Source organism: Rhinolophus sinicus, chromosome 3 (assembly GCF_057876585.1).
Source record: "Rhinolophus sinicus isolate RSI-liver-muscle chromosome 3, RSI-T2T, whole genome shotgun sequence".
NCBI classification, from domain to species: Eukaryota; Metazoa; Chordata; class Mammalia; order Chiroptera; family Rhinolophidae; genus Rhinolophus; species Rhinolophus sinicus.
This window is the reverse complement of record NC_142503.1, coordinates 186973139-188126571: the sequence shown is the minus strand read 5'-3', so window position 1 is coordinate 188126571 and position 1153433 is coordinate 186973139. Positions and strand designations below refer to the sequence as shown.

Below are 1153433 nucleotides of genomic sequence, written 5' to 3'. Positions count from 1 at the left end.
ATTCAGGGCAAAACCCAGTTTTCCTGCTCCTTCTGGGAAATGTGTTAATAAGGTTACAAAAGCCACTGGCCTTAGAGATGAGAAACTCGAGGCTCTGTACAGCTAAAGGGCCCTCGTTTTACAGAAAGGAACTGAGGTCATGATGGGTGAGAACAGTAAGAAGCAGATTCATTGGAGGGCAGGAACAGGCTATGCAGCAGCTTCTTGGGGGAACCAAATTTCAGTGATTACCAAACACTCCTCTGGCTGCCTCAGATTCTCCTGGGGAATCTCTGGAAAATGCAAATTTCTAGGAATTAATTTTCAGAGAGTTTGAGTCAGTGGGTCTGCAATAATGTCTAAATGATTTTTTTTATTATTATTAAATAAACAAAACCAAAGCTACTCTCCAGGTGACTCTGATTGTCCCCAGATGGGGAACCATGTTTTCAAGGCAACATAGCTAATGACTTTAAAAATCATGACTACCACCAGCATTTTCCCACTGTGTTCTTACCTGGGAGTCATCCAGTGTGAAAGGGAGCCCTGGACTCTGTTCCGTGAGAGGCAGCTCAAGGGGCAAGAGACAGCGGAGCCTTAGGTGTAGATGCCTAAATGCAGAGCTAGGGACCACCTACTGGCTGTGTGACTTGTGCTTAAATACTTTTTGCCTCTGTTTGCTCATTTGTAATACAGGGATGGCAACAATAGTACCTAGATCTGATTATTGTTTAAACATGTTAATTTTTATAAAATATAATACCAATTAGCAGATTGTAAACACTAGAGGAATATTTGTTAAATAAAATGATTCCAGATCTTTTAAGCCTCAGCTGTCATAATACAATTTTCCTTTCGATCCACTTCACTTTTTAAAAAATTTCTCTGTATCTAACACCAAGAACGTGCAGTAGCTAAGGGATTTAGTTTTTCTCAAAAGAAGTAGGAATTTTCCCCCTACTTCTCTATATAGATCTTGGTCCAGACACGTGTGTGTAATGGTTTTTCTCATTTCCATTAAGTAGACAGAGCACAGAGGTACATCAAATACTCACCTCGTCCTATCGAGTTGCAGGTTGCATCCATCAAGCCTAGGGCCACACTAGTGCCGGGATGTCCCCATCCACCAGCTGGAGCATCTCTGCCGTCTTATTAACGCTAGTTTCATGATGCTCTGGAAGGCTGAATTGACCAAATGTAACCATATCAGGAGTTTTATTGAGGCCTTAGGTTTTATACACAGGAGATCCTTAATGCCCTGGTGCCAATTTAATAAGACACTAATGCCCAGAGAAGGTTTGACTGCCATTTTTAAATGCCCCGAATCGTTTATCGTTGATTCTCCTTCAGTGGCACACACAGAGCCTCCCAAATGTGAGCTGGTAGGCTGAGCTCACCCCATGGGGAAAGGCTGTGTGTATCTCATTGTACTCCATTGCTCTGTGAGGGTTTTTCAAATGCAGTCTGCTCATTCAGATTCAGTGGAAAGAAATTAAAACTCAAAAATAAAATCAATATGTATCCCTTTGTGCTTACTCAGTGACTGTGGACGCTGGCTTTCATGAGGAATAGATTCAAGCACCACTGCTACTGAATGCTAAAATTTATAGACTTCTCCGTAGTCATTAATTAATAGTGTGCACACACAAAAAATAGCCAGGCGGAACACTTAGAAATGAAATTATCGCCAAAGCACTGAATACATAGTTTTTAAGTGGTCAGTCAGATGAATAAAATGAATAATTGAATATGCTTTGCAAGCAGGCAGTAAGGACAAGCAACCCAACAGGTTTTTAATTCTCTCTGAAGGGCACACATTGTATATAGGGATATGTATTGATTTTATTCTTATCTACTTACCAAGGTCTATTTGAAGTTGTGTTTTCTCTATGAAGATTTGGAAGAACCCCTGCCTCTGAGTGAGCAATCGCATAAAGAATGCTTTAGGGAGTCCTTTGCAGTAAGTATCTGAGGACATAATTTCAGTCTGGGAACCCACAAAGCAGAACAAAAGACATAAATTTAACTATGAAGGAAATTATCCTGTATCTTAACCCTCCTTATATGTGGTGCAAAATAATTTCCATGGAGAAATTTTCCTAGAAAATGCATGTCTGGTTGGTAATATCTATCAATTGGACCCTTGTTGATTTCTGAATATGTTCTTGAGAGTCTTTTGCTCCATATCTGAAAATATGGGGGGAGAAATGATTCTGACCAGAGGAATGGCAGCTGAGATTATACATGTTGAAACCAGGCTTATCTTTGATTTCCTTTAGTCCTTTTTCTTTTCTCTACCAACAAACTTTTATTGTAAAGATCCAGATGGTTAATAATTTAGGTTTTGCAGACTATACAGGCTGTATTGCAACTACTCAACTCTGCCACTGTTTTTTGAAAGCAGTCATAGACAAGACATAAATGAATGGGTGTGGCTGTGTTCCTATAAAACTTTATTTACAAAAACAGGAACTGGGTTGGATTTGGAACCATGGGCTGTGCTTTGCTGACCTCTGATCTGTATGCCCCACAGCCTCAGTGACACACCAGGAAACACATGGAATGGTTGACATCCTTGGGTAGAGCAGAAGTGAAAACCTGAGGAAGAAGAGGAAAGGTAAGCAGACTTCTCCAGCTCTTCCTTTATTTCCTTGGCAGAATTACTTTCCTCCACCTGTGAGGGTTCAGCTTCAGCACTGCATGCAGTTCTAGTATTGCCTGCAGAGGGCATTGAAGAGTCATTTGACAAGGCTTGTCATTTGCATTGGGAAGTGTTTTCTCTGTTCAAGGTCTATAGAGGAATCTCAGTGTAGAGGATTGAAGCCAAAGTGCATATTCCCCAATGTTTTGACACTGTTGTTTCTATCTTACCTCCCATAAAAATCAAAATCATTAGCCTCAAGGCCCACCACTTGGGGCAAAAAGGACTTAGTTGGCTAACTGATTTTTGTCATAATTCAACGAAGAGACGGGGAGAAGGGGGAAGACTGATATTTCCAGGACAGAACTCGATAGCACAGAAAGAAATGTTTTCTTCAGAAGATGATCCAAGGATGTGGGGAATCCAGACTTGAGGGAAGTTGAGAAAGCATGCCAGTGGCCTCTGCTGGATGGCACAGATTTACCAGATTCCAGAGTTCATTAGACCAGACAAAAAGAAGCCCATTATTTCACAGCCTGCTAGTCCTCTTAAGGTAAGGAAGAAAGGGAGGAAGAGAGGAAGCAAGGGAGGGATGGAAAAGAGGGAAAAAAGAAGGAGAACAAAAACATACCTTCTTATTCCCATGTTAAATGATACTGCGATCAGGCATAGATTTGGGTTCTTAATATGAACTAGTACCGAGATAAGCAACAAAATTTAGTTCCTGGAAGGTACTTACTTTGGAAAGAAAATACTATCAACCAACGAAAAGGGCTTGCTTATCAAGACTAATACTTTGCTTATCACAGCTTGCTTTCCCGCTCTTACATTCCTGTTCCTACCGATCCAAAGCTAGCATGTCATAAATTCAGCCGTGTCTTAAAATAGTTCAATCTGGGCCTCTTTATAAACATCTTCTCTTATTTTCCCTCTTGACCCTATTAAGGAGGTGTTTTTCCTTGTTGCACCAAACCTGTAAACTTTGAGTGATCAACATCTCTGAGGTCTTTAGGGAGGTCATTACTCAATAGGAAAAAAAAAGTGTTTTTATTTGTAAAAACAGCCACTGCATTGGATATTTGTATACCTGTGTAAGCAGCAGAACACATTCTAGAAATAACTTAAAATTCTACCAATTTTAAGTTGGTCAGATGCATTAGTTATCTCTGATATGTGATAGGAAAAGAAACACAAATGTAGTTGCTAAAAATTTATCAAAATATATGCTTATTATGAAGAAAGATTATTGTTTTATTTCTATACTAGTTAGTCAGTTTAAAATATTTTGATTTCAAAACGGTGATTGAAAAATCTTAAGCAAGGATTTCTTCTTTAACACTTTTAGTCAAAGAGCAAGGTAAACCAACTGTATATATGATCGATTTCCTTCTTTCCCTCTAAGGGAGCCAATTGGTTAGCCATGCTCTTGTCTAACATCTATTTATACCCCTCTGCCTCTGTGCATTAAGTTCAGTAATAGAGCCTGTGACAGGTTGTATGACTAATTACACATACTGCTGACCCCTTTGGGCTGAAAAGATTACCAGTGTGTTAACATCTGTATACCCATCACTGTGTTTGGGCAGATGGTGGCTGTAGGTAAGACTATAGTCAGGTGATCGGTGACAGGTAACCAGAATATCCAAAGCCCCTCACTTTCTATTTCAGCTTTACTTTTCAGAGGTGTGGCATGGTTGATTCCATCCCTGGTTTCAGTTTTTAAATGACCCCTCCATTGCTATTTCCTAAGTTAATATTCCACATTTATCATTTCCACAAGGTGTGCTGTGAGAGGCTCCTTCCTGCATAAACTTTTTATTAATGATGGTTTTTGCATTACAACTTTTACTTTCCCATCTATTTAATGTCCAGCTGTCAAAGATATATGAAGCCTTCCAAATGTTTAACACTATTGTGGCTGTTAGTACCAACTGATTTGAACAAATTGTCACTAAAGAAAACTAGGGTGCTCCAATTTTAAAATGGTTAAAGAATTAAAGTCTAGTGACCAAAATATATAATAATTTTTGCCATTAAAGCAGGGGGAGGGGACAGAAACAGGCCATCTACACTGCAGATAATGATGTTTGGATCCTGATGTCTCTTTAACAAGGTGTTAGTAAGCAGTGTGGTGAGAGAGCTTTTCTGCTTAATCTTTAGAGAAAAACAACACAGTTCCCTCTTTTATAATGAAAATCACTATTCAATAAGCAGGCATTTATGACAATGTCTATGTGCCTGGTACTGAGATGGTTATCAGAATATTTCATTCCCTCAGAGTTCCTACCATTTTTCCGATGGGAGAAAAAATCAGAAGTAACCTGAAGGAGAATGTGTGTTGAATGGTTTTATATTCAAGACTTGAGTTCCCCATCTACCCTCAAACTTAATGTAAGAAGGAGAGATTAACCTGATTTGTCCTATTTTTTTCCTGATGGTTCATATCAATAAACGTTTACTGACCAGTCACTAAGCAGAGATTCTGATATGTGGGTAGAGTTATACAAATATGGACAATACGTAGTTCTTAACTTCAAAATGTGTACAAACTAATAGATGGGGATAAATATTGATCTGCAAAATATTGAGTATTCAACTTTGTAGAATTTGACACATTTTTGACAGTATAGTATGCAGGAATAGGCAATGGTCCAAGGGATACGAACCAAATGGTAGTTGGGGGAATGATCAAGGAGTGGGACAATGGATCGTTCAGGAAATATGTGATCATAGGTGAGTTGATTATTTCATTTTGCATGGTGTCAATCATCAGAGCATTCAGTTATTTTCTTTGTGATTATATTTGTGTGTTTTGATTAGCAGTTGATCAAACTCTATAGCCATCAACTCTATAGCCATTGATGCCTGGTGCATAGAACCTTCTGCCCTCTTTAGATGGTGCCCATGCCAGTATTAATGACAAGGAGGCTCAGATGTTCTATGAAAGAATAAGGGGGAGAGCTGGACTACTGGAAGAGCAGAGTGCTCTAGCCAAGGGGGTGGGGTGTCGTCAAAAATGTGATCTGAGGCCCAGGAGCCAGCTCCTCTTATAATGATGCTCTTTCATCTGTGTCATCACTGTCAGCCCAATCATCAACGTATTTCTGTATCAAAGCCTATACAAACAACACAGCTTTAAATGAGTAATAAAATGCTTTCCATTTTCATAATATGACCTGTTATGTGTGTTTAATTTTCTGAATGAATAGAAGTTGAAGCTTTTGTTAGCTATTCTGTAGGAATCCTTAGTGGCCATTATGGTTGTTGTTTTCGGAAAAAAAACAAATAAAAAAACAAACAAAAACAAACAAAACAAAACTAGACAAACTCATAGAAGAGAGAAAATTTCACAAAAACTCATTTCAAATGGAGTAGAATTAAGCAGGACACTTGTTTCTTCTGTTACCTAACATTATTCAACTTGCTTGTATTAAATAAAAGGCATGTGTGTGTGTGTGTGTGTGTGTGTGTGAGTGTGTGTGTGTGTGTAATCATGCACACACTTGACCATGACAAGTGGGGTCTGTTAGTGGAGAGTGCAACTCTTAATGTGAGTCAGAGGCATAAGAAAACTGGGAGATATTTGCTGCATTAGTTGGCTCAGTCTGCCTCAATAGAGTGCCATAAAATGGAGGCTTAAAACAACACACATTTAGACATCATCAAAATGGTGGCATGAGGTGAGCCTCTGGAAATCTCCCCTGGAATTTACAACAAATTGAAAAACTACAACTCCACAAAGGACTCCCTGCACAGCAGATAGACAAGACGAAGATGCTCACTACTGAATTCACCTAACGGTGGGCAAATTGCGCGAGCAGGGGAGGAGGGAAGGGAGAAGTGCGGAGACAGGGACATGCGGCGCAGGGCGCAGACCTACCTCAGTGCTCTGAGGTCACTGCATCCCGGAACTACTGCAGCTGTGGGAGAAGGAAGCACTCGGACTACTAGGGCTCCACTTATGGCCCGCAGGGCTGAGGGGACAGCATATAACATGGCTGAACCCAACACTCACAGCAGAGACCTTGGAGCAAAGACTGAGGGAAGAAGGCTGAAAACGGTGATTTAAGCCCTCACTGCCACAGAACGGAAGCCTTAGGCACTGAGACTAGCCACCTCCTCCCTACCCTCCAAGAGCTCGCCCCGCCTCCACCTGCCTAGTGCTAGAAGCGGAACAATAGCAGTGTCAGATCAAAAGAATAGAATATTTGCAGTTTTGAGAACTGTGATCTGCAGACACAGATTCGCAGCCCAACTAGTTCTGGCAAAGAGAAGGGAGCTGTGGAAGCAGGACCAGCTGTGGTGGTGGTCACTGCCATTGCTCTGGGCCAATTCTCACAACTCACCCCGCCTCTATCCCCACCTATCTGGGCAGATCCCTGCAGGAGTAAACAGAACTGCTGAAACACACGGGCTCTGAATCTGGTGCAGAAAGAACTTTGGAATTCAAAAGCTCTCTGCAGCCCCACAGGGATGCGGTGACCTATGATCCAGGCGAACTGTTAACAGAGGAGAAGCCTGCCTTCCAGGGAATTCCCCCATTGTGTGAGAAGCTGGAATAGTGCAGAGAAAACATAACACTACAGTGTGAGACAGAAAAAAAAGCTGCAGTTGGAGAGAAAATAAAACATTCTACAAACACGTACTGGAAAACGAAAGAAAGACCTGTTCCTATCAACCTGTTGTAAAACCCACTCCTGCAGATGTCTAGAAAGAGAAATAATAAATCATTAATTGCCACAAATAACCCAGGCAACAAGACAGCTCAGAAAGAAAATAAAAAGTCTCCAGAAAATGAACTTAAAGATATGGAAATATGTGACTTAAATGACAGAGAATTCAAGATTGCAGTTCTGAAAAAACTCAACGAGATTCAAGAAAATACAGAAAGGCAGTTTAATGAACTCAGAAACACAATCAAAGAGCAACATGAATATTTTACCAAAGAGATAGAAATTTTTTAAAAGAACCAAATAGAATTTCTGGAGATTAAGAATTCAATAGAAGAAATGAAGAGTGAAATAGCCAGCTTAGGTAGTAGAGTTGACCAGATGGAGGAAAGAATCTGTGAAATTGAAGATAGAAACCTGGAAATTACATGATGGAAGAAGAAAGAGACTTAAAAGAAATTAAAGAACTCTACAAGAACTTTCTGACACCATCAGAAAGAACAATATAAGAATAATGGGCATACCAGAAGGAGAAGAAAGAGAGAAGGGAACAGAGAGTATATTCAAACATATAGTCGATGAGAACTTCCCAAACTTGTGGGAAGAACTGGATCCTCGAATCCAAGAAGCAAATACAACACTTAATTACCTCAACCTCAACAGGCCTTCTCCAAGGCACATTGTATTGAAGCTGTCAAAAATCAACGACAAAGAAAGAATCCTCAGGGAAGCCAGGAAAAAGAAGACGGTAACCTACAAAGGAAAGCACATTAGATTATCATCAGATTTCTTAGCAGAAACTCTACAAGCCAGGAGGGAATGGAACCAAATATTCAAACTATTGAAAGAGAGAAATTGTGAGCCAAGAATAATATACCCAGTAAAGATATGCTTTAGATATGAAGGAGGAATAAAGACCTTTCCAGACATACAGAAGCTGAGGGAGTATTCTAATACATGACCTGCACTACAAGATACTAAAGGAGGGTATTCGACCACCGTCAACAGGGACAGTTTGTGGCAACCAAAACATAAAAAGGGGGAGAGTAAAGGCCTGAATCGGAATATGGGGATGGAGAAAGTAAGCGTGCTGAAGAAAATGGGATACTCTAAATTACAAACATTCTTTTACATAAACTTAAGGGTAACCACTCAAAAAAAAAAAAAAAATCCAGAACTGAAATATATGCTGTAATAAAAGAAGACACAGAGGGAAACATCATAGAATACCACCACATGGAAATAATGGACAATAATGAAAAGGCAAAGAAACAATGGAAACACAGTCTTACCAGAAAACTAAAGACAGAATGAGAAGAAATCCTCACATATCAATAATCACCCTAAATGTAAATGGACTGAACTCACCAATAAAAAGGCACAGAGTAGCAGATTGGATCAAAAAACTAAACCCAACCATATGCTGTCTCCAAGAGACGCATCTAAGCTACAAGGACGGGCATAGATTCAAAATGAAAGGGTGGAAATTGACACTCCACGCAAAAAATGGTATCCAGAGAAAATTAGGTGTAGCTATAAGGATATCAGATGAAAAGACTTCAGGGTGAAAAAGGTAACAAGAGACAAAGATGGACATTTCATAATGGTAAAGGGGACTATACAACAAGACGACATAACAGTCATCAATATTTATGCCCCCAATCAGGGAGCACCGAAATGTACCAAGCAACTACTAACAGAACTAAAGGGAGAAATTGACCAAAACACAATTATAGTAGGGGACCAAAATACATCATTGACAGCTATGGATAGATCATCCAAACAGAAAATAAATAACGAAATAACAGCCCTAAATGACACATTAGATGAATTGGACATAATTGACATTTATAGAGCACTTCATCTTAAGACATCAGACTGTACATTTTTTTTCTAGTGTACATGGATCATTCTCAAGGATAGACCATATATTGGGACATAAAAATAACCTCAGCAAATTTAAGAAGAATTGAAATCATACCAAGCATATTTTCTGATCATAAGGCTTTGAAATTGGATATCAACTGCAAAAAGAAAGCAGGGAAAACCACAAATACATGGAGATTAAACAACATACTTTTAAAGAATGACTGGGTCAAAGAAGAAATTAGAGGACAGATCAAAAGATACATAGAAACAAATGAGAATGAAAATACATCCTACCAAAATTTTGGGGATGCAGCGAAAGCAGTTTTAAGAGGGAAATTTATATCATTACAGGCCTATCTCAAGAAACAAGAAAAATCTCAAATAAATAATCTCATGTTATACCTTAAAAAACTAGAAAAAGAAGAACAAATGAAACCCAAGGTCAGCAGAAGAAAGGAAATAATAAAAATCAGAGCAGAACTAAATGAAATAGAGAACAAAAAGACAATAGAAAAAGTTAATGTAACAAAGAGCTGGTTCTTTGGAAAGATTAATACAATTGACAAAACCTTGGCTAGGCTCACTAAGATAAAAAGAGAGAAGACATAATAAAGATAATATAAATGAAAAAGGGAAAGTTATCACGGATGCCACAGAAGTACAAAGGATCATCCAAGAATACTATGAAGGACTATATGCCACCAAATTCAATAACCTAGAAGAAATGGACAAGTTCTTAGAAACACATAGTCTTCCTAGGCTGAACCATGAAGGACTGGAAAATCTAAACAGACAGATCACCAGTAAGGAAATTGAATCAGTCATCCAAAACCTTCCCAAAAGCAAAAGTGCAGGACCAGATGGCTTCACTAGTGAATCCTACCAAACCTTCAAAGAGGATCTAATACCAATCCTGCTCAAACTCTTCCAAAAAATTGAAAAAGAGACAATATACAGATTTAATGCAATCCCCATCAAAATCCCAATGGCATTTTTTAAAGAAATAGAACAAAAAATCTTCAGATTTGTTTGGAACCACAAAAAACCCTGAATAGCCAAAGCAATCTTAAGAAAAAAGAACAATGCTGGAGGTATCACACTCCCTGACTTTAGCTTGTACTACTGGGCAACCGTCATTAAAACAGCATGGTACTGGCAGAAAAACAGAGACATAGACCAATGGAATAGAATTGAGAACTCAGAAATAAAACCACATAAATATGGACAGATAATTTTTGACAAAGAAGCAAAAAACATGCAATGGAGAAAAGAGCCTCTTCAATAAATGGTGCTGGGAGCATTGGAAAATCACATTCAAAAGAATGAAACTAGACTGCTATCTGTCACCATGTACGAAAATTGATTCAAAATGGATCAAAGACTTAAGCATAAGACCTGAAACAATAAACTGCATAGAAGAACACATAGGTACTAAACTTATGGACCTTGGGTTCAAAGAACATTTTATGAATTTGACTCCAAAGGCAAGGGAAGTAAAAGCTAAAATAAATGAATGGGACTATATCAAACTTAAAATCTTCTGCACAGCAAAAGAGACCATCGACAAAATAAAGAGGCAACCAACTGAATGGGAGAAGATTTTTGCAAACAGTGCCTCTGATAAGGGACTAGTATCCAAAATATACAAGGAACTCATGCAACTCAACAACAAAACAAACAAACAACCCAATTAAAAAATGGGCAGAGGACCTGAAGAGACGTTTCTCCAAAGAGGACATACAACTGGCAAATAGACACATGAAAGAATGCTCAACATCACTAATCACCAGAGAAATGCAAATAAAAGCCCCAATGAGATATCATCTCACCAGAGTTAGAATGGCTATCATCAACAAGACAAATAGGAACAAGTGTTGGAGAGGCTGTGGAGAAAAAGGAACCCTCATACACTGTTGGTGGGAATGCAGACTGGTGCAGCCACTATGGAAGGCAGTGTGTAGGTTCCTCAAAAAATTACGAATAGAATTATGGTATGACCCAGCAATCCCTCGCCTGGGTAGCTACCCAAAAATATCTGAAAACATTTATCCATAAAGATACGTGTGCTCCACTGTTCATTGCAGCTTTATTTACTGTGGCCAAGACATGAAAACAACCGAAATGTCCTTCGATAGATGAATGGATAAAGAAGTTGTGGTATATATACACAATGGAATACTATTTGGCAGTAAGAAAAGATGAAATAGGACCATTTGTGACAACATGGATGGATCTTGAGATTATAATGCTAAGCGAAATAAGTCAGACAGAAAAAGCAGAGAACCATATGATTTCACTGATATGTGGTACATAAACCAAAAACAACAGAAGAACAAGACAAACAAATGAGAAACAAAAACTCATAGACACAGACAATAGTTTAGTGGTTACCAGAGGGTAAGGGGGCGGGGGGTGGAGATGAGGGTAAGGGGGATCAAATATATGGTGATGGAAGGAGAACTGACTCTGGGTGGTGAACACACAATGGGATTTATAAAAGATGTAATACAGATTGTACACCTGAAATCAATGTAACTTTACTAACAGTTGTCTCCCAATAAACGTGAATTAAATTTTAAAAAATCATAAAAAAAACACCACCACCAACACACATTTATCCTCTCACATTTCTGAAGGCTAGAAGTCTGAAAGCTGGGTGCCAGCAGACTCACACTGTCTGACAGCTCCTGGCCTCAGGTGTTCCCCTGTCATCCTGAGCATTCCTGGGCTTGTATAAAAACCACTGCAGTCACACAGCCTCTTCCTGCCTGTGTGTCTTCACATCATATGCCTCCTGTGTGTGACTCTCCGTGCAAACCCCTGCTTTTATAATGACACCAGTCATTTTAGATTAAAGTCCACACTAATGACCTCATTTCACTCCATTACTTCTCTAATGACCATTTTTCTAAATAAGGTCACATTCTGATGTATTGGTGATTAAGGACACTGGCATATCTTTTTTTTTGGAGGACACAATTCAACACATTGACCCCTTTGAAAAGACTAGAGATTAACTCCCAGTTTTACTAGTTTCACCACTCACTGTCACTTTTTTTTTTTTAGAACCAACTCTTCTCTTTTCTGAAATTCTTTGTTTTATTTCTCAGATGGCTGCTTATCGCAAGTAATATTTTGGGAAGGGTAATATGTAGGTGGGATTTTAGCCAAATTCTTTTCTTATTCAAATTTAAAAATTGTCCCACAATAAAGACAGATTATTTTGAGGAGTGAATTAGTGTGTCAGCCTGATATTTGCCAAAATCATAGCAGCACAACTTTTTCCTTCATAGTAGAAAAGGGCCCTAAAAAAAGTCATAGTTATTTCTTTCATATGATAAAAGGACTGATGCATCTCAGGGTTAAGTGACTAGACCAAGGTCACACATGTAGAGTTAAAAAGAAAACCCAATGTAGATAAAGCAAATGTCATTTCTTGCAGCCTTTGTATTCAATTCAATGCTAAGATTCATACTCATTTTTATAATCTTCTTTGAACTAGACACTCAAAAGTGCTGAGTTCTGAAGTCAAACCCTCCTCCATCCCCACTATCTTATTGATCAAAGACTTTGTCACTGTCCTTTGCAAACACCATGTGTTTCACACATGAAACAAACACATAGTACCCTTACCAGGATCAAGAAATGGGAATATCAAAGTTTGAGAATATGGCAGCTGTAATGTAAAGAATATTTTTTTTTGGGGGGGTGCAGATTTTTGGCTTGGGCCTCCACTAAAACTGGGAGCATTGAGTGAATTCATTTGAATTGAATTGTGTTCAAGGTGGGATATGTAAAGATATTAGAACCAGAGTGTAAACATCTGCATTGAAATCTTGGGTGGGCCTCATGCTACTTATGTGACTTTGTAATGCCACTGAGGGTCAGTGTTCTCATAGGTAAAATTTCGGAGAATCCATCATCCTTAACTCATAGGTAGGTGTTCTGACTATAACTTGGCATCCAGTAAGAATTCAATAAGTGTTTATGTGTTCATTTCTGTTTCTGGAAATGCTCCAAGAAATAATGATTTCAATCTTGATGTTTTTCTACATTGATGGCATTCAGACAGACCTGTGTTAAATTCCAACTCTTGCTGTTCTTAGCAATGTGAACTTGGGCATGTTTTCTTAATCTTTGAGTGCCTTCCTGCCTGAAAAGATCAAAATAATAATGATTCCTACCTTGCAGGGATATCGTGAGGGTTACATGCAATAATCCATGTAAAGTGCTTGGCATGAAATCCTAACATTTAGCACGTATTTCATGTGTGGTAGTTACTAAATGTCATTAGTATTCTTACCTACTAACAGTACTATATTTAGGGCTTGCCTACTTAAAAAAAAACATTATTTTATTTAAAGCATTACTTTCCTAAGCTGTAAATTATTCCAATCATTTTCTCTTATATTTCATTACCCAAAGACTAAAATTAGTTTTTTAAAGAAATTTCATGATTCAAAATCTGTATGACTCCTGGTTAATTTGAGAAAAATCTTAATACATGGTTAAAAATTATTTTGCCTATATCCTCCACCGTATTTAAGTCATGTTAACAGGTCGTAAACAAAAAATTGACTGGGGAATGGGCTATCTAATCACTACACAATGAAGAAGGTTCTGTGCTCTATATATTATTAGTCTTAACCTGAGGTATTCCTTTTAGGATTTCTATGCTCTGATCCTCAGGGCCTCTATATTTTCATCTTTAAAATAATAATAATAACAACTACAGTTATTATATATTACAGGATAATTAAATAATGATATTCATGATAATGAAAACACTTAGTGCTATAAGAACAGGACCACCTAGTTGTCTGTAAAGCTATCAAGAAGATAGCATCTTGAGTAGAAGTATATTCACAATTAGGACAAAAAGACAAAGGAAAAGGAAAAAGAGGAGAAGGAAAGATATATATTTATCCAGGCCCTTTTGTGTGTCAGACATAGTGCTTATGTGGTACTTTCAAATATACACTTATTTAGTCTTCGTAACAAATGTTGGCTGTTATGATTACTAATATGTAGCACCTGGGAAAAGTGAAGCACAGATTAGGAAAAATCACTGAAGGTTACAGTGCTGGTTAATAGAGACTTGAGTTCTGTCCACCTTTTTCAAGATGGCAGACCACTTTTGTGCTTACCTCTTCACTTTCCCCACATCTCAAATTCAAATTAAAGGTACAATAAAATACTGTTTTTTATTTTACATATTGTTTGGCAAAATAAGTATATTTGCTTAGATTGTAGATAAATATATATGTTTGGATGGGCAATTTGGTAATAGCTATTAGAATTAAAATATATAAACTATTTGATCCAACAATCTTACCTTTAAGAATACGTACTTTAAAAATAATATTTATGAGTATACATTAATGTAATTATTTTAGCATAACAAATTTAAGTTTTTCTGACTCAGTTATTTCTATTTTTCCTTCAAAACTATGCTATCTTATTATTCTTTTGATTATTGTCTCCCCTGTGTCTCTCTATAATTCCTACAAATAAACCAAATGTGCGTAATATTAAACCAATTATAATATAAATTTCTCCATTTTAATCAAAGAAGGGAAATCTTCCTGATTATTCAGGGATTTTTGCGAATTTAATTATCCCTTCTGTTCCTTTTGTCTACCTGAGGCAATAATGTAGTTTTCTCCTAACTTAACTGTACTTTCTTTGACTCTCAAACTCATGGACTCTCAATGTAGGGTTGTCAGATTTAGAAAATAAAAATAGATGACCAGTAAAAATTGAATTTCAGATTAACAATGAATAATTTTTTGTATAAGTACGTTCCTTGCATTGTTTGAGACATATACTTTAAAAAATTTGTTATTTATCTGAAAGTCAAATTTAACTGTATGTCCTGTATTTCAGAAGTCTCTCAAATACATGTCAGTGTTGACAGCCTCTGTGGCAATGATTGCTTCATACAGAAATATCAGTAAAAAGTAAACTGGGTATGTCACGCTTCGAAAATCCCTAACTTTTGCTCCCTTAAAAGGTCATATTGTTTCCTACTTTTCTAAAGAGATTTCAAACTATAGAATACATCTCAAGTCTCATTGTATCCTCTCATTGATGCCACATAAGGGGTTGTTCAGAAGAAGTTGTCTGTCTCTACTATACAGATGGGGTAAACAATATTATCATTGGGTGCCTCACTCTTCTTTGTGCTTTTTGATAGGCTGAAAGTCTTAGTCTCACTTTGCTCTTCTGCCTTTTATACCAAAACTCTACTTTCCTGGAAGAAAATCCTTGTGGCATAAACACCCTCAAAGTTCATAAATAAAGTTGTGTTCGTTAGGATTCTTGGTTGCAATTAACAACCAACTCTAACCTTAGACTCAAGGTGATTTACGGAAAGGTTCCTACGAGTTCATGGAAGTGACAGACCAGACTTGGGAATGGCACTCACGCAGTGACTCTCCAAACTGTAAAGAACTGAGAATCAGGAAACAATGTAATATCTTTTAGCCCTAACATCCTGGTCAGGTGCCAGAGCCACTCATACCTCTGCCCACACTCTACATGACTCCAACCATTGTTCCTTGAACCAGAGACTCAGGATTGAAATGCTTCCCAAAAGCTGCCTGCTCGGCCAAGGTGAGATCACCTACTCACTCCCTACCTGTACAGGGAAGGGGAGTGAAAAGTTCTGAACTTAACTTCTGAAGTGGAATTGCTATCTCTCATGGTTATATATGATGGGGAAGGGAGCCGTGGATGCAGAAATCAGGAGAGAAAGAAATGAATGCTTGGTGCTAAAAAAGTGAACAATTAACCACTCAACATTTAAGCACTTATGGTCCCTTTCTATCTTTCCCTTTCTTGATTTCCAAGTTTCTTATTAACCAGAGGCAATCTCTGTGAAACACAGAAAGGCAATAGCAACCTCGGGAGCTGAAGCACAAACTCCAGTCCTGTGCAGTCATCCTGAATGTTAGAAGCCATTCTCTTTGTCCAGATCATTCTGTGTATCTGGTTTATACTTTGTCTTCAAGAAATTAGCCTCTTGTCCATCTTCCCCCTAAAAGATCCCTTTCAATCAACTGGTGGGGGGGGGGGGTTGAAACTGGATTCAAAGAACACTGTGCACACTGCGCCAGTCTGAGATTTTCTGAGCTAAGAGCTCCCTGTCTTTATAGCTACAAATCTGTAATCACTGTCACCTAGACGAGGGGTGTATAACTTGGAATGCATGAGTGGGTTTTAAGCAGTCAGAAATATCCCAGTACTTTATTGCAAGTTTTGAATAAGACGGTGTGAGCATATTTCTATAGAAAGGATTCACAGTTCTAAAACTTCATGTTCTCGAAGGGGTCTATTAAGGAAAACAGGATTCAATGACATAAATGACACCAGGAATATTAAATGCCCGTGCCAGTTGCAAATAAATTATCAGTAACAGAACCAAGACATCTAGTTCCCAATATAGTTTGAGAAATTACTTGAGTTTTGTGCCAATTGTTCACGTATTTTAAAAGGCAAAAAAATAACAAGCCATATCATCTCCTTACTAAGTATGTCCTTTATCCTGACAGTCCCGCAGTGGCCGTCCCACAGTGGCACTCTCAGCTTGACTTCACTCTCCATATTCTAGTGATTCTGACAGAGGACCAATGGCGAAGCAGAGAACTGGGACAGACCCTTCCCCTACATACTTGTATTCTATGTGGAGAGAATCTCATGTATGTCCTTTCTAGCAGTTCTTAGCAGGTTTCCTGAAATGATTTAAGCATTTAGGATTTAAAGATTTTAGCATTTTTGAAAGAATTTACTGGTTTAAAACATTATTCAAAATAATGTGAAACTGTAAAACAGGTGCAGCCCCTATGAAAAACAATATAGATATTCCTCAAAAAAGTAAAAATAGATATACCATAGGAGCCAGTGATTCTACTGGGTATTTATCCAAAGGGAACTAAAATACTAATTTAAAAAGATATATGTATCCCTATGTTCATTGAAGCATTATTTACAATAGCCCAGATATAAAAGCAACTAACATGAATGGATAAAGATGTGAGTACACACACACACACACACACACACACACACACTAGAATATTAGGCAGAAATAAAAAGGAATGAAATGCCATTTGTGACAACATGGATAGACATAGAGGGTATTCTGCTAAGTGAAATAAGTCAGGAAGAGAAAGACAAATACTATTATGGCTTTACTTATATGTGGAATCTAAACAAACAAACAAACAAACAAACAAAGCAAAAACAAACTCATAGAGACCAAAAGGATGGTAACCAGAAGGGAGGGGGCAGGGGGATGGATGAAAAGGGAAAGGAGATTATGGTCAATAATATCATGATAATTGTGTACAGTGACAGATGATAACCAGAGTTAGCAGGGGGATCACACTGTAAGGTATAAAAGTGTTGAATCACAATATTGCACCTCTGAAACTAATATAACAAATATAAGACTGTATACCAACTATACTTGCATAAAAACAATAAATTAACAAAAGAAAACTTTTCTATATATATATATATATATATATGTATGTATAATTAGTAGCAGTTTTAACAGGATTTTCTAGAAAACAGAAACTGAAACTAAGATTAATGCTTTATTAGGGAAATACAAACCCAGACCAGTGAGGTTCAAGAGCAAGGGAAGTGAGCAAAAAACAAGTGATGTAGAATGGTTATTATCTAGCTGGCTACCACTTTGTAACAAGCCATGAAGAGATATAGCCGGTCCTTCAGGGGATGCATTTACCGAGCAGATGGGACTTCTTTAAGTAGACACGCACAAACTATGGCATAGACTACAAGTGAGAGGAATGGAGGGAGTGTATTTGCCCGGATCTATCCTTTCTCCTATTTCTCACAGATCAAGGTATGTCCCATGAGGATTTAATGCCCTACACTGCCATCTGGCCCTCTCAGCAGCTGCTCCCCAGATACCTACCAGACTCAAGCTCCATAATGTGGCTTTTATCTGGGTGATGGGAAGGGATAAAACACATGGTGTTGGATGAGTCTTGGCAATGCTATAGAGGCCAGCAGGAGGTCATAGCACCCTCATGACAAGGCTGGAAGACACACTCAGGCAGAGCCATGGCTGAGTAAATACAGGAGGTGGCCAGGGCCAAGGGAATCTGAGGGGGTACACATGGTTTATGTTTGACACAAGCAGAATTTGAAGGCTTGTTTCTGCCCTGAGCTGTCTGTAGGATGTGGGGAAAGGTATTATTCTCTCTGAATCTCAGAATCATCTATAAAATGAGGGCATGAAAAACATCTTTAAGGTCTAAAAGTCTATGATTGCATAACCAACAGTGAAACACTGCATTTGGAATTTATTCCCCACCAGCAACAAGTTCCCAGGATCCATTTAGGGGAATATCCATTCAAATCTCTGCAGAATTAGACATATATCTTTAATGTAACATTAAATATCTACCCACTGATTATTTTATATATGTATTTATTTTTTATATATACTTTTTAAATTTTTCTATCACAGTTGACATATAATATATTAGTTTCAGATGTATAACATAGTGATTAGGCATTTATATAATGTATAAATTATTCACATGAATCTGACACTATACATAGTTATTACAATATTATTAACTATATTTCTTAAACTATGCATCCCCGTGACTCTTTTTTAACTACCAATTTGTACTCTTTAACCCCTCACCCCTTTTCACCCATCCCCCCCAACTTCCTTCCCATTTGGCAACCATCAAAATGTTCTGTGTATCTATGAGTTTGTTTCTGTTTTGTTTGTTCATTTATTTTGCTCTATAGATTCCATATATAAATTAAATGATATGGTATTTGTCTTTATCTGACTTACTTCACTTAGCACAATTACCATCTAGGTCTATCCATGTTGTTGCAGATGGCAAGATTTCATTTATTTTTATGGCTGAGTAATATTCCATTGTATATATGTATCACCTCTTCTTTATCCATTCACCCATTGATGGACACACAGGTTGCTTCTATATCTTGGCCATTGTAAACAATGATGCAATGAACATATGGAAGGACATGTCCCCTTTAAATAGTATTTTGGGTTTCTTTGGACAAATACCCAGAAGTGGGATTCCTGGGTCCTTCTTTGTCTCTTGTTATACACTTTGTTTTAATATTTATTTTGTCTGGTATAGGTATTGCTACCCAAGCTGGTTTTTTGTTCTTTCATTTCCATTTTCATGAAATATCTTTTTCCATCCCTTTACATTCAGTCTGTGTGTGTCTTTCAATCTGAAGTGAGTCTCTTGTACGCAGCATATGCAAGGGTCTTGTTTTCTTATCCTTCAGCAATCCTTTGATTGTAGCATTTAATCTATTTACATTTTAAATAATTGTTGATAGATACATAGTTATTGCCATTTCATTATCCATATTTTTTATCTTTTATTTCCTTCTTTTTCTTAAAGAAATTCCTTTAACATTTCTTGTAATACTGGTTTGGTAGTGATGAACTCCTTTAGCTTTTTCTTGTCTGGGAAGCTCCTTCTCAGTCCATTGATTCTAACTGATAGCTTTGCTGGGTAGAATAATCTTCGTTGCAGTTCCTTACTTTTCATCACTTTGACTATTTCATGCCACTACCTTCTGGCCTGCAAAGTTTCTGTGGAGAAATCAGCTGACAGTCTTATGGCAGCTCGCTTGTAGGTTACTAAATGCTTTTCTCTTGCTGCTTTTAAAATTCTCTTTTTATCTTTAAACTTTGGCATTTTGATTATGATGTTTCTTGCTATGGGCCTCTTGGGTTCATCTTGTTTGGGACTCTGTACTTTCTGGGCTTGTATGTTTATTTCCTTTGCTAGGTTAGGAAAATTTTCAGTCATTACTTCTTTATATATGTTTTCAATTCCTTGGTCTCTCTCTTCCCCTTCTGGTACCCTTATGATGCAAATGTTAGCATGCTTCATATTGTCCCAGAGGCCCTTTAAACTAGCCTCATTTGGGGGATTCTTTTTTATTTTTGCTGTTCTGATTGGGTGTTTTCTGCTACTTTATCTTCTAGATTTCTTATTTGTTTCTCTACTTCATCTAATCTACTGTTGATTCCCTCTAATGTATCACTTATGACATTTATTGTATACTTCATTTCTGAGTAGTTCTTTTTTATGTTTTCTATCTCCATTTTTATGTTTCCTATCTCTTTTTTGAGGTTCTCACTGAAATAGTTTAGCATCCTTTTCACCAATATTTTGAACTCTGAATCTGGTAGATTGCTTATCTCCATTTTCTTTAGTTCTTTTTTGGTGTTTTGTTCTTTTTTTGTGGGGGGTGGTGGGGGTATGTTTTTTTGTTTCCTCATTTTGGCTGTCTCCCTGTATTTGTTTCTATGTATTAGGTAGAGTTGCTATGTCTGTCAGTCTTAGTAGAGTTGTATTATGTAGTAGGTGCCCTGTGGGGCCCACTGGCTCAGTCTCCCTGGTCACCTGAACTGATTGCTGCAGGTGTGTCCTTTATGTGGGTTATTTATGCCCTCTTGTACTTGAGCTTTGATTGCTGTTTGCACATCAGTGGGAGGGATTGATCCTCAGGTTGGTTTGTTGTGAGAACTGGCTGAGATTACACTGTAGAAGCTGTTGTGCAGGGACTGATCCTATGGAGCAGAATTAGCTTTAGCTCTGGTGCCTGATCAGTCTTCCCTTTGGGTATGTCATCTGAGGAGGTGGCTGGGTGGTGCTCTGGCATGCTCTGAAGCCAGACAATGGGCATGACAGGCCTGGAGCCACATGGCAGTTCCCCCACCACAGGTCAAGTTCAGTTGTACTCTGCCCAGGACCACCAGGTATGAGCCACAAAGTGATCTACAGATAGCTGCCACCTGCACTGGGCTTGGAGGTACCTGGGAAAGGCCAAGCCTCTAACCAAGGCCTCATGCCATCCATGCCAGGATTGGGACTGCTCAGCAAGAGGTACAGGGCATGCCAAAGCCAGATGCTGCTTGTTCAATTTTGTGAAACTTTGAGAGATTTTAGTAAATTATACAGCATATGCTAAGACAGACTGTTTGTATGGAAAATCCACTTGAAGCAGCTTGAGTGGCCCTGCAAGTTGGGTGGGGTAGAGTCTCAGGGATTCACCTAGGTGGGGCAAATGACTAGTGTTAACCAGATTGATGGAGACTCAGATATAGCATCCACCTAAGTCTACACACTGGGAGGGAAAAGAGCTCAACAAAGGAACAATGGCCTCTGACAGCTCTGCTGTCTGGGAGAAAGCTGCTCCTTCAGCCCTCGCCCTACAGCCAGACAAAACAGTCCCTCCTCATATGTCCCTGGTGCCTTTCAAGCTGCTTCCCCAGTGCTGGAGCTCAGAGTGAGTGAGACCATCAGTAAGTAAGTCTGTGTGCAGACCCATTAAGAGAAACACGTGGGACTCCAGCTGCCCTCAATCTCACTCAGCTGCAATCTCTGCTGATTTTCACTGCCAAAAGTTGTGAACCCTGGGCTGGAGAGTCTCGTGTGAGGCTGGGACCCTTTGCTCTTCAGGGGGAACCTCTGCAGCCAAAATATCCCTCCTGGTTTTTAACCACCACACATGGGTATGGGACAGGCCCATTCCACATCTCTACCCCTTCTACTAGTCTCAATGTGGTTTCTTTTGTATATCCTTAGTTAAAAGACTTCTGTTCAGCTAGACTTCATGTGGTTCTCAATGATGGCTGTTCTGTACTTTAGTTATAATTTTGATGTGGTCTTGGGAGGAGGCGAGCACTGTGTTTACTTATTCCACCATCTTAACTAGAAATCCTGCCTATTAATTATTAGTGGGCCATTTCCACATCTTCAATATGTAGAAGGCAAAACAATGCACTAAAACATGCAATAAAAATATGCAATAGAATATTAAGTTCATCAGAATATTCTGATTCAGTTAGTCAGTTCAATTATTAATAATTAGAAGAAGTACATAGCAGTCATGCATTTTTGGGTGGATTTTGATGTGTAGACAGAAAATGAGTCATTGCGACTTGACGTAATATTCATATATCCCTCCCAAAGGCATGATTTGGGCACAAAATGGCGAATCTTTACAAAGGAAATTATTCTTACATTTTGGTATTATTACATACATTTCCTGAGAAATGAAAACTACAGAAGTAACTTACAAAAAGGGTGTTTTATGCTCAATAATCTATATGCCCTCTCATGGAGGGAGCAGCTTAAGGTGGAGCATAGATCAAAGGGAGTGTCTGTCTTCAACAGAAACTTGCACACCAACTCTGATTCTCACAAGTTTGAGAAACCCGTTCAGCCAGCAGAACTGTGTTACTTTCATTTTTTACTTTCCCATTGTGAGCCTCTTTTTCCGATGCTTCTTTCCTGTTTAATTAGGCTTCATCTGTTGCTATATACCTGTCTGGTCTCAAATGTTGTCCCATAATTCTTGGACAACAATTAAATGGTAACCAATTCATCATTGCCTTGGAGACAGTTAAAAGCCTTACAAGTTGGATTTTTGTTCACATGCATCTTGGGGAAGAAGGTTGTCTATGATGGAGGGTGTATGTCTCCCTCAGAGAGGCACTGCGATGCTATGGTAAAGAGCATAGACTCTGGAGTCAGAAGAATTTCAATTCATTCACTCACTCACTCATTCAACAAATATTTATTGAGTTGCTACTATGTTCTAGGCACTGTTCTAGGTGCTAGGATGTAACAACAACAACAAAAAGACAAAAATATCTACCATTTCAATGGAGGAGATAACAAAAACAAGATAAATTAATAAATAAATTATATAGTATGTTAGATTGTGTTAAATGCTGAGGAGAAAAACAATAAAAAGTAAGGAACATGATGGCTGAAATTTTATGGTAGCTTTGGGATGTCTCATTGCGAAGGTATTTGGGCAGGAGAAAATATATTTTCTGTTGCCTAAAGTTTACATAATATTTTTGAAAATTTCATAATACGTTGTCTCCATGTAAATGCTTTGTTAGGGCCTCAACCAACTTTTGGAGGGGCTTTGTAAAAGTGGGGATCTTAAGCTTCTTTCGCTTGATGGTAAATGCACACCTGCACCTGACAGTCATTACCTTGATGTTTCACCAACGAACTTAACCTCTCTAATAAGTTTTCCCGACTGTGAAATAGAGATGATAAAAATGTTAGTCTACTTTGTTGGCATGTTATGACGCTCAGACAAGATAACGCATATGAAGCGTTTACCACCATATTAAGCACATAATCAGTGTCAAGTCCCTCAAATCTTAAGCATATTGTTATATGTCCTGTTGGTTTGCTTGCTTGCTTATTTACTTATTTGCCAACGTTATTTGTGTTGATCATCATGTTTTTAAAGCAACATGCTAGTTAGATTAAAATATCCTGGTGTACCTCAGCTATTTATTATGCTAAAGGCTGAAAAGAGGGAAAGAAATGACATGCATGGAACACCTCCTTTCATATGTATTTTACATCTATGTGTTTATTTAAACTCCTAACAAGCTATAAACATGCAGTATGTACATTATTAAACTCGTCTTTTAGATAGGGACATAGAAGCTCAGAGAGATTAAGCAAATTACCCAAAGTAACTCAGCTCACAGGGGCAGAAGTGGGATGCAGTCACAGATGTGTGTACCTAAAAGTTGATGCTGTTTCCACAAAGTCTGAATAAAGATCTTTCGAAGAAACGAATTATTCATAAAGTGAAGGTGGCATTCTTATCACTCAGTCTTGACCTTAAGGAAATTAGTTGCCAACACAAGGCATGATATTTACATCTTTGTACCTGGCCCATTAAGGACTCAGGAGCAGAGCAAATTGACAAAGAGTGGAGCTGAATTTGATTTTCAGCTGAATCATTGTTAGTAGATTTAATAAGGGTGAGCAGACTAAGAGCATTTACTGAAGAACACTTAGGAAAGAAAGCCATGTAATGCCACCCAGGGCTCTTTGCAAAATCACTGTTCTCTTATGAGTCTACACTTCAGTCTGGCAGGCTTCCCCAAGGGCTGGTGTCTGTGATCCTGGTAACAGGACTACTTACAGGATCAGCCTGCCCATTGCTAAAAGTCTGCTCCTCCTACAGCAGCTGGTCCAATTCTCCTGGTTCCCACTAGGGATCCATCTGTTCTGTAATTTGCAGTGCCAGCCTTGTCCTGCGGGAGCCACTCGAACTGGCAATGACCTTGTTGAGTATACTTGGCCCTGATCGTACTAATATAGTGATTAGGCTTGAAGTGGAAGGTTGCTCTTCTGAAGTTGAGCTCGAGAACACAAATACAAAATAAGAATTTCTGACACGGACACTATGACCAGACACTTGTCTGGCAAAGATGTCAGCGTATTTCACCTAAACTGGGGCTGATTTCTGAGAGGTGGTGGTTTGGAATTACTAATAGTAAAAATTTTTTTGTTTTAAACTAATAAAAAGGTTTCATTCAAGAAGATTATATGAAAAACATTCAGTTTTTTTTTTTAAACTCAACTCTTCCCATAATTTGCTCAAACTCTCAAATCTATCCTTGAACCTGATATAAATGAATTAAGACAAATTCAACTGTGTAAGACATAATTATTGGAAAGAACATAAACTTTGTCAACAAATATACATGGTTTGGTACATGGAAGAGGTCAAATATATATATATATATATATATATATATATATATATATATATATATATATATATATATATATATATGTCTCACACTGTTGAATTTGTTTTAATTCATATATATATAAATAAAATAAAGGCACAAGTTAGAATTATTGAGTATACTGCCAGCAGGAAGAAGGGAAAAAATGTGATTTCCCTAGTTAAAAGAGGGAAAACAAAAAGAAATCCAGAAGGTAAGCTACAGAATTTGCAAAGTAGACCTACACAATTCAAGATTGTCAAAGTTTATCATCATATTAAGACATAGAAAAATAATTTATGTTAATAATCATCATTCTAAGTCCGTTAGAGCTTTGAATTAGGTTCAGGTTTATGGAGATGAGAAAATATATATCATTTAAAAAATATCCGATAAAAAAGCAGGGAAAACCTTTGTCTCTTTGGCAAACAAGCTGTAGCCACCTGAAGAAACCACTTTTTCCTGAGCAAGCCTGGAGTGACCAGTAATGTGTATGAATTGTGGAGTGAGCATGGTGGGGATTGAACCCCAGCTCACATAGCTATGGAATATCAAGCAGTGGCAGACATGATTATTATCGTCATTGTTACTTTTGAGGGGGATTTATGCATTTATATAAATAAGAATTTTCCATTTATAAAGGTGGAAGCTAAAGGAGTTTACCTAGCAAATGACATTGTCGCACTAAGGAAAAGAAGGACAAATTATGTGTGCTTTGGTTTTATCAATTATAAAATAGAAACCAAAATGCCCTTACAAAAATATATTGTAATGATTAAACAGGTGTTACTTATTGTACAGTAAAGATATGACCTGTCTTTTCTCCCCATTTCCTCAATCTCTCTGTCTATTGGGATTATTTAGTCCAAATCCTGACTCTTAGGCAGACGATGGCAGTACCCTCTGCCTTTCAGTCTAGTGATTATGCCCTGGCATACCTAGGCCTGATGTTTTCATAGTTCTGCCAGAACAGCTTTTTTGATTGTCTTTTTGGGAAGCAGGGGGGAGGGATTTGTTTGTTTACATTCAATATCTCACTACCTGTGTTTTTCCAAAGCTGTCAGCTTATCAGTTCTGAATCCTGTTCCTTTGCCCTACTAGGTTTTTCGGGTAAATGACATGCTTAGACCATTAATGACAGATACATAAGTATTTGCATAGGGTAATACTGGACTCGATTGAAGAGAAACCACCTGAAGAGAAACTGACCTGGAAGAAGAATGTGGTGGTTGAGAGGTTGGGATGTTGGCCAGTTAACTAAAATTTAATTCATAGAACGGTCAATTTATAAAGTGACCAATTAACCAAATTAGAGATGATCTCCAGTGCTTGATTTAACTGGAGTTTTGCTGTTGTCAAGATTTTTTTCAGGCCAGCATGGTTGACTTTTGCAATGCCCTTAGTTTTGTTTGGCAATGGATGAGCTATCTCTTAAAGGCCGCTTACTCTCTTGCAGATATACACCCTGTCCAGAAGCTGTGTCTGTACTAGCCCTATTTACACACCTCTTTCGTTTGTGAGTTTTTGATAAATTGATCATATGTTGAGTTAATATCTGCCAAATTATCTTTCTTTCAGTGAGTTAGGTTTTGATGAATTGATGAAGATCCAGGAGTTTGAGTTTAACGTTGACTTCTGGTTTCCATTCTCCAACTTTACCACTTGCCAGCTGGGTAACTTTGACAAGCACACCTTTCTGACCTTCAATTATACCATCTATAAAATAGGAATAATGAAAGTACCTTTATGTAACGTGATGTGGATTAATGAAGTAACCCATGCAATGGACTGGACACAAGAAATACATAGTAAGGGCTCAAAACACTGTAAAATACTAACTTGCAAGTTTTATTCCACCATGATCTATCTGCTCTTTGCTCCTATTATTGGGAACAGAGGAGGACAGAGGGTTAGACTATCATTTTTGTGTGTGCGTACTATGTGCAAGACACCGGGTTAGGAGTTATAAATAGGTTACCTCAGTTGATTTTTATAAGACTTCTTAACATGATACACCAACAAATGGGACAGTTCAGTCTGAGAAGTCTACAAAATTGCTCAAGCTTTCACAGATCATTCCTGGAGGAGCTGATATTGGAACCCATGTCTGTGTAATTCTAAAGCTCTATCAATGCACCATGTCTGACTACATATCAGTTGTTATTTGTTTGTTTTTTTTAGACAATAAACTTTCCCCTTCCTACCAAATACCTTTGATTTTTAAAACACTGACACCCATTAACCACATCATGGCTTCTTAAATCAGAATGAGTTTAACAGGTATTATGAATGAACATTTAATGCTCTCACTACTTCCTTCATTATCATTTGCGAAAATCCATCAGTGACATAATAATTCTTTAGGGTCAAGGTACCATATACTTGGAAAAAAGTATCATTCATAGATTAGTATGTATATATTGAAAGAAAGGTGCGTGGGTAAAGGACATACTATTATCATAGAGACAAGTAGAAAGATAATAATGGGACCTCAAGCTATATTTGTAGTATTGCCATTGATAGTTTATGAGGCCCTTTCACATATATTTATCTAATTAAATCCTTTGAGAATAAAAGAGAGAAATTATTAGCCTCATTGTACAGGTGAGAAAACTACATCTCAGAGAAGTTATTTAACCAAGGTCATGTAGTTATTCAGTACATGGTAGAGCTGAGAACAGGGTTTAGGTTTTCCCAGGACAATTTTGTAGCACTAGAAATAAATAAATGCAATTAAGTGCTAAGGGGAAAGATTACTATTTTAGGTGTCTCCCAATATCAATTCTCTCCTTTTCTCTTAGAGATACAACTTTTATTGCCAAAGTACCTTCTAGTATAGTGAAGATATCTCCAGCCTCCCCTCAGCTGTCGTCATTTGTTTTCTGAGATCCTTCCTTATAAGTAGCTGACATATAACCCTTGTTCCTTTCCTTCCTGTATTCTTCCGTCCTTCTTGCTGAAACAGGAATGTGACGATGGTAGTTCAATGTTGGGCTATGTCCTTCAAAACCACACAGTAGTCGTTAGGTGAAGAAGAACAACTGAAAACATCTTATGTCTCAGACAACTGGGGAGACACCATACCAGACCCAGACTGCTCACTTCTGAACTTGTCTGTGAGGAAAAAACAAACGAACAAGTAAACAAAAACCTTCTATCTGATTTATGCTGCTGTTATGTTATATTTGGTCTCAACTGTAACCAAATTCCATCCCAGATAATCTAATTCCTATTAGAGGTTTTATCCCTGAGGTGACAAAGTGTGAATCTGAAGACCAGAGAGGCTGGCCAAATGAAATCAAACCAGAGGGCTGATTTGACTCCCATTGGTAAAGGAGCACATTCAGACACTTTACCAGATTCAGGAGGTACCTAAGAGTTGTGAAAATGGTGCCTGAGTCAGGGGCTGTGGTCAAATGACAGACAGAGTGGGCAGGTTTCCCACATTGAGAAGATAGAGATTCACAAAGACCCACCGTTAATGATCATAGGACCCTTTCTCCATAGGGTTTTGTGGCTTTCCCCATGTTGGTAATGACAGAGTTGGGGAAACATGTTGTTCATTATTAGTTTCTCTTTCCTTCTTGTCCTGAATTGCTTACCTTGTTGGAAGAGGGATTTCACATCAGGAACCCTTGACCTGCAGGCACTACAATGAGCTTGCTTCTATGACCTCTCCAAAACAACTTTCTGAACTGACTTAGTCATATATTCTCTTTCAGGAAATGTCACCTGTCACCTACTTGCACCAGGCACATAGACACATAGGAAGTATATTTTTCTTGCACTTCATAATGTGCAAAACCATATCATACACAACATCTCACTCAGTCATTCCACATCTTTAGCATTAGTCATTATTTTCTTTATTTTTTATAAACTTTTAAATTTTAGAATAGTTTTTGATTTATAAAAAAGTTTTGAAGATAATTCCCATATACACCATACTCAGTTTCCCCTATTATTGTCATCTTTAATGAGGATAGCTTGTCATAATTAAAGAACTACTGTTGACGCTTATGAATTTAAGTCCATATTTTATTTAGATTTCCCTGGATTTAACTTACTGTCCTTTTCTTTTCCGGGATCCTATCCAGGATACCACATTATATTTAATCACCAAGTCTCTTTAGGCTCCTCTTGACTGTGACAGTTCTTAGACTTTCCTTGTTTTTGATGTCCTTAAAAGTTTTAAGGGGTAGTAGTCAGGTGTTTTATAGAATATCCCTCAATTGGGATTTGTCTGAATTTTTTCATAATTAGACTGTGGTTCTGGGTTTAGAAGAGGAAGATCAGAGAGGTAAGATGCCATTTTCATCACTGGTAAAGACAAGTAGGTGGAATGGGAAAATGAGGACAAGAAAGGAAGAAAAAGCAGAGGCAAAGCAAGTACACAGAAATGCCCATTAGAACACTCTGTACCATCACTATAGATAGATTGCAAATTAGCTTTAAGCTTCCTTGGAGCCAGCACACAGAAGTGGAAATATGATGTGTTAGGAGACTCATGTTTGTTCATAAATGTTTGACCTAGTGCTTGGCTACCAAAAATCTCTTACATCAGTCCTTTCAGAAGAATAATGTGATGCAGTGATCAACATTTTAACTATCTATCTATCTATCTATCTATCTATCTATCTATCTATCTATCTATCTATCATCTATCTATCTATCATCTATCATCATTTATTAACCACACACACACACACACAAACACACACACACACACAGGGTGCCAAAAAATGTATACACATTTTAAGAAAGGAAAAACTATTAAAATTGTATTACTCAACATATACCAATAAAAAAAGATGAATACAAGTCACGTTTGAGTTCTGCAATTATAAGTGCTAAAAGTGGTTACCATCAGCGTCCAGATACTTCTGATTATGGCAAACTGCTTGAGCAATGTTGACCAAAGTGTCCACTTGTATACATTTATATATATCACTATCAATCTATCTATCTATCTATCTATCTATCTATCTATCTATCTATCTATCTATCTATCTATCTATATTTAAATTAAGCTAAAGGGTTGATAAGTAAGCAGAGTTCAATATACAACATTGGGTTCATTCATGCAGCTCTTCAAATCTGGCAGAGTCAAGGTTAAAATTTATGATTTTCTTTTTTTGTAATGAGTAGACTGCTTATGTTTCAGACAATGCATATCAACACCATTCCTTACAATGAACTTTGATGATGATTGCGTATTCAGAAATTGAGGTTATATTTTCTGGCAAAAAGCAAACAAACCTAGATTGAAGATATTTCTATGGTACTACGACCTTCTCAAAAGGAAGGTAATGCATACACTGTCATTTGAGAAACAGTGACCCTAACTAGAACACATGGCCCTGGGAGTATTTATAGATGGGAACAATGTCTTACGAGGGTGTACTGATACACCTCGTGTTTGGCAGTCAATAAAAGGCAAGGCCAGGGCTCAAAAACTGATGGTCACCAGAATTTTCCGTGGGAGATAATTGTAGACCAGATCAACAGATGTTAATACAGTGGTGAGTGCCTCAGCTAGAGCAGCTATACATCTTTATTTTAATTTGTTTATGAAAGGTAGTGTGGCCTCAGAACCCATACTTTGAGTCAATCAGATTTAGATTTGAATCTGTGACCATTATTGTTCATCATTCTCTTCACAGCACCTAGTATAGTGGTTGGCCTATGAGTACTCAGTAAATTTGTGTTTTATCATTGTTATTATTATTATTATTATTATTTATATTGCAGGTGCTCAAATAAGTGTTGATTGACTAGATCAGTGCATGAATAATACATGAATGAATAAATGAGTAAATGAACGAATTCAGACTGTAACATTTTCTAGTTCTATGCTGTCTGTCAAATGAGGATAATAATATGTAATCACCCATTTGTGGGGAAGACTACATGAGAGCAGATATGTAAAAGCACATGGTAGCTGCTACCTTATCAGACATGCAGTCAGGTTTATAAGGACAAGAACAAACTCACCAGTCCATCACATAAGCTCCCTGTAGTGGGGGAACTGTATTTCTTTATCTCTAAAATTTAATCCTTGTCGACATACATCAGTCTTTTAACCCTATTTTTAAAAAAGGTAAAAAAGGAAACTGTAAGAGGCATTCAAATTTCAGAAGTATTAAATAATGTATAAAAACCATGGTGTTTATACACAAGCAACTATGGCATTTTTGTTTATGAATTATTGAGCTTAAATGTTAAGACTTACATGAGCTCAGCTGCTACAGAGCAATTTTCTCGGGGACAAATTATCCTTGAATAAGCAGACGTTGAGGTTTAAGCTCTGAGTTGAAAACTTAATTTCTGCTCTCCTGAGAAGTAGCAATGCTATTAAGACTTTGCCCAGTTATCAGCCCATTGCTGTTTACAGCACCAGGCACAAGAGGCACAGACGTGAAAAGCCCCTGAAGCTTCTTCCAGCAATCACTCCCAGGGGCATCCATGTACAACATGGTCTACTTGTGCTAAGCATAGGTACAAGTCCACAAGTCGGTTCCAGATCTGCAGTTTGCTTAATGATGGAATAAAGACCACTTAAATTAATGGATGTTTGAAATCCATCCTCCCAATACAATTATTGGAGCAAAAGATGTTAATTATTCACATTACTTTCCTTCACACCTCCCAACAGGCTGCTCCTTTGACTCCTGAATGCAACTATCTGCTTTGTTCTGAGTGAACTTAATTCATCAGGTGGGTCTCTTTCCCAGCTCTTAACACCTCACATATAACACTTCAATTAAATTGAAAAGAGTAATTACTTCAAGTGACAAACAGAAGAATGCTAATTAACTAAAAATTTCATTTCAGGGCACTTAAACTAGAGTAGTGCAAAGTAAAAAGGTCATGGTTTAATGTATTTGCTTGACTTGCTTTTGTAAAACACTGTTCTTCATTATAATAATGCCAAAAGAGCAAAAGTGTGTTGCATTAACAAAGAATTAATGACTCTTCACTACTAAGGAGATCTGATTTCTGTGTTTTTATTCACAAAGTGTGTAAGATTCATGCTAGAGAATAAAGTTAATGGTATTGGATTTTATTCTTGTTATAAATATTTCAAGTATACCTTAATGTTACTAATGTTCAGGCTTAAAAATCAAGCCTACTATATTTTTAAAAAATTCCTAGAATCTAACTGATTAAAAGTCAATTATATAAATATTTAGGTAATTATATATTCGATATAAAATAGCTTTATAAGTAAAGCTGCTATAAACATCTGTTTTTGTTCGGACACAAATTTTCAGTTCCTTTGGGTAAATACCAAGGAGCACAATTACTAGATGGTTTCGTAAGACTGTGTTTAGTCTTGTAAGAAACCACCGAAGTGCCTTCCAAAGCTGCTGTACCACTTTCTGTGTCTACCAACAATGAATGAGATTTCCTCTTGATTCAAATCCTTGCCAGCATTTGTTGTTGTCTGTTTTCTGAATTTTGGACATTCTAATTGGTGTGTAGTAGTATCTCATTGTTGTTTTAATTTGCGTTTCCTTGATGTGTGGTATGTTTTAATATTCTTACTTGCCATCTGTATCTCTTCTTTAGTGAGGTGTCTGTTGAAATCTTTGCCCCATTTTTTAATCGTGCTGTTTGTTTTCTTATTTTTGAGTTTTAAGAGTTCTTCTTATATTTTAAATAGCAGTTCTTTATCAGATGTCTTTTGAAAATATTTTCTCCCAATCTATGACTTATCTTCTCATTCTCTTGACAGAGCAGAATCTTTAAAATTTTAATAAAATCCAGTTTATCAATGATTTCTTTCATAGATTGTGCTTTTGGTGTTGGATCTAAAAAATCATTACTATACCAAAGCCATCTAGGCTTTCTCCCATGTTATCTTCTAGGAATTTTATAGGTTTGCATTTTATGTTTTGATCTGTCGTCCACTTTGAATTAAATTGTATGAAGGGTATGCGGTCTGTGTCTATTTTTTTTTTTTTTTTTTTTGCATGTGGATGTTTTCCAGCACCACTTACCACTTGTGCTGCCTTTGCTCCTATGTGAAAGATCAATTGAATATATATATATATATATATATATATATATATATATATTCTGTATATATTCATATATATAGTCAATATATATAACATATATATATTCAATATATAATATATATAATATATATATATATATATATATATATATATATATATATATATGTTTCTGGGCTCTCTATCCTGTTCTATTGCTCTGTTTATCTGTTCTTTTACCAATATCACATTGTTTTGATTACTGTAACGTTATGTAAGTAATGAAGATGAGTAGTGTCAGTTCTCTAACTTTGTTCTCCTTCAATATTTCATTAGTTGTTCTGTGCCTTTTGTTTCGCCATTTCAAATTCAACCTGTTTATTGCTGATATCGAGGCAAGTGATTGACTTTTGTATATTAACCTTGTATTCTGCAACCTTTCTAGAATTGATTATTAGTGCTAGAAGTTTTTCTGTTGATTCTTGTGGATTTTCTATGTAGGTGATTATGCTATCTCTGAAAATACAATTTTATTTCTCCATTCTCAATCTGTATATATTTTATTTCTTTTTTTTTTGTCTTATTGTATTATCTAGAACTTCCAATATAATGTTATAATGTTCAAAAGAGTGGTGAAAGTGGACATCCTTGCCTCGTACCTGATCTTAGTGGGAAAGCTTTGTGTTTCTCTCAATTATGTATGATGTTAGTGGTAGGTTTTGGGAGTAGATATTCATTATCAAGTTGAAGAAGTTCCCATCTATTCAGTTTACTGAGAGATATTATAATGAATGAGTGTTGGATTTTGTTAAATGCTTTTTCTGCATTTATTGATATGATCACATGATTTTTCTTTTCTAGCCTGTTGCTATGATGAATTATATTAAGTGGTTTTTGAGCATTGAACTGGCTTTCACACCTGGGATACATTGTACTTGTCATAGTGTATAATTCTTTTTATACATTATTGTTTCTTATTTGCTAATATTTTGTTGAAAATTTTTGCATTTATGTTCATGAGAGATATTGGTCTGCAGTTTTGTTTTCTTTTTGTGTCTTTATCTTGTTTTGGTATTAGGGTAATGATGTCCTTGTAGAATGAGTTAGGGTGTGTTCTTTTTGTTTCTACCCTCTAAAAGAGACTGTAGATTTATACCTTAATGAAGAACAATCTATAGCTCTTGGCCAAAATCCTTCTCAAGTTTCAGACCTTTATTTCTTATTGTCTTTTACACACCATCCTTTCTCTGTGGCCATTTAAAAAAAAAATCTCTAGCACAGCTTCCCCTCCCCATACTCATTTTTCTTAAATCTTTTTATACTGATAAGAGCTTAAGACCTAGCCTAGATATCTGACCTTTCTTTTTCTTCAGGCAAATATAGATGATAATCTTTTCTCTGATCGTGAGTAATAAAAATTGACAAAAGCAGTAATTCTAATCTCCTTACACCTAAATAAAGGAGCACAAAGAATTCTCTACCAAAAATTACCACTGCTTGGACCAGAGTCAGGTAGTGACATCTCAGTGGTACAAGCAACTCTATGGGCCAAACAAATAATCTTTATTCCTGTAATGCCTTCAGAGTGTTCCTTCACACTGTTGAGAGTGCACCTTGAGGAAGGGATCAAAGTTTACGGCTTTGCTGATCAAATAACGTGAATAGAGTTCTTTGCTCTGATGGTGCCAAAAGAAATAATATTGACCAGGAATTTCAGAGTTTTTGTAGAATTTGGAGCTCTTATTCAAAATAACTAGTGCCCATTTGAACATCAGTTAGGATGGTTATGTTATGGTTGATTTTCCAGTGGCTAGTGAATGGAAGGAGCCTATTAGATCAGCTAATGAGTAGACTTCAGACAGTCTTAGGAAATATGTAAAAATCTAGAATTTATTCCTGGAAATGAGAAAAATGAGAAAGATTTAAACATGCACACACACATAAGGGGTGGGTGTGTCAATCAATCATGACCCCCAATTTTCTGGGATTATGTAGCTTTGGATGTGTGATAGAGACTAGATTGAATGTTAGTCAGGACAGAGTTAGTTGAGAGGAACCATCCATTCAGGTTTTTTTTCTTTCCAGTTGAAAGCTCCTCATACCAAGGGACTTACCACAGGTCAAATACCTAGGTATCCACAAATTAGGACAAAAGAAGGTGTGTGTATGTGTGTGTGTGTGTGTGTGTGTGTGTGTGTGTGTATACACACGCGTCCACTGAGATTACCCTCTCCCTCTCATACTGTCACTACATTTCTCAAAATCAGCACAGATATATCTAACTCATATCCCAGCCCAATCCAGTTCTTCCAAATGGATTTACTTCCTGTGGAAATCCACTTTTGTATCATGACCAAGTGTTCAAGCTGGAAACCTAGGACTCAAACTCTATATCCTTCTTTCCTTTATCCCCACATGCTGAGTGTAAGTTCTGAATATCTCTTGAATACATAATTCTTTTTTCTCATTCTTGCTGCCTGAGTTCCGGTTCTCGCCCGAGCTCTCAAGGGAAATTCTTCTTCCAGATGTATGCCTCCAATCAGTCCTCTGAGAGCAACCAGAGTAATGACTTAAATATTTAAATACTATTATGCAGATTTCACTTCAGTTAAAAGATTTTCACGGTCAAAAATACAAAACAAGACAAACAATAAAACACCAGGCTGGATGACTTTAAGCATTCCTTCTAGTTCCTCCATGTTAGGGTTCTACAATCCACACTCATATCCAGAACAAGGAAAATGGAATCATAGTGTATAATGTTATCATGGTTCTTTGCAGTGTCCAACTTTTGTCTGTGCACAGTCACACCCGTTCCCTTCGCCTCTTTGGGTTTTTCATGCCTACTGAGAAACATTGTGGCCTGAGGTTAGAATTTAATACTGCAATCATCAAATCATCAAGCAAGAATCCCTAACTCTTAATATGGAGCAAGTATTGTGCTGGACCTTTTAGGGCATACATGCACATATCTAAAATTGTCCTGATGTAAAGTAGCTATATTCTTGTATAACTTGAATCATCCTCATCTCTACTGGTAATAATAACAACTTTTTTTCTGAGTGTGTGTGTGATATTTCAAGAAAGTATCATAGAACAGTGCATTAACAATGACTTTCATGTTCTTAGAATATATCTGTAATGCATTCCTCCCACAAGAGTGGGAGGCTTTGATGTATTTATTATGTAACAGAAGCGATTATGCAAGTGTTCATTGTTAGATGGACTATTTTTTTTTATCTCAAGTCAAATATATTTATAATCCCTTGGTGAGTACATAAGTATCTATGAATATCTCAATACTAAATAATATCTCATAGCTAGCATAAAATATCTAAAATTTGATAATTAAATAGATCTTTGGGGGTGATTATGCCATTCTAGCATTCTAAATTTCTAAATATATTATTTTGTGAAGTGAGTACATGCCTTGAGTTCCACAGACCAATGAAGCTGAGAAAATATTAATTGCAATAGATGATAGTCATTTCTATTAGGAAAACCACAGAGTATATGTGTGGACACGTGTGTGTGTGTATGTGTGTGTGCGTGTGTGTATGTGTGTGCATGTGTGTGTGTGGAGAAAGAGAGAGAGAGAAAAAAGAGAGAGACAGAGAGAGAGAGAGAGAGAGAGAGAGAGAGAGAGAAACTTTATTTTGGGAAAATTTTTATATTTCAAATACATGCTTGTATTTGCTCTGAATGGAACAAATCTGTTAGTGAGCATCTTTTGGAAGAGAAATCATTCAGCATGGCTGAATTTTTGCTTTTTCTGGAAAGGCCATCTCTATGAAATTTGTATAGGCCAGCTGATAGCATGGCAGATGTTATGTCTGTCATTTATTTTAAAATACTTTAGTGTGGAGAGTGTGATCAAAATGTATGTGCTACTTTCACTCTACAATCTAGGGTCAGCCAGTTGTCCTTACCCAGCGCTCACACCCCAGGGAAAGTCTTTCCCATTAAGCAGAATGACCATACTCAGAAGCAGCCACTCCCAGGGAACTGTTCGGAATAGAACTTTACCTCAGTTCATCCCCTTTAATAGTCAGCACAACAATAATTGTTAGAAAGAGGCATCATAACTAAAATTTTTGGTACTAAAAATATGATTGACAACAATATCTTAGGGAAAGTCTCTGTCTTTGCAAGAACATGGAGGATATAGAATCTAGTAGACCCTTATCTTTTGTCCTTGGGTATGGTCCCCTGACTTTGACCCCTGAATGAATCTGTTTCCTGCCAAGGGTGTAGAAGGGTCATACTTGCCTAAGAGTGGATTAGCTTAATCCTGTGATTGACTCAGGTGAATATTTCATGCAAAGTATTCTGGGACTTGTTAAAAAACAAACAAAAAACAAACAACAACAAAAAACAACAGGACCTGGAACTTCACTGAGCTGACAAAAGAGATTATGTGACTATTTATTCATGCCTGCTAAAATATGTTTAGATGTTTTGCTGACTATGACCTGAGGTTTTTTGTTTTTGTTTTTGTTTAGTTTCATTGAAACCCGATCATAGGCCATATGGAGGAATAGCTAACCTGTAGTTAGTGATATCTACTAAGATACACCATCAGAATCTAATAGATGGGTATGATGAAATTGGCTTGAACTAGTTCACAGTGTGAGTTATGTGACATGCTTTCAAGAATGACATGCTTAGCCCAATTAGTATTTATTAAATAATTAATTTAATTGAATAATAGTTCAAACTAAATTAAAACCAACCATATGTGCAAAGATCTTAATAAATGAAATAGAGCGGTATTAGTTCATTTTTAGTTCAGAAAGTTTTCCTGAAACAAACGCCAAGACTGCACAGGAAGGATTCTGTCACACAAACAGCCCAAAACTCCGGAGTTTACGGCTGGGCACCAGATGGTTGGGGAATTTAGCCTAATGTATCATCTCTAAGATCAGAGGGAGCACTGGATTTTTATATCCCGATCATCAAGAGTGGGAGTATTCCTAAATTATTTCAGGGCATCCAACTATCCCGAATGCCTTTAATTTCACAGATGAGAAACTATTTCTAATATTTATCATGTGTATTGTGTCATTATGTGTAATAATTTTTAAAGATCCAGGTGTTGACATGTAGTAGTAGTCAGCAAAACAGGAACTAGTACTAAAAGATGGGAATAATAGGAATGTTTGGGCAGCCACCAGGAAGATGCACCTGTTCTGAAAGAAAGCTAACTGACCTCTAGACCATGTATTCATCATAATGTGTTGGCTGATCATTTCTCAAATGTGCTTTTTGGAATAGCACCTGAGCCTTGGTTTAACTTAAGTAACACACGCACATGTGATCTCCTTATACAGACTGAAGCCTGTCATTTAAAGTAAATGGCAAGTGTCATGGTCCCAAATTTCCCTAGCTAGCAAGAACCAGAGTTGGGATTTGAACTCAGAAAGTCAAATCCGAGAGGCTGTGCCCCAGACCACTGTCACCTTAAGCACTTGTTATCACTGATAATTCACAACAGATGCAGCAAGTTACATTATTTGATTTAAACCTACAACAAAATCGTGAGGGATGTCTTATAGATAGATGGAGTCTCAGGGAGTTTTTCCCCCAAGAATAGATAGGGAGTATTGAACATGAAGAGGCAAGGCTATCTTGGAAAGTACAGTCTCACGGGACCCCTGCTCTGAAAGGGGCCCCATATTGGAGATTAAATGCTCTGTGGTCACCATCTTGAAGCCTGTAATAATTTTGTACTTGTGTTTTGTAAGTGAAGTTTGATGGGACAGGGAGTATTGCAGGCGCTTGAAGCCTCTGCTCATGTGTGATGCTGTTTCCTGTCCGCTGCTCACCTCTCCAGGATTCATTCTCAGCTTCCCACTCCCTGCTTCCTCCCAATGGCCTCTGTAACCCTTGAACCCTGGCAGGGGTCTGGGTTTAGGTACTGGGGAGGGTCAAGATTAGGTGTGTGCCCCAATGCCGACCTGTGCAGCTGGGATACCTGTAAGACTGTGGTCACTCCGAGAGCGGCCTCACGCCGAAGGGGTGCAGCATTAACTAGATCTACCCTATCAGATCTGTTAGTGAATAGAAGACACCTTGACAGGGTGAAAGAGAGGCCACAGGAGAAAGCAAAAAGCTTTATTTTGTGAGTATCTTTTGATCCAATGATCAAAACATTTTCATTTTGCACTGGGTCCTGAAAATTATGTAGCCTGTCCTATGAAGAGAAACAAAATTGGGTCTTCTAAAAGCAAGGTCAGTATTCTTTCCAATAGTCCATGCTGTAAAATTGCCCAACTACAAAAAAAGATACAGTTATACTATGCAATTGTGTCATATTGTCCCATTTGGAAAAGGGAAAAGGTAAGATGGGGGCAGAGCAGGTTTCAAGGTTAATGGTGAAATAGACGATCTGGGCAAGAGATTGGGACAGGGTGCTAATGGAATTAGTATACTCTGGAAGGTTTTAAAATGTTATGAAAACATAAAATATTACAAAAATAAGGCCAAAATAAGCTTTTGTTGGAAACTAACTAAATTAAATTGGGAAAGAAAGAGGGCCAGGGGCTTACAGCCATGTTTTGTTCATTCGTTTAATATGCTATTATGGAAAATCTATGAAATGAGATTATAAAAGGACTAACTTGAGTCTTACTTGGATTGTTGAGGGATTCAATGAGAAAAGAGCAAGACTGGAATTAAGATCTCTGTATCCATAGCAATTGTACGTTGCGAGCAGCAGAAGAAAATGGTGGGAGCAGGTCCGATCATTCAACGAGCACTAATTATTTTGTGCAGACACTTTTCTAAACCATAACACCGCCCAAAGGAAAAAAGATGCACATGTTGCTTTGTGACTTTGAGTGGAAGGCAGTCTTAGAAATAAAGAATTAAAATTCCAGTGCTGTGATGGAGACATACTGCTGGCTGGAGAAATAAAGGAAGGAATAGCTAGCACTGCTTGAGGATGACGAGTTGGTAGGTTACGGAATAACCAGAGCTTCAAGCATCCAGGAGCTGTAGGTGTCTTAGGGGGAACAATTAGCACAAGATGGAGAAGCAGATGAAGGCTTTGCTAGGGTTGCTTGGTGTCCAGTGATTAGTTCCTAATGCATGGGCACGTTATTTACCCTTGTTTGATGGAAATGTTATGTTCTCTCTTACCATAGTTCTAAGCTAAGTAGCTGAACTTGGCAATGGAGAATCTATAGAAGTGCTTTAAGAAAGGGAGTGATGTGATTAGAGTTGCCATTGAATGGAGCTTGGAAGGACTTGAAGTGTTAGAATACTGGTGAGAGGGAATCTAGAGGGACTATGCAAGAGTCAGCACAGATGATGATGTGGTCTAACATGGGCTGTCCGCTCCAAGAAGACTTCATTTGACAGAAATTGCATCATCAGTGAGAACTTTACTCCCGGATATCAGTATCGACTGCATCAATAACAACTTTATTCCATAATTACATACACAGTAGCCTTTCCTAAATGATATCCTGTGTTATTGCACTCCCTTCTTATAACCCCTTGTGATAACTGGCAGATAGGATAAGGTATCATCAGGACCATGGAATCCAGGGGATGAGTCTGAGGTCACACACTCTGTTTTGGGGCAGAACCCTTAGCTACCCGGATTGTCATGAGGATTTATAACTTGATACTTCACATTTTGCATGTTCACAATCTGTGTCCTGTGTATTAGTACACATTCTGTGTACTATTAAAAGTCTCAGTGTTCTATTCCTGTACGTCCCTCTCCAAATTCTCAAAAGGCACATGTGTAAGGAAGGCTTTGGCAATCCCAGTTTCTAGTTTCAGTAGCCAAGTTCAGAGATATACAGATGTACTCAAAGGCCTATGCACTGGACACCTAAGATCAGACTTTAAATCAAGGTTTGAATTTCTTCTTGTAAATTCTGGTAAATTCTCCATAGGTGCAAACTTTGTTTTATTTTCTTTTGCACCCTGAGACAGTTTTTCAGGGTACAATGTTAATCCAATCCATATTTTATGCACTCCCAGTGTGTATGAACTAAGGAACTGTACAAGTCTGCAAAGGGAAAAATAATGTTGCCCACTGTAGTTTTGTTTGTGAGCAAAAACCATGGCTGTGTGGAAAGAGGATTGAGATTAACCCCCAAATACATGTTCAGAATAAAAAATGTCTTCCCATCAACATTAGCTGAACTGCACTTGGACAAGTTAAATGGTTCTCCACTTTTCCTTCCTTAAGGAAGTTCATTTCTTCATGCAGTTGTCATAAAGCTATGTACACTGAATTATGGCGCGCCTCACTCTGCCAGGTGTTGGGTGTATAACGGTGTGCCTGTTGGTTAAGAAATCCCTAGGACACAAAACTGTTCAGCAAACAGACATCTTCAGACAGACGGAGGGCCTTCAGAGTCCTCTTGCTGAATTATGCAAGAGTTTCTGGCTTATGGTCAAGACAGTGATAAAGCAGCTGTCACTGAGTAGGATGTTGTAAAAAAAAATCAGTGAAAAGAATAGAGATGATTACCTGGGTGCCATTCACCCATTATAGTGAGTTTTGTGCTAATATTTCTCTTATAAATCATTCTTTTGATAAGATTATAATTTGCCTGACTAAATATGTGCTCCAGGCATCACCTTGACGTCAAAGGTCTAAGATAAGATACATTTTTTTTCATGAGGTTTCAGAAAGGAAGACTTAAAAGAAATACTGCCGTCATAGGATTATTCAGTTGATAGAATAGAATTGAGCTGCTTCTTGTAAATGACTCTGTTCTGTTTCTATTTACTCTACTTAACAAACTTAACTGGTTTAACCCAGTTAACAGGAGGCTGCGGGAAGAAACTGAAAAAAAAAAAAAAAAAGGATATTGAAAAGATGCACATCTTTTCTGCTTCAATATGACACCAGCCTGGGATTTCAAAGATGATTTATTTTGTCTGATGTCTGAGTATTGGGAGAGGGGAACAGATATGAATGTGTTGGGAGACAGATTGCCCAGGTGTGAGGCTGGCCTGGCACTGTGGGAACACCATGGGGACAGGGCAGTGTGCTAAATAAATAATGACTAAGGGCAGTAATGATGGAACAAATATTTGCTCCACTCTGAGGTAAGAACCATGCACAGAGGTAAATGTTTATTGATGCAAAAAAAAAAAAAAAAATCAAATGCAAAGAACAGGTTTTATCAGCATAGAAAACTGAGTAGATAGCTGAAGACTGAATATTAATAGCCTCACAAAGTGGTCATTACCTCTAATAGATACCAAGTTATGGACTTGGCTGATATTTTATTTCAGTTAACTGGAGTTTTGTTTTTGTCTTTAAGGACATTGAGGAAATATGTTCTATCATGAAGTAATGAAAAAAAAAGTTGTCTCTAGAGAGAAATTGGCTGTAGAACAATCTAAAGTGTTTCCCACTGTTGGTGGAGTCTAACTCCAGATTCTTGCTTCAGACAAATGACAATTGAAAAGTAAGTTTTAGCAAGTAACTTAATAGGTAATATTTTTATTTTTTTAAAACACTGAACCCTAGAGACATCTTAAGAGGAAGCATTGCTTGAGAATTTATAGCATTTTAAAAGAAAGAACGGTCTACAGTTTTGTGACAATTATTTAGTGCCTATTTATGAGTAAGACCATTTCATTTCTCAAATGACTTAATCTAAGTATATAATAGAGAGAGGGAGACATATAAAACATCCGCCTATTTCTAGCAAAGCATCTATATGGAATATTTTAATTCTTTCAACATTTTTGTATATTTGTTTCCCAGGCAGTAAATCATGTTTTACAAAATTATATTCCTCTTTTGGCTAGTATGTACCTGGTATAGACACTCAGTAAATGTTTATATATGCACTAGGTGAGGAATCTGAGTAAAGAAAAGGAGAAGCTCCTAGTGGAACAGTAATAAGTGCAAATGCAGGGTCATGACACTGCCTCATGGGCATCGTGGGAAATACAGGCAGGAAAGAAGGGGCTTCGGAAACAAGTTATTTCCTTCTACATCAGGCATGTCACAGTGAGGGGATTGTATCCTGGAGGTTGTTGGGAATTCAGTTCCACAGTCCGTTCTCTGCAATTCAGGAATACAAAGAGATTGAAAACATATGGCAAGTTTGTTTAGTGGTAAAATCTGATCTGATTCCCTTAAGTTTCTTTAGATTTTTAAATTGATTCCATCTCATATAAATTTTCTTAAGGTTTTCAGTAGAAATGTTAATGTGTTTGATTACTCTAGGTGCTGTAACGGTCCACAGATGGGAGTGTTATTAGAATATACTGTATACGTCCTTTATTATATTTCTAAAACATGATGAATTTTGAATTTCTTAACCCATCCTAACCTGAGGGTTTCCAGAAAGGGATTGTGGACATATGGAAATTCACAAAGGGACCAAAATATTAAGTAGACTGACAGAGTTGGTTATGTGACTTGTTGAGGTCAAGCAACTCTTTAATTGTGAACCTGAGGTTTGATTCCAAGTTTTTCTGACTTTAATCTTGTAATTCTTCCCTCTTCAAAGAATTATAGTAGCATATGAGAAAGAAGTCAACAAATCTACGGTTATGTTTAGTACTTGCTAGGCATTTCTCCCAGTAAATTTATTTATTTAATCCTTTATATAATCTTATGATATTGGCACTATTTTTATGCTAATTGTACAAACGAGTAAAAGGAAAATTAAGCAGCTTGTGCAAGTTCACAAGGTTTATACATAACAGAGCTGCAATTTTGAACTCCTTAGCCATGGTCTGTCTCCTTATCCATGACCATAACCACCGTAGAGTACTCTGAAGACAAAAATATGTCTAGCACACTGAATATAAAACAAGAGAATGTATATCTCCTTGAAAAAATAATACAAAAAAATGAGAAGACAGAGAAGAAAACACATGAAGACAACAAGGGCATTGGAATTGAAGAATGAGGGTTGTTTGAGTGACTGGAAATAAATCTTTAAAATAGACTTTCTTTTTCTGTCAATAGCATTTAAGAAATGCGATGAGCCCTGGAGTCACATAGAACCTTTCCCATGTTGGGAAATCTTCATCGGCTCACAATGATTAGCTTCCCCCTGCAATCCTAGTAAATAGAGCTGATTCATCCAGGAGGAAAGGACAGAAGCCCATATGGGAAATGGGATTATGCTTGCAAAGCCTCAAATACCATGGCCTGCCCCTGGAAAGAACCAATTCAATTGAATGTTGTCAGGGTGGTAAGGCCAGGAACTGTGCTGTGACCTAACAAATGTCCTCAGTGTGTGTTGCAAATTGTGCTACAATATTCCCAGCTGTGAGGTCTTTTACTTAACTGTGGACTATGTGACATACAGACCAGCATGCTGGAGAATTGGGAGAAGCTATAATTCCATAACAAGGTGGTGAAGAGCCTGGGGTTTGGTGTCAGGCTGAGCTGGGTTTGAATTCCAACTTCCTTACTTAGCTCGTCATCTTCGACTGGCTACTTAATTCTCATGAATCTCTATTAGTGATTATTATTTCTCTCGTGTATCTGCCTTGTAGAGTTGCACAGATGAATGTGGTGATACATTTACAATTCATAGCCCTCAACAAATGGTGGTTAACACAAAGTTGTTATTACTCCAAATTTATTTAGATACTTCAAAAGCAAACCCCGTGACTCACGTCTTTAACAGTTTTCAAGCTTTTGATTCAATTCCCTCCTTCTTACAAAAAATAAGGAGAAAAACAACATTATAGCAAAACAGCCAATAATTTGTTTCTCAACCTGAAAGTGTGCTTTTTAACTTACCATTTCCCACTTGAACTGAACATATGTAACATGATGAAAGAGCAAGTAAAATAATTTGTTTCCTATTCAGACAATAGCAGTTACAATGGTGTTCTAGGTCCCAGCTTCAACTCTCCAGAAAAAAAACTTTAAAATATATTACAAAGAGCCCAAAGTTTACAGAACATATATGTGAAATTGAGAAATCCAAAACTCTTCAATGTCAAGCTTTGCCCCACCACCTGCTATCCATCTTTTTCTTCTTCCTCAACGAAACTCAGAGTTTACTCTGGATAAGCGTTATATGAAAATATCAAATTATTATTTTGCAACACAACCCTCCCATTTCCCTTTATCCTCCCAAAGTGTATTCTAAAAACCACTCAATGGATTCCCATTGTACCTGGGATGAAATCTGAACCTCTTTACCTGGAATCCAAGGCTGTCCACTTCATCAACCTCTAGTTACAGCAGAAGACCTGATCCCTAGGAGGCGTTCGGTAAATATTTGGTGTCTGACCAAGACTTTCTCATGTTAATACCTCCCTTGCTGTACACACCAGTCATATCATATCGAACTCCTTGCTGGCACTAAACCTCCAAAACACGCTCATGAATCCAGGTCACAGCACATGTTGGGAACTGTCTCCTCCTCTATCCATGCCTCCTCCTCCCTTTGCCTCCTACACCCCTCAGGATTCAGTTTAGACATTTCAAGGAAATGTCCTTGAATTCCCAGTCTAGATTAGGTGTTTCTTCTATAAATTCCATATGGAATCCCCCCCATTCCCACTATTGTATTTTATGTCAATCACTGGTTTATTCTCTGACTTTCTGTCAGGCAGAAAAATCCTTGCACCAAGATGGATTAACCATGTAATTTTATGTTTATGTATTTTGATGCTTTGACATACGAGCCTTAGGGACACTGGAGGGACTGTCCCTCCCAGGGTTAGTTAATTCCTAGAGATACTAAACAACTAGACTGTGAACATGCTTTTCATATGCAAACCCATCAATTCAGAGCCAGCATCCACAGCCACCTCTTCTATCAGCTTTCACACTCAAGGCACTATTCCCCGTCCTCATTACCTCAGAGCCAGGTACCAGGAAACTAGGATCCCTATGCCCTGGAACCTACCGGAATTATTCAAACTAACCATTCCTACACCTACTTACACTGCATCACCCATTCCTTCACATGAAACCACAATAAAGCCTCTTGCCCATGTTTTCCTCCCGCTCTCTCTGCCTGGCCCCAATGGCCCTGTGGTCCTGCATGACATAGTATGTCTCTTTCTCTTGGATATCTGTGAGTATAACACACTGTCTTTTCAATGGCATTTGTTTCCTGATCTGTTGGTCTTGCTATGCCTACATTTTATATTTTAAAGAAATAGAGACTGAACCACTTTTGTTCTTGTTGAATTTCCAGCCCCTATTGTAGTACCTGGGATGTAGTAACTTAGGTAGATAATAGATAGATAGATGGATAGATAGATAAATGAAATGTGAATATTGACGCTGACTTGCTGCTATGTTTGTAATTGCAATCTGCTTCCCTCTGCTTCATTTCTATTAGTTATTAAAGAATGGAGCGTAGGATGTCTTGTTTGACAGAAGAATACGTTTTTGCATTTTCTTCTAAATTGTAGACTTCTAGTGCTGTATTTTGCTTACAATAAAACTTATTCCTTACTTAAAAACTTTATTCCCTAGTTAAAAACTTATTTTTCTTAGTTTGATGTCTTTTAAGAGCTTCAAACCTTTGACAAAACATTTGGTTGTGAATAAAATGTATTTCATGCTGACACATCTTTCAAAATACTGTTCATTATGACTGTACCTAAGTATAATTAAATGTAACTTCAACTGTCTTGTGATCTGACATAGTTGTGGGTGATTATATGTAAAAATATTTTAGGAGATGAAAAGAAGCAAGGAAAAATCTATTTTGGATTTTTGTGTTGGCAACACTCACATCTCTGCTGGTCACACCTGCCATATGTTGGCTTCTTTTTTCCTCCAAATCTTTTCCTTCCTCAGAGTGATTTCGAGGCAGGAGACATCCCTTCCACTCCTGGATCCAAGAAGTGCTTATACTTTCATATCAAGTGGTTGGCTTTTTCCTGAAGCATCTCAGTGCTGTGGTTTGGCCTCGGTGTCTTTTCTTGAGGTAGTTGAAATATTCATCATTCAAGTCACATCTCCAAGTGCCAAAAACATGTCTCTTGAGAACGGTTGACATGAATGAAGAGAAAATTTTGGGTTGCCTTGCAAAGTAAAACGGAACTCTGAAAACCATATTGTAGACAAAATACAAACTCTATAGCATGTACCAGTAAAATGAACTTTATTTCTGTAGGGCCAGACAAAAAAATGGAGGTTAAATGTTGGGTCAGGCAGTTAGAAGTAAAGATAAGAGTAATATTGAAACTACTTGCTCTTTGCTCAGTTTTTGAACCCAAACATTGGCAAGCACCCAATTTTACCCAAAGCTAAAGATTGAAGCTTTAGTTACAGATGAAGCTATTATTTCCTGGGTTCCTCAGAATAATTTTCCTGGATCATCTCCATTTCCAGTATAACTCATTTTCACATTCTTCTGGCTTTTCTTTTGACTCTTTCTGATTGATACTTGTCAATAAGTATAAAGCGATTCTCCCAAAATTTTAGCTAGCTTAAGTAAAGATGAAAACTTTTGGGGTTAGAAGAAGTAACAACAACACAAGTCATGATTTTCACTGATACTATTGAAATTATAAAAGAGACTAGTGTGAACAGAACCCATCAGGCCAATTGGGGTGTTTTGAGTCTTATTACCCAAGGATTCTATTAGGAGTGTTGTGTATTTAATGTTGTCCCTGTTTGGGTCTCTAGATAATATATGTCCATTGACTTAGGTAACTGTGCATAACAGAACATGGCAGGATTCATTTATTTAGAACTTACCAAAAATGCCTTTGAGAGTCAACCTAGGAGTTTTATGCCACAGAATCCCACCAGCTCATCATCTGAAATGAAAGTAGGAAAACTAAACAAGAAAAGAAATTCAAACAGGAAAGAGTACGTATGTATACTGAAGGCCCTGAGATATTGAACTTTGAATGTAGACATTTTTTAACAAAGTGATTCCAGCCTCAGTCATGAGCTGATATCAAGTTATTCAGGACATTTTTTTATTTCTTACTGAGCTTTTTGTGGATGATAGTGGGAAGGAGGGAGAATTGAATCTGCAAGATCAGATGGAAGCTATATACCGGAAGTTTGAAAATATCCAAATTTAAAAGGCACGTGCTTTAGAATGAGCCCTGCTCACAAGACAGGCTTGCTTATGTGAACTGTCCTCTTTCCTCCTCACCTCTTTTTACTTTTTTAAATTGTTGTTGTCTTTGCAGGTAACCTCAATTTTATTTGAACAGGCAGGGAGCCCAGCTGAAAGAATACATTTCCTAGACTCTCTTAAAATAGTTTTGACCATGTGACTCAATCCTAGTCAATGAGATCTAAGTGGAATCCTCTTGGTCCTTCTTGGAAGGCCACCACACCTGAGAAGGGTGTTCTTTTGTACTCCTTTGCTTTGTTTTTCATGATACCTGGATGGCAGATATAATGGCTGGAGTCCCTGCAGCTGTTGTGGACTATGAGGTTATGTGCATAGTGGAAACCATGGGTACTAGTAGAAAACTATGAGAAGACTAGGCACTTGTGGTTCATGTGGAGCCAGCAAAACATCCTTGGCCTTGCTATCAGAATGCTCTTACATAAGAGATTAAACACTTACCTTCTTAAAGCATTATAATCAGGGCTCCTTTGCTACCAGCTAAAAGCTATATTTAACTAATATAAACCCCGGTTCCTAAATTCTTTGTCTTTATAGTTTAATAGTCTAAATTTGCTTCAAAAACAGCCTTACATGCTTAAATTCCTTCTTCCCATTCTCATCCACTTCCTCTGCATCCCACATGTCTGTCTTTGTGACCTTCTGGAGTAGCCACGGTTTCTCTTGAAATGCATGGTTCCTGCAGTGAGAAATTTGTGGGATCAAATTTCTTACTCATCATGTCATCTCAGAGAATATTTACTTAACCTCTGTGCCATTTTCCTCATCTGCAAGTGTGCATAACAAGGGGGACTAGAGAAGAAGAAGCATGTCAAGGCCTTAGAACAACACTTAGCGTATAGTAAGTGCTCAATAAATTATTGTTTTGCTAGGGTTGGCATTCTCAATGTAAAACTACATAGATAACCTTGAATATTAGCCGGAAGGGTTTTACTAAATCCCACAGGGAACTGTCCTAACTCTCTTCTCTGAAATGATACAAACAGGCCATGTACTGGACAACTTTTCTGTAAGATGCATGCCGTACCCTCCTTGAATCTTTGCTTTTTTCCTCTGTGTGGCTAAGAGGTCTCAATTCCTTCAAATTTTCTTCATACAACTTGCTTTAGCAATGCTTAACCATAGAATTGGATTGATGATCTAAAAGGAAGAAAAAATTACTTGATAATTTGTAAGGCTAAATATTAGAAGCAATTCATTGGTGCAGTCCTTAAGCACAAAGTTTGGCTTCAGATGGACCTGGGTTTGAGCTGAATATTTCATTTCATAGCTGAGAGAATTGTGCCACATAACCTTTCCACGTTTCAGATTCTTCATGAATAAAACGTGGACAGCCATAGTTGTACTTGGGTGGTGATAAAGCTCGTTTGAGATAATGTATGTAGGGTACCTCGTGTGTGCCTGATACCTCACACCAACTCAATGAATCAACTGTTATTGTTATGAGTACTAGTAATAATACCAATAAAGAAAATAACCACACTTTAATGGAGCCCAATAGTTTAGTGACCCAGTTGAGATCTTTCATGAAATGATGATTCACTGATACAAAAAGTGTTAAGAAATAGAACAAATATGAATGTGAACATTTTCATACAAACAAACCCTTTGGAAAGCTAGATAGAAAAATGGAAATTCAAGCTCAAGTTAGAACTTAATAATCTTGAGCATGTCCTCATTTTGTTTTCTCTGCATGCACATTTTTAGATTGCTTTATATAAGGATGAAGGAGAAATGGTTTTGAAAAACTTTTAAAAGGTGGCAAATAGAATGGATCAATAGGCCTAGAGAGGTAGAGGATGATTAAAAGGGTATAAAAATATAGTTGAAATGATATAAACCTGCATTATTGAGGAGAAAAGAGAACATTATGGTTTTGTTTGACTTATTAAAATGAAACGAGGTTAGAGGAAGGGGCAGCCACACAACCGCAATGTCTAGGAGCTACAACAAAAATCTTGACTCTGTCAAAAAGGACAAATATATCCAATAGATACAGGTGGGCTTAGATAACGTTAAAGTTGCATAGTCAACACTCTAAAGGAAAGGTGCAGAAAGGACTTCTCAAAACCACTTTTAAACGCCTGCAAAAGATGGATTTAAATGAGAACATCCTAAGTATTATCACCAAAGAGAATCTTTCAGAAAGGAAGGCCTCTATTTGCAAAACGGATGGGGCTTTTGGATTCCCACAGTCCAGAGCCTGGCAGCTCAGGAACTCCTGATGCCTGGAGAAAAGGATCTCGGTTGGAACTTCTGGGATGGTGAGGATCTGAGAGCTGCTGGAGGGGAGACGTGGCCTCAGTTCAAGCAAGCATTCCAGCTCATCCCACACTGGCAAGAGTTGCAGTTAAAACACTGTTAAACATCTTGGCAGAGTTTGCAGAGCAAATAGATACTAAGTGAAAACAACGATAGAAAGTATCTGTACAGGGCAAGGACTATTCTGGAATTTGCTTATTCCTTCAGACACATAGATTACTCTCCCCTGACCCGCCTAACCAACAATAGTGAACACAGGGAAAAAGAGAAAAGAGTAAAACTAGCATGTAGTGGATTAGTTTCTACCTTTGTCATGGTATTATTTTAAAATAAATGTTATGAAAATCTTTATAGCTACACAATAGTAGAAAGTACAGTGAGTCTCCAAATACCTGTACCCCAGGATCAAAAAGCATACATATTTTGTCACCGTTGGATTTCCCTAGTCAATATGAGTTGGTCAATACTGTGGTAGAAAAAGTACAATTTCCACTGAAGGTAATTTATTTATTTATTTTTGTTTAGTTTGGGTTTATTTTATTTTACTATTAAATGTATTGGGGTGGCATTGGTTAGTAAAATTATACAGGTTTCAAGTGTACGATTCTATAATACATCATCTGTGTATTGCATTGTGTGTTCACGACCCAAAGGCAAATCTCCTTCCATCACCATATATTTGAACCCTTTTACACTCTTCTACCATCCCACTCCCCCCTTACTCTCTGGTAACCACTAAACTGTTGTCTCTGTCTATGAGTTTTTCTTGTTTATTTGTCTTGTTAGTTTGTTGCTTTCAGTTTTATGTCCCACGTAAGAGTGAAATCATGTGGTCCTCAACATCTTCTGCCTGGCTTATTTCATTTAGCATGATAATTTCAAGATCTATCCACACTAAAGGTAATTTTAAATCAGTTACATGTTCCAAATTCTCTACGCTCCACAGTAAGTTCTGTAACACAAAGGAATCTCTCTGTCTTCACAGCCATATCCCTAAAGGTTGGCACAGTGTCTGGCCAAAAATATTTTCAATGCAAAAATGTTTGTTGACTGGATGAACTCTCCGTGCACGGTCTGCCTGCAGGGGTAGAACACTTCACTCTCCTCTTGCTACATATTGATGTGCCCTCTTTGTTACTGTGTTGCTGTTGTCTTCAAGCACACATCCCTGCACTGCTAGCACGGCTCATTCACTCTTATTTTCACAGCAGGTTTTGTTCTGCTCGTCTTTTCTTTTTTTAATTGAGGTGCTCTTGGGGCTGGTGGTTCAAGGAGATCTATTCATCTGTGTTTCTCTCTGAGAAACATTGGTCTTTTCCCTTTAATCCTAATACTGGTCAACTACCTCCCTTTATATTTTACTGAACAGATTTCTTTCAAGAATCTCGTGATCGCCTTCTCTATACCCCTAACATCAGTGTTAGGACACCAGCCTTACATGACTTTTTAAATAATATTTTAAATGCAAACCCAAGTTTTCACATGATTTATAATGCTATTTATTTGACAAGGTTATAGAATTCCACATGCTTAGATAATTTTAATGTTCTAGCAATTTGCAGAAACTGGCTAGAAGTATAATTTTGTGTAGAAATAATAATTGCAGACATTGTAAACCATTATGAAGCTCTGCCAGATTAACTTTTTCTAAAACCATTGAGTCCAATGCATGGTCCCAAATGATTTTCTTCCTTGTAGTGATAAAGTTCATTTCAAAAATATGTGATAGAGATCTATACAACATGCAAGGCATTATGTTAGTAGCCAGGAATACAAATATAGATAAGTCAATCCCCGCCTTCACATAGCTTTTATTCTAGTAAGGGAGTCTCGAAAGGATATAGTCAATATAGTGAAGCAAACTTTATATCATCAATTTGGACTAGGTGTTGTGGGAATGCAGAAATAGAAAAGTAAGTCAAAGTGGGAGAAACTTCCTGAAGGGACAGCATAATTATGAGTTAGCCAGGTGAAGAATGGCCTGGTTTGGGGATTTAGGCAAACGGAAAATATGAACAAAGACCCAGAAAAATGAAACAGCGTGATGAGTGGGAACACAGCAAGTGTTTGTTATGGCTGGAGTACACTGATCAAAGAACAGAGGGGTATGAGAAAAAGCGGGAGAGAAATGTAGGAAGCAGTGCGTCGCCGTAGACCTTGCATTTGAGGATAAGCAGTACAAGCATTATCCTGAATGATGTGGCTGAAATTGTTGGGAGCTGCCGAGGGAAAAGTTAGAAAGGTAGGCGAAGACAATATCATGAGAATTTTTTTATACCAAAATTTTTGTACTTCATCCCATGGGAAACAGTCAGCCACTTGAAGATTTTGAAGTGAAGAAATACAAGTTTTGTTTTTAGACGGATAACTCTGGCCACATTTATACAGGATAGGTTGGAGGAAAAGAAGAATAGAAACAGGCATGATACTTGGATTTTTTAAAAGTCACATGAATTATAATTTGATCAGATCTAAATAATTAACATATGGTAGAGCTCTTAAAAATATAACATTGTTATATTAAAGTGTTCCTCCTGTTTACTTTTTACTGAGGAGGTATAAATGTGCAATAGTTTTAAATAGTTCATATTATTTTATCCTCTTCCAATAAAATAGATCATTATTCCCTATGCCTCTGTTACAATATGTCTTATCCCAGATCCTTTCAAAATATTCTGCAATAAAATATTTGTTTTTCACTAAATAAAATTTAAGATTATGATTCCTTTGCATCAGATTAAATTTATGTGCACTTGGGGGATATTTTTGGATAGAGCATTATTTATAGTGGCACAGTTAATATTTATTATTTTAAACCATATCTCCAATATGATTCCTCTTAGTGTATTTTGGAAGCCAACCAGTTTCCTGATGTTATAGAGTTTGCAAATGTAATCCATTATTCAAGTTTAAAAATTCTCTCTCTCTCTCTCAAGAACATTTTAGGTAGTGTCAAAAATGAACACTCCCTTTGGTATAAATCAACCAAAGCTTATTTCAAATTTTAAATTGTTAAATTGATTTTTGTTTCTACACATTTTGACATTTAGAAACATATACAGAGAGAAGAGAAGGATCCATAATTTGAGTTTGTCCTTCAGATAATTACTTCAATCTCTCATATTGTTTGCTAGACAATATCTAACTGAAATAGCATTGTTTTCAAGCACTATACTGTTTTCCTGTGTAGTTTATGACCTCAGCATTTGGGGATTGTGTTGTCTCATTCCAGAAACTAACTTATTGTCCAGCTCAAAAACTCAAAAATGATGTATAGCGATACAGCATCATGCCTGTCAATCAACAATACTTAAGCATCAATGTCGTTTGTTAAAAAAAAAATAATCATCATCATCCTGTGTGTCTTTTATTGCATTTTCTGGGAAGATCTTTTGTAATTTATATTAAGCCAGAAAAAAAAAAATTCTGAAAATAGCCTGTTGACCTATTATGAGTAAAAGTATCTAAATATATGACAAAATCTTTGTCAGCCAGATGTATGTTCACAGTTGAAAGCATGGAGCTCTTATAAACAACCTAAATAGCTGAAGAATACGTATTGTAAAGATTTTCCAAGGCAGAATCATTGCAATTATTACTGCAAAAAATTGTAAAACATCTATATTTAAAATTTGGCCTTCATTTTTAACTCTGTTGTAATAGCCAAAATTAATTTTAACATGAGGGGCAGCCATTATTGTTTATCTCTTAAAGGAATGCCCCAACACTTCCAAAAGATGGCACACATTTTTATCATGGTGTAGAAACCAGGAGCCAATCATGGAAAGAGAAAGGAAATATGCTGTTCTAGAGAAACAGTTCCACAACTATGTATATTAAGGGAAGAAACATGAATTCTGTTGTTTATATTTTCCTTGTTCATAATGGGAATTTCTTATGTCAAAAGGAGTTGCTAGATGAATTCCCAAGGGAAGCTCTTGCATTAAGTCATAAGTAAATTTCTATGATGTTTAATTCGTTATGCGTGGCTGACAAACTAGACATGAGCCCGAGATTGACACCTCGTTTGACCTGTGACTCCCACTCCATACTAAGAGACACTGGTTATGCCGTTCTACTTCTGCTGAGAGAAAACTTGGTGGAACAGGTGCCATATCATGAATACTTTTTCAGGTCCCCACAGCTCCATTCTGCTTTTTGGGAAAACCATTCCAAGTCATCGATCACCAATGCTATTAATTAACACATAAATGAATGAGTGGGCATTTGTTATATTTACAAATCCAGAAACCATTGTTTTGACATTTTCTGAACCATGGTACATATTAAAATTAAAATTCTTTGATGTGACCTGTTACTAAGTTTTCATAATTACACATCTAATTTATGAAGTACGAGAGTTCTAGAATATTTCTGACTGTTGCCATTGTTGCCCTCCCCACTTCCACTATCAAAAAGTCAGTATTTGCCCGCTTATCCCAAGGCTATGTTTATGCATAAAGCATAGAAAAAGAAGAGCCTCAAAACAGATGCTGAGTCACTGCGGAGATCCCCCATGTCAGGTAGTAGTAAAAATGTGAAGCTTGTTATTAGTAACTTGTTACCGATAATATTAAGAATGCTAAATCACACACTTGGTGAATAATTTACCTCTAATTTAACTATCTCGCTTTTTAAGAATGGAGAGAATGGGAATTGCATACTACCAAGGCAGAGGGGAGAAGGTTGGGGAATAATTATGAAACAGAAATCAGAAACCAGTCTTTGAGACACTTCCACCTACAATCATGTGGACATACTTTGAGGGTCCATTTGATTAAGGTCTTCTTTTCTATCCACCCATAATTTTAATATCCTGTACGTAACTAGGCACTGTAAGAGGAGAATAAGCACCTTGAAAAGGCACTGTGAAAGCCTTTAGGAAGAAAAGACTAATAAACACACTAACATTAAGAGAAAATACCCTGTGAAAATTGCAAAGTGTACAGTACTGACAATATGTGTAAAAAGCATTCAGAAGATGAGAGATTACTGTAGGTCAGAGAAAGTGGAAAACCTGGGATTATAAACTTCTTTATTTAGATTTAGAAAAGTGAGTAGGATTTGGTGGGTAGAGACGGTAGATGGAGAACATCACAGGAAAATCTTTTACAAAAGCAGAGAGGATGGAATGACATTGAGAGTTTGGGGAATAGTTACAACTAATTACTGGAAGCAGTGACTTTGCATGGAAAATGGGCATTCAAACCAATGCAGATTTGCAAAAATAAACCTATGTTGGAAAAATTATCTTAGAAATATCCTCTCTCTGTCTCTTTATCTATCTATCTAGCTATCTAGCTCTGAGTTTATTAATATTCCAAGTCTAATGACAGAAGTTCAAGAAGAAAATCAAGTATGAAGGTAACACAGCCTCTGAGGTATCCCCTGGAGCAAATATTTGTAATTTTTTCACTTACAAGAGCAGTGTCACTCATTCCTGAGAGTACCCAGGACTCTTTCCTAGCCATAGATGCAAAAGCTCAGGAGGAAGTTGGGTGAATATAAAAGCCTCTGTGACGTGCATGAGTTTCTGTGAGAACCACCTGGTAAAACCAACAGAAAAGGGCTAAAATTCGAATCCCATGAAGTTGAAAGGCATATCTAGTCAGGTTCTATTTTAAAGAGCATTTCATGAGAACACCTTGGGTGCAAAAATGTCTCATGATATAATCAACAGACACAAAAAATCCTGCAGATTAGTTTAGCAAAAGTATTGCAATGGATGCAGTTGTTGCCTTTGTCAAATAATAAGCACATTATTAATGAGAAATTTCATGCATGTACATTAAAATTTTCCATTTTACCATTAACAAGTAAAGGAGAATTGTTTTGCAGGCTTTCTACTAAAAACTCATTAAGAAGAATTTCACATGTTATGGAAAGTAGAATGTTAACACCTCTTCATTTATTCCACCAAATCAATGCCAGATTAAATGTTCCAGAGCAAGATGATTACGTAGCCCTTGCGAGCAAAGGAGTCATGTTAGGGGGGTTGAGTTTTGGAATGGTGTGCTCTGGCAGACCTGTTGGCTCGCTGAAATGGAAACTTGAGGGCTCATGAGAGTAGTGGCTGAGTTGCTCCTTCAGTGAATCAGAGAAATAAACTCTCTGGCTCAGACATTTGAAGTGAAACCTTTACCTGGAAAAGTTCTTCTCATGGAATTCCAACTGGTCAGCAACTTTGACAATATCTAGACTGAGAAAGGAAAAAAAAATCTCACTTTGTGGTCAAATGAGCCAGGGAAAATAGTTAGCTTTTCCCAATATGACATTGATCAGAAAGAGAGTTTACCCCTCACTGCTGCCTATGTTTGTTTGTTTATTTTTTATTTGTTTTCCACATCCTTATTTGGTTGGGGACAAGAAAAATTCAGGACCTTGATGTAATGACTTGACATATTAAGTATCCAAATCTCTGTGTGTGTGTGTGTGTGTGTGTGTGTGTGTGTGTGTGTGAGAGAGAGAGAGAGAGAGAGAGAGAGAGAGATTAAAAACCATCATAAAAGTCAGTATATTGGGGTTTTTCCATTGGACTCGTCTGGTCATTTTCCAATGGAGCTACCCAAATTTAACCTCTGGCCCAATATTGTGCTTGAAGTATCACTATAAAACTGTGAACTCTCTGTCCAGAATCTCTCATTCTCTTTGGGCCCTAATGATGAATACAACCCTACGAGCCTTCTCGAATGCTGTTGCTGAGGATGATGGTTACATTGTGTGTGTCAGCTTGACTAGGCCATGGTACCTAGATATTTGGTCACAGTGTAGACGTCACTGTGAAGGCAATTTCTGGATGAGATGAACCTGTCAATCAACAGATGTTGAGTAAAGCAGATTATCCTCCATAATGTGGGTGAACTTCACACAATCAGTTAAAGGCCTTGAGAAAAAGACTGACTTTCCCTGAGGGAGATGAAGTTCTGTCTACAAGCTGCCTTTGGACCTGAGCTGTAATGTCAGCTCTTCCCTGGCTCTCCAGTCTGCAGACTTTGGGTTTACCAGCCTCCACAACTGTGTGAGCCAATTTTTTAAAATAAATCTCTCTCCCTATTTTCTCTTTCTCTCTCTCTCTCTCTCTCTCTCTCTCTCGCTCTCTCTCTCTCTCTCTCTCTCCACACACACACATCCTATTGGTTCCATTTCTGACTAATACATTGGGAGAGGATAGACGTATGTGTGTGTGTGTGTGTGTGTGTGTGTGTGTGTGTGTGTGCGCATGCGCTCATGTGTGCACTTGTGTGGCCTGAAGTTTTATTCTTGTCTCTGGATAGTGTGGGTACAACAATTGCTAGGCTACAAATGCCCCCCTTATACATAGTTTTGCTTTTCATGATTTCAGTTAAACTTGGTCAACCATGGGCTGAAAATATTAAATGGAAAATTCCAGAAATAAACAATTTGTAAGCTTTAAGTTGTGCACTGTTTTGAGTAGCATGATGAAATCTTGTACCATCTTGCTCAGCCCAGAGAGGAATCATCATTTTGTTCAGTATATCTACCCTGTATATGCTACCTGCCCATTAGTCACTTAGCAGCATCTCGGTTAGCAGATCCACTGACTGTCTGGTATCACTGTGCTTGTGTTCAAGGTATCCTTCTTTTATATAGCAATGACCCCAAAACACAAGAGTAGTGATGCTGGCAATTCAAATGCCAAAGAGAAACTATAAGTGCTTCTTCCTTTAAATGAAAAGATGGAAGTTCTTAGCTTACTTAAAAAAAAAATATATATATATATATATATATAGTGAGGTTGCTAAGATCTATGGTAAGAACAAATCTTTTATCCATGAAATTGTGAAGAAGGGAAAAGGAATGTGTGCTAGTTTTGCTGTTGCACCTCAAATTGCAAAAGTTATAGCCATAGTGTATGGTAAGTGCTTAGTAAGGTGGAAAAAGGATTAAATTTGTGGGTGGAAGACATGAACAGAAAACATGTTCCCATTGATGTCATGTTGCATCAGAAAGCATTGAGCTTCCACAAAGAAGACTTCAGCAGGGGATCCCCCGAGACCAGTGACCCAAGCCATTCACTGCAAGAAAGGGGTGGTTACACTGATTTAGGAATAGGTTTGGACTGAAAAATATAAAATCACTGGAGAGGCTGCTTCTACTGATAAAAAAGCTATTGTTCCATTTCCAGCAGAGTTGAAGAAGTTGATTAGAGTTCAGTACTATCCGTGGTTTCAGGGGTCCCTTGGGGGTCTTGGCATGTACCCTGAGGATAAGGGTGGGCTACTGTCTAGTGATCTTCCCAACTACGTGGAGGCAGGATGCAAAGTGAGTTCCTGGTCCCACAACCAAATATTCTGCTTTAGTAGGTCTGAAAGGGGACCTTGGGGAACTTGCGTTTTCTACCAAACACGCTGATTGTTCCAAGGTGCTGGTTCTGTGCATTTTAGTTAGAAACAATGGCCATGGGAGTGTCACTTCTCAAGATAGGTGCTAAGGTCTGAATGTTTGTGTCTCCCCTCCCCCCAAATTCATATTTTGAAGCCTAATGCCCAAGGTGACATATTAAGAAGGGGGCTTTCCCAGGTAATTAGGTCATGAGGGTGGAACCCTCACGAACAGGATTAGTGTTTTATAAGAGGCCTCACTGAGCTCCTGAGCGACTCCCAACTTGTTAAGAACACAGTGAGAAGTCAGTAATCTGTAACCCAGAAGAGATCCATTCTGGCACCGTGATCTTGGACTTCCAGCTCCAGAACTGTGAAAAATACATTTCTGTTGTTGATAAGCCACTCAGTTTGTGGTATTTTGTTACAGCAGCTCCAAAGGACTAAGTCGACAAGAGGGGAGATTATATATTATAGGAACAAGGCTTTGGAACAATGAATAATTACCTGAAGTTTGAGGATAGTGATAGGGCACTAACAGGAATCTTTTTTTTTTTTTTTTTCCCTCTCTCTTCTAGATTCTGATTCATACATTTAGGGCAAGGAAAAGTTACTTGAGGAAAACTGAGTAAGATTCTGAACTCCTTGACGCCTGTAGAAACACGTTAAAAATCATTTAATTTTCATGAATTGTTTACATCAGCCCAGACAATTTCTCCCGTGATTCTTTCTAAATCATCCATGACAGTGACCACACAGATTCAGGTAGATACCGAGCAGCTCACAAGCAGTGTGTTCATGTTATGTATTTCTTCTGGAATCATGCACGCACTCACTTGCCAAATATTTATCAAGCATGGACTCCATCTCTGGCATTGGGAAGACATGAGGACATACAGATAAGACAGTTCTCATCCTTAGGGGGTTCATCACTAACTAAAAAGATAAAACACTTTACACAAACAGATATAACTCACAGTAGAATTCTTGTAATCAAAGCTTTAAATAGACTGCTTCTTTTTAAGTGGTGAACATATTTAATCAATAGTAAAATATCTACCAGTGTGTATTTTGAGGTAAAATAGACCTGGAGTCCTAGGTGTGACCTTGGATGGATGACTGACTTCTCTAAACTGGAAAACGGGGGTAATCATCGTCTCTACCTCACCGGAAGAGGATGAAAATGACCACGATAGTGCCTGCCAAGCACTCATACAAAGCCTGAAATATATTGAGTGCTTCATAAATAACGAACAAAACTTCGTGAGCAAATTGTAAATTTCAAGTGTTACGGGAAGGAAGGAAATTAACATCTATTGAGACTTTGCTACATTCCATGCATCATGTACAATGCACTTTATATGGATAATACAATCAAAATGGAGGTGCAATTTATGCTGCCCTCTCAAAGACTTTAGACGTAATCAGACTTTTTTATTTCTAGATTGAGCATGGAATGCAATTCATTAGGCTTCCTGATAGATTTTCATGAACATACTGAAACATACTGAAGACTTTTTAACCTACCACAATTGTTTTATCCTACAGAATAAAATGGTGATGTCCTTAAATCCATTTTTACAGCTTTAATTTCCTACATGTCAGGGTAGAAATGAACAAAGAACTGTCCCCAGGCTGTGGTGAAGCATTTTGAGTTGTCTTTCCCAGAAACAACGTAACTTTGCGCTAAACCATCTGTCTCTTCTGGTACTTCTTGTAGCCAAAATATCACAATGTCGTGTACATAGTGCTTGTTTGGAGCTGTGGAACGGACTGATGTTAACTGGGCTAAAAAATTCCAGCCTACACCTTCAGCATTAGAGAAACCATCTGCTTGTTAATTTATATTCCCAGCCAGAGACTCTACTCCTTACCTAATAAATATTAATTAGAGCCTGCCAGATTCAAAGCAAGAATAATCTTCATGTTTGCATTTTTGGTTATTTGATTCATAGCCCAAAGAAAATCCCTGACTCTATGTATTATTATATCACTCTTAATTAAATATTCATTCATGTAATCATCTAATCACTCAAATATCTATGCAATAAATAATACTGATCACTGATTATGTCTAAAGCAGCATGCTGTGTGACACTGAAAACCAGAGACCCTCCTCCGATAGCAGCACTCAGTATATTACATAAACAGCAAAAACTTCTCATGTTTATTTGCATGTGAAATGAGATCTTATCTTCTCAAAAAGCAGAAGAAAACCAGATTAAGCAGCTTAATGTCAGAGGTCTAAGGTCCCTTTGAATCTACCTTTCTTTCCATTCATGAGATCTCCTAATGTCTGTTGGATGGCTAGTGAGAGACTCAGAAGAAAACTTCAGGAAATGTTTTAACTTCTCATACATTTGTTCATTCAACAAATAAGTATTGAGTGTTTTCTATGGCCAGTCACTCAGCTAGAGGTAAATAAAGGCAACACAATCACCCAGCTTTTAAAGGTAACAGCCTAGAAGGACAGGCAGAAAACAAACAAGGAGATAAGTAAATAAATATTTAAGTACTTGATAAGTATTCCGGGGGAAATAAGACACTATGCTAGAGAAGACCTAACCTATATTAACTAGACAGGTCAATGGAGGTCTCTCTCAGAAGGTGACATTTAAAATACGAATTGAAAATAGAAAGAAGCTAGCACTGTGAGGCGGTACTGAGAGAGCTGTTTAAGGAAAGGATGCAAAATGCGTGCGTGTGGGAGAGTGGAGGGCAGGGCCAGGATGTGGGTACAAGATACAACATGAGTGAAGAGCATATGTGACAACTGGACAGAAAATTATGATCTCTGAAATTTATTGCTATTTATTCTTTTTATAACATGCTCACATTTGCTTGTAATTGTGCGACTCACCAGCAAAGGACATTTACGTTAATTATGAAAGAGTGAAGGCTTTCTGTATGGATGATATTGGAGCTTTAATATGCATGTCAGTATCATTGGTCTAAATAAAGATTTCCTTTTCCGGTGACCACTTGATGTGAATAGGGCTGAATGATACATGTCTAGGATACATCCTCAGTTTAGAGTTTGCTTTACGATTCTTTATTGAAGAATTATTCTTGGCTTCACTTCAGAAGGAAGCATTACTATTTTTGCTTCAAGGCCACTGACAATGTTCTTTCATAAGGTCAAAGCCAGTATAAATGGAACTGTATCCTGAAGTAACACAACCCAGGGTTTGGATTCGTTTGTATTTCCGACCTCTCACATTGACTTTTCCCTGAAGCCATCCATGCTCTTCGTTAGCCAGCAACCATCTCTCTGGGTCAATAACGTCTTTAAGAGCTGGAGGTACCTATCTCTCTTTCCAGTCACACAATGCTTATTTGCTAATTACTGCAGGCTGGGTATTCATTTGGTCCTTGTCCTTTCGTTCAGAAAATGGATTCTGTCAAACTAGAAGGCCTGGCATTTACATCCTAACTCCCCACAATCCTGCCCATTAGTCTGATGACTGAATTTTGGTTTGTAGTTACTGTCTAGTGGCTACAATGATAAATTCTTTTGCTTCCTTAATGCCATCATGAACTTAATCCATGTTCTGCATTATATCGGATGGATTTGTGCTACATACATTGTTCTATATGCAAATTCTCCCTTGTCTGAAATAGCATCAACTGCATATCTAAATACCAGATACCCCTCTTGTAAAGTTTTTTGGAACATCCCTACTCATAGTGTTATCTCCCAACCTTGAATGCCCATAGTTCTCTTCAGCACTGACATTCAATTGGTAGGAAATAGACATTATTTTAACATTATCTCTAATTAGACTCTAAAATCTAAGAATATAAGTATGTATTCCCCACTCTGTCTTGGTCTGCATCTTTTTGTAGAGTAGGTGACAAATGGGAGAACTACCCTCACTATATTGATGCAAAAAACATGCAATTTCTATGAAGTTTTCTGTAGAATTTATTGCCACTGAGTCAGTTCCATGAAGAGTAAAGATCATGGGATTTTGAGACAGGCCTGAACTGAAAAATAACAATTCTGTTCATTAGCTAGGTCATTTTGAGAATGACATCTGTTTTCCTGCCAATGGGCATCTGGAATCCTTTCTAATTTAGGGAGAATATCCAATCCTGAGAGTCCATGTGGGAGGCATGAAACTTCCTTCTATTGGAGAACTGAAGAAGAGCAGATGCTTTCTGCCTCCTTACTCCTGTCCAGCAGCCAGAACATGGATTATCGGACACTCCTCTACAACTTGAATTTTCAGTGATATCCACCAGGATGAAGGACAGTTAATGATTAATCCTTTGCATAGTGTCCAGTGGCAGCTTGCAAACAGAATCAAGAAGAAAAAGTCTGAGTATTTCTATAACTATTCAAAAATATTGATCAATATTCAAAAATATGTCCAGATGAGTTTGGCCAATGAATTTTGATGTCATTATTATAGACTATATAACATTGTCTACATAGAAAAATATACTATGAGGATGATAAATAAAATATAGTTCAAAATGGTGGTTAAATATTAGGTCTATGTGCAAAAAAAAAATTGTATTTCCATACACCAGGAACAAATATGTAGAAAGTATAATCCTTGAATAATAGGCTATACAATAACGAAATAAAGTACCTAAGAAAACTGCTAGCAAATGTGTTTATTTGCAGCAAATTAACTGAAATATCTTAAAGATGACCTAAACAAATGAGCGATAAACTATGGTCATGTACAAACATGGATTGATAAGATTGTAATTGTCATTTCTCCCCCAATTGCTTCATAAATTTCTTGCAAGTCCAATAACAATCCAGTCATAGGTTTTGAGGACAAACGGACTGTAAAAATGATATACACATAAAAGCATCAGGACACTTTAAATGAAGAATAAGATTACCTGTTGCTTAGCCTGAGTCCCCTAGATAAACTAATGTACTATTTCTTCATTAGTGGATATAACCCAAGAGAAACAAGTGTAAGAGGAAAATGGAAGAGTGGTAGGGAAGAAATAAAATAAACTACACAACTAATATTTGGTAATGGGAGAGAATCCACACAGGCTGAATGAATGAATTAGGTTGACTAAGAACACTAGATTCTAGAGCAATCCCTGTGGTTGAAAAGAAAGAACTTCTTTAGGCTCTCCCTTCTTCTGTCTCTCAACAGTTAAACACTGCTCCCTGCAGCATTCACTCCCTGCACATATTGGATGTGTTACCTGGCTCTCCCGGGCAGCTACTAGGGACTCCAGATCTCACAACGGTGGCAGCAACCATGGCATGAGCTACAGTTGGGATAAAACAGCAAGTGGGGTCAAGCCAGCAATTGTCCCAGCTGCCTGATACAGCTGCCACCACCCAGGCTGGACTAGGCAAGCCAATGTTTGCACATGGATGCGAAGAACTCCCAAAGTACCAAGAACTGCCAAGGATGGGGACTCATATGCAATATTGGAGGAATCAAGATTTGCTGTAGTTACTTTGGAAAATAATTTTTTCACCATCTTGCAAAGGGGAACATTTGTATAACCCTTGACCCTGTGTGTAAAGTATTAGAAACACTTCTTGAGCATCTCTAACCGTGTCGGAGATTGCTCATAGGAGGATTGATAATGAAAGGAAAATAATGGAAACAACCCGTGGGGAGTAGATTAACAAAGTTCAGTATATTAATGCAGTAGGATAATACACAGAAGATAAAATTAATTAATTATTGGTATATACAACTTCATAGATAAAACTTAGAATTATGCGGGAAATAAGCAGTTTTTAGAAGACTACATTTAGTATGATACCAGTTTTATAAATCCCAAAGCAAGCTTGACATAGATATATATGGAAACACAATGAATATAAAACAAATGAATGACAGATTCTAGATAGTCGTCACCTCTTGGGAAGATGAAAAGAGATGGGAAATGGAGGTAGCACTCAGCTAGTTACCCATGAAAGTAATTGGAAACATTCTAGTTCTATAGAAGTATATCGCTTCTATGGCATTCATTTTGTCACTGTACCTTAATGCTGACAAATACATATTTACATTTTAATGTATATGTCACATATCATTTAGTAATAAAAATGCACATTTCCTTTCTGGTAGACACTGATGAGGACATTTTGCGAGTCGTGCAATGGTCTCCTGGTTGTGTCTTTCAATCCATTTCTGCTCTGCTCCAAGTGTAGACTGTTGAGGCCGCTCTCTATATATATGGGCATCACATTTTGCAAAGCACTGGCAGGACGATGGCTCTCACATGATTTGAACTGGTAACTTGGGAAATCTGTATAATAATGCAGTTCCATGCTCCCTGTGTTTATCCCAGGGGCAAGTGCAACCATCTTCCAAATTGCATGGATACCATTCATGACTCCTGTCCTCCCCACCTCACCTCTGCTACATCACCACTTCCTGTCATTTAGAGCTACTCAGTATCTACTGAATCTGTTCATTTTTCTCCATCCTCAGTGATACTACCCTAGGCAAGATAACCATCATATTTTGTCCCCTGGATTATTGCAACATAACTGCTCTCCCTCATCTTCTGGCCCCTACATACTTTCTCCAAACAGTGTAGCAAGTTTCCCAAATCTAAGTGTATTGCTCTGTTACTGAGAAGGATTCCCACTGGCCTCAGGATAAAATGCCACTTCCTCAAAGGGTACCATATATTTCTGCTCATTTTTCTGTCCCTTGCTTGGGCACCCACAGCTATCACCTGTCAATGTTACTGTTTATTCCTGCCTAGGTAGTATATATTCCCATGTTTCTCTTGCGTGCCAGTGTTGCACTTCCTAGAAATGCCCTTCTGTGGATTCCGGACTGGCTACTCCCTCTTCCTTAGAATAACATAACTTATGTTCACTTCATATTGGTGGCTTGTTTAGAGTGATGCCGTATCTCTCTTGTGTGGTCCCCTGTAACTGATTGGTATCGCATACTTATTGCTGAATGTGGATCTCAGAAGCCTCAAGCACTAAAAAAACCTCTATAGTTCCACTCTAATTTATATGTAATTCAAAACATGAAAATGATACTGAAAATGATTCTAGTAACATTAAAAGAACACTAGAAATCTAACGGAGTGCTGATTTTTCCCTGTGTGACTATGCGTTGCTTATGTTGAAACATCAACTAAACAATGAAAAAGAATTGTGTCCCTCTATAGCTGTGACTTCAATGAAAACTGGCCTTTATATTCAGTGAGTCACTGCTGCATGTATTTATTGTGATCTTTCAAAATTGCCTGTCTTCCTCTATCTCTCTACCTTCAGGTATGGAATCTGCCTTGCTAACTACTAGACCCTTAGTATGTGTCCCAGAATAGCTGTGCCATACACATTGGTTAACAGAAGGCAGAAATAAATGAGTAAATGAATGGCCACAGACTCTCATCCTTCTTGCCCTGCTGCTAATTACAAAAAGTGGCCTCTCACATTTCACAATTAAGCCTTACCCGTCTTATCTATATACTTCATTTATCAGAACTGAACCATCAAACCAAATGAGTAGACAGTTATTCCATGTCTGCTTTTTAAATAGCCTTGAGACAGAAGTCTCTTAAATGGCATTTATTTCAGCCATTAATTCAAAGGGAACTTCTCGTTCTCTAAAAATTAACAAAAAGCCATCAGAAATGGAAATATCAGATGACAAATACAGTTACCTTTTCATTTTACTTTCCAAATACATAATCTAAAAGCACCGTTTTTCACTTTGCTATAAAAATTACTTATCTATTACTACATAACATGTTGCTCCAAATGTAATAGCTTAAAAAACTTATGACAGCAAACATTTTTTTTTTTAATCTCCCACTTTTTTGTGAGTCAGGAATCAGGGCATTTAGAGGTGGTTCTGGCTGAGGCTCTCTTATGGAGCAGCAGGCAAGGTGCTGGACAAGGTGGCAGTCATCTCCGACTGGGACTAGAGGATCAGTGTCTTGAGCTCACTCACAAAGCTGTTAACAGAAGGCTTTGGTTTCTCGAAATATGACTTCTGCTTATGACATGGCTTCCCTCAGATGAGTGATGTGAAAGGGATGGTGGAAAAGAGAGAGGTAGAGAAAGAGAGAGAGAATCAGAGACAGAGAAAGTCCAAGACAGAAGCCATGATCTTTTGTAAGCTTAATTTGGAAATGACATACCATCAGCCATATTCTATTAGTCACACAGACCAGATTCTAACGCAACATGGAAGGGAATCACAAAAGCGTGTGAAGACCAGGGTGTTGGGTAACTGGGGACCATTGTGGAAGCTGTGCAGGAAGTTTTAAGCACGTGTGTACCATGATACGACTGAATTGAAAGGTTCATTCTGGTTGCTTTGTGGGAAATAAAATGGAGAACGTTGAAAGCGGAAACATGTAGATCAGGTGCAAAACTATTGAAACAATTGAGGAAATAGATAATAAATTGTTGTTCAAACAAGGGTTGTATAAGTGATGGTATTGATAAGAGGTCAAGCTCAATATATATTCTGAAGGTATAACCCAGAGGATTTGCTGATGACTGCATGGAAAATGAGAGAGAAATAGAGGAATTAAAGACAACAACAGAATTTGACCGAAGAAACTGAGTAGATGTTGGGAACATTTATTTCGAAGGGAGAATTTAGTAGAGAGGCCAGTTTGGAGTAGGAGGAGGAACCAAGAATTCTGGTTGAAATACATTAAGTTTCAGATGCACAGTAGACCTCCAAGTGGAGAGGTCAGATAGGCTGTTGAATTTACAAGTTTGGTTTTTAGGGGAGAGGTTAGGGCTATAGCTATAAAAATGGGAGTCATACGATTACGTACACACTCATTTTAGTAACAATGGTTTTTAGAAAAGTGAAGTGAATGAGATAATCTAGAATGTGAGTGTAAGGAGAGAAAAGACAAAGGTCCAAAAACTGAACTCTTGGAAATACCTACATTTAGAGATAAGGAGGAAAAGGAGGGTATGATTATGTAGAAGATGATCAGGGGACAGTGATGCCCTACAAGCAGGATGATCAGGTAGGTCATTGTGGCTGATGGGTCATGTAAAATGAGAATGAGAATTGACCTTTGCATCTGGCAAGGTGACGGTCATTGCTGATCTTGTAGAGTTTGAAATCCAAACTGGTATGAATTTCAGAGAGACTGATAAGAAAGAGGCAGAAAAAAATGAGAGTAGGATCTCTGTTGAAAGGTTTGTAAAAATAATAAGAAAGCAAAGCGTTTGGGTAGTAGCTGAAGGAGGATGTGTAGGCAAGGATGAATATTTAAAGGTTGGAGAGCTTGTGCCATATTTGATTCCCAATTATAACAAATCAGATAACATGGGAGCAGATGACGATAAAATGGAGCAAAGTGTACCTGGAAGAGAAAAATCCAGCCATACATGTAAAATGAGAGCAGTTAGCAATGTTATCTGTTTTTCCACAACCAAATCCCCCTGTTGCCTTACTCCACTTCCTTTCTTGGCAATGTTTCTTCTACTTGGAATGAATTGACTCACCTTTTCTACCTGAAAATCATCCATTCTTGAAGATCTAACTTACAATGTATCTCTTCTAAAAAATAGTGGTCTTTATGTTAGGCTGAATAATGACTCCTCAAATATGTTTACATCTTAATCTCCAGAATCTGGACATGTTATCTTATATGTCAAAAAGAGTTTGCAGAAGTGACCAAGTTAGAATCCTCATTTGATCCTTAAGTTAAGAATTTTGAGATCGGGAGATTATCCAGCAGGTGTAATGCAGTCAAGATGCTTCTGATAAGAGTGGTACAGGAGGAACCATGAAGAAGAAGAAGCTATAATGATAGAGACAGAGATTGCAGTCATGTACTCTGAAGGAGGAGGAAGGGGTCACACACCAAATGATGTAGTAGGCAGCCACCAGAAGCTGAGAAAAGCAAGGAAACTGATTCTTCCTTCAGAGCCTCTAGAAGGACTTAGCCCTGCCAATATCTGGACTTTAGGCCAGTGAAACTGATTTCAGACTTCTGAGCACCATAACTGTAAGAGAGTAAATTTGTGCTGTTTTAAGACATCAAATTTGTGATAATTTCTTACAGCAGCAATAGGAAAAGAATGAAGGCCTCCTTTGGAAAGGTCTTTCTTCATCTGTTGTCTTTTCATCTTCCCCTCATCTCATCATGTGGAATTTATTTTACAACTATACTGATATGCAACTTACATACTATAAAATTGAGTAGTTAAGTGTACAGTTCAATGACTTCATAAATTTACCACGTTGTACATCAATCACAGTAAACTTGATTTAGACCATCCCTTCCCATCAACCCATTATGATTCTTCCTAGTTGTTGATCGGGAATCCCTGTTCCCAACCTCAGCCCCAGATAACCACTAATCTAGGTTTGCCTTTTCTGGACATTTCGCATACATGGAATCACACAATATGTGGTCTTTTGTTTCTGGCTTCTTTCACTTACCAGACTGTTTTTTGAGCATTATTCATGTTGTAGTACAAATCAGTAATATGTGCCTTTTATCACTGAATATTATCCCGTTGCGTAGATATTCCACAGTTTGTTTATTTACTTAAATGTTGATAGATATTTGGGTTGTCTCACATAATACTTTAATATCCTTTTCTAGCTATACTATTTTATACCCACTTCTTTATAACATGGGACATATTATAGTTGTGAACAGAGAAGGACATGTGTCTGATTCACTTTTCTATGCCCACAACCTATACTGGTATCTGGCAGACTGTAGGTATTCAATGAGCATCAGCTGCAACTGTCTATTGTTTAGGTGACCCAAACTGCTCGTTCTGCTACAGAATCAGTAATTATGGTCCATCCAACCTCTGTACAAAAAGTGTTTCCATTTTCAGCATTGCCTCTTTCTAGCTACTTTCCTTTTTTTTTTTTTTTTTTTTTTTATGCTGAGCTTACTACTGGCAGGTTGTTGAAATCACAGTGTGCTGAAAACCTCCTTTTACATTTCCTTAGGGAAAAGGGCACCAGGCCTCACAAAATTAAGGTCTGGGGAAGGGCTTTCGAGAAAGAGCAGCTATCTGAATAAAAAACATTACCTACCTTCGTCATATCCTGCTAGACCACATCATAAAGCTAAATAAAGAATAATTAACAGTGAAAACATAAAAAATAATGGAAGCCCCTTAGTCTCAAGAGCTCTAAGCATCTAAGAAAAGAAAAAAAAAAATCTTGATGAGGTAAAGTTGAATTTCTTTAGCTGTTTCTAACGTTCAGCTTTGAATCCCAATAATCAGTGAAGAATATTGGCTTATGATTCCTAGGAGCTGTCAGTGAATAACTCTTTTTAAAGATTTAGTTTCTCTTTCACAGCATTTTAGAAATCACTCATGCTGCTATGAAAATCGGATAATGGCCCACAATACAGCCTGAAATGAAAAAGAATGCAAGGGGAAATAAAGCGAGAAAACCCACAACACTGGGGCATTATCAATTCAGGCTCAATCAGGCTTCGCAGGTGGAATCAGTCTTAATTCAAAAGGCCGTCTCCTCAGAGATTGAGGCAAGTGATACTTTTCTTTGTGGCTTTCAGAGCCTTTCATTCCACACAATCATAGCATACACCAAGTTTGAAAGCCAAGCTTTCGGAAATATGTAACAGGACATTGAAATGAGAAAAGGGAAAGAGGCAGAAAGACATTTTATTGAAAAGCATATTGTAGAGCTTAGCTTACAATTGGACACTTGCCTTTGATGGGTCTGCTTTTAAAATAGGAGATTGATTTTCAGTTAACCAACTGAGAGAAAAATGCATAGCTCCACTCTCACTCCTAATTCTACAGGCAGTCCTTCCTTGCTGACTTTCCTTGTAAAGGCATTTGAATACTTTGCAAACAGTAAGTGCATAGGGTGTACGCATGCTGCGTCCTGAGCGGTTCAGTCTAAATTTATGTTCTGTACCTTCTGTCTTCCCCAGGACCGGAGAAAGAACACTTCATAAAGGTGGGATGTAGTCAGGGGAAATTGTGTGTGCAGGCCAGGCAGCTCTTTGAAATGTGACAACCTGTAATAAGTGAATTACATTCTAGTATATAAAATGTGACACGTGTGAATTAATTACTGATACTAAGTTGATTTACATTAAATTGCTAGTGATTTGTCATTTTAAATTACCTATGAAAAAATTATTTTGGTTTATGATCCATTTCAAATGAGGAACTTTAAGTAGGCACGATGGTGTTGTGGACTGGAAATACCCAAGGGATATTTGATTGTTCTCTTTCTGCCACTATCAGCTCTATGATCACAGGGAAAATATCTTTCTTCTCAATTTCCTCAGTGCCTAGCAGAGTGCTTCACACATACTAAGCTCTCAAAAATATTTGTTGCATGATTGAATAAATAGCACGTGTTAGCGTCAGTACAAATAAAATAAAGTAAAACAATATTGGTTCTATGCCCTTGAATGTACCATCTAACACCAGTAATAATAAAATGCAGGAATGGGAGGTCACCTCATTCGATGAACTTCTAATGGCATTCAAATAAGCAGTCATCTTGTCTCTGCTTAAACATCACAAGTTACAGGAGACTCATCATTTCATAAGGAAGCCCCCACCATATTTGGTTAGCTTTCGTTCTTAAAAATGTCTCACCTTATATTGAGCTCACCTATACGTACCTATGCATATAGCTACCTAACATACACAGCCATTCTTCCCTCTGGGGTAATATATGTAACAAGATGTGTGATGCAAACTCTTCCCGCCGTATTAGAAATTTGCAAAGACTAAAAGCCAAGCACAAAATAGTTGGTACAAGGTGCATTCATATCCTAGCATAAGGTTAACTAAGTTAGTACTTACAATGGAACTGGTGTCAAACTGGTTCCTTCTGCTTTGGCCCATCATCCACAACATGGTGATATAAACAAATACTAAGTATTCATTTGTGGAGATTGAAGAGATGGCAGAGTAAGGATCTTTTATCACACGTTTTCAGAAAACTATTGTTGCTATTTTCTTTTTATCATTTCAAGTCAAGTAAGGGGAGGCTTCAAAAGAATGAAAGCTTGACATGCATTCTCTGGAGTTTGAAGGACCTGGCACCTAATTTTTGTATGAAAGTTTAAAGATAGGACAGGGGCACCCTGTCTGGAAACAAAGCAGAGAAAAGGTTTGCATTGAGAATAGCACTACCATTCTGAGAAGTATTACAAAGGTTTCTAGTCAGCCAGATGTGGCTATCACAGAAATGAGTTTGATTGTGTCGCTTGTGAGGGACTCCTCCTTAGGAAGAACTAGGAGTTAGGATGACTCTAAAAGAAGGGTAAACATGTGAAAACCAAGAGCTGGAGAAATCAAAAGAAGCCAGTTGGAAGTGACCACACCCTCATCATAGGATGCAAAATTGTGACACACCATGCTCACAAAACTTCAATACCTGAAAGTCTCCTATAAAGGGAGACTTTGTTGGCTTAAACCAGTGGGACCCAAAGCATCACCTATTAAATATAATGGAAGTAGCAGCAGGGAATAAAGGTAAAACTGACCATATCCCCTTCACCTGCTGCAGATTTCCAAGCCAAAATCAGGCCAGATCTGTGGAAGAGAAGAAGTTTTATTTTGGATGATATTTCGAGGCTTCATGTTGCCCCAAATTTGATTTTATTACCAGGGCAAAGAGGCTCTTCATGCATTGCCTGACAGTCACTGGGAAAGCTATGGGCAATCTCCATAGTTAGGGAGAACAAATTGAAAGACTGGATTTGAAGAGGCAGTAGTAGAAAAAAAATAGTTTCCTGCCAGTACACTGTAAATCAAATTCATTCAAACATATGTCTACATGTAGAATATAACATTCCTCTTCTAGGTAGACAGTCTTCAAATATTTATTTGCACAACAGTCTCTTTCACTGTGTCTGAAAATTTTATCTCTTTTGGTGGGGGAGGTGACTTGATGAGACATGAGTTTAATTAATCCTGCATCGGGAAAAGATGTGGAAGACTTTGAAATGAGATTGCTATATCTCCTTTCAATTGAATGTTGGGCATTGTCTCACAGACAGTGCAGGAATTACCTGATTCTACAGTTCTTTACCATTGACTGACTGGGTTATTTTACAACTCTGTAGAGATGTAAGTTAAATAGTAGAAAACTGACAGTAATGCACGTAATTCTTGTTTATAGAAACGCAAAGGAATCCTTTCTGGTAGACAGTATAAATCTCTGAGAGTCAAATCCTTATTTGAACAGGTTGTAACATCTTACCAATGCTCTCACTAATTAGTGAGTTATATGAAATCTTCGTCACACATTCATTTTATATTTGTGTAAAAAGCATGGCCATATTCTCTTTTTAAAAATTCCCCTTTAACAGAAGGCTGGAGGAGTTGGCAGAAGGCATAACTTGCTCAGAGATCTGGCTTCTCTGGAAGATGTCCAAAGTAAAGAAGTTAACCAGGCTGGGAGCTGAGTGGGGAGGCAAGGTTGCTAAGTCATGGAGAGCAGTCCTGTGAACTACCGAAATGGGGGTACTCCAGGGCAGATGCCCTGAGCACAAGGGTAATTCCAAGGGATGGACAGCATTCGAATCACAAGGAAAGGCAGCATAGAGCAAGCTTTTTCGGGACTCTCGTATAATTTATAAGGGAGAACGCTTTTGTTTGTGGCTGGTATTCATGTTCTCAGCATGGTATGAAACTCAGGAAATCTGACTCCGGTAAAGGGCAAGGGATTGGGCAGAGAGGTGCGATTGAAAGCTTCTGGGTGGCAGAGGATTTGTCTTATCCCTATAGCCTCAATTTTTATCTTTTAGACCTTTACATGTGATAAACATTTGACACATATATTCTGGATTGTTCCCTTTGAGCCTTCTCTTGTGCAGAAAAAGACTAGAATATCCACTCTTCTATGCAACATTTCCCATTTGATCTGATAAACCACAGATCAATCAACACACACTGGTAAAGTTCTGTCTCCAAATCTCTTTCCCTAGAACTGCAAGGGAAAGACTGCAATTCTCCAATATTTGCTTTCCAAGTGATTGCAGGCAAAACTTGTATTATGTTTTGCCATTGCATTACATGGATCATCATTCTGCCAGAATGAGTTTTCTCAGTTTCATCTCTCTTCACTCTGTCAATGCCACATATTTTAGTATTTGTCCGTAGTGTGTGTTTATCCTGGCGCTGACTTGATATTCATCTGGAGAGACTAGGTCATGTTGTAGTAGCAGACAACTCCAAAATCTCAGTGGCTCAACATAAAACTGTTTATATCTTATTTGCACACATTTCACTATGAGCCCAGGTGACTCTAGAGCAACTGACCTCTATGAAAGGATTTATCAGTGTGTGCTCCTTCAATCTTTTGGCTCTACCATCTCAACATGAGTCTTTCTCAAAATCACTGTGGCAAGGATGAAAAGACTGGACAGTTCTGCACTGGCAATTAAATGCTATGTCTCAAGCATGATTTAAACAACTACCATTAACAACCCATGGTCTCAACTAGCCATAGGCTCCACTCAACTCGGGGTTACCAGGACCTATGTGTTCAGGCTAGAATTTCTTGGAATTGTGCTCAGACCTCTAGGTAGGGAGTGCTGCTTATCTCTAGATGGTATTTCAGGAGCTTGAGAAAGCGTCCTACAAAGCATGTGGTCATGTTTTGAGGAGGGTGGACTAGCTGGCTTTCTCTGGTATGACTGGGAAGCACTTAAATGAGGCTGTGATGGCAGCACCAAAGAAAGCTGATGGTTGGAGCCAACACCCATTAATGGAGCATCATTGACAGAAACAGTAAACAAACAAGGAAACACAAAAATAAATAGAGGGCAGCCCTGTTTTTTCCCCTTCTCCTATCTTCCATGTTCCCTCTAATAATATCTACTGGAAGAACCTAAAAGTAAGCCAGTTAGCAAGGATGTCTGGTATACGTAGTTTACAGAATTCTAATGTTAGCTTTACAAAGGAAAATCAAGAAAAGGGAATTTGGACATGAAATAGGGTTATAGTCAGGTAAATTACATAGTTTGCCTTTTCCGCAGCTCCACAAATTTACACATCATCCTACATGTATTTGACTTTTCATGCAACAAAGTGAAGACTTCTTCTGCCTGGTAAGAGTCAACTATCATTGGACAAATGGAGATGCTCTCACTTTCTCTCTACATAGGGTAGAAACAAAATCACAAAGTGAGGTCAATTTATCTTTTAGTTCAGTCGTAAAGTTACTTGAATATTCTTTAACCTTAACATTAAATTATGAAGATAAGTATGTTCGACCAACTATTCTTATATAAAATTATAAGCAACAAAGTTAAAAAAGGGAAAATTAGTATACTGCATATGCTAATCCATTTGAGGCATTCTCCACAGTTTGTGTGACATTACAGTGAGTATATGTGTGTAGTTACTATACTCTTCATATTTGTATCATTTCTGTGCCTAATCATGAGGTTATAGTGTCTTTTTAAACTTTTTTTTTTTAACTGTTCATTCCATATTGCCTTTGTCCTTCATCTCCATTTGTATTGGTTCTTTACTTGGTGGAATGGCTAAACCACTATTCCTAGAGTGTCTATGTCTTCGGTAGACATGTTTTTATTGGGTTAGTTTTCCACTAACTTTTACTACTGAGACATGGGAATACTAAGAGTCACCCCAGAAAATCCCCTGGACTCTAAACATGGATTCTCCTGACCACACAGTGTAGTACCAACCCAATTTCCCCTTGATAAACAGGGTCAATCTTCCAGCCAATGTAGTAATCCCTGTTGATACAGTAGCATGAGAAACTCAAAATTATAAGGTGGTGATCTCATCCTTCACCTCCAAGGAATTGTTGTATCCCCTGATGACAGCATTGTGCCCTTAAGCACTAAGGAAGTCTAACCAACAGAATCCAAAGTTTCCAGGAAAAAAAGAAAAATTTGCAAGGGGATTATTGCTGTGTATTCTTTCCACACTATCAAGCAATTCTTCGTTCTCAGTAGACACTGACTGGGTATCCTACAATTTAACTCAATCTTTACACTGTCTACCTGGAGAGGGTCAGATTCCATAGGTTAAGGGCTCAGCCCTACAAGACCACTCCCCTGTTTCCTTCACGACTTCAGACGTCAATTGCAAGTCCAGGTTGTCATCTATACTTCTGATCGACTGGTGGTAGATGGGAGGTTCCCGCAACCCCCTCTGTGAGTTTGATTAAGTTGATAGAGTAGTTCATAGAATTCAGAGAAACATTTTATTTACTAGGCTACTAATTTATCATAAAAGAATATCAGGATACTAGTTTATTATAAAAGAATATCATTTAGGAACAGTCAGATGGAAGAGACACATAAGGCAAGGCATGTAGGAAGGGACATGGACCTTCCATACTCTCTGTGGGTGAACAGCTCTTGCAGCATCTCCACGCGCTCACCAACACAGAAGCTCTCCAAATTCCACCCTTTTGGTTTTTATGGAGGCTTTACTACAGAGGCATGAGTAATTAAACCGTTGGCTGTTGGCAACTGATTCAACTTCCAGCCCCTCTCCCATCCCTGGAAGTCAAGGGAGTGGGATTGAAAGCTAATCCTGTGCTTGGTTTCCCTGGCAACCTACCTCCATTTTTAAGTGAGGTCCAAAATTCACTTCACTTACATAATATCAGGTGTGGTTGAAAGGGGTTTGTAATAAATATCAAGATATCTTTGTCTTATCACTTAGGAAATTACAAGGACTTTAAAAGCATTGTGCTAGGAACAGGGACAGAGATAAAATGTATATTTCTTATTATAAATCACTATATCACAATTATTAAGTAAGAGTGAAGGAAGCCACTTCTACTTCCACCAATTGGTTCCTCTAATTATATATCCTAGCTATGGGAAAAATAGCAACGTTACATTGATAGGCAACCCATCCCCTAAAATATTATGCTAACTTTTCAGTGTCTTTTATCCACACTAGCATTGTATCTGAGTCTTCACTAAGCCATTTCATCACTGTATCAGGTCAACTGCTTCTGGGTGATGAGATACATGGTAATACCAGTAAATTCTGTGGGCATGAGTCCATTCATTGTCATGCTTCTGTGTTGATCTGAGTTTCTTTGTCAGAAGCAATTTTGTGGGGGATGTCATGACGATAAGTAAAATATTTTATAAGTCTATAGGCTGGCAGAAGAATTGTGGGCAAGGAAGTCAAATGCATATCCAGAATGCATATTTATTCTAGTAAAGAAAGAAGTTGTTGCCACTTCCACGATGAAAGAATCCAGCAAATTAGTCTGTCACTGGGGGGGGGGGGGGGGCGGGGGGCGGAACTGGCTTGTCCCACATGGGGAATGGTGTCATCAGGGAGGCCTCAGTGTCTGTGTCTGCTATGGTTACTATTGGCAGTCACTGGAGCCCAGAGCAAAATTAGTCTTGATAAGGAAAAGTCAATGTTTTTGACTCAATTACATTCTTATTAGTCACCTACTGGTATATTATGTACATATTCTTCTATGTCTTAATTCTATAAAAACAAATTAATTGAACATGTTATTTGTAATGGACATTGAGTCTGTTTTTATGGCGTGTTTTCTTTGTGAGTAAAGAATGACATCAGTTTGAGTAAGCTGTAAGCTTGCTTTCTGATCAAATCAGTTCTATCTTTGAATTGAATATAAAACAATCTCTTTTACAGTCTGGGCTTCTAGGAAAACTATAGTACTGGTAGTCTTAATTATTGGCTGCTGTGAGCCTTTACCACTTACAATTTTATTCACTTATATCGAATTAGATTTGGAATTTTTATTCTATTTTGCCCCTTTCATTAGAAACACTATGATTGAGGTTTAACTAAATCAGCTTCAGGCTGTACCAGGCAAAGTCGAATTGACTTTGCACAGCTTGGCTTCTTCAAGTCTTTGGATAATTAGCTATGAACAGCTAGTTCCTGGGGCTTGTGGTCCATCAGGCTATTTTTAAATGTACTCATGTGTCAAATGAAAACACCATGAGGCATAGCCCATGCATTGCCTTCCACCATTTTGACTTTCCCTTGGCTTTTAAAATAAACTCCAAATCCATCTTCTATAGAAATAATTCCTAAAGAAATTTCTACTACTTAAGGCATTTTGTGTGCTTTACATGTAACTAATTTAGGATCTTTGTATATATGTACTGATTATTTTTCTTGTTCATTCCTGTTCTTATGTTTATTCTGCTTCTCTCACCACCCCTCCTAATTCTAGATTCTTTATCTATTTAGTTATTTACTATTACGTGAGCTCTCAAGGGCAAGATTTTGACTATATAAAGGTGGTACTGAAGCAAACACCATCAGCTTCAAAATCAGTCATATTTGCAATGTAGATCTTCAGTTACCTTATATCACATGACTAAATATTTGTCAAAAGAAATAAACCTTTAATGATGGACTATCATACGAGTACATTATCATTTTGCATAATTTTTAAATAGAGTCCTCTACAAATTTATCACAGGAGATTTATAGCTACCACATTTCTCCTAAAATAAGACCTAGCTGGACAATCAACTCGAATGCATCTTTTGGAACAAAAATTAATAAAAGACCCGGTCTTATCTTATTTTACTAAAAGAGTGGGTATATATAATATATGATATGATATGATATGATATGATATAATATAATATAATATAATATAATATAATATAATATAATATAATATAATATAACAATACCGGATCTGACATTAATTTTTGCTCCAAAAAATGCATTAGAGCTGATTGTCCAGCTAGGTCTTATTTTCAGGGAAACAGGGTATCTATTCACATAATTGATAGGCGTCAGTATTATCAATTATGTTTGAACTTTATATGTATCTTCATATTTATTATTCTTTCTGATTCTTTGCACAGACTTTTTTTTTTCATAGTAGGCACTCATCCAACATTTGTCAAATATACAGTAACATACATTTTCCTAAAGTTCCACTTAATTTCAAAAATTACATTGATAGGTTTCACATTCTTCTCAACTGATTACCCAACCCTTCAAAACAAGCAAGCAAGCAAGCAAGCAAACTAACAAAACCTGCTTTGAGTACATTACTTCTCACATAAGAATTGTGGGAAGGGGCAAGATATTATCAGGACATTTCCAAGAAAATATTATATATGGAAATGAAGAATACCCACTTTCTGGTGCTAATCTGATAACACAAAAGAAAAGTCAAGTGGGAGAAAAGTGTCTCTCCCAGATTTTTAACTCACATCTTTGAGGCATTTGCCAACAAAATATTGATATTCTTTTGATGGGATGATCTCACCTAGGCAGGCTCCCAGGAACCTTGCTTGCCTAACATAATATGGGACATAAATACCTGGTCCAGGTGGTCTAGGAAAGGTGTCAAGAAGAAGGTTTAGACCCACTGTTGCAGGTTTCCATCTTATAGCATATAACTGCCATTGCATCTACTCTTGCAATCTTATTCCTCTCCCATTTCCAGACGTTATTTCAGGTGGACTCAGAAATTGGTAAAAAGGTTTCTGATAACAGAGACTATAAGTCTATATATACCATATATTTTCATATTGATTTTATATAATTGAGCCTTTTATCATACACTGTTGTCTTGTATTTTCTTTTGCTGTCTTATTGTACCAATAAAACTACAAACTGATTGAATACACCAAACTTGGTTTATATATTTTTTGATGGGTGGTTCTTTCTCCACCTCTATTTCTGAGTTATTATAAGCTGGTTTCAGTTGTTAATAAGAAATTAAAAAAACACACGTTGTTAATTATCTTTAGTCTAAGAGTTCTTTAAGGGAGGTATTATGTTTTATTCATCTTTGTATCTCCAGAGCTTATTATGGGCCTATTGTACATCTTACATGCTTAACACACACCCTTTGAATAACAGGAGAAGTAAACAAGTGGATGGATGGATGTCTAACATTAGTACTATTGTGGACTGTCAAAGACCGTCATGATAATAAATGCATGGTAATGACAATTACATAGAACCTAGCCTTCCAGAGCTCTGCAATGACAAACTTGAATCTTGGTCTCCACTACTATCTGTCTTGAATAAAGACAATTGATGATGGGCTGTGTTTCTGTCAATATGTGGTTATAATCTTGGCCTTGGTCTGCTGGGATTAGACAGGAGTAGGAAGGACTTAAGTTTCTGCCCTAAACAAAAGAAAGACTGTATATAAGATGAAAAGAGAAAGACATGTCCGTGCAGAGATTGGAATTGTGGGACAGGTAAGGAGCTGTCTCTTCTATTCATTAACATATTGGTCTGGGCAGCTCAGAGTGAATTACAGGGAGTAGTGTGGGGGGATATATAATAAGTATTGGCCGTCATAACATTGAGCTAGTGGCTCTCCTGCTGTCCTTTGGAATTTTTGTTTGAAATCACAGAGGTTCCTTCAGCATGTAAGAGTGTCTGTTTTATAGGGGAATGGCTATTAATGAATGTCCTGGTCACACTAATAATAGTGACAGAATTCACTGATTCTTTATTCCACATTTTAAGACAATGTACTCATCTCTTCGAATGCCTAAGAAATTGTGAAATATTATTACTGCTGGCCACGTTAATGAGACCAAAATATTTACAATGGTTTTGGCTGTGTTTTTTTTCACATTAGGTGACATGCTCAGAGTCACCCTAGAATTTGGAAAGTCTACAACTTCCATTCTGACTTTGGTATGCCTACATGTACGATTCACTGGATGCATACAGAAAATTTTAAGCCCGCGGGCAGTAATATGAACTGCCTATGACAACGATTTTAATACCTATTTTCAGTTTTTCCTCATTTGTTTTCCTTCTATTTATACCACTGTAATCCCCAACAAGCCATACTTGTCTCTCATATTATTTATTCTTTCAATATAGGGGACAATTACATATAATTAGTTGGATGACACTACTCATTTGCTGGTGGAATTTGCTATGAATGCATTTGCTACTTTGGGGAGTTGCCTTCTGTTTCCTGCACCACTGCTCTGATGCTGTTTAGAGAGAGACCTGTTTTTTTTTGTTTGTTTGTTTTTTTCTCCCCTCCTTATTTATTGCTTCATCGGTCCGAGACAGGAAGCAAGCATATGAAAATCAGTATGCAACAGCCTGTGAATAACTATCACAGGAGGCAGAAAAAGAATTGCATACCAATTAAAAAACAAACACCCAAATAGGCACAAGGTAAGCTTTCAACGACATATTTGTGGGTGAAGAAATCTAGGTGAATTTGTCAGTCTCTTGTGATATTTTATAGGAACCATCATTTGATGCCTTGGAAAATATAATTCATGTAGCATCTTATTTCTCCACCATCCTGTGTTCCACATAATTTGATTTTCCAGATGGCTGAAGGTCACTACCTTGTTACTAATCCTTAAAATAATTAGTATTTACTAAAAAAATAATGATTTTTAAAATTATATTGGTCTTTATCCTGCCTTCTTAAACAGAGGTTACAGAACATAATTGTACTTGCTGTGAAATTCTCAAAAACATGATCTTAAGCCAAGCTATGCCCATAGGAAAGACTCTGACCCATTAGGGCTTGAGGAATTAGAATTAATGATCCAATATTTCTGGAGTTAGATCCATGTGGCAGCCTCTCTATACGAAGAAATCTCTTTAAAAAGTTGGCGATAGCCTGCCTTTGAGAGCTGCTGTTTAAGCCAGTAGGCTGTTTGGGGGCATAGCTATCCATCTTGCCATCCTGCAAGCATGCAATCTCATATATGCTGATCTCTCCTGAGTGCTTATCTTGGTCACCTTCCTGATTTATTTCCATCCCAGGTTTCTGTGCCTTTGGATTCCTTTGCCCATAGCTCCTTTAGCTTGTGGTCATATTTATCCTTGACCTCCTGGGCTGACTTCTTGACTTAAACACAGTAATCTCACCTTACCCTCTCTATGAATTGGGTCTCTAATATACTTTAGATGAGGTTATTCCAATTGCTTATAATTAGAATATAATTGCTTATCATTCATTCCATTTTAACGTTGGTAACGTGACAGCTTTTAAAGGATCACGAGGGCTTTCTTTCTTATTGAACTGAGTGTGCTATATTCTCCTCTCATCCTTTAGGTCACTCGATGCAATTGACCCCTCCCATAATCTACTACTCCTATTTTACTCAGTTGTTATTGTTTGTCAATAACTGACGTTTGACCAGTAGGAAACATTTACTAAAATGTGGAGAAGCACTAGAGTTGTTGAAAGCAATGATTTGTAACAGATGAGGAAATGAGGCACATTAAGAAAAGGAAACTCAAATGCAGTTCAGGGAAACAAAGAGGTTGGTCTGGAGATTCAACTAGAAACCGAGATTAGATCCCAGGATTCCTAATTCACACAAATACTATTTCTGTATTCTGCCATTTTAAAAGATTTCGTTCCCTAACTTCCATCTCCCTCATTCCTACTTTTATACCTTCCTCTGTCTCCTTTGTGACCTCTTTTCTGAGGCCTACCATTATTAGGCTGTTCTCCAAGTTTCCAAATAGATTGTCAGTATATACTCATATATCTGAGGATCACTCACACCAGAGAATTTATGATTTAGGCTTTGGTGTTAACAAGTCCCAAATCTGATTTTCCATGTTTTCAATTTGTTGGTCTCCTTTTCTGTATTTGCCACTAGCCCTTTTGTACTAAAATGGCTATATGATTTAGACACAGATTGTTCATGGGAGAACACATTTTTACATATAAACTGATTTTACCAAAATTTGTCATTGAAGCTATGTTTCTAAAATTTCTACCTGTATGTAACATAAGTTTAACAAATATTTAATGATAATGATGGCAATACTGTTTTTATCTGAACTTTTTTCCATGGTAGCTTTATAAGTGATTCTATAGGAAATAAAAACAATGAATAAGTTGATTAGTTGTATGTGACTTTTCTGGAGCTTAGGTCCATTTTTGCTGTGGCAGATTAATATTTTTTTCCAGTGAATTAATTTTCTGCACTGTGGGAAAAAAAATGACTAAATTCCACCCAGCATTCTGTTGGTGTTAAGTCAGTTTCTATAATGCCAGTGGGCTAGACGTATTTTCTAAAGGTGTCAATAAATTTCTGCTAAGCAATTTTCCCATTTTTTTTTCCCATCAGAGACAAGAAACTCCAAACAAATCAACATGTGTTTGATGATACTCTCAAAATGCAGAGTAAAAGAGACCAGGTTTAATCCCAGCTTTGCCCTTTGCTTATTGTGTAATCTCAGAAATTTCTTTAATGTCTCTGTGACTTTCTTCTCTTATTTAGAAAATGTGGACAATACTGATTGTGGGACTTGATTGAGTGAATGCACATGAAATCTGTAACACAGTCATTGTTTATGGAATGAGAAATCTCCAACTTTTTATTTCCTTTATTTTATACTTTTCTAAGAAACATATAGCAGATAACACTTAACAAATAATAAGCTATTGATTCAATTTGATGTCATAAAATATGACAAAACATGCAAAACACTATGGGAAGAAAATATTTTTTAAATGAATAGGCTGGTTCTTAGCTCTAAGGAACCTAAAAGCAAAAGTATTTCTGTATTTTCCTAATGCTTTCCTTTTGTAATGGATCCTGGAAACACACGGTGTTTATTATATTGGTTTCAGCTTCTCACTAGGACTATAATATTTTTCATCATTAACTTATCAGCTCTTCCCTCCCATTCGTCTTCCAATTCATGACCACTTGGCACCATCACAAAAATCACTTCTCATAGACATTGTTAAATTTCATTTTATTTTATGACCACAGACCGTACATCTGTCCGTTGGCCAGAAGTCTTACCGTGTTTCCCCGAAAATAAGACCTAGCTGGACATTCAGCTCTGATGCGTCTTTTGGAACAAAAATTGATAAGACCCGGTCTTATTTTACTATAACATAAGACCATAATATGATATGATATGATATGATATGATATGATATGATATGATATGATATGATATGATAATACCTGGTCTTATATTAATTTTTGCTCCAAAAGATGCATTAGAGCTGATTGTCCGGCTAGGTCTTATTTTCGGGGAAACATGGTACCTTTAGTCTGTTACTGGGGAGTAGGAAAGAAATGTGGAGGGCAGAGGACCTGCCTTTATTTCTAGCGATGAAACAACTCAAATTTCCTGTACTCTTAATGGTAAACCTGATCTCTTAGTACCAGTCATTAAGGACAGCCCTTTTCCTGAAGCTAGGGCAGGGAAATATTCAATAATGTATTTCCTGTGTTCCTGCATCTCAATCTGAAAACAGAAAGAAGTTAAACACTTTGTTCAATCATTTATTAAAATGAAAGCAGCATCCTGGGGCTACAGGAACATGGGGAGCCATTGCCATGTTCTATTTATTTTTGGCTTTTGTCAATTGTACATGAAAAAGGCCCTAGTGTGCAGTCCCTTCCTGCTGACATTTCCACTAGGTAATTTACCTTTTGCTCCACTCTTTTTGGAAAATCCTCCAGTTATTTTGTGAGAGAAACAATAGGTACCTTTGCTTCAGTGAACTTTTTCTGGAGTTTAATGACCTGCTCTGACTAGACGCAGCCTCCTCGCTCTTGTAAGAAATAAAATGTTATTACTAATACCCCTTTGCTTAGCAATTGCTTCCCAAGGCTCAGTTTATTTCAGCTTTGCATCATTCTGTACCAGCTTCTCTCATTTTTCCTTTTCTGTGGATGACAGACATATCTGGAAGGATTTATTAGCAGTCAGTATAGCATTGTTGATGAGCTTAAGGGGTACAAAGTGGGGCAGTGTATATTTTAATTGTACAATTACCGTGTGCTAGATTTATGAGCATGAATTTCCCTTACCTAAGTCTCAGTTTCTCTACCTGAAAATGAGGAAAATGAGTACTTGCATTATATGCCTCGGAACGGGGGGATTAAGTGAGATAATGTAAGTAGAAGAGTTGGCATAGTATTAATGCTTAGTAAATACGAAATATTTGTTGTTTTCAAGATTATTAATAATAAATACTATAATTTTAATCATTATTATAAATAATATAGCACTCTGGTTTGGGGAGTCTGCCAGAAATAAGGCTGGCAACCTCAGTCATTTCCTTCTGCAAAACCCTTACTATCTGAAATTGGGGGAAGAAAGACCGAGAATTTTGGCTGGTGTGCATGTGTGTATATGTAGTGTGTATTTTTTTTTTCACTTAAGTATAACATACATCTATAAGGTCAAATTAGTCATGGATATACAGCTCAATGGATTGTCACAAAACGTGTCTTTGTAACCATCACCCACATCAAGGACTAGAACGTTATCAGCACCTAAGAGGCCCTTCTTGTCCCTTCCTAATCATTGACCCCTGTCTTCCCTGAAGTCATCACTGTCCTAACTTCTAGCACCATATATTATATTTCCCTAATTTTTGAACTATAAGTAAACTGGAATCATACATAATACACATGATATTGCTTCTCTATATTTACTCATATTATAAATGAGGTTCATCTATGCTGTTGTGTGAGGCAGTAGCTTAATTTCACTGTTTTTTTTTAGTATTCTTTTGCATCATTTATTCAATCTAATGATGATGAATGATTGGACTTTCTCCAGGTTGGAGCTATTTCATATAATGTCCTTTGAACATTCTTGTACCTGCTTTTTTGGTAAACATGTGCTCATATTTCAGTCAACTGTATGACTTGGAATAAAATATTGTATATTTAACCTCAGTGAATCCTGCCAAACTTTTCCAAAGTGGTAGTACCAATTTACCATTTCATTAGCAGTGTGCAAAATTTCCTTTCACCCACGTGGTTGTCTACACTTAGTGTTGTTAGTCTTTTTTATTTTAGCCATTTCCATGGATTATTTTATTATAGTTTTACTTTGCATTTATCTGGTAACTAAATAAGTTAAATTCTTTTTGATATGTTTATTGACTATTTGGGTATCTTGTTTTTTGAATGGTAGCTTGTTTGAGTTTCTTGCCCATTGTAAAAATTACATTACCAGCTTTCTCTTTTGTATCTTCAAGAGTTTCTTATATATTCTTCATACAAGCCCTATTTTGATTTATGTATTGCATACTATCTCTTACCACTCTGGGGCTTGCCTTTTTAACTGTCCTAATGTTACCTTTGATATATGGACATACTTAATTTTGACATAAACCAATGTATCCATTTTTCATTTATGTTAGCATTTTTGTGACATATTGAAAAACTATTTCCCATCTCAAGGCTATAAAGATATTCTGCTATCTTCTAGATATTTTATTGTTTTATTTTTTTCACATTTAGAGTTATAATTCATTGGAATTATTTTTGTGCTCATTATGAGGGAGGGGTAAAATGTAATCTTTTTTCCTATATAGATATCCAATTAACCAACACCTTACATCATTTATTACAAACAGTCCTTCCATCACAGCTCTAAAGTGCTATTTTTTGCATATATCAGTTACTTGTATATGGAGGGACTATTGATACATGTCTATCCTTACTTCAATACCACACTGTTTTAATTAATATTCTTTACAAGTTGTGCTATCCAATAGAATGATTCCTCACACATTGTTCTTTTTAAAGACTGTCTTGGTTCTATTTGCCCCTTTGCATTTTCATTTAAAGATATTTAAGTTTATATATTATGGACATTTTCAAGAATGTGCAGAATTTTAAAACAGGATAATGAACTCCTATGTTAACATTACCCAGCTTTAGCAGTTGTGAACTTATGGTCATTCTTGTTCCATTTACACTCCATCTGTTCTCCACCACCACCAGGTTATCTGGAAGTGAGTTCCATTTATAAACATTTCCATATGCATCTCTAAGAGAAAAGGAACCTTTTCCCCCTATACCTACAAAAGCATATTATACCTGAAATATTATTTAATATCATCAAATATTTAGTCAATATTCAGACTTACCTGACTACCTCACGTTTAAAAATTGAGTATATTTGAATTAAGATCTAATAATGTTGCTCTATTACAACTAACTGATGCATCTTTAAGTTACTTTTAAACAGGTTCCTCTACCATCAATTTTTTCCTTGCAATTTATTTATTGAAGAAATCATGTTATTTTTTTTCCTTTGGAGTTTTTCCATTGTCTATTTTAAAAAGTTTATTTAAACATAATTTTAGACTTAGAAGAAAGTTACAACAGTAAAATAAGAAATTCCTGTATACTCTTCACCTAAATTGCACAAATATAAACATTTATCACTGTAGCGTTACTATTCTTTCATTTTTTTTCCTTGGTTTCTCTCTCCTCTTTATATTGTTTCTGAAACTTTTGCAAGTAAGGTGCAGACATGATTCCTTTTACCTCAAAATATGTCAAAGTTTATTTTCATACAACATGGAACAATGATCACATTCAGGAAAATATCACTGGTACAATGCTATTATCTAATTGACACAACTTATTCTAGTTTCACCAAGTTCAAGACTAATATTTTATCTGTACTAAAATTCAATCCAGGAGGATATACTGAAGTTAGTTGTCATAGTTCTTTAGTCTTTTTAATCTGAAACACACTGAGATGTTGTTTTTGCCTTTCATGATCTTAGTACTTTTGAAGAGAACTGATCAGTATCAAGAGCAATGAAAGGTCTGAGCTTTTATACCCTAGATGAAAGCTATAAGTTAACTTGCCATAGTTTTGTGGACTTGAACAGAAGACGCAAGATTCCTGGGTCAGAGACAAAAGACTGTTACAGCACAGGAGACAATATGAGCTTCATGTTTGTGTCAGTTCTTCATGGCCCCAATCTCATGGGACAATGCAGAAGAACACTGTGAATACTGGTCAGCAGTGGGCTTGTGTAACAGCTGAGGAAACTCAAACTTAGGGAACCCAAATCTTTTTAAATGGACTACAAGCAAACCTATCCTTTGTTCCAAGGGAGACATAGTCTTTATTATATTGGACAGTAAACAGATCTTCCCCCTTAATCTTGAGTGAGACATTGTCTCTATTTTCCAAGGCTCTTTTCTATAGAAACATCCTTGGAAAGATAGTCCACAACAAAAGACAGTTTGAGTTTTGTCTGAAAAATGTACAGAACTGCAAGAGACACATGGAAATGTGTCTCCCCAAAATATGCACAGCTCTTTTCTTGACTGTTTGCATCTAATAAACCTTTTCATGAGTATACTACTCTGTCAGCCACTCTAATTATAATGTAGCCATAGAGGTGGGCAACAAATCCATTCAATTTGTCTCATACAGTGTTTAATTAAGGCTACCATCAACAGGGTTCCAAGCAGCAGGATGAGGCCAATTTGCAGTATTGACCTCAATCATACCACCTGGGGTCATGGACTGACCCAGGCAGCTGAAACCCCCCCAAAACAACAACAACAACAACAACAACAACAACAATAACAACAAAACCATCAGTCTACCTTATAAAGTCAGGTAGCATTTTCCTTAAATTTTTATATTGACTTTTCCACTTGGTGCAAGGCATGAATCAAGGTATGATAGTATGTATTAACAAGCACACAGACTATACCTTGACCTGCCAAGAGGAAGTCTTGGTCTAGTCTGTCTGTCATTTACAACCATGACCAGTGAGTTTAAGCTGACCTGAATGACTTTCGGGGCTAGGGTCGTTTCATTGATGACTTCATATGAAATAAGGACAGATGTTGTGCCATCTTTTCTAATTGGATGACTCCCACTGTAGGAAAAATTGACAAAAGAGTGCTCATCAATAAAAATTCTATTAAAACTTAGCTATAAAAGATGTTTTAAAAATGAATTTTTTGACAGTTATTCCACCAGTCTTTGTACATGAACATGATTTTACTTGTATCCGACATGAAAAGTACACATTTGTGTGAATTCCTATTTGTGTGCATTCCTATTGATATCATTTTACTTATATATAATTAACCTGGGAAGGCTGGGTTTCTCTTCCGATTTTTCGAAATATTCTCACACTGCAGATTTGATAAGTAGGCTAGTTCTCACAATAATATTGAGTCAATTAAAAACATGAAAAATGCCAAACACACATACTGGTTTTTAGCCTTCTCATTTTATAAGGTGAGAAAAACTTATTGTTGGCGTTGCCCAGAGTCAGCTTGGAAACCTCAAACCTAGGTCGAGTGCAAAAGATATTGTATTACCGTGATTTGGGGGCCTGAATTTCAGAAAGAAAATATAAAAAAATGATTGCAGAAAAGACATAAGCATAAGTCCTAGGTGTGTAAAGACAAAGCTTGAGGTAATATATAAGATAAACACACTTTATTTAACATAAACACTTGGTTATTTTTCATCAAGTAACAAAGAACTTTAAGATCTCTAGCTTTTTCAGAAATTACTTGTTAAAAAATTATTTAGGAGCATACAAAAAAAAGTCACAAAAATGTAAGTCTCTTATGATATTAAAAAAAACACACAAAAAACAAGAAAAATAAACCTGTTATAACAGAAAGTAACCGAATTCTAGTTTTACCTTTTTATACAACTGATATAACATTTTTTCTGTATTAGCAAGCTAGTTCTTCATCTTATGAATAAAACCATAAAAATTGAATCAACTTTGTAAGCATTTTATACATTTTAATGCTTCTTTCATACTCGTTATTTATAAGTATTTTAAATCAAGGTGAACAAACATTACTACCCTTCAAATCTTCTATGTCTTAAAAATGCTGTTTACTATCTTATTTTCACCTACTCCCACAAAGAAGCAATTTTACCTTGACACAATTATACTCTTTTACTCAATAATATATCTATTTTATTTTCACTCATATATTTTTTGCAGCTATTGTGAGGAGCACAGTTCTATCCAAACATAATAGCTACCACTTTTAGCCAAAGCAATTAACTTCTGTTTCCCCACAGCACAGAAAAAGCTGGAGGCAGGTAAGTGACCACACTCAGTTATATCTAAACACTGATCAGAGCAACAGAGATCCAGGAAAGACTGACACGTGAACACACGTTATATATTTCCATTCAGTCACACACGTCTGTTTTACGTTTTTTAAACTGGTAAATGTGAATGTGTATCCCAATGTGACCCAAGGCTGTGTATTCATCCTTTCCAATCTTACCTGTATTCACTTTATAATGTATAAAAACAAGAGGCAAATGTGTATATTTATTATAACTATGCTAGCAGTCCAGAGTTTCTGTCAGAGATATGACAAATTGTTCCTGAGATGTTGCAAGGGGATTGAGTAAATCATTATGATTGATAGCATTATAAGAATTAACCCACTTTTATAAGCCATTACTTATAATTTAAGTATTTGAAAATGTAATTGTTACTCTCATAAATTTTAACACTAATTGAAAACAATGCAAGCTATTTGGAATAGTAAAATTACTTATAGTGCATTTAGTTTGTGCAAATTAATTTTTAATTGGAAAACAAACCCAAAATCTTGAAAAATATTATTCATGTTTTTAATAAGACATATGTTTTAAAAGTAATATTTGTTCAAACATTTACCACAACTAGAAATATTACCTAAAATTTTCCCACGATGTTATATACTAATTAATAAAAAACACTTGTGATTTTTCTTAAAATATTAAAATGTTTTCTGTTCCCACGCTTGTTGTACTAACCTTATATATCTATTTTATTCCATTGCTTCTTAACTTGGGTCAAAACAATCAACACTGTACTTGCAGAAAAATGACAGAACCAACAAATAAATTCAATGGTTAGTTCTTAAAACTAATTGAAACCAATAAACTAATATATAAACTGTTTACTAATATTCAAGAAACTTACTCTCATAAAACAAACAAACAAACAAACAAACAAACAAACAAACAACACTATGACCTGTAGTTTCACAAGTGAATTCTACCAAATTCTAAGGAAGAGATCTTCAATGTCCGTTGCCTTTAAAAAAAACAACAATATTAAAATAAAATGGGCATATAATAAGCTGCATATCTTAAGTGTGCAATTTGAGAAGTTTTGATATGCATATATCATACATATGCCTCACATGCGTGATACGTGTATACACTGTGAAACCATCACCACGATCAAGATAACCGTCACCACAGGTGTCCTTGTACTTGTTGATAATCCAACTTTCCTGCTCCTCTTTCTATCCCCAGGCAACCACTGATTTGCTGTCTGTCACTAGAGATTAATTAGCATTTCCTGAAACTTTATATAAATGGAATAGTATAATGCATATTCTTTTTTGTTTGCCTTTTTTTTTTTTACTCAGTCAAGTTATTTTTAGATGTATACATGTTATTATGTGTATCAATAGTTCATTCCTTGGTGTTGCTGAGTAATATTTGATTGAATGGATTGATCATAATTTATTTGCTTTCATTTCTCTTGAGTAAATGCCCTAGGGGCCATTCCAAGCTTTCTTTCTTTTCCCCATCAAGATATAGGCTAATCATTTCCTCAATACTTGCTCCTTTTTTTGTTTTATAATAAAGTTCTCACCTGGGCATCCTTGACCTAGTTCAAAGAATTTGTGGAGTACAGTAGCTCAGTTCCTTTCAAATGTTTATGTACATAAGAATCACCTGGACATCTTTTTAAAATATAGATTCTGTTTTCATATGTCTGGAGTAGGGCCAGCGATGCTCTATTTTGAACAAGCTCCCAGGTGACGCTGGTGGTGCTGGTGCACACACCAAACTTGGAGTAGCAAGGTTTGGGTTGACTTTCAAACCGGGGTGACCTCCAAAGTCATGTAGAAACCTGTTGGGAATATATAAATTTACAGCAATATACTGAGATCTGCTAAATCAGATCCTGCAGCAAAGTAGAGTTTGTAAGTTTGTACTTTTACAGTACTCTTCTTTTTGGAATCCACAGGGGTCCAGCATGATGCTACAAGGAACTAACCACTAGTGGGGCATGTTCACTGACCAGTCAGAAAGGGTATGGACTATGACAATCAAAGAGGGTCCTCAGGGCCCCTGCTCCCACGGGCATTGCTATTTTCGTTTCTGAATATGGGGAAGTGGGCTGTTCCAGGTGGATCTTGGGAAGACTAGGGGAATCCTTTTATTTTTGGCCCTAGCACTCAGAGCAGGGAGTCAGGGAAGCTGTTATTTACTAGGTATTATTGATACATTTCAATATTTTATTAACTGGTTTGACCAGCTTAATTCCGGCTGTATATTGTCGATTTAAGGGTTGGAACATCACAACAAGAAGCAAAGCATTGGTTCCCAAATTTTTGGTGAATCAGGTTGACCAAAGGAGCTTATTAAAAAAGGGAGATATTCACAGGCCAACAGCCCCTAAGATTCCAGGTCAGGTAGTGTGGGGTAGGGCCCAGGAATCTGCACTGTGAACAAATCCCTTAGATGATTTTGATGCATGTTACCCATGACTTAACACCTGAGGATCCCAAGCATGAGCAATGAAGCAGTTTCTTTGGAAAAAAAATATAGTTAAATTAGTTTAGTAGTTGGCAACTGTAAAATAATTAAAATCAGTTGAAAAATACTTTTATGCACCTTCCTTGTAAAATTCTTTAACAGTATCTACCATTTAGTACTGTAACAGAATATTTTCTTTTTACATTTTCTTTTTCAATTACAGTTGACATTCAATATTATGTCGTATTAGTTTCAGGTGTACAGTATAGTGGCTAGACATTTATGAAGTGATCCCCCCAATTAGTCTTGTACCCACCTGGCACCATGCATAGATACTACAGTATCAGTGACTGTATTCCCTATGCTGTACTTTACATCCCTGTAACAATTTTGTGACTACCAATTTTTACTTCTTAATCATTTCACCTTTTCCACTGATTCCCCCCAACCCTCCATTATATATACCCAAGGAAATGGCCCTTTTCTCATTTTTGCTTCTCAGCTTCTGCCTTAACATGTAATGGTCCACTTAAGTATCACTTTTGTGTTAGAGAGTAAGAAAGGCTGCTGAAAATCCTAATGTTTGAAATGGGCTATAGATAAAAACTTTAAGTTCCAGAGATGCTTTTTTAAAAATGTGAATCTAACAGTCTTGAGCCTCTCAGTGAATCAGTGCTCTTCTGAGATTCTTCTTCCCCCTCCCTCAATAACATTCTGGGGCTGTAGTGCGTTTAGGAACACTCTCCTATTTCCAAAGAATTTTGTGCACATTCTTTCTACTGCTTTACCCCTCACTTATCACTTCTCAAAATTCAACGGAGGAATAATCACACCAACATAAAAAAGGGTGCTTGGAAAAAACCCAGCAGATTCAAGCCAGTCTTACCGCTCTCACTTGAATGAAAATCTCAGGGGCCCGTGACCCTGCACTTGAGCAAATATTATGGGTAGATCTCACACACAGGAATGTGTGAGGACCCTGGACTTAGCCCTGTGCAGTATAGCTTCTAGGGCCCCCACTCTACCAAATCTCTCTTGAAATCCCTATGGCCAGTCCTTGCCAAATCCCACAGTATCCTTCGCAATCTTCTACCATCCTACCCACAAAACACTCTTTTCTCACTACTGTGAAGAGAATGGCTTTGCTTTTCAAATCTGTATATAATAAAACTGAAGTGGAAGAGGACGTTGGGAAAATAAGAACTCACCCTACCTCCCACCCCCAACTCATGCTTTATGAAGTAAGTGTAACATGAATGGTAGGTCTTCGTGATTGTTAAAGGCTATTTACTATTTTCCTTAAATTTAACGTAACACTCATATCCTTTGGCATCAAACCAGTTCTCTGACCTCAGCCTCATTTGCTGAGTCTTTTATATCTCATCACCTAATCACAGGCATTCTTGGTGATTCTGCCTCACCTTGGGAACTCAGAAAAAGGAGGATACACTATTATTTTCCCAGAAGTTTCCTCCCATGGTTTTTGTCTTAAAATTATTTCCTTCCTATGTCAAGGTTCTGAACTGATGTTTGAGACTAGGAAGAAAATCTCTTCTTTCCTTTGAGGAAAGTGTCCCCAATTCTTTTTCACCATCACTGGGGCTGCCTTACTTGGTCTTGACCTTTAAACTTTGGCTTGATGCATTATTTGTCACCAATCTGCAGCCTCTTATTTTTCTCACTAGTTATATAACTGCTGCAGAAGATAGCTTATACTCTGTGAAAGCCACATTCCTATAAAGCTTTATTATTTTAAGCTTTCTTAATATGAAATTCTCTGAAATATTATTTTCAAATTCTATTTCGGCCACATACCAATCTTGTTTTCCAGCTTTGCTTTTGTTCCTTTGCTTCACTCTGGCTTTCTGGTATCTCACTTGCCCTGAGCACATTCTACAAAGGAATAAATGGTTTTATGATTAAAGTCGAAAGGGTCTCAGATCTCCTCAGAAATATTCTGAATTTTACGCATTTCATCTCACTGCAAGATCTGATATTTTCTCAAATGTTCAGTTACTTATTTCAAAGTCTGTGATGTCTTGATGTATGTGTATGTTAGTTTCCCTCCCCCCCCCCTCGTTTCCCATTTGCATCCTTTGCAAATTGCATGCACAGCCCAGAACTAAGAAACACACTCCCTACCTGAGAGAAGAGGTGGCAGCTTCTATCAGGCTGACAAATGATTACTTCTGAGCGTGACCTGTACCTACCAGTGGTTTCAAAAATAAATGACTGTCAGAAATTTTTATAATTAAATGAAATGTCCACAAGTTGTTCTAAGGCATGTGATTATAACAACTGACCACTAAGTCTTTTAAAAGTCTGTAAAAGTATGGTGTAGAAGTTCTTACTTGAGGAAGAGATTTCTGCCTGCAGGTCTGTGGATAAACTTAACTTCCCACAAAATCATTTCTAAACACATCTTTGACATACAGCAAGAAAATAAAATTTTTAAAAATGACTGTATCCTACTCCATGAATAGCAAGAAAAGTCTGAAAACTGATACATCAAAGCTGCACAAACAACAAAATGATAACACTTTGGTCTGCTCAGTGAACAAAATTACCTATGATATAGTTTTCCTGCCCTTCTAACTAGAACAGCAAAATCTAAATGTTTTCCAGATAAACTGACAAGTTCTGAAATGGATTTTTCCTTTGGTGGGTAGAAGTGGGAAGCAGAGAACAGTGACTTGCTTGCTTTTCTATTTATATTAAGGCTATTTTTAATCATGCAGTATAGGGCTCATAACATAATATCTTTTCTCTTTTTCTTATCTAAAGCCTACCTCACTCTACTCTTAAAGGGCAGTGTTAGAAATCTTGGAAACATTTGAATTCCCAGACTGCATTGCCTTTCACTTTTATTTTGAAGGATGAAGAGATCTCAGCTAGGAAGTACCTGGAGACTTTCGGAAGATCCCTCAAGCAGAACAGTGTTTAATATATTACCCCTTTTTGCACACGAGGTATGCTTTAGTGGCATTAAGAAAATATTACCTTTGAGAGGTCACCTGAGCCAACTGCTCACACATAGAACTTTTCAATCGGACAGCAGCAATTTCAGGATGTCTGGAACTTACAACCCACTTTCACACCGTAAAGGGCGGGTTTTCAATATTTAGTGCCAAGCTCAAAGAATGGCGCAAAGAATAAAGAGTATATAAGGAAAGGATAGGGGACAAACAGACAATCGGCTGCCCAGATCTGAGCCACCAAACTCCCTCATCACTAGCACCTCGGTTCTATCAACACTGTCTCCACATCTCTCACCTGTCTCCTCTTCTTTTTTCCACCAGCTTCATTAAATTCTGTCCATATACTCCACTTACACTGTTTCCCAATTTATCATAATAAAGCCCAGATCTTATCATGGCCTTCCTGCCTCTGGAAGCTTTTCATGGCTTCCATTCACTTCCAGTCTGACTCTAAACCTCAGTCTATTCTCCCGGCTTTGTTCTTACACTCTGTCTTCTCCAATAAGGCTAAATGACTCCAGGCGACTGGTGGACCCAAGCCATGTGCTTGGCCAATTTTGCATTGATGACTAGTGCCCCTTTAACTCTAAAAGTGACGTCATTTGGAAAACAAATTTTGTGGTCACTGTATGTGTCATCTATACATGATATTGCAGTTTCCCATGAACTGTTTTCCAGACACAGTTTCATTTTCATCTAAACATTCACAGGAATTTATCTATGCTTTATCTCATGCAATTATTTTTTATGACTTTCTTTTTCTTTTTTTGTTTTTATATTTCTTTCCAATAGTTATATATTATGGGAAGAGAGAAATTATGGTAGTGTTTATGGACTAAATGCTTATGTTCAACCCCCCCCTCAAATTCACACGTTAAAATATTAACCCTCAATATGATTGTATCTGGAGACAGGGCCTGTATGGAAGTAATTAAGGTTAGGTGAGGTCATAAGAATAGGGTGCTGATCCTACAGAGTTAGTGTCATTGTAAGAAGAGACCTGAGAGCGTTCTCTCTCTCTCTCTCTCTTTCTCTTCCTCTCTCTCTCATGTGAGGACATAGCGAGAAGGAGGCCATCTTTAAGCTGGGAAGAGGACTATCACCAGAACCTTACCATGCTCATACCATAACCTTGGACTTTGAGCCTCCAGAACTGTGAGATGGTATTCTGTTATGGAAGCCTGAGTTGACTAATATAGTAGTCTATAAGAATTTGTTTTTCATAAACATGGTTATATACTTAAAGTATCAAGGACAATAGCTTGCCCATAGTAGGTTCGTACACACACACATACATACACACATACACACATACACATGCATACAAGTGTGCACACACTTCTGTTGTTCAAATTATAAGATTTTTCAGTTAGCTTCAGTAAAACTGTTGTATTTTAATAATCTACCTGGATCAGTTGGATTTGACTATTTTGTTTGCTGTCCTGATAAACAGATGTTTTCCTTTCAAGGCAGTGATAGCTGAAATTTATATCCTTAGGTAGAAGTGTGACCTGAGACATTGAAAGGTTTATAGTTTCTTAAGATATACATTTTAATAATATATATTTGTGAGAATCAATTATATGCATAAAAAAGAAACATTCATTTTCCCCCCAATCATTACCACTTTTTATTATAAAGTTGTGAGCCTCTGAGGAAAGAAACCACTAAAACTCTAGGTCTGCCCCATCTCTACATTAAATATTTAATAATTTCTCTTAGTTGTAGGTATATTTCAAGGCAATTTATCCTGGGAAGTTCAAGTTGGAGTTATAGCTTTTGCTGTCCCTGAATGGCTTATGCTTTGCCAGCTGCTAAAGCATTACAGACATTCCATCCAGGTCTTACTGGCTTAGTGAGCACCACAGAGCTAAAAGCCATCTTAGATACTGAACTATTTGGGCCCTTCTTGTAGGTATTAACACCTCGTTAAAAATGCTTACAGACACTCAGATGTCACAGTCACCAAACATTTAATTTCTAGACTCCCTATCAAATTCTGTCCTCCTAATGATTTCCTCAATTTATGGATTTTGTTTCCACAGTAGGAAGGTCTAGGATATCAAGTACTGATTTTATGTTTGTTTAGGTTTATACTCCTGCTTTCGAACTTGTAGTGCAATGCATGACTGGCCTGTTAATAGACAATAAGAGATACCATTTCACTAATATTATAATATAGACTATCCATAAATTACTAATTAGCAATAGATTAATGCAACATGAACATACTGTTAAAACTAGGGATTGCAATTATTAAATATTCTTTGTTGATTTGAAAAGTCACTTGTGTGGCAACGTGTTGTCTCCAGGTCATTGTTTTGAGCATATTTCTTCCTGTGCTATAGACATGCGGCTATATTTTCCTCTTAATGTGGAATTTTTCTAATTTGGGCTATGGAACTTTATAGACATTACTCAGGATTATGCTAAAATGGCAGTGCTTTCAAATGTCTTTCTCTGACTAATGCCTAATATGTTATCTAATTGATGAGGAGAGGAAAGCGAGTTTCAGTAGAATAAGAACATTTTTCCCCAAGTACTTCTATCTAAATCTGGCATAATCTGAACTATATATCTTTAGGATTACTGTAAAAGACTATAGTAACCTTTTCTTTAAAATGTTCTTGCATTTTCATGTGGTTTCACACTGCCAGTTCCTTTGGACCTGATTCAAAATGTCAAAACTCTCCTGTTTCCACTCTTGACTTAAGATAAATTGTTTCTTAGAGAAACTTTGCTTATAGGTTTTAAAATTTTTTGTCTAAGCTTCTGAAAAGAACAGGCCATGATTTTAAGTGAAATGTAAAGACCATCAGTTTATTGACACAGATTCTTTTCTTAATGAGTCAGAATGTCAAAGCTATGGTCAGGATGAGTTTCTATTAAATTGTTTAAATTGTAACGTATTATGTTTGCCCCAGAAATAATTATGCTAATTATTAAAATTGGATTATTATATAAGAAAACACTTTAGGAGTTTTACGGCACTCTGTGTTATTTTGGTTAAAATGTTACAATCCGCCCCTCCCCAAAAAATTCTTAAAAATACTCATATGTATATGAATTAAGGAAAGGTTAGTGATATTTTAAATTATTCTGCCCAGAGAAACAGAAGAAACCACTCTAGAGAAATGGACTAGGTATTCATGAATGGACAGCATGGATTTGGCTCCAGTCGTTAGAAACGACCAAGAAGAAAAGCAAATTTCTTGGATTTAGGAACATTATCACAGCGCCTCTGAACTGACAAGACCAGACATTTCTAAGGTTGCTGTAAGAAACTAAAAAGACATGAAAAGACTGAAACATTCTATCAGATTGCAAAGACTCTCCCCATCTTTATTATTTCTTTTTTATGGAAAAAAATCAATTTATTGCGTCCAAGATTTTAAAAAAAGAGAATATTAGTGTTTCCTTGGAGCACTGATAGTATGGTATCAAGATAGATTATTTTTTAAAATGTCTTAAAGGCACCACGTAAAACTGATTACATTATATTTTCAATTATTAACAAGTAATTTGTCTCCACAATAAAATTTACATTTGGTGAATATTTCATCAAGATATTTAGACCAATTTATTTCTCAGCCTCAGTAGCAAGGGAAGAGCTACTCTAATGTGAGCAATTTAATTTAATCTGTTTTATCAAACCATGCTTAACATTGAAATAATAGCCCCTGAGATTCTTTTCTCTCAATTCTGTAGAAAACAATTTATTTTTCTAGGCTGTGGTGAATCTGAAATAATGTTCCCGGGCTGTCTTTTTTTTGTAGTAAATATCTGTTCTCATAGGCTAATTAAGGAAATGTGCTTGCAGCAAATCAAGCACCATAGATTACAAATTACTGAGAAACTTCCAGGAATAAATGACGGAGTGAATTAAAGTGCCAGAGACACTCCCTTCAAAGTTTTCTGTTGACATATCCAGGAAATAATTTAAAAAAGAAAAAACAAAAACCTCAGCATTCACAACTAATGATAATAATTTAATGTGTACCATAAACTGTTAGAATTTACTTCAAAATTCTAAAGCAGATCCCAGGATTAAGAGACAAGACTTATAAGAAATATGAACACTACCTGAAAGGAGACCATTTGGTCAGGATTCAATTCAATTCAACAAACAAACAAGAATACCACAAATGACTTCTGAACCGGACGTTGGGAGGACTCCATAGTCAGTCTTTAAGTCTAGTTTCAAATGCACTTTCAAGATCTCTGCCTTTTAGGAGAGAAACCTGTGGTCAAGAATGGAAGTGACATATTCCGAGGCATTCTACTATTGATGTTTTTACTAACCCATAGCTTTTGTCACAAATCCAGTAGATCTTTTTCCTTTCATCACGAATGAATAACACACATTTTTATACATTCTGCATGTTTAGTTTGCAGTGGAGAGCTAAAAGTTGTTGGTGCCAAAGCTGTCCTAGTTCTGGAGCTACTGAAGAGGGAAGAAGCTACCTCCACAGAAACTTGGCTCTGGCCAAGGCCTTTGGATTCTTGAAATATATTAGATGAATGAGAGTTAAAAGAGCCCTATAAACTTCAGTCCGTCTATCCAAAGTTAAGTTCAACAGTGATTGATAACAAACGATGCTTATCAGGAAGGAACTCTGTTCTCATATCCCAAAGAGTTTCCAAACCAACCCTTGTCACAAGCTGTATGAGACTTGGACAAATTATTCAGTCTCATTGAACTCAGGTTTAATATTGTTAAAGCTGCATATCTCTTAGCATTATGGACAAGAGCAAAGTAAATACATTTATAAAGCTCCTAATATGGTGCCTGGCACATAGTAGGCACTCAATCAATGTTTCTCTTAACATCTACATGGACATTTTCATATATTTAATTGGGTGTTCATTTAAATCATCTCATCACTTTGTTATGCACATATTCAAAATTAGCTGTATTTGCATTGGTTTCATAATGGCTGATGGCAGATATGAATCTTTAAGCCTCATTCACCATGTGGACTTTGGAGGAGGGATGAGCAATGTAACTTTCTTTGTAATAAATAGGTTTCCTCTTCATCTTAAACTCTTACTCCATTCAGGATGAAAACAACTACTCCAGTGTTTTCCTTTTATTCAGGAAAAAAAAAAATTCAAGCAATGTAGGCTGCTTCTTCTCCGTCATTTCTCATCAGAGAAGCATTTAATTGCAGGTTGGGAGGAACACATAGCATCTTGTCCTCAGGGGTTGTGTGTGAACATTGGCTTGAACTGCTTTATGACATTATCTCACTATCTGCAGAAATATTTGCTTCGTCATTTGGATTCTGGTTATATAGCCTTTCCTCTACACACTATAAAAGACCACTCTGATGCTGTTGGCTCTTAGTATCCTGTCTGCAACACTATAACTGCATAAGATGACCTGGGTGACAATTTATGTCCCCTCAACGTGGATGAGAACTTGACTTGGGCTATCCCAAGCCACTTCCCTGGGATCTCCATGCTGCCGTCTGTATTCTACACAGCAATGTCATGGTGAGCTGGAGAACTCTGAGAAGCTTGCCAGTTCCCAGGCAGTCAGGCAGGAAGGGGGCATACCTTCTTTTATTTGTAAGACCCAAACCTCTCTGGGGTTCTATTCCTCCTCCTAGGGAAGGGGATTGGCTGCAACTTCACCAACATCTGATACTCTGGATTCCCCTCCAGGTCTCCTTTCTCTTTCTTTATCTTAAAGGATCTTTTTCTAGCCTGGGTAGTGGTGATAGAATTGGATCATGTATTCTTCAAATGGTACTGACACTTGAATGTGGCCTAAACAAAAACAAGAATTTGATGTTGGTAATAGTTTTGCTTAGATTAGATTTCCTTGGGGCAAACCAAGGTCTCATATCTCATGGACCAAAATGGAGCAGGTATTCTGACAGGGTAAAAAGGAACTGTACCTGCAAGTGTCAGACACATAGACGAATACTTCAAAATATTAGCTTTTTCCATTTCCCTCATTAGAAAAAGAAAAGAAATGCATCCTGAATTAGGACAGTTTTATTTCAACCATCACTGCTTTGAAAAAGACCAGCCAATGGACTCATTTCAAACAAAGCCAGATGTCATTCTTCTATTTTTCTCTAATGGATAGATAAACAAATTGGGAAATAGATACTGTAACTGGAATCAATCAACTCCTAAAGGATTCATTTGGCAAACCAAAAGGTATAAACTTGATAAACATCATGTTGCCATCCATGCAATAACATAAAGCCCAAATAGCATACATTCAGATTAAAAATTGCTTGCATGGAGTGATTATGACTTTTGGATGTGTGAATAATTAAATATTTGTACATGGGAAATGATAGCAGATTTCAGTTCATTAAAAAAAAGTCTTTTATATTCACACGAGGGTGGTAATACTAGTAGTCATTTTACTAAAAGCTAACAATTTACACTTTCTCTGTGTTGAACATGTTTCCAAGTACTTAATATGTATTAATTCTATTAAGTTTTACAACTCATTATTATTCCCATTTTGGTTGCCAGATTTAGCAAATAGAAATAAAAGATACCCAGTTAAATTTGAATTTCAGGTAAACAGGGAATAAATTTTATGAAAAGCATGTCCCAAATATTGAATACAAATTATTCATTGTTTATCCAAAATTCAGATTAAATTTGGCATCCTTGATTTTCTATAGCATCTGTCCTCACTTCACAGGTGAGAAATCTGAGGCACATGTGAAATATATATATACCACTCCATGCATGTCTCAAAACTGAATTGTTCTAGATATACTTGTCAGATAAGAGCCCTGGTCAATCCCTACTGAACTATGTTCCTTATGTTGTCTTCAAGAAAAGTGATTAATCTCAATTCATAGTTCCTCAGAATCTCTTAATATCAATTGCTGACACTTAAGCACACTGAGGAGCTGTAAAGAACACTTTCCACTCTAGATTTGTCTGCCGTGTCAGCCATACTCGGTCAACTTGCTGTCTCTGGGTGTCTTTGTCACTTCATAAGTTCATTCAAATGTTCCTTATTTGGAGTATTTCTCTGAACTATTAACTAGAATGTTTCAACAAAGGACAGGCAGAACTCTAATAGACTTTAACTCTTCCAACCAATTTTCAGCCACCTAGTTTTCTAGTTTCCCTTGTCACTGCAGCAGCTTCTTGGAAGCAGAACTATGACTGTATTTTCTATGACATCCCACTTACAATAAGTCATGATTAGGTGTATGCTTTTTAAAAAGTGGTATTTGGGTACAAATTTCAGGTTCCTCCTAAATGTTACTTTCTGTACATGGTTTAAGGATTTCACTTCAAGAACTCTGTACCTGACATACTTTATATAAAATTTGTGAGTACTCAGGGGTTATAACCAGAGACCTTCTGGAATCAGACACATTTACAACAGACAAATAATTGGCCTCCCTCTGCAAATGTTTTACCAAATTTTTATGGTATATTTTAGATGAAGGTATTTCCTGCACACATATTATTAACAATTCTGGTGCATATAATAATCTTTGCCCAAAATAGTTTGTTACTGTATCAATATACAGTTGGTGTTTATAATGTGCCCATTACTTCACTAAGTAGTTTCTATACAAAATATTATTGAAAGCTCACAATAATCCTTTTGCATTGATTGCAGTTATTCAATTTTATATAAAAAGAAACTGAATCTCAGCCAAAATCATACAGTAAGTGAGGGAGTAGGAATTCTAACTGAGCCAAGGAACTTAGCCATGATGGGATACTGTGTTCTTTACCGATACAAAAGACACTTCCCATTTGTGGATCACATATGTCAGCATATTTCTCTGGGCTGGGGCTACTTCATGCAGCACACCTGAGGTTAAGGGCCAGGTTCCTGAGGTTAGCCCTTTGGAGATGTTGTCCCATGCTGATAGAATCTCCATGAAAACCCATCAGACATAGCACATTTGTATCTTGAATGGAGGGGAATAAGTCAATCACTCCCAACACTGTTTTCCAAAAAAGATTCTTGAATTTTCCACTCATCTCTCCTACAAAAATCTTCTGGCTTCCTACTGGAACTCCAAGGCCAGGGAATTAATATTAACTCAGATTGTCCAAACTAACTCGGTCTTCTACTACATAATATATGTTTCTGCTTGTTTTTTAAAAAAAATAAAAAGCTATTACATATTGAGCGCCTATGTTGCTTAGCACCTGAAATGTGGATAATAACATTGTCATTTTACAGATGGGTAAACTATATATAGACAGGTTTAGCAGCTTGCCCAATGTTGCACCTCCGGTAAGGACAAAATCGAGGGCTGCAAATATTCCAGTGCTATGTTATACTTCTAACTTAGTGTCTATAAGCTCTTATTCTCATATCACTATCTTTTTTTTACATGACATTTATTTAAAACGTAGCATATCATATACACCTGTTTCTAGCAAGGATGGAATTCAGTTCACTTTTGATACTATGAAATCTTTCCAAGTGGATCCATTTCTAGTATGTCTAGAAGGGCTTTGTCATTGCATAGTTTAAGTTTTAACATTTTATATGTATATACATTATATATATATATATAGAGAGAGAGAGAGAGAGAGAGAGAGAGAGAGAGAACTTTTTACAAAAGTTCTTGAAGAATGAAAATAGCATCATATTGAAACAGTGGAATATTTAATGAACTTTCAGTAGATGGTAATCCTTCAAGATTTACAATGGCTGGGGGGCTCTTAGAGGTATCTTAAGAGTCTAGATGTCAGTTGAATCCAAAATCCTATAAATTGCTGTTTCTTTGAAGCTCACTTAAAATAAAGTTTTCTTTGTAATGTTAGCATTATAGAAACTCACTTTCTATAGCTGTTGCCAAAGTATCATACATAGTATTTATGAACCCTGATGAGTGTGTTTTAACATCAATAATTTTCCTGAAAGCTTTTTATCCACTTTGGACATGTGTTTACAAGATGAGCAATAAAGTGTTTTATTTGTAAATAAAGAGCTCTTTTGAAAGCCAGATTGAAAACATATTTAAATTCACAAAATCTTTACTTCCTCCTTTCTTTCAACATTCATTAAAATCTACTTAAATAATGAATATTATGTTCAATGTACATCATTTTGGAGATAGTCAATGGATATTAGCATTTTAAACTCAGTGAATAGGTACAGATAAGAGACAGAAGTGTGTCTGGTACTTTTTGCCTTCTTTGATGATATTCTGATTATTTAGATAACATGAATAAAATGGACAATTTGTATTTAAGAATATATTTGAGTTTAAATTCCTGACTGTGTAATTGTGCATGATTTCTCCCCTGCATTATAAAGAAACAGAATATCTATTTATGGTTTATGTTAATTGCATCTGGGAGTTAAAAACACTTGTAATTTAAATAAAATTAATCTAAAAAGCTGCCAAAATCTGGTTGAGCTCATCTCCTGAAAATCCTCTAAAGTCATGCTCAGTGTCTCTCCTCTTCCAGAGTGTGAATAGATTCATTATTTATTACAAAAACAATTTAAATTATGTCATATAAAATAGCTATCAATCCAATCAATGTGAATAAAATACTCCAAATCCAAAACCTGCAAGCTACTGACTAGAGTTTTTTTGGAAAGAGAACCAGGCTCAGGAGATTGCAATTTTTCCTATAAATAAGAAGTAATCTTCCAAGTGATATAGTTGTGCGTGTATTCCCCACCGTAGACAGCATTGGGCAAGATCCCTAAATACTCATTGTTTGAGGATCAATAAAGTAGATGAAATGATTTAATAAGAGACTAGTAACCCTGTGTAAAATATGTGGAAGTATAGGAATAACAAAGTAAAATCCTTCAAAAACCTATTTTACTATGAAAACAGTGACAATACTAACTTGTAAAATTGCCCAAATCAACTTTTTTTCTCTCTCTTTTAAAAGCCTTTATTTATTTATTTTTAAAGTTACAGTTGACATGCAATATTATTTTATATTAGTTTCAGGTATTCAGCATAGTGGTTAGACACTTACATAATTTATGCAGTGATCCCCTGATTAGTCTAACACCCACCTGGCACTGTACATATCTGTTACATTATTGATTATATTTTCTGTGCTGTACTGTACATCCCTGTGACGACTGAATAACTACCAATTTGTATTTCTTAATCCCTTCACCTTTGTCACAGAGGAGAAAATATTTATAAATCATATATCTCGTTATGGGACAATTTTCAAAATATATAAAGAACTCCTACAATTCAACAAACGAATCAAGCAACCTAATTTAAAAATGGGGAAAGGAATTGAATAGATATTTCTCCATAGATAATATTCTAAATGGCCAATAAGTATTTTAGAATTGGAGCTGAGAGAGTGATTATAATTCTGCTTTCAAATAAAGATAGCCTATGACAACACTGCTGCGTAATTCATAAACATGCCAATGAATGATGTTAATCCATTTTATTTCCTAGTCTTAGTCTCTGAAGATGTTCACCAATTTCCTATGTAGAGTAAGGCAGCTTGCTAAAATACATTTGTCCAGTTCTGTATATCTGAAAACAGCAGTGTGTTCTCTGATGTTTACCTGCAGTGGCACCTAGTATAAAAAATAAAGATGTCTTGCCAAAAACAAACAAACAAACAAAAAAACACACAGGAAAACTCACTAAATTAAAAAAAATAAAATCATACAAAGTATGTTTTCAGATCACAGAAGAATCAAATTAAAAATCAGTAATAGAAGAAAATTTGAGAAATGCACAAATATTTGGATAGTAAATAACTTACTTCTATATAAGTAATGAATCAAAAATGAAATCACAAGGGAAATTAGAAAATGCTTTGAAACGAATGAAGAGAAAGAAATAGGATATCAAAACTTATGGAATGAAGCTAAAGCACTTAGAGAGTAATTTATACCTGTAAATTCTTATATTAAAAAAAACCCACAAATCAATAAGTTAAACTTCCACCTTAAGAAACTACAAATCCATGAGCAAACTAAACACCAAGCAAGCAAAATTGAGGAAACAATGATGATTAGAACAGAACTTAATGAAATAGAGAATAGAAAAAAATGGAGAAAATCAATAAAACCAAAACTGGTTCTTTGAAAAAAATTATAATTGACAAACTTTTTTTTTTTTTAATCAACATTTTTTTTTAATTAAACTTATTGGGGTGACAATTGTTAGTAAAATTACATAGATTTCAGGTGTACAATTCTGTATTACATCATCTATAAATCCCATTGTGTGTTCATCACCCAGAGTCAGTTCTCCTTCCATCACCATATATTCGATCCCCCTTACCCTCATCTCCCACCCCCCATCCCCCACCCCCCTGATTTCACTGATATGTGGTATATAAACCAAAAGCAACAAAAGAACAAGACAAACAAATGAGAAACAGAAACTCATAGACACAGACAATGGTTTGGTGGTTGCCAGAGGGTAATTGACAAACTTTTAGCTAGACTGACCAAGAGAAAAAAAATAGTCTATTGAAATGACTAAAATCAGAAATGAACTGATTTTTGACCAAAGTGCCAGAATAATTCAAAGGGAAAAGAAAAGGCTATTAAACAATTAGTTTAATAGAGAACTGGATATCCACATGCAAAAGAATAAATTTGAAATCAAGTCTCATAGTATATACAAAAATAAATTCAAAGTGGTTCCAAAACTTAAATGTGAAAGCTAAAACTATAAAAGTCTTACAAGAAAACAGAAGTGTAAATTTTCATAACATTGTAATAGGCATTGATTTCTTAGAGATGATACCAAAGCACAAGCAAAATAGAGAAAAAAAAGAAATTGTGATTTATCAAAATTAAAAACTTTGATGCTTCAGAGGACACCATTAAGAAAGTAAAAATACAACCCACAGTGCGAGAAACTATTTGCAAACCATGTATCTTGTCAGGTACTTGCATTCAATATGTAAAGAACACAATCAACTTAGTAATGAAAAGAAAAAAGACACAATCAAAAAATGTTGAAAGGGTTTGAATAAACATTTCTCCAGAGAAGATATACAAGTGATAAATAAACACACAAAAAGATGCTTAACAACACTAGTTATTAGGAAATTCAAATCAAAACAAGATTTCGCTTTACATCCACTGTGACACCTAATCAAAAAGTCTGGTCATGATAGGTGTTGGAGAAGATGCAGAGAAATTGGATCCCTTATACTGCTGGTGGGAACGTAAACTAGTGTAACTGCTTTGGGGAATAGTTTGGCAATTTCTAGCAGTTATATAGAGAGTTATCGTTTGACCTAGCAGTTCCACTTCTAGGTATATACCACAGAGTAGATGTTCACATAGAACTTGTACATGGATGTTCACAGCATCATTATTCATAAAAGCTGAAATATGGAAGCAACCTAAATGCCCATCAATTGATGAATGGACAAACAAAATGTAATATAGCCATATAATCAATATTATTCAGACATAAAAAGATGTGAAGTACTGACATATAATACAACAGGAGTGAATTTTAAAAACATTATGCTAAATGAGCTAGGCCAGACACAAAAGGCCACATACTGGATAAGTCCATTTCAGATTCTGGACATCTTTATGTCCAGAAAAGTCAAATTAATAGAACTAGAACGTGTATTAGTGTTTGCCAGAGGCTGGTTGGAGATGGAAAGAGGGGGACCTAAAGTAACTGCTAATGGGTATGGATTTTCTTTGTGGGGTGATGAAAATGTTTGGAATTAGAGGAGGTGGTTGTGCCACTTTGTGAATGTACTAAAACCACTGATAAATCACAAATAAAATCAAGGTGCTTCACATATTTAATATAAAAATGTGGTGTGACTACTCTTATTTAATGGTTAAAAAAATCAGTTGCAAGACTGATTCACTCACAGAAATAATACTTTTCTGATAAAATTGTGGCATTGCGTTGTTCTGGAAATATTAATATCACATGGTCAAAAAGTAATGGCTTGTCATATAAATGTAACTTTGTCAGATTGTCTAGGCTTCAAATTCCATGACACATGTCAAGACTGGCGTCCATTCTTTAAAAAAAGAACCTTGTATAAGGCACTTGCAGCCCACTAATAGAAATAATCATGAAAAATGTACAACCTCTAATACAGGTCTGTGTCTGTGCAACGCAGGGTAGAGAGAAACATCTGGGACTAGCAAAGCATGTGGGGTAACGACACCACCTTATATACTCTAGATAAAACGGTAAAGGCTTAAGAAGCTACATAAATGAAAAACAACATTAAAAATGGTATCACCAACTGAGTCAGAAGAAAGCAAATTTATTCTAGGCTTGAATGTTTTGAAAAGATTTCAATTTGTTTGCTTCTCTATCCGGGAGATTTGGAAAGGAAAACGAATTGATGTGTTCTCTCCTTTGAAATAGCTATAGTCAAACACAGTATCATAAACCATAATTTATGACCTGTGTTTAGAAAAAGTATATAAAACATTCTCTCGGTTATTTTTCTTGAGTTGATGGTTTTACCTGCCTTTATGCCGTCAGGTAATTACCTTTCTCCCTGGACTGTTTTGGATTGGAAAACACTCTGTTGGTGTGGACATTATGTTTTTGGCCTAATTAATATTCCTTTCCATTTCTTGCAACTCCCTGATATTCCTTTGGGAAACTGAATCTCTCCTAATGCATGTTTAAAACATTGCCAATCAAGGAGTCTTAACCTCCCGTAACGTAAGGTGGGTGAATGAGTGAAACTCAGCCATCAAATTCTCCAGGAATCATCAGTCTGTATCAGAGAGACACAAAAGCTGACGAATGATGCTCATTCATGCCTTCTGCAGGTCCCTGAAGGGACTGGTGGCCCATTTATTCTTATTTCACAGGTCCTGAGAATAGGTCCCATTTGGTTGAAGTTCTAGTTTTTCTGTATATCCTTTGATTCTTTGAGCATCTTCTTATCCTTTCAGCAAATGTCGTCTATGTGCTGAATTTACCCGTATTGTGTTTCTGTTGCTTGAATCATATTATTCCCCTTCAGTTTAGGATTTTAGACATGGCTCTGACCATCTAGGCTTATCTATCAACACAGTGATCGACTGAAAAATTATTCTACTATCCAGGAAGTAAATCTGCAATTGATATTGCTACTTGAGAATTGCCTTCTATTGTTACCTGCTTCCTTGGTACCTAGAGTTACAAGGGAGGCCACAAGAGATATCGATTTTTTTATTCCTTGTGATATGTTTCTTCCTTTCATTGGTTTGGGAAATAAAAAACAATGACCTAGGTATTAGTATAGAGGGGCATATATATAGGTGTGTGTGTGTGTGTGTGTGTGTGTGTGTGTGTGTGTGTTTATCTACTTACATATTTACTAGTTGTTTAATGACAATATACAATTAATAATTAATTCAGAAAATATGTTTTCTTTAATTGCTTTATTTATTCAAAATCCATGAACTAATTTTGTGAGAATCATCTTATGGTCCCATTCCTAAAATTCTGAGTAATTTTTGGGAAAGTTTTAACAATCTAATTTACCTGTCAGACTGTATCCGTGTTATATTGCTAGTTCAAAATGTTCATTATTCATTGCAAAGTTTTAATATTGTTGCAAATGGCACTTCTAAAGGAGGATTTCCTAAATAATAATGGAAAAATCTAGATGATATATTCTATTTTGAACAATTCAAAAGTTGGCATTAAAATGGTTTTCAGTGAACAACATTGATGGAGAAGAAACATTAAAATAAAGAAACAATATAGTGGAGAAATAAATAAAGTTGTGGAAAGATGACCATACTCCAACCTAGGCAAAACTTTATTGCAGCGGGACACAGAATTAAATTATGGCTTTAATTATGGTAATTTTTAAGTAAAGATTGAAATGTGGTATATTACTTAATTCATGTTACCTTAAGTAAAGAAGAATAAGCTCAACATGAAAGAAGACTTTTTTGCTGCCTATGAATTCTTTAAAGACGTTTTTGTACTAATTCTGTATGAGACAATGGATCACATAGTGGACAATATCCTCAGTCTTTTTACCATGTTTACCCGAAAATAAAATCTACCCAGACAATCAGCTCTAATGCATGTTTTGGAGCAAAAATTAATATAAGATCCGGTCTTATTTTACAATAATATAAGACCCAGTCTTATATAATATGATATGATGTGATATGATATGATATAATATAACATAACATAATATAATAATATGATATATAATATAATACCAGGTATAATATAATATAATATAATATAATATAATATAATAATACCAGGTATAATATAATACCTGGTCTTATATTAATTTTTCCTCCAAAAGATGCATTAGAGCTGATTGTCCAGCTAGGTCTTATTTTCGGGGAAACACAATATCAGCCAGGAGTCTTTCAGGTACAAGTGGCAAAAGGAACTATTGAACACAAAACTCAAAATTCACTGCCTCCATTAATTACAAGTCAATAGGTGGGTTGGTTTGACATAGGGCTTGAACTAGGTAATCAAGATGCATTTCTTGATTCTTTTTCTGCTGTATTGTTTTCATTTCCTTGTGATCACAAGATGCCTTCTAGGACTTCCCAGGTTGAAGTCTAGGAGCAAGAGTCTTTCCAGCCAAAATCTCCATTAGTTTCATTAGGCTTGATAAGCTACAGAGTTCCCCAACCAGCCACTGCAACCTGGAGCACAAAATCTCACTATTCTAGGGATGGTGTTGGCTCCATTGAAAGAATGTGGGTAAGACTGAAGAAGAGCCTCCCGGTGAGAAACTGGGAAATTCAGATGAACCTAACCCATTACTGTGTCTCTTCCTCCTTAAATTTTTGGGAAAGTTTTTAAACTCACACATTGTTCATGTTGTTTCGTATATTCAGGGGATGCCAAAAAATGTATACGAGTGGACACTTTGGTCAATGTTGCTCAAGCAGTAGTTCACCATAATCAGAAGTGTCTGGATGCTGATGGTAACTAACCACTCTGAGCACCTCTTGTAATTGCAGAAGTCAAACGTGACTTGTATTCATCTTTTGTTACTGGTATATATATATATATATATATATATATATATATATATATATATAAATACTCAATATATACTCAGTAACAAAAGATGAATACAAGTCACGTTTGACTTCTGCAATTACAAGAGGTGCCTCAAAGCAGTGACCATCAGCGTCCAGACATGACTGCTTATGGCAAACTATTGCTTGAGCATAGATAACATCTCTTAAAATCTGTACACTTTTTTTGGTACCCCTAGTGTGTGTGTGTGTGTGTGTGTGTGTGTGTGTGTGTGTATTTGTTGCCGTTGTTTTTGCAAAGACGATGATGTTAAGTCTCTAATCAAGAGCCACATGGCACAACACAGAGAATGCACGTATATGAAGATAAAGGCATGGGTGTCCCTGGTGAGGGCTAGAGGCTATAATCCTCTGAGGATTTGTACCAATCTTTAGGGAGGTTTTGAATTTCTGATGACCTTGGAATGTCCTGGCTTTTGACAGGTAGGGGATCCTCCAGCTGAAATGTTGATGTTATTGCATTTTTAGCCATGGTAAGATCAGTGATGGCATGAGAAATGGGACTTTGTAAACTAGGAAAAAAATTTTTAAATAAGTGAAACCATTTTGAGGAACTAAGTGTATGTATCATATGTCTTTTTCTTCAGTTGATGTTTGAAGTCAGAACAGAATTAAATCTGGGTAAAGTATAATAGGAAATTATACAACACATCTACCAGTACTTGAATCTTACTATGTCACGATATCTGTATAATAAAAGTGGGTTTAGTCAAATTGAATCTTGATCAAGTACAATTACTTATAGCGGTACTACAAGATTCTTATTAAAAGCTGGTTTCATCAATAGGATGGAGGCATACTGGAAATTCTGACCTCAATATATATGTAAACACGCAAGTTAAATTCTTAAATGTAGCCATCAGATCTGACAAAGTTCAAAGCTATCTTAAAAAGGTTGTGATGACATTGAATAAAATGTTGTTCCTATGTCTTCTACAATTATACAACACGTAACATGGTTTATTTTTAATATATTTTCCACTGAAAGATTCCTTAGGTCTATTTCTATTGGAAGATGTTTCTTTTTATTTTTTAAAATCAGTAGATGATTTATGATATTCTGAAGAGGCACAGATACCAGCTCTTTGGGATGTTGATATTTTCACTTTAAATTGTGAGCTAATAGAATGCAGGTTCTATGTTTGCACCTTACCCGATGTCTTGAACATCACAGCAGTGCAATAATGACTTTGAACTGAAGAGATATAAGAGTGAGCAGTCACTCATGCATTACTGGTATTTCATACTTAATAATTGAATCACCCATTTCTTATATATCTTGGTACCTGACACTTCTCATATGTCCATAAAAAAAAAAATCAATAAAGGATTTGTGATGCCTTTAATGGATGCTAAACTAATAGAAAAGCTTTGCTTTATCAGACAAATCAGGGCCTGACACAAAATACTCTCTTAGTAAATGTTTATTGAATGAATTCATTTCAAAGTCACCTTGAATTTGGAGCTATCATTGGTTTGTCAAATTCCTGGATACAAACAAATCAAGCATAAAATTGAGATAAAATATTTAGTACCTTATCTTTGGTCAAAGTTCATGAAATGCCAAAGCACATCACCTTGAAAGGACATAAAATGGAGGACTGGATGAACCTGAATTATAATTTGATTTAATTTATTGTAATCCTTCTTCACTAAGATGTGAGAGATTAGTTCCCTAGGTGTTAGGATGCAGTGTAAATAGGCTCTATTGTAAGAAAACTTTTTCCTATACAAAACCCCAAACCCATCAACCTAGTGAATTCCATGGAAGAAAAAATCATTATTATTGAATAAGTTACCCTTACATATTGAGGTTCTTTTACATCCTGAGCCTCCATTATATCTGAAAGATTTTCATTTTACAAAACTGGGTTTGCGTCTCAGTTCTTTGAAATTTTATTTTGGTTGAAAGTAAGTTTCATCCAAACCAGTGGTCCCCAAGAATAATGGATCATCAAAAGCACTGGGAGAGCTTTCTAAACAACACAGATTCCATACTCTTTTCCCCAGAGATCCTTATCTATTAGATCTGGGTGGGCCCTGGGGGTTTCTCAGGATGAGAAAGACTGGAGACTACTGATGTGGGTTCAGTTAGAAACCGCGAGTCCCTGCCCAAGTTGGCAGTTGTAAAACTAGATTTATACCTAGATTAGTTACAGACTAACTGTTTTTATTTTCCTTCGGAAAAACTTAGTGTCTGAGCTGTTTTTGTTTAAATTGTGTTAACTCTCGAATCAGGTGAAGGTTCATGTTTCTTTATCTCAATCTCTAATTATGTGTTTTATAGACATACATAAAATGTCGACTTTGCAGTCGAGCCTACATCCTAGTAAAGTCCCTTTACTTAATGTACCCAGGAAATTCAGAATGTTTTACTGGAAGAAAGAAAAGAACTTCATATACAATTATTTATCACAATGTTCATTTCAGAGTAAAATAAAGCTTCCATGTTACATATTTCTGCACAAACAACAAGTTTTATTTTTCTATACTGAAATGCATGAATTATTAGCTAGCTGGGAACTGATTCATTGTTCAGTTATCACAGATGATCCAAATAATCTTGTTTTAAATGCCAAATACCATTTTAAGCAGATGTATTGGGGCTGTTTTCCATTGTTTGGCTCATTGTGTAATGGCAAAGGGGGACTCCCCTGATGATCACTGTAATCCAGTTTCATCCCAGTGCATTTCTGTTCAACCACATCAAATCCTAACCCTGCAAAAGCACTTGATAATTATTCAAGTTAGGATACCAGTGCCTAGACCATTTATACATACAGGCATATGGGCAAAAGTCCTGTCCTTTCTTTTTCATGTTAATGTCAATGTGATTAAAAAGTCCTGTCCTTTCTTTTTCATGTTAATGTCAATGTGATTCTTTTTCATGTTAATGTGATTAAAATGAAAGCACTCTTTTCAGATGCCTATTCCACCACATTCTTCATCACTACTTTGCCCTAAGCATCAGTAGATTACGTGGTTCCTTTATTGCCTTACTTTTCACATATGATTCCTGTACCTCAGATTGATTTGGAGAAAATAAAAATCCAGCTCTGAATTCAATTGAGTTACTTCAAGCCCTGATGGTAGGGAAAGACAGAGTTGATCAAATCCCAGGCTCATTTCTTCATATGAAGTAAGACAGCAAAGATTAAGGGATTTTTAATTCCATGATTTTTCAGATTGATAGAAAATTTGCAACAGAAACATTTAAATAAAAGTAATATCCTTATAATTTAGTTAACAAAATATAAATTGCTGTTTCATCCTTGGCATTGTGACTTTCCTCATCTTGCTTTTTTTTTTTTTTTGTTCATGTGTTATTCTCTCCTTTTAGTTTTTTCCTTTGATTTTATTCAGGTATTTTACCTTCTGTAAAGAAATATGACCTATTCATAAAATTTGTAGTCGGTTACAACTAATTATGCATCTCAAGCATATGTTGCTGCTACTACTTAAAATTGCTTCCCATATTCATTTTATTATTTGAATATTTCAAATACCGATAAAACGTTAGCAGAAATAAATAAATGAAATTGTTTCATTTCACTTTCATTTGTATACAGCATTTCATGCTGCAGGGACCCAAGATAATTTGTCGATCTCAGCATAAAATAGACTCTTTCATGAATCCTATTATTTGCCTTCCACATTTGCTCACCTTTTAAATTTCTTCTCCTACAGTTGCTATAATCTCATGATAAGAAGAGGCAAAGGAGCAACCATATTCTGAATTATGTCTTGTAGAGGGTCTTGTATTTCAGATACACAAAATACAAGGTTTCTAATACATAAATGAGAAAAGTTTGAATGATAACAATTAGAATCTTAAGTTTTCAGAAAAAGTGGAAGCAAAATAGAAGCTTGAATAGGAAATGTAATTTCAAAGAATCATCATTTGTCTTTGAAATATCTACAGTAAGGAAGAGGTTCTCTTCATATTCTAGAAGTGGTTTGAAAGAGTTTGTACCATGTAGTAATGCCCAGTCCTATTGCCATGTTATATAACAAAAAGGAAACCAAAATGGAATGATATTTCTGTTTTACCTGCATTATTAAATGATGAAAATTGTTTATAGAAGTCTCAGGAATAAAATATCGTAACATGGTTCAAATTAATATCTTTTTAAAAAGTTTATCTCTCATTTTAATTTTTTAATTTCATGTCTCCATATTTTTATTGAGAATTTCAATTATAATTATCAGAAAAGAATAGGTTTTCATGTCACAAGAAACTGTTCTTCAGAAAGAACCTAGACCATGCAAAACAGATATTAGGAAAGAAACAATGTTTTTAACCCATCTAAAAATGAGCCACAGGATTTTAAATGTAACTCAGATCTGCTACCTAACTCACCTGAGAGCTAAATATCCTAAGTTTTATGTATAATCTAGGCTCCTAGAATCTTTGAAATGAAGCAAAAATTGTGTCCCTTCCAAATGATAATACATCTTATCCACCGACTTCCCTTCTCATCCATTAACCCCTAAAATATGAGTATAGTCTTCCAGAAGGAGACTAGCCATGAATATCACTATTAGTGATACTAATTTGTTTCCTTAATGTGTTATACAGTCAACCTCACTTTTGATTAGCCTATTCTGAGAGCAGGGCAATCCTTTATAGGCAATTTCCTGCCCAGTAAGAATGGGTCATTCTAAGCTTGGAAGAAGCTAGTTGGTGTTTTTCCATTCATCTCAGGGTGGCAGCCTTTTAAACTTGGAAGTGGATTTTACCTCATAAAGCTTCAGACCACTGGGTACATCTACGTGATCCAATAATGTGGTGGATTTCACATTGCACTGCTCGTGTTTGTTCTTATAAAAAGGTCTCTGGGTGATAGCAATCTGCCAAAGCTGTGACCGAATGGTACTGTTCTGGAACTCTGCACAGAGGTGTCAGCCAGTATAAAATGGCACATTTACCAACTCTTTGAGCCAGGCACTGAAATAATATTTTAGGTCTTAAAGTGACTGCCATCTTGTTATTAGATTCCATAAAATAGTCTTTCCTTTATTCAGATAGAACCAATAAACTTTAGAAACAAGCTGGAAATAACTACTCGTTTTTCCATATAATCACTATTATAATGCAAATAACACTGGTTTAAAGCCATGAAGTCAATTCTAAAATGTGGTCTTTGTTTTTTTTCATTCCATGTTCCAACTCATGTATTCATCTTCTCAGACCTTAGGTAGATGAAAAAGAACCTCATTAAATTCTCCTGCATCTCCCCATATTACCTAAATGCTGAATGGCTGCCCAGATGCTGAAATAGTGTATCTGCAGCTGATGGCACGAACATGGCAGGAGAGAGCTTCTGTAACATGATTTCAATAGTAAAAACAACTAGAAACCAGAAAGAGAGCAGCACACTAGCTGAGGGGCAAAAAGGAATTGTCTGGCTGTTGGCGGGAGGGTTCACATCCTGACAGGCAATTTCAGGATTGCTAATGTTTCATAAAGGCTAAAAAATTGGACTGGATAGAAGTGAGAAAAGGAGACCAGCAATTTTCAAAAGTTAGCTGACATTTTGGACTAGATAATTAACTGGTGGAGTCTGTTGTGCGCATTTAGAATGTGCAACAGCATCTCTGGCCTCTACCCACTAGATGTCAGTAGCGCCCCCTGTCCGTTGTGAAAACCAGAAATGTCTCTAGATGGCCAAGGACTGTGGGTGGGAAATTGGCCCCACTCAAGAAGAACCATTCTGGAAGAAACAGTAGTGCTTGTTTCTATTACTGTACTTTCTGCTTTAAAGTTATGACCAACAAAACTTAAGAGATTAATAGAGTAAAGATAAATGACTAGAAGTAAAGAGATCATCAACACCAATTCAACAAAAAAGCAATCCATTTGGATATTCCTCTTGCAGCATTCTTAACGTTTAAAGATATCATAATACAATGTACGCACATGCAACAAAGTAATGCAATGTCCATGGAGATCCATCTTACAAGATTGACATACAAATCACTGGTAAAAAGTATAAAACTAAGATCTATTATCACTCAGAAAGCAATACTCCATAAAACTGTAGGACTGGCATTCTCTCATTAGCCATGAGAAACCACTAACCACACAGTCTCTCTTTCTCTCTCTATATAATATATAATATATTATATTAATATGATATTAATATATTATATATAGAATATAGATTATATTATATATAATATATGATATATTGTATATTATATATAATATATAAAGCCATTATATATATTACATATAAAGCCATATATTATATATATATACATATGTGTATATGTATATATATATATATAGATAGATAGATAGATAGATAGATAGATATAGATATAGATATAAAGCCATTCATCATTTGAAATCATTAGGTTCCTCATAAAATTGTTAGGAATACAAAATTATTTTTCAAAAAATCATTAGTCATAGGCATTGCATTATAAAAGCATGAGTCTACTACTCTATCCTGTTTTGCATAAAATTGTGCAGATATGCAAGATCATTTATGTTGATAAACAACTTTTTAACTAGGCCTATTGTCTCATGGTCAGACTGATACTAACTCCTCCATTTCAACAGTGATTTTTACAGTAAGGCCATTTTTTTGGGTACAAAAAATTCTGAAATGAAATATCACTTTTCATCCAGCTGAAAACTAAATTTTAAAAAGCAGTTTTGTTCTGTGTAATCTGTGGCTCAAAAACTAGAGCAGCTGCTCTCCTCTGTTTACCAGCATTTTGTCACTGCCTGTGTTCTATTCACTGAAGATTTTGGCTTTCTTCCCTCCCTTCTCTTCTTATTTATTTGTTTATTTAAGCTGGAAACAGGTGTCACAGAAATCAGGAGAGAAAACTTCAAGAGTATTGTCTAATGATTTTCACCCAAGATACCTTGTTATGCAAGAAAAATGTAGCACTTATTGTTGGCCTCTGAAATGATCTATAAGATGCTATCTTTCGCCTTTCTCCCATTTTTTTCAAATTCCTAAGATTTTAGAATGATTTGAAGTTAATGTTGAAAAGTTGGATTATATATTACATGTTTTTGATGATCTCTGGATATAGGAAAGAAGAGTTTGTTAATTCTTAGCACTGATCATTCGGGTCCTGGGTACCTGTACTGTAATCTAGATTGGGATGTGTGAGCTTCAGGTGAGCAAAATGCCTTGGTCTTTGCATCCTTGGCGAAGCATGTGTCCAGAGGATGCCCAGAGTAGAACCCTCTGTGATGTGGGGACCCAAGACTGGTGCTCTGATTACCTAATCTAAATGTGAGTCTGAGAAAGGGAATGGGGAAGAGAGCTGTGTTTTTAAATATTGCTCTGGTAAAACTGACAGGACATGGTAGGCATTTTGGTACAGGAGATCATGGAAAAAAGAATGAGTCAAGAGTAACAGTTTTCAAGCCTTTGAAATGGGGGAAGTATATTATCGCCAAAAAATAAAAACAGAAAGTTAGGAGAAGAAACATGCAAGGAGAAAACATGGCTTTGTTTTAGGAACCTTATGAATGAGGAATATAAATGAAATCTAAGTGGTAATGGCCAATTTAGTGTTAACAGATTAATTATCTTAATTCCTTCTATTTTTGAGTAAAATTCTAATTTGTTCTAATTGTACTAGTTCTGTATTTATTTTCATAACTACTTTAAATAGAGAAATTACCAGTCATCAATTATATACTTGACAACACCGAGGTAGATATTGAAAAGGGAGGCAACATAAAAATCTCAATATTTATGTGTTTGGATACTTCCTTTTATTTAATAGTTTTCCAATTGCTGAGTTTGTGCCCTAGAATTCTATAAATGTAAACAATGAGGATTTGTTTATAAAGATACGCAATAAGACTTTTTTGTGAAATTACGAATTCACAGATTTGATAGATAAGATTATTTGATCTGTTTCAATCCTCTGCAATTATCTTTACTGATATTCCTATTATCCTCTCTGAGGCTAGTGGGAATTTTGTTTCAGTTGGCTCCTGAATCACTGGCCAAGACCAACAGTCTATAACAGCTTCCTTGCTCTCAGGATACTTTGCCTCTTTCTATTTCAGACCTGGATGTAAGTGTTTCTCCAAGAAGCCTTGGGTCATTTTAATGAGATACACTCTTTAAAAGTTATAATACAGTGACAGTTCTACAAAGTGTGTATTTTAAAAAGGGAACATTAATACCATAGTAATTTCCTACAAATATTTCCAATTCAATATGGTTTTTACTTAACCTCATCAGTCTTTCCAAATGTTCTTTCTCTCACGCCAAAAATCACAGTCGTCACGGACACCGATATCATTATTAATTTACTTCATCCCCCAACACATGTCACAGGTCTAGCATGATACTACCAACTCCACTATAGACACACTGATTAAAAGATTATTAAAAAGAGTGAGAGTTTTTGGGTTTTTTGTTTGGTTTGGTTCTATACCTCTTTTTTTTTTCCTTTGGACATATGCCTTTGATGATATTTAATCAGTTTATTGGGTTTAAAGTGATTTGGATTATTTCTATTTTGTGTCGTTATGACAACTACCTGTATATGTAGTTAAGTTGTCTCATTTTATTTTTCTTCCAATTTTTATTTATAGTTTATTGTTTGTCATTATTTTTTATAAATATAAACTATTTGCGCCGTTCCAACATGAAGTTTACAAAAGTTATATTCAGAAGGGTCTGCCTTGTATTCCTTTCTCCTTCAAATTCTTTCTCAGCCTCCCCGGTTGGTAGTCATTACATTTTTCAGTTTAGTTTTCATTTTTTTTAACATAAATAAATATGTATATATTTTCTATATATGATAAACTTCCTTATAGGATAAATGGTAGCTCACTACATATTCTTTTTCTCATTTTGCTTTTTTCCCACTTAGTAGATACCAGTGATCACTTCATAGTATTATATAGAATCATTCCTCATTCCTTTTCATAGCAGCATAGTGCTCCATTATGTGACAGTACCAATTTATTCAACTAGTCCCTTACTCGTAAAAATATAGGTTGTTTTTAATATATTGCCATTATAAAAAAATACCACATTGAATTCCTTGTTTATATGTATTTTCATATTTTGCCAGTATATCCTTGTGATATGTGCCCAGAAGAAGAAATGTTAGGTTAAAGGGTAATTGTCTACATAATTTTGCTTGATATTGTCAAATTCCTCTCTATAAGGTTGTACCCTTTTGCATTCCCAGAAGCAATGTGTAAGAGTTATGGGTCACACTGCCTCATCAGGAGAGTATTTTGTAAAACTTTTGGATTTTTCCCAATCAGAAAAATGAGAAATGGTATCTCAGTAGAGTGTTAATTTGTATAGCTCTAAGTTTGAGTGAACTTGAAGATCTTTTGCTATATTTACAAACTGTTTTTCCCCCATGTACCATGTGTTCCTATATCCAGACCAGTTTTCCATATAATACCTTTATGGTGTGATGGCTGCCTTTCATGCGTAACTCAATGGCCTCGTGCACACTAACGTTGCCATATGAACCTGGGCGTACTTCCTTGAATGAGCGATTCTGCTGCATTCTTCTCTGCTTCTACCTCTCAGCTTTTGCACATACCTTTCACTTTGCTCCATGTATTCTATCTTCTAGGTTTCCCATCGGGAAACTCTTGCAAAATCAGCTCCTTAACATGGTCTGGAAGTAGTAACATTGAGCCCTTTAAGAGTGCCTTCTATTGAAAAGTTGGACTCAAGTAGAACACTTTCTCGTTTTTAAATTTCACATGCCTTCTACATTGTTGTAAACTTAAAATCAGTATGCATTGCTTATATAACTTAAAATAAGCAAATCAAAGAGGAAAACTATTAGATTTCCTTTTGAAGTCTTCCTTATTACCTAATCAGAGATATTGATAATCCGTCGTCTGATTCCATATTGCTATCTATCTACCCGCATATCCATCTGTCTTTGTGTGCTTGGGCTGCCATAACAAGATATCATAGACTGGGTGGTTGAAACAACTGACAGTCATTTTTTTTTCACAGTTTTGGAGGGCAGAAGTCTAACATCAAGGTGCCTGCAGGGTTAGTTTCTAGTGAGGACTCTCTTCCTGATTTGCAGGCAGCCTCCTTCTTACTGTGTCCTTATATGTTCTTTCATCTGTGTGTGGAGAGAGTGAGAGAGCAAGAAAGAAAGAGACAGAGAGAGAGAGAGAGAGAGAGAGAGAAAGTCTCTGGTATTATAAGAACACCAGTCCTATCAGATTAGGGCCCCACTCTTATAACCTCACTTAACTTTATTTACCTCCTTAAAGGCCCTATCTCCAAATATAGTCATATTGGGGGTTCAGGTTTCAACATATGGATTTTAGGGGCACAAAACTCAGTCTATAACACCATCTATTAGCTGTCTGTCTATTCAACCACCCATCCATCTATCTAACTTTCTATTTATGTTTAATGCACTGGCTACTTTGCCTAAAACCACTTGCTTAATTCTGTGTTTTTTTTTTCCCCTTCTAACTTTGCCATCTGTCATAGTAAGTGTTTTATCTCAATCACTTTGAATCCCCAGAATCAAGCACATAATAAGTGCACCAAAAGTATTTGATGAATAATGGTTCAGATGCTGGTCTTTGGGCATGTGATTTTGTCAATATCACATATATTTCTCTATTCTGTCCTGATTTCAAACAGAAGATTTTTTTTTCCCTTCACATAGTAAAAATTTCTTCACCTCACTATGGTGTCTATAGATACCATAGAATATCTTATGACAAAGTCAGGTAATGCAGACATGAAAATTAAAAGATTTTTTTTTTTAAAGTAAAACATAATATTGTCTTTACATAAAAATTTTCGAGACTGAATATATGATTTGCAGTAATTTTCCTATCGGTTAACTTGGAAGTTTAAATACTTTTTGTATATTCTCTAACTATATTACCATATTATAGTTTATAAAATAATTAGTTTATGGCTTTCCTCGTGTTGTTTATACATTGATAGAAAAAATATAGAGACAGCTGAAGTGTTTATAATTTATGAGCAATTGCAGTTTCCTTAAATTTATTGAACTGTTTACCTGGGTGTTCAAAGCTGACTTTGGATATGGGCGATACACACAACAGGCTGGTATTTTGTGCTCTGATTCACTAAGATGCAATGGGAAGTTGTTCTCTGGTCCTCCTGGTTCACCAAGAGCTAGAAGGGCAGCAATAAGTCATTGAACAGAACACCACCATTTGCACCCCCCACATGTGAGACATCTGGCCTAGAACCAGAAGGACATCCAGTTGGACTTTTGCCAATAGAACCATCTGTGACAGGAAGCAATGAGGACAGAGTGAAGAGAGATTCCTGGGACAGCCTCAGTTTCTCCACTGGTAGGAGAATAACTCGGATCCTTCCAGATTTTTCGTGGTACAGAATGGATGGTAGATATGCATTCTAGGTTCTAGAATCATTTGTGAAAAGTCTGCAAGACTAATAATGTCCTGGAAGCAGGTGACTAGTGTTTTTAAATGTTCTCTGGACCTTTCAACAAAGCTTATTATAAAAAAAAAGGAAAATATTAATGAATTGACATCTGCCCACTTCTGATACTCAGCAGGCAACCAATGTACCTGGCTTGTTCTTCTCTCAGAAGGCAGCCCGGATAAAATGAAAATAACAAGGAATTTGCAAACAGCCATTCCTGGGCTCATCTACCATATCTGCTGTTACCAGCTGTGGGTCCTTGGGAAATCTACTTAATCTTCTTGAAGTAAAAAGGATACAAACTTGTTTTCAATAATATCTAATCGATTAAATTAGATTACATATTTTAAGAGCACCACATAGTGCTTTGCTAATCAATAAAGTTACATTCATCTTTCTTTTATTCATTCTTTACATTTCATCTATTTAAAGTACTTTTTTCTGGCACAAGATAGGATAAGTTATTAAGGTAGCTATTTTTTTTTTTTTATATACCTTTTCAGGGCTTTGCAAATCTGTAAACTTATTAGCATGACACCAGAGCTATTGCCTAGCATCTCTCACTGAATATCTCCCTTGAGTTTTCTCTGGATGGACTTAATGTCCCTTTTATCTCTCTCCTTATCTTCACAGGCCCAGTGATCCTGAGAACCTGGCCAGTGTTAACTAATGAAATGTAATTGCAAAATAAGGGCAAGAGTTCTGCCATTTGCTGGCGATGTGAACTTGAACTTGACTTGTTTTACATCTGTATTAGCCATTTTGTTATTCTCCTTAGCTTGCACTCCCATAATTTGTGGCCTGGCTTTTTACAACCATCTTTTTGTTGGTTGGCCAGATTCTAGTCAACCTGCCTTGAAGCCCACGTTTCCTGTAATTCAGACTAATACACCAGTGCATCCACGCACTCGACTGCCCAAGAAGGTGATTAGGCATTGCAAAGCCTCTTCCTGTTCAACACCTGTTCCCACATTGAGTCTCTTTCTGCTTGGCTTCCAAATCTTGGCCTAACCATTTGGATTTGGCAGTTGTAACTAGTTTTTCCATTTCTGACTCTCAGTTTTCCCTGAAAGGTTCTGGCTTGAATATGACCTAGCTCTCTCCAGAAATTTAACTTGTTCCTGGATCTATGAACTAGGCAATTTAAGTAGGAGCTTGAATCCCGCCTCTACCACATATTTGTTGTATGAACTTCACTAAATGACCATAATGCGATAGGCCTTATGTGATGGTTAATTTTGTGTCAACTTAGGTAGACCAGCACCAGATATTTGGTTAAGTGCTATTCTAGATGTTTCTGTGAAATTATTTTTTAGATGAGATTAACCTTTAAATCAGAACTTGAGTAAAGGAAATTACTTTTTATAATGTGAGGGGGCCTTATCCAATCAGTTGAAGGCTTTACGAGAAAAAAACTGACCTTCCCCCCAAAAAGGAAATTCTGCCGGCAGAACTCAAACTACAATACTTCCCTCGGTTTCTAGAGAGCCAGCCTGCCCAGCAAATTTTGGGTTTGTCGGCCTCCACAATCACATGAACCAATATCTTAAAATAAATCTCTCAATCTCTCTCTCTCTATCTCTCTCTGTCTATATATCTCTATCTATATATCTCTAGATCTATATATCTCTATATCTCTATCTATAATATCTCTATCTATAGATCTATAGGTAAATATAGATATATAGATATAGATTTAGATATAGATGTAGATAAATAGATAAATAGATGAATAGATAGTTAGATAGATGTAGCCAGAGAGAGAGAGAGAGAGGGAGAGAGAGAGAGAGAGAGAGAGAGAGACAGAGAGAGAGACAGAGAGAGAGAGAGAGAGAGAGAGAGAGAGAGAGAGAGAAATCGAGACCCTGCTGGTTCTGTTTCTAGAGAATCCTAAGATACCACAGTTCACAGTTTCTTATTCTCTGATAAAATGAGAATAATAACTGCCTAACTCCTCGGCTTATGATGACAATTAAGGAGCTTATAATAATGCTTGACTTATAAGTGCCTAATAAATAGTGATTATTCTAATCATTACTTACCTGTTCCTTTCATAACTTAATGCTTGGATTATGCTTTTCCCTCCACTTGGTTGCCATTCTCAAATCATTTCACCTGGAAAACTTGTTCAGGATTCATTCCAAATGCTACTTCTCCTGTGAAGCCTGTGTAGATGTCCCTTAGGCACAGTTATTTCTATCTACGACATACGTTATAGCTTACCAAACTATAATTCATCTATTTAAATATAGTCTTCAAGAGGCTGCAAATATCTCAAACCCTTCAAGGTCAGAGACTTTAATCTTTATATATCTAGCACCAGGCTCAAATCCCAGCAATATTTATTTCTCAATAAGTATTCCCTGAATGAATATTAGGAGATGTCTATACTTCTTGCATTAGGAATGGAGACTTTTGTCAAATCCATGTTTCTGTGTGTGAAATTGGCAGATTTATTGATTCATGAAATATTTATGAAAGGATCTCTTATGGGCCTGGATGGTGTCAGTGTTTGTGTTTCAGTTTTTGGGAAGCGAATGGTTTATGGGTAGAAGTGGAACAGATACACAAATAAGTGAAGCTTAGAGGAAAACTTCCATTTGGAAGGCATGAGAAAATTATATCACTGTCTGGAGGAGAAAGTTATTTCTTCTGCCTGGGTGAATCAAGGTCAATCTTTCATGGGAAATAACATATAAGTTTAGCCTTGACGAAAAGGAGAGTTTTGAAAGAGAAAGTCAGTCCATGTAGAAGGAACAGTGGTCAAAATGCTCAGATATGTTTGAAGAGTGATAAGCAGTCTGCATTGGGTATAGATTAAGGATGGTAGGTGGGGGCAGCAGGAAACAATGGGTGGAAAAGGTAAGGACCACTTTATTAAGAGTAGTGAGTCCTAGAATCATAGCCTAAGGAGTTGGGATCCTTTTCAGTGGGCAATGAAAGCTCATTGCAAGTGGTTATTCTGATTCTCTCAGTGTTTGATGTGTTTAAGTAAATGCAGAATGCTCACATTTTAAACAGGAACTCTGTTGCCTTGGAAGATGAGAATAAAGGAATTGTGAATTGGGAGACAATGGCAATGGTTGGGTTGAAAAGAAGAGTTCAAAGTGGAGAGCTACTTTGTCAATGTTGTGAGCTAGGATGCGAAAAAAAGCAAGACAATCAAATTTTGTCCAGTGCTCTCAAAATAACCTTTTCGACCTCACAAATAGCATTTAACACAGAACAGTTAATACATGTCAGACAATGTTCTAAGTGCTTTACATGGGTCAACTCATTGATTCCTTAGAAATAAGTATTTTATTGTCCCATGTTACAGATGAAGAAGCTGAGACAACAGAAAAGTTAAATAGCTTGGCCAAGGTTACAAAGCTGGTAATTCATGGAGTTGCTCATGATACAAGATACAACTTTGCACTCTGCCATCTAAGACAATAAGCAGTGGGCAGCGAGAACACACCTCTTTAAATACTTCTTTAAAATAAGAAACAGAAGGAAACATACATCATTTTGCCTTTCAGTTTTTTTTTAATCTCTTGGTTGAAAACAACATTTTTTCTACCCCCTCATCTAAATAGCATACTTCAGAAGTATCTTGGAAGCCATAGAGACAAGTTAAACTTTGTATGAGCAATTGTTCCACCAAGAGAAAAGTGCCTGCCTGCAATTCTTTACAATCTTCCAGCAAGCCATCCTGAACAGGTAAATGACTCCATAGTGAGACGGAGCCGAACTGCTTGCTCCTTCTGTGCAGCTCTCGTTCTGGAATACAGAAGAGAATTCAGTATGTCTTACTAGGTTATTACAAAAGAAACCTGCTGTTCCTGGCTCATTATATGGAAGCTGACACTGAATTTTAAACACAATAAAACAAAATCGTGTATACCTCTATTTTTAGCGACAAGGAAAGCTTTCCTTGCTTTATTTTTTGATATTAGGCTGTAGGTATGTCTACTACCTCTCGTCATCTGATTTTGCGACCATACCTGCTCACGTATGCTTGTCTGGGACCCAGAGAAAATCAAGAGCTGAATTTGAAAAACAGCGAACAAGGAATAGATAGTTTTGCAACAAAGGCCGCGTACATTTTTGCTTTCTTAAAGAAATCCCGTCTTCTCTAAATTTTCTATTTTCAACAGTTCTTATTGATGCGATGCATCTTAGTTCATGAAGGAAGCACACTATAACCAAAGCATTGTAATGACACTCTTCTGCACTGAGGCTTTTCTTTATTCACTCACTATTATTTCTTTGAGGTCTGATATATTATATGCCATTTGCTGCACGACCATGAGATAGTGGGAATTATGGGATATGTACACATTGATGAGATGGTTCCTGCCTTGAAGGACTTTATTTAAGCCTCCTGGACAGAAAAGTTGTATAGCGTGCTTTCACACAAAGGAAAGTCTGATGGTATCTCAGAAGAAAAATAACAACCTGTGGGAGACTGTAGGAGTTGAGAGGGGGAGGGGGAGGTTAAGTAAGGAGAGATTTTTCGTTCCTCCAGGTGAGATAAACACCTGGCCAGATGGAGGTATCACTTCCTGGGAAGGACTCGAGAACTTTCTCTGAGCACTTGACAGATCTGCAATCCATGTTTATAAAGACTTCATTTCCCATCATCTCTCTCAACTTTGTCTTTGTCCCTGGCTCCCATTCTAACACAGCCCAACAAGTTGTGACAAGTGCTTTCTGGTGAATAAGGACAAGGCTTAAATCAGATGCAAATTTCTTAATGCTTCCTTTCCACTTACTTACACTTGCCATTTATATGCAAATGTAAGTCTTCTCTCTGGTCTCAGTGTAACACTTTGTCTCTCCAACTTTGCCTTAACCTGTCTGGAGATAATGGAAGCTGTGTTTGTTAAAACTAGATTCATATTTATCTGTCCACTCAAAAACTCGAAAACCTAATGTCTCGGATCATAATTCTTCAGGAAATAGCTCTCCATAAAAATGTATATCAGAACCTGGGTGATAACGTAATCATAAACTATGGATGTTAGTCAAAGTGCTTAAAGGTAAATTTTCTGGCTGGGTTCCCACATCTATGAAAGATGATCGTTTTCCAAAATTTCCAGTTTAACAATCTGACGCCTTTGGCAAAAAATGTGCACTCATTGATTACTAACAGGCTTGTTTAGCACGTACAAAAACCAATCAGGACATTTCACTAATGTATGCATCTGCATTGATTTTCCTGTTTTTCTTAATGCTTATTTCTGATGAAATCTGTCCTGTCTGCTCAGGATAGAAGCTGAGCACTGCATTATTCGTAGCGGCTTAGGGTGAAATAAACGCTTGTCTAATACTGTATGGCTCAATGCCCCTGTGTCATATCTATTCATGCCATAAAAGCAGTGATAAACATGATATATTTTTATGACTCTGAATACTCTGTGTGTCAATAAAATATTTTTTAAACTGGATGCAGGCTGCCGTGGGCCTCCCTCCCTCCTGCAGCACCCAGTCTCAGTGTCCCAGGGCTGATTCAACCTGGATGGCAGAATCATCAATCGTCTGTGATGAAATTAGGTGCGTTGTGCTTGTGGCATATGTGATGTTTTAGTCCTAATGGTCTAAGAGTTTTTTCCCTGATACACATTGAGAAACGCTTCCCTTGCTTCTCATAGGGGAAATGGATCACAGCTATAATCGACCAGATGAGCTAAATGACCTTTCGTTATTTGAAATGCCCTGGGATTTTACAAGAGGAAAAGATCCATATATGCAAGAGAAACTGCAGTATAAACTTTCCAAAGGCACTTTAATAGGCTGTTTTTAAAATAGGATTTGAATGTGGAGGAACCCCTTACAGTAAACTTACGTTGACTGAAGACAAGATGCTTGTCAAACGTTGGAGGCATGGGGCACTGTTTATTCTGCAGCAAACAAAAAATGCAAGCTGCAAGGATTACTTATAGCTACACAGTGCTTTCAATTTGCTTAAGCATTTTACCTTTAGTTCTTGCAATACCATTTAGAAGAACAAGTTCTGCCTTATTCCATTTTACAGTACATCGAGCTTAAACTGGTAAGTAAATAAATAATAGTGCTAGGGCTAGCGCAAGTTAAGATGGGTTAGACCTAGATGGATATTTCTGTTACTCCACATCGTTTCCCCAGTGTTTTAGTAGGAGTAACAATGAGCCATTCTAGTATGAATGTACTTTGGATGTAAGACAATGAATAAGAACACAAACTTTAAATGGTCCTCTAATCAGAGATACCACCGCACCCTAGCCTTTTCCCAAATAAAGATCAACAACCAACCTTGCTTTTGAACTACTTGATGAGAAGGAGATTTTCATCCCTAAACTTGCAAGTTTCCAAAATAGGCTGAATAAGAACACTTTCTCTGCACTGATTATAAACCATGTAGGTTTTTGTATTTCCCTCAGTCAATTCTCTGTATCTGGGTTTTGTCATTGTTGGGAATTTGATTTTGTTGCATTTTGTTATCTTTGAGATAGGTAAATGACTGCAAAAGGAACTAATATTCATTTACTATTTATTATCACTGGTATACAATCTTAGGTCCTGGCCTAGGCACTTTATATCTGTTAACAGCTCAGTCTCCAAACCACTTCATAAGTGGATTTGCTTTCCAGTAGTTTTAGAGGAAAAGAAAAACTTCGAGTTTCCTGGGACAGTGTTCATTAGCATAGAGCTCTACATTGCTAATCTCCCCAGAATTGCTGGTGTTTACATACCGATTTGACATGCATTAAAATTTTAAGGGTGGGCACTGGAAAATGTTAGCCATTGAGCACAGGGACTGGAATCAAATGCATAATGTTAACATTGCTTTCCCATTCTATTACATAGCGTTTTGGTTAAAAGTTAAATTGACACAAATCTGCCAATCCCCCTTTTTTTATGACCACCAAAGGTTAGGTACATTGTAAATGAGCATTGGCATATGACAAATGAATAAGAAATTAATGTTAATAAGGTTTTTATGGGAGTCCAGTTTACACACTTAGATGAGAACAAATGAAATTTTGTAAGAAATGAAATCAGGGCAGATTTTAGGTTCTGGTTCTCTCTGCTTCCTCTTAGCTGATATGCTGCTTTCAATTCGGTACGATGATAGCCTTTTGGAAAGTAAGGCAGCTGAGTCATAATAGCATCCATCGCACAAGTGAGCCTAAGCTTCTCTACAACATGATATACCAAGGCTGCCAAAAAAACGTGTGCACATTTTAAGAGATGTTAACACTTTGGTCAACATTGCTCAAGCAGTAGTTTGCCATAATCAGAAATGTCTAGACACTGATGGTAACCACTTTGAGTACCTCTTGTCATTGAAAAAGGCAAAAGTGACTTGTATTAATCTTTTGTTTTTGGTATATATTAATACAGTTTTTTCCATTCTTAAAATGTGTATACATTTTTTTGGTACCCTCTGTATTTAATGTCATTCACAGATGTACTGGAACACATATTTAATCTTTATTGACAACACATTCCAAGTATATAGGAATCAAATGACTCACGGTTCAAAGAGAGTCACAAAAATGTGTCAGATTGGCAATAAAAATCATGGTTTATTAATTGTAAAATTTAGTTCTTTTTGAATTTTGGTCCCTCCCTGATCTTTTATAGCGGTTGGAGTTTTGACACATCTCACCTGAGTGTCTTCAAAAATAACACAGGAACCATTAAAGTGAAGAAAATTTTGGGGCATGACATATTCTGGAAAGTCCCTTATTGCAAACTTGAACAACTCATTTGATGTCTCTAAGACTATTTTCTGAGATAACAGAAGTGAAACAGTTAGCACAGTGTTTGACACATATTAAGATTTTGGTACATGTTGAGCATTCAAGATATGATTGCAATTACTCTTAATTATTCCAAAGTAGAAAATTGGCAGAATCATGGACCTTTGTGTCAGAGATCAGGACTCAGTACCTGCTCTGCAATTACTGTGTGTGACACGAGAAAACCCCTGTATCCTGCCAGAGTCTCTGTAAGTTCATCTAAAAATTGAGGATAACAGAATTATGTAGGAGCATTATTAAATAATATTAAATAACTGCAGTATGCATCACATTTAAAAAACTCAATTAAAATAGAAGTTATAATATTGATTACATATCGTGTATACTTTTAAGTATATAATTTATAAATATTTATAAATAAGCTAACATATTACATGTATCATATGTGCTATGCTATGTAAATTAAATATATTATCAGAAATATATTATTATTGTTATTCTTACTATTGCTATTCATATTTATGAATGGATACATTCAACCATGTATTTTTGCCAGCAAACTATTTCTACTCTTATTTTAAACAACAGAATAATTAGTGAAGTGATTATAGTAACACATCTTTGCCAAAAAAGGAGCAAAGAATAAAGATTTTAAAAAGCAGTGATTAACAAGCATCAACCTCCAATTGAACAAGAAAGAAAGAAAAGGTTTTCCTAAGGAGTTTAATCACCTCTGGGTCATCTCTCTTTAACTACCGTGTTTCCCTGAAAATAAGACCTAGACGGACAATTAGCTCTAATGCGTCTTTTGGAGGAAAACTAATATAAGACCAGGTATTATATTATTATATTATTATATTATATTATATTATATTATATTATATTATATTATATTATATTATATATTATATTATATTATTATATGACCCAGTCTTATATTATAGTAAAATAAGACCGGATCTTATATTAATTTTTGCTCCAAAAGATGCATTAGAACTGATTGTTCGGCTAGGTCTTATTTTCGGGGAAACACAGTAAATGCTATTCTCCACTGTATCTCCTTTGTGGATTAAAAAAAATCCTACTGGTCCTTTATTCAGTTATTTATAAGGGAATGGAAACATAACATTCCTCTCTCTCCTCCGTTGTGACCCAGCTCCATGGAGATCACTGGAGATGCTGGAGAAGGGACCACACCAGATGCTATTAACAATTACACTTTGCATTTTTATAGTTAACCATAAACCATTTTGGATTAGGCATATTTAATAGCAAAAACATTTCATCTAACTGTTATTTGCTTCACCCCTATGCTTTCTTGATAATAAAAGTAGATAACACATACTGAGCATTTCTTCTGTGAAAAAGGCATGACGGATTAGGTATACTACAGATGAGGAAACTGAGGCTCAGAAAGATTGAGCAGCATATTGAGAATTACTCAACTGATAAAGATCAGAAGTTAGATTTGAACTCAGACAATCTAAGTTCAAAGTCTGAGTGAATCTTTTTTTATGATGTATAGTGTTACCTTGCTCATCAGTTCCCTGTTCTGAAAACATAGAGAAAAGTTTAAGTAGAATGCACAGAAACAGAGAGCAATTGCTTGGGAGTGCTGAGATCTTTCCACTAAGGATTCTTGACTTGGGGATGAAGACAGATCGTGAGAGAGATGATTTTTACATAATTCCATTTTTCTACTAGCTGTGTAAGTACAAACCAGCCATTTCTCACCACTGACATTCCTCGCTGTTGTTTGCCTTGCAAACATATGGAATTGGCAATTAGCAGTTTACAGTCCTGATGTTTCACTTTCACTGTCATCTGAGCTTTTTCTCAACTTAGTACTGTAAAAACTTGCCAAGCTTATAACAAGCTTTGAGAGATGGAGCATAGCACTTGGGGAACAGCTGACATGACGATCAAGTCTGGTGTGTGTGTGTGTGTGTGTGTGTGTGTGTGTGCCTGTCTCCAGTCTGTTGCAGTGACTTCCCTGGGTCCATAAATTTAAATTCATTTGTGTAATTTGGCAAAGCACCCTGGCCAGCATAATGGGCCATATTTTCTGTACAAGATGATGCGGAAGGTTGCATGGGTAATTCTGGTATTGGTAGTAAAGAATTTGGCCTTGCCCAAATTGAGATCTGGCTGTTCTCAGCTTCTAGGAGGTAATGTATGTCATACCCCATAGCAGTGCATTTGTTTAAGGCAGAGTCTTATACTGGCTTTTAGGGTGCAGCCAGCCACACCTCACAATCTTAGGGTGGGGGCTGACCACAACAGAAAGTGCAATCATGTGACTTAGGTCATACTGAATCAGTTGACCTTGAGACTGAGTTCAATTAATGAGGCAAGGAATCAGTCAGTCATGCCTACATAATGAAGCCCCAATAAAAATTCTGGGCATTAAGGCTCAAATAAAATTCCCTGGCTGGCAATACTCTATGAGTATTGTCACACTTCAATGCTGGGAGGACGATGTGTTCTGAACATTTGTGTTTGGAACCCTACCCTCTGTGCATCTTCCTTTGGTTCTTTTAATCTATGTCTTTTCCCTATAATAAACCTTAACTGTTAGTATAGTAACATTGAGTGTGTTCTGTGAGTCCTTCCAGTGAATTATAGAAATTGAAGGTCATTTTGGGACCTCTCTGAACTTGTAGTTGGTGTCAGAAATGAGGGTAGTCTTGGTGACTATGACCTCACACTTCGCATGCATGCAGTTTAACTAATTGTGGATAAGTACAGAGAGAGAGAGAGAGAGAGAGAGAGAGAGAGAGAGAGAGAGAGAGAGAGAGAATATCTGGCTGTGACGGGTTTTTTGTTTCTTTTTTTATGTCCAAATCTTGGATCTACTCCATGCTAGTTATGACACCTTAGACAACTTATTTCAACTCTGTGATTTTCCATCTAATAATATGGGAGTTGATACAACATACCTGGAAGGATTACTGTGAGCCTCACAAGAGCCTACTTATAGGATGTTCCCTACCTAGTGTGATGTCTGACCTCTGGTAGGTGCTTCAGAAACATTAGTTTATTGCTCAAAATTCAGGACATGTTCCTGGGAGCGATGAGAGGGAAACATCTATTGTCACTTCAGGCACAGGCTCTGAAGAACTGTAAGAGAGTTAGGGGCAGTGAGAGGGTATTTGAGTTGCAGGCAGTGAATAGTTAAGTTGGAAACAGCTTCTCACTTCGTATACCCCCATAAAGAAAACATTCATAAGGGGTGGTTGGTTGGCTCAGTTGGTCAGAACGCAGTGCTTATAACACCAAGGTTGCCGGTTCGATTCCCACATGGGCCAGTGAGCAGCGTCCTCCACAACTAGAGTGAAAACAACTACTTGACTTGGAGCTGATGGGTCCTGGCAAAACACACTGTTGCCCAATAGTTCCCAATAAAAATTAAAAAAAACAAAAACAAAAATTAAAAAAAAAACACCCATATCATCAACAACAAAAAAAAGCATTCAGGAAAACACTTGGAGAACTGCTGTTGGAAAGATGGAGACTGAGGATCTCCTGGTTAGAGTGACCTGGCTGAGGACTCACTCACAAGCTGATGAATGTAGGTAGCATTTAACTTCTATCGTTAATGTCTTCAAAAGATATTGATAAGAATTTTTGATGTGCCAGGCACTGTTCTAGGAACTGACAAAATTTATCTTCTCATGGCCATTTTAGTTATATACTTACTTGCAAATGAACAAATAAGTATATAACATAAACATCAGGTAACAATAATTTTTATGAAGAAAAAGAATGCAGGTCAGGAGGATGAAGTGTGAGAGAGGTGGTCCTACTTGATAATAGGTGGTCATGGAAGGTCTTTCTGAAAAGAAGGCATTTGATCAGAAACCTGAGCATAGTGAGGGGACAAGGTTTGTCAATAGCTTGGGAAGCGTGAAGCAGGGTGAAACGTAAGGTGGGACATTCCTGGGTATATTGGAAGAGCAGCAGGAGACCAGCGTGGATATAGACTTTAATTTTACTAAAATTCCCTAGCCAATTTATATATTTCATTGTGATTTAATTCTATTTCAATGTAATGTTTTTAAATTGGACAAAATATTTCTACAGATCTCTGAAGGCATATATAACAAAGAAAGAAAATTAAAAGGACAATGTAGTGAGACTTCCCCAATGAGCTATTAAAAGGCATTATGAAATGACAGTGAGTAGACTATATAGTGAGAATCCAAAAATCAACAGCCAGATTGGTGTAACAGCAGCAGCCTGGAATCATTCCCATTCCCTGAAATATATTAACAAACATCTAATATCATTAGAGAACCATTGGAAACCGTCCGTAAGGAGATAGATTATTAATTACATTATATTGGAAGATTTTGCTAATTGGAAAAAAAATGAGTCAGGGTCTCCCCAACGCCATGCACCAAAGAAATTTTTGGGTGAGTTATTTAAATATGATTGCAATCCATAAAAATGAAAAGGAATCATGAGTTAGCACTTAGAAAATCTTGGGTTAAAAAATGACTTGCAATATCTTTAGCTAAAATACAAATGAAGAAAAAAATATATACACATTAAAATACAATAAATCCCTCACCCAAATCATCATGAATGTTTTTTAATCAAATTTAAAAAAAAGTCAAAAGGAAAGGGCTACACTGGGTATTTTTCTGATGTCTCATCATATTCCTGTATTTTTCAATTTCATTTGTGTCCTAAGCATAAGCTTGTTGGTGTTATCTGAAAATTGCTTTTGTACCTAATAATTAGAAGTTTTAGTCATCACAATTTTTAAATTTAATATTATGTGCAATCAGTCATGTCCAAATAATATTTTTTAAATTATGCTTCCCCATACAACAAATGGAAGAATTTAAATAGGCTTCGGCAAACACTCATATTGCTCAGACACCTGTACAAATGCTTTATGAATTGCACACCCTGTCCATCATAATATTTCTGGACACCATTATAGAATCCCCGTCTACGGAAGCAGACATTTGAGAACATGTGGATCTCACTTTGAAAGTAGGATGTTTTATTTTCCCCTCCATTTCACTCACAATCAGAAACATATGGAATGTTTTATTTGCAGGCTACAAAAACAAATCAAACAGGCAATCCTGTGTTGGAAAGAATTTATTCTTCCTGTGGCTCAGAAGTCTAGCTCTGTGTCCACACTTCCAAGACCATCACTTTCTCTCCACACTCATCAGGGTTAATGGCTGCTTCCCTGTTCTCTGTTATTGCTTCCACTCTGGGTGGTATCAGGACTGGCCCCATTTTCCCTCCTGTTGCTCATTATTCTGTCATCATCGTCTGTGTCTTGGAAATGTGTTGTTGTGCCTGATTATTGCCAGTTGTTCTGTCAGGATTACTGTGAGTGTGGTTATTTTGCTGATAAGGCCCATTATCTCTTCCCTTGGTTCTCTACCCAGTGGTATTCTCTAGTCACAGGCATCTCATTCCTACAGGGTTTTGATGATGGACCTAGAAGCAGGCAAATGAGGATGTGTCCATTGTCAACTCCTAGGCATTTTCCTTCCCTCATGCACAGTAAATGAGGTGCTGAAAGGCTCTTTAACTGTATTGCTTCATTTAATAGTAGTTCTAGTTTTCTCAATGGGAATGGTATTTTCTGCAATAGGGCCTTGTGACAGAATGGAATGGGAAGACAGTGGCTGCTTTTAGGGTTAGACACAGAATTTCTTGTATGAGTTTCTGCTAGTGGATTGGATTTAATTATTGACTTTTGATGTGTTTTGCAGCTTGAAACCTTTTACAGTTGCATTTTTTAACTGTTCAACAATATTTGAATAACCTAAATGATGCCATGTTGTATACCTCCTGTTAATTTTCCTAATTAACCTTGGTCCCTTCTCCCTGGGACCCTTCTCTTGTCATCTTTTCTACCTATCAAAAAAGGCCTATCCAAGATCCTTTAACCACTCTCCATCTTAAGGCTATTACAGCAACCCCAAAACATGTTATCTGAAAGCAGGAAATGGTGACTGTGAACCAAACAAAAGTGAATAAAGAAAGTATTTGTGAGATAAATGAATTACACAGTGAAATATTAGCAATTGGAGTCAGGGACTGTATCGTGCTCTAGACACTGGCACATTGAGTGTGCTGAACGAAAAAATTGTTTAATGAAACAATACCTTCATAGTGGGAAAAGGTATATACCGGATCCAAGCAAGAATCAATAAAAGTTTGCATTTTAGACCACAGAAAGAAAATCCAATTACTTGCAAAATATTAATAAGTAGAAGTATTCACATGTTGGCATGGGTATAAAATTGCAGTATACAATTAAGTATTAGGGACTATGGATGCTTAAAGAAGGCTTATTCTATGATATTAAAATTTTATTGCTTTGGGGCACTTCCAGTGTTATGACCAAACCCATCTATGCAGGTATCAAAGGTGAGAAATGGTTGGTAAGGGTACGTTTTAAAGCCCTTTGGTGCCCATGGTTAGCAAATAAATCACTGGTCTCTTTCCTGTACTATCCTTGTGTTATACAGTACTTATGGAGAATGCTGACATTTTTTTTCAGCACTGAAAGTTTTAATTTTTCCAAACAAAATTTTTCAAGTGGCAAATGAACAGAAACTCAAAAGTTGCAAATTTGCAGCTGCAGGCTGTGGGGAAAGGAAAACTGCATCCATCAAATCTGAAAAATATACCAGAATGTAGAAAAATCAATTGATTGGCAGCTGTGGATATTTACGTCTCTCTTTAATTGCTTAGAATCAGAGTCGGGAGATTTTACTAGACTTGGCAGCAATTCAAGTCGGGTATTATTCCTTTTTTGGTAGAAGACTGAGAAAGCTGAAATGTATCTGATACCTTTAGAAAACAAAAGGAAGAGAAAGACACTTAGGGAGGTAATTGGGAAGTTACAACCAGAGAATCTAGAAATTCAGTGTGATAGTCTTAGGGGAATTAAAGAAGGAGCAAATTCAAAGAAGCCTAGAATGCCATCATCAAATGCAGAGAAGTTAAATGTCATAGACTGATTGATACAGGCTAATATATTTGCAAATAACAGTTTAAAAAAATTAAACATTTATATAATTGAGAATAGAGTTTCAACACAAGGGAACTTAACTGAACAGGAGCTTACCCAAACAAAATACACTTGATACACTGACTAAAAGGTTGTGAATTTATCAACAAAGTAGGCCACGTTGAGCTAATTAAAGATTATGACTCATCTTTCATTTTCCTTTCTTTCTGAGATGTCCAGTTACTTACTTTACTTTTCTTATATACTATTCTAGAAAAGCTAACAGAAGCACAGTAAATTGTAATTATGTGACCAAGGATGGGATTTCTGTGATTCTCTTCATATGTATGCATGTGGGAGAGTATGTTTTGTTTGAGGTGAGGGAGATAATTCATTTATGCATTCACTCAATAAACATTGTGTAAACGATTACTCTGAACCAGGCCTGATGCTAAGGACACAAAGAAGGAAAAGTCTCATCTTGAAACTCAGATCTATATATGACAATATATCCCCCTTGGATACCAAAACTCAAAAGTGTTCAAGTACTTTATATAAAATGGCATAGTATTTGCATATAACCTATATTTGCATATAAGCTACAGTGGGGTATTCTACAAATCACTGCATTCTGATGGATTCAGCATAGTGCTCCGTGCATGGCAAATTCAAGTTTTGTTTTTTGGAACTTTCTGGGATTTTTTTTCCCCTGAGTATTTTTGATGCAAGTTTGTTGGAATGTTCAATGCAGAACCCATAGAAACAGAGGGCTGAATGTATTCACATCCTAGGGACTGAGTAACAATTAAAATTGTTAAGTCCTTGAGAATCGTGTTGGTTGGTACACTAAAGGAATACATTATATTTCTCGTTTGCCAAAAGTCTGCTCAGATCTGGAGTTTGAGTTTTGTTAAACATTCTAGGATCTGTTGAACTGATAAAATTATTTTCCTTTTATTTTTGATGTAATGATGTAAGACTTATATTATTAGGTTTTTTACTATTACACAACCTTAGTATTCTTGTAATAAACAGTACTTGTTTGCAGTGTATTATTTTTAATATCACAAATTTGATTTGTTAGTATTTTATTTAGATTTCACAGCTAAATTAAAAAGTGAGAGATTTTTATAGTTTTGCTTTTGTGACCTATTTGTTGTGTATAAGTATCAGACTTATGTAATGTTTGAAAGTAGATATTGGGATGTTTTCCATATTATGTATTCTTAATGTTGGATTGAGTTTTGTAGCCATATTTTGCTTGCCTTCTATGTTGAATTGGTTTCATTACTTACCACTAGTTGATTTATACTAACACTTGTATAGTAGCTGTTCTACTCATCTCTTATTAAAGGAAAGTTAATATAATTCAAAGCCTGCTCTGCCCCACTTGCCAGGATGCTACACAGAAGGTCTATTTTCGGCATTCTTTCATGTCTGAAATATTAATATCGTTCTATTACTTAGTGTCTTTTATCATTTAGGATGGAAAATAAGTTTGAAGCCTGTTTGTGATTTTTACCTACATAGAAGCATCTTTTTCTATCTACCTAGATATATTTTGAATTTTTTTTAATCTTTGAAATTTATCTTTTAAAAGTTTAGTTTTCCAAATAAATCAAAAACTCCTCTTTTACCCCACAGAATTGCGATTACTGAATTGTTATTACTTAGGTCAGTTTTCTTTCTTTGTTATTTTGTTTGTTTGTTTTTTAATTTTATTGGGCAACAATGTGTATTTTTTAGGGCCCATCAGCTCGAAGTCAAGTTGTTGTCCTCCACTCTAGTTGTGGAGGGTGCAGCTCAGTTCCAAGTCCAGTAGTCATTTTCAGTCTAGTTGCAGGGGGCACAGCCCACCATCCCATGGGGGAATCGAACCAGCTATCTTGTTGTTAAGAGCTCGCACTCTAACCAACTGAGCAATCCAGCTGCTCACCGGCAGCTCAGCTCACGTTGTGTCTTCAATCTAGTTATGGAGGGCACAGTTCACTGGCCCATGAGGGAATCGAACAGGCAACCTTGTTATTAAGAGCACGCGCTCTAACCAACAGAGCTAACTGGCCGCCCCTAGGTCAGTTTTCTTTTATTTTTCATATTTTTTCTGTTCTGTGTATTCTGCTATATTTTTATGGGAGTGCTGTTTGGCCAGGTTTCCACAGGCTACTCCCAGGAGACCGATCTTGTATAGGAGTGGGGTTTACAATCTATCCTCCATGATTCATGCAGGCAGTTTTCATCCACATTAACTCCAGAAGAAATTTGTCATTGTATATGATGTATAGGGGGGAGCTTTTCCAGTTTGGGGGAATTTCATATTTCTTTCTCTGAAGTTCTGCATCTTGAAAGGGATTTGAAAATAATAGGTGTTAGAAATTTTAGTTAGAATTTTAGTTTTACTCAGAATTCCTGGATCAAGTGCTTCCATTAATATCCTGCATAACACCTAATGAGTAAGAAATGCTCAAGTTCCAAAGGAAATGAGAATGGATATATGGGATTCTTTATTCAAAGTGTATCTTTTGGAGTATAGCCTTAGAACCCCCAAATCATACAGATGTCATCTGTGGAGTATGGAAGGATTCTTGAGGATATAGCAATTCCTTTATGATGACACACATTCTTGTGAAGGCAAGGAAGGGGAGATAGAAATACACTTGGGTTTCCAAGACCCACCAAACAGCATCCGTAGTCACCCTGTTATAACATAAACCTCATCATGTCACTCCTTTACTCAGAACCTCCACTGGCTTCATGTTTTACACAAGAGCAAAAGCGAGGGCTTTGTTATTACCTCTAAAGTACGGATGACTTATTTCTCTCATGCTGCTCTGAGTCATCTCCTATTTATCTCTACCCTGTGCAGTCTGCTATCTCTTTACCAGCTCTCTTACGATTTGGGCATGCTTGTCTTACACCTGCCTCAACACCATGGCACATCCTTCCTTCTGCAAGGGATGCTCTCCCCACAAACACATGTACAGCCCGATTCCTCACATCCTTGTAGGTCTTTATTCCAACTCATCCTCATAGTAAGGCTACTCTACTATAATTTTAATCTCTCATTAGCATTCATGTCCTTATTCCCTGATTACCTTATTTTTCTTATCACTACATGAAATGCTTTGCATTTCACTGATGCATGTTGTTTTTTGTTGGTCTCTTTCATTATGATAGAAGCTTCACGAAGGCAGGACTTTTAGTTTGTTTTGTTCATTACTGCAACCCCAGTTCCCAGAGCAGGGCTTGGCACATAGAGGGGACTCAATATGTATCTATATAGTAAACAAATAATGAGATTTGATAATAGAATTGTCAGTTATATAATTGATTATATGACTGATTATTTAGAGAATAAAATTTGCAACATCTAGACTACTACTGGGATTTCCATCTGGAACTTCCACTGAAGTGAGAGGTGAGCACAGTAGATAGACAGATGGGAAGTCTTTGGATTGGGTTCTTCATTGGATGGCTTCTGCTCAGTGGCAAATAATGATACAAATGACAGGGAATTATGAAAATCACGATGCTTATGATATAGTGCTGATGCTATAGGATAACAAAGGGTATTATTCTTTTGCATAGCTATTCCCAGCCAGTGCTGCATTTATTTACTGATGTTTATGTTTTATAATGATGCTCCTAGAGCAGACTTCCAAGCAACATCTCTGTTCAAGTCCATTCTGAATGTTAAACATTTGGAATGCCATCTCTGCTTAAAGATTAAGAAACACCTTCATTATTGGAATTCTTTTAAAAAACAAAACAAAAACAACTTGTTGTAGGTCTGAAATATTTCAGCACCTCAATTACTTTCTCTATGAAGTAATTATATTTTATCTTGAGTTGTTATAAAACAATTTCTTAGAAATTCTACAACGTCAGAGTAGAACACCTGTAACCTGTCATAGATGTCATTGGTAATTGCACATCTGCACTTTTCCTCTGCCTGGAATGGTCTTCCCTGTAATTTGCAATGTGGAGTTTTTCTCGATATTTCCTTCCAGAACCAGATATTACCATTCAATCTAAAGTAGCTCAACCCACCATTCTCTGTCGCTAGATTCTTTATTTTTCTCCATAGCACATGTTATTACCTGACGTTTATTCATTTATGTATTTATTTATGTATATGTGTATTGGTTTGTTTGCTCCTTCAGTAGAATATAAGCTTCATGATGGCAAGACCTGTCTGCCTTTTTCAACACGTGCATCACAGCACATAAGATACGCTTAGTCCATATTAGACATTCAAAAACTATTTTGTTAATCAAATGAATTAATGCTGATCTCCTAAAGTACCTTGATAGCTCAGGTCTCTGATACTAACACTAAGTCCTATGGCAGATGTTACACATAATGAAGAGAAAACAAGAGAATAGCACTTACGACACAGATCAAAATTAAAGCCCACCCAGTTGTCTTATGTGCTATTTTATCATATGTGGCATCTGGAAGCTGCTCTCACAAGTTCTATTTTCATATTGTCAACAAACTGCTGTCACATCCACTGGAAGTGATGCATTTATGGATCATGACAAGGGAGTTACTTTTGATTTTTTTCTCTTGTAAAGCACTCAAAAATACAATTGTATAAGATAAAATGTCTGAGGGAGGATAGGTGGGAGTATTATGTGATTCAAACCAGAAACTTACATAAGGATTAAATCTGGTCCTAACATAAAGTGGTAGCTGAATTTTGGGAAATTTAAATAATGCTATATGGCTGAGGTGTAGTTGTACTCTCAGTGGCATCATTATATGACTGTATTTGAACCTAAGAAGTCATTTAACTAAGTTCTTATTTAATTAGCACTAGTACAATATCATCTACAAATTTTATGTTTAGAGGCATATTATATATATTCAGTAGTTTTGTGGCAAAAATGGGCTCTGTATCACTCATTCATTCAATGAATATTTTTTCAAATGTAAAATAGATGCCAGGAACTGTGTTAGGTTCTAGAGGTTCAACATAAAAAGAAAGCAGTTGCCGTCCTCTGGTATTCAACACCTACTGTCTAAAAGTCATTCTGCCCAGTAGAGGGGACAACATGCAGGTCACATGTATAAAGGGTTACTGTGCAAACTGTAACTGGCACCCAGTAGACATCCCAGCAAAGTTCATCAAAACATGCACGTGTGTGTGTGCAAGTGGGGGGTTGTGTTTGTGGTGGGTGTGTGAATTGGATTAAAATATAGTTGGAGAGAAGAAGGATATACAGACAAATAACACAGAGGCTGGGCGTGCAATGTTTTCCATGTATCATCTATGATAAGTGCTCCAGACATTCGGAGGAAGATCACTAAAGTCTTCTTTAATTGTAGAAGCATTATGCAATTTGAAATAGGCTTTGAGGGATTAATATAAGAATTAAATAAAAAGGAAGTAGTAGAAGGGAGCTATGTCATTGTAGACCAGATGATCAAGACTTGGTGGGGGCTGGATTAACAAATCTCTAAGGTCCCCTGCAATCTGGACACTCATAAATTCTCTTTGGGGTCACAAAGATAAGGTACAGCTAGATAAATTAGAAAAGGCCAAATATGTTTTTCTAGGCATGGTTCTCAAAATGTGGTCCTGAACCCTGCAGCATCAGTACCACCTGGAATTTGTTAAAAAACGCATATTCTCAGACCCCACCCCAGACTACATGAGAAACTCTGCAAGGCCTAGCAATCTGTATTGTAACAAGTCTTCCTGGAGATTGTGAGGCAAGCTAGAGTTTGAGAACCACTGTTCTAGGGCGTGGCGATACAAAGAATTAAAAGGAAAAAAAAGGAAGCAAAACTAAAGGCCAACTATGACTGAGATTTGGGGTTGCTCACCACTCACCTGCCAAGTGAATCCCAGATGAGGTATCTTTGCAGGCTCTGGGCTAGTAGAACTCGAGGTGACCAGGTCACCTGAGCAGCTTTTACTAGCTCCTTCTTGATCTGTGTATTTGGTCTGTATTTGTCCTCTGTGGTCATGCTGTTGCCTCCCTCTGAAGACCCTTTCTCTTTCTCTTTGTCTCCACTGACGAAGTCTCCCTGTTCTTTTAGGGCCTCTGTAAAGTATTACAAGAATTCTTTTACCTGCAAACTTTTCATAGTAACGTCTATGTTAGTTATTTGCCAGTTTTTACTTCATTTATTGTTTAAACTTTTTTATTGAAGAATAGTATATATATATATATATATATATATATATATATATATATATATATGCGCCAATATCTTACCTATATAGTTAAAATATTTATTTATTTATTTATTTATTTATTTATTTATTTTTGCAAATTGAATATACCTATGGAAGCAGCACCCATATCAAACATTACCAGCACCCAGAAGCCCCCTCATGCTTTCCAGTCACTTCCTATTCCCAAGGTAAAAGTACCAACTATCTTGATTTCTAACAGCATATATTAGTTTTGGCAACTCTTACCTATAATTGTTCAATTGGTTTTCCTTTCATCTGACCAAGTTGTTTGGTCATAGAGCCCTGTTTTATTGACCATTTCACTGGACTGCCTAAGTATTGTTTTTAACAGCAACACTGAATTGTTGAAATACCATTTCTAATAACATACTGTGATTGGCAACCCTCTGAAAGATGGTATGCTCTTAGAGATTGCAAACTGGGAAAGAGATGCACAATCATATCACCTACTACCAAACAGGGAAGCAAAAGACAAAGAAAGGAGCTGTGCAAACCTGTCTTACAACAAGGCTTCTAGGAGTCTTTCTTTTATTTTCCTTGGTCTTTGACACCTGACTCCCCTTTTCTTTGAAACACAAGGCCTGAGGAAAAGTTTGTATCTCAAAACCCTCCTTTATCATCATCTTCCTTCCTCTCAGCATCACGTCCTTGACATGTCCTGCCCTCCTTTCCACTACACTTGGCTAACCTTTCCTGGGGCGAGGGAGGTGTTAATTCCTCACCTCTCTATGGCATGGGCTTACCCTCTTCAGAAATGGTTACTTGTGTATTTATTTCTTCTTTGTGTTCATTCATTAGACCCTAAAATATAAGCTTCAAGAGAGTAGGGATTCCAGTCTTGTTTATCATTGTGCCTGTGACCCCTAGAACAGGGCCTGATACATAGTAGGTGCCCAACAAATGCTCCTTTGCAATAATGAATTGTATGCATGAGTAATCAAGGTTTAAATCAATAAATATTTAAATTAGGAGATTTTGGAATTTGAAATATCTTGGTTCTGCCAATGACGAACCATTTGACCAATCAAGTCATTAACTTCCCTGTGCCTCAGTTTCTTCCTTTGTAATACTGGGACTGTGAAAGTAGTCCAAGTTTTCAAACTCAACAGAGAGCATAAAGGAAATACGTGATGAGGGGGCTAGGGCAAAGAGACCATCTCCACTCAGCTCCAGTAAATTATTACAAAGGGAAAATATGCATGTAACATTGCTTCAGATTCTAGTATTTCTGGAGACCCTGAAACTGCATATTTTTCTTCAGTGAAACTCTCATAAAATGTTCACAATGAATTCAATTAAGAAACTGAAAACGCCATTAGCTGACAGTTACCCACGCTGTAACACTCTTTGCTCTTGGGGCGAGGTAAGTACTAGCAATACTTTGATCCATTGATCATTTCATTTTCCTTAACCAAAAATATATTGAGGATAAATTCATCAGATTTCTCAAGATTTCTTAAACATAAAGAGAGATTTGTAAGTGAACCTTTTTATATTTCTGGAAGAGTAGAAGTAGAAATCTTTTTCACGACTGCCTTTTCTCCATGTGTGTATATTTCTGTATAATGCCATTTTGATATCAGACCATTTTGATATATGTTTTGGTAACAAAGTGGTCACTACTCAAATTTCAGGGGCCACTGTTTTTCACAGAATTTCAAATTGAATAAATTAGGGTTTGTATATGAATATATCCTCTTACAGTTAATATTTCCTATATGTTTAAATTTAATTACTAACCATGGAATTTAATAAAGAAGCTGACTGATGAAAAATTGAAAACAACTTAGATATAAGGCAGTAATATCAATAGGAGAGTGGTTGAACAAACTAACTTACTCACTTGAAAAAATATTAGTTTTCTAAAATGATAGCAAATCTTTTTTACAAGATAAAATATTATCTAATGTTAAATTAAAAAAGTGAAAGACTATAAGGTATTTGGAATATGCACGTAATTTTTATAAGTTGTATTAAAAATATTTGTAGAAAAAAATATCAAAATGTTGAGAATAGATGTGTTAGGGAGGAAAATTATAAATGATCTTTATATCATTTTTTTCTAAATTTTCTGGGTAGTGGCTCTATCATTTAAATACACACACACACACACACACACACACACACACACACACATATATTTTTGTGTGTTTTTCATCCTCTACCAAATCTATTGCATAATGTAGAACACATACTTATTAATGGAACAAAGTGAAAATTAGTCATAATATCAAACTGAGTCTTATCCTGCTATATTCATGATTTTTATTCTGAGTTTGTCAACCCTGCTTCACTCTGCCTACATGCATGCCTTTCCTAAAACTTCAGATGAAAGATGGTTTAAAAGGAGACCAGACACTAATTTCCTTAGCATCTTCTATTAGACAAATAGCCAGATGTTTCCTCAGTGGGAGAAAATGAGCTGTCTTAGTTATCACAGAGATTAGAAGAAACACCTAACAAAACACCTGCAGGAGCATGTAAGGATTAAGCCATCTCTGGATGAATACCCCTGGGGCTGAGTCAGCCCCTCACTCTAGCTACCTTAGGTCCGGGCATCTCTGCAACGTGTATTTGACATGCTGAGAAAATGGAGGTTTAGAAAGAAAAGTCAGGGTCTGTTCAAAGAATTCATTTGCAGGCACAGCTTTCTTGCAGCGTTTCAGGGAGAATAAGAAAAAACTATGTTGCTCAGAAGCCCTATTTAAAGTTTAAAGCACATTAAAAAATATATTATAATATCGTGTTTGATCAGTTTTTATACTCCAAGACTCATTCAAAAAATGCAGGAAATGGCATGTATCCCTGGAAGATAGTTTCTATTTTTAGATCATGAGTAAGTTAGATTCAGGGATGGGGGAAGTGGTAGGCACAGGGGTGTGTGTGTGTGTGTGTGTGTGTGTGTGTGTGTGAGAGAGAGAGAGAGAGAGAGAGAGAGAGAGAGAGAGAGAGAGAGAGAGAGAGATCTACAAATAAGAAACTGGTTGACGAAAGAAAGAAGGAAAGAAAGAAAGAAAGAAAGAAAGAAAGAAAGAAAGAAAGAAAGAAAGAAAGAAAGAAAGAAAGAAAGAAAGAAACTGCTTGACAATGTTCAGTGCTAAGCCAATGATCAAAACAGCTGAGATCCTAATGAGAAAATCAACCCTCCATAGGCAGTTCATTTGAGAGAGCATTCCGGGCAGAGGGAATGCAGTACAGTGTCATAAAATAGGAATGAGCTGGCAGTTATTAGGACCAAATAGAAGGCGGTGAGGATCTGGCTGGTGAAGAGGGAGACCTGGAGGACATGGTCCTGAAGAGGGAGACAGAAGCAAAGCCATGCAGAGCCTTTACTCCACGTTAAAGGATATTTTCTTAAGTGCATAGGAAGCCGTTGAAGGTTTTTACATTGGGGAATTGGGATGATCTGATTACCATTTTCTAAATATTACTCTAGCTTATGATGACATAGTTTTCAATATTTTCCATTTATAGTCTTGCCTTTGAACAGCTAGACTCTAAGCTAAGCCAGCACACACAAAATGGTGACATGATTAGGAAAAGCCTCTCTTTAGAGTACCCATTCTGGACCAATCTGTAGCTTTTATGTGCACATTATCACTGCCCCTGAGCTATAATGGGCCCGAAATTGGAGGCAGCATTCCACCTGAGTCATCATCCAAACCACTTTATGAAGCCATCATCTATATAAGTCTCTAGATGTTCATTCATTACTCATAAGACCCAACTTTTCTCAGTTTATGAGAAATATCAAAATCACAGATTTGGATGCTCATATTAATACCAGTTTGGGTAATTCTGTGGGTTTTTTTCTGTTTTGTTTTGTTTTGTCTTATTTCTGTTTTTGAAGTAGTCATGAAGAATCACTCCACACATTAAACATAACAAATGCAGCAACAATACAGTTTTATAACTCAGTGTAGGTGTTTGGCTTTTTTCCCCCCATCTTTTTCACTAATTCCATCCTAACCCTTCAGTGTCTTGGCAAAAGGCAAATATCAGTATTTTGCCAGACTTGTGTTATTTCAAGCAGAAAAAGGAGGGCCATAATGGCAGAAATAAGCCTTGAGGGAAATAAGAGATTTCTTTTCACTAAACCACCATAATATTAAACCTAATTCGAGTATAAATGTTCTCAGTTCTGCTCCTCTCAAAGCTCATAGCTGGAGCATATTCTTTCTCCTCAATTTCCCAGGCCTTTAAGGATAGTCTGATCCTTGCCAGAGAAGTTTCTGGACTTTTAGAATAAAAGAATGAGGATGGGCAGATTAAGGAGCAGAGTCCGTAGAAGGGAAGTTGAGGTCTTAGCAAGATACAGGTTAAGTTGACCTAAGTGGGAGTGAGCTGGGAAAAGGGAGGTACGTAAAAGGTTTTTCAGCTGAGGTTAGAGGGAGCAAATGGGGAGAATGTGATGAAGAATGAAAGGGAATGTTGGAGAGTAGAGAGTGAGTGTTGAAAAGAAGACAGAGAGATTTAAGAGAAATGTGCTGAAGTGATGAATTGATCAGAATGCTTTCTCTCTTCTCATCTTTCAGTTTTTTTTCAGACCCAGTTTTATACAAATACTTGACTTCTTGCATTAACAGTTCCAAAGGGTACAAATATAAGTGATTTTGAAAAATTCATTTGGGAAGAAGAATGTAAAAGGTGAAAAAAAAATAAAGAAAAGTTGACATATGGAGGAAAGGAAGATTAAAATAAAGGAGGAAAACAGTCACAAGTACGGTTAAGGATTTTTGTCTCTTACCCTTTTAAACTCTTTTACTGTACAGTATTCTTTTTCTAATACCTGAAAGAAGCCATTTTCTTTCTCAGTGACACTGAGTATGCACACAAGACACAACATATACACAGCATGGAAGTGAAAGGCGCTCCGGGATGGGGACTAAATTTATCTGTTCCAGTTTCATCTTCCTTCACAACCTTTCCCATTTTTCATGTATTAGTAATAGGCAGTCATTCACTATTCCCCAACACACAAACCCTTCCTTACCTTCATGTTGTTTTCTCGGCCAGAAATGCCTTTCTCTTCCTCTTCTCATTAATTTATTAAATAGTGGTCTATATTATACATTCTATGTGTTAATGGTTCTAGATAAGGTGATAAGCATGGTAATTGATAACAAATATTTGTCTTCCTCTTGTCCAAATTACTTTTGAATGTGTATGAAAAAAAATTAAGTATAATACCTGAAGCAAAACTCACCATCAACATTCAATTCTATAGTGATTTTCTTAATTCTCTCATCTTTCTGTGTATCACACAGAAAATCACACACAAAGCACATACCTATAAAACACACATACACATACAATTTCACATCCTTTCCCCAACCTCACATATACGAGTACACTAAGGGTAACAAATCTTTGTGTTAAACCATTATCTAGAGTCATAAAAAAGTATCTCAGTCCTGTGTTGGCCAGTGAGCAGCTGCGTTCCCAGGAAATGTATCATGTTTTAGGTAACCTCATTAGTAAAAATGAATTAGCTATCTTCTAATTTCAAAATACGAGTAAATTTACATATAACATTCATATGTGTGTGTGTACATATATATATATATATATATATATATATGTATATATTCACATACATCCTTATTTTATACCTTAAATAATAATATAATTTAAAGATTGTGACACATTGTAAGAGTTATTAAAGAAGACAGCCTTTTCATTTTAATAACTATGATTGTAAGCATGACTAAACGCATTAACGCACTCTGTCTAATATGTAGGCAATGCATTGATATGGTTAATCAAAGACTCTAATAACTAACTCCAACCATATGGTAGGTTGACTAGAAATGGAAGCCTGGTCACCAGGCTCAGCGTAATGATCACTGAGTGATTCTCCATCACTGTTCAGAGAAAGGAAATCCATTCAAACGCCAAATGAAATTCTAAATCAGTTCTTTAGTTTGCTGTTTAAATGTAAAGTAGCCAAAACATGATTAAACACTTAATTTTGTAAAAGAGGAGTCTTGAATAAGAGGAACTTAATTATATCAAAGCTGCAATAGTAAACACTGATTTTCACTTATAACTTACTCACAAAAAAGGCCAAGCCATTCAAAGAGTAAGCATGAATAAAAATTGTTTTGAATTATAAAATAATTACATAAAGTGCAGAAAGTACATTCACCATCATGTCATTGATCAATGATAGTATTTGCATTTTTATCTTTAATAAACTGAATACAAAATTAAGAGAGGAACCTGAAAGATACGAATAATAAAAATAATGATGTGTCCACTTTTTTTCTATTTCCCCAGGAATTCATGAATAATTGTAAAATCTGAGTAGGGGCCAGCTATTGAAGGGCAACTCCAGAATAATAATTAGAGGATCCAATTAGAGGTTATTTTTATAATTGTTTACATCAATTGAAATAGCTGGATTAAGAATTATAAACAGTTTTGTTTGCAGTTCATATACATACCAGATTAACCATTTTGGAACTAACTTGTGGGAAGAAATTCACAGTTTATAAATCAGTTACTTATTAAAAATTGATGGAATAATAAGAGATATTGATACATGCCATTTTTGTTTCACAGTAATATTGTGTCAGAAGCAAGGTTTTAAATTATTCCCAAAATTTTAGGAACAGGTTCCGAGACCTTTGTTACCGTATTTTCAATACAATTATACTCGGTAAATAGGGTTTCTGGTATTTTTTATGTCTTTGTTTTGAAAAGACAAACAACATTCTTACTACATCTATATAAATCATGAGTGACTGGTGAAAAAAAATGAGAAGGGATGGAACAGTAGAAAATCTATCAGAAATACCTCTAACAGAAACAATTACTTATGTTTAGAAAATAGTTTATGCCAACCATTATGAGCTAAGTGTATACAATACAACTAATGTAAGAAAAATATAAAAGTGGAAAATTGTAATTAGAAAGGACAAACCGCTATTCTTTCTAGTATAGTCAGTAGGACCATTAAAATATACAGTTTACCTATCAAGAGAGAATGCCTGTGCAAGAATCTGCAATTGAAATGACAAAGTCAGAGATTATGCAACCAGCCTTTCAAAAAGTATAAAGTGTAACTTGTAAAGTGAAAATCTGAGAGGCACTGAAAAAATACAGTAGAAGCAATTATTTCATCAACCACCCTCTTCTGCTCCCAGCATATGTCAAAGAAGAACATTCCATCTTTAAGGGACCCCTCTTTCCACAGATGTCCTTTACACAGAAAAGTGGCAGCCCACCAACAGCATTTGCAATGAGTGGCATTGGCACATGGCACGTGAGGCTTCTCACAAGTGCAGACCAGCCTCTGGCAAAGAAAGGCAGGTCAGCACTCAGCAGTCAAAGCTCTGCTGCCAGTTGAAAACTACCCTGGTGAAGTTATTCAAACCGCACAGTTACTCACAAATATACCTATTCTTTTAAAGTGAAATTATTCATTTTATTCTTTTCCTTAATTCCAGAATTCTCAATTCTATGCAATTTCAGAGAGCTAAAATCTAGAATAAACCTCTTGAAAAGAGGCAGAATTTATTTATAAACTAACTTACCAGGGAATACCCCATGCTTTCATGCTTCCTCTACCCTTAATAGTTTTCATGGTATTTCCTTCTTCCCCAGGCCTTTCCACAATGAAGTTCTGCCACTACTCATTGTTTCAGATATTACTGTTTTGCATACATATTGCTGCTTCACTTAAGATGTCATTGGCAGAAAGCAGTTAGTTGCTAAGAGCAACTCATGGAATTTTCTTGTAGAAATCAAATCTATCGACATAAATACGATTAATGCAAAACTATAATGTTAATGTAAACCTAAGATATAAAACAATATAAAACATAAATAACACTTAAGATGTCTATCTAAGTGGATGTTACTTTATACAAATAATGTTTTTCTGAAAACTTTTATGTAAACTGTTTACATTTTTACAAAAAATGTATATACATTTTTATATAAACCCAAGCCATTTCTTATATAGAGTATGAAAGTAAGTTATTTTGAGAGTATAAACTTAATATGTTTTGCAGTTAAGACTCTTCCAAGGTTTACATAGAGGTTAAGACCTTCATTCATTTACTTTTTTATAACGTAGACATTTATAATATTTCCATAAAGCAATGCACACCTAGAGGATCAAAATGAAATAGGAGGCTGAATAATTTCTAGGTTTATTGATTGTAGATAATCTATCGGATAATTCACATTCCAGCCTGAAAGAAATTTCTTGCTTTTTTGGGAGTGTTGGAGGATGGGAGCATCACATGTGACATTTGGGCCACAGAAGCACAGTGTTTAGAAGAAGCATTCTTTGTTGAAGTTGCTGGAAATCCTCACGCTGGGATATGACACATGACAGTTTGGGCTAGCCATATTTGTGTGGCAAAGGCTCAAAGGGAATTACTGCTGGTATTGTCACTGCTCTGATTCATATCTAGCCCTGTGTAATCTTTCAATCACTGTCCTTCCTTTTAAATATTTACCTATAATTGTCTTGTGTCAAACAAGATTTTTAGTTACTCTTATTTTTTGGTGTTTTTATTTTCTCTGCGTATGTTTAATAAAAGCCTATGTCTTTTACTCTAGCTTTAAACTTCCAAAACTTCTGATGCTCTGTGAAGCCTGTGAGCAATTTCCATTTCCAGAAATAGCAAGGCATCCTTCGGAGCTGTTGTTAAAGCCTGTTTTAATATAGCATGTGTTTATTTAAACTCAGTGCCAATAGCTCCTTGGTGGTGATTTCTGCTTATAGCCAAAGGTTAAATAGGCCATGGAGTATAATTAAGAGTGAAAAAGGTTGTTCTGTGACAAGTCTAAAGCCCTTTAGGGAATTAAGTGCTGGCAATTGTACCCTTCTCCTTTCAGGAGTAAGTCCTGTCTTCATTTCTCATCATTGGACCATTAGACTTGTCAAATTCTAATACATTGTTAAAGTTCCCTAGGAACCCAGATATGAATGCCCCATTTCTCCTTGCTGGCATGGAAGAAAACACACAGTCGTATCTCTTAACACGAGAGATGACAGACATCGTAGCCAGAAAAAGAGCCCAAGACATGCACAAAGACCAGAAGGGAGGTTTAGTTTTTCTGTTATTGTACCATGGGCAAATAACTCACTAATTCGTTTTTGAAGATAGAAAAAATAACCCCTTAACACTGTAGAAGGAAGTGAAACATGCATACACAATACAAATAAAGATTCTTGAATGCACAATTGCATGAGAAACAATGAAGAAAAGACATTTTGCATATGGTAGCTACTGAAAAGTCGAATGCATTATGACCTGAAAAATTAAAAGATTGTTCCACAAGTTATCATTGAAGTGGAGGAAGATGTGTTTTTCTTTTTCTTTTTTTTCTCTTTTTTTCCTATTTAAAAAATGTGCAGAATTGGTTGTGTGCTTTTATTTAAATGACTTCTCAGAGATTAAGCCTCCTGACAGTCATCTTGGCAAAGCCACCTGCCTTCAGCAACACAGTCCCCTCTTTCTGTACTGCCTGAGTCACATGCACTCTCTGGTGTCCCCAGCAACAGGTGTCTCATTAGCACCTGAGTGATGCCAGCTTCTGAGGAAGGCTGTGAACTGATTAAACACATGCTCCATTTTTCTCTCTTTATGAGTCATTACTTAAAGGTTTTATCACCAGATTGCCACACTTAATTACGTGGAGCCATAATTAAATATGAACATTCTTCGGCCTGCTTTTTAAATTTCAGTTTAAACTTCAGTGACATGTTTTGCTGTTTCTTAATTTGAAGCTAGCTTTATAAGAACTGAAGGAGGTGCTTTTTAGACAGGGGGCAGAGTAGGACAGGGTTTTCATTTTTTCTTACAAGTTATTTTTTTATATATTTGAAAAAACAAAAAAACAAAAACAAGACAACCCTACATGTCAGTTAAAGACCTAGAGAACATCACCAAAAATAGGGGTAATTACATTAGAATGTGTTAAGTTTGTTTTTGTAGGATGCAAGAAAATAGGGTATTGATTGCTTTATAAATTACAGTTTAACTAGGATACTAGGAAACCTCAGGCAAAAATCAGATGACTAACTGAATTCTCCATTTTCCTTGTATTCTGAAGATATCTGTTAATTGGTTGAGGACAATATAGAACAAAAGTATCCATCTTATCAAGAAGATTACAAACAGCAAAATTTTCTTTTCCCTGCATTTATTTGCTCAGATCTCCTCCAAACTGTCCTGTATTTATAACTCAGGACTGAGCTAAAGCCCCTTTCCACATCCTCCATTTATTAATCCATAGCAGTTAACCAGACGGTTTGGTTTTATTGTTACACTTGTTCGTGGCTTCTCCAGGACACTGAATGATGTCATGAATCCTTCGACATTCTCCAAATTTTTATTGGCTGGTCACCATAAAAAAATTTAATAGTGGAGATCATGAACCTTAGACCCCTTCGTGGTCTAACCCTCCCTTCTACACCCAGGGACAATGAGGAAAAATAGCCACTTCACTTCCCTCTTGAGTTCTAGAAATGAAAACACTAGATTGTGTAAACTCTACAAGTTATGTAAATTTCATTACAACAGATTTAGTGCATCACACAAGAAAATTTGGAAAAAGGAGAACATGGCCTTTCCTTTTGAATGTCACTTGAGAAGACACCCAATCTGAGGGCGCTATGCGAAGGCCATTTTGAAGATGCCCCTGCCCTCTATTTAGCATGCCCATTGCTCAAGCATCCTTTCTTCAAGACTCACAGGTTGCAACACAATCCTCCTCCGTGGGAAAACCGCTTCCCTTACCTCAGATAGAGCTTTCACTCTAGTTTCCTCTAGGGCCATCCAGTCTTGAGAAGCGCCCTGGACATCAGCCGGATGGAGTTAACGTTTCTTCTGTCTTATCCTATAGGAACTGGTGAGATGAGGGGGAGTGATAATGGTGAAGGACAGGCTGTGGTCCCGTAAACAACGATCCAGGTTGACTCTTCAGTGCAGGCTTTGATTTTCAATGTCCCTACCAGTAAGAACCACAGCTCTGCTGGTTCCTTTACTAGTAGACCAACTATGACAACTTGGTTGCCTTGTGTTGCAAATGTACAGTACAAAACAAAACAAAATGAAGCTCCACAAAATCTCTCAGTACTAATTGGATTCTGAAAAAAGGAAATAGATTGGCTTGCATTCATGAAAAATTCAGAAGTAGTTCTTGCTTCAGCCGTTCGTCCATGCCTTGATGGAAGGGCTTAAGCAGTATCACCAGACCTGGAGTCTTCCCTTCTATTTCTCAGCCCCCGTTGAGTTGATTCACCCCAGGTCATAGGAACTGAAAATGAGAGGAGTTGTCAAAGACAAAAATTACCGATCAGAGTTAAACAGACAGGAGAGACTTTATTCAAGACTTTAATGCAATAAAAGAGAGAGATTGAACACAATCCCACTGAAACAAAAGGCAAAAGGGTTTTAAAGCACTGAGGGAGCTAGGGGAAAGATACTGGAGGACATGAAGAGGGAGGTTTGTCAATGTGATTAGGCCATCAGTGTTTGCTAATTAACACTTATAAAGGTTAAGCTTCTACACTACTGGGAAACAGGGGCTCTACCATTATTGATGACTGAAATGATTATCTTAAAAAGATGGTTCCCATGTCCTTGAGAAAAACATTCCTGGGTTGTAAAACTGACAGGAGGTAGTCAAAAGATTTACATCTTAACGGGGCAATGAAGAATTTATAATCAAAAGTACTCTAAAGTAAATGCTATAAGAAAAGGGTCAAGGTCCAGTAGCCAAGAAGAAATCTGGCTAAAGTTTAGTCTAGTGAGAGAAACATTTGGTCAGGGTGACTCCTCAAATGAGAATCAGAGGCTTTGAAAGAATTTGCTTTGAAGCCATAAACAATTAATAGATAACCATTAATCATACCTTATATGGTCTAAACTAATTTTGAGGAAAAAATTCATAGCTGTCCAAAGAGTAAGGCTGTGAGCATGTCATTAGAAATAATGGCTTTCCGTTAATGTGTTGGATGCCGTTGGTTCTTTTCTATTTCACTTTGCAGCCATTCACACTCTACATTTTCTCTATAGGACACAGGTAAGGGAAACACCACGTTAAAAAACAGACAAAGCTAAATGAAATTAATTTGGGTACCATCTTTAGTTTAGGCAAGTCCAATGATAGATGAAAGGGTCTTTGGTCTTCTAACCCTTGTGGCTGCTTTGCTTAGAGCTTCTGACCTATAGACATCATTGTCCATTAAAATCATTTGGCTTCATTTTTTTTTTTTTTATTTTTTTTTATTTTTTTTTTTGGTGCCTGCTTTGGATATAAAGATTTTGATAAAAAGGATCCCAAGTTGTAGCACTAAAAATTCAACCTCCTGGAGCCTACTTCCCAGATAGTACATAGATCTGCATTAGTGGAAGGACCTCTCCACCTAAAGGGATTACCTTTCCTGTCTTTGGGAGGCCATCTTTCTCCTATTGAGTCACTTCTCTGTTCTAAACTGAGCAAAAGTCTCACTTCTGACCTCAAAAAGCTGTCGTATTCTTTAAAAGAGAAAGTGATGGGAAGAAACTTGATCTTTAAACACATAGGATTGGCTGTCCTTCCAGCTAGGGAAGAGTGGAGTGGAATGACAAGTTTTTTGTTGTTAATTTAATTAAGGTTTCTATAACAATGAGAACAGGATAGAAATTAGTACTTCCATACATTGTTCTGCAATTTTTAATGCTTTCTTTCTTGTTTACCCAGGAAATGGCTCTGGCTTCAATTAAATTATTTTGACTTATATTTTCTCTCAGAAATATGTGGATGGGATAGGATGTGGTACAGAGAAATTTATCCCACCACTTATAGAAATGTGATTAAGCAGTTTATTTTGCACTTAAGTCGGACCACTTCATCCTGCTGGATTTGCACTTTAGAGTCACCTTCTTTTGAATTTAATTTTTGTCATGTAGACTAAGTGCCTTGGCAACAGAATGATAAAGACAAAGTTTAATTTGATGGAGTCCTAACACTATCTAATTCTTTCTGTATACATTTGTTTTTGATCCTCAAGAGAGAAGTGCAAAACAAAACTTAGGAAAAAAAAAAAGCTACTTGGGAAAAAAGGTATGTGATAGGTAGGGATTAGTTTAAAAATGAAAAGACAAATCTGGGAAAGAAAATCATATCACAAATAAGAAAGTGTTCCACACATTTTGGGGAAAAGATAGAGAAGTGACTCAAAAGTGGGTTAGTGGTGAGAAAGGTGGGCTACTGCCCAAATGGCAGTTGAAAATCATGTATTAGAAAAAGTGTTTTTGTACGTTTGGAAAAAAGAAAATTCAGAATATTGCATCAAATGGATGAAAATGTGTTTTTAGATGGGTTTTTAACCCATCAGCTACACTTACATTATGAGTATATAATAATTCAACTGCCCATTTTTTCTGAACCATGATCGGTGCTCAATAAATGCTTGTGGACTAGAGGATTTTTTTTAATTCACTTTTGATTTTTAATCTTTGTTAATGGATTTTAATAATGCCAATCTCATCTTTTAATGTGTCGTTATTATGCTTTAATTTGTAGCAGAAATAACAGACTTTGGAGTCTCAGAAAATACAGGAAATGCACTTTTTATAGCATGCACTTTTTTAAAAGAACGTTTATTATTTATGGTGACCTTGAGATAAATACCTAGTGTGCATCCAAGTGCTTGTTGTTGTCTGAAAACAATTACCTTCTCCCTGCCCATCTCTGGGGTCTTTTCAAGGAAATACTTTGAAGAAACTGTGTGGGAATTCAAAATCCCACATTTATCCCTTAGGAATTTATGTAGAAGGAAACATTCTAAGAAATTCACATTTGTATTCTAATTCAAATGTGGACAGAATGGAGACTTCCAAAATGTTTCAGGATCTTCATGGACAGTTGATTTCACCCTAATAATGCAGAGAGATTAGTGGGAACCAATTCCTATTCATTCTGAAACTTTTTTCAGATTCTCAACACTTCTAGTTTAAATGTTTAATGCAATGTCTTTATTGTGCGTGCTTTGCAGCAATATTATTTCCAGAGATTATTCTAAATTTTGTGGGCTGATGTTGTATGTATGTTTCTACATGAAAAATTTTCCCAATGAGTGTTTAATTGCCAATATTTTAGTTTAAAAGCTACTGGAAATAATCTAACATATATAGTTTTCAAACGGTTAGTGGAGAATATCAAGTATATTATAATGATATAGAATTCCTATTTTTATTTATTTATTTATTTTTTATTTTTTTATTTTTATTTTTTTTTTCAAAGATTTTATTGGGGAAGGGGAACAGGGCTTTATTGGGGAACAATGGTCAAATTGTTGTCCTTTCAATCTTAGTTGTGGAGGGTTCTGTTCAGCTTCAAGTTGTTGTTCTTTCAGTCTTAGTTGTGGAGGGCGCAGCTCAGCTCCAAGTCCAGTTGCCGTTGCTAGTTGCAGGGGGCGCAGCCCACCATCCCTTGCGGGAGTCAAACCGGCAACCTTGTGGTTGAGAAGACACGCTCCAACCAACTGAGCCATCTGGGAGCTCAGTGGCAGCTCAGCTCAAGGTGCCGTGTTCAATCTTAGTTGCAGGGGGCAGAGCCCACCATCCCTTGCGGGACTCGAGGAATTGAACTGGCAACCTTGTGGTTGAGAGCCCACTGGCCCATGTGGGAATCGAACCGGCAGCCTTCGGAGTTAGGAGCACGGAGCTCTAACCGCCTGAGCCACCGGGCCGGCCCCAGAATTCCTATTTTTAACTTGTGCAAAAATAGCACTATAACTTTCCCATCCTTAAAGAATTTAAAGGATATGTTAAGCCTCTATCATGTGAGTACAACTCTACAAAGAATTTTCTATTGTTTCTCTTTTTTTTTTCAGATGCTATTAGAGGGAAAAAGATAAATAATGTCAGAATATTTTCACCTCAAGAGGATTAGAATTTGGTATAGAGATGGTGTGTGTGTGTGTGTGTGTGTGTGTGTGTGTGTGTGTGTGTGTGTGTGTTTCCCCTCATCAAGCAGTTATGCAACACTAGCTGGGTGTTTTACAATTTAAGTCAATTCTGACGCTCACTACCTGGAGATAGCATCAGATTACCAGAGGTTAAGAGCCCAGTCCCAGGAGACTACCCACCAATTAAGATGCAAATCACAAGTAGTAGGTTGCCAGGTTACCCACAACTTCTGTCTAATTTGGACAAAAATTGGAGGTTCCCAGGACCTTCTCCCCCTTGGATTCAGTTATTTCCTAGAACAGCTCACAGAACTCAGGAAAACACTTATGTTTATCAGTTTATTTAAGGATATGCTGAAGGATAAAGATGAACCGTCTGATGAAGAGATACAGAGGGCAAGGTCGGGACAGGTTCTGATTATAGGAGCTTTTTTCTCCATGGAGTTGGGGTGCATCACCCTCCTGGTACGTGGATGTGCTCACCATCCTGGAAGCTCCTCAAACCCCATAATATCGGGATTTTTATGGAGGCTTCATCACATAGCCATGATCAATTAATTATTAATTCCATTTCTAACTCCTCTGTCCTATCTAGAGAATCACTAGGTGAGGCTGAAAATTTCAAGCTTCTAATTGTGGTTTAGTCTTTTTGGTGACCAACCCCCATTCAGGAACCATCCACCAACCCACCAAAAATCACTTTATTAGAACAAAAGGCATTTCTGTCATCTAGGAAATTCCAAGGGATTTAGGAGCCCTGTGTCAGGAGGTCAAAGACCAAATATCAGAAGACAAGATGCTCCTAGTGCTCTTATCACTTAGGGAATTAACGAGTTTTTGGAGCTCTCATCAGGAGAATGAAAGTGTCTCCTTGCTCCCCTATTGACAATGGTTTTAGGAGTCCTGTGCCAGGAACTGCTGGTAGAGTCCAATGCATATGTCTTCTATTATCTCAAGATGGGCAAACAAACAAACAAACAAACAAAAATAAGCACAATACATGTTAATAACTAAGTAACTGGTAGTCGACTGGTGTTTTTTTTTCTGAAGACAATTATAAATTCTGATAAACATTAAAAAATATAACCAGAAACTTGAAGACTTCAGAGAGCAGACAAATAAAGGAGGAAAACTGAATAGAGAGGAAAGTATGGCCCTGGTGAGTTTCACATTTTTATGGTTTCTACCCTCAGATCTGCCCTCTCGGGCAGCTATATCTCCCATAGAAAACCCATAATGTTTTGGCTTGAAAAACTGAAGACAGACTTTAGGACAACCAGAGTCACCGAGCAGTAAGGAGACAAAATGCCCCAGAGGAAGAAGGTACAGTGGGGGACTCCCACAATCCTGAATCCAGAATACATTCCATTGCAAATACATATTTCATTTAATATGTAAGCCTGAACTTTAGAGCCTGGAACAATGGTTTTGTGCATAGTGGGTGCTTATAGCAATAGTATGCAATGTTTATTGAATACCTATAATGTCAGTAAAGATAGATCAATAGAAATTTTCCATGTGATCAAAACAACAGAAAGATAAAAAAAAAAAATCAAAAAGAAAGAAAAACAATGATATGTAAGCTCTGTAATAGAGTGCTGTATGAACACAAATATTAATGCAATATATTTTGCTAGAGGGTCTGTGAAGAGTGACTTTTGAACTGGACCTTGAAGGGAAAGTAGGCATATGCTAGTCAACGCAGCCCCAGCAAAGTGGAAAGCAAAACAAGGACCAGAAGCACTGATGGGGAAACGGCTGTAGAAGTCAATAGCTTGAATTCAAGGATAAGCGTAAAAATAGGAGGGAAGAGAGATGAACACTGTACATGTGATACGGAACTGGAAGACAATAAGAAGCTCTAATACAATGTGGGTCTCCGAAAGACAACAGACTAGTGAAGCAATAGATTTTGAGTGAGATACTGAACCTATGGTTCTGTGTATCTTTCAGATGCTCTTTCTATATATATTTTTGTTAAATGTGCAATCACTACTTACTAAACTACATTTTCCTCTCTCTTGCCAACCACAGCTAAATTGTTATGCCAAATTTTGTTGACTTTTACCTCCTATATATGTCTAGATCTCATCTACCTTTTTGTTGTTTTTGCCTCTGCTTCCACAACTCTAATCTAAGCATGCCTCATGGGAATGACTGCAGCAACCCCCTTGCATCCATTCTTGATCTACTCCATCTGTTCACTTAGGAGACAGAGTGGCTTGTTAAATTGTGTCTATGATCATATCACTCTTTTTTAAAACTCTAGGAGGGTTTACCTTTCCTTGTAGGTTATTCAGAAAGGTGGAAATAATGAACATGGCCATCAACAGAGAGAAATAAAAATACAGGTGCTATATGCTTTCATTATAGAATCCTATGGAGTTGGTTTCAATTGATAAAAATCTACTTGCCTCAATATGAATATATCATAAAAACAATAAGTGGGAAAAATCCACATTGCTGAAGGATAGATGCCATACAATGTTGTTGATGTAAATTAAAACAAAGAACACAAAACCAAGAATATATACATAGTTTATAAGTACATCTACTTACTGAACTGTTCCAAAACAAGTTGAATAAGATAGTACACTTTTTCCAGAAAAGTGCTTTTATTCTCCTTAAAAGTTTTAAAGTTTTTTATCAAAGTAAAGAAAATGAAACAGTATGTTAACATTTATTAAATATGGGCAGTGGGTATATAGATGTTATACTACTTTTTGTTTCTTGAAATATTTAACAATTAAAAATAAAACAAAAAAAATCATAATTTTATGATGTTAGTTTCCCCTATCATTTCTACAAAAATTAATCAGTGGTATAATACCAAAAAAGGAGGGAAGGAAAAGGGAATTCCTCATGGGAATGTAAAAATAGGACAAATATTTTTGTGGGCATATTGTCAATATCGCCATCAATATCATAAAACTTTTATTCCTAGATATTTCTAAATATATGTGCTTCTTTCAGTAGTTCTCAAAAGTTTTGGTCTTAGGACAACTTTACATTCTTAAAAATTATTGAGTTTACCGAAACCTTTTTGTTTATGTGGTCCTAGATCTCATCTATTGATGTTTACCATATTAGAAATTAAAACTGAAAAGTTTGAAAAAAAATGTAGGAGTACACAAGCACACATCCTACCATGTTTCCCCGAAAATAAGACCTAGCCAGACAATCAGCTCTAATGGGTCTTTTGGAGCAAAAAAAGTAATATAAGACCCGGTATTATATTATATTATATTATATTATATTATATTATATTATATTATATTATATTATATTATATTATATTATATTATATTATAAATTGTATTATATAAGACCTTGTCTTGTATTATAGTAAAATAAGACCAGGTCTTATATTAATTTTTGCTCCAAAAGACGCATTAGAGCTGATTGTCAGACTACGTCTTATTTTCAGGGAAACAACAGTATTCGCTACCAGAATGATATCACCGTATGTCCATAGCCTCTGGAAAACTCCATGAAAGTGGAAAATAAGTAATACCTTGTTATGATTATGAAAAGGATTTGATCTTGTGGACTCTGAAAAGATCTCAGTGTCCCAAGATATTTGTAGACCACATTTTGATAGCCTATGACTTAGAGAAAATCTTGCACATGTGCATCAGATTAAATATATGGGGATATTATTGGAAGATTTTTTGCAGAAGCGGAAGTTTAAAAAACGATACAAATAAAATGTTCATCATTATGGGACTGGATAAATAAATGATGATATATTCAAAATTAGAATCCTATGAAGCACTTAAAATGCAGCCATTGTAGCTCAATGTATCAGTACAAAGAATTTAAGAGTTTCAAAACTATAGTATTAAAATGAAAAAAATAGATTGCAAAAGAGTATTGTTTGGACTGAATGTTTTTGTCCCTCCAAAATCGGTATGTTGGAGTCCTACCCCCCCAGTGATGGTGATAGGACGTGGGGCCTTTGAGAGGTGATCAGATCATGAGGTTGAATGAGATTAATGTTTTACTATTAAAGAGACCCCAAGGAGCTCTTTTATCCCTCTGTCTTGTCAGGGAACAGCAAGAATTTACCATCTATGACCCAGAGCATGGTCTCTCCTCAGACATGGAATCTGCTGGCTCCTTGATCTTGGATTTCCAAGACTCCAGAAGTATGAAAAATAAATTTTTGTGTTTTCTGAGCCACCCATTCTATGGTATTCTATTATAGCAGCCTGAAGGCACTAAGACAGGATCTATATAATATGTGGCCTTTTATACAAAATTTTAAAATTAGACCAAATAATATTGTAGATAGTGTGTATTTATGGATGTATAGGTTTGTGTTTACTAGGTTGGGAGGGAAGAAACAATTTGGGAAGACAAAATAAACAAAGTTTAATTTAAATTTACATGTAAAATATGATTTTGTTTTCTTAAAAGTTTCAAAGGAGAAAAGAGAAAACAAACCCTGTAAATTTGCTAATAGGAGCTGTGTGTTTATTACCAGTCAAAAGTTTAAGAAAATAGCCTTATGATGTTATAAAATTTCATAGTGTCGGGTAAATACTGTGTTTCTCCAAAAATAAGACCAGGTCTTATATTAATTTTTGCTCCAAAAGACACATTAGGGCTTATGTTCAGGGGATGTCATCCTGAAAAATCATTCTAGGGCTTATTTTCTGGTTAAGTCTTATTTTCGGGGAAACACGGTAGATACTTACTGTATCACTTTGTAATATCTGAGCATTAATTTTTTAACACATACATCATTACAGTGAAAAAACAATCTGAGGTATTTTCCAAAATTCATTAAAAATTTTAGTTCTGATGTAATAAACCTGTAACTCCTGATTTTTTAAAAAAAAAAATCCATAGGTGATTTGCGATACTCTTAACAGGGATGAATGCAACAGATCGTTTACTATGTTATGGAGTTGATATTAAGAACATTTATCTTAACAGTAACCTTTTGTCTGTTTACTGGAGTGAACTGCTAATCTAAGAAAAATCTGATTATTTCTTCCAGGGTTAGATTTAATTCAGTGAAAACAACCATTGCTTCTAACTGAGTAGGCAGAACTGCTTCTCTTTCTGTACTTAACTTCTTTCAATCATTCTTCATAAGTTCCGGGGCAAACTTAATCACTTTAATGCAATCAATCTTAAAATTAATGGCAAGAATGGCCAGAGCTTCTGTTGTAGAACAGGTCATATCCCTTTACATATTATTAATTTCACTATTCATCAGTGCCTCTTACTTGTCATAGGTTTAGACAAAAATGAGCATGAGTGAAACCATTACCAGCCTGCAACAAAACATGCAAATAATGGAGGGATGTATGCATTAACAGAATTAGCTTAAAATATGCATAATGAGACTGATGACAAATCAGTCAGACTGATTTAGACAAATCAGTCTGAAGTCTTTTTATTTTTTGTCATGGAACAACCTGCCCAGATCTCACTTCTACATGCAAACCAATCTTTCTGTTTGTCAGGTACATGGAGAGGAGTTGTAAGCATTTTTCAGACATTCGTTTTAGGAACTCAGTTCATCTTTGACAGACTAATTGCTTGTTCACTGAGGAGAAATCCTAACAACAGATAATGATCCCCTTTAGTTAAACAATCCCTCTTCTGGTGATGTCATTTATGCTGGTGTGGAAAGTTGCTTCTGAAAAATGTTTTGCACTTAAAAGGCACTTTCTCTCTGAAACATCCATTTGTCCCTCTGGTCCCCATTACAAAAAAAAAAAAAAAAAGTGAAATAAATACCCAGTAAAAGACCTGTAAGGAGTGGCTACATTTTTCCTACCTATGCAGCTAGTCAGTTTCAGAACCCTGGTGACTTTATTTATATTCTCTGCTTTACTTATGCATCATTAGACATCAGGGTATAAGTGGCCTATCAGTGCAATCAGAGAGACATTTTTCTTAGAAAGTTTGCATTCTGTCTTAGGATAGTTCTAAAAGATTACAAAACAAACAAACAAAGAAAAAGGCAGCTTGCTGGGCACAGTCAGAAATCATGAGTTAAATAAGCAACCTATGTGGTACCCGATATTTACTTATGCTTAATGTAAAGAAAATCTATCTTTCTCTCAGTATAAGGGTGACTGCAGCTTCAGTGATGCATTTGAGTAAATATATGTGTGGCTTTGTAGACAGATTTTATGTGGACTTTTGGGGGGAGTGTGTGTGTCACATTTTCAGAATCAGTCATCACAATGAAAGCATCTATAAAGAGAACAAACAGAAAAGTGAAGTGTCAAGAGTCCATGTGCTGTTTGGGTGTCTTGAAAGATCTTGGCAAAGTTACTGCTGGGGAAAAGAAGACTAAGAGTGGACAGATATGTTGCCTCCATATAACTGAGGAATGAGCATGTACATGAAGAAATGCCATCTGTGTTATTTCAGGTAACAGAGATAGCACAAATGGATGGACATTTACAGAAAAATAGCGTTTACATCAATGTAACAAAGGACTTCCTTGTATTCAAAAGGTGGAATTTATGACAATATGAACTCACTGCTCATTGTTTTATTTATATAACTAGAGAAAAGATCTTTGAGAGATACATTTGATCCTTTCGCATATTGGAAGATTGAATATTTTACTTACATCTCTTTGAATTTTGACTTCTGATTTCTCCTAGCTGTGATGGAGCCCAAGTCAGGTATCGTGAAGTATTAATAGTATTTGATGCAATCTCCATACAGTTTCCTTAGAGAAGGGGTTGGTGTGAACTGATGAATAAATAAATATTTGCCTTTCTCAGAAATCCAATGGAAACCTGTACATCACACTGATCAAAATCGAATTCTTAACCTAAATGTCATATAGAGGTTATTACTGGCTGCCAAATTAGTATTTAGAGGTGATACTAAGTGACACCAATTTCAGCCTATTTCAGGCTCTTGGTTGCTTTATGTATATACACAAAAGTAAAAACAGGACAAGGATCCTAAAAGAGACTCGTGCAAAAAATAATGCTTTAGTATGACCTGGATGTTTGTTTTAGGAATAAAATCTCCCCATTATACAGATGGAACTATAGAGAGTATTAAACAAATCATAGTTAGAGATTTTAACAGTCTTCTCTTAGTAATTGATATAACAACTAGAAGACCAAAATCCAATAAAAGCAAAGACAATCTGATGAGTGTCATCACTTGCCTTGGTCTAACAGGCATCTTGCTCTTCAAACTGCAAAAAACACATTCTTTTCACATGCAAGTAGAGCAGTCAAGAGAGATCATCTAGTGAGCCACTGAATGTCTTAATAAATCAAAAGATTTATGCTTATATTAGAAAAGAATAAATGTTTCCAATTAACTGTCTATGTTTTCATCTTATGAAGCTGGATATAAAAAGGAAAATTAAATCCGAAGTACATAGACAAAAGTAATTAATTAAAATAAGAACAGGAATATGTGAAATGAAAAAGAGAACATGATAAAGTTAACTACACCAAAAGATAAGCCTTTGAAACGATAATATAGCTAAACCTCAAATAAGATTGCTTAGGAAAATAAGAGACAAAATATATATTTATCCATATTAGGAATTTAAGGCATGACATCATTACAGATTTTACATATACTAAGGCTATAATAAAGAACATTATGAACAAATTTATGCCAATAAATTTGAAATCTTAGATGAGGTGGAAACATTCCTTTAAAAGCCTTATTAAAGAAAATTCACAGAAACTCTCTGTGAATTCTATCAAGCATTTAAGAAAGAAACAATGTCAACCTCACACAAATTCTTTCAGAAAATAGAAAAGAACACTTCTAATTTATTTTATAAAATGAACTCAAATGCCAAATCCTGACAAAGAAGTTATAAGAAAAAAGAAATTGCAGACCACATTTTTTAACCCAGACCCAAGATATCCTTGAACAATATTAACAAATTAAATTTAGCAATATTCAAAAAGAATATATATAACCAAGTGGTTTAATCCAAGGTTATAAGGAATATGAGTTTCCTTTAAAATATGAAAATATCAATTTAATTCACTATATAAATAGAATAAAAGAGAAAAGATCATGTAATCTCAATTGATGCAGAAAAAACATTTAACAAAGTTTAATACCCTTTATAGGTTTAAAAATAACTCAGCAAACAGAAAAGAAAAGCTCTTCAATCTGACAGAGGTCATCATCAAAACTCAAATTTATCATCACACCTGAGGGTGAAATATTGAACATTTTCTTGGTGGGAATAATGGGAATTTGGAATAATGCAAGAATGTCTGATCCTACTACATCTATTCAAGGCTGTACCTGAGGTCAAATCTCGTACAATAATGAGAGAAAGATAAGTAACAGGTATTGGAATGGAAAAGCTAAAACTTATTACTTAGAGATTAATGATGGCTTGTATAAAAAAAAAATTAGGAATGTACCAAATAACTGCTAAAACTCATATGAGAATTTATCAAGGTCATAGTATACAGCATTACTCCTAAAAAGAATTGTGTTTAATATCTGTATAGTAGAAGCAAAGAATTGGAAGATGGAACTTTAAAAATTCCAGTTTCAATCACATCAAAAAATATAAAATCCTTAGTAATTAATTTACTAATATACAAAAGCTCTACAAAGAAAAACGTAACCATTACTGAAAGAAATTAATGAAGAACTAAACTAATGGAGACCTAAATAAACTTTATGTATTGGAAGATGTCCATTTTCAACAAAATTGATGTACATGTATACGAGTATATTCACAAAATTCAACGGCTTTTTTTTTTCCTCTTAGTAGGCTTTGAAAAGCTAATTCTGAATTTTACATGGAAATGTAAAACTATAATAGGCAAGGCAATCTGAAAATAAAGGATAGAGTTGGTGAACTCACACTCCCTGATTTTAAAACTAACGATAAAGCTATTTTAATCAAGATGGTGTGATATTGGCATATGAATAAACAAATCAATGGGGCAGACTAGAGAATGCAGAAGCAGTTCTACTTATATTGGGCAATTGATTTTTAATCAAGGCTCCAAGTCAATTCAATGATGAAAGGAAACTTTTTTCCCCCCAAGACTAGCTTTTGGAGGGGAGACTAAGAAGAATGGGGAAACTGAATATCTGTGTGGGGGAAAAGAGCTAGCTTCAACCCCTGTATAACTTCATACACATGAAAATAATGCAATCCAGATAATAGACTAAAACATAACAGCCAGTACTATAAACTTCTAGAAGGAAACATAAAAAATTATCTTTATGACCTTGAGGTTGGCAATGACTTCTTGAACAATATACAAAAAAAGCACTAACAGTGAAAAGGGGGCGAAAAAAAAGGCAAATTGGAATTCATAAATTAACGACCTTTGTTCATTGAAAGACAAAAGAGCCAAATACATACTGGGAAAAGATACCAAAAGTATAGACTTTGTCAATAAATGTCTGACAAAGGACCTGAGCACAGAATATATGAACTCCTAAAAATTAACAAGAAAAAGACAAACAGTCCAATAAAAATTGCAAAAGATTTCAATGCACACTTGCCAAAAGAAAATATACAAGTGACCAATAAGTAGAGGAAAAGATGATTAACATCTTTTAGTCATTAAACAATTGCAAAATAAAACTACAATGAAATACCAGTCTCCTTAGCCACTTTGAATGACTAAAATTAAAGACCAGCAACAACAAATATTTGGAGAGGGTGTGGAGTGATTGGAATTCTTATAAATTGTTGGTAAGACACAACTACATTAGAAAATAGTTTGGCAATTTCTTATAGAGTTAAATATACACTTACTATATCATCCAGCATTTCTAGTCCTGGAGAATTACTCAAGAGAAATAAAAACATATGTCTACACTTAGACCCAGATTTTCACTGTACCTTTACTCCAAATAGCACAAAAGTAGAAACAGCCTAATGCTCATCAGTGGAAGATGGAACATACAAATTGCTGTTTATTTTCACAATAGAAGTCTACTCAGCAGTAAAAAGGAATCAACTTTCAATGCATGTAAAAACATGAATGAATGTCATGGGTATTACACTGAGTGAAATAATTCTGTACATTGATATAAAAGAGTTCATACTGTGTGGTTCCTTTTATATGCGCTCAAGAACCAGCAAACTAATCTGTAGTGATAGACATCAGATAGACGTTGCCTAAAGAATGGGCTGGGGTTTGACTAAAGGGGTCATGAGAGGTGTAATAGAAATATTTGATATCTTGATTAGGAAACCTTCCAATTGTACACTTGAAATTGGTTCATCCCTGCTATATGTAAACTCGACCTCAATTTTAATGGTTTATTGGTAGATGTGAATAAAATCTAGAAGCAGTAGGAAGTGCTTTCAGTAGTCTAGGATAAGAGATGGTGGTAGCTCAGATTAGGACATTGGCATGGAGGTGGGGAACACTAAGGTGAGGGATGAATTTGAAGATGAAACTAGCAAGAATTGCTGATAGATTTGGATACAAAGGATGAGACGTATAAAGGATTCAATGAGGCTTCTGTGATTTTGGAAAAGACAACTAAGTGGATGGCATTACCCTTCCTGGAGACTGTAAAGTCCAGAAAAAGAACAATGTTAGAGACTAGGTATGCATGGTACATCGTGCAAGGGGTGCACAGTTCTGTTTCGTCTGTGTTAAGTTTGCAGGAACTTTTGGATGTACAAGCAGAGATATCAGGCAGGCACTTGCATGTATCAGTCTAGTCTTCAGTGAAGAGGTCAGTGGTGGGAGTAAACATTGGGAGTCATTAGCATGGAGCCTGCATTTAAGGCCGTGGAACTGTGAGTTGTCAGGTATGTGTTCTATGGTTGTACAGATATATGCTCCCTTTCCTCTGTACAAACAGCTAGACTAGAATTCTTGAAAGTGGAGATAGTGTTTTTGTTCTTCTTTCTAATCTTTACATCAGAGTATCTTGTGAAAAAAGGTACTCTCTAAATTCTTGTTCAATGTATTGACAAGTGAATGAATGGATGAAAACAGGGCATTTTCTCTTAAATTAGAAAAAGAAAAGATATATCAAAAGCAATGTAATTAACTGGTAAAGCACGAAAAACACAAAATGAACCTGAAAATACATATATTTGCCAATATTTTCAGATAACCTACAAGAACAACATGTCTACTAATTTTATTACAATACATAAAAGGCATTGTAATGACATCATTGGTTGGATTCTGCCTGTGCCATTTGAAAAGTGTGACTTTGGGCAAATTGCTTAATGACAGTTTTCTCCTCTTTAAAACTGGGATAATAATAATATGCATAATGTGGGACAGTTGTGCAGATCAAAGGAAATTCAGAGTACAAAGTGCTTTAAAGTGGTTATGAGAAATGTAAATGCTAGTCATTATTGATATATTTCTTTTTGCTATTTATTATCAGTGGAATATTCAGTATCACATTTCTACTAGACTTTATGTTCACAGCAATCTTGTTAAATCATTAGCCTGAAAATGATTACCAGCTCTCCTTGAATTTTAATTTGCATTAGCTGATAGAAAAGTTCAGAAAGCGTGCATCTTACATGGAAGAATTTAACATAATCTATGAGAACCCAAGAGGAGCTGTTTCCAGAAGCCAGTCCTCCCGTGAAACTTCACAAACCATGTTATGTAAGAGACTATCTACTTGTCAGACTAGCCTTTGCTTGTAGACTGAATGCTCCAAGCACAAACAGATTGCATTCTCCTTGGAATGGGTCATACAGGAATTTTTAAACTTGATTTTATTCTTAGCTGAAGGTACAAAGGCTACAAGCCCTTTGTTAGGTGAATCCCGTCAACCCCCCAACCTTTGTCTGCCAGGATGGAAGATGGATGAAGCCGGAAAGCTGCCATGCCTGACTGCACTGTGAAGCAGTCAGCAAGTAGGGGCTCAGCCAGAAATCTGGGCATGCATCTGTGATCCAGTACTGAGTCACTTCCCCCAGCCCAGGTGGTAGACGGCTCTGGGTTTGTACAGCTGGGTCAGATCACACAGGCAGGGGAGTATCACAAAGATGGAGAGTATCATGGGATGGCTCATGAACACAGATGCCCAAGCAGCTGCTTACAGCCTGGTGCGCCAAACCACATCGCACCATCCTGTGACTCTAGGAGACGCAGTTAGCAGTGACAGGCGCCCCTAGAACCTGTATAACCCTTAGTACTTCCCAGAGATCTTTCAGCAACACACAGCTGGGCCAAGGAAAAATGCGTTGGATTTGTGTTGGTAGAACTGAATTTGAATTCATGCTCTATGCTTTTCAACCTTGTGACCTTGTAACAACGCTCTTTCTGTCCTTGTCCTGTTCAGTGCTTTATTGTAAGATTGGAGACTACTATTACTTATTTGACAGAAACAGTTTGAAGATTATGTGAACCAAATTATAGAATGTCTGGCATGAAGTTTGGAACACATTAGGTATTCTGAATCAGTTAATTCCACTCTGTTTACCCTTGCTATGTTCTAAACTAAAACTGCCTAGTAGAAATATAATGTAAACCACACATATAATTTAGAATTTTCTCAAAGCCATATACACAAGTAAAAGAAACAGAAAATGTTAATTTTAATATACTTATATTAATAAATAAATTAATAAGGTAATAAAATTAATTATCAAACAAATCTATAATATTCTCACTTCAATACATAATTGCTATAAAAGTATTAACAAAATATTTTTGTTTTTTGTTTCTTATTTACATTAATTAAAATTAAATACAATTAAAAATTCAGTTCCTCAGCCTATTTTTCAGTTCCTCACCACATTTTACGTGCTCAGCAGTCACAAGTGGCTATGGCATCAGACAGTGAGGGTCTAGAGGAGTATTAGTTGTGAAAGACCAATGGACAGAAGTAGAGAGAATAAAATTAGATTGGCCAAGTTTCGCCAGCCACTAAGATAGAAAAAAATGAGATGGATTTATCAAAAATGGTGTTGAATTTGGCCCGTGGAATATAGGATTATCATTTTGTAGAAATAGTGAAGTAGGAGTCATTTTGAGGGATGGATGAACTGGAGATTAAAAGTTCAATTATGTGCATGCTGAGTTTGAGATAATATCAAAACTTCTGTGGAGATGCCTAGAAAATAGATGGACAGGTCCACGCGGAGTTAGGGCAGGAGGGATTCTTTTCAGTAAAGGCATGGATGTCAAGGGTGTAGTTGAGTTTTCCAAGAGAGAAGGTGTAGAGAGACAAATCCACAGTGGGGATTGAGGAACTCTGGTTGGCCAGCATTTAAACCATGACAGAAAATGGAGCCAACCCAAAAGAGACAGGAAAGTAGAAGAATCAAGCGAATGTAATGTCACAGACACTGAGTTCAGTGACTTTTTGAGAGGCAGTGAAGTGGTATGACATTGCTCCTGGACAGATAGCCGGAGGGAGTGGGTTAGGAGACAGCTCACCAGCGGCTTCCATGGCACCAATCTTTCTAGCTGCGCTGCTCTTCCTGTCCCTCCCAGCTCCAAGTTATTCCCCAGCATCACCTCAGCCATCTTCTGTTCGGCTCCAACTATTATAGTCATCAAAAAAAGGAATAGCTCTGTCAATTTTTCTCTTGCTTCTCCTGCACATAATTTTAGTGATTTGGTTCTTCCATTTGACGTGTTCATCCATTCCATTCAGTCCTGCGAGTATGGGAATGAAGAGGTCCCTCCTTTTTCTCTAAGAGGCCAGTGTGGCTTTACCAGAGGTTGGAGTTCTTACCAACTCCAGCCCCGTGTTTGTAAAGGGAATTAACGCTATTTTCCCTACCTCAGAAGGGGTTTTTTTTCTACTTGGAAAGTTTCCTGGAACAGTAGAGGGCAATTACTGCTTCTCAGAAGACTCTCTGCTCAGTGTGCCTGACAATATACTCCAACATTTTCGGCTTACTGCCTGTGTAAGTTATCGGATAATGGCTTTTAAACTCAGGGATGATGTTTCCTTTCAATACATTATTTGACAATGAATATATTTTAAGTTAAAAATGTACATTGATCTTTAAAAACCAAGTACATAATAGTTTCAGCAGTTTATGATTAAATGGCACAGAATTATAATATCTAACATTTGGAAAGTACCGAATGGGAGGAAGATAAAAGAATGCGTATTATCTGTATCAATGAGGCTTCATGGTGTAAACTGAATTCTCCAGATAGCCACACACAGAGGATACTCCTGAATGATTTCAGCCATATGCTTTTCTAGTCTGAATGGGAGCATGCATGGCAAGACATGTGAAGTAAGATTTTACCCTACTCGCAAGTGAACCAGTCAGCCTTCCACAGTTTCATGGTTGTGCAGAAACTAGTTTATTACTTAACAACAGCAGCAGTAGTCAGAGTGTGAGTATTTTTGTACCGGTGCCCCAAACCCCATTTCTTTCTGGGTGATGTGGAGAGGAAGCGTTGATACCTGCACATTCAGTGGGTTGAATTTCAGGAAAGGAGCCTTCCCCTTAGGGAGACTTAATCTTCGGTAATGGGCAGAAAGCATGCTTTCCTATGTGCTTGAGTGACATATCGTCTTTATTATACTGGACTTAAGCATGCCTGCTCTTTGCTCCAGAGGGAGATACGATGTCTCTGTCCTCACTAAACAAACATTGTGAACCGATAAGGCAGAACAAAGGTCAGTGAGTGCCTCGCTTCACAAGACATACAGAAATGTGACAGCCCCATGGAGAATTGTGTCATAGCAATCAGTGTCTTAATATATGAGGAAAAAATCTTATAAAAAGCCATTTTCATCATTGTGATATATAGCATATTGCAAATTACTGACACATTAGTTCACAAGCTGAAAGGCATTCAGCAACTCTTTCTTTACAGAGCAGGGACTCTTATACTTATAGAAACCGGTCATTAATTAGACTTGAAATGAGTTCTTCCATTAAAATCAACTAACTTGAACAATAGAGATATTAGAAGCACATGCTCCCATTGGCCACCCATTAACTAAAACAACTTACTCATGTTAAGACTTGCCTGTTTTCTAATATTTACTTGGAATAAACATAATCATAAATCTGTTGGGTTTCTGAGTAAAATACTACATATTTGTAAAGTACAGCATAGGGAATACAGTCAATGGTATTGTAACAGCTATATATGATGTCTGGGGTGTAGTAGATTGGGGGGGGTTGTTTTTGAGGGTGTAAATGTCTAATTATTGTGTTGTTTATACACCTGAAACTAATAGTAATCATTAAAACTAATAGTAATAATTAAAAAACGTAAAAGAAAATGCAGTTAACATAATACATTCTATGGGAGACTACTTTCTCCAACATTCAACAAAGTCTTCAGAGCGGGGAAAACTATTTGTCTATGAAAACCAAACATAAATGATTTATTTAATCAAAACTTTGACTGGTTATTCAAGATAGTATTTTTCCTCCCAGTGGCACTTAAGAACAGACAATAATTCAACATTAGAGAAATAGAATTATTTTCTAACACGAGAGCGTATATCTTAGCACACTTCAGTTCCTCATAGGCACTTTTAGGACATACATTTTGTACTTTTAAACTAAAAATAGATTTTACCTCAATTTTATGTAAATATTTAATTGGGATTGCACCTGCTACATTCTGTTAAGTTTTGATGCCATTTTTAAAAATTCTTTCTTTAATTATTTGGTTTCTCCCTTTTCTCTACTACTTACCTAGCCACGTTATTCTCCATCATGAAACTATCCTGAATGTATCTTTGTGTATTTTTCTCCATGCTCTGATAATAACACTAAACATAGGTATATATGAAGGGTCTTCTCATTATTTTATAAAAACATCACAATACAACTGAATTATTATTATGTTTTACCTTTTACTTAATATTTTTGGAAACCCTTTCAATGTAATGTGTATATTTCTAATTCTTTGCTTTGTACAGATATTCATATTCCCTCCAGCACTGAAATCTAGTAGCATTTTCTCTTTACTCCTCTCAACTACAGGGTTTTTAAAAATTCTTTGTAAGGCTGAATATTACAGCAAGGGGAGACGAATACACAGAAAATAATGTATCACTCTTCAGTATGATGAGAAGGTTTTCATCCTTTATGATTACTGTCCTTAGCCTGAACTCCAGTGATTATCATGATAACAGTCTCCATGTTGATTATAACTAATACAATGTTGAACCACATGAATTGCCTACATTCTATCATTTCACCCAAAGAATGGCGATTTCATATGGTTCAAGCTGACAGTTCTATGGTATTTTCTAAGGTTTACATTGCTATCACAGAATTTTTGTAATGAGAATAACTAGATTCATTGGGCCTGTGCTCTGTGTTGGGCACACTGGTCAATCAATGCACTTTCTCCTCTGTTCTTCGCAATAAGTCCTTGAACCTGTTAAGGAGAGAACTGGTATCCTCACCAGTTTGCTCTCAGATTCTATCCAGGTCCCAGGCTGGTGACTTTTTCTCTTCATAGTAATTCCATTTTCAAGTTCAGTGTTGCTCCAGTCATCGCTTTGTTCCCACTTTTCCTTTCTTCTTCGTCTAGCCACATGATCCCCCTGCCATAGAAACTACCCTTCAGGAATGCTTTTGTCAAAAGCAGTGGTACCTCACTCCTCCCACATGTCGGAATTCCAGAAGTCTTCTGGGATGACGATCTGTATGTATTTGGAGGGAAAAGGAGGTTAGCCCCTGATTCTGAAGCCACTGAACTTTCAGTTTGAAATCCACTGCCCCGGAAATTATTTATTGTTGAAATTCCCATAAAAACTATTAAATGGGTAAATGAGTATCACTTGCTACTTTCTGTGGAGACTAAACTCAAAGGTAATAAGTTATATCATCTAAACAACAACATATAATCAAGGCAAATTTTTAGGAATTCATATTTAAACATAAATTAAGGAGATCAAATAAATGTCAAGTGAATGGCATGCGAATAAAGAAACCTGTCATGGGTTAGCAGAAATAACTGAAAAGTAGTGATAACATAATCAGGATGTCAACAGAGATAAATGCCATTTATACAGGTGAGAGGAAGTAAGATGACAGATGGCAAAAAAAATAGTCAAGTACCTAAATGTCATTTGGTAATGAGTTCTTTTTTACATCTTTACTTAGGGCTAAAATTATTTTCAATGCATTTTACGAACATTTAAAATAACATGGGTTAATATGAGTATACTTTATCTTGTGCACCACTTGTTCTGTGTATTTACCATTTCTTCTTAAGTGGTTTTCATTTTCTAAGGACTTAAGAAACTATGTAGTCTGTTCTTTATTTGTGTCTCATGGTGAAAAGTACACAGCTGACTAAAACATGTTGATAACTTTACTCATTGGCACAGTGGACCTTGAGGAAAGAAAGTATTATAATGCAAAATGGGCACAACCTGGCATTGCTATAAATTATCATGGTGCTGAGAGCGGTGTATGAAATGACCATTTAGAAATTCAGCCTCTTGGCCAGACTGCCTGGGTTTATATCCCCTTCACTGGCCCTACGATACTGAGCAGTAACTCAACTTAGTTCTGTGTCATTTATCTCATCTGGAAAAGAGAATTAATAACATAATCTATGGTGAGAGTTAAAGGCATTTCTATTTATAAAAGACTAGAACAATCTTGGTATGCAGTAAGCATTTCATAAATGTTAATTGTTATAACTATTTTTTTGTGATTATTACCATTATTCTCATAATAAATAGAAACTCAGAGTTTACCAACACACCAATATCCTAAGCCTGGGTATATATTAGAGTAGTGATAATGAATGCAGGTCTTTCATCAGACAGACTTCAGCTCAAATTCTGGCTCCACCCCTTTCAGAGTTCCAGCAGGAAAGAGATGGTCCATACACTCTAAGGATTAAGGAGGGTTTGATAAAGAGACTTAAAGGTTTAGTCAGGCTTAGGTGCAAACCAAGGAGAGAAAGTGAACTCCAGTGGTTGGAAAACCTGGGAACAATTCAGGTTATAGCTGAAGGGGCAAAGGGAAGAAGTGGTTATTGGATCGGGGGGTGGGTATGAGAGAGAGAGAGAGAGAGAGAGAGAGAGAGAGAGAGAGAGAGAGAGAGAGAGAGAGAGAGATCTGAAAAGATTTCCTGCAAAAGCACTGCCAATTCTTTACTAGGACTTCACTCTCCTCTCCACTCCAAACTCTTATTTCCCATCTCCTGTCAGTGTCTCCAATTGCGGATCCCAGCTACAAGCCAGAAGGCAAGGAAGCCTTTTGAGGAAGTCCATATAGATCCTCCTTCCAGAGCAGAGAACAGGGCAGAGAAAGGTGGCAAAATGACCTACCAAGACTGTCTAGCCAGCACATTGCTTACCTGTCTGAACTTCACCTGCCTTGCTTTCTGTGCTCCATCAGCTGCATCAACCTTGAATATCATCTCTAAGGATGACCACTTGCTGGTCTAGACTAATAGTCTAGACCTCTAACATAGTCTTTGCCCTTTTTCAGAGATTTTCTAGTTTCATTACTGATTAGCATTTGAATCTTACATTTTCCCCTCCAAATGACGGATGCAGTAGATTTTAAACTTGATTCCAATTTATGACCCCTCCTTAGACACATGATTGGGCCGTGTAACTTTGCAGTAGTTTCCCACTTTGGGCAGGGCAAAGTGCCTGCCCCTTTGGCTCTGTGCTCAGCCATGTGACTGCCTTGGGCCAAAGGGATATTAGCCAGTGTTACATAACAGAGGCTTAAATAACTCTTGTGTGATTGGGCTTGCCTGTTCTCCCTTGTACCTCAATCATGGGTGTATGCCTGGGCCAACACCCTGGTGGATGAACAACGGGTAGAGTGGGGCTGAGTTGACCATGCCATCCCAGCCACGACTAGCCTTGCTGTCAACTGCCATGTGGCCCTCTTCATTTACGTGAGTTCAGCGGAGAGCAGCCGTCATGTAGATAATCACTCAGACATATGGACAGTGAAGTCATATTTTTCTAGACCACAGGGATTTTGTAGTTGGTTTCTAAGCAATGGTATCTTGGTAAGAGACTCCTGACACTGTGAACTATACAAAGAAGTTGTTTATTTGTTTATACAATTCAATCCTAAAACACACTGAAATACATTGTCCCCCCAAACCTTGGTATTTTGTAAACCTTATAAAAAGAGTTCTTGTTATAGCTGCTGGGGTGGCCTCGATGTTTCTTGAATATTTTTGTCCTAATTGAATAATATAGCGTAACGATTTGTTATTCTAAAGAGCACACGTGATAGCCTCTGTCTTCTAAGGCACAACCTCAAGCTCAGAGATGAGAATAAAAGGACCCCTACTGTATTAATCTGTATAAAAAGCCATCACATCTTTAGAAGCTATAGTACTTAATTGTTAAGTGTGTTTTGAGTATTTTGGTATCTGGTGCAAAATATAGAGGATATTGCCCACACGTTGCTAATAATCAAGTAGGGAATTAAGTCTTAGGTATAAAATATGAGGAGGAAAAAATACAATTATATTCAAACTATAAATACCAAAGAAACTGAAAACTGCAGGGAATTTCTGTAATTAACGAATGTTTTAAATCAGTGTTGTAAATGGATTCATTTTTGTTCAAATGCCATTTTTTGAAAGCTTGGTAAGATTTCTCTTGAATTTAGAATTTCAGTTTTATATCGGAAATATTACATCATGCTTTTTCCTGACCTCTGAAAAAGAGGAGCAACTATTCTTTTGTAGAAGAAAATGAGGATAAAAATTTCAAGGAAATAGTAACAAAAATTATCCTTTCATTTGAATAAATGGTAATTCTTGGCATTAGTTGGCTATTTCCTTCCTCATGGAAATAGCCACCCTTCTACTTTCTGTAGGATAGTTCAAGCAGATACCGTGTTTCCCTGAAAATAAGACCCAGCTGGACCTTCAGCTCTAATGCGTCTTTTGGAGCAAAAATTAATAAAAGACTCGGTCTTATTTTACTATAAGACCCAGTGTTTATAATACAATACAGTACAATACAATACAATACAATACAATACAATACAATACAATACAATACAATATAATATAATATAATATGACTGGGTCTTATATTAATTTTTGCTCCAAAAGACGCATTAGAACTGATGGTACAGCTAGGTGTTATTTTCAGGGAAACAGGGTATATTTGAGAAGCCCAGAAAAAAGTCTATATGATTCCTTTCTTTGTTTTTTCCTTTTTAATCTTCCTTGGCTTTGCCTTGAAAATGTCTGATCCTGGCTTCTGAAGTAGAGAATTTTCTGTGTTCTAAAGGGAATCTAGTTTCATTCTTCAAGGAGATCTCAGTTCAGTGAGGCTTTCATTTGCCCTGTCCCACCCTTCTTTGCAGTCAAATGAAACCATACCTGAAAAAAGGTGATTCCTTTTTCTTCCCACAGGTTCACAGGCATGAAAATCAAACTATTGATTGAAGGCAGAGAAACTGACTCAAATTCAGAACCCAGGAATGAATGCTGCTATTCTGTCCTGCGATCCTTAAGATCAGGATGGGGGGAAAAAAGTCAACATGAAAGCAGCTGTGAGCCCAGCCCCATGGAGTCAGGAGAGGCTCCCCTGAAACTCTGGGCGCTTGATTGTGGAGAGCATCTTCTCTCCCGACATCCAACTCTGCTCAGCCTGCATTTGTGTGAGCTAATAGCTTTCTTGTCTAGGTTTCCTAATCCAAAGAGGGCAGGTATTTTTCAGACAAGTTATACCTCTCCCTAACAGTGTTATGTGCTACCGTTGATTTTTTTGGTTAGTTAGTATGGCTAAGTGATTAAGAATGAAGTTCCTAGAACCACATTTCCTGGGTTTGAATTCTGGCTTGCTACAACTGGACAATCAAAAGGGAATCATTTCGTCTCTCTGTATTTCGGTTTCCTCACCTGCCAAATGACTATCGTAAAGCATCCACCTTAACCGGTCGTTGTGAGGATTAAAACTGTTAACATATTTAAAGTAACTAGAAGAGTGCCTGGTACTAGTCAGTATTATACATATAGTAACTTTTATTATAATTAACGTTTACAAATGGTTTTCTTGTGGCTATATTTGCACTCATTTGCTGCCACTAAATGATGAAGTCATGCTAGTTTTTGGAATCTGTTTACTCATCTCTAAAATGATGTTGTTGTAAAACTCATAGACACAGGCAACAGTTTGGTGGTTACCAGAGGGGAAGGGGGAAAGGGATAGTAGAAAAGGGGAAAAGGGGTCAAATATATGGTGATGGAAGGAGAACTGACTCTGGGGTGGTGAACACACAATGTGATGATGTATTATAGACTTTTACAATGAAACCTATATAATTTTACTAACCAAAATCACCCCCAATAAATTTAATATATACAAAAAAAGAAGCTAGGAAAATAAATAAAATGATGTTGTATCATATAAAACTAAGACCCAGCTCTGTCATTCTAGGATCCACAAATATGCATATATATTTATACTTTATTTCAATGGTTCCAAAGTGTTTATATAATATTATAACATATGTGACCATGAATTTCATTATTTAATATAAAACATATCATGTATTTCAGTTAGGCATAAATATTTGTTGAGCACCTATTATATGTCAGGCGTTGTACTACATGCCGGGGATTCAGCAGTCAAAAACCATATAAGCTTGTACTTGTGATGATTTCATTCTAGTATTTTTTAGCTTCGTCTGCAGCTGTGTCAACTACTTGACAGAATGCTCTATAAGTAATTATGGAACTAAGAACTAGGATCCCTCTCCAATTCTAGCAGTATGTTTAAGTTATTTGGGGGTAATGTAATATGAGACTTAATGGAGTTTTATAGAAATTCCCAGTGCAAAACTTGGAGTCTTAGGTGTCCCATTAAATTGCTAAGAATTCTCCTCTCTCTCTCTCTCTCTCTCTCTCTCTCTCTCTCTCTCTCTCTCTCTCTTTCTCTCTCTTTCTGCAATGGCTACCACCTCCATAACTCTTAAACCAGAAGAGCTAAATTTATGCTTGCCAAGAGCTCTTTAGAAAGGCTAAATACATGCATTAAATTAAAAAGCAGAGAACTCCAGGTACAAATATCCAAAATGCAGACCAGTTTGTAATAAACCATGTTTCAATTTCAGGACACATTTATTGTAACAGAGAAAAAAATAACCTGTGGGTTTTTTTAAAGATGAATTTATAAACCTGATATGGCAATCCCTTGTATTATTTCTGGGTATGGAATGAAGTAAAGGCATCAGTCAGGCTGAGCTATTTTACTTCTTAGCTGGCTGTTTCTAGGGTAAGGGGAGTGTGAGGAAGTTCCTCTTGGAAACTGAGATTGAAATGACTACTGGTCTCTAAGAGGCGTGTGGTTAAACCATACATTATTGCTGATGTTTGATTGTTTTGGATTTACAGAAAGAGCAATTTTCTGTAGTTCAGCCTAATATTATATGTTAATATTTTAAAAGGAAAATCTATTCAACTTCTATAGTCTTGGTAATCTTCTACATCTATACTGCTCAATATGGTAACCACTAGCCAGCAGCGAAATGTGGCTAAGGTACTGGAGGGGCTGAATTTGTTATTCTACTTGTTTAATTAATTGAAATTTAAATAGTTACATGTGGCTAGTAGTTACTTTATGAGACAGCAAATTTTTGAGATAAAATCAGAGAACTATCCATATCAGTAGGGACTCGAAAGTTTAATTAGAACAATGAACTGAGTTATAGCTTCCTTATAGAAACCGTGTGAAAAACTATTAATATTCCTATTTTATAGATGAGGAAATTGAGACAGAGAGGCAATGTACCATTTGCTCTGGTTCATCCACATTTGCGGAGGGGTATAGAGATATTTGGCTTTAGGTCAGCAGGGGTCAAATCATTGGAGACAAAACAAGGAACAATTATCGGTAGCATAGGGGTAATATGTCTTGATTTGAATTTTTGAGAGATCACTGCAGTGATTTGCCAAATGACTTGGAAGGCATAATAGACAGAATAATGGCCCCCCACCTCCCCAAAGATGTCTATATTCTAATACCCAGAATCTGTGAATATACTACCTTACATGGTAACAGGGTTTTGCAGAGATGATTAAATTAAGGCTTGAGAGATGAGGAGATTGCCCAGGTGGGCCCAATATAATCATGAGCTCTTACAGGTAGAAAGAAGAGGGAGAAAAGTTTGAATCAAAGACATAAAATCAAGAGAAAGACTCATTCCTATGTTGCAGGCTTTGAAGATGGGGCCACAAAACAAGGATGTGAGAAACTTCTAGAAGCTGGAAAACAAGGAAATGGATTCTGTCCCAGAGCCTCCCAAGGAGCGTAGTTCTGTCCACACCTTGATCTTCGCCCATGAGATCCATTTATGACTTCTAACCTCCAGATATATAAGGTAATGAATTTGTGCTGTTTTAAGCCACTAGAGTTTGGTGTAATTTCTTTTTTTTTATAGCAACAATAGGAAACCAGTACAGAGGGCAACTAGAGTAGGAGTGGAGAAATGAGTCATAGGTAGTTTGGTACAAAAAGATAACAGGTGCAAGTGGTCTCAACTTAACAGTGGCAGTGGCAATGGAGAGAAAAGAATAGATACGAGATACAAGGAAATCAGAATCAACAGAAATGTTGATGGATCACAAGTCTGTCAGTCTTTTTTCCTAAGGAAATATTCCTTCTCAAAAATCACTATACATATGTGCTAATCTAATATGGCTCAATATGCTGACAGAGGAGCTGGGACTTAGAGCCCTCTCTGACATTGATTCATAAAGGTCTTTAAAAATTTCAGAGGGCTGTCCACGCTTGGCCCATCTTACCCATTCTTGGCTTTATTCTGCGTGCCCCATATAAAGCAGCAGCTGCTGACTGCATCAACATTGTTGTATTATGAAAATTATGGGGGATGTAATGTTTTTTATATTACTTGGCAACACATTTCTGTCCAGGTGTTTGAGACACTCAGACCAAAATCATGCCAAAGCAAGAGTAGATGAGAAGTTCAGTCAAAGGAACCAGATTGTTTTCTTTATTTTTTTATTTTTTTGTCAAGTCTGTCAGGAGAGAGAGAGACTGGTATGGTACAAAGATCCTGAGCTTTGTAGTAAATTTTGACTTTGCATACTGATTCCACCTCTTAGTTATTCTGTGACATTGTACAAGGAACATTTAAGCTCCCTGAACCTCATTTTTTGTCATTTGTTCAGCACAGGTTGACTCACATCTAGCTCATAGGATCACTACATGGAATAAATGAGTTTATGTCCTCAAGTAAATGCTTAGTAAAGGCTATATACATTAAATAGGACCCTAAAAAATGTAAAAATTAAGTTACTAATCATATTTTTCAAGAGTGTTTCTTGTCTACAATAGAAAAATGAAAATGGTTTTTATTGATCAAAAATATGATCAGATAGAACACTTGCAATGGAATAAAACTTCTCACAAGAGTGATGAGCATGATATTTAGAATATAGAAGTAATAAATGAAGTTGGGCTAATTTATTGTATAGATGGAAAAAATGACTTCCATATCTAGCATTTCTTCTGTTTTTCCTACTAGGATGATATATGATGTTTCATAATTTTGTTACATTTTAATAAACTAATTAATTTGCAGGAGAATGTAGTGGAAATAATTTGAAGATGGGGATTTCTGTACAGGATATAATGAAGGAAGGAAGAATAAAAGCAGGAAGGGAAGAAGGAAGGAAGGAAAACCAGGAGAGAGGGAGGGAGGAAGGAAGGTTCTAAATAAGGAAAGAAGAGAGAGAGGGAGGGAGAAAGAAAGGAGAAAATAAAAGAGAAAACAAAGAAATATGAGGAAGAGAATTAGGGAGGAAAAAAGGAGAGAATTTTGGTAATGAAAAAGTTTAGATAGGAAGAAAAGTTATAAAAAACAGAGACAAGAAATGCACGATTATTTCTTCTTCCTCTTTACGATGCTTGGAATTAAGTAACACATATAATGTGCTAATTAATTCATCTGCTCACTATTCATGCAATAGATATTTATTAAGCGTTCACTAGAAGTTCAGGAATATAGAAGTGCATAAGATGGACTTAATCCTTATCATCATAGAATTTACAGCAAAAACGAGCTTCATCAGACCAAAACTTATTTAATCCTCACCACCACCTATTATTAAACTTGGTATTAACATTATTGCTGCTTTACAGATGTGGGAACTTGGTTGTGGTTAGCTAGCAGCTAGTAACAAACCAAGATTCCAATCCTGGTTGGTTGGCTCCAAGTTAATTTATCAGTGTTTCCATACGAGGCCATGCTGACTAGGAGTAATAGAGCCAGTGCAGGGTATGTGTGTGTGACAGAGATTTTGAAAGTTCACCCATGTTTTTTTAAATAATGGGAAGAAGACATTCAGTCATTTTTCTTATGGTACTTGGAATATTGGCTGCCATTTTTACTTTTCTTAGGGAAAGATATATCATAAGGAGTTAAATTGGTATGAGGGGTGTAGCGCTATACATAGGAGGAGCTCAGTAAGTAAATGTTTAATTGTATTATATATGCATATATATATATGTATGTATATGTATATACATACATATATATGTATATACAATTATATAATATTTTATAAAACAAAATATATTGCTCAAACCCAAGTATTTGCCCACGTTCCAACACTGGCTACACATACAGAATGCTTAATTAATTACATAAATATGCAAGAAGCACGCACTCTATACTAGTCATTAGGCTGGGTGAGACAAACACAAAAATTAAAAGACCAAGATCCTAACTTCTAGTAGCTCCACAAAGGATGGGAAGCAGGATGTGAAAGAGTTGGTGACAGACACATCTGTAAGTAATGTTAATACAACATGACATCAAGGAATCATAAGCATACAAAGAAGTTAATACCACAGATTTTGTTGTGTTAAGGGAGGGATAACAGAGTAGGAAGAAGAGGTAAAGTTAACAACTGGATTCAAGGAATGGCAGAATGTCCATTGTGTCTAGAAGTTAGCCTTATTGAGGAGAGACAGAGAGGGAAACTGGATCCTGGTTTTGAAGAACCTTGTGTGTAGTGTGTGGAATCCATTTTTCAATGCATGCAAGGAGAATCCCTAGAATGATTTAAATGATGGAATGGCCTGAACAATTCATACACTACTGATCACTTCCAATTAAAATATGGTATATTGAAAACACGTGCTTTCATTGAAACCCCCACTACAACAATAAAAAGATTCGTTTTAAAGAGGAATACACACATCAGGTCAAAAAGAATGGTAAAGGAACCCGGTAACAATATTTGGAACACTGGAAAGCAGATGGCCCTGTGTAGTAACTGACCCACCTGAAGGAAGCTATCTGACTCCTTGCTCATCAGTGAGAGAGCCACAGGTCCTGCTGACCCCCATCATTGAGGAAGCTAAGAACTGCCTGATTTACATCACAAACCTCTGCACAACACTGGCATTGAGCACAAAGTTAGGACAGAAGCAGGAGAATTGTTTAAAAAGCTGATCAAGAAGGCATTAGAACTTTGAGCTCTTCCCAAAGCTCCACATTCAGCCCAGTATCCCTCCCCCATTCTTACAGAAAGCAGGATTTTTATTCTCTGGAGAGGATAAAGTAGCGATCTACGTACACTGTCATGCATTAGATATAGTTGTGAGTAGGACACTATACTATTAAGTTGGTGCAAAAGTAATCGCGCTTTTTGCAATTGTTTTTGACTTTTTCAACCGCAATTACTTTTGCACCAACCTAATAAATGAAGGGGATTTAAGTGACATGTTCACACATACACAGTGACTTAAAAGCCCCACTAGGATTCTAGAACACAGTCAGCAAGACTTATAATCTCCGGTCAGGAAAATGGAAACGTTATTGTACATATGGCCAACCTAAGAGAAAGACCTAAGAGTCCCAATCAACACAAAACAAAATAAAAATTAAACAAACAAACAAAAAAGCCCAATAGTCCAACAGTCTATTCACTCTATAGCCAAAAGAGAAACTGAAAAATGCCACTATGTGCACAGAGCTTCCAAGAGCTGTATTCTGGCCAACTGTCAAAGTTGAACAGTCAGCCAAATGTCTCCAGACATTTTAGAATAGCCTCTGTGCAAAGATGCCTAATTGTCCTTGAATTCTGCTCTTTCCTTTTCCAGTAGAAATAGAACTTAAATTCATCGATGACTTCCCTGGCAGCTAGAGATAACCAGGTATTAAGTGAAATGTGTGTAAAAATGATGCATGTAGCATTTACCTCACTTGCTTCAAAAGATCTTGCAGTCCTGGAATTCCTCTCAGGGCCTCTTTCTGCAAGATGGAGCTCAGACTACCCTGGTCCATGTGACTCAGCTTCAAGTGTGCAGAGAAGGACAAGCTCCAGGTGACAGCAGAGCAAAATGATGGAAGGAACCAGGGTCCCTGAGTGAGTCCTTGGAACAAAGCTGTGCTATCTCAGATTTCTCACTCTATTTCTTTGTATTCTATATTCTTTTAGTCACAGTATTTTGAGGTTTTTGTGTTTTAGCATCTGGTCTTACTTTAAATAACACTGCTCCCAATACAAAGGAAGACCATCAATCAAATAGAAAAAAGGCAAGAAGGAAATTGATTCTAGGAAGGTTGCTGAAAATAAAAAATAATAATACAAAAAACTATCTGCAATATCCATGGAGAGATAAGAAATGATATTAAAGAAAGGAATATTCAGAGAACAAATGAAAGCTATTAGAAATCAAATATATGAAAATTGAAATAATGAATTACAAGATTAAAAAACCAAAAAATGTAGCCCTCATTACCCACCAAGATTGGTAAAACTGGAAAATAAAACTGAAGGACTCTCTCGGAAAATTTAGCAAGGAGACCCAACAGTGAAAATAATTGAGGAAATAAAAGAAAATGAGAAGATGAGTCCAGGAAGTTCAGTATACAGCTAATAGGAATTCTGGAAGGAGAGAATAGAGAAACAAAGAAGAGAGGAAATGGAGAAATTAATCAAAATTAAAGCACGGATGTTTTGAAATTAAAAGGGCCCATTTGGTGTCCAGCGCAGGCAGACATGTACCAGGTCACATCACCGTAAAAATTCAGATATGAAATGCAGCATGCTTCCAGGGAGAAAAGAAAGAAAAAGAAAAATGTCATATCAAGAATCAAGTAATATATTCCAATTAAATTTTTCATAGCAACTTTGCAACCTTGAAGATAATGAAGGAATATGTTCATAGTTCAGGGGAAAACTGATTTCTTATCTAGAAATCTTTACCCAGAAAAACAAGCAATTCAATCTAAGGATAGAATTAAAACCATTTTTATTATTTAAGGTTTCACAATCACCTTCCATGTGCCTTTTCTTAGGAAGCTACAGGAGGAATTTGTCCACTAAAACAAGGGAGTAAATTAAGAAAAAGGAAGGTATGAGGGAGGCTAGAGAGGATAGCGTAAAGGGAGATCCCGTGATGATAGCTATTTAACTAGTTCTGATGAGAGGAAGTCAGGAAACTCCGGAAAATCTTCTTTCAGAAGATTGAGTAGAATCCTTGATGTGCTGAGAGAAGAATCACGTGAATAGAGGATAGTTTAACTGTAAGTACATAGAAAATGAAGCAGATTATAAAAGAAAGCACTTCATAACTCCAGGGAAAACAAAAACACTGTGTAGGAAAGGAGAATAATCTTATTAACTGCTTTGCTTCACTTTGAGTAACATTTATATAATAATAATGTAAACAGTATTCATTCAAGCAAAACGTACATTCAAGTGTATGCTTAGTGGAATGAGAGTGTGTATGTGTGGAGTGGGTGGAGAGGGCCATGATGTATGGGGAAGCTATCCAAATTTCATGTTTCTTAGTGAAAGTCAATAGATAATGACTGAAGCCCAAAATCAGGAAGCACCACTATAACTATGTTATTGAAATATCTGAAAGTGGGTACCAAAGAATAAACAAAACAAAACAAAACAAAACAAAACAAAACAAAACAAAAAAACTGAAAGGGATTGTTTTTAGGAAACAAGACATGGATTTGAGGACATAAGATGGAGAAACAACTGTTTTTGCTGTTATTGTTGTTTATTTATTTGTTCTTAAAAACAGAGTTTGTGTGGATATATAGAGTTAGTATTTCAATATAAATTAAATACACATGAATTCTGGCAGAACTGTTGGAAAAGTAGATAGGAAAGGGGCTGGTGATAAGCAGAGTGGAATATTGAGGCTTTGATTCAGTAGATAACACAACAGAGAAAGGTGGATGTTTGATGTGGAGAAAAAGGAAGGCATGCCATTGCCAAATTTGTGTTTATCACAGTACTACATAAGAAATTTCAAGTAAGGTTCAAATGTACAAAAATATTTACTTCTTAAGTTGAACAAAGTTGCTAGAATAAGAAAATATAGATAAAAGTACATGGAATTTCATGTCACTTCTTATTGTTACCAACCACTTTAAAATAATATAAGGGCTCTCATTTAATTTTATAGTAGCTCTGTGAGTCTGGAAGGGATACAATGATTACACCCATTTTATACCTGAGCAAAGTGAGGATGAGACAGGTGAAGGCATCATTGAGTTAGGAAATACAGAGCAGATTATTATCAATACCTACCTCCATTATCAAAGATTCTCTGTTTACAGCATACAATTTAAATATAAATTTATTTTTCTAAGCTTTTTCTTATTTTCACATTGTAATATGGAATACAAAATATATAATAAGGAATAAATATTTGTCCTTTGTCCCGAGTTTCTGGCACAGAGCTCCGAAATCTCTTGGAATTTCCTGGTTGACAGGAGCATCTTTTGTTCTAATAGACAACTCTTGGTGGGCTCCTGGATATCTTCACGATGGGGACTGGACACAAGAATATGACCAAAAATGACAGCATTACTTAACTCATCTGAATCTAAATTTCCTCACTTATAAAATGGAACCATGGTCATCATCTCATTGATTGCTAAAGAATTCAACAAGATAATGTATGGAAAAAAGTTAGCAGTGCCTGGCTCATTATAAAAACCCAGTTAATGATAACTATTGGTAATTACATAATTGAAATACATAAAGAAAATAATTCTATGAATAAATAATAAATAAATTAATTGATTAACTAAAGGTAGTAAGAATAGTACACTAGAAGAACATTAGCTGCAGGGCAGAATAGAAATAATATTCCTTAGGGAGAACGTCATAATGTATTACCCAACTGACATATGCCCCAAGAAAGCATTCCCTGAGCTCGCTACACAGTTAAACACAGACTCTTCTCTACCAACATAATCTTCATTCTGACATTCTAGGACTTACCACATTGACATTAACATCCTTATGTATGTGTCATAGTTATGTGTATATGGATGTAATTATGCATGTACTGTAATTATGGGTATACCATAATTATCTGTTCCTTGAATCTCTGGAAGACAGAGATTGAGTTGTCTCCATTTTTGGATTATCAAACTTCAAAAGTTTCTAGCATCTAGTAGGCATTAATAATTATTAGTGAATGAATGAATGAATGAATGAATACATGCTAGGCTTTATTGTAATCTGTTTTTCATTTGACATGTTTTAAATATATATAAAAATATGAGAGGATGAGGCAATATTCAACTTATATTGAGTGCAAAACAAATGTTGATGTCAGGTGACCATTTTCATTCTTACAAAGCTGTTTTGATAATGACCCGCTGATAATTTTAGATAAAACCAAGAAAATATAAAAATTATCTCAATAATTTGTAGTGGTGACATGGAACAAGGCTCTACTGATAGGAGTGTAATGTGACTAAGGGATTCTCAGCACCAATTGTCTTCATTTCTTTTTTTTTTTTTTTAAGGGCTCAGAAGTACATCTTACTTTACGGCAGGAGTTCAAATGTGCAACTAATGTAACTTAACACTGCATTTTGTCACTTGACCTAGAGTTAGTATAGTGTCCAACTTTTTGAACAATATTTTTACTTCCTTAAAGCAAGATTCTGACTATTAATTTTCACTGGAAGTTGATTAATTTATTGCACTTGCACATAGAATACAGTTTACTTTTAGAATAACCCATGAATGGATAATTTAAACATATGCTTGTATTTTAGTTCTTGAATATTGATGTACTTTTTATAGAAGCAGGTACAATTTATGCTGCATACTGGAACAATGTAATAAAACCAAGAAGATGTTAGAGACAATGATTAAGCTTTTCACTGATTAAAATATACCCAATTCACATAAACCTATTATCACTAAGCCAATCTGAATTTTCACTTAGAGCTGTAGACAAGACATCACTAGAATTTAAATGTGTCATAATCTAATTTTCCCCCATGAATCAGAGATATAGATTTCATTTAAAGATTTTACATTAAAGTTAACAGAATTACAGTATAAGTTAAGTTTAGATTCTTAAATACTATGATAAAAAGCTATATATAATATATACTGTATAATATATACTATATTATATATGTACTATACTAATGTATGTATATATTATATATACTAATGTATGTATATATTATATAATATATTATAATATATGTATATATTATATATACTAGTATATATATGTATATATTACATATATAAATATACATATATATATATGCTTGGAAAGGAGTTATTCCTACATTAATGGATAATAATTAATTGTAAAATACCAGCAACTTTCAATGTCGGAGCTAATTATAATGGATATGCTTTATTTTGTACAATGTCAGAATTTTTGCTTACTTTATCTTTTTTTAATCTCCATAAGCGAAACTCAAGGAAGGTGTGCATTTTTGAATTTTGTAGATGAGATAACTGATGTTCAGGGAAATTACATGATTTATCCAGCCAGCAACAGACATGGAATTTACATTTCAATTTATCTGATTCTTAAGCTAGTTTTAATGGTTTTGCTTTTTCTTGTTTCCCTATTGTACTGTATAGTTGGTGAATAATGTAAGTATTGAAATCCATAGATACCACTTTATGTCTTCCTCCCACTTCTGAGCTTCGCTGCTCTCCACTAAAGGAAACAAAAGGAGGACTAAGTAGAGGAGGAGGAAGGGAAGAAGAAAGAAAGATCCCATATTTGTAGGTGTGAAAGGAAGTGGTTGAAGTTTTATCTACTTCTCTTTTCCCTGGCCACCCTCTCCCAGTTGTGTCACAACGATGACACATTGTGAGTCCCCAAATGATGTAAATTATGTTGGATCTGTGAGGAATGGACACACGGACCAGGGAGGGGCAAAGAGTTGTAAAGGAAGATAATTTATTAGAGGCAGGAGAAGAGGTTGCAGCTCCGGAGTGGGAGGGGGTACCTGAAACTGGGAAGCCCAGTGACTGAGGCAAAAGCTTTTACTTTTATACCTTCCCTTGCCTGTTTGGGGAAGGGGGCTGGAGCCTTCTAATGGAATTCATCTATCAGGTTTGACCTGTTTGCCCATCCTGAAGGGATTAACGAAATAACCCATTCCCATCTATCAGATCTGCTCCTTTGTCCGGCCAAAAGGGCTTTGAGATAACTTATTAACCTCGTGGCGTCTTCTTATATCTTTATCCTGAAATGAAGGAGACATTCAGAACCTGGAGTTTCAGAATATGGCTGGTTTTTGTTTATTCCACTAGGGGATCCCACCTCCCCACACACACCTAGTAACATGCTAACTAACCTGTCTCAACAAAATTAGAGAGGTTAAAAATGAATGGAGTCAGAGGAGGAGAAAGATGGGAAACAGGTGGGGAAAAAAGAAGGAGAATGAAAATAGAATTAAGAATGAAATACAATGTGGAGTAATTAATAACCCCAAATTAAGGTTCATTTTCTTCCTGGTAAGTCTTTTGAGGTATCTTTTAAGACTCTAATAGTTGCCGTAATAGGGACACAGAGTGAAAATCTCCTAGGACCACACCCTTCACAGAAAATAAAACGAACAAAAAGCTATTTTGGGCTCAAGTAAAGCTGAAATTTCTAATACAAAGAAGAATAGGACATTTAGTTGACCTGAAGATAGTAGTTGCTTCCAATGATACACTGTGCTTAGCTGTTTTTCCAAATATATGCACATTGTAATTTTCCTAACTACAGAAAATATTACCTGACCGCCTCCAGAGTGCTTAGCATTCTCTCTGGTGGACCTAGCATTAGTGTCTAGTGTCCTCTCTGCAAGCATGTCAACTAGGAAATCTGGTACAACCTGCTTTAAGGAATTGCCTTTCCAACCACAAGACTCAAGTTTTAACTTTCACTTTTAGTCTGTGGCCAGAACCTTGGTTTACTTTGTGTGCATTTTTGAAGAATTTTTCTCTGTACCTACTGAGACAAAATTAGGATGCTCAGCTCCCACGATATTATCTGGAAGAATTCCAAGGTGCTGATGCCTCCCCATTTGTAGAGCAAGACACCTAGAAAGGTCATAAAGCATGAGAGAAATTTAGGGATGGGATCAGGTGTCAGGATAGCACCAGGGATCTGAAGCCACCATTTCACTTAAAATCAGATGAATCCGAATGCAAATTGGAACAGGTCCATCCAAAGGCTGATTTGGCAGGATGGAAACGATGTGAACCTGTCTCAAATATTTAAGAATGGGAGGAATGAGAGATGAATTGGACATGGCACAATAATTTTATTTAGGAAAGGTGGCAGCGTGTCAAGGAAAGTCTGATCTTGTTAAGTGTACCCTATGTCATTCTTCAGTTGATGATTTTCCTCATTAAAATCATCAGAGTGATTATTTGTCTGTTCTTGTCTGAGATGCAACATTTTGGACACTTGACCTCTGGTGAGAAGGAAATTTAGAAACTGCATCTATTAAACACACACACACACACACACACACACACACACACACACAAACAACCATGTGATTTCATTCATTTGCTGATTTGCGGGTTGAAACTTGGTCTAGTTGTGAATGCTTACAACTATGTTTACTAACATCACACTAGCATTAACACTCATTTTAAAAATGTTACAGAAAATTAAGTGATGATTATTAAATTTCAAAAAGTGAACCAGAAATTTATGGACTCTGACCTGTGCCAATTTGGCTTGCCATGTCACTCTGTTTGTCCTCTACAGCGAACCTGGCAGGCACTCCTGGCCAGGGCTAGGGAACAAGCTGGCCAGTGCCATGCAAAGGGAGAACCACTTATTTCCTGATGGCCTTGGAAGGGTTCTCTTCAGAAAGTGCTCAGAACATGTGCTTAGAGAAGAAAAGAAACCCAAGTTAGTATATTCCGTCCACTCTTTACAGCCTTCCAATGACATTGCCAGTAGGCATTTCATCCCATTTGGTCTCTGTTGGATAGCTATTTCATTTATTCTTACACAGAAAGCCAGAAATTTGGGCTTGGGTGGGGGTATATGGATAAAATAATTGAAATAGAAGAGTATCAGCATATGTATTTTTCTTCCTTTCTTTAATGCCTTCTCACTCAGTTTTGTAACAGTGTATTGAAGGTATATTAGTCACAGTTCTCCAGAAAACCAGAACTGATAGGATATCTATATATCTATATATCACAAACACACAGACACACACAGTCACACACAAAAATTAGATTTATTGTAAGGAATTGGTTCATGCAATTAGGGAGACAGAGAAGCCCCATAATCTGCAGTCTGCAAGCTGGAGACCCAGCAAAGCCAATGGTATAAATTCCAGCTCGAGTCCAGAGGCCTGTGAATCAGTGGCACCTATGGTGTAAGTCTGTCAAAAGTTTAGATAAACTTCTCTATGGTGTTGTTGCCTCGGCACCCATTTTGTTTGGCCATGTGGCCTACGATGACTTGAAATTGACACTATTCCTTCACGCAAGTGCACGCCTTAGATAGCAACCTGCAGAGTCACAGCAAATGGAAGTTCTTAATGTGACATCCCCAGTGGCACTTGTGTCAGTCTCCCCTGCCTTCCAGTGCTGGTATGCCTAATGTGTCCCTTAGGTAAGACTCCTGTTGGGCTGACCAAAACTCCATGCTTTTGGGTTGAATTGACCAATGAGGCTTAGCTTGGGGACTCCCAAACACTCCCACCCACAAGCCCTAGTAAAGGCATGTGCCCCAGGTCATGCATCTTTCTGCACTCTGCCTCAGCCTCCCCATGTGGCCCCTCAATGTGTGCAGGGTGCTTCCTCCAGGACCTGTGAGAAGTAGACTTCTCTATTTCACTTCCTCTTGGGGGCTGTTGGTGAACTGAGACTCACGATTCTGTACTCTGCGCTCCACTTAACAAGTGTTACTGTGACAAATTCATAACAGTCTCAGCACAAAGGCAGGAGAAGATCTGACGTGCAGCTCAGCAGTCAGGTAGAGAGAGAAGTAATATTCTCTCTCTCTCTCTCTCTCTCTCTTTTTTTTGGTTTTTCCTAGTCAAGCCTTCCCACATTGCCATTGCGGCAGGCCACCTGCTTTATTTAGTACAATTCAAATGCTAACCTCTTCTAGAACACCCTCACAGACACACCCAGAAATAATATTTAATCAGATCCAGGAATCCTGTGGTGCAGTCAAATTGACATAAAAAAATTAACCCGTAATGAAAGCTTTAGAAGGAATTCTATCACACCTTATTTTAAGTTAATCTTAGATTTCTTCTAAGAAGCATTCACAACTCAATAGACATCAGAGAGGCTCAATAGGAGAAGAGAGGAAACCCTCCCTTTAGTTTTTACTATAGACCAGTAGTTCTTAAACTTGTTTTCTTCAGTAACAAGATGAAGACTGATTTTCTCTACGGGAAGCCAGGGTTATAAACATTGTCTATGGGAACTGAGGGTCCAGAAGAAGTAGACAATCTGTCATCCCCCTCATTCTTAGCTCACTCAAAAACACATGTGGGAACAAACAGAGTGAGATGCTGCTAAAATTGATTCTTATATTTAGAATAAATGTATATTAAAAAAGAGAAAATTTTACTGTTATTGGGAATTACAATATAGTTGCACCTCACAACTTAACATAATACCATTCTGTCTTGCAATTGGGGTCAGGAATCAGTGGATACTTTCAAGTTTTATAAATCCATGGCCAACTGTGCCTTCATTAGAGCTACTGCCAGAGCGAGCAGAGTTAGCTTTGTATTTTAAGCACAGTGGGAGTGTGGCCATGTGTCAGGACAGTGAGTACCAGCACTCAAACCCTCCCCAAAAGCACTGCCCCCAGGGCTACAGCTGGGTATCACTCTACCACAGTCAGACTGCAGAATTATTCTGCATTTGATTACTGGGTCCTCGAAGACATACCTACGAACCAGCTGATGAACTTGGCAAGTTATTTAAATAGTCTCCACCTCAGTTTCCTGTTCTGGATGTGAGGCTGCTTGTATTTTCTTTGGAGGGATGTGTTAGTAGTAAGTATGTATTCCACTAAGTGCATTTTCCACTAAGTTTGTGTTCAGGGCCATGATACATGTGGTATGATCAATGAAGAATGACGATAAGGAATTAGACCAAGATTCTAGAAGAAAGCAACTGTTATGTGCCAACAGTTGTGCAAGCTTGCTTTACATACGCTGGTCAAATCTAGCCCTCATCCCAACTCTCCCCAATAGATTTACCTTTTCCTATTTTATAATGAAGACACTGAGGCCCAAGGATTTCAAATAACAGGCCAAGCAAGAATGTGGCAGGGGAGATTTGTCCAAGGTCAAAGCCTTATCATCGTGAGAAGAAAATAGAGCAATGTCAGCTGGCCATTGCAACGGACCTCCTGGCAATACACAGATTGGCTGCCCTCAGGAAAGGATTATTATTATTATTATATTTATTTTACTCTGGAATCACATCAGTGAAAACCAACAAAAAACTGTTATGACAGAAGTCACAGAAGAGGATTTGAATCACATTTTTGGTGAATACATGTTGTTGTTGTTTGTTGTTTTTAAATGCCTGTAGTTAAAAAAAGTGCTAAAAAAAGTAAGTTCCTCATGCACACAGAAGTGGAATAATGCTGCACGTCAGAATATAAGTCAATAGGAGAGCCAGGACGCCCCGACACACCAGTATTGACTTAAAATAATTCACATAACTCAGCAGGCCCTGTTAACTCAGGATTCAGAGCACATCACATGGGAGAAGGGCAACTTTTAAGCCTCTCCATCCCTGAGTTCATAAAGGGCCTTGATTAAGTGTGAGTAAAAGGGAGTACAACCCTAATGAAATATAAACAAAGTAACTATTTTTATTCTGTTTTGGGGAGGTGAGGTGGGACTGACAAGCCCAAATCCCAGCCTCAACACTGCTCTCTCCTTACTGAAGTCTCAAAGAAGGAAAAGATGGCTTGTTGACATGCTAACCTCCTCCCCCACCTTAGCAGTGGCTGGTGCAAGAAGGAAATTGAGGGATGGTGTGTACACCCAGTGGAAACACTGGTTCCCGTGAGTTCCTAGGGCTAGGAGTTAATGGAGTTCTAACTTTAAAATAGACTTAGTCACCATATTTCAAATGATCTGCATTGTAGTACCTATAAAAATCTCATCTCATTAGGTCTTCATCTCCTCTCTCCTTACCTTTCTGTAGTATATTTTAACTCCATACATGATTTACGGAGCATTTCTGATCAACACCATTTTCTATCTAGGGAGTTTTATCAAATGGATTGGGAATCACATTTACTCCACAAGAGTAATTGAAGGGGAGTGGCAAGAGCCATAAATTTTTCTCTTCCTTACTCCACGTTCTGGGTATTCTATAGTAATGAGACACTGCTCAGTGCGTTTTGATCAAATCACATAAAATCTCCCATGCTAAATTTTAGAATTCAGGAATGCTTAGAATTTTCAATGTGCTAAGAATAGTTTCTGTAGTTTGGTTAGCTTTGTATTTTTGTTCACATTTCTTATTTTTGCTACTCTGTGAATATTAATTAAAATCATTCATTCTTATTACAAATAAAATTTAGAGACTGGCCAAACAATATCAACTGTGCTGACTTATAGACTCGAAGGCAATATGCTATCCTTTTGAATGCTATGGAATATTGCTGATTTCCATAAGAAATTTAATTATTTTCTCTATCCTCATACAGAGAGATGAAACTAGGTGGAATAAAGTTCATTCAGACAATTTTGTTATTGTGCTAGTAATTTGATTAAAATTAACATGAAATAATGACCTAGATTCTAACTTACTGACGGTGAGATTTAATTTTTCTGTTTGAGAACTATCATATTCAAGATCCAGGTCTAACATACCTTTGTGACAGGAAAATTAAAGACATGGAAAGCTGCCACAATTTTCTCCTTAGTTTTTAAAAGTGCACTATAACTCAGAAAGCATCCACTTTATATTCAAGTACAATGCTAATGGCTTAGAGTTTCAGAGATTAAGAATGGTTCAGAAAAAATATTACTCCCAGTTCTCCATTTGTGTCAAGGGAGAGAGGAAAATAAATTTATTCTAAAATAAGCAAACTTACTTTCATCTTTTCTCCATATGCTTTGGTCTCGTAACATTTGCTTTAGAATAAAGAACGCTGTGTCACCAAGTTTCTTACATCTTAAATTATTAAAATATTCTCTTTGGACTCACAAAAGACTGCGAAGTGTACAATGCTTATTTATTGCCATTATATTCTAGCATAAGAATTAACATAAAACAACTTGGTGGGGGAGGAGAGACAGGGCTCGTGCTTGAACCTCTTCTCTTTGCATCTATACTCACTGCCCAATGATGTCATCCAGCTTCATGGCTTTAAATGGCATCTCTATGATGACAACAGTCAAATTAATATCTCTAGCCCGGACCTTTTCCTTGAACTTCAGACTCATATATCCAACTGACTGTTCAACATCACCGCTTGGATAACTAATAGGCGTATCAAATTTAGCATGTTGAAACTGATTTCACCCCTTAAACTTGCTTTTCCTGCAGGGTCTCCTCTCCATTTCAGTAAATGAGAACTCTAGCTTTCAAAGTATTCAGATTAAAAAATCTTGGCTTCCTTGACTCTTTCCCTTCTCTCTCTCTCTCTGCACTTAATTTAGCAGCACATCCTGCTGGCTATCTTGAAGGGTAAATCCAAAACCCATCAATGTCTCAACACCTCCATTGCAACCACCTTACCTTGGTCCAAGACTCCATCATCTCTTGCATGCCTTACTGCAAACCCATCTTGCTGGGTGTTCAGTTTTCACCCTTGGTCTCTTCTCAACAAGTGAGCCAATGTAGCTCTCTGAAAACACGCCCAATCAGGCCACTTCCTCGCTCAAATCTTGACCCAATGGCTTCCCATATTGTCTAGAGAAAACAAGAAATTACCTTCTTACAGAGATTTGTCTCTCACCTCTAGTTAAGAAAATCAGGGTGAGTCTCCTGACTTCATAAGAATAAGTGCTCAAAATGTAATAACATACATGTAAGGCTCACGTGTAACACCAAGAGGTCAAATGCACCATCGAGCGTTTCGGTCACTGTCTCCACAGGAACTGTCTTCCACAAGCTGTGGAGCTGAATATTCCGACTTCTTGGCAGCACCACACCTCCAAAGCCACAGCCCACCTAGAGAAAGAATATGAAGGATTCTTCATATACATAGCTAACACCTGGAGATCTCCTGGTCATGTGAGCAGCACAAATTAAATCAATACAAATGAATGAGCAGAGGTCTGTGTATGGGAAAGTTCTGCATGCTGATTCTGAACCTGAATTCTCACCCTGCTCTCCCACTTACCATCTGGACACAGAACAAAGGTCATTCAACTCACCTGGGTTTTGAATTTCACATGGGGTTTGAGCATACAATTTCTCAAGTTCTTTTTCAGTCGAAGATTCTAAGTATTGATCTGAAACAAAAATATATAGCTTGAGAAGGGTAAGAAAGACAGAGGGTGGCTTGAGGTGAACGTTGTAGGACAATATACAGTTTGAACTATTTGCTCATTAGGAAAACCAAGTAAAGTCAAGGTATTACTTATCAAGGTTTACTGTGCATTATGTCTAAACCTAGCTCATCAGCACAGTCAACTGGTTCTTCTTTCACCTATCAGTGTAGCCTAAAGCATTTTACCCCATTAGTAATAGCTGATCCTTATTATATGCTTCTTAAAGCAGAAACTCAAAACTTACCCTATTTCCTAAATACATGATCAGTGTCCCCTAAGGTACTTATCTGTGGGCTCGGAGAAGATTGATATCAGAGAAGGGCATGTGTGTGCTTTGACAAGCTGTCCCCCTAATGCTTTGGTATGCAGAACTCCAAGGACACCAGGAAAGGCAGGACCAACTACATGGGACTCAGGGAAACTCTTGAGCCAAAAAGGCTCCCAAACACCATTTCTTTCCTTTTTAGCCTGATGATTAATAGAACAGGTCTCAAGATTGACATAGTCTTAAGTGGTCTTGGTGAACAATAAAAGACACTGATCTCCATGGCAATCTCTCATAAGAGAACTTAACAGCAAATGATTCAGTCGCTTGAATTGTTGACCCAAGCTCTACGTCCAGGCCTTGTAATCACAAGGAATTGCTGATTCTCTTCATCCAGCTGTTTGGTATTATGGATATGCTCTGTCATTACTGTCTGTGTACATACATTTTAGATAAAGTGCAAAAGTAAAGGGAGCAGAAATAGGGGAAGAAGTCTGAATGTTATAACCAAGGGACAGGACCTTCCCCTTATTACCACTCCATGTGCTGAGAGACACGTCTCTCCAGCAGAGGTATGAGCACAGAATCACTGCACCTGAGGCCAGGATACACCATCATCAATGAAGAGGACATTCAGGGCAATGGCAGAGGACTTCCCATGTCTCCCTGCTGTTGGTTCTCTCTGGGTACCATCAAAGTAACTCCTCAGCACGGGCCAAAGTTCTTTGGTTATGACACAACTGTTCTTCCACAGTGGTGATGGTGCAAGTTGAGAGTCCTGTTTTGCAGTAACCAGGTCCTGGTGACATTTTTAGTGACATTGATCTACAGATAGAGCCCTGTTCAAAGGACAATCCTGATCAAGACTGAATTGTATGACTATACCTCTTGGGGAATAAAATTGACTTGGGAGGAAAAAAAAAAAAAAGAATGTTCTTGCTGTGTCTTGTCAGAGGTCTTGAGTTATGTTAGCTGGTAATGAAAAAAAAATGTGATTTAATTCACACCCCATGCCAATAAAATGGGACATGCTAATTATGTTGCTAATCATTAAGTTTTTAAACCTTGTTGCCATGAAGTATATAGCATATTAATTTTATAACTAATTATATTAATTGTAGAGAATGAGAGGATAGATTCTGGAGCCAGAATACCTGGGCTTGAATGTTGTTAGCTCTACCACTGACTAGCTTTATCATCTTGGTCGTATATTAAATCACCTGTCTCTCTGTTTTCTCACCTTAAAAATGTGAAGAAATAGTCTGTATTTCATAGCGTTGTTGAGAGAACTAAACAAGGTAATGAAAAATACTTGGAACTGTGCAGGGAGTGTCCCTAATTACCGTTCCTAGTATTATGTATGTGCATCTTTCACAAGCAAAACATATATTTTTTAAAGTGGAATTACATCTTAGAATTGCCATTGTATCTAAATCTGCCTCTAAATCTGTCATCAACAGAGAAGCACTGGCCAGTTGAGAATGCATTCCTGCTTAATGAGAAAGCCCTACGCCCACTGGATGAACTCATTCTTTAGAGTGCAACTGGTGGCAGTGGCCTGCGTCTGCCAGGATCTGAAGGTGACACCGTCTAGGGTTCCCAGGAGACAGAGGTGGGCGTTCTTCCCTGTAGCCCTGTACCCAGTGTCTGTTAATTGAGAGGGAGGCAGATGTATGAGATACATAGCTCAGCCTTGAGTACAGATGAGAGATCCCCCAGAGAAGTTTTAAAAACCTATTTTCTTTGGAGTCAGGCCTTCTAAACTTGACTTCATTTTTCCAGCTGCATCTAAAAGGGTGTGTGCATGTGTGTTTATCTTCAGACCTTTCCCCCTTTCCTTGGAGTAGCAGTTGGGCCAGAGCTCACATTCTTCACCCTGTCTTGCAAAGAGGTGTTTGGGGGAAAATTGTTTTTCTTTTGCTCTTTACTGGATTTTTTTTTTTGCAATGAGTTCTCTTCCCAGGGCCTCTTCTAAGATGGCGAGCCTTGACATTAGCATTTTTCTAACATTGAGGTAGGAAAACCATCAGAACTACAGAGGAAATATATAGTCATTCGAATGTAAAAATCAACAGTTCATTTCCACGCAGTCAAGTTTCTGAGATTTCTCTTCAGCTATAAGGAAATAGAAAACACATGGAAAAGAGGGTAAATATTGTGATAAGATAAATGGTAATTCCTTAATGAAAAGCAACTCATAATCACCCCTTTTTCTTTAGAAAGCAAAACAAGAAAGATAATATTTTAGGACTGCTTTTTACAAAAAATCTCTTTGTTAAAAGGCCAATTTTGTGTAAATGTCCGTTAATAAGAGCTTTTATCATGTAAAATCCCAAGGTTCCTTTGGTCCATTATCTACAAGTTGGAAATAAAAATCACATGTCATTGAAACCAAACATCTGTTTTTAGGGAACTGCACTGTACAACCACAGGATTTCTATTGCCTTGTATTTTAAACAATCTTAAATTCTCTTGTATGATGTAACACTTATTTATTCATCTTTATATGTTCTTTGACTGCCTATTAAGTACTCTTAGTCAGTATCCTAGATGGAGTTAGAGAAACACATGTTTCTGAACCTCAGAGCTGAGAGACTGGAGGGGAAGAACCATTTCTTATGATACTATTAAGTTAAGTATTTCATAATCTCTGCTATATCATTAACTCGTTGAAAGTAGGGTTGAGACAAGTATACAATTCTTTATGTTCTCATTGGTACCTAATACAGTCTTACAAATAGTAGATGCTCAATTCATGTTGGTTAACACTATGTTAAAGAAATTGGTTTATTTGACAACTGATTTTTTTTGTTCAAAGAAATGTACAAAAGCACAGTAATAATGCAGAGATTGTGATCAAAAGCCAGTTTTGTATGTCTTTCAATTTCTCTGAAACTTTATTCAGGCATCCAGTGAGCCACGCTTTCCTGTTCTAGAATTAAAACTCCAACAGATCCCATGAGTTTGTCACATTATTCTTAGGTCTTATCACTACTTCAAGTCATAGAGTCTCAAAGCATTAGTTAGACTGTTCAGTTGCAGACAAGAATTGAAGCTTGAAATTGACATAGGTTAAGTATTTCCTTCCCCAGGTCAGAATGAATTCAGCTTGAATCAGAGACTACAGATGGAACCTCCATCTTCATTTCCCTGCTCAACTCCTGCCTTCTTTCTCACTTTCTATTTGCTCCTGCCAATTCTGACAATTAAGTTCACGAACTTGTTGCAATGATGTTGCTAACCTTTTTTGAAATCAGAAGGATTATTCATTATACATTTGTACCAGCTGGATAAACAGTTAACCAAGTTTATTATTTGGAAGTGCTGAAAAGACTGCATGGAAAAGTTAGACAGCGTGAACTTTTCGCCAACAATTCATGACTCTTGTATCATGACCATGCACCAGCTCACACGGCACAGTCTGTGAGGGAGTTTTTAGCCAGTAAACAAATAACTGTATTGGAACACCCTCCCTACTCACCTGATGTGGCCCCCAATGACTTCTTTCTATACCTGAAGATAAAGGAGATATTGAAAGGAAGACATTTTGATGATATTTAGTACATCAAGTGTAATACAATAACAGCTCTGATGGCCATTCCAGAAAGAGAGTTCCAAAATTGCTTTGAAGGGTGGACTAGGCACTGGCATCAGTGCATAGCTTCCCAAGGGGAGTACTTCGAAGGTGACCATAGTGATATTCAGCCATGAGATATGTAGCACTTTTTCTAGGATGAGTTCACGAACTTAATTGTCAGACAGAGGTATGTGTCCATGTTGAGGGGGCAAGGGAGAGAGATAAAGGTGCCTAGCTTCCTTGCACATGTTCCATCATCTCTGGACCACACAGATTAGTAATGCTGTCTGTCACTGTCTCTTCTGGCACTGTATGGAATCTTTGACAATTCCCTACAAGGTCTTTCTCTACTGTAGCTCTCTTTTCAGAGTCCTGACCTTTTGTGGTACATCTCCTGCTGCTTTTTGCTGCCTCTTCATTGCCTTCTCAAGGGGTATATGGACAAGATACAAAGAGACTTCCATACCAGCTCCCTCGGTAGTGGGGCCTTATCTGCTTTCAAATGAACAAGTAAAGCTTTGTCACCTCTGCTTGGACAGTGTAGGGCAGGAAAGACTTTTCTGTACTCTCTTAGGTTCTATGACTGGGATCTGTGAATTAAACTGACAAAAGACAGATTAACAAAAGAAAAAGCATATCCTTTTTTTTTTTTTGATGTTGATATTTTTGTGTGGTACAGGGGTTTCATAAAAAGAAGTAAAACCTGCAAAGGAATGGTTAGACCTGAGAACTTATATATCATTTTTACCAAAAATTGATAAATTGTGGAGGCATGACAAGACAAAAGAAAAAGGGGTTTGGACTAGGGATAGTAAATTATGGGAAAGTAACTAGGAAATATATGGAGGAAACAAATAGAAGATGTGGGTTATTTTGGTAGGGTTTGTTCATAAAGACATGTCTCAGCAACAACACCCCATCTCCAGTGATAAGAATGGTTTTCTCCTGTTGGGGAGGGAACATGTCTCATGAGAAATTTATGCCCTGCTTTTAAGTAGAAAGGGGGCGGGCTGAGAACCTTCCTAATCTGCTCTTTCTCAATTATCTTTAACTCAAAATAATCACTATGTCAAAATGGCATATTTGGGGGTGATATATCCTGCTCCCCTTCAACAGAATCCTAAGGGGCAGGAGTCCCAGGACCATAGCACTCTCCTGGGATGGCCTCCCAAATTATGAGTCTTGGTGTTTCTTGTGAATTTCTGTTTCTGGGTAAATCTTGAGTTTCCAAGCAAGAGTTAAAACTGTGACCATAATGTGTTTTAGCTTTCTCATAAGATCTGCACTATGACTTCTCTGTCCTCAATGCAGAAAATACATTTTGGAGCTTTCTGAATGTTCCTTTTGAAATCTCTTCTACCCCAAGCACGTGCGCGCGCACACATACTCATGTAAACACATATACACACACTGAGCGTGGGGTTAGAAAGTAGCGAGGCTCTCCTTCATTGCAAAGGGAAAATGCTCACAATACATCAATGGTTCGCTCCAAAAAAAACACACAAAAAGAAAAAAAAAAAACTGTCTCCTAACTGCCAGGTCCTTTTTATATGCTTTATCACTCTGAGGGCTGGAGGTGTGGTAGGACAGTTTCTACCTCACACACATTTTCTTATAAGGAGCGCTTCACATTGTGCCTCCAGACAAACTGAGGCAGAAGGTCTCATTCTAAGATCCCAGCTGTGAAACCAACTCACAGCTCACCAGTTCCCTGGTTTGCTTCCTCCCCGAGTTTCTGTGTGTGCAGTGAACAGTTTGGCCTGTTTATCTGTAAGGGCGAATTATCCAAATAGCATTTATTGCTTGCAGCATACTCTAGTGTGATAATGGAGAGTGATATCAATTAGTTGTTCATGCCCCCTGAAAATACTGAGTATAAAAACTGTTTGGGGCTTGGTGATAATGACTATGGAGGAAACATGGAAGCCATCCCTCTTGTTCATAGGCTGAAAATCTTTTCATCCAGAACAGGGTTGGCAAACTACACTCTGTGAGCCAAATGTGACCCACCACCAGTATATTTAAATAAAGTTTTATTGGCACACACACATGCTCATTAGTTTATGTATTGTCTACAGATTTTTCAGTGCTACAATGGCAGGATTGCGTAATTGCAACAAAAACCATATGGCCTAAAATATTTACTGTTTAGCCTTACAGAGGAAATGTTTGTGACTTCTGATTTAAAAAGACTCCCAAGTCAATTACTATGTTAAATACACAGAAAGCACATCCACCTGAATAGTTCTTTTTCCAGATGATAAAATAAGGGGAAAATTACCTATTCCATTTTAGTTTATTGGTTTGCTGAGAAACAAGGAGTCTTGTTGCTTCTTCTGTCCTGGAATCTGTTTCACTTGATTGTCCTTGGGTGGTAGTATTTTTGGATTTCTTTGGGTTATAACTCTTTTTTTCTTTTTGAAACTTTGGGTGTATCTTCTATTTATTTGTTTAAGAAATACTATTTGAAGACCTGTCACAAGGCAGGCTCTGGGCTAAGTCTTAGGGATATAACATGAAGCGGATCAAGCAAACTGCTCACTCATGTCTCTTGGGATCTAGTAGAGAGCAGATCAATAAGGGGAAAGTTATGAAACCCTGCATGGAGTTATAGAAACCAGGACAGAGTCAAGCTCAGGATGTTACAGAACTGAGGAAAAGAGTACCTAATACAGTTTTGTGGGGTTGCTCAAGGGGCATCCAGGAAAGCCTTCTGGGTGCCCAAAGGTGAGAACTGATGGCTGAGTAGAGGTTTCACAGCCGTGGGGGAATTATGAAAATAAAATCTATTTTTAAGCAGAGGATACAGACAAACAAAACCCCTTAAAAACCTGAAATAAGGAATGCCATAATAAAGTCAAGAACTAGAATGAGCAGTGCTTCCCAAACTTTTTCACTTAACGGAACCCACAGAAAACGGTAACATTTATATGCCATAGTATTAGTCAGGTTTGTCAAAGAAACAGAAGCAATAGTTTGTGTATATAGAGACAAAATGATTATTAGGAGGAATTGGCTTATACAATTGTGGAGTTTGGCAAGTGGAAAGTTTGCAGGGTGGGCCAGCATTCTGGAGATCCAGGACAGCAGATATACTGCAGTTCTAGTCTGAAGGTCAGCAGGAGGGAGACCCAGGAAAGCTGGAGTTCCAGCTGAGTCTGAAGACGGTCTTCTATAGAACCAGGAAGAACTGATATTGCAGTAAAGCCCAAAGCCAATCTGCTGGAGAATTCTCTCTGAGTAGAAGAAAGCCACCCTTTTTGGTCTATTCAAGCCTTCAACTGATTGGATGAGGCCCACCTTACATTGTGGGAAGCCATCTTCTTTACTTAAAGTCTACTGATTTAAATGTTAATCTCATTCAAAAATACCCTCACAGAAATACCCAGAATAGTATTTTACTAAATATTTGAGCACCTTGTAGTCCAGCCAAGTTGGCATATAAGATTAACCACCTTGGGGCAAATAAAAGAGGTTGTTTGTAGCCCAAACCACTAGCCTGGGTATTAGATCACCCCAGGTTATGAGAACATCTGTATTTCAGCACATCTGTAATCCTCTTGTCAGGATTGGATGATTTTCATTATATTAGGAGAAAATTGCAGACTCATTGGAGGGTTTTATTCTTTGAAATTTTATGATTTGTTTAGACTGAGGTTGTAGCGGGGGAGTTTGACTACAGGAAAATTTGGTTATAGAAGACACACTACCACCCAGGAAATGAATTTTTAAAAAGTGTTTTGCACCTTAGTAGGGTATGGTGTGCTTTGTCAGTCTCGTTTCTAATTCACAACTCTGCCTCCCTAGAAATACAAGGAAATAGAAGTATATTAATTGTGAACTGTATGCTTGCTATTTTGAAGAATATTATCAATTAAACCTCACTACTGCCCAGTCAGATAGATGTTATTATTTCCATTTTCAGAGATGAGGAAGGAGACTCAGAAAATTTAAACAATTCTTCCAGAGTCCCAGAGCTAAGAAGTTGCAGAACCAGGATCTAAAGGTATGGTTACAGATGTGTATGCCTTGACCAGGTAAAGATGAAAGCAAGACTGTTTCGAGGAAAGAAAGCAGCGTCATGCAGGACCAGCAATGAGAGTTCAGGGAACGGTGAAAAGTTTGTTTTAACTCTAGATTGGCACATTCCACAGTATAGACTAGGTACTAAGGCAAATTGCATGATGGCTGAAATTCATGTTCAAATACATTTGGAAAATGGGGAGGAGGGAGATTAAATTTATCTTTAAACAAATGTAAGAGCCCTGTGAGGATCCTAATGCATTTCTGAGTGTCTAAAATACGTTTATGGTGTTCCAAAAACCTGTGTAACCACTAAGCACTAGTGTGATCCAGATAAGGTAGTGATACCCGGGGGAGAAGCAGTCTGATCTGCCATTTACTGATGCCGGTGGGTCAGGGAAAGTGAGGCATTGTTTGGTCACCTGATTATGATCAATTCCCCATGAACAATGAATATAAATTACTTATTTTTGTTTTCAATTTCTTTTTCTCTAGAATTTTAGTATGATAAATCTCAAATATTTGAGATTAATTTTTCTAAAAAAATAGATAAAAATGTTGTTACCTGTATCACCAATCACCTCCATTCTATAACTGATGTTTTTCTAACTTCCTTATTTTATAGCTATGCCTGTATCTATTCCTCAGTCTATCCAGCTAAATTTTTATTTACTTTTTTTTTTTTTGTTTCTTTTTTTGAGGGCATTGGCTAGGGTAGGCAGAAATGATACTGTATTCCTGTTTGATTATGTTAAATTTGAGATGCTTATAGATTACTCAGATGTTGAAAATTTGTGTCCAGAGTGAAATATAGATGTGAAAGTGGTGGGGTTACACAAAAATAGAGATGGGGGTTGGAACAATAGGAAAAGAGAAAATTTCACAAGGATAATACATAAGAATACTGAGAAGACAGTTGGGAACAGACCACAAGAAAAATCCAAGTTTCTAGAGTGAGTACAGACGAAAATAAAAAATTGTATAAATCAGGTTAGGCTGAATGCTACTCATAAAATATTGGTGGCTTAACCAAATAGGTGTTAAATTCTTGTTTATGACACAACCCAATGAAGGCCGACAGAGGGACTCTGCTTGACATAGTCCCTCAGTTTTCCTTTCTTGTGGCCTCACCCTCTTTTATGTGATCAGCGACCTCTCCATTTGACTTTGAATAAGGAAAAGAGTAAGTGTTGTCTATGGGAAGTCTTCATTGATGAGGTCTAGGAGTGGCTCACTTAACTTCCACTCATATTCCAGTGCTATTAAAAAACTCAGTCATATGACCACATGGAATTATAAGAAAGGCTAACAATTGTGGCCTATGTGTGTGCCCAGGAAGAAGCGATGCACTTAGATATTACAGAGTTCTAGCAATTTCTGTCACAAGAAAGAATAGCCAGAGAGGAAGGAGGAGAGCCGGTCTTGTCAGGGAAGCCAAGGAGAAGTGAGAGTTTTACATAACCTAAGTTTCACTCTATTATGTTCAAATAATGTAACTTCTTCAATGAGGCTTTAGTGTTTAACATTTCACTTATTATTGACTTCAATAAAAGGAGTTTTATTGTATTGGCTGAGGGAACAGGTAAGGGAGTAAAAGAATGAATTGGAGAAGTGGAGAGAGATGGTATTGATTTTTAAAAATTGGTGAGGAATGGAGTGAAGTCAATGGAGTTATAGGTTTGATGAGTCAAAAGAAAAAAATGAATTTTTTTTTTATTTTTTTAAAGAATGAGATGAGCATATCTATAAGGGTGAGAGGGGAAATAAAGTGGAAATGGAAAAGGGATAACGTTTGTAGAGCAAGTTTTTAATCTCCAGGTCAACGAATCAGCTTTTAAAGGAGAAAGACAACTCAGAAATGTTTTAAAGTTCATATATAAATGAATATCTAAGATGATAAGAGAGTAGTCAGTATTTCCGAAATGCATTTGGTTGGTGTTGGAGGGGAAGGAAAGGGAACGTAGGGATATTTGAAGTTGGTGAACTCTATGTTATGGGAGATATTGGAATTATGTTCAAGTTCTGTGAAAGGGACCAGTGGAAAACTGAGGAAAAGTTACGAATATCTGGAAGAGCCTCACTGGGGAAGAATGAGAGAGAAAAAAATCACAAAGCACTGAGAAACTATAGAAGTTAGACACCCTACTGCTATAATAATGACAGGAAGACTTATATGATTCCCTACAGAACCTGGGACCAGAAAGGATAGAGGCTAGGGAATGGAGAATAAGAAGGAACGGGGCTTCCAAGGTGAAAGTGAAGGAGTAATAAAAGTGCATCCATCCTTCAAAAACCTCATAGAGGTCTGTCCCTTAGGAAAGTGATTGAAAGATTCAATGGCGATATTGCGGCCAAAGAAGACTGATGATTTTCCACTTGGTACGTTAACGAACAGAGTTGTTCCAAGCATGAATGGGATTGCCTGCATCAGAATGACTTGACTGCTAATTTAAAACGTAGACGTCAATCTGAGAGAAGGGCCTGGCAATTTGTCTTGCCAGAAAGCTCTGAGGAGATTCTTGGACACCGACATGGAAAATGCCCGTTAGAGGCCACGATCATGGTGTGGACAAGTGTTTGAAGGGAAAGGGAATAAGATGGATGGTCACAGTCCCTTCCTTCCCAGCAGAACTTTGGCTGCTAGTTCCCTCCTGTTTACCCATAGATCTCCTTGTCAGGAATAGTTGCACGTGCTTTGACGACACACAAAGGCTCACATGTGTGCTGAGAATGGGTTCCTACCAGAAAGAGAAGAGTGAATTTCAGAGTTAGGCTGAAGAAGATATGTTCCCTTTGTTTTCTGAAATTGTCCTGGAGAAAAGCCCTGATTTAGATGTGTGAATCACACACACACACACACACACACACACACACACACGTACACATACACAGGGAGGCAAAATAAGGGCTGATCGAATTCCCTACCAATCAGCATTTAGAGGGCACAAAGGGCTTAAGGATTGTGCAGGGACTCATTTCAGTGGTCTTTCTCTGCTTGGCGAGGGAAAAAAAAAATTATGTGCCTTGGAACTCATCACTGTCCCCTTTTCAAGAGAAAAGGGAAACACAAGGCACAAGTTATCACATTGAATATAGCTGTTTCTTCTTCAGAATTAGGAAAATTCAAATTGGTCAGTATTGATCATTGATCCACGTGTCCCCGCCTGCATTTACTCATGCAGCCAATCAGTAGTGTTTAGGAGCTTTCCTGATGCGAAGTAACAGACTCTATGCTTTGGACAAAAACTGGCATAAAACACAATTCCTGCCCTGGAGGAAGTCATGGTTCAGTCTGGGAAGGAGACATGGAAAGGCCTGCTGACCATGTGGTGTGAGCCCCCACGTGCAGAGCGCTGAGGTCTCACTAAGCTGAGGGGAGCACGACACTATGGAAGGGGTAAGGCGTGAGCTTGGACTTGACATGTGAATTGATGTTGACTGGGTGTTCTCTGCTGTTCTGGAAATAAAGTGAATATGCAAGCAGGGACACAATTCAGGCAATATGTTTGTGCCATTTGTGTAAGGATGATTTTTGAGAGAGTTTGACCTTTTATCATTATTATACCTTCCCTTTACCAGAACTTACTAGAAAAGAGCAAGATTGAGATGAAGCAAAACAAATGAAATGTTGGCCTTTCTTTCCCTAATAACCAGTAGGAAGTAAGCCTGGGTATTTGTATTAGCCTTCTAGCCACCCAAGCAAAAGAACTGGGGAGCTTGGTAATGTATCTATGAAGCACCTTTCACCTTGAAAGAGGGCTATGGAAGTGAGAACAGGCTGAACAAGCAAAATACAAATGGAAAGGACTTCACAACAGGACATACATGAATAAAGGAAGCATATGGTGACTAGCTGAAGCACTTTGAAGATATAGGTTTCCATCACGTAGAGGACTAAAGTCACACAGAGGACTAAAGGGAAAACTAGGACCAAAAAAAAAAAGAAATGACCAAAATGATGGAAACATTAGAATAACCAGAAAAGCATTCTAAAGTGCTTTATGAGTGAAATAGGAGAGGAGGTAGCAAAGTGCTTGCGCTTTCCCCAAAGTGGTGATGAGAATTAGCTAAGCCAGGCCAGCCAGGGTGCTGGGGCCTGGGTACTCTGAACGGACTGTATATATAAACTCACCTTAGACCTCTGCTCTGTGAATCTGGTGTCCCAACGAGGAAGGCCTTCTTAATGATTGCTCTCAAATTCATGGGAATTGAATAGGATGAAATTTTTCTTGGCATTCTCTAATATTTTCTCACTTTCTGGCAGATTTTTCCACCAGAAGAGCGGAGAGTGAAGGGAGCAGAGGAAATCTCACATGCATTTTGATTTCACACATGCCTACTTATACAAGAGCTCAGAGAAAAAAGCATCCAGCACGGGAGCTACAGGTAGGGGATACATTTCAGTTGTTATTTTCCCGGGGAAATAAGAAGCTTTATATCTGGCCCCAAACCTGTGTGTGCGTGTGTGTGTGACTGTGTGTGTGTGTGTGTGTGTGTGTGTGTGTGTGTGTGTGCAATTGTACATGCTCTCTAAAAGGGTTTATTAAATACAGATGCTTCTCAACTTATGATGGTCTTACGTCATGATAAACTCATCTTAAATTGAAAACATCATAAGCCCAAAGTGCATTTAATGCACCTAACCTACCAAACATCACAGCTTAGCCTCACCTACCTTAAACGTGCTCAGAACACTTACATTAGCCTACAGTTGGGCAGAATCATCTAACACAATGTATACCCTGTACAGTATCAATTGTTTGCCCTCATGATCATTTGGCTGTCTAGGTACTGTGGCTCGCTGCCACTGCCACTGCCAAGTGTCACGAGAGAAGGTCATACCAAATATCGCCAGTCTGGGAAAAGATCATTCCAAATTCGAAGTATGTTTTCTACTGAATGCATGTTGCTTTCATACCATCATGAAGTGAAAAGAAATATAAGTTGAACCATGAGACATGGGGGAACCATTGTATCTGCTGACTGAAGAAGAAATATTTGGTGATTTGATAGATAGATAGATAGATATAAAATGCATAAGAATATTTCTGAAAAGAAATGGATGTAACTGCTAAACAAATATATACACAAATAAAGTGTGACAGGTTTTTTCAACTCCAGTTTTAAAAACTGTGTTTTCATCCAAACACACAGCAATTTGGTCTTTCCTTCTTCCCATGAGAACCTTGATGGCTAAATCCAACATCTTGCTCCAAGAACTCAGGTAAAGGGCCAAACAGCCCTCTGATAGCATGGGGCACAGCTATGAAACTTGATCCCCATCAGAATTAGGATAACAATTTGCAGAAAAGTGAGGGATAAATCTGGGGTAGAACTGAGGTGTGTGCATCAGTAGGGAACCCCAGCCCTGGAGCAGTCATTGTCGATGTGATGTGGTGATGACGCATGCTACCACTTACCTTGGGAAGCGCTCATATCTTTGGTTGGGAATGAGTGGTCTTTTTCATTTCCCCATGTGTTTCAGACTACTTCCTATTTAAAGACCACAAATAAGATAATTAGGAAAACAGGTACTCTTTTAGAGCTGGAAGGGATCCTAAAAATAATAGAAGCCATGGTCTTCACTTTGCAGATAGAAGTGAAGGCCAGATAGAAGTAATGTTCCACCCAGTATCACAGAGCCTGTTTATGGCCCAGCCAAGGACAAAGCATACGTGTACCTACCCCGAGTACAGGCCTGATTCTATCTGGTATCTCTTCTTTGACTTGCAATGGCTCCTATTCACCAACGGGGGAAAACAAAAAGTCTACATTTGGTGTATGGCTCTTCAGGATGTGCTGAAACATGCCTCCTTTTCCAGCTTTATTTCCCCTTTACTTCCCACTCCCATCACTTTCTTTCACAAAATAGCTTTGACTTCAGCCACTTCCAACTTCCCACAGTTCTCTTACAACAGCACGAGTGAGTTGTTGCCCTTAACTTGCAACCCATGCTGAATTCTTCTCTGTTCAGGTTTTATTTTTTTCATTAGTTTCAAGTATACAGAATAATCTGTTCCATTTTAATACTCAGGTGTCATCCTCTCTCCTCCACGAAGCCTTACCTACTTCCTACTTCATGCTAAGTTAGTTCACCCAGCATTCTTGATACACATCTCAAAGCATCCATTCAGTTGGAACAATTTTTAAAAATTGTTAGTCTCCCTCCTTAAAGGTTTTGTCTCCCTCATTTTCTTATTCTCTCCCTAATCCTTCCCTCCCCCAGTATTTGGCGCAGGCCCTGACAGGGGATGAAATCTCTGTAAATGCTAAATGAAGAAATGAATGAACAAACCAACTGGACTCTAAACTGACAAAAAGGAGTATCATTGACTAAGACACTTTTATAAACTATAACCCATAATGATCATAGAAGCAGCCAGACTACTTATTTGTATATAAGAGTGACTGGTTATACAAAGTTCAGGCTAATATGACCAAATAATATATTTTGGTATAATTTTTGTGGTTAGAAGCAGACTTTGGAACCAAACTTCCTTCGTCCAAAGCCCAGTTGTACTACTTGCGAGTTAGTGTGAGATAGTTCACAGGTTACTTATCTTTTATGGGTCTCAGTTGCCTTGTTGTAAATTGACAGTAATAATAGTATCTAACTCTTAGAGATTTTATAAAGATTAAATATATAACAAAGATTTGGCAGTGCTACATAAAAATGAGTTTTCTTCTCCTTTCCCTCTTTCCCCTTTTCCTTCTTAATATAATAAAAATTATTATTAAGTGTAATAAGTGGGGACTTTAGTGGGAGGAGGGGGAAGCCAAAGAATTGCAAACAAACAAACAAAAAAAATACAACAAATGTCTTATATCAATGGTTAGGAAGTATGTTAGTGTTTAAGAATACAAAAACTGAAAGATACACTATTTATTGGGTATCTACAATGTGCTGGCTACTGGATTAAGCCCTTCACATACCTTATCCAATCCTTGGTAGAACCCTGAAAAGACAGACATTGTTATCCTCACTTCACACATCACAGAACAGGTTCAGAGAAGAAATTTGTCCAAGATTGCACAGCTGGTAAGATTTAGAACTAAGATTTATTATGTGGTCAATGATTAAAATATAGTCTCTGGAGACAGAACCCTGAGCTCAAAGCTATGTCCACCATCCATGGCTGTGTGACCCGGGGCATTTTGCTTAACTTTTCAATCTCTGTTTTCTCATCTGGAAAATGGGTGAAATAATAGTCATGAGTTATTAGGGTATTACATGAATTAATACATATAAAGTGTTAGAGAGAGCCCTATATCTATGGTTTTCCCTACTCAAGTAGAGCAAGGTATCACTGATCAAATGGATTGTTGATGAAGTTACTCAGAGTTCCTAGGAAGTTGCTTTTTTATATTTCTTCGATGTAAAGAATGAAAATTATATGAAACCTGTAGAAAAAAAAAAGGAGAAGAAGGAGGAGGAGTAAAAGGAAGAGGAGGAGAAGGAGGAGGGGAACGAGGGGAAGGGGGAAAGAGGGGGAAAGGAGGGGAGGGGGAGGAGGGGGAAGAGGTGGAGAAGGAGAGGGAGAGGGAGAAGAAAAGAAGAAGGAGCAGGGGAAGGGGAAGGGGAAGGGGAAAGGGAAGAGGAGGAAGAAGAAGAAGAAGAGGGAGAAGGAGAAGAAGGGAAAATGATTCTGGTGCCCTGGACTTAAATCATACTCATAACCACCCCTTCTCAAAAGGCTGGGATTAGCTAACCGTGTGATTGCATTGATGACTCCCCGTTGCACCATTTAATGGAAATGCATGCTTCGGGATACACAACTACTTGATGACCAAGAAAAAGTCTTTGTGGTTTAAATGCAAATCTACTCCTCTTTTGTGGACAGGAGAACACATTTTGAATGACTACGTAAAGGCTATTTTTCCTTATAACTATGTCTATTTAATTTGCTAAATAGAGCACACATATTCAGCAAGAGGGAAAACTGCTGTATCCAGGAAAGAAAATTGTTCTTGGATCTACTAGATGGCCACAATTTAACAATGACCAAGGTCTAGGCCATATGCTCATTATGACATAGAGCAGTAACTGTTGAGAATGACTTTGGCTGGAGGTCAGCTCACCTGGCTCCATAGCCCAGCAGGTGCAGGAGACAACACAGAACACAGTGCTGATATGCACATAATTATCTGTAGTCCACACTCAATTCAACCAAAGCAGAAGAAGGACTTCCAGAACAAATCATTTCCATCTCCACCGCCTACCTCACTGAACTTGATTCATTACATATACAGGCCTCTAAAGCTCTCTGTAAAGAATGGCATAGTTACCTTTAATTAGTGCTTATTAAAAGCCTCTGCTTGGAACAACACAATAAATAACCATAGTATTAGATGATAACCCAAGGAATTAAATATCTATGAATTCATATCAGTATAAATTTGTAACTGAATAAATAAATGAAGGAGAAGAAACAACTCTGCCTTACAGAAGAATTTCAATGAATAACTATGGAAAGACTGAAAAAATTAGAATAGCACCATTAGAGTGCGAAAATAATAATTTCCACAAACAAGAACCACCAATGAAGGCTGAAATAAGTGCACAAAAATTTAAGCAGAAACAGGAATATTTGCATAATCTCAAAGTATCTCCTCCAACATATTTAGTAATTATAAAGGAAAGAGTCCATTTACAGAGGAGACTCCCGACTGACACCATCTTCACTATGTAATCGAGGTTAACCTCATTGCTACTACATATCAACATCGTTATCTTCTTGTTGTAAAGCACTGAGAAGGGCACATCATCTCCATGGTATCCTTTTCAACAATGCATAATCTCAATCAAATTATGAGGAAACATCAAAATCAAAGGACATTCCACAAAATAGTTAATCAGTGTTCTTCAAAAGTGTCAAAGTGACGAAAGAAAAGGAAAGATCAAAGACCTGTCACCAATTGTAGGGAATATGACAACTTAATACAACGTTGGATCTTGGATTAGATCCTGGAACACAGAGGACATAAGTGGAAAAACTGGTAAAATCCGAATGAGTTCTGTACTTTAGTTAGTAGTATGGTCCCATACTAGTTAGTAGTTTTGATAAAAGTTTCATGGTTATGTGAGATGTTAATATAAGAGGAGCTGAGTAGAGGGCATACAGGATTCTCTATACTATTTTTCAAGCTATACTGTAAGTCTAAAGTGATCTAAACATTTAATTGTTTAAAATAAAAGGTTTCTGAGAGGGACCATTTTCTATTTACGCAATGTGTTTCTTCCCTGTTGTCAGACTGACTATCAGAGAGCCCTTAGTTTTACTGCTGTACATCTGCTATTGGAAGGATACTGTCATGTCCTTTAAACTTAGTCATGGAAGCAAAGGAACCATGTTGAAACCCAAAGCTGAGTGGGTCATGTTTACTGCTATCTTACCCTAGCAAAGATTGCTTTCTACATGGGGCACAGTGTATTTTAGTCAACTGGTTTTTATGAAAGAAGACACTGAAATAAATATTGGATCAAAGATGAAAGGGTGTGGGATAGAAAACAGCTTAATGTTAAAAATAAGGGTTAAATTGGGCAATGATAGAGACAAGATTTCATGGGTCCCTGCTAGTCTGTGTGAGTGTTTGATTTAGCATTTCCCAGAGAATGTTTAACTCAGCTTTACTCTTGTAAGATGACTGGAAAGAAGGGATTCCATTACAAATAACTTTGGCAGACCCCTACATATTCCATTTCTTGGGCAATCAGAAGGCATATGGGTAATAGCAGCTATGAGGAGTCTTGCTGGTAAGAAAACAAAGAAATACAAAACTATCTAACATCACATAGACTACAAAATCCTAAACATTTGAGAGAAGAAAATGTTCATATACCTATGACTATTGTGAGGGTCTAGAATTCCACAAAGTTTAGAGAATGCCATTCTATCATATAAGTTCTGTGCAACAGCTCCACGCAGTAAAGAAATCAAAATTGGAAATGAGTCGTGGGTGAGGACTATGGTCCTTTCTCTCTTCCTATTCCTTGGAATTAAAAAAAAAAAAAAAAAGTACAGATTTTAATATCCTGTGGAAAAGGAAGCTGGAGATCAAATATAAAGGCAGATGGTAGGCAGCAAAATGAAATTTCATGGTCTGGGAGCATTTACTGTACTGTTGAGAAATCTAACAATTTTTTTTTCTTTTTGCTGTAAGTAGTAAGAATTATAATCCCCTTAACATTACAGAGTCACAAATTGGAACAGGAATACTAGAATTTAGTACATACGAACCACACATAGATCAATATTACATTAACTAACATGAAATTAATAACACTTCCCCCAATGTTTAGGGGTAAATTGTGTCCATTTACGGCATTCTGAACACTGTGATTATTGTTATTCTATTTTACTGTATCCTTCCTTATTCAAAATGACACATAAAATATGCACACTTCATATATTTGGTATGTTAGAGGAACCTAAATATGAACTACTATTCCACACGCATGTATGAGCACATCGCTCAAGGTTAAAAACAGTATATTTTGTCTAAACAAAATCAGTGTGCATCTAAGCTGACAACAGAAAAGTTTTATTTCCTTTATTTCTAATCATTTTCAGGTGGTGGAAATTTGACTATTTATGATCCTAATGCATGTCTTCTAGTTTTCTGGCATTTTAGAAGTTATTATAAGCTTTTCATAAATTTCACCTATTTGGAAAGAGAGGAAATAAATAAAAGTTGTTAACGATGTGAATTATATTGTCATGGCAACACATTTTTTCAGGTACTCTGCTGTTATACAACTATTAACCAGTAGTGTCTATTTATTATTTAAAAGAAATAATGTTTTGGTAGGAAAAAAATCTCCTGTCATCAAACAGGACAAGATCCTCTATGTAAATTCAGATTATTTGCTCAAGATGAAAATAGCTTTCCAGTCCTAAAATGATTACAATTTGCATTTTTTATGTTTTCTTGCTTGTTTTTTATTCTAATGGAATATGAATCACTGAGATCAAAATCGACCACCCTGGCTCAAGGATTAATTTGAGATTGGCAACAGAGACAGTTGTACATCAAAATTTGTGCTTGTCTTTCCATAGTTTTTGCTGGAAAGTGGCAATACTATCAGGAATGTTTCCCAGTTTACCTTACACTGAGGTGGGACCAAGTCTTTAATTCTTATATATGGGGTATGCGGGAGGGTGATGTGTTTCATTGCCATGCCAATGTATTTACAAGCTATGTACGCTTCCTCCATGTTGCTTGCCCTTCCCCCAGGAGATGCAAAGAAACTTAAGGCTCCAGGGGATTGAGAGGGAGGCATAGAGTGGAAAGAACTTGCATCCTCAAAGCATCACCTGGGGCAGATCCCCCACTGATGTGTGTTACATGAGAAAGAAACGAACCTCTGTTGAGTCAAGCCAGTGAAATTCTTATGCAAATTTTCTAGTAGCAGGTATTGTAACCCTACCTACTGTATGACATCTCACTAGTTAATTGGTCCACAAATTCATTAAATGAATTAGAAAATATTAGTCCTGGTTGCGTACATTTATATATTAAAAGCAGACAAATAAACAAGTTTTATCAAACATGGTGGATGGCCAAAATAAATGAATGACTATTGTCCTCCTCTGCCATTTTCAGGCTGGGGGTTTCTAATGCTCATGCTGTTTTCAATGCAGTGATATTAGGTTTTGATACCAAATTAACAAAATTAATTAAAATTTTGGTCCCAAAGCAAGCCTCACAAATTTTACTTATGCACTACTCATTGTTACGGGGCTCAAAAGAAGTACTGACTAAAATTTCTTATAAAGAGAAATAACTTAGAAAGTAAGCAATTTTTCAGGAATGTTTCTTAGTCCCCAAAGCAAGAATTTACATTCTTTTTATGAAATTCAGCCCATTTTCCAGCCTTTCTGCATCCTGATTACTTTGTAACTAGAATCTGTTCTTTGATCAGTTCCCCTTATTTAAGTCCTTCCTGAGTAATTGAATAAAATGTTAAATAGGCTAGAAAAATATGAGGAAAGAATTATGTGCCATAATATAAGAGAATTTCTGCAAACTTAACCTGATCAACCCATCACTTTCACATATTGCTATACTATTGGGCAGCTCTATCAGTCTCCACCTGGAAACTCACCTGTGGCTTACCATCCTCAGAACCTTTCCTATGAATATCCTAGAGGATTCATGGATCTTTATATCTTCTTAGCTCCCACAAATGACATTAGCCATCTAATTGGTCAATAAACATCATTTCTCTGACAATCAGCCTCGTTTTGTGTGTGTTGCCAAATTGTGTAACTTGTGCCATGATTTTTTTGAGAACATTTTTAAACTTCTGTGTCAATAGCACTGTACTGGTCATGTAACAACACACAAAACATAATTGCTGACTGCTATTCTATCCTCAATAATGTTTTGAGGATAAATGTTTTGCCATATTTACTGTTTGGGGAGCTTGCTTTGTATATACAACTCGGTTTTAGGGTGCTAGAGCTGCCATAATAAAATACTACAAACTGGGTGGCTTAAACAACAGAAATTTATTTTGTCACAGTTCTGTAGGCTAGAAGTCTAAAATCAAGATGTCACCAGGTCTGGTTTCTTCTGAGATCTCAGGTCTCTCTCTTTTTGCAGATGGATACCTTCTGGCTGTGTCCTCACATGATCTTTCCTCTGCTTGCCTGCATCCCTGGTGTCCCTTTCTGTGTCCTAATCTCATCTTCTTGTAAATACACCGGCCAGATTGGATTAGGCCCCACCCCCTTCCTCATTTTAACTTAATCAACTCTTTAAAGGCTCTATCTCCAAATTCAGTTACATTTTCAGGCACTGAGTGTTAGGGCTTCAACATATGAGTTTGGGTGGACACAATTCATCGCATAATAAATATCTTAAGGCTTAGGGACTCCAATGAATACTGTTATAAATTGGTGATTGTCTAGGTAGTCTTTAAATCATCGGTATCAGAATCACGTTTTAATATGAAAATTCTGAGGAGTCCATTTTAAAGGTTGTGAATAAAATTCACTCAGGATATGACTGGGGAAACTTCATTTAAAAATAAAATCAAATCAATGGTGACTCTTATGTACATTGTATAAGTTGGAAAAAAACTGGTATAAACTATGACATTTTTCTTTCTGGTCTGAGTATTGGGTGGGGGCAGGGTAGAGATTCATTTAGTCTTTTGGCTATTGAGTTATTTACGTTCCTCTCTAAACATGGCTGGGATGACCACACACTATCCCCCAAACTCAATCCCCTCTCCCAGTCTAACTGATAACTTTTGGGGAAGGATGTGATTGCCTGTGTGCTGTTGCTGTAGTAACACAGTGGGACCTGCAAGCTGAGCTCAGAGGATAGCAAAGCTCTGAGTGGAAGCTACGCTGGTTGGGATCCAAAGACTGGCTGGTCTGCTAACAAGTTGGAGTAAGTCTCAGCAGAACTCTCTCCCAGAGGCGACAAGAAAGTTTTCTGGCAAATAGAGTCACCATGCAAAGGAAAGAAGAGTGATTAGAGGGAATCAGAACACCTCTACTCCCCTAATTTCCAGCAACCACTCAATAACAAGCAGGGCTTAAAACCAATTCTTGATTTCCAGGACTTGAAGAACATAAGGAAAATGGTATCTGACTGTTTGAAAAACTGACTGGTTATGTGTGAGGTGCCTTTAAACTTCTCTTTGTTCCCTCCTTAAGGGTCTAGGGATGGTGTCATGCAGGGTGTCATGCAGGGTCTCTGGTCCCGCTCCCCACATAAGAACACAGGACATGGTGAGGTCACAAAGGAACACCCACGGAGCCATAGATAAGGGAGTCATAACACTATAGTCTTGCTGTTGGCTGGGTTGGAGACACAGGAAGCAGGAGCTACACGATCCGCAATCCACACTCCGCCTCCTGCTAGCTTAGCCATGGCAGTTATATTAGTGGCCAGTGGCTCACTGGTTACAGCTGATGGCCAACTAGCCACAGCTGATGGCCATCCAATCACAGTTGATGGCCATTTACTATCTGAGCCAGCACCTTTCCACGTGAGGCCAAGAGTCTGGAAACTGCACTCCTGCCTCTGTCTCCACAGATGGATATAAACAGGAATATTAAGGAAGGAATCATTTTATACCCTACCTACAGAAAGTCTGCTATATAGTCCAATGAGGTGCCATTAAGATAATAAATACCTGGGTTCAAATCCTGACTTGTCACTTCCCATCTTGATAATTTGGGTTTTTTCTCATGGTTTCTGAAGGGTAGTGTCTTATTCTTTCATTGGTGGTAGCAGTAGTGGAGGGGTGGAGAGTGAATGGTAACTGGCTTAGATGTTTTTCTTTCTTTTTCTTTTTTTAATAAAGATAATTTTTTAGAGCAGTTTTAGGTTCACAGCAAAACTGAAAATACAAATTCCCCACATGCCACCCCCCCCCCCCACAGCCTCCCTTCTTATCATCTCCCAGTTGTTACAATTGATTAACTTACATTGACACATCATCATCACTGGAGTCCAGTTTTCATTAGAATTCACTCTTGGTGTGGTATACGTTATGGGTTTGGACAAATCAATTACGTGTATCCATCATTACAGTATCATACAGAGTCTTTTCATGGCCCTAAATATCCTCTATGACCCACCCATTCATCTTCCCCTACCAACCCCTGGCAACCCCTGATCTCTAATGTCTCCACAGTTTTGCCTTTTCCAGAATGTCATATAGATGCAATCATACAGTATGTAGTCTTTTCATATTGTTGTTCAACCAATTATGTTAAATGTAAGCTCCTGACGTGCCAAACTCTGGTCATCAACATTATTAGATTTATCGTTGTTATTATTGCAAGTCATATCTAGGAAGACACCAATTAAGCAGCTCTAGGCAGTAAACATTGGGGAGCCTGATCTCAGAAAGCCACATGGATGGAGTATCTGAATGAGGAACTTGAACTAGAATCTCTGATTCATTTTGCCACATTCTCATGGAGGGCATTCTGTGATAGGCACCAATTGTCTTTAGTTTGTGGGAGAGGAAATTAGGAGGGTGGAGGTGCATAAACATTTGGATGTTTCTAAATTTACTACTGAGCTTTTAATTTTTTTTTAATTGACTACTATTCAAATTCCTATAAAGGTTACAGGCAAAACACTGTTTTCCTATAATGGAATGAGGTACATGCCACCATTTTTATTGTATCTCAGTGGGCTGAGTGCAGAAGCTCAGACAACACGTAGAAGAGCTGTTGTCTGATTGATTGTCCCAACTCTGAATTTTTGGGAGAGGGAATTGAGTTTGGGTGATAGTATGTGGTCATCCCAGCCATATTTATAGATGAATGTAAATAACTCAATAGCAAAAAGATTAATTGACTCTCTACCCTGCCCTTGCCATTTACTCAGACCATAAAGAAAAATCTCATTGTTTATACGAGTTGTTTTCCAACTTATGTAATGTACACAAGCATCACTATTGATTTTATTTTTTAATGAAGTTTCCCCAGCCATATCCTGAGTGATTTTTATTCACAACAGTTAGAATGCACTCCTCAGATTTTTCATATTAAAATGTGATTCTGATACAGATGATTTAAAAACTACCTAGACAATCACCGATTTATAACAGTATTCATTGGAGTCCCTAAGCCTTAAGATATTCATTATGGGATGAATTGCATCCACCAAAACTCGTATGTGGAAGCCCTAACACTTAGTACCTGAAAATGTAACTGAATTTGGAGATAAGACCTAATCTGTTTATATATTTTTAAACATGGTCTTAATTTTCCTGATGATCGTATATTCACTCTGTTGCATGACACAGATTCCACATTAGAATGTAAAGCCATGGAAGGGAGAACAAGAAAGTTCAATTTTCTTCACTAAAGTCTAAGAGATTCTAATGCCAAATTCTAGCTGAAGTCTTAAAGATGATGTCTTAACCAGGATTCCCTGCAAACAGAGGGAGTGAAAGAGAAAAGCAGTAAAGGACAGAGGAAGGGGTTGTCCGTCTATCAGACTATTCCCCTGGGTTTCTGAGTGGGGCCTGATGCTATCGGACCTGCTGAGAAGCCTTAGGAAATACAGCTCAGAACATTCCCCCCAGAAATAAAGGGGGTAAACAACTATCTGCTCCCTCTTATTACACTGGTTAAAAATGGCCCCATGGGTGTTCACGCACACGCACGCGCACACACACACACACACACACACACACACACACACACACTTTAGGTGCCAAGGTATAAAAGAAGAGGCCCCAGGGCAGCAGATGGGATCTACTCCACTGACCTCAGGCAGAGGCTGTACCTTCCAGAAGAGAAGCCACTGGAAGCCTGTGAGAAACTTGTCCCTATAGCCATAGTTGGAGTAAAAGGGGAGACAGAGGAATTTGAAGTGGCGTAGCTGAAAGATTCCCTGTAAGGTTGTGCACATATATTTACCCCTGCTTTGTACTGGGTTCCGCATATATGAGGACATGACATAGAAGTGCTTTCTTAGAAAAATTCCTTGACCTAAATGAGCAAGTCAGAGAAAATTAGCATATTTGAAGGAAATTGGGGAATACTGAAGACAATACAGACTGTAAGGGAGTTTCAGTGCCAGAAGTACGGATTTGGCTTAAGCAATCTAGCAAAAACTCATGGGAAGGGGGCACTCAGCAGGCCCTGGAAGGGTGGTTTCCAGTCCTAGTCTGGTGATAAAAACTATTGATCTACATGTGCTACACAGGAAGTTTTAGTTTACACATTGCTTCCACATACATGAACAGATTTTAAAAAGCATTAGCTCCTTTATATATACAGGGAAACTGAGGCTTAATTAAGACTTGCTAATTTTACATTAAATCATATGAGACAGAATTAGGCACAAGAGTACAACTTAAATATGGGATTCAGACGTGCTCATATAGCAAAATATGTGTACACTAAATTGGATGGAATAAAGCGTCCTCCAAGGTATCCACTCTAGTGTTTCCAGGACTAGTCTCAGTCTTGGGAATATAATAAACATTCAATAAATATTGGTAATTTTCGTTTCTATCATTCCATAGGTATAATGCAAGTTCTAAATGCCTGGATAAAATAACTTAAAGGAGATGCATAAAGATATAGAAATGAGAAGGACTGGGAAAATATAGCCTCTTAGTTAGTAAGAAACGGCACATTTTCTGCTTTTGCACAGGCTAGGGGGGATGGATAGAGAGAATCCCTTTTTAGTTCTTTAGCATGACTAAGTGTGGGTGTTCTAGATTTCAATTCATAATGGCAGTTTACAGCTTCTCAGTCTTTTCAATGATTTGATAACCATTTATTGTTTCTGGTAAGTTCAAAATGTTGTAAATCTGACTGTGAGGGGCACAAAGTCACTACCTTTAAGTTGTGGTTGACACTCGAGCTAAGGAGAGAAACCTTGAACATATGAATTTCCAATCAGAGGCAGTAAGACTGTGTTGGGAGAGACTTTCAGGCAACATGTGTTAACAGCAGGAGTGAAATAGATTGATTAGCAACTGATTTGTGTTTTTCCTCTGGGATGTCTTTGGAAGCCACCTGTGGTGACAACTGTTACTGGTCCCCTTGGCAAGCCTTAGCAGTGCCTTTAGCACCACCCTGTCCAAATACATTGAATTTTGCATATTTGAAGAAATGCTATGTGGGCCGTGACTTGTTGGCCCTCTTTCTTCCAGGCATTGCCCCTGAGGAGCTATGTGCAGCGTCCCACACTGGTTCTTAAATCCAGAGGCAGAAGAGTGATGAAAAAAGAATATTTTGTATAAAACTGTATAGATCAGAGCTCCTGTCAAAATCTGAATTCACAGACGATTGGATATTTATGGCAAAAAGAAAAACCTGAATAAATACACGCACACTATTTTAAAGGAATGTTTTGAAATTCATCTTTTATTTAGTGGTTGTATGTACTAAGCCTGACTCAGATTTTTAGGTAAAAAAGATAGAATATAAAAGTAAAGAAGATAATTTTATTGCTGGCTAAAGACTATAGAATGGCAAAGGGCAAATTATATATGACTTCCACATTTATCTAAAAGGCAGACATAAATACATTCTAATATTTAATTTCTACTTTTTTCTTTTTAAAATATGTACTAATTTTCAACTAACAAAAACATGTACATTTTAGTTAAAAAAGTTGCGTATTCTAGTATCACTTTACACTTGCAATTTTGACTCATACCTCTTTCACTTTCGACTCATATGTCTTCACGTGAAGTAAAAATTTCAACTAGTATGTAGGGAGAAATTAAGCAATGTGATATTGACCAGACATTCTTCTAAAACTCCTAGGATTTTTAATTGTCAGGAAACACCTAATTCCTATATTAACCATGTGGGTGAGCCTGATCTTCAAGGTTCATTTTGGCCATAAATGTTCCTGCCAGCCTATAGATGGCAGCAAACTTACACATCATTGCCAGGGTCTAAACTTTCATTCCTACTTCCAGAAATTCCTCTTTCCTGCTAGTCTTTTCATTGTACAAATAAGTGATATATTATTATTACATAATATAATGAAGAGAAAGTCATAGCTTTATTGGGTCATGATTTAAAAAAACTATTGGAAAATTAAGGGAAAACATAAAAAACAAAGTATAAAGAAAAATGCTTGGGATCAAGATTGGCAAAAGACAAGAAAGCTGGTATTCTTATAGTCAAAACTTTTTTTTTGGTGTGTATTTAGTGTCGCTGGAGTGGGAACTTGGCTACTTTTTTTATTAGCCCATTTGGCACAGTATGTTCTTTAGCATAGTCAAAGCTGAAAGATGGTACCCTATTGTATAGTTTAATGATGTGTCATACTGCCAACAAAGACCTTCTCATGAAGTGAGTGAGCTAGAATTGAGATATTTATGAGGAGACATAACCAATATGCCTAAAAGAATAGGTAACAATGACCAATTAGCCATAATATTAGGTTCCAGTGTGTAAGAATCATCACTGAATGTTCTATGGCCGTGATCTTATTATCTCTGCGTTACTGCTAAAGAGAGATTTAATTCAATTTATTGATGGCAAGGCTATTAAACCTTTGATATCAGTTGTATTCTGTGCATCAGATTTCTTAGCTGAGAATAGATTTCTTATGGGGAATAAAAAGAGAAAACGAAGATAGAAACAATTACTGAAACTAAGGTCCAGTGATTATCAGCATATCAATATTTGCATTTTAGGCCCCAAGGAAATGCACAGAGGACATCTGCCTTGTTAGCAAGATTTCATGAGCCATAAAGGATTTTGTTTCACATTATTCATTGTTTAACAAAATGTCACAAGAACTAGGCCCATTTGCCTTGTTAAGCCACCTGTCTCCTGGCCGAAACAGGTGTGCTGTGCAGGTAATGTTCTCAGTGTAAAGAAGCACTGACCAAACACAAAGAAAGGCCAGGAGAAAAATATGCTTAAAATGGAGAAGCTAAAACAATGACAGCTTGGCCATTAGAACACATGAGTATTGGTTATGCAACACCTCTTCGTATCAGCACCTGTTGAGGCTAAGAATTTGAGCTCTAAATGTGATGATAGACTAGTCAGGTATCAACCTCCTGAACTGATATTTCTGATTGATATACTATTAGATGATAAGTATCATAGTTTTATTATACTGAAGTGCAGATCTATCATATTTTTTGAGACTTTTTCTTTAAGTGAAATTTAAATTGACTCAAACCCCCCTCCCCCCTCCCCCCCCACACCCTGGCTCCCATGTTTTATTCAATGCAAGGATATCAGGACAATCATAAAATAGCCATGCTATATATATTTTTTTAGTATGCAAAAGCTAGTACATAATTTAATATTTAAATACTGTTTCTATATTTAAACAAACTTCTAGTATAATATATGTACTTGATAAACATTGGCTATTATTATAGTTAATTATTGAACCTATGTAAATCTGATGGATACATCCAATTAGAACAGAATCATTGTTAAAATGCTGTGAGCACCTTAAAAATGCAGCAACTTAGTAAATTCTCTTGGACTATGTATTGAATGAAATAAGGAAATTTTGGGAAGGGGATAAAGTTTCCTTATGGAGCATCTCCTATGAATCAGGATACATACAACCCTCTCCACCTGTTGTTATGTAATCAGAGAAACAACTTTATGAAATAAAATTAATCACATGTAGTTTACAGATGTCACTGACAGTTAAATTTACTTCCATAAAGCCACAGGGATGGAAAGTAAAACATCAAGTGTTCCATTGCCAGGTCTGTCTTGATGGCATACTACAAAGTGTTGGAGAGAGGCCACCAATTCTGAAGCCTCCAGGACCAAGAAAGTGACACATTTGGAGATTAGACCAGGTGGAGGAAAGTGCTTGGTGATGCTGAACTCCCATTTTGGGTACATAATCAGGGAGTTGTGGAGCCTCATGTGAGTTAGAACAACGAGGTCTGAAATAAAAATTGTCCCTGCCACTTGGCTCCAGAATGTTGACCCAGAGTTGTTGTTAGATGCTCTCATTTTTCTAAAGAAGTCAGAAATCAAGGATGGGATTTTGTGTGTGTGTGTGTGTGTGTGTGTGTGTGTGTGTGTGTGTGTGTGTGAAATTGCCTGGTTTTTAATTTTCGGCAACCAATTAAATGTGGTCAAAAAAATAAATAAATGAAAGTAAATGAAAACATATCTAATGGTCACAGAGCCACTGCATTTCAACTTCTGCTTTAGAGGGAGCTCCTGACTCACTTCCATTTCCATAATAAAAAGCATGCTAACATGAAAACAAACAAACAAACATGGACACAATTGGCTAACTTGACCAGAGTGAACCTTTAAGGAGAAAAAGTAAAATAAGTCTATATTGTGATAAAAAACAACCCCCCTCCAAAAAAAAAAAATAAAAAAAAATAAAAAGATAACCATCCTTAGGCCTCTTTCTTTGATTTCTTATTTCTTTCCTTGAATTATTTTTCTTTTTTTATCAACTTATAGTTCTGAATGAGTGACCGGAATCATAACTTGTCTAGGTCAGAATTTAGACATCTTCTTGGTCAATGAGTAATGAACAGATTCTGAGGTTTATACCTGTTTTATGCAATACGGAAAGAGCTTGGGCTAGAACATCAGAAATCATTTTTTTTTTTTTTTTTTAACTACGAAGGTACGATTCTTGTATGAACTTTTAAATCTTCTTATGTGAGATGAAGACTTGGAATTCATCATGCTCAAATTAAAAGACCAATGAGATTAGTTAGTAATTTCAGAGGCTCATTTTCAGAACTCACCATTTTAGTTCATTGACTTGGCTGATTTTGAAGATAGGGTCATATGATCAGTGTTTAAATCATGACAATTGATAACATATCTGTTTCTGTTGATTCTCTGATTGATTTGGTCAATACTGAAGATCCACTCAATAATATCAATCAACCTACAGCTCGAGTAAATGGTGAGGAGAGACCCACAAAGGATCTCGTGCTTACTTCAAATGTGATTTTCTATAATACATATTCAGTCTAATGATTATATCTGAATCATTACAAGTTCTTTTAGTTCCTTCTTCAAGGGAAAAATTATTTGACAAACAAAGGTGTGCAAAATATACAAGCAACACTAATTTTGCATTAATCAAAGGTAGACATAAGTGAATATGTACAAAAAGCAGTACTTTTCAAATTATATTAAATTTTCTTGTTTAGTTAGATATAGTTGACCCATGAACAACATGAGCTTGAACCTCGTGAGTCCACCTAAACACTTAGTTTTTTCAATAAATACTGTAAATATATTTTCTCTTCCTTGTAATTTTCTTAATAAAACTTTTTCTAGCTTACTTTACCATAAGAATACAGCGTATAATATATATAATATACAACATATATGTTAATTGATTATTTGTGTTATCATTAAAGTTTCTGGGCAACAGTAGGCTATTAGTAGTTAAGATTTTGGGGATTCAAAAGTTATACAAGAATTTTTAAGTGTGCTGGGGGTTGGCACTCCTAACTCCTATGCTGTTCAAGTGTTGACTACATTTGATATTTAGCTATTCTGTGCTTTGTTGTTGTTTTTTCTTTCTTTTTAATAAGCTCATGCTTTCCTTAGATAATAACTTGAAGACCATAGAATGAGAATAACTTCTTTGATCCATAATTTAGAATTAAACTCTGTATATAACATTTCTGTCTTCAGAAATATTTCCTGATAACTTTGGTAAGTCTCATCTTTTAAGGAGGCTGTGGTTAATTTGATTCTATGTATTCACAATTTTTTTTTCTATTTTCTGAGGGCACAATGAATGACTACATTTCAAAGAGACTTATATCTTGGTGGATCTGCAGGATTAGCTCTAGATTATAGAAAGTGGGTAAAGTGGTTATATACCACTTTTTGATCTGGCCTCAAATTCCCCATGAGATTTTTGTGCTTGTTTTCTCTTTTCATTCCCTGGTAGCCAAATGCAGAGAATTCATCATAGAACTTCATGGTTCCAAGGGACAACAATAACATGTAAAACAAAACATTCCTTCCTCTCAATCTGTAAACTGCTTTGGGTGTGTTAGGAGTATGCCACATAATTACACTGTGTTAAGCTCCTGTGTTTTCAGGATTTACCTGTGTGAGCACCTGGTGTCATCCTGATTCATAAAGCTGTCATCTTTTCACTCATTCTGCCTTCCTCATGGGCATGAAAGAGGATCCACTGTTGTTTTTTGTTTTTTTATCAACCCTTGACTCAGTCAATATTGATAATATTTCTGATGCTCTGATCCTGAGACTGATAAGACAGATATTTAAATCAAGTCCATTTTACAGAGAAGATATCTGAGGCTTAAAGAGGTTAAATGACCTTACCCAAAGTCATGAAGTTAATAATTGATGAAGTTGGAATCCCATTCCAGGACTTTTGGCTCTAAATCTTGACCTTGTTCCCCTAGATCATTCTATTAATTGTGGAAGTCTGGTGTCCCAGACCTCAAAGCTTCATATAATCAAATAATTAATGCCAATGCAAGAGAGTCAATATCTTTTACCATCCATTGGAAAAACAACGACTTTGCGTTTTAACCTTCTAGACACATGGCCCACTTTGTGTCTCCTTTGTTGTTTAATCTAATAAGAAGAATTTTAGAGGACAACATATTGACCACGAGAATTGAGTAAAGTGATCATGGCAAACACAAGTTGAGCAAAAGACGTGTCTCCTATCCTGCTGTTACTCCCCCTGACGCATAGCAGTCTCCCTTACTCATCTTCAGATAGTTTCAAATTTTAGTTTTGGGAAAAAAACCAAAAACAAAAAACAAACAAACAAACAAAAAACAGTGGCGAACAAACTATTTTTTTCCTTCTTCCATAAGATAAGATACAAGACTTGGAAAAATCAGAGTCAAAATTATATATATATATATATATATATATATATATATATATATATATATATATATATATATGTATATCTCAAAGAAGAAATTCCTTTTTTGAGAATTAAATCCATTTCATTGAATATTTATATTAAAATCTATCCTTTAGTAATTCTATCTGAATCTATGAGTTTGTTGACAAGGACATCAAATAAAAGATATCTCCATCTGGTACGTAGTACATAATACAGGCTCAAAAATTGCTGAGCGAATGAATGAATGAATGAATAAAATAATTTTTCTCACCCTAGAAATCCTCATTATAAACCAGCAGAGGGAGTCAAATGGGTTTTTGTTTTCAATATTTTTTGAAATATGACCGAGAATGAATATTTTCCCACAATACTGTTTGTTGCTCTAGGTTAACTAAATCACCATGTTTCTTTCTTTTCACCTGGAATTGGATAAAATCAATGTTTCATGTTGTATGTCTCATGCTATGCAAAAACTGACAGATACTTATATATCTGGTTAAAAAGGAAGAAATGTATTAGCTATTATATAATCAATGTAGTTTAATAGGCAATATTTTTCCAGAGGTGATTTATGAAAGGAAACAGTAAACTGTATTATTAGTGTTGGTTGATTATACAACTGCATTAAAACAATAAACAACCAAGGCAAATAAGGAATAGTGTTTCATTGAACAGATATCTGATAATTGCTAAGAAACTACTGAGTTTATATGCTTTGGATAGTATTCCATTAAAAACACAGGCAAGCAAGTAAATTTATGGTTAATCCAGGAAAACACACACCTAAGTTCAATTTAGTCTAAAGCTTGATTCTAAGCCTTTATTAGTGTTTCCAGACATTATTCTGTTCCAGTTTCTAGGAACTTCTACTATTGTTAAATCTGAAAGGCTATCCTGTAAAAAAATAAGAGGTTATCTCCACTAAAGGTGAAATAAGAAGTCACACTCCCAACCAGCCCCTACCTAATTCAACCTGAATTAAGGATGTCAACCGATGTGTCATAGAGTTGGTAGACTCTCTATCTGCACATGTTTTTTTTTCTTCTGAATTATGCATCCCTTTGGGATCTGTAAAGCTTGGTATAAATCTGGAAATCTCACAAAAACAGACTCTCATGAAATTTTCAGGCCTCTATGCCTTGATCAGGTTGAAAATATGCTGGCACAGCCAGCATCAGCTCCAGCCAAGTCATGGATGTGCAGAGGGGCCAGCAGTACGGAATGCAAAGCAACTTTAGAAAGTAAGTTCAAAGTATTTTCAAAACTTCCCAGAAATAGTGCCATAATTTCTGGGCAGTGGCTCAGGTATGAAAGTTCTTATTTCAAATGAATCTGTCCAGTAATTCCTGGCACAGCAATTTGAAATGGGAGGGAAGCAAAGCTCCCTTTTTCCTCAAGGTCACCCAAGAGTATTATTCTCTCCAACATAAATATTACCCTTCAGTTCTCATTCACTAGGAAATGAGGCACCAGAAATTAGATTTTACCTGTCTTTTTAATGAAGGAAATCAACAATTATTAAGGGCTTCATTTTGTCATATTCTGTATGAGACAATTTATAAATGTTATCCTATTTAATCCTCATGAAGACCTCTTAATGTAAATATTATTATTCTTATGTCACTGCAGGAGCTCAGAGAGATGACGGAAGTTACCAGAGGTCACACATCAATGAGTGTTAGAGCTGAGATTCAAACCTAACTCTGTCTGATATGAAATCCCAAACCCTCTTCAGTATACCAAGAATTTGCTTTGGAAAATGCTTTAGAATTTTGGAATGTAATATAGTTTTTGAAAGATGTTCTTATTTTTTAGTTTATTTCTAAATTAGGCATGTAATTCCCTCTCATTATGAGAGACTACAATGGCTCAAAATCCATTTCAACAAAGTTCATCAAACTCCAAGTGCTACACGTTAATCGCAAGTTGAATGAGTATTTAAGCCTTGTAATTTCTAAACAATTCTACTAGTCTTATCAAAAGCAGAAAGGCAATAATTCACACAATGATCATTGATTTCAAGTGAAAATTTTTCGTCTTTTGTTTGGTTTCTTGGCCACTTTTCAGGGCTTCCTGCAGTCCATTTAACAGAAAATGAAGCTTAAAGTCAATAAAAAAGGGGGAAAAAATGTTGAGCTCATGGAGATGTCGAGTGGATGCAGGTGGTAAATGGAGCTTAGGAAATAATGACTAAATATGTGTGAGAGTTGGTAATATTCCATTTCCGTACAGCCTCCCCCCCACCCCTAGCCAAAAACCTTATTGCCCTCGTATCATCCTTTACCCATTACTCCTGGGTAGTTAGGTTAATTCCAATTGCCCTTAGGCTCATTATGTGTGACTCTAAGAATAGGGGTTCCACTCTTGAAACATGGAATTTGCTGGCATTGAGATTAATTTCTAAGGCAACACTCTGATGCTGTGAGATGCAATTAAATTGCTGGATGTTCCATGAGAGGCTAACAGGACAAAGGGCCCGCCTACATTAAAAACAAACAAACAAACAAAAACAGAACAGAGACTCAGAGTTGGATGAATCCTTATGTTCCAAATCTGTTCTAAATTTTATCACTTAAAACTGAGACTACGAAGTAATTTTTCCAAGTTCACAGAGCTGGTAGGTGGCTGAGCTTGTATGCAAATCCATGGCTATATTTTAATGACTAGCTTACATTTTTTGGCTTTGAGCAATTAACTTCTCTAGGATTCCATTTTGTTATCTAGAAAATGAGGATGATAACACTGAACTGATGTGCATTAGTAAGGGATATATGACATGTATGTGAAGTGTGGAGCTGAGGGCCTGGGAAGCAGGAACTGGGGAAGGAGGGAGGGAGCCTGGAAGCCAATACTGAGGTTGAAACCTCAGCAGCAACTGTTCAGTGGCAGTGGAATTTGGGGTAGAATCCGTGCCTGAAATTCAGGCATTAGTGCTCAGCTGAATGCCCTTTCCAATAAACCAGGTTTTCATTCCCTCAAACAAGATTTATTATTTGTGGAAGATTGTTTGGATAGTTTGGCAAGATGCAATTTGGACTTACTGTCTTTATTAAAAGTTTACATATAATATTTTTTATGCATCATTTGTGACTACCTTTTTTGGGAAAAAACAACACACACACACACACACACACACACACACACATTTGGATTCAATTTCCATATCTTCAGATGACTAACCACGTTATCTTCAGTGACTCTTTTTGATTCTATGAACCTTAAATTCCTCATCTATAAGAAGGGAGCAAGATGCTTTCCCACCCAAAGTAAAAAAAAAAAAAATATTGTAAGGATTAACATTTTACAATGAATGTGAACATGTTATTTAATTTCAATGTGCTTCACTGTCTGCTCCCAATGTAAAGGTACAGAGGTACCCTTCGAGTTCTGAACCGTTTGAAAACAGCCGACAGCGAGGCTTCAGGATCTTGCACTCCGTGGAAGCTGCGTGACATGTTCAACTTCCGAGGCGTATTCAAAAACTGAAGAATTTACTTCCTGGTTTACGGTGTTCATAAACTGAAACGTTCATCAATGGAGATGTTCTAAAACCGAGGTACTACTGTATTTTTATCTGGCTAGCTGCCTGGCGGAGTGGCTTGTTCTAACAGCACAAGCCTCTCATGGGATCCTGGGCAACTTCCGTGTAGGGTCTAAGCCTCAATGTCCACGTAGACATCATGGGGTTATTTTTGAAATCAAAATAGATAAAGTACATAAAGTGTCTGGCACAGTGCATTTAAGGAGTTTTAGCTATTATAATTATTTTTAGTAGACCCGAGAAGAAAAAGTCACAAAATTTTTAGTTCTATCAGTTTTAACCTCTTAGCTACATGTAATGCAGAGTAAATTTACCCTTTTACTCATCCCCAGTATCTCTCCAGTTCCAAAAATTGTTTCCTTGTGCTCAGAGGCATCAATATATATGACACTGAATTTTGATAGAACCATAAGATACACCTTTGAATTTTTGCAAATTTGTGACAATCTATAAGCTGGCTAGATGGCTCTGTTAGAAGCAATCTGCTTATTATAAAAAAAAAATTTTTCAAAAGTCACGAAGCATTTTGTGCCTACTGGAGAAGGGCAGCAGAAGTGTTCTGGCCAGGCTTGTTCTTATGGTAATAGCTGCAACAGAGCAGCTGCCTGGAGGCAGTTAGCTATCACTGTCATGTGGGCTAATAGTGGCAAGGTGACATCGATCCACATGGACAACTTTATTCATGTCTCAGTCCAAAAACTTAATCACTTTGCTGATTCTTCCTCAGTCTAACAGGTAGTAAATGACAGTCATTTAAAACCTCAAACTTGTAAGTCAATGTACTAGAGCTCAAAGAGGGACTGTGGGGGCCAGTCACTCTAGGCTCACTCTGAATTAAGTTATCAGCTCTTTCTCTCTCATTATCTCGCTCTCTCTTTCCTCCTAGTTCCCCTTTAAAGGAAGGACTTACTCCCCTGTGATAGAGTGTGTGGTCAGCAGATATCTCCCAGCTCTCCACAACTTCAGGGTCTGCCTCCACTTCTGAGCGCCGCCGTACTTAAGCTCACAGCTTTCCAGGACACTGACAGTCCATGGTTTCACCAGAAAGAGTTATAAAGTCTTCTTCTAGAGCCGTCTACTGGGCTGGCTGGGTTTTCTCCAGGCTTTGTCAGGCCTGCAGTGGAGTTTAACATCTTCCTCTGTCCCATCCTTCTTCTACCCTATTCCTTTCACAGCTATTGATCCCCAATCATCTTATTCCTTAGACTCCCTTTCATCATCTGTTCCTGGAGAACGCAACCTGCAACACACGGTATTAAGGATGATCCACCTTAACAGGAGACAAAATGGGTTTTGACCTAGATTACTCATAGCTCACCTGGCAATATGGCAGGTGGAGCGCAGATGGCCCCTGGCAGAAGGTAGCTTTCCATCTGGTACAATCCACCAGTGGTGAACTGAGAAGGCATGTAGGTAGAAGGGAATGTGCTGCTGGACACGAAGAATCAGCCAATTGAGATGTATGAAGAAAAGAGTAGCTACAAGGATAAGCTATTAGATTGTTATTGCTGAGAGCAGCACTACTCTTCTGTACAAGGGCAAATGAAGAGCTGAGAGAATAACATACAATTAAACGTCTGGTGCAAAGCAGAGAACATCTTTGGATATATACCCCAAAAACCCTCATTTCCCCTAGCAGGAGGGTACACAAGTAAAGGACCAAGCCTAATGTTTATTAATCAAAGTGGCTGAAATTCAAAGACAGTTAAATGCTCAAATAAGACATATGTGCTATGTCAAGATTATGGCCCTCTTTGAAAACAAAAACCAAAAAACCTGGTACCCTGACACTTGAGGACATCTGCATGGATATTCCAAAGATACTGATTGTCCAGATTCCTTGGGAACAAAAAGATCTTGGGGACTGCAGCATCAGTAGAAATTTTAGGGGCTCAGTTTTCAGAGGCATGCTAGGAGCATTCCTCCAAAGGAAAAAACAAAACAAAACAAAACAAAACAAAACAAAACACCTACTTTGTATCTTGTACATCCTACCATGAAGGAAGCAAAACACCTGGGGGGACCTCTGAGGGTCTGGAGGAAGCATACCCCACATCTCAGGATAGTGGTCTAGCTTATGTACTATGTCAGTATTTGCATGGGGTTCAGAATGAGACAGGGCTGCTATAGGTGTAGGCTATGGTGCAAGCACTCCTGCTGCTTGGAACACATAATCTGGCAATCTGGCAGACCCTATGTTGTTGGAAAAAGTCTTGATGGGAAAAAAATCTTCCATGTAAGGACAAAGTTTGGAAGATCGGGGGCAAGAATGTCTGGAATTCAGACATGTGGATAGACATATGGGAGTGGACCCAAAGTGTGCAAATCTTTGTATCACATGTTGCTGCTTACCAGAGAGCATAAACTATGGGAGAGACACAAAAACAACCAAGCATACAATATGACTGGCCAGCTGATCTCAACTAGCCTCTGTTATCAGCCTCTCCAGAGCTGGAACAATGAGCACATGAACAAAATGGTGATAGAAGATAAAGGAGCCCAACAGCATGGGATTGCACCTTACAGAGGCTTATCTAGCTGTTGCATGTTCTGAATATCCAGCGTCCTATCAATGTGGAGCCAGTGTATGGCATCATTTTGAGACCAACTGACTACTTGATGGCAAATTGACCACACTGTGCTCCTTCCATTCTGGATTGGACAGTGGTTAATTCTCATGTAATAGATACATATTAAGTTACGGCTTTGTCTTTCCTGCCTTCAGGGCCTGATCTACCATCACTCACTATTCAAGAATTACTTGGAATCCATTGTAATGAGATCCCACACGAATCATATCAAACACAGGGATGCTCTTTATAGTAGATGTGATATGAGGGTATCGTCAGAGGTAATCTTTGCTAACGAAAGCATTAGAGACATCCAAGAAAGAAGGTTTTCCTTGATGAAATATTAAAAGGAAATAAAAATAATTTAATATGTGTCTTTATGGAAGAGGCATTAAACTGGAGAATTAACATTCTCTCTGAAGTGGCTTTATAGAGCAAGCAAAGGTGATCTTTACATGATTAATCCTTAAATCAAACATCAGTTAAAATCAGTAATATTACAATGTAACTTACTAGATATATTTCTGAAAGGTGACCATGCCTCTGAGATAGGGCTGTTTATGTAGCTCTCTGTTATTTTGAGTTGACAAAGGGCAAAATTAAATGTACTATATATAGGTATGCATTTTATTATTTATTTACTTACTTGCTTATTATTGAAAGATAATTAACCAGGGGTATCTATCATTTCAGCACATCTTGTGAACAGAGACAATTAATGACTTTGTTCTGGCAATTTGCTCAAGGAAATATATATATAGCAAAGAGTATTGGAAGATGGAGATTGTGTGTCTTAAGAACAAAGGAAAGGCATGAGTATGCCCATTATAAAAGTTCAGATTCCCTATGCTCTGGGTTCCTCTCCTATAATACAGTCCACTGCAAGTGCCACATGTCACTCTTCTTGTCATCTGGTGGAAATTGGGGCTCAAGAAACCAGTAGAAGAATGTGGATACTCTGGTTGATGCTACTGCTTGGAGGAGCCAAGTCCTTTGTGTCTGACTGTGGAGTCTCATGTCTTCTGCCAGCATTCATGAAAAACTGTGACAGATTAACTTGTTGGCTTGAAGGTAGGGTAAAATCTCTGACTCTTCACTGTTCTTGAGATAGATAGATAGATAGATAGATAGATAGATAGATAGATAGATAGATATAGATATAGATAGATAGATAGATATAGGTATAGATATAGATAGATAGGTAGATATATAGATATAGAGTTCTGAGTAGATAGTATGACTTTTAGACATTTTCTTTTTCAAAAATATTAATATTCTTTTCTACCTCATAGGAGCTAGATAGCAATTATGATTGAAATTCTGTTATGAAGTCGCAGAAGATAAATATGTCTTCTTTGTATAAGAGAGTATTTTCCTTCAGTGACTTATAGGTTGGGTTAACACACACCTCAGGGGGCAATTTTAGAGCCTGAAGAAGACCCTAGAATCTCAGATACTCTATTAGGTAGGGCTCTTAAAAAAAACAAAAAACAAACATAACCAATAGGAAATATATATATATGATCAATATGGTGTGTGTGTGTGTGTGTGTGTGTGTGTGTGTGTGTGTGTGTGTGTAGAGAGAAACAGACAGAGAGACTGAAAGAAAGACAGAGAGACAAGGAAAGAATGAGAGAAAGACAGAGATTTTCTTTTAAGGAATTGGCTCATGGAGTATGAGAGTCTGGAGGCTGGCAAAGCCATAAGCTTCAGTGTAGGCTGTCAGTCTGAAGACCGAAGGAGCCAATGTTGTAGTTCATGTTTGAAGGCCGTTTTCTGGTCAATTTTCCTCTTGTTTGGAGGTTGTCAGTCGTTGTTCTATTAAAGCCTTCAGCTGATTGGATGAACCCCTCCCATATTATGGCGAATGATCTGTGGTACTCAAAGGCTGCTGATTTACTGTTAATACTACCAAAAGGAAAACCCTCACAGAAACAGAATAATGTTTGACCAAATATCTGGTCATTGTGGCTAAGCCAAGTCGACACGAAAGTAATTATCACATCACGATACCATTGTGAGCATATACTCATATCTGATGAGTCACTGCAAATTAAAAAAAAAAAAAAAGATTCTGTTGTCAAATAATTTTGGAACATACCTTATACAAGTTTATCTTCCTTGGTATTTATAATATATATTAACATATTAATTGCTCTGAAAAAGTCTACAATAAACCCATGAAACTTTGTTAAACAGACTTGAAAAACAAAGTTTTTAACAAACTCATATAACACTTTTCAGTAAAACTTACTAACAATGGTTGGGACTAGTGCTCTATAAAACACTCTGTTAAATAGCCTTATGGAATGTGGCAGAGATGATATTTTTGGACTATATGACCCAAGGTGTAAGTTTCATTAAACTTGATTCTCTAAAGAACTTTGAAGTAAAAGTTATTGAATATTTATTCACCCATCCAATATTTTACGGCTCATCTATATCAGATTCCTATTTCAATATTAGAAAGTGAAAGTAATTTTAGGAGAGGACTTTTATTGTGTAACACAATCTTACCCAAAATACAGCTTCTCTGTATGATTTGCATTTTTAAAGCCATTTTTTAAATGAGCATGCACATTAGACTGCTTGCAAATAATGTTACCTTCAAACACTTATAGTTTAGACAGTCCATAAACATTTTCTAGAAAAGGCCAGGTAGCAAATATTTTAGACTTTGTAGGCCATATGTCTCAACTACTCAACTCTGTCATCATAATGCAAGCACAGCTATATATAATATGTAAATGAATGGATGTGGCTGTATTCCAAAACAACTTTATTTACAAAAACAGGCATTGGGTCTTGTATTTGGCCCATACAGGCCATCATTTGCTAACCCCTCATTTGTTAACGCCTTGTCTAGATCAGCATTTTCGAAAAATAAAGTGAATCACAAATGGAAACTACATATGTAATTTTAAATTTTATTGTAGCCACATTGAAAAAGGAAATGTGAGATTAATTTTTGTGATATATTTTATTTAATCCTAAAACATGGTCATTTCAATATGTAATCGATAAGTACCCTATTAATGTCATATTTTGCATTCTTTGCTTTGTACTAGGTCTTTGGAATCCAGTGTATATTTTACACTTTCAGCATATCTCAATTAAAAAGAGCTGTATTTCAAATGCTTGATTACACATAGCTAGCAGCGTTTGTATTGAACATTATGTCTATCCTTTCCACTTACTCCCGGTGCTGTTTCTTTCCAAATAAGGAACAGTCTTACGATACTTCTGCTAAGACAGAAACAAACAAAAAAATAATGACATTTTAAAATTAAGTAAATAACTTCAACTTCAGTAAATATTACTCTACTAAGATATAGTTTAAAAATCTAAAAATTTTGTAAATGTTGCCAATAACAATTTAAATGCTTAGTTTATAACTAGATGATGCATTCACATTATTAAAAATGTATAGCTATAACAGAAAATCCCCCCCAAAAAAAGTTTATTTCCACCATAGTCCCCGGTCACTTAGTTTGCCTCATCAATTTAATTTTCTGGTTTATCCTTTCAAACATGTTTTTATTTATCTACCTTAATAGCTTCATGGATCAGGTAAAGAATACCATGTTATGTTTTCAGTTCTGATAAAAGATGTAGGGACGAATTTATATATATATATATATATATATATATATATATATATATATATATATATATATATATATATTTAGGACAGTTCCATTTAGATCTTAATGAAAGTGTTCTAAATATTTCTTTTCTCAAAAATGTTTAAGTTTGGTTCTCTTTGGGTTTCAACATTTAAGCTCTTGATTCCATATAATAGAGCTCCAAGTTTATTGGATAATTTTGGAATTGCAAACTAGTAATAATATGCATCATAAGTGCTTGTACTTATTTTAATAATTTAATTTATCAGAAGATCAAATTTATTTTATTTATATCATATACTAGGTGCATATAGTCTTGTGTGCATACTTGTTTAAGAACAGTGGTTTGAAAATTGCAATGCAGACAGAGAAGATTTATGACAGACAAGATTGATACTGAGAATAAAACTGTAGAACAAATCAGTTGTAGTTTAACACAAAGGAAATCAATTATTACAATTATTTGGTAGAAAAACTATAAGAGAGCTGTTTACGCTAAAAAACAACATCTTGTTTATTTGAGATGTATGTATATATCTATATCTATATATCTTAAACTGTATTCAGGACTATATATATATAGTCAACATTTGTAAAAATGGTGGTAATACTATATATATCTTAAACTGTATTCAGGACTATATATATATAGTCAACATTTGTAAAAATGGTGGTAATACTATATATATATATATAGTATTGAATACAGTTATATATATATATCAATCAAATAAATAAGCTGTTATATATATATGTATTAAATATATACATTTAATCCCCAAACCAGTATTAATGAATTTTCAGAAGTCCTAATTTAATCTGCTATACTGACTATACATGTGAACTAGCTATTAAATTAGCCGAGAGAGAGAGAGCCTCCTTGAGAAACTCTGAAAAATATATTTCCTTCAGAATCTGACATCAGATTATACTTCAATCTTTTCACAAAACACATCCATCAGTAACAAGGTAGAGAACAGTTGTACTTATTTGCTGGTGAAGTAAATCTTTATATTGCTTATTTACTTTTTAACATCAAAACTGTATTCAAGACTATCCTAACAAAATGCTCTGGTTGAGAGCATGTCAGAAAGATCAGATTTATGCCTGTCTTGATAGCCATAACTTGGACACAGTGCATATAATTAGGGTATCAATTTAACAACCTGTACCGTAACACAGCTCTATAAACAGGCAGGAAGCAGTGAGTTACAACACCTATGGGTCCTCTCTCCAGTGCCCAATTTCCTTGTCAAGTAGTCATATTCACAGCCAGATGGTGTATCCTTAAAGGAAATAGGAGTGACAACTATCTGCTGGTCTCCCCTTCTCTCCCTGGCCTCTTGTAACTCTTCTTCCCCTACCAACCAAGTCTTTCTGTGCGCAGCATTGCAATGCTCCATGGCTCACTTGAAAATGATCTCTGTGGCCCCCTGGGCTCTTTAGAGAGAAGTAATGCACAGTTACTAAGTCATACCAAGGGTTTTATTGAAAAAATAAGTCATTTGGTGCATGCACACAACAGAGTCTAGTCAGCCTTTCTCTAGAGGGCATCTGATGTTGAGCTGGAGTTTTCCCTCATGAGAAGTTTAGGCAACATACTGTGAAGAGAGACTAAAAAGCGATACTGGGCAAATTGCCCGTGAGCTGATAAGAGTTTAGATTATGAAAAGAATACGTATCAACTTTTTGTGCAATAAGAACAGACTCAGTGCTACAAAGTTATTTCTTTAAAATATGTAAGAATGAGAAAAACCAATAGAAAATGGGATCTCTTATCACAGAGATGATTAGAATGTTTTGGCTTAATTCTGGAGATGCTAGTCTTTCACTTGGTTCTTTTTGTGTTTCCTTGCTTATCTGTGTGTGCTACTTGGGAACATGGTCTTTACTTCCTTGTTGGGCTTTTACTTAATCTCTCTCATGATTGAACTTGCCTCCACAGCACACGGATACTCTATATTACCTTTCTCTCTGGCCTAAAAACTTTCTTCTAGGAATCGACATCCAGCTTGATCACATTTGTTTTGCGGCCTAAGGATTAGCATGGATGAAGTGGAGTCGAGTGAAGGTAGCTAGGAAGGGCAGGATAGAAAATACAATTCTATCTTTAGCTTTTCCTCTGAAAGGGATCATCTTGGTGGCAAGCGGAGGTAAAAGAATCGGCAGGTCACTTCTTACAAAACTCTTTGAGCTGCTTCGGGAATTCTTAGCTAAAGAAACTCTTGAGGCTTTTAGAAAAGTATTTCTACTGAGAACTCCTAAAAATGTTATAACATCAAGCAAAATATGAGATTCAAGTCCCAGGAGAGCCACTCGGACAAGGCACTAATGTGGGATTTCAGTTTCAACATTTGTAAAAATGATGGTAATAATAAAATCTCCCTCATATTGTTTTTGGGAAGATGTAAGAAAATGTATGTGCATAGAACACTGAACAATTTTCCATGTATTATTAGTAGTACCATTAGTCAAAAATGATCGTATTCATTGCTATACGATGAGAATAGGCCCAGTGAGAACTAAAGAAAATAGCATGTCTATATTGACTGTGTGTGAGCTGGTGTGAGTTAGGCTACCACTTGTCACAGAAGGCGGTATTCACTTGTACTCTTAAAAATAAAATCTTGCAGATGTTTGGCATTTTTAAATTGCAGGTATTAAAAATGCTATGAGTATTTTAATGCTATGAACATTATGTTATGAGCTCTATTTGTCAAGTTGATTGGGTGACCTCTCTTTCTTCTGGAAGAAATCACTCACACACATTTGCCAACTGATCTTCGTAACAACACAATGACCTCCTGAAGACAGGGTAGGTTGCATATTAAATGGAGAAACACCCTCTGTTGATGCTCTGACTCTAACCCAGAATGGAAGGATTCAGATCTCCTGATCTGGTGACCAACATCAATCCACCAAACTCTTCATATTGCCATGTTAAGAGCAGAACAAAACCATCAGCTGGTCTCTAAGAAGATCTCCAAAGTAGAAATCAACTGAAATACAACTTTAGAAAGTCAAAAGAAAGAGGAGTTGATGTATAAAAATGATGCTAGCCCTGGAGCAAAGAGGGCTTCCCTCTGAGACAGGATGGATTGACCACCAGGGCCAGCCAGAAACTTCCTGTTGCTGCAAGGTACTGTGCAGTTGCTAAGATTGAATGCTGAGAGCCCCTCTACTTGGGATCATGAATAAAACCCTGTGGCACCTCTGATAATACTGTTACCCTTGGAGCCGGACCAAATTCCTTTTGGGAGGCTGCATTTCCCATCTATTTTTCAATAGCTTCATATAATTCCATCTTGCTTTAAGCCAGTCCACCATTAATCATTTACCTCATTTCCTCTCATACTTTAGAAACTATAATAATAAAACTCATCACATAATAGCTAATACATTGTGCCAAGTTAAAACGAAACAAAGCAGTAACTAACAGTGGAAAGATCTTAAAAAAAAAAAAAAAAAAATTCTCCCCAGCTCCTTGGGGTCATGTAGGAAACAAACAAACAAACAAAAACCATTGTTCTATTTTACAAAGAGAAATCGCCTATTTGACAAGAGAAATTACCTAGAAAAATATGGGGTCAAGGACTGAAATTAACCTGGTTGCTGATCAGTCAATAGCATAATTAATTATTGACTATGTATCTACATAACTACTAATATGTCCTTTATAATTGATGGTTTAGACATTTTTCCACTTACATTTGAGAATGTTTAACTTCTGCAAATCTATTTGTAGGATTTTTCTTTTCATCTTGATTGTTTGAGCACTGCTATTGATAAGGCAGAAGAAGTGACTTTAGGTGTCATTTGTAACTCAAAAAATACCTGCTGACATTAAATCCATAGCAAGAGCTGACTCATCAGCCACATGGAAATGTTCCCTGGTTGTACTTCAGCGAGGGGTCCTGCGCTCAGAGATGGATTTCAGAGGACAGCAAGGGCTGGCTATTATTCATACTCTCTTTAGCTCTGTCTTATTTGAAACTGCAGAATCTGAAACCCTCGCACTGACCTGATCTTAATAATCACAAATGGAGATTTAAGCATATTTTAGCCAAATAGCCCAGGCAAACAATTTCATTGTGATTTGTCAGTAAATTAGGGTAATTTCTTAGAACAGCAAGGTATCACTGACTTTTTTAAGCAGAAGAAATCAAGCTAGAATTCGGTCCCTTACTCACACACATATACACACACACGCAGTTGGAACAGTGGGTTATGTCTGTATCTACAGTATTGTGGCCAGATTTCCCTCCAGCCTCTGCTGGATCACATCCATTGAGTGCTCATAGCTCACATCTTTATTGCTTAGCCTGAGGGAGGCAGGGGAATACAGGAAAGGAACATCTGCTTTGGTGTCACACTTTCTTATTTTGTCTCCAGAAATGCTGTATGAATTCGGGGATAGAGTTCTTACCCTCATTTGTTCTTAATTATCACAGAGTTCTTGATCCACATTTGCAAAATGAACATTCCTTCAAGTATCTCAAGACATCTCTATTTTCTCAAATGATCTCTCTTTATGTCCGTTTTGCTTAATTTTTTTTTTTTTTAAGTGTACCTACCAAGCTCTTCTGTGGTGAAATTTCTCGTCTGAGAAATGAATAGTCCAAAAGAAGAGTACTTGTTTCTGTTCTAGACTCCTCTGTGCTCCTGAACCATACCTGCGATTTGGGAAGGCAAGAACCAACAACAGTAACAACCAAAGAAAAATAAAAGGAAACCTTGAGATGTTTCTGTGATCAGTGTGGGTCCATTGGGATAACTGCTCCCTGTGTAAACAAACCCCAGTGAATCTTATCCAGGAGCTGGTGATAATGGAGTGAAGTAGGGTCATTGACAAATGTGCCAGGGTTATAATCTCTTTGGCTAAAGGATGAAGACTTCCCATTGTCTCAGTTGGTGTTATTCTCTTTCACTGATAAGTGCTAGGAATATCGTAGTAAGTGTTTTAGGCTAAAAATGTGTTCTGAAAATTGCATAGCAAATTAGATAACAAGTACCCTGCCTCTCTTCTCTCATTAAGTATTAGATTTCACGCATTTCTAGAGAAAGTTTAACTAAGTATGTTTATGGATTTTTTTTTTTTCCTTTAAGCAGAACTAAATGGTTTTATAAGGTCTGTCATTGGAAACCAATATGAAGGAGTGAGAGAAAGAAATCGACCTGCTGCCACATGAGACACCTGAAATATTAGATTGTTCCAGGAATGCCGGGACCACTGAGCCTGCCAACCCACTCTCCGCTAAGCTCTGATGGAGGCAAGAGTGACAGCTATATATTAGGATGGAAAACAAGGTATGTACTTTAAAGATCAGCAACATGATGTAAATATTGACTAGCCTCAATTTTTAAGCTGATGAAAGGGTGTTTGTAATGTTACACCCTCCTTCTGCAAATCGGTCCTGTCAACACAGGATAATGGGAGGGGTGAATATTGACAAGAAATGAGAAAGGATTTTCTGACAGAGTATGTGTATTTTTTCTCATTTAAAATGTGTGGTGATACTTTATAAGTCCCCATGGAGAAGGAGAGAGCCAGCCTCTAGATTGCTGGAGTGTCCTCACAGGCACATTCTCTTACTATCTCTCCATTAAGGCAGGACCTCACTAAATCATGTTCTTTCCAGAGAAGAATCAGTGTGCTAATATTTTAGCACTTAACTTCCCCAAATGAAAATGCTTGTTTTTATTTTTCCTTTGAGCTCCTCTTGGAAATGTTCAAATGTGATGTTTCAGATAAGTACTAGAAACTTGAAAGATGACATCTGAGTTCTACTTTCACAAATCTGTCCCTCTAAATGGCTAGGATAAACCTCTCATTCTCCATGGTAGGAAGAGGTTTCGGCGAGAGTTAGCAGACGAAATCCATTTGTTTTCTTGGCTAATTTTACTGACTCATGAGGGCATCAGGAGTCTACTTACTTACCTCAGTCTCTAACTTCCTGTCTTTAAAACGGCAAAGCCTTTCCCTGACACCTGTCTTAAGTCATCGTTTAAGACTTGATTTAGAAGCACATAGTTTAGAAGACTTGAAAAAGGGAAGCTGCTACATAAGCTTTAAGGTTTCATGCATTCAGGTTCCTCTGTCATTCTGCTCTGATGAATGCCTCGGGGGTTGCAGGGCACATCCAAAGTGGTAGTGTTTCAGGTCAATTTTCAAGATAAATGAATTGTGTAACACAATCAATCAAATACATGCACTCTGTTTTGTCAAAAGGTACATATAAATGAGACTCAGGGTATATACTCTAGAACACTGTGTGTTTCTACACACCTGTAGGTCCCAAATATGATTTCTAAGCATGTTCATAGTCAGGCAAATTCTGGGTCTAGAGGTAACAACACCCTACCCCCACCCCCACCCACTTTTTAGGGCATTTACCAGCTATTGGAAGCCATTTAGCTTCATAGTGGAAGGAAAACAATAGACTAAGGTAAAGACACATGGCTGCGGGGTTGCCTGGGGTAGTATATCAGATTTTCATCAAGTAATGACTCACTCTCAGGTCAGGGAGTACACGCAGAAGTTCACCAAAGCACTCATTCTTGGCAATTCCTTCTACCTGCTTTTGGTCTGGTTAGTAAACTACTTGGGCTTCAGCCCTGACTCTGGACATGTTTCTGGCACATTAGCGTTATTTCAGTTTGGGGGCAGCTTGCCAATTCAAAGCTGAGGGGACTGGGAAATTGAAAGGGCTGAGAGATGAGAGGAAGTCTGCATGATGTTAAGGTAATAGACACACCTCTGGTTAAATTCTGGCTGTCATTTCATGACTTTGTGAAGGTTTCCTAACTTTTTTGAGCCTTAGTTTAAAACTCTCTCTGTCTTATTCTCTCTCTCTCTCTCTCTCTCTCTCTCTCTCTCTCTCTCTCTCTCTCTCTCATCTCTATCTCGGCTTCTGTGTGATTTGTATCATTTGCCGATCCCCATGGTATAATAATTGAACCACGGTTAACTTCAAGGTTCTGATGTGGACTCAGTGAATGTGGATTGGGACAGCATGTGCATAATTGGCTCGGGGGAGCTGGTGTGAGCAGGCTCCAGACACCCTGGGGGTAAACTACTCCATCCTATGCCTGACACATACTGAGCAACCAAGGAAGGATTGGATAGGTTATGCAGAGGAGAGGAGGGTGCAGGTGTCCTGTAACAAACATGACAAACAGAAGGTACATAACTCTAGAAACTGTGGGAGAAGAGAGCATCTCTTATTTTGAAGATAGTGAAAAAGCTGTGCATCCATCCTGGGATCAGGACCGGGCTCTTACTGATGCAAAGGCTGGGCAATTTATAAGAAATTGGGAAGAGTCTAGACAATTTCTGGGTGGTAAACATTGTCCTTGGCTTTCTTAAGAATAGATTCAATTAAGTTTGATCATTTCCAGAAAAGTAGGAGGCTCTGGGCTTGATTCTGCCAATACAACTAAATCCCTTCTCCCAAACCGTTTATGAGCTATTGGAGAGTACAGATATCCAAAGTTACTGTGATGTAAGGGATGGGTAAAAGGTGAATTCCATGTCACGGTGGGGTGGCAGAGTGCTCATTTTACCTCGGAAAATTTAAGGCACTCTTGAAAGGAGAATTAGTGTTTTATTTCATCTTGAACAATGAGTAGAAATTTCACGAGTCAGAGAGTCTTAGCCTGCAAAGACATGGAAAGGGGGAAAGAAGAGTGTGATGTGTTTGGGGACCGACAGTATCTTGGTGTAGATAGGATGAAAAGTGGAAGTGAGAAACATCCATACATAAGCATGGAGAGATATGAGGGGAGCAAGTCCTCAGGGGTCCTGTACATTCAGCACAGAAGTGTGGCTTTTATATGATAGAAATAGCAATACACTGGCAAGTAATGCCATCATATCACTTATGTGTGACAACAGGGAACCAAATGGGTGGTGAAACGATGAATTTAGCCCCATAAATCTAATAGCTATTTGCCTGAATGTTATTCTCCATACAACTCTTCCTGCACCTAAAACTCAGGTTAATCATCATCTCCACAGAGACACTTCCTTCTTCAACTCATTTATTTATTTTTCCTTTTTCACAGAGCTTTCGATAGAAAACAGTTTTCCATTATATAGATATGCATTTCAGTTTCAGGGACAAAGGATATGCTGCATTACAAAAAATACATTTGTTTTATTCTGACCTTAAATATCCATCCTGCTAGGATGATGAGAAATTCAAGCAAAGCTGTTTGAGAGGTTTTCTGCCCCAAGAGCTCTGGAAAGTTCCTGGGGTGATACATAACACAGGGCATTAGGGACATTCCTCATATCATATGACACCTCTCTTCCCAGCCTCAATTTTCCCTGCTGCTTCTTTTGCAGCATGCTAAGGTCATGGGGACATTTGAGGAAATTAAAGTTCTAACCTCTCCACATGTCCAGTCTCCGTCATTCTCGTCTCAGGTGTTATCACCACCTGGGACCTTCCTGCCAGTGTGGCTATGAGGGAGAGTCTTGATTCCCTTCCGAAGCTCTAGGAATCACCTGCCTCTTCTGCTTGAAATAAGACAGAAAGAAAAACACAGGGGAATATACACATTTAAAAAAATTTAGTCATAATTTTTAATTTTTATTGATTTGCAGTGTCTGTCCCATTCACTAGGCTGAGGACCTTGGGGGAACAAGTTCTCTTTTCTTGTTCTCCAAGCTACTGGCACACTTACTGACACAATTGGATTTTTATTAATATGTGTTGAATACTTTCACTTATTCTAACCCACTAAGGACATTTTTACTAACCTGACTTTGCTAAAAGAAGAAACCTGAATATAATTATTTGGTGCTTAACAAGTACTTTACAAATGAAGAGTTGAAATAGTCTTAACCATTCTGGCTAGTCTCACTCATAATATTATATGTGAGTGTGTTATAAAGCATTTGTGAGGTAAAAATGAAGTGTCAATGGTTCTAGAGTCACCTTTTCTTCTAAACAAGATGTTAGGGTTTCTAAATCATGCATGTAACAAAGTCTTTAGGTTATCTAGCTCCCAAGAAAATTGATTTTTTTTTTTTTTTTTTTTTTTTAAACCTCTGTAAATTGAAATACTACACTGGTTTAAAAAAAAAGTGAAGGACAGCAAAATAAAGTTTTGAAACCCTCCCTTTACATTGAATTTTCCATATAAGTGTAAATGATTAAAGTTACTGATTTTTTCTTCCCACAAATTGATGGCCTTAAAATGCTCATTAACTGGAAGTTATATGGGTGTATGGCTAGTCAATAAAGAGCAGACTTGCGAGTGACAAGCAGAAAAGTTCACAGTTAGCATAAAACCGATGAAATTGACCAGAACATGCACTTGAGATCAGACTCTTAAGTTAGAAAATTTTTATTTTTATTCATTCTCTGACATTTTTCAACTCAGAAAAATCACTGTTCCACACTTTAAATGATCCAGAGAAGGCTGCTATGTTATTGGGCTGCTTGTAGGATCTGGATTGTGTGGGAAAGGAAAAAATCACTTTTCCTCTAGTCTTTCTAAGCTTTTCTGGCTGGACTAATAATCAAATGAGACAGATTAACTGGAGGAACTAACCAAATTTATTACATATGTACATGCAGGGATGCTATCAGAATATAGAACCTGAGGACAAATTGATTGGGCAGTTGAGGTGTATGTGCCATCTGGAGCTAAGGAGGAGGGAGTGGTTGAGGTCTGGGACGCGAAAGGGCATGAATACAATTCATATGGAGATGGAAAGGCAAATGTTGGTAAATATATGTTTGCTGGACCTTCTTTAACAATGGGACACAGACAGGACTTTGATCTAAGGGCCTTTGCTAAGTTCCTCCCCGTCTATCACACTCATTCATATTGAACTATACTTATCTGTAATGATCCTCCCCTCCTGGAGAAGGTCCTCTGTCTTAATTATTTTAGGCAGTTATGAGAAAGGTCAAAGATTCTTTCTGAGTCTTTATGTTTGTTAAAAAAAATAACTAGCTTAAGGTCATCTACATCTGCAAAGCCATATTTTGGCGTGACAACCTCTGCTTCCCCTCAGTTGTCATGCTTCTTCAGGTCTAAAAGCATTCATAGGTGTTTCTGTAATTGTTACCCCAAATTAATTATGCTTGACTGTTCAAGAATCATCAATGCTGACCTCTGTTCTACCACGACCTCTATTTTGTTAGCATATAGCTAAAATTTTCTCCTGTGGACAAATGTGGTGTCATAAGAAAGGACAACCGCTTTGGACTTGGAAAAGACAGTGTTGCTGGCACAGGAACTTGGGCACCTCTCCATGTCACTCAGGCTCAGCTTTCTCTGAGCATTTGCTCTAGGGTTAGTTTTTAAGATAAAACAATTCTAATGTGGTGGTCTGAAAATTACTCTGGACAGTGTCCTAATGATTACCTGAAAGGAGGGATGCCTGAGGCCTATTCAAGACTCTTCAAGAGGGTATGTGTTAGTGTGTATGTCGTTGTTTCAACTGCCTTGTCTCTACCATAGCATCTCCAGCTTGAATACGTTATAAAATAGGTTGATCTTCTGTGTTATATTTTGTCTAGAGTTAGAGTCTTCTCTTAAAACTGTTGTTGAATATCACTAAATAGATACATACAAAATATTGTATAGGGAGTAAAGAGATGTTATTATTCTGTTAGTTTTAATTGTCTTCTGAAGTAGGTTCTACTACTAGTAATAAATAATAAATTTTTAGAAAAAGATTTTTACGTGTAAGACTATTTAGTTTCTTTTGACCAGGCTGCCCATATTTTATAGTTCATACTTTTTTCTTTAAGTCTTCAGCCATATGGCTCAGTACTAATTGTTTCGATTGATCAAAGGTGATTTATGCATGTGTATGTTTCAGCACTGATTTTTAAAGACTGATTAACACCATCCAGAGGCTGGCTGATCAGCCAGCAAGAGTGTTGTCACTGCTTACATAACTATGATCTGGATGACTCACTTTAAGAAAAATAAACCTTGAAACCAATCGTGCATGACAAGGATAATTCTCAATATCCAGTGCAATATAACACTTGGAACATTTATTCAATCGTCAAGTTGGATTTTATGTTGTTTGCAAAATCTGATGTTGTTCCTAGGTTGTATCTACATACTTTACAGTTTTAACAAACTATGATAACCCCAAAGTCCCAGATCTTATTTGTTTTGGAAAAGTGACACTCACTGCTTCGACACAACAATATTGACCTTGGAATCCCTGGAGTATTTTTGTCAGGACTCTGGGCTTTTAAATATCACATCATAGGTAATAAGGTATTAACTGAAAATAGTGTACAGTTTTAATAAGAGAGGGACATCAAATAGACTTAATGCTTTAAATTGGGAGTTTGACAGTTCAGACAAATACAAGAGCTATTCTGTGGAGAGCACTGGCTTTGAACAGGTCTTTATTTCCACATGAGGTAGATTGCATTGGTACTTCAGACGTTTTTTGACCCAAAGAGACTGATACTGCATGTATACAATTAGTGTAGACACAGAATTAAGTACTCTTACAGTTTTTAGTTCAGTCTCATCTTTCATTTCCTTAAATATAATCAAGGAAGAGTTACTTCAACTAAAACAGATTGAAAGAGACACCAAACAGATGTCACTTAACTCCTACTGAAGAACACAGGCTTGGAGAAACATTACACAGTTGTAATTCAACAGCCTACCAGGCAAGAATGCAGTTGCTAGAGGTTGGGGAATTCGATTTGCAATGAAAGGAGCTCCAAGGACCAAGGGATGGGGAATGATGACTCCTAGTTTTGAACTAGGATAAACAATTCTATGTGAGGACAATGTACTGTCTTTATCTCTTTTACGTGTTTAAATTATGTTGATGTGTTTTATAGGAGAATTTGGTTACATAGAAAACAATATGATTAAATCAAACAAAAATAGAGACCAGAGAGGGGAGAACAGAAAGTGGAAAGGGGAGAAGAAGCAGAGATAAAGAAAAGGCAGCCCTGTGAAACAGAGACCATAATAAGAATAACTGAGGTTTGGGGAGAAGACAGGCAGCCATCATAAATGCAACTCAATGTTTTCTTGGAGGTAATTTGGGGTTAAGGGCCACAGAAAAGTATTTACATTTTGGGATACTCTGACAAATGAAAGTGAAGAACTAAACATGCATACATGGTGTATCCACAGGTTATATTCTTATATCTTTACAGGAATTCCCAAGAATTAAAAGGGTGATGATTCTCAATTTTGTAAAGAAGAGAAAACTATAGTTTAAGAAGTCTCTGAAGGTTATGGAACCAATACAATCCAAACCCTGCATACTTTCTGCCTCTTTTACCAGGTTGCCTGCTGGGGTTCTGGTGCCCCAGCTTGTGTCTGTTCTCCTCTTAGATGAATCACATTGAATCATGTTGTGAACAGTACAAACAGTATTTGGGCACTCTATTCCAGACACCATAATCAGAACAAATATTAATATCCCTGCAGGGATAGAATATATTCATAGAGTTCACCTGTAATGTGAGGAAAACTTTGTCTTCCTTCTCTGAATATTACATGCTTTGTAAAGCACTGCATCAACAGCATCCCATCTTTGTGGTCAACTTCACATTACACCGCGATGGCTGATCATAAAGGAGGGAGGCACGAGTTGGAGGGTCACATGATGATTTTGTTAATCCAAGACTCAAAACGGATGAATCATTATTTTCCCAAACTACATGACTTTGTTGCAAGAGCTCTCCTTAATTTGATGTTCCTCCTGGAATAACCCGGTCTTAAACTCCTGAGTATCAAGGATGCTTTTCTTTTCGTTTCCTACTTAGAAAACTGAAAAGTGATGAATTATAGTTGGTTTTGCTGGGTTCATGTCATTAATACTCGTGTTTTCACAGCAGATGCATTCTAAGAAAGACAGAGTAAGCTTACAATTAATTGATTTGATGGAGGGCCTTTCTAACATAATAATTGCCTTAGCTATGTATGTTAAGACTTTAGAAACTCTCAAAAGCAAGAATTTCTATTATTGTTAAATATTGTTCCCCCTCTTCAAGGAACATTTTTTTCTTAATTGATTTTCCTAAGACTTTGGTAATGATATCTCTATTTGCAAAATCCCCTCTTGTATCATGTGAGAGTTTCTTTCAATTTTAACAAAACTAATTAATATATCAATGTGGAACACTACAATTCACATTATCCATGGTTCTAATCTCACATTAAATATCAAAATATTGTGTGATACAAGTAGAAAAGATGTGAGATAACTTCAGTCTTTTAACTCAAGTGAACTCTTCATTTTGATCTGTTGACAGGCTTCTATTTGCTTTAGAAATGACTCATCTTAAAAAGAGTGCCTAACATTCTCTTTCCTACTGCCCATAACTCTCCCTTAATCCTTAGCTCATAAATCAGGGCTTTCACCTTCCTCAGCTTCTGAACACAAATCTAAATCTTCATAAATGCATTTGCTATTGATCCAGTGCCTATGAAAACCTTTATCTATCTATCTATCTATCTATCTATCTATCTATCTATCTATCTATCTATCTATCTATCTATCTATCTATCTATCTATTATTTCTAGGGTCTACCATTCAAACCTAACTCTCAGATAAATCACAATTTTAGACTGAGATGAGCTAACCTGGTTCAAGCACATTTTTGAACATGGAAACTCCTCTTATGGAAAGAGCTTGGGTTTGAAGGAAAGACCAGTGTTGAAGAACAGCGCTATGTTTTTCCAAGATCACAAAGTGCGATTCTGCACAGTGTGGTCTCTGGGATGCATTTGGTTAGGGAAGGAGAAAACAATTCATTTAGGATGAATTGGAGTGAGTTCATGGAAAGTGAAATGTTCATGGGATGGTGCAAGAGCATGAGGAGTTTTGGCTGGAGCAAAGTGATGACACTGCTGAGCGACAAACTGCCTGATTAGAAGAGATTGGGGAAGGGCAGGTGAAAAGGTCTCGAATTTAAGTTGAACAATGGGAGAGGTAGTGACTGTAGCTTCTTTAGAGGAATGATGTCATGAAGTGGCATGTCATGACGTTCTGCACCAGAAGCCAGTGAAAGATGGATTGGGACAGGTATAGTGACTGACTCTTGCAAGAGCTGTTGAGTTCTAGGGTGAGAATAAAGTAAAATCACATGAAGTGTCCTGGTCAGTGTCCTAATAGTTCACAGACTTTACCATAGAACATCCCTTTTTGATAAAGGAAAATAAGTAGCAACACTGGCCCTCAGCCATCAGGCATTTCTTTAAAGTTTTGGATTTTATTATGTAGTGCAGGGGAAGTCAGGATGAAATTAGCATTGCCACCTAGATTCTCTAAAGACTGAAGACATACTCAAAGATCTTCATGACAACAGGAATGGTGATTGTCTTACACAGGACGTATCTCTAGTATCCAACATAACCCTTAACACATATTAGGTGTCACGGTACAATTTGTTGGATGGATGGATGGATGGATAGATGGATGGGTGGATGGATGGATAAACATATTCCTGGTTAGGTAGGATAAGATGAGAGACTGAGAAGAGTTTTATTGTCAATAGATCTTTTGTGGGAAGCCAATATCTAGCAAATAGCCAGGATGAATTAAAGAACTGTGCGGTGGACTTGTGTGGAGTCATTTATCTTGTCTAGTTCACGATATGACCAAGCACAAATAATTCCAATTGTTATAGGAGATTTCCTGTGTTCGTGTCTGGAGAGACAGTACATGGTCTGAAATTCTTTGTGTAAATGGAAATGTGTTTTTCCACATAGTTGAAGGTGGTATGCAAGAGTTTTGTAAAACACCCAGAGAAATTAATTCTTTCATGTTCTAACACAAATCATATCAACAAAGAAACTGAAAAGTTCGTTGAGGACAGACAAAGTCTTGTCTTTGTCTATGGCTTGTCCACTTCCAAATGCTGAAACTGCACATAAAGAAAATGTGGTATATATGCACAATGGACTACTAGTCTTCCATAAGCAAAGATAAAATAATGCCATTTGTGACAACGTGGATGAATTTTGAGATTATTATGCTAAGCGAAGTAAGTCAGACAGAAACAGTAGAGAACCATATGATTTCACTGATATGTGGTATATAAAACATTTTAATAAGGTCTATGTCAGACATAACACCTTTTGGAGAATCTGGCTGAAAAACCCCATTGCTTGTTAATGACAAAATTATAATTAGACAACAGGGTAGTTTATCTCAATTGGTTCAGCAAAACTATTGACACACACACACACACGCATACACACACACACACAGAATTCTTACATAGTTTTTGTTTTTTCGGGGGGAGGTAGCTTTGCCTTCTCATAAATTTCAACTACTACTAGCAGTTCACACTGTTTCTTTCAACTAGAAGCTATATATTGAAGCAATCTGTGTAAGAAACACCAATCCGTCTAATCAACGATCTTTTTTTTTTTATCAACTTATTGGTTATCGTTTAATTTGCACTCAAGCTTATCACTCATGTAGTCTGAAATTCACAATTCACAATCTCCAATACTACTACAGTTTGCAGAAAAATGTTTTTTTCCCCTTAATCTCCTCTTTGTTCTGTAAATCTTATCTTAACATCTCTCATCTCAGCATCTCTCCATGTGCCCATGCAGGAGGGTTTGGAGTGGAACATTTACTATTTTTCTTTTGTTTGTTTGTTTACACTGACTAAATTCCTAATTTCAAGTTTGTATTATCTTCTGTGTGGATCTATTACTTTATGTGCGAGATATTTGCTTGCATGTTTATCAACTCAGATGCAGCTTTATAAACTGAAGTTAGATCATTGTGGATTCTTTTCTTGTCCAGTGAGAATAAGTTGACTTCTCTCAATCGCTTTTCCTGAACATGGCTTTGACGCTTGACATTGTTTTGGTCGAAACAGGCTAAACTTCTTTGTCAGTAATTACATAGTTTCTGAGTACGGTGACTGGAACTGGGGTTGTCTCCAGGCAAGACTTTAACAGGAGGTTTCATGATGCTAACAAACACTCAGTTAATTTCCACTGCATTTCCCTTGTTACCCACCTGTCTTAGTAGCTGATATATTTTTCAGAAAAAGAGAGTTGAAAATATTCCAAATTGGCAAACAGAAACTGCAGTAAACTTAGATGATCTAAGATATAGATAAAATACAGATAGGTAAGTACTTGATAGGTCAATAGATAGATAGATAGATAGATAGATAGATAGATAGATAGATAGATCATCATCTATACTATTTTAGGGTTTTAAAAAACATATTTAGCATATTAGTTCAGCAGATAATTACAATAAATATTCCAGTTTTCCTAATACCATCTTCATATTTTTCTCAACTGAGTACCATCTTGTACTGTAATTGATTTAGTATCTTAGGCATACTTTAATCAAGCAGACTAAAAATCAAAGATGAGAAATAATAAAATGAAAAGATGTGCTGAAAAATAACGTCTTAGAAGACAAATAAGGAGAAACGATTTTTCAAGTAGATTTTATATTCCCTAAGTCATGTTCTTCTAAACTGTTCCAAGAAGAAAGTGATATTGACCTCTTAAGCAAACAGTTTCCTTTTTTTAAATATGCCATTAAATTTGGAGATTTAATTGCTCTGTTGGCATAAAGTTACTGTGTGTTAATAACTTTTTGACTAGACAATTGTGCTCATCAAAATCAACAATTTATTTGAGTGCAAGGAGTCCTTCAAGGGTGAACAGTAATAGGTCTTACTAAGATTTTGGTGAGAAGAGGAGCTGAGAATGTTAATACTCATCTAATCCTTGTGTAATTCTCATGTAGGCAATTTAATCTTTTTTACAGTGTCCTTAATTCTGAGATTAACTATAAAAGGATAAAGAACAAGATGACATTCCTATATAATTAACTCCTCGTACCTGGAGACTAGTAAAAAGAATTTCTCAGCATCTTCACTGCTCAGCTAATGGTCCTTGGTTCCATCTGAAGAAGTATCAGCAGGTACTTACTGTAACACTTTAATGGTTCATAACCCTCAGAAGCTATGGAAACCAAACCCAACATTGAACAATGAGATACTCAGTCCTTTCAATGGCATAACTAGGATTTCACCTGAAATTTGAGTGTTGTCACCTACCGCATTTGTTTTACATTGAGAGTTGTAGATACTCTAGCCTATGAGGTCTCCTTCCAGAATTACCATACTTGGAATTTCTCTGGAAAATAATACTTTTGCAAAATTAAGATGTTGTGCTTCTAAATATCTCAGCTTGGAATTTCAGGATGTTAGAAAAGCCCTTGGAGATTTCAGTGTATAGATACACAGTTAAAAATGTGACTGTTAACCCCCTTCTCTCCCCTCTGGCTGTAGGTGGCATGGAGGGCATGACGGATGATCACTTACATCGTTCACCTGCAGACTTCCAAAAACACTGCTCAGTTTTTAGTCAGTGTTTAAAGGATGGTTGGGATGCACTGACACCATCCCTCGAGATAAAATAATTTTAGCTGTTAAGGACATTGTCTTTCTCTTATACCTCTTGTCCAATCCTCACAATGGTGTTATTTACTTACTACTGTTGCCTTTGGTTATGGGAATTCACAAGACAACTTACATGTAAGCTTCTCTTGGGAGGTGTTATGGAAACTAGACTAACATATGCCCTACAATAATTAGGTCCAACATTTACATATCAGCCATAGAGGGTGAGTATTAGAGTCTTACAGAAAAATTTTAAAGAAAACTTAGAACAGAACAAAAACATTTAAAAGGAGCTTATGTAAAACAGAGCAAAAACGCTGCAAAACTAAGAACTGACCAATAATATCACTGTCTTTCATGCCCAGAAGCAAGCATTAAGCGAAACACTACCCAATTCTGCGCTGAGTCTAATAGCTTAGTGCTATTAAAATGGGGTCTTCTGGAAGAACACAACCGTGTTCTTTTAATTCTCTGCTTTGTTAAGATAAGTAATTGAGAGCCTCCATTCAGAGCCAGGGGGCTCATTCCATACATTGACTATTTCTACTTCAGAGGGTATCCTGTGCTTGCAAGCTTATATCAGAGTTGATTCAGTATCCCTGGGCCCAAGAGGGGTAGGAAAGGGTTGAAAAAATGCCTACATTACAGCCCTTATTTTAATCTCTGCCTTCTTATAAATGAGCTTCTTTTTTTAAAGCTTGCACACCAGTACGTCTAATTTAATCAACCTCAATCAGTTGTAAGGAAAGCAGAAATCAGAATGCTAAGCAGTATAAACTTTCCCTACGTGATAAGAAAATAGCAAGGGGATTTCCATTACAGCTGGTGAAACTCTAGGCAGAACCAGCTTCCATCTCCTTGCAGAAAAGTCTGGCTATGCAGAAATCCTAGGTCAAATGAAAAGGAAACGGAGTTTTCCCAATTTCTAGGTATCTAGCATGGTTTATTGCATCTACATAGCTTTGGCTTAGAGGAAGAAAAAAAAGTCTGCGTTTTAGATAGGTAAGTGGCATCCATCTTTCTTAGGGACATTATAGTATTCTGGCTGAGAGCAGGTGCATAGATTGAAAATGACACTTGCTGTGTTATAGTGAGCCAAAAACGTAAGACCTCTGAACCTCATTTTTCTAAAATAATAATAATAATAATAATAATAATAATAATAGTAATAATACCTCATTTGATGTTTGTGAGGACTAAATAAGGTATTATATATGGCACATAGGTGAACAGCAGCCTCTATAATAAATGTTTGTCACTCTGTCTTCTCAGTATCCCTTCCTCCCAATTAAGGTTAGAACGAGGAACAGATATTTGTGGGACTGTGTCTCCCCAGTTCCTACCTGTTGGCAACATTGATTGGTCTATAGTTTGGGCATGTGATCCAAGCAAGTTGCTCATATTCCTTACCTGAAATTAATCCCCAGCCACTGGGAAGAATGATGTGCTGCATTCCGCTAAACTTATTAAATTGGGTCTGTGATCCCAAATCTGCTGGTAGTCACTGTCCCATCAAATGAACGAGACCTACACATAAGGAAGCCAAACTGAAATATAGGGGGATGTGGTTGGGATGAATGTGAAAGGCTTTATGGTCATTTTAGTTCTTGGTTCTAACTGAAGCTCTGTTTATCCTTGGAATTCCCAGTTATACCATCCAATAAGTCTGCCCAACATTTTTTATTGCTTAAGCTCATTACACTGGGGCTCTGTCACTGACAGTTGGAAGTTCTGACTGGTATAAGCTGTACCCACTAAGCATTTGGGGGCTTCCGTGGAACCTTATTGCAATCTTCAGCCACATTTTGGTGTAGTTAGAAGGACTTGGAAGGCTTTGGAAAAATCTTCTCTTTCTTGATTGTCATTTTTCTTCATCATAGTCAAGATTGGTTAGTGGGATAACCAAAAAAAAAAAAAGAAAGAAAGAAAAAGACAAGAAACCATATAAACCATATAAAATGCTTTGAAAATAAAGTTTTAGATTATGTTACTTATCTCAAGTGTGAAAAAAGTGTTATTTTTAGGTACACATGACCTAGTAAATGGGAACTATGGTGCTTCTTGTTATATATTGTAGCTTGTGGCAACTGGCCAAGATTGGTATAAATAACTATTTTGTCACCAATTTGTGATTCTGGTAAAGTTAACCTCTTGAAACTTCAGTTTCCTTTTCTATAAAATGTGGAATTTAATAATACACAACTCCTAAAGTTGTTATTTGGCGTAATTGAGAAAATACATGTGCATAGCTTAGCTAGTTTCTTGTATAGACAATAGACAATTCCGTCAATACATGGGAACTATTACCATTGTTCTTTAAAAGGGTATTAACCCATTCTGGCCTTAGCAATCCCACCCCGCCTTTTTAATTTTCTTAACAAGGATTTACTTCCCTGCTTTTGAGAATAGACTTGTGTTTACCAAAAACCACATTGTGACTCTTTCTACTTGGTCCTTTCTTAACTAGATACTCCATCTCCTCTCTGGCTTGTCTATTGCTTTTAAGCTGGATTTACTTGATCAAATGCTTCTAATTTAATGTGGGTTTAAAAAAGAAACTCAAGCCAGCTGTACTGATTTTGAGTCTATGAAGCATAATTATTTTTAGGAGACTCTGTAGAGGTTAACATCATTATTTTGATTATGAACCACATACAGAACACTTTATTTTTGCAAAGAGCTTTGGCATCGTTTCATAATTTAGAGTTAAAAGTGACTCAATGGGGGATGTGTCACCCATTACAGATGGAAAAGAAAAGCCAAAGGGAGTTAAACAATTGCAGAGCAAGTGCATCATTAACTAGAATATCTAGGCATTGTTTTCCTAGACTGTGTCCACCCAAGACTAACTCAACCACGGATGTGAAAATTCACACAACTGGATATCATTAGGTTGTCTGTCTCTTTTTTACCCCTAAGCAAACATTTTGGGAAGGGATTTAATTAACAGACACAATCCATTTTGATTGTGGTACAATAGTTAGTTACTTGACAATAGTTCATAAATTTAAGAAATTAAAGAAAGTAGGTCACGTTGATTTAAATATATTTTAAATTAAACTTACTTTGTTACAATGTAATGATCTTCACCCATTCAATGTAATGATTGACTAATCATTGCTACCTTGAATTTACTTTAGAGTTGCAGCTTTCTCTATTTACTCCGAGTCTGCCTATAACTACTATCAACTGGGCATAGTGAGATGAGTCCTATATAATAAATTATGACATCTCAGATTATTACCTTGCTTTATGATTCCCTATTTTCTCAAGTCAAACTTTCAGAAAAGAGAGAGCTTCATAAAATTAAAAGGCCTGATTTGTAACGGATCTATTCAGTGTGATGCATACGCAAATTTGAGGTACATCAGAAAACTCCCCAAAGAGATCAAGTATTTTCTTTAAGGAGTTAAATAAATAAATAAATAAATAAATAAATAAATAAATAAATAAATAAATAAATAAATTTCCTTTCTCAAAAGGAAAACTCTCTTGGAAAATGAGAATTAATTATTTGCTGTCAATGTAACCTGAGTAAAGGTATACATTTCATTCATTGAAAGCCAGGTGAGAGAAAATAAGTTTTCTCATAAATATTTATTTCACTGTTTGCAAACAAGAGAAAACCAAATCCAAACTGTATTATGCAGAAAGAGAAACAGTCCTAAAAAGCTCAGTTATAGTCTTCAGAATAAGTTTGATCCAGAAGACCAAATGGTATCATCAGGTTTTGGCTTCTCTCCATTTCTTCTTTCTCTCTTCAGGTGGTAATTCGGGCAGATCCAGACTCACTTCTCTTGGTAGAGAGAGAGAGAGAGAAAGAGAGAGAGAGAGAACTTATATTTCTCCAGTCATTTGAACATAAAGCCTTAAGCTTGATTTTTGTTTTGTTGTTAATTTTTGGATTGAATTGAATCACATAACCAGCCCTGATCTTGGAAATAGGATGGCAAATTACCTTTGACTCAAATTACATATGCCCAGTGGAGCTTGGGAGTCAGCCCCCACAAAAATTGTACAGAAAAAGATTAAGAAAGAGGTGTTTTCTGAAGGAAAATGCCAGACAGTAGGAATAACAGATACCTATAAAAATGAGTAACAAGACAATTATTCCCATTACCATCCATGACTTTGCCTAATTTATACAACAGTTTACAAAGAAATCATATAATAATGATACTATTTTGTTCACTAAGTTATTTATTTCAATAAACACTGAATTCTAGAAAAGAGTCTGAGGTTGAAACATACACCCTTCTTTTGATAACATTTCTATTTAAACTTCCATTTATCTCTCAGAGAAAATGGCTCCAATTAGCTTTTTCTGGAACAAACAGCACATAAAAGTTTCAATTGATAGAATGTATTCCAGAGGACAGCTGACTCCCCCATCTAGTTAACTTTTTAAATGTTTTGTTTTCTCTTTGCTGTTCCTATAATGCTTTTTGGGGTTATACATTATACATTATCTGAGAAACCATTTCTAGTATACCACAACTTACTTCAAGGAGGCTAAATCAAATCACTTCAGTGTTTCAGTAATTTCCCATGAAGACCTTCAGACAAATTAGAAGGAGTCAACTTCGATGCTTAATTGTTTTTACAGATTTTTTCCTCCATTGATTTAATTAAGTCTTTCTTCTGTTGTGAGCTTGGAGGAATTTCATTATCTATTGCAAGAACTTTATGTTGGCCAACATGTCACACAGACCTAGTAACTTTGTAGGAGCAAGTTACTGTAAAATATTGGGAAACAAGAATCTACCTTCCCTCATCAGTGACAGTTAAAAGTACATATTGGTTTCTGTTAGATGTCTCTGGAGTACCTAAGAAGAAGTAACGATTCTGGGGAATATGGAAAGTGAGAGCCCCACACTGTGGGTACAACCTTGGAGAAGGAAATTAGCTTTGGGAAGATGACCTTTAAGTTTCTCTGTAAGAACTGATTTTGTAAGTTTTTAAATGAGATAGTTCATTTTCCTTATGCTGGAGGGGGGCTTACAATGCTCATAGTTAGCTTTCCTAACTGGAATAGAAGTAACCAGTCTAGATCAGCTCCTTTCTTCAGGGACTACCAGACGCTAAATATGTGTTAAATGTAGTCTTCTGTTTAAAAGTAGAGGATCTGTGGTTAGATAGATTGGGTTTGACATCCTTGGTCTGCCACTCAGTAGTGTGTAGCATTTGATAATTAAATGTCACCTGCAAATATCAGTGTTTGCACCTGTGAAATGGGAAAAACAATATTATCTAACTTGAATTTGATTACATGGTATCCTCTTCATTTTTTTCTTTTTTTTTAGAGGATCAAATGGGTGTAGGCAATGCTTAATGATACATAAACATCATTTTGTAATATGTGTAATAATATAATTTTGTATAAAATAATAGGAAGGAAGTGAATATTTTTATCTTGCATGATGAGTGACAAGGGAAGCTAGGGTGAGGAGAGCAAGAACACAAAAAGAGCAGAGAACAAAGTTTAAAGGTCGACAAAAACCTTAGTAACCAAAATAAATAATATGTTAATGCAATATTCTAAAAACTCAAAATTAATGCAAATATTCATGATTAATAAAATATAAAAATGTTTAACAAAGATACAGTCCAGAGTGTCATCCACATTATGGTGGCATAAAATGTACCTCACGCTTTCCTTCTTTTAACATTGAAAGTTCAGCATTTATCTACAGACAGAAGTGTCTCTGTGGGAGTTGTGGGATCTAGCACCATACACCAAGAGACCTGGTAAGAGTCTTGCCCACCTGTGCATTGGGTTCCTCTAGTATAGGCTGTGGAATTGGCAGAAGCCTGTGAATCAGTTCCAGATGCTCTCAGCCATGAACTGAGAGCACCTGGAAAATGCTGACTTGGGCAGATATTCACAAACAACAGAGCCTCCATAGAACTCCAGATTTCCAGAGGAAAAGTTACAACATTCTATTGGATCATATATATATATATATATATATATATATGCATTTAGACACATAGGATTGGGTAAGAGGAATTTTGCCAGCATCACCCCTCCCCCTAGGCAGCACAGCTTAGAGAAAGAAAAGGCTGGGCACCATTCCTGTGAGGGAAAAGGGAGAGTAGTGAATGAGTGATCAGCTCCCCCAGTTGTGCCAGATGCTTTCAAAAAAGAAAGGAAAAAATCTCTTTCCTGCACCACTAGAGTATTAAAGTAAGAGCTCCATGAATGGGAGGAAGGAGGAGGTGGGGGGAAAGGCAGATAAGAATATCAGAGGACACTCAATGGACAAGGTTCCTACTGAATGCATTTTAGACTCCAGCAAGAAGCTTGTTCATGAGCTGTTGGGAAAAATCTCATGTGAGGATCTCTCCAAATGGTTAGTAGGTGTCCCTAATGACCTGAGTGTCAAATCCACTTCTCCTACTCATTGGTGTGCTCCCTGTGCATGTCCCTGAGGGTGTCAGTGAGAACAAGATCAGGTAGACAAGTCATGCACATAGAATGTAGACAGCATCTGTGGGCAAGAGAGAAACTATCATCTTGAGCTGTAGAGTAACCTTTGGGAAAACAAAAAAGAGGTTACTAATAGTCAGCCTGTTGTGTTGTAAGATTGAGAAATGACATATAAGCTTAAGAATTTTGTCATAAAGGGAGCAGGAAGCATGGAAGAAGTATATCCATACAAATTTTGAAAAAGCCCCAGAATATGAGCAAGATCAAAACAAAACAAAACAAACAAACAAACAAAAAACCTCTGACCCGAAGGCAGCTAGTTTACTAACAGAGGAGGTGACTGCTAGATCAAATGTGAAATCAACAATGCAAAACTTCAAGGAACAAGAACAATCAAGAAAACATGACATCACCAAAAGAACATAATAATCCCTCAGTATTCAAACCCAAAGACAGGAGAAATCTGATTTACCTAATAAAAGATTTTCTATAGCTCTTGTGAAGAAACAATGAGCTATAAGAAAACGCAGAAAGACAATTCCAAAAATCAGGAAAATGACACATGAACAAAATAAGAAATTTAACAAAAACATAGATCATAAAAAATAACTAAATGGAAATTCTGGAATTACATATTTTAATGAATAAAATGAAAAAAATGCAACAGAGTATAAATATCAGTATAGACAGGCAGAAAACAGAATCAGTGAGTTAGAAGACAGGAACTTTGAAATAACTCCGTCGGAGGAGAACTAAGAAAAAAGAATGAAAATGAGCAAAGAAAGCCAATGTGATCGATGAGCTATCATCAAAGAACCAATATAAGCATCATTGGAATGCCAGAAGGTAAAGAGAGATAAAGGGGGACAGAAAGCTTATTTAAACAAATAATGTCTAAGAACTTCCCAAACCTGGTGAGGCACTTGGACATCCAAGTCTGTGAAGCTAATAGTCATGCCATTATTTCAATTCAAAACAATCTTCTCCAAGACACATTACAATGAAACTTTCAAAAATCAAAGACAAAGAGAGAATACTAAAAGCAGCAAGAGATAAAAGGATTGAAACCTACAAAGGAATCCTCACTGGGTTATCAGCAAATTTCCCAGCAGAAACCTTACAGGACAGAAGAAAGTGACATGATACATTCAAAGTACTGAAAGAAAAAATAAATACCCACTACAAATACTCTATTGGTAATGTCATCCTTCATAAATAAAGGATAATAGACTCTCCCAGACATATAAAAGCAGAGGGAGTTCACCACTAGACCTGCATTATGAGAAATGCTGCAAGAACTTCTTCAAGCTGAAATGAAAAGATGCTGATTAGTAACATGAAACCATACAAAAATATACAATACACTGGTAAAGGGAAATATATATCCTGATTCAGAAAACTTTAATTCTGTAATATGATGATGTGTTAACTACTTAATTGTATTATAAAGTTTAAAGAAAAAGAGTAGTAAAATAACTATAAGTAGTACAATTTTTTAACAAATAGACAATATAAAAAGAGAGCTATAAAAGAGACATTGTGACATTAAAAACATAAAAGTGGGGGGTAAAGGAGTAGATTTTTTTTTAAAATGCAATTGAAGTCAAGTTGCTATAAGCCTTAAATGGACTGTTACATCTATAGGATATTTTATGTGGGCCGCATGGTAACCACAAAGCAAAATCTTTGAACCACAAAAGATAAAGAGAAGGGAAGGAATCAGAGCATATCACTACAGATAATCACCAGTTGACAAAGGCAGGCAATAAGAGAGGATAAAAGGAACAATGGAACTATAAAACAGCCAAAAAACAATAAAATGACATTAGTAAGTTCTTACATATCAATAAATTTTCTAAACGGAAATGGATTGAATTCTCTAATCAAAAGGCCCAGCGTGGCTGGATAAATTTTAAAAAGAAAAGACTCAGTAAGATGTTGCCTGCAAGAGATTCACTTCAGTTTGAGGATATACACAGATTCAACATGAAGGAATGAAAAAAATATATTCTATGCAACTAGAAACCTAAAGACAGAGAGCACAGATATACTTATAACAGACAAAATATTCTTTAAGCCAAAAATGGTAACAAGAGAAAGAAATCATTATATAATGATAAAAGGATCAGCTCATCAAGAAGTTATAACAATTGTAAATATTTACTCACCCAGCATTGGAACAACCAAATATTTTAATCAAATACCTATAAATTTGAAGGGACAAATAGACCATAATACAATAATAGTAGGGTACTTCAATATGCCACTTTCAGCAATGGACAGATCATCCGGACAGAAAAATCAACAAAGAAACATTGGACTTGAACTGCATTTTAGATCAAATAAACCTAACAGACTTATACAGAACATTCCATCTAACAGCAGCAGAATACACATTTTTCTCAAGTATACACAAAGCATTTTGCAGGATAGATCATAAAATGGGCCGCACAATAAGTATTAGCAAAGTTAAGAAGATTGAAATCATACCAAGTAACTTTTCCAACCACAAAGGAATAAAACCAGAAATCAATAACCAAAAGAAAACTGCAAAATGTACAACCATGTAGAAATAAAGCAACACATTCCTGAGCAATCAATGGGTCAAATAAAAAATAAAACATTATCTTGAAACAAATAAAAATGGAAACATGACATACCAAAATCTATGGGATGTTGCAAAAGCAGTTCTTAGAGAAAATTTCTCGGAGATAAATGCATATATTAAGACAAAAAGAAAGATCTCAAATAAACAACCTAAATGTACACCTCAAGGAACTAGACACAAAAGGAAAAACTAGTCCCAAATTTGCAGAAGGAAGGTGTAATGCAGGTCTCCGGTCCCGCTCCCCGCCCCAGAACACAGGATATGGTGAGGCCAAAAAGGAACACCCACTGAGCCATAGAAGGGGAGTCATACTACTATATTCTCGCTGTTGGCTGGGTTGGAGACACAGGAAGCAGCAGCCGCACACTGCCGGCCTCTTTTCTGTCAACCAATCAACCCCTTAGCATAGCCATGGCAGTTATATTAGTGGCTAATGGCTAACTGGTTACAGCTGATGGCCAACTAGTCACAGCTGATGGCCATCTACTACCCGAGCCAGCACCTTTCCAAGTGAAGTTGAGAACCTGGAAACTGAGCTCCTGGCTCTGTCCCCACACTCCACCCTCCAGGGTCTCGCTTCACAATCTATGTGACAAACGTCTTCCTTGAGGAGCCCTGTGCCAGGAACCCACCTCATGAGAAAAAGTTTCATTCCAGTTCAAGTAATGTCCCAGGGGGTGTCCCTCGATGTCCACCTACTTTCTGGGCACAGCCAGGGTTTCTTAGGGTACCACCAATCTTTCTGGGCACAGTCTGACTCCCTGGGCACAGCCAGGGTTTCTCAGGGTACCATGCTGGAAAAATAGTGGCTCACAGCCAAGGTGCTTACATATCCTCACTGGCAGCCAATCCAGATACAAAAAGCAATCATCTTCCTATACCCCAATAGGGGTCTTCCTGCACTATAGTCTCACTGGCGGCCTGGCGAGACACAGGAAGCAAACATCCACCAGTTCCACTACACTGTGGTATGTTCCCAAGCAAACAGTCAAGCAGTCCATCAAATCAGGGATGGAAGGCAATTCCTCAGAGTCCACAATCATTCACCAGGCCTGTGCGTTGGCCTCATAACGTGTGCCCTCTCCACAGGGGGAGGGCTCCATGTCCTCCCTAACTTGGGGGTGAGGGATGACCTTGACCTCACCTGCATCCTCCACCGAGGACTCAGCAAGCGTTTCTTCCTAGGACTACAAGTCCCGCACCTGGACTGCCTCAGCAAGCACTTCTCAGCCCACATGGCTGCGCTTTCCCCTTCCTATGCTGATTGGAGAACCATCCACGTTTTCCCACCCCTCCATGGGTGTTCAGCTCTCCGGCAGCTGCACAGCTCCTTCCATGCTGGTTGGAGAACCATCCATGTCTTCCCATCCCTCCAAGGGAGTCCAACTCCTGAGAACAGTGGCCACCAGGCACCACACACTGTATGGGGGCCACATGGCCTCCTGCCCAGAATCAGACATCATTCTTACCTGGCCGGAACCCTGCTCGCTGGCCAGGTATTCAAGTGGGTAATGGCCCCGCGTAAGATGTTCACAACTCTAGGAGCCCACAGCAGCAGCGGACCACCAAAAAGCAGGTGATACCTGCTATGGCCAATAGGGTGACGTGCCATCCAGAGGCTCGAGAGGACCACCTATTCACAGAGGGGTCATATTTCTCCCAGGCAGATCTCATCTCCCATTCCTGGTGCCACTCCTCACGGGCCTCTTGAAACTGAGCTTTCATATGCACAAATTGCTCCACTGACTTTCGGGGAGCTCTGGCCGGCACCGTATCCTGCTCTCTGCACCATGCGTAATGCAGTGTCTCTGGTCCTGCTCCCTGCACCAGAACGCAGAATATGGTGCGGCCAAAAAGGAACACCAACAGAGCCATAGATAGGAGAGACATACCACTATATTTTCACTGGTGGCTGGTTGGAGACACAGGAAGCAGTAGCTGCAATCAGCCGTCCGCTTCTCTGCCAACCAACCAATCCCCTAGCATAGCCATGAGAGTTAGATTAGTGGCTAATGGCTAACTGGTTACAGTTGATGGCCAAATAGTCACAACTGATGACCATCTACTACCTGAGACAGCACCTTTCCAAGTGAGGTTGAAAGCCTGGAAACTGCTCTCCTGGCTCTGTCCCCTCAGAAGGAAAAAACAAAAAAATTAGAAGGGAAGTAAATAAAATAGAGAATAGAAAAGCAATATAAAACATCAATGAAACTGAGAGCTGTTTTTTTAAAAAGATTTTAAAACATGACAAACCTTTAGCTAGACTAAGTAAAGAGAGAGAGAGAGAGAAAGAGAGAGAGAGAGAGAGAGAGAGAGAGAGAACTCAAGAAAATCAAAAATGAAAGAGAAGACATCAGTACTGATGCCACAGAAATAAGATTATAACATAACTTTGAACAGTTATATGCCAATAAATGAGATAACCTAGAAGAAATGGATAATTCCTGGAAACATACAACTTACCAAGACTGAATCATGAAGAAATAGAAAATCTATATAGATGAACAATGAGTAAAGAGATTGAGTTAGTAATCAAAACCCTCCCCAAACAGAAAAACCCAGGACTAGATGGTTTTACTGGTGAATTCTACTAAGTATTAAAAGAGGAATTAATGCCAATTCTTCTCAAACTCTTCCAAAACATTAATATGGAAGAAATACTCTCAAACTCACTTCTTAAGGTCAGCATGACTCTGATACTAAAGCCAGATAAGGAAAACACAAGAAAAGAAAACTGTAGACCAATATCCCTGATGATTCCAGAAGCAAAAACGCTCAAAAGACTTTAGCAAACAAAATTCAACAATATATTTAAAGGATCATACACCATGATCAAGTGGAATTTATCCCTGGTAAGCAATGATAGTTCAACATACATAAATCAAGAAATGTGATATGCCAGGTAGCCAGATGGCTCAGTTGGTTAGAGCGCTAGCTCTGAACAACAGGGTTGCTGGGATCGATTCCCACATGGGCCAGTGAGCTGCGCCCTCCACAACTAGATTGAAGGACAATGACTTGACTTGGAGCTGATGGGCGCTGGAAAAACACACAGTTCCCCAACATTCCACAATTAAAAAAAAGTGATATGCCACATTAATATAATAAAAGAAAAATCACATGCTCATCTCAAAGGGTGAAAAAAATAAAGAGTATTTGACAAAATACAATATCTTTTCATGATAACACTCTCATCGAATTGGGTACAGAAGGAACACACCTCAACATAATACAGACCATGTATGACAAATCCACAACTAAACAGATAAAAAAAATTAAGCTTTTACTTTAAGATCAGGAACAAGACATTCAATATAGTACTGGAAATTTTAGCTAGAGCAGTAAAACAAAAATAAAAAATAAAAGACACTGAAATCAGAATGAAAGAAGCAAAATTTTCTTTATTTGAAGGTTATTTGATCATATATAATATATATTATATATATATATATTATATATATATATATATAATATATATATATAATATATATATATATATATATATATAATATGTGTATATATATTATAAATATATAATTCTAAAAGCTCAACCAAGAAACCATTAGAACTGATCAACAAATTCACTATAGTTGTGGGATATAAAATCAATGTACAGAAACCAGTTGCATTTCTATACACTAACACAGAAATATCTACAAAAAGTAAAACAATCCTATTCACAACAATATCAAAAATAATAAAATACTTAGGAATAAATTCAACCAAGGTAGTGAAAGATCTGTATAATGAAAACTACAAGACTTTGATGAAAGAAATTGAAGAGGACACAAACAAATGTAGATATCATCATGTTTATGAATCAAAAGAATTAATATTGTTAAAATGCCCATACTACTCAAAGCCACATAAAAAGTCGTTACAATCACTATCAAAATTCCAATGAGGGTTCTCACAGAAATATTAATAGAAAAAAAAAAACCTTAAAATTTTTATGGATTCAAGATCCCCAAATAACCAAAGCAATCTTGAGGAACAACAAATTAGGAAGCATCACTCTTCCTGATTTCAAAGTATACTGCAAAGCTATAATTATCAAAATATACGTTCCTGGCATAAAAATAGACATGTAGACTAATGGAACAGTACAGAGACCCCAGGAATAAATCCCGGCATACACGGTCAAGCTATATTTGATGAAGGAGCCAAGAATGTTCAATGGGGAAGAATAGTGTCTTCAATAAGTGATATTGGGAAAACTGGATAACCACATGCAGAAAAATGAAATCAGACTCTGATCTTACAACACTCACAAAAATTAACTCAAAATGGATTAAAGAGCTAAGCATAAGACCTGAAATGGTGTAACTCCTGGAAGAAAACATCGGGAAAATGTTGTTTGACATTGCTCTTGGCAAGGAGTTTTAAATTATGACACCAAATGCCCAAGCAACAAAAGCAAAAATCAGCAAATGAAACTACATCAAACTTAAAAGGGTCTGTACAACAAAAGAAGCAATCAACAAAATGAAAAGGTAACCTATGGAATGGGGAGTAATATTGCAAATCATATCTGATAAGGGGTTAATTAATACCCAAAATATATAAAGAACTCATACACTTCAATAAGAACAACAAAAATCAAACAACCCAATTAAAAATGGTCAGAGAAAACTAAACAGACATTTTTATAAAGAAGACATACAGATGGCCAAACAGGTACATGAAATGGTGCTCAACGTTACTAATCATCAGGGAAATTCAAATCAATATCACGATGAGACATCACCTCACACCTGTTAGGATGGTTATTATCAAAAAGACAAGAGATAGCAAGGATGTGAAGATAAAGGAACCCTTGTGCACTGTTGAAAGAAATGCAAATTGGTTCAGTCACAGTGGAAAACAGTATGGAGATCCAACAAATTATTAAAAATAGAACTACTGTATGATCCAACAATCCTACTAGTGGGTATGTATCAAAAGGAAATGAAATAAGGATATGTAAAGCATGTCTGTACTCTTATGTTTATTGTAGCATTATTCACAATAGCCAAGATATGAAAACAACCTAAGTGTCAGTTAAGAGATGAATGGATAAAGATAATGTGATTGATATATATATACACACCCAGTAGAATATTATCCAGCTATGGAAAGAAGGAAACTCCACTCTTTGTGACAACATGGATGAACGTTGAGGGCAATATGCTAAGTGAGATTAGTCAGACAGAGAAAGACAACAACTATATGATCTCTCTTATATGTGGAATCTATAAAAGCAGAGCTCATAGAAACAAAGATTCACTTGCTGTTTCCCAGGAGCTGTGGGGTGCGGAAATGGGGAGATGTTGGTTGGAGTGCAAACTTGCAGCTAGAAGATGAGTAAGTTCTGAAGAAATTCACGGAATTGTGATTATAGTTTAAACACTGTATTATACACTTCAAAGTTGTTAAGGGACTAGATCTTCAATGTTCTCACCACTAAAAAGAAACAGTGATTATATGACAGGATAGAAACATTAGCTAATGCGACAGTGGTGATCATCATAAATGTATCAAATTAACATGAGGTATACATCAAACTTACACAATGTCACATGTCAATTATATCTCAATTGAAAAAAGAGGAAAAAATAAAAAGATGTCAGAAAGAAAAAAAGAAGATATAGTCCAATTCTGAGCTTGTCTGGTGTCAAGCCTCACTGCCTCACCTTCCTCCCATCTGTGATGAAAAGGTTTCACGGAGGAAGCAAATACTTGTTCTGGTATTTGAAGAAAGGACAAAGTGGAACTTGGCAGGTAGACAACACGGAAATGGAAAGCCCACTGGACACAGATTGTGCAGAGACACTCTGTAAACACTACGGATATTGTCATCAAAGAACTGTAAACTTTTTTTTTTTTAATGAAAAAAAAAAAGAACTGTAAACTTGGTCATAAAAATGAGAATAGTTGAGAAGACACTGGAGGGAGAGACAAAGGCCGGATAAAGCCAAAGGCCTTGCATGTATGCTGACCATCAAGGCTTTATTTGATGAGATGTAAGAGAGATAAGTCATTGGCCTCCTTCCTTTTGTATGCTTTGATGTAATGTTATTAAAACCCCTTTGTACAGGTCTTATCCTTGAGGTTCTTAGTGTGTTTGTTATTGCATAAAGATAACGTTTATTTATTTGTTTTTTTAAATAACATAAAAGATGGAGTAATAAAACAGTGCTTACATATAATTATCAATCAATAAATGGTATCACCATCAATATCACTCTGATTATTATTTTCTCAGATTATCTTTCCTCCATGCCTCTCCTATCAAAGATAAAACAATCAGCTTGCCTGAGTAATCCACAAGGAGATAGCAGGCTCTAGGAGGCAGCCCAGGTATTCTCCACTTTTCAGTTCTTGTCTTCATTTTATACTTTCAACAGAAACTCCTTCAGTCACATCAGACACATCCAAAAGCCATCAATGACTAACTTCCGGAATCCCTGCTTTAATTTCTCTTACATCCTGCCAATCGTTCTGGGCAGACCACTGAACTTCCATTTGCATAAACTATTATATCTCTTAAAAAAAATGTTTACTCTTCAGTTCTGAGAGGTTTACTTCATGTTTAAAAAAAATGCTTTTAGGGGCCGGCCCGGTGGCTCAGGCGGTTAGAGCTCCATGCTCCTAACTCCGAAGGCTGCTGGTTCGATTCCCACATGGGCCAGTGGGCTCTCAACCACAAGGTTGCCAGTTCAATTCCTCGAGTCCTGCAAGGGATGGTGGGCTCTGCCTCCTGCAACTAAGATTTAACACAGCACCTTGAGCTGAGCTGCCTCCTGGATGGCTCAGTTGGTTGGAGCGCAGGCTCTCAACCACAAGGTTGCCGGTGCATCGGCAACTGGACCTGGAGCTGAACGGCTCTCTCCACAACTAAGACTCAAAGGACAACTTGACTTGGAAAAAAAAGTCCTGGAAGTACACACTGTTTCCCAATAAAGTCCTGTTCCTCTTCCCCAATAAAATCTTAAAAAAAAAAAATGCTTTTATATTTTAGACTAAATGACTCACATACAATTAAAATTTCATGACAATGGTAAATGCATACACATCTCTTTAAATCAATACTAGGGTTAGGTGGATTGGAAAAAGACTCTTGTCTCCTTATGCCACAACTACGAGGAAGGAGATTTTTAGAATACGCCATTTATGAAAATGTAAGTCTTTCTCCAGTTGTCTAGGTGGCTCAACAGCTTCAGCCACTGGAGGAATTGAGATACATAGGCTATTATGTAATGTGGGTGTAAATGGTACTTTACTTTTATTCCTTTATTCTGGGAGGTGTTATAAATAAAATCCTTAACTGCAGGGATTTGTCAGGTGACTCCACTGAGCTGTACATACTCCCTCACACGGAGTATTGACCAAGCCCAATAACATTTAACAGCTCATACTGAGATCATTTTCAAAGGCATAAATATGTACAGATAAAACCCCACAGCACGCTGCAGCAGCTACAGAACACACCGAAACCAGGTACTGTCTGAGATGCAATGAATGCAGCTCTCACAGTGAAGAGATCAATTTATTCCATCAACTGCAATGTAGAAGCCAGAGATTAAAACTAGTCAAGTGGTTGAGGTAAAAATCTGAGCCATTACACACATACTTCATCCTTTTTCTCGACAGTTTGGCTTTTCATCAATTTATCTTAAAGCAGCACCTTATTCAGAACTTGTAAGTGCCTGATTCTGCACAGATATTTTTCCCTATGGGGGTACTGAAATTTTAGACAGATTTACTTTTCTGTTTTAAAGATGGAATAAGAAGAAGAGAAATTAAATAACTTTCCCATGATCCCAAAATAAATGATTGATGCTGCAGTCAAAACTTCCCGGCTTCTCGTAGGAATTTTGGAACTCTAGAATTCCTGTGCAAGAGACATATTACAATACAGTTGAGAAAGAAATGGAAGCAAGAAGCAGACCCATGAGGGACACATAAGAGTTTATTTCATTGTAGGAGGCAATGGTCCAATTACAAGTGCACCCACTTGTGGTATATTTCATCCCAGACTTTACAATACTGAGGATTAGCTTGACAATGTGGAAGAATGAACAAAACTAAGGAAACCAGCTTAATATCTCCAACTGCTCAGGGTACCTATTACTAAACTTGCGATAGGATGATGATAATCATAGTAAATATATGTTAACTAGCAGGTACTTAGTACTTATTTTCTCGACACTGTGCCAATTACATTACATGGATTATGCCATGTGATTCTCATGACAACTGTAGGATGTATGAAGTATACTTATCACCATTTGACAGATGAAGAAACTGAGTCTTAGATATAAAACTTCAGCATGATTACAAGCAAGTAAGTAGAAGATGCATTTTGAACTTCAATCGTTTCATATAAAAACCCACACACTTAGCCACAGCTTCCCAAAGATTTCCATGACTATTCAATATGGATTGAATTATGGGTTCATAATCAATGTATCCCTGTTAAAAAGTGGATGTTAGTGATTTGATAGCTTTTCCTCAAATTCTGAACTGATTTATAATTCAATTTAATGTATGAAACCATTATATAAGTTGTAAGATTTAGAAGTATTGGGGGTACTTCTAAAATGGGACTTGGGAATTTAGCTTATGCCAGGATGTCCTGAATTCTAATACAGTGTCTAGAATTGTGCTTGCAAAAACTTATCCCACCCAAATGGTCATTGAAGTGAAAACATACAAAACAAATTAAAGGAAGGCAAACAAAAAATGAAATTGGACTTGAGCCCTAAACCCTTAGAAAGAATTCTGGTTGGCTAGGTTAGAGAGAGTAGAGGTATAAATACCTCAAACTAATTTAAATGTGTATCTCAGGATTTAGTGTTTTTGAACTAATTAGTGGTTATATATCTTAATTCCAGGATGATTACATATGAATCACTAAGGGGGACTGAAGATGGCAGCCATGAAGGGAAGGTTGCTCTGAGCTGCCATTGTCCCACATGTGAGTGCCATTCCTTGGGACATCACTGCCTCTGAAGCCCAAAGGCCTGCTTCTTCTCAGAGAACGCATTTGACAAATGTATTGTGGTCTGGTTCCAGTCAAGCAAAATTGGCCTTTGCACCAGTTCCTCATACTATGCTCCTGTTGTCACCCGGCACACACCCTATATTAAGGGCACAGCCATTGTCAACTGAAAGGTCAAAGAACTAAGCCTTGATGACTTTAAGGGGAAATGTTTGGTGCTCTTCTTGTATCCTTTGGATTTCATGATTGTGTGTCCTACAGAAATCGTTGTATTTAGTGACAAAGTCAATGAATTTCATGAAGTGAACTGTGAAGTTGTTGCGGTTTCTGTGGATTCCCACTTTAGCCATCTTGCCTGGATAAACACACTGAGGAAAAATGGCGGTTTGGGCCAACACGGACGTCACACTCTTGTCAGATTTGATCAGACAGATTTCCTGAGACTATGGTGTGCTCTCAGAAGGCTCTGGTCATGCACTGAGTTCTCTTCATAACTGACCTCAGTGACTCAAGCATTTGAGTGTCGATGGTCTCCCTGTGGGCACAAACATGGAAGAGACCCTCCACCTGGTGAAGGCATTCCAGTTGGCGGAAGTCCATGAGAAGTCTGACCAGCAAACTGGGCGTCAGATTCTCCTAGATCAAGCCACAGCTGACAGCTTCCAAAGAATACCCTGAGAAGGTAAATCAGTAGACCATCCCATGTGCACCTGCCGCTTCTCAAAAGAACCACGGTTGGAACTCACTTTCAGCATTTCAAAGATGATTATGCATAGAAGGCAAAAAACTGATTATGCTTGCATTCATAAATATTACTCTAAATGTTTTACTTCTGTAACATTGGCTAAGGCTTTTTAAACATGGTTAGTTACTAACATAAGTGTTTTTGATGACTAAGCTAGTTTACAGAATGCCTAGTTCATCTATTCCTTTGATCATGTCTTCAATGGGGAACAGTCTTCTCAGCCTTACTGGAACTTTGTGTGCACCAGAGTAGCACCACAAGTATCCAAAGCTTCTGATCAAGGGTCCTGAAATTTTCTTCTTGAATTTCTTTGTATTAAACTGAATTTTCTGTTAAGGTAACAAAGATCATAGTTTTACGTTGTTAGCATCATCTGTCTAATGTATATATGATTGAAACAAATATGAATTATGTTTTTTAAAAAAATAGGGTGGCAAAGTGACTTCACTTGTCATGCATGTTCTTCATCCCTGATATTTACAGTTTATAAAAGTATTTCACTTATTTTATTTTGTTAGCTGACTTAGTATCTACATATATTTCTAGATATTAAGTGCAATTATAAAGGATATTTATTAAATCTAGGGATTTCATTTTGAAATCATTGTGATTTTTTTTTCTGAAGCCCTCAATATAAAGTATATAATGAAAACATTTTAAAATGTTTTTATTTTTAACACCAAAACAAGAATCATTGAGGGATTCTTAAAAACACAATTTATAGGGCTAAATCCTGGGGGGAGTGTAATTCAGAATTTCTGAGATAGGGACTAGATAAACTCTTTTATTTTTAAGCTTCCTGGAAATTTTGACGTTGAGCTAGTTTGGGCAACCACTGCCTAGAATCTTTAACCAGGTACAGTGACTCTATCCCTAGCGTAAATGACCTAATCTACAGGGCAGAACTAGGGGTGATGTGTTCTCTACTTACTTGTCCCTGTCACATCCACATCCTTTATATGGGCTAAGAGTGGTGGTAGGAGGGTCATCCTTCAATCTACTGACTTCCCAGAGGGTGACACCAATTTTGAGCACCACTTTCTGCTTAGATCCATTAACAATGACAATAATAATTAAAATGCATGGGAAGTAGAAATACCATAAGTGAGAAATCTATTAAAACCTCTGGGGTTTCCAAGGGAAGAGTGATTTTCAGTTGAGAGATGAAATAAATGTTCGTGAGCAGAAGAGATAGTCTGCAATGCAATTGAGAAAGGAATGGAAGCAAACTAAGAGACACGCACTCATGAGTTTTGTTCATCGTAGGAGGCAGTGATCCTTTAAATAAGCAGGGTGTGCTTTAAGAACTTGTGTATTTCACCTTCAGACTTTTACAGTATGGTGAATTAACTGCTTCAAGGAAGAAGGTATCCTGTAAATTGGGCTTCTAAAGATGGTATGTGTGAGAGAGAACGGAGTTTATATTTAAATTCCATATTACAAATGTAGAAAATGTGGATGGTTAAATGTTTTACCCTGAAAATAGAATTGAAGAATTTAAGCATCCTAAGCATTTTCCATTAATTCTATTAATGTTAATATAAATCATGCTTAATGAGCTTTTTCAATAGAATAGAAATATTGAAGAAGAAAATATTCTCTTTAATTGGTACTAAAAATATATGGAAGGCTTTGGAAAATACACAAGTTTGCCCAGTATTAATTTCCCTTATTGTCTAAAAATTAACAATAGCTGTATTACTCACTCTCATTATGCAGTCCTTAAAGAGAAAATGATTGTGTAAGGCTTTTTTATGATTATATTCTGAAGCAATGTGATAAGTTTTCTTGAATGAAGACATGACATGAAAAACCTTTCACACCTTTGTTTACTACTTGAAACACAGGCTTTAGAATTCCTTTCACAAAAAATCTCTCCTGGAATCTCAGACCTTTTGTCTGTGTGGGTTGCAAATTTCTGACGTACAGTGGTCTTTGAATGAGGACAGCCATGTTCTTCTAGGAGTTATTCCATTGTTCAGCAGTTATAGAAGAACGTCATGTCTGTAATGAGTATGCACACCTTAGAGTCCTAATGTTCATACAAAACTTCTAGCAATCTCCCAAATTTTAGCTATTAATGTTACTATTTTTATTCTGCTCTTGAAGTTCATTTGACTCTGTCAAAGTTTTCACTCAGATTTTATGAAGTCCCCCTTTTCAGCTTAATGATCTTTGGAGCCCTTTACTCCATCATCTTCCTCCTTTTCATTTTGTTTCATACTTGATTTACTCTTCTCTTTCTTCCTGATTTTTTTAAGACCTAAATTCACTTAGCCAGACATTAAGTTCTAGCTTAATCTATCCTCTTTCGCATTCTTAAAGCACTTCAATATGAATTAAACTGCTACCAGCTACGGGGAAATCATGTGTATTGGTGTATTTTTTCCCCCTCAGATTAATGTGTTCTATGTTTACATTATTTAAGTGTTTTATAAAATGTCCACCTTATTCACTTTCATGAATGAACACATTATCTGTTATTCAGAACTTCTTTATAAACCTCTCCATAGTGCTCTGGCCTTCTGCTCTTCCTGCAGTGTTTAAATTTCAGCATTTCATTAAACTTCGTAATTTCAGCATTTTATACCCTGCAGTATATAGTTTTTTACAATTTAGAGCACATTGTTAGGATAAATTGGTGAGGCAGATATTACATATCTTCCTCAATTTTCAGATAGAAAAACTGGGCTAAGTGAGCTGCCCCAGTTATCAGGTTAATAAGTGGTGTCGGCAACATTTAGACTCAGGTGTTCTAACTTCAAGTCCTGTATATTTACTTCGATGCCAAAATGTTGTATCATCTATTCAATGTCCTATTTTTGTTTTCTTTTATTGAAAGTTAGAATATAAGTTCTCTGACAGGAGTCATCATGTCTCATAATTATTCTAGAAAAAAGAAAAACTAAACAGGAGCACATTTTCTGCAATCAACTAACTGGTTAATTAACATAAATTATCATTTCATTCTACTTATATGATAGCCTCCATTTTAACTAATTTGCCCATTAGAAGTTCTGTTTTATCCTTCAGTTCCAGAAGAGGAAAACATGTACTTCTTTTCTCCAAATATAATGGGAAAAGTAAATATTTTTTGTTTGACTTAGAGTTTTGGCCCATGATTTGATTTTGCATGATAGTCCCCTGTTTGGAAAAACCTCTTATGAAGACTAGACCAGTAGATGGCTCTCTAATTCCTGAATTATAAAGGAGAATGGAGCTAATACATTTGACTTCTGGTGAACAGATTTGATTTGATTACACCAATGACAGGCATAAACTTTATGCAGACTTGCTGAAATGGGACACTTTATGTTGTTTTGTCATGTAGATTAAAATGGGAAAGCTATTCTTGACCCTCCTCGTCCTTGATAAGTTCCAGAGATTGTTGAAGGAATCAGCACCAGCAAGAAAGACAATTTGTTCTTTTCTGGATAGAACACTGAATTTATTAGTGCAGGGCAAATCCTTCCCTAAGAGTTACGTTACTAGGAGAACCAGAACTAATAGCAAAAAAATTGATATAGTTCTCTTTGTCAGGTGGCCCAAACTTCCTTGTCACATTGTGGTATCTGATGTAAATGCAAAAATGTAGGATCTATTTATTTTTACTAAGACGGAGATGGAATGTGGGGAATTTAGAAACAGGAGACATAGAAAACAAAAAGTATACCAATTTATCCTTCCCAGATATCATTATGCTTTTTGTGTTCTAATATGAAAAAGTTTGAAAGCAAAGAAAATCATGTTTTTAAAGTATTGGCCAAATGCTATGCCAGCACTAAAAAAGAAAGGAAGAAATATCACGTTTGTCAACATATGCATGAATGTGTCTGTATAAACATGTTTGTGTACAGGAACATAGTTTCAGAACTTTCAAAGCAATTTCTTGCCTTGTTCAGAAATCACTCTACATTCAACTGCTCTTTTTCAGAAGCCAACTTTTAAACATCCTCTAAATAATCCTGGCAGAAGATAAATATGTGTCCTGTTGGAACTTACTCCTGTGTTTTGAGACGTGGTTAATTTCAATATCACTTCTTACAAATAAGACAGGGAAAGCCCAAGTGCTATCTTCAGAAGAATCTGCATTAACAGGTGAAGAATCCCTGTATGGTTTCTAATGGGCTGAGTGTGGAATTTATGTATAGCTTTGGCTTTCACAGTAACTTTATGCTATTTTGAAGAGCTCTGAATACATATGATTTGAATGAACATAGCATTATACATATTTGAGGTTTGGAGTGACACAGTCAACTAACCACTCATATAGATAATTTCAGTGGCTAGGACACAGCAGTGTTATTTCAAATAGCTCACCAACCTCATAGGGTTTGCATATAAGAAGAATGATCACAATAAGCCATCCTGAATTATTTCCATGCAAGTTGAGGTTCTTGAATATGCCAGTTCTCTTTAGGATAAAGGAATCTGATCTTAAGCATGAACGGACACAGAAGGATATCAAGATACCTTGCTCTGAGCAGAGCTCATGCAGCCCAGCCTCTCCAGCCTGAAATGCCAAAAGCTCAAGTGTTGTATTTGGCTTCTTTAACCACTGAGATTACGAGGACCGGAAAAAGCCACTGTGTGCATCAGTTTGTCAAATTTCAAATCCATGAACTATGAAAATGAATAGTACTTATCTTAAATGAACTGTTCCATGATAAGCATAATAACTTTCTCAAAACCCTTAACTCTTTGGAGGAAAGGGCGTCTCTGTTTTCATTCTTATGTCTTCCTTTTTTTACTAGTGTCCTCTTCATCCTAGTCACGTAAATGAATTGATAAGCCAAATTCTTCTGTCTTCTGATTCTTTCTACATAAGGGGATTTGATAAATACTCATTGAGTTGCCACAACACCAGGGGTCATATAGGTAATATGGGCTTTCTTCATGTTTGAACTGTCCTAGGTACTCAAGGTGGATACCTAGGGAATACCTCAAATAGATAATAGAATGAATTCTTCTTCTTTTTAACTTGGAGTGTATCTAGGAAAGGAAGGAGCTAAGTAGGGGTAATGAGAATGATAAAGCAAGAAAGAATCTGGGATTTCTTCACCTTCTATTTAGAAAACAAACCGATATCAAGACTGTACTTGCATTTTGCTTACAATGTTTAACAGTACTTTTAGCTGGTTCCAGTATTGAAAATCACTACTCTTTTACGGTTATAATAGCAGGTGGTGCTAAGCTCACATAAAATCATTTTCAGAAATACCTTTCTGCATATCCTTAAGGCTTAAAGCCCGGGATAAGTGGACATAAAGTAGCTCCTATGCTAGAGAGGGAGCTGCCCAAAGTGAGGGCCTGATACCTCCATCAGGCTTTGGTAAGAACAAATTCTGGGCCTTACCCCTCACTCCAGCTTCTGCCTCCCAGACTTTATAAGGTGAAGAACAGAGGGTATCATCAGATTCGAGAGGCACCGAAATGAGGAGTGCTAGGACTTTCCCTCTGATTCCTACAGTCAAGAGGATGCTAACTACCTCCATGTCTAATGAGGGGGCACAAAGAATACCACTTGTAAATATGGAGGGTTACTGAAAGAAATAAGGGTGCTATCTCCTTCCCATACCAGGTGTCAATTTAGGTAGTAACCTTGTTTATTCTTTCTGCACCTACCTGATCTAGGGAAAAGAGATCTACACAGAGATACCTGAGCACAAAAAGGGGTCAGTGGTGAAGCTGACGATACTTGCACATTTTGTTTTGGCAAAGATGGCTACTCACCCTTGGGAACCACTGGACACTATAGCTGATGTCTCAGCACCCACTTTTTGGCTGCTAACTTACCCACAAGGCTGGCTACCTGGTGAGCATACCACATCACCAAAAGGCTGTGAGTGACCGCACAGGAGGACAGGAGCTGAAGCCGGGTGGGATCAGCGGAGTCTTACCCAAGAGCGTGCTTAGAAGCACTTGTTCTTCATCATCAAAATAGAGCTGGCCTTAGGCATGTACAATCAGGCTGGAGGTGTGAGTACTGAATTCAACTAGACTAGACTTTTAGTAGCTCAACCATATAGGAAAACTATGAGATTGGCCCAGTAAATTGATAACATGTATATATTTTTAAACAAAGAAGGGGAGGTTCCTTGTGATTCATTGAAGACAACTGTGAAAAAAAGTAAAGTATTTCATGCTCCCATCCCTGCCATGTTCAAGGCACATTATAAACTGCTATGTGAGGAGCTTGCTATGGCCGGGACCATTCAAAGAACATGAATTTTGAGGACATTAACTCTTTCCTAGTTATTTTGATGTCCCAATCAGAATATCCAGTTGCCTGTTCTAAATTCCAATGTCACATTAATGTACATGAGTATTTTTAGATATTTAAAGTGATAAAATGACTGACTTACATGGTACCAACTAACACACTGATTTTATAACCCATTTTGCTTAAATATTATTTTTTGCTTCTAGGCAACTCAAAAATTGAGAACAGATTTTTGCCAAAGCAGTGACTGAGCCCTAGTGATGTCACTCGCTCATCTGATTCCTATTACAACATTCGGAGATTTTACAGCTGAGAACTTTCCACCGTCTTTCTCAGTTGTTGTTTGAGTCCAAAATTTTGGTATCTCTCTCTGTGGCAAACCAGTTTGAAAAGAATCAGGACTCCAGGGGCGAGGTGGAGGGGTGGAAGGAAAGAGAAAGTGAAAATGCCAATTGCTATTAAATAAACTAGAAACTGTTGAGAAGGGAATTTTTACTACACTGACTACTCTCACCACTGGAATGTCCTTAAAGGGTATATTTAAGAACACATTTTTGCTTCACATTCTTGTAAAAAATCTGCCCTGTCCTCTATCAGTATCAAGGAGAAGAGAATAGCTAGGTAAGGTCGGACATTAATAGGCAATGAATACGTTAAAGATGTCTGATTGTCTTCCGCAGTCAACAAACAGCTGATGACAAAATGACCACACAGAGTATGTCTGTGCAGTCTTTATGATGATGGCACATTTCTACGTAGCTTATTGCTTCCACAAAGAAAATCCACCAGCCCTCACACATGAGTAATTTGATTAAACACGATCAGCCAAATTGCTTGTTTTCTGCGAATAAGAGACCGTTAATTCTCTCGTGGAAACACAGCTTATTTTACTTGTTCTCTTTCAAAAAGGAAGAAAACAATAAAAAAAAACAACAACATATTTTTCGTGTACTTCCAATACATTTTTGTTTATGGTACCCCCATGTGCTCTACATTATTTAAAACCCTTATCCTAGAAACCTAGCCCTCTGAATATAATTTTTGACAGTAATATTGGGTGAGAAAGTAGTCATTTCCCATTTTGAATGTTATGGAAATTCCTCTAAGAGGCATGCCTATTTGTGTAAATAAAACAAGATGCCATTCTCAGAAACTGGTTCCTTTTTATGGCTGAGGAAATTAACCGCAGATTTGGGAGTTCCAAAGAGAAGAGTCGGCTAATGGTAACCAATCTGAATTGCAAGCAACTTAATGCGATGCATGGAGGCAGATTCAAGTGCAAAGACACTATGAACATCAAGAATTTCAGCTAATTTGATAGCACAAAGAAATATGTATTTTTCATATGCAGGAATCTTAAAATAATCATAGGGTTTTAGTCCAACATGACCAAAGCCCTCGCAAGTCTCATCTAACTTGTGACGTTACTGTCATGGCCTTGTGGTAGAATATGAGAACGATGATCTTTCTCCCTGTGCCATGCATTCTTCCCCTGATTTGTAAAGCAATTTCCACTAACTGCACCTCTGCATTAAATATGAGCACAGGCGGGAAATGGCCCACAGTGCTGGCTAGAATGTCTTCTGCAAGTGTTTATTGCAGTTTCCAGCCCACATTGTTACCAGAAAAAAATGGAGAACTGACACAAATCTGCAGATAGTTTAATGTTGTAGGATCTGCAGTGATAAATATTACATAGGGGTGAGTGGCATATAGGTACTGAGCTTTGCAAAATCTACACATTCTGATTTTAAAATAAAAATAATAAAACACGGTGCATCCTTCAAATTAATTTTCCCCAAAACATGCCTAGATGTTAGTATGTCTGTGGCTAAGAGGCAGCGCAGAATTTTTCACATTTATTTGTCTGACCAACTGGGTTCTGACTCTTAGGTCATTACATTTTAAAGGACCTACATCTTTTATAGATGACCCGATAAATTATTTTTCTTGTGAAATTTTTAAAATGTTGCTATAAAATATTTTCTTTTTCTTTTCTTGCATCACACCAAAAATTGGCTCATCCTACCTCCCCCCCCCACACACACTACTCCAGGGCTAAATAATCTAGACAATGTCCTTAGAATGTGAGAGGCACGTGGTATAATGCTTAATAGCATGAATTCTAGGGTCAGATTTCTGCTACTTGCTAAATGGTCATGGCTAATTTTTTTAGCTTTGCTGTGCCTCAGTTTTCTCAATTGTAAAATACAATAATAATGTTCCTATTGTTATGAAGACTAAAGAAGTTAAGAGGAATAAATAGAATTAACGGGTTAAGAGGAATACGTAATTCATATTGGTAAAGAAAACCTTAGGACAATACTTGGCACATAGTAAGTGCTACAAAATGTCTTGCCAAATCATTAATTAATGTGTTTAGTAAATATTTATTGAATAGCTAAATTGTTTACTTTTTCAGTAAGTCCTCTTTTAAGAAGAAGAAACAAATTGTAGAATCATCAGTCAGTGTGTTTTACCAGTTCTTTCTTTGCTATATGGCATAACTTATTGGGCCATGTATATAGGCACAAGCTCCTCTGAGATGTGTGTGGCTGGGAAGGTTTCCTCCAACAGCTCACAATGATTATTACCACAGAATGTGTACTTAGCACCTTTATTTTTATGACACATTTCTACTCAGCTTGTTGTCCTTTATACATTCAGTGATTTGACAAACCTAATATACCAAAGTATAATATTAGTATTTCCAATACAGTATTTTTAATTGAGACCAAAACATCATCCAAATACATTTCTTCATTGGGAACACTCTCTGTTTAGTAAACAAATTCTGTTACTACTGTTGTTATAGACACTTATTCACCCTGGAATGTATTTCCATTGTAAAAATGTAAGGTTCCCAACATATCCACAAACAAAATTTTCTCTTGTCTACGTATTGAGCATTTATAACTATTTGATAGTTATTTGCTTCATTTTTTTTTCTGGTTTCCATTGAAGATATTTTGACCTAAAAATATACTAGGATTAATTTTCCAATGTAAAGGGCTTTAAATGCAAAGAAAGCTATTTTATGTGATAAAAATAAAGAAAAAGGTGAAGAATAAAGAAAATAAAGAAGCCCCTTTCAGAAGTTTAAGGGCAGCTTGCATAGGAAAGCATGTGAAATTAATCACACTGGCTTTTGGAGCATGCACTTTGGACTTGAATTCCAGCATTACTCATGATGAGAACTTGGGCTCTGAGCTTTTATTTCCCCATCTGTAAAATGGCAATAAAACATCCACCTTATTGGGATATTGAGGGGATCAAGAGATGCTTAGTTTAGGGACTGGCACACAGTACAAGAGATTTCTTAAGTTGAGATAGCTGTGAAATTAATCAAGACACCCAATCACATGTTATAAGTCCTTTGAGGACAAGTACCATATACTCCAGTGAACATTCTGAGCAATCAATAAAACAGTCATTGATTGGCAGGCAAAGCAAACATCTGTTTCCAAAAAGATTACAGAATAAATCAACTGGATGGATAGATAGGTCATGAAACATAGAGCTTGCCCAAGCAATATCTGCATTGAGGAGGAAGCTGCTGGCTCTAGTCTTATTCACAGGGTGAAATCATTTCCACTCATCATGATCAATATTTAAATATTATTCTATGTGTTCTGGAAAGACAAAAAAAATGATGACTGTCAATTTGTAACAATACGCAAATTGAGCTAGAATGATCAATATCTTAAAAACTTCCTTCAATGGGTTCATATTTATAGTATTAGCTAATGAATCTTGATTTAATATTCAAAGAGCTTCCTAAGCTTCAGGTAATATAAAAAATTCTCATTAAAATATAATTTAATTTTTTTTCTTTTCTTAAAAAATTAAATTCCATGTTGCAGAAACCAGGAGGACTGGGTTCCAGAAATCTCTGACACTTAGCTTATTTGGATTTGCATGAAGCTCAAATTGGCTGAGCAGAATCCTGCTTTAATGGATGCCTCCTATAGAGGAAAATCGGTTTGTTTCATGTAAATGGAATAAATTTACTATTTTCTGTCCCTTCCATTTGCAGAGCTGGACATAACTTGAACATTATGTGTATATTTCTAATGGGAATTCGTTTTTGTTCTCTAACAAGATATTGTACCAGAAAGTGAGTCACAGAAAAAAGGCCTTGCTTACCCTGCAGGAAAAATATTTGAAAATCTAAAAGGCTAGACCTCAGGATGGGAAGTGGCCAATTGTGAGGAAAATTCTCTTATTCTATTTTTTTTTTTTTACTTTATTAAAAACATCTGAAATAGCATTTATAAATTTTAGGGTGTGAACTAAATATAGATATCCAATATTGTCAAATTTTTCTCTTTCTGGATATTTTTTTGAGAGATTATAATGCTGGGCATAAAATGGGGCAATATGGACTTCTTTGGCTTTCAATTTCATTACACATTTTTTTTTTTCTGTTTGGTCTGGCTCTTAGAATTAAATCCATACTACAATTTATATAATTTTTAGAAAAATAAAATAAAACAATGTTCTATAGTACTTTTTATTTGTCGATTTATTCATTTTTCTGAAAACCTTGCTTTCTCCAGCACATGAGAGTACAAGATGCCCATCATTTGAATCTCTCTATTCACTTTGACCCCTATTTAAACAACATCTGACAATAAACTGTGAGTTTAGACAAAATTATAGGTATAGACTGTAGACATTTAAAGTTAAAATTAAACTTAAGTGCCACTGATCAGAATCTCTGAGATCTGTGTTTGAGCTGTTTATTGATTAAACAGTTGGCAGAAATTTTGATAACTTTTTTCAAATAAATCTTACAAATGAAAAAATTCAATTCAACGACAAAAAAAATAAACAACTCAATTAAAAGATGGGACAAAATAACCTCACCAAAGAAGATATATGGGTTGTCAAACAAGCATTTGACAGTATATGCAACATCATACGTTATTAAGGAATTGCAAATTAAAACAACAGTGAGCTGCCACTACACATTTATCAGAATGGCCAAAATCCAAAACACTGACAACACCAAATGCTGGTGGGAATGTGGAACAACAGGAACTTTCATTCATTGCTGGTGGGAATGCAAAATGGTAGAGCCACTTTGGAACACAGCGTGGTGGTTTCTTATAAAACTAAACATACTCTTACTGAAGGATCCAGCGATCTTGCTTCTTTGTATTTACCCAAATCAGTTGAGAACTTACGTCTGCACAAAAACCTGCTACAAACAGATGTTTATAGCAGCTTTATTCATGATTGCCCAAACTTAGAAGCAACCAAGGTGACCTTCACTAAGTGAATGGCTAAATAAACGGTGGTACAACCAGACAATGAAATATTATTCCATGCTAAAAATAAATGAACTATCAAGCCATGAAAAGACTTGGAGGAAACTTAAATGTGTATTCTTTTGTTAAAGAAGCCAATCTGAAAAGGCAACATACTGTATGATTCCAATTATATGACATTCTGGAAAACACAAAACTATAGAGACAGTAAAGAGATCAGTGATTGCCAGGAAATAGGGGGACGGAGGGATGAACAGACAGAGCACTCTGAATTTTTAGGGCCCTGAAACTAGTCTGTAGGACTATAATGATGAATGTCTGCTATTACAGATTTTCTACACCCATACAATGTACAACACCAAGAATGAAACCTAATATTAACTATGGACTTTGGGTGATTATGATGTGTCATTGTAGGTTCATCTGTTGTGATAATGTACCACTCTGCTATGAGATATTCATAATAGGAGTGTCTATGCATGTGAGGGGAAAGGGATACATAGGAAATCTCTGTACCTTCCACTTACTGTTTCTATGACTCTAGAACTACTCTAAAAATAATCTATTTTAAAAATTATTAAGGCTCAATCTAAATTAATTTATATAAGACAATAGAAAGAATGAAAATTCTGCTGGATAACTGAGGATCTCAACGCACTTGCAAATAGATATATCTGCCTAATCAATACAATTTAAATATTCATTCACATCCTGATTTATTCACAAAATAGTTATTGATGTCTACTTGTGGTGAATCAAGATATCATGTCTGCTCTCTGGGACTTTACAGTGCTGGGAGAGAAACAGACCATTGATTAATCGCAAAGGAGTGTCACGAGATTTATTTTGAATGCACACATGAAAAACATAATGGCGAAATATGTATATCAGAATCTATCAGAATTGGGAGGTTAAGAAAGTGATCTGGAGGCTCTGACACAACTAAGTTGTGACTCGTAAGAAGCGGCTGCCATTGAAGGAAAGTGTCAAAGATAATTTCACTTCTGATGGTAAGGCTCTCAGATAGCAGAGACCTCTGATTTGGCTGTGTAGTTTTAGTATTGTGTGTGTGTGTGTGTGTGTGTGTGTGTGTGTGTGTGAGTGAGTGAGTTTTAATTTTTAGAGCATTTCTTCACAGAAGCAATGAGTAAGAGAGAAATGAAAACTGAAGTGAGGAACTTCTGTAAATTCTATACTGCACAATGGAGCCAGAATTAGAACTTGAGTTTGGTCTGTTTTCGAAGTTATAATTGGGCTAACACTTGTACAAAGGCATATGGAGGCAACCGTTCATCGAAGCAGAGCTTGCAAAGGATTTAGAATTGCTGCTTTGAAACCACCTAACCATAGATACTGTTTCTTGGACCAATGTCTGTTCTGAACCGTATCTTAACACTCAATGAGCGGTTATGCAAAATTGGGCAAAGGCCAGATGGTTTCTTACTGTCTCCTTGGAACTCTGGAATGGACAGTTTAGAACTATCTAAGGAATCTTTTCAAATAGCTGGTCTGGATTATTTCTATTAATAGAAATGGTGTACCTGGGGTGGGAGTGGGTAGATAATACTGTATTCTACTTGCCCAGATGTCACATATGACACACTTCACTTCTATAATGTCTCATCCCAAGATGTCTTTTAAAATATTCACATCTAACATTGACACTTCTACTTTTCTCAGATCTCCTCTTTTCTCTGAGACACACTTCATGTGCTAATGCCAGAGTAACTGAGCTACACAGTGTTTTCTCATAGCAAAACTGACCCTTTATGAGTCATATATAAAAGGATAACTTTCTGGCTGATTTGATTTCATTTGATTTTTAGTAGCTTTGAAATATAGACACATTCTCTCTTCCATTCCATTATTTCTGTCTCCATGTGTGTAGCAAAAAAGTGTTTGGGTTATAATATAAAATAGCAGATAAATATGCTATCATCCAAAGTTTTGCATAATTAGTTTAAGTATAATACACTCACTTTTGAAAATGTCCATACAACCAGGATCTTTTCCCCTCCCCTGTGGGGTTGCAGTTCTGCTTTGCATCTCATCTCAGACACATAATTAGTTGTAGCAGGCACATTTAGTGGTCTCACAGCCTACATCACCCAAATCTTCTTTGAACATCATTTTAGCAAAGTAAACCCAGGAAATTCTGTTCACCTTACTTAAATGCTTGTAACTTTAGTATTTTTACAATTTTTTTCTGGCTCAGCACAGATGGGATTTTTCAAATGAAAACCAGATGAAAGTAAACGACAATCTCACCATCAAAACCTTAAGGTAGGAAGACGCAGGCCTAGCTCTGTGCTGTAATCAGACCCGCTTTTGCAGTGAAAGTATGTTTCCAATAACTGCACAGTTACCTTCCATTAGAGACTCAAAGCAGCCTTTTTACTTTTTCTTTTATAATTTGACATAGTAAAGGGAGAAGTGGGCTTTCAAATCTCTAATCCGTGTCAACCTGAGATGAAAGTTTTTAGCACTCTGCCTCCGTGGGGGTATTTGGATTTGTAGTTCATTTTACAAATCCTGTTTAACATACAATTAAATAATAATGTAAATATGTGACATAATCTCCCCTGGCTACAAACTTTCACTGACCCTGGTGATTTCCTCCCCTTGGGGTTTTAAATTTGATTTCTATTCCCTACCTTACTGAAACATACATACTCATGCCTACTTTGGTTGCAATTGGCTGAACAGTCATTTAATGTGTATCTTCTTTAAAATTTATTTGCAATAATTTTCATTGGAGCACAAAAAGAGCCCCTGATTAGAAAGGAGTACTCCTAACTCTGTTGCCAATTGGATTTATTTTTATTTTTTCACTATACATCTAGATTGTCTCCAAAGTAGCCTCTATAACTGGTGCACATTAAAATCACTTGAGGAGCTTTAAAGCTGAGGGCACCTTCTCCAGATGCTTCTATTTAACTGGTTCAGAGTTGGGACCTGGACATTTGCAGTTTTGAAACATTTCTTCATTCATTCTCATATGCAGCCTACTTTGAGACTCACTTTCCTACAATCTAGATTCTCCCTTTTTGAAGGGATTTTCTCCTGTGTTGCAAATTTTGGGGTCCTTCTTACATTTTCAGGAGAGTAAAGGAATTAGTCAAGACTGGGAGGAATGTGAATTCTTTTGCAGACGCACAACCTGATCCTGGAAGAAATCCTTCTCAGTAGTAAGTGACATTAATTAGCATCATATCCTTGTTCTAAGGATGGACATGTGAAAGGAAGCTCTGTAGGCTTTTAAACTACATTGAGTGTCTCTACAGTACAGTTATCTGATCTCGCAACAGCATTTAGTACAAACTTTCTCAAAACCAGAGGCCTGCGTGCCTTGATTCTATTAGCCCTTCATATTCTGGTATAATTAGAACTGGCCTCCGACATGGCAAATATTTAAAAACAATGATGTGGTGAAATAACCTATTGGATACTTACAGAATGGATAATTTCTCTAGGGTATTCATATTTCTTCTGTTTCAGGTTTTATTTCTTCCCACCGTAAATGGGGACATCAAAGACATGGGTCTGAATCAGCTAGCGAGGCATGATCAGAACGGATGGTGCAGATTTTGTTTCATATCGTTTCAGAAAATTTAAGCCAAAAGAAAATATGGTTCTCAAATCTAGAAATGTTGTTTTACATTCCTGGGTTTTCTTCTATGATATTTATTCCACTCAATGTTCTTTTACACTTATAATAAAAAAAGAAAACATTCATGATAGAGTGTCATGTTTTATCATTAATAAGATGGCTAAATATTTTTATTACAGAAAATAGGAAAGTCTTTTTAAACTAATATAGATGTTATGGATTTTTAAGAATGCTACATGGGAAAATTAGCTGTAGTGTATGTTTTATATTTTTCCAAGGTCCTAATAAAATAATATGTAACTAAATATCTCAAGTTGTAATTCTAGTAGGTCATCCTTCCAAATGTCTTTCCTCTCTCTTTTCCCTATTATTTCTTTATCTCAAAATAAAAAATAACCAAAATATTTAATTTGGAGCCCTTCAATATCTATTTTTTTAAAAAGGCCTTGAAAAGAGCAAAGAAATATTTTGCTATATTGATTCAGATGTGGGAAACTTGGAACTGTGAGCATTTGAGTGCCTTTTAATTTGATACAAAAATGGGGCTGAAAGTTCAGGAAAGTTCTAGGGTACCAGTAAATACAATTAAAAGGTAAATTAATAGATTGAAATAAAATAGATTGAAATGAAATAAAATATGGGAATAAAATGTGATTAATGTACCATGGTTAAAGACTGAATATAGAAGAGATTTGACGTGTAGAGATATGTAAACAACCTAGAGGAGATAATACAGCTTTATCTTGAAGGAGCCCAAGGTGGAGATTGATAGGGAAAATTACAATGGAGTCAAATTTAAAAATAGAAAACTTGTCAAAGAAAAAAAAATCTCAGAGAATGAAAAAAATAAATGAAATAAGGACATTTAGAAAAGTTATGGTTATGGTCCCGTATAAGATTTCAGAAAGAAACCTCTACAAAATCTGTGTTTCTCCTGAGGGAAAATGGTCAGGGAGGAAAGACGTAAGATTTAGTCACAGATCCCTAGTTTGAATTTTTTATCGGTCATTTAGTATACAATGTAAGGCATATTGCATTCCCATTTATAAAACTGCATTTATGATTTGTTTTTATAGGTGTCATGATAACAAAACGCTATTTCCCTATGTTAAGTGCTTTGCAAATTATAGAGGTGTTTTCAAATACAGGTAGAACCTTGCAATTCCAAGTGAGATTCCCGTTTTTTACAGGATTCCTAAATTGGCTAGTATTTCATATGCAAATTGATTTGGTGGTTCACTGGTCTAAAAGGAGTGGGAATTGTGCAGTGGGAGACATCCTTAATCTTGGAAACAGTCAGCTTTAACATAGATTGGTAATACGTGAGCAAATGCCTAAAATCTCTGAATCTTCTCTCTCCTCATCTATAAATCTAAACAGGGAACAATTTTGGAGGTTCTCTGAAGTGCTTTCATGACATTTGTGTATGTACAAATCGATTGTAAGAGATATTTCAAATTAATTTTTACTGATAGGAGTTAACTTTTTTTTAATGGTTTCTTTTTATTATATGTTTGTTGAGAATATTTCTATGATGTCACTCAGTCTCCTGCCACCTCATTCACTCCTTGAAAGGAAAAGAAATGGGAATTGCCTGCACCTGAGAGCTTATCTGCATATGTCCCATAAACGTGAGTGGTATTAAGCGCCATCTATCACAGGTATACTAGCAGGGAAAACAAAACAAAACAAAACTATATATATATATATATATACATATATATATATATATATATACATATATATATATACATATATATATATATACACATATATATATATACATATATATATATATACACATACACACACACACACACACACACACACACACACACACACATATATATGAACTTTTTGGAGTGGATTGTATTTGAATCCTCCTTAAGCTCTGAAACAAACAAACAAAATATCTAGTGAATGGAAGCAGAACTTACAAAACCATGTAGGAAAATCAAACATTCTAATTTCAAATATTTTCTTCTTGAATATCATTTTTTAAACTCTCATTTGTTTTCTCTCTTAGGTTACTTTTAGTATGTGACAAATGCATAATTTGCAAATAATCAGCAGGGTTTTTGTCCTTTACAAAAAGAGCTGGTAGCCGTGCACACTTAGTAATATAAAGGAAAGAAGACCCTTATCAATTAACCTCTTATATCCATTGGACAGCCAAACACCTGGCTACCCCTATGATTCCATAGGGTCTATGGTGTCTGGTCTACGTGGCCACATTCAGATAATGTGCCAACAGCCTGAAGCACTTACTTAGACTGAGATAAGGAAGTAAGAAAACTATGAAGGATGTTCATAAGAATTTTGTGTACTTTTTGTCTGAAAGGTGCCTTTCAACTCTAGACCAGACAGGTAGATAGTATGCGTAGACTGTGTCTCATTGAGAAATGTTCACTAGACCATGACACTCAGTTGATAAGGGTGACAAGTTGAATTGAACTTGTTCCTAGTGGTCCAATGTCCATCACCTTCCTAATTCAACCTCATTTCTAATTTGTAATCTAGCCCCTGGTTTCCATTAGCTGTCTGGTACTGACCCAAAGGATTTGAACATGGATTTTGACTTGGATGCATTTTACTGATCTTTAATGTTTTCCACTCTAAGCCAAGACTGCTAACTTTCATTCAGGCTAGCTGGAGTTTTTAATTACTAAGAAGATGAAATTAAGACAGTAATTTTAAAAAACAGTTTATCGAGGAAAACTTTACTTGCTATAAAATTTACCTGTTTAAAGTGCAACTCAATGATTGTTAGCATTTTTACAGAGTTGTGTAACCATCATCATAATCTAAGTTTAGAATATTTTCATCATCCCCCAAAGCAGCCTTATACCCATTAGCCATCATTTTCCACAGCACCATCTCCCAGCTTTAGGCAACCACTAATGTACTTTCTATCTCTACAGATTTGCTTGTAATTTTTGATAAATGATTTAAACAATCCAGAAAATTCTTCTCTTTTTCTCCAAATTACTCACCACATGATCTCTAACTTCTCAGTATGATGTTATTTACTTTCTATTAGGATCTGGAATATTAGCAATTAGAAATTATTTTCCTGTATATGTGTATTTTTCAAAGTCTAATTGTCCATTATCAAATTATTTAGGCATGTTACATTTTGTTCTCTGCTGTGTTTCCTTCTGTCTTTTAGCAGTGAGAGAAGAGGCATAGTAGCAAAGCCAAGAACACATGCGGTATCAATGACTTCACTCCTTTCCATCTCTGAATTTTTATTTAGTTTTAATCACCCCTGAGACTTTCAGGAAGTGAAGAGCCAACCTTGGGTCTTTAATTGGCAAGGCTCATCTCTTAGATCCCATGGCTAGTATTAGTCACCAAGGAGAAATCCCTCTCCAGTCATACACACTTCCAGCCCTTGTAAGATTATAATTATATAGCCTTTTTGCTTTCCATGGAAGGGAATCAAGGTCATACAGAACAAAATAATTTTATCAGAGTTTAAATGAGCATGAACATATACTGATTTGGATGGGTCAATCTGATATAACTAAATTTTTACACAACTAATAAACTAATCTCAATATGGAAGAACAATATAGAATGATTACTCTAATTCTAATAATGAGTAACATTTATTGTGTACCTATTGTATACATTTGGGGGTACTTGATTAAAAGTAATATAAACAAATTAAAAGGAATAGGGTCTGATTTATTGAAAAGATACAGGTTGACTCTAGATTGATGAATAAGGTAAAGAAATATGTCCCAGACTAGGCAGACAGGAAGGCCACCTTGGAAATCTTGAAGCGAGGAATTCATCTTTAGGGTACAGTGGTCCAGATGAATACATTTCAATATACAGTATGTTTGGTATCCTCTTTTGAGTCAAATTCCAGGGAGAGAGCAACTAATTTGCGTAGCTCAGGTAACATTCCCACTTCCCAGCTGCCTGGATTGACAGCACTACTAAGACTGCATTCAAAGACAGGTGGTGACATTTCTGAAAACAAAAATGGGATTCTGTTTCTGGAATTAGAGTGAAGAAATAAATGTCAGACTGTTAATAGCCAACGTATTAGTTATTTTTCAAAATTTTACATAGTCCACTCATCTGGGCACTGCTCCAATCATTTTATAATTAGTTGCTCATTAAATTCCTCATACTAATCCTGCATGATAGGCACTATTATTATCAACTCCATGGTATAGATCCAGGGTGGTAAAGTGACGTTCCCGAACTCACACAGCTAATGAGAGAGCAAGGAGGGATTTGAACACGGTCTAGCTCCCAGGTGCCTGCCTGCTGTCAATCAACAAATACTGTGCTACCTCTCCCTGGGCATGAGGATCCGGAGATCTTCCTTTGCTTTTCATAAGCACCTCATGAGATGTATCCCTATTTCAAAAATAAGAAACTCAGATAGAGAGAGTTAAAATTTGACTAAGACTGCAGATTTCAGCACTCATTTGTTGTCCACCATATTATACTATGTGTCTTCACTTTCATGTAGCAGTGGGCATTTCCATTATGTCAATGACTTAAATCCCATCCTAGATGCTTCAAGCTGACTTCAAAGCCCTATGCTGTATTTTCCCCTAAATAACATCTAAAGGCAGTCTTTTCCTTTTGCAATCACGTGCACTTCTTTCAATAAGAAGGCAAATACCAGCCCTCTGATGTGTGAATGAGACAAGACTGAAAAAGCTGGATTGAGATGCCATGTGCATCTTCTCTCTCATTTTCCCTTTTCCTGATCCGTCCGCAGTTCTACAAAGTAACATTTCTCTCATTGTGAGCATGCTAGGGCTTAATTCCCAAGCAGATCCACCAAATCACTGGTGAATCTAAGATTGTTCCAGTGGTCAATCTGTCCAAGGCCTGAGAGAAAGAGAATTTCTCATTTTCCTCTGTGAATGCAAAAATAATAGGCTAATTGTGCATTTTGTTTATATCATGTAAGTGTAAAACCCAAATGCATGTCAGCTTGCAGGCATCTTTATAAAACTTATTTCTCTGAAAAAAAAATTTTAAATAACAGGAAGGTGCAGGCTTTGAGGAGATTTTATAATCTGCTGCTTCTGGTCAGATTTAATCCTTGAAGTAGAAGGCTGACTGGTGGTAACTGTGCTCTTAGCATCCTATTTTAGTAGACGCAATCTTTCTAGTGAGAATATAAGTTAGTTGCATTGACCATGTGTTGTTTAGGGGCTGATATGACATGTGACAGGCGGTATGCCATCCCAGGGAGAGATAGCCAAGGTTATGGACAATTCCACAGATACTGGCTACAAGACTCCCCTTTTCCCTCTGACTCAAGGTGATAATGCATAGTGGTTAACTGTGGCTTCTGAAGACATTTGGCTTGAGTCCAAATTCTGGCACCCCCCACCCCCAACTGTCTAGCTGCATGACGTTGGGAAGGTCACCTGTCTCTCTGTGCTTCAGTGCTCGCTCACATGGGTTTTTGTGAGGATTAGATGAGACCATGCATGCCTTAGAAAATGGAAAGCAATTGCTATATCAGGCATCACAAGTGTCTCAGTAGGAAAGGTTAAAGGATCAGCAGTGCACAATATATAGCAATTCTTGGAAATATAGAGTTTTATGTTTATACATTGAGCTGAATTGCTTCACAAATAAAGCATTATGTTTGAAATTGCACACAAGCATCTCTGGAACAATTAATGCCATTTCTCTTTACGTTGTCAGTAAAGAACTGTTGATCTAGAGATCCGGCGAAAGCAGCAGGCAATAGGGTGAAAATGAAAAGGAAGATAAGGCCAGATGAAGAGAAAGAATGCTGGTATTAAATACAGAGGGCGCCCAAAAAAATGTGTATACATTTTAAGAAAGGAAAAAAACTGTATTAAAATTGTAATACTCAATATATACTTATAACAAAAGATGAATACAAGTCATGTGTATACATTTATTTTGGCACCCCCAGTATATTTCTATCTTCCTTCAAAACTATTTTTGGTTAGCCCTTTGGGACTCTCACTCCAGGACTTGTTTGAAGTGGCCACTGGATAGATGGGGAAATGTACGCACTCCATATAGGTAATATCAGGGGTTTCATATATGCATTGATACCTATACATCTCATCAATCTATATCTACATATTTCATCTATATTGGCGTTTTTGAGGCATACCTAAAAATCAGTAAACAGATAAAGAGTTCTAGGCACAAACAAGGGACTTGTGTAAATCTTCTGAGGTCTGATTCCGGCAGTTATGGGCCTAGAGATGGCTGGTCAAGAATGCAAACCCATTAAAAGGGCAGAGGAAGGGATGTGGCCAAAATACAGGTTCAGGCGTGGTGTGGACATTTAACCAGGTGGTTTGATTAGGGGATGGCTTTGTGTACCTATTATGCTGTTATCTCTCATGTGTACCTCATTTGTCTGGACAACGCCATTTGAAGAAGCATTCATTATCCTGATGTTCAATACGAGACATGGAGACTTAGAGGTTAAGTAATTTCCTGTGTATCATCAACTGAATTGTGTGCCCCCAAATTCACATTTTGAAACCAATGTAACTGTATTTGGAGAGAGAGCCTTAAGGAGGTAATTAAGGTTAAATGATGAAATAAGGGTATGACCCTAATCCAATAGGATTCATGGTTTTATAAGAAGAGAAATCTCTCTCTCTCTCTCTCTCTCTCTCTCTCTCTCTCTCTCTCTCTCTCTCTCTCTCTCTCCCTCTCCCTCTCCCTCTCTCCCTCTCTCTTTCTCTTTCTCTTTCTCTCCGTCTCTCTGCCAAGTGTGGACAGAGAGAAGATAGCCATCTGTAAGCCTGGAAGAAGGCCCTTACCAGGAATCACATTGGCCAGCACCTTGATCTTGGACTTTCCTGCCTCCTGAACTATGAGAAAATAAATTTATGTTGCTTAAGCCATACAGCTTGCAATATGTGTTATGGTGTTATGGCAGCCTGAGCTGACTAATACACTCTGATTATAGATTATAAATTACTAATTGGCCAGGATTTGTGGTTCAAACCAGATAGGAGGATAGAAAAAAGCAAATAGACTAAAGATCATGAAACTGTAGAATAGAGTCTTGTATTGATAGGTTGGATTACACAAAAGTGAGAAAAAAAAAGGCCATTGGCTAAAGGAGAAGGTCTCGGTACCCCCTAGAAGTAGCTTTCTTTCTGTAGGGCAATGAAACCTGGCAGGTACTATTCCCCTAAATGGAGCAAAGGCTTAGAAGATGGCAACACAGGGCTCCAGGGCAATGGACCTCTAGGGACCTCTAGGGACACAGCCCACCAGAACACGGATTCTTCTTTGATTTTGTAAAAGCCAGAGCATTTTCATTTTTATCACATCTATCGACCTGTTAGCTGTGGTTCTGTCACTTAATGCTTAAGTTCTCTCAATGGAATCAAACTAGATATGGATGCATTAAAAAGATGACATGATGTCAATATCAGATTAGAAGACAGTGGTTTTACTCAATCATCACTCAGTTTCCTACCCAGAAGAGCACAGGACCTCAGTAGTAGTCAATGTAAATCCAAGTTTTTTGTTCATTTACTTTTTTAATCTGTGTTTTGAGCAGTTGGATATTTTGAATTCATTTGAGATTTTGGGCTATTTACCAGTGTTGCTTTTAAGTGAGCTGATTCTCATTCTATTTTCTGAAATACAATCAATGGAGTAATACCCCTTTGGTTTGTTGTGATCTTGGGATTTCTCATAAAAGACACAATTCCATTTATTATTTGGAGCAAGCACAGGTGTGCCCAGCAACAAATTAAAGTGTCTTCCAAGTCTGGTTAGTTTCAATAATTTCTCCCTCAATCAGTCACTTAGAGGATGTACCTGAGACCTCATAATTCTTTGGTGAGAGTGTAATATTATCATTTCTTTGATATCCCCTAAGTCATAATTTAACTCTTTGTCAATCTGATGCCAAGCTGTGCATCGGAATGTGATGCTATCTCCATCAAATCCCCTCTATGAAGCTCTAAGGATCTCTTCTACAGCACAATGAATGAAATATGATTTTTATAGTTTCCAGCCAAGATGGAAAGCAGCAATGCTAAAATGCCACAGAACAGTGCTTGCAAGATTTCCAGTACAGTCTTGGCAACCAAGCTGCCTGGGGACGTTAAAGATGAACTTGAATACCAGCATGAATGTGTTTCCCTTAAACAAAGGAAAACTTGGAGTTCTATACATCAACTGCAGTGAAAAATAAATTTACAGCTTCAAATTCTGTGACATACTCAAGTGGGACAAAGACAATGGCTCAGTGGCAATAAGAATAACCAGACTGGTCGTCATGCAAAGGCTGATAATAAAGTAAAAACTGCTGCATCACAACAGATATTTCCCACCTCTGTCTCTGATCCCACCTAATCACTATTATACAACTTCTAGATTGATTTTCCTACACCATAGCTGTGGTCATTTCCCTCACCTCTTTAAAATGCTTCAATTGCTTTCCTATGTCTACTAAATAAAACCAGCAATGCAGACCCTTTGCCATCTGGTTCCAAACTTTCTAACTACCATATCTTGCCAAATTCTCTTTCACACCTCAAACGTCACCATCCTTAAGAATCATCATGAGTTTAAAAGAATTTGTTTTGATAACTCTTTCTGAAATATCTGTCACTTTTCTGTCACCACAAACTCATCTCAGACACTCAATCCAATGCCTCCTTCAGTATATGGAGTCCCAAGGTCCCCTATGCAAAACCATTTAGAATCCAGGTTTCATGGGGGAAAAAATAGTATGTTGGTTATCTTAGCTTGAGCTGCTATAGCAAATATCACAAACTAGGTAGCTTTAACAACAGACATTTATTTTTCTCAGTCTGGAGGCTAGAAGTTCAAGATCAAGGTGCCAGAACGGTTAGATTCTGGGGAAGGGCTTCTTCTAGGCTTTTGACAGTTGCATTCTTGTTGTCTCTCCACATGGCAAAGAGAGAGGGAGGGGGGGAGGGAGGGAGGGAGAGAGAGAGAGAGAGAGAGAGAGAGAGAGAGAGAGAGAGAGAGAGAGAGAGAGAGAGCTGTGCTCTCTTCCTCCTCTTATAAGGCACCAATCCCATCACGGGGGCTCAAAGCTCATGATCTCCTCTAAACAGAGTTACCTCTCAAAGGCCCCACCTCCAAATACCACCACACGGAATTAGGGCTTCAACGTAAGGGGGCAGACATGTTCACTCCCTGGCAATGTTAAATGATAACCAACATGGTTTTGGTGATGGGGATTGATGGGAAATGGTGGAGACTGTGGCAAACAGAGAGCATAGGACCTATCTAAAGGGGCTGCTGCTCCCAGCTCTAGGCATTTGCTGTCATGTATGAATGCCACCCCAGTTTCTCACTTCTCTCTTTTTTTATTTAAAACTTTATTATTTTTAGAGCACGTTCTAGGTTTACAGCAAAATTGAGAGGAAAGTACAGATTTCCCATATCCCCCATCACACACATGCATAGACTCCCCACCTTATCAACATGCCCCACCAGAGCTGCACATTTGTTATAATTGATGGACCCAAACTGACACATCATAATCACCCCAAGTCCATCGTTTACATTACAGTTCACTCTTGGGGTTGGACATTCTATGGGCTTGGATAAATGTATAATGACATGCATCCATCATTATGTATCATACAGAGTATTTTTGCTGCCCTAAAAATCCACTGTGCTCTGCCTGTTTACCCCTCCTTGGCCGCAATCCCTAACTACCACTGATCTCACTGTCTCCTTTGTTTTGCTATTAGCAGAGTGTCATATATAGAGTTGGAATCACACAGTATGTCACCTTTGTAGATTAGCTTTTTTCACTTATTCATATGCATTTGAGGTTTCTCAGTGTCTTTTCACGGCTTGATAGCACGTTTCTTGTTCGCACTGAATAATATTCTGTTGTATGGATTGTACTACAGTTTGTTTATTCATTCACATACTGAAGGGTAGCTTGGTTGCTTCCGCATTTGACAATTATGAATAAAGCTGACATAAACATCTGTTTATAACAGACTTCTGTGTGGACATAAGTTTTCACCTTATTTGGATAACCATTTTCATTCCCACCAACAGTGAATGAGAGTTTCTGTTGGCCATTCTAGTTGGTGTGTAGTGCTATCTAATTTCTGTTTTAATTTGCATTTTCCTGATAACATATGTTGTAGAGGGTGTTTTCATATGCTAATTTGCTATCTCTTTATCTTCTTCAGTGGAGTGTCTGAAGAAGGTCTTTGGTTCATTTTTTAATTTGGTTGTTTATTCTCATCTTGTTGTCTTGTAAGGCTTCTTTCTATATTTTGGATAACAATCCTTTATCATTTGTGTCTTTTGTAAATATTTTCTTTCAGTCTGTGGCTCGTCTTCTCATTTTCTTGATATTGTCTTTCACAGAGCAGACAGTTTTAATTTTCATGAAATCTAACATATCAGTTATTTCTTTCATGGATCATGTTTTGATTTTGAATATAAAAAGTCATCTCCATACCCAGGGTCATGTAGGTTTTTTCTGTTATCTTCTAGCAGTTGTATATTTTTGTATTTTACATTTAGGTCTGTGACCTAAATTTCATGAAGTTTTTTTTTTTTTTTTTTTTTTTTTTTTTTTTATTGTTGTTGCTGTTAATTTTTGTGAAGGGTATAAAATTTGTGTCTAGATTCATTTTTTTAAATGTATATGTTCAGCTGTTCCAGCATCGTTTGTTGAAAAGACTCTCTTTGATCTATTGTATTGGCTTTTCTCCTTTGTCAAAGACTAGTTGACCATATTTATGTGGGTCTTTTTCTGGGCTCTCTAGTCTGCTCCATTGGTCTACTTGTCTATTCTTTCACTATCACCACACTATCTTAATTACTGCAGATTTATAGTAAATCTTGAAGTCAGTTAGCGGCAGTCTTCCAATTCTGTTCTTCTCCTTTAATATTGTGTTAGCTGGTCATTGGGATTGGCCAAGATAGAACTTTGTGTGAAATTTGGTAGTTGCAGTTGAAGCAGTAGCTATTTTTAGTTTCTGAAAGTTAACCTCCTAGCTGATCTGGCATGATACGTAAAATCTGTAAGCTCATGCAATTGGCATAGGACAGTATCCAGACCTCTGATCCTCCAACTGGATATTCTAAAGTTTCATCGAATCTAGGCCCACATATTTGTGCCAGTTTATGGACAAAGGGGCCAGCTACCATGGAAGCTTACCTGCATCAGCAAGGCTGAGGGAGAGAGAGAGAGAGATACAAGTTTCAGTTTGTCCTTGTGTGTTTCTGTTCATTAACAAGGATGCCAGCTTTTCCTTACGTTAGCACATCTCAGGTCCTACTTTCTTCAAATGCTCTCCTGGACGACCAATTGCAACTTCAGATCCAACACCAGATGTAGAGCCAACAGCCTTGCATAGATCAGTCCACCCCTGCACCCATGATTGTGTAAGGTCTAATCTCTATAATAAATTTCTTATTCTGTGTAGCTCCTAGTGTTCTGCCTCTTTCATTGCACCCTGGTTTAATACATGGACGGACATGTCTGTGAGCTGAACCTTGGCTGGGAAAAGCCAGAAAGCAAATGCTCTCTTAAATAATGTCTTCAGATCCTCAGCTGAAAATCATCTCCCCTTCCTCTGAAAATGCATACTTTTCTGTAGCATTTAACACATTATGTTTATTAAATACTTCTGCATACATAAGTGTTTTACCTTCCCTAATATATTTCAATTTATTTACATTCTCTTCGTTTCTTCTCTCCCTCATTTTTATCAAAAACCTTAATTAAGAGAATAGCTAATACCTATCCAGTGCCTGGCAACTATGTTTAAATATACCACTAACGGCATTTCATAAATTTCCATTAATTCTCAAACCAATCTTGTAGATTAGATATTGTAGAAGCTATGATACTTTTGACTACAAGAAACAAAATCCCTGACCATAACTGGCTTAAGTAATTATAACACTTACTCTCTTCTATGACTAAAAGACCAGAGGTTAGTCTGGTACCCAGAAGCACCTTTTTTTTTTTTTTTTGACCTCTTGGTCATTCTCTTGGCTCTATATTTCTATAGACCCTCTGTTGGCATTGTCCTCAGACCAGAGGAAAGATGGCGGCAGTCATTTACACACAAGGTGACTTTCTTGAACAGAATCTGAGACATGTCCATGCTGGTTCTTGCACACATCACTCATATCTGGTCCACAGGGATGTCTGTACCCTTTAACCTGACAAACTACAGACGTCATCATGCAAGCCTATGGACTTTATTTGCTTTAGCTGTCTATCAAACACCAGTATTCTCTTCCCACAACTGCAGAGGACATATATCAAGTTTTTTGCATGGTTGCTTTGATGCCCTTCTTATTAGACAGGTAGTGGGAGTAACATTGCCCATCATTCTGCCATAAAGGAGGGGTGGCACCCAATGTACGTCTCTCTCCAAAGAATTCTCTTTTTAATCTCCTTTTACTTTCTCAAACTCTCTAATCACCAATTGGCCAGAAGTCTGATGGTCGCTGTTTTTTTCACAACTCCTTTGCAAATCCTGCGTAGGTCCAAAACCTATGAGTACCTTCTATTCCCTTGGTCCTTCGCATCAAACTGACACCAAACAAGTCATATTTTAACATACAATTATACATGCAACATAAATTCGACTCAAAATGGCATTTAAAAAATTTGCTGTAGCCAGAACGACTTTCTGTAATGTAGTTTTAATCCAGGATTAATTACATCTGATATTAGGAGGAAAAAGGATTATGTGTATTTTCTTTCTTGTTTATTAAAACTTAGGGTTCTCTTTCACTTAGTGAACAGGTGGTATTACATCTAAAAGCAACATGGAGATATTTATGGGGAATATCTCCAATTCGGGGAATTTATACAAGATTTCATGCATTGAATTGGTACTCAGCTATTTTTCTGATTGATAAAATAATAATAGATGCAATTTGTTTAGCATCTCCTATATGCCAATTTGTTTTACATGCGTTATTTTAGTTCTCCAAATAATCCTGTAATATTCTCTATCCCCATTTTAAGAGAGGATGAAAATTAGTCCCATCAGGTTTAAGGATCCTTTGTGTAATTACCTACCTATTAAATGATAGATTCAGGATTTGATGATATGTGTTTGATTTCAAAGACCATATATATATGTTTCACAGCTCCTCCATGAATTAGGAAAGCAAGCGAATTAACTTTTTTATTCATCAGATGTGCGTGACTGAGGCATATGCCAATAATTAACTTGCCCACGTGCCCAGCCAAGCCAAATGGTGACTGGGTCTGCTAATTCCCTATGTGAGGAAATAGGTACAACAGTATGGGTGCAGGCTGAGGGATCAGATATGTACAGTTATAGCTGAGCATTGAGACTTACCTCTTAGTCATCATCTTTGTGTGTCAAGTTCTTATGTCTATATAGGGATGCGATTCATATCTTACAATTGGGAATTGCAAAAGATCTGTCCTTTAGAGCACACTGAGCACACATCCTGGCACATAGAGGATGCTCAGGAAAAGTTTAGCTCTTATATTAATGACTTTGTCGCTTATGAGGACACTCTGTTTTAGGGGAATTTATTGTTCTATTTCTTTCTAGTCATAAAAAAACTGTCAAGTAAAAAGACATATGCAGAGTGTTTATACTAGGTATGTGTATATATTTACTGAAGTCCATATTTTCAACTACTTGTAGAACTCTGAGCGTAGATCTTATTTTTCTAATGCTTTATTGCCTACATTTCAGGTAACTGCAAGTTTGAATGCTTAATTTTAGATTTTCTGACATGACTTTTGATCTAGTTGATATAGTTTGGGTAATCTATCAGAGGAGAAAAGACTATTTTACCTTCAATGACAATTTTTGGAAGAGTTGGCAGGGGGCTCTGGGAAGTAATCACCAACAACCTAGAAATTTCAAACTCTAAGGATTTTCAACCTAGAGTGCTTTTCTTACATAATGGACTTGTCTAATATTCTACACTTCTTTTTTCATCTGTAAACCCATTATTCTACAAAATTTATAGCACTTTTATGGATTTTTTTTTTTTTTACGCATGGAGAATATTTTTTTGCAGTAATTATACAATTTGCATTTTTAAAGAGTAAATTGCAATCAAGAAAAAAATTACCATACAAATTGCTGTGTGTATAATATAGTATCTGCAGAATATAGTGTTTACTTCTCTGATGTGCACACTGGATCTATCTTAGACAAACAGAGAATAAAGGAGAAAAACAAAACAGTTGCCAAAGAGATTAAACGGACATAATTTCTCTCAGATTTTTTTTTGGTCTAAAATTTGAAGAGATAAAGTAGTTTTTCACATTATAATTGGGGAGAAATTCTTGCTCGCTTTCAGTTCTACATAATTTCTCTTCTCTTCTCTTCTCTTCTCTTCTCTTCTCTTCTCTTCTCTTCTCTTCTCTTCCTCTCTCTCTCTCTCTCTCTCTCTCTCTCTCTCTCTCTCTCTCTCTCTCTCTCTCTGTTTTTGTTTGTTTGTTTGCTTCTATTTGAAAGTATTCATGTGATTCACTGTCCAGAGAAATGTTAACACCATATGTTATGGATATCTTTAATTGAAGAAAAAAATAATAAAAGAAAGAAAATGTGATGTTAGCTTTAGGACTAAATGTAGGTAATCAGGTTAATAGTTCTTATTTACAGTTAAATAAAAACAAACCCATCAAAACAAAAGCAAAATAAAACAGCAACACTAAAGCCTAGATAAAAGTAACAAATGTTAAAATTAACAAATCTGTCTTGAAGAAGTGGTCTGCTCTGCTTATATGTATATGCAATTTCTACATATTCTTCAGACACAAAATTATCTCATATTCTATTTAGTCAACGTAGACAGAGGCTGTTTATCCCATAAGTGATGCATCTCGTGATGAAGTTTTTTGACCATCTGATGACAAATGTTTACATAGCCAACTGAATTAGTCATGCGGTTGGTCATTTAAAAATATCAAAAGCATAAGAGTGATTTTTGATCTATTTTTGCTTGAAAAAAGTCATTTTTTTATTTGAAATTGATTTATTTTGAATCATTTGCATGTTAAACTCAATAGTTTCACCCACAGATTAAAAAAAAAAAAATTATTTCCTTGTGATCTGGAATTCATGATATAAGAAACCGTGAGTGTCACATTATTAAGCCTGACTTTGAACTCCAGTTTGACTTCAAATGTTATAGTGCACATGAGAGGAATTTTTCAAATGGTCGTTTATCTTTTCAAGAGTCAATTTAGAAAGAACAAGATTATGGACAAGGCTTTCTATAGACATGTAAATGATGTTATTTCTACTCTACATTGGAAGTATTGAGTAAAGCTTTTACTATGAACATTGGGTATTGCTTTCTAGACTAGAAATGGGGGAGTAAATCTGTAAGGGATTGAATTTGATTAAAACAAAGTCCTGTGAAGTCTGAAACCATATTTACTTTATGTTTGAGGTTGATAATATGATCAGCATTTTTCTTAAATGGTTCTTCAGTCTCCATTTCCCCTTCTCACTGGGAGTTAGAAGTGAAAAGATATAAAGGAAAAAGAACCAATACTGGAAAAGTTTCAAGTGGATTCTAATATGCAGCTTGATGCGTATTTAATTCTGAACAAAAAAGAAAACTGCCTGTAGGGGTATAAGAATGAAGCACTCACAATTTCATTGTGGCAATGATTTTTTCATGCATGTGTATGAGTTTCCCTGAATCAACTGGAATGTAATACCTACAAGGTTAATTAGATGTGCTGAAAATGCAAATGTTCAGCACTCTCAAAATGCCTAGTTAATTCAGGTCTCAAGCAGGCATCTATGCTATCTTTTTAACCACATTGTTTTCCAAGGTGTGGTATTCATTTATGAGTAACATCCTCTGAACCTTTTCAATATAATAAAAGGGTATTTGAGATGCATGGTCAGTCAACATCTAACATAAAATCTTAAGCCTCTGGTTTTGAAAGAACAATGTGGATTAATGAGGTTTTTTTTTTTTTTTTTTTTTTATAGAGCTAATAAAATCACTTGTCAAGAGACAAAGAAGAGAATTACTGTTGGTATTCTTGTCAAAAACTGTGTTGATCCCTCGTGAAAATTGAAACTGCTCTGGAGAATAGATGGATTTTGACTTATTTGTGGTCTCAGTGAGGGGAATGAAGTCACAGAAAAGATGCATGGATCATAAAGCAAAATCAATATGGATACACAGTTAAAGAAAAGCATTTTATATTTGTGTCAGTAGGAATGGGATAGGAATTGTTCTTACAAAGAAATATGAAGCATGGTTGCTTATATATTTTTATTTTCTTTGTTATTTAATGTATTAATGTGTCTTTAGCTTGTTCATTTGGAGAATTACAAAATATTACAGTGCATATATGTGTTTTGGTTCTTTTAATTTTATTATTTATTAACATTTACTGAGACACCTTTATTTGATCCCAGAGCTTAGTAGAATGTCTGCTCCAGACTTTTGAGGTAAGGATAGGGCTTCTTTCGTTTCCTGACTTCATACAAAAAGAAAGAAAAAGGGAGATGAACAAGAGCTTCTTGCATCCACAAATATGAACTAAAATGGGTGCCTAATAACCGTTCAAAGATTTTCTGGGCGAATGTTGAGGCAGGATAAGTAGCCTAGGCAATTGACAATCCCCTCCAGGATATAATGTGAGGCACCTCCCTGGTTATACAGGTAAAAAGTAACCACATCCAACACCTGCAGCTGGAGAAAAACAAGAACCACTTTTATTCAGCGAGGCTGATCCCTATGACTGGGCCCTGACCTTCAGCTAATAATAATGTCATTTAGTTACTACAACTCCCGTCATGTACCTGATTCCATGACAGTTCCAGAGCAACCAAATATGGAAGGAAAAGCAGGAATCTGAGGAGGTCTCACTCAGGGGGAGGAGACAGATGAGTCATGTCAATGGGTGTCATCAATTCCCACCCCTACCAGAGATAAATACCCATGCTCAGTACTTCCTCTGTGAGACTCAATCTCTGAGTATGCTCACACATCCATCTCAAGTGTTTACTTCTGTTTGAATAAATTCCCTGTGCTTTCCTGCATCTGTCTCATTCTGGAATTCTTTCTTGCATGGAGACGAAAACCTGCACCTCTGCTCCAGGTTGAGTTCTCTGTTGGACATCCCCTGAGCTTCAGGAGAGAATATCACAGTTGGCCCATGAAATGAGTCCAAGGGACAAGTCTAGGGAGAGTTACTCCAAAACATTAGTTGCTAGGTCATTTTTTGAAATAGCTTCCTAAACAGGAAGATAGTAATTATTTTGAATTAGAGAAAATCAAAGATTTATAATGCCATTATGAAGGAGTAAAGTTAAAGCAACATCTTTTCTTATGCCCCAAATATAAACCCTTTTAGGGCTTCCATCATCATCCAATCCAGGAAGAAAAAGGGCATGAAACAAGTTAGCAACATTACGTTTAATCACTGCTGTTCTATAAATCATGAATACTCTAATGCTTAATTTCAACGAAACCTTTGGAAAACTTTCATGCAACAAAGTTATTCAAATCGCAAGCTTTTTTATAAGGGTCAATTGCATTGTTTTTCAATATTTCTATAGTTTCATAATGTCACATGGCAGAAAAAATAAAACAGGTCCTTAACCACATATTCCAGTTCAAGCTTCTCCATTTATAAGTTTTGTGATTCTGATTATAATCTATCTGGCCTTGTTTCATCATCAGTAGAACAAATAAGGTCATGTGCATGTATTCCTACTTCTTGGGAGAACCCACAAAGTAATCTCTAATCAGAACATATAAGCTATTAACACAAGTGTAAGAGGCTTCTACTACTACAATTATCAGTTATTACAATTGGTTAGAGCCTAATATTCCTGAAGCCAACAACTTGGGTTCATTTTCCAAGAAAAATGGTTTGCTCCTGAGAAAACCAATACATTTCTCTAAATCTACTCAACTGCTATGTTCATGCTATTGGCCACAATGGAATCAGGTAAGAAAATGCTGAGGATTTAGTGCAAATGTTTTGACCCAGCTGATACAACAACTCAGGGTGCATGCCCCATTGACAGCTATTCAATAGCATCACGCTTTTCTGTAAAACTCAGAATCTTTTGGAATGCAGAAGTATAAAATCCTAACATCAGAGGGGATCTTGATTGATTAGGTCATCTAGTTACACAATTGTGATTTCAATTTCCGGCAGATTTAAATCAAACTGTCCTACATAGATAGACAATAGGTAGGTAGGTAGATAGAGAGATAGAGAGATAGAGAGATAGAGAGATAGAGAGACAGAGAGACAGAGAGACAGAGAGATAGAGAGATAGAGAGATAGAGATGGGTTATAGCCCCCATTTCCAGAGCTGTTCATAAGCCCAATATTCAGAATTTATAACTTGCCTCCTCAACTAACCAGTCCATATTTATCTTCATTTGCCTTCAATCAGGAACTCAGCCTGTTGTTGTTCTGTCTAGCGAGGTGATCTAAATCTTTGTTTTAGATCTCCTGTTGGCCCCATCTGTATAGAGTTTCTATAGAATTCCATTACCTTATAACACTGAACAAGACAGTTCTGGAACATTATACAGAAAATCCCAAATGCATCTGTGTTCCTTCCTGTCCCCACTACATAGCAGCCATGCTATCTCACTTTGATTGTCAGGTTCAATCATATCAGACAGCACTATTAAACCCTTTCTGTTTTGTTTGTTTTTTGGTATAAAAAGCCCAAAGAGCAATGGTGATTTAATGTCCAGTGTAATAGAGTCAGGCCCCATTGTGACGACTGAGGACAGGTTTTCTCCCTTGTGCAGTAAAACCCCTGAACTACTAAAGTGTAGAGTCATGAGGAAAGGAAGCCAACATTTTTGTGAGGAGATCATTATATATAATAAGAAAAGCTGACACTCCCAATTCTACCCCTTAATTCCTGTGTCTACAAATACTGGCTATAGGAAGAATGGTGCCATAATTTAGTTATGATTCAGAACATATCATCTTCATTGTGAGGTGGTGTCTGACAATTGTGCCATAATGAAGACATTCTATCATTCTGTATAGGCAGCTGCTTCTGACTTATGGATACATGAAAAGACCCACAATAGCAATGTGCATCAATATATTGCCTGTATTTATTCATTCCTTTGTTTATATGCTTTTTTGTTTATTGGTAAAGAGAGTTCCTAGGTCAACAACAATGCTGTCTGGCATTGTGAGTTGTGTGCCCCCAAATTTATGTGTTGAAGCCCAAACCCCCAATATGACAGTATGTAGAGATTGGAGCGTTAGGAGTTAATTAAGGTTAAATGAGACCTTAAGGGCATGGCCTTAATATGATAGAATTGGTGTCCTCATAAAAAGAGGAAGAGAGACCAGATCTGGAGTTCTCTCTCTCAGCCATGTGAGGTCATAGCAAGAAAGTGACGATCTGCAAGCCAGGAAGACAGTTCTCACCAGAAACTGAGCTTGGTTGAACACTGATCTTGGACTTTTCAGCTTCTGGAACTGTGGAAAAATGAATTTCTGTTGTTTAAGCCACCCACTTCATGGTACTTTGTTATGGCAGCCTGAGCATACTAATATACGTGGGATGTTATTATTGTTTTAAAACATGTTTACCTATAAGGTGAAAAAAGCAAAAACAAATCCAGAAAATGACTCTTCCACTAAGGGTAAATTGTTGTCTCTACCACAGTGGAAGGATGACAAATGTCACCAGGTGATTGTCTGGTATCTCTGGTGTACTCAGTTAGGACATTGCTCCTGGAGCATACACCACTCAGTAGGAGCAAAGTAAGCATTTGCTATGGGAGGTCAAACAGCTGAGCCTACATGTAGTCTATACATTTTACTACCATGGTGAACTTATTTGTTTATGATTCAGTTTAACCATTTCTCAGATGACTGGAAAGAATACTAGCTGACATTGCTATAAAAGTCATTTCGTCCACCTCTTGCCCTGGGGACATTTTTGCAAGCTTTCATGTAGACAAAAATTGTCCCACATGCTAAGAAATTCTGACAGCTCCACCTACACAATTCTTTTCTAAATATCATGTCATCAACCATCCAAACATGTTCCTTGTAAGTCATTTACCACCCTTCCAAAACCAAGAATCTACTAAATAGCCATATTTTGAAACTTTAAAGATCTTTAAGCAAGGCAGGGAACAGTTTAAATAAAGTTGGAAGAGGGGTCACTTCTGATGCTAAATAAGTCTAAAAGAGTGAATTGAGTTTTGGTATTCACGATGTTCTAATTCCTTAAATAAACCAATTTTCTAAAGACTATAGGCTCATTCTTTCCTTATTAGTGCCCTAAATTTCCTATAAGAGGCTATACATTCGATTAATATCACTATTTGAAAAACCCACAGAAGCAAACTCTGTGTCTGGGTTTTGGCTCTTAGTCCAGTGGCTCTAAGATATAAGGAATTCTTTTAGAGAAGACATAGGGATTCTCTGGTTTTCTGCCTGCATTTGAAAAACAACAACAAAAAACAACAACAAAGGAATTTAAACTTATCAATCTAGTTAAGTTTTCCAGTCCTGGAATAAATCACTCCTCTCTGCCATCTTGAATTTTATTTCTCATGCCCATTGGCTCTCTCAACATGGTCTTTGATTGACAGTTCTTCCAAGTGGCCATCGATAGTAACATAATTGGTTTTACATTTTTTTATTGCATGCCTTGTGCTGCCAGACATCCATCCCTTAATGCTCATCACATGTTTTTGTTGTTGTTGTTGTTGTTGTTTGTTTGTTTTTAAATTATCTTTAGTCTCAACCAACTCCATATATATCCCAGAATCACCTTATTTCTCGGAATGTCGTTGGCTTATCACTACTTGTGCCAATTTCTGTGTCAGCTTCTTCGATACATAAAATAGATAAGGGGTTTAACAAAAGAATACTGGTAATTCAAAGTATTCCAGGAAAGGTACAGAATCAGGCATGGGGAATGGGTGGGAATAAGGTAGCCTGGCAATAGCGAAGACCACCACAAAACCATGGCATAAACCCGTCCAGTACTGATGATGCTGATGACTGGCTGCCAAGGCTTGCATTGCTTTTATCATCCCACCGCCTCTAGAAATTGCTACTGCATTTTTGACATTGCTGATCCTAGAATTTGAATGTCACTGCTCCACCATCTCTGCTTCTTAGCAAACATCTGGTTGGAAGCCTGCAGTGGGAGCACTTGTTTAGCAAGAGTGACTGGAGAGGTTAGTATCTGGCGCCTTCTACTTCTGTAGTGGTTGAGAAGTATGTGCTTCCCTATTATTACCCATATGGTCTATGGGTACATACAGATGGTTGGCTAACTGAACAGTCATGTCTCTCTCTTCTCCTTCGACCGTCTCCTCTAAATATTTTCAGTCCATACTTCTTTTTGAGTTAAAAGTGGCCATCTTTCTAGCCAATGAGACATACATTGAATTATGTTGCTGAATTTCTGGGGATAGTTTTGCTTTTCCTGATAAGAAAGATAGTTTTAACTGATGTTACCTCTCCCCCTTCCTTTTTGCTCTACTTTGAATGTGGGAATGAGCCCTGGAATCACAACAATCATCTTTGACTCTAACGAGAATAGGAAAATTACAGAGATGCAAACACTGATAACTATTGAGTCACTGAATCAAGGCCAGCAAAAATGAGATACAGACTTGTGCAATGTAAGAAAAATAAACGCTTCTTGGTTTAGGCTTTTGAACTCAAGTTCTCTATTACTTGAAACTGAACACATTCTTACTAGTACAGTGGAGACTTCCCCCGGTTCTGGGAAGCCAGAAATAAAAAAATAAAATAAATAAAAGTCATTTCTATTTTAAACACTAAAGAAAATTAAATGAACACTGATTTTTCCCAAGTTCACATCTGAAATTGTTATTAAGAATATTTGGGAATCTGGGCCCATGGTGTGTGAGTTGATGACAACTTCTCCAAATACCTTTGGAAGTCTGATCCATAATGTACACATTCGTACTATTAGACTCATGTAGGCTAACATGCGGATAACAGTTTATGTTTCTTAAATTTACTCTCCATTTCACGATGAAATACAACCATTGCTTCATCTTTCCCCATAGCAAATAAGTATGTACTGCCAAATGTAACAAACAGATTTTTAAAAATATATACTAATATGTAAAGGAAAGATAATCATACCAATCCACCTCTATGACACTCAGCTAAGATAATCATGGATTCAAACACTCTACATGATGCTAAATCTGTGTAAAAGAATTATAAAATTCAAGTGCTACAAAACAAACTTAATATACTTAGTTTTATGACTAAATATGCCATTTTTTTGTCATCATTACCAAAATGGTTGTGATCCAAATTCCTACTGGGACCAGACAGGTAACGTAAATGAGGCCAGGTATAAGGATGCATGTGTACAGCGAGAGAGTGGCTGCAATTAAGGAGAACTGAAAATAGATACCCTGTCAAAGGAGGAGAAGCCAGTCAGCACCACCTGAGTGTGGCCGTGCTGGAATGCAGCACACTTGTCAGAGCATCTGATTGTCCATAGAAGATGAAAATTCCATTTCTATGTGAAGTTACTTGTTTTTTAAATTTTACTTAATTAAACAATAATTACAGCCTGTAGCTGGATTTTGGGCCAATAACTTGTAAACTTCACCTTAAGGAAAGACTTAATCATTGAGTAATGACATTATCTTTTTAGACTAGGAAAGACTACATTGTGAAAAGCAATACACACACACACACACACACTATAATAAACAGACATATGTATTTTTAAATATTTGATCAAAATGCTTTGCTTTCAGGGATTTCTTAGAAGTAACTAATAAGGAAGGCAAATGGATTTTATAAGTGTCCAAATATTATGCTACTTACTTACATTTTGAAACCAACTTATTTATTGCCTATTAATAACATAGTGATGGCTTTATATTTCTTTCTTATGTCATTATTAATATAATGCTAGTAGCAAATAAATTCTCAAATCCTAATGTCATATATAACATAAACTAACTTCTTATTTCTTTTTTTTTAATTAAAGTTTATTGGAGTGACAATGTTAGTAAAGTTACATAGGTCTCAAGGGTATAACTCTGTAATACATTATCTGTATCTCACATTGTGTGTTCACCACCCAGAGTCAGTTCTCTTTCCATCAACATATATTAGGCCCTGTTTACCCTCTTCTAGAGTCCCCTCTCCCCCCTTACCCTCTGGTAGCCCCTAAACTATTGTCTATGTCTATGAGTTTTTGTTTTTTCATTTGTTTGTCTTATTCTTTTGCTGTTTTCAGTCTTATATTCCACATATCAGTGAAATCATATGGTTTTCTACTTTTTCTGTCTGACTTATTTTGCTTAGCATTATAATCTCAAGATCCATCCATGTTGTCACAAATGGTAGTATTTCATCTTTTCTTACCACTGAATAGTATTCCATTGTGTATATATACCACAACTTCTTTATCCACTCATCTTTCGAAGGACAATTGGTTGTTTTCATATCTTGGCCACCATAAATAAAGCTGCAATGAACATTGGAGCACACGTGTCTTTATGTATAAATGTTTTCAGATTTTTTGGGTACACACCCAGGAGAGGGATTTCTGGGCCATATGGTAATTCGAGTTTTAATTTTTTGAGGAACCTCCACACTGCCTTCCATAGCAGCTGCACCAATCTGCATTCCCACCAACAGTGTAAGAGGGTTCCTTTTTCTCCACAGCCTCTCCAACACTTGTTACTATTTGTTTTGTTGATGATAGCCATTCTGACTGGGGTGAGGTGACATCTCATTGTGGTTTTTATTTGCATTTCTCTGATGATTAGTGATGTTGAGCATTTTTTTCATGTCTATTTGCCATTTGTATGTCCTCTTTGGAGAAATGTCTCTTCAGGTCCTCTGCCCATTTTTCAATTGGGTTGTTTTGTTGTTGTTGTTGTTGAGTTGTATGAGTTCCTCACATATTTTGGATATTAGCCCCTTATTGGAGGCAATGTTTGCAAAAATCTTCTCCCATTCAGTTGGTTGCCTCTTTATTTTGTCAATGGTTTCTTTTGCTGTGCAGAAGCTTTTAACTTTGATATAGTCCCATTCATTTACTTTAGCTTTTACTTCCCTTGCCTTTGGAGTCAAATTAATAAAATACTCTTTGAACCCAAGGTCCATAAGTTTAGTACCTATGCTTTCTTCTATTCAGTTTATAGTTTCAGGTCTTATGCTCAGGTCTTTGATCCATTTTGAGTTAACTTTGGTACATGATGACAGATAGCAGTCCAGTTTCATTCTTTTGCACATGTCTTTCCAAGTCTTCCAGCACCATTTAGTGAAAAAGTTGTCTTTTCTCTGTTGTATGCTTTTTACTTCTTTGTGAAAATTATCTGTCCATATTTATGTGGGTTTATTTCTGGGTTCTCAGTTCCATTCTATTGGTCTGTGTGTCTGTTTTTCTGCTAACAGCACGGTTGCCCTGTAGTACAAGCTAAAGTCAGGGAGTGTGATACCTCCAGCATTGTTCTTTTTCCTTAGGATTTCTTTGGCTATTTGGGGTCTTTGTGGTTCCACACAAATCTGATGATTTTTTGTTCTATTTCTTTAAAAATTGCCATTGGGATTTTGATGAGGATTGCATTAAGTCTGTATATTGCTTTGGGTAATACAGCCATTTTAACTATATTGATTCTTCCAATCCATGAGCACAGAATATCTTTTCATTTCTTTGTGTCTTCTTCAATTTCTTTTAAAAATGTCTTATAGCTTTCAGCATATAGATCTTTCACATCCTTGGTTAAGTTTATTCCTAGGTATTTATTTCTTTTTGTTGCAACTGCAAAAGGAATTGTGGGATTTTTTTAAATTTCTTTTTTCTGAGATTTCATTTTAGTATATAGGAATGCAATGGACTTTTGAATCTTGATTTTGTAGCCGGCAACTTTACTGTAATTGTTTATTGTTTCTAATAGCTATTTGGTGGAGTCTTTAGGGTTTTCTATATATAGCATCGGGTCATCTTCAAGGGGAGACAATTTAACTTCTTCATTCCCAATTTGGATGCCTTTTATTTCTTTCTCTTGCCTGATTGCTCTGGCGAGGACTTTCAGCACTATGTTGAATAGCAGAGGTGATAGGAGACAGCTCTGTCGTGTTCCTGAACGTAGAGCAAAGGGCTTCAGCTTTTTACTGTTCATTATATTACCTGAGGGTTTGTCATATATGGCCTTTATTATGTTAAAGTATTTTCCTCCTATACCTATTTTATTAAGTGTTTTAATCATAAATGGATGTTGTGTCTTGTCAAATGCTTTTGCTTCATCAATTGATATAATCATATGATTTTTGTCCTTTATTTTGTTTATGTGGTGTGTCACATTGATGGATTTGTGAATGTTGAACCATCCTTGTGCCCCTGGGACGAACCCCACTTGGTCGTGATGCATATTTTTTTTTAATGCATTGTTGCATTTGGTTTGCTAGAATTTTATTTAGGATTTTTGTATCTGTATTCATCAGAGATATTGGTCTGTAGTTTTCTTTTTTTGTGTGTGTTATCCTTACCAGGTTTTGGTATCAGGGTAAGGACGGCCTCATAAAATGAATGAAGGAGTATTGTCTCTTCTTCAATTTTTTGGAAGAGTTTGAGTAGAACAGGTATTAGATCCTCTTTGAAGGTTTGGTAGAATTCACTAGTGAAGCCATCTGGTCCTGAACTTTTGCTTTTGGGAAGGTTTCGGATGACTGATTCAATTTCCTTACTGGTAATCAGACTATTTAGATTTTCCAATTATTTGTGATTCAGCCTAGGAAGTCTATATGTTTCTAAGAACGTTTCCATTTCTTCTAGACTATTGAATTTTGTGGCATATAGTCCTTCATAGTATTCTTGGATGATCCTTTGTATATCTGTGGCAACCGTGATAACTTCCCTTCTTTCATTTCTGATTTTGTTTATTAGTGTCTTCTCTTTTTATCTTAGTGAGTGAAGCCAAAGGTTTATCAATTTTATTAATCTTTTCAAAGAACCAGCTCTTTGTCACATTAATTTTTTTCTATTGTCTTTTTGTTCTCTATTTCATTTAGTTCTTCTCTGATTTTTATTATTTCCTTTCTTCTGCTGACCTTGGGTTTCATTTGTTCTTCTTTTTCTAGTTCTTTAAGGTGTAATTTGAGGTTATTTATCTGGGATTTTTCTTGTTTCTTGAGATAGGCCTGTAATGATATAAATTTCCCTCTTAAAACTTCTTTTACTGCATCCCAAAAATTTTGCTAGGATGTATTTTCATTCTCATTTGTTTCTATGTATCTTTTGATCTCTCCTCTTATTTCTTCTTTGACCCAGTCGTTTTTTAAAAGTATGCTGTTTAATCTCCACATATTTGTGGTTTTAACTGCTTTCTTTTTGTAGTTGCTATCCAATTTCAAAGCCTTGTGATCACAGAATATGCTTGGTATGATTTCAATATTCTTAAATTTGCTGAGGCTAGTTTTATGTCCCAATATATAGTCTATCCTTGAGAATGTTCCATGAACACTAGAAAAAAGTGTATAGTCTGATGTTCTAGGATGAAGTGCTCTATAAATGTCAATTATGTCCATTTCATCTAATGTGTCATTTAGGGCTGCTATTTCATTATTTATTTTCTGTTTGGATGATCTATCCATAGCTGTCAATGATGTATTTAACTCCCCTAGTATAATTGTGTTTTGGTCAATTTCTCCCTTTAGTTCTGTTAGTAGTTGCTTGGTACATTTCGGTGCTCCCTGATTGGGGACATAAATATTGATGACTGTTATATCTACTTGTTGTATAGTCCCTTTTACAATTATGAAATGTCTATCTTTGTCTCTTGTTACCTTTTTATCCTGAAGTCTTTTCATCTGATATCCATATGGCTACACCTGATTTTCTCTGGGTACCATTTGCTTGGAGTGTCAATTTCAACCTTTCACTTTTCTATGTTTGTCCTTGTAGATGAGATGTGTCTCTTGGAGGCAGAATATGGTTGGGTTTAGTTTATTGATCCAATCTGCTACTCTGTGCCTTTTTATTGGCGAGTTCAGTCCATTTACATTTAGGGTGATTATTGATATGTGAAGATTTCCTATCATTCTATCCTTGGTTTTCTGGTAAGACTGTGTCTCCATTGTTTCTTTGACATTTTGTTGTTGTCCATTATTTCTGTGTGGTGGTATTCTATGATTTTTCCCTCTGTTTCCTCTTTTATTATGTTATATATTTCAGTTCTGGATTTTTTTTTTTTTTTTTTTGAGTGGTTACCATTAAGTTTATGTAAAAGAAAGTTTCATATTTAGAGTGTTTCATTTTCTTCAGCATGCTTACTTTCTCCATTGCCAAATTCTGGTTGAGAAATTTACTCTCCCCCCTTTTATGTTTTGGTTGTCACAAATTATTCCTATTTATGCTGGTCAAATGGCCTTCTTCAGTATTTCTTGCAGTGCAGGTCGTGTGTTAGAAAATTCCCTCAGCTTCTGTATGTCTGGAAAAGTCTTTATTCCTCCTTCATATCTAAAGGATATCTTTGCTGGATATATTATTCTTGGTTCATAATTTCTCTTCTTTAATAGTTTGAATGTTTGATTCCACTCCCTTCTGGATTGTAGAGTTTCTGCTGAAAAATCTGATGATAATCTAATGGACTTTCCTTTGTAGTTTACTGTCTTCTTTTCCCTGGCTGCCTTCAGGATTCTTTCTTTTTTGTTAATTTTTGACAGCTTCAATACAATGTGCCTTGTAGAAGGCCTGTTGCGGTTGAGGTAATTAGGTGTTGTATTTGCTCCTTGGATTCCAAGATCCAGTTCTTTCCACAAGTTTGGGAAGTTCTCGTTGACTATTGTTTGAATATACTCTCTGTTCCCTTCTCTCTTTCTTCTCCTTCTGGTAGGCCCATTATTTTTATATTGCTCTTTCTGATGGTGTCAGAAAGTTCTTGTAGAGTTCTTTCACTTCTTTTAAATCTCAAGTCTCTTTCTTCTTCCATCAGTGCCATTTCCAGATTTCTATCTTTGATGTCACTGAGTCCTTCCTCCATCCAGTCAACTCTACTACCTAACCTGGTTATTTCATTCTTCATTTATTTTATTGAGTCTTAATCTCCAAAAATTATATTTGGTTCTTTTTAAAAATTTCAATCTCTTTGTTAAAATGTTTATTTTGTTCTTTGATTGTGTTTCTGATTTCATTAAACTCACTGTCTGTGTTTTCTTGCACCTCGTTGAGTTTTTTAAGAACTGCAATCTTGAATTTTCTGTCATTTAAGTCAGATATTGCCACGTCTTTAAGTTCATTTTCTGGACACTTTTCATTTTCTTCCTGAGCTGTCTTGTTACCTTGGTTATTTATGGCAATTAATGATTTATTATTTCTCTTCCTAGGCATCTAGAAGAGTGAGTTCTGCAACAGGTTGATAGAAAGATGTGTTTCTTTTGTTTTCCAGTAGGTGTTTGTAGGATGTTTTGTTTTCTCTCCTACTGCAGCCTTTCATTCTCTCTCACACTGTAGTGTTTATTTTCTTTGCACTATTCTGTCTTCTCACACAATGGGGGGATTCCCTGGAAGGTGGGCTTCTCTTCTGTGAACAGTTCACCTGGGTCATAGGGTTCCACATCTGTGGGGGGATGTGGAGAGCTTTAAGTTCCAAAGCTCTTCCTGCACCAGATTCAGAGCCCGTGAGTTTCAGCAGCTCTGTTTACTCCTGCAGGGATCTGCCTATATAGGTGGGGACAGGGGCAGGGTGGGTTGTGAGAGGTGGCCCAGAGCAATGATGATGACCACCACCACAAGCAGTCTTGCTTCCATGGCTCCCTCCCCTTTGCTGGAACTAGTTGGGCTGCGAGTCCATGTCTGTGGACCACAGTTCTCAAAAGTGCAAATATTCTGTTCTTTTGATCTGACATGGCTACTGTTCTACTGACAGGTGGCAGCGGGGCGAGCTCTGGGAGGGCGATCTCTGGGGGGCGGCTAGGCTCAGTGCCTAAGGCTTCCATTCTCTGATCAGCAGTGAGGGCTTAAACCACCATTTTCAGCCTTATTCCCTCAGGCTTTGCTCCCAGGTCTCTGCCATGAGTGTTGAGTTCATCTGTGTTATATGCTGTTCCCTCAGACCTGTGGGCCATAAGCGGAGCCCTAGCTGTCCGAGTTCTTCCCTCTCCCACAGCTGCGATAGTTCCCAAATGCAGCAAGCTCGGAGCACCGAGGTAGGTCTGTGTCTCTGTCTCCACACTTCTCCCTTCTCTCCTTCCTCACTCGCACAGTTTGCCTACCTTTAGATGATTTCAGTAGTACATCTCTTAGTCTTGCCTGTCTGCTATGCAGGGAGTCCTTTGTGGAGTTACAGTTGTTCAACTTGTTGTAAATTCCAGGGGAGATTTCAAGAGGCTCACCTCACGCTGCCATTTTTATGATGTCATAACTTCTTATTTCCAATTTCTATTATGTCTAATTGAGAGAAGTCAAGGGTGAAGGAACTCTCATTTATGTTGTCATTATGGACGAGGTCTGATATAGGATCTCCAATTTTCAACATGTGTTTTTATTGGACATTCATATTTACTCACAAGGAGGGATATATATATATATATATATATATATATATATATATATATATATATATATATATATAATTTTTTATTTTTTGTAATGAGCCAAGATTGTTTGCACCATATATTGATTCACTCTGCATTTCATTGTTTAGGACTGAGGCACAATGTCTCAACTGGAATACCAGAAGTATATTGGAATCTACTTAATAGCTGGGCTGTGGCTTTTAAGCAATGACCTCAACAAAAGGAAGGCAATGTGAATAGTCAGTCAATATCCAGCCATCACTGCCACCGGGTCTACATTTTATTGACTAAGTGTCTTCATTTCCAGGGGCCTCCTTATTCCATATAATTTTGCTATATTAGTGGTTAATTTATTTAATTCAAGCAAAAAAAAATGTTTACAAGTTATTCTATAGTAATTTACTAAATTTTAATATTTAGTTACATTAGTTATATATCATTTTCCAAACTATGTCCCTTTCAATTCCCTTTGTTTCTATTGGTTTCACCAATATTTTATTAATTACTTACTATATGCCAAGCATTGTGATGGTTTCAGGAGAACAAGTATATATATACAAAATACCTTGGGCACTTTTAGTTAATTATAGTGGATGGATTATATGCATTGATCTCTAAGATTTCTTCAAATGCTACTAAAATGAGAATGCATAAGAATAAAATATGTTGGCCTTCTAGGATGTCAAAAATGGAAGGGGGGAAACAAAGTGAATGAGAAAGGTGAATTTATTTTTGGAAGAATGAAAAACATGTAAAGGTATAATAACTGACAACATATCTGAAAAAGTCGAAACATAAGTCCCTGAATAGAGTGGGACTCTAAGTCATAAATCTATTAACTTATGATGATAGATCAGGAAGGCTTACAATTTGAAAATACAAGTAATATACAAGATGAGGAAGATATCAGGATAACAACAGGGGACAATGTTAAAATCTCTAAGAAATTATGTTCCACAAGGTAACCCTTATTTTGTCTCCCCTTCCCTCCCAGCCATCCATCCTCTCCTGCTAATGTGTTTACCAACTGAAAAAGAAAAAAAGAAAAAATAGCACCGGAGCTTTCAAATTCAGAGACACAGCAAAATGGGCTGAAGGTAAGACTTTAAACAGAAAACAAGTATTCAGTGAAAATGTATAAACCATGAAACAGTGCCAGCTCGTATACATTTCTCTTAGTCTGTTTCCACAATTCCTGTAGCCAGTTCACATGCCCTTCAAAAGGAGAGTAGCAGATCCATTCTTGAAAAGGCTGAAGGACCAATGGTGAAGAACCATAGGTAGCTTTGTCTGGGATAAATGGTCTTCATTGTGAAAAGTCAGCATCTCCCTATACTGACACCTCCCAGTTAATAAGTCCTACACATGGCCCAAGAGTTCCAATTAACAGTCAAGCTTCATAAGACATGAAAGACAAAATCCAACATAAACTAACATGAAAAAGTGACCTCATGGAAAACAGAGAATCTCAGGAGCAGAAAAAAACAAAACAAAACTATAATTGATATTGTGAGATATGAGGAAATATACTGTTGTTGCTTTAATAAGAAACAATCACTTAACTTCATTATGTCTCATTTGTAAAATGGTACCTCCTAGTGTGGCTATGAAGATAACATTAATGAATATATGTAATATATTTAGAACAATACCAGACCCACAATAAATTATACGTATTAACTATGGTATTAAAATCAAGGAATACATTGAATTATATGTTTATGATTACTTCATAAATTTTTAGGACTGAGGATAGTGTTCAAATTATATTAATCTTACAATCTGAAAAGGAAATCAAGAAAACAATTCCATTTATAATAGTATCGAAATACTAAAAATATTTAGGAAAATATTTAGCAATATATGTCTAGGACTTGTATATTGAAAAGCACAAGCCATTATTGAAGGAAATTATAGAATTAAAGTAATAAATGGAAAAGTCACTTTGTGTTCATAGATTAGAAGATTGAATATCGTTAAGATGGTAAGACTTGCCAGATTGATCAACGGACACAACACAATTCATATCAAAATCTTAGTTTGTTTTTACTTACTGATCCTAAAATTCATACAGAAATGAAAAGGGTACAAAATAGTAATAATAATAATAATAACAAAGTTAGAGGATTCAAACTTCCTGATTTCAAAACTTATTTCAATATACAGTAATCAAGACAGAGAAGTATTGGCATAAGGATAAGTGGAAAGATCATTGGACTAGAATTGACTATATATAGGAATCTTACATTTATTGTTAATTGATTTTTGACAAGGGTGTTAAGACAATTCAATGAGGGAAAGAATAATGTTTTCAACGAATGTTGTCAGAACAACTGGATATCCACATGTAAAAGAATTAAGTTGGACTCCTACCTGAAATCATGTACAAAAACTAACTCAAAATGGATCATAAGTATAAATGTAACAACCAAAACTGTAAAACTCTTAGAAGAAAGCATAGGAGTAAATCTTTGTGACCTTGGTAGAGGTAACGGTTGCTATGACAACAAAAGTCAATCAAAAACAAAATAGATAAAATAGAATCCATAAAAATGTTTAAAATTTTGTGCTCCTAAGACATAATCAAGAAAATGAAATGACAGCTTATAAAAATAATTTTTGCAAATCATATCTTATCAGGAAACTAGTGCCAGACCATATAAAGGATACTTATGACTCAACAGTAAGAAGACAACCTGATAAAAAAACAAACAAACAAAAAAACACATAAAGAACTTGAGTAGATATTTCTACAAAGAATATTTTCAAATGACCAGCAAGAACATGAAAAGATACTCAAAAGCATTAGTCATTAAGAAAATGCAAATCAAGCGGTAATGAAATACCACATCACACCCACTGGTATAGCTAGATGATAACAAATGGTGTGGAAGATGTGGAGTAATTAGAACATTGGTGCAGGTGACATTGTAAAATGTTGCAGCAACTATAGAAAATAGCTTGACAGTTCCTAAAACTGTTAAACATAGATTTACCATATGATGCAGAAATTACACTCCTAGGTATATACCTAAAGGAATAAAAACATATTTTCAAAAAAAGTGTACAGTAGTGTTCATAGCAGAATTATTCTTAATCGTAAAAAAGTGGAAACCACCCAAATGAATACAACTAGGTGAATGGGTAAATCAAACACGATGTGGTTTATCCATTCAATGGAGTATTATTCAGCAATGAGAATAAATGAAGTGTCCATGCTATAATATGGATGAGCCTTGAAAACATTAAGCTAAGTAAAATGAGCCATTCAAAAAAGGCCACATTATGTTTTTTTCACTCATATGAATTATCCATAATAGGAAAATTGATAGAGAAAATAGAATACTGTTTGCAGGGAACTCAGGATAGAGGATAATGGGGAGTGACTTCTAATCAGTATAGGGTTTCCTTTTGGGGTGATGGGCTTGTTTTAAAATTAGGTAGTAGTGATAGTTGTATAAATTTGTGAATATTAAAAAAAACACTGAAGTGTACACATTAACAGGTGAATTTTATGATATACAAACTACATCACAATAAAGTTAATAAAAATAGATTAATCATTAATCTCATTAGAATGAAGAACAGCAACATTATGACTTATTGTGAAACAGAAAAATGATGAAATTTTAAGAAGGAAGAACCCAGAGTACAAATAAGGAGCTGTGGATGATTGGTGAATTGAGTTAAAAGTATCTTTAAAAAAAATTGTTAAATTTATTGGGATAACATTGGTTAATAAGATTATGTTTTAAGTGTGTAATTCTATAATATATCATCTGTTCGTGACATTGTGTGTTCACTACACAAAGTCAAGTCTCCTTCATATGTTTGACCCCCTCTACCTGCTTCTACCTCCCCTACCGTTCTTCCCTTTAGTAACCACCATATTGTTGTCTATGTTGATTAATTTTTTGTCTGTTTGCTTTGTTTGTTCATTTGTTGCTTTCTGTACTATATCCCACATATAAGTGAAATCATATGGTTCTTGCCTTTTTCCATCTGACTTATTTTGCTTAGCATGATAATCTCAAGATCTATCCATGTTGATGCAAATGACAGTATTTCATCTTTTCTATGACTGAGTAATATTCCATTGCATACATGTACCCCATCTTTATCAAATCATCTATCGAAGGACACTTAGTTGTTTTCATGTTGGTCACCGTGAATAATGTTGCAGTGAATACAGGGGTACATATAGCTTTATGAATAAATATTTTCAAATTTTTTGAGTAGATACCCAGAAGAGGGATTGCTGGGTCATTTAGACTTGATGACCTTAATGAACTCAAACCTCACATGTAGGACAAACTATCATATTTGCATTCACCATGGGCTGTGAAATGGAACTGATGATGAATGAGTGGGTATAGATGCTGGAACTTAAGAGACCAGTGGGATCTTATAGACCATATAGCTCAGTTAAATGCAGAAAAGATCTTTGCTATAATCATATTTACACACCTTGTGAGTGTACAGACAAAAGGAACCCAAAAGATTCATGTTCTGGTGTTTTGTTGACATGTGAATGCATTAGAGTGTAACTATTTTCATCAATGTATTATATATTTTCTTTCATTCTATATCTATATGTATCACACAAACTAGTCAGCAATAAGATAGAAACTATTCACTTGTTGCAAATAATATGTTAAAATTAGAACATACTTGAGCAAACTCAATTGCTTTCTAAAAAGGCAAAATGCTTTCTTAAATGCAAAAATCGCAGGCAATATTAACACTGTTCTTTTCATATTTATTATCTTATTAATTTTGGCAATATCATAAAGTTGGTATAACATGATTTATTAGCTACAGTCTCATGCTGCTTGTTTTCCATGATTCCATTAACTTCTTTCTGAATTATAACTTCATTATTTTTCTATCAATTCAATAAATAATTAGATTTATTTATTTACTCTGGATTCAGTAATTGACTTCACCATTAATGAAAAAATACAGTCCAACAGAGAAGAATAAAGTGGTTTTGAATTATATTCAGGTGACTGTTGTGTGGTAGACACTATTTAACACAAACACGTATGTGTGTGCTTGCCACATGCCAGACACTGTTCTAATGATTTTATAAATGTTAACTCACATAATCTTCAAAATAAATCTGCAAGGTAGATATTAATGTTAACATAACAATTTGACATGTGAGGAAACTGAGGCCCTTAGGAGATAAGTTAAATAGCTGTGCTGTGGCAGCTTCATGACCACAGGCTGCCTATCAGATGGATAACCAAGAGCCTCCACTGGTAGTGGCTGGAGTTGTATCTCTGGAAGTGCTGGCCAATCATACACACTGCCTACCTTGAAAATGGATTAATGACCAGAATTGATGAGCAAGGACTGAGGAAATTTCATGTTGTTATACTAGGCATAAACACATCTTCTAATAGAAGGCTTCTCAGATAAGCATTCCCTTATCTTCAGCTCAGACTAATCTAATTACTTTTCCAGGTCCTTCCCCAAACTCAATGGTGATTATATTAACAGGTAGCAAATTTATAGGAAAGACTTTACTCTTGAACAATTCAGTCATGAACCTAAAAATGCTGGAGAATAAAGAAACTGACAGTGATTTCATGATATCTGGCACATAGACTCTGAAATCCTCAAGTGTGAGGATTATTGATTTATTAATATTCATGTCTTGAAGGACATAATAAAGTAACTGATTCATAAAAGAAATTAGATAAATATTTGATGATGGTTTTCCTGATGCAAGGAAGAGAAAAATGAAGGAAGGAAGGAATTACCAATGTTTGTGGTAAAAAGGTTTGTTTCTCATCACATCCCTAATTGAAGGGAACAGTTATTTTCACATTTTCCTTTTAAACATTTTAGAATTCCTTTTTATATTACTAGCATTTTAATATATACAACTCACTGTACAGGTATTAACACTCCCTTATTTTTAGATTTCATATTGTTGTCTGATTCGGTATTGCCAGAGCATTTCAACTCAATGCATTATAGTTTCATAGCAATTCCTGTTTTAATGCTCACAAAATTGGAATGTCCTTCTATTAGCCAAGGTGGGAATTGCTTAATAGTAACAGAATATCAGCCATCTCCACTATTTTACTCTAGGGAAATGGGAGAGATGAATTTTTGAAGCTCTATTTATTGCCTTCCAGCCAAGCCTTCCAGCCAAAAACAAAACAAAACAAAACAAACAAACAAAAAACCCACAAAAGGATAAAGGATAAAAAGAGCAGAAAACACCCTCAGAAAAAGGCAAGCATATGAGATATTCAGTCTTTTCACAGTCTTCACAAATGCGTAGATGAGGGACTTAATTTGTGGTCTCAATGTTTTGATCTGATTCCCTGTATTTGCATCTCTGACAACTAGATATGTCATTGCCCACTGAATAACCTCAGCATAACCACACTGCCACAGGCTGCCTGCCGACTCAGCAGAATGCAAAAGCTATCCAGTGGATCCTGCCACAGAGGTTGGCAGCATATGTCATGATCTTAAGAAAATAATTATTTCATTATTCAATGCACCATTTTTCTTACTATTGAATAATATCCCTATCCTCAAGGGATATTCATTCACTTTTAGAATAAGTCCTGTCACTTGTGACTTAACCATACCCAAACCCAGTAATTTTAAAGCCTATCCGGTTGAATCGTTTAGTTTATATGGCACATGTACAGACGCATGCTGTATCATCGTGTATGCATAGGCAAAAGGAGAGATAAGAACCCAGGCTAGCTGGCATTGCTCTTCTCCTAGTAACAAAAATGTTATCATTTCATTGAACATTATTTACTGATAATCTATAAAGCTCCTTACAAACAAATCTCTCTCTTTTTATTAGTTTGTCTCTACCCTTTGTGCTCAGTCCAGTTCTTTGTATCTCTCCCAGCTCAATACTTGTTTGATAACTACCAAGTTACTTGGAGAAGAGAAAACTAAAACAGAGTTAAGCTATAGTTAATTTTTCACAAGTAGGTATTCTGCAGTAAACTAAAATTCCTTTGAGGTCTCCTGTGCTTTATATACCAAACATGGCATTCCAACCTGGATTATGTACAAAATGGCGAAGTTTATCTATACATATGGCTGTGTTATAATTCATTTGTAAATGGCATAGGGAGCCATGGTATCATCACTTTTTGTACCATATTTTTTCATATGCTCAAGCCACATATATTATACCAAATAGAGAAAGTATTCAAACTTATTCCAAAGTTTAAACAAAGTCCAGCTGTTTCATAAAAATCGCAGTTGAATCTCTTTAAAGATTAGTGCAAAACTTCATAAAAATCTCTTCCATACCTCGTCCTTTCTTACATCCCTACCTTCTTAAATGTCCTGTCCCAGGAACTGAACTGATCAATAAGAATGTAATCATTAGCTATATAGACAGGACTTCGCTTCCATGTAGCTTACTGTCTAATGAGACTGAGAGAGAAGTCAATATTGAATTGCAGAGAAGAGTGCTATCAAGCTGATTCTCTTGTGAGCAAAGCCAGACTATAAACAATAAGCATGATAAGGCTATGACAAAGTTCCACATTCTTTCTACTGCTCTGATGGCCTGAATACCGTAGCACCTGAAAGGCAGAATGGAATTTAATAGACATCACTGACTGTAGAACAGGGAATCATAATCTAGCTTCACCATCCATCATCACAGACCAAGTTCATTTTGTTGCTGTCATGTATGTCACTATGGGAATAACTGTTTTACTAAGTAGTCAGCATCAGATCAGAGATGAGAAGAAAAGAAGTTGAAGAAAGTGGTTTATCACCTGTTGGCTCTTCTTTGACTTAAAGAACTCCTTGGATAATAGGATAATGACTCTCTGTGACCTGCAAGGGGGAAGATATCTTACAAATCAAAACAAAACAAACAAACAAACAAAAAATACTGGTCAAAGAATGTGGGAAGAGAGTAAGAACCCAGATCAATGATCATGGAAAGACAGCTCGTTGACCATTAGATGTATCATTTTCAATCCTACCTGCACGTGAAGGCTCAGAAATATCCACCATTTGAAATGAACAAAACAGAAAAGGGCTTTAGAACTTGATACTGAACTCAACCCCAAATGGTTTCCAAGGACACCATATTTTATTTAATAATTAAGTTCCTTTATTCAGGCCCCATCCACATCATTTGCATAAGAACACAGTGTCCAAGCCAGTTATACAAACAAAACCACTGAGACAATAATATTAAGGCTAATGTTGTAGGTTCAATGAAACCAATCTGTAAACAGTAGCTAAGTTTTAATAAGAGAACTGCCATTTATGAAACACTTACCTGGTGACATAAAATACCTAACATGCATTAACTTTTGAAATCCCTAACCAGCTCTACATAATAGGTATTTTATTCGTATTTTACAGATGTGGAGCCCAGAAGCTCAGAGTTTTTGTTTCCAAATAACACAGCAGTCAGATAATAGTCCTAGGATGGAAACCCATATCCGTGAATCCCAGGGACTGTTTTATTACTGCATAGAGCTGCCTGTCGAAAGAGGTTTTTAAGATATGGCTTCTCCCTCAAGGAAGTTATGATCTTGTTATAGAAATAAAAGCTACAATTGAATATAAATCAGCATGTATTTACTGCATACCTTTGTGCACAACATACTATGAGGTTTATGAAAATAATTACAGGATAGGCTCTGTCCTTAAGTAAAGCTTCTTAAATCAAAACCACATTGAAAAACCACCTCACAAGTGTTAGGATATCTATTATTCAAAAGACAAGAGATAATTAATAAGTTAATGCTGGTGAGAATGCAGAAAAAAGGAAACCCTCATGGACTGTTGGTAGAAATAGAAACTGGTGTAGCCACTATGAGAATATATATATATATATATATATATATATATATATATATATATATATATATATATATATATGACAACTATATTCGCAAACTTGTTGCACCGCTGTTGCTAACCTTTTTTGATATCAGAGGGAATATTCATTATGAAATTATACCAACTGGACAAACAGATAACCAAGTTTACTATTTGGAAGTGCCGAAAAGGCTGCATGAAAAGTTACACGACCTGAACTATTCACCAACAATTCATGGCTTTTGTGTCACGACAATGCACCAGCTCACGTGACACTGTCTGTGAGGGAGTTTTCAGCCAGTAAACAAATGACTGTATTGGAACACCCTGCCTACTCACCTGATCTCGTCCCCCATGACTTCTTTCTTTACCCAAAAATAAAAGAAATATTGAAAGGAAGACCTTTGATGACATTCAGAGCATCAAGCATAATATGACGACAATTCTGATGGCCATTCCAGAAAGAGTTCCAAAATTGCATTGAAAGGTAGAATAGGCGCTGGCATTGGTGCATATCTCCCCAAGGGGAATACTTTGAAGGTGACTGTAGTGATATTCAGCAATGCGATATGTAGCACTTTTTCTAGTATGAGTTTGTGAACCTAATTGTCCAATCTTGTGTGTGTGTGTGTGTTTGTGTGTGTGTGTGTAATATTATTCAGTCATAATGAAGAAGAAAATACTGCAATTTGCAACAACATGGATGAACCTGGAGGGTATTATGCTTAGTGAAGTAAGTGATACAGGGAAAGACAAATGTTGTATGATCTCACTTATATGTGGAATCTACAAAAGTCAAACTAATAGAAATAGAAAGCGAGTATACAATACACTCTTATTAACTATAACTGTATAGTTATAGTTAATAACTATAGTTATAGCTAATAACAACCCTCAACAAGGCTTGTCCTTGTTAAGTCACCTGTTGAATAGAACATGGGTCTGCCAGCCTGGGGCAGAGATGGCAGCCCCCACGTCCTGGCTGGAAACACAGTCTGGGGTACACACCAGGGGCAGAGGGTTGCGGGGTGTGGGGAATGTCATTCAAAGAATGCAAACTTTCAATTATAAGATGAATAAGTTCTAGGGATCTAATGTGCAACATGAAGGCTATAGTTAATAATACTGTATTGTACACTTGAAATTTGCTAAGAGATTCGATCTTCTCTCACCACACACCAAAAACAGTAACTATGTGAGATGACGGCTATGGTAATTAAGCTTATGGTGGTAATCATTTCACAACATATGTGTATATCAAATCATCACGTACACTTTAGATTTACACAAGGTTACATATCAATTATATCTCAATAAAACTAGGAAAAATAAAATAATTTAACAAAGAAAAAAAGCTTAGAAAAATATCAGAACTTAGACACTGTCTAACGCTTCATTTTAGTGATGAGGCTTCAATAACCTGAACAGGACATGCCTTCCCCAAACTTATCTGTGTCCTTATAGGTAAAGCAGGGCCAGCAGCTGGTGGTTGGCATGGTAATCATAGGTTATACCCAGTGTCATAGGTCTGTGATCAGTGCACACGACCCTGCTCTCAGGACTCCACACTTGGTATTTCATGCTCTGCACTGAAGTCTTACAATACTTCACAATTTTATCTCTGAATGGTGCCTTGTAAGTGAAGTTCTGGAGACAAGGGAGCGTGCCTCTCCAGGCTGTGTCCTCAGCTGCCAGCTGTCAGCTGCCTGCCCCCATGGGACCCTGGGAAACAGCCAGCCTCCCCTTCTCAACTTCTGCCCAGTTACTGCCCCTGCCCTTCATCCTTGGCAGGGAGCTGGGTGGGATGAGATGAGGGTCAAGGAAAGGTGTGTACCCCAGACTGTGTTTCTGGCCAGGGCATGGGGGCTGCCTTCTCTGCCCCAGGCTGGCAGAGCCATGCTGTGTTCAACAGGTGACTTAACAAGGACAAGCCTCCTGGCAACCCCCATGCTCATCCCAATGCAGAAATTGCCATCTCTTGAGGTTCACAGGCCTGCTATGCATTGGGACAGCAGACCACTGGGAAGAGATTTGATGTGTCAGCTGGCAGAAGGGCGAATCCTGGAGGGTTGTGAGTTGATGCTACACTACTGAGTCATGGGGTACACCTTTGGGCATCAAGGAGCTTTTGCACTTGCTGGGTGAGTGTCCCTGTGACCGAGAGAGCATGACACTAAATAGCAAATAAGCAATATGACATGTTAGTGCAGAGACCCAAGAAACAAAGAAAAACTTTTTTTTTTTAATTTTAGTACTTTAAGTACCCTATTTCACCCTGTATTTTGGACAAGAGACTCCATATTTTCCTTCCCATTGGGCCTAGCAAATTAGACGGCTCCAGTTACTATTTATCGATTGCTTAATATGTGCTAAGTTCTGGTGCTAAGTATTCTACATGAATCAACAGCATTCAACCATTATAATAACTGTTTATTGAAACAGTTATTAACTGAATTTTATGAATAAAGAAACCCAGGTCTGAAGAGGTTAAGGCAAGATGCCTAAGATCACACAGTCAGTGACTAAATCCTCAGCTTTGGTTATGGGATGCCATAGTCCATCTTTTTAACAACTATGCATTACTGTCTCCATCCTGGCCTCTGACACACTCAGAGTCCCTTAGACCCATCACACCAGGCTCCCCAAATGCTGCCATGGGCAGCAGAACTAAACCAGGCCCAATGGTAACCAAATACACAGACAGATAAAATGCTCCTGATGTTTGTGGGGTGGGGGCTGAGGCAGAGCTCTTGTCCACAGAAACATCTATAGCGTTTACAATTTTTTTCATGCAAGAGTTACATTTTCTATGCATTCAATAAGGCAGTAGCCCTGTGTTGGCTTACCTTTCTGTTGTTGCTGTTTTCTCGTAGAACTGTATTTTAGGGTCCGCAGTCCTAATATGGAGCTTCCTCTCCTGAGCACAGAAGACAAAATTGTGAGTGATGCCATAGGAACAATGCCAGCAATTGTATCTTTAACCGTAAAACCCATAAACCACATATAAATAAATGTGTCAGCATTCTTCTTTGATTGAACGTTGACGGCTTTCCATATCCTTGCTAAGAACAGCGTCGTCAAGTCCTCAGTACATATCTGCAGATAGATGCTACCACCATGTGAGAACACAGTGGAGGGGAAAAGCCATTCCAGAAAATCACAAATGCGATTAGACATCCTTTGGGCCTCCATGTATCATTGTGTCTACTTCTTTAGCCCAAAGTAAATCACACTGCCTCCACCCTCAACCATCTCTGATCACCGAACATGACCAGGATGCTTGCAAACATCGGGCTTCTCATCTCAGTTATTGAAATTTCATTTGTTCAAAGAAAATGACTGCAACACATGAGCTTTCCCTCCCTCATTCTCTCTCCCCGCAAATGCTCATTTATGGAGGAGCAGGTTTCAGTCTCTAAATGATTACTCTATGCTTGGCAGGTGAAGATTGCAGCGCCAGTTACGTTAATGATTTCTGAGGTGATGCTGAGGCCTCAGAGGCTGCTTGGCAGAACAGCTAGCAGGAAACTAATGAGCATCCCAGCACGACCCCGGACCATTAAAAGGGGGGTATTAAGAAGAGGGGGTGGGAAATAAATTAGAGACCTCAGCCTCTGGTAAGAATATCAGTGAAAGTCCTTAATGGAGTCTAGAAAAGAAAATTAATCACCCATAATGATTAGGGTGTGTGCAAATATTTGATTTAATCTCACTTATAAATATTTTCCTACAGAATGATGCATGGCATCAGAGAGGGTTGAGAAGCAGGATCCGTACTTGATTTAATCATGAGATGAACAGAGTGGTGGAAGTGACAACAATTACAGGAATATGTACTTGGAAAAGGCATTCTTTTTCTAATGCACTTGTGGTATTCTTGGCTAAAAGAGTATACAATTCTGCTGTGAAGAATGCCCCTTGGAATTCATGATCTTAAGTACTGGAGATAGTCAATTATCAATTGGCAAATTAAAATATACTTACATAAGCAATTATCTAATGCTGAACTTTTAGTAAGAAAGAACAATTGAAACATAATTTTATAGTCACTGGTCTCTGATATGTAATATTAATCACTCAAGTAAAATAATAACAGAATAGTACTTTAAATATTGAATAATAAAGTGGATAGAAAAAAAGGATTTTTTGAAGAAATTAGTGTTTTTTTTGTTTGTTTGTTTTGGTTTTTTTTTTCAATTACCATATGACCCAACAATCCCTCTCCTGGGTATCTACCCCAAAAATCTGTAAACACTTATACATAAAGACAACTGTGCTTCAATGTTCATTGCAGCTTTATTTATGGTGGCCAAAACATGGAAACAACCAAACTGTCCTTTGATAGATGAATGGGTAAAGAAGTTGTGGTATATATACACAATGGGATACTATTCGGCAGTAAGGAAAGATGAAATAGGACCGTTTGTGACAATATGGATGGATCTATAAAATTTAACAGGAGAAAAAGCTAAGAAAAAGTTTAGTCATATGATGCATAAGAAATATGAAGTCACCCTGATGTAGTAGGAAACAAGCAAGCAAAACAAAACATGAGACTGTTTATTAGACATCATGAGTCAAAGAACTGATTCTTTAGTTAAATATCTTCCTGACTTTATATCAAATCAGTTAATTTTCTTGTCCCTCAATAGTCTCACACTTAACCTGAGTCTCTATTTCCCAGTGCCTCAACTGAGAAATTAATCGAGATTAATGTTTAAAAATCTACACGTTTTAACTTGCTGTAGTCTTTATACAGAATAACATATGGGGAATTATACAGGGGAGTTCTTCCCACAATGACTAAGAAAGGATTCTGTTCCCTCTCCAACTGTTCAGGTTATTTCAGCAAAGAGCCAGAAGCTGTTTAGAGAGAGGATTAAATCCTGTCCTCCACGCTACGGACACTTCATAGGCATGTGGTCTTGGAAAGCCACTTAACTTCTTGATGTGTTATTTTTCATCCTTGGTTTACAAAGGTGCCAAGGAGTTGTATTAGTCTGAAATATTATAAAGTAGGAGAATTTGTAAAATAAAAAGTACTTCGTAATAAAATTATTTTACAAAGATTAGGCACCACAATAAGGTGTTGCAAAGTCAAACGCATTGAATAGTCTGAAAATGAAGAGCGATAGATAGGATTTGAGCTACTCCTGTTAGGGAGCAGAGTGGGTTAGCTCACTCCTTGGAGGAGCTTAAATAATCAGACGCAGACTTGCCATCACGAACACACATGATGTCTCTTCTACTATCGGTTGTGAATGGTACCAAACTGTCAAGAGTGCAGCATCGTTCCCATCCAAAATGCTACTTCAGAAGCTGCTATCAGTTTTTGTACTCACTCCATTTGACAAAAATTTGTGAACAGGAGAGGAATATAACTTGTAGTTACCCACCCACCAAAAAGCTGCTGAAGCATACCATCACTGTTCCCTGAGAGAATAGACCCAGAACCCTGCCTCAGGTGGGCAGAATATCAGGGTAGCCCTCTTCCACCAAATGACTGCTCCCGAAGGCAGGTGGACAAAATACAATTTACTTAAAAGGTGATCCATCTTGATGTCATGTCAACAGAAGCTGAGTCACTTAAAGATCAATTCTCCTATAATGGACATATTTGTCTCAAATTTACATTGCATAATATTTCATTAAATGTCTATACGTCTTATATACTATGATACTACTTTCCCAGTTAACGGGAACATAAGAATTACCTGGGATGCTTAGTAAAATACAGTGGTATCCCTGGACACCTTCCCACAAATTCAGTGTAGTCCGCACCAGCTATGAATACGCATTTTTAAGAAGCCACTCAGAGGTTCCTTTGACTAGACAAGTTGGGATACACTTCTGCTAAGAATTCGATAAGACAGAGATACATTTGATCCAGTCTTTGAAGACCCTACTAAATTTAGAGATCTAGACATACAAATATATGATTGATTATTTCTGGAGCTAGGATAGAGGTCCGCAGTATAGAGAGTAACAAAGGAAATATTAGCCCGTTTCATCAGAGCAGATGGGGCAGAAGGCAGAATTTACACAGAGGAAAAGGTTATTTTGTTGGTGCTCATCATTTTAACCTTCTCTTGGATTGCTTTCGGCTTTTCATTTTAGATTCATGATCTGATTCCTTCTGAACACACTTCTGAACATTTCAAGAACACTTCTATTTTACGTCCTGTTTAATCTAATCAACTGTTTCTTACTCAAAAATGATCAATTACATAACTTTTGTTTATACTTGTTTTTATTGTGAACATTTCTGTTACATATGTTTGTGATTATATAGAACTGTCTGGGGAAATCAACATGTATGCAGATCTGTTACTATTTAGTGGGATAAATTTTGAGAGTGAGTGAGATGTGCCCATTTTGCTATCTCCTCAATAGTAAATATTTTAATGCCTTTTATGGGGGAGCAAAACCAAAAAAAAAAAAATCGTATTTTCTAGTTTATTTTAATTTGCAGGTCTTAAAGTATTAGTGGGAATAAATTTCATATGGTGGTCTGGTCACCTATATTTTTTTATGTATTCTATATTCATGACTATTTGACTTTTTATAATAGGGAGAATAACTACGTAGAAGATTTTCTCATTTAGTTTGAGAACCTATAGAATTCTGCCAAACCCAGGTTGGGGAACACGATCTTGTGCCTCCAAATGCATGACATTGGTGTGTACAGAAGCAGACATTGCATTCCACTTGTAGTTTAAGGACATATTACCACAGTCTAATAAGCTGTAAATACTTTTTACCCAGTGTTTCTTTGGTTTGGATGTCCTTGTGTTGGACAATTGCGAAGGGTCCACAGTAAAGGTGCAATTACCTATACATTGTGTGAGAGCCCACTCTGATTTTTCAACCTGTCAGCTTATGCTTTGACCGCTGATAACATGACCTTGCAATACTTATACAGTCTTGTCACAGGTGAATGCAGACATCTATAAGATTAGGTTCAGGAAATGGAGTCTTACATGAGTAAAATAGAGAAAGGGCTTAAAGTCTGAGAGGAGACACAGAAAGCAAAAGCTGTTAATGCTTGGAATGCATAGGGGAGCTTACTCCCCATTCCTGTGGGTTCACCACCTCCTTTTACAGTGATGAATTATGTGCTGGGTCAGCTGCAGTGGTTGTGATCCGCATAGGACAAGCCAAGCTCTGGAGCCAGAAAAATGTGGGGGCTAATCAGCCTGCAGTTTATCAGAAACAGAGTGCTTGTAAAGAATCCTGAAATAAAGACAGATTATGAACGGATGATGGAGTAATGTTTGTAATGATAATGTCACTGTTTATACTTTTCATTGTATCCTTTATGACACTTTTAGCATATTGAAATTTTTGTACTACAGAAGTGGCTATTTAGCTGATGACCTAGATAAGTCATGGCATTCTTGAGAAAGAAGGAAGCTGTGAGTTTATCTTGTTTAATCTTCTCATTTTAAAATATGAGATAACCACACTTCTGAAAGGAAGGATGATTGCTCAGGGTGACACAGAAAGGTCTATGCAGACCTAGTGTCGGCACATAGATGTCTGGTTCCCACGACAGTGTCGTTATCACCCCACCACGCTTACACTGCTTCCGACATCCATACATCAAAGTATCCAATATTACTAAGCAACTATTATGTATGAAAACATTGAATTAGGCACCACCTCATTTTGATTGTTTCAGCTATTGAAAAATGTGTAACTTCTACAATCAAACATTATCAGGCAGTAGAAAATGTCATTCTTTTCTGATCCTATCAAACTCACTAAGTAATCATTGAATGGTATAAGTTGTACCTTTTCCTGAAATGCTTTGGTGATCCATAATGAAGGTCTGTGCAAATTTCTGTAGATTACTTTTGCACGGAATGCTAATGCAATATGTATTGGAAGCCATTGGTTTCTAGAGTGCCAATCCATTCTCTCTTCCACAGAAATGATAGCCATCTTCCATAATCCAGACACTCCATAAGTAAGCAACTAATTTTCCTACGGGGGATTTAGTCACCTTTCTGTTTTTATCATCTAGATGGAACTCCAGTTAGCAGTGCCTACCCAGAAGGACCGTTTTGTACCTCTATTTCCAAATCTCTGAGTGGATGGGCCATTACTTATTTCCTTTTAATGAAAGTGACCAAACTGAATACAGAAAACTCCCTAAGCTCCAGGGGACTTTACAGGAAAGAACTGCCTACTCTGAACTCAAGCTGGCTGACCTCACCTTCCATCACCATGAGCTTCCAATCATCTATGCAATGAAGTGTGACAACAGCTTTAATAGCATGTGAAACATGTTTTATTATGGGGCTATTAATTTGTCCTTCTGGCTATGTGATGTTCTCCATATGCTACATGGGAAAGTGCCCTTCAGCTCTGACGTCTTTCTTGATGAGCTCTCCTGCTCTGATAGGGTGGAGCTCTAATGGGCACCTTTTCCCCTGCTCTGTCCTTGGCAGAGACCAGCATCATCCCATCACTTTTTTGTGTGTGCAAGGAAGAGTAGAATGTCATGGAATTACATCTCGCAGCTGTGCATTTTTTTCTACTACCCAGAGATATCTGCCAAGCTGCGCTTTTGATGGCCTAGTCAATGAATTTATTATCAAGAGATTCATTTTTAACACATGGAAATAAAAAGGAAAAGGCTCCATTAATTTTAGAAAAGGGTCTGTGTGAATGTGCATGTGCTAAAAGGCATGTGACTATATAGATTGCTATTTATTACCCATATCAGACAAATAATATTAACTCACTAATGTAGTAATCTGAAGGAATAAAAAAAAACACAAAAAACTAAACCTAAGTTTTTAAAAATATATATTGTGTATGTTAATATATATAGAGAGATGTTATTTCAGTATATTTTGAGATCCAGTGGACTTATAATCACAGTTTTTGTGGATACTTTAATCTTATACCTCACTTATTCAACCAAGTATTTTCAGTAGCTCCCTGTCTAGTATATTGAACGTAAATATATGATGAATAAATACACATTATAGATAGCTGAAACAAATAGATATAATGTTCTCTAATTGATTGTGTAAGTGGTATAATACAAGCATTCGCAAAGGGGCATGGGGTATTAAGAGGATGAAGAATGAGGTCCCCCAGGGAGAAAATTTGTGTTGGTGTTTGAAAGAGGAGTAAGAATTTTACAAGGAAGCGTGCTACATGGAGGTGATAATGCCAGTTCTTTGTGGGGTAAACAGGGGACTCAGGCATTTCCCAAGGCCAATTTCCTGGTTGTAGTGATTCTCCTAGAGTTCTATAAAATAGTAATACTGGGGGAGCCTGGGAGAGTGACATATGGAATATGGAATATTTGGGGGGATTTTCTAGAAGTTTAAAAGTAGCTCCAAATATATGTTGAATAAAAGATGCATAAGACAGGATTTTGTGTTATTAGTTGTGGTAGGTAGAATCCTAAAATGACCCCTAAGGTTTTCCACCCCCAGGTGTCCAGAACCTGCACCATCCACGGTACTCTAAATATGATGGATTTTACTTCCATAACTAGGTTATGTTATTCCGCATAGTTGACTTTAAGATAAGAAGATTGTTGTTGTAGACCTGGCCTAATCACCTAAGCCTATAAAAAACAGAGCTTTTGGGAGCTAGTTACACTAAAGATCAGTGATTCAAAATATGTCAGAGGGATTTTATGCATTGTTGTTGGTTTGAAGTTGCAGGGGACCATGTGTCAAGGAATATATGCAACATCTTGGAGTTAAATACAATTCCTGGCTAAAATCTCAAATGATTTATTTCCGGAAAGCAATCTCTAAAATAACAAAAGATCAAGAGATAGCCACAAAAGTGTTATTATTGATGAAACTAGGAAATCTGTAATCTACAAACCATAACATAAGAAGAAAAATCTTTCAAATACTATCATTGATAGTCTGAGAAATGAAATATATATATATATTTATTTATATATATTTATATTATATATATATATATATTTATTTAATATATATATATTTATGAAATATATATATATTTCATTTATACTATGAGAATGGAATACTATTAAAATAATAATTAAACAATAGTTCTTGTGAAGTAAAATCATGATAACATTTTAAAAAGTAAACAATTTGGAAGGTAAGGTGAAAAAATGATTTGGAAGGCTTTCCAGAGACCAAAAGATAAACAGGTGGATGGTATGAATGGAAAAGATAAGACAGTTAGAGGACTGATCCAGAAGGTGCACAGCCAACTAATAGCAGTTTCAGAAACAGAGAAGAATGACAACAGATGCACGGAAAATGTTACTATGTGGCATAAAAAGAAAAATTTCGTAACCCACATGTGCTTGTAGGTTAAAGGGCCCATCAAGTACTCATCACAATACATTAAAAAATAACTTTAAGGACATGATGATATAACTTTAAACAACCAGACACAAAAATCCTAAATTCTTCTAGGGTTTATGTGAAATACCAAATATCATATGTGGCATTGGAATAAAGATGACAACAAACTTCTCAAACAAGACATTGGAAGTAAGAATGTACTGGCGTATGGCTTCCAAAATTCTGAAAGGAAATGCTTTTCAATCTGGAAGTTCATAACTTAATAATTACCCATGAAGCATGAGGGTCCAGTAGAGATGTTTTTCAGACTTGCAAAGCCTCAGATAATGTATCTCTTAAAGTCATGCCTTCTTTTCCTCTTCTCCCAAAAGCTACAGGTAGGTGTGCTGTAACAAAACGAAGAACACCAGGGTCCAGGAAAGATGGCATTTGAAACACGGGAAAGGTAGGGAAATTCTAGGACAGCATCCTCAAAATCAGCTAATCCTGACTGCATCAGACACATAGAGGCCCCCAGCAGGACAGCCCCTCAGCAGAGCCTGGAGAAGCTAGCCCCTGGCTCACTTTTATGGAGTTAAAGAAAACAATAATGAAGTTGAAATGAAGGAAAGCAGAGCAAAACAAGAACTGTACAAGAAGGACAATGTAATCATTGTACTGGCTCAAGAATAAGACGTAATTACATAGTCATCATATTGTATAAGGATTTACGGGTACGGATTACACGTTCAGGAAGTGGGATTCATGGGAGGTTGAAAGAGAGCTAAAATCCTCATATCCCGTTATAAGGAGTGGACAGATAGTGTATAAATAATTAAATTAAGAAATAGTAGCATAATTACATTATTTAGATATTGTTTTTAAATACTAGAGGGAAGAGAATCACAGCCCCTGGGGAGTGGGACTAAGCATAAACAAGAAATGAAATGGATGATTGCTACTTTTTGTTTTCATATAATGACAACTTTTTGATGTTTGGCATTTACAAACCAAAGTATGATAACATTTTTAAAATAGTTAAAATAAACAATTAAATCAAAGACCATGTGTTTCAATGTGCATTGTGAAAAACAAACAAACAAAAAAAGCAAAATAATGGTCATTGAACCTGGGATCCTGGAGTTCTTTATCTGACCTATCACAACTTTTCTCCCTCACTATTAATTATGCATGTCAACAGATGCCATTCTAGCTAATGCCGTCCCCATCCTAGCACAGTACATGTTGAAGTAGAAAGAGCAAGATCTTAGGCTCAGTTTCATGTGTTCTGGCTGAGATGTGACTGTTCTGCGGTTGAGTTGAGCATGGGGAGCAACAGGGTTTTTTTTTGTTTGGTTTGTTTTTTTTGCCCAGTTTCCTCATCTATAAAGCAGACCCAATAATACCCTCCTCTTAAATTTGTGGTTAAAATCAAAAGCAATTCCATGTGAAAAGTGCCTAGAGAGTGGCTAGCTCTTTCTTGGCATTCTGCTAACCAAATATGACTCACCAAGAATGGTCTTCCATCTGCAACCCATGCATTTCTATCACCAAGTTGACCTTGGAAGCTTTATGTTTGTAGTGCTTACAATTACAGAGGCTTAAATCAAAGAAATGATTCAATCATTTGTCAACTCAACCTATTGTCAAATCAATGAATAGCTTTTCTGCTTATTTATATTCATTTTTTTAAAATGTCAAATTCCTGATTTGCTTGATTTTTCTATTTTTCATTGCATCCATTGACTAATATATCTGAATCACCTTGTAAAGTTTACATATACAGGCTAGACATGCTCAGTCATGCTCCAATAGACTATTTTGCAGTCATTTTATCTCAGTATCCATAACTCAATCCATAAACATGTGATAAACATGCTTCCTAATTTATCTTGCAAAATAAACATTTTTCCTATAAAATGCCTTTTACAATGGCAGAATTAATTTCACTAAGAATTATCCTCACAATTTATATTTTTACATTAGTCATTTACTTATGAGAGGCTGCCTTTGAGGGTATTTGTCTTCAAGAATTATATTTCATTGAATGAACAGATCTTTTTAGAAAATGCTAATAATTCAAGGGTCAACCATGCATCTCCCTGAACTTATGTGGTATTGTTATTTACTATTGTAGACTGAATTGTGTCCCCCCAAATTCCTATGCTGAAGCTCTAACCTCCAATATAACTATGTTCAGATCCAGGGACTTTAGGGAGGTAATTAAGGTTAAATTTGTTCGTAAGTGTGGTGTCTTAATAATACAAAACCTGTGTTTTTATAAGAAGAGATATTCTCTCTCTCTCTCTCTCTCTCTCTCTCTCTCTCTCTCTCTCTCTCTCTCTCTCTCTCTCTCTCTCTCTCTCTCTCTCTCTCTCTCCATGTGATGACAAAGTGAAAAGGAGTTAATCTGTAACCCAAAAAAAGGGCCCTTACCAGAAACTGAATTTTCTGGCTTCTTGATCTTTGACTCCCAGCCTCCAGAACTGTGAGAAAATAAAGCTCTGTGGTGTAAACCGGGTCTGAGGTATTCTGCTATGGCCGCCTGAGCTGATGAATATAGTTATCTTCCCAAGAGATAGTAACTTCCTCTAATATGGGGATGGCTCTTTTTCTTTGGTATGTTAGATGCCTACCTTGCTTCTGACACATAGTAGTCACTTAATAGTTTTTGAATTTAGTGACTGAATGTGGTAGCCAGCTCTTCTTTTAGAGATTTTTATTTTGCTGGTCCACTTGGCATCGTGGACAGACTGCTCCAGGAACAGTTCATCTCCTTTTTCTGTATTCCCCAGGGCTCCTTCTCTTACACTGGATAGATAGTTAATGTACAGTGACCTAAGTGAAGAGAAGTTTTAAACTTTGCAAATGAAGAAAAAGCTGGATTCAAATAATCAAATGTCAGATGTTGTTGACTGACTTATCTCCTCATCTTAGCTACTCTTCCTTTTTGTAGAATTTATTCTCTAATGGGTGTTTATGGCAAAAGAGCTATTAGCAGCTCCATATTTATGTCCTATCAGCTTAGAAAAGTGTCAATAAGAAAACAATGATAAAATAAACATGTATTCCAAGCATTTTAGACACAATAACTCATGTAATCCTGCAAAGACCTGTGAAGTAGGCACTATTTTAATCCACATTTTGCAGATTGGAAACTGCGGCATAGAGAGGTTAACAAACTTGCCCACGATGACCCATGCTATGGAGATGGATAGTCTGGCTTCAGATTCTCTGCTCATAGCCACTGTTCTATGCCTCCTTTTTCTCATATTTCTTCTTTTTTAATTTTAAATTATTTTATTACATTTATTGGGGTGACGTTGGTTAGTAAAATTATGTAGATTTCAAGTGTACAATTCTATGATACATCATCTATATGTTGCATTGTGTTTACCACCCAAAGTCAATTCTCCTTCCATCATATATTTGACCCTATTTACCCTCTTCTACCTTCCTGCTCCTCCCTTACTCTCTGGTAACCACTAACCTGTTATCTTTGCCTGTGAGTTTTTGTACATTTGTTTGTCTTGTTTATTTGTTGCTTTCAGTTTTATATCCCACATATGAGTAAAATTATATGGTTCTCAGATTTTTCTGTCAGACTTATTTCGCTCAGCATGATCATCTCAACATTCATCCATGATATCACAAATGGCACTGTTTCACCTTTTCTTATGGCCAAGTAGTATTTCTTTGTTTATATGTACCACATCTTCTTTATCCAATCATCTATCAAAGGACACTTCATTTGTTTCCATGTCTTGGCCACTATGAATAATGCTGCAATGAACATAGGGATACCTATATCTATAAGGATAAATGTTTTCAGATTTTTATCTGTCACTCTCTTAATATTTCCAATGAAATATTTGAACCATATTTACCTGATTTTGGTCACATGGTGATTGCTGAGCTGATCATTCTGGTCAGGGAAAATAGCAAGCCGTAGCTGGAGTGTGCTAATTGGTCCAAAGTAAGTCGAGTGGCCACCCTGAGAACGAGAAATGAGGTAGGTCTCTTTACAAAATATTAATAATAAAGAAGAGAGGTTTTCAAAGGAAAATAGAGATCCTGTTCTTTAAAGAAAAAGGAATAATTGCCAGATCAGACAAGGCGATGGTTTTCTACTACACCTTTTATTCTGCTTTGCCTCCTCCCCATAGAAGGGAAACACAATCAGGAATGAAGAGGGACACAATTTCAATTATACTCTACTTATGTGGCATCCTTTAGGACTCATATAAAAAGAGCAGTCTCATCAAACGTGAGAAATTTTACAGATTGTAGTTGGAACAGACTAGCACCTTACATACCCTCACTTATCATAACCTAGGCAACGTATAAAATATTTCACTCTTTTTTCTTGTTTTCCTTGGCTGATTTTTCTGATTCTTTTAAATTGAGAAATAAGAATTTAGTTGATGCAAATTCACTGTTTACAAAATAATAATAAATGATATCATGCTATAGAGAAAATGTGTATTTATATATAAATGTGTACATATGTGATAAGTGAATATTATGCTAATAAAGGAGACTATTAGAGGGATATGCTCTCTATCCCCATCTTATCCTGAAAGGGTTAAATATATACCATCTTCCACAAGAAACATTGGCCATTCTTTAGTTTTGCTCTCATAAACGTATTTGGGTAGTGAATTACTTTAAAATAAACTGCTAATGATAATAATTCCCTGCATTTCAATACAGATGTTTTTAACTTTCCTAAGTACATTCATATATACCTCATAAAACAACTAGTTTAAAAAAGGGATTAACAGAATATAAGGTTTCCAGAGCTGTGATTTAATAACTAAAACAAAACCATTTTTAAGTTTGGCTGAAGGCGGACAAGTTATGGGACATAATACTTTGGAAAGAACATAACAAGGGCTAGGTTAGGCACATGTCATTGTTTATTAAAAGCTGAATTATAATAATACAACGAGTGACCCAAATTGGACAAGAGTAAGTCAAAACTCAAAAGCCCAGAAGTCAATAAGAAAGGGCTAAATCTATGATATCAGGAAGTATAAGAATTAGTTAATCCCAAAAATCTGGTTCACAGTTTGATGCCAGATCATAACCCTCTGTTGTCCACCTCTGAGGCATCATCCTTCGAGATAATTTGTAGCTATGGATTTCTTAAATTCAGCAGGAGTTTGTTATGGGATTTGTAGTTAACAGAAGCTAAAGACTGAGATTGTGTTGCACAGCATTAGAGTTTGTTCTATGAGACAAGATTTGGCTCAATTTGATACACTATAAATCAGAAATGGAAAATAAGATGTAACAGAAGAGCATGAGGCAAGCACACAAAATAAACAAAGAGTAAATGAGAGGTGACTAGGTTAAAATCTTGATGATTATTTTGGGCAAAATAACAAATTTCAAGTACATTTAGAATATAGAGCTGGGAAAATGCCAGTCTTTTTCAGATAGAACAGCAACTTAACTGATGAGAAAAATGTAAAATGGAAGGTCAGATAGGTACAAAGATTTAGAGAACCATGTTGCTAAAAGTGGGGATACTAGAAAAGGTACATTTTGTTGGGTCTAGCATGACTTATTTATAAGAGTCATTGTATTACTTTGTTATTAAATGAAGAAGAAAGTCTCACTTCTGAGAAGATGTGGTAGACATACTATTCTCTTTTTCCCTGCTAAACCTACAACTGATAACCCTGGAGATATATATATATATATATATATATATATATATATATATATATGTATGTATGTATGTATGTATATATATGTATGTATATGTATGTATATATATGTATGTATGTGTGTGTATGTATATATATATATATATATATATATATATATATATATATATATATGAAAGGTGGAGAGAGGGAGGCAGACCAGCTAAGTACCCAAGGAAAGTCATTATATTGAATTTTATTTTTGCTTCCTCTTTCCCAGACTTGAAGCTGAAAAAGCTGGAATCCTGGAAATACTAATGAGTAATGACAAAACATTTTCCCCAAACCTGCTTTCAGTAACCAAAAGACCAGGAAAAGGGCAGCATAGCAGAAAAAAAGAAAAGAAAAAGAAAAAGAAAATCTTAGTTGACAAGCACTCTACTCTCCCGCCAAACACCATAGGGGAAACAAACAAACAAACAAACAAGCAAACAAAAAAGACCTCTGGTCTCCTCATCATTCAATCAGTAAAACCCAGATATCCACCCTCATGAGTTGTAACATGGTGTTTCAACTCCCTGACTAGATAGTATCAGAAATGGCCAAATAGGGAGCCACAACTTTCACCCCCAACACCCAGTAATGAGTCTCCACTCCTCTGCAGTGTCCATGGAAAGCATATGGGAAGCCTGGTTTTTCACCCCCACCTAACAATGAAGAGACTTTTCTCACCCTGCTCATTGGAGTGGTGCCAGAGGCCTAGTGAAGAATCAGGATTTTTTACCATCAGCGAGCATTAATAAGCTACACACCCATGGTGTCAGTAAAGGTTACATGGGGAACCGCAATAAGACACTCCAACCCTTTTCAGCCAGGGAGTTCACACTGGAGGTCTAGAGGGAGTCAGGACTATCAGCCATACCCAACAGTCAAAATAAGAGTGGGGAAACAGGAATTCCACCTTCATTTGGCAATGAAGAGACAATAGCTTGCTCCCCAGGAGGACGCTGTCAGAGAAAGCCAGTTAAACAGGTTTAAATAAGATCCAGTGTCTCAAAATATGACACAAAAATGACCAAATTTCATTAGAAAATCACTAGTCTTATGAAGAACCAGGAACAGCTCAAACTGAACTGAAAAAGACTATCAATAGTTTTTTTTTTAATGAGGTGACAGAGATATTAGAATTATCCAAAAATATTTCAAAGCAGTTATGATAAAAATATTTAAATAAGTAATTACAAACGTACTTGAAACAAATAAAAAAAGATAAAGTATCAGCAAAGAAATAGAATATATAAAAAAAATAGTAGAAATGTTAGAATAAAAAAAATCAAAACTTGAAATAAGAAAGATAATTATGGTGTTTGATAGAAGAAAGGAGAAACAGGAAAGAATCAGTAAAATGGAAGATGGAAGGATAGAAATTGTACAGTTGAATAACAGAAAATAGAATGAAATAAAAATATAAATAAGCAGAGTCCCAAGGACCTGTGGGAATATAAAAATGATAATAAAAATAAACTAACATATACCATCAAAATCCTTGGGGAGGGGGTGTGAGGTAGGCAAATAAAGAGGTGGGGAGGTAAAACACTAAAAAATAATGACAAAAAAACTTACCAAATTTAGCAAAATAAACAATTTCAAGAATCTGAGTGAGCGCCAAACAGAAAATGTTGAAGAAATCAAAGATCTAAAGAAACTATGATACACACTAAGTTCAGGATTCAAACACTAAAGATAGTAAAGATGTCGATTCTCCTGAGTTCTACATGATTAATGCATTTTTTAAAAATCAAGACCCAAGTAAGAGTTTACACACACATACACACGCGCGTGGCGCACACACACTCAATAAGAATGGCAAAGTAGAATATCTAAAATGATTTTTTAAAGAACAAAAGAGTGGGGGAAATCAATCTACTCAATTTCCAATCTTGTTATAAAGTTACAGTAGTAAAGACTGTGGTATTAGTGGAATGGTAGATACATAGATCCAAGGAACAGAGTAGAAAACACAGAAATAGACCTGTACAAACATATCCAACTGATTTTTGACAAAGATGCAAAAGTAATTCAATAAGACAGATTTTTCAACAAATGATGCTAAGGCAGTTGAATATTCAAAAGCAAAAACAGCAACAACAACAAAAATGTTGACCTAAGTTGCACTGCTTATCTAACAGTTAACTCTAAATGGAACACAAGTTTAAAAGTACCACACAAAACTATAAAACTTATAGAAAAAAAAAATGTAGGAGAATAGCTTCAGGATCTTGAGCTAGGTAAAGGGTTCTTAGACTAGACAACAAAAGAACACTTTGTAAAAGAAAATAAATGATAAATTGGAGCTTATCAAAATTAAAACCTTTGCACTGCCAAAGATCCTGTTAAGAGTATAAAAATCCAAAGTATACACTGGGAGAAAATATTAGCAAATCTCAAATCCAGCAAAAGTTTAGTATATAGAATGCATAAATAATCTCTCTCTCTGTCTCTCTCTGTCTGTCTCTGTCTGTCTCTGTCTCTCTGTCTGTCTCTCTCTCTCTGTCTCTCTCTCTCTCTGTCTCTCTCTCTCTCTGTCTCTCTCTCTCTCTGTCTCTCTCTGTCTCTCTCTGTCTCTCTCTCTCTCTCTCTCTCTCTCTCTCTCTCTCTCTCTATATATATATATATATATATATATATATATATATGATTTTAAAAATCCAATTAGAAAATACGAAAAGTAAATGAAGCGACATTTCATCCAAGAAGATATAAAGATGGCACAACAAAAGATGTTCAACATCATTAGCTATTAGGAAAATGAAACTTAAACCACAAGTTATCAATGCACAACTATCAGATTGACTGGAGTGAAAAAGAAAACAGTAGTAACACCAGATTATGTGAGTACAGAAAACCCTATCACTCATATATTGCTGGTGGGGATGTAAAATGGTACAGCAACTCTGGAAAACAGGTTGGAAGTTCTTTGAAAAACTGAACATAGACCTAAAATATGACACAATAGTTGCACACCTGGGCATTTATGAAAATGCATATTCACATACAAATCTGTAGACAAATGTTTATGGCAACCTTATTCATACTTGTTGAAATCTGGAACTGAGTAAGCTAGATGTCCTTCAATGGGTGAACGGTAAAAGTAATTGTTGTACATCCATCCTCTAGAACACTGCTCAGCAATAAAAAGGAATTCACAATTAATGCACACAATAGTCTGAATGAATCTCCTGAGAATTATGCTCAGTGAAAAATGCCAATCCAAGTGGTTACATACTGCATAACCTCATTTATACAACATTCTCGAAACGATAAAGCTATACATTAAAAAAAAAAAAAAAAGTGGAGAAGAGGTTAGTGGTTACCAGAAGGTAAGGGAAGTGGTGCAAAGGTGGCAGGAAAGTCGGTTTGGCTATACAAGGGAAACAAAGGATTCTGGTGATAGATGTATCCTATAACTTGACTACATCAATGCCAATATTCTTGTTTGGATATAGTACCACAGTTTTACAACATGCTGCCATTGGGGAGAACTAGGTAAAGGGTGACATGGTTCTGTATTTCTTCATTTTTTTATCTCAAAAAAAAGGTTTAATTTAAAGAAGAAATAAATGAAGGGGAAAAGCTTGAGGACTTCTAGCTTCCTTGCTATTATAGATGATTTTCACATGTGTCGATAACACACAAAATAGTGTAACAAATATTTCAATTTTATATATGTATTTTTTTTTAGAATTCATGGTAATTGTTAGCTTTCCTTGTTGGCTTGCATTATTTTTATTATAATGTTAGCTAAGTAAGTGCAAACATAAACAAAGTATATAAACTTATTTACTTATAGCTTATATGAAGCTATAAAGTCGAAAGAAATGATCGAGGATCGGATCCAAGATGGCAGAGTAGATAAACACTGTGCCTTCTTCCTTCCATGAACACATTAAAATTATAGCTAAATTATAGAACAATCAACCTGGAAAACCATCTGAAGTGTAGCTGAACAGAAGTTTTATAACTAAGGATATAAAGAAGATGCCACGTCAAGACGAGTAGGAGGGATGGAAACATGAAACAGGCCCCAAAACTCTGCGTGGTGGATTGAGAACCTGGAGGGACATTTTGGTCACAGAGGTTCCCCCCAGAGAAGCAAGAGACCCCAGCCACACACTGCCTCCCCAGCCTAGAGTACTGGTGCCGAGAAGAGGAGCCCCCACAACATCTGCCTGTGAAAAACTGTGGAGTTTCTGACACTTTGGTCAAGTCAGAAGGCTGAGGGAAACCCAGAGGACCCCTTAAAGGGACCAATCACAGACTCACTCACTAGCAGGCACTCACTTTGAGCTCCGGTGGAGGGACAGTGACTCAGGGGGCATTGGAGATGTATGTGGGGCAGACTGAGTTTTGTTGTTTCAGGTTGAGGGATGAAGGACAGCTGCCATTTCCCTGAGAGAAGGTCCTCTTTCTGTGCAGCTGGCAGGGGACTGCCATCTTTCTTATGTTGGGCCCTCTCCCTTATGGACAAATCTGAATCTGATTGGCCTGCTGAGCTCTGCTGATCCACTCTGCTGACTCACTGGGACACCACCCCACCCAACTTGCCCAACACCTGAGCCACTTTCTTGGCCAACAGTCATCCCACATGCATTGCAGTCCTTCTTGAACAAACTGTCAGAGTCTGCAGGACCCAGGTAGGCAGCAGATGGCCCTGGTGTGCTCTGAGACTTTCACTGAGGAGCTCCAGGCTCAGTACTGGCACCAAACCAATTGACCACAAGTCTTCCCACTCTAGTGACTTCCTGATACCCTGCCTCACCCAACTCAGGTACCACAGATGGCTTTATCAGAGGCTGAAACTTAAGGGAGACTGCAGGTGGCAGCAGGCCTCAGGGTGTCCTGGCTTTTTGCAGAGCTACCCTAGGCCCCGTACTGGTTCCAGGCATCCTCAGTTCACAGTGTGGCTTCATCCACATGTCTCCAGGTTTAGCACAGGCAGCAAACAACTGCAGATTGCTCTGTGTCTCCTACCAGGCAGTCCCTAAATTGTCAGAGGCATTGTCTGATCTGGGACTATACTGAAGCCCCTTCAAAGGAGGCCCCAGAACCAACATTCCTGGAAGTTGGCTTCAGACCACAGCAGAGCACCACCCAATTAGCCCCACAAGTTGCACACCCAAAGTGTGGTCTCGACAGTCACCAGAGGCCACTGGGGTGAATCCTGCTCCATGGGGTAAGCCCCCCCAACCCCCAGCAGCCCATAATCTGTGGATGTGGCTAAACTCCATAGCCAATCAGCCTGAGTGTCAATCCTACTCACTGATGTGCCAATAGAATTCAAGACTTAACTGTAACAAGAGGACACATACAACCCATGCAAGGGACACACCTGGAACACCTGGAACAGGTGACCAGGGAAACTGTGCCACGGAGCCCCACAGGATACCTACTATATAAGGCCACTTGGCCAAGACTGGGAGGCATAGAAGATCTATCTAATACATAGAAACAAAGAGGGAGGCAGCAAAAATGAGGAAACAAAGAAATGTGTCCCAAATGAAATAGGAGAAAACTCCAGAAACAGAACTAAACAAAATGGAGGTAAGCAACCTACTAGATACAGAGTTCAAAACAATGATTATAAGGATGCTCAAAGAACTTAGTGAGAACTTCAACAAAGAGATTGCAAGCATAAAAAAGGACATAGAACCAACAAAAAATAAAAATAAAAGAACCAGTCTGAAGTGAAGAATACAATAACTGAGATGAAGAATGCACTAAAAGGAATAACCAGCAGAATAGATGAAGCAGAGGATTGAATCAGTGATTTGGAAGACAAGATAGCAGAAAACAGCCAATTGGAACAGCGAAAAGAAGAAAATAATAAAAAAAAAAGTGAGGATAGTTTAAGAGCCCTCTGGGACACCATCAAGCATATCAACATTCACATCATAGAAGTACGAGAAGGAGAAGTGAGAATGCAAGGGATTGAGAAACTATTAGAAGAAATAATGACTGAAAACATTCCTAACCTGGAAAAGGAAGTAGACTTACAAGTCCAGGAAGTGCAGAGTCTCAAATAAGATGAACCAAACAGGCCCACACCAAGACACATTCTACTTAAAATGGCAAAGGTTAAAGACAAAGAGAGAATCTTAAAGGCAGCAAAAGAAAGGCAATTAGTAATTTATAAGGGGCTGCCATAAGACTGTCAGTGGATTTCTCAATAGAATCTTTGCAGGATAGAAGAGATTGGCAGGAAATATTCAAATGTGTGAAAAGCAAGGACATACAACAAATATTACTCTACCTAGCAAAGCTATCATTTAAATAGAAGGACAGATAAAAGGACTCCCAGACAAGAAAAAGCAAAAAGAGTTTATCACCACCAAACCAGTATTACAAGGAATGTTAGAGTGTCTTCTTTATGATGGGAAAAAGTGATGAAACTTATGAATAATAAAATGGTAATATTTACATATCTATCAACAATTACTTTCAATGTAAATGGATCAAATGCTCCAATCAAAAGACATAGGAGGGCTTAATGGATGAGAAAACAAAACCCTTACATATGCTGCCTGTAAGTGACTCAGTTCAGATTAAAAGACACACACAGACAGAAAGTGAAGGGATGAGAAAATATACTTCATGAAAATGGGAAAAAAAGAAAAGCTGACATGGCAATACTTATACCAGAAAAAAATAGACTTTAAAACAAAGACTATATAACAAGAGACAAAGAAGGACACTGTAATCCCACTTCTGGGATTCCATTGTATGCATGTACCAGCTCCTCTGAAAAAACTCAAATGCTACTTCAAGGGGACGTGTGCATCCATATGTTCATTGCAGCATTGTTTACAATGACCAAGATGTGGAGGCAACATGGGTGTCCACTGATGGATGAATGGATAAAGATGACGTGGTACATTGCATACAATAGAATATTGCTTAGCCAGGGAAGGGGATGGGTTCTTGCCATCTGCGCCGGCATGGATGGACCTGAAAGGAATTGTGCTGAATGGAGTATGTCAGACAGAGAAAGACAGATGCAATGTGATTTCACTTATATGTGGATTCTAAAGAACAAAATAAACAAACAAAACAGAAACAAACTCATAGATACAGAGAACATTTTGATTGTTGCCAGATGGGAGAGGGTTGGAGGTGAGTGAAAAAGGGGAAGGGATTAAGAAGTACAAATTGGTTGTTACACAGTAATCATGGGGATGTAGAGTATGACAAAAGGAATATAGTCAATAACTATGTGTGGTGTCAGATGGGTAGTAGATTTGTTGGGGTGATAAATGGGAGTGGGTTGGAGGCAGGGTGAAAAAGGTGAAGATACTAAGTACAAACTGGTAGTTACAAAATAGTCATGGAGCTATAAAGTAAAGCATAGGGAATATAGTCAATGATATGGCAATAACTATGTACAATGTGAGGTCGGTACTAGACCAGTCAGGGGGATCACTTCTTAAATTATATAAATGTCTAACCACTATGCTGTACACCTGAGATTAATATAAAATAATATTGAATGTGAAATGTAATTGAAACATTTAAAACTGGGGGGAAAGGTGAATGAGAATAAAATGTGCAAATTTCCAGGTATAGAACATGGGGTGTAATATACAGGGAATATAGTCAATAATATTGCGATAGCATAGTACAATGTCAGACGATTGCTGGACTTATCATGTTGATCCCTTCTTTAGGTATATAAATGTTGAATAAATACAGTCAGTGTGCACCTGAAACTAATATCATACTGTATTTTAGCAAAGAATCTTAAAAAAGAATTTATAAATTAAATGCCTATCAAACTAAACAAACAGTTCTTCTTCATCGACCATACCCCTCCCCACTTACCCTCTGGGAACTACTAAATTATTGTCTGTGTTTATGAGCTTTTGTTTCTTCATTTGTTTGTCTTGTTCTTTTTTTTGTTTTCAGTTTTATATACCACATATCAGCGAAATCATATGGTTGTCGACTTTTTCTGTCTTATTTTACATAGCATAATAATCTCAAGATCCTGGGTGGTGAACACACAGCATGATGTATAGATGATGTATTACAGAATTGTACACTTGAAACCTATGTAACTTTACTAACAATTGTCACCCAATAAACTTTAATTAAAAAAAAAAAAAAAACTAAACAAACAATAAAATCCAAACTAACATCATTATGTACCGTGACAAATGTTCTTTTGTTGACACTATATCAGCAATTACAATGTGAATATGACTCTGACTGCTAAAATGTAATTTATTTTACTGTATTTTAGTACACTGCTACTTCTATGCATGGCCCGGTGATTCAGTTTTTCTACCATTTTTCTCATTATAAAGTAGCACATAATCTTTGTTCATGTAGTGTGCTTAGTGTTGCTTAGTCTTGTTTTTGTACGAATTCATCATTTATGTATTGTTTGCCTCTCTTTTCTTTCTTAAGTTAGCATGAATATTTGGGTAAGTCATTATTTTGTGCCAACACTATCATTAACACAAGTGTTTTAGCAGGTTTTGAAATTATGTAGAGTCTGGGAAGATAGCTGAGAAGGCATATTGATTGGTACCCCAGATTTCTGCACCCCCTATTTAAGAAACATTGTTTTGTGCTTCAGTGAACTCAAACAACCTCACCAAATGTTTGCAGTTTTTAATTAGTTTCAGATTTCTCTGTTCATCTAATCAAAAGATGATAAAATTTTACTGCTTAAGAAAAAAAAAATTGGGAGAAAAAACACATAAAATGTGTCAGTACAAACTCACTAAACTACCTATACTATCTGCCAAAGTGAGTAATGAATAAAAAACTATAAAATTCAAGAAATAGAATGAGGCATCATTTACTTTTTTTAAATGTTAAGTTTTCTTCCAATGTTTATCTGTTTATATCACTGTAGGCTACAAAACTACTGAGAGGAAAGTGTGTTTTACAGTTGAGATGAATATAATTCTACATAACTTCAAAAAAACACACAAAAACATTTATACTGAAACTTATATATCTTGTTGCAGAAAAGTCAATTAAATAGTTATTTTTTTGATGTATATAAAGTTTGGAACCAGATTCTTCACTGTACTGAAAAGTTTTCTCTAGTGGAAGTTAGGCTATTATATGCTGAGTTAATCGCACTTTCTTACTTACGTGTATTCTAACATTTGGCAGGAATCCTAGGTAAATCTGTACAAGTTTATTGTATTAAAATAGGTATAATTGGAAGCCATTTGATCAAAATGATCACAGTAGCTGCATTTGAGTTTTGGACTGTGGTGATTTATTCTTCTTTATTATTTTTATTATTATATATTTTTCTTATATGAAAAATAACATTCTCCTCAAATAAGGAAAAATCTTTTCATTAAAAATAAAACGAATTTCATAATTTGCTTCTTGATATTAAGAATTACATATATATATTTAAAATATATGGATACATAATATATATTCAAATACATATATATATATATGTATTTCCTGTGCATTAATATTTAAGTCATATGACATTGTCTTTAGTAAAGTAGAAATATCCTTTATCCATTTGCTGTATTTTTTTAATTCCATTTCTCCTTCTCCTAATTTTTCTTTTGCTTTTTATTTGTTAGGTGAGTTTTGTACTTTCACTTGAGTGACTATGAAAAGTTACAAAATATGTGTTTAAAAACTGGTTCTGTGGAAACTATTAATCTTGGCCACTACAATAGTAATTTCGGTAATTTTCATCTGTCAATTAGTATTTGGATAAATTTCCTTTTACATGAATTACTTCAAACTATTTAATCAAAAAACAAATATGCTATGGTAAACAGAAGTTAGATGGGGAAAAGGATAGGAAAAAGCCTTGAGAAAAGAAGGCACACTCAAATAATTTTTAAAACTACAAAACTGTATCACTCTCCTGATGAACAAAGTAGTTAGAAGAATAAAATGAAATTGTAGAGTTGGTAGATGGCCATAGTATATAAGACTTTTAAGACATGATAAGGAGCTTTAATTTTATTCTAAATATCAATGTGAAGTTATTGAAAGACAAATTATTGACATGTTGGAAATGCATTTTTGCAGCAGTGGAGGACTAGAAAGCAATAAGAACAGACAAGGTTAACTACAAGTCTATTGCAATAATCCGAGGAAGAGGTGATGTTGGCTTGAACTAGAGTGATGACAGAAGAGAGACTGGGTAGATTTAGAATATTATAAAATATATTTGGAAATCTACATGGGTTCTTACAAGTTGAATGTGGATAGCGACAGAAAGTTCAGAACCAAAGGTAATGAGGATGATAATTATGATGGGAATGACTACGGCGATGACGACGACGGCGACGATGTTGATGATGATGAAGAAAGCAGCAACCATGAGGAAGGTACTACTGATGATAATGGTAATGATGATAGGTAGTACTTATTGTGTATTTTCTCTAGAATGGAGCACTGTGCAAAGCACTTTTAATAAAAAGTCATTAATTTTGTCCTTACAATATCCTCAACATATAGGAATTACTACAATCATCTCTGCTTTCTAAGGTGCTATGGAATGAACGTTTGTGCCCTCCTCAAAGTCATATGTTGAAGCCCTATTCCCCAACGTGGTTGTATGTACAGGTGGCGCCGTTGGGATGTAATTTGGTCATGAGAGTGGAGCCTTTATGAATGGAATTAGTGCCCTTATAAGAAGAGATACAAGAGAGATTCTCTCTCTCTCCACCATGTGAGGACACAGTAAGATGACAGTCATTAGCAAACCAGAAGATGACCTTCTCTGTAACTTGACTTTGTAGGAATCCAGATCTTGGACTTTCTAGCTTCGAGAACTAGGTGAAATAATTTTTTGTTATTTAACCCACCCAGGCTGTGGTAGTTTGTTAAAGCAACCCAAACTGACTAAAGCACAAGTGGTGCAACTGTGACAAGGAAAGGTCCAGAAAATTGCCCAGAGTTACTGTTATAGACTGAATGTTTGTTCCCCCCTCACCAAATTCACATAATAAAACCTAATCCACAATGTGATGGTAATTAGGACATGAGGATGGAGCCCTCTTCAACGGGATGAGTGTCGTTATAAAAGAGGCCTCAGAGAGCTCCATTGTCCCTTTTGCAAAAGGAGGACACAGCAAAAAGATGATCGTCCATAAACCATGAAGCAGATCTCATCAGACACTGAATTTGCTGGTGCCTTCCTTTTTTAATTCTCAGCCTCTAGAACAGTGACAAATAAACTTCTGTTGTTTTAGCTACCTACTCTATGGGTATTTTGTTATGGCAGCCTGCATGGACTAAGGTAGTCACCTAACATAATATGGCAGGGCCAAGATTTGAACCACAGGACCCGTGTTTTTTGTCATTGTACCTTAATGATATCTAGGTTCTCTGGTTTAAGCAACTAACTAAGCAATGTTAAAGTCATTTAGAATTATGGAGAAATCAAGGAATTGGGGTGAAGATGAAGTGTTGAATAAAGAACATAATTTTGGACAAGAAATGTCTGGTTTTTTAATTTGATGGTTTGACATAGAAGAGTTCTGGCCTAGAGATAAGCATATGATTCCTATATTTTCTCCATGTACATATGATACCTAAACCAGAAGAGTGGGTGATACCACATAGTAGATATACAACCCAATGAAAAGACACCCATGGCTAAAACTGAGAGATATGTTTATTTAGAAGTAAGAACCTTATAAAAATGCTGAGATAGAAAAGCCAGCATGGTAGATAGAAAAGCCAGCATGGTAGATAGAAAAGCCAGCATGGTGGATAGAAAAGTGAGAAGTAGGTATGTCAGAAGGCAAAAATAAGATTTTTAAAAATGAAATAGGGATTGATTGATTATGCTGAATACTGATAAATAATATGAGTATACAGAAATGCTCAAGAGAAAAATGGAGATGTGTTGATTGGGATAGGGTTGAAGTGAGAATGGAAGGTGAACCAATGGAGACTGCTATAATTCTTTCAAGTTTAACTACTTCGTAGTAACAGAGAGACGGCAGTGCACGGACTAGGGGAGGAGTAAAATGGAAGGATGTTGTATTTCCACTTCTCATATGGGAGACATTGGAACACATTCATATACTCACATGATAAAGAAAGAAGGGAACACGGTAGTAGCAACTATTCCACTTATTTATTCTGCCTAAATTCTGTGTCTTGTAGTAAGCTGGGAGGTAGGGGCATCAAAACATGCTAGCTCAGGCCCCAGATAAATTTAGTGAAGCAAAAATTGTATTATTCTTTTTATAGATGAAGATCCTGAGATTGAGCGGGGATAATTAACAGGTTAATGCTCACCCAGCAAGTGAGGAATGAATGCATAATGATGTATGTGAATTCAGGACCACTGTGAAGAAATGACAGATCTCTTTCCATTTTTTTAGTTTTTCCCTTAGCTTTCTATACTTAGTTGATTTATAAAGGCTTGGTAGAACACTGAATATCTGCTAACTTCAAGCCCTCTGCCAAGTTAAAATGCCATTTGATGCAAAAAAAAAAAAAAAAAAAAAAAAAAAAATCAGGCCTGAAAATAATAAGAATGAAGATATACTATAGACAACAGATTTTTGAGTGACTGCTTTATAAATGTACTACGTATGTATAACTACAACCAAAATTTCCAGGTCTGGCCTCAATTGCACATGAGAAGTTTTTAATGTTCAGTCTATTAAGTTCTATTATAATGAAATTTCCCTTCCTGTTTTTTTCTCCTCCCCTACACACAGAGTTTTAGGGTAAAGAGCTGAACACAGGAAGTGCCACATCAGTTCAGGAGCCTCTCTGCACACTACCAAAAAAAACACAAAACAAACAAACAAAAAAGAAAAACAAACAAACAAACAAAAAAACAACAGAAAAGAGAGAGAGAGAGAGAGATTTAAAATCATTTTCATTAACTGTTACCACACAGCTATTTTTAAAGATTATTTCATGGAGCTGACAAAAAAGGAATGATGATACAATGCAAATACAGCTAATCTTATAATTTTTCCCTAAAAAAAGAGCTTTTAAGGAAATTCCATTCTATTGGCTTTCAAAATCAAAAGGTCATAATCTCACAAGGAGGATCTTTTCGATGTGCTACTCCACATGATGAGAAAATTGTGCTTCTGTGATTTAAAAAATACTACTATGATTCCTCTAGTTCTGGTTGCTTTTAATAGGCCATTTTTTGCTTTGTGCAATGTAGACATTATATGGTCCTATAAATAACTGAAGGGAAGGAAGCAAAGGACTCTTCTCAGTTCCTCTATTACATGAATCACTAGAAAGAAGTGTTGTTTTCCCATAGGAAGAGCGTCTGTAGATTGTACATATATAGTTCTGCCTTGGTAGGCAGTTTTGGTAAGGCTCTAGCTGAAGAAGTTAGAAATCCAGTGACAAAGGTATCCTTCAAATGATGCTGATTTGATGGAAAGCCAAATGCACCATCTATATTGGAAGAAAAGCAAATTTCTGATGGCTAAGATTTCAAGCTCAGTTTCTGTAGTCCCAAGCATAACTGTGAGTAGCTCGTAAGGGTACTATTGTAGAGGTTCAAACCTTTGAAAGCACACTTACTGTTAACCTCAGCTCGCCTGTTAGAGGTGACGGTGCTCTCACTTATTTTAAATTAGAAGCCCAAACCAGCTCAAATTTCCCCCACTGAACCAATAGGAAATGAAACATTTTCAAGTTCTTGTGGGCTGAAGTCCAACTTATACCTCCATTCTGAGATTTCTTAATTTATTCCAAGGAAGGATTTGACTGTAGATTTCCAGGAAGCCCATAGAGAAATCATGTTGGTGGGTTAATATTCACAAATGGATATATTTCAACTCTGGAGCTGCATACCATCCTTAATTAGCTTATTCACATTTCTGTTGTGTCCAACCTTCGACGGCCAAGCTAATATGATAGGACCCAGAAGTAACTGGTTTTAGTTATCACATATCTGCATTTGAATATGAATTGAATAAAAAGAAAAAAAAAATTGCTCTTTAGTACATTTATGAAATCATTTCTAATATAAATCAAAACATGTGGAGAAGTTCAAGACAGAAATTTAATTCTACAAATAGCGCCTCTTTGAATATTTTGCTATGAGATAATTTTTGTGTGTACTTAACACAGTTTCTCTACATAAAATAACCATTTCTGACATATATTTCCTTTTATTTCCCACAAAAAGTTAGATTTTCTGAAACTTTATTTTGAAAGTATTAACAAGCCTGTTGCTAATGAATGCATTTCTTTGTCTTCTTCTATCTAAATGCGTAGAAGAATTGTGTTGCCAATGGCTATTCAGTACCATAATTCATTAACTCACATTTTGACGGAATCTATACATGATTCGTTGGGGAGAGAACTGGTGAATTTGGCTAGGAAAAAGGAATTACCTTCATTCCTTGCCTTTTCTTATATCTGTTCATACAAGTTTTATGACAAAGTAGAATCCTGGTAGATTTAATATGTTCACAAAGAACTATTCTTTGTCCTTTTCTAGGCCTTTTCAAGATTTAATATTCCCTTTGTGCAGAAATTAAAGCTGGTTGAGATGAAGTAGAAACAGAGCTGTATCTCTAGAATTTTATAACCTACATAGGCTTCTAAAGGTGCTTTTAATAGCTCCCCTAGTTCAAACCATACCACATTTTTTGGTTCACAAATGCATTCCTACTGGCTGTTGGAGAGAGAGAGAGAGATGTTTGATGGGTTGGTTAACTCTCTTCTCATTTTTGCTCCTCCTAAGTATGCAAACCCCCTGAGGGTGAAAAATACCTAAGATATTTACATGGGCATGATTATGAACTAAAAGTGTAAAAACAGGGAAAAGGGTTTTATTTCCTGGAAAAGTAAATGATTCAGTGCTAACACAGTTAGAAATGGTACATAACTTCATACAGGTGTTTAAAATGCAAGCAATTCAAGGAGATTCCTCTAAAAACAGACCACTAAAGAGATTATCAGAAAAATCTCCTATGTACTGTTTGATTTCTGATAAATGGGACTTGCTCTCATTCTAATTATAAAAATCAAATAAAATATTCTTTGGAGAAACACACGTTGGCTCACAGAAACACACATGCAGACACACAAATGCACAACAACTTACTTCCAGGTAAAAGATATTATTTGAATTAGAGTTCTTTCAATAAACCTAATTTCTTCCAAGCCCAGCATAGGGAAAGTTGTTAAGGGACAATGACTGGCAGAAAAGCAACATATACTTTAGTTTTGAGACACATTAGCACATTCATACCACTAGAAATGTCCTCCTTACAGGCTCAGGCTTTCCTGCAAAGTGGGATTTGATGCTATTACACAGACAGGTACCATTGATAATCTCGTTCATATTTACCTCCATAGTGAAATTTTTGACAATTACTTGAATTACAACTAAAATCTGTCTCAGGAACAATTTCCCAGTGACCTTAGGATACAAATATGTGTGCCGCCCTCAGAGGAAATTTCTGACTCCAGTTTATCTCATGAAGCATGACAATCAATACATTCGCTTTCACAGACTTCATGTTCCTGTTCAGTGGGCAGTTACCCTTGTGGATATGATGGAGGATCTCAAATGAACATGAATATAAAAATGGCAGACTGTGATCTGCATCCCTTATGAGAAGCTAATATATTAAGAGGGCAAGCCTGTGACCTCTGGTGCTCAGCAGGCCTCCCCATTCATGGCGGTGAGGTTTTGATGTTCACGCCGCAGTGTTCACTTGGTCTGTCTGCACGTGGTAGACAGAAGCAGGTGCCGATTTGTTACACTTTCTTTGGGCTGAATGATAGCTATCAATGTCTTGGTTTGAATTTTAGTGGCTAAATCGTGTTTTGCAGCCATTCTTACAAGCAACTTGTAAAACCCTGCTGCCAAGGGTCAGGGCCTCTTTTCAAGGAGGCAGGTGTTAAATGGATCTGTTTACTTGTGCACCATGCTTTGATGCACACTGGTTTTGTTTTGTTTTTGGTGTGTATGTGTGGTTTTTCTTTTTCTTTCTTTCTTTTTTTTTTTTTTGGTCAGGAGTGTCACCCTACTGCTCCTCTCCACCTGTCAAATTCCTCCGCAAATTTCCAAACCCAGTGAAAATGTCACTTCTGAGAAACTTCTCTGATTCTCCCTTGCTGAATCAGTTGTTCCCTATCCTTTATGATTTCTCTTCATTGTCACACTATTATTCTAGGACAAGCCATACTTTTTGAAATATAGGAGCAACAACAAGTGCTTTGGAGTAAGAGAGTTCGATTTTAATTCTAGCTTATCCATCTACTAGCTTGCTGGCTGGACTTTGAACTCCCTCCCGCCTCCTTTTTTTCTAACTTCTGAACTTCAGTTTCTCCATCTGAAACTAGGAAACATGAGATTTCTCTGCATAGCATTATTTTGATATTGGCAAGTTTTCCTTTTTTAAAAATTGCATGTGGGTCCAGCACATAGGAGGGCCTCAACAAATATTCGCTGAAAAAGTGAATGCATCATCCTGTCATCGCTTCCAGCCTCGCTACATGTTAAGTGTTATTCTAGTTGCTGGGAATACGCAGGGACTCCAATGGCCAGGGCTCTTGATCTCCTGGTGTTTACATTCCGGTTGAAAACAGTCATCATCATTATTAAGTAAATACATATACACTATCATTTCAGATGATAAGTGCATTGGAGGAAATAGCGTAGGCTAGAAGATGAAGAGAACTTTTGATTGTAAGAGTGGAGAGCCCTGAAATTCTAGACTGGCAAAGCTGGCTACCCACGTTTGATCTGAGACCATCAGGAACTAAAAGGCTATTGGAAAAATATGGAGAAATACTGTTTTAGGAACAGGAAAAAGCTAGTGCAAAGACCTGGGGGTGGGGGAAAGGTTTTAGGAGGGTGGTTTGAGTAGTAGAGAATAACCAGTGGACTGGTTTCCAATGAGCTAGTGCGAGGGTGTCGAGAGGTGAGGAGCTTGAAGCAGAACGCAAGGGTCAGGTCACAGTGGGGCCCTGACTCAAGCAGAAACCACTAAGGAACTCAGCCCAGAATGGAATCGGGTGATACCAGACCTTTTTCTGTTAATTTATGGAATGTTTCAAGCTATCAGGATTTCGTTTGTGAACCAAAAAAGTTTCCCTTGAAATTCTAGAAATTATCTAATGTTTTCTAAAAGGGAAAAGGCTGACAAGGAAGATATCTAACTCATCATTTGCTTTTGCTGTGGAGTTCATTCTCGCAGCGTTACCCTGGAGAGGTGCTCATTCAAGGATTAAGATTCAAATCTTCACTTAGCACTTGCTCATTGGGTGACCTTGGGCAAAGAATTTCACCTCTCTAAACCTCAGCTCCTTCATCTGTGAAAGGAGGATACTAATAGTACCTGTCCCATATGACATCTATGAGTGTTAGGTGACATGGTCTAGGGAAGGTGTACAGCTAAGTAGCTGCTATGTAGTAGTTGCCTGCTAATGGCTTAGACGTGATATCTATTATTAGCTGAGAAACTTGCTATAAATGGGAATGCTACCTATTTCCTGGCGGGAAACACTGTATCATACTTCTGTTCCTCACTTAGGCAGCACCTGTGATCCTAACTCCCTCCTGGGCAATTCCACCACACTCTGTGCAAATACCTAGCCTGGTGTATATTATTCTACTGGACTTGCTTTTGTATGTGTCTGTTCCTTAGCCGTCCCACAGCAAAACACCCATGTGACTGGGAACTCCCTTTTAGTCATTATTTTATTTCCTGTATCCAAAGCAGTGCCTGGTTTTTAGCAGGCACATAATTCTTATTTTTTAGATTGCTTTATGAATATAGAAAAAATTATTAAACTATCTGATTATTTCCTCACACAACAGTATAAGAGCAGAGGTTGGAGTCAAATTTAGGGTTGATGTAAGGAAATTCCTATCACTGTCAAGGTTTCTCCCATGTGAAATCAGTGGCCTCCATAGGAACTATTTGTTCAAGCTTGCCTCAGATGACCACTTACCTACGATACTCTAGAGGAGATGTGAGCATCTTATAGATACTCTGATAAGTTTTCTTAAAGGTTACTTCCAACCTTGGGATTCTTTTATTTGAATGTTTCCATAGCAGCATGCACTAATTAAAGGGCTGGATTTAGAATTCGTGGATAGTGTGACCTGTGGGAATGGCAGATGAATGCCATATGTCACGATTTCTAAAGCAAAACTACCCCCTGTATTTTTCTTCCATGTGATGCCTTATAGTTCTCTTTGAGAATTGTTTTAGACAGCATTTCAAGTTTTCTCTGACTTCGTTTTTGATAGTGCAGTAAGTACTTGGCAACACTTGTTTAATAAATGCTATTTTTCAATTCGCCTGGTAGTAGCTGAGGCAAAGAACAGTATGGATAACTGCGTTACCGTTGACCAATTCAGCAACAGAAAGCAGCAAAAACGTATTGACTGACAGTTACAGAGCAAGTCAATGATAAAATGATCGAAACATCTGCCATTCTCCTTCCTGCTTCTTGTTCTATCGAATAAGTGAAACTATATTTTATTGATGCTATGTTTATATTTGGGAAAGCACGCACATGACGTCGCCTGATGTTAGCTTCTATAAATATTATTAGAAAATAACCAGCTGTGTTTGGAATCTGATGAAGCTATTTATTATTTTAAATTCCTGGAAGGAAGGAGAGATGCCGGCATGTTTGGTCTGTGTGGTACGAGCTCACTAAAACACATGATGTGTATATATCAAAACTCAGTAAGTGAGGGAAATTCTTTCCAACTTCAAATGTTGATGAGCCTTTTTGCTTGTTTCTAATACTATGCCATTCAGTTAACACAGCCTAAATTATTTCTAAAACATTACCTCAGCAGAGTTTTGTTAATGCACTCTTTTATGTCTGCCCACCTTTTAAACACTCAGTTTACACTTACTTTCCCCTGGTTAACTTCATCTAGCAGATAGGAAAACTTTGTCCCAAAAAGTAGTAAAATGAACCTCGCTGTTTAAGCAATTAACTGATATACACAGCATATTTAAGACCATGTTTAAGACACTCTGGCTAAGGTATTATAGAAATAATTTTCTTGTAATTAAAATGTCTTTCTTTCATTAGTTTACTTGGCTAGCACTGCATATTAAACATTATTTACACAAAGGTACCTAATTATATCCATTTCTGCTAGTTTCTTTACTGCTGTTAATGCATCATATAGGTCCAGCATATTGTTCTTGCTCAGCTTTCTGCCCATGTTCTTAAATTTTTCTCATCTCTAACCATGTTTTATTGGATAGCAAGTACATAAATGTGGAATACACATTTTAGTACTCTGGAGGTATTTTCAAGACTTGTCTAATTACACTTTTTCTTCATATATTCAACACATACTTTGTTGGAAATTCTCTATTTAGGTTTTTAATAGAACATTCTAGTAAAAACCTGGATACAGTAATTAATGAAAAACTGGATAGGAAATAGTGAGAACTAACCTTTCTTCTGTATTAATTTGCATCAGAGTTTTAATAGGTGCTAATTTATTTAATCTTCAAAAGAGTTCTTAGGAAGAAGATAATTTAATAAACATGAAGGAAATTAAAGAGGTGAAATAACCAGCCCAATCATGCATCTAGTACATTTCAAAGGTGAGATTTTGGTCTAGTTTGGTCTGTCTTAAACTGTGTGCCCTTTGTATTATTTTATACTACCCTATTCTGAAGGAATTACCATTTTGGTCAGGTAGTTCAAGTTAAATGAAATCTGGAAAAATTACCTCTACAGTCATAAATAGCAAAAAGCAATGCCATTTAGAAGAATCTCTATGGAAAGAAAAAAAAAAAGACACACAAAGTGCTACTTATGAAAGAGGGCTTAAAATTAATTAAAATTCAAACTAAAGCATCAATTTCCTTTCTGACTAAAAAATCAATCCTAGAGTTTGAAACAAATGGATTGGTTTAAAAATCACTGGAAAAGGGTTATTGATTCTTATTGTTATCTGTCTTGATTGTTGGGATGAATGAAGGAATTTCATTTATTATTACGATGAAAACTGAGATTTGAATATACCACAAGAGTTCTCAGCATCAGATTGAAAAGATCTGTCAATATCTCTGCCTTTTGAAACATCAACAAGTAAATTTGAATGTTTCTGTTCATTTGTAACCTGCAGCATATGTTTCGGGAATGACAAAAATTGATGCAAACAGAGAATTTCAACAGAAAACAAGATTCACAAGGAAACTTATAGAGAAAGATAATATTGAGTTCCTAGCCCTTTGATGTGCATAGGTAGAAACTATCAAGGCTGTGAGTTGTAGAGCCCAGAGTGATGTGGCATAAGATGTAAAAATGATGACTAACCTAAACCATCAACGCATTGAGTGATATCAAGTGATGTTTATATCTTGCAATTGAGGGACATTATTTCCTAAAACCTCTTTCCCAAATTGTGCTCCTTGCCAGGCCTAAATATGTCCATGAGACATCAAGACTGTATATTTAACATCACCTTCCCTGGGGTCTTCTTTTAATATGTGTACATTCTGACAATGGAGATTATATGTTAGATAACCTCCTTTCTTGACAGGATGTCCCCAGCCAATGTAGGAAGAGAAACAGAAGCCACCAATAGCACACTATGTCTACTTCTCCACTGTGTCTAGACCCAGACTCAAATTTAGCTGGAATTCACATCCGTGGGTTCATCTTTACAGTGTATTCAACATTTTGAAATGTAAATTCACATCAAAAAACTTATGAATAGTCCAGGAGTCCTTAATTCAAAGTATGATCAAGTAATTTTAATCCCTGTCAATCAATATTAAATCATCTCACAGGTTTCCCTTTAGGTAACATCGTGTCTCTCAGTGGATACCCCTTAAGTGTCGTCTCTTATTGTTAATGTCACCGCTATTGTTCTTTTCTTGGTTTCTTTCAACAAACTTTCATTGATCGTCTACTATAAACCAGATTATTTCTAGGTGCTAGGATCACAAAGATGGATTGTTATATTTTTCTACCTTTAAGAACTTCAAAGATCTAAGAGGAGGGCAAACAGGGGACATGGAATCATATGAATTCCTACATGACCATAACTTAAGAGTGACATGTGTTCAAAACTTTTTTCATGTTTTTTAATACACTCTAGTATGAAATCTAGATCTTATACTAAAAATTCACAATTTAAATAGCAAATGTTTTGTTTAAACTGTTTTAAAATAGTTCCTGTCCCTTTGAAGTGGATTTATCTGGATGAAAGCAATGAGTGTCTTTGTTTTGCACAAACCACCACAAGAAATCTCGTTATGTGAGTGTAAAACAGTTACTCTTTTGCTCCTAGAACAACCAAGTCATCATTTACCTTCTGTAGCTATCTTAGGTTTACAAATGCATTGTTCTGCTTGGTAAATTGGAAGTCTCTTCTAGCAGAAAATAAGTGCCCATTTGTTTTTTCATGATCTTTGGGAGGAAATATTAGTTTTTCCTGTTTGATTTATAACACATTTCTTATCTTTGTAAATTGTGGGATTTTCTTTGTGGATTTGTATGTAGCCTTCTTGGAGCAGTTATTTGTAAATGAGAAGTTGCACTGGAAGGATCTTAGGAAGATAATGAAGGTCATCATTTATTTCAACTGTGAAAAGACTGTAAAAAGGAACCGAAGTGAGTGAACAGTGAAGGTGGAGCATTGTGTTCTGATGTGATTATGTCCTTTAGGCCAGAGGGAAATATCCTAACACAATGAGTGGGAGTTGGGTTTCTCCTGAAGGAAATGACATTTCTCATAGTCAGTAAAACTGGGAAGAGTTCAAACATAGGACAAGGTATCAGGAAATAAAAAATGAGGAGTAGAACTTTAAACTACAAGGCAGGGAAAACCCATTCTCTTTTGCTATTAGGTCCGTTGAAGGTTCAGTACGTTTAGATGTTCACATGATGATGATCACGGGGCCTGGGTTGTGGACAAAAAGATTCTGAATTTCAATAACGAAAAAGAATAAATTACTAAACCCAGCAAGAAGTGACCAACTTCTGACTGACAAATGACACAGTCGTGCCATCATTGAACGATCACAGATTAAGAGTTTCATTGATTGCAATGATAACAGCCAAACCAATATTTTATGCAATTATTAACATGTGGTCAGAGTTTTGGTGTCTATAAAATACCTTACTTTCCAGAATTCTCTTCTGTCTACCGTGTTGGTGTCACCAATGCATTTTCCTGCCACAAAATAAAGGGAGACCCAGAGATTTTGTTCCCCAACGATTTGCCACTAGGGGGCAGCAGCAGTTTATTTAACATGAAGTAAAACCTAAGTGTTCTCTTAAGGTTCCAAAACTTATACTAGAAGTAACATAATAAAGGTGTAGTAATTAATTCTAATTTACATCTCCTTTTCCCATGGATGCCACTCTGAACTTGTCTTTTAGAAGATTACAAGCAATCAAAATAGGACTTACTGAAAAAGGACAGAATGAGACTTGAGGAAACGATGACTTTTAAAACAGAGAAAACAGTGGTAGGAGATATCTGGGTATAACTCAATGTTTTAAGACATCCCAAACCGTACTGTAAGGAAATGCATTTTAACGGTTTTATTTTGTCCTGGGTTGTAAGGGTAACCACTGCTCTATCAATCCAATGATTCTATGCAAACCATGTTCTATATTATTTCCATAATATTTCAAATGATTCAGTCATCAATTAAGGGAAAAATTTGACCCCAAAGGCTTAAATTCCTAAGCTATGAAGACAAGACAAAACAAAGAAACAAAGAAACAAACAAATAAGAAAAGAAAACTTTTGGTAGTACCTCCGTATCGTGCATAATAATCCTATTATCTTTCTCCCTAATGAACCATTGATTTCCCTCCTTCTCTCATTGCTACTCCTCAAATTTAAGACTGTCATCTCTCCTAATTTGTCTCCCTGCTACTGGGGTCCCTGTTATCTGACTCAAGCCCTTTGTGCTGCTAGAACTGTTATTAATGTAATCGGAAGATGACATTGACTGTTCTCTCTTAGTCTCTTTTGCTGCTTCTTCTTCCTCTTCCTGCTCTCAAAATCTCTCAGCCTTCAGCTCTAGTTGTATCTATTTACACTCATTCCCTAAGTGATACCACACTGTCCAGTGGCTTTAAAAACTATATAAATGCTTCTTTCTATAGTTCCTAAGTTCTAATTGTTCAGTTTTCAAATCTTTAAATGTTGAGTAGGCATTTCTTTCTTTCTTTCTCTTTCTTCTTTCTTTCTTTCTTTCTTTCTTTCTTTCTTTCTTTCTTTCTTTCTTTCTTTCTTTCTTTCTTTCTTTCTTTCTTTCCCTTTTTTTTTTTTTTTTGATGAGGGCACAGCTCGTAGTGGCCCATGTGGGGACTGAACCGGCAACCTTGGTGCTACCAGCACTGCACTGTAACCAACCGAGCTAACCGGCCGCCCTTGAGCAGGCATTTCAAACTTAACGGGTCCAAAATAGATCTCTCGATTTCTCAAGCTCGTACCAAACAGTTCTTCCACTCTTCTCCGTGTCTGTACATCATATCTACACAATTCTGCTTTTAATGCTAAACTCTTGTCCTTCGTTGCCCAACCATCCGTATCACATTCATTACCAAGACCTACAAGTCTGCCTTCAAAACATGTCCAGAATCGATCTACTTCATAATGTTTCATCACGACTACATCCAATTCTTGTAAGGTTCTCATATACAGGGCTGGAATTGCCTTCAAATTCTCCTCGTTGCTTCACTCCTGCCCCAATAAGTCAATTCACGCAGAAGGTAAGTGACTTTTTTTTTTTTTTTTAAATCAAATTGTGTTATGCTTCTGGCTAATACTCTTCAATATGAAGTTTCCTATGGAAAAATAAAATCCAAGTTTCTGGCCATGACATTTAACGCCCAATGTGATATGAACTTGTGTGGTTTTTGTTTGTGTGGCTGTAGACCTCTTCATTAAGTGCAATCTTCTACATAATGCTGAAATATAAATCAGTAAAGCTAGATCTGCTCTGGAAACTTTCCCTGACCCTTTCTCCAGGTATCTTCAGCAGTGCTTTTTCAAATCCCTAGGACACTAAGAAACATAGTAAGAAAACCACTGACCTGTTTTCAAACACTACTTTGGTAGGTGAAGAAGTAAGAAACTTCTAAGAAGATGTTATGATGAGCCGGAGCAAACAGAGTTGTTTGGGATAAGAATCAGCTTGATTCAATTCAATTCAATTCAATTCATTTTGGTTACAGTTATTCTCAAGAGCTTTCCTACTGGTAAAATATGCTTTAGGAGTAGAAGACAGACAGATTTAAACCATCTATTTAAAGCAGAGTTAATTAAACTAATGAGGGAGCACCTGAGATTATTGGGATTTAACCAACTGATACACAAACTAGCTTGGCATGAATGTGGCGTGTGAAGTGTCCAACAATCAGACTGATGGCTGAAAAATCTGTATCCATTACTCTCTGTAACACACAGCGATTTAAACAGCCATTGGAATTGGCCAAGAACATAAAAAGGAAAACAAAAATGTAGCATCAGTTTTGAATTAGCATATCCAGAAATAGCCATAGGTATTGACAAAAGATACGTGTGAATAATCACCAATTATAGGCTACAAAAAAATAGTAGAGGAGAAGAAATATTTAGCGTAAGGTATTTTTCATTAACATTTACATTTTACTATGGCTTTTAAAGTATTTTTATAGTTTCTAGAATATCAAAGTCTCATTAAAACATCATCTTAACACAATATAACAATTTTATGTTTTTAACCTGAATAAAATGTATAATGTCATAAAAAAATCTTTTTTGAAACTGTATATTTAAAATAACTTAAAGTTCCTCTTACTTGAAGTGCCAATTCTGGTATTAGAGAGCAGTGATAGTTATTTTTTATTGATTATTTGATTTGGGCTAGAAATTATACACATGCAGTTGCATGGTAGATTTATTGTTTTGTTTGTTTAAATGATACTATAGTTCTTCTGATTTAAATACCTTGCCTATCCTCACAGTTGAATAATTGACAGTGCTGGCTTTGAGCTCATGCCTGGCTTCAAATCCCAGCGTATTTTTATTAAGCAAATCTGTAGGCCTGAACTTAAAGGGCCATTAAAATATTTTAAATTTCATTGTTTAATTTTTCATATGAGAAAACTAAGGTCTAAAGAGGCTAATGATTTGGTTAATATAAATAAGAACATTTAAGTTAGACTTGGGAGGAGAATGAGCATATTTCTTTGAAATATTGAGAGTTCTTGTTCCGTTCACATAGCATATGTGTATAAATGAATGTAAATATGTATAATTCTTGATATTCTCACTGGAGAAGGACTTTGACCATGTTAGTTTTTCTGATTGAAATATTTGCCTCTTGCTTCTTCATTTAGTTAATTCCTATTCCTTCTTTAGAAAGTAAAAGTTAGACCTCGTCTCAAGTGACAGTTCCTCTGGGTAACTGTCACACTGCTCTCTGACAAGGATGAATCTCCCATTGTATACTTTCAGAATTCTCTCTCTGCTTTACACTTAACATCATTGCAATTTTCATGTTTTTGTGTGATTACTGGATGAGTATCTTTTGCCAATAGAAAGCGTACTCTTCAAAAGAAGGATCTTATTTGTTTAAGCTTACATCTGTATTCCCGAAGACCAGTCTAATGCCTGACACTTAAGCGACTCAATTAATAATAGACAGTTAAATGAGTGACTTAATAAAAAAATAACAAAAGAAGTTGCTTTTCCTAGTAAAACCACCCTGATAAATATGTCATATTACATCATTATTTATTTAAGAAAATCTTGGAAATGAGTCCCCTGTATGTCAAATACTCCTCTAGGGCGATTACTGATGGCATTGTAGCATTGAATAAGACATTACCCTGAAGGACCACATTTATTGGGCCACAGCTTGCCCATTAAGAGGAGACCAAGTGAATTAGCCAGTGCCAACACAGGTGGGACCGGCAGACAAGAGATCCATAGGCAACACTGACATGGCAAGTTCTGGTATTCCCATGGGGACCAGGACTTCCGTGAGCAAAAGTTTGAGAACCAAAAGGTCAACGTAAAGAGGTCAGACTATGAGTCTATGTTCAGAAGCAGGTTAGATATCTGGTACCCAGGCATCAAGACATACATGAATTAGCTCATCAGAGGCTCAAATGGGGCCAGTGCTAGTTATGCAACGTTGTTTTATAAATGCAAGGGGGTATTTTTGGTTGCCACAGTAACAGAGGGGTGTTACTGACATTGAATGGATTGGGACTAAGGATGTTAAACGCTGCAAAAGCACAAGGCAGTCCTACACAGTAAAGGATTTCCTCATCCTAGATGACAAGAGCATCCCCTTGGAGAACTGCTGTGAGTTAACAAGTTCCCTGAGGACAGGGTTTACATCTTCTTCCTCTGGGTATTCCAGTAGCAAGCACAGTGCTTGACTTGAGTGAATGCATATTGGGAACAGACCTCAGTTTGTCATCAGTGAACTAGACTAGAAGATAGGAATGCATAAATGTACGACTTTATGTTGATTCAAAGGTAGAGAGGATAGACACTCTTGCATCTGAGCAGAGATGGGAAAGGACAGTCTATTCTCAATTGTCCAAAAAGAGGGGGGTGGGGATCAGAAGTGAAGTCATGGAGAGCAGAGTGGTGCCTCAATTGGAAGAAACAATGAAACCTGATATTGAGGTAGCTTTTAATATTAATGTCTTACTAGTTACCTAGGCTGGAGGTGGAGTCAGTGGATAATTCCAGGCCTCCATGTCACTGCTATGGAGAGCAGAAAAGCTGCAAAGTTACCCTGAGAAAAAGAGGTGTTTTCACAAGTGCATTGTGAAAAGGGGTGGGGGATTAGAAGGCATGGAAGAAAGGAGAGACTCATTCTTAGGGGAAAATCACCTGCCAGTATATTTTCAAAAGACTCACAAACCAACCACTGCCCTCTGCAATGGAGACATTCTTTGTGCCAGACTCAGTGTAACAGTTCTGAAACAGCAAGGGTAATCGTATTGATTTTGAAGGAATGTCTGGTTAATTTTTCACAAAGTGTAGACCCCTCAAAAATCGATAACTTTCTGCTGTATCTTTATTCTTCTGAATAAACTGTGTCTGTCAGAGAAACTTGATTCTTAAGCTCAGTTGGATTCATAAAACATTCACAGACACATAGCACAAAAAGAAACGTAAGCTTTCCCTAGGAGTGGTTAAGTATTTAACCTCAACTTAGGACAAAGACGCCTTCCCTTTTGATGTATTCTTGTCCTTGGACAAGCTTTACGAGGGACTGAAATTTCTGTGATGCAAATGTTTCTTTTAAGCATTGGTTCCCTTCCCCAAGTGGAAAGAAACTTCAATAGAAGATATGAAGTACATGTCTGGAAAGCAGAGTCTAAGCAAATTGTTTTTTAAAAATCTGGGCTTATGGGAGAGGCTTTTAGAAATATATTCATTTTGCTATCACTTTCTTAACCGAGATGAGTGTGAAGTAGTAAATATGTTTGAAAGAAGGAAAATATGTTTTGAAAACAGTTATAAAATTGTATCCAATAACAGAACTTAAGGAAATCACTGAGTGATTCAGATCTCTCATTTACATTTACACAGGAAGAAGGTAATGTCCAGAGAGGTTAAGTGTTCTTTCTAAGGTCACACAGTGAATGTCTCATTCATTAAATTGGAAATGCCACCTTGAAAATAAATCAATGAACACTCATTTATCAAGGACAGGGAATGTGCAAGGTTGAAACCTGGGATAATGTCTGGATTGGAACAAATACACAATACAAGAACTCACATAATAAAAACAGGAAAGAGAAGACAGAATTGAAAATTGTAAAAAATATATGTGCAATGCTAAAAATCTTCCCACATTTGGTTAAATATCACTGATGAATCATTTGCCTACATAGCAGTTATAACATCTGACATGTAAGACTGGTCATTGCTATTCAGGTTATTTGTGTGTCATGTTTTCTAACTATTTGGTATACAAAAATCCAACAAAGCTTTAAACGCATATAATAAAACATGTATAGATTATTTTCGGCAAGACAGATAGGTATTATTTCAAAGAGATACAATAAGAGAATCCAAAATTCCAAACCTAATCCAGTGATTAACTAGACCACTTTTTTTTCTCGGAACGTGAACATTTAAGCTCTTGCAGCCCCTCCTAAGCCTTTTGTTCTTACTTCCACCCTGTGAACATGCACGCATGTGTGCATGCGTGCGTGCTCATGCGTGCCTGGGAGCACGAGGACACATCTGCTTGTCTGTGTTTAGAAGTGTTTCAGAGAAAAAAACAACAAAAACTTAAGTGTTACATCAAATGATGCCCAATTTTGTCTGGGTACTCTTAATTTCCTTTGCTTTGTCGATAACTTAAGGAGTTAAGAAATAGAATAAATTACTGAAACCGGTTATGTTTTATGCTGGTTTCCAACTGGGACTGTGCCTCATTAAACAAACGTAGTCATCTCTTCACAGTCTGAAATGTGATAGAAAACAACCGCTGTGGATTGCGCCTCCTCGATGACACAGCCCAGCATCCTTCACTGTGGCTTTTGGGGCATTTTAAGAATGAGAGAAAACACTGAAGTTTCCATCTCAGTTGTCCCAGCAGCTACAAGTTAAACACTGAAAGCAAGCCCTGCCAAGCTCCTGCTACTTAGCTAAGCCAGCCATAAAAATTACCTTCATTTAATTCTAGCAGGAGATAACTCTTAATCTTGAACCAAGATCATTCTTGGTCCAACCTAGTAAGGAAAAAAAAAATATATATCTTATGGGTGTTTAAGTAGATACTTAAGGTCTAGACCACTTAGAGTTCCAATTCATTCAAACCACATTAGAAATAAGACTTCTGATCTCCTTATTATACCCTGTGTAGATAAAAATCACAGGATTGAGGAACTTTCTGATGAGGACATGATTGTAGCTACTGGGTCTTAATGTAATGGGTCCCACATGCAGAAAGGAATGAGCTTGATGATGGAAGCAGTGTTCTTTAAGAGGGGAGACTTACATGATTATCTCAAATGTCCATTCTGCTCAGAAGACTATTGTCTTTAACTATTAATTGAGACCCACTTCTTTAGAGTTTTGACCTCAAATATATCCAGAATGGGTCCTCCCTGTACATCTTCTTGCAATTTCCTTTGATTCTGTAATTATTTCTAATAATAATAATAATAATAATGAAATTAAAAATATATTCAGAAGAGCTTTATATTTGGGATTTAAAGAAAGGCTGCATTGAAGATTGCTAAATCAACAAATGGAATACAAACTACTAACCTATTACTGAAAAGGACATTTAAATATGTGTGCATATACGTGCACTCACACAGGGGTGACAATATGAAATACCCAAGGTGTGTTGGGGTATTCACTTCTATTTCTTTTGTTTAGGACTTGGCAAAATTGTTATCCAGATATCCTTTAATGAAAAAGAAAATGTTTCTTTTAACCTTCTTTTCCTTTGTGGATCCTTTTACATATCCCCTGATGGCAACATCTCAAGTTCATGTGCAATGGGAAGGCTAGTAATTTTCCTTGTGTTGAGTTTTCAAACTCATCGGAGTGAAGATCTCTCCATCTTTCAACCTTTCACTGATGGAACTGCAAAATGTCATTTCAGAGACTTTTCTGTTATCATGTTGAAATCTCTAGTTATTTGTATTGTTAATTGCATATATTTAAAGCCCTCATTCCTCTATTCAACACCTCAAAATATCTTTCAGTGACATCATTTCTCTGCTTTGATTGGCACTGCCACGTTCTCTTGATGATTCTCAGTTTCTTTTTGATCTGAACATTTATGATATGTCAAACAGTGTATTACAGAGGAGATGTTATTCTAAGCTCTGGATGTTGGTGGGAATGAGGGGTATCCCCCCAGGTTCAGTCTGAATTCTATGTGCCCCATCTGTACAAAAGTTTTAGAACCCTACACATGCTCTGTGGCTGATATGCTGCTGTTTAATCAATTTGTGGTCACAGTTGTGAAGACTTCACCAGATCCAGAAACCATTCTTTGTTTCTTGAAAGGACTCTGTTATTTTTATTAGAATCTTTGAGGCTACCTGCCGCGTTAGGCAACCCCTGAAAATATAGTGGTTTAACACCATATTGGTGTTTTCTTACTCATGTGTCAGTCTGATGCAGGTCTGGCCATCCTCTTCCATCTTGAAACTATACAATTTGGAACATGCAGTAGGGTAGTGGAGCAGGAACATTCATCATCCACTTAACAGCACTGATCTAGAAGTAATACATGTCAGTTTGGCAACTAGTTCATTGGCCATCAATAATTACATGACCATAATCTACCTTCAAAGGAGATTGCAAACGAAAGAGGAGGAACTTCTGGATGTTTGGAGAATACTAAATATTTCTGCCATGTATCTGGGTTTTGGCTAGAATATAAATAAAGGGCATAATGGTTTCTCTTCTCAATTGGAGTATTCTTCCAGTCCCAATTATACATGGACATTAGCAACCTCTAGCTGAGTATCATAAGATTCAATTCAGAATGAATTTAAGCGTATATTTAACATCTGGTACTAAAAATAGAACAGCCATTTGGCAACTTGTGTAGCATACAATTGCCTCAAAAGAATCAGGAATTGAGCATTAACTTAGTCTACAGAGATAAGAACCCAGGGTAGCAGGAAGGGGAATTTAGTTCAAACTTGACTTTGCTCAAAGAGTTGATAAAACGTTTGGAAACCGCAAACTGCTAGATAAATATAAAAATACTATATTCTGATGACACCTTGTGCATTCTCTCACTTAACCTTTCACTATTGTTTATAGCCACTTGACCAAAGTAAAAAGAATGCTATCTGTTAGAGCTATGGTTTAGATATCAAATACTTTTACCTAAAATTCACTATATTTTTTATGGAGAGAGGACAATTCTCAGTTTCTAATTCATGCCTTATTATAATAAAATGCTAAAAGAAGTGTAATAATTCATAATAAAACTTCTAATTTTGAAAACTAGCAAGTTAAAATTATTTTTATATTGCTATAAACATATATTTTCTGTACATAATCATGTTGGTAAGCAAATAGATCATTTTTACAAGACCATTCATGTTGGGGAGAGAAATCTTTTAAAATGCATAAGTCATTAAAATAATTTATTTTATTATAAGAAAATTTATATAGCTATGTTCATTTATATAGCTTTCCCACTGTGGTTGATCTCTCTCTCTCTTTTTTTTTTTTTTGGTCTTTTTTTAATAGCATACTTAGGAAAGGTAAAGCTGATGTTACAAGGATGTGGGTGTCAAAAAAAAAAAAAAAATCACTCTATTTAGGATACCTGAGCTGATGTTGAGTTCTTATTTCATTTTTTTTTTCTTTTCACTCTAACAGAAAATTCAAGAAGAGGTCTAAAAATCAATCTTTCTTCACTACACATTTAATTCCTCATGAAAGTACAAAATCTTCAGTCACTATTGAAAAGAGAATCTGGGTAGTGAAGCATCCAACAGAAAATCATCTTGCTCTCATGCTTTTAGAGTAGAGACAATTTTGGAATTTTTGCCTGAATTCCAGAATGTAGTAAGTCATGTATTTATTCTGAATGTAGTAAGTCATTTATTCCTAGTATTATAGTTACTTCACATTTGGCTACATATTGGATATGTAACAAGTCTTCTTCCAGCAATTCCTTTAAAGTACTTCAGTGGAATCACTGATAGTTTGTGTGGACCATTACTAACCTTTGACAATTCTGTATAACTGGTCTTTCTTCCACGTGACTTTGGCTCGTTAAGCAGTGTAAGGTAGTGGGGACTTAATATAATATTGCAATTACCTTGTCTTTGATAGCCACGGAAGGACTCCTCTTTTCCATGAGAAACCAAGGGAACAATATCTGTGTCCTTTCTTTTCTTCTTTCTTTTTTTTTTTTTAAGATTTTATTGGGGAAAAGGAACAGGACTTTATTGGGGAACAGTGTGTATTTCCAGGACTTTTTTCCAAGTCAAGTTGTTGTCCTTTCAATCTCAGTTGTGGAGGGTGCTGTTCAGCTTCAAGTTGTTGTTCTTTCAGTCTTAGTTGTTGAGGGCGCAGCTCAGCTCCAGGTCCAGTTGCCATTGCTAGATGCAGGGGGCAAAGCCCATCATCCCTTGCAGGACTGGAGGAATTGAACTGGCAACCTTGTCGTTGAGAGCCCACTGGCCCATGTGGGAATTGAACTGACAGGCTTCGGAGTTAGGAGCATGGAGCTCCAACCGCCTGAGCCACCGGGCCGGCCCTCTGTCTCCTTTCTTGTACTCAAACAATGGCAGCATCACTGTGTATGGGTATTTTGCTTGCATATGTCTTTTTTTTAGATAGTCATCTCACTATTTTGCTGTATATGTTAAGGCAAATGTTAAGGCAATATAAGGAGAGATAAGTTATTTGGGTCCAGAGGAGATCTTGCAAATGAAGTGTCACATTTTTGTTGATTATGGTGGTGGTCTTTGCCTTCTCAGAAACACTTTCTTTAATGAGCAGAGCATTAAGTGGAAAGAATTTAAGGCTCAGGTTTCTTAAGTCTTTATCCATATTTGGATTGGCAAAGCAAATATTTTGTCACTTAAGCTGTAACATAGGCTTTCCAGATATACTTGGCAGAAGAAAATGATGTTATCAACCACCCCCTAGAATGTTAGTAACTCTTTTCTCAGTCACAGTAATGCATTGTGTTAATATATATACTTTCTCCATTAAAAGATTAGCAGATGTAGTCAATTAAAAATGGTCACATAATTTCTACTACATAACCCACTGAGAGTTGTGGTCTATGTACCATTCCCTTGAATCTAGGAGAGGTATGTGGCTTCTTTCACCAAAAGAATACAGTGGAATGGTGAGTTAGTTTCCTGGCTGAGGATTAAGAGACTTTTCTTCCACTCCCTTTTTCTTAAATCGTTTACTCTTGGACTCCTGAATTATGATGTAAGAAGTCCTTCTGCCCTTCAGGAGAGAGGATGTGGAAAGGGTGTGATACAACATGGAAAGGAAAAGGGACTCGGCTAAACACAGCCTCCATCCATCCCTCCTACTGAGGACTGCGAGTAAAGCTGTTTTGGCCCCTCTGGACCAACAAAGACCCCAGCTGAAAACTACCTGGTGATCAGACTTTGACACATGAAAGAGAAGAATTGCCCAGCTGAGCCCAGCACACATTCTTGATCCACAAAATCATAATATAAAGTAAAATGGTTGCTCTTTAAAAAAATTACTAAATTTGGAGAAAATTTACTGTACAGCAGTAGGCAACCTAACAGCATGAATAGTGGATAATATGTTTTTATGTTCTTGGAGTTTTTATCATTCAAAGTCTGGCAAATGTTGGGGGTTTAGGAGTTATTGAGTGGATACATACATAGAGGATAAAGAAGTAGATTTTTTAATTATAGACAGATGCACATAAACATGCGGGTAGACTTACTTATCGAATCATTGGATGAAATATATGATTAAACCATCTCAGTTCCGGAGTTTGACCAATTAGGAGGGTTGAGATATGGAGATATTCATATTATATACACTTAAGTACTAAGGTTGGTACATAAGGCATATCATCAAAAATTATCCTTAACAAATTTTTAAATGCTGGTAATAAAACAGAATACATGGTTTTGTGCATTCCAAAAAGTGCTGGGTTTAATTTATGTGGCATTTGAAAAAATGCATTTGTTTAAACTGATGAATCCCATTCTGTATTAAATGCTCAAACATGAAAAACATGGAAATTGAGATCAAGACTACAATAGATTTACATCTCTCATTCCATACCAGTCTAGAGCAGAACCACCCTGTACAATTATTCCAGATTTAAACTATAAAACTTCGGATGGTGCCATTCACATATACTGCAATGCAAATGACTGCTTCAGGATTTAGGTAGCACAAAACCTGAATAACTATACAGAGTCTTCCTTTTCCAAAGAACAGTCTCATTGGATGTGATGGAAGCAATCCTTCTGTTGTTTATATTTGTCTCTTCTCTTCCTTCTTAGAAATACCACCCAACCACCTTCTCCCCTTTTATCGTTAGTAATATTTTTAACAAAACAATTTAGTTACTTATGCACAGTATGTTACTTCACTGAACTGTAGAGCACTTCAGGGAACAATGACAAAGGCCTGAGAAAACACCACTAAGATTCAGTACTTCCCAGAGTATTAATGAAATGATCACAGAAACAAACTACAATCAGGTTTTGCCTTTACTTCTTCATTAAACAGCATTGTCGGAATCACCAACAACCCCTCCAATGCTCATTAAAATGGCCACTTTCCAGTCCTCATTTCACTTGGACACATTTTTTAACTCCTATCTCTTTATAACACTACGTACTTTCTTGGTTTTCTTCCTTCGTGGCTGCTCTTTCACAGTTCACTATGCGGTTTCTACTTCAACTTCCCCCTCACCTTTGAATAAGACAAGTTCCAGGCTTGGATCTCCTCTCATTAAATTTCATGGCTTTAAACATCACCTGTGTATCCCACGTTTACTTCCATTTTATATCTCTTCTCTGTACTGAAGACTCTTAGAAAATTTGCTACTTGACATATCCACTTAAATGTCTAATATACCCCTTAACCTCATAACATTGAAAACCAAGTTTCTGATAGTCTCATCTTCCCAAAACAACTTCTACTGCTCTTAATACTAGAGATATAATTTCTCCTTTGTTCAGGACAATCTGACTTGTCATCACCTTTGACTCTTCTCTCTTTCTTATACCTCACAATTAATTCATAAAAAATTCTATTTTCTCTACCTTAAAAACATATCCAAATTCTTACCACTTCTCATCACCCCCACTGCAATTATGATTCTGGCAACCACCATCCATGGGCTAGATTATGGCTTTCATCCTCTAACTCAGGGGTGTCCAAACTGCGGCCCGCGGGCCAACTGCAGCCCGTGATCCATTTTTTATTGGCCTGCAGCAAATTCCAAAAATATATTTAGTTTACTTAAATAAACCAGGTGAGGCAATACATACTTCACCTCGAGTGAGTGGCCCTGCTGTTTGTGTATTTTACTGCATATGGCCCTTGATGAAAAACATTGAAAAAAGTTTGGACACCCCTGCTCTAACTGGTCTCCTGGCTTCTACTCTACAGACTAGCGTCAACACAATAGCCCCAGTGATTCTGTAAAGCCCAATTATGTAACTCTCCTGTTCAAAACCTTTTATGATCTCCTATTTTCTCATTGCTTTTCTATTCCCACTTCTAATAATCTTTCTTCTCTTGCTCTGTTCTACACATAGTGACCTCCTTGCTTTTCCTAAAATAGCTAAAATATGTTGCTGCCTGAGTGCATTTTCACATACTATTCTCTTCTTTGTAATTGTTACCGAATCTGTCTTCCACTTCACTCCTCTCTAGTCATTGCTCAAAGTTAACTTCTGCAAGGATCTTAGTGACCATTCTATTTAAAAATCAACCATCACACCATTTTTAGTCTTCTGCTACTCTTTACTCAAATTTTACTTATTTAATAACATTTGTCACTTTCTAATAAACAATGTAATGTTCAATATTGGTTTTGCTTATTGTCTATTTCCTCCCTCCAGAAAGCCGCACAAGAGTGACGGCTTTTATCAGTTATATTTGCTAATGTATCTTCAACACCTAAAATAGTATGTGAAACATAGAGGCTTTCTGCATCTATTTATTCAATCAATTAATGGACAAGTTAGGGTGCTAGGGTTCTAGGAGGTCAGAACAGATAATCAGACGAAAGAGATCATAAGTAGGCCAAGATCCTAAGAAAATGATCAAGAATTAAAAACAGGCATTAAATCAAATAGATGGGAGCATGACTGTATACCCATAAAATTGTTGTGGAAAAATATTTTGGTTTTATAAAAATGGCTCCTGTAAGACAAGAGTCATAATCCCTTTAAAACAGAAGTGAAATTTATAGACGAGAATATTTTAAATAACTAAGCTGAGGCATTCAACGTTGAGGACTTAACAGTAACTCATATATTGTGGGAGGACAGTTAGACATAGATAACACTCCATGAAATTAGAAACTTGATCTCAAGTCAGAAATCATCTGAGATTTGTTCACATGTATTGTTTGTTTGTTTAGAAAGCAGAAATGATAGAAGACAATTAAAGAAAAATAATAAACTTATGATGTAGAAAAGAAATACAATGATAAGGCTGTATTGAAGCTTCAACAATAAAATTGGAAGAAATAGAAATGATTTTGAGACTGATGTGAGAACTGAAAAAAAACAACAACACACACACACACAAAAAAAAACCCCACAAAGGTTTCTCCTTGATAGATTTTACCAAGTTTTATCTAAAAGAAAATTGAGGAGGAAATACACCCCTTGAGTCATCTTTCTGACACCTTATGATGACATTCAGTAGACACATCTCCATCCAAGGTCTAGAACACTGAGGGCAAGAAATACATGGTGAAAGATTTGCAAACTTGTCAATCAAGAAGTTGATAATTGCAGTAGCTGTGAGCATGGGCAGGCAGCGACATTGCTAACACCTTTGCAAGTATAAGGTACAAGATAAGAGGAGAACCACATCCCTCAGTGACACTCTGCCAACTCTGGGATCAATCTCAGTCCCCAGGAAGGCTGTGCCTGACAGCTGCACTCAGGGGATAAACTAGTATTAAAAAGTTAGAGTGTTTCAAAGAAAGCAACCTTGACGCTGGGTGACTGGGTCAGGAAGATAGTTACTAACGGGTAGAAATAAATAGTAGCAAAGTTGTTCACCACAAAACACAGTGCAAACAATTGTATTTGTATTTCATTTATGAAAGACATCCTCAGCCATTAACCCTTTAGTTCTTCTTAAAATGGTGATGACATAGAAGGAACTGGAAGGGGAAAGTGAATAACATTTATTAACAGTAAATGTCCAGGCTGGACATGTGAAGACTGGAATGCAACAGAACTGTGTTCGATTTCAATCTCTGACACTCAGTAGCTGTACAACCTTGGACAAATCCATAACTATATGGTCTCCTCTTTGAAGTGGGGAAATGTAACTAACCTCTGAGTAGGTTGTGAAAATTGTACAAGGTACCTGAGAGTGAGCGAGGAGTGTGTGGTCAAGCACAGTTAAGGCAAGAGAAAAAAATTTGTCCTCAATGGAGAGACTAGAAGAGAGTCATGATATCAGAAAGAAAGGAGACTGATGAAGTCAAAGACGTGATTTATGTTCCATGATTAGTTACCTTCTAGTCAACATTAAAGCATAAATCATACCTCTGTCCTAGCCTTTTGGTTGTATAAACTAATTTGTTAAAATGGGTCAGGGTCGGCTTCTCCAAAGATAATCATTGAATAAATATAAAAATCAATGCCTTGTGGAATTGACACAATGGGCCTAATTATGAATAACTATAAGGTTAACAAGTAATGATTGCAGTATTGCATATGTAATGGTGATTTATGTGTCACACTGAATGCTTTTAAAGGATTCATTGTTCTTCAAAAATAAATAAAATATATACACTTTTAAATAGGAAGGTATGCCTGAGATTTAATCTCATTATAATTCAAAATTTCTGAAGGTTATCTTAATTTATCTCATTTTTAAATCTTTGTATATGTTTAAGTATGATTTTAAATAATTTAAAGTGCTCCTAACTATGCTTCTGAAAAGAAAAAAAGGTTAGTTTTTAAATGCCATCGACATATTTGGATGACCGTAGTGGATCTGAATTTGGAAATGATCAAGTTAATGCTCAAGTTAAAGTGACTTATTTGAAAACACCAGGAAGTATGAGATGCAAATAGACACATGCCGTATATAGCTTTCTCTCTCTCATATATATATATATATATATATATAATGTTGGTGCAAATGTAATTGTGGTTTAACAGGTTAAAAATAATTGCAAAAACTGCAATTATGTTTGCACCAACCTAATATATACATATATAATTGTGTGTGCGTGTGTGTGTGAGTGTGTGTGTGTGTGTGTGTGTGTGTGTGTGTATCTCCATTACACATCTTCATGACTTTGGAGTCATTCAAACCATTGCCTCCTGAAAATTTCTGTACAGAACATGTACCTAATTATATGATAGGTAGTATTTTTCATGATTTGGGTTAAAAATAAAATCTAGGTTTCCATAAAGAATGCTCCAAAGGTTGGAAAACACTGGAAAGGATTCTAACACAAACTCACACAGGTGAAGGATTAAGTGATAATATCACTAAACCACTCTAATCTCTGTCTTTATCTTTTTTTGAACATCTGTCTTTTTTCCTCTTTTATCCCAGACTTTTTAGTCACATCCTCCTCTTCCCTGGCACATAAATTAACTCTAAATTATTTTGTAAATGCTTCATCTTTAGTCCAGATGAAATTAAACTGCTTCACAGAGTACTTGAATGATACTAAACAAACTGTGTATGCAGTATGAATTCCAAAATTATCTAGAACTTGGAGTAAGAAAGAGCATTTACAATTTTCCTTTTTATTTTCCAAGTTGGAATTGAATTTATGCACTAATATAAAATTGAGGTCAAATTTCAGTGGGATGAATAAAGTTTAATTAGCTCTGATGTTACGTAGTAAATGCAGAAAATTTTAAAGACTGCAATTTTTTATGCTTGTTTTGAAATGTGCTTCTACAAATAATAGCCAGATGAATTATATTTGAGAGACAAACAAACAAAAAAACATACTGGCACAAAGTTTGGCAGTGAACTTGATCCATTTCATATTGCTTAAGATAGTTAATAACATCGAAAGATGTATTTCAACTTCAAGATTTTTGTTTCTCATTCTGCATTCATATGCAATACTCTTAGAAATATTTTACTACGTGAAGAATGCTGTCAAATATAAGTAGGGAAAGAGCAAAGAAGGAGATAATTTGAAGCAGAACAACTGAGAAAAATATTTGCGTAAAACTCTTAAAGAGTCCATATCTTGAGCACATTGTTTTTTTCCAAGTTTTATTCAGCCAATCTAGGACAAAATCATAAAGACCAACATTCAATCTTATGTCTTTGAACAGAGGTCAGATTTTTGCTTGACTATCTGACTAGAGGTAGCTGTAGTGGCTATTTTGAAATTACTGTTACTGCTGAGCTAGGTTATATTTTTCTTGGATGACTTAGAGGAAGGTTAAACATTTGCTTACTTAACTAGTTCAAATATAAATAGAAAAATGTGGCACAAAATTTGCTGTCCTTAATATGATTCTATGAGAGATACCACTCTATGACATATAACTCTCAAATATTTCTTGAAGACTGATCCATCCAAGCTTCATTTTCACGAAAAATCCATGACCTAAAATAATAGCATTCAGTGAATAATAAACTCCTTAGTGATGAAGTCTCATGGATCACATAAAAGCATGTGTGGGGGAGAAAAACAAAAAGGTGTAATCATGATCCTTGTTTGTAAATCAAATCCCAGGTGGCACATTTTAACTGTATTTATCATGTGAAATTGTCTTATGGTTCATTATAATTTGTCTTTGATTTATAGATAGGCTCTTTCTTCTGGTACTGTTCATTGACTTCACACTTAATAGTGTCATACAATGTTCACCAAGACGTGCTAATCTTCCATCTGGAATACTTTAGGTGATTGCACAAGCCTTTATAATACAGGTATAAAATTCAACTCTGTGAGCCCATTCCCTGTGAATAAGCATCGGATTGGGGCCGTGGTTAGATGCATCAATAGTCAGTCATTCACTTTTACTATTTTCTTAACTGCCAGAATAAAATAACAATGGATTTGACAATGAGATTTCTGACTTCTATCCATGCATACAGTTTAATCTGAAGTCATGAGATGCAGCTCTGCTTTTTTAAATAGCCAGTTGATTGCCTTCTGTGAAGTGAAAAACAAATATCACCTTTCAGCTCAGACTATGTGAGAATGGAGATGATGATCGCAGAGGGTAAATACAGTATAATGTTCTCTACTCTAATAAACCCTGAAACATTTCCTTTGACCCTTTACATTTGTTCTGGGATATTTAGATACAGTTCATGTAAAGTATGGAAATTTTGCTAAGCAGGTGATAAAATATATACCCTGTCTTATGAACAAGTATGTCCTCAAGTATTACGCAACATTAAGAGTCATAACATTCAGATAAAAGGTTTAGGATCATGACATTCACATTTTTAATAAAATAGCAATGCAATTGCAATTTGAGCAGCAGGCAGTTGGGGGAATGACCCTGGACATTGCTATTATTTCTCTTATCTAAAATAAAATCCAAATACATATGGGAAATGTTTTCATTACATATCTATATAGGGATAAGGTAAAAACATATATTTTTAATATTTACTGAATGTAACTGTGTTTCAATGGACTCTTTCTTTCTTTTTTGTTTTTTGAGTTCTGATTTGTCCTAAATCCATGCAGTCACAAAACACATTATCATAGAATTCTAGCATTTTTTTCTATAGAAAAAACATATTTAGGAAAACTATTATTTTTTGTGCCATGTAAAGAAAAAAGGAAGGGTATGCACAATACAATAGTCAATATTGGGTTTACTATATTAATGCCCAATAGAGATAATTTTAACAGACAGTAGCATTATCAGTGAGAGAACACCTTTTTATTCTCATCACTGGCTTAAAAACCCTTTACCTCAATATCTAAAGCTGCTTGTCAGTGAAATAGCTGGGCTGCTTTCATTAAGTACAGAATCACCAGGCTGTCATTTTCAGATTGAATCCAGGGGAAATAATTACATTTTAACATTCCCAATTTATTATGTCAGGTTTATAAAAGTTACGATATCATCATAGCACTGTAAAGTTTAGGATGGAAAAAAAAAGCCTGTCCTCAAGTACTTTATTCTATACTAATGCAAAATGATTTTTTACTCGATGTCATTCAACATTTCAATTATTTTCTCAGTGGAAGTCTCCTTTACCTCCTCCCTCATGTTGATGTGCCAGAGGATATAGGCTTCAGAATTTGATGGCACTGGATTTTGTTTGTTTGTTTGTTTGTTTGTTTGTTTTTGTTTTGTTGTTGTTTTTTAATTGTGCTTAGATGTTTCTCTGTTCCTATAGATAGAATTCTGGAGTTGGAGCATCTAAACTACTTCTGCACTCCACATCTCTTGCTGTGAATTGCTGACCTATTAGACATCCCTCACTATCTGGATGTCACTCTCCTTAGATTTTATGTCGCATGTGATAGAAATTATTTGTCTTTCACGTAACCCCAATCCTGCCTCAGCTCCTATGTTTGCTATCTCACTGACTGTTACGCTCATCTCCCCTGTGGCCCAAGTCAATCTTAACATATATCCATCACATCCTTTTACACCCTTCATGTCACCAAGTCTTCTTCCATCTTTTACATTCCTAATATTTCCTGCATTCTTCTTTTATCAATTGTTTCAATGCTAATCTTTCAGTCAAGACACTTTCACTTGGACCTATGCAACAGTGTCTTATATATGTTCTCTGTCTCCATCCTTGCCGCTTTTAAATCCATTCTTCAGCTATAGTGAACTTGAAAATCAGTAGTTACCAAACTATGGTCATGGGCCACATCCAGCCAGCCACCTGTTTTGGTAAATAAGGTTTTATTGTGACCCAACCATGCTCATCTGTTCACATCTTATCTATGTAGCATTGGTGCTACAAAGGGAGAGTTGAGTAAATTTCCCAGGGAGCTTAAAGTAGTTATTAGGTTGGTGCAAATGTCATTGCGGTTTTTGCAATTATTTTTAACCTTTTAAACCGTAATGACTTTCACACCAACTGATTTGCCCTTTACAGAACAAGTGTGTTGACCCCTATTCTGAATCATCTAACTATCCACTTAAAAGTTTTCAATGATCTTCCATTGTCCTCAGGGTAGAAGTCTCACAGCACACCTTCAGGCTCTGCTCTCAATACCTTCTTATTCAAAATCTAGTTCCGAACCATACCTTACCCAACAGTACCTGACTTACATCCTCCCATCACCAGCCAGTTGGAGTTTGGTAAACTCTTTCTCATCTTGCACAGTTTGCTATCAATATATCCCTTTATGAACAATTCCTTTGACCCTGTAACTCTGAGGTATGCATCCCTAGTACACAGAGGCAGAGATTTCTGCACTTGCCCCATCAAAACACATATATGTGACAATATGTTTACCTGTTACTTTTCTTCCCTGTTAAACTGCTTCTCAAAATACAAATAGTGCTTGGGCTACTGCAAGAAGTAAGCATCGTTTACTAAATGAACAAATAAACTCTATTTGTGTCTTTCTATTCTTTATCCTTTCCTATACTAAACCTTAATGATACTTATTTTAAAGTTCTTAGTTTCATTGTGTTGAAAACTGTTAAGAAGTAGATTTGCCTTGGGCCTGTAAAGCAAATTCAATAACAAATCATATTGTATTATATTTGAAAAAAAAACCTAACAGTTTATACAGTGTTTTCCCCTATATTTTCTCATTGAATTGAATCTTAGAAACAGCTGTGTTGCCAATCCTCTATACCCATTCAGATGCGCCATCCAGCTTTGTGGAATGATATAAAAATGACTTGGAAAATTGATATCATGGGTTTTTGCAATGCATAAACTCAGGGCATGGATCACAATAAAAATATATTGTAATGAAAGTTAGTTTTCAAGTTCAGTTGCATTTGATTCTCTTATTTGCTGAAAATTTATCCCAGGGTCCATTTTCTTTTAGTTCTACCTCTATTTCAATCTCCTGCTGTTCTTGGATATGTTTCATTCTTCTGTTTGAAGGTAGGAAAAAACATGTTTTACTCTATTATTTTCCTTGAATACTAAAACCTATCAGTATACTTTCTTCCAAGATCTGACTCTCTAAAAATACAAACTTTTGTTCTACATTTGAGAGCACATGCTTTACTTTTTAATTTTTCCCCTTGATCTGGATATGACATGCTATTTGCTTTTAGTTGAAAAGCATCTGTAGTTCATGCACATGAAGATGCTTGCTTTGGATAGTTATCCAATAGTGCTTACTTCTAAACATTACATACATTTTAGTTTAGGATATGGTAGTATGAAAACACAGTAGATGTCTACCAGACTAGACCATCGGTTTATAAAATTTGAAGGATATAAATATCACCTTATCAGCTTCTTAGAAATTCTTACCGCAATACCCCAACACCAAATCTGATTCACTATGTCTAATGAAGGGTCTAATAACTTCAATTTTTTTTAACAAGTATGGTAATAATTCTGATGTAGTTGGTCCAGGGCTACACTTTGAGAAACATTGAATAAAACTGATGTCTTTTCTGAAAACAGGTTTTGTGAATGCATTGAATTAGGTTTAGGGTGGTGGACATACAATATGATATATAGAAGATGCATTATAGAAATGTACACTTCAAACCTATATGATTTTACTAACTAATGTCACCCCAATAAATTTAACAAAAATAAAATGAATATATGATATTATTTTAATTTCTACCCTTGCCCCATCAAAAATCAGCACAGTTGGCTTCCAACAATAGGAAAGAGATGTACCAGGCTCCTAGGAGAGCTGGCCTTCCCCAAAAGACAGCTGAATAATTTACTAGAGGATGCTTCTTTAGCCATGTCCCACCAGATCCAAACAAGGTTCTCATGCTGTGAACATTGAGAACTTCAGCTCAGTCTTCACAAATTCCATATTTTAGACCAAAAGAGAAAAGAAAGATAATTCAAATAACTAAAAAAGAAGACAAGTCACTTAAAAATCCCTCCCAGTTAGCAACTCATATTTTATATGTGTTCTGGGGTGCATATATGCACTGAAATTACCTGGAAAGATGTATGAATAGATTATCCCTGTTCCTCTGATGTGCATCACTTTTCCCAAACTCAGTCTATGATTTTAGTAAAGAACTGTTTAGGTAGAATAGACAATATGCCCATTTAAACAAGTTTAAGCTGATGGGAAATTATTGGATAACAACATAGGGAATTTCATGGTATGAAACTTGCTTTAACAGCACTAGATCAAGGCCTCAAGAGTAATGAGATCTCACTCTGTCCACCACTCTCTGTTAGTAGGACAGGTGCTTTGCGGTGGCTTGAGTTCAAGGCTGACTCTGCTTTCTAGTTTTGGGGTAAATCATGTGATGGAGCACTCTCTGATGACTTCGGACTGTGGTTCCTACTGACAATATTGGGAAAGGGACAGATTCTTTCAAGTATAGTCACTACGCTAGTTGGAAAATAGCGTTTGCTACCAAACACCTTCACAACCTTGATGACAGAAACACAGAACAATAGAGGGTGAGAGTAACAGGGAGCTACAAGTGATGATTCATAAGACCTTGAGTTCACTGAACCTGAAGCAAGCAAGATTCATACCATGGATTTCCCTCTTTCACAATCCAATGAATTTCCTTTTAACTCAACCTAATTTAAATCGACATATTTTGTCACTCCCATCCAAAAAGGTCTTTATGGATCCAAATAAATACTTGGTCCTTATTATTCACGGATTCTGTATTTGCAAGTTTGTCTACTTGCTAAAATGTATTTGTAACCCCCAGATCAATACTAGTGGCCCTTTCTTGGTCATTCGTGGACTCACACAGAATTAAGAAAAATCTGAGTCCCCTCATGTGTATGTTCCCAGTTGAAGTCAAACAAGGTGACATTCTACCTTTTTGTTTCTGCTCTCACACTATAAGTAAGGTTCTATTTAGTGCCATTTTTTTTTCTATATTTTTGTGCTGTTTGTTGGTGATTTTCCTATTTCAAATTCTCCCTGAGCATAGTGCTGAAGTATAGTCCAGAGAGCATCCCTAAGCAAGTTGTGATGTGCCTTACGGAGAACACACGTGCTAATGTTTCATTCAGGCACCACTTTTATGTCCTGTTGGCCGTGAATGCGGTTAATGAGTTAATGATACACACAGAGGGTGCCAAACAAAATGTATACACATTTTAAGAAAGGAAAAATAACTCTTTTAAAACTGTAATATTTAATATATACTGATAACATGACACTAGCATTCATTTGATTAACACCATCTTTTGAGCAAATGTTATACACACATTGCTACCGTAATTCAACTTCGAAAAGTAATACATAGATAACATGTTTTAAAATGTGCACACGTTTTTTGCCCTCCGCTCCCCCGCCCAGTATTAAATGCAATGTATCTTTAAACAGAAACACACATAAAACAAGGTATGTACTGATTGGTTAATGAAAATGTTGTGGCCAGGGTCTGGCAGGAACTTTGTGTTTCCTCTAGGAGCAGTGCCTCAGTTTTCACTAATTCAGTATTTGTAGTGATTTTAGAGAACATAACTTTTGTGAATAATGAGTACCAACTTCATATGTAAGATACTATAGATTCTGTTTAGCAATCTTTTATTTTACTTAATACTATAACTGTTTATACATATATATATATAGTACATTATTTTACTTAACACTATATTAAAATACTTTTATGTAAGTGATTATATATCTGGGTCATAGCACTGTATTATATTGCATTAAAGAACATAATATATTAACATCATGTCTCCTATTGTTAATATGGAAGTACATTCCAATATTTTCTATTAAGAAATCTTATACACTCATCCAAGAATACGTTTATCTAGGAAAATGCCTAGAAGTGGAAATTTAGGATCAGAATATTTAATACTTTTGTTGTATACTGCAAAATTTCCATGTACATATTAATTATACATGTGCATATTAAGAATAATTGTGATAACATATTTTCCTCAAACTACTTTCAATGCTCTACGTTGTAATTCTCTTTTTTCATAAAGTGGTTTGGGAAAATACGTTGCCTTGCTTTAATTTACACTTCATTGGGAACGTTGAGTAATTTTTCATATACTGATATATATTTGCATTGGAGTGTTTGCATGTGTTTTTGTGTGTGCACATACGTGTGTGTACATGTGTCCTTGTAAGTCATTGTGAATACTAGGAGCCCAGCATATGTTTTCTTCACTAAAGTACACAATTCCTGCTTAGTGAGACCAGCTGTGTCTGTTCGAGAGCTTTTCTTTTTCCTTTGTCATACGAGTTGCAAATATTTTCTGTTACTTATTTGTCCTCTAACATGGTTTATATCTCCGTGGTATTAAATGATTTTGAATATGTATTCAATCAAATAAATCAATATTTAACTTTATTTCCACCTCTGAGGCTTTGTTTCTTTACCATCCTTCAAATTTCTGTTCTGTTTTTAGTATTTAGTAGTGTTTTCCAGAGCTATTACTAATGTACCTCTTCTCATGCATTTTCTGATGTATTAATAGGATTAGGAGAGGGAAGAAAGATTAATTCCTGTGCTTAATCTGGCATCTTGGATAGCAGGTTCCAACACTATTTTACTTTTAATTTATGAATTAATGACTAATGTTACTGTTTTCTCATTATTGAAACACTGTTGCATTCCTGGAGTATACACACATTAATAATGATATTATTATAATATTGTGCTGGATTCAATTTGATCATTTGTTCTAGGAATTTTACAACATGTAACATACACACACTATGTGACTTTGTCAGTGTTTGCAGAGCACTTGGATTTTCTGCTTCTTACTTTTTTGGAACATATTGCCTGTAAAGTTGTACAGATCTGGTGCCTTTTTAGGGAGTACTTTTAAATTATATACAGTTATTTCATAATTATCAGTCTAATAAGGCTTTCTAAATTAAGATTTGTATGCATTTTAAGATATTTTTCTTTAAAACTGAACATTCTATTAATGTCTATGCTTATTAGCATTAAGTAGAGCTGCTTTTCTCATTTAATTTTTAAGAACTTTATTTAGATAATAGCTTGAACTTTTCTTATAGTCATGTTTTTAAACTATTTCTAAATTTGTAGATTTTTATTATTGGTACAACTTACTTTAAGTAGCACTTAACAGATAGTATATTATGTGCATGAGTGTTTAACCACTTAATATTATTTCATTTAATTCTCACTACAAGCCTATGAGATAATTTATCTTATTGATCCTATTTTAGAGATGAGAACACTGAGGCAAAGAGAAATTGAGTAACTTTTTAAAACTCCACAGCTGGAAAGTAGAATACACCAAGCTGTTTGTAGCTAAGCGCTTTATACTTTAACCACCTACGATGCTTAAAGGAAGAACTCTTTTATGAGGGATAATTGAAAAATGTTGCAAAAGTCCATTGTGTGTGTGTGTGTGTGTGTGTGTGTGTGTGTGTGTGTGTGGAGAGATTTTTTTTCTTCTTTAATCCCTTCAGAAATAGTTTTTGTTTACCCAAATTTCTGAAAGAAATTGTTGCACTTGTTCTATCAAACAGTTATTATCTATTTCCAAGGGATGGAAATTTCATGGTGGCAAAAAAATTAAAATGAAATAAAAGAACAGGAAGAAAAGAATTAAATGGGGCAAACTGCCTCACTTAAAAAGAGAAAATTGCTTCTATCGGTAACACCCTAGGCAGCAGTAGTTAGAAGCCCAGTGACCTTAAGTGCCACAGAACCATTAAAAGTAATGAGGTGTGAGCGCAAGCCAATGACTGATGAAAAGGCAATGTCTTCTCAGGGGCTTGCACTGTAACATCCAACATTAATGTATTAGTATCAGTAGATGAAACATGACGAATACTAAATCTCATTTGCATAATGGATGAAGCTTTGGAAATAGTTCCAGATGGCTGATGAGCACCTTGAGCCAAAAGGAGAATTTTTTTTGAAGTCTCAGTATACATAGGTCTAGCATATTAAGATACAAGTAACTAAAATTGTATAAATTTCGGTTGTACAACTTTATAATGCATCCGCATACTCTATGTTGTGCTTATTAACCAGTGTTTTTCCAATAAAATTTATAATTGGTAAAAAAAAGATACATGTAACTAAAGTATTAGAACAAATGTAAGAGGCTGTGGACTGAGAATGATACACTTCTCTTAAATTTGAAGTGAAGTAAACGTTCCCTACAGAATTAAAAAATGCCATATAAGGATCTAGTCTGAACTGATGAGCTCCATCTCTCAAATCATCCTCATGTCTTAAGAAAACAGATAATAAATTGGCTGCGTAAACTTCCTCAAATCTCAAGGCAGATGTCAAAATGACTTATTCGACTGTTTTGTGCAATTTCTGAATTGTGCCAGTATTTGAATGAAAATTATACAGTGTTTTCAATTTACTATACATTCTGGCTTGTGGGGGGGGAAATCCTTTCTTGGAAGTAAATGTGGTTTGATTTAATTCTCATATAAGTTTCTGTTTCAATTTCTTTGTAGGCAGATGAAATTATCAAACACTGAGTGTGTGTGTGTGTGTGTGTGTGTGTGTGTGTGTGTGTGTGTTGATAGTTCTTTAGGTCTCTTTTTATGATAGTTGTGATTTACTTCTTTATTAAAATTTGAATAGTAGAAATATATATGGTTTGAGTATAATATATTCAAATGAAAACTATTATACAAATTCTGGAATTAGCACTGGACAAAAATCACAAAGAACCATCCTCTCCCAGACTATCTCATGACTGGACCCTGTCCACTGTGGCAGCCTGCCCAGATGCACCCTCGCTACCCACTCACTTTCTGACTTTCCGTCTCCTCCTACCCTTAAATAAAGGAATGCCACATTAAATAACATCCAATTCACCTTTAAAAGTTTGCCTTGCCGAGGCTGTCTCAGTCAATTTATGACACTGATATCTTGATTTTACCTTAATTCAGTTAGAATCTTCATGTGTTTTCTGCTTTGACACTCTTTAAAGATAATATTATTTTCACAAGTAGGGTACAATATATCTTTCTTTTAGAATTCATCTCATCATGATGTTTTAAAATCTACAAGGATTCTATCTCCCTCATTTCACCAATGAAGAAAGTAAGAATGCTTTGATCTCAAAAATAACGATTTCAGCTTTTAAATGACCTGATTTCACTTCCCTCAGGTGTGGAGAATTGTTTCTTAATTCCATGATTTATTTATTTATTTAGTTAGTTATTTTTTGCTCATGACATGACCTTATTGACTTGATCATGGTCCTTTTGATTCTTGTCATGAGTCGCCCTTTGAGGCAGCCATCTCACTTTGCTAGAGCCCAGCAAAGGGCTTGACTAACGTGATTTATTTGTTCCAAATTAGAAATAAGTCAGGTAACATAATTTGAGTTACATATCTTCGCTCAACAAATGAAATAAAACCATTATAAGAACTTTCAAGCAAATGGTCCTTCCATGTGGAAAACCATGTCTTGAGTAATTCTACTATGACATCATAAAGACCATCAACTACTCCTGGGAACAAGGAGTCCATTTCTTTCCATGTGATTTCAATACCAAGGAAGTACTCTGGTCAAACATAAATTTGAATACTTATCCAAGCAGATTAGTGATGGAAACTAATTTTACCAAACCATAAACTCATTCCTTAACTTGATATAATAATACTTTGCATCCATATCCTGTATTGTTGAAGTCTGACTTCCGGTTTTAGTATGCATCCTGGAGAATGCTACCAAATCATAAAAATGTTCTCTGCAGCCACATTACTTTTTTCATTTCCACCACCATATGTAGCACCTGGAAACTGAATGGCCAGAGTACACTGCTCATGAGTTACAAACCTGGGACCAGAACTCACATCAGACCCAATGACTCACATCTTTACATCAGACCCAATGACTTTTCCACACCCAACTCATGAAACCTTTGTTAGAGAAAACGTCTGTGTCATAACAGTACATTGTGGCGAGTGAAAGGGTGGAGGTAAACATCTAAAGGACTTGTGGAATTCTTCAGATGATACACAAATGGATTTATACATATAATGGGGGTTTTCCTATCTTATCATAAGGGGCAGTGCTAGATTAAAATTAGTAGGTAAGTCTAAACATGTAGTTAGTAATTTTTTAATTTTTTTAAAGAAGAAGACACTCCTCTTTGTCTGCTGTATTCTTAATACTATACTTCAGTTTTGACACCAGCTATGTTGGGTTTTCCCCACATCAGGTAATTCTGTGACATGAGCTGGGTATCCTTACAATTCAGCTTAATTCTGACACTATCGAGCTGGACTTAGCATTAGATCCCACAGGTTAAGGACTCAGAAGATGGCCCCCAATTGCAAGTCCAGGCTGTCACCTACGCTGCTGGCCAACTGGCTATAAATTGGGGGTTCCCATGACCACCTGCTTGGGTTTATTAATTTTTTAGAGTGGTTCACAGAACTCAGGAAACTAATTGCTTACTAGATTACTGGTTTATTATAAAGAATGTTAAAAGATACAAATGAATGGCCAGATGAAGAGATACATAGAGCAAGATCGGGATGGGTCCTGAGCACAGGAATTTCTGTACCTTGGAGTTTGGGGTACGCCACTCTCCCAACAAATGGATGTTCATCTACCTGGAAGCTCTCCAGGCTCTATCCTATCCTTTTTGGGTTTTTATAGAGGCTTCATTATATAGGCATTTTTGATTCAATCATTAACTGTTGATGATTAAGTTAATCTCCAGTACCTCTCCCGTCCTGGGTTGGGGGTGGAGTTAAAAATTTCAACCCCCTGATAATTTCATTGGTTCCCCTGGAAACCAATCCCTATCTTTAAAAATCATACAAAAATAACCTCATTAACATAAACTCATGTGTGGTTGAAAGGGACTTGCTCTGACTAACAAAATACATCCATTTCACTTTTATCACTCTGGAGCTAATTTAGGAACTGAGAACAAAACTAAATATTGTAACTAAAGAGGCCCCTGTAGCTCTCACATAGAAAATTACAAGGGTTTTAGGAGCTATGTTCCAGGAACTGTGGAAGAAGACAAAAACATATATATTTCTTATTATAGCACAATATCGTAATGATGAATACTGAATTAAAATGGATCTCATTTTAAAAATAAGGCAGTATATGAAAAATTTGGTGTGAAATTTATAATTCCTGTCCTTATAATTCTGGATATTCTAGAAGAAATATATAAATCTATTTTAAGTTATTCCTTCTTGATCTTAACATGTCTTTTGATTTTTATCTTATAGCATCTGTTTTATATATATATATATATATATATATATATATATATATATATATATGATACATATATATATATATATATATATATATATATGTATATATATAAAGAAGATATACAGAAAAATTAAACATTAATAAGGAAGTAACACGACCTAAACACAATCATTTTGGAATCTGTATAATGATAGTTTTCTTCTTACGGGAAAGGTAGTAATACTACATAGAAAGTTATATAACCTGCTTCTTAAACTTATCTCTATGGCTCAATGTCAATGTACATCAAGCTGTTATTGTGTTGCTTGAATATGTGCATTAATATGTGTTGCTTGAATAAAGTTAGCTGTGGTCAAATAATTTGATATAAAGATGAATTGAATCAGGTCTGACTAGTCTTTTTAATGCAGAACTTCTAAGAAGTTTGTGTCCTGACATGCATACTGCTTATCTAAGCTCCATCAAGAATCAAAGTGTATCCTTCTTTTACTTGATACGAATTTATTACATATGGCTGTGTGCACACATGTATACATATTTATTTACTTGCATTTTTAAAACAATCTTGGTTATGTGCCAAGATTGAAGCAAACTGCTGTAGCATAAAAGTAGCTGCAATAAAATTCTGCTTATCAAACTGCACCGGCAGAGCACAGAGCTTGGAGTCCAGATAAATAAAATTTAATGTCAAAACGCTAATGTTAAAGATAACTATTTGTTTAGTTGTATGGCTGTGTGGGTCTCAGTGAATTTGGGCTGGTAATTTATCTGACATGGATGTTCACTAATGTCTATTAATGCAACCTGAACTTTAATACCTGTGGAAGATTCTTTGTGAATCAGAACTGTTTTCATTAACATTTTAATCTAAACTCTAGTACGTTATTATCAGTAGGTTAGACAGATTTTCACATACTAGCTAAAGCTTTCTTCTTGCCTTATTTTACTCATTTGTAAGAGTCAAACAGAAAGTTGCTATTACCTTGATATTTACATATTTTCATTGTTGCTCACTAAAGTTCATAATAGTCTATAAGCTGAAACAAAGACCAAAAAAGCAAAAGGGACTCATTTGTTTGCACCTGTTTATTGATCCATAATTAACATACAAACCATGCAGAATGTAAAATCGAACAAGATAAGGTCCCTGCTCTCAACTTGCTCTAGATCAAGTAATAGCCCAGTTATGAGAAATGGAGGGGTGTAGATGTATTTATTGCTGCCGTGGAAAACTCCACAGCCTCAGTCTTATTTTGCTGTTGCAAGGAGGCTACTCAGTGATGCAGGGAGGGAGAAAATTGGTGGAAAGTGAAGAGAAAATCACTTATATTGACACTGGTGCCAAGCAGAAAGGAGCCTCATGTATATGCACTCAAATCATCGCACTTTTTTCTACTCTGCCTATCCAGTCCCAGATCAGATGAGAGAAAAATTATCATTGCCCTTCTTTTCTTCTACTTTGTTTTGTAAGAATACCTTCCAGGCATTTTAATTTGATTTCTCAGTGTATTACTGGGAGATGGGTGAACAAAATTACAAAGTATGATTTTATAGCATCTCTCTTTTAGGAATTAAATTAGTGGAAGGAGAATAAAAGTGTATTTAAGCAAAATGGGAGCATTTATTTTTATGTAATGTAATACCCAGGTGAAATGCCTAAAGCAGTCTTAACTTCAACAACAAATATATAGCCAGATTTTATTTTATGGAATAGTTCTTTAAAAAAGACTGCACCTGACTTTATTTTATTTAATTAACAATCAGCATTGCAAATGTTCACTAAGAAAGATCTGTGTTTAAAAGAAGTTTAAATAATTATGTTTAAGATTAAGTTTAAAAGGAAATAATTCCACTCAAAATAGTATCAAAATAATAACACATTTCAGAATATGCTTCATAAAAGAAGCATAAGACTTGCACAATAAGAATTATCAAATATTACTGAGGGAAACAGCCCCCCACAAGAATTTTCCAGCTCCAAATGCCAATAGGTGATAAACAGGGTGGGAAACATTTGCTTCAGTAGATTTTGAACTAAGACCTGAATAATAAGGAACGAGTTATACAAATTGCTGAGAAAAGAGCAATTCAAGGAAAGGGAACACAAATCACAAAAGTTCTGAGATGGCAAGAAAGCTTGGTATCCATAAAGGACAGAAAATATTTCATGGTCTGGCTGGAATGCAACATGTGCTAGGAAGAAAGGACCGGATAATAACAAGGAAGAAGGTAGGGACCAGATTCAAAACATCTTCACATATGAGATAGTCCATTTTCAACTGCTTGAATGCAATTCAAATGCACAGAGCATTCACCACCTGGAGGCCTGCCAGCAGCTTTGAGCTCTCTTTGCTTGGCTTGGTCCCCTTAGCATTTTTATCATTGATTTGGATGAGGACAAAGAAGGCTTATTATCAAATCTGTGGCTGACAACAAGCGCAGGGAGATAACTAATACAGGGGATGACAGAATCAGGATTCAAAAGCATCTTGACAGGCTGAAACAGTAGGTTGAGTCTAAGAAGACGACATTTCATAAAGATAAATGTGATATCCTGCACTTGGGTCAGAAAGCATATGGTTCAAAGGAGTATGCGAAAGGCAAGGCTAAACAGCAAATTGGGTTAAAATGTGAGAAGCATTTTTGCCAACTATAAGATTAATGTGAGTCACCAGGGTGATTGAGTCACCCCTGAAGTCAACATGGACCTCAGATGTATTCATCAAAATGTGGTATTGACAATCAAAGAGACCTCACTCCATATCCGGAACATACTGCCAGATCAGACTTTGAGAAGAAAGTTGCCAAACCCAGGTATGATAGAAGGTCAGACAAACGAAGATGGATGATCTTGAAACAAATGCAGATTTCACTTATAAAAGATGACCTACGATTCGCATATTGGAAGCGCAGAAGTCTTTATGAGGAATCGGATGGATTTGGAGATAAGAAGTTTGAAGTGAGATCAGTAGAAGGAAAATATAAGCAACATTTAGGGCAAATATTGAAAATAAATTTATCATAGTAATATTTGCCCCCAAGTCCAGTGGGCTGCTTTTCAAGATGGTGAGTTCCTGCTCACTGGAAGTTTGGCAGCAGAGGCTGAGGGGTGGACTTCATGGAGAGTTTCTGGGGAATGTACACACAAGCACGACGACCAGTGAGGTCCCTTTCAATTTCTACGATTTTTATTATTCGGTAATTTGCTTGCAAAGTTTGAACTACCTGTTTCATTATTTACAACTATTTCTTTTGACCCATACACAGGCAATACCCTTTTTGTAAAAAAGGTTAAATGCAAACAAATGGGGAGAGGCCAGGGCCCAGCAAGTAGGTTTCTAAACAAATTATTTCATTGCAACCACATTTTGTTTTGTTGTATTGTTTGTTGTTTTTTTCCAGTCTGTCATGGTTTGGGTAGACAAAAATGTTTATTTTCAGAGACCTCTCTTTTATGTAGGTCTCACGCTTCTTACCCAAGTTTTTGGTCCTAACTAGTAGGTATTTAAAGAACTCGTTTTGAAATCAGTACTGTGCATCACAGAATCTGACATCTGAGCTGGTAAGACTGAGTTTGTTTTTTTCACTGGTTGAAAAGACCTTCATAGGTCACTTGCTACAAATCACCTGGGAGCCACAATTCTTTCTGATTTAGAAGGAAATGCCAGGGCCATGGGTGTGAATTAAACATCCAAGCTTGTCCAGTCACCTATTAGCAATTATACCCACCAGTGTGTCTTTGTAGAAGGTTAAAAACTGTAGTGTTGAAATGAGCTTCAAGAGAATTTAGATTTGATCATTTTACCTTCATTATTGTGTCTATCAAGAATTTAAGCTTATGAGAAAAATGTCAACAGAGTGAATTCAATAGCTACAAAAGATTGATTCATGATAATATTTTTCTCACTGAAAGGAAAGCAAAGCAAGTCAGTGAAAATCCTCCATTGTAGCTCATTTAAACCTGGCACTGTGTCTTTATTTTCACCAGAATTTGCTTAAAATTTATTTTGCTGCAGCTAAGATATTTTGGCCTTAGTCTTTTAGGACTTTTCCATTCTGATATGCACTGGGAGATTTCCAATATGTATGTATTTTCTGTGATTTTTTTATTTTTATTTTTTATTTTATGAGTGAATCCTTCACGCAATTTTTTTCAGTTTGTTGGAACTTAGGGACTTATTATTTATTTTTAAGCCAATGAACATTCTCATCATAAATTCCTTGGGTGAAATTAGGTTTTATCCTAACACTAAGTACAGGTAATATATTAGCTAGATTTCCAAAAATGGTGGCATGAAGGCTGCCAGATCTAATCAAACATTTTGCAACTGCAACATAATAGCTTTAATTAATCAATCTTTACTTAGTCAATGTTGCAATGTGTCTCGTCTAAATTCTCCTTTCGAAATGAAAAGAACAAAACCAAAAAACAAAACAAAACAAAAAAACACAAGGTGTGGTGCTAAAATTAAATGACTATGAATCTGGATTTATCACACAATCAGATTCATAGGTTCAACACTTACTCCTTCCCAAAAGCCTTGCATGAATGTTCCTTATCCTTCACCTCTCTCAACTGCAGCCAAATGCTCTGCATCCATGTTTATTGTCAATACAGTGATGATGGAGAACATGGCAATTTCAGGCCTCATCCTCAAGGACAATTACCATGCATCAGAATAACTATGTAACATAGAATTATCCCCACATATAAAACAAATACAATTGGAACTAAAAATGTGTAAAAACAAATCCGTAGGAAAATTGTCCAATATATTTCCAGGTTTTTGATGACTCTGCCTTATATTTCAGAATTCTTTAAAAGTGTTAGATTGAATATAAATTTGTTCTCTGTTCTAATTATCTAAGTTAGAGAAAATATTACCACTAACCACATTTAAGGAAAACTATGTCATTTTTACGTATACTGAATGTATTAATTCCTTGGAACTGCCATAACAAAGTACCACAAACTGGAGGGCTTAGAACAACAGAAACATATTGTTTAATATTTCTGCAGGTCACAAGTCTGAAATCAAAGTGTCAACACAGCCATAACTCCTCCCTCTCTGATGGCATTAAGGAAGGATCTGTCCCAGGCCTCCTCCTATTAGGTTAGTGCAAAAGTAATTGCAGTTTAAACAGTTAAAAACAATTGCAAAAACCGCAACTACTTTTGCACCAACCTAATAGATTCTGGTAGTTCCTCAGCTTATGGTAACAGAACTCTAATCTTCACATGACATTCTTTTTATAAGAACACCAGCCATATTGGATTGGTGTGGAACAACCTCATAATAACTTACTAATTATATCTGTAACAATGCTATTTCCAAATAAAGTCACATTCTGAGGTCCTGGCGGTTAGGACTTCAACCTATACATTTTTAGGGGACACAATTCAGCCTATAACACGGAATCTCCTCTCTATATAACACAGACGCTTGCTCAGCCTTCTCAAAGCTGGCATGAGGAAGTAGGCAGCAAGCTCTGGAAAGGATTTTTCTTCTTCGTATAAAAAGAGAGCAGCACAAAGAAAGTCTTAGTCTCTCCCTTGCTTTTGCTCTTTGTAGTTCGAGGGAATGATGCTCGAGGCTGCCACGGCTGTCTTACTGCCATGAAGAGGGCTATCAGTGCAAAAAGCTGAGCAAAATAAGGAAAGTGCTAGGGCTCAATGATGTGCAGTCACTAAACCAAAGCTGGGATGTCCACTATTCGGGCTTTGTTATGTAAGGAAAATATACATAGTATTTCAGTCCCTTTTATTTGAGCATTGGCAATACTCCAAATAATAGCTTTTACTATAAGTTTCTTTGTTCCCCCCTTCCTGGGACTATTAACCTTGCTTAGCTGCCTTTGGATGTATTTGTTGGCCTGCACAACATGGGCTCCACAGATAAGCTCTCATTAGGGTTCTACTCCTCTGCTCTTTGCCTTTCTCTCAGTCTTGACTGATTCTCATTATCTATATGCCGTTTCACCTTTGAATTATAGAGCCTAGCAGAGGAGACCCACCAAGAATTCATTGTAGCTAATGTCACAGCAATGTCATAATTGGCCTCTTATTTTATTTATTCCTTCAAGCATTCTATAATTGAATCCTTACCACGTGTCCCTTAGTTAAAGTTTAATGAATGAAACGGAAATATCTCGGGGTATTTTGAGCAGAACTTGATTTAATACAGAAAATTAAGTTCTTACAAAACTGTGGGAAGGTGGGAACATTGGATGCATATCCCTGAAATATCACTGAGGACGTACCCCTGTGGTTAGACCGTCGTGTACCAGAGGTCAGAGAGCCTTGGCTGCTGTCACTGCCATGCAACATTCACAGAGCCAGTATCTAAACGGGGATGTGTCTGTGCAGCCGCCGCCATTGCTCTTAACTTCACAGCCCATCTTGCCAAAGAGAAAGAGCAAGACTGACATGTCCCAGTCCTCAAACTATTACTTCTTTTTGGCAAAAAAAACTAACACACAGAACCAGCAGGAAGGTGTCTGAGACATGCTATTTTCAGTTTTCTCAAATGTGTAGCACAAGAAATCTCTTTAGAGGTTGTGTCATTGAGGGCAGACATCAAATACATAAAGGGTACATTCTGACAGTCATGTGGGGAATTACAAAAAAAAATAAAAATCTGAATATTCCAAAAGCTGAACTTCCAAAAATATTCCAAAAGCAGGGATACGATGCCTGCATGTAATTTTTAAAAAATCATATACCATAAGAAAAGTAAAATGAGGTTGCATGTGTACTCATATTAGAAAAAAGGTTATCTGGAGCCCAGCAAGTGTGGAAAGAGAGGGAAAACTATAAGTTCATGGATAATCTGAAAAAATAATGTTTCAAAATTTGAATTTCAGTCAGTAGGAAATGAGCCAATGATAGTTCTCTTGGCTTACATGGTACCCATTTTTCAGATTTTCCTGGAACCAGAATGTTACTTCTTGGTCTCCGTTTCTGGCTGCTCTTGCTTTTTCCAACTTTTAAAATGTGCAGGTCCTTGGGGCTACTCTTAGGCCCTCTCTCTACTTTGCTGCCTGTATACTATTTCCTCAAGGGAGTTCACTCATCCCCACGGCTTAACTTCTGTGCTTACATCTCTCAAATTTTTTTTTTTTTTTTTTTTTTTTTTTAATTTCTAGCTGTGACAGTTACTTTAGGTGTCAATTTCACTGAAACACTGGGTATCCAGAAAATGATCAAATATTATCCTGGGTGTCTGTGAAGACATTTCCGGATGAGATTAACATTTGATCAAGTTCGACAGAATGAGTAAATAGATCGCCCTCTGCAATGTGAGAGTCTCTATTCAGTTGAGGGTCTATATAGAACAAAAAGGCTGAATAGGAAACAATCCCTTCTGCCTGACTACCTTCAAATTGGGACGTCCCTTTTTTTCTGCCTTCAGACTCAAACTGAAACATTGGTTGATTTGGGGTCTTGAACCTGCTGGTTTTCAGACTGAAGTAGACCTCGGCTTTCCTTGTTCTCAGGCCTTCAGGCTGGGGCTGAAATTACACAGTAGTTCTGGGTCTCCAGCTCGCCAACTGCAGATCTTAAGATGTGTTAACCTCCATAATAATGTGAGCCTATACTTTATAATAAATACCTTTCTTCTCTCTCTCTCTCCATAGACATAGACATAGATATAAAGATATATATCCTATTGGTTCTATTTCTCTAGAGAATTCTAATGCAATGCACTGGTCCTTTTCCAAAGCTTTAGAACCTACAATCACCTACTTGACATAAATTCATCAAGCAAGTTGCTCAAGTCAGGAACCTGGGAAATGTCTTCAATTTCTCCAAACATTCAGATTTCTCTAAATACTTGGATTCCTCCAAATATTCAGATTTCCCCACATCTAAGCCATCAGTAAATCTGACATAATTTACCTCTAAAGTATCTGTCAAACCTCTCCACATCTCTCACTCTGCACCTCTACTGCCATCATCATTTCTTGCTTGCACTGCTGCAATCATCTTACCAATCTCTATCCTTCCACTTTTATCCATATCCAATCTACCCACTCCCCATAAAATATATATCAGACATGTCACGTACACAAAACCTTGAAGGAATCCCATCCCTTAGAATCAAGCGTATTGATCTGCCATTCAAGATTCTAGAGGAGGTGGCACATATCTTCCACAGACACTGTTTCTGCTCTCCCCTTGCTGCTTTCATTCTCAGTCCCATCAGCATCTTACGTAACATTAACACATGTACTTGTCTTCTTCATATTCCCAACTTCCCCCATACTTTTCCTTTTTCTTGGTTTCTCTGATGTTGGACTGCCTGGATCCTTTGCATCCTTTAGCTTCAATCTAAAAGCCATTCTGTTATTTTTGGATGATTTCTTAGTAGTATATCTCTGCACCCTATTCATTTTCTTTAGGACATGTCACAGTTGTGATATTGTTTTTATTCACTTGTTTTCTTACTTCTGGTCTGTCTTTCTAAGTTGACTGTGGCCAACACCAAGCCGGGGACTATGCGTGTCTCTTTCATTCTACACTTTGATAACCCAGAGCCTCATGCCTCATAAATAGTAGGTCCTTAATAAATATTTGGGGAATGAGTGAACAGTTATACTTCATTTATTCTCTCTTCCCTTATTTCTATTTTCTCATATTGTCTCAGTTTATTCCCCATCTTCTCTGTTCCTCTTTGCTTCCCTCCTCCCTTCTGACAGTACTAAATGGAAGATTATTAGCAACATAAAAACTAGACAGGGAATTTTAAGCTGCTGAATTTGTGGCACTGAATAGACTAAGCTCAGCAGCATGGTGCCAGGAACAATCTGTAATAGCCTTTGGAGGAGACCCCCTTCTAATCACCCCCGATTATCAACATTATTGGCTATGATGCCCCCCAAGGTTACGGCAAAACTTAATCTCATTTCTGTTAATAGTAAATGCCCCCTCGTTCTTTTATAATTAGTCACTGTGGAGTTTTAGAAAGGTCACTTGGTTGAAATATGAGGTTGCAATTTGTTTAAAGGGAAAAATATGCAGAGGAAATTATCTTTCCACAATTCATTAGCCCAGGTCACAGATACCCTAGGCATTCTGAGTGTGTGTTGTTGACAGTCTAGTCCTGCCATAAGCAGAATGTATGCTTGGTCCTGGGGCAGACAAAACTCGCTACACTGCTGTTATTCTGAACGACACAGAGGTTGTATCTCTCCAATATGAAAACATTTTCAAAAATAATAAACTTTACCCACTTCACTGCAAATGTGGCTCATGTGAGGCCAGGCACACCATACCCATAAACAGCTGGATTATTGGAAAAAGGAGTTTGCAACATCTGTGGAGCTGCTACAATATGGGAAAGATCTTTAATCTTGATCCTTTTGCATTTTTAGTGATCATTCAAATCAAAGAAATATGCTTATTACTTTCTAATTCCATCTAGGAAACAATCACTTTTGCAGAAGTCTGCCTAAATTTGATGATTACCAAACAGGAAATATAAGGAAGTAGCAAAAGTCCCTGATTTTAAGATTCAAAAAAGAATCCCTTCTCCTTTATTATATATATGTTAGTGCAGTTGTATAACACTGATTGGATGCAGTTTGGTAAGATTCTAATATCATACATTCTTTATTACAATTTTGACTATTTGCTGAAATTCTAAATCCATTGATTTTCAGAAACATGTTTTAGGAAGTGAAGGGGCAGAATGTTATTGCCATCTGGTTTAACACCATGTCTTTCTTAAACATAAGAACAGTACTAAGATTTTTTTATGTACATTTACTGTGTTTTCATATATTTTTTTTTCATTTTCCAGGCTGATGAACTGCAAGATTTAGTGCATTGCTTATGCAGAAACGTAAGAATGCATGCATCCCTAACATAACAATTTCATATCCTTCTACAGTATTTGTCTTCAATATGCATACTATACTGCATATTTGAATTTTGGAGAACTGAAAATGAACTTTTCAAATAAATCATACGAGAGTTAATGAAGCATTTGGGATAAAGTTCACAGAGGTAGACTCCATAAGCAGGTGACATTTGAGCTGAAATTTGAATAACAAGAAAGAATCAGCAGGTAAAGAGCCTGGGAAAGGCTGGTCCAGGCAGAGGAACTAAGGAACAAGGCCTAGATTGAAAATATACTTAGCACTTTCAAGGAACAGAGAGAAATCCAACGTGACCTGAGCCTAGTGGTGGTGGGTAGAGATTTGTGTTTCCTGGTAATTTCCTTCAGGTTCTTTTCTACTTGAGCCTAGACTCAAGATGGACTACATTGCTGTTTTCTCATCTGCATCTTCTACTGCCTCAACTCCTTCATCTCCTGTTACTCCTTCCCAACCACTCTTAGATTAATCATCTAACCACTCCTGGATTAATCATCTTCGTTATCTCTGCTTCTCATGCTGGGTACATACAATTCCGCATTTTGGCATCACACAAATTCATACTCTCTGAACACAATTGGGATATTAATTATTTAATAATTGTATTTGATTTTTGTAAACTCCTTTTCCATATCCATCTTCCTAAAACACTCCATCTACCCTCTATGGCTCTCATTTTCATCCAAGGAGATAATCTTCCACTTCACTGAGAAAAACACAAGCCACCGGTCCTGAAATCCCTTACCTTCCCAACTACCGATACACATATTTATTTGCATGTATGTCAATCATCTCTACTTTCTATGTTTCTCTATGAAAGAGGTTATTTCACTTATTCAAGACAAATTCTTCCAATTTAGTTCTTTTTTCCCCCACTTATTTCTTGTTCACATTCCTTCCTACCTTTGAAGCGATTCAATAGCCTAAATCATCATTCTTTCATGTATTTTTTCCTATAAGTAATTTTTATTTCTTCTCAATAATAAGACTTTTTTTCTTCTTCTTTTTATTTCTTAGGTAGGAAAGAATAGACTACAATCATTCATTTACCATTTTGAATCCCCACTCCCTTCTGAATCTACTACAACTTGGCCTCCATTATTCTATTAAAACTGTAGAAACCAATAGCAATGAACCAATCCTTTAAGTTATTCTAAATTCTTTAGGTCAAGAAACACTGTTGACCACTTTCTCTTTCATTTATTTCCTCCTTCATTGTTATTTTATACATTTCTTTCCTCTTCTCTGACCATGATGATGATGAGGAGGATGAGGATGAGGACCTTGACCTTTTACTGTCTCCAACTCTGTCTGCCCCACAATTCTCAATGCTCTCCACTCCATCGCTTATTCCTTTGCTCTTCTTTTATATTATTAATCTTCATCTATTCATTATAAAATTCTGATCTTTCCTACACTGCTAAATGAAATCTGTCATCCAATGGACATTGTTGCTCATTCCAAAATTCAATGTGAGTCATGATCCATGCTCATCTTTCACACTGTACCAATTATGTCTTCTTACAGTATTCTTACTGTATTTTCCACTTAGCAGTTGTGTGAACTCAAGTAGGTTATTTAACCTTTCTGTAGCTCATTTTCTTCATTGACAAAATAGGGCCTATAATAGCATTTACTTATTTAAAGTTTGTTGTAAGGATTACAATAAATAATCGAGTACATATAAGGTGACTGAAAATTTTACTTACATAGAATAACCATTCAATAACTAGTATTTAATTATTATTATGTCTTTCAACAGACTACAGGCATATGTACCTCATCTCCTTTTACCTAGAACAATCTCTGTATCAGTTACTATTGTCAAAACAATGCTGCATAATAAATGGTTCCCAATACTTTGTGGCTTAAAATAACAGCCATTTATTATTGCTCTTGAACGTGAAGGTTAGTGATCTCATCTGGATGTGAATAGGCAATTCTTCTAATCTCTGGTTTCAGTAGGGTTCACTCATATATCTAGGAGATTATCTGTATTTTGACTGATCTAGGAATGCCTTGGCTAAGGTGATTCATCTCTATTTCATGTTGCTTTCATCCTCCAACAAGCTATCTTGGGCAAGAGACAGAAGACTATGGAAATATTGCCAGCAGAAATTCACTTTGCAAGCTGCTAGTAGCATTACATTGCAAACATCCCATTGGCTAAAGCACATCACATGGCTGAACTCAATGTCAGATTGGAGAAGATCACGGAGCAAAGGATAAAAGATATAGGATAAAGGACATGGGTGCAGGGAAACAAATAATTAGAGTTCTCAATGCCATCAATCTGCTGCAGTCCTTCCTCTCTGGCCCTCTACATGCAAAATATACTTGTCCACTCCCAAGATACCTCTGAGTCTTACGTAATCACAGTAGCAGTATCAAAGTCCAGGACCTTGTGATTTATATCAGGTCTACATTAAGCTCCTCAGCTTTGGCTTTTTTTGATATGGAGAATTATGAACTAATAATGTTACCTTTTCCCGAATCACCCAAAATACAATGGTGAGACAAAGGCAAAATATCCACTGTAGTCACTACCATTCACAAAAGGAAAGATTAGGAAGTGTGGGGCCATCATTTATACACAGCTATTTGAAGACAATGAAGCACATGTTGCAAGGTCTCTCAGTTCCAAGCATAGAATTTTTCCTTTATTAGTCTATTTCTGCCATCTTAGCCTTGACCTCTGTGAACTATTTTCTTTTCATGATCTTCTTTAACTACTTCTTAGGAAGGTATTGAAAAATATGCCTTTTGGGAAATTCTCTCAGCTTGTTTCCTGCCTTTGTAAAGCTGGAGTCCCAGAGGCCTTAATAAAAATTTACCTGTTGCTTTAAGTTCAGTTTAGGATGTTGGCTTTTTACCTTAGACAGATCCCTTTAAAAATGCTGTGGATTTTCCATGAATCTGATTTGAGTAACTACATTGGAATAAAGCCAAACACACAGTAGTTTTGGAACTTGGATGCTTTTTATAAACCTCTGCTTCCACCAAATTTTCTAATATCTCGTTGGCATAAGAAAGTCATTTGCTGAGACTAGAGCCAGAATGGAAAAGAATTACATATATAATGGGCAAAAGGCATGGAAACACCGTCATTATGTTAAGGAAGGTCACGAATACACTAAATATACCACAAATTCCTCCTTCCCTAGTACCTTTCATCAATTCTTCCTACTGAATTCATATCAATAGCTCAAGAGCTAATTCAAATACATCTTCTCCAAAAATTTGTCTTTGATTCCTTGTGTAAATTAAAATGCTCACTACCCCAGTCTCCTAGTTCCCTTGCTTTTGCAGTACTCACAATGCTATCTGTTCTGGGCTTAGCCATACATTTACATGCCCCACTAAACTGTAAAGCATCCAAACACAAGAGTCTTATTTATTCATCTTTGTATCCCCTAAAGCATATATACATACATACATACATATATATATATATATACACGCACATATATACATACATATATATGCATATATATATATATATATATATATATATATATATATATATATATATATATATATATATATATAAAAATCAGGGGTGCCAAATGACTTGTATTCATCTTTTGTTTTTGGTATATATTGAGTATTACAATTTTCATACATTTTTTTCCTTTCTTAAAATGTGTATACATTTTTGACACTCATTCTCTCTTTCTGTCTCTCTGTGTGTGTGTGTGTATAACATAACTGAGTCTTTAATATGTGTCTTCAGTGAAATATATATCCACAATGCTTTAATAAATTTCCTCACATTTTCAACTAAGACTTTATAGAGTATTCCCTACTATGCAAATTCTCTCTTTCCAGCTCATTTATTTAAATCACACAGTTTAGAGTTTCATTATATAGACTATGCAGCTTTGTTTGTAATTATACATATGAATTTATATACATATGGGATAGACTTAAAGTAAATAAAATGTACATGGGAATTTAAAAAATTATTATAACAACATATTGTTCCCTAATATCTGTTTTTTAGAGCTTGAGGAAATCTGCCTAACACAAATAATATGAGGATTGGAATTAGAAAACTAAATTTAAAATGAGCTGTTGTTGCCTTTCTCTTAAGTATAGACTTTTAAAAGACTATCTTTTATTTTAAGCCTCCACATTGAATATAAAGTGAGCTTCTTATATTTCCATTACTATGGTAACAAAGTGAGATTGTTTATGTAATAATTATTTACTCATGGTCTTGAACGATAAATTTGATCAAGCTCATTAAAATCCAGGAAATTTGATTGCTAAATATAGATATCCAAATGTAGACTGTCAACTCAATGACTAATCTGATTGAAAGGAATTAAATACTTGCTTATATTTATGCTGAGGAAAGAAGAGGTTGTTGAGGATTTCTGAACTTTCTGAAAACAAATAGGGCCATTTTTAGATATTTCATCATCAGATGGCTGGGAGCCAGTGCATTCAAGGGCTGTATATTACATTAAAAAATGCCAAAATGAATTATACCTTAAGCAAGCAATCCACAAAACACGGGTCAGAAATATAATTCCAAGATTAGAGTATATAAAAACTTAAACTCTCAATGTGTTCTTTAAAGATAGTGAAAGAAACAAAAATATATGAAATTGAGCACAGAATAGGTGGATTTTTTAATACATTAATTTTAGGTAAAAATGTATTATGAGCTCAGTGAAAAAAATTTAAAGAAAACAGAAGTATGTAAGTCCTTCCTTCTCATTACCTTCCACACTCCCATTCAGCCTAAGGAATCATCACTGTGAAAATTATATTTTTGTCCTTTCAAATGTATTCTATTGAAAAATATTGACATAGATAAATGTACATCAATATATCTGCATACACTATATATGGAAGGTTCATATTTGTGCGTATGTGTCTGTACATGTGTTTATATATATGTGTGAGAGAGAGAGTGACACATTGAGAGAAAGAGAGAGAGAGAGAGAGAGAGAGAGAGAGAGAGAGAGAGAGAGGAAACAAGGACCCATATGTGTAGAATAAGATAGAAAATAATATTTAGAAAAAATCTAAATGCATATTTGTAGAACACATTTCTGAGATTTATTGACCTAATTATGAGGAAATACTTAATGAGCTTTAATGGAATTTTTTGGTGAGAATGTGTTTTATACATAGACTGTTAAGGACAGTCAAAGTAAAGAACTAGATTGTCCTGCATAAGAATGTCACTGGATCTTCAGGTTCTGACCTTCTCCCAATCTTGCAGAGCCAACTGGCTGCAGCAAGCATGAAAGCAACCTAAATGTCCATCCATTAATGGAAAAAGAAAAGGTGGCATATACATATAATGAAATATTATTCAGCCTTCAAAAAGAAAGAAATCCTGCCATATGCAATAACGTGGATGGACCAGGGCAAGATCACATTAAATAAAATAAGCTAGACACAAAAGGATAAATCCTGCATTATTCCCCGTTATGATGTTTGTAGAGAGTAGAATTGTTGTTGCCAGGAACTAGAGGGTGGGGGAAGTGGGGAGGTGCTGTTCAACAGGTACAAAGTTTCAGTTATGCAAGGTGAATACAGTCTAGAGAACTGCTGTACAGCATTTTGTTTATAATGAATAATAGTGTATTTTACACTTAAAAATTTAAGAAGTTAAAGCTCATGTTAAGTGTTTTTACAATAATAATAATGATAACCAGAATGTCTGAAAGTTTGAGATTGAAGACCAGGAGGTAGAAATTGGTTGAAAAGAGTGTCAGGGAGGGAAAAATGGGACCAACAACAATGGTAAACTGGTGCTATTGCCTAAGAAAGCTTTCCTGTGCGGGAGGGTTTTGGACAGTGGCGTGTAATACTCAGCCTTAGGAATTTCACCAAGTTTAATTGTATTCTTCTTCTATAATCTCAAAATGTTAGTAAAAACAACAACAAAACAAAACAAAACAAAAACAAGAAAAACCAGCAGTGACCACCACGTCGTCAAGGTGCACATATATGAGTCACTGTAGGTGATAAACAGGTGGCTTAAACAGGGCATCGGAGTTAGAGAAAGCTTCTTGTGAGACTGAATTATGATTCCCCAAACATTCATTCACATTCCTCTCTGTCCTCTCCTCCTCACTGACTTTGGGTTTAGCCCAAGAGCATGTATTTCCGAAAGGGATTAACAGAGCCAAAATTGATAGACCTCTAGACCTGTTGATCAAGAAATAAAAGAGAAGGTACAAATTAAAATATCAGAAATGAAAATGGGGGAATCATAACAGATACAACAGACATTAGGAAATTAATGAGTGGATATTAAGAAAGATGATACAAAATGAACTTGACAATTTGGATGAAAAATTTTTTTGCAAACCATATTTTGCCAAGCATAAGATGGAAAAGAAATACATCTGAATGAATGTATATTTATTAAAATAAATTGACTTCCATTTATGGCCAGGGAGTAAAGGGGACTAATGTACTCTCTCACTGTAAAACAACTAGAAAATTGGACAAAAGTATTTGAAATGACTCCTTTTCAGATCTTAGCCACCACCGAAGATCTTCACTATGTCTTCAGTAAGTGGTATAGGACTGTGATTCCGAGAGAAGGGAAGCAAACAAGGTGAACATGGCAAAAAACCAAACCAAAACAAAGCAAAAAAGCCTTGACTTTCTGTCTTAAGGCATATTCAGAACCCAAGTATAGATGAAGAAAATCCAGAGCTGCCTCAAAAGAAGGTTGAGATTTAGTGATAAGTCTTCTAAAGCTATCAAGGAGATTTCCAGGACACTTGCTATAGAAAGTAAATATGCTTCTCACTTCCACTGGTGCTATTTGCTGAGGTTACCAGAGAAAATGTAAAAAATAAAATAAAATAAAATAAAAAAGTTTTCTCGGTTGTTCTCAGAAACTTGACTGTCAAAACCCCAGGTAAAGTTAATTACTCAAATTAGCATGCCCTTCACAAGAACCTTTTAGCAGTCACCTCCGAGTGATCCTAGAGCTTAGAGAAACTACAAATATTCCTTATGTTTCCCTCACCTGCCACCAGCTCCCCAGTTATTCTAGACAGTTATAAAAGGCTATTCCGTTTTCTTTTTCATATTAAACATTTCATTTAGTTTTATTATTTTAATGAAAGTAATATACTCACATACCTTGCAGGATGAATAAAGATGAAATAAGTAGCATATGGGAACAAGCAGAAATTAAACAGCACATTGTGAAGTGCTTTGAGCTATTAGCTTTGAGCTATAAGTGCAAATTATTATTATTGCTGAACCATATTCTACCAAATGTATTTTACTATAGTATGTGTATTAATGGCAGAATATAGTACACTGTCACTAAATGTGTAATGTTCATTTTAAAAGCCAAAGACCGTTATGGTATTACCACTGAACTTTGATTTGAAAATTCACATTCTAAAAACCTTTTCCTTGATTTATAATCTATAATTACATCTTTTACATATATACAATTGACTGTCATTCTAATGATAATGAAAACAAAGATTGAAGGCACTTTTTTCCAAGATCTTAAATATTTTCTTTTTAAATCGCATTAATTTTCAGCCACTGTGTGTGTGTGTGTGTGTGTGTGTGTGTGTGTGTGTGTAACAGATAGATGACCAGGACCACACACCTAGAGAGACTTATCTGGTTCTAAGGTGATGGGAATTTCTCAAAGAGGGTATTAAAGAGAGAGTTTCAGAGAAAAACCAGGTACCATATAAAGTACAGGGCAACCAAAGCGAAAGACAAAGTTGTCAAGGCTTCTAGTTGCTCACGGCACAGTGGGGAAAATCAATCTGTAGGCAAATAACCACAGTTGACTGTAAAACATCATCTAATACAAACGTGGACTACGGGAGTACAGAAAAGCTGGTAAGCATTTATGAAAGTCTTCACCAATGGGTGGCATGAAACTAGATCTTGAAAGAAATACTTAAAAGAGGAGATCCAGGAAGGGAATGATAGAATGTGCACAAACTGCCTTGTAAGCTCAGGAAATTCCAAGAATTTTTACACACCTGTGGAAAATGATGTTTTCATGAAACTGGAAATTAGAGAACCTTGAATGTCCATTTTATGTTCTATGGGTTTTATCTTGGGGAGTAGATAAATAACTTTTAACTAAAAATCAAAATAATCCAATTTAAGTTTTAGAAAGAAAATCAGAGTAGAGAGGTGGAAGGAAAATGGATAATTTCCAGGCTTTCAAGGAGACTTATATTTCTTAATAAAGAGAGTGATGTAGTAATTGAGGCCACAGAGAATTCAATGGCAGCAATTCTGATCCATCAAGCAAAAGGAATCAGTAAATGCAAATGTACTGAGACAAGTTTTATTATTTAATTCACCAAGCAATAGATCCTATACAAACACTTGGTGACCTGGGTGGACCCTTATTCTCCTGGAGCAGAAGGCCCCTGCAATATGAGAAAGCAAGATTACAGTTCTTCTACCTCGTCAGTGTCTTGGACAGGCCATTGAACTTCTCTTTCCTCTCTATTTCTACATTTCTGTAATATGCTCTAGCCACCGACCACAAATTCAGTGAACACCTTTATTTTTATCTTCATGTGTTTTTATTTTATTCTCTGAGTGTAGAAACATGGAACCCAAATACTTGCACTGCTAAACAAATTGCATGTCAAAAATCACATGAATTGATCATTGGAAACTCACAAAGCCAGCTCTGTGATTTTTGTCTTGGAGCATTGAACTTCAAAGGTGTTAAAAATATAAATATGGGGAAGTGTGAAGTTTCTTTTAATATTTGAAACTGTTAGCGTGATACATTATTAAAAAGAAAGAAAGATAATGGCTCCATTATGGAAAACGTATTGGTGGATAAGGCTGGAGGCAGGCAGATTGACTAAGACACTATAGAAATAAAACTGCCATCATGATCACATTTCTTAATTCTGCTTATGTAGTGATTAATATTGACAAGGGAGAAATATCATAAAATTCATTGAGTTGTATTTCATCTCTTTCTGACACATTTGAATGGGTGTTAGTTTTAACAAAACATTATTTCACAAAAGTTATCAAGTAGTCCTATGTCTGTTTGTCTCATGGATTTATATCACGTTCTGACTCCCGTAGCCAGAAGGTAAATATTATTCGAGTTAACAGAGAAATGGATTCATATTAGCATGTCATGAATATGTGATTGTAAATAGAAAATGCCTACTCGGATAAGGTTTTATTTTCAAATGATAATTTAAAAATACAGCCACTACACCTGGGTTTGAGACTCACTGGGGTGGGATTTGAAGCAACTAAGGCCATAAAAGTCTTTTAAGCTATGGTGGGTTAATTTTGATTAATACCCAACTGAGAACATGCATTTTGTTTTGCTTTGTGAATACAGAAATATATATGAAACCTCCTTCATCATAGTTTCCAAAGACATTTTAAAGGAAACTTTTACCAGCGAGGATCAACGATATTGCACAGATTTTAACAGGAATTGGGGACATAAAGAGATACTCATGGAAGAATAGTGATAGAGTCTATATAATCTGGCAAAAATTTCTTTTATGTTGAACTCTGAACTTCAAACACATAGAGACCAAAATAATTAACCTCCTAAATCTAACACCAGGAAATGAGAAATGGGTCATTAGATGAAATTGTGGCGGCAACTGGAGAACAAGAACAATGAAAGAAGAATGAACTCTTGGCCAACAACACACTAACCTAATATATAAACCTCCACCTACCCCTGACTAAGGACTTTTCAATATTCTAATGAAAAGGAATTTCCAATTAATACTAGGGCTACACAGTTGTTCTAGCCTCTCATTATTTAATATGTATGTTCTTCTGTCCAGTCGTCGCAATTTGTTGCACCTTCCTATGTATGTCATGCCCTCGTTTATTTGTTGCTGTTGTGTTTTCTCCCAACTGGCATAAACCCCCTTAAGAACTATGCCAGTTGTACATCTCTGAATCCCTAACACTTGAAAGAGTATTTACAAATAATAAGAACACAATGTATATTTACAACTGAAAGAATCAGTGTATGTATTACATTGGAGATAAAATATAAATTTGGCATTCTAATTTCATTTTGAGCATCAAATACAAGGTGCTGTTTATGTATGACACACTGTAACCGGTGTTTAAAAATGTTATATAAATTCTCATAATAGCTCATTTTCGTGATAAATAAATTGAGACTGAGAGGTCAAGAGGCCTGCCTGAAAACATGAAGTCTTTTATAAAAGTCTGTTGAGGGTCAAGCCTGTGTGCAAATTACATGCATTTCATTGTCCTTCACATATGCATTTTTTTTAATTAAATGGATTTCTGTGCTAAGAAGACCATTTCTTGTTTGGTGATACAGAGTTTCTTGACCTGGGATTAACAAATCAAATGGATAATTTTAATCTTTGCATCTCAGTTTGATAGACCAAGTAAAGCTGCCTGTTATGAAGTGCTGTCTGGCTAGGGGTGGTATTCATACAACCCAGGTCTTAGGCACATTGTTTTGGTTAGAGTTGGTTCATTACTGATACAATCATTTACTGGTAGCCAGGACTGTCTAATTTCCACTGAGACTCTGAGTTGGGGCTTTAAAATCTGTCCATACTGAACAGAATGGACAATCCCAAACTCAGAGTTGGCCACAGTCTGTCCTCTAGCAAAATTTCTTCTGTTTATTATTTTTGATTGTGTGTGTCTGTTTCCACCCAATAAATACTATATAGGTTATCTCAGTACTGGGAATCAATCTTATATCATCCTTCTAACCTTATCTCCCTAATACAGGAAGCCAGAGTTTGCATACAATAGGTGTTTAGTAAATGCTGCTATTTTTAGAGCTATGCCTCGCTAAAACCCTCCTTCTCCCTTGCCTTGGGGGCTAATTTGCCACCATTGATAATTGTTCAAAGGAACCTTACCTATGCACCCTGGAATACACTGGTGACTTCAGAGGAATTGCCAGAATTGCATAAATGGTTACAGAGTTTAACTTCAAGCATCCCTGCCTAACGTTACTTCTCTGTTAGAGCCTTTACTATCCTCTCAGGTAGTTACCAGATTTTCTGTAAGTCAACAGAAATAATCACGTGCCAAGAGAAAATGAGGTCAGAATAATTAGATGGGCTTATTCAACCATAGATGTGTGCAATGATATCATCATCATCATCATGGTATCATCTAATATCATTGCCCTTATTTTTAACCATTTGAATTTTTATTTTTAATCTGTTCTGAATTACCATATTCAGTGACACCACTGTTTAATCTTTTCTAGTTTAAAAAGGCGCTAGAAGTTATAGATATTAGCAAAGTGGGATATTTCTCTTCGCAGGAATATTTTTCTCCAGCTAAACCAATATTCTTCAAACTAGTGACTATTGAAAGCTTTTTACATAGGCATCTGCCCAAGTTAAAATTATATACCTTTGAAGATAGGATTTTCTTTAAACAAATACCAATATTGTACCAGGGCTTCAAAACCACACTGACCTATCAACTGCTAGACATTCAATCCCGCTAATTTAAGTGAGTGTGGCATAAACCTGCAAATGGAGAGCGAGATCTATAGCAGCATCCTGCTTTGCAGAGCCCCAGATTCCTAGGAAAGATGCTTCTTTTCACAAAATGTAATTCTTAAATTTGGGTTATGACAAAGTATTGTCACATGGTTGTCTGGTATGCACATACCAAGTTGTAAATAAGAAATAAAATACAAAAGTCTACAGAGACTTTATTTATTTTTCTTTTATCAATTAATGCATTGAATGGGTTATTTGCCTTTGTTTCTTTGGCTGAGGCTACAAAGGACAAAAATAAAATATCTGCGTTAAATTCCATGCATCCCTAAGTGAGGTACTCACCCACTTGTCTAAGGTTTACCAAGAAGATGGACAAAATCTACTCCTGTGACTCTCGGCGCAGGAGAATGTCAAAAGACTGAAGGTAAAGAAATCAAGGACAAATCCTTTTCAGTCAGTTATTAGAGTGCTGGGCCCTCCCTTCACCCTTGGGGAGGAAAAGAGGATGCTTTCTCCCAATCTCAAGCTGTAGGAAGGGGCCTTCAAGGACCATGTGGAGACCTTAGTATGTGCCATCCAAAGTTTGTTAGACACAGTGGACTACATTTCTCCATCCTGAGAACTGTAAAGGCAGAAGATTATACCCATTGCCTTGTGTCAGCCAAACACAGAGAAGGAGTCTAATGGGTGCCAACTTTGCACAACTGCTAAGGTTGGGGCAAGGGTGAGTGTGTCTGGGGACTAGAGAATGGCCCATGTTGAAAGAGCTGGCTCGTCGCCCTTTTCACCGACCCTTTGTTCAAAGGAGACTTCTGAAATAACAATGGAACTCTGACAGAGTCTGTATGGATGTAAGGCCTGATGCCCTAGGTATCGATTATTGACGTTTTAAGTTGCCAGCTGGTAGTGTGATTGCAACAACAGATTCCCTGCAAGGTAGTCTACTTACACCAGCACTGTTGTTCAGTCAATAAAAACGTTTTGATGAATAGAAATCTACGTGTACAACAATGTCAACTCAATTTACATGAGTTCTTTCTGGTGAGGAGGAAAGAGTGGAGTTTTGTACGACCTGAAAACTTCCTTGTCTTCACCACAGCTATTAGCAAGTCCCACTAACGTTTGTGAGGATAACAAATTATGTTGGTTCTCTGCATCTAATGGAAATTGCATCCGAGTCAAATTTATTCAAGATATGTGTAATGTTTAGGAAACAGGGAGAACCAGAGCTCTGCTGCGCAAATGTTCTGCCCTGATGCTCTGAACAAGAGACCTCTTGAGGATCCTAAAGGCTTTGTCATTCATGTCACTGCCCTGCTCTGACACAGTGACAACAGGGGAGTTCCTATTTACAGACGATATTCTTTCTTCACTATTCACTCTTCCTTTCTCTGGGGGCTTCCTTCCTGAAGTGTCTATAAGAGGCTTGTTGTACTTACAAGTCAACGTCCCTGGTTTCTCTTCCTTTTCAAATCCAGGTATATTTGACTTGTTGCTGATAATAAAAAGTACCCATGTTCTTTAAAAATCTTTTTCCAAATACAGAAACATATAAGAATAACTTAAAATATCTTACAACTCTACTACCTAGCAATAGCCACTACTATTTTAGGTGGATCCATATCATATTCTCTATATTGACTGCTTTGACCTACAAATACCCAGAATATTAGTAAACCAATTTTATATGGCTCAATTTAATTGTCATGCTTAGATGCACACGTGTTTTACAATGGAGTTCATATAATATATACACTATATTGTGTAATAGGTGGTATTATTACACATTGTACATCTATACTACCTCAGCTGACATTATAAGGAATTATGTTTGAAGTTTCATAAATGCACACACATACAGCTCTCTGTAGGATTTATATCTTTAATAATCAATTTAAAAGAACTTGCAATCAAAGCCACAGAATCAGGAAGTGCTAGAGTTTGATGGACGTTTAGAGATTCCACCTAAAATTTTCAAATTTGAGTTTTATTTGTCATCATTTTATGTTTATTTTTTAAATTATATGTATAAGTTCACATACAAATTCAAAAGCAATGATCCTATGCTTAAGAAAAGTCCCATTTAATCTAAGCATTACATTTGGTGCTTTAGGATCCCACCATTGAAACACAAAAAGGCCAATAATATTCTAGGTATTTGTAATTTTCAGTTGACAAAATAAAGGATTGGAGGGATTTCAGTCCAAAGGTCTCATTTCCATTTTCAATTTTGTACACTTAAGATATTTTTTTTCTTAAAGCTACACATACACAATTGCAAGTATGAAAGGGTCCCAAGTAAATGCCAATCAATAGAGTTTCATTTGTTGCAGTATCAAATGAAAGAGTGTTCTGTTGAATTTATTGTACATTTGCAAGGGTATTTCTATAGGGTGCCAAAACAAACAAACAAACAAACAAACAAACAAAAAAACAAACCAAAAAAACCACAACAGCAACAGAAAACTATTCTTTTAATAGTAGCTCTACTCCTAAATTCTGTATGTTTGAGCAGGTATTTTAATCTTATTGCCTCCTGGTCTCTATTCTTCTAATAGCAAATTGGTACTAGAGTAATTTCTAAAAATAATTTTGGTTTAAAAAATAATTTCGACTTGGAGTCAGATATATTTGGATTAAATGCTTTCTATGCCTTAAGGGTTTTTTTGAAAGAATTAAGTGAGATGGTAGGGGCCAGTGCTTAGGATAATGTCTCTACATTATAAGGGCTACAGGATGGAAATTGTTATTGTCATTCCACGCAATACATTTCCTAGGAAAGTCTCTAAATCCAACATAAAGTAAAAATGGCAAATAAAAAGGGGAGTTATATCTTTGTGAAATTGCTCATTCCATATATTACAGCAGTTCAGTGGTTTTGTTTCAATTCTCTGAACTTCTACTCAACAAAAACTTCGTTCATCATCATCTAACACTAGCTTGTACATCTTCTTTGTGCTATTATTGAACTGTTCCATGATACCTCAAGCAGTTCAGAAGTTGGGAGAGTGCTTATGAAGTGCTGATGACCATTGCACGGCATCAGCAAAGATTGTAGCTATAGTGCCTACAAACGGATGGGCTCTTTTAAGAAGCTAAGAGGAAGAACTGAAAAGATTATTGGAGAATAAGAAAATAGAACAATATTTAAGCAGTAGGCAAGTTTGGGAGTGCTCTTGAGCCATTTCAATTTCTCCTTGCATACCCAAAATCACAACTAAATAGGAGGGATTTACATTTTAAAGCAATATTCCAAGTTGGACTTTCTAAATGTTTTAGAATAGCTCGTCTCCCTGGCACTCTTGAACTCTTAAAGAACAGATTAACTATTGCAGCAAGGCTGTCCAATTGTGTATCATATCCGGTTGGGTTTGGTGTGGTTTGATGACCCTTCCATGTATGCTGCAAAGTTGAGATAAGCAAATAAGTAAATCCTAAATTTCTCCAATTTTTTTCCAAAAATAAATATAAAAAGCTATCTTTGTTATTTGACATTTTGTTAGCCAGCCTCCAAGCCGGCTCCTTATAATCCTCACTACCTGATATTCACATCCAAATGCAGTCTCCCTGACTTTCATATTTATGAAGATATCCTTGTCCTCTCAGTACCTTATCTCCTTCACCTCCACCCTACCTTAGAAAGTAACTCAAACATCTTTATTCTAGACATCGAAACCACCAACAAATCCCATTACCTCAGAAATTTCTATTTTAAATATTCTGCAATCTGACCTCCTTGATACACCCAATTCATGGATTCCAATGCTTTTTGCTACTCTATTAACCCATCAGGTCCTCATTGTCTTATTTGCCCAGTTTGGAATCCATGGTTCCACATTAGAACCACTCCCTTGCTAATGAATACCTTTAACTGCCAGTCTTCCCTCTCTGTGTTTTGCTCTTCTGGCAAACCTCCAGTTCTGCTTAAAATTGACTATCTCTGCAACTTTTCACCTGCATCCAGGTAGTTGAACATTCTTGGGGGAAAATCACATACCAGCCATGTTGTTTCACTTCACTTGAAATTTAGGATCATAACTCTCAACGAGATTACCCTACTGCCAGACAATCCCTTCCCTTGTGAATTTATTTTCACACTCATGGAAGCAACTACTTTATCCTTTCCCATCTTTCCTTGAAGTCTTCATAATTCTTTCTCCCCTCACTCTCTGAATATTACTTAGCCACTGTTAAATGATAAATTGAGGCATATTTGAAATTCTAAAAGTGTGATTGAGCAAAAGTCCATTCCAATCCAACAGCCCCAAACGAGAAGTGGTTAGGAACACTTAGCTAACAGGAGCTAAGAGAGAGACATAAAGAGAAGATGTAGAGCAAACAAATAGGACTATTTGGCTATAACTTAAGGCCTAGGATTGACTGGTTGTCCTTTTGTCCATTTTGATTTCCTAATCTCGAGGCATTCACATGTTTAGGATTTGGTTGGCTTACGTAGGCTGCCAAGGCATTATAGCCTTCTCTGGCTGATGACCTCCTTGTTTAATTAATTTAATACCAGATATTTCACAGAAGTGAATTCAATCAGAAAAGGTAATTTTACCTTGGATCAAAAGAAGAAAGACACTCGGGTTTTTATTTTCTTGTTACAATTAAACAAGTAGCTGAATTTCTTATTTTATACCTTGGATCCTATCCTCCTGAAGGATTCACTTCCTGAATTGATCTTCCATTTTCCCTGAACCATCCATTTCTCCTTCTCTACCAAACTCCCATTAACATGCAAACACAAGCCTTCACCCCAGCCATAGGAAAGAAAACACAGTAGAACAAAACAACAACTACCCTTTTCTCTATGACCACCCCCTCCTCCCCAACTCCCATGGTAGTTTTCTATGTCTTTGTATTTGTCATTGTCTTTAGACCATCTTACAGGGTTTTAAGTGCCCCAGCATTCTGCTTCTCCAGTTCTTTCTCTAGCTACGCTTCCTTTCAGATGAACTCAGCCTGCACCAGGGCTTTAATTATCAACTATGTATTAATGACCCTCAAATTTCCAACTCTAGGCTAGATATCCTATGCTGAGTGTCAGACTCATATTTAACTACCTACGTCTGCTAGTTGGATTTCTACCAGGCATCTAACAGTCGCTGCCATTCTCACTTCCATGCTAAGCATGTTCATGCCAACAAGTGACGTGACATGCCATGATTTAGAGTCATACTTGATTGCTAATTTTTTCCTTTAAATCCCACCTTCCAAGCACATATTAAGCCTAGCTGTCACCTCCAAAATGCACTCTAAGTACAGACACTTCATACCATCTCCATTGCTGTAATCATAGTCCACGCCACCCATTATCTCACATCATCCAGAAAATCCTAATTCTACAATGGTCTGCACTCTATACTCCAGCTGGAAAAGTGATAGTTCTAAAACACAGATCATTTTATCTCTCTTTTTTTTCAAGTCTTCCATTGTTATTTTGCTACAAACAAATTAGAATACATTCCTGTCTCCAAACTGTAATTGTTATCCTTGAAGCATTCTTCTGAGTGCATCCTTGAAAATTCTCCCAGGTCTCTGTCTTTCTTCTCAAATAACTACATGAATACTAACAAGTAAATTAAATGCCCGTCTAAAGCTAGCCTGCTTAAACAATTTGTAGCACTTCTACGTTACAACTCAAATCTCCCAATTCCTACTTCATTCCATGATTTCCATTTTAAACCACCCATCTTTCAGTTCCCAGTTGAAAATTCTAGAAACTTGGAAGACAAACACCACCTCCTCAGTTTGTGTTTTGCTTAGGATTCCTTTGCAAACCATCTGTTTGTTTTTAATGGTCTTTTGTTGAGTATTTTGTGTTTTTCCAGTATCTCTGACTCTGGTTGGGAAATGAAGCAACAGTAAGGAAAACAAAATCATTCTTACACAAACCACCCATTTTTGTTTTAATGAAATGCTCTTACAAAGTTTCGCTGTTCCAGATAAAATAGCAGCTATTATTATTTTTTTTCCTTAAAATGGCTTAGCAACTCCTGTACTTTGTGGCATTTAAAAGCAATGGCTCTTGTTCAAAGTGCAGCATCTCTATTAGATACTTAACTGCTTGTAACAATTCAGCTGCAGAAACAATCTCATCCCTAATGACTGTAACATGAAAACAGCTTGCCTTCTCCGATATAGGACACAGGCATTAATTGTCATGACTGGGTACACCTTACTGTATTGACACTCTTCTTAGCATGATTTATTGGGTACTAATTGCACATTTGCGGTATGCTAATTTCTAGTTGGAAGGATTTTATTCCAGTTCAATGGCATGTTTATAACCTCATTTATTCTGTGGTAATGATTGTATCCTCCTTCAAAACTCTTCTGTTGGTCCAATATTTCCTCTTACTGACCCCTGCACCTTTTAAAAAGGCAACAGAACTGAATGAAGCTGACTTTTAGAGAGGGTCTCTCAGATGGTTGAGACCTTAAATTCTTTAAGTAAAATTTTAAAAGTTATCACATTTAAGTTTCAAGGTTTTCTCAAAGAGTTTTAAGTCAGACGTTTTTGAATAATGTTACTTTACAGTAGACAAAAATGACAAGTGGCATTTGATTTTTGTCACGTCTCCATTTCTGGATGCTTTTATAGAGAAAGCATATCAATAGCAAAACATTTAAAGCATTAAATGGTGTCTTTTTTGTAAAACTGCTTGGAGCTTCACTGTGAATGATTGCAAGACAAAAGATGCAGGAAAAGGGGCAGACAGACCAAGTGGAGGAGACTAGGTGGAAGGAAACCAGAGTTAGCCTATGAGGCAGAAGGTAATGTGACAAGGCTTAGTTAACGGACCAAGCCCGTGGTCTCAATATACAGAGGTGCCAACAAAATGTATACACATTTTAAGAAAGGAAAAAAAAAAAAACTGTATTAAAATTGTAATACTCAATATATACCCATAATAAAAGATGAATACAAGTCATGTGCATACTTGTTTTTGGCACCTCTGGTATTTCTTAATGTTTGTTATGTGTTGCTATTAAGTGAAATTAATCCCTTCCCAAGGGAGAGTGAAAGTCAGAAAAATAGATTTAAAAACTGGATAATAATACATTATCAAGTGATGACCAAATCTTCTTAAGAGTTTCCTAAAAGTATTCTTGCACTAAAAGAATAGAGTTTAAACTTACTAGTTTAGAATACAGTGGATTTCATTCAGTAGGAAAAAAATAAATTTGTGCAGGAGATTTGAATTCATAATGTACAAGAGACCATGACAAGAAAAAGGTCTAAAACAATGGAACTCTGATTGGACTTCGGAACAGAACAGGGAAGACACAGGAAATAAATCAAAGTAGAAGAGTGGGTTGCTATGGATGTAGATTCTTTATTCATTCTGAATCTCGACACCTTCTTTCCTTAGCTCAGACTCCGTGCAGCCAACACACTGGTTTTGCCTATACTCTGAAGTGAAAGGGATTATGACAGTAAATTCCTTCCCTGATGTAGATTCCTGAGAGACATCCACTGAAAATACAACCAAAGTTCATGTTACGAAGGCTTTCCCCCAGTGGAGTATCTCCGCTATTCAAGCCACTTGTTCACAGGCAGGATCACGTTATCTATTTTCAGTTACACTGGTTGGCTGGATTCTTTTCTGCTTCAGTCTCTAAAATGTCAGAAGTTAAGGCTCCTGTATAGTATCTCTGAATAGTACTCAGCACAATGCCAGATACATAGGTCCCTTTTAGCATCAATACAAGGCAACAATGGTTTCTTTAGAAAGCTAATAGAAACTTTGCATGAGGCTAAAGGCATATCCTAAAGGGAGAGTGTGTCAGAGCCAGAGTGGTGTAAATTGTGAGCCTCCATATAGATGGAAAATGGGTTTTGTTTACTGACTGTCAAGAGGATGCAGGATGTGGGGATTGAGTGTTTTGAGTTTTCCGTTCAAGCTTGGTGAATTGTAGCATTTGTGAACATTAAGGCTTTGCTTTACATAACGTTTTTACTTCTAAAATGTTTCATACATATGCTGTCACATTATTCATCAGGCCTGAGAAAGACACTGAACACCAAATAGAGGAGTTCTGAGACATGGCCTCTATTTCACCCTTACCGGGTCAACAAGTACTAGTAGTTAGTATTTATTCAGGGCCTACTAGACGGCAGGTACTATACTAAGACATCTCAAGAATCATCTCACTGGTTCCCACAATAATCCCAAAGAGACCAAATAGTAGTTTTCCCTCGAATTGGAGTGTAACCCATTGTTTACAACACATAACAGGGACTCAATCAATATTAGCCTCTGTTGCATTTAGCAGTATTTGGGGATCAGAGACAGGTTAATGGCAGGTAGCTGAATATCCCACTGGCATTAGTCTATAAGGAGCAGGAAATATCACTGATGTAAACCAGAAACATAAATCCAGTTAAGTTTTCACTTGCAATCTCTTCTAATTGATGAAACATTGGCTCTACTTCAATTGTTTAAATATCATATTGCATGTATACATTAATATTATATTATAACATATATATTAATATTACATATGTGTGTGTGTTTGTGTGTGTGTGTGTATACACTGTTTCCCCAAAAATAAGACCTAGCCAGACAATTAGCTCTAATGCATCTTTTGGAGCATAAATTAATATAAGACCCAGTCTTATGTTATACTATATTATATTGTATTATATTATATTACATTATATAAGACCCAGTCTTATAGTATAGTAAACTAAGACTGGGTCTTATTTTAAAATATACACATTTTAAAAAAGGAAAAAAAGTATTAAAATCGTAATTCTCAATATATGCCAATAATAAAAGATGAATAGAAGTCACTTTTGACTTCTGCAATTACAAGAGGTGCTCAAAGTGGTTACCATCAGCATCCAGACACTTCTGATTACAGAGAACTATTGCTTGAGCAACTTTGACCAAAGTGTCCACTTGTATACATTTTTTGGCACCCTCTGTTGTTTGTGTGTGTGTGTGTGTGTGTGTGTGCGTGTATGTGTGTGTGTGTTTATGTGTATGTGTGTGTGTATATATATATATATTTAGAGCATATATATATATATATATATATATATATATATAATTTTAGAGCTAATTTATCTATTGGGAGAGGATTTTGGTTAGTCCTATACAAGTTGTGAAATAGTCAGCTGATGCCATCCTGGTTGGTAGTCAGAGCAGTTGACATTCTGAAACTAAATGAAGCGCGTCACAGTACTGACTAAGTGGCACATTTTATTATCTATATTCAAAAGTCTTAAATGTATATAAGGTCTTTATTTCAAAATATCACATTCAGTCGTTCAACAAATTGTTATTGCTCATGTGTTCCATGTCCGGTATAGCATGCTATGCATTGGGGAGACTTTGATGAAAAAAAAAATACAACACATCCTATCAGAGAATAGTTTTCATCTCACTAAATGCACATTGAAACAAAGTCTAAACATAATTTATATAAAAGATAGTCAAGTTATTTCCCTTTGAAGGTCATCTTCATTGCTTAATCTAGTTGTATTTCACATTTAAGCAACAAATATGCTCAAGCCTGCAGAACATGAGTTCTTACATTAGTCTCCCTTGAGACTTTATTTATTGAAGGATATTTAAAGTATGGTCTGTGGAGAAGTGTATTCACTTCTTAATTCTGCTGTAACAAATTACCACAAATTCAGGGGCTTAAAACAATCCAGATTTTTTTCTGTTAAAGCTGTGGAAGTCAGAAGTTCAAAATCAGAGTCACTGGGTTAAAGTCAAGGAGTGTTTTTGGAGGTTCTAAGGAGAGAATCAATTCCTTTCTCCTTCCGGCTGCTAGAGGCTCCTCCCTTTCATCACTCCAGCCTCTTGCCTCTATCATCATACCTCCTATTTCTGCCTCCGCTCCTCTTGCCTCCCTCTCATCAGGACCCTTGTGATTACATTGTTTACTTCTGAATAATCCAGGATAATCTCCCCATCTCAAGACCCTGAGTAATATCTGGAAAACCCCTTTTGCCAGAAACGGTTCGCCATAAAAATGTTCCCCATTCCAAGGGATCAGGACATGGACATCTTTGGTGACCATTATCCAGCCTACCACAGCAAGTATATTTGTGATGGGGCTGCGAGTAATAAGAGGTGAGGCAAAAGGAAGTCAGGATACTGAGAATAAGGGTACTCTTTAAGAATACCAGAAAACAGCAACAGGAGTAGAATTACTAAAGCGGTAGGCTTTGTGATGGAAAGGGCTGCTAAAATGATGTATTTTCAAGTCTATAATACAATTGGGCAAAATTGGGGACAATCAGGACTAGAGTATTTATTTATCCAAGCAGCATTATACAGGAAGGACTGAGGCAAGTGCCAACTGCAAATGAGCAAATGAGATTATAATTGTACTCACAGAGGACAAAAGGGTCATGTGTCTCTGATGAGCACGACAGTACATTTCAAAGGTTCCAGAGCCCCATTTTAGTAAAAATGTCATTCCAAACAACAGCTTGACATTAGGGGAAACCATAATTGTCGTTATTGTTGCCCTGCTTGGGTCGGAGAAGAGTTGTATCGTACTGCTGGATATCCTTATATATTGCACCTTAGTGGCTGATTTGTGACTATCAAATGAGGTAATATATGGGATACTTATAACGTGGTACCTGGCATATGGTGGGTGTCTGTTATGGACTGCATGCTTGTGTGTCCCAAACATTCCTATGTTGAAGCCCTAACCCTCAGTGTGATGGTATTAGGAGGTGGTGCCTTTGGTAAGTAATTAGGTCTGTATCAGGTCATGATCTGTGGGGGGTTGGGAGGGCTCTAATAATGGGATTAGTGTTCATATAAAAATTAGAATACAAAAGATTTTACTCCACCGAGGACACAGCCTCCAGACACCCATCTGCAAGCCAACAAGTAGGTTTCCACCAAAAACTGAAATAGCAATCACCTTGGTCTTAAACTTCCCAGCCTCTAGAAATATGAGAAATAAATTTCTGTTGTTTAAGCCACTCCAAGCTGACTAAGATAATTTCCAATGCATGGAAGATATTAGTAGTAGAAAGAAACCCCAATTCACCATGGGTACTTCTCCATAAGCCAGTGGTCAAAAAATGTTCTCTCTGGCTGCGGCCTCGAATACAGGGAAGCTCTAAAAGTCACCAGAAATTCTTCATTTTCTGCAACTCCACTCTCTACCCAAAACATGGTCAAGAATCTCCCCAGTAGGTCCCCATAAAGATATAGCCAATGTTAGGCTTTATAGTCTTGTCTCTCCTAGAAAATATCACAACTCCGGTCCTAGGGGTCCTCCCTTACCAGGGAAAGGAGGAGAGAAAAACTCATGCATTGATTCTGTCTATAAAATGGGATGATCATTTAATCTATCTTTTTAGCTCTTTAGCCCATTCTCCTCCAGGGAGATAGAAAGAAGTGGGGGAGGGGTTTGCTAAAAACAAGGTAAGGGTTCTACCAGCAAAGTGTAAGCAATGGATGCAAACTATTGCTTGATCCTCTGTGACCTGGAAACGTGAACAAAATAATAAAAATGAGAACTAGACTATGAGAAACCTGGATATAAGCCTTGGTCCAGGCAATAATGAGTTCTGGGTCTGTTTTTTTTTTTTTTTTCTGGTCTCACTCCCCCTCAGCACCCTCTTTGTGTCAGACCTAGAAATTCTTGACTCTGCTAGACTCTGTCCAACAATGGGATGGGTGGACACAGGTTCCTATTAGACACTGAGAAGAAATAACGGTGAGACATGAAGCTCTCACAAACCACATTGAAGAGTTTCTACTTAACCAAACGTCAACAGAAAGAGATAAGTGGGTTTTAACCAAGGGACATTTAGAAATTTGATGCGGCCTTTATGTGTAAACCAAATAGGGAGGGAGTAGGGTAGCAGATGAGGAGACCAGCAGAACACTGGTTTAATTACAGAGATTGGGATAGTGGCCTGAGCAAGAATATTGGCAGTGAAAATTGAGAGAGGATACACATTCAGAGATGTTTAGGATATAAAATATTGATAAGTAAATACTTGAGTGGTTTTAAAGAGATGAATGAATGGTGACAGCCAGTTTTGCGGCTTGGGTAATTCTGTAGGTTATTGGTCTTATTGATGGATATAGTTACTGCAACAGGAATAGGAGCATGTAAGAGAAAAAGGATGGGTAACATTTTTAATATGTTGATTTTGAGACGTGCACATGATATCCATGCAGGCAGGTTTATCCAAAAGTAAAAGGACACACTGGATCCATTACTTTCAGAGGAAGTCGATCTTAACAGGGCCAAAGGTGACTTGGTTTTCAGGGTATGCTATGATTAGACATCTAGCTCAAAACATCCCTTCCACCAGCCCTTTGTGTCTGGAGAAAGAGAAAGATACACCCATAAGCCAAAATAATTTATTAGGTTTATTCTTAAGGAAAAGAGTAGGTTGAAACCCCGGAGTTCAATGACATACAGCTCATATTTCTCTTAGCTAGGTAGGATCTGCCACTGTCAAAGAGAATGGGACAGTGATTGATGGTGACATTGCAGAGCATAGCTGCGTACTATTATTTCTCATCCTTTTTAACAGATAGCATTGCACAGTTACAGCGACCCTCTCAAAAAATTAAGACTTGCCTCACACAAGTAAAGGTTTTTGATTCTTTTACAAAGCTCAGCGACTTTGCATGGGTGTAAATTTTGTTCATTAGGTTCTGTAATTGTTCTCAGTTGAGGCCATCAATCTCCATCAGATGTCCACTATTCTTCTCTTCTGAAGATATTATGATCCCTACATGTACACTGGGGTTCTCAGGAACTGCTAGTCACAGGTTAAAAAGTTTCCACCAAGTAATTCTCCTCCAACTGCATTCTATGACTAGAAAGCTCAATAATGTGGTTTTCCTTAGCCATTGGGAGAAAAGAAATACATTTTTCTTTTCAAATGGGGATTTCTTTGTTAGTATTTTGTGCTCTGAAATGTTAAAGCACATCTATAGTTGTTTTCTTTTTTTCCTTCTCTTACTCATATTCCCTTTTCATAGAGTGAGGCACATAGAAATATGAATAATATTGTAATCCCTTCTGGAACCAGACAAGAGACATGGTTTCTATTAGAGTTTATTGCATTTTTATTCCTTTCTTTAAAAAATAAAAGTTAAACAAAGTAACCCCTGGAGGCTCAGACCTCTCTATTTATAATTGTAGGCAACCTGAGTTGAAGAGCCGGCTTTCCCTGACATCATGTTTCTTTTTGATTTGGTCTCTGTTTTGCTTCTTTGAGAAAATGTGCATGATGGTTGCTTTAGTGTCGGAAAATGCTTTGTGTGTGTGAGTGTGACTGTGTGTTTTAGTCTCTATAGGTATCTCTCAAAAGTCATCGTATCTGTTGTAAGCCCTGAATACATTCAGTTTATGTGGTAGTGTGCGGTGGTTAATAGCAATTGTATAGGACCTCTTACTGATAAGTCTTATTTTTAAGGTCTTATACTTTCACATATTAATCAAAGTGATTAAGCCTTTCTCTAGGAAATACATTCCAGCTTATTAATGCATTCATTCATTTATTGACTTGTTAATTTGTTTCTCTGTTCACATATTTATTCTAAAATATGTGTGCCTTCCCCCCTTGCCATTTATAATTAATGCTACTAGTGATCAGGAGATTGGGTTTGTAGACTGCCTTGTACCTCTGATTCGAAATAGGACATTGGTAAAAAAAAAAAAAAAAAAAGAGCGAGAAATAAGCATTTGCTATTTCTTTCCTTCAGCAACCCAATGGGATTAGTAATTAATCCATGCACATGTAATTCTTAGACTTGTCCTGCTAGTGGAATTCAAACTTAAAGCAATCTGAGGAATGTAAGAGTCAGATGGTAGGGGTCTATCATTATATTTATAATAGCCCAGGAGGGGCAGTAGAGGATGTAAAAGCATTCATTTATTTCCCAAATAACCAACCAATCAAAGTGGGAGCTGTACTATTCATGTTTCTGACCACAGAGTGAGCCTTTGACGATTTAAGTCACTTCTCCATCGTACATCAGCTAGTAAATGAGCGATTCACAATTCAGACCCAGGTCTGTCTAAATCCAGAGCCCAGGCCTCTAGCCCCACCACATACTATTGGTAGAATTGCTGTGGTTTTAAAAGGCCTGTGCTGTTTCATCTGTCTGTGCAGCTGTTCTCTGGCTTCCTTGCCAGGTCTGGAGGTGGTGACATCGTTGATGGATCAGTTGAGTCACAGGGTATTATTCTTTGGCGTGATCTAATTGTGCTGCTCACGGGGGCCCCTGCAGAGTGATTGTGTCTTTAGGCTATGTTTGAGGCTAGGTAGAAAACCTGAGTGCCTTCCCCTTCTACGTGGGCACTGAAGATAACCTGCCTGCTTAGTTACTGACTTGTTAAACCCATCCTGTGGCAGAATAGGCTAAATTCACTTGACTTACTTGACTCTTGCCTCCACGTACTAGTCTGTAAACATAGGAAAGGCAGAAATTTATGTGCATCAGGGAGCCCACTGTACTCCCGAAGCTGAGAACAGTAGCTGGAACAATGATTATTGTTGACCCAATAGAATGAATATCTATCTTTTCAGTATCTGGGTCGTTTGCTCCCTCCTTTCCGATATCGTGCTCCCCATGGTACAAATACCACAGTGCCAACCCACAATTGTTTTTGTTTATAACCTGTTTTCCTTGTTAGGCTGTAAATTATCTGAGAGGAGAGGTGGGGTCTTATTCGTGTTTCTATCTGAGCTATCCAGCACTGCCTGTAATAAATATTTGTTTTCAATAAATATTTGTAGAATGAATTAAAAATGAGTGAAGTTTCTCAATTCATTTTCAAGCAGAGTTTCAAGCACCTTTAATTTTTCACTCATTTTGGTAGGCACTAGAGAAAGTCTTAGCTTTCAAGGAGTTTGTAATTGAGTTTCTAATCTAATACAGCATCATATGCTGGTTATTAAGGTATTACCTCTCAACTCCATACTAGCTCTATTTGCCACTTTATGATGTTGGGAGAAGGATTTTACAAAATAACTTTCTTTTTGTCACTTGGCTTCCTGATTTGCTCTGCTCCAAGGAGTTATTAGAAAGAAGGGGAGGCAAGAAGAAGAGGGGGTGGGGGGGACAAACAAAACAAAAGTCCCTCTTTTGTCTGGTCATTCCTGGAAGTATTGTTCCAGTAGAGAACATTACATAGTCGCAGAAGTTGGTTCCAGCCTCCAACATCTTCCAGCACACAGGCAGGTAGCAACTCATTGTGTACCATCAGATGTGACAGTTGCAACATTGCCTTAAAAGCCTGTTCTGTGCTTTGCAGGGCTCCTCTTCTGAGCTTCTAAATTCTCTTCACCCAAATCTTATCTAATCACTGGCTTTTTAGAAGTTTATTGAAAGAAGATGCAGCCACAGTTGATTTCAATAAAGGAAAAAGAAATAGAGTAGGCTCCTTCCTTCCTTCCTTCCTTCCTTCCTTCCTTCCTTCCTTCCTTCCTTCCTTCCTCTTTCTTTCTCTTCCTTTCTCTTTCTTTCTCTTCCTTTCTCTTCCTTTCTTCCTTTCTCTTTCTTTCTTCCTTCCTTCCTTCCTTCTTTCTTCTTTTCTTTTCTTTTCTTTTTTTTTAAATTTAAGAAGGCTTTATTTGATCTACATGCCTATACCAAGAACGAAATACATGAAGAACAGGATTTGGTAATAGTCTTTGAGGAATTCTCAGCCTGATAGAAGATTCAGACACGAAGAAGGTAGCTTAGAAGGTACTATGTGATGTACTGGCAATAATCACAGCCTAACAACCTGATATATTTTATTAGGAAAACCCATACAATCCTCTAATGTCTCCAATTTCATTTTATAATACTTCTAATGCTAACTTCTCATTTAATATAATGGACGTGAGAATGCCAAAGCTACTATTGTCCCTGTTCATAATGCCTCCTCTCTTAAAGATTAAAACTCCCTTTCGGATTATTTTGTTCCAGTCTAAAACTTAGTGATTCAACATGTAATATTTCCAGAGACTATTTTATGGACAGTGTAAACATTTATAATCAGACATCAACAAAGAATTTTGTTAATGTGCTTCTTTTATTCTGCCCAGAATTTTTCCCACCAAGTTCAAAAACAATGAGAAATATATCAAACTCTGTGGCTTTGTGACACGAGGGAGATCATTCCCCACTGTTTTGCTATAGAATTTTGTTCTCTCCTGTGACCTTAATGTCAAGAGGCATAATTTCTCATTTTGCAGTACACCCTGGAGGCCTGACCAGAACGCAAAGTCCTTCAGAGGTCAAAGAGATCTCCATGCTTAACTGAGCAATGCCCGCCTAGCCTGGAGAAGGATGAAAAATGGGTATAAAATATGGGCTCATTTTTAGTGTCTTAATTTTTTAGACAGGTTATTAGTAAAGAAAATAAACTAGTAGGAATTGATATTACAAATAGCCAATTCTGATGATTCTAAACATTTAGTTACTTTTTGATAATTTACATGAAAATGATAAGTTATTTTCAATGAAATCCAACAGGAAGTCTCTCTAATCAACTTTGTATATTTTATTTTAAGTAGCAACTTCCATATATAATTTTATCCTCTAAGATTTTATACTTTTTGTCAGTTCTTATGACTAATTTCCAGAAGTTCTTTTCATGGAGACTCTTGAGTACATTTAAACATTTTGTAAATGTGTGTAATTTGCATTAATGTGGCATAGATAGAAACTGTGATGGTCATTTAATTTTATAAACTTTAATAAATTAAAAATATCATTTACTTTTAAATGTTTTCTGAATATTTTATTGCAAATTCCGCATTAAAAATTATGTGGTATGCGTATGTAAAAGTATACTCCTATGGAAACATATTGAAGGCTATATAGAACTTCAGATGCAAAAATGAGCATCTCCACTGAGGAATAAAATACTACCTATTGTTCTCATTCAAGTCAATGCATTTATTCAACAATAAGCTTGGTTTTGTTTGTTTTCTTTGGTTCTTAAAGAAAAACAAGTGTTATCAAATGCCAGTAAATACATTTTTTCATGATTATTGTTATGTATTATCATTGATAGCATGGTGACAATCAATAAATATCCGCTATAAGTTCTCCCTCACAAATGAAATTTTTGTGTTCCTATTTTTAAAAGGTAGACCCCAAATTGATGTTGAAGGCAAAGGACCAAAAAGTACCACGGATTTTACATTATTTATACAGCTTCCCACATAAGTACCATGTGGCGTATATTATAATATGATTTATTACAAACAAACTGTTTTTGAGGATCCTGTATGTTTTAGGTGCTGCTTAAATGCTGAAGATACAAAGACAAACAGGTATGGCTCATGGTTTAAAGTAACCCAAAGCCAGCTCAGAGACAGACGTTGATTTACGAAAAATGGTGATGTACGTGCTGAAGGACTAAGGTTCCCTGACCCAGTATGATAGACATCAGTGTGCTTACACATTTGTTATTCACGCATGCAGAAATGTATATAAAATGCTTACTATATGCAAGGCACTAGAGATACAAGGGAGACCAATCTGGGATCCTTCATATATAAAACACATAAACTGGGGGAAGAGACACCTTCAACAACTAATTATACAACTATCCACTTATTTTTAAATAAACTTTAGTTTTAGAACAGTTTTGGATTTACCGAAAAATTGCAAAGGTTGTACAGAATTTCCTATATACTCAGCCAGTTTCCTCTACTTTTAGCCTCACATTAGTATAGTTCAATATATGAACTAATATTGATACATTCTAATTAACTAAAGTTCATTATTTTATTCTAACTATTTTTAGTATTATTATTAAACATAATAAAATGCAGGGTGAGTTGATAACGTAGAGGAAATCCTGATTTTATATGAAAAAAATGAAGGCGTGAGTCACGATCCATTTGAAATCTATGTTAAGCTCTGAGAGATGAATAGGAATTGGCTAGAAAAAGGTGAGAGAGGTAAGGTCATTCCAGAAACAAAGAAAAGCATGTGCAAGACTCCTGAACTGAGAAATAGAATGTATCTTTCATGAACTAGAAAGAAAGATGCTGTGATTTGAAGAAAGCTGGTGAGAGGGGAAATAGCATGAGATGATGATATGGAGACCAGGGCTGTATCACACAGGAACTCGAAAGTCATGTTAAGGATTTTGGTCTTCATTCTAAAAGTGCCAAAAAAATGTTGAAAGGTTTAAAGTATCAGGCTGACATAATCGTACTGCCATTTTTAAGAGAACACTCTAAAACAGCTGCAGTTAAGAAGTGGGTAGGTTTATCTGAACTCTAGCATCCACTTCCACTATGTTTACATTGCTTCCTATAAACCCTGGGATTGCTAGTCATTGTTCTACCACTCCAAAGATGGTGTGGTTTCTAAGGCAGGTGGAGAAGATCAACAGAGGACCAGACTTACAGTGTGCATGATAGTTGCAAAGCACGCTCCAAACATCTAACCTTTATAAACAGCCTGTTGTTCAACAACAGGGATTACCAACACACAATACTAATAAAAGTTGTAAAGCTGTATGGAAAACATAGATTCCAAGACCCCATCCAGCTACATCAAAAATGGACTCGAGGTGGTTAAACACTAACTTCCCTGAGCTTCCTAACACCTCACTACTGTCCATCATTTAATAGTGATACAAGGCAAATCTCACGGCAGTGCCCAATAGAGAATCTGTAGCTCAGGTCCCACACAAGGAGGTGATTCTTCTTGTTTTGAAAAGATTAAAATATGTTTCTTACTCTACCACTCTGAGGACAGTGATGACGACAAAGAGAAGCCACTGAGAGAGAATATACAACCCAGTAATTCTGACAGAAAGGGGAGACAGATATCTGCAAAGGTAGAGTTTTGCAGAGCTACTGAGGGGAGGCATGTTATTCCTTAGAAAGCAATTTATTCCAGTGCCTCTTGACTTTTTTTTTTTTTTTTAATATAGAAACATATTTATGCAGAGGACAATTTAATCTATGGCTTGGCTACCTCACCCATTCCTATGAAGGGACTATGAAGTAGCACACTTTAGGAGGTATTTTATGCATAATATAACAGAGTTGTTAGTCATTTCATGTTTAATTCACATCTATCCACACATATTAATGTATAGGTTTTAGAAAAGCCAGAGATTAAAAACACTAGTAAAGAAAAATGCATCACTACGCACTGTAAGCTCCACAGCAAACTAAAGCATATAGTTGCAGTAGCTAATTACAGGAAAAGAAGAAAAGCAACAATTAAAAATGCGCAACTCAAGGCAATGCTGATGCTTCTGGAAAACCCGCTGTACCCAAGCCCAGAGAGTTTACAGTGTTTTCCACCTTTAAATTAATGGCAGCCAGACATTAAAAAATATATATATTTATTGTCCTCAATAAACTCTTTTAACTTGTGAATTCCAATTTTTTAAAATTGTTAATAATTCACTTTAGTGGTTATCAATAAGTAGTTCTTATTTATTTAAAAAAACGAAAAACAAAACAAAAAACAGTCTATGGAATTGAGTGTCCTGGACCAGTAAGAACAGCATATAGGACTGACATTTGTGAATTAATTATTTACTGTCTAGTGGAAGGATTTTTATGAGCTAATAATATAGGCCAAAGATTGTTCATTGGGAAAAATGGCTCTTTCTTAATTTGTGATTGACAACAACGTCCCTTTTTTTCCATTCTATTAATTTCTTCAGGCTAAAATAAGTTGAATACTTATTATTTTGCTTATATATAACATTGGATTCTCAAATGAACATGATGACATAATCAACCATTAGAGTAGAAAAGGAAAAATAAATCAGCTTTCTGTAAGTTCATGATGATTTTTGGGGTAGCACAACACAAAGACATGATCTATTCATACTCCGAAGTCCAAGGTTATATGCTCAATTCTTGGTGTTCTTAGCAACAAAATTTAACCATCTGTACATTGGAAGTAAAATAACTCCTTTCCTTGATGTGCATTCCCATGTTTACATTTTCAATTGAAATGCCAAATCTAATTTAGTTATGTGTATTGTATATCAACCTACTAGTAGATTGAGACATCTTCAGAAGTGATTATTTCAATGAGGTCTTAACAATGTGTAGTATTTCAGGTAAAGATGGATTGGTCAGGATTGTTGGACAAAACCATATTTGCATTGCTATTCAGTCAGTTGAGCTTTTCACTGCAGAGAATGGCTATAATGGAATCATAGTTTGCATTTCAGAGATAAGAATCTTACTCCGTTTAAAATTAATATCTGATGTTGCTTCAGTTTTCATGTGCATATATGGACAAATGAGGGTATGTACATGCATATGTATAATTCTATAATCAAAGACAATAAATTGATTGACGCTTGTGCAAGTGAAGAACAATGAGCAAGTACATCAACAGAATTTACATTTTTCTGTTCCAAGCAAAACTTGACTTAGTCTAAGAAAGATCTTGTTGCCTTCACTGTAGTTGTACTACTTACAAGACTCTTGACTGAATGTGAATCTCCTTGCAGTGAAGTGAGGTTAATAATTATTGTGTTCTCAAGCATTTCTATTTAATCATATGCATTAATGAAGACAGAATGTCTTACACAAACAAATAATTAATTTTAACAATTAGAGTGTAAACATTCTTCACTGATGCAGACATCTGGAGTTTGGTATTTAACTGTGAAATATGAACATTGCCCCAAATATATATTTTCTATAGACAAAAGTATGTGTAAATGTGAATTTACTACATAAACATTTGTGCTTATTATATTGTTTTCAGAGGGGTTAATACTTTAAATAAAAACACAGATTATATATATATATATATATATATATATATATATATATATATATATATATATATGACATAGAAGGGCTTAGATTTGGAAGGTCCTCAGATCAATCACTTCAGAGGTTTAAGTATAAGAATATATTTACAATAATATCATATGATTATAATATAATATAATATTAAACACATAGAGGTAACTTACTGAAAATATATTGTTGATTCTTTAACTTTGGATTTAAGGGAAATAGCACTGTAACATGTCAAAATGGAGTTCTCTCAGACATAGTTTCTCCCTGGGGCATATAACAGTTTTCCTGTGCTTAGAGACACTAGACAGAACTTCAACACTACTCCTGGAGGCCATTTTAAACTGCAAAATCACCACCAAAGAACACAAAATTGTGAAAAATGTGGCACTAAACATCTCCCAAAAGGACACTGGTTTACAGTATTACAGCTGAAAAGGGAAGACAAAGGATTACCTTATTCCATCTCAGCTATAAACATCACTTGGAGCAACTCAAAAGCAAAAGATGAAAGGTTACTGTGTATGTGACTTATTGGACACAAAAAAAGTAAGGGCAGCTGGAGAGTTAATAGTTCCTGTCCTGGCAGGTGGTAACAACTTGGCCAAGTATTCAACTAGGACAGACATACTGTGCCCATCTCTGTTTCTCCACATCATGCCACCTTGTTAAACCCACTTGTTAGTTCTAGCAAGTTCTGTTGTTATTGTTCCATCAGATTTTCTATATAATCATGTTATCTGAAATAAATCTACTTAAGTTCTTTCTTGCAAATCTGTATGTTTTTATTTCTGTTTCTTGCCTGATTTCTCTTTCAAGAACTGCTGGTATAATGTTGAATAGCAGTAGTGAGAGCAGTATTTTTGTTTCTGATCACAAGGGAAAAATATTCACTATTTTACCATTAAGTATCATACTTGCTATAGATTTTGGTAGAGGCTTTCTCTCAGATTGAAGAAGTTCTATTCCTAGTTTGCAGAGAGATTTTTCGATGAATGGATTTTGGCTTGGCTTTTGTCAAATGCTTTTATTGTGTCTATTGAGGGAATCAATTATTTCCTTTTTCATTTTTATTTGTTAATATGCTGAATTGCATTGATTAATATTAAAATATTAAAACAACCTTGCATTCCTGGGATAAACCCCACTTGACCATGATATAAATATATACATATAATATATAAATATATATAATATATATACACATACATATATATACATACAATATATATGTCTATAGTATATATAGTATATATATGACTATATGCAATATATATTATATTTATATATATGCATTATATATATATATATATATATATATATATATATATATATATATATATTTGGAATTTTGTATCCTAACATTTTGTTCAAATTTTTTGCACCTATGCATGTGAGTGTCATTGGTCCCTAGTTCTCTTTTCTTGAAATGTTTTTGTCTGGTTTTGGTATTACAGTAATAATTGTCTCACAGAATGAATCCAGAAGTATTCCTTTATCTTTAATTCCCTGGAAGACTTTACATAAAATTGGCATTATTTGTCCATTACATTGTTGGATGCAATTCACCAGTAAAACTAGCTGCATCTGAAGTTTTCTTTGTGAGAAGGTCTTTATCCACAAATATTTTATATGTATACATATAAAATATATAGTGGGTTTTATGCTATCCCATTCTTGAGTAAACTTTAGTAATTTTTGTCTTTTAAGGAATTTCCCATTTAATCTACTTTGTCAAATTTATTAATATAACATTGATTGCTCATGAGTCACATATTATCCTTTTATTATCGGTAGAGTCTATGGTTATGCACCTCTCTCATTCCTAATTTTAGTAATTGTCTTCTCTCTTTCTCACTTTTTTTTTTTTGAATGTTTTGACTAGAAGCTTATCAATTTTACTGATCTTGTGAGTTTATTGTTCCATTAATTTTCTTTATTCTTTATGTCACCTGTATCATTGATTTCTGCTCTGATCTTTATTAGTTCCTTTCTTATACTTACTCTGTACTTCATTTGCTTTCCTTATTTGATTTTTTCTTTTTTTTTTTAATTAACGTTGACATCACCGAGTTAAAACTTTTCCTCTGATATAGGCAGGAGACGTTATTTCTCTGTCTTACATGAAAAATTTTAGTTCTGCAACCTTTTTTAAATCACTTAACTTCTATAAGTTTCATTTCCCTTATTTGTCAAATGGGAATAACAATTCTTGTCTGATTATACTCACCAAATTTGCCTGGTAAAACTCTCAAGAATCAAATAATGATAACATATGGTAAAATAGGTTGAACATGTTTAAGGGTTAAACAGGCATATGGTATTATTATATTTAGTCATTTTTTCACAGCTCTAAACTGACTAAATAACTTTTTTTCTTAACTTGATAAATTGAATTGAGGATAATATTTTCTAGTATGTTCTTCATGCATGTAGCTAGAAAACCTCTAGATAAAATGTAGTGAGTTTCATCATTCAGGATGCTTAGGGGACATTTTTTTTTTTTTCTTTTTCAAGTTATATATATTTACCTTCTCAGAAATCAGCTTTATGTTGTGTGAAGAAAATGTCCCTTCTTCCCTTCTTTTGAAGTGCTTTTAGGAGCAGGTGGCATAGTTTTAGTGGGATCTCTCTCCCCTGAGGCAGATCTGGTATTGATCAGCACTGAAGTAAATGTTCTGCTCTCAAAAATCCCCCATATTGATTACCTGCCCACCTCGCCAATTAGAGCAGGCGGAGAGTTATATGTTTTACCTTAGGGCTCAGCTTTGGACCAGGCTTCTATGTTTTCTTTTAAATTTGCCTTTGATCCAGAATCCAGATCCCCTAACGGCTTTGCCTTCATTGTTTCTGGATGCTTGGAGTTTCTGTTACAGAAAGTTTTCAGATACCTTTGTTGATGTGTAAAGAAGAAGAATGAGTTGGAAAAAAACACAGCTAAATCCATGGGCAAGTCTAAGTAAATCATAAAAGAAAAAAAATGACTTGAGGCAACTTTTTGAGAATAGTTAAAAATAAATGAAAAATAACCCATGTTGAAGGAAAAAAGGTAAATACATTCACTCGTTAATTCACTTAACAAATATTTAGTGAGTGACAGCTGTATACCATCCAGGTCCTGGTCACACCCCCAGGGAAGGGATACAGTGTTGACAAAGACAAGTGGTCCTTTACGGAACTTACATCCTCATTCCTCCAAATGGTAGTTACTCTGGCTTGAGTTTAGTACTTTTGTGTACAGCTTGAATGAGAATGACTGATACACTTGCGTAGTTTCTCATTTTGCCTCCAGAAAGATTGTTCATGTTGTCTGCTGAATATGAAGGACACGGAAATGAAATAAGCATTCTTTCTCTCAAAGGGTTATAATCTTTCAAGAAGAGAAACTCTGCTCAGTCCACAATTAATAATTTACACACCTGCACTGGCATGACAGATATATTTGTATCCCTCTAGGTTTACAGTGCTCTCCTGACCTTGTGACGATGCTGAGGCATGGCTGGAAGTCATCTTCTATGGTGATAAAACAAGTCAGTCAACAAGTTCTTGATTCCTAGGCAGTGAAATACCCCCATCCCTAAATTGTTGGGTCAGCAGAGCCATTCTCAAGTTGCCGCACTAGGGCTGGGTCTTTAGTCCAGCTTTACTTCTGGGTTCTGTCATCGTCCTTCCCCCTGCATCCTATTCTCTTACTGATGGGGCCAAACCAAGTGCAGCTTGGAGACAAATTTCAAACTCTTTCTTGATATCCTTCCCAGCAAGTCTTCTCCCTAAGCTCTTCCTATATAGAAAATTTGGATCTTCTAAAGTGCTCCCTCTCCCCCATGTGGATCTCCTTTTATGTTCTTTATTTTATGACACAGTAAGACACGTTAACCCTTGAAAAAGGTGATCTATTTTGGGTCTCTCCTTGATGTACACAGGTATATCTCTCATCCTTCCTGATGAAGGGACCCTCCACTTCTTACTACTGAATAAAGATAAACTGAAGACTTTTTTTCCTGCAGTCAAACAGAACAAACCATGAATTGAGTTTGTTACAGAAAATCCTAGAACAAGTATTTGGAGGATATGCAAACCTGCTGGAATGGTTTAATCTTTTGCCCCATAATGTACAATGGGAGCTTAAAGACTTGTTTATTCATTAGAGAGCCAGGACAGGTTAGAATGGGAACGTGAGGAATGTACAAATCGTAGTGGGTTTGAACATATCTATTCAAGCAAAGAAACTACAAATTATTTCTACTCTTCAGTCATCATCATCATCAGTGGGTTTGTTATTCCCCCAAGGTGGCATAAGTGGGCAGACTCACGAATCAGGTTCTGCAATGGCCATGTCTAAAGGCAGAGCATGGAGTAGACCACTCTGTTTTCAGTTCCCTGTTAGAGTGGGGAAAACAAAGAGAGAAACAACCTTCTCAAAAAGTGCTATGGACTGATTGTGTTCCCTCCAAATTTATACGTTAAAGCCCTCACATCCAGTGTGACTCTATCTGAAGACAATATCTTTAAGGAGATAATTAAGGTTAAATGAGGTCATAAGTTTGGGTCTCTAATCTGGTAAGACTGTGGCCTTACAAGACAAGGAAGAAAAAGAGAGAATCAATCAATCAATCAATCTCTCTCTCTCTCTCTCTCTCTCTCTCTCTCTCTCTCTCTCTCCCTCCCCCCCCCACCCCAATCCCCATGTGAGGATACAGCCACATGGCTATAAGAAAGCAGCCAACTGAAAGCTAGGAAGAGAGCTCTCACCAGGAACCAAATCAATAGGTACCTTGACCTTGGACTTTCCAGTCTTCAGAACTGTGAGAAAGTACATTTCTGTTATGTAAGCCATCCAGTCTGTCATATTTTGTAATGGCAGCTTGAGCAGATAAGACAGGGAGAAGTCCCCAAGAAGAGTCTCCCTTATCCTCACTGGCCAGAAAATTGGCACTTGCCTAACTCTATGCCAATCACTTAAAACAGTGGTTCTCACCCAACCAAGAGTATTTTGTCCTCGGGGGCATTTAGCAATGGCTGCAGAAGATATTTTTGATTGTCACAACATATAACTCAGCAAGAAGTGTTACTGGCATCTGGTGGGTACAGGTCAAAGATATTAGGAAACCTCCTGTAATGAACCCATCAGCCTCTCAACCCCTCACAATGAAGAATTATCCTGCCTAAAATGGCGATAATGCTGAGGTTGAGAAAGCAAGATCTAAGTGAATCATGGGCAGATCTTTTGTGCTTTGTATCAAACGTATATTGACATTAATGACATGCTGACATATAAAGACAAATGCCATTCTGTGTTCCTTAAGACTTGTGAGAAAGAGGTCAGAGGGAGCCAGTAGCCCTAAGGGGCCCTTTCAGCAGCAACAAGATGCAAGATGCCCAGTGTGAATTCCTGACCTGAGACCAGATTCCTATCTAGTGTTGCCAGAATTTCCATGTACCCCTGCCTCTCAATGGACATGTGCTGAGGCTGCTGAGGCTGTGTCTGTTCTTTCCAGGAAGACACATTTTCTCATTCCACTAGCACTGAGCCCCATAGCAATTGGGGGGTTTGGTTGAGTGGGGAGGGAGATGGGAAGTAGCAGGGTAATAGGTGGATTTAACACTTGTTGCTTTACCAGTGACACATGTCTCTCCTACTCGCAGAATCTCACACTCGTCTCTTTTTTATCCTTTGCAGATTTCAACTTTGTATTTTGACCTAAGGTGTGTACCTGAGAGTGTGAGACCAAGGCATAAAGTACCTTCACAAAGTCCCAACAAGCATTCATGTCTTTTGCTCACCTCTTTGACTCTACCTCTTAATTCCAGTCTGTGGGATGTTATTATTATTATTTTTTTCCTAATGTGGTGCTGATGTTAAACTTTGTAATTCTGGGAACCAGTTAAAGGTAAGAAATCCCTCCATTCTTTTCTTTTCCAGAAAAGTCTAATAGAAAAGAACCACCATACTCTCACATATTCTCAGATAAGAGCTCCCTGCACCTTTCCCCATGACTCCCTTGTTTACCTGTCTCTATAAGATCTCAAGCCTCCTTTTTCTTTAAAACATTCCTCATTCATGACCTGCTCAGTTGCAATGGCCTGAGTAGCATCATCCCTTTCATTGTGTGGTGCGTTTTATGTTTCTCACTGAGTATGCAGGAAGATGGATTAGCTATTACTGATCATGTATTCCTTGATGCCTACTTTTTATGACATAAATGTTTTTCCTTCAGTTGTTCCAGGCTCTGGACTTTGCTTCGAAAGAAAGAAATAAAGAGAGAGAGAGAGAGAGAGAGAGAGAGAGAGAGAGAGAGAGAGAGAGAGAGAGAGAAAGAAACATCAACAACTCAAAAATCCTTTCTTTCATACAAACTCTGCCAAGAATTTTAGTGTTTATTTAAAACTAAAATATAAAGCACTGAGTCTCCTTTCTTGGGTGTCTATTGTTACTAACCCAATTGGACAGGGTAAAGTTTAGAATGCCATTTCACTTATATAGAAAACAAAGTAATGGGTAAAATGAAGCAAAGGTTAATATTTTTCAAATATTTCCTATCGCATGAAGGTTTAATGAGGTACTGTATCTGAGTACTTAGATCAGTCTCTGGTAGGTAAGAGATGGCCAATAAGTTGAACTTTTGTTATTGTCATGACCATTGTCATTATCTTTGTGAAATCTTTCAGTCATTGAGGAATTTTAGGCAATTTGGTTTCAGTCACAGTCTCTTTGAATGCTTTTTCTTTTATTTATTTTTAAACGTACTTATCCTAGGAGCTTTGATTACACATTAGTATAATCACCTAAAAACGTTTGGCACCTCCAGAAATAAAGGAGAGATATTTTTTAAAGCCCAAATATAATCTTCCCAATGCTTTTGGTTTATCCTCAAGAACAAAAGCATAATGTGGAAAGGGAAAATAAGGATTACTGTGCAGGGAGATATAATATCAATATTGGAAAGGAATTTTTAAAACTAAAATTTGCAAGAGCCAGAAGCTTTGAGAAAAAAATCTTAAATAAAGCTTTTGTGTGGTCCCTGGCTTAGAACACAAAATCTGGAGGAAATTACCATTGGAGTAAACAGTAGGATTTGAGCTTTGTCTGACACCGTCTGAGAAATTAGAAATTAATGTAGGCAATAGTTGAAACTGTCAGGCCAAAAATTAATTGGGAACATTTAGAAGGGAGCTACGAGGAAGCCTAAAGTAGAATTTAAGAGTGTTTTAAGAAACTGTTAATACATGGAATATACTTTTCATTGTAAATAATTTTGAAGTTTAGTCCACAGATCTCTTTTGTACTTATTTCAACTCTATTATTTTTATAATGGGAAGTATAGGTGTAGATTGACAAGCATAGAAGTACCAACATAGAAGTTCGAACAATTAAGTCCGTGAGGTATCCACCGTGCACTTGCATGGTGGAAAGTTCGTGAACTTAATTGTCCAACCTTTTATCTAGACACAAACTCCAATACGTTCTTTTATATTCAATACAATATTGTTTCTGATAAAATATTTTCCAAATAAATGAGTAACAACCTACTTTTCAGGTACCATAAAATAATTTGTCAAATAAAGGTAAATTACATCACTCAATAGTGGTATTTTGAAAATACCACAAGATTGCATAATCTATCACATAAAAATCAAAGCTTGCAGTGACATTTTACTGGTTTTAAAGTCATTTCCTTGCACAAGATTGCAATAGAATTAAAAGGGAAAGCTAGAAGAAAAACACACATAGATTAGAATAAGCTTAATTGCTATTCACTTCTGGAAACGTCTTTTTTCAAATCTCAAAGGTTTAGATTTTTATAAGGGTACATTATTATAACTCTAAGGGAAAATGTGTGTTTCAAGGGAAAACCATGCATTGTCTAGAGCAAACCCTTCAGGGTTATCTGACTAGAGATTCTGGGGGCTATTTTATAACTCTGTAAATTGTAGTTAACAGAATGCAATGCAAAATAATTATTGTCTATAGGCATGCAAATATATCCTATCCAGTGGAGGTTCAGTTGACTTTCCTTCTACTTTCCCCCTGGAAATGCCAGTGTTCATCCATTTATAAATTCATTTCAACAATCTTTTGTTCCACAGAAATTTATATTTCATTTGCTTCTTTGAACCAGTTATAACATCTGCCTGGTTCTCTGATTGAATTAATTAGTTAAATCTTCAGCTCATGTTCTTTTTATATCTGTGTAATATTTTTTAAAGCGTCATGATTTTACCTGTTTCTTAAAAGTAAACTTTAACATAACTTATGCAGACACTGATGAATAATGTAGCTTGACTCAGTTATCCATCTGGGGAAGAGACATTTAATCCTGTATACATTCATCGCACATCTACTCTGTGTGAAAGTCAGCTCCCTGCTAAAAATTGAAGGGATAAATAGCTGAGTTATAAATGTGCAGTGAGTACGAAATTGAAAACATAATAGACTAGAGATTGGAGTGCTGTTAGTTATATTACGAAAGAGAACTTGAACTGAAAGCTTAAATAAAGCACACTGAGAACTACTACTGCACATTGAGGCAGAGCCGGGGTAGGTGAGCGGGCCACATGAATGACACGGCCTTGGATATGACTCTTGAAAGGTGGGCAGGATTCCAGCAGGCACTATTTTGAGAAAGAGGTCACCTGAGAGACAGAAGCAATGAAGGCAAGGGCCAGAGTGAGGGGGAGCAGAACATGCACAGAGAGAACAACTTTGCTGCTCTTTCCTCCTAATAAAATATTCTCCTTTTTGACACCACTTTTCTATTCCTTATATTGAATTTCCTTGGATTTACCTTTTGGTATGGGAGTAATTAATTCAACAAGGATTTTAACAAATATTTTTTGATATCTATTTGTCCTTAGATTAAGGCTCACAAACATGGCAGCACTAATATTTTAGAAAGGATGCTTCTTTGGTGTGGGGGGTTGCCCTATACATTGTAGGATGTTTAGTAACATCCCTGGTTGTGACCCACTAGATATCAGGAACCTAAGTTGTAACAACCCAAAAGTCTCTAGATATTATTTTCTTTCTGGGATTGAGGGAGGGAACATGTCCCTAGTTGAGTGAGATCCACTGCTATAAATTCTTCAAATTCAGCAATTGAACACCAAAACAATTACCCACCAGATCCTACCCCACAACTCTTACATCTTTATTCCCTAGTGAGTTCACTGATTCACCAAATCTCACTCACTGATTCTCCAAAATTCAGAAACTCGGAGTCATGTAGTACCACTTCTTCCTTACTTCTTAATCTCATTCCTCACAAAATCCTCCACCAGACATGTCACTCTAATCTGGTCACCTCTTTCCATCTGCATTACCACTAGTTCCAATTCAATTTATTGGCTTTTGCTAAGACACTTTGAATAGGCTTTGTCCTGATTTTTCTGCCTCTCTTCTCTATTTCAGTTTATTATTCCCCTGCTGTCAAACTTACACTCTCAATGATTCAAGTTTTATGAAACCATGCAAATATAAAACAAAATTTTAAAAGCAATTAAAGATAAAGTCTATTGACTGCCAATTCCTAGAAAAAATACCAAATTAATTTTTAGACTAAAGCCAGCCAAGTTATTTTCCTACTGCAGGAAGGGAGGTCATGACCTTGACAGTCTTAGTAGTGTCTCAAAAGTGAAAGGTCAATGACAGAATGTTTATAAACTTGCACGGTGTAAATGTGGAACACCCAGTGCAGGGAGCTGATTGGGATCAGGCAAAGCTCATATTATATTTTAGGACTGAAAGAGGGAAGAGATACATACTTGAAAGTGAGTTTTAGAAGTGTAAACAGTTGTATGAGTTAAGTGCTTTGAGAAGGTACTCTTTATTCTGACAATACAGGTTCAGATAAATAAAATTTTATGATGTTCCTGAAACAAACAATAATTGCTTTCAAGTCCTTCTCCCTGAGCAAGAATTTCCTGAAATAGTGAAGTCATGTTTATGCAATAGACCAAAAAACTGAATGGTCAGATGTGGTTTCAATTCTCAAGTCCAAAATTTCTAATTATGGCATGTGAGCCTTAGACAATCCAGCCCTGCTCACACTTTATCATTGTCTGCAGGCACTACCAGACTTGCTCCTTCCAAGTGTTCCAGGCATGAGTCAATTATTGTGCTATAACCAGGTGCTTCCCACTCCCTAGTCTTTTAACAGGAGATGGAGTGAGGTGGGGAGGGAGGGGAGGGGAGGGGAGGGGAGGGGGAGGGGGGGGGAGAGAGAGAGAGAGAGAGAGAGAGAGAATGCATTTTTTTCTAACTTGAGTTGCATTTCAATGTATTATAGCTATGTGTGTTTCAAAATGTGACAAATCAAATTATTTAAATTTAAATGTTTATCATACATAAAACACTAAAGGCATTTGCAAAATACATTTGACTTAAAAATAAGGATATCAGATTGCTTTAAAAAACTAGACAAATAGTTTATGTACCTAAATGCTCTAGTTGAGGAGATTCAATTATTGAATTGGAGGTGGAATAAAATAAATAATAATACTACTAATCTACTTGTTTCTGTTCATAGGTTGGCAGTTTCCATCCTAAAACCTACACATGATAAGAAATAAGTAAGTTGAAATCATTATCATCAGCCAGCAGCTAAAGAATACTATTACTTTTATTTATTATATTCAAGCAAATAGAATATCACTATTCCATTTAATACACAACTTAAATTGAATTATTTTTGATGCCAGAATGGACAATGTCTTTTTTTTTTTTTTTGTCCTTTTCTGGGTCAAAGAACCCTTGGATCAAGATTTTGAAAGACAGAGTCCAAAAAGAATTAAAGAACGACCAAGCTGTTCTTGGTCTCTATTTTCTCCTCCTCTCCCGAGTTTCCTCCTTTTTCTCTTTTGTGAGCATCATGAGACTGATGTCCATTTTGGGAAGATTACTCCTTACTATGTCAAAATATAATAGTGGCCATTGCTGGAACTAACTCTAATTTAAACTGACCAGAGTCCCCCTCCCCAGCCCAAGCTTACATTACAAGGACTATGAATTTTTACAAGGAGTTACTGCGATGTGAAAACCTGAAAGGCTGCTTCAAAATAGCTAGTTCAAAAAGAGCCAGTTGATGTTTATGAGGCATTGAAAATACTTTGTAGGGATTAAAAAAAAAGAAAGAAAGAAAGAAAAAAGAAAAAAAAGAAATATTAAGATGAAACCCAGATGAGGATAAAAAGAACAGGGAGGTATCAGATCAAATATTTTGATAGAAAAACAAAATTACAAACCAAAGGGTGTGGGAATGACAGGGGTAGAAATCCAAACACAGAAATAGGAGACTTAAAATAAATTGATACAATCAGGGAAAAATAAACTAAATTGTTGGGCCAACTAGAAATAAAGTACTAAAATTGGAGCCATGTGTGTGACAAAGGAGCGGATGACATATGAAGCATTACAGAAATTTGGCTTACTCCTGAGGATGCTAAACTATTCATAAGATACACTTAGAAGGTCCCTACATCAGCACAGTTAAGATAAAAAATGAGACAAGAGTCTTCTATTTAAATGGAGTATTTAGTGGCTCCAGAAATGCAGGGACCAGCTCACTAAAACATAATCAGTCATTTGGTCCTGGGTCACTGCAGAGGACGATGAAAGGGAGAATGCGCAATGGTCCCTAGATAGAAAGAAAGGAAAGACGGATGGACAATGAAACCGCAATTATATGAAATTTCAACATCTCTTCAAAATTATTTGTTGGGCTTCTGAGGCACAGAATACTTTTTCCCCGAAAATAAGACCTAACCGGACAACCAGCTCTAATGCGTCTTTTGGAACAAAAATTAATATAAGACCCGGTCTTATCTTACTATAAGGCCGAGTCTTATATAATATAATATAAAATAAGACCCAGTCTTATATTAATTTTTGCTCCAAAAGACGCATTAGAGTTGATTGTCTAGCTCTTATTTTTGTGGAAACATGGTAGTAAAGGCGGGGCAATTGCCTATTACCTGATCCAAGACGTCACAGATTTGGATTCTCTTCTCTCTTGACCTAGCCATACTCAATAGCCAGGATAAGTTTGTTTTTATTTTATTTTATTCAAGATTCCAAATAGACTCATTCTCTGAGGTAAAAGTTAAATGAGTTGGGATGATGTACAAAACAATAAAATTTGCATAGAATCATTTTCTCTGGAGGATTCAACAGGAAACACACACAAAAAAGAGTAAGTTTACCAGTTACAGGGAAATTCTAACCTTTTTGATGAAAGGGACAAATGCTAAAGAGTGTTATAAAGTATACATGTCACAACTGGAAGAGCTTCACTAATGTTAAAAATCAATAAGGTTGTAAGAACCCAACATATGTTATTTGATAAGAAATAGGAAAATAATTTTAAAGTAGTAGAGTAGTAAACTATGGTAACAAGAAAAAAGTATTCAAAAGGAGAAACTAGTCATGTCAAGAGAAAGTCACTCAGATCTGAGATTTATTTATGAGTCATTATAATGTAACCGCTGAGAAATCCACACTCCTCCAAAACTGAGGGGTGAAAAGAAGGTGTACCTCTCCAAAAAAATACCATTTAAATGAAATGTCCTTTAGTACTTGGACAATGTATCATCATGATCATAAGCTTTGCAAAATTCTGTTATGAAGAATCTTTATTTATACTCTTCAGCCAACCATAGCAAAGTCCTAGCCTTCAGTTCTCCAGGGGAAAGAAACATGGGAATCATACCTGTGATAAACCGCTGAGTGATGAGGTAGAAATTAAACATCAGGCTTCATTGTGATGTCAGGATTTATCTCCGAGTTTCAAATGTAAACATCTTTAAGAAATCACTCTTAAATATACAGAATTCCATTGCACAGCTACATATTCCAAAATATATCCTTCCAATGCTATATTATAGAACATTCTACTTATTATTACTATGCAGAGAACTTTGAACACTGGGAAAACGAACCTGAGACAAATGTAAGTTGATGGCCTCTATTGAATCAATTGGTATCTCAGGATATTTTGGGAGAGTTAAAATTTCATCCCATAAATTAACCATCATATCTTGGCTAAAGGTCATTGAAAAGAAACAGAGAATGGTGATGAGGATAAACCCTGATAATGATGATGATAATATATCCCTCAGAGAGAGACCAGGAGTGTCAAGTTGCGGTTTCTACCCTAAAGTACCTCATATACTTTAAATCTGTGACAACCTTATAAAGGGGTTTTCCTTTTTTTATTATTTTTATTTTGCAAGTGAGAAAAGTAAGCTTCAAAGAGGTTAAAAAACATCCTCAAAGCCAAAATGCAAATATACTCATTGCACAAAAACAGTGAAGAATTATGCTGAGTTCAAGGCAGCCAATAGCATTGACTTGAATTTCACAAATTAACGGTGATTTTTTAAAGTGTGCCTATTGTGGGACTAATAAAACTTTTCTTTGACTACTGCTTTACTCTTTTTTTTTTTTTTTTTTTTTTGGAAAGTGCACACCTATCATCAACTAGCTTAAAAGCTAAGGTGATTCTCTGATAAGGTGGAAAATAACTTCAAAAACAAGTTATTCCCGGTTAGTAAACTGAAGTTCTTGTGTTCACTACCTGAATTTATTTTTAACTTCTTGATGGGTTATCCGGATAGTTCTTATCTTTGCCTCTCTGTGGTTCCAGGAAGTTTATTACACTGCATGAGGGAGACAATCAAGTGTTGTTGAAATAAACTAATATATGAGATAAAATTCCCAGTCTCTTTTCTTCCTCTCTCATTCTTTTTACTCCCTGTGTTCATTCTTATATGTGAAATTTGGAATGCTTTCCTCCTGGTTAGACATTGATTTTTTAAAAAGAAGGATTCTTTTTAAGATCTAGAAAACAGAACACACACAAAAGAAGTATATAAAACGATTTCTCCCAGAATCCTAACAATTCCATTTTATTGCTTAAATTTATTCTGAGCTTGAGTTAGTTTCCTGTACTTTCAGACTGCAAACCCTGCCTATTCCATATTCTCGGTCTACCCCATTAAAGTACAGTTGTCTGTGTCTCATCAGGGAGGTGGCTGCCCTCAGTGGCGGGTGATGTAATCCTTGGTATACATTGCATACATCTGTGGAGGGCTTTGGCAGTCCCAACTGTGAATGTCTCTAACATATCAGATCAGTATGTTAACCAGTAGTAGGCAATTGCTGAAAAAGTCTCTGTAGTTGGCAAATATTTTAATGATGCATGCGGTAAAATTGGAGCCAGTTGGCCTTTCATCTACCCTCAATACCCCAAAGTTCTAATGATAGATAAGCCCTTTATTTTTCTTGAGCTAAAACACAGAATACAAGAAGATATCTGCTAAATAAGGGGCTCATTTTACATAGATGCTGAAAGGAAAAAGACATAAAGCCAATTTGGGCCATAACCACATTTTCAACATTGCTTACAATGGACCAGAGCACATGGGTGTTACAGCAGTGAGCAGAGCTGTATATACTCCAGGCCAACCGTAAGATCTTGAACTTTTACCAAAAGTGCAAAAGATTAATTTACTTACTTCACAGCTTGCACAGGTGTTATTCAAGAATAATTGGGCTTCCTAAAAAAAAATATATCTAGTACTGGCCATTTGGAATATTTATATGAAGCCCAAATGAAAGGTTTCCTACTGTGATGCAGGCAGCATGGGACATTTTGTGAAGAATCACACAATTTATTGTGTGTCTGTCTGTGTCCTGCAGGTAAGGTCTCTTACCTTTACAGGTAACCACTTGTTTCTGACAGGATATTTAATCAAGAGGGGAACAAAGAAAATGTTCTAGTTTTATGTAAAGGATATTTAAATTTTGTTGTTTAGAAATAATTTTGTGTATTTTTAAGCATAAATAGACTGTTAAAATAGTAATGTCTCTGATGGAAACAGTATACTCACTGGACTTTTAGTGAAACCAGTGACCGATTCTGGACATGTGCATGCTATCATTTCACCTTTCTATTTATAGTACCCAAGAGAGACAAGACTAATGCATCTAATGTACTCACAAGGAAAAGCACAAAAGTTCCATCCACATAATTCGTTTTCAGCCCACAAGTAGAAAAACATGAATTAAAAAGCTTAATACAACAAAAATGATAGAAGATATTTCTGATTGCTATCTCAGACTTGAAAGATTTCACCTTCTATTTACATATATATCTGTATTTATAATATAATATACATACATATATGCAATATTATATATATGTAATGTATATATATGTATACATTACATACATAGAATGTAAGTGTGTGTATATATGTAACAAATATTTCTCTCTATTAGTAACTATGTGTGATAGAAACCATACAAAGGTCATTTGCTGAACAATTTAGCATAAATATCTTTGTTTTCTTCTTAGGTATCTGTGTAATAAAGTTGCATTTATTCTCATTGTTATCCTCACTTTCTTAGACATACACACAAGGGTAACAACAAAAAGCAGTCAATATCAACCCAAAAAGAAAAATGCAATCCTCATATGTCCTCGACTTGGGTTCAAATCCCAGCACAATCTTTTATTGTGTTACATTAATTAAACAAGGTCATTAGACTGAGGTGGTTCTAATACTTTGGCAGCCTACTACATAAGCAAATCAAAACGCAAATCTATAAATCCCTCAAGATTAAGAAATTGGAACGTAAAGACAACTAGTCAGAGTCAACTCAGCTTTCCCAAAGAAGGCAACTGCTTAAACTATAGCCACTTAAATAATTTTCCTGATTGGATTCTGAGTCTTCTCCATCAAAGTATTTCACTAATTATATGACCTTAGTCACCTTACCTCATTTCTTTATCTTAAAACTTGCGATAATACTAGAAACTAGAAAGTTGATTATTGAAACGTAACTCTGGCTTTTAGTAAGAGCTCAAAAAATGTTGGGGGTTTTCATAACTAATATTAATTTCTTGAACTTGAGGTTGTTATGCCTACTTGTTTGATACCTAAGTTTCCTCATTCTAGTTTTAACAAAATGAAGGGTCTGTAAACAAGGGCAACATTAGCCTCAAAAATCAAAACGGTGATACCAAAAACCATAACAGAGGTCAACCTTGATCGTCAAATGCTGAGTAAACAATTGCCCAAAAGTTTAGCAGTGTAATGGGACATCTCTACAGCATTGGTTCCCCAATTTTCACCGCAAAAATTCAGCTGATGCTTTTTTAAAATTCTAAATTCCAGCCACTCCCCTAGAAAGTCTGATCAGGTAGGTTTCAGAGAAGCAGTCTAATCTGCATTTTAAAAGGACCACAGATGATTCTTATATTGAGGGAGTAGTTTGAGAAAACAAATTAAGACTGTTTAATAACAATATGTTACTTAGCTGAATGTTTTTTTCAAAAAACAAAATACAACAACAAAATTATGGAGTGTTTTTTAGAAATGCAAATGATTTAAATTAACGTCTATGTTAAAATAGACACTGATAGACTTAAGATTCTATTGGATGCTTCAGCTTTTATCAGAGCCCATTGCTTTCATGGTTGGTGAATCTATTACCTTCTTTACTAAACACCAAAAACCCGTTGTAGTCTGTGAATGCAAAAAGAATGACAAAATCACTCTTCAACTTTTCCACGCATTTTCTCCTCACAACCTCCCCGCAAAAAAAAAAAAAAGCTATTATTTTTATTAAGGATTGAGACAAAACCTGTGAACACAAATTCTACCTTTGACTTAGTTTTTAAACCTTGTTAAAGTTATTTTTCTATGAAAAAAACAATTTAAAGAAAAAAATATATGTTGGCAAATGTATGAAGAAACAATCACACAATGTAAGTTGTCACATCCTTCAAATTAAAAAATGCACGTATGTACCTTGTCGTGGGGGGCGTCCGGCGGGGTCTCTGCTCCTGCTCCCCACACTAGAACGCAGGACGTGGTGAGGCCCAAAAGGAACACCCACGGAGCCATAGATGGGGGAGTCATATCACTATATTCTCGCTGGCGGCACTATAGTCTCACTGGAGGCTGGATCCACACTGTCCACAAACTGCCATCCTAACTGCAATCCGCGCTTGCCACCTCAGCCACCATCTTCTCGCTAGCCCCCATTTTTTCGCTAGCGTAGCCACAGCAGTTATATTAGTGGCCAATGGCTCACTGGTTACAGCTGAAGGCCAACTAGCCAGAGCTGATGGCCATCCAATCATAGTTGATGGCCATTTACTACCTGAGCCAGCACCTGTCTATGTGAGGCTGAGGGCCTGGAAACTGCTTTCTGGGGCTCTGCCCCCACATACCTGCTCCAGGATTCTATGTTTCAGAACATATCTTACAGATTTTTTTGTACCATGAGTGCTATATATACAAAGATATTAATTACAGCACTGTTTGTAAGAGTTAAAAAGTCAAAACACATTATATATTCTTCAACAGGTGACAGTTTAAAAAAAATAGTGTGTCTATATAACTGAATAATATGCAAGTCTTGAAAACGGCAAGTCCCCTCTCTCTATATGATTCTATAACACGGTCGCCATTATATATTAAGCAAAATTTATACACACATATAAACATATGTATGTATTTTTAAGCACACATATGTATACATATACATTAACAGTTATATTAATAGACTAGCATTGAAGGACATAAGAAAAGTTAAGAATGGTTATGTACTACCTCAGCCAGGTGATCAGGGTTAATATCAGCCGTGAGAAGCCGTGTGTTAAACATGTACCCTTGATAGTATGTAATGAGTACGTCAATTCCGTGATTTTACAAAAAATATAAACCCCAGTATAATCACAAGAAACACGTCAAACAAATCCTAATTGGGTACATTCTACAAAATACCTGACCAGCAACTTATCAAAACTGTCAAAATTATCAAAAAGTAGAAAAATCTGAGAAACTGTCACATTCAAGGGAAGCCTAAGCAGACACGATGACTAAATGTAATGTGGCATCCTGGATGGAATTTCAGGTCAGAAAAAGAACATAGATAAAACTAAGGAAATCTGTATAAGGTATGGACTTTATTGAACAATGTGTCAACATTGATTCGCTAATTGTGGCAAATGTCCAGTACAAATTTTAAAGGTGAATGGGAGAATCTGAATGTGGGATATATGCAAACTCTCTGTACTATTTCCATAACTTTTTTGTAAATCTAAACCTATTCTAAAATTTAAGAATTATTTTAAAAAAATATGGTGTGAAAATATTATGTGTTAACTTGGCTAGGCTATAATGCCCAGTTGTTTGGTTAAACACCAGTCTAGATGTGGCTGTCAAGATATTTTTATATTTGATTAACATTTAGTTCAGTAGACTGAGTAAAAGTATCACGTGGGTGCACTTCATTTAATCTGTTGATGGCCTCAAGGAAAAAAACTGAGGTCCTCTGACGAGGAAGAAATTCTGCTTCCACACCGTCTCAGACTCAAGACTGCAACATTAATTCTTCTTGTCAGAATTTCCAGCCCCATGGCCTTCCCTGTTTATGTCAGACTTGCCAGCCCCTACAATTGTGTGCTGCAATTCTTTAAAATCTCTGTCTCTACAGTAGATTTTTATATATATAATCTCCTATTGTTTTTTTGAAGAACCTTGACTAGTATATATGTGTAGGGGAATAATGATGTGGCTGGAGAATAGAGAACAGATAGGGTGAGATACTTACTTTTTAAAATATATACTTTTATATATTTTTAATTTTTAATAACTACTGAAATCAACTGTTCAAAAATAAACAAATGAGAAAAAAGAAAAAAAAAAGAGTCTATGTGAGGTTAGATCACCGGTATTTAATATTTCCATTATAAATTATCTAATTGATCCCCATGATAATTATTTTAGGTATATAGAGTTAATATTAGTATTCACATTTGGCCTAATTAAAAATGGAAGCAGAAGCCCAAAATCTCAAAGGGAGAAAGTAGTAGAATCAGGAGGTATCTGACTCCCTGTGCAGTGTCAGTTACGTTACAACAGGCTCCCTAATGAGGAGGGTAATAAAAGGAAGGACTATCTGCTTTGATTTAGAGATCTAGGTAAACCAAAAGGGTGGCCGAGAAATGGCAAAGGTGAAATCAGAGGCATTTAATTGGGAGTTGAGTAACTATTAACTCTTCCCTAAAAGGATAAGGTCACTGGAATATCTCAGCTAAAGTTTTTAAGATAGCTCTTCAACATGTCAGGGGCAGCAGTGTAATCCTCGCCCATCAGGAGACTTTATTTTATCCAGGAACTTTGGGGCATGTAGAAAAGGAGCTTGAAACTACAAGAGTAATGTAGGGTGGGCTGGAATGCCAAGATCAGATCCTTGGATGACCATATTCCTACACAAGAAAGCATGTATAACGTCCTGACAGTGGGCACCGGTTTCTAGGCTGTGGCATTTCAAATATACACATTGATTTAGAGATCAAAGAGGACTCATGGTGGTTTCCCAGGAGCTGGATCAAGACATAGGACCGATCTTGAATCGTTTTAACATACTTGAGGATGTTGGAGTTTTAAGAGAAATTAAACATGATAATAATTTAAAAATAATATTGACCATAGCTGTTTCTTCTTTCCAAAGTATATGTGACAATTCAAATACAAGGTAAAATAAATATTCTACTAACTTCTCCTCATACCCTATTGGAGGATGAATAAGGACCAGTTGGAAATTTTAAGTCCCCTGCCAGTTATTCTATTCAACTGAAAAGTGGGTTGGCCTTGGACAGAGAAGGTTTATCATGAAGTGAAAGAAATTTAAACATCCGAGACTTTCACTAGAATGGTCTTGGAGGGGAGACAGAACTGTGTGTACACATATTTCTGTTTTTGGAAAATTTGCAAAAGTAGTAGTTCTTTTTTTTTCTTTAAAAGGATCCATAAAAATTATATAAGCTTTAAGCTCCATAAAACCTGCATTCATCTCTCAAGTTGGAGAAAGAGATCCATGGTTTTTTAGAGCTCTTTAATGAAACTTAAGCTATGCAAAGGAAGGCCCCAGGCCATGGATGGTGCAAAGCTAAGCTGATCTGCTTAATAAGATCTGAGAATTATGTTATATGGGAAGCCAAAAGGTAGATCACCTGGCAAATTAGAAGATATAAAGTATTTAGAGGGAGAGAGAAGCTTGTCAAATGGTAATGAGCAATTCCTCAAATACCACAAATCTTGAGTATAGTCTGAGACCCAAAGATACCTTGAATAGGAAGTTACTGCAGTGAGAATTCACAGAAAGAGGATTGATTTCTGATTTTATGCTAACAGAAGAAGACAGCTATTTGGTTGAAAGATCAAAGATCAAGGTTCATTGATTGTCAGAATTCTTTGACAGAAATGATCTGAAGATTTCTCTACAGAATGTGTGATATGAGACTGAGTATTTAAAAACAAAATCAAACGTGACTAGCTGAGCTATGGGTCATATGGGCACACGGAGTCAGTGAAAACAAAGCGAGTTGTGCCAGCAGTTGCCAATGCTCTTTCTCCGAAGAAACCTTGGACTAAATGGTGGATTCAAGGTGAGTCCACTCCCAAATGGTGGGTGGATTCACGATTCCTCCACTGGGCCATACAAAGAAGAATAACGGAGGAAGGATGGCTTCCTCTGGCAGGCTCATGTGTTCAGACAGGCAGCAGCTTTAAAAGAAGCTGAGATGTAGATAGATGTAGTCACAAGTTAAAGGACCAGTATCGGGAGATTTGAGGCGAAATTGCAAGAGAAACTGAATAAAAATAGGCAGGTGCTTCTTTGGAAATACACTGTCAGATCTTCCAGAAGTTAAGAGAAGGGAAATGTCAACGTGTATATCTTATGTGCCAGATATGATTTTGATACAGTATAAATGTTCATGCATTTTCTCATTTTTCCTCAGAAAAACACCATGCAATTAATATTAATGTGCCTGTTTTACAGATAAGAAAATAACATTTAGGGATACTGCGGGATACTTAGATGACAGTCATGCAACCGTTAAGTGGTGAAGATAGTATCCAAGACAGAACCAACTACCACAACGCCCATGTCCTTCTTCTGCACCCCACTGACCTTAATGTGATAGGACATAGCCAATCCCAGACCAGAGGCAATAGAGCCAATTTCTCCGTGGGAGTCTGGTTGGATTGGCTGTTACACCGTCCAGATGATAGGGTGACTCAGAATTTCCTTTTCAAGTTGCACTTTGCTTTCTAGTTCTCCCAGAAGCCCCTCTTTTATTCTGTCAGGAACACAAAGAGATTTTTTTAAGAAATTAAAAGTTCAGGTTAGACACCTAAATTCCAGAAGCAAAGGTCTTTAGGCATTTGGGGAAAATAAATGGTTGGCACTTGGCTGATCATAGAGTAGTAAGAATAGAAAGAGAAATATGGGTGTTTTCCACGATTATTTTATCTGCGAGTCTTTTACTGATATGGTTACATTCTATTTAATTGACACCAATTCAAGTCAAAAATAGTTAACCACATCTAACAAATTATTTTGAGTCACATTTATATGAATACCTAGTATGTACAAGACACTGAAAATGTAAGAGGAACAAGATGCAATCCTTACCTGTGAAAAAAGTTATATCATCATAATTCTTTGTCAACAAGTATTTTTCAATATAAAACTGGAGGAAAAATAGGTATGATTAAAAGCAATGATGCTTGAGTTTGAAAGAGATATATTAAGCATAATATTATCTATATTCATTTCAAACTCAATAATTAAAAACAAAACAAAACAAAACAAACAAACAAAAAAAACTTGAACTCATCCATCTTGGGAAATGTTTATCTTCCTAATAAGAGAAAAACGTATGGACATTATCTATTTCAGAGATAAGAAATATATCTGCTAATGATTAGGGCCTCTATGAATTTGTTTAATTCTGGCAAGCCAAGGAAATTATTTTTTCCACTGTGTTCTTAGCTACTTTTATATAAGCGTTATTATTTGAACTGATTGTTTAAGTAGTTGTTTTCCTGCCTCCTATGTCATTCATTGCATTAGGCATAATGCTGAATAGACAATAGTGAAAACAGCAAACACTGTTGTTGACATACTTTCTCCTGTCAGCCTTCACCAAATATTTGCCTATAGCAGTCTCCTATAGGAACACATACAACTCTGCTTGATGTTGCCTGATGGCTTCCTTCCATCCTCCTATTGAGCAGCAGGCTGAGAAAGCCAGGAGTTACTCCCTGCCTTCCCAGGAGCAGCCCTTAGAAAATGCTGGATGAACTTACAAAAATAAACACCCTAGTTTTCTTTCCCAGTGCGTAATTCTGATGTGTATTCTACACTGTACCCTTTACAGAGAGATAGAGGCATGTACCCTTTATCAGTTTCTATTGTTTTCCTCTCTCACTTTTCCATTCCCCTACTGGTCCCATCTATCAGCGGCCACCTCAAACTCATATTCTTGTCTCAAGGCCTGTTTCTCGGGGAACCCAATCTAAAATAAATACATAATCTCAATCCCTACTTTCAAGAGGATCACACTGTAGTGAAGGAGTTATATGGGAGGACAGACAAAACATTGGGAGGTCAATTTAGAGGCAATCTCTAGGTAAAGTTGATGGTACCTTAGACGAAGGTGTAAGCTCTGGAGAAGGTGGAGAAATGGATGGATCTGAAAACTCTTAGTTGAAATTAACAAGAATTGGTCAGAGATTAGAACAGAACTCCGCTACTTTGAGCAATATAAGACAGATTTGCATGGAAATACATTGCCTGATTTTGGATTGATTAGTAATATTACGTTGGAGTGAACCTATATTTATTGTTAGAATTGACCTAGATCCATAGATTTGATAATTTCATTTATTGCCTAGAGTATTTAGAAATATTAGTATGGCACCACCACACACAAACTTATTTGAAAACGGAAATAACTGCATATTATTTTTGTAGACTGTAATGAAAAAAAATTAATAATATATGAATGACAAGCACCATGTCTGTCACATAGTAACACATGTATATATATACGGCCAAAAAATGTATACAAGTGGACACTTTGATCAACGTTGCTAAAGCAGTTCACTGTAATCAGAAGTGTCTGGACGCTGATGGTAACCACTTTGAGCACCTCTTGCATTTGTAGAAATCAAACATGACTTGTATTCATCTTTTGTTATTGGTATATATTGATTACTACAATTTAATAGTTTTTTTCCTTTCTTAAAATGTTCATACATTTTTTTGGCACCCTCTGTATACACACACACACACACACACACACACAAAGTTTGGAAAATTAAGTTCATGAACTTTCCACCATACACTTACATGGTGAAAAGTTGGCGAAATTAATTGTCCGGTGTGTGTGTGTGTGTGTGTGTGTGTGTGTGTGTGTGTTACTTATTTATTTTGAAATAATTTAACGCTCACAAGAAATCAAATGTCTTTCATCCAGATTTTTCCAAATATAAAATTTACATTGTCAAAACCAGGAAATAGAAAATGACCAATGTTCATTAACCAAGCCAGGCATCTCACTGGGATGTCACCAGATTATACACACACTCATCATAAAGTTTTAATAAATGTTAGCTGAAGACATAATGCAAATGTTTTAATTCTCAGTTGTTTTCTTCCTTTTCATTTTCCAAATTAGTAAGAGTGGCTTATTAAAGCAGACAGCAGATACAGGCTACAGATATGACTATACCTTAGGCATCCCCTCCATGATAGTATGTGATGGTGGTGAGGGGAAGGAGACACTGGGGAGGGGGGAGCATGAAACAAGACTGCCAATGGGACATTTGCTTACTTTGTAATTAAGAAAGGCTCTTTTCTTTAAATATTTTTCAGAAGAGTGAATTTCAACTTCTACTGATAGAGTGTCCCAGCTCTTTTGGAATTTATAATCTAGTCTAGACAATGCATAGAAGGCGGTCAAGATGGTTTAATATATGACCAACAAACCAGACAGAGCCACTTAGACATTTCTTAATAGTATGATTTAGAAAAAAAAATGTCATCCAAGTTTTTATAACATGGAAAATAACGGAGTTTTCCAACCAGGACTTGATCTTGCCCATGTGTAAGGAAATACATTTCTGAGTGATGTTGTTTATTTATGCATTTTCTTTGAGGTTACACAGCTTTATGATAACATTAATTTGGTGGATTTACACATAGAATGACATGACATTAGTTCGTATAAAGTCACAGCTTTCATCTCAAAAGAACTCCTGCCTAATGTTTGAATGGAAATACAAGAATTCCCTTGAGTCTAGACCTTGAAGTCTACATTCTTTGCTTCCAGCCCTAAATTAAACTCTTTCCTTTTTATATGGCATATTTCTTTATTTCTTTCTAGTACTTTTAGATAATTAGATTCCTCTGAAGTAGCATTGGGATCAGAGGGTCTTTAATTTGTAATAAGTAAAAACAAACCATATGGTATATCTCAGACCTTCTCAAAGAGAGGACTTCATCTAATTTCCCTGAAATTTGGGAAGATAAGTACTCTATTTCTCTCATTTTGTATAAATTGTTTTTTTTTTTATTTTTTTTACATAGTTTTCTTTTTTTGTCATTAAAGTAATGACAGTGATGTTTAGACTCTGAATGCAGATGATATTTGTTCCTTTTATAATTATTTATTTTGTCCCACAGAGGTTTTGGCCTCTGTGTACGAGTATGTCTCAGTGCATGTCTTGTTCTAATTGAAATGCCATAAAAGAAACTAATTTTTATTTACGTAGGAAGACATTGGCACCTTATACCATTCATTAGCCCTGATAGTTCCTTAAGTGGTAGGGATACTACCTTATTTATTCAGGATTTGTATGCATAAGGGGACAATTGGTTCCTGCTGAATAGGACACTGGGCACAAATGCACAGCGGTCCTTGTTAGGTTCTATCACAGACTCCAGCCCTTAGATAACCAGGTCATTTTAGCCATTCACAGACTGAGCTAGTAAAACAAAGTGCCAACCAAACATATCATGTTGATGTCCATTAGAGTCCATCAGCAGCAGTAGTTCCTCAGCTCTTGTAGGTGACTTTTAAGATTATCATCTTTATACCATTTCCAACATGAAACTCAATGTAATTATCTGTTTTAATAAACTTCACATAATAACAACAAAGGAAGTTAAAAACGACTTGATGATTTGAAACAAGTCATACTGTCCAGGCTGTCTACTGCTCAAATAGTAGTTAAGAAAGAGTAGAGTGGGGATAAAGAAAAACAAAGGGAAAAAAAAAAAGTTTATATTTTCAGATGGAGACTGAGAAGCTGATCTTAAGGGCCATTTATTTTTTTAAACAAAACTTAAGAAAAGTTTGGTTAAGATAAATATGGAGTTCCCAAAACCTCAAAAGCACTTCTAGAGATTCTATAAGAAATAACTTGGAAATGTCATTAATTCTGAGACTTAATTGCATTTCAATTTATTTCACACTTCCTAGTCTTGAAGGATTTATAATGTAAGTATCTTATCTAAGAGAAGAATGCATAATTTGTTTCAATTGTCTGTTGTTTCAATTAGCCTCTGGTGCTCATTTCATATTTAAAGTGTTCATTTTGGAAGATTTGTTTCTGCCTCCTGAACAAAATGGGGGAAAGCAGGAGTGGCGGAGATTCCCCACAGCTACCTCATCCTCCTGGGGAGCACATGAAAAGATCTATCTTGTGTGGCTAGGATAAATTGATGAATTTTTTTTTTATTATTCACTATCTTATTATAGAATTATTCAGTAAGGGACTAAAGTGAAAGCCTGCGTCCCCTCTCCCCAACCCTGCCTTTGCTTTTTATTCATGGAAATCGTAGGGGCATTAATGGACTTTGGAACTATCATCATGAGTGGCGGGGAAAATTATTGTCATTGTATCCTTGTTGATTCCAAGAACATTTCATTATTTCCCTTAGTACTACTGACACAGACTTTTCTATTTTTTTATTCTGAGTCTAATTAAGATTTTTTTCTTTTAATAAAAAGACATTTGAATATATTTATACTTCTACTAGAAGTAATGGATGATTGAAAAGGATGCAAGGTCTCTATCTTCTGAGGCTTATTGTACTGTTGGGGAATTAAGTAACCCGAGAAGAGAGAAGAGCAAACAAGAGCTGCAGTTGTGTCCAACTAAAGAATAAGAAATTTGGAACAGGATCAGAATCGTGGCTCAGCCACTTATTTGTAATGTGACATTGAAAAATATAGTCAAAATTCTCTTACTTCAGTTTCATTATTTGAAAAATAATGGGGATAATAATCTTCTTTGGTGGAGGGGCTTTATAGTGAGAATCTTACAACCTAATAAATCAAATGTGCTGAGCACACACTGAACATCATACGAAGTACGCAATCAAAAATGTTAGTGTTCATTTTCTTTTTCATTTTTAGTGACTCCCTTGTGGTCTTAAATGTCTTCTGGGTTGAAGTACTTCTCTAGGATTGGCTTTTATTTACTTACCCCAGGGGAAAGCAAAGTTGTTCAGATTTACATAAATGACATGTCATAGATTGATTGCAGATATATTTACAATGCTTCACTCCACCCTGGATACACACCCTGTTTAACATAATTTTGTGGCTCTTTTTATCAAATGGTGGTTCGGCTTGCCCAGTCTTGACTCTGGACTGGCTGCATGACGTAACCTGGCCAACAGCATGCAGGTGTATGTCATTTCAAAGTCTAGGCTCCAGGAAATCTATGTGCTTCTGGTTTCCCTTTTGTATTCCTGCCATGCTATGAATACATGATAAAACTAGCCAACTGGAGGATGCAAGACAGGTGGCCTAGTCATGCCAGTCATGCATGGATGGCAGTCAGCCAATTATCAGCATGTGAATGACTCTTAGCCGAAGCCAGAACTGCCCAGCCAAACCCAGCCAAAGTTAGCAGAGATGCTAAGATGACTCACAGCTGATGGCAGATATGTGATTGAGTTCACACATAAAAAATAGAAGTGCCCAACACCTCATAGATGCCTGAGCTAAATAAATATGATTATTTTAAGCCATTAAGTTGTGTTTTAGTTCATTACCCAATGATAGATAACTAATAGATGAGGATGGGAGTATGATTTCTGGCTGTCTTCTACTATTTCTACCACTTTAATTAGCAATTGGGAAGGCAACTATAATTACTATCTAAAGTAACTACAGAGCACATCAAAATGCTTTTAATTAAAATTCATCAATAAGAGATTTGTTTGGGATAACAAGTTCTTCTGCAGTTAACCAACACGCCCAAAGGAGAACTGAAAACACCTATAGGCACTGCACGTCTTACTGCCAAATGTTTCATGTCAATTACAGTTTGTTCTAGTGCATTTATTCATACATGCATGCATTAATTCATTCATTAAAATTCATAAAACCCCTGTTCTTTTGGTACTTTGATAGTTTTCAAAGATACAAAGTAGGATTGGTTCCTTAAACAGGAAGTTCAGATTCCTCGGGCCGGGTGAGAAGATACATGAAAATGTGTACTACAGTGATCTAAATGCTGAAAACAAAATAAATAGAACAAAATACACCCTGAAGAAAGGAGCAACTATGAAGTGGGAAATAGTGCGATATAATAGGGCATGGTAAGGAGTTTCAGAAAATACTAAGAAATAGATGAGAGACTGTGGAAGAAAAAATTTACCTAAAAAATTAAGCAGATGATTGTATTCAGGTTATCGCAATGGGATGATTTTTGTTAATGAGGACTATCTCAAAGAAAAGGAATAGAACTTGGGGTCCTATGGAGACAGAGAAACAAAAGAGTCATCACTGAGTTTTAGGGGAGTCATGAGGAAAGATAGAGGTGGGTTTTATCTGTGAGTTTATAAGAATAACGGAGGAAGAGTGAAGGTGGTTCCAATAAACAGATATGTGAGAGCAGAACAGTCTTCGTCATTAACCCCCAAAATGTTGGGGGGGATTTCTAGATCTTTCCTGCTTTTTAAGAACACATGGCTCAGGCAAAAGTCAACAATGGCAAAGGCAATGATGAGCAATGATGTAAGGTTATTCCAATAATTCTATTACTAAGTTCAATTGTGCCTAATTTGCATATTTACAAATCATGTCTTGTGTCATTTTGAATTTTTCTTACTTGCAGTCTAATGTCCATCTATTATTGCCTGAAAATTATGTGTTTGTGATCCAGAAGTAAATGTCACCCATATCTCTATTCATTCTACTACATAGGAAAACGATATCCATGTGAACTGTGTTGGTAAGAACCACTGTGGATCATGAGCAAAGTGCAGATAAGGGTAACTTGTTTCTGGTTCTTTCCTGCAAGATTATCTTCAAAGGCATTTCCGTATCAACCTCTGCCCCCACTCACTCCCATTTTATCCCTTTATTCTTCCCTGTCTCCGCCCCGTTTCCTTCCTCTTCTTTACTTGTCCTCCTTTCTCAATTTATGTTTTCCTCTTGAATTATACCACAATTGAACCTGAATCAATCATCAGCAGCTTTAAGATGTTATACACACACAAAAATGGTTGGACTTCTCTTAACCCATATGATATTGTTTTATCTTAAGCAACAATTTACTACAATGAGGTGAAAAGATTAGAAATATGACACTGGATTATGTTCAGCTTCTAGTGCCTGGACAGATCACAGCAGAGTTGACAGACCTGCTGCCAGAGACCCTGTCAGAAGGATAGAGTGAGTGACCTGTCTACTTTAAAATGAGTGATATTTATATTGTTTTGTACAAAATGTGAAAATGTATTCATATCTATACACAAGCATACATATTTGCATATATGCATATATATTCATATACATCACTAACACAGAGACACACTGAAATACTACCACTGTCATCTATTTTTACACTTTTTAGCTCTGTGTCTCTGACTCTGTTCTTGTGTCTATTTCCTTTGTTCTCACTTTTAATAGATTTTATTTTTAAAAGTAGTTTTGGGGGTCACAGAAAATTAAGCAGAAAATACAGAGATTTCTCCTATATCCCCTGCCTCCAAACACACACAGCTTTCCATTGTCAACATCTCCCAACAGAGGGGTGCATTGGTTACAATCAGTGAATGTACATTGACCCATCATTATCAGCCAAAGTCTATAGCTTACATTAGGGTTCACTCTTAGGATGTTATACATTGAATAGGTTTGGTAAATGTATTATGACAAATACGAGGTCTGATAATTAAGTTCGTGAACTCATGCTACAAAAAGTGCTACATACCTCATTGCTGAATATCACTATGGTCACCTTCGAAGTATTCCCCTTGGGGAGCTATGCACCAATGCCAGTGCTTAGTCCAACCTTCAGTGCAATTTTGGAACTCTTTTTCTGGAATGGCCCAGAGCTGTCATTGTATTATCCTTGATATCCTGAATGTCATCAAAATGTCTTCCTTTCCATATTTCCTTTCTCTTTGGGTAAAGAAAGAAGTCATTGGGGGCCAGATCAGGTGAGTAGGGAGGGTGTTCCAATATAGTTATTTGTTTACTGGCAAAAAACTCCCTCACAGACAGTGCCGTGTGAGTTGGTGCATTGTCGTGATGCAAGAGCCATGAATTGTTGGTGAAAAGTTCAGGTCATCTAACTTTTTCATGCAGCCTTTTCAGCACTTCTAAATAGTAAACCAGGTTAACTATTTGTCCAGGTGGTACAAATTCATAACGAATAATCCCTTTGATATCAAAAAAGCTTAGCAACATCGTTTTGACTCTTGATTCAGACTGATGGAACATTTTTGGTCATGGAGAATTGGCTGACTTCCATTGTGCACTTTGGTGCTTTGTTTCAGGGTCGTATTGGTACACCCATGTTTCATCACCAGTAATAACACAGCCCACTGTGTTGTCTCGTCTTGCCTCTCCAAAAGGTGTTGGCAAACTTCAACTCTCCTTTGCTTTTTTGTTCATTGGTGAGCTTCTTCAGGATCATTTTTGTACACACCTTTCTCATGCCAATATTTCCAGTTAAGATTTTCCTAATTATTTCTCTATTGATGTTTACTTGGTCTGCTATGCTTCACAAAGTCAGCCAATGATTTTGATGTGCAACTCAATGAATTTTTGCAATGTTTTCATCAGTTCTGCTTGTTACTGGTCGCCCTAACCTCTCTTTATCAGTGACCCGTTATCTCCCTTCAGAAAATGTTTAATCCATTTGTACACTGCCGTTTTCTTCATGGCATTATCCCCATAAATTTGGGCTAACATGTGCCTGATTGCATTTCCACTCTTGCCAAGTTTAACAAGAAATTTAATGTTTGTTTGCTGCTCTAATTCAAGCTCAGACATTCTTGCGATGATACGCAAAAACATGCAACAACAATAAATGCCACTCACCGATACCGCCACACACCAATATGAACACAGCTGTGAGACACTGATATACCAAGGTTATGACACCTTACCGAGCTGATTGAACACTGCTGTGAGTGTAAGTGCACGGTGACAAGTTCATGAACTTAATTGTCAGACTTCGTAGACAGCCTTGAACCATCATATACCATTTTTTCACTGCCCTAAAAATCTTCTGTACTCTGCTTATACATCATTTTCTCCCCACATATCCAAAATGAGCTACCACTACACATTTGTTAGAATGGCCAATATCCAGAACACAAAATGCTGGTGAGGATGTGGGGCAATAGGAACTCTCATTCATGGACGGTGGGAATGCAAAATGGTACAGCCACTTTGGAAGACAATTTGGCGGTCACTTACAAAATCAAACATACTATTACCATATGACCCAGCAATCATGCTTTTTTGCATTTACCCAAATGATTTGAAAATCTATGCCTGAGCAAAAACCTGCTATAAACATATGTTTATATCAGCTTTCTTCATTATTGCCAAAACTTGGAAGAAATCAAGATGTCCGTTAGTAACTTAATGAAAAAATGAACTGTGATACATGCAGGCAAAGGGATAGTATTCAGCCTTAAAAAGAAATGATCTATAAAGCCATGAAAGGATATGGAGAAGCCTTATATAAGCAAATATGAGAAGGCCGCATAAGGAAAAGAAAAAAGGTAAAGATAAAACTATGGAGACTGTAAAAAGATCAATGTTTGCCGTGGTTTGAAGAGGGAGTGGAATGAATAGGTTGAATGCAAGATTTTTTTTGGGGGGCAGTGAAAATAGTCAGATGATACTATCAGGATGGATACATAGCATTACACATTTGTTCAAATTCATAAAATGCACAACACCAAAAGTGGACCCGAAGGTAAACTGAGGACTTTGTGTGACTATATTAATGTAGGTTCATGAATTTTAACCAACGTACTCTGTGGTAAGTGATGGATGTTGACAATGGGAGAAGCTATGTGTGTGTGGGCACCGGGGGTATCTGGGATAGCTATGTACCGGCCTCTCTGTTGTGCTATAAACCTAAAACTTCTGTCAAACAAAAGACTTAAAAAGTTGTCTTTGTTGCTTTTGTGGCCATATGATTTGGTATAGATTATAGCAATAATTCTGAACTTGTATCAAAAACCTGCTAAGCATATTCCCTATTTTATTACTCCTTTATATGTAATTAAAAACCGATTCTTTTATTTCTCCTTTGTTAAAGTTAGAAACGGAGGACTTGAAAAGCTTGTCTTTCTCCTTGGACCACAAAGTTAAAAGTGATGCTAGTAATACCTACACCTGATTTTTTCCGATGACAACATTCCTACTGACGAAGAAACTCTAAGTCTTCTCTGGATGAGTCTCAAGGGCAGAAAGCCTGGGCCTGTTCCTTTATAAAGGAAGGTCAATAGAAAGATCCGCTTTTCACAGTTTAGAGAATAAAAAATAATATATTTATGTTTCACACGTTAATTTGACTTTTTTCAAATATGGATAAACTTGCTATATCTCATTTCCTCAGGAAATATTATAAATCTTTAGTTTACGAAGTTGCTTAGACTTCTGTTTTCTGTTCTAATCCATTTTTCAGTATGGCAAAACGAGGTCATTCTGAAATACAAATTTGACCAGTATAAAACTGATTAAAAACTTCAATGAGCCTCATCGATGCCTAGAGTGATGGCTCCCCAATCAGCGGCACTTTGGATACATCTGGGCACCTCGAAAGTATAGATTTCCTGACCCACCGCTTCAAACTATTGATTTAGAATCCCTAGGCATCACCTTGGATTTCTACACGCATTGTTCTTTCTGGTCGGGCTGCTTCTCTGCATTGAAGACAAATTAATTTACTATTCGGTGTTAAGTAACAATAAATTGGTTTTGGTTGTTTTAACCCTCTTTCTATAGATTGTCTTTTTTGAGAAAAAGAGAGTTCAAATGTATCTACTAAAGCTTAATGAATGCTTTTATGCACATCAGAGACTCCCTTCTCCTCTCTTATGCTCATTCTTTTAAGTTTTACAACCTAACCACGCAGCTCTCTTCGCCTTGAAAACAACTTCAAGATTTTGAGATTAAACTGAAAATGTTTAAAAAATACCACATCCACAATGAACAGACCGGGAAGCCAATAAGTTAAATCACTCAGTAATTAACAGTAAGGAACAGGAAACTGAAGAAAGCTGAGTTGATGAAGGTCACATTAGAAACTGCAAATTCAGAATGACTACCATCTAAACATTTTCTGCCTCTTGCTTCTGACTCTGCTTCAGATTGTCTGACAGCAGGTGTTCACCTCTGATCGAGTTTTGACAACAGAGTCCCAAGAAAAAAAATAAAAATGGAACAAAAACATAGTATCAGTATTTTATTGTTTTTTTTTCAATTTTTTTTCTAGGACACAAGCATATTATCCAAGAGTCCTTTAGTAGTTATCTAATATTGCTGTCCCTCAATTTTTCTCATGGATAAAAAAAAGTCATAGTTATCTCACAGGGCTATTGTAGGTATTAAACTTTTTATTATGTATTAAATATTTAAAATAATGCCTGGATGTAGTAATGGTCTGCAAGAATTAGCTATCATTATTGTCATCACATTTCTTACCTTTCTGTTTTCTCTGGTAGTTTCCTGCATATGTCAGGCTTTGATCAGAGAAGCAGACTCACTAGGATACATGTGTGTATACCCTATAGTTTGCTTTCTCCCACTTCTTTGCATCCATTCTCCCTTCTTGACTACCTGCCCGGCAGACTTCAAGCTCCAGCATCACACATGCAGACCACAGCCTTACCTGGACAAATAGTTAACCTGGTTTACTATTTGGAAGTGCTGAAAAAGCTGCGTGAAAAAGTTAGACGACCTGAACTTTTCGTCAGCAATTCATGGCTCTTGCATCACGACAATGCACCAGCTCACACGGCACTGTCTGTGAGGGAGTTTTTAGCCAGTAAACAAATAACTGCGTTGGAACATCCTCCCTACTCATCTGACCTGGCCCCCAATGACTTCTTTCTTTATCTGAAGATAAAGGAGATATTGAAAGGAAGACATTTTGATGACATTCAGGACATCAAGGGTAATACAATGACAACTCTGATGGCCATTTCAGAAAAAGATTTCCAAAATTGCTTTGAATGTTGGACTAGGCACTGACATTGGTGGATAGCTTCCCAAGGGGAGTACTTTGAAAGTAACCATAGTGATATTCAGCAATGAGGTATGTAGCACTTTTTCTAGGATAAGTTCGTGAATTTAATTGTTATATCTTTGTATAGTATACCTACAAAGAAAGAAAATCTAGGCAATATACTAAATTCTTATGTTATAAAGATGATTAAATATTATTTTTAAAGTGTTAAGTGATTAATTTTCACATATGGGCTTGTAGATAATTTTAATTCTCCAGCTAATGACTTGTGTATATATGGTATATTTTCAAAACTTAGCAGCTTTTATTGTAAATATAAATATAACATGCATTTGATGCTTGATAAATTAAAATGCCAACAATAGAATGAGAAACAAAAGATTAAATTTTACTACATAAAGAGCTTACATAAAATGATAAAAGCAACATTAGGACCCAACTAGATAAATGAGGAAGTGCCATGAATAGTATTTCAAAAAAGAGAGACTACGATAAATATTATTTAAAACATTACATTGAATATGGCATAAATAATTTTTAAATACAGTGCTTCCTACTGAATCTGGAATATATTTGGTGCTCAAAAATTATTATTATTATTGTTTTCATAAGGATACATGATAATAATAAACTAGCAAAAGATAAAAAGAAATGAACCTATGCAATCTCGGTGCATGTGAAGTACAGACAGAACTCACGTGCACTTCTGAGTGTATAAACATTTTAAATATTTACATGCTTTGATTTAGTGATCTGGTTCTGCCAAATGATTCTATGAAAATAATGAAAGTGGGTAATCTTCAAAAACATTGAGAATTGTACGTGTACCAAAATACTCATCATAAACTTATTCACAATACCCATAAAATAGATAAAACATAAAAAGCTAAACACTACTGAATTAGTCATATGAATTATAGATTATACATAAAATGCACTATCATGCAACCACTGATAAGTATGTCTATAAAATAGTTTAGTTACATAGAAATGCTTATTCAATAGCATCGTATTTATTATAAAATGGGATAACATGATCCCAACTACAGAAATACTGAAAAACAAAGTTGAGAATAATAATCCCTAACAGGGGTTGTTTTAGACTTGTTCTTGACACTTTATTATGGTTTCAAATATCAATAACATGAAGGAATTATTTTCCATATTAACTGGTTGGGGGATGAGAGGGTAAGGCAATTGAGGCAGTTGAAACACCATATGCAAGAGTAGGGAGCCCTGATATTTATAGGACTTGGAAGTTCAGTAAAGCAAATGAAGCTTTCACTCCAGCCATGGGGAGAAATAGGTAGATAGGTGGGTAGATAGGACGGATCCTCAGCATAAATGATCATGTGACTTATGTTTGGATTTTATCTTTGCCGTTGGGAACAAAAGAAAGAATTTTATCAGAAAAACATAATGAGCTAGGATTTGCATTACATAACAACATTTCTAATAGTAACAATAATATTAACCAGCCACACTTACGTGGGGTTACCCTGTACTGAGTCCTTCACCAGCACCATTTCATTTACACTTTGCAACTTCTGCTTTGACATAGACATACTACTTTAAAATGTTGGTATTTTAAATAGATGCTAAAGAAAATATTTTCCTTAAAGTGAATCCACATTCCAGAGGCATAATATATAGCACACAGAGGAGCTGGGAGAACAGAAAAAAAAAAAGGAGCAACATGAAATCTGAAAAAATAAGAATCACTAAACTATCAAATAAAAAACAATTTAAAGTTAGGTAGAGACTTTATTAGAAAAGATTATTGCAGTAGGGGGAAGAAGACTATGGTAACAAGGAGAATAACCTGACCATAAGGTTTGCAAATGTCAGGCAGAAAGGAATTTTCTTTTATCGGGAGGAATAAACCAGGCTAGGAAGAATGTGGTGTGCAGGAGAGAGATGTCAGGTCAGCCAGTTCTCAGGAGTGGTCCTTAAGCAGGGGCAGCATGCTAACTCAGTGAAGTGGAAGTCATGCCAAATGCTCCATCCTGGCACATATGCAGAGTGTGACATACAAATGGCACGGCAATAGTCTCTGACAACTGAGAAGCAGTGCAGTCTCCTGCACAAATCTTTACCTCCTCTCTGTACTCATCACCAGTATCTGGTTGACATCTCCAATAACTCTGTCCTGGACTATTGCAAAACCCTGTTATCGCCTGTCGGTCCCATCTTGTCTGCAATTCTTATGAAAGAAATCTGATTGTGTCACTTCTATGCTCAACAACCACTGTGGACTCTCCACCGCCTGACCTCTCTGCGTTCTGATCTAATGCTTCACAAAGACATTTATTCTTAAATTAATAAATGGGATATGCGACCCACACAAGTCTTCTTCCTTGTTTAATTCTACGATTAGTTTTAAGAGACCTTTAAACCTCATCTGTGTCTACCTATATCTTCATCAATCAAGTGTCCATGAGTCATCTCTTTTGTGAAACCTATACTGTTCTCTCCAGAAGACATGACTTTTTCCTTCTACTAACCTCTAATTTTATATTTCCATCATACCTTCTTGTGGGTGGAGGCTACACCTTTTCATTTCTGAGTTCCCATTATTGTGTAGTATCCATCCTATGTTACTTACTGAATAAATATTTGAAGAATGAATGAATAAATGAAAGAATGTGTTCTTTCTGGCTTTCTGTTTCAGTCTTTCCACAAAGGTCCCCTCTGTGTATCTGTGTCTTCCGTCCTCTCTTTCATACTTAACTTTCTATGCAATGTTCTCATAGATTCTTTTTCATGTAATCAACCTGGTGCATAGTTTTATGGAGGCCTAAATGGGAACACATGACAATGATAAGATGTGTACACTCGTGTTGCTATTACTTCCATATTTTGTTGGGTTCTTATATAGATGTCTTCAAGTAATTATTCAAAGGAACAAACAGTAAGGCATGATGAACTATTATTGTAAAGTAGGCAGATGGTTTGCTTAAGTCTAATATACTGAAATATGTTTTCTGCAGTAAAAGTGTGTAATAAAGCAACTGTAGAAATTTTAAGAAGTTTTATCGTACTAAGGGGCATAGCACGTGAAACTTGCATTACATTTCTTCTTATCCCATTGGACAAAATTACCTCTCAAGTGCTTCGCTGTATCTGAACTAGGTTCAACTGTTGAGAGCCAGCCCTTGGAAATATATTTATATTTTCAAAGAAGTACAGCTAACTAATCTCTAACTAAATGGATTTTTAAATTGAAAAATAGCACAGAAGGAGAAATCTCATCGTGAAACAACGTCTCCTGAAAAACTATTTCTAAAATACAAGTTCAGATGTAAATGGGAATTGATAGCCTTATTTGCACTCGGACTTGATTTGACACTTTTACTAGTGGCTCTTAGCAGCTTCTACCTCAATTGTCATAGTCTGACAACCAAGGGTTTAAAAATTCAGGGCCCTTGGTTAAAAAGGAATTATTTCAAAAAGATTTTGAAGGTCTTGGAATAAAGCTTTTGCGAGTCAAAAAAGTTTGGGGAAGAATGAAATAAATGGATGAGCTTTTTATTTCCTAGACAAAGAGTACATGTGGAAGAAACTCTGGCTTATAAACCAGAAGCTCTAGGAAGCTTAGCTCTCCTGCTAATTATGTGATTTCAGATCCATACTAAATTGTCTTATTCTGGAAATTCTTCATTTCCAAGAAGAAGGTTTCGGACAAAGTTGTTCCTTTTCCTGATGATCCTGTTATCTCTTGCCTATTGTGGCTTTGACATTGAGGACATTCTTCAGAAAGTAGCAGTTCCTCAATACAGAATATTTGGAGACATAATTCAGAATATTTGGAAACATGATTTCATGAAATTAAAGAGTATGTTAGAGCTGGAAGGCATCCTCTCCCTTAGAGTTTAAGGAAACGGAAGTCCACAGTGGTTCGGATGACCTTGAGCCCAGGTCCCAGTCATCGGAAGTGTCAGAACCTGAGTCCCCATCTCCTGACATGAAAGCTCTGTTGTTTCCAGCAAGCCATACTCCTTTTATTCAATTTCTAGCAAAACTGAAATGAGAATGTTAATCTTCCACAATTGCTGTTTGTTTTTAAACATTGCCTGGTACCATATGCATGTGATTGTACAATAACACTTCCATAAAGCCATGGGAGTCACACTTTAGATTTTGCCATGTGTCCTTTTGCCTGTAAATACAGGCTATGCGTGCGAGAAAAGTTTATGATGCCATTAGCTTCTGAAGTAGATGTGAGTTGTAATAATAACAAGGTGCCCGTGATAGGGAGATTTGAAAAAAAACAAAAAAACAATAATAACATTAACAACCAAGTGAGTCCATTCCTCCATATGGGCACAATACAAGCAGGGACATCATTAGTTGAGCTCTTGTATTTCTTGGGGATTAGATCAGCAAAAGAGATTTTGGTATCAGGGTCATTTGAAGCTTTGAGGCCTTGTCTTTTTTGTTTAGCCTGGCAGTTTATGGAATTTTTGCTAAGATTTATTGAGCATATGCGAAACCACTACAATCTATTTGAGATTCAGAAGGATATGGTCATCCAGGGGTGAACATGTGTTTCTGGGACTTTTTCTTTGGAGCATAGTGCATAATTACCATTAGCACTGATTTAAGAGGTTAGTGATTAGGTAAAGTTACCACATTTCAAGAAATATATTCTTTCTTTTATGAGTCTTGGAAAAGGAAAGATACTCAGGTTTTATATTTGTTACAATGTAGTTGATCCTGTCCATTGCTGCCTTGTCGGAATTATTCCACTCAAAACAGTCAACACGAGTAGAATTCACTCATTCACATATTAAATAACTCAACAAATATTTATTGAGTTGCTTTAGTTCCTTCATACTGGAACTATAATAGTGAACAAAACAATTTACACTTTTACGGATTTACATTTCAGTAGGGAAAAACACATAGCAGACAAAGAAACAAAGAAAATAATCTATTTGGCTAGGTGGTCCTATTAGTCAGGGTTCTCCAGAGGAATTGTGGAGACTATAAATCCCAAAGCTTCATCTGTCCCGCAGACTGCAGACCCAGAGAAAAGTTGAAATCTCAGTCTACAAACTGTGTCATGACAGAATTCTCTCATGCTCAAGGGAGGTCAGTCTTTGTTCTATACAGGCCTTCAACTGATTAGATGAAGCCCACTCACACCATAGAGGGTAATCTGCTTTACTCAAGGGTCACTGATTCAAATTTTAATTTCCCCTTAAAAATACTTTTATGGAAACATCTAGAGTAAAATTTAACCAAATATTTCATCACCATAGTTCAGCCAAGTTGACATGTAAGATTAACTATCAGAGTGGTCGTAAGTGCTATGGAGAAAAATGCAGCAAGAAAAAAGGGCAAAGCTTGATGGCAGGGGGTCATGGACAGCCTCTTTAATAAGCTAGTTTTTGAGCAGAGATTAGAAGGAAGAAGTGTTTTGGCTATTTAGGTAAATGATTTCCAGGCAAGGAGAGAACACATGCGAGACCCTGAGGTAGGAATATGTTTGGTGCCATCAAGTCCAAGCGAAGTGAGGGACCAGTCTGGCTAATCAGGATAAGCTCACGAGAGATGAGACAAGAGGGAATCAGAGAATTGCAGGAGAGCAAATTGTCTCTGGTTTCATGTGGCACTCTAAGATCTTTGGATTTTAAGTTTTGAGTAAGAAGTAACACAATCTCACTGACATGAACTACTGCACAGTACTGACAACATTCCTTCTTTATTTCACCTCTGCTCACACAAGGCTGGGCTTGGTTCTCCCCTTGCACCCTTTTATCATTCTTGTGTGCTTAATATAGTATGTACCATGCTTTGATTTCTATTTCCCCAATTACACTATAAAATCCTTTCAGACCTTACACTTCAGTGGCTGGCAATTCCTTCTTGTCTATAGGAATCAATGAATTCTTCTACATGACCAAATCTAGAGGAAGAAACTAATATATTTCAACTCTTATTAATGAAGCTGAATATATAATTTGTAAACCTTTTAAAAACATTCAAAAAGCAATCAAATGTTTTCTGGATGTGTATTCTGACAACCCACACAAAACAAGATGACCACAGCTATCCGATACAGTAAGCTCCAGACATGTGTAGTCATTGATAACTGGAATTGCAGCTAATCTGAACTGAGATACCAAAAACACCCATCAGATCCAAAGACCTGGGATGAAATAAAATATAATGTAAGTATCTCCTTCAGAATTATTTATATTGACTGCACAGTGAAAGGGGAGTACTTTGAATATGTTGAGCTAATGAAAATATCTTATTATTATAAATTTCATATATTTCTTTCTACATCTTAAATGTGGCTACCCACAAAATGTGAAGTGACCTATGAAGCTTTCATTTCTGGTGTGCATTATATTTCTACCAGAGAGTGTTGGCCTAGAATGGTCCCCATGTCACAGGTATGCAGGCCTCCAGGTTACAACACTTTGCATTGACCTGTATGCCTTTGCTTCCCAGACTCTGTTCCCAGATTTCATTTGCAAAGCTGTTGCATTCTCAGTCAATGTAGGGACCAATATATCTTGTCCTCTGTTGCCCCTCAGACAGAGCAAGACTTTGGGCCTGTTTCAGAGCATTCTATATTTGTCCCCAGGCCATGAACTAAAAAGAAAAGAATAATCCAGCTAATTATCAATATGAGACAAGAGGAAAAAACGGATTATAACACCTTTAAAGGTAGTAAGTGATTATTCAGGAAAACAAAACAAAACAAAAAAAGCATCCCAAGTCTCTCCAATTGCATCATCAACTCCCTGAAGGCAGGAACTGTGTTTGGAACTCCTCTTGCTGCTTTCACTTCTCTTCCCTGCACCCATCAGTCTCACTCAACATTGCAAGAACTGACCAACCCAAGAAGCATAAGGATGCCAATGGCTCACACAGCTGCCACTATGAAGCCTGCTGAGGAATCACAGTTAAATCCCTGAACTCAAGTGACTTTAGTCCAAGAAGGGTCTATTGTGGATATTGTCTTCCAACCTCAAATTATTATACATGCATTCATCAGGAATTTCACCCTTAATTTCCAAGGTCACAGCCAAAATCCTAAACCCCCTTAAACTGTCAATATCCTCTTAGACTCCCATCTCTAAAACACTGCAGCTTGTTAGTTTGTTTTAATTTGACATATTCTCTCCTGGGCCTCTCCCTTTTCTCTCCTTTGCTCCCCTTATCCTTATATTCTATGCAATAAAACTCACATTAAACAACTAAAAAGCACCCTGACATCCTCAAACTTTTCATCAAATATTTTCATCATCTCCTTGCACTCAAAATCCCTAAAACGCACTACTTCTATGGCTGCTTTGTCTTCCAACCCCTGTCAACCTGAGATCCAGGAATGACAAAGGGCATACACTGACACTAGCATTTCCAGATTATTTGGTCCTCACCCAAGTCAGGATTTTGCCACCATATCTTACATGGGGTATTGCAAATGCCTCTGAAGGGTCAACCTGAGAAAGATATTCAAATGAATGGAAACTCTCACTGCTTTCAGGCAAATGCCTCTAACTTATTCACAACACCATAAGCTAAGGTGACCTTTCTAAAATGCAAATCTGATCATGTTAGTCTGACACCTAAAGCTTATTTCAATAACTTCTATTCCTTTTAGTTAAAAAAGGCACATGAATAATTATTAAAGTTCTCCTGTCCTACTACAATTTACTTTTTACTCTATAGCCCCTCTTTCACCTAAATAGCCACAAACTATACTCTTTACCAAGAAGAATCTTAACTTTCCCCCTTAGGTTGCCTTGTTTGTATTCTGCCTTCCAATAGCAGCATAGATAATTCTGAAGAATCAGTAATGGTGCACATGGGTAGAAGTGACCTCCAATTATGCACTTAAGACCTATGTTAGTAGTTATTTATTTTTAATTTCAGATTTACTTTTCCTAGTACACTGTTTATTTGTTGAGGGCAGAAACGATGGCTGTCTTGTCCGATATTACAGTCCTAGGGCCCAGAGTAGGCACAGAGTAATCACTAAATAAATCGCGATTCAATGCATGAAAGACATTTCTGAAATATGTTATTTTGGAGCTAACAATACAAGACAAAAAATTTCAGATTATAAAGGTGATTTTTGTATATTTTCAATTCTCTGGAGTAGACTGTGTTGTGAGAGAATATATAAAATGTTTAAGTTTACAGATTTAGAATTGGACATACTCAACTTTGATCCCCACCTCTGTAGCTATCTAACTGTTTGACCTTGAACAAGATACTTACTTTTTCCAGGCACTTTCCCCTTGGGTATAGCAGTTTGTAATACTGACCACATAGTATAGTGAAGTGATTAAATATGATGGCGTTCAAAATTACATGGCTCACTGCTTACCTAACACAAAGTTAACACTCAATAAAACCAGCTATTGATATTGTAGCATGAATCCAACAAAATCACATCTTTCAACTTGATAATTCATTTTTCCACATTACAATATTTAAAGACCTCACTTTTCTGGTATTCAAACAAATGTGTGAAATGCAAGTGATCTTCACTTACAGTAGATACCCATACTCAATGCAGGATCTCACGTGGATAATATGTTTGGGAAGCATCCATCTATTAACTATTATTTGTTCTGTACATGGTTCATTAGTTATGACATAGGCAAAAAAAAAAAAAGTTCCTAGAAAAAGAGTTAATAATAGTAGCTGTGGTTTGTATTAGGGAGACCTTCTTGTGAATGTACATGAGATAAAATACAATCAACAAGAGCTTAAACAAATGCTGGCATTGAGCCATTCGCTGTGGTTCTCTTGGCCTGTCTAAGCAGAGTCACATGATGACTTCCCCAACTCCCTCTCTTCTATGTTCAACACAGAAAGAAAGAGGAGGGTAAAAATTTTCCAGACACCTCCAGAATACTTTTCCCAAACGGTATGGGCGGCAAAAGTGAGTGTTCTACGTTTTCCAACTATATTGGAGGCTGCAAGAGAGTAACAATGCCACCTACATTGCTTGATACAACATACATGCAATTCACACAAAGTTCTAGGCCCTGTGTAAACAATGGATTTATGTATTGTCAATTGGATTAGAAACTAATATGATTTCCCCATCTTCCCACTGCACCCACTCCTGACACATGTAACCTTAGGGTCTAAAATTAAATGGCGTACCAAATTACTATTTCATCTTGCATTTCCTGGAAGAAAATTTGACCTCACAACACTGTCATCATGACCTTCACTATTCATTGAGGGCCTCCCTCAGCCCAGTGCTGAGGTTTCAAAGGGTGAGTCTTGGCTTACAGTCTAAATGGGGAGGGAGGCCCTACACAGAGAGAGAAGGCAGACATAATAGGGATAAAAAAAAAGGTTAAGTGCTTGTTTGAGGGAACAGTGGTAGGTGCAAATTGATGAAAATTATTTTGGAAAATTAGTTTGGAAAGAGGCTCAGTTTCTTGCAGTACTGGGGTTGAATATAAGGTTAGGAAAAGTTTTAAGGGATATAGAATGCCAAGATATGTAACACGAACATTGTTTTTTAAACAAGAGGAAACTAATAATTGTTTTTTATTTTTTTCCCTTTTTTTTTAATTAAATTTATTGGGGTGACAATTGTTAGTAAAATTACATAGATTTCAGGTGTACAATTCTGTATTACATCATCTATAAATCCCATTGTGTGTTCATCACCCAGAGTCAGTTCTCCTTCCATCACCATATATTTGATCCCCCTTTTGAGCAGGGGTAAATGAATGAAGGAATGGCATGAAAAATCATACAACAGAAATACGAATCTAGGAGTTGTTTTTCAGAAAAACAGTAGAAGACAAGAAGACAAAGGGAGTGGGCTGAAACGCTAGAATGTATTCTCACCAGATAGTTACATTCTGAATTGCAGAGAGCCAATGCTAGATGTATTTTCAGAGCTTTTCTTTTCAAAAGAAACACTCTTTTTCAGATATAACAGAATGGTGATATTCCAAATCAAAGGTGTGCACCTACTCAAATTCAAAAGGAACACTGTTGTAAAGGAAGTTTTTTCACAGCTCAGTACAGCATCCTCCACGGGTAGAATTGGGTGAATTCCTTAACACCAGCTTTTGACTGTAGATAACTTTGGACAGCGTGAATGTTTCAAGTCCCTCTGCATTTGTGATTGGTCTGATTGGACTAGCCTAAAGGTTAGGTGTTTAGAATGGAAGACTGTTTGTTTGTCAATTACATAGAAGTGGCGAAGTCTTTATCCCGGAGAAGCTTACAAAGTTATTCGTGTATTTTTGCTACTGAAAGTTATCAGCTCAGAAGAACACCCTGCACTGGTAAACATTATCATCTGATGGATGAGCTCCTTTTTCCTCCAAAGTGTGTGTAACACAATGAATCAGGTAATAAAGAGGTCGGTGACTGCAGGTCTGCACTTAACTGCAGCTTATTATACTGTAGAAATGATTCAATACAGTTGCACAATCGACAGTATGAATCACCTGCTTCTTATTTACACATCCCATCACAGCACAAGAAACTGACATTTTCTTTTGAATGACTGGGAACCTGAGTACCCTTGAATAACGTACATTGTTTTTTCCTCTTTGACTGTAACTTCCATTATTTGTATATCAGAAAACATTTTGAATGGTGAAATTCAACGCTCTGAGTCATGTGAGATCGCTCCTCTGGAAACAATAAAGTCTTTCCATTATCCTCATCAATAGATATAATTGGGGCTAGTGCAATACTGAATGTTCCTAGAATATTTCAGAATTATGTCCTGCCATTCTGGAAATGTGATGCAGTTCCAGTGGTTTATGCTGGAAATTGAATCTCAGTTCTAAAATTGTTCAGGAAACTAGGAGTTAGGGGTTTGAGAGTGATCGGAAGAAAAGTAGTTTTTAATGAATTAAGGTAATGTGATATATTTGATTTAATATTGAAATAAACTTTAACACAAAAGGAATGCTCACAAAAATAAATTATAAATTAGGGTTAACATTTAAGTAAAATGAACAATTATAGGAAGATTTGCTTATGACCAGTACGATATGGACTTTTTAAAATATGTATCATTTTGTTTATCAATACTTCATCAAAGAATTGCTCAAATTTATTAAAGACTTCCTGTGTCAAAGAAACACTGCGCCACACTTTGCTGAAAATCAAAAAGAAAAATGAATCTGACATGGTCCTTCCTTCGAGGAGTTAACACGTTATGAGGACATAGAAACCATTCCTAACAACATTACAAAATTCTAGTGTCATCAAGGAAATGACAGTGACCATTTTCAAGAGGTTCAAGGAAAGGAAAGACGACGTCTTGCTGCTCTCGGCATAGCATGTCGGAGGCATCAGGGAAGGTGTCAAAGGTTATTGCTTTGATAGAGAATTTGAAGGACAGCTACAGTTTAGAACAGCACAAAATGATGGAGTTCTGAAGGATGCCATGGGTGGAATAGCAGCGAACAGCTCTTTATTTAATGGTTTAATTGAAGGCAATGGCAGGTGAAACTTTCGGAATAGTAGGCTGGGACTAGATGACAGAGGTCTTGAAGGCCAAACAACACTTTATGTATTGGATGATGGAAAGATACTGACTGTTTTCAATAGGGTAATGAAATAAATTGTATTCTAGGAAACTGAATGACCCGGTTACTTGGAGTTGGGAGGAACAGAAGGTAAAAAAGCCTAATGAGAAGATAATGGTAATATTTCAGGCTTCCCAAAATAAGAGGAGGAACTGAAGGACCGGAGGCAATGGCAGTGAGATGTGTTAATACTAGAGAACTGAAATACTTTCATGACTGGTTTGTTGTGGGAGATGAAGTGAAATCTGGGAATACGACAGGCCTTGGCCCTTGGAGTGGGGGGCACTGTAGCTCCTCCTTGGCTGGCAAAAAGGGTGGCAGGTACTCTTGGACTCATAAAACGATTCCTCCTCTAGAGATGTGAAAATTCTCTCCCGTTTTCCTTATAGATGGATATAGATGTGAAGCCCTACTCGCTGAGCTGTGAAACTAATCAGTAACATTTGATGCCTTAATTAAAGACGAGACTGGGATTTTTGTTCCTAGAAAAGTTATTAGAGGCACACAAAATAAAATTATCCTCATTAAGACCTGTCTAGGAGATATATCAGCTCTCAGATTTACAAACGATCCCAAGCCATTTTTAATCACTAACTTGACGTTTAAAACATGTCCTCAAACTCATGCCGTGTTTCATCCACCAAGTATTTCTTGCCTCGATGAACCTGGGATAGGTAGAAATGCACAGAATTTGTAGTTGTAAATTCTAGGATTATGGAAACTATATGGCAAAGCCAAGAGCTAGAGCTTGAAGTCAAGTTTGTACTGTCCTTCTCTCATTTCACTGCAAGTGCATAGTCCTCGGTCACACTTAAAAGAAATCATTTCTCATTTAAAATTCATGACATCTTAATTGCAGATTTATTAACAAACTGGCAGCTTTGTATTGATTTCTGCAGGATGTTGTGGAAAGTTGGAACAGGCATAGAGTCCCTTGTGGGGCTGACAGCACTTGACACTAAGTGGCCAGGGTGTCGTTACATGCAAACACTTGGAAAAGAGCAGAGAGTAACAGACCACCATGAGCAGGAGGGGAGAAAAAAACACGCTATCAGACAATAAGAGAAAGGAGAAAAATGGCAGTCAGGACCCTCATTTTCAATGTTAGGGAAGTATAATGCGTTCTGACTTAAGCTATGCCTTTCGTTCATTCTTAATGTGGATCTCATACCTACACTTGGCGCTCAATTCCTCTGACGCAAAAGTGATGCCCACAGCATGTCAGAGATACAAGAGACAACAATAGTCAAATACTGAGAATCTGCTTTTACATACCATTGTCTACACCATCAAAGAAAAGATCCACTGTGTACATATTCTACCAAACTTCCAGCTCAAAACAGAAAACCAATAACCTTTAGACTATACGAAGGGAAACGTGCATTTTATTTGAACATCAAAATGAGTCATATTTCAGGATTGATCTCTATATTGAACAATTTTGGTTCTAAACAGACTGAAGAAGCAATTGTAAGTAAAGTATTTTCATATGTCACTGATATATACTGGTGATCTAAGAACTGGGGTTCCTGTTCTGACAAGTATAAAAATACACGATGGGGAAAATGGGTGATGATGTTTAAAATGAGGGTTGTCCCAGAAAAATCTGAAAAAGAGAAAAATTTCCATGTGCCCCTAAGGAAACAGCATTTTCTAGTTTATACTCAGTGACTTAACTTTCCCCTCAACTGGACTAAACTGTAGTAGATTTTTTTTCTCCTGACTATAGGCCCCTGATCTCCACTTTCTTGGAGTATTTAGTTATGGTATATATTTTTCTGAACAATATATTTTCAAAATTACACAGAAGCAGGAAAAAAAGTCACTGGCATAATTTACACCATCAGTATCCTGCTTGAATGGAAGTGACTAAGTAATACAGGCAAAGACACTATAGATGAAACCCTTGCACGGTCAGTTTACTATTATCTTTCCAGATCCAGACACTAACCACTCCATGTGTGAACATGACTACAGAACAGTATACATCTCGCAGGAAGTTGCTTGCTTTTGAGTTCAGGAAAATCTCCCTAATTTCACTTTTCTAAAACCTGCTCCAAACACCAATGCACACCTGTTCTCCATGGTTACCAAATACCAGGATGGATTTGGTGACCTAGGCCCAGATCATCAATGTGAATGCCACTCAAGCTTTGACATGCGTACAAATGACCTGGGGAACTTGTTAGAAAAGCAGATCTCTGGGACCTGCCCCAAGGGATGCTAATTCCATAGTTTTTCGGTGAGGCTCAAGAATTTTTAAGAGACTCCAGGGATAATTTTGAAGCAGGTTATCATGGACCACAACTTAAAAATTTCTGTTAGATTTCCTGTGAGAAATGGAAATCCTCAGAACTCAGTCCTTGGTAATTAGTCCCAGATGCCGTTTTTGTTTTGTTTTAAAGGATCGGTTCCTAAGGATCTCTACCCTCATGACCAATCCAATTTCTAGATCACTTGAAACCAAGTCCCTGGTCTTCTGTCCCATCCAGGAAGGAGGAGGATCAGACATTTGTAGTTCTTATTTTTGTGTAATTTAAAATTCTTGAAACTCCTGCTCCTAATCATCCTAGTTACTTTCTAGGTAAACATTTGACTGAAGCAACTTCCAGATTCTCCCTTAAAAATAAGGCGGGTTTAAAAAAAAAGAATCACCATTGAAGGATGCTCATTCAGAGAAGTTGCCAGATGTTTTTTTTTTTGTTTTGTTTTGTTTTGTTTTGTTTTTTTCCTTTGATGGAAAATTTCAAGAAGAGAATAGCTACATTGAATTCTATTGTACACGGATCAATGCATGAGACTTGATTGAAATGTTTTATTTCAATGAAATTGTTCATGAAATCACACGAGGACTTATGTGATGACAACCACATTATCTTTCACGTCCACACTTTCACAGACAATTAACACAGAGCCTAATAAAGTGTTGAGATCACTGTTACTTACTTTGTATGCTAACTTCCCAATGAAACTGTCACTCTTCCTGACTGTTTTCATATTTTACAATGAACAAACTACATCCATGACAGCTTCCATATTCATGTATCCCCTGAAGTAATTTGGCATTGTACGATTTTACCAGCATAAATCAGTATCCTAGCTTAAAGATTTACGTGTTTATATTCTTAAAGAGGCAGATAGCTCAAGACTTAACAAATTCATTTTTATTGCTATCATTATCGACGGTAATAAAACTGGTATCAGGCATAAGTTTATAATTTATTGAGTTCCTACTATGGTCCAGGCACTGGCCATTATTGTACTTCTCCAAACAACCCTTCAAGTGAGCAATGATTCCATTTTACTGACAAGGAAACTGATGATCAAGGAGGTGAAATAACTTGCCCAAACTACATAGTTTCATTTTAACTACTAGCTGTTTAATTTTAATGCTTGTGTTCCTTCAATTAACTATGCTGCTTATTACTTGGAAGGGTGTCTCCGAGCTAGGAAATATTTAAGAATAGACAGGTGTTTGTTCATAGAAGCCTTCTGTGTTCTTCATTACTGCCCCTCCCCCAATTATTCTCAAAGTAGAATACAATTCTTGCCTTTATAATATATATATTTTTTAAATGAGCATAATTTTAACTCTTACAAATATCCATCTCCTCTGCTTAGATTATAAGCTTCACTCAGGATTTCATGAGTAAAGGACACTGGGGGCATAGGGGCATAATATAATATCTAATAATATCTGGTTCATAGTATGGTCTAAATCTATTTACAGAACCAAACTTTTTGATATATATATAATGGTGCTTATTTTTCTGAGATAGAAAATTTCCCAGAAGTCTATATTCATAACATAGTTTGACCTTCCTTGGCTAGTCTAAGTAAGGTCATACAAAATAACTTTATACAATGGAAATGGAACTTGGGATACTTTTATTTTTGGGGGAAGACATAATATACATATACATACACATATACATATGCATATGCGTATATACGTATGTATATGTATACATATACATATACATATACATATATATATATATATATATATATATATATATATATATATATGATTTAACCCATTCCACTTATAGATGGGTATTATTTAATCTTATTACCTTCACCTGAGGTCATTGTCTACCCTGTATAGTAGAAAGAGATATATTTCAGTAGACTTCCTTGTTTTTTGATGTTTTCCACATTCCCATTCCATACCCGTTGGATCTCAAAACTCAAAGGTTCTTACACATGATCTAAGGTTTGGACAGCAACCCAGATTTTGGGCTTGGAATGTCAATAGCTACAACAGACTTCCTGAAAGAACATTTTGTCACTTACAACTTGACAATTCAAATACTCAACTGCAAATATCAGACCATCTTGACTTTGTTATTTTCCAGGGATAGAAGAACAAGTAGCGCTGTGAGCACCTGGAGGAAAAAGCCCTCAAGAGCTTCCTGGACACGATTTGCTCACACTGGTCACCCATTATAGTGCTGCCAGCGTCTCCTTTGTCAAGTACACAACATCACAAAACTATAGACTGGAAGAAATCTTAAGTTGTATGGAAAAGATGTGCACTAGGTCCAAGGTTTACTACGTCTCCTAGACAAACTTCCCTTGTTTGGAAATTATACTACCCACGAGGATATTCCAGTGGAGCAGTGTACAGTGGTTTTGACCACAGAATTGGTAGTCAGAATTCCTGGGTTCAAATGAGATTCCATATCATCATAACCCTGGAACATTGGGCAAGTTACTGAACCAATCTCTCCTTGCTTGTGAAATGCAGATAATAATAATAGGACTTGCTTCATAGGTTGTTATGAAGATTCAATTAGTTAAATAAGTAGTTGTATAAGTAGTTGTAAAAAAAATTGTCTTTATTCTAGACTTTAAAATGTATTATTCCATTAGCATAAATAAGAATTCTATTCTAAAAGTATCTGTGGATCCTAATTATTTTAACTGTGATATTTAGGGTGTTGTATGAGATTAGAATATCTGGAAAACTCTGGATTCTGTTACAGTAACTCTCTAGAGGTGATGCAGATGGAACCTTTATTATTATCTCCATTTTCTAGGAGCTAAGCTGAAAGAGAGACCTCAGACCACTTCCAGAGTCACAGAAACCACTTACCAGCATAATGTGGATTATAACCACTTTCTTTTTATTTTCATCAGTTTCTACTAAAAATCTGTTTAATTGCTACATTTCCCTTAACAATAAAAATTGACACTTTTTTTATTTTTTATGGAATAAGAAGATTCCAATGAAGAAAAAAAGATACTTTAGACACATTCTAAATTAAAATGAGAGTGTCTCGCACATGAATTTATGATGCTTAGAGTGTCCATGAAAATCAAAATCTGTGGCCCTGTGTATTTTAGCTCAAGGAACCAACAATTAAATGGCTAGGTGGCTCTTCAGTTGGAATATTCTTCTGTGTGCTCTCTGGTCTAATCCAGGATGAGGCTAATATGCACTTCCATGCTCCTCAGGCTTCTCTTCCCTGCCTGAATGAGGCTTTGGTTAGGAAAGACTCGTTGAACTTTTTGGTAGAGGTACGTAAATAATAAAGCTTTGGTGTGGAGGCAGGAGGGTTTCAAACTAGTCTGCCACACCTCTAAATTAGGGAGCACAGCTATACGCCTTGAGTGACTTTGGGACAAACCACGTCAGGCCCTCATCTCTCCAGGAAATTCTGGAAGAAATATATTCTATACTTTCCTTGATTCTATGGTTTTGTTTCCCATAAAATGTAGAGTTCAGAAGCTCCTCCCACTGTCTTACCTATATTTCATAAGTAAGATTATTTGACATAGGTCTGAAAGAGAAAAAATTACCATTCGTAAAATGATCTTCAAGATTTGTTTAAAGCTAGGGTTTTTATAGGGTCTTACTTTGCTGTTCTGAGATTTTTTTCAATTCTTCCAGTCTTTTCTTATATAATTATTCCTCTATTCTTTTAATGATTTGCTCTATTCTTCTTGAGGTCCTCATTAAAGTCTTAATTTCTTTTATAAAGTATAGGACCCAAAATGTGAAAGAATGCTTTAGATAGGACATTAATTGCATTATCATTCCAGAAGAGTTTCTAGTAATGTATTTATACATCTTATGGATTTAAATTTATGTGTTGAAGAAAAAACATGCTATGTTACTGACTGTGATTGATAATTAATTAAGTCATTTTACAGAGAACTTAACCAAAGGAATACCTTCCAACTTTTGCTATTTGGACTTCATATGCATCTTACTTTTTAGGGATTGGACGTCACTTTCTTTATCTGCGAATTTCTACTACTTTTTTTTTAAATTAAAACTTTATAATCTATTGTGGATTTGTCTAGAAGTGACATCATCTCAATATAAGTGGGTATCAGAAAAGGTTCTCTAGATATGAGCATCAGAAAATAACTGTGAATAAATTAAACACAAAATAATTTATTGGGAAATCACCAGGAACTCAGAATCAACAGAAAGATGGAGGACAAACTTGGAGATAAGAAACACCAAGGCAGGTCTGGAGGCTGGACAGCAGGAGTCACAAAAAGAAGAAGAAGAAGAAGAAAAAAATGGTATCGTACAATAAAAGAGCAAAATGGCCAAGGTGCCACTGCTGAAACGTACACAAATAATACTGATAGTCAACATGCATCAGCTACTATGTGTATATGTCTGTTAGGTCATTTAACCATCATCACAGCCCTGTGAGTTTGGTGTTGCTATTCTCCCCATTTGTAAATGACCAAAGAAGGCAGAATGGTTAGGCCACTGTCCAATGCCACACACCTAACAAGATAAAGAGTCAGGATTCAAGCCTGGGCAGACTGACCCTTATGTTCTGCACAACACCGATGCCACTTGCTATAGAAACTCTAAGAATATTTAGTATCTTTGATTGTCTGTTGAAAATTTAGTTTGAGTGACAAGGTCATTAGATTAGTGTAGTTTGAGGTTTCTTCCACCTTTTGGCTAGCAGAGGAAGAAACCCTAATTACAGTCCCACCTGTCTAATTCCAATGAGGAAGAGTTAATTTCTCATAATAAAATCAGGGCACTGTTATAAAGGGGAATTGGATGTCAAAGAGCCCAAAATAAAAAGGTACGCTATAAAAATACCTGCCCTTTATCACACTCCACTGAAATGAATATTTGAGATTATCATCTTCATTTAATCAGAACAGAGAAGGTAAACATACTAATGTATTTTACATTACTACTTTTAGTTTGATAAGAAAAAAAATACATAATTAGGTACATTTTGAATTATAATATAGAAACCTTGATTGAAATAGTTTTCACTTTGCAAACTGGAAGATTGCTTTTGCCTGAAATAAAATGATCACTGTTGTAATGTAACAGAAGCAAGTGCCTTCTGGGTGGGGCAGCAAAGGTACAGACAAGCTTTTTAAGAACCCGATGCTTTCATCAAGTGGAGTCAAGAGGAATCTTATTTCTCAGAAGGAAGGAGAAGAATTACAAACTATCCTCTTTCTCCCACACAACACAAAGCATTGTTCAAGGTCACCATGAGTGCATGCATTTGCAATGTAATGGAATATGCAATTATTCATAAAACTAACTCATTGGCTACGGAAAAAAAAACCCTTCAAATAAATGTATGCTCAATGTTTTAAGGTAAGAGCATTATTCAAATACATGGCTTATGCTGGCGTTGTTTAACTAGGTTGAGGTTTCTTGCTTTTTTGTTTGCTTCTTTAATGTGATTTGCTAATTTCATGCTTCCAGAATGTCAACAAGGGTAATAAAATAGCAATTTAAGGCCACATTAAATGCTGAACTAAATGGCACCATTCTACTGACGACATTAAAACAAAATTGCAGCATGTCCTCCTATCAGAAAGTATTTTTGTAACTTTAATGTACAGTAGGGAAGAAAAAGGTCTTTATTTCCCTCTCCCCATTTCTGCCTAAGGCTGTTGCAGTTCTGTGGGACGACTATTAGGTTGGTGCAAAAGTAATTGTGTTTTTTGCAATTATTTTTAACCTTTTAAACCACAATTACTTTTGCACCCACCTGATAGAAATCCTGGCCTATTCTTGCTAAAATAATTCTTGTTAGGACAATTTAATTCTCTTTTCACTTGGAATATTCACTTTCTTCTTACGACGAATTTTATAGGATTTGAGGACAAAATAATTGCATACAGAGACAGTGGGGCCACATTCTCCTCCTTGAGAGGGCCTCAATAGAAGAAAACTCACCTGGGCATTTGAGGGCAATGAACTTAGTCTGTCTTTACCCATATCAACGTATTGACTGCTGCCAAAGTTTAGGGAATTTCACTAGGGCCTCTGATCCCCACTCCATCAATCCCAAACACCCATGCCCAGTAGACAAGATACCTAACAATACTTTCTTATATGCTCACTCTTTTCTAATAGGTTTCATGTAGATTCTCCAGTAATACTCCCAGTAGGCCCTTTTCATATCATACTTTGTATGGATTTGTAAACTTGTCCTTACACCATCCGCCTCAAGTAAGGACAAAGGAGAAAAGTCAGTAAAGAATATAGGAAATGTGGGATTTATGTTCAGCAAAATATTTAAGTTACATCTCAAAATAACTTCTTATTAGTTCTGATACTGTTTAACACACTTCTTTACTCATTGTTGTATTGTAACTTATTGACACCATGTTGTGGTAGGAAGAGGAAATGTTAATTAATTTCACAGAAGATGAAACAAAGAATTCAAGTCAGGGGCCTAGTGTGAGTTTTCTTTTATAATCATTAGTATAGTTGTAAGACTTAAGTAGAACTTTCTGCTTATTTCCTAAGGATTCTTCTTGGGCAAATCAGTTTTACTTTTACTCTGATGATTGTCAATCCCAAATGCTTTGCTTTTACAAATGAGAGGACTTTGTTTTCTTTTTGTCTCAGAAAATTTAAAAGCTGCAGAAGTCTTCGTCTCATGGAAAAATAATACACATTAAATCTTGATAACTTTTAATCTGTCTAGATCCATTTATCTTGACCACATGTCATTACTATTCTAACATTTTGCCATTCATTCTGTTTTTATTATATATGTTTTGAGATATATTAACATAAAATGCCTATCACAATAGTCTGAAAATGACTGACTTTCTACTTCAAATTGGAAATGTAAGAATAACATTAGACAACCTTTAGTACCTTGGACAGAATTTTATCATGTGCTCTGGAATGAAATATGTCTAGAAAGAGGCAATTCAGCATGATAGGAATTACCTTTGCAACTCTTGACTGATCATTGGAAGTCAAAGTAACTACAGATTGAAAGAATCTAAACAAAATTCTAATGATTATAAAAAATAAAAAAAAGTAATGTAACCTGTTAATACATAAACAAAATAATTACTAGATATTGATTGCTTATTATTGGTGGCCATACTTCTAACCTATTCTAAAGCTTTCTTCCTGGAGAGATAATCCAATCATTATAATCATTGATGTCTCTGCCATTTCCACATCATGACCAAGGGGAGACACAGTGCCTCATCTGATTAGCAATTTGTAAAGTGTGCATGTCTGACTCAGTCCTGCCCTTTATTTAGCTTGGGAGGAAGATTCCTCCCAGAAAGCGAGTTTGCTTGTGCTCTGCCCTATGCTGTTACCACGCTTCTCATTTGTTAACTCTTGTTCTGCTCCAGCTCTGCCTGTAATTGGTGGATACATTGTGCACAATTCTGGCATTTACTGAGGAGACTCATATGGCTGCCTGTCAAGGCTACCTTCTTCTTACGGACATTAAGGATATTTTGGCCTCCGTACCCACTCCTTATCTTATTTCTCAAAATGTTCAGAACCTGGTAGAGAAGAGAGATGCTTTTCACTGAGGGCTTCTTTGAAGACCAAACGTTTACAACATTGGAGACCAGACTGTCTTAATCCCTTTAATCCATTTAGTAGCCTTTAAAATAGCTATTATCCTCATTCTGTAAATGAGAAAGAAGAAGCTCAATGATTAAAATGGTCAGTGTCACATTGTAAATGTTTGAGCAGGGATTTGAATAGGGTTTGCCTGTCTCTAAGTCCCACACTCTTAAATCTATAATCTGCCTTCTAAAGTCACTGAGATGAAAGATTATTTGTTCTGGCTCTCTCATCCCCTGATGAGTAAACAGAGTCAAACAGAAATGAAGTTATGTGCCCAAGGTCACGCAGCTCATCACTGACTTTATCAAGACTTACCAACAAGTTTCTGCGGTTGTCTTCTATAAATTTGTAATCAAAAAGTAATTGAGATAAAACAGAATTTTGCCAGGCGTGGCTAAAATCCTTCATAAGAAATCTGATGCCATTTTTACATTTGGCCACAGGACATAGAAACTACAGAAGCATAATTAAGTATCTATTTTCAAGTTGGGTGAAAACCAGAAAGAAAAAAAAAAGTCAATAAACTGTTTTTAGTAAAGGGCAGGGGTTTTGAAAGAGAATAGTCAAATTTTTACAAATTATGTTACTAAGATTGAAAGAATTATAAAAATTATTTATTTGCAGAGTATGAGCATAAAATATTTTTGTATTCCTAATTGTAAGACAAAACTGTTTTTTCTGATGCTGTTATTGTTTCATTAAGAACAGAAAGGGGGTCAAATATATGGTGATGGGAGAAGAACTGACTCTGGGTACTAAACACACAATGCAATATATAGATGATGAATTTCAGAAATGCACACTTGAAACCCATAAAATTTTACTAACCAATGTCGCCCCATACATTTAATAAAATTATTTTAAAAGGAACATATTTGATGATGAAAGTATCATTTTCTGACTTGACTTACAAATCCAATCCATATATATTTATGACTACTACAGGGGAGATACATCTCAACAACTCAGTGTCATGGTTCAGATTTATAATACCTTACAACCCTTCACAACACCTTAGGTACACTGACAAGCTCAAGTTTTGTATTCAAGTGTATGCATTTTGGTATCCTCCTCTACATCTGCATTCACAAATAGGACAGAGGTGTTGTGTAATTATTATAATTCAAATATCCTTCATAAAATATCCTTCCTATTACTTCTAACTCCCCTAAAACATAGTGGCTTAAATGAATAGCCATTCACAATTGCTCATGGTCCTAGGGGCCAGGTGATTTGAGCTGTTGTCTACAGTCAGCTGAGGGTGGGTTAGGTGGCTGTGCTCTCACACATCCTGAGGCTTTGGCTAAGCTGATTTGCCTGTGTTCTATATGCTCTTTCATCCTCCAGCAGGTTAGCTCAGGCTTGTCTCAAACTAGCTCAAACAAACCCATTCTAATAGTAACTGCAGAGAAGAAAGAAATGGAAGTGTAAATAAATGTGCAAGAGATTTTTCAAGATTCTGTGTCAAGACTACTAATATCCTATTGGCTAAAGCAATCACATGGCTGAGCAAGAGTCAGGGTGAGATGCAATTACAGGGAAAACCTTATAGGGGGAAGGGTGTGGTTACAGAGTGGCCATTGATAGGGGTTGTACAAAAGTTAGTAAACACAAACCTCATTTAAAATGAAGTCGAGGGGCCAGAACAGGGAGCCCTCATGCCCTATGTTGATCACAAAGCACAGCAGGGAACACTCTGGACTAGCCCCTCAACTTCCTCTTCCACTCTGTGAAAGAGTCTCCTGTCCTTTGTTTTAGGGGATTTGCATGTGCTCCCCCCACCACAGTTGCGTGGTCCAGATTGCAATTCTTTGTTCTCAAATGAACCCATTTTACTAGCGAAATATTTGGCTGACCTTTTGTTCAAGGTCAACAGAGGTATAGATGCAAACACTGTACCAGACAGTGTCATATATCTGATGGTTAATCAAAATGTATATCCTATTGGCTAAATCATGACGATGTTTTTAAGTAATTTAATGCTAATCATAACTTTATTCTTGTTGCTGCACATATAACCAGCTTGAGCAGGCTGAATGAATTGAATTATTTGGCACTTGGTAGGTTAGATGTTATCAGAGTACAGAAAGAAGGGAGCAAGTCAAGCCTAGAAGCACTTTTAAGTAAGCGTGGGTATTTTTAGTGGCTGTTTTCTTATTTTTTTTCCATTTTTTTAAATTAAGGTACTGATATGCAAAAAAAGCTACATACGATTAATGCATGCAATTTGGGGAATTTAGACATATGTATGTACTTGTGTGACCATCACCACAATCCAAATAACAAACATATCCATCACCTCCAAAATTTTCCTATTTCTGTTTGTTTTGTTTATTTTGTGGTGAGAACACTTAGCATGATATCTATACTTAAATAAATGATTTCTTGGATATGACACACCAAAAGGACAGACAACAAAAGCAAAAGTATTTAAGTGGGACTACATCAAATTAAAAAGTTTGTGTGCAACAAAGCAACCAATTCATAGAGTGAAAAGGCAACCTATGGGATGGGACAAAATACTTCCAAGTCGTATATTTGATATAGGCTTAATTTACAAAATATATAAGTAACTCTTTAGTAAAATAATAGTAATAATAATAATAATAACCCAATTAAACAATGGGAGAAGGATTTGAATAGACATTTCTCCAAAGAAGACACACAAGTGGCCAACAGCTATACAAAAAGATACTCATTCATCAGGGAAATGCAAATCAAAATCACAATGAGCTATCACCTCACACTTGTTAGGATGTCTATTATCAATAAAACAAAAGATAAGTGTCGGCAAGGTAGTAGAGAAATTGGACAACTTGTGCACTCTTTGTGGGAACGTAAATTTATACAGCAGCTATGGAAAACAGTATAGAGTCTCTTCAAACAAAATTAAAACTACCGTGTAACCCAGCAATACCATTTCAGAGTACATATCCAAAAGAATTGAAATCGGTATTTTTCACAATAGCCAAGGTATAGAAACAACCCAAATATCCTTCAACAGATGAATGAGAAAAGAAAATGTGATATGTACATATAGTTCAGCCTTGAACAAAAGGGACCCCTACATGGAGTCCCTGGAACAACATGGATGGACCTGGAAGACATTGTGCTAAGTGAAATAAGTCAGTCATAGAAGAACAGATACTACATGATTCTTCATATATACGACATATAAAATAGTCAAAGGTATAGAAATAGATATAGAAGGTATAGAAATAGATAATGGAATGGCAATTATCAGGGGCTTGGGGAAAGGGTTATTCTTCAATGGGTAGACTTGCTGGATAACATACAGCTTACAGTTAACATGAGGTTTTGTGTACTTAAAAATGTGTCTAATGACTATTTTCTTGAATGAATCAAGTGATCATCATTAACACTAGGACTGATAAACATCTTGGATAGAGACATAGATTACTTAGAGGCTTAAGGCTATATCTTTTGACTTTTAGAGTTCCTTTCCAATTCTGAATCAATAAAGCAAAACTTTACATATAGGCAAATTTCACTACGTACACACCAGTTACAACTGAGGTGGATTTAACCCACCCATTTTTTTCATCTTATTTCTAATCTTACATTTCCAATCACTTAGTCACTTCAATCAATTACCTATTGAAACAATGTGGTTCTACATGTAACATTATTAACACAGAAATTAAGTGAGAGAAAGAATGTGAAATTTTCAGTATTAACCATTCAATTAATTAAATCATATTGAATCCATTGACTTAGGGTTCATTTTATTATGAGCATTTATCTTGACATTTCAGTTAACCAGGATTGCTAGCTTATGAATTTAGTGTACCAGCTTTCATCTTACTGTCACTATTATTATAGGATTATTTATACAGGGAAAGAGATGAAATTGGCAATCATCATTTGTTTAATGAATTCACTTAGACTAAATCAATAGACCCAAAACTACACTGACTGAAACTGTCATCTGATTATATCTACAAGGTAGGATTTGGGGAGGATTTTGTTTTGAATAGAGTTGGTAAATGTTTGCCCACTCGGCTTTACTATTGTGTAGCAAGTGTGATGTTAATATTGATAATGTAATTACTATATAAAACTGGAATACAGAGCTCCTGCTTTTAGACAATTACCATGTGAAGAGGAAATAATAATCTAATGTATAAAAAACGAAACACGACATGCAGAATTATACAGACTTGGGTTCGAATCTTAGCTCTTCCATTTATTAGCTATGATTTACTGGATCTTACCAAGTCTCATTGTTTTAACCCTTTTGCTGCAATTCAAATGAATGTATCCAAAATTTTTATACATAAAAATAATGCATTTATATACAAAGCAGCTCAAATTGTTATTATTAAATGCTTAAAACAGTCAAAATATCAACTTTTTGTTTTTTGTTGATTTCTTAAACATTTTGAAAAAAAACTTGAAATAAATTAATGCAGAGAAAGTTAATATGTAAAACTGGCATAGGTTTGTTGGGAGATTCAAATGTGATAATGCATGAGAAATACTAAGAGCAAGGACTGTGGTGAGAGCTTAATAAATATTACTCTTTAATAATACTAATAAAAATATAGAAAATATATACACATAATTATAATTAAAATCCTGAAAATTTGTGAAAATAATAACTTAAATAGATTTGTTTATTGAATCACACACTGTAGTAACATTTGTAATGAGCAAATGCATTTAATTGAAAATTAATTTTTTAAATAAAAATGTAGCGCTTTCTATTTGCAACTTTGCAGTTATCCCAGAAGTATGGAATTGCACATTTTTGTGATTTATTCTCACATAAGCCCTGGCTTCTGATATTTATTCATGAAACCAGCAGCATGAGTAGTGTTTCTACTTTGTGATGGTTGATCAAATCTTGTCTACAAAGTGCATCCCCTCATCTCAGTGATTCCCAAAGTGCAGCGTTCATAATGAAAATACATGAGTTCATCAAATATTAAAATTGAACTATCCTAGAGATTCTGATTCAGGTTGTGGCAGATTGGCCAAGATGTGAATCTTTTGTTTTAAGTATCAATAACTCTGATTTAGGTAGTTTGGAACAACGCTTTGAGAACCACTGCCAAATGGTCTCTCTGCTCTGTGTATCTTGGTAATAAAAACCAAGAAATCCAGGCTGGAAAGAGAACATCACTTTATGAAGAACAAAGAGACTGCTTTGGAGTTGATGTTCTCAACATTTTTATCTTTGAAAATTTATGATGGTCTCCAGTCCCTGTACTATAATCAGAAATGAATTGACAGTGAAATTGGTAGTCACTGGGTGAGGAAAGGAGGCATGTGTGAATGCTTGTGTGTGCGATGGTTAGGATTAAACCATTCAGGAGGGTTTCATGGATGTACTGAAAGTCTAATAAACTGCCTACGAAGAAGAATATAACATTACATTTCCTGGTAAGCCCACCCGCACAAAGGCCTGCACAAAGAGTACAACTTGAAAAACGGCAAAACCAAGATTTAAGCTTAGGTATTCCTGCAGTCTTTCACTAAAATGCTCATAAACATCTCTAGCATATAACATGTATTCAGTGTTTATTTCCAATTACATATAGAAACGAAGAAGAAGCAATCAAATGTGTAGTGATCTCTTTAAAAAGGTAACATAGATTTGGAACTCAAATATATATTACATTTTATGTGTAATTATATATATTATATATTAATTAGACTCCCAACATTAATGTCTTTACTTAGCTCTCATTCCCCCAGCAGTGTTATCATGTCATTAATTCATCGAGCAGCCCCAACAGAATGAAAATATGAAATTCCTGTGGGCTCAATCTAAATTGTCAGATGATTTTTGGTAGTGATGTCCAGAGAATGAAATTAGTTGATAATCACAGGCCATGTGAAAACCTCAACAGTATTGTCTTTTTCAGCAAATTCTCTGTAATAGCCGCATTTACTTAGCAGCCGAGATTTCTTTTCTCCCGAGAAAGGTTCAGAATAGTGTGTGATTTGCAATTAAATAGGATTTTTATTATTAAAATAATTCAGAATTAGCTAAAAGTGAATCCTGTCAACGTTCTAGTAAAAATATGCAATAAAGTTCATTTTAAAATGACACTTAAACCATCTCAAGATTGCAGCATCTAATTTTAATAGGTAACTATCTTCTTTAACAATATAAAGTAATACATGCTAATTTATTTAACAAATGAAAATGGAAAAGCTTGCTATATGACTATCCCACCACAATAACACTTGTTAAGAAGCACTTTGGGGTAGCCTGTTAAAATAGTTAAGTCTTTAATTACAGATCATTTCTCCTAGCTTTATGGATAGTGTAAGTATGAAGCTAAATAGAGTGCTACAGACCTACAAACAGATGTAATCAATTATAATCAAGAAAATAGATAAATAAAGCAACTATATTATCCTTGCACATGTGAAAACATGGAATACAAAATATTGACCTTTCCTTACTTTCTTCTTACTTGTTATTTCCTTTACCTTTTTAATCTTCATTTTGTTTGTTTGTTTTTTCTTAGAATTCAATTCGAGATGTTATTTTCAATTTATTTATTATTTTAAGACAAATATAGACGGTTATCAACAATTGTGTTTCTTTCAAGTAGGTGCTTAGAAGATGATAACAATTTGATGATGAGGGGTTAGTGTTATTAATTCTAATTAATTTTTTTTATTAAAAAGTAAGGAACGAAGGGGAAAGAAACACATGTCTCAGTAGGAAAAGGAACATCACACGAAAGCTTGTGCGTGTCACTAATAGCTGTTTATCATAGATTAACCGCAAGGAAATCATGATTGCTAAAGCATCCAAATACTCAAAAGCATGAAACCAGAGAGAGAACAATTAACTTAAGGAAGGCATATACTCCAGATGATGAAAAGCTTAAAAGAAGGTAAGTTGAAAAGTAAGAAAAAAATGTAGCACAAAGTGAGGTAATTTAATGAAGATTTGAGTGATGCTATCTTGCCTAGGACTATGGTTTCCATGATTACATATTATGTCTTGACATAATTAATGTTTATGTAAAATCATGGGGAATAAAAATTATCAATCTTTTGGCACGTTCAAATCAAGTCATGCTTTGCTTTCTTAAAAACTTGGTTTCAATGAGTAAAATTAATGGCCATTAAAGGGCTGACAAACTGAATTCCACAAAAAAATCCATTTCTTGTTGATGCTGGATAAAGAAGACTGCTGTATAAGTTGGCTGTTATCTTTAGGGGAGAGAGAGGTGAGCAAGGGAATTTGGATAGGTAAGGTGGGGAAACTAAATTTAAATTTGCCATCTGAGGTAGCAGAGAACTCATTTTCCCATTCAGAGGGAGTAGTGGAAAGTACAGGTGTACAGGAAGGTATGAGGTGGGGGAGATAGAACCACAGAGGCAGCAAGAGCAAGCAGAGGACAGGAGAAAATGTACCATTAGGAAAGAGACCATCCTACTCATAAGATTATGCCACCACTTCCCTGTTTGGGACTTGGATGAATCAAATGAGGGAATTGCAGGAGGTAATCTAGAAGGTCTTTACCAGCTCCAAATTGTAAAAATGAATGGCAAGGGGAAGACTCTTGATTCTTAGAAAGGCCCATAACTTCTGAGCGGCTAAAAAGAAGATGGAGTTCAATGCCAATCTTAGTTTCCTTTGTTAATTCCTAGTCCATTTCTCCCCTAAGAAGTTTGTCTGCATCCCCAAATAACTATAGTTGCTATGCTAATTCTTCTTTCTCAAACATCCCTGGGGATTACTGGTTTTCCCTATTTCTTCCATCTCTTATCACAAGAGAGAACTAGCCATTCTCTGTGAAAATACTAGATTGATATTTACTGCTCTATGATGTTTGCAGGTTCATAGAATGATAAACTGGCAGGAAATCAGAATTATAAATCAGCTCTCTCAGTCCACAGCCAAGAAAATAAAAATGAATCCCAGAGACGCTAAGGAACCAACTCAGAGTCACACCCGCAGCTATCATAGATCTAAGAACAGAATCTACATTGCTTAATTTCCAAACTACTTATTTTCTCCTCTTTACTACTATGTAGCTGAATTATTATCACAAATTATATTGTAGTATCACTTGTTTCCCAAATACTGTATTAAAATATGGGACCACCTTTCATGCTTTTTCTTCCCTTTCCTTTCCTTTCCTTTCCTTTCCTTTCCTTTCCTTTCCTTTCCTTTCCTTTCCTTTCCTTTCCTTTCCTTTCCTTTTCATTTTATGTTTATTAATATTAGCTTTGAGAAAAAAAACACACAAAAAAACGTTTAATGAGTATTTCATGAATCTCATTTCTGGTCAACCCAAAGTGCTTTTCATTTATCAGTTTCTCATTTTCGTCTTTGCTTTCGAGCTCATTATTCTACTTTATCTTCACTGAACAGTGCTTATCATCTGTTAACCAACATCTCTTGCAACATGACTTTTCCAAACATTAATCTAACTGTCATTGGTGGTGATGGGGGTGGTGGTGGTGGGAGAGTTTGTTGTTGGCTGCCATTTGATATCAGGTTCAGATTTAGGATTTAGTTTCTTTCTATTCTGCAAAGACCTCCTTAATTAACCTTTCTGCTTTTTTTTTAATTTAAATTTTTATTTTTTTATGAAAAGGGAGAATAAAACACCACACTAGTGACTTTCTAGAATGCAAAATGATTTTGAATGATTATACATTCATGGATTGTCATAAGTGGATGGCCTATTAGTGTATAGCATTCTTATCTACTCGTCTTTTTCATTTATGGCACACCAGATGTTTATCAGACACTTTGCAGAAGAACTAGAGACGAAAGCACAGGACTTCCCCTCAAAAAAACTCACTTTTGATTAAGAGTGGCTGAAGGTAGAAAGGGAAGTAGTCACTGTCAAGGATCACCGCAAAGCTTTGTGCTAGATTGTCTCTTAGTATGTGATACCTGCACGTAGGCAGACCCATGTCCAGCCTGGGAAAGTCAGGGGAGGCTTCCAGAGAAAGCTATATCTGAGCCTATTGGTGAGTTACAAGAAGGAGTGAGCCAAGTGTACCTGTAGCATGGCAAACAGTAATATAACACACACAATTTAAAAACCCAGAGCGAAACAAAACGGGCACATTCAGGGAAATATAATAGTTTTGGAATGACCAGACTGTAGGAAATTCCTGGGCAATAAACAGACACTCCTCATTCCTGCAGTTCCCTTTATGCCAAATCAAAGAGTTGGACCTTTATGTTGAAAACTACAGGAAACCCTTGAAAGACTTTAACTGAGAAAGTGGTAGGATGAGATTTACATTTTCATAAGCGGCTGCTGACAGTGACATCAAAGAGACTGGGCAGAAGTTGGGGTATATAAAGGCATGAGACTTGAAAAATGGCAACCAGAGAAGAGCTTCTTATAATAATCCAAGTAAAAAAAGATGAGGTCCTGTGTAAAGGTAGCCTCAGGAAGAATGCAAAAGGAAGGTGTACGGAAAACCATTCAGGAGAGTAAATGGATATTCCAGAAAACAGAGGGGCCTGCGGATGTGGCATGAATCAGTCTGGGCTACACACTTAATGACGACCAGGGCTGCATTTGGAACCAGGTGCCTACCTCTAGTCAAGGAACATTTTTGCAATGCCACTTTGCCTCTCTGAGTCTACATTTTGATAATGACAATAATTAAATTTAAGATGGATTGTCTGTTTGTAGCAAAGGGCTATATTTAAGAGACCCATTTTTCCTCATTATTCAAGGCAAGTAAATGCAGGCGTTTGATTCAAATAGAGTAGGGTGCTAACAACCTCCTCAATACCTGAACTTCTTAAAAACAAATTAGACATCGGCTATCTTTGATTTAACCTTAGAGTGAATATCAGTTCCCTTTATCCATGATCAAGGTGGCAAGAGATCTCCTGACTTTTCTCCCTGGATTTTTGTTTTAATCCAAAGCAACACAGTATCAATGGGGACTCATGCCAAGAGTGAGGCATGTCACATCAGTCCTCATCCTAAACATATTGGGGGAGTGCATAGGAGTAGGAGTCACGGAGAAGTTTGGGGTTAGCCGCAAAGACCACATTGTTTTAGGCAAATGCATTCTCTGTGGACTTTCCTGCCCTTTCTCCCTCTCATCAGCTTCATTTTTCTAAATCCTGTTTATCTTGATTTATACCTAAATGCCCCCCACTCATGGTGTCTTCCCTGAAGTCCTGTACTAGCTAAATCCTCTCATTCTAAGCTCCTATTGTACCCTACGTTTCCCTGTTGGTAGCATTGATTATACTTATGATTACTTGTCAAAAATAGACTATACACGTTCTGGGGAAAGAATCAATGACAATCTTCTTTACTGCCTTTTTAGGCTCATGAAATTGCTGATATTCTATGGTGTTTTGACTTAAAACAGCAATTTCATGGGCTTCAGACTCTTATATGCCTTAGCTCTTAGCAGAGTACATGTCTGAATGATTAAATACAATGTATATCTTAGGGTAAATTCATCAAATATGCGTCTGTTAATGAACACAATCAAATAGGGCATTCGGAAGATTTGTATAAACTGTATTTTTTCTCTAGATCTCATTTGTTAATGATGAACTAATTTATCTGTAACAAAATGATTCATTATATAAGCATTACTTATTTATGGGAGATCAATATTATAGAACACATCACAATAATTTTAAAAAAGAGATGGAATGTTTAATAGTGATTAATTCTATTATTTATGACTAGTGAATGCAATGCTCTCTACTTAAATCAAGTGGTTTCATTAGATTAAATCAAGTGGATTCATGCCCTGCTGTCCTGATACACCCTCTCTTTTCTCATTCCCTCATTTGACCCAGACTGTAACCCTCCTTTTTTCCTAACTCTCATGGGGAAATCCTGGAGACATATATGGTCTGGAGTAGACAGCCTAAACGACCATCCTTAAGGTTCTTTTGGTACTGGGAGAATAAGTATTGACCTAAAAATAGTCATGGCCTTATGAAAACAAACACACAAATACACAAAAAACAGTATTATGTAAGGTTACCTAGAAATACAAGGATTTGGAGACTTTGGATGAAAATTTTAGCAATTATTTTAAACAGGGGTTGGCAAAAATACAGCCCTTGGGCCAAACAGCTCGCCACCTGTTTTTTGTCAATAAAGTTGTATTGGAATATAGCCTCTCTGATGTATTTGCATGTAACCTATTGCTACTTTCTCACTATAACAGTGGAGTTGTGAGTGGTTGCCATAGAGATCATATTGTTGCAAAGCTGCAAATATTTAGTCTTCACAGAAAACAAATTTGTTAAGTCCTGATACGAGAAATGCGTTTTCTTCTTCTTCTGCTTCCCTCCTTCATTCTGGTTCAAGCCATTGTTTTCTCAGTCTAGTTGTGTAGGACACAGCTCCCTGGCCCATGCTGGTATTATGAGCCTTGCGCTCCCCCGCTGAGGCAGTCGGTTCACCAGTAGTTGATCAGCCACTCACAGCAGCTCACAGCAGCTTGCGCTGGCTGCCCGTTGCTCATGGCAGCACATGGGTAGCCCATGGCAGCCCAGCTCCAGGGAGAGCTGTTATGCACAGTCTTAGCTGTAGAGGGTGCAGTTCACTGGCCCATGTGGGAATCTAACCGGAGACCTCAGCATTAGGAGCACCTGAGTCAACGGGCCGGCCCAAGAAATGCATTCTTATATTTGCCAAATTGTTCAGAAATTATTGGTTGAAAATCTGACATATATAGGCATGCACAGAGACAATGATTACATCGTGCAAATAACTGGCATTATTATTCCAGTTGTCTCTTACAACAAAAGGTAATGGCATCGTCATCCTGAGGGTTAATTTCCAATTAAGTTTGAGCTTACAGAGGCCAGCATAGTTTGTTGAACATGAAATGACTCATGTCAGAATGCTCATGCACTGACTCAAGATATAGCAACAAATCTGAATCACTGAAACTTCCTTTGTTCTTTCATTCATTTCTTCAGAGTAGGTTGACGTAATGCTGTAAAAATCAAAACCCAGGGTCTGTGTTTAGATGCATAACTGGGATCTCTATGGATCCCCAATTCTTCTTTTGATGAGCTGTGAGATTTGCCCCAGTCAGACTGAAAGAAAAATGAACCTCGACCAAAACCAACCAATCAACCAACCAAACAAACAAACAAAACCCACATGATTCTAGGAGTTATGAGCCTTTATTTGACGTTGAGGTTTCCGCAGGTATCATGAAGAGATTAAGTGTGGAGAGCCAAATGAAGCCCAAGCCCCAGTCATGTCCAATCCTGTTGGTCACAGATGGTCCACAGAATTAAATGGCTGCTACATCCTCTCAGGTCCCATCGGTGCTCCCAAACACTTTTCAATATAATAATTCAAGGTTTTTCCCCAACAGATTTAAGAAAGTTATCATTTACTAGGCAACTACTGCATTTTTTTTTCTTCCTAAGTTTTGATCAGAGCTGCATTTTCCACTTGTGCCATATCTTGGTTCCATCGTTGGATGACATTTTTAAGTCCTTGTGGTTTTTCTATGGCCAAGTTATTTACCCCATAACTGTCATTAGACAAGCACTTGTCCATTCATTGCTCACAGCTTCTGTAATATTACAGTCTTTAGTGTGTCCTATAGTCATTTATATCTGGTTCTTATTTCTGGATACACACATACACAATTACCAGTTATATCTGCCAATGTTTTTTTCCATGCAGATTTTGTTATTCATTAGAGCATATTGTATTCTTCCAGCAATAATGGCTTTCTATTTGGCTCAGAAATTAATAGTTTTGTGCCATCTTTTCTCAATAGTAAATGCAAAAATCATAAAATAGTACGGACTCTCTGCGCCACTAGTTTTTTTTCATTATCCTGGATCTGGATGGACCTGATTCCCAAGGTTCCTTATAGTTAAACAGTGATGATTAAATCAGCAAAGCAAATGGAAGTAATTCTTTATCTGTACCCTGAAACTAGAGAATTGTCTGTTTCTGTGTTAGGAGTTGTTTCATATTTGTTGGTTTTGTTTAGCTTTTCTGCTTTAAAAATACAATGTAGTGGCTAGTTCTGTGAGAACCAGCATGTTTCAGTATAAAATAAGTACCCATTGTTAAGCTAAGAACAAGTGGAAAATTATATATATATATATATATATATATATATATATATATATATATATAGTAATATATATATAGTATTATATATTATACTATATATAATAATTCTGTTTTATTTAAATTTGAGGTAAAGTGCTTCATTATGGCTGTAGGTGACACAAAGACTGAAAAACTTTCCCTACTTTCTAGAAACCTCCATTGTTAAAGTGGCTAAATAGAGGTTTGCAGACATAAGCACAATGTTTTTAATTTAATAAAAGAAATATCTATCTGGCTCAATGAATGCACTAGATGTTGAAGATAGTAAGATGGAAAAGATACTATCTTCATCTTTAAGGAGTTGTCCTTTGTGGGCTACAAGAAAAAAAGTGAACCCCTAATAGAATGACACAATGTAAATACTAAAACTGGCATTAATACACAGACACAGTAATTCAGAGACAGAACTTAAGCCATTACACTTGTTGTCTTTTTGAAATTTAAATGGGCAAATCTATAAATTAGCTAAAGAAGCCTTAGAAAAACAGCTAAGAAAGTCAGCAGTGATCCATAGGAGAAAAAGGAAAAGAAAAGTGTGAACTCTGAATCAAAAGAGAGAGTTGTATCAAATAATCCATCTGAGCTTCTGTTGGTTGCAAAAACACAGAATAATTACCACCAAAATAATGAAAAGGTCAGAACATGTTAAAATAAATGAAGTGAGCCTGTGCCTGTTGCCCACATCTTTCACTTTAATTGGCATTTGTTTTTAAAGAAATACTGTGACATTTATACTTCAATTATATATGATAAGAATACTAACCAAGTGGCAAAACAAACAAAAGAGCTAAAAAATGAAATTCTACATTTGGAACAGCAACAAAAATAACAAAAGTTTACATTTATATTTAAGTCTGGGTTTACCTCCTACTAAATGCACTAGATTTACCATTGACTTAAGCATCTGAGTCCTTCACACTAAATAATAAGGAGGTTTTTATTAAATAAACTAATACTTTTTAATTGATATATTTAGTTTTTTGCCAATATAGACAATATGGAACTGATATCTCGCACACATGCTGTACTTGGCATTAGATTATTATTATTATTATTATTTTTTTAGAGAGGAATTCATGTTGTTCATTTGTATAACAAATCTTCAAGGTCTTTGACTGCATGTTGAATAAAGTCTTCACTCCTTTTCAGTAACTTTAACCTACCCCAAATGTTGGACCTAGTTTACCAAACTTATTGCTTATTTCTCCCTTGTATATATTGACTTATCTTTAAATCATTGACTTATTGCTTGTCAAACTGAGAGCTGCTTCCTCTTTCAGAGCCAGCATAGAATTTGGTTCATTTATAGCCAATGAGAGAGAAATGACTTGCAGAAAAGTATAGAAGAATCCAATCAAAGGATTTTATTCCCTATATACCACAGTAAATGCAATGCCAAATATTGCAATGGTGTCTCCCAACTATCTACCTACAATGGAATGTTTGAGGCTCTAAAGACATCTGAAATAAACCTTGTTAGATGATAGGCTCACATGAATCGGGTTGTAGCCCCTGACCTACAGGGGAAGGGCAGGGATGGTGGGTATTTTACTTCTTGTATTGCTATGATTGATTATAGACCTACAGATAAAATTCTGATACCATCTGAAATAGTGCATGACCATGTTTTTGTTTATTTTTATAGGACCACAGAAATCACTGAAGCATGGAAAAATATTTTATTATTTAAAGCATTAACGTGAGTTATATAATCCTATCCCTGGTTGCAGTCCAAGTCAATTGCTTAAAAGTGGCATTTCAGTAACTTCTGTATGTGTAAGAACTGAAAAACCTTACCGGGCATTAATTTTATTATCAACTTTTATTGAAAACTACAAGGACTTACAAGGCACTACCTAGCAGGGAGGGGTTTGGGAGGCGGGAAATTCATTATTGACATATATGTGTATATATATATATGTGTGTGTGTGTGTGTGTGTATTTACATATATATGTATGTGTGTATATATATATATATATATATATATATATATATATATATATGTAGTGTGTGTATCCATATATCAATTAATTTGCATTATCTACAATTTTTTCATCTGCTTCCATGTCTTTCTTTAGATAACTTCTTATATAATAAATACCTGTTCAAAACAGGTATACATATTTATCTCTAAAAGTCTCACATACTATTTTAAGGGCAAGAGACATTAAAGTACACTCTTAATTGCTAAATATAGTTTATAATTTTGTTCCTATTATGGCAAATATTCCTTATTCTAGTAGTTAGCTAATATACTACATAATATAAGTTTACCAGTTTTTCAAGAGAAGCTCTGAAATGATACCTATAGTAGGTCCTCAAATAATATTGTTTCATTCTATGTCAAATGAGGGTTAAATAGGTTAATATGACCAATTAAAAGATGGAAAGAGATGTTCAAATAGTCTAACGGAGGCACATCTAAATTAAAATTTAAAAATCTCAAAAATTAAAGAGAAAAAATATACTTCAGTCAAATAAAAACCCAAAGAAAACTAGGGTAGCCATTTTATATCTCATAAGAGAATTAAAAGCAAAAAAAAAAAAAAGGTTAAAAGCAGATAGCTGTTACATGCTGGTAAATTAAATGATAGTCTGTGAAGATATAGCTATTATAATATATGCACCTAAAAACTTAACATATATCAAAAAGCAACTTGATTTTTGAATAACTTGTCTCAAATACTGATAGTTGAAACAGAAAAGCTGAAAGGATCTGGAAAACGTAATGAATGCCTGTAAACTATTAGATAGATAGAGAAAACTACATCCAACAAAGAAGCTAGTTTGATTTAAGCATCATGCATCATTTATAAAAATATATATTGTGTTGGGCAACAATGGATCCCTGTTCCATTTTTTTTAAAACTTATGTATTACAAGTAACTGTGTAGCTAAAAATGAAATCCCAAAGTAAATCAAGAAATATGACAATATAAGTGATAATATCACACTGAAAGTTAGAAGGCACACAAATAAAGCAGTATTTAGATAACATGTATATCTTTAAATGTACTTATCAAATAAAACTAAAGATAAAAAATAAATAACTGTAGAAAAATCCCAAGAATCAACAACAAACCTTGAAGAAATAAACAACTGTAACAAGGTTGTAGAATACAAGGTTAATATACAACAGTCAATCATTTCCTATATAAACCAGCAATGAGCAAGTTAAATTAAAAAAAGCAAACAAAAAGCCCCCCCAAAACCCCATAATAATATGCATTTAGCACCCCCAAAATGAAATACTACAAAATACACATAAGGTAAATATGAGAAAAGTATAATGAACAAAATCAAAGAACTAAGTAAATTAAGAGATATTCCAAATTCATGGATAGTAAGACCCAATATTCTCAAAATGTTAATTCTTCTTACTTTGATCTTTAAATTCAATGTAATCCCAATCAAAATCCCAGCAAATAATTTTGTGGGTGTTGGCAAATGATTCTAAAGTTTATATGTAGAGGTGAAAGACCTAGCATGTGTTATATAAGAGGTCTGCCAAGCAAATTTACGAACTCATTGCAACGATGTTGCTAACCTTTTTTTGATATCAGAGGGATTATTCATTATAAATTTGTACTAACTGGACAGTTAACCAAGTTTACTATTTGGAAGTGCTGCAAAGGCCCTGTGTGAAAAAGTTAGACGACCTGAACTTTTCGCCAACAATTCATGGCTCTTGCATCAAACAATGCACCAGCTCATATGGCTCAGTCTGTGAGGGAGTTTTTAGCTAATAAACAAATAATTGTATCAGGACATCCTCCCTACTCACCTATTCTGGCCCCCAATGGCTTCTTTCTTTACCTGAAGATAAAGGAAATATTGAAAGGAAGACATATTGATGACATTCAGGACCTCAAGGGTAATATGATGACAACAGTTCTAATGGCCATTTCAGAAAAAGAGTTCCAAAATTACTTTGAAGTGTGGACTACGTGCTGACATCAGTGTATAGCTTCCCAAGGGGAGTACTTCGAACTATAGTAATATTCAGCAATGAGATATGTAGCACTTTTTCTAGGATGAGTTTGCAAACTTAATTGTTGGACCTCATATAGAAGCCAACATGATGTTGAAGGAGAAGAAAAAGTTAGAGAACAGGCACTATCTGACTTCAAGACTCGCTAAAAAGCTATAGTAATCAAGACAATGTGGAATTGGTAACAGAAGAGACAAATAAATCTAAGGAACAAACTAGAGATCCCCAAAAGAGACTCATACAAATATAGGCAACCGATTTTTGACAAAGGAACAAAGGCAACAAAATTGAGCAAAAATAGTTGTTTCAACAAATGATGCTAGAACAAATGGACAACCATGTGCAGAAAAGTGAATCTAAATGCAGACCTAATACCCTTCAAAAATTAATTTAAAGTGAATTATAGTCCTAAATATCAAATTACAACACTCTTAAATGATAACATAGGAGAAACAGATTTACTTAGGAATGGCTATAACAGCAAAAGGAATACCTCCTAACTCATGCTATAGGTTTAGCATTACCCTAACAACAAAACCAGACAAAAAAAAAAATTACAAGAAACGAAAACTATAGACCAATATCTCCCATGAGCACAGATGCAAAAATCCTCAACAAAATATTAGCAAATTGAATTCAAGAATGTAGTAAAACAATTTTACCATGACTGAGTAGAATTTATTCCAGTTATGCAAGGCTGGTTCAACATTCAAAAAACCAATATAATTCATTACATCAACAGATTATAAAAGCACATGATCATATCAATAGACGAAGAAAAATCATTTCACAAAATCCAGCATGTATAATAAAAACTCTTAGTAAAAACTTTCAGGAATAGAGGGGGGACTTCCTTAACTTGAAAAGAATGTCTACAAAAAGCCTACAGCTGACATTATACTTCATGGTGAGTAACTTGAAACTTTCTCACTAACATCAGGTACAAGGCTAGGATGACCCCTCTCATCACTCCTTTTCAACATTGTACTGGAAATTCTTGCTAATGCAGTACAACAAGAAAAGGAAATAAAAGGCATACCAACTGGGAAGGAAGCAATAAAAGTGTCTTTGCTTCACAGATGACATGATTGTCTATGTAGAAAGTCTGAAGGAATATACAACAACAACAATAAAAATTTCTGGAACTAAAAAGTAGTTGTATCAAAGTTGTAAGATACATTATTAATATACATAAGTCATTTTGTTTTTTGTATACTAGCAAGAAACAAGTAGAATTTAAAATAAAAAACAGTACTATTTATAATAGCACTTTATAAAATGAAATTGCTTTTCTATATACAATGTCAAGAGACTAAGACAAGCCACAGAGTGGGAGAAAATACTTGCAAAATACACATCTGATAAAGAACTATTATGCAAAATATACAAAGAACTCTTATTAGGTTGGTTCAAAAGTAATTGCTGTTTTTGCAATTGTTTCTAACCTTTTAAACTGCAATTACTTTTGCACCAACCTAATAAAATCAAACACAGAAAACAGACAGCCCCATCAAAATGTTGACTGAAGACCTTAACAAACACCCCTCTATAGAGGATATACAGATGAAAAATAAACGTATGAAAAGATGTCAACATCATATGTCATCAAAGAAATGCAAATTAAAATGAGATAGCACTACACACCTATCAGAATGGCCAAAATCTGGTAACCTGGTAACAAGAAATGCTGACAAGGATGAGAAGCAACAAAACCTCTCATTCATTGCTAATGAGAATGCAAAATCGCACAGACACTTAGAAAGTTTGGCAGTTTCTTATAAACCTAAATATACTCTGATCATATGATTCAGCGATCCTTGGCATTTACCCAGTCGAGGTGAAAACTCACATCCATGCAAAAACATGAATATTTATAGCAGTTTTATTTATAATTGCCAGATATTAGGAGCCACCAAGATATCCTTCAGTAGGTGAACGGATAAATGGACTTTTGTACATCCAGACAATGGAAGGTTATTCAGCAGTGATAGGAAATTAGTTATTAATCCATGGAAATACATGGAGGGAACTGAAGTGCATATTATTATAGTAAGTGAAAGAAGCCAATCTGAACAGGTTACGTACCATATTAATCCCACTATATTACATTCATGGAAAAGGCAAAACCATGGAGACAATAAAAAGATTAGTGGTTTCCAGAGGGTGGTGGGGGGAATGAATAGGTGGGGCACAGATTTTTAGAGCAGTGAAAATATTCTGTATATGCTAGTGATGGACACATCTAATTACACATATATTCAAATCCATAGAATGTATAACACCAAGAGTAAATTGTAATGTAAACTTTGAGTGATAATGATATGTCAATGTATGTTTATCAGTTGTAACAAATGTACCACTCTGGTGGGCATGTGGATAATAGGAGAGGATATATAAGCATCGGGGCAGGGGTGTACGGGAAATACACCCCTCTATTTTCTTGTGAACCCAAGACTGCTGTACTACTCAAAACAAAACAAAACAAAAACAAGGCAACTATCACCTTGACTTGGCTAGAGTCAATAATATGTGTCCCATGTGCTTGATTCTGGGTTATAAGGAAACACAGGAAGCCCTCCTTGGCTCCTAGCTAAAATCATTTCCTTACTTTATTCTGCCTTATTGTACTGGATAATATCAAGTTTCATGTGATTAATACTATTATTATCAATAGCAAAGTATCAATGACAAGAATAAATAATACATGCTTGTAAATTAAAAATGTTTTGTTGCTTAATGGTTCAAAATGTTATCCCACCAGATGGAAGATTTCATTGAGTTTTTGTTTCCTAGGAAATTTGGTAGAATTGAAATAATGCCATGGTTTGGATGAGAGAAATAAAAATTAAGAAAAAAAAAAAAAATGGACGGAGTGGCAAAAGAATCCCTTTCTTCAAAAGGATTCTCTGGATATAAACAATGTCACTGATATTGTTTCTAAGGTTTATGCTACTGAATTTTCAAAAGTGACTAATCAGGAAGGCTGTGTATTGGAGGAATAAGGAAACAAACTGTAATTCAAGCCATGAGTGGGTGGACTTGTTTGAAACCTGGTGCTATTAATGACAGGTTCCAAGGTAAGCCTTCTCAAGACTGCTAGCAGATGAATGAAATAGGTGGTTATTTGTTTTGTTTTTTATGCTTTATTTAAACAGACTATTTGCCACTATTCAGGCACACCCAAATTTTCCTACTCTGAGGCCAAACTCTGGTGCTGCTCACAAAACTATCCCATTTTTAATGCAGCACTTACAAATATTATACTTCTGTATCCTATACACAGCTTAGTTCTCAAGTGTGACACATGGCACATGTGTATGTATCTTTAATCATCTTGCTCCCATTGCCTTGTCTTTCTTCAGACATCCTCACTAGTTATTTCTCAAAATGAAAGAACATGGTATCACAGCGGTTTCCAATGAGTCCTTCCAGTAGTATTGGGAGAAATGGATGCTGAGATGGGAAAGTCATATGCCTGTCAGAGAAGGAATGTTTCGTTTCTTACAAATGGTGTTAAAGTATGCCGTAGCGTAACAATTAAAATTTTATTTTTTAAATAAGAGAGATGAAAACAAAAACAACAACTGTGTATTTGCAAACACTTCTGTTTGCCTTCATTGCCTTGACACTTATCAAAATTTTGTTCAGAGTAAATACTGATCTGTTCCTCTGTTCAGCATTATCACCCTCCCTCCCAAACACACACAACCATGACATGTAGGTTCAAGCCTGTTCATCTCATTAATATCTGCAGTGCATATTTTCGTCTTCTGCTTCTACTTCGATCAAATATTTTTGGGGTGGGTCCTATACATTCAGTGACAGCTAGGAAGACACTTTCCTCTTCTGTGGAAATGTGCAGATAGATGTTAATCCCCGAAACTGACCTGTTGTGTGGGTACCAAATAAGCCACAAGAAGGATGCTCAGGTCTAATTTGGACATCTATTGAAAATTTGTTTAACTTATGGATATTCTCCAGGCTCCTTCCACTAAAGCCTATTTTGGGGCCATTAAATCTTGGTTCCTGAGTACACATCCCTTAGTCACACACAGACACCACTTCCTTCTACCTATCTATGTAGTCACCCCAAATTTTTTGAGACCAACTTCTCTTAAGCTTTCCTAACTTAATTTACTCTTTATAGTTCATGTCCATTTTAATTGGTAACCTCTTCTAATTCTAATGTGCATTTTTATATTTTCAGCCTCATTCTTCTTCATCTAAAAAGAAAAATGTAGTTGCAGTTACTTAGTTTCTTAGAATTATGCAAATATTCTATAATCAAGAGGAAATGAATGTTGTTAGTCGTGATACTGTTTGTCATAAATTGAAGAAACTGAAGAAAACTTATACTCTATTATCCCAGTTATCACAAATTTCTTAATGTTCTATATGGAGAAACAAAAGTGCTCTAGTTTTAACATGAAATATTGATATTAACCGATTTAGCCTCATGCCAAATACAGTTCTCATTACGTGAGACTTTGGCTCAACTACCTACTTGAAGTTCATTCCTTCTTTCTCAACAAGCAGAGGCAGTGTATCAGGTATTAAAGTTGTTAACGACAAGCACAGAAGTTCTCTAACTATACTCATATTTCATTGGGGCAGACAGATAACAATAAAAAGGTCACATAAATATACGTAAAATTACAATCATGGCCACTGCTCTGAAGTGTAAATATTATACAACATGTGACGGGAGTTTTTATGAAGAGTATTTGACCAAGTCAGTTAAATTGGAACAAACTTCTCTGAAAAGCTAAAATTTACAAGGTAAGAATTATCAACTATGTGAGTAGGAACAGTAAGAATATTTACAGCAAAGGATATAACTTTCACAGAGACCCTGCAGTAAAAGACTGATTGGACACACAAAACTATGACATGGAAAGTGACGGGAACATGGAGAAGAGCTGGCAAACATGGTTGGTGACACCAGGAGGGATCACCACACAGGCCTTTAGCTCAAGTGAAGGAGTTTTGCTTTATCCCAAAGGCAGAGGGACACGGCTGAGGGCTGAGTCTCACCATCTCTGCAGCAACTGCCCTAGGCCAATCCCAGCTTCTCTCACCTGAATATTACACCAACTTCCTCACTGCTTCCTGCTTGCTCCTCGTCCCTCTCAAGGTCTATTCTCAGCAGCCGCCAGAGGGATTGATTTAAACTCAGGTCAGATTGTGTTACTTGTCTGCTCACAGCCCATTACTAACATCCTGTCTTTCCCAGAATAGCATCCAAAGTCCATCTGCTGCCCTTAGGACCCTTGATGACTCTGCTCACAACTCCATCGCTAGTCACTAGCTAATCCTCTTTTCCCTGGCTCTCTCTGCTACAGTTATCAAACCTCATGCCTATTTAGAACTCTTAAAGCATGCTCCTGCCTCAGGGACTGGGCACTTCTGTCTTCTAGACTGGCCTTCTCTCAGGTGTGCCCCAGACTCACTCTCTCCAGTACGCAGGTCTCTCTCAGGGAGGTTTCTCACCAGAAAGGTCTTCCATGACTTCCCCGTATAAGATAGCCACCACCCCACCCCCCAACACTCTCCATCACCATCTCAGCTCTATTTTTCTTCGTAGCATTGACAGCTACCTGACATATTATATCTTTTTGTGTCTTAGTTGTGGTCAATCTGCTTCTACTGAAATGGACGGTCTTGAGAGCTGGGACTTGTTTGTTTACTGCTTTATCTCTAGTCGGTACAAACGTGTCTGGCACATAGAAGATGCTCAATAAATACTTGCCGAATTAATTAATAAATGAAAGACTGTGGGATATTCTTCACAACAATATTTTCACCCATCAAATAGTTTCCATTTTTCTTCTGAATGAGAATGTTCACTTGAGTTCAGACAGCATAGAGATATATCCCTGCCATCAATCAAGAGCCATCGCAAGTCTTGCTTATTCGCTAAAAATTCCTCTCTATAGTCACCGTTGTTTTTTTTCTTTAAATTCCCAGTAAGCTTTATAATCTAAACCAGTAATTTATAATTATGCACAGTTTTTTGTTGCTTCTGCCTACTTCATATCTGTTGAACATAAGTGTTGGTAATTTGAAAATATTTACTCAAACTTCCTTTCCTTTTCTTTCATGTGCAGTTGTCAATGTAATGTTATGTAGCGAGAGGTAAATACATACTTGTCACTTGCTTGTGATAAATACTACCTATCATTTTTAAGTACAGCAGGAAAAAGCAGTGCATATTCATTAAAAAAACAGTGGTAATCAATTTTAGTTGAGGCATAACTTTTGTGTGATGGATTAGTGAAAATATACATGGAAAGGTTAAGCTGGATGCTTTAATGTTTTGTTTAAAAATTTAGATTTTTTTCTATGGCAATGAGGAAATATTAGTTATTACAGATCAATGAACAGCATGGTAATTCTAGTCTTTAGCAAGATAACTCCTGCAGTACTGTTTTGCTAATTGGTTAGAATACAAAGAGAAGCTGTTTGGTTTGAAGTCCATCAAAGTAGGTCATGCTGAACAAGGGCACTGGAAGTATAAACAGAAAGAGAAGCATCATAATTTTTGATGTTCTTCACTTTGCTTCAAGCATTTACTAACTGGGATCACTGCTGTACCGTGTTAGCTGTTCGGATTACGAAGATGAGCTGTGAGTTTCCTGGTCATACAAGTAAAATCACTTTATGATCTATGCTTTTTCCTTTCAGTCCCCAAATTTCAGTTCCTATTTACAATGTCATGATGCATATTCATTAAGACTAACAAAAGTAATTTACATTTTCATAGACTTTTACAATTTTAAAATAGCCCTCATGTGTATTATGTTATTTGATCTCATAAGAATACTCAAAGTAGGCTGAATAGGAAATATTCTTCAATTTTCAGCAAGAAAACTGAAGATCAGATCTGTTAAGTAACTGGTCCAAGGTTACACAGCTGCCTGTGGATTCAGAATTGAATCCATATGTCCAAGTTCTGAACACAATACGGTTTTCCTTAGAATTTCACTTCATGTATTGTTTTAAAGTTCATGTGAAAGTATTTTTTTTTTTCTCTACTGATTCCACTTTAATTCCCTTCTCCATATCCTATGGTTTATTGTCTAATTCCATTAGTTATTTTGTTATTGGTTTTATAAGAGATACCCAAAATGCCATGTTATATTATTTGTGTGATATAGTTGTCAGGCTCTACACGTCAAAATTATAAAATATATATATATATATATTCAAAGCATCTATTTTTGATATTTTTTAAAAAACTACAAAAGAAAGATATCTTAAAGACATATATTTCATATATAATATAATATCACCTGTCATTTTAATATTTTACAGTGAAAATTTATAGACTTTAATTTCAGTCTGTGTAAACATTTAACATTTGTGTAAACATTTTAAATTTGTTATTTTGTTCAAATAAATACTTACAATATGAAATGTTAACAACTGAATCAGATGGAATAGTAAAATATCAAATTCTTTTGGAAAATGCAAAACCAGAACTGTGACTCTCATCATTTATGCTCTTTGAAGACATAATATTGATTAGCTTAGCAGAAAAGCAAATTCGAATTATGAGAATGAACTGACATGAATTTCAGATATTCATAAAAGTAAACATCAGTTCGTTATCATAGTTTTTCTTTTGTTTTTAAGAAAAAATATACCAAGCACCTGTACCTTCATTTCCAAATAGCCTATTTCAATGAAAGAAACTGGGGCTCCTTGGAGAAATGGTTGATTCAAGAGTTGGAAATACCCAAAATGAGTCTTGGGGAGCTCGCAGTGCCAGAAAGTAAGGAAGTGCTCAAATAAACAAAGATTGGAGACATATTAAAAGGAACAGGATCCTGATAGAAAGAGCTGTTAATGGGCAAAGTTGGAACCATGTAAGCAACAAAATAAAGTAGTATTGTAATATAAACCAAGTATAAAATTAATATAATGAGACCATACTGATATAAATGACCAATGTGAGAGAAGGAGGAGAAATTTAAATTACCCCCTTCGTCTTCTCCAGATTAGAGCTCGCAATACGCAACAGACTATGATGCTTAGGAGCTAATGAAAGCATCATAATTGAGGATGAGATAGGCATGCTAGGAACAGTTCATATTGAATAATGATCACCTACACCTGCATAAAAGACTATGTCAAAGGACTAGAAAATTCAAACTGGAGAAGACCAACAGATAATTAACATGAATGGGTGACTATTAGGCATAATGGCCGTATCATGGACAATGAAGGTGAGAAGTTTCTCATTTTCATATAAACAACAAGGAGAACTAAGGGGCACTCGATCAGCCAGTGTGCTACCAAACGCTGAACAAGTCTCATGTCAATCAAGGATGAGTAAACAGGAAACAAAACCTGCACTAGATCTTTGAAATGATAGTGAACAGAAAGGAATAACAAATATTGTCCAGATGTTTCCACCGAAGAATGTCTCTGAAGAGCATATCACTGAAAACGATTTACTAAAGGAAATCAATGAAAACTGGAGATGATATCCCGAAAAATGATGCAATAGAACATGATCACAATAAATTGAATATGATACAAGAAGAAAAATAGGAGTGGAAATTAGAGAATCTGTTTGGAAGGAATTAAAAAAGAAAGAATGAAAGTGAAATTAAAAGAGAGTAACCAACTTATTATCTCTATTCATAATAGCAAAAGACAGAAAAAAAGACAAGAAAGTATTCGAAGTAAAGGAAACCTTAGACTCTCCTAGCATGTAAAGAAAAACATGGATTAAATAAGTAGAAATATAATGATATATCAGTTAGACAATTGAAGAAAAAAGCATCATTCAAAAATATACTGAAACCATTTTTTTCTGAGCTAATGAAAAGCTTGAGTATCCAGATTAAAAAAATCATAAAGTATTATTAAATATTGATGCAATGGTTACACCATCAATCTGTAACCTGGAACATTTTTTGAATTGCAGGGAAAAGAAAAAATAATCTTTCAAGCATCTAGTTAGTAAAACATAATACCTACAAAAAAATCATATTCAGAATGATTCAAAACTACAAACGTACGCAGCATTTTCTACAGAATTTTGAAAGACAAAGCTAAAGAAATTTATACACAGGTATTCACATAGATGATGGGAGAAAGATGTGCAAACATTCAGAAAACACATCATTTAATTATGGTTTCTGAAAACAGCACTGGAAAATATTCTCCTGGTAGCTGAGGTATGCATAAAAATTAAGAATGAAAAATTCTTAGGATAAAAGAACTGGCAATGATTTTGAAAATAATTAAATGCAAATTTTACGAAAGACAATTTTTAAGTTAATGAGCCAAAATAATTTAGTGCTAGTTCTATTGATAAAATAGCACTGAGGATTGAGCTAAATCATTTAAATTATTTCTTGTCTCTACTTTTTCCATTTGCAAAACATTGCTATGTACCAGTAATGTCAAAAAACTAGTTCTTATTTTAAAGACACAGGGACATGTTGGCCATTTGCTCTTTTCTGCAGTAGTCTTCTCAAGAAGGCCCTGTGATCAGGAGGGTCCCTGAGCCTGCATGCCTTACTCCAAATTATTGCTCCAAAATGACACACTGCTGCTCTGTTTGATTTGAACTTCGCCAGGACAGGTAAGAATATTTTCATGGATTCCATTTAATTAAAATGACAGAACACAGAATAAAAGCTATGGAATGTTCTTGATTTTCTGCAAATGAGTTTTTCCTTCTACAAAGTCTTTTAAAATAGCTTTTCTAATCCAAAAAATTCTGTGATGTATCCATTGTCTTCTATGACTGCCTTCGCCTCAACACCAGCCCTTTCAACTTCTGCTGTTTCCTGAATGCAGTGAAAAGGAGGCCTTAAAAAACATGAAATAAGTTCTTCCTGTTTTCATGTCTGTGTTCATCAAATGGTGAAAGGCCTTTTTCAAAAAATATTCCTTCATAAATCAATTCAGAGGACATATGGCCATTCGTGTAAGGAAAATCATTTGAATTCAACTCATAGCTATCTGACCAAGTTCTGGGCTGTACAGAAGGATAATACGAAATCTAGGTTGTTGATTAAGACTCCATAGCTGCAGGAAGACTAACTCTTAATGAAAACTTCCAAAATTTCCAGACTTTCAGAAAACCAAATGGTGATAAAAAAAAAGAATACACCATGTTCTGGAATGATTTCAAGTAAGTTTAAATGACATATATACAAAGAATCCAAAAGAATTCAGAGGTCATTAGGGATTTGGTAAATCATGCCCTTTTCATATCTTTATTAATCTCTGGAAGCAGTGCTAATTAGGATCAGTTTGACTTTTTATAGCTATACGTTTATAATGTTAATAGCAAATATTGTATGGAATTTGTTCTATGTGCCAGGCATTTTTTATGTGTTTACATGTATTAACTCACTTAATAATTGCATTAACCCTATGGAGTTGGTACGTTTATTACCATACCCTTTTTTACAGAGCTTTTGTAAATTAAGTCATGTTTAGGGCCTCATAAGGTTAATCCATGGCTAAACCTCAAGACTGAAAGTGAGCAGTCCAGTCCTAGAGTGCTATTAACACACTTCACTGCCATCCTGTACTATAATGGGAAATGACAAATCAGGGCTTTATTTCCCAACTCCATTTTCCTTATTAGTTTCATTTGGAAACTTGAAGACTGGATGCCAACATAACTCGTTTTATAACCTAGTTATTTATAACATCTCAAGAATTCAACTGCATTATTGTGATCCTTCAATATTAGCCTCCACTGACTTTTTAAAAGCAAATAGGTCAGGCTTTCCACAATTTCAAGAGATGAGTCTATATGGCATCATTTCAGTGCCTATTGTAACTTGGAGGAAAACCTTCAGAAACTTTGGTTCTTTGAGATATAGAAGAATATTTTCAAATTCCTCTTGCAAGAACCTATTTGGATGGCATCAGCCTTGAATTCCGAACGGAGCAGTACATCAAAGAAAGGAAAAATGATGGTATGTGTATTATAAATCTGAACGAGAACTGGGAGGAGCTTCAGCTGGCAACTTAACTCATTGTCGCCGTTAAATGCTCCCTTATGTTACAGTCCTATCCTTCAGAAACAGGATGCTCTATTGAAATTGGCTGCTGCAGCTGCAACCCTACCCTGGGAATGACTGCTGGGCATTTTACTGAAGGGAACCACATTCACTAAATCTGGCCACCTTTTCATAATTCTTATTTGTTGGTGATTACTGGCTCAGGGCTGGTCAGCAGCCTCTTAGAACAGCAATTCATGTTAACCCAATGTCATGTCCATTTATAGTTCACAGACAACACCTTTGTAGGAATCCATCAGAAGCTTGCTGTGGGTTGCATTGGTGTATGTTGACTTGTGCACTGCCCCCATACTGGTGCCCTCTCTCCTCCTTAAGGACTTTGCTTAAGGACATCTCCATTCTCTCTTTTCTCTCTTTTCTGAATCTTTCTCAGCAGTGCACACATATCCTATTACTCCTCCCATCTTAAAATGTCCCTCTGTCTTAACCAAGCTTCCACATCAAGCTTTAGCCTCCATTACCTCTTTTCCTTTTTCAGCAAAATTCCTAATTTTATGTATACTCACTCTCTCCACTTTGTCTCCTCCCATTCTCTCTTGAACTCACTTCAATCAGGCTTTTCCACTGAAACCTCTCTTTTCAAAGGTCCCAGTGACCTCCACATCACAAAGCTGAGCTCTTTATTGTTAAGCCATCTTTAGTTCTTCCCTTGCTCCACCTACCAGCAGTATGCAATAAAGTTCATGGCTCTCTCCACCTTGTAATGCTTCCTTTGCTTCCAGGACAGTATATGTTCGTAGGTTTTTACCTACTTCTTTGCTGCTCTCTCTCTCTCTTAACCACTTTTTTTTTTTCTTCAAGACCTCTATGTTTTGGAGTGCCCAGGGATCAGTCCTGTGTGTCTTTTCTTTAATCTCTACACTCACTTGACTTCATGGTCTTACACAATAATAAGCTCATCCCTTTCCCGTGAACTCCAGACTTGCATAGACACCATTCACTTCGAGGACAAATAGACATTTCAAATATGCCCCAAATTAGACTTCTGATGTTCCCCATTCCTCTCAGTTTTCTGTCTCATTAACAAATTACAAAATTCTTTCAGTTGATTAGGTCACAATATTAGAGTCATCTTTGATTTCTTTATTTCCTCCATATATCATATCCAATCCCTTAGGAAATGCTATCCACTCTACCTTTAGAATTTGTCCAGGGTCTGACAATCCCCATCACCTCTGCATTTACCGCTCTGGTTGAAGCCATCGTTATTTTTCCTTTGGATTCTTATAGTAGACTCCCAACATATTTCTTTTTTTAAGTCTTGCCCCTTCTCCATATCTGTTCTCAATACAGCAGCACAATGATTCTTAAATGTAAGTGAACACATATTATATCTCTGCTCCACAGGTTCCAAAGTCCAAACCTCACAATGACCCACTTGCTTCAATATCTTCTGGCCTCATTACTTTTCTGACCTCATCTCTGGGTGATGTCTCCTCAATCACTGGAGTCATGCTAGGTTATCTTCTCTTGTGTTCCTAGAGCACACCAGACATGCCTACATCTCAGGGATTCTCTTTCTCAGGCCTCTTACCTCTTCTCCCAGATAGCAGCATGCAACTTCTCACACTTTCTTAATGCTTTTACTTAAATTCTCCCTTTGCAATGAATATATCTGTCCATAATAACCCACATTAGAAGTCATTTGCATATCTATATCATTATTAGCACTTATCATAATCCAACACATAATTGCCTCTGTTCAAAAGTACATGGCTCTTTAAGAATAGGACTGAATCCTGGCTCATAGTAGGTGCATAGGGTGATCAACTCATGGTTTTCCTGGAACTTGTCTGTTTTTAGCCCTGAAAGATACATGTCTCAGGAAACCTCTGAGATCCAGGCACACTGACACATTGGTCACACCAGATCAATTAATATTTGTCAAATGAAAGAATGAGAACAGAGGCATGAATGTGCACACTACCTAAATCTTAAATCCATAGGGTATTTAACCTAAAGCATTATAGGTGACACAATCATCCTGAAATGAATGGATAACACCCATCCAATGATACAAAGGAAAAGTACAGGCATTTTCTCAATGATCACCAAGTGCTATGTAAGAAGTATCCCTAAGTGGGTAACAACTATTATGATACCCATATATGCAAGTCATATCTATAATTTTATTATGAAAGCAATTGCTTATAAGATGCTTATTCTTTTGACTGGTAGCAAATTTATAAAAATATTGAATCCAACTATAAAACACACATAGTAGTGAGATTCAACCTCATCATTACTGACTGACAGGAAATGATGTTTATAAGTAAATGACAACGGAATATTGACTATGCTGACTTAAATTACATTTCCAATTAATAGCATTAGTTAATATCGCTCTTTTAGGCATGGATCTTTGTGGAATTCATAAGTAGGCTCATGTGCTTATTATAGGCTCGTTCAATTAATATAGTATTATGTAACATACAATGTTTTTATAATATGGCATAAGTATAATTGCTGTGCATATTTATAATATAAGCAATTGATAAAATATTCATACTAGCTTAAATATGACTATTACAAACTTTTAAAAATTTAATTTTAATTTTTTAACAGAAGCATGCAAATAAATAAACATCCTCCCCCAAAAACTGAACATAGAAAAACAAGAGTTCAGGGTTACTTTTCTTAAGACTTTTCTTAAGAGTGACTTCCTGGGATGCCCTTTTGTAAACTGGCTATACCTGAGTTCAGTTCATTTTGGTATAGTGTGAGGTGGTAGCTATGGCAACTGGTTCTGCCATGTTGTACAGCTATAACAGACCTTCGATCATACCAGAGAGGGGTTGGTGCTCTATCAGCCATGACTGGAAAGAGACAGAGATGCAGATCGGGATATGACACCAGTTACTCTAGGGGAGAAGCTACTTCTCATCATGCAGCTTAAGTGTACAAGAAACCAAGGCAGAATCCCTCCCTACAATCATATGTCTGGTTCTGTTAGATCCCAATGAACTGCCTCCCAGAACTTCAATGGAGAACCGGAATGTCTATGACGGCTTGTCTCTGAACATCACCTCTCGGAAAGTCTTGTCCAGAAGGCATTGTGTGTGCATTGTTGGGTCATGTATTTGTGTTTGTTTGACCACTGGTACTATGAGTCAGTCATTTGGTCCAGCTCTTACCATGGATTTCTGGACATGAGTCAAAGATCAGACACCAGTGATTCATCGTAGGGGTGGGAGATATTTGTGTGGGGTGGAGCAGCCAGTCATCTTTAAGTATTAGCCGGACTTATCATTGAGTAGCATGAGAACTAGCTTTTTAAAACTAAAGGAACATATCATCTGGAGTGGTTAGAGTCCCCAAGGTAACAGTCCATGGCTATTACTGGAGAGGTTATCCAAGACAAAGTGATCCCCACCAAGGGAATGGCTAAAAGGAACCTCTTTATGAATACATTTTTTAAAAGAATAATGGATAGAGTATACCCTGACAAAGTGCCATTTATGCAAAGCCTGGTGAATGTTCTTATATGAAGAGGGCTAACAAATGGGCTACTTTATGACCTTGATCCTATGACTGAATCAGTCTGAGAAGGCACAGTGACTGTAAACTAGAAAGGAGGTGGCCTAAGGGACGTAACCCATGTGAGACCTCCCTGATGAAGAGATCATTTTAGGTGTCCCTTAACTGCAAGGTAAGCCTCTCTTTTGTCCCTACTAGAGTCTCTCCACACTTGTCTGCCTTGTTCAGTGTCTGGGAGGATGAACCCTAACAATTGTAGCCCCCAGATATCCTTTCTGCTTGGTGTTTATTGGGGTTCATCCAATGAAAAGCACCAGTAGGACACAGAAGAGTGAGGAGAGAAAGAAGAGGATTATTTGTTCCTTGCTCCTTCACCAAACTTACATTTAGCATTAGCTACATACTCACATGACTACAGTTACACCTATTCTCAGTGGACTCCGGTAATTCAATTTTCTTCCACTGTCTCTTCAGCTTTGAGGTGGTGATTAGTTCCCTTTGTCACTAATCCCTTGGTGCTGCACCATCTTTTGCTTGTTCCCTTCATAGTGCACACACCTCTGTAAAGTAGGCTTAATTAAGTTTCTATGTTTTGTATGGAAAGATAAAAGACAAATTTTTCTGTTGTTTACTCTTGCTGATGCATTTAAAATGTCACCCCTTGATATGTTCGCTTAAAAGAAGTATTCGATGGGGATTTATCCTGGCCACAGGAATTAGATTGAATACTGTGAACTGAAATACAGTGCACAGAAACCTCAACAAAATCAGATGAATTACCAGAAACTTAAGCATATTAGTAAATAAGATACTCATTTCTGTTTAAATTTCAAGGAAAGGAATAACACTATGAAAATTTAGAATGGGCGAGGACAGATAAAGATCAGTTTTGCCATCTAGTATAGTTTATAGTCATAGTGGATATTCAGTACATGCTAAATAATGTCTGATGAGCAGAGTGAAATTTTACTGAAGGCGAAATAGTTGCATTGACATGGGAATAAGCAAATGACATGGTAAGAAATTGGTCAACATATAAATTGACCTGAAAATAAAATGCCCTACAACTGTCAAGTATTCAAAAGCAGCATTATGCTGGAAGAAGGAGCTAGTTAGTTGTCACCATCAAAGATCAGGAAAAGCGCAATGCTATGAAACTCCAAGAAGGTAAGTTTAACATTGACCATTGCTTTTATGAAAACTAATGGGGTAATAATACATTATTTTTTGAGAACCCAGTAAGTACCGAATAAAGGGCATTAAATATTCACATTAGAGTCTATGAAATATACTTTCACATGATGCTTGCCGTTTGCTTCTGTCATAGGTTCATCCAAAGTTATTAAATTTTAAAATTGCACTAGGACTTTTTATATGTAGTGCAGTTATAGCTTCTGATTTATATAGCACTTTTCTTCCATAGAGACATTATATCCTCATTCTCCAATTCAGTTGTGCTTATGGTTAAATATAGCAAGCAATATATGTGTGTGCCTTAAATATATATAATGTTATATATATTTTTCTTGATTCTTTATATAACATATTTCCTGAAACTTTGCAGTGGTTCAGAATGCAATTGCAAGACAACTTGAGATACAGAATGGCATTTGCATACACAGGGATATGATATGTTTCAAAATTGCCTCTAAATAGCAATCATTACGAAGCAGGCAGCCTAATCTATATGGAGTCCCATTCTGTGTGCACTTAACTTACATAAAGTCAACTATATGTGCTTTGCAAAGAGAGAGAGAGAAAAAATAAATAAAAATGTAAACTGTAGAAACCATTCTGTCTGCTGTTCCTCTCTCCCTGACTGAGGCTGAGTTGAGTGGTGCCATATGGCCTCCCTTTAATTCACTTGTGTTTCCTCACCACCTATTTTTATTCAAATTCCATGGTTTATTATATGTGGCAGAAGAATGCCTAGCACATCATTTTTCTCTTCAGAGAAAAGTTGCTAGAATTGAAGTTGAAGATTTTTTTCCCCACAGATTCTTGTTTGGGAGATAATGAGTAATAAACATTATCATTTACTGAGATTTTATAAGAAACAAACACTGTTTGATATACAGACTCTGTTAATAGCTGAAGCATAAATTCTAAATCAGTGAAGATATTTTCAGACTGAACGGTATGACTGACTTAATCCTCATCACTCTTACAGGAAGAGAATCTTTGCAGGGTGAGTAGGTTTCTAGTCTGGAAAGATACATATTTTTTTTAATGCCCACCCTAATCTTAATCCAGCTACTACACTTAACGATAAACCAATGAAACAATGGTCTACTCCAAACCTACAGAAAATTTCTCTGTTGGACTCAGTGAATTGAAAGATGGCACGCCAGTCTGCAACAAGATGCATTGGCTTTTCTTTACACATATCATCTCAGTTGTAAAATCCTTAAAGGGAACAAGCCGGTCCATTCAAATGAACTGATTGGAGAAGAGTAATAATCTTGGCAGTTCCTAATTTCAGATATTTCTAAAAAAGTAAGCCGCTCATTGTCTAATTAAGCCTCATCCTGAAGCTTAATATTTGTAAGTCATAAAAAAAGTCATAAACTCCTTGCCTTTATAAAATGACTCTATAGATCTCTCAAAGGAGGAAAAGGCTTGTTATGAAAAGTAAGGAGAATGCAAATAAAGGAGAAGTAGAGAGGAAGAGGGAGGAAAGGATTCCTGGAAGGTATTAATCTATATATCCAAGAGAAGGATATGGACTCTATTGTATTTTCCAGAATTTTCTGTGTGATTTGCTCAGAGGATCATCTCCGTTGAGTTTCCATTTGGGGCTATTCTTTCTCAGGCTCTTACCATTTTCTCATTTGTTTTTTTGTTACATCAGCAACCTGGCCCTATTATGTGCTTATGTTGTACAATAACATGCTTTGGAGATAGAGTTCACTGGAGTGAAACCTTATAAACCAATTTATTCAGTGCACTAATTACTAAAACATTTAACAAAAGAAATTCTTATAAGAAAAATACGTACTATGTTTCCCCGAAAATAAGACTTAGCCAGACAATGAGCTCTAATGCATCTTTTGAAGCAAAAATTAATATAAGACCTGGTCTTATTTTACTATAATATAAGACCGGGTGTAATATAACATAACATAATATAATATAATATAATATAATATAATATAATATAATGTAATATAATGTAATATAATGTAATATAATATAACACCAGGTAAATATATATAAAATATAATATAATATAATATAATATAATATAATATAATATAATATAATATAATACTTGGTCTTATTTTAATTTGTGCTCCAAAAGAGTCATTAGAGCTGATTGTCAGGCTAGGTCTTATTCGGGGGGAAACACGGTACCCAGAATTTACCGTGTGAATGTACACAATGAAATATTCTGAAATGAGCATTTATGCAGAAAAGTTTTATTCAATTTATTTTACTTGTAGCCTTGATTCTTTGTTAGATTATTTGGGAAGAGACTGTCCACTCAGGGCCAAGGAAATAGACGTGAGCATAGAGATCCTGATTGTCATTATCACCATTATTCTTTTCCTTTGGCTTCACGTACCACACTGTGCCTATTAGTGACTTTTTGGAAGAAAAACCTTCCTGAGAAACAAAATTTTCTAAAAACAGAATCACTCCTTTTTTTTTTTTTTTTTTTTTTTTAATTCTATCTTTCAACATACAATAGCTATTAAATCCACATACTGACATCAGAACCTTTCTGCACCTTGGAATCAGTTGTCTTATCATTGCTCGCTCTCTCTTATTATTATCTATACCAAGGGAGCCTGAGCAATAGTTCTGAACTGATTTTTACCACGTTTTACTCAGGAAGATAGATAACTTTCACCTCTGACATAATTTTATTATTTCTTGTATGTGAAAGAAATTGTCATTAGTAAAGGGAAGGAGAGATGAATATATGGTCCTTTGCTATAGGGAAATAAATACAAGGAAAATAGCAATTCTTTTTAATTTTGTCTCTCGTTTGAGTTTGTCTTTTAAATCCAGTTTGATCAGGAGCAAGTTGTTTAAGGATGTCACATACATTTTTAAACTTTATGAAGAGTAAAAGTAGTAATAATGAGAAAAATTTTCTGCAAACATCCTAGACAGAAATATTGTAACATGGAGGGGAAATTACAAATGAAGCAACCAAGACAAAGAGATAACTTCATGACTTAGAGATTTATTAATCCAGTGATCAACTCACTAATTCATGAAATACTTATTGCGCACCTACTCTGTGTAAGATATATTTATATTTTGTTGCAAATACCCTTAACAGTAATCAATCTAATAGGGCACTTCACATTCTTCAATGTTTGAAGAATATGTATAATTTAAATCATTCATTCCTTAATTCTGAAAATATTTGCTGAATTTCCTACAATACACATCACATAGATGTAGCAAGAAAGCATGGACTTTTATAAGGATTGCCAAGGGAACACACAGAGCATGTATTGAAAGCAGTGAGAGCGTGAGAAAATAAATCAGTTAGAATCCCAAGAGTACCTATGGTAACTCCAACTTTTGTGGAGCGTAAAGCTTTTATTAGTAAGGGGGAGGGACTATTTAAGAAAAAAAATTAAGTCCATAGGTAAATATTTATTTCAAACATGAAATCACAGATTATAAATTTTAAAAAGTTGACATATATAAACATCAAAATATTGTAAAAAGATACTATTTTATGAATTAACTTACTGACATTCCTTGTTATACTTTTTTCCTTAAATCTAAATTATTTTTTAATGACTTCATATAATAGTGAAAAGATAAAGATGTTTAAGTCTTTCCTCTAGATGATTAAAATTTGATTTGCTTTCTTTTTGAATTGATCATTCAGAAAATTTACCTTAAGCTTAGTAACTCATTATTGGTAATGCCATAAACATATGTTAGGTTGTATGTAAAATTTGGTGAAATCTTTATCAAATTTCTTTCACATATGAGTTCTAAGGTTTCCTAGCATTTCAAGTTTTTTTGTATAGTGTTTGTAGTTAAACACTACTTAAATTACTATTGCTCATTAATTTATTAGTCTTGGATGTCTCTGCTATCAGGGTCTATTTTACGTTTTATATTATCTTCCTTGATAACTGTATTTGGTGTTAATCTCCTTCCAGCTAGATTCCAAAAATGCCCACAAAGCACATCAAACTAAGCAACTAAAAGTGCAACAGAGGAACTGAAGAAGAAGGAGACAGCATTCTAAACAGATTACAGTTCACACACCTCCCTTTTGCAGATTTTACATAAATACATGAACATAATGCCATGGTCCCACAATGCCATGGTCCTCCCCAGGCCTTTCATGGACACAAAGTGTCCATGAAAGTGAAGAAGTTGTATTTTATGAAAATGTGCCTCTGGTTGAGAGCTGTAACCATCACCGAAGATAAATCCATAGGGTTTTAAACAAATACAATGGCAGGGATGGTACAGATTTGAGAAATATGAAGGAGGCAAAAGTCTATAAATAATTGCATGATGGAGATGAGTATTTCCTTTTCCACACATAGTGATGTCTGCTCTTTTCTCTTACTTATTACCAGTTTACATAACTATGGGTCTGTGCATACCTGTAGCAGGTAAGTACAAATGCTACTGTGTCTTGGACCTGAAAGAGGCTGGAGAGAAAGAATTACAATCTAACCATGCCCTGGAGCCAAAAACTAAACAGGAGAGTCAGGCTGTAGCTTGGTCTTGGCCACCAGAAGACAAGACTCTCTTGAGAGGGAAAAATGACTTCAATTAATATGCAGATAGGTAGCAGATACTAAATGGTAACCACACAAATAAAGGCTGTAATCTATTGCCACATAAATATGGAAACATATCAATACGATCTAATGGGGTAAAAAGGTTTCCTGAGGCCAGAGAAATTAGTGTTTGATCCTTCCAGAGAGCATCTGGAAAGGAAGCATAGAGGAGGTGCACTTTGGGCTAAATCATAAAACACCCCAAGAATTTAGCTAATGTGGTGAAGGTAGAGAAAATTTGAGGAGAGAAAATGAATTAAACAAGGTTTCAGCAAATGCTCAAAAGGATATATGACCTAATAAAGATTACCGGTATAAGTTTCTATTTCTGAGAATACTGCAGCTTAGATGTTCCTCGGTGAAGCACTAAATTACTAGTGAAGTTTAAAAGAAATGGGAAAAGGCATTACTATCCTGGCAATAGACAACCACAAAGTGAAAGCAAGAAGATGGAAAACAACGGGGACCTTAACACTTTGAGGATGGATGCGTAAATCCCTACAACCTCTTTGGAAAACCATTGGTATGATTCTTGGTAAATTTGGAGGTGCACATTGTCTATAGTCCAGCAATTCCATTCCAACTTTCTCAATTTCACCGATTTTAAAACACATTTTTCACACTTTAATACCATGTTTCCCCAAAAATAAGACATAGCCGGACAATCAGCTCTAATGCGTCTTTTGGAGAAAAAATTAATATAAAACCCAGTATTATATTATATTATATTATATTACATTACATTACATTACATTACATTACATTATATTATATTATAGTAAAAGAAGAACCAGGTCTTATATAATATAATATTAATTATATTAATTTTTGCTCCAGAAGGTGCATTAGAGATGATTGTCTGGCTAGGTCTTATTTTTGGGGAAACACGGTATTTTTGAAATGAAATGCAGTCTTACAGTCAACAAGATAGCATTGTGATACTATATAAATTTAATTGGGAACTTCTTTCTTAGTTGTGTAAAACAATGGTTGGTATCTTACTGTGGATGACATCATAGACTTGATGAAACATGACATACAAACCCTAGAGAAACTCTTATATGTATGTATTCATTTGACAACATATACTGAGATGTTCATTGAAGTGTTTTCCATAACAAAAACCTGGAAAGGATTCATTGCCCACGAGTGACAGAAAGAGTAAACACACCTTGGGATATGCAAAGCAGCAGATGTGAATGTAGTGTCGTTATACACATCAACATAGACAAACTCAAAATACCTATTGTTCAGTAGAAGCAAGTCACAGAAGAATACACATGGAATCATTCATTAAATGAAGTAAATCATTAAAGTCAGTAATACATACATGGATGGTAGCATTATAAACCCAAACAAGAAAATTATTAACAACAACTATAATAAAAACTCAGAGAGATTAAACAAGGGTGCTTTTGAGTCCCTGGAAATTATCTATTTCTTAATATGGGTGGTAGGCAGATGGATTTATGTATGTTATTATATTCTAAAATGTGCACATATTATTAATATACTATTTTCTACATGTGTTATATTTTACATTATATATATATATATATATATATATATATATATATATATATATATATATATATATTTAAAAACTGATATAAATTTAAAGAGATTTGGCTTTAATCTCTCAGAAATTTTACAGGCCAAGAAGCAAAGAGCTCCGTGTGAGATCCCACTGTGAGAACCAACGTGCTCTGGTAATCCTGGCGATCCAGAGCAGAAGCTTAGGTGTAGCCCGGGCTGTCCATTAAAGGCTCAGAAGGAACTTGCAAAATGGCAAGGTTGTCTATGCCCATCAAAACTCAAAAGCTAAGGTATACCATTATCACAATAGATACAATAATTAACTCGTGGCAAAGTTGGAATAAAATGTACCTCCCCTGACCTCAAAAGCAGATCACACAACTCTAGGTGGTTAAGCGTCCTCAAAAGATATTGACAAATTTGGGTACAGAACTAAGTTTGCTAGGTAGTTCGTAGGTAGTGGAGGTAGGAGTCAATGTCTATTATATTCCATTTTCAAACAGCATTAATTGTTTTGTTAGGTCCATTTTGTTTTTAAGATTATTAATCATTCATTATAAATAACTGATTGTGGTGTGGCTATAAATAAAATAAATGCAATTGGAATTCAGTTATTAATTCAACACTTTTGAGTCATCCCTACTGTAATCCTAAGGGCATAATGCATGGAAGGGAATATTTTAATAAAATACCAGCTCTGGCCATCTAATAGGGAATCGTGTACTTCAATTTCTATTAAGATCTGAGCTAAATTCATAACTGTCAGAAAAGTAAAACTGATGCATTTTTAATGGTCATTGCCAAAGAACAACTCTTGCTTTTACTGGGTGTCTTAAGGGTAGGTGGGATGAGACTTATACTTTAAAGAATGTTATGTATTGCAAAACGTGGAAGGGTAGGCAGAGTTCGAGAAAAGGTGTGCAGGAGTGAACCCATAAAGAAGCAGCCCGTCCTTGGCTCCCCTGTATTCCATTTGGCCTTTTCATTCAAGGGAGCCACACACAAGGCAACAGTGAGTAAATTTTGCACTAAGAATTAGTACCATATGTTAAGTGGGAGGAGGAAACCCAATGGTAGGGGATGATAAATGGCAGGGTATAAGATTAAAAATACAAATCAACCAAGTAGTAAGAAGCAAATCCGTTCAATTAATGTAAGACATCAAACAAACCAACAATAGTGAAAAACCTTTTATAAAAGTTGTAACTATAAATTGGGATCAGTTCCAGCATTTCCACATGGTAAACGGAGTGTATATGTTCTTTACAGTGCAATAGGAAGACCAATTGTTCAAAGCTTTAAAAAGAGCTTTTGAAAATACACAAGGTAGTGTGGATCCTTGGACTCCCGGCCTTCCTTTCTCTTACCTTCCCTGCTGCTCAAAAGTATCTGGGCAAATAATATACATAGCTAAATAGGATCCCTTCTGATATTTAATTTTTAAAGGCAATTGTGATTTTAAAAAGACTAATTTTTCTAGCATTTGTTCCATTCATTTGATAATGCTAATTAATTTACCCTTGAAGTGTTCCTTTTAAAATTCCAGCTGCATAAATCTATGTCTCTAAATTTTAGATCTATCTCTAAGAGTGAATGAACAACTAGTTCTTACTGGATCTCAATCCGCCCCGCAGCAGAGAGGCCCCTCTTGTCATTACACTATCAAATTCTTAGAAGAAAAGAGTTTCTCCTTTTAAATCTGATAAACAAAGCACTTTCACTCACTCAGAGCAACTTCCTTCGCCATGCATGTTTGGTGATGCTCTGGGAAGGCCTTTTCTTCTTTCGCAGGTGCAGACCTCAGACCACACCAACTCATAACACCTACTTTGTCCTGCCATGATTAAAAATGTGAAGCTTTCGTCCCTGAATCCCAGGTGGGTTATAAGTATTAATGAGAGCCAGGATCTCTTTGGACATCAGCTTATAATTACACAGCTTATTGTTATGATGACAACTGTGAAGACTATTTACGGACACTTTCAAAAGAGGCTTATGGGATTTCAGGGCTAATTTAATTTGACCTTCACTTTATTATGCCATCAACCATGTTTTGACCCTTATCTGTAGGTAGTCCATTGGTATTCCAGCACACCTGCTGTAAATTAGGATTATGAAAATGATGGGTTTAAAATGTAGATACAAAATGTGGATAGGAGGAATGTAAAATGGTGCAGCCCCTTTGGGAAACAATTTGACAGTTCCTCAAATGAATACATATAGAGTTTCTGGTTGTTTTTTTGTTTGTTTGTTTCAATAAGGTGGTCAAAACTGGCCATTTATTATTTATTTTTTAAATAATTTTTATTAAATTTATTGGGGTGACATTGGTTAATAAAATTATATAGGTTTCAAGTGTACGTTTCTTCAATACATCATCTATATCTTGCACTGTGTGTTCACCACCTAGAGTCAGTTCTCCTTCTATCGCCATATATTTGATTCCCTTTGCCCTCTCTACCACCTCCTCCCCACTTACCCCTAAATTCTTGTCTGCGTCAATGAGTTTTTATTTGTTTGTCTTCTCTGCTTGTTGCATTCAGTTTTATATCCCACATAAGAGTGAATGCTAAACAAAATGAGTCTGACAGAAAAAGTTGAGAACAATATAATTTCACTCATATGTAGGATATGAAACATAGAGTTCCTATGTGACCCAGTAGTTCCACTCTTAGGTATATACACAGAAGATATAAAAACATGTCCACACAAAAATGGAGGTTCATAGTAGAAATATTCATATTAGCCAAAAAATAGAAACCATCCAAATGCCCATCAACTGAGGAAAGGATAAACAAAATATGGCATATCCATTGAATGGACTATTATTTGTCAAGAAAAAGGAATAAAACACTCATATATGCTGCAACATGGGTTCACCTTGAAAACAATGCTAAGTGAAAGATGCCAGCCACCAAAGGGTGCACATTGTATGATTCCATTTAGATGACATGTCCAGGATAGGCAAATATATAGAGACAGAAAGTAGATTTGTGGTTGACTAGGGCTAGGAGTAGGGGAATGCTCTGTTAATGGGTAACAGAGTTTCTTTTGAAGGTGATGAAAATATTCTAAAATTCGGTAATGATGATGATTGCATAACTCTATGAATGCACTAAAAACCACACACTGTACACTTTAAGTGGGTGAATTTTATGGCATGTGGATTACATCTCAATTAAAATTTTTTTTGGATAATGTGCTTGCATAGTGAAACAACAGTTGGGACATTTGTAGCATCAAATGTTTCTTTGGTTTTAGCTGTTCTTCTCAGATAAGCTTCACAGTAAGTGACTCTTAGAATGCATGTATTCATTCCATTTTTCTAATTAACTGTGACTTTCACCTTAATAAGTTAGGCATTGTTCCACTCTGCCACTGCTTCTTTCAAAAGTCCCCATCACGAAACTTCAGGATTTCATTTTAGAGGAGCAGAACTAATTATCAGAAAATGGTTCTACATTTCATGATGCTTCTGCACAGATGGACGTCCGTGCAAGGGTTAGGGAACTCTGGGGTAAAGGCTGCTTCTCTCCATCCAGAACATGACTGATTTTATCCTATGACGTATTCCAATGCCATCTTTGGAGGGATTATGTTTTATTACTGTCAGATAATAGAGTTTCTTTTCTGTGTCTGTCCATCTGACCCCAACTTCCTCTGAGTTTTATTGCTGACCAACACCAGTCTCTATAGTTTTAAAACCAGCATACTGTGAATAAGCTCAGCTTTGTATCCTTTCTACAGAGCCTTCCAGGAAATTCAGTTTTCTCAGGTTCTTCATTGACCTAGCTCTATATTTCAGAATAATAATAAATTGAGAGTAGGGTCATAGATTTTGAAGACTCAGACACAGAAACCTCCTGATATTTCTTCTTAGATTTTGGAAACAAAATTGGCTATGGGAAAAAAAAAAAAACTAATCTTCTGGGGGCACAACTAATGAAATAACTTCTTGTTACAGGAGCATAGGGGCTGATCCTTGTACAAGACAGGAGGACCTGCAATGTTTGGAAACACCTTTCCTTTTTTTCCTCTAACTATGGTTTTATTGTTAACTGCTGCTTAAACCATATAAATTCTAGTTGCATGAATTTTCACTCAATACTGTTGAACCTGCAATAGCTAACTGGCATCAACCATAAAAATAAAAGTAGATCTAGCTTAGTTTTTAACAGGCATGGCTTCTAACTTTTCACTAATATTTTTGGTTGATGTGAGGAAAAGAGGCCAAAGTATAGTATTAGAATTAACTGCTGAGGAATAAGAGGCATTTGTCTATTTCTCTACCTTATAGGTTATTATTCCATTTGGGGGTTTAGAAATGAACAACTTCAAAAAGCTTGGCTCATTGAGCACAAGACCAAATTATTCTTAATTCTGTATTAAATATCCACTGGCACAGAGTCCATGATTGTTTTCAAGTATTTTCTTTACCCCTCTCCCCTCCCTCTAGAGGATCTTGCATCCAGACTATTACTATGTGACTTGGAGAATTTTCTGTGGGAGGTACACACTTCTTTGTCCCATTAATGCCAGGCTTGTATATGACTTGCTTTGGCCAATTCGACGGACACAGAGTGACATACGCAGAAACTTTAAGAGCCATCTCATGGTTCTGCCATTTCTCTGTTTCCCTCTGACTCAAGAACCATAAAGTACAATGGACTAAGTTGTTATTTCTAGACAGGAGAACCATAATCAAACCAAAAATTATTCCCTACTCTCAGGGTTGAAAGTTCTTTAAATATCTGCACAACAGGATTTCAGAATTGTTTCGGACCAGAAGCTGTGGTATACCTCCAATTATCCAGGTTGCTACATAGGAGTGTTAATTGTGTTTATTCTGCCTTCTATCCACCATTCTACATTGAATGTGGGAACAGATAATTTACCTTTATGGTTCATCACTTTCTGCATCAACAGGATACTTATCTGCATGTGATGTAGAAAGTGACACAGATTCTGAATTTGAATATAATGCTATCATTAGATGAGATCTTTGGGACATTTTCCTTTGGGAATAAATGAATATATCTTATGTCCAGAAGGGAAGGAAGCTTTGTGACAAAAAGAGGTGGGCTATGATAGATTGCATTATCATAATTATTTTCAATTACCTTCTGCCATTTTTGTAAGAGGATGGTTAATATACTCTTACCCAAGACCATGTGAAATTGCAGTATCTCCCTATAAGATGATTGACTTCTGCACCACTGACATCCATCTTGGTCATAAACTTTGGTGAGTGCCACATGAGAGAGAGGAAGTGATGGGTGACATGCCTGAGCATGACCTTAAGAGCTTTAAGATAACAAGACTTGCTTGTGTGCTTTCTCTCTCTCGTTCTTTCTTTCTCTCTCTCTCTCTCTCTCTCTCTCTCTCTCTCTCTCTCTCTCTCTCTCTCTCTCTCTTCTATCTTGCACAAGAATGGCATGCTCAGCTATGGACAGTATCTTCAGCCTCGGTGTCTAAATAAAGACAATATTGATTCAAGTCACAGGAACAGGAAGGACATGTAACAATGCTGATACATAAACCTTTGTGTTGTAAGTCACTAAAACCCAGGAATTGCTTTTCACTGCAGAATAACCTACCTAAATCTGAACGATATACCATTAAACATAAAATGAAGCTTAACTGATAAAGGCCTATAAGTTAAACTTTGGTTAAAAAAACACTGTGTCAAAAACGGGGGGTAAATTTCTCTAATGAGTTTATCAGTATTATATAAAATTCTGAACAAACTCTTGACATTGGTCATCCCTCAGCTTCCCAAAGCAAAGCATCGCAATCTTAGAGAAAGTAGGAAGAAAACCCATTGACTCATCATTTCTCCTTTTACTCCACTCTGTTTTCTTATTGGATGTGGGGAATAAGCAAACCAGAACAATACAACTTCTCCTCCTAACTTTGTAGGACTTGGTCTCTCAGTTGTCCATTGCTAAAATTTTTTGTATCTTCATACACTGTTCTATCCAAGCCTGCTCCACCCCAGGTCTCTACAAACACACTTACACACACACATACACACATATTTTAAAAGATATGATATGATATATATATATATATATATATATATATATATATATATACATATATATATATATATATATATATACACACACACACAAAAGCATGTGAACACACAAATATATTTATAAGCCTATTTTCCATTGGCATACTATTAATTCTAAAACTGTTTCTCTCACTGAATTCATCACAAACAATTTTTACATATTTTCAAATCCCTCCTTTTGGAGATCTATTAATAATATGGAAAAATGTTCTTTTTATACTGTTGAACCAAAGGACAGAATGTCAAACTGCATTTTAACCTCAATTTGGTTGCTATGAGTTGAACTGTGTCCCCTTCAAATGTATATACTGAAATCCTAACACCCTTTAACTCAGAACGTGACGTTATTTGGAGATAAGTTCTTTACAGAGATTCTCAACTTAAAGTGAGGTCATTAGGGTGGGCCCTAATCGAATCCGACTGGTGTCCTTATAAATCTGGACAGAGACACACACAGAAGGCAGATGATGTAAAGACATAAGGGGAGAACCATTTACAAGCAAAGGAGAGGCCAGGTACAGATCGTTCCCTCATATCCCTCAGGAGAAACTAATTCTGCCAACGTCTTCATCTCGAACTTTGGGCCTCCAGACCTGTGAACCAACACATTTCTGTTGTTTAAGCCAACTGTTTGTAGTACTTTGTTACAACGGTTCCAGCAACCTATCACATAGGTAAAAAAACTAGAAAACACAGACCAAAGGTATCAAAGAAGTTAAACACCAGGAGGTTGTATGACCATGCTTGATTTATGTTTACTTCTAATTTTCTATAATTCCTACATTTTCTATAATAAGAACATATGATTCTGATGAAAGACAATATTTTTCAAATGTCAAATGTACAAAACATGATCTTGAAAATTTTATGAGTTGGCAAGACAGATCAGTCATGAAGGCAAGGCATTTCATTTAGGAATGTGTTCTCAAAACACAGAATCTTTAAATCTCATGTGCTCAGCCTCATAGAAAATCTCCACCTGCCAACTCAGGTATTACCCCTCTTCTGATAAAATACAGGAAGGAAGGGATTATAAAATTAACCTGAGGATAAGCATTTTGGGGTTTATCGGATGTAGAAAAAGAAGGAAACAAAACTGAATTTTGCAATGATCTTTTGGTGCTTTGACCAGATACCTTCTACGAGGACAAGCCACAAGAGACGAACTCAAAGAACGTAATTAAATCCAGGTTCCCCCCACCCCTTTGGAGTTAAAACTGCAGAGCAGCTACCTCACTGTACCTACAAGACCTCTCTTCTTATTTGCCCAGGGTTAAGGCTCATGCGGTTCTTGGAATATTGTTTCAAGCCTCGGGAAGGCGCAATGGCATTTTGGGTAGCTGTCACCAGGATGGTTAGAACTGTGGCAGACAAAGAGTGTCATAGTGTTTGAGGAACACATATGCAAACTCCTGCTTGAAAAAGGACGTCTCTTCTTAGAAAGTTGTCAGAGAAATAAAACAATCCCAGGCCTTAAATATATTTTGAAATTCTGTCAGTATAAAGTTTGAATGCCTTTTCTTTCCTCCACGGCTCTTGCTTGTGTGTGTGTGTGTGTGTGTGTGTGTGTGTGTGTGTGTGTGTGTGTGTGGTCACTGCATGGCAGTCACTGCTATGCTGCAAATATGTAAAACCATTCTATATTCAAAATGCATTAAGTCATCCAGATGTTAGTCCGTGATCTCTTGCTACCTGGAACACCTCCCACCCTCTCTGAGAAATTGACTTCTCATCTTTTCCAAACACATACCAGGAGTTTCCTCCTCCTAGAAACCTTCACTAAATCCCACAGATGAGTTAAATAATTCGGGAGATAAAAGCCTCCACATGCTATAACAAACTTCCAGCAAAATATTAAACACACTATACTTTTAAATTTTATTGTTCAAACTTCCTAGAATGCAGTAACTGTGCTTTATTTATTTATTTATTTACATAATCCTGACACCTAGTATGTTACCTGGTGCTTAAAAAAATATTTAGTACATCTATTTGGAAAAAATACTCTTGCCTTAGGAAACATCTTGAAGTGTGACACATTAAAATTAAGAGAACCAAGAAGGAAAGAGGTTTAAAAAGTAGATGTAAGGAAGCTGCAAAATAGACATTCACAAAAATATTTACTGAAGATGTAAAAAAAAGTATTTTTTCATTAGCTATCTTAGTACTGCAGGACTTAAGAATCAGAGACTTATTAAAGATGTGGAGATGTTCTTAGCCAGCTTTCTGCATGCTGAGGAAGCATTTGTAACTTAATGAAAGACATTGCAGCTCCTCCAACCAAAACTCCCAGGCCAGCCAAGAAGAAGAAAATGATCTGAAAACACAATGATCAGGAAACAAGAAAAGATCTTTTCCAGACTGAACGCACAGTTTAAGCTGTTAGAGGCTTTAAGACACGACTAAACTCCATTGTCTCAAAAGGAGACCTTCAAATACCTAATTAATTTTTCATTTGTTTTATAGCTCTAGCAGATGTTGCATTTTTTATAGATTAGCTCGTCACTGAGGTGCAAGAGAAAAAAAAATTCTTTTGTTAGATTTTGAATTAATATACTTGAAGTGACATAGAAAATGTATGATTTGTGCAATCCGGAATGGTTATCCCACCTCATCACATGCATTTTAACATACTATGATTTAAATATAAATAGAGATAAGAAATTTAAATTTATTTTTAGGGGGAGAAATGGAGTTTGGTATTATAGGAGTGAATTTCTATTTCCTTAGTCATTTTCCAGAGAGATCGCTGGGCTAAGCTGAACACTGTTACTGACCATGCCATTTATATTTTGCATCTACTAATTATCAAAGGAAGACATAATCAGATTTGAACTTTTAAAAACTGGATAAAAAGGAACAGTGAGAAAAAAGATGAAATATGACTAGGACATGGCCTTGACAACAACCTCCAAGGATCTCTGATCATCATACGAGCATCACACCCCGAGATCACAAGCTTAGTGATTTGTCATGTAAAGCAGCAACCATTTTATTTCTCCAGGAAAGGCAAGTCAGTGGTTCACAGCCCTCTCATGTATACCTCACCCTAACAGAAAGTACGTGCATGTGAAATGGTCAACATGCTCTCCTCGTCCTAAATTCCCTTCACAGAGAACTCGTCCAATTCACTATCTTAGAGACAGGAGACTTGAACAAGGGGACCCTTCGCTACCTGCTACCTACTTCCTATTGCCAACCCCTGCCATCTGCCTTATTCACCCAGGGAAAATTGAACTAGAGAGGGACTTGTGACCCAGAGTCGGAATCAGGCAGACAGTTTGGTCCAGAAGCAACTATGTAGCTAATTTAGCTCTGGACTCTGGATCAGCACATTCAAATAATCTGGGGCACTGGGAAGTAAAACTACCTGGGGCAGCCGGGTCAAGCCATAAGAGAAGAGAACATGCCGGTCTGAAGAAGGTGAGGATAAACATTACCTTCATAGCCAATGACGTGCCAGTTGCTGTGACCTGCCCCTCAAGCCTTGTGAAATTTCCGTGACCTTCCAACAAACCCCCTTTTTTTCTTAAACTATTTTGAATTGGTTTCTTTTTCTTGTAAGATCTGATACTTGGATAAGACAGTAGCCAAGCAAACTAAATTTGGTTTTATTTTACCTTTTCAGGGAAATCTATTTACATTTAAAGTGAAAAAATAAGCCAGCTGAAGAGACTCCTGAATTTTTGAAGTCAGATAATTACATGCCCCTCTCCCCTCAAAAAAGATGCCAGGAAAACAATGCATCAAATGTCAGCTCTGTGACAGGGAATATGTTAGATACTTGTACATAATTGGTATAATTTAACCTTCACAATCACACAGCAAATATAATTATAATCCCTCTGTTTTTCGAAGAGGAAACTGAGGTTTAGAGAATTAGGTGGCTTTTACAAATTTTGAGTCCAGAATTGTCTAACCAGAAACTCATGTTTTTTTCTTAAACTAAAGTACAGCATTAAGAAAAAGATGCTTCATTTTAATATATGAAAAACAGATTCACGTGGACTGGGTGCCAAGGGGTTGGGCCTTATTTCCATGAATTGATCATCCTGTAGGTCATCAATAGGTCTGTACTGGTTTTATCTCATATATCTCTAAAGAATATCCTGTCTGATTATAGGTACCACTGAACATTAAGCTATTTTTCCTTAAATATCTAAGTATTTTTCTCCAAGTATGAGAGGAGCGTGACCCCCCTAACTTAATCTCTAGAACTTATTTTTCCTGATAGCCTTGAAAAATATGTACGTAGATCAGTTCTTTTCCTGATTACTATAGTTATTTTCATACCCTGGTGTCTAAATGGCTTCTAGAAACCAGCCCCCTTCTGAACAATAAATATAACCCCAAATTACTCTGGAAAGGGTCCCAGGATTAGTTACGTTGTTTGACTTTCTTCAGTCACTCATTCAGGGCTAAGCTGGAGGAATAAAATTTATAAATTTTTCTTTTATCATCAAGTATCACAAATTAAGATCAGATAGAACCCTCTATCATCAAGTATCACAAATTCTGATCAGATAGAACAAATCCCATTTAACAGGAATTATGATTTACTTCTGCCAGTTTTAAACTGGGTGTTTGAAATCAGATGTCATTTAAAAGCTATTCCCATTTTCTACTTATGAATGGCCTATTTGCATACTTCCATGAATGTGTATTCCATAAAACATCTGAAGAGACCTTATCCAAGCAGCCACGTGCTTGTCTGTGGAGGCAGAACTTAAAATGGTATAGCTTAAGAAGAGAGCAAAGGCTTTAGTTCTTAAGAACTCCAAAGTTGCCTAGCAGGGTTCTCTCTTTTTTTCTAGAACAGTTGAACAGCTCCTCAGATTATGCAGAGGTAAGGGAAGAAGGCATCCTGTTGCAGACATTTTATGATCTAATGAAGGTTACTTTCCAAAGACCCTGGGTAGCAGAGCTATTCTCTGAGGAGGATAATGGCACATTTGCATAAAATTTAATTAGCCTCTTGGGAGGCAAGAGATGATTTCTCTGACCTTTTACCTTTTGAAGTTCAATATTATTAGAACCTTTCTTATGAAATGGGATCATACTTCCTGAAGTGTTTTAATAGGGAAGAGCTCAGAAAACTCCAGTGGAGAAACTTTGCTCAGGAAATGATGTCTGAACTTGTTGAACTTGCAATAGAAAGGGAAGAGGTTTGGTCCTGCAAAGTTTCAGGGGATGAGATTCAGAGAAGTGAAAGGTAGAGAGAAGAGGAACAAGAACAGGTATGTGTGAACAGTGAGAAAGTGTGTAGGAGTGTGTGTGAGTGAGTGTGTGTGTGCGTGCGTGCGTGCGTGTGTGTGTGTGTGTGTGTAGAGTGATAGTTTTAAAGAGCAGGTTTCAGCCTTTGTGGTTAAGAGTAGAATTACCTTTAGCGTGACCACTTTGGAATAGTGGTGATGCTACACACTGACCACATCAGTGTGTAGTAAAAAATGCTTAAATGTGATATAAGGATTGATCATAATTATAGCCTATTCAATTGTCAGAATCAACAAATTCTCCTATGCACTAATAGACAGGTGTCCTTCATGCAAATTATGATTATTTCTTCAGAATAAAAGTGGAAGGGTAATAGCAGAGTGTAAATCAATAGAGAACTTATCAGACTCTCCTACTACCACACCCCTTGGAAATTGGAGACAGGTCTGAGTAAGTGTTTAGAGCTCTGCAAAAATGTGGTTGATGAGATGGGATCAGGTCAGGGTTGTGGAAGAAAACCTCAACACAGAGGCTCTGAATTATTTAATAGCTCAGGTGGTTAAAACTTGGACCTGAGAAATACGAAATGATTGTGACTTATTTGTACTTGCAGTTGGTGAAGCAGAGGATTAATGCACAGTTAAGAGGTCCAACTTGATACTTCTATATTTGTAGCAATATTTTTATCTAAACAAATAATAGTTGTTTGCTGTGTTATTCAGCTTTTGATGACTTGAATGAATTACATCTTAACTTTACATTTACAAATACATTTTCTATTCCTAAAAAAATATATACACATTTGATCATATCTACTTTTGTTTGGTTCTTTTTCCTCTTCCTTTATGCTTTCATAAATGCTTTTTCATTCATTTATATAAGGTATTTTCAGGTTTATAACTGGATCCTTCCTCACTAGGTGATGGGATTCTTTTTATGTAATGAAGGGGAGTCTAGTATTATAAATGTCACATCTGGCTTCATACAGTGCTAAAATAAAATAATTCTAAAGTTTTCATCCTATTGAGTTAAGTTCAGGATCAGTGAGGAAATTTAGTGAATTGGTATGATTGCATATAATAGTATATACATATGTTTGAATACGCATGACTGTGTTAAAGGGAATGTACATATTAGTAATTTGAAAGGATAATAGAACATCAAAATTTATAAGGAAAAACTTGGGTTGAAGAGGTAACTGGTTGAAATCAACAAAAATAAGCTAAAGAAAAAAATGGAAAATTACAGTAAAAGGAAAGTGAATAAATATGTTAAGATAAAAACATAAGCATATCACATTTTGCATAAATAGGAATATGCTGGATTCTTCTATTAAAGCGAAAGATAGATTGTTTTGAAAAGAGATCGCAAGTGATGTCAGCAAGTTGACAAACAAGGAGGTCCCAACACATATCTCCCTCACAAAAACAGCAAAAGCAATGAATAAACAACTACAAACTGGTGAAAATAGCTCTGGGAAAGCTCTGGACTACAATAAAGAAGCTTTGGAAACTTTGTGTAGCATAAAAACCCAGGATGGCCCCATGGAAAAGTATAAGTATTTTACCTGTGTTACATCAAGTTTGACATAATGGCTACACCAATTTATATTCCCACCAATAGTGTACGTCTTCATAAGTATATTTTTGAAATCCTTATCAAAATTCCAAAAGCATTTATCACAAAAATAGAAAAACAAATCTGAAAATTCACATGGAACCGCAAAACAATCCAAATATCAAAAGCAATATTGAGAAGAAAGAACAAAGCTGGAGACATCACATTTTCTGATTTAAAATTATATTAGGAGCTACATTAATCAAAAACTATGGTACTGGCATAAAACCAGGCACATAGACCAATGGGACAGAAGAGAGAGGCCAGAAATAAATCCACACATATACAGTAAATTTATCTTTGATAACAGCATCAAGATCACAAAACGGTGACAGGATAGTCTCTTCAATAAATGGTGCTTGAAAAAATACATGTCTACATGCAGAAGAATAAAACTAGACCTCTATCTTACACCACTCATATAAGTTAGCTTGAAATTGATTCAAGACTTAAATGTAACATGTAAGATGTGAAACTGTAAAACTCCTAGAAGAAAACACAGGGAAAAGTCTCTTTCACATTGGTCTTGGAGGTATATATATATATATATATATATATATATATATATATATATATATATATATATGTGTATGTGTGTGTGTGTGTGTATACACACACACACGCACGTTTGATATAATGTCAAAAGCACAGGCAAAGAAAAGCTAAAATGTATATAGTAAACCATGTCTAATAAGGTGTTAATATCCCAAAAACATAAGGAAATAATAAAACTCAATAGTAAGGAGAGATTCAAGATGGCAGAGCAGATAAACACTGTGCCTGCTTCTTTTCATGAACACATTAAAATTACAACTAAATTATAGAACAGTCAATCTGAGAATATGAAATCCAGCTGAACAGAAGTTTTATAACTAAGGATAATCAAGCCACCGCCAGTCTGGTAGGACAGGTGGAGACGCGAAACCGGCTGACCCCAAACATCCATGTAGTGGTTGAGAAGCAATAGAGATATCTCAGCCACAGAGATTCCCCCAGAGAAGCAAGAGACCCTAGCTTCACACCAGGCTCCCCAGCTCAGAGTGCTGGTGCCAGGAACAGGAGCCCCTATAATATCTGGCTGTGAAAAACAGCAGGGATTCCAACCATCCAGGTAAGACAGAAGGCTGCAGGAAACTCAGGCATCCTCTTACAGGGCTTGTGCACAAATTAACTCACTTGCAGGCACTCACCCTGGGCTCTGGAGGAGGGATGGTGACTCAGAGGGTGGCAGAGGCATAGGGGGTGGCACACTAAGGGTGTGGTTTCAGGATGAGTGTTGGAGCACAGACTACTTTTCGCTGTATCAGGTCTTTCTCCACTGCAGCCGGCAGGCGGGAACATCTTTCCTGTGTTGAGCCCAGCACCATATGTCAAAATCTGAATCTGATTGGTCTGTAGAGCCCTGCTTAGACCCACGGCCCACCCACCTCCCCCAGTTTACTTCCTTAGCAAGCAGCTACACTGCTTGCTCTTTCTTGAAAAACTATTGCATTCTCAACAGGCACAAGAGGAGAAATTCCACTGGGGAGAATCCCACTCAGTAAGGTAAGTCCCCTGCACAACAGCCTGTGGATGTGGCCAAACTCCACAGACAGTGATCCTCAGGTTCAATCCCAGCCCCTGTCATGTCAATAGCAATCAAGGCTCAATTACAATAAGAAGGCACACACAACCCACACAAAGGACTCTCCTAGATCACCTGGATCAGGTGAATGTCAACTATAATTGAAAACTTTAAAAAGTAGGAGAGGTAAAGGAGAATAAAAGGTTCATATTTCCAGGTATAAAACAAGTAAGTCATGGGGATGTAATGTACAGCACAGGGAATATAGTCAATAATATCGTAATAGTGTGGTACGTTGTCAGATTGTTGGTGGGCTTATCATGGTGATCAGTTCTTTAGGTCTATAAATGTTGAATAACTGGTGTACACCATAAACTAATATAGTGTTGTATGTTAGCTATATTTTTAATAAAATATTTTAAAAACTGAATAGCAAAAAACAATCTGATTAAAAATATGCATGGGCTACTTTTTTTTTTTTTTTCAAAGAAGACATGCATATGGCCAACATGTGTGTGAAAATGTGCTCAACATCACTAACTATCAGGGAAATGTTCATAAAACCACAATGAGTTTTAATCTCATGCCTATTAAAATGGCTATTATAAAAAGGACAAGAGATAAATATTGATGAACATGTGGAGAAAAGGGAACCCTTGTGTATTGTTGGTGGGAATGCAAATTTTGTACAACCATTATGGTAAAGAGTATAGAGGTTTTTCAGAAAATTAAAGGTAGAACTACCATATGACTCAGTAGTTCCACTTTTGGTTATTTATCCACAGGAGACAAAATGAAGGCTTTGAAGAGATCTTTTCCCTCCCATGTTCACTGCAGCATTATTCACAATAGCCAGGATATGAAAACAACCTAAATGTCCATTGATGAACAAATGGAAAAAGAAAATGTTTCATATATATATAGTCGCTAAAGTATTGTCATGGCTGCCTCAATGTCCTGAATCAATTCAAAACATTTACCTTTCATGATCATTTTAAAGACTTTGACTTTGGGGAAGAGTCAGAAGTCGCACAGTGCCAGATCCAGTGAATAAGGTGGATGAGGACATACTGTAATGTTTTTATATGACATAAACTGCCATACCAAAAGTGATCTGTGACATGGAATGTCGTCATGATGGAGGATGAAGTAAAGACACTCATGAAAGAGGACTTCCAGGACTGATTCAGAAAGTGGCAAGAACCATGGGATAAGTGTATTCAAAGTGTGTGCGGGGGGGTATTTTGAGGGGGGTTAACAGCAATGTGTCTTTTACTGTAATGCTTTATTTTATTTCAACATTCAATATTTGATCACACTTCAGAGATGAACCAGAGGGCATTAGGCTAAGTGAAATAAGCCACGCAGAGAAAAATTATTTATGCTATCATTTATGTGTGTGTGTGTGTGTGTGTGTGTGTGTGTGTGTGTGTGTGGCAGAGAGAGAGAGAGAGAGAGAGAGAGAGAGAGAGAGAGAGAGAGAGAGAGAGAGAGAGAGAACAAAGGCCAGTCTCATAGAAACAGAAAGTATAATGGACTGGGTTTTGGGGGAGATGGGTAGATGTTGGTCAAAGGGTAAAAATTTTTGTTTATGCAAGATGAATATATTCTGGATCTCTAATGTACAGCATGTTGCTAGTTAATAACACTGTACTATACATTTTTAAAAAATCTTTCCGAGAACAGACACACAGGAAATACATTCAGTGCCAGTTATCTGACTGGTTTTGAAAAGTGGTAAACAAATAAAATAAACATATTTATTAATAAATGAATATTCATTAAATAAACAAAAACATTCAATTAAATAAAATTAATTAAAATATTCATTAAACAAACAAAACATATAAGGATTTAAAAATCAGGGAAATAGAAATATAGTAACCATGCTATCTATATCCATTTATACCCATTATCTTGACCCAATTTTTACAAAATGGTAAGACATTGCTAGCTAGTGAAAATGTGAACTGTTACAACATTTTGGGAATGTAATCAGTGAGGATATATTTTAATATTTAAATAATTAAAAAAACACACACCCATAATCAATCAATTTAGACCTAAAGAACCTATTGCATAAAGATCACCTACATGAAAGAATTCAAATTTAAAGATGAGTTTAATGGTACTCTTTTATAAAAACTGTGGTCTATCCATACCCTTGAATGAAGCCACATTAGCAAATGAATTTGACCTATAAAAGTTGACTTAGAGTGATTTCCAAGATGTACATATTACATGAAAAAAAAACAAGATTTTATGAAGTTTATAGTATATGATCAACTTATAGTAAAACATATATTGACTTCCCTAACGTTCTATATGTGTGTATGTTTGTGAGTATGTGTGTGTGTGTGTGTGTATGTGCATGTTAATATACGAAAAAGTCATAAACAGCAATATATCAGATTTTTTAGCAAAAAGAATACTTGAACAGGCAGGAGGGTAAGAGCTAGTTGTGGAGCAGCATGATTAACCCACTCTCACCAGGCTGCATCTCTTCTCCTCCCTCCAAAAACAATTGCTTTTGCAAAAGGTATACACACACACACACACACACACCTACACCAGAGTATTTGCTATAATCTCATTTATATTTTGTGTACAAATTCATAAAAGAGATGCATCAAAGAATGACTCTGAAAATGCAAAATAATTATATCCAGTGTGAGACTTATCTTTCTATCTATTCACATAGTATAATATAATATAAATATGTGTATTTTCATATGTACATACACATTATATATCTATACATGGTCACACTTCTTTACAATGACCATTATCATTTAGATTTAAGAAAAACTATCTATTTTATTGCGATGGATAATATAATCTATCTGGCTGATACACAACATATGCAAAATGCCCTGTGGACCATTTGGCATAAGCTAGGCACCACTAAAAGTCTCCATTATCATTATTATTACTTTTACGATTATATACCTATTATATGCTTATTCTCATGACTGTCTTTGGTCAGCTTCCCACTTCTCCACTACAATTTGTAATACTTTCCCCCAATTCTTTCTAGTCATTTTAATTTGTCACTTTGTTTCTGACACTGCTCTAATCCTTCCTCCTACATGAAGACTTTCCTGACTACCTGGTCCCACAGGAAATGCAGGCTGTTGAATCTGTGCCATGTTTAATACAAAAGATTGTATATGTTACTATTATTTCCTCAGCCAGACTCAAGACTCCATACAGTGCAAACATACCTTATGTCTTTGGTTTGCTCATCAACATATCAAAGACAGTGACACCAGGCACATTGTGAGCTTGGGTCAACTAATACTAGTTTAATGAATTGATTGAGGAATGAAGTTTTTTCAGAAATTTAGATAGATGGATACCTAGATAGCTAGGTGATAGATAAATAGGCGATAGATAGATGATAGATAGACAGACAGACACACAGACAGATAGATGATAGATACTGTGTAAAGACAATCCCCCCAAATTAATTTTTTTGACATTTACATTTTTGTCAACAAATACCATCAATGAAAAATGTGACAATTTTCAGAAATGTACAATTCATACTTTCTTGTATCAAATACAGTCTTCCACAGTAAAATATTTGATCAAAATAAACCACCTGCAGAGCTTGCTGATCTGAAGATTGATGTAAAGGGGTGTTATGGAAATGTTTGGAAAGTCATTCATCAGGGTGACTGAAGGAGAAAGGTTTCACAGGCTCCCAAGATGAATTGATTAAAGACCAGAACACAAAGAGGGAGCAAATGAGCTGCAGGCAGATCCCACTGGGTCCTGCTAGGGCCAGGATGAAGTCCATGGTTCTTACAGGACAGGTTACATATACAAGAAAAGCAGGAATCCTTTTTCATTATCATTTCCTTGAAGGCTTGAAATCTCTGCATTTTAGTTCATAAGAAACAATATTTTCCAGGCCAAAAATATATATTTCATTTTTTAAGTATTTAAAAAAAATACTTATCTTTCTCAACTCACAAAGAAGGCCAATAATGAAAGCCATTCAGAAGGAGTCTAAGAAGGTATGAGAGTTGAGGTTAAGTGTAAGAATTATGGAAATGATGAGGTGTGAATTAGAATCATTGGATCATTAATATGGTGCCATTAGAGGTTCTCAGGCTAAGCCATACTACATTTTGCACAAATAAAACATAACTGGACAGAATTCCTAGAATTCTGCTTTGACAGACAAGGAGAAGCTCAACCCACAGCCTGCCAATGTTTCGTCTCGAAAGGGCATAAAAAATCTGTGTATTCTTCACATCAACCAATGAGAGATGTTTAATTTGCTTAATATAAAGAGCCTCGATAAATTAAAAAAAAACACACACAAAAAACATTACCATCTCCAAGTTGCTATCTTTGTCTACGGATGATTGAATTGGATAGAATGCTTTTAGTAGCAAGTTATAAACACTCTACACAACTTTTTGAAAGAGAAATAATTGACACAGTATCAGAAAATAGCAGCAGTATTTCAAGCTTCCACAAAAGGTGTATATAGTTACTTAACTAACGATGCCATCAAATACCCAGCTTCCTTTCATCTCTCTGCTCTTTAGTTCTGTTTTCCTCAATCCAAGACTGATTTTTCCTGTGGTTGAGGCAGCTGCCAGTAACAACCAAAGCTGTTAGCATCCTCATCCATGTGCAACAGGAAGAAACGTTTTCTTTCAATTGTGAGACAAAATATCTTGACCAACACCACTCATATTAGATAAGCCTGGGTTAAATTTTTCCTCTGAAATATTTACTGAGGCATAATTGATTTTAGTTGCCAAGTACTCAGATCCCTCTATATCCTGTTTTTGCCTGAATAATAGCATATACCGTGTTTCCCCAAAAATAAGACCTAGCCAGACCATCAGCGGTAATGTGTCTTTTGGAACAAAAATTAATATAAGACCTGGTAGTATATTATATTATATTATATTATATTATATTATATTATATTATATTACATTACATTACATTACATTATATTATATTATACTGGGTATTACATTATATTATATTATATTATATTATATTATATTATATTATATTATATTATATTATTATATCCGATAGTATATTATATTGTATTATATTATATTATACCAGGTCTTATATTATATTAAAATAAGACTGGGTCTTACATTAATTTCTGCCCCAAAAGATGCATTAGAGCTGATGGTTCTGCTAGGTTTATTTTCGGGGGAAACATGGTAACAAATGTATGTAAAATTTGTAATGATTTTGCTTCCATTATGTCTAGCGTAACATCTGGTACTCCGTAGGTACTCACCAAATTTGACAAATGAACTAATGAGTTAGTGAATGAACAAATATATGAATGGATGCAAGAAAAATAAATGCACACCATAAATAATAACAGACTAGGGACAGAAGTAAGAGACCTAAGAACTTTGGCTTCCAAAACGCCACTATTTCCTTGATATTTCACACAAATAAACACATTATAATAAATTGTGTTTGTCAGTGTTACAAGGACACACAGTTTCTGAGAGATCATTGAGATGCAAGGCGACAAACAATTCAGCCACTAGTGTAAGGAGGATGGCCAAGAGAGATTTCCCATTTTGTTAATCATTTATTTCTGTCAGTTTTATTTGTTTAATTACCATGAAGTCTCTGTTCTAGCCTTTATTACTAGGTGTTGTTGGTCAATCTCTTTTAGCTCCTACTTTGTCTTAAAGGCAATTTAAAAAAAAGAACATATAGCTCTGTTGTAAAAGATCTTAAAGTTATTTTAAGACTATCACTGTTAAGGTTGTGAAATCATGGCTCCAATATGCATATTATCCTTTGCCTCATTATATTATCATGCTATTTTTCATTTATTTATAAGCGGTGGTGATAAAGTGAAGTAGAGAGACAAGAAACTATCTTTTATAGCAGACTGGAAAAAGAAGTTACGGGTCTAAATGAATACATTGTCCATGGGAAAGACGGGACTTTTTAGAAATATAGATAGCAGTATCAGGGAGGCTGGAAAATGTCTTCTAAGCAAACTTTCTCCACAACTTGTCTTTTATTATATTTCAGTCTGTAATATTATTGCTACGGGTTCAATTGAATGGTGTTCCTCCAAAATTCATATGTTGAAGTTCTAACCCCCAATACCGTAGAATGTGTCCCTATTCGGGAATAGGGTCTTTACAGATGTAATTAGGTTACAATGAGGTCATTAGGGTGGGCCCTAATCCAATATAAATTACGCTTACAAAAAAGGGAAGGTTGGTACTTACAGACACACGTAGATGGAAAAGGAGGTGAGGTGAGAAAAAAAAAAACACGCACAAAAAAACCCACAGTCATCTACATGTTGGGAAGAGAGGCCTGTAACAGTCATTCCCTCAGAGCTCTGAAAAGGAATGAACCCACCAAGATTTTGATCTGGCACTTTTATCCTCCAGAACTGTGAGATAATAAATTTCTGTTGTTTAAGCCACCCAGTTTGTGGTACTTTATTATGACAGCCTTAACAGAGTAATATATTTATAAAGGTGATCTTTCACATAACAGATCTTTGTTTTCATGTTTCTTTGTTAAAAGGAGAACATTTTTCGATGGGGAACACATGAATTATCAGTCATTAATATAATAAAATATAGTCTATTAGCTTGTTTTAAATATGATTATTTACTGGGAGGAAATGAATGCATAGCTACTGTAAACAAAGAGGGAGTTCTTGGGAGATGTTAAAAGACAAGATCAGAACTAGGGAGAAGGAAGAGGGACTTTTGCAAAAGAATGTCAACAGGGAAAAGGTGGCTTTACGAGTGGGATGGGGGACATGGCAGAAGATGAGCTTGTACCATATCAGGTGTACCTCCTCTTGAGAGGCACTGAGTGAGAAGGGAATAAGAACATGAATTCTGGAGTTAAACTTGACTTCAAATCCCTGTCCTGGCACATATTGAATAAGTAAGTGTACATTAAGTTTCTAACCTTTCTGATTTTCAACAGTTAAATGGCAATGATGGTCTTTGGTGCAAGGCTCACTACTCCATCAAGCACAGTGTCTACTGCCTGGAAAAATGTTTTAATTTCTTTTAAAATTAGGAGGGAAAAAAAAAGAAAAAGAAAAAGAAAGAAAACAACCTGAAATTTTAGATCAAAAATAAAAGTTTTAATAAATAAATATGTATATTTGCCTTTCTACCAATTTAATAAAATATAATTTTAGAAACCTATAGAACAAGGGGCCCAAGGAAGTCATAATGCAACCTGATTTGAGGGGGTGGGCCTAGGAAACTGGGTCAGATCAGATCCTATGCCAAGTACTTGGTACACACTAGAAGGTAGACCTTAGTTATCCTTCCTTCCTAATTGCTGTATACTTTGTATTTTGTATCTGCTCTCGTTACTGATTTTGGGTTTATCATGTCCCAGGCAGTATTCTAAGTGATTTACATACATGAATTCATTAAATTCTCGCAATACCTCTATGAAAGGGTACGAATATCATCCCTTTTTTACAGATGAGAAACACAGAGAATTTAAATAACCTTTCCAAGTTCACAGACTGAGTAAGTGGCAAGGCTGGACTTTGAAGGAGGAAATGAAAAGCCCTTCATTTTTAGGAAGTTCCAATGATACCTGCTGTTTAAGGTATTCCCGAAGCCCTGCTGACATTTTTCTCATTGAAAATGTTTCCTCATTTAGAGTAACTCTCAATCTTTTATGTAGGTCTACCTGGTAGGAATGGATTATTGCTGCTTAAACTATTCACTCAGACCTTGTTTAAAATATGGAAAGGCTGTAGAAAACAATTGTGGAGCGTACATGTTCTGCAGTCATTTTTACAGTGTAAACACACAATACGATCCACCATCTGCGTTGCATCACTCTTCTGCTCTGGTTATCGATAACATCACCAGGGTTTGCTCCATCACTGTATGCATTAGCAAGACAAAGCTGGACACAGGGCTTGCTGCACATCTGGATTGTTCTATCACAAGATCAACTGCGATGCCAAACAACAGTATCACGGATCAGACATTGCAGTGTGTAAAACGGTTAAGTGCCAAAGAATTCCATTCTTTCCAGATGTGTCATCAAGGCACCTCAAGAACTGAATTTCAGTTGTTTTCAGTTTAAAATGTGACTCCATAAATTAAAATTACTTCATCTGAAGCCCAAATTCCAGAGCAACAAAGTGCACTAACATTGAATGGTTTGTTTTCTTATGGAATAAGCAAAGTTGAGTTGGGTTTGGTTTAGATTTAAACCTGACCAAGGTTAGTTGTAAGGATCATAGTGTTACTATTACTTAAGAGCTAAGAGTTACTGAAAATGCATTATATATGCCAGACTCTGTGATAAGATATTTTATGGAAATAATCCATACATTTTTCATAGAAAGTTCAAAAAATAGGAAATTAACTCCCTTTTCATTTAGGGAAACTGAGTCACAGTCTGAGATAAGTAATTTTCCCAAGCACAGGAACCTCTAAACCAGCATCGTGGATTTGAACTCACAGGGTCAGTTCCCAAATCCCATACTTTTAAACACTAACGACCATATTGCTGGTAGAGTACTAATGGATTTCCCTTTCTTCTTTCCCTCTCACTATTTGTTCCTCCTCATTCTTCTTCTCGTAGTTCTTCACAGAAAATAAAATTTAAAAAATTCTTGAATGCAACATCATTGAAAGCAATAAACATACTTTATTTTGGACTAAGAATGATAATTGAGGCAAGCAATCGGAGGGGCAGGGGATAGTTATAACTTCAAAGTGATCAGGGCCTGATTTGTTTTGGAAAATCAACGACTCTAATAAACTAATGGCTAATTGTTTTTGGTTCAAGACTTGTTTGGAAGCTTCAGGTAAGATTACCAATGATAGACCTGTGAAATCTAAGAACATTTAAGCTAAATACTTGTTCACTTCCCTTTAAGCAATGACTTTAAAGGTTTATGTGTATATATTTTAAATATGAATAACAATGCTATAAAATTCTTTATTGAGGGGTAACCACACTATATGTATGTGATATTAGGGTTCTCATTTATGAAATGAAGATCAAAATGTAACAATCCCATAAGGCTTTAAAGCATTAATGCATCTGAGGAGCTAAGTTAATTTTTAACATATTTATTCATTTCCAAGCATTCCTCATTTAGGAAAAACTGAGAAAAAGAAATGACATTACCTGGAGATAGCTTAAAGTAATCACTTTTAAATTATAAATGGAGGCGGGCTGAATGACTACCTTCCATAGGAAAGAAATTATTAAGGCGGGTAACTCACCCACAGATGAAATAGCCATATTTATATTATTAATTTATTTGAAATATTGTCCCCTGATTGTGAGAGTGTGCATTAGAAGCATACCTAAGCTATGGCTGACTTCTCAATCTCCCAAAATGCCCTTCTGGAAAGCTAAATACATATCATAATGGCATGCTTATGACAAGCAGAGCATGAATTCTGATAAAATACAGCAATGAGTCACAATAAGGATTGGAGAAATCTATGCTTCCTCTCCTCCAGCCAGCACTCACAATACAAAGGCAAATTTTGTGCTCTGAAGCTTTCAGAAATATAAGCTTTTCAGAAATGTAAATGCTCATTACTGTATAGTTCCTACTTTTTCAGAATATGATTTTTCTTCCCTCCAAATGAGTTGGAAAGCACGATGAATTTCTTCAGCTGGCTTCATATAGCATTTGCAAGATTGAACTTGTCAATTTGGATTTATGAAATATGCGAACATTTTTAACACTCACAATTGGGCTACTGTGCCAGCATGTTCATGAATTTTTCAAGAAAAAAAAATCTTTTGCAGTTTTTTCTGCTTTTCAATGCTTAAGCTGGCCGTTGTTTATTGCCTAACATATACATCATGAAGATTAAAAGTGGGAAATGTCCCAGTTGTGTGTTCTAATGAAGAAGTTCATACAGTCTTGCAATGCATTAATCTGAGACGAGAGAAAGGAGAGCCAAGACACAGAGTTCCTTGTTTCCACAATCTTAAATCAGGAAGGATTCCAGATCTCATTGATATAAAAGACTGCCATGTACCATTCTTGTAATGAAAGATGAAAAACAAGCAAGTCTCTCGGTATATTACTAAATTTCCTTCAAAAAATAAAATAAATTTGATTTGAATAAAAGCATTCCCATTCTTGAAGGACAGCAAGTCAAACACTTGGTATAATCATTTGGGTGCTATTTTCCTTTTTTTTTTTTATTTCCAAGTATATTTTTCTATTTTTCAAAATTACTATTAACTTTTTTAAAGGAAATCACATTTTCACATTGATTAACAGTAGCCACATTTTCCAATTATGTGGGTAATGAGTTCAGGAGCAATGACCCAGAAAATGGACAGGAGACTGTTCCAAACTAATGTTAGTAATATTTTGGTAGTTTGAAAAAGAAAAAGACTGTGGAACTAATGATGACAGATCTTTGCTGTTAATTAATCAAATCTCCTCAAAATAGAGTTCAGCAGGTGGAAATAATTATCAGTTAATTGTCTCCTGTTTATTACTCTTTGGAGATGTAAATCTAACCACTGTGTTCATTTTACAGTATTTACCAAAAGGCTAATAATAAATAAGTGAGAAGCATGAGTGTTGTTATGGCAACAATATTTGTGTTTGCTTTCTGAGACAATACAAATAGTATAAAACAACAAATTTTGCTTGAATTAAAATATCTGTTGGCCAGGTGTACAAATTTGCCTTTAAAAATTATTTTTCTTTTGTTTGTTTTAATATGTTTAACTAGCTGATATGAAACAAACAAACAAAAAGACTTTTCAGCAAGAAAAAGATTGCTAATATGAATCCTAATGAGAAGACAGTGGGTATCTTTGAAAGTTTAGATTTGGTGAGAAATATACAACTTAGAAATATGACTTTATTTGCTATGTTTAATCCTAGTATTCAGAACAAAAATACTCTTAGTATTTGTATATATTGATTAGATATGTATTGTGTGTATCAGATACAAATTCCAACTCTGAAATTTACTATGTATGTGATACTAGGGTTCTCATTTATGAAATGAAGATAAAACCTATAACAATCCCATAAGACTATGAAACATTAATGCATCTGAGGAACTAAGAGAATTCTTAACATTTAATAAATGCTCAATTAAAACACTTCTGTTTTATTATTATTTATCACTACTATTCTAGTTTCAGGTAATAATCTTAGTATTTTAAAATTTGCCTATTAGCTAAATTCTTAATTTTGTTCTGAAGCATTTGAAATATTCAGAATCAAATATTGATATAGTGTCTCTTAAAATCAACATTTTCCTAGGAAATAGATACACATAATTAAGACACACAGAAACATACATATGTCAAATATATCATCCTTAGGATAACATAACCATCACCTATTTCCTCATGTGTGTATATTATATATATATGTATATATATATATATATATATATATATATATATATATATATGTGTGTGTGTGTATATACATATATACATATATACATATACATATACATATACATATACATATATATATATATATATATATATATATATATATATATATATTATATAGCATCTCCTGTATTTATTAGGATTGTTTAATAGAAACAAGTTTATTAGAAAACTATGTCAGCTGTGCCTCTTAACACAAATACTCACACAGAAAAACATGAAGCATATCATTGGGTTGTTATACTACAAAGAATGGGAAAGAAATGAGATTTTTGTCTTTTCCCTTTGCTTAAATCTGTAACTGACATTGGTGTGTGTGTGTGTGTGTGTGTGATGCACAATGGTTGATGATCATGGTGGTTAAAAGTTTCAGAAAAGATACACAAAAAAGGGATAAAGAGCTGTTCTAGAGTTTTTAAAAAGTTATAAACATTAACTCCTCACTTTCTCTAACAAAACAAACATAAAATTAATCATATACATCACAAACATCATTCTTTCTGTATTTCTCAATATTTGTTAAATGTAACTATGAAATATAAAATATAAAAGAACATTTCTTAGTACTAATAAGCAATGTAAAATTGCTGATATAAAATGTCTATATTAGTATTTAAATTTATAGGGTCACTATAAATTTAAAAAAAGCCTGAAATTCTCTCTTCCTGTAGACTAGATATCTCTTATACCATTATAGGAAAATTAATAATAAATTTCAGAGCAAGTTATACCACATTCTGTGTAGTTTAACCAGTTTCTTTTTAAAAATGTTGATGCAATTTATTTCTTCTATTTGAGATTAAAGTATAAGATCAGTGGATTTGACATCAGTAGAGAAATGTGAATATAAGGGTTGATTTATGTATTGACTGTTTGGCTACATTTGATAGGACCCTCAGTATCTCTGAGTTGAATCTTTGTGTCCTTCATGGTACCATGATAAATTATTATTCCAAAGCACTTCATAGAGTTTTATGAATTTCCCTCAATGAAGTCTATATCTATCTATATTTATATCTACCTATATTTATATCTATCTTTATAATATACTGGGGGGTGCCAAAAAATGTATACAAATGGATACTTTTGTCAACGTTGCTCAAGCAGTAGTTTGCCATAATCAGAAATGTCTGGACGCTGATGGTAACCACTTTGAGCTCCTCTTGCAATTGAGGAAGTCAAACGTGACTTGTATTCATCTTTTGTTATTGGTATATATCGAGTATTACAATTTTAATACAGTTTTCCTTTCTTAAAATGCATATATATTTTTGGTACCCTCTGTATATTTGTTTTTTGTTTTTTTTTTTAACTGTAAAGCCTTATGTAATTTTAAAGTCATTATTATTGGGAAAATAGTATCTATCATTAAAATTTAGTGGTAATTTATTCTTGTTCATCCAAAATGTTCCCACGTATTTGAATGAAACAGTGTTAATTCTTAGAACACTATACCAATTTCCCCTTTGGATAATTTCTCATTGTTGGTATTGGCTTGGGAGTTTTTCCACAAATGTTAATGAAAACAGCTAATCAATTTGTCAATGCATCTATTGCTTGTGATATAGTCACCACATCTAAGATTTCTAAAGTGTATATTTTATTCCTTATAATCAATTTTATTTATATCAGAGAAAATTACATGTATATGATCAAGTAACATTAAACAGCACTATTATTCATGTAGTAAAATAACTCATACAGCTGCTCAGTCATCCCTATTACTCAAATTCAGGTCCCCCCAAAATGAATGTCAACACTTTCAGGTATGCTTTTCTAATTCTCACTTCCATTTCTTTAAATGAATATCTATATGCTATTTCTTGATTTGTCAAGTTTGGACATTATCTGTTGGCTTCCCTTTTGGTAGTTGATTAATCAGTTCTCTTACACTTGTTCCACCACATGCACTATTTCTCTTCTCCATATTCTCTCATTGAATTTCTTTTATAATACTTCATTAGATTGTGCATATTATTATGTCAACTAACAATCGTTTTCTTACATACTCAAACACAGTTCCAATATCTCCATCTCCAAATCTCCCTCTCCTTCCCTCCCCCTCTGTCCCCCTGCCTCTTTTTCTCCCTCCATTATATTGGAAAATCTCTCTCCTTAGCTTTCTATACTACTTCTCCAAATTAGTGTGGCTATGTACTGGTTGAAATGCTCACTTGGCTCCTTCAGTCAGCAATCTTTTGTATTGTGTTCTGTTCCCTGGATATCTTTTTTTTTTTTTTTTTCCTTCTTGCTTTGACTCACTGTTAGAGGAGCTCATTGAGAGGATATGACTACTGGTTGACCTTCAAGCTGGATGCAGGAAATTGGAGGCCCCTCCCCCTCTTCTCTGCCCTTGGAATGTACATTCTGCGCACCACTCCCATTATAGGAGCTGTTTCAAGGGCACAGCCTCCTGAGAGAAACATATCGTCTAGACCATCTGGTCTGAATATGGGACTGAACCCAGTAAAGGCCTCTATCTAAACTTAAGTGTGGAGATTTACTCCTTTTGCAACTGCCCCAGACAAGTCTCATAAGTTCCCTTGATTATTAAACCTTCCCCCTACCAATCTGGAGTGGTCTGCCTCTTCCTTTGGTCTCTTGCCCTCCATGTACGGGAGCCAGTTTCAGATTTCATCCAGAGAACCACTGAGGTTTCAAGATAACACTCACTTTTCACAATCAAAACCTCTAGTAGTTTTCTAAGAAAAGACATGTCATCGGGGTAAAATTTTAAAATGTTTTAGGCCTGAAAATGTTTTGATTTCAACATACTTTATTCATAGTTTAGCTAGGTATATTATCTCCTCCCTGAATTTTAAAGAAATTTGATCGACTCTATCACCCCTATCTTCTAGCTCTGGTCTCTTGTGTCAGGTTTCTGCAAGTGCCTATCCTCTTAGGTTTTATGTCTTCATCAAAACAAAACAAACTCTTTACCATGCAATGGTGAACAAGAAGACCCCCACCTAACTTTTGGAGTTTTGCGTTTTGGAGAGAGTTGAGGCAGAGATCTTGACACAGCGATAAACTCATTCCTGTGTTCTGAGGTCTACAGTTGCTTAGGCTGCATCTTCCAAGTCCATAATCTCTCTATGGTCCATAAATCAACATCTTGTTGCACACATTTATTTCAATTTTCTATTCTCCATTATTAAGTCAGATAATATTTTTCCTACATCTGACTTCCAGCCTCACAAAACTGTTGTTTTTTTCTTATTTATTGTTGTCACATTTTCTATTGTCTTTTGACTTGTATGTTTATGCATTTAAAATTTATTTCTTTATTATTATTATTATTATTTTTAATTTGGAGGAGTTTCTTAGAAGAGCCAACATATTCAACTGTGCTTAATATGTCGTATTTTATTCTTGTTTTAAAATTCTGTTCCCCATAAAGTTAGAAAAAGGTCATAGAAATATTAACCTCATCTCCCATAATGTTCCTGTACCAGGAAAGAGCAGATAGTGTGCTGATTTGGGGTTCAAGATGAATGATCCTAATAAAAATGGCTATTCTTAAAGACCTATGGTAGCACTATTTGAAAATGGCATACAAAGGACAGAACCACTGGTAATTAAACACTTTACAAAAATCAAATTACAAGTCTAAGCTTCAGAGTATCTGGGTTACATTGTAAACAAATGCATCTAAACCTGTCATATATCGTGGGGATTGTTCCTTACATTCAAACTTCAATTTATATTATAAACTATTTCCCATGAACCTAGGTAAACAGACATCACTGATGGGGCTCTGGGCAGTGAGTGGTTGGGACTGGACCACAAGCAGAGTTGAGAGAAGGCTGACAGTAAAGAGCGAGGATGCTGGAATTAGGGGGAGTCAATGTATAAAAACAATGAAAATCATGGTAGACCCATGAAGACAATGTAGATGTAATCAATAAAATCTGCCTACATAAGGCCATGGAAATCATGTGGGAAGGTGGGAATGACCTCACACTTGAAAGAGCATCTGATTAATCAAATATAAGGAACGGTATTGTTGAATAGTTAGGTGTGTAGTAGTGGAATACCTATCTGCCTGAATTTCAGTCTCAGCTCTCTCGCATACAAGTTTTGGTGAATTTGGGTTCAACATAAACAGGTGTTGCGTTAATCTCTTCATTAGTAAAGTGAATGTGATAATAGTACTTAACTTATATGGTTGCTATGGATGTTAAATGAGATACAGCATAAATAGCATTTAACATAGAAGATAAAACATAAATAAGAACTCAGTAAACTCTGGCTGCTGTAATTGAATTATGTCTTACTAATGCCCACAAATTCTACCTTCTCTGCTCCTGCTTAATGCCCCCACTCAGTGTGATCCTCGGCTTGTATAACTGAACTTCACATTACCAAGTCCTGATTTGCTTAAGCAATGAGAATTGTATACGCTTAATAGTACTCCATTGTTTGTGTGTGTGTGTGTATGTATGTATATGTGTGTATTATAGTATTATATGTGTATATATATATATATATATATATATATATATATATATATATCACATGTTCTTTATCCATTCATCTATTGAAGGACATTTTGGTTGTTTCCATGTCTTGGCCACTGTAAATAAAGCTGCAATAAACATCGGACCACATATATCTTTACGGATAAATGTTTTCAGACTTTTGGGTAGATACCTAGGAGAGAGATTGCTGGGTCATATGGTAATTCTATTCTTAATTTTTTGAGGAACCCCCACATTGCCTTTCATAGCGGCTGCTAATAAAAGATGAAATACTGCCATTTGTGGCAACATGGATGGATCTTGAGACTATTATGTTAAGTGGAATAAGTCAGACAGAAAAAAGCCGAAAACCGTATGATTTCACTGATATGCGGGATATAAAGCTGAAAGCAACAAAGTAACAATACAAACAAACAAAGAATCAAAAACTGATAGATATAGACAATAGTTTAGTGGTTACCAGTGGGTGAGGGGGAGGGAGGTGTTAGATGAGGGTAAACAGGGTCAAATATATGATGATGGAAGGGGAGCTGACTCTGGGTGGTGAATACACAATGTGATATATAGATGATGTATTATATTACATAATAGTACACCTGAAACCTATGTAACTTTACTAACCATTGTCACCACAATAAACTTTAATTTAAAAAAAAGAAAACAAAATGTAAAAAACAAAAATAAAAAAATATTGTATAACCTTGTGTTGTCTCACATATTGAGGGTCTTATTATCTAAGGCGAAGATTTATAACTGAATCAAAATTGTAGTACTTTTTATTTGCCTCATTCCTTATAATTAGATATTTATCTTTCATATGGCATTGATGTTTAATTCAAATTCAAATATAACTTTTACTTATACTGCTGTTATTCCTTTCACAAAGACACAGGTATGATAAACAAATAAAATGAAACCATGCCTATGCTTTAAAATATCTGACATACATCGTCTTCCATGAGATTTTCCTATAACTACAACTAATGTTTCCCTCTTTTGAATCTCAAAGTTATTTCCACTTTATTGATTATAACATATATATCACAACATTGACTTATTTGAGTCCGCAATACAATGATTTTTAGTAAGTTCAGAGAGTTGCCAAGCAACAACACAATCCAGTTTTAGAACTTTTCCATCAGTCCAAAAAGAAATTAGCACCCACTCCTTAATCCAACCCCTGGCCCTAGGCAACCAACAGTTCACTTTCTCTATGTACACATTTCCGTTTTTGAACATTTTAAAATAAGTTGATCCATACAGTAAGCTTTCTTTTATGACTGATTTCTTTATGTGTTTTTTGGGGGTTTATTCATGTAGGAGCATATATAAATAGTGTGTTCTTTTAGTAGTATTCTATTGTATGGACACCATTGTGCTTTTACTTTCACTGACTCATGGAATTTTGGCTGTTTCCACTTTCTTGCTAATATGAATGCTGCTATAAACAGTCACATATAAGTCCTTTTGTGGACATATGTTTTCACTTATCCTAGGTGGATGCCTATGAACTCCAACAAAACTGCATATCCCTCTTCTGTGTCATGTATTATATTACATTTTAAATGATTATTCTGGGGTATGTCTTTACCTACAATGGTCTTTTAAATCTAGGAATTCTCCAATGTCCTTTTCTCATCTTTTTTTTTTTTTTTTAATATAACATGTCCTTTGACCAGGTTATCCATTCCCAAAGTGTAATTATAATTTTTACTTGAATGATTCAAGTACCTTTATCTTCAACCTCTTATGTACCATGTACCACTACTTATGTAATCCAGTTTTGGGTAACACTCGCTAGAATGTTAAGTAAAGCATAACATTTCGGGTGATAGAATATCGTGTTTTATAAGGCTTTCTGTAATCATTATTTTAAAAGTATCATCATCTTTAAGCAGTAAATAATATTCACACCAAGACTATAATAAATGTTCAAAATAGTTTCTAAATATACTTTCAAACCATTCGCATTTGCTCTTTACTTCATCTTACACTGTCATTTAGGAAGAAATCCCTGAAGTAAAAAGAACTAAGAAACTTCTACTTAAACTACCTTATCTGTGGTAAGTGAAAAACTATTTCTTTACATTGCCACACTTTTTTTGTTGTTGTTATTGATTTCTTTTTCATTTTAATTACTTAAAAAATGTCATTTGTGCCTGAAATAATTTTTTAAATGTGGCAATAGTTTTAAAGTAAGTGGTGGTTCTTGCCTTTTTCTTTACATAAAAGAAAAAAAAGTTATTTTTAAAGGCAATTGTGTGCAAATTTGGTGTTGGTGGAGTTGGCAGAAACATCCATTATATAAAAATAAATGTACCTGGTTGGCACATTAGAGAGGTTGTAATTTCATCTATTGGCTCCCACTTGCAATTTCTGACTTCAACAATTTCAATGAAAATTACAGCTTGAAGCCCACACAGTGAACTTTTATTTTCTATTCTTAAAACTTGACTGGGTAAGGGAGAACTAAATTCATGGTAAGGAACCCACAGTAGTTAGATTCATGCTGGAGAATATACTTTCTAGATAACAATTCAAAACATAACCTGATAAGATTCCTTTAATGTTGTTATTTGCTTACCTTTCCACTTTTATTTTTCAGTTCATTACTTTACAGTTTCACCAATCTAAAGTTGAAATCAGAAAGGGTCCATTCTAATGTGTAGGTGCTATATATTGAAAAGAAAACTGCAATGTATATTCTAATTTTTAACTGTGAAATTAGATACCCTAAAACTGGAACTGATTTTACACTTTTCTGCTAAATATTTTTATGAGTAAAATTTGAAGAACAATTACACATTAGAAAGATAGAAGAAAATGATGTTGGGTCTAGCTATACTGATATTATAGGTGGTTAATACAGAGCTTAGGGCTTTAGAGCAGTGTTTTAAAACTGTAAAGCTATATGAAAATTCCATTATTCCATTTTGTTCCTATGCTATGAAAGATAACTTTGTTTTGTTAAAGGTAACCAAAGGTATCCTGGGAAATTTGAGACCTGATGGTACACATTATTTGTAATACATATTGCAAATCCTGATAAAAACTAGATACTTGCAGGCCAGCGATAGAAAATGCATTCTTTGAAAAGTGAACTGACAGTTTCTACCCCTGTATAAATGTGTATCGATCTCTACATAGGGATAAAAATCTAAATTTTTGTTCTATATCACAAGCCCATCCAAGATTTAATTCCACATCAACAGACATTTTTTTCATTTCTTATTACAGTGAAATCTAACTAGACATTCAAAATTTCTTAAAAAATATACTATTGTTAATAGCACATCAATATGGAAATGTGCACACTGATTATTAATGTGTAAGTTGATATAATCTTTATGGAAATAATCAGGAATGCATCTTTGTATAAAAAGTTGTAGAAATATTCTGGGAATTTTTCCAAATAAATAACTCGAAATAAATTAAAAAAAAAAACAAAACCAAAAACTTCTAACTAAAAATATGTTTAAAACAGTATCATTTATTTTGGAAAAAATATAAAATAATTTAAATAATTCAAAGTAGAAGTATGATTTGCTAAGGCATTACACGTTCATTTTATATTGCATAGTGATCCACTGTTTAAACTAATCTTATAAATAAGACCTAATCATATAGAACATTCTTATGATGTAATGTTAATGGATAGGATGGTAAAACTGGACTTATAGTTTAATTACAAGCTTATAGAGAAATGAAGGAGAAATTGACAAATATGAGGCTTAGTCCTGGTTGTATCATAGTGGTTTGAATTAATTTAATGGTTCGTTTAATTTACTTATATGCTGATTTTTAATGCATCAGTAATACCCATATACATTTTGTTTACTAGCTGAACATGAAACAACCATACTTATTTAATTAGTTCAAAGTTGGGTTTTAAAACCTGCTCTATTCAAATATTCTTTTCTGTCTATTCAATTATTCTTCTCTGTCCTTTGGTTAATTCTTAGGAAGTTTACATTGCTTTTCTGGCCACTTTCAGGTATTAAAAAGGCCAGTTTAATCTAATAACACAAGCACCAGTCTCTTCTGGATCCTCGGTTGCTCTGGACCAGGCCCTATGTATCTCTTCGACTGTTTGTTCATTCCTAGTCTTAAATACATTTTCTTGTAAAAATCTTGTAATCTAGTAAGTAAACTGTTTTTCTGAATTGTGTGAGCTGCTCTAGCAAATTAATCAAACCCAAGGAGGAGACCCACAAGAACCCTGGTTTATAGCCACTCAGGCAGATGAACAGGTGACAACATGGACTTGTTTGTGATTGGAGACTGAAGTGGAGGGAGGGGCCAGTCTTTTGAAACTGATGCTATTTCCAGGTTAACAGTGTCAGACTTGAGTTGAGTTTGTAGAACCCCACACTGGTGTCACAAAATCTTTTAATCTGGGTTTCCCACACATCCGATGTCAGAAGTGTAGTAGGGTTTAGTGGAGTATTGAAAGTAGAGAAGACAACATAAGTGTTTTTCCTTTCCATTCCATGGAATGTTACAACATACAAGTATTAATTGCTACTCCTCTTTCTTTCTTTTTTTTTTTTTGTTAGTCTAATTTCGTAGGGTTGTTGATTATGAAATAAATTAGACTCATTACTAGACCCAGGGGAAATAGAAAGAATTATAATCTGAATTTGGAAAATTTACCAAAATAATCATTTTTGTTAAGACATGCAAGTCTTATGTATGTAGTTAAGGCATACACCTTCTCATAAACAGATGTTAAAAAATAAACTGAGGCATATTAAAGTTTGGAAATACTTATTCAAATAAGTAGCACCAACCAGGAAGTGGTTAGGAGTAGTCACCAATAGGATCTAGGGAGCAACATTTTTACAGAAAAGATACAGAAGCAAAACAAGAATCATTTGATTGGCTGTAGTTTAAGTGGGTGTTTTATTTGGAAAAGCCTAGTTGGCTGTTGGTGATTGGTTGTTCTTCTTAACCTTTCGACATTTACAGAAATTGATTCTGTCTTAGGTTTTGATTTGCTTAAGTAGGTGACCAAGGCATAGAGACACATCTGTGTTTGGTTATTTTAACACAGATATTATGTTATTTACCTTGACATTCAATTTTATTACCACGGGAGCCTGCTGAATTTTTAGGCTAAGATTAATTTAAAATGAGGTAAAATAATAATCATGTAGCTTTTCTAATTGAAAAAGGAAGGGTCTGAAGAACTTACCAAGAATTTCCCTCAGAAAAATGGAACTGACCTGGGATATATTGAGTTCCCATTTTGAGGGCATATCACTCTCTTTCTTAAACATTGCTGCCAGTTTTCTCATATTCTGTGACTCTTTTAGTCTCTTTTTGTATATTGTTGTCCACCTACTTTTTCATTAAGATTTTTTCTCATTGGTTTAAATATTAATATCTTTTATATTGACCATTTATCCTGTGATCTTCATGAATTTATTAATTCTAATTTGTGTGTGTGTGGATTTGTGATTTTCCACATAAGGGTCATATCAACCACGAATAAAAAATAATTCAATTTCTTTCTATCTAATTTGGAGAATTTTATTTGTTTTCTTGCCTGATTGCATTGGCTGGAATTCTGAGTAAAATCCTGAATAGAATTGGTAAGACCGTACATCCTTTTCTTGTTCCTGATCTTAGAGGAAACATTTAGTTTTTACCAGTAATTGTGATCTTGTCTATAGGTTTTATAAATGTATTTTATCGGGTAAAGGAAGTTTAGGCTGTTTCTAGTTTTTTAGAGACATTGTTGTTTTAATGAACGAATGTTGGATTTTGTCATATGTTGTTTCTGTGTCACATGGTTAAGATACATGGTTTTATCTATTATTTTATTAATAAGTGCATAACTTTAACTGATTTGGCATGTTAAACCAACTTTGCATTACTTAGATACTTAGATAAATCTCACCCATTATGTTTTATTCTTTCACATGTTGCTGGATTCAGTTTGCTAATAGTTTTGAGGATTCATATATATTCATATATATATATATATATATACATACATATATATGTATATACATACACACAGATAGATAGATAGATAGATAGATAGATAGATAGATAGATAGATAGATATTGTAACACTCAATGTATACCGATAACAAAAGATGAATAAAAGTCACGTTTGACTTCTGCAATTACAGGAGGTACTCAAAGTGGTTACCATCAGTGTAATTTCAATACAGTTTTTTCCTTTCTTGAAATGTAGATACATTTTTTTTGGTACTCTGTGTGTGTGTGTGTGTGTGTGTGTGTGTGTGTGTGTGTGTGTGTGTGTTGAATCTCTCTCTCTCTCTCTCTCTCTCTCTCTCTCATATGCCTGTATCAGATGAGAAAGAGAGAGACAATAGTGGATCAATGAATCAAATGTAGTAACTTGTTAACAATTGGGAGATCTGGGTGAAGGGAATTTTTTATATTGATCTTTCAACATTTGTTTAAGTTTAACATTAGTTCAAAATGAAAAAAATAAAAATAATTTGTGTTCTCTTTTTCCTTTTTCATGTTTTTACCTCTTTTAATCTTTATGTAATACCCTGTTTTCCCAAAAATAAGACCTAGCCAGACAATCAGCTCTAATGTGTCTTTAGGAGCAAAAATTAATATAAGATCCAGTCTTATTTTACTATAAGACCAGGTCTATAATATAATATAATATAATATAATATAATATAATATAATATAATATAATATAATATAATATAATATAATATAATACAATACAATACAATATAATACTTGGTCTTATATTAATTTTTTGCTCCAAATAATATATTAGAGCTGATTGTCTGGCTAAGTCTTATTTTCGGTGAAGCACAGTATTTAAGTGTGTAGTGCCCTGTTCTGAATAGGGATTGGAATTTCCTGCTTCTGTCTCTCTGTTAACCATCTTACTCATAGTTTTGTCTTTTTGCTTCGGGTAGAATAACCCCCTTCAGCATTTCCTGTAATGCAAGCCTTACGGTGGAAAATTCCCTCAGCTCCTATATGTCTGGAAAGGCCTTTATCAGTTCTTCATTTTTAAAGGAAAACTTTGCTGGATACATTATTCTTGCCTGGTAATTTTTCTCTTTTAATAGTTTGAATAATTGATTCCACTCCTTCCTAGCTTGTTGAGCTTCTGATGATAACCTAATGAACTTTCCTTTAGAGGTTACTGTCTTCTTTTCCCTGGCTGCTTTAAGAATTCCTTTTTGTCATTAAGTTTTGTCAGTTTTAATACAATGTGCCTTGGAGAAGGCCATTTTGGATTGAGATAATTAGGTGCTCTGTTCGCTTCTTGGATTCGAGGATTCAGTTGTTTCCATAAATTTGGGAAGTTCTTGTCATCATTTATTTGAATAGGCTCTCTGTTTCCATCTCTCTCTCTTCTCCTTCTGGTATAACAAAGGAGCATCATACACTGCTGGTGAGAATGTAAACTGGTGTAGCCACTATGGAAAACAGTATGGAGGTCCCTCAAAAAATTAACAATAGAATTATCATATGATCCAGCAATCCCTCTTTTGGGTATCTACCCCCAAATCTGAAAGCATTTATCCATAAAGATATATGTAACCCTATGTTCATTGTAACATTATTAACAGTCTCCCAGACATGGAAACTACCAAAGTACCGTTTGGTAGGTGATTAGATAAAGAAGATGTGGTTCATATATATAATGGAATATTACTTGGCCATAAGAAAAGATAAAATACTGACATTTGTGACAACATGGATGAATCTTGAAATTATTATGTTAAGCAAAATAATTCAGAAAGAAAAAGTTGAGAACCATGTGATTTCACTCATATGGAGGATATAAAACTGAAAGCAACAAATGAACAAGATAAACAAACAAGCAAAAAATGATAGACACAGAGAATAGTTTAGTGAGTACCAGAGGGAGGGAAGCAGAAGATGGTAAAGGGGATCAAAGATATGGTGATGGAAGAATAGTTGACTTTGGGTGGTGAACACAAAATGCAATATATATGATGTATTACACAATTGTATGCTTGAAACCTATATAATTTTAATAACCAATGTCACCCTGATAAATTTAATTTTAAAAAGGGAAGGAAAAAAAAAAAGAATTCGGCCAGCATTTATTGACTAGTCTGTATACCAAGAAAGAAACTTGCTCTCAGGAAAATGAGACATATGAGGTCTGACAACTAAGTTCACGAACTCATCCTAGAAAAAGTGCTCCATGCTTCATTGCTGAATATCACTACAGTCACCTTTGAAGTACTCCCCTTGGGAAGCTGTGCACTGACACCAGTGCCTAATCCATCCTGCAAAGCAATTTTGGAACTTTTTCTGGAATGGCCATCAGAGCTATTGTCATATTACACTTGATGACCTGAATGTCATTAAATGTCTTCCTTTCAATATTTCCTTAATCTTCAAGTACAGAAAGAAGTCATTGGGGGCCAGATCAGGTGAGTAGGGAGGGTGTTCCAATACAGTTATTTGTTTCCTGGCTATAAACTCCCTCACAGACCGTGCTGTGTGAGTGGGTGCATTGTCGTGATGCAAGAGCCATGAATTGTTGGTGACAAGTTTAGGTCATTTTCGTCTAACTTTTTTATGCAGCCTTTTCAGCACTTCCAAATAGTAAACTTGGTTAACTGTTTGTCCAGTTGGTATAAATTCATAATGAATAATCCTTCTGATATCCAAAAAAGGTTAGTAACATCATTGTAACAAGTTCGCAAACTTAGTTGTTACACCTTCATACATGGAACATCACTTAACCTGAAGCCATTGTGTGGAGCTGAGTTCAATCAAAGCCCCTCTAGCTCAGCCAAACCCCAGTTGACGTTTATAGCCTCCGCTGCCTGAGACAGAGCTACCGCAGCTAACTTGTGAGCATGAGAATGAATCATCGTTTTAAGCCACTGAGTTTTGAGTTGGTTTATTACAGTGTTACCATGGATATGGCTAACTTATCTATCTGGTTTTCTTTCTCTGCTCTGGATAATTTTTGAGAAGATAGATCACTTTTTCATGCATTACCTCACAGCTCATTGGTGTGTGGAGTGATGGAACTCTCTTTCTGCCTGCTGCCAAACAGTTTAATGCTTAGAGAAAACTAAGATATTTCAAAAATTTCTTTGGTTTTGATCAAAAGACACATAATTCTGGATTTTTAAAAATAAATATTTCAAAAAGAATCTGAGCCTAGTCACATTAGAATTTGATTAATGCCCTAAATTCTGATACCTACAATCCACTCTGCCACTAATCCACCAGAGTCATCAAATGTTTCTCTCCCCATCTTGTTCTTACTCAGCCACCCGAGCCCCAACATAAGTAGGGGGAAATATGAAACGCTTACTGTTCTCTTGCAATAAATATATTTATCTTCTACATGACATTGCAAATCAATGCTCATTTTCTTGTGATGTTAGATTTTTAAAAGGGGTTATGTCACCTGAAACCACATACTAACAGGAACTTAGCACAAGCAAAATAGAGGCTTAGGGACATAAGTAAATTCATGTCAGGAGTACAAGAAATACTATCTATCTATCTATCTATCTATCTATCTATCTATCTATCTATCATCTATGTTTTCTGGTGGTATGCAATTCTGTTAACTCCTCATCTGTTATTTTTCCACTGAAACAAAATATGATTTTTATACTATCTTATATATTACATATTTACCAATTGATATTAGGTTACATAATGGCATCACACTTAAATGTTAAAAATCTCATTTTCTCTTTTAAATTCTATCTTTGTTTGTACCAATAAATTTATCTTCTCATATGCTATTTCTACGCAAACTGTGTCCTTTGTTACTTATCTATTGTTATAGATTTTGTTTTTGTTTTTTTAATTAAGAATATTGTATAAAGAAACAAAAAAAGTAAAGTAAAATTATAAGCACCTGTGTACCACCACCCAATTTCAATAACATTGGACCCACAGCCAGTCTTACTATTGACTCTCCAATCCAGAGATTTTATTTCTCATGTAATGATGAATAAAATTCCAGGTATCATAGCATTTAAACAGAAGTGCTCTCAATAGAAGGGGTTTTAGAGAGAACCCCTTATCAAAATGGCCACTTTTTCAAGAAACAGAACAAGCGGACTGAGAATTTCTAACTCCACCATACTAAAATATATTATTTAATGTAAAAACCAAAATGGCAACATTTTGGGCACAGATAAAATTAATCCAAAATAACTGGACATATACACTTCTTTTTAGAACATGCAGAAAATCTTACCTTTGAATTATATCAGATTACAGTAGCTCCATATTGAATAGTATTATCAACTCACGCTCAAATAATTGTTGGAGAGAAAAAAGAGGGTTAAGTTAGAAGTGTCCTAAAGTTAGAACCATGAGAACAGCAAGTCCAAAACACACTGTATTTTATTACAAAAGTCCTGGCTGCTAGGAGAGAATTTCAGTGTTTCTCTGGGACCCAAGTAAAAATAAAGTGGCTATTTTCTGCAAAGGAGATGTGATATTTAAATAGATCAGGCATAGAAACTTTATAACGGTTGCTTCATAAACAGTGTTCAACTATCTATTTTTAGGCAGCCCCTCCTCAATTACAGGTAACCCCCGTATAACATGGCACTTCTATAACATGGTTCGAGAATTGGAGAAAACCCTCGTACAACATGGCATCCCAGAGCACAGTTTCACTCTAACACGGTCTGAGAATTAGAGAAATCCCCAAACAAAATGGAGCATAATAAGAGCTTTTAAGAGCAAAAGATTTCTCATTTGAAATTTTTTATTCGAGCATGGATGTCGTATCAGATTTAACTGCAGAGTTTTAAAATTTATTAGAATTTTAAATCCATTTTGTTCATGGAGTATTAAGTTCAGAGGATGAAAATATCTTGTCAAACAGAAAATGCCCTCAGTTAATGGTGCTTAGTAGTGATGACGAAGAAAACATTATTTAACATATATTAATATGTCATACTTTTGGTGACAATTACTTTAATAAATATATTTCTCTTAATTATAAAAACATAATATCGTGGGGTTTTTTTTGTTTGTTTGTTTTTTGTTTTTAATTTTTGGAACCTAACCCCTGTTTTCTACTAGGTCTTTGTTTCGTATATCACGGATTCCCATAACACAACATTTTTTTTAGGACCTAACAACTATGTTATATGGGGGTTACCTGCACTTCCAATCGAATGTCTTCTTTTCTTTTAACAGCTTTATTGTGATATAATTCTGCTGTTTCATATAAATGGAATTACACCGTGTTATGGGTCTTATACCATAGTTCCCCCAAAATAAGACTGGGTCTTATATATTAATTTTTGCTCCAAAAAATGCATTAGGGTGTATTTTCAGGGGATGTCTTATTTTTTCATGTACAACAATCGACATTTATTCAAAAACAGTGATGTCACCTTCTTCTGGAATATCATAGTAACGTACTAAACGCGCCCTTCTGGCTGACAATCTTAACTGGGGCTTATTTTCAGGGTAGGTCTTATTTTTGAGGAAATATGGTATATATGTGGCCATTTGGGTCTGAACTTCTCATTTAATGTTTTTAAGGTTAATTCATGTCATAATGTGTATTAATGAATCATTTTTATTGCCAAATAATATACTATTGTATTAATATATCATTTTATTTATCCATTCGATCAGTTGACGTGTATTTGGATTGTTTCTACCTTTGTCTACTATGAATAATGGTGCTCTAAACATTGATATAGTAATACAAAACATATTAATACAAGCTTTTTGTGGTCATATGTTTTCCTTTCTCTTGAAGTTGAATTGCTGGGTCATATAGTAACTGTTTAAAATTTTAAGAAACTGTCAAATATTTTCTAAAGTGGCTGCACCATTATTACATTCTTACTAGCAATGCACAAACATTCAGATTTCTTCATATCTTCACCAAAACCTGTTATTATCTGACTTTTCGATTACAGCTGATCCTAGTAACTATTAAGTGATATCTCATCATGGTTTTGATTTGCATTTCTCTAATGACTAATGAGTGCCTTTTCATCTGCCTATAGTGCCAATTATTACTTTTAGATAAATATCTATTCAAATCATTTGGCCATGTTAAAAATTGTGCTGTCTTTTTAGTACTGAATTGAAAGAATATTTTATATATTCTGGATAAAAATCCTTACTGAATATATTCATTGTAAGTATTTTCCCCCATTCTGTGGGTCGCCTTTTCATTTTCTTTGTGGTATTGTTTCTAGTACAACATTTTCAAATTTTGAATGAATTTATCTATTTTTTGGTCAACTGTACATTTTTGCCTCACTTAAACCATTACCTAACCCAAAGTCATGAAGATTTACTTCCAAGCATCCTTCTATAAGTTTTTATAGTTTTAGTCTTATGTTTAGATTTATGATCCATTCAGAGTTACTTCTGTTTATGGTGTGAGGTAGTTCATTTTCATTCTTTTGTATGTGGTATCCAGTCTTTTCAGCCCCCACTCATTGTAAATCTATTGACCATTTGGGGGGGAGGTTATTTTTGTACTCTCAGTTTTATTTCATTTTGGAATGTGATTTTGGCAATATCACACTATACTGCCTACTGTAAGCTTGTATTAAGAATGGAAATGAAGTATGAATCCTCCAACTTTGTTTTTCTTTTTCAAGAATTTTGTTTTCTCTGTTCTGGATTCTTGAATTCTCCACTCTTTGTTCTGAATAAAGTCAGTCCCCTCAGACAGAGTTCTGGAGATCTTTATTCCTAAGGACATCCTTTTACTCTACGCAATGTCCTTGGCCTACTCCATGGAGCTGGGTGCCAAACTACAACCTGTTTTTCCAGGAGTGATCCCCTTGCTCCATGAGGGGCACTAAGAGGATGGGTTGTCTGTGTCTTCTACATGAACCTCCACCCTAAAAGACAGATGGGGTGTAGGTGATCAGGGACTGGCCTGCAGCTCCTGAACTAAAATTTCTACCCTATGAATGGGAAAGAGTTAAAGGCGGGACTAGGATTGAGGGTTGGGTTGGGTAAACAGTAAGGTGGCTGAACAAAACTCTGTCCTTCCTGGTGTGAAACCTTAACAGGAAGAATGGTGGGGCAAAATAGCTATTAAAAAAAGAAAAGAAAGCATTATTTTTAGAGCATAACATCTTCATCTTCTTTTGAGAGGAAGGGAACACCAAGGATTTTTAATCATACAGATTGGCCCTTCTATCTGTGGGGGTGAGGTGGGGATAAGAAGAGGGCCCTTGTGACAGATTGCCCTACTGGTGTTTGGCCAGAAATTCCAGAGTGAATGATTGAGGTTGCATTTCTGGGAGAGGCTGAAGCTGTAATTAGATCAGGTATCAAATCTAGGTTTGGTACTATGAGCTTTTAGCAAGTGTGATGCCATTTTGCTCCTGTGATTTTTCTCTCTAACAAATATTTCACTGTTCTTACCAAAATTTAGTAGATTTTCTTGAATGAATATTTGTCCATTGGAAAAACTTTGATTTGAAATGATTATTTTTAACAATCTTCACCATTTAAATTGCCATTTTGGTGGGGAGAGAGTCTGCTAAGCTCCTTACTCAGAAGTCCCACCTCCTGAATTTTTTTCTTTTCTTAATTTAACAGTGTTGATAAAGAGACTTATGGTTTAGTCATTTCAGTTTTTCTATTGGTCTCCCAAACGCACCCCCCACCCCCACAGGCACCCACAACACCATCTCACTGCAGTCATGCACATTCTCTCCACAGCCCATGTTGGAAAGCTGAATCTTTGCTATACACACGCAGCATTTAATCCATGGCCAGAGCCAATCACTTATGAACCAGAGGAAAGTGTCTCCTTCTGGTCTTGACTGTTGCATGCTCCAACTAATCCAGTCACGTGGATTGTATAGCCTCCACTATTTTGTTGATTTCCTTTTGATTTAAGAATAACAGTGAAAATCATTACATAAAGATTCCAATCATAGAGGTTCTTCATACAAGTTAACCACTTTCTCCAAACTGTCTAACCTAAACAAATAAGAATGACTATTCAAAGTCTCAAGTTCCTCTATTCATCTGCTTCCCTCCCATGCTTAAACTGGCACTTAAAATAACCCTCTCCCCTATTTTTTTCCTCTCTTCTGTCTGTCAGCAATTTAGGTTAATGGCATATTTTTCTCTCTTTAGAATATCATTACCCACTCTCCCCATGCATTTCTCCAAGTTTACCTCCATTTGGCTATATTTTCAGCAGCCTTTTTAGTGTATGCTCATATCTTTTAAGAAGTTGAGTTGTCATATGCCAATTAATCACAGGATCCTTACTGAGAAATGTGTCATTAGGTGATTTCATCATTGTGTTAACATCATAGACTGCACCTACACAAGCTGAGATGGTATTGCCTGCTACACACCTAGGCTCAAGTATTATGTTTTACATGATTTTATGTGCTATACTTTTTTATACAACTGGCAGTGCAGTAGGTTTGTTTACACGACATTACCACAAACACGTGAATAATGCATTGTGCTATGACATTAAGACAGTTATAATGTCACTACTAGGTAATAGACATTTTTCAACTTCATTATAAACTTATGGAACCACTGTCATATAAATGACCGATCACTGATCAAAATGTCATTATGCAGCACATTCCACAAACATGATTATGACTACATTTTCTTGTGTCTAATGTACAATTAGCAATTCTATGATATACATTAAGTCGATTATTTAATTTCAGTAGAATATCTAAGTTGTGCACATTGGGAAATTTTATTTAAAACTGTGCTGTGCTATTTCTCAGAAATAGGTGGGTTTCCAATCTAAAAAGCTCATTTCAAACTTAAACTAAGAGTTTTGGGAAGAATCATACATGAATTGCATCCAGTTGTCTGACTTCAGTCAAGTTACTTAATGTCATTGAGCCTATATTTTTACATGTATAAAATAAAATATCTGGACACAGTGATTTCTAGAAACCTCTGTGCTAAAATTCTCTCCTTTCTGTTGCCAATTTTGGTTGACCGTAATTGACCTGCTGATGTCAGAACCTGGCCTGATTGATAGTGGGATGGTTGTCACTGCCAAGTTCCATCCCTGTGGTTGAGTACCCTCTGGAGCAGGCCATATTTGCAAGCTTTCAATATGACTTGCTCATAAGTGGCTATCCCATTTCTTAGGGCAGCCAGGAGTTCGCTATCAGGATTCCCTCTTCTCTTAATCTGTAAGCCAGTTCCATGTTTTAAGAATTCCAGAAAATTAAAAGTTGTTCAGATCAGGCATATTCTACACTATTCAAAGAGAGTTTGTTTAATACACTTTAAGACTTTTAAGACATCACAATTTGTTTATCTTTCCCCACTCCCTATTTCTACTACACACAACCTTTACAATAAGTCTATGAGTAAGACTGCTATTATCCAGCTTGAAATTAGGAGTGGAGGGGTGGTGGAAGAGACTGGAGACAAAAACAACACAGAAACTAATAAGGAATCTCAGTTTGTCAAGGCAACATAACCATTTGCCAAACAATGTTTTAAATGATTTAAATGGCCCAGTGTGTACTACAGTCCAGTTCCCATGAACCTACACACTGACGAGTTATGTGAATTTTCATGTACTATTCTATAAACTCACTAAGTAAGAACAGAAGAATATTTGTATCTTTTTCATTCTTTACCAACAAGTTATAGAGTTCTTTTCCTAAAAATGCACTAGATTTGATAACCACATCAAACCCAAACACATCCACCATATTAGTCTCCCTATCAGGACACATTGAAAATGTTCTCTGTATAATACTCACTAAGCCCTCTCAGATATGTAACATAAGCCTTTGTTATAAGTGCCAGGATGAGAAAGAACAGAGAAGTTCTGTGGAATGTCTTTCAGTCCCAGGTCATTTGCTCACAGATCAGTCAGAGGATGATCAAGGGTGTTTGGGGAGCAGGATTAATGAATTCAACAATGTTATTTGCCCAGGAGACTCATAGTGCTACATGCCAGTTTGAGCTACAAGGTGAGAGAGGACAGAAATTATAACTGGCAGCCTCACTTGAGAAGGTAATAAGTGAAGTGTGTGTGCTTTCATTACTCAGTGTGATAGGAAATTGTTATAATATGTGAACTACTTTATTACGTGCCAATCTTAAAGAACTTAGAGACACGTTTTTTAACGAGGACCTCTATTTTGATTCATCCTATACTTATTCAGAAATAGTGGAGATAATCATTATCTAGCTTTGGGATGTGACCTCTGCTAAAGGCACAAAGGTTATGCCTACTGAGTTTGAATTATCTGGAAGTTGAGATCTTGACCAAATTAGCACCCTCTAGAGATAGGGTGATACTCACAGATCCCATACGCCAGGCCATAAGATATGAGTAAAGAAATGAGGGACTCACAAGGTTTTGTCTTGGAATAATAAGATCTGAGATATAGCATGTTTTCAGTAAAAGTATAAATGGTCACAAACATGGCCTATGTCCATTCAACAAATATTTTTAAGCACGAATTATCTGTCAGGCACTCAAGTAGCAGGAAACTAAACATGATTTTGATATTTAAAAGCATCTACAATTATTTTGGTACATGTTATGGGCAAAGAGTGTTTTTTCAGCATGTTACACATATGACTTCTTTTAATATACCTACCACATCTGTGAGATAAATGCAATGTTTCCTGTTTTACAGAGAAGGAACCTAAGACATATAGAATTTAATTATTACATTTTTTTTAATCTCACTGTTAACATATGATGGCAAACAGATATCAAATGTCTGAAATATGTGTCAATATAGGATAATATATATAATGTATATATCATATGTATGATATATTGTGGTGATATATATTACATAATGTGTGGTATATAATTCATACATGGTACATGTGTCATACTTATAAAATATTATATGATTTGTAAGCTATATTTAACATATTTAATAATATATGATATATTTAATAATATATCATATATCATGACGTACCAACATATGTCATATATGTGATATAGACAGGAATAAAGAGGGTGCCAAAACAATGTATATGCATTTTAAGAAAGGAAAAAAGCTATTAAAATTCTCATAATATATACTGATAACAAAAGATGACTACAAGTCATGCATATACATTTTTTGGGGCAACACGTGATACATATTCTTATATATATTACCTACATATATATTGAGAGAAAGAGAGAGAAAACCACTTCATTTATGGAAGCAAAATAATAACTTTGAGAAGTACACAACTGGAATGAACATTGAAAAAGATAACATGGAAGAGACATTATTTATATGCAGAGAAAAATTCAGAAAAAAAGCAGGTGGTAACAAAAGTAGCGTATGGTGTGGAAGTGGGAGAAGAAATGCCTGAAGCCATGGGAGGAAGTGATCATCTAAAACATGTTATTGAGTTTCCCAGTCTCCTAGAAGCTCATAATGCTGCTGAAAAATTTCTCAAGTCTATCAACCACCCAATAAAAGAGATTTGATTAAGTTTTTATTTTCCACCTTAGAATGAAGAAACTTTAGAATTGGTGTCTCAGAGGCATCTAGTCTGTAATATCTCCAAGGACAGAAATTAATTGATTTGTTCAACTGTTTTGTGAGTATAGTTGTAGGGAACTCTAAAATAAAGACATGTATTGTTGTTTATATTTTAAGGTGACTATATTTACACAAAGAAAGTGACAAATGTCATGAAACATTGAGGTGCTATAGAATCAAAGGCATGGAAAACATGTGATCTGAAACCTATGTTTACAACCAACAAGGCACTTAAGCACAGTGCAGACCATGTTAAGTAGAGATTTGAGAACTCTAATAACAGCACCAAAATAATGATCACAGGTGTGGAAAGGAAAGTACAACAGCCAGGCGGCGAAGAGACGACTGACAGGGTTTTTCCTAAGAGTATATCATGCAGAGTCACTGAATATTCCTGGTAATGGAGAAATGATTGGGTTAGCTCTAATTAGCAATTGTTTCTTTCGGTATTAGGTGGTATTAAGTGGGGGTCCCCCTACATGGACTCTATCCCTGAATCTTTGTTCTGGAGTTATGGGGAATAAATAAATGCCCTGTCCAAATATTTATAAATAGCTGTCACAGTGATTTTCAACTCTAAAGTCAATGAGGCACCCTTCAGTTCTGTGCCTCTTTCCTGCTTCCCTCTCTTCCTCTAACCTAGATCATCTCTCACGCCATCAGGCATTCACATTCCTTGTATCTTCCTTATTTCTGAATTCATCTTCTGTTCACCACAAAATGGATTTGATTTTTGTCAATTACATTTGCAACAAAACTCAGCTGAGTTGAGTAAGATCACTAGGTACCCTCTCCCTTCTCAACAGTGGCTGCCACCCAGCCCTTAGTTGAGATCATGGTCATTTAAAATAAACAGTTAGGTTTTTCAATGGTTAAATCTGAAAAACTTTTATCCTAAAATAAAAAGTGTGAAACATTGTAAAAAAAGTTCTATATCTACATCTTCCTCAAACTCTTTTGCTTTGTGTCACTTGAGTTAGCACAGTAAGAAACTCTAAATTCTTTGTTTCATTTTGTGAGTTTAACTCTATTTACAAGACTGAAACATTAGCGTAGGGTTGGAGTGTATGTTCCAAAACCAGAGAACTTCATCATAAAGATTGTTAGTCAGAGTAGGCTAACATCTGAAACAAAAACCTTTAAAATCTTAATCGTTTAAGGGAAAAAAAAGTTTTAAGAAAAAAAAGATAGTTTCTCATTTAGGTCACCATTCAGTATGGTTTGCTGAGTATACAAGATTCTAGTGGGTCATTAAGGGGTCCAGGATTTTTCATTATTTTGCTCTATCCTCTAGTACTTTAGAATTCTTCATGACTTTTTCTACATCCATGTTGGAAACAATTTTTCTGAATAGCATTCATCATTTTTATCCTCAATCCATTGCCAAGAACTCAGCAACACTTCCCCACTTATCCAGAAAAGAGAGATCAGGAAATAATTTGGCTGTGTGCCAAGAAAAAAGAGAAATGAGATTGAAAACTGCCCCGGAGGAGTATGTATTAGTGTATGTAGGTAAGGCTGGGCAGAAAAACAGAGGTAGAAGGATGACCACAGATTGGGCCTTTTTATGCAGAACCAGTGATTCATAGATAATAGTATCTTTTTGCTTTATGTGCTTGATTGTGATAGTAATGAAATTTAAAACAAAAGAAATGAGACTTGCTATTCATGACATTTAGACTGATAAACTGCTTTACCTATAATTTTCCCCCATATCTGTATTTTTCCACATAGCTAGTGCTCACAAAAAGTTGTAAAATGAATGCATGTATAGTGCAGAGCTAACAAAATTAAAGACCTACACGGACTGGCTATGACAAAGTAGTATTATTTACATTTATAATTATTACTTACATTTATATCTAATTACTATATAGGTAATAAAGATGAAGAATTTGATTATATGGTACAGAAATTAACATGCTCTAAGGTTTATATGATTGCGACAGTTAACTGTAAAAATGTGCTCAGTATTTCTAATTTGATTGTAGGCTACTCTGGGTTGGAAAGTGTACTGGAAAAAACATAGCAAATTCATCTGAGATTAAATTAAGTTGCTACACAGTGTACTTTTGGGCTAATGGCTTTTTACCTACAAGTCACGGAAAAATATTACGTGAGAAGAGGGCAGAAGAAAAAGGCGAATGCACCTGCTCACATTTTGCTTAAAACTGACCTTGGGGACGCTGTCACATTTTCTGTATATATGGTCTATACCTGATGTCAATATAGTCCTACAAAAACTGGCACAATTGACTTTCCATAATAGAAAAAAAAATGCTTTCAAAGGAGAGAGTGCTTCCTGGAGGATGATATCTTGAAATTTTACCCACTTCATATTGTTCTATCTCTAGAAATATATTATTTTTCTTTCTGATTAAAAAAATAGTTTGAGTACTGATTTTAATTTTCCTTTTTAAGACAGTTATCATAATGTAATCACAGGGATGGGGTAGGAGAACTAAGAAATTCACAAAGGTTAAGAAAGTTAAATTACAAAATAGTGTACATGTGTCATGTCATATTTTGTATATATGCAAAATGTTATTTATCACAATACAATTATATAGTAGCACATAAACAATTATACTTCACATATATTTAAGTAGATGTATATGTTCATTTGTTTGAACTATATAAAATTATTTTTTTTACCTATAAAATGGTAATTTTATATAGTCCAACCATATAAACCAACCACACACACTTATTATATCTCTCACACATACCATTTCATCAGCAGTGTCCCTGCCAGTTGGATTCATTCAACTCCAATTAGTGGTAAAGAAAGACAGATTCTTAAAATCACATTAATTTTATGCTGACAGAAAACTTCTGAAGAACATTTTTCCGCTGAGCTTGTGTGAGGACCAAATTCACTGTGTCCATACGTTATTTCTGACTGGTTATGTGTTTTGGGATGTTTTTCTTTTTTCACTGTCTGAGTCATTACTAAGTGACTCAGAAATACCAGTAATGATACAGTGAGTAAAGTTATCCAAAAATCTCCATAATAACTGCTATTTGTGACAGATTTCCAGAAGAAAAATCCTTTAGAGTCATTAAACAAGCCACAATCTTTCCAAGTAATTTCAGAGATCTTTAGAACATACCTCCCGGTTATATTGTAAGGTAGGGAAAAATGGTAAAATAAGTCTCAGTTACCAGTGGATCTTGAGAAACTTCACAGGATGAACTAGTACGTATTCTATGTTCCAACCCTTCAAACATCCCTAGCATGCATATTTAATTCCATTATCTCTTTCCACATTTATCATGTTTTTCAGTCAACATGCCAATTTTGATTAAATTAGATCTTTGTCTATTTTGTGACTGCACCCACATATCTGAAGGTATTTGGATTACAACTTATATTATAAAATTCATTTTAAAACTACATGTGTGCATTTCAAGTAGACCTGCAACAATATTAAGGTCCTGATTAAATGGCTCTCCCAATCATTGAACAGATGATAAAATGTAATTATTTTACATTTCCTTTTTTATATCATCTCAAAACTCCAACAATTTGTTTCATTATTAACAGAATAGAAGCAGAAGAAGACAGATATCTCATATGCCCATCACAAACTCTACTAGCCTATGACCATCTGTCCTAGCACAGTCTGATTTTTCTTCCATCACAATAGACAAACAATTTTCATTTCTATTAAAAATCATCTTGTATGAGATTCACTTCCTATTCTCTCTTGTCAACTCCAGGTATTAGCTGTTAACAGGATGTCCTTTCTCTATTGCATACTAAGTTTTACTCTTGCTAAAAAGTCATTTTCTCCATCCTAAAATATGTTTTAACAAACAAATGAAATCCGTTTATTGTCTCCATGTCTTCTCTACTGTTGCTGCATCTCCCTTTTCCTCTCGAGAGTAAAAATTATTTTAAGAGTTGTCTATAGCCACTGTTTCCACATCCTCTCTTTCCATTTTGTCCTTATCTGTGTCAATCCTGTCTCTCCATCAAACCTGCTCATGTCAAGGTGAACTTTAGTTTCCACGTTGCCTAATGCAAGTCAATTTGAAGTCTCCATTGTAATCTTAAATTTAGTTGCACCACATTTTCAATGGCAAGTTTCTAATTGATTCAAAAAGACAATATAAAATTCACATTGGAGTCTTCATTTAAAATTAATTTTAAAAATTGTGCTGTTAAAAATTTCCTGGCAATCTTTTTCATTTCATCGTTGGATCAGTGATGAATAATGTACATACATTAATTCATTGAAGAACCTCGTCCTTAGTGGGTGATGGAATCAAATTTCCAACTTGGATGGGTCTCGTATTTCAGGAAGAAATTCAATTTTAATCATGGACTCTTCCCTGTCTATTTATTGATGCATGAGAGGAAATCCTTTAGGATATCTAAAAATTGGGGTGAGGAGATATGTCTTTAATACTACCATGACAGACAATTCCCTGAGTGTGTTACTTTTTATTTAAACTCATGGAAAAGTCGTTCTACTTGTATGTTATTTCTGAGTCAAAATATTTTAAACTGATTAGAAAGATTTCTAATGGTATTTACAACTAGATTCAATAAGAACTGAACAAACACATAAAACATCTTAGAATCACAAATTTTCTATTTTTCTTTTAGAATCTCTTGAGATCCCAACAATGTGAATAAAACTAGAATGTAATAAGTTTCTAAACTTTAAATTTATACATATTGGGATTCAATATTACAAATTTATGTCCTACTTTTCAGTCAGTTATTTAAAATTATGCTGTATACTAATATAGGATTTTGTACATGCACTCACTCTATGACTTATACCAGGTTTTTATCACTTAAGATTTGTGGGTTTGTTTGTTTGTTGTTTTATAAATTTTGAAAATACATCAATACACAAGAAATAGTATAATTAACATTCACATTACCACTTAATTTTAAAATCAAGCTAACATTTTATCCTAATTATTTTAACGCAGTTCAAAAATAATTACTGTGTATAAAATTTAAGTAATTTTGGCCTCAAATCAATGGAGAGCTCAGATGCATACTATATTTAGTAATTTTAAAAGAAGTTTTAGGAATTTGCCTACATATATTGTACCATATATATGTTGTTATGCAACACTTTCACTTAAAAGTGTTATTTTAGTTCTTGTCATGTTATTTCATCTTGTCCTTTTGTAGTCTTACATTATATAAAATTTTATATTCCTTTGCATTTAAACGGTTATTTAGTTCATTCCCAATGTTTCACAATTTTTATATTCCATTAATCTTAGATACAACAAATTAGTCTCCAGAGAGGTTATAATAAATAAGAGAAAAAACTTTAAAAGAAAGGATTAGAATAAAATGATGGAGGAAGCCATACTAGGCAATTGTAAACCCAAGGAGTACTGTGACAACATTTTTAAATCTGTCAAAATGAAGTATAAAGCAAAACTATATCATACAGAAAAAAAGAATGATAATACATAGTGCTAATGATCAACCAAAAATATCAGTACATAATATATAATTTACAAAAGCAGTAAAAATGATCAAGTGTCTGATAACTGGGTTAACAAAGAATGCACAATATATGCGTGGAGAATAAAAATTGACTAATACAAAGAATATGTACAAATGGGGATACATACAAGTATGTTCATGAATGGAGCAAATTAATGGTGTGGAAATGTCAATAAACCCACATTAAATGTGTGAATTCAACACAATCTTAATAACATGTTAGCTATTTTTTATAAATTAAATAAACTGACTTTATATTTATAAGGAAGAATATAGATTCAAAAATAGTAAGAACAGATACCATAATACATCAATAACACATTGTAAAAAGTGCAAAGTATTCCTGCAGGAACTGAAAAGCAGACAAATAAAAAATGATTAGAGATCTCCAAGGCCCATAGATAGTGGGAAATTAATATCTGATAAGGTGACATCATAAAAAAATGTGATATAGTACATACAGACTTTTGGGGCAAAAATGGCGTTAGAAAAATTTACTCACATACAAAAATTATTAAACTAAATACCTATCTCATTATGTGTAATGATGCACTCCATTTGAATTAAAATTGCATGTGAATGTCATAGGTAAAAAGTTAACAGAAGAATATGTATGTGAATATTATTGTGAACCATAGATAGTAAGAAATTTCTTCAACAAGATCCAAATATCATAAATCATAAGGAAAAAATATGATGTGTATATAATTCTCTCAAAAATAAAAAATTGCTGTTCACATTAAGGTTAGTGTACAACTTGATATAGCATATGCGACCCAAAGTCTGTTTTTTAATAAGAAATACTGTGTAGAGATCTCCTTTCTATGCCTAAAAAATCTGAGACTAAATTCTATCACATATAATTTTAAAAAGCACAGTTTATTACTGTAATATAATATGAAGTAATATGAATTAAATTTATAAGGAACTATTTAGTACTTGAAATGGTATATGTTTGGTCAGGAATGTGTTAGCATCTGTATAAAGAGTCTCTCGGACATCAAGGCTATAATATTAATAATGCAGGAGTGTTTCATTGGGCCTCCAACATCAAGATACTCATTGGCATCAATGATTTAATTTTTAACAGCTTTATTTAGGTGTAATTGATATACAAAAAACTGCACATCTGATTATCATAGATACGATAATGCCTAACCTCAACATTTTATTAGGCATCCATGGAGGAAGGACGATTTAGTCAGAAGGAAAGAATAGGTGCAAAGACCGGAAGATTAAAAAAAAAAAAAAAAAAAAGTATTAAATATTTTGGAAACCAGATTGTTTAAAATATCTAGAGCAGAAAATGCTAGATTTAGGAACCTCAAGATAATGGAAGAGTGGAAAGAGATGGTGTTTTCCTAAACATATTTTATGTCCACAGCTATGTCTTGTGTGTGTGTGTGTGTGTGTGTGTGTGTGTGTAGTTGTGAGCACACAGAGGTCTACCTATCTTATCTATATCTTTCTATCAGTCATCTATCATCTGTCTATAACAATATTTTAATGACACTGTGTTTTAAATAAACAATATTGACTTGGATTTCTTTTTTGTTTGTTCTAGTGTGCCTAAAAAGAGTGGAATCTAATTATTAGCATGCAAATCACAAAACAAATGTAAGAAAAAGGTTTTAATATGAAATCAGAGTAGAATAAGAAAACATTACTTTAGAAATATGGTTCCTCGAATGCAGTTTTTCAATATTAAAAAAAACACAAAAAACTGCTTCACTTTACTGCTCTTCTCTTGAAATGTGCTGAATCTTATTAAAAATGTATGGATATTGATGCATTTTATTTTCCACTGCCACTTATGTGACCTTATTCATTGTAATTTATAAATTTCACAAAGGAATAATGTGCCAAAATGCATAAAGTAGGCTAAATTGTATCATATCCAAACTGTAATTTATTTTACCAATTAAATAATTTTATTGGACAAAATACATGGAATAATTTATAAGCCAATAAAATTATAAGAATACAAAAATGTGAACAGCATAATTATACAACTTTTTTGGAATATAGTTTGTAATATTTTCTAATCCATGGAGAATTACCAGATTTTATTTTCAGTTATAAACATTAATGTTTTTAATTTGCCAGTATGTTATATAAATGCTATTTAATACTTGGCTAACTTAAAAGGCATCCCACTAAAGTTTTTTTCCTTGGAGATTACTAATGCAGCCACCAAACTCCAGGGAAACAAATGTTTCTGACAGTTATCTAGAGCTAAACTTTTCTCAGAAGTACTTTCCCATTTAGCATGAATACCATCACGGAAATGGACATATTTCTAATTATGAGTAAAGGGTTGGGATGGGGATACATTTCATCCATCAAGTTAAGTACCAGGAAAAATGCAAAATCTTTTTCTCAAATATCATGAGTAAAAACTCATAACTACTCTTGCTTAATTTCAGCCATCTAATGGACTTTTGGATTATTTTATCCAGGAATGTGCATTGCCCATGGAGTTGGCCATGGAACAGGGTGAAAGGCACAGCCAAGAAAGCCCACCAGCCCAGGGTCTAGGCTCAAGTCTCTAATATATTTCAGTACTAAGTCATTTTTACTGCTCTGGGCCTTCATTTTGCCATTTATAAAATGATGGAGTTAAAACAGATTAGTGGATTTCAATGGGTGGGACACAGAATTTAGGACTCACTGTCCATGTGATTAGAAGGTTGGGAGTCTTCACCCTGATTCAATCAGAAGTGCTCCTTATATGTGTTTCTTACATCAGGCTTCTCCATAAAAATTTGTTCTGAGAAAAGATATCCACTGAAAATGATAGAAAAAGCTAGGTGAAAAAATATGCTTTATGCGGGGCATCCTGCTCTAATATCATTAGAACTTCTGAAAACTAGAGCTTATCCTCTCCTGCAACTTGATTGGCCATATGGTCCTATTACATTCCTTTTCATGGAGCTGACTTAGAGTGGCCTGGTCCTGGGACCAGACCTATCCACTCTGAAAGGACAGGCAACCATAGGAATACAGTGGTAAATTCATGTGATGGGTTGGGCAGAGAAAGCATTCAACACAAAGCAATGAGGGTAAGGGGGATCAAATGTATGGTAATGGAAGAACTGACTCTGGGTGGTGAACACACAATGGGATTTATAGATGATGTAATACAGAATTAGAATTGTACACCTGAAATCTATGTAATTTTACTAACAATTGTCACCCCAATAAATTAAACAAACAAACCAAAAAAAAAAAACAAAAACAAAAGCAATGGGGAACACTGTCCTACCCAGTAAGGCAGAGAGCAACAGAAACAATATTTGAAGATCCAGGTGGCAAAGAAAGTTTTCAGACCCCAAAAGTCAGTAAGTCCCAGTCACCAAGTCAAAACACCCATTTAGAAACTACTGTGTGATAGAGAGCTTTCTATATCTTTAAGGAATCACACACATACATAAATGTATGAACACAGGTACATGTCTTTAGAAAAATACTATAGTTTCTATAAAATCATGTGCTGTGTTGTATTCTCGACATAGTGACAGAATTTCTAAAAGCATAATGCGTTTATCAGTAAAATCACTTGCACTTGCCACCTGCTTTGAAATGACACATCATTGACATCATGTTATTCAACATTAGGGCCCCTGATTTTCTATAAATATCTTTCACATCACCGCATATGGCCCTCAACTATTCGGTGAACTAGGGTCCCATAAGGGTAGAGCTCAGGAATCCATAAACTACTTTTGTGCATCCACAAAACCGCATTTCCATGTGATGGGGTTCAGGATGCAGTACCCTAAAATACAGTACTTCGATATATTTTATATGTCAAGCTGAAGAAATTTGAGGAACAGCAGGTGCAGGAAAAACTTTCTGACCTTCCCCTGAAACAAGTCATAAAACCATCATGTGCCAGATGCCCTCCCTATAACGGGAAAAAGATCACCCTTATTTCCGAAGACAAAGGGATGACAAGAGGAATCTGAACCAACAAGCTTGCTGAGTTTCACCCAGTTCGCTACACTTAACTCACACTCTTTGTCCTAGCATATCTTTCCATGACTTTCCACTTTTCATCAAACGTAGCATAAAACCACTCACTTTCAACCTTTTCTTCAGGTCCTCATTTACTTACGAAGGCTCCCCTACCACTGAAAACTTATATTAAACGAATGTATATGCTTTTCCCTTGTTAATCTGTCTTTATTACAGGGATTTCAATCAACAGTTCGGAAGCATAGAGGTAAAGATATTTTTTCTCCCTGCAGTTTCAATTTCCAAGTCTAAGTTCCTTGGAAATTAGGTGACTAAAATTGCAGGCTTTGCCACACCCACTGCTTATCAAAATGTCTTCATACTTATCTTTTCTACAAAGACTGTTGCCTAGTCTTAATTGCTAATACTGAATCCTTTCCAAATCAACAAAATAACTGCATAAGCACAAATAATATTTCTTGTAACTATTTTTAATAAATAATGTTAGATTGGGAGGGAGGGGGGAAGAAACAAAGTCATCAGTGTCAATTAATAGGAAAAGGAAGCTAATAAAGAAGATTACTGGCAATATACAGCTGATTCCCACAGAAAGGAGAGACCAGGAGAAAAGCTTATTATTACACAGGTGACTTAGGCGGACATACTTAAAGTTCACTTCTAGCTCGCCAGCTTTTACATAATAATTTTAGGACCTTGTTTCTCAGTGTGTTTGGTGGTTTGACTGTCAGAAAGCCAAAAACTTAGAATAATTTTTAAAAGAGGCTCAGGACAGAGAGATGTTAAGAAAGCTGTCCATACTGCCTCATTGGGAAAAACTGGCACAAGCACACACACACACACACACACACACACACACACACACACACAGACACACACACACACACACACACACACAGACACACACACGCTCAGCATTGCTAGACAGCTGCTTTAACTAGCTGTGTCTAGGTGAGGAAGGTCTCTAGTCCCAGGACATTTGAAATTTCTTAGACTCCCAGGTTTTTTGTTTTGGAGAAGAGACTTAACAATTTTTAGTCTCCATGACAGAACTCTCATTTTGTCTTCTTTTAAATTCCTAATGTCTTCCAATCAACAATGGATTGTTTTAGTCAATAATGCGAATTGCATTATGTTTGAAGTCAAAGAAAAGTTTTGTTTGGTTAAGTATTTTTTAAAGAAAACATTAATGTGGGTTATATAAATTGTATATTAATGAATATATAAATTGTTGCTGCTGGTACTTAATGCTCTGTTCCCCAACAGTATGGCAGTTTTGCATTGCCTATTAAGAAAGATTTCTCCCAAGACAGACTGAAATTAAGTGAAGCAGAATTGTGTCATTCGTATTCTCTGTTTTAGTCACAGCATCTTGCACAGTGCCATGGCAGTCACAAACATATTTGTTGAGTAAAGTATTAATTGTGTGACATCAAAAAGGCATGGGGAGAGTGGACATGCAAACTATATGAGGAACAAATGCAAAACTCAAAAGTTCATCACTGTCTATGTAGGAATCAAACAATTCCAAAGGAGGGAAAGGAAATCAATCATATTTCTGAATTCAGAGACCATTCCCAGTGACTTTTGACATTTACTGAAATGTATCGACTCTTTGAAAAGGGTTGTGCTTTAGCTGAGATACATTGCAAGATGCTCCCACCTTCTCCCCCACCATCCACTGGAAGATTCACAAATAATTGGTACAGAGTAGGAGCTCAAGAAGTATTTGTTAAAAGAACGAATAAGTGCTCAGTTAATTTTTATTTAATAAGCCCTTAACCATAAAATGAGAGGGATCCCTCTACAAGTAGCCTGAAATGTGTTGTGTACATTATTTCCTTGAGCTCTTTATGGGGGGAAAAAACAAAAACAAAACAACACAAAACAAACAAACAAAAAAAAAAAAAAAAAGGAGAACAGGGGATATCAAGTTTGGAGGATGTTTTATATTATAAGTCCTCTCTAAGAATCAATGTGAACATGCATAGTAAAAGTTGCAATCTCTTAATGGCTGAATGTGTGCTAAGCACTGTTTTAAAGTCGGCATACGTATCATTTCATTTAAGTGTTTACAGTAATGCCATAGTTCACATGTTATCAACAAATGAACTGAGGTGGTTTGAAGTAGACTATCCTGCCCCAAGTTTCTCCAGTACAGTAAATGCCAGGGGTGGATTTAAGACATGGTTCATGCCAGGGATGAGCTCTTTCACTTTCCCTCTACTGCTCCCTACATGGTTCTGGAAATTCTGATTTGCTTAACTCAGAATTTTCCTAGCCTTTTGACAATGAGGTCCCATTAACCTTCCTTTTAAAAAAGTGTCTACACTAACATTTTCAGGGACAGGAAATACGTATCTCCTAAAAATGTGCTAACATGACTAAGTTTCTTTGTGAGATGCATGGGATAAAACAGTTTATATCAGAAGAATTGTGTTAATGATACATACTGTTATAAAGATGTTGAGGCTTACTTTATAACCTAGTATGAGGTCAACTTTTATAAATGTTCCATGTATGTGGCAAAAATGTGTAATTTTTGGATGCCTAATTTTCTGTATGTTAATTACTTTAAACAGTAATTTTTATTATTTATATTTTTAACATTTTTGCTGATTTTTTTCTTAGCTTTTCTAAACAGAGATATGTTGAAATGTCCACTGTAGGGATGATTTATCTAATTTTTGCTATAGTTCAAAGAATTTTGGTTTACATATTTGAAACTATCTTAGGTATGTACATGTTCAAAATTGCTACAACTTCCTAATATCAAACCAGAATTAAGCATTATGCCATTATTTCATATCATCTTCTCTATTATGGATTATTTATATCGAAAAGTGAATTTAAAAAAAAAAAGAAAAGTGAATTTTTACTAATATTAATAGATTTTCCTCAGCTTCATTTTGGTAGCTATTATTTGATATGTCTTTTTTTTTTTTTTTCATCCCAGGATTTAAGCTTTTATTATATCTCCTGTAAGCAACACTTAGGTGTATTTTTGTTTTGTTCCAGTTGACAATCTTTAAATTGGAAAATTTTGCCCATTCAAGTTTACATTGATAATGAATACATTGGGCTTTTGCTATCATCTGACTTTTCATTTTCCGTTTATTTTACTTTTTTTGTTTGTTTTGTTTTCTCTTTTATTTTATTTGTTTATTTTACGTGGACTGGGGTTTGTATTGTTCTTGATTTTCTATTCTCATCCTTTATTTTTCATTGTGTTGTTTTTGAGATTTTACACTATTTTTCCAATTAAAATGATCATATCTGAAAATTTATCAAGTATGTTGAACTTAAATTTAAGACTTAAAATTAATGAATCATTCATTGTCTGCTTCTCCTCCCCCCAAAATGGACTTTGGCTCTGGTAGTTTTCATTCTAATTTATATTTTGTTGTTGCCTAATTTTTTAGTTCTACCCCATTCATTAGCTCAATGTTAATATTTTATAAGAAAATATGAGTCTGAATTTATCTACTTATTTGGTCCTTTTTTTTTTTTTTTTCAATCTCAACTCTCATTTTGGAATTTAATTTAGAGAAGTAAATGTTGTTATTTCATTCTTGAAGTTTTGAAGTATAGATAATTTTTGAGGAACAGTCACTTTTTCTCAAGTTTATAAATGTTATTTCATTGTGTCATTTATTGCAACTGCTGTCATTCTACTGTTCTTTTGTAGACAATCTCTTTATTCTCTCTAGCATCTTTCAACATCTTCTAGTGGTCTTTGGTGTTCTATCATTTCACAATATAACTAAGAATAGATTTTTAAACAAATCTTGCTTGGGGTATTTTATGCTTCTTGTGTGTGTGGGTTCACATTATATTGATTCTTAGATATTTATAGTGATTATCTCTTAAAATATTTCTTCTAGAGTCTCTTTTTCCCCTCCTAGGCCTTCATCAGATGTGTTAGAGTTTTTAATTTTGTTTTTCATGTCTTTGATTTCTATTTCATTCTTTTCACCTCATAAACATTGTTTTACTACATACTATATAGCCAAAGATTGTTCAGTGTTGCTAATTTATTCTTCAATTGCATAATTCTGCTGCTTAACCCATGGATTAGGGTTTTTTACAATTCTATCTTTCATTTGTGAGTTCCTCTTTTAATGATTTTTGTTGATTGCTAAAAGTTTCCTTTTTTAAGCTCATCTTTGTATTTTCATTTTTTCCTCAAAAATTTACATATCAATTTTGTACCTCAAATCACAATGTCTTAAGTCTAAATGTTGTTTCTTTTTTTTCTGCATTTCATGTGCAATGGTTCACCTTCTTGTATATTTGGTAATATTTGTGAAACGATCCCTGTTTTTAATCTATGAAAGTCTTGTGACTTTCTTGAACAATCTTTATACAAAAGTGGATTTACTTCTGACATGTAGAAGATTCAGAGGATAACTTTAATTGAGGTCTATGTTAACCTCTTTTCGGCATTTTGGTTCAAAGTTAGAGCCTCTGAGTCAGCTCTCGAGCTATAGTTCCTATTTCCAATAGCAATATTCATCACTACTGTGATGATTTATGAATTATCTTTAACCTATACTCCAGCTAGCTCTATGTTTCCCACTTCTTTTATTCATAGCTGCTCCAGCCCATGTTCCTTGCTTCAGATTCCTCCGTTCCATGGGATGCAGCCATAGTTTGGAGCATTGGCGTACTAGATTCCAAATACCCCAGTGACAACAGCCCCCACTTGTTGGCTCACATTTATTTTGTGATCACAGTCATGTCCCTAAAATAGATCATATCTGAGAGCTGGTTTACTTGTAGCAGGAGCATCACTCAGAAATCTCACTCATTTATTTTTATAAGAGGAAACACTAATCTTTCTTTCAAATATGAGTAAAATGAAAAGAAACACGTATAGCCCATGGAAAACAGGTGTATCACAAGGAAACAAAAAGTATGCCTATAGGATTTTTCTCCAGGAGACACAGATATAATTAAAAAATAGTACTGCACAGGTCAGGATAGACTAGTTACAGTTAGTATAAGCAATGAATCACCAATCTCAGTGTACAAAAAATGTCTACTTCGTTTCACAATACATAGCCCATGTATGTCTATGGGAAATGATGTTTTCCACAACACTCAGGATTCCAGGCTGAGACTTGAGCATACTGAAACATGACTTCCTTTTTCAACTTGCTAGGGAAGGAAGGCTGCAAGATCTTGTTCCTTCTTGCTGTGGCCCAGAAGTAACCCAGGTCACATTTCCCAGATTCCACTGATCAGGACTATTCACTTTTCCTTGCCTAACCCCAAAGTAGTTGGAAATTACAGTCTTCAATATGCCCCCAAAGCAAAGATAACCAGCTACTTTGATGTGATTACAATCAAATTCTTAATGACAATTTTTCAATTAATAAAATAATTTTAAAATAAATCTAGTTAGAAAAAGATATGAGAATACCATAAGGAATTTGTACATAGAAGAGTAATTATAAAGAATCTAACTGTAATGGATTTTAGACTTTAAAAAAATAACTAATTATTAAAAACATATTGCATTGGACTCAAAATACAAGGGCAATGAAAAATAGTCTTCTTGGAAATTCATTCAATTTTATTAAATAACTAGAGGCAAAACTTATCCCAAATCAATAAGGAAGACAAAGATAATTTAATAAAGCTTAGCCAATTATTTAATCATTTAAAAAATTAATGTAGATATTTATTTCCTACTTCATAAAGATGATATTATAGACCAGCCATATACTATTAGATAGATTAGTAATTAACTGTAAAGTGAAAATATCAGATTGATCCATAGATAGGGAAGATTTTCTAATATTATATTTAATGCCAGATATATCAAATAATATATCACGAGATTTCAGCATATCAAAGTTTTAAAAACTGTGCCCCTATAACATTACCAAACTTAAAATGCAAATACCAAGAAGTAAAAATAAATACAATAAATTAAAACATATGGTATTAAAGTATTCTAAATATTCTACAAGCTGTGAAACATTGTAATCCACAATAACATATATGGAAAACTTGACCAAACAATGAATAAATAAATATGGATAAAGAAAATATGAATAGCTAATACGTGTAGGAGCAATACTAAAACTCACCAGTATATTTTTTAAAAAATGAAAATTTCTGGTTTAAATCTCTTAAATTATGAAAGTTCAGATATAATAATATAATATGGTACTATTTATATATATATATATATATATATATATGTATATATATATATATATATATATATATATATATATAATATGTGTTAATATACATAGTGTATTAATATGGGCAATTAAAGTAGCATATGACTAAATATACAGCTAAGATGTCCATTCCATTTATATAGAAATTCTACTTCTGTGGATCTAAAGAATATAATGTAATATATGGAAAATTCTGATTTACAAATAAATTTATTTTCACACATAATTATAATTTCAAAAATAAAAACAGTAGGGGAATCATTAAACTATAGTATTATATCTACACAACAGAATATTAGATGATAATTAAAGTTGCAAAATTTTTTTAATTGAAGAATTTAAAAAAAAAAAAATGTAACTGCAAAGAAAGCAATATAAAACATTTTACATAGTACAATCATACTGAAACATATTAAATATCCAGACGAAATACATAAGTAGAAACTGGCTACCTGAGGTGATAGGTATAAGAAGAGTATTTTTTAATATAAATTTTAGTATTTTTACATTTAACAATTTACCATTGTGCCTTTTGATTGAAAGGCATATAATTTACCTATTTTTTAAGTGGAGCTAAGAACTATGAACATATTTTACCTTTTAGATATAGTTTTTGCAGTTCATGGAAGAGGTAATTATCTTTCCATCATTTTTACAATTCTCTTCTTATTGTAATCTAACGATATCTTAGCTTATTTTATGGTTATATAGACACATCTTACACTTGCAGTAAATTGAACACAATGTTTCATCATTTTGTTTTGTTTTGTTTCTGTCTCTACATTTTCTTTATTTGTTGCCAATTAGAGTTGTAAGATGAAGCTATATTTAATCAGTACGTTGTTCATTCACATTCTCCTACCTGACATCTAATACTGCATTTTAGGTGATATAAAGACATATAATAAAATAGTTTCCCAGGAAACTTGAAATCCACCTAAGGATGCTCTGGGAATTTGAGCACAGTGTAGTGAATGATCAGCGAATTGCTATATACAAAGTTGTAGGGGATTCAATCAAAGAACCGTGAGATGTGAAGGATGACAGAGGTTAACCATCTACTTTAGCATCCAATGCGAGGATGCCTTCTACAATTTTCTTGTCAGGAAGCGTAAGTAATTTCAGGGCTTCCATTTAATATAAAGCAACCCATCTCATTGTTTGACAGCTCTAAAAATTATAAAGATTAACCTTGTGTCATTGGCATATCCCCAAGCATCCTTCCCTTCTGAGATAAACATTTTAATACTCAAAGCGGGAGGGAGTACTGAATCACTATCTCTTATTGCCTTTATCATTGCTTCTGGAATTTCTCAGGTTCCAAATGAGTGCCTGAGTTCCTCTGACTTTCTCCTGCCTACCTGCCCTTCTTTGCCAGCTTCTTTATCTCCATTCGTTTTTCAAGCCCAATGACTGATTTCCCCTTCCCTCAGCATTTCACTCCCCATATAGGCACACCTTGTCTTCCGTGATATCCCAGAGTTCCACTGACACCATAGCCGTGTACCACTCAATGACAGGGATACCTGCTGAGAAAAGTGCCCTTAGGTGATGTCACCATTGTGCAAACCTCATAGAGTGCTCTGCTCGTACACAACCCCAAAAGTATAGCATACACACACCTGGTATAGCCTATGACTTCTAGGCTACATGCCTGTGCAACATGCTACTGTACAAAATGACATGACATTAAACCAAGCACAAGAGAAAACGATACCATCAAGAAACACTGTAAACATGAAATGGATGATGCTGCTGTCAGCATAATACAGCATACTGTTTTACAGCAATCTTTTTTTAGGAAGTAGAAAGAGTACACTTTAAAGTAACATTCAAACATATAGTATAGTAAACACATAAATCAGTAACATTGCTGTTTATTATTATGAAGAGTTATGTACTGTACATAATTGTCTGTGCTATACTTTTATATGACTGGCAGAGCTGTAGGTTTGTTTACACCAGAATCACCACAAACACTGGAGTAATGCATTGCACCACAATGTTAGGGACGCTTTGATGTCATGAAGTGATAGGAAATTTTCAGCGCCATTATAACCTTATGGGACCACCATCATGCATGAGGCCCGCCATTGGCCAAAATGTCATTGTGCAGCACGTGACTGTACTTGTATATATCCCTCATTAAAATCAGGTTTTGTGATAACAGAGGGAAACCACATCCCAGGAAGGAGCAGGAAACAATTTAAACTGAATGTTAGTCTATCTCTTTCTTAATGTTTTCTGGCTATCTCACTGCGACAAATTTTCATTGTCCACTTTTCTCTATAATCCCAAACACATGCTGTTCTGCGGATACAATTTTCACCTAGTCTGTGCCCAGAAATTTTTGCCATCTCTCTTCTTCCCTCAGGTTCATGGACCTCCCCGAACTACTTTCCACAATCTTCCAGCAGAAAACAACACTGTGAGGATGTCTCCTATAATGTTCTTGACAACTTGTTTCCTCAAACACCAGCAATCCTTATAAGCAGAAATCTATTCTACTTCATTCCACAACAAATGCTTATTATCACACTTGCGTTTTATTTAGAGGGAGAATGAAAACATGGCATCCTGTAAGCTTCCCTCTGATTTGAGCTGCATATTCTGAAACAAATAGGGATTCTATTTTTTTGTTCCTCATCCCAAGCCCTTAGTTTCCTTTTCTCCAACTAAATACTCCCTGAGTGTCAAAGAGCCTCATATTTCCCTGAATGCTCCACATTTGAGCCTTGGTTAAAACACAATAAATAGAAATAGAAGCAATAGTCAAATACAATCTTGCTAGTACAGATAATAGTGCAGCTAGGTCTATAATCGAGAGATGTTTATCATTTAATTCAAATGAAACCAGCATTAAGTGACAGCTCTGTCATGTGGTTGTAGGAACACAATGACTGGAGTTGCCAGATTTAACCAGTAAACATAGAGCACAGTTTGAATTTCAGCTATCAAATAAACACGTATTTTTTTTTAGGTTAAGTATGCCCCATGCCTATGTTTTATCTGACAAACTTACACATGAGATGAGCAGTGAAGCAAATGGGTAACCCCATGTGAGGCAAAGGAGATTATGGGTTTATGTGACGGAGAGAAGACTTTTAACCAGTCAACCCTTGAAAGAGAAGAATTAAAGTGTTCATTCCATGAGATGCTAGACATTTTACAAAACCTAATAAATTCTTCAACTCCGTTTTATTAGAATATATAGTCAAAAAACCAAGTTGGAATAAAAATAGAACATAGACAATTCAGTTTATACCATTGCCAAAATGGAGCTTACCTCTGAACTGAACTTATCTGGGCCTTCAAAGAGGAGTTACATTGCTCAAGAATCTTCTGATTGTAAAAGACAAATACAGAAACAAAAGAAAAAAAATTCCTCAAGTCAAATCAAATTTGTTTTAAAAAGAAATGAAAGCATTAATTAATTCTATTTAAATGCATCAAGGGTTTGGTAACGGTTAGATACTGTACTCCGTCTGGCAATATCACCTCTGTTTTATTTTTTTCATTTTATTAAAGCAAGAGCGTTTACCTGTGGTGGAAAAAAATGACCAGCAGGAACTCTTGCTTGCATACTCTTTGTTCAAGAAGTTCAACAGAAGATGGGCTTCTCCTTCCTAATTTTTCCAGAAAAATTTCAGGACTGAATCTTTTTGAAATGACATGAGTTCATTACTTTCTCATGCTTGCGCTAGTTACCATGTCTAAGAGATGGATGTGCTAATTGCTAGATCTAGGCTTAAAACACGATTGCAAATGACTTCATAGTGTTTGTGGAGTAAGACTGAAGGAGAAGTGGTCTCCAAAGATAAATCAGAGGAAGGATCACAGATTCTGGGAAGACAAAAATGACAGGTGTTCACTATCAGGGGCAAAACTTAACTACTAACCTTGTAGGAACAGTTGCTTTACAGTGGCATAGAAAAGAACACATGTTCTCCTGCTTTGCATCATGTATGGGGCAGCCTAGAAGAGCCCTGAATCTTCCTCATTTGCATTGAGGACAATTGAGAACACACTTGTTTTTCAGCACCTAATGGAATACTTGCAAAATTTATCTTATTAAAGAGCTTTAAGGAGAAAATAAGCAATGGTCCAAATAGACCATTTCAAAAATCAAATGAGAGTGCAGTCTTCCACAATGGTAGGGTGTGAGGGTTTCCTCCACAACTGTGTTCACACACAGAAAACTGAAGAGTTTCAGTTGAAGTTAAACACATGTAAGTATCACTTTCTTCAGCTATATTTTAACCTAGGTAGAGTGAGTGAGAAATTAGAATCTAAAATCAGGCCCGAACCACCGACTCAGCACACCTAGCTGAAGGTCTTGGGGAAAAGAAAGTCCAAGGACTACTATGGGAATCATGGAGTAAGTCTGGCTTGGCTAATAGGTTAAGCGTAGACAGAAGTGGCTTAAAGCCTGAGAGCCCTGAGAGGGATCAAGTGACGGAGAGCACAGGCCTGGAGTGATTTGTTCTATATTAAAAACCAGATGTTTAATTACTTGACATTTCCAGTCATTTACTTAATTTGAATCTCTCATAAGTTTCTTAAGGTGAATGATGGAGGCTAAAAGTCCATCTATTAAAATGAAAGGATGAAATGCTCACAGAGAGCTAGAATTAAGATTAAAGTTATCCACGGGGTTGATACTCTGAATTACAAAATATACAGAGATGTTTGCAGGTTTGGGGAACATTACTTAAGAACAAATTTTAAGCATGAATCATGTATAAAACAGTCACTGTGCATATTGGAGAGTATTTTCATTTCCTCTAAATAATATCTCATCTTTCGCAGTTTGGAAGTTGAATGAATTAACATTATTCATGAGATTTTCATTGTTTTCTTTAAACACAAGACATCATTCTTTAGTGCATTTAAGATTTTCACCCATCTTATTTCAAAACAATCAGTAAGAGTTGCCATAAGAACAAACAAAGAGCAAACATATACTAAAACTAGTAACACAAAATGAGAGGAGGTAGGGAGCTTTCAAGAGAAAGCTACTGCATGGTTTAGACATTTAATAAAAAGATAACAGAGGATGATATCTAGCCTTCCAATTTCGGCCCTGATTTCCTGGACAAGTTACCATTTGCCTGACTCTCTATTTTCTCATCAGCATATTGAGGATAATGATAACATCACACTAATCGTGTTTTTATGAGGATGAAGGGAATATATGCAAAAATCTAATTATAAACTGTAATGCACTGATGATTATTAAAAAACCAACAGAATTTCAGTCTTCGAAGCATTTGCATATGAAAATTCAATGTACATTCTTTATTTGCTTCATTTTAAGAATTGATTTAAAACATCCGGTAATGGAGAGACAGTTTTGTCAGGTCGAATAGAAGATTCATTCTTACCCTCACAAAGAGATGTCACTTGGTCACATTCCGGAAGACTGAGTCCTCTCTGAACTCAAGGACTGGAGAGGCAAATGTTCTGTTGCTAATAATTTGTGGTCAAGGTTTCATGGGAAATGTAGGTTTTTATTGAACGGCTATGGAGCCTTCATATTAAGAGAAGATGGGAATAGAACTTATGGTCTCCAGGGATGAAGCCAGAGAGGCTTGAAAGAAAAAAAAGAAGGATTAGGGAATGGCAGTGATGGGGGCCTCAACTAGGAAATTATTTTGAGATCAAGACAGCTGTTCAGGAGGTCCCAGTAAAAGTTTTGTCCAAGAGAAAGTCTACTGTGAGGTAACTAGTTGCATTTCTAGAAGGTCAGCTGCCTTGGAACTCTCAACAACTGACTGGGCTGTTTGTATAGAAGTGGAAAATGAACATCACCTGGACTAAGAACCTTCACCCATCAACCATCCAGTCTTTAGGTGAGTAGGGGACTTCTAGTTCTTTCCACCAGTCTTCTTGCTGTCGGGCTGTTAAGTAGGAACCATGTGGTACAAGCCATGATTTGTCATATTTGGATAATGTCCAACGACCCCGTGGAGATGCCTCCCTACCATGCTTTCAAATGACTATTATGTCACCACATCCTTTGTTCTGAGATTTAGCTGCTTTTGGTGAGGGAAGTAAACCTTTCTATTAGAATAATTACATCTTTTTCATTAATTATTAATGATGAGGTGGGAAGTTTTATCAGAATGTCTGAGCTAAGGAAAATAATTGCAGGTAAGCTTAAACTTTGGCAATGAGCTTCATGCCAAGCAAGAAGGAAACTGTCTTGTACACTCTGTTTATGTACTAACAATTAATGTAATGAGAGATGCTTTTTTTCGTAGTGCTTTTGTTATGTAAATCTGCATATGGATAGACTGAATAACTTAGTGAAAACTTTCTGAAGAAACAGTTCCACAAAAGGTGTAGAATATTCTTCATGTGACACATTTTTCAGTCTCCTCTCTTCTTTAAAAATTCAATTCAATAAAAGTAAAAACAGGAATTGACAGTTAGCTCAGTTGGTTAGAGCGTGGTGCTAATAACACCAAGGTTGCTGGTTTGATCCCCACAGGAGCCACTGTGAGCTGCGCCCTCCTTCAAAAAAATAGAAAAGGAACTAAAAACAAACAAACAAAAAAGTATTCATCCATTTCCCCACCCTACACCTCCTGCTCCTGGCAACCAGCAATCTGTTCTCTGTATCTATGAGCATTATTTTTAATTAATTTATTTTTAGCTTCCACATATAAGAGAGACAATACAGTAATTATCTTTCTCAGTCTGACTTATTTCACTTAGTATATGCCCTTGAGGTCCATCCATGTTATTGCAAATGCCAATATTTCATTCATTTTATGGCTGAATATTCCATGCTGTGTGTGTGTGTGTGTGTGTGTGTGTGTGTGTGTGTGCACATACATATAACATCTATATTTATTCATTCACGAGTGGATGCTTAGATTATTTTCATATCTTAGTTATTATAAACAATGCTGCAATGAACATAGGGGTACATATATCTGTTCAAGTTAGTGTTTTTGTATTCTTTAGATAAATACCTAGAAGTGAAATTTATGGATCTTGTGGTAGTTCTATTTTGAAATTTTTGAGGACCACCCATACTGTTTTCCACAATGGCAGCACCAATTTACAGCACCATCAACAGTGAATAAGTTTCTCTTTTCTGCCCGTGCTCGCCAACATTGGTCATTTTTTTTTTTTTTTTTATGATAGTCATTCTAATAGGTGGGAGGTGATATATCTTTGTGGTTTAGATTTGCATTTCCCTGATGATTAGTAATATAGAGAGCATCTTTTCATATACAAGGTCTGATAATTAAGTTTGCAAACTCATCCTAGAAAAAGTGCTACATACCTCATTGCTGAATGTTACTATGGTCACATTTTAAATACTCCCCTTGGGAAGCAATGCACTGAGACCAGAACCTAGTCCACCCTTCAAAGCAATTTTGGAAATATTTTTCTGGAACGGCCATCAGAGCTGTCATCATATTACCCTTGATGTCCTGAATGTCATCAAAATGTCTTCCTTTTAATATAATATCTCTTTTATCTTCAGATAAAGAAAGAAGTCATTGGGGGCCAGATCAGGTGTGCGGGGTGTTCCAATACAATTATTTGTTTACTGGCTAAAAACTCCCTCATAGATAGTGCTGTGTGAACTGGTGCAGTGTCATGATGCAAGAGCCATGAATTGTTGGAGAAAAGTTCAGTTCGTCTAACTTTTTCATGCAGCCTTTCCAGTGTCGTGTCCCGCCCTAGGAGGCTTGTGGGGAGCGAGGAGGGCAGCGCAGGGTTAAGAAAAGACAGTAGCCAGGAATAGAGTTTAAGTCGGGCCAAGGGACCTGCAGCCTCAAGGACTGGGCTGGGCACCTAATGGGACCTACACATTAGCTTTCATTAGTTAGGTGGGGAAATAAAGGAGATAAAGCTTGTCAATCTCAAGATCTGTGAATTCCATACCATATAATAGGAAACTGATTCAGGCCAATCACCCTTGCCTGCAGGCAGCTGAACCATAGGTCTCAGGATGTAGGTATTTCCCCAAGAGACAAAATTTTATGCATATGAATAGATGGAGCACATCATTGAATCATTTCCCTTGCAGGTTTTGGGAAGGAATGCAGCCACAGAGACAGAGGCTTTCCTTGCTGGGGGAAGGTGGGGGGCTGTGCCCACCTCTATGAACCCCGTGGGTTCTCCTGTTGGTCCCCACTCGACTGTGTCTGGCTTGTGTTGTCCCCTCTGTGGGGAATCTTACTTGTCATTGGATGACCAGCCATCTTTTTGGGGCCAAACAGGGAGACATAAAGTGCAAACACAAAGTGAAGCAATGTCCCTGAAAGGATCCCTCTCACAGACTCTCCTTTCTTTAAGGGTAGATACAAGGAGACAGACGGGTACTGCTGCATGGCAACATTCCAGCATTTCCAAATAGTAAACTTGGCTAACTGTTTGCCCAGTTGGTATGAATTCATAATGAATAATCCCTCCGATATCAAAAAAGTTTAGCAACATCATTGCAACAAGTTCGTGAACTTAATTATCACACCTACACGTCTGCCATCTGTAAGTCTTCTCTGGAAAAGTGTCTATTCAAATCTGCCCATTTTTAAATCAAAAAATGTTTTTGCTATTAAGTTGTATAAATTCTTTATATATTTTAGATATTAGCCTTTTATCAGATATATGATTTACAAATATTTTATCTCATTCAGAAATATTTTTATCTCATGCAACATATATTTAAATCTTTATTCTTTATGTAAACCAGAAGCATCATCAGAATATTGTAGGTCTACAAAAGTATTTTGAAAGCAACTGAAAAAATGACATTGAGATATTGAAGTATCTGATTTTTCAGGAAAGTTTTTAAAAGTCACAATCTTTATTTTCATGAGTAAAATGGACTAAAGTATTATATATATATGTATATATACATATATAACAAATTGGCTAAATATTACATATGTGTGTATATATATAATATATACACATACATATAGATGAAAGTGTATATATATATATATATATATATATATATATATATATATATATATAGCCTGTGGAAAAATAAATCCATTTCTGCTCTTTTGTTATCCAATATAAGATTTGCCAATGTACCAGGTGTCCTTACAGCCCCAAATATATTGAATGCCAACAAAAATGAAAATGCCTTTTCACAGCTGAGGCTTTAAGCAATCAACAGCCCGTTATAGGTACTTTGGGGACTTTCTAAGGCAGATTTGTTCTCCATGAAACACTGGATACTGACATTTGAAATAAAGTGACATTTCTTCAGGTTTGTGGCATCAAATAATTATACATCGAGTTGAATCTGGGTTCCCAAAGCTTTCATCACATTGCATGCAGTAGAGAAACTGAAACTAGAGAAAATTCACTTTAAGAAAAAGAAACCAGATAAATAGGGAATACTCTTATACCTAAGAGGAGTTTCATTTTCTCTCTTTTCCTCTCCATCACATAGTTGGATTCCAGCTGCTATTACAGATAGAAAAACACCACCCATGGAAACAGAATAAAAAATGAGAGGCCAAGCATTTGAGTGCCCACCTCTTCTGTTCTTGCAGGAAATTGATCATGATTACAAGCATCTGATCCTAATGGATAGTCCTTGCTCTGAGCCCCAGGGAGAACAACCTAAGAGGACAGGAAAAAGCAACCGAAGATCCTTGCCAAAATGCCAAAATGCCCTGAGGAAGTAATTGCTTCCTTGAGTTAAATCTGCAGATGATTTTAGCCTTGTGTTTATGTGCAAAAAAATGAATCACTAGCATTACTATCTAATCCCATGTATGCCCCCAGATAGTGGTGGTATTCTATCCAAAGAAAGTTATCAAATTTTCGTTTCAAATCTGTACCAGTTAAAATTCTGTTAAATTCCATTTGAATGATCATACAAAAGACAATTAAAAATTCATCAAATATTAAAAAAATAAACATAGAATACATAAAAATACCATTATGAAGTCAGGCTATATCATCTCATTGGCTGACCCCAAGAAATGTTAGACACCTTGAATAGAGACTTTTTTTCCTACTCAGCATATTTATCAAATTAAGTAAATGCCATTCTCCCAGAAACAATGAATACTTCCAGAATAAGGAGGACATTTATTATGAATTATTCCATTTAGAGCTAGAATAGATTAGTTGTTATGCTTTTATAATATCTCTGGTTTTCATTTTGGCCACCTGGGGATATTAGACAACTATGTCCACTTCACATGTTACTTCACTATCCCCCCACACTGCATGGTATATATAGGAGTACATAAGTTTTATTAACACAGGGTTACAGTTGGAGCCATCTTGCCTTAAAACATAAATAAATAAATAAATAAATAAATAAATAAATAAATAAATAAATAAAAACTGACATTCTTTTATGAAGAGAATTATTATTTTGCTAAGGATAATAGTTAGAATTAATGACTTTGAAAGAACATGTCTCTGGTTATGTCTAGATGGATAAGTTTCCCCAAGGTTATTCTTTTTTCTGCCTACTTTAGTAATAGGAATTTGGACTTCTTCAATTTCCAGGGAAGTGTATTATAAACCTGACAGAGAAGTGTAGTTAATACATTAAATAACTATAATGTTTTCTATAAGGAAGAGAGCCCCACATTGTTTATTAAGATAATTATAGGAGAATATTATGTTAACAGGCTGATGTATATTTTTATAAACATATGGATGATGTTTATATATTTGGCCCATCACTGGTATTCATTCTGGAAGCATTCTTACTTATTGTTTCCATAGAAACCTCTGTTATCATTAACTAAAAATGTGCAGCTATTGTGTTGATATAAATAAAGGTTCTTTCTTTTTGACACCAAAAGTTCAAATGAGGATTTGAGACATTTGCAGAAGGAAGTCTGATCAATTTACTGTATTTTAATATTTCAAATAGAATTCTACATTTCAAATAGAACAGTAGGATGTATAGGAAATGCACCTCAATATAATATGGACCTTCATACATTAATTCTTTTAATTTTGTTTTTAGAAATATTTCTAATATTAAGAACCACCAATACTATATCATATTTACATAGATTCATGCTATGTTTATAAATTCCACAGATAGCTTTCCTTAAATTATGGTGATTCATTGCTATGTGAATATATGTAAGAATGTAATCTTCTCAACGTTTTGCTATAAACTTCCTTGTAAAATTTACACTTGTAATAGCACCTTTACAGGTAATTATTAAGCTCACAGTAGTTCTGTCAACTAACCCAATTCCCAAAGGTAATGACTTCTGGAAATCTTGTTATTCAGTAATTTCAATCCTTCCAGCCATGGTTGGACAGACACCTTAAAATAAGCTCTCCACTTTTGCTTAAACTAGTTCAAGTTTGCTTTCATTGAGCATTCTGACTAATTGGCAGGGTTTAGGGAATCATTTATAGCAGTTACATTTCTAAGGCTTACCAAAGAATAATGAATTTAGATTAAATAAACAGATATTCAACTAGGAAAAAAAAAAAATCTTTACAAAGAGACCAGCCTTTAAAAGAAGATACAGAGGGAAGTTGAGAATTTACATGAGGTCATTTCTGTATTTGAAGTGGATATGAAAGCAATGTATCTTCATCTCATCCTATTCAAAGACATAATCCAACTTGGATCTGTGTTAAACATGTGGGCCTACACTGAAGCAAGTCAAAGAGAGGATAGACATGAGAGGGTCTGTGTTGCCCCATCTCCTGAAGAGCCTGGGAAATCTAAACTGTTCGCAAGACTACCTTCTTATCTAAGCATTTATAGTGTCCTTTCTGATCTTTCCAGAAGCTCTCAACCTGAAGCCACAGAGTGACATTTATATATTCAAGGCAAATACAACACCTTTCATTTCTGGAATGCTCTCTCTTTCTCCAGATTTTGTACATGTATTTGTGCTGGATGGTCCTAGGTTTTTCAAGAAGTTGTGTTAAAAATGTCAGCCAAAAAAGCAGGTATCTGAAAGTTTGTCCGGAGGATCTTCTTCCAAGATGGTTAACTTATATGGCTGGCAAGTTGGTACTGACTACTGACAGAATTCCGTGTCACTGGGCCTCTGCATAAGGCTGCTTGAGAGTTCTCAGGGAATGGGAACTGGCTTTGGTGGCTGGCTTCCTCTAGAGTAAATGATATGCTAGCAGAGAGCAAGGTGAAAGTAACAATATCCGCTAGTGCACGTGTACTGCTTCCAGGACTTACCCACAAAAATCTCCCAAGTCCTACTTGCAAGCCCTTTCTGTCTTCATTAGCTTAGTGATCTTGAAAACCACTTGCTGAAGAAGACAAACCAAAGGTGATATGTAGTCTTGGAATTACTGCTTGAATTAACACATTTTAGATTTAATTTGGGTAAGGTGAGAAATAAATCGATTGTGTTAAGTGTCTGAGATTTGGGATTTTATTTGCTAGAGCAGTTAGAAATTGCCAAATCAAATGGTGTGGGATTTTTTAGGGTCTAAAAGGAAGATAGTAAAAATCCAACTTAATGCTTCAAGATTTTCTGCACGAATTGTTTTTGTTAGACTAATTCAAATTAAGTTTACATAAAGCTTCTAAATCTCTGTTAAGTTTTGGGGAAATGTTGGTTGAAATACAATGAGATGGAAAATCATGACATCTCTAAGATAACCTATGTGTAATTATTAATATTTTGAAAGAAGCAGGTACTCATGTTTACAGCATGTTCTACTATTTGAATGAGACTATTAATAATATGGAAGTGAGAGGCTAACTGTGCTCTTAGCATTTTCAAAATAATATGTGCCTTTTAATTATATATATTTTTTGTTATACATGTCAAGAGACTTAAAAATTTATATGGGAATAATGTTTAAGATTGTGATAACACAAAGTACCTGCTGCCATAAAATGAAATGACAGGAAGAGACTTAAAATACCTCAAAAATAGAAAATGAACTCTTATATTTTGAGAAATGGTGACAATATTTAGCTTATCACATTGCAATTAACTCAAAAATGTATACATCTACATATATAAATAGGTGCATACATCTTTGAATATATATGTGTATATATATATAAATATATATATACACATATATATACACACATATACACACATATGAGTATTCTATATATTCATCTATACATTATCTACAAAACAATAGATGTTATATATATGTGTGTGTTATATATATATATATGTGTATATACACACACACATTATATGTAAAGGAATAAAACTGAGGCAAATGTTTTTGCACCTAAAACATCTCAAGGTTTAGTTTTTTTTTTCTTTTACGTCTTATAGTAGATGAGGCTGTTGGTTCCAAAAGCCATCTCCACTCTCCATGTCTTCCTTACTGTTAAACTCAGCTTGTTCAGATACTTGGCTGAGAGTCCTTGATCTGAAGGAAAATGGGCACATGCCCTTTTCTATAAGATCAATGGAGCATTATGAAGTCCGCAGGAAGAAATTCTGGGGAAGATTTTTCCTTCCTGGAAAAAGGGAGACTCATGCAAGGAAAATCACTGCGGAGCATCATTCCTTTTCTTTCTTCTTCGATTGAAGTTCAAAAAACACAAGGCTGGGTGATACTACAGCCAACTGGCACCCATGACAGAAAGGTCAAGAGAACTACAGAAATACTATCCAGAGTTGCCATTATGTTTGTGCTGTGTCAGTTGGAATTAATGCTAGAAACTGCCAGTTTGGGGCTTTCAGGTAGATATTTTGTGAGGGTCCCTTTAATTGAATGCCAAGGTAGCAGATGGTATTGGTGCCCTGCCCGTGTTCTCTACCGATTTACAGTGCACTGGCCTGCCTTTTAATTCAAAACACCTGTATTCTTTCCGTAAGCGTTTTCTCAATCCATCAGATCCTACTTTGCCACACAATTAGCAAACCAGAAGTGATCAGGGAACACTACCATCCCCACCTATAAGAGCAGGCTTCAACCAATGACAGAAGGCAGTTGGTGTATAAATACTTCCCCTCCTGAGTGAAATAACGTGGTTTATACCAGTGCCCAGAGTTCCCCACATGGCTAAACTCCAGATATCTACAGTGGTTATTACTTGATAACAACCCCTATTGGCTGACTTTCCATCCTGGTCTCACTTCCTCACTCCTTTACCAGTGTTTCCTGGGATCATCTCCAAAATCAACTAAATGTACTCCAATCTTTGCTTTAGCGTTTGCTTCTGGGCAAGTCCAAACTAAGACAGCTTTTCTGAATTGAATTTAAAAGATACACATCTTCATATGATTTTCTTTTTAGAGTTATAAAATAAAGGGTTATTCTAGCAGTTGAAATTAAATATAATACGATATGTCAGATTTTCTTTTCCTCATATCCTTCACATTGTAATTTAATCTTCAATGTGTCCCTGATTTATAATTAAATATATAATTATCCACTTATCAATGTAAGTAAAGGTTTTATTTAAAATAGCATTTGGCTGGCATCCCCTGATGAAACCTTCCTAAATGCACTAAAATATCTTTGAAATAAAAAGAAAATAAAAGAAAGGAAACAAACAAGAAAGTAAAACAAAATGGTAACAAAGAAAGGACTGACAATTAACTTGTTTGCTGACACTTTTAAGAATTGTCATTTTAGTACAAAGCAGATGAAAATAAATTTTAAAACTATAAAATGAAAATGAGATCTAGAACTCTCACAACAAATTATTAGAAATCTGGCTGCTTAACATAACAGAAATCCATTCTCTCACAGTTCTGGAACTCTAGAATCAATGAGTCAACATAGTTAGCTCTTTCTGGAGACTCTGAGAGAAAAACCTTTCTGTGCCCCTCTCCTATCTGCTGGTGATTACCGGTGATCCTTGATGTTCCTTGGTTTAAGAGGTCTGCAATTAAGTTCGTGAACTCATCCTAGAAAAAGTGCTACATATCTCATTGCTGAATTTCACTACGGTCACCTTCAAAGTACTCCCTTGGGAAGCTAAGCACACATGCCAGTGCCTAGTCCACCCTTCAAAGCAATTTTGGAACTCTTTTTCTGGAATGGCCATCAGGGCTATTGTCATATTACCCTTGATGTCCTGAATGTCATCAAAATGTCTTCCTTTCAATATTTGCTTTATCTTCTCGTAAAGAAAGAAGTCATTGGGGGCCAGATCATGTGTATAGGGAGGGTGTCCCAATACAGTTATTTGTTTACTGACTAAAAACTCCCTCACAGATAGTGCCCTGTGAGCTGGTGCATTGTCATGACACAAAATACATGAATTATTGGTGGAAAGTTCAGGTCATGTAACTTTTCATGCAGACTTTCCAGGACTTCCAAATAGTAAACTTGGTTAACTGGGTTTGTTCAGTTGGTACAAATTCATAATGAATAATCCCTCTTATATCAAAAATGTTTAACAACATCGTTGTAGTAAGTTCATAAACTTAATTGTCAGAGCTCATATATCTGTGCCCCTTTCGTCCCCTGTCTTTATATAGCCTCATTACCATATCTCTGTGTCTCAAATGTCACTGTCTTTTCTTTTTAAATAATTCTAGTCATTGGATTTAGGGTCGATTCTAACTTCAAGTTAATCTCATTTTTAAATCTTAATTTTGTTACATCTTTAAAGACCCTATTTCTACCTAAGGTCATATTCACAGGTACTGGGGCTGAGGACTTGAACTTAACTTTTTGGGAGGATAGAATGGATATCTACAGTGGGTAAGATCAAAATGAGATACATGAAAACTAAATATTCAGTAACAGAATATAAAACTGCATTGAGGAGAGGAACAGCTAAATACAGTGGGAGATTAAATCAGTGCGTGTGTGATAAATAAGAGATGCTCTCTCAGAGGCATGAAAAAGGACAGAGTTCAGATATTATTAAAAAAAAAATTAATAATAATAATGGAAAGCCAACCTTTGAATTAGAGGAAGATCTAAGGAAGAGTGAAAAAAACAAATCAATTGAAATGAAAACACTTACCACACAACTGAGAAATAATTTTCATAGATGAAAAAGGCATCTAAATGTAGCTATACAGATCGAAATACCTCATCATGAATTAGGGAAAACCAGTCTTGAGAAAATCACTCGTCTTTTCATTAATTGTGAAAGCAAAGTGCCCTGCAAGCATCTAGTCACAAAACAACAACATAACACTAAAAACAGAACTAAATTCAAGCAAGCTTCAGATTTATTCTCTAGCACATTAAATACCAAAAAGCAATTTAGAGATTTGAGGCACAAATCCTATGCCCATGACTTTTCCTGCTAGCCCAGTTGCATCCCCTTATTTAAAGAAAGTAAAGGAATCTCAGAATAATGATAATGACTGTGTAGCGTCATACAGTGGTTAACTGTTGGCTGGCTTCAGTTCATTTAATCCCCATGCTGATTTTATGAGTTCGGTAACATTGTCATCCTCATTTTTTATTTTTTAAGAGAAGCGATGTGAAGCTTACAGAGGTCAAGAAATTGTGCTTATAATTAATGTTCTAGGTTATTTGTGTAGGCAAGAAATAGGAAATGATTTCTACCATGAGATCCTTGGAAATACTTATTAAATTATATAAGATGGGCAAATAAAAACAAATCAAAATTTAAAATTCAAGACTAGCTATTGAATACTAAACCAGTAATAGAATACAGTACTAATAATAGTCTGATTACGCATATCACTTCAAAGGGAAAATATGAAATGGAAAGATATTTTAATAATCATAGTAAGAATCTAATATTCTAAATTTAAAAGTACAATAGAGAATTTGATATTACATTTCAGATCTTATAAAAAGTTTTAAAATGCCCTGCTTAATGTATAGTTATAATAAAAAGAAAAGCTAAAGAATATTTATGTAAAACAAAGAGAACTACTACTGGAGTTAACAAACAAACATACAAAACCCTCTAAGATCTTCCAGCCACTGAATAAGAAAGAAGTAAATATAACAAAGTTCACATTGTTGAGAAATGTAGCCTTTTGGAACAATTTACATTAAAGTCTCTTGATATACTAAATAAAAAAAGAGGTACAAGAATACATATAAACTCTTTTACATTCACAAAATTAGAGGGATTATAGAAGTAAACAAAAAAAGTTGAAGACTAAAACATTTTGAGAAAAATACAGATTAACACATATGTGATCTTCCTATGCAGAAAGACTTCTACAAGGCAAGTATAATAGAAGAAATTAAAGAAAAACAAAAGGAAAAGTTGACCCCCACCCAAATTTAGACTATTTGTCAAAAACTACAAAAACAAAAGTAAAAGGCAATTAGCAAATTGGAAAATATATTTCCCATTAATATTGTAAACAAGTAATTAGGGCCCAAAGTAAAAACTAGATGCAGGTAGATTGTAAAAAAAAAAAAATTATCTCCAACAGAAAAACATATTTTAGCCAAAAGTAACTCAAAGAAATAGAAATAAAGTCAAGGTGACCTTAAAATTTTAAGAATGCAAAATAAACAGACATGAGGGTACAAATTTCATTCACCAAACATAACAATTAAAGAGATACTAGTCAGGGTAAGAACGTCTAGGAAGTATCATATTGCTGTAACATAAATTGACAAAACTTTTCTAGAAAGCAACATGACATGAAAGCAACATAACATGCAGTAGAAGACTTTAAAATATTGACTTTAAAAATAAACTCAATTCTACATGTAGAAATTTATCCTATGTACATAATCAGAAACACAAATGAAGTTTAGATGCTGAGATATTTATTGCTGTACTTCTTAAAAATAGCAATTTTTTTAAAATTGATATTCAATATATCAAAATGTGAATGGCTGAATAGTCAGAGCAGTTTCCTTTTTATCTTTATACTTTTATACATTCACTTGTTTCCAACTAGTAGGTAACATATTTTAATCAGGTGAAAATAAAGTATTTCTTTCATTTCTTCATATTCAAAATTGATATAGTAAGACATTACTATATTTTATTTATTTTAATAACATGCCAGTTATTGTGCTTGCCGCTTGACACAGATTATGCAAATTAATCATCACAATAACATAAGAAGATAATATTAAGATACTCATAAGGCAGCAAAATATAGTTCAGAATATTAATGCCTCAGACTGGCCTGTGAATCTAAATCAGTGTGATTCCACTTTTCCAGGCAATTTCCCACTGTCCGCTTTAACGAAGGTTAGCGAAAGGATGTCACTTGCATCTATTTTACCTTGCTCTCCCCCCAACCTATTATAGGGAAATTTGCTGGAGGAGGTGGCAGGGACCTTGAGATACATGGCTGAAAGAATAGTTATTATCGCCCATTACCCAAAGGAAAAGCTTCCAGGTGTTAAAAATGACCTCCCTTTGCTCTCTCCAGATGGTATCAGTCATTTACAACCAATATATATTCAAGCAAAATTGGAGGGAGCCTGTAGATTGACCAAAGTGTTTGACAGCATTCAAAGAACGCCAACTACCCTATAAATATCTCCAAAAAGGTAGTAGCTAATGATGAGAGACTACTTAAATGTGAGAAAAAGATAATCTCTTCTCATGTATTCCCTAAAATATATTTCCTTTGATGATATTTGCGTGTCTGATCATATTATATGCCATATGTTCAGTGTCCCACCAAGTTGTAAATGTATGTATATGTATACATATATATGATATACATATATGATATACATACATATGAGATACATATATACATATATATATATATATATATATATATATATACACACACACACACACACACACAAAATATAGAACTCTACTACATTCTCCACTCTCTTTCTCTTCTGTAGAGAATAGTATATGACAATGAAAAATGGGCTGACTAGTTAGGGTGGCTTCTTAGAATACTAGCATCATAAGGCAGGGATTTTTACTGCACTGTGTACTGATACATAGTAAATATTCGCTATTTGGAAAGAAGCCCGGAACATACTAAATGCCCAGTAAATATTGGTTGAATAAATGAGTGGCAGTCAGAAAGAAACACACAAAACAATGGATAAAAGTGCAGTAGAAAAATTAGTGTCAATTCATGTATTCATCAAATGTTCACTGAGTGCCTGATATACGTAAGACAATGGAAAATGCCTGGGGTAAGGGTACCTGTGAGAAACAATACCTCTACCTAAAAGAACTAATTTGATTTGTCTTAGTAGAATTTTTATTGCAACTGATAAAAAAAAAATAGAAACAAACAAACAAAAAAAAACATACCACCAAAGAAATAATTAAGCTTCTCTGAATCACTTCTAACAAATGAGAACTTCTAGAAACATACCCCTCAAAGTTAAACATCAAATTTTTTTCAATTAAAGTTTATTGGGGTAACAATTGTTAGTAAAGTTACATAGATTTCAGGTGTACAATTGACTCTGGGTGGTGAACATATAATGTGAAAGCCTCAATATTTTAAAGCTATATATATATATATATATATATATATATATATATATATATATATATGTATGTACATTATATATATATATATATATATTTTAGGGAATTCATTAGGGTAGCTATTTCAAAAGTTTCATGCAATGAAGTGAGGTTGTCATTCTTTTAATCTTATGGCTATTTTTCTGAGTAACTTTTTAACTGAGATTTTTAAAATACAGTAACATTTGTTAATTTCTGAAGAAACTTAAAGTACCGGCTCACTAATAAATTTTTCTGTAATAAAAGTTAATTATTTTCCAAGCTGTAAAATATTGTATTTTAATGCTGACTGATACTACAATGAAGTAGTTATAATCCCATGTTTGGGAATGCATTTAATATGATCATCTTGCTGTGGGAATAGAGCACTGGAATGGCAAAGAAAATTTACCATTTCAAACAATGTGAAATGGATACCATCCTCCTTGTCTTATGAATGGCTCCCTTTGAAAGGGTGAATAGAGTAGTTCTAGTCAAAAAGGGTAGGCTTTGTCCCTGTTTCATTTGACAACAAAGAAAAGTGACAAGAAAAGTGATGAAAAACACATTAAAAATAAATGACTATAAATTGAAATCTCTTTTAATGGAAAGTTTCCTGTAGTAAGAAAGTCTAATTGAAATAATAACCTATTAAACCTGAAAAGGGAAGAAAAATGTGCAGCACTTTGGGAAACACAATCAACCAAATATAACCATCCAAAAGGAAGACATTTCTAGCCAGGACTAATCCAGAGCTGCTGTTTGTCTATTTAGGTGATGACTACCATCAGAGTGACAGGAAAGCTATGTGCATTGTTTCAATATGACGGCAATTTTTATAATAGCACTGGAAAGAGCAAGACTGGGGTTGTATATATGGAACCGATTGCCACAGCCTGTAACCACCTCAAGAGCACAAACCATGCATAAGTCTGGTACTTCAACTTTCTTTTACCATCTGTTCTATTTTATTACCTGTGACATGTCCTTTTGGGGAAGGCCCTTGCAAAGTTATAGACAAAGGCAAGTTCACAAGTTTCACATTTCCTAAAGAAAACCCTTAAATCACAGCTTTAGAAAATGGTACAAGATGATAGTTGGCAACCTACGCATATCAGTGATGATGAGGTTCTGAAATTGGTGTGGCATTATACTATTAGTCTCACCTGAAAATGACCTCTTAGATATAAATATCATCCTTAAGACTGAGCTGACATATTATGGATGATGATGCATATTACTAAAATATTTTCCTCCATAAATTGTAGCTGACAATCTTAAGCAGCTGGAATAAAATTCTGAAGATTTGGCTCCTTGGTACTGATCTTTAAAGTCCTGAAAACTTACATCTTTGTAGATTATATTCTGTGACAAACTTTCCAATTGGAAAAAGATATAAACAATGCTTATTACTTTCAATTGTTTACTTTTTAAGGTTTCAAGAATTAATATCAAATAGGAGAAATCTCAAGAAATCCAGCAAGATGTAAGAAGATAGACAAAGAATACATGAAATGGGCTATTTAAACCACAGCATAACCCTGGAGTCCATAAGTAACCTTATGGGAATGGTCACAAAATTAGGTAGAAAAGCACATATTTACAGACTTTAAAGTAATGGTAGATCTTGGCTCTGGCAAGGAAAAGTACAGAAGATTATTTATAGGCTATGAATCTTGCTCAAGAAAAAAATGGGCCCTTTGAAGAATCTACTATTTGAATAGTAGAAATTAATTAGATACTTTGAATACTATGGCCAAAGGAGTCTTACAAAAACACAGTATTACACTCTCTCTTTTATTCATAGTTAATGTAGGAAAGGAGGTGGAGAGGATGATAAGCTGTTCGTTTTATAGGAGAGAGAGGTTCTTTCTAGTATATTACTCAAAAAAATATTTGGAAGAAGTAGCCTAAGATTGTTAATATCTTTTTTTTTTTTTTTTTTTTTTGCCTTAAAGCAACATAAATATCATGCTTCCTTTCCCAGCATGCTTTGAAACTCGCAAACAATCTACATATATTTATTAAACACATGCATTAATCCATGTATTCATTAAAAATTATTAGGCATCTACCTTGGATTAGGTTCTGTTTTAGGCACTAGGAATAAAATGGGAACAAAATAAAGAAATCTCTGTCCTCATGTCCTTGGGATTCTAGAACTAGGAGACAGACAATAGTATGGTAATGTGTGCTACAGAGGAAACAAATATTCAGGGAAGGGGGATAGAAAGTATAGTGTTGAGGGAGTGAGTTACTTTAAATAGAGTCTTCAGGTAGTCCTCACTGATAAGGTAACATTTGAGCAGTGTCCCAGTGAAAGCTGTGGCATGAGGAAGGCCACGTGTCCGTCTGGATCATTTCATTGAACTATGAAGAAAACCACTCTGTTCAATTCCCAAGGGGACTTTTATTTTAACTTGATATATGTGACTCAGTTTAGAGCAAGTATGACTCTGCCATACCAAAGGGAGAATGTGCAGGATTTGTGTCCTCTGTCAAGGAAGAATAATCTGGTATCATAATCACATATGATATGTTGCACCAGCATGCACTTTTCTCAAAGGCTTTCCCTACAAAAATGAAAGATGTTTTGTCTCCCGAGGTGATTGCAGTAAACGTCACTGAAGCCTAGGGTCTAACTCATCACCTCTCCTGTGCTATTTTTTTTTTTTTTTTTTTTGAAGAAAATGTATCTAGCACACTGCTCCTTTCCTTAGAAAATAAGATGGCTTTTTTTGAGCCTAGACACTACAGCTTTTCTAAAATATGTGAAAAAGTGCATCACTTTCTTCACAGTGGAAATACATAGTGAATGAGCAGGAAATAGAGAGTTTATGCTACACCTCAAAATTTGACAGATATATTTAAATACCACAATGTGAGGATGAGAGGAGCCAGAGAGAATTTGAAGATTTTTATTAGAAAACTCTCAGTTTGGATAAATTGAGAGAAAAAGAAAAATCACGAACTTTATTCTCCTTGAATAAATATTTCTTTTCTGAAAATAAAGGAAATGTCATTGAAACTGAAGTGATAGTGATTTTTTACAGTTGAGTAAGTTCTCTTATAAAGATTTTTTTCCAGTGGAGATATTGATGTGACAAAGATGAGAATGTTGAATTCACTAATTTTCAATGTAGCTTCTACTAATGTTAGTGATTTTCATTAAATGTGATCTCATTGAGTTGGTTCAAAAGGATTCAGAGTGGAATGTGTTAATTTCTGGTGTGGTTAATTAATAGTTTGGACAATTGGTGAAGATAGACTCTTAAAACTTGTGCCACAGTTTTATGTGATAGGAGTTTCATATATTTTGCCCATCAAATCTCAGCCAGAAAGAACATATATGTGAGTGATAATATGTATGTGACTATTGAATATGTAATGCTATTCTTTGAGCTCATTGAATTAAAGCTATTACACAAAGCAAATTAGCTCGTAAACTTTGGAAATGTGTATAATTCTTGATGAAGCATTAGCATGGCTGCAAAAATTAAGGTTAACTGTGATTATACTGTTTCTATTTCTATAGGTACAAAGTTAAATTTTAGAGATAAACTATTCAGCATTTTTTGAGGATATAGTTGAAATAAAATGGGTGAATACTACAATATATATTTTCTTAATTTTGATTCGATGGAAACAGACTCTGAAGCTGAGAGTTGCCTGCAGGAGTTTTATTATGAGGTGCTTTCAGAAAAGAGATAGAAAAAGGAAAAATAGCAGTTCTATAGTGGAAAACCTAACAGATGCTACTTTAAGTAAATAGATGTCGCTAGAAAGAAGTCATATTGATACCATGTTCCTATGATATGCAATGAGAAGAACGCTTTACTGCTGAGGTAATTTTACCCCCTCGATAACTCCAGTGAGATGATGAGAAAACATCAAACCCAAAGTGCAAGACATTCTACAAAACACCCGGCCAAGACTCCTTTAAAATTGTCAAGATGATGTAAAACAAGGAAAGACTGAAAAATTGTCATAGTTTTGAGGAGACTAAGGAGATAGCACTAATAAATTCAGTGTGGTATCCTAGATTGGATTTTGGAATAGAAAATGACATTTCTGGAAAAATGGATGAAATCCAAATAGAGTCTTAATGTGAGTTTTAAAAATGTTCTACATTGATTAAGATAAAGATGCATAAATATAGATATGTCAGGAAAGTACATAAGTATGAATTGAATACAGTCCCCCTCAAAACAAACAAACAAACAAACAAACAAACAAACAAACAAACAAAACCGGTTGGACATGGAAGGTGACTCAATTTCAGTTGCAGTTGACGCTTCTCCTGATCCCAACTGGAGATCTGGGACTTGGATGGCCCTTTGGAGTTATTTCCAAATGAGGCAAAGGGGATCTGGGCTTCTGCATCCTTGCCTCAGTCTGTCATTTGCTAAGGGTGACCACTGGGCGGGAGAGGGGGGGAGGGCAGCAGGCAGAACCTTCAGCAAGTCTATACAAGGGCTTAGTTATGAGCTGGCAACAGCTGACACTCAGCAGCTTGGGAAGGGTTTGGCGAAGAAGAAAGCTGCCTGAGGAGTGGGGGGACCATACCATTGCCCCCCCCCCCCCGATATACATGAAGAGCTTTATCTTTTGTCCCAATGTCTACGGAACAAAATGCCAGATAATTAAATGATAAATATTATAGTAAAACTGAATAAAAATACTAACAGAAACGAACGTGTGTGTGTGTGTGTGTGTGTGTACACATATTAATAAAATGCCTCAGATTTCAAAGTTAAATAAATATTCCTTAAACTCAACAATTCCTTTGGGGATAGGGAACAATATATAGAGAAGGATTTTAGGATATTTGCTATGGGTATTCATTGCTAGTTACAAAGTGAGACAACTGAGTGCAATGGAAAGAGTAGGATGAGATATTATTTTAAAATTATTTTAAAACTTGCATTGGGGCTATTATTTTTGAAAGCCCTATCAAATTTTGTTAATTTTTTATGGTTTTAGATTTTGCATTTTTTAATAGCTGGCAATACTTTCTCTTCCTCAAACAAATACTAAAGTTAAGTATGAATAAACCAACTGTTTTAAATAGTTTCTTTTATAATTTTGAGAATGACTTTTTTAGTTATTAAATAATTTTAATTACAGAAATGGATTTCATGGTCTGTATAGCTTTGTGTTTGCACTATGTTATGATATGCTAAAACACTAAGGAATAGCTTCTTTATGTTTCTTTTGTGAACTGAATATGTTTGCCTCCATAGACATATTTCACCAATTCTAAAATGTTCTTGATATTTTTATGAACCAACTGGTAGATTGGAAGTGAACACTAGGCTTATGAACAACAGGATAGGAAACTGATGACCACATTTCTCAGTCTTGACTCACAGCCAACTAACAATCATCAAAATCATCATTTGACATCTATTTGCCTCAGTGCCTCTATCTGTTAAAAAAAAAAGAAAAATCTCTCTCTAAAAGAATCAAACTAGGTTAGCTGAGAGGTTTGAGAAGCGTTCTTTCAATCCTAGGAGGAAAGTTTATATGAAATTACTTGTCATCAATTTCTACATTATGGATTGTTAATCTAGGGCTGACGGGTTCATGTGCTTTAGTAGAGTGTTAAGGGGGTCTCTGAACCCAGAGTAGTGTATTTTGTGTGCATGGGGAAATATGTATGGGGGAGGAAGCAATCATTTTTATAAAATTATTAATGTGATCTGTGCCTCTCAAATTTGAAGGCCACTGTCCTACACAATATTTTTGTCAGATAGTCCAAAGCAGATGCTATTTGTCTGAAATGCTGTCTTTGGCAAGGAAACTGTAGAAGAATCAAAGTTCACACAGAGGAAAGATTTCACTCCTTGAGTTTGATGGAATACACTGGCTCTTCGCAGAGAATCCCTCTCTCTAGAATCCTCCGTCAGCCCTGGTTACCCTCTGAGGGCACGCCTTCAAATGGGAATGAAATCTTTCTTCTGGGGGGTTCCCAATTTACCTTTTACTTCTGGTTCTCTCCTTGTATGAGGATGAAGACGTTTCGATTATGCATTCTTCCTTTCACCCTTTTCCTTAATTAATTCACTACGTAAGTAAAAGTCTACATTCACACTATAGTAGACCTCCTTTTCTCAGTTTACTTGCATCTGAGTGGCATTTGAGTTTAGAAGAGCAACCTTCAACACAGTCCCAAGGGTGAGTATCAGAAACCATTTGAGACTCACCTTTCCTATACCTCAGATCATTTCCCTGAAAGTACCAGACTATGTTGTGTCCCTCATCTTATCAATGACCCCTATCTGCACCCAGCTGGCCATAACTGAGATTCCAGTTTTAATTAGATACAGCTGTGTATGTGCCTGTGCCTGCCCTATAAGAAAAGGGCATGCATAGGGCAGCTTCTCCATCCTATCCAAGTGGCATTAGTCACAGGAGGGTGAAGCATGTCTACCCAACATCCTCTGGGAACACAACAGGTAAAGGAACTCCTGATACCATGTTTCCCTGAAAATAAGACCGGGTCTTATATTAGGGTTTGCTCCAAAAGACGCATTAGGGCTTATGTTTAAGGGACGTCATCCTGAAAAAATCATGCTAGGGCTTATTTTCGGTTAGGTCTTATTTTCGGGGAAACATAGTATGAAGGAAGGGTTTGCTACAATATTTGTTTTTCTCTCTAATTTATCACTCAGCCTTGGGCCAGACAGCCGTTTAAAGAATAGAGTTTGGTGTACAACTTTATGAAGGCTGAGAGCACACATTACAATCACAAAATTTTCAAGGCTCACAAAGCTTGCATAATTACACTGGCAGCCAGGGCCTTCCGGCACTTTCCAGCTATAATGGCAATCTGGCTAATTTCCCACTGGCTTAATCTATAACTTCAAAGACTCTTAAAGCAGTTACGATTATCCTGTTTGCTTTTCAGGTGACCTACACCATTCCTACTGAGCAGCCAAGTTATAGGGGTGATTCATTAGAAAAGACCTGTTTTAATTCAGGATTTTTTTTCCCTAAATTTTTTTTTGTTTCTAAAAATAATCTCTGAGTGATACAGTAGCAAAACATTTATCAAAGGTTAATTTTGCCAACTTGAGAACAGGAAAAACAATTGTTATCTTTTATTTAAATTGCAACTCCTTATTGAAATACCAAATAATACATGTTGGAATAAGAAACTTGAAAAATACACAAAGAACATAAAGAAGAAATATTATGTCATCAAATATTCTACCACCCAGCCATAACTACTATTAACATTTTCTTGTATACAGTAATTAATTCAGTAGATGCCAAGTGGGCTGTTAGGAATCGTGATTTTGTACTAGGTGTTGTGTATCCTTCAGTAATTTACATTTTAAAAATATCTGTGTGTATTTATACACATTTACTTTCCTCATATTACTTTCCTCTTTTGAACAAAATCAGCAGCCTGTTGCATGTCTAGTTTTGTATCCTGCTATTTTTTTTCCTACTTTATTCTGTGACCTTTCCCATACCACTGCAAATTCTTTAAAAAACATTAGTAGAATGGTTGTGTAATATCTCTTCCTGTGAGTAATCATAATTTATTTAGTGAGTTCTCCATTCTTGGGCATTTACATTACACATAAAATGAAACTAATTCTGATTATCTTTCTCCTCGTTTATTTTAAACCTTTCCTCTTTTGGAAACTTCTGATGTATACCTACTCTGAAATTTTGATTCTTAGTCTCTGTTCCATATTTTCTGTCTATACCTTCCTTTTACCACTCATTAGAAAAAAAATAATATAATAATAAGTGCTTTTATGGAGTTTGAAAGAAATTTAAAAACACTGGTGAGTTTCCTTTGGGATGGTAATAAACGATAATAACTTGATATGGTATTTTTATTTCCAAACCAAAATTGCTTAATATAACTCCATTAAAACTAGAATAGGTTTCCTGGCTAAAATGTGCAATCTTAAGTACATTATAGCTATTTACTAAATGGTTAATAGCAGCAAAAAAGATAAAGTGTAACACAGAATACAAAAATTAAGTCCTAACACAGAATACAAAAATTAATGTGTGAGTTTAGTTGTATGTGTCTATAGTAACATAAATAAAGGAAGGAGTTAACACAAGATAAATAAAAGAAAAAAACAGGACAAATATTCCTTACAGAAGAATTCAAAATAATAAGTATAGAAGGGATGGGAGAAACAGAAAATAACCACAATAATAGCACAGTAATAATTGTTACAGGCAATTAATGAATGACAAAATTAGTGGGCAAACATTAAAGAGTGACAAGATACTTGGTTAACCTCAGATCATGTCCTCTAAAACCATTATTAATTACTACCGTGGTGTTAATATACAATTATCCATGGGGAAACATCAGAAAAAATAAATTGGAGGAGGTTCTATAAAATAACTGACCAGAAATCTTCAAATCTGTCAAGATCATAAAATAAAATAAAATAAAATAAAACATGATGAAATTCTCACAGATTGAAAGACATTGAGGAGGCAAGATAACCAAATGCAAAGTATTATTCTAGATTGGGTCCTGGACAAGAAAAAGGACATTAGTGCAAAATCTGGTGAAATTCAAAACAAACCTGTAGTTTAGGTAATAATAAATATCATACAGTTTCTCATTTCTTAGCTTTGATGAATATACTACGGCTATGTAAAATGATGTTATTCATAGCAGGGTGAAGAGTTAAATGAACTCTCTTATTATTGTTGTAATTCTTCTGTCAATCTAAAATTATTTCAAAATAAAAAGTTTTAAATAGTATCCTCATTGTTTGTTAAAATTAGTTCATAAAACTATCAAATGGTTGAGTATGTAGAGGGTTTGTTAATAATTCAATGGGGTAGAACATATGTAAGAGCTTATAATTATCAACATATTGTCCTGACATCTGATGGAGCAAGCATGGGCATCATAATTCCTAATCTGTTCCCATATGATTTAAAGATTGTTTTCTGCCTTTCCTATTTTTTTATTTGTTTTTGTAGGTTAGTGAAATGTAATCACTGAGTTCTCCCAAGTAATTCATTCTAATAAGCTCTTTGATCCTGTCATATTAAAGGCCTACAGAGTTGTTCCTTAGCCCTATGTCCTAGAGAACATATTTCAAAAGACTCAGAGCAAGAAAGGGACACAATATTTTATCATTTATTTATTTTGGGGTTTATCCAATGCTGTTACTACTATTTCTCCCAAGTATCAGCAAGTAGTTCTTTGAGAGTGGAACTCCAGTAGTCAGAATACAAGAAAAGGGACAAACTTATTGCCTTCATTCAGAAATTCGATGTACTGACTTATGAAAATAGTTTTGCTTTCCGTAGGTTTTCTAATCCTACCAACTGAAAATTTTACACAACCTTTAACAGAACCAAAAAGGTATTGTAGGAAACCATTTCTTACCAGCAGTTAGCAGTTTCCATGACTATGCCAAGCATGAAAATTGACTTACTTATCTTGAGATCCCTGTCTATGAAATGGATATGAAATTTTAGGTCTGGCTTCCTTAATCTCTAATCACAATGAGATATCAAGAATAAGACATTTTTTACCTGAAATTGGAAAAAATGCACATAAGTCTCTGGCATCCTTTAACTAATTATGATTTTTGACAAAAATAAGAAATTTAATTACTTCTAACTAAGGAGTATCACTGGACAGTGTTTAGAAATTTATTAAGACTTGTTTTCCCTATTTATTTATTTTACTTACAAGTGTTATTTTTATGAGTATGTTCATTTTTGAAAGAGAGCAAATGTCGTTATTTTTGACAGGCATATCATCGGTACCTATTAAATATTTTAGGAAATAAAGGAGGTGGAAATGAACAATAGTAAAACCATTCAGTCGTGTTAATTAAGAAATCAAAGCTAAACTTGTTGCTTGTGAAGGTAGGGATAACTATAGTTGGAAAGGCTTAATATCTCTAAAGAAGAACAGCAAACAATAAAACAAACAAACAGACAAAGAAAAAACAACACAGGATAAATAAAAGAGAGATCTGATTTTATTACCTGATCTTGTATAGAATTTGGGGAAATAGGAAGGTCATCAATCTACAGGTTGAAAAGTCAAAGTGCTTAAAAATTGGTTGAACTTTCAGCCTGTTACAATATGATCACTGGAGCCAATCCTTTGCTGATTGGCTGAGAAGTTGAGTTAATGAAGACAAGCTGTTCCTTAAAGATTGAGATGGGTTGAAAGAAAGCTCTGTGAAGGCTTGGGACCATGAACAAAAGGTCAGTCTTTCCCTTTCTTGAACATGGAAGATAAAACCTTTTTTATTTTTGATTACCTAACTCTTTAAGGTTGAAAACGTATTTAATCTCATCTGTTTCACAACTTTATCTCTAGCCACTTGCTCATATATGTACCATATGATTTAGCCACAAGACTGAGTCAACCATCCATATAAACACACCTGCACTACATATATGCTGGGTACGCAGGCTCTACCACCATTTCTCCATTCAGTAAATTGTCACTCATTCTTCAAGGCTTGATTCCAATGCCAGGGGATTTGTAAAGCTTTCCCCAAGCCACACCTACTTACTAAGTGAAGTATTTTAGGATGCCCCCACCAATGATGCCTAGACAAGGTCAATACCTTCTTCCTCTAAGTTCATATAGAACCCTGTAACATCTCTAGTCAAGAATTGCATATTGAAGTTATGCACACATGTGTCTGTCTGCAGTCCCGCATTACAAATACTTCAAGGACAGACTCTTTTACACACTTTTTTTTTTTAAAAATTCTAGTGCCTGCTTTAGTGTGTATTGATAGAAGCTTAATAGATATCTGGTGCTTGCATGAGTGATAAATTTATCTTTTCATTTCTGCAGAGTAATTAGGCTACTTGTTTGCCTCTGTATCAGGGAGGAACGAAAGACATTACATAATTTGCTCAAATTTATTCTTTTACAAGTGGCAGAACTAACAGACTGAAAGTCTTATTCCCTTTCTCCTATGTCCTCCATATAGAGTGATTTCATGCAACAGTACGAGGAGCTGGTCTGGAGAACTTGAGACACTCACAGTGATTCTATCTCACAAACTAAGGAAAATGTACCAGCACAGATAGAACTTTCTGTCATGCTCCAGGGCCACAAGAGGGCTTCAGTGCCACATTCAGAAGGAGATACTTCTAGACACAGGGGTTTTCCAATGTGCACAAACTTTAGCAAGTTGGATAAAAAGAAGTTTTTCTCCTCACTGAGGCTGTACTGGTTTCCTAGGGCTGACGTAACAAAGCACCACTAACTGAGCAGCTTAACAACAGAAATGTGTTGTCTCACAGTTCTGCAATTGAGAAGTCCAACATCAAGTTGTTGACAGAGTTGGTTTCCTCTAAGAGCTGTGGGGAAAAAAATCTGTTCCATGCCTCCCTCTTAGCTTTTGGTGGTTTACCAGAATATTTGGTGTTCCTTGGCATTCAAGCACAACTCCCATTTTCACATGGTGTTCTCCTCGTGTCTCTGTGTCCAAATTTCCCCTTTTTATAAGGTCACCAGTCATATTGGATAATGATACTGCTCTCCTCCAGTATGACCTCATCGTGACTTAACTAGTTATATCTGCAAAAACCATACTTCCAAATAAGATGACATTCTGAGGTACTGGGCATAAAGAATTCAATATATGAATTTTGGAAGGACCCAATTCAGCCCATGGCAGAAGCTAAAGATTTTCAAATAAAGACATAACATTTCTAAAGAAGAAATTTTGCAAAGAAGCAGGAGAATGGAGTAGATGCAGGAAAGTACACAATGAGTGGGGTGGGATTTATGCCTATTGTCTTGCTATGAAGGGCATCTGTTGGCTTGTGAGGAAAACTAGAGGGCAGGTGGTACCAGGAGGACACAGCTCAGTTCTGTAACTGCTTTGAGTGTCTGTAGAAACACTTGAGGCAGTCACCATATGTGTGAAAACTACATTCATAATAATAAACACTTAAAAGATGTATGATGTGTCAAGCACTGTTCTAAACATTCTATGTATTGCAATGTTTATAATCCTTAATACAACCTCAGGAAGGCAGTGCCATGTTAGATCCATGTTGCTGATGGCTAAACTGAATCTCCAGGAGATCAAGTGGTTTGATGTGGATCACACACTTTGTGAACTCAGATCATGAGCTTAATCTAGGCAGCCAGGATTTAGAGTCTATGCACCATATTGCTTGATACTTAAGCATTAGTCATTTGCTTCCTTTATTTTCTTCTCTTCTATTTTCTATTTAAAAAAAAAAAAAAAAAATCCTCCATTTTCCTTTCCTTTCTCTTCACTTATCTTCCTTCCCTTCCCTTCTCTTTTCCTTCCTCCCTCCCTCCCTCCCTCTTGCCCTCCCTTCCTTCCTTTGTTTCTTTCTTCCTTCCTATGATTCTTTAAGGAGCAAAGCCAAATAAATAAATAAACAGACAGATAAATAAATAAATAAATAAATAAATAAATAAATAAAATCTTCCATTTTTATATGCATCTTCTCACTGAAGAAGTTAATTCTTACTAATGCAAACCCACATTAACTACTTAATATAAATAAAGTCAGCTCTTATCAATGTATGTCCAGAGATGGAGGTAGGGCATCCTCCATGCAAATAAGTTGCCTTGATTTCAGATCCAGGCCCATTTTTACTCTATCAAATGCCTTGACCAGTCAACCTCTACTCTTAAACCCTTGGGGTAAGTGGGAAACTAAATATATTCTCTACTTCAATAGCCAAGTCCAAGGTCCTTCCTGCCATATGATCTTCAGAGCAAAAAACATCAGGAAATTCTTAATCTACTTTGTCTCCACAGCTTATACGCAGCTGTCGTTATAAATAAAGGCTAGTGTCACTCTCATCAAACTTGAAATTTAACACATGCTTTTGCCACTCAATGAGGGATTTCCTTTTAGCACACTTACTACGTAAATCTCCTGTTCTCCAGTGGTTTTACTTTGGTATTATACTACTACAAAAGCCCATTCGGTGACAAAACCTTAACAATATAAAAGAGTAATAATGAACCTTGAAAATAAGACTGAAAATTCTAAAACACAGGATTGTTTTTCATAAAATTTGTCATTTCCATCTCCTGAGCCAGAATTATTACTCAGAAATCAGACATCTAGACCAAATTGAAATCTGGAATAGGAAATCACATAAAGTTGACTGTTTCGGGCCTAGAATTTATTTAAGGTTCCTGGTTTATCAAGGGGAAGTTTTTCTAAACATATTATTTACAAAATAAAAATTATAAAGCATAATAACTTATTGTAATATTCTCAAACTAATGTACAATTTAAAAAGTCATATAAGTATAATTCAGTAACGTAAAGTTTCTCAGGCCTGGTATGTAAAGGAAAGACTGAAAAATAGATTTGTCCATCTTATACATCATGCCTTACAGTGTTCAAATGTAAGCATTAAAAACCGTCAATGACTTCTCATCTTTGAATTTTGCATTACTCAGCCCATTTTAACTGTGTATTCAACTTACTCCATATGCCCTGAGACACACAGATAGAGGAGGAAGCTCCTCATAAAAGTGTTATAATGGCATCAGAACTGTTGAGCACAGGGGGATTGCATCAAAATTACAAGAGATGTTTTAGAAGTTTATCTACTCTGTCTCCAATGTCTTGAGTCAAGACTTAATTTCATATTTGAAAGACATGAAGTTCTTGTATTAGAATCTGAAATCCCCACCACTACAATCAATTTTGTGTCTTCCCAATCCTTGGATATTCAAAGCTTGCAGAGGGGCAAGGATGCTGTCCTTATGTCTTTGATTATCAGTTGTAGAAACTAAGTATCAATTTCTCAGACAACTAGAGAATGTATTGGAAAAGTATCAGGAATTCACTGAATTGATAGGATGTTGGAAGGGTAAGCTTGAGGAAATGACAAGAGACACGATTTTGCTCTAGAAGTTAGGTAGTGTGAACAACAGCCCCACATCTCACATTTTAGGGAGACTGGTCTTTCTTTGGCTCATTCAGGATTCATTGTCATTAGAGGGAATGTGCGATTGGCTAAGCCCAACTAAGAACAGGATGAACTGACCTACAGAGATTTCATAGCAGTATATACTCATAGACACAAACCCATCCAAAACACACATAATCAGAAATCCTTCCTTAAGGGAGAACAAAATGAAATAAGTTCGTTTGGATGTGGATTCAATCAGAAGAAGGACAATCCAAAAATAAGTAATATTTAGTATGATGTGGAATGTGTGTGTGTGTGTGTGTGTGTGTGTGGTTGTGGTGGTGGCATTCTCTATTAATAAGAGTAACGTCAACATGCTTATCTAAAAGAACTCAACATAAATGCTTCCATATCCAATCCCTAAAGACTCAAAAGCATCAAAATGCTATGTAATGTGTGTATTTAGAGTCAGAAGACCGAAACTGGAATCCTGACTATACCACTTTTAACCTATGACACGCAGCATGTGATTTTGTTTCTTGATCTTTAGTTACTTTAATTAAAATATGAGATTTATACAAAACCGACAACATAGAATGTTGTAAGATAAGACTATCCTATGTAAAACCCATTTCTAAAATACAAAACACCATATATAAATTTACTCTTTTAAATTCATATTCTTTTCATCTAACGAGGAAGGCTGATCCTTTTTTTTTTTTCTCCTTTCTTTCTCTTTTTTTCTTTTTTTTCTTTTAAGAATAGTTCTTCTGTGCTTGCTCATTTCATACCAGAAGGATTCCTGAACAGGCCTCTAAAGACTATGAAAGATTTTCCTTTGGCTGAGAGAAAAGTGTCAGTAGAACTGAAGAAGCAGTCATAACTTTTTTTTTTTTTTTTTTTTTTAAGCAGAAACTAGAAAAAAGTTGGGTTCACGATTTTTACTCTAAGCAAAGGTGTGGCTTCATCTTTCTTACTTATGACTTTAAAAGACTTTCTTGTATGGCCTTTATGTGACTTTTCCTAATTAGCTTGGATATATTTTTTACCACTCTGTGAAGAATTTTATAAATTGTTTATTATTTTTCTTTTCCAAAAAAAAAATAATTTATAAGTCCCAGATTGCCCCGCCTTCCATGCGGCCCTTATTAGTCTCCCCTTGGGGCATTTTTACCCCCTGCCCTCCAACTAGAGGCTTAGCTGGGATGGTTCCTGCAGTCATAATTGAAAATTAATGATGAGAAGCAGCCCCAAACCACACCATTCCCTTTCTCCCTTCTCAGGCCAAGAAATGTACAATGCAGATTTTATTTCAGGGACTGGGGAGGTGATTAATCGTCATACGGCCCTGACACTGGCTTCAGATAAGTGGTGTAGTCTGGCAGGGACACAAATATGTGGACACCATTCCCATTAACCTCTGAACACCACATGGAAAGGAAAAAAGTCTTTGCAAGGCCTCTATAAAGGGAGTTATTATTATGAGGCCAACTTCTCTATAAAGAAAGGCTAATTTGTAGCCTCTGTGAACCTACCTAGGAGCAAAGGACTTTTTCCCCTTTACTTATAAAGAGACTTTGCTCCAAAAGAGAAGATGTAAATGGAGTGTGAGGGTGAATAATAAGAAAACAAAAGTAAGTGGAAATGGACAATAAAATCTATGGAATCATTACTACTGGTGTGTGAGTGCTGTAAAGAGGGCCAGGAGGCAGGATTGTGCCCTGGCTCCAGCTGAAGCACCCAGATGGCCTTCCATGTGTGTCAGAGTGAATGGGTGGATGGAAAGTTTGCATTTTTCAGGAAGCTGCACTCATATTTGATGATTGAGAACTGAGAAAGAATATAAAAGTGCTGTCTGCAATTTTTGATATTGTGATTGCCATACTGTTATTAAACAATGCCATGGCCATCTTTGTTATGTTATTTTATGGTCTTTATAATATTACTAAACAATGCCACATTCTCCCACCTGGAAACCTCCAAATGCATCACCCTTCAGGTTGGTTCATAATCCCCCTCCTATTACGACTTATCACTGGTGTTCCTGCATAGAGCACATACTTCGTTAACTGTGTTTATAGATGTTACGGTTACATATTTATTTTCCCTTTGGTCAGCCAGTGAACTCGTCCAGGGCAGATCATGGCATACTCTTCCTGCTATGCTTGTCATTGACTCTAATTGATGTTCAATAAATGGTCTTTGAATTTAAAACAATGAGTATATGAAAAAAATTACTAGTTTTTCTCCTTCTTTTGACTTAGCGATCTATAAAAGAGAAGTTCTCTTTCTAATTGTTAAAAAATATAGCTATTGGATGGTCCTGTTTTGGATGGAACATCTATATTCTCTTGATGGGAGATGAATATCTGTCTTGGTAGACTATATAAATGTTGAATTTCACTTTCACTCTTGTCTAGTTCTCCCCAGGGGCTTTGCTGGGTTGGAAATAGCACAAAATCATTCCTATTTAGCACTGATAGTTCAGAAAGAATAATTAGACACAAAGTCTTATAGTTTACGAGGTAGATGGTTTTTAATCTGTTATATAAATTTCTTTTTATTTCTAAGTACTATTTATATTTATTTACACTATGAGAAAAGGGTCAGCTTGCAAATTACTTTCAGTCAGCTAAACCATTCTATATTCATTAAATAGATCTTGAAATTAAAGTCATATCTACTGATAGTATTCCCTATTTAAAAAATTGTATTTGGAAATATTTCTAATGAAATATATTCTAATGATTACAGAAGAGGTCATAAAATGTGTTTTAAAAATATTGACAAAATAAAAGCTACATAAGCATTACCCAAATTAAGATATTGCTAGTAAGTCAGATCTTTCTCTGAGCTGTTTGGGTCTCACACCCTTTCCTTCCTAAACAGGGAAATCACTGCCTGACTTTGTGAAAAATCATTCTCTTGGCTTACTTCATAATTTTATCACTTATGTATATATCCACAGACTATATATTATTTTAAATAGCCATGTTTGGAACTTTATATAAATACAGTCAAATGGTCTGTATTCTCTTATTATTTATTTATTTTCCTCAAAATTATGTTAATTTATATGGGCAGTTGTAAGTATAATTCATTCATTTTAGTGCTGTTTAGAATTACGTGAGTAGACCACAATCTGTATTAATTTTATTCACAAATTTTTTTTGGGGGGGTCTATTTCAAACAATGCTCTTTTTTAAAACTCTTATGAATGTCTACTGATATACATATACAGGGGTATATACCTAGGAATGGGAAGCACATATTTAGCTTTTTTTAGAGAATGTAAAAATAATTACCAACGTTATTTTTCTAATTGACTCTTCCTCCAGCACAGTTTCTATGTCACCATTAGTTCAGTTCTTCACCAACACTTAGCACGATCAAACTTTCATTTTTCCTATTCTGTGGTGTGCAATGGCATACCACAAAAGAGTTTTAAAATGTAGTCCCCTGATTACTGAGACTTACTATATTTATTTCTTTATTGCTATTCAGTTTCCCTTAGTGAAGTATCTTTTAAAATATTTACTTATATTTCCAGTATAAATGGAATTGTTTTCTAAATTTCATTTTAATTTTTGCTCATATATGTACATAAATATTGACTTTTTTCATGTATCGACTTTATATCCTACAGCCTTGTTGGATTAAATTATAAATTGTAACAGCTTTTAATTTTTGTTAGATTCCATAGAAGCTAAGATTTTCTACATTTTCAGAAAGAAAAGTACTGAACAGTACATTTTAAGAAAGCAAAGGTGTCTTTTGAGTTTTATTTTCTTTCCAATCTATATTTTTCTGGCTTTATTGTACTAACTAGGGCCTCCAGGACACTGTTGAACAGAGGAAGTAAAAGAAGAAATCCTTCCTGATATTTCTTAGAAATTATTCAGTCCTTCACCATTAAGTATGAAGTTAGCTATAGGGTTTATTAGATGCCTTTTATCAGATTCCAGAAGTACTAGTTTATTATTTCCTAATTAATGAGAGTTCTTATGAAGGATATTGAATTTTCCCAAATGATTTTTTGCAGCTTTTGACACAATTTTATATTTTTATCCTTTTTTTTTTAAGATCATGGGTTGCATTAATTAGTTTTACAAAAATAAACCAACTTTTCATAAATGATAAATAGTACTTTGATATAATAGAATTTCCTTTTTTTTTTTTCTAGTAATTGATCGGTGTGATAGTATGTTCTTAAAGATTTGCTTCCTTATTCAGGAGAAATATGGATCTGTGGTTGCTTTTTTTGTTTTTTTTTTTCCCTTTTTCCTTTCTTATAATATCTTGTCTAAGAGTGGTATCAGAGCAATGTTGTTTGGAAAGTGTCCTACCTCTTCTATTTCCTGGAAGAGATGGTATAGAATTGGTAATTATTTCTTTATTAAATAGTTTGTATCACTCACCAGTGAAACTATCAGGCCTGGAGATTTCATTTTGGGTAGGCATAAAACTGAAAAAAAGTTCCTTAATAGTTAAAGGACTACTCAGGTTATTTCCTCTTGGATGCATTTTTATAGTTTATGGGATTTGAAGAACTGGTCCACTTTAAGTTGATGAATCTATGAGTGTAGAGATCTTTCTAGCATTCCCTCATAATCCTTTCAAAGTCTATAGAAGTAAAATTCCTTCTTTAATTTCAAATACTGGAGTTGGGAAGTGCTTTTTGCTCTTACATTTTTTTGGAAAGATTATTTTAGACTCATTTTATTTCTTATCTATATGTTTGGAGAAATTCACTTACAAGTAATGCCATCTGGGTCTCAGTTTTGTCATTATTGTTTGGGTTGGTATTTTGTTTTTGTTTTTAGAGGAAGTAAAAATTAATGAATTCAATTTCCTTAATAGATATAGGCCTATTCAGAACATCTAACTTTTGAGTCAGTATTGCTAATTGTTTCTTTTAATGAATATGTCCATGCTATCCATGTTAAGTTCTTAGTATAATGATTATAATGTTTTATTATCATTTAATGTCTATATAATCTACAGTGATGTCTATCTTTCTTTTCAAATCTAGATGATTATTCATTTTTGCCCTGATAATACCGATGTTATTGATCTATTCGAGGAACCAGATTTTATTTTCATTGATTTATTCGTTTTTCTGGGTTTTTAAAATTTATTAACATTTTGTTTATATTTTTACTCTTACCTTCTGTCTGCATATTTTGGTTTTTATTACTTTTTTAAAAATTAGCTTAATATGGCAGAAGCATATATCATTAATCATACCCCTTTTTCGTATTCAATATGACTATTTAAAGCCTATGCATTTCCATCTGAGCTTTGCTATAGATGTTTCCCATGAAGTTTGATAAGATGCATTTTCATTATCTTTTAGTTCAAAATAGTTTCTGGTTTTGCTAATGGTGTCTTTTGTGCTCATTAGTTTTTAAATGTGTCTTGCTTAATTTCCAAATATTTCTAATTGTTCTCATATTAATTTAATTATTTATCTTCTGACTTCAGTTATTTGGGCTAAGTTAGCCATCATTCTTTTTATGGTTCCCCTCAATCTAAACTACTGCTTTTCTCTGACTCTTTTAGATATTTTTTTTCATTACTTTTTGTTCTGTTTTGGGCACTTTGCATAGTAATCAACTTATTTATACACTATAGCTTAATTTAAAACTCCGTATTGATAGACATTTGGGTAATTTTGTGTCTTAGTCTATTAAATTTATTATTTCATTTAACAGCCCTTCATATTTTTTTGCCCATTTATCCCTGAAAAAGATTTTTAGGGCTGATAGTTCTTGGTTTATAGGTAAATGAACAACCAAATATTTCCTCATATGAGTTTTGCTGTTTTCTATTCCTGTTATTAATGTACAAGTGTCTATTTCCACAGCCTCACCAACAAATATGTCACCGAATTTTGATTTCTTTTCTTATCTTATTGATAAGAAATTTTATCTCAGTGTCACCATTGTTATAAATCAAGTGACTTTGTATGTGTGGATTTGTATAAACACAGTTTTCCTATCTTAATACTAAAATGAAAACTGATAGTATAAGTCATCTGTTTTGTTTTATTTGTTAAAATTTTCTTAGCTATTCTTGATCCTTTGAAACTCCATATAAATTTACAATCATTGCTAACATTCACAGACCCACACAGACATAGTTTTAATTTTGAATGAGATTTCACATAGGTCAATTCTAGGAAACTGACATGTTTATAATATTAACTTATCCAATCTTTGATCATGATGTATATCTTTGTTTATTGAAGTTTTCTTTGAATTCCCTCACTTTTTGTAGTTTTCAGCTTAGAGATCTTGCACATATTTTCTTACGTTTATTTATTTGATCCTAAACCTAAGGAAATTGTTACAATTACTAATTCTAATATTTTAATTTTTTTCTTTTGTATTTTCTGCATATACAAATGTATCAGAAGAAAATACTGACTATTGAGTTCATTCCTTTCCATTACACCATTTTTACTTTTATTCTTATGTATCGAACTGAAAAGAAATAGCTTTAAAGGTCACTCTTGATTCAGTCAGAAATCGCAAGGGATGTTTTCGACATTTGACCATCAATTTCCATGTTTTGTCTCCAAAAAGAGCCTTCTATTTCTAGTTTGCTATTAATATTTATATCAGAGTGTGCTGAATTTTATCAAATGTTATTTTCAGCAACTTTTTAGTCAAACTGTTTCATTTTGAAGTTTTTCTATTTTTTTGTTACTCTTAAACTCATTTAAATATATAAACCAATTATTAATCAGTCCAATGACATAATTAGCTTATGTTTTATCAAATTTAATTTTTATTCAAATTTTTTGCACCTATTTTTCTGAAAAAGCTTGCTCAGTAATATTTCTGTCTTTGTCACATTTTGGTACCAAGTTTATGTTGTCCTCAGAAAATGCGTTTCAGTGACTTTTAGTTTGCACATGTCTTTCTCTCTGACTGCTTTTGAGTTCTTCTTTTATGCATATGAACTGGTTTCCAGGAAATGCTACGAGATCTGACAATTAAGTTTGCGAACTCATCATACAAAAAGTGCTACAAAGCTCATTGCTGAATATCACTACGGTCATCTTCAAAGTACTCCCCTTGGGAAGTTATGCACTGATGCCAGTGCCTAGTCCACCCTTCAAAGTAATTTTGAAACTCTTCCTGGAATGGCTATCACAGCTGTCATATTACCCTTAATGTCCTGAATGTCATCAAAATGTCTTCCTTGCCACATGTCCTTTATCATCGGTTAAAGGAAGAAGTCATGGGGGCCAGATCAAGTGAGTAGCGAGGGTGTTCCAATACAGTTATTTGTTTACTGGATAAAAACTACCTCACAGACAGTGCCCTGTGAGCTAGTGCACTGTCCTGATGCAAGAGCCATGAGTTGTTGGTGAAAAGTTCAGGTTGTCTAACTTTTGACACAGCCTTTTCAGCACTTCCAAATAGTATACTTGGTTAACTGTCTGTCCAGTTGGTACAAATTCATAATGAATAATCCCTCTGATATCTAAAATGGTTAGCAACATCATTGCAACGAATTCACGAACTTAATTGTTAACCTCCTATGATGTTCCTATGTTTACATCCACAGGTTTTTATTAATATTATATAGTTATTATTATTATTAATAATAATAATATTGATTCTTCTTACTGTTCCAATGTCACATAAGTTTTGGGAAAACCTTAGCCATTATCTCCTCTAATATTGCTTCTGCCTTATTTGCTTTGTTTTTATTTCCAGGAGACCAGGGAGGCTAAAGCTTTTACCATACTTTTTCAAATGTGTCTCTCAAATTCTTCTCTGTTTTTCTGATCTTTGAAGCTTTCCACAAATTTCTTTGCATGTTTTCTACTCAACATGACTAATTATGTTTTCTGTTTTTTCCTGTATGCTGATAACCCATCTATTAAGTTGTATTTTTAATGCCATGCTTTTTTCTTTTTTTGTAGGATTTCTGTTATGTGGTGAATTCTTTGTCTTTTTATATATTTCCTCAACCATTTTAGTCACAGAGATATCAATATTTATGTTTCATATTTATAATTACTCAAACATATCTGTCTGTGGATTTGTTTCTATTATTTCCTTTTTCACTTGACCCTTTTTTGTGTATGTGAAAAATATATATATGAGTTATATTTGATGTATATATTTGAAATATGTTATATACGAAATACATATGTATATATTTAAAGACTTCAGGTGTTACTATTTTCCCTAGAGGCTTTAGCATATCTTCTACCAGGCACAGAATGACAGTGATGTCCTTAATCCAGTCGGGGCCTGACCTGTCTCGAGGCCAGTTTGTGTTTTTTGCAAGACTCCCTCTACTTCTGGTTTATACTTGCTCTTATAGTGTAGCTCGCCAGGGTTCCAGACTTAAAGTCTTAATTTTATACTGTAATATATGTGTATACTCGTATTTTTGCTGTTTCTCCTTGGTACCATGAGATAGCCAAGAAGGTATCTTTGTCTTTTTTTTACTTTTGTTGGAAAACCTACAGTGTTTTATTTTTAAGTAAAATGCATGCTTATTGATTAGATATACTTTATTATGTTAATAATATGTCCATTAAGTCCTATTTTATAAAATATATTTTATCATGATGTGGGCTGATATTTGACAAATGCCTTCTCTGCATCTTTAGACTTAATCAAATAGTATTTTTAAAAATGTGCTTATATAATATTATTTATGACCATATCTATGGTCTTTCTAACATTGAACTACATTTGCATTGCTGAAATTAACCAGAGTTATTTATCTTGAATGATTTTTAATATGTTATTAGATTTTATTTGCTAGTGTTACAATGAAAATTTTGCATCAATATTTATAAGTGAAATGTACTAATAATTTATCAATTTTATTTGATGTATAGGATAAATGTTATATTGTTGTTATAAAGCAAATTTAGAGATTGTTATTTTCACTTTCACTTCTGTGGGACAGTTTATGTAGTGTTAAGATTACCTGATCTTTCAAAACTTAGTAAAATTTGTAGGCAAAGTCATCCAGGAATGGTGGTTTTTGGTAGGGGGGTTTTCAACTATTATCTGTATTTCTTCTAGGGTAATTAAGCTGCTTATATTTTCTGTATATTGAATTTAGTTTTGGTAAGTTTTAAAGAAAATGATCTATTTGATCTAGGTTTAGTTTTTTTCCTTTGGGAGCATGATAGAGTTTGCAAAGAAACTAAATTTGGCATGTACTTATTAGTTCTAGTGTGTATCCGTTTTCTAACACATTTATTTCTACTTTTATCTTTAAAAAGTTTTATATCAGCTTTATTTTCCTTTACTTTGTTATTCTTTTCCTGGTTTTTTGAATTGGATAATTAATCATTTAATTTTTGTCTCATTTTTATTTATATAGGTATTTAATACTATAATTTTTTACTCACAACTGTTTTTACTGAATGCCACACATTCTTTTGTGTCCTATTTTTATTATTCTTATTTTCAAGTAATTCTAAAAGCCCTTTATATGTACCCTTTGACCTGAAAGTTGTTTAATATCATGTTGTTTATTACTTTTATTTCAATATGGACAGGCATTTCCTTGGGATTTTTTTAAATATTAATTTCTAGTTGTATTTTTCTCTCTCATTGTGATCAAAAAGTGCTATTTTTATTATTCTTATACTTTGGAATTTAATGAGGTCTTTGGAGGAATAACTTAAATAATATTTCCTTGAAATAGGTAATATTGCACATGCATATTAAATGAAGACATAGTCTCCATTTTTGGCAATCAGTATATATGTTAATTAGGTGACAGATATTTTGTCTAAAAGAAGGATAGAAATGAAAATAAATTATATTTACCTTCAGAATGGGGCACATGCTTTCTTATGTCATGTCACAAAGGTAGGAGCCAAATGAATTTGATTTGTAAATGGCGTTGCGTCTGAATGAATTGTGCTGAAGACTTGGCTGACTTCATTAAACTACGTTGAGGGATGAATCAAGAACTTCCCTTTAACAGAGAATAAAAATATAAAAGCTTCACAGCTGAGCCTGTGCCATCTTGAGCTGTGGGAAATCTCTGTCTGCTTTGTCACCTAGCTGCCTACTCTTTGGTTCCTGGGAAATTCTCTTAGCTCTCCATCCCCACCCTCCCTGTTATCTTGTCTCTTTCAGTCCTGCAGTGCTGCCTCAGCCTTGGACCTCGTCAGAGCAGCAGCCCTGGCTGCTGTGACAACCAGATAAGCCATGGAAAAATTTTCTCTCAGCTCTCACAACTGCTACCGTAATAATTGAGTGAAATTCCACATTGAGTGTAGGGAGCAGAGTCTCTCAGCTCTTCTGCCTCGTCCTCAGTATGACCCACAGCGTGAATCCAATGGATTTCTCTCAGTTCCGCTCGGATTTCAGCTTGTGGACGCCTTGCCCTTGCTAGAAGCCTCAGGCATCCCGACTCTCTCCCTCTGGCTTTGCTTTTAGGGTACGCTTCCTGAACATTCAGTGAATAGTCATGGCAAAGGGATTCCTTATTATTATAATCCGACATTTGTGACCACACGTGGTCATTAATATTTTATTAGAAGGTCAACTAATTTCTCTCTCCCCTGTTTATGGCACATTGCGCCTTCTCTTGCATTTATAGCAGGAATATGTTTTTGGTTTTTTGTTTGTTTGTTTTTTGTGTTTTTTTGTTGAAATAATTATACGTTCAGAGAAAGTTAAAAAGATAGTACAGAGAGATCTGTGTACCCTTCATTTAGTTTCTCTAGTGATTACATCTTACATAATTATAGTTCAATATCAAAACTAGAAAACTAGCATTGTCACAATATATGTGAATAGTTCTGTGATGGTTATTTTTATGTGTCAGCTCTGCTGGGCCACAGTCCCAGATATGTGGCCAAATATTTTTCGGGATGTTTCAGTGAAGGTATTTTTGGATGAGATTAACATTTAAATTACTGGTGGGTAGTAGAGCAGATTATCCTTCATAATGTAGGCAAGCAAGCATCACCAATCAGCTGAAGGCAAGAGGGAAATCTGCAGAAGATGGCCTTCGGACATAAACTGCAATATTGGCTCTTTCTGGTCCTCCAGCCTGTAATTCTTTACTGAGTCTCCAACCTGTAAGTGTGTGATTGATATATATATAGATATAGATATAGATATAGATATAGATATAGATATAGATATAGATATAGATATAGATATAGATATAGATATAGATATAGATATAGATATAGATATAGATATAGATATAGATATAGATATAGATATATATATAGATATATATATATACATATATATCTATATATATGTATATATATATAAAGAACAAATATTACATATATATAGAACATATATATATACAAATATATATGTAATATTTGTTCTTTAATAGTTTAATATAGATTATATTGATTTTTTAAATCTTGATCTACCCTAACATCTCATTAATAAACCCCACTTAGTCATGGCATGGAATCTATTTTCCATATTACTGAATTCCTAATATTTCATTAAGAATTTTTGAGGGTGGCAGGTTAGTTCAGTTGGTTAGAGTGTTGGTACTAACATCAAGGTTGCCAGTTCGATCCTTGCATGCACCACTTTAATCTGTGCCCTCTTTAAAATAAAAAAAAAGTGTCAATCTTTTGGGGCAGCCTGCTGGCTCACTTGGTCAGAGCGCGGTGCTCTTAACAAGGTTGCTGGTTCGATCCCCACATGGGCCAGTGTGCGCTGGGCCCTCCACAACTAGATTGAAACAACTACTTGACTTGGAGCTGATTCTGGAAAAACACAAATAAATTTAAAAAATTAAAAAGAAAATAATTTGTGCATCTATATTCACAAGGAATATTAATTTATAGTTTTTGTTGTTGTTTGTTTGTTTTTACAATGCTCTCTCTGGTTTTCATTCAGGGTAATGTTGGTTTCATAAATGAGTTGGAAAGCCTTCCCTCCTTCACTGTTTTCTGTTAAGAGATTGTGTAAATTAGTGTTATTCTTTAAATGTTCAGCAGAATTCTCTAGTGATAACTGGGTCTCAAATTTTCTTCTTCAGAAGCTTATTATATATGTATATTTAATGTCCTTGATAGTTATAGGGATATTTACTTTTCTAAACTTTCTTATTGATGAGTTATAGTTACTAGGTAGCTTGTACTTTTCAAGGAATTGGTTCATTTTATCTAAGTTATCTGTACACTCTAAGTGTGTAGAGTCATGTGTAGTATTCACTTGCTATTCTTTTGGTGTCTGTGGTGTCTAAAGTGATTATCACCGGTTTTATTCCTGATATTAGTAATTTATGATTTCTTTCTTTTTTGTTAGTCTTGCTAGAGATTTATCAATTTTCTTGATCTTTTCAAAGATTCAGCTTTTTGTTTCATTGACTTTCTCCATTGTTTTTCTAGTTTTTATTTTATTTAGTTCTGCTCTTAACACTATGTTTTTGTCAGCTTGTTTTTGAATAAAGTATTCAGAGATTGGGAATAATACATTTAATTAATATCAATTAATTGGTTTCTTGTACTCTTAATCTCATTGGAACATTTTAAAATATAAATGAAAAAATCAAATACATTTTTTTATAACATGGCAGGTTTCACTGATGAAGAGAATTCCTCCCCATAAATTCTAAATACACGCAAATGATTGTGTGTGAGCCTTTAGTGTACATGACCAATCTCAAATTAAAGACAAGAAGTAACTGGGTATATAATTAAAGAGGAAACTTAAACCAATATGCTATATATGATAGCAAATATCATTGCTGCAAAGATCTGTATTGATTTATATGAGAAATCTTATTTACCTAACAAGATGTTAAAATCACACAGGAAAGAAAACAATGGCCCAAAAGGAAGGACACTTGAGCATATAACCTAAAAAAGGTGAAGGAAAGTTTATTGATGTGCCCTTAATCTCACATTTTGCTTGGTTGAACCTTTACTTGAATGTGGTCACTATAAACAGACTAATAGCAACCATCACAACTTGAGCTTTGGAGGAAAATGTGCAACCCCCAGTGTGATGAAAGTAGTTAGCATTTGAGGCAGAAGGACTAGTTATCTCCTGAAAATGTTATCCTTCTTATATTTTTTTCTATACCCAAAGGGCTAGGTAATTACAACTGAGACAGCATGCTCTTGAAATCTATTATGCCACAGTAAGGTGCAGAGGGCGTGCTAAAGCTCTTTTGCCCTGAGGCATGCCTCCACCCCACTTGGAATCCATATGAAGGCACATAAGCTAAGGCTGGAGAATCTTACCACAAGTACATAGTATCACTAACGGCTGTAAGTAGGAAAACAGAAACTTCAGAGGGAGGGTATTATAAGGAATTAATGGAACAGAAAAAAGTAATTTCTTATTGAAACAAACTGATTACCTTCAATGAGATTAGAATATTGAAAAGATGAACCATAAGCAAGGACTCACAAAGTATAACATACAATAAACCTACAAAAGTTGGAAGAAAGAAAGAAAGAAAGAAAGAAAGAAAGAAAGAAAGAAAGAAAGAAAGAAAGAAAGAAAGAAAGAAAGATTAAACAGTGGAGTTGATACAGCTGAAGAACAAATCAGCGAGGTAGACGATTTACTTGAAGAACTTTCCCGTAAGATATCAGAAAGAAATTAAGTGGTAGAAAATATAAAATAAATGATTAAACATTGTGGGTTAGACGAGTCAACATTCTTTGAATCGTTTTCATTGTTGATCAAAATAAAAACAAGGAGAAATACTTCAAGAAATAACGACCAAACATTTACAGAAAAAAAAAAAAAAAAGATTTAGTATTTAATGTAATTTATTAAGAATTAAACAGGGAACTTAAGAAACACATGCATGCAATGCATATTAAAGTAAAACTTAATTATATCAAAATAAAACTTTTAAATCCGTACCAAAAAATCACCTATAAATGAACAAGAATCAGGATTGATACCAGACCTGTCAACAGCAAGACGAAGAAAAATGAGTCATGGAAGCTTCACAGCATGGAAGCTTTTCCTTTTGAAAGACATAGGGAATCAAAGATAAATGGCTCTTAACTAGAGGAAAAGATAACCAAGCTCATTCTTATTGATAGAAATGCAAGGTGAAACTACATTGAAATATTATTTTTAATGTACTAGATTGGCAAAGCACTGTGACTCGAGTGAGAGTGTAGAAGGAAGTAGATGTAGTTAGAGAAATTTAGGCACAGCAGTATATGCCATATCAAAAAACACGGATTTTATTCTACATGTCATGACGAACAAATGGGGGACTTACAACTTTGGAAGAAGAGGAATGTCGAGTATATAGGCATTTAATTTGTCAACTATATACAACATGACTCTGCTATCTCAAATCCCAATGATTTATAATAAATATATTTATCCCTCAGATCATATATCTTACCGGGTCCAAAGGGGGATTCTGAGAATAGTGGTTAGGCAAGTACCAGGCTGAGCCAATGAGGCCAAGGTGTATTTTGATGAGTACCCTGTATTACTATGGTGGAGGAATAGCAGAGTACAAATGGCATACTGTTTCTTCATGCCTCCATACAGAAGTGATAGATGACATTTGCCAAAGCATGTCATAAATCCACATCTAACTTCAAAGGGGCAGGAATTTACATTCTTACTCCATGCCCAGAAAGAGGAGATTTGTGAATGCCTCTAATGACTTATGAAAGTGGTCCTTAATGCACTCTCTCTACAGTGAATGGAAGAATCCATGAATCTATTTATTAAGTAGTCACATTTAATTATGTTGATTTACCAAATTAATAATGTGTGCTGTGCCTGTTTGTGAGCATAGCACTGTATAATCTTGAGTAAAAAATGAATATGTATGCCAAAACCATATAGGTATATATGCATATGTATATATATACATATGCATATAAACATATATATGTATAAATGCATATATATGTGTGTATATATATATATGCACATATTTATATATGGGTATTATTTCTTTTTGTTTTTCTTGGCTGGAAGAGGAAGAAAAGTTGAATGTGTCTTGTTCATGAATATATCATAATTATAACTCTATTTGGACAATTTATTATCGGCAGTAGTTTTTTGCCTGCACAAATGATCTGCTGAAAAACATTAGGCATTTACTACTTTTGTCTCTAGAGTGCAGTCTCCAGGATGAAATTCACTGTGTTGTAATGTGGCTTAGCTGAGGCTACATTAAACTTCCCAGACAAGGGAATGGGGTGAAACTCATAATAATCAAAATAAAATCTGCCTTAATTATGGCACCACTACCCCATTAGTCTGTGGAACTCCTTGCTTAGTCTATCAAAACCTGTGAGGGAGGAAAGCCTTTATGACCTTCCCAAGTCAAGGCTCTTATTCAAAGACATGGTAGGCGCAATACAAAATAGCCACCAGGTAGTTCATGTACATTTATCTCTTTTACTTCTTATAACAAAGCTGTGAAGTTGTCATTAGTAACTGTTGGAAACCAAATTTGAACATAGCGTATTGTTTAACTACTATGTCATTCTCATTCTTTTTTACCTGAATAAAGATTGATTATTATATAAATGACAAATAACTCAAATAATATCATTATGATTCTGTTACCAAGGATAGGGGATATTAGCAAAAAAAAAAAGAAAAAAAATGTACTTTCAGTTCTTTAAAACCCTCACAGTTGTGAAAAAATAAAATAAATTTATCGGTAGATGTAGACGGTGATTATAGCTTAGTGAATATGTAGTTTATCTTTTCAACAAGGTGGTGCGTGTATGTGTCTTTTTTTTTTTCCTTTCATTTTCAGGTCAAATGGTTTAATATGTACTCATACTAATAATTTTGCCAGAGACATTTATTCATGGAGAGCTAAAGCTCATAAAATACAAATGGTTTTTTCTGAAAAAAGAGGTGACAAAAATATCACCATAGAAGATGCAATAGAAATAAAATCACTCTACTTTTTTCACTTGAAAGTAGTGAATATAGAACCAAAGGACACTGGAGTTGATGGTTACCAGAGACATGTTTTAGCTCAACCCCTCTCGTATCAGAGAAGGAGAAACTAACGTTTCCTATAAGGATCCCAAAGACTGAGTTCCCCCAAATTGTGCAGATGCCTGTGGAAGAACAGCATAGTAAGTTTTCTCAATTAGAAATGAAGACTCCTCACGAGTAACAGCAGGACACTTAGACATTCATGTAGGCTGAATCAGGAGACTTCAAATGAGTGTTTCTTGGCCTAGCCAAAGTTGTGAGTTGATGAAAGAATGCAAGCCTTTAGGCTCCTTCCAACATATACCTCAGTTTGTTATAACTTCAAAAGGAGAATAATTGTATATTTCCTGAATCACAGGTATATATTTTTGCCCAAGTACAGAGAACTGAGCACCAAGAGAAAGTGTTTCATCAACCCAGATGTGCTTGTAATGAATTAGGAAAAGCTCAAACCACCTATGGCTAAATTAAATTATGAACCTGCAATAGTGTTCTGACCCATATCCATCAAAATGTCAAAAGGATATTAGTAGACAGCAGGCATGCAACCTGGAAATACTAGGGCAACTATTCATCTCTTACACTGCTTGATTCTGCTTCAAGCACAAGGGATGCAGACTACATATGTGCCTAGAATGAGAAACATTGATTTCCAAAGGGCAACATACTGGACTTGTTAATTTCTGGGAGAACTATCACCATTAACTATCAAAACACACCTTGGTCAGTTTCTCTATATTTTGGTATGAACATCTTTGTCTTGGGATCCTGCAGTGGCAAAATAAAGACAATATTCCTAGAATCAAATTCCAGCCTTCAAGCTAGTTGGTGGTTCTAGAGGAAAATATCTGAGCCCCATTTTTTTTTCTTAAGTAAGAGGAAGGGAATAGGCAATATTTGACTCCCAAAGCACCCATTAGCATGAAATGTGATACATACAAGTAATATAGAAAGTGATCAATAAAAAGAAACAATGTCATTCTGATCCCCCTTCCATGCTCATGTTAGCTGAAACTGTGACCCACTCACAAGTGAAGCACAATGAAACAACATCTTGCTTATTGAGGCATTTCTAGAGGAAGGGGAAAATGAGAATGCAGCTTAAAAAGAAATGACTCACTCAACTGTCAAGGTACACCTTAGGGTCTGCTATGAGACCCAAAAATATTTTGCCTGAGGGAACACCTCCTAGGTACTGATGTCCTAGTCCCCATCCTTGATAAGCAGATCAAGGTAGAGAAGTCTTCCTTTTGTGGGTGCTGAACCTACTAGCAATGTCTTAAGCAGCAGCTCTCCACTAGTACTTTAGAAGTGAAGTTACATGATATTCAGTCATAGATTACTTCCTTTCTATATGGATTGGCTTTGAGAATTTAAATTCAATATATATTCCAGGTTAACATGTTGCAGTATTTCAATACCCTCCTTAACAATTAACTGGTGTTTCAAATTGCTTTGAATATCATTTGGGAGATATCAGAAAGCAAAGAAAGCATGCATTTAGGAGTTCGGAGAAAACAGTCACAGTTCCTGCAATGCAGACATGCAAATATTCCTTCTTTAATATTAGGTTGGTGCAAAAATAATTGCAGTTTTTGCAAATTTTTTTTTTTTAACCTTTTAAACCGCAGTTACTTTTGCACCAACCTAATACAATGTGTACTCTGCTTTTCACCACATACACTCATGTAGAAACTATACTATTATGTAGTTTTCGGCATTTAAATTTTATTATTCTATATATTATTATTTATTCATGAAATGCAAATGCAATTCAAAAGATAAACATCACCATTCTTCCCCATGAATATAATGCAATTTATTATTCTATAAGTAAATAACATTTGGTCAATAAAAACATGAATGGTAAATATGGAAAAAAACTAATGTTCAAACTGAACGATAATGAAAAATAATGTTTTGATTTGAAATGGTGGGTGATGTAGGAGGAAAACTATCCCAGGTAGTTGGAATCAACACAAGAAACACTTAAGTAAAACAAAAATAATAGTGTTTCAAAAATAAAATGAAAACAACAAATATTTACTATGTATTAACTGTTTTGCATGTTTTGTTTATCTTCAAGGTAACTCTGATACATACACATTCTCTCCCTTTTATAGAGGGAAAAAAAGGGTGTTCAGGGACTTTCTGAATATTACAGATTTAGTCTGCTATAATGAATAATCAGCATAAAATACACATATTTCTATTCCAAAGTTAATGTTTTTCATAAGTTTGAATGCCTGTTTTCCACCTAACCTGGAGTTCTCATATCTCTTATCAAACAACATGTTTTTAAATCAACGTTATTGATGTATAACTTACGTAAAATAAACTGTGCCCATTTAAAGTGTACAATTCAATAAATTGTGAAAAATGTACATGCTCATGAACCCACTACCGTAATAAAAGATACAGATTTCCCTCAGTCCTGAAAGATTTCTCATTTCCCTTTGTAATATCTCCCCTTCTACCATCAGACAGAGAAAACCATCGATGTGTTGTCTGACGCTATACATTAGTGTGAATTTTCCGAAATTTTATATAAATGGAATTGGATAGCATGCATTCTATTTGGCCTGGCTTCTTTCACTCATGCTTCCACGTTGTTGCACATATCAGTTATTTGACCATTTTTGCTGCTCAGCAGTATCTATTGTATAGATACACCATATGTTATTGATCCAATCAACTTTTGGAAATTTAAATTGTTTCTCAGGTTTGGCTATTATGAATAATGCTGCTAAGAATATTCATGTAATCCTTTTGTGTGGGTATATGCTTTCATTTTTCTTGAGTAAATATCTAGGAGTCCAGTGAATTATTTTTAAAGTAATGTATGTTTAACTTTTAGAGAAACTTCCAATGAGTTACAAAGGTAATTGTATCATTCAGTTTCTCAAAGGTTAGAGTTACCCTGAGACCCAGTAATTCCGCTCAAAATAAATGAAAACATATGCCCATGCAAAACCTTGCACAGGAATGATGAAAAAATAAAATTAAAGTAATTGTATCATTTTACATTCTTTCTAGCAGTGTATGAGAGCTTCAGTTGCTACACATTCAGGACAGTCCTTGGTATTATCAGTTTTTCAAAAAATATTAGTCATTCAGTTATTATAGAGAAATATGTTATTTTAATTTGCATTTTCCTAAGCACTGACTAATGATGTTGAAAAGCTCTTTATTTGCTTATTTATCATTCAGGAATCTTCTAGTGAAATGACAAATCAAATGTTTTATGCTTTTCAAAATTGAGTTGATTTTCATTTAATTGTCAGAGTTCTTTATATATTATTGAAACAAGTCATTTGTCAGCTATCATATTGTGAATATTTTCTCCACATCTTTTAGATTTTTATTTTCTTAACAGTGTTTTATAAGACTATTTTATTTTGAAAACACAAATTATTGTTTATGATTAATGCTTTTCATGTCACATCTAGAAAAATTTTGTTTAATGGAACATTTTCCTCTAGAAGTTTAATCAATTTAGCTTTTACTTTTAGATTTCTGGTCTATTTTGTGTTCAGTTTTGTGTTATGACAAGTAAGGGGCCGTGTTCTTTGTTTCCTTCTTCCCAACACATAACCAGTTGTTCCAGAACCATTGATTGAAAAATACTTTCCTTTCTCTGTTGGATTATCTTGGCACTTCTGTGAAAATTCAATTGACTATATATGCGTGAATTTATTTCTGAATCCTTTAGTATTATGCTAATGCCATATTACCTTTATTATCATATATTCATATATATACACACATATATATGTATATATATGTGTGTGTATATATGTAGAAGTATTATGTTCTATAAGAAATATTTTAAAGTTTATAGAGTAGGGAGTTCTTTCAGTCTTGCACATCTTTTGGTAAAATTATTTCTCAGTGTTTTGTGTTTTGTGATGACTTGGTAATTAAAATCTTCTTTTAAATACATTGTTTAATTATTTACTACTTGTATATTGAATTTTAACCATACTGCAGTGCAACCAACTGTGGCCTGCCTTTGGGAAAAAGCTGAATAAATAAGAAACTCACTCTTTCCACATTTTGAAAATATTCCAAAATTGGCCAACTTTTGTTCATTCTATAGAGCATTTATTTTGTTTTTGTTTTTGTTTGTTTCTTTGTTTTAATGTTGTTAAAGTTTTATCTATGGGGAAAATGGTCTGTTATTAGTTAACTCTACTATATGAATAACAGAACTCTTGCAATGCTACTTTTTTTATTAGCAAACAGTAAATATTTGACTGTTTGAAAAAAATGAATGCTTAGCTTAGTATCATGAAATTAAATTTGTATATAATATAATTTACCTAGCTACTTCTAAAGGCAGTTTTTATCACGCTTTAATTGTACAATTAAATAAATATAAAATGAGTGTAATGAAGTACAACAATTATTTGGGAGATTCTACTTCTGCCTCAGATGTGTAAAGCTTGAAAGAGCATCACTTCCCTCTTAATAACAAGAAAAGACCAGATAATATAGCTTTTTAATTGCATCAGAGAGCTGAGTTAATGGGGTAGTCACAGAGCCTCAAATGTAAGGAAAGGTAGGTGTCACCAAGAATAGATGGGAATGAGCATTAAGATAACTATGTCAGAGCAAAGAAAGAAGACCTATTGCATCAGCAATGAAGAAGAATCCCGCTAAAATAGTTAACGTATTACTAAAGCCCCTGTGTAGACTATCATGGAAGTACAGAACATCTGGGAACTACAGACCCAAGAGCCATTCACAGGCTCCTTTCCAAGAACCTCCACTGGGTACCTGTGAGAAATACAGAGAACAGGATGGGAGGCTGAAGAAAGGCTCCTTTAGCGATAGGTAAATACCTAGAGGAGAGGAGTGGCTGCTGCTGCAGAAAAGACACAAATAACATCCCAGCTGGACCCTTCACCTGGACTTCCTCGGGAAACAAAAACTTCAAATTTCTAAGGAACCGTCAGTCATTTGTGGAATGAACTTAGACACTCCCTTCTAATGAATACAGTGCAGAAAATAAAAAATAGTTACTTAAGAAACCTGTAGAAACCAGCTTATCCACATGTTCCAGGTTAACATCACCCATTATAACTCATGTTGATATCAGGTACCTGCTGATATAACGTGACAAGAAGGATATTTCTCCTGTGTGGTATTCTTCAGCAAAATACAGAAACCCAGTCTAATAACATGAAAACATTAGGCAACCTAAAATGGAGGCACTTTCTATAAAATACCTGACCAGGACTCGACAGTCATAAAACAAAAGGAAAGACCGAAATCCTGTCATAAATCAGGAGACTAAGGAGACATAATTGTTAAGTTGGCTAAACGCAAAGTGCTATGCTGATTGGATAGTTCAGATTAGATTCTGAACAGAAAAGGGACATGAATACAGAAAACTAAAATTAAAATACAGTCTACTATGTAATTAACAGAAGTGTATGAACGTTAATTTCTTAGTTTTGAGAAATGTATCATGATAATGTAAGATGTTAAAATCAGTGGAAACTGGGGAAGTGGATATGTGGAAACATTGCTATTACTATTTTGCAAACTTTCCATAAATCTAAAATTATTCTAAAATAAAATGTTTAATGGTTATAAAAATATCAATAGGCATAGATTTAAGTATTGAATTATACAGGAATTTTGAAAAACCCATGCTGATATAAATAAACAAATGAATAAATTGAAAATTTAATGAGTAGAGGGATATTTACATATTCTCAAATCCCTCTCCATGCACCCTTATTAATTACAAAGGGAGTTATAGTAATGTTATAATAGAGAATCCTGGCAGATACCTTCTTAATCATGAGAGCAAAGCTACCATCAGAAATGGGATAAATCAAAATTGTCTGCCGTAGGATAGGACTCAATGAAAATACAGTATCAACATCAGTTGTGATATTCTTGCCAGGTATCTATAATCTAAATCTATTAAAATAATCAGAAAGGAAAAAAAGGGAGGTATATTTTGCAAAATAACTGGTCCCAAACTTTAGGGTTCAAGCAAATCAGTTATATTAGTGTAAGACAATAGGGAGCAGGAGGGACTGTGGCAAACTAGACAGTGAATGACTTGACTAAAGGAAGGCAAATTCAATTTAAGAAAGTTGGTGGATGAAATGAAACTTCTAACATTAAATCATAACCATAGAAATATTTACTTTGTACTTACTCTGTGCCAGGCAGTAGGGTGCTGTGTACTTTGGAAATAGGCTGCTGGGTTCAAGTGCCCGCTCTTGTGCCTATGAGCTGTGAAACTTTGGTCACATAAGTGAATAACGCTGTGCCTCAGCTTTCTTAGCAAGATGGAAATAGTAACATACCTATAGCACTGGCATGAGGATTCAAAGAATGACTACATGGCAAATACATAAAATAATGCCTGGACCACGGAGCCTCTCCCCCAAAATTACCCCCAAACCTGCTATATCCATTTATAAATGAGGAAACTGTTGCCAGGAAAGATTCAAGAAACAGTCTAAGGTCAGTCTACTAAGTAGTGTCAGTCTACTAATTGGGCCTAAACAATGTGGGACCACGTCTCAATTGCTACTACTATCTCCATACATATTAAAACCTATTATGTGAAGAACACAGTATTATGACATAAAAAGTTATAAAAAATAGATTCTGCGCTCAATGAGTTTGAGTCCTATGGAAGAACTGAGGTAAATGTATGAAAAGGCAGGTAATAAATTCAAAATATAGCAAGGGATTTTTTTCTTATAGAAATTAGAGGAGGTAAATGTGAGTTGAAGATAAAGAATATATTCATGAAGTGACATTGAATCTGTCCCTTGAAACATCAAAACAAAAGAAAAAAGGAGGAGAAGGGTATGTATTTCAAATTCACTGGTTATTGACAAAAATGTTACATTTGGTGCATTTTTTCTGTATACATCATCACAGTGGCCTGACTGAATGTATGTCCTAGAATCCATCACTCTACAAGTATTTCTAGATGTAACTACTGATACCATGGTATCAATTGAGGCCATTGCAATGTCCATTCTTTGCAAAGCAGATTTGACTAATAATTAAATAATTTGTTTTTTATCCATTTACCTTTAATGCCTTATTCAAGATCTGTATTGGTGCTTTGATTTCAAAACTCTACTCCATTGTCTAAATTCTGGGAACTTGGCCAATCTAGTATATAGTCACAAGTTGATACTCCTGGGAAGGAATTCAATTAGTTTTTGTTTTTGTTTTTTTGTTTTCATTCATTTGTGTGTTTTTTTTTTTTTTAATTATGAAAGTGAGACATATTTATCACAGAGTAAACAAAAAGCTGGCATTAATTAAATTGACTGAAATTAAAAATAAAATCTCACATAACATCATCGAATAGACATGATAACTAGTAATTAGGTGGGATATATTTTTCCAGAATTTTGCTTCTAGTCTAGCTCTTCTCTGTGTCCAATCATACATACATGTACTAGCTTTACAAAATTGGTCTCACATTCTACATTATGTTTTGCACATTATATTTTTACCTAATATGAAATCATATACCTTTTTCATCTGATTTAATATTCATCATGTATACTTTTTTCTTTTTCTTCTCCTAAGCAGCTGTCAAAAAGTATACATGAAATGCAGGTAGGATAGACAGGAAATCAATAGGAAGCCTCATATACCAGGAGTATCCACTTACTATCTTCAGATCCTAGACACTCTTTAAGGATGCAGCATGAGTGTTTGCTTCCTTGTCTTTTTGACCTGGAAAGAGCAGATGACGCTGTTCCTGAGCTCTTTGAAGAGTACATTTTAAAGGAACTGTGTTTTCTTTAGTTTCATCTAAGCTCCTCTCCTTGTGGAAAAAAAAAAAAAAAAAAAAAAAAAACACATCTAAAATTAACCTTTATGGATTCTTGAAGCCACCATTGTCTCTGACCCAGGTCACTGCAAAAATCATCTAATTGGTCTTTTTAACCTTTCCTCTAGATAATGGTCCAGTGGCCTCTTTGAAATGTAATTCTGCCTTACTCAAAATCCTTCACACAGCTCATAATAATTAGAATTAAAAAGAAAATAAAATCCTCTCTAAGGTTCTTTTTCATTCCAGCCAAGTTGTGGGTTGCTGCTTAATGGGAATGCCCTTCTTGAAGGTACTTATTATGATATCTACAAGACATCTTCCTTATATGTTGAACTCTTCTCACATGACTCTTTCACATAAAAATATAAAATAGTTACAACTTTAAATGGATGAATCAGATGGTATGTAAATTATATCTCAATACATTTGGTTAAAAAAAAAAAAAGTTTAAGCTGAACGCTTTCTACAATACCGAGCATCACATGGGATTATGTCCACATACACACCATAAAATTAAATACCACATGAAATGTTCACGGCATCATCCCTGGGTTATACTAAGGAGCCATAGTTATGTACTATTATATTATATTGTATTATATATATTATATTATATTATTATATAATATTTACTATTATGGCTACCATATTATCTTATTTTATGACAACTTGATGCCAGTCTTGTTTAAGCTGAATCCTAGAAGACATAGCATTGGTTAAGAGGTTACATAAATAGAGATAGTACAAAGAGATCAAATTGACTTGGCAGCAAATAGTCAAAATATGATTTAAAATGGCCTATCAATTTAAACATGAGACAATGCACTTTCAGTTTGCTGAGACATTTCTGTTAGCCATTTTAGATTTAGAACAGGAGGATATAATTTATTCAATATCCTTTGGTTCTAACCTGTCTTACAAGATATTTGAGTTGTCTCAATCTTACTAAGCTGCAACAACATTCTCCTACTCCTAACTCATATATGTGCCATTATCATTTGCAAGCATACTTCACTCACCATTATCAACTATTTTGAATAATCCTAAGTGTGGACTCATTTTTATAACACAGAGGTATAATATAAAGTTAAATACTAGTATGATGTTATTATCCTTCAATTGTCTCAAGTTTATTTTTAATGCTTTCTTATTCTTATTTTAGAGTTGTGAAGTAAATTTCTGATAAATCTCAGGAAAAACAAAATGAGTTTTCTTAGGTTGGTGCCTCTCTTTTCTGGTACTCTTAAACTAGCAAAGTTTTCTTCTACACTTAAGCTTCTGTATAATTTTAACTGTTTCCACATCACTGTTGGGAAAGGAACTAATGTCATATGATAAGAGACAATTGAAACTCTAGTCAATGCAGCTATCTTGAAAAAATATAAACTACTTAAGTTAAAACTGTCTTTGTAAACTTAAATATGGGTCTGTTGATGAGGATAGCTTTTCTGAAAGACAGCTTCTATCTATCAAAAGTTGAATTACAAGTAAATTTAGCTCAGAAAATTTAGCTTACATGAAACATGTATGCAATCCCACTTCAATATGCATTTAAAATACTCAAAAATTAGTGAGATACAAAGGAAAGATGATCTGTACTTGAATACCAGTTATGAATTCACAATCTGTGTAAAATTGGACAAATGGTTTTCCTTCTCTTCTTCACTTTCCAGTTTTCTACATTGGGGTTAATAATCAATACCATGTTGGAGGTATTTTGTAAGTATTATATAAATTACATACACAAAAGGACCACCACTGTGTCTGACATATAATTCATCTTCTCTTAGATGAGGTGGACAAAAGATATACGTCAAATTTCTATTTCTCAGAGACTCCTCTAAAGTACCAAACTTACCTTGAGAATGACCTTCACTTTATGCCTTGAAGACCCATGGTGTTCTCTCTCTCTCCTTTTATTATTATTATTATTATTATTATTATTATTATTATTATTTTGCTTTTCTTTTAACATTTGTTCTGGTATTTTGACATTGTGTTATGCTGGGATTCATTGCTAAAAATTATTTTTGGATTAGGACTAAAAATAAAAATTATTCTCATAACTTTGGGTAATCTTAGTAGGATTCAAATTTTAATGAACTTTACCCTGGAACTGGGTACTGATTTGAACTGAATAAAAAACCCTCACTAAATAAATTGTGTGAGGTCTGTAGATAAATTATGTATTAGATAGTCAAAGAAGTCAAGTGTTCCTTGGAAAAAAATGGCGCTAGGAAATATGAAATAGGGGGTTAAAACAATCCCTAAATACCTGCTCAATATATGTAGATTTATTAAGAAAATAATGAACTGCCTATGAGAGAAGGGAAAAAGAAAAAGAAAGTGAGAGCGAGAGCGAGAGCGAGAGCGAGAGCGAGAGCGAGAGGGGAGGGGAGGGGAGGGGAGGGGAGGGGAGGGGAGGGGAGGGGAGGGGAGGGGAGAGGAGAGGAGAGGAGAGGAGAGGAGAGAAGAGAAGAGAAGAGAAGAGAAGAGAAGAGAAGAGAAGAGAAGAGAAGAGAAGAGAAGAGAAGAGAAGAGAAGAGACAAACTTTTTCACAGATAAGGGTGCTAAATTGGCAACTGGCAAAACCATCCTGGAAGAGTTAGTTTGTGGTATTATTGACAACTGAACATATTCTGGGAGCTACCAGCACACAAATCACTGAATCATCATGCTTCCCATTCTTTTCCACTCCTGCAGAGGACTGGTGGATGAGTAATAAAACTGCTCTCTCAGCAGCTGTTTCAGCCAGCCACCAGCTTTGCGGAAAGCGGAAGCCATGGTAGGGATCTGATAGCTTGAGTTTGATGGCCAGCCAAAGTGTATGCAAAGCCACTGCCTGAGGATAAATGAGGGGAGGCAACACCTAATAACAACACAGCAGTGGCAGCTTGTTCATCATAAGCTGCATCACAACAGATGCAGCAGTAATTACATTTGGGGTGGAGACACTCAGACAGTCACTTTCAATTTGGCTGTCAAATCCAAATAGAATTGCATCAAAAGAGTTTCTGCCTGGCAGACTGTGCTTAGGAGAGGATTTTTTTCAAGACCCAGAGGCTGAATTGCATTGAGTACTCTGCTCATGGATCCTGAAGTTTCTTTTCTTAGTCATTTGCTACAGTGAGTACTGTAAGCTTTAGAAACTGACAAAGCCTTTTGCTTAATGAAATAATTTCCTGATTTTTTAGAAAAATCCATCAATGAATACATACTAACAATAAATAGATTTTACCTTGCATGGCCACAGACACTGTCATTGATTATTCTAGAAAGACAGTGATATTGATGGGACCTGTGTTATAACTGTCCCACGATGCAGGTGAGGAGACAAATTCAGAGCAATGAGACTGACCACTGAGTAGAAGAAATACTTTTACTCCAGTGGTCTTTAAACTATGCCACACTGCCTCTTAAATTGATTCCTTTTTTATGACCTTGCCACGGATAGATTTTAATGATCCAAAGTAATACCCCAGAGCAGTCATTTACAGGAGAAGACCCAGGATAGAATTCCTATTGCTCTCTACTTGGTAAGCTTTCACGATAAACATTTACTGCAATAAATACTAAACATCTCTTCATTATCATTCTCATTTCAAACCGGCAGAAAGCCAACTCTAGATGATGTCCCACTTCAAATCCTAACGTTTGTGTAGAATAATATTTGTAATAAATCTGATAATCATCCTTGGTCGATAATTCACTGCCTGAAAAATAAAGTTCCCCCAGGTCCTGAAAGCCAGTAAATCCTAGAAAGAAAATGATCTCATTAATTCTGAGCCTGCATCTACAGGAGACAAATGATTGTAGGCCCTGCTTTGCAGTCCAGACATTCCTGGACCCTCCCATGGATGTTGAGCTTCCCTCCCCTTTCACCTCATTTTCATCTTTCATCCATCTCAGAAATGTACAGGCACACACACGTGCACACGCAAACAACTGATAGGAAAAAATGAGGAAGGGCTCAATCTGGACCACAAAGTTAACTATAAGAAATTAGAAATCATGGAAAGCTCCAGCCTATAAGAAATGTAAAAACATTGACACAATAGAAAAAAATAAAATTGTATATAGGCATCCAGGGACGATTGTACAAATAAGAATCAATTTTGTGATTTGATGGCATTCAGGAGTAAGTTCTAATCCAAAAATTCTTCCCTCATTTGCTGAATATCTCTACCTAACTTACTGAAATGTGCTGGAGTTTTATGCCAATAGAGCTGAGAGTTGCATTTACTGAATTGGTGAAATGTTCTTTTTTTTTTTTTTTTTTTAATTAAATTTATTGGGGTGACAATGGTTAGTAAAATTACATAGGTTTCAAGGGTACAATTCTGTAACACATCACCTATATAACACCCTGTGTGTTCATCAACCAGAGTCAGTTCTCCTTCCATTACCATATATTTGACTTCTTTACCCTCTTCTATTATACCCCGCCCTCCTTACTCTCTGTAACCACTAAATTATTATCTGTGTCTATGAGTTTTTCTTTCTCTTGTTCCTTTGTTGCTTTCGGTTTTATATCCCACATATCAGGGAAGTCATGTGGTTCTCGACTTTTTCTGTCTGAGTTATTATATTGCTTAGCATAATAATCTCAAGATCCATCCATGTTGTCACAAATGGCACTATTTCATCTTTTCTTATGGCAGAATAGTATTCCATTTTGTGTGTGTGTGTGTGTGTGTGTGTGTGTGTGTGTGTGTGTGTGTGTAATTATACCTTCTTTATCTAATCATCTATCAACTTCGGTTTAGTCCATGCCTTAGCCACTGTAAATAAAGCTGCAGTGAACATCGAAGTACATATATCTTTACAGACAAATGTTTTCAGATATTTTGGTAGACATCCAGGAGAGGGATTGCTGGATCATATGGTAATTTTATTCTTAATTTTTTGAGGAACCTCCACACTGCCTTCCATAGCGGCTGCACCAGTCTGCATTCCCACCAACAGTGTATGAGGCTTCCTTTTTCTCCACAGCCTCTCCAATGCTTGTTATTCATCTTGTTGATGATAGCCTTTTTAACAGGTATGAGGTGATATCTCATTGTGGTTTCCATTTTCATTTCTCTGATGATTAACGATATTGAGCATCTTTTCATATGCTTTGTGGCCATCTATATGCCCGCTTTGGAGAGATGTCTCTTCAGGTCCTCAGCCTATTTTTTAATTGGATTGTTTCTCTTTTTGTTGTTGAGTTGTATGGTTCCTCATATACTTTGTATATACTTAATATACTTTGGATATTAGCCCCTTTTCAGAGGTGTTGTTTACAAATATATTCTCTCATTCAGTTGGTTGTCTCTTTGTTTTGTTGATGGTTTCTTTTACTATGCAGACGTTTTTAAGTTTTATATAGTCCCATTAATTCATTTTAGCTTTTACTTACCTTGCCTTTGAGGTCAAATTCATAAAATCGCCTAACAATTGAACACAACAATGCATTAAAAAAGATTATACATCATGATCAACTGACGGGGAATCTTCCCAGGGGCACAAGGATGGTTCAACATATGCAAATCGATCAATGTGACACACAATATAAACAAAATAAAAGATAAAAATCATATGATTATATCAATAGATGCAATAAAAGTTTTGACAGGATATATTTATTTATGATTAAAACACTTAATAAAATGAATATAGAAGGAAAAATAACATTAAAAAGACAAGATATGACAAACCTTCAGCCAATATTATAATTAATGGTGAAAAACTGAAGACTTTGGCTCTATGTTCAGGAACAAAACAGGTCTGTCCCCTATCACCACTGCTATTCAACATAGTATTGGAAGTCCTAGCCAGAGCAATCAGGCAAGAGAAAGAAATAAAAGGCATCCGAATAGGAAACGAAGAAGTAATTGTCACTTTTTGCAGACGACATGATTCTTTATTTAGAAAACCCTAAAGACTCCACCAGAAAGCTATTAGAAACAATAAATGAATAATGTAAAGTTGTCGCTACAAAATCAACATACAAAAATCCATTGCATTACTATATACTAACAACGAAATGTCAGAAAAACTGAAAAAAACAAAAACAAAAACAGACAGACAAACAAAAAACAATTCCTTTTACAATTGCAACAACAACAACAAAAATAACTAGGAATAAAGTTAACAAAGGATGTGAAGGACCTATACACTGAAAACTATAAGACATTTTCAAAAGAAATCGAAGGTGACATAAAGAAATGGAAAAACACTCTGTGTTCATGGATTGGAAGAATCAACATAGTTAAAATGGCCATATTACTCAAAGCAATATACAGATTTAATGCAATCCCCATCAAAAACCCAATGGCATTTTTTAAAGAAATAGAACAAAAAATGATCAGATTTGTTTGGAACCACAAAAGACCCCGAATAGCCAAAGCAATCCTAAGAAAAAAGAACAATGCTGGAGGTATCACACTCCCTGACTTCAGCTTGTACTACAGGGCAACAATAATCAAAACAGTATGGTATTGGCAGAAAAACAGACACACAGACAAATGGAATAGAATTGAGAACCGAGAAATAAACCCACATAAATATGGACAGATAATTTTTGACAAAGAAGCCAAAAACACACATACAATGGAGAAAAGACAGCCTCATCAATAAATGGTGCTGGGAGAATTGGATAGCCACGTGCAAAAGAAGGAAACTAGACTGCTACCTGTCTCCATGTCCCAAAATTAGCTCAAAATGGATCAAAGATCGAAACATAAGACCTGAAACAATAAACTGCATAGAATAAATCATAGGTACAAAACTTCTGGACCTTGGGTGAAATGTTTTTTGAACACTTAACTGTGTACAGTGCAAGATGCTGAAAGGCTGTGTGTAAGATACAGCCCTTGATCTAGACTAGTCCAAAATCTTTTCAAAAAGAGAAGATTCACACTCAAAACAGTAAATAATAAGGTAATGCAGAGTATTATCAAGGGTTAAAATTGAGACCGATGTAAATGAATAGGACATTGTTCTTGTGAAGAGCTACCATTTTTAAGAAAAGTTCTGTAGAGTCCATTCAGGGAAACACAGGTCAATCAACAGGATATGGCTAATTTAAAGGTATCCATGACAACAAAAACATTGGGAAAACCAGGAAAGTCCAAAAAAAACCCAGAGCCCATGACTTCTATAGTCATACCAAGGAAAAGCCCAGGAGCACGCCTGATAGATGGTTGAAATTTGACAAAGATGTTAGAACACAGTTGGCATCATTGTAATTGTGTTTGGGGTTTGCGGTCAGTGAGGAGAGCCACGGAGTAGTTCACAGAACACCCCTATGGTAGAACTTTCAAGAAACAAGACTATAATCTCGTAGACAAGGGGTATCAGATGATCAGTGAGGGACAGATACATTAATAGAACGCAGGGATCCGAAGCGGATAGTATAAGAAGCAGAGCGCCAAACATAAAGGAGAGAACTGTGCAAATCACTACTAGCAGTATTGCTTTTTGTTAGTTTTTTTCATTCTTTCTTATTGAAGTTAAATTGACATATAACCATGTATTAGTTTCAGGTGTACCGTATAATGATTTGGTATTTTTTATATACGATTACCACATTCATTACCATACACAGTTACAAAAATTGCTAGCAGTTGTAAGTTGGAAAGATCCTTTAAAATGAAGGCATCTTTTATCAATACTTCATGTCAAGTAAGTTTGGTCATTTTAGCTTATCCTTCAGAGCTGACCAACACTAAGCAAATTACTTCAATGGTTTTCTGATGTATTTAGGACAAGACCAGCATCCGAAGTCCACAATGTGTCTACAACTACTAAGAAAGGGAGCCTTCCAAGAAGAGAGAAAGACCACATAATGAAGAGACCAGCAAATTCTGAAGCATAATTTCATCCATGTCCCAGCAACAGCCAGCTTGGAGCAAAATTTTGGATGCAGGTTCTTTCCTGTTAGAAGTGTTAGACACAGTTCAAGACAGAAATAGGTATATGCCTACCTATCATAAAACAAGGAATACAAATAATTCAAGGGTGTAGATAATGAAAATATTCCCACAGAAGTAATGTAGAATGCAAACTACAATTTAAGTCACAGAGAAAAGAACATGACTTTGGAACTTTAGCTAATTAATTTTATGAGTCAACCTTCATTGAATTCCGATAATGTTTTGAGTTCTTTTCTAGTTTTCTCAAAACCTAAATTGGATGTGGTTTGTATGTGATGTCCATACTAATAATTTTTTCAGCAATAAGCTATATTACACACCTGGAGCATTCAGTGTAAACCTCAATTTATTTATTTATATATATATATATATATATATATATATATATATATATATATATATATATATATATATAAATATAATTTATTATATAATAATTTAATTTCTTAAAATTAATAATATAAAACTAATATAAAATAAATAAATACACATAAAAGCACCTACCTCTACCATCTCAGGTCTAACTCTACACAGACATTGAAGTTTTTTGTTTTTTTTCCCATGCAATCTATCCTTTGAATCTATATCTCTCATTTTTTTTCATCTTCTTTTTCTATTTTTTTTTTTAATTTCTATATATTTCTTAATATAGTGATTCTTATAATGTTTTCTGGATGAGCATCATCAGCATTAACTGGGAACTTGGGGACTTTTTATTGTCCCTAATGGGAGAGATGCTCTCTGGGGAGGGAAGGGTCCAGTGATGCTTCTAAACACCCTACAATGAGTAGACACCCTCTCCCTTCAACAAATTATCCAGCTCTAAATGTCAACAATGCCAAGGTAGAGAAACCCTAGTATTATCTGTACTGCTTACTGCAGAACTAGGTATACATTTGCATGCTAAACATCCTATCACCTTTGATTTAAAACTTTTTTTTTTAAAGGACCCAGAATTCATCCTATAAGGCTCTTTGTTTGTAAACTGGATATGCTCACATTAACAACAATAACAAAAATGCACATGTGGATGAGAGGCCAATTACTTTCTTACTAGACTTTCATGCTAATGGCTGAACATTCCCCAGAAGGAGAATGAGGACCCCATACAACAGAAAGAACTGTTCTCCAGCACATGCAGTTCTCCTCCAGGTTACGATCAGGGGATAAAATGTCAAGAAAATACAATTTCAGAAGGGATGTCACTGTCCTCCACAACAACTCTACTTGCCTCAAAGTTAATCAAAGGAGAATGCCTCAGGCTGGTGACTGCAAGGCTTCCTGCAACCTGTCCCCCGCTCCGCCCGCCCCCCGCCACACACACAAGGAAACCTGTGTATTAGCATTAACTTTTTAAAAATTATAATGGTTGAAAAGGATACCTTAATTCTACTTTAAGTCATCTTCAGACCTTAGCTTTAAGAGCCTTTTTCTTACAAAAAACAGTAAAGAAGAAAAGAACATTAAGAAAATGTCACAGTCACATCTCTGCCATGAAACTGCATGAGACATATCTGACAAAGGTATCTATATCAATGTCTATTTATCTATCACCTATCATTCTATCAATCATTTGCCTATCTACCTATCATCTATCGATCTATTTATCTATCTGCCTATACACACCTATGTCTGTCTGTCTATCTATCTATCTATCTATCTATCTATCTATCTATCTATCTATCTATCTATCTATGTATGTATGTATGTATGTATGTATGTATGTATGTATCTATCTATCTATCTATCTATCTATCTATCTATCTATCTATCTATCTATCTATCTATCTATCTATCTGGAGAAACTATAACAAAGGCACTTCCTTTTGTAGTATTAAAACTCATAACCAATCTACCTAAAACTCCACTTTTATAAATAGGCAAAAACACTTTGTTGTAATGACTTGAAATTCCCTGATTTTTGTCTTTTGGAAAAAGCTGTTTTTAATAAATCAAGGACTTAGCTGTCCTTCATCTCGTCACTTCCTCATTGTTTTAGGTGATCTGTTTTCAGGAGGCTTGTGTTGCACTAATGTGTCCTTATCTTCCACTGACCCCTATGCTAATGCACCTGTATCTCCTTGTAGCAATTCATCCTTAAGCATCTCCATCAACACACCTACGCCAACTCCATTGGGAAAAGAGCTTTCATATTTTCATTAGGTAAAGTATTTTATTTATTATGCATCTTTTACACAGATTTCTTTTTTCTACATGGGCCAAGTCTTTTTTTATGAAGCACGTGCATGCCGTGGAATAATGGAAGACAGCATCAGACTGAAAATCAAAATACGACAAGGAGCAGGAGGAAGCTGGTCACACATTTTTAAAGAAGAAACTGTTAAGACAATTTCCAATTTGCACAGCCTCACACAATGGTTATACAAAGCAATTCTGCCAACGTAGTATCTTGAGTTTATTTTGGGCTTTTTTAGTCCTGCCATCCATTACAAAAGGAATGCCATGTCTAGGAGGGACACCCTGATGGCCTTCGGATTGTAAATTACTAAAATCCAGACACCATTTCTGCCAGTGACATATCATACAAATGCAAATGCCATATTAGACTTTCAAATTCAATGATAATGTGACAAACCAAATCAGTCACAGTCCCGTGAAGTACGCCAAAGTCAATTCTTACTTCTTATAAATGCCCTATTCCTCAATGTGCTCACTGAGCATTTGCAACATATTCCTTTTGAAATGTCTTTAATAAGAAGAAACACAATCATCCAGTCAAGAATGTGAGGCAGGCAGGGCATGTTTTAGTGTTTCCCGTGGGTCTAAATGTCGTGATTTCGAGGGAGTTTGTTCACTCTGACTCAAGGTTTTTCAGCCTCAACATCATTGACATTTAGCGTCAGATAATTCTTTGTTGCCTGGGTTGCGTTGTGCACTGTAGGCGATTTAGCAATACCTCTGGCCTCTACTTACTAAATACCAATAGCAATTCCCAAGTAACAATGACCAAATTGTCTGCAGACATTGCCAATTATCTCCTGGGGTACAAAGGCAACCCCAGGCTGAGAAACATTGCAGTATAACCTAAAACAAAAATAAAAAAATAAAAATAAAAAATGCACACGGTTTGAAAGTCTTTACAGGTTAGCTATTCTGCATCCCACTCTCCAACCCAAAATTAGGACAAATATTTCTTTGTTAAGAGTGAAAAGTGTGAGGTGCTTGTTGCAGAAATTAGCTCATCATTTCTTAAATGATCCTCTTATTTCTCAGGGAGCATCTTCTCTGTCTAGGTTGAGGGTGAGAAAAATAAAATATAGAGTTATGTCAATGCAGGGTCTTAGAATCATGCATGCATCATGACATCTCACTTTCTGTGGGGAAACAGTTTATGATGAGTTCCTCAGCTTGGCTTTGCTGTCATATTTCCATCTAGAACAGGAGAGATTTACTATTTGTTGTCACCCTATGTCTCTTTATTTGGTTTCCAAACTTCTCCCCCCACCCACTTTCTTATCTCCTTAAAGATTGGCAAGAGTCCCTTCATGGTAAGAACCCCTCATGGACTCATGTACAGAAGAAAACTATAATACATTAGAGTCATATCATCGGTTGGCCAACTGGAGTTCTACTCCAAGTTCTGTGTAGGAGCAAAGTGGCTCCACAGCCCTTTTCTTCTACCTTCCCTTAGATGTCATGACCACACTTCACAAGCATTTCAACCCTCTTCCTCTCTCCCAAGTGCTTTCCCGTGTATTTAGTTTTGCCACCCGAAAATACCCTATTCTATGCCTGTCCGCACCATATGTATCCTAAATTTAATGACTGCCTTAATCATAACTTTCCATTTCCACCTACAGTCAGGTGGAAATCACATTTTTATAATTTCCATGCTGATGGCTGATCATAGTATCATAGTATCATCTCTCCGGTTCTGTCTTGAGAAGAAGCAAATGTGAACGAGAGGATACAGATAGCAATGCTACATGGTTCCCGAGACTGAATAACTCCATTTAACTCTCTGCATGCCTTCAGAGTCTAGTACTCATGTCTCGTACATATGAGCAGCTTCATTTCAAATGGGTGTGATGAAGAGAACCATGAAACTCATAAGAAAAGAAGTCTTCCTCAAGAATGTTGATTTTTTTCCTTGCCTCTGATATAAAATGATGTCGGTTTCTTAACCTCAAGGGAATAGTTGTTTCTCTGTCTTCACAACATATTTACACGCTCAGCATACGACCTTTAATCAATATGTTTGTCCATTTTGTTTCTGTGAATCTAGACAGATTTCTAATGAGATCCAAGGTGGATTCTGTGCATTCAATGGCTGTTTCTATAAGAATAGCTTGTTCTGGGTAACATGCTCTGCCATCTCTACATTCCAGAGCTGTCACCATTAGATTCCTCTGTTTAGTCAAATTTTGTAACCATTTATCAATTTCACAATTAAGCCCTACAATGCTTATGATTAACCCACTACATTTGCTAAAATTAATCATGTCTGAATCAAAATCAGTGGCATCATTAGCCATATACCTTACTACATGAGCAGTACCTTAACAAAAGCTCATTTAACTAAGTTGGAATTAACAAAAGGAAAGAAAACTGATTCAAGTTTCAGTTGTCCAGAATTATAGCAACCGAATTAGCCTACGTAGCTATGGATGATCACACATTTGAATGAGAGAACTATCAGAAATACTTTGCCCATTTGAACGATGGAACTAACATAAATATTTTGTCCAAAACAACAACCACAATAGAGAGAAAACATGAAATTTCAAAGGAGACATGAAACTTCTGAAGAAAGCCTTTATTTTTTACCAATATTCTTGCTTCTTTCTTGGGTTCGAGCACAGTCGTTTATGTCTTAAGTGTTCCCTATTGGAAACATGGAACTGTTTCATGTTAATATTTTTAAAGGTTTTTTTATTATAATCAAAATCATCTACAGTAATATGCCAAATCTCCCTCCAACCTTCTCTCTCTCTCTCTCCCTGCTCTTTCCCCTCTCTCCTTGTTGTTTTTTTCTGCTCTTTCTGACAATATTTGATGCTTCATTTTATATGAATCCAGGAATAATTCTAATAATGGGGTATGCTTTCTCTTTAAAGGATAAGGTTTGGATTTATTTTTCTTGGATTACTACTCCCTGCATTGTCTTAGAAACCTTTGTAGCCCTTCCATAAAGGGATGAATCATCTATATATTGTCCCAGCAATATTTATTGAATGGTGATTATATACATCAAACTTTTCTTAGTACTTAACTTGCATTTCATCCAACAAACTATGTGATAGCTACTTTATTTATCCTTATTTTACAGCTGGATAAATTGAGGCACAGAAAAAGGATATAACTTGGCCAGATACACGCAACTATCCAGCAGTAGTTACGGAATGACAACTCAGAGCTGTGTGAATTTGAAATCTCTCTTTCTAACTACTATACTCCCACGTCCGAAGAATTTGTGTTTTGCAAATCCATGCAGATTGCAATGAAACCACTATTTAAATACAGATGTTCAGATGCATAGCTTGTGTTTTTGACCACCATAAAACCCTGATTCAAGGAAAGAGTGTTTGCTGATGTAGAATATTATATGTGGGATTTACTTTGAGCTATATCCAATGCCTAAAATTTCGTGTGTTTTTTTTGTTATCACACCTGTATTTTTCAATATAGAAACCACAGGGCCTATTCATTTTGTAACCAAGCTTCATTTTGTATTTTGCAGCCAATCTTTACATCTACTTTCATGTAAAATTATCCTTTTAACAAAATAACTTTATTTTCTCCAATAGTGGGAGTGTGAGGGGAATATGAAGAGATAGAAGCATGATACATGTCATATTTTTCTATAAAAGTATATGATTCCATAACAATTAGCTGAAAAAATACAAATTTAACAGAAGTCATTATTTTTCGCCTCCATAGTTCACGCTTTCCTTTTTTTGTTGTTGTTTGCTTTTCCTTTCTTCTTCTTCTTTTTTCTTATTTTTAGAAAAATAGTCATGTTCTTGACAACAGATGACATAAGCCACCGAGGCTCAGACCTGGCAGTGTCCTTAGTGCTGGCCTAGTCTAATCCCACCCACACCCACCTCTTTCTTTCCCTGAGATGCTCTCACCAAATCCCAGACCAGTAAAACATGACAGAACAGTGCAATAAGCCCAAGAAACCAGAAGGATCTGAAAGAAAATCCAAAATCTACTTCTTACTAACTTTTGTTACCTTGAGCAAGCTTGTTAACTTTTCTCAGGCTCTATTTCCTAATCTGTAAAATGAGGACATTAATTCCTACCGACAGTGCTGTTTTGAAGCACTAATGAATCCAGTATCTGGCATATGGTAAGGACTCAATTAATGCTGTTTGCTTCTCATCCTTTCCTTGCACTTCATTTAGGTCCCATTTGGTATGTTACCTGTATCAAGGCTCTGAACAGACACCTGCCCTCCCCTGGCCCTCAGGAAATATGAAGTAGTATACCCTCATCTCTGTCCTCCAAGCACTGCTACCTAACTCCAAGATGACATCATATGGTCTCAGAGTTATCTGTACATTTATCTCGTTTGTCTGCTAAACTACAAGCTTCACAGAATAGAAAGTTTAACTATTTGTGAGTTGTATCCTCATCATTCACAAGAGTTCTTAGTACATAGCAGCCAAAACATAAATAGTTGCTAAAAAGAAACGAACTTATTTACCTTTCTGATTCTTGGTCTCCTCATCTTTAAAATTTTAGTAATGGGTCTGGTCATTTAACGATATACATTGCAGTAAGAATTGAATAAGATATACATCATTATAATTAACAAAATAATTTCAAATACTCAGTTACAGTAACACCTATTTGGGAATTTATTATATTATCTTCTGAAGTGGTATACTATTCAGTGTCACGATATGAGCTTGCATTACTCTGTCCTATGTAATTTAGTATGTTACACAGAGCTGCATTGGAGCTCATATCTCTTAATACTCACCCTCTCTCTATAAAATTGACCTTCAGTTGTCCCAAACCTATTTTTGCATTTGGAGCAATTCTGTCCTAGGACACTATGCATAGTTTTCTGTTTAACCGTTGCCCCATGTACATAAATACTGAGACAGGGATTTTAAGGGGATGATTTTTCTGTGTAGTCCTATGGCATTCACGTTTTTCAGGCACTTGATTAATTCTAGAACATAACTCTAAACTTTATCTTTTTGATGCACATTAACTTGTGCAACTTTCTCAGACTAGAAAACTAAGGGGTGGTGATATACATATATAATTCCCCCCCCCCCCCGCCCGTGGTGGATGAGGGTACAGGTAGATTTGTGGCCAGGATAAAGAGTGTCAGGCCAAAAAGAAAAATAAATGATGGACTATGTTTGCTAACTTACCCACACCAAAATTCAGCATTCACTCCAAACTATAGAGTGACATCTGATGACAGTTCTCCTTTGGGCTTACTTACAGACTCTTCCACTACTTTGAAAGCAGATTCTCCCCTCACTTGGCCTGCTCTCTTACACCATTCAGATTTCTTGTGAAATATCATCTTCTCAGCGAGACTATTCTGATCATCCTACCCAATGTACATCTCCCTTCATTGGTAAGCTCTACTTAATTCACTCTTTTTCTATTTCTCCATAAGATCTGTCACTCTTTGGAATTGTTCTTTCTTTTCTGTTTTTGTTTGTTTGTTCTTTCCTCTTTTCCATCATTATTTTTTAAATATTTTTAATAAAACTATAACATATAATATTATATGTTTCATATATTTTTATTTCTTTTCTTTTTTTTTTTTTTTTTTTTTTTTTTTTTTTGTGGTTGTTTGATAGCTGTCACTAGAATATAAGAGCCAGGGGGACATCACCATTGTCTTTCTCATTCATTTCTGAATTAGCAGCAACTTGAAGAGTGCCTGACAGATAAAGAACCTAAAATATTTGTTTGAAAAAAATGAATGAGTGGATAATTGAATAGAAAAATTTATTTGAGAGAAAAATAGAGGCAAGATGAGTAGATTCTATGACTTTCACTAAAAACTCATTCAAAGCTATATAAATATAGACTCCAAGACAATTATTCTCTTAGCAATGGGGTTTGTGCAAATCAACATGCTAACTCTTAAATCTTCCTAACCATCCTTCACACACACACACACACACACACACACACACACACACACACCAAACAAACAAAACAAACAAACAAAATACCCTTAAGAATGTTGGTAAACTCCTTAGGCATCTTTAGCTGACTGATGTCACTTTTAAAAAGGCTACTAAGGCTATGGAAAGCATTGTGGAGGTTCCTAAAAACACTAAGAATAGAATTACCATATGACTCAGAAATCCCACTCCTGGGTATCTACCCAAAAAATCTGAAAACGTTTATACATAAAGATATATGTGTTCCAATGTTCACTACAGCTTTATTTACAGTGGTCAAGAAATGGAAACAACCAAAATATCCTTTGATAGATGGTTGGATAAAGAAGTTGTGGTATATATACACAATGGAATACTATTCTGCTGTAAGAAAAGATGAAATAGTACCATTTGCGAAAACATGGATGGATTTTGAGATTATTATGCTGAGCAAAATAAGTCAGACAGAAAAAGTCGAGAATCATGATTTCACTGATATGTAGTATATAAAACTGAAAAAACAAAAGAACAAGACAAACAAATGAAGAAACAAAAACTCAGACACAGACAATAGTTTAGTGGTTACCAGAGGGGAAGTGAGAAGGGGGTTGTAGATGAGGGCAAAGGGGATCCAATACATGGTGATGGAAGGAGAACTGACTTTGGATGGTGAACACACAATATGATACATAGATGACATATTATAGACTTGTACACCTCAAATCTATGTAACTTTACTAACAATTGTCACCCCAATAAACTTTAATAAAAAAAGGCTATTAGCACAGATTTGAAATTTTATGTTTTAAAGTATGTTTCTCCTTAGAAATATAGATTTATACTAACATATACACCCATATACATAGTTGAATATTTTGGTCCCTGTTTTTTTCTAAGTGCATTTTTGAAAGAATTCAGGAATGCATAGAATCTGACACTGTTTGAGTCTTTGTTTTAGCTGTTCTGATCCCATTGCCAATACTGTTATAGGTAGGCTCTCATCATTTGAAGGTGAACTCAAGGAGAACATCCCGGCCAACCCCTGAGAAGTGCAATTTGTTAGTCTGGACAAGGCATGCACATACAGACACAACCTAATGACATCTATGCAAAATTTATCAGGACTGAAAAGAAGATAACAGGTAAAAACTCTTTAACAGTTGTGTATTTTTAAAGTATGGAGTTTACTAACCAATTTTGTGTTTCAAATAAGAAGTTCTGTATTTCCTTCCTTTTTTTTTTTCTTTTTTGTTCCAGCCTACCACTTTCTTTCCAATGAAGAGTGGGCCGAGCCACTTATATGAAAGGTGAGTTCTCTTCTTCATACTGCGGTCTAGCTGGACTTGTCTTCCTGGGACCTCAGTGCCGCTGGCCTTTTCCCTGGATCAGAGCCCCATCCAGATGGTAGCTATTACCTGTGACTGGTTTTAAAAAGCAGCAGTTACCATGTAGATGGAGAGATTCCAGGACTGTTCTCAGAAAGCTAAGCAGACCATGTTCATTACCAAGGAATGCAAACACCAAGTTTTCACTTTATTTGTCCCACAGTAGATTGGAGAAAGTTGCTTTACTCAGACTGTGGCCTACATCTCTACGTTGTGGGGCCTCTGACAATGAACTGTGTAGGCTTGCAGGTCTAGTTGCAGATGTGATAGTGAATTCAGAGAATGATATATCACGACACAAGTGTTAGGGCTAAGGAGAAAGGAGTCTGTCAAGTGTCATGGGAGATGTTACCTTTTATTGTAAAGAGGTCCCAGATGCTTCATATATTTTACCTTACTCCCTACCCTTCTTTTTCTATTACTGCTCTTACTATGACTGCTATTAATACTAATGCCATCACCACAATTCTGTATCCACGTTGTGCAAGACACCATTTCAGGAAATTTACATGCATTCATTAGCACATTAATTTCTCCCCCAAACCAATCAATGTAGGTATTATGCACAACTTGTGTGTAAGGAAACTGGAAGTCACTGACACAGCCAGTGAATTACAGATGGAGACGTAGGATTTAAATCCAGTGAGTTTACATCCAAAGACAGCTGCTCTCTCACTATTCCCCTTTGCATTCATATAGAAAGTTCAACAGATAACTGACCATTTGCTTTCTGACATCTTAGTCTTCTAGTGGACAAAAGCTCAAGAAAATTCTTTAGCTTTTCCATATTTATCACTGTTCAGGACTTTGTTTGTTTGTCTGATTTTGTTTTAATAATGTAAAAATTCTAGGGGGTCTCTTGCTGGTTGGTGGATACACTCTATATCTCTGACTTATCAAGGTAAAAAAAAAAAAACTGTAGAGGAGTGAAGAATTAAGTTTTTATTGCATTTTCTGGTGACTAACTTAAGGGACCAAAAAGGTTATTTTTAGCTGCTTCATGAGCAGAAGAAGAGGGTCTCAAATTCTTCTATTTACTTAGGCAAGATGGAATTCAAGGGATCTTTGTCAGCTTTATCCACCCTCATGTGAATCTGACCAAGAATCACAAAATAAAATTTAAAGAGAGTCAGGGGAAGGGAAATTCAGGGGAGAAAAAAAAAATCACAAGTGATACCTTTGTGATAAATTGTTTTCAAATAAATTAGCAAAGTCAAAAGTGGATGGGGAGAGAGAGAGAGAGAGAGAGAGAGAGAGAGAGAGAGAGAGAATAGAATAGAATAGAATAGAATAGAATAGAATAGAAGAGAAGAGAAGAGAAGAGAAGAGAAGAGAAGAGAAGAGAAGAGAAGAGAAGAGAAGAGGAGAGGAGGAGAGGAGGAGAGGAGGAGAGGAGGAGAGGAGAAGAGAGAAGAGAGAAAGGAGGAGGAGGAGGAGGAGGAAGGAAAAAAGGAAAGGAAAGAAAAGGAAAGGGAAGAAGGAAGGAAGGGAGGAAGGAAGGAAAGAAGGAAGGAAGGAAGGAAGGAAGGAAGGAAGGAAGGAAGGAAGAATTTAAAGTAATTGCTTCAAAATTCTTCTATGAATGGGATGATTTCAACGTTTATTATTCATACTTCTATTCATTTTTCATTTAGTTAGGAGAAAAAGATATTAAGTATTTTATTAGTAGTAAAAAAAAGAAAACAAATGGTACCAATAGAAAGCAAGTGAATGTAGACAGCATAATTTGTAAGAAATCATTTGAAAGTGAGACAGGGATGATAAAACAACCAGCAGGATATCCACCAACCAGCAGGAGACCCCCTAGAGTTTTTACATTTACTGAAGGATCTAGCTAACAAGGTAACTGAAAGGCGGTCAGCCATGTATCATATTATCATTTGCTTGGACTTTCTAAGGTTGAATCCTGACGTGTTTCTCTCCTGGATGAGGTGACAAAGGAAGCACACATCACGGCAGCTATGCTTGTCCTTCGAAAGATTACCATGTGGTTTCTTAGGGGGTGAAAATTTCAACGACATTGACATTTTTCTTTTATTCTATATAACATTGTATATTTTTGCAGATTCAGTTTCTATGATGGAGAATTATTACATTGAAGTTGAGGAACATAACCTGGGTGCTCGGGCTTCATCACAAACATACAAACACATACACTAATTTCATCGAAGAATATAACAGAGATTTTTTCCCTTTAAATTGGAAATATTATGTCCTTGATTTTCCATGAAATTCTATTGTACAAAGATGTCAAGGTGACAGGACAAAATAATCTAATAAAAATGACATATCTCCAACTAAATTTATATTCCAATTCAAATTAATTCTTAAAAACTATGTCCTTGTTTTATCTCTATTTAGGTAAGGATGCAGTCGCTAGGTGCACCTTAGAGTTTTACAAAACATTAAAGTTCCACGATTGATGAGGATACTGTATCTCAATCTATGACCCGATTTTGTGTATCTGTAATTGAAAGGGCTGGATGTTGAGGCTCAGTAGTTGGATAGCCTGCCATGTCCTCGTCCAATAGTACAAAAGCTGGATTCTGTCCTTTAAGTGGAAAGGAACTTTAGTTTTGTGTTCTAATCCATTATCCTCCCATTGTAAGCATTCCCTCTAAAACATCTTTAACATAAACAAAGCTAACCTGAAGTGTGTAAGACACTTCATCCTGTGGTCACTCTAAGAGATGGGAAGAGGAAGGCACACCTTTAAGTCTACATGTCATTACCTTGTTGACTTTAATTACTGGATCTCTTTCAAATTTCTACTTGTCTCTCTGTTGGGGTTAGAGCTTATTGATGAAGATTGGGAGTCACAGGATTGTGCTGCTATCTTTTAAGTCAGTCATGGTGAATCCCTCACCTCCCCCCCGCCCCCCCGCCCCAGAATGTGAGGGATAGCGATCACTGTTATTCTTCCATCTTTGTGGTTTCAGCAGAAATTTGAGATACAAGACCCTTAGCCCCAAGGCTGATTGAGGTAAAAGGGTCTGTATATTGTGGGTTTTGTCTTACTGTTTCCCATTTCTAGCAGACAGAATTTTATCACCCGCTTGGCTCAGTTAACATATTTTCCCCCTGTACAGAAAGCCATGAAATGGTTGGAAACAGATTAATTTATATCAGCCTTTTGAAAGGCAATGAGTGAAGAAGAGAGGAAATTTCTAAATACAAGAAATAATACTTTCTGGGCCATTGGTCAGGATTTTCCAATTTTCAGTGATTTCAGTTATTTTATGGAAAATCATTGGGTGCAGGCACATTCTAAGTATGCTTTAGCGTATTTAATGGATCTGAAAACTCCTTGCATTGCCTTTATACTCCTCCATTAGTACTTTAAGATTCTAATTGTGTTTCCACAATGAGTCATTCTGTATCAGGGGCTGACAGTTGACAATCAGGGTGGCTTAGAAATGAACATTTTTTTACCTATCAAATTAGGCTTTGTATATTTAATAATTGCTAAATGAAAGACACTGACAAAAGTAATTTGATCACAATGTGGATTACCAAAATCTGCTCCTCATTATAGAACATTTCCAGAGACCATTAGGAGAAATACTGCGGATTTGCAAAGCAATAGATAAGCAGCCACTGGCTCAAAAGTCTAAGTTTTCAAGCTGACTGGAGAATTCCACATTCCCTTTAATATAATATTCTTTAGGTCTTTCTGGTCAACATGGATTGACTGAGATGCACAGTTGTATATTTAGTAGAAAAACTTTTATTCTTCCCCGAGTTCCCCCCGTTATATGGCACCGTGGCTGACTGGCCTGCTTCAGGAAAACAATGTTATACTTAATAGCTTTCGGAAAGCAGTTGGGTAGAACATTTAAGTAGCAACATTTCCCCAAGTTCAACCTCAAAAAATATGATGACCTTTACCTTCCAAATACTTGCTCAAAATGTCATAATCAGTTTCTCAATTATGTCAGCTTCAAGTATGGAGCTATATCAACCACAACTTCTGACTCGCGTAAGCAGACCATCAAGTGCAATGTCAACAAACATTTATAGGGATTCTAAAAATTACAAGTTAATGTTGTCTCACAGGACTTTAAAGCAAATAAATCCAGGAAGGAAAAGAAGAGTTTTACCTAACCCTTCCCTTGGGGAAAAGATGAATGATTCTAGACACTAATAGAAATGACAAATATTTTCAAGCATTATTTGGCTAGACATGTTCTAAGAGAGGGGGACAAAACAAAGCAATTATTAAAGTTATGATATTTAAAGAGACAGAGATGAAATGGAAATCAGGGTAATTTCCATCCATCAGACAAGGGTAAATATTTGCTTGCATCTCTGGTATGTAGTTAATCTCAGGGAGAATAATATCCATAAATACTTGTTGATTGGCTAACTGCATGATTTTGCTCTTGCTGGATTGAGTATCTTGGGGGCAAGTTTCATTACTTATACTTTTTTTATGGTCCCAGCACCTGGCAATAGGGAAAAGAGTATGTTAACAAGCCAAAAGTCAATGAACTATGCGTAATTGAGGTGTCTGTGCAGGGAGAAATCAAATGAGGCAGGAAGGAAGTGAGAAACTGAGATAATAGTTCCATTAAGATCAGTACAATCCAAAATGGAGAACTGAAAAATGTAAATCACCCAGAAAATCCTGCATGTATCCATGTAAAGGGGTAAAGTTTAGCTTTTGGATGATCCAAGGTGTGATGGTATACAGGATAAAAGGAAACGACTGTTACAGTGTGGACAGTCATTGGACTCTTGTTTTCCTGAGCTCTTATAGTGGTCTATAGAATTAACACTCACAAAATCTATTCTGATGGTCACTGATTCTAAACCCTTAGTTTGTTGGCAGAAGAAAATTCAAAGTGCAGATAATAGGGTTACCTGAGAGCAAACATCTGATTTCCAGCTTCATCTTCTGGTTTCTACAATATACTATTTGATCTACATACAATTATAATAAAGTACACACACACACACGACTTACAAAATTTAAAAGTCTATGAAAATGTATGTTGTTTCTATTACCACCACTGTGGACATTCTGTCTATAACGTGTAGAACATAGGGCATGTGAATTAATTTGGGCTATTTTGCTAGGAGTGTCTGTTGGTTGTAATTGCTGATAATGTGGCAATTCATTTCTCCGTAAAAACTGCTTATTTTTATTAATGTGAGAAAACATCAGCTCTGTCTGAATGAATGCTTTCCCAGAGTGACGGCAGGGAGGGTGATATGAGAGACCGCAGAAACACAGGGGTGTGGCTTTATCTATATTTCTTCTTTCAATAAAACCTAAAGAGATTAGGTGTGTGATAGAATTGAAGCAATCCCATTCTGTCTGCAAAGCTATTCTTCAAAAAGAATTAAAGAGGAGTCAGCCCCGTTCTAGCACAATTGTACTCGGGTGGTTGCATGGACTATATACATATCTTGATGCCTCCACAATCTTTGTTCCTCTTATATATAAAATCCCATTTCTTTTCCTTCCCACACTCCACTCCCAACTGCTTGTTGGCAATTTAGTGCTCTTTTACATCCTTGGATCAAATATGTGCTCCATTGTAAAACCTTTCTTAATTTCTCTATGGAAAATAAGTATTTGTGTATACGTGCATCCAAAAAGTAATAAATTTCACTGCCACCCCTGTTTTTATGTATTTTCCTCTATTAGCAGACACAACAATTTATTTGTTTGTAGGTTTGAGTGTTTGTATGTGTGTCTACTACCTAACAGAATGTCTAGCACATAGAAAACATTTCTTCATAATTCATTACATAAAAGTCTATGCAAAGAAAATAGTAAGAGTCAGGTATACCTGACTATATAGCCTAATTCTGCCACTTAAAATTATGTGACCCCATATTTAAATAGATGATATAATATTAGTTTTGGAGTTTTAAGGCGAGTTAACGTTGGAAAGATACCCTCAATTCTGAATTGTGCCTTGTGCATATTAAAGTTCAATACACAGAAAATATTTCTGGGGAAAAAAATCTGTAGGTTTCATGTAGCATTATGCAGCTTAAAGACAAAACACATGTTAATATGTATCTATAAATTAGTGTCGGTTTGTGTTATTGTAGGTTTCTATTAAGGGTATTTATTCTCATATAACCTTGAAAAATCTATCCCAATTCTTTTCATTATTAGCATGATTTAGTGAGACAATTACTGAGTTAATTTTCCATAATGACACACATACAAAAATCCCACTGTATGTTTTATTTTTCAAATTTACTTTAAAAAATACCACAATCAAAGCGTAACTCTCTACTTTGTTTATGTAGGGCTCCGGTGAACCAAATTCAATTGGAAAGCAGGAAGAGAATAAGGAAGTGGACTTTCTTTGAGCACATGCCCTTAGGGTAGAGCTGAGGACTAGAACAGAAGGTGAAAGTATTGTCTAATATTTAGTCATCAGGAATTGTGAGTGACGTGATTCTAAAGGCTATACATATCTTTATATGCCGTCACTCACTCAACCCTCACAAAACTCACATGCAGTAGATGTTATAATCATTCCCGTTGTTATAGATTTATATAAATTAGAAAACTGCTGCAAACCTGCCTGAGGTCACATAGCTGGTAAATAGAACTGAAATTTGAACACAGAGTGAGTCATTAGGGCAAACTGCTTCTACATTGCAGTTCTATAACCTAATATATTGACATTTCACTAAAAGTGGATAAGTTTCTAGAAATGTAATTAGTAAAAATAAATAAATAAAGAGTAGTAAATCTCTTTAGAACAATAAACGTGATGGTAACACACATGAGAAAGACAATCCATCGGGGGGAAAAAAAAGAATTTGGGTTCAGAGATCTTTCTGGCCTGCAGTTCTTTCAAATGCCTATGGTATAACTAATTGTCATATAATTTAAATATTTTTCAAAACCTTAGAAAAGTTTGGTAAATAACCCAGGCTCTTCAATGGAGCTAAAATAATCATCATGGAAACTTGAACAAGATAACAGAAAGACCCACACATGCACACACACATACAAACTACACACACACACAAACCACATACACATGCTCGTACTCTCTTTTTTACACGGATCTATAAGGCTCCTTTCCTTGTGAGTTGTGATGCAGAAGTTCCAAATAAAAGACTAGCAAACAGAATTCAAAAGCATGTTAAACTAATAATACAAGAAGTTTATATGCTAGTAAAATAAATGTGAATTTGCCATTCAATATTCAGGAGCAAGAATTAGCTTCCTTTTTTTTTTTTTTTTTTTTATATTCAATAAAATAAAAGCTGGCTCCATGTTCCATTCAGTCATTACCCACTCCCTCTTCCCCCTGACACACACACACACACACACACACACACACACACACACACACACACGGCAGTCTCTTTATATGGTGTCATATAAAGAACCTAGCCATGACATGTTCCCAGAGCAAGAACGGTCATGTTCCTTCTGTCTTAGTGGTTTCCATTTTTCTCTCGTTCACTTTCTCGTTTAAAGCTCACTAGTCCTGAGCACCTTCTAAAAGCTGATGTTCCAGGCAGCTCTGACATACCCTCCTTGTGCTCAGCCGCATGAGGCCTAAAGTCAGGCTATCGTACCACGGCCCTTAACTCCTGATGCTAACAGAACAGCATGGTCCACGCCTTCTCATACTTCTGTTTCTTCCGTGGCCCTTTTGTGGAAAGCATGTTTGTAGCCCTGAGAGAAAGCACTGGCTTCTGTTCAACCCCTCTCTTCTGTCCATGGTCTCACTATTCCCCTCTCTCTACCCAACAGCAGCTTTTCTCCTACATTATTTGTAGATCCACTCTGGTCTTACTGCTTGATAATTCCTATTGTCATAGCAACCCCTGTGTAGGTATTTAACTCAGCTCCAGGAAAACAGACAGACAAACAAATGAACAAACAACAAAACTTGTTGCTCTGGCAGATAGGGGTGAGGAAATGAAAATAACCTTGTCTTAGAGATCTAGGCTTGTTCTGCTTTTCTGGAGGGGGAGAGAGAAAATAGACAATTTGCTTTTATAGCCTTTTTTTTTTTTCCCTACAACATCAAGAACACATCCCAAATTAATAGTAGATTTTCCTAGCACACCAGGAATACAGAGATAGTTTAATATTATAAGAGCCATCAATATAGCATATGGTATCCATATGCCAAATATACAATAACCATATGATTATTTAAATATGTGTTGAATAAAAAAAAAAACAAAAAACCCAACACTAATTTGTAGAAAAGGCTTAAAAATAAAACCTTAGAATTGAAAATGAGAAAATGATCTTAAATTAGAATTCAGCATCAGCAATTGGTGGTAAGACATTGCAGACAATCCTGCTTAACAACAGTATTAAAAAAAAAGATAAAATGTTTAACAGGCTAGAATATAAGAGATATCAGTGTAGGGGTTAGTAATGGCCCTGGAACACTGATTTCCTGGAATACCACACGCACAGATAAGCAATGGCTTTAAGGTCACTGGTATATAAGTCTTCCTGCATGAATAGATGTGATCCTAGTCGTTCCATCTTCATGGAAGTGTGACCTGGGCAGTCACACAAGGCCCTGGTGTTAGAATGGCCTGTGACTATTTTAAATATTCTGAGGTCACCATCTTGAAATTCTTGATAAATTTTGAACAAGAGGCCCCACCTTTTCCTTCTGCGTGGAGCCCACAAATTGTATAGCATATCCTGGACCCCAGCCTGACAGTGAGGTTCTGAAAAGCTTTGAAGGTTTTCCCTGTGTGGCAGCTGGAGTGGAGCTGCTTGTCCAGGGTAGGCAGCTATAACAGAGAGATTCGTGAAATCTGGGCTCAGTCTTCACTGGACATTGGCCCAGGAATGACACTTTTTAAACCTCACAGGCCAAGAAACGAGGGTCGCTATTATTAGACCTGGTGTGGAGTTATGGGAGCTCAGCAGAAAGTGAAAAATAAAGCTATTTTAAAATGTCTAGAACAATTAGAGTTAAAAATAAAATTGTCTCAGGAAACGCCATGACTCTTTTTAAGTCTAAAACAATGGATGAAGTAACAAAGAAACATAGAGTTGGGTAGATCAAAATGAGAACATTGTATATGACAAAAAATCTTGCAAGTAACAGCAAAACATCATATAGGTTTCACACAAGCATAACAGGTGATAAAAACATATCAGTAATATAATGTATCTAGAGCTTTATTCATGTGCATTTTATCACAGCAAATGCCACTTCTACGAATATTCTGTTGTGGCATAGATCACGGATTTGGGAATCAGTTAAACACAGTCCAATTCTAACTCCACCAGTTCTCAGCACCCTGACCTTTACTAAGTTCTTCAATTTATCTGTACCTCAACATCCTTATCCGTAAAGTGGGGGAACCTATTATCCCTCCTTAGGATGGCTGTTGTGAGATGCAACGTGTTTATCAAAGTGACATAATGATAAATGTATCTGCTTTACTAAGTAAGGTTTTCTGAAGCCTTTTCCGTAACAATAATTGCTAACGTTGCTGCTCTGTTCTTCCTATTATTAGTTTCATAAGAAAATGATCAGCAAGGTGAGGACAGATATATTTCAAATATGTAATTGCAGAATTATCTATATTTTATTTTCTGAAAAGAAACTATATATGTTACAATTCAGAATGAGTTAAATGTATTATGACACATATAAATAATGGGAAATGCTACAGTACTGGAATTTATCTTTAAATAATATACTATCCAGATATACACAAGTGGCCTCATTACTACATACACATCACAATCTCTATTGTTTTAAATATGCATATGAGAAAAGGTAAGATGTAGTTAAATTATCAAAGGTAAAATCTCCTACTGGTGAGTTATATGATATGTATTTCATTCTTTTTACTCTCTGCTCTTTCAAAAACTTTAACAGTGAGTTTGAAAAAATAGTAATTAAAAATAAAAATATTTTGGAAATAGCATAACAGTGTGAGAATGTGTATATGTGTTGCAATCACACACACACACACACACGTTTCTAAATTTATTTAGAACAAAATTGTCCTCATATGAACACAATATTCAGTGATCATTGAAATTAGGATTATTGTAAACTGTGAATAGTCCTAGTAACACTTTAAAAATATTCTCGTAAAAAACGTATCATTATGAGAAGTTAAAAGTATCGTCTATTATATTTAAACTCAGTAGAGCACAAATGAAGTGCACTGAATTTCTCGATATAATAAAATATAGTTCTGAGAAGTTATTACCGATTTTAAAGACAAGTCTCTGCATTGTGTGTTAGTTTCAAATGCTGCTATTTGATTTTTGTGGAAGATATTATTTGCTTGGACTTAAAATATAAATATATATATATATATATATATATATGTGTATATATATACATATATAACTTATTAAATTGTGAAATGTAAAGCAATCACACAGAGGATAAATCATTGAGGAATCTTTCAAAGTGGAAAAAATATAATCAGAGATAGCAGTTGCAGAGGTCGTAAATAGATATTAAAAAGAAAATATGAGTTTATTCAGAATGTTTTTTCCATAGAAAGGTTTCCATGTTTTTTGTTTTTGTTGTTTATATCAAAAATTACAATCACAATACATGAGAGACTGTCTTATAACAAAGATAACTGTGCATAAATAGGTCACTTTTTATCAGCCAAGTTTGACCCACTAAAATATAATTTATTATTTATTGCAAGAAGCATAATATAAATATCAGTATATCACTGTCAGAAAATAAAATTTCTCTCTTTCAATACCCTTGCCCTTTGATTACGAGATTCTAGGCATTCTTGGAATATATCAAAAGGTTATAAATAGTAAAAACAATAATAATAATAATAATACAGTGTGTATTACACGTCCTAATTTATTATAAAATGATAACCATTATGGATGGTAGGAAATGCAAGAACATCAAGGATGTATGATGTTCTTTTCCTTGAAGAATTGGCACTTTTTCTAGCTTTGTTTCCCATGTAGAACATTGCCTTTTCATGCCTTCTATCTGATGAGCTTTGTGAGATTTGGAATTCTATAACAACGAGTAATAAAACTTATAATACAAGATCAGAGGCATTCTGATATATTGCACTCTTTTATGTTAAATAAAAATGACCATTAATCATAGCAGATTTTATCAATCTTTGATGTGCAGGAGGAGAGTCACAGTTTGGAGAGCCAAGAATCCTTCTGAAATCTGAATGGTTTTCAAAGTACAATTGAGACACATTAGAGCTCATTGTTATCCATAGATGCATATAATCAAGGCCAAATTGTGTCATTTAATTCATAACAACCAGATTTTTGTAAAAACAATGTTTGACAGAGCTCTATGGAGAAAATGAGATGCTCTCTCTGAGAGGACATCTCCCTGTTTTCAAAGCCACTATTGTCAACAATTTTAAAAAAAGCAGATTATTAACAAAGTGGGTCACCATACACAGGAAACTTTTTCTCTTACATCGCTTTCTAAGAGGAACAAAAGGTCAGAAATAGTGTCTTTTATAAGTATTTGTTTTATTTCTGGATCCTAATTTATAAATTTACCTAAACAAACTCCCCAGTTACCAAAATGAAACAATTTTATCTGTATATATTTTTATAGGGAGATAATACTAGATTGCTCAGAATAAGAAAGCAAGTAGCAAAACACTATGATTTTGTGCCACAGTATATGTGTTACAGGTATAAGAGTGAATTGCAACAATACTACAAACTGTCAATTCACAATATTTATCTTTAGAGAACAAATTTAGAATTGCAAGATGAACACTTTTAACCTCCTGTTTTATGCACTAAATGCACATAATGGGTTTTAGATAAGCGTGCATTTCTTTTTTAATAAAACAAATAGAAAAACCATTAATCTAACATCTAATTGCTGTTAATATTATTTTTACACTCTGCCTAGTATAATGTGAGGACTACAAGGAATAGCTATGTTTCCACCCAAAGAAAATAGAAGATAGTGACTTTCATCCTATTAGGTTGGTGCAAAATTGCAGTTTTTGTAATTTTTAACCTTTTAAACTGCAATTACTTTTGCACCAACCTAATATTTTGCACATAGGTATTCTGAAGAAACATTTCCAGAATTGAATGATTGATAACCAGGGTGATAGAATATTAAACAGGAATCAAGGTTCATGCAGGGGAGATACTTGAAAGTACCACTGTGCTGAGTAAAGCTTGAATTGCACAAAATATGTAATAGTATGACAGGGAGCAGAGGAATTAGGGAAGTGTTGAGAGAGTAGACCTATAGCTACTGGGCTCTTAAACCCCAGGCTCTGTTTTAGATGTTTTAAGATACAATTGCCACAATTAAAAGGATTGTTAATTATCAATCAAGGCAAAGTGAAGCCTTGCAAGATTGAATTCATAAGCAAGCAGGTGGAAATATTATTGCGTATTACTCCAACACTCCTTATCAGATCGAGCTCAAGCAAGGAGAAAGGACATGGAAGAGTTGATCTGAGTGAAAATAGCCAAACAAAATAGGACAACTGGTCAATAGTGGCTGAAGGGTAGGAGAAGCCTAGAACACTAAGGAGCCACTGGCCTCAGAAAAGGCATCAACATGATTCAACTGTACATAGCAGGTAGAAAAAAAGATGAAAGGTAGAAAAGTTGTGGTTAGTGAGGAGATGCTGAAAATTGAATTGGGTTGAGAGATACTTGTGAAGGATTAGTCTTGACTGGATTTACTGACCAGAAAGTTAATGCATAATTAGCAAAGCAAACCATGGCTTCAGAAAAGTAAATGAAATAATTTCAATTTGCGGTTATTGGATATTTATTTGTGAGAAAAAAATCACAATGAAATTTTAAAAATTGTAAGGGGGGATTGTAAATACGGGAGTGGTTTCAAAACATTTTGGAATAAATCCTTGTGGCCGTAGAAAATCATGGTAATGACCGTTGGCAGTGGGTGGAAAGTATCTTGCCTTCATCTGATGTAGGGAGCGGTGTAGAGCTCTGATAGGGACCATACAAAGGTATAAATATCAGTAACAGTCCATCGACATGACATAAATCTTGAATTAATGGACAAGAATTGTATAAATGTTAATTTTCTCAATTTTTGTCTCTTAATTTTATTATATATTGCTCTTGTATTATTTTCTCCCTTCATTTGCATTTACTTAGCTTTTCATTTTCTAGTTGCTTATGATGCTACCTTAGGTCATTGATTTTAGACCATTATTATTATTATTTTTCAAATACAAACATTTAAAGCTATGAATTTCTCACAAAGCATTACTTTAGGGGCGTTTCAAAATTTTCAGTATGTTTTACTTCTGATACTACAAAATTTAACTCACAACAACCAGATTTTTGTAAAACTTGTTTTTGAAAGTGTCCCTTAAAAAAATATATAATCCCAAGTGTTTTAGGATTTTCTAGTTATCTTCCTATCATTTATTCCTATTTTAATGTCCCCCCGTAAGACAAACAATAGGTGTGTTAATGGAATAGAGACTTCAACACAGTGGTGATGAAGGGGGCTGTAGTAGGGAGGATGGATAAGAAGGTTAAAGTGGAGAGATTCAGACCTTGAATAAATATGGGCTATATTGGGGGGAGGTGGTGTAGTGTTGTCTTAAAGGTGTGATTCTAATTTCTGATTAACTATAACTTTCCCTGGCTAGGACTGTCTAGGGGCTATAACTAGTCCCTAGACAATGTAATTAAGAGGTAATATCTAAGAGGAAAATGAAGGTGAATTTGGTTACATTGGAAATTAGGATACATTATAGCTCAACAGTTCATGCTGAAGTTCTAATGTATGCTAACGTTCCCAGACAGGCCAGTATTTCCAAGCCACTCCACAAGATTATTATTTTCTGATGAATTAGGCACAAGAGTTTTCTGAGCAAAATATTTGTTCAAACTTGTAAAATTTTATTTTGTTCAACTAGTAATTAAAGACCAAAGAGAGACTGCTGTAATCACTTGTTTATGTCTGAAAATCAGGCAATATCTACACAAGTTCTGTTTCCCCTTTAGAAAGTCTCTGGGCCCAGATTTTAAGTAGGTATCCATTTTTATTATGTATGCTTATGTGCTTAAGTCATAGGTATGTCTGGGTGGAGAAAGCAAGCTGGCATTTATTAGAGCCTTCTTAACGCCTGGCCTGAAATGGAATTCTGTCTTAAGATCCAGAAGAAAAACGCCATCTTCTCCCAGAAAGGCCAACCAATTTATACATCGAAATTCCAGACAAATTCTCTGTAAATTAGTTGATTTTAAACGTAAAAAATTAGGGATATACAAATTTCCTCTTTTAATATTTTTCCCCATACACCTGTTTCCCCCAATACATAAACACACTGATATTTTCTCCTCTCTCTGTCTGTTTCTCTGTCTCTCTCATCCAGACTATGGTTTTTGGTGTCTGGATGCCTGCTTTTAATCTATGCTCTTTATTCACACCTACACAGCTAATATTACTGTGTGCTGCTACTTCTCTGGAATTCAACTTTGAAAGCCCTGTAGTCACAGTTGAGCCCCCTCCCCAAGCCCTCATGTTACCTAAACCACCACTTTACCCAGGAAACCACAGGTGTGAGAGATGAGGTGTCTGTTGTTTGGCAGTGGTATTTTTCTCTCTATTTCTAGAGCTCTTACACTTGGGTACTTCATGGCTTTCACCCAGCAGGAACCCATAAACACCCACATAGAGCATTTAAATCAATCTGAGAGGACACGGCTCCCAACTGTAACTTTTCTGAACTTAAATATATTATTAAAGGCTACAAGAAACCCATTGCATTCCCTATATAGTTTTACGAGTGTCACAGAAGTTAAGCATCACCTGCCTCGGCTGGTGGGTAAATCCTCTCGGCCAGTGCCAAAATCTTGTAATGCAGCAGATGGCAGATGCAGCAGACAATAGCAAACAATAAGGGATCCAAGCTGGTTCCCTAACCTTTCATCACCAGAAATCATTCCCATTGTTTAACTCCGCATCTGCAGCCTATTTACATGGGAGTCTGACTTTCCGAATGTTTATGATGTGTTGGGCTGCAGCACTGCACAAGCTGCTCAGATTTTTCTCAGATGACCATTCCAAGTACTCCACAAAGGTCATTGCTTTGAGGTTGCTGTGGTATTATTGTTATTATTGTTTGGCTGGGATTCCCTAATGCACTTTGAAATATGATTCTTCAACTGTGAACCCCTCAACCTAAAGTCGTTTTATCTAACTTCCTCTGAACTTGTTGTGATCCTACAGCTGTTGGGCAAATCCACTGCAGCTTGTATCACAATAATCACAGTGTATCCTGAAAGCCTGTGCTCCGTTTTCATTCTTCCTGTGTGAAATACAACAAGAACCTTGACCACAAAGTGAATTCTATTGTGCTACCCTCGGAAAAGTTCTCACTGGGAGCACATGTCTGGCAGGAGAATCGGGCACTTGGAAATGCATTATCTCCATTCCCAGCTTTGCTGTTGATCCATAAGCAACCTCTGGCAAATCACTGAAATCCCTCTCCTCCAGCTTCCCTTTTGTGAAATGAAAACATAATTATTATTTATTTTTTTTCTGTCACAGGCTTGGGGGCAAGTGAGAGGCATTCATCTTACCAATAGAGCTGGCAATAATACCAAGTTTGTTGTGGTGGGGATAGGCTATGTTCACTGAGTGACACATCCCCTTTAGTGAGGTGAAGATGGAAGGGAAAATGCAATGATAGACAAATAGACATTGTTTAAACCAACTGATTCTCTGGGCCTGTACTGCTGATGACATCTTAATCCCTAGGGTCTACATATAGTGGCCAGTCATTAGAACGATTATGGAAATCACGGCCTGATTTACAGGATTTAGATATACATAAATTGAGAGAGTCTAGCAAATTAAAGATTTTGCATTGTTAAGATCCAATTCCCGATTATGTAGAAACAACCCCTTGATTTGTTTTTCTTTCTAATATTCAAAAAAGTATGCAGATTGATGTTACAGGCTAAAAAAATTATCACAAGGTCAACATACCCCTGAATCAATACCCAAGGCAATACTAGAATTAAAAGCTAGTTTCTTCATATCCACCAACATTTGTCACCTTCCATTATTTTAATAATAATAGAATTTAAAAGCTAACTTTACATTAGCAAATCTTCTAGGGAGTAACAGGATCAAATATTGGGTTCAGCACTATGGACTTTCCCTCCCCTTGCTGAATCTCACAGCCACGTCTTTTCAAGATACTGGCAGCTTTCTGATGCCCTCAAAGAAAAGTTTAGCATTTATTCAATGTTTATAGTTCTCAAGGGTTGGACTATTATAAAATAATCCAGAGTCATATTTCCAGAAGAAGAATTTAACTTTCTATGTTTTAAAAAATAGAATCTGTTTACTCAGTCACCTTGGTCAATGTGGCAAAACAGTACAGTCCTTAATAAATGGGACAACAATTTCCGTAGTATTTCCTATCCAGATTAATAGATCTAAAAAACAGAGATTTTTAAAATAATTATCTATGAAAAGTAAAAACTTCGGAAGATAAAAATTTCTTTACTCCTAAAACTAGAAGAGTCTCTAAAGTCAGTATCTTCTATTCAACCTTAGGAAAATAAAAAATAAAAAATAAAAATACATGCAATGAGTTGACTTTTGTCTCCCAAAATTATATGTTGAAATCATAATCCTTGGTACCTGTGAATATTATATTATTTGGAATAAGGCCTTGCAGATGTAATTAAGTAAAGATAAGGACATGAGCACAGTGTTTGACTGGTGTACTTATAAGACCAAGAAAATTTTATGTGAAGATACAGATACACGGGGAAGACATACATGTGAAGATGGAGGCAGATTGGAGTTATGCTGCTATGAGCCAAGGAACACCCATGGCTATCAGAAACTGGAAGAGGCAAGGAAGGAACTGCCCTTGGAAGCTTTGGAAGAAGCATGGGCCAGCCAACACCTTGATTTTGCACTTCTAGTATCCAGAGTTCTAAGAAAATACATTCTTGTTGTTTTCAGCCAGCTAGTTGTGATATTATGGATGGAAAATGAGTGCATAGCCACTCTCTAGGACAGTTACATATAATATTTTAGAGCATGCACTAATAATTGTAAATTCACTTAAAATTGTACATTGCATGAATTTGGGAGAAAAGATATAGAAAAAGCAGAAGAGAAACAAATAGACTGGTGAATATCCCCTATTTGAAATTCTGAATGTTGCACAATTACAATTAAGAATTACAGAGGAGATAATAGGAATTACTATGTAAGAAAGTTTTAAAAAATTGAAATAGATTCAGGAAAATACAGAAATCTCAGGCCCACATTTGGCTAAGAACTTTTTCAGCCATGCTGTAGGTAAACTAGTCTATTAATTATGGTTTGCTGACCCTAAAATATGTGTTTAGGTTAATAGTTTAACAACTTGCATATGGTTTTTCCATTATGTAAATTCTTTAATTTTAGTGGTTTTCTCTATATTTTTCAATCATCAGTGCTTCCACTGAGCCAGATGGACCATGTTGACAATTGTAGTCAGGATTCTGGTGACTAGAAAAAAACAGATCACTCCAAAAGCAACCTCACAAAATAGGGCCAGAATAGTACTCTAATTGTGCTGATATGTTGAAACTCTGAGCTGCTTGAAATTCTCTGTAAAACAGGATAGGTTTCAAAAATAAACAAATACATTGATAAATGCTTAGACTCCTTTACAGAAAGTTGGGGGCCATGCAACCATTTTTGAATTTTCAAAACACCTAACCTATTCTGCTTTTCTCATCAAATATATTCAGAAGAAAGAAAATTACACAATATAAGTAGATATCTTTCACAGCTAAAAGACACATTCAGATTTCAATATTAAAGATGGCTTTTGCGGGGAGTGAGGTTTTTTAGGGGAAAGCTGTTTGGTTTTTATTTTCTTTTTCTTCCTTTTCTTTCTGTCTATTTTATATAATGTCTTTCTTTTTCTCTCTGTATTTCTTCCCCCATGTAGTTTTTCCAAGTGCATTTTAGATGGACAAGGCTTCCTCAATTTATAAAATATGGTGAGCCTTTAGCAGATGATTATTTTAACTTGACCATAACCAACAAAAAAATGACACCTTTTCGAAGAGTCAGATAAATTCTTTACATACAATGCAATTCTCAAACAGTAATATTATATACATGTATCTATGACAATTTTAATCACAACTGATTTTACTGATATGGCTTCAGCCTTCTTTTATTTGATTATGTTAGGATACGTATTTCCTTGCTATATTTAGCTTTTCTGATGCTTCTGCTTAATAGAAAAAAGAACACACTGATAGTCTTAAGTAATAATAATGCTGCAATTTTTAATATTTAAGAGGTTGGAGATTAGAAAGATGAGATTTTTAACTTGAGAGTTAAATGATAAAAATAAATTAATAACATATTAGAGTACTGATATTGCCATATTTCTATAATTTGAAAGATAATAAGCCACCAGAACTTGAATGGCCTTCCTATAAAATATGACTAAGTGAAAAGGACACATAGGTACACTGATTGGTCATCTCAATAAATTCACTAGAATAGAGTATAGATCACAAAGGTAAACCATGATGATTTTCATTCAACATTCCCAGTGGAGATGAAGCCCACCTAGAATTTTACCTCTACTGTGGAGGGAGGAGAGGATGTTTTAGTCAAAATTCTTAAGTATTTGTGGTTCAATAAGGGAAGTCATTACTATTGTAACAAAGATGCATCATGATATCTTAATTTGATTCCATTAAGTAACAAATTCATACAACTACTCTCGCTCCCCTTATTCTCACTCCATGCTTGGCAAAAAACATCCCAATTTGCCTCCCTTACAAAGCTTGACTTCAGAAGAGAGAATATAATGAGCAGGCTGACAAGTCTTTTAGACATGGTCACAATTTTTTTCCCCACAGAAATTTTTTACAAATACTTACAAATACAATATTTGGAATCTGGATGTCTGCACAAAAATCACAACATAAAATGATTTTTAAAATCGACATCAAAAAATGCATACAGGTTGCAATGCTTTGCAATTAGTAAGAATTCAATAAATACTTTTTACATAAAATAAGTTACTGGTGATCTGAAGTATTTGATATCTTCCTTATTTTACCAAGTGTAAAAGTAATTTCTGGGGAAAATAACGTATTCCTTAAATGGGGGAAAAGATGGAAATAACACCTTTGAGTATAATTATCTATCAGACAATACGTTAGGCATTTCACACATGTTATCGCATAAATCTCACTTCACTCTAGGTTTTGATGTCTCTTTTTTATAGATTAAACTTAACATAACTGAAACTTGGGGATATTGAGGAATTCACAAGTGTAGTTATTACAGATCCAGGGTTCAAAAAAAAGTCACACTGACTTTCAGCCCATGTGCTTTCCCCATATCTCATGCCTTGCTGTATTAAAGCTGTGATCTGCAAACTGTAGTATGTGTACCCTAAGGGATATGTTGAAGATTTCCAAGTAGTGTGTGGGCATAGATAAGTTTTAGGAATGTTCCTTTCAGATCCTTAATTTCCGTATGCTCCAATTTTTTCTCTAACATTGAGAACCTTTGTTTGTGGTGCCTTGCTGGTTCTCTTATCCTGATTCCTATTTCACAAGAGCCCTTCTCCAAGTTTATAAAAGTATAATTCTTACTGACCTCAAATCTTATGTGTATTGCCTTAGAGTCTTCAAGTCCCTGGTCTCCAAGCAGTTCAAACACAGGTGCTGAGGAATTCTCCATTAATCAAGGCACCATAAACCCACAATACACCTTGGGTCTTTCCTGTCTTATAAATATTTCTGTTACTGGTAAAAATAAGTCCGTAGAGATGGAAAGTTTTTCACCAATTATAATGCCCTGAATTCACATATTTCATATGTTAGGCAATGGGACTGAGGATTTTCCCTAGGTATTTAAAAAAAAAAAAAAAAAAGAATGATTTGCTTCCATAGGGAAAGCTGGTGAAAAACAACCAAATAGAGCATAGGTTAAACATATAAAGACAATGATAGTATAATATATTTCATCCTGGAGACCAAATCAAAAGGAGGCTATTGACCTGTGTCTATTTCTCAGATTCTGAGTATCCACATTTTTTGAAAGTTAACTTAGAAATACCTGTCTGTTCTTCAGTGTATACTCTGCAGTTTGGTCTTTCTCACTAAGAATGGAAGGATTCTCCTTCATGCACGTTTTGGTCTGTATCTGCATATAAAATATGCTTAAATCATGTAATAAGATTAAAGCCTATTGCCAAGAATATTGCATTAACAAATGAAATTGAAGTTGATATCCCAAATATTTTTTAATGTTCTCAGTTAAATAATATGCCCCTAAGTAAAAGAGTGAGTATAATTAAGTCATCAGATAGGCTTCAGTAATTTTTTTTTGGGGGGGATAACTTTATGCAAATTAAGACAGTAACTTCCTGGAGAATGGTGTTTTTGCTAATTGATGTTTTCAACAAAATGAATGAGGATGGAATTAAGAGTTCCAGCTGATAGTTTGCATATAGTTTGTAATAAAGTTACTTATGTGAACAAACTTTTTATTGCTTTCATTTATAAAAAATGAAACAGAAATATAATTGATCTATATTTTCTAATGTGAGGAATAATACTCATCCAGAAATATAAGAATTTCTTAGAGAAAAAATAATCCATCTCATGAGGAAATCATTACTAAAAAAGGTTGCTTTTAATGCTTTATAATTATTTGATACAATTTGTAAAATATGTTGCTTTGATCAATTTTTAAAAAGTCCAGATTTTTAAAAAGACAAGAGATTTTTAAACATAAAATTGTGGGTGGGTTGTGGAATGGAAAAATTAATTTGAGGAGAAAAATGAGATATTTAAATGTGCAACACTTGAAAAACTTGTTTATATATACATATTTAATGCTGGATATAAAAGAATATTTGTAGTCATTTAGTACATTTAAAAATAATGTAACAGTTTTATTTTAAAATGTCAATATTCACACTACACTAGAAACTGTCTTCTTTGCAACTTTCTCAACTAAGAATAGAAATTGTAAGATGATACCTTAAAAATCTATAAGAAGATACATGGCCTTTAAAAATACTTTTGGAAATATATGAGAAAAGCAAAAAGACAGATCTACTCTATTAAGCAAACAACAGAACATAACTAAGGGAGTTAAGAGTTTGCTTGTGTGAAAGGAATCAATAGTGGCTGGTATTTACTCCTCAGGCAGTGTAAAACAGTAAGAAGACCCGAGAGTATCACAGGCACTCAAAGCATGGGACAGCTACATTTTAAAAATTTCTTTGAAGTCTTCTTTATCAGGTTTTGAATTAAACTTCAATTCAAAGAAGGATTTAAATGAGCCTAGCTATTTGGTCAAGAATATAGTTATATTAATTCTTCTTCTGGGTTATTGTAGCATGAGCCAAGAGTAGTAATAGTAATAGATAGTATTAACTAGACTGTTAGTGACAGTCCTTCTCGTGGAAAACATTATTTCACTTTTTACATTAAACTTTCTGTTTATTGATTAAAATTTTCAACAGGCACACTTAACTGATGTATATTCCATATTGAAACACTTATAATGATATATCTTAAAATTGACATTTTATGCAAGTGATCACATTATGTGTTATCTGAATAATATTTTTTTCACGTAATGATACTAAATACAAATGCTACTTGACGCATATTCCCACATAATGTTTTCTCTCACATTTACAATTCAAAAAATTGATGAACCCAGAAGAATTGCTGTAGTCACGATATGGAGCATACTATATTAGCGGTTTCAAATTTTATTGCAATATATTTCTTCTCTTACACTCTGCATCATGTTGTTTGATGAGGTGAGTCCATAGGAAGATGGTGGCGTCCAAGATCAGTTCAACTTTTTCCTAGTCGGATTTGCTATGCAATGACACCTGAATTAGTACTCTAACTAGACTGAAGTGCCACCTGTAGACAGAGCCATCTGCCTCCCCCTCTGCCCCGTCCCTCCAGGAACCAGCCTATTACTTCATTTTGCACCCACAGTAACTATTTATCTTATCAACATGAAGTACCTGTGGCTTAGATAAGTTAAAGAAACTTGGCCCAGGTCACTGTGATGGACTAGACTGTGTCCCCCACAAATCCAAATGTTAGAGCTCGAATTCCCAATGTGACTGTATATAGAAAGAGAGCCTTTAAGTAGGTAATTAGGGTTGCAGGAATCACAGGAGTGGAGCCCTAACGCAATGTGACTACTGTTCTTTCAATAAGACAGAATGAGAGAGACACAAGAGATGAGCATGACCAGAGAAAAGACCCTCTGAGCCACAGCGAGAAGATGGCAATCTGCAAGCCCAGGAAAAACCAACCTTGTTGACACCTTCATCTTGGATTTCCTGTTTTTATGCCTCCCAGTGCATGGTACTTCGTTATGACCACACAAGCTGACTAAGACCGTCGCTCAAGCGTACCAGGCAGAACCAAAACTCAAAGTCATTTCTTAATAATTCAAAACATCAGTCCTAGTAAATATTTAGCAATCACACAAACACTTGTCAAACTACACATTTTCTCCTCATATTAAACGGCAAAACTGGTCTATGATCAGCTCATCTATAAGGTTTTTAGTACCCTGCCCCAAGTTGTACAGCTATTAAATGGCAAAGTTAAGGTTTGAAACTGGGTGAGCAAGTTTTTAACTACTTCCTTACAACCACTTCAAATATTAACATACCTTATTTATATTCTTCCTGTTAAATTAAGTATATATGTGTATAAATATATACATATGCATGTGTGTATATGCATATATATACATATATACGTAAATATATAAACACATATACATACATATATACATATATATGTATATATATGTGTGTATATATGTATGTATGTGTGTGTATATGTACATATAATATATACTATATATGTAGTATGCCTAGAGTTAGCTTTCTGGATTAATTTGTTTTTTCCTTCTTCTTTTTAAAAAAAAATAATTCCCAGAATATTCAAATGCAAGAGTATCAGATGGAAAGTTTTGATATACAAATAGAATCATTTTTCCATTCAGACTTTTAACAATATTAATATTACTCCTCAAGCCATAAAGATTCTCTGAAAACTAACCAGGTGTCATTTTCATATGCATAAAGCTGCAACATTATTGGAAATATAAGCCATCAGGGTGTAAAATGTCAATATTCCTGTTAAATGACTAAGACCTTGTTAAGTCTCACTCGGGGAAAAAAATAATAACCAAATGTGAATGCTGGATCTGGTAATTAAAGATTCCTATTGTGTCCAATTCTTAAACACCTGAAAGCAAGTTATTCTCTAATTTAGCATTAATGCTGACAAGAGATAGCACAAACTTGTTCATTTCAGACCGTCCAACCTCAGGGGGAAGAAAGTCTTTAGTATTTTTCAGCACCAAAAGTCCAGAGACAACTTACAGATTCTCATAAAAGATAATCAATTGTGTTTCTTTCTTGGTTCTTGGCTAACTATAAAATATCCTTTCCTATGAATTAAAATGCATATATACATACATACATACATACATACATACATACATACATACATAAATAAATAAGGGACTATAATTTGCAATACAAAATCAAATATAATTTAATGTCAGTGAACTAATTACAGTATTTACTATTCCAAATTGCACTTTACCACCATGATTTGGAGGGGCTTAATTGCCATCCCTTTAAGTGCTATGAACCCATAGTCTGAAATCCTACCAGTTCAAAAGCCAGGCCGGGGGCCATGCCTACTTGCTTTCTGCCAGCCTTTGTAAAGGCTCCAGGTTAGAGGAACTTCCAATTGTACAGTCAAGTTTCTCGTGAAGAGTTGTCCACTATTGCTTTTGTGAGGAGCAGATATGACAGTTTGCTCCACCAATACTATCATTGGTGGTCACTGTCCCTGGAACATTGGAGATAGATAATGCTGGAAATGGGATGTAGGGGCTAGTGCTTCCACTATTCTCACCAAAATGGATTGCCACTATCCTTGCTCTTTCACATAATTATTGTCTGACTTAGTATTTCTGATGGATTTGGATGATTGGCGAAGCCTTGCTCATATTTCTTTGTTTCAACTGTATGAAATGTCAGGCAAATAATAAGTGCTATATAGGTTAGTTATTGTTATTGTGGGTCATATTATTCTGGATACCAGGTATGATAAAGGTATTTCGGTGCCTTAGTGAAACCCACAGGCAACCCGAATATTTAATAGAGCCTTGGCCATAAATAGTAAGTGAAAACAAATTGGTAGAGAAAGGAAAATGGATTAGATGTGCAGAAAGAAACACAGGTGCCATGAGAAATTATCCCCCTGAGAAATGGCTGCCTGATGATATTTTAACTCCCTTTCTAGTTGTCACAATGCCTGCCTGAATTGGTGTTTCTGTTCTTGGATTTCCATGAGATTCTCATTAATTTTCTAGTTAGCCACTTGTTTTTAATACCAACTCTTATGAAGAGGATATATTTACAACCTGGTGAGTTCCAACTGGAAGTGCTTTCCGGCCTCTCCTCACCTATTCTCCATATTACTTAGGAATTTTATGGCTGCAAGTAATAGAAGCACATCTCAAACTAACTTAAAAGGATTTTAGGAGTCTCATAAAACCCAAAGATAGGCATGATACGATTAAAAACAACAACAACAAAAAAAAACAAAAACAAAAACAAAAAAACCACCAAAAACCTCATTAGGATTTTGTCTACCCATTACTAGCCTTGGCTTCCATCTATACCTCAATTTGTTTTGTTCAGAATACACAGGCTTAAACAAACAAACAAATACCAACAAGAAAAAAAAAATCAAACTTACAGAAGTCACGGCAAATGCCTACCTCTGAGCTTTAACTTTCATAGGTTTAGCCAAGAAAAAGAAGACAAATCTGTTTAATCTGGTCTGAAGTTCAAAGCCATGGTGACATGATTCACTGACCTAATTTGTATGTCTATTTCTGAACAATCAACTAGGGTAAAGGGAGCAGCTCCTATCTTTGGCATTAGGTGTTCTTTCTTATACACACATATAAAAGTACCTAACATAGCTCCTACTTCTAGAAGTACATAATAGAAAATAATAGAAACAGCATCTGTAATGATAACACAATGGTAAGTGCCATAATGAAGTGATATACTTCTGCACTGTGTAGCACATCCAATAAAAAGCAGGAGAGTCATAATTAAGTATTCTTCTTTAACTGGGTATCATACTCTTAGAAATCATATGAGTTTTAAATCAGCCAGTTCTCTCTTTGTGATTAATATAAGGATTTTTAACTTGACATTTACAAAGGCAAAAGCATATATTATTTGAGAATGGTTGATTCCACCCTATATAATGACTATGAGTCAGTGTGTTACCATGTATTGAACTTAAGTATAACAATACAATTACATATTCAGGACCCAGAAAAGAACTTCTCATTCTCTTTCTCCAAGAATGAGTGAAAAGCCCTAATCCAAATGTCACTGAAAGAATTGTCTGGGTTAGTATTTTTCTAGATTTGTTTTCTGAAGTTGTGCAGTCCTTTTTTTTTTTTTTTTTTTCCTTCAGAGGACGGATGAGTCTGCTGACTTTGTGTGGTATTGAAACGGGGCATTCACTCTTCCATAACTTGGCAAAAGGGACATCTTCAGAATGAGCATTGAATGCAACAAGAGATTCTCTTTTGGAAAGCAGCTTTGGCAGCCTTATAGTCTCTGCCTGACTTTAAACACTCCTCTGGCAACAGCAACTCATGGCATTTTCAGTTTAATCATGCCATGGCTACGCAAAGCGTTAGAGAAAAAAGAAGGCCACTGACTCAGCCGCCTGAGAAGGTGTCTCAGAAGAGATGGCACCTGAATCATTCTTGAAAGAAAATTCGGATTTACATAGGGATTTATAATCAGCTACTGCGATGCTGATTTTATAGCCAATGTTATGTTCTTTCCTACCCTGTTGTCTTCCAGCATTTTTGTTTTTCTATTTGAGGGACTAACAATTAACTGAACTAGTTGGCATAGATCTGTACTTGAGAGTAATAAGCATGTAACAAAATCTTGAATTCTGCAGTAACTTTCCAGAGGTATAGAAAAACCCTTCATTATCATTCTTAACTTGTCTCTTGATCAACGTTTTAATTCAAATTCTGTAGGTGACCTTTTGATGTAGCAATTTTACAATATATTTGTTCCAATAACTTCCCAAAGGAAAAAAAAATAGATCATTAGATGGACAGGAAAAGGAGCAGAAGAAATAGAAGACACATAAGTGGGGTGTATAGATAAAGCTGCGTAGGAAGAAAGGTATACAACAAGGTATGTGACTTATCAGGAGGTTACAGAGTGTTTGAGACTGTTTTGGAGTTAGAATTATGAGAACTCAGCCTACCAGTTAAGGAAGCTGACTTTTGAGTGTTTGGTGCTTTTTCTTCTCATTTTTCTAAAAGTGGAAGAAGAATTACAATACAACTCTGTGCAGGAAGCAGGACATCTTGGAAGACTCTGCTGCCTTGCCTTAGACAATCCCTTGGCCGATAAGAAAGAGAGGCTGTTTCTTTTGTTCAACAATGTCTGCTTGTCCATGTTCTCAAGTTCCCTGATCAAGCAGAGGCTAAGAATGGGTGACATGATCAATAATCCAAACAATGTTGAAAATACACCTAAAACAGAATGGTCTTATTTCACAAAATAAGAAGATAGGGTCTTCCCTCATAAAATATTTTGTTGTTGTTTTTTGTCTGTTTGTTTGCTTGTTTTTTTGAGGGGTGCATGGAGCCTTATTAAGCCTATAATTCCATCCACTCCCAACAGAACATTTCCTTATGCATCAACAGAAACAGACAACCATCCAGGATGAAACACAAAAATATGAAACGATACCTTGTAATTAATATATTTTTACATATAGACAAAAGTTTAATGACCTTATACAAAGATGCACTTCTAATTATCTGATACAAAATCGTATTTGATTATAAATGTTAGGATAATAAAATAAGCTCAGCAACGAAACTGAAGGAATCTAGGCAGAGCTCAGATCTTTGTGGATGCTTAAGAGGTGGATATATATATATTTTTTTATTCTTTTAGGCTGGAGATTTGGGCAAACACTCCCTTCATCATTGTTTATTTTGCTGTACTTAGTGTTGGTTCAAGGCCACCCTTGAGATATGATAGAATTGGAAAGTTACAAAATAATGTAATTGGCGGGTTCCTTGAAAAATACATCATGGCTATAAGTTATCAATCTTTCTCACCCATTATCCTGCCTGACGCCTAACATTCTCCAAAATAAGCATTTGTGTTTTAGGGCTAAGAAAGTCAGACTAAAAAAGCTTAATACATATTATAAATCTAATGACAAAGTTAATATCTATAGATATAGGTATAAACATATGCACTTAAAATATATATATCCTTGGGTGTTGGAGGAATGGAAGATGTTTTTTTAAGGGTACATAGTGTGTTTCCCCGAAAATAAGACTGGGTCTTCCATTAATTTTTGTTCCAAAAGATGCATTAGAGCTCATTTTCAGGTGCTGTCATCCTGAAAAATCATGCTAGGGTTTATTTTCTGGTTAGATCTTATTTTCAGGGAAACATGGTACTTGTAACTAGTAGATAAATAAGTCCTAGAGATCTAATACTCAGCGATAATAGATGACAAAACTGTATTAGAAACATTACACTTCAGAGATTAGATCTTCACTCTTGCAATCACAAAAATAAATGATAATTATGCAATGCAATAAATTTAGCTAATGCTTCAAAGGCAATCATATTGCAATATAAATATATCAAGTCAACATATTGTACCCTTAAACTTACACAATGTTATGTCTGGATTTAAAGATACATATTCTGTAACTAAATTAGCTTATCTCCAAAGCTCCCATCCATAGGTTAATGAGGGGAAAATAATGAAATATCCAATCTAATTAAACTCTAATGCTTACATGATAATTTAAATCTCCCCTATATGTTGTGTTCAATATCTATTATTTAAAAATATCCTGTGGCTCAGATAATAATAAAACATCATCAGAGACTCCTTCTCTCAGTAACTTCTTCTCCCTTTGCTATGTTAATGGCACACAGTTAATACTAAAGAAGTGCTTAGTGACTGAAGACATGAAAGTAAAATTTTCTTTGAAATTTTTCCTGAGGCATATTCTATGGCTACTAACAATACCAGATAACATTTTAAATATTTGATAATGTTGACATTAATAAATAAGTTAATGTTGTAGCATTTTAAAATCTGAACATTAATAAATGATTTTATATACATACCTACAAAAGGCATGCAGATTTATATCTTTATCAAATTTCTCCTGGCAGAGAAAACCCTCCCAAAGACGAAGATAAAATCCTATAATGCTTTGTATAACAAAAATGATTGAAACTTTCTGGCTAACAGGTATTTTGCTGTTTCCCGCCCAGCCAGATTAAATAAAAAATAGGAACTAGAAAGAGAAATTGGTCCTCCAAACTGCAATACTCCCAAGTATGACCAACTAGCACAAAGCTGTTCAAGAGATGTATGTTCATGTATCATTTGACTTCATTTCTCAGTCTCCAGCATAATGAGCAATGTTGTGTTTCCTTGTCTATCTGGTCCCATTCTCATGGATCTCCTCCTCAACACCTATAGAGGCACTGGCCTGTGACCTACTGAGTAGAATGTTATTTGCAATATGGCTACCATAAGTTGTGATCCATTTTTTTCATGAACAATGCCATAAAATTATATTGTAATACATGCTTCGTTAAGCATGGTAGCCATTTACAAGTGTAAATTCAAAACATTCCCTATTAGGAGTTATTAGGTGTCCAGGTTGGGCCCACTTTGAAAAAGTCTTGAAGAGCTAGCATTCAGATCCATGCTTCTCGGAATCATCTAGCCCACTAGGAATTGCAAATTTATTCTGGAAAATCAAGAAAACCGCTCCCCTAATGTCCTTTCTATTATGATTGGAAGGTTGCCTAAAATAAAGTATCATGGGACGAGTCAACCTCCACAGGTTTTGGAATTTTCCCTTTCTTCCTGGATTTCACCAGTTCTAAAATGACAAACCAAGAAAATGTACATTTTGAATCTGGGAAAAGTGTCAGTAGCCTTTGGCTTTCCCAGTATTCAATTTGAAGATTGAAACAAAGTTGTAATAACTTTTTTTTTTTTTAATTCTGGCTTTATAACTCACCCCCACCAGCTTTATTAATGATAACTATTTGAATCAACATTGATTATTCTTTCCAATTATTCACAGATTGAAATCCAATGCATCCATACGGAGAGAATGATTAGGCAAATTATCTTCCTGCCCTAAAATCTACAGACTTATGAGAACTCACTTACTTCTATGTTTTTAACTAACTCAATTCATAGAAACCTCTCAGGTTTGACATTCGCTGACATCTCTCTCCTGACCTCCTGGCCTGAAGATTCAGCATCCTAATAAAATATTCACTTTGATAATGCCTTCACAATGGAGCAAATCATTTTTCTCCAAATGTTCAGACAGCTCAGTGTGTATAGAAAACGAGGTTTTTATTCAGTTGAAATTCAGAAGGCTCTTTTTCCAAATGGGATGAAGGCCGCTGAAAGGGGATAATGGAAGACCCAGGGTAGAGCAGATCACTGAGAACGCTTATAATATGAGCCTAAATGGTGTCACATACTGAGCTCTACATTTCTGTTTTATCCTTGTGCCTTGACCTGCCCGGGCACCACTGAATTGAGTCTAGTGTGTCTTCTAACCCGGAACCTTAATCTATGCAAAACATTGCATCTGGGCTGTAGAGTCTCCTATTTGTCCGTGGTCAGTATCACTCCGCCACATTCCACCACTCATGACATCTAAACACAGGCCACAAAGTGAGTGTCCTAATGAAGAAGATCAACCAACCCCTGAAAATTAACTGGATATATTTGAGAATATATTTGGATAACTCAGGGAATCAGAACCCTGAAACCTAGCTAAGCGATGCTGGCCAGAAGAAACGGCATGTCTATCTCTGGCTGATGACTCTTTCTGCCTTGCGTAAATGGCCTTGACGAAGGGTCACCTTGCATTGGGAAGCTCACCATCCTCAAGTTACTTCCCAGTTGCCTCCAGACCTACAGAGAGAGCTATATCCCAGCTTGAAATTGAGACTGGGAGCTCAAAGTCTAACTTCAGAGGAGGAAGCTTAACAACTAAACAACTCAATATGTTGCTAATTTATACTGGCAAAAGTATGGAGAAAATACCTGGGAATATATTAAGGCTGCCAGACCAGGAGTAAAGAATCACCTTCAATGAGGCTGAACGTATTAATAACAATGCATTGACCATGGAAGAATATATGTGCTAGCTCAAACACCTGGGGATGACTCTAATTGGTTACATGGTTGATTACTGACTTGTGATCTCAAGGTGCCCTATGCTAAATAAAAATGAGCAAGAAAATGCTACAGGATATCAGGGAAATATGGTTGTAGGAGAGTATTTAGTATTGTTATTCACTGAACTGCCACAAACAACTCCTTCCCAGTCTACTGAAACTGTCCTACATAAGAAACACCCAATTTGACATTATTCAGTCTTTATCTTAATTGACTGATCACACCTTTTAGTACCTTTGGGTACTTCTTTTTGTTGTTGTTGTTGTTGTTTGAGACAATTTCCCTGTTGTTTCTATGTTGCAACAGGTGGGAGAGTGTATATGAGAGGTAAAGATAGCAAACAAAGACAATTTTCAAAATGTTTGGCTGTAAATAAGGTTGTGAACATTGGCTAGCAGGGAAATATGTGTGTGTGTTCAGTACAAATCTTTAAATTCTGTATATTTTAAATGCGAATAAAAAATAGCATTTGACATTTAGAAAATACTCAATAATTTTGGATTAAATAAATGAAGAAATTTAACAGATGTGTACTTATTTTACCGGTCGTAAAGAACCACAGTTGATAGGAATAGTCTGCTGACTTAAGATTGGGCTCAGATATTTGATTAAAAAAATACATATAAGTAGCTTAATATTATCCTATCTTTTAGTGTCCCTTCTAATCAATGGGTTAGGTTAATTTTACTTAGGGAGCTCGTTTATATTAGTAGGTTATAACAAAATAAAACAAGTCAGCTCTACCAAAGAATTAGAAGTCTATCTGGAAAATTCCTGGAATTGTGAAAATTGGATACTTCTTTCTTGATAGAAAAATGAAAATGTTTCCTTAAAAAAAAAAAAAAAAAAGCAACTTCATTTGAACAATGCAAAAGGCACAAAGACTTTTACAATTCAAGGTGAAATGTGAGAATATATGAAACATAATTCTTTCTTCATCCATGAAGTATTATCATGTAAATTCATTATGATTGTCTTTATATGAATATCATTAAAAACCTAAGGCTAAACTGTACTAGGCAATAACTTGACAACAATACTTCATTGTTGAGATTTTAAATTTATACCATCTTGGGCTGGGATTAGTTACAATAGTTAAAATTCAATTTGTAATATTTAGGCATCAATTTGGTTTTTTAAAAGCTAAAATGCAAAGTCAAAAGGCTGGAAAGCAGGAATGAATTCATGATGAATAGCTATGTTCCCATCTGGAAATGGCACAAATGAAAACAAAAGAATGGAATAGGCTCTCTTATTTGCATATTTAAAGACTAACAAGAAACAGACTGGTTTAAATCATTTCCACTTTAATAAATTGTATAACATGAAAAGTTTGCATTGCAGAGCCCTCCATTTTGTAAGATCAAACATCAGACTCATTTTATTCAGATATTGTGTTACTTACTCTGGAGTGAAGCCACAATTTGGGAACCCAGTTAAAACTCAATAGAGCATTGATAATACCTTTAAGTATATATTTGTAAGTTGCCATGTTCACATATCTTTCAAATAACCATGCCCTTGCTATTTGGTAGATGCACATGAAAGTTGTTCCCAATAGTCATGTACATATGCAATTGCTTTTGTGCCAAAATTCTCTCTGACAAAGGGGAATGTGACATTTATATTGTTGTTAATTTATCAGGTTAAGGGGAAATAGCCATTTTATATGTACATGAAAATAACACAACTGTGGGTAAAAAACAAACTAGTTTAGCCTTTGAAAATATGAGGGGAAAATAATCAAATTTACCAATTTAACTAATTCTTGGAACCTGCTCCAATTATTGAGTCCACATAGTAAAAAACACTCATTCTGATAGTCTTGTACAAACAAACATGTGGTACCACTTAAAATAGTATATAAAGGTTAAGCACACAATGATGATGAAAAAGGCAAAAATCTACTTTTAAAGTAACATGTCACTTTTTTTTACACGCCTCAAAGCTGGATGCATATTGAAAACTGTTTATAGAAAATGCCTAATTGTTAAGTTCAACACTTTCGATTAGAGATACTTCTACACTCTCAAATTGTGTTGGAATTACTACAAAGATATAAGAGAAGAAATATGATAAGAAAAAGGAGAAGGAAGTCTATAAATGCCCAGGAAAAATAGATGAACTATGCATGCACTGTGAGGAAATTTCTCCAAGAAGGAATGCCTACAGGATGAGTTTGATGGAGAAGTCAGAGGTAAGAAATTGTTATCAAACACACTGGTAGGTTTCTTCAGCGGTGAGAGTTTTTCTTTCTATTGGGAAAACATTCAAGCCAAGAAGAAAAAGGCACAGGATGATAGAGACTGAACCATAAGGAATCATTAAAACAATTAATTAAAGTCCTTCCGGAAGAGATGGGTGGCTCTTCCTTTATAAACTTTGGATATCTACAAGAGACAGGAAGTAAAACAAACAAAAAAATTCAAGCAAATGAAAGTAACATGTTAACCTGGAGTGGAAGAGAGACAAGACGTTATTTGCCTGCTCCTCATCCAGGGAACTTAAAGGGCAGTCTGACAAACCACTCTAGGATGCTTGCCTACCGTACAATACAAAAGTATCCTTTAGAAAGAGACAAATCCTAAATTCCAGTTCCACTATTTCTCTTTATTATACTTAACCCAGAAAAGTCCAGCCATCAATGAACCAAAGGTGTTTTGAGAAACCATATTATTTTTTAAAAAGTATTATTTAAAGTTTTTGCACATGTAGCCCTAAGAAAATCTTGAAGGTCTAAGTATTTCATCTCTTCCAACATTTGAAAATAGAACATGATAAATATCTACAACATTTCTATATTTTCCTATATACGAGTATGTATAAGTGAATACACATAGATAGAAAGACAAAGTCACAAGACATAACCTGCCCGAATGAAAAGGGAAAAGTAAATGGTCATGTAATTTACAGACAATAAAATACAAATAGCAAATAAACAATGTTTAATGATCAATTTCACTAGTAGAACGAAAATGCAAAATAAATGACTAGGATTATTTTAATTGCATCATTCTAACAAAACTTAACAATGCTAATAGTATCTACTGTTGGCAAATTGTGAGACATTAGCTCTACTCATGCTTTCTTGGTTGAAGGGTAAATCATTAGGCAGATTTGCCTTTGTTTATCACAATTTAGATGCGCGGCTCCTATTACCCAACAATTTAAAATGATTCTTAAAAATTCACATCAAGAACTCAAAGGACATTGTGTTCTTGAATGAATACTTCCAAGTAAATAATAAAATACCTAATAGTTACAGAGAATACTCTGCACTTGTTACAAACTGAGGAGAACCTACATGATCAATAATTATAACGTTGACCTTAATTGAGCAGTTACTATGTAACTGGCAATATGCAGAGTTCTGCATGTGTGTTTGCACATTTAATTCTCACAACAGCTGGTGGAGAAAGAATCTCCACTTACAGATATGGCAATGTTATGCAACTTTCTCTAGATCAAATAGCCAGTTAAAGAAAGGGGTCTGGATTTGAACTCAGCATTCTGACTCTGGAATCAGACACATAGCTATTCACTGCACTTCCTTGATATTGAATGATACAGTTTATACAGTATTGAATGGGGAAAAAATCAATTTACAGAAGTTAATACAGTATGAGTTTATATTCCTAAAAGAAAATAAAAAAAGAATGGTGTAGGTATGTGCATACCTATTGTGTACAATGTGATAAAGAAACTAAGTTTTAAATTTTATTTGAGTCAAGTTAAATTTAACTTTCAATAGCTGCATATCACTTGTACCTACCTACCATACTTCAGAACACACATCTAAAGAGTAATGACAACAATATTGTATGTAACGAATGAAATTTCTGTTCCAAAAAATGTACAACCTTAAGTGTATACATAACTAACAAAGAATGAAAAGAAATGAATTTGGTATTGTAGTTAACTCAATGTGAGAAAACTATAACAAAATTAATTTATGGAAGAGATTAATTAAAACAAAAGCTGAAATCGATAAAATGGGAAATCAAGCAATGACAGAACGAAGAAGCAAAGCAAAGAATTATTTATCTAATTTAAGAGAAAGCAGTAAAAGAAATTAGGAACTAGGAAATCTATCCATGAAAACTTCAGAAACCACAAAATTTTGTAATAAGAATAAAAATAAATTTTAATGCAGGGTATTGTAACAGAATTTTAAGAGTACTTTATTCAAGTCTAAGCACATGCATTGGGAATACTGGATGAAATAGTGATTTCCTAAGAAAACACAAATTATTATTTTTAACACAGAGATGTCAACCAAATCTAAATATATCACAGACCTAAGAGAAACTGAGAAGTTGTCAAAACCTTTACTCTTTTCTCTACCCCACGTTCCAACACTTACATAAAAGAAAGAGGCTCAGTAAAATTTCACATGTACATTAAATAAAACCATCAATGGAACAAAAGTTCATTGCTATACTAGGTAAGAAAAGAGTGAAAGCTTCTAAATACTTATCAAAAAATATGATAATACTGAATTTGGGGATAAACTATTCATTATAGTCATACTAATTCTCTATGTATCAATATTGTATTTTATCAATATCATGGCAGTTAATTATCAAAAAAATTATATTATACATAGGAATCTGATTACTTCTGCATATTTTTCTATGCATAGCTTTCATTGATTTCCTTTTTGCTAAATTATATTAATTTTTCAAACATATGTATTCCTCTTGAAAGCTGTGGTGAAAATACTCAAACCTGGAATAGAAATAAAATTATATCATATTTCAGTCAAACAGGAAATGACCAGTTCACACTGGAAAGTAGTTTGTAAGCAAAGGCTCCATGGTTTGACACCACAGGAGAGAGTCTGTATATCACATTAAACCTCAGAGCAGCACTCAGCCTGGGGTCTATGGAGCATAGCTCTTTATATAATTGGAGAAACAACTGGAGGGTATCAATTGTGTCAGTGGAGTGTTGCAAGTTGTAATAGAAACTATTTCTTGGTTGAATTAAGAGAAGAGAATCTAGTTAGCTGTGTAGCTTTCTGGAAAATGTTGTGGTTAGCAGGCTAGTTTTGCAATCAGCTTGGTTAGCAAGTTTGGAATATTTGTATTTTTTTCTATAAAGAGAGGGAAATATAATATTTAAAATGTTTTTACAAATATAATGTCAGCTAAAATGACTTTCCCCAACAGTAATGGTGATAGGATCCTGTTCTTTTCTAATTCTTATTTCAAAAAAAGGTATCTTGTATTTCTCCATAAATTAATAGAGACTACAGAAATAGAAGGCACATTTTATTTTATTGACGGATAACTTTATTCTTATTCTAAATACATTATTGGAAAAAACTTGTTAATTTTATAAAATGCACTTTTAGCACATATTGATATTTTATATGTTTGTATAAATGTTTCATTTGCATTAACTATGTATATGTTCTTTCTTTTTTAAATTATGGAGAAGTTTATGTTATTAACAGTTTTATTTACATGAATAAATGTTTGAATATCCAGGATGTTATTTAATGAACCTCTAAGATTGATGAGCCAATCACTTAAAATATCTATAAACAGATATTATATTAAGAGTTTGTTTTTTGAATTCATATTTCCTAGGTTGGTATCCTAGGTCATTCCTTTACCAGCCATCTAAATGAAATCAAGTTGCTTATCCTCACAATACCATAAAGTCTTTATCTGTAAAATGGGTACAATAATGATACCCCACGTTTGGAGTAAAGATTTAAAATGAAAAATATATAATATTTTAAATAATGCTTGGTATAGAGTGAGTTCCCAAAATTAACTTTACATCTATTTTCCATAAATGATAGGTTTACAGATCTATATTCTTATACTATCAATTTAGGTAACCAGCATTATGCTTTCATCATTTGTAACAACTTGAACTTCATTTCTGTTGAAAACTTATTGGTATATAAAATGAAATGTAGAGTAAATTTATAGAAGTTAATTATCATGAGAGATTAAGGCATACACCTTTGGCTCAAAGAGAGTGAGCTAAGTACTGTGGGGCAGGTAGCAATGACTACACACAACATTGTCTTTTAGTTCAGCTCTTAAGAATCTTAAGGTAAGAGAGGTATAATAATTCACTAAGCAACAATAATAATAGTAATCATCATCATTATCATCATCATCATCATCATCTACAACAGGAGAGTCAGTGATCTCTCAGGGTTCCCTCTGGTAAAAGACAGTGTCTTCAAAATATACACATGTGCATGCATGTCTGCATATATGCACAAATACCAGCACACAAACACATGTGCACACATGCAAAGACTCTGTTGCAAACATTGGGTGGTACAAGCAGTGATGGTGCTCTTTGGTTGACCCTAGAAGTAGTGACGTGCTCAGGGATGTTAAGCACAGCATGTTTGTGACACTCCCAGATTCGTATGTTGAAGCCCTAAGCCCCAATGAGATTGTATTAAGAGGTACAACATTGGGAGGCAATTAGGTCATGCAAGTGGAGCCCACATGATGGAATTAGTGTCCTTAGAAGCAGGGGAAGGGGCCTAATCTTCTCCTTCTCCACCGTATGAGGCTACAATGAAAAGATAGCTGTCTGTCAACCAGGAAAACGGCCTCCCCCGGAACTCAACATGCGGGTACCCTGGGTTTACAGCCTCCAGAAATGTGAGAAAAGAAACGTTTGTTGTTTAAATCCCCAGTCTATGGTAATTTACTATAAGAGCCTAAGATGACTGAAGTAAGAGGGCAGTGTTTTTATCTGATTATGGCTGGAATAAACAAAAGTAGGGAATAAGCAAGGAAGCATGTTAGCTGAAAGATTTAGTCAGATAATCCTGGAATTATTGGAAGGAATTATTGCAAGGAATTTTCACCATCAAAACTAAGATGTACAGCTACATACAAATATGCTTGTCTGCTAGTCCTGAGTTGAACTAGTCTTTTATTTGCATGATGCTCCTGACAGCCAATACAGGCCAGCTTGGGGGCTAAAAGTCGACTTGACACTTAATTTTCAGTCGGTCTACCATTTGAGGCCTAAGAACTACCTTCATCCTTGTCTATTGACATTGATTCCCATGGTTTGTCCCAAAGCACAGTCTTAAGACTGCAACATGCACTCACATCTCTAGAGCCTGTCATTTGTAAAGTATGGGGTGGAGAAAGTTGAAATTCATTACTCTCCAGACCTGATGAAGAACTTAAGGAATTTTCTCCAACTTCGCTTCAAAAAAAATGTTGTTCAGATACTCATTATGAATTGCTGTTTTAATTACAGACAATACCAGAAAATCTATCATTGAATTTCCCATCAATTTCCAGCTAATGTGTAAAATGTACATAAACCTGCACACACACAAACACACACGCATTGGGAATAAATTTAACTCTTTGCTAGTTCTTTCCAATAATGCCTAGCGAGATGCTGAACTATCACAGGCATTTAGTAGACAATTATAAAGTGTTGGACGTGCAACATACTAGCGGAGGCTCCACGATCCAACAAACCCACTCTATGTTCTTGAATTATTAAGACTCCTTAAAAATTCTGGTGCTATTTTTCATTTCACCAAAGAGAGAACAACAGGAGGAAGAAATCTTCCACTTTCAACACAATGGCAATAAAATATAAAATAATCAATGGATTTTCCCCGAGGCTAAAAATATGAATCACCTGGTTCACTCTCATTTTTGCCACTACATAGCAGCTATTTTCTTGGTTAAAGGCAGTTGTCACCTGATCAAATCAATATCAACTGTATGGTTGAGAATCCTCTGGCTAAAATTATATATCAAAGATGTTAAAAGCAGGAGAGAGAGAATCATTTTTATTGTGTTTCCTTGACTTCTTTACTCTCTTTTAGTTTATAAATAATAGCTAAGACATTGGGATTTTCCTGAAGGCTTTAGCTCTGAGACACTTGTTAAGTGCAGTTTATGATCTCATTTTATTCTTGAAAAATACTGTCCTTTAAAACCTCAACATTTCTGCATGACTCAGTTATCTATTCTGAAATAAAAATCCAACAGAGAAATATACAATTTAAGTAAATTTTTCTTGGTTAGTGATATAAAACTTCAGGAAGGTTATGAGGCTATTATTCCTGGTTAATTTACTTGAAACTTAACCAATAAGTATGATGTCTATGGAGTTACATTTATATTTCTGATTTATAAATATTTTAAAGATACAAAAGAGATAACTTCTTTTCAAAAATTAGTATTTCTCCATTTTATTTTATTTTTGTTTGGATTGCTAGAGCTATAGAGAGGCACAAGACAGAAATACAGATTTCCATATAATTGTCGTAAGTAGGGACCACTAAGGTATATATGGATGAGGTTGATGACCTCAAATAAATAAAGAAAAAAAATAAACCTTACTGGTTAGCTTACAAAAAAATTTTTCCATAATCTTCAAATACAGAGAACATGGTCAGGGACATGCATATACCAACTTTTTCATTTCATTTATTTTTTTATTTTCACAGCAAAAGAAGTGGCACCAATGCTAAATTATACTCAGGAATCTGCCATATCTGCAAATACTGTCTTTAAGAATGTTAAATGCATATATTGTTTTTATAAGACTTTCTTGGCTATGATTCACATTTCATGTAAGTATCTCTGATAGCTACAGGACCCATTAGACAGCCAAGGGCCAATAAAAACCTTTCTAGGCTTAACAGGCCCTTGATTTATGTATCCATGTCTTACTAGATTTTGGTGGCCTTTCCTAAATACATGAAAAACTTGACAGAGAGAGACAGACACAGGGAAAGAGTCTAACAGCTCAAGACAGCATCCATAGGCTGACTCTAGCCCTTCTTATACTGTCTACTTAAGAAAACTCAAGGTTTGAATCTTTTGGTCAAGACGGCAGAGTAGGTAAACTTTGTGCTTACCTTCTTTCACGACCACATACACCAAATTTACAACTAATCTACAAAACAGCCATCATTGAGAATCGCCTGAAGTCTAGTTAAACCAAAGCCCTACAAATAAGACATACAGAAGAAGCCACCTCGAGACCGGTAGGAGTGGCAGAGAGGCAGAACAAGCTGGTACTGTACCCATATGTGACCATTAAAAATTGGGAGGGATATCTCAGTTGCAGAGGTTCCCCCTGGAGGAGCGAGGGGCCCAGTCCCACACCGGGCTCCCCAACCCAGGGTTCCAGTGCAGGGAAGAGAACTGCCCACAATTCCTGGTTGTGAAAACTAGCAGAGTTTGTGGCTGAGTGGGAAAAAGGGCGGCTACACTCTGAGGTGCTCCTCTCGGAAGGCCCACACTTGGATTTACTTGCTGATGGACTCACTTGCTCTGAACTCCAGTGCTGGGGCAGCAGCTCAAAAGGTAACAGTGACATACAGGGAGAAACTGAGTTGTCTCGCTGCAGGGTGACAGCTGGAAGGGCAGCTTCCTCCAGAACGGAGGAGCTGACAGAAGCCATTGTTTCGTTGTTGAGCCCTCTCCATTCTTGAAGGGCAGATGCAGGTGGCGGCAATAACTGATTCTCCATCAAGCTGGCCATTTGTTCGCCAAGCCCTAGTAATTCTGAGACCATGCCCCACCCAACTTTCAGACATACACAAGCCGCTTCCAGTGGCTTTATCATACAAACTGCCCGTCTTGGCTCATGCTGCAGACTTTCCTAAAGTCTCTCAAAGGTTCACAAAACCCCCCAAAAAAGCAGCACCCAGCTTGAGCATGTCCCATACCTCTAGCTGAGCAGCCCTAAGCCTGGAACTAGCAGCAGCTGGTCTTCGTTCGCAGCTCGACCTCTCAAGGCAACTCCAAGCACATCACAGGTGGCAGCCATCTGCAGATTGCTTTGTGGCTCATGCCAGGTAGCTCTGGGCTGGGCTGGGCTGGGCATAAACTGCAGCTGAACTTGGCCAGCAGTGGTTCCCTTCCCAGGTGGATCTAGGGTTGGCATGCCCAGTGGCCAGCTTCAAACTGAGCTGGAGATTCACCCAGCCACCTTCAAGGATGACATACCCAATGGGCACACTAGGCAGGCACCAGAGACCTGCTAAAATGAACCCTGCTCTGTAGGGTCAGCCCTTGCACCACAGCTTCTCCACTGTAGTCACGGCCAGTCCTCACAACCAATCAGCCTGAGGATGAATCTCTCCCATCGCATTGCAAACAGCAACCAAGATTCAACTATAACAGGAAGACACACACAACCCACACAAGGGACACATGTGGAACACCCAGCTCTAGTGACAAGGGAGCCTGTACCGCTAGGCCCCACAAGGTACCTACTACCTCTTGAACCAAGAGATACAGCACTCCTACCTAAGAGAAGCAAACACAGGGAGGCAGCCAAATCAGGAAGACTCACTGCCAGAACGCCTGCATGCACAATGTCGTGTGCAAACTTGGGAGACATTGGAAGGGCCCTGCTGAACTGCTGAATTTTAGGTTTTGAGAATGAAGAAACTAAAACCTAAAACAGATTTATAAGTACCAAACTTTGAATGCATCTTTTAAACTACAGAGATCTATTGGCAAAATGTGTAAGCCCTACTGGTTCAAGGTGTTTGAGTACAACCTTTCAACCAGCATTGGATGATGACTCAGCTATGTTGACCCAAATACTACACCAAAGAAGCCAAGCTTAGAAATACAATTTTAAGAAAATAAACTAATAACAAAACAAACACAAAAACAACTTACTGAGCTGAGGCATCAGACACCACACAGGCCACAAATGGTTATTTGACAATTTGTCCAGTTTTTATCATTGCTTTATGGGGAGAGAATTTTTCAGTTTTTCAATTTGCCATTCCAGAAGTCCCACATTGTTCTTTTAAAGCTACTTTAAACTCTCTCTCTCTCTCTCTCTCTCTCTCTCTCTCTCTCTCTCTCTCAATAGAAGTACAGTGGTACCTCAGTTTTCGAACGCAATTTTTTCCGGAAAACCGTTCAAGTTCTGAAATGTTCGAAAACAGCCGACAGCTAGGCCTCAGGATCTTGCCCTCAGTGGAAGTTGTGTGACATGTTCGACCTCCAAGGCGTGTTCGAGAACCGAAGCATTTATTTCTGGGTTTACGGCGTTTTGTAAACTGAAATGTTCGTCAACGGAGACATTAAAAAACTAAAGTACTGTTGTATTCTTTGAAATTTCTCAATTATATTTGAGTCCAAAAAGTTATCTACACTGTACCACCTACACCAACAATACTGTTTTTTTTTTTTTTAAATAATAAAATATATTTAATTTAATCTAACAAACTACATCTGTTCTTTTTTCCTCACACAGCTGTGTATGGAAACATATCCAAACTCCTCTGACTGATTTTCAAGATATTTTCACAAATTATTTTTGCTGTAAATTTAGAATTTCTTTTAATAAAAACAAATGCACAGGGAGCTTCATATAAGTAATATATATACAAGACAATTATTCATCATACTATTTAAAATACCCTCAAAATCAGAATATTGAGACAGATGTCACAGTTCTTAGATGAAAACTGGAAAATGCTCACCAGTCTCTTTATTTTTCTAATAGAATTTTTATCTTTAAAAAACGATATATCGAGTTGTAGAGAGAGAACTATGTTTTTAACAACATAACGCATCGGTCAAGCATTAATTTTGGCTAATGTGGGTATGGAGAGATTATACTATGATACTACGGTACATGCTTTATATACACAAACAGGAGTGCAGTACAGTTCTGCCTGGACCTCTATGATTTGTTGACTGAAAAAAAAATTATCATCATAAAAATCTCAAGAAGTCTGGTAGCTACTTAATAAAGATTGATGTTACCCTGATATATGTGGAGTCACTCATATTGATTTAACTGTCAATTCTTCCTCAACTTTACTTTTCCTTAAGTAGATGCCTATGCTATTATCAGAATACGTAATATTCTGAGTTGTAGAAATTAGAAGCTGGAATGGCGTCAGTAAACGGCTAAGACTTTTATAATTAACAATACTGTTTAAATTCACTTTTCAGGTTCAACTATGAAGTTACTCACTGAATTGTTCAGTTATCCAATTCTTCATGCCATTATTTGAATATGAATAACTTTAAAAGCATAAATTGAATATAATTTTACATATAAAATTGAACATTGAAATATCGGCTACATTTCAGGGCACATAAAATAAGCTGGTTCATTCTGGAATGCGTTATTTTTTTCTCTAGGATATTTCTATAAACCTCCTGAGCATACCAAAAGACAGCTTCATCCTAACCCTGTAGTAGCCATGCTTATTCTGAGGTTGTCTATCCATATTGAAAAAATGCCTTCTCTGCTGTCATCTCCAATACACTTCTTAATTAGTCTGCCAATACTGTCAGTAACAGCTCACAGTTGTTTTAGAAATGAGAATTTCAGCATCAAAATTGTTTATTGAATGAAATAGGGTAATGTGGGCATATTGCAGTATAATTTAAATGCTTCCATCTATTAGATTTCTTTATTTCTCATCTCCTTCCCTAAAGGAGATTCTCTATTCTAAGTGCAGAAGGGGCTATTCTAAGGGGCGAGAAGTCAAATAAGTAATTTGAGGTCTAATAAACTTTCCAATTGTAATTTTAATTCATGCTTACCTGGTTGCCAAGCTCATACCCTCCCTTATGCATGTTGCATAATAAGAATTAGTTGAACTTCTATTATATGCAAATCCAATGCCAGTCTTTTTAGGTTTCTTTGCAGAAATATTTTACTTCATTATTTAAATAAAGAATTCAAATAAAATTGATTTGAACTTGTTTTTCTCGTTACTCCACAATCACATATTTATAAAGCATTCAGGAGCTTTATATCTTACCAGTATAATATCTACCAAAAATCTGAAATAGTATTACTGATTCCGAAAAGATCTTTTCACTTATCTGTTTTCTTCAAGTACAGTGTACTAGCACTGCTGTGTCACCCTCATGAGTTTTTGTTTTATTGCTTAGATTACATTGATAGTAATAACTTTTTCACAGATTTTCTGCATATAGGTAGGAGTCCAGGCATTTATTTTGGATTTAAAATTTTCTAGCGTTTGTATTTCTGTGCTTAATGAAAGATCGCTGTAAAATGAATGTTTCCATTGTGAATAACAAAACCAAAATTTTACGTTCTGGCTTTACAATAAAATACAGATCTCCCATTCAATGAAACATCCTGCAATTTCAGACAGCTAAATGAGATGACCCTTAGAAAGTCATTCCAGCCAGTTAACTAGGGCATAGGGGAAAGTTCAATACAAGAACATTATTTGGATGTATTGCATTTTATTTAATTATGAACAGGAATCATTTTTATTTAATTTGCCAACATGCTTCTCAGGGTTTTATTCTTAGATAAACAAGTGACTATAGACACATAGAGCCAATTACTTTCATTCTATTCCTAAATTGGCATTAATACAGTAGCTGGATGGAAATGGTCTTATGCTTGCTGACACATTAACAATGACCAATGATGCAAAAAATATTGCTCTATCCATACTTCTTTATCTCTATGGGCTTGACCAATCCCATTCTGCATGTTGCATTGCCTCTTTGGACATCACTGTCAGCACAATTTTAGTGACAAATACCTCAGCTTCATAGCTCCCAGCTTTACTGGAAGCTGAGTTATGGCACAGATAGAATAAAAACTTTTTAGTGATTCTGCTCTGGTCCTGATTCCACTAATAAAGTTTGATGCTTGGGGCAGCCCTCTAACTAGAGTGTATTGTGACGTTTTTGTCTTCATACTGGATATATTCCATCAACAGGACATATCAACATCAACCTTAATGGTCAAGCACCTAACAAAGCTTCTCTGATTGCTCTAAAAGCTTAAGAATAAAATTTCAGCACTGAATTTAAGAACTCAAGTCCTAGAGTTAGACAGATCTGTCATGTAGTCACAGTTGCTCCACTCAGAAGATATGTTTGTTAACTTGGGCACATTACTTAAACTTTACCCAAGGTTTTTCATCTCTAAAATGAGGATGACATTAACCACTGTGTTTATAGGTTGTTATAAGGATTAAATAAGACAACACGTCTACATCAACACATCTACATCATATTAACTGTCATGTTCACTCTACTCTACCCTAATACTTCACTTACAGTAATTAGCATCTGTCTTGCCCTTGGTTAAAATCTCCCTCTTTAAACAAGAGAACACGGGATTCAGGCTCCCCTACTTGAGTAACGTTTGAATCTGTGCCTAATTTCCATGTATTTCCTTCCCTGAAAGGCTGATCCTATGCTACCTCCCCAGTATTACTAAAGAGTCCAGTTCTGCTTCTCTTGGCCCTCACAGGTGCTGTTCCCAAGAACATTTTCAGTGCATGTAAATCAGCATCTCAGCGTTTACTACCTGTGGGGACCACTGAAGACAGTCTGACATCTCTTTGGTTGCACCCCTACTAATTCTTTTACAACCACTACCTATTTGCTTAAGTTTATATTTATTACTACCTATATTTACTACTGACTTTGTGGGTTCTTAAAAACAGATCCTATGTTTCAGGACATCTATTAATTGAAGCATCTATTATCAATAATTCCTAATTTTGTTCAAGGCTTATGACCCAAGTATTGTTTTAAATGATTTATAAATGTATTGCCTCATTTAATCCCCATGATAACTGTGAGATGGGTGCTATTATTATCTCCATTTTTCAGATGAGAATGATAAGGCACAGGTAGTGGAGGAGCCAGGATTTACAATTTAAACTCCAGCTCTCTGACTCCTGAGGTCACCCTCCTCACCAATCTGTGTCCCAGTGGCCATGGAGCTGACTGCTTCCCTCTCTGTATTCAGCAGATTTCCTATTTCCAGACACCTTGAGGCTTTCTCAGACCTCCAGTTGAAATGCTCTTTAATGCATAATTCATATTTCTATGCGTCTCTGCAAAATTTGGCTGAGGCTGGGACTCTGTCACGTGGCTTCTCCCCCTTCACTCTCCTGGTTCCATGCTGTTATGGGTGTCTCCCGAGGGTGCCTTCCTAGTAAGGATTGCACACAATCCTCATCTCAGGCTCTGCTTCTGGCAAACACAAGCTTATCACAAAGGGTGAATTAGCAGAGAGAAATTTTGAGGGAAAACAGGAACATGAATTGTGAAGAAAATATCAGGCATCGGATGATTTCAAACACGAATATTTCAAGAGACAATGGTACTTATTTATCCTTATCATACTAAGATAAATTAACAATAATTTCTTAATAACATCAAATATCTAGTCAGTGTTCAAACTTCCATTGTCTCATTATGTTTATTAGTTTTTATGTGTTTGAATCAGAGTCCACATAATATGCACACAATGTAATTGGTTTGATGTTTCTCTAAGTTTCATTTCTAAATTCTGTGTAATTTATTTATACTTCTGATTGATTTGTTGAAGATACTGGGTTGTTTGTCCTGTAAATACCCCACAGTCTGCATTTTGTTGATTACATTCCCCTGGTGCAAATTAATATGTTCCTCTGTAAATTGGTAGCTGTTTATAGAAGTTTGATAAGATTCAGTTTTGTTTCTTCTGGAAACAAATTCCATCAGGAAACACAATGTTGGTTGTCTCACTTTTTATGTTAACATTGTTGATCAGTGCCTAAATTCATCAGTTCAAATAAAACTTTCAAAATGACAATTCCAAATTTCATAATGTCTCCTTTAGCTATCAGATACAAACTTGTATAAAGGGAAAATTTCCTTTGTCTAATATCTGATTTATTAGTTTTATAGTTAGTATCAAAAGGGCAATGCACATTCCTGAGTCTTCAATTACCTGTTTCAAAATAATGAGCTTGTTCCCTAGTATCTCCCAATGATGACCAGTGTTTCCTTTGCTCATTTTGTTTTCACTATGTATTCATACATATAAGCACATTTAATGTAGTTCACTCAATAGCATTCACTGTTATTAATGTTCAAATTGTCTCTTCTTTGGAAGATGGGAACCTCTTTAAACTGACTCTCAAGTACTTTTTGATACCATGCTTCATGTCTGATGTGACAAAATGTTCCAGGTCCATTTCCTGCCCTAGACTTGGAATCACATATTTCTCCAAGAAGCCCAAGTTTTCTTCGCCAAGTCCATTTAACTTTTAAACCCTTTCATGTGTTGCTCCCATTCTTCTCAAAATTAAAGCTCTATTCTTAAAGGTGACCATGATCCTACAGTTTTAAGTCACTGGATCACCCTTAGTCATTCTCTGGGATTCTCCTTAAAAATTCCCATTCTTTTGGTACCTGTTAATGTTGACACTCCTGTCTCTCTCTCCTCATTCCTCTCCTTTTCACTGTTTCTTTTTTTTTTCTTTTTTCCCCCCCATCGTTGTAGGTTTTATATTCTGGACTATTAAACCTAAGTGATATGTACACATAAATATATATATATATATATATCATATCATCGCTGGGTATTATTATGCCAGGCACTTTTAGGTACTGAGATGAATTAGTGAAAAAAACAGGCAAATCTTAGGTTGAAGTGTCAGGAGAGAGACGATTAAATAAGATAAATACACACACACATACACATATATGCATTTCTATATGCATTTGAAGTTGATAATTGCTACTCAGGAAATTTTAGGTGCAGAGATGGATTTCAAGTACCCAGGAGAGCTGGAGTGCTAATGAGCAGAGTCTAGAAGGCGTCTCTGTGAATCTGTCACTTAACCTGAGTCCTGAGATGTGTGACACACACATCCCTCTCTGAGGAAGAGCATGCCTGGAGAGGGAGCAGAAAGTGCAAAGGCCCTGAGGAAGGTATGTGCCACATACGTTGGAAACATAGCAACAATTCACCTGTGGCTGGAGGAAAATGGACTCCGGGAAGGGGAATAGGATTCAAGGTCAGAATGGTACGTCATGGGGGAAGCAGAACATGTAGCAGCCTATAAGCCATGAAAACTTTGGCTTTTACTGAGTGAGTGACAACTGTTTGAGGTCATTGAGCAGAGGCCTGATGTAATGTAACTGAACAAATTGAAGGGCTCTCTTGGGCTGACGTGTGGCAAATAGACTGTAAAGGGGAACAGGCGTAGCAGGGGGACTTGTTAGGAACTTATTGCAATAATCTCAGCCACAGCTAGAGCATGAGCTGTGCTGGTGGTAAGAAGTAGATAGGTTTGCCTAATTGAGAACCCATTCCCTGACGACGCCAGCACTGGCAGGTGGCGCTGGTGGGCCAGTAGGAGCCAATTACACTGTGTCCAGGAGGCACTACATTTTAGATACATTTTATTCTTCCCAATTAACCCATTCTTGCCTTCTCCAGCAACATACGTATATATTCTGAAGAATGCAAACCTGCCTACCTTAGTCATGATTTTTTGGTCAACACATTGCATCCATCCTTTAGCACACCAGAACAAGACACTTCTCATGCCATACGCACACTGCCACTGCCATCTGCAGGCACAAGTCCTTTCTTCTGCAGCCCTATGACCTACAGGATGGCCAACCAGCTCAGCTTGCCTTCCTACTCGACACTCATGATTCCCTGCCCATCTGTCTTCCTCCCATCCCTCAACACTTAGTAACTTCTCCCGTATCTTATTCTTCACCATTGATGTTTCCAATGTGTTCCTATGTTGACCTTTGCATGAGAACCTACCAAATTATTCTTTATCACCCACCCAATCAGCTCACTTTGGATTTCAGACAAAGTGGTTCACAACTAGACAAAAATTCATGAGTAAATCACAAGTTATATCATGATTATTAGGGTCACACAGTGACCTTTCTTAGTCAGTCTCCCTGACCTTGGCTTAAGAGTCCTGGAATTGGACCAGTTTGGCTGAAATCCTAGAAAATAATTGCCTGAAGAGAAACAACAAACTAATTAACAAATGAAGGCTTTTTGCCTTTACTAACAGGGTGCAAAATCATCTATTATCACTCAGGAATGAACCCCACCAATTCAAAGTAATAAGAAAAAAAAAAAGGTGGGGGAAGACTGAAATGAGGAATTGTCCAGAGTACTTTTTATCTGAAGTTAGTAGTTCTCAGACATCTTAATTAAAATGACAAAATCATTAAAACTGGTAATAAAACATACATATGCCTACATATACTCACATATATTTGGTAAATTATACTAAATATTGTCACTGAAAAGCCTATACTCAAGAGTTTTAGTGAACCAACTACCATGAGCCCATTTTTTTCTAATATAGACAGAATGAAAGTGAGGATTTATAAATACCCTTGCCTACTTGAAGCTCATCTCTAAAGGCCATAGATCTTGAAAGTTGATGACTCAGCTTCAGAAAAATCCCAGATCCCTACTCATTTTACTTTTTTCTATTTTCCTGATTACAAATATATGGGGTTGGAAAGAATGTTAAATCCTGTGATAACAGGCCTGGATCAGGAGCAAGAGGAAGAACAGAGTGAAAAGAGACTTAGCTGTACAGAATAATACAGCAATCAGCTCTGGGGAAGTGTGGAAAGTCAACCATCTAGACCTGGTATTATTTAGTCTGCCTGTCCCCTGTCCTTTTGGTCTTAATGTTTTTTTCTGTGTTTTTTTTTTAATGAAGTAGACATCTGATGTCATCTGAGAATCATTTTCTGGTTCTTCCACACAGGGCGTTTTACAGTTTAGATAGCTGACCTGGGTCTAGAGAAGTAGCTGAGAATGCAGTGGCACCAGAAAGGCGGCACCACAGAATTTGGGTTAAGTCTCCTGATCAGTGAGACTTTTACAATCATTGCTGCATTTCCAACTATTAGATCTTCCTCTGAGCAACACATTTGTTCAGTTCACTTTGCTGCGCTTCCTACACAGTCAACTTAACATTTGTTTGGTCAAAGTCACAGCTGCTCAATTAAAACTGGTTTGCTCAAAAAGGAAAAAAAGATGTTTGAGATTCTTGGATTCAGAAACCAATGACTCCGAGAATTCACAGAACACCTTTTCTCTTCATCTTCCTCTGCTCCTTTCCACATATCTCCTCATTCAGCCCCTTGCATCTGTAGAGCGTCTTCTTCATTTTAGTTCACGAAGGAGGGCACATGGCCATGGATGGCTTCCTTATTTCACATCTTATCATTTGGGTACCCAAGGAATCACTGTTCCAGTTCTTTGGGCCCAAGTGCAGAAATCTTGATGACATGTCTCACAGGTTCAGCTTGGGGTTGGCTCCCAACCACTGAATCAGCCATTTCGACTGGCTCAGGGGTGCTGGTAGCCAGGGCATTTTTAATATCAGCCAGTTTTGAACCATATGTTTTCCTGCAAGATCAATCCCTACTCTGGCCAGGGGTGGGGGGGGGGAGATCACACTGTAATACGGCTGTCCCTGCTGCAATAATGAAATTAGAGAGGGACAATGAACTTCTTAGAAAAAGAGGTGCTGGGAGCAGACTAAAATCAATGTGTATCCTGTTTTTCCCCTCTATATTCATGTTCTATCCCTTTTGCATATTATGTTTTATAGCTTCCTAGAGTATCTTTGTATATGCACAATTGTCACTGCATCCTCTACACAAACACACTTAGCATATGCTACCAACCTGAGTAACTGGAAAATGTCATGTACAGAAAATTGTTGCATGATTTGATGCCAGTCAGAAAATCTATGCTGCACTCTTCATATATATATATATATATATATATATATATATATATATATATATATGAATTAAATGTACTGCAAACATTTTCCACTAGAATTCTTTATGAAATATTTGAACAGCTTTTAGCAGCAATACATGTGGGTTTTACCCTGGCAATCAGCACAGCTATGATGACCTATTCAGGCCAAGAACTGGCTCAGGCATATTACTTTGAAGCTGAGACGTTTCCATGTTTACAATTATTTTTACATTATAGAGGAACACCCCATATTCCTATTAAAACACAGAAAACATACATTCACTGGAGATGAGGCCTACATTGATGCAAACATCTCTGACTAGGATGGGTGACCACAGGTTGATCCTGACTTCTAAAAATCATGAACAGATTGCTTCCTCTTGGTCCCCAACTTTTGGGACTCTAGGGCTAGCTGGCGTCATTTGCTTTAGAGAAAGGTGCAATGAAATTGTGTATGACCTGAAAAGGACAGCTAATTGAATCTCCTTTGGTTGGCAGAGAAGGAACCTAGGAAGTTGGCACACCAATTTATATGAACGGTAGAGTGATCACATACAAAACCAGAAATGACAGTGAGAGGAGAGGAGTCCAGACTGGCGATTCAAGGTCACCCAGGACCTATGGGTTTGTGATAGACATGGTGTAAGTCTCTATGTGGCTAATGGGGGAGGCTTTCTCGAGATAGATTGGGACCGTGGCTGGGTTTGTGGTTTGATGGATAACACGTGTGAATTAATACAGACATCTTAGCGGAAAGAATGGAGCAGGGAATTTGAGTGTTTATATAATACCCTTAAAAATATATGCGCTTCATGTTCTATACATAGATTCCTAGTTTTCAAATAATGAGAAGTTATTAAGAAAAATACAGACTTTGGATTAGAAGATAGAGAGTTAAATGCTGCTCTTACAAACTCATGGCAACTGGACAACTTACTTAAACTCTCTGCCTTAATCTAACCCACAAATTTACTCCAAGGATCAGATGTGCTGTTGTAGGCTCACCCATGCATCCAAATACTCAGGACAGTGGATCATCGTGAATTCTTGTTTTTCTGTCTCCAGCTATAAACTTAGTATGAATAAGATCTTACTTGATTTGTTTTTGAACTCCAATGAACTAGTCTCTTAATATTGCTTATGCTGAATGAAAGTGCCTTCTCAATAGCAAAGAGCACCACGCATCCTTAGTACATAAATTTAATTAAATCATGATCAGTTTAGTAGTTGGTGGTTAGAAATGTGCTTGCCAATACTGCTGAGCTTGAAAACATTATTACAAACATCCAAAACTTCTGTATTATTGATTCTTGGTTGCCCTAGATAAGAATTGTATGGGAAAGAATGATAAACTAAATTTCATAGTTTATTCTACAAGAGGAGTGGACCTTAATTTTTCTGTTTTGAAAATAAAAATATGAATATTTTACATCATTAAAATAATTCAAAACAGATCTCAAATATGCAGTGTTCTTCTTGTGGAAAAATAGTATCATGCCTTGCTTTTAAAACTTAAATTCCTATTAAAGCGTTGATTTAGCATATATTGAACATAGATGTGTCCAGAATCATGCATTTATCAAGAAAATGTGCTCTTCTCCCAAACTTCTGATCTCTATCTATGATACCATCATCCTGTTAACCCTCAAAACTTTCTGTTTCTGGAAGCTTCCTCTTTCCTCCATTTTCTCAAATCTATCGATACTTATCATCCCTTGGATTAGGCTGCTTTCAGGCTTTTTATTACTTAAGATAACATGGGTCACATTTAAGTTATTTTAATTTTCACTGCCCTACCTCCCTCTCTTTCTTCCTTCCTTCCTTCTCTTTTTTCCACCCTCCCTTTCTTTCTTCCTTTCTGTTATAAAATTTAAAGCATCCTAATTAATTTACCTTCAGTAATTTTGTATTGACTAGTGTATATTTATCAAGTCCCTTCCTTAAGCCTCCTAACCCCTCCATTTAACATGAAGGATTCTGGAAAGACAAAGAACAATTTCTTACCTTACTATGTTAATCCTCCTTCTGTATCATCAAAGACCAACTTTTGTCTTTAATGAGTTGTGTGTGTACAGGATGAGCTCTTTGGATTCCTTTTCCCTTCATAGAAAGCCTAGTAAATCTGCTGGGTCCGGTGAGTTGCATTCTCATTTATAGATAAGGCACTGAAGGCCAAGATGCTCTAAGTGTCATGCTTAAGGACACAACCATAATTAACGGTAGATTTGCAACAGATGCCAATGCATAAGCTTCCACTATGCAAAAGCGTAAGGACTGGATTTAAGGTGGCGTGACATGAAGATCAAAACAGAAAACAGTTGTGAATAGGTGTTTTTTGTTGTTTTAGAGCAACATTCAGCTGTTGGTTATCATTACTCTTCTCGTTAATCTTCTACTTCTCTACTCCAATACATCAGTTCAGCTATGCACAGTAGATGTATGCTGTGTTTCATGAACCAGTCAACGTTCTTTCGCCAATGCTTTTCCCCTAGTCTGTTTGCTCCTGCTAGTCATCTGCCACGGTATCTCCTTCTTCTGGCCCACGAAAGCACTAACAGAGGCAAACTTTTAATAAATATGTGTTGATTAACTGTTTGAACCAAGAATACCTTCTTGGCTAGAAACACCCCCCAGGCTACACAGCGAGCACACAAACACATATCCACTTCAATGCTGAATGTGTTTCTTTTGCAGATAATAAAACACTGGGAACTAAGAATTAATCTTTTCAGATAACGGTGGAAGATCCTTGCAGATGTTAATCACTCAGTTTTGTTGAAACTCCCTCCACCACATGCCCAGACAAAACCCCTGAACACACATATATAACAAAAGTATGACTCAGGGTCTCAGAACAGGGATGTGTTAAGGTGTGGGTATGGTTTTCCGACTTATTTTTTGCTTACCTATCTCCTACTTGTTCTTCGGTTAAATTGCAGTTCCTCACTTAAAGCTCCTCAAACTCACCTACACTAGGTCTCATCATCAGATATTCATGTAACATGTTGCAGTGCTACAACACTGATCACACTTTATTGATTTTATTTATTTAATATTGACCTGTGCTGCTCAACTTTACACTTATCAAAACCACAGAATGTATTTGCCCTCCTAGCCATTGTCACCAGTGCTTAGCCCAGTTTTCAGCACATGACCAGAGTTCAACAGCCATTTGGTGAATGCATGGAGAGATGCTAAAAGGGAAGTGGGCACGACTTCCTGTCTTCTAATTAACCATGCCACCAACACCAAACACACACACGCACGCGCACACACACACACACACACACACACAATACACATGCGATTTATTAAAGGCAAAAGTTGGTCTCCAGTGATATAAAAGGATTAATAGATCTTTTATACTCAAGCTATTCCTACTCTCTGCAAATTTAAAATATGAAAGTGTAGCTAATTTTGACACAATTATCATTGAAAAATAGGTGTGCTATTAATGCTAGACTGCATTTAAAATATCAGTATCACAGAATCTCTTTCGTATTATTTCTTATGGATGTGCTGCAGAAGTTGGGAAATACAATGCAGAAGAATGTATAATCTAAAATTTTACTTATTGAGAAAATCTCCCATGCTTTATTGCCATGGCATTACATTTGCTGTAATTGCTTAATATTAGCATAAATATACTTAAGTGCCTTTTGCTACCTTCTTTCCACTGACAAAATTGTGATATCATGAAGTACCAAACATGGACAACAGAAAAGAAAAAGTTTGCTTAAGAATGAATGGGCAATTTGCTTGCAAAAATGACACATTTATTAGCTCTACCTAGTCTGCATTTTAAATATACTATATACATACTGAATAACAAACTTAAAGAATTAAAGAAAATGCTGTTGGTATGGTATAATAAGCAATATACTTGGTCTTTATGTCACAATCCTTGCACAGATCTCCTAAAGACTTGTATTTCCTGAGTTATAAGAGTGTATATTATTCATAACGAGCCCCTGTCAATCACATCTGAGTTTATGCCAACAGGGTGACTTATGACTGGGCAACTAGATAGCCTTAGGACGGATTTGGTTGCCAGAAGGACTAAGTGAATAGCGAGTTGGAACTTTCAGCCCTACCTGTAGCGTATGAGCTGGAGATTAAAGTTTTATTAAAAAGGAGAGAGTCTCCTGTGCTCAGAACCTTCCAGACCTCATCCCATGTACCTCTTTATGTGACCATTCTTCTGTATCCTTTATCATAACCTTTATAATAAACTGCTAAACATAAATACATTTTTCTCTGAGTTCTGTGAACCAGAGCAAATTAACTGAACCAAGGAGAGGGTTTGTGGGAACCGCTGATTTATAGCAGTTTGTTACTTCAGGTGACAAACTGGACTTGCAATTGGTGCCTGAAGTGGGAGTAGTCTTGTGGGACTGACCTTTCATCTGTGGGATATGACACTCTCTCTAGGGGGATAGTGTCAGAATTGAGTTAAATTTATGGGACACGCAGGCATGGTCTACTGAGAACTAGAGAATGACTTGGTGTGTTGGAAAACACACCACAGAGATAGCTATGACACATTGGCTACTCAAGATTTTGTTAAGGTTATTGATGGATTTATTTTACACCTATTCTTATAATATCATATAAAATAATATTTATCATATACAGTATGTTTTTATACAAGTCAAGCACATTTTCTTTAATGCTCTATAGAATCAATTTTTAATATTATTCCCAATTTGCACATGAGTAGTCCAAGCTCAAATACTTTAACATCATTCCCTAAATTACACAGCTAGTGGGTAAACAAGCTGGCACACAAACACAGGTCCACTGAACTCTAGTGTTCATGCTCTGAACCAGTCCCACTGTGGATGGAAAAGGGGCACTGTAATATATCTAACCGAAAGTAACCTCACAGAGTGATCTGATCATAAATTCCTAACTGGGCAGGTCATGGTGGATAGCCACCCTTCAGGCCTATAACTTCTTTAGTAAAAGGTTTATCTTTTCCTTAAGCAAGCCCTGTCCATTGTTTTTGTGCATCTAGGTTAACACACTTTTGAAACGCCTCTTTTGCCATATCCACGGGAAACATATCCACCCTTAAGAGAGCATATGATCTTGTTAAATATCCTGTAGCCCAATCCCCACCTTGCTTTTCCACCTTGACGTAATCTTCCTTTACTTCTCTCCTTAATTCCAAATGTACAAAAGAAACTGCAAATCTGTCATTCTAGCGAGCATTTACGAGTTTGCTTCCAGGCATTATAGTCAGTTTGGTTCAAATAAAATCTTGTAAAAATTCTTCACAGGTTTGGACATTCTTATGTCGACACTACCACTATGAAACTTCTGCTAGACACAGGTGCAGTTCCCTATAGTTTGCCTGTTCTCCTAATTCATAAAATGTTTCCTTTGTAATTAAAATGAAATCTTTTCAATTTTCCCCCCAAATGATTAAAAAACTAAAGAGAATCAGGAGCGTTCTTTCTTATTTTTATGTAGTAAGAGAAGTAAATTTCCTAATTCTTACATCTAACAACTCTAAATCTAGACAGAATTCACTGTAATGAAGGATTTTAAAGCTCACCAAATACCCAAAAACTCTCCTACACGTTCCAGCTTCTTGTGGTTGGTCTGGGTTATGTATCTAGCACTGGCCAGTGGACTGTGGATGTAAGTCACTATCATTTTGAGGCAGTATAAAGTTTTTGGGTGACACCCTAGCTTTCTCATCTGCTCATTCAGTAACTGAAAACCATCCATCAAGACGGCAGAGACATAACATAGAAGAATAATGAATCCTTAAGTAAATACTTAGACTTTACCTGGAAATCCACTGGAATGACAGCAAAATTCATATAGATGGAAATAAACTTTGGTTTATTCAGCTTAACCTGACTAATGCAGACACAGGGAAGAAATACTATATATAAATTGACTGATTCAAAATCTTGAAGGCAAAGGAAATTAGTATGCCTTCAGTTTGGGCTATCAGAAAATCTTACTATAAGTTACTTCAACAGTAGGAAATTTATTATCTCATATAAAATATATTCTGGAGGTGGATTATTCTAGCACAGTGTTCAGCAATGTGTTCACAACATGACTACGGCAGCTCTAAGCATCATATTATGAACTTTAATGTCCAAGGTCAAGGAGGCTTATGTTCTATTCCCATGCCTCCATTTTAGGGGAAGGGAAAATTTCTTACTATCATTTCCCACCCCACCCCACACCCAAAGAAAATCCCCAAAACATTTATATCTAAGTGGCCTGTGATGTAGCGCATTCTCCTACCTAAACATATTACTACCATTAAGTTGGGTTCACTGGGATTGGTTCTCTAGTGTAATCAACATTTATTACTTAGAGCTAAAAGATTCCATGAAAGGAATGGTCTCCCAATTCATGAATAAACTCAGCGTTCTTCTAGCAAGGAAAAAATAAACAATAGCCATTGTGTAGATACATTGAGTCTGACAACATAAAAGATATTCAGAGAGCTACATAAAATGTTCTCTCAACATTATTCACTAAAGGGGAGCAGAATTTGCCCCTTCCCTCCAAAAAATATACCTCTTTGGCCAACTAATTGAAACAAAACAAAACAAAACACAGCAGACACAGGAAAAGCTCTGAAACTAAGTAGAAACTACCCTTTGTATGAAACATTCATATTTATTAAGGGAAATCTACAATTGTAAAACTTTCTCTCCCTCTTTGCTCCAAGTAGAGAAGGACAACTAAATCTGCAGAAATTCTTATTAATGGAGAAAGGAGCGACTTAAATCTGTGTAACCACCCTCCTATACTTACTGTGTTTTTCCTGGTCACCTCTCACAACTAACCTTCCCTCTCACTCAACATCTTCTGTCTTTAGCTGGAGATGGTATTTAAGATGGTGACTTGCCATTTGGGGAGTTCATCAGTTTCTTGGGTCTCTCCCATATATACAGGAGGCATACATGTTATTACACTCCTGTTTTTTATTTCTCCTGTTACTCTGTCTTTTATTATTGGGGTGGGGGGGGTCTCAACAAGAATCTAGAAAGATAGAGAGAAAATTATTTTTCCTCCCTATCACACCCAATTTCAAATACATTTTAAGATCAAAATATGGCTAATATTTATTTATCTTTAAATTTTCCATTTTTCCAGCTCATCAAAGTGTAACAGTAGTTCTACGTATATTATCACTGAGTTTATTAACCCAACATAGAGTAAAAATTTCTCATAAATGCTTAACTATTAACTTAGCTTCTTTTGAAATCAGAAATTGGTCCCACTATTAGCTTGCTGGGTTTAAAACCTTATTAGTTTTAATTTGTATGTTTAACTTTAAACTATCAGTGTGGCATCAGGTAGACAATCCCAAATTTGGAAATATTAACTTTTAAATATTAGGGCACGTGAATACTTTTAGGCAATGGACAATTTAAGATTAAAGATGGATTTTCTCTTCATTCTCCAATAGGCTGCCACTTTCAGGCAACTTGTCCAAAAAGGATGCTTTGAATTTAAGGAAAATAATGTTGGTTTGTTGTAAACTCAAGTCCAATTACATATTCAGACCCTGAAAAGAAAAGCTCAATCAAGGAAACATTATAATTGTGAAGATGGTCAGTAACTAAAGTAATCTGTTTTCTAGCTCCAACTCCAAAATGTAATCACTTTCTGAGGTGATTTCTGATAGAATCCACCAGAACAGCTCCCAACGTGTATGGTTTTTGAGAATTTGTATTACAATCCCCACCTCTCCAAAGTATGAATTCAAATGATTGGTGCTCATGTGCACACAGAATCAGGTGGGTTATTGGCTCTTCAGAGTCACTGGAGCGAGGAGTTGAATGATGTGTGAAATGAAAAGCTGACCCAAAGCTCAGAGGGAGTTCAGACGCACTGATGTCGCTGCAGAGCTCGGGGAGTGCAACGCTGAAAATCACACAGGTGTGTAATAAAAGCACCCTGAAACTCAGAGCAGAGAGTGGGCAGACTCTGGAGAGTGCTTTAATGAGCTGTTTTATGCTCGTCCTGGTCTCAGTACATTTTTCTTATCTCTCCGGCTACTAGGAGTTGTAACAATTAATAGTCTCTATCTCAGAGTGAAGTGTTAAGGTGAGAAAATTACCTGAACCATTTGAGCTGAATGACTTAACGTTACCTCCATTTTTCAAGAGGTAGTAAGAAGAAAACAAAACAAAACAGAGAAAGAAAAAACAGGAATCGGGAGGAGTTGGTCTTTAGAAACACAAACTCCAGTCCTTTACTTGAATTTTCTATAGAGACCTAAGACCTATATTTAGGTGTATGACATCCTGATTTCATTAACCTATGCGAAATAAACTAAAACAATACAATAATTAAATAAATGCACACAAATGCATACACTATCCATACCAATGATAAGATATATATATATATATATGTATATATATATATATATATATATATATATGCATAATAAATGAAATAAATAAAACTTTATGAAAGAGTCTGAGCTGTTTGTAACATGTTAAGATCTTAGATCAACTTGCCATAAATATTAAGTGAAAAGTTTCCCAGGATTGAAAAGCTGCCTATGGAGGGACAGGGGTTTGAGAACCTACAAACAACCATAGCAGACAACAAAACAAAAATAACTGAATTCATCACGACTGGTCTCTCTCCTCCTCACAACTTCACTTCATGAGATCTGACTTGCAATAGTAATGGTAGTAACTAGTAAGTGTTAGTTTCAGTTTTTTTTTTTCCAAAATGGAACACATACCATCATGCAAGATATTTCTTGGTTGCATAGATGATCTGATTTTTCTCTCACAGTTACAAATTTATTTTTGTGTGCGTTTGGAAAAACTCAGGCACCAACATGGAATGCTTGAACATTGTTCCTTAAGAGGGGACAAAGTCAGGAGGTGTACTGTATACCAAAACTATGTGAAAGCTTTACCTAAATGGCAAACTTAGGAAACGCTGCCATACAACAATGGCAAGGGCTTAGGGGTTTTAAGTAGACAAGTATCACAATTTTCTTGATGTTTTTGTGAGATTTAATGAAAGATGTAGCATTCCCTTCAAGTGTTTCACTGCCCCTAGTCTGAACATTACAACCAGGTCCAACTACTGATAACCTAAATTCTACATTGTTTTATTTACCACTACCATCATCATAACAGCTACCATTTTTCAAGTGTTTACTACATTCAAGACACTGGATGAAATGCTTTAATGCATTATTTCACTGAATCCTTAAGATGACTCTGAAGTAGACACTATAATTATTCTTAATTTTCCAGATGAGGAAACTAAAGTTTAGAGATGCTACCTTTTTAATCTGACTCCTCTCAGCAGGCTATCTTGTCTTCTGAAATTTCCACCTCCTTAATGGTGTTTCTTATATAGTAATAATACAAATGAGAATATTATAAGAATGGTGACTGTTTATGGACCACACACTACATTTAGAACACGGGTTTAAAAGGTTACATAGATTGTCTTAATACTCACAAAACCCCTAATGTAGACACAAATACGACCTTCACTATACAGCTTAGAAAATGGAAGTGGAGAGAGAGGTAAAACCACTTGTCCAGTGTTACACAGCTATGGATTGGAACAATTTGGTTTTGATGGCAGGCAGTCCGACCCTCAAATCCATTCTCAAGTAATGGCATTTATTAGCACATGCTTTCAGTCCACGCTGGGGGACAGGATGAAGAACATGCACAAAATCAGGGTAAATCAGTTACACTTCCGGTGGACTCTTGCCAGTGAGGCATGGACAACATTATGGACAACGTTATTACGTTATAGTATCTCTATTTCTGTGTTATGTGTCTATTGATGTCCTGCAGTTCCTTGTAGAAAAGAGGGAAGGAGAAGAAAGAGGAAAGAGAGGGTCAGAGACAACGAAAAGGAGAAGGAAAGATAATTTTAAGCTTTAGTTAAATTGTTCTTACTATCCACTTGTGCCTCAAGTCTTGAACAAATTTGAAGACTTAAAAAATTAAAAGTTTCAAAGAGCTCCTCGGCTAAGCTGACCTCAGTGTTCTAAGAAATTCTAAAGTGATGGTAGGCTCTGTCACACTAGCTCTAAAGGCAAATCTGCTTAATGAACTGAACTCTTCAATTATGAAATAGCTAGAAGCTAAGTTATGTTCACAATGTCCTTAAAACAGCAACAAAAAACCTTCCTTTCTCAAATCCAGCAATCAGTTTAATCCCATGAATGTAAATAAGAACTGACATGATTAAATCCTCTTAAATTAAATTTATTACTCTAGTTCCAACAGAATATAAATTTTAGTAAAGTGTTTTCCAAAGTCTTCCTTTTTTAAAGTACTTAATATGTTATCCCTAATATCTTCCCTATTATTATCTATGGTAAGAGGATTCAAAATATTCATAATGTAAAGTATGTGATGAATGTACCATGGTACCATAAAATACTTAATATTTAGTTTAAAAATTTCAGAAGTTGAGGGTGGCAACCTAAATTATTTGCAGGTACATTCTTTACATAGCTATGTGGGAGCAATCTGTTCTCTGCTTTCACAGTTCGACAAAAAGAAGCTTGCTCTTTTATTCAGCCACCATTTACCTCTAGCAAATCAACCAATAATGCAACCTTTAGCTCCACTTCTTCAGCTGGTCTATTTCTATAATCCATGAAAAATAAGACTTGATATAAGTAATGACTTTTAAGTTATTGAATACAAAAATTATATAGTGATAAAGGTCATTAAAAATAATTTATACTACTTTACTCTGTGGAAAATAGCATTGTCAGCTGACAAAACAGAATGCAACCTCTTTCATCTAAGGCTTCAGGCATCCTGGCTACTGTTTACCTTAAGCTCCTTAGAAATAGCTATTATAGAAAATCTGATCAGTTCAATTGCTTAAAGTGGATATATTGCATACAAAAATCCTAAGGACTAGATGATATATTTAATTATTTAGCAAACACACATTACTGAGCTTCCAGGAAATTAATGATAATGAGGTACACACAAATAGGTACCACGATATTTATGACAAGAAGGATGATCATGGTAATAGTTAACAGAAAGAAAGCCAGCCACTGCGTTACCCATGATTTTCCTGACGTAAATTTCATCACTTAGGGAGGAAGATGTAATTAATCATCCCATTTGAAAGATGAGAAAACTGAGGCAAAGAGAGTTCATGCTTTTCTGGCAGCACTATGGCAGACAGTGGAAAATATGACCCTTCTACAGATTTTGCATCAATGATAGTCACACATGATCTAAACACATGAAAAACACCAGAACATATAATAATTTGTTCTTAATTAGGTACGGACATGAGAATGCATGCAAGGAAAATAGCAGTTAAGTTCAAAGACAAAAGCTTTGGTGTTCATAGAATTTCCTTGCTCTCATTCTTGGAAATGGTAGTGTTTGGACAGAAGGAGGATGGGGGAAACCATTCCTGGCTAAGGGAAGAGTCTAAAACAAGATACAAAATAACGTATAAAACAATACATATATATTTCTTCAAAAGGGTCTAAAATAATATATCCTTTAGAGTTAAAAGAAAATTTCCATGCACATTTCATGGACTCTTCACTTCATTCTTGAGGTGTAGGTAAGCAGGACATTACCATTCTGATTTTAAAGATAACTTTGTAAGGCTCAGTGAGGCCCAATTAGTGGAAGAGTTGGGACTGAAACTGAGTTTTTCCGCTGACCAGCAGCCTTTCTAGTATATCATCTTCCAAAGTAGCATAATAAGCATGGTACACACAGTGAGGGGTTGCAGATGGAGATGAGTGGGGAAAAGAAAAAGATCAAAGAAAGGGTGTTTTTTTGATGGTAATAGAAGGGATTCAATGTGGATATATGAACATAGTCAGAAAGGTTTTAAAGAAGACATTTATGAGTTCAAATGTGATTGAGGTAGCAAGAGGGACACAGTGTGCTTTGTGGAGGAGAGTAGACAATGTCTCATACTGAGTTTTGGGGTCAGACAAAGCTGGGATGTGTATGGCACGCTATTTAATGTCTCCAGCCCTGAGTTTCCTTATCTTTAAAGTGAGACTATTAATCCCTCCATCACCAGAGTTTTTATAGTGACAATAAGGATCAATGTGATAATATATGTTAGATGCACACAGCAAGCTCTCCTTGGAGAGCAGTGATTGCAATGATAACTCGGAACAAAGTGAAACAGAAACAGCGTTTGCAGTTGGTTAACCTGGAAGCAATGTAGAACTTGATCAAAGGGAAAAATGATGTGGCATCATTTACCATATGAAATTCTACTCTCCTCCATAATATCCTTAACTGGTTTCCCATTAGGTTTATATAAAAATCACCAAACAAGGAGGCACTAGACTGAGGGGGCTCTAATGCCTTGGTCACCTAAGCTAGCGTGAACTCCTGGAAATGCCTCCAGGTGAAGAAGAAAACCAATCACAAACAACCAACTAGGCTTTCCCAAACAATACAAGCCCTTAAGCTATAGCTAATCAAATATTTTCCTTGCTTTGCTTCCCTGTCTTTATAAAAACCTTGCTCCCTAGCTTCTATGGGTGGAATACTTCTGACCACTTCTGGTTTGGCATTGCCTGATTGGAATCAATGTTTGCTCAAATAAACTCTTCAGAATTTTAGTGTGCCTCATTTTATCTTTGAATACTTGGAATAAAATTCAAACTCTATAGCTTGTCCTCCAAATACCCACATAAGGTGTCTTCTGAATTCTCCTCCAGGATTATCACTGGAAGATCGCCTCCTGCTCTCTGATCCCTAGCCATACTGGTTTTGTTTATTTCCTGCTCTTTAGCCTACCTGGAATGTTCTTTCCCCACCTGGTCTCAACTTAAGTGTTACTTCTTTAGATGAGACTTCCTTAACCTTTTGCTGTCCTCATCAATTGATTATTAAAATTTGTAATCCTATACATATTTATTTGTATGTTTTTATTCAAGCAATTGACAAGGAAACTGAGAAGCATCAAGTGACATGCACTGAACTTCTCTGAAGCTCTGAGGGCTCTAAGGATAGAAAGAAGGACAATATAAAGATCTGCCGAGGGAAATAAACCATTTTTATAACACTTCAAGATATCAACGCAAGAGATGTCAGACATGGTTAAAGTGATTAAATGTCAAATTAAGAGGAAGAGGAATATATCTCTAAGTGTTAGAGTGGAGAAGGAATGAGGCTCTTCTAAGAGCTGTTGAAGAAACCATCAAGGAATTTATTACTTAAAAACTTTAGAGGTCTAAAGACTGCTACAATAGTTGTCTAAGCTGCAATAAGAAGCTATGCTTTAATCTCTTTAAACCTGTGCATTAATGGTATGTGTGCAACCCTGTGTATGTGCGTGTGTGTGTGTTCCCTGTTCTTTTGTGTGTATGTTTGTGCTTCTGTGTTTTGTTTCACCTTTTGTGTGTGTATGTGAGAGTAATTGGGATGTGTGACAACAGAGACAGTGTTTGGAAAGCAGTGGGAAATGTGCCACTTGCTGGATGTCATTTTGTTGCATGTGGCTTCATCCTTCTCTCTCAAGTCTCCCTCATGGCAACATCACTAAATTATGAAGAGTTAGACTGTGAGAAGGCTTCCATATCTAAGAATCACTCTTATAAATAACCCATATGTTGGAGAAGACAAACATATTACACACAAAATAAACTAAAAAATGCTTACTAAATTAAATCATTGATTTGCCTTATATGATATACCACAGCATACAATTTATAATTCATATACTTTCATTGGATAGATAACCGACCTGCTCATGTCTTATACAAGGACACAAGGCGTGTGTAAAATAGAACTGCAATATTAATATCATTTAAAAGATGTAACAAACCTGAATGTCTTTGGGCAATTTGAAGGCATATTTTGCACTAAAGCTGGAGAGACAGTGGTTTGCTTCAACAACTTCAGTGTTTTATTTGTTTGTTTGTTTTTGACAAGAAGTACAAATGTAAAAGACAAGTATCCCACTGTGCCCATGGGTCTGGCACAACCACTGGTAAATATCAAACATGTCCCCAATTAATTAGTGGAAAGAGAAAAAAAAAATGCTTCGAGGAATGTCAAGACAAAAGAAGCCTGAAATCTGACAGCTTTTGGAAGATCCACAAAATAAGGAGCAAGTATAAACTTGAAATTCCATCTGCTAAGGGATTCTTTGTCAATCAACCATAACATTGTTTTTTGGAGATTTTCAAGGTAGGTGTGGGTTTAGGACTAGGAAATCCAAATTACAATCAGGTAGACAAGTGAAGTTTTGTACACAATCAGATACACTGTTGCTGTCTAGGTCAAAAATTTAATTATCACATCTTTAGATAGGCTCTCCCCAAACACCTATTCCAATTCAGAAACACTAATTATTCTCAGTTATCTCCATCATAGCACACTGATTTTTGCATTATTCATTATGTTCTGAAAATACATCATTTATATGTTTATTTATTTGGTTATTGATTGTTTCCTCATTTTCCTCAGCATGGATACTATGAGGCCATGTACCCTTTTGATCTTATCGCTTATGTATCCCTAACTCATAAAATAGTACCTGACACATAGTGGGCTTCAAGTAAATATTTATGGGAATGACCTAAAGATAATATAAGGAACACAAAACGATAGAATGTCTATGACATAGTAACAACATATTAATTATCTACTCAGGATTTACTTGATTTTGTTGTTTGTTCCTATAGCTTAAAATATTTTGTAATAACTATAGTAAAATATATAATAATTAAAACATTCAAAGTCAAAAAGTGCTGCATGTCATTTGTTAAAGGACTGTGCTGATTACCTTATTTATCATCATAATTACAATGCTGTCTCTTCAAACCAGAATTAGATTAAGTAACTGTGAATACAAAGATGGTTTTATCCTTAGAGAGGGAGCAATCCTTTTATTTTACTTATTACCATTCATGTAGGCATTCAATCATTCATTCCTGTATTAAAATTTCTTAAGTGGTTAGGACCTGAAATTGTTCTAGTAGGTTTTATAACAGACATAGATCCTTCCTTCTAGGGAATCAGAATCTAGCAGGCAGAGAATCAAGGAAACCAGAATATACCAGTATGATGCAACACTAGAGTTGTGTATAGTAAACTATGAGAACACAGACCCTCACCTGGCATAAGTCATCAAAGAAGGCTTAGCAGAGAAGGACTGATGGCAGAAAGTAGAGGTTAAGTCAAGCTGAAGGAGTAATTTGACTGGAAAGCAAGGAAATTCAACTAGTTGGTATGAGTGGGCAGGATACACAGATGCTCCTCCACTTACAATGAGGTTATGTCTTGATACAACCATGGCAAATTGAAAATATCACAAGTCAAAAATGTGTGTAATACACCTAACTTACCAGACATCACAATTTACTGTAGCATACCTTAAACATGCTCAGAACACTTACCTTGGCCTACAGGTGGACAGAATCAACTAACACGATGACTACCCTGTAGAATATTGGTTGTTTACCCTCATGATGGTGGGACTGGCTGAGATCTGTGTCTCACTGCCACTCCCAGCATTACAAGAGAGTACCTACTGTGCATCACAATCCGGAAACACATCTAACTTCAAAATTCAAAGTATAATTTCTACTAAATGCATATCACTTTTCAAACCACCCTGAAGTCAAAAAATTGTAACTCAAATCATTGCAAGTCAGGGACCATGTGTATTTAGGAATGGGGCTAGACAGGTAGGCGAGAGTCACATCACAGGAGGACTTTCATGCTATGCATGCTACAGATAACATAAGTTTAAAATCTACCTATCATCCAATAAGACTGTAGCTGAAAGGATGGCCTCAATTATACCACGTGATGCAACAGTATACAGGACAGTCTGCTTGCTGTGTGAGAAGCAGGCCTTCTCATGGTGACAGTGCCTTCTCATGGTAACATGGCCACCAATGTACTCATCTTTATAGATCAGAAACTCAATGTGTTTAGTTCACCCGGAGTTCTGGTTAATTAAGGATGGTAAAATTCACAAGAGATCAATAATATTAAGTCAAAGTATAAAAAGACACTCACGTCAACTTGTCAATCCATTTTCTTGCAGGCATGACCCTAGAAAGAGAACAAAAGAGTTGGAAAACATTATTGATAAAGACATTAAAATAAGCCATCATAATAAATCCATTCATCTATGACAGGAAAATCAAAATAGAAAATTAATTAATGTGCATAGTCAGAGTCATTTAAGAGGACTGAAAATAAATGCATACACATTGCTCTTTGAATCCCCTTTTCTAAACTCTAGATTGCATGCTTTTCTTCATAAAAGAGTTTTTAGATTGTAGTAAATCTGATTGGATTTCAAGTTCTTAAAGTTCAATAAGGATATGTTTTGTGTGTTTTTTTCCAAAATAAAATGTCATCAGATTAAAATGTAGCATATAAGCTCTCTAAAATATTTTCTAAATATGAAATTATGAAGTAAAATCACCTTTTAGCTAAACACTTAAACATAAACTCTATTGATAGTTTATTGGAAAGTCTCGCATCTTTTTATACACATAATGTACACATAAACATATATTGCTTTGTAAAATTCTTTTTGATTTAAGGATAGGCTGTTAATATCTAGTGACATCAATTAATATTCCTCAGTTTTGTGCATAGCTATGCCTGCACTTTATATATTCAAACCACTTTGATTAAAATTTAGGTTATATCTACTGTAATTTATTTTAATTATGAATATATTGAAAAGCATATCTTTCCATATGTATCTATATTTACTTACTTTTATCATAAAATAAATTTTTAGAAGTGGAAATTATATGTCAAAGAATTGTACATTTTGAAGATTTTGGATAAAATCTGAAAATTTTGCTTTCCAGAATTTATCTCTTAAGTAGTAAAGTTCCCACACTTCCATTAAAATTAAATTCGTATTTTTGTCAATGTTTGTCACTTTGATAGGCAAAAATATATTTCATGTTTATACATCTTTGATTATGAGAGGGACTGAATATCGATTCTTACTAATCCTTCACTTTTCTTTTTAATTGTATCCTTACATTACTTTCCATATTTATATTAGGAGGCTAGCTTTTGTTATTTTATTATCCATATCTTGAATTCTATTAATGCAACCAATATTGAGCATCGCCAGGTGCCCAGACACCCTTTTAGGCATCTAGGCCACAGAAGTGAGCAAAAAACCAAAACAGTGACTACAACAATGAAAGATAATTAATTAATCTAATTAAGTAAATATTCTGATATTTTCTACATTGAGGGTCAAACACATGCTACTAAATATTCACCCCCCACAACCTTTCCAGTGATATATTTACATATCACCTCTTAAGTATTAAATGCCTCTGCAGTATTTCAGTGTATATACATTATGATCTGATTTCTATTACTCTCCCTTTTCAGAGAGTGATCTCACCACTTATCTCCAGGTTCTTCCATTGGATCAATATTATATATATAAAGTACTGGAATGCAGAAGAAGAAACAATCAAATCCCTTTTAGAGAATCTCCAACACCCACAGGGCACTTTGGAGGAAAGCCTGGATGCTGAGGCCAAGTTTCCTTCACCTAACCCAGTTTGCACGCCTTCATCATCATCACAATATGAGTGAGCAGGTGCTCTGAGGGATGAGGGGCAGCGCCAGCTATGACAGCTGGACAGGATGAGTTATGAAGAGGAGACGATTTGCTTGTCCTTTTGTGCAAGTTCTGTTTTAACCTCACTTGTAAAAACAGGAACTTGTTTGCAAACAAAAACAGAAAAAGAAAAGGATCTTAGCTCCCATATTACACCTAGTTAGAGACTTGAGAAATAGGACAGCCGGCATAGACAAGACTCGTAGCTACCCTTATCATCTGTGCACTTTTTAGGTAGACATGATAAATGGCGTCGCTCTCCTATCAGCTAGCCAGAGTTTCCATCAAGGCACTCTTCAGACCTTCACCACAAATTTAATTTAAATCGTTCATGCTCAAAGAAGTCTCAATATTTACTCTTCCCACCTCACATTTTTGTTTTGCTTCGGATTGCCTCTGCCCTTGCTCTTTCAAACAAGATCTAAATGGAAAGTGTCAGAATATTATGTCAAAAGCTGTTTAGATGTTGTTGAACAGAGTACAGATAAGCATCCCAACTTCTGAGTGCTTGGTGTAACCTGTTACGTCTTTTAACCTGCCTTTAGGAAGCTGGTCAGGGATGTGACAGTGTTTCTCAGCGCTGTAACTCACAAATGAGTCTCAACACCAAGAGGTGTACGGCGATTGACAACCTTAAGGATAAACACAAAGACTCCCCAGTAAACTGTCATCACCAAGGACGATATTTGGAGGCCGCTCCATCCAGCCCCTGCTGAGTGATATGCTACATCAATCAGTTCAGGACTGTATCATTCTGTGAACGAGAAAATGTGTAAAAATTAATCTCATACTAGGGTCAGTGTTATTTCTGTGGGTAGAGTTTTACCATCCACTCTTCAAAAAGGCAAAATATCATTTTTTTAGTAATTGTTTAGAAGCAACAGACACTAAAAAACCTGTAGGATGAGTGTTTGCGATTTCTGTTCAAATAAAGTAAATAAATGGCTGAATTTACCTTGTGCTTAATTCAAGCCACGTTCTTTTTTTATTATTATTATGGATCATTTACATAAATTGACTACCTTGTGGGTGATTTTCATATTTACTTCAGGAAGCTTCAGGTGTTTTGCAAATATTGCGTCCTTTAAAGGTCACTAATCTTAATGGCCCTAAGAGAGAGGTAAGAATTGTTTTTAAAGCACTTGAAAACTACTCAGGATTAAAGCATCTCAATCATTTCTGAGAGCAAGCGCCTATGACTGCATAATGTGCAGCCGTTTTCTGCCTGGGACCACGGAGAAAGGGATTCACAAAATCAATGCTGTCACTACGAGTGCAAAAACCAGAAGTGGGGTTCAGCCATGAATGTACCCACTCCGTGTAATGAAAAAACTGGTTTAAATTACATACTACTAGAAAAAAAATTAGCTTCTATATAGGTCGAAGAACATATCAATGACCCCCATTATGAGATAACACTCAGGAGTGCACGTAAAAGTTCGTAACAGATCCAATCTCATCCCCCTCCCTAGTGCTTTCTGACGCCAGTGTTATAAGTCATGCTAGGCTGTGAGCTGACTCTGAGGATGCACTCCAAGTAATCGTCACATGAAAACCAATCACCCTTAAATCAAATGATTCCATTTAGCTTTGTTCCTTTGATAACATTCTGGAATGTATGTTCAAAACAAAAAAAATATATAAGTTTTCACGTTTTCTGCTGCAAAGATTTGAAGCATTTGGAAAAAAGAAATATATATATATATATGAAAAAGTGACAATAAAGTTTGCTATGGCTGAAAGGTGTTTTGATTTTTTTTTAAGTAGTCATTCATTCATTTATTTACCATGTCTTTCTTCATTCATTGAGCACTAAATTTAGGAGCTGTTAAGTTCTAAGAATGCCAAGAAACAGCATAAAATCTCCTGCTCTGAGAGTTGGCACTCTAATCTCACAGGAGAAACAGAAGAGAAGCTAGCTAAAATACAAGTTGATATTTGCTGCAAAGTTTAAAGATGTGATACCATATAGAATTTTTTGTTGTTGTTAGAGTTTATTGGGGTGATAGTGGTTCATAAAGTTACATAGGTTTCAGGCGTACAATTCTGCAATGCATCCTCTATATATCACATTGTGTGCTCACCACCCAGAGTCCCTTCTCCTTCCATCATCATATATTGGATCCCATTTACCCTCATCTACCACCCCCCTCCCCCCTTACCCTCTACCATGTAGAATTTAAAGGCTCTGACTTTAACTCTATGACCTTGGGCAAGTCACTTAATCTCTTTAAAAGCTTCCCTTCTCGGAATAAATGGGAATAACAAGAGCACCAACCTCACCTTCTGGTTGAGAGAATCACATGGAATAATATAGGTAGTGCAGTTAAGCTGTCATGAGGAAATGCTCAGTAAATCTTAGCTATTTTCATTGCTGTTATTCTTTTAGAAGCAAAGTGTTCTTCGGGTACAGAACAGGTAGCTACTAAGTCTTGGAGAGGTAATAGGAAAGCACCCAAAGAGTAGAGTACCTTGGTATGACATCCACCTGCTTACTAGTGTTCTGCATAAGGAGAAATATTTTTACAAAGTCTTACTTGTAAATTAATCCCTTCTTGGCCTTTACCTAAAGCAATTTAAAAAGGGGGGCAAACAGTTTTGGTTAAGGCAAGCCTTAACTCAATTCTTAGTATAAAATCACCATTAGGAATTTTTCGTTTCCCTTTCCATCTTTCTTTCTGACAAATTATAATAAGACATTCAATAGTTGAGGTATTTATGTTAGAAAATGAAGTAAAGCGTATATTTTAATATCTTTCAAAAGAACAAATGGAAGCTTATGCGTGGAGTCAACACATGGCCATCGATCCTAATTAATCCGTTTGGTGGAGTTTCCTTTGAATGTAAGCTTACATACTTTGCAGTCAGCTGCTGGTTAAAACAAGTCTGTTTCAGTCAGATGACTATACGAAGTTTACCAAGTTGTCCACACTTCAATGCTTCCAAACTTGACTATGATAACACAGTGGGCTACTCCCCGTTGTGATATCTTTGTAACAAGGACTGAAGATGTTTATGATTATGGCAAAGTCATTTATTGAGAATTACTGAATCGTATTCTTTAATTGGAATTATGATTATATATTTATATGCATCAATGTTGAAGGATAGCAATTTCTCTCATCAGACTTGAACTCTTTTTTACAAAGGTCAGATACAACTTTTAGCCAGCAGAGCTAAGAGAATACTTCCGCTACAAGCTGAAGTGTCTTCTGTACATGTCACAATATTCCTGAGATAAGATGTATCCTTCTTGCTTCAGTTCCCAGTCTTTGCCTCTACTCGCATGCAGTGTACAGACTGCAAGTACCCACGCTTCACAAATTTTACATGGAAAGCTGTGTATCTTTCCAATGTTGGCAAAACTGAAATCATTCGGGTGGTTACTAAACTGACTATATCTTGACTCTATCTTTATTTGTCACTAAATTTTTTAGCAATTCTAGGCTATCTATGGGATTAGATTTTGCAAATGTACGAAAGGCAACAGATTTATTTAAATGTTTTCTTGGTGGGAAGATTCATTTCCTACTTAGTCTTATTTTATGAAAAGAGAGCCCTACTTTTTGCACCAACAGGAATGTCACAGCAATCTGTAAGCAACACCACCAAATATCCCCACTGCAGTAGGACACTAGAGAACCTTACAGTTTCATCATGCTGTGGGGCTTGCATTTATATCACACTACAATGAATTGTTACATAACTTCAAATTGCTCTATTTCACATATTAATCATAAAATCTCATCTCGCTTATCAACCCACAGAATTCAGCCAAAATGCTTTTAAGATATCTACATCTGAAGGAATATTATATCATCTTACATTGTATAGGAACTGATTCTGAAGATGCTTTGCAAAGAAGTTCCAAAATCATTTGGTAATCGGGAAGCATCCCAGAAACCTTCTCATAAAGATGCAGGTGAAAACATCACTCATCCAGCAGATTGTTTTAGAATAAGTCAAATTGCTTTGTATCCACACTTTGAATAATGAATAAGGTACTTGATTATTGTTGCTTTGACTGGGTAAATGAATATTCAATAAGAAATCATAATCCTAACCCAATGGCATGTACAACCCAAAGAAGACACCATGTACTTCTTCCCTTCTAAAGAGAGTGGATTTCTTTTTCCTGTGACTTCAGCAGACTATCCAGGAATTTTCCACAAGCTTTGCCTTTGATAAACCTCTCACGTCAGACTCTGGATGACTAGAATTACTTTCTTGTAGGCTGATTCCCAATCATGTGGTCTTATTTCATTATAATTACCATTATAGTCCTGGCTAGAGGGTTCTGCTTCGTTTTCCAGAGTTACAATTCCCTCTTGACTATGATTAAACTGTCTTTGGATTCATGGGCCTGGAAAATTTGAACAATCCAATTTAATGAAAAACAATTTTCATAGCCATCTGGCAATGGTCTGAATATTTCTAGAAGTTAACTTTTTGCATATTAAACCCCTAAAAGAAATAATTAAATCAGCTTTCATAATAGCCCACGTGGAGAGAATCCGCTCTGTGTGTTCCTACCAGCTCACTGATTTGTGTATCTATTGTACTTCCTCAGTAGTTTTGGAGAGAAAAAGATCATTTATATAAATTATAATCGATGGGGGTCTGAATGCTGAGCATTTTGGAATAGCCTCTTGGGTAAGTTAGATAGTTAGAGTCTAAGAAATTAATCTTATCTGCTTGGATTCTTTCATCAAGGCAAGATTTAAATCAATTAATTATAATTTAGGAAATTTTCAAAGCTAAAAGCTTTCAGAGTGAAAATTATGTTTGGGTAATTATAAAGAAAGTTCATTCTATTTTAAAAAGATAGACTCAGAAAATGCTATTTTGCAGGTTCCTTAAGTTTTTTATAAACTTTTTCATTTTGTTTTTAGTCTGAAAAGCAATCTCAAAATTGTGAAAATAATTAACCATTTATTGATTATAGCATTTGAGCTTACTAGTAATGGTAACTCAGAGTCTCTCATAAACAAAGTAGATACTTTTGAATTTCAAGCCTGAGTATAGCTTGTATAACAATCGATAATGGTTATACTTTCCTAGAGAAATTTGAAAAAAAACAAAACACCTCCACTGAACTTAAAATGTGATTTTTCATTTAAATTATTAGTGGAAAGAGCTAGTAAATTATGTCTCCTTGTATATTTGGTTGGACTTTCTAAGAAAGTCTGGGCAAACAATCTTTCTGAAAAATTGTAGCTACCCAAATATACTTTTTGGCAAACCCTCATCAGATGGTAAGGCCAGATGAGAATGATGTTTATTTCATGGTTAAACTTGATCCACATCTCTCCTATTCCTATTTCTGATGTTTTTTTTCAAAATAAGACTATAAGTCTCACACACTATGAGTGATACTAACTTCATATATATATATATATATATATATATATATATATATAGAGAGAGAGAGAGAGAGAGAGAGAGAGAGAGAGGTTTGTGAGTTAAGTAATATACTGAATGTTTAAGTATATATACAGATCTTCTGTCACCCTTTGGATATCAGTCCATGGATTTGAGGACATTAATAGATTCTTTTTCAAAGAGTATACAACTTACGTAAACAAAAAAAATCACTTGCTTTATCACCCAATGCTTGATAACTTTAGTGGAAATGAAAGCATTCCATGAAGACCAAATTTATTTTATCACTGCTCTAAAGTCCTAAAGTCGGAGATATTTGCAAAGCTAAACATTCATGGGTAGCCAATATTCACAATAATGATGGTGATAAATCTAAATCACAAGGTACATTTGGAATCTTAATTTAAAGTATTCTAATAAAATATTTGATAGAGCCAACAAAACATTGGCTGTTTAGGTAGTTAAGCTGGTGCAATCAATAGAAAACGGTTTAGATAATTGCCTTTCACAAAAGAAACAAACCTAGTTTTACACTATTTTAGAAAAATATTCTACAGGAACTTTTTTTTTTTTTTTTGGCTAATCCATGGGAAGCAAAAAAAAAAAAAAAAAAAACTAAAGGAAAAAAGGATTTTATTCTGGCCCTACTGTTTATCACATTCCAGAAATCATAATCTTCTCTGTGTTACTATAATCATCTCCACAGGAATTAATTGTGATGTCACAGAAGATTCTGACATTAAGTGGGAAATAGGCAGCAGGAATCTAGCTCTAGTAAGAGCAAAGATCTCTTTCCTATTAACATAAAAAATAAAAAAAATGTCGTACATATATCATGAATTTGTTTAAGAATGGGATCCAATTAAATAAGAGTGAATAAATATCTGAGACTGTCAAGTTTCTTTACATTGAAGTTTTCAGACAAATGTGAGGGTCAAAATTTGGTGATACATTAATTGAAGTCAGATTATTTTTGTTTTTTGTTTTGGCAATTATATCAGAAGGGTAATACATATTCTTTCCATTCTATTATTAACTGGTTTCTCTCACGTGTTTAACTAGACCAGAAAATAAAATGGTATACCCATCAGTAGGTCTGAACCTCACTGACCTATCTCAAAATCTCAACAACTATCTCAAAATCTCAACTATCTCAAAATCTCAACAAGCTACTCCCCAGGGCACCTGATTTAATTGGCCTGGGAGAAGGTCTGAGCATGGGGAACTTTCAAAGCTTCCAGGTGATGCTCCTGGGCATTGAGGTTTGAGGACCAGTGTGCTTTATCATTGTGTTCCCAGCAGGAAATCATCATGGGAATCCATGTATTTCATCTCTCATGGATTCCTCAGACAGAATTTTTAGAAAGCACCACATTTTCCAAGCATGGTTTATCATCGAAGCATATCTCCAGATCGTATCTCAGAATTTCATTTCAAAAGGCACACCACTTCATAGAGCATTTCATGCGAGAAGAAGCTGATGTGTGATCTTGGGACAGGAAGGTAAAAGCTTGCTAATTACCCAGGAAATGTGGCAGAGCCGCAAAGCATCACATGCCATGACACCCTGGGAAAAGAAGGTTTTCCCAAAGAGCGGCTTTCAATGGAACAAGTGCAGCAACTGGATAGGCTCCTTTGAGAGCATTTGTGGGACACTCCCCAGGGAGCTTCCGAAAACATGTCGGACGCAGGAGGTTTTACAGGGGAGTTATGAAATAAGAGCTAGGTTTACCCTTTTAGTTATTATAATTCATTTACTCATCATCAGTGTCTACATATAATAAGTATTTGAAAATATAAACTCAAAAAAAGTGTAAGGAATATTTCCTGTGCTTTACTCAATTACACGTGGATAGAGGACACCACCTACTAACACATACAGGTACATGATAAGCGGAATATTCAGGACCATGGATAAGCTATGAGTCTCTGTGTGAATGAGAACACGTGCCTCCTCTGGGAGGCTGCCACTTCACAGACAGAACGCCTACAGTCTGACGTCCCAGTCAATCCGTAAGCTAGGTAACTTCGTGCCATTCCCCCGAGGCTGATCTCTAGGGGCAGACCTGGGACTGCCTGGGAGACAGGCAATTAAGTAATCTCAGTTCCTAAGTGGGGGAGATGCTTTTTGAACCCTTAGAAATTCTGCCCATGTCTGGATCATGATCCCAGATCCAGACAGAGTGAGGATGGTTTCACAGCCGACTCTGGAAGGTGTGTGATTCTGTGACAACAAACTTGATCACTCTTCTTCTGGGCCATATTTCCTGATTTGTTTGAGCTGTAATACCATGGACCAACTGAATTGTGCTTATGCTGCTAATGTAGAATTGGATATACTATAATACTTTGCAGTAGATACAGATCGTGTTTGTCCTATCACTAAATGCTAGAATCAGAATTAAATACATTTATTTTTCTAAGTGTAGCAGTGGTGAATTTGTGAGGTTTCTAAAACTAATTTAAAATGCAGCAGTTCATCAGGCATGTATATGGTCTAGATGTACACACACACACACACACACACACACACACACACACACACACAGTTCTGACAATTAAGTTCAGGAACTTGTTGCAACGATGTTGCTAACCTTTTTTTTTTTTTTAATATCAGAGGGTTATTCATTATGAATTTGTACAAAATGGACAAACAGTTAACCAAGTTTACTGTTTGGAAGTGCTGAAAAGGCTGCATGAAAAAATTAGACGAGCTGAACTTTTCACCAAAAACTCATGGCTCTTGCATCACAACAATGCACCGCTCACAGCACTGTCTGTGAGGGAGTTTTTAGCCAGTAAACAAATAACTGTATTGAAACATCCTCCCTATTCACCTTATCTGGCCCCCAAAGTCTTCTTTCTTTACCTGAAGATAAAGGAAATATTGGAAGGAAGACACTTTGATGACATTCAGCACATCAAGGGTTATACAACAACCTCTCTGATGGCCATTCCAGAAAAAGAGCTCCAAAATTGCTTTGAAGGGAGGACTAGGCTCTGGCATTAGTGCATAGCTTCCCAGGGAAAGTGCTTTGATGGTGACCATAGTGATATTTAGTAATGAGGTGTGTAGCACTTTTTCTAGGATGAGTTTGTGAACTTAATTGTCAGACATTCAGTGGGAGTGCGTGTGTGAGTGTGTCTGTGTGTGTGTGCGTGTATTTATTGTGGACAGAAAGCTAAAGTGTTCTGCACAAAAAAGCATAACTTTTGAATTTCTGTGTACGCATCTAGACCATAGGTATAAATTGAGCCCAAAATGTATGTCCCCAAGACAAGGGACAACAAAATGCAAGAGGCAAAGGAACCCAAGAAAAGAACAGAAAGCTGGAGTATTTTTAATTACACAGACAAATTTTGCTGTAATGTACAGCCAGATAATTACATTATTATCCTCATAATAGAATGGCGAGTAGATTGCAAGTAGTAGTCTTGATAAATCATGCTTTAGAAAAATCAAAGTGAAAAAAAATTGTACTTGATTTTTGAGCCCTTGCAGTATGGAGAATTGAGATAGCTACAAAAAGTTAAGGAAAAAAGAAATTGCAATATCAGCAAAAGTATGAAATTGAAGTTGGCAGGGACTTCAATAAACGCGTAGAGTTGTTGTCCATGTAAGGTAATAGACTCCAGGCAAAGCACTTAACACAATACTTTGCATTTAGAACGCATACAATAAACGATTACTATCTTCACCACCATTTTATTTTTACTAGGGCCAATTGATGTCAATTGTTATAAATAATCTCCCACATTATGGAGATTCATTTGGAAGGACATAATATTTCAATTTAGATAACAGTAAATTATGGTATGGTTTGATATTCTGGAATATCCTGGTTTACAATGGAAATATACTTAGTATGTAAGAATGTTTGACTGATTCTAAAAGTATCGAAAAGGAAGGTCCTACTGCTTTGTTTTGTTCAAGCCGCTACTTATCTTCATTAGCCAAGACAAATAGAGTTTGATTTCCCTTGAGCTTGGTGATATGCTTCATAATAAGAAAACAAGCCATACAGAAGGAAGAAATTTGGTATAGAAATCTAGATTTCTGAACACACTTAGATTTTCCAATTTCAATGTTTTTGCTTATAAAGAATGAAAAGAGACAAGTATATAAGAGATCTGGAGGTGTGGATGGGATGGGTCCATTATTCCTACTTATTCTCTTGGGGAAATATACCTGGTAAAATACACATACCTTTTTGAGCTTTCCGTAGATTCCTTTTATTAAACAACTGTTTAACCACCTATTTTTTATACATTAAAATAATAAGGTTAAATCTACCACAAAGATATATTACCCACAAATACAATCCAGAGGAAATGCATTTTTGCTTTCCTAATAACAGTAGAAAAAGAGCTAGGGATTAGATTTCCTATTAGCGAAAATAAGCACTTTAATAAACTGCTCGGTATCTCTCAGGTATTGTAAACGGCAGCTGGTATTAGAATTGGTCTCTCACATAATAGATAGCCATATAAACCCGCATAACTTAATGGAGTATAAATTAAGCAGAGTCTTTGGATAGTTTAAACATATAAACCCAGCTTTTTGAAAAAGTTTTAATTTCTCATTTAATGATCTTGACAGTTTTCTACAATGGAGGAGAGTGAACTCTATTTCTTCTGACCCTTTTAAGAAACATCATAAACAACAAAATTTTCTATATTAACCTTATTAATATGAAAGCAAAAACTCTAAATACCAATTTCCTTAAAATAGTACCTTAGATCAGTATAAAAGTGAAGCACAAATTATAATTCATCTTATGTAATCTTTTATTTTGCTTCCCTCTACTTTTAGATAAAATATATATTTAGGTTTAAAAAGAGCTGTATTTGCATGTTCATGGGTATATATGTATATGTGTGTGCAGGTGTTTGCGTTCCAATTTTCAATTTCCTACAGTTAAAATATCCTGATTAAGGCACAGTTGGAAATAGATTTGAAACATAAATAAAATAATCAGTGAATGATCATTAATAATTTGAATGGTGTCTCATTTCCATGTTCTAATTATTATCCTAATATCTTACTGTAGCAATAATAATTGTTTTATTACTAATATCTATTTCCTCTATAAATGATTAGAATATGCATGTTGACATATTATATTTACCCACAAGATCAAAATAATTAGCTGCTCAAAAGTCAGATATTTATCCTCAGATATGTCATCAGTATACCCAAACAGGTATTTTAATACCTGTATGATTAACACAAAGGCTTTCAATCATAACAATTGTCATCTAACAGTTATTACTAGGGAAGCAAATTCAGATCATTGATCTATTTAAATCAAGCACCCCTGATGTTGACCAACAATGTCTCAAATGTTTGGTTGTAAAACATAGTATGTTTTCTATAATAATTGTGATTATTAGTTATGCACTTACTTATCAAATAACCTAAACTTGTATGATTAAAAATGCACCACATAACATCTCTAAATCATTGAGGCAGATAAAGGGAAATGTTTCATCCCAACTGCTTGTTGCACCACCTACATTTGGCAAAGATGACATCTCTTCTAGTCTCACTTTAAGAAGGGAAAGCATACAAGGCGACTCTCCTTCAGGCTATCAGAAGCTTAGTAGCTAAAATGTTGACTTGGACTTTGTTTTTGGTTTGCTATACTTTAATCTGTCATTTCTAATGGGTTTGCTAACTATTTAGCCACAATTAACAATCTTCTGTTACTTATGCTGACATATAAAGCTAGAGTCCCTTTGGTCTTTATGGTCATATACAAATATTATAGTACAATAATATATGGATATACACATTCATGACTAAGAAACTATGTAAGAATTGTTAAATTCATGTCCTAATTTGTAAAGTTGGAAATGAAACATCTTTCTATAATTGTTCTTAATAACTTCTGCTTATCAGATCTGGTGACCTGGCTTTTGCCTGTGTCATGAGTGGCAGTTATGGAGATCTTATCCATCATCCTTTGTGACCCCACCTTAATGTCCCTGAAAGAGCCTAGTTGACTTAAGATGATGACATTCTCAAAATAAAAAGTCAATTTTGATGTTATGTATTGGGTTATTCATGGTGATTTCACAATCCAACAAATATTTTAATGTTATACAAAAGTTTTATATTATATTTACAAACATACAGAGTAGCAGTGGAAGGTCAACAGTAGTCTTGCATTTAAAACACATTTCATAAGAGAGAAAGTAAGGAACATGAAAGAGGAGTCCTATACGTGAATGTGAAAACTATCGGCTGTAGCATTTCTTTCCCATGTACCCTGGGATTTTCAATGGAACCATCCTCCCTTTACTTAGTCATAAATATTACCATTCTGAGAACCTGAGCAAATGATAAAGTTTGTGAGTCTTAGATTCTTACTCTGAAAAGTCTGTGCCTTACCAGGTGGTCCTTTGCAGCTCCAAACTCCTATGAACTGGCTATAGAATCAAGCCTAGGAAATCCCAGAGTTATGGTATTTCTATGTTGCCAGCAAGTTTTTTCATTCCAGGGGTCACATTACTTTTCAATTCTGCGAAATCTATTAGCTTTATGGGAATATTGCCTGATGTGGTGCTGAATGCTCTGCCCTCAGTGTTCCAGGAACAGAGCAGGGAAATTAGCTTTTGCTTTAGCTGAAATTCCACCTCTGAGGGGCTAGAAAACCATGGCTCAAATTAAAGGCAAAATGAATATTTAATTTAGAGTGTAGTACAGTCCTAAACCTCCTGTGATACTTTCTATTTCCATTCTTTTTCCCTCGGATGAACTGACATAAGTTACATTTTCAGAATGAAAAGCAAAGAACATATTCAGTTTGGACTGTCATAGCATAGAGACAAAAATATAATTCAGAATTATCTTATTTTAAAATAAGCCTTTGAATTGACAGTGGAGTGTATTGTATGCTACATAATACAAGTTTTTTATGTAGCAATAATATACTACCTTACAATCTTGACAATTTACCCTGACATTTTGCATTAACATTGCAGTTAACTATTTGATGATATCACTCTCCAGGAATAAGGGAGTATTTGAGTGACTGATCATTTTTTCCCCCTGCAGTATTAATACAAGAAGTAATAATTGGCTCACCATGTATGTCATTTATTATAGTTCAGAATTGTTCACTAAACACCCAAATGTGTGATTGTATAAGGGTCTACATTTGGTGAACAAGTACTGCTATATAGACTCATTTTTCTCTTTGACACCCAAAATGCACCACAGGCATATTATTAATCAAATACTGAAGCATGGCTAGAAAAGCCTTTTTTGTGGACTTGTCTAAGGTCTAAGCTTTTCTAATTCTTACCTTGAATCACAAGTTTGCCTTTGATTCACATAGTGACAGTGAAATTTTATTTTAAATTTGCTATTATGCTTAGCAAGTCATATTTTACTTCTACAACATGATACAAAAGACATGGTAGGCAAGTCAGCCAGCATCTCCAGATCATCATTCTTTGACTTAAGGTGATGGTTTTTCTCAAAGCAAAAATGTCAGTTTTGCTCTTATATATTGTGTTATTCATAGTGACTTTGACTTTGAACAAAATTTTGAATTTTGAACAAAAATATATAAATATAAAACATAGCTAAAGATAAATGATAGTATTTTATTTAATTACACATTTTCTAAGATAGAAAAAAATGGAGAGAGAAAGAAAGGAATCCAATAAACTATTAAAATACTTCAAGAAAGTAGAAGTGTTAATAGCAATAAAAAAAAAAAAAAAAAAAAAAACAAAAAAACTACACACACACTGGCACGCATGGTCTGACAATTAAGTTCATGAACTCATTCTAGAAAAAGTGCTACATACCTCCCTGCTGAATATCACTACCGTCATCTTCAAAGTACTCCCCTTGGGAAGCTATGCATGGATGTCAGCGCCTGGTCTACCCTTCAAATCAATTTTGGAACTCTATCTGGAATGGCCATCGGAGCTGTCATCGTATTATCCTTAATGTCCTGAATGTCATCAAAACGTCTTCCTTTATCTTCAGGTAAAGAAAGAAGTCACTGGGGCCAGTCAGGTGAGGAGGGAGGGTGTTCCAATACAGTTGTTTGTTAACTGGCTAAAAGCTCCCTCACAGACAGTGCCATGTGAGTGTATCATTGTTGTGATACAAGAGCCATGAATTGTTGGCGAAAAGTTCAGGTAATCTGACTTTTTCACACAGACTTTTCAGCACTTCCAAATAGAAAATTTGGTTAACTGTTTGTCCAGTTAGTACATTTTCATACTGAATAGTCCCTCTGATATAAAAAAGGTTATCAACATCATTGCAACAAGTTGGTGAACTTAATTGTCAGACCTTGCATGCGTGTGTGTGTGTGTGTGTGTGTGTGTGTGTGTAGCAAATTTTCTTATTCAGCATTGATTTCCTAAAGAAGCATGTCTTCATGCATAGATTTATTTCTTCAAAACAAGTTAGTTAATGTTTCCACTCTTCTTTCACCCACCCACAGATGATTTTGCAATTGTTTCCAACACACCCACAGATGATTTTGCAATTGTTTCCAATTGAAAAAAAAAAGGCCATTCCATTTTTATGTCAGAGGATATTGGTCATAGAATTACTTCCCAATTTGTTTTAAAACAAGCATTCTTTATTGCTCTCTCAGATAGCTGTGGTTCAAAATTAGCATTTGTGTACTTTTAAAACCTTGCATGAAATTTGTCTTTTGAAAATTCTTATAGATGCTCATTGCAGGATGTGGGTTGAAGTTCAACCTCTTCATCAACGCCCAGTGATGGGCTGCTGGTGTGGAAGGATTAGTGTGTCCTCTCAGTTTGTGTGCTTCAACATGCTCTATCAGGGACCTGATTTTGCAGCAATATCATGATATGTTCACTAAATTACTAGACATACCTCATGCATGCTGCAGGGAAGAGTTAGTTCTCTAGGGAATGTTCTGGAGAGCACGGATGCTGGGTAGTACTTCTCAGAATGAGAAATTATAGCGAGATAATCAGCATAATAGGTTGTTTTCAGACACAGCTATGGGGGGGTGGGGGGAGAAAGAGGGAGATGGGGGAGAGGAAGATGAGAAGGAGAGAAGAAGGAAAGGAGACATGGTGGTGAAGGGAAAAGTGATTCTCTTCAATAACTAATTAAAAGTCTCTGACAGTGGTTCTAAAGATATTTTTGATCAGGGGCTTTTTTTTTTTTTTTTTTCATCCTGAAAATAATGTACTCACATTCCAGAAAATTAATATTCTTTCCTATGAAAGCACTGCATAAAAATTGAAGTTTCCCACAGACCTCCTAAACTTTACATATTCCATGTTAAGAATGACTAAGAATACTGGACTTTGATGTACACTATCTTCTTGTAAAAGACAGAGATGTCCCATGACCACACTGCTGGCCTCACCCTGGAAGCTCGAGAAACACTGCATCAACTCACTGAAGTGTGTGCATTTGGAGGAGGCCCAGAAGCAGCTGTTTGATCTCTCGGTACTTTTTAAATACTTGGTACATAAAGATAAAACTTCCCCTGCCACTTCACAATGCTCAAAGTTAACTGCAGTTATCAAGTACACCTGTGTACCCTCCTTCTGCCTTACAGTTCTTCACTGAAGACAACAATAGTAGTCTTCAGAATATTTTGCTTTTATTCTCCCTCAAAGAATTGTTCCCACTTATAAACATTGCATCACAATTTTAGAAGTTTATTTTTGGTTAATAGGAGATAAGGACAGGAAATACTTTGTAAGATGAAATAAAGACATGGTAATTGGAATAAATATTGCATACTTTAATAAAATGGGGTTTAAATACCTTATTGAAGGTATTTAAAGAATCTTAAAGAATCACGTCAGTTTTTTTGTTTGTTTGTTGCCCCTTTGGGTTTTATATAATATATATATATATAAAGAAATTTGGTCATCTTACACAAAAATTCAATTAGGTTTAAAATAATCAAGTTCATTTACTCCTACGCCTTGCTCTTAACATTTGTATGTAAAATGTAAGGAAAAGCAGAAAGACCGATAAGTTGAACTCATATTCAGTAATTACTAAAGGAATTTCTGCAAATGCAATATATTTAATCTTATTGTTCTGATCTAAAGTAAGGGCTATATCTTTCTTTTGTGAAGTGGGGGAAGGAAGGCCCAATGCCTTCATGAGCGCTCTCTCCTGCAGCTTTAGAAAGAGACTATGTGGAAATGAGGGTCAGAAAATGGAGGGTCTCAAAGCTGGTTCCTACAAAACTATCTCGGTTGGGTACTGCTTGTAAAGTCCCTTTCTATCTATCAGCCTTACCGCCTGAAGACTGGTTATGTCAGCATGAAACCCAAGAGTCTTCAGCCAGCAGACATGCCTTTCCTTGCTGTGGCGGCCCCCACCCTCATGACACCATCATCACACCCTCCGTCTCAGCTTCATTTCCTGCCAAACGCCCCTACCCCCAACCCCAGAAACAAAGTGCTTGAGATTCATAATATCCAGGGCTCTTTCACAAAGTCATCTCTTTGATCTCACCTTTCATTGTATGGGTAAGTACACAACTGCAAGTCAGATTAACGTTAATATGTGATACATGTGATACTAATGAGTGTAGTGTTAAATCCAGTTCACAAGGTAATTACTGAAATCCTATGCATGAAGGGGTGGGGGGGGGGGAGGTTCACATCTGACTTTATCGTTAACTATCTAGTTTTGTTGGCATATTTTAATACCGTCCTAAATCCTACAATCATCAATAGCACCAAACTATTAGACATCAAAATGATCAGCTCTTGAAAACAACTGCTGAATTCTCTGCCTGCTAGACATTACTCAAAGTTAAGATTTAAAGGGCAAAATATTCATCATCTGTGCCCACGCGGCACTTGTAAGACGTCTCTTAATTGTCATCTTACAGTTTGAAGTGATAATGTCACCCTTTTTCCCTGAAGTGCAGAAGTACACGCTCTGCGTTATTTCCCAGCCACAGCTGGCTCTCAGCTTTGAGAACGAACTGCTATTTCTCTGCTAGGACACCAGGGGGAGCTGGTGAGGGGCGGGAAGGAGGAGTGCCCTGACCTTTAGCGGAGAGATGAACTTTATTTGCACGCTACAGTTTGAACATTAGTTCAGTCCTAAAAAGTTTCATTTTTCAGGCAAAATTTTAAACAGTTTGAACATGGTAAAAGACACAGATCTGTCATTGAGATAGATAGATAGATAGATAGATAGATAGATAGATAGATAGATGATAGATAGATAGATAGATAGATAGATAGATAGATAGATAGATAGATACAGATAGATATCTATATATAATATTGACATCATTAAAGGGGGAAAAAGTGTAGTTAAGTTAGCTGACTCACTCAAACACTCAAAAACAAGTATGACCAAGTGCCACAAAACTTACAGAAAGACCATTTTTGAAAAATGTAAAGAATATCCTTTCCTGTGCACATCAAGAATTGTTTAGATACCTGACCACTGTGCTGTGTGTGTGTATGTGTATATATATATATATATCCCGTGACTATAATGTATTATAGTCACAGTATGTAAAGTACAGCATAGGGAATACAGTCAATGGTATTTTAATAACTATGTACGATGTCAGATGGGTAGTAGACTTGGGGAGCAGTTATCACTTTGTGAGGAGTGTAAATGTCTAATCATTATGTTATTTGTACACCTGAAACTAATAAAAATACAAAAAAAATTGAATAGCATAAGTGTATTTTTTTCTCCTGCAAGGGGTATCAATTGATCTACAAATGCAATGCTCATGTGGCAGAAGTTATAATTACAGAATATAAGGATGGGATAAGAAAAAATATCATATGGATTTCTCAAGAAATCACATAGTCTTTCTCCTTTGACCCACCATGGCTGTCATGTGACAGAGTAACTGCTATATACAATATAGACATAACAGACTGACTAACCATCACTTTTACGGGCAGCCCACATGACCAATGCCCTTGTCTCTCCTAAATGAAACACCTGTCATCAGGTTGGTGTATCCCATTTCAGATATTTTTCTATGCATTCTCATGCATATGTATGTACTGCCATAAAATATTTGTTTAATTTTTGTTTAAGTTGTTTTCAGTATATTCATGAAAGTATTCCACTTACTATAAATTAACACCAATTGGTTTATCTCCTTCTTTAAAATTGCCACATAGAATATTGTTTTATGAATATGTTACAGTTAATTAAACCATTTCATAATCGTGGGTATTTAGACTTTTTTTTAAATAAACTTCACTATTACAAACTATGATGCAGTTTATGGTCTTCTGTATGTTTTGTGTCTTATATACACATGTGAAATTAGCTATCCAAAAATTGAATCACAGGCTTTTAGGCAATAGGTATATTTAACATTATTTATTTTAAAAGATTCTGCCAAATCTCCACCCACCTCAAGTTGTACAATAACTTTGCTCCTATTGTCAGAGGTAAGAATACTGGGCTATCTGAACTCTCCAACCTGAAATTTGGAATTCTGCTGTTTTTAATGTGCATTTACCTAGATGCTACTGAAGGTAGTCTTTTTTTCTTAGGTTCTCAGCCATTTTTACATCCTTTTCTACAAATTGCCTTTTCTTAGCTATTATTCATTCTTCTATTGGTTCTGTATTTTCTTGATTTGGAGGATGCCATTTTGTACTCTGGAGAGTAATTTTTAAAATGATTTATATTATTAATGTATTTTCCTAGGATACTGCTTACCTTTACTTTTGTAACCTTAACTTACAAGTTAACTCTGGTTAACTTGTCTTTTGTCTTATATGAGTTCAAATTTTTCAGTGTGGTGAATTTATGACTCCTTTAATTTCTAATGTTTGCTTTATCTGTTTTCTATACAAAAACATTTTCCTCAAAAGTCATAAACATATTTTCTTTTAACACATTTATATTTTTTAAATTTATGTTTTCATTTCATCTGGAATTTGAGTAAATGGGGTAAGTATATACCTTTATTTTTTTCACATGGATATCAAACCTTCCTGGAAATATTTTTCAATAATTAATTCTTTCTTCACCAGTTTGCAATACCCTTTACCCATAGATAAATTCTTATACATGTAGGTGCATTTCTGGGCTACATGTTCTGGTCAATTAATTTCCTTGTCCATTTCTGTACAATATCACACTGATTGAGTTTATTTACAAATATTTACAAATATTCTGGGATGTGATACAGTGATATGTCTTTTTCTTTCTGTTTTTCTGTTTTTTTCCATAATCTCATAATCACCTTGGCTAATATAATGCAATGGCAATATAATCAGCATTTTTGGATTATTTTGTGAAGTTCTATGAATAATATTTGGGAATTAATGAGAGCATCTTGATACCTTTATTCCCCATCAGCCCCTCATGACTGCAGTTTTGTCACTAATTCAGTTTTTTTTTAAATTTCCTTCAGTTAATTTGTAAAAACATTTTAAAATTGTATTTATATGTTTATTCCTAAGTACTTTACAATCTTGTTATCAAGCAAAGGGAATATTTTTTTCTGTTATTTGTTGTGATTGGTAGGTTCATTTAAGAAAATGTATTGATTTGTATGATCTAATTTTTATCTAGCTCCCTTGCTGATCCCTTTTTGATTTGCTTGGATTTCTCAGGTAGATAATTATATCATCTGAAATAAAAACAAAAAAAATAGTTTTCTCTTTTTGGCATTTAAAACCATATGAGTTTCTTATCTGATTCAGTTGTCTGGAAACTCTAGTACTATTCCGAACAGTTATGGTGCTAAATTCAATTGTCTTATTTCTTATCTTAATAAAATTATTTCAGTTTATACTAATGAGCGAGATGTTTCCTATAAGGATGCCCCCTTCCTTTATTTCATAGCTTCTAGGATATTTTTTGGATTTAGTTTCATCATGAAAAATAGCTATGACTTATTGGGCAAGCACTGGGATCACATTCTCCTATTTGATTTGTTAATATAGAGAAGTACATTCATATATATATATATATATATATATATATATATATATATATATGTAGAATGTATGCATGTACGTATGTAGAATACCTATACTTTTGTAGAAAAAAATATATAATCTCTGCTATTAAAATGTTTTTATTACTGGGGATAAATCCTACTTTGCTGCTATGAGCTATGCTTTTACCATTTGGTTTATTATTGTTTTATTTAGAAGACATTCTTACTGTTTCCTTTTATTCTGCTATCCTAATTCTGTTTGGCTACCAGGGTTTGCAGTGTTACTGGTATATGGATGGAGCTCAACTCAGTAAGGTTGGAATTATAAAATGGTTCAGAAGCGATGTTGCACACAGCCCATAAGTTACCAAGTTATTATTATGTAGTAGGAGATAGTCCCTAATTGTTTGTTTAGTCCAGCCTCATCTCAAAGTTACACTCCTATATTTGATGCAAAGGCAGGGGAGATGGGGGTAGTGGCCTTATTCTCTCCCTCTACTCCTGGCTTTATCTCTTCTTCCTCCCTTGCACTTTGTTTTTAGCCCCTCCAGAGTCAGGCCTAAGAAGTGAGGATGTGCAGGAAAGAACAAAGTCGTATGTATTATGTAGCTCATTCGCTCATTTTCACTTGGTGTTGGGATCTTCAGTGTGATTGAAGTCTGAGTTCTAGCTTTTTTGCTTGTGTAGTGCTTTTGTTGACTCTTGGAGACTCCCAATTTTCAGGATGTCACAGGACATGCCTTTTTTTGGCTGGCTTCTTCTAACCTGATAGTCCCTGGCTTCCACCAATTCTTCTGCCACATGCAGTTTCTCATTCCTCCCAATGACCCTCTTGAAAGGAATTCATTGCAGCCTGGGTAAGGCTTTGTTTTTGTTCTTGGTTCCATTTACCCCACAGAGAAACTCATGAGTTCTGGCCCCACTAATTTCCGGAAGCCAGTTCCAGTCTCCTGAGTGCTCAAATCTGCAGTATGCCCACATCATACTTCCAAAAGTTTATCCGAAGCTCTTCTCTCTGGGAAAGAGGTGGGGATTTACAATATACTATCAATTCTCTCCAAAGGAATTCTGACTAAGAAGCACATCTAATCAATCTACCCACCTGCAGTTTTAAGGCTTTATGTTGGGTGATGGACTGAAACATCCGTGAGTGTAGATGTTATCTCTCCATGTTCTGCAGTGATAGCCTGGCAGCTACCATTCTCCAGCTCCATGGACTTGTTGAAGTCCCAAGATGGCAGCAAAGTTGTCTATATACACCCCTTGCAGACTGACCTGGAGGGGTCCCATCTTTTTTCTATGTTCTAAACAGTTTTTATAAGGTAGAAGATATTTATTCCTTGAGAGCTTGATATCGCTTACTCTTGAGACATCTGTGCCTGTTTAATTTTAAGTAGCTATTTTATTGCTGTTTTAATGCATTCCATAGTTTTTGTCTATTCAGGTTTTCTATTTTGAGACAATTTTGCCAGTTTATAGCAGAGCGCTATACGTTTTCTGTAAATTGGATTTGCCTACATAAAACACTTTCTTGTTTTTGAATAATTGTAATTTCCAATTGGATTTCTTCTTTAAAGCAAAACTTATTTACAACTCAGTATATAGTATATTTTATTTTCAGATGTGTACATGTTTAGCTGTTTATGATTATTAATCTCTAACTGTACTGCATGATAGCCATTGGATATGCCAGCATAATATCAACTTTAAAGGATTGTTTTGTTTTCCTTTGTGGTTTAATACATGATCACTTTTGGGTGTTTCACCTGCTTAAAAAAAAGTGTTTAGTATATTTTAAGGGGTAAGAAGTTTATATTTTTATTAAATGAGAAAATTGTATTTTTATTAGATATGGCTTTTGGATAATGGTATTTAAATCTTCTTTAATCTTTAATATTCACTCTATTGTTCTACATAGCCTGAAACTGGTATATTTAATTATCCTATAATGACTATTCACTATTGCTTCTTCATTTCTCTTCTTCCTCCTGGGTTCATATTTTATCTTCCTAGAATGAATACTCTAATAACATTTTCTAATTGTGGTAAAATATATATAACATAAAACTTGACATTTTAACTCTTTTTAACTGTATGATTCAGTGACATTAATTGCATTCACAATATTGTGCAACCGTAACCATTATCTATCTCTAATAAGCCTTTTAGGTAAAATCTGTGTGGGTTCACTTTCAGAATCCTAGCATGTTTGAAATGTCTTCATGTCACTAAGTTTATAGTTGTCATATAGATAGGTTTTAAGTTATTTTCCTTCAAATATTTAAACGTATTGCTCTATGAGTTCGTGCTGAGATTATCATAGGTAAGAATTTATCTTAGCTCAGGCTGCCATAAAAACATACAATATGCAGGTGACTTAAACAACATAAATTTATTTCACAGTTCTGGATGCCGGACATCTGAGGTGGCTCAGTCTATAGATAGTGATGCTATTGGCTAGAAATGCCTGGGACACTGCCCTGGGCCTATACTACTTGTGGGAAGCCCCTACAGACATTTCCCGGATTTTGTGCCAATGTTATGGCTGGACTAGCCCTTGTGGTTCTTATTATGATTGCAAGCTGCATCTCAGCAAAAAACATTAGAATACTTTGAAAAAATAAAGTTTATTACTGAGAGGTCATGGAGGATACATGACACACCCAGGACCACATAGTAAGGTTATGGGTAGAGTGAGAAAGGTGGCATGGACCTGGGGTTCTGCCCCTTTTGGGATTGAAGGTGAGTTGCCTAGGATTTCATGGGCTCACTCCTTATAAGTGAATTTAAAGTATAGTTAAAATGACCATATTACCCAAAGTAACATACAGAGTCAGTGCAATCCCAACAAAATCCCAATGGCACTTATAAAAGAAATAGAACAAAATATTATCAGGTTTGTATGGAATTACAAAAGACCCTGAATAGCCAAAGCAATCCTGAGAAAATAGAACAAAGCCTGTAGTGTCACACTCCCTCACTTCAATTTATACTACAAAGTGACAATAATCAAAACACTATGGTATTAGCAAAAAAACAGACCAATAGAATAGAATAGAGAACCCAGAAATAAATCCATATATATGTGGGCAGATACATTTTTTATGAAGGAGCTGAAAAATATAATGTAGAAAAGAAAGCCTCTTCAATAAATGGTGCTTGGAAAATCGGAAAGTCACGTGCAAAAGAATGAAAGTAGACTGCTATCTGTCACCATACACCTAAATTAACTCAAAATGGATCAAAGACCTAAACATAAGACCTGAAACAATAAATTGCATAGAAAAAGCATAGGTACTAAACCTACGCATTTTGGGTTTAGAGAGGATTTTATGAATTTGACCTCAAAGGCAAGAGAAGTAAAGTAAAAATAAATAAACGGGATTATCTCAAACTAAAAAGCTTCTGCACAGCCAAAGAAACCATCAATAAAACAGAGGCAACCAATTGAATGGGAGAAGATATTTGCAAACAGAACCTTCAATAAGGGGCTAATATCCAAAATATATAAAGAACTCATTCAGCTCAACAACAAAAAACAAACAAACAGTCCAATTAAAAAATGGGCAGAGGACCCCAACAGGCACTTCACCCAAGAAGACATACAAATGGCCAACAGACATATATATATATATATATATATATATATATATATATATATATATATACACATATATATACATGCATATGTATGTGTGTATATATGTAGATACATATATATGTGTATATATATATATAAATATATATAAATATATATATATATATATATATATATATATATATATATATTTAAGAAAATGCTCAACTTCACTAGCTATTAGGGAAAGGCAAATAAAAACCACAATGAGATACCACCTCCACCTGTTAGAATGGCTATTATCAATAAGACAAGAAAGCAAGTGTTGGGGATGTTGTGGAAAAAAAGGAACCCTCATACACTGCTGGTGGGAATGGAAATTGATACTGCCACTGTGGAAAACAGTAATGGACTTTCTTCAAAAAATAAGAATAGAATTACTATATGACCTAGCAATCCCTCTTCTGGGTATCAACCCCAAAAATCTGAAAACATTTATCTATAAAGATATATGTACCCCTATGTTCATTGAGGCATTATTCACAGTGACCAAAATATATAAACTGAAGAGTTCTTTGACAGATGATTGGATAAAGAAGATATGGTACATATATACAATGGAATACTACTCAGCCATAACAAAAGGTGAAATAGTGCCATTTGCAACAACAGGATGGATCTGGAGATTATCATGCTAAACGAAATAAATCAGACAGAAAAAGTTGATTACCATATGATTTCACTCATATGTGGGATATAAAACTGAAAGTAACAAAGGAACAAGACAAACAAAGAAACACAAACTCAGACACAAACAACAGTTTAGTGTTTTCCAGAGGGTAAGGAAAGGTTGGTAGAAAAGTGTAAATTGGGTCAAATATACAGTGATGGAAGGAGAATTGACTTTGGGTGATGAACACACAATGCAATATATAGATGATGAATTACAGAACTGTACACTTGAAACCTATATAATTTTACTAACCATTGTCACCCCAAAAAATTAATACAAATTTAAAAAAATAATAAAAGAATGAGAATTAGAGATATGGAAAGAAAAATCAGGGCTACTCCAGAGGTCAGTTATTTAGGTCCATCAGGGCTTTCTAAAAGGGGAATTTCATGGGTGGTGCAGCCTGGCTTTTTGTCTAGCTGTGTAGTGGGCAATGTGTTTATTAGAGATAGATGGATGTCTTCCCACAATCAAAAGCTTAATGCCAGGCACTTATAATAAAAAAGCTAATTATCAAACACTTATACTACATCTTCTTGTAAGGACACTAATCTCATCAGGGGGCCCTACACTGATGACTTCTTTTAAACTTAATTATCTCCTAAAGGCCTCATCTCCAGATAATATCACATTAGGTTATGTGATGGGTTAAGTTATGGGTTTTAGTGGAACACAAACATTTAGTCCATATCAGTGGTCGAATCACTAACTGTCATTCATCTATAGCTAACTCTCATTCATTTATTCATTCTCCCACCACCACCACTCTTCTTTTTTTCTGGAAAGTTTTAGAATTTTCAATCTTTCTTTGGAAGTTTAACATTTTATTACAACGGATTTAATGGGTGTACCTTTGTGTGCCTGTGTTTCTGTTTTACTATTCTTGGCACTAGATAGTCCAGTTTGGATAATTCATGTCTTTCATCAGTTTGAGAAATTGTCTTGCATTACTTTGTTGGATATGCCCTCACCTCAACCTTCTCTTTATTTTCCCCTGGAACACCACAGACACATTTGCGATTTCTAGGTTTACTCTTCATTCTCTTCCAATTTATTTTTGTTTTTATTTTACCTATCCTGTTATGCTGTGCTTTGTGTCTCCTTCTGTGTAGTGGTGAAGATTTCTAATGTGTCTTCCTGAGTTCCTTATTCTGCTTTTCAATTCTCATAATTCAAATTATTTTTATCATTAGTTGATTCTTTTGTATGAACCCAATACCCTTTCACACTTTCCTGAGACTAAGTTCATGAAATATTAAGGTATGCTATATTTTCATTGTTCATAATGTTTCCTAACTTTAAAAATGTTCTTACATTTAATGAGTTTCTTTAGTTTTCATTTCAGTGTGAGTTTTCCTTAAATGTTTAGCAATTCCTAGTTATGTGCTCATCTTTATAGCCCAAGTTCTCTACCCCATCAAATACCAAATTTCTTTCCTTGCTGAGAGAAAATTTCTGAGGAAGGGGTATGCGTGGAGGGCTGGTCATCTAGTACTTTCGATGTTTACCAGAATGAGAAAAATAAATAGACAGACAGACAGACAGACAGACAGATAGATGATGGGAAGAATGTGACTGGTGATGAGTTGTTTCACCTGCTCATCTGTTGGATATGAGTGCCCCCCTTTCTTACTTGCACTCGCCATTCACCATTCCCCACTTGCCCTCCTCCCAACCTATGTCTCGCATCAGGAGGTACACACAATAGCTATAATTTCTAAGAAGCCCAGGATTACACCAGTATGCACTGAAAGGTGTGCTGAGGGTATTAATTCACCTTTCGTGAAGACAAAATTAATCACCCTATGAATTAGGCATCCACCTTTCAGGAATGAAGCTTTTTTTTTTTTTTTTTTCCCCCTGGCTTTGTTTTGCACAATACTTTCTTAAATATATTTGAGCAGAAGTTTCCTTATTCAGTTGTGGTCCTGCTGGCCTTCTGTCTCTCAGACTTTTCTCAGGTTTTCTCATCCTCGAGGATTTCTCTTGTTTTCCAAGGTGATTATTGATATTTTGAACCACCACTTCGTAGGCTCTAGGGACTTTAGAGAAGGTGGAGAAAACATAGTTCCTGCTCTGCCAAGCATTATGTTCAAGCCTTTGTGAGCCAGTTAAAATTTTGTTAACTTTAGCTATATATATCTCCTGTTTTCAGTAATCAATCTTTAGTATTTTAGTATGCATCTAGGTGTATCAGTATTATGGGAATAAACACTGGATACTAACAGTAAAACCTGGATGCAAATGCTCTATAAAATTCTGCAAATTCTAGAGCCTTCATCATTTCTTATTTCTGATTTGTCATTTTCTTTCTTCCTGGGAGACAATTCTAAGAATAGTGTAAACTACAAGTGTATTTCATACCACTTTCATAAAAAACTACTGAGAATGTACTTTAGAAAACTGAACAGAGAAGTCAACATTACGCATTTCAGACCAACAAAATCTATTGCTTTTAAAAATTAACATAAAAAAAAACAGGATGAAAGTAATTTGAATTATATTATTTTGGGGTTCTTTAGTCATTACTTTGGGACCAGAGTTAACTATGACAGCTATGCTGGAGATAGGTGTATTCACATATTGCCAATAAAGTAAACAAACAAACAAACAAAAATACAAATATATATATACATATATATATATATATATATATATATATACACACACACACACACACACACACACACACACACACACACACACACATGCCAATAATCAGGAACTTCTGAAATTAAGAGAAAAAAGAAAAATAAAATCACTCTGTGAGTGAGGTAAAATTTAAAAATAAAATAAACTTATCTACAATCACCATGAATCTGAGATACATAAACAACAACAACAAAAAATAAGCAGGCTTTTGTTAAGTATCTCCAAATTTACTACTCCAAAATAGAGAGAGGAGGGAACTATACATTCACGTAATTTTTGAAAAAAATGTGGCATTTTAGTAAAATTACCTTACGTTGTTTACTGGATTTCTGAAAATTTTCACCTATTTTGTTGTTTATCATGAACTTCCACTTTTTAGAGTCCTATAGAGGAAGCTATACCTGGTTTACCTAATTAGCAGGGTCTTACAAAATTTGCGTAAGTTGGTATAAGGGAAGGGCATGGGATGTATTTACCATTCATTCTTTTTTTTTTCAATTAGGTGAAAAAAGCCATAGGAAGATGGATAAGTTAATTTGGGTAGTGCTAGAACAAATTTTGACATTTCAATATGCTATTAAAGATAAAAAGACAGGGAGAGATCCAAGATGGCAGAGTAGATAAACACTGTGCCTGCTTTCTTCTGTGAACACATTAAAATTACAACTAAATTAGAGAACAATCAACCTGGAGAACCATCTGAAGTCTAGCTGAACAGAAGTTTTATAACTAAGCATATAACAAAAAAACTACCTTGAGACTGGTAGGAGGGGAAGAGATGCAAAATGGGGTGACCTCAAACCTCCGTGTGGTGGTTGAGAATCAGGAGAGAGATCTCAGCTGTAGAGGATGCCCCCCAAAGGAGTGAGACACCCCAGTCCCACACCAGACTCTCCAGCTCAGTCTGATGCCAGGAAGAGGAGGCCCCACAACACCTGGACATCAAAAACACTGGGAATTCTGACCATTCGGGTGGGATGGAGGCTGCAGGCACCCCAGACATCCTTTTAAACAGACTGGACACAAATGCTCTCGCTCGCAGGAAGTCACCTGGAGCTCCAGCAGAGGGACTATGACTCAGGGGGCCTCGGAGACATAAGGGGGCAGACTGAGGGGTGTGGCTTTATGGGTAGGACTGAGGGAAAGTCGTCATTTTCCCTGTGTGGGGTTCTCCCATGCAGTGGGCAGGTGGGCACCATCTTTCTTGTGTTGATCCCTCCCCCACAGGCCAAATCTGAATCTGATTGGTCTGGTGAGCTCCACTGGGACCCTGCCCCACCCAACTTCCCAAATGCTGGAGATACCTTCTCGGGAGAAGCCAGCTCTGCCTAAATTGCACTCTTTCTTGGAAAACTATTAGAATCTGAGGGGCCCAGGTGGGTGGCGACTGGCCTTGGTGTGCTCTGAGACTTTTGCTGAGTAGCTCCAGGTTCAGCACTGGCATCAAACCAAAATCTATTTTAACCTGTTGACCACAATGCTTCCCACTCTAGTGACTCTCTGAGACCATGCCTCACCCAACTCACATACCACAGGAGGCTTTATCAGCCATTGCAACTTAAGGGCACTGGCAGGTGGCAGCAAGCCTCGGGCTGTGCTGACTTTTTGCAGAGCTACTCCAGGCCCAGTACTGGTGGCAGATATTCTCAGTTCACAGCACGACCTCTCCCACACACCTCCAGGTTTAGCACAGGCAGTGAACAGCAATGGATTGCTTTGTAACTCCTACCAGGCAGACCTTGAAGACTCACAGGCACTAGGTGCCCTGGGCCTACACCAGAGCCCCTCCCAAGAGAACCCAGAACCAACAAACTTATAAGTTGGCTTCAGACCCCAACAGAGAACTGTCCAATTACCCCCACTAGCTCACATACAAAGGGCGGTCTCAATAGGCTCCAGAGCCTGCTGGGGCAAATCCCACTCAGGGGGGTAAGCTCCCCACACAGCAGCCTGTAAACTGTGGACTTGGCCAAACCCCACAACCAATCAGCCTAAGGGTCAATCCCACCCACTGACACACCAATAGCAAGCAAGTCTCAACTATAGCAGGAAGGCATACACAACACACACAAGGGACAAACCTGGAGCACCCAGAGCAGATGACCAGGAAGGCTAAACTGGGTCCCACAGGGCACCTACTCCATAAAATCTCCTAGCCAAGACTGGGAGAGAGCAGATCTATCTAATACATCAAAACAAACACAGAGAGGCAGACAAAATGAGGAAACAATGATATACGTCCCAAATGAAAGAACAGGAGAAAATGCCAGAAGAAAAACTAACCAAAATGGAGGCAAGCAACCTACCAGATACAGAGTTGAAAAAAATGGTTATAAGGACTTCAACAAAGAGACAGCAAGAATAAAAATAACATAGAAACCATAGCATTATAAATTTAGCTCCTTACAATAATAGCTAATAAATCACAATAGCAAACATAGTATGGTAGTTATGGGTCATCAGTGACCAAAAGAATTCTCTCTCTTTACTTAGAATTTCCAGTATTCTTGCCTGGCCCCATTCCATGTCTCCATCTGCCACAGAAATCTTGATTCCTAGCATCAATATGTCTTGAAATACAGTATAACTCATTCGAATCTATTCTTTCCTAATTAGACCACTTATTTAACCTGCTCAGTTGGTTACATGTTGCCTCTTGGTAAATAGAACCTCAGGCAGCCTAGATCCCTCTGGCTGCTATGAATGAACAAAGATCAGAGTAACAGATATTGAAGAGCTTACAGGACTGATAAATAAAAAGGCACAGCTATTTGGCCAAAGCCCGTGGAGGGCAATCTTCTTATGAGATGTACTAGTTGATTTTCAGCATAAAAAAAATAGTTACCATGGAAACACATTATGACAATATATATTTTCATTATCTGTGGAAATGTAGATTAGAGTCACCTTGGAGAGTTGAACCTCAGGCTTTTGTAGGAACTACAAACATTTTCCATATTTTGACACAATATATTTTTTAAAATTATATATTCCCTTCTGTTTTAAATTATTTAAATGGAATATAATAATAAAATATAAATCAGATGATTCAAGGTCAGAGCCATATTACCAAAATGTATCATGAGATATATTAAAGACATATCATGGTAAAATATATGATTAAACCTAAGGGTGGGAGATTTTTCCAAATCTCACTTTGGATACCCTGAGGATACACAACTTGTTCCCATATATCACCACCTTTGGCAGTTTATAAATACAGTTATTTCATTCTTACATATTTACCTTTTTTACTATTGAATTTTTTCCTCCATAGTTTATGACCAAGATTTTAATTAAAAGAGGCATAATTTCTTCATTTTTCAAGTAAATCACCTTCTATGCATTCTGAATTATAAAATAAATTTTCTGAGTATTGAAAAGTAGTTAGAGTTAATATGTCATAAGTAATATGCATTTAAAACTTACATTTAATTGAAAATAACATAGAAATTATACCTTTAATAAGTCTCAGATTTCAATACACACTATTTTGTGAAGATTACTGTTCTTGGTCTGTATACAGATTGAATGAACATGGGTAAACTGGAAAAGCCTCACACATTAAACTTTGAGAACAGCAAGTATATTTCAAAAGTTTCAGTTTGAACAAATCATTAGAAATTTGATGCTCATTCGAAATATGTGACTTCCTAATCTTTTTAAAGAAATCAAAGCAGCAAAGAAACACAGATGAGTTTAATGGCTGTCTTCAGATCATAAATAATGGCTGTTTTCCCAAAAGCGATTCTCAGTCTAAACACTTTGGTGCTGTCCAGTGGATCCTTTTCTATATTATTCAGGTGAACAATTCTGGGAAAATATAGTTCCATATGTTTTAGAGATAAATTATTTTGAGCAGTGAAATCTAAGTGCCAAGAATTGAGTTCTTGTCTCAGTGCCAGACACTGGGGTGAGTTAGGATGACGATCTCACGTCTCAGTTTTCTGTATGTGGTGACCACAATCCTAACCGCCTATCCAGATGGTATTTCTAAAAACCACTTTTAACGAAGCAAACCTAACGAGCTCCATCCTCATGGTACAGGCTCTTTGCTCATTTGTTTAGCAGTTTGTGGCTGCTCCCAACTTAGGAACAAATCTCTGTGTTCTATTTTTCCTATAAATTACCTACAGGGGGTTTTATTTCTTGTGCCAGGACAGAGTGTGTATTTCTTTTATCCTTTTTCATGACCCACATTAACATTTTAAAAAGAAATGCTTTGAAACAAACTGATAAAAAAATCCAAGAGGACCTAATGGTCATCCTCATGGATATGTCTACAACTTTCCTTCTCTCTAAATGTAGAACCCAGGCTTATAGACAAATTCAGAGATAACTTTGACGATTCTCAAAGCATTTCATGCCCTCAATGATTTTAGTTCCCATTATCAGCAGCCTATGCTGTTATGCTCTGCATACAAGACATTAGAAATAAGCAGAAGGTTAAAACACAGAAAGAATAGAGTGCATAGTTTATTAGTTCTTATTGGTCAACCATTTCCTAAAATTCTTCAAATGGTACATTACTATGAACATTCACCTCGGACTCTTTTATTTCATTTTAAACATTTATAAGAGAAAGAAAATCTAATGAGCCTACTCAGTGGAAAATTATTTAGGGTTACATTTCTGAAAACAGAGAAAAATAATTACAATTTCCTAAATGTATAGAAATGTAACTGTGGCGGGGGGGGAAGTGAATCGGAAAGATAGTTAAGCATACTTTGACATATAGCCTCTACTACAAAGAATAGTGAACTACAAAACTACTGGAAAGAAGACATATCCAGCCTCACAATCAAGACAAACAACTTGAGGGATGGAAACCAAAAGTTGTGATCTGTGCTAGCCGTACCAATAACCTAGATTCCATAAACAACAGTAGGGACCAAGATGTTGGCTCCTCTGATGTACTGAAAGAAGACTGCTTCTCAACAGAGAGGCAACTGGTCCAAAAGACAAAGTTTGGAGGAAAAGCTGAAAAAAAGTCTGCTGCTTAATACAGTCTGGAGCTGGTGTCCAGAACAGCTTCTGATTGAGGAGGTGGGAGGACAAAGATAGAATCTAGGAAATGAGATCTGAATCGAGACTCTATTTTCCAGGGTTCTCCAGAGAAACAGAACCAATAGGAGCAAAGAGATTTCAAAGAATTGACTTATGTGATCGTGGGGGTTGGCAAGTCCAAAATTTGTAGAACAGGCTGGAAGGATGGAAACTCTTGGACAGGAGCTGATGTTATCATCATGCAACAGAATTTCTTATTTCTCAGAGAAAGCTAAGTTTTGTTCTTAAGACCTATCAACTGTTCGGATGAGTTTTACCCACATTATCAAGAATAATCTCTTTTACTTAAGATTGCCTGATTTTAGAATTTAGTAACATCAACAAAATAACCCCAGTGCAACTCCCAGATCCATGCTTGATTGAAGAACTGGATATCATAACCTAGTCAATCCGACACGTAAACTGAGCATCACAGACAATCTCTGCCTCTTTGGCTGGATCTATGCTATTTAAAATTTCATCTTGGACCAAGAATCACAAGTTACCAATTAGAAAAAGAAACATAAATAATTTGATGGTCTTATAACCATCGAATAAATTGAATAAATAGTTTAAAATTTTCAAATATAAAAATGGCAGGCTCAAATATTTACCAGGTAGTTGAAAGCAACATCCGTACACATGATTTCAATCTTACGCAAACTAATTTAGAGAATGAAAAAGGAGAGAATATATTCAAACGCATGTTAAGAAACCTGACACAAGAAATATGTTTGATTTCAAACTTCAAAATAATTTATAATCAATCTGGGTTTATACTAAAAAAGTAAAATGCAATGTTGATTTAGAATTAGAAGCTCTATCAACGATATTTGCCATTTTAAAATTTAAAAATGAAATTTTTTTCCATAATTGAAATTTTAAAAAAAGCACTTCACAAAATTTTCAACCCAACTTGATAAATTTCTTATCAACTCAGGAATTGATAGATACTATATTACTAGATAAAAGATAGTACCTAATATATAAATTAAATGTTATCATATATATGTATGTATAGGAAAACATAGTATATACTGGAGGTACCAAAAAAAAAATGTATGCACACTTTAAGAGATATTATCCATGCTCAAGCAATAGTTCGCCATAATTCATTTAATCTATATACAGCCCAAGATTACTGTTTCTGGACACTGATGGTAACCACTTTGAGCACCTCTTTTAATTGCAGAAGTCAAACGTGACTTGTATTCATCTTTTGTTATCGGTAGTACAAGTAATACAGTTTTTTCCTTTCTTAAAATGTGTATACATTTTTTTGGCACCCTCTGTATAGGGTTCAATACTACCTTTGGTTTCAGGAATCCCTAGGGATCTTGGCATGACCCCCCCTCCCCCCAACACGCACGCAAACACAGATAAGGCATGACTACTGTATTTCTGCTTATCAAAAAATCTTAAAGCAAATTGCAGAATCATACTTATAGTGTGGTATAGTTTCATATAGTTACAACATGCAAATCTATGCAATATATAATATATTATACATATATATATTTTTTTTCATTATGTCAGAAATATTTATTATCCCCCTTCGCAGTCCATCACTGACCTCCAGGCAAGTGCTGTTCTGACTTTTTTCCTCATAAATTAGAAATTCGTATAAAAAGAGTTGTATGTATGCTTTATAATTCTGGATTCCTTAACTCAGCCTAATGGTTTTGAGGGTCATCAATGTTGTCGCATATATTAATAGTATGTTCCCTTTTATTTCTGGGTAGTATTCCATTGTACAAACATACAACCTTTGTTTATCAGGTCTCCTGATAATGAATATTTGGGTTGTTCCCAGTTTGGGGCTAATATGAAAAGGCTGCTGTGAACATGTTTAACTTTACAAGAAATTGTGAGACCAATTTCCAAAGTGGTTACAGATATATACATACGTACTACAAATATCAATGTGAGACAAAGAGAGAAATCCAAGATGACTTCAAGGTTTTAGGTGTTACTAAATAAAATATGGATTTGCCATTTAATTCTTTGTAGATAATTTGGGCAGGAAATATGTGGAGTTCAGTTTTCAAAAGGTTAATTTGAAATTCTTAAAAGACATTTGAGTAGCTATAGATCTGAAAGAGGCAATTGGATATATAGGTGTCAAGGTAGGAGTTCCAGAACCATCATTATACAGATTTACAGATGCATCCATTTAATAAATATATATGTTTTTTGAGTGAATACATATGTGTGCCAAACTTTTGTATATACACACGGACGATATCAGTAAAAAACAAACAAACAAAAACATCTCCTTTTATGGACGTATATTATCTGTGGCCTAAGAGACTAGGTAAAAAAGAAACTTAAAATGAGTATATAGAAAAGGGGTTCAAGGACTGAGCCCAAGGGCAATCGACTGATGAGAAATTTAGGAGATAAGAAAGAATAGCCAAGTCTGAAAACAAATGTTCTGAAATACAGCAAAAAGCGTGGGAATGTTTTGTAGCCAAGTATGATCAATTGTATTATTGGCCTGTTTCAACATATCTCCTTGTGTTCCTATTCTTTCCCATGGAAATTTGAAGTTATTCTAACTAAAGGGGTAGAATGTTTTTTTGTTTTTTTGTGTTTTTTTTTCCACGTCTAAGATTTGTTTTGGTCAGTAGAATACAGCAGGAAAGTCGACGGGCCATTCCTAGACCTTCCAGGGATTTGCATGTTTTTATTTTCACTCTTGTGTGTCTGCCTGTGACAGAAGAACATGTTTGGACTGCTCTGCTTGTCCCAGGATGAGAAAGATATGAAGTAGAGCTTCCCAGTTTCTACCTTCACATGGCCTTTTTCTCTCTATGTCTCGGTCTTCTCCTCTTCTTATAACATCAACCATTGGATTTAGGGCCCACTCTACATTCAGTGAGACATCATCTTGAGATCATTAAATCAATTACATCTGCAAAGACCCTCTTCCAAATAAGGTCACATACACAGAAATCCAGAGTTAGGAGTTGGCCACGTCTTTATAGGTGACGCAAGTGAATCTATTACAATGTGTTAATAGCATCATGTTTCTGTCCACTTAAATAAACTTTTCTCAAGGGAAGGAGCCATGTTTATTCTTGTTATAATATCAAGTGTTCAGTTTTTACTTGGGAATCAATTGAATATTTGCTGAAAAAGTGCTCTACAGTATTTTAATCAAGGATAGCAACTATTTCTTTTATAAGTAATAGCTTATATGGTAATAATGAGGGATTTTTTTTTTTTTTTTTAATTCTACCGGTTTACTACTTAAAGCTACTATCTTAAAATTACTTGGGCACTGTCTACTGCCATCATGTTCTGAAGTTGTTGTTGTTGGTTTTTGTTTGTTTGTTTGTTTTTTCCTCTTTTTCTCCCATCCTAAATCTTTTGAAGTGCACATTAAATATATATATATATATATATATATATATATATATATATATATATATATATATATATAGTCTAAGTCAGATATGGTCAACAATATGAATGGAAAAAAAGAAATCAAAATAATTGCCTAAAACTTCTAATAATGATGTGCACTTTTATCCTAACAGTAATCATCAGTCCACATAACAAAGAACCAACCATCATGGTGTCTCTTTCATTAAACTTTCTTTGTCCCAAAATGTATTGCTTGGTGTGCTCTGTTGATTTATTTCCTCTGTCTTCTGAAAAGTTCTGTCTCTTTTCAGAAAAGATAATAGTGAGTTTTCTGTAACATGCTGTTCCTGTTGTGAGGCAATTGTTCCATCTGTAAAAATATATTATAATAGATTTTTCACAAAAGAGCTGGTCAACACAATGTATTTCACTATGGAAATCAACAGTCTCAGGAAAATGGGAGAACTTAAGGCAGAAATAAACACTTCTCTATCTACCTAGTTCTCTGGTAGATTTTGCAAAGCTAGCCCATAAAATGAGTTAAGGAAAAATGGAACAAAAGTATATGAGGGAAAAATTTTAGTCTACCACAAGTGAAACAAAATGAATAGTGGTCAAATTAACAAATTACATTCTTTACAATGCATAGTTATCTTCTTCTCTAAGATGAATCTATATGATGAGTTAGCTAAAAATATGTCTCATTGGCATAAAATAAGGCAAATGTAAAATAATACAAAAAGCAGCTGTTTTTCTATTCCATACCTACTTTTTCTTCCAATTGGTTGACATACCTACTAAATTGAAAATCTAAAAGTCCTTCCTAAAATGATGACATTATGTCTATATGTGTATACCGTGTTTCCCCAAAAATAAGACCTAATGCATCTTTTGTAACTAAAATTAATATAATACCCAGTCTTATTTTACTATAAGACCTAGTCTTATATAATATGGTATAATGTAATATAAGACCGGGTCTTATATTAATTTTTGCTCCAAAAGATGCATTAGAGCTGATGGTGCGTCTAGGTCTTATTTTTGGGGAAACAGGGTATATACATACATATGTATATATAGACATATGTATCCTCTAACTTGTATACCCATTTATTTAAAGATTATGCATTGCTTAGAAAGTTAAGTTATTTAAGCATATTTTTGACAGAGAAAAAAAGTTAAACATTAGAGACAACATTGGCCAGGTCATACCTGTTTTAAAACCTATTATTGTAGGTAATAGGTTGTAATTTGTAATTTAGCATTAATAATGCATAGGTTAATAACAAATCAACATTCTGAGTTTATATATTTTAAAATTTGTTACTTAAAAATAATGGTAGACTCATAAGAAACAGCAAAATAGCACAGTGAGTTTCTGTGTATCCTTCATTCAGAGTCCCTCAATGATAATACCTTACATAACCATAGTATGTTGCCAAAAGCAAGAGACTGATATTTGCACAATACTAGTGACTACATTATAGACTTCGTTTTGAATTTACCAGTTTTAAACTTTTTTTGGGTGCACAAATGTGAAATTTTATCATATGTGTAGATTTATGTAAGACCACTGAATCAGGATATAGACCTATTTCATCACCACAAAAAAGCCCTTCATGCCGTACTTTGACAGGAACACCCTCCCTTTCTCTAACCCGTGTTAACCATTGATCTATTCCCCAGCACTAGAATTTTTTTTCAAGACTGTTACACAATTAGAAGCACATAATTTTGAGAATGGTTTTTCCACTCAATGAAATGTCCTTGAGATTCAACCAAGTTGGTGTAGCCATCAACAGATTGTTTCTTTTATTGCTGAGTTCCATCTTTTATGTGGATAGACTGCAGCTTATTTCACCATTCTCCCATTGAAGCACATTTGGCTTGTTTCCAGTTTTTGGTTATTACAAGCAAAATTTCGAAGAACATTCACGCCCAGGTTTTGTGTGGACATTCACTTTCATTTCTCTAAATACCCAGAAGTGTGATCACTGGCTTGTATGTTTAGCTTTATAAGAAAATGTCAAACATTTTCTTATTTAATTACACATTAGGTTTTTAAGAAACTGCTAAATAAATTCTCCATTTTACATTATGACCAGCAATGCATGAGCGTCACACATCCTCACTAGCAGTTGAAATTATCTGTATTTTTTTTTATTTTAGCCATTTTGGTGCTGTTAGTGGTATCTCATCATGCCCTTAATTTGTGCTTCTGTAATGGGCAATGATGTTGGACATATTTTCATGTACTTATTTGTCATTCGTATATCCTCTATGGTAAAGTGTCTTTTTAATTTTCTTGCCCGTTTTCTTACTATTGAGTTTAGAGTTCTCTACATATTCTGAATTGAAGTACTTCATCAAATATGTGATTTAAAACTATTTCCTCCAAGTTTTTTAAACTGTACGAGGTCAGGCAATTAAGTTTGCGAACTCATCCTAGAAAAAGTGCTACATACCTCATTGCTGAATATCACTACGGTCACCTTCAAAGTACTGCCCTTGGGAAGCTATGCACTGACGCCAGCACCTAGTCTGCCCTTCAAAGCAATTTTTGAACTCTTGTGGAATGGCCATCAGAGCTGTCATCATATTACCCTTGATGTCCTGAATGTCATCAAAATGTCTTCCTTTCAGTATTTCCTTTACGTTCAGGTGAAGAAAGAAGTCATTGGGGGCCAGATCAGGTGAGTAGGGAGTAGGGAGGGTGTTCCAATACAGTTATTTGTTTACTGGCTAAAAACTCCCTCACAGACAGTGCCGTGTGAGCTGGTGCATTGTCGTGATGCAAAAGAAATTGTTGGCAAAAAGTTCAGGTCATCTAACGTTTTCATGCAGCCTTTTCAGCACTTCCAAATAGTAAACTTGGCTAATTGTTTGCCCAGTTGGTACACATTCATAATGAATAATCCCTCTGATATCGCAATAAGCTCGGGAATACAACTCTCCGACGTGGCATTTTATTCCTCTTAACACACTTGTTTATAGAGCAAGAAGTTGTTAATTCTTAGTTTATATCCACCGGATACATAGAACTCTAAAGTAAATACTTGCCTTAGAAAATGTGTATTTTAATTATTTACTTTGTGCGTATGTCCTTGTACATGTATGCACAGCATTTTTAGAAACACAATAGAGTTAGATAACTTGGAAAAACTAAAGAAAAATTCTTAGAATTTTAAAATGTTTTGAAAAGTTATTCTTTTTTTATATATATAGAACATGCTTTCAAGGGAATTTGAGCATATTGGCTAATACTTTGCAGCAATATCTTTGATGTATGCCTGTGGCATTTTGCCCTCTAATTACTGACTTTTTCAACTAACTGGTTTTAAGTATTAAAAACATTTATACCAATTTTTCTCTAAGAGAAAAGGCAATTTTCTTCTGAGAAATTATTTCAAGATACTGCACCATGTAACTAATTATAACATAAATCAACACTGTTTAATTTATGCAGTGTCACCTAACAGAGAAATGTTTTTGAGGGCTGAATGAGAAATATTAAGTTACTCATAAATTAAACATTATCAAACATATTCTATCTTCAGTCAAGCTTCTTTAACAAGAACTACCAAATAAACTACACTTTATGTGGAAACCTCAAATTTTGTGAGGCACTATCATATTTAAAGGGGACAACTGAAAAAAAAAAAGAAAAATCCAAAAAAATTGTTGAAGGAAATGTATAGAATGTCCTAATTACAGAAGCAAGACACTTCAAGAGCAATCAATAGATTCAGAATAATGAAATCATTGTGCCTATATTCACATAAAGGATAAATGAGGGCAAATTTTTCTCATTCTGTATGCAATCAATTAATTTTTTAAAGTAAAAAAAAACTGTCAAAGTGATGTAAAAATACATAATTACATTGTTGATAGTTAATGGAAATTATTTGAATTTCATTTAGAACTGATGTTGTCTTCTCCAACATCTTATAATTTTAGACATCAGACCCCAGAGATCTAAATAAAAACCAAGAGCAGAAACATTGCATTTATATAAGGATTGAAGACTTCTGTTACATTAAAATAATTAGTCAATAAGGACGTGGTACAATATCAGGGTTATCAGCATATCACCTGGGCAATTTAGATAATTTCCCCGTGCCTCAGTTTATTAATCTGTAAAAAGGGGAGAATGACAATATTCTCTTTGGTTGGTTGTGAGGATTACATATGTCAGCATGCGAAAAACATTTGGAAAAATGCCTGATATAAAGAAGTGCTACATAAAAATTAATGGCTAAAACTACGATTTTGAATCATCACATTCATGCAACAGATTTATTCACCAGAACATTTTATGGACATGGCCTGTCTTCCATGTCATTTCTATCAGAAGAACCACAGCATTGTTGCAATCTATCGCATTCAAGTATTTTTACAGAAAATGAGTCTTTGGACAGACAACGTATTTTACCAGCGTGGCAGGGAAAGAAAGAATTTTAGGTGCAGCCCCTTACATGTAATTCTGCATCTAAATATTATAAAATATTCACGTGATATTCTAATCGGATTTAGAATAGATAGGCAAGGTTAAGGAGGGCCACAGGACTGGTGGTCAGAAACCCTGGGTTGCTTACTGACACTGGCATCAAGATACTGTGTGAGTGTGCTAAGTGACGTACCCGTGTTGTGCCTCAGTGTCCATATCTGTACACTTGAAGCATAATGGAGTAAGGCGGCAATGCATATAGAAGGAAAAAGTGAGATCCAGCTCTATCACTGGGAGGATGCATATCTCTCTGGAATTAGCAGTTTCTACCTCTCTACCCTAAGTAATAGTAATAGGTAAATCCAAGCTTGAGGAGCAATAAACATACATAATTTGGGGTTCCCTTTGAATACAGAAAGGCAACAGGAAAAGCAATAAGTATATAGAGAGTCACTGACTACAAAAGGAAAAGGGGACCTGCAGGACACACAGGAGAAGGAAGGGAAAAAGGCAAAATAAGAATGGAGAGGAACTAGGTATTCTAAAGGAGAGGCTTCCACAAACATTGTTGCCCATTTGTAATACAGGAAGGAAGATTACTGGTGTGCAGAATTGTCTAAAGTAGTTTGAGTGACAGATTAGTCAGAAATTTTAATGTTAAAAGATTTGGAAAAGCATGGCAACTTGGAGCATAAAACCAGGGATGTTTAGATTCCAGTGCAGGAACACCCTCCTTGGAGGTTACCTGTGCTGTCTCAGTGGTCCCACTCTCCTTCACAGACATCACCCGGGCTCCCCACCTGGGCTGCTTAGAAAACTTCCACACTGGCTTTAATGCTCTGCCACCTCTGTCTTGTAATTCTTAATAATTTTCCAAAAAGGCATTCTACATTTTCATTTTGCACAGGGATCTACAAATTGCGTGGCTTATTCTGTCACTAGGAGTATGAACTGCCAGGCAGGGTTGAAATTTTTCAGTCATTTTGACAGAGACCTACTGCACCAACTGATGAAAAAATACAACTGAAAGCAAAACGTTCTATTCTTTGAGCTGGTCTATGATTTTTAATATGGGTACTTTCTGAGTAAATTTCTTGACTATACTTCTGTCAGCATAGTAGCTTTGTTTTAGTACTTTAGGCAACCTCAAACACAAAACATAAAACGTGACAACAAAATAGTATTTTTTGGCATCTAACCCATGCAAGTTCTCTGTCAGCAAACTCAACTGAAATCCTTCAAGATGGGCTATTTATTAACCACTTACTTATAGCCCATGCAATATCAGGTGGGTGGTGCCACCATTTATTCCCCCAATGCACGCTGGACGGCTGGGATTTCTCTTCCAGGTCTCTCATATGTTCTTAAAGAAAACACATACTGCAAGTTCTATACCCTAATTCAACCCAGATTGTGAAATAAAATGAGACTGAATTTTTCCCCAAATAAGTCTTTTCAGATTGCAAATCCCAGTTATGAACAAACAGCAGCATAAGGCAAGTGGGGGGAAATGACGTGGCAAATGGAGACTGCAGCCCTGTAAAACTCACTGAGAGTCCCTGAACCTTGGTTTACCATCTGTAAAATGTCTCTGGCCTTTAATGGGATTGTCAGAAAAATTAAGAAAAATACCATTAAAATGCTTGGTCTTTGGTGGTAGCTCAATACACTTTTCTTGTTTTCCTTTTTCCTTTCATGTCAGAACTCACTGAATTAGATGTCTATAATACCTGCAGTTTTTTTTAGTGACCCCCAAATCATTCTATGCCCCAAATATGTAGTAGATAGGACAGAAAGTATATTGAGAAAATAGTTAACACAAATAGCTATGGAAAGAGTTTCACACGAATGATATTTATTTTTAAGTACAAAAAGGAAAATACATACATTAAAAGAGTATGATGAAAAAGACAAAAATCTCACAGCCCAAATGCTGTTCACTGCCCAGAGCAACTTACTTCACTACCTTTAATGGTGTGTGTGTGTGTGTGTGTGTGTGTGTGTGTGTGTGTGTGTGTGTGTGTTTTAAAGAGAGGTGGCACCATAACTCTAAGGCATCAGTAATATGCTGGTAGAGTTATTTCTTGATTTTGCAAATGTAAACACCATTTACTGGGTCTCAGTTACGGAAGATAATGAATCAGCTCATTTCCACCTTCTCCCCACTATTTCTCCTCCACTTTCCTCCCAATTTTTATATTTATAAATTTATTTTTAGGACTTCTTTATGTCATTATTATTTCCTCTATTAATGTGTATACACTCTAATTATTCGACCACATTGGGACAATTTCTTGACTCTCCACTGTTTACAATGTATAAATTAGCACCTGCTCTTAGTTCTGCTTTCCTCTTTCTTTACTCCTTCCAATTTCTATCTTCTGTATATTATTTTACCTACTATAGATTATTTTCTTGTGGAAGTCCAATTCTTTTAATATTGACCGTAGAATGATTCTGAAAGCTGGACTACATTATGTAAATAATTTAAATTATATTTAAAGTTTAAACTTATTTAAATGTACAGAGAAAAAAGAAAGCAATGCCATTATAAATGTGTCACTCAGGAAAAGATCCAGTTTAAACGAATGGGTTCTTGTGTTTTAGCAACGCTAAATCATTCCACATTTGATTTTGCTTTGCATTTCATTGTTTTAAATTGCCTTTTTTTCTTCTTCTCAGCCTGTGCCCTTAGTGCATTACTAAGATCTGCTGTCATTATACTTACATTATCTATTGCATGGAATTTGCTTTTCCTCAGGCCCTAGAATGTATCACTAGAGAATCTCAGATAGGTTCTCACTTTATTTGATTTCATGGCCTCTCATTTCTGTAATTCTGTAGTTGTTGTTTCTTTCTGCTTATGAAACTCAAGATTATTTTCCCCACAAAAAGATACTTTACAAATAACATTTTTTGGTCTACCACATCTAAAATCTTTATTTTATCTAAAAAATAGATTTCCCTTGGTTTAAAATAATTTCCCTTTATCCAGTTTTTTCCCTATATAGTATCCATATTGATGTCAAAATATCTGATTCTATTATTACTCACTTTCTTTTTTTTTGTAGGTAAACAGTCTTAATGTTTTTCTTCAAGATTCCTCTCTTCTTAGTCTCAGTTTGTAGAACTCTCCCTATGTGTATGTCATTCTCTTTGTTCTTCATTGAATCCTTTGTATCTGAAGATATTTTGTCTCACTTCAGCTCTTGTAACATTTTCTTTTATTTGTGCTTTGATTATTTTCTTCCCTTTAATTTCTTCTTCCTCCCTTTTTGGAACTCCTGTGACTAGTATGTGAACTATCCTATTGTTTCCTTTAAGTTTTCAGAGGATTCTTCTATTGTATTTTTAGCATATCTATTTTTTGTAATTTTGCCAATCAGAATACCTTTTCATCTGTAATATCTTCTCTTTCTTATTTCTTGACACTTATTTTATTGATTTAGTGTATTCCTCTGAAGATATTGATAAGAATTTATTTAGATTTTCTAGCATTTCCCCCATTTTCCTCTACCTTATGTTGTCCTGTAGTCTGGTCTTTGTCTTTTTCTTTTGTGACCTGAATTTTCTTGAACTGGGTAATGCTCCTTGAGTGCTCTTTTGCGCTTAACTATGACAGCCCTGGTTGATTATACTAGTGTTAGGTATTCTTTGCTATGCTATACTCAAGACCGTTTCCCCAGCTGGCCCCTCTATTTTATGGGAGGAAAGGTTGCCAGCAGAACTGTTCCTGGGCAGAAAGTGTCTATCAAGAATCACTGTAGTTTGTGGGATTGAAAACAGCTAAGGCCTCTTCCAAATGCAAGAATGAAACAAAGCAACAACTGTGGAAGTCCCAGCTAGTGAGAGGGATAAAAGATTTAGTTATTTTTATTGTTGTTCTGTGCCTATCCCAGGCCCTAAGGGGTCAAATGCCAGGTGACCAGGACTCTCAGGGGTGAAGTAAAGGGATATCCAATATGGAGGACTGATGCCAGCACTGGGCCATAGTCAGATCCTCAGGGAACTGTCTCCACTTTGTGTTCAAACACCAACTCCCATGCTTCACAGAAGCCACTTCTGCTGCTGGTGACTCTGTAAATCAGTGCTAAGAAAACCTCCCACTTCCATCCCAGGGATCTTCCCCAGGCTACAGGGCTGCCTCAGCAACCTTTTACCTGTGAATATTCTCTCTCACACTTCCTGGTCCCAGGCACCCAATACATGCCTCTGCCTGCCAGTGAGGCTATCATTCACACACCTGCTCAAAGCAAACAAGTTCTCCTCACTGTTGTATCTTAGTACATGGGCATTGCATTGCGAACTAGAGGTGGAGGTACAACAATGCATAAGCTCATCTCTCCCTCTTTACCCAGAATCCTGCAAATATTTTTTTCTGATATTTATTATATTCAAATCCTATAAATAGGCACCATTTCACTATTAGTCAACAAACATTTACTGACCTCCAATAGGACACACACACACACACACACACACACACACACACACACGAAAAAGAAAATAAAACCTAAATAATTAAATGAAGTGTAACACATAGTATGATAGAGCTTGAGAAAATAGTGTTCAAGGCAGATTTCTGGGAAAGAGAAGAAATGTCAGCTGGATTTGGAATGATAGGTGTTTCAGATAGATGAGGTAATGATGAGGTAAATGAAGGGAGAGGGAGCAATATGTGTAAAGGTAGTGAGGTGTGAAATATAAAATGTTATGGAAGTAGTAATAATATACCAAAGTATTAAGCTTCATCTTTAGTATTTGGCAAAAATCTGCTGCTCAGTGTTGGCTTCAGGCTTTGGACCAAGAAACTGTCAAATACCCACATCAGTGCCATCTCTGTCATAACTGAACTTGCATATGATCAATAATACTGTGATTACATTTCTAAGCTCATAATAATCAGTGCAAAACATCAGTAATACAATTAGAGCAACGCTTTTAGGTTTTGAGTTAATATCCACATAGTCACATTAGAATATATATTAGCATTCTGGATATAATTAGTAGAAAAACCTCTTTAAGAACATGTTTGCCAAAATTATATCAGTTGAAATAAAAATGTGTCCTCATCATTGCAAAAGTTAAGTGCTCTGACATTGAATATTGTTGATTAATTATAAAAGTAATTAAATAGATAAATATGTAAATTGGTAAATACTATGAACACCAAGAAGTTACCCCAGCACAATAATTTTTTGAAGAAAAATACATTCTTTTGGAATTACCCATGTTTAAAAAACTTTAAATTATAGCAGAAATTGATGGAAATTAGACTGTATCAAAATTATAGTCTCCATATAAGTATTTATTGTTCTAGCATTTATACCATTAAACATACCTTTCAAATGTTTAGTCATTTAAACCACTCACTCTAAGAATTTTTAAGGACAGAAATTTGAGATTTTTTTTTTTTTTTCCATCTTGAGACGATGAATTAATACTGTGTCAACATTGTCACCTAAAATTTTCACAGAAATAACTCAATTATATACAATATTCAAGAGAAATCATATTTTATCCAGCTTTAAAGCATAAAGAATATAAAAAGTTTTAAAAAATGTATATATATATATATATATATATATATATATCCATTATATATATATATATGTATATATATGTATATATATATATATATATCATACACACATACACACACACACACACATATATATATGTATATGTGTATATATATATATGGTATATATATATATGGAGAGTTAGCATAAGACTGTTACAAAATAACCAAAAATAGGTGATGACACTCCAATTACAATCAAAGTTTATTTCTTGCTCATGTACCAATTCACAGAGGGTGCTCTTAGCAGATGGCTCACCTCCATATGGTGGTTCAGCTGCCCAGATTTTCCATATTTTGGCTCCCCCATTCCTCTAGAGACATGTCGTTATTGGCCTTCAGCCAGAGAAAGGAGAGAGAGAGAGAGAGCATGGTTTGGTGGGAGGAGATACACTTATTTCTTAAATTCTTGACCTGGAAATGATATACATCACTCTGATATATTTTTCCTGCCATGTGTAAAATAGTGACATTTAAAAATATGCTACCTCTTTATAACAAATAGTATTTATACATATATAGAAAAGAAAAAAAAATCAGCTTTCTTGTCATGTATAAAATAGTGACATTTTAAAATAATATGTGTTATTTATTTTAAAATAAATAACATATTCATACATATATATAAAAGGGAAAAAAATTCAGCTGGACAGCTTTGTAGTGTAATGATATTAGGGACTGTATGTGTGTCACCCCAAAATTCACATATTGAAACTCAAATCCCCAATGGGATGATGTTATTAGGACGAGCACATCTGGGAGGTAATTCAATTTAGATGAGGTCTAGAGGGTGAAACCCCATGATAGAATCAGTGTTCTTCTAAGAAGAGACAAAGACTAGAACTTGCTATCTCTACCATATGAGGGTACAATGAAAAGACGGCTATGAGCAAATTCAGAACCAGGACTCTCATGAAGCAAAGGATTGTCTGGTGCCTTGATCTTGGACTTCCCAGCCTCTAGAACTGTGAAAAATAAATTTCTGTTGTTTAAGTCACCCAATTTATAGCTTTGTTTGTTTGATTTTTACAGCAGCTGGAGCTGAGCAAGACAGAAATTGGTACTGAAAAGGGTGCTGCTGTAACTAATACCTGAAAATGTGGAAGCACCTTTGGACTTGCATAATGGGAAAAGGCTGAAGTGCATGCTGGGAAAACCTGATGTTACTGTGAAGCGAATTTCAAAGGAAATGCTGGTGAGGGCACAAAATGAGAAGGGGAGAGCTACAGAGAAAGCTTCCATTTTCTTTGGGAATATGTAATATAAATAATCATTCAGAGAGTGTTGGTAGAAATAAGGATGGTAAAGGCCATTTTGATGTGTCAGACAGAAATGAGGCATGTGTGATTGGACAATATATTAAAGGCAATCTTTATCATACAGTGAGTGGCAAGAACTTCGCTGAACTGTGCTTGTGTCCTAGTGTCTTGTTAAAGGTAGAACTTGTGAGCAATGAAATTGGATATTTAATTGAGAAAATTTCTAAATAGTGTTGAATGAGTAGCTTGGTTCCATCTGACTGCTTCTACTAAAATGCAAAAAGAGTGAAATGAATTGAAGAATAAATCATTAAGAAGAAGAAATCAGAAGTTAAAAAATAGGAAAATCTTAGCCCATCCATACTGCAAAAAAATGCGAAAGCGTGTTCTGAAGAGAACAAAGACTAAAAGAGTGTCGTCCAGCAATCATTTAATAAAGAGGTTAGCAAGGATGTAAACTATGGACTTAATCAGCCACCCCAGCAGGAAGACTGCCAGTTTGAACTGGAGGAGAAGGAAATCGTATAGACTAAAGGTAGGTTGTCAGACTTCTTAGATTTTACAGGACAGGATGATAAAGCTGTCTGGCTGAGAATTTGTACTATTCTTCCAAAAACATTAAGAATGATCCAAAGGCAATTGTGAGGTCATCAGGGCCATCACCTAGGTATCACAGGCCAGAGAGCCTCCAACTAAAACTGTAGTAGTGGGCCTTCCTGGAGCCAATGGGGGTATGATCCTCATATAGCAGAGTCCTGAGGGCATGTTCCCCACCCAGCAGAGCCCCTGCATCGGCAGGGTTACCCACAGAAGTTTAGTAGTGCCCCCACCAAACCATGGGGGTGACACTGCCACTTCCGTGGGCCTGAGTGGTGTAACATGGAGCCAAAGAGGATTATGCTTGAGCCTTAAGATCTTATGGCATTTGCCTTGCTATGATTTGGATTTGCTCAGGACTTGCCACTTTTTCATTTCCTCCTATCTGTCTCTTTTGTAATAGGAATGTCTATCGTATGTCTGCCCCACCACTGTATATGAGAAGCTAAGACTTGTTTGGTTTCACAGGTTTATAGCTAGAGAGGAATTCTACCTCTGAATAAATCCTGTATTTCGAGTCTCACCCATATCTAACTTGAATGATATTTAGACAAGACTTTGAACTTCAGACTTTAAAGATGATGCTGGAATGAGTTAAAATTTGGGGGCTATTAGAATAAAATCAGTGCATTTTGCATGTGAGAAGAATATAAATTTTAGCGGGTCTGGGGAAGAATGTTATGGACTGCATATTTGTGTACCCTAAAATCCATATAGTGAAACCCTGATTGGTAAAGGGATGGTATTAGGAGGTGGAGACTTTGGAGGTCATTAGGTTTCGATGAGGTCATGAGGATGGAGTGCCCATGATGGAATTAGTGTCCGTCTAAGAAGAGAAAGAGGGCTTACTCTCTCTGCTATGTGAGAATAAAATAAGAAGGCAGCTATCTTCAAACCAGGAAGACGTTTACACCTTGATCTTGGACTTCCCAGTCTCCAGAATTATGAGAAATACATTTTTGTTGTTTAAACTACCAGGTCTATGGTGTTTGTTACAGCAGCTGGAGCTGACTACAACAAATGAATTCAACTTGCCTCCTGCTTTATTACTTGCTGAGAGATAACTGACTACTGGAGTTCCTAGAGCTAACAAGAGAGTGAATCAAATAGAAGGCGTATTTACACAATGGAAAGTCAATACAAAAGTGTCATGTAATTGTCACTGGCCATGAATGATTTAATGATTACTAGCACACAATGTTTGGTGCATGTCGGTCAGTTGAATGTTCCTAAAATATAGAGCAGCTTATATGTAACAGAATTAATGATCAACGTAGAAAGATGAGTGATTGCTTTCAACATATTCTTTTCTGTACCTAAAGAACTACATGACATTCAGGAGAGACTGAATCATGCTTGTTCTACAAGGTCTGACAATTAATTTTGCGAACTTCTTGCAATGATGTTACTAACCTCTTTTTGATACCAGAGGGATTACTCATTATGAATTTGCAGAAACTGGACAAAGAGTTAACCAAGTTTACTATTTGAAAGTGCTGAAAAGGCTGCGTGAAATTAGACAACCTGAACATTTCGCCCACAATTCATGGCTCTTGCATCACTCAATGCACCAGTTCACATGGCACTGTCTGTGAGGGAATTTTTAGCCAATAAGCAAATAACTACATTGTAAAACCCTCCCTATGCACCTATTCTGGCCCCCAATGACTTTTTTCTTTATCTGAAGATAAAGGAAATATTGAAAGGAAGACATTTTGATGACATTCAGGACATCAAGGGTAATGCAACCACAGCTCTGATGGACATTCCAGAAAAAGAGTTCTAAAATTGCTTTGAAGGGTGGACTAGACACTGGCATTAGTGCATAGCTCCCCAAGGGGAGTACTTCGAAGGTGATCGTAGTTATATTCAGCAATGAGATATGTAGCACTTTTTCTAGGATAAGTTCGCAAACTTTATTGACAGAACTTGTATTCTAAAAACATCTTTTTAAAAAGGAAAGATGAACAAATTCATTGTTGAAGAGGATTCTTGAATAAAAGAAATAATTAAAATTATACATTGTAAATTGTATTTCCCACTCTTGATATTGTTACTGCTAATGGTTAATTGAAGATAAAGTAGTTTATTTCAAGCTACCAAGACTGATATGACTCCAGAGTGTAAGTTTTCACTGATGTCTATTGTAAAGCTGCGGCTATCAATCTGTTGCAAAGATACTGTAATAAATGTAAATGGTGTAAAAACTGAGTCAGGAGAGCATTAATGCATTTTTTGTGAACTTCAAACCAACTGTTACTCTTTTGCCATATTTCTGACCCTTTGTATCAAGACAATTTTTCCTTAAACTTCTGTAGGTATCACTAGAATAAAAAACAAATATTAAAACAAGATAATATATTGAATGAAGATAATAATCTTAGCTATGTACTTGAAAACTATTGAAAGGCTTTTGTCACATAACGTGTGAAGCTTCATTTTAGCATCATATCAATGAAAGGTCCAACATCATCAGTTGTGTTTTCTAGTCTAGAAGATGAATGAGTGATAAATCTACACCTCAGTTAGTCATCTCAGAGAGAAAGATGATATAATAACTTGTCAGTAATAATACCCTATGGTGGGGAAGCAAAAAAAATTTGACTGTTTCTCCAACCTCAAAGGAAAATAAAGGTCTATTTAATACTGCAGTTGCGTAGCACGGTAACCATAAGAATAATCCAGCAGCTGAGAGTGCTAAGAAATTATTTGCATGATAATGTGAAAATAATCTTATCAACTAAAATTTTGATAAAAACTGCTATAATTATTTTTTTATGAAATTTCAGTTTTATGTTGGTAAATCAGAAATTGATTCTATCCATGATGCTGATATTTGGTTTCTGCCTTGGTTTACCTTGCATATTGATGTTAATAGCTAACCTTTCATGTTTTAGGCTAAAATGTATGTTGGTGGCATCTCTCCTTACAAAAGAGGATCTGATTAAAGGAAAAAAGAATAAAATGAGATATTATTACAAAAGTAGCCAGAGGCTAAAATAAAGAGAGCCTGGTAGTTTGGAATTCATCTTCTGCATAATGGTGAAGCTAAGTGAACAGTTTAATGTAGAAAATAAACAAGAATAGCTATACTTTTGGAAAAATCCATTCACATTTATTATTTTGGTGGTGAGGAACATATCATATTTAAATGATGTTGAATAGGACTTGAATACTTTTGCAAAGACCTCTCAGATTCTAGGATTTTGGTCAAAATTCTGTGATAGAAAGGGATAATTCAAAACGTTTTATATTAAGGCTCAAAAATATTTTGTGCTATTGAGTTCTAGATTTATAATATTACTCTAGATTCCATAATTTTCAAATCAGTGCTACTGAACATATAGAATTCAACCAGATATTTGAAGGAAGAAATGAATTTAGGAAATAGTCTCCCTTACAAGATTTCCATTTCAAGGTACATTGTTTACATATGTTTAACATGTGTTTTATCAGAAAGAGAAATCACATGTGATTGTTCAAATGCTCATAATAGACATCATTTATTATCTTATAAAAAGAGAACATCAATTTGAGGAGTTTGGAATCACAGAGCTGAGAAGACAACCTTACTACTCTGAATTCAAAGATGTCTCTGATAAAAACAGCATGGTAAGAGTGTAGAGAAAAAAGAGAAGAAAAAAAAAAGAGAAAAGGCAGGGAGGTAGAAGAAAACAATATTCTTCAGAAAGGCCAAAAGAGTCAATTTAATGACTAATCATTTTTCTCAAGGACTTATTTTATCTCCCTAATACATTGTCTGACATGTCTCCAAGTCTCTTCATAGTCTCACAAAATTTCCTGACTTTATTCTCTTCTTATGGAGGTGTGTCCATGGCTTTCCTCTTGTGTTATCATTTACCGAGCTTTTCAGCATTCACACCTCTGTCTATTTCCTTGCTTGTAAGATATTTCAATGAATGATGGATAGTCCGGCAGCCTTGAGCTGGGTGGATTTGCTCTTATCATGTCAATAATTTGAAATTCAAATGTCCTTTGTCAGGAATTTCTGCATCATTAGAATAATTATGTGTCTGCACTTTTGTTGTAATAGAATATTTATATGAGCAAAGATTTACTTTGGTGTATATATAGACAAAACTTGGAATATTCTCTCTAAATCTGAAATTCCCTCAAATGTAATCATGAAATATTAGTTTGACAGCATTTTACTTCAACAGATATTATATGATCACCATTTAGTCATTAGTAAAACCGTACTATACTTTTTAATTAGGCTACTTTGGCCGCGGTTGGAATTTAAAAGTATGGCTTCAGCTATGACTTGAAAACACTAATAATAATATCCCCAAATTTAACATTCTTTACCACCCCCAAATTATATGATATCCACAAGAAACTTATAAAATAGTTTTTATAATATTAAATAAAGCTTATGATCTAATACACACTATTTGCCAATCTGATAAAAGCCAAAAATAGAATTATAGAACTGGTAGTTAACCACGTTGGGCCTAGAAATAAATTTAAATAATCTTTGTAACTTTGAGATTTAAATAAACTATTTATAATACATCCATGCTGAAAAGAGTCTGTGTCTCTGAATCAAAATATCAGAGCAGATATATGGTCCCAGGTGCCAAAAAATGACAGAGAATTTTGGAAATTCCACATGTCTAAATGATGGCTTCATCTAAATTCACAACATCTGCTTTTGGTAAAGGTCTTGTAGTCTTGTAGTACATTGCAGATGTTTCATAGAAGAGAGAGAATTCTGGTCAAAACAGAATTATCTGTGATTTTGATGTAATTGATGTTTAGGAGCTCAACCCTATTGCACATATAATCACTAAGAGATTATTTATTCAAAAGTAGTATTTCTTTATGTGCTAGTCTCCCAAATTCTTGGTCTCAGTGAGCCCATAGGTTAATGTTAGCATTTCACAAGTAAATGGATAATTACAATACTGTGTGCAATAGATATGATAGAGCTATGTGCATATATAAGGTACCATGGGAGCAGAGAGAAGGGATTCCCAGTCTGCATTTGAAGTTTCAATAAGTAATTTCTGGAAAAAAGTTAGTTTAAAACTGATAAGACAACCAAAAGTAGACTTATAAAAAACGCAAGCAAGGGACCTTTGGCAGTATCTAGTCCAACTTCATTTTATAGACGAGAACGCTGACGTGCACAGAGATAGCATACTATGTAATTTAATGAAGGGATCAGTGATGGAACTAAGAAATTTATTACTGACTCAATTCTCTTTGAACCTCTTTGTACTTATCAGTCAGTTACGGGAAGATGTTCTGCCCAAGCATAATCTATGGATGGGTAACACCATATTGTGCTGATGACTGTTTCAATCGTCAGTGGTCAATTAAGCATGAGATCACGAAATACAAAAACGGTTGGGGCCTACTCTCTAGTTGGTAAGGTGGTACTCAGAGGATTTGTTGAACACATAGAATTGCCTCTGCTTTAGAAAGGATTTTACCACCATACTTGTTTTGAGAACTTTTTATTATCAAATCAGAAATTTCCCTGTCACACACCAATATGGTAAAAGGCATACAGACTTTCAGAAAGAACAGCAGGACTCTACAAAAATGGGATAGAAACTCCTGATGGAAGACTTTGCTGAAGTACGGAAAACTATATCCAGGACCATGAATCAGTCCATGGGTAACAAAAAAGAAAGCTTTTGCAGAAGACATGGTGATATCTCAGAGGAAAATTCTGGTATTTATAAAATTTGCCTTATGTTGCTTGGCAGAAGGGACTATGAGCAGGAAATAAAGAGAGAGACAGAGAAAGAAAGACAGATAGAATAAAAAGTAAGGAAACCAGAATGGCATTGTAAGTGTGTAATACAATAGACCCCTGAAGCAGCAGGGATACCTGAAGTAAGTGAAAGCTCCTTCCAGCTTATCAAAAATATCCAGGCTATTAATATTATAACACTGAGCATTAGGAGATAGGGTTTCTAAATCCTAGCTTAATGTTTACTAACCAGGAAATTTCACACATGGCAGGATTGCTTTGAGCTTCAAAGGTAATCGGTAAATTGTTAGATGAATTGCAATTACTTTTAAATAATTTCTTCTGGATACTCAGATTGTAATAAACATACTTGAAAAAAATATTGTCTCAGTTTTCAAATTAAATAAAGTACCATAAAAAGTATTGTTTAACAGACATACTGGGATGGGAGAAAATATGGCTAATTGATAGATGGATCATTGAAACTTATCATGAACATAGTTTATTTTGCTTCCATTCATATTGTAGAGAAACATTTTCGTCTTTATGGTCATCTCAATAAATACAGCCAACTAAGTACTGCTGAAAGTTTTTTGACTGATTCATGATGTCATAGGGCACCTATAGGTTTCCCATAAGAACTTGTAACTAAGAGATACAGCAATGCCAGTAAGGAGTGAAGGGAAGCACAATGAGTGACCCCAAAACATATCACTTTGGCATGTGGATTATTCTGAGCTGAAAGCTATCAATACACAGCAGACTCAGGAGAAACATTTACCATTCCCTTTACCTAAAAAAAATTTGGAGAGGGGGCATGTCTCAGAGAGAGAGAGAGCCATTACCAGAGATAAGTTTTACTTGAATTACATACCTACATAGCAGGGCAAACAACTATTTACCAAACATCTTTTTTTTTCATATTGTCCTATGAATTACCCTTCTTCCCTTTTAAGCCCAGTCCCCTATCCCATTCCTAAGCTTGGGGTGCTATATAACATTCAACTGCCCGACTTACCCTTGGGTTTCATATTCTTATTGGGCTCCCATAAATATGTATTTTTTTCTCCTGTTGATCTGTCTTAGGTTAATTTGATTATTAGACCAGCCAAGAAACCTAGAAGGGGAAGGAAATTTTTTCTATCCCTACAGGAGCTCAGTTCTTAAATTGATGCACAATTTATATGTATGCAGATACATTTAAAGTAATAGAATTGTTAAGAATACTGAGGAGATCTCACTGAGTGCATTAATATATTCAGAGAAAAGAATGTGTCAATCATTAAAAAGGGAGCCTTCAAGAATGAGCTACAGAGACAAATATCAGTAACATCCATTGAAGAAAACCTTCACCAAAGTATCTATGGTTCTATTGGTAAAACACTCCTGGAGAGAGGAAAGCTACCTCAAGCTAATTATTAACATTAGTAACACATTCTTTTCATTGTAGGAAACTCTAATTATAATATGTTTGTCATCAGAACAGGTGCATTTAAATTATTAGCATAAGAAGGTTTCTAAGCAAAATTTGGTCTCATTTGTAGAAATTCCTATTGTGAAAATAACAGATTACTTTTGCTTAAAATGTATCAGGTCCATATGGCAGCCAGCATATACTAATTAATAAATTATGTTTTGGCTTCATATTTCAGTCTATGTTACCTTATTGATTTGTGTTTCCCTGAGGAAAGAATTGGTTCTCAATGTGTAGACATACTAAGTAAGTTTCAGAGCATGAACATCTGAGCACCACGTCTTGCCTGAGGTACAACCCCCCAAGATAGGAAGGCTGGCCTCTTCTGAAAACATCCAGAACTAACTAATTTAATATGATATCACTCATATTAGCTTCATCTTTATGGAAAATTTATTACTGGTGATTAGTTATTATTCAATCTCTTTGTTTTAAAGTTTTTTTAATAAACCATTATTAACAAATATCTATCAGCAGTTCAAAACTCCTCAGATCCTGACAGCCATTTGCACTGGAATGTCAAAAAGCATCTCTAAATTAATAGGTTTTGAACAGAACTCTTGAGCTACCCCCAAATGCCCTAAAGCCCTGTCTCTCCTGTACTCTTCCCTATTAAGGTAAATGCCACCATTTCTTTTAACTGCTCAAGCTTAAAATGTGAGCGTCTATCCTTGAATTCTCCCTCACCCCTAAACCAAACCATCACAGAAATCCCTGTCGACTCCTCATTCCAACCATTAATCAAATTGAATCCATTCCCTTTACTACCACCCCATCCACTCTCACTTGTATCCTAGGAATCTACTGCCTGGTTTAACAACCTTCCACCCTCCCTCTCTGTTATAGACTGAACACTGTCCCACTCTCAAATTCACAGGTTAATTTGAGGAGCTTTTGGGAGGTAATTAGGGTTAGAAACTTTGGAGATAGGATTAATGTCCTTATCAGAAGAGATCCCAGAGAGCTTGCTTCCCCTCTCCCTGCTCTCCTGTCTGACGAGGCTTCAAGAAGATATGAGGAGGCTGCAAGAAGACGACCATCTACAAACCAGTAAGTGGGCCCTCACCACAACTTTCATGTCAGCATCCAGATCTCAGAAGTTTTAGCCTCCAGAACTATGAAAAATGCATTTTTGTTGTTGTTGAAACCACCCAGGTTATGGTCTTCTGTTATAGCAGCCCAAACTAAGACATCATCCTAACAATTTTTCTACCCAGCAGCCAGGGCGATCTTTTAAAAATGTGAATCAGCTCCTGCCATCATTATTTGGCATTTAAGATTTAAATCCACACACTGAATGCTGATTGATTGAGGCAGTTCAAGAACTGCCCTCCAATGGTCTCTGCTATCTCAGCATCCCCCTTGTCCACTGGGTTCCAGGTCGACTAAGTTGTTTTTAGTTTTCTTCTTTTAATTCTCAGTTCTTGCCCTTGCTAATTCTCTTTTTGGAATTCTCTTCTCCCAGATCTTCTTTCTTGTCGTTCAACTCTGACACTGCATCTCTGTCCCCTTCAATGATCTTCATGATTAGTTAAAGTAAGTAACCCCACAGATATTCTTTTGCATCGCGCCACGCATTGCTTTCTTCATAATACACACTGTTCCCTTGTAGATTCTAGTTTGTTTCTATCTATGAAAGCAGGGATGATGTTGGGAAGGTTCAATGATTGCTTTTTCTACAGCAAGGAAAAGGGGCCAAACCATGGCCACTCTCACAAGGATTAGTTAACAGGATGGATGTCACAAAGAATGTAGACTAGAGGATACAAGGAGAAAAGTTGTTTTTTGTGATGATACAGTTCAGTTTCTTTATTTTCAAAGTTTGGGACCATGTGGTTAATTAAATTTGCCTACAGTCTCTTAACTGATGGATTATAAAATCAGAACTCAAGCAAAAGATATCTGACTTCTAGTTCAGAGTATATTTAATATATCACACTGCCTGTCTAATAGCATCATCGTTTTAGAGATACATGTAGATGTTATAGAGCTTTCATTGACTTTATTTGCATTTGTCTCCCATCTATTCCTGCAGACAATAAGGTTTTGTGATGGTTGACAAAAAACTAAACATAAATAAAACAAAATTTGTGTTGTGACATATACACACCTTTCCCATGTAATGAAGAAATAATATTATCTTGTGTTTTTTAATAGAAAACGGAGTCATAATTATTCTAAACTGTGCTTATGTGATAGGCTAATATTATTTAAATGAGCATTTCACACTCAAACACAAATTTTACCCTATTTTTAATGTGGTATTTTAATTTTGTCTTTAATAAATTAAATTATATTTGAGGAACAAATATAATTTCCTCATTTAATTGAGTTTATTATGAATAATTTGGTATTATAGTTAATAAAATGTTCAATATAGTGCAATCTAATCCCTACATTACAGAGTTAATTTTATTTTTCAAGATTGAACCTCTGACAAGAAAAACAATTTGTCAAAAGGCCTGGAAAGACCTATAAAATTATGTCAGTGATGCTCACATTGCATTGGTGCATTCCACCTAAATAGCCAAACACAAGAATGGAATAAGGCCAGGAGAAGTTTAAAATACAGGAAAAAAATAGCATTCTTATTCTTTTGTGTCTGTGACATAAACTAAGAGAAGCCCTAAAACAAACATCCAGTCCAGGCATTTTCAGTTCTAATTTTGGCAATTTTGATATTTTTCTCTTTGGTGATCTAAACTACAGTTCACAGTTTAAAAAAAAAAAAAAAATGTTTTTCCTTTGTTATCACTTCATTTTGTTCTTCTAAGAATTTACCTTGTCATAGCCTGGATTAATTAAGCAACAGAGCCCATTTTAAGTCTGACTGCAGAGAAAGACAAAAGAATTGCCTCCAGCAAAATAATCTTTTTTCAGTCATAGTCTAGCCTCACTGACACATCCAAAGCTTCTGCACCCTGCAAATATTCAGTATGGTTTTTAGTTTGATCTGATATTTTGACCTATAAATTAGACCACTGTCAACACTTCCACTGTTTTGTGGTTAATCAAATGTCTCAGTCTGAGTCCTTGAGGCTATGAAGTTTCAACTTTTGAAGAATGCCCACTGAACTGAATTCAATGCAACAGAGTTGGTAGAATGCAGTGTAAAAAGGAGGTTAGATACACCTGATTAGATCAGGTGTTAATGTTTTGTCTTCATGACGCCAAACAGTTGGTATAAAGGAGAGTCCAAAGAATCTTGATTTGGGGTCATCTCTTGTTGTGCTACATAAAGACATCAGCTCTTAGCCCCTCTCCAAATATACCCCTATTCAGTTTGGTCCTCATAAAGTTGTAAATCACAATTCATTACAGCAGCATTAAGAGTAATTTCTGTAAATGATGTACTTTACCTTCCTCTAGTTGTTTCTGAAGGAAATAGTGGGAAATTAATTGCAGCCTCAAAAAGTGTCCAGAGAATAAATGTTTGTCTATATAGTGTATGTGGTATTCCTTGAGGGGGAAAAAACGAAACAAAACAGATAACATAGCAGGTCCTGTATTTGCAGATCATCTACTAAATTTGTTCAAGTTATGTTTTCCTCTTTGTTAATAGATGTTCACACTGGTAAGAAGATAGAAACAAAACCATAAACTGGCAAGAAGTCTTCTGCAATCACTCTACATTACCTCTATCTGTCATAACAGACTGTTTAATTCTTTAAAAACCAAAAAAGTGTTCAGTTAGATATCCAAAATAATAGCTGTTTTGTTCCACAGTTATGTAAATGTATTTGCAGAAACTGGATGACATTTCATTGTGTCCATCAATGTTTCCACTTCTCATTTATCATTGCTAAGAGAAAAAAAAACAATCTGTTCTGATAATTTCAAATGTCTCTGCTTTCTGAAATCGTATAGCACATTTACTACACATATGACCCTTACCTTATTTTGTGCTGTCAATTTTGGGGACAGCTCACATCACACATATTAGGATATTGGGTTATAAAAGATGTTTAGTACACGTTTAACTCATCTTTGTGCCCAATTCCGATGACATTGTCCTGTTTCATAAATATTTTCTTAACACATAAACATGGGGAATCAATTCACAGATGGGAGTTACATAGCTTACAAGGGAAGGTAAGAAAGCTCTGCCTATGGACTCACTCCATGTGCATCTTTTTGTTCACGCTATTGTTTTACAGCATTTTGGCTTCAGAATACATTTTGAGATTTCCCATCTTCCAAGCCATCAGCAATTTTCCAAATGATATTTTCAGCTTTCTTAGTGACAGACATGAGTTATATGGAGAAGATAATGGTGGGTGTTTATTCAAGACCATTTCTGTACAGTTCCCTTTTTGTGTGCGTGTGTGTGAGGGAATGAATTTCAATGATTCATTTCTTATTGGCCATGTTCATGCAACTGTATTTCCTGAGATGGATTAAATTGACCAAAAACTAATGTAAACAAAGTGAAGAATTAACATATTTTTAAAATTCTTTTATTTATTGGTAGTTGGTGGTATATTCAGAAGTGAATTTTCCATCTATAAATCAGGACAGAGGTTTAATTTTTTTCTGAACGCTATGAGTGTTTAGTGTGAGAGGCATACATTAATACATTCAGTAAAGATGTAGTTACATTAAGTAACGGTCAGATTATCTCTGATGATAATTTATTTCTTTGACATGAATTAATGGTCACCCCAAAATATGTAATACTGTGAAAGTAGCTTTTAGTAAATAACTTAAAATGATAACAGTAGATGGAGAGGAAATAAGTAAATAAATAAATAAATTTATTACATATATTTATGGTATACCTATGTTTATGGTATATATATATATATATATATATATATATATATATATATATGCACACTTACACATATACACATACACATATGCACACACATAAACATATATATATATATATATATATTTCATAACACATAGGATGCAGAGTATGAGATATAAAGTTTTAAGTGCTTATAGTCGGTAAATAGGGAACAGTGTCACATTATTTTAGAGCATGGAAATATCCCTTTGACTGATAATGCAAGGGGGAGAGGAGGAATAAAAAAACTACAATTAAAGAGGCTGCTTTTGGTTTACATAATCTTTACAAGGAAGTAGGTCTTGAGGGTGCTTACATATTATAATTTAACTTAGAAAGAACAGTGTATGGTCTAATACCAATCAAAGTTATATGTAATATATTTCCCAAATTAATATAAAACTGCAGCCTTATTCCACAGACTGCCTGCTGCCTATCTTCTGATAGGCTATACTAATAGCCGGTAGGTGCTAGTGGCTGTGCTGGGTGTCAGGTTCCGCTGAAAACCTATTAAAAACGCGTATAATTAGGACCACAGGAAGCATTGGATCTTGCTTTGAAAGTCTCATTGATACCACATAGAAAGTTCTAGATCAGGATATTGCCATGGCATGGCAAAATCTTTCATTAGTCTGCAAAAGGAAATGTGGTCCACGAAGTATAATCTCCTACAATGCTGTCTGACGCAATGAGATATAAAGTAGAAGACAGAAAAAGGCAAAACACTCATTCAAACATCAACAGAAGGCAAAGTGGGGCAAATATTTACCAGAACTGTCCAGCAGAAACCTAATGTGAGCTAAACGCACGACTCCATATGTAATTTAAGATTTCCTAATCGCCATTAAAAGTGAAAAATAAAACTGAGTGAATTTTAATAATATATTCTATTTAACTGCATATATCCAACATATCATTTTGAAATGTAATCAATATGAAATTCTTGAGGTATTTAAATTATGATTTTCATATCAACTCCTGCAAATCTAGTATGTATTTAACACTTAGTCTCTATCTCGATTTTTTAAAAATTATTTTATTTATTTATTTATTTATTTGTTTGTTTGTTTGTTTGTTTGTTTGTTTAAATTTATTGGGGTGACAATTGTTAGTAAAATTACATAGGTTTCAGGTGTACAATTCTGTATTACATCATCTATAAATCCCATTGTGTGTTCACCACCCAGAGTCAGTTCTCCTTCCATCACCATATATTTGATCCCCTTTACCCTCATCTCCCACCCACTTCCCCCCTTACCCTCTGGTAACCACTAAACTATTGTCTGTGTCTATGAGTTTTTGTTTCTCATTTGTTTGTGTTGTTCTTTTGCTGTTTTTGGTTTATATAGCACATATCAGTGAAATCATATGGTCCTCTGCTTTTTCTGTCTGACTTATTTCGCTTAGCATTATACTCTCAAGATCCATCCATGTTGTCACAAATGTTCCTATATCATCTTTTCTTACCGCCAAATAGTATTCCATTTTGACAGACAAGTTCAAGCTCAACAGACACATGTGACTAATAGCTTCCCAAATGGGACTGTTCAGTTTAGACAGACCGTCCTATAGTTAGCAAGAAAACAGAGGAAGGAAAACTGATGCCATTCATTTACTGAAAAATATCATCAGGTCCTAAGAAACATATTTACTTAGAGAATTCAGAGAACAGTCTAATGCCAATGCTAGCGTTTTCTCATGTGGGGAAGAAGAATCCAAATTGAAGAAAGGGAGATGGGGGAGAAGGATAAGTTTATATTCCTCAGAATGCAAGCTGAGTTGAGGTTAGGGATATGTAAGGAACCTGAAAAGAGGGAGACAGTTAAAGAATCTGTGTGCTCTATTGAGTTACCTCTGGGTCCAGTGTCTTCTGTTAATTCCGTGTCTTAGTGACCACCTGCCAGATTTCCTGGGATCCAGAGGTAAAGATCCATGTCCTGCACGCATGCTCTGGCACTGGAGATCAAACAACGATGCTGCATAAGGCATTGATCTTATATGATTCAGAACAGAGGGGTCATGAGGAGGGTAAGATGTACAAATTTGCTCAGGTTATTCGCATTATGCTTATATTCCCCATGCAATTATTCAAAGTTCGTTCTTTCTATCTCAAATGTGTTCTGGTTCAGAAGAAAATGTATGTGTTCACTCCTTAAAGCAGACCCAGACTCAGGGACACTCAAGGAATCTGTGCCTAATAATGGGTCAGAGATGACAGATACATTTTCCAACTCAGGAGAGATGGCACAATCTGGGTTTAAAACCCCAGTCAAAAGAGAATGACTTGATAAGAAGAAGAAACTAAGCTGACTTCTTTTAGTTAAGATGATTTATTTCAAAGAAGAATATATTTTCTCTCTTCATGGCTTTCCATTTCTATATAAATTTGTCTCCATTTGAATCCCCAAGTTGCTGTCACCATCAATAAAACTGAGTAGTTTAAGGCCACATATTAACCACCCTAGTTGTTTCTTGCTCTACCTAGCGATATCTTGAAATTATCAGACATATTTATTCTGAACTTGCAGTTTTAAAATATATTTGTAATAAAGCCTCTCTAGATAAAGTGGTTTATTAAGATCCTCACTGTGTATCCTATTTTTTCCCCAGTAATCATTATTACCTTTTCACTGACCTTTATATGGTCTGAGATTTAGAGGAAATTTCAACTTCCCAATTAACTTTGAATGTGACTAGAGCTTTAATAATGAGAAATGATTTAGGTGCAAAATTATGACATGTAAAATATTACATAATTAACTATGTGCTAAAATAAGAAAACCTAGCTAACTGGAAAGTATTTATTTATAGAGGAACATAAACAATCAGCATTATAGAAATTTCGGGAATTATCAGAATATATCCAATGCATATATATGTGGATATAAAATACGTAGTTTACTATATTGATTGTCAGCTAACAAAGATGCATTCTAATCTGTCTGATAACTACCTTCTTCGCCAAGAAATCTTAGAGAGACGACTTTATTTTACTGTGAATCTATAATAACTACATGAGTAAAGGTTACATGAATTTTATGATTTTTTTCTTTTTTGTTAAAGACATCAAGAGAAAATGAAAAAAAAATCCTCATTGTCTAAATTAAGAAAAAGCAATAATTTAACACGAAGAGGTACCTAGTATGCGATGATAAAAATATAGATATCGATACATAGCTTTATTTATTTTTTTAAAGTAATTTCTTAATCCTAGATATTTATTAAAGTCAATCCTTAACTGTTCAGGATTGTTAGGAAGTTGACTGAATTAAATTACATAGCATCCTAAAACTCTTACTTTTACAACTTTCAAGAATACGCACACATTTCGTAAATCTAAACAGTTAGCAAAACTTCTTAGTAAATATAATGCCAAAACTCTTTAAATAAATACATAGTAATTTTTAATAAACATTAATCATCTGGATGCTACTGATGGGAGATAGGATACTGCTAAGGCATTTTATGAATATTAATTTTATATCAAAACTTTTCATTATGAGTTTTTTAAAATAACCGTAAATATAGATAGAATAGCATACTGAACCCCACACTGAGATTAAAGAATTATCAACATTTTGTCATATCTGCTTTACCTTTTATATTTTCTTTGCTGAAATTATATTTTAAAGTAATTCCTGGACAATTCATTCCTAAATACTTCAGAATACATCTCTTAAAAATAAGATTTTCTAAATAACCACAATATTGTGATCATATCAAATGAAGATTACATGTTAGAAAATTATACATAAAATATATTTTTACATGATCACACTATCACTAAAAACATCTAACAAAATTAACAGCATTTTTAAGATCTTCATTATACAGGCCATGATCAATTGCCTCAACCCCACACCTTTTTCACCATTTGATTGTTCTAGTGAGAATCTAACTGGTATGCACACATTCTACTTGGATGCCCTTTAGTCTGCTTTACTCTAGAACAGTTTTCTTTCAAATTTTTAATCATATTGACATATCTAGTTTTCCAAATCACATTCTGGATTTGTGTGATTGCATTCTCTTAGTGCTCTTTAATTTGTTTCTCTAGCCTTGGCAATAGGTTTAAACTGAAAACTATAGACATAGGTTAGAATGCATTATGTATTTATCCCATCCAGTGTCCTATTATTTTTAAGTGTCATTATGGAAATTTGCAAACATATTAAAAGTAAAAATACACAATTTTCATGTGTATTACGTATACATGTATTCATATGCACATACATTTGTACATACATTTGTATGTACAATTTATATAATTGTAATTTGGGTTCCAAATAATATTTGGCATTTCAGTGAATATATATCTCTTGAACCTCTCTAAAAATAAATATTACCCTTTAACTTTTTTTGTTTTTTTCTTTTTGGTTGATGAAACCAGGTTGTTTTTCCTGTAGAGTTGCCCATTCTGAATATTGTTGATTGCATACCTCTAATATCTTTTAACAACATTCTCCATTCCATGTATTTTTTATAAACTGGGAGTTAGATTTAGAGTCTTGGGCAGATTGAGGTTCAAATTTATACTGGTAAAAATATATCACAGTTACTCACCATGAGGTACATAAGTTGGACATAATATATTTTGTGTGAGCTTATGTGTGTGTCATAATTTCTTTTTCAGATTTCATCAACCATTAATGAATTTTGGATAGACACGTAAACCTATTAGGGGCTGGAAAATGTGGATATACTAATGCTCTCATGTCTTTTGTCTATTACCTATAATAGTTTCATTAACATACATTTCCTCTTCCATTATTTGCATACATGAGGTACAGTTCATATAGAATACTTAAAAGTTGTATTACTATTTCTTTTAAAAAAGTCATGTTTCAGAATAATATGGTTTTCTATCTCCAAAATTTATCAATGATTTTTGAACTCACATAACGGGTTTTAATTCATTATATTTATGCTCTTTGATGTTTAAATTGCCCACTCTTTGCCAGGTAACACCTTTTTCATAATGTGTCCCGAGTACTATGAAACTCTATTAGAATATAAATTAAAAAAAAAGAATATGTCCTACTCTTTTTATGAGGCTAGAATAAACTTCAAATCAAAATGTGACAAGGACATTTTGAGAAAATAAAAGAAAAATATTCACTATCCCTTGTGTACATAGATGAAACTCCTTCTCAAAATACTAACAAATCAAATCATCAATATAGAAGTAGCTATTATATCATGAACAAGCAGAATTTATGCCAGAAATACAAGGTGGTTTAACATAAAAAATGAGGAGAAATTAAATGATCTTCTAAATAGATGCAAAAGAAATCATTGGGTGAAATTCAACATACATTCATGAAAAAATTTCAGCAAGCTAGGAGTAGAAATAAATTTTGTCTATCTACTGAAGCACACCCACAAGGAGTCTACAGCTAGCAACTTGTATAATGGTGAAACACTGAAAACATCTCACCTTAGTTTGTGAAAAAGGGAAGAATCTCTTCCTGCATCAGTTCTATTCAATTGGTACAGGAGAAAATATCGACCTAATGTAATAAACAAGAAAGAAAGTATAAGCATTGGAAAGGAAAACTCAAACTCTTCATGAACAGTTGGCATGATTATTTATGTTAAAATTCAATGGCATATAGAAAAATCTCCTATAACATACGTGTGATTTTTGTAATGAGATCACAGATATAGAGTCAATATACACTAATTATATTCCTAGGTACTAATAGTGAGCAACAGGAAAAAAATTAAAAGTCCATTTACAATAGCATCAAAAGCATAAAATACTTAAGGATAATTTTAATAAAAGAACACAAGTTTATTATTGTTAAAATTTTGTTTACAAAGGTACGGGAAAATATTAAATAACACCTAAATGCAAATTGAAAGACTCATACAGTTAAGCTGATAATTTTCCTAAATTTGCTCTATGGATTCAACAGAAATTAGTTTAAAATTATAGTAAAGCGTTTTTTGTCTGTCTGTTTGTTTGTTTGTTTGTTTGTTTTGTAGAAAGTGACAAGTGCATTCTTAATTTACTGGAAATAAAAGGAACATAGAACAGCAAAATACATTCACTGAAAAGAGTACCAAAGCATGAATTCAATTCATTTTAAACCACAGTAACTAAAACAGTGTAACATTAGCATTATATTAATGAAACAGAATGCAGAGTCTAGAAATTGACCCACATTTAGCTCGTAGATTGGTCTTTAGGAAGGAATCAAAAAATGAAATAGATTAAAAAATTATTTTCAACAAATAATACTCGAACAATTGGATAATACTTTGAAGATAAAAAAGAAAGAATCCTATAGTTTATCTTACACAACATACAAAAGTCAAATTGAGACTGTACATAAACTTAAGTGTAAAACCTAAAACTATAAAATTTCCAAAAGAAACTATAGGAGGCTATATTCACAGTATTGCATACATGCAAAATTTTCTTACGACTCAAAAAATGGAAAACATATAAAACTGATAAATTGGACTTCATTACATTGAGAATGATCTGTTTATTAAAGAACACCCTTGAGGTAAAAAAGGATGAGCTATACGCTGCAAGAAAATATTTTCAATACACATTCTGACAGAGAACTTAAACATTCAAATTATATAAAGAACACCTAAAATTCAATAAAAAGATAAACATCATAATAAAAATAAATGGGCAAACATTTGAAAAGATACTTCACAAATAAGACAACCCTTAAGGATTTTAAAAGGTGCTCAGCATCATTAATCATCAGAAAACAATGCAACTAAAACAACAATGAGATACTATTTTCTACCCACTAGAATGGATAAATTGAAAAGAATGATGCCAAGTTTTGATGAGGATATGGAACAAATGAAGGTCTCATAATCACTGAAAATAGGTGAATATTGTACAAAATTTTGAAATAAAAGTTTGGTAACTTTTTACCCCCCACCCTTGAAAAAAGTCACCTATATGCCTTCCCTTGATGTAGAAATTCCACTTCTATTTACCCAGGGGAAATAAAACACATATTCACAAAAAGATTTGTACAAGAATGCTCATAGCAGTTTTGTTTATAATGGCCTCAAATTGAAAATAATCCAAATGTTCATAAACACAAAAATGGATAGACCAATTGTGACATATTTATTAAATTGAATATAACTTAATAAAAAAAGAAATGTACTACTTCTTCACTAACGACATGGATAACTTTTACTTACATGATAGATATGAAAGAAGACAAACCAAAAGAATATAGGTTATGTGACTTCATTTGCATGAATTATTGAAATATGTATAACTAATATATGGTGATACTAACCAAAACAGTGATTACCTCTAGTGAGGACAGGTGATTGACTAGAAAACTTCATAACAAAATTGTATCAGATTATTGAAACGTCTAAATCATATTTGGGCATATATTTCAACATACGGTATTCTCCATTAAAAACAAAAAAAGCTTAAACTCATGTAATGGAAACTGGAAACTAAAAATGTGTAATAACTCAACCATGATAAATGTTTGTTTCTCATGCAGGTAACTAATTTATATTCTCTATAGAGAACATGAGTGTCCATGCATGAGTGTCTATGGTTGGTGGTCAGATTTCCTTCAAGAAGTGATTCAGGGATTCAAGCATCTCCCACCTGAAGTATTCCAGGCCTTTTCAATCTGTGTTTCAGTAATCTTCAGTGTGTTGCTCTCAGGTTTCCTATACTCATCTACACCAGACTAACAGAAGAGATCGAAGGAGTCTTGAGGAAGGGTGTATCTTTTGATATAGTTTGGGAAGTGGTGCCCATCAGTTCCACCTATATTCCATTGCCCAAAACTCAGACATATGGCTGAAGAAAGAGCAAGTGCCACTGGGGAAAATGATTTATCTGTGGTCCGAGAAGAATAGGTCTTCTTGGTATCCAGCTAGCCACCTCTGTCATATACAAAGTGAAGTGATCCTGAAGGAAATCACTGTGATGTATTTTTTTCTCTGCTGACACAAGGGTAATATTAAAGTTCACTTTATAATTAGGCTGAAGTTTTAACAAGTTTAAGATCTTTAAAATTATGACTAAAAAAACAAATAGCAGTACTATGTCATACTTTAAAAACATTTTGAACTATTTTGTTTTTACATAGAAATCATCATATTGAAATTTTCCCAATTATCTTTTCTATTTTTTTTTAATTAGCATTATTTAGGTACTTTGCCTAATGCATACCTTAAAAGAAGCCTAAATAGATTGACAGTATTGATAAGCATATTTCCTTAAACAATCTTTTTTAGGTATGACACCAGAGGATATGCCTCAGCTATGTCTTCCAGACTGAGAGAAGGTTCTGGCACCTTCTCTGATTGGAGATCCATCTAATCCATTTATTTCTACCCATTTACATATGTAGCCACTTATTTATATAATGCTCATCCAGCTTTAATTCTAATCAAGTTTCTTTTACCTTATCTTACGTGTATAACTTCAGCCTTGCCCAGAGTGACACGGCATCATGCTTGGCTTTCTTAAAAATGACCTGAACTTTAAATGCAATTTTTTTTTATTCTTTTGCCATCTGTCAGGATATAGCCACCTTGACATTCGCATAGAGTGATTCTGTCTTGCCCCTTAAGAACTCATTTCATCTTAAAGATGTGTGCAGAATCATCCATATGCGTTACACGATTATGTCTCTGGGTTGGGACTCTGACAAGAATTCTATGCATGGAATTCTGCAATGAATTGCCTCTCTATATAGTATATAAACATAAAAACTGACTACTAATTTACTACTTTAAGCAACATATGACAACTTTAAAAACATTTTCAAAATATTTCTAATCATCCCTGTGAATCTTATTTTTAATGTGGTAGGCACTTAATCATTTGGAAAACTGTGAATTAATTTTGGGGTGGAAGAGTACACTATATGAAGACAGACCATTCCTATTAACCTAGTAATTTAGGTATGATGACTGAAATACACATATTTCTTAGATAAGTAAAATGAGTAAGCGTAATAGGTTAAGGAATATGCCCACAGTAAATAGGGTATGTTGAGGACAGGATTTGATCCAAATGATTCATCAGTCCAAAGCTCCTGATCTCAATTTATGCTAATAAATCTCCCACACCAAGCAGTGTATTTTAGTGCATTGTAAGTAGGGTAATAGAATGACACTTCACATGACATATCAAGATTTCCTTATTTCATATCTTTTGACTTTAACTTCTATTCTTTTTTTTTAATTTGAGAGGACTTGCATGATTAAAATGGCACCTAATGGCTCATCACTCTTCAAAATTCTAGCTGAACAAATAGTACCTTCGATATAAAACTTCCATTGCTTGCACAGTATTTACAAACCAAAACATTTATGTGATTTTGCACTGAGAGATTGATATCAGCTTTGATTGCTAATAATTCTGTTCAATATACACTAGATGAGGGGAAGTTTCGACTCTTAAGCTTCAGCTATTTTTGAATTGCCTTTATGCCAGAGAACACCACCTTACATTGCTTTTAAGGTAGAATATACACACTGTCTCTTCTCACATAATTCAAAAGTAGTTTAAAGTTAGATTTCTCAAAAAGAGAAAAATGACAAGGGAGCTGTGATCAGATCTTTGTAGTCTGTGCAAAGGGAAAACGATTTGAAAAGATTTTTTGGTTTTGTTTTTGTTTTGTTCTTTTCAGTGAGTGGAAGGATCTATGATACAAGTGTTTGGAGAAAGTTAGCTGCAGCCTTTGTTGTCATAAATATAATGTTGGTGTGGTATTTGGAGACCCTGGAAAGGGCAAGAATAAATTATAGTGTGAGGCAAAAGGTAATAGCTTGAGCATCACTTCATCTTCAATGGCTGGGATTCTGTTTTCTAAGGTTCCAATTACCCTCAAAATGTTACCCATTCAAGCTATTCTCCTTGAATTCAGAAAGTAAATTAGGTCATTATTTCATAAGTTACAGGTATTCACACCTTATACATGAAAATATTGTCACTGTGCTGGTTTAGAGCACTGTCCAAATGAGGTGCTTGTCATTGGTTCAATTTCAGGAGAGGCCACTTAGTTTCACTGTGACCTCTGGTCGTAGACTTAAGCCATGTTTCAAAGACCCAAAGAGTAGGCAATAATTTTGGAGGAAGATACAAACTCCTCAGTTCTTTTTTGGGGGTTGGGAGTGGGAGTACCTCAAAATTATATTTCCATCAAGCAGAACACAAACCAGCACATGGCGTGTGTTCCATAAATATGTGTTTAATGAACATAAAACACATATGAAACAATAGAGACTGCATCTATACATTGAATATATCTATCTATCACCTCTAATTTGCAGAGACAAATTGGATACAATCACCATTTCTTAATGTTTTAAAATTATCTGTTGTTAAATAAGCTGTCTTTGTTGCTCAGAATCTTGGGGTTAAAAAAACACATATGACAAATGTTACCATAAGTCTTTTTAAAAACTGTTTTGGAAGATAGATGGGGAGGCATTAATTCTACCTGCAGAAAACTACCAGGAAGCCTTCACAGAAAAGGTGATATCAGAGCTGACTTTTACATATACTACATTACATGATTAGAAGGGAGTTGCTAAACAGAGAGAAGATTACAGAGGAATTCCGGATAGGAGAAAGAATACATCTAAAGACTTGGAGGTTGTGAGAAAGCATGTCTCCTGCAGGGCCTTATGAATAATTCAAAGTTTAAAGTTCTGAATGGAACTTAGAGTGAAGAGGGGAGGGTGGAAAATGGAAAGGAACAGGGGTTTAAGTTTCTGTTGTAGGTTAGAACCAGATTAGTAAATTGAGATCTATCAACAGTTTTTAAGCTGGAGCAAGGCATGATTACATTTCTGTTTTGAGGAAAATCCTGGCAGCAAGCGAAAGATGAAATAGAAGAATCTGGAGGCAAAAAGATCAGATAGGAGACATCATCTATTATTAAGTGCATCCTAAGCAGTGGGTTCCATATAGTGTCCCTTCAAATGAGAGTCCTGAATTTCATATAGTGTGTTGCCAGTGATACATGAAAGATTAATACGTGAAACTTAGACTCAAATATGAAAACCCTTTCTTCTGCATCTCTTTCCAGGACGAAACTCCTAGAATAGACAAATTAAGGTAATTTGATTTTAGACTATAGCATGTTGTAGGTGTGCTTGAGGAAAGACAATACCAAGTTGCGAGTGAATATCCCTGACACTAAACTACAGAAAATTTGGAAAGGAAAACCTGCATAAAGGCCCTGGGATGTGCTGGGAGGTAGGAGAATAGCAATCTGGGGAAATGTGTGCAATAAGGTAGAACTTTCAAGCGAACAAGTTTAGAAGTTTCCTTTTTACTATGTAGCTTAACATTAGATGATGGATATATTAGGGACTTGAATTGTCTACATTTTCTGGATAAAGACATTGACTGTTGGGATAGTCAGATTCAAATGGATCCAGACTACAAAGCATGTTATGCATACCTTTTTTGAATTCCATAAATGACACTCCTGGTATCAGCTTTACAAATTGATGAAGACCATAAGCTTGAAATAGAGAAAGGCTTTTTACCAGTGTTACTGGTCGGCGGGTACCCTTCTAGATTTACTTCTATTGACTGTTCTCTGATGGATTGATTGTTTGATAATTTGATCTTCCCAATGTTTTAAGTAGGAACATTCTTTTAAGTAAAAAGTACTTCACTGCTCAGATTGAAAGAGCTTCGGGGTGAATCTGCCTTAAAAGTGCTGGGCTTATGGAGGAAACCATGAGGATTTCCTCTGCATCAAATTAGTCAACTTCTCATTCCTGACAAACAGACAGAGGTTTCTTCTGAAACTTCTGACATGCTTTTACTTTTATATGATTATTTTATTTTAAATGATCTAGCGCTTCTTCCTGACCAATAGGAGTGACTAAAATATTTTGAGTGTTTTAATTCTTAAAATGAGCAAAAAAATGAATCTATGCTTTGAGTCTGGTAAGAACAAAGATGTACAAAGCCTACAAACAACAAATTCTAATTTGAAGTAAGTATCTTCGAAAAATGTTCACCTGTAGTAGCACATTTGCATCAGTAAATAAATGAAAATTACATACATATTCATCATTTAGGGAATACATAAGCTATGCCAGAGTTATATAACGAGATTCTAAACTGAGTCAACTAGATCTATATGTATCATATACATGATATAATCTTATATACATATACATACATATATATATATACACACACATTCATGTAATGTAGGTATATATGTGATCTCACAAAAAAAGAACTTTTAGTAGAAAAGAAAGCAAGGAGTAATATGATATACGAGGTCAGACAATTAAGTTCGCGAACTCATCCTAGCTAAAGTGCTCCATACCTCATTGCTGAATATCACTACAGTCACCTTCGAAATACTCCCCTTGGGAAGCTATGCATTGACACCAGTGCATATTTTACCCTTTCAAAGCAGTTTTGGAACTCTTTCTGGAATGGCTATCAGAGCTGTCGTCATATTACCCTTGATGTGCTGAATGTCATCAAAATGTCTTCCTTTCAATATTTCCTTTATCTTCGGTTAAAGAAAGAAGTCATCGGGGGCCAGATCAGGTGAGTAGGGAGGGTGTCCCAATGCAGTTATTTGTGCATTGGTTAAAAAACTCCCTCACAGACAGTGCCATGTGAGCTGGTGCTTTGTCATGATGCAAGAGCCATGAATTGCTGATGAGAAGTTCAGGTCGTCTAACTTTTTCACATAACCTTTTCAGCACTTCCAAGTAGTAAACTTGGTTAACTGTTTGTCCAGTTGATACAAATTCATAATGAATATTCCCCCGATATCAAAAAAGGTTAGTAACACCATCGCCACAAGTTCGTGAACTTAATTGTCAAATCTCGTATGCACTATTAAGTCAATTAAAAGTGTATTAAAAGCAATAAAACATGCTGATGGTGATGCCTATCTCCAAAAACATGAATTGTAAAGACACTGACCAACTTGAGAATAATGGTTACCTCTTGGGAGGCAAACAAGATAGAGATAAGAGGCATATTAAACAACATTTATTTGTTAAAGCAAAAATGATTTGAAATAAATAATGCAACTGAAATATGCTAAATTTCTGTGGTGAGCCTATGTACTCTAATACTTTTCCCTATGTTTGATGCATTTTGTAATAGCATGGTTGAATCCACAGTAATGAATAGAGTGATTCAACTGATATACCATGAATTACACATATTAATTTTAATGTATTCAAAATGACCAAATTGGATGCTCTGTAATGGAAACCACCAGAGTAATCCATATTTTAGCATATTTGGTCCAACACTAATGTGTTAATTATTTCAGTGTTTACTGATTCTCCTCCTGCACTTTATAGAAGACTGTGGGAATTCTAGGAATCCAATTAAATCCCCATGGTAAATAAATGCATACACATGAAAAGAAAAATGGCAGACATTTCTGGCTTCAGTGTTACTTTAACATGCTAACTTGGTTACTTACAAATTCAGAGGGGAAAAGAGGCACTTGAACAAGTTGACAAACAACTTGTAAATAGCTAGTAGTAAAAGATTCACAAATACACCAACAATTCCATCACATTTAGACTGCTTTTTTCTGCTCCCAAAGATGAAAAATCTGGTCTGCATCAAATTAATCAACTTATTCCTGACAAAGGACAACAGAAGCAAAAAATGTTGATACATGATATTAAAGAAATCCTTTCCTTTTCTAAGCATGCAGTTAATGTTGTTTCTGATGGAAATTAACTAGTGTTTATGAAGACGGACAACTGAATACCACACTGGTTTAAACACTGCTAAAAAATAAGCTCACCAATAGAAAGGGTGACCCATGTGGTGTGACCCATAAAACTAAATAACTACTTTTTGTAGTAGTTAAGAATGTAAACGTTGATTACATTCTTATGGATTTACCAATAATTAGGTACTAGGAGCTATTCCACATATGGGAAAACATTAAGCAACAAGCCCAAGTCACTTAAAAAATCCAGGATCTATATTTTATTTGGATAATATCAGATGCAATGTTTTATTATATCATGTTCTGATATATGTTGTGGCAGAATGAGCAGGCCTTTTCAGTCCCCTTTTATAATTAATGTAAAAATTTTAATAATAAACTGAGCAAATTAACAAATCTCTTATGAGCTATGGGAAAAATTAGTGAATAAGTACAAGTTAAAAAAAAAAAAAAAAAGAAGAAGAAGAAGAAAGAATGAAGCCAAGATCACAATCTAGAAAAATAAACATATTAAATTGAATGAAATGAAAATCTGTAGCCAGAATTTGAAACTGTTGATGAGAATTAGGCCAGTATGTTAGTTCTATCAAACAGGGAAGCATGAAAAACAGCATTAGTTTATATACTTGTACATATATATCGATAGCAACAGCTTTTGTGCATTTAAAAACTAATATAAATGCATGTATACACCCACAGCCATATAAAAGTATGCAGACAAAATCAGCAAATATTGTGATTTTCATTTTCAAAAAAATCAGTTCAATTATGAAATTAAATTTTAAGACCTCAAACAAACATTTTAAAAAGAGCCATAAAAGGGCTCTATCATCACATAAATTAAAAATACACCACATATTTAAAATAAACATACATTATTCAATTGTACTTAAGGAGCATGGTTGGAAATGTGAAAAGCAAATCACCATATAATAATTCAGTTATTTTTGCTCACTTAAGCTAGTCTTCTATAGAAAAATAGAAGGGAGTTCTATAGAAAAAATTTTTTTATTGTGGTCAATAGAAGAAGAATCTGGGTGTGGATTCTTCTGTGCCAATTTTCATGTGGAATAATAAACCAATACATTTTGGAAAGGGGGTGAGAAGAAACTGAAGTTAGTTGGCTGCACTTAGATGAACAAATACAGGCATAAGCCATGCAAATATTTTTATTTTACATCAATTAATTTTATGGTCCTGAATACATGTCATAGTATTTTATAGAGTATGCAATTACTAGTATTGGATTGATAATATTCACCCATAAATATCAGAGTAACTAATTAAACTGAGTAGAGAAGGAGTGTAAAGATTATATATACATACATATAGTAATAAAATATGAACTGAAAAATACAGCATTGATCTACAACAAGTAGGGTTTAGATAAAGCTCTGTAAAATATAGTTTTACTTTGCAATCAGGAACACTTTTCATTTTTATAATTTTGCTTTTCACATTACTTTGCCACTGAGACTTAAATTTGTCTTTATATATTTCTTATTTATGCACCAAAATCAAATGCATATCTCATGGAGGTATTTCATTGTACTTTAAAATGTTTATATGAATCGAAAAGGTACAAAGTTTATAAAATAAGCCTTGTGGTGTATGATTGAGACTGAAGCATTTCAGGTAGATTCATAGAGAAAAAACATTATTTTATCCTAAATTATTACAACAAATAGTATTTTCAGGATAAGCTTCCTCTGGTCCTGCCTTGTATCTGCAGGACAAAATAGTGTTACTATTGCAAGGCAGTTGTCCTTATGGATTGAAAAACAGAAAGGATCAGAACTTTCCAAAATGTTACTAAAATTGTTTGTAATAATATTGAGAAAATGTCACCATAATATTACCAGTAATATTTTCTAAGAAGCTTCTCATATTTATCTAGGATTTGTTCTTAATTTTTATTAAATTTATTTGGATGACATTGGTTAGTAAAATTATATAGGTTTCAAGTGTACATTTCTATAATATGATGTCTGACAATTAAGTTCATGATCTTGTTACAATGTTACTAACCTTGTTTTGATATTAGAGGGAATATTCATATGAATTTGTACCAAACCGGACCATTAACAGAGTTTACTATTTGGAAGAGGTGAAAAGGTTGTGTGAAAAAGTTAGACAAAAACAACCTGAAATTTTCACCAACAATTTATGGTTCTTGCATCATGACAATGCACCAGCTCCCACAGCACTGTCTGTGAGGGAGTTTTTAGCTAGCAAACAAATAACTGTATTGGAACACTCTCCCAGTCACCTGATCTGGCTCCCAATGACTTCTTTCTTTACCCAAATATAAAGGAAATGTTGAAAGGAAGAGATTTTGATGACGTTCATGACATCAAGTGTAATACGATGACAGCTCTGATGGCCATTCCAGAAAAAGAGTTCCAAAATTGCTTTGAAGGGTAGACTAGGCACTGACATGGGTGTATAGCTTCCCAAGGGGTGTACTTCGAAGGTGACCATAGTGATATTCAGCAATGAAGTATGTAGCAGTTTTTCTACGATGAGTTCACGAACTTCATTGCCTGAACTTAATACATAATTTCACTGTCTTTTCCACTGAATAAATTAATGTATAGCGTCCTAAAAAGATAACTGGCCCTAGTCACTGAACAAGTTTTAGTACCAGTTCTGAATTTACCATGTGTTTTCAAATAGGTTGCAAAACTTCTTTGAGCTTGTCTCTTTATTTCTTAGGAAGTGACTAGGAAGCTTCCTTCTGCTCAAAAGTGTATAAAAAAGTTATCTCGTCTATAGAAAAGTTAACTCCATGTGTGTATGAAACACCCCTTATAGTGTTAATCTTAGGAGGAGTGTAATGGAAGTGAAAACATATGAAAAATATGTTATTGTGGTTTTTATTCCAATAGATGTATGCATTTCACAACCACCAAACATGTTTAATTCCATGGTATCAGAGTTGTGGGAAAGATAAGTGAATAGATTTTAATTTAAATGGGTTCTCACCTGTATGTAACCAACTATGACCCTGGTGTGGCACCTTAACTGCATTTCAATCATCTCTTCTTAAAACAAATAAATAAGTTCTGTTTAACTGAAAAAGTTTTGACATTTTGTGTTCACCACCCAGAGTCAGTTGAACACACAATGTAATATATAGATGATGTATTACAGAATTGTACAACTGAAACCTATGTAACTTTACTAACCATTGTCACCCCAATAAACTTTAATCAAAAAAAAAAAAAAAAGAAAGAAAAGGAAAAAGAAGAAAAAGTTTTCACCTAAGGCAAATAAAATAGTGCCTGCAAAAATATTCTGAAAAATACAAAGCACAATAAAAATTCAAGTTATTATAATGAAATAACAACGTTACAGTTTCTTGGTCAATATTCCCAAGGAATAATGATCAGGAATAATCCATCAATGTCACCAGTTGCACGTGATGCCAAAACATGAGGTTGTTCCTACATCTATTTACAAATATCCAGATGTTTGGAGTTATTCAGGCACATTATTGATTTTTTAACAAAATAATCTGGATTTGTTGGGAATATTGGCAATTGTAGTCAACGCTGAGCCTGTACTTTATCCCTTAATGTGGTTCAGATGTTTTCAAGTGTTAACACATCCACTGAATTACACACACATCGTTAATGAAAATATTATGATCCCATAAATATAGCAAGTCAAACTAGCACCCTCTTCTCCTGGCCCCTCTTTTTCAGGTGAACAGTAGTGAAGCACAGCCAGTTGATCTAACATGTGTGTGAGTGAGGTGTGGTAGAGTCTAGCTTTAGGCCGATTCCTAGCTTAGTATGCAGCTCTCGGTTTAATGGCCCCCAGCCTGAATAGATTTCTTGATTTGGATCACTACAGATAGCATGAAAAGTTCCTTTGTTGAGTTTTAGTTTTTCTTGGCTTTCAGTAGCACAGCATGAGAGGGATAAAATTTGGCACTCTGTATCTAAGCTGTCATTTGGAAATTTCATATTTGGATTCTCTTCCCAGCATTTAGACTTCTTAATCCAAACCATACTATACTCCCTGAGCAAAGATGCTGTATTCCCCTGCAGAGAAGGAAAAAGTGATGCCAAAACGTCACCGGCTCACCCTGTCACCTCAGTACTCTCAATGCTATCAATGGGCTTTTCAATGACAGCATTATGGAGTTTTTCAAAGTACCAATGAATCCTATTAACATTCTATAACTAAAAATTGTACCAGTGCTTTTTGTTTTAAATTAATCAAAATTATTCATTAAAGTCGTTTAGACATATTAAGCTCTCTCTGGCCACTAACTTTGCAAAATATGTAGGACCATTTACCAGAAAAATCATTAAATTTCTAAACAACATGTTTCTTTATCCACTGGCTTGTAAAGCATATATTCTTGATACTTCTGGTGGTGATTTCTATCAGAAGTACAATGTGAAAATAATAATAAGATGACAAAGTTTTTAAAACTCGCATAATTTCAGTCAACAGAATGTCTCTATCTCTAGATTTTTCTTCTGTAAAAAGTACATCCTCTTCTCATGTAGTATCAAAACGTGATGTACAAGTATGGATCCTCCACATTTTATTTTTAAAAATTTTAATTAAAATGTAAAAAATATTTTAATTAATATATAAGACACTTACAGAAAACTATACAAATCGTGAGTGCATGACTTAAAGAATGGCTTGAAGAACACGTCCATTAGATACCCTTTTGTGCCCCCTCCAGAAGATTACCTAACTCCAAATATAACCACTATCTTTACTTCTATCACAGACTCTTTTTAACAATTTTTGAACTTAACAGGGTGTACATTTTTGTGACTGGCTTCTTTAGCTCATCATTATGTTTATGACATTTATGCATATTTATGAGTATAGTTTACTCATTCTCATTATTACAGAGTATTCACACTAAGGATATACCATGAATTTATGATGAGTATTTGAGTGGTTTCCAGTGTGTGACTATTATAAAGAGCGCTTCTATGATCATTTGTTCATGTATCTTTGGTAAATATGGATACACATATAAATATGATCATATACTTAGACATGGAATTGGTACAGGTTAGGAAATGCACATATTCTCTAGTAGTCAATACCAAATGGTTCTCCAAAGTGGTTATACCAAGTTATACTCACACTAGCAGTATAGAAGAGTTCCAATTGATGTGTGGGGGTACCACATCTATGTGGTTCAGATTGTTTTTCTCTAATAACTATTGTAATTGATCACATTTGTATATATATATTGCCCTACTGAATAGCTTCTTTTAAGAACTTCCTATTCAAGTTTTTCTTTTTTTTTCTTTTTTTTTTTTTTGCTCTCTTTTATATGTTTGAACAAAATATATCTACAGGTATTTAAATAAAAAGTATACAGCTCAAATAATTTTAAAAAATAAGTTTAACTTATTTATTCAACGAGCACCCACTTATGAACCAAGAAGCAGAATATTACCAGCACCCCTTTTCATTATCGTCTAGTCACTGCAAACACCCCAACTGTAATCACTATTCTGACAGCTATTAGAAATTAAGTTGCCTTAAAAAAATTATATATGTGGATTTATACTACATGTAACCTTTTGTGTCTGGCTTCTTTGATCAACATTATATTCAGTGACTTAAAAAAAGGTCCAGAGATTCTTTTACTTCTTCTCTTAAAGAGGTAGAGCATAGTTTTCTGCCCCCTGAGTGAGAGTGTGAGGTGGACTCAATGACAGACCTTTAATGACAGAATAGAGAAGTTACAGTTTGCAACTATCAAAAATAAAATCATATATTTCTCCCATGCTTACCATTTTATCTGTTTATCTGTAAACATGTCCATATCACCTACATTTTAAGGATATGTTCTTTGAATGTAGATGTGCAGCTTAATATGTCCTTACACTTGTTATTTAAAGATGTCATTTTCATGTCTGAATTCCATCATTTCTATAAAAAACCAGCCATCATCATTTCTAATTCCATAAAGGTGGAAAATACATATTTCCCATTCTTCCCTCAATAACAACTAAAATCCCTGGACATTGGATATAAAACAAACATTAGAAGACTCTGAAATGTGGAGAGAAGAAGAAAAAATGGCTGTAAACCTCAGGACCCAAGGAATGGTGTGGTGGTGACTTCTCTGGGGTTGCTTTATGTTTTATAGATCTTAGACTTAGAGTAGATGAAAGCGTAAATCTGGAAATGAAACCGAGTGCAGATGAAAAATATCTCTCTCCAAAAGCCTTTTCTCTCTAGACAAAGGACCGAGAAAGGAACAACCTAACAAAACATAAAATTTTAAGATAATAGCCACTCTACCCTAGTAAAACACTATGGAAAACAAACAAACAAAAGTGTGGCTCCATCTCCACCCATGACAGCAAAAGCTAAGTCTAAGTGGGAAGCCTGGACTCCCTTGTTGCAAGATTCCCCAACACCACTAATGGGATGGTGTCAAAAGTCCAAGTGGGGAGACAGGACTTTCACTAATGCCCAGTGGCTACAACATCAAACATCTCATCTCACCATGCTGTCAAGTAGACCACAGCGGGGAGAGTAGAGAGATACTGCTACTCATCCCAGCAGGGAGGTATCAGTGAAAGCCTAGTGGGAAACCATAGCTTCCACCTCAACCAACAATAACGAGGAGCCGCTCTTCTCAGGTGTCAGTGGAGGCCAAGTGGGAAACCTAGACTTCTCCCCACACCTGGCAGTACCAAGGTATTGCCCCACTGTGCCCATGCCACAATCGTGTCAGAAAAGCCCACTGAAAACAGAAGGTATAAGATCCAGAGTCTTATAACATAATATCCAATATGTCCAGGTTTTCATAAAAGCAATCTCTCATTGTACTAAGAACCAGAAACATCTTAAACTGAGAGAAAAAAACACAATATATGCAGACACTGAGATGACAAGGATGTCGGAACTATCTTGCAAAGATTGTTATTCTGCCATTATAAAAATGAGTCAATGAGAAATCACAAACACTGGAAACAAATGAAGAAAGAGAAAGTCTCAGCAAAAAAATAGAGGATATAAGAAGTACCAAATGGCAATGTTATCACTAAACAATAAAATAAAAATAACTGAAATCAATTAAAAAGAAAAGCACCTCAACAAATGGCTGAACAGCACTATTGAGGAAACTGAAGAATCGGTGAACTTGAAGATGAAACAAGAGAAATTAATCCAAACAATAGAGACAAAATTAAAAAAAAAAAAAAAATGAACAGAGTCTCAGATACCTGTGGGACTATAACAAAAAAACAACAAAAAAACAAAACAAAAACAAACAAACAAAACCTCTAATATTTGTGTTCACTAAAGAGCCAGAAGAGGAAACAATGATTGAACACTTTCCAAAACTGGCAAAAGACATAAACTTACAGATACAAATTGCTAAACAAAGACAGGATAAACCAGCAATAATACACATCGAGACATGTTATAGTTAAACTTGAAAAAGTAAAGAAAAAATCCTGAAGGCTGTGAGAGAGAAAACCATTTTAACTACAGGGGAAAAAATCATTCAAAATGTCAGTGGATTTCTTATCAGAAACCATGAAGGCCAGGGAGAAATGGCACAACTTTTTTCAAGTGCTGAAAGGAAAACCTATTAACTCACAATCCTATATTCCATGAAAATATCCTTCAGGGATGAATAGGGAATCAAAATATTCTTAGAAGAAGGAAACATACGAGATTTGTCACAAAAGTGTGTACCTATAAAGAATGGAAAAAGAAGACTTCTCTAAACAGAAAGGAAATGATGAAAGAAAGAATCTTGGAATAACAGGCAGGAAGGAAGAATGTAGTAAGCAAAATAAATATAGGTAAATGCAATAGGCTTTCCTCTTCTTCCTGTTTAAAAATAAATAAATAAATATTTATGTTATGGTCCTGGGACACTGGATACCCACATGCAGAAGAATGAAATTGGAGTCTTATACCAAACACAAAAATTAACTCAAACTGGATTTAAAATTTAAACGTAAGACCTGAATCTATAAAACTTCTAGAAGAAAACATAGAGAAAAATCTTCATGACATAGATCTAGGCAATGAGTCATTGGATCTGACAACAAAAGCACAAGCAACAAAAGGAAAAATAGACAAGTGGACCAACAGCAAACTAAGAAGTTTCAGCATAGCAAAGAAAGCAATCAACAGACAGAACAGGCAGTCTTTGTTTTCAGATTATTATTAAAAATTCTTACTATTTGTAATATATGGCCAATATCTATAGATTTTAATAGACTACTTTTCATAGAAAATGTCATTTACCTCAGTTCTCACATTATTTTCTAAAAATACTTTTTGTTCTTCATATAAGAAGAGAATTCTGAGAGATTACAGAGTAATACATCCATATGTTTTAAGTCAGGATCCCCAGAAGCAGACTTGAAGCTGAGAAACTTGTGTATGTGATTTATTCAGGGCATGCTTTTAGGTTCAACCTTTTATAGGAGCAAAAGTAGCTGGACAGTGTAGGAAAAGAATTCACACATGAATGTGGTTTCAGTTGACATTGGCCTTGAGTCTGATCCTGCGGGGAGCAGTAGGGCATAAAGCTGATGGCAGAGCTTGTTCTGTCGTGAGGCAGAGGGAGAGGTTTTGTGTTTCAGAAGAGACATCTTCAATAACTCAACGGAAATCCTTTGTAGATGTCAGTTCGTGAGCGAGTTATTAAGCAAAGCATCTCTAATTGCTAGGGGATGAGATCCACATCTACCCAATAAAAGGGATCCCAGAGAGTCTAAACATACATCGCCAATATCTGCCAAAACAAAGTGATATGCAACATGCATAAACCTGTCATGGATTAACATAGTCCCTTTATATCTAAACTAAATTTAAGGGGCAAGAAAACTATTTTTGTGAGATCATTTGCATATGAGAACTCAACTTAGGTTATTATGGGAATTTAAAGCTCTATCACAGTTTCTGGTCTAATTCTTTCCACTATTTTTTTTATCATTATTTATAAAAGCAAATGGGAAATAAATAGGTAATAACGCATCCTTTTGAAAACCTGTATTCCTATATCAAACTTATGCTTCTAGACCTTCAGTACATAAAGCCTCAGGAGGCCCCATAAAACTGTTTCCACCCATTAGCTTTTCTCTCTCTCTATATATATATATTCCTTCCAAACAACCACATCAGATAAAGAGAAATGAAACCATAAAGGCTCCTTGCATTATTATGAAACCACAACGACTTGTTTCGTATGCCAGGCTCATTTATGGCATGATTGTCCTCCTCCTATTCCTTAGGATGTTCCTAAGGAAAATCATGGAGTCTAAAACACAACATGTCCCTAGAATAATCAAACTCTCTTCCTTCCATGGCAAAACTAATTCAAAGGACAACCAAATAGATGGTCATATAATTTCTGCTTCAATATGTGCACAGATAGGCATTACCTATCTCAAAATGCAATGGTTTATATTCGAGAAAGTTTAATTGTTACATTCAGCTAACATTTGAATCAGTTTCAAATGTTATTTCAATGCTGAAAATACTCTATGGAGCTGCTCATAGACACTTAACAAATCTTATCAGTCTTCCGTCTTATAACCTCAAATAAAACTGTGTTGGCTTATTATTAGTTGGGTAAACTGTCACATTTTAAATTCTTCATATCTCTACATGGTTTCAGCACTGTCTTCTTTTTCCAGCCTCTCTCTCCTGTCTCTCTCGTTTTCTGTCTTCACTGACCTTTCAGTTCCATAAGTGTGGCAGACTCCCTTCCCAGCTCAAGGTCTTTACCTATTCCATCCATTCCATCTGTCTGGGACACCTGACACCACACCCACTGTAAAACTACTCCAAATCCACCCTCAATTGCATTCTGCAGCATTCTCAGAATAAGTCATAGCTTTCTATCACAACTCCATTCCAAGCATCACATACTTTTCTTTACACTTTTCATTACTGTTATTATTCCACACTGACTTAAATGGCTATTTGACTAATGTCTGCCTTCCTCACTAATAGTAAGTGCCTTAAAAGCAAAGTATTTAGATTTTGCTGTGCACTGACACAAAAAATTGAACACAGTGCTTTGAATCCTGAAACATAGAAGGTAGTAGATAAGTGAATATGTGAAAGAAAGAAACAGAGGTAAAGAGCCTGAAGAAATTAAGACTCATATACTATCTGACTTGCCCAAAAGTTGAGAAACTGGGAACAAATCCAGGTTTTTCTGACTCCACATTCATCTCTTTGATGGTCCTTTTTCATGCTAAACTGAAACATGCCTCTCTTCATGTCTTCCCTCCAGAGCAACGGAGAACAAGATGACGATATAACATTTTCCTTTTTTTAAAGAATAACTACCCTTACTTGTTTCAACTATTTCTGATGAAATCCTAAAACCTCTACTTCATCGTTACTTCATTCATTTTTTTAGTGCTTTTGTTCTTTTTTATTTTTTAGGTGATGTAAACTCCAAATAGAATTAAATCTGTGGAAGTAACATTTTAAACATGTTTGTATGTATTTTTTTTCCTCTCCTTATTTTCCCATTTTGCTTTTCATTCAAACAGAGAGCAAGTTTTTATGCTTTCTTTTTCCCCAGGGAAGGTTTGTAACAATGCAGAAAGCAGAAGTTGTTCACAAATAATTCCCTTTAAGGCATCTGTATTTTTGCTTCTTTTTTTTTTTTTTTTTTTTAAGAAACTCAAGACCTTGTGGAGATTATGCTGACTGTCTTGTGAGAATCTAAGTAGAAAAAATTTGAAGAGAGGAATGAATTTTCCTCTCAAGAATGTCTGTGTTACTCTTTATCCCATTCTCTCTTGAGTAACGTCAAGAGGGATATTGACTTGGATTCAGGCTTGCCAGTGATTTCTAGGATCCATGTGAGACACAGAAGCAGGGAAGCCAGCAGGCCTGAGGCAACGCTGGGACAGTAGGGTCTCCGTGGTAACTGAGGCAGAAGACAACTAAGGACTGAAGGGAATTCCCAGGTGTCTCCACACTATGTCAGGCCATTGAGGGTTTTCACTATCCTGGGGTGGAAAGAGACCTCCAGAAAAATAAAGTTATTTTTCATGGCTCCAAACTAGGTTGGGAACTCAGAGTTAAAAATTAAGGCAATTTAAGACCGGGAATTAATGCGTGATATCCTGCATTCCTGGGTTCATGGCCTGGTATTCATATTTTCAGTATAGCCTATTCTCCACAGAAAGATGACCTAGGGATGAAACTTGCTCTTCTCTTTCACAAATGTTGGATTTAGTCCCTGTGGGGATACTTTCAAGGGAGTAGAAACTTGACAGGGTCAGCAAGGACCATTGAATAGATAGGCTACACTCTGCTGGTTGGGTCCAAAAAGGCTGTTGATGACACATAAATGCTTGTAATTAAGCTTCAACATTGATAGCTCATGCAGAAAGTAGTGAAAGTTCACTTTCCTTGAATGATCATATTTCAATCTTTTTGAAAACTAGAAAACATAACAATATTTGTGTATTCTTGATCAGATATTGCTATCATCACCACTTATATGAGATATTTACGGAACACAAAATCTATGTTTTGGAGTTAGAACTCAGATACAATCTGTTTTCATCAACAGTAATAAAAAGGAAAGATGAGCTTATAGAAAACAACAGTATCTCTGGAACATATGTAACAATAATTCCTATTCCAGGAATTCACATACTTTTATCACTGCTGTCCATGAATACAACTTTTTTTGAGATTATATAAAAATAGATTCACTAACTCACTTTCTATTATTTTTTTCTGAATTTGTTGGTTCTCAGGAACGCAGTCCGTTGTGACAGCTGTTGCTGATAAACACATCTGTTTACTTCTTAACTTTAATGTGTCAGTAGGTAACTTGAACATTTAGATATTTTCTCCTCTGACCCAAAACAGGGATGTTCATTGCAACGAACACTACGTGTCATTTAAAAAAGAACAAAGCCAGACAAAGAACTAATCTTACTTGTTTCAACTACTTCTGCTGAAATCCTAAAACCTTTAGGTTTTCACACATGCATAAAGAAAACAATATAAAATAAACAAACTCAAATTCTGGAAGAGCAAAACAAAGTTAGATCACTGAACTAATCTATGGCTTCTTGTGTATTTCTCAACAGAAGACTGTTGTGTCTTCGTCAACTGATTTCCATTCAAATGATCAGTTATATCTTTCAAATGCCATTTCACATTACAGATACCTAAAATATCATTAATGGTACATGTGGCCTCATACACATATGTTAATTCAAATGTTTAAGAGTCCCTGACATGTGCTTGGCACTACAGATAAAATAGTGAGTAATTCAGACAAAAAAAAAAAAAAAAAAGTTTGCCCTATAGAATTCAGATTCTAGTGGCTGTACATGTTGCTGGGGTGTGGGCAGATGAGATATAAGATAAATGAATCATTAAAATATGTAATATTTTCCCCAAGTACATTGGGAGAAAGTAAAGCAAGAAGAAAGTAAAGCAAGAAAGGGAATAGTGCAGAGGAGGTAAGGATTGATCCGTTGTTTTATGTCATAGATGGCCTCATCGAGAAGGGGATGTTTGAGTAAAGGTCAGAAGAAAGTTAGGGAAGAAACCATGAGAACACCTGAGTGAGGGGCACCCAGGGTGGAAGGAACTGTAGATGAAATGTCCTTGATTTAGAAACACACCTGGTGGGGTAGAAGGAAAGCAATGAGGCCTGTAGAGCAAGAAGAGAATGAGTGATCAGTGTCATCAGAAAAATCAGTCGCAGAGATAGTGGCCATTTTCTTGTTGGTTTTTACCTTGAGTGAGATACAAAGATAGAAAGCTACTGGAAATCTTTGAGTTGAAGAGTGACGTGATCTGATTTAGTTGTTTCATTTTTTTTTAAGATCACTGACTATTGTGTTGTGGAAAGACCATAGGAGGTTCAAGATCAAACACGGGTAGATGTTCAAGACAGGGGGAGAGAGAAGTCATTTGCAACAGTACAGGGAATGGAGGTTGGTTGATTGCAATGATTGTAGAAGAAGTAATGAGAAGTCTTGCTCAGAATCTGTATATATTCTGAAGGAAAGGTGAAGAATTTGCTAGTGGACTAGATAGGGGATGAGAAAGAAATTGATTAATTCAGAAGCATTTATCCTAAAGAACTGAAATGATGAGGATGCCCTGACTGTATTTCAGGGGATTGGTCCAGTCTAGAAATTAAAATGTTGTAGTTGTCAGTGATAGACGATATTTAAAATCATGAGAAAGGATGAAACAACCACATGAGTGAGTGTTATGAACAGAATTGTGTTCCACCAAAATTAATACTTTGAAACCCTAACCCTCAGGACCTCAAAATGTCACTATTTGGAGATAGGGCCTTTGAAGAGGTGATTGACTAATTTAAAAGGAGGATTTTAGGGTATGCCCTATTTCAATCTGACTGGTGTCCTCATAAGAAGAGTTTAGGAGACATAGAGACACATCGAACTTGTGCATGCACAGAGGGACAGCCATGTGAAGAATCAGCAAGATGATGGCCATCTGTAAAGCAAGGAGAGAGGAAACCAATCCTGCTGGCACCTTCATCTTGAACTTACAGATTTCAGAACTTTGAGAAAATAAATTTCTATTGTTTAAGCCACCCAGTCTGACGTATTCTGTTATGGCAACCCTAGTAAATTGATGTAGTGAGTATTACAGAGATGGGGTGGGGGGAAGAAAAATAAAATAAGTATTCCAAATAGACTAAAATCTAAAGCTTACTGGTAGATTATCTTCATTTATTTTATTAAGCAACATTCACTAAATCTAACTAAGTAGCAGGCACTGTGAGGAAACTGGAGAAATAATAATAAGTTGCTTATGGTCCTTCTCTCAAAGCACTTTCAGTCTAGTTTAGGAAGGAGACTAAATAATGATGATGACGGTGATGGTGATGATGATGATGATAAACTTAGAGTTCTATAAGGTTTGTTTAAAACATGTAAATGAATTTATCAACATGGTTCACTGTTTTAAAGTTACTGTAGTATGCTCAGTACTAAAAGGGACTATAGAAATATAAATATAGTAATATTAAGTAGTGATGATGATTATGATTATGATGATAAAAATAACAGTAACAACAATTGTAGTTAACCTTTTCTTTATCTGAAAGAGGACAGAAACATTGTTGAGACCAGGTGGGGAAATGATGAGCTAGGATATGCTGAATTTGAAGTGTTTGTGGAACATACATGAGGGAAGAAGGCAAAGGAGAGATTGGATGAAAAAGACATATTTCAGGGGGTGCATCAGAGCTGAATCTATAGATAAGCTTCTCAATGAACATATTAGAATGAAACATAGTGGATCAATGAGAGTATGGATCTTGGGTAAGATACATTTAGGAATTTCATACAGAGGGTCAGAGAGGAATAGTCAGAAAAGTAGGAAGAAAGTAAGAGGGTTTTAATGATGGCCGAATAATCAAAGAGAAGCATTAGAAAATGAGCTCAGGCGTCCAGTAAGACAAGGGCTGAAATTTATCAATTGAATTTGGCAATAATGACATTATTGGCAACACTTGGTAAAACAACAACAACAAATCAATGTAGTAGAGGCAGATTCTATAATACAATGAATTCAAGAGGAAATGAGAGGCCAATAATCAGGGAATGTTAGTGAAGATTTAACTTTCTCAAAGCCTGTCTGTGCAAAAAAAGGAGGGCAATGAAGCAGTAGCATAGGAAAGGGAGGCTTTGTGTGGTTGTTCTTTAAGTGTGAGAACCTATGTAAGGTGAAGGAAAGGAGTCATTAGCACACCTGAGACAGAACACATAGCAGAATAACAAGACATGATGAGTAACTACTGCAGGAACTGGAATAATGATCAGAAATACATCTCAACGTCTTAGACTGGAGGAAAAGGAAGAAAGAATGCCTTTGAAAAAACTTTAAACTTGAGGGTAATCAGAAAAAAAAAAAAGTTCATATTTTGCAGGGCTTTAGATTGACTTAAATTGGCTGAAGGCATTTTCTGAGAATAAGGAAGATAGAAATTGGGCAGGGAATGGAGGAGACTGTATTGTTTTGTGTTAGAGATAAAAAAAGGAGTAGCCCATGTCTAATGGACAGAGGTTATAAATAGTGCTGTCCAAACTATGGCGATTGGAATACACAAATTTGTATTTTTTTAAAACCAGAAGTTCATATACCCAGAAAGGGCAGGATATAGGAAAGAAAGATGGAGACAGATAATATTCTGAGGAGATAATTGAGCACCTGAATTGAACCATCGTTCAAATTCGGTTGAGTGCCTATGTCTTGTCATTCAAAGTTAATACATGTCTGTACTCTGTAGTCTAGAATTGATAAATTAATTTTTGCTTGAATAATTTGAGTTAACTTCCTGTTCTTACAACTAAATGTGGCACTACTTATTTTCTCAGCTGAATAGGAAAATACGTTAGGACAGGAAGGGGATGACAGATTAGAAGGAGAGTGGATCGAAAGATGGAGAATGTCTATGAAAGCTCAGAGCAGATAGGTTGAGGAAAGGAGTGAGATAGTGGTAAAATGATAAGACACTGTGGTAGAGATTTAGTATTAGGTTTTTAATTTGAAACAGTTCTAAGAAATAATGCCTAGTTCTGGACTGGAACATTGGAATGGAGACATTCAAAGATTGTTAGGTTATTCTCACGTAGGATGGGGTTTCCCCAGAATATGACAATTAAAGACCAGTTACAAGCTCTCAGATTTGAGTTTAGTCTCTTCTATTAGTTATGTTATTTAATTCATCTGAGACTTAGCCCTCATACATAAAATGAGGATAAATAAAATATCTGCTTTATAAAGTTCTACAGGGATTAACAGAATCAATCCAAAAATCAGAGTATCATGATTACATTTAGCTTATTAAATATTTAAAATATTGGCTTAGATAAGATAGAGTCTGGTAACTATGTTTAATGGATATGGAAGACTCTATTAAAATATGCCTTCATAAGTTAGTAATAATACTAATATTAATAACATCAAAATAATGAGATAAACCAAAATAACTTCTGTATTTAGGTGTTTAGTGGCCCCAAGTAAAATAGTAGAGTACATCCATTAATTTGCTGTGTTTATTCTTTAAGAAATGTTTATTTAGAGTCTTCAAAGTTCCGGTCACTGTTCTGGAACCCCTTAGAGAGGTCTATGAAAGAGTTCAGACACATTAGAGAGGTAGGAGAGAATAAAAAAGAGACAGGGAGAGATGAAGACATAGTTTTGGAATAAATTGACATTTCAGACTTTGAAAATGATTAACTTCTTTCCATTTGGGCAAATTGCTGGAAAAATAAAATTTCTTCATTCATTTAGAAAACCTGTCTTGAACATGTTGGCTGCAAAGAACTGCACAAAGAACCAGATGTAGAAAAATGAATAGTGTCAAGTAGGACAGTAGGCAGTCCATGCATCTTTGTGTGGTCTGAGGTTCAAAGTCCTGAGCACTAATTCTACCACGGCCCTCTTGTTTTACTTCTCCAGCAGAAGGCTCTTTGGCACGTGCAAAGATAGAACACTTGGTCCTTACAGTAGGTTCCTTCTATAGCTAGGTCACGGCCTCTCTTCAAGGAACTCCGCTATATAATCTACAGGTAACAACTACATTTCAAAAATGCAACATGGTGTTTGTTACTTATTTCTACTCATCTTCAACTGATTCATACTAAGCTAATGTCTTATTTAAAAATAAACAATCACAGAAAGTTGGGTCAGATTCTTTTGTGGATGTGTTTCTTCTGTCTTCTTTTTCTCCAGTTGGTTGTTTTATTGCAGCTGAGTATTATGAAACTAAAGTCAGGGAACCTGAAGAATTCTTTAAAAGCATGGTGCTTTTTGTTTTTATTTGTAACTGTGAAGTTGTGTTTTGTTATAATCACTTCATGACCTGCTTTTGCTTTTCTTTCGATGTTGACATACAGAAATTTATTTTGACATCCCCAGAAAACATATAGAATCTGACATATATTTTTTTAAAAAACAACCTAAAATGTCTGACATGGAACAAAATAATAAATACACTTAGTCATTTGACAATAAAACAATATTCTATAAAAGCATATTTCTAGAAAAGCATTGACAATTTGCTGAGCCTTATATTTCTGCTCTCACTATGTAAGCTTTGAAGTAACTAGTCTTTTCTCCCACGTGTATGAGGATGACTTCAAAAGGCATCACTCCAGTCTCTAATTCTCCTACCAAACTGTGGAATAATTATAACAATCTGCTGATCATTTCTATGTGGAGGCCATGGATAGCACTCAATCAAACTTTGCAAAATTAAAAAGAAAAATAAAGTTGCAATTTCCAAACTTAAGCTGTTCTTCCTTCTCTCTCCACTTCCTAGGTTATTCACACTAGAAACATGGATGGATGATGGGCATCTTGATTTCTCTTTCTCTACTTTATTCCATGAAACCATTCATTAAACTATGATATTACCTTCTACACACTTTCAGATCAAATTGTTCTTCTACAAAGACTGATCTCAGTGAAGTCATAATTATCTGTCTACTAGTGTCCTCCAACAATAACCTGAGTTCCCATTTCTTGAGTTTTTCTGAACTAGAATTTATTCACCCCACTGTCACTGAAGGTATTTTGTGAAAACATAGGTTTTATGACAGGTTCTTGCTAAAAAAACAAGACAATGCCCAGTTGCCACAAAACTAACAAAATTTGTTTTATCACTTGTATTAGTTCTTTTTTTTTTTTTCTGTAGATGGTCTGGAGATGAGTTTAAAAGAATGTAAGGCAAGAGTGGGAGGTTGACTGTGAAAATATAAAAATATATATGTAAGTAATAAAGTCCATAGTACTAGGACATTGTAAGATTTTTGTTGTTGTTGTTGTCACTTCAAAATAACCACAATAGGAATAGAAAACAATAAGATGATGAGAGATAAGGAATAGAAAACAGTAAGATGATGAGAGAGTAAGAGGAGTGACATGTATAGAGGAAACAAAGTATTGATAAGCCAATAATGGTGACTGAGAGAGGAATGAGATGACCTAATAGCCAGCTCACAATATCAAGGCTGAGACAATAAAAATGCCCCCAGAGCAGGCAGAGCCATTGACTGGAGAAAACAACTTGAATGACTGCAAGAACACATGTATCATCATACGACTTTGCCAAAATAAGACAGGCATTGACAGAAAGATGAAACAAGAGAACAGGAGGCTAGTTTTGGGGCAGAGACATTTTTCACTGTTATGAGTTTCTCTTTATCATCTTCCAAGTTGGTGATGTCAAAAAAATTGAGAGGGTGGGGTGGAGAGTTGCCAGAACTGGAGATTAGAGTAAGGAGAATTATTGTTTATTATGTACAAAGTTTTAGTTATGCTAGATAAATAAGTAGTAAATACATGCTGTACGACATAGCACCTATAGTTAACATGGTATCTGACACTTCAGAATTTATGAAGAGGGCAAATCTCATGTTAAGCATTCTTACCACAAAAAATAATAAAACAAACAAACAAAAATAAAAAAAAATAAAAAACAAAGGGAAACAAGGATACTGGGAGATGTTGGATATATCTATTATCTTGATTGTAGTGATGATTTCATAGATGTTTGCACTTGTCCAAACTAATAAAATTGTACACACTAAATACGAATGTGCAGTTCATTGTATACCAAATATTCCTCAATAAAGCTATAATAAAAAGAGCAAAATATTCTGCTAAAAATAATAAAAATAAAAATGTTTCATTGTAATGAATTTTCTTTCTGTTGTATCTTTTGCATGTGCAGCTATAAATCCACAGCTTTCCATCTCTTGATGTTAAGATGAAAGCTTTAAGATCAACTGCTTCACTGATCTAATTTTAACACATTTTAAAGCCACTTTCAGTTGTCAAAATATGTTTAATTACAAAGAGCTACATTTCCCCCAATACATACAATTTCAAACATTTTTTAAAGTCTACATTTAAATAGACTTCACCCTGGAATAAGTTATAAAATAACTGGGAAGATAAGAAGATACATGTAAAATGTGACAGAAAGAAAGAAAGAAAGAAAGAAAGAAAGAAAGAAAGAAAGAGAGAGAGAGAGGGAGGGAGGGAGGGAGGGAGGGAGGGGGGGGAGAGGAGAGAGAGAGAGAGAGAGAGAGAGAGAGAGAGAGAGAGAGAGAGAGAGAGAGAGAAAGAAATTAAATTGAGTTATGATGAAAATTTGCATCAGATAATATCTATTACAAATTTCAGAAAAGAGAAAAATCACTTTCTCCCAAAAGAGTTAAAAATAGTTAAGAAAACGTAGGACTAAGTTTGAACTTTTGAAGATAGCCATCATAACCATAATTTGGAGACTCCCAAATTTCATCTTCATAAAAACATATTTCTTTAATAACAAATTTATGTCATAATGAGATATGTAAATTGAAAAATTAAACAGAAATAACATTCCAAATCACTGATTATTGCTTACAAATAATGGAGGTCAGAAGACAATGGAATGACATCCACAGAATACCAAAATAATATTTGATGACACAGATAGAGAAGAGATGAAAAATATCTAGTACAAAGCAGCAATGATTGGTAGAATGGCTGGCTTATCATTTACAATAACATGTAATAAAAAAATCATTATATCAGTCTAGAATTTAGTACCTAGGTAAAATATTATTCTAAAAAAAGAAAATTAATACAAATTTTATGCATATAAAAACTGAATTTTAGACTCAAAATTTTGCTGAAAGAAGTTCACAATATCATACGGAATTCAACAAAGAAGTAATCATTGGATGCATGTAATAATAGTGACAGTGCCACTTATAGGTAACAGTAGATTAGACAATTCAGAAAAATATCACGGCTGACACAACTAATACATATGGATGCATATGGATGCATACATATAAAATATTCGGTGGAGTGCATCAGAGATCCAACAGGCAACTAATATTCACAGAAACAATTTTTAAGGATTACCTAAGCTCTATCTTAAACATATTCTTCCAGAGAATTACAAGAAAGTCTCCTCTAATCTCTTTGAGGTTAGCATTATCCTGACATCAATATTTCACAAGCATAATATAAAATCTCATAATGTTAAGTAATGGTAAACAAAATTCAATAATGGAAACAAAACACTGAAAAATTTAAAAATAATTATGGCCAACACAGAAGAGTATTCAATAAAATTAAATAGCCATTTACAATTTTTAAGATGGTAATAAAATAAAATATTTTAACATGATAAAACATACCTACTAAAACAATATGACAAACATTATATTATTGGTAAAATATTAGAAGTATTTGCATTAAAGTCAGGAAAACACTGATTTATCACTACGTGAACATAATACTTGAAATTCCAGCCAGTGAAGTATAAAAGGGGTATAAAACTAAGAAATACTAGGATTGAACAGGAAGAGAGTCTTGCTAGTATTTGTAAAAAACATTATTAAGATTGAGCATCCATGAGTATCTACAGACAAAATATAACTAATAACATAGTTGAGGAAGATTGTTGATTATAAGATACATAAAAACAAATTGAATTAAAACAAATTAGAAAATGTGATTTAAAATAGGCTCTTTTCACTGAGAAAACATTTGTGAATTAACTAGTAACAAATCTAACTGAAAAATTTCACGACTTCTCTGAAAAAAAAGGCTTATATAAGGCAATCAATGAAAATCATTGTGCTTATGGTTGAAAATAATCAACATTATAAAGATAACAGTTTTCTTTGAATCAACATAAATTTAATATGATTTCAATTAATATTCCATCAAGGGCTTGTTATTGCACTTGAGTTGATCCTATAATCTATGTAGGAAAACAGAGAGCTAAGACTACTAAAGAGCACTTAAAAGAATGAAGATATGGCACTTAATTTACAAGGTTTCAAGGTTTATTATGATGTATGATACTTAACATAACATAGCATTATTCAGGATAGACTGATTGAAAACAGAAAATCCAGGAATAAAACCAAGAATATATCAGATATTAGTGCATAAGTAGGTGCTAATACACTAATATATCCACATATATTAGTGTATTATATATAATTATATATTAAGTATAAAACACATATTAGTGTATTATATACACTAATGTATATATTATATATAACGCATATTAAGTGTGCATTATATATAATTATGAATATTAGTGTATAATGTATACAAATACACACACAGACCTAAGAAATTGATGGATGAACAATAAGTGATGTAAGAAAGGTAACAGTCTAAGAGGTCTCCTATTTGTATCTCCCTTTATCAGCACTAAGTTGTCAGACAACCACAGACAAAAGTGCTTTTGTGGGAGCTTTGGGATCAGGTAGGATATTTGCAGTCCAGGTAGGGCTTGGCTACAGCCCTGTTTGGCCTTGGTCCTCTTATCAGCATCATACACAAAGGGACTGGGAGGACCCACGCCCACCCATGCCTAAGATAGCAGGCACATAGACCTCATTCCTAACTGTTGACCTTTAAGTGGCCTGTAACCCGGCCCTCTTAGTCATGGTCCAGGAGCCCCTGGAGGTAAGCCCACCAAACTCGGTCCAATGGTAGGTTCTGAAATGGCCCTATAATTGGTCTCCTGGCCCCCTGGGCCACAATCCATGAGCAGTCCTGCCAGGCACAGGGTCCATGCAGGGGACATCTGATCTTATCCCCAGAGATCCTGAAGGGCCACAGCCCTTGGCTCCAATCCCTCCCAGCCATGGTAAGGGAGCAGTGGTGCTGGCGTGGGGACCTGGTGGAATCATGCCCATCTCTGCGTCCACTGCCAGGTATGTAGACCTCAGTCTTAGCTGTGGACCTTGAAGCAGTGCTGGTACTCAGTTCAAACCCCTTAGCCATGACCCAGGGCCAGTCCTGCCCACTCGGTGACCCACCCAGTGACCTAGCAGGGTTTCTCCCAGGGTTGTGGTGGGAGCCACACCCATCTGTGTACTTGATAATGGGCCGACTATCTGAGTACCTAACTGTGGACCTTGAAGTGGACCTTTTTCCCAGTGCCACCCTACTGAACACCCTGGAAGCAGTCCCATCCACACAGAGACCAGATAGGACGCACATGTGCCTGAGCCCCTGGTAACAAGCTCGCCAATTGCAGACCCCACGGCCGACCCCACAACAGCCTCATAATCTGGGTCCTACCCAGCACGACTGCGATTCCAGAGGTATGGGGGGATCTAATGTATACCATGGGGACTATAGTTAACCATTATGTCATACACTTAAAAGTTACTAAGAAAGTAGATCTGAAATGTTGTCATCATACACAAACACACAGAAGGTAACTATGCGAGGTGATGGATGTGTTAAATAGCCTTATTGTGATAACCATTTCACAATGTATACATACAAGTACACTAAATCATCCCGTTATGTACCTTAAACTTACACAAAGTTTTTTGTCAATATTATCTCAAGAAAGCTGAGAAAACAAAATGTGATATATGGGAAATTGTTTAACCATAGTGTAAAATGTCAATTTTTACTCTTATGATAAAGTAAATACCAAATTAAAGAAATAATGTGCAAAGTAAACTTTTAAAATTTGCAGGATATAGGAGAATATCATTATGATCTCAGAGTAGAGGGATTTCAAAAATAAAACCCATAAAGCACAAATCATATAAAAATGGATTGCTGCAATTATAATTGGACCACATTATAATTGCAGAGTTCTTTATGATGAAAAGCAGTATTCCAAATGTTTTTAATAGAAAAAAAGGCACTGACTTTGAGAGGATATTTGAAATGTTTAAGGGTGAATAATTAATTACTATACAACACATATGGGGAGTCTCTACACATAGTGAAAAAGATAAACAAATCAATAAAAAACATGTAAAGGATATGATGACCCAAGCTATAGAGAAAAACAAACAGACAAACAACACCACCACCAAAAAAAGAAAACCCACAAAACCTGCAGTTTCTTGGCTAAATGAAAATATGCTCAATTTTTCTAATGTCAGGTAAATTCAAACTAATACAACACGGTACTAAATAAAATGGTATAAAAATCAGATATTCGAGAAATAACAAGTAAGACAATATTCGTACAATGTATGTTAGCCTCCAATTTTTAATATCTAGTAATATTGAGAAAACTCACAGCCCCCTAATTCCCGTGACAAAAGTTGGGGATGGGGAACAAATGTCTACGTTTGTTAAATTTGAATAGTAGGCACACAGGTTTTCTCTGTGCTCGAAATTTTTCATAATGATACTTTTGTTTTTTTTAAAACACAACCTTTAAAACTCATGAGCCATCAAAGTGAGGAAATAATCTCTTGACTGAATAAGGCGTAATACCAACAGGAGTGTGTGTCTCAGGTCTCCCGACGAAAAAGCACAGCCACAAGGATTCCCATTCCTTGAATCTTAATTCCTCTTGTAGAATCACCAACATGCTCTTGCTAAAGACTCAAAATGACTCCAGGCTTATTAAACACTCTTTAAAGTGTTAGAAATAGGTATGTAATCAACATTTACCAAAAGAGTCAATTATTACTTGATGTTTGCTCAAATTTTTTACTATCTGTCTGCTTATCTATTATTAACAGTACTCTCTCATACTATGAACATATCTTTATTTCTGAATCAAATATGATAAAATAGGAATAATTGTTTTGTGTTTTCAAAAGAACCTGATATTAAAAATAGGACTTTGACAGCCCAAATTGTCTGCCAGTCTTCCCATAACTTCCAATTTGTGACAAAGTGTTTACCAGGAAAACTACTGACGCCAGATTTCTTATTACCATGAAAGATTTGAAATCTTATCCCTACAATATGTACAGTAACCTACATTTGCCATCACTCCTTAACCTAAATACATGGTTATTAAGATGACCAGTGATGGTAAACTAAGTTCGCCAGGAAAATCTAGGTTTATTTCTATTGGCCTGGGATACCATTCAATTTATCATGTGTTCTGAATTTTTATTAGTTTTAAAATAAAGTATTAGTATTTCATCACTGCAGTTTTGTTTTCATTACACTATAATAAATTAAGGTGGGTTTGGTAGTACTCTCAATTTCTCATATGGTCTCCATTAGTAATTTGTGAAAATTAAGTGCACTAAATAGAGTTCTCACTTTAACAGGTGTTTAAATCTAAAAGATGATTAGTGATAGTCATCTCTCTTTTCTCTGACTGTTCTCCATACAAAGCACTAAAACTCCTTTTTAAGGGCAGGATGTGTAACACTTGAATAACAGAACTAGCACTCTCAGAAACTAGAAACTAGGGACAGTTAACCTTTCAGGTGTATTAGGAAAGAGGGGGCTATGAAATCAGTTTCACCCTGGCTAACATGTACCAGCCAGTTACATCATTATCCACGCCACAGACTGCAATATACACAAGTTTGCCTGGTTACCATTTGATGGGTCAGTGGTAAATACGGACAATTATTGGTTTGGTTTCTCTGAGACATGTGTAGAAATACAGGTTTAGCTGTTCACCTATAAGATATAAAAAGTTATCTGAATATTGTTGCTACAATGCTTTTTTTCTCATTTCTTACAAGGCCTTAATCTATTATTTATTTCATTTTGTAGCAACCCATTTCACTTTTAAAGAAAGTTTTTTAATAGAAATGAATTTAAAAAATGAACATTTGCGAAACTATTAGGCACTGGATTTCTGTTTTTCTAGAAAGTTAATGATGAATGTGTTTTTGTGAAAATGCCATTCAACCTTCCCCATACTCCATGAAGATGGTGGTGAGATATACTACCACTCGAAATCCGGAAAATTCACATTTTTATCTACTTTAGAAGTTAGTAGTTGTTTCTCCAAGTTGTCCCCAACTTCAGGAAGACCTCAAGTATCTCTGCCTCCTGGTATTCCTACCCATTAGAGTCTCCACTCAAGGGTTGGTCATTATGAAAAGTAGCATAAGAGATGGCATGTCTGGCATGTCACATTCAACATTAGGTTAGAAAAGATTATGAGTTTAATGTTTCTCTCTCTCTCTCTCTCTCTCTCTCTCTCTCTCTGTAGCTCTTTCTCTGGGGCAAAATAGCTTCTCTGAAGTGGTCCACACAGAGAGAGATTGAAGCCTCTGGCTAGTGGCCAGGCAGGCACTATGGCCTGCCAACTACTATGGAAGGGAGCTTGGTGGCAAATTCTCCAGCCCACGTGAGCCTTGCAATAACTGCCAACAGCTTGATGGCAACCTTGTGAGAGGACTTAGCCAGAACCAGAACGCAGTCTATTCTTGGACTTCTGACCCTCAAAAACTGAGTCCTTTTAACTTAAATTTTGAGCAAATTTGTTATGCAGCAATAAATAACAAATGCATTGTTTAAAGGGGACTATAACAAATACAATTATTTTTCATGTATAGTTACAGGAAGTGCATTTACATATAGTTACAGGAAGTGCATTTACATTCTGTGAAGATTGACATTTCACTGAGATCAAGTGACTGTTCTTGTAAATTCATTTCTTATATTGTACTTCAAGTTTTCCTGTGAATGCACAAAAAAATAAAGCAATATTTATTAATGTATTAGATTATTAACAGAAGAACTTTGGAAACAGTTGGATAAACTAGTTATGTGTCACTACATGAAATGATTTAAATAGAAAATTGGCTAATTTTAAAATAGTTAATTTTTTAAGCCTATTAGTAAAATCAAAATTTTCAAAATGTATTTTGTTAAAGGCAAAACATTTAATAGTATTGTGAATGCTGTTGTAATTAAGTTAAAAAAAGTTCAATAGATCAGAGAATTATTTGCTTCTGAGGTAACAATGTTCATATTAAATTTAGTTTGAAGTTCAAGAAAGTAGAAAACTATTTAGTTGATAATAATAAATGAAATTAAGGAAATTAAAGATTTCACACAGACATAACTTATAATTGCATCCAGAGAAGTTGTGATGTTCTAAAATTAAATTTGTAGTTTTCCACATTTATAAATATTATATATATATATATGCATTTAGAATAAATGAACTACAAAATTTATTGTGATGAAGTTGATACTGAATGCCTAAAATCGTTAAACTATACATACATATTTTCTCTTTCTTTTTCCTGTCTTTAGGATGAAATGTGGACATTGATATTGCAGTATATTTAATTGGCAAATTTATCAAAAGACTAATGAGCATTGACAACATAATTGAACAGTTTTATTCATGTAAAAATAAGTGTTGAATTAATAACCCCTAAATAGAGGCAAAAAAAGTCACTATATAAATATTTGGGATGAAATATTTTTATATTTCAAGAAAAAATTTAGGATGGAGAATATCCTGTTTAGCAAAATTTGCTATGAATTTAGTATGTATCTTAGCACATGTAGAGTAAATGTTTCCTGAGTTAAAACTCATGATTTTCTGAAAATAATCAAAGAAGTGTGTATTTATTGGTTCATTCATTCATTCATTCATTCATTCACTAATATATAGATTTATTTCCTAGCCAATAAAGGGCAACTTTGAAGAAAACTGTTGCCAGTTTTATAAAAATAGTAAAATAATAAAATCATATCAAAATTTATTAATAGGAAAAATACCATTGTGATGTTTTGGAACAGCTAACAAACTAAAATATGGCTAAGACAGTGTTTCAATTATGGAAATAAAAATCATGAGTAACTAGTCTGCTTAATTTTTAATGTTGAGAATATCAATATAAAGAATATAAATACATAATACATTAATGTAACATATAGCATGCAATTATATATTATATAGTATACATAATTACATTTTATAATATAAATATAATAAACTTTCTTATTTTTCTTTAATGAAAATACTCATATATTATTATTGGTATTTTTATTTCTGAAGTTAAAAGTTTATTAGAACTATTTTCCAGGTCTACTAATATATTAGAGAATTTTTTGTTCACTAAATGTTCAAAAATTCTCCGAATTTAGATACTTTCAGTGATCATTATACGATTGCCTTAGTTTGGAGAACAAAATAAATTATCACTCCAGTTATTTTAGGCATATTTCTCAGGTGAGAGTGTAGCCCAGTTCATTGACCAAAGATAAACACCTCTGCATCGAATGATAAAAATTGAATGGTAAGAAGTTAATGGTGTCAAATTAAGACTGCATATACACTTATTTCATAATATTGTCCATTTTTATAAAATGTGATTTAAGTTCCTATAGCAGACAATATTTTCTAATGATTTAAAATTATTTATATAAATATAGAAACTAATCAAAACTTTGGTTGAAATCAACTTCGGTACAACTGTAGCCAATATAATAACTTGACATATAGCCTTGCATTCTTTTTCCATTGCATGGGTAGAGGTGAATATTTATCTTAGATTTCACTCAGTCTTTATAGGAAATGTCCTGACTTCTCAAAGAGATTCACATCCAATTGCAAACCCTGACTGTTTTGGGAAGTAGTGTAGATTTGTAAAGGCAGAGGGATTTAAGCAATCAATAGAAAGTCTAAATCCTAAAACAATTCAGAAGGGAAGTGAATAAATGTAGAGGAACAAATAAGGACATTCTTAGAAATATGGGACTTGACTCTGTTCCCTTCCAGAGAGCTTTTGTGCTGAGAATAAAGCATGGATGCCTTAGATAATGTTTTGAAATATCAATCTTTCTATGGTCAGTGAGTTTCCTGGATTGTCTGCAAATCCAGAAAACTAACAAACATCACACACAATTTATAATGGGTTCAGAAGGAAAGGCTTACTTTTATTTAATTATTGACATTTCTGTCTCAACCATTGAAAAGCAGTACAACAATTGCCTAGGATTATCCCTTCTTTGGTAATAGAAAAACTGTAGCTGGGAGCCCACACTTTTTCCCAATCATCACCCTCCCAGTCCTCTTCCCCAACAAATACAAGGCTTTCAAATTATTCATTAAAACTTGTGAAGGGGATAATTCCAATGGTTTTAACAATATATCTCAATATGTCATCTTCTATTTTGGAGGTCTTTAAAGAAGTCTCACGTTAAGGCAGCATAATTTATGTCTAATACAAATATAATTTGCACTGAGTTTCCTAATCATCAGAGTTAGCTATTACAAGAAAAAATGAAGCAAATTCTTCCCAAATCCTCCACATATTGCAGAGTATCTGAAAAAATGGATAGGAGAGAACTTGACTTTGCATCTGGGTAAATCGATTTTAAGTAGGAGAGGTGCTCTCAGAGATTACTGAGATAGATTAGTCTGTACCAGACTAGGCCCACCTTTCTGCCCCTTTCCAAATGAAACTGAATGCAGATTTGTGAGTAGGGATGGAAGAGTAGAATAGTGAGGTGAGAAATAGTGCAAAATCTGACTATCACAGCCTCGTGCACTGCAGACTTATAAGTCTGAGTTAGACCTGACGACATTGGGAGTTACATGATTTCTACCCTGTTTATTCAGCGTAACTAACCCTCCCAGTTCCCTTGGAACATTCCATATTTTAGCACTGAGTGTCACATCTCAGGAAATCCCTAGGTCTTTGGCAAAGTTGGATTATTGGTCAACCTAGCTGTACTGACATTCTGTTAAATGAAATAAATAGGAAAAGCTATGAGAAACAGTATTTCAATCAGTGGGGTGAACATGGGGAGGGTGTATGGGGTCAAAGAATGAATAAAGAGGATGGAGTTAAGGATGAAGTCATAAGAAAAATAAATTTACTTTCTGCCTACATCAGCTCATTCAATAAAGCACTTCCACTTGTCTCACGTGTCTGTTTCCCAAAACTCACTCAATTATCAACCATGCTGGGAAGAATATAAAGAGAGTTTAAACAAAAGAAATGTCTGTATCATCCTGAAGATTAAATATGTAAACAATTGTGACACGGTTCTCTGTACTTGTACTCATGCTTTTACCCAGAGTGACGGAAGGCATGGTTTAAACATTGTAATATTTATTCTGCCTAATTTGGTGCCAGAGAAGCAAAATCAGGACCCTGCTCTAAAGTAAAATAAAGTCAACAATATTTCAAAAGACTAGATTTAATTAGAAATTACAGAATGCTCAGTCACATGAAAATCATCGCTTATGAACTTCTATATCATCTCTGTGTTTTTACAACAACTCAAAGACAAATACTAATCAACAAAATCATTTTTTTGTGTGTAAATTCATTCTCTGTTTTACATCCAAAACCTCCATAGCAAGAGAAAGGCCTGTTTTTCCCCAGAGCTTTGCCCATGAGAAATCAACAGGTAGTAGATAATGGTGCAGTATTACATCAGGAAACAATAAAAAATATTCAGGATACAAGGATACATACATCCCAACAGAGGTTTGAATATGAAACTAATTATATGCTTATGTTTTCCATATCACATTATGTAAAAAAATATGTTATTCATTGAAAATGAGTAGTGATTGGTTATCTTTTTAAAAGCTACCAAATTATCTTGAAAGACTGCTACAATAGCTTCCTTTTTAAATGAAAGATTACTTTGACCTGCTCTATTATTTCAATAATCATGGCTTTATTTCAGACTCATTTCTTTATCACTTAGGGCTATTTACTTGGGTATATTATTGGCAATTCTAATAATTTGTTAAAAGGGCAGAGCGTCTCTTGTATGAACAGAGCAACGAGCAAAGAAGCTAATACATAACATAGTTTTCCCATCTCTCTTTTTGATAACATAGAAAACAGAGCTTCAAGGAACTATTTGGTGGTGCGTTCCTGCATTGCAATTTTGAGTTCTTTTTAATAGACTCCAAAGTATCACTGAATCAGCGATTCAGACCTGTAGAGGAGATTGAAACCTATTAAGGTGGGTAACGCTTCATTTTCCACCAGCCTCTTACGAGGAGAGGTCATTTAAAAAATGGAGAAGCTGCATTGATAAAACTTGTCTAAGCTCTCCAGTAAATGCCCTTTGCGTGAGGCAACGGTGAGGGGAACTAACTGCAACAGGCTCGCCTTAAGTTTACCCCCACCACTGGGGGGCCACGGGGTTTGTCTGGAAATGTCATGAAGCCTGGATCCCTTGTGAGAATTTTCAGCACTTCAGCCTCAAGTCTCAGCTGGAAATATTATAAGCAAGGTCTTTCATGTGGTATTTCAACATTTCTCACTCCAACCTCTGAAAGAAATGGAAACAAACCTTGTCGATGTTTATTAAAGCCCTAGAAGGGAGGTTGAATTTCAAGACTGTTCTTCCAGAGGGTGAAAGGTCAGTGTGGGAGTAAAAATAAATAATAAAAATTATTCCCATCCCCCTTCAGTTCTTTAAGCTGACATCCTCATTCCTAAGGGGGATCCATGGTGCCGGCAACATGACATTCGTACAAGTGATTATCTTTCCACTATTGTTTTCCTCACATTTACGCATATGTCTCTGTAACATGCAGCAACAGATTTCAGGAGACAGAGACTACTATGAACAGTAGCTCTTGTTTATAAGCACATCATATCCATCTGCAAATTACTGTATTCAAGTGTATTTTGAAAATCACATTTTTCACTTCAAGTTCATAAACACAGCTAAATGTTATATTATTATGCATTGATAGATCATTATAAGAGCCAGCTCTCATTCTTATTTTCAAGTTAGAGCTTTCCCTTTTTCACTTGGCACATACTTAAAGTGGAAAGTACTTTCATCTGTATTATCATATATGATTCATAGATTCTAAGTGGTGAGGAGATAATGGTACCACGATTTTACAAATGAAGGCAATGCTGCTCCTTGTGATCACATGACTTGCCTAAAACAAAGTAGTTTCCTAAGAGTAAGAACGGCAGCTTGGAAATAAGGGCAGCTGTCTTTACATAGATGGCCTATTCTTTCAAAGAAATACTTTCTGAGGGTCTATTAGATTCAAAATATACTGCATGCATTATATATCACTGTATTTAATAACGCATATTTACATAAAATTAAGTCTGGGCATTTTCCCTCACTGCAGAGGGAAAGCTTACTGGAGAGTTGCAGTAATAGGACATATACACATTATGATAACATGCAATCCAAGCCAATGGGAAGTTAATGAGCACATAACAGTCATGACTATTCTGAAAAGAAAGAAATATCCTGTCTGAAGTGGTGAGATAAGCCTTCACAGAAGTTATTATTTTGATGCATTTTCCACCTCCACCTTGCAATGTAACCAACTCTATACTTGCTTGCAGGACATAGGGAGATATTGAGAACGTAATACTACAATATCAAACATTTTGACCACTTAGTATATACCAAGGGTTTTGTTATGCATTATGCAAATTCTAACAATTTGATAATGTAAGAATAATATTATCCTTGTTTTACAAAAATATCCATGTTTATGCTTCAAGAAGGTAGCAGCAGGCCCAATACATAGCCTACTTTACCCACCTTAATTGTAAGCTTTAGATCTGGAATTGAGCCCTGACTCACTCCATAGACCAGTGTTTCAGCTACAGTTCATACCATCAGGTGTGAGGGAAACAGAGTAGAGAGTGAATGCGCCTATGAAGCTTCGGTTATTAAGGCTGAGAGATCTTTTCAGTGAGTCTGTGGAGCTCAATTGTAAATAGATCTTCACAGTGGCAGTGGACATGCTTTTCTTTCAAAGTGACTAGAATGGAACAGAGACTATCTGGGGAAAAATTGTCTTTTAATGATGAAGCCAAAACCATATGCGTGGGAAGCAATTTAATCTTAACGCATTTTATTTACTGTAATAACTACTAATTATTGAATACATTTTTACATTGTATGTACAAATCTTACTGTTCTTAACAACTCTAGAAAGGATCCAAGTTATTATCCTTCATCAGTTGCCATTTTTATATGTTTTCTGTGCCTCCAGGAGAAAATAGAAATATTTTTTTCCCAAATTTCTCTTCAAAATTATGCAACTGATCCCAGAAGAAAAAAAAAAAAAAAAAAAAAAAAAAAAAAAAAAAATATATATATATATATATATATATATATATATATAGTGTTAAATATGTAAGAAAAATTTGTGAACTAGGAGATCTCTAGTTTTGGTCCTACTTATTTCTTGTATTAACTTGGCTAAATAGCCTAAATAATTTCCCTTATTTGTAAAATAGAAGTAATATTAGATCGTGCTTTATGAGACATGAGATAAGGAGGAATTAATTTCTTTATTCCTCCCTCAACGGAATATTATAAAGTTAGTCATAATATCCACAATGCTTTTCTGATTGATATCCAACATGAGAAAAAGAGAATGAAAACTATGCAAGAATATTTGTGATGGGAATGCAAAGCAAGAGCGTGAGCCTATGTGACAGGCACTGAGGTTGGAGCCAATCTTGTTATTGGCTGTTCAATCTATGTTCACATTTCTAGAATAAACACTGTATTCTGTATCTTCACTGAAAGCAGTTTGGCACTATGAAGAAAATCAAATGTTTGACAGAATTCTTTGCTTTTCAGTTATCTCTCTCTCTCTCTCTCTCTCTCTCTCTCTCTCTCTCTCTCTCTCTCTCTCTCTCTCTTGGATGTGCACAGACACTATACAATCACAACATCATTTGCCAAAAGAATTAAAATCCAGGTGTATGATTTAATCCTTAAGTTTCTCTCGAATGGTCTCTTTAATGCTTCTCCCCATAAGCCTTCTCATTTTATTACTGCATCTAAATTTGTTTGACTTTAAGGTGGGAAAAATCAGTAAGGAGTACAAAGCCATTATGAAAACTTTCTACATTTTTAGATAGAAAATTAAAAGTGCATGATAAATAATTCTGTAGAAATCATTCTAAGGAATATCTTTAAGAATGTTGTCAACCTCACACTTTAATACTTGAGTCAACCTCACACTTTAATACTTGAGTGTTGTAATTGCATGCTTCTTTAGGGGTTTTATGAATCAATTTATTCTACCAATTGATAATTAGATGAAACAATAATGTAACTATTTTGTGAGAAATACTTCAAGCTATTTGATTCTCAAAATAAGGAGTTAATGATATAAGGACTCACAAAGTACTATAGGCCATTTAACAAATGAGAGGCAATCACTCAATTATTTCTTGAAGCAGTATTGTCCCTCTTCTCTTTAATTAAAAGAGTTAAACTTGCAGAAAATATTTTGGAGTTAGGAAGATATCAAAGTTATCTTTGTATACTAAATTAATGGGGGGAAAGGAAAAAAAGTAAGAAAATCTTTCATATGAAAACATTGCGAATAATTTTCACGTTTGAATGATCATCGAATAACCTTTCCTGTCTCTTTCATGTGTTGCTCTGGGAACGTATTAATCTTTGAAGACTTCTTACATTATAAATATTGCTTATGGCACAAATCATGCAAATTTATCCCCCTTTCATTACTTCAGAGATTCTTAGGTCAAGAGTTATCATTCAGACCACATCAACTACTTCAACTAAACCGTATTATATATGTATGTCAGTTTATATTTGAATGTATTATGTAGCACCATGATAAATCCTTCCTGGCCTTCAGCAAAGGTATAGTAGTAACAAGAGGTTCTATTTAAAAGAAAGGGGTTTTATGGTTTAAGTGCACAGTACCCAAGGAGTTAAGCAAATAATAAGCAACCCCTTTGCCCAAAGAACTCTCAAAATTGCAGGAAACAACACTAATAGTATTAGGAGCAGAGTGTTTTACAGAAAATGGTCCTATGGATACCCAGTAGAGAGAGCGGGAGAGTTTTCCACTTAGCTATCAACGTGTCTAGAGAGAAACAACGTACTACAGCAAAATTTATGACAAAATGGAATATAAAAGCACGGCCTAGAACTACTGTTAAATAAATTTATGAAAGCTTGACATCAAAAGTCAAATGTTCTCTCCTCTCTGGCTTCCAAAGATTTGCATACCCTTATCCCATACCCAATATGGACGCCACCCAACTCCTTCATTAAACATTTGAGATCTGTTTAAATCCTTTCTAGATTGGTGGTTCCCAGAGGGAAAGGCAACCTCTCATGAAATGAGTAGAAGTTGTAACTAAAAGATAAAGAAGTATAGTTTCTTATCCAAGATACCTACAGGAAAATTATAATGCACGTTATCATTTTTAAGATAATTTAATCTTGGAGGTTTGTATCCTTGTTCTAATTAAATAACTCTTTTTGGGGGATTACTCTTAAGAAGTTTCACTAATTTATAAGATAATTCAAGAAATAAAAATATGCTTTACTCAATATTAGTACTAGCAAGACTTCCATGTATTACTTAACTTGACTTAGAATAACGGCAGTTAATATGCATTTACTTTGATTAAACATTAGTCACTCTGTTAAATGCTTTCTACATTTACCCTCTTTTATTACTTTTTACAACTCTATTGGGGTAATTATTCTTAATGTTCTCATTTTGCAGGTGTGGAAATTGAAGACGGCGAGTGTCAAGGTCACACAACCAATACATGTAAGAGCTGGGACTGGACCCCAGGAATTTGAAACCAGACCGTGGCTCTGATCTTGTCTCTATATTGCCTCAAGGGATCCATAATGAGATACAAAATAAGTACAAAAATCACTGTCTTTGAAGATATTACAAATAATTTATTGAGGGCAACTAGCAAAGCAGAGTTCCAGATCAAGAATAGCCTCATCAGAATAAATTCCCAGTTGCAGCCATTGCAGGAAAAAGAAAACAAAATTCTTGTTAGGAGATGTAAACCTTGGTATATTTGCAAAGAGAAGAATTATATGACCTTATGTGTGCATTTCTTATATTCATAGGTTGCCACACACACACACACACACACACACACACACACACACACACAAGTTAGTGCTAAGATGTTTTTTTTTTTTTCAGTGATGATGATATAATGACCATGCAAGTGAAAATGATAAAGAAAAATAGCTTCTTTCTGTAAGTTATAAACTAAACATAAATGTAGTTTGTTAGATGACATGAAACAAAAACATTGGCAGATAATCTTTGAATTGATGTTTGTGGATGAGAAAATACTGCAAATTTGGAGAGCAAAGCTGAATTAAAGGTGGTCCAAAATACACAGCATTTTAATAACCGGGGTGAGCTGCTTTGTGAAAGCTTATCAGTGCCAGTAATTTAATTTACTGTAAGGCAGATTAACTCAGTCTTCATGGGGAGGGCTCCATCCCTACCAGAGGAACTCTGCAGGCTTAACCATGACTATGCGGCCCTTGAAGTGTTTATAGCAACTTCTGAGGAAGTTTGAAGATCAAACTCAAGATAAAACAAAAATAATAATGAGGAAAAGAACCTTTCTAATTAGTGATGCCTCTTAATAAAGTGGCTTCATTTTCAATTTCTGTTACTACATATAGGCCAACAATACCAATGGGTGTAATATAGGATTTAAATCTAAAGGAACTGATCAAAACATCATAATTATTTTCTGAGATACACATATAATTCATTGCTTATGTTAAGGAGTCTTCTTGGAGCTGTACATGGTTTCAGTTTCAAGTATCATCCAGAATATTACGTAATTTGCAAATTCTCTAAAAGCTTTCCATAACCATTCCTCTTTAAACTACTTGAACTTGAACTAGAGTGCTGTTGACTTCCCAAACTCATTTGAAACAGGGCCTGATTGATCTTTCAAAATTAAACCTGGCGGTAGTATCACATGTGAAACATGTAGCCTTAAAGGGCCCCAGGCTTTGGTCACTCAAACCAGGGAGTAGTCTACAGAGAAGACACACTTGGAGGGCTTGATTAGAAAGTCTCAGAAGACAGTGGCAGCTGGAAGCCCTGCTGGCTCTCCACATCTGTGCACTGATCCTTGTTGAACAAAGAGAACCAAGGACCACTGCCATTTCTTATTTCCACACAGAAAGCATTCCCACCTTACCCACATCTAAGACCCTCTATCTATAGACTTAAAGACACAGTCCCTTGGTTTTATGACTCAGCAACTATTTAGACTTTAAAAGTGAAATTAATAGGCAGTAAGTAGTTATTTCTCATTTCCAAAATGAAACTGAAATGCAGGGTTCTTATAATTCTATAGGTAATATGCACAAGTGATTTACATTAAATATATATTCACTTTTGCACTTACTACTACACAAATACTAAGGGTGCCAAAAACTGTATACACATGACTAGTATTCATCTTTAGCTATCAGTATATATTATTACAATTTTAATACATTTTTTCCTTTCTTAAAATGTGTATACATTTTTTTTTGGCACCCTCTATATGTTCTTTCTTTTCCATAATGTTTTTAATAGCAAATGAGGCAGTAAAACAGAATATACCCTATACATTTAAATATTCAAATCAATTTCTTAAGATCAGATCCTCCAATGTTCGTTCCCAACCTATTTCCTTCCATGGAGATGCCTTCACAGACCTCTACCTAAACCAATTCTCCATTTAACATTATAATAAATGGCAACAATCCAAAATCCATGGACCTAAATTCAGTTTCAGTCAGTGTAAGTTCTGTAGCACAGTGTCCTGGAAATCAAGTGTGAGGTCACTCAGAAAATATGCATCACATATTTGAGTTTAATTTGCCCAGCTACATAGCAGGAATATTTTGCAGTACAAAAATCAACTACATTAAGTTTGTGAAAGTTAAACTAAACAGTAGAAAAAAAATAGGAAAGAAGGAAGAAAAGGCTTTTTAATCTGCTTCTTAAGTATCAATAATTATTGAGATGCAATCGATATTATATGTTCCACAAATGCTTAGTACTTGTTACCAATCTTTGTTGAATTATCTCAAATATTATAGAAGAGGTCTGGGCTAGAGATGAGCAATGTATAGTTAGCAGTGTCAGATAATGCCCATGAGAAGCAAACTTGACTATGACCATATTTCAAATGCTAAATCTCAAATGCCACATAATATTAGGAATGTGCCAGAATAAAAGAGGAATGACAATAATTTAATAGAAAATAAGTTCAGCACAGGAAACAGGAAAGGAAGATGAATTATGCCACATTTTCTTTTTCAAATTAATTGAGACCTATTAAAATATAATGAGTTCTTATATCAAAAAAGGAACTGTAAAAAATCATTAAAACCTAGTAATTTAAAAGAACTTAGTTTTTGATGCTGTATGTGTGTGAGTGTGTGTATGTGTGTGTGTTTGTGTGTAATAAGATAGGTAAATATATTCCTGTGAAAATGGAGACCTATAAGTATGAACTATATTATTTATAATTAAACATTTTTATCATTAAGTTTTTAAAAGTTTCCTAGTAAATCTGTTTTAATTCAATTAATTAAACAGTTCTCCAAAAATATATTTCAGAAGCTGCTGTCCATATTAAAATAATATAATTGATTTCTACTAAAGATACCTTATCGGTTTTACCTGCTACTCAAATACTCATTTTCTTCAGGCAGTTACATAGCAAGAAACCAATGGGAAAGAAATCCCATAAATACCATTTGTCAAAACATTTAGCAATATCATTCTTGACCTTCCTTATCTGTGTATTAAGATTTTAAACATCTCAGTTTGTTCACTTGCTTTTATATTTCTATTTATATTGTTGTTTTTGAGTCTTGACATATAGAATAAAATCTTCTCTTCTCCATAGAAATTGTTCTACCCTCCTTCCAGGTGACATTAAAATCTCAGTGGATGGTGCGTTCAAGGAAAGCCTGGATTTTAGAATTCTCCCTGGTACAATATCCCCACAGCTTGCAAGCAGCCTTCTGAATCTACTTCCACTCACAGAAGATGTTGAGTTGGCAGTACTTGGTGGCTGTTTGCCACTCAGTTTTCTCAGAGCTCAAGGCTTGGATTTATGCTGAACCAAGGTGACCACTTTCTATTTTACATTTTAAGCTTTTGTCTCTTCTGCCTTCAACGATTTTTATGGATGGACAAACCAGTTCAATTAAGATAATCTGTCACTCTCCACTAAATCTTCCCACTTTTTCAGAACTATCACATACCTGAATTTCTCCTAAGAATTGTTCATTAAGACAAGAATGCATGATCATATTTGGAGAACTTTCTCCTAGCATCAAGGAATTAAGTTGCATTTCTAGTTTCTGTCCCCTTTACTACCTCTTGACTATAGGAAGGCATGAAATTATCCAAGTCTCAGTTTCTTGACTAAAAAGATGAGACCAACAATGTTTGTCTTGCCCAACTCCCAAGATCCTAGTGAGGCTTAAATAAAGTTATATATGTGAACATATCTATAATCTGTGTAGCACAATACAATGGAAATTACTTCTGATGAATCAGACAGACATCATGCAATAAATCTCACTCCTTAAAAAATTCCAATACATTCTGTAGTTTTAATGAGTTTTTAAGCTTTGAAAGAATACATGTTTAAACATATCCTGATATCCTGTTTAAGAAAACAAACAAACAAACAAAAACTATTCATGAAGCCTAGTAATTGTGCTTACTGTCAGAAACTGAGTATTACCTGCTGTAGAATTTTATATCCGTCTGAGAGAACAAAAACAAAAATTGTTGATACTTTCATAGTTCATAATTTGGCAAAGAGTATTTTTTTTTACTAGTCTCTTTAGCATGTATGGAATCAAATGTCTCTAATTATGTCATTTTGCTTAGGCAACCTTTAAATGCTCTTTAGGGAAAATCTTGGTGTAAAGTTTAAATTAATCATAATTGATCGTAATTAATTATACCTACTGCTCTCCTCATGTTTTTCTTCAAATTGTCAGAATTTTATTACTATATACTCATTTTTCTCTGCAGTATTCATCTACTTAGAAATAACTTTATAAAGAGCTATATTCTGGAGGGAATAATGGAAGAATGAGTTTTAGTTGAGGGAGACAAAATACACATTGCTATCTCTTGAATAAGCAAAAGATATTCTATAAAAATAGATTTTTAAATTCCCATTGATTTGGTAAGAGGTAACTATGTGGGTCAATTCATTAGTATTAGGTTGGTGCAAAAGTAATTGAGGTTTAAAAGATTAAAATTGCAAAAAATGCTATTACATTTGCACCAACCTAATAATATAGTAGCAACATTATAACCATAAGCATATGACTCAGAGTTTGAATGCAAGTATTTGCTTTTGGTTTTGACTTTCCAATAACAACACATATACTTTCTATTTTTTCAAATTTGTCCAAAAATACACCAGAAGGAAAAAAAAAGATAAACAAGAGAAATCAGAGGACAGAGCTACATTAACCTTCTATATCATCTCTTTTTCAAGAACATTGTTACAAGCATTATTTTATTAAAATATACATGTGTATTATTTGGGATTCCATTAAAAAGTAAAAAGAATACAATTTGTTTTCATACAAAAACCTGGAATGAATCTGACTTTCCTCTTTCAGATTATTTGTTTGTTTTCTGTTTTTTTAGTGTATGAAACTTTTCCTTATTTTCTTTTTGCCACCCAAACATACTTATTAAAGTGATTTTATTAATCTTTAAAATCAATGTAGCCTTAGTGAAATAAACATTGAAATGCAAAAACATTTCCTTTCTTCTGCCGTGCTTGATTATCAGAGGCTTTATTTCTTTTTTTCACATACTACAAAAGCTACTTGTATTTATTTGTTAGTTTCTATTATGAATTGCTACTTTGACAACATTTACCTTTTTCTAATCTCTTTTGTGATAGTTAACTTTTTAAAACACTTTATCAGCCAATTGTAACATAAGGAAGTAGAGAAAGGCCTCTGAAAGCCAATTCATGATGTAACGTTGGAAAATTTAGGACTAAAATGCAATGTCTAGGAGAATGCCATCTTTTTACTATCCAATCAGACTATTGAGCTTGTTGCCAGAACTATTTTGCACTCTTCTGCCCCAGGTAGCACATTACTTCCACCTGGTTGTATGATCCTAGAACTTGGGATTCCATATCATAAAACCCCTTCCCCATTTTACTTGCTTGTACAGAAGTCTCCGGTTGTACTTGCCCACACATTGAATGCATTGGAAGCCAGACAGACCCTTCTTTAGACTATCTATCTCTTCTTTACTCATCCTAAATGCATCTAGGACATCAACCATTACATCTGGGAAAAAGCCCTGCAAATGTTAAGTTTCAGCAGAAATTCTCTTCCAAGTTGTGAACTTTCTTTTGGAAAGTCTGCAAGATATTTTCTTCTTAATATTGAACAAACATTCCAAATTTTACACACCCCAAAATATTGTCTCTCTCTAGGACCAAAACAAACAAACAAACAAACAAACAAAAACAAAAAAAACCCACAAAAGTGCTGAGAGGTAATAATGGGATTAAGGCAATGGTTGCCCAGATATTTGGTTAAACATTATTTCTGAGTATGCCTTTGAGGGTGTTTGTGAATGAAATTAACACTTGAATCTGGAGAGTAAAGCAGATCAGCCTCCCCAGTATGGGTGGATCTCATTCAGTCAGTTGAAGGCCTAAATAGAATAGAAGACTGAGTAAGGAACCATCCTTTTTCTCTACAGGACTGCCCGCAAACTGGGACATTGATCTTCTCCTGCCTTCACACGCAGACTGTAACTGCGCCATTAGATCTCCTGGGTCTCCAGCTTGGCAACTGCATGTCTTGGACTTCTCAGCTTCCCTAACAATGTGAACGAATTACCATAAATCGATGTATCTATCTATCTATCTATCTATCTATCTATCTATCTATCTATCTATCTATCCTTTTTATTGGTGCTATTGCTTTGGAGAACCCAGACCAATACAAGAAATATTAGATCAAATTTCCTAGAATGTGATTCTGACTGTGACACTCAAACATTAAAAAAAAGAAAGGAAGGAAGGAAGGAAGGAAGGAAGGAAGGAAGGAAGGAAGGAAGGAAGGAAGGAAGGAAGGAAGGAAGGGACAAAGAAAAAAATTGCACTATTCTTCAAATAATTATTCAAATACCTCCTCAAAAGAAGACCAAGTATTATTACTATTATTACTAAACAGCTATGTTAAAAGGCTGGGGAAGTTTCATGTCAAATACAGAAAGAAAGTTCTGAATATACTTTAAGTATAAAACAAAACATTCCCCAAATAATATTTATATCAATATTGCTTTATTAACAGTTTTTTTTGGAAATGAAATATTTTTTTAAACTTTTCTGTCAATGTAAACATGAATGATTTGCTATCCACTTTTGAAAAGTTGACTGTATTCAATTACCTGAAAAACTGGGTTTCAGGTAATTCAGATTAGTTTTTAATTTTTAAATTAAATCCCATTTGATGATACTTGTTCATGTTTTTGAAGGATCACTTGTGCTACTTCTCAGACTCATTGCTATTCACAGCATCTTATGAATCAAAGCAATCTGTCTCCTATATTACAAGTATTCTACTCACTGCTGATGTCACATCATTAATAACTGTATTTAAGAGTGATGAGAGCTGTCAGTTACTATTAAAAAAAATAGTACAAAAAAAGGTTAAAGTAAAAAGTAAAGATGGAAAAATAAAATATTTGCTATCAGCCAGGAAACCAAGCATTAGCTCATTTTATTTATTTATTTATTTTGGTAAGTCAAAATAATGTACAGATTTTCATCTTTCTATGTCAACATTTCTGTCAAAAACAGACAAAATGTAGTGCAACACTACAAAATCTGCACTACACATAAAAGAATAAAAATGTGTCTATATGCTCTGAAAATTAAAATCTATTAGGTTGGTTCAAAAGTAATTGCGGTTTTTGCAATGATTTTTAACCTTTTAAACCGCAATTACTTTTGCACCACCTTAATACTTAAAATGAGATAAAAAGGAATGTACCTATATAGAAACTACTTGCATTTGTTTTATCATATCCTTAAACTCACAAGTTCAAAGACCAATCAGTAACAAACGAAGTAAAAAATAAAAAAAATAATAATAATAATTCCACAAATGTCATACTTTTAAAAATAATTTTGAAACATAAGGTGGCAATATTGTCTAAACTATTAAAGAAATTCCTAAGAGACTACAGGGTATGCCTTCAAGCATTCCTTAGCCTGTTATAGTAGTCGCACCAGGATTACCCATAGGAGTCCTAACTTTCTAAAGGTAGAACAGGAGTTAATCGATACTACTTCAGCTTTCTGATTGTAGAAGTACTCTCATGGTCTAGGAAACTTCATCCATGACCATGTACCTGTGTGACCAGAGTAATACATGAAAACTGACAGCAAAATGATGATGAGAAATAAGATGCTCATATGCAATGTCCAAATATCTCCCCACAATTGCAAAGCCAAAAAGAGAAACTTGACAGTGGAGAAACCTGGCAGACAACACCTTATTCAAGTGATTAAAATTAACCATAGGTGCAATAGAACAAATAAAAGCCAGGGGCCTCCAGATCTGATGCACTAAGGACATGGCATCGCACCTCTGGTATTTCTGCCCCCAAAGAGCACAGACTTAATATAATTCTGAGCAAATATCAGACAAACGAAACTGAGGAACGCTGTATAAAATAACTGGCCTGTTCTCTTCAAAATTGTCAAGACCTTTGAAAACAAAGACAGAAAAACACTTCTAAAGTAAACTAGATTAAGGAGATACGACAACAAAATGCCACATGTTTTCATGGATTGGTTCCTGGACCAGAATGTTTTTCTTACTATAAGGTATATTTCGGCATAAAGTACACTTAACAAAAAACAGTGGGGGTAGTCTGAGGAAGGGAAAGAGAAGGAGAGAGTGAGGGGGAGAGAGAGAGAGAGAGAGAAAGCAAATTTGATACAATCTTAATACTTGGAGAATACGAGTGAAAGGTATATGGCAAAATTTTGCATTGCTTTTGGACCTTCTCCTTAAGTTTCGATTTATTTTAAAATTAAAAATTAAAAAATATACATATCTGTGTTTGTGTTAATTATAATTCTTCTGTGTGTAATACATAATTGTTTTATTTATTCTGTAGTCCCAAAAAACATATTGCTAGTAATTTTCCCTGGACTTGCATGTTGGAAAAGATTTTGACATTATTTAGCTACACCTGCCACAGTTTTATTCCTAGGGGATAAAAAGACATAGGCCTACACAGATGAAATCACTCACTCAAGTTCATACAAATATTAAATGAAGTAATAACATTTTGATATGTATTATTTTTCATCTGTTCCTTAATATATTCTGATATTTATATAAAAATGCTAGCACTATCTCTGTATTAATATTTCTGTAACATCTAGTACAAGATCTTGCATAGAGTAGAAACTCACAAAATGATAATACCTGATAGTTCTATTAGGATGGTGCAAAAGTAATTGTGGTTTTGGGATTATTTTCAATCTTTTATACCACAATTACTTTTGCACCAACCTAATACTTCCTGAGAGTCCTACTGTGTTTCCCCGAAAGTAAGACCTAGCCAGGCAATCAGCTCTAATGCATCTTTTGGAGCAAAAATTAGTATCAGACCCGGTCTTATACAATATAAGTATGTAGTAAAGTGAGACCGGGTATTATATTATATTATATTATATTATATTATATTATATTATATTATATTATATTAATTATATTAATTATATTATATTATATTATATTATATTATATTATATTATATTATATTATATTAATTATATTATATTATATTATATATTATATTATATAAGACCCAGTCTTATATTGTAGTAAAATAAGACCGGGTCTTATATTAATTTTTGCTCCAAAAGATGCATGAGAGCTGATTGCTCGGCTAGGTCTTATTTTTGGGGAAACACGGTGCTACCTGAATTTGGTGTCTTCAGTTTTTTAGGCAATCATCAAATGTTTATGAAGTGTCTTCTCTAGAGCAGGTACCACATTGGGAAAACAAACATTCCTACGTCTTGATCTTTCCCTTCACCTCCCTCTTGAAGAAAATCACACTCAACTGGGGAAAAGGGTGCAATGAACCAAGAGTTGTAATATGAGAGAAGGAATGTGGTACAACCAAAAGATATCGAGTTTAGTAGGAGAAGGCGAGCACATACCTAACAATAAAAGAAGGGCAAGATAAATGTTTTAGGAATATGAAGTCACTTTGACATCACTGGAGTTACCATTAGCTTAGAAAAGGGAACACAATACTTCCCAGGTAGGGGGTAGAATTTTTCTAGGCCTTGAGAGATATGGATGAAAACTGGTGAAGATGTTGCTAAAAAGAACGATAAAGGGAACAGGAGACAATCTCTGAGAGATCTATAATTCCCTCTTTCTAGATTTTTATGAGGCCATTTGAGTATCTGTAAGATTTCTACGGGAAGGCTGCCAACATTAAAATAAGACTCCTTATGTTATTCAAAATTTGATGTAAAAATAAATAGAAACATGGAGTTTTTAGGATTCTAGACTAATGGAATGAGGAGGGAAAGACAGAGAGAGAGAGAGAGAGAGAGAGAGAGAGAGAGAGAGAGAGAGAGAGAGAGAGAGAGAGAGAAATAGAGAGAGAGAGAAATGTTGTAGCCAGCAGATGCAATTGCATCTAAATTTCTCGGAAAAATAAGAGCTCTCTTTTCCCTTTTGCAGGTCTCCACAGGCAGCAATCCCATGCTTATCTCTGCCTTACATTCAAGAGTTTAAGAGGTCTCTATGGCAATTTGTTCAGAGGACTAAGGAATAAGACGAAACTGAAATAAAGCCTCTGTTTTGTTTTCTTTTACTATATACCATTTCAATTTATTTCAACTTCTTTATGATTTCTATCTTTATTCTAGTACAGAAAAAAACAAAACTATTAGTAACTTGCATTATGTCTCTGCATATTGGAAATGTTACAGATACTCAGCCTAGATTATATGTTAACAATTGGCTTCAGCTGTTTTCCTCCTATGGACCCCATATGTAGAGAGATTTTGTCTATCAAAAATCCTGTATTATTTATTATTATTTATTTACTTATTCAAAAGTGCAACATTACCAGTAATCAGGGCTTTTGAAGAGAATGTGCTAACTGGTGTCACTACAGCATAATTGTACATCTCTGGCAAAACTTAAGAAATAACAATTTGCTTAATATGTAATCCTTCTGATTTTTCAAAATGTAAATATTTAATTCTTATATATTTACATTTTGAAAAGTTTACTACTCACTTTATTGTAGAGGGATTCAGCGATCCCAGGTTGTCAACACTGTACCTCCCATTGTCCAGAAATGACAACACTAAATTTGTTCAAGATTTGGCAAAACCTTCATTAATTCTGTAGAGTTAATTTTAGGTCAAGGGTTTCAAACATGCTGTTTGTTACTAAACTGAATATTGGATAGCTAGATCTCAAGGAATTAGGTAAAATAAATATCTAAGAGGAAATTTCTCAAGTTGTTTTGCTCTGGACATAGGTACACAAAATTAGTCCAAGACTTCTTAATTAAATTAAAATTCTTATAGTGTTAGCTGATTTTTGATGGTCCATTTTATATGGTAATTGATAATTGATCACATGGGAGGAATAATTTCTGATGAACATTAACAATATGAACTAAATGTAAATACATCACTGTTAGTTTGCAAACTGACCCCCTTAAGTGGAGGGCAAGGAGAGACTGAAGAAAGAGACCGAACAATACAGATTGGGGGGTGGCAGTTTGAATAAACAAGGGAATTTACATACAAGGCTTGTCTTAGGCACCACAAAACAAGTAGTTACCACCCATCCCCCAGAATCTTAAAAGTTTACATAGAGACTTTACCTGGGTTCAGTCAAATATATCATCCAGGTGACCTCAAAAGCACCTTGCTCTCAAGACTGCATCCTTGAAAATGGCTCCCACTGTGGGATGTTGGTAGAATATACATTCCAAGGACAGGGGAGGGTATGAGGAGCCTCTTACCTAGGTTTAGTTTGAGGGTCAACTAATCGTTACATGCCCTGGGTGACTTCCTCCAATGCTCACCATGATTTGCTCATCTCTTTCACCTTCAACCACTAGCCACCGGTTCCCTCACCCCTACCCACAGACATCGATGTGACACACACACACACACACACACACACACACACACACCACAAATATATATTAACATATATATCACTTGGTACTCATTAATATCTGTACTAATGGAAAATTCTAACAAAGTTGCAGTTAAGTTACAGTTAAATATATAGGAACCAGAGTTCTTGAGATTGCTTAGCTAATTGCTAAATTACAACACAAAGATCATTTTAATAACAGAAATCTTACTCTTTTAAATTTTAGCAAAAATGACTATGGAAAGATGATATAATGCCAAGAAGATAAAACCGTTTGTAACACGTTATCTCCAGCCAAATATGTGTCACCAGAATAATTGAAATAAGACAAAGCTTTACATGTTCGTTGTTCTCACATCTTTTTCATTCTGAGAGATCAGACTAAATGTTATGGAGACATTAGAGGAAGGCATAATCGCTGTGGCATTTTCACTCTTATAAGCATGGAAAAATAAACATTTTATGGTACTCCTATTTTGGCATGATTTCCTCCTGATGGGGTTTCGGATAAGATCTAGCATGGATAGGGATAATGCCTTCTAGACAATGTTTAAAACCAAACCTCAATGTCTTGTAAGTACAGTCTATTCATGTTAGGAAAGTACAGCCAAACATTCAGTCAACAGAGGAAAAGAAAACACATTCACTTGTCTCCACTACTCTAATATAAGGAGACAAACAGCTATCTTTACCCAGGTCCCACAGAGTGCCAACATGCTCTGACAGATCCATTAAGTGAAAGACTGTACTTCCTTCCATTCAAAGTTTTAGTTTTTAACCATCAGCAAAATGCAGATGTTATAACTCAGCAAAGAATCTCAAGGAATTTCAGTCCTGCTCAAATTCTTCATTTTGGATTTATTTTTCATATTGTCTCTTCAAACTAATGACGTGCAACTAGAACATGTAACTACGTATTAAACTGGTCTACCTAGTTTACAACATATGTAGCTCTTGAATAATAAAACTATCACAAAATTAAGAGGCAGTCAATTAGAGAGGGTTACTAGTTATTCAAGACTCCTATTAGAGTTGCTTCAGGAAGACCACTGACTCATTTTATGGATGTATTATAGATGCATGTTTGACTAATATTTCTGAGGACAAGTAAAATCATGATTTTCAGCAACTGTTCAAATAATTAAATTATAAAACATCTCACTTAAGTATTCTTCTGTAACTGGGTCATGCACATATTACAAAATTGAATTATTTGTTTTTGGTTTTATCATAAACCAAATCAGAGATACCTGATTTGTCCTGCAGCACCTCTTTTTTTTCCCTTCCTCTCTCCCTCCCTTTTTCCCTTTCTCCCTTTTCCTCCCTCGCTCCCTCTCTTTCTTCTATCCTCTTTCCTTCCTTTACTCTACATATTTTCAGTACAACTCAAGATCTTGAAAGTTGAATATATAACAACCCAGCAAACTGAACTTGAAAGACTTTGGTCATAAATTTTATTTATTTATTTATTTATTTATTTATTTATTTATTTATCTATCTATCTTTCTATCTATCTATCTATCTATCTATCTATCTATCTATCTATCTATCTATTGTCTTTTAAAATAAGTAAAATGTGCTCATTGTAAAATGTTCAAACAATATTGAAGTAACATTCCCTTTATAAAGCACTATTAAAGTTTGAATGTATGCCTTTTCTGAATGTTTCTATGATTTTATTAAAGAGTATTTATTAAATATCTGAATTGTATGGGTAATTCTCACTTAACTATGATAAATACAAAAAGAGAATGAAATTGTCTCTGCCTTCAAAAAGCCAACCACGTAATGCAAGGAAATAACCTATTTACACTAATAATTAGTCTGTTATATATGAAAGTATATTGGACGTGGTAAATTTAATTGGTTTAAGTGACAGACACATTTGGTATAGAAAATAGTCATGAATTATAAAAGACACGAACTCGCCCCCTTCCCAATGTCCATCCAACCATCAGTTCTCTCTTCTGATCCAAGTAGATGCTGGGAATGGTGGGCACACAGGGCTTGGAGATTGTGAACCTGAACATGGGACTGACTAGTGTTTACACCAGGGAGTTAATGCAGGACCGTTCCCCTTTGTGTAGGAAGAGAGTTGGAGGACTATTGCCAGAGAACCTTGAAGCAAAGATAAGAGGGTGGACACCAGAAAGAGCTGCACATCTCGAGATTCGTGAACTCCCATAGGAAAGGAATGACCACAACATGGAGGGGTGAGCCACTGACAGCCCAGCCCCCAGAAACTGTGGGGAAAATTCTCAGGTGGAATGTTGAGACCACTGTAGCTTGGAGCTGAGAAAAAAAATAAGTCCCCCCACTCTCCACAGTGTCTCAGGAGAGATTTAGGAACCCCAGGATGTCTAATACAGGGCCATCTCTCTTCCCTCAAGCCACTATGGGTGAGCCTCAGGAAAGAGAAAAAGAATATTTAAATGCTGTTCATGAAATTCAGTAGTCAGAGAGATGAGAATTCAGCAAAACTAAAGAACCTGCTCTTGTAAAAAAAAAAAAAAAAAAACTGTTGGAGGAGATAGAGGACAACAAAAACAACAGCAACATAAAAGAAAATGTCAAAATGAAAACAATTTAAAGTGGTTCCTTTATAGCTCCAAAAAATGTTTTTGAAGCTAAAAACATTATTTTAATTGTTTAAAGACTTTAATTAAAATATGGCTAACATAAAATATATTAGTTTCAGGTGTATATCATACTTATTCAACATTTATATACCAAATGGTCATCATAAGTCGAACAACCATCTGACACCATATCACACTATCACAATATTAGTGACTATGTTTCCTATGCTATGCATTATATACCCATGACTTACTTTTTTTCATACATGGAAATTTGAACTTCTTATTCCCCTTCACCCTTTAAATTTTTTTTCAATTATAAGTGACATTTAGTATTATTTTACATTAATTTCAGATCTACAGCATAATGGTTTGATATTTATGTAATTTAAGAAGTGATCCCCTGACTAGTCTCATACCCACATGGCACTATATATAGTTATTACTGTATTATTGACTATATTCCTTATGCTATACCCTACATCTCCATGACTATTTTGAAACATTCAATTTGTACTTCTTTGACTATTTTGAAAGAAACGTGACTATTTTGAAACAACAAATTTGTACTTTTTAATCTCTTCACCTTTTCACCCACCTCTCTAACCCTTCCATCTTGTCAACCACCAAAATTGTCTGTGTATTTATGAGTTTGTTTCTATTCTGTTTGTTTATTGTATTCTTTAGATTCCACATATAAGCAATTCAGCTACTCTGTCTTTTGATAGGAGCATTTAATCCATTCACTTTAATCCTTTAAAGTGGTTATTGATAGATAGATAGTTATTGTCATTTATTATTCATCTTTATGTTCTCGTCTCTACTCCCCTTTTTCTTAAAGAAGTCCCAGTCTTGTAATACTGGTTTGGTGGTAATGAACTGCTTTAGCTTTTTCTTGCTGGGAAGCTTTTTATCTGTCCTTCCATCTTAAATGATAGCCTTGCTGGGCAGAGTAGTCTTGATTATAGGTCCTTACTTTCCATCACTTTAAATATTGTGTGTCAATTCTTTCTTTCCTGTAAAGTTTCTGTTGAGAAATCAGCTGACAATCTTAGGAGAGCTTCCTTGTAAGTAACTAGTAGCCTTTCTCTTGCTGCTTTTACAATTCTCTCTTGGTCTTTAACCTCTGCCATTTTAATTATAATGTGTCTTTCTGTGGATCTGTTTGGGTTCATCCTGGTTGGGGCTCTCTGTGCTTCCTGGGCTTGCATGTCCATTTCCTTCACCAGGTTCAGAAAATTTTCAGTCATTATTTCTTCAAATATGTTCTCGATCCCTCGCTGTCTCTCTCCTCCTTCTGGTACCCCTATGATGCAAATGTTGTTACTCTTGATGCTGTCCCAGAGGCCTCTTAAACTCTCATTTTTTAAAATTGTTTTTGGTGTTCCAATTGGGTGTTTTCTGCACTTTCCCTTCTAAGTCACTGATTCAGTCCTCTGCTTCATCTAGTCTGCTGGTGATTCCTTCTAGTGCATTCTCCATTTCAGTTATTGTATTCCTGACTTCTGGCTGTTTCCTTTTTATGGTTTCTATGTCCTTTTTTTTTTTTTTTTTTTTTTTTTAATTGTTATCTCATTGTTGAAGTTCTCACTAAGTTCCTTGAGCATCCTTATAACAGTGTTTTGAACTCTGTCGCTGGTAGGTTGCTTTCTTCCATTTTATCCAGTTATTTTTCTGGAGTTTTCTCCTGTTCTTTTATTTGAGAAATATTTCTTTGTTCCCCCATTTTGACTGCCTCTCTGTATTTGTTTGTATTTATTAGGTAGATCAGCCACATCTCCCAGTCTTAGCCAAGTGGCCTTATGTAGTAGGTGCCCTGTGGCACACAGCAGTCCAGTCTCCGTGGTCACCCACTCTCGGTACTCATGTGTGTCCCTTGCGTGGGTTGTGTGTGTCCTCCTGTTACGGGTGAAACTTCATTGCTATTGGCATATCTGTGGGTGGGGCTGACCTTCAGCCTGGCTGGCTGTGAGGTTTGCCCACGTCCACAACTTACAGGCTGCTGTGCAGGTAGCTTACCCCACAAAACAGGGTTTGCCCCAATGGGCTCTGGTGCCTGTTGAGACCACCCTTTGGGTGTGCTGCTTATGGGGCTAGTAGGGTGGTGTTCTGCTGTGGTCTGAAGCCAACCTCCAAGTATGTTCATTTTGGGGCTTCTTGGGAGGGACTCTTGTGCTTGCCCAAGTCAGCCACCACCTGTGACCATCTGGGGACTACCTGGTAGGAGCTTTAAAGTGATCTGCAGTTGATTGCTGTCTGTGCTGGTCCTGGAAGCTTATGGAAGAGGCCATGCTGCAAACCGAGGATGGCTGCCACCAGTACCAGGCCTGGGGCAGATCCACAAAATGCCCAGGACACACCACGGCCTGCTGCCACCAAAGCCACATTACTGTTAAATTACAGAATTAAATAGATAAATTGAAAGGAAGGTGGACATTCATACCCTGGAATATCAAATATAAGAAAACATAAAACAAACCAAAATTCAGAAAAAGATAGAAATCATGAAGGAAAAGGTAAAAGACTAAGAAGACAGATACATGGAAACTATGATGAAATACAACAGAAACAGAAATAGAGGGGGGTAAAAGGATTGATTGAAATAAAGAAGTGTGAAAAAATAATCTAAACTGAAAATGGAATATGTTGATTTGAAGCTTTGACCAAGTTTCAACAGGATTATAGCAAAAAACAAAGCTCAGTGAAGATCTTTGCAAAATTTCTAAATTTTAATAAAACAAAACAATGAAAACTTAAAAATATCTAGAGAAAGTCTAAGCATAAAGAACTATTACTCAAGGATCCCATGCCATGCCAAGGTACCATTCATTTCTCAGGGTAAGAAAAAGATAAAAACAATATTAACAAAGAGTCCTACAATATATAACCCACATATCCAACCTGAATGGACTCTATACAAAATATGAGTAATTGTAAAGGGTTCAATATAGGGGAGGATGAAGAGTAGAGGTACTGTAAATGGAAACCTTGTATGGGACCTGTACATATACACGTGTTGAACTATATGCAATTGCCATAAAAAATAAAACAAAAAAAAACAAACAACAACAACAACAAAACACTCAAATATCATCAGTTTCATATGGTTCTGTTCATTTCAACACATAGGAAAAAGTAGGAGGAAACATTAAGCATTTTGGTTGAAGTGGATGGATGGCATCTTGTTTTCATATAATGGCAAAGAAATGTGTGTTTGCATTGAATTATCAGAAAAAGTAATGGGTAAAATAACACAAAATCAACAGGAACTTTGAACCATGAAGAAAGTAAATAGAAAGGAAAAGGAAAAAACAACAAATACCAAAATACCTAAATAGTAAACCGAGAGTGAAATGGAAAGAATCACGCACGTTTTTACACCAGATGAAAATGTGATGAGTTTTTTCATCATAGGATTGTTAGAGTGTGTAAAACAAAACACAATCTGTGTGCTTTATGAGAAATAGACTTACAAGTGTGCAATAATGAAACAGTGGACCTCTATTCGTTGGCCTCATCTCCTCACTAATGCTCATCCTGACTGACTGTATCCAGGACTGGCCACCAAACAAAATCATCATCCCTCACCCAGTCCTGAGGCTGATCCCACGTTACTGTCTGGCTGAGAATCATGGATGGTTGGGGAGCACTGGGGATGGGATGAGACTCAGGATCGGGATGAGCTTATCTGTCGAGTTAATTTGAATATTTTAAAGACTAAGCAGGCACAGTTTTATTTTTTCAGTTACCGGAAACTGCCAACATCAAATTGGCTGTGGAAAATGGTTTCTTGAAAATGTCTTGTATACAATAGTTTAGTCATTTTTAAAAAATTCACATTGATAGCCAAAACTGAAGAAATAATATTATTTTGTTTTTTGGAGGGTTTTAATCATCAGTGAGACCATAGGTATATTTATATTTGATAGCTTAAAGAATTAGAGAGATCAAAATAAAGTCATTTTTAAATGATGGTGCATAATCACCTGAACAGTACATAGATGGAGGCTGTGGAGTTCACACGAGAATGGGAAAGAAGCAGAGATGACAGAAATGAAGGGAAGAGGAAAGCAGAGATTTCATTCTTAGAAATTACATTTAGAATCCTTCCAGTTCTCAAAGGTTTTGGTAAAGGTTAAGTAATGGGATAAAGGTCTATTTTTGACCATATCCATCCTTTCTCTAGTCTCCTTCACCCTAGGGTTTGGTACCCTTAAGCTATCAAAATTCCAATATACAGTAGAATTGTATTAGCATCCTGGGGCTGCCATACAAATTACTACAAAATGGGTGCTTGAAAAAAACATAAATTTATTGCCTCAGAATTCTGGAAGCTAGACATCCTAAATCAAGGTGTCAGCAGGGCTCTACACTTATTGAAAGCTTTAGGGGAGAATCTAGTCAATGCCTTTCTCTTAGCTCCTGGTGTTGCCAATAATGCTTGGTGTTCCTTGGCTTACAGATGCATCACTCCAATCTCTGCCTCTGTTGTCACATGACGTTCTCTCTGTTTGAATCTGTGATCCTTCTCTTCCTAAAAGGACACCAGTCATTTTGGATTAAAAGTTCACCCTATTCCAGTCTGATCTCATTTACTTAACTAATTAGATCTGCAACAAACCTATTCCCAAATAAAGTCACATTCTATGGTCCCAGGAAAGATATGATTTGGTGGGGGCATGGGAAGTGACAGTATCCAATCCAGGACAAGAACTAACTTAACTTAGATCAGTGGTCTTGCTGGACTCACAGGCATTTCTGTCTAAATACTAATCCCTATGCATGGAATACAATACTTTCTTCTACATGTTAAACTGATTTGGAGTATCCACATTTAGAGAGTTACCTCAAGGTAGAAAGAAAAGGACAGAAGGACTGTCCTAGGTCTTTCAAACCACATCATTTATGGTCAAACCCTCTATGCCTCATTGTCCATTGTTAAGAAGGGTATGTACATGGCCTTAGAAGAGCCTCTTAATCACATCACATATAGAGCAACTGCATCAGAGCATTCACAATGGGCCAAGGAATAACTGCTTGACCCTATGGTTGGACAGCATGTAAACAGACTTGCAAATTGGGAAGCAGAGCTTAAGTGTCAAAAAATGGATAGTGGTTTCAGAGGAAATTATATTTGATCACAGAGTGTTGTCCATTTATCACTTGTGGCTTACAATGTTGCAAGGGCAGCAAAAAGTGGATATAAACACGACCCAGACGTTTTAGACAAAAGTGTCAGTTGAGAAACAAAGTCTCTGTTTTCAGGGCATGATCATCATAATGGGTCGGCTGTTCAAAGATGGCGGTAGAGATTGTTAAACCCACTAAGGATGAGTGATAGACTAAGGTCTACCTAGCTATTCAATAACAGAATCCAAAATGTAACACAAAAGTCTTGGCTTCCAGTGCCTAGCTGTCAATTTCCAGTCAGCACTCTCCCAACACCAGGAGGAAAAAAAAAAAAAGAAAAAAAAAGTAAAGCTCACCATTAATAAAATAGTTCCTTCATTTTAAAACGAAATGAAGAAAAATGTTAAAGAAAAAAAAAATTAAGAGTGAAGAAAGTGTGTGGGGATTGGGGCCGGAGTTTGGGACAGAATAAGTTAGTTTTGGCAGAAAGATTGTTCCAGGGCTCCAGGTGACAGTGACTACTAACAAATGCTTTGAGCTCCTTGTTAAACAAATGCTTGTTTGGTTGATACATTTGCAGTTGGAACTAAAAAGTTCTCCAGTTGGCTGGATGTTTAACAAGCTTCTCTTTGGGAGTTCAGCATCTGTCAGGTGAATCAGAACAAGGGTTCCACTTATATTAAGCAGGAGACAAATTATATCTAATGAACTGTTGATACCAAGTGTTTATTGATTTCTCCAAGGCATGTTAAAATCAAACGTAAGTTAAAAGGCTAATATGAGTTTTTGATGATCTGGGAAAACTATTCACAGAGAGAAACTAGATTGAAATTTTTATGAGCAGAACCATTTGTTGAAGACAAATCATGAGATGAATTATTTCATCCTCACAACTATCCTAGCCTGAATGCGTTTTGTTCCATTTCACAGATGAGGAAACGGGCTGTGTGAAATCGAGTCACTTTCCCATAGTTACAACACCAACATGTGGCAGAATTGGAATTAGAAACGGCCTGACTTAAAAACATTTGTACTTACTTCCTAGAAAATGATGCAGCTAGAAAAAGAGAATTTGAGAAAGTAATCGTACCCATCCTATTCTACACATGGGGACACTGAGAACCAGGTGTGAAAGTGATTGCACAAAAGTCATATAGCAAAGCCAGGACTAAATATTGGTATTCTGACTTCATCAGAGGAACCATATTTATTTTTTGTAATACTATTTACTATGGAGCTTACATAGAGATTTAAGTGTTTTCACGTAGAACTACAATTGAACCATTATGAAGATAGGCAGTTCCTGAAATACGGAGTTTGTAACAAAATGTCCTTTTAAGCCAGACTAATGTGGACCATCCATCCTTTCCTACTTGGGACTTAGTTATATAATATGGAAGGGAGAATGTGAGGGTTGCCTTATCCCTCACTGGTGTTCAAAAATAGTATTTGTTATTTTGGACCTCAGGTTCAAAGAGTAGATCTAACCCCACTACTTAGTTTATTGATCACAGATCTTTAACATAATTCACATTTTTCCCCCTTTATCATCACCAGTCACTTTTCCTATCCCCCCAAAAAACACCAGCTCTGACTTGTTTTACATGTATTTTTTAATACTGCAGCATAACGTGCAATGTTGTTTTTAGTGTGTTATGTTTTTAACATATACAAATAAAAGTGTGATACAAAATTCATTCCCTTTCTTACTTTTCTCACTCAACATTTAATTGTAAAGAATTTCAAACATACAGAAAAGTTGTGAGAACTTTACATTGACCATCTATATACCCATTATTCAGATTCAAACATTAATGTCTTACCGTCCATCTATGTGTTCATCTATCCACATGTTGAGAGCATTTCAAAGTACATTCCAGATGTAAGTACCTTCCTGCCTAAATAGACCAGTGTGCACATCTGTACCTAAAGCTGAGGCTGGCAGAGGGGGACATTTTCTTACAGGGAGATAAGGAGCCCTCACTGCCTGTATGTGTGTATCCCCTTGTTTGGGAGTATGCTCCCTGTTCTGGCCTTGATGTGTACTTATTGTTCTGATTAAGGGTATGTGTCATATGACACCTGGCCAACTCCACCGCTGTCTCTGTTTGTGGTCAGGAGGCAGCATGGTCCTTCACCTGCAGTACAAGAAGCGTGCCTGCAGACCATCTCCTGGTTATGGCTTTGGGACAAAACTTGCTGTCATGGGGACCCTTCTCACTCTTGACGCTAATGTTGCTCCATCTCATCTCTATGTGAGTGAAGCATTATTCCATCCAGTGCTTATGTTGGTTGTGTCATTCTTGACATCCCCAATACCTGTAAACCATGCACTGGGTTGCCATTCTGTGACTGCTCTTCCTGGTGGTAGGCGACAAGTGTCACTTGCTTTACAGGTCCCTTACCTGTGCCTTTCTCAGAGATTTGCAGACTCATACACTTTCCTTTCCTTCTGCAGTATGTCCTAAATTAAATCAGAGAGTGTCACACTAGCCATGATTGATTTCCATCTTATTAATAATTGCATATCAAAGTAAAAGGTATTTAATTAATCTCTATAATTGTAGTTACTGTTACATAATTTATGTCCATTTTATTACTAATTATTAAATTTTCAGGTATCTAAGGTGAATTAAAATATTTCTCTTAAAAGTATAATACCCAATTAAATAAATTTACCTTTACTAATTTAATCATTTCCATAGTTTTGGAATTTGAACTGCTCGATTTTTTTAAGCGATGTTACGATAAACTTATTTTTTTATCTGCATATACTCTTTTTCTGTGCTTGCTGTTAAAAAAAAAAAAAAAAAAGCACCACACAATTTTTTGAATAAAACAACAGAAATATATTATCTTATAGCTCTAGAGGTCAAAAGTTCAAAATCAGTATCACTGGGCCAAAGTCAAGGTGACAACAGAACAGGGCTCCCTTCAGAGGCTCTAGGAGACGATCTGTACCTAAACACTTTCAGCTTCTGTTGTCTGCTAGCATTCCATGGCTTGTTGCCACATCACTGCAATCTTCAAGACCAACATCTTCAAATCTCTCCCTGCTCCAATCCACATCACCTTTCCTTGTGTGTGTGTGTGTGTGTGTGTGTGTGTGTGTGTGTGTTGAGTCTCCCTTTGCCTTTCTCTTATAAAGACACTTGTGATAGTATGTAGGGCCTTACCAGGCTATTCCAGAACAATATCCCAATCTCACAATTCTTAATCACATCTAAAGGGTCTTTTCTACATAAGGTAACATTTGCAAGTTCTCGGGATTAGGACGTGATATCTTTGTTGGTTATTATTTAGGCTACTACACATTATTTTCACTTGTGATTTCTTCTCAGAATGAACAAAGCTAGATCAATGGGGATAAAACTTTAAGGCCCCAATGTACATGGCCATTATGTTTTTCCAAAGTCATAGTTTTTATTTACATCTATTCTTGTAACACATGTCAGAATCCTTTTATTGAGAAGTTGCCTACATTGTGAATTACTATTTTAGGTGACAAATAGGCTATGGATTTTATCTACTTGATTACTTGTAAGGAGGAAGATTTTTTCTGATTGCTTCCTGGTTAATTTTCTGCATTTATGTACTATATATGTTGTCAACTGTTTTTCGTATGTTGTACAGTTTTTAAAACTGGCAACTATTGAAAGAACATTTTAATTTTTACATAGACCGATCAAGCTTTTTCTTAATTTTTCATTTCTTCCTCTTTTAAGTTTAAAAAAGCCTCTTTTCTCCAGAAATCAGGGGCATTGACATTCAATTCTGTTACCTTTTGTTTTTGTAATTTAATTATATTTTAAATGAACAATGTGAATATGCCCAGTAGAAGATCAAGTCAAATATTAGCCTCATCCACAAATTCATTGAATAAAAATATAAGAAAAAATATTGACTAAGTTACTGTTAAAGCATAAAAATGGCATTTCCTTCCTGATTCCTCTTACTTTGTAATTAAACCTGTATTCCTGCCCATATTTTAGGGAAATACTTTAAAATGGTCACTTAGAAATTGACTGGTTACATTAATCATAATTTCCATCTGTAATTTATTAGTCTCAAATGTATTCTTACACATATTTATTAAGATCTTTCTATGTGTATGTTTTGGACTAAATTATATCCTCCCCCCCCCCCATTCACATGTTGAAGGCTTAACCCGCCAGATGACTATATTTGGAGATACAGCCTTTAGGAATTTGATGAAGGTTAAATGAGGTCATAAGGGTAGAGCTCTAATTCAGTAGTGTCCTTACAAGAAGAAGAGACACTAAAGATATCCCTGCCTGTGCATGTACAGAGGAAAAGCCATTTGGGACACAGGGAGAAGGTGACTTTCTGGCACCGTGACCTTGGATTTCCAGTCCCAGAACTGGAGAAAATAAATCATTGATTAAGCCAGAAAGTTTGTGGTAATTTGTTATGGCAGCCTGAGCCGACTAATACGCTGTATATGCTACAGATAATAGAACTATATTTAAATAATCTTGTTGACTTTTAGGAGCTCACAGTTTATTTGGAAGAGGGGAATGAAAACATATTTGCCACCCAAAACCTAAAACATGGTGTATTTTACTCTGTATATATACTCATGTGTTCAATTTACCCATGATGTCTGTTTATGTGCAAGTGTGTTTGCTTTTTTTTTACCTTTTCTAATCAATTATTTATAACCAATTAGTTACTCATTCTATTTGTATCTGAAGCTTGCCTTAAATGAATAGCATAGTCTCAATTAATGAAGACAGAGTAAAGTTAGTTTATTTTGATAATTAAAAAAAAAAAAAATGTGTTCCCAGGACATTTAAGCAAAATGTCTTGGCAAAAAAAATAAATAAATAAACTACAGCTGTAACATTTTGCTTACATTAGGCATTTCCCTAATGTCCCTCTCTCTGTGATGAAAAGCATTTGACTCAAAAATCAGTTCTTTAAACCCATTCCTCCCACTTCTTCAATAATGTCTATGTTCTCATTTCCCACTGTGGTGTTACTGAATTTGTAACAGCAGTTCTGCAGAGTATCATTTACCTGTAAGCCAAACCAGCAAATTCAAGGAGTTTCAAATTCTGAAATCTGATTTGGTAGCTTTATGCTAAATGACAATCAGATGGAAATGATGCTGAAACAAACATATGTTGAGATGCACAAGTAGGTGTCATTTTTTGTATAAGCAGAAATTTCTCTGCTGAGCAAGAATGCATAAATTGTGATACTGTCAATCATAGCCTCTAAGCTTACAAGGGAATTAAAAAAAATCCATTTTATGGAGAAGAATATTAAGATTGAGAGAGGCACGCTATAACAGAAAGAGCACACGTTATGAATTACAAGTTATGAACTGGGTTCATGGGCCAATTACACCGGTTATGATGAAAGGATCTTAGACAACGCCCTTAAGTTTCCGAGCCTCGGCTTCCTCAGATAGCAGAGATAATTTGTTAGAAACTAGGAGACGTCCTACCTTATGCCAGATAATGAAGAGTTCGCATGGAAAAACAGAAACAATTCCAGCTACTTCCATTAAGAAGGGAGTTAATACAAAGATTTAGAGGCTTATGAAACTGTTAGGTGAGCTGGGGAAGTAAAGATTAGGTAAACCACCACTAACTTTCTGGAAATCATGAAGTGCAGAAATCACAACTCCAGACAAGACTTTCAGCATCAAATAGGTCAATTCCCATTTTGACACCTGGAATCTACCAGGAAAATCTCCTGTCTGCCGTCACCGGAAGCTCTCATACCACCATTCTGAAGTCAAAACAACCCTCCATCTTTCTCTTCCTATCAAATCTTTAACAAGAGCTTTTCATTCGCAGGGCATGGATGGGAAGCCTGCCCACAAGGCAGTCTGGAGAGTGTAGTCTCCTGGATTATGCACCAGAGGGGATCAGAGAGAGCAGTGTGAGAATGGGCTTGAGATTCCAACAGAAAATTTATAAATTAAACGAATTCTACATAGAAAACAGTCAGAAAAATCTAATCTACCCACTGGTTTTGTCTGCTTTACCTACAAAATGTAGTTCAAACCTATTTCAATTTGATCTCCCAGGAGTGCAATCACCAATAATTCAAAATAACATTGTTTCTCACATGGACAATTACAATATTTATCTGGTTTTCCTCTTTCCACATTGCTCTCTGTCTTACCCATAATAAGTTTGGTTATGCTGTGGTTACAAGCTATCTCAAAATTGCAGTGGCTTAATCCAACTGGTATGCATTTCATGTTCATGTCATATGCTTCCTGTAGATGTTTGAGGGCCTCTGTTGCATGCAGTCATTTAGGTATCCAGGCTGACTGAGGCCTGCCATCTTACAGAAGTAGCACGTGGAAGACTTAGCCACCTCCATTTTCGTGCCAGGAGAAGTGAGGGGCTGGAGAATTGTTCATGGGAGTTTGCTGAATAAATCCACCACTGAACAGGTGATGCCCCATTTACCTCCAAGAAATACAACTGAAATATTTGGTTGACCCTACTGTTTATTCCACAGTTCCTATAATCAGCTTTCTACATTGTACCCAGAATAATATTCATAAAATATAAACCAGATTATATCATTTCTCTTCTTAAAAATATTCAGGGGGTACACATTGCACATAGAATAGAACAAAAACCTTTTATTATAGCATGCCAGATCCTACAGGATCTGGAGTGCCTATTGTTGTTGTTGTTTTTTTAAATCTAATTCTTATCCCTTTTGTTCTGTTCACTGCAGTCCAAGATGTTGGTTTTATGTCCTTTAACGGGGTGAGACAGTTCCTGACTTAAAGATTTGCACCCACTGTTTCTTTTGAGTAGAATTGTTTTAAATGAGTTTTGCCATAGCTCATTTTTCAAGACTCAGATAAAATGCCACCCCCATACTTTATTCTCTTGTATAACAGCTTTATATCACTTTTCAAAACCTGTAAATTGATTACAAGTTCATTGTTTGTCTCTAATTCCTTTAAAATAAACTTTATGAGGGCAAGGGCCATTTGAGTTTTATTTTTGCCTTGTCCTTAATACATAGACTACTGTCTGACCCATAGTAATCAATCCATAAATGTATGTTGAGTGAAAATACAAATGAGTAAATTGCATCTAACACTATTGACCAAAGTGATTAAACAGGACTAATAAAAATTAAGGTATTATTTCAGATACAGATTAGGTTTAGAAAATCTTTTTGCTTTTCTTTTAGAATTAAGGAAACTTAAAAGCCTTACATAGTTTTTTATTTATTAAAGAATGTTATTTAATGACAACTTTTTTCTGTCTTTTATACAAACACACACACACATACACACACACACTAGTTAAGAGATCAATTGAAAGCATGAATGTGTAATCCAAATGCATTGTGTCAGAAAAGACAAATTGTGCTGTTTTGCCATTAGTTAACATCCATTTATTGATAAACATGGTAGCATTTTTATCTTTGTAAAATGTGATAATGGCTATCTATTTTGTGAGAATGGCTATTTATCTTCACATGTAGAACCATACTTGGCATAACATTTAACCATTGGGTTCTAATTGGGTTATTAAAGAATCATCTGGAAAGTCATGACAACTATCATTTTGATGGGTTAGTACCAAGCTCAGCCATCCTTAGTATTTTATTTGTGAAATAAGGTTTTGTGGCAGAGAAGCATGAGCACATCCTTGGACTCAGACAAACCTGAGATTCACACAGGGCTCTGCCTTGTTTACTAGTCTAATATTGGATAAGTTGCTGTGGGATTCCAGATTTACATCAGTATAATTAATGGAAGAGCTTATTTTTGAATAAAATCACTATCATGGCTTCTGACTCAATGAACATTAATTCTCTAATTGTTTCAACCAAATATGGACTAGAAAGGATTTACAACATAGTACACAATTAATTCAGACAGAAGTAAAGAAAATATGCACCAAATACTTCAAGAATTTCAGAAATGGTGGTGTTTTTATTTTTGAAACAAATTTGAGGGGTAAAAAACGAGCTGGAGGATTCAGATTTGAAAAAAGAACAGATGATCACAGCATGAAGTCTACATAGTCCAGGGCAACCTAGAGGACACCTCAAGATGCAATTAACAAAACAGAGCAAGTATCCCCAAGCTCCTTTGATCCAGAGACTTCATGACTTTGGAAAACAGTAAACTTTCATTCTAAAGCCAAACAATACGAATGACCAGATTTCAAGAAAATGTGTAAAATCTTTTGCAAATATATGTATGTATATATGTATGTATATATATATATGAAAGAAACCCTGATTTAAAATACATGGTTAAGAGTTGGAATTAACACATAGAAAAAGACAGTTTAGATTTAATTTATTAAAAAAATACGGTCAATTCCTTACAATGTTGGACGAGGTAAGTACTAGAAGAGAATATGATTTCAAAAAATGTATATGTAGGCTGATACTAAGAAGATACAGAAATATATGTTTGATAACTATACTTACTCTCTACTTTTAGGAGAGCCTTAAAAATGAAATACACATACAAATGTTCCCCCTGGTAGGACTGGTTTCCTAATAATTGATTAATAGGTTGACCAATTAAAATGACACAAAAGTGAGAGATGAGATTAAGCATATGAATAGGTTTTTAGTGCCAGGTAAATTGATTTGATTACATGCCAACAAAATATCAATGTGAATGAATTATTAGCTGCTTACTCCTATCTGATTTTGTCTGGTGGTAATTTAAGCAGCAAAATGCCTTCCTTAGAGTTTTATATATTATGGTTTATGTGGTGGAGTTGAAGCCAATTTTCCTGAACTATGAGTTAGGAAGTAAAGTTCTTAAAGAACCTGAACAGCAACAGAAAAGTATTCCATGATGAACATGAGTTTGGGAAATGCTGAGTTGAAAAACATTAAACGTGATTTTTGCTTCAGCTTTGAACAGCTTTTTCTATTCCTGGAGACTGATATCAGAGTATGACAGCATGCGGTGCTGTCCAGAATGATTTTTCCATGGAATACATTCCATGAAATATAAGCATATATTCCATGGCATATAATCCATGAAATAAACATTCTCCAAAAGCTTGGTCACTAGTGGAATTATTTGGTGAAAATGAAATTAGAGGTTATCTGTCCCTTTTCAAGCTGTGAGAAAACTGCTTTCAGAAATGCCCCTAGAGAACTCTGAAGGTGTCTGTAAGAGATAGTTTCCAATAAACGTAGAGAAATAATATTGCCTACCAAAGGGAGGCAAAGGATAGGCCAGCTTTAGCTGCTTTAATTTTATGGTATAAGGCCAACCCGGAGAAGGGGTTGGGCAGGATCTCTAAAAACCTTATATCACAGCCAGCTAAATGACTGAGCATACACAAAGCCCTGCCAGTCTCTTGAGAGCACCGAACTCATTTGATCTCATGGATGGATCTTTTAAATAGTTGTTCCTATTGTACAAATCCTTTCCTTTTCTTAAGTTTATGTACTTCATATTCACCCTACAAGACCCCACTCAAACCTTGCCTCTATCATCAAGCCATCCCAAGAAAACTTCCTTGACTACTCCAATCTCATTTTCTAACTTAGCTGTACTCCTTTTTTCTCTCAGCATCTTTATCTTTTTATTCAAACAATGGACTGCAACATGTAAATACATACTCATTTGTGTGTTTATTTGTGTAACTTCTCTCCTTCTATTGAGTCTAAGCTCTACAGGACAAGCATAAGAATGTTTGCATTACCCACTTCTCCACCCAGACTCTGTGCCAGGCACAAAAACAGCACCCATTAAATCTTTGATGAATAGATAAATATAGTTACAGTGTAATGAAACAACGCTGAGTGGACTTAGAGACCGGGTTTCAAATTCTGGCTCTGTCATTTATCAGCTCTCTCCTCTCTTAAATTCCCTTTCCTCCTCCATACAATATTTATAACATTACCAATATCATAAGGGTTTAGTAACAACTAAAGGAAATAATGTAAACTTTCACATCAGATTTTAGGCAATCAATAACTATGTTATTACTAATCACTGATTTTTCTTTCTCTATCTCATAAAACTTATTGCACCAAACACCTAAAGGAGATATAACTTTATGCCTGTGTGAGGAAAAAAAATTAGAAAGAACCTGCTCAAACAATCCATAGTTACTAAAAATCTGGAATATATTTTTGTTTTTCATGAACTGAGTGCTTTTATTGGTAAGTATTTTCTCAAATCAGGATAGGAAATCTATTTTACAAAATATTTTCAATTAGCTTTACTCAATTAAATGCAGCACCCCACTGAGGCTCACTGTAAAGCCTATTCTTCAAAGATCTCAAATGAGTCTTAATATTCTCCTTAGACTCGCATTGCATTGGTGAGGCTAACCTTAGGTGTGGGAGAAAAACAAACTAATTTTTATTTAAATTATAACCGCTAATTTTGTCACCTAGAGCTTAGAGATGTAAATGCATAAAAAATAATCCGTTTATATTGACATAAGAGAAAATAGTAGCTTTCAATTCCGTCTCATGTGTCCTTATTTTAAAGATGATGCTCAATTTGTAATTGATAAAATTGGATGCCAAAATCAGGGCAGAGAAGGAATTTCAGGCATTTCAAGGAAGTAATCTTGAAGCACATCAACTCAGCCTGAGCATCCACTCACATCTGTCCTAAATCAGTAATTCCCTTCAACTTTTCCAGCTTTATTCAATTATTCCTTAGCTTAATAAATATTTATTGAGAATGTGTTACATGTCAAAACTGGGGATAAGGCAGTGAAAGAAATAGAATCCTTAAGCTCAAATAGTTAAGTAAACAGACTAATCACAAAAGCTCTGGGAGCAAAGAAGAAAAGCTGACCTGATTGCAGGGAACAAGGTCTCATGGCTCCTTTTCCAGTGTGAGTCCCCTTTGCCATGACGCTTAGCACAATGTCATAAATACTAGACACTTTGGAAATAGTTGATAAATAAATCAATAAGTTTAATTGACCTAAAATTCATCAAGATAAACACCTATCAAAAAAATCATAATACACGCATTCATTTACTTTCAAATGCAGTCAACTTAATTTATATGCTATCTATTCACCAACACCTATTTTTATTAAGCTAAGATTCATCCAAGGTTAACCATGGACTAGGATCTTTAATACAAATTTTCACAATAATTGTGGTAACATTAAATAATGAGGAAGTGACATCCAATGGAGCAACATCAGAAGAAGTAAATTGCATAATACGATGACAAGACTAAAGGCAAAATCCTTCCAAAGGTTATGAGCTAGTAAATGGAGGGATGGGAATTCAAATTCCATCCTTCTGTTCAGTGCTACATCCTTCTTACTTCACAACCTTTTACATTAAATATCTGATAAAATAAGGAAGTTTGGGGAAAAAAGCCAAATTTTAACCTTTTGATAGAAGAGAAGGCAAACAAAGGAAGATAGATCATTTTCAGGAAGACTCAAGAAATACAGCTAATCATGTGAATTATTTACACACACACACACCACCACCACCACCACCAAAATAAATAAATAAATAAATAAATAAATAAATACATAAATAAATACATAAATAAATAAATAAACGGACTCTGGTTATCCTCTGGAATACTTTTTGCCCCATCCTGAGAAATGCACAGTCTGTGGCAGAAATTTATCTCATTCAATTGGTAGAAGTAGAGGGTTCACATAGTGAGAGCATTAGAAGAGGATTGGTAGGTATACCTTCATCCAACGCTAGAGGAATGAGTATATTCTTCTTTGAAAATGATAATAAAAAAAAACAAAACGGGTGACAAATTAGATTTGGAGACAAGAATAACAGGATAAAGTTATAAAATACTGAGGGACATCTTAGTACAAAGCTAAAGTCATATGTGAGCAGTAGGGAAATAGCTATTATTCTACTTTGTTATTCTCAGAAGAAATTTTGAGTCATATATATTTTATACATTTGAGCCACATATTTCAGATATATTAAAATTGTAGTTTGTGTTCAAGTATCATTCCTACTTAAATAAAAGAAATAACTGTCAGTTGTTTGTTTTAAAGCGCCTTATTAGCATACTGATTTGTTTGGATCCAATTTATTTAATGTTTTACAAGAATTATCTAATACTTTTTTGGAATTAAAAATCAGCATATTCAGTCTACCCAAGAAAATAATTATTTTAAATCCTTCCTTTGAATTTTTAAATAAACTTTGTTGAATTAAAAATTAAAATACAATAGAATTAAAACACTAAAATAAGAACATGAATAAGAGAGTCATCCTTTCATGGTTACTAAGCCGCCATTTTCTGTACTTGCATAGATTCTATCTGCACATTTGCAGAGGAGCCAGGCCATTGATTAAAGGACTCATTTCTCCATGTGGATCATACTATTTGGGGATATGTATATTTAGAGAACTTAAATTATCTTAGTATATCTCACATTTTAGAATTTACAATGCTCTGATGTAAGCCATTCATTTCCATGATGAGTATAGGCAAAGACTCTAATGAAATACCTATTAAGGGGATTATTTAAAGGCCCACATCTTCCATGAGCATGGAGGTGACTAAGGATCTGTAGAAATAAATCTTCTAGTGCAGATAATATTTAATAGTAATAACACAGATACAGGGTTAATGTCCTGAAATTTGGTTGTGGAACTTTTGATAAGTTTCCCTGAGATCCCTACCTTCCAGATTGCTCAATTTTCCCCAAAGCTCAGGAATTTCTAAAAGCAAAGGCACCAGCTGTTGCTTTCCGGGATAAAAAGTTGGAATAAAGCAAGATAGACCCAACCAAGACTCAGGGAATCTTGAAATAAATATTTTGGATAAAGAAGGAAACTGAGTTAGTAAACAAGGCTCAATACACTTGCTCAAGGGGCCAAGTTGAAAAAAAGTAGTGCTGACAACTGGCATAGCTGAGGCTGAGATGCCTCTTGAATCCAGCCATCAGGTCAAGATGTTGTACTTCAAGGACTAATCGGAATGAGGAGAGAATAAGAGAGAGAGGGAGATGCAGAGAGGGAAAGTGGGAGCAGGGGAGGGACAGAGAGGGAGGAGGTGGGGTGAGGGTGAGAATGAGAGAGAGGGAAAGACAGAGAGAGACAGAGAGAGAGACAGAGAGAGAGACAGAGAGAGAGAGAGACAGAGAGAGAGACAGAGAGAGAGACAGAGAGAGAGAGAGAGAGAGAGAGAGAGAGAGACAGAGACAGAGACAGAGACAGAGACAGAGACAGAGAAGGAAAGAGAGAGAGAGAAAGTTCAGATTCTACGTCTGTGGCCCCACAGTGGGTGACTGGCCCTCCAGACCTGGCATCAGCAAAGGGTAGACAAAGTCCATGGGACAAGGCACTATTTGTCTTCACCACTGATTCTCTGTGGCAGTGAGAAACAATGGAGATGGTCTAAACTCTGCCTTCGTGACTGACTGGCCTCAGAAGTAGCTCTAATCAAGTAAACACCTGGAATTCTTGAATGGTTTAGGAAAGTGTACAGCTGCTCAGGAAGGCAGTGTTAAATTTTCTGTTTATAAGATCTGAGAGGCCTTTGGCAATTACTTAGGTAAAAACTATGTTATTACATTCATAACTTGGATGTATGGAGGAATTCATGAAAATAAGCAAAAGTGAAATGAGTGGGTGGCATTAGATGACATAGATTTTGAACCCTTTTAATCATTTTCCAAAAGCAGCAAATAATTCATTAAAGAGTTAAATGATTTATTTAGGATTATAAGTGACTAAATGGCTCAATGCTTTTCTACTTCCCTAAACTATCTCAAAAATTACAATAAAAAAAGCTAGTTTCTTTCCAGAGGGATGGAATATATGGATAAAGTGTAAACTTGACAAATGAATAAGTTTCTTTTGTCTTATTAGTACAAATAAAGTATTACCTTTCATAAAGTACATAGGGTAATTTTATTGAAATCTATTTCTCATTCCCATGCATAAATATGCATATATCACTTAAAGTAAATAATTCTAATCTGAAAATGTAGACTTATATGATAAATGTATTTACTCACTGAATAAATATTGATAGAAAACCTACGCATACCAAACATTACTGCATTATTTAATTGGCCATTAGCTTTGAAAAAAACAAATACATATATATATATATACATACATACATATATATGTATGTATATATATATATATATCTATCCTTATAAAAGTATTCACTGTAGGATCTTAGGAAAAAAATGACTCAATCTGCCTTTAAAATTGGATTTGTTATATAATGATCCAATTTGTTCTCAAAATTTCATGATCATGATGATCCATTAGGCAAGGTACTAACATTTACTTAAGTGTTAATTTAAATATATCTAACAAGAGAGGGTCATTTCAAATCCTGGCTACTGTCACATACATTATGTTTCTTGAAATATTCTAGAATTTTTCTCAATATGTTTCTATGCATTACCTATCAAAACTATCAAGGTATTTCTGAAACATACTTTGCATGAGTATCAATGACCTTAGAGCACGATGATTTGTGTTATTGACTGTTTAATCATTTACCAGAGGCCAGTTACTCTAAATTAATAAATATAGTAATTGGGCAATTTATTGAAATGATACTTAGACAATTACGATAGTTCAAAATAGTATCTTACTAACATTCACCATTTCAGAGTAAATGACAGAATTAGACATTTTTATTTTAACTTAAACTATGTTAAAAAAAAATTAAAAAGAAAGCACCCAAATAATTTGATGTATAGTTAAGTACACCTTATTACCAAGAAATACTTTGTGTTCATAGAGTTACAATGAATTGAAATAATCAACAATTTTTATTCTCTCCAAAAACAGGGGTCAGGTTAAACTATTTACAAGAATGTGTGGCTATGTGTTTCATTTACTTCCAGCTTGTGCTTCTAACTATGTTGATGGCTTAGAGGGCATGGTCTAAAAGAAATGGAAATTGCTGTTAGTTTTTAAAAAATTATACAGGTTTGACCTATCTTGATGGACTGAAGGGATAGTGATGAAAACTGTAATCTTAATAAATCTCCCACAGCTAAAGGTTTAAAACTCATACTGTTTCAAATTAGTGAGGACAGCAATATTTATTTGCTGCCGAATTCCAGTCAGCATGGCATTTCAGCAGGAAACACTTTATAAGACTTAAACTTATGAGTAGCAAAGTTGAAAATGCGTGTTAAAGAAAAGGAACAGAAACTAAATACACTTAGTGATTCATTCTAAATCAAGAAGGAAACTAACCAAATTTTATCATTTCCTTCTCTTTGTCTTTCCTCACTGCCATCGACTTCTATTACAAATAATAGCAAAGAATTTTGGCTTTAATAGAGTACAATGTTCAGAGAGCTATGAAAAGCACCATCTCATTGGACTCACACAGGATTAGTTACAAAAATAAACAAATATTATTCTTAACTTATAGAAGAGGTAACTGAGATAATAAATCCAGTTGTCCAAAATTATATCTAATGATCAAATGCGGGGTGTGACAACAAGTTATGTCAGATCAAGTTGCCAGATGATTGGGCCTCTGTCAACAGCTCATTTTGGTAATGAACATGGCATCTACCACAAGGTCAACTAAACATAGTGATTGTGGGGTAAGAAGGAGGCATGCAGGCTGCGTGGTTAGATAGAACTTTGTGAGACAGGAAACCATCGAGCAACCTCTGCACATGCATTCACCTTCCACATTTATTCTCTTACCAAGACAGACAGAAAACCAGTCTTGTTTTTTCTCCAGTCTCACTGGCTCCTTGTCAGCCCCTTTTACTCAGTATCATTTTCTCCTCAACTGGGGAGCACTCCAAAATCAATATTCTGGCCTTGTTTCCAACTATACTTAGACCCATTGTGATTTTAGTCAATCCCGTGGATTTTGACACCATCATCTCTATGCAGATGACTCTTAAATTTACAGCTGCATCCCCATCTATCTCCTCAACTGTAGATCCATATAGAACTGCAAATCTATAATACACTTAAAACTTAGCATGCCAACACTGAACTCTTGATTTTCTATCCAAACTTACTCTTCCACTTCAAAATAAATAGCATTACTATTTACCATGTTGCTCAGAAAACAAACTGCAGAACCATCCTTGATTTCTCTTTCTCTCTCACATCCCGTAACTAAATGACAAACAAACTCTTGTTAGCCTTACCTTGAATATATATCCAAAGGCTTACTCTCTTTATGATTACATTACATTTCAAACCATCATTATCTGGTTTCTCTGCTTCTCCTTTCAACCCTCTACGATCTGAGATTTACAAAAAATCCAGAGCAATCCTGTCAAAATGTAAATTATATTAGGCCATTATTCTACTAAAACTCTGTATTCTTTTACCATATATATTCTACGGGCTGTATATGGCCTGACTCTTGGCTACTCTTCAAATGTCATTTCCCACAGCTTTCCCACTTACTAAACTGGCATCCTTGTTCATCATGAATCTGCCAAGCAAACTGCTGTCTCAGGGCATTTGCACTTCCCGCCCTCTTGGCCGGAGTTCTGTTCACTCACAGAGCTTTTACAGATTCTTCGCTTATTCATTCATTTATTTATTGCCTGTCTTCCATGCTTGAATGCAAGTTACATTAGAACAGAACTTTTATCTTTTTTCCCTGTATCGTTTGCTGTTCTACCTCTAGCATTGAGAACGGTGCCTAGTTGGAAGTGAACTAAAGGCACAGAGGCAGAAGGGCAGGAAATAAAAAAGGAAAGAATGACAGAAGAAAGGAATGCAGGAAGATATGAAGGGAAGGAGAAAGGAGGGGAGAAATGGAGTAAATTAGTGGAAATTTGTCCTGTCGTCATACAAGGGAATACAGGGCAAATTTCTGTGCCAGGAAAATACAAATCAAAGCCCAAACATATAAGGCAGCTGAACTGTAGAAGTGATTCAAACTGCACTTTCAGTCAAACCAAAGCTTGCTGGACTTATTGGTTCTGTTACAGGGGAAGACTGTTCCATTGGGGCCATTTTTTGATAGTAGAAATAAGCGAAACATCTTTGAGAGAGTTTTTCTTGGCATTTTATTTAAAGCAGAGGGCTGCTGAGGAATTCCTATCTCAAAATAAGATCATAATAAAAATGATAATAATAGTAACTATTATTTATGATGCCAAGTATTGTTTTGAAGATGGAGCTAATTAATCAATTCACTTGCACTCTAACAATTACTGAGTGTCTGCTTTGTGCCAAGTTTTGTTATAGGATTGGTTTTGATAAAAAGGATAAATGCCCCGGGTCTCACGAAGCTTATGTTCTAGTACGGAATAAAGACAGTAACATTAAATAGATTAAATAGCTTAAACTAATGTTTAAGTGCTATGAAAAAAAAAAGAAAATCCTGGAACTGTCACAGAGTTGTTTAATGGTGGAGCCAGGATTTAAGCCCTGTCTTGCTCAACTCTGAAAGCAATGCTTTTCCCACTATAGAACTTTTCAAAGGAGAGAACATTTTTCATTCCCCAAACACGATCGCCGTTAAGATATACAAGGGGTTTTGAGGTAGACAAATATGACCAAAAATAAGAGTGAAACCTGATTTACAACGAGTAGAAAGTTTAGGTCTAATTTGGAAGGGTTCTCTCATTTTTCTACCTCAGCATCTGATCTGTCTTCACTGTTCCATTGATTATATCTTAATATTATTTTCTTGGCAATTCTAGGTATTAGACTAAATTTGGCAACTTCAAGTAAAGACCTAAAGGATATAGGCATGAGTGCTTTAAGCAGAAAGTTTAAATTATCCATGAAACTAAAAATCTCTTTTAGTTTCAGGTATCACATTGATCACTAAAATCAATTAGGTCAAAACAGATCTCTTTCTTTTTTCAGTTTTGAATATTTACTTTATTTATTTTGAATCAGATGTATTTCATTGTAGCTTACAAAATTAATTTAAAAATTTTAAATTTAAAAATTATTTTTAATTAATTTTTACATTTTAATAATAGTTTATGAAATTCTTGGAAAATTAACAATTAGTTCTTGCAAACCATCCCTAGCACAGCTGTCTAGCACACTAGCCCATCTCTCCATTGAAGCCAGATCATAAAACTATAGGGTGCTCTAAGGTTTCTTTGTCAGTTGACACTGCCCTACTTGAAGCTTTCTCCTCCCATCATTCTAGGTCAGGGCACTGTGATTTTCCTTTGACACTTCTGGCGTGCCTCCTCCATCTCTTTTCTTGTTTCTGTCTCTTTTCCCTACATGCTTTGCATATGTGTGTCCCTTGTTTTCATTTTGGCCTATCTCTCTTGATGGTCATTTATTTCAAAGATGACTGATCCTCAGACTTTCCCCACCTCACAGTCCAACACCACCATCATTCTACCACATATTGATAAGTGACCCAAGATTTCTCTTATATTTTCACTCCCCATCCTCAATCTTTCATAATGTTCTGTTGAATCTACCCTCTAAAACTTATTCCAAATCTTCATAATCCCTCTAACATCACCCAAGTCTAAGTCACCATCATCTTTTTATGCTACTGAAATAGCCTTAATAAACCATCGTTTTCTTTCTTGTCACTTTATAACCTATTCTTTATTAAGCAGCCAGAGTGAACTTAAACTTTTATAAAGAAAAACCCTCCTGAAAGCAGAAAAGAAAACTAGCTCCAGTGTATAAAAGCTGTTCAAGTTCAAATCAGACTGGAAGGGCACACTGAATATACAAAATGAGTTATGGGAACATGTACAGTAAGATTTTGAAGACAAATTCACAATTTATTATAATCTTAAAATATGACCCAATCTCTTTATTTTGATTTTATTTTCCATATGACTCCATCACTGCTACAACTCCCACTATACTTCATAACACTCTTCATCTAACCTATAAGGGTGCACTCATGCTGTTCTTTGGGCTTTTATAACATGTCCAGTTTATCTACACTTTGGGGACCTTGTGCTAGCTCAGGGGTTGGCAAACTATAGTCCGAGAGCCAAATTCAGCCAACCACCTGAGTTTGTAAATAAATTTTGATTGGAACAAAGTGACATTCTTTAGTTTTCATATTTTTGATGTGGCTAATTTTGTGCTACAACAGCAGTGTTGAGTTGTCATGACAGATGCTATCTGGTCCACAAAATCTAAAATATTGTTCCCTTATAGAAAAAGTTTGCTGACTCCTGTGCTAGCAGATCCCTCTGTCTGAATACTCTTTCCCCTCACCTTTACATATTTTTTCTTTATTTCATTCAGATTCTTTGTAAAATATTAATGGCCTATAGAAATTCATCTGAATAGCCAACATTAGGCTGTTCCCAATCCCATCATCTAAATTTAAATCTCTTCACGGAAAGTATAGCTATCTGGTATGTTATTTTTAACATTTTTAATTATTCATTTATTTATGTGTTACTGCTTCTTCCTGGAATATAAGCTTTCTGACAGAAGGAAGCTCATTCATCTTCACAACTGCTTATAACAATGTCTAACATATAGCAGATTCTCAACAAATACTTATTGAATGGATGAATGAATGAATGAATGAATGAATGAATGAATAAATAAGCCATCTCAGAGGAAATATGCTTCTTTAATCCAACTGACTTCTCAGAGTATGTATTTAAAAAGTAAATGGAAGGCAGAATACATAATCAGTTAAATGAGAAACTAAGAAATAACAAATCCCCAAATTACAGAAATTTGGTGAAATGATGAAAGGTAGTTTGCTCTTAAATGCAACCTAAAATCCTTGGTTAAAGTCCATTTCAACCAGTTAAAACGTCATAAGGTAACAATAATTAAATCCGGGTTCACTGGTTCTTCAACTTAATTGAATGTGAATTCCCTTCATGTAAGAGAATGAATCTGCAACTCAACTGCTGACCCAGGTGCCTTGGATTCACAGACATCGAAAAAATGTCAAAGTGACAGTAAAATCATATTGGTTTTATTCAGAGGTCCTGAGCTGTCATGGACTTGAGTCATTTAATTGTGACAGTGGTAGACACTGGGATAAATTCACTGACTCAGAAGTTGTAGATCAGTTCCTATGAAGGCCATCTAGAAAAGCGAGCCATAGTTTCTCTCCAAGAGTATTGAAAGGTTAACTCTCTCTATGAATGAATTGACCTAGGCAATGATTCATTCATTCATTCATTCATTCATTCGTTCATTCATTCATATGTGTATGTAAAGGCTGAGAACACAGATTTAAAAGAATGTCTCTATCCCTGAAGAGACTGTTGAACCACAGATTGAGAGCCTGGTGTCATATCTTCTCTCTTCTGTGTTTTCCTCTGAATCTCGAAATGAGGAACAGAACGTTGTACTTTATGAACTCTATTTCTAAGCAAAAGGCACAATGCCTGATGTTCTTGGAGTATGTTTGGTGGTAAAATATAATACATGTTGGTGTGCTAAACAACCAGTTGCACTATGCAAAGCAGGAGAAGACAGATCAAGATCAGTACACATGAGTTGCATTTAGATTTTATAATCCAGTTGATTCACTTGATGGTCAAGTAGCTCCAGAAGATACAAAACTTTCTATCAAGACACAGTAGGGAATATAGGGCACACTCCTGTTTTTGAAGATAATTATAATGCAAAAACTTTTGATAAATAGCAACTGGTTAAAACTGAGTTTGTCTATGAGATATAAAGCAATTATGGAAACTGAGCTGCCTATCGTGAGTGAAGAGTTATTTGGTCCACCAAACTATTAATTGTAATATGGCAACAGAACTCCATCACTAAAGTAGAAATGATATATGTAATAGAAGGTTCCAGCAGTCCCTGAGGTGCCAGTAAGTTACAGTAGCAATTGCCTTCGATTCTTATAGTTCTTAAATGGACAAAATTGTCATATTTCCTTCAATCCATACCTAATGCAATCTTGGGAAGTTCCTTATGATTAATTGACCAATAGGAGAAAAAAATAACAAGAAAATACAGATGATATTCTGACATCTCCCAAAAGTAGTCCACTTCACAGCCATACATTGGAGAAGAGAAATCAATGGGAGAAATTTAAGCAGCACAGCTATCTCTACCATCTCTTTGAAAGAAGAAATAACCAGAGATATGTTTCCTCTTTGATTCATGGCAGGGACTAATGTTTGTCTGGATGATCAGTGACATGACAAGAAAAAGATTGAAAGGTAATAACAAGATGCTTTGGGCAAGATGTATGTGAATGGACATTCTATAATGGGCACTGAGTGGGAGGATTCTGCTCTATTTTAATTCCTCACAAAAGCCATCCACTTCAGTAAATGATGGCCAGGAGAACTTGTTCTACAGATGGAAGTTTCTTTTCCTGGTGCCATACCCACCACCACTCCCTGCTTGTGAAATGGACTTATACAGTTATATTGATAGCAAAGATGAAGACTATCCATGGGCTCCAAAATGTATTTCTTCTGACCAAGGCTGGCCTCTACCATCACTTACTGCTAACCTGTTGTGGTGGGCTGAACAGTGGCTCCCAGATATGTCCACATAACCCCAGAACCTGTGAATGCTACCTTAAATGGCAAAAGAAAATCTGCAGTATGATTATGATTAAGAATACTAACATAGAAAAAATATATCCTGGGATTTTTAGGTTGTCTATTACCAGAATGCAGAGACCCAGAAACCAAGAGAATTTGCTACTTGTCCCTACAAATTTGGATCCTACTATGTTAGAAGTCTTATTGCACAAAGGTGGAGTAGTGCCACAAGAAGAAAAATAATGCTTCCAGTGACTTGGAACTTAAGTCTGGTACCTGACCATTTTAGGGTCCTCGGGCTTTTGAGGGAGACTGATCCTGATAGAGGGACAAAGAAGTCTGGGTCTAAGGAAAATTTCTAGGATGACTTTTAGTACTATGATTACAAGTACTAATTGTTAATGGAAAATTATAGTAACTAGATATTAGCAAAATCAGTAATGACACAGAATTTTCCAAAAGTTTTGTATCAATTAATCAGGTAAATAACCACAACCAGTTGAGGTTTTGGCTTATAGAAAGTGGACAGAAATGGATAGTGAAGAAGGAAGTAATAAACAGCAACTACAACCTAAGGATAAGTTGCAGAAATGAGGAAAACAAAAATAAGCATATTCTTTTTGTTGTTTTGTTTTATATATATATATATATATATATATATATATATATATATACACACACACACATATACATATATATTTATGTAAATATATATATATTTATATATATACATATATATATATATATATATATATATATATATATATATATATATATGTGGTCTCTCCTTTCAAGCAGGTTTTGTTCATTGTGTTTATATTTATAATTAGAATTTAGATCTTAATTATAATTACATTTTCAACTTTAATAAATCATTGCAAGTCCTTAAGGAAGACTGAGTTAGGAAATGAATGACCATCTCCAAAAATGGAGTCTTTCAGGGAAAAAAAGAACACTTTTTCAGAGGATTAAGGATAGTTGCATCATATTAGGAGGAACATTGATATTGTTGTTGTTGCTTTGCAAGTTTAATATGTTAGAAGGGGATATTTGGGTTAACAAACTGGTAGACTATACTATATAATTTGTTACCAACTCTAAATGATATGTGCTCAAGAAGAACAACAACAGCAAAAACAATCCTATTCAAAAATGGACAGAGGACCTGAACAGACAGTTCTCCCAAAACGACATACAAACGGCCAACAGATATATAAAAAAAATGCTCAACTTCACTAGCTATTAGGGAAATGCAAATCAAAACCACAATGAAATACTATCTCAGACCTGTTAGAATGGTTATTATCAATAAGACAAGTAATACCGAATGGTGGAGAGGATGTGGAGAAAAAGAACCCCTCATACACTGCTGGTGGGAATGTAAACTGGTAAGCCCACTATGGAAAAGAGTATGGAGGTTGCTCAAAAATTAAGAATAGAATTACCACAAAACCCAGTATTCCCTCTTTGGATATCTACCCCAAAAATCTGAAAACATTTTTCCATAAAGATATATGTGCTCCAATGTTCACTGTAGCATTATTTATGGTTGTCAAGACATGGAAACAATTGAAGTGTCCTTCAATAGATGATTGGATAAAGAAACTGGTACATATACACAACGGAATATTACTCAGCCATAAGAAAAGATGAAATAGTGCCATTTGTGACAACATAGTTAGATTTTGAGATTATTATGCTATGTGAAATAAGTCAGACAGAAAAAGTCGAGAACAATATGACTTCAGTCATATACGGCATATGATACTAAAAGCAGCAAATGAGCAAGATAAACAAACAAAAACTCACAGACACAGACAACAGCTTAGTGGTAACCAGAGGGTAAGGGGGGAGGTAGAAGAGGGAAAATGGGGGCCAATGTATGGCGATGGAATGAGAACTGACTCTGGGTGGAGATTACATAATGCAATATATAGATGATGTATTATAGAAATGTACACTTGAAAACTATATTATTTTCTGTGTCTATGAGTTTCTGTTTCTCATTTGTTTGTCTTGTTCTTTTGTTGTTTTTGGTTTATATACCACATATCAGTGAAATCACATGGTTCTCTGCTTTTGCTGTCTGACTTATTTCTATGTAATTTTACTAACAATTGTCACCCCAATAAATTTAATAAAATAAAATTTAAAAAAAACTATATTATTTTACTAATGAATGTCACCACAATAAACTTAATAAAGATAAAAAAATAAAAATAAAAGATACCTGTTTTTCCTTACATTCATCTATTCATCCTAAGGGGAAAGTCTGCAATTTATTTGCCAGTAATCCTTTCCAATATTAGTGTGGTTATGCTAATAGTAAATGGTGCTTGAGCAAGATTTGGAAGATGGAAGAGAAGAGAGTTCCTTATTTTCTGGTGCCAGTTGAGGGAAGATGTGACTCTTGTCGGGGTTCTCAGGCAAGCCCTTGTGAACCCTTGACTCAGAATTGTAAGCTGTAAGGAACTGAGAAATACGGAGACAACTTGCCTGGGATTCCTGAGCTTTACCCAGGCTTCCCTACAAGCAACTGTCAGTTCCCCGATTCTGTGCTGCTGGCAGCTGAGATCATATCCAGAGACTTCACTGAGGACCTGGTAGTTCCCATTTTTATGACTCTATCAGCATCTTCCTTGGCCTTTACTGCCCTGGCCCTTTCAGAGTTGTGTAAGTTTCTAATGCGTTGTATTTCTATTTTCTTTTTTTTTTAATATATTAGTTTATTGGGGTAACAATTGTTAGTAAAGTGACATAGGTTTCAGGTGTAAAATTCTGCAATACATCATTCATATATCACATTGTGTTTTTACCACCCAGAGTCAGTTCTCCTTCCATCACCATATATTTGATCCCTTTTACCCTCTTCAACCACCTCCCTCCTCCCTTATCCTCTGCTAACCACTAAACTATGGTCTGTGTCTATGAGTTTTTGTTTCTTCATTTGTTTTGTCCCTTTGTTGTTTTCAGTTTTATATTCCACATATCAGTGAAATCATATGGTTCTCGACTTTGTCTGCCTGACTTATTTTGCTTAGCATAATACCCACCCTGAAGGCGCCTGATCTCATCTGTATTTCTATTTTCAATTTGGAATAATGAGTGACTTCTCTTTTCCTGATGAACTCCAGTGAATCCCACAGTGTATTGGGAGATAAATAATTAAGCACACACGTACAAGACTGTGTCATAAAATCTCTGATAGAAACATTCATAGTATAAATGGTAACTGAGAAAAAGAAAACTATACTGTACTGAAAAGTTCCTCAGTGTAGCCAGAAATATATTATGTGCCCAGTAAACAGTGGTTCAATGAATGAATGGACAATTAATGAATAAACAAAAATGAGTGAATCTGGGTAGATAACAAGGAGTGATTTGAAGAAGCAAGGACTGAAATAGGAGGTTATAACAGATATTTTACATTGGTTCCCAACACCCCTTCCACATGTTTTCACAGATGCCATATGTAGGAAGCTTAGAACTATAATTCTCAGACTCCGTCGGAGCTCAGGATTTGGATGAGATTTAGGTTTTCCTATCAGATGCTCTAGGTGCCAATTTACCAGTGAATTGCCTGGGAAGAGACGTAGAATTTGAACCTCCCTGGTGCTGGCCCAGATCAGATCCGAGGTAACGTTCCTTTGGATCCAGCAGCTATGGCATCAGCTTCCCATTCTGCAATGTCCTTAGGGAACAGAAGCAATAGATCCGTGGATGGCCAGATCTCTGGTGTGATTTGAAGAAAGTTTGTGAAAGATCGGCCTTGAATCTGCTCCTTCACCTTTTCCAATAATTCTGTTATCTATATATCTTTATACATTTATTTTTTGTTTAACTGGAATAGATGCCATTGTCTCCAGTAATAACTTTTACCATTTCACATAATCTCCAAGCAGAGGTAATGAAATGGAAAAGAGTTTAGTAGGAGCAAGAACAGGTGTACAGAAGGATATAAGTAGTTTTCTCTAACTGAAGCACCAATGGTTGTTGGGGGAAAGAAAACACAAAGGCTGGAGGTCTGGGTACCATATAAAATGTCTCAAGAATAATATAGCACTGAAATTAGACTATCACTGGATATTTACATTGTATTTTATATTTCTAAAATATATTTTAAGTCCTTCACTTCCTTATCTTTACCCAAGTTCACATGTTAAATACATATGGACTATTTCTGTTGTATTTATTATAGAAAAAGGACACAAATATGAATTCCTATTAAATTCCAGGCAATGCCTAATTACTTTACAGAGGTCAGGTTTAAAAGAAAATCTTGGCTTTGGGATAAGTTTCAACATGATATGCATTAATTTATTCAACCAATATTGAATTCTAACAAAGGGTCAGGCCACTGTGCCCCAGGTCTATTGATCTGGAAGATCTCTGCAATAAAAAGTACCTGAAAATTCTTCCCAATTGCTGATTTTATACTGTTTTGCTACCTCAAGATTTAGTACAGTGCTTGGGGTATAATAGGTTCTCACTATTGGTTGTTAAATAAGTTAATAAAGAGACTTCCCTGACTATTTCTATACAAGAAAATCAATTCTTTCTTTGAAATTCTGGAGCAATTATTGTTAATGAGGCATCTGTCATTTTATGTAGTATTGCACAGTCACCAGGATTTAAGGCAGTGTTTGGTATTTAAGAAACAAAACAAAACAAACAAACAAACAAAACTCAATATGTATGAATAGATTGAAAAGCTAGCTCAGATATCAAGTCTAATAGGTCACAAGGATAGTGTCAGGGTTGATATAGAGACATTACCATAAGACATTGGTCCAATGGCTTGCCAGTACTGTGAAGACATAACTACGCACTTTTGAAAAGAAAATGAACTATTTCAGAAAACTAGAATTTTGCTACAAAAGACAAATTATGTTTGCCAATATTTGCCCTTGTGTGGTGGTAACCATTTTAGGGAAATCTCTATGTTTTATAAAACACTATTTGATGAATTATTAAAGAGTCTCTTATTGGCTTGACTTGGCTAACCTAATTATCCACAGCTTCAAACCCTTGATTAAGCTGACATAATTCATTTCAGGACCTGAAAAGATGAGGACCACTCTAGTGCTACCCTGCAAAACTTGAGTCACAGCCAAACTGTAACCTTCAGAGTAAAATTTTTTTGAAATATGAAATCCTCATATTATTTTAGTGTTCCTTCTAAAATTCTGGCATTCAAATGGCATAGATACCAAAGAGTTTTCTCTAAGTACCTAATTATTGGGATATTTTTTTCTTGCTCAATATTCTTCTATTTTCAGTAGTCAGATATACTAAGGGAAAACAAGTCCTCATAAAAATAAATTGAACCTAACTCTAAAAATGGAAGTACCTGTTCACAATTTGTATTTATTAAGGGCTTAAGAGAATATTATGATCGACCTATTTCATTTTCTCTGACCCTTCCTAGAGTCAAACTCTTTATAATACATTGGGTGCTGACATTACTGAGAATAATTCAGGAACAGTGTATGCAAAGCATAGGTTTGAAGCTTAAGGAATAATTCAATTCAAGGAAAACAGAAACCACTGTCTCAGCCAATGAGCCACTTACCATTATGTAGCATTATCAACTGAAAAGTGGCCAAGATATTCATTACGTTTTTCTCATTATCAAAGATCACGTAAAGAGGTTATATAATATTTTCCTAATATTTGAATATAAGGTTGTTTTCCAATTTTTTTCACATGTTTATATTTGATTAATTTTACCCAAAGAAATATCATTCTATAGGTAATTTAGTACTCATTAAAAACATTACCTAGGGGTTTTTTTTTTATTGTTTTGTTTTATTTGTCTGTTTCTGTCCATAAAATCTATGTGATAGCAGTGAAGAAGTAAACAAAAGTAGGCAAATGTCATCTTTTGATTCCTGCTGTCCCAGGAAGTGATTAGCCCATTAACATTTTTTGGAAAGTACAGGTACCAGAAATTATAAGAAAGAAAATAATGTCTTAGGGTAATGATCTTCCAGGCATTCAGATTTTTTTCTAAATTGATCCATTTCTTGATATTAAATAAATATCTGTTTCATAAGCTGTGGAAATTCTTTTAAAAAGATAATCTCACAGGAAATTCATTAATGAAAGAGTTAACAGTGATTATTATTTTGTATTCTTTTCATTTCTCTTTATTCACTTGAAAGAGTTGTTTCTGTATAGATGCTAAAGAATGGAACTGCAGTAACAATTTCAAGTATACTTCATTCTCATCAAATTTCTCTTGCCCTGTACCAATCAGCTGAACACCTTCATTAAAAGGATAGATGCTATCAAATTAGAACTCTTTCATTTTCCAACCATAAAATTTACAAACCTGCTTGTTTCTGAACTCGTATCTCTTTCCTCAATTGCCCTTAAGAAATTATCTCTTTCCCTTCTTAATACAATCCATCCATCCATTCTCTGGATCCCAGGTTCTCTCTCTCTATTTGTCTTATCTATCTATCTGTCATCTATCTATCATCTCTCTCTCTCTCTCTCTCTCTCTCTCTCTCTCTCTCTCTCTCTCTCTATCTCTCTATCTCTCTTTTCTATCTACCTATCCAACTATCATCATGTATATGTCATCTATTTGTATATTTATTTTCAAGAAGTGCACTTCTCTTTATCTTTTTACTCGTCATTTGTGCTTTCTCTCTGCATTTCAACATATTTAAATATTTTATTGCACAATTTCTTTATTCCTCTTTATAGAGCTAAGCACATTCTCTCAGTTACGATTAAATTCAGGTTTATAGAACAGGAAATCAAAAATAAGAGTGGTTTACCAGATAGAAATATATTTCTGTCTTTTAAAATGGAAACTAAAAGCTGATCATCCAGGGCCTTCTAATTCCCTGCAGTGACATCAGTATGTGTAGCCTTCATCAACTTAGCCAAAATGGATGCTGAAGCTTCAGTCATTGTGCTTCATGCCAGGTGACAGGAAGGAAGATAGGACAAAGAAAGGACATCAGTGAGTGTATGGCAGTACTCTTTGAAGAAGACTTCCTACTCGTCCTCTTACAACTCAAGCCCCAGATGTTAGTTACTAAGTGAAAAAGGCAATGGAGACTATAACCTCTATTGCAAGTAACCGTGGGATTTGTCAAATTCGGGGGTTTAATATCTAAAGAAGAAGAGATATGTAAGTGGTGACTCACATTCCCTCCCATGCTTCCCTGAACCTATTTTATGCTCCTCTCGCCCAGCTCTCCTTTTTCATTCTCTCTCATCTGTCATCCATCTCCCCTCCTCCATTAAAACTCATTGCAGAGATCATCAGTGAATTCTCAATTACTGTACATACCCTTTCTCACTTCACCGAATTAGTTTTCTGAGTATATACAAGATGGTTGATAATTAACTCCTTTTGGGGAGAGCTTCTTCTATGACTGAGGAACAAGATACTCCTCAGCTATGCATACGTCTGTTTTCTATCTCAGTCTTCTCTACTGGCTCTTCTTTCAATCCAACCTTTTACTATTAGAATTCCTCAGGGCTAAGCTCTGGATGCTTTTGTCACTCTACACTTCTCTCAAAGTCATCTCATACAGTTATATGGTAGGAAATAATATCTTTAAAATCATACAAGTTCGGACAATTAAGTTCATGAACTCATCCTAGAGAGAGTGTTGCATACCTCACTGCTGAATGTCACTACGGTCACATTTAAAGGCCTCCCCTTGGGCAGCTATGCACTGATGCCAGTGCCTAGTCCACCCTTCAAAGCAATTTTGAAACTCTCTTTTCTGGAATGGCCACCAGAGCTGTCATCATATTACCCTTGATGTCCTGAATGCCATAAAAGAAAAAAAAAAAAGTCTTCCTTTCAATATTTCCTTTATCTTCACATAAAGAAAGAAGTCAGTGGGGGCCAGATCAGGTGAGGAGGGAGGGTATTCCAATGCAGTTATTTGTTTACTGGCTAAAAACTCCCTCACAGACAGTGCCATGTGAGCTGGTGCATTGTCGTGATGCAAGAGCCATGAATTGTTGGAGAAAAGTTCAGTTCATCTAACTTTTACACACAGCCTTCCAAGTAGTAAACTTGGTTGACTGTGTTGTCCCATTGGTGCAAATTCATAATGAATAATCCCTCTGATATAAAAAATAAAGGGTTACCAACATCATTGCAACAAGTTCGCGAACTTGGTTGTTTGACCTCATATTAGTTGCCTCTCTGACATCACAACTTGACCCTCTCAGACATCCCAAACCAACGCTTTTCTTCGAGTATCTTCCTTTCACCACAGTAAATTTCACCTAAATTAGAGTTCCCCGTTACAGTTTCCTATGGTCCTGTGTTTTTCCTTTGAATACATATTTATTTATTTATTTGATATTTGTCCTCTTCTTCACTAAACTGAAAAGGCAGGGATGGGCTCTTGCTCATCAACTTATCCAAATCCAAAGGACAAGTCCTGGCATATAATGTTATTTAATAGGTATTTGTTGAATGAGAAAATTATTTAACCAGTGACATAGAGCAAATGTCACGATGGGCATCTTCCGAAAGTACACAGGGCACCTGTATCAGAGGAACTATTTAAAGTTCAAGCACAGGAAATTATGCCATAGGGGAAGGAGTGAGACATGCAGCAGGACAGGAAAATACCATCGTAAAATAAAAATAAAAAACCTTCTCTAGAGAATGGAGTGTAATGTGTCCACTAAAATAAAACAGGAAACAGAGGTTGTAAAACAAGACTTTTATAAAGATTTGCAGACTGGGCAGTAAAGTTCACATAAGTAGACACTGTTTTAAAGCAGAGAATGTACAGACACCCCTTGCAACTTGCATAAGAATAAAAGAACTGGTAAATGAAGACAGCTGGCAGGGGACAGCGACAGCATCACCTCCATTCAGAGACCCTCACCACCTCAGTTCTGGAAGACAGACTTGGGGGGGTTACAGCTATAGAATATCTTTGTGTGTTGCCACAGGATTAATTTATTAATTGAAGTCATAATTTTTGCACTGTGTGATTTTCATGGTCTTGAAAACCATGAGAATGGCTCTTGTTTCAAATCCCAGTACAGTATATAGTAATTGTACGTGACATTTGTTGACCATCTGCCTTTTTCTAGGCAGTGTTCTAAGTATTTTATTTGTGTCAATTTGTTTATTCCTCATAATAAGTTCATGAGGAATGTGGTATTATCCCCCCATTTTACAGATGAGGAACTGAGGCACAGAGAAGTTATTTAACTTTGCTAACACAGATAGCAAAAGGAGAAATTGTATTTGAACAGCAGCAGCCTGATTCCAGTATTGGCCTCTCAATCATCATATTATGCTGCCTTTTATTTAAAGAAAAAATTTCAGAATAAGTAATATTTCAAAAATATACAAATGCTGATAAACTTTCTGAAGCAGTAACAAGCTTGCCTAATCACATGTGATTAACCGGAACAGTAAGATGCACAGTGAAAAGTCATTTCTTGTCTTCCAACTGCTCAACTATCTGAATAATAGTAAATTTTACAAATAATCATTTAAATAAGGCTAACTATCTGAATTACACCCCAGTCAACATACAACTAGCATCAGCTTAATTAGCATTTCAGGGCTTTAAGATCTGTGTAGGGAAATAAAACAGATCCCCATAAAACAAGGAGTAAGTAAGAGAACGTATCATAAATAAGTAGACTATGGGCTATGGACAGTAATCATTAAAGAATTAGAGAGAGAAGACTCTAACTCAAAATAATTACTCAGGGAAGCCTTCACAGCTGAGTGGGAATGGGAGCTGGCTTTACATAAGAGATAGATTAGCTATACAGAAGGAAAGAAGAGAGTGGGGAAGAATAATAACTGTGATTAATTCCATGAATTAAAATAATCAAAAAATAAAAAAAGACATTTGGTTATGAATTTGGATGTTATTTCAACTACCATGGCTACAAGGCAGTCTGACCAATAAGAAAACATAATGCCTCTAAAAATTATTACATTTTGCATTTAGATAACACCAAATAACAGATTCCTTTACCTTTTTTATGCAGGTATCTTTAACGCATGTATCATCAAAGTTTTAAATGAGTATTAGTTTTCTAGTGATAATTAGGCCAACCCTACTGGTCTTATTTGTTTTTTAGTTCAACTGTCTTAAGTGGAAGGGATTATCAGTAGGATTCAAAGACATGGCCATGTCTGGGCAGCGGACGTTGCCCATTGGCTTATCATACTCAGAGTCTGTTTTTTTCTCCCTACCCTCCTACTGCCATTTTATAATATCTGTTAAGACAAAATGTTGGCAACATAGGGTTCATCACTAGGTGTTCAAATATTCAACAGTTAACTAATTTTTCTAATCAGCTGTGAGATTTTCTTAGTCCCTATAAATCCCCTTCTGGAAGAATTACAAAAACTATGCTCCTTGAGATTCAAATTGCATCTGTCTCCCCCACTGGACAGTGGTTGAACTGTCATTCGAAATGAAAGAACTAGACTTCCCCCTTTCCACTATGCATGGTTTTTAGTTTAGTTTTATGTGTATCTCGTGAAGTAGGCAGGTAAATGTTGCAATGTCCATTTTATAGATGAGGAAACTGACAAATGTACAGTCATACAAATAATAATCTGTATAATTAGTTTAATTTCAGACGTTTGATGCTGAGTCCATTGTTTTTTTAACTGACTCATGAAGTTTCAATTGAAATATAATTGTTTTTGACTTTAACCTTACTCAATAAATTGAAGAATTCCCTTTTCAAATCTTAAGGCAGCAACAATCTCATTAACTTAACTCTGCAAGAGAGAAAAACTGCTGGGTTGTTCTCATGCTGATTAGAAACATTTCAACCAAAAGAAAAAAACAAATCTAACACCAGAGAAGACAAAAAAGGGGTAAGAATAGACAAAAGTCAAAAGAAAAAGTGTACTACCAGTAGAAGATTTTTAAAATCAAACTTAAAGGCGTTGGACAGTTAAAAGTACACAGGAAAGACACAATTCGTGCTGCTAAGCCACTATCTCTGCTGCTCAAGTTAAAAATAAAAAGCATGTTTGATAGTTGAGAGGAGCTCTGATTTTAATGGGTACATTTGATGTATGTTGACATTGTACCCAACATAAGTATATGTCTACTGGGGTTCGATGGAGTTGGGGAGATAAAGAAGAATAAAATGGGTATATTTTTAAAGTCTTAATTTTTTTATCCTGCAAACAGGGTGGAGGCCGCCAAAAAGCCACTGATCAAGGCCTTTGGGTAGTCTGTAATTTAATTAAGACCGAATTACAAATTCTAATTACCTGGCACCAAAGAAGCCAATGTGTGAAAGCTTGTTTAGTATTCAATACACAATTCAAGGGTTTCTGTTCTTGGATTCAGCTTGTTCCTATTAGAAGCACACATGAAAGACATCATGTTACTCTTTTTTTTTCCCCCATTCTTACTTGATGACTTAAAAATATAAATGGTGAAAGTCTTTAAAACAGAGTGGAAGGCAGTTGAAACTTTACTTTTATAAAAAAACTGCATTTTTTTATTATAACTTGACTTTCAAATTTTATATTTAGGAAAGAAAGAAATGGGGGATTAATGTACATATTGACTATTATCAAACATTAGGCTAGAAACTTCAGAGATATGTTCTTTCATTTAAGTGACATGATGGATATAAGCGACAGAGATGAGAAAATTGAGCATCAAAATTTGAAAAGTAAATTAAGAATCAAGGAGGCAAGATTCACACCCCAAAGACATCTGCTTTCAAAGTGCAGGCTCCCTTTTTTTTTCTTTTTTCTTTTTTTCAGTTTCAGGTGTACAGAACAATGCAATAGTTAGACATTTCACCCCTCACAAAGTGATAATCCCCTCCCCAATCTATTGCCCCTCTGACATTGTACATATCTATTACAATTCCATTGACTCTATTCCCGATGCTATACTCCATATCCCTTGACTATATATATATATATATATATATATATATATATATATATATATGAAATTATAGTTGACATACAATATTGTTTAGCTTCAGCTTCAGGTGTACAGGGCAGTGGTCAAACATCTACACCGTCCGCGAAGTTGTCTCCCTAATAAGACATGTATGTACCCATCTGACACCCTACAAAATCTTTACAGCATTATTGATTATATTCCCCAAACTGTCTTTCATATCCCCATGGAGAAAAGGGAACCCTGGTGTACTATTGGTGGGATTACTGATTGGTGAAGCCATTATGGAAATCAGTATTGAGGTATCTCAAAAAACTGGAAAGGGAACTACCTTATAACCCAGCAATTCCACTCTTAGGTATCTATCCAGAGAAATCTAAGATGCTAATTAATTGCTTATTTCAGTGCTGTTTACAATAGCCAAAACTTGGAAACAACTGAAATGCCCATCAGTGGATGACTGGATTAAGAAACAGTGGTACATTTATACAATGGAATGTTACTCAGCTATGAAGAAGAATGAAATCTTACCATTTGCAATGATATGTATGGACATAGAGAACGTTATGCTAAATGAAATGAGTCAGTCGGAGAAAGACAAATGCCATATGATCTCTCTTATATGTGGAATCTAAAGAACTGAATAAATGAGCAAAGTAAACAGTCTCAGAGATATAGAGGAAAAACTGATGGTTGCTAGAAGGTGGGGATGAGGGAGAAGAGGAAGGGATTAGACAGCATAAATTGGTCACTCATGCTCCTTTTAACCCATCACCACTTTCCTTTCTGTTGTTCCTCCATCCCCTAAACAATAATTATAGTGAGATACTCATTGTCCTTGATAGAATGAAATCCCATTAATATCCACCAATAATTGAATCAGATTATATTGAGGTTAGATATGAAAGGAAGGCAGAGAAAGCTTAAAAAGTAAAGCATGGTCTTCTGAATAGCAATCCCACAACAAAATACATCTACTTACTTGACATTTAATCAAGCCTCCTTTGAAAAATAGACAGGATTAGTTTATTAGGATCAAATGATTATTTAAAATAAAAGAATAAGGAAATACAAATCATAAAACCCTTGATTTGTAGGAGAGACTAAGATCATAAACCCAGAAGCTCTTCCATGATTATTCAAAGTTTTATTCTCCACTTCAACACTAACATAAACACTACTTTGAGTTTACAGTTTTTGTTTGTTTTGTTACATTTTTGAAAGATAAATGGTCAAGTGGCCCCACAAATCAATAGGGCTTAGCAGTTGAGATCGTCAAGATTGGCTCAGCCTGATGGAAAAGAAAAATGGTTCCTTTTCTAACATTACATTCAATGGTGAAATCCTAATAGATCTAATAGATTAAAAGTCCACGAGTGAAGGGTCAAACAATAAATTTAATAGAAGAGAATGGACTATATCACCTTTATGATATAGGAATGGGGAAAGACACTGTAAGCAAATCTAAGAAACAAAACAAAAAAACATTGAATTATGGGGAATTTAATTACAATTCAAAATAAAGGATTTCTCTCAAACAAAGGACAACATAAATAAAGGCCAGAAATATGATAGTAGCCCAATGCTTGTTATGTGCCAGAAACCTTTTATATTATCATGTTCACTTTGCTGTTGAATCAAAAACAACAACAGAGGTTAAGTAACTGTCCGAGATGATCTGGATAATTAAATGAAGAGTCTGTGTCTTTTACCACATGCCATGCTCTCTCCCCTTGGAGACTGAGAGAAATATTTTCAATATCAAAAACTAGTAACTAGACTTTTGGTGGTGATCACTTTGTCGTGCATACAGATGTCAAATTATAATGTTGTACATCAAAAACTTATATAATGTTATATACTGATTTTACATTTAAAATGAAATTTACTTTTTTTTACTTTTACATTTGAAATTTAAAAATTTAAGTGCTGCCTATGTAGAATATACAAAGAATTCTGGCAAAGCATCATCAACAGCAAGAAAGGCTAATACTACATACAAAGGTAAAAAGAGAAAGGCTTATATTAAAGCAATTTTCAAAACTGCAACCACCAAAGTAACAATGGATTCTAAATCACATTAGTAAACAGAGACGTGTAAAACAACAAGTATTTTTTTAGACTTCTCAAGATGGCAAATATTAGAAAGCTGGATGAGTCAAGTTGATGGAGATTTTGGATTATGAAAACATTCCTGCATTACTTGTGGGTGCAGCCATTCCAGACAATTATGGGACAGCATTAGGTCAATTTTGATACACATTCATTTACACCTGGGCATATATCCCAAAGAAATGCTCACATAGGTCCTTCTGGAGATGTGCATGTAGATGTTAACCACAGCTGCATTTGTGGGCCATAGAGTGTTGGAAGAAAAGAAACCGTCTATTACTGGGGAAGTATATTAGTAAATTGTGTTAGATGTATACCATGGAAAATAATGCAGCAAAGGACTAAATAGTCCTTGGATAGTGACATCGCTGAATCTAAAGAAAACAATGCAGAGTAAAGAAGGAAGGAAGATGTGAAATCTATAATATGATAGCATAGGTGTAAATTACTCGTAAAATCACATGTACACCCAAACAACAAGAGACATTTTATAATGGCATATACCAACAATGCAATACATATAAAACAGTTTTTGAAAGTAAATGATGAATGAGAATAGGGAATAATTCATTTAAAGGGAATAATGTGTTCAATCAATCAAGAGAGGGACTTTGGGCAGCCAGTTAGCTCAGTTGGTTAGAATGTGGTACTGATAACACCAAGGTTGTCGGTTCGATCCCCACATGGGCCATTGTGAGCTGCACCCTCCACAACTAGATTGAAACAACTACTTGACTTGGAGATGATGGGTCCTAGAAAAACACACTTAAAATAAATAAAAATTTGTTGTAGCTTTTTTTAAAGAAAGGGACTCTGCATACACTAATGATGCTAATTTTCCAGGAAATGAAAGATAATTGTTTCAAGCAACTACACCCAATGTCCAAACAGAAAAGAAAGGGAAAGTAATATTTTTTTAAATATTTAATATTAAATGAATTATGTTTATTAATCACCTACTTTATGTAAAATTACTGAACTGAGCGGTTTACATACATTATATCTTGTATTCTTCCCATCAAAAATGCCTGTAATGGAAATATTAACTGCTCTTTACAGGTAAAATAATCATGGAGCTAACATATGAAGTAATCTATTAGGAACTGGCAGGGTTGGGAAACGATCACCTGTCCATCACCTGTTCCAAAATATTTTACTCATTTCATTTCATTTCATTTTTCTAATATTTTCAAAGTATTTTCCCAGGGATTTATAATCATATTTTGGAAAATACAGGGGAAAACAATGTTTTATTACTACAGGGTTTCCTAGAACATTTAATTCCCCAGCTTAGACAGTCTGCAGCATTTTTTGAGGGAAAATAGCACCATACAAATGGATACAACTGCCATTTAGCAAGTCTGTAAAGGAAGGAAGGAAGGAAGGAAGGAAGGAAGGAAGGAAGGAAGGAAGGAAGGAAGGAAGGAAGGAAGGAAGGAAGGGAGGAAGGAAAGAAAGAAGAAAAAAAGAAAGAAGAAAAATAAAAGAAGAAGTGGAGGAAAGAATAAAAACAAATATATATATATTTTTTAATTGCTCCCTACACCAATTCAAACCCTCTAGAAGCTAGATTTTCCCCTGCCCTTAGATGAAGGATGAAGTGTTGGTTGGGAGTTATACCTTACGTCCGCTCTCAGGAAATTAAAAGTTACCTGGTCTATTATATCCATAGTCACAAGAACAGTCTCAGTTCAGTTATTGATCTAATCCAATGTCATAATCAAATTAATCCACCTTCTTTTAAATTGAAGCTCTTTTCTGCCTCCAGTGTGGTCCTGCTTGGGCTGGTTACCTTAACTGGGACTCTGTAACTGGCTTCCTCATTCTCTCTCCTGCTCTGTGTTGCTACCCAACCTCATCGGTTTGAGATAAAGGAACAGGAAGGACAGTTAAAGGGAGTAGAAAATATTCATAATAATCTAGGTGAAAGATGATAGTGGTTACAATCCTGGACCAGATAACATAAGTATCTGCTGAATTATTTCTGATTCTATTGTTTCCTTTCTACTCCTTTGTCGTACGTGTATTCTCAACACAGAAGCCACCGGTGATCTATTTAAAACATAAATTGGATCTGCCCACTCATTAGCTCAAAATCCTCCAATCACCCCCCATTCACTCAGTATGAAAGCTAAAATCTTTGCAAGAGCCTATATAATCTGGATACAGCCACCACTCTCACCTCATCTTCTATGAACCCAGCCTCTATTTCTGCACTCATTGGAAGCTCTACAATCCTGAAGATCTTTCTTGAACATGCCAAGTCAAATATAACCAAAACAATACCTTGAACACATTATCAATAAGAGTTCAGTTACCTCTCAAACCATAGTCCTCTCCCCACTTACACAGACAGCCTCTCATCCTTTAGATTTCTTGGTCCACTCTCCCCATGATCCACAGGACACATATTTAGCTTTTTGGACTGAATCTATTGGAAACTCCTCTCATTATGCTGAAAATGAATGGGATACAATGCTTATTTACCCCTTGTGGTGGGGTGGGGAAAAATGCAAGCTGTGCAGTATTCTCATTGATGTTTTGTTCAATAAGTATTAGATAATTAAGGATTCCGCCAATATATCTTAAGAAGGTAAAATAAGACAACACAGGACATAGAAACATAGGCTTGCAAATATAGTTTATGCATCAATATTCAATCATTGATTATTTATTAATTCAATAAGTATTTATAGAGTATCCACTATATTCCCAGAGCCACTCTGAGAGCTGATGATTTGCTATGAAAAAAGACTTTGAGGAAGCTCACATTTTAGTTGAACGTAGACAGAGAAGAAGCAAGTCAACCAATAATGAAGAAAAGAAGGCTTTCAGATAGTGATTGGTACTTTGAAGAAAATCAAGTAAGGTGAGTTGATCAGGAGTCAAGGCTAGGCTTGTAATAGCATGTACATGAAATTTCTAAGAATGTGCCAATGGAGCCAAAAACTGAACTCAAGATATTTTAACTCTTTTAAAAACTAGAATATGCACATATTGTACTTAATAATCTGCTGTACAACTTATTATACATTGCATATTTGCATATGTTCATGTATATACATATATAAACAGACATGTACACGTATATGTATTCATATATACATATGTCAATTTATCTTTACATATATATGCATAGCATAAGTAATATATTTATATAATATATAGGGTATAAAAATTTTATAAATACTATATATCAAAATATATTTCCTGCTATGCATATTTTCCAGGATTTCTTATATTACATTAACTTTTTTCCTACCATGAATTGATGAAGTTTTTAATGAACAATCACTTTTATATATTAGCAATATGAGAAACAACTTATAATATGTAGGTGTATGTTATTTTTTAATCATTTGTTTTTATTTCTCCAGTTATATTCCCAAATAAATCAATAACTCAATTACTGACTTCAAATGTTCCTGTCTTATTATTTACCATATTATAGACTAAAATGCTTCTTTCTGTACAGACATATACATAAGGATCCAGAGGAAAGTCTAACTTACAGTGAAAATTATTTCAACTGGAATATCGGTTCTCTATTTTAAAGGTGAGTAAACTGATATTCTGACACTAAGGCTCATTTTATAATTCATTTTCAGCACCTTGTTAGTAATACCAACTTTTTTTCAACTTCTATCTTCGTTTTATATCCCACCCCCCTTGACCACCACCAAGACCCGGACACTTCCAGGTTGAAAATTATTTTATCTCTGCCTTACTTTGTTTAACTTTCCAAGAACACATTTTTATTTTTTTTCCATGTATAATGAGCACCATTGGAAAATGCCATAATTTTACATTCTAGTACTCACAAGTGATTTAAGAGTTGGAATTTATTTTTTTGCCCTTCAGTAAATTTTAGAAAGAAAAAGAATATAATGTACAAATATCATTCATCCACATAATAAATTATGAATTCACACATCTTTGAAAAATGTTCGGTTTCCCAGCAAAAACACATGTGTACATTCACACCCATAAGAGAGTAACGCAGAGCTGCATCTCTTATGAAAGGACCTTTATATACTTCACAGAATTTATGAAGAGAGGTCCTTTTAAACACCACTGAATGATAACATCTGTGGTTGAAAATTCAACAGGTATTCAGTACCACATCACAAAGAAAAGGGTGATTTGAGTTATAGCTCAGAAATGTCATGTATCCGGATACCTTTGCTAGTTAAACAGACTCTGTATAAATTTTCTTTTAAACAAGTAATACAAATTCATTGTAAAATACAACTGTGATGCAAGAAAAATTATTCATAATATAATTACACAGAGACAACTATTTTGTATGTTATCTACAAATAAGCTTAGTCTTGTGCTTGGCATAGTATAACCATTCACTTAAAGGTAGCTATTGTTATTAATAATATGAATGATATTTTTAAGATTATTATCGATCAAGTAAAATTGTTCTTACCTAAGATAACCATTTCTCTCCCTGTATTATGATGAATAATGTAAATCAGTGATCTCACATTTTGACAAATAGCATTCCTTTTAATCTTCATATATTTATTGATAACCAAAACAAAAATGACTAACGGATATTGAGCATGCAGTATGTAATGGGAGCTGGAATAAACACCAAAATTTGATGGTAACATACTTTATCTACAGAATAAACATTTCCGGTAGGTATTGATTTAGAAACTGAGACACAGAGAGGTTAAGAACCTAACTCAAGGTCACACAGAAAATAAGGAAGGATTAAGAATCCAAACCCAAACAACTATTCCAGATCCTACTATATATTCTTACTGATGACAGTAGATATTGCCACCTATGCCTCTGAGGAGATACATCACTGCAATGCATCAGAAGTCTACAGTCTGATTGACCAGTGACCAATGCCTCATCCTGTTAAGGGTCCTTGGGTCTCTGAGTGAGCCCTCACAGGACAGATCTGAAAGCCAGAGGGAGTCCTCACTGCTCCATACTAATATGGGAATTCTAGATGTAGAAAGGAAAGGAAGGAAGTGCTGACTAAGAAAGGTACTCCTGTCACCCCAATAAATTTAATAAAATTAAATTTAAAAAAAAAAGAAAGAAAGGTACTCCTGTGTGTAAATCTAGGTTGCCTCAGCTAAAGACAGTCTTGTGAAAGATACCCCTCTGCTTAGAAATTGCTTATCTCAAACTATTAGGTCAATAAAATGTAATATTCTGTAACCCAGACCCATCCCTGCCTTTACTAGGTTACCCCAAGGTAACAGGGTAACCATAACTACAAGAGGAGGAGGTTTTGCCCTGGAGACCATGACTGATTCTGGTACAAGATAGCAGTTAGAGCTTGTGCAATGCAATTGCTCTCAATGAGCTCTAATTTCCTCCCTGGCAAAATGAGGATAATACCTACCATATACTATTTGATATATGAGAAAACACACATTGATGCTCAATTATTCTTAGACACCTTTAACTCCTATATTTTACTAGAAGATGCCATTTCTGATCCGTATCAAAGTGCTCCATTCTTTAAGACTCAGCTCAAGCCCTTTCTCTTCCAAATGTAACATTTTCAGTTTGTTCCAATCCTCATAAATTTCTGACTCGTATTACATTGTATAACATCTGTTCAACTATTAATCTTGACTTTCTTTCTCCCAATCCTTATGCTGTGTTTAATTTTATTTTATCTTATACATTACTGTTTAACTGAGTAGAACTTAATTTTACTTCCCAAATCCTATATAGGTATATCAGTGACAAAAATTATGTGCTGTATTTGTCTTTACACCAACATTATCTCTCCCACAGTAAGAATTCAACATATAAATAAATGAATGAATAAACTGATGTCATAAATTGATGAAAATATCACTCATTCCTTTATATTGAAAATAAAATTGTTTTTACAGTTGCCTATTTCATAAGATTCTTGTGCAGGGAGATTTTTATATTTGTACATATCACTAGAACTAATCTGATGGGATGTAACACCTATTTTAGTGGATAATTTAATATTTAATTATTATAAAATACCTTTCTTTGAACATAGATTTATAAGAAGAAAAAAAAATCACCTTTACTAAAGCAAAGTCTTTTTTACCCCTAAAACTCATTTTACATTGATTTGACATTAATTGATTATGGAGAAAACATGGAAAAGTAACAACAAATTCTATTTCCAAATATGCTATCAGTTTGCAGACTGTCTCCAGTACACAGAAGGCAAGGAGAGACAGAAGACAGAAGCGACCACTCCAGATGAGTAGGTGGCAGTTTTAATAACCAAGGGAACTTAACAGGAGACTTGTTTTGTGTGACAACAAGACAATTAGACCTGCAAATCCACCCAACAGAATCTTAAAAGTGTACATGGACCTCTTAATGGGATTCAGTAATGTTTGCAGTGCAGATGGTCTCAAGAAAACATTCTTCTCTCAAGGATGCATCCTTGAAACCTCTGGTTGTGAGAACTATACACAAAACATACATTCCAAAGACAGTGGAGGGGATGGGGAGCCTGCAATTGTCCAATTGCTGGGGTCAAGTTTACAGGTCGCCTGGGAGTTGCATCTTCTCTATGACCTCCACCAACATATACCTTTTAAGCTTTCTTTTAAAATGGAAGGTGGTACAAAAAAGGTTCCTCTCTGGATTCACTGGATACAATTATATCTAAGGTGACTTTGATTTCACTGTCAAATGTTACTTATTCTTAAAATTTAAAAGACTAATTTTGTCTTTAGGAACAATGTACAGTTTATGAGAGGTGAAGTTAAAAAAAAGAAACTAATAGAGGGGGGTATCTAAAAGGAAAATCAAAACAAAACAAAGCAACACACTGATAGAGTGTGTTGATAAAATCAAGTGAATGAGGTAAGCAGGCTGATTTCTTTCCACTCAATTATAAAGAGGTTGATGCAAAGATGTCAAGCATTCTTACTTCTATAATTTTTTTTGTAACTTCAATCCCCTTAGATTTTTTTTTTGTCCTGACATTGAATGAAGCAAATCATCCTAGTTCTTGAACATCCTGTACCACAGATATGAAACAGGCACCTTACAAGTTCAATTGGTTCTTTAAGGTCACTTGGGATACAAAAGAAAGCAATGTGGCATGGTGACCAGGCACTGTAGTAGGAACTGATACACAAGCAATCATTAGCCTCAGACCCTCAGCTTCTAATATGCCACTGTAGGCGTACACTAGGATTCAGTGATGATGATGGCGTTTGGAGGTAAAATATAAGGCTTGGATCTAACTCAAAGTCTATTGTATTACAGCCTTTATCAAAGAAGACAGTACTTCAGAGTTATGGCACAAAGAGTTGGATCAATACGTTCAATTTTCAAACATAATAAAAAAGATCATATTTGTAAAAAAAAATAAATAAATGAAAGATTTTATACTACCAACAGGCTGCACTTGAGCCACTAAAATTGTATCCACTCTGTTTTCTCGTGTCTCTCTTTTTCATCACCCTTGTGTGGACTTTTTGTTCTGCAATTTTTAACTAGTCTAGCTCTTGTCACATTAATTAAAATTATATGTCAACACTATAAAATGGCATCAGGGAACTATTTTGGGAATGGAAATACTTTTTACCATGCTAGTGGTGACTGTAGATATTTGTGAAAACCTATTGAACTGTATACTTTAAAGGGTGAATTTTACTGCACTTCAATCATGCATCTGTGAACCTGACTGTAAAAAAAATGCAATAACAAAAAAGAAATATATTTCAATGACTTTTGTGTGTGTACCCCTATGTTTTCCAACATCCATTTCATGAAAAATTCTGTTTATTTTGCAATATTTTCAGTACCATATTTCAAAACATTTTTTTATTTGCAATGCACTAGCAGGTTTTTTATTTGAAATGCACTAGCATCATCTGTGAAAGACATACTAATTATTACTAGTCAGATAATCAACACGGATAAATGTTTGGCAGGTTTGAAGTTTAGTTATAACTCAGGTGTCCAGAAATAAGATGTTTCTAGTTTTTTAGTAAGTGAATGTAATTAGCTCTCCATTTTCCTAATGGCAGAAACTCATAAACTACCCAGCTTAAGCTTAAGGGACTCAATAATTCTATGTTGAATACAGTCATTTTTGTAAATACATTAATCACATTTAACACCTTTTTTTCTCCTTTTCCTTTACCCTCCACCCCTAAGCATGATCAATTTTCCTGAGACTGGTGGGAGGAGTTCTCCAAAGGGAAAGGGGAGAGGAGCAGGGAATATATAGGGATATATATTTTTCTGGTATCAGTTTTTATTCTCTCCTATGTTATTTCTGGCCTTGGGTGCCTTGTATCTCATCCCATTGGGGCATCCTGTGCTGGCTTCAGCGGAAGAGTGGCTTATCCTGTCCAGTCTTTGAGGCTCCTGAACTAGTATCAAATACCAATGCCCAGGGTCCCTGCTGTGTCCTCCCGGGCGTGTGTGAGAGCCACGTCTTCTGTGTTCTCTTAGACACAATGTCATCTGGACCACGCTCCCTTTCAGCACTCCCAAGGGTCCCTCAGTTTCAGGAAATCCTTGGCTACGCTGTCCTCACATAAGCTTAACGTATGTGTTAATTCTGTGAGACTATTCACTGAGACACCCTACATACTAATTTACCACCAAGTTGTCGTGTTATTCTGGGGCCTTGGTGAATACCAAGATATCGAAGAGACTTACAGTCTTCTTAAGACCACAAATAGAAAACACTAACACTCCTCAGCCCTGAGTTTACCCTGGAAGGGACAGAATAGAGAGCCATTTCTTAGGTGCCCATCTGCAACTATTCCTTTATTATTTTTTTTTCTTTAAGAAAGATTCCCTTTATAACTATTCCTTTATCATGGACAATAATTAGAAAGGTCAAAATCAGAGTTTTCTTTTAATACTTTGAAATATTGTATTTTAACTATTGTGAAATTTGGGTTACTGTTCTCTTAATGACTTATTTTACTATTATAGTCACTGAATGACATACATGGCCTACAGCCCCTAGTTTTCTAGTGGATGGATATCATACAGTTTTACAAGTAGGTGGTGAATCAGTGTATCCATTTAAAATTTTTGCATTTTTGTATTTAAAACACAAATTGTAAGGTATAAGTCATTTGGAAAACACAAGTTTAGGTGAGTGCATATTTTAAATTTAGTATGCTTGAAAATTTACTTAGCTCTAGTATGTCAGGTATATAACTCAGTGAGATTGTGTACATGAAGCATCCATCTTAACAACCAGATTTATGCTTTTTATTCTGATGAATGTTGTTTGCTTTGCAACTATGTAACTCTGAAGTGTTAGATTAATGAATGCACCAAATTACACATATCTGGAATTTGTATTTTTTTTTAAAAAAAAAAAACTCTGTCAGTACAAAGAGTGACAGAAGTATTTAAGTCTCCACTATTTTATATCTCCTTCAAATTTGAAGGTCTCTTTGCCTTACGGCTCTCCTGAAATATATTTTAAAGCACTATTATTCAGGACATTGAAGAGTTTTGACAATTCTTTGTAGGTTCCATCCTTTATCAATATAAAATGACTCATCATTGTTCCTTTCAGTAGTTTTCACTTTGAATTTCATTTTATCTGACATTGATATTGCCTTGCAAGTACTAGTGATGTTATGTTTTCATTTCCTGATGTATCTTTTACTTGTAACACTTTTGCCTATAATTTTGTTTTACTTCTATAAATAGCATGACATTATTTTTATGCATCCTTATGTGAGTTTTATTATGAGACCTTCTAATCCACTTATATTTATTATTTAGCTTGATATATTTAATGTTTTGTCATCTTATTTTTCCTTCTCAAGCATGTGTTCTAAAAGCTTCAGATTTTATAACAAATACTTGATTGGTCAATGACCAATCTGCCTCCCCCTCTGCCACCGTCTCTCACAGGCATACAGTTGCAGCAGTGCCTTCAGCTTTATGTAGCCTTCAGCTTTATGTAGCCTTCTGCCAACATTAAGTATAAGCTGGATGTGAGAGTGACAGATGGGGTTTGTGCAGTGGCACCCTTGTCCCTTCCAGGAAACGCAGGTATATCTGATGTTTGCTTCCTAGATCAATGGCTTATCACCATCTCTGTACAAACCGAATTACCTGGAAAGTTTATACAAAAAAATCTCCCCACAACCTCACCGCTCTCTCCCACCAAGATTATGATTTAATTATTTTTGGATAAAGGCTAAACATAACTGTGTTTAAAAGCATTCACAGGTGCTCTAATGTGCAGCCAAGGTTGAAAATTGCCTTCTCTTCCGTCTCTGCAATTCCAGCATTGTCCTTCCCACTAATTCCAAGCTCTGTAATCAATTTCTTTTCATGCATGACTCATGTGTTTGTTGATTTTTTTACCATGATATTCCCTGAACTATTCTCCCCAAATTCTTTCAGGCTCTCAGGCATAGAGATGTCATCTTTCCCTAATTTCCAGCTCTGCTCTCAATTTTATTTTTTATTTTTATGCAGTTACTTTGCTATTTCACTGGGAATTCTGAAAATATGTGGAATGAGTAGATTCAAACATCTGGGTCTCCAAAATACCCCAATAAGAAAATTTCCTTGGAAATGAGGTATCAAAATACAAATTCATCGAAAGAGGGTGCCAAAACATGTATACACATTTTAAGAAAGGAAAACTGTATTAAAATTATAATACTCAATATATACCAATAACCAAAAGATGAATACAAGTTACGTTTGACTTCTGCAATTAGAAGAGGTGCTCAAAGTGGTTAGTTACCATCAACATCCAGAAACTTCTGATTACGGAGAACAACTGCTTGAGCAATGATGACCAAGCGTGTCCACTTGTATACATTTTTTTGGCACCCCCAGTATATATTGTGATCTCAAGAACTGAAGCCTCTCTATGAGCAATTTTTTACCTTCTCTATGTTCACTTCTTTGTTGAACTAAGCCGGCTAAAGTAAAACTGACCCTAACCATTATTTTTATACCTATATTTTGTAATTTTGGGTATATTATTGCCCACAAACCATTTTAAAACAGATTTTTCACTTTTATATGAAAGTAACACAGATTTGTATTTTCTCAGCAAATAAGATAAGCCAACAAGTTTGACCTAAACCGTCAAGTCTAGTAAACATTCAACTGTTCTCATGTTGAAGGCTTTAAATTTAATTGAAAACTTCTCTTAAGATTAATGGAAGGGAAATATTCAGCATATCAGTTTTTGCTTTCTTCATTAGTATTTTTGCCACATTAAGGAGTTATGTTGATTCCTCAGTTAAAACAAGGGTAAACACTCCAGGTAGAGCTGACATGCCCAAATAGGTACAACATATTAATTAGTTTATTAATGATGATATTTACCAGTTGATGGGTTACACTTTGATATTTGAAACCTTTAATTCAGCATGAATAGGAACAGCTCTTCCAAAATAGGTGATGATATTGTAGATACTAAAGTGTCAGAATTTGATGAAAAGAAAAGATGGCCTTTGCTATTATTAGACTATTAATGGCTCTACCTCGTACTTGATGTCTTCTACTTCTCTCCACTATTCCATTTAATAATCCACAAACAAGTATGATAGCAAACACACATCCTTCTGGAGATCTGTGCAGGAGGCATTTAAAAAATAGCTATTTGTAAGTACCTTTGGTACTCCAAGGCCAAGGTTGGAACCAGGTTATAACAAAAGTTCACCTATATCTCTCAGTTGTAAACTGAAGTCAGCAACACATAACACAGTGGCAATAACTAAAATATCTAATAAACATCTATATGAATGTTTGAAAAGATTATAGAACCATCTTTTTTTCACCTGGAGAGTATGACTGAAAATGCAGAGCTGGCGTTATCAGACTCATGACAAAAATCACCAAATAGAAAGAGTTAAACTCATTAGGTCATCTTTGTTCTATTAATATTCCTTCCCCATTTTATGATTGAAGAAGTTTATTTTGTTAAAACTGAATAAATATTATATCATATCTAATGCAGTTTTATTTTATTATTTTTTTATTTCAAATTGCCCAATTTTGGAATTTAAAGAGTGTCATATATAGATAGACAGCTATAGATGATAGATATAGATTTGATTATATAGATATATAGATATAGATGTAGATATAGATATAGATAGATATAGTATAGATATCGACAAGTATAGGTATAGATATAGATATAGGTTTTTTTTTTCATTGCAACCGTGAATGTCATTTTTGCTAAGTTATATTTAAACAATTTGTCCCTGAAGTCAACAACATAAAAGTCTTGAAATGGAATATGTGGAGATTGAGCACAAGTGTTTTGCCTGAGTTTTTGAAGATACTATTTATGTCAAAGTCACTCTTATATTTCAGTTTTATGAAGTAATAGTTAAGCTCTTTAGGGAGGTTATTTCTTATAACCTAAAATTCATTCAGCTTGACCAATAGCTTAACAACTCCATGAAAATGAATTAGAAGTTTAGAAAGAATAAAAAGTATTTTTCAATACTTTTTGGTGTTTTTTTGTTTGTTTGTTTGTTTTATTTATTTATTTATTTTTATTTTATTTTTTTTTTTTCCCTTTCCAGCCTTCTAGCACCATGTGACAACTGAATGTCAAGGAAGAGAGAACAATATGTACATAACGAGATGCAGGACAGATCTCCATGGAACTGATTATGATTTTTATATGATTGTCTATAATAGCTACTAATCAGAAATTTAGATTCAATGTTACAGAAAAAATTACAGGGATACCTTATTTCCCATTTAATTTTAATATTGACTCCACTTTCCTTTAACGATTTAAACAATACTTATTGAAAATAACAGTACCAAATATGGCCAAAATAAGTGGCCCAAAGATTTCAGTAATCTGGTGATCTGGGTTGAGCAGACCCAGAATTTTTTCGGTTTCCTCTCTTGACCCATCTTATTGTTTACTTATAATGGAATCTCTCTCTCTCTCTCTCTCTCTCTCTCTCTCTCTGTCTCTCTGTCTCTCTGTCTCTCTGTCTCTCTCACCCTCTACCCCTCCGCAAGGGCTGGATCTCCAACAAAACCTGTAGTGAGTACATCAGGCAAGAGATCAGGACAGGTGATTTAGACATGGGTATTGAATCTGCAGCCAGTGGACAAAAAAGGCTTGGTGGGGGTACTTCGAATTTTTGCAGTGGAATAATTTTAAGAGACAGTGGTCACAATGGAACCAATAGTTTCCAAGACCCAGTGATGGTGACAGTGCTACATAACCCAGCTGTTCCTGTGGCATGGCCTGTGCTGTTATTACAACCATCCAGTGAGGGTGACCACCTGTTTCAGTTTGCCCAGGACTGAGGGTTTCAAGGGGCACGGCACCCTCAGGGCTAAAACTGGGAAAGTCCCGAGCAAACCAGGATAATTTGGTTACTGTACATCCAGCTTCTCTAGTTTCTTTCTCAGTGTCTGCGGTTGGTTCTTCCAAGGGATTCCGTGACCTATTTCAGTTATTTAGTAAAAATCCCTTTCCTGTTAAAATTAACAGGGGTCTGTTTTTGATTTCTGCATTACAGACCCCTGACTGGTATAGAAATTGGCACAGTACATGGGTTGAAGGCAAGAAACCTTCAAGGAAATCAGATAATCTGGTACTGGTTATCTGGCTAAGTGAAAATTCATTTAATATTCAGAGAAGGGTTATTAGGTGCCACTAAAAGTGAAATTCTCACTGGTGATAGCTTAAAATTAAGTGCTCATTGAGGGTTGGCTTTTAAAAAGTAAGGTCATGAAAGTTTGAGCACTGAGTTTGGATTGGCTGTTGTGTATATATAGCTCTGCACAGCTGAGAGAGAGAGAGAGAGAGAGAGAGAGAGAGAGAGAGAGAGAGAGAGAGAGAGAGAGAGAGAGAGAGAGAGAGAATATGACATGTTACAACCCCTGAACACTTGTTGAGATAATAATAATTAAAACCTGGGAATTTTCCAGGACATGATAAAGAAATTCTAATTTTCAGCAACTGCACAACTGAAGTAATAAAAATGTAAATGCAAAGTTCAAGCCTAAGTGTTGTTGCATTCCAAAATGGGTCAAAGTCACCCATTTTATTCACCTACTATCTTCTGTGAAAGTTAAGAAATTAATCAGAAAAGAGCAAGATCCTGAAACAGATAGAACAACAGGGCACAAGGCAGTGAATTTGGAATACTGAAATACTCAATCACCACCAAACTGCGTTTGTCACTCAGAGAACTTCTGTCTTCCTTGAAGATGTTACTACTTCCTCAGCTGATAGCTACCCTATGTTATAAGAACAGAGTCTTCCTTGTGACCCTTCCTCCCTATGTCTACTCCTTTGGTCTCTATTTTTATAACTAGAAACTGTTCCCAGTTTATCCCGGGGAAAAAGTTTACAACAAAAAATTGGCGGACTGTATTAATTTGCAAAATTCTGATGAATACATGGTAATAGACCCTGAAAGTACTTGGTGAAGGATAGAAGAATGTAAATTTTAGATCAAGCTGACTTTAGCAATATGGGTGCACTTACCAAAGATTCTAGTTCCCACGTGTTAGTTTAGCAGCTAACACCTGGGAATCATTGCATCCATGAGCTCACTAAGGTGACAAACACCATTTGGTAGAGAATAGAGGAAGGAATTAAACACTATGGATAACACTTAGGATAACTGAGCAAAATTTTCTTGTTCATCATTCACTCAGACAAACCATGACCCCACAAAGGACCTGGAAGCTACCCTCTACCCCTAGTCCTTTTGAAACACATAGGTGAGGAGAGTGTAAGAATTTCTAAAAATTATTTTAGGAGCTAGTGGGAAAAGGGGCGATGGAAACGGTGTCATTGGCAGAATGAGTGAGAAGATGGCAGAGTTACAGAGGCCACAGAGCAATAAAACTTTCAGGAGTAACTTGAGTGTGGAGGCCTAAGAGGCAACAGGTTACCATGGTAACCTGGACAGGGTGACCCGCAGTGGTGTGTGACCGATCATGGGGGCTGTAGGGCAAAGAGAGGTGGGCATCCTGCTGAGATCCCACTTGGTTTTTATCACCAACCATGGTGGGGACTTGTGATATCTCACCCAATTTCTATTCTTAAATTATTTCATGGACTCAGAGACTCTGAAACAAAGGAGAAACCTGATCACCTTTAGAATGTAACTGTTAAAATTGCAAATAGTATGAGTTCTGTAGATCTTCTCCCATAAGAAAGGAAATGGGAAAATATTCAGAAAAACATGGATTTATTTATTTTTCCTGCCTGTGGCTCTGAGCTTCTATTAATTTCTGGGTATGTAAAAGACACTGTGATCCAGAGACACAGCGTATAATGAGTAGTAATCAATGGCATTGTAATATTTGTCTATTTCATAATAGACCCTCTAGGACTCCAAAAATATCACACTCGATTTTCCCAGTTTGGGAATGCATAATTGAAACATAATATGTCCTTGGTAACTGACAGGCTCCCACATTAGCTTCCTGGCACACAGGCTGTTTAGATAGGAAAGGTCCTATAGAAGTCTCTGGAACTTCCTTTACATGTGAACATAAATGAGGATAAGTGCATTCCTGGTGGGATCGCAGACATTATCATTACTATCAAAGATGTGAAATCTGCCAAGACAGTGGTTCCCGTCATATCCCTCCTCGCAGTCCACCTCAGATTGTGCCGAGGTAGGTAGGCTTTGGAGACTAGCAGGGGACTATCAGTGAACATAGTCAGATAGTCTCCAGCTGCAGCAGCTGCTGCAAATGAGTAAAACCTCCAGACCTAGCAAGCACTTCCTGATCAGAGGTAGGCGATTTTCTCTGTATCTACTTTGCTGTCATTTGGAAGGAACATGTACTGTCATTGTTTTGCTTCAGGATTATCTCAGCTCTGAGACACAATTTAGTTGGGAGAGAACCTAACCATTTCACAATCTGTAGAACTGCCTACAGGTAGGTCTCCATCATTGAAAGCATCATGTTAATTGGATTTGGAGAGAAGCAGCAACAGCAGATGTCTCAGACACACTCAAGATGGTGAGAAAAGAAAGATCCACGAAAATAGAGGAACTTACTGTTACTAACGTTTCTGGGGATAAATTGATCTGGGATGGCAGGACATCACCTGGAAGGTAAAGAACTCACCCCTAAGTACCTCTTGTAGCTCTTATTGTTATGTAATGTCCTTTTGATGTTGAGTCTAACACATACCACTTTGGGGAGAGCAGTTTTGTTACACTTTCCAGGTGACCAAGGGCTATGGAGTGTGGGCATGCCCCAGGGTCAGAAAAATATCTGCAGCTGGTTATGGCCAAAGTACAAGCAGGGCTTGTTCTCGACCCTAATGGACCAACCGATTCCATCCAGATCAAAATGCTGAAGAAAGGCTGTGTAAAGTGTTTAACATTATGGGGCAAAGCTATGCTCTGCTGGGCACACACATTTTCCTTTTGAAACAAAATTCTGGCTCTGGCAGAGGCTACCAACATTACTACACAGCCTAGACTGTCTGCCATGAACTTGGGTGCTCGCTCACTAGCTCAAGTCCGCATGCGCATAAACAAAAGAAGTGCCGTTGACCCCTGAACAAGGAGGGTTTGAACTGCACAGTCCACTTGTATGCTGATTTGTGTCCACAAATATTAGGCCCTCCATATCCCCAAGTCTAGCATCCTCATATTCAGTCAACTGCAGATGAAAAATGAGACTTTTGATCTGTGGTTCGGAATCCACAGGGGGCCAACTGTATATATTGTGCTGTTTTATATAAGGGACTGGACACTAGTGGATTTGGGTGTTCGCGGGGGTCCTGGAACCAATCCCCCACGGATACTGAGGGACAACTGCAGTTAAGTTTTTGAGGAGTCAGAAATTATACACGGCTTTTCCATGGCCTGGGGCTTGGCACCCGTAACCTCCGTTTTGTTCAAGAGTTAACTGTAACACATTCAAGTCCGAAAGGCAAAGATCCCGATGACAGTAGTTAATCATATATATCTATAAACTTATAAATAGTTCTGAAAGAACTGCTTACTATGGAGAAAACAATTCCATCATTTGCAGAATGATTAAAGCTGTTTCACATACTGTGGATTTTTTTCCTGCTGATTTTTGTTGTTTTGTCTTTTGCTTTTCTCTCTCTGTTCCTCTAATACAAGGAACAGATAGCATATTTGGGAGGTATACTTTTTAGAATCTCCTTAAACCTTTCTGCAACAGGTTTCTCTGAATTCCTCACAATGAGGCAAGTGGAATTGTAAAAAAGAAAAAAAAAAGTATCTTTAAAAATTACAGAAGCCCTTCCCTCCGGAACTGAAAGTGGTGTTGGTAATGAAATACAACCTCTTGCGTTTTGCGTGCCTTTCAGAGATATATACAACCCACTGCCCAAGCTGCCATGCATAATTTGATACAAATGGACTATCTGCCTTTTTGCTTTTTGGTTTAGACACAAAGCAGAACTAGCATGCCAAAAAAAAAAAAAAAAAAAAAAAGAAAAAGAAAGAAAGGAAATAGAAATGTCACCTGTAAGTTATTGAGAAGGTGGTCAACGGTCAACTTTCTGGGAGCCAGGATAAGGGTAATTAGCTGGAAGGTCGACACTCTAATCTGCCTGAAGAGAAACAAACAAAAATTACATACTCGTGTGTGTGTGTGTGTGTGTGTGTGTCTGCATGTGCACTAACATTTTCAAGATGACTGTCACTATAATCTACCAAGATTCAGTTTTATCTTCCCCCGTTCTAGTAAAACCCAGGCTCCACTGTCAATACTGCAATATTTATTAGGTTGGTGCAAAAGTAATTGCCGTTTTTTGCAATTTTTAACCTTTTAAACCACAGTTACTTTTACACTAACCTAATAATAGGCAGCGGTGGGTCGCAGCCTTTTTTTCTTTTTCCTTTCTTTTTTTTAATTTAATTTAATTTTATTTTATTATTATTATTTTTAACATGCTGAATTTCTCTTACTCCTTGACTGGCACAGTTTTCACCCCTTACATCCACTGAAATTTGCAGAACAACTCAACTGTAAGGTGATTTTGCATGCCTCTTATTTCTCAGCTCCCGTTAAAGGTAATTTGCTCAACAAATAACACAAAACCCAGTTATTTGCTGCTAACACAAAGGCAGTTTCCTCTGGATTCATAACTTAGATCTCAAATCTTGAGCATGCTGTTATTTCTTTTTAAAACGTTTTAATCTTGGCCAACTACACTTACAATGTGTTTTCGTATTTCACTTTTTTCTTCACCCTTCCTTTTCACCATTGTGTTATGAGCAATACATTGTGTATTTGTTCTTTCGTTCAAAAAGTGTTGACAAACTCATTTCTGTCTCTGACAACTGAGCTTGTGGCAGAAAAAAAAAAGTGTAACTACATGCATCTGCATAAATTTTACAAAATAATAGAAATGACAGACTACATTTTAATAAAATTAAGAAATCCATTTGATGGGTGAGTGTCCCTACCTGCAAAAGCTGTTTGAAAGACAGGCATAGAATCCAGTAGAATAGACCCTTGGCATCTCTGTAAATTCTTAAATCCATGGATACTAATGCTATACTGCATTTTTAAATAAAATGACATGCTAAAATATGTCTTCAAATGCACACACCCCCCTCAAAGGCTTAGCACTGAGCAAACAGAAACATATGACATACAGATGTCTTCTCTCCCTGGTACCCTTGTCAGATCCTCCTCTTGCTTGTCCCCCTCCCCTGAGGACTGGCACTCTGCAGGTCACTACCCCTTCCCTTCCTCACCCGTCCAATATAGCTGCCAACATCTGCATTCACTCCAAACCAGCAAACCAGCTGTGTCTTCTAGCATGCATTTCTCTGCCAACATGAGGATGGCACTTAACATAATGCCTTTCTTCCAGCTTCAATGGGAAAGGATATGGCAAATCCCCCAAAACCACTTTATTTCTGCCTGTTTCATTAGAGTGGAATGAATATAAAGCGGGTGATATTCTCCCCCTCAGGCCCCTTTTTCTTCTATCTAAACCTCATTTTGGCTAACAAACATAATCTCACACATATTCTCTGCTAGGAAAGTGAATCCTTCCTAACCTTGCCTGGCAGCTCAGGGTTAACATTTGTTTCAGGAAAATGGCAAACTACAGGATGTTACAGACCTTGGAGGTGTCACATGAAAGGAAAGGGGAATGGGACTCCTCACTATCCTATGTGGAATAAGTTCCTTACTACCTTGTGCTACAGATCATTACTGAGTAACTTCTATAGGAGTCAGTAGCTAAGAAAGAGAAATAATCTTTCTTTCTTTTTTTTTTCAAGAGCGAGAAACTTGTTTGTGACTCTCTTTGTCTCCCACACTATGTTGGACATAAGGGAGGTGCTCACCATTTAATACTTTAAGAGGAAACAAAACGACATCAGGTAGAGGAAATAATTTATTGGGGTTTTAAAGTCCTATCTTGACTCCCTTGTATTCCAGAAAAATGAAGGGGAAAAGGGGAACTTGTAAAAGAAGAAAAATATTCAATGCACGAGCACTGTCAAATTTATATTTATCCATACAAATTTGTATATTTTTAATATTTGCTCACATTGTATTCATTCAAGGGCTCTATTTTCAATTTTTGGAAAAGTTTTAGAAAGAAATGTTAAAAGAGGTAGCTCTAGTCCTTTTAAGAAGAAGAAACTAGTAATTTGTGTCATTTCTCCACAGGGCCAGATACAGAGAGACAAAGTTTAAAATCACTAATACCATGTTTCCCCAAAAATAAGACCTAGCCAGTCAATCGGCTCTAATGCATCTTTTGGAACAAAAATTAATATAAGATCGGGTCTTATTTTACTATAATATAAGACTAGGTCTTATACAATATAATATAAGACCGGGTCTTTATAATATAGTATAATACTGGGTCTTATATTAATTTTTGCTCCAAAAGATGCATTGGAGCTGATTGTCTGGCTAGGTCTTATTTTCAGGGAAACAGGGTATTACCTTGTGAATATTTCAGCTACACATAAGGATGGTGGAAATGAGATACTTAATTAGTGAATGTAAAATTGATAGTTCTATAAATGTTGACCAAAAAGAGCCTCTACTAATTTCAACTGGGCAATTTGAAGGCAATGACGGTAGCCTGATTTTTCATCAGTTTGTTTTGGTTACTTGTTTTCAGTGGAACAAAGAGATTGATTTTGGTTATATATTGTTCAAATGAATCACTAAATAGTTTATAAAAAGTGCAGGTGAGTGGATTTTTTGTGATCTACCTGATAATCTGTTATCTCAGTCTGACCTGAAAACTCTTAACAGGGCAATGTAGTGACCCATCTTCTAGGGTGTCCTTAGTCCTATTTCCTAATTCAGATCCAGATGCTGAGATCTATATACATGTGTGTGTGTGTGTGTGTATATATATATATATATATATATATATATATATATATATATATATATATATATATTCAAAAGAAAACAGAAAACTAATTTTCCAAAGCAAATGGAGTTATAATCAATATTTTTAAGCAGATGGAGAAAACAATCTTTTATAAAAATTAGTCAATCCAGTTTCATGGTTTATATACATCAAAATACAGCTGTGTGACCAGATGTTTTGCTTACTTTGCTGCTAGCTTTGTCATTGCAATGTGTGAGTCTCTTCTTCAATGCTAATATAGTTGAGTTACTCTTTATGAAAATAAGCTCATTTGATGCCAACTATAACTGTGTATGTCAGTTTTTTAGTAGTGAAAATAATTTAGGATTTACTATAAAATAATTTTTGGAGAAAAATATGAAAACTACTGACAGTTTTCTAGAAATACCATTAGAAAGTCTACAATATTAATCGGTTGTCTATAAAATATTTGACAATTTCACAGTTCTGAATCTCAGAGAGCACAATAGTAAAGATATATAATCATCTCACAAATTTTAAAGAGCATAGAAGCTCGACACCTGGAGCATTGATGCCTTTACCTTCATGCTTTTCAAGTTTAGGGACCTTTTCCCTTTATGTCTTATCACCTCTCCTTTTCTCCTTTAAACCAGAAAGCAAAGGGCCTCCCAATGTGATTTATCCCAGGCCTTAAACCTCAAATTTGGCCCTGAATGGCGCCTTTGAAGGCTAAAGGAGGTCCAGATGAAAGAGGGGCTGACTGGAAAAACCCACAGAGAAATGCATTACACAGATTAACATGCCACAGCCCCTTAATCAAAAATCCTGAACAAAAATCAACAGGCAACAGAGGCTGCATCCTGAAGTTGTTGGAGGGAAAATGTAGAGAGAAAGGACATCTGGACAGGAAACAGGGGTTGAAACAATGTCTATAGCTCAGTGCTGACTACAAGAAAGTTAGAAAATGCAAAAGTCTGGGAAAGGTAAAGAAAGTATTAAGTAGAGTATATTAAGTTAATGGGGTAATTGTTTTTGTGGATATACATATTATGCTGCATTTTCATAAGGAACTTTATTTGTATCCCTATAATGTTCTACGCACTATTATTTGTTATTAAATACCTTATGTCACCTTTATATCACTCTGTTGAGATAGGTGATATTACCCCATATTATGGACGAGGAAACTACTGTTAGAGAGAAAGGGGTTTGATCTATTTTAAGTATGCATGGACAGAGCTGAGAAGGACTATTAAATGGTACTACCTCCTAAACTTTTCTGCTTTAAACTGAGGATACAAGTTGTAAACACATCCTTGAAGGAGAAGAGGCCTTAAATTTTATTCTTATGTAAATGCAACTCTAAAATTGCTATTTATATAAAATCAGATATTTACTATGCATCTAAATTACTTTGCTAAAAAAGGCAGATTCACTGGTCTGCTTTCAAATAATCCTACTCAGTAGGTCTGAGGCAGTCTGACTATATTGAGCACACTTTTAGAAATCCAGTGTTTCAATTACAGGTCTGGATTGCAAACAACTGAATCTGGCTTTGGCTGCTATAATCAGAAAGTAGACATGTTTGACAAGCAGCATGATAGCCCTCCAGAAATTTCCAAATCTTAATCCCTGGAACCCTGGGACTATGTTACTGTACCTGGCTAAGGGACTTTGCAGATGTAAATTGAGGATTTTGAGACTGGAATGAGGAGATTATTCTGGATTGTACAGGTGAATCCAGTACAATCACAGGGTCCCTCTAAGTGGAAGAAGAAGGCAGGAGAGATGGAATCAGAGAAGGAGATGTGATGAAGGAAACAGAGGGAAAGAGGGGTTATGAGCATGGGACCTCAGATCAGAGCCATACAATTGCTGACTTTAGTGATGGAGGCAGAAGCCAGGAGCCAAGGAATGCAGGCAGCTTCTAAAAGCTGGAAAAGGAAAGGAAACAGATTCTCCCCTACACCCCCCAGAAGGCATGCAGTCCTGCCAACACCTTGATTTTAACCCCGTGAGAACCATTTTGCACTTCTGAAATCTGTAGTTGTAAGATAATAAATATGTGTTAGTTAAGCCACTTACATTTGAAGTGGTTGTTGCAACAACAATAGGAAAATAATACAGAAGCATACTGAGGTACTCATATTTATACGGACTTCTAAAACACATAGAGTTATGCCTCTGGGTGTAGCAAACACCATCTATCCTCTGAGCATCTCTCTCCATATTTCATTATTAGTTTAGTGTTCCATTGTCCTTGTTTCTCACTACTTCTTTCTAATGGCTTAGTAACTGGGGACTTTTTCAGAGGATTTTCCTTGGGCTATTAGAACAGAAGATTATGTTGAGAGTTTAAGTGTTCCAAGCCCCATCTAAATCCCAAGAAACATACTACAACACTCAATAGTGACCTACTATGAGCTTTTTCTTCTCCATGCAAATTTGTTCAATGTCTATTAATCCTTGTGACTATCTGAATACATTGTCACTCACTTTAGATGTTCAATTAATGTGTTTCAAAGGAATGCACCAATGAATGAAAAAAGAAAAAAAGAATGGAATCATCCTTGACATGACTAGTCCTATTTACTTTTGACTAATGTAAGACAATCATCTCAATAAATGCATATTATTTTGAAAAGAGTACTCTAAGAAAAATAAGGCAATTTATCTAAATGGTTTGTGTTTTCTTTTCACTATTAATGGGGTGTGATAATGGGGAATGCATTTTGGATCTCTCTCTGGCATACTTACACACATGAATAATATCTACTAAATTTTCTTCTCAGCCAAGAGTTACTCTAAGAGAAATTTTATCACTGATGAAATGACAATGGTTGTCTGACTTCACATTCAATTTGTAAGTCATTCACAAAAGACCCAAAAACTGTTCAGTGTACTTAGCTTTAAATATGATAATTGAGGAAACCCTGTCCATTTGAGGAGAAAATGCCTGAAAGCCAACAAAATGACATTCAATTATTCTGGCTAACTCAAGATGCATTCATGCTTCCCTTGGCTTACTTGAAATAATTCATCTTAATGACAAAAAAAAGCTATATTGATTTTAATTTACCCATGTCTACCACATCATCTTTAATATCACTATTTTGGTTGAAATAATGGACTTCAAACTACATTATTCGTTTAAAGATGGAAGGATATAGGATAGTTAATAAGGTAGTTGTTTTTTTTTCCTTATTTAAATTTAACAAATAAATAAGGCAAAGATGGATAGTTAATTATGACAAAAACAATATATTATTTAAATCACTTATAAGCTAGGTAACTTTACAAAATTATGGTATTTGTCGTTTGGGAGTGGAGCAATACCAAAATCTACAAATGAAAGAGAATGGAGTAAGACAACCAGTGTTTAGTGGATTTAATTTAAGATTAAGGAGAAGTTGCAATAATTTGGGAAATTATGGCTTAGTCAATAATTAGTGAAAAATTGGCTGTAATCAGGGGGAAAAAAATTGAGTTAGAAGCACACCCCATGTCATACATAGCAATAAACACATAATAGTTTAAAGAACTAAAAACCAATCAACTATTAAATATATATGTGTGTGTGTATATATATATATATATATATATATATATATTATTTTAAATATATGTATATATATAATGTTATATATGATATAAATATATGTTATATATTATATGTATATTATATATATATATAATATATGTGTGTATATAATATATATTATATGTATAATATATATACATTTATGTAACTTTGGATTATGGAAATTCTTCCTTAAATGAACAAAGACCAAAGGACATGAAAGAATAACCAATAGATTTGAGTATGTCAAAATTTTAATTTCATTATGATATATTCATCTATTAAAATAATTAAAATATAAATTACACTTTGAAGGAATCTGTAGTATATTTAATAAAGAATTAATGTGCAGAATATGCAACACTCATATATAACTAAGGAAACTATAAGTATATACTCCAACAGAAAGTAAATATAATTTAATTAGTCAATCCACAGTCCAATAAATACAAATGACAAAAGAATTTAAAATCAAGGAAATGTATATTAAAAACCACAATGTGATCTCATTAGGTAGACAAAACTTTTAAAGAGTTGAAAAATGATGTGGCAAAATGAGAACTCTCCTTTACTGTTGATAGAGTGTATATTAGCAAAAGTTAAGGAGCCAACTTTGTAATATATATCAAAAATCAAATGATTCTATTCTTAAATTCAGAAACTTAATCTCTACAATACTACCTTGATTAATATTTTCACATGTAAACAATAATATAAATATGAGGTTTACTGTGATATTGTTTCACAATTTTGAAATATTGGAAATACCTAAGTGCCCATCAAAAGGGGAATTATGTACTATATATTTTAGAATCTTCATAATATGGACTATGATGCAACCATTAAAATTAAGGAAGTCTTTATGAATTGACATTAAAACATCTCCAGAGCATAATGTTCAATACAAAATCAAGTCTTAGAACACAAAAAACATGATCCTATTTATGTTTTTTAAAAATGTATTTGTATAAAATACACTTGCAAATTCATAGAGAGAATATGTTGACCAGTTCTTTAACAGGGGATGCCGATTGAGAGGGGATTATGTGAGGAAAAGATTATGAGGATATTCCATTTTGATGTTTTTCTATACATTTTAAATATTTTATAATAAACAACATAAGTAGTTTACCATTAAAAAGACCTAAATACCCTCTTTTATAAATATCCCCACATTTTGAAGTTAGAATGAAAATCATTCCTTCAAGTGAGAATTTCAAATTTGTAATAACTGATTACCCTGTAAGTCATGCAATTTTTCTTACCAGAAAGCACCAGCAGGGCTCTGATCATTAAACAAGTAATATAAATTAAATATATGATACATATAAAATACACAATAAACAAATGCTCCTCAAGATAATTCCACCAAACATCTTCCAGCCTGTCTTTCAACACAAAACTTTCCATTTGAAATGTTGTGAGATTTCACAATTATATTACATTTAATTATACTTTATAAATTTTGAAATTTAGAAGAGAAATCCCTTCTATGTTCCCATTTCTCCCCTGTGCTAGATTTTTCATTCTTGATCGTTTGTGTTTGACTCCCTCTGGGGTTGTCCTCCTTTTCCTTAATATGGTACTCCAGTAATGAGACTTTTTTTTAGGAGCACTTCCTGCCTTTCCTTCTAACCTTCCTTGGCTTGGTTTGATATCAGTGAGCCCCTGATACTTTCCCACTGCCCTCTAAAGAATTTCTTTGCTTGAAAGAGTATTTGACTCTTCTCAGTTTCGCCAGGCCTTCCAGGCTGAAATTCAAAGTACATCCAAGATGAAATTCAACCTTAAAGAGTAAAACACCTATATGTCCATCTCTGGATTACAGAAAAACATTGTGGGGTTAACGGTGTATATTAATATTTCGATGATTGCAGAAACAGAACGAAGAAACTTTTCAAGTCTGGGCAACAACAAAATAAAATGACTGTGGTGAGCCCTAGCCCAACGGCGACATCCCAGGAAATTGACAGACCCGAGGCGGCTCCTAGGACATCAACGCAAAGGTTGACAGAGCCTGCCAAGGAGCCAGATGCTGCTGTCAGAAACAGGACAAATGGACTGCAGTTCGGTGTCTGTTTCCTGTGATTAGCATCAGCGGCACCCGTCACTCCCTTTTCCAGATTAATTAGTAAAATCTGGTGTGAAGAATTTCAATAAAATGTTTGCTCAAAAGGGGGAAATGAAACATCTGTTTCAGAGTTGTTTTTCTCCCTTAGTAATAGTCTGTCAAATGTGTATGTGTTTTGTTGTTTTTTTATATCTTGTTTCTGTGCTTACATTTGTTGGACATTAAAACAATGCTGAAGCAGAGTTAAAGGCAATATTGTTTGATTCTTATTTTATGATACTTTTTTCAGCATTAGTCTCACAGATGAGGATTTAATGTTTTATACTTTCCCTATTCCTTCCTCTTTCCTTCCCTTTTCTTTTTCTTTTTTCTTCCTTTCTTCTTCTTCTTCTTCTTCTTCTTCTCTCTCTCTCTCTCTCTCTCTCTCTCTCTCTCTCTCTCTCTCTCTCTCTCTCTCTCTCTCTCTCTCTCTCTCTCTCTCTCTCTCTCTCTCTCTCTCTCTCTCTCTCTCTCTCTCTCTCTCTCTCTCTCTCTCTCTCTCTCTCTCTCTCTCTCTCTCTCTCTCTCTCTCTCTCTCTCTCTCTCTCTCTCTCTCTCTCTCTCTCTCTCTCTCTCTCTCTCTCTCTCTCTCTCTCTCTCTCTCTCTTCCTCCCTCCCTCCCTCTCACTCTCTTTCTGTTTTATTATAGAAGCAGTTCTTTATGTCATAAGACAGTTTCATTTAAGAAGCAAAACAATGTTATTAAGACCAATAACACCTTCCATGGTGCCAAGTTCAAAAGGAACCACACTCTACTGTGAAAAGCCAAGGAGACTATGACCCGAAACAAATATTTCTTACCTCTTATATGCAAAAATGTAGGTTTCTTTTCCCCCTCAACCTCCCAAATGACAATTACTGGTTGATTAGAAAAAAGAACAGAATGATCAAAGGCTAGTATAAATTATTATATATTTTATAGGTTCTTAATTAAAAATCTATTATATAATTGAAAGTTTTTCTTTCTTCTATAAGAACTTGATGAAAACAATTCATACCTGAATAGAACTTTACAGTGTGCGTGTACCTGTCATGTGTATTACCTTGTTTTGTCTTTACAGCAAAATTGAGAGATGAGTAAACTGGGTAGCAGAGACATGGCCAAAAGCAGCCAGCTGAAAAGTGCCAGACGAGGGACACAAAAGCCTGGATTAACCTCCAGTTTCAGAGCTTTTTGATTATGCTACCGAAAATTCCAAAGAATATAATCTATTAGAGAAAAATACATATAAAAGATGCGTAAACACACAGGTGCAATTATTCAGAAGACTGGGTCAAGTACAGCTGTTTCTTAAGAAAGAACAGTTCAATGAATAGACAAATACATCAATATTACAACCAGGAGTTTCATTATCTCATTTGTCCCATTTGTTTTAAAGATGTGTCAGACTGCATTAGGGTTATTTAAACAAGGGTGTGCCATTTGAGTCACTAGTATTAGATTACTTTGGTATCCATAATCTCATAGGTTTTACAATCCTATTTTTATAAAAAGCAGGGTAAGTGATGTGTGCAAGGTCAGTTAGGAGTGGTAAAACTCTCACAAACGAGGAATTCTCAGTCCCTTCACTGATCAGCTGTCCATCTATTATGTTTACTTCTCTTCATCTCTATTCACCTCCTGATGAAGTATTTCATTATGCCTCTCTTTTAGCAAAACTGAATTTACTTCAATAGCCTTTTCTTGGAAAATCATACACTTGTATTTCTACCACGTATACAGGGGTGTTCATATTCAACATCTCCATGAAACGAGGTTAGAGGGCTGAACTTCGAAGAGTCCTTACCTGTACTGCTTTAAGATGTCTGTGCTTTATTAGTCAATAACCAAAGACAGCAAAAGTCTAATTATGTGCAAAATTGGATATCATTTTTTTAGAGTTAATGAATGCACAAATTACAGCTTATTTTAAAGGACATGCCATCATATACTGTTCTCAGAAATAAGCACTCCAGATTTAGAAGCATGATCTTTTGTTGAGAGTATTGTTTATAGTTTATAGAGCTGCCTTGTGTCCATTTTGAAGTATATTTATCAGTCTCTCAAAGGCAGCTGAAATCTCCGATCTGCTTCTCACCTGAATCAGTAGAACAATTAAGGGAATATTATTGCATATTTTTCCTAAATCAGAGGCATGATGGGGTGGGGAAAGGTCTATAGCTGGAGAAGCCTCAGAATAGGTGAGTCATTTCTACTTTAAATTTAAAATCAGACTGGGCAAGAGGATTCCTTTCATGGCTAATGACGATAAGGCTAAAAGCCATATTTAGTGCCTAAGAAACAACAGCAGCTACAATCATAGTTATAGAGCTTACACTTGCAAATTTAAAGGTGGAGGACAAATATGGAGCCAGCTGGAATTGTTATTATATTTTTAACCTAAGAGTTTATTTACTTAAATCACTTTGATAATCCATCTATAATTAAATTATAGAATTGGTAATGTATAGAACATTAAGTTAGATTTTTATTTTAGTATTATAATAAACATGAAGAAATCTTAAATTGACCCCCATAAGAGACAATATAGGATGCATGAATGACGAATTTGTGACTATATTTGCAATCAACTTGCAACATTGTGTTTGAAACTTTGAAGTATAGTTTTTTTGTGTGCTGCATATATTACATACGTGGAATCCAAGTGATTAAACATGAAGCAAATATGAAACTTCAGTCAGCTGTGAATCAAATTGTGTACAATTTTGTCATCGATGACTACCAAGCGTCTTTGTGTTAAATTTAGTGTCAACAATTAGATTGGAGATTTAAGTGAAGGATTTAATTTATTTTTTTAATTTAATATTGGCCTTTCTGATTATTTAATTTTCATCTTAAATTTCTGTTCTTACATCAAATAGAAGTTTTAAGCATCCCAAAAGAGCTGTTATTAAAGTGAATTGTCTCATGCTTGGAAAAGAGCTACCGATATTTGTATGTTGAAATTTAAAATTGTAGCACAACATATCATGGAATCATTTTTTAAGGATGTATTTAAACAACTTTACGTTTCACTGAACTATTTTAAAAATTATTTTACAGATATAAAAACACAATTGTGATATTAAAATACAATTGTGTATTTGAAATGAATTTAAGGAGAATTGATCTCTGTCATAGTTTAAGTAATACGTTAACTAAAGAGGAAATTTTCATGAGCCCTTCAAATTCTAGAAATTAAAAAAAATTCTCAAAATATGTAAATATTTGGATTTTAAAATAAAATATGATGTAAAATATTTGCAGATAAAATAAAATATTAAAATGTAGATTATAAAATTCCAATATATTAACATTTGGGGGAAATAAATTTTGTCACCACGAATAATATTGAAAATAAAGAAAAAGAAATAAATTTTGAAGAAAACTGGGAAGTATGGAAAATATTGATCTGGTTAAACATATTTGACAGCAATTAGGAGGATGAATAAGTGTCATCAATTTCTATAACATATTTATTAACAATGCATTTTGAAATATTTTTTTTCAGTTTGTTTTTCTTGCCAAAAAGCAGAAACTGAATCATAGGTAAAGATTCAGTTTCATATCTTCCATTACAATTGAGATACTTTCATTAATATAGAGTCATACATTAATTAACATGGGGCTAGATTCTGAGAATTAGTCGTTAGGTGATTTTGTTGTTGTGCAAACATGATAGAGTGCATTTTCACAATGCTAGATGCCAAATAGCCTACTGCTCCTGGGCTACAAACCTGTACAGCAGGTTACTGTACTAAATACTGTAGGCAACTGTAACACAATGCTAAGTATCGGTGTATTTAAACATATGTAAACATAGAAAAGATACAGTAAAAATATACCATAAAAGATGAAAGATGACACACCTGTATGGGCGCTTACTATGAATGGGGCTTGCAGGACTGGAAGTGGCTTTGGGTGAGTCAGTGAGTGAGTGGTGAGTGAGTGTGAAGGCCTGGGACATGACTGGACACTGCTGTAGACTTTAAACATTGTGTACTCAGGGTGTACTAAATGTATAAAAAACACTTTTCTTTTCTCAATGATAAATTAACCTTATCTTACTGTAACTTTTTTACTTTATAAATGTTTTAGTTTTTTGTTTTAACTTTTCAACTCTGTTGTCATAACACTTAGCTTAAAACACAAACACACCATATAACCATAAAATAATGTCTTCTTTTATGACCCTATTCTTTATCTTTTTTCTAGTTCTAAATGTTTTTCTCTAAACTTTCTTTTTTTTCTTTTTAAACCTTTTTTTGTTGTTGTTATAGACTAAGACACAGACATATACATTAGTCTAGGCTACAGGGTCCAGACCATCAATATCACTGTCTCCCACCTCCACCTCTTGTCCCCCTGGAAAGTCTTCATGGGCAATAACACACATGGAGCTGCCACCTCCTATGACAACAATGCTTTCTTCTGGAATACCTCCTGGAGGGCCCGCCTGAGGCTCTTCTTGGGGAGGTGCCACCTTTTTCAGAAATAAGTCCATGGTGGTTTGGTTGGTCTGTTCCTTTTTTTTTCATTATGGATTTTATAATGGTACATTATATGCAGATCATGTACCATGAACATTCTGCTCTATTAGTGAAAACATTTCAGTGTGTGTGTGGGGGGGGGGGGTCCGTGTTTTTAAACTTTTTACAGTTTGTTGAGGCCTGCCAAAGCTCCTACTAAGCCCTCCACTGTGAACTTTTTTGGCGATTCTTCTCCTTGTTCTTCTCCTGAAGTTTCCATGTCTCTTGGCTCTTCTTCAGCTATGTGTTCTTTCTCTAGTTCCAACAGCTCCTTGTTGATCAATTCCACAGGAACCACCTTAGGCTCCTCAGTGTCAGCAACACCCACGGCCAGGTTCAAGTTGCTTACCATCTCACCCACAGCCTGATTGATTTTTGCATCTTCCTCTTCCTTGGCAAATCCTTCAAAGTCGTGGCTGAGGCTCTTGAGCATCTTCTTCCAGATGCCATTCATACACTCCTTGGTGACATCAGTCCAAGCCCCAGCAAGGTTCTTTATGAAGTCATAGATATGTAATCCTTTCAGAATGGCATCATTATTTTCTCAGTGTCTTCCTCAGCTGCAGCAATAGCCTGTGCAAAGGGTCTTCTCAGGAAAGTAGGCTTTGAAAGCTGCTATAACTCCTCAATCTATTGATTGAATCAAAGCAGTGGTGTTTGGAGGCTGAAACCCCACTTTGATATTGGGATGAAAATCACCAATAAAAGGATGATGTCTGAAAGCATTATCAACAAAGTAAAATCTTTAAAGGTATGCTTTCCTCCAAAGAGTACTTTTTCATGTTGCTGGCATAAAAATTCAGGAAGTCATCTTGGAAGAGGAGCTGGATCAACCATGATTTCTTCTTGCTCCTGCAGTACACTGGTAGCGTGTGCTTATTGATATAATTTTGAAGGCCCTGGGTTCTCACTGTGTGAGATCATACAGGGTTTCAATTCGTAGCCTGCAACACTGCCCTAAGCAAGACTGTAGTCCTGTCCTTAGAAGCCATGAAACCTGACATTGACTTGCCCGCCTTAGGGAAGAAAATCCTTTCATGTACACATTTCTAGAAAAAAGAGCTTTCATTAATACTGAGATTTGACTCTGGCAAGTAATTTTTCTCCACAATTACCTTATCTAGAGTTTCCAAAAATTCGTCTGCTGCTTTCACATCAGGACTTTGATTCACCACTCACTTTCACAGTTTGTAATGAATAATGATCTTTAAACCACCCAGAACTAGCAGTAAATTCAACATTGTAGCTGGGTCCAGACTTTTCGTTCAACACAAAGATACTTTTTGCTTTGGTCATGACCATCACGATGCTGAGAGGGATATGCTTCTGTTGCTGGTCTCTAATCCAGGTTGTTAGAAGTTTCTCAATATCTGGTATAGGCTCTTCTCAAATTTTCATTGGACTCATTGCCTTCGATGAAACAGATCATTTAATAACTTTTATTACTTTGTTCTTGTTCTTCAAGATTGTAGCTTGAAGAACTACAATCTTCGCCTGAGTGGCGAGTAATAACTATCACTGATTTTTCACCTTCATAATCCTTAATCACTTTTAATTTCATTTCCAGGTCAATCATTTGATGTGGCCTCTTACTGTAAAAATTAGCAATGTATTTTGTATGCTTGGGGATATGATGAACAAAAAAATGTAAAATTAAATCAAGCCCAAGAGAAAATGATGCAACCAAGACGTGATAAGGGTGATGTATGAAGCTGCTGGCAGTATAACATGGCATACTGCCTTACAGCAAACTTTTTTTTTTGGTAAGTAGAACAGTACACTCTAAAATAATGATAAGACACACACACACACACACACACACACACACACACACACATATGTATATATATAGAGAGAGACAGTAGACACTTTGGTCAACGTTGCTCAATCAATAGTCCCCCATAATCAGAAGTGTCTGGATGCTGATGGTAACCACTTTGAGCACCTCTTGTAATTGCTGAAGTCAAATGTGACTTGTATTCATCTTTTGTTAACAGTATATATTGAATATTAGAATTTTAATACAGTTTTCCTTCCTTAAAATGTGTATACATTTTTTTGGCAACCTGTGTGTGTGTGTGTGTGTGTGTGTATCACATAAACCAGTATCTTAGTCATTATTATCATTATCACATATTATGTACTGTACATAACTGAATGTAATGTACTTCTCTTATGCTATTGGGAGCACAGTAGGTTTGTCTGCACCACAGACACAGGAGTAATTCATTGCACTAAAACTTTAAAATGACTACAATGTCACTAGGTGATAGAAAAGTTTCCGCTCCATTATAATCATGTGGCACCACCATCATATATGTGCTCCACCAATGACCAAAACATTATGCTACACATGACTATATAAGATCTGGCTATCAATATATAATAAACTCTCTTGTTTCAGTCTTTGAAAAGTATATTAATAACATTGAACTTTTACAATAATGTTTAAGATATTTAGTCATAAAATATTATATTAAAAGTATTAAATATTAAACATATGGAATTAATTCATCAATTTTACCATTTGTGGAAAACAAATATAAGTTACTCAGATAACGTTAGGAAGCTGGCAAACATAAGCAGAGCAGTGGTGACATCCTGGATATTAAAGGGATGAATTGTAATACCACCTTGTCATTAACATGCATGTTTATTCCAGATAAATTTACAATTAAGATAATTCTGGGAACCAGATAAATATAAAATATTTAGATCTTATACTTTCTTAGGACTATCTACCATGATCATCTAATTATACTTCTGAAGAATTTTAATGATATGTAATCAAGTACAAGTAATGTTATATCTTTAAATGCATGGACAAAATGTGTGTGTGTGTGTGTGTGTGTGTGTGTGTGTGTGTGTGTGTGTGTTGTAATTTCATATATGTCTCTGTGGGTGTGTCACTGTTAAGAACAGCTGTATTTTTTATTCAGTATATAGATTCAAATATTGGAAGGAAATGCAGTAAGATATAAGTAATTCTCATCTAATCTTAATTTATTTCTTTATATATATATTTTTAATTTCAACAAAGAGGATATCTTTTACAATGAGAATGAATTATTTCTGATACTACATATGCTAATATGTTAACCTGGCTGATATAACAGAAAACCCGTGATATTTTGGGTGGCTTATGAAAAAATACAGGTTTATTTCCTTTCACATAATTTTTACTGTAAGTCACACTCTGCTTCCTCCATGTTGCAGTAGCAAAAAAAAATAAAAGGAGACTATTCACCAGCACTCAAATAACTTCAGTCTAGAAGTGACATAAAGTCCATTGGCCAGTACTAGTGGACAACCCCACGTAACTGTCTGGTAAACTTGGAACTACAAGGATCAAATAGATATTTGCCAAATATTAATTGTCCCTGCCCAAACACTATTCTCCAGCCCTACACCTTATGGCCTTATGGTGACAAGTTTACAGTGGTGTTTAGTTTTGTTTAGGGTCTCCCCATTTACAGTGTTAAGCCTGATTCCTATGAAACTGATGATTGACTTGATGTGGTAACTCGGCTAGGCTATGGTGCCCAGTTATTAGGTAAGCACCAGTTTCGATGTGGCTATGAAAGTGTATTTCAGATGTTAACAACACTCAAATCAGTAGATTGTGAGCAAAGCAGATCATTCTCCATTATATGGGTGGACCTCATCCAATCAGTTAGAAGCTTTAAAAGACTGAGGCCCCCTGAAGAGAAAGAAATTCTGCCTTCAGACTGCCTTCATCTTCAGACTGCTCAAGACTGCAAGTCAATTTTTGCCCAAACCATTTCTTTAAAAATCTCTCTATCTCTATCTCTTATCTCTATCTCTCTCAATCTCTCATGCTTTATATATAGATACCGTGTTTCCCCAAAAATAAGACCTAGCCAGACCATCAGCTCTAATGTATCTCTTGGACCCAGTCTTATTTTAATATATGACTGTGTCTAATATAATAAAATATAATATAAGACTTGGTCTTATATTAATTTTTGCTCCAAAAGACGCATTAGAGCTGAAGGTCTGGCTAGGTCTTATTTTCGGGGAAACATGGTAAATGTCCTATCTATATCACACACACACACACACACACACACACACACACACACACACCTTACTGGTTCTACTTCTCTGGAGAACCCTGACTAATACACTGTTTCTCAGAGAATAGAATATACTGAATTTTCTATGTACTGAACTTCAAACATTGACATATGGTCTAAAAAAGAGAAAAATATTTGAAATTAGAACTCAGAAAATCTAAGATAAACAGTTTCACAATAATATTCCCCTAAAGACAAATTAAACATGTTTCTATAGACATGATCTGTGAAGGGCGTTAACCCTTTATCCCATCTTACCTCCAATTATGCTTCTATTAATAGTTTGTTTTCTTACTAAAATACAGAAAGCAAAGAAATAAAAACCAAAGAGTATTTTTCCATGCCAATCCTCAGTTTGCAGTTTTCCTTTATAGATATGATTATCTCTCCAGGAAAAAATGCCCATATTGGTAAAATGTCTTGTGAGGTTTGGCAATTTTATGTTTTATCTTTCCCTATTTGGTTTATCTTTCCCATTTCCTATAATATATGTCTTTTTTTTTTTTTCCCTGGCTATTCACTGACTTCCCAGGTTTAATTTGTGTCCAGTGGGAGCACTATATTTGCTTGGTTTTGAGGTTGACACTTCTCTTTGGATACTTACCATATGTTTTTACAATATATATTATACCAAGTTCCTGTTTTTGCAGTGCATATTTTTATATGTGGGGGTTAACTAGAGCAAAATGAACAGATTAAATTATAGCTCAGTCATAGTCTGGCTTAATTTTCACTTGAATTCATTTCAAACTAAATGTTTCATCCCCATTCATCTTTATTCATTCAACTGTATCCCATGGACGGTTGCCATTTAAACACCTGGTAGTTTTCCCCTCTTGGCAGATTCTTGGACTCGTCCTAGCTTTTCTAGTGCTTTGGTAAAATTAAGAACATTACTTTTCTCAAAGGTGAGGAGAGTTTGGGGAGAAATTTAATGTCACTTATTTCCATGCCAAAGATGTGCTAAGAGGGAAATTTTGTAGCTACAACCCTCCCTCCAGGGTTCCATACTTGTTATAAATGTGAATTTTCACAGTGCATTTGTGAGGACTGAGAGGGTGCAAGCAGCAGAGAGTCATCGCCAAAAAGCACCAATAAATAGCAGTGCTTTCAATGTCCATCTCACTAAGTTCAGAAGACTCAAAAATAGATTCCACAGAACACAACACCAACCCTGCATCTCACTTTTATTGTGCATTCACTGGGTGCACATTTGAAGAACTAAATGATTATGAGTTTGTACCACATGTCATTTTCCACAAAGTGTGAGAGCATCGTGTTATTTTTGCCCTTCCAATCAATGTGCATTTCTGCCTATGGTATACTTTATCAAAATTGTTTTGTATGGCTTTGTAAGTTCTAACAATAAATCTGACTGCACGTTAAATGATGAGTTAAGGTGAACAATATTGGAACAAACCTGCCAGCTTTCTCTCTATATCTCCAGTAGCTGGTACGCCCTACATTGCAACAAAGCAGAATTCCTTATGACAGGTAGCTTTGACCACAATATAGATTAGTTCTTTCTGGGTAAAGATTTCACACCAAACAGAAAGACAAGAGCAAATTACCACAGGCTTTTTCAATTCGTCCCTGCAACCACAAATATACTATGTTCAGCATGGGAAGCATTGTTAATGACACATAATTTTTTCCAGACACATCCATACATTGATCAAAGCCATTATCAATAGTGTGGTGTTTGAAAATACATATATCATGTGTGTGTGTGTGTACGTGTGCGTGTGTGTGTGTGTCTGTGTGTGTGTGTGTGTGTGTGTGTGTGTGTGTGTGTGTGCTGGGCATCAAACTCAATATTCAAATAAATATTAAATATTGAAGGAAATTGTACTAAAGAAATACACAATTAGGGATGTCAATGTGACACTCCGAGCACTGTCTTTTCTAAGCGAAGAGACCTAGCCTATAAAAGATAATACCACTTTTCTAAAGTATTAGAATAGAGTCAAAACTATTTCCACGCTTCCATGAAATCAAGTTAATTCAGTGAGATTAAAAAAAGATCTACCAAACTTTGGTTTTGTACATGCATATAATAAATATTCTATGGCAATTTAATCTAAAGAAAAATTTATTTGGAAAAATATAGACAGAACATCCGTTTTATGTACTGTGCCATATACCATTTCTTATTTCAATCAATTTTAGGCTTTTTTTTTTCTCTTGTGGAGCATAGAGTTAAGCAGATTACTCAAAGAGAAAATAAGCAATCAAGGATATCATACATATTTGTTACCTACAAATTTGTTATATGTATGTATTATACATATAATAAAAGGATAGTCCAGATCCCCTTTGAGAAACACACACACACACACACACACACACACACACACACACACAGCTTCAGACATTAATTGTCCGACCCCATATATTTATATATATATATATATATATATATATATATATATATATATATATACACACATACACAAAAGTTCAATCATTTTCAAGGTACGATCTCCTAATTTCAGCATATAGACTTCAGGATTCCATTAAAATTTGATTGAAATTTAATTTAAATAAATCTAAATTTGGTATAATTTAAACATAGCATAATTATACACCAAAATTATACGTGTGTATCCACCAAATATTTAAGTACAAAAGTGTCAATTAAAAAAAAAAGATTCTCCTTACATTCAGTTTGAGTTATTTTATATTTTAAGTCAATTTATTTAAATAACTGTTATGAGTTATAATTATAAATTTTTGTTTGTAAAAGGAGCTTTGCTTTTAAAATAAGTTGGGAAACTCTTTTTCCTCCTGCTAACCATTTTTCACAGTATTCAGCAGGAGAACATATATTTTTCACATAACGATTGGACCTTTTTTGCTATATCAAGAAGAGAATGATGTCAGTAGAGCCTATTAGATGGGGATACTTTGAACATTTATGTTAGTGGGTTCTGTTGCCTTTAGTTTGGTGAAGTTGACAGCTGAGCTGGAGATAAGCAAAAAAAAGAAAAAGAAAAGAAAACACATCAAATAACACAGTTGGAATAAACTGAATATATAATAGAGCTCAACTCATCCATGTCCTGCCTGTAAACTCAGATATAAACTTTAAATTCAATACTTCTTTAAATATACTAAAATGTATATTTAGATAGCCTAAAAGATCTGACTTAATAAAGTCCAATTGGTAGAAAAAGAAACACTCTTATAATTTTAAATTCGCTATTAAAATAGGGAGTCGGCACTCTAAGATGAAACTGAACTTCCTCAATCTACTCCCATCATTAGTCCCATTCTGTTTGTACAGATGTGCAATTCTGTGAAGATTCTGTAATTCCGTAAAAAATTCTGAAACCATTCCTTTTTTCTTTATCTCTGCCTTATAAATAGTATTAGTATATAACTTGAAATAAAAGATTGTGATAGTTACAGCCTCTGAGAAAGACCTCAAGGCCAGAAGAAACATGCGATGGTTTGATTAGGAGAAGCCATTGAGAAAGGAAATGAAGAGCCATGGACCACTGTGGCAGCTGTCACAGCACATTGGAGGTCTAACCCTGAGTGACAAAGAGAGGGAAAGAGAAATGTGGTAAATATTCTAGATAGCTGGCAAGCTAAAATAAGGAAGGTTTGGCAAGTGCTTGAGCCGAAGTCAGCCATCAGAGGTGGACTATGTATGTCTCCCAGGAACAAGATTGCCTCAGTATCCCTGCCATGCCCAGTCACCAGCCTGGAGCAGCCCATGGGAAATGTAGACCCTGTTCAATGTAGCAGTGGGTTTCCGTGCAATGCAGCAAACAGAAGAACCTTTCCTCCATCGCATGCACTCTAGTTGAAAGCCTGCAAGGCACATTCTCATGGCTGACACAGGTACAGCTTATTCTAGAAAATATCCTTCAGCTTTACTCTTACATGTAACAAAGTTGGATCAGTCTTTCAGAGGAATCAACAGGACAGAACAAATTGTGCAGTATGGGGGACATATGAAATAATGTCACAAAATTAATGTAATAGGGTACTCTGCATGGGGGATCAGCCTATTCTCACTCACACCATCTCCTTTTCAGTGTGGGAAAACAAGAGGCAACACCAAAATTACCAAAAAGCACAAGGAAATTGACAGAAAGTGCGCTTCATTTTGAAGCATCAGATTACTACATGGTTGATTTAGTCAAATAGTGCTACTCTTCAAGTAAAAGAAGAAAAGAACAAAAATCAACCTGACTTGATTTATTCAGATTTTACTGATCACATATGAATACCATCTTCCATTCAGAGTTGAAAAGTACTGTTTTGAAATCCAGTCCTGCATACTTCCAAACTAACCATATACATATATATGTATATATGTATATATGTGTATATATATATATATATATATATATATATATATATATATGCACATACATAGATACTATATAAATCTCTTCCAGCGTTTTGTTAAGAGCAGCAAACCTCAGAATTGGTACAATGTATATTTCTAAAATAAAGATAACCTAACTCAAACTACTACAAAAATGCTTAATACTGATGAATAATGCAGAGCCCTGGAAAAGCATCCTCTTCATATTTCCTTATAATATTAGCCTTCAGTGTTTTAAAGAAATAATAACATGAAGCTACCTATCCATGAGAAATTGATCTTTAGTACTTTAATGTAATTAGTTCTTAATTCCCTCTCTAGTTTCTCTGGATCTGCTTAAGTTTTGAAACCAATTCAAAGAGATGTTTTAATTATTACAGGATGGAACTTAATGGGAGTTCTTTAGTATCTCAGTAAAAACACCTAACAAATCTTTTTTTCCCCCATCCTTCTGATGTCTGCATCTAATTTTCAACTTTCCACAAACCAGGCATGCATTTACTACAGAGCAATGAAGTCAGATAATCACTGTTACACATTAACACACATCCTGGACCTGCCATTTTGGGTCTTGGAAGAAAGAAATCAAATTTTCCTTCACAAACCTTGGAGGGTGCAGCCACTAGTTATCCACTGAGGATATTTGATCTATTTCTCCAGCACTTTCCATTGCTTTCATTCTGTGATATTTTAGTTTAGTTTATTTGGTCATAATGAGAAAATTCAGCACTTAGAATGTGTTTTACAAACAGAATCAGATCCTGGGATTCTGTCAGTTGAATACACTGTCTTTTAGGACTGATTTGTGTACTGGTTCGTGTACTATTGAAGGTGTCATAATTCCTCTGGGTAATGAGGGAGTGATCAATTACAGTCACACATTAACTGGTAAGGCAGGAATACAATTGAACCATATTCCCAAAATGGTTACACAACTGTGTTTGCAAACAAAGGAAGATGTAATTCACTTTCCTTCCGCAATAATTGGTCTTCTATTAGGATAAATTCAGTCTTTCATTTCCTCCCATCAGAAATATTTGTGAGCACAAATTTAGCTGGATATGACATCTACCCTAAGGGATAACATAGTCATTACAAATTGGCAAATTGATTCTGATTGTCTTCTATACGCCAATATTTTGTTTTGTTTTAGGGAAAATGTTTTCTTTCACACACACACACACACACACACAAGATTTCTAAGAGACCTAGATTAAAACACTGTTTTATTGGAACCAGTATCTCTAGTGAACCCAATCCTATGTTAACATTAGTTGATCAACATTTTCTAAACCCCCAATACTTTAGATATACCTTCTTGCCTTTTATATTGTTTTAAATGAAGACCATAGTAAAAATAAATGCACTTGGAATGATTAAAAGTATACAAATTATAACTGAGAAAAAAGTAACTAAATCATACACATAATCGCATTTAGACAAAAGCAAGTAGGGAAGGTCCTCAGCTCAATTATAAAGTAGATGTAAAGTGCCCTCAGTGACCTTCATTCTGACCCAGCCACATACCTAACTGTCAGAATTCCCACAAGTCACTGCAGTCTAACCTCTCCATCATGGCTTTTGGCTTCTCCCTAGTCTAGTCCTACATCAAAAGTTTTCCACTTCTTAAAGAGATGTAAATGAATTACTTTAAAATAAGGTGTGAATTATTATTGATAGATTAGTGGGATATATTTTGGAGATATTTAGTTGGTAACTTGTAGATATATTATGCATTAAACTCAAAGCAAAGATGCAAAAATTATAAAAATTCCAGGACTAGGACTAGCCAGCAGTCACACGCTTGGGAAAAGAAAATATACATTTGTAAAGCACCTCCAATGAGCCAGACAGCATACTAGACATTTAATTATTCAATTATCACAGAAGTTTCTGAAAGATTTCATGTTTTTGGATAAGAAAAACGGGACACAGAGAAAGCTGACTTAAATTGCCTAAAGTCATGCACACAGAGAGTTATCCACGGAGTAGTTGTCTGAACTCAAGTGGCGCAGAGTTTAACCTAAATGTGTGCCTTTCCCACTGCAATGTTGCAATCCCTGTCAGTAAACCATTTTGGTGACCCGTAAATAGCATTACAAAATTGACAGTTTATGTTCTAATGCTGTGTTTTTATAGAATTTCTTAATCTACAGTAAAATGGACTCAAAACTGGACTTTTAAATGCCAGGATGTTGTGATATATAATTACAAAATATCTCATTTCATCATATTATAATGAATAAAACAGTATGTCAATAACATCCTGCAAACTACATGTATTAAAACAACTCATCTTTAAGTCCTGTTATATACTGAAGTAGTGAAATGCAATGCTGGTACTAGATCATGAATTGGTGACTGACATCACTCTTAAAAGGCTATCTATACCTTTCTCCACTTTCTTACACTTTCTTCCTATTTCCATTTTTTTTCCTGCTAATTTCTTCTCTGTGTTTCTTTTTTCCTCCAATTACTCCTTCTTTCTCCACTTCTTCTTTAACAAGGCTTTGTTTACCAGAGGTATACACAGATATTGATTGATTTCATTGTTTTCTCTTCTACTTAGATCAGAAACTATTAATTTGGGGTTCAAGAAAACCCTGAAGTGTATGACTACATTTAGAGAAGTGGAGAATAGGTCCCAAATTTCCATCAGATTCTCAAAGGGATTTTGATCAGAAAAGTTTATGAACCCCAGTGTATAAACATTTTTTCGTCCAACATCATATAGTGGCCTTTGGCTATTCTTTTGAACCACTGTTTCTTTCATTTTGACTCTATTACAAACTGTAGAAGTCCAGTAAGAAGTAGGGTGAGACTTTGTGACATATTTTTAAATCATTTGCATGTGGAAAAAACTCCTTCAATGTATTAGCTTCTGTGGTAAACAGAAATCTAAGATGGCATTCCACGATTTCTACTGTCAGTCAAACATTACTCTGGGTATTGCTGTGATGGAATTTTAAAGGTGTAAAGTCCCAAATCAATTGATTTTATTGGGATTATCTAATTGCACGAGCCTTTTAAATGCAGTTTTCTCTGGTTAGTATCAAAAGGGGATCAAAGAGATTTGAAGAGCAAAAAAAATTTGACATGAAGGAAATTCTCTGTTGTTGAGATAGAGGAAGCCACACAGCAGGGACCTATGAGTGGCCTTACAAGCTAAGAGTGGCCTCTGGCTGATAGCCAGCAAGGCCATGGGACACTCAGTCTCCTACTGCAAGAAAGTGAATTCTGCCAGCAACCTGAGGGAGCATGTAAAGACATTTTTTCCTAGTTGGGACTTCAAGTGAGTACTCAGCTGGCTGATACCTCCTTAATTTCAGCTTTTAATACCCTGAGTAGAAGACCCAGTTAAAATCTGCTGAATTCTGACACAGGCAATCTGTGAAGTAATAAAATTGTATCACTTTAAACCACAAAAGTTGTTGTAATTAGTGACATAGCCATAGAAAGCAATATAGTTGTTAACTAATGAAACTTAATCCTTAATATTTTATGTAATCAGGATATCTATTTACCGAAATTTAACAGATTCAGAATTGTTGATGTCTAAGAAGAGATTTTTCATTCTGGCAAGAAGCATTCTCTCATCAGAAATAAAGTAACTAACTAAAACAAAAAGGTGAATTGTTAAATTATCTATTGGTCACTTCCTATTAAAACCTATAACAATTTGGTGAGGGGGGAAGTCTATTCTGTTTCCCTACTCTAAAGATAAAAGATAAATAATAATAAAGTGTTGGAAAAGAGACCACCACTACAATTTTACTATTTGTTTGTTTAATAACCTCTAGTATTTTTAATGTTTACATTAGGACTTCTGCACTCACGTTCTTAATGGAAATTTGTTCTGAATTAAATCAATTGAATAGATCTAATGTTTAAATAACCGTAAGAATATATTTGATTGTGTCTTATTAATAAAGATTTCCAATCACTTCCAAAAGAAAATGATTCAGTTCTCTGGGGTAAATTCGAGTAACATATATTTTTCACACCATTCCAGGTGGTTCTTATCACCACAAATGTTTGGGAAACTTTGCCTCAAAACAACTGCAAACTTATTGGAAAATCTGACCTGCTTATCTATAACATGTGGCATTAAAAGGAAAACAGAATGTTGATGCCCAGAGGAAGTTTCCATCAAGCAGTGAGGAGAATATAGAAGTATTAAAAGACATGTAAATATACCACGGAACATATGGTAAATTAAGGACATAGCCAGAGGAAATGGATATTGGAATCCATTGGTGAAAGGCTTTACCACAGACCACTGTGGTCAGAGAAAATCGACTTTTTGCAATGAACCTTAACCCAGATTATTTCCAAAGCATGAAACCAAAAAATTCTGAAGCGCAGTCACCAAAACAATGGTTCCAGACATCTTCCAGATAGCACAGGGCATAACTGCAAAAGATGGAGTTTGATTTTCAGTTGTTCTTTTTGTCGTCGCACTCTTTGAGTATTTTGTGTTTCACAATGTTTCTATTCCAACTTTTCAGCCGTTCAACAGTGCTCAAAACCTTGCTACCAGGACACCTGCCCAACATTCTTAAATTTTCACTCGTTTCTCATAATAGTACTTTACCCTTTTAAATCACCTCTTTTTTTAGACAGAATTTACAGAACTAGTTGTACATCTAAAGATAGTGCAATGTCTTGGAAATGAATTTTAATGGGGTTTTCTTTCACATCTACCCATAGTTTCACTGAAAAGCATTTATATAAACCCTATCAAGTTTAATGTCATTTCATTAATAAGCTCTCGCACTGGATTTGGCTATTTTTAGTGCTCCTGCACATCCTATCAATCAATTGATAAGCATTTATTATAAATTTCTCAATAAGTAACACACATCAATTACCTTTGAAAAATACAGAAGAGGTGTATAATTTATTCATATCAAGATAAATATCCAGTTGTTTATTTTGTGCTTACTTCAGCCCAAAGCACAACCTATAATGCATGTTAATACTTAGAATTCCTTAGCATTTTTACATCATGCTTGATGTTCAATAATAAAAATGTGTACATGTTTACACATTTTAAATATTTGTGTTTTTAAGCACAAATGCCACAGGACTCAAGGAAAAACTTGCCTTAAAAATCGGGGAGAGGATTAACCATTTCTACGGTGTCATAATCAGTGCATGTTTTTACCCTTGTTTTATAGATGAAGAAAACTAGGTTCAGAAAGTGTAAATAATTTGCTCTAGACAAGAATGCTGATAATTGGAGCAATTAGAGTTCAAATAAAATCAGTCTCATGCAGAAATCCATGTGGTTTTTTTTTTCTGTACTATAATATCCCCAGTTAGGAGACAAAATCCTGCCTATAATTGCACGTATGCACAGCACAGATCTAAATTTTAAAAAAAAGTATGTCAAACAAATATAAGTGATGATGATCTCATATTACTTTGTACAGGTAAAAAAGACACATGGACATAAATTTTTAAAATGTAGATGTAAATTTTTTAGATATACAAAGGTTTCAGGGCAGTGATAACTGGTGGCATTCTAGCTAGGATATCTGCAGTAACATGACGTTCTACTGGCAATATTCAGTCAGAAATTTAAAGATACCTGCATTGTGCAAATGCTTTCTAACACAATAAACCTAATACATGTGAACACCTTTAACCTTTCTTATCAGTAGAATTAAATTTTATTTTTAACAATGCCCACCAGGGGGTGCTGGCACATTGACACTGGAAAGTGGAAAACATTGGCTGTCCTGTCAGGTCAAATAAAATACTAGCAATTAACCCTCTTTTCAAGAATCTATTTCTGTAGGTAGTTTTTATAGAATAGAAGTTATTCACACATTTTGGCTCAAAAATGACAATCCTAGAAAGTATTTTTAGAATTGTAGGCCAACTGAAGTTTTTGCTTTTTAATTTTTTTTGTGTAAAAGTTGCTTGGACTCCAAAAGTGGATTTGGATGAAACAATTTTGACATAAAATGCTTCTATCAAGAGTGACTGGTGAAATGGACATGACTTATCGCTGTTCAGCTATTCTTAAGTTTCACATTAAATATCACAAAAAGTCACATGTGCTAAATTATCTACATAAAATGTACACATAAATCACTACTGAAGATATTGGGGGAAAAAAGATATTGGAAACTGAGTTCTACCCTTCTTTAGTATTTAAGAGGTAAAATATAGATATTATTTTAATTAAACAAAACATTAAACAAAATATGAAATGTTTTTGTCATTAATTGATAACTGTTTAATGCATAATTGAATCTTTGCTAGCCAAAGAAAATCTTCAACTCAGTAAAATACCATGTCCAACAAGTTATAAGATATTTTTAATACAAACAATCTCAAAATGAACTAAATTTTATGGGGTAGAGGGGGCATTTTGATGGTAGAAGTTAGACTCAAATTTAGAATGTTCAACAAAAACAATCTCCTTCCCCTCTTTATCAAAAACGCTTTTACCCATGGGACTCAAATCATTCAAACATAAGGAAAATCTATAGTCCTCCAGTTGTGGGCAAAAGCTATTAGGTTGCGACATCCCTTACTCAGTCACTTCCAAGGTAGGTTCAGTTGATCTGAGGTACCAAGTATACTCCAAAGCTGTGACTTGGATTCTAAAGACAACCTTCCTGAACAGAGGTGAAACATTCTTTTTTACAAGGTCTTTGAGTAGTTGTGCTCTCATTCTAAATAGTTGTCTTTTATCAAAAATGTGTGAGAAATGCCAGAACCTCTGCCAATTCAGATCATCGTGTTCTTAAGGGGGCAATGAGGAATTTAATAGGAGGATGTTGTTTTGTTCCATAATGTCAACCTCAAATGGATAAAGGACTGCCACTCAATGTTTATGGAATTAAATTATATTTCTACTCTGGGTTTATCATTTATCAACTTTTCTTAACTCTTCTCAAGCCTACCTCTATGTCCAGCACATCTTGCCATTTTAAATCCAAAGGTATATTAACCTTTTTACCATTAGACATATTACCTTAATTTATTCACAATTGTCTCTTTCAAGTTTAAAGAGATCCTCAACACTCTAATAATCAATATTTAATGAGGCCATTTGCATTCACTCAATTCAGATCCTTCAAATTCTTGTAGACTTTAATCACATCTTTTACCCTTCATTTTTCCAGATGAGTCATATGAAATATTCAACTCTAGTATCATATGCAAATTCCTTGCTTCTATTGATGTGGCAATAAATTAACAAATATTTTTCAGGAGCTTGATTTGCCAGTAACATTATGCCAGGAGTTTGGGGGCACAGAAGGAATATCTCTGCCTCTTAGCCTTCTGCTATCCCAGCCTTCCCAACTTCAAAGGTTTTAGATATAAGCTCCATCCAAGCACTGAGACAACCATAACCAAGACTGGCAGTAGATTATATATTCTATATTCTTACCCTCACCAGCAGATGAAATTTAGAATCAATCTTGTAATCTCACATTCAGGAAACAGTATGCCAGGCATGTGTTCCAACTCTGCCCTAGTTTTAGTTGATCTGTCATCAGCAATTGAAGTGTCCACTTACCAGCTCAGAAAATACTTTTTTTTTTTTTCCCTCGTGGTTTCCAAAAGTCCACACTCTGTTTTTTTCTCTAACTTCATAAGCTACTACTGCTCAGTGTCCCTTGTTTTTACTATTTTCCTCTGCTTTACCTCTAAATATCAGAAAGCCTTAGGATTGAGACTAGACCATTTCTCTTCACCAAACGTTTATCTGCAAATCACCTCAGATCTCTTTAGTGTACCATATGTATAGGACCATTTATCATTATCCTTTTTCTAGAAAACAACCTCTAGTGCTGCACTTGTTACCTACATCAGTTAGACCCTAACTTACTCAGCTCTCCTCTTGTTCTCAGCCTGACATTAGAGTCACTGAGTAACTTGAAGCCAAGTCCACATTTTTTATTGTCTCCGTGTGTAACAGAAGTTCAATAAACAGCACATGTGTAAACTGTACAGTTTGATGAATGTTGACACAAGTATACAGCCATTACTCAGTCACTGTTATCAATATAATGAGTACTAAAAACCTAAAACAGTTTTTCTTTTGCTACTGCACTTACAGAGATTACAATATAATAACAAAGAACGAATGCATGCCATAATATGGGAGACAGCATTGCATGGAGATCAGTAATGAGCAGTGAATAATGCTCTGGATGAGCAGTAGACATTCAGGGATGGGAGAAATTATTATGGACAGGATAACTGAAAATTGTTTCATAATAACCTAGTCCCTGCATTTGCTTTCAGCATTTTTCTCTCTGCATTTTTTGGGATTACTGATATTGATTATTACCCTGTGTTTTCTTTAAGTATTGATATAAAAATATGCAGTATATTCTTAGTTTGTACTCCTTTTGGCTTTATATAAATACAGTCTCTTTTCCTTGGGATGCTTAATCCTTCCTCATGCCAAATAATATTGACCTTTGTATTCTGAATGCAATCACAATAAAAAATAATTTTAGAGTTAGAAGAGTTCTCAGATTCCCCATTACAAACTCCAAGATGTTATGTACATAAGTCCATCTTCTCTTTCCCATTATTACCACAAACATACTACTACAAGCTTTTATTTTTATTATTTTTTTTTAATATTAGTGGTTCAAGCAGTTTTAAGTACAAGGACTATCTTTATTTTTTATTTTTTATTTTTTGGACCGCCATCTTGGGCACAACTCCTTATGTTGCCAGTGACAGAAGTGATTTCTTGACTCTCAGAACTGAAATGTCCAAGGTTCAACTGACTTTTGGTGATGTTATATATATAAGCTCGGATGATGTATTTGGATTCTCTCTCTCTCTCTCCAACTCTCAGCTCTGTTTTTCTTGCATGTAGAGTTGTCAGATTAAGTCCAATTGGATTTGAAATTCAGATAAACAGTAAATAATTTTTTACTATCAGTGTGCCCCAAACATTGCACATGATGTGCTATGTTTATTTCTGTTTTCATTTTTTGTTTGTTCATTGTTATTTTCCTAAACCTGGCAAACCTACACTCACGTTGAATTGCTCTCAGGTAGGTTTTCTTCACTGGCACACCCTCTCCTAAATCTCTCAGCTTATATCTCCCAGATTAGCCACCAGGAGAAAGAGAGTTTATTTTTCTATAAATTATCTGAATGAGTCTTATTGGACTAGGTTAAGTTAGAACCTCCAAACAATGGACATGGCCTAGGAGATGGAATACACTTATTTGTTAGGTCTGGATCATGGGCCACCCTCCACATACAAGCAAGAGGGCATGTTAGCTTCACCAAGTCATGTTTACTGGATGTCACTGAGGGGCTATTGCCAATAGGAAAACTAGAGTATAGAGAGGAGATGTATATTAGACAAGAACGAGAAAAATATGTCATGTAGAGATCTGTTTCAATGTGGCTCTACTTTTGACATACTTGATTTATGATAAAAAATCTACTATAAATTTAGTTACATTTAAAAGGATGTGTATTATATCAGCCACAGCTAATTCACTTTTTACATTGTGCTGGACATGAATAAACATCATAAGTCAATATGGAGCAAGGCACTATGGTTTAATAAGCCCCTTGAAGTAACTGCACAGGAGAGGAAGCTGTTGAAAATTTCTGTTAAGAAATTAAAACGTACAAATTGCCAGTCATACAAAAAGTCATGGGGGTGTAAAGTCTGGCATAGGAAATATGCTAAATAATATTGTAATAACTACCGTTGTTTCCCGGAAAATAAGACCTAGCCGGACAATCAGCTCTAAAGCGTCTTTTGGAGTAAAATTTAATATAAGACCTGGTCTTATTTTACTATGATATAAGACTGGCTCTATAATATTATCATAATATAATATAATATAATATAATATAATATAATATAATATAATATAATATAATGCCAGGTCTTATATTAATTTTTGCTTCAAAAGACGCATTAGAGCTGATTGTCCGGGTAGGTCTTATTTTCGGGGAAACACTGTATGTATGGTGTCAAATGGTAACTAGACTTAATGGGGTGATCTCTTTGGAAGTTATATAAATGTTTAATCAGGTTGCACACCTGAAACTAACATAATACTGTATGTCAACTATAATTGAAAAATAATTTGAAAAAAAAGAATTGGGTTAGATAGGTCTGGATTAAGGTATTATCTCTCTCTTTCACCTCTGAGCAAAATAATTCAACTCTCTAGGAATCTTGGACTATAACTTGAGATTTTAATAATCTACTTCATTGGATTATTTGGATGATTACATAAACTAATGCATGCAATGATCATAGCATGGTACCTGGAATATTATCATCTTTCAAAATGTTAATTATATTATTATCAGTGACAATCTTAAAATAATCTTCTGAGTAGCATTCTTGACTTTCATTTTCTTGCTTCATAACATTTTTACTTGCTCACTAGGATATTTTGTGTTGTGTTTAGATCTATCACTTCAGCAGATTTTTAACTCTTTGAGGCCACTATTAATCGGTGCTTTTCTCAATTTTTTCATGTGGACTTATTTTTAGGTTTTCTAAGTCCATCGTATGTTCATGAAAGCAATTTCTTAATTACAATGCAGGGCTTTTTAAAAATTGTATCCTTCTTGAATTCCAAAACTATACTTATTTCCGTATCTTGGGCTGCCTTTACCTGATCCTTTGTTGTAGATGCACATTGGAGCAATATCTTCATGGATTTTCTATGATTACACTTAAATTTCATTTTTGATAACATTTTTTCCATTACAAAGTTACTATGATTCAATTATTTTTACTTTCCTTTACCAAAACATAAGTATCACTCATCTCTTACAGCTGAGATCCTAGGATATCCTCCAATATCTTTCTCAAAACTTAGCATTTTTTCAACCATAAGAATACAATTTTAATTGCAAGCTTAGAAATTTTAATGGGCATTTCCCTTTTACAAATAAATTACAAAATATTATATATGACCAATTGAGAATTCATTCTTAGGGAAATAACGATAAGCTATAGAAGATAATGTACAAATGTTTCTTAATGCCACTTATTTTCATTTGGGTATGTGATAAGATAAACACAGGAAATGTGCCTATATTTAGAGTTTTATCCTATGTCAACTCAGTAAAGTTGAAGATAGGTAGATAGACAGGTAAGTAAGTCGATAGATAGATGATAGATAGATAGATAGATAGATAGATAGATAGATAGATAGATAGATAGTCATTTAATATACATATAATAAAAATTCTTAACCAAATAATAGAAATCTCACAAGAAGATCGGAGTATTATACTTCATAGGCATTCAAGCTGATTTATGTTGCCAGATTCCCATATCTGAGACTATCACAAATATCCATATTGGCAAGAAGTACTCATATACCTCACTCAGAACTTCAAGGCTTCAGGAAATGAAGAATAGTTTCTACTCATAAAAAATGCTGAGGAACTTTCAGAAAAAAGTCTAAAGTACAATGCTGTGAAAAATACAAGTGATATAGAATCTGAAATCCTATCGTTGAAATATATATTTGAATGGTTACTGCTTAACCTTGGACAAAACATTTGCTTACTCAGATGGAAAGCTGACAAAAAGGTGGATTCAAATTCAAGTTCATTACTTACTGTTTATGTGACTTGGGTAAATTATTTTTCTTCTCTGAACTGTTTCTTGTATGCATAAAATACACAAAAACTTAAATGCAGGACTATTATGAAAACGTTATAAAACTTTATAAAGTTGTGTACATTATATCTCTCACATGTGATATATATATGTAATATTACATATTATATATATTGCATACATGGATTTTTCTATTTCTTCAGTGTCTTAATTGGCATCATTGGGATTTTTGAAAAAGCAGCTAATCATTAAATCCTCAGAAATTTGTTGATGAGATAATGCATATTAAAGAAATTGCCAAATTCAAGTGCCAGATTTACCATTAAAATACTAACAATGTCCATTATTAGTACCACAATCACTCTTGTAATAAAAATAGGAATAGAGTTGGGGAAAAAAAGCTTCACTAGGAATAAGAAAATTTGAGTTTTAGTTATTCTCTGTGATTAACTTATCTAATGTTGGAGGGAGTATAAGTCACTATATGGAGAATTCTATTCATACTTGTTCACTCAGTTTCTTCATTATTATATGTATGATTATATATAACAAAATATATGATAGTATAGTTATAGAGAGGGTGCCAAATAAGTATACACATTTCCATAAAGAAAAACTGTATTAAAATTGTAATACTCAATATATACCCATAGCAAAATGAACACAAGTCATGTTTGACTTCTGCAGTTAGAAGAGGTGCTTAAAGTGGTTCCCATCAGTGTCCAGACACTTCTGATTATGGCGAACTACCGCTTAAGCAACGCTGACCAAAGTGGCCACTTGTATACATTTTTTTGGCAGCCCCGGTATTTACATTATAGTTCATAAATTATCTTTGAATTCTGACATACTACAAGTAAGGCATTTGATATGACTGATGTCTGACAACTGCCAATGGCCAGCACACAAGGAAAGACCTTCCTAAGCTTGACAACTGGCCTAGAAGGAGGGTACACCCTGTATATGCTGAACCAGTTGCAGCTGTCCGGCTTTGGTGCTCATCAACTTTCAAAACCAGAAGCTAACAGACCCAAGCAAATGCTAGAAAGTTTCATCAGACCAGTTGCGTACTTTTTCTTTCTGAATTTCAGTTTATAATTATCAATTTTTCTGGGTTTGAAATTTAAACATTTTATGTTTTATTTTCTACATGAAAGAAAAAAAATGTTATCAGTGATTCAATGTCTTGCTAATACGATAATCATTTACAATTTGCTCAGTCCTAATTGCTTGTTATTTCTCATATATATTTGAAATGTTCTTGATATCAGATTATAGACAATACAATGTAATTATAATGCAACAGGAATACTCTGCCTATACAGTTACTGGTAATGCAAGTGAATGCTATCTTGTAAAATGATCTAGTATAGCCTTTTTCAGCTTTTCACTAAAAATCCCAATTTTTAATCATGTATAGCATCAGCAAACAGGACTTCAGAGGGAGTCATAGCAGCTGCTGTCATTAAGAATTACACTGCCCAAGGTTAGGCCAGACATGCAAAAACCCTTTCATCTTCAGTATTTCTGTGCTTCTCTCTATTTGCTATGAACTTGCCTAGTTGAGTTGATGAAAAGTATGCAAAAATCAATTTGGATTAATCCAAACCCTAGTGAAAAACTGTGAATTAACTGAAGAAAGTACTGACTTATCAGCTATTGTTCTCCTTTGTCTGTGGTGTGATAACATCATGTTTATACATTAGGATTTATCATTGCCATTCCAAAACCTGTAAAAGTCTTATCTATCCTCAGAAAAACTCAGACAGCGAGGATCTCTTTATTCATGTTCTGAAATAAGGAACCCCTAAGAAGATAGCAATTCAATAGTTTTCTTGACAAATTCAAGAAAACTGAATTCTGAATGTAGGAAAAAACACCTGCGAGTATCTTGGTGTATATATATATACATATACATATATATACACACACATATACATACATATATACATATATATGTATATATACGTATATATATATACAGAGAGAGAGAGAGAGAGAGAGAGAGAGAGAGAGAGAGAGAGAGAAGAATAATATGTCAGCAATTGCAGAGCTGGAGGAGTACATTAAGCAAAAAAGAAAGCATAAAATTATCAGCTCCAGATATCACACTAGCTTAAACTATCATTTGATAAACTTGTAATACAGGGCTACCAGCAAAAGCAGTTAATCAATTCATTAGGAAAAAAAAAATCATAAACCCTTACTATGTACTGTTATTATTAATGTCATCCCATGTAAATATTCAGAACAAGCTTTAAAGTTCATTTATTTTCATATTTTCTTCAAAATTTTGGAAGTTACCATGATGATCTCGATAACTACAATAAATAAATATGTAAATATTCATAAAATAATATCCACAGTTGGAAATGTACAGGCATAAACTATGTCTGAAACATTGAAAGTGTAGTTTCTGTCACCATGTCTTCTTTCCTTCTATCTTCATGTTTTAAAATTTTAGTCCCTTCTAAACTCTTTATAAACTGAAGCAGAAACCAGAAGATCTATCTTTTTAATTTTTCCATTGAGTTTCAAAACTGGCTTTTACAAATAACAAACATGTTATTTTTATTTGAATCCCATTATACTGACAGATTGCATTGACATTTTTTGATTTTTGAGTCTTTGAAACAAGAATTTGGGTCTCTTTCTGTTTGTTCAAGTTCTTTTTTTCTGTTATTTTGCTTTCATAGAGTTTTTTTTAAAGAGAGTGCTTACATCGAAGTTTATTTCTAAATATTTTCTGAGTTTTAAATTATTTATTGCTATTATAAATGGATTTCCTTACTATATCTTCCAACATTTTTTATTAATATATTTCATTGGTTTCTGTATATTTCATAACCTGCTGCTTAAATGGTTATATAATCATATCATCGCAAATAGAGACAATTTTACTTCTCCTTTTCAATTTTTATACATTTTTCTTTTTCTTGTCTAATATAACTTCCATCAGTGTTCAATACTAGCCATTAGTGTGGCCATCCATTTCTTGTCCCTGACATTAGTAGGACTTCATCAGGTTTTTTTTCTCCATTAAGCACATTCTTAGTTTTGTGTTTGAGATGGATATATTTTTGTCGTGTTAACAAATATCCAGCCATTCCTATTTAAAGATTGATTATTTTTAAATTAACAATGATTGTTACATTTTTATCCCTTGCCATTCCATTGGTTTATTAATAGACTTTCTAATATTAATATACAGTACCATTCTTGGAAACAACTCCCCTTAGTCATGTGTTTTTATTTTTATGTTGTATGGGATTCTTTTTCTACTTTATGATTTTTATTAATAGTGATAAGTAAAACTTCTTTTAATTTTTGTATATTAAATGTTGGAATCAATCTCATGTACTTGCTCCCTTCACAGAGCTTGGATGTTTTCCTTCCTTCTCCTGTGTTCTGAGACAGTTTAAATAGCCCGGGAATCATCCATTCTTTAAAAATGAAGTAAAATTTCCTTGTAAGAGAGTTGGCTATGGTGGTATTTTGTTGAGAGCAGTTCTTTTACAACATCTAATGAAATAAATTTCTAGGCCCAAGATGGAGCCAGTCCTGTCCAGGGTACCACGCCAACAAACCAAAACTTAGATCACTTTCATGTCCCTATGAATGTTCCTCTTAACCAGAAATGCAGCATATCCAGTCAACCAATAACCCCCAAATGCCAACGCAAATGTGGGCCTCCACCCCACAAACCAAGGTGACTAAACGGCCAGTCAATCAGATATGTTCTATTTTTCTCCTCTTTGTTGTTTATTCTTTATCCTCTGAAAGCTTCCTGACTTTCCCTCAACCCCCATTTTGAAGTTCTCCAAAAGTAGACTGTCCGTTTCATGAAGTGTTATATAAAGTTTGTTTGCTTCATAAGTTATATAAATGTCTAACCACCATACTGTACTGCTGAAATTAATATAATATTGTGTGTCAACTATGATTGAAAAATTAAAAATTTAAATAAAGTAAAATAAAGTTTGTTTGTATCACCACCTAAATTGTTTTCTTTAACCGTTTTTTAAATAAACCCTCTATTTCCACTACAGAAGTTATTCTTTTCGGATGTTTTTCCATCTAATATGGGAACAATTTTGGTAATATACATTTTTCTGAAAACTAACTCATTTTCATCCAGTTTTTCGAGTTTATCTGTGTTGTACAATGTAGCCTTCTTATTCTTTTAATTAACTTGGGTGTTTTTCTGTTTTCCTTTTTTTTTGCATTTAGTTTTTTTTTCCTCTTTAGGTTAGGTTTGATGTTTCCGTTTTTTTTGTGTGTGTTTTTTTTTCCAGAGTAAGCATTTGTAAGTATTATAAATTTAATTTTTCCTGTTTTATAAAACAAAATAATCTTATATTATTAATTCCTCCCTTTATATTCTCTCATGCTTTTAGTTATTTTTATTCTAACACTTTTTGTATGGTAAATTTCATTTTTTAATATTTTAATTAATATAATTAACCAATTACATTTACTTTCCTTCTAATCAAACACATATGAATTTCCCATAATGCACTAATTTTGCTTGGTCTCATTTGTTCTGTATGGCATTTTTAATCTATTATTTTGATTTTTCTGCAATTCTGCTCTTTACATTTGTATTTTTTTCTTCTAGTAAAGAGTAGTTTAACACAGTGTATGTTAGTATATTAATTTCTTTGCAGGATGTTTGTTTCTGATTTTATTGTTATTTATACAATTTATTTGGCATTATGATATACGGTGAACGACTGTCAATCTTACATGGATATCTGAAAGGAGGTTATATTTTCTTTTTAATAGTTTCCAGAATTAGTTATATAAATCAGTTCTAATTGTTTTATTTCTATATTTTATTTCTTTACTTATATTATTTCTCATGGACTGAAAGCGAATTACAGTCTCCTGTTCCTAGATACTGTATTACAAGTTTACCTTTAATATTTACTTTATAAATATTGATGGTACATTATTTAGGACAGAGTTATGCAAAAATCCAGGATAACACTATGAATTTCACACTTCCTTTTTGTTGCATTTGCCTAATAAACCTTTGCTTCTCCTTTTGTTTCAAACTTTATACATCACTTTCTCATCTGTGTCTCTCTACCATTCTGGATTTATAACATAGATTTGGGGTTTACTTTGTGTCTCATTTTGTAAATCATTACTTCTAATGTGTGTGTTTACTCATTTTAAATTCATTGTATAGATGATGTGTTTCATATTATTTTGTTCAGAATATTTTAGGTTTTAGTTTTAACATAAAAATCCAACTATGTGGTCAACCTTCATTGCTATGTTTGTGTGTGTCTGTGTGTGTAGGCCCTCTAATATATAGGAATGTTTGTATTTATTCTGTAGTTTAAAATTATATTTTATACAATAATAAAAGCATTTCTTTTATAAAAATCTCTCTATTTCTTTAACTAAGGTATCATTTACCTAATATGAATACTGATAAATTAACATTCATTTTCGTCCTCCCAGAACGCTCTGTCCTCCTCTATCCAATTTTCCTCAATGTTTATCTTTTAAGTACGTACTCTCAGATGTTTATGAATCTATCACTTGACTTGTCAGCTCCTAAAGAAAAGGCAAACACAGAATTTACTCTATCTCTTAACTTCTTTACCCCTTTTCCTCCTAAGTTTTGTTGTGTTATTTTTACATTGTCATGGCATCTACATTTACATCCTACCTTGCAAACTAACCCCACATTTGTTTTAGTACTAGTTTTGCACTTAAGCATTTTTAAAACATCCAATAACAGTCCTGTACGTAGTTTCCCCAGGCTTGAGAGTTGTAGGATAGCTTAACTCACTATACACTCCATGGCTGACACAATTTTCTCCTGAATATCTGATTGATATTGCTCCATTCTGCCAGGAGAAATTTAACCAGTCTCATATTTTTGACCCTCTATAAATGACATATATGTAACACTTCACATATATGAATTCTGTTCTGGTCCTGGGCCCATGGTATTATTTTTTTTTAATTTTAATTTTAATGTTACTATTTGTTTCAGTTGTATAAAACAATGTAATAGTTAGACATATGCACCCCCAACAAAATGATAACCCCCTTCCCCAATCTACTACCTCTCTGACATCATATATAGCTGTTATAATTCCATTGACTCTATTCCCTATGCTGTACTCCACATCCTGTGACCATATATATATATATATATATATATATATATATATATATATATATATATATATGTAAAATTATAGTTAACATTAAATATTATTCAGCTTCAGGTATACAGTGCAGTGATAAGGCTTTTCTCTATCATTCCAATTTTGACATGTATCTAGAGAAATGAGCATTCAAATAGTTTATGAGTAGATTTAATTTTTATTAGAATGGTTAAAGTTGTGAGCTTGATATTTTGAGGATTTCAATTCAATTACATGAAATAAGACTTTTCAAATCAAAGATATCACAGTTTCCTAATCAATAAACTAGGGTACTAGTTAAAAATATAGTCTCTTATTGTTATATTATAAATTGAAGTTCCCTAAAACACTTCTATTGAAATATGCTAGTATAAATTGACATATGTATTTCCAGAGTTGCCAGATTCACAGATATTCATTGAGATGTACAAAATTTCAAATGGTCTCATCTCTACAGTATTTATCTTCTTTTCCCATTTAATAATGTTAGTTCCTTGGATATCATATTAGTATTTCCCAAAGTATTTCTCCATTGTATACTGAAAGTATGTGGGAAAAAATCATCACTAACAATTATTCTATTTTCTATTAAACATAACAGTATTTAAATAGGGAGAACATTAAGACAGTTTTTCCTCTCAGTCTGTACTGTAATTAATAGCTAATTTTGTCAGGATTTTGTAGGCCTAATAAGCTAAATTACAAGATTGTGACGATAATTTGTTTTCTTTCAGCAGTAATTCATTGAGCACATGCTATCTGCTTGGTTCTGTTTAAGCTTAAGAGATATAGGAATGACCAAAGCAAATAAGCCAAAGCCTCCTGAATTGAAAACTGTCAGGGTATAACAATGCATGAAAAACTGTCTGAAAAATGTCAGGTATGACACAGTTGTGCCCCAGCTCTGGGAACACCAAAAGCTGCTGGCACACAACTGCATCCATGCTTGGGAACTGATGTTGGCCAGAGGAACTGCTTGACCCAAGGTTACTGTTCCTTCTTCTCAATCCCTACTGCACCCTCACTACGAAGAACCACTCTGAAATGTCATCACCTGTTTATAGGATCAGCTAAATCTCAGTTGTGACTGCTTTCCAAGTCAGCTCTTTCCTGTGCTAAGTCCTGCCTTGCTAGTTCCTTTAGTGAGCAATCTCTAAAAGCACTGCCAAATAAATACACAAGTCGCTCTTCATCTCAGAATCTCCTATTAAGAAGCCCATTCTATGACCTTCCCGTGATACTTATATTTCACTCGAGGAACAAGATAATAAACGGAAAGGCCAATCACCAGTAGTGATAAATGTTAAAGAATAATTATTAAGCATTACCATGGACTAGAAGTAAAATGCATGTATGTGTGCACTTATATTTATGTGTATGTGTGCCTGAGTATGTATATTTTAGACTTTGAAACATAAGTAAATAAAAATCCTGAAGCTACTATTATCAGGAAAGTCTTAATAGCTTGTTTGCTGTTGTGTGCTAAGCAGATGTTATACATGCAAATAAAATTAAAAGACCAAAATGAGAAAAGAGGCATCACAGGTTTTTGGTTTGGAAGCATCTAACTAGTGATACTAGCAATACATTTTCAATAATAATATATCCTGTCAATATGGGAGGCCCCATAGCAGTACTCTAATAAAGGAGTGGTAATATAATTGATGTTATCAGAAAACCAAGAAGCTCTAAGTTGGGGCTATGGGACTATGGGCATCAGCATTCCCTAGATCCCTTTAAACTTCTATAGTAACTACTGGAAACATGTGCATCCTGAGTAGCCTCTGCATCTTAGTTCATTCTACATGCCATGCAGGGACTGGCTGCCACTTAGCAGAGAGGCCTTATATATCTAAAGAGAGAACCAACCTGAAATTTATCTATAAATAGATATGGCCTTGTATTTTAGTTTGGTTTTGAATGGTTACATCCATCAAACAAGTTGGAAATCAGTAAACACATAGTAAGCAGTAATTTTGAGGTCTTACAAAACAGAAAGTTCCTACAGAAATGCATCAAGTCCATTATTTATTGACATTTCAAAAGGTGTCTTTCAGCAATTCCACATCCCAGAAGTATCTTACAGGCTAGTTAAACACTTAAATAATCTGTACTCACCTCAATCATCACTGTTCTATTGAATTGTTGGAGCATTTGATATTTATAAAGTTTAATTTTTTACTAATTTTAAGCCCTTTTTCTTGAGGGAAAATGCACATCTCAGGTTTCCATTAATTGCAATCTAATGCCTGTGGACATTGGCTTGGCTAGAATTTACAGTTTTTTTTGTTTTATGTGAGAAAAATATTAGCAAGAAAATTAGTGGTTTAAGGATATTTTTAATTGGTATGTTTAATATGCTTAAGAAAAAAGGTCAATGTTATACAACTAGGAGTCATAATTAAAGATGTGATAATTACAAGTTACTCATTTTCATTAAAGTAACTCCCCACATTTTTAGCTTTATAATGCCAATTTTGAATTACTGCTCATGTTATAATGTAACAAAAAAGCTTTTAGTATGTACATTACACAATCTATACATGTCGCTAAATCACATTGGTCTGCTCCCCCAGTCAATAAAAATGTGTTAGACATGACTTTGTACGTCTTCATTAAAAGTGCTGCAGTTATATGTTAACTAAGCTCCTAAACAACTATATTAATAATGGATGCACTTATCAATTTCCATTCTTTTCAGGTAATATTGAAATATGACCAATTACAGACTTATTTAACCAACATTATATGAAGCCTATCATTTAATTATCCCAAAAAATCTATGTAATTTGCTGACACTTTTCCAGCCAATAGAGGCCCTCATGGTGCAATCCCTTAAGAAAATGTAATAGTTAATAATATAAAAACTGTTTATAGTATTGTAAACTAAGACATAAAATCAGTGGTATTTTTAGACTTCATAAAATCTCCCTTAATTGATACTCAGATGTATTACAGCAACTTCACGTATCTCATATTATATTAATAGCTCTGAACAGACAGGCATGACCCCTATTGAATTTCTCCAAGTCTCCAGATTACGAGAGCCTTCCTAGAAATAAGAATACTGTCGTTTGTGACAATATGGATGGATCTTGAGATTATCATGCTAAACAAAATAAGTCAGACATTAAAAGGTGAGAAGCATACAATTTCACTCAAATGTGGGATATAAAACTGAAAGCACAAACAAACAAGACAAACAAACAAAGAAAAAACTCATAGATATAGACAACAGTATGGTGGTTACCAGAGGGTAAGGAGGGGGTGGGGTGGTACAAGAGGGTAAACAGGATCAAATATACGATGATGGACAGAGAACTGACTTTGGGTGGTGAACACACAACACAGTAAATAGATGTTGTATTCCAGAAGTATACACTTGAAAACCTACATAATTTTACTAATTAATGTCACCCCAAAAAATTTAATAAAAATTTAAAAATACATAATTATAGAGGAGAAAACAGACCTGTAGAGATCATTTCATTCCTCATATCACTAAAGAGAAAACCCATACGCAGAGCCCAGAGCACCTAACTAGGTAATCTCAGAACTCTGGCTAGAAAGCTTAGGGATGTTGTCCTGTTCTCTATCCATGGTTACCCAAGAAAACAAAATAAAAATAAAAAGAAAGGACAAAGGAAAATCCTAGCATTAGGATCTTGATAATTATTTCTTACATGGCAGTGAGGTTTCTCAGCCTTCCGTCATGTGGCTCATAGGTTTATTATGCCCACTGCATATCTTAGTGCTCCAAATGAGGCCTTCAGGAATGATTACACATTAGAACAACTGATGAGAATGTAGAAGAAACAGACCAAAACTGTGGTCATATAGCAGTATTGCAAGGGAGAATGTCTGCTTGAGCATCCAAACAGAAATCAGCCCGCTGCAGAAAGCAGAGACCAGCACCCAGTCGAGCTCACCGAGCCAATTTCCTGGCAGGTTCCCACAGACCATCTGTCAATGGTCACTGTCACATGGAAACGTGTGTTTATCTGATTGCTGAGACAGCGCTGGGACTTGGCATGCTGCCTCTTGCAGATCTCCGAAGAGTTAGCCTCACTGAAACCTCTGGGTGAGTTTTCAATTGCAGATTTCATTTTCTCTGCTAGCCCTGACATTTCCAAGTATCTCTCACCATTGTGGCTGAAGACTCGTCATCATGACACACCCCAGAGATGCCGAGTGCCTAGCTAAGCAATGGATCATGTGGTGTCTATACACAGATTTTACAAAGTCTTGGGGGGTTTTCTAGATATGCAAGTGAATTAATGTCATTATAAAAACTAGCTCAGTTTATTATTAAGACTTGATATCCAAAATAATAAATGCAGTTCCCTAATGCATATTGCTTGAGAAAGCAATAAGGAATGTGCTCCAATGGAAACAGAGGCCTTAACACTGCAATTGTGTGTCTGAAGTAGCTACATTTCCACTTTAACATCAAATTATTATAGGAATTGAAGAGATTTTTTTTTTCAATCATTAATTCAACAAACAAATGTTGATTTTGTGTGTGCTTTGTAAGAGGCTCTATGGAAAGTTCTGGGATACAACTTTCACCAGAATAAATGTGGTTCCGTCTACAGTAATTTATAGATCAGTGAAGTAGTACAGACACCACTAGATTGGCTACCATGAGACCTGGATACTTTTGAATGTTGAACCAGTGAGTAGCATAGCACAGACCATTGCTGTTATATTCATGAAGATGCAATACCTCACATGGGGGTAAGAGGTGGGCTTCATTTCTCATCAGAAAAAAAAATGATGAGAATTGGGTCTTATTTTAAACCTCAGTTCTCCTTCCTACTCCCTGTATAATCTTGGGCATATCAGAATCCTACCAAATATCATAAAGCACCTACATCAGTGCTAGGCATATAGTGTTTGCTAAATGTTAGCTATTAATGTTCTATAATGAAAGCAGTTGATATATCTCCAACAATTTAATTCAGCAAACATTTATTGAGACCTGACAATGTTTCCACTATATATAAGGCACACTTCTTTCTCTCCTCAACACAATTTAATTAAATATATTGTATTGTGATTAAAATAAATAGATATATGCAAGATATGTGAGAAACCAAGTTTATTTGATAGTAATAAATACATGATGAAGGATGTAAAGTTAAGCTAGTGTTCCTAGGTGGATGAATCACTTAATTTGAACTGATGGAATAATTTATGAGAAAACATTCTGATATGTATTCCACTTCACTCCCCAAATACACTCTCATACATACACCACACACACACACACACACACACACACACACACCTGCACATATTACCTACACACACAGTTGTATCATATACATTAGATAACATACAAAATTTATATCTCAACTCCATCCCATTTTTTTCCATGCCATGCAGTGTGGATTAAAGGGAAACATAGGGTTATGAACAGACTTGGGTTTGCTTTTTAATTTTTGTTTTATAGCCTCCTACATCCCAGCCCAAATTAATCTATGTGTTCACTTGTTCACTAGGAATAAGTAATTGTGAAAAATACTATTACAAATTTATGTGCATTTGCAAGACTGGATGGAATGAAGGTAATTTTCCAGAAGCACTGTTCATCAGATGCAAATATTAGGCTTGTCTCGAGTCTCTCCTGTACCTTTGAAAAAATATGAAATCCATCTGAGCTTCTGTTTCCAAGAAGTAAAATGGAGATAAAATGTGGTATCTTTATTGCTGCATTGTTTAGACATATTTTAGACTTATTCAACAATATTCAGTAAATATTCACTGAGTGCCTACAGGTACTATTCTAGATATTAGGATGGGAGCAGTGACCGGCACCCACAAAACTTCGGCCCTCTTTGAGCTGACATTCCATGGTAATGTAAATACCGATCAACCTGGAATAATATTAGCTCCTATCTCCTTCAGCATTATTATTACCATTATTATTTCAAAGTAACTCTTGATGTCTACAGCAAGATTTCACCTTTATGTAAATGTTGCGTAACTGGGGTTGAAAATAAAAACTATCCTTTGTAAGCAAAATACAGAAGGAAGGGACAAAAAGAATATGGAAGAAAACAATGACAAAAAGGATAAAAGTAAGACAACATTAATTCAATTAATTGCAGTTGGCAATACATTTTCCCTTCCTGGTAAATATAAGATTGCAGAAAAAAGATTATTTACAAACAATTGTATTTTCTTTTGTGACAATTCCCCCCCCTGCCCTTGAAGCAAAACTGGAGAATGTGGGGAAAAGGGTATAAAGAGCAAGAGTGCTTAAAACTAGTCGTAAATGGTTATGGGCTAGATCAATTGTGACTCGACATTCCATAAGTTAATTGGCAGTATGCATCCAAGGACCCTCACACTAATTACACCAGTGCATGATAGGTTTATTTAAAATTTTTGTTAACCCTTTGTCAGTTTTCGTGTTTGTGAATTACATGGGCAGTGGCTGTTTAACAGATTTGCCTTGCAACTAAAAGATTGCCTTGCAATTTCTAGTCAACCTGTTTAACCGAAACAGGACGTCTATACATACACATTCTGGAAAATGATATCCACTTAAAAACAGCATGATGATGACACGTACAGAACCATAAAGCTCCAAAGTCATCAGGTAAAAGTATTATATCCACTCCCAGGGGAAGAAACCTGGAGATGCTTTTTATTAGTCTAGTACTCCCTGTAACAGTACAGATCATTTCCCTGAAAGACTTGGCTCCTAAAAGGAAAAAATACCTTTTTTACCAAATTTTTATAATTATAATCCTTATATACGTCATAAGATGTGACACTGAACTGAAAAAAATGCTATATAAGTACAAAATATTATATTCAAAGTGCTCTTTCTTTCTGCTTTTTTGTTTGTTTGTTTTTTCTCCAAACAACTCTCAATGTGCAGTGGTTCTAAAAATTAACTGGTTTAATTGTAGAATAAGTTTTGTTTGTATAATTTACTGATTTATGCCAATCATACAACTTTTAAATTATAAAATATAACAATAGTAGTACTAATAGGAATAATGATTTAGAAAGAACTGCTAAAATTTCTCATCCTACCGTAGTACCCCTGAGATGGGATGGCACTGAGATGTAAATTCGGTCTGTTATCCAATGTTTACAGTATAACCGTATGTGTGTATATAATGTATGCAGGTGTGTGTGTGTGTGTGTGAGATAGAGAGAGAGAAAATGTACTTGTGGAGTGAATTGAAGTACGTGTTACACTTCTTTTTCATGGATTATTTCAACTGTTAGAATTATAGTGATTTATCCATCTAGGAAAGCAAGCATAAATTAACATCCTTCATAATAAATTCATTAATCCCTATCAAGTCATAGAAGGTAGATGATTTGCCTGATGCCAATGCAGCAAGGACGGCTGGGGACAAGTATTCAAATCCAGGGCACCATTTGAAAGTCCTGTCCCCTTGATACTCATTCTATGGTGTCTAAATATATGCCATTTTAATCATATAGGACATATGAATAAATAAGATACTTGATTGATGACGTGTTATCATTCAGAGGAACAACCTATAACATTTGACTGAATACTTTATTATTACTATTACTTGGAAATCGTTTATGGCATCTCACACAAAATAGGTGATAAGGTCACTGTCTTTATGAAAAAAATCAGAGTATCGTTGGGAAATTAATGTTTCTTCTAGCCCTTCTCACCACTAAACTAAGCTTAGTTGTGAATAAACACAAGTAGAAAATATGATAAGGAGAGAACTCTTTTGACATATCTTTCCCCTTAATTAGTCTGCCACCAAATATAAATGCCTCTTCTCCAAGCCTGAGTAGCAGTTAACCCACAGAAGCACAAACTTCCTAATGCAAGATTTGACCTTGCCCACATTGCTTACAATTCTAATAGGTGATGACAATGTGCTGAGTCCTTTGATGATATGGATTGTTTACTTACAGTCCTTCCAACAACGGCTTAACAATGCTACACAGAGTTGCATAAATTGGTTTGCAGCCCTGTTGTCAAAAAAATAAAATACACTGTCCACAATGTCCTGGAAAACTGTTAACACATTGTTAGTAGTTTCCAAGAAAGGACATTGTTAAACATATTTCATATTAACATAGCCTAGCTCAGTGGCAATTTTCTCCTAGTAAAGAAATATGGGGTTCCTGAAAGGTTTAAGTAAATAATACAGAGTGCACTTAAAACATTCACAAGTCATGCATTGAACTTTCCCTCCTTGTATCTTAATAACCAAACAATACATTCTATACCTAATTACAGAGAATTTTTTTTTTTTACGTTGCCTTCCAGTGGGTTGCTGTTTTAGAAGTGTTATATTAAGAAACCCATAATGTAGAGAGATATAACATTTTCAAGTACATCTGGCTGGAAGTTTTTAAGCAAAGGTAAAGGGGGAATGTGATTACTCGACTCTACAGTGAGTTGTTAATCAGAGGAGGTTAATGAGTTCAATTAAGGATTACATGCTTATGAGAAATTTAGTAGTGCACTCTTAGGAAAAACAAGGGTTGTATAGATAAATAGTTATCAGACCTCAGGCACCGTGGGATAAACTAACCAGCTACCAGAGTTAAGAAGACATTTTCTTGATGGTGTCATATTTTTCTAGTAGGTGCACACTGGTAAGTTTATGGTTTTCTCCTAAAACATCCATCATCAGACACAGTAGGAAGCAGGATGCTCAACTGGATGGACCATTGGCCAGTTCTGGTGTGTTAAACTCCTCTTTGGAATTCACAGAACTCTTCATATTAGAAAGTCCAGCAGGATTTCCTCTGGGCTTGAAAGACTAAAGCATCCCTTTGACCAAAGAAGACAGATTTATACTGCTGAAAAGCAATAGGTGCCCTGGAGTAGAGGAGAGAAACGCTACGTGGTCTCAAACGTGTTTGTGTTGCATTAGTTTGTTTCATATCATGTTTATTTTAGGGCTGATTTGGATTTGTGGGGTCAAATGTGTCCAATTGACTATATGGCCCAACTTCTGAAACTTCAGAGAGAATATGTCCCTTCCAATATAACTACTACATGAGCCAAAACAATGATTCATTGTCTACTATCATCGGAGAATGTATAGTATTTGTTAGGAAAACAAGGCAATGAAAGAAAATTGAAATGTAGACATTAAGAGATCCACATTAAACGCTAGTATTCTTCATCAAGGAGTCATGCATTTTCTGGTGATTGAGACTGAAAACTGAAAATAGGAACTTGCATTCTAATCCGTTGCAGATATATAACTATTACATAACTGATATGACCTCAATAGTGTTAGAAGGAAAAAAAAAGGCACAAAAGTAATGACTGGGTACATGAGAAAATGGGTATTTAAGAAGACAGGCAGTAAATATTGTTCCAATGAATTGTTTTACTATGAAATAAAGAATAAAACCTGAGTCTTCAAAGGATCTGAACAGTTACCATCCAAACTTCTCACTTGAAAATTGAACTACTTTGCAACATTCACTCATTTAACATTCACTCTGACTTATTCTGATTTTTCTACAATTATTCCCTATTATTGAACAACACTTTTCTTTATGGAATTACCTATATGCACAAGTATCAGGTTTATTGTTTAATCTCTATTGTAATAAAACTATTATTTATATTAAGGCAAAATTTATTTCCCTGTGTCTCCCCGACATATACCGAGGGTGCTAAAATATGTATACAAGTGGACACTTTGATTAACGTTGCTCAAGCAGTAGTTCGCCATAATCAGAAGTGTCTGGACGCTGATGGTAACCACTTTGAGCACCTCTTGTAATTGGAAAAGTCAAACGTGACTTGTATTAATCTTTTGTTAGCAGTATATATTGAGTATAACAATTTTATACCATTTTCCTTGCTTAAAGTATGTATACATTTTTTTGGCACCCTCTGTGTGTTTCTGTCCTTCAGGTACAATGGAACAGCTCTAATACCTTATGACATATATTCATTCATTTTGAGTGTTCATTATGTGCCAAGCATTGCTCAAGTTGCTGGGATTTATATATATATATATCACCAGAATGAGTAAGATAAGCCCTTTTCTCTGCTGCAGCTTTACAGTGTCCCTCCAGTACCTTTTATTGGCCAAGCCCAACATTCTGCCTGTAGGCAAGGGAGGAATGTTTACAGAGTCCAGCTATCATATCACAAAGCTGGGCAAACAAGGGTGGATTTGAAATGGAAAGGCAATAAATTGACAACTGGCACAAGTGGACAACAAGAGTAAGAAAAATCAATTCAGAAACCATTGCAGTAACACAGGAGAGAATCAGTTTAGCCCAAGGCCAGGGCAGAGAAATTATATAAAAGAGGTGAATGGATGTAAAAGGTATCTGAGTGATAAATTATAGAAGACTGGTGAGACCCATGTAGACTGAAAAGAATATGAGCTTTGGAACTGGTAAAAAAAAAACATTGCACTTGCATTTGAATCTCAGCTCCATCACTTGCTGTCTAAGTGTGAAAAAGCTATTAATTGTCTCTCAACCTCAGATTTTTCCCTATAAAAAGTGGCAAACAATAGTTTTACTCCCAATGTTAGGGTGTCTAGTACACAACCTAATATAAAATAGCTACTAAATAAATGATACCCATCATTGTTAAGTATTTTAATAGGAAACATTTAAACTTCATTTTTGGTGAAGAACACCTATCTCTTGTTTATTCATGGCAGTATATATCACCAGGCAAAAAAAAGCAAAACAAAAACAATAACAAAAAAACATATTTTCTATACCCTTCTGCCATCTTGTACATACATACCATAGCCATTAATCATAAAGGATCAAAATTATGAGGCAGAATCAATAAAAATAAAACATTAATTACTGCAAAAGTGTTGATTGGTACAAGCTTATTCTATTACAATCCACAAAATAGGAAGAATGCATAATAATTTTCTACTTAATATGAAAGCTAATTATAAAAATTATACTTCCTAGGTAAATGTTTTACTACTTGTCACAGATGTATGTTGTAATCAAAACACTCATTGTAATGGTATACTTCAGAGTATAACATTAATTCTATAATGTACAGACAACACTTTCTATAGAGAAATGGTTGGTATTTATATTTCAAGAGTCCTCATGGCTTTACAGTCTTTCCTTGATCAATGGAATCCAGTGCGCACCCCACTTTTTGAATGACCATATCTTGATATTTGAAGCTGAGGGGAAAGGTGAAAAATATCTGCAATATTGCATTATAGATCACCTGTTCAGGGAATTCCTTGAGGGTTCCATCAAAATAGTTCAATGCCCAAAAATATCTCAATAGAATTAGTGATCCCTTTCTGCCTTTGCCACAATTCACACTTTCTGGGCTCAGACATACACTTATTTCAAAGTAGATTATTTACTATAATATAAAATCAACCAATTTTAAGCTCTCGTTTTCCTCCTTGACAAACCAGGTAATTCAGACTTTACCTTAACATATTTCTGAATCGTAGAATCAGTTTCTTCCTTTTTTTGTCTTCCATGGAAATTAGTTTACAACTGATATTACATATTTTGCCTTTCACTGCAATTAAAGGGCATCTATCTCTGAACAACAGATTATACAGTTTTAACACTTTTGTCCCTTTGTTTTTGTATATAGTTTAGGCACTGTATCTTGTAAGTGCAGGAGCAGAGTAAATGTGTGGTGAATTGAATTGATCTGAGACAAATCACTTTCCATAGCAATGTACATGGATCTTCAACAGAGAAGTGAGCTAGAAGAAAGCTAATTTAAACAAACCATTTTAAAAGGCCTTAACCCTGACCATAGCTACTCCTCTCCCCATGATGGTTAATTTGTGTGTTAACTTTACTGGGCCATGGGGTCTAGATGTTTATAACAGAAAAAAAAAAAAAAAAGTAAATATCTTCCTGCCACCCCTTTGGAATTAACAATGCCAAGCAATAATTTGTTTGATTAACCAGGGTGGAACAAAACAGTTGCATTTTGGTCTCATTATACAAACAGTGACAAAATAAAACCTATGCAAATAAATAATCGCAGACATCACTGGTGAACAGGAAAACAACTTATACAATTTTACTGCAAATAGCTTCATAAAATAGTTTTAATGATCAAGAATAGTTATTCCAGCTTTATCTTGTGTTTTAACTTCATTATTTTCTGAAAAAATAATTATACTTATTGTATGAGAAATTGAGTTACAAAAATACAATTAAACTTCCCACATGTCTCAGGGAGTACATCCTTTATCTATCCTTCCACCATAAAATTAGAAAAGAAAGTTGATGACTTTAAACTGAGAGAAGCCCTATGGGTGACTAGAAACCTGCTGAGAAGGGACAGAGAAGACATTAGCTCTATTTGAAAGGGGGACAGTGTTTTCAATGAAGTGGAGTTTTGTCTCAGGATCATAGGAATCTGTAGACCCCAAAACTATACAATGACCTCACATTTCAGGGATACACAAGCCAAGCCAGGATATGTTGAAATAGAATCCAAGGAGACACCAACTCAGATTTACCAGTATTTGCTGTGCAAGATTATAACACATTTTAGAGGGACACTAGCTCAATATCGAAGTCACATACAACCATTAACTAAGGAAAAACAGACTTTCTGTGAAGCACTAAAAAACATCAATAGGTCTTTATTTTCTCTGGCCAAAACCACATGGTTTGTATAAGGATCAATGGAAAGAATAGAAGGGAAAGTGTCATGAAAAGATTGGAATTATTATAATCTTGAATTATTCCTCTGATCATTGTTGCTCTGGTCAGAGTTTTCTCTACTAGGGACCATAATGGAGCAGAATTCCATTACTGTCAAGTTTCTTGATCAATAAAGAATAACACACAAAGGTAATTCACATCTCGTCATAAAATGGAGCTCTTCCAGGCCCTCGACAGTGTTTATTTCACTATGAATGCAGACTTGGGCGTTTTGCAATGTCAGGATAACCAGTTAATTTCCCAGACATTTTCTTTTTTTCCATTTTAAACGTTCTAACACCATGAGTAAATTTTTACTCTTTGACCTATGTCCAACAATGAGAACATACTCAAATCTCCTCTCCACTCAATGCAAAATTGACTTGATTAATAAAATAATCATGAATATTAAGCTACATTAGAAATTGCTTTTTATAATTCAATGATCTTTATTTATTTATTCTTTTTTCTTTTGCTAAACAAATGCCAATCCCCCATGGAGGCTTTGATACAATCCCCAAGTTCTACGAGTGGCATGCACTGATGCATGTTTATTTATAGTATGTACTGGCAAAGCACAGAGGATGAGAGTGAGAAAAAGTACTTTCAGAATTAAGATAAAAAGGGCTCTTTCAAAGTTGATTATCCATCTCCTTTGTTCTTTGGAGTCATTTCCAGTCACTGCTTGGTGGGGTGATTAGAACTGATTATTTAAATAAGACTTCATCTTTAGAGGTTGCATTTAGGGCGAGATGAATATTGGATAGCTTGGTAATGGAAGCTCTCCCTCAGGGTATTTGCGTTGTTGTCCTTCAGAGTGGGTTAAGTGCCATGATAAATACTCTGAGTACACATTGTCCACTATGTTATCAAAAGATGTGAACAACTTGACATGAAACAACGATAATTCACATTTGCCACCAACTAATGCAGTTTCAGCCCTTTCTCAAAGCCCAAGTTCATCAAATGCTGCTTTGGAGATTGTCTCAATAGATTCAAATTGTCCCTTTCTTCTTTTCCTCCTTGCACAGATTCTTTATTCTCTGGGAAAGAATCACATGCAGGTACAAAAAGAGTAACTTATCAGAAATGAGAAACTGCTTTGTGAATCCAGAGGCTCAACTGTTCCCATGTGTGCACAGCTTCTGAGACATTCTGGTTCTCAGGAAATGGGCAAATCTCTTTTCACAGCAATTTTCAGAGCCATTTGAGGGTGTCTGGGAGGCTAAAATCTGCTATGGGCATGCAAGGCAAGGTCATCTTGCAGAGAAGTAGAAATATGAGCTTTGAAAGGGAATAAAGAAGGACAAAAAAGAAACCAGTTTGTGTTCCATTGTCATTTATCCCCTTCCTTAGGTTGGCAGATAATTTTCTTTCAATTACAGGAAAACAATATATTTCAACATTGTCAAGTATATTCATCAACATATTTATATGCAATCTGAGCCATTCACAATGATTTCCCTTTTCCCAGGCACTGGCAAATGTAGATACTAATCAACGTTATCCGGGGACTACAAATAGTTTCCTCAAAAGACTGTCTTCCCTTTTCAACAGATTGTCAATCTACCAAACAAGAATGTTTAATGTTCCAGAAATAGCACTTACTTGACTAATTGCAGATTAACACTTTCTAGGCATCAGATATTAGAAAGTTGCAATGCCTGCAGTATTTCCTTTTATTTAAAGGGAAAGCAGTAGAACAGCCCAGGGCCAGTTAAAGAAGTCACCTACTTTCATAACAGTACTTAGCAGGCACTTTTTCTTTCTTCATGCAAATCTAGGATTTTCAGTATTAAGCAAATATCTTGGGGAAAAATGGAGTGACTTGTAAAACTTTTTAAAAAACTAACAGAAGGAAATTTGAGCAGTAAAAGCATACACATACATATGTAGATATATAAAATAAAATAATTAAAAAATAATTATAAGAGTGATGGTTTATAAATATATAAAAGTATTAAGAATTCAGTGATTCACGAATAAAGAAAGAAATATCCCCTGGCTAGGGTACAGAGCATTTAATGGCTTCTGCTTTCTTTCTCAAACTAAATAACTTCTCTTAGAAATCATTACGCAGTTCTGAGAGTTTTCCCCCAAACCATGATACATCCATTGCTCCATTATTTAGGGACCTAGGTTATGTAATTTGAGATGCTCATCTCGCAGAGCTAAAGCTTCTGAGGATGGTTAATCGATTCTAATACTCTTAACACTTTTTGAAAGTATCTGCCCAGCAATAGTTTGCTCCAAATCTCCAAGAGTAACAGGGAATCTTTTGTATAAAGGATAGAGCATGAGAGGTGGGAAAGCTTAATTTTCAACCCCTGAGAAATTTTTATGATTCAAGTTGAAGTCAAACTACAGTGAACTAAGAAAACCTGAGGAAAATATATAAATAATCAGAGATTTTATTTTTATGACACAGAATTACTTAGTGCTTAAAAACATAAGAGCTATGACTCCAATGCCTGGGTTTCAGATCATGGCTCCACCATTCACTAGCTGTGTGACCTCATGCACTTTATATATTAATACTTTTTGTCTCAGATTTATCTTCTATACCAATGGGTGAACACACAGTGCAATATGTACATGATGTATTATAAAAATGTGCACTTGAAACCTATATAATTTTACTAACCATTGTCACCCCTAGAAATTTAATAAATTAAAAAATGAGTATAATAATTTATAAGGGGTTTAGTGATTAACACACTGTCACATATACATGCTAAAAATGGTAATTATAACAACAATAGTTAGTTTTATAATATTATTAATAGTTATTATTTAAGGTATTATGTGGGAATGGTCCACATGATCTCCTGATTCTGATCGTTTTTCTTGTTACCACCTCACTCTACATTTCAGACTTTGCCCTGAGAAGGTGCTTGCTACCTATGGAAGGTACTGTTTTTCAAATAACAGATAAACCTGAAGACTGATGATAAACTTAATTTATCCAGTTTTCTTCTGAATTTTCCTTCCTCCTGAACTTATGGCTCTGATTTCCCTATGAGACATGTTTAATTGTAAAAACAACTCCAAACCCTGTTGGGCAGCATGATCACAATTCAATAAATGAAAGATAAATTCAATGAGTCAAGTACTATTTTTTGAGTTCGTATTAGGTCACAGACTCTGTTCTAGGTGGTGAAGATATATCAATGACTAAAGATAAGAATTTTCTCTCCCTATGTTCTTATATAGAATGATCACGCTTTTCATAGGGAACTTCTTTGTTAATTAATGTCAGTTATACTCTGAATATGAAGATTTTTGATTCATTTCTTATTATTTCCTCTCTGGTACTACACATGTTCACCTCAGTACCTCTCTAAGAATAACCTTTGCCACTAATTCTCCAAAGATGGAGTTAACAGACAGAAATAAGCATTTAGATCAATTTAAAAACTATTAAAAACAACAACAAAAACACACAAAAAACTATACAGAGTAAAAAATCACAACCATTATAATTTTTACCTAATCCAAGACCTAACTAAAAATGTGTACTTTCTATCATGTAAATACCAGAGTTTTGCAAAGGGTTAAATGTTGGGGAGAAAGAGTGAAGGTAAAGAATCAGAAGATATAAATCTTTCTCTCAAAAAACTTGGTAGAATTGTTTTGGGATTAACAATAGAAAAATACATTAATGCATTCAAATAAAGAGGTTACGTGAAATAATAAAATGAACACAAATATATGTCAAATATGTATCTGTTTATATAGTAACTGTGTAATAAAGTTCTTTCCATTTCCTATGAAATTTAATGTTTATAAAAATTAGGCCCTCTTCTAAATATCCTAAGTGTATAATATTAACTTAGTTTGATTAAATAATTAAGTCAAAAAGTTGCTGCGAGAATTAGAAACCAGAGAATGAGGTTTCTAAAATTCCCTCATAGTTAGCAGTAGTGGCCCTGGAACATGGCATGTTTGTAGATTGTAGGGGACAGCAGAAATGAACTGAGTCACAACTGCATTGTGGACATCCAGGGGGCAGTGAGACAATACTGGACACCAAAAATGATTAGCTACATGAGGAAGAAATTAAGGAAATGACCCAGGAAGGAAATAAAAAGATAACAGAGAAAATACTGCATTTCTTAAGAACATTTTAGCATCTTATTTGCAGCAGAAACCATCATCCATTAATTGTTTTGGTACCATTAGAATGCTAAGGTTGAAATTAAGTTATCAGATTTAATTAAAATAAATTTTTTTCAAAAATCAGTCCCTCACCTTTGCCCAGTATCATCAGTCAAGTAGAAAATGTGAGAAAGACAAATTTTTAACGAGAGAAATATAAAATATGTCCTACATCCTGCTCATCTACTCTCTTTTAAAAATTAGCAAAGTAGAAATCCAGTCACAGAATCTCTTGAACTAAATGAGTATAAATGCTGTAGTTACGTCTTATTGTTGTGTAGGGATAGGTAATTATTATTATGACAAGTTTACTTCATATTATCACTAATAATTTAAAAAGATACATTTTGTCAGGTTATTATATCTACAAAAAATAGTCTGTAAAGTGTTAAACTGATAGTAAGAACCATTATTTGTCCTCCAGTTCCAAGGTCAAATATGCTTGAATACTGTTCACATTATTTATTCTGTTCATTGTTCAGATTTTAGTTCAGCATTCTGAAGTAAAAGATTTCACAGAAATCCTGGAAAAGACACTAGTTTTCGATAAGTTGTACAATAAGTGTTTGAGCTAATCACATCTGTATTATTTAATGTAAACTGACTCTTACCTGGGTTAAAAAAAAGTCTCGGTTTCTTTATTAGTTGAACGACAATAAAAGGTACCCAAATCACAGAGGTACTGTGAAAATTAGTGAATAAAAAATACTTAGCAAAAAAAGTTCAACCAGTGTTAATTTTCATGATTCAATTTGAACCCAGTAAAAATCCAATACCGTGTGTGTGTGTGTGTGTGTGTGTGTGTGTGTGTACATGTGTAAACCAACAAGGTGATAATAGGAAAATTCAAAGTACCTGGAATAACCAAAATTATTTTGAAGAAGTGCAAAGGTAGAAAATTTGCAATCCCATGTATAATGATTTATTATAACATTATAATAATAAGACACTATGGTATTGCCTCAAGGATAGAAAAATAGACAATGGAAAACAACAGAGTCTAGAAACAGGCCCGCATACGTACAGGCCGCCTGATTTATGACAAAAACCTCACTACAATTCTGTTAGGGAAAGGATGATCTTCTCAATAAATGGTACAAAGAGGACAAAATAAATTGAATATACACTCCCTAACTCATACTGTACATTCAAAAATATTCAAGATAAATCGAAAATATAAATATGACAATTAAGAAACTAAAGCTTGTAGAGAAAAATGCATAGTATCTCCATGACATTGGGTAAATAGCTTGAAAAAATCACTAATCCTACAATTTAAAACCGTTAATAAACTGGATTTAAGTATTAAGAAAGCAAAATAACAATTCAAAGATTGGAAAATACATTTTCAGTATAGTAAGTTCTCACTTGATGTCTTCCATAGGTTCTTGGAAACTTCAACTTTAAGCAAAACAACAAATGACAAAGCCAATTTTACCATAGGTTAATTGATGTAACAGAGTTAAGTTCCTATGGCATAACTCTGGTTACGAAAACATCCCCTAACTTCTAAATAAAGACCTAAAACATTTCTAATATTAAACACTGAAAGAAATCTGAGCTACTCATACATTTAAGAAAGATGAATAAAAGTAAGAGAAATCTTTTCCAACTGACTTATTCCACTTCAGGGTCATGGGCGGTCAGAGCCTCTCCCCACAGCTCAGGGCAAAAGGTGAGACCCACTCTTCCATCACAGGATGAATTCACACCCACACCCACACTCATTCAGACTGGGACCATTTAGGCACCAATTCACCTAATACGGTTGTCTTTGGGATGTGCGAGGAAACCTGAATACCTGAAGAAAACCCATGCAGACACGGGGAGAACATGCAAACTCCACACAGACAGTGACCTCTCTGGATTTTTTTCTTCTCATCAATGTTATAATGAAACAACATTGTATATATATATATATGATTCACATCCAGTATGTATATACAACTTATGCTTTAAAAAGTCAAAAAATCTAAATAAAAATTTGGCAAAGACTTAAATGGGCTTGCAGAAAATAGAATATGCAAATGTCCAATCAACACAACATATTTATCCATCAGAAGAGTACAAATGGAAACTTCAGTCTGGTACCACAACACACCCACTGAGATGGCTAAAATTAAGTCTGATAATACCACATATTGGCAAAGATGTGAAACAACTAGAGCAACTAGGGTTCTATCTATTACATCATTGACTGGAGCGGGAATTGGTATGGCCGTATTGGAAAACTATTTGGAATTAATTACTAAATTGAAACATATGCCTACTATTTGATTCACCCACCCCACTCTTAGGTACATACTCAAGTAAAAGGAGATAACTGCTCAAAATAACTGTTCAAGTAATAACTTTACACAGAACATGCAAACTAAATTTTCATAACAGACCCAAACTGAAAACACCAAATGTTCTTTGACAATAGAATATATATAATTCGTGATACAACAATGTATGTGATAATATAATTTAGTGGGTAGATAGAAAAACATTATGTAGAAATATTAGACATGAGGTATGAGCAACAACACTTACTGAGAAAAATTAAAACTACAATAGACTAAAAAATAATAAAATATCTGGCAATAAATTTAAACAGAAAAATGTATATGAAGAAAAATGTATAATGTCATTGGAAGACACAAAGGAACGCGTAAACACATGCTAAGAGAAACCATGGTATGCATAGAATTATTCAAGTAATATAATTTCCCTATTAAATCTTACATTAACAAATCCAATTGAAGATGTCAAAAAAATTTCTTTTTGTAAAATGACAAGCTTATTCTAAACCTCGTATAAATACGTGAGTAAATAATAAAGAAGAGATGGGAAAAATCTGGACTTAGAGAATACTGAGAGGAGAACTAGCTCTCACATTTATTAAAATATATTTGAAGATGAACTAATTGAAACACTCATCAAAATAAATAAAAGGAGAACTATGACAAATTACATCACTAGAAATCTTAGAAAATCAGGGATTAAAGTTTCTAAATAATTGCAGAAAAATAAAATTAGGTTTTCAGCTCAGAAAATATCAAGATCAGAAACTACATCACTTAGAAGCAATGCTTTCAAAATTCTGAGGGAAAATGATTTCTATTTTGTAATATTATATCCACTAATAAATAACAATCAAATGTGAGCATAGGTTTAAAACAATTCGGACAATGTCTCAAATATTTACTTTGATGTCAGAGGTAGCAATATATTTGTGCAAACTGCGCACTGCCCATATTTAGGCATCACCATTCACATAGACTGCAGGGTGTAGAGAATTTTTCAATTTCTACATCAAGGCAATTCTCTTTCCATTCATCCTTTCTAATGAAGTTACTGTAGGATAGGCTCAACACAAAATAAGGTAGTAACTCAAGAAAGAAATAAGACCTGCGATCTAGGAAACAGTACCTCCAACCTGTCAGAGAATAAAAGAAATTCCCAGCATTGTGATTAAGGAGTTCTAAGTCAAGGATATGAGTTGTACATTAGACCCAGAGAGGAACAAGTCAATATTGACAGGAAAATAACAGTCTTATTTTTTTTTTCTAACAAGGAGAGAAAGTTGAATTTTGTGATTCCCAGATGTGTTTTATCATTTTGTGACAAATTTTATAAGTACAGGGAATTTGGTAATAAATTATTAATAGGGACATTGAAGACTGAAAAAAATGAATAATGGAAGCAATTACAAACTTTAGAGAAAATAAAAAGATTACAAGAAAGAAAGTACACATCACATGGTTTTAGTTTAAAGAATATCTATGTCTGGTGGCTCAGGCTGTTTGAGCTCCATGCCCCTAATTCCAAAGGCTGCTGGTTCGATTCCCACATGGGCCAGTGGGCTCTCAACCACAAGGTTGCCAGTTCAATTTCTCGAGTCCCGCAAGAGATGGTGGGCTCCGCCCCCTGAAACTAAGATTGAACACTGCACCTTGAACTGAGCTGCCTCTGAGTGCCTGGATGGCTCAGTTGGTTGGAGGACGTCCTCTCAACCACAAGGTTGCCAGTTTGATTCCTCGAGTCCTGCAAGGGATGGTGGGCTGCGCCCCCTGCAACTAGCAACGGCAACTGAACCTGGAGCTGAGCTGCGCCCTCCACAACTAAGACTGAAAGGACAACAACTTGAAGCTGAATGGCACCCTCCACAACTAAGATTGAAAGGACAACAACTTGACTTGGAAAAAAGTCCTGGAAGTACACACTGTTCCCCAATAAAGTCCTGTTCCCCTTCCCCAATAAAATCTTTAAAAAAAAAGAAAAGAATATTTATGTCATAATCCTAATTTAATGCTGAATATTAACTAAACTCAAAGCAATATATTGGGGGAAAGGGGAAGCATGTGTGATTGAAGTTTTGATGTATATATAGGTGAATGCTAAAACCTCTTCACCCATGGTAAGAAATCAAAGAATAATATCTAAATTTGAAAAAATCAAAATGTATTATTTATAAGTATGCTATTTGAGAAAGTAAAAGCAAATAGAATAAAAGTAAATAGAAGAGCCAAAAGACTTACAAGTGATTGGCTTTGGAAGTAGAAATCAGTAGTCAATAGGAGTGAAAATGCATTTGTACATATATTACTCTGATGCAAATAAAATTTAAACTTAAAAAAATTGTAAAATGTGCATATCAGTATCTGATCTTTTCAAGTAGCAAGTTTAATCATTTTGTTGATATGATTCTTCCAATGTAAAAAAGTTTCAAATAAACATTTTGAACTTTTAAAATGTTTATTTGAAACTTTTTATTATGTTTTTACTGTGACATATTGACATAAAACATTATATTAGTTTCAAGTACACAACATAATGGTTTGCTATGTGTATGCATTGAGAAATGATCACCATATGTCTAGTTAACATCCATCACACACATACGTAGTTACAAATTATTTTTAAATGTCTAACTTTTTAAAAATCCATTTTAAATGAAGATTTTTAATTACAGGGTCGAATATTTTGGATGCAAACTACCATTTGAAACTATGCAAACAAGAGCTTAATTTGATTACAGTACAATTGGCACTAGAGTGGGACTAGTGTTCACCTCCATAGAAAGTGCCAACACTTTACTATCCTAAAAACACACTTTTAAAGTATTTTTTCTGTGAGACGAGATGTTCCTTACCCTGTCTGTCTCCATGTGTATTTCCGTCCGCATTAGTTACCCTTTACTGCCTAACAAACCCATCCTAAAAGAAATCCGCTGCCCGCGATTCATGGTCAGAAATTTAGTTTGACCTCAGCAGGAAAATTCTCCTGGTCTCTGATGGGGTCAGTGTCATCTTTCAGCTCACCTGGGACTCTGTGTGATGGTGTGGCTGATTATCCCCTGGGCCCCTTTTGCAGCACAGCCTCTTATCCTCCAGATAGCTAACTCAGGTTTTTCACTTGGTCATTTCAGGGTTTCAAGATGATTACAAGTGACATTGCAAAGTTTGTTGAGTTTTAGGATTAGAACTACCAGAACATCATTTTCATTTCTACCACATTCTTTTGACCAAAGCAGGGTACAAGTCCAGCCAAGATTCAAGGGCATAAAAATGGTCTACGTCTCTTAATTGGAGAAGTTGAAAGTATCTTGTGGTCATTTTGAGTCCACTGCATATCCCAGCATTGACTCTAATTTTAACCAGTTTGCAAGTGAATTTAAAGTGACCTCATCGTCATAATTTTTATTTGGAAGTCTGACACTAGTTACACTTATCTCTTCATATCTCATGACCCCTCCCCTCCCACACATATTCGCCCCTGCTGTAGGACATGGTATCCTTTCTAGTTGCTTATATATATGTTTTCTTCACAGTGTAGCAAGCTGAGTAGAACTCATGTGACATTCACTATCCTATCTTGTAAGTGATTTACCCAGCACAAGATACAAAAAAATAAAAAATAAAAAATGGGGTATATAAATTTTCAATAAATTTCCCTTAATACCATTAAAATACATGAAAATAGGGTAAGAGAAAAACATAGCAGCAATACAAGAAGATTGAGTTGGAAGTTTTCTAAATAAGATACATTAGGATATGTAAGTGATAAAAACCAGTGATTTAAAGATCAGTTAAGGAAAAAAGAAAACAATAAAATGTCAAGTGTTAGTTAATTGTAGAATAGAAAGTCAGTTTGGTGTTTCTAACTATTAAATGGGGAAAAAATACCCAGCAATTTTTTGGCTTTTAATTATTATAGTCATCATTTTTATTAGATTTTAGTTGTCTCAGCAGCAATTGGAAAACAGCTGGCTGTTGACAGAAAAAAAAAAAAAACTATAACATTCTAGAACTGTTATCAAGAAAGATACAAATCGCTGCATTTGTTTCCACTTTTGGGTAAAAATGTATTATTATTCTCATTAAGTAGCCCTGACCATGTTTGTAAGGGAAATTCAGGGTATTAAAAAGTAGATGAATCATAGACTGAGGTCCAAAGAATAAAATTAAAAGATATTAAAGAATAGCAAATTTAAACTGAAGGTTTTATTGAATCATGTGAGAGCAGGAAATGGAAATGAAAGGAGCCTTTTCCTCGGAGCTAAAATAGTGAATTATTTAGAGTAGTGCAAAGGGCTAGGACCAATGGAATGCAACCAGGAAAATGAGAATTTTGTCTATCAGAGAAATGTGGCTAACATCAGAGCTATAATGAAACTGCCTCTCAGGAGACCTGCTTTGTCTAACTTAGAACATTTCAATCTTAGAAGCCGAAACCTCATATGACCATAGAGAATCCCTGCCTCCCTTACCTATGCATCACCATGGCAGAATGAATTATGTTTTCACGCCATAAAGACACTTATATTTAATGATTTATATGCCTGTCACAAATGAACTATCCCAATAACCCACATAATAACAACACCTATAGCCATTACCAACAGTAATTAAGACCAGTCCTACCAAAATTAGACCTTCAGACTTACCACTGTGAGCATGTGGAAACTCTCTCCTAAGGTAATCGCAATGCTGTAAATCTTCTTGTATAAACAATTTCAGTCTTCCAAAAGGTCTCTCTATCTACAAAACGGGATGTAAACTTCATACCTATAGAAAAAAGCAAACACGCAAATAAAATCACACTGTGATAAATACCTTTGTGACCTTTATAAAGTTGTATAAGTTCCTCTTGAAAAAAAGAAAGAAAACACAGGTCCTCAGTTTCTCATTGGAAATCCCAGGTGCCAGATTTGTTTAGGAATTCAGAATTTTGGAGAGTTCATCTTAAATCTTTCCAATGGGTCAGTAATGAAAACACTAACATTTCTGCAGTGAAACATGGGCCTGTTCATACTAAGTGGGAATGACCTCAGGTGTTACAACAAGATTGAGTCACATGAACTCAGGTTTTGTTGTTAAGGAGATTATGAAAAAAATTCCAGTGTTCCCAGTTTTGGAACTTGAGAACTACAGATAGGAGGTTGTGGACTCACACCTTCTATGTTTAATATTTAAACAAATCTGAATACCAAGGGAAAATATATGACCAAATGCTTCCGGATGTCATGCTTGTAATTGTATTTGCATACACAACTTAACAAAATATCTTTTATTTTGCACTTGTGCCAAAAATATTTTAACAAAGAAAACAGATGATGAATAAGTAAATAAATCAATATGATGTAGAATCTTGAAATATTGCAATGTACTCAATAAAAAGTAAAACTGATGTTTTTTAGGTTGAGTACCAATGAATAGGTCACATACTTATTTGAAAAGTTTGTGTTTAATTTTGAATGGTCTCAACAACTATGATTCCCTTAGTTGTGTGTAATCGAAAGATAAGATTTTTTTTCTTTTTCCTTTTAAAAATCTGAAGATGGCTGTCTAACATTACAGGATATTCAGAAATGGGCTTAGGGTAAAGATAACAGCTCATTCACAAAAGAAAGTTAAAGCAAATAATGTAATTTCATAAAGGATATTTGCAAATGGCCTTTTCACAGGCCTAATTACAAAAACAAAACTGCAGGTAGAACTGTTCAAAAGAACATGTCAGTTTTTATTATGCAAAGACACTAACCAATCCATTAAGGAAACTGATTGTATTAAAGCTCTGTTAACAAATTTAAAATGCAGAGAGAGAGAGAGAGAGAGAGAGAGAGAGAGAGAGAGAGAGAGAGAGAGAGAATCTTATTTTAGACAAAAGATGTACACTCTCATTTACAAAGGAAATATTTTGAAATTTTCTTTTTTTAGAAATGTATAAGTCTATTTCTTATTTCCCCCCATATTATAGATTTGAGCTAAGGTATAATCATTAGATTCTTGGGACACAAAGCTAAGTGATCTCAACGGGGCTTAGTGACCAGATCTGCAATGATTTTTTGCACTAATGGTTACTGATAATAGAACTCAACATGTTTTAAGTTTTCTTGAAAGCATTTAAGACACTCTTTCTCCTTTTATCGCTATTATGCAATAGAGAACTTTGTATTTTTTACTCCCAGCAAATTTGATTAACAGATACTTATTAAATGATTTCACTAGCATAAATACGTAAATCTGCAAAGAAATCTTAAGTGCTAGGAGTTTTAAGATTTTTATGGAGGTGTGTGGTCTGGTCAATGCAAGCAAACATTTAAATATGCTGCAAATCTTCTAGGTTTGATTTTCAAGACTTGTTTTCTTTGCACATGATATTCATCTACAATATATTTAAACACAGAATCAATCTGAGAAGGTATTAATTTTATTTCTGAATCTCGCATATTCCATGTTGAGTGAACTTGCACATTTTCTTTAGCAAATGTACCTTTACAACTAATCTCTACCCCTTCTTCAAAACCAGAATGTGTTGGGGTCTCGGTTAACCACATTCCTAATGAGGAAATTGGGAGTAAAATCTGAAGGTAAAAAACTGAAAAACTAAAGAACTAGGAATATTTCCTGGGAAAAGTGTATGTATCATCATACCATCATTATGCATTAACTTATTCATCCCACTTTACACATGAGAATGCTACATCTGCAGTTTATAGGTTCATAGGTAAAATAGCAAGTGCCAAGTGACATGGTAAATAAATAGGATAACCATACATTTTCTATCTCTCGGTACTGGCTATGGAAAATTCCTGTAATAGAAAAACAAGCTAAGAAATCTATACAATAGAAGATAAATCTCTTGCCATTCTATTACAGTAAGACAGTCTGATTATCAATTATTTTGGATTATCTGCACCATTTTTCTCCTCATTTATATAATAGCTACTAACTCTTTGTAATGTTTCTTAAAAAAACAACAACAAACAAACAAAACAAAAAAACTTTATTTCAGTTGCACGCGGATCCTACACAGATTTAAAGCTGCAAGGTGAGTACTCTCTTACATATAAGAATTCAAAATCATTATATAGGAAAGCTTAATCCTGACATTTACCCAGTTAATTATATAGTTATACAGCTTTATTTATTTGAGATTTTACTTATAAGTGTCTATTTGGAGCTCTTTACCATCTATTTCAGTTGTCAATGATCCTCATGGCTCACAGATTAGGGTTTTTTAATTAATTAATATTTTTTTTTAGTATTGAACATATTGCTTATATACTTGTTATGGGTTGAATTTTGTTTTCTGAAAATTCATATGTTGAAGTCCTAATCCCTTCAATATCTCAGAAAATGACCATATTTAGAAATAGAATTGATGCAGATGTAGTTAGTTGAGATCATCCTAGAGTATGGCGGACCCTTAACCCAATACTACTGGTGTTCTTACAAAAAGGAGAAATTTGGACACAGAAACACACAGGGAAACACTATGTGACTATAAAGACAGAGATTTTTGGTAACTCGTCTACAAACCACAGAATGCCAAAGATTCCAGCGAAGCTAGAAGACAGTCTTGGAATAGATTCTCAGTCACAGCCCTGAGAAGAAACCAACCACTTTGACCTTGGACTTCTAGCCTCCACAACAGTGAGACAATCAATGTCTATTATTCAAGCCACCAAATTTGTGATATATTGTGATGGCAGTCCCAGGAAACTAATACGATAACAAAATAGTTATTTTCTTATAAACCCACATACTAATAAATGTCCATTGATTCTTTTCAATCAGAGTTTCATAGAGACTCTGAAATATCCTCTAAATAAAATATCCTCAGTTGGACACAATGTAAAAACTTGGTGATGACTCAGAGGTTTACATACAACAAATACTCTTAGCAGGACCTGTTTTCTCCTCCCTACCATCCTAACCAAGAAATAAACACTGACTGTAGACCATAGAATGACAACCATGAAGATGACTTTCCTCCTGTCTCATGCTGAATTGTCTCCCAACAATCCACTGATAATCTTATTACCTGATTCTTTGCCTCTATACATGGAGAACTGAGTAAAAACAATTCCTGTCTTGTGTTCAAAATAATGGCCCTAACATTCAGGGGTTATCTTGACCATACCCCTGTCTTAGATAAATTCACCCATAACTTATTCTGGGTTTATCTCAAGAGAAGAAACGACTCTATAACATTTAGAGCTATCTAATAATGGATCTTGCTTCCTGAGAAAGAACAGGAACTGTTACAGCAAAGGGATGCTGTATAGGAACTCAAACCTACCAGGGAAATTTGGATTCGCTGACAACTAACTTTTCTTCACGTCTAAGTTTTATAGTTCCATAAAGCAAATTTAAGTAGTACTGTACATTTTTTAGGAGGAGGGGTTTGTCATGTTTTTAAAGGCTAGAAGCTTCCTGTGAAAGAATGCCAGTTTTTAATATCCTATTTAGTTTAATGCACAATGGGCATATAATCAATGTTTACTACAACTAATAGTAATAACAATAAAAACATAATCAACAATACAAGCCTCACCTATCTCTCCCTGGAAATAATGAAAATTTCTTCCTTGACTAAACAGCTATGAAAGAAACGATGTTTGGATCATAAACCTGAGAGATAGTGTAGGAAACCACAGAGGTATAATGAAACTCCATCACACCAGAAGAGCTATGAAGGTAATGGTCATTAAATTGTATGTTTCTATAAAGTAAATACAACCAATTAGAGGGCCAAAACCAATAGTAAATAGAAAACCAATGCTTATTTTATTTTAAATGCAGAACACAACTTTTAGATATTATGTTATTCAGTTTGGGAAGAAAAGGATCTCATACATAGATGGTGAAATAATCTTTAATAATGAATCTGTCAATAATTTATTTGCAGTGGTGATGGTGGTGGTTACAAAAAACACACACATACAAAACTAGACCTACCCTCTTACACATTTTTAAGTATGCAGACCGGTATCATTAACTAGCAACACTGTTAATTGTAAACACAATGTTATACACCAGATCTGTAAAACTTCATCTCGTACAACTGAGATTTTATGCCCATAGGATAACAACTGCTAATTTCTTCCTCCCCCCCCAGCCCCTAGTTCTAAGGGTTATGCTAGGAAAGTTTTGGAGGTAAAGGATTGATAGAAAGCTGTGTCCACTAAAAGCAAGTAGAGGAAATTCAAGAGAATGTACAGGATAAAAGACCATGAAGACTTATGCACAAGGCACTGAACAATTTAAACGAAAAGAGATCAATGAGGATGGAGAATCCCTTTGTGCACGGCGGTATGTGAGCACAGAGACCTGCAGTTAAAGCAACTATCAGATTATAAGTTAATGCATTGCCATTTCATTTGTATATCAGTCCTCCCTAAGTCTTTTTAGTGTGAATCATCATTGTAAGTGTATAAGTTTTTAGTATATTAACACGATTGATTTTCTGCATCTACAAATGTAATGTCCGGTCTTTAAATCACTGTTTTCATCAAGGATGTTACATTTATTGGACCCAAAACCTTATAGCCAGACAGCCTACTTTGGAAAACAAATCACATTATCTTATCATACCTTTTTAACTGCAACACATATGAGCACAGATTTTTATCATATATATGAAAAAAATCAACCCATTCATCAGTAACATAATGAGACAGCTATTCTCACTTTTGACCAAGAGTTCATATCTTAATTTTCTGAACTGTTAAAAAAATATTCAAATACTTGTCTGCCTTTCACTTAGCTATGTATCCTGCCAACTATCATTAATCTTTCTAAAGTAGAATGCAATTATACTCATATAGGGCCTTTAGAAAATGGAAGAAAGAAAGGTGATCACTTGATTTCTTTGACTGTTCCTTTTGTTCACCCTGCCAACATACATTTTTCTAGAACACCTTCCATATACTAGGCATTGTGTTAGGCCAAGTCTCTGACCTTGAGTTCATGAGTTGGTGGTTTTCAATTCTCTCAATATTCTGGTGATTCTACAGCTGACATACTTCAGTTTCTGGATTTCATGTTGAATATTGATTTTCCAACATTTCCAACAAAGAAAGGTCATCCTAGGAAAAGATCCTTTACTATAGTAACAATCTTTTTTCCCCTCCAAACACAAATGCTGAAGCCCATGGCCTTCATTCAAATAAGCTTTCATTTAAACAGATTTTCTTCTTTGCTCAGACTTGAATTTAGCTGGTGACTTGACAGTTGAACAGCTGTTGACTTAAATTTCCATAAGACTGTATGTTTTGAAAAAGATTAAAATACTTTGCTTTTCTATTCCGGTCCAACTAAAACAAGGGCAGTTAAACCTAAACCATTTGGCTAAGAGAAAGAAGATAGAATTCATCTTTGCATTGTATCTTTTCATACCACTCCCTCCATCCTCTGCCGCCACCACACACACACACACACACACACACACACACACACACACACACCTCCAGGTCCTCTGAGCCAAAGCTTAATTTTTCATGGGGATTTGTATAAACACATGTAAAAATAGTATTGTGTATTCAACATTAAAGACTTTCTAGATTTGCTATATTTGTCAGCAGCCTTTAAGAATCATTCATTTAAAGCAATCTAGATAGCTGTCTTTATTGGATAAATCATCAAAACCACCATGAAAAGAAAAAGAAAAAAAGTAAAGAAATGCCCTGGCACTGTAATTAACTTTTTGGAATAGAGATCCGGGATATTTTAGGTTGATTTTAGATGCTCCAGCAGTATAGCTATTAACTTGTATGTACACATACTTAATTTTAACCACTCATTCAGTGCCCATTCCCTTGTTTAAGCCCAGGGTTACTTCAAGTGGAAGACTCAGAAGCCTCTACCTTCAGTATATTTAAATTAAATACAGTCTGTTGTATGTAAGGATACAAAAACAGAGAACACTACCTTTTTGGCAATCTGTTGAGAAGGAAAGAATAAAAGAGAATGATACTCTTTCATTTCATTGTTTGTATAACCATGGCCTTCCCTGTTTAGTTTTCATGTAGATGAAAAAAAAAATTTTTTTTAAATAAAGAAACAAGTATACAATTACTCTGGACCATAAACTAGAGAAGAATGCTTTAAGGATAACGTTTAAGGATAACGAGCTACATCAATAGCATCCAGTCTGGCCAACTATGTGGTAGGCTTAATCAAGCAAAGCTGAGTCAGATGTGATATTGCGTTCATAAGCCAGACAACAAGTTCCAGATAAATCAAACAACAGGATATGCCATAAAAAAAGATATTCAAAGTTGTGAACATATTATTTCATTAAATTTCACATTGTTAGAACATCTTGCATGTGAAACAGTCAAGGTGTTTCATTTTCTCCAAAACATGCAGTGAATATTAAATTTTTTAAACAATTTAAAATTTAACTCAGATCATTGAAATGATTGAAATTCTGTTAGAATCATTTCACTCACTTATAGAGCACTTACTAGATTTGTTCAGCAAACATTTTTGAGCACCTTCCCTATGACAGACATATTTGGTGACATTGAGAACACACTAATGACATGACATGTCTCAGGAATACAGAGATAGATGGCATTGCTTCTTCCTTCAAAGAAGTCTTGACAAACCAGAGACAGAAGCATACATAACTCAGTTTGATACATCATGAAAACAGATAAAACAGAAATTATTAAAAGGGGTATTAGTATGAAAAGGAACGTCAGTTAATTAAATAGGGGGAGAAGAAGCAAAGAAAATGTCCCAGAAGACATGGTATTGATAATGGTTCACTAAAGAAAGGAGACCCTCCTAATATAAAAGGAGCCATCCTCAAATCTATGAGAGCTAAGGCAGATTACACTTAGTTTCAATATATTGTCAATTGATCACCTTTTTCATGTACTGTTATTTTATATATACATCTCTATATGAACTCATTGTCCCAAATCTTACTTTTTAATAGCCATGTTGCATGTTAAAGTATAGATAAAACACAGTGTAACAAATTGTTCACTTGCTGTTAGACATGTGGTTGTTTCCAGTGTCTAATTAAATTACGATACACATGTCAGAAAAACATAACTTATGAAAAAAATGAAGTATGTCCATAGCATTGAGCGCATAGTTTTACAGATGTTATTAAGAGTTTCAAGATTTATCTCCAAGGAAACTGCAGCTATTTATTTTAAATACCACCAGTGACAAATAAGGATAGTAGATTTCTCAGAGTTTAATCAGTTGTCACTTGGTTAATCATTAAATTTCAGCTTCACCAGGGCAGAGATCATGTCATTCACAAATATATACCTAGGACTTAACAGAGTGCCTGATATAAACATTCAGTAATAAATTACTAACGAAATTAATACATGGATAAATGAATGGACACCACCATTTTATCTCTGTTGATTTAATAGGTGTACTTCAGCATCATAGGTTTGCTGATATCCATATGACGATTTACTATTTTGTCATAATATACTATCCACCATGTGCTTCACTAATGTCATAGGTTTATGCCTTACACTTTCTGGTTCTTAACCAATAACCATTTTATCCATCTTTCCTGGATAAATCATACCACTTGTGCTTGGGAGATACGTGCCCAACTTTAGGGATTAATAATGACTGTCTAAGGCTACAGATTTCACTCTTCTTTCCCAGACATCCACTTTTTTTTTTTTTTTTAAGATAACAGTGGCCATATCAACTATTTTTTGCTGTTGAGACTAAGATAAAGTTTCCTAAAAAATCTTCTTGGAATTATTTTTTGTTGTTGGGGGGAAAAAAAAAACAGAAAGAAAACCATTGCAGGAAAGACCCATTTTTATCAACACCCGCATGAATACTTGGTTTGAATGCAGTCATGATGCCTGGAAGTGGTACAGCCATCAATATGCCTATGGTCAAAAAAAGAAACCAATTGCTGACAGTGGAGTAGAATAATGTCCTTGGTAAAATTATTGAGCTGTACCAGCCTGGATTGCCAACCTCTGAACTTCCTTTTATAAGACAGTTAAATATTGTTATTGCTTAAGTCATTCGAGGTGAGGTTTTCCATTGCTTGCATCCAAAAGTCTTCTTGGTACAATTTTACAATGAAACTTCATAAATAGTATACTTAAACCCATTCATCACAGCTTTGATTTTATCATTTCTTTCATCAGATGTCTTTGGGTTTGGGATAATATTACATTGTTTTTTCTTTACTTTTATAGATTAATTCTACTTAAGTATATCTCTTACAGTTTATTTCATCATATGGAAGAATTAATTAATCTTTAAACTCAGATTTAAAGCACATAAAACATACTTCTCTATTTTTTGTATTCCTCTTTGATCACAGTTGGAATTCATAGAGTCGATTTTTAGTTTTCTTTTCACTGGTCTTTTTTACTGGTTTTACTATTATGTCAAAAGATTTTGAGAATTAAAATTTTTGATGTATTTTAAAAGTTTGTGTGGTAAATTTGTCATTATTAATTTTTAAAATATGTTAATTATTGACAAAACTAATATACCTTCCTGATTTAATTGTACTAATAATTTGTCAAGTTCTATGATAAATTCCATGAGGACTTTAATTATCAGTCACTTTCAAAAAATAAACAAGAAGAGATTTCTTAATTATTATTTCTGAACTTCTCTGACAGGATATCAAGTAATTTTATAAAATAATAATGTGTTTCCAAATAAAGTAATATCTAATTCTGGGTAATTATGTTCCTATTGTAGATGAATAGATGATACAGAGTACTGAATAATGGTCCCTAAAAGACCTCCACATCTTAATATGTGGAATCTGTGTATGTTACCTTCCGTACAAAAAAAAAAAAAAAAAAAAGACTTTGAAGATGTGATTAACAATTTTGAGATGGGGAGATTATGCTGGATTGTCATTGTGGGCTAAAACTACAATTACATACATCCTTATAAGAGTGCTTAGAAGGAGATTTCACTATACAGACAGAAGAGAAGGTAATGTGACTACAGAGGCAGTTTGAGTGATTCGGTCACAAGCCAAGAAATGCCAGCCGCCAAAAGCTGCAAAACGCAAGGGACAGATTCTCCCCTAGAGCCTTCGGAGGAAATACAACGCCGCTGACACTTTGATTCAGGCTCAGTGATACTGATTTCAGACATCTGGCTTTCAGAATTGTAAAGAAATAAATTTATCTTATAGCAGGCCATTACAATTTGTGTGTGTGTGTGTGTGTGTGTGTGTGTGTGTGTAATTTGTTGTAGGAGCCACAGGAATTGCTTCCATTACTCTTCTATATGAACATTACTTATACACCAGTTTGATTAATATTTTTCCTCTAGTAATTTTTTATTTTTCCTGAATATTTTAGGCACAGTCATAATCTGCCAAAGGTACTATAATAATTTCCTGTTTCTTACTGAAGTATTTTTGTACTTTTTTTTTTTTTTTTTATGTTCTAGATATTGCATGAATTCCCAATGCCAAAATAATGAGAGGGTTGTGTTGTAAGTTATCTGTATCTTGTTTTGATAAACAACGACTGGTGCTTATTCATTCACTAGAATGATGGCATTCTATTAATGTGTATTTTTGTTCTATATATCTTTGGAAATAACATGGGCCTTATGTATTTATTTCACAGCATAATAAATATAGAATGGTATCAAATTTATAGCATAATACCTGTGAAATTTATATGTCTTACGGAACATTCTAAGTTAATAATTTCATGATGGTTATCTTCATGTGGTAGAATTTGTATGTTGAGTTTTTGTTAAAAATCTTTGCTATTGATAGTTTACCCACTACCCACCTAAGAAGGTTGCCAAGTCAAGTCTTTGGGTCCCTTCTCTAAGATGCGGAAGTACAGGTGTCTACTGATAAAAAGTCACAGACTTACAGATTCAGAAGGACACATTTCCAAGCACTGAGAAGGCAAATGTCACAAAGTATTTTTTTTTCTTTTTTGAAAAGGGGCTCATAAAAATGATGGTGTGAAAGTGCCCAAGAATAGAGAATTTTACATGTAGAAAGTGTCCTGTTTAGGCCAGTATTGGAAGGACTGAAGTACTAAGTTTTCCTTAGGTAAAGGAAAATAACTAGGTTTAGAGGAAAGTTGTTAAATGAGACAGAACCATTCTCTGCTCCAACACACAGTATCTAAGAGTGATAGCATTTTGAAAGGAAAGCACCTACAGTCCTGATAATTACAACTGAGTCCTTGGGAACCATTGAAAAAAATCCCCGTACAAGCTTAACAAGAAAACAGTGAAACCACAGACTTTAAAAGGAATATGGAGGCTGTAATCCATGATCAGGAGAAATAAAACCCAGAAGATGATTCTCTAAATGTTCTTTGCATATTATATCTCTGCTCCTTCTCCACTAATCCTGCAAGGGGAGAAGCCCCCAGAACATTGATGAAATGATTTTTTCCCAGCAATTTTCACGGAGATCAGAGCAGAATTATAGGGAAGAAAAACACACACACTTATTTTACTTGATTCCACAATGCAAAAAAAAAAAAAAAAATTATACATATTAAATACGTCTTTCTTCACTAAAAGTACTTAATCATTGAGCAATATTTTCAGGTATTGAATTTTGTTTAGTCTGTATCTGAATTCACAAATGGTACTTAACTCATTATTTTTGTGAGCTATTTTGGCTGTTTTTCCACTAATTTATATACACACATAAACAAACACATGTTTGGAACAGCTTATGGAATACAAAGAATATTCTTTTAGTATTTGTAACTATTCTACAGGGAATCCATTGGTGTTTGACTTAAAAAATTATCATAGTGACTACTACAGAATTTTATTATGGTTCTTGATTATTCTTGGGCTTTATTTATTGGCCCATTAAGTTGATGTTTTTCCAACTTCAATCTATGCTGGACCTTACTTAAATGCAGCCTAGGCTCATGTTAGATTTCCTGGTACCTATTGACTCTACAGTTTGTCAATTACAACACTTAACATTTCTTTCAAATTGGTTTCTAAATCATTTTTACAAGTCCTATGTTTATACGTTTGACCTTTTGATCCCACGTGTTATAACATATTACAAATTTCATTAAAATTTATCTTAACAGATTTCTCATCGTTCATAAGTGATTCTATCACATAATAATTATTAAATAATGTTGAATAAATGAATGAATAAGTGAATGGTTTTTGGAGTCTAATTCTGTCATCAGACTGATACTGTTCTTTCAATTTGGTAAGTATGCTATCTTCAAACTTATTATGTAAAGTGTTGCATAGAACAGGGCAGGGAAAAGTAATCTGGGAATGTACCTTGAAACTTCCCTTAATTTTGATATCAATCCATTAATCAAATCCTTTTGGTTTGAATTTTATGAACCCATTTATTATATCTATTCATATTTCTCCTTCCTAAACATAATGTTATTATGAGTTAACTGGTTAATGCATTGTTATAGTCCAGACTCACTGACTCTATTGTGTTTTCTTTAATATTTCATTTTCTTGATATAATGGTCTAATAATCCAGGTAAATAAGATAATTAGAAATTGGAATTTGAAATTGCTGTTATATTTCGATGTAATTCTAGTTGCTTTGCTTACTATTTTCTTTAATGTATTTTAATGTTATATTGCTTGATGCATACATTCCTATTGTTAGAGTTTTTTGCTTATTTTTCTATATTCCACATTCTTTTTAGTAATTTTACAATCTTTTAGTTAATTTTCCTATTATACATTCATTACCTGATTCCATAGTTAGAATAGCCAGTATCCACACAAGCCCAGTAAAGTCTAAATTATCTTCTTGCTTCTAGCTGATGCCTTCTAAACAAAGTAATTTTGAATTTTTTTAATCTAGCCAATGACTTGTATATTTCTATACAGTTAAGGGCATTTTCATTTAATCTTATATATGCATGCATATATATTACATGTGTACACCATATATATGTATGCATATATACGAATTTGTATACATACATATATATTCATATACGGACATATGTGTGTCATATGTTTGTTTATGTGTGTTGTGTGCGTGTGTGTGTGTATAAAAAAATTCTCAGCCATGCTGGAAATTTACCTTTAATTGTTCTTATTTCCTTGTTATAAATATATTTGATAATTAATGAGATTAATTATTTTCTTGAATTAGAATAATTATATAGGTTCAGAAACTGATGGATCATGAACAACATAAAAATAGTTGTTTATATTTTAGTAGCATTTATTTTTATTTTTCAATATTTTCCTTTACTGTATACTTAAAATATACTGTTGTGCATTAGCTAGTCATTCTCTAATATTTTAACAAATATATTTAAATACCTATTGATAATTATGTTATTTATTTACTTGTTTTTCTAGGTAACTACTTTAATTCATATTAATGAAAGTTAAGGAAGTGACTTAAAACTATTTCCTAATCCTTATAGATTTCTATTATAACTGGTTTTAAAATGTTTGGAAGAAAAATTTTATATCTTATCACACTATATAACTTTATATTAATATATTTTGCCTAACAAAATGGCATGTATGCTAACATTTAGAGCCAATTATCTTCCCATAACTTGTATTGTTCTCTAAGCTCATGAATGTCTCTTGCTTTAGGCTTTGCAACAGAGATTATCAGCTGACAAATTGTTTTTGTCTCCAAAATTTGAAGTATATTCACTTTCACTTTTTAAAGTAAAAAAAAAAATTATTTCAGTCAAGTTATATTGATTTCAATGCAATTATTTTTAAGCTTCTCTTACATCTTTCTTTCACTATGGGTTTGGTATTGAGTTTCAAAATTATTTATCTTCACAATTTATCACTGCATTAATTCTGGCAGCACATAAAACAATACCTTTGTCTTTAAAGTTTCAAAACTTTTACATCCTTGTCTAGATATAGTCTTTTGTTGACTGTGCCTATCAAAATTGTTGAATTCTAGGCTGAATTTATTTATTTATTAATTTTGTTATTAGTTTCAGGTATACAAACAACAGAGTGATTAGACATTTGTACTCTTCACAAAGTGATAACTTCAACTAGTCTACCACCCATCTGACACCATGCATAGCTATTACAATACCATTGACTATATTCCCTATGCTGTATTTTACACTCCGTGACCATGTAGGTTTTTTAATTAGAGTTGATATGCAATATTATTTTATATTAATTTCAGGTGTATAGCGTAGTGGTTAGGCATTTATATAATTTATGAAGTGATAAGTCTAGTACCCATCTGACACTATACATAGTTTTACAATATTATTGATCATATCCCTCATACTGTGTTTCACATTTCCATGACCATTTTGTAAGCTCTCCAAAAATGTATCTGTATTTTGGGAGAGCTTATAAGCAGTATTCTTGGCTGCATGGGTTTTATCTCTCATCTTTAATAATGCATGTATTTTGCAAAAACATCAATGCTACTTGCTTTTTTCTATCTCTACACAGCCTGTAAGCATGAGGTCAACTACTGTGGTAGACCAGCATGACATTCTGAGGTTTAGTGTGATGATCAGGATCTTTGTGGTCTGAAATGTGGTGCAGATAGAAAGAATTGATTTCAGAGGTGTAGCAAAGAAAAGGCGCCTTACAGGAGATAAGAAACTGCTTGTCATGTTTTCTATTTATTGAAATAGAGATAGAAATGAAAGACCAAATTTCTCAATTAAAATATAAATGCCAGGTACTAGAGATTTTATTCTCATTTGTGGCAACATCCAAGATCATCTCTGTAATTGAAATTACTACCTGGTTAAGCTTATAATAACCCTCTGCCATTTTACAAAATTTTTGACATTGGCCAAACTGAAATATTAAATAGTATTTTGTTGGAAGTTACAGCTTCTGCATCTTTCAAGTTTTGATCGTAGCTATAAAACGTGTTACATCTCCCACTGCTGAAATGTTTTATTTTATTTTGATTACTTGGTTTTGGAACAAGGATCAATTTGGAGGCTTTTCCCTTTAGTCCTTCCTTCATATTAGTCCTTATTCCATGGGTCAATCTAATATAAGGGTTGGGGTTGGTCCTCAGTCTTTAACTTAAAAGGTTAATGCTGCTTAGCTTCTTAATGGCTTTATACTATTGATGATGATCATTTTTCAAAGTGTTTGAGTGGGACTAGTTCGAGGACGATTGGCATGAAGCTGTGGTTTGATCCACAAATTTCTGAGCATTGGCCTTAGTAAAGGCCGGGTCGAGTGGTTAGGAGGGTTGTTTGGTTTACGCGTCCTGGGATGGCGTCTGTTTTTAGGCCCAGGGAAGGCACGGCTCATGACTGCAGGACGTCTTCGGATGAGATTAGTATACAGATAGTTATTTCTACGGGTAGTACAACTTGATTGTCCACTTCTAGTAAACAGAGCTCGCCTGGTTTTAAATAGGATGTGCGGATCATATATGAGTCGAAGTTTAGGTCTTCGTAGTCCGTATAGTCATAGTTTCAGTATCATTGATGTCCTGTGTTTTTAACAGTTAGGGATGGGTTATTGATCTCATCAATTATGTATAGAATTCGTAGGGATGGGAGGGCAATTATAATGAGGATAATGGTTGGGAGAATGGTTCAGATTGTCTCCACTTCTTGTGTGTCCATCATGCTGGTGTGAGTGAGGCTGGTTGTTAGCATCGTGCTGGTGTGAGTGAGGCTGGGAGCTAATTAGGAAGACAATCATTAGGGTGTGGCCCTGGAAGTGTAGTAGTTCTTCTATGATGTGTGATGTGGCATCTTGGAAGCCTAATTGAAAGGGGTACACCATGGAGATATAAAGGGCTTTAACCTATAATTTAACTTTGACAAAGTTATGTAAATTTTACTAATACCTCTCTGGTAGAGAAAGACATAATGGATATGATGTTGGCTTGAAACCAATACAAGAGGGTTCGATTCCTTCTTTTCTTATTTTGGATTTACGTAGGTGGGCTCTTCGAATGTGTGGTAGGGTGGGGGACATCCGTGCATTCATTCGAGGTTGGTTGTTGTAAGTTTGACTGTTGATACTTCTCGTTTTGACGCGAAAGCTTCTCATACTATGAATACTATTATGATTACTGCTGTGACTGAGATGAGTGACCCTATAGAGGATACTGTGTTTCATGTTGTTTAGGCGTCTGGATAGTCAGAGTATCGTTGGGGCATTCCAGATAGGCCTAAAAAGTGTTGAGGGAAGAAAGTCATGTGGACTCCTACGAATATGATGAGGGAGTGGATTTTCGCTCAGGTTGTGTCTAACGTATAGCACGTGAATAGTGGGAATCAATGGATGAAGCCACCTATAATGGCGAATACGGCTCCTATGGATAGGACATAGTGGAAGTGAGCTACGACATAGTATGTGTCGTGGAGTACAATGTCTAATGATGAGCTAGCTAGTACAATTCCGGTTAGGCCTCCTACAGGGAATAGGAAGATGAAGCCAAGGGCTCATAGTATAGCGGGTGATCATTTAATGTTTCCTCCGTGCAGAGTTGCTAGTCAACTAAAGACTTTTACTGCAGTAGGAACAGTGATAATCATGGTAGTTGAGGTAAAGTAGGCTCGTGTGTCAACATCTAGTCCGACTGTGAATATGTGGTGGGCTCACACGATGAAGCCATGGAAGCCGATTGACATTATAGCTCAGACCATGCCCATATATCTGAAGCGTTCTTTTTTACCTGAGTAGTAGGTGACAATGTGAGAGATGGTCCCGAATCCGGGTAAGATGAGAATATACACTTCGGGGTGGCCGAAGAATCAGAACAGGTGTTGGTACAGGATGCGGTCTCCTCCCCCTGCAGAGTCAAAGAAGGTAGTGTTTAGGTTACGGTCGGTTAGTAGCATAGTGATTCCAGTGGCTAGGATGGGAAGGGATAGTAGAAGTACAGCTGTAATTATGATGGGTCACACAAAGAGTGGTGTTTGGTACTGGGAGAAGGCAGGGCGGTTTATGTTAATGATCGTAGTAATAAAGTTAATTGCTCCTAAGATAGAGGACACTCCTGCTAAGTGGAGGGAGAAGATGGCTAGGTCTACAGAAGCCCCTGCGTGGGCCAGGTTTCCTACTAGAGGGGGGTAAACGGTTCAGCCAGTTCCGGCGCCAGCTTCAACTATAGATGAGGCTAATAGAAGTAGGAAGGAGGAGGGTAAGAGTCAGAAGCTTATGTTGTTCATACGTGGGAAGGCTATGCCCGGTGCACCAATTATTAGAGGGACTAGTCAGTTGTCAAAGCCTCCAATCATAATTGGCATTACTATAAAGAAGATTTTATGAATGCATGGGCGGTGACGATTACATTGTAGATTTGGTCATCTCCCAGGAGGGTGCCTGGTTGGCCTAATTCGGCTCGAATTAGTAGGCTTAGAGCCGTGGCTACTATGCCTGCTCAGGCACCAAACAGCAAGTACAGGGTGCCGATGGCTTTATGATTTGTTGAGAAGAGTCAGCGGTTAATGAACATAGGTAAAATGACCGAGCAGGCGTTAGGCTGTAAGTCTAAGCACAAGGGTTTGAGTCCCCTTTTTACCAAGTCCTGTAGTATATATCACACATTGAATTGCAAATTCAAAGAAGCAGCTTCAATCCTGCCGGGGCTTCTCCTGCTTTTTTTTCCTACGCGGCGGGAGAAGTCGATTGAAGCCAGTTGATTAGGATATTTAGCTGTTAACTAAAATTTTGTGGGTTATAAGCCCACCAGTCTAGAAGGGCTTAGCTTAATTAAAGTGATTGATTTGCATTCAGTTGATGTAAGATAAAGTCTTGCAGTCCTTATTGACAGGAATTAAATGTACGCTCATTTGCTTAGAGCCTTGAAGGCTCTCGGTCTATGTTTAACCTAAATTCCTAGTTTAGTGTTGATAGCATTGGGGCTAGGGGAAGTGTTAGGGTGGATAGAATAATTATTGGGGCTAGGTAGGTTGTTCACTTTGTGCTTTCGAATTGTCATTTGATTTTTATGTTATTGGTAGATGGGAATATTGTTAGGGATGTGGTGTATGTTAGTCGCATATAGAAATACAGGTTGGGTAGGGTGGTGATGGCTATTAGAGTTGGGAGGATGATGCTGTCATTTTTTGTCAGTTCTTGGATGATTATTCATTTGGGCAGGAATCCTGTTAGTGGAGGGAGGCCTCCCAGTAATACTATGATTGCTAGAATGGATGCTATTAATATGGGTATTTTGTTTCATAAGTGTGATAGGGATAGTGTGGTGGTTGATGAATTGGTCATGAATAGTATGAAAGTTGTGGTTGTTATCAGGATACATAGGATTAGGTTGAGGAGTGCTATGGTGGGGTTACAGGTTATGATAGCTGTTATCTAGCCCATGTGAGTGATTGAGGAGTACGCTAGGATCTTTCGTAGTTGGGTTTGGTTGAGTCCTCCTCATCCTTCGATTAGAATGGATAGGATGGATATGATGAGTAGGATGTCTAAGTTGATTGAGTATGAGATTTGGTAAAGAATTGACAAGGGGGCTAGTTTTTGTCATGTGAGAAGAATGAGGCCTGATGATAGGGAGATGCCTTGTGTGACTTCGGGGACTCAGAAGTGGAATGGTGATAGGCCTAGTTTTATGGTGAGGGCTAGGGTTATGATAGTCGAGGCTGTTGGGTTTAGGATGTTTGTGACAGATCAATGGCCGGAGTGAAGGAGGTTGATAATGATGGCTAGCATGAGTAGCATGGATGCGGTTGCCTGTGTGAAGAAATATTTGGTGGAGACTTCTGTGGATCAAGGGTTGGATCATTTTATTATTATGGGAATGATGGCTAGTATGTTTATATCAAAGCAAATTCAGACAAGTAGTCAATGTGAGCTTGCTATTACAATAAGGGTCCCTAGGATAATGGTAAATGAGATTGTAGCGAAGATGACTGGGTTTATTAGTATGGGAAGGGTGTGAACCAACTTGGGCTCAGTGGCTCATATCTCTCCACATACATGCCCAGGAACTGAAGAAAAAAAACATTTAAACTAGCCTTGGTCCAAGTATTTTTTGGGCCTCTTTTCTTTGTTAGTCACATTCACTGCCTTTATAATTTCACAAAGTTTCATGGCTTTGAATCCAATCAATATGATATACTTCCGTGTGGATTTCTCTCTGGAATTCCAGATTTGTATATCCCACTACTGAACATCATTCTTTGGATGACTCAATTACACCTCAAGTTTGCTTCAAGCATGGTATAACCCCTTTCAGATGATAGCAGCTTTTTCCTACAATTTGCTTACGTCAGAAACTTTCGTATCATTGGATTACTTTAATTCTGTCCTAGGTATCAAGAAATCCTGTTGACTTTACCTTCAAAATATCCAGAATCTTATTTCACCACATCCACTCTTACCAGTATGGTCCAAAGCACAATTATCTCTTGCCTGGATAATTGTAATGACCTCCTAAATAATTTCCCTGATTCTAAAATTAACTCCCACATCCCCACCAAAATACGTGCATGACAGAGCAACAAGAGATATCCAATGGCAACACAAGTCAGATTATGACTCTACCCTGATCAATCTACTCCAAACCTTCTCTATCGCATTCAGAAATTTAAGCCTCATCAGACCTCATCTCCTACTGCTTTTCCCCTTAACTCTATTGATGCAGACGTATTGGCTTTCACACTGATTTCAGTATATATCAGAGAAGTTGTCACCTTAGGGTCTTTACAATGTCTGTAATTGTCCCTTCTCTGCCTGTAATTCTTTATCCACAGATAACCATATGAACAGCTTCTCCATATTCTTCAGGTTTTTGCAAGCAGATCACTCTTGCTAAAATTGTATCCCCTTTTCTGACTCATAGCATTATGAGTAGCTCTACCTTTCTCTACTATTTAAATTCACTCATAAATTTGTAAAATACAATATAATTTACTGGTTAGACCTACATTTGTTATTTGTTGTTCTTTTTTTTTTTTTCTTTTTCCTTTTCTCTTCCAATAGGATGTAAGTTCTATGCGATCAGGAAATCTTTTAAGACACAAAACACAGCCAGACAGATATTAGGCATTCAATACATGTTTGTTAAATAAATCACCAAAATAATGAAAATTATACTTTCACCAGGTCTTCATTAGTTCCATGTCTGACCAGTAAACTGCAATGAAGTGCTAGGTTTCTATGTTTTAGTGTTGTCTCAGAACCAATGTCTAATAAATAATATTTTTTTTAAATGTGGGGGATTTTTTTCTCTGTGTGCAGTTAGCCACGGCAAATGACTACATGTCCCATTGGGGAAGGCTAAGAGGAATATTAGTAGTATATACATATGATATGTGTTCTTCACAGGATGTTTTTTCAACTGTACTCAAACAGTCTCATTCAAATGGCTCTAGATCGGTGACATTACTCAAGTTTGACAATTGGGTGTGTAGTTGCAACATACTATAGTACATGTTGAACTGTCTATATAAGTGGGCTCTGGGAGACCAAAGATCGATTAAATTGCTAAATATTCCAAAATGTCAGATGATGTTGGTTTCCACAGCAGCTCCTTGCTTCTCATAGTTACCTTTTCTTTATGTGCCTCCACTGAGATGTAGAGACTCCTGAACTCTTCCAATCCTCTTAAAAACAATGAGCTCACTTCAACCATAGCATTTCTCATGAGCATCCAAATCAACAAATACAGTCACTAATCACTATTTAAATGTGTTCCCCTTCACAGATGTATTTCTCAGGGCCTTGGGTCGGCCAAGCTTTCATGAAGGATCTAACAGATCAATGGACTGGTCACTCATGACATATTCACCCCATCCTGATTATGTGGAATACTTAATCACAATAAATCTGGAAATACATCTCAACTAGATTTAGTATGAGATACCATTGAGTAAACAATTATGAGCAAACAAGTGTTACCATTCCCACCCGCTTCAGCTAAGATATTAACTTCAAAAACTGAAAATTTAAGCAATTTTGAAAAATTCAGATTAAAATGAAATTATTTTCATCTTTTTCATTTAAGCATCATTAGTCTATTCCCAAATCTAATAGCAAGATTTCCTTGCTGGTAAAATATAGCAGAGTCCTGAAATTCTTTTAATAAGTCAGCTTCTTCTTTAGTTTTTGACTAGTCAATTCACATTCAACCATTAACCCTGCCTTACACATTGAAGGACTTGGTCATGAGTCAAATTGGTGGCATTTACAAGGTAACTCCCTCAGGAAAATAAGTTATAGCATTGTACCAAAGATGGGCTAACAGTTCATTACACCTACTCTCTGTTTGCTGACTGAACAGCTAAATAAATTTTCCTAACCCTCTTGCATAGAGTTGTGACATGGCACTAATTTTCCCCAGTAGAATGTAAGTAGAATTGATGTGTCACTTCTAGTGTGCCTTCTCTACTCCCTCATCTCTTTTTCTCACTGCCAGCTGGATGTCAAAGTCTAGGATAAACTCAAGAGGCATGCTTTGTAACAAAAAAATCTAAGACATGTGGCAAAGGCTGAGCATACAGGAAACAAGAAGTAATAAAACTGTTATCACAGATTGAAAGGATGACGATCCATATTACCTAATGGCAAACATTTGGTAAAACTCTTGCCAGTAATTTCCTGGGGGAAGATCACGTGTCTGCTAAATGAACTGATGGCTGTAGGGAAAAGGCTGAGAAGGATCTAAGTATTAGTGTCTGTTGGCTATTACTGTATCTTTTGTCAAGGTACTATAAGAAGAAACACATTCAGGAGGGACTTGGCCAGTTTGCAAGTAGAAATAGGAAAGAAGAGTGTTTGCAATTTCAGAGCCTTAAAGGCTGGAAAAGCTAACTGCTACTGACCTCCAAATAGTGCATAATACGATGGAAAAAAAACTTTAGTAACAAAAATCACATTAAAACACAGTCACACACAGGAAACATCCCTTCCAGCAATAATGAAGTAATAGAACCCAAATTTATTTATTTTTCTTATACAACTGGAAAACTAAATATATGAATGAAAAGAAGAAAGTAGAGATAAAGGGCAGACAATATATTTTGTTGTTGTTTTTTGTTTTGTTTTGTTTTTACAAAATTCAAAACACACTCATGGGAAAAAGAAAATGAATAAAACTAACCAATCTAGAAATAGAAGGAAAGTTCCCAAAATCGATGAAGGACATTTAGAGAAAACCTAGAGCCAATACTATGTATCATAGTAAAAGACTGAATGTTTTCTTTCTATGCTCAGGAACAAGGTAAGGATGTACTCATATGACTTCACTCCTGCCTGTTCAACATTATATTGAAGGTAAGAAAATAAAAATAAAAATAACTTACAGCTTGGAAAGGAAAACATAAAAATGTCTTTATTTCCATGTGCTATGCTTGTCTACTTAGAAAATACTGACACTACCAGAATTAATGAGTTTATTGAGTTCCCAGGACACTAGAGCAGTATAAAAAACCTATTCCATGTCTATATACTAGCAATTAAAACCTGGAACTTGAATTAAAAATAATATTAATTACAATATCATCAAAATATAAAATACTGAGTGACAAATTTAATTAAGCATAGGCAAGACCTGTGAACTGAAAACTACAAAACATTACTCTGGTAACTTAAAGAAGACCAAAAGAAGTGAAAATATATACCACATTCATAAATTGAAACACAACCTATTATTAAGATGTTTACTCTCACAAAATTGGTCATTAGACTCAGTGCAATCCTCATCAAAATCTCAGATGGGGTTTTCTGTTTTTGGTAGAATTCTTTAAGAAACTTACTTTAAAATTTATAGGGAAATGCAAATAAACTAAATATCAGAAGCAATTTTTAAATAAAAACCAAGTTGGAGTACTTACATCATTTTAAGACTTACTATACCGTGACAATAAACAAGGCAGTATAGTATTGACATACACGTAGACACGTGGGACAGAATAAAGATTCTGAAAAATATATGGACAAGGCCAGACAATTAAGTTTGTGAACTCATCCTAGAAAAAGTGCTACATACCTCATTGCTGAATATCACTACAGTTACTTTCGAAGTATTTCCCTTGGGAATCTCTACACTGATACTAGTGCCTAGTCCACCCTTCAAAGCAATTTTAGAACTCTTTTTATGGAATAGCCATCAAAGCTGTCATTGTATTACCCTTGATGTCCTGAATGTCATCAAACTATCTTCCTTTTAATGTTTTCCTTTATCTTCAGGTAAAGAAAAAAGTCATTGAGGGCCAGATCAGGTGAGTAGGGAGGGTGTTCCAATAAAGTTATTGGTTTACTGGCTAAAAACTCCCTCACAGACAGTGCCATGTGAGCTCGTGCATTGTCGTGATGCAAGAGCCATGAATTGTTGGTGAAAAGTTCAGGTCGTGTAACTTTTTCATGCAGCATTTTCAGCATTTCCAATAGTAAACTTGGTTAACTGCTGTTCCCGTTGGTACAAATTCATGATAAATAATCCCTCTGGTATAAAAAAAAGTTAGCAACATTGTAGTAAGAAGTTCACAAACTTAATTGTCTGGCCATATATATAAATAAAAATTAATATAAGACCTGGTCTTATGTTAATATAATATAAGACTGGGTCTCTAATATAATATAATGTAATATAACATAATATAATATAGTGTAATACTATATAATATAGTGTAATACTAATATAATATATAATATAATACTGGGTCTTATATTAATTTTTGCTCCAAAAGTTGCATCAGAGCTGATGGTCTAGCTAGGTCTTATTTCGGGGAAACACAGTATATATACAAATACATATTTCGGGGAAACACAGTATATATACGTATACATACACATATACATACACATATACATATACACATATATACACATATATACATATGCATATGTATATATAGATAAATGTGTATATATATATAAATGTATATACATTTTAAGAAAGGAAAACTGTATTAAAATTGTAACACTCAATATATATGGATAATAAAAGATGAATACAAGTCACATTTGACTTCTGCAATTATGAGGTACTCAAAGTGGTTACCATCAGCATCCAGACACTTCTGATTACGGCAAACTACTGCTTGAGCAACGTTGACCAAAGTGTTCAGTTGTATACCTTTTTTTGGCACTCCCGATATATATACATACATATATGTATGGTCTATTGATATTTCAAAATGTTTTCAATACAATTAAATGGAAAGAACATATTAATTTTGTTATTAAAGGAGTGAAATAACAATTGATATCCATATATAAAATAATGAATGTCTATCCTTACTCCTCATCATATACAAAAGTTGATTCAAAATGGACTTAAATGTAAGAATCAAAATAATTAAAATTCTAGAAGAAATTATGCATCAAAATCTTCGCAACCTTGGGAAGGGAAAAATATATGTATGATAGGACACAAACAGCGCAAACCATAAATGACAGAACTGATATACAGGACTTATCTATATCAAAAACTACTGCTCAACAAAGGACGCTTTTATGGGAATTTAAAGGCAAGTCACTGAGTAAGAAAAAATATTTGCAATATAAAATTTAACCAAAAAATGTGTGTTTTTTTTTCAAATTATATACACAGAATTCTATAACTCAACAGGACAAAACAAGAGGTTAAAATATTTGAAGAGGCACCTTATAAAAGGAGATAAAATAGATATATAGCACATAAAACATATTTAAAATAATCATCCCCAACAAGAATTAAACATTGTCATAAAATCACTAGTCACTCTCCGTAACAGCTAAAATTAAAAAAGACTGACAATGTTACATGTTGGAGACAATAAGAGAAACTCATAAACTGCTGGTGGGAATATTACACACACTATATTGATCACTCCCAAATTTGTGAAAAAGAAGTAAAAAACATGTCCCCATGAAAATTTGCACACAAATGGTCATAGATCATAGAGCATGACAGACTAAAACTGGAAACTCAAATGTCTACCAAGAAGATAATAAAGAAATGTTGATATTCATATAACTGGCTATTATTCAGCAAGAAACAGCATGAACTACTGACACACAGAACATCAAAGGAGAATCTCAAAATTATTAGGTTGGTGCAAAAGTAGTTGCAGTTTTTGCAATTTTTTTTTTTTAACCTTTTAAACTGCAATTATTTTTGCACCAACCTAATACTTGGCTGAGTAAAAAAGCCAGATACCAAACAGTGCATACTGTATGAATCCCTTTGTAAGAAATTCCAGACAAAATACAATAGTTATAAGTGACAGAAAGCAGATCAGCTATTGCCTGGAGATGTGTCTGGATCAGAGGGTGACTATAAAGGCACACAATGGAATTTTTTGGTGTGCCGGAAATGTTTTATGGCACAATTACAGCAATAGTTACTCAATTGTATATTTCGTAAACATTATCAAATTGTACACAAAAATTGGTAAACTTAACTGTACGTAAATAATATTTCGAGATGATGGAAAAATACCACTTTGCAGCAAAGATAGTTAATTGTGTGGCCTTTTCATTGAATCTTGGTAGCTTTAATGTAGCCACAATTAATTTAATAATTAGGGCATGGAGATGAGAAAATAAATAAAGTAGATTTGAGACTATGTTTAACAATACAGGCACGATTATTAATATACATAACTGAAATTAAATAGATTAGAAGTCTACACAATTTCTGGAGGAATCATTTTTCCAAATAAACCATAGGCAGACTAAAAATTATTTGACACATTGTGACTTAACAACAAACTTTGGTCCTCCAAACTTCCATGTATATAAATCTGGCTTTAAAATCCATACAACTTTTTAAGAGAGAATTATTCCTGCTTCAGGCCTTGCCATAGAGATGATGGGTAAAACAGAAACTCTAGAAGGTAGAGCCAGGGACATAGAGATTATCTCCTCTCTTCTGGGTTCAGAGGCCTGCAACAGTATCTCCCCAGTGGGATTAAAGAATTGATACAGAAGAATAATTACCAAGTCTCCCATTTTTCCACTTTATAATGTACATTGCCATTACTCTGTCTTTATTCCCTATATACATTGTATATGCAGTACTGTATGTGGTAGGGGAAAGTCGGTCAATTCAGTTTATGGGCAGCCAGACCACCGGGAATCCTAGTCAAACCAACGAGGGAGGACTGTTCAAGCTCAGGAGATCCCAGATTTTGAGTAAATACAGTGACTATTCAGACTTTAGGTTTTCTCCCCTGGAGATGGCATTAGTGGGTGCTATGTATGGGCAAAATATTAAAATATGATTCGATTTTCTAAGACATTTGATTTAGAGCAAAGTCATTCCCTGGTTTCCATCCTGCATTCCATAGTCCACTATCTATTGCATTTCTACTTGTGCCAGACTCAGCGCTGAGCACAGAGGAGATAGAAATGAAGTTGAAACAATCCTGTTTTCCAGCAACTCCAACTTTAGGAAGATAGTGTTGTGAACTAGTGTTTGCAGTACAATGCACCTGCTATGAAAATCATGCACACACGTGTTGATGGACAGAGAGGCAAACTCTTAAAGGTGAGGTCATCTTCCCCAAAAGGAGAAACTTGAGTGCGGATTTAAAGGATTCATAAAGAATAGAAAAGTAAAAGGCCGTTGGTCCATTCAAACAGATTCCGTGGTGTCTGGATTTCTTAGGAAGCTCCATTCCTTCAATTACAGAGGAGTTTTTCTGTGCTGGTTACCATGGTAGACACTGTCTGAGTTTTCTATTACTGCTGTAACAAATTGCCACAAACTAAGTGGATTAAAACAATCTAAATTTATTAACTTACAGTTTGAAAGGGCAGAAGTGTGGCATGGTCTTACTGGACTAAAATCAAGGGGACAGCTGGTCTGCATTCCTTTCTGGGGGTTTTATAAGGAAATCTATTTCCTTGAATCTTTGGGTGTCTACGAGTTGCCCAAATTCCTCGGCTTACAGTCTTCCTCCAATCTATAAAGCCACCAGTGGCAAGTGGAGTTCTACTCATATTGCATCACTCTGACTTACAGTTTGGCCTCCCTTTTCCACTGTTAAGGATCCTTGTTATTACAGGCGCACCTGGAAAATCCAAAATAATTTCCTCAGCTCAAGGTCCTAACTTAATCATACCTGCGAAGTCCCATGTAAAGTAGCATATTAATATGTGTGGGAATTAGGCCTTAGACATCTTTGGGAGACCATGCTTCTGCCTGGCACAGGCTCACATCTGCAGTCTTCACCGTCACCCCTGAGATCTACAATAGTGCCTGACAGTGGCTCTCCCAGAATCCAACTGGCTGATTCCTCACCAAACAAGCAAATCGTCTAAATATTGCACTTCTCATCCACTTTTTCAGCAAGATACTGCTTTAAGAAGTGAATCTCTTTTATAATCCTCATTTAAACATGAGGGAACAGATATTCTGGGAGCATAATTAACATGATCAAGGTCAAAGGTGATAGGAGACTATTGCCAAAATTCAAAAGTCATGCTTGCAATTCCATTAATTTCTCAGAGCAAGAGTCTGTCAGATCTCATATAAAAATTGAGTTCATTTTAAGTTTGAAAAAAAAAAGTCCATTATTTAATAAGAGGCTGATTTAAGGAAACGTGTAAGAAATAATTTTTTTTCTTCACTAATAGAGCACCTTCAAATATGCAGTGCAAATATTGCAATAAATGAGATACCGTGCTATTCAACTCAATGACAATGACAACTGACTATTATTTATTTCCAAACGACTGATACTGACTATTATTTATTTCCAAACGACTGATACTTGGTGATACATCTGTTCACCCCAGGAAATCTCTCCCATGCATGTCTCTAAATCTTCTTCTCTATTCTAAATAAATTGCCTTAAGATGAGTTTATTATCATTTTGCTACATTTTCCAAGTGGCATCAAACAGCTACATGGAAGGAATTATTCTTTCACTGTTAAAGGTTGCCTTCCCCACTATTAATTATCTGTGTATTTGTAGGGTGTCAGTTCAGAACTCAAGCAACTAAATAAGATTGACTTCTTGAACTGGTTCCAGAGTAACTATGCTTACAGAGCACATTCCAAACAGAACATGATCCTTATAACCCCAACTACAGACTTACAGAAGACCTCCCCGAGGAGATGGCATGGTGTGGTTCAGTGCAGAAAAGGTTGGTCCAGTCACACAGCTAATACATGGTAGAGCCCAGAACTGAACCCAAAGCTCATGTCCTTTCTATGATATCATACTGCCTTCAAACATATTACAAACGTTGTCAACGATTAGGTGGAAAACTTGCTAATGTTTATACTACTTCTAAAGGTACCGAAAACTTACTGGTTCAACTTTACGGGGGGAAAACATGGAAAAACCAAATAGTTCAGCCCGATAGAACAACAAAGTTAAGTTTTGTTTTCTGGAACAATATTTCAGAAAAATCCAAACATTTTCATCCACATTAAAGAAGCTCTGAAAAAAGACACAGGCTTAGTACGTCTTGGTTCTAAGTGCTTAATGCTAAAGGCAGTTCGGCAACACAGATACAAGAAGCTTTAAAAGCTTTTGGAGTCTAAGGTTGTAACCTTTGGCACGATGGTGAGGCTGTCAGTCCACTGAAACTTAGCACTTCCCCTCAAGTGCCTGCCTTGCCCTTTCTTCCACAGTAAGTACCTACTCTAAGCTCCTTCAGCCATTACATAAAGCTTTTTAGGAAACATCACTCCAGACAGATGTTTAACCCCAGGCTCTAAAGGGACGACACTGTGAATTGTAGGTCTGTTGATTAATTTTACATGTACGTGCATGCTAATATAGCCTGACACTGAGGCCCTCACAGCCAGCCAGCCATGTTAAGTAAACAAAGTAATTCTGCAAATATGCACTGAAAGTTTTCTGTGCACGGGATGCATTTTCATCCCAGTCTGGAAGGAGAAAATTGTTCTTCTTTTTCCTCAGCAGCCATCAGAGGCCACCTGGTCAACATTATCCGAAATCTTCCTTGATTCACTTGTGATATGCCACCTCATTTCTTTAACAACCTGTGTGGAACTTGAAGTATTTAAAAAATAGAAATTGAATGTCAATGAAAATCATTACTCAGAAATTAAACTGTATAATCTATGTCTGTTTGTCTCAGGTTATATTTTTGTGAAATTTACCAATTGATAAATCTTAAATGTGATGTGGAGTTATTTAAAAAAATAATAAAGAATATGTGGGGGCGGCTGGATGGCTCAGTTGGTTAGAGCGTGAGCTCTCAACAACAAGGTTGCCGGTTCAAGTCCCCAATGGGATGGTGGGCTGCACCCCCTGCAACTGAAAATTGAAAATGGCGACTAGACTTGGAACTGAGCTGTGCCCTCCACAACTAGATTGAAGGACAATGACTTGGAGCTGATGGGCCCTGAAGAAACGTACTGTTCTCCAATATTCCCCAACAAAATAAAATAAAAAATAAAAGAATATGTGACAATTTTGAGGAAAACTGATGAACCATTTGTAAATATCAATGTTACAGATTTTCCTTCTGGTATTTGTAGATAAACTATTGCAGACTAACCTTTCCACTGAACAACAAGAAAAGCTAGGGGAAAATTTGTTTTATGAAATTTGTTTAAAGACATTGGAGAAAAAACAAGGAAGCCAGGAATTAAGGGATCAGAGTCTTAAAGAGATGGGATGCTTAAATACACAGCCAACAATCTGCACAACTTCTCCATTGGAGGCATTTGCTAACTCACATGGGAAGATCTGCAGGCTGAGAAGCTGAACAGGGAGCCTCCAGCAATTATAGGGCTAAAGGGAACAGAACTTAAACATGAAGGCTCAACATGAAGGAGGAATCCTGGTAAACACGACCACTTTAGTCTTGACCCCTGAAGTCCTATACAGATTCTCCTTGACCTACGATGGTGTTACACCCAGGTAAACCATTGCAAGTGGAAAAGAGAATATTTTAATGCACCTAACCTACTGAACATCACAGCTTAGACTAGCCTACCGTAACCATGCTCAGAACACAATATCCTACAAACACCGGCAATGGAGTCTCAGTTGTTTACCTTCGTGGTGGCTGGAATGACGGGGAGCTGTGTCTCCCTGCAGCTGCCCAGCATCACCAGAGAGTACCTGCCACATGTTGTCAGCCCAGAAAAAGATCAAAATTAGAAGTACAGTTTCTACTGAATGCTTATCACTTTCCCATCATCCTAAAGCCAAAGAGTCATAACTCGAACCACTGTAAAGAGAGGACCATCTGTACATAAAGAGAAGGAAACCAGCCTCCACAAAGACTGATGCCTTCTTTCACATCTGATTGGATTCAAGTGCTCTCTCCTTACTATCATTGCTTTCCAGAAGCAAAAGTAAGCAACATTATAGAGCCTAACAAAATGCCTTGAATGTTGTAGATAATTAACAAAAATAGCTAAATTTTGTTCTTATCAAGAACATTTAAATATGTTCCAATCATAATAAAATGAATTTTTCCAAGCCTTTCTTTTTCTGAACCTCTGACGTATGTTCAGGTTCTCTGATCTTGGCTTTTTATCTACACTACCTCTAATTTTTATACCATATCTGCAAGTTAAAAATTATGTACGTCTGATTACAAGACTGAGGTTCACACATGTCATGTGACTTACACAATCCAACAGCTAGTATATGACTGAATTATGAGTTGTACTCTGGACTACATAGTTTAACAGACACTTTCTGTAGGTTATGTGGATGTAGATCTTCATGGATCATGTGAAGAGGAGAGCATTTTAAGAGAAAAAGCAAAGAGATCTGTTAGGAACTATGGGTGTATTTTTGAAAAAAATCATCTCTGATGAAAAATGGTCATCTTAGATGTATTTTCCTTGGGATCTGGAGGAATTTCTAAAAAACAAAAGAGGGCCTCTTAAAATACTCATCAAAAAGAAAATTAAGAAGAAAATGATTCAATCAAAAATGTTTACTGTTTATTATTTACCAGGTACTATTCTATATTTTAGAGCTATAGCAATAAATAAAATAAACAAAAACACCTGGCTAAACGTAAATTAGATCCTATTGGAGTGAACAGTTAATAAATAAACAAAAATAGAATATAGGGAAGTCATCAGTATTGACTTGATATTGATAGCCAAACTAGAGTGATTCTATGAAAATTTGTTTGGATTAGCTTCAAAAAAGAGAGGAAAGCTACACAGTGTATAGGCCAGAAAAACTATGGAATTCAGAAGATGCCTGGGAAATTAATGTATTGGACAGAGGAGTGCTATAGTCATCTGCTACCTGAAGTCCTATCCTTATTTGGAATTAGTAGTGGATGCAATGGCTTCTATGCTATGGATCTGTAAACAGTTTTGTCATTCTTGGCAATGGATTGAAAATGGATGATCTCAAAACAAGACTCTTACATTTTATGTTTCCTGTTCAACCTGTATAATTACAAGCTATTTGAAAGGTAATGTGATCAAAAGAAACCTCATATTAGAATGACAGAGGATGAGGAAAAAAATAAGAGTATAAATGAAATAAAGAAATTCCCAAACAGACAGGTACATCACCAACTGCCTTTCCTTCTATATAATGTTTCTGTGGAGCAACCAACACAAACTTTTCACACAGTTGTGTAGGCATCTATACCAAAACACTGAGAGAAACAAAGTCCTGAGTTCACTACCTCATTCCATTGACATCTATCTGTAACAGTGCCTCCTCGATCAAAAATCATGCTAAAGGCTGAAGGAGGGATGCATATATGATTTAAATTTAGCACAGCATTATTTGCAGTCATGAAAATGTCCATAGCAAGTTTGGCGCCAGAATCAGTCACCTGAGGTTGCTTATGAAAGAAATTTATTTATCCCAAATTCTATTTTCTCTAAACTGAGCCCTGCTTTGCTGACCAATCATATTTTACGAAGGGCCCCAATTGCCACCTGAATTCCAGTTCCATAAAGTCAACAGATTTTTCTTCCAATTTCTAGGCTGCAATTTCATAGTGGTGGCAACTTCATTTTATCTTGAATTTGAGTGCAAGTCACTCAAAATAATTGAATAGTGAAACTCAACAGAAGTCATATGACTGAAGAGAATAGCAACAAAGTATAAGAATATTGCAGCTATAAAACTTTTCTGTTTACCAGTAGCTCAAGTAGCTCATACTCCCTCTTCCTTTAGCATTGAACCAGTGTTACCACCTGAAACATTCCCCCACATGATATTCAGGAATTTAAGCCTCTGGAACTTTCCACATTCTCCATGAGTAAGGTCAGGATCAAAAACGAGCCTCAGTTCCCAGTCAGACTCTTCTTATGGAAGAATGTTATGCCTTTAACCTTTCAGCTCTCTCTGATGTGCATATCCTCAGGAACAAACCAGAAGTTCAAGTTCTTTCCCCATGTGTCACCCTGGCCCACTTTCCACTTTATCTTCTCCATCTTTCCATCCTTCCTCAGCCCTGATTGCTACCCTCATCTTTGTCTTGGGAACTATTTCAGGCTTCCACCTTCAGCTCCCTTGCTGCAGTTTCTTCATGGCCCTTATTATCTACCAGGACTTTTTTCATGGTAAATACAAAAACCAGTAAGAGCCGGTTAGTTGATTAGAAAGTAGAGTCATGCATCACAGAGCCCTGAGCAGGGATGTTGCTGGGTTCCAGGAAGTGCTGTCAGAGGAACTGAGAAGTGAATCTGGCTTTCTTCTTGCCTCTCACCTGTGTTTCTATATGTTTCATTTCATGTAGATCAAAAAGGTAATATCAGTCAAATGTAGGTGTTTTGTTTTTTTGTTTTTTTGTTTTAATTTTAAGGGGAAAAGACTCATTTGAGTAATCATAATAAAGGAGTTTTATTAAACACACACACACATCTGACAGAAAAACTCGAGTACAATGGGTATTTCTCTAGATTTCTAAGGAGTAATGTCATTTATGGAAAGCTTCATTATAAAAAAATATGTCTGAGTAGGTTGAAGACGGGATTAGGAGAGCCTGGGAGTAAACCGAATGTACTTTTAGCAGTTTTAGACAAGAGGCAAAGATGATTATCATAGGGGAGTAGCCGTGAAAAGCCAGGTCAGGGGTGAATTAAGCAAGTCCCTCCCTTGATAGCAAAGCTGCCCTAATCACTTATGTCACTGCAGGTATATGATGGAGATAGACAGGATTGTATGTGTGGATCAGTCTTTAAAACAATAATCATCAAGAATATTAAATATATTTATATTTAAGATTAAATAAATATATTTAACCTAGGAATTTTCCTCCTTAGCAATTTATCCTAAGGAAATACCTAGACAATATCCATTCCAAGTAAACAACAAGATAAGAATGCCCAGACTTTTATGGCCATGTTTATCAAAAGAGTGCTAGTTCACTTTAATGGTTTATTGTTAAGTAGGTCGCCCTGGGGGTTGGGGTGGGTGAGGGGAGGCTTTCCCAGAGCATTAACCTACACGGGGGAGGGACAGAGTGACATTTCTCCTCCCACTCCAGCCCTCCCCAGTCTTCATATCTTACTTATAGGGATTAAAAACAAAACAAAACAAAACCTTATTAATGTCACAGCCCATGCCTTCCACCAAGGGTTACCACTGTCCTTACCAGTAATTAGCATATAGTGTACCCTCTTTTGTTTCTGGCTTCTTTTCCTCAGTGTTGGGTTTGTGAGGTTCATTCTGTTTGTATTGTGGATATCCATGCTATCTATGTTATCATTCTGTGTTAGGATTCCTCTTTCATTCTCATTTCTGAATAGTATTCTGTTGTGTGAATTTCAAGAAAAAAAATATTTCTACCCTCAATGGGCATATGCGTAGATTCCAGTTTAAGGGTATTAAGAATAGTTTTGCTATGGATATCCTAGTTCATCCTTTTTCATTAATATATGTCACATTTCTGTTGCACATATACCAAGAACTGGAATTGCAGGATCAGACAGGATTGAATTATTCAGTTTCAGCAGATTACTACTAAATGGTTTTCCAAAGTGATTTTATTCCCACTGGCAATTATGAGAGATGCAGTTTGCTTCATATCCTGGCCAAGACTGGGTATTTGCTGTCTTTCTCACTTTAGGTATCTGATGGCTAGATGTGGAATCACATTTCCCTGACAGTTGAATTTGAGCACCTATCCTCCTATGTTAAGTGTATGTATATTCAAAACATGTGCTCATTTTTTTCTCCCCAGGGGGGTTATCTGTCTTTTTCTTTTTGATAAGGGAGGTTTGTTTTTTAAGTATATACATATGAGGTCATTGTTGGCTATCTCTAGCTATAAATATATAGAACTACAGAGTAAGTATCTTCTCCCACTCTGGGGCTTGATTTTCACTCTTTTAATGCCTCATCCTTTTGATGATCAGTAATTTTAATTTTAAGAGTTCTAAATTAGTTTTTTAAGATAAATTTGTCAGTTTTATTATTTTATGTATTCTTGCCCACTCCAAGGTCATGAAGGCTTTTTTTTTTTGTTTTCTGTTTTTTTTTTCCCTAAGTTTTCCTCCAAAAGTTGTATTATTTTATATTTCCTGTTTAGACTAGCAATCCATCTGGAATTGATTTTATGTATGGAATGAGATAGAAGTTCAGAATCACTTTTTCTTTTCAAATGGATAGTAACTGACTCAGCACCATAGATGGTATAACTCATAATAATTTAGTATAATATTTTTTACTAAAATGTAGATTTTGTTATATTCAGGGACTGAAATATGTATGACTCTGTTTCTGTACTCCTTAGTTGATCCTATTAGCCAGTTTGTTATCTATTCTTGTGCCCATAACACACTGTTTTAATAAACACAGTTCTATAATAGTGTATAGGAAAAACTCAGTTTTCCTTTACATGCTCACACAGAACACTACCTGTGGCCAGATGTGTGGGTTACTTCCCACACAGACAAATTATCCAACACCATTCAGGTGTCCTACAATTCAATTCAATTCTGACACTAACCAGAGTCAGTCCAGACCAGAAATCTGCCCTCCCCTTCAGACACTAATTTCAAGTAATGGTTCCTAGGTTACCCACAACTTCTGCCTTACTTGGCTACAAATGGCAGGTTTCCACAAGCCCCATTTTCAGCTCAGTGATTTGCAAGAGTGGCTCATAGAACACAGGGAAATAGTTTACTTACTATTGCTGGTTCATAATAAAGGATATAAATGAACAGCCAAAGAGGTACATAAGGTGAAGTACAGAGGGTCCTGAGTACAGAAGCTTATGTCCCTCTGTAGTTGGAATGTGCCATCCTGATGGCAGGTGGACGTGTTCCCAAATATGGAAGCTCCCCAAACCATGTACTATTGGGATTTTGGAGGCTTCATCAGTGGGCAGGATCAGTTAACTCACTTTCAAGCCTGTCTCCCCTGTTAGAAGAATAGGAGGCAGGGCTGAAAGAACCAACCTTTTAATCATGCTTGATTTTTCTGAGCAGCCAACATTCAAGAGCCTACCAAGAATCACCTCATTAGGATAAAAGATGTTCCTAGAAAATTCAAAGGCATTTAGGAGCTATAGGTAAGAAACTGGGTCAAAGACCAAATATTAGGACAAAGGATATTCCTAGCACCCCTATCACTCAGGAGATTACAAGCGTTTGGAAAACTCATTGTCAGAACTGGAGTCAGAGGCCAAATATGAGCAGGAACTGGGAGCAGATTTTCATGTGTGTACATATACCTTATTTCATAAATAGCATGGGAGATATGTTAATATAGATCTTTCAACTTTCTTCTTCAAGTGTGCCTTAATTATATTGGTTCTTATACTTCTAAAACTTAAAATTCAGCCTGTCAATCTCTATAAAATATTCTACTGGAATTCTTTATTGAGATTGCATTTAATTTATATTTTAATTTAGAGAAAATTAACATCCTTACAATTCTGAGGCTTGAATCCATATAAATGGCACATCCCTCTATTTATGGATATTCTTTAATTCCCCTGAACAATATTTTAGGGCTTTTTGTTTAGATGTCTTTTAGAATTTATATTAAATTTACTAGTAGGAATTGAACGTTTTTTTATGGTATCTTATTAATTTCATTTTCTAAGTGCATGGTTTATAGAACAGTATTTGATTTTTTATATGATCTATATCCAGCAAACTTGTTAAACCCGTTAATTACGTCTAAAAGTGTATAGATACCTTTGGGTTATCTAGCTACATAATCATGTAATTTATAAATACTGATAGTTATAATTCTATTTATGTTACGCTTCCTTATATTTATTTTCCTTGGCTTACAAAACACGGAATAAAAGTGCAGATGATGAGCATTCATTTGCTTTTCCCAATTTGGAGAAAAAAAGATGTAAACATTTCAACATTGTGTATAATGTGTGCTATAAGTTTTTTGGAGCGATTGTTTTTCAGATTGTGGAAATGTCTTCTATTTCTAATTTTCTCCTTTTTAAAAATAACAAATGTTAAATATTTTCAAAATGACTTTTTTGCCTTTTGTACATCTGTTAAAGGTATCTATTATGCTTTCTCTCTTTTCTTTGAATGTGGTGAGTTTCATTAATTACCTCAATGTACTGTTTTTAATATATAGCTACATTTTTGCATTTAAGTTCTTAAGATTAGCCATTAGTATACCTTTTTGTATTGAACAGACTCATCAAATATTTGGAATCGAAAATATGTTACCCTCATAAAGAGGTAGAGATTACTCCTTTTTTATTCCATTTTTGGAATAAGTTTGGGTAAAATTGGTGTTATTGAAAAAAAATTCCCTGTGAAACCCATTAGTTCCTGAAATTTTCATTGTGAAAGATTTCAAATTAGGGATTCGATTTTTAACAATTCCTGAAATAATCATATTTTATATTTACTTTTCTCTCAACCTTGTATTATTCAGTGTATTTTTCTACTCTATCCAAATTATAAAATTTGTTATCATGAAGTTTGTCATGCTATATTCCTATTATTTGATATTGAACTTATCTGTGCCTCTTTTTTGTGCTTAATATTGCTAATTTGTGTCATTTTTGTTTTTTTAATGCTTTCCCAGTTGTTTATCAATTTTATTGGTATTTTCGAAGAACACACTTTTAGTTTTGTTTATATTCTCTATTTCATATTTATATTTTATTGATTTCTTCATTTATCTTTGATATTTATTTACATGTACAATCTTTGAATTTGATGTGACTTTCTTATTGAATTTTGTGATGAATGCTTAAACCATTGATTTTCAATCTTTTCTTTTTTTCTGATATATAAAATCATGCCTATAAATTTCTCTTGAAATATCATTTTAGTGCTATTCAAATTTTTTAACATTTTATAGCTTCATTAGCTTTCTATTTAAAATATTTTCCTGTTTTCATTTTGAGGTATTCTTTGACCCTGGAATAGTTGGAAGTATCTTGCTTAATATTTGGGGGTATAGAGTTCAGAATTTTCTAATTATCTTTTTTAAAACTATATTTTTAATAAAATAAATTCTACGTTAATCACACTTAGTGGTTAGAGAATACACTCTGAAAAGTTTCATTACTTTGAAATTTGTTGAGCCTGTCTATACGGCTCCATCTCCTTCCTATAGAGAGCAATTCGTATACTTTTGTCTTGGGACTAAGCAACTGTCATTGTGTATTAAAGGGGAGGAGAAAGGGTAATAGAAGAGTGAAATCCTAACTGGCCTACTTCTTCCTGATAGAGTTCTTTAATTACTTACATTCATAATTGCCATGTGCCTGTCCTTTGTGCAATTAGCTCAGATTCCAGTGCCTCCAGGACTCCCACAGTAAAGATTGTTCTTACCTCTGGTGTTTTGGATTGTGGATTTCTCTATTATTATCAACACATCTGCTTAAAATTTTCCAGATTTCCTCAAATATTTTGGTCCATTGATTTTTTTTTGTTTTCCTGTACTTATTTATTTTATAACTTCTTATAATCTCAGAGGAAACTTGGGGAGAAGAGGCAATAAAACTAAGTGTTCAGTCTGCCATCTTGAATAAGTTAGTGGATCATTTTTAGCAATATTTTCTGTGATCCACATTTACTATCACTTTTGAAAACAGGGTTATGTAAAACACCATTAAGTATTAAAATTGAGCATTCTGGTAAGAATTTTTTTGTTTTATAATTGGAAAAAGCTATTAAAGTAAGATTGTTCCCTATACACTATTAAAACCAACCATTTTTTTTTTTTTTTAGCTCAATGCAGTTAATCTGTAGTCCAATAGGGGGAAAATTAATTTTTCTGTAAAAATGAATTGTCCAGTCATTTGTCAATACCAAGATAAGTTTCAAACTATGCGTCTAGCCCAAGAGAGCTATGTCATCCAGCAGGCTATCCAAGAATTGTTATCAAAGGGGTGGTTTATAGTCAACAAATTTTGGTAGTAGATAGAGCAGAGAGAAAGTGAGTGATCCGCAAGAGGCAGCATACCTCTAGATATGATTATTTTTGTGCCAAAAGCTTCATCATTTTTCGGTTTTGTTTTTTTTTCATCTGCTCATTTCCTCTGGTTCTTTCAAGTGAGAGAAAAGTCAACTTGACAAAAGCTGATGTTCTTCCTCTGAATACTTTCCCAATTATTATAGCACTTTTGCTTCTCAAGTTTGAAAGAGAGGAAAATTCCTCAGGGAGAGAAGCAGGTAGTTCAGTGCATTACCCTGCAAAAAGATTACAATAAATACTCTCCAGGACTGGAAGGTGAAGATTTAGGTCAGAAAGCAGAAAGTTATACTCTATTGTCACAGGATTCTCTTTGAAATAGTTGTCTCCATTAAAACTGGGTCCATTTCTACTTGAGACAATCAGCTGGCATGTGAAATACATTAATCTGTCCAATCTTGGCTTTTTAGACCCTTCTCTTAAATCTTCCATGTAAGTAGTTCAATCTCTTAAAATTGCTGATAAATTAATTTTTTCCCGTTAGTATACAATCCAGTTGCTGCTCATATCATGTAAAGAAAAGTACAGAATATATTCCTTATATTGCAGCTTTCTTGTATGCTATTGTTACAACACTTTGTGAATAGTTAAATGCATAAAATATGTGAATTTTCATAATGATGATCTGTGACTAAGCAGGTGTATATCAGAAGTATCCAATCTCAACTCTCTCAGCTTAGAAATGTAAGCATATCGCAATTTAACCCCAAGTACAAGGAGCAAGATATCCCCTCTCCTATCCCACAAGGTGCTCAGGGGTCCATACGGTCTCTGAGATAAACTATAGAGGAGCAACATTTAGAGCAGCTGGCTCACAGAGCACGTTCTCATGGTAGTGGCCTGTTGTTGGCTCGGAGACAGACTGATGAGGGCTGATGGTGAAGTTGGCACAATGCTTTGACTAATGGGAACTTGAACGTTGAGTAACTTGGAAGGACTTTTATTCAACAAAGTTCTTCAGCAAAAAAACAACAACATTTTTTTGCATTAGACCTTTCAGTCTAGTGTCAGGTTATTTTACAGTCTTTTCTCTGAAACCATGTTCTTGATAGAGAATACTGATATTCACATGCCCCTTCCTTCTCCCGTATTTTTCAGACTCTGCCTTTTTCAATCTCACAGCCCTTTGTTTCCTGCCACGAAATTGTATCATTCTCTTTCCTGTAATAATAACACTTAAAACCCAATCAGTAACTGGGATAATAATCCATTAAAACCAAATAATGAGTGATAGAAAACATTTTAAAAGGTTTTCCCTTTCATAAAGGGCAATGAGGGATGAATCACTCTCTAGTTCATCCTTACTGGTAAGGAAGAGAGATATTTACTCTGTTCCTGGGAAGGTCTCTTCCCATCTCAATTACCCATTCCCAAATTTTACCCAAAAGGGAGCTAAATCAACTAGTTGTCATAGAGCTAAAAATAGAAAATGGAAAGGTTATATTTTTATAACAATCAGTAATTGGTATTCATATTCTTCTACTAGTATACACAAACGTATATTGGAAATTTTGTTAAGAAAACATCAAACTTATGGTTCAGCTTCTGAGTCTACATTCTTGACTTCTGTGGTTTAAATCTTTATCAGTACATGACTTTTAGTTCTCTCGAGTTTTTGGTAATGTCACAGAATCAATGTTTAACAAAGTCTTGTAGAAATGTTTTAAAAAGATTGAGGTTTTTAGTAACAAAAACTGCACTTTAATATTTTAGACTAGCCAAAAAGTTTGTCCTGAAAGATTTTATTACCTGTTTCAAAATTCATAGATATATACACATTCTAATTTTATTGAATTCACCATATTTTTTTTAAAAAAAGGAAAGATATCATTTTTCTATTGATACCCAAAATGCAACATGTGTGTTAAAAAAGGGGGAAAAAAAACAACAACAAAAAAAACCTCACCACCTACCACCTTCAAAGACAAACTGGAGAAGTCATTTAGTCTGTCTTATTCACAATGAGCCAAAAGAGGGGGAAATACGCAAACACAACTGGCTAATTGCTTTGCAATTTGGCTTTATTTCCCTGACACTAATGGAAAATTTCTAACACCTACACAGCTAATGAGTTGGGAAGTTATGAGCTTTACTTGAATACAGATATTTAGTCAGAAAGAAAAAAACAGTTTATTTGCTCCTTAAAGAATACAGGAGACTGAACAGACAGAGACTATGTCTATATTTCAGTTCATTGGATGCCAGAGTACATGCCCTTCGAATCTTAGAGTTTAAAGGAAAACATGGGTATGAAAACATCTATTTGAAATCTCATGTATTTTAATGTCGTGATAGGTGTGCTGTCAGAGCATATAAAAGATCATCTAAACAACAAAAATAACAAACAATAATAATTATTAGTGCCAACTATGAAATGTTTATTATGTCTCAGGTTTTTTCCTAAGTGCTTCATATGCAATACTCCCTGAGTCCTCACTGAAGAATGGAGGTATAACTCTCTTTGTTCTAATCAAAAACAATAACAATCTAAGAGGTAAATATCTCATCTCCACAGCTGATAAGTGACAGAGCCAAGATTCACTATAATAGCTATCTAAATCCAAAGCCCATATTTTTAATCCCTCACTCCACACTCCCCTTAGTTGGCCATCATGGAATATTTTCTAAAGAGGACACAACTATAGTTAGGTCTGGAAATAAACGTGAAATTAAGCAGACATGGAAATATAGTGTATACGCTAATTTCATCAGGAAGAATGTTATTTACATACCAGAAAAGCGTGTACACTTTATTTTTATGAAACCCAAAGCAATTTTTTGTTGTGTGATTATAAATTGCATAGAACAAAGTGCAGACGTGAGGCTGATGAGTTAGGCTGAGGCTAAATCATAGGGGTTCAAATGCCCAACTAAAATCTGGGGTTTCTTTAGATCATCAAAAATGATTGAAGCTTAAGCTGGGAGATGGCATGCTTAGATTTTTACATTTGACGGGAGTCCCATCAGACTAGGTGAGAGGATATCTGGTAGAGCCATACCAAAGTATCTAATGGAGAAAATGAATCATTTGTGAGAAAAGAAAGACTTTACACTCAAAAAGGAAGAGGTTCAATCTAAGCAGCCCATGTGATGAACTCTAAAGACAGGAGAGTGTTAGGAGTAGAACTTTGGAAATCCTCAGTAGGAAGGTGCCTTTGTGTCTGGCTTAGGTCTAAGCAGTGGTTGCCTTGTGTGGGGCAGTGCTAAGATTGGGGCTCATCTGGCTAGCGGTGGTCTCATGGCCTCAGACAATGAGGTGGTGTCTGGGCCCATTTGGACTGCCCCACTCTCAGGCAGGTGTACTTGGTTCCATTTGGCAAGTTCAGTCTGTACCTAACTTTACAAAGCACTTAGTTTCTAAGTCATATGACTGTCTCATCCACCTCAGAGTTTGAATATCTTCTTTTTCGTTCTTACCCAAAAGCCAGCCTACTACGCTCTACCATAGTCAGCTCCTTTTAATTTTTATGTCTTAGCTGAAACAACGTGCTCTCAGGGATGGCATCTTTACCACATCCTGAACCATATCAGAGCACCCTCATGCACTTACATAGTCCCCATACATTTCTTCCAGAGCACTAATCACAAGTCACAATTATATATTTAAGAAATTATTATATCAATGCTTATCTCTTCCATTATACTGTACCTCTCTGAGGGAAGAGCAATATGTGTGTGTTCCTGAATATGTCTCACAAGCCCAACACATTTTCTGGAACAGAGTGTGCTCTCAATACATACTTACCCAATGATAAAAATGACTTTCTCATTGGTGCCATCTCAACTGACATGTTGAATAAGAAAAGTGTATCTTTAAGATCTGACCTCACTGATCTCCCTGACTGTATTATAAATACATACACACATACATACATACATATATACATACATACATACATACATAAAAATAAACCTTGAGGATTTACTTTGTGTTTCAACAAACATCTTTGTGGGGATTTTCATAGTTTGGTCATTCATTTACTCATTCATTCCACAAATAATTGAACATAATGCCCCGCACTAGGACTGGGAATATGAGGATGGAAAAGGCTAACCTTTCCTCTCAAGGGCTCAGTTAGTTCTGCCCACTTTCCAATGTCAGCTTTCTACAATTTTTTTACAACAAACTAATCCTATCACCAGAAAATAATTTGCCAGTATGCCAGTCCCTTGTGTTTTCTACTAAAAACCGCCTGCAAAATGAGATGTGGCCCTTTTGTTATTTTCATTAGAAAGTGAATTGCTATGATACCTTTGACAGGAATATAATAGATGGATAGAGTCAGCTCTACCTTATTATTATGGAGTGGAATTTTTAAAAATGCAATGGGGTCAATCAGACTTAGAGTTTCATTGTTGTTTAAAAAACTGGTATCATTGAAATCTTGAATCACTGCATGAAGACAGGTAGGCTAAGTGTCTAGTGACAGTTTTTACATTGAATTTTACCCTGTAATGATTGTGCCTGCCATGTTATTGTTTCACGTGGTTGCAAGAAAGTGTTTTCTTCTTGCTATTTCAAAGAAAACAAGAATATTATAGAGATTTGGTATTTGAACACCTTTCTGCTTTCCTCAGTTAAAATATTAGAAAAGAATGATCATTTGTGTTTGTCTTGAAAATAAAATACTGTAGTTGAAAGTTGTTGTTTTCAGTTTCCCCAATATGTCATGTTGATGCCAACCTTTTCAAAGGAAATGTTTTGAGAGACTTGATTATAAAAACAGTGCACTCTGAACTGAAAGTAGAAATTTGAAGGGAGAGAGGGCAAAATGGTTTATATATTTTACTCAACAGCATTTGGTGCGTATAATGTACTATATGGAAGCACAGCATTTGTTTACAATTATTGTAACATCGGATAGTTGCATTTATGCTTGCTCACATAGATTATGTGTCTTTTTTGGTTTGGTTTGTTTTTGTTGCTGTTGTTTTGTTTTTTGTGTTTTTCTTTTTTTAATAATTGGCCTTTTCTATAAAGGATTTAAGTAAGCTTTGCCCACTCTTCACCAGGCACCAGATACTAGTCTTACCTGACTGTGCCTTAATCTATATAAAGATGAACCAAGATGGGTAGAGTTCTTAGCCTTCACAATGGAATGGCAGGGAAGTCTGTTCATAGAAATTTCTCTGGGTCACAGCTTGCCGCAGTCTTATTGGATCACCTGGTATTCCTGTTAGATCTAGTTGACTTGGTACTGGGAATGACTCAGAGATGCTTTATCCAAATGTGGGTAATTCTCATTATGTACTTGACTGTGATTTAACCCCTGATGATCTCTTGACTGCAGGATTTAGCTGTGGTTCTATATGTATGTTGGCACTAAATATTATAGCAACCATTTTGAATGTGCAGCCAAAATTATATTCTGCTTCCTACTAAGTCAGGCATAAGAACATATTTAGACGGACCAAAGAAAATGGATTAAAGAAAAAAACAAGAAGAAAAACAAAATTGTCTGAATGCTTAATGTAACTTCTAAATACACAGATATTTGAAATATGTTCACTCGATTGACTTAATTGTACCATTTCATTCAGATATTTAGTTTCATGGAAAGACAACTGAAGTTTCGGTGAGCTGAGCAGAACATATCTAAAGTAGAATGTATCAAAAGGAAATATCAGAAATTTAAAAAATGAAACAAAACAAAAACCACTATACCAGAAAAAGATGAATGCCTTTGATGGCTCATTAGTAGACATCACATGATTATATATATATATATAATTATATATAATTATATATAGTAGACATTACATGATTTTATATATATATATATATATATATATATATATATATATATATATATATATAATTAGTATATATTCGCTTGCTCCATCAGCTGAAAGGGCTGAGAAACAGTGATTTTTTAGTAACAATGAACAACCTAGGGCTGAGATATTGGTTTCTAATACTATTTGCCAATTAAAGGAATCTGAATTCATGGAAGAAATGGCTGATTCTAGGACTGGAACATAAAATACACAAAATGAGCTAGGAACATCTTGAAATGCCAAACGGTAAGAAGTACTCAAATGAGAATGCAATAGTATGAGTATGTCAACAATTGAAAGGGCCCAGTGGCCAAAATTGCAACAATTTGAGAAACAAAATAAAGCGGATTAAAACCAAAAGTATTAAGTAAAAATCCATGAATGTGTACTGATATAAATGATATTTTTTAATGGAGATGGAATAGATATATTTCCCGTGCAGAAGAATTCCAGATAATTTATGTAGATCTTTCACCCTTACGGAGGTGAAACATAACTCCCACTCCTTAAATGTAGACAAGAGATAATGACTTCTTCCTAAAGAGTATAGTGTGGAAAGTGGGTGGAGGTGGGTGTAGGGAGAGTAATTTAGTGGGGGGGGGGGGAAACCCTGACAAATACTACCTAATTCAGGTGATTATGGTTAACTTCATTAGTGGTAAGTTTGGTGATTGTATGATGTGATAAGAATGACATTTTGTGTCTGTGGCCTTCTTTCTTAAACCCATAAACCAAGTCTAATCTGAGAAAAACATAGACAAATATCAATTTCTTCTTTTCAAAAACACTGCTAGGACAACTGAATATCAATATGCAAAAAAAAAAAAAAAATGAAATTATACCCCAACCTCACACCATACATAAAAATTAACTGTGAATGGATCTATGGTCTAAATGTAACTGCTAAAAACTATTAAACGTGTAGAAGACAACGTAGGTGTAAATCTTTGTTACCTTGGATTAAGCAGTGTTTTTTGATATGACACCTATAGCCCAAGTAAAACCAAAGGGAAAAAAAAATAAGTTGGATTTCATCAAAATTAAAAGAAAAAAAAAATTGCTTTAGAGAACACTATCAAGAAAGTAAAAAGACAAGCCACAGAATGTAAGAAAATATTTGTATACAGTATATCTAATAATGCTTTAGTATTGAGAATCTATTAAGAACCTTTACTATACAAAAATAAAAAAACAATCCGATGTAAAAATGGACAAATGATTTGAATAGACATTTCCCAAAAGGAAATATATAAATGGTCAATTACGATGTAAAAAGATGCTTGGGATCATTAACCATCTGGAAAAGGTAAGTCAAAACCACAATAAGATACCATTTTGCAACCACTAGAATGATAAAGTTTAAATAGACAGATAATAACAAGTGTTGACAAGGATGTGGAGAAACTGGAATCCCCAGACGTTGCTGGTGGGAATGTAAAACGGAGCAGCCACAATTTGGCAGTGCCTCAAAAAGTTAAGAGTACAATTGCCATAGGATCCAAAAATTCTACAAGGCACATGTCCAAGAGACTGGAAACATATGCTCATACAAAAATGTGTGCTCTAATGTTTATAGCAGCATTATTTATAAAAGCCCCAAAGCAGAAACAACCCAAATGCCCATCATCTGATGAATTAAAAAATAAATATGGTATGTCCCCATACAATTGAATATTATTCATCCATAAAAGAAATGAAGTACTGATATTAAGTACTAGGGTACAACAATAAATCCTGAGATCATTTTACTAAATTTAAAAAGCCCCACATGAAGGGCCACATATTATGATTCTTTATATGAATTTGTCCAAAATAGACAAATTCACGGAGATAGAAAGTATATTAGTGGTTTTCAGGGCCTTGGAGAAGGAGAAAATGTGTATGGGGTTTCACTTTAGGACGATGAAAATATTCTGGAATTAGATAAAGGTAATTGTTGCACGACTTGAAGTATATACTAAAATCCATTCAATTATACTATTTAAAATTGTGAATTTTATGGTATGCGAACTTTATGTCAATTTTTTCAAAAATCCCAACTGAAGTCCATCCCATATTTCTCACCACTATCCAACCAGTATTCCTCAAAACTGTCAAGGTCTTCAAAAATAAAGACTGAGAAACTGTCACAGTCAAGAGGAGACTAGAGAGACATGTAGGCTAAATGTAATGTGTATCCTGGATGACATCCAAGAATAGGAAAAGACAGAGAAGAACTAAAGAAATCTGGTTAAAGTATTAACTTCATTTAATAATAGTGTATCAGTACAGATTCATTAATTGTGACAAACAAACCACAGTCATGTAAGATGTCAGTAATAGGAAAAAACAGATGCCAGGCCTATGGGAACTCTGTACTACTCGTATGTTCTCACTTTTTCTGTAAATCTAAAACTGTGCTAAAATTATAAGTTTATTAAAAGAAATTTTCCTTTGAAGTACTGCTATTTCTCTCCATTATAAAGATAAGTAAATAGATGTAACAAAAATTTAAATAACTTGCCTAAGGTTATAGCTCGTAAGTGCCAAAGCTGAACCCTGGCAGTCCAGTTTCAGAATCTGTCCTTTTGATCTTTGTTCAGAATGTTTTCTGACCTACCCTCCACTCTTTTCAACCCATGTTCCTGAAAGCTGACTTATATGGTCCCCTTGCTCTGCTTCCAGATGTAGCTGAATAATCTGGAGTACCACCAGGGGTTGGAGGGAGTAAGGAGCAGAGCGCAGACAGTGACTCTCCCATGTCTCTCCCTACAGGGATATTTTAGGCTGGCTGCAACCTCCATCAGCCAAAGGTCCCTAGTTCCTGTGTGGAAGGGCTTTCTATGCAGCTTTATTCAGGTTCCAGTAATGGCTCCCTGCCCAGCCCCTCAACACCAAGCACTATCTTATTTTTTGTGGTTTCCTTACACCGTACCTGTATCTTTGCAAATAGGCCTCTTATTAAACTCTTCTCCCAATACGCAACTTGAAAAGACCAGCTTTCCCTGGCCAGGTCCCTCCCTGATACCACTATTACATTAATTCTCAATTTACAGTCAAAGAATATAGGTGAACATTATACCATGGAAAAAGTTTAATTTCAGTGGCCTCTGATTTGTTCAACTCCTCCAAATATATATTGAGTTTATTCAGAACAAACACAGTATTCATTTGTCTCTGTAGCCCCATTTCAGAATTTAGTATATCATGTAGCAGGTGATTAGTACTTACTGGTGTGATCGAATGTATGGATGTGTGAATTCCTTCTCCCTGCTTTCTGCAGTCACACTCTCCCACAATGCAATGAAGCACTACTGTCAACAGACCACTGAGTTTGATTGCTCATAAATACAACCCACTTAGGTCCTATCTTTGTAATTATTGCATATTCATAGCCTTATATTGGTGAATACAATGATATAAAGGCCAAATCAAACTCATTCTTACTAAATTCAGATTTTATGGATTATCTGTAATCATAACAATAACCCAAAAATAAAATATAGGCCAGAAGCTTTACAGAGTTATTATTTTGCATGCACCAGAAAAAAATTAAAAGAATCAAGAGATAAAATGAAAGGAACAAAATAATAAAAACAGACTAAACCACTGAATGCTTTATACAATAACAAAAGGTACATAAATCATGAGCTAGGTTAGCTTTTATCTCTTCCTTGTTAACAAGCCTTAAGACCCAACAATTACCATCAATTGAATTCTGAGTATGAACCTCCTTTCTCATTTTTTTTTTCTGATACTTGGAATATGTGTAACCGTTTGGGGTTAACCTCTCTCCTCCAAAGATAGAAATGAGTGTATAGGTCACTACTAATCCAAAGAGGTGCTGTGAAATCAGAATAATTGTAGAGTCTTATAGAAATAATATATTAGATTACACTAATAATAGCAAAAACAAAGGAGATTACTCGCAAATTTGGGGCCAGTGGATATCCAGAACTTGTTCAGTCTTTCAAATATTACGAGGAATCTTTTATGAGCCTTTGGTTTACATTTGATCCAGGTTCTTATAATCCTACCTCAGGTAAATGTTCATTTCACTAAATCAAAAGAAAATCAAATCCAAAGATGTAAGTGATGTACCATAGTCCTGGTTATAGGCGATATTACCAAAACAATACATTCTCATAAATATTAAATGATTATAATAAACTCAACAAGAGGAAAAGTGCTCAGGCAGCTGTTTTAAGTCAGAAAGTCAGCCAGTGAATTTCTCCAGAAAGAAAAGTTCTAACAAGAACTCTACTCGAATTCTCTTTGAAATGTAAGAAGCGTTTTTCCAAACCAGTGTTTAAGAATACAGGATTAAGCTTGAGATGCTGTACTGAGCTACTGTATTTATCTACATCCATTCATCTATCTATGTATCTATGTATCTATAGGTCTGTCTGTCTATCTACCTGTCTATCCATCATCTACCCATCTAATTTATATATGCATAGGTAGGCTAAAGTGTGAGTGCATTGTGGTGGATTGAAAATGGAATTAAGTTAGAAATAATAACTGGGGAATTCTGAAGGTGGCTCCTCTATGTTGTGGCTGAACAGAGGAAGCTGTGTGTGTATGGAAAGACTTGAATTAGCCTCTTTTCTTTACTAACTATTAAAGACCTGATTAGTAGTTTCTTATGTACATATAAAAAGTTAAGATATCAATGAAGCATTAAATATATGCATATATAGTGTAGCAAGAACTAACTCCCAAAGATAAAATTACTCCTTATTTGGAATTGGGCAAAAAACAATATGATCTAAAGTGGTTTTTTAAATGTCTCTGTGCTGTCAACCAAATCTTTGTGAATTGATGAGCGAGTTTTGCTAACCATTTTGATATCTGAGAGAAAATAAGAAAACACATATTTTAAAATTTTGAAAATTAATCCTAACATAACAATAACCATATCAAATAAATCACACTATAGTAGAGACTTTACATAGCACAGAATTCTTTTTTCCATGTGTAAGAAAATATGTACATTTTTTTAATTTTGTGCCTTCCATATTATCTGAAATATGTCAGAGCTATGGCTAAAAAGGGCAAAGAAACAGTTGTTTTCAGTTACATCAATTTCCACAGCAGTTTGAAAAGGGCATTGTGCATATTTTGATGTTATCTCTCCATAGCAATGCTGTGGATGAGTTTAGAGATTTCTTGGTATCATTTTGTTTTGTTTTTCACAAGTAACTTGTGAGAATGTTCATTTTAGGTATGATCTCCCAAAATATTTTGCTCTCTCAGAAATAAAAGCCAAATAAAAGTGTTTTATTCTCACTTTCCCAACTGTTAATGGTCAGATAAGTGTGTGTGTGTGTGTGTGTGTGTGTGTGTGTGTGTGTGTGTATGATGTGAAAAATAAGGATGGGGAGATTCTGAAGGTGGCTCCCTCATAGCATATCTGGATAAAGGGAGCTGTGTTTATATTGACAGGCTTGAATTAGCCAAGCTTATTGGAGACATTTTAATATTAAATTGGCAACCTAACTTTGTGTGTGTGTGTAGATATAACGTTAGGTTGCCAGTTTAACATTAAAATGTCTCCACTTAGCTTGGCTAATTAAAGCCTGTCAATATAAACACAGTTCCCTTTATCCGGTTACGCTATGAGGGAGCCAGCTTCAGAATCTCCCCATCCTTATTTCTAACATCGTTACCTTTTTAATTCAGCAAAATGAATTGACGATGAAATCTACCCATCCCTGTCACCTTCAGAGAATGCCACTGTTCTAGGAAAGGGATTTGCTGGCAATCTCCCTGACGGTATTTCTTGTTCCATTAATTTCATACTCAGAATATTCCAGTCATCTGTTAGTATTTCAGCCCAGCAGCAGCTACATGGGGAAAGAACTCCAGAGAAGGAAGCTCTTGTGTATTCTGCTGTGCACTTTCTCCTCTCATCTGGGGCCAGGGGGAATGCTGACCAGAGATACTTTACTTGGTAGGGGGCTCCATTAGGGGGAGCTAAAGCAAATCAAAAGCCACACTCTGCTGATGGCGGCCTCAGCCAGCCGCTGGCTCATGGAAATTGCTGAAGATTTTCTAACGCAGGTTGAGCAAATTCATCTTCATGAAAATCAGCCTTGAATATAAAATTAGTTCAGATGACCTTGGAGGTCCTTGCCAAGCCTGAGATTCTGGGACACAAAGTTTTACAGTAGAAATTAGATATATTAGAGTTACGTGTCCTCTTGCCTATCCCTTAGAGATCTGTGATAGCAGCACTAAGAAAAGAAAGGTAAAGTCAGAATTTTGAGGTGAACTGTAAGTAGGTCATTTAGGTAGAAACTCTTGGTTTTCTAATCCAACTCTTACCACAAACCGTTTTTCACTAGCTACCTTCAGTTAGTGGTAACCATTTGACACATATCTAATCAAAAATACGTAGATTAAGGTCTCTGTGAATGAAAGAGCAAGATTTCCCTATGAAATTCACATCAGACGTCTGAAGGTGCATCTGCCATCTTTAAGCTAGGTGGGGAAAAGCAACTGGGTTGAGGCAGAAAGAGAGAAACAGGTCAATAAGAACATTTCTGAGCAGCACTCCCAGCTCTGGAGTGGCTTCCTCTGGATTTCTTGTTATGTGAAATAAATAAACCTGTGTGTTTTTAAACCACTCCATTTTTGTTTTCTACCATTTTTAGCCACAAAGCTCTGAAACCGATACATTCACCAAGGTGTAATATGTGGTTAGGAGTACATGGCCAAAATCATGCATTTAGTGAATAGCAAGGATGATAAGTCTGTGAAAGGGTAAAGTTAACAACTGACTTTCAAGCAATCATCTGAGATTAGAGCAGAGCTTGAGGACAAAGCCAGAAAAGAGTAAAGAGGAAAGTAATGATAGGTTTCCATGAACTTGGTTAGTGTTCTACTTTTAAGAGCCCCTGGCACTGCCCTTCTCCATTTTCTATGGCCAAAGTGCTTCTCGTAAGACTTAAAGGCCACATCTGGGCTAACTGCATCTAACAATCAAGAGTATGGATTTAGGGGACAGGATTTCACCATACTAGAATGCATCTCAAGGTCATGAATTCATTACATCATATACAAAGAACATTCATTTGTTCTTAGCTAAAAATAGCCTGACAAATTAAAAGTTAGGCACTTTCATTTTGAGAAATAATGGCCAAACCCAGCACCAAGGGAAACAAATTTATAAACTCTATCATTAAACATTCAATCTCCTTTTAGAGTAATAACCATCAGGAAGAGGGAGTTATCTAATTTTCCATAAAATTAAGGTAATTATCTCAGAAATTTTAAATTCTGCTTTTTGCCTTATCTGTTTGAAAAGCTTGTAGTGAAACAAAGCATAATGAGAAGAATTCTAAACTTGGAGAAGACCTAGGTCTAGGTCATGACTCTGTCACTTACCAGTTATGTGACTGTGGGCACGTCCTTCTGATCTACGGTTTGCCCACAAGTAAAAGGAAACAGTATCCCTCCTCTCTATTCTTGTGAAAATCAAACCCACTGATTCATTCAACAAATATTTGTTGATTGCAACTATACACCAAGCACTTTACTATTCTTTGTGAACACAGTTATACATTTAAGATGGGCATAACCTCATTCCTAGAGAATCGCTCCTATCTATGAGTCAAGGAGATTATAAAAAAAGTAAGGTGACTGTATAAAGGTAAAATATTACTTAGTCAAAATATTATTGTTTTGAGCTATCCTCATTGGTTTACCAACTATAATGAAAATGCATTGAATATATATGTAGGCCAGCCTGGGCAGTGATTGCTGCATGTCTGTGACCCAGATATCCGATGGGTTTCCCAAGTCAAACGATCTTCATCTCAAATCCCCCATCCATACCCAACAGGAAACCTCATCTCTCCAAGATATTTGTGATTTTTCTGGGGAGCTTATATTCTGTCACTTCTGTGACTAACAATATTCTTTCTGTATCATGTAGAAACACGGCTAAATCTCCCCACCCCCAAGTTTCTACCACAGACACCACCAACAGTAAACCACTCCCATAATCACTGATGTAGATATGACTGAGAATTCCAGAATAATGGGAGGGATTACATCAACACCAAAGTGTAGCTATAAAATAAGAGTATATTAGATGTTACTGTTATTTAGTGTCTTAGTAGTTTTACAAGTCCTATAACTCACTGCATGAGATCTATGAACCTACATGGGTCCAGCCTGTGTTATTTTGATAACTCCTCTCCCATTCCCCTTTCTCTTCTCAAACCCTTTCTATTCGTTATGCAATTTTCAGGGGCAAAGGACACTGTTCTCTTCTTTCCTCATGTAAAGCAGTTTTGCTACCATGTTACTTACCCAGAATCGCACCTCTTGCCTTATACCTCTCACGATATTTTCATGAGTAAGTTATCATTCCCTGCGACAATACTCAGAAGTACAGATTGTTCATGACATTTTCAGAGGAAGAAACCTAGACCTACAGATTTGAAACAATCTGCCCAAGGTCATGTAGCCAGTAAGTGAGAGAACTGAAATTCAAAGCTGGATCATGATGCAAAAATCTCCATTGGACTCTCTGTGATCCTAAACGGTTCTGCCTTCCTTTGTGTGTTTCATTCAGGCTTTATTTTTGAAAGACATTTGAATATACCCCAAAGTTTTGAGAAAATACTTCCTTCCCCAAGATGTAAAATGAGCTTTAATTAAGGCAGAAATGCACCAAAAAATATTTTCCAATTATGTTGATATAATTGTTTCCACAGCATGATGTCTCTTGGTATCAGTTTTAACAGGCAGTGGAGACATGGTGGTATTGGGCATTTACTACTGCAGGCCTGCTCTTAAATTAGACATGGCATTTGCAAAGTAGGCTCTACTTCAACATTCTTAAACAAATATAGATGAAAACTTTTGTCTCTATTTAGACTTCCCACAGAGCTTCATTAATTCATCGCTGTCTGGCCCTTTTGGTCCCTCCTGGAAGGCTATGGCTGTAATGATGAGATACAAACCCAACTGAATATTCAACTTCACAACCTGGCAAGATGCCTAGAGCCAGGCAATGACAGCTCCCTGTTCGTGTTCCTATGTAAATTTTGACACTTACCAAGTGAAAGAGGAGATCATATAATCATTCCCTCTAAGTGCAACAAGAGAGACGGCCGAGATTCTGATGGAGATAAGACTTCTTCGTGCAGTGCAAAGTAAGGTCAGAGAGCTAAACTTGAATCTTGCCAAATCTACAAAGGAAGAAAAAAAAAAATACTATAGCTCTCTTTAAATGCTTCTTTTAAGTTGTGTACTAAGCTAGATTTTAAACTATCACTTTTTTATTTTTTATTTTTTGAGACTTCTATTTTTAAACACTCGTTTAGTAAACACCAATGATATCATATTTGTGATACATAAAAATAAAAATCGCATATACTTCTAAAGACAGGCGCTATATATATAGCTTTGATTCCCTTTTGAGATAAGTACTGTTATTATTCCTGAGGATCAGAGAGGTTAAGGACTTTGCAATGGCATCAAACAGTTACAAAGCAATACATAGATATTACATATATATACCACAGGTGCCAAAAAATGTATAAAGTGGACACTTTGGTCAACGTTGCCCAAGCAGTGGTTCGCTGTAATCAGAGGTGTCTGGATGCTAATGGTAACCACTTTCAGCACCTCTTGTAATTGCAGAAGTCAAATGTGACTTGTATTCATCTTTTGTTACTGGTATATATTGAATATTACAATTTTAATATGGCTTTCCTCTCTTAAAATCTGTATACATTTTCTTGGTGCACACAGTATATAAAATAAGTGTAATATTTGTGACAAGAAAGAAAGGGTACATATTAGCAATCTGCCTTTAATTTCTAAGGAGGGTGGATCATCATAACAAAGGGGATGGTGGGCTTTGAATACGAGAAAATGCATTTAAGGGTTAGAGTGCCACAGATTTAAATTACTCGTTACATAAATAATACGGAATAATAAATATACGAAGACCTATTAGGGAGATCCCTGATTCTGAACCCAGATCACAGGAGAGCGAAAACAGGGAAGTTGTTCTGAAAGCGTCTATAGAGAAGACGTGGTGGCTGAAGAACAAAGCAAACATTTAGAAAAGAACAGAAATGACAAACTGGGCTTTGTATTGGTTTTTCGTGTGTAACATTTAATATAAGCCCTCTTGTTCTTTGCAAAGAAATTTTCAGAAAACACATTTCTCATGAAATGCTTGGTGGAATGGATTTTTTTGATTTTTTTTTTTTTTTATTGGCTACATGAGGAATTCTGATAGAACTTTGGAAGGTTAGCAAAAGACCAAACCAGTGGCTGCCCACATAAGGAAGCACAGACAGCATATGTGTTTTACATATTCCAACATTCCAATTTCATAAGCCAACTTTGTTGAATTGGAAAAACTTATCAGTGGGATTAGAGAAAGTCATTTAATTCCCAAACTTATGTCCTAGATTCTAAAATGACAAGATGCATCACTCCTATTTGCCCATTTTTTAGGCTAGAATTTTGGCACCATTCTTGCCTTTTCCATCCAGATCCGGGCACCAGGATCACCAGCAGTCCTCATTGAAGACCCAGAGCTTCCCTGTAGCTCCTGAACCATTAGATGATAGGTCCTGTATTACACACTTCACTGAATCGTATGACCCCAGACACTGCACTTCCTTGTTTATGGATCAGACTTCTTCACTAATCTAGAAATTTACACCATCAAAATGAATATAGTACATGCAGCAAAATCTATATACTATCTCTCTTCTTCCTGAGAGAAGATGAGATGAAAGGAATAGGTCTATGATAATAAATCAGAAATGGAGAATGAACTGTAGAAGAGAGGAGAGGAGAAGAGAGGAGAAAAAGAGTCAAAGGGAGAACCAAAGTGGTTGGACCCTAAAGAGGAAGAAAAGAAAGGTGAGAATTAGAAATGACTCCTGTCAAAAAGTTGCAGTTTTGCATCTCTTACTGTAGAGGCACATACCCTGCCAATGACCTCTTGGAAAGGTGTATGTTATAAGGAATATGTAGAGACTTTAAGATAAGAAAAATAAATCATCTAGACTTGTTGGAAGACAGTTGTTTAAGAGTACTTCTAGTATTTTAGCATTCATTGAGAATCACTAACATAAGTTATTTATTTAAAACTCAGATTCATGATCCCTGCCCCAGGCATTCAGATTTCAGTGACCTTGGGTGAGGCCCAAGAACCTGCATATTTAATAGGCTTCCCAGGTGGTTCATATACAAATTGACAAAGTATATGACTTTATGAACACACACTAGATTAAAAGTGTAGCCCCTGAAGTTTTCAGTCCAAACAAGACAGTGAGAACGATGATAGATCAGATTTTGTTCTCTTGCTATCACTAGGCACGGAACTCACTGACTCAGAACCATTCCAAAGATTCGGTCACAGAAGCTTAGTACACAGTAGCCTTCTCTTATCTGCTATTTCGCTTTCTGCGGTCTTGGTTATCAGTGGTCAACCGTGATACAAAACTACTAGGATAAAAATTCCAGAAATAAACAATTCATAGGTTTTAAACTGAGTGCCATTCTGAGTAGTGGGATAAAATCTTGCACCATCCCATTCCATCCCGCCCAGGATGTGCATCATTCCTTTGTCCAGTGTCTCCACGCTACATACCTTCCCCATTAGCCACTTAGTAGCCCTCTTGGTTCTCAGATCGATTGGCATCGCAGTGTTGGTGTTCAAGTAACCCTGTTTTACTTATTAATGGCCGCAAAGCACTAGGACAGTGATGCTGGCCATTCGGATGTGCCAAAGAAAAGCCTTAAAGTGCTTCCTCTAAGTGAAAAGGTGAAAGTTCTTGACTTAATAAGGGAAAAAAACTTGTAGGCTGAGTTTCCTGAGTTCTGCATTAACAACAAAGTTCCCATCTGTGAAATGGTGAAAAAGGAAAAAGAAATCTGTGCTGGTTTGCTGAGAGATGCCACATTCACATAACTTTTTATTACAGTATGTTGTTATAAATGTTCTGTTTTATTATTATTGTTATCAATCTCTTACTGTGCCTAATTCATAAATTAGACTTTATCATCGATATGTATGTATAGGAAGAAAACATAGTATATGTAGGATTCTGTACTATCCACTGTAGGCATCCACTGTAGGTCTTGGGACATATCCCCTAAGGATAAGCAAGGACTGCTGTAGTCAAAACTGTGCAATAAGATAAAGAACTTAGCTAATGGTCCACTCAGTACGTGGACAATGTTTGAGTGAAATGTTAGTACGCTGCGGATTAATAGTATGCTAACATACAGAAAAAATTACCCAGGTGATTAGCCTGAAAATAGATGCTACCATGTCTGTTGTCTATTCTTTGAATCCTCAAAATATTTAAAAGGCACATTCACAGATCAAGTTTCCATTGTCAACCCTCTAAAGACATATCCTTTGTACACATGGTCTACAGATCTTCTGTGACTGGTTGTTTCACAGTCTAGGTATTTCCAACAGAGCACAGGTCCATAATGCTGATGCCAGAAAGGAAATAAAGTTGGGTATGATCATATCATCTGTCACAGTGAGCAAACTATCCCCCTTTTACTCTCCAGGACTTTCCAATAACGCCTTGGTGCTATCATGCTTCCATTATTTTTTCCCTCATTGAAAGATGCATCCATTTAGAATAAACTGTATTGTTCTCTGTTGACTATGCCCTATCCAGTGGATGTCCTTTATTTGTTAACCTGCCAAACTTTTCATACCCATATGGTTCTTATCAAATGTGATATCCAGTTACTAATAGATGGTTTACTAACGAAAAATCGAAAGATATGCACATATATAAACACAAACACACAAAGAATAGATTTATGTATGTGTGTGTATGTGTGTGTCTTTATATATTTTTGTATGTATGTATATTTACATATAATGTAAATATTTAAATATATGTATATATCCTTATTTATGTATATACCCTTTACTTTTATACAAAATAATTCTGTGATATAAAATAACTTTCAAGAGAAAAATTACAGAGTACTATAAAAGGTTTTCACAAAATAGAATTATAAAGAAAGAAAATTATTTTGGACCCTTATTTTAAAAACTAAACTGCTAGTTCCCTAAAAGGGGAGTGGGGGGCTGTGAAAACAGATAGTATTCCATAGAACCACTATAATCAAATGTAAAGATAAAAGATAGATCTCAAAAATATCTTCAGAAGAAAACATATATAAATGAGGTATTGCCTATGAAAATATAAAGTAAGCAATTTTTAATTAATAGTTTATTAATAAAAAAATAAATTTGTTATTAATAAATAAAATCAACACTGAATTTAGCTAAGGAGTATGTTTCTGGTGTTTTCTTTTTTAACTCTCAAGAAACAAAAAGTGATCCTGATAATTCTGAATCCTCATACAGTACCTGGAAAGAAACACTAATACACATCATCAATATATCCACCTAGGCATTTCATCAGCATGCATGGAGGAAGGTGACGTGAACTGCTCGTGCACAGCTTTGAGATTTCCTTGGTTGTAAATGGTACCTGCCAAAAAATTGTGTGGTGAGGTTAACCACTCATCCCACAACCTCTCTTCCAAGCTATAAGAAATCATGTCCCAGACCAAATTTTGCCATGCACGCAGATAGTTATTTATTGCATATGTATTAACAAGTAAGTCCAAAAAACAGCTCACATGACCTATTTTGCTGATTCAAGGCCCTCCCTGCCTTGCAGGAAACTTCATTCAAGGTAAACTCTAGGGTTCCGGATGTAGGACTACTCCACGTGCCAGCATGAGGGACACAGAGTCCTACAGAGTCAATACCATAGCTGGAAGCAAGATAGCCCGGGGATTTAGCCTTCAGCAGTGTCCCCACAGATAAAAGATCAAGGCCTCTGACTCACTTCTTATAATTACATTTCCATGTAAGTGTGGGAAGCCTTTAAAATATAGTCAGTCCCCATATCTTGAATAACTTTAATTTCTGCAATAAGAGCCCATTTCTAACATTCATCAAACTGATTAACAAACAATTAAAATAATGAATGGAAATCCTTTTCTGATATTCTCCACGCATATGGACAAAGATGGATTTATAGTCCTCTAGCTGGAGTATAGGCTTTCTAATGTCAGATTTGCTGTTCTTGTGATACAGATTCTGAGTTAGGGCTCTGGCTCCAGATTTTAAGATTTTGTTTCAAACTTATTGGCATACATGTACTATGGCAGAAGCACTTTATGACAAATTGCAGATATTATAACAACAGCATTGCACATGGACTAAGAAGTAGCTATATCAGGATGAATTGTGAAAGATGCTAGTGAGAATTCCATATAGCATGTGGCTCCCCAAGCTGCTGCTGAAATTCTTCCTAAGGCACATTTTCAAGGCTAGGAGAAATGAATAAAGACCACAGAAGGCTGAAGCTAAAAGTGGGCATGCGTAAGCTTGAGGCACTTGTTGGAGCACAGGGTAATAGATTCCAAATGTGATGGAAGAATATCATGGTGGTTTCCACCCTCTGCTCCCTTCACCTCTCACCCTTCTTATTGTGTAAGACATTTAATACCAGTCCCCTGCAGTTTGGTTGGAGTTGCGGGGTAGGTGAGATTGGGTGGAAACTATATTTAGTAGATATAAGTGGGTTAAGAGATTGATATGATGAGGGGGGAAGAAAATATGGCAAAAATGGAGAATGATTTCCGATTTTTATATTTCACAACTGCATAGGTGGGGGTACCACTTATTCATTAGATGCAGAATGCAAAAAACAAAACAAACAAACAAAAAACAAAAAACAGTGTTAAACAAAGTGTTGTTTGTAACATCAATTTTGTGGTTCAGAAAAGTCATGATGGCAGTTTGCTTTTCCAACCACCTCCTGAATCAGAATAATCTCCTCTTTGATTTTATAACCTTAAACCATCTTCTGAGAGAATTACTGGAAAAAGACACTAAAATGTTGGGATTATGACCATATTTGGGCAAAATTATACATATATATATATATATATATATATATATATATATATATATATATACACATATATATATATATTCTGCTACAACTTACTTTAAAAAAAATAGGTGATTTCCTGACTAAAAGTATCATAGTATCAGTTGACAGATATCTCTGATTTTAAGTTGGGGCACTGGTCTTTTTTAACTGTGGTGACTTCAACTCTGTGAGTCACAGGTTTCTCACCTGTATAATCGGTGTGCTAAACCCACTTTTCCCTTCTTTACAAAGCTATGATCCAAAGGAGTTGAAAGATGAGATGTGTTTATAAACTATAATTTATTGTATAAATGTTACTTTTATCATAATCATCATTATTATAACAAGATATTTATTTCTTCTTTCTTAAATACATAGCTATTTCTACAATCAAACAATTAATGGCATTTAATTGTGTATCACAATTATATTAATATTCATCACCTTCAATCTCTAGGTAATTTATTGCTTTAGGAGGCCAATAGGTCAATTGAAGTAGGCATGTGTATATGTATGTGTGTGTGTGTGTGTGTGTGTTTGTGTGTGTGTGTGTGTGCATTATTCTAGAATGTTCTGAAATTTCAAAAGATGTTCTCAATTAGGTGTCTGTGTTTGAATTGATCAATATAGCTATCATAGAATATATTGATTGCAGAATGCCCAATTCAAATAAAAAAATGGAAAAAAAATTATCCAAAGTAAGATGGCTTTTGCTAATGACATGTATATAGCTGTCCCAAAGATACCGTTTACTAAAGTAACATCAATGATGTCAGTGTGATCATAAAGAATAATTTAATCTGCCTTTTAGTACCTGAAAACCACCATCTACTCCTTTAACTTTTTACTTTTGGTATACTTTCCTTAAAATAACCACAGCAACAACAAGAACAAGCAGTAGGTGATTTTCTAGTATCAATGCTAGAATAAAAATTCACTAAATTGTGTCTAATCCCCCAAAATTTAAATCAGCCATTTTAAAATTAGAGCAGGATACATCAGGTCAAGTGTTCGTGGTTTTTCTCTTTTTACAAATACTTCAGCTTCTTTTCCCTGCACCTACCCTCCCTCATCTGTAGTTAGTGGAAAACAAAGGTTAATTTAGAAATGCCAACTTCAGACTGTTTATCTACCAGAGTCAAATATTGATGAAACACACTTGTACAAACAATAGTGGCCTTTTCCTTGTGCAGTGTAGGATGTAGTCAATCATTTGGCAATTCCATTTTGGCACACTATGAACTATTTATTTGTCAAGTCTAGTACTCAGAGTTGCAAAAGCTTAGAGGATTTTTTTTTCCTTTTACAGGAAACCATTAAATTTACAGGACCTAATGTTTATTTCACAAACTTGTACTATTGTATTGATAAATATTTAATGGTATTGAGCTCAATAGTTATTGCCTGTACATTTCATTTAAATGATGTTTTATTACTCTAAAACTGTAGAGCTGTCCATTGAGGAAGGAAAAGAAGAGAGGAAAAGTCTTTCCAGAGCTGACATAGAACTCAATTCCAATTTGGAGCAAAGAGAGGAAGAGGAAAAACAACCAACCAAAGATTTTTTGAGGTCCTGACAGATTATGGTTTAACAAAGTTTCCATTCAGAAAAATACATCTGGAAAACTCTATAAAAATTTTCCGAATTGCTTGAGCAGAAAGACTTATAATGCCAGAGATTTGAAGTTGTTTCGAAAGGGAAATATAGACAGGTGATGATGTAAATTCTGACATTTCTACAAATGACATAGCCTTAGTTTATTCAGTGGAGATGGGAGGGTTCAGGAGGAAAGAGGGATGTCAACTGAAAAGCAATTTCTGTAACAGAGAAAGTGGGTATTTGGGTAAATGAATAAAATGAAATAATCTCTGAATAAAAAGGCCACTCTGGTTGCATTTACAAATGAGATTGAGCTTATAAATAAAAAATATACAACCCACAGTAAAATAAAAACAGATTTTGTTTTTGCAGCTGGTATCTTTATAGTTCAATACAGTAGTTTTAATATTTTCCATGTATGAAGACACTTTTTAGATGCCAAATAATTTTTTAGAGTTCTAAAATATATTTAATGGATTATCAGTGTTTGATAAAATGACTAAAAGCTATTGCAAATTTACTGATACTTTAAAACATTTAAAACAACTAAACACTGTCACAACAGTATAAGCGAGCAAGCAAACAAGCAAACAAAAAAGGTGGTTCATACTCACTAAGCCAGATTAAAGAGACAGGCCAGGCAGCTGACCAGAAGGCCACTAAAATACCACGGAAAGAAGTAAAAATAGTTTGTCAGTTAACTCAGGTTAAATCTTAAACTCTCATTGAATTGTAAATCGGTCCTACTTCTCTGCTTACAGTAGATAGCACCCTCAAGTGGTAATTTCATAACTCTCTTCAAGGGCCCCAGGCCCCACTTTCACTAAGTAGATATTGAACAATCAAAAATATACAGGTTTGAAGAGGTGCTAAAATCTAAGCTCCCCAGGGACATTAATTTCTCCATCCAGTAGAATATATATGTGTTAAATATTGTGATTTTTTTTAGACTACAGTACATTGTATGTATATGGATTCAAATATCCTTTGCTCTAATCCTTTGTCCACTTCTGATGGATGTAGAGTCCACAAATAAGGAATAGCTGAATTAGTCTATAGACTCTCAGTTGCAATGGCCCTCAAGGATTTTCAACCACGCATCTTTGTCATGGTATCAAAACTTCACTTGGCCCCTTTGTCATGGGACCTAATTATGTCCTTGTATGTAGCCTCAGATTCTCAATGGCTCTGTAGTGACATCCAACAATATATCACTTCTTTCATGGGATAGCCTGAGTGGGCCTTGACCCTGCTCCTAAGAAACCCTAACTAGGTCAGTCCTTTTGTTCCCTCATACACAGAGCTACATGAAAATAAGACCTAGCCAGACCATCATCTCTAATGTGTCTTTTGGAGCAAAAATTAATATAAGACCCAGTCTTATTTTAATATAAGACAGGATATAATATAATATAATATAATATAATATAATATAATATAATATAATATAATATAATATAATATTATAATATAAAACCAGATCTTATATTAATTTTTGCTCCAAAAGTCACCTTAGAGCTGATGGTCTGGCTAGGACTTATTTTCGGGGAAACACGGTATTCACCTAGCAGACTTTAATGTTAGCCCTGTGCTCATGCCCAGTCACATAGTGTACAAAGGTTATTTGCCCAGTTACATTTTCGCTCTTAAACTCCCTCCAGGGGTCATGGGCTGCTTTTCTTTCCTTCACTTGTTGGTCTTTGATCCCAATTCAGTTTTGATCTAAATTGAATTTATTGTCTCTTTTCCAAATGACGTAGACTCTCTTTGCTCCTTTCTAGGTTTGTGAAAGCAAAAGTAAGTGTCCTACTATGTTGTCACTTAAGAGCAGATATGTTACTCTAAATACACATGATATATTTAACATGACTATCATACATATTAGCAAAGTCAGGTTTCTGGATTGGGGTTCTCAGCAGACTATCACTCTCTTCCGGAGAGCTTCCTCTTTTTGCTGTTTCTACATGGGCACTGACGTTTTAGCTGCTAGATATTAGAATCTGGGCACAGACATGCATCCGACATTTTGAGTTTAGAGGATGATGTAAATATGATGAAATGACATGTAGATCATTAATCCATGGTTTTTCCAGTTAGTATGACTATATTTTATAAGTTCCTACACAACAGGAAGGTTGAACTGGCAGAGTTTTGATAAGAGAGTCCAAACATGTGAAATGATTTTCCCCCTCCATAAAAAAGCATATTTAGGAAGACCTGACAAATCTAAATGTATATACATCAAAATCCATATAACAAAATTGACAGTACAAAAGGGAGATAAGCACAAATCTGCAGTCACAGTTGGAGATATTAACACTCTGTCAGTAACTGAGGTAACACATAGACAAAAGCATACATACAGAAGTGAAAGTTATATATTTGAATTTGAATATCACTGCCAAATAACTTGCAATATTTGATATTTATAAAATATTCAATAACTGCAGAATACATGTCCTTTTCAAATTGTATGTGGGATGCTCACCAAGATAGATTATATGTTTCTGCAGTACACAAAAATTTCTATACACTTCAAAATATTAAAATTTACAGACTGTCCTCTCCTATCGCAGAGGAATTAAATTAGAAATCAATTTACAAGATAGAAAAGTCTGAAATATTTGGAAATTAAACAGCCACTTAGATATAGCCCATTGACAAAGAAGAAATCATATGTGATAATGAAGTTTAATTCAAATACAGCATATCACAATTTGTGAGGTGCATATAAAGGCAGAGGCAATGTACAGCCTGAAAGCCATAACCAGTCAGCTACCTATTTTTGTAAATAAAGTTTTATTGGTAAACAGCCACATTATTCATTTATGTATTGTCTATGGCTATTTTTGCACTATTACAGCAGAGTTGATTAGTGGTAACAAAGACAGGAAGGGTTACAAAGCCTAAAACATTTATAATCTGAATCTTTAAGGAAAACTTTTACTGATCCTTCATATAACGCAAAAGTTAATAAAAATGTGTTTAAAAGACTTAAAGAAGATTGTTTAAATTTATTGTTCAAGATTCCTACCTCAAGGAGGTAGAAAATAAAGAGAACATTTTATTCAAAATAGGTAGAAGGAAGAAAATAAAGCGTTGATCAGTGAAATAGAAAAAAATTCAAAATAAAATTTAAAAAGTCCATTGCTTCTGAAAAGGCTAATAAAATTAATAAACCTGAATACAATAATAATATATAATATCAACATAAAAAATATATATAATATTTTATATATTTAAGTATAAATACAAAATATATTTCTATGTAACATGAAAAATAATAAATAATAGCTCTTGGATTTTATCAAATGTGTTTCTTAAATTTGTAATGTTTTTCTTCATGTTGTATTAATTTGGTGAATTATATTGATTGATTTTCAAATGTTAAATAAAGTAGGATAAACTTTACTTGGTCATAATATAGCTTTCATTTTACTGGATTTGATTGGCTAAAATTTTAATAATATTTCTGTGTCTATGTTTATGAGGGATACTCGTTTATAATTTTCTTTTCTTGTAGTAGCTTATCAAGGTTTTAGGATGAGTTGTTTGGGCCTCATAAAAAAATTAGAGAACCATCCCTCTCTCCTATTTTCTGATAGAGTTTGTGTAACTTTTATATGATGTTTCTTTTTAATAGGTTTGATATAATTCACCAGTGAAACGATATGTTCCCGAAGCTTTTTGTTAAGACAGTTTATGATATTGTATTTATGATTATATAGTATTCATACAAAAGATTATTTAAATATGGTGGTATCTTTATAAAATCATCATATCCAAAATGAAGGCATGTGTCTAACAAGCTGAACAAACAGAAATAAAACAAAACAAAAAACATAAAATGTGTCATTTGGCATTAAAAAAAACAAACAGGAAAAACACAGGAAACAGAATGCAGAAATGACAATATCATATCTGCATTGAAGTCTCTTCATTGGTTTGGGCAAATCAAGTCAAAAGCTTAACCTAATTAGAATGCACTCATAGATTTATGTGGATTTTGGGGCAAATGCACTGAAGGGGATTGAGAGTACTGCTTTGGGGCTTTTGCATTAAGCTCCAGCTGGGCCCAGCAAACGCTATCCAAAAAATGACCTCCAAATAATTAAATGATTTCCATATGCTTGCTCATGTATAGTCATCTAATTTGAGTTTTGCCATCTCTTTGAAAGCCCACTGCTTCCAACTGTGCTGGCTCAGTGCTTAGAGGAAACTCACAATGTAAAAACCATGAAATATTCTACAATCGAATGATTTAAAAATAATAGTAAAATTACAATGGTCAGCCCTTCTCATGTGATGTGCAAAACGGAGATCTTTCTAAAAATGATGTCATTGGATTGATTTTAGGTTGGAGAACTCTCATTTGATTTTGGGTTTCTAGAAACAGTTCAAAGAATAAAATTGTTTGAAAAACAGCATTTCATGAAAGACTAAGGGAAAAATAAAAGAAGTTCTGTATTTCTCAAGAAGAAACGTCCATATCCACTGATACAGCAAAATACCTTTTCTAGTGACAGAGAACAGACTCAGTGTTAAATCTGAACATCTTATTTGAAATGTCTTCAAGTAAAGTATGATTAGGTTTTCAATCAGCACTTATTGATTATGTGTCTAGATGGATTTAATATCATTAAAAGAGTTATTGAAACATATGGAAAGAAATGCTTTATCAAAGAAGTTGCACATCAGAGGTTTTTTACATAAAGGACGTGGACTTCAAAATGATTAATCCAAAATCTATGCACCTCCCGCTCTATTTCATGCAGGGACTCCTGTTCAACAACTATCCATAGTCAGTTTAAGAACTACGATCTGTCTCTAGCCTTCATACCAGTAGTTGGCAAACCAAGGGCCAGGGACAAGCTGGGCTGCCTCCTGATTTTGTAAATGAAATCTTTTTGAATACCACCACGCCCATTTGGTTTTGTATTGTCTATGGTTGCTCTGCTCTACAATGCAGAGTTGAGCAGTTGTGACAGAGATGGCATAGCCTGTAAGCCAGAAATACTTAGTATCTAATCCTTTACAGAAAAAAAATTGCCAACTCCTACCTTATACTGACAAAAAAATACAAAGAGCACCACCTAACTCGATTCCATTTATGTTTCCATTCTATGAACACTTATTGAGCATTTACTGTATTTCAAAATATATCTACAAAGATGAATAAGACACCAAAACTGACTCTAAGAATCAAATGTTCCTTTCAGTGATAGTCACAAAATTAAACAATTACAATGGAGTGCAACAGGTGTCAAAAGCAGCAGGTTTACATTTTACCTGACAGAAGATGACAATATTTGATGATTTAATGTAAAAACTTCACTGATAAAGTTAGGTGAGAATGATATTCAGACAGAGAAATGCATTTGCCAAGCCCTAGAAGAGTGAAACATCACTTTATGCAGAGGGAATATCAAGTTTAAGAGTTAGAGCTGTGACCCATGGATGGGTTTGTAAATAAGAATGTGGAGGCAGATCAGGGCTTGGTTCAATACTACAGCACTCAGTGAAGGGTGGTGAGGAAAGCAAGCATGATGACCTCTGCTTTTCAGAATAACTCAGGCAAACGTTTAAGAACTGACAAGAATGAAGCATAGATGTGGTTTATGAGAATATAAACCGAGACAGGGTATTAGGATTATTTTAGTAGGAGTGATAGAAACCCAACTTGAATTTGCTTAGGCAAACTAATTAACTAATCAATTAATTAAACACATACATACACACAAACACACACACACACACACACACACTTTAATTGAGCTTATTCTTTTGGAGGTCATTCACAGATCCAGCCGCGCATTCCCTTGAAAAAGGAAAAGTCCTTCGCAATAGTTCTAGACAAATTAACCCAACTCATTTTTTTTCTCATCCCTAAACCACCCATTGCATACTGATCTGAAAGGAGATAGGAATCATTTCCCCATAAGTGAGTTTGAAGTTAGAGGCATTAACATAAACTAATTCTTTAAAGTTTTGTCACAGAGTTATTTTAGGTTAGCCTTGATTCTCTATTCAGTTTGTCGAGTACATATTGTTTTATTGTTATTTGGTGCAGGCACTGGGTAGAAATGCAGTGGTGAAGAAGCTGTCACGGCCTTCAAGGATTTCAAGGATTGTTCCATCTAGTAGATGAGAGGAAAAGCCAGTAGGTAAATAAAGAGATAGGAAATCTCAGGGTGCCGTGAGAACACAAAGAGAGAACAAAATAGGGGAGGCAGAGGTTGTCACGAAGGCCACCCAGAAGTAGAATTGCCCACAATGAGACTTGAAGTAGAGTAGGATTCAGCCAACATAGAGAAAGAAGCAAGTTGCAAATAGACAAAAGGAAATATGCAAATCCTTGGCAGTAAGGCTGCATTAAAGAGGAGGGTAGGCATGAGGGATAGATGGAATCCAAGATGTAAGCAAAAGCCAAATCATGAAGGTTGGGAACACCATGATAAAGAACCTGGACTTTATTTTGAGGGAAATAGGGATGAAGTGAATAATTTTAAGCTGGAAGAGAATCATGATCAGAATTACCCTTTAGAACAAAAACTCAGCCATATGGAGATTTGTTAGTGTCTCTCAGTGTCTCTCATTTCAAGAAAACAGTAGTCATGCAGAGTTAGAATGCTTAATTTCAACTCTGAGAATGCACAGGTTCAGAGCAGGCATGGTACAGCTGTTCCTCCACTCACTGTGCAACCACTCTGAACGTCAGCTGGTTTCCTCTGTGTAAGGGGAATAATACTTCCTACTTCAAAGGATTCTTGTGGAAACAAGTGAGCTAATAGAACTCAGAAACTCTACAATAAAGCCAAATACATAGGAATTGCTCAATAAATTGTCACTACTGTTATTATCATTATTATTATAAGTGTTTTTTCAAGAATGCTCATAGGAATTATATTATGTGAAGCTGTATAGATACTGAGATTGTGTGGAGAAGGAGACAAAATAAGAGAGCAAAGGAAAAGGCAAGAATGAGAGAGAGATGTTTGTCTTAGAGACTTTTCTGTTTTTCATTTGATAGGAAGAACTTTAAAAAACTCTGTCATAAATAAGCATTATTTTTACAGTTAGCAAAATGCAGCAACCTCTGGGGTGAAATGAAACAGCTACTTAAGAGAGCACAGCCTCTCTGCAGGGGAAAAGAGTACTTTAGTCAACCGAAACCATAGGTACCGGTGTTAATCAAAACATGTTTCAGGTAAAGATCATAATGTGTGTTTTCACAGCATTAATTAAGAAAGCAAACTATTATCTGGAGGAAAATTAAAATGAGGAAGCTGTTTGATTATCCATAACTAGTCTTGTAGAATCAGGGAGGGAATAAGGAATACGAGAGAAGCAGATCATATATACCCACAGGGACATAAGTTTGTATAGTTTTACGATTTTCATTAATGAGAGAATAGCCCCTTGGTTTTATCAAGCAAACTGGAGAGCATATCGATAATTCAAGTTGTTTACCACTCCCCAAAGAATCTAGCAAATATCATTTTGGTGTAACAAGACTTCTTTAAGAGAGAAATGGCTTTAGTAAAAACGTAATGGAAAACTTTTCCGTCCTTTTGCAAACTCTTCTCTGAATTCCTGTTTGTGTCTGTACCACAACTATGACATAGGCCAAAGGATAGATGATGAGACCCCCCCCCCTTTAAATGAGATGCCCAAAGACCAATACAGACACATGGCTGGCCTTATCTTAAACAAAGTAGAGGGGTGATATGTGGAGTGATTCCACACATGTCACAAGCCCCCAAATAGGCCACCAACACATCTAAAATTCTGCTATATTTGTTGGCTATACAATGGTTGCCCAGATTTTTTTTTTTTTTTTTTTTTTTTTTTTTTTATAAGACTAAAGGTATTTCCAGGCATACAGGGATAACACAATTTTCCCTGGAAGAAAAGAGAGTCATAAATTCCATAGGGCAATTGAATTGATTATAACCTTTTCCTTTTTTGTAGAAAAGACTCAGAGTGGTGGTGAGCAAATAGGCAAAGGAAGAAATTAAAATAGAGGAAAGGCCCAGAAAGAGGAAACATAGTCTTTGGGAAAGAGGCACTACTACTTCCTTCCTTATAGGTAGAATTCCTGATTGGGTTCTTCTGAAAGCATGATTGAAAATGGAAGTTAGAGCAGGCAACTGTACAGCTTGTTTCTTGCACATGTCTGTTCAAGGATTTTATACAAGAAACTGGAGTTGACTTTAGAGGAAACTCTTAAATTAAAAATCCCCAAAGGGATTCTCAATCTGCTCATTAGTGCCTGATTTACTCATGTTTTCTGATTGCTTGTCTTGCAAAAGAAATTTGTCTTTGCTTCTTTCATATTATACTTGACCCTCCTAAAGAAACACTTAAATTATTATTAATACCCTTAATATTTTTTGCTAACTCCCACATATTTCATCTAAGTTTCACTTTGACTTTAATTCTTTTCTGTTTTTCCATGTCACCATCAGCTCCCATTTTGATTGATGCTTTCTCCAGGGGTCACAGCAGAATAGAAGTCAAAGGTGACCTCCATCCTCAAAACGAATAATCTAACTTTGAATTCCTCTCATCTCTTTAAGCAAATACAATTGGCCAAGTCTTCTGCAAACTTAAAATGATTCCCACCATCCTCTTGTTTCATGAATCATTACACATTTATAAATATAAATGAAAAAATAAACAAAGAATCTAGAAATATTGTCTAGTTCCATCTGGTCATTTTAAACTGGTTAGAAAAAGAACAAAGTCTTCCAGTTTCTAGGGTACTTGTCTTAACTAATACACGCAACTGTATAAATACATAATGCAGATGAAAACAATAGGAAGAAGGGTCAATATGGCCACCCTTCCTTCTCTGCATTCTGACACTTGGACTGGGCAAGGATCCACCTGCACCACCATATGTCGGCACAGCAGAGAACTGAAAAGCTCTTCTCTTTGACCTCCTGGGATTCCTACATCAGATGGAATTGAGCTTAAGGCAACAGCTGGCTTGCAGATGTGCCAATTTACCCACATTTAACCATCCTGGGCAGAGACAGAGACACCTTTGAATGTGTACCCAATTCCATGTGGTCAATCAGGAGCCTTTGGTCTGTTTGAACATCTCTTGGACCTATGTCTTTACTTTGCTTACAGGCTGATGGAAACAGACTGAGGGGGATTTTAAATGTGGCGGGGGTAAAGTGAGGGTTTGAGACTCGGTCAGTATATGCAGTCAAGTCAGATGGATATTAGGTGGTGTGATCATCCTGAAATGCAGGTTTAGACTGCAGTTTTGCAAACATACTTACGAAGAAATAATCTCATTGAAAGAAAATGAGGCAAGACCTGGCTGATGGGGCTGGAAACTGCTATGAACAAAGAATCATATAACATGGGAGGCAAAGTTACACACCTAACAATCACCGGAGGTTGAATAGAGTCTTTTTAATGTATGTACATAACTAATTCCATGTTGTCTTACAGCATACATGGCAAAAATAAACCACATATAATGTTTATCTTTTCTACAGTCCTATTGCTGACCTAGACATGGACAGGCTCAACAGACTGAAAGTTGAGACATAATATTAAAAACAGGCTGCTTTCAATTTGCATGTATTTCAGGATTTAATTTAAGTTTTGGGAAGTGATAGTTGTTATCTTTCCAAACTAATGACCCCAAAATGAATTCAGAAGGGAGCATGAGTAAAGCTTAGTGCTAGTCAGTGTTTGATGCCAGGCTCCACCACTTACTCCTATGTTGGATTCAAGTCTCCAATCACCCATCTACCCACATCACCCCCAACCCTGGCTAGGGATGTGGTTACCCCTTAATTACCTAGTGAGATTGGCAGGCAGGGGCTTAGGAAAGAATAATTCTAAGCTGCTATCTAATTGTGACACTGGTTAGTGACACAGTCCTCATGAGTGACTTATAATCCCCACTTTAGTACTCTGCAGTTGATAATAGAAATTCCATAAGATGTAAAAGATATTTTCATTTGTTCACTTAATTCCTATTAATGGTGTGCTAAAATTGTAATGTTTTGTAAGAAAAATTTCAAAATGTGTAGCTTGTCATTTAATTAAGAAAAATGCTAAACAGAGATTTTAATTCAAAATTTCAAAATAAATATATTACTTTTTAAAAATCAATAATGTACGTATTTTCCAAAATATTAGAAAAAATTATAGAAACAACCCACTTTTTGTACAGCAGGTTATAAAATTGGATGCTAATACAAACACTTGGGGGGAAAAATACCATAAAGGGTAATGCAATAGCTATACTAAAAAATCATGACATATCAAAGAGATAAAATACACATATGTATTTACAATTTAATCTAACGGTGGTTCTTATGAGGCATCTTTACAGATTCCAGCCTTACAATTTTTTTTTTTTTTTTTTCTAATTAGATACTTGAAAGTTTTTGAAAGACCTGCTAAAATAAACTTCCTTTCATTTGACCTACATATCCCACTCTCTCCCATTACACTTGCCTCAGGACATCCAAAGCATCTTGAAAACAACACAAACAAAAATGGAATTGCGCAGCATGGCAAGACCTTCTTTTTGCATGGCTGGCTCCCATTTGAATGAGGGGAAAGCAGAGCGGTGTAAGGCTACATGAACAACTTCTGTTTTGGTCCATGAATTATAGATGCACTGCTGAGGGGCCATTTCCCTTATAGTTTCTGAGGCAAAAACAATTGGTAAATATCTAACGCTCTTAACCCAATATGTTAATCAGGCAATAAGGTAGACATCCATGGCCACTCTATGCTAAGTTTAACTAATGGCACGTATAACTGCATAGTCCCCTTTTTCTCCCCTTAAACACTACATAATGGGATACATTTTCCCACAAGGACCCGAAAGTTTGTGTTTTCTAGTCATGAAGTTTTGCTCACTATTGTAAGGTCAGCACATTCATTTCTCAGCACTCCCAGTTCCCAACGGCTATTTAAGCTGTTAGTTCATTGAGTTCATCTGTCATGGGTCTGCTTTAACATGCTTGCCAAAGGCTCTGAGAACTATTCCCACTCTGCTATTTCTTTGTGTTAATGAATCACTTTGAACTAGTCAGAGATATCCTCACCATTGAATGGAATTCCTTATGTGGGTTCAGTGTAACAAAACCAGGCCGAATGCTGGCACCTGCTTATTCGGCTACATCGTCTGTTCTTTTGTGAGATGTCAAGGGTATCTACAAGTCTGAGGGAGGAATCTTGCTTCATCAACATGATGAGATATGGCACAAGGCCTGTGCATAAAAATGCCAAGGCACATCCACAAAATAAATAGGGAGAAGAACTTACATACTTTTTAAAGCTCTTCAGAGTTCTCAACAGATACAGCTGAACTGGGCTTTCACAATTAAATACTCTGCTTAATGTGATTACAGTTCTGATCATTATGATTATGATTCATTGAGCATTAGATTTCTCTAGAATTCTCCCTCTGTATGGGGATAACTCTGGTCTAAATGATATTTGTCATCTCCACTTGCATTATCATTTAGAAACTTAAAAACTGTATTTCTATTTGTTTGGATTTTCCAGGAAGCACCTTAGTGCCATGTCTCTCTACAATCAGGGCATCTGTGTCGTTAAAAGTGCATATGCCCAGAAAAAAATGGTCTGCATGCCTCTCCAGACTCTATAACAGGGAAGACCCACAAGTCATACAGAAAATATATTCTTTGTAGCTGCAGAATATTCACGCTTTAATCTGATTACTGAAGCCATTGCAATATTTTTCCTAGCTTGTAAAAGGGACATGATACTTTTTTATAATAAAGGTATCACAAAAATCTCAGTCATTTTGACTTAAGTCACAAGTTAAAGTTTCTGGGTTTTATTTCATGGATGGTGTAGATGCCTGACCACTGTGTTGTACACCTGAAGCTGAAGCTGAATAATGTTGTGTGTCAATTATAATTATATCTATATCTATATCTATATCTATATCTATATCTATATCTATATCTATATCTGTATCTATATCTATATCTATATCTATAGATGATAGATAGATAGATAGATAGATAGATAGATAGATAGATATAGATAGATGTAGGTATATCTATATCGATATATCTAGATAGATAGATAGATAGATAGATAGATAGATAGATAGATAGATAGATAGATAGATATAATCACGGGATATGGAGCACAGCATAGGGAATAGAGTCAATGGAATTGTAATAGATATATAAGATATCAGAGGGGCAATAGATTGGGGAAGGGGGATTGTCACTTTGTGAGGGGTGAAATGTCTAGCTATTACATTGTTTTGTACACCTGAAACTAAAAAAAATTAAAACAAAAGAGAGAAAGAGAAAAAAGAAAATGATTCTGGGTTTTGTTATATATCCTCATTGCAAGTAGAACATGCTCTTTTGACTAGGAGAATAAAGATCTGGCATAAAGTTTATGTCTGTCTAATCCCATGGTAGCTTCTTACCCTTTTATAGTTTCGTCAATGAAAACTGTCTCCAGGAGAATAGGGGACAGAGACTTGGGTCTTAGTGGTGTACCCTCTATCTGGGTAACTGGTGACCGATCTCAGTAGAGCCACCTGTGGGAACATGGCAAACCCAGTGCTGACAGGTACAATGATGACACACTTGTGAGCTCCATAAAATACACAGATAGCATCATGGCCACCCATGTACATTCATTTATCAAACATTTTCAGCACCTACTCTACCCAGCTTTGCAAAAATCATGGGGAGGGCAGTGATGGACCAGACAGACCTGATCTTCAAGGGGCTCCATTCTACTCACAGTTATCTGCTCAGTCCTGAGGAAGATGACATTTGCTTTTACCATTTTCATTCACAGAGCATTATGTGTAACTTTTCTGTTATTTATAGAAAGATCAAGAGCTGGAAATGTAGTCCAACAACATTTTCTCTACTGCTATCATAAGCATAACACTATGTTGGGTGTTTTATGGGATACAAACTGTCTAAAACACCAAGGGTGCATAATATGAGAAGTGGAGAAAGGGAGACACATATACAAGTGCAAAAATAAAGACAGAATGGTGGGGGGGAGATTTACCCCCTTAGGAGTAGCTGTTACATGAACAGGTATTTGCTGGAAACTTTGCAAAACTGTGTAGAGACAGGTTATGGTGGGACACATATTAAATCCTTTATCAAGAAAAGGGCAGCTAGGGGGAAATGCAGATTAGAGACTACTGAATTAACTCCTGAGGATGGAAGAAGTTCAAAGAGGAGTTTCAGGGAAAATAAGGGAAAGTTTAGAATATAAATAAAATGTGGAGCAAATACAGAAAGAGTCTTAACCGTCATGCATGGGATCAGAGCACCTTTACTTTTAAAATCTCTGGTCTTAAGGATATTCCATCACTTTAAAAACTGTCATCATTCAAGGGCCTTCTGAAGGCCAGCCTACTCCATTTAAGCTTCCCAAAATACTGAGCCAGTACTGCTCTCCCCTCTCAGAATACATGCGACCCCATCTGTCTACTAAAACAATCCTATACCTAGAATTATACATACTTAATGCCTATTTGGTTGAGTTTTGTCTCCCCAAATGTTAAGCTATCGAAGAAAATCTACTCCATGTTTTTCTGCTCTATTTCCCATGATCCATACCAATGCACATAATGAGATCTGAATAAATACATTTTGCTCTGACCAGACATGTCTAAGAGCAATAAAAATCCCTTTCAAACCCCTGTCAGCAATGACTTTTGTTGACTTATAATGTAAAGATTCTTCATCAGATCTCTTCTTACCTAGTATTTATCCACTACTGCTGTATACATATGCCAAGTACTATAAAATAGGTGGACAACTGACATAGCCTTGACCTCTAGGGATGTGACTCAAGATCATTCCAACCATGACCCAAGCATCAATTCTGAGTGCCAGACATATGCCTAGTTTCTTGCTCCAATGAGTTACCTGTATGTTCTCTTATTATTGGAAAGAGCTGAAATAAGTACAGTGTATATAGGAAAGGTTTCTTCGTGGATGAAAATACATGCATTCACCAGTTGATTTTTCATCTCTGCAATGCAGTATCAGGAATTTCAAGGATAAGTCTTACCATACAGCATCCCAAATTATCACAATCCATACTTTAAGATAATGCTACTTAGCAAATCACCTTAGCTATCAAGGACAGCACAGATTTTAAAGAAACATTAAGTATTATCTTTATATGCTCACATTTCTAAGTAGAAAAAAAATATATGGAGCTTTCCTTTGACCATCAAAATACATATGCAAGTCAGCATCTGAAAAATACTGAAATAATTATCCAATAGTTTAAATTTACGGAGAATCCAACACTTCTTTTTTTCCCTGACAGACTGATAGCGTATTATAAATTCTGACAATTTATACTTGAAGGCCCCAGCTTCCCATGCCTGCCAACCATGTCACAACCTTAAGGACTTATGGCCATTTCACTGGGGTTGAGCATTTCCATGATCAACCTTCAAGCAGTGATGCTGTGCCCATATTTTCACCAGTGACAGATGAATCCACTTACCCCACCACTTCCTGTGTGACATAAGGTGAGAAGCACTGCTGATGTTCACATTTCTCAATATATCAAAGTTTAGCAGCACAATGACCTTCCAATGCTTGTGTTCAACTGTTTATAACCAACAGTCATTACTTTGCCAACACGGGAAGGAAGGAATCTGGCTGATGCTCACGTACAGAACAGGTACTGCGAGAGAAACTGGGGCTGGAAGTCAGATTGCAGAAAATCCCATAAAGGAAAGTTCGGGAGAGTGTGAGAATCTTAAACTGCTGATGTGATGAGAGGCAGTGTGAGAAACACAACAGCCTTCTCCTTTTTCAGTGTATTGCTTAAAAGATGCATGAATGCCTTCCAAGAAATGTGCTCTATGTCTAATTAGTCATTTTTGTTTGAAATTGTCACTCAGCCACCCCTTGTGGTCATGATCATTCAATCTAAACCCTCTGGGATAATCCAGTGGTCTCAACAGGCAAAACATTTCTTCCTATGCTTGACTTTGAACTCTAATCATGGGTGCTTTCCTGTTCTCATAAGCGAGATGGGATCATATGTGAATTCAGTGGAATCCTTTGTGTAACTTAAGTTTAAAACCATGCACAAAAAGAATACCGAATACTTTGTTATGTTTTTTATTCTATTTTCAGCTCCCTTTCCTGACTAGTCCTTCTGGGTCTCAATATTCTAATGTAGAATAGAAGCACACATAGGTGTACAAACAGGAATTAAATCATTAGCATTCATGTGCCGGACACTATGCTTTTTCATTTAATCCACTCAGTATTTCAGTGAAGCTCCAGTAATAGCTCCTATCATCACCTACATTTTACAGGAGACCAAAGATGTATATGAACTTGTCCGTCCACACTATCAGAGAGGCACAGAGCAGGGACATGATCCATGCAACTGGTGTCAGAACCTGCGCCGGATCATCAACTTATACAAAAGTGTAAGAGTATTTCTCACCAAGATTTAGAAGAAAACCTGCCTAAACCATCCACAAAATTCTTCCCTACCCCAGAGCCCACGCTGAACCTGATAACCTTCTAAGAATGTGTGTTTGTGTTTTTAGGAAATGTAATCGCACACAGGATGTGAGCCCACTCCCCCCTTATGACACCAGGTACCCTCAGAAGTCCTTCACAAGGCACTTCCTATAGAACTAGTTTTTGGCCTGTTTGTGTCTTTTAAAGAGACAGGGATTAATGTGTGTCCTCCAGGATGGCATGAAGATTCCATCACCCATAGCAATTCCAGCTGACTGAAGGTAGTTACGTGGAGGGATATGTCAGAACGAAATGTGAGACGATGATAGGGCTCGACTGAAAAGTGTTGCTACCTATGAATAATGGCTGCTGTGGGTACTGGAGGTATGAAAAGAACCACACGTGCTAGTTATCTGCCATCTCTGCCATAAATCCCCGACACACAGTTAGAATGACTCCTCAGCAGTTGAGTGAAGAAGAGAGGTCTTAAAGTTACGAAATTATTCTTGGATAATTTCCTTTCTGTTTCACTTCTTTCCATCATTTATTCTATTATTTTCCCCTTTCTTAAATCAACTCTACATTTAATTAATTTGGTGAGTATAGCAATAGAAAAGAGGCCACCATTAATATCTCCAAACCTAACCAAGACTTTTTATGGAATCACTGGTAAAATCTTACAATAACATTCTCTCCTGAAGGTCTCCTTTCACATTCCAGTGGGCATGTTTCAAATGCAGTTCTGGATTTTTCCTCCTAGAGATTCCAATTAGAATACTCAGGGTAAATCCAGATGTGGATCTAATGGGCACTACAAGTAACTGAGGCAGGGGGCCTTTGGGCCATAATTTGACCAACAGTGCCCTAAACCAAGTTAAGTTTCCCTCTTCTCCATGAGCTGGGGCAGGATATAATACCAGACAGACATTCTGTTCTTTTTCCACTTCTTGGCCATCTAGTAGTCTCCCAACAAAGTCACTAGGATATGTTTTAATAGGAGCATTATAACCCTATGCTTCAAAATGAAATTGGAGGCGGCCTATTCCTGGGCTCACTACCCCACTCTCTGCTCCCATTCTCTTCTGTGCCCTGGTTTATCCCTTTTACCATTTACCTATATGGAGTTTCCTCTCCTGACTCCCACAGAAGCCTGCATTACCTTAAGTATGGAATTGTGTTTTACTCTTCTTTGTTACTTACAGTGAGCATACATAATAAGCATTCAATGATGCTTTTTTTTTTTTTTTGCTGTGTGTATGTTGTTGTTGTTTTTGTTGTTTTAAAGAATAAAACAGATCAAGCTTTACTGATTTAATTGTCCTTTTGAGCAAGTCCAATCATGGCCCTAGATGTCTACTGATCACAGTTATTCATGATTTTGATGAAGATAATAGCAACAACCTTTAACTAAGCTCTTTTTCAGATGCAGATGTTGTGTTATGCTGAGCATTACCTTCATTCTTCATTTCAATCCTCATAACCATCCAGCGAGGGTGTCATTGGAGGTGGACAGGAGGAAAGTGGGCAGACTCTTAGTATGAAAGGTCCTTTCTCATCATATGGTAAACAATGATCATTGAACCCACAACCAATCAAATCACATCCTCTGGAGCTGCTGCATGTAAAGATTTGGCTCCTGAGCATTAATCATTTCCATACATGAATGAAGAGCTTGTGTGGAAAGCTAGTTATGCTTATAAGCAGGCACACACACTCAACTCCTTCGTCCCCCACACATACACACTAGAGTTGGACTTTTTAAGACACAAGGGTGTCTTTCAATTTATCATTTTTTTTTAAGACCTGTGTGGATATAAGGATTACAGATTTCCTGCCTGTCCAAGAAGAGTGATCACTTTGCTCTCTAAGAACTTAACTCTCAGGCTTAATTGTTATGCAAGTGTACCAGTATATTAAGCTTGTAGGCTAAAAGCAATTTAAAGTCTATCCTGCATTAACTTTCAAATTATTTCATTTCTAAGTCAGATGCATGCTTTTGTTAAGGCATTTATCACTTTTCCATAATCAACCAGAATGTCCCATGACTACAGTCCATCAAAACCCAGAGCCCCACCAGGTCCACATCAGTAGCAATAATTGACATTTCAGACCCTCCCATGTTGAGTCAGGCTTGGAGGCTCCTCCCCCAAACGCCTCGCTTCATCTTTCAATGTAGCTCCTACTGGTGGAAAACGTATTAAGTACCATAGACCTTGTCAACAAGGCTGTTTGTTCTTAATTATCAAGCCATTGTCGTGCTCTTGGCAAGGAGGTGGACATTGTTTCAAAGACATACTAAGAATTCCTTGAAATGAGTCAAATGACTTGTCAGTAAATCAGATCTACTACTTCCTCAAATGCATTAGAGTCTTATAAAAATTAACAAGTACAAATATTCTATTGTCTTAGAACATGAGGAATTAACAGATCACCTCCAAACCGTAAGTCATACCTAATGTTGATAACCTATCCCTTGCAAACATCCGTCCAGGAATGTATAAACCAACAGCCTCCAAATTCCAGTAGACCTTCGCCATCTAGATCTCTTCAGGAAGGAAAGTTCCCACTGCACAGGTCACATACTAAATTGGCATCTGAGAGGAGAGACTTTCTGGGACAATAAGCATGAGAATTTTTTTGCTGTTACTTTGTCTTTAACATATTCATTTTGTACTTAATATTTTTCCTTATTTGACACTTTTGGAGCTAGGGGACAGAGAAGAGGAAATGCTTGGAAAATAAGTGAAATTAGAAGGCACCCCAAAGGGGAACAGGCAGAAGCAGAGGATGTTTCTGATTACCTTGATGACTTAAGTTTCTTTTCATCAAAAAATTTAGAGAAAAAAAAAAATGTAGATTCATGACAAAAGGTGTGTGTCAGTGGTACTCAAGAAAATAGGTCGATTTCTTACTATTAAAAAAAGGACAGTGATCCCTGAATGACAGCGTTTTCTTGAGGATCCACTGCAAAAATATACATGACACTGGGAAAACTGTGAAGTAGCATATTCATTATCCTGGGTCACATTTTCAATAAAAGTTTATTGCTTAAATAAGAAATTTCATCTCTGAAAATTTTCACATTTTATCAGCTCTTTTAAGCAAACCTAACATAAAAAAGATTTCATTTTGGCTTAGGGGGAGATGGCAATTCAATGAACATTAATTCTAGATTTGAACTATTTTACTAAAAAGGCTGTTTGCTTTTGTTATCTGAAAAAAAAGAAGAGATGACACTCATAAATAGTCCAAGATATTACATCTTCTCTCTCCAACATGCTCGTCCTCACTGTCTTTCTCACTCCTGCAGTTAGTAAAGGAAAGGAGCAATTACTTATAATAAGTAGCTGAATAAAAACCTTGGGTTTTGCGTCCTAATTTGGGATGATCCTCTCCTTTCTGATTTGGAAGACACTGTCCTTCTATTGTTACCAAGGAAACTCAGGATCCTCTTCTCTCTGCATTCCAACTAGGGTAGTGGAAAATTCATCACTACGTATATTCAGGATTAAGCCAACCGATAAAACTAAAGAAAGAAAAGGCACTGTAGATAGGATACATGATGTAAGGCCAAGATGAGTAACAGTGGGGAGAGTTGTGTGTGTCGCTAATGGAACCTTGGCCAGTTCCTACCTACTAATGAATATTATTCTGACAAGCTGAGAGCTAAATTTGGGTGAAGATTTGGAGATTCCAGGAATCCTGAAACTAATTAAGATATAAATATGAGAATCCTGAAAAGCACACAGATAGATTTGGGGAGATGAATGCACCAGCGAGATGACATCACTATCCAGTGAAGAGTCTCAGATGAGGCGCGTCATCTAAATGGAAATGAGAACCTAGAGGACATGATGGAAATGTGGAGTGTTTGCAGGACCTAAGGAAGAGAAATTTGCATTTTTGTGTATGTTTGACTTTTGACCCTTGATTGATCTACTTATATCAAGGAAAATTGAATAAGTCAAGCTGGGGTGAAAAAAATAAAACTGATTTTCAATGGCTTGGGAGAGGATGAAGGGGTGCCCAGCAGGAGAATCATTTCCGGCCACTCCTGGGACAGCAAATGAGACAAGAAATCCCACTAGTGTTAACAAAGCCAGTGTGTGTGGGAAGAATGAGTGTGCTCACACTCGGAGAGTTGCTTTTGAGTTCCACCTGAAACCAATCAGTGAGCAAAAATGCAGAAAGCTCTCTTGGCATCTATTCCACCATTGATACTGGGGCAAAGGAAGAGGATTTATACATAGAGACCCCCATTAACACTAATGAAAAGTAGGTGGGTAAAGCCCGTGAGGAGCAAACACTGCCCTTTGTGTGGGGGTAATTAAGAGCTAAAGAAAGCGTACAGTCGCTCCCACTGTGCACATGCCCGTGGTGAAAGGCCCTTCACAGAAGCATTGCAGTTGCTTGCTTTTGTTCAATGGTTGGAGCCTAACAGTTGTTAACCACCTCTCACCCTAGTTCCCCTATAAAGCAATGAAAGGGAATGATGTATTGGGAATGATGTTATTTGACACTGTTGGCAGAGGGGCTTTCAAGGAGAAAGTACAGGCAGACAAGGGGAGAAATTCAAAAGGAATCTAAAACTAAGCAGCCTAGAAAAGTGTTTCAAGGAAAATAACCCCATCCCCATAACATGCTTGCTAGCATCCCGTCTTTTGGGACTATGGCAGAAAGAGGAGTCATGTATGGACCAAGAATTTGGACATTGGTGAAGGTCATATCTGAAGACCACAGCCATAAATCTGGGAGGAAAATGATCCAATGATTTCAGGAATAGGGAAGAGAAGGGGCGAAGTCATCCCCTTCCTACATCTCTGCTCAAGGTCTGGACATAAAGTTCTGGGTTCCAGAAATAGTGACTGCAATAAAAATCCTTACATCTTCCAGGGCACACTCGAGCCTCAGAAACAACCCTTGAACTTAACCCAACAGGTTGGATCCACGTAAGCAAACAACACAATGAAATTTGACAAATATGAAATGCATGTAAAGTCTCTTATTTATTAATGTCACTGACACAGCATGGGGAAGTTCTGACTGAGGAACAGGTTTTAAAGACATGTTTTAATTCACTGCAAACTCAATAAGTATTCAGAGCATTCCAACCTTTGATTGCACCAGCTCCCTGCCCGTAGTCTATCATGCATTATAATCTCAGCCTAATGACTGAGTGACTGAGTAAATAAATGAGGTTGTTAGATAAGCTAATTCACAATTGAACTGCCTTCTTATCTTGAGAGTAATCAGTCTGTTCTATGCTTCTCGGGTCACATCTAGAGTAGTGTTTTCCATCCTAAGTAATAAAATTTCAGACAAATGTTGATATACAATGGGTCCAACAAAATGAGATGTCTATGAATAGTGTTATATGAAATCTAGTTGAAAGAATTGAAGAAAATTTTCTAGAATAGAATATACTTAAGACAAACAATACAGCACCTTTTGCATATTGAAGGGTTGCCATGGAGAACAAAGACTTTTTTGTGGATGAGGCAGCCTCCTTAATAGAATACAGATTCAGCTATTTTAAAAGAGAGGCGCAAAATAACAGAATATGAACTAAGCAGGGTTGATATAGCAGCTTCAAAGTTTTGGGGATCTAGGATCTTTCTATCTTGTTCTCCCATACTCTACAAAATTTCTCCATGTCTTGGTCCAAAACTGTTTTTTCAGCGCCTGCCTTCACATCTACCCTCCCATCATCAGGAGGCAAGAAAAAGTGGAAGTGAAAAAAATACTCCTTCATTTCAAGAGTAAGACCTAAAAGTTTCAAATATTTCCACTCATATCCATTGACCAAAACTTAGATATGCGACCACATTTAACTGCAATGGAGTATTAGAATTGTAGATTTAAGCCTGCATTACTATGATAAAAGAGGAAAGTAGATAATAGAGGAAACTGACTATTTGTTCCACAGTCACATATACAGAACATGAATTATTTGTTGAAGGTTTATAGGAATGATTTCACATATGTATTTAGGTCACTTAACATCTGTATTTTGACTAATTTTGAGAAAGGATTGCTAGTAATTGTATATACCATGTTACATAAAATATAATATGTGGGTGACATATAAAACATAAATGTATCATATAATACATAATAAAAATAATAAAATATGTAAATTACACTTACACACAGCATATAACATTTATCTATATGTTATGCATGCTAAGTAAATGAGAATTAGAATAATGAAAAAAATTATAAAAGCTTTTGGCTGTTCTCTGTCATATTTATTACCCATCTAATCTCATACCACCACAGTCCAGCTCAAACCTAAACCCTCTCCTTCCTGATTTAGAAGAAACTGTCCTCTTAATGCTGCCAGGGAAACTCACATGCCTCTTTTCACTGCATTACACTAACTATTTTAAGTAGTTATTATTTAAATGTAGACATAATTTCAAATACTATTTTCTGAAGTACATTCTATGTAAAACAGATCATGAGTTCATTCCATAAGCACATGAAAACATGCTAAACAACATTAGTTATCAGGAAAATTCAAAGCAAAACCGTAATGAGACACCACTTTACATCCACCAAGATGGCCACAATAAAAGAGATAACAACAAGCTTTGGTGAGAATATGGGGAAATTAAACCCTTATACATTGTTGGTGGGAATCTAAAATTGTGTAGCCACTTGTGAATCCAGTCTGGTGGTTCCTCAAAAGTTTACATATAGAGTTACCAAGTAAACCAGTAATTCTATTCCAAGGTATGTACAAGTATATACACAAAAGAATTGAAAACAAATACCACAGAAATATTTGTAAATGAATATTCATAGTATCATTATTCAAACAGTCAAAAAATGAAACAACCCAAATGCCCAATTGATAAATCAACCAACTAATGAATGGTAATAAATCAATTCTGTGGTATATCCATAAAATGAAGTACTTTTCAGCAATAAAAAGGAACAAAGGACTGATACATGCTAAAACATGATGAACCTTTATGGTATGAAAGAACCCAGTAACAAATGACTACATATTTTATGATTCAATTTATATGGAATGTTCAGAGACAACAGATTATAGAGAGAGTAGTACTAGTATAATCAATAGTAGATAAAAGTATCTATTATATTATAAAGACAGTATGTTAGAGTTTGATTTGGGCTGTGGAGGAGTTGGAGGGAAATGGAGTGAATGAAAATGTTCTAAAATGGATTACTGAGATCCATTTTAGTTTGCACAATCTCTGAATATACTAAAAACTACTGGACATTTGAAATGTGAGGATGCATGGCATATGAATTTATTTCAATAAAGTTGTTTTAAAAAAAAGTAAAGGAAAATGCTAATGTCTTATAGCAGGAGCCTTAAGCCTATGGTCTAAAACTGTGTGGACACATGCTTACCTGGCAGGGAAGACACCATGATCATGAAACTGAATGGACTATATCTGAACCCAGCATGCAGATACATGTTTTTAATTAATTACCATGTTTCCCTGAAAATAAGACCTATCCAGACAATCAGCTCCAATGCGTCTTTTGGAGCAAAAATTAGTATAAGACCCGGGTCTTATATAATATAATATAATACAATATAATATAATATATTATAATATAATATAATAATACAATATAATGCCAGGTCTTATATTAATTTTTGCTCCAGAAGATGCATTACAGCTGATTGTCCAGCTAGGTCTTATTTTCGGGGAAACATGGTAGCTTACACAATGAACAATCTGCTTATACGAAATATTACCAATTTGGCCTAAACATGGAAAATCTGAGTTCATTTGCCACAGATTAACACCTGAAATGAAAGGTATGAATGGGAAAAGAAATATATACAGAAAAGTGTACTGTGCCCAGCTTCCATTTGTTTAACCATTCAATTATAAGAAAACCTAACATTCATGCATCAAGAAGTATACAATAGATTTCGAGTATTTTATCTCATTTAATCTTCATAGCAATCTCATGAGACTACACATTTGAGGACTAAAGAAATTATGTTTCTTGCACAAAGTTACTTAGGAGATTATAGAACTAAAGTTTGAAACCAGATCCTGTAAGTTTAAATCTTGATCAACCTGAAACGTCACCTCATGCAACTTTGATTTTTCAGAGTAGACAGTAGTCAAGAACTTGTCCTTGGGCATGTTACACATCATCCAGATCCTGCACCAGAGGGATACAACTGCTACAATCAATAAACCAGTACTGCCACATGATTATTAGCCAAGGTCCACAGATGACATTAATGTTCACCCTTTGTGTTTCATATTCTATGAGTGTTAAATATATAAGGATGTGAATTTATGATTATAAAAAATAGTTCACTACTCTAAAAATACTCTGTGCTCTACCTATTCATTCCTCCTTCCATCTCTCCACCCAACCTCTGGCAATCAGTGATTCTTTTACTGTCTCCACAGTTTTGCCACTTCCAGAATATCATAGTTGTATTAGTACGGTATCTAGCCTTTACAGATTGCTTTCTTTTACCTAGCAACATATACTGAAGTTTTTTCCATGTCTTTTCATAGCTTGATTGCTCCTTTCATTTTTGTGATAAATAATAATCCATTGTATGGATCTACTTCAGTTTAGGTAGCCATTCATCTACTGATTGGCATCTTGGTTACCTCTAGGTTTGGGGAATCATGACTAAAGCTTCTATAAATATCCACGTGCTGGTTTTGGTGGGGAAATACATTTTCAACTCATCTTTGTAAATACCAAGGCACATGACTGCTGGATTGTGTGGTAAAAACGTTTAATTTGAGATGCACAGGCCAATGGAACAGAATTACAAGCCAAGAAACAAACCCACACATATATGGACAACTAATTTTCAACAAAGGAGCCAAAAACATACAATGGGAAAGGAAAAGCTCTTCAATAATTTATGTTGGGAAAACTGGAAAGCCACATGTAAAAGAATGAAACTAGTCTTATATCTGACACAAGACATAAAAATTAACTCAAAATTGATTAAGGACTTGAATATAAGACATGAAACAATAAAAATACATAGAGAAAAAAAATACCAAAACCATAGGCACTAAACATACGGACCTTGGTCTCAGATAGGTTTTTGTGAATTTGACCCCAAAAGGCAAAAGAAGTAAAAGTAAAAAAATAAACAAATGGGACTATAGCAAACTAAAAAATTCTACACAGCAAAAGAAACCATCCATAAAATAAAAAGACAACCAACAAAATGGGAGAAGATATTTGCAAATGATACCTGTGACAAGGGGATAATATCTAAAATACATAAAGAACTCAGCAACAACAATGAAAAAAGCAAGTCAATTAAAAAAAAAAAAAAACATGAGCAGAAGACCTGGATAGACACTTTCCCAAGGAAGACTTACAAGTGACCAACAGATATGTGAAAATATGTGCAACATCACTAGTTATAAGGGAAATGGAAATAAATACAAATCTACAAAGATACAACTTCACACCTATGAGAATGGCTGTTTTCAACAAAAGGAAATAGCAAGCACTGGAGAGGATATGCGGAAAGGAAACCGTCATACACTGCTGGTGGGAATGTACATTGGCACAGCCACTATAGTAAACAGCACGAGGTTCTTCAAAAAAAATTAAGCATAGAATTACCATATGACCCAGCAATCCTTCCTCTGGGTATCTACCAGAAATTTTTGAAAACACTTATTCATAAAGATATATGTACCCCTACACTCATTGCAGCATTACTCACGATTGCCAAGAAATTGAAACAATTTAAGTGTTCTTTGGCAAATGATTTGATAAGGAAGATGTGGTACATATATACAACAGAATACCACTCAGCCAACAAAAATAAAATATTGCCATTTGTGACAACATGGATGGATCTTAAGAGTATTATGCTAAGTGAAATAAGTCAGATGGAAAAGGGCAAGAACTATCATTTTACTGAAACGTAGGCTATAAAACAAAAGCAACAAACCAAACAAACACAAAATCCAAACTCATAGACACAGACAACAGAGGGGATGGGAGTGGGGGGAAGATGAAGAGCATAAGGGGATCTTTACAAGGCGATGGAAGGCGAGTGAGCTTGTGGTGGTGAGCACACAGTAGAGTATGCAGATGCCATATTATAAAGTTGTACACCTGAAATTTAATGTTATTAACCAATGTTACCCCAATAAATTTAACTTGAAAAAAGAATATGTTTAGTTTTGTAAGAAACTGCCTGACTATCTTCCAAAGTAGCTGTACCATTTTGCATCCCCACCATTGATGAATGAACATTCCTGCTGCCCCCCACCCCATCCTTGCTAGCATTTGGTGTTGTCAGTGTTTTGAATTTTCACCATTCTATTAGGTATTTAGAGATTTCTCATTGTTGCTTTAATTTGAAATTATCTTGTGATGTATGATTTTGAGCATCTTTTCATATGTGTATTTGCCTTCCACATATTTTCTGTGGTGAAGGGTCTGTTCAGATCTTTTGCTTATTTTTAAAATTATTATTTTCTATTTTGCCAAAGACATTTTTATGTTCAATAAGAAGCATGATTTGTTAGACTCTCCTTGACCATGAGATCTCGGATAAGACAAGGGACTTAAGGATATTGATCCTTATTAAAAAATTAGACCATTAGAGATTTTGTATAGAAATTACATTGCAGACCATATATATGGATTGGCAAGATGGTAAATAGAGACTACAATGATTTAATTTTCTTTGGCAAACTGTCCCAGACTTAATAGACTAGCAGATTTTAAGGCAGGCCTAATTATCATAAACTTGCCTTATCAAAATAACTTTGTCATGAGGAATTGATTAAGTTTAATTTGTAACTACCAAGAAAATACAGTGTCCCTGAAATTTCAGTAGTAATCAAGGGCCTGTTCTCCTCTTTAGATGAACTCTTAAAGGCCACACTAAACCCCCTTTCATTGGGCATGGAAACCATAGTGAAATGCCTGTGCAATTATCTCCTCTTTTCCAAGGATTTCATCCAGGTTTTGTCTTTCTACCTTGTCCTGATATTCACAGTAATTAATTTAAAGCAGCCCATTTTGCCCTATTTGGATTTTATAAACAGACTTCAGAGAATGTACCTCAGTAACACTGACCTGGAAGCCCTCCATAGTATTTTGCCATTTTCAATTGTTTCTAGTACATGCCATGAGAAGCTTAGCTCTGAATCATGCCAGCCTGTATTCTAGGTCATTGGTACCATTGCTGGGTACACCCGCCTCCAGTTCCTGATTGAGAATAAGTCAGTGATGAATCTGAGTCATGTGCAATCATAAATATTTAACTTTTGAAATTCAGAGTCCTCCTTTGGAAAGTAAGTTACCCTTATATGAAACTCCTAAACTAAAAGTTGAGCCACCACCAGTAACACCAACTTGAGAGTCATTGTTTAGGTATGGCATGACGGAAAGCATTCCCTACTTTTAGGATAGTTCTGATAGCTAAATATCAGTATTATCATTGACTTGATTAGAACTGACCAAAGATTAATGTTAGGTCTGTAACTGTTATTTTATGAAAATATGTTTAATGTTTCCCATGTGCTTTCTCTTGATTTCCTGCAGAAAACTCAATCCTTTTAACAACTAAGCTGTACTCCACCCTTGTTATCAACGAAGACCCATGTTCTCAAATCTATACTAAAGTGTAATGATTCAGCCAGCTATGAAAACACTATCCATCCCATTGGTGTAATGTGAAGGGTGTCACACTGGCGCCTTCTCTCAGTCTGCCCCCTGGTGGCAGCACAAGGCTGCATCACAACCATCTGCCAGATAACTACTCACTTGCTGCAACTTAAAATGCATAAAGTTAGACACAAAAAGCTTAGATGTGAAAATTTTTGCATGAGAGGAAAATGGAGCCAGAATAAACAATTTAATATATGATTGCAAAAAATCTAGAGGAAGTGGGATGTATATTGATTATTCAATAAGAAGTAGTAATATGAAGATAATTGCAGGAAAATCAATTTAGATCTATAGATAATACCTAATAGCAATGTAAATTCTAGCTATATTTAAGAGTTAAAGAAAAACTCTTATAAGAAAAAATAATCATTAAAAATTAGAACATATTTGTGAACATATGTTTAAATAATAAAAATTTACTACACACACACACACACACACACACACAAAGATTAGATGTCCAAAATTTCATGAATCTGGGTCCTAATGCAAAGCACAATTTATCAAACATAAGATAATAAACCTCCTCTGACTCAAGTGACTCTAGTATAGTAATGTAGGGAATATGACAATTGTTCTAATTTTCCTTTACTATTTTTTGTAGTTCCTGTCTTCTTTTTTTTCTCCTGATTCTAATTAACCCCTCGTGTTTTTAAAAACTGGTTGAACACATTAATATTTTTATTTTCTCCATAGGTGCAGTTTCCCAAGCACTGCTATCTCAGACAAAAATGCATAGTACAGAAAACAGATTATTCAAAGCACAATACTTTGAAGTAACTCAAAAGCTTGACCTTTAGGCCTTCCAGACATTTCACACTCAGACACTCTTCTAATTCTAAATGGCTTTCCCTCCATCTGTTCTATGCAACCTGTTTCCCTAAACGTTTCTGTTGTATAGCATTCTTGACATAAAATTCTGCAGTTAATTACCAGGGTACATATTAAAAAATTATCATAGATCTTGGTGATCCCATTGTTATTAGGCAAAACTTTGGCCAACTTCCATCATCATTCACATTTCAACAGATTAATTTTATGTCTGCCACACTAGCTCATTTGAGGGCTATTTCTTGAATCAGTATCAATCATTTAAATGTGGTGTGGTCCTACGGGATTCAAATCAGTCCAAATGGTAATTGATCTCCACTATTCCCAGAATTTGGTACCCACAGTTTTGCCTTTCCAATCAGAGCAGAGACGTAAGTAATACCAGTGATAAAGAGCAATGGCTATTCATGCAAGCACTTACAGGCTGATAGTGGTAAAGTGATACTATATTTTCACAAACGTTTTCCAATAACTACTTGCTGGCTTATCAAGTTAGGCAATAATTACTAGTAACAGGAAACATGCGTGGACTCAAAGCTTTATTAAATAAGAATTTGTTTTCGCTTCTCCCTTTATACTTAAACAAATTATCCTGTTTATATCTACTTAAACATTTCTTTTCTTCCTGACTTCCTTGTAGAGACATATGAATATTTACCAGTAATAGACACAAAATAGCAATCGCTCCTTTATATTGAAACTACCTGAAAGATATTTCCCATTGAAAACAGACTGTAATTTTTGATAAAGAAAACAAATTCACAAAAAATCCTTTTGTATATGTGACTTGTTGTATGTATTATGATTGTTTAGAAATTTTCTTGAAATCACCTGGTCCATGTTTTCATGCAAATGGAAAAAGATTTGACTGCATGGCCTATCGCTTTCTGTTGCTATAGTACATACCTCTGTTCCCTCAAGAACAGCAGTAACAACCATTTGGTGGGGTTATGGTGGTGAAAGGAGTTATAAGTTGTTCCATAACAAGATAATGTGAACTTATTCCCAGAAACTAGCATTTTTCCACCATCTGTGTTTGCTGAAGTTGTGACATTTAATGGGCTATTGCCCAAGCTTTTGCAGCGATATTCTAATTAACTCACATTCCCCCAGTGATTCTATTATTACAGATAGTAGTCATATTTCATGTACTAATACCCAACTTTGTAGCCAGAGGTTGAGAAACCTAGACTATGCATCAAAATTTCAGTTCAATATTCATTCAGCTATTAAGATGGCAAGACAGGTGATGAAAGAACATCAGGTTCTTGCCTGGTCAGCTACCAACATGTACTATTGCATGCATGGTATTTATTTTCTCATTCATTGGGGAAATAAATGAACTGATTTGAATAAATTGGAATTGTAGAGTTAGAAGAAACCTCAAAATAGCATAATAACTTAGCTGAACCTTCTCATTAGAAGGCTGTCTTGCATAATGGATATTGGGAACATTAAATGAGTGTATAATATAGACATAGATAGATATATAGATATATAATGCTTAGAATAATGTGGATCTAGTAGAAGCTCTCTGTAAAGGTAGCTATTTTATAGATGAGGAGACAAGCACAGAAATATTAGTGTTTCCAAAGGTCACATAAATTATTTACCAAAATCGTCAAAGTCAGAACTCAGAGTTCCTGCGATCTTGTTTAATGTTTTCTTTCATCACACCATAGAATGATATGTAAAAATATTTCACTTAGTTTCATTCATAATAGCCAAAACACCTCTTGGAAAAACCATTGCTATAACTTCATTTGAATTTTATTAGCTTAATATAGTTAGGATGCATCCAATTAGTTTGGTAAATCAATTGGTCTTTAGACTAAAAATTAAATCTTAAAAACTCTTCAGATTCCACTATTATGAATGCCCATACTTCAGCTATCTCATATATTTTTTTCATGAAACTACTTATGTTTATATCTAAAGCAAACAACATTCCATTGATTATATTTGGTTAAAATATTCATTTAATATGTATTTAAATGAAATAATCAGGCAATATTTCAGGACCCATAATGTACACCTATGAATCATGCTCCAAGTATTATTGAGTTCCTATGATGTGTTCTACTAAGCACCCAGACACCATAAGAGTTGGGAGGTTTTCTCTTGGGAGATTCAGCATCTAAGGCCAACTGAGTAGGTGGTCAACTGGATAAAAGGGAAGGGTTGAAAGCAGTCTCTTAACCACTTATAATCAAAACCTCTAGTTTTAGCCATCTCCATAATCATTGTTGAATATCCATCAAAATATCCACATAATGTCCCTTACTCTGTCTGTATAACACATGATATGAGTGTATCACATTCATAGTTAAGACACAACTCAATACTTAGATCACAACACTTTGTGGCTGTTTGGAAGGAAATAGTGAATTCCCTATAACTTTCCTTTTATCATCCATATGGTATCTTTAACAGAGCCAGGAATGTTCTACAGAAAAAGCAATGGACACCTCTCCCTTCCTTTTCCTGGGCTCCTCAGCTAACATTTTAACAGATTGTACCATCTCATGGATTACCTCTCCATTTTTCTACTCTGATCACTAGTTTGGGGATGGAGCTAGGTCAGGGCCCCACCAAGAAGTCATTGCTTAGTATAAAATAAATTACCTTCAAAAATACCTGCAACGTATGTAGGCTCATGTGACAACTACTTCATAGACACACTTTACTCCAAAATTCACCGTGATCTGGCTCTCCAGTTTCCTCTGATCACAGCCCGCTAACTTCTCATTTGCTGATACTCCTCCTGCACATGGATCTTCTTGTGCTTCTTGAAGATGCCAGAAACAAGGAACTGCGCACTTTTCTGGTATTTTTCTGCCTGGAACTTCTTCCCCAAAATATCCACATGCCTATATCTTCAGGCCTTTGCTCAAATGTCACATCTTTAGTGAAATCTTTTCTAACTATTATTTTAAAAATTGTACCACCCCCATCCCTGCATTACCAGCCCCCTTCCCTGCTTTCTTCTTCTTCAGAGCACTTAACAACTAACATCATCCATAGTTTACTTATTTGTTTGATTGATTTGTTTATTTATCCTACTGTAGTTCTTGTCCAGAAAGGAAACCTCAGAGGGTAGGGATGTTTCTACTAATATCACTGCTAAACCCTAAAAGACTCTATGCCACATACTAGGCATTCAATAAATATTTAAAGGTAATGCCTATCTCTCTGTGTCTCCATATTACTTTTTCCTCAGTTGAGATTCAGGTCAGCAGATGACACTTCCTGTTGATTCCAACTCATAAGTAAACTTCTCTAATCACTAAACACTCTCTAACCCACCCCTATTTCTCATACTCAGATCCAAGGCGACCCAATCATGTGACAATAGGAACTATAATATTCTCGTGCTCAGAATCACAATGGCTCAAAATATAGTATCCTTCATGTGCTATTTATTATTTTATTTATGGATTTTTTAAAATTATTATTATTTTTTTATTGTCAGTTCCTGTGTTCTTCCCCCACCCCCATTCCTAAAAACACACATTAGAACTGAGATCTCATGAGGGCAGGCATCTATGAATGTTTTGTTCCCAATGACTCTCCAGTGAGAAAGGTGCATACAAGTGCTATATTTTTAAGTGGCAGAAAAAGGAATTAAAAATGGAGGTTGATCTCTCCAGAATCTAGAAACAGCTATGGGTGAGGTGAGGAGGTAGGAGGTGGGTTCCTGGGACTAGATCTGCCATTTCGTACCATTATTTCTCTACACAAATGCAATGCTCTGAACAAGTTGACCTTTTCTGAACATAAGTCATAATTTTCACTCTAGCGATTTTGCTTATGCCATTCTGCTTTCCTGGGGAATTACAACCTGACTTCGAATTAGCGCATGACAGTATTTCAATGGCTGCTAACCATCCCTCTAGCATAAATCTCTCTTTCATTACATTCTCATTTGGCATCACGGTTGTCTTTTCATTATTAAAATAAGTAGTGTGTAAGTGACTCAGTGTTTTGACAAGGAGATGTAGGGGAAGTGTTGGTGCAAAAGTAGGGTTATAGCAAAGAATGTGTGTCTCGGTCATTAACTGATCTTAAAAAATTTACAGTCTATCACTGCAATCTGATGCGTACCTGTTTGTAAGATCAACTAGTATCCATTGACAATATTTTATTTTCCTAATGGATAACTTCAAAAGAGCACTGTCTGCAAACAACGCCACTCCCAGAAGGACCAAGAACAACATGGTGGCACCTTCCCACATAGTGAAGTGTCAGTTCCTATTGGACAATATGCCAGGCTCATCTCTTGACAAACTATATACCTTGACGCTCCCATTCTAATTTTCTTCCCACACTCCCTGCACATTGTCAAGATGTTCCAGATGGAAAATTATAACTTCCCTGGCAATCTGAATGTCCTCTCTTCTCCCAGAACTGATTCTTCTCTGGAAGCTTGTAAGTTGTCACTTTTTAGTCCCACAGAAAGAAAAGTACTCCAGGAATCCAGAGAGAATTTACACCTGCCTATCACTAGAAATATTTACACTGCATGCGTCCAGCTAACATAATCCTATATGCCTTAATGCAGATGGCAAAAAGAGATGAAAAATGCAAAAGGCACAATGGATAGAACTACCCTTGATTCCACCCTGAGTAGTAAAACTAAATATAAAGTGTAGAAAAATGGATGCTATGGCTTTAAAAACAGATCACATTTACACTGATCCTACTTTGATAGGGAGGCCAAATAGTTTAATCCATGGTTCTATCATTATTCACAATTAAGTGTATAAAATGAAATGTTAATTTATTTATGCAAATATATATCTACATCACTGGGCAGGACAAAATATTATACACTAATACATATGTTTTGCATATACATCGACAAACATATTCACATACATGAGGCATGAATACCAATTATAAAACTCTCATTGTTTATGGTTTTATACTGTGATCAGTTCTCTATATACAGTAGCTTATAATTTCTCAACCATGAGGATAGTGTGTTTCACTCCTTTGATTTATACACTGAACTTAGCACAGCTTTGGCAGATAAAAGATACTTCAATAAATAGAAGCTGGGTTAGTGAGAAAGTAGGGCAAACAAAAGGATAACATATGAGAACAAAGAAAGCCTTTAGAATCTGACATTCACAACTGTGTTTCCAAATTATCCTCGTGCCTTGTAGCTTTGTTTTATATTCAGCAGGGGTCAGTGAATGGTTTTCAGACTCTGCTTTTTCTTTCCAATTAAATCTCTTCTTTTGCATTTAAATGAGAGACATGTTACTGTCTCAATGAACACCATGACAAAAATATCAGGATCATAGACATGTAAGAATTCAGAGAAAATAAAATTTGGATCACACACATTTGCAGAGGGCAACAGCCACTGGACAAACCAACATTTTTCAAGTTCAATGCAGGAGTCCTCAGGCTGTTGATCCCACAATAAAATCCTCCACCCTAGAGAACAAGGCTATATTGTACACATATGTAATACCCTCAAAGGGGTTCAGCCAAGTGACGTTTCCAATATAAGCCACAGGCAACAGCTAGCAATGTGTGTGGAATTGCTTTGTGTCTAGAATTTCAGGAAAATCAAATGAGTTAACATTCTTTGACCATAGAAATCTCATCAGTTTTGCTTTTTGCTTTTTCCCCACTCCATTTTTCAATTAAATACAATTCAAGGCTGAACTAAAGTGGCCAGCAGTTATTCAGAACTTAGAAATTTCTTAAAGACCCTTAGGAAATACAAGGACCCAGAAAAATGTGACACCATTCTAATGTATTAAGGGGCATTTTTTCCTCCTTTCTCCTTTTCATTTCTTATTGGCCATAATAAAAATTTTGCTCTGAAGCAACTCATCTAAACAAAGGAAAGAAAAGAGTTATAAAAGAATCAAGCTGAATTAACTTTCATACAAGGGGAGCGCTTCAAGATTATCATTTGCATGTAGAGAGCACTGTGGTGATGAATTTGGAGACATCTCTCATTCTAAAATACATCAATGGGCAATTGGTACAGTAAATAGTATCTTCTAAATAAGATGCTCATACCCAAACTGTATGGCCCGGAGGTCAGTTGCTTTCATAGCATGCTTTCAAAATTAAAAACACACTGACCATTTAGCTTTGATCCATAATTTCAGTTTCACAAAAGAGGGGAGATTGAAGAGCTACAAAACCTAATAAGAAGAAAATCACTTCATGAGGTTTTTATGGCATTAAATGAAAACAGATTTTGGTTTTATTTAAACCTTTTAATGCCATCCCAGAGATCCACTGAGAGTGGTTTTATGTTCATGCTAAAATTTAAAAATAGTGAAATTAAAGACTGACAACACTGAGAAAGACCTGAGTGCTTTTATTGACCAAACTAAATGAAATGCCAAAAATCACCACGAAGGCAAAAAAGCAAATTGCATTATTTCTGTTGTTTTTAGGAGCTTAGACTGCTATTGGCATCACAGTGAGAAGATTAGACAATGTTTCTACAAGAACCTGAGCCCAGAACCCGGTTTTCTAAAGTCAGGGAACACAAATATTTGTTCCTATTTTTATAACCCTGAAAGAATTGCAAATAAAGAATCGCCAAAAAATGCAAGAAAATAATGAATTGTGTTTTGAACTCTTTAGAAATTAAACATTCTTCAACACATTAGTAAGTTTAAAGTTTATAGCTATACTTGCATTTTGTATCATTGTAGCCTGCAATCAAAAACTATTTAGGGAATATTAACTCTTACGTACTAGTTGGAAAATCAAAATATAGTATATGCACTTGATTTCAGTACACGCATGGGATGGCTGATCAAAGATTTTTTTTGCTTTTAATTTAGGCGAAGTTAACTGAATCTACAAGAATAAAATACAATAATCAAAATACAGTCAATGTTCAGTTACATGCATTAAGATAATATACTGTTTATAAAATAGTTTGCCTTGTTTCCCTGTTGCCTACCAGACTGTGCATAGGAAATAAACGCATTTTAATAAAAACCTAAGCAAAATATAATTAAGAAGTTAAATCAGCTGAAAAATGCATTTAAAACCAAACATAAAAAAAAAAATATTTCTACAATGGATATTAACAACTTGAGACTATGGCTGCTGCTGCTCCCCTTCATTAGCACAAACAATTAAAATTTGACCCTCTCTTGTTGTCTTAGATGTGTGAAAACTTTGCCTTATACTTTTTCAAATGTTCTATGGCAACCAGATGGCAGTTGAAGTCATCCTACCCTTGATATTTCTTCAAAACTGACTGGAGTCCTCTGACCACGTCCCTTGCAATGCCCTCTCTCCTTCACAGATTACCACGTGATCTGCCGATTTCTTGCTTTGCTCTGCTCCACACTAAACCATATGTGAAACTCAGCCCTGCTCTTTGATTTACCTCAAAAGCAAGACGTGTGTGTGTTTAATAGACTTGTTTAAGGCTTGTTGCCATATCAATGTCTGTAATCACAAAACTCAAACAAATAAAAATTAAATAATAGCTATCTTGATTCTTGAATGGCTTTGGCCACCTTTCTAAATTGCTTAGCTTCCTGTGTTAAGACTCCTTTCCCTCCCCATTCTTCTCCGTGGATTATGCCTAGCTACTCAGCTTCCTATTGCTTAGGCTTCTGGGTCTATCTTTATCTTTCCAATGTGCTTTCGATAAAACTTGCTTTTTTGTTGTTCTAGTAATTTAACAGCACTGAAAATATAGTAGAAAACAGAAGTTTTAGCCTTTCCTGTCTACTGCTCAACAATCTCTTTGTATGGAGTAAGATATAATCATTTTTTAACGAAAGAAACTTGCCATCTCCTCCCTTCTTCTGAAAAGGCAGAAAATGTCACGGGCAGTTTTAAATATGAACTAATTGTATTCTGTTATACATATTTCAAAAGGCAATCAAAGGATACTTGCAATTTGTCGGATTAGTTGCTGTCTATTATGGTGGCTAAAATAAAGTGACTGACAGCACAGAGCATAATGAAATACTTTGGGCCATATCCTCCTAATGCATTGACTTACTATTCATTTCCCCCCAAAGGCTCCTATGTGTGATTAAAAGTCCCCCCATGCTAACTCACTGCAACTAGTCCTAAACATTCCTTAGACATTAAAATTCAGTGCAGGGAACTTCTTACAGAGAACCTTTCTTTATTACCAAGTTTGGGTTAGATGTTTTACTCCAATGCTCCCGTATTCTGTGTATATTTCTTTCTTGGCATTTGTGATAACTTATTTTAATTACCCTGTTTACTTATTGTTTGTTTCCCCTCCTTAAAACTGAATAGTGCCTGGCATATACTGGATACTCAAAGTAGTTATTGCAAGAATGAGTGAACAAGACATCAAACAAGAATGTCAGAATGATATAATAAAACACGCAATTTATAAAATAACCAAAACTCACATAAACCATTATTCATTATCTCTCATAGGACTTCAAATAACCATTGGCCATTTCCTTAGTTTTTCTTGTCCTTCTGTTCTTCAAAAAACATCTCAGTCCACTGTTCAAACTCCTTCAACAACTGAGTTCCGAGGTAGACAGGGAATGAAAAATTTAATTGTTTGTTTTAACTACCATGTTCACATCAAGTAATGTAACCAACTTCATCGCTACATAACACCTTTACACACTAAATAACCAGAAATCTTGTCTATCTAGATAATAAGGTCTGTATGAGGCTATTAACTTGCTGTACAAGGATATTTTTAAGTAACTTTCTAAAAAATATTCATTTACAGAAACTTAATGGTCAAGATATTTCTGAAATATGTCCAAAAAATACAAGGCAAAAGTATATAATTGAGAAAAACATTGCAGTGATATATTAAGTTCTGCCAAGTTTCCCATTATAGCACCAGGTGAAATGCTCCCTTGGGCATCACTTGGCATAAAAGAAATCAAACCAGAAGGGAAGCTAAACATTCAAATTGGTTCATGGTTTTATAAGTTAGAGAAAGAAATTAAAAGAAAAAGATATGGAAAATTGTAATTTTTCTTATTTAAATAAAACTCCTATTCTTTCAATGAGTTTATTTTGATATAAGACATGAATCCAGTCTATTCTCTGACATCATGAGACTGTGCACAGTCCAATGTGTTGGGTGAAAATAAAACCAGAAACTTGAATGGTTTGGATTTGGAGACCACCGTGACTTAAGAACTGCAAAGGCATGTTGGAAAATCAACAAAAGCTTTTCCAAATATTCCTGTGACAGAATTAACTTTAGGGAAAGCAATAAAATAAAAGACACTTCTCACAAATTCACATCTTTATGGTATGTGACTTAGAGATTATTTCAACCCGAATGAAGAATTTAACATGTACTAGAGAATTATTTGGAGGCCCTATCTCAGTTCAGAACTTAAAATCAATTCTAGCTGTCAAAAGTAAACGCAATGGGAGTGATTTGACAATACTGCCATCCATCCAATTCACTGAAAGTAGCAACAATGATACCTGTTCTCTTGAGGTTACTTAGGTTGTTTTCTATGCTTTAGGGTTTCGACATTTAAGTGAAATGTTTTCATTTATTTTAAGGTTTCAGAACACTACTAAACTCACAATCTTCTTTGCATATGTGTCAGCATCAATGTTATGATTTTAAATTCACCAAATTACTCTGACTTATAATATGATTTTCTGTGTTTGTTTCAAACTTATAGTTCCTCCAACTTTGTTCCTTTTATGAAGCAGTTATTAGGAAAATAAAGAGGGCTATAAAATATTATGTGTATACAATATTATTTTCAATCACGTTGGTAAAATTCTTCAAATTAAACAAGGAATATATTGGCAAGTTAAACATGTGCACATAAATAACATATTGGGAATAGTGGCTAAATATCAAATGGCAAGAAAACAAAATCTGAAAATTGTTTCACATCCCAATCCATCACTGATTTTTTTTCTTTGAGTGACGTAGAATGTATTCACATTCTTTGCCTCAATTTCCTTCCTACAATTTAATTTGAAAGGACAATCAGCCTACTTCTTCATGATTAGCTATGTTGAAGGAGAAAATATAGCTTCTTTTTAAGTTGCTATAGTTCAAATATAAATATTAAATCTTATTTCCACACTTTAGCCCGCCTGAATCCTTTCTTTAAAGAACAAATAGAAGCCTGACCTTGATACCTGTTAGCAAAGAATTTGGAGAATTCTGTGTTCTAAAATATCATGAACTTTCTCATTGTGGTTTTACTTTGCATTTCCCTAATAGATAGTGAAGTTGAGCACTTTTTCATATATCTGTTGACCTCACACCTGTTAGAATAGCTATCATCAACAAGACAAATAAGGGTTGGAGAGACTGTGGAGAAAAAGGAACCCTCATATATTGTTGGTGGGAATGCAGATTGGTGCAGCCTCTATGGAAGATAGTATGGAGGTTCCTCAAAAAATTAAGAATAGAAATTACCATATGACCTAGCAATCCCTCTCCCGACTATCTACCCAAAAAATCTGAAAACATTTATCCATAAAGATATATGTACTCCAATAGTCACTGCAGCTTTATTTATGGTGAACAAGACATGGAAACAACACAAGTGTCCTTCCATAGATGATTGGATAAAGAAGATATGGTGTATATATACATAATGGAATATCACCCAGCCAGAAGAAAGATTTGTGATAATTGCCATTTGGGACAACATGGATGAATCTTGAGATTATTGTGCTAAGCGAAACAAGTCAGATTTTGAAAAAAATCAAGAACCATATGACTTCACCCGTATGTGGGATATAAAACTGAAGGCAACAAAGGAACAAGACAAACAAATAAAGAAACAAAAACTCATAGACATAGATAGCAGTTTAGTGGTTACCAGAGAGTAAGGGTCCCGGGAAGGGGATGGTAGAAGAAGGTAAAGGGGGTCAAATACATGGTTATAGAAGGAGAACTGATTTTGGGTGGTGAACCCACAATGTGATGATACATAGACGATGTATTACAGAATTGTACACTTGAAACTTATGTAATTTTACTAACCATTGTCACCCCAATAAATTTAATTAAAAAATAAAAGATATATGTTAATAAAATTGCAGGAAAAAAAAGAAACACATGTAATTTAAGAAAAATCTTAAATTTTCTAACATATACCACAAGACATTGATACAAAAGTACCAAAGCCCTCCACAAATAAATAAATAAACAAATAAATAAAACATGAACTTTCAACTCATCAAAATAATAACAACATACTTTTTGTTTTGAGTTATAGAGAGTGGATAAATTTTGTTTTATTCCTCCTTTCACTGTGCTCTGTATCTCTTAGCATTCTTGTGTTTTTTCCAGGTTTCAGTACTAGGCTGAAGGAGAGAAAGAAAGCAAACTCCAGATGTGGACATCTAAGGAGATCTGTTTTTCCAGATTATTTTCCCACAATTGTGTAAACTCTGAGAATCAAGAAAAAGGTCATCACAACAAGAATTTTGATCTCAAGGTTGAAATTAACACTAGATGCAAAGGGATAAGAAGGATACTCTTCCTCTTGAATCAAAACTACATCCAGACCCTACACTAAGGTTTACCTTCTACTCTGTTAGTCAAAACTCATAAAATCATAACTAACAAGGTAGATACTTTTATTCTCACTTTGAAGGTTAGATCACTGCTATGTCACATGCCCAGTGTCAAAGCAGGGTTAGAGAGTCACAGTTTTTCATATTGATAAAACCCTTCTTTATTCAAGTATCCCGTATTTCCATATCCTATAAGTCTTTCATGTCTATATTGAGCTTTTTATTCATCATTCATTTAAATCATGTGCATTTATTATATGTTTTGAGAAGTTTTCTACCTAGATGCTTGGATGAACAATAGAGTCCTGCTCTAGTAAGCTTATATTCAAGTGGGAGAAGAAAGAAACTATATACATTAAAAAATAAATAGGCCTGTATGTCAACACACACACACACACACACACACATTTTAACATCTCTGAAATTTGGATGGATTCTTTCAATTAGTATGACAGTCCAGATGGCATTAGTAACCTTTTGTCATTACTATGCTTGGGTGAACTTGGCTGTCATTCCTAGTGGCATGAGAGAACAACCATAGATCATTGATATATCAGTCCATGAACCATTTAAGTATCATTTCAAAATGGAATATGAGTCCTACTTAGTGTTTAAAATCTTTTGTTGACAATTTTGGTAAGATTTTATCATCATCATCATCATCAAAACAGTATTAAAGTCTTGAAAAAAATCCCAGAGACAAAGGTAAAATTTATTTTTTAAAGAAACAGTGATGTGATATGATCACACAAGAACGTAACATTGTTTGGAAAAAGACATATATTTATTTTACTTATATTATAAAATATCAAACTGAAAAGCTTATTGTAAAATAAAATAAATACTAAAAACTCAAATACAAAATATGTAATTTAATGAATAATTCTCTAGTATATGAAAAATAATGAAAAGTCTTATAACTGAAGATGTTACAGATTCAATGACATATAGAAAACTATTTCAGTTGGTGATAAGAGCTATAATGATGACAAACAAGTCACTTGGACAGTGGCAGGGGAGGCTGCATATCGGGGAGAAGGGTTATTTCAGCTGGAATAGACTATAGTAAGAATCTCTACGTTACATTTGGAAAAATTTCCCTAAATCTCCAGTGACTCTTCTTGGGCCTAACTCAGCTGTGCCAAAGATTGCATTTGCATTTGATACTCTAGTTTCTATGCCTCATCTCTTGCTCACATCTCATATTTGTATTTATTGGTGGGTTTGCAAGTGTTAAAATCCGGTATTTGTTCACAGGCAGTGAGGGGCATGTTTTTATTGGGGAAGAAACAAAACAAAACTGTTACCCATGAACAACTATGTCTACACAGTAGTAAATCAATTCCAGATTTGTCCTCCCAAAGAAATCACACGGACAGGACTTAGAGAAATCCCAAATCAAAACAAGTGCTCTCTTACCAAAGCTTTCCGGTGCATTATAACTTTACCCTGTTTTCTTCCAGCTAAAGCATATTTTATTTGCATAACTTGTTGAAGAACAACCATATGCAGAACAACAGCGTTCTTCCTATAAAAGTAGTTCTGTAATTATTATTTACAGATTCTCAAGGATTTTTCTGTCATTTTTAAGAATGGGAATTCTTTAAACTAACCAGTCAAACCAGTTCTTACCCAACTTCTTTCTTTCTACATTGGTTTCAGCACTTAGGAAGAGTATCATAACACAGAGGAAAAAATATAGACTTCTGGGTCAAAACCAGATCTGACTACCATATACTAGGAATTACGGTGAACGTTAAAGGCACAAGTATAGAAGTTATTATATTGTTTATGGGCCATACTAGAGACCCAAACATAGATTAGGCCCAAATTAGTATTAACAAGAAACAAATAACGATTCTAAGAAAACAAAGACAAATAGGGAAGCTATTATTCTTTCAGAACTCAGCATCATGATTTCATTTGATCCTTAAGGTAAATCTGTTGTTGACAGAACAAGTGTTATTGCCCTCACTTAACGGAGGAGAAAACTAAGGTTCAGAGAGGGCAGGTGACAGACCAGAGGGACATTTCTATTAAGTGGCAGAGTAAAAATCTCTTACTTCAGAATTGTCCTACCAGCAGTTCCCAATGTGTGGTTTCTGGATTCCCAAAATCCATTTAAGAGATTCACAATGTCGAAAACAATTTTTAAAAGAACAGTAAGATATAATCTGTTTTTTTTCACGGTGTTGACATTTGTACTAGTGTTACAAAAACAATGGTGAATTTAACTGCTGGTACCTGGACACAAATTAAAACTGTGACACCAAACCACATTAGTATTCATCATGGTCTTTACCACGACACAAATAGGGTAAAGATAAGAGCAAGTTTTACTCTAATATATCTGTCATGAATCAATAAAGCTTGTTAATATTATTAAATTTTAAACCTCTCTCTTATATCTTATTCATATTCTGTGATGACATAGAATATGTGATTGAAGAACTTCTAATGCATATCCACATATGACGGTTCTCCGAAAAAAATTATGGTTATGTAATAGTTTGAGTTGCCAGCTGACTAGCTTCTTTTTCCATGGCACAGAATTTTCACTTGGAAGAAAATGATTAACAAATTATGCTTATTCAGACTTAGATATTAGGCAGATTTTTTCCCCCAGAAATAACTGAAGTCTTATCTTATCACTTCAAGGAAAACAATTGACAGCATTTATTGTCAATAACAAAACTTGAGTTTTAATTGAAAATTATTATAAGTTTTCAAAACTTGTATCAGTCCCTGTGAGTTTCACAGCTTCTGATAAGACTGGAGGTGATATTAATAAACAGTCTGAGTCTTACTGTACAATGTAATGTGTCAAAATTTATAATATTTAAGTGCCCCACTGTTCATAATTCAGTGAGCTAGTGTTCTTCAATAAATAACGCATAATGTTACAAAAACCATTCATGGGTAGGAATTTATTCAAAGCACATGATAAACTAATGGATTAAAATCCCAAGGAGCAAAGATGTTTATTAATATGATATCAGATTCTATATTAAAATTAACTTATGAGAAACTACCACTTACTGAGTTTTAGTATAATTTCAAATAAGAATATCCACAATTTTCTGAAAAAGAGTATTAAAATGCTCCTACTCTGTACAACATATTTATCAGAAGCCAAAGAGTCTTAAATATCTCAACCAAAGCCATATATTGTAATAGATCCAATACTAAAGCAGATAGGAGAATACAGCTGTCTCCTACTAAACCAGACATTAAAGATGTTTGCAAAAGTGGAAAACAATGTCACTTGTCTCACAATTCATTTGAAAATGCTGTTATTTTTCATGAAAATATTGAAATGATCAGGGATGGTTTTGTTATTGCTATATTCAAGGCTGGCCTCATACAGTGGCCCTGAGCCCCGTACTCAGAAAGACTCCTTGCTTGGTTTAATACTCTACTGTCATCATCTTACAATTCTGAATTCTGTCTTTGAACTTGTGTTTTATAAGTGAATTCCAGTGGGACAACAGAGCATGCGCTTGAGAGGAAGAGATACAGACAATATGCATGGCCACCATTCCTGGTAACCCCATTGGTACAGAACACTCACAATGCCACAGGAGTACAGAATTCTGGTGGACCCACAATGCATGGGAGTTCAGTGAAATTCAAAGTAAGTACCAGGGAAGCACATGCCATCCAAGACTAGGGGTTGGGTAGGCTGTTGGCTGATAGCTCTGAGAAGACATGTTTTCATTTCAAACCGAAATTTGCTTTAAATGCAGGCAAAAGGCAATGACATTTTTAAGAACCACTAACAGCCAAAGAACTCCCCTTCACATCCTTTCTCACTTTTACTCCTTCCTTGTATTAGTCACATACTAACTCTGAAAATGATGGTATAGAAAGGGAAACTGGAGTAATCTGTGGTTCTTTTTCCTTTCAAGCCTTCTCTACAAATCAGTAAGGCAAAGGAAGACACAGTGTTGGTGGACTGTGCAAACATCAAGAGGTGAAATAACAACAGTTGAGTTCGTTTTGTGGTTTCCGCTGTTGTGGAATACATATATACATGACCTATGAAATATCAATTGTGTAATTTCAGTCATTCCACATAGAAGCTAAGTGCTCTTATACTTGCGTTTAAAGCTGAAATTGCACAATATAAAGGGTAAAATCCATGCTAACAATTTCAATTTTTCTTTATTTGTAGTGATATTAAATGACAAGAGGAAAAAGGGATAAAGAAAATATGATAGATATATATATATATATATATATATATATATATATATATATATATATGAATATTATTCAGTAATCAAAAAGAAAGAAAGCCTACCATGTGTGAAAACATGGATGAGTGTGGTTTTTTTTATAGTCCATGTATAAGTGAGATCTGAGTATTTGTTCTTACTCCCCCCCCATACACAAACAAAGTAACAGTGACGTGATCAAGGTGTTAACTTCATTGTGATACTGTTACCGGACATGATCGGGGTGGGCCCTTCTCAGTGAGACATCCAGGCTTGGCTCCCACACCCAGGGGTTGGACCCGGGCCTCGGGGAGGAGCAGTGGGAAGCTTCCCAGAGGATGGGCCCACCTTGATGCAGTGTCCAGGTTCTTGGCATCTGGAGCAAAGAATTGAATGAGATACGTAGTGAAAGAGTAGTTTATTAGAAGAGAAAGTGCACTTCAAAGAAATAGAAGTGGGCCCAGGCAGAAAGCAGTGGCTCAAGGACCATTATGAAAAAGGACAGTACATTCCAAAGAGTTTGGAGCATAGCCCAAAGAAAGACAAGGCAAAAAGGGGGCAAAGGCCCAAAGGCTCAAAGGCGGCATTAGTAGGAGAAAAACTGCACTACACAGGGTTTGGGGCGGGCACCAAGCAAAAGCAAGGCTCAAAAAGGCATGGCTCCCAGAAGCCTGCAGGTTATGCCTGGGCTGGGCTGTTCCTCTCCAGGTTTGGGACCACTTGATTGACACCTGTGATTGACAAGGGGCTATTACCTTATCTCTTCAGACTGCACATGTTCCCTGCTGTTTTAAATTGTTAACTACAAGTTGATTGGCCCTTCCCCTGTACCTGGGCTTTTTTGGGCATTTTAGCTTGGTTTTATCACAAGCTGGTTGGCTCTCTCCCTCTACACCTAGGCTTTGCTCTGATGGTCCTGCAGCTTGAATACAGTTATTTCCTCTGGCTTTTTTATGCTTTTTTTTTAATCCCATCTACAGCAGCCATTTTCCTGACTGCCTATAATTTTTCTATCTCAATAATCATTTTACAGTATATACACATATCAAGTCATCACACTGTACACCTTCAATGCACATAAAATTATGTCAATTATATCTCAAAAAAGCTGGGGTAAAAAAGAGGGGAAAAAAGGATAAGACCACAAAAGAAAGGATAAAGCTTTTTATTTTAATAGCTTTAAAACACAATAGTTTTCCTACTCTTTGAACAAAGGCCCCACTTTTTTTTTATTTTCTACCAGGCCTCTCAAATTATGTAACTGGCCTTGGTTATATTCAACAAAGAAGCAAATCAATATTTTTAAACTTGTTAGTTTAACTTCTGGAGTCGGCTTCTACTATCCTATGGAGCTGTGTGCATCTCTTCCCAACTTCCCGTTCAGTCACCTCACATTGGTAGTTGGAAATTGGTCATTATGGGTTATTTATAGTAGATATCAGCAAATGCTACATATCATTGGGCTGTTTTTCCCCCTGGAGAAGCTGTTGTGAAATATGTATCATCACACAACAGGAAATAGCGCAGAGCGACAAGAGTTCTTTGGCATGTTCAAGAATTTTTAAGAATGTAAAAGTGTCCTGAGATGGAAAGGTAGGAGGGCCACACACCGTTTTACATAATACGTTTTTTTAATTGCGACAGAGACTTAAGAGTCACTTATTCATTCCTGCGGATTCTCAGACATGTAGCATTTCAGAGTCAAATAGGAAAATTTCTGTTTCCTTCTATTTCTGTATATAATCCCCAATATATGCCCTCTGATACTCCCCCGACCCCATCCCCACACACATTCACGCATACGTGCACACACATACATGTGTGTCCGTTTTTCTTTCTAATAAATGCCCTTACCAACCTGTTAGACAGCCCACTTTCACTGTGGGAGGGAAGATGAGATGGGGGAAAAAGGCCCTTTATTAGGCAAAAGTTTCCTTACAAAGTGACACTTATGCAAATACTTAGTCATCTGCATCTTTTCAGCTTTCAACACCTGTGCCATTCATGTAAAATACCTCCTGAGTGAAGAGCAGGTCACAAACTGCATGCAATTTGAACTTGATGCAAGAACCATTTTGTGAAAGGTTTACAATGAGTATCTAAACATAATTATCTCCTTTGCTGCTCTCTTATAATAATATTAATCACACAGATTCTTTTCATTTTTACAGCTTTGCATTGAAATTAATTATTAAAGTTAGTGCCATTTCTGATAAAAAATGAAGGCCCTGCCTGTTTTCGTTAATATACTTAAATCACAGAGATGTCAGAACATCACAAAATCCCCTCTACATACACATCTGTAAAATGTAAAAATCTGGGTAATCTGTATACTTAAAAAAAAAAAAAAAATAGATGAAAATTGGGGGAAATGTACCATGGTTTCAATTGCTTTCAATTACCATTAAACCTTTTGGAGAACGATTTGCATAATGTTTCATAAACATGTAGGCAGATTAACCTTTTTTAGTTAATTTATTCATTAGCAGTAAAAATTCAAAGCACCTCTTATGAGAAAATAATGTCTTGCTGTTAAATTGCATGGAAACAAAGCAATTGGGACATACTTGCCTAAGTCCTCACTGTGTCAGAGCACAAAAAAAGTGGAGAGGAAAAAAAATCTTTGCCTGTTAGCATAGTGTTGATTAAATTGCCGGTTTGTGAACAATTAGTGGTATTACTAGAAGATTAGGTGAAGTATTAATTAGAGTTGGGCCAAATGGCTTTTGAGGAGTAAAGATACCTCCTACAAAGGCACTGAAGGTAATGTAAGACCTTCATTAGGGAGTATTGAGCCTGTTCCAGGTCCTCTCACCTGTACACACTAGGCTCTGCAGGACCCCAGCTCCGGGCGAGTCAGGGCATAGGTGCACTCTTTGTGTACAGCTGCTTTTTCTTGGTCGGTGTGCCTCAGGAGTCAAAAAAAATATTTTACATACTCTGACTAATTAGAAATCAGAACTCAGCCTTGAAATTGGTTAAACCCTGACTCAAAGCTATAGCAAGCATGTAAATGCTTGAAGAGAGCTTTAAGAGGCCAGTGGGAGTTCTAAGGGTTATTTACCAAAACAGTGTTGTTGTTGTTGTTTTTTAAAAAAGGAAAAGATTGCCCATTCGGCACGGGGAATCTGTGAATAATCCATTGACCACATAAAGTAAATCAGGACAAAGCCAGAGCAATGTGCTTCCTGCATAGAGAGCAGAAGACTGGGGTCTCTCACAGGTGAGAGCGGGTGTGGGATTCTGGCTCCAGAGTCTCCATGTTCCTGATGCACAGGGACCTGATCATCCCAGGAGAAACTTTTATTTAAACAAAACAGACCTGTCTCAAATTTTCAACCAAAATAATTAATAATAAAAACAATTAATAATAATAATAATAATAATAATAATAATATCTGAAGCTCAGCTCTCTCTTGGTTCATGACTCCATCTCTGCTTTCTTTCCAGGTCCTGCTGATCTTTCCTCCCCACTTGCCTCTCTCTCTCTTCCTTTCACGGGAATGTATTTCAGGTCTATAATGTGAAAGGTTTGCATGTCAAGCAGAATATGTCTGAATTTCCAAATCTTTCATTCTCACAGAAACCAGAGTAGCTTTCTCATATGTTATTCCTTAAGTCAGAAATCTGCCTAGTCATTATGCAACCTGATGTTACTATTTTGTTCAGAAACCATCCCCTCCCCTGTTTTGCACTACAGCAAACTCCCTGATGAGAGTTTAAGTTCCCAAAAGATTGAGTTCATGTTTTAATCAAAGCGGTATCTTCATTTCTATCAGACTATTTTACACATTTGTGTTTATGTATGCTTGTTAAACTAAATTTTAGAAGCAATGAATGGGCTCAAGTTTTGTATATCTTGCATTTGTTGAGAGAAGAAAATTAACTTCAGCAAAAAAGGAAAGTATTCTTTTAAAATAAATCTCTCACTACATCCAGCTAAAGTTAAATAATAACACTACAGGACTGCCCCAATTGTTTCTTCAATGTATGACTTATTTTGGTTACGGCAGCCCATAAATTGGTGCCTGTACCTTGTATGTTTGCTTGTTGCAAAGACATGGATATTCACTGAAGATAAAACTGAAGCAGGGCAAGCATAAAAGAAAAATATTCCTTGAATTGAAGTGCTTGGAAAAGCAGTTGACAGAAAAGTTAACCTGAAATGTGAAAGTAAAGAAAGTTACAAAGTTGAGCAATTTTTTAAAAGGTGTGTTTGGTGAGGCAATAACAAACCCAGAGAGAGACATATTACAATCTATGTTACAGAAGAAAGATACTTTCACAGACCTTAGATATTTATGTTTCTTAAAGTTACCTATAAGTTAGGTTGTATAAGGCTTAAAGTTCATCCTGAGTAGAGTTTTGGGAAGTTTGTTTCAGAAGAGGGTGGTGAATTAACCCCAAACAGTGACAGCTCAAGAATTTCTACATTGCATGCATTTTAAGGACTAGAAGACTTGTGTTTCCTGCATAATAGCCAACAATCTTCTTTTACTGGGGATATATATGTTTATACTTATATATAACATATATATGTGTATATAATATGTGTATATATATATATACACATACATATGTTATATATAACACATGTATACATACATATATACATATAAATGTTATATATAATATGTGTGTGTATATACTATGATAATGGTTATGGAAAGCTGATGAGGATCATGAATCGTGAGAGGGTTTGGCAGCAACCTCGTCTTGGGGATGGAACCATCAAATCTAGAACAGAAAAAAACGGAACTCCTAAATTAGGCTGTATTAGGCCAGGTGCAGGCCGGCAGCAGAAACCACCGTAGGCCTAGAGAAACTGCCCGGAATGTGCTGAATAGAAGCCATCTTATCTTTGAAGCCATCTTGTCTTGCTCCCTGCTTGCTTGTACCTGCTGGCTTGTACTTTTCTCACAATAGTCCATGATCAACAGACCTGAATATTCCCGGACAATTGCAGGGGAACCAGGATATGGAACACAGGACATAGCCACACCCCGAAACTCTCAGTTACTATAAACAATGCAAAAAAAGCCCCAGAAGCATTGAAGAGGAACAGCCTTGTTTATCTCCCCATATAAAACTCCATACCCCTCTTACTTGGAGAGGCTATGGTCTTTTCTAACCTGACCTCCCACAGCTCAAGCACACCAAATAAATTCTAATGGACCAGTTTTGGTCTCCTGTGACTCATTCCTTCAGCCTTACCTAACAGGCTGTAATTAGACTTTATGAACACCAAGGTCTGCCCTTTCACTGATACTGGAATCATCTGTGAGGTAGCTCTTTAGACACTCTAAATTCACCACCTGTCCTAAAGAAGAGGAAGGCATATTAAAAATGGACACTGTAAGGGAGATTCGAAAGGCTAATTATCTTTGCATATTCCACTTTTAAAAAATGTGATGTCATTCCCCACAGCTAGACTATAAACCCCCAAACATAATTCCTCTTAGGCATATCAACAGGAAGTCAAAATACATGTCTGGAAATGCAACCATTTAATCAATCATGTATTATTTTCTCAAGCTAAAGCCAAATATCAGATAATAATAATAAAAACCTCCTGGCTATAAATGTTGTCTATATGCTACTTAACATTCTAATGTTTTACATATATTAATATGTTTTTTACAGATGAGGAAGCTAAAGCACAGGGAGAGTCGATAAATTGACATGATCACAAAGCTAGTAACAGCCCAGAGAGGATTTGAACCCAGGCCATTATGCTGAGAAGCTCACACCATAAAACATTATAAAACCTTATTCACTCTCTCTCTGCCTCAGTTTCCTCATCTCTAAAACGGTAATATTAATATTGCATAAAATTGTTATGAGGTTTAAATGAATTAATCTTTGTAAAGTGTTTAGAAGAGCTCCTGTCACAAAATAAAAGCTTTACAAAAACCTTACGAAGTATAATGCCTGATCTCATGGAAAGAACTTAACAGTAAAAGTGACTGCATCAATATAATTGCTGAATTCTCTTTTTAATTATAATCATCTGAACATTGTGTTTTCAAACAGATTTGTAGCACAACATATCATGTTATGCCAGCTTGGTAAATGAATCCTTTTAAATGTGCTCTCCAAATGACAGGTCAAAAATTTGAGATTGTCACTTCTCTTTCTCAGGTTTTCCTTAAAAGGTGTTTTGACTTGTGCCAATTCAAAGGATGCTGTTTTGGTAACAAGCTTGACTGTCTTGGGAGAAATATATTCCGTCACTAATAGGTTAAATGAAAGGGATATACAATTTGTACACTAGACAGAAGCACCATCAAAGTATTTGTAATTGAGAGGCAGCAAACCACATAAAACTCAGTCCCTACCTTTCTGAGAAATACTGTAATCCCTTTACAAATGTACTGTAAGTGTGTCCATTAGCATACTTTTTAAGAAATTAGACAAGTTCTAATGATAGGAGAGTAATTTACTTTCCAGAACAAGCATCACATAAAGTGGTGACATTTAAGGGGATAAGTGCTTTAAGATCATAGACGATTTCATGTCAAAACTCTACACAGTGAACGTTGTGATAGTGCGTTTTAAGATAGTTTTAAATGTATCATTAGAAACACTCTTATGCAAAAGATGTCCCGATAATGATGGGGGGAAAAAAACAGAAAACCTTAGACACTTGGCTTAAATGGTATACAGTAGGTTTAATGAATGGATGGCTGGGCAGATAGACAGACAGACAGACAGGCAGGCAGACTAATTACTCATGCACTTAAACAACTTTATTGACATTTCAAGCAAAAATAAAAAAATAGACAAAACTCCAACCTAAGTAGCTTCAGATTTGTTTTTGCATTAATGAAGGAAAGCACTTAAAAATATGGTCTGGTAGCCCCAAATTTAAAATCATGACTCTGAAAAACGATACTTAATTGCTTGACTAGAAAAAAATTTGCTAGATCTTAGTTCTAGTGCTTGTTCTGAGATTCTAGGATAACTATGAACAATAAACTAAAAGTTGATTTGCCTTACTTTCTGCATTTTTGGAGGTTAGATTTAAAGCAATTCCAAGTCCTAAAATGTTGTCTCAAATTGAAACACAACAAAATATTTACGACTTCTTATAATTGAAAATTAATTAAAAACTGTGTTTATTGTAAAAAGACTGAATGGGATAAAGCAAAATTTGAACAGAGACCTAAAGTAGATTAATTGTTTCCCACCAACTCTCCATCCCCAAGAGGTGATTTTTTGTTTTATTTGTTTTAGTAGATCAAGTACCCTGCTCTTTCCCTCTTCCTTCATTTTATAGTAAAACTCTTCAAAATATTTTTCATCATCTCCAATTCATCATCACCAAGACTCTCAATAATATTCGATTAAGTTTTCATCCCAGCACTTTTGCCTAATTTCACTTGTGTCAAAGTCACTAATGGCATCCAAATTATTAATTTCTATAGCCAATTCCTACCTTTCATCTTAATCTCTATCAGCAGTATTTAGGAGTATATCATCTACTCCTTAAAATGCTTTCTCCAATCAATTTCTGGAACATCATCCATTCCTGTTTTTTTTCTGACCTCTCTTCTCCTCAGTCTCCTTTGCTAGATCTGGTAATTTCATTTTTTTTTTTTTTTTGTAATTTCTTGATGTACAGATGTTGACATGAACTCTGTCTTCAGGACTTTGCTCTTTTGTACTGACTTCCCGGGATCTCATATGTCCCATGGCTTTAAATGTCATCAGTATCCCGATGACTTCTGAATATCTATTTTCAACCCTTACCTTTCCTTTGAACACTGGCTCACATTCTACTGCCTTCATGACATCTCCATTTGGATATTCAGTTGTCCTCTCGAACTCAACAAGTCCCACACACAACTCTTGATTTCCTTTTCCAACTTTGTACTTCCATCTGCACTGCCTATTTCCACAAATGGCATTTCCACTTACTCTGCTGCACAGATACTGAACGTTGGGGCCATCCTTGGCTCACTCCCTTCTTTCTTTCACACAAACATCAATACACAGCAAATCCTGTTGGTCAATACTCCAAAATATACACTATATCCAGATACTTATGACCACCTCCTCTGTGACAATTCTACCTCAAACTATGATTATCTCTTATGTGTCTGTCGCAAGGGTTTCCTGATTGGTCTCCCTGCTTCTACATTTGCTCTTTTTGGTCTATTTTCCATGATGCAGTAGAAGTAGATTAAAAGGTAGATCACATGCTACTTCCCTGCTTTCAACCATTCAGTTGTTCCCCATTATTCTTATTATGACTTATTATTCAGAAAGAAAGTTTGGCTTAAGGAATATGCTTGTTACAGATGTATCTCACTCCCAATATAAGGCTACCACAGGATGAATTTGTCCTGTGTATTACCATACATTATCATTTTTCTATTTCTTATTCTATTCAGCAACTGTTTATCCTTTCACTGTCCTTTCATGTTCTTTGTGTCCAAGGCTTCCCAACAATGTTTGCTTTGGTTTCCCTAAAGATTACTTCCACAAACACTGCAGATTTATTTCACCATCATCATCTGTATACTCCCAGGATCGCAAAGCAGGGATGTAAGTGCAGTAGGAAGCAATGTCAATCATTTGACAATCAGCAGTCAAAACAGCACTGCTAAACTCCTAAAGATAAAGGTCAATGCCACAACATTCTCATGTTAATAAGAAATAGCAAATACTACATATTTGTGTCTCTGAAAGAATTTTCTGTGAATCTCCACATTACTAGTGAGGGAAATAACGTAAGTTTGGATATTAACATTAAAGACTCCACCACTTGGAGACTGTAGATGTTGGACGATAGTTTAACCTCTCTAGAAAAAAGGTGTAGAGTAGAAGAATGATGTACCATGGAGAGTGAATAAATACTGGCACACTGTATGATTCAGTGTTCAATATATAATTATATTAAGATTCTGGATTGCTAACAATGAATATAATGCATATAGAAGTATGAAAAATAATTCTCTCTTACATGGTTTTCTGTTTTGTTTTGTTCTGTTTTGTTTTGTTTTTCCCCCAAACACTTATGTCAGTACAACAGTTTCCGAAGCTGAGACACTGGATCACATGTGTGCCCTGACACCTCTTTGTTTGATTATATCTGTTAGCCCCAAGTAAAGAGCTCAGACAATCATCAAGTTTTTGTATGTCAGAATCCTTTGTAGCCCTCCATTTTAAAGGAGGAAATTAGGTAGTGAACTAACATCTGTATACCATTGATTATGTATTCAACAATTTGTTAAAAAACTGAATGTGTTATTTTATTTAATGCTCACTGCAATAGAGGAGAGAGAATTATGGCCTCCATTTTATAGTGAAGAAACTGAGTCCAAGAGAGAACTGACCTATTGAAGTCTAATAGCATCACTGAGACATAAAGCAGACCACTGAGTCACAGTGGCCCAGTGTTTGCTCCATCACACAAAGGCAGTCATCCTACAAGGGGAAAGAAGCATCATGGTATGATTTCAAAGGTTTTTGGCTCTGGTGGACATCATCTTACAGTAGGAGTTTAAAGAGATTTATTTTTATAATAACCAACATGAATTGGGTGATAAAATATGGAGCATGATTGGTTTTTCCACACCAAACCATTAACCATACTAATTTAATTCCATAGTAAATATCCAAGAAGGAGAAATGGAAATCTCTACTTTGTTCCACTGAACAGAATACTAGATTATTTCATCTCAGAAATATACACAGGTATATCCTATTTTAAGTGAATTCAATACACAAAAATTGAGGTTTTAGAAGTTTGTTGAACTGCCTCACTTTACAGGGTGATTTCACTGTGTTGAAGTGTGTGAGGTGTGTCTCTGTGTGTGTGTGTGTGTGTGTGTGTGTGTGTATGCAGCATATTCCTCTAAAGCTTTTAAACTATTCTTATTGAGATTTTAACTATTCTACTGGGAAATTTCAATTAATACAAAATTTTAAGAACACATTCCTTAAAAAGAACATGACATATAATGACAATTTCCTAAAGTTTTATGCCAAAATTGTATTCTAACATTAAAATATTTAAAAGTCAGTAGATATATCTGTACATTAATTTGGTGTATAACAAATATAAAACACATTGCAATCATTGCCCAATGAACGCCAGGCATTATTACATGGTAGAAATTCCTCTTACTACCACCACTTGCCTCATTTCAACTTATAATAATTAGAAGAATTTTAATCTGCTCCTGGGAAAAAGGGCTCATTCATTATCTTTTTAGGTTTGCTCAAGGGCCTGGAAACAGGGGGATGTCCTTACATGACCTTTAAAGATCCCTTCCAAGTCCTATGACTCTAAAATAAATTAAAGTTTTATGACCACATTATGCATAAGCATCAGTGGGTCTGGAAGACAATGAGGATGAAGTCTGTGTTCAGACTCTCCCTCCTAGTACTTATGCTTCCTATTCATTTCATGCATAACTAATTTCATACAGCAATTGGTAATCGCATCTTGGTAATGACACCACAGGCATCACAAAACAATTGCAATCATGGCTGCAATTCATTGTAACTACAGTTAAATGCCAGCACTATGGCTGAAATACCGCCCTGACCCACCCAAAAGTAAGGAATGAGAAGAGCAAAATAGAGCTTTGAAATTGTCACCTTCGCAAACTAGCTGTCAATTCTAAAGAGCCTGGGTTCCTACTTTTAATGCATTCTCAAGGACATAATAATTTAAGGAGACAGTGAAACCTGGAAGTTACCCTTCCTTTCCAAAACCAAAAAGGCACATTCCTAATGTATACCACTCCACCAATGCCACCACGTTTGTTTAAATCTCATTGTTTCCAAGATTTGCTGATGCTTATACATAATGTGGTCATAAATAAAATGATATCTATTTTTCTGTCATGTGTTTCATTGAACCAACAAAAACAAATTCAAGGATAAGAAGTGATTATGAAGACATGTTAAGAGAGCAAAATCAGTGCCCCTTTCTTCCTGGAATTTAAAGACAGCATCTACCAGAGATACCTTGCAAGCTTTTTTGGGGATGTGCTAATAATCCTACTACAATGATTAATAGCATGGCTTTTATGGCATATATTTTATTTCTCACAAAATACATTCAATTCTATTATTGTATTTTATACTCCTAAAAGTCCTGTTAAGCATATGAAGCCAATATTGATTATTTCAAAATCACAAATAATGGATCAGAGACCCAAAGAGCTAAGTAATATTGCTGTTGTCAGCCAAACTAATTCCTCATTACAATGAAACTGACTAACATCTCTTACATAGTGTATTACAAGCCTGAAATCCAACTCATCAGCCAGGGAACCAAGATGGAACTTGACTATCCGTGGCTGGGACACTGAGCCTGGTCTGTCTGTCCCCCAGCTGATGGGAACTGTTGCTCCAGACTCAGTTGTCTTCCAACTCCTCTGGGATAGTACAAAGAAGTACAAGAGTAAAAAGTGATCATTCTTTGCGACTGTACCTTCCTTTTAATTAGTTAATAGTAAAGACACTGGCTTTTAAGTCAAGTCAGAATATCAGTGCTTCGAATAGCTTCAAACACAAGGAAGGAGTTGATGCTCTAGCTCTTTTTTAATTTTTAAACACTGGGGGGCTTAGGTGAGGTAAGTCTAGTTTACCCTGGTCAACCCTTTACTAGTCACCATGGAAAAACAGACCTGTAGACTTCATATGTTACTAATATTACTAATATTAAACAGTACCTATTTACATTTGATTTAACATGGGTACATTTCAAGTAATTTATCCATGAGTTTGTAAGTGACCTTGGTCAAGGTTAAATCTCCCCAGTCATTAAATGATGTGCTTTACTCTTAAAATAACCACCATTATTTTCATTTGTGGACTCTAATTATTCTATTTGTCTAAATGATTACGTTTCAATTTTCTTCCTCCAGGTATATCAAATCCATGTTTTTAAAAAATCAGAAATATGTAACCTTGAATGACTTCAAATGCTTCAACAGTGTCTGTTTTGTGTTAAGTAATAATGAGACTGCAGATCAATGAGTAAATATACATTAACATGCCCCTAGGAACAATGCTAGTACCACTGGCAGACTCAAAGGACCTAGACCACGTGAATAACTATTCACCAGCAACTTAGTGCTAACCATTTTTTAACAAGAGTTGTCAGCTGAAACCCTCCTCACAGGTCCAAAAGAATAAGGCTCAAAAAGGAAAGGAGGGAATTACGATTTTAGAGATAAAGAAGCTTAAGAATTCAGACCTACTTCATTTTCCTAAAATAAAAGGGGGGAGGAGGGAGGTATGAAACGAAGGCAGGGCCTACATACAATGGAAAGAGCACTTTGGCTTTTGAATTGTCAGAAGTTCACACTAACTAAATGTATTAGAAAATTACATGGAACAAAAGAATTAATAAGCTTTGAAGCCCCCAGGAAAAATAAAGATAGGGACTCTGATCTATACTAAAGATGTTAAAGCAATAGAAACATGTTCCACTCACTACCAAAAATAAAAAAAGAAAATGAAAAAAAGCAAAATTAACAATAAATAAATAGTTGGGAAAAGAGCAAATCAAAGCACATTAAAGGAGGATAATATCAATGTGAGTTTTCACATGTTAAATTATTAATGATTATTAATCCATTTTAATTTCATTGTTATGCTTGATATAAAATTTGTTGGATCTTGCTTGTGTAGTTTCAATGAAATTATTTTACATACATATTGCTGTGTTACTCTTACACTACAAAACAATAATATTTTTAGAGAAGGAAAATTGGTTGGTCCCCATTCCAAATAAATAGTGTCTCTTTAAAATTGTACAGCTTAGAGTTCACTACTCATTCACTCCAAATCATGTTTTGAATTTAATAACATTCCTCAATATTCAACCTGAAAACTCTTATGAATGTGTAGAGAAATATACCTATGTTGCCTGGACTTGGGTATAAAGCACATTTTAGCTTAGAAGGAATTACTTTAAGTATTAAATCCTCCTTTACTTTATAGAAACCATGAAGTTTTAGCAATATTTTTTTGGATACAAGTCTACTGAACAGTTCTTAATAAAAATAAAGTCCCAGCCATGAACACTTCAGACTTTTCCTGACGTTTTAATTTCAAGAAAGAATAAAATGCAACTGCAGACCTAGTCACTCACAGGAAAATGAACCCATGCAGTTTTGCTAGATTTATAATTATATGCTCAACGTATGTTTCCATAAGAGCCATTTGATGCTCTTTTTCTTCCATTTCAGGTTTGGCCTTCAGAATAAGCTTAGGGGATCCTTTCTTTTAAGATGTGAATGCAGAGTTGTATGTAAAGTGCATCAGAACATGCCTTGAAATGTTTATTACAATGGATCCACTATTTTGGATTATTTTTCAATTTGCTAAAGCATTTGGTAAAGCCTTGTGCTCATGTGGTTGTGCTATAAAGTTTCCTTACACACACACACACACACACACACGCACGTGCACACGCACACGCATGCGCACACACACAGAAGCACAGATGCTAGAGGGACAGATGCTGCACAAGATACATTTCTGAAGGAGTTTGTTTAATCTGCATAATGGTAAAACTTTACTACTCTCTGTTTCCCTTGATTTGAAAATCAGAGGTTGCATGAAGCATTTACAGCTGGTTCCAAGTAGTTCTTTATTGTAAATAGACTTTAATAATAGTTAAGGGGTAATGCACTATCACCAGAAAGATCAATGACTAATGAAGCCCTTCCTCTATGTCATCCAAACCTTGTTGCTAATGTGACTTTTCCTTCCTATCACAATTTATTTATTTTTGAAATTGTACAGAGCTAGCCTCTTTCACATGGAGATAGACACCCTCCTTCTACAGAAATGTCAATATTCTTTATTTCATTTGTTCCACAATAGAGCCCCCAATCTGCTGTGCTCAAATAACATTATGGCATGGCTCCATTTTTCACATTAGAAAGTAATCAACATAGAATCAATAGGAAGCCATGTTTATTCAATAATTAATTAAATTTCCTAAAGAAATGGATGTACAATAATTTAGTAACCTGTGCTACAAAATGATCCTTTTTTCATTTTCTTATTTTGGCCAAGGTTGTCATCACCAGTTTCAAAAGGATCAGACTAGAAGTATGAGAAACCACTGAAAAAGTACCACAGGAGACAGGCAACGTGACAATTGGAGAAGTAAAGACAGATATTCATTATGCTCAGACCTCTAGAATGTCTCTTAAGATGCTTTAACAAAGACTATAAAGTTGCCTTCAAAAAAGGATGACATCATAAAACATCTAGGATAGAAACACACAAGGATAATATCTATTGAGACTCACCACTATGACAGTCTATCTGTGTTCAGGCTAGTGATATCTGAATAGCGGGTGTCTATCTATGGGCATGGACTCTTTAAACTATGAAACTAATGACAAAAAAAAAAAAAAAAAAAAAAAAAAAAAAAAAAACTCATCAAAACTGAAGATTTTAAAGTTTTAAGTTCCAGAAAAAAGGCAGGGTAGTCTTGGCTGAGAGTATGGGCTCTGGACCTGGGTTTCATGAGGCTCAAGTCCTGGTTTTGCCATTTACCAGCCATCTGACCCTGAATTAATTCTCCTTTCCATGACTCAGTTTCCTTATTTGTAAAATTGGAATAATAGTATCTCTATTATATGGCTCTGAATATTAAATTAACTAATGCAGAAAATGGTTTGTAACACAAAGTATTCAAATGTTTATTTTTATCATGAAATACAGAAGAAGAAAAAAATCTGACCCCTGGAGGTATACTTTCTGCTCAGTTTCTCTTTGAACCTAAACATGCTCTAAGGAATAAAATCTGTTTTAAAAAATCTGGGGTACACACTCTACCTCCTGTAAGGAGAAATACTCCTTTCCCTCTACTTTGTTCCTACATGGAGGAACTTACATTAAAATAAAACAACACTCCTAGTTTCTCTGTGCCTCTGCCTCCTTTGTCTCTGGGGAAATAATTACTTTCTGATTAATGTGTTTGGGAAAAGGTGCTGATGATTCTCAAATAAGCCCCTTGTCTCTCCTATTTTCCCGTATGTATCTTTGCTGGAAAGATCCATTCTGGTCTTGGTCTCTACATAGGCTGGGCCCCATAGGTGTGGCCTACTTGCAGACTGGCTGGATAAATCTGTCTAACTCTGAGGTACAGTATTAGCAAGACCAGCAGGGCCTCACATCTAAAGCCACGTCCTCCAATTCAGCTTTTGACGTAGCAAAGCTGATAATTGATTTCCATCTATGACTCTTGCGTCTAGCTTTCAATTTATTTTGAACTTGGATTGGGAAATGCAGTGTTCTTTATTCACCCTCTTAAAGTTCCAACACTCTTCTTGAAGATCCACAGTGCTTACCTGTTTGTACCATACATTGGGTTACCTTTGCTTACCTTCGAACTGCCCAAGAAAACCAAAGTGTTAATGTGTATGTATGTGCGCGCTCGATAGTGAGTGAGTGAGTGAGTGTGTGAGTGAGTGTGTGTGTTTATGTGTAATGTTAACTCACATGGAAACAAGTCCTACCAGACTACATTTTGGACTGTGTTGGTAACATAAAGAAATTGTTGGCATTCCCAATCAGTTCCTAAAAATGTTAACATTAGATAATCTATTCAGTTTAAACCTCAATTTTTCTTTTCTTTTTTTCTTTTTGTATTTAAAATAGGGATAACACCACCAACACAGTGGCTTAGGGTGAAGCATAAATGAGATAATATGTGGCAAGTCTCTGGCACATAATAGTACCCTCATCAAACGCCTTCAAAGAGAATATCTCAAAACACGACACCTCATTTCACTAAAAATGTGATTCTCCTGAGTTTCGTGTCACATGGTACAAGAAGTTCTCAGTTACTATTGGCCTGGTTTACCTACTTCAGGTTTCATTCTAAATGCCAGCTTCCTCAGGGGGTCTTTATTAATAAAAATTGTCTCTCCTGCATTTTACTTCCTCTTGGCCTCCTGTGCTTCACCACACTGATCACAATTTCTAATGTCATATATATTTTTACAGTCATTTGCTTAAAATTAATTCCCAACAAGAATGCCACATTCACAAGGAAAGGATCTCAATCTGTTTGATTCAGCACTGTACATCGAGAGTCTAACACACGTGAGACACCAAATATTTGTTAAATGAATAAATTAAAGAACATTTTTAACTATATTACAATTCGAGTGTCACATCAGGGTAGATGCAAACAAGAGTTCTTATGCATCCTTTCACCTAATGTATTAAGGTATGATATGCTTTTGTTTTTTAAGGACCGTCATAACCAGAGCTGAACAATATCTCACTTGATAGGCTTTATTCTTTGAAAATCAATAAACATGCTCCGAAAGTGAATTAGAGAGGGTGCAGCTGAAATGGAGGCCATCAAGCTGCTGTTGGAGTCACAAGGGCCAGGCATGTCCACCCACACAACTTGTCACAGCATGGGGGTTGCTATATCTGCTACTCAAGGGGACCAGTCAATATTTATATTCACCTTGGATCTCCCCCATGATTTCCTTTCCCAGAGAGAGTGCACTTGGCCCCATTAATTTCCCCAGGAGCATCTTTGATAAAACATGTCAGTAGCCCTCAAGGGAGGGCTATTCGCTTCAGTATGTAGAATTTGCCTGTGTCAGAGGACAATCTCTCTAATGACATGATTCATATATACACAGCCCTCCCTTTGCTCTTCCAAATGCCTCTATAAAGCAGCAGCAGTGAAATTTTAAAAGGTACTTACTTAAAATACAGATTGTTTGCAAAGTATATTAGCTAAAATTCAGCCAAGCCAAACTCAAATAAACTAAGGCCATAAATGTAATGCCATGCTTTATTGTATCTTAAGGCTGGTAGAGTCTTATGTTAGAAAGCCACCCCACATAGCCAATCTTTCTGCCGTTCTCTTTAATAGCTAGTAATAAGGAAAGCTCAGAAAAGACATGCATCAAGTCCTTTGCAGTGGATGGTTAGAAGGGACAGAGGAACCGTTCTTAGATGTAGTTAAGTGAAATCTGTTTCAGTGCATCAAGGGACAATGAACATTACAAATCTCTCTCTTTTTCGGGATGTAAAGCAGATGCATGGGATACACCTAGCTTTACCTCCTTCAACAGCTCAGAAGGGGACTGGTCACTCCCAGATCCTTATTCAGGTGACATACATATTTAAATACATACATTATGGGAGGCAAGTCAGCCTGATTTCTTGGAAAGAGCACAGACAGAACTGGGTTTAAATCCTGGTAGCTATTTATTCAATGTTGCCTTAGGTGATTTATGTATAGTACTCTCTGAGCCTCAGTTTCCCATTTACAACTTGGCTAAATACTTGTGAGTCGAATGGTTATTTCTTAATCATACATAACATATGAGACATGTAGCACAGGACCTGGAACCCAAGTTGTACTAAATCAGTTTATTCTTTTGTCAATGTTTTTTATCATTATATGGTCTAACAAGGGCCAGGTCAGGTAAGGTACATGAGTGAGGTTGGCCTTTTATAAAGATGAGATTAATGGAGATCATCATAAAAGGGAAGAACTGAACAGTGACAGGCACGCAAACTGTCCTGACTTCCTTTTCATGACTGTTTCTTCAGCCCTTCCAACTATCGTTCCTGTATTTCTCACGCAATTCTGGTCACGCCTTCCTTTCATTTTTATAAGGACCCTTATGTCCACCATCCTAAGTCTAAAATAAAGATAAAAGAATAACAAACAACCTTTTCTTGGTCCCACATCTCCTTCTAATGACATCCGAACTCTCCTCTGCCTCTCTCATGCAAACGCCATCAGTTTACTTCATTCCACTTAATCATTTCCTCACTTCCAGCCATTAAGGTGGTTACTGACCCCTCAAATCAAGCAAAATTGCTGTCACTAAAGTCAGCCTTAACTTCTTAGATGTCAAATCCAATGACTATTGTGTACTATTTATCTTTCATGAATCCATTCTCTGCTTCATTTGTCAGTACGTTCATTTCTTTAAAATGCTCAGCTTACCCTCTTACCTCCTCCGCACAGCTGCCTTTCTATCTCTGTGAATGCTTCTTCCCCTGCCCACCCAGTAAACACTGTGGTTCCCCAGGTTTCTACTCTTAGGCTGTTGCTCTTCTGATTCTGTGCAATCATTCACGTCACCTCAGCACCCTCATGGTTTCTGAAACAAGCCTGTACTGATGATTCTAAACCCTCTATTACTAGCCAGTCTATGAGATATGGCTTCCAACTTTTATATCCAAATAGCCTGTTAGACTTCAACGATATTCAGCGAACACCTTGAACTCAATGTGTCCAACTTTGCACTCTTATACTCCCTTCTATAGTCTGCGTCTGTTTTAGATCCTGAGCCTGCACAGCTGCCCAAGCTACAGGACAGGGAGTCTCTTCTCCATACTCACCCCTTCCCAACCTCCATCAGTTACCAAGGCCCTTATTTTACGTTCTAAGGTTTTCTCAAAGCTCTTGCCTCCTTCGTGTCTCTACCACCTGTGTTCTCTAGACAAGTGCAGCTGTGCCCTAACCAGTTGTTCCTTTCAATAGTTCTTTTACCTAACTGCCGAAATGATCTATTTAAGTATAACCCTGATTATGTCATTCAACTCTTCAAACCCTCCTTTGACCCTCCATTACTTAGTAAATCAGACCACGTGTCTCCTTGACATCACAGTCCCTGCCTGCCTACCAGCCCAGGCTCGTCTCTCAAATTTTAGACTTCCCAGGCATTGGTTTGGCACCACTGAGCTGCATGTACTACGAAAGCTAAATATGTACAGAATCTCTAAATCAGAAATCCTACTCTTAGCAAATAAACTCCACAGAAACTTGTTCACCAAAAAAGGTTCATGACAGTACATATTCACAATATTGCCAACCTGTAATCTACTTAAAGAACCAAATGCATTAGAAGGCATTCAAAAAAGATGGTATATGCATTCAATTGAATATGTAAAGTAATGTGAATGAATGAAATACAACTGCACACAATATCATGGGTGCATTTAACAGACATAATCATGAATGAAAGAAGCCAGATACTAAAAAGCATATGATACATAATCCCAATTATATAGGTATAAACACAGGGGGAATTAAACTTTGGTGTTAGTAATAAAACAGTGATTATTTCTAGGAAGAAAACTAAACACACACAAAAACCTCCATCGGCTTGTCACCTACCCCAGAGTAGAAACCTCAGTCCTTTTACAATGGTCTATAAAGTTTACAAGAGCTGCTCTTATACTTTTGTTGCTCTGACATATATCCTACTAGTCTTTTCCTTACTGATTGCCTCAGCATTCATTTATTTTTTTCAGCCCTGTCTCAGGGCATTTGCACTTGTTATTACTTCTGTCAAAAATGCTCATTCTTCAAATATCTACATTTTTGTTTCCTAATTTTATTCAGATATTTACAATGCTGTATTCCCTAGTGATGCCTCCTTCAGCTTCTCCTGCAATGACCACTACCACCTGCCCCAATACTTTTTTCCACCTTTTTTGAGATATAATGACACACAACATTGTGTGACCTTAAGGTGCACACGTTGATATGCATATATATTGGAAAATGATTGCCACCATAGCATTAGTTAACACCTCCATCATGTTACATAATTACCCTTTCTTTTTTTGTGGGGAGACGTTTAAAATCTACTCTCTTAGTAACTTGCAGGTATATAATACAGTATTATTAGTTATAAGCTCCATGCTGCACATTACACCCCCAGAACTTACTCATATTATAACTGGAAATTTGTACCTTTTGAAAAACACCACCCCATTTCCCCATCCCACTCCCAGTCCCTGGGGAGCACCACTCTATTCTTTCTATGAGTTTGACATTTTTAGGTTCCACATAAAAGTGATTTCATAGTATTTATCTGTGTCTGTCTCACTTATTTTATGTAACGTAATGCTTTCTAAGTTCATCCATGTTGTCAAAAATGACAAGATTTCCTTCCTTTTCATGGCTGGATAATCTTTTTCAGATATTTCATTGATAGTGTATATAAATGCAACTGTTTTACGTATATTGATTTTGTATCCTGCAAATTTACTGAATTCTTTGATTAGTTCTGACAGCACTTTGGTGAAGTCTCTAAGATTTTCTATATAAAAGATCATATCGTTGCAAACAAAGACAATTTTTCTTGCATTTGTATGTTTGCTTTCTTATTTCTTATTTGTTATTTAGCCCTGTGCTTATTGTTTAAATAGAAAACACCAAAGAAAGCAAAGCACGGCCCACTATTCCAACAGGCTTTGAAGGTTGGAAGCTAGGATGCCCCTGGATACAAAGGGTAGCACAAAGCAGGGCTTATGCATCGTGCTAATAGCAAATTATTATCACTTCAATGTTGTGCGTTAAGTTTGTTAATTACTGGAGTTAAGTTTCAACACGTCTTTAAATGATCACTATCATTCCTAAAATATGGAGGTTTAGAATTTGGACATTCAGATATAAAAATATTTGGTAAAATAACTTGAAACTAAAATCATCTTCAACAGTATTGATTCGTGAGGCAGTCTTTTATTCCTTTTGTCAGTCAGTCTTCGGATCACATGTTCAATTGATCTTGGTCTATACCAATGGTTGTTAATTTAGGCTACCTGGTAGAAACACCTGGAAAGATTATTGAAAATAACGTTGACGCCTGCATCCCACTGCCAGAGATTTTGATTTCCTTAATCTGGGGCACAACTTTTTTAAGTTTCCAGGTGTTTTAGTTAAGGTTCAGAACCACCATCTCCATATTTACCACTTTTAATTTGTGAAGTGCGTATAAATATTTAGAATTATATGGCATTTATTCCTTTTTACATTCATTCTTTTGCTCTTTCATTCCACAAGTATTGATCACCAGCTCAGTAAATGGGCCAGGTACCACTCTAATGGCAGGAAATATGCTGATACATAGAACTGGTGTGGACTCACCACAATGATATTCATCATTATAGGTACCTAGAGTAGATTCTATTGTACGAAATGACATTGTCATCTCCTTGTGTGACAACTCTCACAGAACCATCTCTTTGAATTACTGGAAGTTGCCTCAAGTCAAGAAGACAGTTGCTTCCGAAGTCAAATCATGGAGTGTCAAGATGGTATGCACACTGACAAGAAATCCTTCTCCCAGTTTTTTTATGTGTCTTTTCCTTATGAGCCATGTGAGCCTTTCTTACTTTACCCTCCCAATTCCTTCTTTCTCCTGCCAGTAACTTTTATTTATTTCCCAGTTAGCCCCTCACTGTTAAGTTGTTAAAGTTCGAAATGCTTACGCAGAGCAGCACTTAAACTTGAATTCATGGACTAAGCTAAATGAGCTGAACATGTGAAAAACTACATGTGATTGTGGTTCTGACTATTCATTTTCTCTATCAGAGAGGCAAGAAGATATCACCCAAAGCAAATCCCACTGATTACATATAAACGCTTCCTAATTTTGTGTCTATGGCCAACATTTAATGCTAGCATACTGCATAAATACATACCCCTACTATTACTAATAGTTAACATTAATTGAGGGTTTTTTTAATCAGGCACTCTTCTAAGCACTTTATATGACTTTACTACATTTTCAGGGGAAATAATTAGATAATATGTGCTATAATTTTTTCTATTTTAAAAGAAAAGGAAACTGGAGCACAGAGAATGGATACACATGTGTTGGCCTTTCTGTGTTAAACAAAAGAACATGGACTTGGATGTCCTTTAAAATTTACATATATCCTCAAAACACCTCTCACTGTTTGAACTGCAAACTCTTCAAAGCCTCTCACACTGCACTTCCCTACTCTTGCTTTTTTTTATAAAAGATGGCCTTGTTTTCCAGTGAATGTTGTCATGAGTCAGGTAGTTCATGAGTTTCAATTCAGCAGGATTTTCAGAGAATAGTTTTGTAATGTTTTATATAAAAGTAAGGATGTCAAAAAACTAATCCGTGGTATCAGAGTTTTGCCAGAACCTTGTTCAGACTGAAATGAAAAACAGGAACTCCCATGGGCTTCTCTTCTATAATGAAATCATTGAGATATGAAGGGCCCCAGAAGGAGGACTTTCGAAGGTCTAGCCATTGGCAAATAAGAAACCAATTGAGATTTGTTTTTAAAAGAAGATGGTGTAATATTCCTATAGTTTGATATTAGGAAGGAAGCCAAAAATATGAATAGTGGACCATCTGGAGAAGAAATATAATGAAGAAAGCCAACAAAAATATAATTACAACAACTGGCTTAGAAATAACAACTGTATTTATTAAGAACAGCCTAAGTAGGGATGTCAAGAAAAAAAGTTTGAGTTAAATTTCTATTTCAGCTTCACTGTGGAAAGAGGGAAAAAATGCTCTGGTGTGGAGACTCAACCCAAGAGCAAAAGATATGAGAAGAATTTTGTAACATATCAGATGTGAAAAACCCATACTTAAATCTCTGTCCTTCTGTTTTTCAAAAGAAAGCAATAGTTGAAAAGCATGAAATACATGTGATAATCAGGTTGGTTCTACCTGGCAGTACAGAGATGCAGTTGATGTGGTGTTTTCCTCCAGCATCTTAAATCTGACCATGTACATAAAAACACACTATCCATACAAACACTTTCAGAATGAAATGATTAAAATATACTTAGATGTAGTTATTCAAAAACAATTCATAGTACATTAATCAGAACTTCTCCACTTCCGAAACTAATAAAATGGGAGTGTGTTGAATTGATAATTGTGAGGAACAAATATGTAATATATATGTACAGATACTCTTCATTCACTCAAAATAAGGCAACTATCATGCTAAGCATGGATACTGAAATAAATATAATAATATACACTTTTTCTCAGGTTATCACAGATTTGGGGAGAGAAAAAAACATTTTCAATTATTAGATACCATATATAAAGAAAGAAAATAGGAGTAGAGTTTTGGTGTCATGGTGAAAAGTGGATTCTAGAAAGGCTTCTCAGAGTAGATTTACTGAAGGATGACAAAGTATGTCTTAGGAGGAAGTGGGGAGGGGCTGTGGGGTCAGATGAAGGACACATGAGAAAAGCTCAGTGCCCTACCTAAAAGAAAAGACTGACACACTGGGAAAACATTAAATTCTCGGTACGGATGGAGCAAAGAGTGAGTGGCAGATGATTCAAGAGCAGTAAGCAGGGACACATCATTAGGGCCATACATGCCAAGCTAAAAAAGAGTTTTACTCTGAGATTGCTAAGGAATCAATAATTGGTTCTTTGCAGGGGAGAGACACAAACTGATCTGCCGTTGGATAACAAGCCACATCTTAAAACTTGATTACATTATTCCCCTTTATCCAAAGGGGATACATTCCAAGACTCCCAGTTGCTGCCTCAAACCACAGATATACTGAACCGTATATATACTGTTTTTTCCTGTACACAGGTACCCATAATAAAGTTTAATTTATAAATGAGGCACAGAAAGAGATTAACAACAAGAATTAATAATAAAACAGAACAATTTTAACAATATACTGTAATAAAAGCTGAACACGTTCTCTCTCAAAATATCTTATTGCATTGTACTCACCTTTTCACTTAAAGGAGACACTTTATGGCCTCTTTCTGGCGTATCCAAGTTGCCAACATCACTACTCTTGCACTTTGGGGCCATTATTAAGTAAAATAAGGGTTAGTGGAACACAAGCACCACAAAACTGCAGTAGCCAATCTGATAACCAAGATGGCTACTCAGAGACTAACAAACAGGAAGCATCTACAGATGGAGATGCTGGATAAAAGGGAGATTCATGTCCCAGGTGGGACAGAGCAGGACTCGTGAGGTTTCATCAAGCTACTCAGGTCAGCCCACAATTTAAAATGTATAAATTGTTTATTTCTAGAACTCTCCATTTACTATTTTTGGACTACAGTTGGCCGTGGGTCACTGAAACCTCGGAAAGGGAAACCATGAATAAAGGGGAACTACTATTTGCAATAAACCAACAGAATCTGGTCACTGAGATTCCCCATCCAGAGCAGCAGGAGTCCATAAGGTATTATGGGAAACGCATGTGGAGCTGAGGGCGTTACCCTTGTGTGGTCTTGAATACAGGTGTCTCAAATGGCCAAAACTAATCCTAAATTTGTACCTCCTGGGAAATGCTGGGACTTTTGATCTATCCTTTCTGAACATAGCCTATTTCTTCCTCTTCTGCTACACAATTTGGCCACTATCTACCTCCTGAGCACCATCTTTCACTTGCTGAAATTTTATTCTACCCCCCACTCTGTGCTCCAGCCCATCAACTGGCCCACCATTGGTCTCCACGCCCCCTCCCAACCCCAGGCCTTTTATTCTGTCCCTATTTCTCGGTATGGGCTTTCCTCCTCTTTTCTAAGACACATCAAGTTTCTTACGGAGAAGATGTTCTCAGAGAGAAAATACTCGACTTCTCTGTCTTGGTAACAACCGCTGCCCGGCCTCTCAACACTTGGAATTCCCTTCTATAGCACCTTTGCAATTTGCAGATTGTTCTAGGTAATGACTGATTTTTTTACTTCTGGAATGTAAGTTCCAGAGGAACATGACCAGCCGGGGGAGCCTAAGCCCTTGACTGCAGTTCCCTTCAGAGGCTGTAATACATTGTCTGTGAACCAAGTCTGGTGTGTGGAGGGCCACGTTACCCCCTGAGATCTTTGGAATTGCCTATGGTAGGGCCTGAAACATCACAGAAAGGTTTGGCTTGTTTATTTGCACTTTAAGAGAGAGAACTTTTCCAAAAATATTGGTATTAGAATCTATTTTTTTTTTCCTTTATGGTGTTTGCTTTTTGTGTAACATTTGAACTGCTCTTCAAGAGACTATACACTTATTTTCTCCTATTAGTTTTATACTATTTTTATTTTAAAATTATGATTGCTTTTGAATTATGATAAACTTGGTATAAGTGTAAAGCATGCATGGATAAACATATTTTTCTTTCACAAAGGTATTGCCTCTAGTTTTACAATGTGTTAACCTTAAGGGAGGCTGGGTGAAGGGTTTACGGTACTTCCTGTACACTTCCTTACAACTTTCTCTGAATCTATAATTATCTAATAATAGTGTTTTGCAGTGCCTTACCCAATTGCCCCAACTGTAAGCTACTTTAATGTTTCAAATACCTAATTAAATGAGTATGTTTTCCCCCAGATATGTTTGTATAAGCTGTGAATGTATTGAGACTTTCATTACCACTTGCCCTGAACTAGAGGGCTAATTATTGGCCTTCTAGTTTCCAGCATCTTCTCCAAAACACTAATCAGATAACATCATTGATCTATTTCACACTCAAAAGTTAGAATGACTCCATTTGAAATAGGACATCCCTTTGACTAAACTCATTCGTGACAACTTCCTTCCCTCAGATTATTTATCTTCACCCTCCAATAGTTCTAGACCTAACGAGGTTGTTTTATAGCTCATGCAATCATTTAGGCCGCCTTCTCATCATGCAATTCATTATCACATTCTGTACAGAAATTCTAAATCAAGGTAATCACTGATGTTGATCATGAAATATAAAATTATCTGACAAGTACTTAATAGTTCAGTTTCAAATGTGTAGTGTGGAAAGAATATGGGTTCTGAGTTTCATAGCCTCGGGAGTACTTTGAAAACAGCTAATAGATATGTACAGTGTCTTGTATGGCAGATAATAAATATTATTCCCCCAACTCTCACCTCCCACACGGTTTCTACAAATGATGGAGGAAGGGAAATACCAGAAACCCTTGATGGTGAAAATTTTGAGAACCAAAATCAAGTTGCAACTAATTTTATAGACAACACAAGAAAGGCACAGTCGGGACTAGAACTCGCAACTCTTCATACTCAACTGAAGGCTGCACAGCTATGTTTACCATACAGTTAAGACTGTATGTGGAGTTTTAAAATGGAGGTCATGGACATTAGAGCCATGCGGGACCTTGACCACCAGTGTTCTGATATTAGCCTCACCAATGTTTTTGATGGAATGGATAGTGACTGTTTGATTTCCATCATCGTGGACATAAAAGCTCTGACATTCTTGGCAAGTGAACCTGGGTGGGTCTCCTAGGTGACTAGGAGTGATGAGAAGTCAGAGGGAGTTGGATTCCCACTAACGATAGGATAATTGGATTGGGCCACAGGTTCATGGTCCGTCTGGGGCACACGCTCACTTGCTGACGTGAGAGCTTGCAGCTCACGTGCAGGCGTTTTATAATCTACACCGTGTTTTCCTCAGGTTTTCTCCCTCTTCTGTGACATGATCTCAGGCTTCAGAATCCAGAGCAGTCCCTAAACCACATGAGGTCCCTGACAGCTAGAGGTGTCTGTAATCAAATCCTGTTGTAACTCAGAAGGGACACTTCTATTTCAACAGTGAGGGCCACTACCAGAATGTGTGCCTTCACTGATACAATAATGGTTTTGTTAAAAATTAGCAACTTCCTTTAATACATTTGGTGTGTTTCCACTAAGCAAGGTAACTGGCAATAAATTAAACTTTTTTCTATAGACTTAAAGTGGGCAAAATGTTACAGTTATCACTGCTGTCTGCTTTGACATAGTGTACAAAATATATTCGTGAACATATTTGTTGGTAAATATTGCCGAGAGGCAATTTACATTTTACTAAAGATTAAAATGGAATAAGGGGTAAAGCCTGCAACATATGTTATTGGCATTCTTTATTCAATTGAAATGACTAAATTGACTTTTCTTTTTTCATTTAGGTAAAGTGACCTTGGCATTAAATGAGAGTTAAGACTTCTCTAAAACTTATAAATTAAAAAAAATAAATAAAAAAAAATGAATGTTTAAGCCATTGTAGTGATACAAAGGAGATTTTAATAAGCTCAAAGAGAGCTATAAGTATACTATCTCCCAGAACACCTATATGGGAATTTGTCATTTATTAACTTAATCAATATATCTCCAGGCAGAATCTGGCCCTCAAACTTGTAGGGTTGGATTTTATTTGCTCAGCACACTAAGAATGCATTCATCAACCAAGACTGATCTATAAGTCTGAAAAAAATCTATCATTTTATAATGAGAAATATGACTGTCTCCAAGCCTACAATATGCACATCAGCAGATCAGTGTATTTCATCCTCATAAATTACCTAGAAGGCAAACTCTTATTTGGATCACTTCTTGTTGAGTGTGAAGACAGATGTAGAGTCACCAGTTGGCCTGGCTAGAAGGGCTTGATCGAAGTGTACAGGCTGGAGGCAGCATCGTTGCCCTTCGGAACCACTGAATACAGGGCTCTGCTCTTGGCCAGGGCTTTGTTGGAATCTGTCCCACATTGCCTCTGGTCCCGTTCTATGGTTCCATGCGACCAATTCCATTTTAATGAATATATTCTTTCTTTAGAGATCTGAAAATACTTGACTGAGATACATGGAAGTCTTAAAGGGCTGAAAATGACACCATCTGTTAAAATTGCTTTTTTAATATGTATCAATATTGTTTATGACCTAAAAGTGTAATGTTCAAAGAGTAGTTCTATTGTCCATATATATATATATATATATGCCTCAATATTTTACTAAAACCAGCCACTATTAAGAAAACAAACACAAATTAGTTATGTTTCCCCATTGTTATAGCTGATGGTCAGCACTAAAATCAGCAAGTTCTGTTTATGAATTGCAGGACGAGCTGATCATAAGTTCTTTACTATTGACCATTTAGACACTAGTGGACCTTTTCTTCCTGTTTATGTTGCTTAGGCCCATCCTGAAGGCTCCACTCCAAAATCTTTTTTTTTCAGCCCATGACATAGGTCCATGTTGGTCATTCCATTAGGCCCTGCTATATATGTTTAAGTATATTTATTTTTTGAGTGCAGTCTTTCTCTAAATTATTTCTTATGTTTTCTTCCAGCATTTGAATTAAAAATTATGGGATTTATTTTTTTTTTAATTTAAAAAGTAAGTGTCAACGAATATAAATCACCAAACCTAAGTTACCCTGAAAATTTGTGACAGAATTTTAGGATGATTCCTTGGTTTAAATGTATTTCTCCATGTTACAGAAAAATCTTTGTTAATTTTCCATCTTTTCGCCTTTTTTCCTAAGGAAAGTTTTTAATATGAATGTATATCATTATACAATGGAGTTGGGTTTTTCATTGATCCTTAATTACCTTCTAGACCAATGAAAATCTTTTTTTATTTTTATTTTACATATCCCAAAAATAATTCATATGTGAAAAAACAATCTATCCATAGAGTTGTATCCTGCTTCTATAGTTCAGTTGTTGACAGGAAACAGCTACTTAGACAGAGGCTGTGTTTCCCAGTAACACTTGCATCTCAGCATGTCTTGTAACTAGCTCTTCTAATAGATTGAGAGTGGAAATAATATATATCATCTCTACACTTTTCTGCTACCTTCTGCCTAAATGCAGAGAGGTCAAACATCCTAAAGGATGATGGAGTCACAAGACAGAAGGAAACTAGTACCTCTCATCATCACATGAAAAGCTAATCACTGAATACCCATATCAAGCTCTCATGTAAGCAAAAACATTAACTTCTTTTGTGTTCTTTCAAATGATCACTAAACATTAGGGAATCTTAAAACATAGAAAGTTAATGTGAAAAGAAATGTTAGAAGTCATTTAATCTACCCCTGCCCAAGCACTACTCAAGAGATTAATCCCTTGGAGGACATATTTGGGTTTGGGAAAGAGGAAAGAACATAAGTAAGAAACGTATCTTTCCAAAGCTGACATTCCAACTCTGGTAAATTCATTGACCTTTTCTTCACTTATGCAGCTGACTTCATAGACTTTCAAATGTTACACTTGGCTCTGAACTAGAGCAAGGTATGTGGAACCAAGAAAGGGGCATCTCCTGATTGAATAGGAGCATAGACCAACGGATGAAGAAGAATTTTATTTCTAGGCTCTTCAATCACGAACATGACCTAGAGTGATTTGGAGTACTATGTTTAATTGAGGGACAAATAGACAAAGAATGTGACATCAATGGAGAATAACCAACATTAAGTGTACAAAAACATTCTAAAAGAGAAAAATAAAAATTGAGGAGAAGGCAAAGGAAATGGGCCAAATCATGTAAATAAATGGGAGCAGACACCAAATTCTAGACTCAAATGCCTCAGTTCTATTCAATTTGTATTGGTTTTCTGTCAAATTAAATTAATGTACTTGAATATTCATTGTTTTAAATGCTTTCTTGGATTGTGTACAACATCCATTGTGAAAATCTGAGAGTGTATCTAACTAATAAAAACATTTTTTTTGCCAGACGCTTTATATGTCCTTAATTGTTAAAAATGCATGAGAAACTCCAGACCAATCTGCTTCCAACTTTTACTTTGATGGAATTGTTTGCATATATGAAAAAATAAGATGCATAGATGAGATCCCTATGGCCAAACAGGAATGCCTCTGTCCCATGCCAAGGTAATTACATTTTCTCATTGACAAGGTGACTTTGTTGTGGCAGTTGGGAAGCTGATCAAGATGAGCTTCATCATACCTGAAGACCATGCCCATCCTTGAACAACTCAAGAAAACACCAACCAAACAGATAAAAACCTGAACAGCATAAAAATTTAAAAAATTAAAAATAAATAAATAAAATCCTCCATATTTCTACTAAGCCTGTCCTGGTTAACATGGGGATGGCAGCATTGAGTAGGGTATTTATTCCATGATGTTACTGTAAAAATTATATTAAATTTTTAAAAAATTAATGCAACATAGTACAGGACCAAGCAGAGAGGAAATAAATGGAACAATAACTAGTTTTTGTTATTGTGATAACATGAGTCCCCCTTTGTTACCCCATCCTCCATAACTCAGTCCCCTATCCCCTGTGGACCAGTTCTGTGCCCTCCCCTTAATACATCTTAGGGCACTTAGCCAATGCATACATTGCCATCATTTCCACTTGACACCCTTTTCTGCCATCCAATTTTCTATGCATCTCTGAGTTCACTTCTGTCTGACTTGTCACTACGTTTCATGCAGCTACTGCTCTCACTAATCAAATATGATCCAAAAGATGGGGTAACAGTCTCTCCTTTCATTCACCAGTTAAAAAACAAACAAACAAACAAACAAACAGGCCAGTAGTATTCAACAAACATTATAGTGAACAATAATTTACTATAGGAAATTACATGAAAAACAATAGCTGTCTATAGGTGGGTTCCTTTCACAGAGTTCTTGATTCCCAGCCTGGCTTCCTATTGCTTGCACCCATTCTTGTTAAGGGGTATTAGCCTAAAATAACTTAATTGAGAAAAGGAACACATCAGGATTCATGGAAATAGAATGTGCAAAATCATGATGCAGGAGAATATTGATGGTTTCCAAGAATTTATAGGAAGTAAGAAAGAATATGATAAAGGAGACTTCAGTCTTACCAAGCTAGAGTGAGATGAGCCAAGAGCACAGCTTAGGCCACAGCCCAACTGGACTAATATGTGCAGCTCTTCCTCACCCTGTATTGTAGCTGATACACGGATTACAGGTGAAGGTACACATGACCATCCAGCTATACCTTAGTGGGAAGGCTGCAGGGCATTTTGCCAAGGCTTAACATAGGAAACAGTGACAACACAAAGGAAATGAACTTGGGTGAGAATGGAGACTTCAGGTTCAAGAGTTTCTTGGCTACCAAAGAGCCACTGACACTTCAATTGACTTCAGTAGTGCTCAGTGTAAGTGATGAACCAAATATTTCCTCAATGCATTGTTCCTTACCTGCCTTAGAAGCCAGCACTACAAGGAAGGAAGGAATCCCTTCTTGCTCTCTCCAGTCCCAAAGAGAGTTGAACCCAAGTGCGTAGGCTGTCTGATGAAGACAATGGATCAGTTATATTCAAATCACTTCTCATCCCCTCCAAAATAAACAATGGACTTGTTTGTGTGTTTGTTTGTTTGTTTGTTTTTTCCCAAAGCAGATTATAACTTCTTTGATTTCTGTTTTCCATCCTAAACCTTGTCTTTCATTCAGCTCTTCATGTGACAAATATTTAGCTGCATCAGCACTTTTCTGGTGAGTGGGCATATAGTAGTGCATACACCAAATGAAATCCCTGCCCTCAAGTTGATATTGTGGGGAGAGAGACAGGTGAGACACAAATAACAAACATATAACAACAGGTGTTCGTAATCACAATAGAGAATAATAATGTCGGAGACAGGGGACAAGGGATTAGGGGAGCAGAACTGGATACTCTCTCATGTAAGATGATCAAGAAAGGCTTCTGAGGGGAGGTGTCATTTGAACAGTGAAGAGAAAGAAATACCTTTGCCTGGTGCTGTAAGCAAATAGGAAAACAATTGCTGAGGGCCTGGGTCTGGAGTGTGATTGAGTTTCTTACACTTTCATATCCAAAATCTTCTTTTTTTACGTATGTTTTTCCCTACATAAAGGGAACTTTTCTTGCAAAATGCAGAATTTGCAGGCACCTCTGGGATGCAGATATTGTTACAGTGCTATTAACACTTTTCTTCGCTCCCTCTCTATTGTATTAGAATAATGGTGACGATCGTTATCTTTATTATTGTTATTATTAACTATAGACAAAGACTAGCCTCAAATTGGATCTTGTAGAAAAGTAGACAAAGAGCAGCTAGGGGGAAGGAAGCTTCATAGTTTGAAATACTCATCAACCAACATTATCCTCAACCACATCCCCTCAATTTGCCTTCTGTTTATATGAGAATGATGCTCTGTCATATTGGGCTTCTGTTACTTAATATGCGATGCTTTCCAGAGATAAACAAGTTTAAATCAAACTGCGGCAAGCAGGTATTAACCAAGACTAGCTGGTCAGACATGTCCTACGTATAATTACAGATAGCCTTAGAAGACTTGAATTCACATTTTGTGGCATTTAGAATCTGGCTGAAGAAACAAAATGCACGCTCAGAAATAAGCAGACATTTACAACTGGGCAACGACAATCTGTTGGATGAAAAGATACATTGTGTATTGGATCTTGTTACACCAGTCACATATAAAAAAAGTCACTCTGAAATGAGAGCACAGAGAGAATAGGAGTAAATGACTTTACATGGAGCAAGAGTGGATTGAATCTTCACACCACGCATTGTGCACTGTCTGGGGGCATCACTTTAACATTCCAAACCCTGGAATGTTACACAGTAGACTTTCTCCCAAGCTCTTCACCTGAAGCCTTCCCCAGTTCAGCAAGCAGCAATGCATTCTTCTAGCTGCTCACGCCTGCAACCCTGGAGTCACCATCCTGTTGTTCTCTCAGCCCCATATCTAACTCATCAGCTAATCTGTTTGCTATGCCTTCAAAATATATCCAGAATCTGACTATTTCCCCCAATCTCTACCACAATCAATCCTGTCGAAGTTTCAAGATATCGCACCTGAATTATTACACAATCCACCTCACTCACCTCTCCGCTTCCACCAAAGTTCCCCCAGCAATCCAGTCTCAGCAGAGCAGCCAGAGTGATCTACTGAAAAGTTATGTCAGATCATATCACTTATCTGCTCAGAATCCTGCAATAGCTGTCCAGTTCACTTAATGAAAATCCCAAATCCATTCAATCAACTGGAACTCTGCCAGATATGTCTCATCTCACGCTGTCTCCTTGAACTTGGATCCCACCACTCTTCTCCTTTGCTTGTTGAGCTCCAGCTGCCTGGTCTCCTTGTTACTCCTCATATTCATTGAGTATTGTCCCATATTTTACTTGCCGTTCCCTCTGCGTAGAATGATCTTCTCTGTGCACCTACAGGGCTCATTCCCTATGGCCTTGACTGCCTCACATCTCAGATCAAATGTTACCTGGGTAGAGCAGGGCCCTGGCCTCTCCTCCCATGCTTCTCTGAGCCCTCCATTATCTAGATTCTGCACTTACCATAGATCATATATATTTGTATTTTCAAGTCCCCCACCCCCAACCCCACAACAAAGTAAGCTCCACAGCAATGTGGGGTTTGTGCTGTACACTGTGGCTTTCCCAACATCTATAACAGCAGCAGGCACTGCAAGCTGGCTTTACTCCAACTCCAGAGATACACTCAGCTTGAAACAGCACTCTCGAAACTCACATAATATTGATCCTGCCACGTGAAATGAAATTGACAAACATCATATTCTTCTTCTTTTATTTTTCTCCTTTCATTTTTTCCTTAAGTGTGAACTAAGTCTGACTTTTGATGTTTTGGAACCTTTGAACAACACTTTCTTGGGGAGATATTTGTCCAAATGTCACAAGTAACTACAGGGGATGCAAAATAGATACGACTTCATTTGCAGGAACAGTGACTTTCTGCTTCTCTAAAATGTATATTTTAGTATTATAATGTATTTAAGACTCCATGTACTTCAACTTTTGTCTCATTAAAAATTCACTGTTATGTATTTCTTTATAAACATTAATTAATGTGCTTTTTTTTTTTTTTTTTTTTTTTAATTTACCTGCTCTCCACCCTCAATGTTTAAATGGTTTACCTTTCTGGTACCCCCGCCTTGATATTTTTTTAATATAAAAGTTTTACTGATATAAAAAAATTAAAGTCTTTCAATATCAAAACATAGATACTATGGAGGACCTAACCCTACCAGACATTAAATCATGCAACGAAATCTCTATAGTTAAAAAATCAAAATCAAAATAGATACAGTTCTAAGGAGTTAACACATATTTCTAATAGCTATAGTTTTTGCTGCCAAAAGCAGGGCAAGACAGCAATCTTAATGAGGCTCAGAGAAAAGAAATGATTTGCCCAGTTTCACAGAGCTTGTACTTGTCAGAGTCACACCCTTCATACAATGGTGACTTGAAATATTGGGCAAACAAAATATTGTTCAGGCTGGGAATTCTAAACTATCAAAGTGCTGTATAATTTGAAGTTTTCTTGAGGTACTTACACTCTGATTGAGGATATAAAATACATGTTCAAGAAATAACGTGCAGACGAGGTAGATGTTTCACACTGACTTAAAAGCTTCCAATTTTGTGGCTGTATTTGGTTTTCACTACAAGCCTAGCAGGGTAACAGAGCATGCCTTAGCCTCTCTATCAGGCAGGACACACAGTTATGCTGTAGTATCAAACAACCCTCCAACCCCACTGACTTTCCACATCGAATACTGATTTCTTCCTCACTGTACACGTCCTTGCATATGGTACCTATGTCTATATAGTCTCTATTTAGGATAATGCATTTCCGAAAAGAGAGAGAGATGGTGAACACTGCATCTTCAAAATGACACAACTCAATTCTCCTTATATTTATTGGTCAAAGCAAGTCATATGTGTCAGCTCCTGAGTTCTGAGTGGAATGTGTTCACCATCCATAGAAGGGGAACAGCATGTCCCAAGTTCAAGCCTTATGTCAATGGCATTGGGAAGTACCACCCTCCTTTAGAGGTTATATTCAATACATAATACAGTCTATTGTCCTACCTAGATCATTCATATGAGGAACCTAGAATTCAGGGAAAGTAGAAAGTATTTGGCCAGAGTGTAGAATCCAACTCAAACTGATAAATCAAGTCCTAGTGTTCATTATTCTACATTATCATTTGATTTATTTCTAAGTTGAAACCAGAAGACTGATAAGTGAGGGCAGGCCCCGACCTTCTTAGGAGGTCAGCGGCAGGACGGAGGATTGCCTTGAACAGAGGTCAGCCTTGCCAATGAAGAACCAAAAGCCTTGTGCTCCACATGCTACCCCCACTCACCACCACCCCCAGCCACATCTTCACACCAGGTCCTATGAAGTATCACATCTTAGAGCGTCTCTGAGGAGCTTGGGCATCTCTGAGGAGCTCTAGTCTCCAGACAGCAAAGTTTAAAGATAATTATTCTAGCCTGAATTATGTGAGCCTCAGTTTTTCCAACAGTCAGAAGCAATTGAACACACTGCTTCCTAAGGTCCTTCCTAACGCTAAGAATCAGTGAAAACAAGGCTTACTTGGTCTCCCACAACTGATCAATGCTCACTGTTTTTCCGTAATGTTCTTTTGTCATAATCAGAGACCTAGAGGGAAATGTTTTTCAGTGGAGAGATATGACACATATGAGTATCTAGTGGGAGGTAAAAAGTATCTTTTTTAAAGGATCAATCTTATACGAGAAAGCAATTTTTCCCTTTAGTGTTCTTTAAAATAAAAATAATGAAGTCAAAAGTATTGTTAAATTCATTCTTGGCAAAACCCAGGTTGTGGGAAATGCTGCATTAGAAGCGATCCAATTTCTCAACAAATATAGAGATGCAATTTATAGATTAAGACATGTCTTAAAAGTGCCACTGTTCCTCATTTGAGCATACTAACTGCAAACGTTTTACGTGATAATGAGGGATATTTGGAACCTGACTGCCAATTTACAACTATAGAATTATTGTTTCCAGTTTTAGAATATTATATCTTTCAGAAATACATATTGCAATATTTACAGACAAAATGATGTCTGGGAAACAGGTTTCAATACAATGCTTTGGGGATGAGGACAGTGAATAGAAATATAGATAAAATAAGCATGCCCCTGAGCTGACAATGCTTAATGCTGGGTGTTGGTGAGAACATCAGAATTTCTTACTATACTCTTCTCTAACTTTTTGTAGGTTTGAAATTTTCCATAGTAAAATATTTATGGCAATTTATGGTAGCAACCCCTGTCCAATATGTAAGACCACAGCACCAACTTTGTTGTGCCTTTTTTTTTTTTTTTTTTTTTTTTAATTCATGAAGCTGCATTCATCTGCTAACTCCTATCATTTTATTTATTTATAAGTTGAAACCAGAAGACTGATAAGTGAGGTCAGGCCCCAACTTTTTTCTGTGTTGTGATATTTAGATTGGTGAGGTCATAGACACAAATCAAAGTCACCCTATTTTCATAGGCTGCAGCCAGAATGAACAAAATGAATCCTTTCCTTACTTAGAGTATGAGTTTTGGGGGATGAAATGTTAATTATATTTCAGCGTGTCCCCATGGACATTGAGCACAATTAGCCTGGTATTTAAAACACATAGAAGAAACAAGAATTCTCTGTTTTAATTCCTCAAGCTTAAATATTCCCCTTTATATTTGCAATAACACAAGGATTCGAATGTGAAGAGGAACATCCAGGACTGAATACCTTCATCAATCACCGTGTAGTAAGCTTAACAAGTACAGTAACTCCATTTTTTTCTTCCTCAAAGAAACTCACTCCTAGAACACATATTTACAAGGCAGCCCTGACCTTGGTGTGTGATGTCCACATGAGGTTCCTACCAGTCAGCAGTTCTTCCTGCAAAATCTACACGATGGTATGTGAATTTAATTTTTAACACAGCACTTTTGGATCTGAGATGTCAGCTTGCCAGCAAAATCCAATGTGAAATCCTTGAATATATTTAACTGGAATCGCTGGTGACTGACGCACCAAACACCCAGAGCTGGAGCACTGAGTGCATGGTCTTGAACAAGATGCTGTCTTGTGCTTCAATGCAGCTCAGTCAGAAGCTGGAGAAATCCAGCACAGTGCAATGTTGAGCAAGTTACTCATGCAGGTCCGGTCATATGAGAGTGTTGTATGTTCTGGGCACGCACATGGTCGTTGTGTGTGTGGTATTTTATGAATGTCTGCTGCTTGTGGTGTTTGTGCACAAGCCTAACCACTGGCTATGTGAGAAGCTTTGGGAGGGGGGATGCGTACTGTAGAATTTCTGCCCACAGAACACAACTGTCTTCAGGTTAATATGGTGAAACAACGCCTGAGTCAGAGTACTACATTTAGATTTCCTTGGTAACTAGATCACAACGAAGATAGATTCAAATTACTTTCTCAGAATCTCCTCAAATTTCACCCAGTTTTCCTCTCTGTATTATTTTTCCATTTCCTTTTGGGACCTACCCACGGCATTAGTCCCTCATGGTCAGGTAGAGAGAATAAATCACGTTAAACAAAATTAAGGAGCATAATTCTGTTCTTCAGAACAAAGCATACAGTTGTTAAGGCCGGTTCTGGACCCAGTTTGCCTTGGCTTTTTTATTGCTTACTTGCAGTGTGACCTTGCAGAAAGTACTAACTTCACTAGGCCTTGCTTTCCTCATAGGGAAACTGTAACAAAGAATAGGCTTATTTCACAGAGTTGTTATGAATTTTAAGAAATAATTAATGAAAGTCCCTGTTTTTGTATGTGATACATGGTAGACGTCCAGTAAATTTTAGCTAGATGGAAAAGAAAAAGGAAGAAGAAAGTTGTCCGCTTTGGTTTAACAAAGAAACATCATGAGACAGGGGGGGATGGAGATTAAAAAAAGGAAAGGGAACAGATATAGATTAGAAAAGGAAAGAATGCTGAGAGAAATACATACGCCCAATATGAAAGACAGTGATGCCAGCAAGGCAGCCAAATAAAACATGTTCTTAGGGGAAAACGATCCTCCAGATTTGAGTCTTTTCAATTCAGTCCCATCTTTGAATGCCGGTTGTGTAATAGGTGCTGCATAGGACACTGGATATTTATACATTGTATTAACCACAATAATGAATTCTTAAAAATAAGACACTACTTGCCAGCAAGAGATCGTAGTCCAGCGAGGGGGCAGGGGAGAAAAACAGGCATTATGTCAGCAAAAAGGTTTAGTGCCCTGTCAGGGGCAAGCAGGAGACCTGTTGGAGCTCAAGGGATGGGAAAGGTTCGGTAAGAGTTAGGTCCAGGGGAGGTTTAGCTGAGGACTTGGCTCTTGACTGGGGTCCTAAAGGAAAGCTAAGATTTTGTCTATTGAACTAGAGTGAAAAGTTGGTCCCAGAAGGTACAAAACCAAGTGGACTTAAATAAGGGTATTACTGAAAATCCCAAGGACTTCATATGGGAAGGCGCCTACCAACCAGATCAAGGGAGTCAGGAGAGAGAAGATCAGGACTATACAGAGCTTTCCATTTGGATTTTATTAGAAAAACAATAGCATCTCTTTAGAAGAATAAAGCAAGGGAACATAGTCAAATTGGCCAGGGTGGGGGGAGGGTGTAGAGGCAGGGCCAAGTGGGAGAAGGCTAGGCAGACAGACAGGAGCCATTCTAGATTTTTAGACATTCTAGACTTCCAGGCTTCTGACTTGGTGACACGGAAGATTGTGGGGATAGTTGCTGAAAGAGAAATTCCAAGAGAAGGGGCAGATGAGAAAAGCTAGATGATGAGTTTGGTTTTGTTCTGAGTTGGAAATCCATGGTCAAGCACCAGATAAATCCATTCAATGTAGTTGAGTATCACTGGGTGATGATCATTGCGGATACATACATTTACGTTTTCACTATATAAAATGTTGCTTGACCCTATTAGTCTTTACATAGCTATTTCTATGTCTGATTTCTTTAATTAGATTTAAATGGCCCAATACCAAAAGCAAAGTTAGGTATTTCACTCTTACCCACGGAACTCTCAGCACAGCGTGGACACATAATAAACAGCTGGGTAAACTAAATTGAAATTTTTAGAATAGGAACTAGTTCTGGAATAGAAAAAAAGCTTGTTGGGCTGTTAGTCGATTAAAATGTTAAAACGTAAAATAATTTCTAAAATAAAAAAGATCACTTACGAATACATGCAGTCCTGAGTCTAGAAGCCTTCAGTTTCAATTCTTAAAGTTAGCTAGTTTCATTGGAAACACAGTATAAGACCTATATGCTTTTAAGATAAAAATTATTTACATCACCTTAACCCAAATTTAAACTACTTTTCTATTTTATTTTCTATGGACTAACATGTACTACTTGAGACCAAGGCCTCAAATCCCTCATGTTTAATTGTTTGCTGAGCATCTGCTGTTGGATACACATCTTCATGAACCCTCCGACTCCCTAGGTCCTGATCTGAACTCTTCTTCCAACATAACTTACCTGTTTATGACATCCCCTCCCCCAATTATCCAGGTTCAAAGCTCTGATGCAGCCATGACTCCTACTTCCCTCCTGGTATGTGCCATCATTTGCCAAATCAGCCTATTTATTCTTACCTTTAAGCCTTTTCATCACCATTTTTTTTCCCTTTAGTTTTACTTTCCTTTCTGCACTTCCCACCAACACGCTTGCCATTTTATTGTTCCACCCCTTACTTGTTAAGAGTGTCCGCTATTATATATTCAAAATGCATGAGCTCATTTTATTCCACAAGGAAAAATTACTAAGAGGAGAGACAATCCACATAGAAGTGGAGATACTGTTATTCATCACAGCTTCTTTTCCCTCCAACTCCAGGAACCATAGGGTGACATCAAAAGGTCATAAAATACCATTATAATACCAGACCCTGGTTGCCAGGCTATATTTAAACTCCAACTTTTTCAGCAACTGAAAATTGTGTAGATATGGGGCTGCCCACTCAGAAGGCTGCAAGTCAGGGAAAAGCTTTATAACACTACCCAGTTTGTTTTTTGTTTTTTTGTTTTTTTTTAGCGGATATTTTTAGAGAATTAAAATGGAAAACTGGCCGTAATACATTGCACTCAGTATGAAACCGGTTTACAGACCATAGGGGATTCCTTTTTATTTTAAGTGGGGAAATAATAAAATGAAGAACATGCTGACTCTCAAAGCAAAACACAAGTACCTTCTGTTTGGAGAGAACGGGTGTAGGAGTCATCATAGCATAGAATCACAGGGTTTTCGAGCTGGATGTGGCCACAGAGATCATTCCTTCCAAAGCCCTCAAATTACAGATGAGGAAACAGGCTGAGGGAGTGTGCCATTTTCCCAAGGTCACAGTTACTGAACTTTTCAGCAGGGACTAGAATTTGAATCTTTTAAGTCCCGGTCCAGTCCCCTTAAATCCTAAGAAAAGATGGAAACAAGTGTTATTTCTCAAGGAATCACTAATCTACTTGCAAAAGCAGATTTTGCCTACCTGAAAGGATACAGTCTGTGTTACCATGTGGTTTAAAATATGAAGCAGTTACCCCACAATTTTTTTGGAAAATTCTTTCAGACGAGTTCAGTGTCTTCCTGCTGGGTTTCCTGGTTGTCCTGGGAAACTTATCCCAGGGCCCATGGTTACTTCTACAGGTTTTGCATACAAGAGGCCAAACCAGCGGCTTCTGAATTATGATCCCTCAGCTATTTGGGGTTTGGCACGCCTTGCAGTTTAGCAGAGAAGTAAATTTTCAATTTCCAGAAGAGTGAATTTGGGAAGGGGGAGCAAAAGAAATGTTTTTAACTGGAAAGTGAAACACAAACTGTGGACTTTACCATAAAAAGTAGACAGTAATTTCATTGTATGTGAAAAAATATGTGTGTGTGTGTGTGTATGTATGTATATATATATATATATATATATATATATATATATATATATATATATATATATATGGAGAGAGAGACATAGACAGAGAGACAGAGAGACAGAGAAAAGACCATGAAAGACCATAATAACAAAAATACATATCACACCTGTGTGTGCTAGCCAGAGGACTAGACAGACCACTTGCTGAAATTATCAGGGCTTTGAAAGAAGGCCCCTAGGATGAAAGAAAAACTCATCTCTATACAGAAAAAATCAGCCTCTTTTCTGATATGACTAAGAAATAATTATTCTCAAAGATACTGAGCTCTTCCCCTCCACTTTTTACAGCAGGACAAGAAATAGCAAAATGGCATTCACTAGGGAGAAATTCTATATGTCCCTGAAAGTGTGTTGGAACATACCAGAGAATTAACAGCTTCAAGTCAGTAGGTTCCTGGATCAGAGAAACCTCCTGGTGAGCGTTTTTTCCTTGGGTTCAGTTTTTTGAACTGGCTATATTTCCAATCAGATATACACACGCATATTACTAACAATAATACATGCACTTCATGTGTGCACACATGAGCACACGTACACGTGCCTGTATAGTCAACACATGGCTACAATTTTCTTATTGTCCCAAATTGAATTTGAATATACGGTAAGCCAGCTGGATGATGATAGTTTTACAAGGTCTGGAGATAATTTATCAATTGAACTTCAAAGGTCTCTTAGCCTTCCTGCACTGGTCATTATTAAGTAGGAAAATATGTAATCATTGGAGAAGAAAAATACTAGATTTAAACTAAGGTGAACTGATCATGATTCCTTGTAAGTTTCCAACATATCACGCAGCCCATCTCCTTGTTTTCCTAATCTGCCATTCTCTCAAACACAGTCATCACTCCCCTAATGTCTTTAGATCTGGAGTGAAGTAGAGACAAATAACAAATTAATAACGTTTAGTATGCCCTCTTTGTAGGCTCACATTGTAAAAACAAAAAGATTTGATAGTTTGGAAATCTGTTGTCTGCTGAGATTCCACGGCAAAATGCATCTGAAATTTAGAAATGGGCAGGGCTGGAAACATGGGAGAGGCTAAGAAGAATTAGAATATTCAGCTATCTCTCAAAAGCTTTAGAAGAAAATAATCTCTTAGAGCATTTGACATATACCAACACTTGTGAAGCCACTTGCCAGCACTTGAGCCTTTAATCTTTAGAATAGTCTTGGAAATACGTACTCTTTCAGCTCCCATTTTACATATGAGAAAAGTTGATCTCAGGGTAGTTAAGTAATTTTAGTCAACAACCAGGGAAACTGGCACACTGCAACAAGTTGGACTGACCGCTCAGTAGATCCTCTTAGTAGAAACTGGGAGTGAGAAACAGAATAACAGCAAATACTGTATTTGGCAGATGCTCTATTTCTAGCTTGTAAATAAAATACACACAGAAAAGAACACGGACCTATGACAGGTTAAGTAACAGTTTCCACTGCTTTTGTTTTTGTTAACAATTGACAGTTAAGTTGATTTGCAGTTGGCAGATACCTTTTTAACACCTGTATTTCTAAGAAAGTCTTCTTTAGGTAACATAAATACAAGAGATTTTTTTTTTTTTTACAAAGAGTGAAACACAGTTATCTGCCCCCTGACATAATTAATAATTTAATAGCTAATGTAAGACAGGCATCAAAATAGTTTCAAGGCAAGCCAGATGCACATCTTATTCTAATAGGAGAATAAAAAAGTATTCTCAAGAAAGATGGTATTTTAATTGAGAATTAAATATGGATAGAATCTGAGCAGCTGATATGGGAACAAGATTTTCTTGGTAGGACAAATGCTAACAAAGGTCCAAGGTGTAAAAGCTTGGGCCCAGTTCAAAGGTCATCTGGTACATCACCCTGAGTTGAATAGTGTGAAGGAATAGTGAGGAATAATAAGATTGAGTCCATGTTTTAGAGAAAATTACATTTGCCTGAATTTTCTTCTTGCTGTTTTTTTTTTGCTAAATTGGTTGATTATAATAGTGTTGTGTTGGAGTATCACAAATTGCCATGCCAACAGATGCTAGAACTGGAAAGCTCCATGAAAACATTTTATAAATTTAAATTAAACACCTTTAGTGAGTCCTAGCATTACTCAAGACTCAAATACCCTAAAGGAACATAAATATTAAAATGTTGTTTTATATTTATTCGTAAAGATATATGTGCCTCTATGTTCAATGTAGCATATTCATAGTATCCAAGACATGAAAACAATTGAAGTGTCCTTAGAGAGATGACTGGATAATGTGGTACATATATACAATGGAATACTACTCAACCATAAGAAAAGATGAAATACTGCCATTGGCAACAACATAAATGGATCTTGAGATTATCATGCTAAGCAAATAAGTCAAAGGGATAAAGTCAAGTACCATATGATTTCACTCATATGTGGATTATAAAACTGAAAGCATCAAATGAATAACGATAAACAGACACACATGAAAAAAACTCATAGACACAGACAACTGTTTAGGTGTTAATCAGAGGGAAAGGGGATGAGGGGAGGTAAAAGAGGGTAAAGGGGTTCAAATTGGTGATGGAAGGAGAACTGACTCTGGGTGGCAAACACACAGTGCAATACACAGATGATGTATTATAGAAATGTACACTTGAAATCTATATAATTTTACTAGCCAATGTCACCCCAATAAATTCAATATTTTTTTAAAGGGGCTTTAGCTTTGTATGCAAAACAACATGGAGCACTGGAGACTATTTCTTTTATAAACACTCCTTATTGCATAATTATCTGATGACATTCCCACAGCCTATCAAGAAGATTCAAGGCAATAATCAATTAGGATATTATTGCAAATGTCTCCCAAAAACAAGCCAAAAGTGTTTGTCTTTTGTTTCCATTTGGCTATACTCATATATATATACAATCAAACAACACTACATTATCTGTAGCATGCCAGGCAGCCTAAGCCTACTAAAGTCTTAAAATCCTGCCAGTTTCATCCAGGTTTTGTTGTTGTTTTAATGCAGTGTGTTTGAAATTAGGAAAATGAAAAAAAGAGAAAATGTAGTTTGTCCTTAGATTCACCAAAGTGATTACTATCTTTATTCTCACAGGCATTACATTTTTTAAGACCTCTACAATTCCTGGTTACTTGTTTGTTCCCAAGTGGCATATAGCTTAAATTTAACAACCAGGAAAGTCAAGGTATTGAAATATAAACTTGTGTCCACTGTTGAAGACAACAGATTCGAGTACAAAACAACACCAAAACAACAACAACAACAACAACAATAAAAACTAGTTGGAAGTAAAGTTGTAAAAGCTGCATTAAATCTTTCAGTTTTCTGGGGAGGTCAACTGAAAGCCCCCAGAAATGCCAATAGTCCGTGTTTCAAAGGATAAAATAGAACAGATCCCACAAATCAGTGGTTTGTACCTAAAAACAAATTTCTGGTTTGTTAATTAGGAAATGAACTCTGAGGCAAATGCATGATCTAAATCTGTTTTGGACCTGATTTTGCATATGACTAACCTCTTTGTTTGAGTAGAATCAATGCAAAGAACTTAATATCGATGAACTTGAAAAAATGTGTATACTTCCTTTCCCTCAAATATTGCACATACTCCCATGAGAAGATATTTTTCTCTTTTAAATCACAGGTTTATGTTTATTACACATTAAATTTAATCAAAAATAGAATTTGTCATAAGGATTTCTTTCACAACAATACTTAAAAATAGCCTTATGATAAGGGGTGGTACTAAGTTAAACTGCTTAAGAGTGAGTGTTGAATTTAATGTTCAATTTAAATGTGACTAATATGCTAATGGAAGGAGAACTGACTCTGGGTGGTGAACACACAATGTGATATACAGATGACGTGTTACAGAATAGTACACTTGAAACCTATATAATTTTACTAAGCGATGTCACCCTAATTAGTTTAATAAAAATTAAAAAAAAATAATTAATGAATTAAATTTACCTGGCAAATCCTCAATAATTCACACAGTAATCTTTAAACTTAGTTACATATTTAGACCTTGTATTTATATGTATATTTTATACTTTGCTATATCAGTTGGCCAAATTATGATTGTGCAAATAGTCCCCTACCCAGAAAGATAAATGCTTTCATTTTTTATTAGTATATCAAATCGAAATTCTAAATTTGTTCAGTGAATTTGATAGCTTTCCACAATCTAGTTCTTTCTTATCTAGCCAAGCAAGCTTGCTATATCCAAGCAATACATTGTCATGTCCTCTTCCTCATCCCGTGTCTCTTCCCACTCATGTATTCCCACTTCTAGCACTTCATCTTTGTACATCTTTCCTCCATTTCTATGAAACCCATGTGTTCTGCTTCTCTAAATTCAACAAATCCTTCAAAGTCCAGCTTAAGTTCCCTCTTCCAGTCCATGACAAACAGTGACTTTGGTGAATAGAAACTGTGTTCGCAGATAGTGTGATAAAATTTAGCATCGTTAAACATATCATATCTTCCATTTCTCTTGTTTTATGAAAAGTAGTTATCACAGTACTGCGAGCCCAGAAAGTCCTTTATAAATTTTCATATTTCCACAGTTAATTTCACTCTAGCACCTCTGTAAAGATAGAGTGTAAATTTCAAGAAATCACTATGTATTCTGTCCTTGTACAACTGTGAATAAGTCACCAGGCATTTTTGTTCAGTTGTTTAAAAGCCTTGCTATACTATTAACTCTCATTACACATCTAAAAAGGTTATAGTTTCAGATTAAAAGTAACTCACCATTGCAAAATACAGCATAATTAAATGCATTACAGACTACCATGATCGTATGTATCAAGATCTGTCTGCTGTGGTCTTTGAACACTGGACTACACGCCAAATAGTCAATTATTGTAAATAAACATACTTCCAGTGACATGCAAGCTCTTCTGAAGCATCACTGATGTATATTCACTGGCATTCCATGGAACTGAAAAACGAATGGTAAAATAGCACCAGTCACTAGGGCTGCAATTCATTGGATGTCCGGGTAAACAGCTGCTCTGCCTCCATTATTCTGGAGCAAGTAAATCACAGGCAGGATGTATGGGTTTGCTCCTGAAAAGTGTGTGTGTGTGTGTGTGTGTGTGTGTGTATGTGTGTGTGTGTTATAAGATCCTATCCCTCTCCATTGGCTTATACTAGGTTTATATTTCAGATTTTTAATTTTCTCTCTATAAATTTTAATTCCAATTTTAAAAATTGCTGCTTTGCCTTCAACATTATTTTTTTTTAATTTAATCCAAGACCAAATGATTAAATGCATTTCAAAAGCTATATTTTTTAAAAGTCTGGTAGTAAATATTTCACAATAGTTATTATACTGATTTACCACTTTGTTGCTGATTTATCTCCATTTTTAAAAGTGTTCTTGTACTTACAAATACTTTAGTCAAGTCTCCTTTTTTTTTTTTTTTTTTTTCTGGACTCAGTTTTTACCACTCTTTCCTTCTCTCAATCATGCTTTCAAGTTTTTATAGAATTTGGAAAGTCAAAGAGAACAGTAAACTTGCTCAAATCCTTTAAAAATTTATAAAGTTTAGATCCCCTTTTATAACTAAGAGGAAGGAAAAAACACCAGTTGTTCTCCTTACCGTTGTTCTTGCTTTAAACGTTTCTTCATTTTAAATAAAAATTATTGTTTTTATAGCAGATACCCAGGAAGATTCATAGAGAAGGAATGTATGCGTAGTAACAGATTTGAAATTCCCCAGAGCACATGTCTGTCAGTAAGAACTTGTCAGATCAGGTGAAACTCTGATAAAATGGCAGGTATCAGCATGGATCCATTCTTGTCACTGTGACTGAAATAAAGAACTGAACATTTGCCAAAAATCATTTTCAGCAATGTCTCCTCAGCACATGCTTTTCTGAGTATCGAAATAAACTGAGGCTTTTTTTTCCACACTTGCACAGCAGAACTGTGGGGACAAGAGATTAAAGCTAGATTAGGACCAAACAAGAACTGTCAATGTAAGTCTTTGGGGGAAGAATAATAACAATATAGAGACAGAGAAAAATTCCATTTGTCATGTGGAATCATAGATATAGGGAGGCTACAAATTTGAGCTTCGGATGGACTTTTCTGCAACCAACCATAAAAGGAAGGAGATCAAAGAAAAGAAAAGAGAGAGACCAATAGATCAAACCTGATGAGCTTATGTGAACATTTAGTTTGAGACATGCCTCAAATCAGCTGTGCCTTCTTGGACTTCCCAACTGCATGAGCCAATAAATTCACTTCTATTGTTTAAATTTATGTGAAGTGGCTATCACATAAAATTCTCATTTTCCTTTCCAGTAAACCAGAGTGATTGTATACTCATGAGTTGACTTGGCCCATCTCTGTCTTCTGGTCCACGAGCCCTCTTCCAGATGTGGATAGGCATGCAATATTGACATCGTGTTGAAATTACAAAGACTTTGAACAGAATAGTTCCGAAGAATTGTCCCTGCCATAATTTTTCTTCAAAGTTAAGTGTGTGCTTTCGGTTTAGGATGTGAAAGAGCAATCCTTGCCTCTACATGTCAGTAATGGATCCTGAGAACGTGCACCAGTAGGATGAAACATCAGACTCAAGACTTTCCCTGAGCTACATAGCCAAGCAGCCCAAAATATCTATTGTTTTTTTCCTTCCAGCCTCAGTCCTTACACCTCAAGGAGCCCTTTAGATGATCCAGCCCCCAGCCCTGGCCCCACACCAAGTCATATTATGGATAGGGCTTGCTCTCAGCTGATTATCAAACCAACACATTTCAGATGTTGAAGAATCTCTCTTTAATGATGATGGTCAGGTACCATGGCAGACTGTGCAAGCAAGACTCGGAACAGGTAGGGGCCATTAAATTTCCATTAAATTACATCCTCTGGGAGCCCCTTACTCTTTCCTTCCTGAAGTCTGCCTGTGTTAGAGGAGGAGGTTCTCCTTAGAAACAACACCAAGGGTACATGTCAACCCATGAGGTTTTCCCACTTTCCATCATAAGCAACTGCTTAGCATCACATGCTGTAGGGACAGAGCCAGGAGTGCTGTTTCCAGGCTCTCGTGGAAAGGTGCTGGCTCAGGTAGTAAATGGCCATCAACTGTGATTGGATGGCCATCAGCTGTGGCTAGTTGGCCATCAGCTGTAACCAGTGAGCCATTGGCCACTAATATAACTGCCGTGGCTATGCTAGCAAAAAATGGGAGCCAGCAAGAAGATGGTGGCTGTGCTAGCAAGTGCCGATTGCAGTTAGCAAGAGCAGATTGCAGTTAGCAAGTGAGGTTGGTTGGCAGAGAGAAGTGGACGGCGGGTTGCAGATAGTGTGGCTCCGGCTTCCTGTGTCTCCAACCCAGCTGCCAGCGAGAATATAGTCATATGACTCCACTATCTATGGTGCCGTGTGTGTTCCTTTTTGGACTAGCCATATCCTGTGTTCCCATGTGGGGAGCGGGAGCTGAGACCCCGCCTGACACCCCACATGACACATGCTATTGTTTTATTATGACCATCCTGTTGTTTTCCTTTCTGAATAAAGAGTGACATCTATTTTTTCACCGTGCATGGCTTTTTTACTAATTACATTGATTTATAAAATGTTCCTTCACTAGAGGTAAAATTTAAAGTCCAACTTCACCTGGTTAACAACAGGAAATAATTCTCATGTACATATCTTCCTTTGATTTTGATGAATTTTATTTTTTTTTTAACTTTGAGAAGTATTACAACCCAAGGCATGAAACACTGAACGTATATGTTTTCTAAATAATGCTAAAATTTCATATATATATATATATATATATATATATCTCCATAAACCCTGAATAAATAACAAGAAGTAAAAACTTACCAAAGAAATGGAAAAGGACCTTTCATGGCTTAAACTATTTTGGGAATATGCCTGTAAAACAAATTTTACATGTGATCTGAAGTGCAAGCCAAGGAAGTACATATGGTGAAACTTTAGCAAAATCCTGACTAGGGGAGTAACTCACAAAGGAATTAAAAATCCTAGCCACATATTTAATTTTTTCACCCAAACTGTTAAAAGTTATGTCATTTTTCACTAGAGAATGTAGGTTGGCTAATGGATTTAACACTACCATTTGGTCTAATTTCCTGATGTCTGTTCCAATCATTGTATAAGCCTATTTGCAGAGGGGGAAAAACTCTTAGAGCTTTATCTCTTTGTTTTCTATGCTCTCCCACATGCGCTCTGTTATTTTGTTTATTTATTTATTTTTTTTTACTCATTGAAAGCTGAGGTTGATTGAAAAGGAAACAATTCAGGATAGAGATGAGTTTTAATGTGTTATACCCACCTCTGAAACCAAAATGACTGAGATGAAAACTTTTTCCAACATAAACTATACTTTGTAAGTCAGGATGGAAAACCTAGAAGAAAGAAAAAGTGCTTTGCTCTGTTTACATTACGTTTTCTGGTTTTAATAATTTTCATTCTTTCCTATATGACTCTAGTTTCAGCTTCTAAATTTCATGTTGCTCTTCATAACAAAACCTATGGACGATGACCCTTAGCAATGGCAATTACCTTCTTCAACACTTGGGCTGCCCCTTTTTAACTTCCTTTCCCATATGAGAGAGCCTCATCCTTGAAGTACATCTCTTTGTCTTGGAAAGATTCTTAATAAGACTTTGAAGCTCTTCTTTAGAAGAGCTTTTGGGATCCTGATGTTTGGCAGGCCACATACAAGCTTGATTAAAATGTTTTGCAGCATTCATTACTAATCCAGTCATTGAAGATGAAAATTGAGAGATGTGTCTGAGTTCCAATGACAGCCTCAACCCTGGAGAGTTCTGTGACCTTGGATGAGTTCTATGACTTATCTATGTTTACTTCCTTATCCAAAGTAGAGATAACAATGGTTTCCACTTGACAAGACTGTTATGAGGAATAAGTAACAGAGTGCATATTTTCAGTAGAACGTTCAATACATAATGCACACTCAAAATGAATCAATGATTCCATTATTGTTATGACCATTGCACTATTAGGCTTTTCATTCAGAGTTAGGCTCCTCATATCATTGAGACTTTACATGCAGACGAATACTTGGGTTTGGTCATGTTAGGAAAAAAAATGTCTACTGTTCTTTGTAAACCTAAATACTTCATATACTTTCATAAAAACAGGCAAACATCTGTTTTAGAGTTCTGAGTTTGAATTATCGTGGTGGTGTTAGTCACCATAATTTATACCCTCCTAAATGCATACAGTCAATGCACAGGTTTACTTCTTATGTGTCATATACGAATATTTAGAAGAGACATACTACACTTTCTACATCTTAAAGTGAAAGCCACTTCTAACAAAGCCTAAAGAAGCACATATGACTTCATTATTGGTATAATTGATTTGCTTGATTTTTATTTACAGTTCTTCACTATGTTCCAAAAAAACTTAGTGGTAGGTCGATAGATGAAAAATCATGCATAAAATAGGAATGAGAGTATCATATCACAATCTTAGGGTGGTGACTACTGAAAATTAGAGCTTTGTTTCCCTCAGTGTTTCCTGGAAGTAAAGAGAAAGAAGAACCAAGTGGGACCAGAAAACTACAATAGAGTTGGACCTGAAATGGGCTTAGTTAAAACGAATGGCATTTATGAAAATGTAGTAGGAGCTCAAAACTGTGCTAAATATCAATACATCACACCCCATTCATTCTCACAGCAACTTTACTTTGTGAAGTAGGTGTGCTCATTTTAGAGCTATGCAACTGGAGTAGTAATAGCTATCCAGGGTATATGTATATGTATATATTGAATATATATATCCAAATACGCACACATGTATATAATCTTACACAATCTTTGAAGCCTTCACTTGCAAGGAATATAATTACGTAATTTGAGAAAATTGAGTAACTAAGTATTTTACTGATTAGGAGAAAAATGGAGAGAAATGAGAGTTTCATATGTGTTTAAATGGTCAGATATGGCCTCATGGCAGAAACATTTCCTTGATGGAGGTATAGGGTTCAGAGACTTAGATAAGGAATGTGATGAATTTGTAGGTAAGATGAGTTATATATTCAAAGACAAATGGAAATGGCCAGCGTGCGTGTGCCAGTATCTACTCACTCTAATATAACTGTATGCACCTTGGAAATGTGGGTAAAATAATACTGTGGTTAAGTAGAGGCCAGTCACCACCAATTCCTTTTCTAACACAGAATCACAAAATTCTTCCTTATTCACATTTAAAATTTAAAACAATACATTTACCTATTCATTTTTTGCAAAGTATCCAAAACAGTAATTTGAAAGTTTCAAACTGAAGTTAGTCTGTTTTTCTTATACACTTATTATATGCAGTTAGAAGGAAAGAAAAAGACAAAAAAAGAAAGAAAACACCTTGCATACCACATCCACTTTAAAGAGAAAAAAAATCCAATAATACTGTGTGAAGCAATCATGAGATTTATTAAAGACTAGAGATTATTTTGACCAAGTGTTGACAGTCTAAAGTCCTGGATTTAAAATTACTTTAATAGCTTTGCCAAATGTATCTTAGGCTCTAATTAATGTGAAATGTTGAAAAAAAAAAATGTTTGAGAGCAAAATAGGTCTTAATTTCCCATCCTTAGTGTAGTATTTACTGAATCTGGAAATAATGTAGAGGTATCTGAGATCTGTTTATTTATAGTGAAATCACATAACAGACAAAATATTTCTGGCTCATCAAGCTTAAGCAACATTTCCTCATAAAACAAATGTACAATGGACAGCAGGTGCCAAAGGAAAATTTCATCAGACACTAGCATGACCTACACATCTCCTCTGATCCTGTCTACACCCACAAAATATATTGGAAAAATTAATCTTGTACAAGATTGCAGGACCCAACCATGACCTTAGTCAAGTTTCATAACTTCTCAAAACACAAACAGTGCCATCATCATGGAAAGAATGTCGTGGGTCAAAGCGCCATGTCACTCTGAATGACAGAGGAGAAGGGACCACTGTTTTGTTAACTTTTCCCTATAGAAACACACCCTATACCAAAATACACTTTATTTGATTATTTTCCTAAAGGGTTTCATAGTGTTTAATCAGGAAGATACTATTCACCCTGGGATGATGCATGGTAAAATAAAAGAGGAATTTTCTGTCTCTTCTTAGCTGCTCAAGCATTTAAAACAATTTTACTAGTGTTATCAAAATGTATCTGACATTAATTACTACTTTGTCAGGATGGAGTCCATGGTTCAGGTTCTGTTACCAATTTTTGAGGCAGCAGGTAACAGAGTAAATGTGTCAGTGGTTCAACAGTTAGACAATCAAAAGGTTGCATGAGCAAACTCTACACTAGGTAAAGTGAGTGCAAGGAAAACATGCAAAAACATTCTGTAGCACAACTTTGTGAAATTTTTTTTTTTTTTTTAATTTTGGGGTGAAGAGATACTAAGGCAGATTTGAATTCATCTGATTGCTAAAGCATTTCAACACTGATATAAGTCTGACAGTAAATAGGTTACAAAAACTGAGTTTGTGGATTTTTGTGACCCCCCCCATCAGAGCAGAGCCCGTTTTGTCATTGAAGAATTAATCCAAATACACCAAGTATTGACTATGGTGGAATATTTTACAGCTAAATCTCAGAAAGTATCCCCCTCCCCAGCATCAGTAAATGCAAAGCATTCTAAAATCACTCAGAGCTTCAGGATTTGGGAAGTCCCTTAATTAGATTAGACCTGAAGGCAATTTTACACTGAACCAATCTGATGTTCACCATCCCATTCTCCTCCCACTTGGACATTGCTGAAGATACTGCAGACACAATTGTTTGAATACTTCATGTGCGCTTCATGAACGGATTGGAGATGGCAAAAACTGGAGTGTGGGGAGGCAGTTATCCTTCCTCAGAAGTCTGGAAAGGAGAAGCTAAGGCAATCATCATATTAACCAATCTTGAAACAAAGGAAGTATCCCCCAAAGACAGGGCATGCCCTTGAAGGGAAGTTTCTCACAAAGCAACACAACAACCAGTTAGGAAGGGAAAACAGCAATTTGCAGGATGGCCTGAAACAACCCCGATATCCTTAAAGCACTGATAGATAAATGATGATGGGAAACTGCTATATTTAAGGATAAAAGAATTTCTCTATTTCTTTAGGTGAAAGCTTAGATTCCTTAAGCTAGATTTATTTTTAATTTGATTAATTCTGACTATTCAAAATGTTGTTTAAAATGTAACCAGTACTTGTCAAAGACTCTCTAAATCAGGTTGACAGATAAAATACAGGATGCCTAGTTAAATTTGAAATTCAGGTAATAAACAAATATTTTTATATTAGTATAATCACTTTTATTTGCTAAATTTGACAACCCTAACTATAGGGACTAAACTTATAATCATAAAAGTATAAAATATCTTCTTGAAGAGTCATGCTATATCTCTACAAATGATTATGTTAACTAGGAAATGGGCCAATTATTAAAGGAAAGAGGTAAACAGTTTTGTTGTTTTTCCTCCGTCTTGCTCTGTTTCACAGAGGATTGAGAAGGCATAGATGGATTTTGGATAGTAAAGGCAAGATCACAGGCACCCATATGGATGGAAGATAAGATGGGCCCTATAACATCTTGGTTGGAAGGCCAGGACAGAAGAAGACAGTCCCTTGGAGTTACTTTGAGAATATGATGGCCTATGGACATAACAGGTGGAAAACTGACAACTAGGATGGATCTGTAAAACACAAACGTTATTAGAATTACCCAGAATTCCTTGGGAAGGGGATTCTGACAAAAGACTGAAAATTTTGTGGCCAAGCAAGATGGGGTTTAAACTATTATTTAAAAGGTCACTTCAAAGAGAGATGGGATCCCTATGATTAAAATACAAGTACATCGGTTTAGTCTAATACCTTAGATTAATACCACTATCCCACCCCAACTTGAATGTGACAAGTATGCTACATTGACCCAGAGTCTGAGTTATATGTAGACATAGACGGAAACACATTTAAGATTTTTAAAAGCTAAAACACACTTAACTGCTCCACTCTTTTTCTCTAAGTAGGGCCCCAAAAGGTTCTTATTTTAAATACCATTGAGTCTAACCTAGCTGCCAATGTATGTCAATGTAAGTGGGCACACATTCTTCAAAATGCCTAATACTACCAAGACCAGTAGGAAAATTCCTTCTGACCTAAAGCAATATTATGGATAGCTTTAGATGCTGCATTATAAATATACTTACCTCAAAAACAAATAAAAGCAACCAAAATTAATTCCCCAAGGCCCAAGAAATAGTTCCAAAGGTATCATAAATAAATGTTCATCTCTTCTTGCTATAGTAACTTACTTTATTAATAAGTGATTTTAAAACGTAACACTAAAACATCACACCACTATGAGCTACCTTTCAGGGGTCTTCTGATAGTTTGCTTTTGAAAGATGTTTGTATGTGCATGGCTTTTATATTAACTTGTATTTATATGGTATTATCCAGAATAAATGCTTGTATAACTATCTACTCACAAAACTTGTGAACTATTTAATTAAGTACTGAAGAGTTCTATTACTGATTTTTAAGCTCCTTGAGGTTTTATTTTCTCTTTAGTTGTGTTTAAAACAGAGAGTGAATGAATGAGTGAGTGAATGAACGAACTAGATGGATAGATTTATTGATTTTAAAGGCCCACTTTAAACTGCAGTGAAAATCAATTAAGGAGTGTTCTGTGACATGAATAACTTCTCTAAAGAATTGCTTTCCCAGATGACTATCAAAGTTTAGAAAATAAAAGAATTAGATTACCAATGAATATGTGAACGTTCACTACCCAGACATTCTTTGTGAAAAAGTCCTCAACCCCCATAAAGGTTGTTCGATACCATTTTCTTAAACCCAAAGAGAACAGATTGTGTCCTTCTTCCCATATTTTCCATAGAGGGTAGATGCCCTCTATGGAAGGCATCTTCAAGGAAAATGGTCGAAACCATTTGCATATCTTTCTGTGCCTACACAAGTTCGAGAGGTAAAGACAAAGCGATGGTAACAAGCATGAGACACTAATGAAATTGTTCCATACACAGGAAATTTCCATTCCAGGTTCCCTAATCTTTGGTCATCTGCATGTCCAAAATCTTGCGGTCTTGAGTTAATGTAGCCTTTTCCAGCTGGTCTTTTTTTTTTTTTTTTCATGCTGACAGCAAGGAGAATAAATCCATAAAACGCTGCAACCACAAAGAGTAAAGTCTGATGGTAAAGCTATTGCTTAGCTTAGGGTTTAATAATACTATTTAAAGCCATTTTACCTCAACACTGACAAAACAAATCTACTTTAATAAGGTTAGAGAACAAGAGTTATTGCTTTGTGATAGCTGCTCTGAGCAAGGCTTGGGCTCTGTCTCTAAGAAGAAAATAAGTTGGTTAAAAACTCAAAATTTTGGTCAACCAACCACTTGTTTCTCTTACCACAAAGTCAAACATATTGTTTAAATGACTTCTAAAATAAATCCAAGGAAAGTAGACATCAATCAAAAATGGACAACAATAATTCCAAATAAAATCCCTTTTCATGAATCAGGAAGACAACCAGTTGCATCAAGCAGCTACCTTGAGCGAATTACTAGCACGCGGGCCAGGAGGGATGAAGTAAAATGTTAAGATATGGCTTTTTTCTTCAAGTCCCTACAATATAATGATAGGAAATTAAAGGTTTGAGAATGGTCTAAAGATTTGGTTGATTAGGTTCTAATACAGTCATTCTAGAGTATTTTGAACTATCCTCTACATTAAGAAACAGAGTGTATACCACAAACCGGTATGCACAGAATACTCACCCACATATACATACATAAAACAGATAACACACATATTACATATAAAGAAATCTGATGTTTTTATTCTATATTTTTAATTTAAATGATGAGTCATATCCCACGATTTCAAAAACATTGGTCTAAGGGGCAGGACTGTGACCCCCTTAAGGGCAAGAAGGCTGTCTTAAATCTATATTCCAAGGAACTAGTCCAGTGTCCACAGTTAAATGAATGGCTGGTAGTTTTTAGTGAATGACTGAGTAAATGAATAAATGAAGTATATATGCATTGTATTAAAAATAAAAGAGTAGAACTTTTGGAAGTGCTTATTATAATTTCTCCTATATTGTATCACTACTGTTGCTAAAAAAATATGGTAGATTTGATAGATGAGTAGATGGATGGATGGATAGATAGATACATAGATAGATATAGATGATACATACATACATACATACATACAAATATACATACATATATACATAGAGCTAGATAAAGTTTTCCCAGTCAGTCAAATAAGTTTTACAATCTTTTGCATCTCTCTCTAAGGGTTCTCAACTAATAAAATGATATAGTTAAGAACATGGATTTGGGAGCCCGTCTAGCTGTATTCAAACCTATCTCTGTCCATCTCTTTGTGACCCTTACCTTGTGCAACTTACATAACCACTAAGTGGCTGAGTTACCTCATTTGTAAAATGCAGATAGTATTAGATCGTGCTCCAGCAGCTACTGAAGAAGGTTAAATTATTATGTATATGTAAAGCCCTGAGAATTCTAACATATATAAGGAACATTGAATAAGTGTCTCTCAAAATGCCTTGATCGATCCGGAGTGGCAGACATCTTTTTTCCCCAGTGTATCCTAAAACACAAAACCTGAGACACAGAGATCAAAATTTGTCAACAGTGAAAACATGTGACATGGGCAGGTTATGATGTTTCCCATGACAGAATTTTCAAACACCCTCTGAATAGTCACAAAGGACATGGATGTTGCCCATGGTCTCTGAGGAAACGTTGTATTTTTCCCCATTAAACAGCAACAGTGTTGATTATGTAAGATTAACTCCAGCCCCAACTCAAAAGTAAGACCTGAGCAACACAATTAAATAAGGATACTACCATATGCTACCTATTGTACCACTGAAAGATTGAAACATGGACTTTAATCCTGTCCGAAGTCTCTGAGGATAAACCATTACTTTGACCACAAGGGACAGGCATGTAATCTCAGGTGGTGTCATCTGAGGAAAGGAGAGGGCATTTGTTTTATATTTGAGTGGCAAGAAACTCCCATACTTTACATGTTAAGGTACAACCCAGGAACGACTGCAGCCATTTTGTTATCTCGAGTGAAGTCAGCCCAAGGATGAAACCAACATAAGGAGGAAGGTGGGTTTTAGAGGGTCCTTGAGAATGGAGTTGATCAACCACTTGAGACCTGCTCTATCTCTGGACATCTGTTGTGTGAATGTATTGTCCATATTGTACAATGGACAGTTTGAGTTCAATTCTCTGCAGAATTAAGTTACAATCATTCAATGAGGGGTTCATCTAGATGACTTACAATATCTCATCCAAACTTCCCAACAACTTGGGACTCATTTTCTGCGCCTTCTAAATGGAAAATATTTTTATTTTATTTTATTTTTTCTAATATGTTCATTTTATTTAAATATTTACTAAGTTTTTAAAAATAAAAAATATCCTTAGGGTTTCAAAAATAAATCCAGTGCTTACAATGTGTCAATAACAGTACTAAGGATTTTGTAAATATTATTTTATTTAACTTCATAACAAACCAATGAGGTTGGAATTATAACTATACTCCATTCAGACAAAGAAAATTAGGCTATTAAAAATGAATAAATTTGCATTTAAGTTATATAATTAGTAAATGAAGAACTGGAATTCAAACACAATTTTTTTTTTCTAGCTTTTAAGAAGTTCTTGACCATTATAGTCTGCTGCTTTAAACTAATATGTATCAGGTACTGTGTTAGGTAGATGCTAGAAGCACAAGTCAGTATAGTCCAACAACATTTTTTTGAAAGTATACAAATATTATGCACCAGATAAGATATACACTGAATAATTGAATCAAATAAACTTAGAAAGGCATAATCAGAAAGAAAAAAATAATAATTCTCCTCACCAGTGCCTTCAAGTATAGTCTGAAATATTTCCATTCTCTGTCTCTGGGCTACTGTGGGCAGACTATGGTAAATTTCAGTTCTCAACACAGTCTCACTTTCAGATATTAAGAAGTCTAGACCATCTAAACACACAGAAATAACAACACCATAAATGAACTCATAAGTAAACTATGAACTTGGGGAGAATTATAATATGTCAATATAGGTTCATCACCTGTAACAAATATACTACTCCAGTTGGGGTATGCTGATAATGGAGGAGACAATGCATGTGTATGGTCAGGGGGTATATGAGAAATCTCTGTACATTTATTTCAATTCTATGTTGGAGTAATTATCCAGAACTTAACCTCCCAACCTTAAACAACTAGAAAACTAAGCAAAATATTTTAAAAAAGTGGTTTTCAGACACTGAATAAATATGCAATATACGATACTTCATAAAAGGGAAAAACTTAGGTGAACCTACAACAGTCCCAGTGTTCTGACTGGAAGCAATTTGTAGGAAAGAGGAATCCAAACAGTATCCTGCAGTCCTGCTGAGTTCAGGAGACCAAGGCCAGAGTTTGAGGATGCTAAAGCAGGTGAAATTCATGTGACAGAGTTCCATAAAAAAGAGGGAGCTCTTTAGGAAATGAGATCAAGATATTTGCTAAGAAGCTCTGTTTTAGCATTTAAGTATTATCACGCGGGGTGGCATGCAGGATCTCTGGTCCCGCTCCCCACATAAGAATTCAGGACATGGTGAGGCCAAAAATGAACACCCACAGAGCCATAGGTAGGGGAGTCATACCACTATAGTCTCGCTGGCAGCTGGGTTGGAGACACACGATCTGCAATCCACACTCGGCCACACTATGCACTTGCCAGCCACCATCTTCTTGCTAGCCTCCATTTTCTGCTAGCGTTGCCATGGCAGTTATATTAATGGCCAATGGCTCACTGGTTACAGCTGACGGCCAACTAGCCACAGCTGATGGCCATCCAATCACAGTTGATGGCCATTTATTACCTGAGCCAGCACCTTCCCTCGTGAGGCCGAGAGCCTGGAAACTGCACTCCTGGCTCTGTCCCCACAGTATTATATTACCGATGATATTTCAGTTAAACTAAAGGAGCAGAACCAGCAGTATGGAGAAATATATTATATTATATTATATTATATTATATTATATTATATTATATTATATTATATTATATTATATTATATATACGGGCATGCATATATATTAGGTTGGTGAAAAAGTAATTGTGTTTTTTGCAATTATTTTTAAACTTTTAAACTGCAATTACATTTGCAACAAACTAATGCATACTCTTATACACAACATACATGCACATATAATAATATAAACACATAATATATAATGTATTATTATATAAATTATAAAATAAAAATATAAGCATATTTTTACAAGGAATTTGCTTATGAATTCAGAGCTAGTAAAGTTAGTCCAAAGCAAGGCAGGCACTTAAGAAGGGAAAATCATGTGCAGGCTCCAACCCTATGAGCTTGAGCTGAAGGTTAAATCCACAAGCAGGCAGTTAGGAAGGGGAGATCCAGAGAAACAGGTAAGCAATATCAGATCTAACTACTGCTTGGAGTCTTTCTGCTCAGGAAGAGGCTACACACTCTTTTAAGGGCTTCTATTTGACTAATTCAGGCCTCCCAGGATAACTTCATTTTGATTAATTCCAAGTTAACTGATTATGATTTTAATTCCATCTGAAAAATCCCTTCACAGGAACACCCAGATTGCTGTTTAATTGATAAACTGGGAGAAGACATGTGCATGCTACAAAATGGCTGCTATCTCCCTTGTAGCCCATTCTAACTTGAAAATCCCTAGAGGGGATTCTCAGGAGACTTATTTAGTCACAAAACTTAGTACATCACAAAGTGACCACAGAAGTGAAAAGTAAAACTTCAGAAGGTAAGCAAAGAAGGAGCAGAAAGGCATAAACTAAGTAAACAATTCCATGAACTCACAACAGAAGGCAAAATAGCTGAATTTCTATAAGCAAGAGTGGAAAAATTAGAGAGATCTATCTCTGGGTGAAAGGCTATTCCAGTCATACCCTAGCAATGTTTCAAAACAGAATTGAAAGGATCAAACTGATCTGCCAGCAAAATGACCTCAATGGTCCTTAAAGAAAAAAACAAAATCCATGCCCTCAATAACATAATTCAAAATGTCTATCACACATCCAAAAATTAGTAGACGTGCAAAGAGAAAGGAAAATATTACCCATGACCAGGAGAAATGTAGGTTGTTTAGTTTTATTGTTGTTTTAAGTTCAGGGATAACTATGGTGAACTTTCATTAATGTGGAAGTTGACTGATCAATGTTAAAAATCAAAATGTAGAATAAAGCTGATACCCATATTCAATATTGTAGTTTGCTTTTAGTTACAACATTTCTACGATTTCTTTCCCTAAAACATCCACAGCTGAGGTACTCATTTGACTTGCCTTTTTCACCTCTAGGTATCACCACAATTCCTGGTAGTAACTGACTCTGGTAATACAGAAATGAGAGAAATGATGGAATTACCTAACAAGGATGTTAAAACAGCTATTATAACTATATTCAAGTATTCAGAGGGAATATGAACATAGTAAAGATGTAAGTGGAAAATATAAAAAAGAATCGGAACTTCTAGATAGGAAAAATAAAATATTTAAAATGAAAATTTCACCGAATGAGACTAACTGCACATTAGACCCTGAAGATGAAAATTTCATTGATATTAAAGACGTAGTAACAGAATCCATTAATAATGAAACTCAGTTAAAAAAAAAAAAAAAAAAAAAAGATTGAAAGAAAGGGAACATAGCCTAATAGGCGAGTGGAAGAATATCTAGTGCCCTAAAACATGTGCATTTTAGCTTCCAAAAAAGAGACAAGGAGAAGGACAAAACAACCGCAATAGCAGAAATAACAAACAAACAACAATTCTAACATAGTTGAAAAAATCAATTGAAACACACACACAGTCAAAGAAGTGCAAAGAACACAATGCAGGATAAATACACAGATGCATGTATAATGCATGTGTATACATGCACAATGCATGCATAAAGTCACAGATACACTACAAAGTATATCAAAATGAAGTTACTAAAAATCAATGATAAAGAAAAAATCCATTAAGGCAAACAGAAGAAATAAACAATTACATATAGAAAACCAAAGATAAGAATAATCACAAACTTCTCATCAGAAACTAGGCAAACCAGAATAAATATTATAACATCTTTATAGTGATAAAGGCAAACACTATGAAACTAGAATTTTTACCAAGTGAAAATATCATTCACCATCAACGACAAATAATTTTTCAGACAAACAAAAGTTGAGAGAATTTATTACCAACAGATTGATAGCACAACAAATGTTAAAGAAGTTCTTCAGGTGAAAGGTAAATTACACAAAAATTTGTACACACAATGGAATAAAAAAAAAATGCTATAATGATAAATACGTGACAAAATTTAAAAGTATATTCTCATTTTTAAATTTTCTCAAAGAATATTTATGGTTTAAAGCAAAAATAATAGTAGTGTATTTTAGAGGTCATTACATGTGCATACAAGTGTAATTATGACAATAATAGGAGAAAGGATTAGCTGTATTGTTATACAAAATGGCAAAATATAATATCAAAATAGGCTATATTACGTTAAATATACTATAAACCCAAGGGAAACCATGAAAAAAGAATACACAGAGGTATACCTCAGAAGAAATGGGAATAACACTAAATGGTAAATATACTTTATCCCAAAAGAAGGCAATAAAATGAAAAATAAATTTAAAAATGGATGTAACAATTGGAAAACAACCAGAAACATGATAGATTTAAATGGATAATTATTAAATGTAAATGTTCTAACACTCAATTGATAATCAGAGATTGTCAAAATAAATAAAAATGCAAAACCCATTAACTAATTTCACCCCAATAAATTTAACTTAAAAAATTTTAAACCCAACTATATGCTCCCTATAAGAAATCAATTTTAACTAAAAGGATACAGAAAGATTAAAACTAAAGGATAGAAAACTGTATACATGCAAATTCTAAGCATATAAGAGCTGGAGTTCTTATATTAATATTAGACTAAGGCTCTGAAGAAAGCATATTATTGGAGATAAAGATAGATGTTTTATAATGATTATGTTAATTCATAAAGAAGACATAACACTTGTCATTCCAATAAACTTTAATTAAAAAAAAGAAGACATAACAATGATAAATGTGCATGTGTCTTAAAATAGAGTTTCAAAATACATAAAGGAAAATTAATAGAATGAAAAGAAATAGACTAATCTAAAATTGGATATTTCCACATTCTTCTCTCATAATCAGTAGAATTAGCATATAGAATCTGAGTAAGGTTATGAAATAATTAAATAGTATCAATCAACATGACCCAAATAGGCATTTCCATAACAACAGCCGACTATACACTGTGTACAAGTGCACATGAAACATCCAACAAAATTAACCATATCTTGAGCCACTAAATAAGTCTTAGTAAGTATAAAAGTATTGAAATCATAAAATATTCTGTAACCAGGATAGAATTAAACTAGAAGTCATTAACAAAATGTATTTGGGAATTCCCCAAATTTTTGGAAATTAAAACAATATATTTCCAAAATATTACCATGAATCAAAGGAAAAAACTCACAAGCAAAATTAGAAAATATTTTAAACTAAATAAAATGAAAGCCACAACAAATCAAAAGTGTGGGCTGCAACTAAATTAGTACTTAGAGGAAAAATCTTAAGGATTTATATTAGAAAAGAAGAAACACTTAAAACCAATGATCTAAACTTCTACCTTTTGAAGCTAAAAATAACAGAATAAATTAAACCCAAAGTAAGTATAAAAAGGAAATGATAAGCATAAGATCATAAATCAATGAAATAGAAACCTGGAAAAAGCAACAGAGAAAAACTAATGAAACCAAAACCAAAAATCAAAAATGAAAAAACTTCAGCTAGACCAATGGAGAGAGAAAGAAAACCAACCCATCTTAAGAATGGAAGAGGAAAACTTACTAGAAATCAGACATTGAAAGAAGTAATATCACAAATAACCTTAAGATATTAATTTCAAAAATTTAGTTTACATAAACAAACTGGTTGAAAGATCTAAAGTACAAAAACAAGCTAAAGAAGAAATAGAAAATATGAGTGCCTTTATATCTGTTAAATGGAAATCATAATCAAATACCTTCCCCTTTAGTTCGCAAACTCAGGAGTGCCCAGGGTCAAAGCTGAAACCGGCCGCTGTGCAGGGAGGGCAAGGAAAGACTGGAGAGACAGAGAGGCCACTCCCAAGTGGTTGGTGGTAGTTTTAATAACCGAGGGAACTTACTGTTATCTTCTTCTTTGTCTGCTGAGCTGTTCTGTCCTCCCCTCTGGTTCCCAAGGTTGTTTTTCAGGACAAAAGTGTGAACCTGTTAATTTTCCGTGATTACTTTGAGAAGCTCATTAAAAATGGTCCTGAGAAGCAGGATGTATATCCTGATCAGAGGGATGGTTTCTCTCCCTCTCTAGCATTTTTCTCAATATCTTGCTGCAAAAGCAAGGTGCTTGTGCCCCAAAGTGAAAGCAGATGCAAGGGGCATTGCCCCAAGTAGGAGCAGCTGCAAGGCGCCTCCTAACAAGAGCTAGTTCCTTCCTTCTCCTGTTCATTTCTACTGTTCCACCTACCCTGGCAATTTCAGTGCTCAGTAAGGATAAGCTCTACTGGCTATCACTTAAGGCCCACTGGGTGCATCTAGTAAGGACTTCTATGTGTGCCATAATGTACCCCAGGCGAGAAACAGAACATGCCCAAATGACCTTGAGGAGAGGAAGGCTGGCAATTTTTATTACTGGATTCCCCTATACCCAGGGAGATCTTAGGGTGCAATGATCCAACTGCCCAGGCAGAAGCCTCAGCCAAAATTTGTGCCACACAACTATTGAATCCCATTCGGGGCTACCCAATAAATACCTGTGAAGCACAACCAGTCAGTGCCAAACCAGTCACCATGCTTTAATGTGACCGAATGACTAGAGAGTTCCAGTGACAGTCATCTCATTTCCCTGGTGCAGTTGGGTTGGTCCTGTTTAGAGTGATTTTTCTGTTCCCAACATAGGGGTTCCTGGACGCACAAACATCCATAACCCAGTGTGAGTCACATGAATCCATCCCAAATCTGAGAGTAGCCACCCATGGTGCTAATGTTGGTATTTTTAATACCGTTCCAGGCAGTTTGATGAGCTGCCGGTGCAGTTTGTTTGACAGGAAAGGAATACCCACGCCCAGTGGTATTGATAGCCCGTGCCACAGGCCAGATTTCTGGATCAGTCTTGGGAGTATCAGATGACTTAAGAGTATGGATCCTAACTTGTTCTTCCTTGGTGCCTTAATGCCTTCCAGTCCCCTCCCTGGAGTGGTAACACCCACCATGGCAATCCTGCAAGCTAGACAGGGGCAGCTGCCCACATACCCCAGAGCTGGATTGATTCTTTTGATGGGCATTCAAGTGGGTCCAGTGTAGAAAGGTTTTTCCCTCAGTAGCCCATCCCATGACTGGATACCACAGGATCAGCAGAAGTTTAAGGTCAGAAACATAGATATTTAAGAGAAACTTATATGGGAATGTCATGCCCTTCTGTAAGAATTAAACTTGCAGTCTGATCCTCAGATGTTAATGTGGCTACAGCTTTAGGAACTTGGCCTGGTTGTGCATAACATACATGTTGGCTGTGGAGGCAGGACGGTCAGGTGTGAGGAGTTGGACAGGTGGCAGGATACGCCAGACCAGGACCCCCACCGTCTTCCCTCTCTTAATGGTGTGTGTTCTATTCCAATTATAGTGCATCATAATAGGTCCTACTTGCAGTGGGATGACAGGAACTCAGTGGAGACAAAGTAGTTCCCCTCACCCAGGGGTGCGAAGTAACTCATCCATCCCAACGAGACTCCCCATTGTGAATTCCAGTAGATAATTCCTTTCCCAGGCATGATGGGGTTGCTATTCTCTAGTAGCACAGCACATTGATCCTCCAATGATGGCAGCCTAGTTTGCATGGAGACAGGAAAACCTGGGTTAGGCCAGTCGCAGTGTCCACACAACCCAGAGCATGATTAGAACCCTCACTGACAGGGAGGGGGCCAAAACAATAAAGTTGGTAATTGCTCATCCTCTCATCATTTGGGAACTCTGGCAGACAGCCCCAGACTCCTTTGGCAGTTGCCTTAGGCGTTGTTCAGAATACATAGGACATGCTGTTACTGCATTAACCAAATCACTGTATTTCAAGAACAATCTGGAATTCTTGGCAATATGCCATCCCACCCGGGCATTTCAGTGGCCACTCTCTCCATGAACCCAATCTGCTGTATCTACTGAAGAGCCAGGGATGCTAGGGATCCTACCTGAGCTTCCCAGGAGGTGACAGTGGAGACAGCCTCAGGCTCATGAAGGAGAACTCAAATGTCTTCCCACATATTTTGGCCCCACAAGGGATCATTCATGATCACTCATCCCTTAGTTTTTCATTGTCCAAGACACAGAGTTAATCCCTTTTAGAACAGCCCAACTGTCAGGGCAAAGGGTTCATGGCCGGGACTCATGATTGATCACCAGCCCAAATGCTCTGAGTTCAGCCCACTGGCTGCTGCAGTTCAGCTCCTGTTTCCTTCCAGATGGTGTCAGTGTTGCGGGGAACAGCCACTGCAGTCCATGTAGAGAGGTTGTCCCAAGACTAGACCCATCTGTATGTTAGGCATCAGTGGGAACTTCCGCCACTCCACAGGGGTGCCACAAGAATGGAGCAGGGATCTAGATTCTCTACAGGGCCTAGTAGCACCCCCATTTCTAGAGACAGTGGGCTGGCCCACAGAATACTCCTCTGCTTCAAGTAGGCATGCCACTCAGTCAGTGTGGGAGTTTGAGCCATGGCAGAGCTGGGCTGATGGAACATATTCTCAATCCACCCCTTAGTGGGAAGGGAAGTTCTTACTAACTATAATATGCTGTTCCTTAGTGAGAAGTTCTACCTGGAGAAGCTGTGAACACTTGATCTCTGAGGGTATGTAGGGGTCTCTGCCCCCTTCCAGAGCTGGGACCAAAACCCTAGGGGTACCCTCTCCTGCTGTCTCGGCCACAGTGTCTGACCCATACTCATATGGACACATCTAACGTACGTTAACCCTGCTTGGGAGATTCCCAGAGCTTTCATCTGCTTCACTTGGATTTTTGCTGCTCTGATCCCCATCCCCCCATGTGCCCTCTCTTTACCAGGTGGCAGAAGGAACTCCAAGCGTTTACAAGGGGCTAGTCTTTTTCTTTTTTTTCCTTTCATTTAGAATGGGTGTGGGGAAAGGGGGAGAAATATCTGGTTCCTTAAGTGACACAAAACACCATAACACTATCTTCTCCTCTGTGTTTTCTTTTCTTTTCTTTTCTTTTCTTTTCTTTTCTTTTCTTTTCTTTTCTTTTCTTTTCTTTTCTTTTCTCTTCTCTTCTCTTCTCTTCTCTTCTCTTCTCTTCTCTTCTCTTCTCTTCTCTTCTCTTCTCTTCTCTTTTCTCTCTCTCTCTCTCTCTCTCTCTCTCTCTCTCTCTCTCTCTCTCTCTCTCTCTCTCTTTTAATTTCTAGCCCTTTCTTATACCTTTGGGAAGTAGGTAAGGGTGTTGGTAATCAGAGAGCCAGTTTGCCCAACTCTTATTAAATCTTACAGTGATGTGCGTAGCAGCCCTCATTACAACACAGGATTTCTTGGCACCTTTTATCTTTAACTTTGGGTCATTAGACAAATTAAGACATGAAGAGCAGTTCCAGTTGACATTCCATCGCACATGCTGGATTTCTGAGGTAACAATGTATTTTAAGCCCTCCAGGAGATCAGAGGGAAGAGAAGAACACAGATGGATAAACAAAGCATCCAATAAAACATAGTCAAAACCAATGAGAGTCACACAGAGATTCATAGCCTGAGGAACTCACAGTCGGATCAGAAAATAAATCAAGAGTATGACTATGTAGAGTACAGAATGGGAGGTGTTTTATGAGAGGAAATGACAGGTAGGAATTACATTTTAGAGGAAAAGCACAGAGACTAGACCCCTAACTCCTCACTCATTATATCCATCCCTACTAGTTTTAATATATATATATTTTTTATGTAATGCTCACTGGTTACTTTATTTATTCCATGCTTTGCAATTGCTGTTATTTTTATTTATTTATTTATTTTTAGGCAATCACCATTTTATGTCTCACAAGAAATTACATATAGCTATACTTTTTTTTAGATCCTCATTATTTCTCTATGGGCTGCTGAATTTTACTTGGGGTATGATTGGCTTAAATAAACACTTAATGTCAGTATTATGTGCAGAGAAATAAATGTATAGTTTTATGTATATATCCACATTTATGTTGCTATACACAATGGGTATAATTTGCCAGTGTAATTGCCAGTTCTAAAGATATCTAACTGCCCATAAGTAATTGTAAAAATTAGAAGTTTCTTCTTTTATATTTGCCCAAGTTAAAGAATATAATTAGCTAGTTAAATGTAATTAAACTTCTACGACTTCACTATAAAGATCTGTGTGAAACAGAAATGAATTGAATCCAATGACAGTGGATTTCCAAGAAACATATAGTATGTCTGCTTTGTCCGTTTTCCTGTCTCCCGTTTTTGCTCCCTTACCCCATCCTCTCTCCCCAGTGAGGACTTAAATATTAGGTAATCAAAATAATTATCAAGGAAAATATGTACACAGTAGATGCATCATTAGAATTTGACCAACTATCACCTCACTGTCATTCGGTAGTATTAGGCTTGCAAACCAATAATAAATGAAGTGATTTTAAAAAAAGGGATAAAGAATCAAAATTACTGGGCTCATGCCTCTCTGAGAGCCTCCTTACATTAGCCAACCCTGGATTAACAAGTGTGTGCTTTCATTAACAAACAGCTGGGCACACCTAAGTACATTTTGCATGCAGTATTAAAGCAAGTTATTTTCCAACTCACACATCACTTAAGATTAAAAAAATAAACAATGTATAAATTTGCTACTTCTTTTTAAGTGTCAAGAGGCCCAAAAGGGGGAGGGGGGAATGAACATGGCATGAGAAAAAATATTTCCATCATGCTCATTACACACTAGGTACTATTCTAAGCACTACACTTTAAAATAATTTAACAAATGCTTCTCTAGTGCTTACTATGTGCACGTTACTGTCCTAAGCCACTTTATTCATATTAACTTATTTAATTATCATAATCACCCTAGGAGTTGGATAATATTAGTCCCACTTCACCTATCGGGAAACAGAAACTGCTGAGATGTGCTGGAATTGAGATTGAACCCCCAGGCCTTCTGGCTTCATTAGGTTATTTTTATCATGAAAGAAAGCAAAAACAAGTTTCACTTCAGGCACAGACCTTAAATTTGGCCACGCCAGGATTTGAACTTGGTTCTATTTGCTCTCAAAGTCGATGATCTCTATTTATAACAATAAATGCAGCAATTCAGATCAAACCAGTTGACTGCATAAAAAGAGTACAGCCACAGTCTGAATTTACAAAAATTGACGTGTGCTGAGCTCCAACTATATACATGCGCTAGGTCTCAGGACTACAGTAAAGAAAATGAGAGGTTCCCCAATTTTTCCAGCAGTAAACATGATGATTTATACTTGGTAGATATACAGTAAGTGTTTCTTTCATGAATAAATGATCGATTAATTTTAAAATTACCTCCCCTCCTGGAACTGAATTTGAAGAAGGGGGGCTTAATAAAGAGAATCAGGATCTAATCTGTCCTGAGCAGGGGGTAGAGACAGAGGAGGTTTTAAGAAGAAATGACAATTAATCTGAGATCCAAAGGATAAAAAAAGGGCAAAAAAAAAGACCAAAAAAAAGACAAGAACCAAATGGCCATTCCTGTATATAAAGCAGTGTGCTGCCATTGTTGAATCATGTTTTGTTCAGTTATCTATTGCTGCTTAACAAACCTTCCCCAAATTAATGTCCTAAAATAAGAATTTATTACTCACTCCCATGATTCTCAGGGTTGACAGGTGAGCTAGAAAATTGTTCTTGCCCCAGGTGTTATCATCTTGGTGGTATCCAGCAAGTGGACAGGCTGGTCCAGTGGATACAAACCATCTCTGGCATCTTGGCAGGGGTGACCCAAATGCTGAACCCAGCTCAGAATGTCGCCCCAAGGGTCTTCATGTTGATGGTTTTGGTTTGGGATGGGGGGTTGTCGAACTTCTTCTATGGCAGCTCAGGGCTAACACAGTAAGCATTTCAAGAGCCCTGAAAGGAAATCACCAGCCAGACTTCTTACAACCTAAACTTGGAAGGTCCAACTGCCACTTCCTTTGCATCATATTAGTAGTCGAATAACTCACTTAGGCCAACTCAAGGAGAGTAAGAATTAGACTCCAACCATCAAAGAATTTGCAGTTGTCTTTAATCTACCACACTCTTGTAACACATTGCATTTCAAATCACAATAGGGATACAAGCCCGACAAATGCTCCTTCAGCTAAAATTCTGATTAAGGCTGAAGACATAACTACCATCCTAACAAGCACTCATGCAAACCCAGCCTCAAACATCAGTGAAACAAATCCTATCTCTTCACTTAGATGGATCAGGCAATTGCTATGGATTGTAATTAGCATAACAATTAAGACAGAAAATAAAGAGATGTAAGATATAGGCTGTTTCCCCACCAACCTGAGGAAAGGCACCCTCTGAATTTAACCCTTACCATACCCGAACCCAAATGCAGAGATGGGAATTTGATATGTTCAAGAAAGATTGTTGGATTGGTGTTTCTCTCCAGTTGGTAGATCAGATGTATACATTTGCTGTTCAATTTACATGAGCAAGAGTGTTTTTATATGTCCCTTCCTCCTTTATCCTCCATTCCTCCCCACCACCTCAAAATAAACCCCACTAAATTAAAGCCATTTTGTTGATCCTAAAAGGAAGTTTCTCTTAGTAGGGAATATATAGTAGAAGGTTGTTGGTTTTTTTTTTTGCTGTTGTTGTTTTTCGATATCTTTTAAGCTTTACAATTTATTTTAAGTGTGTTTTTTCAGGACCCATCAGCTCCAAGTCAAGTAGTTGTTTCAATCTAATTGTGGAGGGTGCAGCTCACAGTGGCCCATGTGAGGATCGAATCAGCAACCTTGTTGTTAAGAGCATCACGCTCTAACCAACTGAGCTAACCAGCCTCCCCTAGTAGATTTTGATTCTTGTACATGTGCAGTGCGCCCTGCTGAGCGGTTCACTTCATCTGGCATTGCTGGGAAACTGGTAATGAATTTCCCTGACAGATACATCCCTGGTCAGATCAGATCAGGGAAATGAGCTCTTTGGGGTACAGGCTTGTATGGAATTATAACAGTATGTGTTCACTGACCCCAAGTTGAAAGAACGTTTCATTCCAATACTCTGAAATGGAAACTGATAGTCTCTGTTGTTTTCATTGCTTAAAATGCACATTACTATGAGGGGCTTTATTTTAGATTAACTTGAGTGGTAGCATAGCTTTCCATGAAAAAAAAATCAAACATTCCATATTTTGCTAGCAGCATATTAGTTACCTGAAAAAAAAGTTTTATGGGTTTACAGAAAAGAGAACGAAATCCTGAATTTAAGTTAAAATACCAGTAGTCTCTCTGTCTCTGTCTCTGTCTCTGTCTCTGTCTCTCTCTCTCTGGCTCTCTCTCTCTCACACACACACACACACACACACACACATTCTTTCTACTATTCTTCTGTGTACTTAAATAAAAGCAATACATTCTCCCACTTGTCTCTCTGGTACAATACCTATGGAAAAAGATTGTGAAACCTCAGTTTGGACTGAATTTGAGCTAACTGTCAGCAATTTGGCAGTTAGTTTCTGAAGTTAGGTTCTCTTTGAATTTTAGTTTTCCTTGGACACCGTACTTGCAACCAAAATAGTCTCCAGAATCGGAGCCCACGGTCTGGCCAGCCTATGTCTGACCTTTCCGGCAGATGTGTATAAATTGAACAGATTGCTTTTCCCAAACCAAACTGCGTAATCTTGGTTAGGTTTGTTTTCCATGCAAATACTTAGACAGGCTGTGGTTTGTGCTCCTGGGTGTTGGGAATAGGATATACGCAGAACCCAGGTCAATGACTAAACCCAGCTGGATCTGGAATGACCATTTTTAATCTTGGGATGAAAGTTTGATACGTTAGGGATATTAGTTGATTTGGTCAGCAAGATTTTTCTTTTCTTGCTAACACACAAATTATGTTCTGAACAACCACTTGACAAGGTGAGCAGAAGAATATAGAGAAATTACCCAATTATGATTTGGCCAAAATGCCAAATCTGTCCAGCACAATGACAAACGTCCCATTGGGTGAAGTCAGTGATGTGACAAGGTGAGCCCACCTATGGTTATTTCGCAGGATGATCTACCACCAGGTAGAAAAAGGCATGGGGACATCCCTCCCCCACCCTGAATGACCTATGTGCTCCAGCAACTTGATACAGGTGAGACACTTGAGGAGACAGACTCTCAGCCCAGTGGGAACTGGTGTTCAGGGGCCAAACACCTTCGGGTGGTTTTAAGATACATATTCTCAGGGTTTCTGGAGAGTGCACTGGCTGATTGCCTACAAGGAAAACATAGGAACTAAGTTTATGAGTGAACATACAAAACTGGTGCCTTGCAGAGAGCCTCTTGAGAAAAGGTCTTGGAGCTGTGACTCCCCAAATGACAGGGAAAAATCATACTGCACTGATGTTCCCCTTGAGAGATAAAGGGACCCAATGACCAGTATGTCTCACAGACAACTGGGGCCTCTAAATGGAGCAGAAAGTTTAGCTCAATAAAAGGAACAGGGGGTGTATAGATCAGCTGACTTGTATTTGACTTTCATTTCTGCAACTTCTAGCTGTGTGGCCCTGGGCAAGCCATTTAACCTAGCTGTGCCTACCTTGCAAGTAATATCTTCAGTTTTATAGCAAGGCTTAGTGAAAATGTGTGTAAAGCCCCTAACGTTATGCCTAGTACATGGTAGAGCTTTGTAAACGGTAATCTCTATGATCACTCATATTTTATGTGACAGCATCATTTATTGAATGAGACAGAACCAAGTTTGAATATCAGATTTACCTCTTCGGAGCTGTATGAATTAGAACAAATCTCTTTCCCTCGTTCAACTTTAGTTCCGTCATCTTTATAATGGGGGAAACAATAATTACATTGTAGGGAGCATTTGATTATTAAATCAATGACATAATAAAGTGCCTAAGACAGTCTCTAGCATTTAATCTTGTCCTTTTATTATGTCATTCCTCTCCCTACACTTTTCCCAGATTGGGGCAAAAATGAATAGGACTTGTCGAGAGTCCCTTGTTAACTCTCCAGGGAAGACAGCCCCAGACTTCAGTTCAGCATTAAGACAGAACTACAGCAGAAGAAAATGTGGCAATACACTCAGGGGATTTGTTACAATTTGGGATGATAGAGCACATCCATAGGGAAGAAACACATAGGGAAATCGGTATTAGATGTACGTATTCACAGGAAAGGTTTCTGACATGAAAACATGGGACCTCTTGTACCTGGCAGAGCATCTAAGGGG

At 35.7% G+C, this 1153433-nt stretch overlaps 4 long non-coding RNA genes and 1 pseudogene across 4 annotated transcripts; 2 read left to right on the top strand and 3 right to left on the bottom strand.

The window, feature by feature from the left end:
* Positions 1–1834: 1834 nt before the first annotated feature.
* On the top strand, positions 1835–205285 carry LOC141570518 (uncharacterized). Its single transcript, XR_016020924.1, has 4 exons — positions 1835–1939; positions 2513–2596; positions 180972–181135; positions 199265–205285. It is a non-coding gene; the product is annotated as an uncharacterized LOC141570518 (long non-coding RNA).
* LOC141570812 (uncharacterized) lies at positions 90098–93855 on the bottom strand. The gene is made up of 3 exons (XR_012495265.2): positions 93789–93855; positions 93462–93539; positions 90098–91017 (listed from the first exon to the last, which is right to left on the bottom strand). It is a non-coding gene; the product is annotated as an uncharacterized LOC141570812 (long non-coding RNA).
* Positions 196788–199268, bottom strand: LOC141570813 (uncharacterized). Its single transcript, XR_016020925.1, has 3 exons — positions 197423–199268; positions 197072–197216; positions 196788–196955 (listed from the first exon to the last, which is right to left on the bottom strand). It is a non-coding gene; the product is annotated as an uncharacterized LOC141570813 (long non-coding RNA).
* A 54218-nt stretch (positions 205286–259503) lies between the features above and the next one.
* Positions 259504–1121302, bottom strand: LOC141570517 (uncharacterized). The gene is made up of 11 exons (XR_012494572.2): positions 1121105–1121302; positions 1030319–1030451; positions 993882–993998; positions 977911–978031; positions 914895–914982; positions 800282–800354; positions 796697–796800; positions 734695–734730; positions 342307–342413; positions 330968–331038; positions 259504–259668 (listed from the first exon to the last, which is right to left on the bottom strand). It is a non-coding gene; the product is annotated as an uncharacterized LOC141570517 (long non-coding RNA).
* LOC109454001 (thioredoxin-dependent peroxide reductase, mitochondrial pseudogene) lies at positions 273822–275292 on the top strand (annotated as a pseudogene).
* Positions 1121303–1153433: the final 32131 nt, after the last annotated feature.